The sequence below is a fragment of the Pseudopipra pipra genome, chromosome 5, assembly GCF_036250125.1.
Source record: "Pseudopipra pipra isolate bDixPip1 chromosome 5, bDixPip1.hap1, whole genome shotgun sequence".
Lineage (NCBI taxonomy): Eukaryota > Metazoa > Chordata > Aves > Passeriformes > Pipridae > Pseudopipra > Pseudopipra pipra.
The window spans coordinates 63,578,126-64,731,558 of NC_087553.1; the positions used below are offsets into that span (position 1 = coordinate 63,578,126).

The 1,153,433-nt window shown below is 37.9% G+C and overlaps 3 protein-coding genes and 1 long non-coding RNA gene across 31 annotated transcripts; 1 reads left to right on the forward strand and 3 right to left on the reverse strand.

Annotated features, from left to right (window-relative positions):
• Positions 1-1,048: 1,048 nt before the first annotated feature.
• On the forward strand, positions 1,049-125,622 carry LOC135414968 (protein PHTF2). Of its 9 annotated transcripts, XM_064656370.1 has the most exons (23): positions 1,050-1,676; positions 12,577-12,690; positions 26,190-26,833; positions 39,795-39,932; positions 40,128-40,270; positions 43,441-43,608; positions 46,779-46,887; positions 87,015-87,071; positions 90,555-90,624; positions 92,446-92,604; positions 97,332-97,497; positions 98,177-98,341; positions 103,870-104,071; positions 105,351-105,509; positions 108,501-108,719; positions 111,115-111,243; positions 112,423-112,695; positions 113,843-113,974; positions 116,017-116,103; positions 117,241-117,396; positions 120,002-120,097; positions 122,324-122,449; positions 123,234-125,622. In XM_064656370.1, the coding sequence occupies exons 1-23, from the start codon at positions 1,076-1,078 to the stop codon at positions 123,252-123,254; spliced, it is 4,134 nt and encodes a 1,377-aa protein (XP_064512440.1). In that variant the 5' UTR covers positions 1,050-1,075; the 3' UTR covers positions 123,255-125,622. The 9 variants fall into 9 exon arrangements, with proteins under 9 accessions (XP_064512431.1, XP_064512440.1, XP_064512434.1 ...); XM_064656364.1 differs by lacking the exons at positions 1,050-1,676; positions 12,577-12,690; positions 26,190-26,833; ... (2 more) ...; positions 43,441-43,608; positions 46,779-46,887 and adding exons at positions 60,420-60,520; positions 62,229-62,344; positions 74,001-74,077; positions 87,464-87,475; XM_064656363.1 differs by lacking the exons at positions 1,050-1,676; positions 12,577-12,690; positions 26,190-26,833; ... (2 more) ...; positions 43,441-43,608; positions 46,779-46,887 and adding exons at positions 61,026-61,333; positions 62,229-62,344; positions 74,001-74,077; positions 87,464-87,475.
• On the reverse strand, positions 56,329-59,974 carry TMEM60 (transmembrane protein 60). 2 transcript variants are annotated; one of them, XM_064656371.1, is made up of 2 exons: positions 59,854-59,974; positions 56,329-56,989 (listed from the first exon to the last, which is right to left on the reverse strand). In XM_064656371.1, the coding sequence occupies exon 2, from the start codon at positions 56,945-56,947 to the stop codon at positions 56,543-56,545; it is 405 nt and encodes a 134-aa protein (XP_064512441.1). In that variant the 5' UTR covers positions 56,948-56,989; positions 59,854-59,974; the 3' UTR covers positions 56,329-56,542. The 2 variants fall into 2 exon arrangements, with proteins under 2 accessions (XP_064512441.1, XP_064512442.1); XM_064656372.1 differs by lacking the exon at positions 59,854-59,974 and adding an exon at positions 57,871-59,831.
• A 23,971-nt stretch (positions 125,623-149,593) lies between the features above and the next one.
• Positions 149,594-871,845, reverse strand: MAGI2 (membrane associated guanylate kinase, WW and PDZ domain containing 2). 19 transcript variants are annotated; one of them, XM_064656395.1, is made up of 24 exons: positions 871,264-871,842; positions 654,076-654,192; positions 444,867-444,986; positions 395,484-395,699; positions 387,213-387,426; positions 375,097-375,176; positions 306,542-306,599; positions 300,117-300,238; positions 299,363-299,488; positions 298,477-298,659; positions 269,287-269,922; positions 241,746-241,777; positions 237,220-237,409; positions 226,667-226,705; positions 221,252-221,346; positions 215,215-215,407; positions 214,147-214,233; positions 211,880-212,128; positions 199,561-199,746; positions 195,374-195,548; positions 192,377-192,617; positions 190,539-190,682; positions 172,150-172,288; positions 149,594-152,620 (listed from the first exon to the last, which is right to left on the reverse strand). In XM_064656395.1, the coding sequence occupies exons 1-24, from the start codon at positions 871,562-871,564 to the stop codon at positions 151,818-151,820; spliced, it is 4,746 nt and encodes a 1,581-aa protein (XP_064512465.1). In that variant the 5' UTR covers positions 871,565-871,842; the 3' UTR covers positions 149,594-151,817. The 19 variants fall into 19 exon arrangements, with proteins under 19 accessions (XP_064512465.1, XP_064512461.1, XP_064512447.1 ...); XM_064656391.1 differs by lacking the exon at positions 299,363-299,488 and adding an exon at positions 166,508-166,596 and having other exon boundaries at positions 871,264-871,841; XM_064656390.1 differs by lacking the exon at positions 299,363-299,488 and adding an exon at positions 166,508-166,596 and having other exon boundaries at positions 152,439-152,620; positions 195,374-195,563; positions 871,264-871,844.
• Positions 188,608-190,526, reverse strand: LOC135414979 (uncharacterized). The gene is made up of 2 exons (XR_010430927.1): positions 189,367-190,526; positions 188,608-188,777 (listed from the first exon to the last, which is right to left on the reverse strand). It is a non-coding gene; the product is annotated as an uncharacterized LOC135414979 (long non-coding RNA).
• Positions 871,846-1,153,433: the final 281,588 nt, after the last annotated feature.

Below are 1,153,433 nucleotides of genomic sequence, written 5' to 3' on the forward strand. Positions count from 1 at the left end.
TGTCTGCTGATACATCACGTACACAACTGCACAGAGCAATTTGATCCGGCTGCGGTCTGCCAGGTACAGCCTAATGTGGCAGCGCCGCTATTCTTCCCACCGCAACGAGGAGCCCCTCAGGAGTGACTGACCAGAGCAGGAGCCCGGCAACGCCAGCGCTCCAGGAACCTTCTGTTTATTTCCGTGGCGCTTCCTACTGACACGAGGACTCGGGGGCATTTCGGTCCGCACCCGAACCGCGGCTGTGGCAGCTGTGGGTGCCAAAGGCACGGCTCGGGGGCTCCTGTTTGGGACAATAAGCTCCATCCCTTTCCCGAGGCCCTGCGGCCGGTGACCCCGCCGGTGATACATCCCGCCTATCCCGGCGGGATGGCCACGGCATCCCGCACAGCCGCTGACCTCGGCAGCAACTGCCTTCCTCCCATCGGGCCCTCGAGGGCTTCCAGGCTTTATTTGCCTCCTCCGAGGATGCAGGGGAGCGCGGACAGCTCGGGCTCAGCCAGGAACGCCGCTGGGACTCAGCGCTGGATGGAACAACCCTCCCGGCTCCGGGACATCCCGGGGGACCAGCTGCACCGCCTCCCGGGACGCTACCATGCATCCGCCGGGAACGCCGCTAGTCCAAACCTTCCTTACATCCCAAACAAGTGCCTTTCTCAGGAGCAACCCGGGGGGCTGCCGGCATCCCAGTCAGCGGTCCCCACAGCAGGGGAAGCCCAAAACCTGAGGTATTAACGAAACGCCCGGGTGGGCATTAATTCAAACCTTCCTTATTCACAAACAAACGGCTTTCTCGGGAGCGCCTCCCCCCACCCCTGCCGTCCCCTCCGCGTCCCCGTCCCCTCACCCCTCTCCCCTCCCGCCCCGTCAGCCCCCCTCGCGCTCCCTGCGCACTCAGCCGAGCCCGCCGCCCCCAATCCCCTCAGGACCCGCCCCCCTCTCCGCCCTGCGATTGGTCATTCCCACTGTCACTCCGGAGCCTCCTCTGCCCATTGGTCGAGACTGGGCAGCCGCTCCGCCTCCCCGGCGCTGTCGGTTGGGGCGAGCCGAGAGTAAATAGACGCCGGAGCCCAAGATGGCGGAGCCGCCTAGTCCCGGTCGTGGCGCGGCGCCCCCCGAGCAGGAGCCGCTCGGCGCCAGGGCGGCCCCGGACGCGAAGGGTTCCCGCGGATCCCAGCCGGCCGCCAAGAAGGTGAAGGGAGCCGAGGAGCGGAGCCTGAAGGGTGCGAAGCGCGTCAACGGCGAAGGGGGCGGCAGTGGCGGCGGGAGCGCCAAGCAGCCGCTGCCCGCGGTCGTGCCGAGCTACGGCGGCCCCGCGCCCTGGGGCTTCGCCGCGCTGCCCTCGGGCCCCTCGGCGGGCGCGGGGGGCTTCGCCTTCCCTGCCCCGCTGCCCCGGAAGCTGCTGCCGCCCGCGGTGCTGCTGCCGCCGTCCGCCTCCCCCTCCTCGTCCCACCCGCAGCACCAGCACCGCCACCACCGGCACCGCCTGGCGCTGGCGGCAGAGCCGGGGGGCGGCGGGAGCGGCGGGAGCGCCAAGCCCAAGAGGCCCAAGGAAAAGCGGGACAAGGAGAGGAGGAAGCACGGGGCGCTGCCCGTGGTGGCGGCAGCGGCGGGAGATGGCGGCGGGGGCCTGAGCCGGGAGGAGAACGGGGAGGTGAAGCTGCTGTTCCCGAAAGGTGAGCGCGGGGCAGCGCGGGCGGCCCGGGGCGGGGAGGCAGCGCTGGAAGGGGCAGGAAGAGCGGGGGGGGCTCGGCGGAGGTGCCCGGCGGGAGCAGGAGGGGGCTGTGGTGCCGGGCTGGGGGCTGCGGACAGTGCAGGACCCGGTCACACACCGCCGGCGTTGTGTAAGTTCGTGGGAAGGCAGCGGCGGCTCATAGTGCCGTCAATCCTGTCAAAAAAAGGGGGTGTGGAATTAGCGATGGCGTCAGCCAGAAGCTGCCAGAGGCCTTAGGTTTTCTTACCTATTAGGGAAATAAGGGTGCCGAGTAATTTATTAGAGATCTGCGAACAAAACTGAATTGAGGGAAAAACGGAGAAAACGTTTCAAAAAAAAAAAACAATTTAAAATTAAACCCTGAATGATCTCGTTTATTAGTCTGTTGATTTTTACAGGGTAAGTCGTTGAGTACTAGAGAACATGCTCTTAAAATTCAGATACTTGGACTTTTGAATTCTCATTTAGTTGCTGTTTCGGGTTTACTTTATTTCCTGAAGATCATATCTTCCAAGAAATGCTCGAGGCCTTCAGGAGAAGGGGAGGAGTGTTGGGTTAGTTCATTAGTAGTGCTGGACAAAAATGGCCATGTGAGGTAGGACAAGATGTTGGGCCAGATTCTTGCTTGGATTCCTGCTGACTGTGATCAACAATAAATCTTGGGAAGTAAAAGACAATGCATGAATATATGAAGACAGTGCAAGAATACATGCTTTTATTTCCAGTGTGTCCTTTCCCAGTCTCCAGTGACCTTAAACCAGATGTTGATGCTTTTGCATTTACATTGAAATATGAAGAATTTGAAACGTGTGCTCCATTATCTAGTTTAAGCAAGTTTCCTTTCTTTCAAAGGAAAGATAAATTGTAGCTGTTGTGTAGACTTAGGTTATTTTGATTGTGGCCTGTGTTTGTAGGATCAGACAAGCATGTAGAGAAATCTTATTAATAGCAAATATACCTTTTTGTCTATTGATTATATTGTCTGGGTGCCTTACTGCATTTTCCACTAATTTCCATGAGCATCTTGGTGTATGATTTACTTCCCTTTTAGTTTTTGGGTTTTTTTAGAGTATTTGGATTGGTGGTGTACAAGTGGTTTTTAAGTATCTCATTTCAGTGCTTTCAGGTATTCCATTTTAGTGCATTTTTCCTTGTTCCTGTTAAAAGGTGACTTGAAAAAAGTCTTAAGAAATGATGCTCAGAAATTATGTTGGTGAAGCCTTCTTGTCTTCAAGGATAGCTGCTAAGAAGCTGACCCAATATCCTTCTAGTAAAACTGTGTAATTAATAACCATATTCAATAAGATTGCCACAGTGTCCTACTAGTGTTACACAGTCATGTTAATAAGTCTCTGGGAACCATATTACAATAATAATATGTAACAATGTATAATAATGAAGTGTTTTTTCACATTGGTAAAAGAAATTGACACTGATGGTGTCAACTGAATAATTGTTGTGATTTTTCTTTAAAGAGGAGATTCTGCACCTTGTATCTGGAAAGGATATTTTCTTCGAACTTAAATGCTGACAGACACAGGTTCTTGACTTTTTACTTGCTGATTGCTCAGAGCAGATCTTTTTACCTCTCGTTTATTTTGTGAAAACCTACCTAATGCAACACATAAATTTTCCACAGCAAGTGTTTGGCATCTGAGTCTCCAGATTTCTGCTTAAAGGAAGTAGTTTCTATACCTAAAATTCTGTGGCATAATTTCTCATATAAATTAAGAACTTTACGTTCATTAGACTATATTTTTGCAGAGAAGGCTGTAAGGAAGTGAAGGATGCCCTGTGTCTTCTGCTGAGAGCAGCCAGCCTTTTAAAAGTGGTTCAGTATTTGACTGTAGATTAAAGAACAGGTTTGTGCTGTTAATCCTGTGAATAATTTACTTTTCAGAGAGGAAGGGAGAAATGCAGTTGTGATGCAGGGAGAAAAGAATGGCTGGGGGGCAGGCATGTAGAATCCTAAGCACAGAGGAAAACTAGGAATGACATATTACGGTGGGAGGGTAGAATATGCAGGGCTTGTGCTTAGGAGTACTGAAACTGTGGCTTAGACTGGAAGGAGATACCATAGGGACTGTGGTTGCAGCATATAATGAGTGAATTTGAGAAACTGACATGAAAGAGGGAGGAAAAGCAAAAGCTGTGGAAGAGGAAGGTGATTCTGGTCTTGTTTTGGGGCAAAAAATATTATACTTTGGTGCTGTAGAAAAGGCAAGGAGGGTTAGCAAAGTGTAGGATGGAAGAAGAAGGAAAATTTTAGTCAGTCTACAGTTACAACTTCAGGATGAGTTTAGAGGATTTTGTGTAATTAAAGTAGCTGAGAGGTTTGCACACACAGAAAATGTGGGGGGTGGGGGAGTAGGAAAAAAATATGCCCCTTAAGGTGTACTGAGATGAGTTCATAGAAGCTGTCACCCTGCAGCTTGAAATGCACTCTAAAAATTGACCTAATGCAGGCAAGTGCAGTCTGTTCTTCCTGGAGTCTGCAGTTGAATAACCTTTTTTGTCTTGGTGCAGTGGAAAATGAGCAGCAACATGGAATTAAGAGTATTGATTATTTTTCTCTCATAGCTTTCAGAACTGATACAAGTATCAGTGTTGCACCTGTCAGAAAGGAGATAGTGCCAGTGCAGACACTAGAGGTGTAGAGGTAGAAATACCAAGAGATAAGCAGGTGGAATGAGTAGGAGTTCCGTGGTTGTTTTGAGAATTTGAAGGTGGAAAAAATCCATCCTCCTCTTTGCAGCCAAAGGGGAGGTGCCTTGCAGGTGGGTACACGGGATGGAGTGGAATTCACAATTGGCTTTGCTCCGATAAGAGTGTGGGTGCCTGTGACTGGGGAGGAGGGTGCTGTGTGCCTGCTCTGCTCCACAGGGCAGTTGAGATGCCAGGAGAAAAAGCTTTACCTTGGTGAAGGCCTGCACAGATCTCAGTATTAGAGAAAATGAGGAGCAGAGCTAGGGGGATCAGGGGAAGAATGGCAACATTTGTCTCATGAGGTTGCTGGGTCTGTAGTGTAGACAAGGCAGTACAGGGAATCAGGGTGTGCAGTGCTGTGGAGTGAGAGATCTGGCCTTGCAAAATCATCATCATAAGACTTGGAGTAGTAACAATTACATTTTCCTAATTCTAGTTTATCTACTGTGATGATGATAAGGGATATTGAGGAGGACATTGTGAGAAGATTTTTCACCTAGCATTCAAAAGTGCTGATGAGAGGAGCTGATGTTAGTCCTTTGCTTGCAACAATGATTGTTGGATAAGAGAGCCTAGTTTTGAGGCACCTTTCTTTCCTAAGTGATAGGAAGATGTTAAACCTGCTAATAGCCAAGATGGATGATGTGTTTAAAGCTCTTCAAAATGGTTATATTTTCTTCCTTGAACAAGTCTTCATTTAAAGACTTCTCTGGTCTTTTAATTTATTGCAAAGACCTTTGAGTTGCAGAGTCATAACCAAACCTTACAACTTGTGATTCCATCAAATGAATGGAGTTCAGTGAACCCTTCTGAGATGATGATCTAGCATGCACAGAACCTGAAAGAACCTTTTGCAAGATGTATGATTTATCCTCTGTATACAAGGCTTAGGCTGTTTAAAATAAGCTTGAATTTCACTTGTCAAGTACATTCTGATAGTGGAACTAGAAGTTGTGCAATATTTTTGTTTTAAAACATGGTGTGAATCTGACAAAAGTGATTGCTGTTTCAGGTTATGACTATGCTGATTCAGTTAGTCATTTAACTGATAGTCTGCTCTAGCAGTTCATAGTTGAAATTGTTTTCATAACAGTGCAAAGCTCAGCTCAGCCGCTCCCCACTTCATCAGAGGACACCTGCCCAGAGTTTTTGTTTTGGTCTGCAGGCTTGCTGTAAGATGTAGTAATCCAGTTGCATGACCCATCAGTTCTGCTTTTCTTGCCCTTTCTGTGTACAGAATTCCTTTTTTTCTTCAGTGATCCATTTGCTGATTACCTCAGTGTACAAGCAGTTGCAAAACGAGGCTGGTATCTTTAACGTGCAGTTGGGGATTCCCCCATGAGCAGGAAAGCTGAATATGGTGCTGTAACTCTTGTTTTTCCTATTAGTTTGTTTCTCCCTTTGCCCCCCTCCTCCAGTTCTTTCTCCTGCTGTTTTTGAAGGATAAATTAGATTACATTTCAGGTGAGCATTTCCCACTGATTCTTCTAATAACTCTTGCATTATGTTGCATGACACTTCTGGGTTTTTGGCTTTTAAGAAGTTGCACTTTTCGATCTTTTTAAATTTGGTTTGCATCCAGTGGAATGCTCATTTCATACTCTGTGTTACTAAAGTAGGTTGGAGAAAGCTTTAGATCTTCTTCTTTTTCCCTTCTTTAGAACTGAGGCCATGAATCTTGCTGCTTTTGTTGTCTTTTTTTCTTGTGCTAAATGTTTCCTCCTTCTGTTAGCTTCCATTTCCTTTGCTTTTTTTTTTTTTTTTTGGTACTATGTGGCTTAATTCACTTCCCTCTTCCCTCTGCTGAACTCCTTAAATTCACCAGTTGTTTTCATGCTTGTGAGACCTCTTGATCACTCTCTTATGAATTCTTTGATATATTTCTATTTAGATACCACACTGTAAGCAGCAATATCTAGCAAGTGTTTAGGGTTTTAAGTGTGGTATTCAACAGGAAGAGGGACTTCTCAGATTTCTTTAGATGTTTGAGATGTATATGCAGTTTAGTTTTCAGAGCTGGTAGTGACATTAACTGTAAGTGTCCGCTGTTGAGATAAATTTGGAGCAGTGTATCTTTCTCCTGAGGGACCCTGACCCTTTTTCAGTGAGATAACCGGAAGCTTTGCTAGGCAGAACAAAATCTTTCACCTTCTAAGCTGGAGAACAAAGTCCCTCCTCTACCCCAGAATCCAGCTTTATGTGTAATTTACACAGCAGAAGCTTGCTCTGATTTTAGAATATGAAATAATTTCTCTTAGTTGACACAGGATCAGGAGGCTGAACCATCTGATCTGAAACCTCTTGTGAAGGCCTTGTTTGCAGCTGTCACGTTCTCTGTTACTGATTTCTGATGCAACTCCCCAGTGCCGGAGCTTAAACTTGGCTCGTTCAGTTCCGCGTGTCGAAAGTCTCCTTAGAAGTGTGAAGCTTGGAGGAATTGGGAACTGTAAAGATTGGAATTCAGTTTCTTGGAAGTATTTTCACTCTGAAAGGGGTCTGACTTCCTTTCCGTGCACTGAAGAGCTTGGGGAAATGTTCTCGCCTGATAAGAATATTTCTTTAGTCTTATCTTGGATTTTAAACCTAAATTACTGTAAGGGATGTCAGCCAGATATTCCTAGTTATTGGAACATGAAAGTTATCATTTTTGGGGGTGGGGTTTTTTTTTTTGGTCTTGGAAATACGGGTTTTTTCGTGTTCATTAAGTCAGGAAACCTGCTCTGCAGTGTACCTTGTAGGACCTAATAAAAGTGCAGGTGTCAAAGCTGTTAACATAGTGGTGTTAAATGTGCTTCATGTATCTGCATAACCAGTTAAGCATGGCTTCTTGAGGTTTTATTTCTATGGGTGTTTGTTTAAAGTGAGGAGAGAGTGCTGATGGAAGGAATGGTGACTGATGTTCTTGTACTCCCCTTCTTATCCCCCTTTCCTTTCAGTTACACTGCTGTTGGTGTTATCCATATTGATGATGTCCCTTAGCAGTAGTCTGTAAATATTTTGCCTCATATGCAGTGACAGCCCTTAAATCAAACAGAGGAGAGAGGCAGAATACTTTGAACATAATCTATGACTGACTACTAATGTGGATTACCATCTGGAAAACTGATGCAAAGCAGCTGCAGCTTTTGGCATCTGACAGGGTTGAACATCTCTCCTCTTTCAGTGCTGAAATGGACTTGCTTGAGCTCTTGCATCGGCTTCAAGGTGTGAATTTTCCAATCTGACAGTGACCACGTTGCACGTAATCCATCCACTACAGAGCATGTACTGGGTTTACCTTTTTGTCTGTAGAAAGCTTGCCATACAGGCAAAGATCTAATTAAATATCTGAAGTCAGATTGGTGTGTTCTGTGAATTTGGATTCCTTTATTTACTACTGCAGGAAATCACTGCAGTCATTACGAAAAGGCATCTCTGGAGTTAGGAAACAGAGGACTTTGACTATAGCCTTTAGCTGTAAATGGCTGTTTAACGTATAAATACAGCATATATCAATTTCTTTTACTTAGCCCAACATCCAGAAAAAATAAAAGCTTTTGGATTTGAGAAGGAAGTATATATATATATATATAATTCTTAATTAATTCAGTTAATTGTGTGGAGTCATTGCAAAGCGAAAGCATTCTTCAGATGCCATTTTAGGAGATGAGGCAGAACACTTCTTCGTAATAGAACTCTTCCTATCTGTATGTAGCACTCTTTTTATTTTAATATACTACTGTTGCTGCATTTCTTTCATGGGTGGGTGTACTGTTTCTGTGACATCAAAAACAAAGAACATGGACTTTGTGGTGACACTCATATTGTGAACTTGAATGAGACATCTGGAAATCTCTTAATCACTGGGGCAGTTTGTGAAGAACTGTAGCCCTTGGGAAGGAGTCACATTGGAGAAGTTTGTGTAGTACTGTCTCTTGTTGGAGGGACCCCACAGTGGAGCAGAGGTAGAGTGAGAGGAGAAGAAAGGAGCAAGAGGAAATGTGTGATGAACTGACCACAACCCCCATCCCCTGTCCCCTTGTGTCACCGAGAGAGAAGAATTAGAGAAAACTGGGAATGAAGTTAAGCCTGGAAAGAAGAGAGGGGCGGGGGGGAAGGTGGTTTTTACATTTAATTTTTGTTTCTCATAACCCCACTCTACTTTTGATTGCTAATAAATTAATTTTTTCCCCCAAGTTGAGTCTGTTTTGCCCATGATGGGAACTGGTATTATGTATGATCTCTCTGCCCTTAACTCGACCCATGAGCCTTTTGTTATATTTTCTCTCCTATGTCCAGCTGAGGAGGGAGGTCATAGTGTGGCTTTGGTGGGCACCTGGTGTCCAGCCAGGGTCAATTTGCCAGAAGAATTATAAATACTTCCATAGTAATAAAGACTTCTCCCTCCTGCCAGGCAGTAGAGCTTGAAAACTAAGGATTGAGCCCAGCTCTTACTGGACTTGCATGGCTGATTCCTACTGTACTTGGAATTTCTATCTTTTTTTTTTTTTTAACCCTGGTAAGGGCTATTTACAAACTCTGTTTAGTCTGTTACCAGTTATTTCCTGAGCAGTGTAACTCTCTGTCAAAATTACACAAAGTAAAAGTGTGTTTTGATAGGGGCAAAAATTCATGAAGATACAGATTTCTTTCCTTTTTTCCCTGGGGTACAGATTATTTCAAGCTGTTGGCTTTTAGTTTTAGTGTCTTTAGAGGTATGTAAAGGCATAGGAAGTCTGTGTATTTGGGATACATGATTTCCCTGAGGACTCATTTCATCCTGTTCCCTCACCAGCTCAAGAAGCTTTTTTTATTTTTTATTTGTTAGGAGTAGTATTGGTGAAGGCTAACTGCAGAATATTGTGTATGCATGGAAAGCTTAGCATAAACATCTCTCACTTTTTACTGCTTTGTGATCCTGTTGCCCTGCGAATGAAATGGAGACCAGTTGTAGCTCCTACTGGTAAACATCAAAAAAGCTGTACAAGAGCATTCCAGGTTTTCATAACTTCAATGGAACAAGTTTTTCTTGTTTTCCCTTGCCAACCTCACTTGTTGGTTGTTTATTCCCTGACATGTAGGTTGTACATTGCTTAATGTTGGAATACTCATTTTAAAGCAGGATTTTTGTGAAGAATTTTCATGTTTCTTGGTTGAAAAAGCGATATTTGGCCTGAAATTATGTGTGGCTGAAGGGAATTGTTACCTTGCCTTAGTGAAGATACTCAGTGAGATACTGGTCTGTGGCATTTTGGAAAGTCTCAGAGTTCTAGGCCTGTATTGAGCTGCATTGGCTTTATTGGGCAGCATTGTGTGATGGCTGCAGTTTTGGAGACTGTGCTTGGAGAATTGCACTTGCCCTTCCTTGTAAGGTGTCTGTGCTGTAGGCGTGTTGCCATCATGTTTATTGACTGTAATGACTGTCGGATGCTTCTGAATTTATTGACTTTGTAGAGTGGGCATAGAGAGCTTGTAGAGCTGCAGTAGATCTTGTGTTAATAATTAAATAATAAAATAATTTGGTTGATTTTTATCCCTGCATTCCAAGGATGCTGTGAAATGGAATATCTATCCCCGAGGAGAATAAATACTTGTAAACTGAAGACATTTGGCCTGAGAATTAAGCTCAAGTGTTAATCCATGGAATGACTGATTTTGACATAGATTTTTTTAGTGTATGAAATTTTTTCTTTATTTCAATATTTATGGGGTTTTTTTAAGAACTACTATCGCTAATCTGTTCTGTGAGCTTTGAGAGAGGAAATCTGAAAATTTGTACAATTAAATTGGGATTCTCAGCTGTTCTTTACTTGCCTCAGACTATTGACTGGTTTTGTTACAGTACTGTAATTTCTAGAAGGGAAACAGTTAAGTAAACTCTACTTCAAATCTTCCTCAGCTTCATTTACATTGCATTTGCAATGGCTTGAGGTGTGATATGATTGTGGCTGTTGCTAGAGGAGGTCACAGGATGCTTCCATTGTTTCTCTTGTCTGGAAGGTTTCGCCATTGACTCTGCTAATTGCTTTCTAGATGTGAAAATAAACTAGGGGCTCTTGAAAAGGTTTTGGCTTGTTCTCAGTCCTTATGTTTTGCTTCTGACAAAGCTGGAAGATTCATTGGCCTGTGATGCTATTCATGAGCTGGCAGTAAAGGATTCTTTCAGTCTTTTGTCCTCTCTCAGCAAGGCTTAGCATTTGTATATGCTCTTCAGTCTTTCTTTCGTTTGTAAATGATAGCAAAAGTCAAGTGTGCCTCTTAACCATACCAAAATGTGGAGATAAAATCTAGGTCTTCCCGTGATAATTGTAATCCTGGATGAGTCGAGCATTCAGCGCAGGTTATAAGTTGAGCCCGGTGTTACTGCTTACTTGCTGAGTGTCTGCTTTCAGAGTGTTACTTAAACTCCTGTTGTACAATTTATCTCTGACTTCATTCTCTTGAGTTGCAGGGGATTTACAACTTAGGGATTCCTTTTTGGGTAGAGACAAGCTGGAGAGGAAGGTTTATGCCTGCTTAACCTATTCCTAGAAAGGTTTGTGTTGCTTAGGAAAACTTGTTTGGTTTCCATGGTCTGCTATACACAAATCTGCTTTGTCATCCATCCCTTCTCACTGAGCTGTTAGAAGGGTTTTCTTGGACTTGACTGTTTCAGTCACTTAGAACAAAGATATTCAGACAGCTTAAAGCACAGCTACCTGATTCCTTATTTTTGTGCCAGCATAGTTTCTCTTCTCTTCACGATGCTTATCTTGATCCGTGGATAGACAACAGGCATGTCTCAACTGCCATCTCTTATGGGTTTTATTTACTTTCTTAGACTCTCCCTTAAATACATTCTTCCCTTCACCCTGACAACTGCGAGGGTTTGACTTCTGTATCCTTACTAGAAGACTCCTAAAAGGAAAGGTATGAATGCTGTGTAGTCATTGTTAAAGCATTCATTTATGTGCATTACTGTCAACTCCTTGCACCTTTATTAACATGTTTCATGAGTAGTTTGGTTGGGGGCCACTCTATACAGCCTTCTGGAACTGAGGAATATTTCTGATATGTTAGTAGTGAAGATACCTGCTGCTTCTATTTTATATAGATGCTTAAGGAAGAGTAATTGGATTTCTCTTTGCTTCCACTTGGGGTTTATAATGCAAGTACCATGAATAAAACATCAGGATTGCCTCAGCTATATTACTGAGAAAGCGTTCTGAAGCATAACATTATGTAGAAGCTTGAAATCAGATTTCCTCTTTCCCTGCGGAGGTTAAAAAGCTCAGTATACTCTTGGAGCAGGTACTGGCTTCAGGCCAAGACAGGAGGCATGAAGTGCTGGCTGCAGTGCATATAAGCCTAGTAAAATCTGACTTCTCTAAATGCTTGGCCTCGTAAGTGAATCTAAACTCGGCTGGAAAAGATTACTTTCGAAATGATGAATTCCTATGGGTCTGGTATATTACATGCAGAGAGCATGCCTAAAGGCTCTGCTTTTGTGTGTCAGGGATTTAAAAACATGGAGTGACTTGACAAGAAAGTAAATGAATAATGAGACTACTCAGGTGAGCTGTTGCTGATTGTAGGTAAGCAGGGGAAGCACAAGAGAATTACACTGGCTGTGCAAATACGGCACATTTCATGTGTTTTTATTAATTACATCTCACTGCATTAGTGTAGCCTGTGAACATAATGTAAAAGATTTTTAGCTGACAAATGACGTCTCATTCCAAGACACTTGCAAAAACCTTTAATTTCAGAGTATGTGTAGATAGTTCCGAGGTTTCCAGTGTAGATGTGCACCCAGGAAAATGCAAATTATAGTCTTTTTTTCCCCTCAATTCTTATGAAATGCACGTAATTTGAATTTCAAGGAATGAGCTGACTTCAGATGCAAAATAAGAGCAGAAGGTATAGCAGTAAGCAAAAATTTTTAATTTGTTTACAGTTAACTTGCTGGGTTGTTGTGTACAGTTCTAACATAACAGAAACAAAACTTGTCTGAGTTAAAGAAGCTTATGTTGGATTATACAACAGATAAATATTAGCTTTTCATATTATAAGTACTGGGATTTTCTTGTAACTCCTCCTTTTATCCTCTTAATAGAGCTTACATAAGAGTAATATGAAACATGTATGTGACAATTAATTTACTGTTCCTACTTAATTGTGAAATATTTGCATTTCAGCTCAAATCAAAGACAAAGTTAAAGAAAGGGAAAAGAAGCAAAAAGAGAAGAAGAAGCATAAAATAATGAATGAAATCAAGAAAGAAAATGGAGAGATCAAATTATTGCAGAAAGGTATGTTCAAACTATGTAGTGTTTTTTCATTCTAAGTTCTTAAAATATTTGTGTTTAGATACTGGGTTTCAATACTGTGTTTTTCATTTAGCTTATGCCATTTTCTCTAGTTAGTTGGTATGAGGATTGCAAGTTAAAACCTAACTGTAGATGTTACTTTTTTTGTCGAATGTATTAGGTGCTGGAGATTAAAGATAAAACTGTCACCATGGTGTTGCATATACATTAGTAGTATTAGGAAAGACCAGTACTTCAAGGAATAATATTGGTGATACCTTGTTCAATAACTGCAGAGAAGATGCAGGTTATCATTTTATTTATTGTGGAGAAGAAAAATGAATGTGTTACATTTTATGTCTACAAAACTGAGTAACTAAGGAGTTGTAATTCAGAAACTTTGTCAAATACTAAAATGTTACATGCAACATGCAGCCTTAATTTTGGCTAATTTCTTCAACTTTGTTTTCTGTAAAGGAATGTCGTTAAGAAAATGTTTTCACATGACTTGTGCATCCACTGATTGTTAGAATTGTACAGTAGTTGAGGCTGGAAGGGGCCTAGTCTGACACTGCTCCAAGTAGGGTCAATTAGAGCAGGTTGCCCAGGACTATCAGACTGTCTCCAAGGGTGGAGGCAACACAGTCTCTCTGGACAATTAGATTCAGTCTAGATATAAGGAAGATTTTTTTATGATGATGGTGGTGGGAGACTGGAACAGGTTGCCCAGAGGGGTGGTAGATGTCCCATCCTTAGAAATATTCAAGGTCAGGTTGGATGGGGCTTTGAATAACTGGATCTAATTGAAGATGTCCCTGCTCATTGCAGGACTGGATGGCCTTCAATGGTCTGTTCCTACAGAAAGTATTCTATGAGTCTGTTGTATGATCTTTGCTATGAGGAGAGACAGCTGGGGCTGAGAAGGCTGGAGAAGAGGCTCAAGGGGGATCTCCTCAGTGTGTATAAACACCTCATGAAGAAGGTTACCAGCCTATGCTGGTTCATGAGGTTATTCCTCTCAGGTGCAGGGCTTTGCCCATCCCTCTGTCGACTTCATGAGTCCCCCAGGTTGGCTCATTTCTACAGTGTCTCAAGGTCCCTCTCACAGGCAGCACAATCCTGTGGTGTGTCAAACCCTCCTTCCAGTTTTGTGTCACCTGCATCTTGCTGAGGGTGTGCTCCGTCCCATGACACAATTAATGAAGATGCTGAACAGTACTGGCACAAGATATCAAGGTCTGGATTTATCCACTAGGGACTGTTTTCCAGCTGGGCTTTGTAATGCTGCTCAGAACCCTTTGAGCACAGCAGTTAAGCCAGTTCTTGAACTACCTTAGGTCATGCTACATTAGATTTTTTGTGAGGGTGTTGCTTATTTGAGTAGACCAATTTTTTTTTTTTAATATGTTATTTTCAGATTCTGCCTTTGAAGTTAGGAACAAATTCCTGATATGTTTTTCTGTTACCTTGTCTGCTGTAGGATTTAATTTAGAAACCAGAAACTGAAACCCTCAAATCAAAACTTGATCTTCAAAATGTTCCTATGATGTCAGAGGCACAGAACCTGGTAATTACTGCATCATATATGATACTCTGCACACAAGTTAACTGTATTAGCTATGACAGCTTCAAACCTGCTTTGATCAGATCTAAAGGTATTGCCTTGAACACAGGAGTGTAAACTGATGACTTCCTGTGAGAGGGACAGGTGTGACTTGTCTTTGCTGAGCGTGGAAGGAAGTTGGTGGTTGAGATACTGGAGATACTGAGCAAAGCTTAACTGCCTCAACAGTGAGGTTCTTCAGGCTTTGTTTGAGTCACAGCCTTTTTTACACTGGGTCCTGTTTCTGTTGCCGTTCAGCAGATCAGGTGGAAGCTGCAAAGACAGGAAGTCTTCTTACACAGATCTAATAAATGATGCCTGGTGGGGCTGTTGAGCCAAAAATAGTGCTTTACTTTCAAAGTAATGTAAAAATTTATATGCCCAGGGACTGTGTTAGAACATCTCTGCCGAGTAGCAGGATGGGTTGTTCTCATGGAGAACGCTTCTACAAGTGCATTAGATGCCTTACTCTATTTCACTTGACTTGTTACCAGTCAAGTGTGTTTTAGGTTTTCTTTAAGGTGTTGGAAAGAAGTGTTTTTAGAGGCTATGTTTGGTTTTTCAGTATCCTGCAAAATTGACTCCTGTTTCAGGAAAAGAAGGGGATGTGTCAGGAGAGCAGATAGATTCTCTCCACTGGGTTTGTATCCCATTCAGAACAGCAGGTCAGTGTTTTCTGTGGGCCTCCAAAATCTGACTGGATATGCTTGTATGTGCTGTGACGTTCATATAACATTTCCTGAGTCGTTTAGCTGATCTGGTTTTACATCCTGGGCAAGAGACAGCAAAGGCAGAAGTGCTTTAAGGTGCAGCTTCTTGTATGTATCAGTCTCTGTGACCTTCTCAAATATTAACTCTATCTAAGGGTGTCTTCTTCCTGTGTAGCAAAGGCTCCAGGCCCTATTGTTCTGAGCTCAGAATTTACTGCGTGGGATTTGAACAAAGTTTTGGAATGAGTCTGCTTCCCTTTTCTTTGCATTTTTGGGTTTATGGTTGGTTTTTCTTTTTTTGTTTGTGTATGTCTAGAGACTGGCACTACAGTGCCTAAAGGCATTTTATTTCCTTTTCCTAGTTATTAGATCTATATCTTGTTGTAAAATGTTGCTCTGACCATCTGTTTGTGACTTACTTTCTTTGAGGGGCTGGAGGTAACAGTCTGTGAGACTTCAGACAGCTAAAGCAGCTGGCCAAGGTGAAAAGTGACTAGTTATAGAAGAAGTCAGTAGTGAGGGACTGATGCCTTTTTGAGGGAGAGCTGGTGCATAAGCCTGATTTTGATGCTTTAAGCTGAATGTGGAAGTGTTACTTGTATGAGGAAGCTCAGGGGTGTAAGCTGTTCATCTGCCTAAACTTGTGTTGGCGTTCTGTTGAAAGCCGTGATAAAACTTGCCAATGTTGGAGACAGACAGTTCTTGAAGAGGGTATTTTTTTTGCAGTTCCTAAGGCTGCTAAAGGAAATGAGGCACTTTCAGAGAGGCTGATGGCTTTTGTTATGAATCTAGAATGAAAAGGTTTTTTGTCACCCTTTTGCACTTGAAGCTGTATTCTCTGAAGAATAAAGCTATCTGATTGCCTCTATGTCTCACAGTCTGTTATGTGGAAGAGCTCAGTTTTTGAAAAAAAAAAAGCTTCTTGGCACATGCATATTGCTAAAAATTCAGAAACTATAAGTGAATTAAACTTATTTAAAAAAAAAATTTGCATAGTAAACAGTTACCTTCTAGAAATGGAGAGTTTCATACAAAAAATTTGATGTGACTGAAAGTTACTGGAGGTCCTGCAAAATGGAAGATGATTAATAGGTTTATTTGTAAACAGTCCCATTTGTGTTTTTTCTTTAAGAAAAAAAACAGTCAGTCTTGTTTTTCACATTATTTATATCAGAGCACAACAATAGCTAAAAATGCAGTAGGATAAATTCTTAGTGTTTCTGCAAGGTTAAATGCCTTGGGTTATTGAATGCCAAAATGCAGGAAAGAACTGAAAATGAATATTTTATTTTGCTGGTATAAACATATGTAAGTACAAATTGTTTTATAAAGCTTTCTTTTATTATTATTCTGGAAGAAAGTACATTTAATTGCACATTCTTATGAACCTTTTAAATTTTTTATAGATTGGTTTTGCACAGAAGTAATTATAAAATTGGTATATTGAACACGAGACCTGAGTCATACTGCATGCTTTTTCCATCCACTGTATTTTGTCTGTGTGTATCTTTAGGGAGAATGTTGAAGGATTTATTTGCACTTTAGTTGATGGGACATTGAGGGAATGGGTAAGACTGAAGTAGGAGTGTAGGGCACACAACCCATCACACTGATTTGCCTGTAATACTGAGTTTGCTTCACAGTCCTTATGCTCCAAGTTACTAACTTTTACCAATAAAATATATGAGTTTGGGGTAAAACACAGATGTTGAATGTGATGGAGCAGGTGGCAGCTGGAGGGAGAGCTGTGCTGTAAAGCTTTGAAGTGTGTCTTGCTGGAGGTGGGGGTCTGGGACTTGAAGCAAAGGCTTCTGGTACATCAATGAAAAGTGAAAGCCTTTTTCTACAACTGCTTGCAAAATCTCTGATTTTTTTATATGATTTTTTTAAAATGAGATCTGAAGGCTGTGGTTACAAATTATGATAGTCTGTTTAGCATATGCACGTGTATTATTTGGAATGTCTTTTTATGGTGAAGACTGGAAATAATTGTGGTTTTTGAATTACTGTGTTTCAAATATGAGACTTCTGCGAGAATTTCAGTGCTGTCACATTTATAGGAGTTCTTCCTTCGAGAACAGTCTTTGTACCTCTGGATTATTGCTAGTAAATATCTGAGTAAGTTGTTAGGCTGCGTGCACACAAAATATTTTTCTTTTACCTTCTGATTGTGTTGTTTATGGGAAGTGGGTTTCAGTTCTAATTTTGATGCTACAGATGAATTAAAATACTGTGATGGTCAGTTCAGAAAAGAGGTCTGCTTCTATGTGTGTTTCTCTGCTGTCTTTAAAGTTCTTCCACAGCAGAGTGAAAAGTGCTGGTAGAGGAGTGTGTGTGTGTTGAAGTGAAAGGCTTCATTGAAACAAGGTGATTAAATCGGCACTTTTTCACCTCATGCTGTATTTTAAGATCCAGGAGTGTGGAACTGCACAAAAACTTTGTCCTGCATTGATTCCTCTTAGATTTTTCTTCTCATATGAAGACTTTTAATTTTGAACAGAAATCTTCTGTTGGACCTTTCCTCTCCACAGAGTTTTCTGTGCTTGCTTTTAGTCTAGCTGGGATTTCTGTTAATGGTTTTTATTTGGGTTGTTCCCTTATTTGGAGAACAGATATTTAGAGGTATGGAAGGAAGAACAGATTGCTGCTTTTTGGTGTACTTCTATAAGGTACATAAAATAGTTAAATTATAATTTTATATATATGTTTAGTGTGGTAACTCAGATGACCAGACTCCAGAGGGCTGTTTGCAGACTTCATATTTTCAGTCTGTTTGTTGTAGAAAAACTAACTGGAAATATTTTAGACATTGGTATTTTTTTATTCGTCACTTTATAAATCTCTGCTTATTTTACAACATGTCGTTGAAGTTCATTGGTGCGGTTGTTGGAAAGGATGTAAGAAGAAGCATGTTGGGATCTTCCTGTATGGCTCTGGTAGGCAAGGGACGGTTATGTTAAGGAGCTGAACATGGTAGAAGTTGATGCATATCTTTGTAGCAACTTTTATCACATGTTGTGTTTGTACGTCCATAAGTGTCACCTTCTGAAAATCTTAAATAGCTGCTCTCAAGGTGGTTGTGACTATTCAGCTTCCAGGAGACAACATGAAATAGGATTATTTGATGTATTTTAGGCTTGACTTTTCTGATGTTTAATAGTCAAGCTTTCAAGCCTGTAAATAGAACAAGGTAGCTGTCAGTTGTCAGTTGCTCCTGCTGTTCGGTTTGTTTCCTGGGCTCTGTACTGAGGCATCTTGAAATTGTTTGTTTTCAGCACGTGGCCTATTAGCTTTGCAACGTGTCAGCAGCTGATCTTGCTCATTCCCCTTATTTGTGGAGTGACTGTGCATTTCATGTCTGTTTAGAATTCCATGTGCCCATTTTAAGTCAATTAGGAAGTCAGTTTTCTAATAATTTTGAGCTATTTTTAATACGTTTTTCATTAACTCACCAAATTATTACATAGAATCATATTTATTGAAAGAGATTTAAAAATAAATATATAACATGTGATACATTAGTTAACTGACAGTTTTCTAATTTTGTTATCTGGGACAAACGTGAGGGGTTTTTAATATCTAAAATGCTGCTCATGTTTTTTTCTTGTGCTGGGTAGATTTTTATTTTTTTTTTTAGAATTTTTTTCTTTTTTTTTTGGCCACCCTAAGTGACAGTGGCTTCAAGAACGCTTATATTCTGTGTGACTGCATATTTTATTTATTTACTGGTTCATGAATGGCATCTTGGCTGGTCCTGTTCAATTTTTTTTAGTGTTTGTGGTTATGAACTTTAAACTCCCTGGAAGATCCAGGGGGACACTTCTGTGGTTTGAACTGGGATTTTTGTGTTGGCTATTTAAAGACTCAGCCTGAAGAGCTGTAGCAGAGCTGAGACACTATATCAGTAGCTTTAGAGTGAATTGCAGTGAGAGTCGTGTCTCTGACCGTGTGGGACTATGGGAAGAAAGTGAAGATCATTAATTGGAGATTATTCTCACTTGTCCCTTACTGGAGAGGGCTGCAGTGGGAGGTGGTTGGTACAGGACCAAGCCCAAGACTAGAGCTTGTGCTGTAGCTGATGGCAGAACAGCCAGGGCCTTGCAGAGCCAGGGGTGTACAGGCAGCTGGTTGGCGCTGCTGGGTGTGTTCATGTGCCATAGAGTGAGGAGGAAGCTGCTGTGTGCCAGTCCTTCTGTTCAGTTGAAAAAAATCTAGGAAATGTGGTCCCTGTTTAGGCTTCTCTGGGTTGATGTTCTTTCATCTTTTTGCTCCTCACCAAGTGCTCCTCAACTCTCTTAAATTTTGGTGACTGGGCTTTCCTCAAGTGCAGAAATCAAAACTGTCTTTAATTACTGACTGCTATTAAAAATGTTTGTGTCTTCCTGCTACTAGTTGTCAGCTAGAAAACTGTGGTAAATGAATAATTTAGTTATTAATTTTTGGGTTTTGTTTTGAAATGTCAAAAGTCCCTCCTTAATAATTTTGGTGGCTGTGACCTCAAAGTTGAGAAATGCTGCTCTGGTTGAAGCAACTGAATGAAGTATTTTACTTCATGGCTTCTGCTCATTTCAAATTTCATGTCAAATGTTCTAATGGACAAAACACAACATAAAGTAAACTTCAGGTAATGTCTAACTTTTCTAGGTGTAAAAACTTACTCTTGTAAAGTGTCTGTAGTTAACCAGACTTCAGGCTGTCTAACATTAATTTAAAATACAAGCGTGGGTCATCAAGTAATAACAGAGCATTGACTGATTTATATAAAATTTGAATAGTTCTGAATCTCAGTCCTATGCTGTGTCTGACAGGGATATTGTGTCACCACAAGAAATGAAATGTACTGAGTTACCCTGAAAGTTCTGCCTTTCCTATAGATGCATGTATGGTAGGAGTAAGGCATGACTTGCCTAGATGATGGTTAAAAGTTTGTTTAGAGGTAGTTCTTATACTGCTGAGTTTGTGCATGCCTCAACAGAATGAACATGCATTTCCATTCTTCTAACTTCCTTAATAATGTGCTGCAAGTTTTATAACTTCATCCTCATGCAGACATGAGTAGCCAAATAAGAGCAGAAGGAGAATTAAAATTTTACTGTTCTTTTTTTTTTTTCTCCCAGTCCAGTTAAGTGTGAACTCAGTTTGCTTTTTAACTTCAGGTCAAGGGGAAAGCTCCTGTAAAAGTCTATGGGTGCTGAGAGTTTTTCTACTCACCCCCTGTCTCTGTTATTTCTCATTCTTGGGGTCCTACAGCACTTCTCTGACTCACCTTAACTAACTTGTTTTTAATTCAAGTGAAAATTGTTAACTTCTGTCTTGAGTTTTCAAACCATGCAGTGGAAAAAGGTTTTATGTTTATAGCTGGTTCAGTAGCTGTGTGTGTCTAAATGCATCTCAGGACACAGGGACAAAGATGCTGTGCACTTCAGAAGGGGTGCTGTCTTGGCTGCAGTTAGGTTCTAGCAGTTGAATGGATATGTATGTATGTACACACCTTTATTGTGATTGCTGGTGAAGGATCTCTGAAACACCTATCTTGGAAGTTTTGGGTTGTGAGTGCCTCAGCAGTAAGTACTTGAGAGGTGAAATCAGCTTGCGTGGAGCACTGAACTCTGCTGCCAAATCTTGCTTAAAACTAAGCTGGCTTGGATATCTCAGTCTTGTGTTGGGATCTTTATTTAGCCTTTTGGATTGCTTACTTAATGTTTTCACAGAATTCTGTATGTCTGCTCTGAGGCAACTCGATTACTGCCCTGGGGAGATGTGGAAAGCAGCTGTTCTTTTTTGGTGTCCATTAGCCAAGTGTCAAAGCAGCATTATTGGTTTTGGAAGCAGCAGCACATTTTACTTTAAAGTATTTTGATATATGCAGCAGAGGAGAGACTGGATGAGTGGGTTTCTGCTCCTCTCTACAGCTAATGCAGAAGAAGAATAAGATGAAAGTATTTATTTGGCATTGCTGATAGCAGTCCCAGTATTTCAGCAAACTAACTCCTTTTGCTGTTACAGTATTTGCAACTTCTGAGCAGCTTTAAATACCTACTTCAGAGTGGATCTTTGAAATTCAGTAGAGCAGAAGCCTTAGGCTAGAAATGTGCTTCCTTCTCATTCTGTCACAGTTTATTCAAGCTTTGCTAAAAAATCCTGCTTACTTCTAGAAATCAGTTTTCCATTTTGTGTTTGTAGTCTTCAGGAGAACTGTCTGTATGTGGAAATAGTTGAACATAAATATTCTAAAATTGGGGGTATGTGGATGTCAAAGCAGAATGGGGAGTGAGCACTGTACAGCACCACCCACACTCGCTGTAAGAAAGGACAGAGGGCAGAAATTGTAGCCTGATCCATATTACAGTTAAATAAACTAAAATGTTACCTTTAAAAGATAAATTGTGTAACCTCTATGTTGAATTGAAGAATTCAAGCTTTGGGGTTAGGGAGCTTTCTGTTAAGGTTTGTTAGGAAATGGATCCTGTCTCCTATATGTACTGTTGTCTGAGGTGGTGGGACTTCCTTTCCCCCCCTTAAAAATTCAGCCTTGTTCAGTGCTGGAGGTGGATAGATGAAGGTGTGGGGAGCAGATCAAGTGTTTTCTGCCACTGATGAGGAGTGGGCTTTAGTACCCCTCAGTGCCTGCTCTCAATGGTCTCCATGCTTTAGTTCCTGTCAGACAGCGCTGTGAACCACTTCTGTTCTCTGTTCCAGAGCAGCAAAGTGAATAGTTTTCTGCTGAGCCATTGAGTTACTGTGCAATCAGATGAGCATCAGGCAGTAGCAGGAATGGTGCAGGACTGTGTGTCAGGAGCAGTGGCAGAGGAGAGTGGGGGGTTGGACTCATCCGTGGCAGCAAGCTCATACATTGCTCAGCTGTGTCATGTATCCACATTTGAAGGCTTGAACAAATAATTACACATTTCACATTTTTTCAGTCTTTCAGTATTCAATTTAATTTTATAATATAAATATTTTCTCTTTGAAATACGGTGTATGAAATGTCTAAGAATAATTTTCTGTAAGTACGTAATGTGCTGCCAGTGTGGAAATGAAGTAGAGTTCTTGACAGAATCTGTCTTGTGTGTGCAGTAGCAAAAACCTGTGTGAATTTGAAAAAAGCTTGGAAACAACTAATCAGTTTTTGAAGTCATGTTACCTTTTAATTCCTGCTTGAATTAGTTTAGAGAACTAAGTTTTGCTCTTGTTGGTAGGTAGGTTTTTTTTGAAAGTCTTTAATTCTGGAAATGTTTTGGAAAAATCCCATTTGGAATCCTTTTTATCTTCTGACTTCTGTGTTTTAAGGCTTTTTTCCTCTTCAGTGCCATCAGTAGCTCAGACTCCTGATTCATGTTTTGTCTCACAGGGATAAACACCATTTTTCTCTTTCTTTCTAGTTGCAAGTAGCATTTCAGGGGTTCCTGCTACTTTCCATCATAGGTCTTCTGGTGTTTTTTTGCTGTGTAGCCTGCTGTTCTTTCAGTGATTGTTGCTGTTTTGGTTTCCAAGTGTTTCAGAATTTAAAATGTTCTCAGTTCTATCCTTTTTATATATAGAGGTCCAAAAAATTCTGTGGAAGAGAGTTTTGTTCAGAGATGAGAGGCTGTTAGCAAATATTTATTTGATTCCAAATTGTGTGCCCCAGTTTTGCAACGTAGCATAATTTGGGAAAGTGTGTACTGATGAATTGTAATACTTGATATATGTGTAAATGGCATAACCCTTTTATCTTGAGTTCAAAAGTAAAAACAGACTGTATAAAAATCTATTTATTTAAAGCTGAACAGAAAATTTCTTATCAAGCTGGAAAGAAGACTGTTGGATACCAGAAAAAGAATTATTTTTATCCTGTGGCTGAGAGCTTTTTTCCTTTCTGAAACTTTCACAGAGATGGTGTGAAAACAAACACAGAGATTGATAAATGTTCTTCACTTCAAGAATGTCTTAGTGTAATTCCTCCTAAGATTTTAAAGGCTTCCATAAATATATACCAACTTAACTAAAACTTATTTTTACAACTGGTATTGAGCACAAACCTTTTTGGACACGTTCATGTGAACTTTGCATAATTTGAGACTGGTCTACATTCCATCTGTCTGATTTTAATTGTTATATTGGTTTTGTTTTGTTGTTGTTTCTGTCTTAAAAGCACCACTGCTTTCAAGACCACGGCTGTGCTCTTTTGAGTGCTGCTTGCTCAGGATTAGAATAGAAACGACTAATTCAGCTGGAAGGGGCCTACAGTGATCATTCAGTCCCACTGCCCCACCACTTCAGGGCTGACCAAAAGTTAGTGTGTTGTTAAGGGCATTGTCCAAATGCCTCTTAAACACTGACAGGCCTGGGGCATCCACCACCTCTCTAAGGAAGCCTGTTTTGTAGTGTAGTAGCAGACTTTTTTTAAATATATGTATTTTATTTTTATTTTTTTATTTTATTGTACAGCTGCATCTGTGAAATACAGTAAGTGATGGGTTAAAAAAGCAGCCACCATATACTACAGGATAAGTTGAGTGAAATTGGTTGTTAGTCAGTAAAACTTCTCAGAAGATAGAATCAAAGGCAGGGCATGGGACAGATTGGAAGGGGAAATCAGATCATCTTCCTTCTTGTACTGTGGGAATGGAAGTCAATAATTTTTGAAGTAGTTTTGCACAAATACAGATTCATACCCATCTCATGTAAGTACTTCACATTTCAACTAGCAATAATGGAATGTAATTTTATAGCTGGATGTTCAACAAGAATATGTAGATGCCAATCTTCAGTTGTCTTAGGATTTTCCTTGGTCATTATAAACATGTTCAAGTACAACAGAGAAATTTGGCTCTTGCCATAGCAAATAGCTTCTTGCTTTGCACTTAGTTGTGGTATGTGTTGCTGTTTCTATTACTGCTGATTGCACCCCAGTGAATAGAAATTTCCATCCTTTCCCTACTGTGCACGAAGTCCCAGATCTGAGTGATTAGTCCCCACAGAAATCTGAGCTCCATTTTAGGACAAGTGAAGTGGGTTGGCAGGTATCTCCTACTTCCTTCTGCCTTGACATGCTCCAGCATTTGGTGCTATAAATCCATATTTTCTATATTCATACTAATATAATCTCTGAAAATGTTTGACTTCTTTGCAATATCCATCAATATAGCAACAAATTTTCATGTTTAGAGTGAAACAATTTTAAAATTATTAGTTAAAGCATGTTTAAGAATTTGAAATACCTATATGTTCTTGGATGCTTTCTGGTTGTGTATTCCTGCAGTTAGGAGGGGGGAAAAAATGTCTGTTCTATAGTCTGCATTTTGAGATTTCTAAGCCTGTATTATAGAACTTTTCACTGTCATAAACCACCATTTCTTTGTGGTTTTTTTTTTCCCCCTGAATGGAGTTGGTGCCATAATGACACCATTACCATACCCTAGAATGTGAGTAGTAGGTGATTTTTGTCAGGTGGTGACATTTCACTTAAGTACCCTGCTACCCTCAATGAACTATTTTCAGTACTCCTCTAACACTGAGGTACTTAGTTTTACACCTGTTGCTCCTCTTCCTGGTCTTTTCATGCCCATTATATTTAAAGACTTGTGACAGAAGGAAGATGTTATTTAACAAAGAAGTGGGTGAATATTGCATGTACCAGATGAAACAGTCCTGTTGCAGAGGTGATGCTAGTTTTACAATAAATTTAGTTTAGCCTAAGAAAGGACAGATACTCACTCTGAGGATACTCTGCCTTTTGGCAATTGAACTCGGTTAGCTAAAAGTGAAATTTTGCTCAGTGTGCCCATGTTAATCTGATTTCGAGTGAAGGGAATCTTTGTAGTTATTAGATTAAGAAATCCTAGAGGCTATGTCCTTGTTTGGGCTAAGTAAGAAATGAAGTGACCTCAGGGCACTTCCTCCTCCCCCCTCCATGAGAAAATAGAATGCAGGGACATAACGAGCTTGCCTGCCTCCACTTCAGGAATCCCAGAGGTGTGTAGCTGCTGTCACAAACCTCACAAGGCTCAGAGGCAAGTGTCTTAATTGCATGTTCTCCTTTTCAGTAGCTGCATTTTCCATGTCCAAGCCTCTTAATTATCAGCAAGAATTTGAGATTCCCTGCACCAACAGTTGTGGTCTCTTTCCTTCCTCCCTCCCTCCCTCTCTTCTTTTTTCTTTTTTTTTTCTTTTTTTTAAAGGACTCTTATGAGTTACTTGGGCTGAGGATTGCAAGCCGAAAATAGTCTCCTGCAGCACAGTAGTAGAGACTGGCTAACTTAACTCTTGTGATTTGAGATTACTTGGTCTTGCAATGAAATACTCAGTTGCTAAACTTCTAAGCTTCTCTCTTTGAACCTGTTGGTCTTCAGTCACTTGTTGTGAATATAATTTTGCACTGAAATATACCCAGTAACTTCCTTTCACTAATTGCTAAATCATGTCAGCTGCTAGATTTTTGGGCAGTGTAGTGCCAGAAGTTTTTTTGGCTCCCACTTCTATTACTTGCAAAAAAACCCCAAAAGCACTTGAAGGAAAACACTTTAAAACAAAGGAGAGCATTTACCCTGGAAATCACTTGAACGTGTTATCCCTAAGTGAGTGCTTTCTGCCTTTAGGCCATTACACTTTGTTTTCAGTTCAGTTTGTGTATTATGTAAACTTGAAGCTAGTCTCTGTTTTGTGTTTTCCTTAATGTGTGTTTTGTTTCATTTGAATTCTATTTATTTTCTAATATGTCACTTTTTAGATGTCCCCACATATATTTCAACACAATTTATGTAATTATGAAAGAATGACCATGTAAAGCCCATGTGACAGGGTAGGCTTTAGTAGTGTCATCTTGTGAACAGCTCACTGCTGCTGGTTGATATTATTTGGCAGTGTTGGACAGCTGTCCTGTGACATCTCTGGACTTTCTGGGACAGTAACTGCTGATGACCAGTTAAAGGGAATGTTGAAAAACTGTGACTCATCATGAAAGCAACCTTGGAAAACTTGTTTTTTTGTGATGTCCTTCCCTTTGTTTGTCAGCTTATTTGTCAGTCAGAATGTGAACATGGCAGGTGTCTCTTACTCCACTCATTTTTGTTAAGATACACATTGTGATCCTTGCTTTTGGTCTCTGGTCTTTTGTGCCACGGTGGGGGTTTTGGTCACTTGGAATACTGACGTTTAAGTACATGTTATGTATAAAGAGTCTTATGAGATTTTTTTCCTCTCAACAGGTGGGAAGGAGAAACCAAAAACCAATGCAGAAGAGCTACAGATTAAAAAAGTTAAGAAGAAAAAGAAAAAGAAACATAAAGAGAATGAGAAGAGGAAGCGTCCAAAAATGTACAGCAAATCCATTCAGACCATCTGCTCAGGATTGGTTTCTGATATTGAGGATCAGGAAACCAAAGGCATCATAGATGATCATCTTAAGGATTTCAGTGGGAAAAATATGGATCCCAAGAAGGACTGTGAGTCCAAGATACCAGAGAACAGTGAGTTTCCATTTGTCTCGTTAAAGGAGCCACGGGTTCAAAATAAACTCAAAAGGTTGGACACATTGGAGTTCAAACAGCTGATTCATATTGAGCACCAGCCTAACGGAGGTGCATCAGTTATCCATGCCTACAGTAATGAACTCTCCCACTTGTCTCCTGTGGAGATGGAGAGATTTGCAGAAGAGTTTGTGGGTCTGGTTTTTAGTGAAAATGAAAACTGTGCAGCTTACTATGTAATGGGTATTGTTCATGGGGCAGCTACTTATTTACCTGACTTTTTAGACTACTTTTCGTTTAATTTTCCCAATTCACCAGTGAAAATGGAGATTTTGGGAAAGAAAGATATAGAGACAACGACTATGTCAAATTTTCATGCTCAGGTAAGAGGTTATACATTTTACTTTCTAAAGTCATATAATGGTTTCAAACAACTGTGAATGGGGATTTTTTTTTTTAGAGTAGTTGCTATTAGCTGTGCTGTGTGGATGACACAGAAGACTAGAAACAAGGGAATTCTTTAAGTAATAAGTCAGTTCTGCAGTATTGAAGATGAGAAGCCTGTTAACTGAGACATAAAATTGGATTTTATGGGGGAGGGGAAGTGTTTGCATGCCTGTGTGTGTAGGTTTCTTTGGATTTGTTTCTGTAGCTGAAGCTTAATTGTGTGAGTTTTGGAGGGTTGAAATGGTTTAGCTGTGGCTGTCTTGGTGTCCAAACTGTAGTTTACCTGTGTGAACTTCTTCATAAAACTGAAATGCTTTAATACAATGTTATACATAAAATCTGTGTAGGGAAGAATTATTTAGTTGTATTTGTAGTTTGAGTCTTCAAAATTGGTTGTTAAAGGACAACTGGGTTGTTAACATGGCTACTGCTTTGGTCCTTAGCCACTTGCATTTCTCCCCACTTGGTTGTATTCTGTGGAAAGCTGTTAAGTGGCAAAATGTCTGCCAGCTTTTAATTAATTTATTTTTTCTTGACTTTCTGGAGGGAAATGACTGTATAGTCTCTTAACAACAGCTACTGATTGAAGATCATCTCTGCTATTTATTAACTTGCTGTAGAATATACATTTCTGTTGCATATAAATTATTCATGTTTCAGGTCTTCAGGGGGAAAAAATGTCTAGCTTTCTAAGATTTCCACCTTGGTGATGAGGGTATTGTGTAAAGCCTATACAGATACTCTGAAACAACTTATGAAGAAACTCAATGCTGTTTTATTTATATCCACTTTATCTCACATTCGCCCATTTAACTCCATTATTTGTGAATTTAGATGTTGTATGGATCACCTTTAAACTGTTTTGGTGTACACTTTTTACACAATTTTGAGGAGTTTAAGTGTAAGTTACACTGTCATCTTTTTGATGAAAAACGTGCTTTTTGCCTTTGGCTACATAAACATTTGTGTAGAACACTTGCATTTATTGATGAATTTCAGGTGTATGTTATCCAGAAGGATATGCAGAACTGAAATGCTGCTGCAAGAGAACATTAGCAGTGCTGGTTAAGAAAATATCTACTGCCATGGGTTATGAATATTCTGTGAACTATAGTCACTGGGGTTTTTTTAGTATGTAAACTGAATCATTAATAATAAAAATCACATGGGCAGCTCTCCAGAGCTGCTCTGTCTTTAGCCATTTTATATAAAAACAGCTGAATCTATCCTTCAGAGTATGTTCCTTAAGTCCAGCCTGTCATCTTGGGCAGCATTAATGCAAGAATAGCTGTGTGCCAGTATCTGCCCTAAAGACATGGTTGAGAAAAGCCCAAATTTTACTGTTGTGAATTATAATAGAATTATTTTACTAAAGGAATAGATGAAATCAATATTACAATAGTAACATCAAGATCTGTAGTTAAAGCAGTCCAGTGTTCATTGGGGTTGTGATCATAATTCCCATTTTTGTGTAGGTGAAGCAGGAGCAGAGAGAGACCTGTAGAAGAAAGAAGCCAAACTGTATTATTATAGCATTCAACTGGTCAGCTCCATGGTCTGTCTTCTAAGCTGTGTTCTACTTGGCTAGAGATTTAGTTCTGGTGTCTTCTTTTCCTTTGTGTTCTCTCAGGTTTTTTTCCTTAGTTTTCATGGCATTTTATCACTTCTTGGTTTGGTTGCTTGACAGACAATGCTTGGCTCCTTATACTTTTGCTAAATAAGGGTGTATGGAGTATAAATAACATGTACAAACATACATCAGACTTACTGTCTTCTGTGCAGCGTGCCTGTTTCCTGGAATATTTAAGTTAGTATCTTGGTTATCTAGCTATTGATTCTATTTTTCCTTATAATTTCCTTATTTTTGTCTTTCTTGGGTTGCTTGTTTTGTCCTACTCAGTTGATCTGCTATGGTTGAAATGTTTTGTTAGCTTAGTATTCTCTGTTCTGACTTGCTATATTTTGTGCAGATTGCAAACATTCTCCTGTATCACTGAGTTCTTTATGAATCTTTCAAAGGAATTCTAATATGCTGTTGCAGTATATTTTTATGAAACTTTAAATGTAGTTTTCTGTTCCTACATTGCCCAAGCTCTGTGCTGTGGTCCTGAGCTGCCTGAGCAATGGCTACCAGTTGTTGTATAGAGTGAGTTGTTTTCTGAGGTTTAAATAGGAAGTTGGTTTTATCAAGTCTGCTTTGAGTATGTACCTTGGACTTCAGTAGTCTTAAGAAACTTGGGTATTGCTCTGCTAATTTTAACTAAAACACTGAAATGAGGCTAAATGAGGTTCTTCGGTTGTTTTTGAGAACTCACTGTAGCACATGTAATCAGTCTGACAAACCTAAATATTTAAAAATATCTAAAAAAGTATTAAAAAAAGAGAAAGAAGGATGACCTAAGCCTGAAATGGAAAGTATTGTTGTGTGTTTTATCAGTTTTTATTTCTGATGTTCATTGTTTTAGTACTACTTGATAATCTTCCACCTCCTGTTTTGTGGCAGGTGAGGTTTTCTCATTTTAAGTAATGCTTATTTTGAAGTTGTTGGGTTCTGTGGCAAGAGGCAGATTTCACAGTGAATTCTGTTGGTGAGGTCAAAATGGTTGGAGTTCTCCTAGGTTTACCTGGAAAGTCTGCATCTTTCAAGTAATTTACTTAGTTTTCATGATTGTAGAGTTGAAATTAAACCCCTCTCACCGCCCTTCCCAATACACCTGTGCCACGAGTAATATAGTTTTACTTGTTAGATTAGAAGTGGACAGAAGCTTGTGAGAGTAGGTACAGCAGGCACAGGAGTGAGGAAGTTGTATTGGAACTGGTTCTGTCTAATCAGCATTAGCTTTTAAATTTCGGAGGGAGAGGAATTGGGAGTTTTTCCTCACCTAGATTGGTGCTTAAGTACTCCTTAAAATTTTTTTGAGTTACTGGAATAGCTGTTTGTGAACTGACTGAAAGGCTTAGTCAGACTGTTTCTGTAACTGGGCAAAATGGAATTAGTCTGGATAACCTTGTAGCCAGTCACTCAGTCCTTCAGGCAGTGGAAAACTGTTCTCTGTAGCTCCATCATCCCTGGGCTCCACCATTCGCGTAGATGGCAACAGCTGCATCAGTTACCTGATAGCTGTGAATCTTGTCAGGCTCTTAGGAGGATTTTAAAGAATGTAAATAATCAGCTTTTGCCCCCTACTTGCAGCTTACATCACTTCAGTTAAGCTATTTACTTCTGTTGAGAACAAATGCCACTAATATTTTGAACACATTACTGTCCTCATGCTGTGCAAGTGTAAATTTTTATTGCCTTGCTGAAACCCCAAAGCACAAACTTGATGTTTAACTGGAACAATGCTTAGTGCATTGATTTTACTGTCTTGTCCCAGAGGCAACTTCTTAGTACAGATAAAGTAAAATGCTGAGCAATACCCAACAATTCCTGTGCTTCAAGAAAAGATTAACTATTTTTAAGCCAGATATGACAAATCCTTGTCTGATGTCTTTTGCTGGAGATCTTTAGGTAATTTGACACTTTCTAAAGAAATCTGCTGTAAAACAATTTTTTTCTTATTTGTCCTCTTATCCTTTTATTCTGATCTTACTGGACAAGGCAAACAATTTATCTTTTTCTTTCAGTTTTCCCTATATTCCTTTCCCCTCCCACCAGATGAGGGAATTTTGAGTTATTTCAGTCTACCATTACATGTTACACCCTTACTGGTATTACTGCTCTCCCCTTATGCTCTTTTCAGTCATCCTGGTTGTGTCCTGGGCAGTGTTTGCCTGGTGTATTGATGTCAAGGACTGTGAGAAGATGACTGTGTCTTGGAAATTATTACTCTTAGTTATCTATTCCTTCTCTTTTTTCAGAGCAGTTTTTGATCTCCTGTAGCAGCAGCTCGTGTAGTCGAGTTACTCCTCTTTTCATGTTTATGCAGTTCATTATATATGTGTGAGTGTAGTTTTCGCTTTTGTTCAAATTGAATTACAACCTTTACATTCAGACCCCTTCTCCAGTTTCAAGATCTTGTTAGTTTTGATCCTCTCCTACAGTAGACTTGCAGCTTTGTGGTACTTGCAGGTTTCATGAGGATACACTATGTTCAAAGGAAAGATATGAAGGATATGATTGATATGATTACATGAGCACAGACAAGACTGCCCCCTCTTTGTTCTTACTAGACCATGTTTTCTGTAGCAGTTTTGAGAACATAATGCAAATGTCAAATGTTGAGATTGTACTGGTCCTCTGAAAAAGCCTGTCCAGTCATAGAAAAGTTAGTTTGACTTGGCTGGTTTTCTTCACGTCCATGTTTATTAGCTTTTATTATCATCTTTTCTAGGTGGTTGATGGTTGTATGTCGCTAAGCATTTTTTCTGGAAATTGAAATTAGGCTAAATAGTCTCTAACTCTTCTGTCTCCTCTTGACACTTATTTCTTTAAGAGGGTGTGTTACTGTCTTCCAGCTTTGAAGGATTGACTTCATGGTTTTGAATTAAGATCATAGAATGGCCTGCATTGGAGGGGACCTTTAAAAGTCATCTAGTTCCAACTACCCTGCCATAGGCAGGGACACCTTCCACTAGACCAGGTTGCTCAGAGCCCCATCCCACCTGGCCTTGAACACTTCCAGGGATGAGGTATCCACAGCTTTTCTGGGCAATGTGTTTTGGTGCCTCACCACCCTCACAGTAAGAATTTCTTTGTAATATCTAATCTAAACCTGTCCTCTTTCAGTTTGAAGCCGTTCCCTCTTGTCCTGCCCTGTGAATTGTCCCTCTCCAGCTCTCTGGTAGCCTCCTTTAGGTACTTGAAGGTTCCTGTAAGGTGTCCCTGGAGCCTCTTCTCCAGGCTGAACAATCCTAGTCTGTCTGTGAAGGGTCTGTTTTCATAGGAGAGGTGCTTCAGTGCTCTGGTCATCTTTGTCGCCCTTCTCTGGACTTGCTCCAACAAGTCCTGCCCTTCCACCCCAGAGCTGGATGCAGCACTCCAGGTGGGGTCTCACCAGGGTGGAGCAGAGGGGCAGAATCCCCTTCCTTGATCTGCTGCCCATGCTGCTGGGAATGCAGCCCAGGATACGTTCGGCTTTCTGGGCATTTTGACATTTCCAGATTGTGCCCAGCCTCTCATCCACCAGCACCTCTCCAGGGCTGCTCCCAATCAATTCTCTGCCCTGTGTTTGTGCATGGGATTGCCCCGACCCATATGCAGGATCTTTCACTTGGCCTTGTTGAACTTCATGAGGTTCACCTTTTGAGTCTCTGGATGGCATCCCTTCCTTCCATCGTGTTAACTCCAGCACACAGCTTGGAGTTCTCACTGATTGATTAAAGCTTTGTTTCTTTTTACCTTGCTGCCTTTGTGCTGTAGGTATGTGAGGATACACATCATTAAGACTGTTCAGCTTAGGAACAGTCACTCTTAACTGCTCAGTGTCAGGCAAGTGGTCAGAGCCAATCTGGCACCTGCTGCTGCTAAAAGAGTGTCTTCATTCCTTCTTGTCTCCCAGTTGCATGTTTTTGTGCCAAGCTGGGCTGCTTCTCAAACCGGTGAGCCAGTTTGGTTCATTAATCCAGCAGAAAACTTAACTACTCTTGAGGGGTTGAGGGATCGGTTTTATTACTGAGTTAGCAAATTATACTATTTTATTATGCCAGAGGTAGCTCAAGGATGAGTGTGGCACTACACAATCAGCCCCATTCCATAACAACAGGCAGTTTGCATCTTCAGAGAAATCTTTTTTTTTGGTTTTGTTTCCAGTCTGAAATAACTTCATGTTGCCATGTTAACTGTGATGGACACTGAATATACAAATAATGAACAAGTGTTTGAAAGGAAGAACTGCAATAGTAATGACAGTTCATGTTTGTGGTGTGACTTTTCACATGAGGGATTGTCGTTGCACACAGACCTCGTCATTCCAATTCTTTTTTAGCGTATTTTAATATTGTCTTCTCTTTGCTGTCCTCCTTGTTTAGCTCTTAAGTGTTTGTCTTTTGCAGAGAGGTTTTCGCTGTTTAGTCCTTTTCTAATTTGTGAAATCCTGCTTGAGAATATTAGTTTCAATATAAAAGAATTGTTTCCAGAACACAGGAACATAACATAATATAGTGGAAAAGACATTGTACAAATCTTTAATGATAAGGAAATTAAACACTGACCAATTATTTGAGATTTTCTTTAAAGAAAAATATTTTCAGCAATTCTCCTCAAATACTAAAGGAACTATGTGTCTTTTGAGTTGTGCCTCAGTAATTTTCAGTAGAATTTTGTTTTCAACAGAATTTGTTGCTTGCTTTTAAGCTGTTCAAATGTTTGGTTATTTATTAAAAAGTTGTAACATTTTTACCAACTGCTTGCTATTATGCAAGTCCTCTAAAATACAGCCTGCTCTCATTTTTTTTATTCCTTCTAGATGATGAAAATTGAATTTTAGCTCTGTTAAAGCATACATATTGTCCCATTCTCTTTTTTTATCTAAAAAAATTCTTTAAAAAATCTTCTTTAAAAAAAATCTAAAAAAGATCTGTTTTTTAAAAACTAATCCGTAAGACTACATATAAGAGACTTTTTTTGATAGATGATGATGATGGCAACCTATTGTCTTAAAGCAAAAAAAAGTTTTCACTTATTGAATACCATTGAACAAAGAATCAGTTCACAGGGAATGACATTGGACACATGCTCATTTGTTTTCCACTTAGAAAACAGCCGTCTTTTAGATTGCTTCTTGACAGTTTCAACCAATCAATACCAGATGACAGTCGTATGTTGCTCTTTTTAGTCACATATTCTGTATTAACAACCTCAAACCTAAATAAAGCCCTAGAGGTTTGTGCTGGCAGCTTGGACAGGATGTGAGACTGACCCTTGTTATGGATCTTCCCGAGCTACAAGGGCAGTAACAGTTACTTCACTTTCACAAGATCGTTTTCCATGAAGGTATTCAATTGATGCTATCCTTAATTTTTAATTTTTTAAAATTCTTTGTCGGCTGTTTCACTGTTTGTTTGGTTTTTTTTTTGTCACTGGAATTCAGAATATAAGCAAGGTCGTTTCCTTTTAAAAACTTCTGTCCATCTGTGGTATTATTTGAGTATTTCAGCTGCAAGATAAAACGTGTCAGGTGATAAATGATCTACAGTGGTAAAAGTGACAATGACAATGCATCACCTTTGAGCAATGCCAGATCTGTCAAGGCACCCCATCCTGATAGCAAAACCCTGACCTAAAAAAAGAAAGAAAGGCAAAGGAAGTAGCATGGCGTACATGTAGTTTAGTAGTAAAAAGCAGCTAAGCAGATTTGCAAGTATTTTTAAAATCAGAGCAATTTTGATGAATATTTGTTCAGTATTGGTTCCCATTTGGAATTAAAACTATATGTTATCAATTAAGGATTTGTAAAGAGTTGGCAAGGAACAGGAAGCCTTTTGGGCACTTGATCAGAATGTATCAAATAAGCAAGAATGCTACATGGCCATAGCGTTTGAGATTATGCTGAATGTGAAATTGGATATTTTCCATTCTGAGATACAAATGTGTAAGTGCATTGCTTGTGCACTTATGTAGTGAAATGGAAACCTTCTATTCCTTCAGTGTCCTTGCATATTGTCATGATGATTTAATGGGTTTGGGGTTTTTGTTGGTCTTTGGTGGAACTGTCTTTGTGGGTTTCTCTGCATTCAGTTGGGAGTTTTGCTTTTTGTGGTGTTGTTTTGTTTGTTTTTTTTACTCTGAGGACTGTTTTGCCAGACCTTCCTGGTTTTAAAGGTGAAAAATTGAAATAAATGTAAACCTTTTAAAATTCTAGCAGGAAAATGATAAAATTTCAACAGAAAAAAAAATCAAATAAAAACCAAACCAGAACACTCCCAAACCCTACTATATTAAAAATAGGAATTCAGTTGTGACTTGCCCCAGTTTGTTTTTTAAATTCATCTCTTGAGATGCTTGTTTTCTCTGGATTGTTCCTTCCACTTTGTGACTTCTTCAAACAGAAAATGAAAACATCTTTAACATATAATGTCTAAAATGTTTCTTATTGTAGGATGATAATGCCCAAATATCTTGTTTTCAGTATTATATATCCGTAGATTCACATTTAGTCTTCAGATTCTTATTAGACATCAAGACATTTATGTCAGAATATTTGCTATTAATCAGTTGAGGCCATACTAGTCCATTACTGTGATGCAAGAGAGCGACACGATCTCCTTTTTTTAGATGACATACCTCAAATTTAAGCTGTATGAGAAGAAAGAAGTTAGAATGTCATGTTTATTATTTGATATATTTCTATCTCTTTTACCTGTCCATGGTATTATACTTGGGGATTTTCATTTGTGACCACATGCTTAGAAGAGCAGCGTGTCCTGGATTCCTTCTTTTATTCTGGATTTAGATTGTTTCAGCTATTTATTTGAGCAAATTTGTAACATTGTAACATAGTCACACTGTAGCCTGTGAAATGACATCCAGGAAGTTTACCTTATAAAAAGTGTATAATACTTCTCTTGTGGTCAGTGCATAATTTAATGTGTAGGATTCAATACGTAAGTACTAGTTTTAGTACATCAGTATTGTTTTTGTGAGTTTAGAAATGCATACAGGAATCTGTTTCTGTTCCTGTGAACAAATCAACCAAAGGACACTGACAGTAAAAGAAAACATTGCTGTTATCTAATATGCCATAGATTATATTTATTTAGTGGTTGTCTTTATAGGGATTAATTTTACATTTGTCGTTGATCAAACATCAATGGGAGGTTTTTGGTGTTTTCACACTTACTATTTAGAAGCATAGTGTTGTCTACTCTCTTATATGGATCTGAATCATGGGTCATCTACTGCCACCACCTGCGTCTCTTAGAACGCTTCCATCAACGCTGCCTCCGTACAATTCTAAACATCCACTGGTCAGACTATGTGACCAACACATCTGTTCTAGAGCAAGCAGCTATCACAAGTATTGAGGCCATGTTGATGAGAACACAGCTGCGCTGGGCAGGTCATGTCTCCAGGATGAAGGACCACCGCCTCCCTAAGATCCTGCTTTACGGTGAACTTGCCACTGGCTGCCGCATGAGAGGAGCCCCGAAGAAAAGATACAAGGACTCCCTGAAACAACATCTCAGCCTTGGCCATATTGATCACCATAACTGGTCTACTCTGGCCTCCAATTGGGAGGCCTGGAGACACACCATCTATAACGCAGCTGTCTCCTTTGAGAACGCGCGCAGGATCACCCTCGAGGAAAAAAGGCAACGCAGAAAGAACCGTGTATTGCAGAATATACAACCTAAGGAGTCTTTCTGCTGTGCCTTTTGCAATCGGATATGTCTGTCACGTATTGGCCTCATAAGCCACCAGCGTGCCTGTAGCAAATGTGGATAGAGCCTTCCCAAATCTTCGTTCGCGAAGCCCAGCCATGATGTGATGATGATTTAGAAGCAGCTAATTTGGGAGTGAGTGAAAATTAGCTAGATCTGCCTTCTAAGAATGACCTTACCTTTTTATATATGTTTATCTAATTCTTTAACCTAGTCTAAAATAGTCTGGCCTGAGACTAGAGTTTAGGATGCTTCAACCCAGTCCATGCACGAGATGAAATGGGAGTTGCTTTTCACTGCCTACAGTTGCCTCCTCTTTCAGATTCCCTCTTGTTCTTTCTGACCAGGCATTAGTATTTATGGCCCATGACTTTATTTAATTTTTATAATATTCTAAAGTAAATAAATTCTTTGGGTAATTCCTGGATTAAATTCAGATCACTTCCCTAAGCTTGCTCCCTGTCTGTCTTCAGAAGACCTAATGCTAGCAGGAAAGAAAAGAGAGCAAATATCCTCCTTTGATCACCAGCATGGATTTATTTCCTGTTCATACTGGGTCTGGTGGGGCAGAGTTTGTAGCAGCCTATCATGGGGCTGTTTTGGGTTTATGACTAAAACTGTTGATAACACACTGGTGTTTTGGCTGTTGCTGAGCATCATTTGCACAGTGTTAAGGCTTTCAGGACCCTCTAGTTGTAGGCTTGGGCGGGCAGGAAGCTGGGAGGGGGGCATGGCTGGGACAGCTGGTCCAGATTGACTGCAGAGATATTCCATGCAATATAAGACCATGCTCAGCAATACAAAACTGAGGGGGCTGAGGGGGGGAATATTGGCTGGAAGGTACCTATTGCCCAGGGACTGCTGGGCATCAGTCTGCTCGTGAGAGTTAGCGAGTGGTGAAAAACACCACTGGGTGTTTTTTTCCTCTTCACTTTCCTCTTTTCTTCTCTTTATAAACTGTCTTTATCTGGACCCCTGCATTTCCTTGCTCTTCCTGCTCTCTCCCTTGTCTCACCATTGCAGGCAGTGTGTGAGCAGGGGGCTGTAAGATCAGTATGCACTGCTTGGGGTTAAGCCACCACAGAGTTCTTGAGCACTCAGACATTTCAGTCTGTATTTGTAATGATACAACTCTGAACACGGTCCCAGAAGAAACCACTCATCATTTGTAACTTTGACATTATCTTAGCATTAATTTTGGTATTTCACCTCTCCTAAGGGAGATCTTGAAAAGCAATCTGTGGTGCCTGGGGAATGAGGGAAGCATAGTTGACCAGGGAGAGCTAGGAGTGAAAGGGGATGGACAAATAATCCTTAAAAAAAGTTGAGTTGATCTTTCAGTTCTAACTTTCAGTGGCATGGTCATTTTTGGGGCATAGGTAACAAAGTTCTTAAGTGATCCACCTTAAACAAACATTATGCTGCATTTAAGTACTTTGCTGACTTTATGCTTCATTGCCAACATCTAGTAGTACATAAGCCACATTGGTGAGTTGATAGCTGGAAGCTTCACAGTTTTTCCAAATTTCACTTAAGTTAGTATTTTTAGGAGAATTTTTAGAGTTTTCACTTGGAGTAGTTTCACAACTAGTTTATCATATGCTACATGGATCGTACAATTATTTAGGTTGGAAAAGACCTTTAGGACCTTTCTAAGAGTCCAACTGTTAACCCAGCACTGCCAAATCTACCACTAAACCATGTACTTAAATGCCACATCTACACATCTTTTAAGTATCTCTAGGGATGGTGACTCAACCATTTCCCTGGGCAGCCTGTTCCAGTGCTTGAGAGCCCTTTTGGTGAAGAGATTTTTCCTAATATCCAATCTAACCCCCCCTGGCACAACTTCAAACCATTTCCTCTCATCTGATCACTTGTTACGTGGGAGAATGGTAGTGGTAGCAGAAGGAAGCATGGAAAAAGGCAGAAAAATGGTTCTCGTTAATCAAGGGTGTAGATGAAAACAGCAGCTTAATATCCTGGCCTGGAATGGTGGAATACTAAGCTACTTATGCCTGTGTAAGAAACGTCCTTTTGCATTTAAGTTTTTTTAATAAAATGTCACAGATCTGTGACTGACTGTAGCTTCAGAAAATGGGTTTAGGGTTCTTCGGAACTGGTCTATCCCGTAAGCCAGTAATGACAAATGAGTGTCCCTTCCTTGCCCAGTGCTTTGAGCTCCTGATGCTCCTGCAGCTTTGGACTGAGCTGATGCAGATTCAGCAGAAATGAATGTTTTCTGATGCTTTATCACAAAATCACCAGCTGTCTGTGCAAAAAAAGCTGCAGGAATGTATGACTAAGGATTTGGGGAATACGGGAATACTGATGTCTAGCAGGACTGCTTTTTTCCATGTGTCTGTGATGGCTTGTGATGTCTGTGGTGAGCATTAGCTCAGACATTTTGTAAAATCCTACTTTTAGTACTCCTCCATTTCCTGGGTGTGTGACATGACTGAGATGATCTGAAAAGTATTTGCTTCTGCATTTCTGGGATGCATTTGCTTACATCAGTTGAGCTTCTCAGGAGAGCACAGTGTTGTTCCGTGTTCCATGATTTAGTCTTATTTTCAGGAACTGCTGCTGATTCTCCTTTGCACTGCTGTAACTACTAGGAATTTTAATGGTCTGTCTGGGTGAGGACCATAGCTAAACAGTATTTCATTAGCTGTTTTCTTTGCACTTTTTTTCTTTTCTTGCTTTGGATGCAGAATGTCTAGAGGTGCAGTACAGGAGCCTTACTTGGTGTGTGCAGTAGTCCATCCGCTCTTCCCTCTGTTTTGATCTCATCATATTTCACCTCCTTACACCACTGTGTCTTTCAGCCTGTTAAACTGGAGATAAGAAGCTTAGGGGGACATAATTCCCATCACTCTCATGCCTAAGTATTTTGGTGATCTAACACAACAGATCAGATTGTTGAAAAAAACTTCACAATAATATGTGTTTCTGTTCAAATTCACAGTAGAAGATTTCTCATGAGAGGTGAATGTTACAGCCCTTAAAGTCTGAAGGGAGCACAAGATGTGTTAGCAGAGCAAAAATGAGGAAATGACCATCATTGTCTCTCTTCCCATACGAACTCTTTATGAGCCTTGTCTTTACTGTGATAATGAGCTCCAGTTAATGTGCTCACACAGAGGCCATACTGGAGAGCATGATTACCAGAGGAAATATTTAGAGTAAAATTAGTTGTAACTCAGAGTTCTACCTGTTACAACAAAAAGGTAAAAATTCAGCTAGACTTGAATAATCCAGGTAAGAATCCTTGTGTATTAGTTACTGAGCAGAACATACATTGATAGCTTTTCACAGTTACTGTTTTGGAGTGTTATTTTCTTGAGAGACAATAAATACTCTGGTTTATCTTCAAGTTTTAAAATAAAATACAAGATGTCGTAGATGTTTAAGGAGAACTTCTGTCTTTGAGTTCATAGTAATTCATAATAATCTTAAGTATACTGAAGACTGATGTCAGTAGAAAACAAACATAAGCATAGAGATTGAAGGTGTTTATTGAATGTAGATTTGCACAGTAGTGGTATAACTTCTGTTGTCATATTCTACTTGTAGGTAAAAAGAACATACTCTCATGGTACATATAGAGCTGGCCCAATGAGACAGATCAGCCTGGTTGGAGCAGTTGATGAGGAAGTGGGGGATTACTTCCCTGAATTCCTTGATATGTTGGAAGAATCACCCTTCTTAAAAGTAAGGACAGAAGGGAATGGGTTGGGAGAAGGGGGACAATACGCTGTCTAGTGCTGTTATAAAAGTGAGACTATGTGATACTTGCTTGGATAACTGAGTGTTCTCATAAATGTTTTCATCGTGACAGATAATGGCTGCTTTTAAAAAGTTTTTAAAGTAACTCACTTCAAAATTGTGGCTTGTATTTCCCATTAGTGTACACTGCCATGGGGAACACTTTCTAGTTTAAAATTAGAGAGTCGTAAAGACAGTGATGATGGTCCCATTATGTGGGTACGTCCAGGAGAACAGATGATCCCTGTGGCTGACATGCCAAAGTCACCTTTCAAAAGGAAGAGGTAAGTTGAATTATCTTACTTGATAAATATATGGTTAGTATTCTTTCTCTACAAATTCATTTTATCCCAAACCTTTAACTGGTTGATACTGAATCTTAATATAAATCTCTGTAAATCTTCATCTCCAAATGTACTTTTAAATTGTTTGGTTATGTAAGGATCTGGATTATTAATTTGTACTGTCTGGCCAAGTAAGGTTCTGGTCCTTTTTGGAGCTTTAGTAGAATTTTAAGCTGAAAACTTCAGGGAAATGTGAACAACCATACAATTACTGATATATGCTTTGAGACTGGAATTGATATCCCTGTTGTTAAACGTGAGTGGATGATTTATGACCTCAAGGGACAAGGGCTTCTCTTTCACCTAAAAGGTAGTAACTCCAACATTAAGTGGCATCTTTAAGCTTTACTGTGGTATTAAGTACCACCTGAAGAGTAGGGACAACCTCTGCAGAACTTGAATATTTTGTGTCATGAGGAATTGTCATGAGAGTTCTCCTGTTTGAAATTCAAACACAGTAAGAGAGCTGCAAGAAGTGGAAGCAGGGTCGGGTGCCTCAGGAGTATAGAAACACTGTCCAGTCATGAAGGGGGTGCAGTTAAAGCCGAAGACCATCTGGAGTTGAATTTGACAAGGGATATGAAGAGCAGAAAGGACTTGTACAGGCATATGGACAGTAGAAGAAAGACTAGGAAAATGTAAGGTGTTTGCTGAACAGGGTAAAGGGCCTGGAGACAAAGGACGCAGAAGAAGCCAAGATACTCAAGGCTTTCTCTGCCTTTGTCTTTCCTGGGGAGATTTACTTTCAGGAATGCCAGGTCCTGGGAGATGGTAGTAATGTCTGGAGCACGGACTACTTGCCTTCAGTGTAGGAAAATCAGGTTAAGGAACATGTTAGACGTGGAGATTAGACAGACACAAGTCCATGGGACCTGCTTGGATGTACCCACAAGTGCTGTGGGAGCTGGCCAGTGTCATTGCAAGGCCACTCTGTCTTTGAAAGGTCATGGCAATTGGCAAAGGTTCCTGAGGACTGGAGGAAAGCAAATGTCGCTCCAGTCATTCAGAAAGATAAGAAACAGAACTTGAGGAACTGCAGACCAGTCAGTCTCACCTTCGTCCTGGGAAAGATGCCATTTCAAGCATGAGGTACAAGATGATAGTTGGGAATAGTTAGTATTGATTAACAAAGGGGAAATTATGCCTTATCCACCTGATCTACAACAAAATGGTTGGCTCACAGGGTGACTGCCAGGGGTGTTGTTTGTCTCAAATTTATCAAGGCTTTCCACAGCAGACACCTGACTCCCATAATGTCCTAATAGGTTAACAAAGGACAAACTAGACTGGTAGGTAAGTGAAGTGGGCCAAGAACTGGCTTCACTGCTGTGCTGAAAGGGTTGTGAGCAGCACAAAGTCCAACTGAAAAGCAGTTGCTACTGCAGTAATTCAAGCCTTGATACCTTGTGCCAGTATTGTTCAGCATCTTCATTAATGGCATCGTGAGATGGAGCACACCCTCAGCAGTTGCAGGTGATACAAAACTGGAAGGAGGAGTTGATGTGCTGGGGACCTTGAGAGGATGTAGAAATGGGCCAACTCCAGGGGACTCGGGAAGTTAAAAGGGATGGGCAAAGTCCTGCACCTGAGAGGAATAATCCCATGATCCAGCACAGGCTGGGACCAGCTGTGGGACAGAGCACCACTTGTGGGGCTAGTGGGGGACAGATTGACCATAAACCATCAGTGTGCTTTTGTAACAAAGCCAAGCAGCAGCCTCCTTGACAGGATTAGGAAAGCACTGCCAGCAGGTTGAGGGAGAGGGTTCTGCCCCTCTGCTCATCACTGGTGAGACATGTCTGGAGTATTGTGCCCAGTCCTGAGCTCACCAGACCTAGACAGATATGGCCATACTGGAGCATATATGGTGACCTGGGAGAACTGGGATTTACTCTTGAGATAAGAATGCTCAGTGGGGTCATAGCAATGTGTATAAGCATTTCATGGGAGGTTGTAAGAAAGACATGATCCAGTAGTTCCCAGGACAGGACCAGAGATAGTGGACACAAACTGAATTACAAGAAAATCCATTTAAAATAAGGAAAAAAAAGTGTACTGTATGGATAGTTGAGCACTAGGGCAGGTTGCCTAGAGAGCTTGTGGAATCATGGTCTTGCTCAAAACCTGACTGGACAGGGCCAAGCAAATTGCTCTGTTTGAGTGGAGGAAGTTGGACTAGAGAATCTCCAACCTTTGCTATGTTACGATTATAAACAGCTCTTGGAAAAAATGTGTCACACAGTGTTGGCTCCAGGTGGCCAGGGAGATGGTCTTGTGTCTCTGTTCTGACTCTGCAGTGTTTCCTTTACTTCTGTTAAACTCTGAAGAAATAATCCTTTGCTGTTTCTCATACCAAGTTCTTTAACATGGAACTAAATACACATTTTCCAGCAGTTTGGTAGAAACATGAATGGTTAAGAAAGACCTCAGAGACAATTGAAATCTCTAACTAATAGTCAGGCTGGCAGTTTCCTGACCATGGCCTCACAGTGCCTGAGGAAAGCAGGTAGGGCAGACATGGGGTTTGGGGATGAGATTCAGCTCAGACCCCAGTGTGTCAGGCAAGTGTGTGGTGATGGGGCGGGTCTGAGATCAAGCCAGGAAGTCAGTCTGCCAGGGAGGATCAGGTCCAGAGATTGCCACGTAGGTGCATCATGATGAAGCTGTCCTGAGGACAAGCTGAGAAGCAAGTCTGTGGCCCAGCACACCTCTGGCTGAGATGGAGACCAGTGCTCCTGCAGCATGGCACAGACCAGGACTGAGGGTCCAAGTCTGAGCTTATATAGAGCTCTGGGGCTCTTTGTGTTTGTGTATGGGGACTGTGAGTGAGGCTGCTCAGTGAGGCCTTTTAGTCCACTTTGGGACATGACACTTTGTTGTTGTTAGTGTTGGTTGGGTTTTTTGTCCTTATTTTTATTTTTTTAATTGAAACAAGTGTTCTGATTCTTTGCATAGCTCATTACATTTTTAATTTGTCTTAACAGTTACCGTTTTTCTCATTTAACTCCTATGTTCTCACTGAAGGGAGAAAACCAATCCTGTTGGCTATGGTGGAAATAAGATGATTCAGAGAAATTTCTGTATCACTGTTACTGTTTTTTCTTACACAGAACTACCAATGAAATAAAAAACTTGCAGTACCTACCTCGAACCAGTGAACCCCGTGAAATGCTATTTGAAGACCGGACACGAGCCCATGCAGATCACATAGGACAAGGCTTTGAACGACAGACTACAGCTGCTGTGGGAGTGTTGAAGGCTGTGCACTGTGGGGAGTGGTAGGTGCTGGTTGGCTTCCCCTAGATGTTTGAAAAATGTTTGTTTGCCTGAATTTCCATTTATAGTTGGTAGAAGGAGCGCAGGATGGGTTAATCTAAGATTAGAGATTTGATGAAGACTTGGTAGATACTGGTTGGGCACTAGATATGTTTCAGCATAAGGACTGAAAAGACATCTTTTAATGCAGAATAAAAAATTTGGGACTGATGTCTGGAGAGGAGGAAAATATACAGCACAAGCAACACAAAAAAATTATGTATTTCAAGCTTGATTTGGCCTAAATGATAATTTCTCCTTTCCCTTTCCACTTTTCTATAATTTTGAAAAGCCACTTCAGTGTACTTACATGATAAGACCTAATCAGGGCTTACGATAATGAAGCGTCATTGATTAATGTAACACATTAAAATAATTTCAGATATTAGTTTTACCATAATTTGCAATCTGTGAGTAGATTTATTTTAAAGGAAGCAACATGAATGGAAGTTTTAAGAAATCTGGCTTGTTTGTTTTTTTGGTTGCTTGCTTTTTTAAAATCTGTTTGAATAGTTCGTTGAACCTGAAAAGCTGGAGATATTCTGGGGTGATTAAGGCACTATGGCAGTAAAAATGCACATGTTCTAATGATAACGTATCTAAAATTCATGTTTTCTATGAGGAGAAAATAAAACAATTCCTGGATTGGCTGAACTGAGTCGATTGTTCGTATTTAATTAGTATGAAAATGGATTGAGTGTGCCAAAAAAGCTTTATAATCAAGAAGTTGCTGTAGATTTAAAGAAAGTAGAATTTATTTAGTAGTTGATAGGCACAAATGTTGGTGTTAGGTGGGATAATTGGTTTGTTCAGAACAGGCAGGAACAGAACTGTTGAAAGGCAAAAAGCAGGTTTTAGGGTTAGAGGACATGCCTGGAAATTAAACGTAGTATTTTGTATAAGAAAAAAATAATTTTTCTTTTCCCAAATATGACAGGCTCCTGATTTGAGATATTTTGTAAAATTACTGGATTACAATATTTTTTTAACTAATACTCTAATATAGAGGCTTAAATGGGTTTTTCTGAAGCCATCTTATAGTTCTGTTTTGATTTAATGCCTTTTTGGATGTCACCTGAACTACTGTGGTACTGTTTTGCTTGGGGGTACGCTCTAAATTTAAGGTTCTACAAAATATCTCAAAGTTGTGCTAACGATAAAATCTACAAATGCAGAATTTAAAATTATCTGACAGTGTTTTTTTCTCAGTTGTTTGCAAAAGGAATGTTGTGCTTTGTGATACAGAATTGCAGCAGTTGGTGATGCATCCTGCTGGAGACATATATAGGGACTGAGAATAGGAATGATAATACATAAACCAGAATGTGCTGGGAAAACACATTGTTTCGGATTTAAGTTCTCTTAGGACGTGAAATATTCTTTCAATCTATTTTAATTCTTAACTTCATTTACAAATAGTGGTAACTTCAAATGCAAATTAATATTTTTTTACAAACAAACATATCTACATTATAAAAGGTAGATTAATGTAACTAATATTTTTAATGCCACTGATTAGAAACATTTCTGAAGCTTTTTGCTTTCAGTGCTTTAATCCTCTTCAGGGGTATATAGATCAAAATATAGAGAACTGTTTTAATCTTTGTAAAATTGGAAGTAAAATAATGTGGTCTGAAAAGTCTCCCTAGCATACCCGGGGATTTTTTTTTCTCCTGAAAATAGCCTCAGACTGGTTATTTTTTGCTTTATTGAGGTCACGACCTAAATAAAATAAACACGTCTCTGAAGTTTAAAAAGCCCAAGTGAACTGAACATCATTGCCTGCTTCCTGGAACAGTAATAACGTGACACATATATTTATATAAAAACAAATTATCATCTTGTTTTTAAAAAAAGTGCATTTGCACATCCGTTAAATAGACTCTGAAATGTATCAAGCAGTTTTGCTGCATCAGCTCCTCCCCTGGGCCCCTGTAAGTCTGATTTGAGTCCCGTTTGTGGAGGGGCAGGAGTGGGGCGAGGGATGTACCCAGGGGTGTCAGGAGCTGTCCTGGCCCCACGGGTGGGGAGGCAGGAGGACAGGGGTGGATCATGGTTCCGATCCGTGGTTCCAGTCCGTGGTTCTGATGGGCAGCAACCCTGTGTGCAACCTGTGCCAGCTGTGGGCTGAGGTGCTGCACTCCTGTGAGCCCCAGGAGGACTCTGCGGAGGAGGAAGGAAGGAAATCATCAACCAGGTTCTTTCTGGCTGAGAAATTGCACTAGCAAAACCACTCCAGAGTGAGCTTTATCCTATATAAATGAAATCTTCCTATCACCACATTTAAAAAAAAAAAATCCTTTTAAAAATCAAACACTCCTCACAAACACACAGAGATTAGTTTTATGTGTTTCCAGTGAGGAACAGAGTTTGGCCTTTAGATCAGAAAGGGATAAAGATTGTAGCTGCTTTTGCCTTTTGTTGGCTAATTCTAGAAAGTGTCTCCAGAAGAATTATATAGTGTGCATTTCTTTGGGAGAGACGTTTTGGGACAAGAGATGATTTCTCCTAGCAGTTTGAATACGAAGACAAAGCCTAATTCCTGTAGCTCTCTAGTGAGCACAAATAGGGATGTATTTTTAAGGGTTGTTTTGTGAAGGATGCCAGTATTGGCTGATTACTGGCATTGTGGCAGCTTAATGTAGCTTCGGAGTAATCAGCTCTTACTCCGAACTCTGAGCAAGGCGTTTGAGGCTGAGGTACTGAGCAGTGGTTGCCATAGTGCCCACAGTCAGACTGCTGTGTGCTCTGAGGTACCTGATGAGAGTATCATGTTGGAGTGTTGACAAAGTAAGCCCAGCGTATCTGGGGCATCTGTGTGTCGGCATCAGGGCAGACAAGAGGTCAGTTAAAAATAGAAATGAAAAATTGTGTGTTTTGTTGACCTTTTATGGCTGCTTTTACTGCCACTTATAAAGAAATTCTGGTTAATTTGTTTAACCAGTTCAATGATAGAGTGTTTTAGAATTAACCATTTTGGTCAACCTTTTTTTCTTAAAAATCTAGGTTATGCTAGAATTGGTTTTTTTTTAAAATTTAAATAATTTGCTTTATCATTCCTTGCAGATTTCTTGTTATCCTATGTGGCATGTTCGTTTCAGCTCCTGACTGTGCACTTCTTGCTCTTCTGTAGGTCTGAGCAGCCTCGTATAACCAAAGATGTAATTTGTTTTCATGCTGAGGACTTCTTGGAGGTAGTTCAGCGAATGCAGTTAGATTTGCATGAGCCTCCACTCTCACAGGTAAGAATGCTAAGAACTGATGATCAGTGTCCTCTGAGTACTAAGTCAGAGTTTTCACCTTTTTTCCCCCCACACTTTTTCCCTGCAGTGTGTCCAGTGGGTTGATGATGCAAAACTTAATCAGCTGCGAAGGGAAGGCATCCGATATGCCAGAATCCAGTTATTCGATAATGACATTTATTTTATCCCAAGGAATGTTGTTCACCAGTTCAAAACAGTCTCAGCCGTGTGCAGTTTGGCTTGGCACATCCGGCTCAAGCTCTACCATTCAGAGGAAGAACTCTCTCAAAACATGAGTACTGTTGAAGCAGAGACCTCTGCAGACCCCAAGTCTTCAGTTGCTGGACTTCAGACTGACAAGAGAGTTTGTACCATGGGCAAAGATACCTCCGAAGACACCAAACTCTCAGATGCTCTGCAGACCAAGTACCTGCAGCAGGAATTTATGCCGATAAAACACGAACCTCTTGCATCTCACCAGATAAAAGAAGAGCCCATGAATGTCGATCTTGCTGAAAAGACAGTGGCCCCTAATGACGTCGGGGGACAGAACGTTCAGTCTAGGCTGGATCACGTTGAGTTGACATCATTAAAGTTGGAAATGGATTCTAAATTTGAACCTGGCAACAAGGACTTGCAAGGCAAGTTGTGCTCTGGAGGTCACGTACATCCAGATGATACAAGACAACATAGTTCATCATATCCAAAACTGCATGGACAAAGAGAGGATGATTTTTTGTGCTAAATTTGTATATATGGTTTTAAATTCCTTTTTCAACTTAATGATGTAATAATGTAAAGATCATAAATTGTGAGGCAAGCTTGTGACTTGCCTTCGCATCTGTTACAGAAAATAGTTATGTAGCTTTGTAACATTCCTCAGTGCCTGTCCATAACTGTGAAGTATCAAAGCACTTAGGGCCAGATGCACTGTAAACACTGCAGGTTTAACATAAAGAAGTCTTTAAATAATTTTGAGTTGTAGGTTTTAGAGTAGAGCTGACATTTAACATATATATTTTTTGTAAGATGAGCCAGAATTCTTTTTGACAATTCCAGGCTTTTCCATAGAGCTTATTTATACCAATTTTTTCATTTTAAATGTGTCAGCACTGTAGTGTAAATATCTTTTTTAAAAATCTTTTTAGTGTGATTTATACTGAAATGTGAGCCGCTTAATAAAGGTTCATAATAACAGATTGGTTTTATTTTTGGGTCTGCAAAAAATAATTCAGTTAAACTGCCTCTCTTAAGTGGTTGTGTTTCTACCTGCACTAATGCATAGGATGCCCTTACACCTTGTGGGTGAGGAGCTGTAGCAAACTGAGGTAGAGCTGAGGCATCTTTGTAAATGCAGATTAGTCAGAATGCAGAATCAGTCATCCCTTCACAGGACTCCTTACAGGTGCTCGTTCAAGGCACTCCCCAAACTCCTGCTGTCAGATATGAATTGGAACAGAGACAAACTGCCCTCCTTGTTGTGGGGGCACCTGGTGGCCTCCAGGAGCGCTGCCAGTACCCACCTGCATCTCTCCAGAGGAGCTGGTGCAAGGCAGCCATCTCCCTTCTGTGCCTGCCTCTTCATCTTGCTCAAGGCACAGTTAAGACAGTTCCATTTCACATGGAAAAAAACCCTGGCAAAACAAACCAAAAAAGCAACCATCCCCTCAAATCTGACTAAAGTTAAAACACATAATATTTAAATGGTTACTTATCAAGCTACAAAGGCCTCAACTTTAGCAGTGACCTGTGATTCACAGAGACATATCTGGATTTGAATTGCTCCCTGTGCTGATAGTGCCAGGCAATAAGGATACTTGCCAATGTGTATAGTAGGAAGGTTCCTCATGAGTCACAGTTTGGAAGCAGGAGGTGTTCCAGTAAGAAAATAACATCGGTATCCAAGTTAACTGTTCTCCTGCCCCACCTATGGAACACTTGGATTCTCTTAAGCTGTGTTCTGAGGGAAGAGGGTTTTGAGGCTAGCTAGCATCTGATGTGGTAATGGCAAAACTCTGTCACTTAACTTATTTATTCTCTGTGTAATGTATTCCTGTGTAGTTCAAACACAGCTGAATGATGTGTCTTTTTCAGATAGCTACACATAGCAGTAAACTGCCCTGAGCATGTCCTTCAGCTAAGTATGTAAAACTTAAGATCCAAGGCCTGTTATTTTCAAAGCCCTCTGTATCTGAATTTTGTTTAGATTTTTCTGTAGAACTTTCTGGAAGTTGTACATCCTTATGTACCCAGTTTATAACTTTCAGTGCACTTGGTGATCACTTGGCTTGATTTGTAGCAATAGAACAACATGATTTTCAGGTGATGTCTAATTCAACTACCTGAGATCCTTCTGTTGCAAATGTTTTTTGCTTATGGATTGTTAAAATTTAAAATGTACTCACACCTGGCACTAAAATCAGCTATTTAATAGATGAGTGCCCTGATTTGTTTAATCTAAAATAGGTCTGTCAAGGAATTACTAATTAAATCAATATTTGAATTGCTAAACATTACTCCTACATAGCCATAATTACATATTAGAGAAGCAATAGAAACGTGAGTCTCTTGGATGTGGCTAAAACGTCCTCAAGTCTTACTGCTGTTTTCTTTGATGCTGGCTAAGAGATTACTACCAGTTTTGCAGCCTCAGGGATCTTGCTTTCCCCTCACGCCATGAGCAAATTCATGTGTGACATGGTAAATCATTACTCTGGCAGACTCTGATTTGAAAAAATTAATTGGTTCATGTAAGAATTTGAGCCTTCCTGATAGTAGGAATGTGGTCTCAGCTCCCTTTGTGTTTTCTGGATTATCTGGAACCTTCCACCCATAATCTCTTTGGCTGTATGAACATCTGTACACAATTACGTAGCCTTCCATTCCTGTTCTCTGTGCTGGCCGTGGGAGAACAGTGATGGAGCAGAGCTGCAGGTTGTAGTTTGCACCAAGTGTTAAGCTCTCCAGGGGGATTAGCCAAAGACTCCAGCTTTAGCAAAACCAGCCTTGCCAGATACTGCTTTTTAAAATAAAATACAGACAAAACAACCCCCCCCAACTATTCAGTTGACTTAAAATAGAAATGTTACCAGTGTGCTGGTGATGCATGTGCTGACCATTCCTGCTGGTTCAAGTAATGTTTTGTAACCTGTCAGATTTTAGTGAAGTGTATACATCTTCTGGGACAGCTGATAACTTTCTGCAGCATAGGCCCTGTCCAGACTGAAATAATAAATCTGTGAAAATGGTTTAGCAAATATGACTTTACACTTAAGAGTAGAACTTTGTTTCCTTTTGAAGACCTGCTCAGTGGTCTTGGCTGACGTGGCCTCAGGCTTATGTTCAGGTACCTCTTGGTTCTGAGATTTTACTTTTAAACTGTCAATCTTCAACCCATTTTTTTATCACTTTCAGAATTTTAAGAGATTCAGAAAAGTGGCAGTTTTTTCATGATTTTTATGCTTTCTTTCAGTTTTTTGAGACAGCCTAGATTCTCACTTCTGTCAGAATTCCTTGCAGACAGCATATAAACCATACTGGGATTACCAATGCCTACCAGACCTCCCTTTGCATTCACAGGTGTCAGCTTTTAAAATAAAAACAGAAGTATTGTTCTCTCCCTGTGGTGTGTCCATTTTGATGGGTTTGTTCTTTGAGGTGAGAGTAGTCCTGAAAACTTCACCTCCCAAATTCTTCATTAGTCTGACAAAGGTCTTGCTTTGATTTCAAGTGGTCCTGTGCTATAACCTTTATTCCTGTTGCATATAACTTCATCTTCAGACTTTTGCTTCAGCAATAAATCTTTCATGCCTTCTGGTGTACTGAAATTAGTCCTTGATTGTTGATTTTGCCCCTTCTCTGGATTTTTGGCGATGCATAAATCTTTGTTATTTTGGCTGAAATCTCCAGTGTTTTAGTTGTCTCTCTTGGCCCTTGTTCTTGTGCAGATTGGAGAGATCTGCCCAAGGCCTGTGGCCTGACTGTGGCGGTGTTGCAATGTCCGTGCACTTGCAGTGGCATCCCAGTTAATGACATGATGTGCAGAAATTTAGATGTTTTCCTAGATCCTCGTACATATTTTTGGGTAGCAAAGAACTGCATTGTTATGGTTGCTGCCAAGAGCTTTCAAGGGGGTAGCTGCTACTTCTTTTTTTTTCTTTGTATTACTGAATCTTTTACATTTCACTGCCAACTGACTTCGTGTGTTACATTGACGTGTTACTCAGTGTTGTGTCACCCCCAGCCCTCCATATGCCTGCAAATTGACTCTGAAAGAACATTCTCATTACAGGTACTGCTGGCATGCAGATTTTCCCTTCTTTGTTACTATAGTGAATATTTAATACTACTTTAACTGAAATATTAATTCTATCTAGTATTAGAAATAAAGTATTATTTCAGAGGGTGATGATTTAATTACTCATCTGTGAAAGAATTCCTTGGTGATAAATAAAGTTGATTTTTAAGCAGATATACATGTGCACAGTAAATAGGTTGGAATTGCAAATTATGTAGGAAACGGAAATTTGAAGTAGTAGAATGCTGTGAAAAAGATTTGAAACATTACAAATTTGGAAAAATGAATAAGTCTTCCAAGAAACACAGGACTGGTATTCATAGATCAAAAACTACTGCTTTCTGAGATCTGCATATGAATGAGGATGCTGAATTGACTGAAATAAATCCATGATTTTTTTCCTTGCTCACGGGCAAAATAAACTGTTGTGAGAGTAGACTGCCACGTGACCCTGCTAGGCTGAAAACTGTACTCATTTTGATCAAGAGATCAAAGAACTCTCAACTCTCTTGTTCTAAAGTTCAAGCTTCTCAAGTGTCATTTTACTTTTTTCCTTCTAGCGGGCAGGTATGTAGAGAGTCTTGTCTTTAGTCAGCCCAGCGCCTGTACCTTGCCCTGGATGTATCCAAGCTGGAAATGGAAAGGACAAATTTTCACTGCTCTCTGCTTTGCTGTGAATGACTGTCGAGAATGTTTTCTTTGATTATGAGTCACTGTGTTCAGCTGATACTTTATTACTTTCTTAAACAGATGAAATGCACTTTAAAACTGTATAAAAGAAGATACTGATATTTTGTGCAGATCCCACTGAATTTGCAGCATATGTGGGAAAATTTGGGGAATTGATTCCCATCAGTCACTCATTTCATTTTTCTTAGAAATGCAAATTATTTTGTGTTCTGTTCAGAAGCAGTGATTAACTTCACAATATCTAGGCTGCTGTTTCTGTTAGAATCATCAGGGATACTGACTTTGCAAATTTAGTGTATTATATTCTAACCACTGTTTTTCTCTGTGCTTTGATGCTGATATTATCTCTGCTTTAGAGCCGTGCTGTACTTGAGTGCCAGCTAAACACTGATCTTCTCTTGTTCTGGTCATGCTGATAGATGAGCCTACTGATGGGGGTGTTAGTCCTAAATAGTCCTTTAATATTTGATGTACAGTTATCTGATACAAACATTGATTAAAACAGCAGTTTAAACTTCTATTTTTATCAAGTTTGGTTTTTCAGTAGCTATTTTGATACCGTGTTTTCTTTTACCATTTAATTTGCTGCCCACCAGAATGATGGTGCCATGTTGGGTAGAGCTCAGGTCTGTGCTTTTTATGAAAGTCTTTTTATCTGGTTGAGACAAAATGGAGCTGAGAAGGTTATTCCCTGTGTGTCTCAAGATGAAAATCTTGAGAATTAGATCTGTGTGTGGGAGACTAATGTAACATAAGTCAAGACTGCTAAAGCTTTATCCTAAGCACACAATGACAACACTCAGCTAGCCACCCTTTTGACTGGTGCAGTTGGGAAAAAAAACAGTTGAGACTAAAGAACATCTTTTAGCAGTGGTTTCTTTATGAAATTCAGAAGGAGCACTGAGATAAAAACTAACCCAGATGAATTAAGCTGACATTTTCCTTTCTTCTCTGTTTCTTGCTCTTAAGCTGTTGTTCTGCACTGTATGGAGACCTTTCTTATATTTGCCTGCTTGGGATGTTGGTTTTGTTAGGAAAGGCAGGTTGAAGGGAATGGCATTACTGAGTTGCAGATTTTCGTAGTCTTTATCCAACTTCAGTACAAATACAAGGAGAAAATGTAGAATTTATATTGAGCAGTTGTAGTGATCCAGCTGCAGAGATTCCGTAAATTGCCTTAGTTCTCAAAGCCTGATGTTTTTCAGCAGCAAGGTCTGTTCAGGTCTAAAAGGCTCATATATGAGATGAACTCCATCCAAACTCTAAAACAATAAAGGTATAGTGAGAAGGTACAAACACTCTTTTCCCAACTCAACATAGTTATTTTTATTCAATCTTATTTAAAAGTGATGTGTTACATGATAGTACTATGTTTTCTGTGCTAGTAAATTCAAACAACTTATTTCTGAGGATGCAGTTGTTCAGGAGCTTTATTACTGAAAAGCCATGTTATTTGTTCCCAAAATAATATTGATGTTAAGATAGGAAACACCTGACGTTAAAATTCTGAGTTTCTGGGAGTCTCATAATTTTAACTTTCAGTTTCACTTTGTGTCACCCAACTTTTAAACTGGGCAAACGTGAAAATTTCCATGAGGTTACACAAAGATTTTGCTTCTGTGCTAGACACAGATATATCAGAAAATAATACTGATAACACATATTTTAAATTGGTTATGTCCCTCAGTCCTGTGCCCACTTACTCTGATATTGTCCTTCATGCCTAGCAGAACATTTTGTGTGTGTGTACACACATCCTTAAAGCATTCAGGTTAAACTTCGTTATACAAGGGGATGTTTATGTCACATAACTGCATTTTGCCAGGATAAAATGAACAGAAAACTGGATACTGTCCTAAATGGTGACAAATCAAGAAAAGCAGTATGAATTGGTAATTGAAAATAATAGTTTCATGGCCTTTCACACACGCGCATTGAGTATTTAATCAGATAAGAATAGATAGATACTCTTCTGCAATGGATGCTGAAGTGTTCAAACTTCTATAAGTGACTGGAAGAGAAATAAATTATGTGGAATATACCTCTTCATATACAATACATATTATCAGTACAGATAAATACTTCTATTTCATTTCAGCAAGCCTTTGAATTCCGGTTTAAAACAAAGCTGCTGAAGGCCAAGTTCTGTGCCCCCCATCAGCTGCCACAGGGAGCTGAGACAACATCCTTGTGCTCCTTCCTCACAAAGCAGTGTGAGCCATCTCGGCATCAGCCTCTCCTGTTCCCTGCAAATTCCAGCAAATCTGCTTTTCACTTGTTTTGTCCTGTTAATTTAATTGAAGATCAGTTTGGTAAATTTAAGAAAATGTGTGAGCAGCACTGGTTCCACTCCCAAGCTGTGACCAGTGCCTTTGAGAACAGTGTAATAAACAGGTGTAACTAGTTCCCACAGCAGCTTCTGGAAAGGTCACTGTGGGCTGCAGTATACCTTGTATCATAAATCCTTTTGAATGAAGTTCTGATGTCACAGAGAAGCAACACTATGTACAAAAAGTGGCACAGTTCAGGTCAGTTACATGTGGTAAAAAAAAGTCAAAAGGGGTATTCCTCTTGTCCAAGTATACCTGTAAGGACAAGGAACCTGCAGAGCTGAGCACTTCCAGCTGGCTCTGTGTGACTTCTCCATGACACCAGCAAGAAACATCTGCTTCAGCTTTCAAAATCTCTCACTTATTTCAAGGTTTGTAAACCTTTAAAAAAAAAAGGCAAACCCACAACCAAAACTGAACTTGTTGATCTTTTCCTATTGAATTAGAGGCAGGAATTAAAAGGAGATTTGTAATAACTGTGTGTGATTCTAGTTAATTAGAGATGCCAAACTTTCAGATAATTGTTACATCTGAGGAAGAGAAGGGGTTTATTAAGGGGGCAGAGTCATTCATGGCCCATCTTGCTAATAATACACCAAGTTCTAATGAGGCCAGTTCTTATTCTTCCATCATTTAAGTTATAACAATCAGTTCCCATCCCCAGCTCGGCTGAGGAAAGCTGCTCTGCGCTTCTGAGCAGTGTGGGGGTGTCTGACATCCTGTGAACAGGGCTTTTTGGATTTTTATTCTATGAGAATCATCGGATGGGGAAGGACTGTGAGCACTCAGTTTTATGCTTGGTCCCATACCATACCCGAGGTAAGTGTGTGTGTTGTCTGATGCTCATCACCCAGGGCTGGGTCCATGGGTTTGTGTTATTTTTTAATTTGCTTACAATAAAGGGGTTATAAATATTTTGCACTTTTTTGACAATGGCTGTGGTTTAGATTTCTTTTGTATTTGTCTCTTTGTTTCCCCTTCGGCAAGGTCAACCATGCTGAAGCAAAGATGGCTTAAATTCTTTCTAAAGATCATTTGTTACCTGATGTTTTGAATTGAGATCCATTGCCTTAGAGTGGAACATGTTGTTTTCTTGGACACTGCTGAAAGAGCTTTATCTGCCAGTATGGTTCCCCTGTATTTTTACCCATGTCTGTGTGATTAAACAGCAAGAGTAAATCCAAACATTTCAGAAAGGATTTTTTTCCACAGAGAAGTACATTGAGTGTCCATAATTAAAATTTTATCAGTGAGACACTTTGATCTCGTCATGTCCTGTTACCCTAGACTGTTTTTCCTGGGCTCTTTTCATTCACTTGACATTCTTTTGTCTCTAGGAACTGTAAATGGATCAGTACCTTCAGTGTGCATGTTAATAATGTCCTAGACAACTGCTACATTTGAATTTGGTGTTACTGTAGCGCCTGGAAGAGCACTTTAGTCCACAAAATATGCTCATAGTTCCAGTTCTTCCCCCTTGTTCATTTGTTACCCTGAACAGTTCATTTACACATCTGAGTTTGCCATTGCTCCACAAAGCCAAGGGTTCACCCCCAAAGATTTCCTATCCTCAGGCATTGAAAACTGTCTTGTTCAAGTACCACTTTGGGCAGGTACAAATGCAGCACTGAACTCACCCTGTGGCTCCAGTCTCTTGCAGCACTGGGGATTTCTCACTTGGAAAGGAATCACCATTGTCTCCCTCTTTTCTGGATCTTAGGACTGCTTGCACAGTTCAGCTACTAACCTTTTTCCCTAGGGTTAACATACTGGTTATTGGCTGTTTCCATAGCTTAGGAAATAGTGCTTATTTTTAGACTGGCAGTGGAGTCTCACTGTCAAAAGTAAAACCAAACTGAGTCACTTTATTGCTTTTTTGCTCTTATTTGGCAGCTATCAACTGTTACTGATTGTTAAAGCAAATTACGCTCCTTATGGAAATTACTGTTACCTGGTTATTTCTTGACTTATAGCATAAGTAGCAGAAAATGTTAGTCCTCTTTCCAAGGATTGCTCAATGTGCTGAATACCCTGGGTACAACGTTTGTGGTTCCTTTGAGAAGATCTTCTACCTGCATGTATCTTATTCCATGTAACAAATAATAGTAATCATACTAGAACAGCTTATGTTGAACAAATACTTTTATTTACAAGAGCATATGTGATAGTTTTAAAATAAAAAAATGGAACAAGTCTACTTCCAGTCTTCAGCCTGCTTTAGATAAAGTCTCCAGCTTGACTCATTTCTTATTTGGCTTTCTAGATCAAATTCATGGCAAAATGGTAATATTCTGGTAATTTGGTGCCAATCATTGGGCTGAAAACCACCTGGCAGAGCTCAGTCTCTTCGTACATAGAAGATATTGTATCCCAGTTCCACCATCCCGCCAATAAGCAGGGCCCACAGTGGGATGAACACGTAGGCCAGTTTCATGGTGGTGAATCGCTGCAGCTTCGCGCAGAGGGCGAGGCAGAAGGCCAATTTCAGGAGCATTGCAATGAGGTACCAGGCTTTCTTCTTCATGTTCTGGGAGCCGTTCCGAGGGTCAAAGCCAGACTTGCACCGTCCAGCCATTTTTACAATTAACATAACTAGGAGAATTGTATCGAATATCCACACTGGAATGAAAATGAGGAACCAGTTCCATGGTGCTTTCTCATCCAACTTCAGCACCAGCATGATGAGGAAGAGTAACGTAAAAAGCCATGTCAGCAGTACTCTTTGCGCCAGGGACATTCTCATTTAAACAGCTGTGAGAGGAAGGCCTTCACTGTCAGCAACAACCTGACAAAACAAAAGGGAGGAGGGAAGGCATTAAAAGATGGCACTACATCACCATTAGGCATATTCCTCAAAGGAGAGGAATTTATGGTTCTTGCTTTCCCTGCCTTCCAACCTCATGTACTGTTTCCTGGCACTTCTTTTGTAACTACCATGCTCAGCTAAACAGTTTGCTCCAGTCCCCCCTTCCCTTTAAGAGCCTTAAGTCAGACATGTAACTGCCTTAATCTAAATTTGGTCTGTGAAACAAACTGTGCCTTAATCCTAAACTAGCTGTCAGACTCATTTAGGGATTTTTGAATGCTAAGAATATGTTTAGATCCATCTTCCACCAGTACTGAGGCACTCACAGCTAATGCTTGAAAACAAACATAAGAAAATAACCACAGTAGAATGTTAAACCAACTAAGGAGCAGAAGTAACAACCCCTCTGAGAGATCTAGATTTCATGCTACAAAGATGAATAACTAATATATACCAGTGAAATGGTGCTGAAATAGGTTTCTTAATTATTTTAAAAATTAGAGTTTAGAAATTTAATAACTCCCTTTACAACACTGACATCCTTTCACCTGAAAGAAGAAAATGAGCTTTGATTTGTTCCCGATTACAAAAATATTTGAAATTCCAAAAGTGAGATGTCGTGTTCGGAAGCATCTAATCCTCAGCACCAGATGCTGAGGGAAGGACAAGAGCTGCTTCCCCTCTGTCCCCTCAGTGCCCCTGCCCACAAGCTGCTGCACCTTCCTCTGTGTTATTACCAACCCTCACAACATCACCTGATAAGCCTGTTAAACTCACCCAACAAGCAGAAATCTACTACCACCTTTTTAACTGGGTTAGTTTTTTGTCAGTTTAGGAAGCTGAACAAATTCTGTGCTCACATAAGCTTTGGAACCGGTAGGAGGGAAGTAGAAGTTGCTGTTTCAGCTGGTGAGGAGGTGACTTGCTGCCTGGGAGTGAGGGGATAACCATGTTGTGCACCGATAAAATTATCCTACAATTTACATCTGTGTTTTCTGATACACGGTTCAACAGATCTACTATTTTGTTCAGTCTGGGTCTGAAGTTTGAATGGATTTGATTTAAAGGATAGCAGTAGGATTTCTTTTAAGGAAAAGATCCAATTTTGCCTAAAATTGGAGTTGCTGTGAGTGCATCCCTGTTTTGTGTTGGGGCTGACACTTGTGTGACCCAAGGCAGCCCAGTTCCTTCAGCTGAACTAGCCAAAAATAAAAGGGTCTAAAATAGGATTTTTAATTTGCTTTTCACAGGCTCAGTTCTGCTCAGAACACTAAAGGGTCTCATGAAAGCCAGTTACTGGCAGGGTGGAACCAAGACCCCCACCCTCCCCTTCCTTAGGGAAGAGGTGAAGCTCAGCAGTGGCACTGAAGAGTCAATTGCTAAGGGGACAAAAAAATCAGAGGAAGTTTAGATAGCCTTGTTCTGCTCGTCGCAGAAACAAACCCAAACTAACTGGCAGGTGCAGAGGATTACAGAACAATTACTATGTCCTGCCTGAAGCTTTTCCAGTATTTTGAAAACACTTCCAGTATTCTCAAGTACAAGTCTGTGGCTGAAGTGAAGAGTCATGATCTGAAATGAAGTTTCAACATCTATGAGAATGTTTTTTGAAAACCAGTTCTAAAAATCAATGCTACAAACACTGCAAGAAGGAGGCTCTCTCGATAGCAAACTGGAGAAAGCAGAAACCAAAGAAACAGACTGGAAACTTGGGCCTGAAAGGAAAAAAGAAATTCAACACTGTGAGAGGTATCAGGTTATCAGATACTCAGAGAAGGTGCTATCACCTGTCTCTGGAGGAAATGGGAAGCTACTGGAGATGTATTACATGAGGCTACTCAATTTAAGGTTGCTCACTTGAAAATATTTTCAGTTTCACGAGTGTTCAGGACCACTTTGTAACAACTGTAAAAAGCAGAGGCAGAAAACTCAGCATGGGATGTTCTGCTGCCTTTCTCTGACTTAACAGATGTTACTGCAAGATTAGACAGGACTGCAAAGCCCGTCAATTTTAGAAGCTTTTTTGGATGAAAACTCAAGAAAATCCAAGTGTACTTTTGAGAGATCTTAAAGTCCAAGTAAAGAAAACTACCAAATTTTGAAGACTGACAGCTGGGTGTGCAGCTGACAATATGATGGAGGGTTTGATTACATGAAGCATCTCTTAGTGGAGGATATGATGGGCAGACTCTTTGCTGGAGCCCAGCTATCCCAACACCACGGGCAGCACTTGGAAATGTGCTTTAGATGCAGCTGTGGTACAGGTCTGACCTGGCTCTTCTGTGAGAACTGGGGATGTCAAAGGCAGAGAATGACAACAGAAAGGCTCTTGACACCTTACAGGACCCACATAATTAGGAAGTGAGAATTCTCAGTGATGAGAAACATCCAGGAGCATCACTGACCTTGATGGGACGATCTGCATAATCAGGATGTTATGAGAGCTAATTCGGTCCTATTTAGAAGGAAAAAATTAAGTGGAGGGAAACTCACACATGACATTGAGTGCAGTGGTAACGATAACACAGATCTGTACATTTAGATTTAAACCTTGAACATCGCCTAAAAAAGTCCTGAAATTTACATTATGCTGAAACCAAGTTAAACAGAACTCCAACTCGATTAGATAGCATTTTGAACCTATTCAGTAGGTACGAGTAATTTAACACCTAGAAAGAAATACCGCGGTAGGCCCGGTTTACAATCCCGTTTAAGCACAGCTTTGCCATTCACAACGTCGGTCCCTCCCTCGGCCGAGAGGCCTTGTCCCGCCAGGCCCCGCTCCCCCGGCCATGCCGGAGGCTCCCTGAGATGGAAGCTTCCCCCGGCCCCCCGTCACCTACCGCACCGCAGGTCCCGGCGCAGCCCCCGGTTGGCGGGGCCCGCGCTCGGCTGAGGGGGCTGAGGGGCGGCCAGGCCCTCCCCGCCCGCTGCGCCTCAGGGCCCGCCCGCCTCCTGCCCCGCCCCGCGCCTACCATTGGGCAGCGCCCATAGCCGTCCTGTTGCTATTGGTCTACTGTCACGTCGCTCAAGTCAATCCCCGCCTCCCGCCCCCTGAGCCGCCGGGGACGCCCCTTGAGCTCACACCGCCCCTCGAGGCCGGCCTGCCTTGAGCCACGCCCCCCCCCCGCCGATTGGTGCAGAGGTCTGTCTGTCACAGGGGCCTCGCCTCCGCCCCTCCAGCCGTCCGTCAAACCTCAGCCCCGCCTCCCTCGCGCTCTCGTTGGGCAGCGCCGCAGCCAGTCACGTCTCGGCCCCGGCCCCGCCCCCGCCAGACGGGGGAGGCGCTGTTTGGCCGCCGGCCCGCACTCGGCCCCGCCCCTCGCCCCGCCCCCCGGCGGCGCGCGAGCCGGTGGCGCGCTGTTGCTGCCGCCGCCGCCGCCCGGGCGCGCGCGCCGCTCCCCCCGCCCCCCTCCCGCCAGCTGTTGCCTCGCGCGCGCCTTCCCGCCGCCGCCTCGCGCTCCCGCGGCCGTTGCGTGCGGCGCGCGCTGCCCCGCGGCACCGCCGACGGTGAGAGATGGGGGAGGGGGCACCGCGGGCGCCCCGGCCCCAACGCGGGGGCAGCGCGGCGAGAACCGGGGGCGCCGAGTGCCCCGCGCCGCTGGGGAAGGGGCCGACCGGGGCGTGGAGCGGGGGGACGGCCGGGGCGAGGCGACGGTGCCCGCTCGGTGCGGGGGCACAGCGAAGCGGCGGCGCGGGGCGCGCATCCCCGGCGGGGCTGCCCCGGGCGGGCGGCGGGAGCGGGGCTGCTGCCGAACGCCTTCCCCGGGGGGATCCCGGCCGGGGCAGGGGCGGGCGGCCGCGGCCTCCCCGGCGCCGCGGGTGCCTCTGGCGGGGGCCGGCGCGGGGCCGGTGCCGGTGCCGCCGGGGCGCGGGGTCCGAGCGCGGCTGCGAGCGGTCCCTGCCCGCCGGGTCCGGCCGGGGCTGCGGCCGCGCCGTCCCGGGGCCGGCGGTGCCCGGGCGCTGTGCCCGCTCCGCCGGGTTCGTCGTGGGCGGCGGAGCCGCGGTCACGGTCCGGGGCCCTGCCCCTGGCTCCTGCCGTGAGGCTCCTTCTCCCCGCGGAGCTGCTCGGACGCACCGAACGCTGCCCCAGTGCCCGGGTCAAGTGATAGGAGTTCTCTTCCCTTTAAAGGTCCTGAATTTCGGCATCTTCACAGTCGCCTCTGTCCTCCTCTCCCGTGTTCTTGAGTTTTACGTGCCTTCTTCTTCTTTCAGTGTTTTCTTTCTCAATCCTTATCCCTTTTCTTTCATTTTCCATCCTAGACCAGTGACAACCTGACTACAGCTTGCCCTTGGTTTCCAAGTTGGGAATCAAAATGTTAGGTAACTTCCCATCAGGTGAAGTTCCTGCTGTCACATTTGTTTCCCTGGTGTTTTATTTGCTGTCTTGTCTTTGAAAAAACAAAGGAGCTGAGGAAAATTTTTTCCGTGGTAGTAGAAATATCCAGGTGTTTGCTTCTTTTACTTTTGGTTTTCATACATAGTCTCTGAGTGGGTGTGATTTACGTGTATCAGATTCAGGGTTAGTTTTAGTCCTTAGTGTCAAGCTCTGTGCTTGGTGTTTTGCCTTTTATTGCTTTTAGATGTTATTGGTCACTTGAAATGTAGCACCGCTGAGTCTTGCATTTTGTTCCAAATTTGCCAGTGTCTTATCCCTCTGTCATATAATTAACAGGAAAAAGTAATTAATTGGAAAACCTAACTTGTTGAAAGAACTTTAATTAACGTTCTGAAATTCTTAGTGATGAAATGTTCCTACAGAAAATACAGCTGGTTTTACAGTTTGGACACACGAGTTCTCTAATAGGAATGAAGTTAAATACAGTGTGTCATCAGTAATTTGTCTGCTTATATCTTCCTGTTGATGCTGTTAAACAGATGGTGGTATCTGTTTTATCAGGGAGAAGTGCATCACTTGAAATAACCTGTTAATCCTAGTAAGTGAATCCTAATATCTTTAGCTGCACTTGGTGTGGTCAGTACGTGGCAGAAGGATATATTTCTGTTATATACATTAGCACTTGGCATGAGACTTTGTTTTCCTGGGGTTAAGAGGCTAAAAGTGTTCTGTGAACAAATCTCTGGGTTATAAATAGCTGTATGTTTTTGGCTATTTCTGTAGCTCTGAAGGTTCTGGTGATCTTCTTTGATTTGCCTCTTTATTTGTAACTCCCTGGAAAGGATAATCTTTTTCTCAGAAGTCTTATTTCTTTTCCAGTACGGTGTTTATGAACTGATGTATGCACGCACATCACCCCCACAGACTCCACTGTACAGTATTTATGAGCAATTTTCATTTCTGAAGGTGATGGCTGAGAGCAGTGCCTGGAACTGGTGTGTTTCAGATCCTGATCCATGTTTGAAGTGGAATGTTTGTGCAGTTAAATGTTGTGTTGCTATGTTTTACTGCCAATGTATGTTTTTATTTTGGATATAAATATTACAAAGGATACAACACAAGCCTGAGTCACCTGAAAAAGAATTTTGAAACTTAATTGGTTTAATTCAATGCTTGTACTAGAATTTTTTTCCTCTTGTATTGTGTGGAATGTGACATACCAGTAAATTGCCAGTAATTGTTGGGAACTCCATGGAGCACTTCAGATATTCTGGTAGAACTGGATTTCTACTAAAGCAGAGTTAGCTCAGCTTGTCTCAAAAAGTTGGTCCTAGGTGTATCCATAGCTGCTGGGCATTGGTGTGAATTCTGGAAGAACTCAAACTGGGTATTGCTGTGTATTAGAGCGGGACAGAGGTGTGTTAAAGAATTCCATCAACGTTGTTTGGGGCAGTTGACCAGGCAATGAAGAGTGACGGGGCTCTTGGAGTTGAACACTGCTGTTCCTGTCTTAGCTGGCAGGGGTCACTGGAAAGCAGTGGACATAATTTCTTTTCTAATTCTCCAAAGCTACATATGCTGTTTTCCCAGACTTTTTCTAAATATCGTATCTTCTACTGATTTATAGTAGAAATTTTGTTGAAGAAATGTTTTTCTTTTCTCATGACCCATGGGAGTGAAAGCAATGACAGTCAAAGATTGGGTTCTGTTTTTTTTTTTTTGTCTAGGAGGGTGTTCTTTTCATAATAAACAGCTTTGTCTATGGATTCATCACCGGACAGTTTATGTGAATTTTTAGCAAGGCTTAATAAGGGCAAAAAGCTTGTACAATTACTTTCATTGTCTGTCTTCTCCCACTTGAGTCACTTCTCAGATGATGAAACCAAAGTTAATGGCAACTAAAAGATATTAAGTACACAGTTTTTATAAAATTTTTATAAAACTTTTGACAGGTAGTGACCCAAATTAATATTCCCACCCAAAATAGGCAGTTATAATTGAGTCCCTTCCCTCTTCAAAAAGTGAGCTACTGCTGGGCAATCTGTGTACTGAGCTCTGAGCCATCATGGTGCCTGCTGGTACTGGAGCAGCCAAATAGTTGGGATGGTTGTTAAGATGGGTGGGGGGCAGGAAAACAATGATGGGTGAGGTGGAGCAGGACAATAGGGAGCCACGGGACACTGGTAAAAACAGACAGACTTAATTGCTTCTGCTCACAGGGCAAGGTAGGCCTGTTTTTTCTGTAATTTTTTTGTTGTTGTTGTATGAAGGAAACAAAACAAAACTCTTGGGATACCTCTGTCAGGGGTACTGCTCCCTCTGACTGGTCAGGGACGGTTGACCACCACTTACGCAAAGATAGGTGGTGGGGTGAAAAATAAGACTTTGAAAGCTTTAATTATCATGTTTTCTCCCTTGAGTTTACTGTAATGTTATTCATGAAGTCCTTTCTGAGTGCATAGGAAATGGTAAACTGCTTGTAGAAATCATATTCAAATTTGTAAGGAGAACACAAAGAGCTTAATAAATTGCGTGTAGAGATAAAAATAGTAATTAGGGCTATAATGTATTGCTGTGTAATGTTTGGGTATGCTCTACATGTAATCATAGAATAATTTAGTTGAAAGGGGTCATTGGAAGTCATCAGTCTTGTCCAACCTCATCTCAGAGCAGCTTCAAAGTTAGAGCAAACATGTACATATATATAGAGATAGCCATTATATTGTCAAGAAATTTGGAAATACAGCTTGTGTATGTGGTGTGGGGGTTTTTTTATAGTTGAAGGGAAGGATATCAGAGAGTTCCTAGAGCTATACTCTTATTTCTTAATTTACACGTGTAAAGGGGATCTTTTTCCAAATTTGTTTTCCACTAGGAATACTCTTTAAGTGAAACATGTAACGTTCAGCATTTAATTCTTTGCTCATTTAAGGTGGTCTTGGTAGACATACTCCAGAGAGCCTAGATGGCTTCCTGGAATGAGTCCAAGCATTGAATTGAACTCTCATTTGCAAATAATTTGTTGCTCTGTTCTTAAAAAATAAAATGCAATTGCAAAGCGGGAGAAGAAATTAAAGCAATATCACATCAAATATGAAATCGTGCAAGCCTTGCATTTTGGAAGTTGGCCAGCGCCAGATGCTTTTGGGGTTTAGGTGGTTGGCAGATGCTGTCTTGGCAGCTGAACACTCTTCATGTTGATCTGTCTGAGGGACAGTTTGTTCTATGTGTTGCTCACACGCTCTCCTTGGTATTGGCTTCTGGCCGTGGAGGGGTCGAGTTAAGGGGAGTGTTTGTATGGCCAAATACAGCCCAGTCATCTCTTTGGATGTTTTCTTGCATCCTGGGTCATGAAGCTTGAGATTCCCTCAGCTCTGTGTTGGTTTTTTTTCCCCGCTTCTTGTTAATGTGTGTTTAAATAGCTGCTTTCTTTTCGAATGGGAGTAAAGTCTTGGCTTCAATCACTTCCTGTGGTACTGACTTTAACAGTCCAATTATGTGTTGTAATATAATATTTCTCTGTTAAAAATTTGGCTTTGCTATCCTCTCAGCTCAATTAATGAATGAAGTTCCCTGTATTATTGAAAGCTGTTGTTTTCTTGACTGGATTTTCTGTATATTTCTTAACATCTCATTTAATCTATTATAATTCCTTTTTTTCCCTGTTCATGCTTGCCTGTTTCAACAGGAGAGTCTTTTAAGTGATTGGCAATTCATAGCCCTTCTCAGAACACCTCCCTCATTATTTTAGTATTCTTCTTCCAATAAAATATGTATGTTTCAAATGAGGTTGTGCAACCAACCAACAGAGCTGTACTGCAGTGTTTTCCTTGTCATTCCTCATTTATTCAACTGTCTCTGTGTTCTTCTGACTGTAGTATATTGGATGGAAGAGCTCCCTGAGCTGCCAAAGTTCCTTTCTGGATTTGAGATACCTGTTTTTAAAGCTTTGAGTGGTATGCATATAACATATGTAACATATAACACTTACAGATAACGTTGACATGGTTGATTTTTTGTTGCCTGTTCATTGTAAAAGTTAATCTGTTTTCTTAAGGTTTGCCAATTTAAGATTAGCTGTTATCTAGAAATGTTACTACTTCAGGTTTTCTTCCCTTAAATGTAAAAGATAAATACAGCAAGTCGCTGGACATATTTACAGAGGCTTAAAATTTTGAATAATAGGACAGGACTCAGTTTACTGTTTCAGGACTTAATTTAGGCAGTACTTTATAGAAACGCTAGTCTATTGGTCCAAATAGGAGGGGGGAAATAGTCTTAATTAGTCCAGATTAACAGTGTTAATGGTACAGTTGTCTGCTGTGTGATGGGCTCCAATGCTGGTAGGAAGAGGAGTGGGAGCTGGTGACTGAGGAGGGGTAGTGACTGTGGTGGTACTGCCTTAGAGTGGTTAGAACCCTTGTGAAGCCTTACTAGGCCATTCTCACCTTCACCATCAGTTGTGTGGACCTTAGGCATCTTTAGGGAGTGATTGCTTCTGCTGGAAGTTCCCTCTTCAGAGTTCTGGAAGCCAGAAGGAATGTGGGGCATCTCAATTTATTTGTAAGCCACCCTTAGCTGTCAGCGCCCAGCTGTCAGCGGTGTGATGAGTGTCTGTGTTTGTGTTTCTAGTAAAAGTCTGATGGTTGGCATACTTAGAGAGTTGGAAGTTGTGATTTCTGGATGCTCTCGTCCTTTAACATGAGATCTTGGGAAAGAGGTAGCCACTAGGGCATGTGTATGCTGGATGAGGCCCCGAGTGTCTGCCTCTGTCACTACGGAGCACTCAGGCACATGAAGGCTGGTGGAACATAGAGACCAGACTAGGAAGATTTAGTCTGAGTTTAGTTTCGGGATTAGGATGCTTCTACGGGAAGGAGAACAGGGATTTGTGTGCACTTTGCCTTGGACTGGCACTGAATGGAAGAGCTACAGGCCAGTGATGGGTGATCCAAGGAGCTCCTGGGCATCGGAACAGGTGATCACTAGGCCACTTTATGCAGTCTGGATGCTGCTGTTAATCTTCATTATCCAGTTAGCCCATGGCAGTGAAGAAGGTTGACTCCAAATTTTGTTCAGTGTTTCTGGGTGGTTTTGATCTGTGGCAATGTTTGCTTTTCATAGACATCGGTCTATTTAGAAGTCTTTGACATCTTTCCAAAGGCTCTTTGAAAGTCCACGTATGTTCTATCACTTGCTCGTGTTTATCAGTTAGTTTGACATGTTCAGAAATACTGATAGACTGAGACATGATCTTCCTCTGCAGAAACTGCTGATTAGACCCTATCAGATAGTCTTTAGGGTATAATGGTGTTCCATTTTTAATGATTGTTTTGAGGATCTTGCCAGATACACTTGTAAGGCTTGTTACTCTGCAATTCCTTGCTTGGATTGCTCCAGAGACTTTTTAAAGAATAGAGATCCAGCATTTGCTACTGTGTTCCTGCAGAACAGTGACTGTTACAAGAGACAGCAGCTTTTTCTGACAGCTCAGCCACTTCATGCCTCAGCTGCTTCAAAAACTTGCTGGATAACTATTTGTAGAACATGATGCAAACTTGGTGATTTAGGAGTGGTTTTCAGCTTCCTGACTGTAGTCATTGAGAAGCCACAACTCTGCTGTGCAGTGCCTGGTGACAGATAAACAAGCTGTCCTAAACACAAGTCAGAATTTCCAGTGAGCAAGATTTATTGTGTTTAGAATCACATGAAGGAGAAAAGGAGCCTAGCATTTTATTTCAAGGTGGATACTGTATTTGTTTTGTTGGTTTTTTCAAGTATTTGTTAAAGTGGCTGTATATATAAATTAAAAACTTGGTGTTTATAGATATTCTATTATTTACTAAAGTTATGACAGTTGTAAGAGCAAATCCCTGCAATATTTCAAGGATTTCTCAGTACAAGTTTGCAAATGTTTAGTGGGATATATATGTATGTGTATGGTATTTAGTACAAAAAACACAGGAATTAAATAGAACAGAACTCAAGATTGACCATATACTGTGTTTAATTTAATTTTTTTAAAAGATACAGCATTTTCAGAAATGGCTTTTGGATCTATCGTGCTAACAGAAATTACTGTATTTGGATTAATGGGAATTTTGAAACTAATGTCTCTTATAGAAGATAAGCAAAATTAGCTTGATTATAGTTTCCTTTAAGGGTTTGGATTTGTCTACTTTATTAAATGATAGAGTATGTTTAAATAGTAGAAGCTTTTTGCTAATTTATGGATACTTCAGCTGGCTCAAGGGTAAATTATGAGAGGTGTAAAATCCTGGATTTCTTTGTAGAAGAGTCCTTCCCCCCTATTTTTATGAGTAAGGGATCTATGAGATTGTTTCATGTCACTTCAAATGGAACCATGGGCCAGTTATGTAACAAAATTAGGAAACTTGCACAGACCTTAAAGCTGAGGGCATAGATTCCAGAAATGGCTGCAGCAGTTGCAGCAACTGCACGCAATGTTCTTCTACCAGAACCTGAAATAAATCTCAGAAATCCTGATAGTCAACATTTTGTTGCTATTTCAGACAGTTGTGTAATTCTCTGGCAAAACAAGTATTCCTTGGGAGACAGTTATTTTCTGTGGTACTTTCTTGCTTCAAGTGTTGGTGTGTTTGCTGTGGAAGTGAAGATGGCTAAGCCGAGCCTACTTCCCGTCAGAATTTGAAAACTGTTTCTCACTACAAGCTCTGTGCTACATCTGTGAGATCTTCCTGTCTGGGCTGGTAAGTGATAAAGGGCATGAGCTTATAAGGAAGAATAAATGTGCAGTGGCAGAAGTGGAATCAGATGCAGTGGTTTGTGGGCAGAATACAGAGGCCTGAGAAAGTATCAGTTTTTCAGTCCCTGTCATTTTACTGGAGGCACAGGCAGGCATGGACATGCTGCCAAGTCTCTGTACGTGTCATGGTATATGAGACATGTTTGGTACATCTCTGTTCAAAAAGTACAGGGCTTGTTACACAGCAGCCAGCATAGACACTGATTCATATTTTGTTATTGATGCTGTTGGCCTGATAAACTCCTCAAACAAACAAAAAATTCTCCAAATATACATCTAGAGATGTTCAATTTTTTTTTTATCTGTTGTTTGGGGGGGATTGTATTTTGGGTTTTCAGTGGTTTTGTTGTTTTTTTGTTGGTTTTTTTGTTAGGAATGCTGGTATCCAGTTTTAGTAGAGTTGTTGTTCCTTGGGGAAAGCAAGTATGTTAATTCCTCTTTATTTACAAACTATTATGACCTTAGATTGCAAGACAGCAACTTGGGGGGGCTTTGCAGGCATGGCAGCAAGAGTACTTTTCATGCTGGTTGCTGGATACAGTCCTTAAGTTAGCAGTGTCTGGTTTTTTCTTTTATTTTTTTTTTAATTTAACTTTACTTTTTCCTTCCCTTTTACCTGCTTCAGGTTTTCTTGAGGCTAGCTGAACTGAATATGGTAAAACTTCCACTGAAAGGTGTGAACTTGGGAGTGACAAGTTTCTCATTTGGTTGTATACAATTTGCAATTCTGAAATGCTCTTTTCAGAACAGATGCATAGATAAAGTACTTAAAAAGAACACTGAGTGCATCACATAGTATTTGATGTTCCCTTTCAAATAGGAAATGTAGGTTTAATAGTTTACTTGTAATGCACATGAAAAAGAATGCTTCCTTTGGAACATTGCTTCAAGGTTTAACCCCGTTCTTTGTGGCAGTGGCAGAACTCCCCTGGATTTGAGTGTGGGAAGGATGACTCGTGGTGAGTTTAGTGCTATATCTGTGTTACACTGATACCTGCCTTGGTTTGGTACGTCATGGCAGAAGCAGCTTTTCAGTCAACAGCGGATGCCTAATGTGACTAAGCTGTTTATTGGGCTCATTTAAAATTAAAGTATCAAATAATATTGGCAATCAGATGATAATGTTAACTTGTATTTTGATGTTGAACCTGGAAAGTGAGGTTTTTTACGTCATTAAAGTTATTTTCTAGCTGTACAGGAGCAGGTGTAATGTTTTAAGAGAGTTTGTGTGATACAAATGTTCCTACAAAATTAGTAGTTTAGGCCATGGGCTTTACTATTCTGATTTGTTGTCTTTTCTTACTCTGCACACCAGGGAATCTTAGTGAAATTGTGCCTGTGATTGTGAAACTGTAATATGGAGGATCTAATAATGGTAAAAAAGGTCTATCATGGAGAGCAAATGAAACCATCTTCTAGTATTCTCGCGGCTTTATGTAGCAACCTTTTTAGAACCACCTTTAATTTGCTGTGAACGTAAGTTCTTCTGAAGGTAATAAAAATCAGTGGTGTTTTTAAAAAACATTTGAGACAAATGCCACAGATTTGCAATTTTACTCCTGATGATGTATAGTGAACGTGCCAAATTGATCGCTTCATCATTCCATGATCATAATGAGTAGAGAAGGACATTCAAGTCTTGACTCAACAGCTGGATGGTATCCTGACCATTCAGGTTGGGATTGTTATAGAGGAGACAGGTTCCTTGAAATACTTAGTGATTCACAGTGTTTACAGGCAAGGAAAGAACTATTTGCCTATGTGTCCTTGCTTGTTTTGTATTTTTAGTTAGTAATTTAATTTTTAATTAAGCTAGTTGACACTGCTTAGATTTGTATATTCTTCAAAAAATTGTCATTTTTTTTCTTTGTCACTACAAGGAACGCAATTTTATTCTGGACTCATGTCAGAATTCAGATTGCTTTCATTTACTGTAGACTGTCATTTAGAAATATATACATTTGTCTGACTAGGGTTGCCAAAACCCTGAGGATATGAGTAAAATTTCTAAATATACTTACTTTGAATTTATTTAAATCTTTTCTTACACAATAAGCACTGCAGTGCTGCATGCATTTAGCTACCTGAACACATCTAAATATAGATTTCTGTGGCCTTTGAGAAACTGCTCAATTGATTGTGGGATGTAGTGTGTACTTAAAATGGAATATGATTATGCCCTGAAACTGGAAATAGCTAAGAAACCCCACTTCTGAATAGGGATCGCTAGAACTAGATAATCCGCTTTTACCTTTAAGGAAGTAATGAAGTTTTGATTAAAAAATATTGCTTGTTATTCATAGCATTAACTGTGAGTTTGATGGAAGTGTAATGAACAGCTCTGTTGAATGTTACAGGGATGTTGTGATCAAGCTTTTATATTTGGATGCTCTGTCTAATCTCTGAAGTTGGGAGTATTTTTTGTGCTGCTATTAAGTCTCCGGCTAGTTAAGATTAACTTAATCTTGCGGTAGTTACTCTGCACAGGACATTATACAACTGAGTGCTAAAGCTGGTCCCTGTCCCAGATGCCAATATTCAACACAGAACACGGAAAAGATGGATGGGTCCAGAGAGGGTGGGAGGAGAACCAGGCAGAAGAACAGGCAGTGCTCTGTAGTGCTTGTGCGTGTCTGTCAGCTGCTTTGACTTGTTCACTTTTACCCGGTTGATACTGATGTGCGTGGCTTGTACAGGCTGATTTCAGGATCAATATGAACTGTCAGCTGTGAATGACAGATGAACCTGTAATAAATATGCAGAGTTCTGAAATTGCTGCTATACTTTGTCTCCAATCTGAAGTGCTCGGTGAGCTGTGGGCAGATGCAGGGTCAGAGCCAGGGCTGCAGCTTAAGGGCCTTGAATTGTTACCATCCATTTCTCATCCAGATAAGCTAGCTTCAGGCTGAGTCTATTAAACTCATAAAGTCTCGCTTCACCTCCCTAAACCCCCCAAAACCAAAAGACAAACCAAAAAATCAAACCACAGACAAATCCAAGTCTCTGCAGCCAGAAACAGTGCCTAGAAATATAGAAATGATTAAATAAGCTTTTTCACCTTTCATTACAGTGTTGTCTCAGAAATGGTTGTGTACCTCTTGAAGAAAGCATGTGATATTTCCTTGTAGAGGTATTTTTACTTAGCACACAATGTTTTGAGACATCCATCCCATGATTTTGTCATATTTACTTTTGTAAGCATCATATTTGCATTTGTTTATGCAAATGTGTATGCAAATCTGCTTTAAATGCCACCAAAATAGACTCTATGGAGGATTTAATGTACAGAGTTTCTTGAAAATACGAAAACCATGGATAATCTAAATAACACATTTGTTGATAGAAATCAAGTAAAACTACTTCATTATGCTTGGCTTATAATTTTGTGATGTAATTGTTTCTTGAGGCAAAAGATTTTTGAGTGAGTTGGAAAACTACTGCAAACAAAGGTTACTGCCTTTGAAGTGGCTTATCCAATTTTAGCCATATTTGGCACAGTTTGAAGTCTTGGATTCATGAGTTAACCTTGATTTCCTGAAAAATCATTGACCTTGGAGAGAGACATCAAGTTAATGTAGCTATTGAGGGAAAGGTTTCTGTGCCGGTTCAGCAGTTCTTTACTGCTGATAATGAGTTACTCCAACCTTTTTCTCATCCTGTGACTATGGTGGCAGGAAGCAGGGTATTTTATGTGTGAGAGGGAATGTTGGTTTAAGAGAAAGGAGAAGGAGTTATAGATCCTTCAAGACTCAAAGGATGGGAAGGCAAGGGTGCAGGTGTGACCCTGAGCAGTGGTGATTTAGGTCATGCATGTGAAGACTTTGTGTATGTGGGGAAGGGTTTTGTGTCACTTTGAGTCTCTAGTCCAATGTAGCAAAGGATTTTAAATTTAAGTTTAATTGAACAGGTTTTCAGACAGGAAAGCAAATCCTCTTGTAAGCTTTGTATGTGTGAGAAAGACGGGTGACCAGTCTATGTGATATGCCAGGTTATATCAAAGCCTCTGTTGGATTTCTTGCTTTAAGCGATATAAATATTTTTATATTTATTGTGCCAATGAATTCTTAGTAATTGATAGTTGCTTTTAGAAAAAACAGACTCTATTATCAGAAACAAATAAGGGACAATTACAGATGTTGACACAGTCATGGCTGCCAGCTTTAGCTGACTTGATGTGACTTACATGATGATATTATCAACAGTGGGAAAATTGTGGTGTTTGTTTGCTCAGTTGCACCAATCGTCAGTGTTCTGATATTTCTGAAATTTGCAGTGACAGTCTAAGCTCTCTGAGACATTTCTTTCTCTTGGGTTGTAACTTTATCTGAAGTTGTATAAAAGATATTGGAGTCCACGTTGTTTATGGAGGTGTTGCAGAGAACTGGGTCTATGATGGAGCTCTGTGGAACCCCACTAGTGACCCATTGCTGGTCTGATATGAACCCATTCACTATAACTCTTTGTGCCCAACCTGTGAGCCAATTGCTCGCGCCTGGCATGGTGGTTTTATCCAGCTGCGTGCTGGACATTTTGCCCATTTTTCTTTCCAAAAAATGTCTTGGCAGATGGCTGTGTTGAAAGGGCTTTTGTAGAGGGAGTATTTGTGATTTTTATACTAACAGCTGGTATGATCAAGTAATCTAATATCTACTTTAAAAAGAGAAAAAACCTGAAATTTTCGGTGATGAACAACATATAATAAAGTGTCATGAGTTACTCTAATGCTTAGGCATTTCATAAAGACACTTATTTTAATTTATTGCACAGTTTTGATTTCCATTCCATTTCTTGGATCTTGCATTTTATTTTACTTTTCTTATCTGTGCGAAAGCTGTAAACAAATGTCTTGAAATCAAAGAGAAAGATAAAGATCACATTTAATCTTTCACTATAAAAACTGCCTACGAGTTAATAATTCTTGTTTCCATTCAGTGAAGAAATATAGGTCATAATATTATTGACAATGTTATGAGAGTGATATTTTTATCAGAAATAAACCCAGAGTTCTGTGTTTAGTGGTTTGGTGGTGTGTGTGTGTGTGTTGGTTTTTTTTTTGTTTGTTTGTTTTTGTTTTTTCTGAGAGGCTGATTTTGAGGCATAGTTTGGTGGTTGGTGGCTAAGCTACCCCTCCTTCTTCTTGCCATCAGTGAGGCCAACCTTGGGTGCTGAGTCCATTTCTGGGCTCCCCACTATGAGAGAGTTGTGACCTGAAGGCTTTTTATGTTTATTTTCTCCTTTTTTTTCCTGAATTAACTCTGGCTGATTTATTGCATGAAAGAAAACTTAATTTTCAAGGTACAAATGTTTTATGTAGGTTGGAAGTTTGGCTTTTAGTTTTTTTCCACATTAGAGTAAAACATGCTTCTCTTCCTTGATTTTCTCCTTTTGACTTAGTTTTGTTCTATTGTTTTCATGAGGATATTAATTTTATGACTAGTGAAGTTCTAGCACTGATTTTTTTCCCAAACATATCTAATAATTTGTATGAATTTTTCTTGTGTTTTATAACATAATTATTCCTGGACTTCAGAATACTGTGCTGGGCTAGTAACTATAGATTGCTTAATTTATCAGGAAAAAAAGGGGCATGTAATATAATTCTCATGAGGTTCTTGTGAGACAATGACAGATCATCTCTGTGCAGCCTGTGTTCTACTTGTGAAGGAAGGACAAAACTGAGGCTTCTGATGTCCTGTAGCAGCAGATTTGTAGTTTTTTGTTTGCTTAGAGGAGAAAACCCAAACTCTTAGTGAAAGTAAACACAGCTGGTCAGTGCTTTGCAGGTAATGGGAGTGTTTCTACATTCCCTATCTTACCCTTCACATGGAAGGTGGAAGTAAATTTCTGTCTCTTTCTGTTAACAGCCTAAAATGACTCTGTGAATTCAGTGGAATAAATGGCGTCCAAAGTAACTGATGCTATAGTTTGGTACCAGAAGAAGGTAAGATTTTTTTTCTTATGGTGGCTTACTGTGCTTATGTGTAAAGTATAACAAATGTAAAATACTTCTGCATTGCTTGCTAGCATTGTATGAGAACAAGTAGCTTGAAACTCTACTTCTGAAACTCAACAAGTATTTAGTGACTGTATCTAATGAAATGAAACAGCTTTTGGTCTATGCTGAAAACTCCTTACTCCCTAGGTTACTTGTGCTATGGGAAAAAGGAAAGAAAATTTTCATTCTTAGTAGAGTGTTAATTAATGTACAGGAGTATGTGGTTTCCATAGCTCAGCAAAGAATCCTTGTATTTAAGTAGAAAGTAAGAATTGAAATGTATTTTCTGTCAGCAACAAAAAATGGTGTAATCCATAACCAACAGAGATAGGTAGGGATTTTTAGAAGTTCGTTAGGAAAAAAAGTAGCGAGGGGGGGGAGAGGAGAGAAAAATCTCTCATTTGGAGATACAGATAATTACAATATTGCCTAATTACTGTATCTTTTGATTCATGTTTGCACATAGAAATGTTGATATCTCTTTCTAATTTATTATTTCCCATTGATCATATCCTCGACATTAATATGCCAGTTGGCTTATTCAGTTAAATTGCTTTTAAAAAGTTGAAAAATTTGCTAAACTTTGAGAGGTGCATCTTTACTAAGGACATAAATAAGGTGTGATGATTATTTTCTTTTCTTGGCTGTCAGTGGTATAATAAGTTTCTGTGAGTTATTGTTCTCCTTGGGCTGAAGGATGGCAATGGTCTTCAAAACAGAAATTCTTGTTAACTTCTACACAGTAACAGTTAATTTCTAGAAATAAGACAATACTGGTATGCTTTGCTGAGGTTTTTACAACTGTAAATTAAATGTACAGTTGAAAAAGCAGAAAAATGAATTTTGCTGACTTAATTTATAGCAATCGTTCAACTACATATTGAAAAAATGTACAAAGTACACTGTGGCTTTGAACAGTTTCTTGCTTGCAGGTCCAATTCCATTTTTTTAAGGCTTGGAAGATGACTTGTAAAAGATTTTATGTAACAAAATGCAGTGCAGGATCTCATGGAAGGAGGAAACCATTCTCATTTTACCCACTTACACTCATTCTCTCATAAATTTGATTCACTCACAGTACAGTGGTATCAGAATAGTGATAGTACTTCCAAGCACCAAGCAGTGTGTGCATTTGGTCTGGCCAGGACCTCCTTTGTGCAGTGAAAGAGATGGTGGATGTCAGGTCTCTGAGGTTGTTTTCATTGGTGATGATGTCCTTGGACAGATCTTTTATGGTATTCAGCTTTATATGTATAAAAGGTCCTTTGATGCAAGAAAGAGCCTGTAACTCTGTAAATCTTAAATGAAGTTCATGCTTATTACTTGGGGGGTTTTTTTGGCTCTTTTTTTTTTTTTTTTTTTTTTTTTTTAATACGTGTCTGTTTTCCTGTTGGTCATACAGGAAAAGAAATGCCATATGTGATATGCTCCAACTTTCCATCCTCCTGGTGTTAGAAAGGCAGGATCTTCTGAAGAGTCACTGTACTGTGATCTTACAGAGGGCAGGCCTTCTGGTCTAGATATAAACAACACATTCCTCAATTTTACTTTTCCCAGGGCACTGCTCCCAACAGGATTACTCGTTATCAGTACAGATCATTCTTTTAATCATTGTTCTGTCATGTTTTCCAGCGATTTCACACACATTTCCATTTTTTTAGTTCATAGCAACAACAATATTTCTGCTGCAAATCTCTGTAGGCTTCTACAGAGGTCTCGTTGATCAGAAATTTCATGGTGCCTTTATGGCAAGGAGTAGTGATGAGGTGACTTCTGTTACTTTGTGAAAAACTGAGGGATAAGATCTTGCATAAACCAGATGCCAGTATTTTCCCTGGTGTGAACAAAATTTAATTGCAATCCACACGTGGACTGGTTCTGCCAAATGAGCAAGTTATGCTGCTTTCAGTATGAGGAAGTGGAATGTTATGAGACAAATGGCCGTATGGCAGAAAAGTTGCATCTCATGCAAATGTTTGTGCTAATTAGATTATAATTTCTTAGGTACCACGTATTGAGGGTTCTCCTGGATCAGGCTGACAACCCCAAGGGGTTCTCTGACTTTATAGTGTGGTGTGATCTGTTCCTGGGAGTATCTAGACTCTTTTACCCAGGGTCTTTTTATTTATTTACTTATGTATTCATTTCTTACATGGCACAGTATTTATTTTTCGCATGGATTTGTCATTTACCCCAAAGATTTCAATTTGGGCAACAGAAAAAGCTGTGCTGGTGTTTAGTTGATAGCAGACTTTTTTTTTTCCCTTTCTGATAAATTTTTTATTATAGGGTTGCTTATGATGGCAAACTACTGAACTCTGTGAACTGGTGGTTGTTTAGAGTTTTACATTTTTATTTCAGTCTTTATTTTAGTTATCAGAGTTGTCCCACTTGCCTTGTCTTTTAGATCTCCTGATTCATCTCAACAGTAACTGGAACTGAAAGTGGGGAGGGATCAAAACTTAGCACATTCTGGCAGTAGAAGTTTGTTTCTGGGGCAAGAGAGAACCGGGGTTGCAGTCATTATTGATCAAATTGGTATGATTTGGCTGTGTGATAAAATGAGAAAAATAAATTGTTTTGGGGAGGTATTTTCAGATTGATAAATTGGTGTATGAATGACCTAAAAAGTAACATGAAGAACTTCTGGTATTTCTAGTCATACGTGACTAAGAAGTATTTAAGTAGATTGAGGTTGTGTAAGAAATATTGAGCTTGCTCCTTTTGTTTCTTAGTTTTAAATTTTAATGTATTTTTTGATATATTTGTGTGTCTCTCTACTGAGTTTCAGAGGTCTGTTGGTTTCTCAAACAAGAGACATTTTTATATTCCTTTAATGGAAAGAGTTAAGCAATTAAGCTCTTCCAACCCTACTTTAGGCAAGTTTTGCAAACAACATGTTTATTCATGACTCATGCTATTGTCTGAAATTGAGCTCCTCACACGAGGATGATTTAGTAATACCCTTAATTGTTTAAAAGGTCAGACCTTTTATTATGTAAACTTGTTTTTTGTTGTGGCAATAGACTTACTCTGCTTTTAGTGCACTGGAGCTCTTGATTACTGTCTTGTAAAAATACGGTAATCAATTCTGAGTTGTTTTAAGTTGGATTGTAAGATTTCAATGTGTTATAGCAGCTTCTTATTTGAGATACAAGATTGCACGGACAGAGCTTTAGTGCTTCCAGTGATTGCATTTCCCAGCTGGTACAAATACTTTTGCAAGGCATGAAATCTGCTAGATACAGGTTGGCTCTGTAGGTAAGATAAATTAAACCTCTGCTGTGTTTCTGATTGCACTACTCAGCACAGTGCTGAGATCCTTGTGTGTCACGCAGGGTTTGTCTGGCTTGTTTTCAGCCCTTGGAGCTGCCCTGGTTCTTGCAATAAAAGGGAGTGGCAGGGTTGTCTGCATTGCTCTCTGGAAGGATTCCAGGCAACTACCAAGCTACTACTTACATAGATGCATTTCGTTAGTTAATATCCTTAGGATTAAGTGTATTTACCAGAATACTGAATTTGCTTCAGCTTTGTAATAGATTAATTTTACAGAGAAACCACCATAATGTTTCCTCTGAAAAAATCTGACACCCCCACAAATTTTACACAATTTCAGTATCTGGTGGTATGTCTTTTGTATGATATGGATACTTTATGCATACTTGAAGTATTGCCTCAGTAACAGTAATGGATGTTAAAAATAATACATTTCTTAATAATTTAAAATATTGCTTCTATTACTTGTAACTTTTTGCATTTATTTCTTACAATACTTTCAAGTTTTACAGATAAGAGTAGACATGGAATTGTTGGTCTTGTTTCCAGTTTGGAGGCTATATGTAATTTTACCTTAACAGCCTTGCTGCTAAAATGGAGACCTTTCTCTCCTGCAATATTGTCAACAAATTTGTACAATTATGTTGTTCCTTCTCTTGGGGATGGTTGTATGGGAAGGCAAAATGGAACTTAATGAATTGAAGCTGACTCCTTCATCTGATTGCTTATCAGTTGACTTTGCCAGTGCAGCTTTCTGCTGTTTTGGGTGTCCCTTGAGTACAGCTGTTAAAGGGCACCATAAAACAAATGAGATGTTTCCTCTCTCATATTTTTAAAGGGCAAAATGAGAGTTCTAATGGCGTTGCTCTAAGAGCTGTAATGCTCAGTGTTTTCCAGCTCATTAGCCCAAGATTATACTTGCCAATTTATATTCATAGAATCATAGAATGGCCTGGGCTGGAAAGGACCTTGACATTCATCTCATTCCAGTCCCCCCCATGGGCAGGGACACCTCCCACCAGACCAGGTTGCAACTTGGAGCACTGGGTAGTGAAGTCTGAGGCAAAAATGTTGAGGACGTTGACCTTCTCCATGTGCTGGGTAACCAGGTCTTCTGTTTCCTTCCAGGGAGGGCCCATATTTTTCCTAGTATTCCCTTTATCATCAAGGAATCCGAAGAAGCTATTTTTTGTTGCCCTGGATGTCCCTGGTCAAGTTGAATTCTGCCAAGGCTTTAGCTTTCCTAACCTGATCCCTGGCTGCTCAGACAGTCTCTCTGTTAATAAAGTTAATAAAGGAGGAAATAAAACGGAAATTATGCCATTCCATGAAACCACCTGATTTCCTTCCTGTCACTGAATTCATGTGATGCATTGGTGACCCTGATACCGAAGGCAGTTTTTGCCAAATGCACAGGCTGTGTGGCTATTTTACCTAAAACTTTGAAGCTGAAACTGTGTTGGTTTGAAAAGGTTTGCCCTCAAGTGCCGAAACCTGACCAGTGTGGGAGGTGGTATTTGTGAAAGCACTGAGGAAGAAAACGTATATTTAGATAGTTTCCTTCCATGTAGTGCTGGGATTCGGTATTTAAGTAGTCACCTGACCTAATGGGGGTTTGCCTTCAGTGTCTTGTTTGGTCAGACAAAACTTCAGATTCTGAATCTTGCAGAAAAGATCACTCAAATCGGTGCTGTGGCTGAACTAAGCAGGCTTGCAGTTTGCCTGCCTGTAGGCTCCCATGCCTGCTTTGCCTTCCCACAGAATTTGTACATTTACGTAGTGAATTTGGTCAGGGAACCAATCCAGTTAAAACTAAGACTGTGAATCTATAAGGAGCTGAACTCTCTAATGGGGGAGCAATAAGATGAAATCCCTCTATCTTGAGAGGGGTTTTCTGATTCTTAAATTGTGTCATTAGGCCTTGTCAAACTATAATATAACATTTTCTTTTCTCTTCCTGACTGATTTGATTGATCTTCCAGCCACCCAGATGGATGCAGTGGCACAGGGAAAATGTGCTATGGGAAGTGGAAATGATCAGGGACGTAAGGGCAACGCTGTTTTAAAATCCTGGTTACAACACTGGTAAAATTGCTGGATTTCCAGTGGTCTTCATGGAATTGTACTGAATAATGAGACTACCACAGTTATATCTTGAGACTGTTTTGTTTTGTGCGAGTACATTATTGTGAAAAAAAAAAAAGTTACAGAGGTCTTAAATCCTTAACACTTGGAAAGTAACTGGGTGTTGTTAGCAATAGTGTGGCCAGTGGACCAAGGAAAAGGATAATTCCTCTCTGTTCAGCTCATATGAGACAGCATTTAGGATGCTGTGTCCAGCTTTGGGCTGAGTGGTACAAGAAAGGCATTGACATTCCTTGCCAAGCCCAATGGAGGTTGTTACAAGGCTGAACTATGTGATGTGCAGAGAGTTTGAGAGATCTTGGTTAGCTCAGCCTGAATAAGAGAGGGCAAAAGGGAGCACTTAACTGCTGTAGCATCCTCTGCTTTGGAGACCATGGAGAGGATGGAACTAGGCTCTTGTCAGAGCTGCACAGGGATTGCAGGGGAAACAATAAACACAAGCTGAAAAGTGGGAAATTCCGATTAGGTATAAGGATAAAAACCTATAAGGTGAGGTTTGCCAGGCACTGAGACAGGACCCCAAAGAGGCTGTGAAATGTCTGATCTTTGGAGAGGTTTGGAACTCTACTGGTTAAGTCCTGGAGCCACTTGATGTAACTGGACCTGCTTTGTGCAGGAGGTTGGGCTTTGTGCAGGAGGTTGGGTTACATGACCCCTGGAGGTTCCAATCTCTGCGATTCCATGAAGAATTTAGTTTGAAATTTGAAGATAGGTAAACATTATCATATGAGATCGTGCTTAATTGCCATTAATTACGGAAATGGAATCACATTCAGTTTGTGCCTCTTTTTAGGTTTTGCTCTGTAGTCCGTGTAAGGCCAAAGAAATGGTACCCAAAGTTACCCCTGTTGTCCAGTTCATGTCACTAGGACATGGCTTAGAGTAGGTGTTGGTTACTCCTGTATTCTCATTTAATTTAACCTGCAAATGGTTTCTTGTTTTTAGTAGGTACACTAAAATCTGTAAACCATTAGGGCAATAAATAAGCACAGCTGACAGATGTTAACAAGAATTAATCTGTAAAGAATAATCCAGAAAAACTATTAATACATAGTTGATAAATGTTTAATTACCTGTTATTGGACTCTGAAAGGGACAGTGTCTCTGAAGTAAGCCTTGGTAAAATTAGTGTTCAGTGAAATGGCTGTAAATACAGTGCTGCTGCAGTTATTACCAGAATTTAAGCGGGTCATTAGTTGGCAATTCAAATAGTTAAGAATAAATAAAGTTTCGAATTGCTTAATTTTACACTTAGTAGTAGTTGGTTTCAGCTTTCCTTCTGGGGCCAAATTCCATGATTCTCCTCCCTTCAGGAGAAGGCAGGAGAATCATGGAATTTTTTTTAATCAGAAGTAATAATTCTGCAGTTATAAATTCAAAATTCTACCCCTAATATATACAGCTTTAATTCCTCCATTGTTCTTTTCTATTTGACTAAAAGTTTCTGAACGCTTTGCTTTTATCAGACAGTGTACAACTATTATATGATGATTTCTGTCTGTGGTTTATTAGCTAAGTTTGACTTAGCTTAGCTTGCCTGGTCCACATATCCACCACAAACAAAATTGCAAAAAACCCACCACCCTTGAAAATGAAAAACATCCTGAAAAAGCAAATCATCCTAAGAGTAGAAATCTACTTCAACAGAGATAATTATACTACTGAGCTACTAGAGTATTGCCTTTGCTGCAGTGGGGATCAGTTAATGTAAGAAATAAATGGGTTTAAAATAACTTTTAATAATCATATTCTGGGTTTTGAGAAAAGGAGATATATTTTTAAAATTCATAATATTACATGTATAGACATTATTTATATATTGATATCTTAATACTAGATTTGATACATTAAATCATGTAGCTATTTTAGTAATGTTGGGCTATAAAAGTTAGTAAAGCATATTAGGTAATATTTTAGCACTAAATGTTTTAATAAGGTGTCAGACTCTTAATTACATTGGTACACAGTCCAAGGAAACAACTTTGTTTTTTTTTTTACCAAACTCTGTATCTTGTATCTTTAATCTTTTGGATTTGTAATACCATTGTGATGTGGCTTGTAAAAGTGTTTAGAGGTTTTAAAGAGCAAAGCTTAGCACGCAGGTTTCATTATTGATAAACATTAAAGTTTTAAGATCCAACAGGAAATACTATGTATTCTTAGGATTATAATCTTTGCTAGTCTGCGTGGTCATAAATTATAAATGTCTCCTGAAATATTGATCAATTCCATTAGAATCAGAAGGCCTTGTGAGTATTGGGCTACAGGTTGATACCATCACTACATTAGCTTAAAGCGAATATCAGTGTCATTCACAAAGCTCAAATTCAATCTTGATGCACATGTGGTTTGTTATGAGAAAGGTATTGGGAAGAAATATTACAGTGTAAAAGCCCTTTCCACTGGGCTTTGTTTGAAAACACAGCAATTTTTATTTCAATAGCTTAACTGTTTACTTAGGCTAATTGCTGTTAATGTTCTAAAACCAAACTGCACAGGTGCCAAACAAATTTTAGGTGTATAAAAAATGTTATCAAGTGCTTTCTGATGTATTCAATTGGGAAGGAATAAGTGCAATTATTTTAGATAATTTCAAGAGGTGCACATACCTCTTAAAAACTGGAAACATTATGAGGAGTCTGCACTTAAAAAGGGTCTGAAATTTCTTTAATCTTTCAGTAAAGAGCTAGCTCTGTCAGATGAGTTTAGTTTTACCAAATGTGTAATTGTATAGCTTAATATCTCATGCCAAGTCACAGACAACTTGTTAATTTTTTTGCAATTAATTACTTGTGAGAAAACTTTTTTTTTTCAAGAAAACATATTGGAAAGTTTATTATGCTTAGTTAATTTAGGATACTAAACCCCTGCTTTTCCATTGCAAAAGAGTGGCTGCAGTTGTCAGTCTTTGCATGTAATCTCTTATATGCCAAAAATTTTTATAGCTGCTTGAAGAATGGTTGTTAGTTCTACAAATATGTAAAGAAACAGAATTCCTTTCATCTTCTTTCCTTGGTGTTTATTGAGGCATGGGGTCTTGGGAACTGAACTCTTTAGAGGTAACTGATTTGGATAGACTGGATAAAATCTGGGCATTGAGGAGGCCTGAGATGCACAGTTTAAACTAAGAATATATAAAATAACATCTGCTAGTTTATCTACTTCTGCTGCAGGCAGGTTATTCCACAAGTTCTAATATCTGTAATGTATTACCGACAAGTTTCCTACAACAGGGTTGTGTTGCTGTTGATTCTTGGTGATAAAAGATATATTTAAAAATGATAAGATAGGCTTGTTATCCAACTTTTTGTTAACTTATTTTCTGCCAAATCATACTAAATAAAAAAATGCTATAGAGTACAATTTTCAGATCCTTTTGGATTAGATATTTCATGAAATAACTTAGAATAAATTTCTGTGTGAAATCAGATTAAATTGGGATATTATGTTGTATAGTTTGCTTAAAAAAAAGTCTATTGCCAGTTGTAGACTGGACTGATAGATTGAATGTGTCAGTGACAAACAGTCTTGCACTGTGTTTTGAAGAGATTTAAAAAGCCTTTCTTATAGTTGTATACGTAAAAATTGTACAATTTTTTTGACTCTCGTGTTTCGTACTTTAAATTTTCTCTGAAGGATACTGCAGAACTTGCAACTATAAGGAATGAGACTCCAGGCAGAGCTGGTGGGTTCAGGAGTGTATAAGTACTGGAGTTGATCAGGGCATTAATTTTGGAACAGTTCCAGACAAGGAAACTTGAATGCCTGTGGAGGAGCCTTGGGGACAGTTGCATATTGAGGGAAACCTTGCTTTGATCAAGTTTTGTGTATATTTAAATTCTTCAACCTGATCTTATCTCTGGAAGGTTATTCCTTCCTTTTCTTTGCCTTTAGACCTTAATTTCTTTGGCATTGCTAGATACTAGGCTTCTTTTCAGTGTCCTGGAGGTATGTACAATTGAAAAGAATTACATGAATAGCCAAGAGCCAGAGCCTACATTTGGTTTAGATTTACATTAGATTTAAAATGAAACAGAATTCAAATGTAAATACTTTGCAAATACTCTTCAAAGATGGAATTCACTGGTGCTCTTGATAATTTAAAACTGGGAAGGTTTGCTAATGTTAATTTACGTTCTTCAATTCATTCAAAAATTATGTTCTTGCATTTAATTCATACAGGTGTCTAGCATTTCTAGTAATCATTATATGTTACAATTTAGTTTGTTGTAAATGAAAAACACCTCTCAGTGAATTCTGCTTTGTTTTCAAGTGTTTTCCTCTGATACATTTGGAAGAGAACTATAGAGAGATGCCTATGCAGATGGCGAGAGGGGAACTTGAGTATCAGGTCTGAATCTGATGTGCTGAGGGGCATGTGTTCCTGCTCTCTGAAGTGCTTCTAAAACTTTGTTAAAACACAAAGAGGTGATACTAGGTAGATTAAAAAAGAAACCTCAAACATTGTGAGAGATTGCAATGGTACTTGCTGTCTGCAATTCTATCTAACTCCTCTTGGTTTGCAGCAGTATGCCCTTACTTAGTAATCCTGTGCTCAGATTTTAATAACTAAAATTGATCAGAGGTGATCGGACAGATCCACTCCTCCAATAAAACAGTTATAAAGACCATGTCCTTTAAAGTACTTTTCACGCTTTTATTTTACCTGCTGCTGGAAAAGTTGCTTTATGGGGCAACATTGAAAGAAAAACGTGAATGGCAAAATTCCTGCTTCTTGTCTTTATGTGGAGATGGAAACTGTGCTCCCTAGGGAGGGAAAAGGAATATTTGTAGGATTTTTAATCAGTCAACTTCCTTGCCTCAGATGTCTTCTGGGATCTGTGTTTCCCAGACTTCCTTCAAAAAATGGCCTGTTATTTGTCTAAAAGAAGAATGCTGTTTTAAAGACTTTCAACTCTACACCAGTTTCAGCTATGAATGGAATTAGGAATAGGGTTTGCTTTGCAGCTTTATTGGTACAAAGGCTTCCTTCCGCATTTGGTTCTTGCATAATGGAGAGGGACACAGGCTTGCATCCCCTTCTCTGTCCTTGTAGAAAGAATTTATTTCTTTTTGAAGTGGGAAGGGAAGGACACAATATTATGCAGCACAAAAATTTCACTTGGGGCTCTTCTTAGCAAATTTAATGAAAACCAGGAAGGCCTGAAAATTCATTAGAAATGTATTTAGAGAAAAAGCCAGAACAATTAGATATAAATGCTGGGTGGAGTCAATATATTGACTTTTTAATTGCTGGCTGTTATCCAGGTGGAGTTAGCTGTTAAACTTCCTTTGGTTTAATTACTTTAATTGTAGTAAGTGCTTTATTCTGCCCAGTACAGTGCCTGACTCCCTAGTTATTTTTCAGTCTCTTTTTTTTTTTCCAAATGAGAGGTGTCAAGTATTTATTATTACGAAAAAGCCAGTACATTTTTTCCCCAAAGTTTTAAAGTAGCAAACTATAGAAATTGTTTAGCTTTTGTGAGTGGGAAACATTTAAATTTGAGAAAGGACAATTCAGTAATTCAGTTTACTGTTCTCACTTCGAATTTTAGATGTGCTTTGAGCTTTACTGCTCTAAATTAGAAATTTTTTTTTATTATTGGTATTTTTTCATGATTGGTGAGGTTTAGAGGTACAAAAGATGCCTTTAGATTTCTTTGTTTATGGATGTGTTTGCCTATTGGCTTCCCTGGGTATGTTTTTGCATTTATGTTGGGTCCTTGGTTAAAAGATCCTTTTAACCAAGAATTACTTTTTTTTGTTTCTTTTATAACATCTAAATTAATGAAGGCTGAAATAATAAAAGAGAAATCAGAATAATGTTTTCTGGTACAAGGTGTGTGCACTTGTGGTTGGGTCTTTTGTGTCTGTTGCAGCTGTGAACTGGAAGGAGGAGTCATACCCTTGCAGTAAGACTGAATTTGAGCAGATTTGCTCAAATAATGGGAGTTGTTCCTCTACCTTTGTCAGGGCAAGAGCTGCTTGTATCAGCTCTGCATGTTAGTAAAGGATCTCAGGAACCACATCTGTCTCTCCCTCATGACCTAAAAGTGATCCTGTACTTAACTGCTCAAAGTTTGTCATCTGAATCAAACCCCAGATACCAGCAGTATGTGCACACGTGTGTGCACGTGATCTATATGTTGAGGTAGAACTGCTGGGATGGCAAGGCATTCAAATTGCCAGAATAAAACAGATCATTACTGAATATTACCTAGAAATACTATTTGTGCAGAGTTCAAAGCACTGATGATCTTTGATAACTTCTTACAAAACTTGGATATATTGTCTCATATATTGAGTTGTTCTTGTCACTATCTTACACGGGAATTTCCTGAAGTTTAAGGTTACCCTTCTTCAAAATATCTGACAGTCATAGAGTGGCTCTCTATGTTGGATAAATAAGTGCACAGTAATTTCTTAAGTTAACTATAGCTACCTGTATTGATGGTTATTTAAAATGACAGAACCCATCGAAACTGGTCTTAGTGCTAGGATTTTAATAAGTGCTTGCAAGACCTATGTGCTCTGGTTGTGGCTGGGATAGAGTTAATCTTCTTCACAGCAGCTGCTCTGGGGCTATGTGTGAGCTGCTGTGTAGTGCCTAGTTGCTGACTGGGTTTAAAGCTCAACAGTCTGTGGTTCTGCTCTCACAAATACAGTTTTCTACAACACTGAGGTAAGGTTAGAGCCTGGGAGAAAACACTTCCTTTTTATTTCAATTTTTTAACCAAAAACTTGCTCAGGTTTAATAAAACTAAGTTATTTGGAAGAGTTTCATGAATAAATAGACTAGCAGCTAAATGAGAGAGTGAACAAATTTGGGAATAGGTCTACTAGGAACACGTTTTCTTCAGTGCTTTGGCGGGAAAAGGGCAGTTTCCTGATATTCTTTGAGTTTCCCCTGGCCTATAATCTAGTTGATTACCAGCTTGACCATATATCTTGTTGCTGTGTGCTCTGAAGAGATAACACTAAAGACCATGTAGCTGTAAAAGTGGGTGGAACGAAATGGGAATTAGAGAGGGAGATGGTTTAAAAAAAGAATAAATTAACTGAAGGTATGGGTTCAGCTACATATGCGTGGTATTCCTGTAAAGTTAACTGAAAGACCGTGTCAGTGTTGCTGCCATAGTTCTGCTCTCTGTCGGTACAGAGACTGGAATCCTGACCTGAAGTGGCAGGGAGAGAGGTCTTCTCAGTCCTCTGACTTGCACAACGCCCGGGATGAGGCTGGGGCTGCCTGGCTCACCTCTGCCCTGTATCACAACTCCTGTGAGGATTAGGTAGATCCTGTCCAGCCAAGATGGAGCGGAGAAGATAAAGATTGCTTTGTAAACAAGCCTCCCCAAGCAAATAACCTGCTGGCTTCATGCTTCTGTCATTGCAGGTTGATTGATTTTGTTTGATCAATGTCTTTTAAATCCTAATGTTGGTATTTTTTCTGTATTCTCTTTAGATTGGAGCATATGATCAACAAATATGGGAAAAGTCAGTAGAGCAAAGAGAAATAAAGGTAATAATACAGCATTTCAACATTATTTCTTTTGGTGGTTGTGTGCACTCATGTAATTTACATTGTATGTGGTGGTATTTAATAGTGGTAAAGTAAAACTAGACTTCTGGAGTGTAACCAAATGTAACCAGTATACTATGCTCTATTTATTTTACATAATTAATAACTCTGCAGCATTTAGTGTGTTACATATTTTTGTATCTCAGTACATTTTTTTTTTTCTATTCACTTATCTTAAGCCAGGGCTTAGTTGTTTTATTACCTCTGTCTTTTCACTTTTCTTTCTGATGAATTCTAATGTCAGTTATCTGAGCTCTCTTTGCTTTCAGTTAGTTACCTTATACCTGCAGTTTACTTTTCCTCCTTTATGATGCTGTCATTGTTTTGTACAGTTTATTAGACTGGTAAGTACCTCAGGCTTTGTTTCTCTGAACAAGCAAGTTAACGGTGTTCTGTGCATTTTGGTTTAACTAACAGTGCCATCAGTGTCTGCCACATTGCTAAATTGCTTTGGAGAAAATTGATGCTATATAAGATAGTTCTATGGCTTGTATATTATGTCATACTCCGTGGTGTTAATTCAGTTAACGTTTTCTCGCAATTAACCTTTTTTTGCTCAAACACTGCATGCAAGAAGTGTGGTACTGCTGCACAAATTTCAACATGTTGCTAATACTTAACATCAGTAAAAGGTGCATTGCTTCAGTTTCCCTGGAGGTGGGTTTTTTCCTGCCGCAGTCCTTAAATAGCTAAATAAAACATGCAGGGGGACATGCTTGCCTTCTGTGGAAACCTGAGCTGCAGAATTCCCTGATTTCTGTACAGAAATACACACATTAAATCAGACCCAATGGTGTTTAACCCCTGTGGCTGAGCCCGAGGGTGCCTGAAGGGTCCTTCCCATGGTCATGAAAGCCGGTCACAGCTATGACAGGAGTTCTTGTAACTGCTGTGTAATAGCACATCATTCAAATAATTATTGCAAATATTGCCCTGTGCTTAATCTATATCCATCTCCTTTGGCTCAGGAGTACAATAACTAACAAACTACTGATGGTGTCTGTATCAGTTTGTATTGATTGAGTTTCATGCAATACAGATAACAGTGAGGCACACAGCCAAGTTTAGGTATTGCACATTAGTGCTTTAATCTCAAAGCTCCTACAATACTTTGATATTTATGAATATATCTAATATGTGTGTATATTATATAATCATATAATAATTTATAAACTAACTTTACTAAAAATCTGAAAACTTCTTATTTTTAGTAGAAAATCTGTTTCTCTTACTATAAACTGATAATTTAGTTAGAACTATAATAGAGTCTATTAAGACTAATTTTAAAAGGACTTTTACAGTAATAGCACCTACTTTTAAGTATTTTTATTTAAACTTTTTTTTTCCTATTACTTAGCTGAAATGTGTTTGGTGCTGAATAGAAATTATATGAACCAACTGGATAGGTCTGAGCATTATGAAACACTATGAATATTTTTTAAAAATAATCTTAGTTTGAAACACTACTGTTTTCCATATATATATTACAGATATTTGTGATGCATTAACAGAGTGGAGAAATTGCATCTGCATAAATGGAATTCTTTCACTGTATGTGGCAAAAAGTACAAGAACCAACTCAGTGTAGTCTGTGGACACTGAAAACATTTGCAGTTTGACTAATGGAATTTTTAAGGAATGAGTCACCATTTCTTTTCCCATGAAAGTTGCATCAAGTTATACACTTATTTTTTTCAGAATTCTTTCTTTAAAATGAAAACATAATTTTAGCCACAGTGGTACATTTTTCCAAGGATTATGTGTATTTTTCCAGGGGATTATTTCTTCTAAGAGGCACATCTTTATTTAGACTTCCAAGAAAGATCTTGTGGCCTGTAAGCACTAATACATTTGAAAATTATTATATCATTCAGCATTTTCTTTTTAAGCTTCAGATCTTTTTATGAAATGGAATGGCTCACTTATGCAAAATTTCACAAGAATCTGTAGCTGATTCTAGATTATAATTTCCAATTCTAATTATGGGCTTCTTTTCTCATTCTGCATAAAGTTACTGCAGTTTTGGGACTGCTGGTCTGTAAAAATTTTGCATACTAAGGTCTTCGCAGTGCCTAAGTCTACAGTACAACTGATTTCTGTGTTAGTCATTCTCAGAGTGCATTTTGTCTGACCCATGTTTCAGTTCTGTGTATTAATTTTGTTTTGTTTCAAGCAAACTGCCGTTTTTCTAATAGACACATCAGGTAATGACTACATATCTAGCTCATTGTAAACAGTTTGATTTTTTTAATTTTATCTTTATTTCAGCATGAAAATAAATCCAATTGAATTTTGATGTGAGAAATATTTTGAGCTGCACTCAGTTGAACATTTTGCTTGATATTGTTTGTATAAAGATTAACATTTCCAGATTTCACTGATCTGTCTCTCGTTGATAATAACTTCATTTTTATGCTTTCGTCTATATTTAATATTTACAGTTAAGTAATAAGTGTTTTTATATGTGGATGAAATAGGGCAGTGGTAGAAATGTACAGTTCGCCAGTGAATGTAACTGCTTTTTGAATGAAAACAGTTAAATGACTTTCATAACATTTCCATTTGTGTCCCAGAGATTTTTTGAAATATTTTATTTTACTCTGCATGAATTGTACTCTGTGGTTTCCTTATTGGCTAATGTGACCAAGAGTCTACTCTAAAGGGAGCAGAATAAACTCACAACTGTCTCTGAGACTTGAGAGTACAGCATCACATTTTAGCATTAAAAACAAACTTGAAAGCTTTGCAAGAGAGTTTGGCTCTTCAGTGATGGAAGATGCTGTTTCTAAAAGACAAAATAAGCTTGCTTTTCTTCCTGCTGCTTTCCTATTGTGTGGGATTTTTTCCCCTTCTTTTAATTGGCTAATTTATATTCACTATGAAGAAAAAATTCAATACTTGTCTAGAACTTGGATTTCTGAGAGCTTGCTGATTAGTGGCTCCTGCATTGCAACGTGATTTGCTGTCTAGGTTTGGAATTAAGGAGTTGCAATGTAAGCATTTTGTGAAGTTTCGTTAGACATCTAAGGAGAAAAGAGATTCAGGAATGTAATTTGTTGCAAAAGTTCTGAAAACCTAATAGACATGTATTACTAATTTTTGCAAGTGTGTACATACTTTGTCTGCATAATGCCAAGCTATGGGAGATGAGTTCTCAGTGCGTAGCTGTGTTTGAAAAATTGCCTCATGGGTCAGTAATTGGTTGGGTTTTGTTTAGATTGTAAAGTGTTTAAAAGGCATCTATTATGCATTGTTCCTCGGAATGTTTAATTTCTAGACTTTAAATCTATGAAGTTGACATATTTGTCTGAATTTTCAGTAGCAGTGTAGGTTAAATACAATTACTGACCACATAGATATTTTTGTCTTTTTTAATGTGTGTCATCTGCAGGAATGTGTTTTGATAGTATTTGTCTTTTGCAGGGTTTGAGAAACAAACCAAAGAAAACAGGGCATGTGAAACCAGACCTCATAGATGTTGATCTTGTAAGAGGTAGGTCTGAGCTAGAAAAAGCTGCATTTCTCAGTATAAATATAACAGCCATTCTGTCTTATAACAAGAGTGTATTAGTAAGTTTAAAATAACCCCAAGCAAACCAAAACACAGCAACCCTATATAACCCTTCTCTGAAGTGGGTGGATAGGAAATATTGGTGAATTATGAAGTCTAGATTAAACTGAAGGCTTAAGAATTTGATCTAAATTTTGCTGTATAGAGTTAGATTTTGAAAAAAACCCAAAACTTGTGCATTATCATGGATAAACATTTTAAAATTTTTAGTTCAGAAATCTCCAATTGCCAGGCACTCAAACGTCTTCCAAATCTTCTGACATCTAGAAAAAAAGGTTATGTTGAAGTTTCTGCAGAATAGAAATTGTACAGGCCATGACTGTTTCTTGCCTGTTTTAAATAACAAAATAGCAATAGAAGGTTAGATAATATAAGATTTTTCATCCCTTAACTGTCCTATAGTAAGTCTGTGCAATATGAGCTGCTTTTTCCCCTGCATCCCTTAGTGAGTCCCACTTGCCCAGACCAGAATCTCCTTCTCCTCTGAAAGGTGACTTGGAGAGCTATTCCCAGAGACTCATTGTGGGTGTTTCACACTTGGACAGTGGGGTCGATGGCTCTTCTGGGACAGCCCTGGGAGGGGCCTGGTCATGGTGTTTGTTCCATGGTTTGGATTTCCACCTGCTTTTTTGCCTCTGTCCTAATCTGGGCGTAGGGATATGGGCCTGAGATGAGCTGATGGTTCCAATGATGGGTCCAGAAAAACCCCAAAAGGATATTACTTGGGCTCCCCCTCCTGTCATTATCTCTTTTAACATCTGTGGGTGTGCAATATTACAATATAACCTTTTAAAAATGGGAATGTGAGAGAAAGAAACAAAATCAAATAACATTTGAACTTCAAAGTATGATGATGTAAGTGAATAACATTTAAATGACTGCTCTGCGTGGATGTCTAAGTTGGCATTAAAGCAACTGCTGGCAGTGTTTTACCTGTGGCAGCACGGAGCTCACTAATACCAATTCTACTGGTAAACGAGGTGGGGATGGCATAGAAGCAGGCAGTAGTTGACATTTCCAATCAATAACTTGGCATAATTTAAGTCACATCCCCATTAAGTAAATGTTACACACTTTTCTAGCTGGGAATTTGCAGGAAGAAAAAGAAATGGAGAGAAAGGAACATTTGAATGAGAGAGATGAAAAATGGTGTGAAAGGAGAGACAAAAATATTCTTTGGGTGGCTTCCCTGCTCCTGAGGCTAGTCCTCAGTTGGACAGATCCACTTCAGTGCTTCTCAACCTTACTCCATTTTCCCAAATGACATGGCTGGAGCAATTTACAGATGTTGATATTTTAGATCCCTTTGCTGTTTATGAAAGGGCTCTGCTGTGCATGCATGGACATGTAGTTTTCATAAGACTTCTTATTGTTTAATAACAAGTTTCTGATACCTCTATGAAAAAGCAATTTTTAGTAATTTATTTAAAAATAATTTTAACATAGTAAGAAATGTCAATGCTTTGTTATTCAAACATTCAAAAATACAGGAATTTTTGGAAATTCCTGATAATGGCAGCCAAGAGGGCACCAACAATTTATGCTGATTTTGGATGGAGGAGATAGTTATTTAAAGGAGCAATTATTAAACACAATTATTTGAATAAATCTCGTACTTCCACCATTTCACTATCTTAACTACTCTGCTAGAGTAGAGTTTTTGTACAACTAGAGTTTTTTTATTAGCCGTAAGAATGAAATAAATCTAAATTTCTTTTTTTTTTTTTTTTTTTTTTTTTTAAGGATCTGCTTTTGCTAAAGCAAAACCTGAAAGTCCTTGGACATCTTTGACCCGCAAAGGAATCGTGAGAGTTGTTTTCTTTCCGTTCTTCTACAGGTGGTGGCTACAAGTGACATCACGGGTCATTTTTTTCTGGCTGCTTGTTCTTTACCTTCTCCAAGGTAGAGTTGGATTACAGCATCAGCTTCAACTGAATGCCTTATTTTAACTGTATGGAAGCTGCAGTATGCTACTTGGTTCACGTTATGCTGTTAAGGTTCATTCCAATATTTTCTGTCTCTTCATTAACATTTCTTTTACATATTTATTAGGGACAAAATGAAAAATTTAAGGATCTCCTCACAGACTGTCTTCAGCATTTCGCACACATTAGTTTGTCACCTCTGTGTATAATTTAGGTTTTCAGGCCTATCTAATTTAGTTCAGGACTGAGCACTATTGAAGAAATGTTTGGCTTAGGGAGTGTATCTTGCCTTCGATTTTTGGTGTGTCTGGTTCTTGTGCAGATCAAGAGCTCTGATCAAGAAACAAGCAAGGCCAAGCCTGCCAAGGTGTGTGCAGCTTGTGCAGCCTCGTAGGATGATCTGATGGACCAGTTTCCAGTTGTCCTTCCACATGTTATTTTGTTACATGAGAGGCAGTGACCTTCTAGCTTACTTCAGTCTGACCTCAGCTGTGCTCCTGAATGATTGGCAAATGAGGGACTTACTGTCCTCTGTGCTTCTGCTGGTTTTCCTACTGCAATGGGGAGACTACGCATCTTAATTTTATGTTTCCTAGATTATAGAAGGGCTATTGGGAAACTGTTAACAAACAATGGAGTTCACAACTTTTCGGATGTTCAGTATTGAGTTCGAGCAATCTGCCTTTGTGATTCTCTTAAATATATGTAATATATAAGAAGAAAACTAGAAAGGAAGAAATGTAATGGAGTGAGTCAGTATCTAAAAGGGTGAAGAATAAGTGTTTCAGAAGTATGTACAACAGAAATTGAACAGAAGGTTAATGAAAGTTGGGAGCAATTTAAGTACCCTGAGAAGCTAAATGACTAATAGATTTTCCACTGAAATCAATTAAGATACAATATTATGTTTTTAATTTTGCCATCTGTCCTTTCAGTTGTGAATCACTATATCATTTGGAAATTTTAATTAAAAAAGATAGGGACTTTAAAAAAAAAATGACAGTACCTCATGTGGTGATGTTAGCAGCTATAAAATTATTTTCATAGTGCCAGTGCCTCAAGACCTGCAATGCTGGCAAATATTCATGTGGCCTCTTATCAAAAGTCCTTCTTATCCTCATTTCTGAGATAGGTTCCTAAGAAGTATTGTTGCATACATTAGCATTTGTCTATACTACAGTAAGAGATCTCATAGTGTTAATAATTTTAAACTCATTAATAGTAATATAGGTAGTAAAAGACAGAAATTGTAGTTAGTTACTATGTTCATAGGTGTCTTATTCTGAGAAACAGTAATTTTTTATATTCTTATTAGGAAATTTATTTTAAAAATGTATGGAGTTTTCATAAGACTCTAAAAGTAGCAAAATAGTAAGACAATGCAGATTCTGAGTGCAAGCAAGTTTTTAGGACATTAATTACAGAGCTATCTTATAATTAATGCTTTCCCCCCTCAGATTTCTTGAGATCTGTGATTTACTAAGTTGTAATTGGAATGCATCAGTTCCCTAACCCATATAGCCTATAACATGATGAAGTATTTCTGATATTTCTGAGGTTGTGAATTAACAAATAAAATAATTAATTGTATTCCATATCACTCTATAGACTATTTTAAATACTTGATATCTAAACTGTGCTGAATTAGCTGCAGAGTTTTTGATAGTTTTTGAAATAAATTAAAAGAACATGGAAATGAAATTAAATTGACAGATTTACTTATTGGAAACTATTTAAAACACACTCCATCCCACCCCCCAAGCACTGTGCTCAGTTACTGATTTTAACAAGATTGGCAAGGCAGCACCAAAACGTCAAGAATCTATGATGGAAACGTAAGAAAAGAAATTTCAAATTCCAGTAGCCATAATTCTCCCCTGAATCTGGATTTTGTATTGTAGCTTGGACTTTCTGTCATCATGACAGATTCTCACTGACATTGTTGTAAAATGGTCTGATTTTATTTTGTTTATATATGTTTAGTTAAATTATTTTCTTTAATTATGAAGTGTTTTCTATAGATTTATGAACTGCATTACTGCTTTAAAATTGATTAGGTTTAAGAGGATACTTGCTAGCATTTATGTAAGTCTGTAGAAAAAGCTCTTTCCTTGGCTGTACATTTAAGCTCCAGGTTTATTTGCATTGGTTTCCTTTAGTGTAAAGTGCTTAGCACAATGTGTGATAAGAGAACTACAGACAAATGTTTTTTGTTCAAGGTCACAGAACAGGCCAGTGACTTAAGGTAGAAGTAAAACCTTTTTCTTGTGACTCCTTATCTATCTAATATATAATAGTACCTCGTTTTTACTTTAAAAATGTTTTTATATTTTAATGGGAAAATCAAGAGTGAAAGTACAATGTATATCTCTATCATGTATTTCTTAAGTATGAAGCAAGAAACTTTAACAGTGATGTAATGGTTGTTTACTGTGGTGGTGAGATACATAAGTATGTATGCCTTTTTAAATTTGCTATTACAAGTATTTCAAAGCCTTAAATGCTCTAAAAATAAATGCTTGTTGGTCTTTGAAATGTATGATTGCTTTCTTTGAGACAGCTTTTTGCTCAGTGTGATATAATTTCATTTGTGTCTGTTTCACAAAATAAACCACTGTGTTTTAGGAAAGTGGAAGTCCAAATACTATAAACATGTAAAGAAATAATTAAAAGTGCTGTGAGAAATCCTGTTCTGACCACTCCTACCTACCTGTTGGTAGGACCTGGATAACCTGAAGGAGAGCATATTGACACACTGGGCACAAACAAATTCTTGGATTTCCCTCCCCTCCCACTGAAAAGATCAGGAGATTGGTAACATTTTCCTAAATCTGTGTGAAACGTTGTGGTGGGAGTCCCCAGTCTACAGATTCCTGTCTTCTGGAACATGATTTCTTCTAGACAGCTCTGCTTTGCTAAATGTCTATTAAGTAGCAGTAGTGAAGTTTAAAATTATTTTGTGTAGACCTACTCCTGCAAATCATTTCGCATGGATCTCTGAAGCTCTGTGTTCTCAGAAGAATATGTTTATCCTAATTTTATGGTAGGAGTCAAAATTGGCTACTTCTTTACACTTTTACCTCATGAAGCTAATGTATGTATGAGAACCTAGATAAGCTCATTTAGAAAGAGACAACATTATCTGTACCTTTTGCTATCTGTACATTTTTTATTATTTTTTAATAAGTTGGATTTCTCATAGATGCATACTGTCTTTCTGAGAAACCTCATGCAGCAAAAACTTATTCCACACATAATAAAAGATACCCTGTGTATTCTATGCAAGACTATTGTGCTTTAATTTAGGAAAAAGACTGAGGAGAAATTAGAAATAGTTTTTCCACAATCAAAAATATTTCAGTTGTTTCATATGTTCATTATGTTTTTAATACTGATTACCTTGTGAAAGATTAGTTAATGAAAAACACATTGAATCTCTTTTTAGTGGAGAACATCACGTCCAGGTATCTGCTGTGAGGTGTGGCTTCATGTGATTTATTTTAGGTGTTTGAATGTGGCATGTAATTTTGCATGTGGCTGCATTTTTTTCGATTAATTTCAGTTGAGAATTGGTGAAAACTATTGAACTTATACCATGTATTTCTTGAGCTAGGAGTAGGTCTAAGTTATGGGACTTTCACTTCTTAGTAGTACAAGAACAAAACCAAGTTCTCATGGTATGTGGTAGGAACATATAATTATTTCCCAGTTCTGTTTCTGAATTGTGTCTTGGAGTTTCTGTGCTTTTTGTTTTGGGCTTTTTTTTTTTTTTTGATAGCTTCTCTCAGCTGATTTATAGACACAGCACTCCAAGCCAGAGAGGCAGAGTGGCAAGGACATAGAATAAGCAGAAAAAGAGAGGGGTTACCTCTCCTGCCTGCCCCACACCTGGTGAATGGGTTCAGATTGACCTGGGGCCTGTAAATATGTTTCTAAGTGGTCGGGCTGTGGGTACAGGAGAAAGAATAGCTGGATGGGTGTTGGCTGTATGTGGAAAGTGGTTATAGGGTTACAAAATTATTAGTTAGCGATGGAATTAGAAGCTCCTCCTTTTCCAACCGCAAGTGCTAGTTAGAGTCCTGGTCACTTCAGCTGAACTAGCTCGTAGTTTACATGCTTTGTCTCTGATCTTTCCTCACTGTTAAAAAATATACACACAAGTGTATGTGAAATATATACTTGGTTGCTCTTACGAGTGGCTGTCTATCCAGATGGACAATTTTGTCCCTTAACTGGAATATGGAGTTTAAAATACATTCTACTATACAGAGTTTCTAGTCTCAAGTCTCACTTAAATTGTTGGATTGTGCTGTGTCATTATAGGTGATCTAGAATTCCATTTGTTTAAGCTGCTTTTTGGTTTTTTTCTCCTGCAAATGTTTCACTGTAATTTAAAGTTGTTTCATGACAGATATAGCTTTCCAAATGCTTTTCCCCACCTTCATTCTGCCACCTTTTTTTTGAGCAATACCTATAATATAGTGTGAAATTAAAGATAGGTATTAAGACAGTAGGCAACTGTTTAAACCCTTATTGCTGCTGGTTTTTAGCAATTAGGATTTCTCTCTCAGAATTACATGAGGTGATTTAAATGCAGGTAAAGGGCTAACTGACTGGTTTTGGTTTTAACAAAAGCCATATAACGAGTAGGCCATTTCAGGCATTTCAAATATTGAACTCAACTTCATTTCCCTTCTTTTCCAGTTGCTGCTGTAGTGCTATTCTATACAGCCCAAAGCCCACATAATATACCTCTGACTGAAGTCATTGGGCCGATATGGCTAATGTTGCTACTTGGGACTGTGCACTGTCAGATTGTTTCAACACGAACTCCTAAGCCACCTCCTAGCACAGGGGGTAAAAGAAGAAGGTATAGTCTGTGTTAAAGTACTTTATCATTTAGGATTGTTGAACTACTGTAAAGAACATGCATGAAAAAAATGTAGGGGGTTACAGTCTCTATTTTGCAAGAAATGAGAAATTAGTGCTCTGTTTTTATTTGAAACTTTAAATGGGTGCTTAACTGTGCTCTTTAACTTTTATGCATTGGCTAATTTATGCATAATTTTATTTGAATTTTTAATGCATTGAATCTGAATTTTTGCCTCAAAACAGTTCCTATCTGAATAGAGTGACAATGTTTATATTACTGCAAATGTAGTTTTATAACTATGCAATACTGTCCAGTGATCTGTAGGAAGCATACATTAAAGGAGATGCTCTCTGAAGTGTAGAACCTTTCTTCCAAGTACTTCACTGACTGGTTTGCCACTGTGAGTTGTCCCATTAAAATGGGAAACCCTGCAGTAGTGAATTTTGTAGTCTAAGCCTCTGATGATGAAGTGAAATTTATTTTGTGTTTAAGTGTTATGATAATGTACAATGTTTAGTTTTATTAGATGTAATTTATAAAATTTATACGATAAAACTTTAGCAAAATACTTTTGAAATCTTGCTTGTTTTTGCATGCTTAAACTGCTGAACACATTACAGAACTAGCAAATTGCACTTACAAAGCTACTTTCCAATTTTAATCTCTTTTGATGAAGGAAATTAAGGAAAGCAGCACATTTGGAAGTACATAGGGAAGGAGATGGCTCTAGTACCACAGATAACACACAGGAGGGAACAGTGCAGAGCTACGGTACAAGCACCTCTTGCAGTATTGGCGCTGTCTTCAGAGATATCTGGCATGCTGCTTTCTTTTTATCAGGGTTTGTATTTATTTAAGGCTACGTATGTGTTAGAGATGCACTATCCCTTTTCTAAATAAGTAAACATTGATGTAATGATTAAACTTCTATTGATCTAGTTTTTTGTTCTTAATAGCAAACTCCTCTCAGTATTTGAAAATGTACTAATTGTTGTTTCTTGACTTTTGCAAATGCTGATGCAATAATTTTGAAAAATTATGGAATTATAATAGAATAATTTGTGTTGGAAGGAACCTTAAAGATCATCTGGTTCTATCCCCCCTGCCATGGTTGGGGACACCTTCCACTGGACCAAGTTCAAAGCCCCATTCATCCTGGCCTTGCACACTTCCAGGGATGGGGTATCCACAGCTTTGCTGGGCAACCTGTTCCAGTGCCTCAGCGCCTCCACAGTAAAAAATTTTTTCCTTATATCTAAACCTGCCCTCTTTCAGTTTGAAGCCATTACCCCTTGTCCTGTCTTTACATGCCCTTTTAAAAAGTCCCTCTCCAGCTCTCTTGTAGCCCCCTTTAGGAAGGTGCTGTAAGATCTCCCCAGAACCTTCCGTTCTCTGGGCTGAACAAACCCAACTCTCCCAGCCTGTCTTCATAGGACAGGTGCTCCACCCTCTGATCATCTTCTTGTCTCTCCTCTGGACTTGCTCCAACAGATTGATGTCCTTCTCATGTTGAGGGCCCCAGAGCTTAGCACAGTACTCCAGGCAGGATCTCATGAGAGCAAGGTAGAGAATTAACTTTTATTTAATTAGGAGTACTCTGTGTGGGCTATCAGGAACAAACCAGCTCAGTTTCTCAGTTCAACTCTTCAGTTTTACTTTATTACATTAGCTGCTTATTACTCGGAAAGAATGCTTATTGAACTCTGTCACTGTCATCAAATCACACACTTTTTCTGAAAGAAAAGCTTTCAGGATTCAAATAGGCACAGTGTTTAGTTTATAAATAAATGTAGAAGATATGTTTTGTTATAATTAGAAGGAACACCTAAACCTGTTGGATTCCAGAACTACCTTGGAAAGGATCAATCTGCTGATGTAGTGCCCTGGGCAATTAAAAAGTTTTTTTGAAAAAACCAACATTCTATAGCAGTATGTGTTCAAGATATGCTATACACGCAGTATTTTGAGTGCTATGTATCAGCATGTATTAACAACTGAAAATTTGCTCATAGTGTGAAATTGAGAAAAGGGATACTGCAAAGTTATTACATTGATGTTTTGTTGTGCATGCTGCATCTTAAATATGGCAACACTAATATGTCTGTCATACCTGTCATATGTGCTCTTAACCACTGGGAAAACTTATGTTATGTTACATAAGTTATATAAGTTATATGTAAGATATTCTGGGAATATCTACTTGAAACCTTGAAGAGGTTTTAACAATGTTTTAAAATATTGCAAGAGGAGAGTTCACTTGACTTTTTCCTGTGTAGATTAATCTAGCTTTGATAAACTGTAGGCCACAGTAATAGGCACCATGGCTGTTCTTCGGGTCTGAATGCATTACTTTGTTGTATGTTTCGATTATAGTCTTGTAAATTTTTAAATGTTTTCCATTCATTGAATCTTATTCATTGATCATCAATAAGAAGAGAAGTGTTGGAAGATTCATTTTTTCCTTACCTTTCCTCCTATTGGGCTCAGACTGTTTTCAGTTGAGAAGGGCTGTGTGGAACTTACTCTAAAGACTTGTTTAAACCATTTAATGAGAGGTAGTGTGTATATATATATAGATGTTAAGCCTCCATGATTACTACTTAGCATATACAGTATCTTCAAAGGATAAAAGAGCACAGAGTGACTGAGAATGCTGTAAATAGCCCTTAGTCCTTTGTCACCTCTTCAGTTGCAGAGACACAGTTGTTTGTATGTCTGGAGCCATACAAACCATATGAGGAACTTGTCTAGTTGAAAAAATAACCTCTTTTTCAACCATGCAGTTCAGTTTCTTCATGTAATTTTTTTCATGGTAATGCAAACAGCTTTGTCAGCAGTGTGGGATGGCAGAGTGGGGCTGGGAGTGAGGAAGCAAGAGCACGGTGTGGAGTACATTGACTGCTTGGTAACGTTGCTTAAAGAATATCTTAGGAAACCTCAGTGCAAGGAAGCTTCACAGTGACAGCTGTCCTGTTTCCTAAGACATATTTGGGAGCTCTTTAGATAAGCACATTAGACTGTCTCATTAGTGTTTATTTACAGCAGTTTTTCACATATATTAAGCTTTGACATACATTTTCTGGAGTTTTAAATATAGGTTATAAATACATGATTTCAAAATTAACCTCAGAAATTATGTTCTCTGGTTTAGGGCAGGAGCCTGTGTACTTAGATCATTTGCCTACACTCAGGTCATTGCTAATCTGGAACTGTGTATTCAGTAAATATCCTTTTGAATGGCAGAACTCAGTCTAACTAATAAAATATAATTCTGTACTTTAATCTAGCACAGTGACAGTTTAGAAAATACTGAATAGTTTCACTGGAAAAGAAGGCAATATCCAAACAGGTGATTTATTCAGAAGGTAGTACTGATTTGAGACTTTGCTCTGTGTCCTTACTCCAGTGGAAATCTTATAACTTCTCTAAAAGTTTCACAGTGGGAACAGGGAGGAGAGTTTTTGTGACCAACCCCAATGGTAATACATTGGAATAGAGTACTTGACAGTGAAAATCTGAAGTCTTCCAGAAATTTGATTTAAATCTTCCTTAGTATTTTCTCTAGCTAATGCATAAATAAGACTAAAAGTCATTTTTGACTTAGATGTTGCACATGGTCAAACCTTTTAAGACCTTGGATTCATTCATGGCATTGTCTGTCTTGCTCTAAATACTTTTAGTTCTAGCATAAAGCTGTAAAAGTTGATTGATGGTATATGTATATATAGTAATTCTAGGAAACTATACATTTCTGTCTGCTAGGGAAAAACTGTGGGGTTTTTTGTGTTTGCTTTTTTTTGTTTGTTTGTTTGTTTTTGTTTGTGGGTTTTTGTTTTTGTTTGTTTGTGTTTTTTGATTTTTTTGTTTGATTGTTTTTTAGCACAATATAGTGCATGAAGTCTAATTTTAAGCCTAAATGTATGTTTTTCTGGCTTGAGGCTTACACTTAAACTTAGGGATTCTTACAAAAGATAACTGGCTTTTACGTTAGAAGCAAATAAAGACTTCAGACAAGCTACCTGTTTTTCAGAATGAGCCTTAATTGATATCAGATGGGTAGTGTTCCTCTTGTGATTTTAGCACTTAAACATTGCTGGAGTAGTGAAATCCTGTCTGAACAAACTGTCCATATATGTCTAAGTTCTTTCTTTCATCCGTTCTTATTCAACTGTTTGAGGCTACTTCTTCCTAGTAGCTTTAAAATTTTTTATAAAATGTATAAAAACTTCTCAAGTCAAACTTGGAATAGTCTTGTTAATCCACTCCTGTTGTGGGGGAAGTGTGTCTGACTGCATGTGTGTGTGCATGTGATGTGAACTGTGTTTGCTTTTGCACTGTTAAAAAGAAATTTTTAAATAGTGCTAGAAGTATATTTAATGAATTACAAATTTGCTGCTCTGGATTCCTCTTTATTGCAGATAATTTAATATTAGTGCTACTTCCTTAGTACTCACAACTGACCTTATTGAAACTTTTACAGTGTAAAGCAAAGTTTTCCATTCAATAATAACTGGAGCTTTCCCTGTTGTCAATTGTCTTCATTAACTTGGCTAAACAGTGGCATTAAGGAATGGCACAGAAATAAAGTTCTAATGTGTTTACTGGTGATAGCTTGACCTTTTTGTCTAAAGCCTCAGTAATGTTTTAGATTATCTTAATGGACCTAGAAAATTCAAGCTCCTTATGTGAGCTCTCACATTGGCAGTCTGCAAACAGGAGGCTCACTGACTGATCTCCAGCACACCACACATGCTAAAGCATGTGCTGGCTCTTTACTTTTGTAAGCTTATAATAAAACTTAATCCATGCAAATATATAGTAGCTGCAGAAAGTGTTTCTGATGGTTTTGTATTCTTTTAGAAATTAAGTTGGCCAAGAATTTTGGGAGTAGGTCAGAGAATACTAGGTGAGTTCCATAGCTTCATATAGGAGAAGTGGAGCAGCAGTTCCTTTGCTTTAAAAGAAATATAAATGTTAGATTTTTTCTAGTCAGGGGTGAGGAAATGAGATTAAAGATGAAAAAGGAAGACGAAACACCATGGTAACATTGTCCCTTCTCTTCATTATTTTGTCTGCGTTCCAACAGCAGAATTGGTCCTTTTTGGTTTCTTTTCCATTTTATCCAGCTCTTCCTAATGAATTTTTGTGTTCAGGACTCCCCTTTATGTGTGGGATACCTTATCTTGGAAGGAATGTGAGGCGACTATCCAAATTCTCCCAATTTGTTTGATGTACATACTAAAGAGGAATTTAATCTTCTGCTGTGTAATCCAAGCCCTCACAGAATGCCTCACTCCTTAAAGAGAAAGGCAATACATATTCCCTCATAGGAGCACAAGATCAACTGGACAGATTCTTGGTAGTTCTATGATCTATGCCCAGTGTTCTGCTTGTAATAAAAATAAAAAATTCTGGAAGCTTTATTTATAACACTCTCCTCTTCCTCTCTCCCCCCTGCTTCCCCACCAAGCGTTCTGAGAATCTAACAAGCAAAATCTAATTTACTTTGAGAATATAGAAGCTTAATTGAAGACTAAAAGTAGTCTATGTCAGTAAGGTAGCAAGCTGTTATTCCTTTTCATTCCTTCATCCACTGCACTTTCTAGTTTGGAAGTGTAATAATCCAAATGTTTGCTTTGAGAAAACCTTTTTCTTAAATTAGTCTTGCTGCTACATCTATTGACTAGTAAAGGGCCTTGGTTCTAGAGGATGTTTTGGAAGACTTTTCACCATTATAAGTAGTCTTAAGATTTTATGCTTTGAAAAAAGGTTTAATTATTGTGTTTGTAAGATATATTTTAAAATGTTACTGAGGTGTTACAGGATAATACAGGAAAAGGTAAATCCCCTTCTGTTTAGCAGAGTTGTCAATAAGCAAAGTGTATTTAAAACAACAAAAAATATCTGTGTAGAGAGTAATAAAAGGCATGTTTGCAGCTTCAGGAAATCGCATGCTTGCTTTGAATTAATAATCCTTAAAGCAACTTCTATCATACCTCTTTTCTCGTTAAGATGGAATAGAGGAGTTTCTCGTTTACATTTGAGGTTTGTGGTTCTTCTATTGCCAAAGTTGCTGTGAAAGTTTTAGTTTTAAAAAATATATTTCCTTTTCTCTTCTTTCAGTAGATAATGGTGCACATTTCATTCACACACACTGACAGTTTATACTTTCCTAAAATTGTTACAAAATAATGAGTATTATTTACAAGATTAAATAGTTACAAATACTGCATCAAGTGTTAATGTTGTTTGTTTGTGGTCATCTTACTAGTAGAACTAAAACAGGATCTGAGAGGAATAAGCAGGACTTAGACTGGGAAATAATTGAGAGAATAATTAATTTAATACATGTATTTGTTTTAAATATAGGTCTAAGAAAGCAAAGAACTCAATAGATAAATCCACAGAGACTGATAATGGCTACGTGTCCCTTGATGGGAAAAAGACAGGTAAAGGCAGTGAAGAATGTGTGCAGGCCCACGAGCGTCGCTGTGAAGTGATCAGGCCAGAAGAGACAGGGTGGAGCACTTCGACAGCCAGAGAGGTCTTCAGCAATCACAGTCATCACAAAGTAAGTGTGCTTGTTGCTTTCGAAGGAAGATAATTAATTTGTCAAATGATGATGAAGGCAGAATGAAAGTGATGAAGGTTCATCTCAGAGCAAAAACTTCACTTTGTTCCTCTACAGGAGGTGCTTTCTCAGCAATGATAGGAAGGTTCAGTTGTCTTATCAGTTCCAAGCATTTTACGTTCTTCACGAAATTCATCAAATCAAGGACTTTTAAGAAAAAGGATTTTTAAACAGTTTTAAATTTCTTTGATAGAATGGATGAGATGTTTCTATGCTGAACTTGCTCTGTGAGAAGACCCACATTAAAGAGAAATTGGCAGAGACTAGAATAGGGTCCTTTCTTCTCTCCTTCTCATCTCTTCCTCTGAAGAAAATCAAAACATTTCAGTGTCAGTGCAAAACACAGTAGAGAAGACATCCCAGACTGTTCTGCCTGTCCCTATTTCTGTCTGCAGCTCAGCTGTCAAAAAGGGGAAATGTCCTGCCCTTGAAGCACTTCAGAAAATGGAGTTTGTCATGGAAGAGAGAATGATGTTGCAGGGGGAGGAAGGATTTGTTGTATTCACAGGGAGCAACTTTGCTATTTTTGTCCTTTTTGTGTTTCATTGATGACAGGAAGACTCCGAAGGAAACTTTACAAGGTCCTTTCTGGTGATCTCATAACAAATGAGAATATACAAAAAAGCTTTTCACAGTTGATCTTTTTGCTGCCCTTTTTCTTTCTGTTACTGTAAGGGCTAATTTAACTTTAGTTTAAAATCAGGGAAATGAGAAGTGAAATAATTAAGTGATCTCAGCATGCAATCTGTAGCACCTTGTCCTTGGGAGAAGAGGTAAATGTTAGTTTTGTACTGTGTGTGTTGATAATTCCGTGTTAGAGTGTCTGCTATCACAGTTTTGTTACAGTTTTTTTGGTGTGGAGTTTTTTGGGTTTTGTTTGTTTGTTATAATTTTTTTCCCCAATGTAAATACATTTCCTCTAAGCCTTTCTTGCTAGGTTCAGTTCAGACAAAATCACATCTAAAATAAGAATCTTGGAATTTTTCTTGGGTATAATATAAACTAGCCCTTCATTTGAAAAATGTTTATTTTGATATTACAATTTCTGTTTCATAATGCTAATGGTACCAATTAATTTTGACTCTTGAAAATATGTTAATATTTGGTTTAACTGAGCATAGATACTAAAGGTGTAGAAAGAAGTTTGATTTCAGTAGTTGAGAACAAGGCTTAGTCTATATGACTGTAAGTCTTACTAGTACTGTGTTTCTTGCACCAGGATACTCACAGGATTGTGACAAACTTATCAGATGAAGTTTCCAGTGAAGAAGGGCCTGAAACTGGATATTCTTTACGTCGCAATGTGGAACGCACTTCTAGTGATTGTACGCTTCGAAACAGGAAATCTCACCATTACAAGAAACATTATCCTCTGGAGGTACGTTCATTTCTAATGCTTCTTGTCTGTAAATTGTTAAAACTTCTTGACTTCTTAATGAATAAGTATGTTTTCCTCAAACTTTTTTTTCTCCTGTACTGGATTTTAGTAGTCTGTTATTTGGAAGTTACGTTGATGGGGGACAGAGATTTTTTTGTTTTAGTTTAATGACAGTGTTTTGAAATTTAGAGGTTTTAATTTAGTTTGTTTGAGCTTCATCCTATTTTTCAATTTGTTATAAGGAGCCTAAAATATGTTCTGTACATCTTGCCTCAGGTTATGGCAACTCTGTTACTGTCTCTTGACACTGGTTATCTCCTCTAGAAATTTGCTTTGTTACAGAAACAGTAGTAATTGACAATATACAAATTTTCATCATGCTGCTGCTCCTGTTTCTCTCCATTTAGTTTGTATTTTGGATTCACTGGCTTTCTTGTGGAGAAGTCTGATTTACTCTGAGTTTTCATTCGCTCATGTTTGTTGAAACAATTTAAAATATTGTCATGAAGTCTTAACGAAATTGTTAATGCATAAAGATTCAGAAATTTTAAGAGACTTCATGACATCAGGAAGAGGGGAGTTCATAGATTCCATATTAGCAGAGTCCTTAACTGTAAGGACTCAGACGTTGAAAGAGAGAGGCATATCCTATTGTGGTTTTATTTGTTTATCTATTTATTTATTTATTTAAAAAATTATGCTCTTTTTTGCTAACGGTATGCAACTTAACAGATATACAGAACACTTTAAAGGCTGTACTGCTGTTTTTTTCACTAAGACTGTGACCAAAGAGTGTAAAGAGTAAAATCAGCTCTGACAAAAGTCCACTGCCAGGTGGGTTTGATAGGCAGAGCCTCATGAGTAGGCTCTCTACTTGATATAAGAAATGTCTCCTTGGAAGAGTTCAGATATTACTTTCTCTGATCACAACTGCAAAGCCTTGATGCTTTGCATAGGAAACTTTACTAGATGACCTTATCTTCTTTCACTTATTTCTCACAGACTTTGATTAAAAAGATCCAGAAGGCTTATTGATTTGATTTAGTGCCTTTTGCATGTGTGGTTTAGGATAATTGAGCAGGTCGATACTTGGAACTGTTTGTTTCATATTACAGAAGATGTCTCTTGACTGTATCCTTGTGCTGCTGTAGTGCTTGACAAGAGGAAGCAGAAAGACACTGTTACAGTTGATTTTTTCTTTTCTTAGCTTAAATATATTTTCTCTTGCATAGAGTACTTCAGAGGTAGGGAAGGCTGTGTAGATACCTTCAGAAACCGAAGAGACAAAATTTGCTCCATGTGTAGGTCTGGCAGTACTTTTTCACCCTGTTCCCCATTTACTGATCTGACTGATGCCATGAAAGAGGAAGCCTTTCTTTGTTGTTCCCAACTCGCCTCCCCCACACAATTACAAAGGAAATGAAACAATAGTTTTAGATTCAGTGAAAGCTTTCTTTGTATTAAAAAAAAATAAATTAGTGAAGTCAGTGGATATACTCTCAAATTCTGTCCTGCATTTTCTTTTACCTTCATGTTTACTTGTCAACTTAATTGTTGTTTGAGCAAGCTCTTTTTAATGTTCTTACTTTATTAACTTCAGCCCTCAATGGTATCCAGGAGTGACTACTTTCTATAAATACTTAATTTTTAATTTTTAAGAAAAAAATAGTTCAGACTTCGTCTGCATTGATGTTATCCCTCACTTGGTAAAATGAGAGAGTTCAGACCAAATTTTTCTAAATATTTATTTACAAAATTTTTTTACATAAAATACATAGTTTTCAGAGAGATTGAAGAGCATTTCTTTAGATAGTAATGCATTACGAATCATAAGTTGTGCCAGGGGAGGTTTAGGTTAGATGTTAGAAGGAATTTGTTTACAGAGAGGGTAATCAGACATTGGAATGGGCTGCCCAGGGAAGCAGTGGATTCTCTGTCCCTGGAGGTTTTTAAGAAGAGACTGGATGTGGCACTCAGTGCCATGGTCTGGTAACCACGGTGGTGTTGGATCAAGGGTTGGACTTGATGATCTCGGAGGTCCCTTCCAACCCAGCTGATTCTATGTTTCTATGATTCTATGATAATAAGTTAGTATGTCTGTCGAAACATTGCTAATTTTTTTTTTCAGTGTAAAAAATTGTGTATGTTCTCAAGAAAAATTAGTAGAAAGAAGTAAATTTTGTGTTAAGAGGGAATGGAAATTGCCAGAGGATGGTAATGAGTAGGCTGGTACTGCTTTTAATACTTCATCTCTGTATTGTAGGAAATGGATTCTGCTTATTATGGAAAGTAGTTAAAAACTCCACATTCTTGTCCTGAAGACAACTATAGATTATTTCGTGTGTATGCGCTGGGAGATTTGAATGTCCCATACTTAATATTTTTCTTTCTTTAACATCTGGGTAAACTTTAAGTTTAATAAGGCATACTTGTTTCTCAAGTGCAGATTATTTAAAATAATTAAAATTTTATGTATGACTATGCAGACTATGCATATAACTAGCATTAGCTATGTGTATCCTTTCCTCTCTACCTGATGCATTACTGTCTGCAAACAAACTCACTCTGTCTTTGAGAAGATATATAAGTAGTAACAATGTGATTTTAGGAGACTTTGAGAGTCAATTCTTCAAAGACATAGCTGGAAGCTTGATAGTTGCTGTTAAATTCTAAACTAATGAGTTCTAAAATCTGTCAAGTTGTTATTTCCTTTTAATAGTTAGTATGATTTGATTCTTCTTTATGTGATCCCCTCCTCAACAAAGCAGGAGTCATGGATTGCTGTTTTTTTGTACAGTGTCTTAAAATGTGCAACCTCTTAGACGCATCTTCAATAAACATCTAAATCTTTCTGGTGACAAAGATGATGGATTGGAACATAAAAAACCCAGATAAACACACGTTAACTAATTTGAACTTTCTAACTGTTCTGCCAAGAAACGTTGTAGAATAAAAATGCTGCGTTAATTCCAATGCAAATTTCAATTTCAGGATACACCTAAATCTGGTACAAGCTGCAGTTCTCGGTGTTCAAGCTCCAGGCAGGATTCTGAGAGTGCGAGGCCGGAGTCGGAAACCGAAGATGTGCTGTGGGAGGACCTGTTGCACTGTGCAGAGTGTCACTCCTCCTGTACCAGTGAGACAGATGTGGAAAGCCCTCAAGTGAATCCATGTGTGAAGAAAGAATACAGAGATGATCCCTTTCATCAGGTTGGTATCTGCCAATTTTGATTTTTTTTTTACACTACACACAAGTTCAGAATTTTCCGTTTTATCACATGTCACAGGAGGCCTGGGAGAAAGAACTCTATAACAGAAAGTAACAAAGCCAAAGTGATTTGATGGAATTAAAACAAGGAAAATTCGATTTCTCCTACTCAGTCATTAATTTGTCAAAGGAAGAGGATATGACAATATGCAAAAATTGGATAGCTTATAGAATATTTGAGCATTTGAATCTTAGTTCTAGGTCATGGTTCTGTTTGGTTGGGTTTTTTTTCTGGTTTGGAGTTTTGTTTTGTTTCTTTGAGGTTTTTCTTTGTTTTCTTCTGTTTGTTTTTTGTTGCTTTGGTCTTGGATGGGGACTCCCCCCCTCTTTTTCTTTCTAGTGGAATTACTTTTTTGTAAGCACTTAACAGACATCTTTCTGGTTTTTTATGTATAAATGTATATATAGAAAAATCAAACAGAAAGATGACATACACAGTATCTAATGTTATATATATGTATTTATATGATGTCACATGTATACTATATTTGCCTAATTCTATTTACTTTTTTTTTTTTGCCTGAAAGCTAATAGTTTTATTTCCCTTCTTTAATGGTATTGTGCAGCAGCATATTTGTGTAGCAGACAGTAATTTCTGAAAATTTGGTGTTTGTTCGGATAGCAGTTCAGTTGTTACCTGTCTTAGGCTAATGTTGGACAGAATGCATTATTAATACTCAATCATTAACAATCAAGAATTAGTCTTCATTTCATAAAAACTGTTCATATGTGCCGTTCAGTGCCAGTTTTATTTGTAGTACGTATCTTATCTTTAATTACATGGCTAATTTAAACCACTTAAGTAAAGAGATGGAGAGAATGTGAAATATTCTTCTGGGTTAACAAGTCATATATATGGGTAGTGCATCATCAAAACTAAGGAATGTCATGCAAGGGACGATGTTAATGCTACTGAGGAAAAGAATTTCAAAAGACAGGTTCTTCACTCATAGCCAGAATTGAAAATGATGTATTTGTTGATTTTAAAAAGTTGGGCTCCCCAAAGCCAAACCTTCCCTCCATCCCCCCAACAAAAAAAATCCCCCAAAACCAAAAGAGATAACAGTTTGAATTTCATGCAGTCTTTGCTTTTTTGATTTATTTTTAGTTCTTCTTGCTTGCATTGCATAAAACACAGAAGTGTAAGCCTTGAAATAGTGAGTTGAATTGCAGTATGTATATTGACTTGGGTTTTCTGCTGTTGAGGGTTTTTCTATTTGATTGCAGATTTTGAATTTTTGAGACTCAGCTCCTGGTGTTGATGCTCCCTCTAGAGGAAGACCTTGGGAATCTGTGGCTAAGAAAGTCCTGCAAAAAATATTTGCGTTGTTTAAATAATATAAATAATTTTTTTATCCAATGGAAATAAAAAGGGAGATAATCGAGCACTTAGCAGAATACAAAGATTTCAGATAAACACTGATAAAGCAAGCAATAAAATAAAAATAAAATAAAGGTTTACTTTTAATCAATGATAAGTTAAAATTAAAAAATAATATGATGCCCTTTTCCCAGCCAGCACCAGCACTTTCAGTAGTGTGATGCACATAGTGCCAGGTGACTAAAGCTGAGAGCAATTTTAGTCACCTGAATGGGAGAGAAGTGAGACAGGGCTGAGGAAAGTCAAGAAATGGCCTGAGCAGGACTTGTCACCTCAACGTTTTTCATATCCTTCAATTTTCACTTGACTCTGTGGTTACAGAAAAAGGTCCCTCAGCAATAAGTGCATTCAGTAGGTTGGCCTGGGATTGCTTGGCTGTTGGAGCAGTGTGTATTGATTAGACATCTACCTCTGAGTCTGAGAGCTCTGAGTCTTGTCAAATATAGTTTGCATATGGGGGTGGTCTTTATCCCTAACAAGGATTGTAAAGTACACAAATATTAATAAGAGCAAATAGAAAAAAAGTGTTTTCCTTGGGCTCAACCTGAGAATACTTTTCAGAATGTTAGGGGAAGAATAATAATAATTTAAAAATCCATTAAACATGGCAGAATTAAGGATGACTTATAAGTAGATCCTTGTTTTCATATTTCTCTCTTCTTTGATATGTTTGAATGAAAAAAAAGCCAATAAATCCTTAAATCACAGTAACTCATCACTATTAGAAAATAGAGTTTGGAGGAGAGACCCCTGTACTCACAGCTGTTTCTTGGAAAAGGAGTGGATGATTTTGAGGAATGATGTTAGTATATAGTAGAAAGAAATGCTATACAGCAATGCAAAATGCAAATGCAAAACATAAAGCGTGTTTTTTTGTCAGTGCGTTGCTGACGAAGGTATATTGACATGACAATAGATTTTTCACTCTGATGGAATATTTTCCTTATCTTTCCCAGAGTCATTTACCTTGGATCCACACTTTGAATCCAGGACTAGAAAAAATAAGTGCAATTGTATGGGAGGGTAATGACTGTAAGAAAGCAGATATGTCTGTGCTTGAAATCAGTGGTATGATAATGAACAGGGTGAGTATTCATTTAACTTTATGCAAATATTGTATTTAGATGTATAAGCACTACCAAAAATAAGCTTGTTTTATGGTTGGTGTTTTCTCTTTTTTTGTTGTTGTTTTGGTTTGGTTTGCTTGGTTGTGCGTTTTTTTATTTGTTTGTTTGGGTTTTTGTTTCAAAATATCTGTTATTCTGATTATTGTTCTGTGTCTTACATCACAGATTTACTTGTAACTAGCAGATTAAAGAATTACCAGATTTTGAGTGTTGGGACAATAAAATGTGTTTGCATTGTTAGGTACTTGCTAACACAGCCACCCTCTCTTATTGTTACAAAGCGATGCTGTGAATATTTTTATTCATCTCCTTGATTCTGATGATCAAATGATGTGTTGGGTTAGGAATAAACAGATCTGAGTATTTGGATGCTAAAGTTAGGACTTTCCTATTTAAGAAGCAAACATCTAAGAGGATCAGTGGGATATCTCACTAGTCCTCCCTCTTTTTCCTAGTATGCCTTTTCAGAAAACAGTTAGACAAGCTTTAAATTGATGTCATGCTCTTATTCAATATAGACCATATTTTGTAGGGTTGGACATGAAATTCTTGCAGAGCTTAACTCTGCTTAGTTCTGGCAAGTTGATACTTACCATCCCAAACTTGTTAAAAAGCAGTGTATTCACAAACCTAGTTCTGATCTCTACCTGACTCATAAACTTCACAGGTTTGGGGACAATCTACAGCAGAAGTAAACTTAGCAAAGCCATAGCCAGCACAGCAGAACTCCAGTCATGTCTGCACCGTAAACACTTTGATTCCATTAAAAAGCGTACAGCTTAAAACCAGAACACAAGTAGGAGCAACATAAAGGATCTAAGCAGCACAGTCTGATTGGTGCCCTTTGCTAATTCAGTGTTCAATGAATTTTCAGTACAGGAACATGCGCTAGATTTTATTTACAATGTTATGTTGTTGGGTTTTTAAACTATTTGTCTTGGTTCCTGTGCAGTAAGTGCTCTTTGAGGACTTCCTTTTTTTTAACAATAAAGTATGAAAATGCTTGGTTGAAGTTTTCATATAACTTATCAGGTTATAGTGTTCTTTGTGCTAAGACAGAAACATTATTTTATTTATTGAATTAGTACCAAATTCATTCCAAACTTAAAAATATGCCTTGTTTTCTTTTGTTTTTAGGTGAACAGCTATATACCAGGAATTGGTTATCAGATTTTTGGAAATGTCATATCTTTAATCTTGGGATTAATGCCCTTTGTCTTTCGGCTTTCCCAAGCTAAAGACTTAGAACAACTAGCTGCACATTCTGCCGCTGAACTTTGCATGACTGCCTTTGGATCAGATGGAGACATTCTGGTTCTCTCAATGGTCATTATAAGTTTCGTGGTCCGTGTGTCTCTAGTGTGGATTTTCTTTTTCTTGCTATGTGTAGCAGAGAGGACGTATAAACAGGTACGAACAGCAAACCACGAGGCTTCATCTGAAGCAAAACGAAGTTTGATGTTTGCATTTCTTGACTTTTTGGATATTTTAAACTTGTTTTCTTCAGCACCCTGTGATTCACAGATCAGTGATGACAAATACTTCAGTGGGCTTGCAGTTTAGATGATTCAGTTGCAATGGACTGAAGTCTCTGTACCTAAACATATTTTTTCCTGGAGGGCATTTCTGAGGGATAACTGGCTGAATGCATTAAGCCAGTGCTTAGTCATGTCCCACTTTGTCTCAGTCTTCCACAAGCAGAGGGAGCTTCAATAAAAGAACTCTATAAATTTGCCAGTTGTTCTTTGTGTTTCGTTCAAAACCTTTAATTCATAGAATGGTTCGGGTTGGAAGGGACCTTAAAGAGCATCTTATTCCAACCCCCCTGCCATGGGCAGGGTCACCTTCCACTAGACCAGGTTACTCAAAACCCTATCCAATCTGGCTGAGAATACTTCCAGGGGTGGGGCATCCAAAATGGTTCCATCCAGACCCTGTCCAAGAGCCCTGACTGCTTTGTTGTTAGGTTGTTTCTGTGGCTGGAGATCGTGACAGCTGCTGTCTGAACTAATGCACCTGTTCTTCTATGGCTTGGTACTGCAATTTAAACTTTTAAGAGAGCAATGTTATTAGCTGCAGAATATAGACACTTATTGGTCTGCAAAAGAAAATTTTTTATACTTGCTGTTCTTAAATTGTGGTCAAAATATGTGATGTGATACAGTAGAATAGAATTAACCTGCTTCTAATAATTATAATTTCTGTTGAAAGTAACTCCTGTGATACAGATGCTCGCTAATGTAAATAATGGACAGGTTTGAGGGTTTTTTGCCAAAATTTTAAAAGCTTAGCGGCTCTGTTGTCTAAAATTTGAAGAAAGGAACTCCAAGTGTAGCTAAATTTTATCATTAGAATATGGAGACTTTTAAAAGGTTTAGTGTATTTCCTGATTTTAATAATATGCTGCACTTATTTCTGCTTTATATTAACGTATTTTAATTTACACTGGTACACTGTACATTACTTTGACATATTATGTGAAGCCTTTTCTCCGTTTGTTTTTTTTAATACCCCTGAAAATCAATTAATAGTTAATTTCTTTTTTTCTTCTCTGCAGAGGCTACTCTTTGCCAAACTTTTTGGTCATCTAACATCTGCCAGAAGGGCAAGAAAATCGGAGGTTCCTCACTTCCGCTTGAAGAAAGTACAGAATATAAAAATGTGGCTTTCTCTCAGGTCCTATCTAAAGGTAAAATAATGTATATTTTTGCTTTAATAAAATTTTAATACATTTAATACGTCTAAAAAAATTTAAAACAATGTGTATTTATGCTTTAACATAAAATATCTCCTATGCTGATGATGGAAGATTGGTATTCTAGTCTGAGTATATATCTCCTGTGCACTTACTATTGGTGCATGTCTCCCATATATGCTTCATTTTAGTGACCCTGCACCAGCAGTGTCTGCAGATTGTGAGAAAGTAAATGTCTGGTTTTCACCTTGGAATAAAGTCTGAATGTATTCAGAGTTGGAGTCTTGTCTTACTACTGCTAGCAGAAAAGTCTCTGGGCTGAGTATGTTGGGTAAAAACTGACCACTTGTAGTATAATACCAATAATATCTTATTGTAAGGGTCTTACCAGATAGTGTCATCACACTTTATTGTGTTATTAATCTTTATTAATCTGTAAAGCAAGACCATTTATATATATATTTGTGCTGTGAGTGTATGTGCGCCAGGTGAAGCTACAAATTATGCCCATGTATTATCTGTAAGACATTTTGATCCCTGAAATCTGCTATCAGTAGTTTCTAGAAGTAGGAAAAGGTTTATGAAAACATTAAGGAGTGTGGAGACTGGAGACTGTGGAAAGGGGATTTATAAGCAAGCAAAATTTTTCATGTAAAACAAAATCTTAAATTTGAAAGATGCATCATTTAAAGAGGAATTGAGGTGATTAATTTATATCGCCCCCTTGAGTTATGGAAATATCTGTTAGAGATGTTGTAAAAAAGAGATGTCCTTTAAACTTTACATTTGAGACACATCTTTTTCTTTGTAGTCTGTAGTGTGGTGCTGGTTGGGGTGAAAGGAGGATAACATCACTTGGATAATATAATGTAGTTTTGATGAGTATGGTAGCATTGTTGGGGAGAGAATGTCTTGCCTTCTTTCCTCACAACCACATCTACATATTCCACTTTTTCTTATGACACCAGGAACATTTGTATAATAGTGTGGCTAACAAAAAACCAGTCAGTGGTCAGAGGCAGGTGCATAGGGAACTGACCCAGCTGAGAAATAACCAGTCAAGAACAGTAATTTTGACCTCCATCTGTTGCTTTACATGGGTCACTGGGCAGCTCTGTAATGCCTGTGCCAAGCACAGTGCGAGGAATGGAGACAAGCAGCTAAGGAGCAGGGCTGTCTTCTTGCAGTGGTACTGCTGGCACATACTGACAGAGCATTTGTCCAAAACACACCTGCATATTACACTTCCTGTACATGTGTCCACCTGTGAAGATGTGAGCAGGGATGTAGACATATTTCAAGTCTTGCGCAGACCAAACCCTCCAGCTCACTACAGAAGTACTGTGTGCATCCCTGCAGCAGGAATTTGCACTTCAATTTTTTTCAATAGTTAAGCTTCCTATCTTTTTCTCCAAGTTCCAAGGTTGTACCTTGCATGTGTACACTTCCCATTCTTCTCACTTTTATACAGTGGCATGTCTGGAGAATAACGTTGAGAAATAAATGTATGTGATAACTCGTGCAGGTTTCAGTGCAGCACTGGATGTCTAATTCTTTAACTAGAAAAAAAAAGAGGAAAAGCTCAGTGGGTACAAACAACTCTTGTATGTCAAAAAGAGGCAAGTGGTGAAAAATGCCAACCATATGAAGTCATATCTTGATATCCTGTTGTGATCTGGTGTCCAGAAACCTTTTGTTAGCACTGATTTGATACTTGGGATTGAAGCCCAGTACTGTGTCAAATTTATGTCGGGGAATGCTGCCTAAATAAAAGTTACTACACATCACGAAGGAGCTGACTGAACAAGTGGTGAAAATTTTCTTTTCTCACAGTTATCTTTCAATGCTTGCATCTGAATTCATCTCATGTGCCTTCAGGGGTATTCAATTGTATTGATATTATTGAGATCTAGTATGTTGCATAAAACTTAGATTGCCACATTGTGAGCCATGATGAAACACAGGTTCAAGATGTGATTCTAATTAGTTATGCCATTAGGTTTTCATTAATGTATCTGCATATCCTTTGTTTTCAGCGTCGAGGTCCTCAACGCTCTGTGGATGTGATAGTTTCATCTGCCTTCTTACTGACTATCTCAGTCGTGTTTATCTGTTGTGCACAGGTGAGGAAAATTTGCTTGTATAGACACAACCATGACTTAAATAGTTTTTAAAACAATTTTGAGTGCCTTTTGCATAGTGATTTCTAGTAAGCTAGAAGACCACAGTGAAAAACTAGTAATAGCTGTTACAGCTTTTCAGAAGATTGAGCTCCATTTTGTATTTTTCATTTAATTTAATGGATTATTTTTCTGTAATAGCTAAAGAAACTTATTTATAGCATAATTCCTAATATGACCTTGACAAATTAAAAGGCTGGGCAATCACCAATGGTGTGGAGTTTAACAAGGGCAAGTGGTGGATTCTGCACCTGGAACAGTGTGATTCTTGGGGTTGTCCTGTGCAGGACCAGGAATTGGGCTCAATGATCCCTGTGAGTCCTTGCCGACTCAGGATATTCTATGATTCATTATTATTTTTTTAACTCTCTGTCCTCTTTCATTTTTCATTGGGACACTTTTTTTCCCCCAACATTTTACATGAAAACACACTTTTGCAGAGACAGTTGAGACTGACCTTGATGATTTTTGTGAGAAACAAGCTTGTTGGCTATATTTGCCTGCCCTCTAGTGGAATATCTTTTAGTAAGCAAATCTGTGTTTAAGAAAGATTTCTACTGCTTAAGATTTTTTTTGGAGCTTCTGTTTCAAAGTGCAAAGGAGCTTCTGAACAGCTGCTGGTTTTTACAGTTTCTTCCGTAGTTAACTCTGTTGTGTTTGCTTGGTAGCTAACTGTAAGTATTTTATTAAGAATGTAATTTAGCAATAACTCTTACATAAAATTTAGTACATTTGACGGTGTATTTTGGTTTTTATCCCATATAGTGTCTTTGCAAGTTTGAACATGAGTTTAAAATTGCCTCAGAGTGTATTTTTTTTTCTATTGCTTTAGGGACATGAAAAGAAAAGTCCTAAGTTCTGATTAAGCCTTTCAGAACATATATTGTCTCAAACCTTGTATCTTTGAATCATAATTTTAAATCGACACTGCATCAAAACTCTTATATGCCTAAAAACCTGACATATATTCATTACTGGGAAATGTTTCTCAGAGTTATGAAGATATCTATTGTCTTATATTGTAATATAATTATTGCTTCCAATTAAGTTTTGATTTTTTTTTCACTCTTTTGTTTGCAGCTGCTTCACATGCATGAGATCTTCCTTGATTGTCACTACAACTGGGAACTCGTAATTTGGTGCATTTCATTAACACTTTTTCTCTTAAGATTTGTTACTCTTGGATCTGAAACTAGTAAAAAGTACAGCAATACCTCAATATTACTTACAGAGCAGGTGAGAATTTGTATAGACCTATGTTTTTATATCTAAACAGGTCCTTCATCTGGTAGGTGTCAGACATTTTGGATGTATTAAAAGAGTTTGGATTAGGGAGTTAATTATGATGTGGTGAAACAACGCTTTACAACCTGAAGCTCAGTTTCTGAAATAAGTGTGTGACTTTATTCAAAAGTTGTAAGGAATATTGAGATGGCTATATCCCAATTTCTGTTTAAGTGAGTAGGCTTAGAGGCACCAGTATGAGTCATTTGATGTAATTTAAGATCATTTTTTGACTGTATGATGTATGCCTGTAATTTTTCAAGTCCTTCTGAAAATGTTTTTAATTGATCTTGTGCATTTGTTGAGCAAAAAACAATGTATGGTCTGATCAAAGTTGTTATCTTGCCAGTTTTGAGTCTCAAAATAGATGTGGTAGATGTCTGTGCATATACACACTTAAAGTCCTCTCCTGATTCAAGGGCCCAGTTCTATTTAATATCTTTATTGATGATCTGGATGAGGGGATTGAGTCCACCATTAGCAAATTTGCAGATGACACTGAGCTGGGGGGGAGTGTTGATCTGCTGGAAGGCAGGAGGGCTCTTCAGAGAGACCTGGACAAGCTGGAGAGTTGGGCTGATTCCAACAGGATGAGGTTCAACCAGGCCAAGTGCCGGGTCCTGCCCTTTGGCCACAACAACCCCCTGCAGTGCTACAGGCTGGGGACAGAGTGGCTGGAGAGCAGCCAGGCAGAAAGGGACCTGGGAGTTTGGATTGACAGGAAGCTGAACATGAGCCAGCAGTGTGCCCAGGTGGTCAAGAAGGCCAATGGCATCCTGGCCTGGATCAGGAACAGTGTGGCCAGCAGGTCCAGGGAAGTGATTCTTCCCCTGTACTCAGTGCTGGTGAGGCCACACCTGGAGTCCTGTGTTCAGTTCTGGGCCCCTCAGTTCAGGAAGGATATTGAGGTGCTGGAGCAGGTCCAGAGAAGAGCAACAAGGCTGGTGAAGGGACTCGAGCACAAGTCCTATGAGGAGAGGCTGGGGGAGCTGGGGTCGTTTAGCCTGGAGAAGAGGAGGCTCAGGGGAGAGAGACCTCATCATTCTCTACAACTTGCTGACAGGAGGTTGTAGCCAGATGGGCGTCGATCTCTTCTCCCAGGCAACCTGCAGTAGGACAAGAGAGCATGATCATAAGCTGTGCCAGGGGAGGTTTAGGAAAATATTAGGAAAAAGTATTTTACCGAGAGAGTAATCAGACATTGGAATGGGCTGCCCAGGGAGGTGGTGGATTCACCGTCCCTGGAGGTTGATTCTATGATTCTATGAACTGTTAAAAGAGATTTGAACCTTCCTAGGGTTTTCAGAGCTGCTAATTAGAGCCTTTAGTTTAGTCTTGTTTATAAATCTTGAATTGTTGAAATTGGTAGTTTTTTGTTTAAAAACTGGAATATCTTTGCCTCTGAAAGAATAATTTTACTTTAAAATGAAACTGATAGTTCAGGAGCTTAACATACCTTATAATATATTAGGCATATTTTTTTATTTTTTATAATCTGTAAGAATCTTACAGTGGTCTTTTAGGGAAATCTGAAAATATTCAGTTATTTTATTTAGATGTCTGTGGGCACTTATTTCGATAACCACCTTACAACAAGGTAGTTAAATATATCATAGCATCATATAGCACCATTTCCTTTCTGCAGCTTTGCTTCCGTAGCTTGGTAAGTGTTATCTGAAGAAAGACTTCAGCACATTGCTAAACTGTTCATTTTTTATTTTGTTGAAGGTTGTCATCCTAAAAGAAGAAATTAATGGCTTTAAAAGATTTCTTTCTTTCGATTTTCTTTTGTATGCAATAGAAAAGAAAAAACTAGCCTTTGTCTGGTCTAGAATATCAAACATGTTGTTTGAAAATGAAAGCTGATGTTTCAAAATTGCTAGAAGGTTGAAAGAGAGCAAATTTGTACTCTTACTCAGAAACAGTGACCTGAAAAAGTCTGCATCACAGAAATATTGAAATGTTCAATATACTGTTCTTCTGTAGCAATGAAGAGTTTAATAATTTTTCAAATATTTCAAGGCACTGGAAAGATTGATTTTCTGCACTCAAGGTCCTCATGAAGTACTAAATTATACTAAAATCTTTTAAAAGAAATTACACTTTAGGAGAATTGTGTTTTAGCATTTTAGTCTATTCAATAGCTTCTGGGGATTTTAAGCCTTGTAAAGTCTGCCTACTAGTATAGAAACCTGGGAATGAATTGACAAACCTCAGGCAATTGTTGAAGGAGGAAACAGAAATTATGCAAACCTTACATTCATGGTGGTTTTTCTTGCCTAAGTTGTGGATTGGACTAAACTTTGAAGTTGTTGCTAAAATAATGTCAAATGTATTTTGTTATATCATAAAACATTGTATTTTCCTGTGGTGCTGAGCTAGTACTTGTTCTTAAACATTAAAAAGAAAACAAAAAATTTACTTGCTTGCAGAAATGTCATTGCAGTTCTGTCATTTGCCTCCTAAGTAATCACTTCATTGTAATATTAAGTATTTTCAAATTAATTCCTTTAAATTCTGAATAAGTGGTGATACTTGTATTTTTTTTTTAAATCAGATAAACTTGTACTTGAAAATGGAGAAAAAACCTAATAAGAAGGAGGAACTGACACTAGTGAACAATGTTTTAAAACTTGCTACTAAGTTATTGAAGGTAAGATTAAAATAGTATTCCTGTGTTATATGTAACAAGCAGAATAGGTTGGTTAAAGAACCACTTGTGTTACTTTTGCAGGCAGTATGCTTTGGTTTAAATTTGCTCTGTATCTCTTTCACAGAGATGCTACTTGTTCATAGAGTGTTGTGTTGCTATTGTTGCAGATTGCAAATTATTATTACATACAGTAAGTTTTACTCTTTAACAGCATATGAGAAGCGTGAGAGGAGGTACTTCAGGGTAGACAGGATGATGAACCCTTGGATGGGGTTGCAATTTTGTTGTCTGTTTTGAATGTTGATGCAGTGGTGACTTGAGGCCTTGTGGTCTCATTCTATCACCAGTTGAATAATTCTGATCACTTAACCTGTTGATTCCTGTGTGCTGAGGAGCAGTGCTTAAAATGAAGCTTAAACTCGGTTTTTAACCTAGCCAGCTCTCACTTTCCATGAGAAGACTGATGGTGTCAGAAAGCTGACAAAGCAACAGCTTGAGAGTTATGCTACAGCATTAAGGAGAACCTGGTTAATCAGTTACTGACTCTATCTCCTGATATAAGAATAAGGGACTGCAAAGCTTTTAGGACTTGGTTTTGGAGCAAACAAAAGGAAGTATTCTCTGTGAATTGGGTAACAGACTCGTGCAACTGTTGGTCAAAGGACACTGTGGATGCAGAAAATTATCTGGTTTCAAGGAGAGACTGGAAAAGTAGACTAGACAAAGCACAACAGGTTCAGGGAATCGTGTCATGAGCTGAAGTGTTTGTGTGCTGTGAGGAGGTAGGTGGCTGCAGTTAGTGGCAGGATGCTGATGAACCCTTGGACTGATTTGCTCCATCTTTTTCATACTTTTCTCAGTGTTTCAAAAAAAGTGTTCATGTTTTACTCTTGCCAGAAATGTATCAACTGACATGGCCTTTTCAGTAGGGGACTTGGCTTTTGTGGCACAAATCTCAGACTCAGGCCATCACTTAGTTACTGTGAGAATGTGCCCAAAAGTGATATTTTCAAGCCACCTGCTATGAGCTTTAAATAAATTCTTGGTAGTTACCGATCAGCGCAATTATGTATTTCATGTCCAGTAGCTAAAGGGAATCATGAGTTTTAATTTGATTTTGGAGGTTTTTGATCTTTAAGCTTTCATTAAAGACTAGATTATATTGAATATTCTGAGTGTTTTCTTACTCAGAAAATTTGTAAGATGAATCCAAAATCTAGAAACTTTTTCCTTAAAGAATTTCTCCACTGTCCTTCTCAGAATCATGTCTTTTATATCTTTTGTATTTGCAGCAGAGTTTTATACCAATGAAAAGGTTGTTCATTCTTATTTCACCTCTTTTGAAAGAAGAGTCAGAGCTTTGAAATTCTTCTTTATTAAAAAAGGGTTTATAAGGCCTTGTTCAAGGCCCAGGATGTAATGCAGTAGAGGGATGAGGATGAATTTAAAGCTAGAAAATATTAAAGGACCAAAGCAATGGATAGTTGTTGTATTTTATATAATCCACTCTTATATCTTGAAACTTTTTTCCTTCCTTTATTTGACATATTTCTAGGCCAGAAAAGTTTGGGTAACTATATTCACACACCAGTAATTGAAAACTGGTGAAATATCTTCTTTGTTCAAGTTTTGTTGCAGATTAATTTGGGCTATTTTTTTTTTCCAATAGAAAAAAAGTAAAATATTGCCAGTCAAATGAGTATTAGTAATTTTTTCCTTTATCATCCTTTCTGGTTATGCTGATCAGTAATTAGTCTCAAAATTAATGGCAAATGAAGGGAATTACAATAGGAAAGATATTGTTAATTTTTCATAGTAGTGAGGTAGCCTTCTGTCATTATGGAAAAGCTTTCTTATTTTTTGTTGTTCTGCTGTCTCTCACTCTTTCAACACCAATGGTGATTTCTGGAAAGTTATAAGGAATTCTAAAATGATGGCACCTAGCTCTCCATTTTGTTGGCTCCATGTGCATATTGATAAATGCTATGGATGAATAGCCCCCAATTTTTTTGAAGGGTTATTTAGACACCATCAGTCAGCAGTCAGTTAACGTGACGGATATTTTCCTGCACATTGTTTTTTATTTCCCAAATAATATAGAATGTTTTACTCCACTGGGATTTGAAAACTTCCTAAACTATCTAATATTGCTCAATATGTATGTGAGCAAAAACCCCTTTGTGTAATTTTTGCTTTTTTAATGATTCTGTTATTTTACATTATTAGGAACTGGACAGTCCCTTTAGGTTATACGGGCTTACAATGAATCCATTGCTTTATAACATCACCCAAGTTGTCATCCTGTCAGCTGTTTCTGGTGTCATCAGTGACTTGCTTGGATTTAATCTAAAGGTAAGTACTTGAGAAACATCCTTTTTTTCCACCATGGCATTCAGAATATTGTGATAGATGGATCATACGTTGTAGCCTTGTTGATTCTTAGCTGTATTAACTAGAATATTTATTGTTTGAAAATGGTTAATAAGTTAAAGCTGTATCAGAAGAATAATGATGTATTTGTCAGAGCAGCCCTTTTAACATTTTTTTTTCATTTTCATGGCTTTGTGACTTCATTTAGGACACTTACAGGAATTCTTAGACATAAACATGGAGATATTTCTACACATGAATGCAAGACGTTCTTTAACTTTTCTTCAAATCCCAGATTTGAATTCTCTCTTTAATTCCTCACTGCTGACTATGTAGCTCTTTAAGGGATGCAGAAAGATACAGGCTATCCTTGCACTGCAGTAAAGTATTACATTAGATGCAGTATTACCATGACCAATCCTACACAGTGTTATTTTGTCCTGTCTGAAGGACTGCCTGGTTAGGTCCTTCTCTCTGGACCCATCTCAACTACAAACTCTGGAAACTATTTAAAGATTCAGGTTTAGAGGCGTGTTAGTTTCCACAAGCTTGTAGTTGTCACAGAGCCCTTGATTTGCCATTGAGTTTGCTTATATCTACCTATTTTTTTTCTATTAGAAGTAAATGAATGTAAAATGTATTTTGTGTATCCTACAATATGCAGCAAATGAAATATAAGAAAAAAAAATTGTGTTGCTATTGCAATTCTGGTAAACAGAAAACTGAGATGAGAAGTAATCTTGATGTACTGCTCTAATTTTTGCAGCTCTGGAAGATCAAATCTTGACAGTATAGAAAGAAGATGAAATAACACAGTGTTATAGAAAAGCTCATTGATGGACAAAACTGCCTCAAAGCAGCCACTGAATCCGTATTTCAGATGCTACAACCTCTTCAAGGATGTCATTTGGAAAACTGAAGTGTTTACATCTGTCTTGTGCAATCTTTATATTTATTTCATCTTCTCCCTGGTTTATGTTCATTTTAGTTGACATTTATATTTTATTTTCAAACTTACTTGTTTAGTTTTGGGAAAGGTCAGATTTGCGAAGGGTCAAAAACTGTGTGTCTGAGAACTTGAAATCCTGAAAATAGATTACACTAAATTACTCTGTTATTACAGCTGAAGCCAATGCTGGACATTTTTAATTACAGTAACACTATATGGAAATCATTTGATAGTGTGGTAAAATTGCTTGGAATATTTCATTTGTATCAGTCGTTTATGAGGACAACATAACATCAATAGATGTTTGGTTGCAATAGAAAAATGAGACACGTACAAAACACGAAGTACTGACAATACAGTATGATAGGTAGCAGAAATATTTTATATTACTATTAGAAACAAGTGGGAATTTCTAATATTTTGAGTAATTCCAGGATCTAAACTCATTTAGGCTGCAGTTTGAATATCCTGGGATATTGATAAGGTATTATTTAACAAGTCAACAAGTGTTCTTTGAAAACACTTTTATTAGAGCAATAATTGTAAATGGTTACCATGCTGTATGATATTTTGATAAAAACTAAATATTGTATTTATTTGAAATACTGGGCTGTTCTGTGCAGCTCTGACTGTGCATGTGCACTTTTTATTGTTACTTTTAATGAGAAACTTTATACATATAAATGTATATTAATTGGAATATATTATGGTGAACTATGGAGCAGTATGTATTATATGTTGAAGTTGAGTATTTAAACAAGAATTATTTACCGGTGAAAGGAATGCTATGAATGACTTAGCAAAAGATAGGTAGATGCTCTCCTCTTGTACACTATAGTATATGCCATTCTTACCACATTGAAGTTTAAGAACAGCTTAACACAGAGAACAAGTTTCTCTGGTGAGCAGCAGAGCTCATGAAGCCTGTTATTGGGCAAATTTGTGTCTTCAAATAACCTCCCATTCCTCCCCAGCAGGTGTCATTCCCTAGTTCTTTCCACTGGGGTTTCACAACCGTGGGTGTCACACCTCTCCCTCTGCCTTCTGTTCCTGCCTCCCACATGGACCAGTCATATAGACTCCTGGTTCTTCAGTGTGACAAAAATTTGTGTTCATCCCTGTAGAGTTAAGTTACTTGGAACAAACTTTCCGTCTACAAATTGACTTTGAACAAATTTTCCTTCTACAAATTCTTTTGGGAGGATTAATATCACCAGGTGCGAGTATTCTTACATTTTATGTTTTTAAAATAGTGGCTTCATATTGAAAAATTATAAGTAATTTTGTGACAAGAATCTGAACGTTGCACTGTGTTTGCTAATCTTCAGAATCTTGAAAGATTTGAAGTAATGGGTCTTAAACTTATGTGGTATAAAAATATTTTTATATATAAAGCAACACAAACAAGCATTTTGTATTTTATTTGCCTCTGTACTAATGTTTAATAATGACCAAAGTGCATTCTGGATTTTGGAAGAATGTATTACTGGAGCTTTAAGAACATACTATATTTAGTTTCTCATGTGAAAACTTCAGCTGTATCTGATCTGTTTCTCCTTTCTCTGTTGTTTGATGTTGAGATTGTTTTTAAAAATTAAGTACATTTTATACACAGTTTTTTCCAAATTATGGTACAGACCTACACAGAACTTAATTTTGCACAAAATATATTTAAAAAAAAAAGGACAGCAGGAGTTCTATGGGTGATCAAAGCTAAGGCTGTTGCTTTTTACAGCCTGTCATTATTACAAAACCATTCTTTACTCTAGAGTGGAATTATTTTTAGAAATGTGAAATAGTGAATATATGGCTTTCATTACTTTTAAAAATAAAGGAGGGAGAGAAAACACTGCAGTTTTGGTTGAAGGTGAAATTAGTTTAACCATGTATACCTCAGCAACTAGCACTGTGCTGGATTGTTGCACTAACAAATGGCGGCTTGGGGAAAGTAAAAGATTTTTGAAATGAAATTAAAAAATAATAAAAACCTTTATTTGCTACCCTTAGGTATATTCATTATGTTAAAAAATGAGAGAGATTTATTCTCCATCCCTCAATGTGGAAAGTCCAGTATAAGAGTAGAGACAAGTAGAAAGATGGCAGATCTTGCGTGTTAACTGTTATTTTTTGCCACGTGTTTTGTAACTGAAAGTGTGATCAGGCTTGGAATAAAGCTTTCTATGGTTGGTGGTAAAAAAGAAAAGAAGCAATGCAGTGAGCTATATCTTTTAGTAACATCCAGCGTATTTCTGAGTCTGCTTGTTTTGATTTAAATCCATATATTCTGTTTGAATTAAAGTGTGTTTGGGAGAGAAATCTGGTCCACGGAATGCAAATGGTGGTTGTCAGAATTGCACTTTATTGCAAGAACACAAACCTTCAGACACTTTTAGTTGTGCAAAGGAGTTAAATTTTATTAAGACTACTGGACATGCAGCTTCCAAATAACTGTTTCTATTTTCAAAATATTAAAAAAAAATTCAGTCCTATTTCACCAGGATTTAAGGTATCAATTTTAATCACCTTTTTGACTGTGTCATTATGTCACAAGGTATCCTTCCACGTACAAATCAAAATACAAACAAACTAAAGTACATACTGAAATCAAAGTGAAAATGACAGAAATAATATGTGATAACTTACATATTTTTATCTATTTACTAATTAGTGAAGTATTTTCTAACAGAAAACTGTTTTATTAACAGCTCTTGAACACCCATTTTAATTAGCTTCATTTTGCCTTTTCAACAGTGTAGTGTTTGGACTTCAAACTTGTCCTTCTAGTTGTATCCCCATCATGACCCCTGATAACTGGGCAGCTGGTTACACTGTTCTTTTGCTCACCTTCTAAGCTTGTTCCAAATGTAGGCTATTTACAACTTAAAATTTCTTTTGCCGGTCGTGAAAGACACTGCATGCATAGAGAAATTAACTTCTGAGAGCCATTCTTTTTAACATCTGTCTCTAGGTGACACTCTAGTGTGCCAGAATTCTCAGGTACTGCCTGAAAATGTTTTGCATAATGTGGGTTTCCTCAGTCCAGACCCCATCTGTGTCTAAGTACTTTCCAAAATAGTTGTGGAGCTGAAGATGATAGGACCAATGCATTGCTGATTACTGTCTTGCTTCAGATCATGTTCTATATTTATCAATTCTGCCTCCCATCCAATAGAAAATTCTACATGGAATCTAAGCAGCTGTCTGTGTTCAGGCACAAACTCAGCATATGCTGTGTTCTCTGTCTTACACTGTTGTTACAATTGGGAAATTCAGATACCTCCTAAAGAGAGAGCTGTATTTCTACAGCTCATAGCATGGAGCTAAATTTGCGTGTATCCTCCTGAGTGCCACATTTGGAATCTGAAGGCATGCAAGATCTTTCAGAAAACCAAGGAAGTGAATTTTAGGAGGTTTTATCTATGTGCTGCCTGCTTAACATACTATTGCAAACCTATTTGTAAGTTTACTGTCTTTGGTAGGGTCCAGTGAGCCTTTCAGTGTGCAGATTACATGTTGTAAGAAGCAAAAATAATTTTAGAACCCTTTTCTTGCAGTTATGACCAGGCTCAGCCTGGTTTGAGCCAGAATAGAACAGCATAAGTTAAAGTACAGGCAAATGCTGAAAGATACTTTAATAATTGGATTAGTTCTTCATGTTCTCTTCTGTGGATGGGACATTTAAAACCCTTTGGTAGCTATCAAATTTAGTAACTTCCAAAAATTTCTCTGGACTGTGAGCAGATTTCATTCCAGGTAATGCTCAAGGATGTTACTGGTTCAAATTTCGAAGGTCCAGCCTTGGCACCCAGCAGCATACAGTAGAGAGAATTATCTTTTTTACAGATGGTGATACTAGCTGGTTTTTTTACTGGATACTTCAGACTCCAAGGCATACAACTTGTCTGTTGGAGGGAAAAGGGAGGGAAAAGGCTGTTGGTACTGCTGCCTCCTTAGGTAGACTTTTGTTATCAGTTTCTCAGCAGTGAATTTGCTGGAATGTAAGAGAAGACTTTGAAGGAGGAATACATGATTCTTTATTCTTAATCCATAAAGCAATCTTATTCTTATTTCATGACTGCACAAAAATATATCTGTGTTGGTGCAGGAGATAGGGAAGCAAATCTTTTAGTCATAAATAGCAACTGACAAACTGTATGGGGAAAGTAGTCATCTTTTCCAGTGTAATTCTTCCAAGACAGCGGAGGAAATCATCTTGAGAAGGTGCCCAGGTTGTTTGTTTTGTTTAAAAAAAAAAAACAAAGCACCACAACAGTCTTCCCTTGTACTGTGGCTTTCCTCCCAAGTATACTGCCTTCTTACCTTGTCAGTCTTAGGAAAACTAATCAGTCTCTGCTGGGTTTTCAGGATCCTGTTTTACTGACACTTCCTTTTCCTGAAAATCACCAGTGTCTTGTCATTGGTGATGGATGGAGCCTGGAGATGTCCTTTGAAGTTCCTGTATGAGTTGTGTTCAGCCAGGAAGTGATTTTGGCAATTCTGCTGGGCCTTAGGGAGTGTCTCATCCTGGAGTCAAAAATATTTCTGCAAAACAGCTGGAAGATACCTGTACTTGTATGTTTGTGACTGGGCTGATAGAGATGTCTATGTCAGCTTTGCTCATTTTATCTTCTCCTTTTGCCTATTGCCTTCCTGACTGAACAGATACACCCCCCTGGTGACAGCAACCAAACAGCCTTCTTGGGAAGGGGGAAATGTTCAAGGTTGCCATGGGCAGTTTGTGAGAGGGATAACTCAGGAAGGAAAGGGAGTCTGATACCTCTGATATCTGGAACTACTCACCCAATTCTGGTGACAATTCCTCTGTCAGAGTTGAATATCTGCATTATTAAATACAACTTGTGAACGCAGCATTGCTTGGGGCTTGGTGGAAACAAGATTTCCTCCTTACTGTCTCAAGCGATCAGTCACTGCTAACCTTGAGTCTGGCATGTGGATGTTCTCTAGATATACAGGCAGCACTGAGAAGGGCCTTCATGTGAAGCCTTTTCCATAGAAAAGGGACACCAAGATCTTCCCTGTAGTGTGCTGCTGGTTCCCCTGATAAGGACTGAGACAGGACAGAACCTGCAATGGACATTTCAGGGATAATAACAGAAAACCTACAGAAATCACTGAGGAAGCTGCAGCTGGTCAAATTGTCCTGGTCAAATTGCAGGCTGAAGGCTGTGTCAACCCATGGCTGTAGATAACTGCGGCTTACCCAATTCATCCTGCCTGATACTCTGTCAAGTTGAAGGCAGATCGAGCTTTCTGGCAACAAGGTATCAAGATCTTGCTTTAGTGCCGTCATACCAAAGACATGGAGGCTTATCTATGGAGTTTTATCTATAAGCAGGTATGTAAGACCATGGATTTTAATTGTATATTAATGTAAAAGCTCAAGCCACATTCTGACTCCCATCTTGGTTTCACCACTGAAAGTTTGCACTATGGCAATAGGAATAAATATGAAAGGGCAAACAAACCAGTTTGTTTAGTGCCATCTGCCAGTATGAGCTCGTCATTTGAGAGTTTCCCCCAGTTACCTTTGGTACATGTAGGCCTTAATGGAATGTCTGAATTATGCAAATGTAAAATATCTGTATAGAGTTAGTTCAGATTATTTATTTTAGATTAAGCATTGGAAAGTCAATATGTACCTCAGCGTATTAGAAATAACTCTCCCAAAGTGTTATTAAATAATATAAATTTTTTTTAATTTATATTTTTACCTTTTTCTTCCCTATTTTTCCCTTCTTTAATCATTTTACACTTGAGCTGACACTTGCCATCTTTAATCAAATTTTCAGAAATCTGAAGTTGCTGCAGATTTAGTTTCATGATAAAAAGTCAATTCTCTGGGCTGTAAGCAATGCCGTGTCTCCTGCTATCAGTAATGGAATTCTCTGGAGAGAGAAGTCAAGAGAGATTTTCTTTTCCTTTCTAGATCTTGAGACATGAAGCTACAACATTGAGTATGGACATAAGCACCTGTGATAAAATAAATAGCACAGATGGCTGGCCAGACTCAGTTTTTCCAGTACAACTTTGTATAAGTTTATGATCTGGAGTAAGAAATAACATCATGCTGCAGAATGATTTGTCCATTTTACTTTCTGTTTTTTCCCCCTGTGTTTGATTATTCAATTCAAGCAAAAGAAATCATATGCACTTTCGGGACAAGCTCCCCAAAATATTCCATTTCTTACTGATTAAATTTATTACCTCAATCTCTGTTTAAAAATGACAGTACTTTGTGTTTAGGCATGCTTGCATTCTTAAACACCCCCAGCTTTTCAAATCCTGCCCTTACAAACAACTCCTGCTCCTTGAGTGTGGCTTTTTTGGTAATGAAATTGTTTCAGGAGGTGGCTGCCTCCTGCCCATATCACTGTCCAAGCCCAAGTCTCGAGACACATGGTTGTGAATCAAGTGAAATCTTTTGCTTTTGCTCTGTATTGTGCATGTGAATAGATGGGAAGTGAATTACTTGGCTAATTGAAAAATGCAATTAAACAAATGGAACCCAAGTGGAAGTTGGCACTAAAACAATGAATTTTGGTGAAATAGTTGTTTGCTGTGTGAAGGAGCACTCCAGTATTTCATTAAACCATCTCTCAATAATGCTCATTGGGATCAAAGACAACTAGCCTAGAGATAAGGATTTGACCCTGATGAAAGGTCACTTTCCAACAACTCTGCATGCCCTGCTCACTATTGGCCATGGTCATGCACTTTGTGTAGGGCTGATTGGCCTGAGCTGTCTAAAAGTGAGATGCCAAATTGACCCAGGGCTTCCTCGACAGTCTCTGGAAAGTCACATTTACCTTTAGAGGGAAATTTGCTGATTTTTGACACTAATTTTAATGATCCTCTGGGATATTTCTCCCTTGAGTGTAAAGGGAAAAGAATCTGGATGATTTTAGCCACTGAACTCGGGGTATTTCTTGTGTATGACTTTCCTGTATTGTTTTGCAGTGAGGCCTTCAGAGTTCACAGCTGTGTCATTAGTTCAGCTGCCACTGGGAAGGAAGACATTTTTTTCTTTTCTTTTTTTTTTTTTTCCATTTTATTAGTTTTCTCTTAGAAAAACTTTCCAAATGTGAATTCCATAGTCTTGCAGCAGCACTCAGATCTCTCCCTGCACTGTGAAACTGCAGCTGGTGAGTTGCCCACCTCTGTACAGCTGCTGATCTGTAAGGCAGCACTCAAAACAGGCACAGCTGGTACCTGAGTACCTGAAGAGATCTGTGTCTTTATTTCTGAAATGAGTAACTTGAAGGATGCATAAGATCAGCTCTGAACTTGACTCCAGACATGGGGAAATGCAGCTCCTGTTTTGGCAAGGAATTTTAGGGGTAATGCTGCTTTCACTCTTTGTGTGTTACATTGGAAATCCCTTATGGCAACGTTGCTGCAAGATGTAAAGGTGTGATGCCATTGATCTCTAAAACCCATCCAGAAGCAGAGCCCTCCCTGCTTGGCCAGGATCCCTGTGCAGAGCAGTCACTGTGATGTGTGTCCTCTTGGCAGCTGGAATCAAGGGTACTCTGTGCTCAAAGGGAGTAGGGGTGACAGAGACAAGGCTTTCCATATGTTTCCTGTGTTATCTTCAGGCTGTAGATTTGTGGCTGAGCCAAAGATACTCCTTGAATGCCTTTACTGGCTGACCTAAAAGTGTTTGCAGGGCAGATGAAAACAGCAGAAAAAAATCTCCAACTTGCAGAGGGGGGAACCACTGACATTTTACCCCTGTCCTTCAGCAAGGTGTCCTAGTTCCAAGTCTTTTGTAAACCTGTGCTAAGTTAGACTGCTTCTAAGTGTATTTGGTGAGTTATTTATTAATCCACCTTATGTAGATGGCAGAAATAACTTTATAATGACCCCTGGAGACTGATGCTGGAGCCCTGTTTCTGTAACAGGCTGTGGCCCCCAGCACTCATAATGTTACTATGCAGGCAAACACAGCAGGAAGAGCAAAATATGATATTTAATCTGCATTTCTCACCTCTTCTTTGTTCATCACTTTTGAAGCAATAGCTCTTAATAGCAGATAATCTGAACTGAATATAATGAGACAAACCTATTCTACTGATATGAATGTGGATGTTACCATGGAACAAGGCCTTTGGTCAGTCTTTTCACTCCTGTGCTGTCGAGGGGTTTGACTGTTTGCAGCTCTTGCCAGCCTGTGCTGTGACTTGTTTTCACTGCTTGTGAAGCTGGTTTAAGCAATTCCTGTCTCTCCTGAGTACCTCTGCACATTTTTGCTGCCATGCTGCTTGCTACTCCAACCCACTTGTGGTTTTCTTTTAACACAATTTATTTCAGTGTTGTTTATACCCTGAGCATTGGTACTGTTACAGCTGCACAAGCAATGCACTGTGGTGAGTGGGTGGAAGCTGGATTTTTGGCTGCAGAAAGCATATTGTGTGGCTACAAACAATAGGGATCATTGGCATCAACCTTGAAATAAATAGGAGCCATTGAAATGATTGAAATGGGATTAATTCCCATTGTGTATAGAGTGTAATTAATACAGTGAATGCAAATAATGTAGATGGCCAACAATTTTGGCCTTGAGGTGACATAACACTGCAGTTAGGGACTGCCATAATTTCCTATTCTTCTTTCCCACACATATGTGCACATTGTGAATTTCAATTGCACCACAAATCCTGGCTTTCTAGATAAAAATAAAGAATTATAAATTCAAAGTACGCAAAAGAGTAATTGCAAAATAATTGTTATAACTTGGAGGAAACAACAGATGTTTCACTTGTTGCTGGAATTCTCTGAAGGAGAACTAATTTTCCAAGCATATCGAGTACATACTAATCAGAAACATTTTTCTCATGCAGCAGCATAATGGTGTTCCTGAAAATGTTCTTTGTGTTGGCTTAATAATGCACAGCCAAAGAGTGCACTACTGGGACTAGCATAGCAGCTTTTGCCACTACCTTTTTATTTTGTTTCTTTCAAATTCTCTTAACTGGGCTAGTAAGCTTTCTTGAAATAAAAGGCAAAATAGATTATTAATGCTTGAAAATAACATTTAAAACACCCCATGAAGGTAAGGAGGGTTTCACTGAAGATTAGACTGATGCCTTGTTGAAGTTACTACTGATAATACAGATTTAACACCTGGAGCTCACAGGTGGAGAATATACTGAGAACCACAATGCTCTTTTCTCCAGATCTTGTGTTTTGAACCAGCTCCTTCTAACAGCAGCTGTGACTTCTGCTCATCAAGATACCAGCCCAGCTCTATAGAACTAATAGTTGTCACTGCAGTACAGGAAAACTATGTAGATTAGATAATTTGGGTAGTGGTTGTGCTTTAAAAAACATCTACTGACTTTAGATGCAGCTGCAAACAGGGTGAAGAGGATCCAGAATAGGACCCAGGAGATGATCAAGCCACCATCTACACCTGCCCTATGAGGAAAGACTAAAGGACTTAGGTTTCTCCTCCCTTGAGAAGAGAAGGCTCTGGAGGACCTCATCACAGTATTACAGTACTTAAGGGGTGGCTACAAAAGGGATGGAGGCTCTCTCTTCACAAGGTGCCACGTGGAGAAGACAAGGGGCAATGGGCACAAAGTGCCTACTTCAGCCTCGGATTTCCTTGTACATGCAGGTCTATGCTCTAAAAATGCAAAGGCTTTCATTTATCAAAAGACAAAACCGAAAGACAAAACCCAACAATGATCAACAGGCAAGACTGCAGGACTGTTAATTCCCTGTGATGCTACTCAAATGCAGTTGTTATTTGAGAAAAAATTACCAGAGCCTTTGGGATAGAGCTGTGAGGGTATGCACACACAGAACACCCCTCTGCTTGGGGCTGCTGCAGGCTGAGCACGGGGCATTCTGTGTGCAGGCACTACAGAGTTATCAGCTAGAAGCGCCATTTCTTCTTATTCTTTATAAGAGTATTATTCTTCTAAGAATATTCCTATTCTTAATATTTCTGTGCTGTACTAAAGCACTTTTTTTAATACCAGCAGCAGGATTATCTGGTTATGCCTGTGATACTACTATTTTTAGTTGATGTTGTAGAGACAAAAATCTTAGTATCAGGTTGCAGATTTTTACTTGAAGGTACATTGAAGTCCTGCCTTTTTGGCTTAAGATGTCAGATTTAAGCAGGAGTAAATTATTGAATGTTTGAAAACTATGGTTTTGCAAATAGTTATAGCCAGCATCAATATAACCAAACCCAAAGGACCAGAGATATCCTGTGTGCAAGTGTCCCCAGCATGATTTAAACCAGGAGCTCTGAGTTTTCACAACCCTTCAGGTGAACAGTGTATCAGCAAAACAAAAGTAAGTACATGAAGTCGTACAGGCTGTTTAGGCTTTACTCCACTCAATAATAACAGACTTTTTTTCAATATATTTAGAAATTTTGCACACCCTCCTTTGAATAAGCCATCATCAGCTGACACTGTCTTTTAATATTTGCAGGAGATGTTGGCTTTATGATGGAGTGATGTCTTCGTGTGTGAATGAACTTGGCAGAGAGAGGAATCATGATGTGGTTGGGAGGAGCAGACAAATGGATTGCTGAGACACAGGAGGAGAAGTGTGTGCTGGGTGCACGGGGGGAGAAGAAAGACTTAGAACAAGACCATTTCCTTTTGTTCTGTCACAGATCACCAGAGAGAGAAGATCACCACCTCCCCCTCTCCCTCTGAGGAAGCTTTAGACTGCCATGAGGTCACCCCTCAGCCTTCCGTTCTCTAGACTGAACAAGCCAAGTGACCTCAGCCACTCCTTGTGCTCCGAACATTTCCCCATGTTGGTTACCTTTCTCTGGACACTCTCTAGACATCTCTGGACCCTTTATATTCTTTTTATATTGAGCCTTCCAGAGCTGCACACAGTATTACAGGTGCAGTCATACCAATGCAATGTGCAGCAGGACAATCACCTCCCTCAACGGGCCAGCGATGCTGTGCCTGATGCTACCCATGACACAGTTGGCCCTTTTGGCTGCCCAGGCACACTGTTGACTCATATTCAACTTGCCATCAGCGCAAAGCCCCAGATTGCTTTCTTTGTGGCCAGGACTTTGGGAGTCAGGGAAAGCTCACATGGCATGGAGAGGGAGAAGATACCATCCAGAGGGCTGGTATTGTTTTTAAAACAATCCTGGAATGCTCCACCCTCTTGTTAATGTGTCAGAGAGACATGGGCGGCACTTCTTGCTTTTTTTCTATTTTCAGCATTAGCAGTGGTACATCTATGGGTACTTGAGCCATGTACTAAAACATATGGTAAATTACTTGCCCATATGGGTTTGAAGAGAGATGTGTGTTCAGCAGCTGAAACCTCAGAACAATCAGAAGACGAGCTTTACATTCCAAGCTGGAGAGCAAGGCAATCATCTCATATTGTCTAGACTTTGCTCTCTCTGTCATTTTAACATATTTTGCAGTGATTACATTCATTTCCTCTGTCTTCCTTTCTGCCAAGATCTATCTGTAACTTAGAATCAGTGAAGATAGCCTTTCATATTCATGGTATTAGTCACTGTGAGAATATTTGGAGCAAGCACTTCTGATGCCCCCATCCATTTTTGTTATGGTAAATTAATCCCATTCTGGGAAGGTGATGGAAACTGTTTTTTTTTTTGATTTATCTATGCAGATATCATAAATTAAATAAAAAAAGCCATGAAGCCAATGTTTTAAAATAATGATTAATCTCATTTTTCCTAGAAGATATATTATCAGGCAGATATGACAGAGAAAACCCATTACTTTGGCTGTAAAAATGTATTAATTAAAGGACTGTGTCACAACAAAAAAATGAAGACAAAGTTAGTACAAAGTAATTTTCATCAGAAACTAGTGAAAGTACAGTTCTTGACTAGGTGGACTTAAGGTTTAATGTTATCCTTTTCAGTTTGGTGATGTTGATGGGATTTTAAATTGCTCTTGACAAATTTGAGTAATATTACCTATATTAGCAAGCTGTCTGTGAGCAGGCGAGGGAGAGTACTTAAACAATGGTGAAACCTCCTAAAACAAGGAAGGGCTGGAAGGTGGACTTTAATGAAAACATCTGGATTCCTCATGCTTCCTCAGCCAAAGGGAAGAGTATCTTTCCTGAAAGTATTGATTGAGTTGTGCTTTTCTTTTGCCTTGGGCTGAAGCTCAAAACCTTGGTCTCAATCACTGCTTTCCAGTGTAGGGAGTAAGGAAAATTTGCCTACTGTCTTAGAGTTTGGGCACCAATTTAGCAAGCAGATAAAATCTTTGGTATAGTAGGAGCTTGGTGGTTATTGGTGTTTGAGGGAGCAGCGAGCCACTGTACGGGTCCCATGGAGCTTGACTTCAGCTGCATGCACCCTTCTCCCCAGATTCATTATTATTGTTTCCTTGAGCTGGAAATCTGGGAATTGATCTGGATTTGCTCATGTAATTGATCTATATGTTGCTGTCTGAGCAGGTAGTTCACTTCTGTCATGAAATCCCAGTCCGGTGCAAGGCTTGGGAAGCTGCTGTTGTTTGAGGGGTGCTTTGAGTCACCAGAGCAAGGCATCAGCCTCAGCACTTGATTCACACCCCAAGTTTCTGCAGGGCCTGACTGTGAGAGAATTGCATGACAGCTGCCCCTTTACATCCATGTGAGGAGACCAGACCCTTAAAGCTCTGGCTGGTGATTAAGTGATGAAGGGTAGACTAGAATTTGTCTGCAGATCTCTGCCGTGATTTGCACAGAACAGCTGTTCTTCATCCTCCCCTGCAGTGCCATGGCTTTACCCCAGCCCACCTGGGGTGCTGAGCTGCCCTGCTCCATCCTGCCTGCAGATGGGGACTGAAAACTACGTTTTGGAGGCACAGATGCTCAGAGTGTTGCAGCTCACTTCCAGAAGGCAATTACTCATCCTTTGCAAGCCAGGCTCTGCCTCCTCCTGAGACCAGCATTTCATGAAGGGGGGCACATAGTGTTTAAAGAGCAGCAGTCCTTCCCCTTGAGCTGGCTTCCCAGGTTCTCTGTTGAGAAACTGAAGGAACCTGAGGACCAGCAATGGATAAAATTTATTAGTGCAGACTGCTGTAAGAAATTGGCTCAAATGTGTGGGACTGCATACAAATACACACACAGATACATGCATTTAGTGTGCTCTGGTTTATATATCAATCAGAAAATGCTGGATAAACAAAACCATGGCCAAAGTGTCTTTAAAGTTGCCTATTCTGGGGCACAAAGCAGCAGGGAAGGGCAACTTGGCAAGCCTGCTTTTGATTTCATGTGAAGGGATTATTTGGACTGCAGTTGTTACACTGGTAATCAGAAATGGCTGCTGTGCATCATGCTTCTAAGCTGGGGGGTGGTGCCCTGTGGGTATCTATATTCCCAGCCAGCTCAGTTTCAGAGACATCAGGGCAGAGAGGAGCTGCAGGACTCCACACACCTGCAGCCACTATCTTGTTTTGAATGGAGCAAAATTAGGTATTTGCATTTGAGAACATGTTGAAATCCTGCGTGATACATAAGAATTACTCCTCATTTTGGGTAGAGCCAAGCAGGGGACTTGGCATGAGATCTCTGGCTTTTATGTTCCTCGAATTGAAGAGCTAAAGTAGCCTGGTACTCTGCTGAGGATGTTTCCCCTGCAGTAGAATAAACCAGGCACCTCAGCCCACTTCTCTTCCAGGTTTATGTGAAATTCTGTCCACCTTGAAATAAAAGGTTTATGTTTGATTTCAGTGGAGCCAAGTTTTCATTTTTATTTCACAGGAGGTTTACTCTGATTTATATGATTAGGAGTTTTATAAAACTTATCATTCTTGCAAGGATTTTTTTTCCCATTTTAGAAGCTTCCCAGATGGGGAGGGACAGACACGCCCATAAATTATGCCTCTAAGATGAGGATGTTTCTGTGACTGTAAGCAATAATACTGATAAACAGGGAGAAAACTGACAGCTTTATGCTGCCTTTGCTCTTAGAGAGCAAACACATGAACAAGAACATGCCCAAGAAAACGTGAACTCCTCAAATTTAACAGTACAATGTCCATGTCGGAAGGGAAGTATGCAAAGGGGGTTAATGCCACACTGAGTTTTCTTCTGTCTTGAGTTCACCCTTATGTCTTCCTTCTCCCAGATTTTCAGACTGAAGGTTTATGATATGTTGATATCAATAGGCTTATGCCTGTTGATACTTGCAGAGTTTTGGTATATAGATAATTAAAAAAAAAATTCAGGTGCATACAGGCATTTCTTGTATTGATGTTAAAGACCATAGAATGAGCAACATTGGACCTTTGCCTCAGCTCCCACAAAGAGCTGCTGCAGGACAGCAGTGTCAGGATGCTGGTGCTGCAGCTGCCCTCTAGTTCTTTAGCAGGGTTGAAATCCCACATTTATCATAGGTTCTCTCAGGTTTGTGAGTCTTGGCTTTACTGAGCACCCTGTGTGCTTGCACTGCAAGGCGCAGGTCTCAGAACTCTGGTGGTGTCAAACATTCTTGTCCCAGGGGAATGACATCACAGAAGAGCCCTACTGGATGCAGGCTGCCACAACCCATCCCACAGTCATGCTTGTGAACTTGCCCCAAAGTCTCTTTGTTTTCTTCCTATCTCCTTGGTGCCTCTGAATTCCCACCTGGATCACTCATGCTGGGCTTTACAAGCTTTACAATGGCTTTGGTTAAATACTGAAATCTTTTGCAACACTTTGTTATGTTTTATGAGTTCCTGAGAGACTGAATTTCCAAAGCATTTTTTGTTGAACAGCCCAAACTTTAAGTCCCAGCTGTCTCTCCAACTTGTAGTCTTACTCCAACAGCAGTTACTGCCTTTGATCATCAAAATTTCTATTATGCTACTTGATTAAAGGTATTCAGATCTCAAGGTGAGAGCAGACAGAGATTTACATTTGAAGTGATTTATTAACCTGCTGTAATTTAAGGTCATGCTAGTTTCAGAATATTGTTAGTCCTTAATTTCTGTCTCTCTTTGTACTCTCCAGTAACAGACAACTAACGTTGTTTAATTCAAAGGCTTTTTTGCTTCCTTGGAGGAAATATTAGAAGGAAACAAAAATGCTGTAGTCAGTAAAAGGGATTAGGAAAAAAATTACTTTTGAATTCCTATTTTCAAAATCCCTACACTACAAACCCAACTGATTAAGGTACCACCTAGGTAAGAAATAAAAAATCGCCTCCAGTGTGCTGGAGGTTGTACTGTACCCTTTATGTCACTTACTAAGTAGCAATGGAGTGTCTAAGTGAGCTGTGAATGGTGCAAGTAGGTTGTAAATACAGTCGTTGTTAGGTAGTGCTGCAATCTCCTTTTTCTTATGATATGAAAAATCCTTTATGGACTAATTCTGGAATAGACAAATATAGTTCAGCTATGCATATCATGACCATAATATCCTACTCTTCTACCAATGTCACTTTGTGGTGCAGGGGGCATAACAGGTATAATTAATTTGTCTGTTAAAACAGCTGTGTCATCCCACCCTTAAGAGGAAGGGAGCACCCAAGATTCATAAATGCTTATGGTCAAAGGAACGACAAAACTCAGAGGGTCTGCAAAAACTCATAAAGTTTTATTAGTAAATTACACACTTGGCATGGAAATTGGTATGTTAGTCCCTGATCTACTATATAAGCACATGGCAGGGGGTTTTGGATAAAGTGGTAAGGTAAAAGGGAGTAGAAGAAAGGAAGAGATGAATTAAAGAGGGGGGGGAGAGAGAGATAGAGAGAGAAGGAAGTAAGTGAGGAAGGGAGAAAAAAAGAAAGAAAGTAAAAAGAAAGAAAAAGAAAGAAAGAGAGAAAAGAAAAAGAGAGAAAGAAGGAAAGAAAGAAAGAAAAAGAAAGAAAGAAAAGAAAGAAAAGAAAGAAATCACCAGTCCTGGTTCCAGCATCAGTGCAGCTGATGGGATGTCCAGGATCCTGGGGGCAGTGCCTGGGCTTGGTGGGGGCACCTTTTTGTAGATAATTTTCTCTACCCTGAAGAGGTTTCTTAGTTTTTATGCAAATTAGTTATCACATACAGTCTGTTCTTTCAGACCTTTCTGGAAATGGGTTGGGGGCTTTGGGGGTCTTGGGTGGTCTTGTTTCCCCCCACAGTCCATTCCCACTTTTCCGTCTTGTCCCTGCACTTGTGCTGGACTGTGTTGTTCTTATCTCCAGCAGCCAGAAAAAGGATGTTTGTCCCTGGAAAGTGCTGCCCTACCTCCATATGTTCCCGTTCTCCAGACACATCTTATTCTTTCCCACAGCATGTTATTTACCAACAATCCTTGTCTGTTACAGCCAATGATCCTTGGTTGGCTCCACAGCCATCTGGCTATCAGAGACCTACACATGAACCCCTTATCTTCTGGGCTTCTACACCAGCCCCTGATCATCTTTCAGAAAACCAAGGAAGTTAAAGAGTATTTTGGTATTCAGGCATGGTACAGACGGTGCTTACTAAACATGTTTACTTCGTTGTTTTCATATGAGTCACCTTTTATTTCCTTGAGAATAGAATGATCATTTGATATACATAAATACAAGGTCACAATTACCCTAAGAAAAAAAAAATAATGCAAAATTTGAGTATCATGATAAAAAGACAAAATGATCCCAGTATGACAGAACATCAGGCCTTTGTGGCGAAACTCTGAACAGAGTTGTTTGTGCCACTGTTAGGATGTGGTTTTGTGAGCATGTGTGTGTATCTATGCATGTATAGCTCCTCTTTGCTGTGCCCTTTTTAGGCAGGGAAGTTCTGTTTCCTTTTCTGCTCCTCACCAATCCTACCACATGTACTATGAGGTAGAAAAAAATTCTGCTTCTGTGTCCCCAGAGGAAGAAAGGAGTACCCAGGTATCAATTTCCTCCATATTCTGTAAGAACCTGTTACTATTTCTCTGACCCTGAGCTGTGGTCTCTAGGCATTGAATGTACATCACAGTGAAAAGCAGAACCATCTCTTTGAAAAAGGACACAGGATCTGCGATGCAAATGTGAACTTTGGAAAGAGAAACTGTAAGTTACCAACATGACACCTTTGGAAACACATTACTAATTACCTGCTAGTTAGATGCACTGCGAAATATTCGTTCTTTTAAACCTGTGACACCCGCAGTTATTCACTCTTGTGTTACTTTCTGAGCACTGCACGTGTGTTCTGGGGCTGCATCAGGGCAGGCAGCACGTGGAGGGAAGAAACAGGCACTGGGAGTTTCAATCTCAGCAGAAGTCCCTGGGTAGGAAGGTCTCGATTCTCAGAAGGGCCTGGTCACCTTCTTGCCTCTTTAGTACTGGTGGCAATCCTCTAGGTTGTCCCAGATTGGCAGAGATGCAGCTCAGCTCCCTTCCGTGTGCCTGGGGGGCTGAGCCCCTGTCCCAGCCTGGGCACCTGAGTGGAGATGTTGCACACAGATAACAGAACAAAGAACTCCAGCTGAACTCTTGGGGTTTACCTGCTTAGCTCCTTCTTGCAGACTGATCCTATAGATATGCTCAGGACATGTCTGAAATTGAAGGCATCTGGGAATATTTTAGTAGTCAGTGGAAAGGTTTAGATGTTTCTGCAGAACAATTAATTAATTCCTAAAGGTGTTGGGCAAAATCTCTTTCTAAAAGTGCCCACTGGTCTCCTTTGCAAAAAGCCTGGAATGAGTAAGAGGAATGTAAATATCTAAACTTGGACAAGATGAATCCTGCTCTGTACTTGTATCCCACTAGTCTCTGGAGCATGGACTGAACCTGGGACACTAACATTCATCTTTCTAACCATTGGGCTACTAGGTATTCTTGCTCTCTCTCTGTATTGTATAAATGTTTGCAGGGGGTGAGGACTTGCCTTTAATCCATAATGACTGGATGTGCCTCTGAGTATTGCAGCATCATCGAGTCATGGAGGGAAGCTGAAATGGAGAGGACACACACACACACACACACATTGCTTTTAAAATCCTGATTTTCTTTACCCAATTACATAGTAAAAGGTACCCTCATATAGGCAGCTGCTTGGGCTGCAGTGGCAGAATGTGGCAAATGGGAACCTCAAGCACAGAGCTCTTTCTCTGCCGGATATGATGGAGGAACTTCTGCAGATACACAGCAATGCTGCTCATGTTAAGAGCATCAAAGGAGGTGATACTGGAGCAATTATTTTCTCTCTTTGTCCTTTGACCCTGGTCTTGAAGGGTCCACAACGGCCTTTTGTGGTCCCTTGCTTCCTTTTTTGCACTGTCATCTTATGCAGGATATTCACGTTATGTTTTCGGCTGTGCCTTAAAATGGGTTCTTCCCAGTTCTTGGGACTAGTGATTGGTAATTTGTGCTTAGTGTTTGTCACTTTGGGATCCTGGTGCCACCCTGTTCCTTAATGCATCTTTTGAGGAGTTCCTTTGCTGTCATTTGGGACATTTGTGCTTTCAGAGCTTCTATAAGTCTAATCATAATCCATTGATTATGATTCCCAATATTGAATAAGGCTATGTGTCCTTTGAGTTGCTGACAGTGACATGCTACACAACATTTGTTGAAAAGTTTGTTTCAAAGCGGAAAATTACTTAAAAAGACATAATGAACTCACAGAGAAGAAATTAGTGATCTTCTTGGCTGAAAAGTCTTATTGTTGAGAAGATGACTCCAGGTGGTGCTAGTCTGACTAGACACCTGGAAGATAGCAGCCCAGGCAGAATATCTCCTCTCTGCCAAAGACTCAAAATTTGACTTTTTTTTAATGAATTGATTTTCTCATACTACTATTATAACTTTATGTAATTCTAGTTTTCTTTACTTTTTATGGATTGAGTTGATTGGGTTACCTAAGCTGTAGGTCAGTCTATGTAACTGTGTTGCTGTGACTTGAGTTCTTATGTCTTGGTAGTTTCTCCTGTGCCAGTTTTGTTCTGTGTTTTCATGCCCTGATTCCATTAGACATCATAAAATATCTGGTAGTTCCCTAAGGCCACATACTTACACAGTAATTTAAATAGTGCAATATTAGCTAATGATAAGACTTCTATGATTATGTATATTATTTATGACTTAGAGGCCAAATTTTTCCCTTTTAAAGCATTTTGTTTTTTATTATGCTGATGAATGACTTTTCTACTGAAAGACCTTAGAAAACATGATGTTTGCATTTTTTCCTGGGTTATAGATAAAACAACTCTGCCTATAAATAACTTTGTATACAGAGCAGAAGAGCTTTAGCAGGGCCATGCCTGCATGGCTGACATACCCTACATGCCAGTGGCATGGTCCCACCAGCCCGGCAGCAAGCCTGCTGGGGGCTGGAGCGGCCACGAGGATCACAGGTCCAAGTTGTCCTTTCCCAACAGTGAGGCTGCGAGGAAGAGTCAGCACCAGTGATGGAGCTGCCCGTCTCTCTCTGCTTGGACACGTGTCTGTCCATGTGCAGGCATGTGCTGCGTTCCAGAGCACTGAGGAACGGCAGCAGCTGCCCACTTGGTCTGACTTTACTCCCCATTTCCCACAGGGCAGCTCCCACCACTCCTGTATCCTATAAAAGCTGGCCATGGACAGCTTTTCAATATACAAAGGCTGGCTCCAACTGCAAGAAAAGGGAATAAGGGATGCCATTAAATGAATGGGTCAATTCATACTTTGTATTTCACATGCTACAACAGCCTTTTTGCTTTTTAATCTATTACTTCAATAGAATCTTTTATAAAAGAACATATAATAGTTCCTTACTGTCCCTCAGGTTATGCTGCCTGAGGTTTCTGTGCTTGGTAGTTTGATGTAAAAGTAATTGCTACTGTTATATAGGGACAGCTCACACTACTCCACTTTGACTCATTTATTCCACCTGAGCCTGCAATGTTTACATGGCCAGTCCTGTATCAGGGGTCTCCAATCACTTTTCTGTGTTGGCTGGGTCACCAGGAGGCAATCCAGACCTGGATGGGGAAAATCAGCATCTGATTCTGCAGAGTAGTTCGCCCCAGGCCAGCCTGATCTTGGGCTGATGGTGGCAGAGTGGGACACTGCTGTGCATGTTGTTTACTGTGTCCTCCTGGTGCGAGGGAAATGTCTGAAATGAATGGGGAAATCGAGGGGGGGTGGAGTGTCATTAGGCTGGTCCATGATTTATTCCCTTTGGACTTGAACAGCTGCATGAGCAACGAGGATTGCTGGGCCTTGCAGAGCACAGCACAGATGCCTGAGTGGGAAAGGCTGAAAAAAATAGAGAGCTCTGGTGGAATCACCTCCAGTCCCACTGCTGGGGTGTTTGCTGCAGCTAATGAAGCCCAGGGATTCTGGTGCTTATAAATCAAGCTGAAATATGAATAATTTTTATGCAATTTGCAAAACACTTTAACAATCAGTTTTAAAAACGCTAGCTATCAAACTTTCTGAATTTATTCCAAAGCCACTGAGTTTGGGAAGGAACTGCTAATCAAAAAGCATAATGGACCTACAAAACTGTGAGGTAGAGACCTGCTTGTTAACCTCAGGGGACTGAAGGTATGGAGGGGATCAATTTGGGCTGCACTTGCAATTTTTATGCCAGAATGAAAACTGTTTAATATAAAGAGAACAAGATGAGAGACAAGAGTGGGGAACTGGGCAGAGGCTGCTTGAGGAGCCTTCCCACAGGGAATGAGGTTACTGATCCTCCAGAGATGCTCCATGAGCAGAGCCTGAGGCCAGGCTCTTTCAGTTTTGAAGCTGATGTGAAGCTGATCTTGTACTGTGATGTGAAGTCAGGACAGAAGTATTGCTGGAGCTACCCTCTTGCAGGAAGTGTGCCTTACTATAAATTAATGTGACAAAGAAATAAATAGTCTGGTTAAGGGGGCTGTACACCCGTACGCTCTGTACAAAGAGTCTCAGTATCCACTGTGGTGGTTAGGGAAAGAGCTTTTGCTCTTGGCACCCGGCTAGTTTGGAGGCTTTTGCTGCTGGTGCTAGTTGTTGGGACATGTCACAACATAGGATTTAGTGCCACGTGCCCAGGGATGCAGCCCAGAGTTTGTGCAGCCCAGAGTTGTTACCTCTTCTCAGCTGGAAACCACGGGATGGTTCTCCAGGCTCCTGGGTGCAGGGGTCATGCTGTGGTGCTGGTGTGCAAGTCAGATGGGAAGGTGCTCCCAAAAAAGCTTTGTAACCCGCAGAAGCCGCCATGGCACGGTGACATCAGGGCTTCTTTCTACCAGCAACCAACCTGAAAAGCTGGGCAGTACCAGGGATATAGGGGACAGGAGGGGGCATTCATCTTTGCCGGGATGATATAAAAAAGTAATCAATTTAGCATTGTTTGTGATGTTCAAGGGTTGAGAGGTACTCTGAAATATTCTGTACTAACACATTCCAGTGCTCCATGTTGCCTGCTGGGCTTATTTTTTAGAAACTTTAGAGTGAGTGAAGTGCTAATTGGAATAAGTGTTTAGTACATGGTGAGCTTTCTGGACTGTGCACAGAAAGGTCTGATTTTCTTCCTGAATTAAGTAGGTACTTAACTCTAGCTCTTTATAGTTGCTGGTTTAGTGGCAGGGTGAACAATTTTCTGGTTTATGGACTGCAATTATTAAAGTACTTTAGTTAAAGCTCTCGGCATAGTTTTTAATCACTTTTGGAAAGTACTAACACCAAAATTCATTGATTCCATACATATGTATGAAAAGAAACTTCAGAGCCATGGGCAGTCCTGCTGCCTGGTGGTGGCAGGAGAGTTTTGGACTGCTTGAGGTGCCTGTTGACTGGTTTCGAGCAAAGGGCAGTCCAGGAAGTAAAATCCACATTTCTTATAGAGTGTTAGAAAAGCAGTGAAAATAATTCAGGTGGCTTCAGTGACAGCAATGACTTCAATTTACTGAGAGAGAAAGGATAGAAGGATGCCAGTGCCCTGATCTCACTCTTGATGTAGCTGGGGATCTGCAGTTGCTCAGAACCTTTCTTCCAGCTTACAGCTGCAATGGGGCTCTCACCATAGGTCCGGGTTGACTTTCATATTTTAATTACTCCTTCCACTGCTTCCACATCTACAACATCTTTGGGTGGACAACAGAGCTGTCCCTTGGTGCTATGCACCAGTCCTAGGGCACAAAGATAAAGAGAAGCATCCCAGGGATTGGATTCTCAACCTTCCTACATTCTGGGAAAGTAATTGCCGCTGCCAGCCCATCACGGTAGTCCAAGCCCACTGCTGATGCTGCTCAATGTGGCTGCAACCTCTGGAGAAGTGGAGGGATTAGTCTGTGTCTGAGGAGCCCATCAGCGTTGCCCTTGGAGGCCAGTTTCCTCTCCTCTCCTTGGCACCAGCCCAGGCCTTTTACTTAAATAAATTAATTCTTTTCAGAAGTGTAATCACCAAAGATACTCTCTTGCTGTCCCCAAGACATACAGTGCTTTGTTACAACATTTGTCATGTTTAATAGATCACCCTTTTCAATTTTTCACACTTGAAGGAGTTGAAAGGTCAGCATGAAGAAGAGCAGGTCAGCATGTGACCACATCATAGAAAGTCCCATCACTCCTTTTCTTTTTCCCCACACAATTTCTTGCTTATTTTTTTTCAGTTTAAATGTCTTCTACATTTACAGCAGTTGATCTGTGGAGGAACAATAGCTTTCTGGATTAGTCTGCATCCATATGTGTTTTTTTTTTCCTGAGAGGGACAGCCATCCATCTCAGACATGGTTATTTGGGCAGTTCCTGAGTGGGAGATGATGCTCCAGGCCCCTGTGTGTGTGAGTATGAGTGGGTATCTGTGCACTTGTGTTCCTACAGCTGTTCAAAAGAGATACATTTATACCTTGTAAGCAAAACTCTTCTTACTGATTAATTGAATGGGCAGAGTGACTTACTGCCATAAAGGCACTAAAGACAGGAATGGCAGAACATAATTGTAAGATTGGCTGTAATTCAGAGATATTGCTTATGCTATTGTGTCTTGACAAGATATTTTGAAAAAAAAATTGCTCTAAGCTCAGGTGCCAGCTATGGAGATAAATGTGTGATCATGTAACTGTTGTTAGAAATACTAAGAAAAATATTGCAGAACCCTCAAGACTGGGCTGAGCATGTGTGCCCTGGCTCCAGGAGGGTGGTGGCAACACAGAGACTACGGGTACTTACTTGGGTGGTGGGGAGAAGCTGTTGCTCCAAGGGAGAGGACAGTCCTGAGTGCTGAGCAGGGGACCTGTGAGGGGCTTGGGGCACTGGTGATGTGTGAGCCCTGGCTGGAGCACAGCTGTTTCTGTCCAGATAGTGCATTGGATTTCCCTTTGGGACTGATGGCTAATTAAAGTGGCTCACTGTTTGGATGACAACTGTGAAGGTAAAGGTACTGTTTGGTTCTGAGAGTCTGCTTTTCTGGACCTCTACACAGATAGATAGTAAAAGAGCCTTGGGAGTCCTTGAGTATGATAGAGGTGACATGACACAGCCATGACAATTCTCTCCAAGTCCTCTATTAGTCATGAGAGCAGGCAGTGTGCCATGCCTCCCTGGCCTTTTTAGCAGCAATTACAGAAAATATTCTAGCCTTCAAGAGGACAAAGTAGGAAAGGATTCTTTTGGAGACTTACAGATGTGAAGTCAATCCCTAATGGGATCAGTCATCCCTCAGCAAGTCCAAAGCCTTCTCTAGCTTTGAGCTCCATGGCAGCATGCCAAAAAACAGTTTCCCTTCACAGCAAAGCTTCCCTCCAAGCAAGGAGAAACCTGGAGGGTGACATCCTCATTTGCTGAGGTGTTTTTTACTTATGCCTCTGCAGTTCTGGCTCTGGGTTTCTGTGGCAGCAGTGAGGTACAAAAAGAGTACGAAAGGCTAAGACAGAAATGTGCCTGCTGCTTTGCCTGTTCTTGTCTTTGTAAAACAAATTTAGAGACTTCCAGTAGAGATCGTGGCATGTTGCATCCACAAAACCCAGCCTGAATGCTTGAATCATTATCACGACAGACATTTAGCAATGAAGATAAAACATTATTTGCACTTGCAAAGGTAGTTACTGGCTGCATGTAGAGTTAGTATGTCTAATGAGTAACCACTGGCGGTTTCTGGAGGACAAGGCAGGTGATTTGGGCTTCAGTGCAAGGTATTAGGTGTGTCTGTATGTTTATATAACACCCAGGAGCGTATTAATGTCTTGGTGTGTAACTGGTCGTGACATCTCTTAGGAGAGGTGAGTCACATTGAGCTGCTGAGACGTGGCAGAGAGACATTGAGAGTGACAAATGATGCCAGATGGTGACAGAGTGCCAAAAGAAAGAGAAAAAAAGAGGAAGACGAAGTTCTGAGGGACAGAAGGAGAAAATGAAGAATGGAAGATTTGATCTACTGAAAGGCAGCAGCACTTACCTTAGAGATAGGATTAAAAACAAGAGCAGTGGGGAGCTGTAGAGGAAGAGATTCAGAATAGATCTGGTGGTGCTGAGAGCACATAGGATATGAAGGGGGCTAAGCATGAGATGTTTGTGTTCAGCAGAGGTGGCACTAATCAGATGGAATCTCATCTTTGATGAAGATAAGCAGCTCTTTGGCAATGCTGATTGGCTGCACATTCAGATGAAAAATATCGGGGAAGAAATGGGGCTATGTTTGAACTTCTGCATCAATTCCTAGCAGGCAGCTATTTAGCTGGGGCTAAATTGTTGGCAGTCTTATCACTGAGGCCATGGAGTAGGTTGTAGCCCATGGACATGTTTAGAAGACCGCAGTGTAGTGAAACAAGTGCAACCTGTTCTCTGTTGTAACTAAATGAAGAATGCTGTCAGTCCAGCAGCTTTCTGGAAGAAAGGATGGCATCTTTGGTGAGACCTTGTGGGAGTTATTAAATTTTATGGCTTTTTTATTAAACTTGTTTGAAGATCTGCTCCTCCAGACACTGCAGTTTGTGTGGACTTCCTAAAGCAGAGAAACACCTGGAGAAGGAATAAGCCCCAGAGCCCACATTTGCCACTGATTAAGAAAACGGCTGAACCAGCATCCATCTATGGGGTTTTACCAAAACTTGTCCTCAAATGTGCATTGCTGATCATAGGTTGGTAAGCTTACTTACACTGCTGCACTGGAGTTTGGAGCAGAGAGTCTGCATCAAAACAAGCATCTATTTCCTTGTATTATTGCATAGGTATGAAAAACAGAGATTAAAAGGGGTCACAGGAATGGCACTGCAATGCAAATGCTGTATTACTATGTTTAAAAGAGAAAAGATGTTATTAACAGAAAAAGTTAGATTGGATGAGGCTATACGGCTTCAGCACATTTGCCTGCCATACCTCTGGGTCTGAATTAGGCACACACTTGGATTTCCAGCCATGGAAATATCAGCTATTTAAAGAGCAGTAAGTGTTTCTTAGAGTATCAAAAATGTTTCATAATTGCTATGTGTTTATTGTAATGCAAAATGATGTTATTAGTTCAGCTGGTTGAAATTTTCTATGTGGAACATCAGTCTTCTGAAAAACAAGGCTCTGCAGAAGTTGACTCAGGCTGTATGAAGGCAAATAATTATTTTTTGAAGAAAATTATACTTTAAGGAAACAGGAAATATTTATTTTTTCAAATGTCACATTTATGTGAAAAATATTGCTAGTTTTCCACATCTTACAGTGTCTACAGTCTGTAAACTGATGATTTGTTTTGCCTAACTGAAGGTAAGGAGTATTTTTCTGTTCTGTTCAACAAGGAGTGTATTCAGCCCCAGAAGACTGTCTGGTTACCAATATTTTTATACCCTTATGGTGTTTTCTAAGACATTATCTTTGCAAAGTAAACTGGAAATGCAATTATGCCCCTTTCATTCAGCTTGTCAATAAAACCTTCCTAGGGCTAGTTAGAACTGCCAGATTTCTGTGGTAAATATGGTATATGCTCAGATTATTTTTTTATATAAAGTGTATGCTCAGAAGTTGTTTCTCAGTGCTGGGAGTCTGTCTACTACCCCTATGTCTCCTGGGACTGGAAAGAGAATAAGAGTTTAGGCTTCTCCACCAAGGAATACATTTCTCTGTATCTGTGTAGCTCATAGGCCTTAACTTGCCATTATGGAATTTGTTTGGTCACCTACATATATATTCATAAATTGTACCATTCTTTGGAAATAAGAAATCAAAATGGATCATTTCCTTTTTTGTAAGGCAGTAGCTAATTAACTCTGCTTATATGCATGAAAATGATTGTTTCTCAGGGTAACACTTGTTACTCAAAATTAACACAGACTATATACAATTGAAAAAAGAAAGATTTTTGGATATATATTTTATTTGACAGTGGTTTAGAATATCATACAGTAAACAAGATTTCTGTAAAAGTTAATTTATCCATAGTGGTGCGTTTCATAAAAATAGTTGCTCACTTACAGCCTTTCTGTGACTATTAATACATGGAATTATATTTATAGAGATAGAGCTGTACAGGGTAAATTCACAGCTAACACTACACAGAAATATTATTTGGAATGGGGTTTAGATGATGTGCTGTCTTCACAGGTTATCGATTACAGCCGCATAAAGCAATTACTGCACAAGGAGTAGCTGTGAACTGTGCAAATTAGAGTTTATGCAAGCATAATCTCAACTGTTTTTCAGATTTCATTGTTTGCTTTCTTTATACATAAAAATAAGATACTGGGACGTGCATCTACACTACAGAAGCATTGTCCAAAATCAGATTCAATAAATTAATGGCAAATTATATTGGATTCTAGTTCAGGGGATAAAGATTTATTTTTAAAGATTTTTTTTTTTCCCATTAAATAAGAGTTTTATAAACAGCTACATGGACTTGTGCTTTTTTAGAAATTATAAATGGATTTTTCTTTCTAAAAAAAAAAGTTTGAAAGCTGCAAAATCCTTGACTTGAGGCTTTTCAAATAATTGGACAGGAAGAAACATGTCTATAAATTTCACAGTCCAGTGCAATGTTTGAGACATACAGTAATGTGCTAATTTCTTGGAACAAAGCCAATCTCAATCTAGTTTTTCAGCAGAGCATGTGAGGAACTAAGATTGCTAGTGAACAATAATTTTTAAATACGAATTTTTGACAGTACTTAGCTTTATGATTTTTTTTTTTAAATTACCAATGTATTATTGCCCAGGATTTTGTTTTAATTTTGACAGACGAATAAGCATATGCACACTTACACAGACACACACGCATCTTTTTGAAACAAGATAATGACTGATTGACTGAACTCGGAGTTATTTCCTGTGAAGGCAGACTGGAATGTTTACCTGGCACTTAAGGCTTGAAATTCAAAACAGACAAGCAAGAAAGATAAAAACAAAAAGACAAAAAGAAAAAAAAAATTGAGAAAAGGAAAAAATGATAAAATGGAAACAATTTTAAAAATGGAAATATATTGAATTTACTGAATGAGGACACCAACAACTGTATTTCAGAAACCAGTCTAATTATTGTTTACATGTGCCTGAAAGGCACCTGCTCTGCCAAACTGAGGGGATGAAAGGTGACAGTGTCCTAAATAAATGTGGATGGGTATGAAACAAAGCACTGTTGATAAGTGATGCTATCATCTTCTGCAGGAAGGAAAGGCCTTTCCTTAAGGAAACGGCAGCTTTTTCTCTGTAGCACTCCTCCTTTCATTACAAGGGCCTTGCAGACATCTGGGGTTTGAGCCTGACCAATTGATTTGTGTGCTACCTCACAGTACTTGGGGAACCTGTAATAAATCGCTTTTGAGAATAATTTTCAAACACAACTCCACCCTAACTCCTTTCCAATGTACAGAAACATGGTTTGTTCACAAAAATGGCAGTAGAAATGGTATCACAGAAACTAATCCACTGGATTCCCCACTCCTCCCTTAGCGCCCAGTGAACTATGCTACGGGGTACCACGTGGACTATCCCAAAGCGTTAACAGTGGAGACGTGTCATGGGTGTACAGTCCCGAAAGATGCTTCAAAGAAACCCTTTAACCCCTGTCTAGATATGTCGAGAACAATTTATTTACAACATTTTAGCTCCACGAAAAGATCCTCTCTCGCTTTCAGCTTGCTCCGTGCAGTTTTATTTAAGGCGATGTTCCAGTTTGTGATTGCTCTAACTTGTTCCAGTTTCTTGATATAAAGTTTGAATGAAATCCAAGTCCTTCATGCAGTGGGAAAAAAATGCTAAAGCTACACTGCACTATCCTTCTCTGATGTACTGTCCTTCATAGTGTTTTGGTTTCTTCCATAGCTGCCAAAGTCCCTAAAATGGAACTGGGACTTTAGGGTCGATTTTAAATCTCTGTGTTGACTATATGCTTTTGAACTTATTAGATACTGTGCACATTGTCATGGAATTACACACTAATGTTTTCATTCCTCAATGCTTTGTGTATATGTGTGATAGTTAAAATAAATTAAAACAAACCAATGTGAGACAAAAACTAAGAAGAATGTTCTGCGTCAGTTTGAGACAGTTAGAGGGCAACAGTCCCTTGCTTATCTGCTCATGGCAGAAGTACCAGACTTCAGGACGCTAGGTAGCTTATCTGAGCCAGGGATTTTCCATGGCCCTGGGGAGACCGTTGCCTTTCGAACTGTGGTGTTGGTGCTGCGAGTGCTAATGGAGTGGAGATGTCCCTTCCTGGGGAACTCGCTGGGTTTCCCATCAGGCTCCCTCTGGCTGTGGTCCATATCACTTCCAGGTGAGCTGCAGCGGTTGCTACTGTACGTCTTGGTAGCACCTGTATCGATCTTGACATGGTCAGGTGCTGCAGCTGACTTCTTCTCACTGATGTTTGTGGATCTGTGATCTTCTTTTTTGCTAAGAGATCCTCCTCTCTTGCTTTCTGGCTTCCTCAGCCTCCCAAACTGTTCATCACTGCTGGTTCCAGCACACATGTGCTCTCTTGCACCAGCCTCGATCATAATGCTGTGTCCCACCGCTTTGCTTTCTGAGGTGGGCCTGCCACCATCAGTGGTCTTAGTTTTGCTTTCTGAATATCCTTTCCAAGAAGCCTCTTCATGCTTTGACCTGTCTACCTTTTTAGGACTTGCTGACCTTTCTCTTTGTTCTCCTAACCTTTTCTTTTTGTGACCGTTCACCGAAAGCTCCTTTGGTTTCCTCACATCATGTTCCCTCTTGATATCCCATGTTGGCTCTAGGCTTATCTGGTGAGAAGGGTCAGAGGGTGGGGCTATGTGTGATGAAGATAATGGTGAGATTATGTCTTCGAGGGAAAGAGCTACTTCCGGCAGACCTGGGGAGGTGGCAGAGGGAGCACTCCAGGAGTTTGGTTCGTCTGTTGTAACAACAAAGAGAAGAGAGTTGAGGGTGTATTCAGCAGCACAGGGTGTGTATTGCACATGCACATGTATTCTGAGCAACACTGATAACCAAACCATATACCAGACTTAAACCCCTCTGTTTCAGGTGAGGTGAAACTCTCAGTGGAGTCAATAGGGAGGAAAACAAATATAATGTCTCCACCAAAAAAAAAGTTCAGGAGAAGTAAGAAGCTTGTAACTGCAAATGCTGAAAACCCTGGTCTTTTTTTTTCCACACATGTTCTGCTTTCCTCTGCCTATGTTAAATTATTCTTAAAATAATAAAGGCACGTGCTCATGAAACCAAATTGCCTCTTTTGTAGCTCTATAATGGATTTCTTAGCTGGGCAATATCAGCACTGTCTCTGAGGACAAATGAGAAAGACTATCTGCCATCTATTAAACATGTCCCTACAAGCATATAATAGTTGACAAGAATTTGTAGCTCAGATAAGGTCATCATTGAATTCTGTCTCATATTTTTTCTAAACAGATATAATATTGCAGTGTTTATGGCCCCACAATTCTTATAGGGTACTTACAAAGCTCTGCCTTTATATCACAGTGTCAGCCGCTGAGTCTCCTGGTTGTGCATTTTGAATTTCCCCTGGTTACTTAGCCTCAACACAATATGGTTGGATCGTGCAGATCCTGTTTAATTTCAATAAATAGACATCTCCTTTGCTGAATTGCAATGATTTTCCTAATCCACTGGTAAAAATCAGAATATTCTGAGATGCCTTTCTAATGCATATACATCCTAATTTCTTTTGATTAACATTCTGGCAGACAATGAATTCATCATGATTAATGACAGCATGACTCCTATTCTTACCCATCTACATAGAGGTTAGAGAAATCACTGAACTTGGCTTATGTCATTCTCTGTTTAGCACCATTGCCTGTCTTTGAACAGTATGAGCAATAATCTGTCAGAGACAAAGGACTGTCACAGGAATCCATGGAAACGAGGTGGAACTTCTGGCAAGAGCTGCATATTTCATGTGGGACAAAATGTAACCACACAGCTAAAAAAACAAGCATGGACTTCTGCAGGTCAGGACTAGTATCTCTCAGTGATATCAACTGCCCTTTGAAAGGTAATGTGTATTTTTCTTAGTGCTACAGCTGCTTTCAAATTTTCATGAGGATGCCCATCTTGAAAAATAGAATGGGTTTTACTGCCCAGCCTGGGATCTGTGGCTTGCTTGACTAATATGGCACTTTTAAGTTAATAGTTGGATTGAGTAATTGCTGTCTTGCAGATAAAAATAGGAGAGACAATAGTGAGGGGGGTGACGTAAAGGGAAGGAGCAGCACTGTTAGCTGAGGAGCTATTTATTTTCCCAGATGGTATCTGTCATATGCTTTTGCATAATGAGCATATGTGTGGAGAGGATTAGCATTTGAGAGGGATAGAAAGTACACGTTCTGTGTAAGACAAATAAACCTTGAGCTGGGAATCTAAATGGGCTGAGGGTCTCAACTGAATTTAAAAAAAAAAAGAAATCACACTTTCTTACCCTCCAGTTAAGGCTGAGTAATGTACCATCTGCTCCCTGCTTGGCACTTGAGCAAGAAAAAGATAAAAGGAAGGCTCATGGATGTAGAGTGATCAGCTCCTAAGAGTTTGCCTACAGAAAACATCGACTTTGATGGGCTTGTTCTTTACTTCTGCTCTTCAGCACCACTACCCTGGTACAAGACCACAGCCTGTGCCCAACGGGGGAGGCGCAGCCCCTACTCTGGCTCTTTTTCGATCAGAAATCCAGGGGATCCCATTCTGTTTAACACTTGAATCAGGGACTGTGCATGGGGCTCAAGTCACTAAAACTATCCTGGGTCTCAGCATAAAGCCGCCTGCGTTCACTAGCAAGGTACCTGAGCCAGCTCTGAAGAAGCCACCCCGAGCTTTAGAAAATTAAGTTTGTACTTTTCATGGCGTTGACACTTGTCCAGAGGGTAGAGGTGGTGCTGAGGGTTGGCCTGACCAATATATTTCTTAATTACAGTCTTATTTCCCAGTTGTCCATGAGATGTTGTTTTTCACTGAATGGCAGTGAAGAGTAGTGGGCCATTATCCAGTCTTGTCCTAGGTTTTGAGAGCTTCTGATTACAGAAATAGCTTGTTACTTTGGGGAGTATCAGCTGTACACCAGTAAAAACACCAAATGGCCTGCAGCAGCAAGATGCTTTCAGGTAACAAGATTGCCTCTGTGGAAAATGTGCCACTATGCTCAAATCAGCTGTTCCTCCTCAGGGAGGACAAGCCAGAGGGCCACTATTGAGAAGAATGGTGGAAAAAACACCTCTTGTGGCTCCTCTGAGGCATGAATGACAATATGGTACCAGTTATTTCTGGGACGCTCAGGGGAAGAGACCTGGGGGTGAGTGGCCTGCTGTTTTATTCCCTAGAGATGAGAGAACTGATTTATTAATGGGCTGTCCTCCTAGACTATTTTCTTTTTTTAAAGGGGGCAGAAAAACAACCAAATATTGCAGTGACAAATCGTAGCAGGTTACAGTGTACTTCAACAAAAGTGAAGCAGTGTATCTCTTATGTATAGTGATATATAGGCGTGAAATATATAAAGTGAAATATAGGCGTCTATAAACCAGAATATGCCATATTATATGCATTACTGCATTACTGGATCTTATCTCTCCCCCAGAAAACCCTAAAAAAAGGACAACTTGGCCAACTAAACAAGAAAACTGGTAGCCACAGCTTTAAGGGAATTTTGGCTGTAGGAGAATCCCAGGTGGGTCACTGGCTGCAGTATGTTTAAAATAGTCTGTATTTCCAGTGGTCGGGGAAAAAAAATTGAAATAAAACTATCATTTATATTCTGTGGCAATACAACACTTGCAAGTAAGAACCAAATGACGTTCTTTAAGGTTTAAGTACCATCAATCTGACAGAGCCAAACCCAACCTAACCTGCTTTTTCTTTCAAATGAAACGACATTATGTAGAAAGTCATCCTCAGCCTTAGTAGAAGTTAATGTCAATAAGCTATTGTTGCAATATGTCACTCGCTAGTGAGGAGAATACTGATGTGAGGGTATTGTAAGTGACTTCCCTCTAATGTTTGAACATTATGGGAAAATATAAAAATTACCAGAGTAGCGCAAAATGCAGTAATATAAGTAATTTGTTGCTCAAAAGAAAAACCTTTTAAAGAGCTGTGTTCAAACCATAAGGGTTCATTTGGACTTGTTCAACCAGCTCTAAAATGATTGCTTTTCCATAACTAATACAAACAGGAGAAAAATGCAAAATGTTATCCTGCAGAGCAGCTGAACTAATAATTTCTCTTTATGCTTATACTCAGGTTCTAGCTGCATTTTGGAAAGGTTATTAATATTTCAGAATATTTTTTCTGTTGATCTAAAGTTTTTTATAAAACCTTTATGTTAATTGTGAACATAACCTACTTTTACTGTCTCTTATTCCAACATATCTCAAAGCATTTTGTAAACATTCTAAAATAGAGACAGAGCACCAATTTTATTTTTTTATCCTTTTACCTCTGGGAGAAACTGTTTAATAGAGCATGAACTACTAATGCCCAAACAACTTGCAAGCATATGAGAAGGATATCACATTCAGTTGAAACTGCTGGGGAGAGTTAGGGACAATGTAGTTTTAAATTTGTTTCTGACTTTGTCACCATGGATAACATCCTTATTGTGAGAGAAATTGTTTTTCAAAGGTATACATCTCACTGAAGGCTAATAGATGCCTTCCTCCCTTCCTTGAAGGGATAAAATCTCCCTTGACCTACTAATTTAGACAAAACAAATGAGCTGGGAGCAGCACCATAATCTGTCACTGTGATAGCATTTCATTTGGTGTAATTTAGTAGGTGTTTTCTGGGTGGTTTTTAGGTTCCACAAGCTACTGTCATGCAGGTTGGTGGCACTTCTCCATGGGATGTGTAAGAATGACTCACCTATGACCTGGTTTACATAACTCCCAGGCAAGGAGTAAATTGCTAACTGAGTAAGAGACGCCACAGACACAAGATCTTGAGTGTGTGGGAGGACAAGTAGGAGATGAACACAGCCATTTTGGAAGAAGAGTGATGAGGGGAAAACACCAGGAGCAGCAGTTTTCCATCAAAAGGTTTTTTTGTTTGAGGTAGAACTGCCACATACACAAATTATTTGTTTTGCTATGTCAGCTTACACATGTTCAATGGAATGGAAATGAGGGCACCACTCTCATGTGTCTATTTGATACTCTTTTAACCAAAGCTCACTCTTCTACCTGGATTCAGTGCTTGCTGATGTCTTATGTCTGAATGACTAACAAAAGAAACCTGGCTTTACTGCTAACGGAGAAGAGAGCTCCGCCCATCTTAATTTCTGAGCATTGCCTAGGTACTAAGACAGAGAAAAGAGCTCAGCCTCCTGATAAGTTTATTTAACTTCCTGCATTACTTATATTTTCCTTACAGATTGCCTTTCTAAGATTCTGTCAAGTCTAGTCTTGCTGTGCTTATCTACTCTGTCAGGATCTCAGGTCAAAAGAGGTTGGAGCCCTGATTTGTGGATAGGTTCTCCCCTAACATCAAAATATTTTAAATAATTGCTTGGTAGTTTATCAAGGACGTGTGATTTTTCATTTGATATAATTATCAATAAACTATTAATATTAATTTATTGAATAGTTCATAGTAATGTTAAGAGTAAAAATTATATCACATTTTATTATTTATGTACAAAATCTCTGCCTTTTTAATTTTCAAATTATGTGAATAATGTACAATATATTAAAGCTTTGAATGCTTTCATTAGTCTGAATGAAATGTTTTCTGCAATGTCTAAGCAGCTGTTCTCATATCTTCCCAGAATTATTTTCCTAGGGAATCAAAGAGATTTTGATTAAATAAAAAATATGATGCTTTATTCCCCCCCACCCCGCCCCATTTTTTGTCTGAAATTATGGATTGCCAGGAGGTAGCAAACAGTTCTTACAGATGCCGCTAATAACAAAAATGGGACAAATTGTCCCCTGGTGAGTATCCACTAATGTTGGCAGTGTTACATCAGGAATGCATTTGGCTCTTTCTCATTATAGCTTGACATGTCTTTGATATTCCTGATTGCATTGGTCTCCTGCAGCTTTTCTTTAACACTCTCTGAGGAGGGATATTTCAGAATAGGTAAAGAATCTTTAATCTTTTATCCTGGAACTTCCACAATCTAGACATACAGCACCCTTTGTCTCATGAAATAAATGATTCTCTAAGGTTTTGATGGCTAGAAGAACCCTTGGTACTTTCTGTCCAGCTATCAGCTTTATGGAAACGTGACACTATATGCCACCCTTTGCCCCAGCCTCTCCCAGAAAGTGAGTTGGCAATGGGCTCTGCCCCCACCTTACAGGCTGCCTGTACTTCTGGCTATAAACTTGCACTTCTTGTTAATTATTCAATATGCTATGCAAATGTTTTCTCACAAATTGCACTTTGCTTAGCTTAAAATTACACTTTACTTGTCTCCCCTTTCACTGAACTCATCCCCATTCAGATCCCTGAACGCCAATAGCTCCGGAAGCAAACATCAATGGATTTAGGCACCTTCTGCTGTGATATGGTCCTTTGTTTGGTCAATCAGTGTGGACACATCCAAGTGGGATAGCCTTTCCATCATTAGCACTGCTCCTATGGTTTTCTAAGCTATGATGGTAGTGTGCTATGGGTACAAAGTGATAATTCTATGTACAGAAATGACACACATTCCAAATACATTTACAAAAATAAATCCAGGTTATATTCAGTTTTTTTCGTATATGAACTACTTCTGCTTTCCCTCACATGCAGTTAAGTGATCAGTTTAGGATTTTGAAGTTTTGTTTCTGATGCAATGAAAATCTAATTTAATTCATTGCTATCTCAATGTAACCCCATTCATTATACTGCTTGCCTGTTTGTACTTAGTAGACTGGTGACTCATGGAGACTCTGGATGTTTAGAGAATTTTATAAAATGTAACTTTAAATGTAACTTTGCTCAAGAGTAGAATCTTTCTGCTTTCTAGTAATTTGGGTTTTTTTGGCTTGACACATTTGTCTTTGCAAGGTTTGAGGATGGTTGGTCAGGGTAACCAGATTTAGTTAACAAAGCCATGAAAGATTACAGGAAAACAAACATGCATCTCAGTCCCAACATCTTTTACTTTTAAATTTTGTGCTCAGCATTTTCACAAAAGTAGAATGATTCATTAAGAAAGACTGACATTTGGAGTATGAAACAATGCCAGACCTAGTCTTTCTGTCACCAAAGTCATTATGCATTTTTATTTTTGTCACTGGTCAAATACTGGAAGAGATGGGCACCACAACTACTATTGGTGACATGGCTTCTACAGACGTTCGCAAGCACTGAAGAGATGTCACTGTAAATGATGTTTAATTTTACATCCAGAAAATTCAGTCACTGACCTATTCCAACATTGGGAAGCACAACTCTACATCCTGCTTGGCTCAGTTCCCAGTGCCATTGATACTCTGATGCCCTACTTCTTTTCATGTTACTGATCATTACTGATGAGCAACAATTTAGTTCCTTTGGGTTCATTATATCCATTTTCCATTGTATACTTTACCTAATTATTAAATGGAAGATGCCCTAAATATTTTTACAGCAGATATGGTCCTTACACAGAGTCCTCAAAAGGGACATCTGATGAGGCTTTGAATGATCTCAGCTTAGGTAAAATTCACTTTTATTACCTTTTCTGTACTTGGTATAGACTTTTTTAGACAAATGCTTTCATGTTCAGAGATCTAATTTGAGAATTACTACAACAATTCAGAAAGAGCAGATTGTTAGCTATGCTTGAAAGACCAAATCTAGAGAAGTTCAAGAGATGTTGCTTGGTTTTCGAGCTAAGGGAAAAGAGAGAAAGGGAAAATTGAAACTTGGGGCAGAGAAAGCAAAACTGTATTCTGTAAGGAAAAAAATTTAAAAATCCTTTAGAAAAATGTGGAATGTTTTCTTGAAACAAGAAAACCACACACATTGATTTGTGTTTGCTTTAATCTGTAGCAAGTACTATGCATGAAAGCACTTTTCAATTTTTTTTATGTAACATATTCTTTAAATATGGTTAACAAAGAAACATGGGAAGTGATTCACCTGACTTGGAGAGTTTGTATTCTTATTCTGCACTGGCTTTGATCCTACATTGGATCAAAGGACATTGATACCCAGGACATTCTCAGTAAATTCCTTTCCCTGAGTTAGTTCTTTAATTATGGCCCTGCTTCATCAGTATTTTACTGTCCCTACCATTTGAGATAATAATTTAATTGCCTCACAGAGTCATAGAGAGGTGTCTCAAAAGACCTCTGGAAATAGACGTGGGCTCTTCTGTTGAACATGTACACAATCAGTGTTGGGGAGCTCCTTATGGGAAGCCCTTTTGGAGGCTGTGGATCAAAGCTGAGTGGATGAACACAGAGATCTATGCCCATGATCCCACATCAGGCCCCTTTTAGCAAACACAGGCCACTGCAAGTAAGTAACCTGAGACATTTCAGCCTAATACAGCCTAATACAGGAGATGGTTAATGAATTCAGAAACACTCAAAGTTTCTGCCCTGGAGAGCAGTGGACTGGATGTCTCCGGGACTTGGGGTGCTGCTTTAGCCCTTTCCCTGCAGCTGGGCCACAAAGCATCATCCAGGAGTTGCACTCTGGGATGGTGGAGTGAGAAGGGCAGAGGCAGCACCAATTGCAAATCTCTCTATGGACAAAGCTTGCCTTCACCTCATTAATGGTTGGAATACCAGCTTTTTTGTGTTATTCTGCCATTGTTCACCGCTTAAAAATAAATCACATCCATCAGCAATTTCCTGTGATTTTGTAATAGCACCCAATCTCTACATCATTTGGATCTCTCCAACAACATCAGTTACACCTTAAAACAGGGTTGAGATTTAACACTGCCCTTGCAATAGCAAGAATGGAAAAGGGTATTTTTTCTATGCAGAGAAAAGTTAGCCAAAGCACAGAACGGGAGAGGGGAAAAAATAAAGAGCCACACTTACAAACAGGTTGTGTTTCAGAAACAGGTAAATTAATTTAGTGAATCAGTTTACTAATTTACTGTAATAGTCTCCTGGCTGTGAATCTTAAGGCCAGATGATTATGAGTACACATTCTCATTCCAAGACCCAGTTTAGTTTATTCAATAGATATGGATGTAGTAAACAATCCTATCCTTTAAATATTTAAATCATCACACTCAGTTATCTGAGTGAATTTGGCAGATTTTATTTTTCCTTGAATCAAGTTAATCTAGCTGCATAAATGTTGCAGGATTACTCAGTAATACTGAAGAAGCTGAAAGGAAGAGCTGCAGCCTGTACAGTGCTTTTATCTCCTGCTGCAAGCTCCTCACTGCAGAGGCAATGTTAAGTCTGTGGACAACTTAAGTGCTAGTCTGGAGTGATGCTGCCCTAACCACACATTATCATTCACTAGGTCCTTGTGACCGCTCATATATTTATCATCTCACATATTTATCAGATCACAGCTATTCAGGTAAAAGAAACTCATCCCTTCAGTAAAGAAGGTTTTATTTTTTTCTGTGTCATCAGCCAGTAGAGTAGAATTGCAGAAACCTCAGTGGTTCTCTTCCAGAGCCATGCTGGAGCTGGAAAATCTACATGGGAAGTTAGTGTATAATTAAAAAAGATAATGACTTTAAAATTAGTTTTTATTAATAGAATTAAGCCACATTAAGTCATAAAAGGTGTTCATAAATATGTTAATAGGATGTGTGGTATTAATGAAAAACATTCTGCAGAGACTGAATAATTGAAGAGTTGGATATTACACATATAATTAAACTTAAATATTAAAATTATTAATTATCACAGCTAAAATGAGTGTTAACAGTAGACAACACATTCTGTCAGGTCAATAAATAGCTGTCACTACTAAAAGTATGTAGATAATATATAAAATTTACTTAATAAGTGAGGAAGTCAGAGCCTTTTGACTGTATATGAAATGTCCCTAGACAGTTGTTTCTGGCAGGCACTGAGGTTCTCACTTACAAGCTCAGCAGGAACTTAAGCAAAACACACAACCTAGTTTGAACTCAGGGCACAAAGCTCATGAACCAGTAGTCGTGTTCTGCTTAGGGTAGAAGCTGTAGAAGTAGTTTAGGGCCTCTAGGCAGTGAAGGTGCAGAGCTGACCCTGGGACCACACTTGCTGTCGGGGCTGTTGTGGTATCTGATATCTCTGGGACACTGAAACAATTTTATCTGAGAACCAAATAATGAGATGGAAGTGCACAAATAAATGAATGTCACATTGCAATATTCAGCTCCTAATGAGTAAACACAAACTACATGGTGTTAGAAAACCCAGATGTTCAAAATTCTGGGTTGCATATGTGTTGCTGTTGCTCAACAAAATACAACGTGCTCTATGGTCATGTTTGTTAAGCATCGGTTGGAGAATCACAGTTATCTCATACTGTCAAAGTAAAAAACATATGCATTTCATTTCCTAAGGGCTTTTTCCCAAGCTAGGAGTAACAAGCAATGAGAAATCTGATAGAGGCCACGACCTCTGCTAACTTTTCCCTGCAGATGGGCCACAAGGCATCATCCAGGAGTTGCACTCTGGGATGGTGGAGCAAGAAGGGCAGAGGCAAGACCAATTGCAAATCTCCATGGGCATAGCTTGCCTTCACCTCACTAATGGTTGGAATAACAGCTTTCTTGTGACACTCTCTGTGTGATCATTTATATTCATCATATTTTTGATGCCAATGACAAGAAGTCATGAGAGGCCCTGTTAGTTTAATTTAGTCTTGGGCATCACAGCATCAGGCTACTGGCAAGGCTTTTCTGATACATCTTGATTGGATGGTACAGAAATATTCCTGTATTGTGCCTTCATATTGCTCCCTTCGATTCATAGCTTTCTGTGGCAAGGATACCACTGCAGATATGTAGGGAAGCTAACTATGTTTAAGAACAAGTTGCAGTGATGAAGTCTTATTATAAATTGGGGGCTTGAGGCAAATGCGAGGGACTGTGAAATGAGCAGCAGGAGAGGAATTTTCTGGGATATTATGCTGCAACAGAAGACTGGACTTAATCCTATGGCAAGCTGCAAAGACACAGGAAGTGTTACCGAATTCCTGCTTTCCCTATTTATCTGGATTACAGGAAGAAAAGAAAAAACTGATGCTGTGGAGACAGAGGGATGGTTGTGTTCTTTCAGGTCCTGTATTATCTTCTAGTATTGTCAGCTGGATGGAAATACAGGAAGTCATGAAAAGAAATGTTGGAAAAAGATTTGTGGGTGGGACTTTCCCCTCATTGGCTGGTAAGTCTGCTTGCCACTTTATGTGAGCAAAACCAGGGATAATATTTGTTCATCTGTTTTATTCTCTGGAGTTTAGCTGTAATTATCTACACTTTACACCATATTAGTAAATCTACTCCAGAATATTATATTATAATAATTAAGCCTCAGTAATAAGAGAACTTGCTCAACAGCCTTATTATTAAATCTTTGCTCAGATGTGGGGGGACACTGCCAATTTTGGTGTGGATTATAATGAGTGTGGATTAGTGAGGTTCTGCTTTAACAATAGTCGAGTAGTCAACTAGGAATTTCAATCTTTAAAGTGCTTCTCAAGCATTAAATAATTAATCCCCATAACACTCCCATGAGATAGGTAGGTAAATATTACTATCCCTGTTATACAGATGGGGGAAACCTGGGGTAGGGTATTCAGATAGACTGGCCAAAGCCACTGGGAGGGTAATTGCTAAAGACTGTTTAGGACTATGGAAAGGACACAGTATTTTTGCATTTAAAAAGTAAGGAAAAGGTAGTGATTTTCTGGAGCTCAAAAACATTACCCCAAAACTGAAAATGTCTTCCCAAGTGTCCCTCTTTTTTTCAAAACTGTGTTTTCTATTTCTATATCAAGAGATACCTATGTAAGAGTTCTACATATCTTTTAAAATAGAAATTTGCTATAAGACAGAAATAACTATAGGCACCCACTTATACATACATATCCACTGCTATTTAATAGAAGCATGTTCTGTTTTTCTGCCAGCTGCTACATATCTATTAAATACTAAAGACATGTTTGTTAAGCAGGTTTTAATATTCAATTTTGCCCTTGAATAGTTTTTACCCATAGCAATAAAACATTGTAGAACCTTTGGGAGCCCGTATTCAAATTGCCTGATGGTTGTAGACCAATTTTATTAACCAGTATATTGGTTCATTTAGTTATGGTGTGGGTTTTTTTTTTTAACACACCTCAGATTCTTGAAATTAAGTTGGTATTGCTAGAAATAAGAAGGTGGTATTGGAAATGCAGCAGGAATATGAATGAATGTTTGCAGTTCCACCAAGGTGGTCACAGACAAAAAGGGCACTTTTCCAAAATGGCTATTGATTTTTACACTGACATCAGATGAATGATATACAGGGTAGTTCAAGTTTCGAATAACACCCAATCTCAGCTCTAGAGATTTATAAAATGAGCATTAAAAATAGGATGAATGGGATCATCTGATCAGTACTCTGAAAAGGCAGGAATATCTTCAAAGTACAGGCCAAGATGCTTTAGCCATTTATTAAACAAACATAAAAGCTTCAGACATTCTAATGGAGTGAAAGAAACAGAAAAATGCATCAGACTGCAGACTGGAGATTTCTGAAGGATATAACTATATTCAAACAATAAAACCACAGTATAAGATCCCAATTTTTAATCTATTTTTTTTTTCCAATATAAATGCAGTGGTCACTAGTAAGGGCTACCAAATCCATGGTGCAAGGAAGCATAGGCAGGTATCACTTGATCAGCATGTACTTTCCAAACTACCTGCATCTCTCCTGTGCTATATCTAAGTTCAAGTAAACCTGCTGATCATCTTCCAGAAGTGATTATTCATACAAAATGGAACAATTCCTTTGGGTGATATGTGGGCTCATAACAGACTGTACTACAACGTTATGGTAGGGTCTCTCCTAAGGCATACTAGATTGGTCAATATATCTGTTCTGCATCAAGAAATTTGACTGCTTGCTCAGTGATCTCATGAATCGGCCCCATTTTTGGTTGGGATAAGCCCCATCAAGATAGGCTCTTTAGGAAAATCCTTCCCCTCCAAACTCTTGCATTAAAAACACAGGAAACGGAAACATTTTATAACAAACATATTTTCATTTGACATGACATTGTTTTTTTATCAATCAAGTATTTCAGTTTTGATGTTGACCAGAACTAAAGTGCTTTTGACTTTCTGGGTACATTTTACTGAGAAAAAATTTCTGTTGTAACACTTTCTGCCAAATAAATAATGAGAACCATTCACAGCTGTGTGACTGTGCAAAATAACTTTAGCTATATTTATAGAGGATTTACATTTCTATTTATTTTAGGAAAAACACTTATTTCCTGTGTACGTTATGCTACAGGAGGACAAATAAAGATGATGCCCAGAAAGCTGTGGTTATAAACACATAGAACTTGTGCTGGAACTGCAGTTCATTGAGCTGACAACTGGGACTTGCAAAATGGCCCTAATGTCAGCCTGGTTATCCAACCTCACAATCTCTCTGAGCTACATTTAGTGAAGAACAAAGCAGAGGTAAGGTGAGAGTACAAGGAATGGTGCAATTTGCACTTCTACCCTTTGTGGCTAGGAGGTCTTTGATGGTGACATATACACTTGAACTACATGGATACATTTCCAAATACCCTTATATGAGCCCAGCTCTGCAGCAGCAAAGTATAGGCAGGTGTCTGTGTTCAAAAAATTCTTATTTATAGACACAGATTAAGCTCTAACTGGAAACACACGCAAGCAATTGACTACATTATCTGGATTTGCATGCACAAGACTGAAAACTTAAAGCACAACTTCCTGCCAGGGTTCTGGGGGCAGGAATTCTGGGGGCATCACGCTGGGGGAGCTGCTTGAACCTCAAAGGCTGGAAGAACACCTTTGGGTAAAACTCCTTTTCTATTTCCAGTCTGTCTAGTTCAACATGTAAGACTGTTCTTATAATTGTAGCAAATATACTACATTGTGCAAGTCAGCAGCACACAGAGCTGAATGCACCTGAACACTTCTGTGTTTTCTGTGATGACAGCAATCAATAAGAAAATAGAAAAAATAGGTTTTCCTTTTCCTTTACTTTCCAGGTATCATATCTGGGCCATGACTCTGTATTACAAATTAGATGTATCTGAACAATCTGTGCAGTTGGATCTGGTTCTATGAAGAAAATGGCTTGAAATCAAGAGCAAAGTGCTTTGTGTGAATTCAGCATAACCATGGCGTTTAAAAAATGAGTGTTGCCTTACAGCATGTTTCAAAAAGTCTTCACTTTTACCTTAGCTATTTCTTCAAGAGGCTGCATATAAATATTGTTTGAGATCAGCATCTAATTTCCACCTCCATATTATTAATACTTTTGCAAGCCAAGTGACATAAAGACGGGGAAAATTATGGCTTTGATTCTCAAAAGGTTAAGATTTTCTACCTGAAAAGTCATATTCAGAGGATAAATTTTTGTCATGAGAAAAAGTGGATATATAGCAGACCTATGACAGTGTTCCTTACACTAGCAGCAGTGTAACATGAAGAACTCATTATTTAGGATATTAAAAGACACTTGTAGAATTCATAGCTGCTTTGATGTCTAAGATAATCAGTTATGAAAGAAAAGCTGAATACTGTAGAAACTATTAAGTGAGCTAGCATGTCAGAAAAAGTTGGAAAATACTCAATTAACAGTTGTGAGAAACAAAAGCGTATTAGAAAGATAATATACATGCAGAGTTTACAAACCGTGTCTTTAGGGTGGCCCAATAAGTAGAAATATGGGGACCCATGCTTGTCACTTTTCATGCACATGGAGAGACTGGAAGGTACCATTCCTAAAGGAAGGGGAGGAACAGCCTAGGACCAATCATTAGAATTAACAGAACCAGTGACATAAAAACATTTTACTATTGTTAGAGCAGAGAATTCTTAGTAAGTTTAGAACGACTGAGTAAAAAGCTTATATGTAACAGGAAAGAAGTATTTCTGTAAAGCTAAGACAAATAAGCATGCTGTAAGTCTAAATATTAGTGGATTACTGAAACTACTGTACATATATATTTCAGGACATTGATTCACCTGGACTATGGATATAGAGTACATCTTGAGGTGCTTCCTGAAGGAGTCATAACAAATCAAAAGCAAAGGGTTTAAAGTATTTAAGAACTGTGCCAATTTATTTGTATGAAAAAATCCTTGTATTGGTATCAACTCTGACATTTTTTGGTTTTGTTGATAGGGTAGTGCTGAAACAGGAGATAAGAGTTTCTTCAAGGCCCTTCAGAAATGACTTACTGCTAAATAACTTGTACCTTTTATCTGTTAACCAGCAATTTGTGTATGCTGAAACTTCTCACATACAAAACTCTTCCTGCCTTAAATAGACAAAACTGAATCTAAACTCTAGTTCTGTAAAATCACCTGAGCCTCATGAACCCATGGGGTGAGTTGTGTACATAATTTAGCATTGTGTGAAGCAACAGAGACTCCAAAAATACACAATTCAACTCCAGGACATGTCTTTTAACAAAGCCAAACAAAGCAGGGGGAGAGAGGTAAAGGGACCATTGTTGTGTTAATCCATAAAGCACCAACCATCACCACGACACAGATTCCTTGTTCACCAAACCTCAAGGATTCCAGTTCTCATGGCTCTGTGCGTTTTAGCATCATATCATGAGCTAGCACACTCAGGGTTGGATCCATACTTCAATACAGGACAATGGAAAAGTTTTCCAAAATCTCAGTGTGAATGGTCTGGGGTCTCTAAAATCCTGCTTCCTGCAGGAGCTCTTAAGCAACTTAAAACAGAGTGGAACTTGAGTAGAAACCTGATATCAAACCTGATAAGATGATTTTGTAGTCCCAAAAGTAGGAAGATGTTCCTCACAGGTGAAATTCAGTGTTTTTTGCTCCTTCCAGAGTGCCAGACAGAAAGCATCCGGGGCAGGGAGGAGGGATAGAGTCCATCTACAAGTGCTAACTGTGCCTCAGCCGTCACCTTTTTACCCTGTTTGCAGTAATTTGATTATAGACTCATTACTTTCAGATACTTCTAGGTACTTATATAGTTTAATGTAGCAGTGAGTAATGAAAATTCCAGTCAGGAAAGGCCAGGAGCAGTAAGACAGAAGAAGCAAGCTGCCAGGACTGCTGGGATGGAGAATGAAATATCCCAGGCTTTCCTAGGTACCTTCCTCCAAAGGTATTTAGAGAAAACAGTAATTGTTCTGAGAGAAAACTGTAGTTTTCTGAGGCTGATTAGAGGTAACTTACCTCTTGCAGAACTCGTTGGATAGACAGACTGATCTGTCAGTTTTACTTCCCTGTTAATTTTACTATTTTGAGATTTTGTGAACAGTTTTCTCTCATTTTACTTTTAGGGATGGCACTTCATCCCAGTGTTTGGCTATACAAAGTACATGTTCTTCTCATGATGTCTATACAGCAGACTTTTGGAAGTGCTGCACACCCAGTAGCTCCTGCTGAAAGTCAGTAACCTCTTAGGTAGGTGCATACACAGGGAATTAGGCAGCCATTGCAAGGAAAATCTTGGTCTGTCATTTTATTCAAATATTTTTTAATGCCTGTCCGAGAAGTGCTCATTGCTACAGTGATGACTGCGAGTTTTGTGTCCTGTGACATGTATGAAATCTCACACTCTCTCCAGCCAGACTTCTCAGGCATTACGTATGTTTCAGGATCAGGATTCCCAGCAGTACTCCTAGTCTTCCTTGCACAGTAATGTGATTTCTTACTACAACTTGGTTCTCTGGAGAACACAGCTGGCAGACTATTTGCTATGAAACATGATGTTGATGTTCTCCGGGTTTGGATGAGCTGCAATAATTCACCTTCATTGGAAGCACAGTTCCTCTGGCTATCCCTACCCTCAGCAAACATGTTCTGAGATGCTGGGTGATAAAACAGCTGTTTCCTAAGCTTCTTTTGTTGCACCCTGCAGTCAGCAATTGTTTTGGAGCATTAATCATATCTGTGCTTGTTCCCTTACATTCTGATGATACCATACATGCTACAAGGGGATTTCTACCTCTGAAGTGCTCTAGGATCTCTGGCATTTGTTTTCAAGCAAAATCAGCAGTTGGAGTGGAGGTAAATCATGCATTTGCAGCACACTATTTCTTACCCTAGGTTGGAATAGTGCTTCAGCTCAGCCAGAATTTTCCAAGATGTACAGATTTCCAGGCATTATAAACTGACATAACTCATTCAGGAGACTTACACCCTCCCAGGAGCTTGTTCTTTGTTTCTTCCCTGCGTGCTTTCTTCTTTTCAATACGCATTCTTTTCTTTCACAGATCACTTTCTTACCGTTGATGATTTTCCCTTAACAATGCATTTACTGATGTCAATCGCATCATCATTCAAACACTGATATTTCTTGCACTTAAATATATACCACCGTATTTTGTACTAACAGAAACATTGCAATGAAATTTAAAATTTAAAAATTGATTGTATTGTACAGGGAAAATCAAGAAGTTGGAGACTGAAAGATGATAATGTGATGGTTTGGGCTGGTCGGTTTAAGTTTCCTCTTTTTAATGCCGTGCATCAAAATACTGCTGCTGTTGGAAAGATCTTTAAGCAGCATTACTACAACTGACTTGGGAAGTCCCTGACCATTTTGCTTGTCAGATACTGAGAGAGAATATCCAGGAGAGGACCCTGCTACACTTGCACTGTTATTACATTTCTCCCTAGGCTTTTGCTACACACCACCATCGCAGTCCTGTTACTAGCTCAGTCCTCCAGCCTTACATTTTTATGCTCAACTAAGTATTATTTCCCACTGATGGTCTCCAGAGCTGGACCCTAATGAGAATAAGAAATATTTCTGACATGTTCTTGCTAAAAAAAAAAAAAAAAAAAAGCAGCTGATTTTTTCAGTAAAAAGAGCTCCAATTAGTTGTATTACATCTCAACTTTGAAATTCTGACAGGAAGAGAGCTACTAAATACTGACTAGTCCATATGCTGTTCTCAGAACCATTTTATCCTCAAACTTCTTTGACATTTTATGTCACAGTCTTCTCTGCATTTGGTTTTCCATTATCTGGAAAGGATGTTCTTTCTGGGGGTCTCTAACAGATGTTCTTTGCAGCATAATGGCTTACCCTTGAGATATGACCTTCTTCAGATGTGGCCTCTCCAGTATTAATCATTTCTGCTGGTTAATTTCTGTTTCTAACTTAAAATTAAAGCAGGCTGCTGTTGGATTTTAGGGGCACCTTGTTCTTAGAGTATTTCTCATAGCTTTGGGAAATGACCAAGGGAGGACTTCAATGTCTGAAGTAACTCCTGAACACTTTTTCAGTACAGTAGGACAAAGAACTTTCAAGCACAGCTAGTTAGTTCTCCCATTTGGAGCTGTAAGCTAGGGATGCAGCTAGGAAAATGGTCTGATTAAACAGCACTTCTTTGGAGCAACTTTTATTTTTCAGTATTCTGCATTTTTACTCAACTAATGCCAAGTATTCCAAATGCCTTTCCAAATGGCAAGCTTGGCTTTAAACAATCCTGCAAAGTCACCTTGTCTCTTTCTGTTAGCACTAAAAGCTGTCTCTGGATTTCTATATGCATTTTCTACTTGTGATCTTCTGTGGTAGGGAAGGTTTGTGCACATTTACACTTTTTGGAAGATTTGTTTTCCCAAAGTAATGCTATTTACACTGAAATTTTTTTACATCTATATAAATTTTCTTATGATTCTGGAATAATATACAGATTTATAAGATTATATAAACAGTGGACATCAATTTTGGATTTCTTTAAGTGCCATTCAGAACTGGGATCTTAAGAAAGATTTGGAATGGGTCTGAACTACAGTTGATTCTTTGCTCATAGCCGCCTCATGGATCTATTAAATTGCTGAGGAACTGGAGAACTGTTGGTAAATGGTTCTGCTACTTGAGAAGGATTACTAATCACTTTATCAGTCCTGGATGCTTGTTTGTTCTTTCATTAAAAATGATCCACCTCTCCCCACAAAACAGTTTTGGAGATGATCTGAAATTCTCTTGGAGGACTCTCTGAAAGGATTATACACCGGATATTAAATGATTTAGTACCTTTTTATCAGAACCCCTGAAAACCACTTTGGCTTCGTTTCTACTCACCAAAAGTATAATTCACTAACTTTATCACCAGATGAGTGGGTTATGGCCCACCCTTTCTGGCCTTATTCAGAAGCTCTTGAAAGCTGGAAAAAATACCTATACTGTCCTAAGTATTGGCTTAGTCACAGAATTAGCTCCAGCTTAGAGAATAAAACGGTGCAATTACCATATGTACTGACAGCCAGGAAAGCACTTACTTTCGGTGGAGCTGACTTAATGAAGAGAAATAACAAATTTATGTTGGCAACAAAGACTGACCTGAACCTACAGTTAAGCCCAAGTATTACTCTGAATTTTCAAATGTTACTGTAATTTCTGATTCTAATGGGAAACGATGCTGGAACTTCAAAAGTAACATAAGAAAGTTTAATAGAGTTTTGGACCTCCTAGCATAAGGAAGTAAAGGACTATTCATTAAAAAATAACCCTTTTCCTGAGAGATATAAGGCCCAGAGGTGCACATCATAGAACTTGTGTAAATATATAACCTGATTTCAGAGTAAGCCCTGATTTCAGTTTTAAAAAAGAACTTTTTTTCTTTGAAATTACCTTTGGATAATTTATTTTTACTTCCTGTCATTGCAGTTAGGAAATAAGGTTTCTATATTATCTAAATGACTTACACTTTTTTAAATACTCAAAAAAGTCCCCGAAGTCCCTCTGAAGCAAAATACGAGAAGAATAGATCCTGTTTTCTCACCACAATGAGCAAAGTCCCCTTTTTAATTGAGAATTGGCTTCTACTTGATCATCCGTCTATATCGTCGGAGATTATATAATGGTTAAAGTTGTCAAAGAAAGCAGTACATTCCTGTTAATATTTTGTGTCTCAACTTGAGCCCCTCAATTTCATGGCAACAAGATCACCTGCTGTGATTGAAAATGCACAGAGAAGTACCAATAAAGGAAGAAAAGGAGAGTTTATGGACAAATCAGCAACTCCCAGCACACTCAGAGATGTCCCCTAAAAGGTTCAGAGTGCTTCCTCCAGTGCACATCTTACAAGCCATTGCCTGTGTCGGGAGGGCAGCAGGCGACAGTGATGTACACACATATATGGTCTTGGCTAAGGAAACACTTAAACGTGTGAGTAAGTCCACCTCTACTCAGGTAAACACTTAAGCCCATACTTAATATGTCCCAGGAAATTACACTATATAAATATCTTCAATTGCCACTTAACTCAAAAGCAATATAATTAATTTATATAGGTTCATGCACATAGAAAAATGTAAAGATAAAAACCCACCATATTCTGGGACCTGGCCTGTTCCACGTTTCAACAACAGTCGCACTCTCCTGCCACCAGACTTGATTAGCTCTATTGCTCTGGCATGTGTCATGTCCCTTGTGCTTTCTCCATTGATTTCAATTATTTGATCTCCTACCTGTCAGGTAAGAAGAATATTGAGTCAGACAGAATTGCAGTAAAATGAGCATTTCAGAAAGAGACATATTCAATGGATCACAGGTTACTTGAATGACAGACAGACACATCAAGGTAAATTTGTTCCTGTCTGTCTGAGGGATATTACTGGCAGATCAAATAACCTCCAAAGTGGATTCTGAATATGGTAAATCAAATGCTGCTTGTCTTCTGCTGAAATCAGTGTAATGCCTTTGTAACTTGCCTCACATCTTTTACATGTAAGAGGTTTTTGTTGAATTGCTTGATATGTTGGAGTCACTGGAACATTATCTTTGCTACACCTTAACTTGCAGTGTTGTGTGAACCTGAGAAGAACTTTGTTTTAACTTTGTGAAAAAAGAGAGGTTCAAAGCACAAATTCCATCATTTGAATATCCAAATCTTGGAAGTAAAGTTTCACACCAAATCAAGAGTTTTTATGAAGCACACTATTAAACAAAGAAAGGTTAGTGCTATGGCACAGGACATGCAAGTTTGCTGGAGTTCAAAGAGCATGCTTTGAACTATTTCAACCACAGAAGTATTTTGCTGGGAGTAAGCACAGCCTGTGACTGAGCTGTCTAATTCGAGCAGCCAACTCCAGGGCTCTAATTATGGATTTCTGCTACTCATTTCCTGGCCAGCTTTCCAGTCAGAGTTAGCTTCATTATTATTTTTCTGCCTCTATTTCTACAGCAGTAAAATGTAGCACTGATGTCTGTGCCTCTTGTGCACCACAATTTCCCTCCCAACTTTTCCTCCAACCTGCATGTTTTGGTTTTGGCTGGCTTTTGACACTAGAAACCTTCACCCTGTGCAGGGGAGCAGTTGCTTTCTGCTGTGCCTGGTAAGCACAGCAGTCAACACCTGTAGGGAGCAGAAGCTGTACTGCTTGTTCAATGTTGTGATACCACAGCTGCCCACTCACTTTGAGAAAGTTAAACAAGGAACATGTGGAGGTGACATGAGAGCCTTGTGTTAGCAGCACCACAGCCTTTGGAGCTCATGTTTTGCAGAAGCCTCCCAGCCCCACTGGAGGGCTGACCCCGGTGAAGCCCAGAAGGAAGATGATCTCCTGGTGCTGGTAGAGGTGTGGGTCCAGGTGATGGGCAGCCAAGAGGGGGTGCATGAGGGTCTCAGTTGAGTGGGTTTAGCAAACTCCTTTATCACTGGTAGAGGAACAGATCTGTTCAGCAGGATCATACCTGCCTCAGTGTGCACCTACAGTGTTCTCACAGTGTGTTTCCACTACACTAAAGCAACATATATCCTAGAGAACATCCTAGAGACAGTTCTAAGGAGATTATACAGACTTCAAGATGACGGGCACTTCCTTTTCCTCTTACAAGACTGTCTTAACAAAACCAGCTCTTAGCTGGCCTTGGATACTGAAATGTTTTCTGTTTTGTATGTTTGCTTTGCTACTATGGTACTTCTGTCAGCTAAAAGCGTAATCCTTCAGACGTCTTCCTTCCTTTCCTGAGTTTGAAATATAGCATTTACCAAATAAATGTGCACAATATGAAATGTCAACAAGACTCCTGGCATCAAAGATAACTGAAAGGGATGTCAAGAAGTTATCTAGTCCCCACTTTTGTTCAGAGACAGAAAGAATGCTACTTAACGCAGTGTTTCTCAACAGGAATTCATACTTTGTCAATAGAAGCTGCAATTTGATTTAGGAACTCTCCCAGGATTCTGCAAGCAATCTGTGCTGGTACCTTGCTTAACCAAAAAGCCATTGATCCAAATAAAACATCATAGCCTTGCTATTACTTTGTAAACACTGCAGAATGAACAGTGAAGGTAAAAATCAGGATATTTTTTTGTGGAAATGCCTTATTTTTGCAGTGCAAATTTCTTCCTTAGTGGATTTTCTCTGTTAGGAAAAATGCATTTGGCTGTACCACACAGTGCACAACTTGAAATATTCCTGACAACCTCCAGGACACAGTGATGTGCAGCAAAGGTGCTTCCTGGATCATGGCGAGATCTCCCCCAGGTCTGGCCATACAGGTCTCTGCATCATCCTGACTTTTGGATTGTTTGGTAGAATGTAGCCGGTGCACAAACTCACAGCAAAAATAGAAAATCTGTGTTACCACTTTCGTAACACAGACAGAAGATGGATTGTGGCATCCCCATGAGGATACTAGTCAGGCCAAAGGCAGACAAAATAACAACCAGTCTGGGAAAACCTGTTTCTAAATGTCATGAAACAATTAAACTCAGTAGAAATCCTGTAAACTCACAGGCTTAAAGACAGCTCTTTTTGGTGTCACATTGCCTGAATAGTCCATACTTTGCAGAAGGTATTTAAAATATTCTTGTTAGCATGTTTTGAGATAAGTGCCAGATTAAAGCAAATGAAATACATGTTTTTAACACTCCTTGATAAATAGCTTTTAAAATGAGTACTGGAAGCTGTCTAGAGAATGTACAGTCCTTCAAATAAAATTCTCTGCACTCCAGAGCAGAAAGACAGAAAGATTTTAATATAGGTTAATATGTAAAAAGGTTAAGTTAATGTTATGTTTTTTCCTTGCTGTTTGCCTTTCTTTTGTTTTCATTGGTCACTGTGCAGCAACTATCTAGTATTAATGTAACCTTTTCTGTATTTTTTGAATTAGAATATTTCTTTCTCTGTAGACAGCGTGTAGCTGATTTGATATTTCATTTTATTATAAAATATTGTAGCTGTTTTGGTATTTCCTTTTATTACAAAATACTATGTACAAGTAACTTGGGAAAGTTAGAAAAGTCCAGTATCTTGGTTATGTGACTGAAGGAGGGGAGAGAAACAAGTTTGGAAATATTAGGTGCTCTGAAATTTACATCAGAAAGCGTGAGAGCAGAGGTATAATGAATAGCTGTAAGAGCAGTGGGCTAACAGTGTTCTCTGATTTTGTGTCTGGTGGCTGACTGATGTACAACTGAATTATACTGCCTTTGCAGCACAAGCCCAGCTCTGATTAGATAAGGAAAACAAGAAGGAAGAGAAAAGTTGCCAACACTCTTACCCCAAGAAAAGCTTCAATTAGACTTTAGACTCATATCTGGGAAATTCATACAAAAGAGAAAATCTTGACTGAGGAGTGATTTCCCATGTGTCATTAAGGTACAAATTCCTATTCTTGTTTGTTTGTTTATTTTGTTTTGTTTTCTTTTTTTATTCAATCTCTTATGGCTGATACGGGAGGAAACCATGCTGTATGCTTTTTCTCTGTCCAGGCATTCAAATGTTCTTGCTCTCTCATCTTTTCTGTTGTAGAATTATTTTTTAGATTTGTTGGGCTATTTCTGTCTTTTTAAAATCCTGTGGTTGTTTAAGAGGAGTTTAGATACACCCACATGCTGAAGATACACTAAGATGAGGCCAGAGGTAATGGCAAAGCATAAAATCAGGTCCAAAACCAACAGTGCCTGTTATATGGGATCCTCATTGCTCTTTTTAGGATCAAAAGTTGATCCTGCAGTTTACACCACACATGGGATTTCTCTATACTTCTCTTCTGGATCCTTCCAAGTCTCCAAACTGGAGATATTACAAAGGTGGGGGGTAGGTAGAATAGATCAAAATTATAACATTCTTCCCACGCAGGAGAAACACTTACTAATAAGGTTTCCAACATGAGTCCTTTGCCTTTTTTTAACATCAGATTTGCAACTCACGGTCAGTTTGGACTCTGTGATTATGCCCAGCAGTATGGTCTAGGCAGTTATCCCCTATTTTACATTGATTTCTCTGCCCTAAACTGAGCACAGTGCACCTCAGTGAATTTTATTAGATTGACTGCTTTAGTATGAAATTTTCATTTTGAAATCTAAGTCAGTACCACAAAGTCCTTTTAAACTCCTTATGAATAGTGAACATCTTGGCATCAGCAAATTTTATTTTATTATTTATCAATGGGTCTCCAATTATTAATGATATATTGAACTGACTTGGTTTCATCCTAAACCCTCAGAACCACATTTGTAATTTCACACTCATAACTACTGTTCAGGAGCAAACCATTCAAAGCAGCCTTTGAGAGGGATTATTTTCAGTAATCACTTTACAGGGATTTCACCTAGAACCTTTTTCCTCATCCTTTTCCTGTGAATTTCATAGAAAGTGGTGCTGAAAATTGAAAAGAAGATTGTGTATTCTCCTTCCCCTTTCTTCACAAAGAAATAAGAATGAAAATCAGACATAAGAAGGAGAAATTAGACAGATGTGACAAGATTTGCTTTCCATGATTCACATGTTGATGGACTTTCTCAACTTTTTTGAAAATTTGTCACAGATTATTTCTGAGAATGAAAGTTAAAGGAACTTTTCTCTATTATTTGACTTTAAAAATAGGGAATATATTTCACTTTCTCTAGTCTGCTTCTAACTTTCTTGAACCCTCATGAATTCTTGGACATAATTATTAATAGTCTATAAATTGTTTTCCCTTAGTCATTGAGCATACACAAACATCAGCAAGTTCTAAAAACTTGAATCTAAGTGTGCTTTAAATTTTTCTCTTTATTCCAATTTATACCAATTTCTCTTTGTTTATGTTTCCTCTGAACATCTCAATGGAGACTCATAAAAAGAAAGCAATCAGTATTTTAGCCATCTGCATGTTCTCAGCAAGCAATGGACCTCTTTTTTTCCAGTTCTTCATGTTTCTTTAAATATATTTATGTTATATTCTCTTGTCACCTTTTATACTTTCTTTGAAGACTGTTTGGATATAATTCTGACACATTTAATCTTCACTCTTCATCTAGTGGGACATCAGCCACCTAACAGGTGTTGCAGCATCAAGCTTTGAAAGTCTAAATCTTTTATTGGGTATGACCCTGTAGCATTATCTCCTTTTGTGGAAAGTGACACATTTGAATACCAGACCATTATTTTTATTAGGCATTTCAGCAAGCTGCCTTCTGTGGACATATAAAGCTTTTCAGATGAAACATCAGAATATTTTAAAAGATAAACTTCAACATAGCAGCATAATCGCTTCGCATGGCATTTAGGTCTTTGGTCAGATTACACTTTTTGATTTTGTTTTTGTTAAGAAATTAATAGAAAAAAACAATTCCCCAGATCTGGAGAGTTAGCCATCTCTATGATAACACCTTCAGCTCTGATGCCATTTGTGTACAGTTTTTGCATAACAGCCTGAGAGGACACATGCATCCTAATCACCAAGACTTAAACCCTCAAACAGCACGGAAAGCGTTTGAGAGCACAGTCCTTGAGTTGCAGCATTTTAATCTCACAAAGCCACAGCCTGCCTTCAGCTCTTTGGAATACAATTTAATTTGAAGGTGTCATAGCACAGGACCCGTGCGTGGAGCTGAGATGAGCCCTTGGCAAGGCTGGCAGCTGTTTGGTGGCTGGTCATGCAAAACAGATGGATGGATCCCTTTCCTGCTCCCAACAGGCAACCCTGCATTTGTGGACACTCCCCAGACTGGCATCAGCTCTGATTTGTAACCTTCCTGGCAGTATTCAGCAAAGACTACAACACAGGAGTGATCAGCCTTCACATCCTCCAGATGTTCTCGCCAGCTTAAAGTTGAAGGACATTGGCAAGACAGGCTGGGAAGCTTGCATGGTTGCTGCCTGAGCTGTATTTATTCTGAAGAAACATACTCTTTGCAGCTATGAATCTGGAAATTTTACACACATTGATTTTGCATTGTGTTTCCTAAAGAATGTGACCCTTGCTGAATTTCGATGCTGTTTTGACCTACCCAAACCCACTGATTCTCCTCCTGACCCAATGCCCTTTCGTAAAGAGAATTCTTCTCTATTGTATTCTTACAGTGTGCAAGCACAAAGTAAACACAGAATGCTTCCCCGCCTTAATGCTTCGAAATTTGAATATTAATGATTTAAATGTAATTACGAAAGTAGTCTGTGTTTATGGGAAATATTTCTTAAAACAAATCTGTTTCAGTTCAAGTTAATTCAGACACTCCATCCGTGTGTAAGAACAACTGAGCTATAAAATTGGGCAGCATGTTTTCTGGCAATAATGAGAAGATAATATTCCTAAGGAATGTTTAAGTGACATCGCTATTGATAGGTTAATTAGTAAGAAAATTGCAAAGCTTCTCCAAATCATTAGAATAAAGTGCCTCTAATACACGTAAGTTTTTATGCAGAGCCTTTGTTCTGGCCATATTTTATAGTAATTATTACTGGTCTTGTTAAAAAAAGCAACCATACATACAAAGAGAGTTTCAGAAGCAGGGTAAACCAGAAAGAAACACATATAGCTTTAATGCAGTAAAGAGGTTTTTCCTTGCTATTAAACTAAGAAGATAGCCTTGTGTATGTTTGCCTCCATCAGTGCATGAGGAACAGTCTCTAAGCAGGTGTATAGTTCCCAGTTGCATGAAATTAAATTAATTGTGAATGCACACTTTCATTCTATGTTAAATCTAATGATAAAAGCACCCTCAAATGATTTGTACGGAGGGCATTGTTAGCTGTCAATTTATTAATGTATTTTATAATTACACTTAATTCTTTTTATATGGGCATTCTATTTTTACAACATAAACATTTTTTACATATTATTTGTTGCTGTTGTTATTGTTAATGACTCCAAAAGGCTGAAAAATTGTCTGTACTTGGAGAACAAGTAGCAACTCCAGAATACCTATTTTGGTGAATTTCCAAGTACTGTCAAGCTCTAATATTGTTGCCTGGAGTTAGGCATGGGCTGGATGTCTGCTGTGCAAATTTCCTCACAGCAGAGAATCTGCACTGCCTGGAAATCCCAGGTGTAATATGTAGCCTGAGCAAAGCTATGGGTATTGTTAATCTTGGACTCCCTCCAGTGCATTTTAGGTATGTGAGCTTGGATGTCTCAGTAGGAGACATGGCATTTATCTTTGGAGGAATTACAATAACGTTTCCCATGCCACTTTTGAACCAATCATCCATGAAGGTTTAGAGTGACAAACTCTTTTTTTTTTTTTTCTGTGGCCAACCAGCTATTTAAGCATCTGTGGCTTCTTACCCCTGGAAATGTTGAGTCCTTTGTTCCTGCTGTTACCTCCTGCCCAAAAGACGGGGAAAAGAGGGGCCACAGGACATGGTGCAGAGCAAGAAATGGCCTTTGCACTGCTCCTCAGCAGGTGCTCTAGCTTTTTTCTTTTCACTTTTTTACCTTTTCCTGAGAGAGGGAGAAACGTTAGAAATGCTATTTGAGAAAGAGAGATTGGAAAGTGGAAAGTGTGCATGACTGAGTGTCTGCAGAGAATAGTGAGTGCAGGAGAGAGAAATGGAGTTTGTTGTGGTGGGTAGCTAATGAGAAAGCAAAGTGGACTTCTGGTACTACAGAAGACTTGATGCCTTCCACAACATTGCTGCAAAATAATCCATGTATATGTGAATTAAAGGTGTGAGAGATAAAAGGAAAATCCGCATTGGATTTAATTGATATACTATTAATTTTTTAAAATAGAGCTGGGATTCCTCAGTGTAACATAATGTAATATTAATAACATGTAGGTCACCACTACAATCATGGATGGGAACCAGCAGAGGTTGTGAAAAAGGAAAAAGAAAATTTTCTAGTGTTTTCTTGATGGTCTCAGGCAGTTCCCATCAGGGAAAAGCAAAGCCAATTCGAGATTTGAAAAGCTGATTTTATAAATCCTACGTAGAAGCCCGAGCACGGAGATTGCTTCATCCAAAGTTTCATCCAAGCAGCAAAACAGAAAAGAGAAGTTAACTCTGTTAACTTGTTACAGGTAAAACCACAAAGACATTTTGAGAAGGAAAAATGCTGAAATGTTAGACCTTAGATATTTTCAAGCATACCAAAGGCATGGGGCCTGTTACATCTCAAAATACAGTTTGAGCACAAGGTAGAAAAGACTGCAGAAAACAGATTAACTTTTTGCACCAATGTTCACTAAAGAGGAGAGCAGCAAAACTCCTGCAGAGGATCTGCTCACCACAGGGGTGAATGAGGAACTGAATCCAACAGCAGGGGCAAAGATTTTTATAACAGACTGATGAAATGGATAGTAAGAGACCTCCAGAAGCAGATGACTTTTATCCTCAATTGTAAAGGAATTTGGATATGAAGCTGCTGAACTTATGGCTATAGAACATAATCTACTGCTTAAATCAGTAAATTTCTGAATTGCAGAGGAATGGGAAGTGGCAAGTGTGACACCAGTCTTTAAGAACGGTCTTGGAATGTAACCAAGTGAGTCTCATGTTCAATTGAGCAGATGGAAGGAAGCAATAAGGATGGTGAGGGTTAGCTGGCACATGGATAATGATGATATAGTGGGGAAGAGTCAGTGTAGTGGCTATTGTAGAGGCAAGTCATTCTTCATAGATCTATTGCAGGTCACTGGAGCTCTCAATGACTATAGAGATAAATGTGATCTGGTTAGTGTACTGACATTTTCAGAAAGCTTTTAATAGTAAAGCTTTCAGTAAAGGCTCTACTGTGGGATGAAAAAGAATAGGGTCTTCTAGGTAGGAGATTAAATTCTAGGAAAAAAATGCTTTAAATAAGTGGTCAATTTTCAAAATCAAAAGATTTTACCACAGTGATTATTCTGTTCAGCATACTTGTAAGTGGCATGGTGAAGAGGTTCAAGATTGGGGTGATAAGATTTGCAGGCAACACATTACCATGCAGGATTGTAAAATTTAAACTTAAAAGCTCTAAGAAGATAGCACGATCCTGTGTGCTAAAGCAGCATGTGAAATTCAGCAGTGCCGAGTGCTAAGCACTAAGTACAGTACATGTGGAAAATCACATACACAATCTCCCTAAGCCAGCCATTACCCCTGAAGAGACAGATCCCACAGTCCTTGTGAATACCTTGCTGAAAATGTCAGCACAGTCAAAAAAGCAAACAGAATATTAACTGTTAGGGGGAGAATGTAGAATAAAGAAGAAGCCATCATTGTGTCATTTAGGAGCACCAATATCTTGAAAACTGCAGATTGTTCCAGTGCTTCCACCTCAAAATGAATGTGATAAATTGAGAAATGGTTTGGAGGAGGCCAATGAGGCTGGTCAGGCATAAAGAACAGCTCTCTTGTGAGGCAAGATGAAACAGACTGATAAGCTTCAGTGGGAAAAAGGTGGATATGATATAGGTCAACAGAATAAAGAATGATATGGAGAATGATGAAGTAAGATTATTATGTTGTAACGACAAACCAAAAAAAAGGAGGTTTTTTTCCCAAACAATGAAGGCATCTAGACTTGGAATCCATTGACACAGTAGATAAGGAACATCAAAAGCATGAGTAAATTGAAACAAATGGTTAAAAAGTAGTCCTAGACACTAACTGTGAGTTCTAGCACAGAAATTCTATAAACTGCTGATTGCCAGGGGCTTGTGTGTTATGCACAGTGAAGAATCATTTCATACTTGTCCTTCATTCCTTTCCTAAGCATCCTCTACTTGTCCTTGTTGAAGTGAGGATACTGGGCTGCTGGGCCATAGCAATGGGCCTCATATCTGTACCCTTTTACCTTCAGAGGTGACCTCTCCCAGTTTCCACTTGTCGTGGGTTGGGGAAAACACAGAAGAGAAGCTGCTTCTGTCATTCCTGTTGCTGGACAAAGCATTTCAGTTATCAGAACAGCATCATTTGGTGTGTTCATTTTTTTCTAACACTCTTGATTCTTAATTTTTTTAAGTTAGGGTTAATTAACTTTTTAGATCTGAAAACCTTTATAAATACTCCATAAACTCCAGATTTAAATATGATGCTTACCTTCCAACTAAGTAGTTTAGTCTTTAAAGTTAATACTAAACTATTTTTATCAAGATTATTAACTCGTTCTTTTTAATAGCTGGCTTGAAGGATTTTGCTACTAGACAGAGTCACAAGGATGCTTTGAATGTATCAAACTGAATACATTTTTGCAAGAATAATGTTAATTAGGTGTGTGAGAGGAATACTCCTCCTTACCTTTCTGCAAACAAATTCTAAAAGATGCACATAGCTTTTTGAATAAATGCTGAATAATAGTTCACCTACAGTTAATCCACTTTTGATTTATTAAACTTTTATACTGTCAAAATATATTCAGGATCCCTGAGGACCTCATTTTGCATTTCTTTGTTGTGCAGACAGTAGAATGTTGCTCAGCTTTATGTCTGCATGTCAATATATTCTTCCTCAAGTTCTGCCAATTACACGAACCCAGCATCAGGCTCCTCTTGCCACAGGATGGCATCCAGCTCATATGCTTGAGTATCCCAGTTGAATTCTCTGAGTTCAGATCAATCACACCTAGCCTCACTACAAGTGAGGTTGGACAGTGATGTATGTAGTAGGGAATTGGAGTGTGACTGAGATTACCCCAAAGGGACATGAGAATCAGTGGGAAAGCATAGTTAACATCTTCCTGTACTGCTCCGATGGATCACAAATCACAGAATAAGTGGATGGGACTAAGAATATCTTTGTTTTTTTGTTCCATTGTAATGACAGTGTTGACATTCACTGAACGCTTACGATGAAGGTAAGATTTATATTACTGCATGAAGTAAGCCAGGTATGCTGCAAGTTTTAAGAATAAGAGCTACTTATGTAGAAAAGAGTGGCTACTTAACTGGCATGAATCACTCTGTAGGCATTTGTCTTCCAAATGTGTACACAAGACCTTAGTCAAATCAAGGCTGGTGAAGCGTTGTATGCTCCTGGAGTGCTCCTGGAGTATACTTCAGTCCTTTATGTGTGGGCATATCCAAGTATTAGTGATTTTTCGCTGGAGTTTCTGTCAACCTTCTCAAGTCCTCACTCACATCAAGTATTCAGCAGCTGAATCTCTACTGTGCCCAGCACACCACCTGGAGAAGACCTTTCTGGCTCTTAGGACCTCCCACTGCTCCTTCCACCTTATTTTTTCTCTTACTAGAGTAAACTTGGAGGAGGCTTTCCAACAGAAATAACCACTTTTTCTCCAATATTCTGAACATAAGACTTCACTGCCTTTTAGGACCTGGAGAATCTGGAGATTCACTCAGCAGCATATGTCAATCTTATGCTTTCTTTCCAATTCAAAATAGGATTCCAAAGTTTGCTATAGCAAAAATTAACTATTAAACCAGTAAATCCTTAGTTCACTTTTGGATACTGTGACTGCTCTAAATGTTTGTAGAAAGATGATAACTGATCAAGCTATTCTTGCATTCTTCCCATTTCCTTGCTGCAGCTTTCTTGATTTGATATAGAAATGTCTGTATCTGTCACCCACTCTCTCTACTGTGTGACAACTGTTCTCTCCTATTTTTAATGCTTTTTGTTCTAATCACCATCAAGCTGAGCTGAGCTACTTCTTGATAACTGTACTTACTGACACCTTAGGTGTTTTCCACTTCAGACTGCAGGAAAAAATCTACATCCCAAACAGATCCTCTGTTCTTCATTAACAAGAAATCTATGAGAGGCTCTACACCAGTGAGGAGCCAGTGCAAATTGTGGGGTCTGCATGGCAATGTGCCCTTAAAGATTTGTGTTTACTGTAGAGCAAGAAATGGTTCTTTCTTCCTTTTGAGTTTTTATTTGATGGCCACTGACAGGAAACAATCAGTCCTGTTGATGATCAGTGCTTTTTCATATTTACCCATTTCCTTTAGCAACAGGGCAAAAAACAAAGACTATTTTGGAGGGATTGAATTAAAACATCAATAATGTGTGGAGAGAAGGTACATGGTGTGTGAAACTACATGAACTGAATGTGGCTTCTGGTACAAAATTGGGCCATGCAATGGGAATCTCACAAAACAGTATTTGGCATCCCAGCCATTTCTGCTTGGATTTTGTCTTCTCTGAGATGCAAGACAATATCTACTAAAAAAATACATTTAAAAAACAATAGGGATATTTTACACGTGTTGACATGGATTTCAAAGAAATGTCTATGGAAGCTGTATTATGTCCAAGCCTCAGACACAGAATGATTCCTTAATTGGTGGAAACAGAAGACAGATCTTTTAAAAACCTAGAAATCAAGGACTGCTAAAAACAGATACAGTGATAAAATGATTAGATGAATACCAAACTAAATGTGTGCAACAACAAGCAATCAAGAAAGCTGAAATGGGAAAAAATCCCATGATGAAAACAAAATAGAGAGAATTCTGTTTTGTGTTGTATAAAAGACATTACAAACACTGTAGGGACATAATTAACTCATCTTTGACTATCTGTCCACCGAACCCAGAAGAAATTCAAGTTATTTCTGGGTGCCTGACTTAAAATGTTTGGGAGTGTCATGCTCCAGGGAGATAGTTTTATATTACCTTGTTAAACTCCACTGTTATACAGCATTTACAGAGCCCGGATGCCCACATACTACCTACTCCTTTGAGAAGCCTGAAGAGCCTTAATGCTAATTAATTTATTCTGGGAGACATAGTTAGCAACAGTTAGCTGTTACATGGCACCCTACTGCTTAGAAGCCTGATCTCTAGGCTTCAAAGGGGATTTAAAATTACATCTACTGTGACACGAGAGGCCTTTAATATCAGATTATGAATTTCATAGGTGCTCTGTCCCTCTCATTGCAAACATGATTTAGGACATATACGAAGACAAAAATGTCAGTTTTGAATGCTGTTGAATGCTCATACATGGATTTTGACAGCAGTTTCAAATATAATACTTATGTCCTCCGTGATTTGAAACTTAAGTTCTGTTTCATTATAAATAAGAGACAGACTCCCTCTTGTCTGCCTGCATTTTTTGAGCCTTGGCTCTCGAATACTGAATTCTCCCTTTTTGCTAGGAATAATTCTTGGTGTAGGTTGGTGAAGGTTTCTGAATAACCACAAATAAGGTACGTGTGAATGCTATTATTAAGGGAAATTATGAAATACACAAATTATGCTAGTTTGCAGAATGCCATGAACCTGTCCACAGCACAGGTTGGTTACTGTTGTGAGCATTACTGTGCTGTTTATTTGGCAACCTGGAACAGACCAAGCAAGGCCACACAGATTCCTATGTAACACAGAAGCTCATACTTGACACTGTAGGAGCTTCTTGTCCCTTGTGCCTGTTTTTATCTCCAACTGTGTACAACTGAAACAAAAAGAGGGATCTGCACCACAGAAAAAGCAACAAATGGGAAAAAGGATTGAAGAGTCAAAGCAGGACTGCAAAGCATGACAGATAAAAAAATTCTGCTGTGCTTGTATTTCAGATGACTGTTCCGCAGATATACAAGAAAAATCTACAACAGAAAAATAATGTTGCATAAGGAGATATGAAGAAACTGGAGAAGGGTTAACTGGTGTATATGGACTGAGAAAAATGAGCTGACAAGGCAATGAAACCAGCAATGTCAGAGATGAGATGTATCACTTTTGTGGAAGATGTGAAAAAAAGGATGTAACTCACAAAGTGACAAAATGACACAGATGCACACCGTGTACAAAAGAGCCCTTATTCTTCAAGAATTTTGCATTACTCTGTACCTTTGCAGTTCTCAGCCACAGGCTGTTTGTTTTACGCTGGTTTCAATAAACATACTGGCTGCTGGAGATATCATTCAAGGCAATAAGAGATCTCTTGATTAAATCTCATATGTCTAGCAAACTCTACAACCATGCTTAAGAATTCTCCTGAGAACAGTCAGTAGTTCCCCATCTCTAAGACAGGAAGGGATAGAGATCTGCAAGTAGAGGTCTGGCAATCATTGTCCTCAACATGAGGCAAAAATAAAATAAGAGTTATCATGAGCCTTATCTAAATTGACCTGCAAAACTGTTGCCAGTAGTGTCTAAATCTTCAGAGGCTGTGGGGGCTGTGCTCCACGTTGCCTGTGTTACACCCCTTGTCTCTGGTGACCGATTCAACTCAGTATGACTGTCACTGAGAGTGTGTGTGGCATATTCTTGCCCTACTCTGGGACTAGGCCTTGCAACTTCATTTTTTAATATTGCCATCATCAGCTATTTCCAATTTTTTCCCCTGATGTTACGTTTGCTTGAGAAATGGCTCAGACTTCTGTCAGTTCAAGATAAGATACCAAAGACATCAGTAATTCTCCAAATGTTTTTTGTGGTTCTTTTAACACATCCTTGTCTTATGGAGCACAGACATAGGTAGGCTTTTCACAATTCACCATTGTAGCTTCCTTTCTGCTCAGCTGTCAGAATTAAGAGGGATCTGTGTTTACTTCCACTGCAGTGGTGAGGTTCTCCCTTACAGCAGTCTTCTGTGAGCAATCTCTCTGTCTTATTCATGAATTGCAGTAAAATCTTGCCAAAGTTAATTGTGGTGTATGACCTGACATATGATTTTATACGAAGCTACATAGTTATGGCTATGGCTCTCCAACACTGGTTGAGAATAGTTTACCAACAATGCAGGCAGAGGACATATGTGAAGAAAAACTTTTTCCTGTAGATTTCTAGGTCCTTTGATGGGCATTTCCTTTCCATGTCTAGTGATAGATGAATCCAAGTTCAACTAGGAGGCATGCTTGGACATTCTGCAGAGTCTATGGGCCCAAATAAAGTCTCAGTGCACGTGAAGGCGCCATGACTACGAACAGTGTAATAAACCTGTGAAAGTTTTAAAATTGTTTTTAAGGGAATAATTTGTTGAACCTGAACACGTAATGCAGTGTCTATGTAGGCTGACAAAAGGGATCCTTGTGGAAGAGCAATATACTGGTAAGACTGATGAACTCTGTGCGACATCAACTCACCACTCTTCTACCTTTCCAGTTCCCAGAACAATTCCACAGAAAATCAAAGTAGAAAGCTCCATCTGTCATGAAGGGCAATTAAAGACTATTTTAGATCTTGTAATCCTAAAATGGAATGGTCCTTGGTGGATTTGTTTCCAATAAAAACACAAAGTGCCTGGTATGCCAACCCCAATGGGAAGGGAGACCAGAACTTATGATGGAAATGGTGATGCAATAACAAACTTCATGAAACCTTTTTCCCCCCTTTCATCAGTTTTTACAAATCCAGACAGTTTTGGCACGGTCAGTGGAAGACCATCACTTCCAGGGCTTATTCTATGAATCTGTTCTCTAATCTGCTCACAAGCCTCACAGGAGTTCATAAAAGCCTGAAGATCAAACTGAAATTCTCAGAAGGATGCCCCAATTTTGATGTCACTTCCTTCATGTTGTTTCATCATTGCCTTTTTGTTCAATTTCTTTTTGCTCCTATTATTGGTATATTGTACTTATTTCATACTTACCTTGCTCAGTAATGTACCTACTCTATTTTCTTTTACAAGAGATAGTTCCATTCTGGTTCTTTATTTGCATCTGTTTTCCTATAATCATAGCTTTTACTTCTTTAAATTTATACTCTGCATCTGTAATGCCCAACACATTTACATATGTTTAGACCTCAGAACATTTTGAATGTGTGCTGATAGACTTTCAGATTTTTTAACATGTGTACAAGTGAAATATAGCTGATGTACAGCTATACACTGTACATCCCATTATGGTAGTTTTGCAGTGTCCACTAAGAGAGTAAACATGCAGATTTTTACTTGCCTATCTGGAGCTGTCTTCAGTTAAAGATCATATTGCTTCAATTATACCATTCTATAAACCCACTAGTATAGATACAGCTCTATTACTTTAAGGTAATTTATATTATTTTATTTATTTCTGTAAAATAGGGAGCTTTATATCAATGTGAATGTGTCTTTATCAGGACTTTTGCTGGCTATAACTATATTGAAAACAAAATGTTATTTGTGAAATATGTTTACTTATTACATATAAATGCTTTACAGGTAACATGTTCATTATATGAATTTTTGTTTCAACAACCTAGCTGGTTTTGCTTTTTTTTTCCCTTTGCTTCATGAGTGGGAGTAGCAGTGGAGTTCTGTGCATTATTTTTCTATAAGCATGATTTGCATCTTGTGTTATCTGCTTCAATGTTTTTTCCTTAAGGTTTCAGTTAAATTAAAGAAGGCTGTTCAAGGGGGAGGAAACAGAAAGCAAAGCAATAATGGAAACAAGTAGGTCATTAGAACTATTAGCTGGAAAGTGGTCCTGATAAGATCCTACCACAAAAGCATGGTTTGCTATCCCCAGTGCTGAAAGCCTAGGATCAGAGAATTTGATCTTTAATAATGTTGGTATATAAAGCAAGAAGCACTGAACTGATTTTTCCATGTTTTGCTACAGAGATGAACCTGTGAAATAGGGAGACACAAAGATGCAGCAAGCAGGCTGGTGGTCCCAGCCAAGAACTGGGAATGAACCTTCATTTTTAACAGGTGATGTAAACTTAGGAAAGGAGATACGAGTTCAGAACTCTGCTTCCTTTGCTCATCTTCCTGTGTACTTTATTGCTTTCAGCAATTATTAATTTTTAGGTTTTTTTCTATTTTTGATTTGGAGAAGCTGTTTTTTGAGCTTCTGCTGTCCATCAGTTACAGGTCACTGAAGATAAAAGTCTTGCAAGTTCCAAACCCATTTGTCAGGTTAAAATGTCTGTTAAATAGGAGAATAAAAGACAAGACTTAGTGACAAGGCTGCAGGGTAAAATTGGTTCCAAAGAATGATGCTTTTAAAGGAGAGAAAAAAACCCAGTTACAACTATCTGGCCAGAATAACACTTGGCTATGTAATGTGGCCACAACAATGAAAAAACTTTGAAGTAAGTTATTTTAGAAAGTATATTAACAATTTTCATTAAAACATACAGGAATTTTCCTAAAGTCATTGAAAAAAACCCCAACCCTATTTGTGTTATACACTTTTTATATTTTGGCTATTCACTGCGTGGATAGTCTAATTTTATCCTTCAGTACTTTAGATGCACAGATTTTAATAAGTTAGTTTTCTACCTAATACAGGTTGTTATTTGAAATGAACCCTCTTCAAAGGAATTCTTCTTCTATTGTTCTGTATTCTTAGCCATATGTTTCCAAATATGTGATTCCAGAGCTTATTAAAAGCACAATTTTTTCCCCATCTTTAATCACATTATGCCTGCTGCTGTACATCTTGTTTATGGTTTCTCATTAAGAGCAAGACACTACGATAATGCTACAGGAAAGGAAAGAATGGAAACACTCACCTGAGAAGATATTCTTAAGTTAAAGTTCTATCTGCAGCACAAATTCACCTATATTTGACACAAAAAATACTGTGGGAGTATTTCTCAATTGCCAGTTGCCTGCCTGCCTACCCCACTGACTTTCTCAACACAGGGGCTGCTTATGCCACCATTACCTTGTGCAAGCTCCCAGTGCCAGGGGCTTTCACTCCATGACATAACTGAGGACTAACTGAATTTTAATTCTACTAAATTGCCAAGTTAAGACTGATTTGAAGCACAGTAAATCTCCTGAGTTATACACAGAAACAGTGCTCTTTCAGTAAGACACCCAGTTTGATCAAATTGCTAGAACTGTGAAAGAGAATATGTGTAACAACCATGACATTTTTAAAATGTGCTATTGCCACTGTACAGAACACAATTTTCATTGCCCATTTTTATAATTATATACTGGTTGAACATGCCTGCACTAATTAGATACATAAATAATTTTTTATGCTGACTCTTGGTAGGCCTGCCTATGTTCTTTCCTTCTCCTTTTTGTGTACTCACTATTTTGCAAAGTATCAGCAAGCCTGGATGAGTTTATACCTCGTCTTTATCAAAATTGGACAGATTAAACTCATCTATTTTTGATTAGGTTATTTTTCCTACATAGAACATGTGTTTGCGTTTTTTTAAAATCATGATCCCTACAAACAAGATTGACTAATATCAATAAACAAATTTAGCAAACACTACAAAGGCAACTTGCTTAAGTTAGAAAAACAACACAGATGAGGTCTTGGGTTTCCAGGTTATCCAATATAAGTCCTATAGTTATCAATTTGCTTTTGTGATTAGAGACATAACTATTAATTATGCTATCATTATCCAAGAAACATCGAACTTTGTCAGAAATTTTTCAGTTGCTTAAATAAGAAGGAAAATACATGATGAGAAAATTTATAACAGGGTAAAAGCTATTATCAACCAGCATTAATATATTTATTCTACAAGGAAACTACACACATCTACCATATGTATCAGCTAATTTCTTGAATTTCTACAAAATGAGTTTATATTAGAAAGGTATTTGGCATTAGTTCTTTAAAACCTGATCAGAGATTAAAAAATTGCTTTCTCTTTGACCCCACCAACAAACATATCTGTAAATATTGCAAGAAAAAGTTACACTGCATTTTACTCACCCTCATCCTTCCATTTCTTATTGCTGGTCCATCTTCTGCTAACCTCAACACATACAAATCCATTTTATATTCCCTTCCTCCTCGAATACTAAACCCAAACCCTTTGGCTCCTTTTTCCAAATCAACGGTGAAATAATCAAAGTCCTGTACAGACAAATACGAAAAGAAAGATAATTAACTACATGAACATTGTGGTATACATTCAAGAAAACTTTAAAATACAACTCATCAAAAATGCATTGATCCAATTGATACAAACAAAGGGATCTTACGCACTGACAGATTTTGGCCATTTCTGAAAAGACACTGTAGCAAGATGTAAATGTCTAAGTCTAAAACACCCTGAAAGAGTATTTTACAGCAGTTGCCTGGTACCAAAAGCTCTTGAGATGGGTTCCCCTCAATACTTTCATGGCACCCATGAAAGGGGTATAAATGTTTATGTCTATGCAGAAATGTTGATTTGGCAAGAGAGGTAGAAGGCAGTTGCTGTATAAGCATCATTGCAAGTAAAAATTGATAGGAGACACCTCCTAAATTCCAAGAAGTACTTAATGTGATCGGCAGGTTTGACTGCATGGAGTCACAAAGTATAGCAATTCTCATCACTTTGGTTAAATGTGTCCCTTGAGGAGGAGGAGGTGGGAAGGGGGAGATTTGAGTTTTGCCCTTTGACCTTTCTGTGTCTTCAGAGACTGAGATTCACCTTTGCAGTTTTCCCTTGATTGGCCCAAACTACCACCTCTGTGCAGGGCCCGGGGGGGGGGGGAAATTGCTATTTATCTTCTGATCCATTGTCAGTCAAGGGTGCAAGAGCTGTGGGAGCAGCAGAAAAAAAAGAGCGAGCTAGGGTTGTGTAGTCTAGTGATTAGAGAATTGAACTGGAGATGGTAAGAAACAGCCAGTCTAAGCATCTCTCTAGATGCTAAAAAGCATCTTATAGGGTATGCATATGGGCATAAGGATTTGCTATTTAGATACTGAAATGCATAATATTTTCATAGGGTTCTCTGGATCACGTTTTAGAATTTCACTATTTTTCTTGATTTGGTTTATGTGTCTGGCTTTGAAAATATGGACATAGAAATCATCTATACATGGTCCAGCATATACGGTCCAGAAGTTTACATTCTCTTGTTTAATATTTTTGACCTCTGTTTGTCCTACCTTTATGTAAGGAGAAAGGAGGATTTGTTTGAAAGTCTGAACTTCGAGCTAAATCCTCAACCTTCACAGCTTTCAGTAAACATTTGTCATCAGTGGAGTCTTGTCCAAGGTACCATAACTCTTGATCTAAGGTTTATTTGTTTGAATTTGTCAGATCATACCTGATGTCAAAGAAACTAGTTGAACAAGCTAGTTTCTACTCATCCAGACTATTTCCAACAGAAATATAATTTTATCAGTCAGAATTTGCATTCATTTAGTTATTTATTCCAATTAGATAAAATATTAATTTTCAAGAATGCTGTAGAAATGCAGTCTGACCTAAGTACATCCATTGTTTGATGACTATGTCCCTAGGAATGAAAAAATTCCTCTGCTTATGCAAAGGCAGTTTATGTTAGAATTTTTATTTTAACTCTCCTGGACCTTAAAAACAGTGTTTATTTAACATTATATTGGCACAATTATAAATGTAGTGTTATTTTACAGATTACACAGTTATTCATTAATTTTAATGGTTTGGAAGTAACTTCGTCTGCAGAGAAATAGTAACTCGGAGTAAAACCAACAAATGTGTCTTTTCCTTCTCTAATGTCATCTTCCTTACCAGCATACATGACCTCTCCCCACACACCCTAATGACTTCTGTTCAGGAGTGTTTGGGTTGGTACCTGGGGCTGCCTGTACTCTGACAGAGGGTACTGCCTGGTGTCAGGAGAATGCTGCCTGTAATCCATCAGAGGTGGCTGCCTGTAGTCCAGAGGTGGTGGCTGCTGGTAATCCATCACTGGAGGATGCCTGTAGTCCAGCGGAGGCTGTCGGTAGTCCGTCGACGATTGCCTGTAGTCCGTAAACGGAGGTTGCCGGATGTCAGGTTTCACATCTTGTCTGGCTTTTACTTCTGACCTATAACTGAGAAAAGTGAAATGGCTTGGTTTCAGAAAGTTGCAAACCATTAGGAATATGCATTGCATGCAATATTGAGGAGGGAAAACAACCTGCCTAACTGCAAAATTGCACAAAACAAATTTTCACAGAGAAGCAAACCTCTCAAGGCATCCAAAAACAGTGAGCGTTTTTGAAATATGGGCATAAGCAATTTTCCCTCAGGTCATATTGTGCAATTTTCCAGTTTGTATCAGTGAGATCAGGATTAGACTCAAAGGGACAGGAACAGTAAGACATCTTGATTCCCACTTACCTCCTGTTTGGAAGATGAAACTGTATGTGAGAACGCCCACTATACTCACTACAAAATAATTCACTGTCTTTATAAAATGCTTTTTTCCAGAATTAACATTTTTATAGAATAAATGGAACATCAGTGTGGTTTATGCCCATTTCACTGACATAAACTATTATTATTGTGAGCTTCTTAAGGTTAAAAAAAGACATTCTTTTTTTGAAACATACATTCTTTGTCCTAGCTGTTATCTTTTTAATGACAGGTATTCTTTAATATAACATCTGTTAATATACTGTGCATTATTTTTATTATTATTCTACACTTCCGATAATACTATCTGGCTAAAAGTCTGTAGTAAGTCCTAAGTAGTTATTCACAGAAATAACAAAGGGTGAAAGGAAAATAAATTTGGTTAATGAAGAATTTAATAACAAGTAAAATATTGCTCTAACTGGTAACTGGTTAGAGGGAAATGGGTCCTAAAATTTCAAAGACAATGTGACTTTCTGAGGTACAGCGACTAGTTGTTTAATTTACTCACTTAGGAATTTCCCTTACCACATGGGAATCAGTGCATAATGGTATTTCACACTTCAGGGTGAAGTAAAAAACATTTCTTATTGCAAACCTCCATACCTCAGCCATGTGGTAAGGCTAAGAAGCACAAAGGAAGTCTGGAACCTTTATAGCAAGGTAATTGTGTAATAGTAGTTTGGTTAAGATTTTAACAAAAATGTTCATATAGTGGATGTTTTTACATTCTTCCCTAGTTGCTGAAGGAAATACTTATTTCCTATACAGGTAATAGACATTTAAAACTCTGCTTTAATAATGGACTAGAAGTTTTCAGTCAACCAAGTGACCATGTATGTACATGGATACATGAAGATACAGAGACACATAAAGACTGTGGAAGGGATTTTGAAATGTACTTATTGATTAAAAGAAATTACATTCTGAAAAAAATGAAAGCATTGTTTTGATTATGTTAATTTACATATAAAAATAATCTGAATCTAAATGTTTCAAAATGTTTCAGATATGTTTCAAAATGTTGTTACTTTATTAATACTGTTACAGTAACATTATGGCAAATCTTGTTACTCAATAGTTTTCATAAGCTGAATGTCTAACCAGACACAAAAATATCTAAACTATTTCCCTTTGACTTCTCTGAGAAGATTAAAATAGCCTGCTGCCACGTGTTCTTTTAAAACCCATATGTGGCATCTATAATAAGACCTGCACGTGAACATGCAATCCTCTTACTTTCTTTACTCAGTATCATGATCCTGTAAAAAGAAGACAGAGAACAAACAGGCTTACCATGATACTAAGCCTTATTAATACTGGAAGTAAAAATACTAGTTAATATTCCTCATCATCATGGCTAGGCTTCGCGAACGGAGATTTGGGGAGGGCTCTACCCGCGTTTGTTGCAAGCACGTTGGTGGCTAAAAAGGCCAATAGAGATAGATGTCTGGTAATATTCCTAGGAGTTTTAAATATCTTATAGTATTTTGGTGCAGAAACAATGTATGTGGCTATATAAACAAGCTGTAATCTAACTTATAAAATCTAGTGAAAAATAATACTATATGAACTAGCAGTAATGGACCTTTTTCTGAAATAAGAGCCGTCCTTAGGCAGGTTTCTAAGACACATATGACCACAGCTGTATCTTAGAAAATGAACCTTTTATGCACAGGTGGAGCCATTGCAATTTTTATTGAATACGTAAACGGTGATATGACCAATTATAGCTTACACTTTTCAGTGGAACCTTAATTTATATAATTTTGCTGGTCCCATCTGAAAATTCCCAATTTAATTCTGACTTCCAACTGAGCAGAGACATTTGTGAAAGCTTTGTATAGAAGTTTATCAGAAACATGTCTTCTAGGAGGTGATCACTTTTGGAAAAAGTACTCAATGAAATATAAGGCAAATTAATTTTCCTAGTGTGACTAATAGAAGATAATTTTGGGCAAGTGAAAGTACTACATCTGTTAAGCAATGAGAATTAGAGGGCATAGTGTCTAAATCACAACTGAACTCAAGTATCTTCAGAAGCAAAAAGTTACAATCCTGTAACCAGCATCATTTGGGGAGGAGGGTCTTGATTGTGTGTGTTGGTTACTGAAGATTAGCATAAAGACAGTCAGTGTAATCAGCCTCATTTAACTTGCTAAAAAATAATCCAAAAACTAAATAGTGTTGATTGGAGGTCACATGAAGTTGTACCATCCCACAGCCTAAGTGTGCTTTTTATATAGACAGCTGGTCAGAAATTTTCTATCCCCCTACCATTTAATTTCCATTACAGATAAATTTGCTAATGCATATGCATAAATTACACATGAGAATTGGCTGGCAAATGATACATCACAGATAAAACCTGCTATAAAAATATCTTCCTGACTCCAAAACTCTATTATACAAGGGGAAGAAAAATAAAAGACATGTAAGAAAATGAACAAACCTGTTTTCATGTCCCTGTGGCTGGAGGGGCTGTGGAGGCGGTGGCTGGGCGACGGGGCTCTGCTGGGCAACGGGGCTCTGCTGTGCCAGGGGACTCTGCTGGGCCATGGGGCTGTGCTGCTGGGCCATGGGGCTTTGCTTCTCCGAGCTGGGGGCCGAGGCTGGGCTGTTCAGCTCTGCGTAATGGGAAGCTGGAGATTAAAGACCTGTCACAGTGCAGCATTTAATAAAGGGCAAAGGTAGACAATAATAATTTTTTTTCATATGCTACCTCTGCAAATTTATGCTTTGTTGCTTTTACTCTCTTGGGTCATAATTAGATTTTAAGACATTTGAACCTAATGGTATCCTTTTGACAGTCTGTGGAATCTAAAATCTTGGTCACTTCTATAATTCTGGTTTATACCTTCATTATTTAAAAAACCCACCTGAACAAGGCAAATTGCTTCCATGTTTCACATTTTCTTTTAAAGCATAGAGATAATGATCATGGAATCCTAGAACCATAGAATCATAGAATAGTTTATGTTGGAAAGGACCCTTAAAGGTCATCTAGTCCAACTGCCCTGCAAAGAACAGGGACATTTTCAAGTAGCCCAGGTTGCACAGAGCTCTCTCCAACCTGGCCTTGAATTTTGCCAGGGATGCCAGGATGGGGCATCTACCACCTCTCTGGGAAATCTGTTTCAGTGTTTTATCACCCTCATCATAAAAAAATCTCTTTCTTATATCCATCTGAATCTACTCTTTTAGTTGAAAACCTTACCCCTTGTCCTATGGCAACAGACCCTGCTAAAAAGTCTGCTCCCCTCTTTCTTACAAGCCCCCTTTAAGTACTGAAAGGCTGCAATAAGGTCTCTGTGAAACCTCCTCTTCTTCAGGCTGAACAACCCTAACTGTCTCAGCCTTTCCTCATAGGAAAGATGCTCCAGCCCTTTGACCATCTTCATGACCCTCCTTTGGACTCATTCCAACAAGTCCATAGGACCCCAGAGCTGAATGCAGCACTCCAGGTGGGGTCTCACCAGAGTGGAGTAGAGGGGCAGAGTCACCTCCCTCAACCTTCTGGCAATTTGCATAATTTCCTGTGATGCAGCCCAGGATACAATTGGTTCTCAGGCAAGTGCACATTGCCAGCTCACATCCAGCTTTTCACCCACCAGTACCTCTGAGTCCCTCTCCAGAGGGCTGCTCTCAGTCCCTTCATCCCCCAGCCTGTACTGATACTGGGGGCTGCTCCCAACCCAGGTGTAGTTAAACTGCATGAGATTCCCATGGGTCCACTTCTTAAGCTTGTCCAGGTCCCTCTGGATGGTATCTTGCTCTTCAGTTGTATCAACCAAACCACTTGGTTTGGTGTTATCTGAAACTTGCTGAGGGTGCACTTGATTCCACAGTCTATGTCATTGATGAAGGTATTAAACAGTGCTGGTCCCAGTATGGATCCCTGAGGGACACCACCAATCTCCATCAGGACACTGGGCTCCAATCAATTCTTCATCCCTCGAACAGTCCACCCACCAAATTAATCTCTTTCCAATTTAGAGAGAGTGATGTTGTGGGGTACTGTGTCAAAGGTCTTACAGAAGTTCAGATAGATGAGATCCATAGCTCTTCCCTTGTCCATTGTTGTCCACTGATTTAGCCACTACATTGTAGAATGACACTAGATTGGTCAGGCAGGACTTACCCTTGGTGAAGCTGTGCTGGCTGTCCTGAATCACCTTCCTGTTCTCCATGTGCTTTAGCACAGCTACTAGACATTTGAAATGCTTTTCATTTAGAAAAAAAACCTTTTCATTGTGAGAGAATGAACAATTTAGTGCTTTCACCGCTGTTTGGGATGACAGACTTGTCACAAAAGGCAAAACACCTTTTGTGTTATAAACATTGTGTCCTTATGTTAGCTCCTGCTGTCTTTGAGCTCATCAAGAGTTTCCTGTCTTTTTAAATTTTTGGGGACTGCAAACAGTAAAACAGTAAAACCAATCTCAATAAATTCTGACTAACCATTTAAAGTGATTTTTATTTCACTGTACTGTGACAAAGGACCAAGGTTTCGCACAGGAACACTGCAGAGAAACAGAATCCTTCTTTCCAAACAACATAAAATTCAAAAAGACAGAGAGATTGGTGTAGGGAATGTGGTCTTGTGGCCTTGTTACAAATAAAGGATGCCAATCTTCCTTCAGGCTTCCTGCTCTGCTTGGGGGAAGACACATTTGGCACTGAGCTCATAACAAACATATTTATTCCAACACACTGGTACAGTTCTGTTTTTCACCATTTACCTACTAAAAAGTGTAAATGAGAGAGACTCCAGCCACAAGATGACAGAGCACTGCAGAAGTTCTGCATTATAAACAGCAAAGGCACACATTGCATTTTTTCATTCCTGCTTGCAACAGAATGAGGGAGGCCAGTGTGGTGTAGTGCAAAGCATCCAAAATGGACTTCTGTATGGTATGGCAGAGCCCCCCTAATGGCAATAGCTACACATGATCAGGATCTTGCCTAGTTTTACATTTCAATCTATTTTAATTATTTTATTTTTTAATTTTTAACATGTGAGTTTTTCCCTGTGACTGCACATTTCTAATGGCTCTCTACTTACCTAATTGATGCTCATAATTATTTTACAAATTTTGGCTACTTTATTAAAAACATTTTCAGTTTAGGATTAATTATCAAAAAAGCATGTATATTTGCACTTAAAACACTCCTCATGCAGGCATAAGCAATACTTTCCTGTGTAATTACTATGCTTAAGGCTGTAATTGCCCATTTTGCATCTGTGAGTCTCTTCTGTATTGCAAGTTTCAGAGAGGAAGATTGGAAATGTTGTCCCTCGTTTCTACATTACTCTCATAACTATGGATGCAATAGTCAAATCATGAGCTGCTTCTAAAACTGCTTTGCATTTATATGGTATTTTTCACCTGAAAGTGTATTACAGAGGTATTAGATTTTTTCCCAATTTTTATAAGCTGGGAAGCTAATATCAGAAGGCAAATGAGGTGTCCAGTGTCAAACAGTCACACAGGGAAGCCATGCCTTGGGCACAGATCATTTCTTACCACCACCACCACACATTGTAGCACGACAACTCAGATGCACTTCTGCTTTCTTTCTAATTTAATGTATCTATCTCTAACACTGAACTATTAATTATGTTATTTAACCTGGATACAGAGAGGCCTAAATAAACTGCATGTACTGTATGAAGCATCACACTTATTTGTAGATGCTTGCAAAGCTGACCTCCCGTAATTATACAGTTGCTAATTAATGTGAATTCTGAATTTGTTACGTTTGTGGTTTTCCCTTCACTGAATTCATTTAACAAAGTAGATGAGTTCCCTCAGTTGAAGTCCATGACCAGTGTCAGATTATTTCCCTGTTCTGTTGCTGGATGCAGCAGCAGAAGATGAAGGTCGTCTAACTGGACCATGGATCATTAAGTAATTCCATTACTTGCTGTGTGACATTCCCAGCTGTACTGGTATTTGTTGCTGAGATATAAAGCCATAGTCTCATTAATATGGTACAATTCATGCCGCAGTGTAGCACATTGTTAAACCAAAAAAAGCCCTGAAATCTGCCCCAAACCCCATGGAACCAACATCAAAAGATCTTCACTGATTAGCTGTGGAGAAATGATCAGAATAATGAGTCTGTCCCCTTATCCTCACCCTCCAAATGAGATAATTTAGGGTTCAGTTTTTTCCTGCCCTGTGCACTTATAGTGCTATATCACTACATGATATTGATAGAGGAAACTGCCAAACTTCACATCACTCTTTGTCACAGGTAGCTGGTAGCCTGGTGAATGCCATTGCAGTCTCTTGTGAATCACTTTGCCACACTTTGGCTTTGCTTTTGGCAAGATATAAGTGAACAAAGTTAAAACTTGGCTCTCTTATAGAGTGCTTTTCCAAAACACATTAACATCATCTCTCTCTGTCTCTCAGGTTCCTCCAGGTTTGCTTTAAATGCCCTTTCCATAAGTGGGAATCTTTTAAAGAATTCAGATCCTATTTGAGATAGTTCTAAGCCCATAATTTTGGTCTGCTGTATGTTACAGCTGAGGAAGCAGAACAAAAGATGCTCTTTCAAGCAGTGACATAATTTAAGCTAATTGGAGGCTACTTAAAATTTTCTTCCTGTTTTTAAGGGCCATTGACTTACCCTCCTGAGGAATGATGCGAAGAGTTACACTGAGACCTGCATCTTTAATTAGCTTCACAATATCTGCATGAGGCATGTTAATAATAGACTGGCCATTCACAGCTAAGATCCGGTCTCCAACTTTAAGTTTTGCACAGCGATCCGCAGGACTTCCATCAATTATCCGCCCGATTTTATGGGGCACAGCTAGACAAGAAACAATAGTCACAGTTAACGTATGCTGAAAAAAATGGTGATGTTCATAGGCAAAAGGAAATGAGCTCATTTGGAAGAAAGTTCAATACGAATTAAAAAACGGCTCGTGTAAAAACGTGTAAGGATATAAATTCTTATGCGATGTCATTTGCACTAATGCTGTGCTTTTTCACTAAAAATTCAGAATCCAGCTGCGTATATATACATGGTGCATATATATATATCTGAAGTCCAAAATAAGTTTATAGTTCAGCTATTTTGCAAACCCGGCACGTAACAAGATAATAAACAGATCAGGAGAACAATAAGGCATTACAACAGGGGAAAGGGGATAAGCTTGCACAATAAGTAGTAGTCATAAATTGCCTCCCACCTCCTAGTTCACAGAATTTCTTTATTTGTATGTTGCAATAGAGGCACTACAGACATGATTTATTTTATATACAAATAGATGTAATTACTGAAAATGCCCAGGGTTCATGAAATTGTTCTCCTCCATTCAAATATGTTAACTGATAAATAGAAATAATACAGAAGATTTATTGAGATGTGCAGCTCTCTAACTAGATATGAAAAATATATGAACAGAATTGAATTTATAGATAACTATGAGTACATAGACATGTACTACATCACATCTCAGCCCTTTCTCAAAACATTACGGAACAACTTTGTTTCTCCTTTTATTCTTCTCTGTGGTTCTCCACCTTTCTGTTTACTTCATCCATGTTCTTGTTCTGTCTTGTCCCTCATTTTCCATTGAATTTTCTAAATTTTCTTCTTGATTTTTCACCCAGTGTTTCTTTACTATTATCCTCTGTTTTTAACTAAATGCATATGCTATGGCTGACTCTTTTCTCTAGGCTCTTTCTTTCTACTACTCATAAATATGCTTATCACAATTAAATTTGACTATATATTCGATTAGTATCCTAATGGTGCCTGAGCACCCCTCCCCAATCCCACACTTCAGCCTTGGCAAACTTAGCACAAAGCAATTCAGTCCCACTATCTATCTGCAACTGGTGTTTAAAAAGAGTTGTGTTTCATTTTTCAAAAATAATATATCCTTAAAATTTTATTATCTACAGAGAACTTGGAAAAGTGAAAGAAAAGATTGTTTAAACACTTTTTGGGAAATATGTAGGCTATCAATGCTCTTATAAACCAAAGCTCTAATCTAACAGGAGACGTGTTCAGAATACATTGCTGCAGAACAAATTTCTCAGCCCTCTGATAAACATTCTCTGAAGGTGATGGTGACTCACACAGATCGCACATCTCATATGAAGTCACAACACACATACCTCAAAGTGACCTTTGTTTCTAGTATGGATGCAAGTGTTTTTACAGTGTTAAAAATTAATTTTCTGAGAACTGAAAGTATAAGTGAACACTCTGAAGTGCAAGGCATAATCAAACTGCATGCTTCTTTACCACTATAGTTGAGACAAGAATATGAATTAAATCTTGGCTTTAGTAATACAGATACAATTAGTGTACTTCAGAAATGTCTTGTTGTTTAGGAAATAAGCACCTAACTTATGCCACAATGTCTAAATCTTTCTATGTTTTAAAATACACTAAATATGAATAGACCCACTTTCTACAAAAATTGTGTTTATTTTGCCCTCAATGCAGATGTATAACTGCCATGCATGTACATGAGTGAGTAAACAAGTAAAAGAGTAACCTGACACTGAAACAGTTTATATTCACACAAAACCTTTTTCATCAAATCAATTCTTAAAGCATAACCAAGAGTCATTTAAACTAACACGAAAATGTACCTGATTCTGGTATATGTAAAAAAAGATCTGTCTGAAATTGTCACGTTTTTACTACATATCAGTGGAGATCTGAAAATGAGACTGTCTTATGTGAAAAAGTAGAAATTTAGTAGTAAGAAAGAACATGAAATATGCCACAGTCAAAATTTCTGTACTTGCCATTTCTACCCCTAAAGGTGTTTTTGCTAGACTAAATATTTAAGTTGAGACATCATTTCAGTGGTGAGGGGTGTGGGAGGGTGGGGGGTGGGAAATCTTATTAATTTGCCAGAACAATTTCTGTTGGACTTCTTGTATCTGACAAGTGAATAGAGCAGATGTCTGTATGTTTGAGATGTCTGCTAAAATCAAAGCTGGAGGTGGAAGAGCCATGAGAGTCTAATTCTGACTCAAATCCTGAGAAAAGGGAAGGGAGGGAGAAGAAGGAACTTTGTGTTCTTCTCTTCTTCCCCTTAAGCCTAAGGGTCTTTACCTTCCCGATAAAGGTACCCACTCTAAATATTCATGTTATGAAAGGATCAACAGTAGGTGAACATCAAAACAAAGCTTGTGTCTGTCAAGGTACCTTTTCCACTGCACTTGAGGATTCTACTGTATTTGAGGATTTAATGCTCCTCTTCTCAGGTTGTATTGGTGCCATGTGTTGTCATACAATCTTGCTGCAGAGTAGAGTGTAGAAAGCTTTTGCAGAAGGACTCTGAATCTCTAAATCTCTATGGGATTCAAGGTGACACTGTTATGCTCTATCAGGGTTTTATGTGCAAATCCAGTGACTTACTAACGGAACTCATAGCCATCCAGCAGGAACTCGTTTATGTCCATTTCCAGATAAAACGAAGAGAAACTCCTTCCCTCCCAAGTAATATCCTGAGGAGTTTCTGGTCTCTGCATCTCTTCCCAGAGGAACTCTGCCTGAGAATCCTCCTAAGCCACAATATCCTGACTGCCATGGTCCCTGCTGCTTCCTTGGGAAGGGAGGATTTATTTAAGGCTTTATTTATAAACATGAGTGCTTCTAAGGGATGCAGATTACATGATGTGCAGGTTGCTTCATAAAAAAAGACCACATTAGAATGTGTTGGGAAACTTAATTTTTAAGAGCCTTTGGTGGTGAAATACTTGCTTTGAAGAGATAAGAAGGAACTACTCTCATAGAAGATTAATTAGCTAAAAGCTAATAACAAAGCTAGAAATCAACTGTGAATTTTCACAATGGAGAAATTTTATCGTTCAGAATGGTCACATCTACAACAGGCATGGAAGAGCTGTAAAACCGTCAGTACCCCGAGTGGGTTCAGTGAAGTGACAGACAAGATCTCATGAAAAGCAATGCAAGATGATGCACACAGGGAAAAAATAACCCTGCCTAAGCTTAAGCGGAGATGAGCCCTAAATTAATTATTATCACTCAAGAGACCTGGAAATGTATTCCTACTTCTCTATAAACACAAAATCAGTAAAACAGTCAATAGGTCTTAAAGAGTTAGAAAAACAATAACAAATGAAACAAATTATTGTTAGTTCCTAGTGTACACCTAAAGTATTGCTGATAGTTTCAGTATCTTCATCTCAAAAATCATAGCAATGAATTCACAAAGATTCAGAGAAAGGCAGCATGGCAGAAAGAAGCAGAAAAGAGCCTCTGCTTAAAGGAATGAGCCTGCTATGTCCATGAACTCCCTATCTACAGCTTGGGAGAGAGAAGGTGGGGCAATGTTCTGGAAGGCCAGAATGAAAGGCTTTAGAAAGGGATTAGACCAATTCACAGGGGTGGGCCCACTGCAGATTAAATCAGAAATTAATGGCTGTGAAAGCTGAGGAGATGTCTGGGGAAGGTGCTGTAGGCAATGTCCTCTCTGCCACTGGTCACAGCCAAGGGACAGTGCAGAGCTGCGTGGCTATTTGGTCTCTCCCAGGATGGCAGGTCTCTTCTTGGGAAGAAACCTCCCATGCCTGGCATTTAACTAGGGTTTTGTTGACACATATTTTTTTCTTAAATAGCATCTTTGGTCCTTTATTTTATCTAAGCAGAGCATTTAATAATGTAATATAAAATAATGTAATGTAATGTAATAATTAAAGGAAGCCCCAGATAACTTGACTGGTGGTAAATAATTCCACTTGTCCTTAAAAATTTTTAGAAACCTATTCATACCTCTTGTAAGAATTTGCCACAAGCTGTTCTCCAAACATGTACATTTTGAACAGTGGTAGCATATGCCTGGATTAGACTTTGCAAAGAATTTGATCCACTTATTTCAAAACACTGAGTTGATTTAAAAGTAATCTTTGCATTCAGAAAGTGGATAAGATCTGTTTTCAGAAATTTACTGATAACTACAAATTAACATTTTTCTCTATATTTTTTCTTTGATAAAAGTCACCCACTTTTCCTCTCCATGAGTGAAATTAATATCCTTCCCACACCTTCATGTCATAAAAAATAAAAAGTAAATTCTGTGGTGTTACATCTGAGGGTCCATATGCTTGGGTCAGCTGTACACAAACCTAGAGCAGCTGCTGAATACAGATACTGCTTCTAACACTGTGTATCACAGAATCACAGGATGGTTGGGGTTGGAAGGGGCCTCTAGAGGTCACCTATTCCAGCCTCCCTGCTTAAGCAGGTTCACCCAGAGCAGGTTGTAAAGTATTGCATCCAGGTGGGTTTTGAATATCTCCAGAGAAGGAGACTTCACAGCCTCCCTGGGGAGCCTCTTCCATGGTTACCCTCAGAGGAAAGAAGATTTACAGAATGAACTTTGTTTTAGTTTGTGCCAATTGCCAATTGTCTGCTCCACCCTCTTGACACCTGCCCTTTAGATATTTGTATGCAAACATCTCCTCTCAGCCACCTCTTCTCAAGGCTGAACAGGCCCAGCTCCCTCAGCCTTTCCTCATAAGAGAGATACACCAATTCCCTAATCATCCTCCTAGCCCTCCACTGGACCTCCTCCACTAATTGCATGACTTTTTTGTACTGAGAAGCCTGGAACCAGACACAGCACTGCAGATGTGGCCTCACTAGGGCTGAGTAGAGGGGTAGGATCACGTCCCTCAACCTGCTGGCAATGCTCTTCCTAACACACCCCAAGATACCATTGGCCTCCTTGCCCACGAGGGCACACTGCTGGCTCATGGGCAAATTGTTGTTCACCAGGACCCCCAGCTCCTTCTCTTCAGAGCTGCTTTCCAGCAGGTCAGCACCCAGCCTGTACTGATGCCTGGGGTTATTCCTCCCCAGATGCAGATTCCTCCCCCCTCCATTTGCTTGTTCAAACTTCATTAAAGTTCCTCTCCACTCAACTCTCCAGAGTGTCCAGGTCTGACTGAATGGCAGCACATCCTTCTAGTGGATCAGCCGCTCCTCCTAATTTTGTAACATCAGCAAACTTGCTGAGGGTACACTCAGTCCCTTCATCCAGATCACTGAAAAATAGGTTAAACAAGACTGATATATCTATCAGCCTCTTGCTTTTTGCAAATGAAATTAATTTCTCCTCATTTGAAAGACCTAAAAAAAAGAGAAAGCACTAAAAGTTGCTGATTCTAAGATGATGTTATCAATAAATAATGCTTTTCTGATTTACACCAATAATTTTTATTAATAATTATTATTTTACATCTATTCGGTACTTTTAGACATAACTGTCGAGCCTGTATTTTGTAGAAAGCAACTTTCCTATTTTTTTCCCTCTATATAGTATCTAAATATCAAAAAGTATCAGTCAGAGGGGAAAAAATTGAACCTCTGCTTTATTTATTAAACCCTCTGGCAGATAAATTTTTGCAATCTTTTCTAATGTTAACAGATACAGATAGTAAACCAAGCAAATGAGCCTTCCTGAGCCAGCTGTACTTTTCAATGTTATACAGCTAATCAAATGAATATTTATTATATTCTCAGCTCTCTAAACGTGCAAGAGTTTTCATTCAATCAGCAAGTTCCAGCATATCAGATTTTAATAGGATGAATATATTAAATGTAAACATCTGTAATTTCATTGCTATTGAATAATCTAAAATTTGGAAAGCTTGAGTATGGTGGACTTTTTATCAGGGCTAAAAAATATTTTCCTGATACTGATGGGCTTATTTGGAAAATAGAATTCTGTGGCACACTGCAGAGTTACAGATGAAAATAATCCCTTTTGTTTATAAGGTTAATGAATCCATGAATTAAAACATCCCACTGTGTTCTAATATGGAGCATATTTGCTTGCATAGCAAAGGCATATGGATCTAGGTGGGAAGGACTGCACACATCTTAGAAAGCTGAAGATCTAAGAAAAAATTAATGTAACTTAGGTACTTTAATTCAATCTTCTCATGAAAGCAAAATGGGCCTTGTGGAATCATTAGAAAAACCCTGATTCCCTTGATGGGTTTCTGCTAAGAAAACTTGCAATGTTTGTTCTTTGAAAACATAAGAGCACCACCTGTAGGTCCAAATGACCTATTCAGGAACATGCTGGAGGACAGAAATCATCTAGAGAAGGGAGTGAAGTGGTTAAGATCCTCCATGCTTTTTGTCCACAAAATATCAAATAGGCAATGGAGTATTTCATGCCTGCAAACTGCAGAAATGTATTTTGATGATATTAAAAATCTATTTCATTTCTTAAAGTTATTTCACTATCATTAACTGCTTATGTTGATTTGAAAAACTAAATCGTAGCAATTTCTTTCTGCTCCAAGTTATGCTACCAGTTTAACATGCTTAGAAAGTATGCTTTTATAACTGAAGAGGCAGAAGAACAGCTCAAACTTGAATATCAAAGCTACATAGAAATAAGAATCCAAAAATTGTAAATATCTTCCATGAGGGACTCACACTGTGGGTGGGTTTTCACTGCTTATGCTCCAAAGATGTCCTAGGTGGGGTAGACAGACATCTTAATTTTCAATGCTTTGTTTTCTTTAGAATTTGTAGATGGGTCACAGAAAATTATGTCCCCAGGCACCATCTTACCTGGGAAAAGCATGGGAGAAATTGCTGCACAAATAACTCAGCTCACACAGTTATCATTGATCAATAAGCTGGGTTTTATAGTTCAAAGAAACTCTAGGCTGAATGGGACTTATTTCAGAATGCTGTTTTCTGCAGTCAGCAGAGGCTTAGCTTGGATTTATGTTTTTCAGTTAAGACTGCATGTTTTCAGAAATGAAAGAAACTTTTTTCATTAGGCTCTGTTTCATCATGTTTTGAAAATCCAGCAGGCATTGGCATATGCAGTGTAGGGACAAATTAAAGCTACAATTCCTCTTTTGCTAAGCAGGAGGAAGATCATAAAAAGTATGAACAGTCATCTGCCTTTAATTTCTTGAAAATTGTTTATTGATTATACCTGTATTTTCAGTTTGTTTACACTTTCTAACTGCTAATTGACAGTACCTGCTACAGTAAAATCCTGGAAATATTGCCAATTTTCCAATTCCACTGGAAGCTGCAAGTTAACTAATTCTGTTTACAACACGGTTTCTTTCTATGGAGACTAGGATGTTGAAAGATTTACAGAGAATCACAAGTTCTTTTCCTAGATGAAGTTGCATCTCAAACACATACAGTAAAAGTGGCAGGAAGATATGAAGTAGGCATGGACAAATGTACTCCATAAAACTCTAGGACAAATTCATCTTGAAATCTCATTTTGGCGTTTTCCACCATGATGCAAGTGCTTTTCCATGGGATGTAGAAGTGAATTTATCTTGATACTCTAAAAATATTTCCCTAAATGTAATGCAAAGTGTAGATTAATTAATTAAATTTTAAGTATTTTAGCTGTAATTTCTCCTATCTGGAAAAGGGACAAGAGCCATAGTACCCTTTAATGTTGGAAGGGGATGTGGGGGAAGGCACAAAAATATATTTTTTGTGGAAGTCAATCCTTACACTAGAAATAGGTCAGAAGCCTGGACAGGTGTATTTTCTTTTCTTAATCTCTTAGCACCCTAAGATCCTCTGCAGCAGGCAAAATGACTTGCTCCTGGATATACCACTCAAGGACAGTTCTTTATTTATCCACTTTATCTTCTTTTACTGATAAAAATTTGATGCATGGTTGACCTTTTCTATGCCCCTGCTTTGCCCTGTGAAATCTCTGCATTCAATCCTTGTCGTTCATTTCCCATTCCTGATCTGCCCCACATTAGAACTGCAGTTCAGTGCAAGATAATCTCCCGCGCTGGATTAGAGAACGTCCCAAGCAAAGCTTTGACAAAGGGGAAACAAAATTTCTACCACTATCGACACAGGAAAATAAATGTGTCACAAGAATTGGATGTTTACAAAAGTACCAGTAAGTAAAAATGACATCCAGATCTAAGGGCTGGCTCCAAACTACCTAACATTTATTTATTAAAATGACAGCTACTACAGTGCTGCCTATCACAAAATGTGGAAAAATAGTCTGTTCTCTAATTATGGATGTAGTCTGTCCTCACTCTGTGTATCAATAGCAAAAAAAAATTGCATTTAGTATTTTGAAAATTTCTGCAAGGCAAAGGCAGGCCTGTAAATCAACTGTAACAACAAACCCCTTGCAGAGAATGTGTGGGAGACTGAAATAGTTAGTGGCTTAAATACTGTTAAAATCACTGAAGTACTTTTGTCCACTGTAGCAAATTGTGTAAAGAAGCAACCGCTCACCGAAGCCCATCCCTTCCTGAATACACCTACTAATTTGGACTGTGACAGGAACTTGAGATAAGATAAAGGTGGTACTATTGTCCAATTATCCTAGGAGAAGAATGTATCCGTAAGTGTGAGAAACTGGAATCCTAATGGCTCAGACAATCAAGGTGCAAGCTGACGATGAGCAAAGCAAGGAAAGAGGCAAATCCTGCTAGGCAGGGTAGTGTTTCTCTGTCCTTAAACAAATGACTCAGCTGTGATACCTCTCCTCCAGGGAACTACCAGAACAATGAACATGTAGCCTGAAGATATTAATCTTTGCTGATGGGCCATAATGGACTCAACCGCGCTGATGGAACAGGCAGCTGTCTTAGAAGGTGTCAAAGACTCATGAAATGTTCTGTGATCCAGTATTACATCATTCATTGTAAAACTCCCCACCTCAGGGGAGGTACTGAGGGTGTTTCTACCTAGCCTAAGCATAATAAAAATCCCTGGGATTTTCCTTAGCACCATGGACTTCTTCACCCACCATACAGGTTTCTTCTCACATCACATGGGACTTCCTTTACCACCACAGGCTTCTTCCCTCAAGATACTCTGGGACTTCTTCTGTCACCACACAGGCTTCTTTTCTCACCACCCAGGGCTTCCCTCAATGGATCCAGACTGGAGTTATCACTTCAACAAGATGGGGACTCTCAACACCAAGAAGACCACAAGAAGAGGATCAGCAGGATGCCATTGGAATCCATGGAGTGGTGATTTTTTTCTACTTAATCTGTCTGTCACTCTCTTTCTCTCCCCCCCCTCTTTTTTCCTATTTCTGTCTATCTCTCTCTACCTCACATTTACTGTTAAATAAAAATCCGTACTGTTGACTTTGGCATATGGTCTCATTTGCAACTTATTTTGGGCAGAGACATCTCTCTTTAATAATTTAATGAATTGGATCATAACAGCATGTCAAGAAAATGTTGACCAAGACCCTAAGCCTCTTGGAACAATAGTGACATCTTTTAATTCTGGGAGCTCCTGAGCCTTTCACGGCAAATGGACTGTGAGTTTTTGTGTAAACCCTTGAGCTTTAGGTCAACTACAAAGCAGCAAACCAATGAACCTGCAGCTCTGTAGCTAGTAGCAACTTTGTTGTAATGACTACTTCAATTTTAACAGTCCTTGAAGCACAAGCACCTAGTGACAAAAAGTGCCCGCTCCTGGTTGGAATTTGCTGGATTGTAAAACATAGTTTGTAAGTATGATTTCAAGAACAAGAAAAATACTTTCAGTGCATGATTAAGTCCCTTCTTGAGTAAAAGTGATGATGATACTTATACTTCCAAGACCTCAAGTCTTTTGCTTCTACAAGAAAGTAGAGAAGGGAGTAGAGTAATTGAAATAAACATTCTTAAATCAAAGGAACTCTTCTCCATACTTTGCCCTGAGGATGCTCCCAGTGAGACAACTTTTTAGGTTATGCTATTCCTAATAGTGTCTGGCACTACAAGATACTTACTTCCTTTTCTGACCTATTTTGCCTATTTTGATTCTTTCAGAATTGCTTTGCAATTGCAACATTAACATTTCACTCCGTATGCCTATACAGCATCATTCTGTGCCACAGGGGACACAGGAACTGTCAACAAGTGCACTGGCTCCAAAACCAGGAACACTGGAATAATGGCTATGCTCCTCTTAATAAAGCCAAAATTATATCACCCAAATTAAGTAAAGAAAATAATCTCTCTTACTTTGCAAAGAGTCAATGATTTTTAGACTGTTTTTATGACTGATGACAGATCATGTAATTTTCAGCGTATTTTTTCTACTACAGTTTTGTAACCGAATTCACAGAGAAAGGTTATTTTCTTCTCTGTTCTGTCACTGTCTACAGCAAAAGTAATTTTTTTGTTCATTGTTGTTCTTGCAAACTTAGGATTTGGTGCTCTTTGGGATCACTGAAATTCAATGCAGTTATTATTTGAATAAATTCACTTGTCACTTCCATAGCAGACTGTCATTTTCCTTTACTATTGGAGATGTCCAACTGAGCATCAACAATGACTACCTAAGTAGTTGCTTGTGCAGAAGGTACTGTAAGAACATGTTGGAGGGTAAGGGGCAAAGCTGGATCTTGAACTTGGATCTGTAGTCTTCAGGAGAATATTCCAGTCACAGAATTTTTGGTTGCTTGAGCATTTTCTCTTTCTCTTCCTCTCCTCATTCCTTCTCCATCTCCCCAACCACAAACTCTATGAAGTAATTTTCTTGAAAAATTCATGACTGAATTAACTGATTAATATGCATGTATCTCAATGTCCTTTATGGATTTTTTTTTTCCTTTCTGATCTTCTGCAAAAAACTTCCAGTTGGCTATTATATTCAATAAAGTGAAAACTCAGAGTCCCAAGAGGCTAATTATCTATGGTTTTGTTACAATATTAATTCTGGCAATCATGGAGTTTTAAAATTCAGCTGAGGTAACATGAAAAGCAACTCTTTTAATAACTGTATGATCATGAAATACTGCAAAGAAGTTTTCTGAGATAATTTGCTATTGTGAGATAGGGTTTTCCCTGTACTCTCTTAGTTAGTTTTCAGTTATGAATTTAGAAGAGTAAAGTTTGGTGATTTTGTCAGGTGCCAGCTTTGGGCTAAAGATCAGTTCCTTCAAAACATGTTTTGAATGAAGGGAAAGGAGTGCATTAGGCTGCAACATGCAAAATTATAAACGTTCTTACTTCTCTTGGTTTTTCATCTGTGGTTAGCATTCACAGTTTCAGGCAGATTTGGTGGGGGATGCAGATGCCTCTCAACATGAAGCCTTTTTTGCTTCCTTCTTCCAGTGGGCTCAGCTCTCAGTTGGTTAAACGGCACCGGAAAGACCCAAAAGCCCCCCTGTGCCTGCAGCTGCCACTACCAAAGGGTTTGAGTCTTCTGTAAGTCCTATGTCACATCTGCCTGGCCTCTCCCTAGGTCTACCCAGGACATCTCAAATGGCACCAGATGCCTGTATTAAAGCAATAAAATTGACCCACAGCAAACACTACTTTTCTGAACAGAAAGCAAGCTATAATTATTAAGGGCAGATCTTGGAATCTGGATTCTACTGAGTATAGGGAGATACATCATCTCCCTGTACACAGTTGTAACTTTTACGGTCTCTGTACTCCACCCGGTTACAAAATCAGCCTCTCTGCACCTGCATCTAACCAGTTTTCCCGTTTTCTAGTTACTTCTTCAGTCCCCTAACTGGACAGCTGCTTTCATAGGGTTTGCTGTGATCTAAGCTTTTATTTCAACTTCCTGAACTTCATCTAGATTTAGTAAAAAAAACCAACAAAACCAAAACCAAAAAACTCAGTTGCACATGGGGGAATAATTTATTCATATAATCCTACTGGTTGCCCGCAGAGTTTCTTTGTGACATAGTAACAGAGAAAATCTACTTCGTGGGTAAATCCTGTATTACTCTGACTGCCAAAGGAGTGTGGGAAGCACAGTGCCCGAGAGGCCAAAATAACCTTTGGTTTTGCCCAAAATACAACAGACAAATAATGCCCCTGCAGCAACATTAAGAACACCTTCCCTTTTAATCTCTGCAGCGATAAATTATTAGCAGATAGGTTTAAATTAATTTATTTCTTTTTATTTGGGGCAAACTTGGAAAAGTATAAATTGAACAACATGATTTACTTACTTATTGTGGACCCAGATTCAGGCCTGTTCAGGGAACTGATGATAACAAAGCCAAAGCCCTCATTCTCCTTGCGGTGGATCACCACGTCACTGGTTTGCAGGCTGTGAGACGCGAAGCCCTCGGGGGGAGTAGCGTTGCTGCTGGAGGCAGCGTGATTACTGTTCGCATAAGTCGTGTAGTCACTTCTTGGAGAACTGTGGTGCGTAGACACCGAGCCTGGGCTTCTGCCATTCTCTGGGCAGGGTTCTCCTACAACATAAATCACACTAGTGTCACAGTCTGACTTGCTCAGTGGCTTTGTGACTTACAGTACATTTGCTAATGCAACATGAATACAGCTGACTGTCTACAGCCCAGACTACTGCAAGTATTAAACTAGGAGCTGTAATAGATGCAGAGAGACAGGAATCCACACAATTATGCAGAACGTTCAAGGGTAATCAGATAAAGCAAGCATGAACCCTCACTGCTAAGATAGCCAGAAGAGGGGAAAGTAAAGTGAGAAAGAGTGTCTGTCTGGATTGCAAAAACATTAGCAAGCACTATTCCCTTATCTGCTGCTTGATCTTTCATTAAGAGGAAAATGCGATTCTCTAATTCCATATAAAATTATTTGTGTTTGGATTACAGGAATTTAAGCAGGGAGCTAACATAGAGTAATTAGGATTAGCTGCATTATGTTTTTCTTACAAGCTGATTAGTATGCTCAAAAGATGTTCATGGAACAGAGTAGTTATACAATGAAAAATAATCACAAGTAGTTTTTCTGTGGGTGTCATGGCAGAAGCAGTGGTCATTTAAAGAGTTTGAGGACGCTCTTGTCTGGGAAGTTCAAAAGGGCAGAAGTGAAAATGGAGTCCATCCACACCTCGGTATTGCTTTATAGTAACAAAAACAGAGAACCAGCTAAAACTTTTGGGATTACACATTTTTTAGTGCAAGCATTTTGGCAATTGAAAACAGTAAAGTTACTTCTCCAGATGGGAAAAAAGATTTATATTCCTTGCAGATCTAAGCTGTTTACACAAATCAGCATTTATTGACAGTTTCAATACAGAACTTTCAGATAAATGTAAGTAATATGTTTTCTGTTCTGAGCAACAAGAGTGGTAGAGTCATTTTACTGAACATGTGAGGAGCTCACGCATACACACATACAACCTAGGTAGAGCATTTGCAAATTAGACCTTCAGTGTGTATACATTAATAAAATAAACATCATCCAAGGACAAGCTGTTGTTTTCTCAGTCAGGTGTGTCCTTTAGTGGTCCTTCTGCAACTATGAAATAAAGTAATTAGAAAGTATAAAGAGGAAGAAAAACAAACAATTATTATACTCCTGCTTTGGAACTGAAAATCTCCAAAAGTTATTGAACCAAATCTGCAAATAAATGCCACAGTCAGTGACAACAGAGATCTCATTTTCTGGCTGTCACATTTCAGAATGCTGAATATTGTTTATGTCAGTAGGGCTGCAACAGAAAGAAAATTATCTTACTCTGTAGAATGACCAAAGGCTGGCTTGGCCATAAAAGAACGCAACTGAATGCCATTAAATATAGGAAAAGAAAGATAAAGGAGGAAAAGTTTATATGGCTATTTGACTGTCAGCTATGCAATAGACATTCGTCAGAAAAATTACATTTTGCTTCTGGTTGTGAAAAAATGGCATTTTAATCCACATTGTTCCAAATACCACATTTTCCTAATCAAATTGTTTTCCAGAGCTTGTGAATTGTGATTTTCTGTTCCAGATCTGTGTAAGTGTATGTGAAAAACGGTGATTCCAGGTGAGGGCTAATATATGTATATCAACTATAGACAGGCAAGGAAACCCCCAGGCCCCTCTGTTGTATACATTCACACTAGTGAGAAATTCCCATGAAATTAATTGGCTTGATGTATTAATATAGCGTTTTGCAGTCATGCCCAACATTAGTTGTTTTAAAATTTTTTCACAAAGCTTGTGTTATAACACAACACATTAAAATCTTGTTCAGCTCCTGCAATGCTTAAATATTAATGAGTTACACACCATATTCCCTCGTGTGGCACTCTGAAGGCCCAAGAACAACTTCTGGTGTTTTACCAGCTTGCCTCATCCTCTGTGCCAGGAGACCAGGCTGGCTAGCAGACCCTTTAATACTTAACAAGCAGCAGCAAAGGCTGGCATCCACTCCGTGCTAACCCTCTTGCTAATTTTGCCTGCATCCTGTACAGCTGGCTGACCCGGGAAAGGCGCTAAAGGCAAGGACTCGGCGGATTACCTTGGTTATTGGCCATTTTCCTCGCGCTGGGGGAGCTGCGAGGGGGCGTCGCGCCGGGTGCAGGGGGAGTTTTCTGGCTGGAGGACTCTGGAGTCAGTAACAGAAGAAAGTCAGTCCCGCGAGAGCGTGGCTGTCAGGGAGCTGCGGTGCCGCAGTGGGAGGGGGACTGAGAACATGAAGGTGAGTGGGAGGGCGGTTTTTTTGGCAGGGGAGCGAAGGGGAATGGTGCAGGCAGCGACAGTGGATCTAGGGCACGGGGAGGCATAAGACAGGACAGGCTGGGAATGTGGGTTTGCTCATTTCTGGTGCCTCAGTGAAGTGTACTCACCACAAATGTTTTAAAAGTTCTTAAATAAACTTCTCTTCTCGAGTAAGTGAAGGTTGCAATGAAACAGCATTAAATTCTCCCATCAAAGCTTTAATAGATGCTGCCACACATTCCTCCAGGTTCTGATGTTTGAGACCAAGCTAGTCTAAACATCTAATTTACTACAAATACTTCATATTGTTTTAGGTTCATTTTCTGAATGTGTCTCCTCGATGGGAGAATCTGGCCCTGTTCCTAGGAGCCACTTGTGCCCTACAGAAGGTTTTCAGCCAACTTGTGTTGCAGTTCGGGGGGAAATTCCAGATGACATAAGTGAGACCAGAAATGGGCTTTTAACATACACAAGAGTGAAATGGGTTCCTGCCCTGAACAGTTAATAGTCTTTGAGCCTTTCTCTGATTGCTTATTGACACAGTCAGCTCAAACGGCTTTAACTTGGGTGAACGATTAGTCCCAAAAGTGGACAAGAGGAGACAGTACAGACCAAGACAGCATGGAACAAGTCCAGAGCACTCATGATCATCACACCAGGGTTGCCAATACTGTTTCCACTTCTGAAGGAAACAACACTCAGCTGTAGTATTTTTGTCACAGAAACAAAGGACACATTTACAATTATTCTTTCCTCAAAATGACACCAACATTCACTTTTATTTCCTCTGTTTTTTAAGAACAGCACCTGTTTGTGCTGCTAGCACTGGGATCTGTTTTCCATTTCACCTTTCCCAGCCTTCACTCACCCGTGGGTAGCACCTTTCTCCTCACAGTAAGATTCACTTGCCCGTTTCGGGCAGCGTTATGCATAAGATCAATCACATATCGGTGGGTTTTCCCGGCCACTGGAATCCCATCTACATACACCAGCTCATCACCAGGATGGAGACGACCATCTCGGTCTGCTGAGCCCATGGTAATTACTGCTCCGATGAGAATCTAGGCAGCAAAGAAACAAAATCCTGTCATTTATACACTGAGCCTCCAACTTACATGAACGTTGCTTTGATTTTCCCTTTCTTCCAAAATTAGGCTGGCGATTTAGTGCAGGTGAAGAGATCTGTGTGTCTGAGAGCTCTGCTTCCTTGCCTTTGGTAAGAAGGTGTTTCCTACCTGCATAGGAGTGACACACCTGAGAATCCCAATCTAAGGAAAATCTACTTGATACCTTCAAATCAAGAAAATCTATCTCTAAGGAGTGTGGAGTTATAGACTACATTATGCAGAAGATCTAAACATTAATTCCATGTAAGGATCCTTTTGACTTAAAATTAGTGAGTCTACATATTTCTTATCAAAGGTTCTTCACAGCTGTGTGATTTAAACACCTGAAATTAAGCACCTGTGACCCCACTACACAGAGTTTGCTTTCAGACTCTTTAGGAGAAAAGAAGTGCTATATTAAAATGTTGTTACTTAGAATGAATAATTGCTTAGGTAGTGACTGATTAACAAAATGGAAAAAAGAGGAAAAATGTCAGCTTGCTCTGGGCAGACGTTGTTTTCCCAAATCAACATTTAAATGTAATTTGTATGGGACGTATAAACTAGTAAAAACCTGTCCAAAAACTTTTAACAATTTTCTCCACTTTATATACATATAATTTCACATAATTTATTAGAAGAAGACATATATATTTTCCCTGTGGAATAACTGGTAGAACAGTTGAGCTTGATTCAAACAAAACCTGCTTTCTTTGAAAGAATATTAAAGCATTCAGAGAGTGTTCCAAGTTTTCCTTTCTCTTTTTCACTGTGAGAGTGAGCATAGAATGATGGATATGACATGCCGTGTGACAATCCACTTTAAATAAGAAAAGAAAAAAGCTATCAAGCACTGCTTTTCATGATGAACTGCAAAGGCTAGATGTGCTAGTCACACAGGTGCTCCTGTGGGGGTTTTTGTGGTCTTAGTTGCACAGTTGCAAATATCCCAGCAGAGTGTTTAAATGAAAACCTATGTGGAGCCTGGAGAATTTCCCCCAGTTTTTAGCCTCCCTTTGGCTTACTTTTGCTTTCAAAACTTAGCAAAGAGAGAACATGATGCAGCGTTTTCCTGATTTCTGGTGTTTCTGGGATCCTGTTAAGCAGCGCCAGGCTGAGTGGCCACAGAGACTGTTTCAGATTCTCCATTCTGTTCTTCAAATAGTGAAAGAATATACCTCAAAACTCTGGCACAAAGTATTTACTTTGTGCAAAATCCAACTATGAAATATGTATTTATGTTCCTTTACTGGACAGAAAAAAGCTCTCCAAGGCTATGTTTAGCTAGATGTCCACAGAGTATTCTCAAAATCTTTCCAGTTGGGCATATGAGTAAGAATTTATTCCTAGTTCTCTTGAGAAGAGATGGGTGATAGCCCTCTGCAGCTTGGAAGATTACAGGGAGAATCTTCTTCCTTTGGTTTTATTGAGCTCTTTAAGTTTTTTTTGTGATTGTCTGCCAAAATATTGAACAATTTGTGCATATTTAACCTTTGGAGAAACACAAATGCAAATCACAGCACGTTAGGTCACCAGTATCCACAGCAAAATGCAAAAACTCCTTCTAATTTTGACTAATTAATTATTGCTGATATTTCACATGTCCACCTGGGAACGTGATTGTGTTACTCATTTCAGTGGTGGACTCCTAACCTAAGTAACAGGGTCCAACTTTGAACACTTCAGGTGTGTTTGTCAAGATGAGGGCCATCATATCTGTTACTTGTATATTTAATAGCAAGAATAGCTTAATATTTCTACTTTTTCATTTTCTGTGTCTGAACTTGTTTCTTATCCAGCATCTGCTCTCATTTCGTGGATGAGTAGTTGCCATAATAGTTATCAATTCTACATGCAAAACACAAACTGGAAAAATATATATCAGGATTATATTACCTCTGAAATGCAGTTTCATACTGGCATGAGATTGCTTTGAATGTGTGAGGAAAAGGATGACGACATGTAAGCGATAAAGATTTTGTTGGAGAGAAAAAGGAAAGTTTCTCCTATCGCTTGAGATTAAACATGAGAAATACTGGAATTGGGAAGATTGCGGCAGAGCACAATCTGCAATTGAAGCCCGGTTCTATTAACTGATACATGTTAATTTGTTTTGATATTGGCTTTCTTTGTGATTCTTGGTAATGATTTGATTTTGTGTTTCAGTTTCTCTGAGTATGACACAGTAACTTCACAGGTATATAGTAAAATTAAGTATATACAGATAAAAGGTGTGGTTCACTTAATTTTAATGTCTCTGATGTCTAAATACAAGCTATTCATCTGAACTCTGCCCAATCACTGCTAAAATAGGACTTCCCATGCATTATACCAACATTTTGCTCAATGAACATCTGTTATGTCCTAGAAGTGTCTGTATCCTGGCACTGATAATAAAAAGAATGTGAACATGCATCTTGCAGACATTTTTGAGAAGAATTGCAGTCCATCTGTGTTAAAAGGTAAAACTCTTAGTAAAATTATGTACACATTCCTGTGATTTTGAGTTTGAGCTGCACAAATGTATCCAAAATACATCTCCCTTTTGAGACAGCAATTTTCAACATCAGGAAAGTTCCAATTTATGTGTATTTGCAATGTTTCAGTGATACTATAATTAACTGTAACAGAGCCAGATTAAATCCTCAGGTTACTTGGAGATATGATAAATACCTATGGCGATATGAGTAGATTTGAGAGGTGATTGGAACTGGCACAACCCACACTCTTGAGATTTGAAATTTCTCAATTTAAGTATTTCCTTTCAAAAGCATCTTTATGCTTACAAATACGGAAAGTGGAATATTTCAGTAGCACTTTATTCTTCTAAGGAGCCATGTAGATGATACAACTAGAATGAAACTAAGCTACAGTCCCTCTATAGTGCCAGTATTATCCTTCTAAAAAAACTTATTTGTATTCTGCTTCTTTGAAAAAGTTATTGCCTTATGCTGAAGAACCCATATTCCTTTTCAGAAATCAAACCACAAAGACAAAAGCTTCCTTTTGTTCTGTATTACCTGACTGCACAGCAGGAGACCTGAAACAAAAATTTCAAAGTGTCTCAGTTCTTGTTTCATAGGAAAAGCAGGGGTTTGGAGACTGCCTCTCCTTCTCTGGAGGTGAAAGAAATTGGAGGCTGCAGGCGGGCTGTCCATGGGGGAGCAGGGAAGCAGTGGAGGGGAGAAAATAGTTAAGAAGTCTTGTACTTTGAATACAAAATAGAGGAACACTAAAAAAAAGAGAAGAGTGTATCTGTGTTCCTTATTGGTGATGTATTTGATCAGTGAAAACAAATAGGTGGGCAACAACAAGGGAGTGAGAATTGAGAAATTCAGCACTGCAACACAGTTCTGAGGAGCTGCCTTTTTACCTTAGGATCCTCAGCCTCCAGTTAGGATCTTATTAACTCTTGAGGACTTTAAGACATGGTTTGTGGGGAGACATAAATCCCGTTGGACTGATAAACCTGGGAAAAAATGCTTTTGTATTTTCAAGCATTGAAATAGAGATAGCAACCTTGAGGCTAAGCACGGGCTGGGAGCAATTGTTCAATAGGACAGTGAAGTGTCTTAGAGGGTGGTTCACAGAAGGCAGCATTTTTGGTCCTGCTTTCCAAAAACAGCAAGGTGCTTATCTCTGCACTTGGTATCCAGCTATGACTCTTTGATTTTGGACAGCAAAGTCAGGTCAGTCCTTTGTTGAAAAGACACTAGAAAGACCTTTTTCCTCTGTAACAGTTCAGTGCATAATGCAGGTAGCTGTGGGGCAAAGGGCTTGTTTCAAAATTCCTTTTCTATTGGACTGCTGAGCAGAGACTCAAGTCTCTCACAACTCTGGCATGTATTCATAACTATCAGTATATCGGGTATTCTATATGAGTTTTTTCTCAGTTCTTTAGGTTGAAATTATTCAATTTTATATAAATAATCATCTTTTAAATAAGGCATTTGAACTGTACTTTTTCCCATGAGATTGTTATAAACCTCCAATTTGCAGAGTCGGTCAGCTTCTCAGTCTGTGACTACTTAATTATCCATTTGTAATGAAAAAAGCACTAAAGAAGACACTAAGAGAGACTTCCCCAGAATACTGAGCAGCTTTGTAGCCAGGGACACTTCCCTGGGAGAAAGGAAATGCCATTAGACACTATTGTCTGAAGCAGGTAGAGGGTCATTTCCAAATGCTCTAGAATGATAGAATGGTTTGGGTTGGAAGGGACATTAAAAGTCATCTACTTCCAACCTCCCTGCGATAGGGGAGAGAAATCCATTGGCATTGACACCTTCCACTACACTGGGCTGTTTAAAGCCCCAGCCAACCTGGTCTTGGAGGTAGTGCCTTCCACTAGTGCCATTTCTTTACAGATATAAAATGATAAAATGGCTTCATCCAGTAGGTGAGCTTTGAGAACCATACTGGCTGGGCTATCTAGAAAGGACAGGAAAAATGCTTAGTTGGAGAATGTACAGATGATGGCCTCATTTTATATGCAATGAGACATGCTCCATGGAAGGAAGTTTGATGTCAGAGGGGCTTCAGGCACACATCTATTGCAAGTGTAGATGACGAAGCAGTGTTGTTTTGGAGTCCTTCGGTAGAATAATAACTTATATTTGAAAATCATTCCAAAACACTCATTCTAAACTAGAATATCTGCATTTCAATCAGCATTTGAAGCATCTTTTTGAGAATAGAGTGTATTTTTTTCTTTTTTACAGGAGACATCAGTAAACTATTAATATTTATCAGTACTTTGACAGATGTTGAAAATTTTAAAATAGAAGAGCTTTATTTCTCAGAGCCATGTGCTGTTTAATGTTAATGCTTGAATGAAAACTATATTATTCTGTATGCATTTGAATACAGAATACACAAATCTATCAACTAGGGAATATATAAATCTATTAATTAGTTATACCTTATGTCAGAAATGTGGTAACACAGGACTGTGCATAAGGTTGTGATAATAAAACACTATTATTATTGACTTAGGATTAGTCCTTGCTGCCAAAATATGGTTACATCATCAAGATTTTTCTGAAGGAGTACTAATTCTGCCTGTTCTCTCAAAATTCTAGTATTTACATATACCATTAATTTATCAAAATGTGTAATATTTGTGATGTCTCACACATTAGCCCCGTATCCTCTGGGCTTCTACAACATTTCTTTTAAATATTGTGTATATGTTTTATGTTATGTATTTATTTCACCTGCAGTGAATCTATGTTAGTTTTGTTACCTGTTATTTGGTTACAGGGATGTCTCCCTCTGAATGGTATAAAGCTACTATTTTTATGCCTGATGTATCATATGATATTGACATCTAACCTGCAACATGGACCACTGTTCCCTGGTGGGACCTTCTGTGTTTCTGGAAATAAACTGCATTGTTGACAGTATCTTTTAACCTTATGCATATATTATGCATACAGTCTGCCTACATTGGACATGGTTATAGATAGTCTTACATAATTTGATTTCTAAAACCTTCTGCTTAAACTTGAGTTTGGAAAGTCAAGATTAAGAGATGCCAGGTCACACTCTGAAGTAATGGGATGAGTGATGCACTGTTTCTACCTTAATGCCTTCTGATTCCAACTTAATTTACTGTTACATCTTTCAGATGTGAACAACCTGAGAGTTCTGTCTTATTCTATGGATGAATAAAAGCCATTTTACTTATAGCCTTAACACAGTATTCATTTGGGTTCAGCTATGTAGTAATATTTTTCTGACCTTTACACAGATTTTAGAATCTGGAAGGAAAAGGAAAATCAGGAAGAAATAACTCACAGGTTGTCCAGGCTCATCTCCTCCCAGGATCCTGAAGCCAAACCCAGACTCCATTCTCCGAAGGTGAACATCCAACTCCTTGTAATCCGGACCTGGTTTAAAGGGAAATCCCACTGAGCAAAGCATATTGGCTTTGTCTTGAGAATTTGCACCATCTTCCCTCCCACCTTGTGTTCATTGCACATGACTAATGGCATCCTGGTTAGAGCTGGTGGAAACAAATGGGCCACAGACAAGGAAGAGAATTGAAAATGCAGGTTATCTCTTGGAGGATGATTATGTTCAGTAGAATACACTAAACCAAACTAGAATACGTTCATAGAAGAACAGTACTGGAAAAGTCTGTCCAAAATAGAGGCTATAAAGGTGTCTTCTTCCTAAAACTGACTGCATAATGGACTGCTGTTCATCCACCTCTGGTATTTAATTTGTGTTTTCCTTGCAGTTCATTAAACCCTAAAAAGAATAAACTGAAATGGGAGATAGAGATACATCAGTCCAAGTTGCAAAAGATGAAGATGGTCATTTAAGTTCCAAACACAGATATAGAGCAGTATGTCTTTTTATGTAATGTAGCTTTTAAGTATTCACTTTCAGGTAATACTCTCAATAAAAAGTTTTGACGAAAGCTCTCATTATAAGCCTCTAAGTCTTAGGGTTTAAACTGGAGGCTAGCATCATTAACTTGAACTCCTTAAAGGTACCCAATTAAAGTCTCAACAGCTTTCTGAATCCTTAAGATTGTGCTTCCATATGCCCGTGTAACCTGGCTGTAAAAATATATTCTGTCCTGAAAAATATCAATTCAGGAACAAAGTGTCTTTTAAAGACATTTTCTTATAAAAGTGTCTTTAGCTTCACTTGAAAGAACCTATTGTTCTGGGTCAAAAATAATAATAATTGAATAAAATTTCAAATATTACGAAGTGAAACTGTAAGCATTTAAGGGACTAAGAACTTGTTTATTGTGACTATTGCTTTGTCTGCATGCTCAGAGGTGCTTTAGGCTCATCACTTAAAGCAGGACAGTGATTAACAGGAATGGTCATTCCTAGGAATTGCACTCTGGTCTACATATTATGACAACTTTGGTCAGCTTGTTGCCAACCCCCAGAGACAAAAAGCGATGAGTAGGTTTATTTCAGCAAACTGATCATTATTTCAGCAAACTGTGGCCAGTTGTGCCTTGTTTCCTCAGGACATGAGGGACTACAGATGGCTGAAACACGGTACTTCAGCATCTTTCATAGATCTCCCCTCAGAGCCATCAGTGAACACCTCATAAACTGTGGAATTGAGCAGATCCCAGGTTTAGTCTGGGATTAAAGCTGAATCTATTTCAGTCAAGTCTTGCAAAGACAAATACAGAACTACATGCACTGGTCCTATACTATGACTGTGCAATTAAAAATCCTCTATAGATAGCAGCATAGTGCATTATTTCAACAATCTGTATTGGTAAGAGATTGAACCACAAATATTTCAATTGGTAAAATAAAAGTATTACCTTTCCCTACCAACTTACTTGTCATATATTGAGAACCCAAAGAGAACTGAAGAGCTTATTATACTGACTTTTTCAATTTATTCGATAAGTGTCTCAACAGTATATAAAAGAACAAATAAAGTTTTTGCATGTACAATATGTTAACTTAATGCAAATTGTTTACAAGTTGTAAGAGGCAAAAGAATTTTCAGATTAAAGAAATACTTTATCTCTACCTGATTTGCTGTGCCTACAAGGATGAGGCTTATCACTAGGGAGAGAGCTTTGTAGATAGATACAGTATGATAACCATTTGTAACTCAGGTCTAACACTCAAAGGCACTGTTTCCAGCAGTCTGTCACAAACCAAGCACTACCTTTATTTGCACACATGTGAAAGAATATGTACAGTTGGGAATGTACAAGAATGTTAGGTTGTGAAGAATACTTGCTTTGGCAAACTGAGATGAAAACATCCCTCAAACAGATACACTGACAAAGCTCATCCAAACTAATGTTGGCACCAGACTCCAAAATAAGAGGTACTATTTCTTCTAAAAGACACTGTTTTTCTTCCTGTTTAAAAATGAATAAGTAAGCCAGATTGGCCAGGAATAGGTTTAGGTTAAAAAATACTGTATATGGGCATACTTTTTTATGACCTCTAACACACTTCAGAAGCCTTTGGATTAACTAGCTGTGCCACCATGCTTGCTCAGAAGAGCCTTCCTTCCTAAAGGTTAGAAGTCTGTGGAGACCATTCTCTGCCAACTCTTACCAGGCCACTGAAAACTGCTTTTGAAAAATAATGTTCTTTTCTGTCCCAGTAAGGAGACAAAACATGGGACTGGAAAGGATCCGTGGGTCATCTAGTCCAGCTTCCTGTTATTGCAAACCTCTGCAAGCAAACAGCACACAGACCTTACTAGTAAAGACACAGGCAAAGAAGGCACTGGTACCTGAGCTTCTTTGTGGTCTTTGTTGCTAGGTCACCTGCTTCATTCAGAGTTTTCACTGATGGATTGCATCCCATAAATTTACTTACTTTTTGCAGTAATATCACAGTATCTCCAGTGACTGACTAGTACACAAGACTGCTTCCTCCACTGGTGCTGTTGGTTATTTCAGCTTTCATGCTTGGTATGGTATGACTCTACTGGCTGCACTGACCACCTCTGCATTGGTCTGGAGACAGCTACACCATAGATTCCTCAGGTTACCTCTCTGAAGGTGGACCGGGTTTATACCCTTGTTTTTTTTGCTTAATTCATTAATGAAAATAAGACAGAAGATTTAATGCAAGGCTCTCCAATAATATAAGCCTTTCAGTTCAGAAACTGTTCTTTTAGTAGGAATGTTTACCTGCTTTCTAGCCATAGCTCTTTACATTTCGTGATAAGCACTGTCTTCTCCAGGCTAATGTAAAAATGTTTCAATTATATCTGGCATTTTGTAAAATTTCTAGTTGAAGTATAAATGGATTAAGCTTGTTTGGTGTAAAAAATCAGTTACCAGATTAATCTGAGCAACCAACTTCTGCTAAACTCCTTTCCCATGGTTCTCAGTTTATCTCCATATCGGCAGTTCATCTTTGATAGAAAATATGTTCTAAAGCCCTGCTGCTACTGAGATCCCTTTTTTCCTGATTCTGAAAGACAGGTAAGCTGTTCATTAATATGTACTTTTCCTACAGGAGCTCATGCTTGGTAGATTTACTGGATGCCCCTACTGTTATGTGGCAGCAGTTCGTTATTCTTGAATATACACTGATCAAGTGTTCTTACCCACGTAAATGATTACATTTCATCTGATATTCCTCCAGTGCTTACTTCTCTAGGACTCTGGTACTTTTTTTTTCCTCACAAAGGATTGTTAGATAGACTAAATCTTGGGTTTTCTTGCTGGAACAGATTTTCAATTGATCATACAGAGAAAATTACCTCTACTTACAGAAAAATTATGCTCCTGTGCCTTGCAGTGTACTGTAAACTGTTGGTTAATATAACTTCATAATGGAAAATGTGTCTTTTTGTTTTCTCTTGCTAACTTAGATTAGCACCTTGTGGTTCATGCCAAGTAAGAAGAAATGAATAGGTTGCAGACACGGGAGTCAAGCCAATACTGAATTAACATAGCTTATCCTTCCTGTCAACTTAATACACGTTAATGTCCTGTCTCCTACCAGTTTCATCAAAAGGAGAGTTTCACCTTAAGTCAATATTTTTGATCATATAAAAGGGGTATCCTGTGCCAGAATGACTGTTCCCTGTTCCTGCTTGCCTCCGTACACATTTATGTTAGAACAAGAACTTTAGCTTTGCCTGCTAGTAGCTTCATTCTCTTTTTTTTATAGTTATAGAATTTAGTTTCTTCCTTTTTGTGTAAATGAAAACTTTCTTAACTGATCATTTGGCCTAGAAGACAAAAAAACACACCAATTGACTTTGCTAGGTTATAAAATCACCTGGCTCCCCCATGATTTTGAGAATGGTATTGGACAAGCTGTGATCTGACCATTGCTGCACAGTGGGGATGGTAAAGAGCATGGGGAAATTCTGGTTCCTGGATGACGGGGAATTTACTTTAAATGTAATGGTACCAGAATAGATTGTTACTGAACAATAATGAGATCTCACAAGTGAAGATGTGATTATCTACTCTGAGCTAGCTTTCTGTACTGTATTCACCTGAACAGGTAGGTGAATTAGACACTGATTAACGTACATGCAATTTGTTTCTTAAATGTTGAGAAAATATATCCCTGAAGACAATGAATTGATTTCCTGTGTGAGTCAAGATGAACAAGTGCTATGTGATTTTACAGTGTTAAATCTGATATTTGGGATGATGCTGTAAATGTTGATATAGAATTTTTTTATTAAATCTCTTCTATATTTGCTGTGATAATTTTACAATCTTTCTAGGTGTACTCAACTTATCTGCTAAAAAGAAAAACTAATTAGGACTCCCTTGATGAAGATGGCGAAGATTTTTGTTTCATATAAATAATTAGAAATTGTGAACTGTGATTGACACAACACTACAATAACTTCATCTGAGTTTCAGATGCTCTTGAAAGATGTGAAAAGCTTGAAAACAGTAATGGGTCTGCTGGTCTACAATGAGAGTAGCCTTTTAAAAACCATACATATTTCCTCTTGATATTTATTAAGAGGAAAGCTGGCAAATAAAGATTTCAGTATGAAAATCATCAAAGAAAAAAAAGGAAAAAAGAATTGGTGTGTTAACACAGTTATTCAATGTATAAACCCTGCTGGGGTATACAAAACCAGGCTAATATCATATTTAATTTAGGATCTCTGTCCAAACTGTGCAGGACTTGAAAAGACTTTAATGAGATTGTCTAGATAGCCTTTTTTTTGGTATGGCCTGTTTTAACTGTCCATTTAACATAATCACACTGAGAAATCAAATGTTGTTGGTTTTTTAAGAAGTCCATTGCCATTTTACAAGACCAGTGTTGATTCAAACACCCCAAAAATCTCCCAATTTTGAAAGTTTTTGCTTTTACATTTTTACAGCCCAAGACATATTTAGGGGATAGAATTAAATTCAGTTTTACAAAAAGTATTGTATAAGTTCAGATTTGGGCATGAATTATAGAGATACATTTTTATGCTAAAGATTGAACACTAATGTATGAAAGTACACATAAAACACACTAAAACATACACAAAAATTGACTGAGGAAAAAGGAATGTTTTTTCTTTCTCAAAATGCAAATCTATTATAAAAAGATTTAGACTAAGCATTCTATAACCCCACAAGAATCATACAAAATAAAATGGTGACTGGGCAGTCATGACTGGCCATTATTTGGAGAAATGATAAAGAAAGAAGAATAACTAAAACATAAAATGAAGGACAACTAATTTACAGAACAACAAAGGCTGAAGAATACTTGCCAGAGGAATCCGCTCGAAAACCACTCCTGGGCAGCACTTGTTCTGAATAGGAAAATGGGGAATTAAAGATGAAATACATTTCTCAAGTTATTTAAAGATGCAGCATCAATTTCTCTGCTGTGTTTCAAATTACTAAAGTGCAATTTCTACTTTTTCTTGCATTTTTTTTCTTCTCCCCTCCTTCTTCACTTTTTAGGTGGTATATATAATATTCCTGCTAGATGATTACCTTCCTATCTATTTCTATGCAAAGTCAAACAGATGGTAAGATGGTAATGTTTCTTTAACATAATATAGGTTCTGATGAAGGTAAAATTGTTAGTGTGTAGTGTGTTTTAAGCTGTGAAAATTAGTGACAATATTTGTCCTTATTCAAGTACAGCAATAAAAGGGAAAGTTTAATGGCTGTGTTTAGATGACTTGACCACTGCCCTTATACAATGCAATTGCAAAATGTCTTTTGTCATCAAGAAGAGCAAGAGTTTGCTAGAGGGATGTACGTTGCCAATAACAACAACTGATTGTATGTGAAGGCAAATGCAGGCAAAACCCTTTACCATACTTTTCATGCAGGTGGTTTCAAAGTATTTGTATTTCACTAGGCAAAATGCAGCAAATAACTGTTTTGTTTTCAGATAACGCTACTTTGCCCACATTAGAGGATTGGGAATGAGTCTCTAGCTGAATTCAGTCATGCTTCCTCTGCTGAATTTGCAACATTCTGAACAAGAATTTCTTTTTTATTATCTTGGCAGCATCCAGAGTGAATTGCAAAACATTCCAAACCAGAGGTGGCCATCCATTGGCCTACCCACAACAAAAGGGCAAATAAAGCACTAATGCATTCATGTGACTCTAAACCAGAATATCATACCATGGATATTTCATGGTATAAACAGGCTAAGGTCTTTCAATCAGCATTTGTAGAACAGTGACGAGTAAATATTATCTTTCTGAGACAGAAGGAAGACAGGTATGGATTTAATATTCTAAGTAGGTAGTTCCAGGAAGAAAGAAGTCAGAAAATGCATTGTAGGGCAGCAATTTTGGCTAAGTCTTCTGGAAATATGTGAATGCATGTGGTGAGATACTTCTATGAAAGCTCCATAACACTTTGAAAGAATTTGGACTAAAGCTACCTGCCTTCTGGTGGACGGCTTCCTAAAGGCAGCATGGGCTGTAATGGCAGCAGCTGAGTAATTCACAGTTCACTTGAGACAATACTGAACTAGTTGCTCTAGAGTAAAGACATTTTCCCAGAAATGGAAATGAAAGCCACTGAAAGTCTTACGACTCTTTTGGTAAGAATATTTATATAGCAGCCATGACCTGTCCAAATTCAGGTTCACTGGATGGGAACTTCCTCTTGGATTTGGTGTTCCTGTTCTATTTGTGTTCCCCCTCTTGGATTTGGTGTTCCTGTTCTATTTGTGTTCCCCCTCTGAGTTGAGTTGTGTCATGTGGGCTATGTTATTTTAGTTTATAGGCGGCTACCCATCTTTAATTTGATGGTTAAAGGAGGTAATTCCTTCACGTGCTTCAGATTTTGTACAGTGATTTGGGATCCTTGAGGTGAGAGGTGCTATCTAAATGTAAAATATTCCACCAGAACAACTCCTGAAAAAAAAACCAACAAACCATTTGAAACTGATGCTGCTCCACTGCAAACTTGGAGAAATGATTTTTTTACTCACAGCCTTTCAAGATTTTAATGGAATTCTTAAAAGAGACAGAATGATTTTAATGTACAGAAAGCAATTTTATCTTGGTAGTCTCCATAAGCTTTTAGCTTTGAAAGGACATAAGCTTTTTCTCTTGGTCACTCAGCTAGAATTGCTCTTTGGAGCTGCTGTGAGATTGGTGCATTCTGTGTTTCCATTTCTGCTTGCAGTCTTCCTAATATCCTCCAGAATTGGCCTCAAGTAGCAAAGTGAAAGAAACACCATCATGCTCAAACTGTGACAAATTAGGGAACGACTTGCTCTGTCAAGACATACAGCCTTATATTTTAAATAAGTTAGCAGTGACTTTTTTTGTGAATTATTGTCTGTGATCAAGCAAAAGTGCCTGTCAATGAGGTAGTTTCCTTCAAAGCTAATCTGATGAAGTCTGATACGGCTTTTGTTCCTCTGCCTTGCAGAACTTCATGTAGAGTTTCATGAAGAGAGTTAATTATCATCTTGTAATCAAGCATTCAGCTTCTAGCATGTGTTCTCACTGCAGTGTAGGACTTCACACACACAAAACTTGGAACTGTGCTATGTTGAAGACATTGAATCAAACCTTAAAGCTTTTAAATGTATGATCACCAGAAAGGCAAACCTAAGTGCAGACTTGCGTTTTTGGTAAACACAAAGCAACGCTCATTTTAGGAAGAATCTGCTGTCAGCAGTACGGGTCTTTGTGCAGTACAGGATAAATGTGATTATGTCACTGACATAATTATTTTACTTTGAAAAGAATATATTCTCTAGAATATAAACTCTAGAGAGCTGTGCTCACATGACAAGCCAAGCTGTTGGCAACTAGCAGAGAACTTCAAAAGAGGAAAGAACTGTGTAGAACATTTAGCATATAAGAAGGGACTGAATTAGCAAGGTCTCCACATTTCAAATGCAGAGATAAATATTTTTTTTTCAAAACTCTTATAGTTCTGTGTTCAAAGACTCTACAGAAGAGCATGTTCCAAGTGAAGAGGAAGGACTGCTGGTCCTGCTCCTTAGCTATCCTCGTGTCTTCTATCTGCTAAGAACAAACTGATGGAACTGGTAATTTTAACAGAATACCGAGAGACTCCAGCAAGCTTTGTTTTATAAAAATCTGTCAATTAGTATTTATAGGAAACTAATTTTTACAGAAGGCAATTTGAAACCTTCCATTTATTTGTTACTAAATTAATTTTGACATTTTCTAAACTTTTAATAGAAATTTTTCTAATATGTTAACCATCCTGCCTCCATCTCACAGGAAATGAGGCAGCAGAAGGCAATTTTGGAGAGGTCAGGAAAAAGAGATGAGACTGCCCAACACTGCCATCATGAACAGGCATTCAAAGTGCAGAAAGTTTTAAAATGATGACATAAGATTTCTGTATTCTCCATATGAAGCCCTTCTGGTTGAACTTCTGCAGCTGCATTGCCATGAGTAGTTGTAGCCTTTCATGTGAAATAGCAATGAAATAATTATAAAATAAGCTTGAATGAATAATAAAATATTCAGTAATTTTGCTGATTTCATTTTTTTTTTAGTTCAGCTAACCTATCCTAGAAACAAGAATTGGGAAAGTAAAACTAAGAATTATTCTTCTTAATTGCTACTTGTGTGTAACTGTAACCAAAATAAATCTCCACCATAGGGACGACTGTGTGCTCTGGAGAACGAGGATGCAGCTGTGCATTTTGAAGAATCTTGCTATACATCAAGATTTGGGGGCAGGAAGCAGATGATCTTTAAGTCCCTTCCAACCCAAATAATTCTGATAACCATTCTATGATGAAAGCAAAGCCAAGATTAATTTTGCTATTAGAAGATAGCATAGTAAAAAGCTTGTACGTCTGCACATTTAGTGTAAAATAAATTACACTCATAGTTTGAAAACTGCAAAATATTTGTGAAAAGAGATAAGCAATAGACAACATCTGGGACACAATTCTGATTTAAATGAAATCAATGGTGAAAATAGCAGGTTTCTTTGCTGTCAAGATAGAGCCATAGGAACACAATTCACCCACAACATGACACAAGGATATTCTTATTTGCACCAGTGGAGCCACTGGTATTCTCTGGAGGGAGAATTATGAAAGATAGGGATGATAATATTTATTTTCCATACTCTGTTGTTTTCTAAATCAGACTTTGTTGAATGCTAAACACATGGAACAAAACTAGCACTAGGGCACATTTATATTTCAGCATCTCAGTACTAGCCATGCTTTTTAGGTAAACAGGAGTTTCAAAAATGAGAAGAATGAATGTGACCATGCTGCAATGCCCTTACCAGCGCTGTGCAAGCAGCAGTTTGACACAGCACACAGGCAATGAAGAACCCATTTGTCTCATGCACCTGTGGCCAACTCCCGAATGCCTGCAAGTCAGTTTTCTTAAATTATTACTTTGACTTCTTAAGTGCACACTGCCACTTTGCAGATCAAAATCTATTTGTATACCTTTTAGTAAAGTGTAAATTGTTCAAGAGAAAGGAATACTACATCTTTAATACTGTCATCAGCTGTAAAACTGACACTTCATATTAGCAGAGGTCACTTGGGACCTACTTTGCCATCCAGCAATCAAATCATTTTACATCCACGGTACTGTGATGATGATAAACTCATAATTCCATTTGAAAATGCTTTGGGTTTCACTGTCAGTTCTTGTAAGCAACAAATCCATTTTGTCATGGTGAGTAACTCTTTCTTCAGTGACAAACAATACAAAACTATTTGACATTGGACTGATAAATTTCCTCTCCTTTCATTATGTATGATTTCTTATTAAAAACAAAGGATTACATTCATTTAGTAATATAAGTTCTTAGACTTCTTCTATGCTTGGGGTAGCAATAGATGCAAAGAAAATGCCAACATGGGCTGTTTGACAATTGCTTTGAGAAATTACCTTCTTATAACTCAGTTGCTCATACTCTAGATCAAGGAGTAGTTTGATGATAATACGTCAATTAGCAATTTCCAATACTTTTATTTACTAAGTGAAGGCAGGCATGACTTACTGACATAAAGGGCACTAAGTGGTGAATAGAAATATTGAAAGATATTGTAAACTGAGCTCAAGGAAGATTTGAACCTAGAACCTGATTTTCTAACTTGTAGTTTCAAGCCCTTTACCCATACAAAAACCCCCTTTATATGATACTTCAGAATACTATGTATCTCATGTCATCATAGTTCAATGTATATATGCATCTGCATACATATGTATACATATATTTTTTAAAGCACCATAAACAAAATGTGAATTCTTTTAGACTAGAAATGAGCAAAAATGGGAAAAATTGTTAAGAGGCAATTTTTTTTTTTGGTCAGGAAAATACTGTCTGAAAAAAATTGTAGTAAAAATTATGGGAAAAATTTCCTTTAGTTTTTAAGAATGTAACTGTGTAGGTCTTCAGCCAACAAGCACTGGCAGGAAAATTCTGTAGACTATGCCATAGAGCCCTTCAGGTGATAATGCATTCAGTTCTAGACACCTAATATTTTTTTTTTATCTTCCATGATTATCAAATTTAGGAAACCTTGATTGCCTTAGTATTTTTCTGCAAGATTGATATTTTCAAAGTTACACATTATGAGTCAGTATAATGCTGTCTGACAAACCTTTCCTACCTTAACACATACCTGTGCTGAATACCTGCAGTGACACTCCAGAGGAAAGGTAGCCTGTGAATATGAACTGGACTGCTTGTCTGTAACCCTTAGAGAAGGGTACTTATAAATCTGCATAAGAAAGCACCTTATGTTTTGGAGGCTAATGATGATAATACATTTGCTATTTACATATTTCACAGCTGTTGACTTTACTTTTTGGTCCTTTTCCAGTTTGTCTAAATCTCTGGCAGCAAACAAAATTGCAGTGCATAAAACAGCTGATAGTTTTGAAAGGGACTTGGGAAATTCACAATACTGTGGTCAGAGGAGAAAATAACATGGGAGATTTTGAAGAAAGTAACCTTTGTGCTTCCAGTTAAAGGTGAAACTGTAATTGCTCAGATTTCACTTTTAATGAGAGCTTATCACCAGCTTCTCATTCTTCCTACTGGCATTTCTGTGTCACATCACCAGTCTTGGCTACCACACTAAATGAAGGACAAATGTAACCTAATCACTGTAAAAAATGTTTTATTTTACTGATTTCCTTAGAGGAATATAAAACCAAATTTCTTTTATATATTTTAAAACTAGAGAAATATTATGGCATTATGATTCCCAACAGCTTTGTGTCTCCTGTCTAATATCTGCCTACAGGGGCCTCTGAACAAAGTTTGTTATAAACTGTGAATTTACAATAACCAGAGTTCAATATAAAATATAAGAAAGGATAAGGAGAATTTATAAAGGCAAAAATGTAAAATTCAAGAGAATGAGTTCTCCCAAAAATAACTATGGAGCTCCAGTCACAGCTGTAACAACTGCTGCATATCAAGTCATAATTTTTTTTCATTAATAGGAAATTCCTGATTTGATATTCCATTTTCTAGCTTCTGTACCTAACTTCCATGGTTATCAGGAGAGTCACACTGTCACTTACAATCTCATAGTTTTCTTAAGGAGAAAGGAGTTAAAGGATTTGCCTAGAATTAATATTTGGATGGAAAAAAAGAAAAAGTATCCAGTTATTTGAGCAGGTTTTCTCCTCTGTTTCTGAGTTTAGCAAAACAACTTCACAGCAGAAACTTAGGTAGGTTCTCTTCACTGTGAAAAAGAAATAAGAGGGGAGGGAGGAAGAGAGGAAAAAAAAAGTAAACAAGAAAACGAGAAAAAAAAAAGCAGAAACAGAGAGACAGGACAGAAAGCAAGCAGAAAACAATTTCCTTTCTTTAGCTTTTAAGTAGTTGTTTTCGACGATGGGGTAATCTTCCTCAGTCCTTGGAAACACCTTGTGTTCCTTTTTTGGCTGCTTAGAGCTTTGAGCACAGTTCATGGGTGACAGCAGAGGCAGGTGACAGCTAAGAGGTAGGAGCTGACAGGTAACAGCTAACTCATGACAAACAATTTTTCCAGGTGCTATGACTTACAAAATTGAGTTGCACTCTGGATTTGTACTAATGCATCATTTGATTGTCTCTATAAAACTGTTCCCCCTGTAGAAGCAGTAGTCCTTTGTAATTCATATGTAATCATTAAAAATTGAAATCTCGCTATCACACAGGGTCTTGCAGGTTCTTCATGTTCCTTAGGTGGAAAAACATTTCCTCTAGAATGAAAATCATCCTTTTTCATTGAGACTTCCTGCTTGAAGCCTCTTTCTTGCTATCATTAGGTAGGGATGAGCTAGAGCAAAATCTTGTAAATCAGGCTTCTCAAGTCTAGTTCTTGCTCTGCTTTGAGTCACGTCACTTGTGCTCCCCACAGAACTACACTGTGATGAATAACTTGCTTAACTCCCTGATCGGGGAGCAGGAGGCTTTGATGAGGTCCTGGTGAGGCTTTGATGAGGTCCTGGCAAGTGCTGACTGCAGGGAGACCCTCTAATAAAAGGATTTGTAGAAATTCAGAGCCATAGCAGTACAAAAATGGACTGTTTAGTTACAGAGATTCACTGTAAGAGAAACAAAAATCTAGCACTCTCTTTCTTTCTGAATTTTCCAGGTCATGATTGTTCGCTTCTTTGCCCTATTTTTAGAAGATGAAGATGAAAAGAAGGTCCTGCCAGGAGATAAGATAAACTTGCTTTGAGATAAGAAGTACTTAAAAAATGAAGTAGCTGAACTTTTGCCGTGCACATTTAGGGTATGCTCTTACCAAAGATAACCAACCTGACAGTGCCATATGGTAGGAAACTTTACTGTCTTGAAACTGTCTCTCCTATATACTCAAATTAGATGACAATTACTTGACTCAGTAATGGATTTCCTCCCTGTTGTTTCTTTCTTCAGGAAACAGTAGCACTATGTAGAGAATAAAAGCAATCAAAGGCTTGACAAATTGAATTTGCTAAGATGTGTGCTTATGGTATTCATGAAAGAAAAATGTCAGGGAGAATAGAGGTCTTTGGAGGCAGCTATTTATGACTAAAGGATATGAATAATCACAGACAAGATCTGGTTGGGAATCAAGGCTTTGAGAAAATGCTGAAGGGATAGAGGTGTAAGTAGAGAACAAATTTAAGTTTTCAGGATTAGCCAGAAGACGGGACTCTGCTGGAAGTCTGGGAGGAGCGATTACTGCAGTCTTGCTTTCCATCCCTCACTTTCTTATTTTAGGCCTAGCAGCTTCATGATTTTTAATTATTCTAGATAGCTGGATGAAAAAGGCTCATTTACAATTTCCAGTTACCTCTTGGAGAGATTTCAAATGCAATTATACCATTCAAACACAGGCTTTAGCATAACTCCAACCTACAAGTTGGAAGCTCTTCCTGTGGTGCAGTATATGCTCCTGAACACAGTAGATTATATCAGTAAAAGACTAGAGTTCATATTGGTCAAAGAAGTGCTCAGAAAACTCATAGAAGGGACCCATGAATAATAATGAATCACTTAATTATTTTATTGAATACTGTAATATATCTTGTGGTGCAATATATAACCTTCTGGGGTGTAAGCCAATCTTTGTAGTTGACATCAGATCTATATTCTCATGGGTTTATGGAGGGCAAACATGGATCAAACCTATTTGCTTTCATTAATATTTAGGCAATTCTGTTAATATAGAACTCTTCATATTGGAGAGTGAGATGAAAGAAGATGTTGTATAAATATGTATCTCATATATATATGTGGCATTGATGACTTTTTCTTAATTGTCTTACAAAGATGTTTGTTTCAATGGAGTTTCAATTCCAATGTGCTTCAAGTCTGCACTCTTGGCTTGATGACTAACAACAGAAGTTGGTTCTGACTCTGTCAAATGATTTTTGCTAAAGTACTTCACCTCCAGAAGCTATCCATACGGGAAGTGACTGGTTGCAAAGGGTTTTCCTTTCCCTAAAGCAGTATATGAAGCCAAGTGTATTTTCAGCAGAGGTATGAAGCAGATAAAAACTATGGAATGGTTTATTTTCCCTTTATCATATACAAAATCCTTGCACTTTGGGGAACAGCATTTCAGCTCAGGCAAATCCTTTTATTTTTTATTTTTTACTCTAGCTCTTAATGCACAAGAAAAAGTGAAAGAGGACAGATGTCTGAAAACTATTTCCAAACTTTGTTCAAAGCTAGTCCTACTTCTTTCAAACCTGTGTGACCCATTCCACACAGCATTCCAATCCATACTTCAAAGAGTTCTAAAATTTTGAAAATTATAACCTGTATTTGTACATTGTCTTGAGAATCCTGCCCATCAAGAATAACATGTGGAGCAGAGGAAGATACTGCATTAGTACATGATGTTTATTAATATACCAGCCATCATGGGCTACATGGTATTCGTAAATAAGCTGGAAAGCTTAGTTCCTATGTCTAATAGTTTATAATTGAAGATTAAATCCTTTTTATAGGGGTCCAAAGTATGTTCTCAAATCCATATTTAGGGATAATAAGATATTTCGCATTCCTCAAAAAAGTCAGCAATTTATTTAAGTACTTAGATTTAAATTTGGGATCTTAATTTCAGGCACCTATTAAATAAATAAAAACCCACAAACACCTCCCTGCCAGAACAAAAAAAAAAAAAGTTTGGATTATGGAAAGTGAGTATTAGGGTGACAATCTCTACTGAAAAGTGTTCCCCTAACAGGACCATGGTGGCAGAAAGTGGTGGCACGGGCCACAGTGGCAAAGAACTGGGGAATATGAGATGCAGCTTAGGCACTAGATTAGAGTTCACTTAGAATTGATGTAAAATGAACCGTGGTGTTCCTCTAGCATATCCATTCTGCTGGGGACTGGAAGTAGCAAAGCTAAAGAAGAGATGCTGATGCTGTAACTAATGCATAAGCGCCAAGGCAAGTAAGAATGGCATCAACCAGTGTTTGGGACAATAATGTATTTCCTTTAGACTATCCCTTTGCATGCTGGAGAAATTTGTACATTCCAGACCTCTGGGCTCAACTAATATTAATGGATCAGCTGGAATATTTTATGTGTAATCTATAACATAATTTGATCTATAGGCTCAAGTACTTTATAAAATGATTTGAAAGGTGGCATGTGTAAGTAATGACTATGATGAAAAAGCTTTCAGTAAAATAATAAGCTATTTTTAAGAAATTATCTTAATAAGTAAGTACAAAAGCTCCAGACAATTTAGAACAATGTTTTTAGTTAAAATGTTCTTTAAGAAAGGAATAAATGCCCTTGCTGTGAAAAATATGTGATATATTCCTCAAAAACATGAGAAATTAAATCAAGATGGAAATCTTGATGGCTCAGTACTGTTTTGTATAGGTCTTCAAATAGTACTTGGTGGTAGGGGTTACTTTCAAACCACCAATGACAATGTGAAAACTTGACAAAGACATTATTATAAAAACAAATACACTTGAAATTTCTTTAAAAAACTTCACTTTGAAGGGAAAGTAAGTGAAACTGTTTTTTCCTTGATAAATTCACATCTTCCTATTGGTTAACTATGAAGAAAAATAGCACAGTAAAACATGGTGGCACATATACTGTTCTTCACTAAGGATTTAACAGTCAAAATGAGGAGAGCAAAAATATAAGAAAAATACACTATGAAAGTCAAACACCAGAATCTAGGCCAGAGCTGGGAAAATATGTAAGTGTAGAGTTTTTGAATCACTTATAATGGCCTCTGTTTACTGGGTTCATAGCTTCTTTCTTTAAATTACAAAAGATAATTACAGAAAATTATGTTAACAGTGACACATTCATAGGCAAAAGCTTAAAATACTTAATGGTCAGCAGGATTTTCACTTACGCCTACTTTCATAAATAGCTCTTGATTTCTCATACAGCTCATATGGGTCAGGTTTTCTTGGATCAAAGGCCTCTGTTGAATCAGGAAATGAACTCCTGTGAAGAGCGGGTGGATAGGGAATATTCTGTGGCATAGCTGGAGCGGACACACTTGTTTGAGGGCTGCCTTGATTCTCCCATCGTTCCATCATCTGGAATAAAAACATATGGAGAATAAAGATGAAGGTTTGCAAAAACTGTGACTTCCACAATGAGACAAAGCCCTTAACAGAGAAGGGCCAGACTGGGTAGCAACTGAATCATCTTAATGCTGTATCTCCTGAGAATGCATGAAAATAGCTACCTGCCCAGGGGAAGTAGATTACTGCAACTGTGAGAAGAATTTACAGCTTCAACTGAAAATTAAAAAAAAATAACCCAAACCAAAACAAAAAGAAAATAAAAATCAAAGAGAAAATTATTACAGCAGGTACTTGAGCATCTAGTGTTCAGTGCTAAAATACAGAACACAGTGAGAAAAAGAGAGCATTAGTTTGATAGAGTCTTTTTCATTTCTTACTGTTTCTTACTGTTCCTTTCGTATATCAAAAACTAAATTGGCATCATCCAACCAAGTTTCTAAGCACAGGATAAAGCTTTCAACTCTTCCAGACCATTTACAGGAAAGAAGTACACAGCAGTGTATTGTCTGTGCATGAAAGACACCTCAATCCATGCTTTTTCCAAGACTGTCTTCAGCAGTCTCACAAGTACATCAAGCCTGAAGATATGAAAGGCTGTGCAAAAGAAGGCTTGAGGATCTGCATTTTTATTTTTGAAGAAGTTGTCTACTAATTAAAATGCATTAGCAAACTTATTTGAAGAGGCTAAGTTAAACAAAACACAGATTTTTATCCCAGGAAATGAGTATTTGACTTCTCTTGAGGACAAGGATGGTAAAGCCTCCTGAACAGTGTGTTCTCACACATAATCCAACAATGTTAATTACACAAAAAATGCCTCTTTGAAACAAACTGAACTGTAACCAAATTCCACTGATGTCTATTGTTGTATCAGCAGAGCCTTATCAAAGATGATTGCAGGTTTATAACAAGCTTAGTCTACAAATTCTGTGATTATCGTAAGTCTTTAGCTCTTTGGTTTCAGAAGTTGTTTGGCTCAGCAGGTAGGCTTTGCTCTCTATTCTGATGATTAACTGCATCAGAATAATTCATGTGTGGACTACAGATGTTTAACATGCTGAGTAAGTGTAATGCTGCATATCCCAGGTGAACTGACCTTCTTAGGTTCATACTTAAGAATGAACAGATTATGGATATTGGCCATTTTAAACTGCTGAGGACCTCATTCTTTTACAGAGCAGTGTTATAATTACAGCTGTGCTTCTGTCAGAGTTTCAGCAGTAAGTAGGGCTGGTTCATTTGGAACAATGAAGAAAAGAAATATCCAGGTACCTCAGTCAATCACAGGATGACTCTCACACACTAGTAAGTCTTGGATGTGATATTTAAGTTGAGAAATGAAAGTATTAGTCTGTTAAGTACTAATTATGAAGATATGGAACACTGTATTCAATACTTGATATGTTGTTCAAGGAAGACACATTTATTTTCAGCGAGGTACAAAAGATGCAACTAGGATTTGATATGAGGGCATTATAGGTATGTAGATCCTGTGCAATACAGTGACATATGGAAATACCTGAGTTGCCATTGAAATAGCTTAGGTACAGGAAAGTACCTTGGGTACCTTCAGGTACCCTTTATACCAAGATAAATTTATCCTCTATTTTATGTAAATTAGCCTCTGTGGTAAGTTACATGAATGTCAGAGTACTTCTGATAGCCCTCAAGAAATTATGTCTGGTATGTATAAGCATATACTCAGTATATAATTGCATTATGTAAATGTAAATTCAGTGGTCTGCAGAAACAAAACTGATTATGACCCCTATGTCTAAACAGGAAAGGAGAACTGGGCTCAATTCAAGTTCCTTATGATCACGGAAATTACTGGAGAAATATATTTGGGGTTTACCTTCAGTTAAGAACCAAAAAAACCACAATACAAGTCACTGAAATCAAACTATCTATCTTATTGCTATGGAACAGAAAGACATGTGGAGCCCTATATAGAAGGGCCTATATAGAAGTGTATACAGAAGTGAAAGTTTCCTGATTTCTTGGACAGTGTTGGCAAAATAGTTCATTTACCTCTTTCAAAATGTGAAATTGAATAAAATTAAAATATTTTTAAAAAGATTTTAAAATGAGAAAGGAAAATATAATTATCTTTGATGACCAAACTTTTCCCTGGAGAAAGGACAGGAGACTTCAGATTAGTTGGCAAAACCCTGCTGGGTCCCATATGCCTAATTCTTGCTTGCTGGTTAGTTTTATATCTTCAAGTGTGAAGTTGAAAACTGAGCAAAACATTCTTAGTTGCAGGTAATACTGCTAATATAACCAGTTACACAAGCAGATAAACAAGGGGAATTATATCTCCCAAACCCATATCAACTAGTTAAATAGTCACATAGTATTCTGTGAGTTACCAAAATGTCAGCTCACAGACGAAGACACTCTTGGAAAAGAGGCATAGTATTGAGTGCAGGGCATCAAATAAAGTTGGGGTAATGGTTTGGTGACATTGCTCACAGTCATTTTGTACTAATCATATTATATATGATATACATATATAATATATGGACTGTACATAGGAACCACAGGAAATATCTGTCAGCCCAGGTTACTCTGTCTTTGCTGTTACACAGCTACAGGTCTGTGATGTGGTGCTGGGGATAATTTCTAAACATCCTGTGCTGGCCTTACTGCTTCAGACTGTCTGCAGACACTCAATGCTGCAGGGGCACTTGGTTTCAATCTTATCTTCATGTCTTGGACACTACAAATTCATGTCAGACTATTCCTCTAGATAAAAATGGTGACAGACAGAAAAATGTACATGACCTTAACTTGGTTAATCATTTGTAAAATCTCTTGCTGACAGTACCCTAAAATAGAGTAGCTGTGAACAGTTAGCCTTCACTCATGTACAGTACCTTCATACAATGGTGTTATATTATTCTGTGATCCCTGGTTTCCTCAGACCATGCAGAAAAACTGCATCACTTAGGTTGTTTCTCTAGATTCTGATTATTGGCAAGTGCTACTCAAGCATGAACTACTATACTGTTTATATAACAAAACTGTGCAGACAATCATCAATAATATGTTGATATTTATATATTTGACGTGTACATAAAGAAGGTAAGTATGGACAATAGGAGGTCTTTGAAAGTGGATCCAAGTAAGCTCCAAGTTCTCTATTTTCTCACTTTTTACCGAAGATTAAAAGTTAAATGCCCCAGTCAGACAGGAACTGTGAACTGGTGAGAACAAGTTAGCCCTCAATAGTCTGATTTACTTTCACAAATGTCCTGCTACATAGATGAATAAAGTAACTTATGCAATACTTATTCCAACGTATTGCATACATCCCCTAGGCTTTTATATCAAAAGCACCACAAGCTGAAGTAGTCTGATGGAGTTACATCAGCTGATTAATTAAGTGCTATTTGTATTTGACAGGCTACAAAAATTATTTTGGTATACATTAAGCATGCCATGATCCAATATGAGAGTATGTGAAGTTGTTCAGATTCAACATACTTCCCCTGCCTGCCCTTCAATAAGAAAGCTGTAAGTCCTTCAAAAGACATTGCTATTGTTATTCCTATTGTTCTTAGAAGCCTTCAGGCACAGTCAGATCTCTATTCCCTCTACACACCTCTTATAAGCGTTAAGCACTCTTTAAGGTCTGTACAATCTCAATAAAAAAGCCAAATTAAAAAAACAAACAACAAAACCAAACAAAACCCCATAAAAATAAAACAAACCAGACAACCAAAAATAGCCTGTGATTTCTTTTTATACTGTGAATGTTGTCACAACTTCAAAAAATTATATAATGTGGTGTCAACAGAATTTATACAATCATTGCTTGCAGTCTTACATGAGGAAAAGTATTTATACCTTGTGTTTTAATGCCAAAATCATAGAAACACAGAAAAGTTGACTAGAAGGCACCTCAGTAAGTTATCTAGTCCAAGCTCTTGACTATTTGCACCTCTAGATCTACTGTGCAAGAAAGAATAACAATAACTTTGAGGATGTTAAACTCAAGCCACTTGTAAACCATAAAAAGTGCAAGTTGTTAATTTAAAAGAATTTGCAAACTTCTGCTGCCTTCTCCTCCAGACCCCTGATTCTTAAGCCACTGTGTTTCTGGTTCTTGACACTCTTCTTAACATTGAGGTGTTCCTTTCTCCAGACTGCTGCTGGCAGACTCCAAGGCAACAGACCTTCAGAGCTTACCAGTGAGGCCACCCCTGATGCTGTGTCACTGTGTCACTGCTGAGAAGCGTCTCATGAGCTACAGGAGGGTTAGACGAAAGTCTACAGAAATTTGCCTTGAATATCTGTCATCTTATGAATTGAATGTGTATAATTTTGAAAGGGAACTTACAGGCTTTGGAGTTTTCCATGGAGAAAAGAAACCTGAAATAAACAAAAAATAATGTTAGCAGCTTTTTCTGGTGCATAAAGAGTGGAGGCTAAGTGGTGTCTATGCTCCCATTCTCATTCAGGTCTGCAGATAATATTGATAGATATGAAAATTCTCTACACACAAGGGGTGAAAACACAAAACACAAGGGATAATTTCTAAGAAAAAATACATAGAAATATATATATATATACACACACATACATATATATATATATATATGCAAGTGGAGCTATTGAGATCATTGCCATACTTTACAAACAGCATGGGATTAGGTTGAAATTAAAAGAACTAAGCAAAAGGACTTCCAAATGTCTTGCTGGACATTGGATAAGACACCAAATGACCTGGTATTGATGTGTCAAATGCAGTCGCACCTTTAGGAAGAAGCATTCAGAACATCCCATCAACAAAACCTAATAATACAAGAGATTTTTTTAGAAGAAAAGCCTGGAGAAAAATAACTGTTTCATCAGTGTAGATAAAGTGGTCAAGTCTTGGGAGGATTACTTGTTTTAATACTGTCCTGGTTTTTGGTCATAGTTAGCAAATGGTCAGACCTGGCTACCTCTTTTACACAAGTAGTTATCTCCTTTTCCTTAGTTATTGACTGACTGATAGCTTGCTTTGGTGACTTCCCTGAATTTTAACTATCATAGCTTATAAATGTTTAAAACTCTGGATATGTCTTTTTCATAAAATGAGGTAATTTGAAACACGTATTGTAAACACTGTTTTTATCTTATGCAGCATAACATTAAAAACCTTATAAGTATGAAATAAAAACAAGCATTTCAAAGGATATTGGAACACACTTTTTAAAATACCAGCTTTTAGCATATCTTTCATTAAAAAACTCACTCTCAGTTTAATAGCAGGTTAAAAAAAACCTCAGTGGATCTTCCTAGGTAAGATTAAAAGCTAATGAGAAAGAGTTCATTTGTTTTGTCAGAAACAGAAATTGGGTTTAAACTGAGATATCTAATAGGAAGACTGCTCTTTCACTCAAAAAATGAATTCAGCTGGAAGAGTAGTACTGACTTTATTATTTATTTTTCTAAGATGAGTTTAGAAAGAAAATTAAAATCATGAGAGCACTAGAGTAATATTTTGCTACAGACAAATCATAACAGGAATTTTATTTGTACACAGTATTTAAGGTTCCTAGAATTCTGTGGTAATGAGGTAATTTTTTCTGCCACGATACCTAATTCATTTCAACTGAAATATCTTGCAGTGTAAAAGCACTTGAGCCATTTGTAGTGAAACACTGGCTGTTCAGTAGTCCTGATTTATAGGCTGATAGTGCTTTTAAAAAGGAAAAAAGTATATTGGAAAAAGTAATCCTGGGGAAGTTTATGTTTACTGACTCCATGGTGCCTGGATAAAAACTGCTATATTAACAAGTAGACAGATTACTTTCCATCTGCAAATTGATAGGCCTGGCTACATCACTTTCAGTATTAAAGATTCTGTAGCAGAAACTTATGTAATAACTTATTGGATGGCAGATGGCTACCTTTTTATTATCTGTTATATTTCTATACAGCTAATAAGAGTGAAATCTGAAAAGTACTTTTCCTTTCAGAGCTAAATATAAGACTTGAGGCTTGCCCAAATCAATTTACTACCCTGATTTGTTGTTCAGAAAATATTGGTAGATGCAACACTCTCTACCACTGGTACTGGTGCACTGCCCATAACTTCTTGTCAGAAAAAATTACTACCAGTTAAACTGAAAGGTAATTTTTTACCCATTTATTTATTATCTCCATCTAAAAACAGGTTATGCTGGAGTTATCAGAAAAAATTTACTATCAATTAAAAATACAAAAAATATTTATAAATCAAATAAAAATGACATACACATCAAGTGAAGATTTTTTTTAAAAATCCTCAATTAAAAAGAATTCAATTATTCCCCTAAACAAAGAGAATGTGGACTTATATGTAGCTTGGAGGTTATGGGCACAAACTGCAACATACAAATGACAACATCTACACTCAAAACAAATAAAAAGCAATATTTATTCACACAGCATGAAATTATGTTGAAAAAACTAACATAAGATGCCAGAGAAGTAAAAGATCCAAAGATAGATTTAAAAAAAAAAATTGGAGATCCGTATGTGTACAAAAGCATGTTACAGCAGCAAAAATCTCTAAAGGTAACAAACCTTGGAAAGAATATTAAAATCCATTCTTCAGATTTAAATTCAGCTGTTACACCTAGACCTCATGTAAGATGAGATAGTCTCTCACCTCTGTCAAAGACTAGGTGTTAGGTTAAACAGGTGAAGGCCTAGTTTCATACAGCAAACCATACGTTATATCTTTCATGTATTTCTTGGAGATTTTAATATTGCTTCACATAAAATCTGCATTCTCAGCTGAAATAAACATCCTTTTCCCCAGTATAAACAAAATGGACTTTTACAGAATATATGGCATTATCAGTTATTCAACATGAGACTGATTATGGATAATTGTTGTGTTTCAAACGTCCAGAATTATCACTGGTATTTAAGCACATGCAACCATTGCTACAAATTCATGAATTCAAGAGTATATAATGCATCTGCAGTACATGTAAGTGTAACAGAAACTCCACACGAAGAGGCATAAAAGCAAAATGCACTTTCCTGTGTAAACTGCTCGCACCCTTCTAACTTTCACTTTTAAACAGTGCTCTGCATAAGTATGGGACCAAATCCTCTACATGAAGAAAGTTAAGGCTTAAAATTATTAAGAATGTCTCTTAATAGTGTGTATTCAGCGCATACTCAACAGCATTAGCCTTCTGCAACCACTTCTACAGCTGGCAGTGAGAAGCAGTGGACTTTCATTTAGTTTGACCCCACTTCACAACCCCCCATGTTCCCTTGACTTCCTGGTGCTCCTTACACACCGTGAGTATTTCCCACCAGAGACAGTGGGATTCCACATGAATGACAGCTGTCACCAGATTGGCATCAGTTCATATACTGATTTATCAACAGGACTGAAATTTGTTCTCCAAAGTGCAGCTTTCAACTGTTGAGTACTAATACAGTACTAGTGCTGCTCAGCCTTCTAATCAACTCACATCTAATTAGATACATATACTGGATAAGGTCTGACAACCTCATCCCACTTCCACATTTCAACTTCTCCCTCCCCAAACTCCCAAACCCCTACTGTCCAACTTCCTATGCCTTCTACAGAAGAGTACAGAGTATCTATAGAGTATGTTTCAGATACTCTATCTGAAAATATTATATACATATAAACACTCCTCACCTCCATATCCACATACACTTTTAAAATCTGAAATAATAATAGTCAGCTTAGATCCACCTATAAATCCTTCATGCAGCCTGTTCTTACCATGAGTGGCTTTTGGCTCACCCATGTGCCTGACGGCCATCCCTTCTTGTAGCAGCTTCACTACATAAGCTCTAGCCCACTTTCTGAAGATTCCTGTATCTTCCTACTAGTTTTAAATAATTCTTTATTAACACTCCTTGTAAAGACAGTCAGTACAGGCCTGCATTAGTTTTGGAAAGGAGAGCAGGGTTACTGGTTTGTATTAAAGAGCAACCCCCACCATTCAGCCACATGCTAGCAGGAAAACACTGTGGCAACATGTAAGCATGTGAGATAAAATACATAACCTCATCTACTTCTGGAAAATTAGTGTTTCCCCAATATAATTACTTCTTATTCAGTGTTGGCCATTTAAACTGTAATAAGGTACAGCCAACACATATTGAAATTTTAATTGTTTAATTTTAAATACATAAGCTGAGGTACAGTAGCAATCATGTTTTTTAAAAATCAGAATTACATTTCCTCATAAACTAGTGCTAGAAAACTTATCTTTGACATTGCATTGTAAGTTGTATTTACCACCTTCCAAAATGAGCTTCCCTGGAAATCAGAGCTGTGATGGTTTCTGTGTTGTGACTTTACTAAAAATCACTGAGAACCAAAAAAAGATTTTGGATTCAAATATATTAGAGTGAAAAAAACTTTTTTTCCCCAGATCAAGGCAAATTCCAGCTTCATTTTATTGTACTTCTCCTTTTTGATGAAGATATCCTGTAACAAAAGACAAATCACATCACACTCATTGTATCTATTCTTTCTTATATCCAAATTTAAGTATGCTTTTGTTGTAAAATATGCTTACAGATATCATGTGCCTTACACATTAGCCAGGATTTGTTGTTGAAAAGTTCAGTTTTCTAAAAGTAACATATCAAACAGGACTTAGAGCATTTGCAAGAGAGTCTTGATTTGTTTCCCCTTTTTTTTTTTCCCTGTAAAAATCCTGAATTTGGCATATTCCATAATGTCAGGAATATAAAACCAGCCTTTGCTGCCACGTGGATGCTTTTTGCTACAGTTCCATCTTCATTATTCTCATTTGTATTGATTACTGGAAAAGTTCTTCACACTTTGCAAAATCATAAGCAACTAATGTAGCTATTGCTAAATCTTAGAACTTTTAATGATGTTCACCTCTGTGGCAGATGTGTATGTATAATTAAACTGAAGCCTGGGAACAGTTTGATTTCTGCAGTGACGGCATGTGGTAGTGCTGCAGGGAGGAACCCAACAGCATCAAAGATAAAGCTTTTTAATCTAAAGCATGTTCAGGGCAAGTCAACATCCCTCCACACCACTTGTCGCACTTGCACTTTTAATGGGTGAAAGCTCATTACCTTTTCCTTGGCTTCTTGGTTTTTTTTGTTTGTTTGTTTGTTTTGTGTTTGTTTGTTTGTTTGTTTTTGGGTTTTTTTGTGCTTTAGTATCCTTGTTGCATATGTCTTCCTGAGCAAAGCTGTCCTAAGCACTGCACAGACCCTTCTCCTTCCTAAATGCTTGGAAGTCACGGAACAGATGGCTGACGAGCACTCTCAGAGCATTAACTGACTCCACAGACACCTTATCAACATCCATGTGACAACACTTCAGCAAAAGTTTGCCTTTCTAGAACAGTTACTCTATAAATTTACTGTAACTAGATTTTTCTTTTCCTGTGCTTTTTTCTTTCTCTTACTGGGATCTCTGAGATGTCTATCAGTTTTCTACACTGGGGCCTCAGTTCCAAAGGTGTAAAATATTCATTAATTTCAAAGGGATGTAACAGTGGAGAACTTCTCTGAGAGTTCAGACTCAGGTGTACTCCACTAGGAGGATGCAGAGAACTGTTTCTTACCATTCATGTAACACCTGACTTCTCCCTCTGTATGTTTTATTGAACTATGCTAAGTGTGGTCAGGTTGGGTACACAGAACTAAAGCTAATTGGGCTAACTCAGTAAGATTCAAAACACCCTACAGCTAAAATTCCAAAAATACTTGCAGGAGAGGTAATTTTTTTGAATGTGTACATAGAACAAATATATAACATTAACTCAATTATTCTTCTATTCTTTTATGGAAAAGAAACATGATCAATGAGAACAAGTAAATTCAATTAATTTATATACTGCAGTAAACAAAATCTAAAAGGAAACAATGAATTAAAAAAAATGGAAATAATACTTATGAAAACAAGCAGGTGATAAAAAATTTCAATTGATTGTGTCATATTTAAAATATCAGATGACATAGAGGGAATAGCAATTAGCAGTTCAATTTCTAATACAATCAATCATTATCACACAATATTTTTTCAGAGGTCCATCCTTTTGAAACAGCTCTAAGTATTGAGCTCTTACTCTAGCAACAACAAAAAGTTGATTTACCTTGAAATAAAGAGTAGGTGTAAGAAGACTGGGAGCTCTAGCTCTTCAAGCATAGTTAGCTAGTCCTGCTGTCAGCTGTCCTTCAGAGTGACGGTGCCATGCTGTGGAGGATCCATTTGGTCTTTAGCTGGGATGGCACCTGATGCAATGGGTCAAAAATCAACACATCCCACATCAGAGTGAGATGAATGACCCATCATCTTTGACCAGGCCCACAACATTCCATATGGTTAGACCCAGGGCCTTTTCCCCTGCAGAACGCTACACACTAGTGGCATGGCAAGTAACTGATATAGCACTGTGCTGCACTGAGATGAAGGCTGGTTACAGTCATCAGTTGTTACATCAAATGCAGGTTCAGATTAATAAAACTGTGAAATACATCTGTCTTCTTTATGGCAATATACAGACACTCAGATGTTACTAAAACCAGTTTTTCCCCCAAAAAGACTCACCACAGTACAAACTGATCCTCAATAGCAGTTTGTGGTGGCATTTTGCTTTATGTTCTACTACTCCACTGCTCCTGATCTTAACCCAAGTGAAACTGCAGCAGAAGTAGTGCTCCAGTTTAAAACAGCATTGTTTTTCATTCTCTTTGGCCTACTAACCCGTGAAAAGTGATCCTGAAGAATGAATTCATTCCTGCCCACAAAATGCTCTAAGAAGGTGCAAGGCAAAAAGCAGGCACAGTTCATGTGAAGTTCAGCTAGATCTTTAGACTCCATTGGGGTATCACTTTCCACAGCTTATCTCTACTCCAGTTCATTTGGGGGCATCATGAGTCATAGCCTGTATTTCTTTTCAGAGTTTCAGACTTCTTGGTAAGTAGGTGCACCTCCCAGCTAGAGGAACACCTGTGCTCAGTGATAGAGCTCTGAGAGGAGGTGAGTAGGCTTAGGAGTATCAGGAATCTATGCACAGAAGTTAGCAGGACTCATTGAAAGAGATTTAAACTGGATTTGTGGGGAGTAAGGAATAAAAATAGGCTTGCTGAACATCAGTGTTTGAGGGATGGTGCGCTAGCAAGGTCCTTTGGTCTGCTGTCTCAGCAGAGGTAGGGGATGGACATCCATGCAGAAGCAAAGACATGAGGGTTGTCAACGTGCTAGAAACCACAAAAGCAACTGACAATAGTCACATAGAAATTAGGGATTCTCCCTCAAAACGGTGGCAGGAACAATAGTCCAACTAAAGTGTGTCTACACCAATGCACACAGCATGGGCAACAAACAGGAGGAGCTGGAAGCCACAGCACAGTAGGAAATCTATGATATAGTTGCCATCACAGAAATGTGGTGGGATGACTCACACGACTGGAGCGCTGCAATGGAGGCCACACCTTGAATCCTGTGTTCAGTTTTGGACCCCTCACTACAAGAAAGACATGAAGTGATGGAGCATGCCCAGAGGCCAACAGAGCTGCGGAAGGGTCTGGAGCTCACGTCTTAAAAGGAGCAGTGGAGGGAGCTGGGGTTGTTTAGCCTGGATAAACAGAGACTCAGAGGGGACCCCCTTTCAGGTAGCAGGCTGTGGTAAGGTGGGGGCTGGTCTCCCAAGTAAAAAGAGATAGGACAAGAGAAAATTGCCTCAAGTTGCACAGGGGAGGTTTGGATTGGATATTGGGAAAAAATAGGCTCCCCAGGGAATTGGTTGAGTCACTATCCTTGGAAGCATTTAAAAGATGTGTAAATGTGGTACTTAGGGACATGGTTTAGTGGTGGACTTTACATTGCTGGCTTAATGGTTGGACTCGATGATCTTAAAGTATTTTCCAACCTAAACCTTTTCATGATTCTAATATTCTAAATCTATAGAACTTAAACAAAACCTTAAACAACTGTGAGATCAGGTACTAAATCAATATTCAGATTTTCATACATAGGAGCACTTTTTGTGCAGTCCATGAAGTTTCATTGTCCTAGTCTGCTTAAGCAACAAATTTTCAACAGTATTCCGATCTTCACAAATAATTGGAAAAAGGATAGCTATTCGAAGTCAGAAATGACAGAATTACTTGCTGTTCAAGCTGGGACCTTCATCAGTCACTTAAATCTATGAGAATATAATCTAAAATATGCTAGAGAATCTCAAGCTGCTATTAAATTTCAATTTCATGAATAGCAAAGAGTCTTTCTAGCAAGAATACGGCCAAGAGAAAAGGTCAGAAGCAGGCATAATAATGACTTCATTTACATTCTAATGGATATACAGGTATTTATTTTACTTGGCTGCTACAGCTCTTGTGAAATCAGTCAGAGATTTAAAATAATTTATGAAACTAGGAAAAAAACCAACAAATACCATCTCCTTCTGATTAATCTGGATGTGAAGCAGAGAATTTCTGGATCATAGCTAAAATAGTGCAGAGGCAAATGCAACAGTGTCAGTGACAGCTTTTGATGTTTATATGCTTATATGCTTTTCAACTAGAGGTTGAAAAAAAAAGTCCATTTGTGGAAATGGAAAATACATTTTTGGAACAAGTAGCTTTGTATATGGTTAACAAGAGTAAATTATTTTCCAAAGACAAAGTCTGACTAAACACCTATGGAACATCTCACTTTTACAGGAACCGTCTTCTCTTTTCCGGCACCTATTACCAGATCACTGTTACTCTGTTACAGATTTATTACCTTGTTGATAGCAAACCATATTATCTGAAGGACAGTCATGTCTTGGAATAGAGAAAATGCTGCTACAGTACGACTCGGTAGAGATTTTACTGGGACAACCTGACTTAGAGTAAAAAAAAGATATGGAATTGAGGCAGACCCCTGCCTCTTGTCTTTTATGACAGAAGTTCCTACTAAAAGTTCAAATCCTTTGGCTCATATCCTAGTTTATGATTTGCAGCTGCAGGTAGTACTGGCTGAACTGTTCTTTTTCTCAGTGATATCTATAAAATATGTATTTTTATTTAAATACTAACCCAGTTAGCAATGCATAGGTACTAATAGATGATGAGTAAGAGATCTCAGAATTTTGCTCACAGGCTGCAGATTGTACCAACACTTTGAAAAGGTCAAGGATATTTTTCTGTATAGACAAGAAAAAGAACCTTTTGTCTGGCATAAGGAAATTTTCCCTGAAGAATCTCCAGTTTTGCTCATGTGTGTTGCCCAGTGACTGCTGCTAAGTTCATGTTACCAGTTCACGTGTCCACACTAGCAATTACACTCTTAACTGTACTGCTCTAATACTGTGAGACCTAGTAATGAAAGCAATGCTCTGTCTTGGGCAAGCATATTGTTGCATGCAACTCCCCCTGAGCAGAGCAGACACAGCAAGGGGAAAAGCCCGGTGTATGTCGTACACACTGAACCAGTAACATAATTTAGAATATAAATTGAGACTTCAGAACCCTGACAGCTTGTGACTGTTGCTTCTAGAAGGACCTGTAATTGCTGCCATACCTATAAAGACTTTCTGTTCTTGCTAAGAACGTCTGACAACTCAACCTGGCTCTACTGAAAGCTAATTTAAGCTTCAGAAACTTTTCAGGAATACTGCATTGTATTTTCAGAGCTCTCTGACAGTCAGAAACTCTTCACTATGCCAGTGTCTCTGCTCTTTCATGTTTTTAGACACTGCTCCCATTTAAGCTTTAACACTTTCTAAGCACAATAAAGAAATTTCAGTTTACATTATGGCATGTCACTTTGATGGATATCAAGGCACGTTCCCAATATTTTCTGTTAAAATGTAGGTGGAGCATAAGTTGTTTAAATACAGTGTCCCAAAGTCCTTTCCTTGAAAGTATGTTCAGAAAAAGGCTTCAGCAAGTGTAGGGGACAAATATTATATAATAAATCCATTCCTTTGCCTGTATGTGAGCTTCCTATCAAGATGAAAAGAAGTCACCAGATATTTAGTGTTGACAATTATGCTGTCAGTTCCCCCTCTAAATTCCTTCATTGCCACCATATTTTCTCTCAGCTACCCCCTTCTTCAGATGCCTGCTCAAACTTTCAGTCTTTTCCATCCCAGGATTTCCCTGTGTCCTGATCATTTGAAAACCAGCTAATCCTATCACTGAAACAGTAATCAGAAAAATCCCTAAAAAAAAGAACAAAAATAGTTAAACTTAGGGAAATGCCCTTGGTGTACATAACTATTTCTGAATGGGAGAACTTGCAATGCAATGGCCCCCTCTAACAAGAAACAGAAAAACAGCACATTGGAAGTAGTGGTGAACCATGCAACTGAGGTAGAACAGCAGAGAACTGAATTTAGAAAGATTTCAGCTAATCAAACAGATATGACAAGATCATAGTGACCTGAAAAACCCTCTGGACTCTGTTGTTTGTACTGAATAATTTTCCAGATATCGGGCTAGTTGCTATCTAGACCATCTAGAGACCTTGGCTTTGAATATCATAGAATCATAGAATGGTTTGGGTTGGAAGGGACCTTAAAGATCACCTGGTTCCAACCCCCCTGCCATGGGCAGGGACACCTTCCACTATACCAGGTTGCTCAGCCTCATGCACCCAGGATGTGTATCCCCCTGGCATTGCCAGCTGTGACAAAAAACCCACCTATAGGTGGGAAGTAAGGTGGAATACCCAAGGCCATCTCAATTAGAATAGGATGCCAACATTTAGGCACTATCGAAGCCCTTATCAGTTATAATGGACACCTAGATGCAAATTTAGATACTAGTATTCAGACAGTTAAATTTTCATGTCACAGTCTGTGATTTAGGAACTGAACAACAGATGCACAACCACAGGTCTAGTTCCAAGGGTGCTATATACCTTATGTTATTCAGAAATCTATGCTAGATTGGCAGATATGACATGGAATCTATGGAAAACTTCAGAGCTTCAGTTGTCGTCCTTAATCTGCCATTCCAGTGAAGATTTCTTGATACCCCAGTGCATCTGAGACGGTCCCGTATCCTGTTAGTGAGTTCAGAGTCTCACTCCTCCTGATTTCTCTGAGATTTGGGAGCACTGGACAAAAGTTCATCATAAAGCAACAAGTTAAGTTAGAGACCTTGCTGGCTTCCTCTGATGTCCTTTCTGTCATTATTAAATTACACTGTACTAACTTCAGAATTTTTTGTTTAATATGCATCAAGCTGTCTGCATGGTTCTGAATTTTATTGATTTGCCTTTAAAATCTCTTCAGTGAAAATGGGAACAGTCAGGAGATGGGGTGTGCTAAGCATAATTAGCTCATTTTCATACCACATAGTGGAATGACAAACACTCAGTGGCAACATAATAAAAAAGTAATCATGCCACTTGGCCACAGTGGTGAAAGCCGGAATAAGCAACAGCATGTTTATTTGATGCTTTGGATCCAGACGTTATTTAAAGAAATAATTTACTTCCAATTTCCTCTCCTTCACGCTAGCTTGAAAGACAAGTTTATTTCTGGTTATAGGGATTCAGGTAGAACAGAAATATTGACAAACAGTCAGAGATTGTGAAAGGGAAGACTAAGTGGAAAAACCAAACTTATCACAAGAGCCAAGGTTTACATGGTTGAGTCGTAGCTGTGAAAGTATAACATTTAGTGTTGAAAAGCAGAATATTTGGGAAGGGATGTTAGCAGAAGGCCCATGTACAAGGAGTAATAAAACCGTGAAGAAAACAGTGAAGTTATAAACTCACAGTTACCTGACTGAACCTCCAGATAAGTCACTTTGCTTTGAACTGCTGAAGATTTGATACTGTCCACACAGACATTGCCAGGCAGGAGGTAATTCTCAGTATTCAACTTATCAAGGAGAACAAAACTGAATTAGTAAAAGCTTTACAGTGATCTAAATTATAATGCTTAAAATGACATAAAGTTCAAAAGGTTTAGCATAAGACCATAGGAGCCTGAAATTTAAAAATGAGAGACTAATAATGATTGATTGGCATGATGCTATTGCACTACAGAACACTGAAGAATATAAAGCATGATAAATTGACCAAGATGAGCTGGCTTGCAAAAAAACATTGAGAAATTTCACATTTGTGTGAATTCTTGAAGGTTTGGAGATGAGCAATTAACATAAAGAACGGCTGTGTCCTAAAGTCTAATGAGAGAGGAACAGTATTGATGTGAATTTTATGATGTTTAGATTGTGTGCTGGTCACATGTAGTCCTTTGCAGTACTTCAAAAAGTTAATGAACAGAACACTAAAAAATGATGCTGATAAAGGATCCTGACAAGATAGTTGGGAAGTGATGAGTATTAAATGAATGTATTACAAGGAAAAGAAAGAACTGTGAATAGGTAAATTTTTTTCCCTGTGACAGTGCTCTGTCTCTCAGAGGAACACAAATTGGTTTCAGACTTGAGATTCAGATGACATGTCTAATGTAATGGAAATAAACCCCTCAACACCGAGAAAATTGGAACAGTACATAAACATGACAAATTAAACAGAAGAGATTATAGTGCTGACAACTGTGAAGCACCTTGTGAACCTTAAAAATTAGCATTTTTAGAAAGACTTGCTAGGGTACCCAGCATGTATGTCCTTCCTTATTCAGAACTTACTGCATAAGAAAGCAAACTTGGATGTAGCCTTTGGATCTGTAAAATATCTTCTTCCTCAGTTTACCCTTATACCTCAATATCCCCCTATGACCACAAGACAAAAAGTGTGAATTTATGCCTGAAGATCATAGCTGGCTAAAGGAATCTGGATGAACAGTACAATTAAACCATGATGGTCATACTACTTTCTCCCTGGGTTTCCCCAAAGAATAGATAAGTTGAAAGGCACTAAGGGTAGATCTGTATGCTTTTTACTCAGTCACAATACAGGTTTACTAATCTGATAATCCCAATCAGATAAATTAGGAAATAGCTTGTAGACGAAATTTCCCCAGTGTTGTTCTTTTTTAAAAATTTCTGGTTTTAACTCTTATAAGCTGATTAAAAAGAATAATTCATGTCTCACAGGGATCAACAAGAAAAGATTTACTTCAGGGGAAGAGAAAGGAAAAGGTTAATTCAAAGCTTGTTAGTGTTCTTCTGATAAAGGGAGTTTTCATTGGTGAATTGTGATTCTTTAAAGCCCTTTTTGTGAAAAGCAGCTGCATTTCCAGAATGTATTGAACATTTAATTTGTAAAAAAAAAAAATAAATCAGATCTCATGAAATTTCTAGTTAAGTTCTAGATGAAATATCTGCTGACCATCTAACATTTAGCAGGATCATCTAATATTTATCAAGCACTAAATATTAGACATTCCTGATAACATGAAGCCTGAAGTAATTCGTTCTACAATAAGCAGGCCTTTGCTTCTCATACTATAAATAAGTTTTTCATCTATCAGGCAACAAACAGTTCTAGACTGAGTTGCTCAGTCTAGAGTTTCTCACTGAGTTTTTCAGTGAATATTCTCTTGGTGAAATTTTTAAAAGGTCCAGGACTCTCTTGGTAGGAGGTGTTTTAAACTTAAAATATTTCATAGGATAGAGGAAACCAATTACAACCCCATTTTAGGTTAAAAGAAATTGCATGTTCATCTATTTGGAATTTAGTAATTCAGAAATTATTGCTGCAATTTGAAAATATTAACAATGTACTACTGAAAACAAACAAAATTATCTTCAGATCCTCCACTGAACAATTTTTTCCCTGAAGAATGTTTTGAATTGTGTGTTCTGCCATATAAAGAGACCTTAAATGGGAGACATGGTAAATATCTATAATTCTTCTGAATCTGGTAAAGTTAAGTACTTTTGGTTTTTTGGTATTGTTAAGGCAAACTGAAAAAAAACAGCGTGCAAGTAGCTATCACATATTAATGAATAAAAATGGGTAATTCTGTGTACAAACACAAAAGTCATGAATTTCTATTCCTCCCTTTCCTAATAGGAGCAAGTAAGAAATGTAACTGAATTGCAAATTCTACACCAGCACTCTGTAATAGATGCATTTATGTTTAATGACAAAAGTTCATATGTTGTTACACTGCAGTTCTTTATCTTTCAGGCAATAGAGGGGAGCAAAAAAAAAAAAAGCTTGTAAGTACTTAAGAATCAATATTCACTCTCTAGAGACTAGGTTTGATCCTCCACCTGCAAAATTTCAGAGGTCTCTATTTTTCTTACTTCAGTTTGTTTAACTTGCAATATTATTTTCAATACAGAAAATATTTATTTTCTTACTTAATATAGTGCACTCTAAACCACTATTATTTATTTTTTATTTCTTTGAGGTCTGTGTATTTTTCCAAATATATTAGTTTTAAATAGCAAAAGGTAAAGTCATATCAGTGTATTCCAATTTGTACCTCTTTTTTTTGACTTAATTACAATAGCGCATATAATTTTTGTCTTTGTAACCCAAATTGCAAAACTGGTGTAATAGAACTTTCCCCTTTTGTAAAAATCTCTGAAATCTGCAGAATTTCTAGTGATTTTCTTTTCTTCATTACTAACTCACATTTAAATAGCCTTAGAAATTATGTCAGTTTGGAAGAAAAAGCATCATCCAGCATTCAAGCCTTCAATCTGCAGTGTATAGAATAAGCCAAATTGGTGAAGAAATTACTTTCTATTTTGTGGCAATATAGACAGATAGTGGTTTTGATTTGATGTTTTCTTCCCACCTGAGCTGGATCCCAGGTTGGCCAAAGATTTTATCTAGATCTGTACAGACTCCTTCTTATAGACAGCTCCAAAGGGTCAGTTATATACATAACCAAACAAAATCGCAAACCACCAAGCTTTATCATAATATAACTAAAATACATATGTTTTCAGATAGAGAAAATGTTAAGTCATAACTGGAGGATATAGAAATCAAAGGGGCTTCTGAACAGCTTGCCCCGCTCGCAATGTCCCTACATTACAGGTCCTTGTTTCCAGTGAAATCAATGAGTTCCTGAGTTATAAAAAGCCCTGTATACTCCCTGCTAGTCCCCAAAAGATTTTCACCCCATTCCCTTCGTGGCCTATGTGTCTGCTGTTTGCTCTGCTCAGCAGGTTGCTGGACTAGGCTGCAGATCTCCAGCTCTCTGCCCTGACTCTTCCTCCCCTTGCTTAGAACCCACAGCCAGTACAAATGTCTCTCCATGAGGAGGACCTCAGGAAGGAGTGATCTGCCTTCACCACAGGAGGAGGACCTGACTCAGGCACTTCTCAGAGGATGGAAGGCAGCCTACATGCTTGGAAGAAACCAAAGAGAAGCTCTCCATCAGACTGCTATTATCTACTTGACACAGAGGATGGCTGTAGCTGTTTTATGTAAATATATGCTCATGGTAACCATAAATGGCTTTCAAGCAGTTTTATATCCAATAGGTTCTGATACATTGAGTATTGTAGGTCAGGGACTGTGCCTCCTATCTGCTGAAAAAAGGATCATCCTACACCATGAGTCCTTTGAGCACTGTTTATATAACCAAAAACATCTTTTCTGAATGTCTAATTTTTCACTGCCTGGTTTCTATCCTTTCAGCTCTGTTTTAGACCACTTTCCCCAAACAAGGGCCTTTTCTTTCATTTCTACAAGCTTTTAATGAATTTGTAAGATTCCGCGCAGGAAACAAATTCTGAAATTATATACCTAGTTGTTCTTAAAGAAATGAGATGTGTTACAGGAGATAGGTATTAAGGAAACATCTACCTTGCACATGGACAGCTGAACCAGCCATTATTTTTGCTAATGAAGAACTGTATGGAAAATCCTCTAGAAATCCTGTATTTTGGGTCTAAAATAATAGAAACTTTAGTTAAAGAGAGCACTTCTGCAAGATGCTTGATCATCTTTGCATAGTACATGGAAGTGTCACATACTAACTTTGAAGTAAATGGGAAAAAATGGAAAATAAAATGGAAGGACACACATGAACTTAAGAAGCAAGGAAAGACAATCTGGAACAGGATCTCATTGATTTTGTTAACATTAAGTGCAATAAAATAGTTTACCAATGGCATCTTACTAAGAAAAATATAAACAAAAAGTTTTAAAAAATTGTGATGAATTTGCATTTTTCATTTTGATGTTCTGCTCAGCTGATTATTCATGATGATTCAAAAGCACTTTGGCAAGTTTGGGCTGCATTCCTTGCTCTCTTTAGGAATTAATTTGCAATGAGTGGACAAAAATGCTTCCTGTTTGGTGCCATTTCATTTATTAAGTATTCCACATTGCTCTTTATCAGTAATACTCGTCTATCCAATGACGTGGACCAATCTCTCTGCCAACTGCAAACTTTATGAGTACTGATTTTGTTTCCCACAGGATTTTCATAGAAAGTGTAACACAGCCAAAAGCCAAGAGCTTTTCCTAGACAAAGGTAATTAAAAATAAATTCCCTCCCTGATTTCCTACTTATAATTATGTTAAAAAAAATTGATTTTACATTGAATTTTTCAATTCAATGTAAGCCATACTAATTCTACGTGTTTCCATTTTTAAATAGGGAGTGGGGTTGTTGCACGTAAAGATTTATAGAAGTCCATTATATAGAAACAATTAAATTTTGCAATAAAAGTTGTAATATTAATAAAGATATTAATATATATTAATATGAAATATTTTTTGCAAGTCTACATTTGTAACTTCACTTTTATACAGAAATTGAGACTGCTTTCTACAGTAGCATAAATGGCATTCCAGATTTAGCCATAGTGAATGAGACAGATTTCAGCTTTTGTGATAATGCAGGGTTTTTCAAATAACTTTGATTATTCTATGCTTGCCTCTGGTGTGTGGGCAGGACTCATGCACCCTTGTCCATATGGCTGGTCAGTTAAACTAAGGTCCTCTGCCAGACTTCTCTATAATCCATAGAGCTTGAGGGTCAAACCCAGAGAACAAGCTGCCTAGGCAATAACTAAATACAATGATGTAAGTCATCATCTTCAGGTGCCTATTTTCCACCACTGGCCATAGGGGTAACTATTTTGACTAGTGTAGACTAGAAATATAATTTTTTTACAGTTAAGTTGGAATTCATCTGACCAAACATGAGTAGAAATTTAAATATCAAACGTTAGTAGATGAGTTTTAAAAAATCTTTAATAATCAACAGGGAAGAATAAGTTCTTTTAGAATACTAATGTCAAGGTACTTTAGGTATTTACAGTAGCTGAATGGCACCTTAGAGGTGCCTATTTTCCTCATCACACAGGGATCCTTGCTTGCTGCCCAGATCAGATGAGGAAGGATTCTCTGTAGCTGCCTACACAAGATCCCTGATGACAAGTGCTGAAGTGAACATGGCTGTATGCGTTGCAAGGCAAGACTGGGAAGATAAGTTGAAGTATTTTGCACCTAAAAGATTTTCAGCTTATTTAATTTTAGGGACATGCAAAAAAAAAAAAAATCACAATTAATTTCTGTGAGATGAATGCTTAAGAAAGACTATTTTGACTGAAACTGTATATAGATGGTTCTTCCTTTAGTACAATGCATCTTAATGTGCTGCTATTAGGATAAAGAACTTGATAAAGTTAAAAGTCTGATATGCAATGATCAAGTTACAAGACAAACCTCTTGCTTATTTAACATGAACCTTAGCAGAAATAATCACTGTAGTTTGTGTTCATTTAGTGAATGTTAGCTGGATCAGACTACCTAGCTCTTTCTATTTTAGAGCCAACCCCACAAGCCATTGAGATCTCTCAGGAATGCAACACAATAAGTAAATAAATGCTGCATTGTTTTTCAATGGTGTAAGAATAATTTATTGTGTTTGTAATCTCTGGGATCACATCTGGAAAGCTGAAATCAAAAAGCCTGTCATCATTCTTCCTGTTTGCATTAGCTCTAAGGAACTTTCATATTTAAAGAAATTCGTATGGTGTAATAAGGAGAAAAGATTAAATAGCTTCTCTTTCTCTCTGAGAAGTACTGTGGAAGAAGTTTAAAATTATCCAGATGATGATACATTCAATCAGAGACCCTCTCTTTTAGCACCTTGGGCCCCTAAAGATAAGAAATATGGAGAACCATAGAATATTATAACTGTTTAGCTTGAAAGGGGCAGTTGGAGTTCGGCTAGGCCAGACTCTTGCTCAAAGCAAGGCAAAGTTCAAAGCCTGGGCTGACATTCAAGAATGACAGCTTCTCTGAATTGCTCAAATGAGGGAAAATGGAGCCAGAATGACAAGCAAAAAACAGGCAGACTGAAGAAGGACTGGCAAAACATGGAAAGAGCTAGTGAAGAAGGGCAGAATTTGGATGGAGTCTTTACCACATTTGTTGGCTCTCACTGGCCACAGACCAAAGCCCTGTTGACTTTTCCCAGACTTCTCTCTGGGCTGCTCTAGGACCTTCCATTGATTCCATTCTGGATTTTGGTTACAGAGCTGAATTGCTCTTTCCATCTTTACTAACTACTTCATGATACTTATTCCTGAGAATATCACATGTTAAACAATATGAGGTTTAAGAGCGATGTAAAAGAGAAGCCAGGTCTTCTGATATACTATCCCCCTAGGATCCTATTTACAGTATTTCTCCACTGGCCATTCTTTTTTTCCCCTAAGGAACAGACTAAGGTGTTTTTTGCTCTACTTCAGAGATATGAAAACGTTTACACTGCAGTAGAGAGGCACTGCTTGGCTTCAGATGCCTCACATTTATTAAGAACAAGTTAACATACAGAAATTCTTTCACATGGATAGTAAAAAAAAAAGATGTTGACTTTGTACTGACAAGTGAATTTAGCTAAACTTAAAATATATGCAGATAATACTGTGGCATTTCTCATAATCAGTAAACCTTTTCTATGATGTCAACTAATCCCTGAAGTATTAGGCAATGGATTTTTTTTAACTCTTTAAGAAAAATGGTATTGTTGTTATTACTACTACTATCTTCATCATCATTTATCCCTTTAAAATATTAGCAAACTTTCTGCTAGAGAAAAAAGCTAATTGTAGAAATGGAAATTAATTGATAAAATGGATGTAAAGATCATTAAAATATTTTCTCATTCAAAGGTTTTGCATCTGTGCTTTTATTCATGCATACGGAGTATTTTTCTAATTATCACAGGATCTTTAGAAGTGCTCTGTCTAGAACACATGAAATGCAATTAAAAATGCTTTCATTATAGAAAAAATACTCTAAAAAGTCCATTAAGTATACTTGCACCCAACTGAAATATACACTAAAAAGAAGGTGACCCCACAAATGTGTGTATAGAAAGCTTGACTTCTTTTTGCTTATGGTTATAAAAGGTACAAAATAAATAAAAGTCAAAATTTATCTCATTTACCAAATAGGAACACTGCTCAGTGTGTTTCTTACATGCTGAAATACTGTTCCAAGTTATGACAAATCTGGCTTTGGAAAGCAATTTATTTCCTTTAGAAATCTGTTTGGACACACTTGGGAGTCAGCTTTCAGAGTTTGTGCCTGACAGCTTTGGTTTCCATGTCCTTTTTTATACTGTAATCTGAAGGTGACACAGCAAAGGTGTATGTATCCTCGTACTGATTTTGATTGTGCTTGAATTATGAGTCATCCAGAGGCTTCCTGAGAAGGGCAGTGTTGTATTTAATAAATGTTATACTCTTGGTTTATAAAAAAATAAAAAAGCTGAGCATTAATCATAGAGAGCAAGCATAGCCATTGCTAAAGCCTTCCTTTCCTTTTTGAGAACGTAAATGAAAGTTGCTTAAAGAATTGTTCAGGGATTAATACCTCATTTAGAAGACTAATTTAGTTTCTACATTTTTACTGGATAGGCAGAACACAGGGGCCAAAAGAGTTTTGTGGCTCTTGTAAGTGGTTTAGGAAGTGCCTGGAAGTACACCTTCCCATCTCCCCAGTGCTGTGTCTCAAGTCTGTAGCATAATAGATAATGTACTCACTTGTTTCATAGTGTATTAGCTTACTTTATTACTATAAAATATTGCACTATATTACAAATCACCACATCACAACGTCTACACAATGTACTTTGACAACAGATTTGGAAGCCCAACAAATGTTGTTTAATAGGACATTACATTATATACTGAACCAACAAAAACATTGTTCAACACATTTAGACTAAACTTTAGACATGCCTTGATACATAAGCACAGGTTGTATGGTACTTTTTTAGAGTCCAGCTCTGTAGTTCTCCATTCCTAGGCTGATATTTCCTCTAAGGAAGGCTAGATTCACTCACAAGACTATGGGCAACGGGAAAAAATCCCAAGTTTCTTCATGCCTCAGTACAGCAGTAGGTTCTCCCACATGCCATGCTTGGGGAGCAATTTGGCTTCAAAAGATGTCATCTTTCACTGAGATACACAGTCCAAGATAACCCAAGGTAATATTAGTTTTCTGATAATACTGCTTGCAAGAACAGAGGAGAAACTTCTCTGGCCTAGCCAGATTCCAATGTAGGCAAGCCAAAAAGTCTGTTTTCTCAAACAAACCATTCTTCAATTAGTATTAATTCATTCACTAACATAGGTAAGACTGAAACCAGTCTGCAGTGCTGGCAAGAGAGCTCCTGGGTTCTAGCAGTGATGTAGGCTGCAGTTATCAGACACAAATGTTCCCTTCACTCCTCAACAGAGACAAGTAGTTGCCTGTCCTGAAGGCAGAGTTCCTGCAGCTCTGCACAAATCCTAGGTGCATGGTAAGCCTCTTTGTACACCCAATAATGATAAGGTCTGACTGCTCACTGTTTGTAGCCTTACCTTGGGGTATAAGAATTTAATGGCAAAATAGCCATTGGAGCAATTGTAGTTACCTCTTTATGACATGCAATGATGAGAATATATGTCTATACACTTGTGCTTCTTTTTGCTAAAAGGTCTTCTAAAGGGACCTATTTCTCCAGTTTGCAAACTAATGCCTCTTAATGTCAACAAGTTAGGCACACACATCATTAGGAGAAGTGTCCCCAAAAGTTTTAAGAGAAGCACTGCTCAAATTTCACACAGACCATATAAGCCGACATTAGAAAACAGTTTCACCAATAATAAAAGTACTTTTGAAACAAAATGCTTTCTAATAGTCATTAAAAACCTTCTATGTAATATATGTAAAAAAGATTTATCTAATGCTCTGCAAAATTATCCACAAATGTACCACAGAGTGTACAAACATTAATAAGAAAGAAGCAACAAAACCATAGCACTACTACTTAGAAACACGATGCAATTAATATTATTTCCAGTAATACAACATAATAGCTACTAACTATTATTGATGTCTATTTTTTAAGGAATCCATATTCATCAAGGACATCTATGGTTTCTTTTTCTTTTATTCAGAAATATGGAAGCAATTGCACACTGTTTCACTGCTACTCAGAGCTATTCAAAAAAGATATGAAAATTTTATTAGTGCAAATTTTAGGATAACTGGTCTCCTGCCCTAACTCTTTCTGTTCAAATGTGTCATTCCCTGTGCTACTGAAAAGTTACCATTTCTCTCACTAATGAGCTTTAGATTGAATCCCTTCATAAATGAGGCTATATATGTAACTTATTTTTTAATTTACCTGCTATAACATGTTTAATATTTATTAAAATAGATTTTGTGCCAGATAATTGCAACAAGATGCTTAAAAAGTTTTTCAAGTTTATCCAATGTATAAACCAGTCTCAATGTGTAGGGCAAAAAGGATGTAAATAATTTGAAGGTTATTAGGACAGTACATATCTCACAGCTAAAAATATGATACTCTCTAAGGTGAGATATACCTTGTAAAATGAGTTGGGAAAATGGTGCTTCAGGAGTTATGTTGATATAACAGCAGTTTTTCTTGCATGGTAACAGTGTTTTCTAAAAATCTTTCAGAGATTTTATTTCTGGAATTAATATAGGAAAGACAACTATCCCTCTCACAAGGCTGTTAGGAAACTATTTTGCACAAAATACTGATTTCTACGTAGGGAAGGTAGGAGGGCACAAGTGTCCATGGCTGAGAGTAGGGAAAAGGGCAATATGATGTCTAACAGCAAAGTCAGTGAAGTGGACAATGTAGCAGGACTCACAATATTTTTGATCATAAAATATTTCTGGCATTACTAGCTAAGAATAGCAACAAAAATGAGCACAAAAAAGGGAAACAAGTCAAAACCAGCATGAGAAGGATATGTGTACAGAGAACTCATGCTGAGGAAACTGTTGAATTTATGACATAATAAAAAAAGCTCATAATTTTGAGATGGAAAGGAAAAAGGTCAGCTATGAACCTTTGTTTTCCATCGGTTTTAAAGCAGATGGATCCAAGAATAACAGAGCACTTCTTAGAGGGATGGCAAGGCAAAATGTTGTGGCAAATTGGAAAGAAAACTGAAAGAGGATGCTGTCAGTAGCATGTTTGACAGAAGACATTTATGTCTTTAAATTCTAGATATCAGTGGATCACATGGTTCACTTCAAACATGTCAGTGGTTCACTACTAGGTTCATATGCAAATGTCCCTTAAACTCACAAACAAGAGATATATGTGCCATTTAAGATTACAACAGGGCTAAAAGTGCAAATATTGCTAAATATTTCTCTTAACATTAGAGTACTTTCAAGAAATGAGAGAAAAGGAATCAGTTGAAGTAAATGTCTGAGGAAGAGAAAGCATATCAGGAAGCAGGAGAGAGATCAGATTGTATCTCTCAATATCTCTTCTCAGAGACAATGAAAGAAGCATATCTTCATGAACAAGACAAGCATGAAGAGACTGCTGTTAACTTAGAGTACCCATAGGAAGCAATTAAACCAAGACTGGGTTCCTTAGAAGCAACTGAAATGAAAAAAATTGCCAATGACTCAGGGGTATAAAAGAGCAGACACAGCAGGATGATAGAAAACCTCTATAAGTCCTAAATCAAAAACCTACAACATGCTTCCAAGAACTCAGTTTCTTTAAACCCTCAGGATTGGTGACTAGAAAGTTCTGAACTGGGGATGAGCAAGCCATGAGACACAGGCTCTCCAGTTGGCACTAGGTAGTCTGTTAATATTTTGAATGAAGAACTGCAGAATCAGAATAAAAGCTATAGAGACATCAGTGGTGGGCTGAGGTCATGGACCAGGAGATCAGAAATTCCTGATCCAGACAAGTGTTAGCAGGGCAATGATGCTGCCTGCAGCTTGATCTTGTGTAGCCTTCCCAAGAAACAATAACTTGGAGAAATAGAAGAATGAGCTGAGGACGAATAGCAAGCCTGGACAAAAAAAAAAATCATCTCTGAGGTAGAAAGTCCATGGAAATTGCACTGAGGGTGTAGGATTCCTTCCATTGAAATCAGCTCATTTTGAGTGGCTGGATTTATTCACTAGAATATTCAGAGATTTTTTTTTGTGAAATTTCTGTCTGTTTTGAAAATTGCTGATGCTTTGTGTGATGTACTGGTATCTCTTAATGGTTTCGAGGAGTTACATGCTTCTACTAGGGTTTATATAAAATACAAGAAAGATACTTGGCCTTTCTTTTATTCACACAGTTTAGAACTCCATAGTTAAATTCTCCCTCCTCATCTTGACTTTGAGAATTGCATGCTGCCCACATTATCTCCCACAGAGTGCCATGATGAAACTGGCAGCTGACTTAGTCCAGTCCCAGGACAACTAAACAGTGTGGACAATGCATCACTCCTCTGGCTCCATTTCATACTAACAGTCCCAGTTTGTCAGAGCCAGTTTGGATTATACCATTCTCTGATTCCATGATTATAAAATAGCTATCTGACATAAGAACTTTGTCAGGCTCCCACTTTTTGCATTTAGTTTTCATGTTTCATTCACAACACTTGTTATGAGTTGTCAGTCCTCGGCTGTCTGCAGGTTTCCTTAACAACAGTATTTCTTACATAGTCTTGATGGATCTACATTTGAATCTGTCAGTTCTTTTACAGACAGGAACACTTCTGGAGCTGGGCTGCTATCTATAAGTTCATATATTTCAAAGGTACTTCCCAAAAGAGATGGCATATGCCAGGTACATGGACAGCTCATTTAGTAGAATATGCCAAAACCAGTTTTTGATGTCCTCATTAGTGAATATTTTGCTCTACATAAATTTGGTACATACCACTTCAACCACTAAGTGCTGTTTTTCAGTACTAATGGACTCATGTAGAATTTATTCTCTATCTACATTCAGAAAGACTGATTTTTGAGAGCTCTTCCATGCTATTTCAGCTGTCTATACTCAATGAAGTCTGCTGCAGAAACTGAGGATGAAGTGTGAAGGCTGAAGCAAAGCTGGAAAGGAGTAAATCTCTTTGGGTATTATTTTGTTTTATTTTATTTCCCTATTATTTTTTTCATTTTTTAGGAAACACTTTTCCACTACCTTTTCCACTCTTTTTTTTTTTTTTTCCCAGAACAAACACATCTGTCAGCTTATAGTAATCAATGGAAACAATACAGCTGTTCAGCAAAAACAGATATAAAGAAACTGAACTATTTTGGTGCATCTGTGTTTAGCAAAGAACCTGTCTAATAAACAGAAAGAAGATAGTAAGATGTTTAACTAGTGCTAGAGAGCTGCTTTCTATTTTTTTTGATAGACAATAATATTATTTCCATTTTTTTTAACAAGCAGATAAATTGTTATTTCTGCTTTAGAAATTTTAAAATGAGTAGACTATGAATTCAGTGGGATTTCCTCCTACTGTATTGTACCCTATGACATGTCTCTGTTTGGTGTTGGTTCAGAGAGGTTTTTTTAGTGGCCTCTTTAAATTTGAGTATTGCTATTCCCTCCACCTTTTTGAAACATGTAGACCTTTCCTTCCCCTGCATACTCTGGCTGTTTACCTTCTAAGCTTGAGGGACAATGGTTTTTTAAATGCTATAACATGCAAACTACGACCATCCCAGGGAGTATTTTTTTCCAGTGTGAGATGCTGTGAGAATATATCTCAGTCAATGTCGATCTGTTTCTTGTCTGCAATGTAGATAAGATTGCTGGATAAGAGAGAAATTAAGTCACTTACAGAAATGGATTTGCCACTGTAAACTATGCAGTCAGGCCATATTCATATCAGAGACAGAATATATTACAAGGCAACACACAACCTTATGCAAAACATAGCCCTCCTCATCCACAGGCAGGAGCAGCACTTAGATCTTAATCTTAAAAATGAGATGTTAAAGACAGGATGCACAGGGTAATGATAGAAAAGGACGGCATTATTCAAGTGCCATTACACATCAGAAATAATAAAATAAAAATCGGATCCATGAGGAATGAGAAAGTATGCCTTGCTTTACCGGTGTCACAGATTAAATATTCTAGAATCAAAGCAGGTTTATGTAAGTACTTGAATTTTGTTTTGTGTTCAGATTATCTCACATGACCAAATGCTATCATCTGTTTCTTATTTTTAACACATGAGATAGACACATGCATCTGAAACAGTCATCTTCAATTCCCTTTATAGTCTGTCATGCAGAATATATACTTTTAGGGTATACCTGACTTATATGAAATATCTACAGTGGAATTACATGAATTACACCCTAGAAAAGCTTATTTATGCCCAGGGACTATAGAAGGAGACATGACGACTAGCACAGGTATAGTAACCTGAATTATAGGTGTATATCTAGTCACATAAATTCCCCTTTCTTATAAATTTACAAAAAAAAAAAAAGAAACCAAACCCAAGTTGTAACCTTAAAACTGTTCTCATATTTGTGTTAAGCTATGATTTAGCCATCTCTTAGGTAGAATAGGTTTGACTCATACACTCTATTTTTTCACTTCTTTTGCATCACTCAAATAAGTGAGCTTTTTTTTTCTTTTTTTTTTTTTTTTTTTAAATTTCAGAGTGTCAGAACCTTCCATTAAGGTATAGTCATTTTTTCTGATGTACAAGAATTTCTGATAGTAAACTTGCATTTGCTCTGTATCATCCCATTAAGTTAAATGACTCTGTAGTACTTCCTAAGAGTTGCTTTAGTCTTGGTCATTGTTTTACCATGAACAAAACATGCTCTCTTCCTCTTCCTTGCATTCTCTAAAGCAACCAACCACTTCCTGCCCCAGCAACAGAAGGTTAAATGTTACTGCATTTGGACCTAGTATATGTGTCAGCTGTACCTCAGTGTTTGGCCTGAGAAAAGACCAGATGGTGTAGATTTACACTGCTTTTATTGAGTGTTGAGCTCATTGTAGTATCTCCTACCTGCCACAGTGATGTGTAGAAAACAACCACAGCTCAGTTAATGTACCAGAACTTGTTAAACTGTCATGTTGGTCAAGTTGTTTTGATCATGAATCAATGCTCTAAGAAGAAATACTCTTGAGAGAGAGCAATTATCCTCATGGGCTTGAGTATGTTGCTGCTGCGGGGTTTTTTGCTACTGTTTTTTGCTACTGTCCTGTACCAATTGCTGAAATATCTATTTTGCTGTCTATTATTGCTCAGGCTTGTTCAGCATACTGGATTTCACACTCCACTTCTCTCTGAAGACTAGTGTTCTAAATTGTTTTCCTCTAGAGGGGGATTAGTGTGCCTTTTTCTAAATAAAATTCCACCTTTTGGGGTTACACTAACCCTTTATATTCTTTTTTGACTATGCAATTCTCCCTAATTTGTCAACTGCTTCAGAAAAAAAAAAGTTGCTTACTCCACTGTTCCAGATTCTTAATGGATGTTAGGTAAAAACAGATTTAATACCAACAAATACAGCACCTCTGCAACAACTAAATTTCTCCAAGTTTATATACTACAGTGACTCCAATTTACTTATCACTCTTAATTTGGTTTCATTCCAAAGAAATGTCAGATTCTGTCTCTTATAAACCATTCTTTTACATATATATATGAAAAATACTTTATTGACAATGTGCATCTATAGATATTTTAATCACCTTATGTTTATTACTTCTGTATGTGATAAAATGTTACTATATTCCTTTTTCTAAGGATTTGTAGGTTTCATAATGACAAACATTTGGCATATGCAAACACTAAGGCTTCATTTCCCAATTTCTACTCTTCAGAAGTAAAGTAGTTAGTATTTTGACATAGAATCCTTTCTTTTTTTTTTCTTTTGAAGCACAGAGTCATGCACATTAAGTGACATATGAATGCTTTTAGAGAAACAAAGATCTTTAATTAAAAAAATCCAATCATTATTCACGTGAGGTAATAATAAATTATGATGGATGCTCATCTCAAACCATAAAAGAAATTTTGTTTGGCTAAAATATTCAAAGCTATTGAAATAACTTATCTCTGTCAAGTTTTTAAAACTTCTTCTGTTGTTATTGCTTGTTTACAGATAAGTCTTGACTCTCCCCTTCCAGCGGTGAATATTCAAACTTACTGTGTCAGGCTGGTCAGAAAAACTAGGTTGCTAGAAACTAATTTTTTAAATCAGAGAAACAAACACCATGCATCTCTGTTGTTAAGAAAGAAAAAAACAAAGAACTGTTGTACAAAATTTTTACAATGAAGGAAAAGGAGGCAAAATGGTGTATGAAAACCAGTAACCTTGTAAAGGGCTAATAGATTGCTCTGATTTTACCTACATTAATGAGTCAATCTATACAAGTATATTTAAAGCTTGCAGCACTGCTTTGGGACTACAAGAGTTTGCTGAAGACACCACACAAACTATTACGGGGTGAAAGGAACTGCCTAGTTTTATCCTTATACAGAGATGGCACCGTTGACACTCAAAACACAAAAGTACAACAAACTGCAAGATTTTGCCTAGGATACTTAACTGAAGACACACTTTTCCAAAACCAATGGTGTTACCTCCCACAACACGGAAATTAATTTCCAATCTAGCAAACAAGGATGTAGTGATTATATGTATGTCTTATGGTTTAGAACCTTTTACACACATTTTTGTAATTGTACAGACTTTCCAAACTTACCTCCTCTATGGATAATCAAAGAAGTTTCACTTCCAACAGGACATTCTTTAAGTATATCCACTACTTCTGCATGGCTCAGGTTCTGTACATTCTGCTGGTTGATCTCAACAATGAGGTCACCTTCACACAAACCAGGACATCCCTGAATGTCTAGAATTTGCTTCACCCTCTGTCCTGTAGGACTGTCTGCTATAGTGAAGCCAAAGCCCTGGGCCCCTTTCACAATGGTTAAGGTCATGAGTTCAGCTTGGGTGGCCCCAGAAGAAGCCATTGATACATTATCATCATGGGCAGGTGGTGGGAATGTGCTATCAAGCTGACTATCTGCTGGAATGGAGTGCAAGGAGTGTGGTGGTCGATCTGTTACGTCTGGAACAGACTGAGAAGTCCTAGAAATGTATTCCAAATAAGTTTCATAGTTATGTCTTCCATTTACCACTACCGGAGGCCTCTCCATTACTGCAAGGGGTGGCACCATGCTGTTGGCAGGATCTTCAGGATCAAAGGGCAAAGGGTATCCACGACATAGCACCAAGTTGACACTCTGACCAATAGGAACAGACTGGAAGAGTTTGACTACATCTGCGTGAGTATGTCCAAGGACACAAACTTCATTAATATAGACAATCACATCACCTAGAACGAGAAGAACAAACAGTGACAACATGAGACAACTTCAGTTACCGTATACGCAGTGCAATTTTTTTTGAAATGAGACTGAAGTCTACTAAAAAAATACAGTAAATTCAATCAACATACTGACTCAATAGAGACAAAAAAGTGAAGTTTGTCTGTCAGCAAATGTAATACAAGGAGACAATGACAGCACCAGTTATTTTCTGTGGAATCTCACAGCTGGAAAATTAACCTAGAGAGAGATATGCACCTTTTCCTAACATTTCTTCCTTATTTTTCCAATTCGTTTCAGTCTAGGGCACAGATTACTTTTTTTTATAAGATACAATGGAAGATTATTTGGAGGGTGTGTTGTCAAGAAATACCATTGTTTGGTGAAGACTAAAAAAAAAATAAAAATAGTAGTAAGTACTTGTGGACTTGAGAATCAAGGAATAAGGAATTGGAATGCAAGACTGCATGCATAAGCATAAAGAAACACTTTTTGCATTGATCATGATATTGACATTTTTCTGTTAAATGTCATTACTTTCCATCAGACATTCTGAACTACTACCATCATTTCCAATTCTAGGCATGAACTACCTATCTTGCATAACATTGAGATATTTAGTGGCATTTTGTTATAACCATGATGGTTCTATGACAATGACAGGACAAATTTTTTTAGGTAGCTATAATAGTTTGCTATTAGAAAAATTCAGCCAAATGTCTGAAAATCAGTTTAGTACTTCCACCTAATCTGGTCAAATAAAAACAAAATAATTCCTTTACCTCCAGATCTTGTCACATATATAGCAGAGCTACCAGTCACATCATATATGAAAGCAGAATTCTTTAAGACAACAGGCTTTTTATGGGTCTCCATATTGCTCATGCACCAATCAGCTACTGCTACTGAAAAGTTCAGAAATAAGTTCATGTTCCTTCTTGTTGTTAGAATAGATCTCTATATTTAGAGCCATAAATATCTTTAGCTACCATTAAGGTGCATACCAAAATGAAAATAAGGGATCAGTACAAACAATATTCAGAATAGTTTGATGACCCACAATCAGTTTTCACTTTCATGAAGCAGTTTGCATCTTTATAGAAAAGGAGAGGGATGTTTGGTTAGAAAATTCTAGAAGTTAATATATTTTTCTAAGTGAAGATTTTCTTATTAACCTACCATTATCCTACCACTGTGAGATATCTGCAAAGTACACAGTTCAATAATTGACTCATCACAACACAATGTTTTTAAAACGTATTTGAAAAATCATCAATAAAATAAGAATGATTAAGGGAGGATGAGGTGGTTTTCATGGAATTGCTTCAAGTGTATTTATGAAATTATGTCTTTGAAGTACTTCAATCAAAAGATCTAATCAAGCAAACTGAGGAAAAGAGCATCATCAGGATGCCAGTGCAAGGGCTGTTTCTATGAGACAGCAAAAGGCAAAGGCAAAGGCAAAGGCTGTTTCTATGTGAAAACGAAATGGTCAATTCCCACATGATCAGTCTGTCTAAGAGCCTGACAATAATTAATTGCATATGCACAAATTGTGATTCAGAGAAAGATTTCTTCAGAGGATGTCTTGGGAAAAAATGCTAACAGAGCTCATTTAAAAGACTGTGAATATTATTCACATAAGCCTTAGGAGCTGCAAATGCTTTCTTAAATGTGCATCATAAATAGATTTCAAAACATAAGCGAAAGCAGTAAGGTCACTTCACAGGCAGTGCTGAAAGAACTCCATTGCTTTACTCCCAAGCAGCTGAAAGCAAAGCAGTTTTCAAAAGGCAAAATTTAATAGAAATTAAAAATGCACTGTACAAATTATTGTGGCAATTGCTGCAATTCATTGTCATTTGTTCATGCCCTGGTATAGAAAGATCTTACCTGCATTCTCATCCCTGGCTTCCACATTAGCAGTGAGGCTGACATTGCTCACAATAGGACTGATTCTGTTGAACTGAGAACTCTTCAATGCATCCTCCTATTTCAGTAGCTTATGCCTTAACAGTAACCTTGCGACTTTTTAATCCATGCAGTCTTTATTTTCCCGAGTGCTGGCAACGCAGCTATGTGGTGGGAGGAGACCAATCTGTTTGTTCATCCTCTCTTACAATACATAAGCAGAGTGCAAAAGGAAAAATGCATTTTTTGTGTTGGGCAAGTAAAGCATTGCCTGTTTTCATCCCTTCACTTTATGTATTTGGACAAGCTTAGATATGATATAAAACTTAAGCCAGTATGGTTTTCATATATCAGAAAATCACATGAGCTAGTTGACATTACATAGGTCTCTGGTGAAAAGAAATTAGCTTTTGCAAAAGGAGTGCAGTCAGGAAATATACAGGCCAAGGAGCCCTATTCTCCAGTCACTGAACAGACAAAGTTGAGCATTAGAAGGTCTTGGGTAAGAACTTCAAATAATAACCTTGCATTATCCCTCACAAGACTGCAGAAAATTCCTCAGCATTTCCTGAATCAATATTTTTAAAGCTCTTTGTGGTTTCTGAGGTATAACATGAATAGCATGTCTGGGCACACTCTGAAGCTATAACTCACAGTTGAACCGTTTGGGACCCATATGCTGTACTGTCATATGGAGGATGTACAGCCAAAGGTTAAATTGTGATGAGCACAATGGCATGAGTTCAACTCAAAGGAAGGAGCTACAGTGGTGTTACACTGGGAAGAAAGAGAGTTTCAGATCATGAGACAGGAAGGAGAAATAAAAGGGGTTAATTTCAGAAATCCTTCAAATTAATCTCTCGACTGTAGTTCTCCAAACCTAACTAGTTTTTCCAGGCTGTGAGTTCCTCATTGCTGACACAGAGAGAAGTACCCAGCATTTGGTAGGAAGAGAGAGATAAGTTAAGAGAATTAGAGAGCTAGTGCCATGCTAATGCAAAGTTCAAAACCTCTCTTCTTTAGTAAAACTCCCTTAAAGGCTCCTGTAGCATCTTTTCTGCCTGTTCTCTGCTGCTACTTCTAATAATAATGGGTGCATATGGACAAGCATAATAGCGATCCACTTCATAATTCCTGTCTGATTTTCTAAGCAAGCCATAGTCTGCCTCCAGAAATCACAGTTTCACAGTGAGTGGGTATCTTTGAAGTTATGCAGAACATTTATATTAAGCAACAAACTTTTCCTGACTTTTAGAATTAAACTTACTGAAATGCCTGGAGTTTGGTTACAGAATGATTGAGGTTGGCAGGGATCTCTGGAGGTCATCTTGTCCAAACCCTGCTCAAACAAGATCCCCTAGAATCAGTTGCTGAAAATCATGTCCAGGTGGCACTGGAAAATCTCCAAAGAGGTAGACATGACACCCTCTCTGGGCAGCCTGTGCCAGTGCTTGGTCATCCTCACAGGACAAAAGTGTTTTCTGATGTTCAAAGGGAACCTCCTGTGTCTGAATGTGTGCCCATTGCCTCTTGTCTCCGAGCATTGCTAGAAAGAGCTTGGCTCCTACTTACACAGATTGGTAAAATCTCCCTGAGCCTTCTCTTCTCCAGGGTGGACATCCCTACTTCAGCGTCCTTACTATCAGGTACTCTCCCCAGTTTCGTCTTCCTCACTACCCTGTACAAACTGCACACACACCATAACAACCTTATCTTACTGTTCAGGGAGAAGGGAGACCAGGAGGACCAATCTTTGGAGAAAGCATCTGAATCAGACTCCCTAGCTGGAAGTATCAGGTTTGATAGATACTCAGTAGAGCAGATAATAGACAAACTGGCCAACATCTCAAACATCTACACTGTCACAACAGCAGATTCTTCTGTCTGGCAGCCAATGTCCAAATTCACCACTGAGTTGAAGAATGTTAAAGAATACTGACAGCAACAAAAGTTGTCAAACCATCTCAAAGTTACCTCTGCTTTACTTAAGGGTCTTGCATTTAACTGACAAATTTAGGAACGTGGGTCTGGAGGGGACTTCCTGGATGGCTGAACCTGGTGCCCTGCTGTCAGATTCAACGTAAAATGCTGCACTTGATGAAATTTGATGTCTTCATCACAGAAACGACCATAAAGCCCCATAATATTTCACTTATTTAACTAGTTTGTCTTGCTTATTAAGGTTTGCTGACCATTACTTATTTTGTCATGTAATGTTAATGGACTCAGTGCCTGAATGTTTGACCACAGGTTATATTTTGTTATCTACACATTTGAAAGCAAAAACCAGATCTATACTATCATTATCTTTTGCTGGTTTAGCGACTGGTGAAGCAATCTGTGAGCTTCAACATCTCTAAATGACAATTTCTTTTTTACATTCCTCTCTACAATAATGTTGCAGAATTAAACTTGATACCCTGGAGATTTTCCACAAGCATTAATTCTGAAAAAAAAAACTTCTTCATACTTGAAGTGTTTGATCCAGACAGAATTTGTTTTGTTGACATAACTAATTTCATCACAAATTATCCTAAAGTTTCATGTAATGTTAACAACTATATTTCCCTACTTTCTGAAGAACCTATACTACTCAGTGACTCCAGTTATTGTTTCTGCTAAGTTTTTATTACTCCTAGATTTTCTGTATAGACATCTTGCATCTGTAGGTAAAATTCCTCCATTTTCCTACCCATGTTCCCACTATTTGTATACAAACACTTATTTCTTCTTGTTTCTTGTGCGCTTGGATTCCTGTCTGTACTTCAGTGAACTGAAGTGTCTGCTGGACTGCTCTTCTTATTATTACTTAGAATTCACTAAACTGAGAAGTCTGAATGCAGAGCAAAAAATACAGATTAGATCTGCATTGTTAATTTATAATCACATTTGAAGCTTAGTAGAAATGTCTCATTTGTTTCTGAGGCATTTTTGATCATGCTCTTAGTACCAGGTTTATGTGCTTAAAATATGACAGAATGCTGTGATTTGGTGGGCGTCAGAGACAGCTCTGCTACCTCTCTGCAGCCAGCACAAGCCAATAGTAATGGAGCTCAAACCAGCCCATGTTTTGGCAAGTCAGCACAGGAAGCACCAGCTCTGCAGGACTCAGGCTGCATATTTTTTTGCTGCATTTATAGCCCATGTAAACTCTACTAATTTCTCCAGCATTACTTATTCCTACTGGCATTTCTCAACTATATACTCTAAATTCTGCATATGCAAGCTTTGCATGAGTTTCAGAACCAGGAATACATGATTACTTCACTGCTGAAACTTTCCCTTCACCTCGTCACCCACACTCTCTGCTGTCATTACTATGTATTTCTGTCACTTCTCAGCAGTGACCTTGTCTTCTCTTTCTGCAAAGTGCTGCAAGATTGCTGGCACTGGAGCTTATTAATAATAAATTCAGAGGTGTTAGCACGTTTCCAGTACTGAGATATAAAACACGGGGGTAATTCTAATAACAACAGCACCTGATTGATGGTCAGGAAAGAGGCAAAGATTTGTTAGGAATGAGCCATTTTTACATTCACACATTCATGCAATTATTAGTACATTCATACAGTTACTAGTAGCAGGACAGAGAACTAGTGTGTGAGGGATCTTTCAGTTAAACACTAGCAGCCAAATTATATTCTGAAATTTGGAAACCCAGTTTCCTTCCACTTGCCATACATGTTAATTCAGGGTGTGAATAAATAATTTCTCTTACAAATGGGTAGAGGCATTTGTTTGGATGTAAAAGATTTCTGCATAAACAGAAATTCTCTGTTTTCTTGTACTCTGAACTGCCACAGAACCTATTTGGCTGTAGATGCTAAGATCTGATGGCATAACTTTTAGAGACAAAAGATAAAGCCTAGGATCCTGCAGGTCATGGCAGCATGATTTTTTTTTTTAAGGCCCTAATTTTGTTAATACTCATTACAAAATTACCCTTATTTTAAAATAAAAATTTCTGAATTATAATAACTTCTTAAAGGAGATTGCAGTGTAAGATGACTATTGTGTATTAATACTGAAATACTTAAAAGATCTGCCAAGAAAATTCTTACTTATTTCTTCTAAAAATGCTAAAGTGTACCAAGAATGTCACCTGGGGAGAAGAACATTCATACAATAACCACAGCTACTGATTGGAAGAGCTAAATTTAAAACTGACCACTTTATTATTAACTTTATAACAACTTTCCCTGATAGATAGTACTGCAACTGCCACAGTGAAATGAAAAGAGCTGCTGGGAGACATAATGCTCAGCTGTCTCTGCACTCAGAAATAGTTTTAGGACCGCTTGCTGGTATGTGAGAACACTAAGTCCAATAAAATATCACTGCTCATACTGGCATGGAAGAACCATTTCCTAGTCTTCACCACATACAGAAAGTTTTACTCATGTATGACAAACTCAGCAAAGCTGACAGGTAACCACTATACACAGATCCTCCTTTCACTCACTGGACTTTGAGGTTCAGGGGAAAAAATCAGTTCAACAAAAAGTATTATTTAAATCAGACAAAAAGTGAAGCCAAAATGTATTCCCAGGCATTCAGGCACTCAAATTGGCATTAGACCTAGATTATCTTCTTGCTGAAACCTGAGCCACAGATGCAAACCATCTGTTTGTCACATTTGAGTCAGTAATTGTACAAAGCATAATTGTAGAAGTGGTTAACTTGGGCTAAAATCTGTTCCCATCATTGGAAGGACTGTGCACACTGGCTCCAATCTTGGCTTCAGGGGCCAACAGAAAGATGTGACACAGACACATATCTGCAACTTTACCCAAGAATCAGATCTGTTGAGTAAGCAGGTGCCATTTTTATACAATCAGTTTTTTAAAACCCATTTTAATTCTACTGTGACCCAATGCATATGCCTAATTAAAAAGCCGTCTATTCAAAATTTTTCTGCTTAACCAGCATGTATCATGTAATTACACTCAGGCAGATGTGGATTAGTAGAAAAAACTATTTCCATTTTATTTGTATTTTGCATATACTAGTAGAAGCTGTTTAAATAGAGGCATTTAACTTTTTTGGGGAGCAAAATAAAATCCATTCCAGAAAAATCTAAAGACCTTGATTATTTGCTGATCCAGTAAACATGAAACACTGTAGATTAAAAAAAAGTAAGTAAAGCAATAGCAAAAGCATACTTAAATGAATGCTGCTCATAAAGTGGTAAAGAGTAGGCAAATTCTCTTCCTAGATAGACAGTTTTTCACTTCTTCAAGCATTCAAGAGGATAGCATGGATGTTAAAACTGCCACTTTACAAAAAAAAGTAATTATTTGAAAGATGATAAGTATTTTGAAGGCAAGACCTCATAAAAAGAAAAAGGTCTAAATTTCAAGGCAGCCTTTTATTTACAAATTATGTAAGCCTGTTCTGTCTAAGTTTTGCTTGCAGGAACTACTTGTGCATCCTGAAATGCTTGGTGTGAACGAACTGCGTGACAGAACATCAGTGGATCTGAAGAGCGAGATAAAAAATGTTTGTATAGCTATTTGGGATCACTTTGAAAGGTGTCAGTGTGTGCAGAGGCTCATACAGGAATGAAGCCCTTTTTTTTTCTTTAGAAAAAGGAGGTCAAAATTTACAACACGTTTGCTTTTGTACGCACATTTTATTTCTGTATGCAGCGCATCACATTTATCTAGGTAATGGCTCCCAGGGGGAGGAAAGTAGCCCAGCCAGCCTCCCAACAGCCTAAAGGCATAAGGGTATAGCAAAGCATGATCTAAATACCAAGCAGTCCCTGTGCCCACCTGGGAATCTTGGCAATGTGCCACCTGTCTGGTGGAAGACATTTTCGGCAGCATTGTCAACTGCACACCACTGCCACTGCTAAATCTTGATATAAACTGTCAGGAAGGAAAGAGGGAGAAGGATGAGATGAGGAGCTAGATGGAGCACTTACAAAGATGCTGCAGCACAGTGACAAATGCCTTTATAGATTGAAAAAAAAAAAAATATATATGTGACTGGGAGTTTTTAGTAATAGGCAGTCATGTTGTACTTGTGAACTGAGGTGGTTAATAGAGTTTTTTTCTTTCTTTGAGTAATGCTAGCACCATGAGGACAAGAATAACTAGTCATATACTAAATTAGTACCTTGTGAAAGTAACAGAACTTTGTTGGACACATAAAAAAATTGTGCAAAGACAGATGAGTAGGATTAGTTTCAATTTAAAATCTATAGAGGTATAACTTGAAAGTTCATTTCTGTTTTAGAGATATTATGGTTTCCAAGGAGATTCCCTGTAACTGAAGTGGGCATTGCTGCCAGAAATGGGTCAGTTTTATAACTCTGTTATCTATTTACTAAGACTGCGATTTTCATAATTGCTGGATCAATAATCCATTTTTCTTGCTACACTTGCAAAGAGTGCTCATTCAGGCGCCTAACTTCACCAGCAGTCACTCCGAGACCAGTGTAAATCTGATTTGACTATCAGTCAGGTTATTAACTTAATTTAGAGCTAAGACTTATAGCTTTGATTTGTGGAATTTTTGTGTATTCATTGTCCAGGTTCACATTCTGCTGACTGAGATCAATGTGAGCTGCCAGCACTCAGCAGCGTATTTAAGAGCCAAACCACGGATGTGGAGCTGAACGCCAGGCACCAAATCTGAAGGTGTTGCTATGATGTATTGTTTAGCAAGTTCAATTTACAATAATAATATGCATCCACATACTTCCCAAGAGAAATGTTTACAATTTCTGCTGTCCCAGATGCTGTTGTTAATGCTATAAATTCACTGCCAAACTTTTATGCTGAAGAATCTGACTCCGATTAAACATCTTGTGTCCTTGTTATAACGAAATGCATGCTCATTCACTGCTTCATCCTAGTTATTGGACCTTATACTGTCACGCCAAACCAGAAATTCAGAATATCTATATGTGCACTCATAGCTGTACACATATCTAAATCCTCAAATCTTGCTGTATCTTGAAAGTTGTCAACTGGTTTTACAAGGTCAGCACCCTTTGGAGACAGATACTTCAAAAGGAGTCTGGATTACTGCAGATTAATGCTTTCATGCAAAATTAAAGACAGGAATCATTGTATTAATAAGAAATTAAATAAATCAAAACAGTGAAATAATTTCCAGCTAAATAAGTGGATTTTTACTAATAGTCTACTACATATAAATACCTCAGTGCATTTGAAATGAAGCCATTTTTGATTATCAATTCATTAACTCATGTCTCACACATATGTATGGTGTATGGCTAAAAATGTATGTACAAATGTATGGCAAAAAAAATTACCTCTACTTCAAAGAGCTTCTCACACAATTTCTATACCAAAAGATCTACTCAACAGTTTTTCAGGTATATATAAATATATTACTTGCTTTAAAATAGTATGGCAAAGAGAAATAGTGGAGTTCCTTTTGGTTCTCTCAGGCTTCACTGTATTTTTCCAGGTTAATAGAGGGTAATGTATTATCAAACTGACCTTCCTTCCAAGCAAATGTTGCCTTAATATCTCCAGAGCCTCTTTTACAGCCAAGCACTCATTTTCAAGGACAATATATTTTTATTCTTTGCAAAACAATTTAACACCTTCACTACTGAATATTTATGTTTTCTTTTCCATTTCACTTCTGAGTACTGAGTATAAACCACAAAATTCATCTTGCATAATATTTTTTTTTTGTGAGATGAAGGAGGAAAAATCAGTAACAAAATCCCACCAAGTTCCTTCTTTAAAACTGCTTTATAACACACAGAAAATTTCAGCCTTATAATAGTTAGAAAAAGGTCACTTTTCACCCTTACAGCTTTATGGTAAGAATCCCATTCTCCTTTTATGAGGATTATCCAATATCCCACTAGCTATTTTTCCTCCTTGTATGGCTCATCCAACCTCTCTATTTTCTGTTTCAGTTTGTAAGCTTTCTGAGAGTAGAATTTGCAGTACTCTTCTATGGTTTATAGCACTGAGGAGTCACAATTTTGTTGTGACTTCATTTCCACTGCAGTAAATATCTGACCAATAAGAACACCATTGCAGGGTAAATTATCATTTTCTAGTTCAGTGTAGGGGGTTCAGCTTGGATCCTAACACTTAGCACAAACTAAGCTGCATTAAGGATACATCAATTTCTGTTCAGATTTCACATATGAAGTGGTATTAATACTCTGTGGTATATGAGAACATGCCATATCTTCTGCTTTAGAAAATAATTTTCTGGATGTCTAAATTTATTAATTTGTTAATCAGTTGATGAATAAAAGTAAATTAAAATGGGTTATTATGAATGATGGTGATCCTGTATCAGACTATTTGTTCTGACTGAAAAAGCAGTCTCACAGTGTGCCTAATATTCTCACTGTGAATCATCCCATAGGTGGCCTGTAATTAAAAAATCCTTCCCAAAATCATCATTCTATCTAATTTTTCCTTAAAAGGCTACCACTTACTGTCATTTGCTTCAATACAATATTTCTACCCTGCTTCCAACAAAGAAGGTGGTACCATCTCTCCTGAGAGTTGTTGCTTCTATGTCCATCAAAACCTGAGAGCAAGTTGTGGTGTCCCATCCCTTTGGAGATGGTAGCCATAGCAATAGAATGATATTAGTAGAAAAGTGGGATAGCCATTCCATAAACTTCCTTCTGAGAACTGCTGCATGAGAAGTGCATGAAGAAGGGTAAAAGTATGATGTGTGAATGGATGCAGCACATTAGAGAGAGGAGGTAACTAAGGGTGAGGAATGGATGAGCATGTCTGCTGTGGGATACAGGAATGAAAGAGCAGGAAGAATGTGGTAAGTGAATGCCAGCAGCAGAGTGATAGGCAGCAGAAACTGATGCGCATGTGCTCTGTCCTTTGTTCTCCCCTATCTTTAAAAACACCCTAACTGGCTGTATGTCTAAGGCCCTGTCCTGCTTCAGGAAGGCACAAACAGACTGGAGTATATTAGTGAATCCCGCTCCAAAAATTAGTGTTTTTATAATGAGGGCAATTTGCATTAAAATGGCTTCTTTCTGCTTCTTATGGCATTTCAGACTTGTATGCAAGCAATGCTCACATACATGCCCTACCAGAAAGTGATTTCCAGACAAAAAACATAGTGAGGTGTCAACTGCTTATACGCCAACTGGAATTTTTAGAAATACAGTGAAATGACACAGTCATTATTTCCAGTAGGGGTTATAATCAGGGAAACTCAGGTATTTGGTTACCTAAGGTCGAACTAAAAAAACCTAAACAACCCTGGGTATAAAAATGAAAGTAGGGCTTCTTGTCTATTTTAGCTCTCCCTGCATTTACTATAAACTAGAAGATACAAGTTCATGAAAAGAAACCCAAAATGTCTTTGTGAATCACTCAAATCAAAGTTGGGGCTGTTGACACTAACAAAAGAGAGATGTCACCATAAATAATATTGTCCTACCAGTGAAGTTAAGCATGGCTGGGTGAATGAATTCAGTGTTTGTTTGACCTAGTGCATTTGGATTCCATGGATTTTACGATGATATGGAAGGGAGACTTTATACCTCTTCATAGGACAATAAAACAATTCATAAAATAGAACAAGCATTTACAATAATTGATATCAATGTACTATATGTTACAACTACAAAATATAATCATTTTTCCTAATTTTATAGTATTAATAGTTGATACATTATGTTTCCAATTAATATTTAGAAGAATGAATCACATCATTTTCAAACTGGTAGTCCTTAACTGTTCTCATCAAGGAATCCCAAAATTGTTTAGCCTTGACAAATTTTACATACATAAAGATGAACCAATCAATGTATTCAATGTCTAGTGAGTCTGGAATACTGTAAACTGTTACTGAAACATCGTCAAGACTGGATTTGCTGAGTTAATATATAAATGGAATTACAGCTAAACACTGTGAAGAAACAAGTTCTGAAAGTTCTATGATTTTATTGAGAATTAAACTATCCAATCTTTTCACTGTTGCTCCAGAAATATGTGTATTATTATCTGTTATGACAGAACTATTGTAACAGCACTGCTAGGAGTCTCATGGCAAGGAGTACTCAGATTAACTGGGACAGTGGAGGAGGTTTATGAAATGAAAAATTTGATACCATGGTGTTCATTTCACTATAGTATAATTACTAACACTACTTCTGCAAATGATTTAATATGATAGGGATAACTAATGTGAATGCTTCTCAATGTCCTTATTTGTTGTGTGATAGAGATCGTAAAAAGAAAGGAGCATAACTTTGGTGTTTGTAGTGACCACATTTTCATTCTCTGACTTCACTTTCCTCCCAAATTTATTGCAATGAGCTGCAAACTAAATGCTGAATATCACAGTTCCACCGAGTAGAACTCATCTAAAAGGCACTTTTAGAATACAGAAATATGCATATTTTCACACTTATTCATATATCTTCAGCTAGTTTCCAAAACAGTACTGATTTAGAAGGAGAATAAGTGGTCCATCTAATCTAAAATCTGGAGAGCATGTTTTGGATTCTGAGGCAGTACAGAATTTATAGAACAGCAAGCACAGATGTTTCTCTGGTGCAGAGCTTCTGATAAGCAGAGGTGGCACATGTTCTTCCACCTGTGTTCGCTTGGGCTTGAAGGCACAGGACAACCTTTACCCTGACAGAGAGGAGAGCATCTACCTCTATGTCCGGTTTTAGGCTGCTGCTCTCAAAAAAGGCTCTGTAAAACCAAAGATCCCTTCAAGCCAGACTAGCACAAGAGGACTGGGAACAGCGGAACTGATAATGTCATTTCAATGACATGGAAATAAAGAAAAAACAAATACTATCAGCAATGGAAGGAGAAATTTAATGGTGTGGGGAAAACATAACACGAATCCCTCTGATATCAGTGCCTACTGTCCCACACGCTGGTCAAGGAAGCTGAAAAGTATTTCTCTATTTGCACAGCCCTTGCCAGTCAGCAGATAATTGCACAAACAGCATGTTCTCCAAACATATTAAAGGCTCTGTCCTGGTATTCAAAAAATTATACCAACATTAAAACAAGTAATATCAAAAATGAGGTCTAGGACCTATTGCAAGCCATCTGCACACACAGGGAAGAACTTTTGCACATAACAGATGTGCTTCTGCTCCACTGGAGTCTACTCAGGTTCAACTTTGGATTATAAACAAGTATTTTCCCAGCTTGGTTCTTATCCACTCTACATTTCTTCTACAAAAAGACCATCCTCCTGCCCCCAGCGAAACCGAAAATTAGAATGAGTTCTTGTCTGCGTGGTTATTTTTGTGCAGTTAAAGGGAATGTGCTTTTGCAAGACTGTTTAAGATGACTGATAACATATTCTTCTTTTTCACTTACACAAATAGAATCCATTTGGGAAGGATGCTCTCAAGGCATAAAAAGGATTTTGAATACCTAAGACCCAGATGTTCTCAGATACCAACAAGAAGTGAAAGAGATTAAAAATGGTTGCCATTAAAAGAGAAATTAGTTACATGAGCATTCTGCAATTTCCTCTTATCTCTCACTCTCCAAATTAAAAGACAGACGCACTGTCTAATTCAAACAGAAAAATACGAGGTGTGCCTTCAACCAATGGCAAAATAATACAGTTGCATCAAATTGACTGAAATGCAAAGAGATGAAAGAAAAAGGAATAAAAAAAATATGAGCTTAATGTGATTTCTCTCTTTTACAGATAAAACAGAATATAAAAGAATACCTAATTCCATCACTGATAGCAATCAAATAGTAAGGCTACAGTGAACAAGACAATTAAATTACTCTTAAGAGTAGGTTTAATATTTAGCCTGTCCCTAAAAATTGCTATTGTAGAATGCAACAGACGTTACAAAAAAGCTAAAACTCATGTAATTTCTAATATTTGGGAGAAGAACTTGTGGCCATCCAAGAAACAGTAAAAATCTTGTTGCAGTCTGTTGAAGCTGATGCAATTATACTGTACAGGTATTATGCATCACTCTGCTTGTCAACTGGATGGGGTTGCTTGCATAGCCACAGAAAGGCTATCAGGCACTGACTATACACATTGACTTCCTTCCAGTCTTGACTCTGATTGTTTCAAGTGTCTTTTATGATATGTATTATATACTCCAAATTTGAGGTAATCTTTTGGAAAACAATGAAAGGTTGTCCGCATTGCACTTGGTATGTTTGCATTCTGCAAACAGATTTTGATACAGTCTTTATCAAGCTTACACTTCATATTTTATCCTTTGCTTTAGGGTCTCTGTTCTAGTCCCTCCTTTCTCTCATACTTGATCTGGCTGTCCCCCTCAGCTGCATTCCAGTTATTAGAAAAAAAGAAAGAGAGAGAGAGTTGGAATGACAGAGAGAAAACCTGGTGTTGGTTGCTATAGCCACTGCAACTCCTGCTCAACTTAACTGCAGGAAGATCCAAATCAGGGAAAGCCTGGCTTTTTCTGTCAACCCAAGATAAAGCATGTCCAACATGGAATTCATACTGGAAGAAAATTAGCTCCTGATTCTGACACACGCATGCAAAATGAGACTGACTTCTAAATATGGATATATTTCTACATGGAAAAGTCGAAATCCCATATCCCTGGGACCAGGTTGATCCCTGTACAAGAGCACCATGGAGCCCTTTGATGATATATCTGTAAAAATACTTGATTTAATGAATTAATATTATAGTTCATCTACATCTCCTAGCTCCTAGAAAGAACTCCCTCTTTTTTTTTCTGAAATGGACTTAATTGTATGTTTATTTTTTATCTACAAATTCACATATGCACATGTATATTTTTACACAGAGATACACCTTCGGCACACCTACCCACAGACATACATAGATAAAAATACTTCATCACACACATTCAACATCTGCTGTTATAATCCATAATAGCTAATATAATAATAGCTAACATCTGCTATTATAACATCTGTATTATAACGAATGTTTTTACATATATATCACTGAGGGGCTTCATGGTGCTCTTTTACATTATCCTGCATTCAGAACTGAAAAGATTATTGAAAGATAGTATTTACAACACTGCACAGTTTAAAATAAAAATCCATCAGCTTGGCACCTTGTCTGGAGTAGAATTTTTGACATGAACAATTGCTGAAGTACAATTCTTAATATTATCCCCATTTCTCAAAACAATTCAGAACTATTTTTTCAATAAATAGGAATTGCACTAGAAAAACTTGAATCTCTTATATAATAGTCAACAGCATTTCCTTTTGATGCAATCAAGTTTGGCCTAAAAAAATATACTCTTGTCTGATATGCAGAAAATAATTAGAATAAGACAGACTAAACAGATTGTCAAAAGCAATCTGCCAAAACAAGGAAGCTTTTTTGAACTCTGAGTGATGATACTGCCATTGTGACATGCCTGGAAAATGACCAGAGATAAGATAGTAGTATTGCTGACTTTTCTAATTTGTGTTAGAACAACTCTTCCTCACTAAAATAAAGCACCCTTCTAAAATGATATTAACAGTATAAATACATAAATGTGACCAGTATTTTGGTACCGAGTGTAGCACTGCAGTATTGCATGAATTTCATGTGGAATTTCACAGAGGAATTTACCCTCAAACCCACTTATTAAAGTTAAATACATGTGTGGTTTCTGGTGCCAGTGACAGGAGGCAGTGTCTGTGCCGTGGCTGGATGTTTGAGGACAACCTACCTGACCCCACCAGTCTACCTTGTAGCACATGGACTCTTCTGAAGGCTTTGGTGGAAGAAAGTCAACCAGACTCCATCAAACAAGATGGGTATAGAGAGCACTGGCTGAGGCTCTGCCCAATATCAGGAGAAAAATTCCAGTAACATAATAGTGATGGGAATATAATTAATGCAGCCTCACATATTCCCATACAACGATGTTTTTTTAAACCATGATCTGAACCTCTCCCTTACAAGACATGAAAGTACTGTCAGGTTCTCCTCACTACCTCAATTTCCCAATTTTCCAGTTTCCCACCTCTTCCTCTTGCCTATTTTTTTTGGAATCACCCCAGAGTAGAAAACTAAATTTTTTCAGTGCTCTTTCAGCCCTTCACCATGTTACATGCACCCCCCCAGCTCAGCCCTGACATCTTCAGAGCTGATAGATTAAAAGACGTGATTTGAGGCCAGTAACCATAAACTGCTTTTTGAGACTTGTTATTTTGTATATATAAAAGTGAAACAGAAGAGATCACAAATAACAGAGCAGCAGCATAATCCAACATGTTTCATGAATCACTATTAGCTTATGAATAACTTCTCAAGGAACAGAGCTATCAAGAGAAGGTGTCCAATATTATCTGCCTTTTCCCCGGCACCACTACAGGTGATGCTCAGTATGGCAAAGAAAGTAAATACTGCGTACATTGATGCTGATTTTAATGCAGAAGAGATTAGCGTGATACAAAGAATTTTAATTTACTTCCATTTGGAGCTGAAGAAGAAAGCAATACATCAAAAGGAGTGAAACTGCCAGTGTTTAAAAGATCTGTACTCACATCACTGCTCTCAGACCTCTCTTGCAGAGCTCCTTTCTTCTTTTCCCTAGTACCTTGCCTTCCCCCTCCCGCCTCCTACACGCTCACACATGCATAGAAACACCCACTCTCCAGCCATCTCTGAGCATAAAATTACTGCCTTTTCTCCCTGCCTGCCTGTAGAACAAAAACAAATTATCTCATCTTCAGCTCCAGCATATCCCAGTCCAGTCAGTTTTCTCCCAGTTCTGCACCCAGTCTCTGGAGATGAGACCCTCTTCTCCTCCTTCCAACATCTAGTCACCCCCTGAGGCAGATAGCTGAGACCTGGTAAAACATCCAAGCTCCACACACCAAGAATTGCCCACCTCCTGTACACAACCCTCACTTAACCGGGCATGGCAGCAGAGCAGCATTTAGGGGACCCTGACTACACCACCATGGTACCACTTCCCTCTGGTGCCTACCAAAGGAGGGGATGAGGAGAAGCAAGTGCTGCCCAGCGATCTCCCACTGCTGCATGTGCAGAGCATATGGAAGCAGCAGAGCATCTCGAGCTCCACCTACGTCCACTGACTCAGAGTCAATATCGCACTTATGTGACTGCTGGAGGGGAGAAGACTTTTGTGGGGCAGAGACAGAAAAGGCTGGAAGAATTTCTCCAGGGACTTCTCAGTTTTCATCAGGATTCACTCCATGCCTGCCTCCTGGTTCCAAAAGTGCTCCTTATGTCATTGAGAAATTTTCATTACAGGTCTTTAAGCAAGCGAGCCATTTTTTAAAATGTCAGAGTCATCAATTACAAAGAGGCAGTTGCATAAGTGCTCGAATAAACTTTGCTCTTCTTACAAAGGTTATGTGGGAAACTAAACAGGGTCAGATAAGAGGTGCATCTTTGCTAATATCCTGATTACGGCAAGAGACAGTGAAATATGCTTTAGAAGTGAACTTACAATAAGATTGCCTGAAATGTCTCTGTAGCCCCCATTAGTTAAATGTTCATAAAGCTCCTGGAATATGATTTATATGCTTGAAAATGTTTCCTCATCTCTAATGCAACTCTGGATAATATTACATTGTGCCACACATCAAATGATAAATTCAGAGCAGTGACAAAAAAAATTGATCCACATACAATTAAACACAGATTTCTATTTTAACGTATACTGCACAACTGAACTTTCACAGTATTTGGCCTTAATATCTTAAGCTGAACTCCATTATTTAACTAATTAATTAACATTATCGAACTAACGTTTTTAGTAGTTATGATGGAAGTTGCTACCTGCAATAATTCTTGGATTTTACAAAGTTCTAAAATGACTCTTTTCAATGGGGAAATTCAGATACAGGGATGTTAACAAATTTATTCAAGTAAAACACTTGCTAACTGTCAAGAGAGATATTTCTCATTCTAATTATAGAGCAGAAATTGTATCTTAGAAGTCATTAATTAATTTATTCTTAAATTTTCAAAGGATTAAAATTTGCTTTAAATTTTAGCTCTAAAATTTGTTCTCAAAGAATAGTAAAAGGCAAACAATGAGCTGAATTTCTGAACTCTTATATTTTAATATAGATACAGATTGTATTTGGTTGCACAAATGTGGAGGCAGAGCTGAATAAGCACTCTTAATCTATTAATTTTTTAATACAAAATGAAAATAAAATTCTGAAAATCAGCTAAATGTTTCCTTTTTTTGGATAATTGAATTGTATAATAAAGCCCTATATGCCAAAACAAAAGAAAGTCAATGGTGGCATGGCTAAAGATATTGAAAAGTACAGTTCTAGATTAATTTCATTATGCAATATGAAATTCTCACTTTCCCTGTCATCTCTGTATATAGTAAGAAACTCTGTCTGACCTGACAGATCATTCTCGTTGTTAAGAAACAAGACAAGATTATTTATTAAATAAAATAGTACATGAGATGATGACTTATTTTCAACGTACATTTTTTGTCTGTTCATACAAATAGCCAAATCACGTGAGATACATTTTAATTACATTTGATAGAAGAAAAGTTATTTCTGCAACTGCAGCATTTTTGGCGGCCACTGAGTTCACTGCACTCTGTTGACTCAATGGACAACTTGCAAAACTTACAAAAACTGTCCTAATAAATGTGAGGATTATGGCAACATATTTATAATTTCCTAGCCAAAGTTAAATATGCTAATAGCAGAATCTGCAGATTTCTTATGACGGAGATCAGATCAAAGAACAATGGGCTTCCTATGGGCTTCCTAGGCTTGTCATACACAAAACAAGTTTGTAAGACAATATGAACACTAAAATTGGATAAAGGTGTATTGGTATATGATAGTAGATAGAATAAATCATTTAACACTTTTTCTGCCTTTGTATTTTGCAAACTGCAATATGTATGAGATAGTTTTAGTATCCTTGTCTATGATTTTGGCCTTTGTGGTCATTTTTCCCATGCAGTCAGATATGACTTAATAGGAATGTGAGACTATGCATACTTGGATAGTTTGTGTCCAAATATCCTTTCTGCTTTTTCACCTTTGCTCTTTCACATTTTGCTTCACCGTAATTCTTGATTTCTGTATGATCTCATTTTCTGCTCAAGATATGGCCCCTTTGCGCACCAGAAGATCTCCATTTACTCATATTACAGAGACCCAGACTGGTAGCTCAGGTTAAACAGGGTGTGTATGTCTTATGTATATGGTTTGTGTTGCATTTGTCCATAAGAGACAGGAATTTTATATTAGCATAGATCATATCTCCATTATGTCCTTTCTGCCCATCAAATTACTTCACCTTTGGTTTCTAGGTTAAATAAAAATGTAAACGCAGTGAGAATCTGGTCAAAGGTAAAACAGTTGGATAAAAAGTAAGTGCTGTACTGGCACACCTGGACATGTTCAGACCTCAACCATCTCTAATCAAGTATATTCAGCTTTCTATAGTTGGTGCTGGAAGAGTTGCTCTAATGGTTTAAACATTAGAAAAAAACTTACCACATATAGGCAGACCTGCCCATATACTCTCTCCTGCAGAAGACTAATGCAACATAGTTACATAACCCAGAACTTCAACTCTTTATGTGTCCAATATTTTACTATTTCAAGTAACAAGCAAACGTTATCATTCTTGGGACTGATAAACATAGATCAAAATATAGTGCAAAAAATGTAAATTTCTTTCAAACTGAAATAAATACCACAAACCATGCATACTATGAGTTGCCTCCTGTGTATCAACATGGATTTTATCAAAGTAAAATAGAAGATTGCTGTTCTTTTCAAATTCCTCCTACATTTTTGTGTATTATCTGGACTTAAAGAAAACGAGTCTTCCGAAGAAAAGTCACTATAGGAAAGAAAACACGTTATGCATATAATTTAATCCTAATATTGGTATATTCTTTATGGGTGCCAGTAATATATGGAAGCAAAATATTATAAGTGCTGGAGATGAAAATGAGTTTATAATCCCCAGTCCATAGCTGAACTCAATCATCAGACTTTTTATAATGTTGTTGTTTGAATAGTTAAATGAGAGAAAATTAAGCCTATTAAGTTTAAAAGGGGTTTTGTAGTTTCTTTTAAGCATTCATAAAACAACAAACGTGAGCTTTGAATTAGGCTAGGGGAAACAAATATCCTTAAGATTGTCAAAAAACAAAAGTGTTATAGTAATTATTTAATCACTGTTTGCTGCAACAGATGATAAGGAAAAACAAAGGAGTCTATTAATGCACTCCTTGTTGAAGGAGGAAAGAGGTTGTTTAAGCAGGTGTCTGATGTAATTTACAATAGCCTTGGGCATTCGAGATATTCACATGCAACTTGCAGGCACCACACAGGACTTAAAAGAGACTGCTGCCTGGAAGGGCAGGAGGAAGCTAGCTGGAACCCCTGAAAGGGCAGGAGGACGCTAGGTGGGATCCCTGGAACTTTTAATGGCACTGGACACCTATGTTTATGCAACTGAATTGCACCCAAATATTGGTAGTCTCAGTTATCTGCTGGAGGCAACCTTTTCCTCCCTATTGTCACCATACTTGGGTATCTATCTTCCTTAATGTTCTGCTTTGAAGCACCTTGAATGAAGGTACTAAGTCTAAAACTTGAGATAGAAAATTCTCAAAATTTCTATATTATGGTGAACTTTAAGGCTAAACCCCAAGATACGGAGTCAGAGACCTCTGAGTTCCTTAGTACTAATAGTCCAAACCCAGAATCATCTCATGAGACATGTGATGTGAAGACAAGAAGTTCCTAAGAATTTTTTTGTAGTTGTTCCTGTGGATTAATGAACACACTGTCCATTTTCAGAAGCATTTTGAGATCCAACTTAGATGCTCTACTGTAATTGCTGTTTTGGTTTGCATAAATGATTTTAATTGAAGACTTCAAGGGAATAGCCAAATGACAGGGCTAAAATGAATCAGTAGCTGCCTCTGTACCTTGAGGAATGTCTATTTGTATGCACTACTTAAGGAATGCTCAGTAGCTCAGATGGGCAACATAAACTCAACCTCTAACTCCATATCAAGCAGAAGAGATAGTGACACATGGATTTTCTGCAACTCAGGGAGAACACAAGAATATTGAATATCACACCAACCAACCAAAAAAAAACTGACAAGGTGCACGTAAAGACCCCAGATGTAGATAGTTAAGTGTGTGGTATACAAAATACAGATACTTTTTTCTTAGCCTAAGCTCATCTCTGTCCTGGTTATCATTTGGTGAATACCTAACAACACAGTGAGTATCAAAAGAACAAAAATATGAAGAAAACACTAAAATAGGAACCTCATGGAGATTTGAAATCAGTAACTTCGTGACAAAAGTAGACACATTTCCCAGTCCTTTGGTTAACATAAAGAGAAATTTACAGATATAACTGTGACCACTGTAACAAGTTCATTTTATCTGAAAGCCATAGCAACACAAAAAATATAATGGAAAATTAATCTTAGAAAAAAGTAACACCAGTACTAAAAATTTCTAGCAACCTAAGTGTTGTCTCCTGGCTTTTCTATTTACATGCAGAGTTCAATGAATTGCCTGCTTTAGAGTATGAAAGAAAGGCAGATTGAAAAATAATCTTTTTCTGCTACCAAGTTTTTAACTGCTATTAATACTTCTAAGATGCAAGTATTAGTTTAATTGTCATCATCAAACATTTAAAACCACTAGTCATATCCCTTTCCCCAGCTAAAGTGAGTCTCAATACTTGATATCAAATAAATAATGAAACTGGCATTTTTTGTTTTGTTTTATGCTTGAAAACTCTTAAATATAACATGGTCATACTTCAGCACTTTCCTCTGTGACAGAGGAATATAAACTTTTATCCTATAAAATTGAAGCTAAGATTTACATTTAGTCCCTTTTAAACAACCAAAAAATAATTAGGAGTTGTGCTTTAAAGAATTCTGGTTACATAGAGATTCAGGATAAAATTGTGAGGACTAGCAACACTGATAGATTCTTAGAAGAGGGTTGATTTTAACTGTACACCTCTTGAACAGTTTTGGCATTAGTTATATGACGTGAAAGTTTTATGGTGAGAAACACAGAGTGGATTAAATGAAGTGGGATGCTGTGCACTCCTTGAAAAGCCAAAATAAATTGTGAAATGGAAGAAGACTTGTACTGGAAAACCAGGCTGAGGTTTTTAAGAAATAGTTACCTCTGGTTTGGCTTACAAAAAGATAATGTAACCAGTACCACTGGTGAAAAGAACAGTGGGTTTTGGTTGTACCAGTAGCAAATACAGTGTTTCTGCCATGTTTTGCACCATTTCATCATCTTCCTGAAGGATGTTGGAATGCAAGCAGTAAATTAACACAAATCCACACCAACTGGCCTAACATGGGTGGGAGAAATCACTCTCCCTGATGCCTGAAGTAATTTTTCTAATTGTTGTTAGTTACTTTCCAAACAGTTAATATCCCTTCTCTTAACTTCATGGGATAAATAGCAACATATGAAGACAGAGAGAGATGCTCAGTCTTAGCTAGAGTAAAACAGCTCAGATGAAACATCTTAGCTTCAAAGAAAGCAGGGGTATTAAGGGAGGCTGATAACACAAGCTGGTTTTATGTCTGCTGTTCTGCTCTCACAGACCCATCACTGGGCATCAGCTTGCAGCTGCAAGACTGACACTTGATGAGGCCTTGGAGTGTATTAAAAGAGTGTTTTAGCCTGGAGATGCATAAGTGCAATGAAAAGATAGTCCTGCCTCAGCAGTTCAACTAGGAGCACAATCTCTCATGTTCCAACACCGTGCCTTAATTTTGTGAGGCCAGTCTTCCTGGAGCCACTGGACGAGGTGGTGTCAGACAGGTGAGATAACTAAATTTCAGCCAGCTTCTGGTACTGTGCAATGAAGCCCTACATATGTGTGTGATTAGTTCTTCATCAAGCTCCTGGTCAGTGAGGTGGCAGCTGTGGTAAACAGTTGGCTACCAAGGGAATGGAATGTTTTAAAAGAATACTGTCAGATGGATTTTGACTGATAGCATGTGAGAGAGACATGACCTGTTTGAAAAAGAAGATAGGTACAATCGTGAGTGCTCATGATACATTGAGTCCTTTAGTGATATTTCAACAGTATTCACATTCCCAGATGACTACCAAAACATAGATTTTATTTTAATATATTTGCCTTTTGGATTGAAGGCATTCTTTATGCATACATAGTTCATCTTTTCTGTTGCTGAAACTGGACGGCTTGCTTCGTATCTAATCTGACATTAGGTGAGATGATGGTTTGTTCATATGAACTGATGATGGATAAACAGGGAGCAGGATTAAGGATCTGTTTGAACTTATAAAACTGTATCCTTTCGCAGACGTCCCCAATTCCTTCTGTCTTGAGTACTCCTTATAGAGGTTGTAAGATATTAGCCTCACTGTGAAAAAAACATGCATTAATGAAACTAGATAATTATTCCCTAAGCTTAGCGACATTGTAGGGTCAATCACCTGATAATGGCTTTGGTTTTGCTCTTATTCAGCTAAATAACAACATTTATGACTTTGTAGATCAACAAATGCGGCTTCTCCAATTTGCTTACTTTTAAAGTAACCTCAGCTTGTTGAAAAACTCATCATATGCACAAGATTGTTACGGGTCTTGACAGTAGGTCCAAGGATAGCAGCAAGGCCATAGATCATTCCTTCCAGCATTTTTAACAGCTGGCTCATTCCCTTTGGAGATCTCTGAGGTGCATTAGAAATTCTCAGTCGTAGATGTGGGACCAATCTCTAGATTTCTAGTCTCTAGCCTTCATCCTATTACAGTCAGGCAAAAGTGGTAGAGGTCTACTTATATGGTAGGTGTAGACATCTGCCTTGTAGACATCTGTATCTGTTAGCTGAACCTTATCTTTAATTTATGAATTTCTATCTCTAGAACAGATAACTAACATAGCAAAACTACCATTCCTGAGAGAATAATATCGAAAAAAGCCCAAGTCTGCATTGTTTACAGATGATTTAGCATCTTAAAGCCGGCCAAGTGTATGCCTGGCAGATGAAACGAAAGAACATGTTTCCCCTTTCTTGATTCACACTGTTGAGCTATGACATTTCACCACAGATATATATATATACATATATATATATATATATATGTTTCTGGAAAGTTCAACATGAAATCACCACAGCTATTCATCAGTAGAAGGGTCATCACCAGACTCCATTATTTAACCACTTGTTCACCATGTCTTTGAGTTGTTTCCCGGAAATTTCCACCAAAGGAAACAGAGCTTGCTGAAATGCAGAGTGAGAATCTTTCCCTGAGCTTGATTATATGGGAATGTTTCAGTTTATCCAGTCCATTGAATAACCTTGAGAATTGTAGGAAAGAATTTGCCTTTACAGCTTGAGCTTTTATCTGGTTCAGCCACAGGCACAAAACTTTATTTGCCTTAGAACAGCAGTCATTCAAAATCACTCACTGTATAAAAATCTTCTCATGTAGATGCAGTCTTTCACCAGTGACATTCACTCAGCATTTTAATGGGATGCAGGGGCCTCTTAAATACAGACAGCATTTCTATCATCTGCATGAAGCTTCAGACAAGACAAAGGAATGTAACCTCCCAGAAAAGAATGTGGTATCAGCTCCTAGGCTGTCCTGAGGTAGACATAGATTCTGTAGAGTGTAATGTTCATATCCAGCAGCTTGATTGAGCTCCAAATGCTAAAACATGTCCTAGAAAGGCATTTGCAGTGTTATTAACAGCCATTAGCTCACAGATGCTAGATTTACATGAGGGCATAAGAGCCCTTACGAATTCTGAAACATCTGGCAAATGGGATCAGGAATGCAATTTTCTTTGGTTTTGACTCATCCACTGAGATGTGGTTCCTCTGAGTCTGCTTGTGAGGTTTATTGTGGGTCTAGAACAAATATAAATGTCTCTTAGTGCCCAGCACTGGGCACCAAGTGGTGCTGAGAGATTGTCAGGACCTTAGACATCTCCTGTTGCATCTCAGTGCACTCTGTTTGCCTCATTGCTTTATTGTTTCATAGCATCACAGCAACGCCAAGTCACTGTCAAGCAGCTGCTTACATGTTCCCAGCGGCTTCCAAGCTTTCAGTAGTGTTCCTCGGGGGTCAGTGTTGGACAGGCACCATTTAACATCTTTGTTGGTGACTTGCACCCTGGGGTTGAGTGCTCCTTCAACAAGTTTCCAAAGACACCAAGCTGTGTGGTGTGGTCAACCCCCTGGAGTTCCACCTAATCCAGTGAAAGGTGTATCTCCTCACGGTACAGGGGGTGGAACTGGATGATCTTTCCAACCCAAACCATTTTGTGACTCTATGATTCTCTGTTCCAAAGGATGAAGTTCAGAATTGTTTGGTTTTGAAACCTGCAGGTCAACTCACTTTGTTATGATCACATTAGAGGGTGACAATATCTTACACAGACTCACTCTTTGAATAGCATTTGTATCAGACTCCTATATTAGATTTTGGGTGGATTAGATTTTGGTAGTTTTCTAAGAGCTTGTTTCTTTAACAATTAGCTTGAAGTACAGTAATGGTGTCTTCAGCCTCTGGTCAAGACTAAGTAAGATGAAAGAGATGGTGCCTTTTCTTTCTTTTTTTCCCCAAATCTGAAGCACAAAGATTTTTATAACCACTTAGTCAAAGAATACTGTCAGCCTTGCAAGGGACAGGGTCCAGAATCATATTTGACCTGGGTGTACCAGCACCTGTGGTTATCCCTCACACTCAGGCTGCTTTACAGATCATTGTCACTGTCCCCAGACTTTCTACTATGATGCCCTACTGCCACAATATGATGTTTTGATCATTAATCACAGCTTCCTATGAATCTGATCATAGCTGGAGTGCACGTAAATTAAGAAACACACAGTTTGTATCAAAAGAATAAATAAAATCTATTTTAAAAGCTCTATTCATCATCCAGTGATGCCTGCCTAACAAAAAAAAATGGAACATATGTAATTTCAAATAGTTTTCAAACAAAAGATTTTAACAGCTTTATGAACAAAAAGCAATTGATGGAACCTGGGAGGCTTTCATACCTTCAGTTGATTAGACTGTAAAAATGGCTGAAGAGGAAGAGAAATCCTACTTCAGGAAGTGTGAAAAGGATTGGATAGCAGGAAATACAAGCACTTTACTGAACAGTAGTGCTTTTATAAACATTCTGACCTTAAACATACTGTTTCAGTTTACCACTATCATATTTAGAAATTACTTCAAGTGTTCATATCTATTTTAGATGCCACAAACATTAGCCTGAGATTCTCCAGCTACTTTACATTAGAACTCTGTGACTTCTAACAACGAAGACATTTGAGACCAAAATTTGTTCTGAGATGTAATTTTGTATGTTTGGGGCTTATAGAGTTATTATAGAGTGATTATGTATTTGAATTTACATTTCTGTTTTGCGTTCTTAATATAGTTGAATCAGTCACCTCAGGAAAAAAAAAATCAATGTTATTTCTATACATTTTAAAGCACCTTTTTCCTATTTATTCTCATCCATGTCTACAATATTCATCATCAATAGTATTATGAAATCTGTATTCAATTTCAAGGTAAAAATTTAAGTAAGTTGCAAGGATACCTGCTTTCCAGAGAAAAGAACTCCATATGAACAAGCTCAATAATCGGCCCAGGTTATTCAGAAGGATTAACAAGGAAGTATATTTGAGTGGTGCACCTGAGAATGCTAAACCACGACAAACAAGGAAAAGCACTCATGTCATATATTAGGTAATATGAAAATATTAGGGACAAATGAATTTCACATTACTGAAATCTTCTGAACTTCAGGAATTCTGTTGTATAACCTTAACAAGCTAATTTAATAAATTTTGGCTTTGGGAACCAAATTGCATTAAGTTAAAATGGCAATAAGAAATGAGAATCAAAAAAAGCTGTTTTTTATAAAACCAATGCAAACAACCTACTTCTTTCTTACATTTTACTTCATACAAATTTTCTGTTTATCTTTTTGGCATTAGAAACATCATGCCAGCTATAAAATAACATCTGAAGCAATTTTTTTTTTTTAATAATGTTTTTCACAACCTTCACACTTCCTACTTGCCAAGTCCTGGAAAGTCCTACAGAATAAACTAGAGTTCAGAGTGATTTATTCTGACATATGATAGTCCAGATCACCCATCTACTATGATAAAAGAAGGATGAAAGGAAATTTCCAGAAACATAACTTGAGACTATTCCATCAGCATTATTTGTGCCTATGTGTGTCTCTGTGTCTGCCTCTTGTACTGTAACATACTAAAAGGATCTTGCTCTGCTGCTGTGGTCCATCTGCAGTGATTTGTTATCACAGTCTACAAAATTATCTTCACAGTGAATCTGGCAACTACTTTGTTTTCTGCAGAGGCAAGAAAAATCCCAAACTAGCACTTCTTTATTTTAAAGTATTGATGAGACATGGAAAGATAAATTCTGCACATTTATCTCATTATCAATGTGCAGCCTGACTTATTATCTGAGGAAGAAGGATTGCTGGGGCGGATAGTACAGAGTGACAGGGCTGCACAAACACAGGACTTCAGTCACTAGTAACCAGCTGCAGCAGTTGAAAGCCCAACTGTATCTAAAGAACAAAAATCATAGAACCATAAAATGGTTTGGGTTGAAAGGGATCTTCAAGATCATTTAGTTTCTACCCCGTCCCCATGGGCAGGGATGCCACCCACTAGATCAGGTTGCTCAGGGCCTCATCCAACCTAGCCTTGAACACTTCCAGGGATGGGGCATCCACAGGTTGTCTGGGAAAAAATCTTCACCATGAGAGTGGTAAAGTACTGGGACAGGAGTCCACAGAGGCTTTGGAATCTATGTCCTATAAAATTTTCTTAAGTCTCATAAATGAAGCCCTGAGAAATGCAAACCAACACAAAGTTAGCCCTGTTTTAAGAAGGACGTTAGTCACTGGAAGTCCCTTCCAACTGAAATTATTCTATTATTCTCTGATTGTCTTCTCCCCCAGAAGATGTCAGCTTGCTTGGAAACTGACTTCATCTTCCTCCAACAGAGTTTCATTCATACACAGACCTGACACGACCAGACAAACCTTTCAGACAGTGGTTTGCAATCTTTATCAATCTTTAGACATGAAAATATTCCCAGTGGTGGTCCAGATCTTCCAAGCAGCTTTAAATCTCTTCAGAGGTGGTTTCTTTTCTTTTGTTAGTTCTCACAGATTCTTTATTAATAGGACACAAATACCTATGTGCCATATGCCACATTGAAAACTCTTGTTTTGGTGGCTATAATGACAACAATGTTGGAACAGACTCAACAGATTATTTTGAAACGACATCCTTTCTAAATAAATAAATTTGCACTTAGTAGTCTGTGCTCTCTCTGCCTATCTCTTTCCAGATTCCCCTTAAGTAAACAGCATATAAACCAAAGAACATCATATCCCATTTTTATGTTGGAGAATGCGGACATCTTTTCTCCCTTAAAATACTATGAAATGAGAAAAATAAGCTACTTGGCATTTATTAGAAAAGAAAATTACAAGAAAGTTTTACTGAGAAACTTACCTTTTCTACATATTAAGACAAAAAGTTATATGGAAAAATGTTTCTATTCATGGAGACAGTGAGACTCAGAAATATATTTCTCATTCTATTTCTCATATAAAAGAACAGAGGAACCTTCTTAATTACCTGTTTCCATTTTCCCATCTTGTGCTGCAGGCCCATCAGGAATAACACTCTTCACCTGGAGAAATTCATCTGGCTCGTCCCCACCAATGATGGTAAATCCAAAACCCATGTTGCTTTTCTTAAGAGTTGTGCTGAGGAAAGTCCCCTTCAGCTGTGATGCATCACGGGTGAAGAGTGGTTTTTCTACATCAGTCAACACAAACAAGAAAGACAAAAGTTCGGATCTATTCACAACACAGCAGGGACAGCAGACAACAATATTGGCTGACAGAAAGTGACAGTGTATGAAAAGCAAGAAAACAAAGGGTGCAGGCATTCCAGGAAAAATATTTGTGAGTTCTTGTATTAATACAAAGCTTAAAACATATTTCTTATCTATGGCAGATCAGCCATAAATGGGGAGTTATAAATATTCTTTCATATTAGAAATACATTTAGAAGTGGATATTGTGTCGCTAAAATAATTACAACAATAAAAATGATCTGTGAGGTAATTTAAAAACCTCTTTCCTAACCCATAAATTCTGCTTTGTCTACAAAGTAATACATTCTCCACAATTTCCCTTCCAACCACAATGAGGAAAATATCCCCTGTGAACATCTCATTCCATTTTTTACCAAGAAGAGCTAAACATTAGGTGAGCTTTTCTCTCCAGACACACAGGGGTTTTGGCATCCAACAAGTGACACGCACGACTGCTGTGCAACCTCTGTGTCCCCTCTCCGCGTGCCTCGTGTGGTGTGGGTGGTGGGGGGCTCCCCGTGCTTCTCTCCCATGCTGCACGTGGTGAGGAAGGGTTAGAGGAAGGTGCAAAGGTTGTGACTTGAGCTGCTCTGGCTGCGGCTGCGGCGGCGGGGCAGGGCTGGTGGGCAGCGGAGCACGTACCGTACAGCCTGCGCGTCCCGGCGGGGTCGCGCCGCCACTGGGACAGGTCATTCACGCTGCGAGACCTCTTGGGGGCGAGGCGCAGGCGGGCAAATTTGGGTCTAGGTAAGGTTGATGAGGAGCTTTCTACTGTTGCAAAGGAGAACAAGCCTCATTCTCTGGCTATAACCTCACGTTAAAGCTCATTTGTCTCTACCAATACTGTTTGCTGCTTACACAGCTCTTTTTAAGCACATTTATTTCTATGTTACTAAGTGGCTGTATTCTTGTAAACTCCTATAACACCATGCTTGAGGCTTTTAACTTAATTGATGCTTGCTAGATGAGCTAGCTTAGAAACATACCAAACATCAATTAAGAGTAATTTACAGAAAGTACAATTAATTATTTCAGTGTTGCCAACCTCAGGTGCTCAAGAGAGAGTACATTCCCAGGGACAGAATTTATGATTTTATTTAGAGAATTACTTTAGGGCTCTTATCATGCTTTCAGTTTCTCAGCCTTTAGGAAACACTAGAGTTGACTTTTCTGTCTTTCCTGTGCACCTCTGAAACTTAGGCATTTAAGGCAGCTCATGAGTCCTGCAACTATTGGAACTCAGACATTTAAGGGAGAAAACTGTTAGGATATAGGTGATAACATTGTGAGAATTGGCAACACTACTCTTCTAATCAGACTATGACAAAACCATTGTCACACACCCAGAAGAGCAGGAACTTTCATCTTAACTAAGATAGCTGACACAGTACTGTACCTCGGAAACCTTGGGCCTGCATAGGCTTTGTTCCAAGTTCTGCGTTGGGCATGTTATGCTGCTGTAGCTTCCTTTTTGCTTCTAGGACAGGGTTTTCAAATTGAGTTCTTCTATTTATGTGGCTGGAAAAAATTTGGTTTTGATTAAAAATTCGGTTCAGTTGGGGAAAATGATAAAACGATGTATGTGACTAAGGTGTGTGCAGTTAGAGTGAGCCGTTATGAACCCCCAACGGGCCTGAGCACGTCCCTTCTACTCCACACAGTTTTGTAGGGGACAATCTGCGCCGCATAATGAACACCACTGAGCAGCGTCCTATCATTTCAATATGCCAAACTCTGCTACAGACAAATGGTTTTGATCAATGGGAGAACATATTTAACAGCAGCACTGCTGAAGCATGCTACAGCAACAGTTTTTCATGTCTTCAGCATGAGCACTGTTCTATGCATGATTCAAAGGCTCTGATCCAGTTTTGTGCATTATTATCGATCAGCTGTAAGTGAAATTACTCCATCACTTACAGCAACGGAAAAGCCTAGAACACAGACTGCTCTTATGATAGCAACTTAGAAATAAATCTAACATAGAAAATAAACTGAAGATTATTCCTTTCTAATACTATGGTATATGTCTGCTCAGTTGTACAGAAAAATTGGATGCAGAAACTAAGTCAGATGGTAGATTAGAAGTACATAGATCAGTATATGAAATATAAGAAAAGTTAAGGTACATATTTTTTCTTGAAGTTTGACATTTCCTACCATAGGTCATTAACTACACCTCTGTAATTACACCACTATTTTTCTATATTTTGTTTAGAACTACTATCTCAACTACATACATCTTATCATATTCTTGATTTTAATTCTTTAAAGCAAAACATTTCATCAGTCACTGAGCAATCCTATAATCCTGTCCAGGGATATGTTTCACATGTTTTCTGAAGAAGGTAAAACAATTTAGTAGGCTGCATGGAACAAATCTGAAAGATAGGATCACAATAGTATCACAACTAAGAAAAGGGGCTTGTGTTTCCAACACTCTTATGGGGAAGTAAATACATTTGTACAGAAGGGCAGGCTTTCAAACATGTGCTTATTTGTTCTCAGGGGGCTACTATCTATTGAGTTCTGAAAATCCAATCCCAATCATGGGCTTTAAGCACTTGGAAAGGTGACCTGGGAACTTTTGAAATGCTAAGATCCTAAAAGGGTTGAATATCTTCAATTTTCGTTGAAATTACCTTTTGTGCCACATTAAGCACTTTTCAGGTTCCTTGGGATTCTGATCCTACCAGTGCTTCAAAGAAAGTAAGTGGAATCGCCATTAGAAAGTGAGGTAGAGGAAAGGCAGCAAGTCCTATGGGAGTGCAATACACTCGCTAAATAGGATTTAGTGGCCAGGGTTAATGCAATGAAAAGACTTCCAGTCATGTAAAAGAATATTTGATTTAATGAGACAAAGTAAATGTGATAACTCCTAAAGTTGCTACTTTGTTCACATGGCTGTAAGTCATTCAAGTGGCTGCTAATTTACTTTTGTACTCTAAAATTTTGATTAGTAGTTTTCTTGTAAATTTTAGCCTACGCTGCAGACAGAAAAAATCCCTTTCATTTCTTTCCTTCTTCAGACAGGCTGTTTAAGATGGTAGGCTTTCCTTTCCTAGACTTTTGCTTGTCATTTCTATTAATTGTCAGAGTCTTCTGCATCTCAGTCTATTGCAAACCTAGAAACTTATGATGGAAGGGAGACAAACTTTCCTAGGTAAAGACAAGACTTACATGCAATAAATAAGGTAATCCTGAACTACTAACATAAGCATGAAAAAAGTACATTTCATGCTACCACCTATCATGTGATGTATTTCCATATTGTAAAGGAAATACTACTTTTGCCATTACACAAGACAGTGATAACTATCACATGAAATACTACACAAAGTTCTAACCACCCATGATCAAATAAAATGAATTTATAGGAAAGGTTTTACAGGAAGACCAGTGAAAGAGAGTCTTCTATGACAGAAGATCAAAGAAGTTTTAGCTTTTTATTCAAGTAGAATTAATTCTGATATATAAATACATTCTATGAATATATTTGGAAGTAAATACTAGAATATATTAAAGATGTCAGGATTTCAGACTTGAAATCTGTAGTCTTCTTACAAGGAGAAATGGGAAGTTACTAAACAGCTCCCAGTAGGAGATACTGGGTACAATTTCTAGCTTGTTTTATGTTAGAATTTGATAACGTTAAAACCATGGTTGCTACAGCATAGGGATCATATCTTCTTTAGAGGCTTTAAAGTGTCCTGGCCTGTTCTTCACCTGCCCTCCAGAAGAGCATGGGTTTCCCATGGCTTTTGTGCCACATTCTGCAGATGTAATGAGTATCCAAGATCAGACTCCAGATGTTCACTTAGGACCTTGAACTATGTTTAGTGTCATGTTATAATTGCAGGGCACATCTCAGTGCTGCAGGAGGGCTCTCACAGACCTAAGTTCCAATTTATATGTGGTTCTGTGATATAAAAAAAGATGGGATTTTAGATAATATATAATGTGCCCACAGCTCTAGGAACAATAGTTACTGTGGCACTGATATCACAGCTAGAATCGGTTTTCTACTGCCTATCTACAGTTTCTAGGTAGAGTTTAAGTTGTAGTTTGGTCCATTTACACAGAAATGTCTTTGATAACAGCTATCTTGAAAGTGACACTTTGTCCTATCAGATCAGATAGGAAGACTAACAGAGGTACTTGAAACACCTCAAGTTGTTGGTGCAATCTTAATAATTTTTAGCTTCAATTTATTCCCATATTTTTACTGTTTTTTTTGGTAGTGTACAGTTTCAAAAGCACAATGTGAAATTCAAAAAACTGCACTAAATATTGTGTCAAAGAGGACTCAAAGAAAAGAAAATTATTCTGATAATCAGTCATTTTTATGTCAGTAATAATGGATTATGCTCCCAGACTGATGATACATGAAACATGTCCCTTTTATGCAATTTTAAGTGCTATAAAGCTTCATAGATAAATCAGAAAAATAACTCCTGATGAGTTTACCTGAGAAATAAGTTATTAAGCTAAGTAGTTCTCTTGAAAGGATATTCTAGCCTTTCATCTAGCTACTTGAACATCATACAAAATAGATATTACTAACCTATGCCTTAATAAGACAAGCCAAATGTGAGTTTTAGAGATGGTTACAAATAAGTGCTTTTGTGGTTAAAACAGATTTTGGATAGTAGTCAAAAATTTATTACTCAGTGCTCATAGTATCTAATTCAGCGAACAATTCTAACTTCAATTTTCTTCCCTTACTTTATATAATGCATATTAAATCTGACAGCCTAATCCAAAGACTAATCCAGCTAATTTCTCCTAGTGCCATTGTGGCTGTACAGGAGAATCATGCAGCCTTTTGTTTGCTTTCTAGTCCTGGGAACCCTGAATTTCCCTCTGTAGACAAGAAGGGGTAGCTGGTACTGCTGTCTTCTGTTAGCTCACCATATCTTAACTGGGGACAAACCCTCAGAGGTAGGATTTACTTTTGGGCTGCATTTACTTGTGATGTCAAAATACTATCTCCGTGTTATGAGGAGGTACTGTTAGCACCAGCCAGCCTATAAGACATCTCATGAGTCACTGGGGCCAGACTAAGTTGTTTTTGTGATGGAGGTTCACATTAGATGTCCTTAACTGAAACACATCCTTAGGAGATTTATGGGCAATAGTGCCTAGTTTGCAGACTTTAATTGATGGCCAAGGTGCTGAGCCCTGACAAAACGGTAGCAGGTCTAAGCATGGGTATCAGCAGAAGGAGTTTAATCTATCTCCTTTTCTTACCTGCTTTAATGTATGGGTTTTTTTTGGTAGTTTGTGACTAAGCTTTTGGAATTGTTGTCTATAACCCAACAAAGTAATTAGAAGGATCAAGATGCCTAAAAGATGGACATTCTAATGCATAACTTGTTAGTCCCTAACTCCACTTTACATTCACATTTTCCAGTTAACAATACTTTATAATGACAAAAAGACCTGAAATAACCTTTTCTATTTGAGTAGTAACAGAGCATTTTCAGAAACTGAAAGTCAAGGAGGTATATTTTTCCAGAATAACTACCTGTATGGCTAATTTAGCTGTTCAATTAAGCAGCCCATGTCTGGAAATTGAGCTCTGTGTTGTAGTTAATCATCCTTAAAGAGAGAAACAATCTTTTGGCAATTAGAATACTGAAAGACCCAGTGCATTCTAATAACTACTTTCTCTCCATAGCCCTGCATAGCTAAGTGCTGCTCGTTCTTAGTTTATAAATTAGGACCAGCGTGCATGAACGTTAACAAACCTATAGCAATCACTTCTCATTTCTGTCAAATGTCTACATCTTACAAATGAAGTCTGGATCTGCATAATAAGGCAAATCGAAATTATAATAAGGTCTCACACCTATATTCATGCATAATTAAGAGAGGAAGTTATAATGGAGAGCCTTTTTCTTAACAGAATTTGCAAATATGTTGTGATTTATTAACTTTATAATAACTTTGTTATTTATTAACTTTACTAGCAAGAGGTGTTCCTTTCTTTACTTTGTTTTATTGGGGTTTTTTTAGCTTTGCCTCTGGCCTCAGAATATTTGAGCTGAGCATGGCTGCTTCTCGTAAGGTGAAATGGAGTCTGTCTCATTGCTCATCCTTACAAACTTCCCATCGGATACAAGAATCAGTGAGCAGAGTACAAGCCTTTCCTTCACTGACAGTTTTGTAGGCCTGCATGTAAACTTGGACTGGACTTGAATGTGTGGAAGTTCGTAATCTTGCTTTTCATGATTTACCCTGTTTTACGACATAATTAAGAGAATTTATTGTAATCTGATTTTATCTAGTTAAAAATCAATTCATCTGTTGAATATTGGTAATAAAAAAGGTGTGACTGTTACATTTTAGCAGGAAAAATGGAAAGCAATCTCTGTTTCAAACTTATTGAGCTCAGACAGCAATTTAAAGTGCAGCTATGTTTTGCTGTCTATAAAACTCCATTTGAATTTAGCACGGCTGCAGTTTTAATGCCATTCCATGAACATCTATTCCACTTCTAAAAACCTCTGAGACTGCAGTAGGTTTGATGTATCTGTCCACAAATCTTATCTGTGGTAGGATTAAATAATTTGGCACTAACAGCCCTAAAGTGAGTAATTGCATGGTAGCATCTGGGCCTGGTGCCTTATGTCTGTTTACCTGTGGTTGGACATGAAATGGAGATAAACACTTGCTCCTTTTCTGACTCTGCAGTGAAGTGTGAGCCTCCCCAGTGCCAGAATGCCTTGGGCCATGCTAACAACCAAGTGGGGTCTCAGCAAGTGATTAACGGACAGAAATCACACAACACCTGTTACTGACCAAAATACACTAAACCCACTGGGACAGAAGACTTACTTACACCCAGCAGCTGCATAATTGCACATGCAGAAATCTTCAGGGAGCTAAGTACAAAGAGATATGAGAACTCCAGCCCTCACCCACTTTGGGACATCATAAAATAACTTGGGCAGAACAAGAGGGAGTAATTTAATGGTATTACTTATCTTTTTGCTTGAATCTGGACTGACTAAGCTGACTTGGGCTGACCAGTCGGAACAGGTATCACAATTCTGAATCTAGAGTCACTTTACATGAATCTCATTCACTGTGTTAAGGTAAAAAGCAGAGAAATTAATCTCTCAGATTTACTTATTCTATGCATGAACTGGCCCGGTTCTATCATTACCTCAGACAAAAGCTTTCTGTTGCCCTTTGCACAGAGGAACTAGATTTTTTCTTGTTTCATGACTAAAATAAAATCTGAAAAAAAATGAAAGCAAGGATTGTGCAATGAAAATAGAATTTATATTCTCTTCTTTTCATCTGCACTTTTAAATACAAAATAAAACACAATATCCCTAAAATTTTACATGCAGCATATAAATAACCTGTCTTCTGGTACAAACAGTATAAACATCTGATTTGCAGCAAGGAAGGACTACCCAGAAATGGATCTTAACTGAGCTAAAATGATTATGCTTTGATCCGTTCATTGATTAACAGGTTTCTGCCTCACTGGATATCCAAAGCTCACATAGAAAATGCAACATTTCTTTAATGAATATGATCTTTGTACAAGTATCAGCTGGAACGGTACCATGAAACCAGACCCTGGAGAAAGAAAATGACTGAATGCCTGAGTCACTGATTTGAGACACATTGAATGTATTTGGACACATTAACTGCACTGAAGACTGAGAATTCCTGGTATACCCTTAGTTTAATATGTCAAGTAATTGTACCCATTCCTTGCCAGGTTAAGCATTGCAGAGGATACCACCATTGCAGAGGTTATGACATATTAATAGCAACTTAATATTGAACTTGGGAACTTACTCAACATAATAAGTGCCATAAATGGGATCATCAATTTTCTCCCAGCCATATGGAAGCTCTGAAAAACAAAGAGTTATCTCTCTCAGTAAATACAGTACAGAATGCTAAGATTTCTAATAACAAAATTGTGGATCTTTGCTAGGTATTGAGGGAAATAATTTGATAGAGAAATTAGATACAGTGACCAAAGCAAATACCAAATCTTGAACACACCCCATGGCAGCCACAAGTAGTAGTAACTTGAAAATTGGTATGCAAACACAGATATAAGTCTCTAGAACAGCACATTTTAGTTGAGCTCCTTTATTGTTCAAGCAGTTGTGCCAGCCAACAACTGTAGCACATCTTGTGTGACATCACTCCCAGAGAAAGTGAGGGCATTCAATTTTCCCAAATACCTACACCCACAAAAAATACTTTGCTTTTTGAGATTTTTTCCTAGGAATACTGGAAAAGTTGGTCTAGAAGGAACTAAAAGAGTTTTCCCCCTGCCATGTAAATACAGTAAGTATACTGAAATGTTCCCGAGAAGTTGGTAATATTCATCTTTCTGTGATGGCAATTCCACAGCCTCCAAAGGCATCCTGTTCCAAAGCTTAGTTATATATCAGGGACATAGGAGTACATAGCAGTACATGGAAGTACAAACCAAAATAAGATATTATAGTGTTCTCTGGACATAAAGCTAACTATGTTTTGCAGAAACAGAGATCCCTAAAACATTCTGGTATGAACGACTAAAGCTTAAGCATTAATGTAATGATCCTGAAAATTAATCTGTGTTCATGCATAAGCAAACTGTCACATATATATTTATGTACATCCATACATATTATATTATCACTCACACTGAATGCTTAAACCACTATTATACTGCCAACAGAACTTCATCTTGTGTTTAAAAGGTACCAGATAGATGCAACAAGTATCTCAGTTGACATGAACAGAATAAAAACCTCAGTGCCAGATGCGATGATTCTGTTGGAGGAGACTCACAAAAGGATGTGTATTCCCACCACGCACAGGTATTGATTTCTGTGCAGTTGAAGACTATGGCACAATGTATGGCAAATGGTATTGAGATTCTCTAAGAAAATTTGGTTCTGGAATTCTCTATCTCAGATTTTTTTTTTTCTTTTTATACTCAGTTGCACTTTTAAAGTAACTGTTTGGAGACAATGACTACTGAACTAGACAGAACAGAACTGATGTAGATCATACTGAACAGTCATTAAACTGGTCATAAGGAAGTACTTCTGGATGACTTGAGCATTTTTTCTTTACACTGACAATGTGAATAGACAATTATTGACATGCTCAAAGAGGCAAATGGGAAAGCAAAGACTGACTGACAAAAGGGAGATTAAAGAGTTAAAAGACAATGTCAATCTCTGCTTGTCACTTCTTCCTTAAATGCATTTGTAATAGCTGATCCTTTCTAGAGTGAACCTGCTTGGACTGCTGTGGTATTCATGCCACATTGCCCTCAGAGGATGTTTCTGCACCCTATTCCAATCCTGCAATGAAGGATTTAACCTTCTGCCACAGACTGGCAGATGAGGAATTCCACCTCTCTATGTCCATGTCTCTCTTGTACTGAGAGCTCTGGGAGCCAGCACTCCAGCTGTGTCTCACCAGTGCTGAGCAGAGGATCATTTCCCTTGATCTGCTGGTCCTTCTCTGCCAACTGCAGCCCAGGAGGCTGCAGCCCTGCTTTGATGCAGGGCCATGTCACTGGCTTATTGTCAAGACACTAAGCATTAGAAAGCCCTAGTGATGCTCTTCCCAGATCTGGTCAGAACTTGAGTAAAAACTATAGGTGTTCAACCCTACAATGGTTCCCACAAAGCCCTGTATATCTTGGGACAAGACTGTGTAATATAATTCATAAATATTCAAAAATAAAGAACCTGATGCGCAAATCCTGTATTGCCCCTGCAGTAAGTCTCATTGCCAATGCATGCATGATAAATAAGGCAAAAATCTGCTACGAAAAATCATGTTTTAACCAAACCCTATAATATAGGATGAATATAAAGTAACAGTTTAAATACTATTAGTATATTTTATTTTCATGTAACCTTTATTTTCATGTAGCCTAATTAACTTAATGTTGCTTTCATATGCCCATCTAATATTATGTTTCCTTAGATAGAAGTGAGGCAAGTATTGGTAAAACCTGTACATAAAAATACACACAAAGATGTACCCCCCCACACAGGTGTGCATAGACCCCTCTCCCAAAATGTATTAGTAGATATAGTTTTTTCCAATTATGAAATAAAAAACCCCATGTTTTGCCCAAATTTTAAAGTAGGTATTTTTCTGTAAATATATACACTTTAAAGTATATAGATGCAGATGACATATTTTATTTTACATATTTATGAAAATCTGAAATAACTTGAGGATTCACTATTAACCTATTGGCCTATTATTTCCTAAAGTAATACGTAAATGTTTTATAAACTGGCACAACTATTGAGAAGGCAAAAGAAAAATCCCATTTTCTAGTGTAAAAGCCTGTAAAAATTTAATGACTTGGACAAATTACAGAGGACCCGCTTCTGTGATTCTGTGATTGAACCACTGATTATGTAACATCATAAGATAGTCATGGGTTTAGGAGAAAAATAAGATCACCTTCATGTACCATAATAAACCCCATGTAAGGCTATGCTCTAATTTTATTTTTCCATTTATGATGCAGTCTATAAGCAATGTTTAATTAAAATTCTGTGTTGACCAGTAAAACAGAATTGCTAGAGCACAAACCCCAGGCTGCTGCCTGTCAAGCACGGAAGATAAGGTTAGTGGAGTGTAGTTTACTACAGAGGTTCTATAAGAAGAATATTCTGCTACATTAGCTTTCAGGAGCACTGTGATTATTTTTCATTACATTAAATAGTGGCATCTATTCCATTTTTCACTATTGAAATGAAAGATTACAGGACAGAAACACTTTAGTGCTTCATAAAACAGGAAGCTAAGCGTTTGCCAAATTAGGGATGAGGGCATTACAGTTTCCCTTTTTGATTTCACTGTGCCCAGGGATGATCATTAGGGATGCAAGTGAATAGTAAACATTTGTAAAAGAGAATTGTTATAAAACACTAGTGAAGGAGATTACTGATGGCCACCACGATTTAAACCGGGAAGGGAGCTATATCTTACAGCTGATACTCATTTTGTAGCACTACTATGCTCATTCATGTACAGTTTTTGCAAGTACCGGTTTCATGAATACTGTGATATAATATGAAGTCTTCATCTTCATGAGCTCAACACTTCTACCATTCATGTACTTCAAGTCTGTTGACTCCTAGAGGCTTTCTCCACACAGAAGGAAAAAAATTAAAAATCTACCTTCCCCAATCTTCAATAACTGTAGTAGGTCCTCCTATCATCTAGTGCAGGGCCTGCTCAGGAATATTTACAATAAATATTTACAAATAATTTGTAAATATTTACAAAATCACCATTTAAAAATCAGTAATAGTTTTTGCAGTGGTTGCAATGCTGACACCACGACTGGATGTAAAGGTGCTGGATAATCTGTATAGTATGTTTATATCCTCCAGTTTTCACATTTCATGCTTTATTCCTTAGTAGAAAAGCAGTATCTAGCCAAAGGCAAGCAATAATCCACAAAAAAAAAAAAAAAAGACCAAAGAGGTTCTGCTTATACTAAGACACTTTTCTCAGTAACCACCTGGGTAAGCTTTTAATTCAGAAGGAGCTGCACTTCTAAAAGTTAAATCCCCAATCGTAATGAAAGCCTTCGTATTTTCAAGGAAAGAAAGAAAGGAAAGAAAGGAAGGAAAAAAAGGGAGAAGAGAAAGAAAGGGAGAAAAAAAGAAAGAAAGGAAGAGAAAAAAAGAAAACGAAAGAAAGAAAGAAAGAAAAGACTAATACGAGGTCACTTTAATAATCAATTGTAGTGCCTTCCCATCACAGACTGCTTATGCTAATGGTCCAGATGCTCTTATTCTGCCTTCTGAAAGCTGTTGCATTTCAGAATGATTTTTGATGGTGCCACTTAAGATTCTCTGGGGACAGAGGAAGGAGTACATTTTGGATCTCAATGTGCCAAGATGAAAAAGCACATTACCAAGCCCAAAGATTAATTTTTCTGAAGTTTATCGTGTACTAACTGTGCTAAAGGGAGTCATAAAACCCTCTCAAGGTTTCAGAACAACAGCCAGCATTGTGTCACTACCTGAATGAAAGGCTGGAAAGAAAGATTAGAGCATATTTTTTGACTCAGCTGCAATCAAAATATTTGTATAGAACAAAAGAATATAGCATGAGAGAGAAAAAAAAATGTAATGCCTACTGTTACTTAAAATGTTATCAGTAAGGATGTGGAAGCTGTGGAAGTCAGCATGAGTTTGGTTCACCTGCGTTGTTAACACCCAGGCACAGGCGAGAAATCCTTTTCTAACCTATATATTAGACTTTTCAGAAAAATACTATCTTTTCACTCAACAGCCTGTGTTTGTTTTATCTCTTGCTTTCCCCCTTATCTTTTCTGTCTCCCTGTTTCAAACTCAGCTTTGCCTTTTCAAGTCAGTTACCTACTACAGAGGGTACCAAAAGAGCTGGGTTAAAAGTTACAAACCACCATGCAGCTCCATAATACAATGCAGTGTCACACTCTTCCAGTCTCTCTAGGAGATACAGTCTTTGCAAATATTTATCTGTAGGTCTAAACTGGTGTTCCTCACTACACAGCTTACACAAAAAAACACATTGCCTGTAATACCTGAGGCATAGCACACAGATTCTCAGGGAGTGGATGCTGCTCCTGGCATGCTGTGCTGTTCCCTCAGGAGCTGAAGGTTGGAGATGTCTGGTTTGAATACTTCTATTAGTGCATGTCCATATTGCCCAGATGATACATGAAGCACATTGTAGTTGTGCTGCGACTCCTGAATACTCTCATACAGGAAAAAGAGGATAACACTGCTCACTTAAAATCAGGACTTAACCTACTACCCACATACCTGTGTGAATTCTCTCAGGTCACCTATCTGCATACCATCTGGGAACTCCAAAAACAGCACAAAAATCGACAGGTATATACTATGGTAACATTCTTTATACTACCTCAACAGGTTCTTCAACTCAGCCCTGTTTCAAATGTCACTGTCTGAGCTGGCAAATAGTCCATGTTACTAACATGGACTTCTCTATGCCAGCATACAAATCCAAAGCTGTGAAAGAAAAAAATTAGATAAAAAAATTGGAAGTTTAATTGTTTACTGCCTCAGTGAAAATAACTAAATAGGCAGGATGGACAATTCCACCTCAACAGCAAGAAACAAATTCACTATTCCTATCAGAGAAAACTTAGGGAATGTACCACCTCCAATCAAGCCATATAAGCTCTATTTCAATTAAACTCATGTTCTCCAACTGCCATTCTCATACCAGCAAATTTTAGAGTCATGACTGTTTATGTTCTGTTTGTAATCACAAAGCATTCATGCACAATTTATTCTCACAAATAAAATGTCATTATGCAAAATTTCTACTTACACAATGGAAACAAATGTCTAAGTAACACTTGCATCTGATAAATACATATTCTTCCTTCTGTGCAGCTTATTCTGACATGCTACATCCTTAATTGTGCAGAGTGTAGATTACTAAATATTACTATCGATTCAATGATATTTTTCCCAGCATTGTTACCAAGTGAAATATTGCCAATAGTAGGGATATTTTTTAACATTAGGTGTACTTGATCCCTCTGACATGCAGAACCGTGTAACTTCTAATCAAGATTTGCATTAATACAGTAAAAAATTATCAACTGAATGACTGGGTTTTAACTATCAAAAAAGAGTCCATAAAGGGCTTGTTAGATATTAATTAAAATAAAAAATACTAACAATAATAAGTGTGAAAATAACTTATATAATAACTTATATAATAACTTACCTAGATTACTGTAGGCAGTGTCTGAGATGTTTTCCTTAATAAAGGCTTAATAAGGAACTTAATTTTCAACAGTTTAGTGGGCAATAGCTGAAGCTGGTTAAGAGTACTCTCCATGAACCTTTCCAAGAGAAAGCTAAGAGTTTCTGTTAAAAGATTCTAAACAAAATACAAAATCCTGTTTTTCATGTGTTTATAAAGAATAGATTTAAGGAAAGCAGACATACTGAAAAAATATTATTAAAACTTTAATTTTTTTTCATTAAATCTTGTTATCCTTTTGTCTTGTTCTCTGTCTTTACTCCTTCATTATTTGTGCTGGGTACTTGGTTTGTATTACAGAACTTTTGGGGAGAAGGAAGCTTAAATCAGCTCCTTGTTGATTTCCCAGTTCCCACTAAAGAGACTGGTGTTTTGCTGGGGAAGGAGAGACCACTAGGAAAGGCTGAAAAATCTCACCTTTTAGCTACAAGTTCTTGCTCAAGAGACTGGATATGAATGCAGCCAGTCTCCCCTGGAAACAGCAGTGTGCCTTAGCTTCCAAGAATAGCTTGGGGTAATTTCTGAATTCTGTGTTAAATTACACATTATCTCATTTCTAATATAACAAGAGGTACATATAAACAGAGTCACTGCAACTCTTATCCTCACAGCTCACAACTTTAAACTGCCTAATGTGGGCACTGTTAGGAATTAAGTCACTTCAGGATGAAGCTTTGTGCATAATGTGAACTTTTTGTAGAAGCCCAACACATGCCCTGGTGGCTGCACACCCACATGCTGAGGAGCTGTGGCGGCACTGCTGGTTGGTTCAAAGTTCATACATGCACAGAAAAGGGACCATCACCAGCACATTCATTTTACCAGCAGAAAAGGAGCCCCGAGTACATCAACTGCGTCCTGTGCTATCAATTTGTATTCTTGGAGTTCAACAGATTTGCTTCATGCCACGTACAGTTCCACCATGGAAGATTCTGCCTTTGAAACTGATTTTATCAACACAGCTGTTTTATGCTATATTCTTTCGACTTTGAAAAAAAGCAGACTGAAAAGAACCACTCTTTTTGATCTTTTGTATGTTCAAATCTTTCAGTGCTTGTATCTCATTACTGACTGTATCAATTCAGCCTTGTTACAAACCAGTGTTTTCTATCTAATAAATGCCTGATCTCATGATGTTAGTCTTTTCTTCTATTTGCTTTTCAGCCTCTTCATTTATTTATACTATTTCCTTTGCTGTTAAATGTCTAACAGCATACCTTGTGAATTTATGGAGCTACTGACTTTACTGTTATAAAATCTAAAACCTTCTATTTGGCTACTGACCTAAAAAGACCCATATAAAAGTATGTAGCTGCTAACAGTGTAGGCTAGACCTTATGGGAGGCTGCTAGGTATTCTGTTACCAGTACCTCAAATTCATATATTTGCTTCAACAACTTTAGTTAGCTGTTCACCTCTTAACCTCTTGTATAAACAATAAAAAAAGTCCATTACCCTGTAACAAACCGAAATGACACCTTTCAATGCTATTTTCAGTGCCACACTTTACTAAGGGAAAACAGGAAAACAGGAATACCCTCAGCCTTTCCTCACAGGGCAAGTGCCCCTGCCCCTGCCCATCTCAGTGGCCCTCTGTTGAACTCACTCCTGTGTATCACTGGGGTCTGAATATTACAGATGCAGTCTAACAAGTCAGTTCCCAGCCTGTACTGTCGCAAGACTTTTTTCCTGCCCAGGTGTAGAACTCTGCATTTGTCCTTGTTGAATTTCACAGGGTTTCTGCTGGCCCAGTCCTCCAGCCTGGTGAGGTCCCAGTGGCAGCTCTGCCCTTGACCACGTTGACTGGTCCCTGCGGGGTCATCTGCAAAGCTGACTTTGTTGCCTCCCTCTTAACACAGAGATGTCAAATAGGACATATTCATCTATAAACCACTTCAGTACTCCTCTTCCATAGGCCATCAGGTGTAGCATGGCCCATTAGCCACCACCCTCTGAGCCTCAACACCCAACCAGGTTTTACCTGCACAGTTTTCCATCCATCTGGATTTTTGATATCTTAAATGTGATACACAAAATATTGTGTCCTTGACTTGAGTAAGTCAAGGAAAATGTCATCCACTTCTTTTATTTCTTCCACATTTTAGCATAGCAAACAAGCTGGCCTGGCATGATTTGCACTGGGTAAATCCACACTAGCTGTTCTTAGTGCTTTGGATATGGCTGGGATGGAGTTACCTTTCCCCACAGCAGTGGTTGTAGTGCTGTGCTTTGCACCAGGAGCTAGAAAGGTGTTGATAACACACCAATGTTTTGGCTACTGCTGAGCTATGTTGGCACCCCAACATTCCCATCTCAGCAGTTTGCTGGGTTTGGGCAAGATCTTGAGAAGGGGCATAGCCAGGACAGCTCACCCAAGCTGACAAAAGGGATATTCCATACCATATGATGTCTGCTCAGTAATAAAAGCTAAGAGAATGAGAAGAAGAGCATTAATTATTTGTGACATTTGTCTTCCAGAGCAATTGCTGTGTGTGCTGAAGCCCTGCTTTCTGGGAAGTAGCTGGACATCACTTGCTGGTGGGAGGTAGAGAAAAAAGTCTTTTCCTTTGCTTCCACACGACCACTGCTTTTGCCTCTATCTTGACCTACAATTTTTTTCCCCATCTAATTTTCTCCCCTTCATCCAACTGAACAGGGAAGTGGTGGGCACCTAGTATCCAACCCACCACACTCAGTCACCACCCTCTCCTTGAGATGTCCAGGAATGTGTTCTCAGAGGACTCCATGTATCATCAATGACATTGTCGGGGTCTGATGCCTGCCAATGTTCTGAGCTCCTCTGCCACAGCATCTTGAACTTCACTATTTCATGGCCACTGTAACCAAAGCTGCCATTAATTATCACATTTCCTGTTAGTTGTCCTAGTTAGAGCAGCCAGGACTAGTTCACCACAGTGTGGGTGTAACCCAAACTGTGTATTCTACACCCTCCATGTAATTTCCCAGGAACTGCTAACAATAGACAACTTGCAGCAGCTGCCCAGAGCACACCTGACCTCTCAGGCTATAGTTATGGGTGATGTTAACCCCCCTTCTGGGAGTCATAGCACTTCCACGCCCAGCCTGAGGGGTCATGTCTGCTAACGGGCCACCAAGGATTCCAAAACTATCTCACGACTCAGATCACACATTGAGGAACTCTCCACCCTGGGGGATGTACTGGGCATTCCCATTTGAACCTGAGTGTATATAATCTTGGGATCCTGGGACTTCTGGCCCCATTCGTCGGATCCAGAGGAGGACCAGAACCTCAACGGGACTGCTACCACCACTTTTGACCAGACTGTGATCACCACCCTGAGACCAGCACTCTCACCAACAGGTTTTCCCTCTCCTTTTACTTTGGACTCAGGGGGACCATGTGGGGCTCAGCATAGGGGCCAATGAACACCACTCTGTTTGTGCCCCAGGGTTATACATCTGGGTCTTCTGGGTTAAACCCAATTGTTTGTCCATATAATTGTATTTATTGTATTATTTTTATTAAATTGTAACTCTGACTTATAATCTCTTTTGAGTTGGGTTGATTTCTCTTGCCAGTTTACCTTTAAACCAGCACATTAGTTCATAACAGGTCCAGCTGTGCATCAGTCCTCATTGGCTCATCTGGTACCTGTAACAAGAGCTTATTCCCCAAAACTGTCAGAAATCTTGTTGCCTGCTTGTCTTCTGCCTTGGTGTCCCTCTAGCAGATGTCAGAGAGGTTAAAGTCTCCCATGAAAGGCAGAATCTGTGATCAGAGACTTCCTTCACCCTGATCAGGGGATCTGTAACAACAACTCACCATGGTCTCCTTTACTGTCCTCTCCTCTGAGCCTGCCCCACAGACTCTCCATGAGCCAGCTGTCCCTCCCACTGGAGACCTCCATACAGCCAAGCTGTTCCTCTGCACAGAGGAAAACTAATTCCTCATCTCCTCTAACCATCTTTCCTGGTCAAACAGGTTATTTTGCCGTGTTTCTGAATGATTTTTTAAATAACAACACTGAGCTTTAATTAAAATTTCAATCAACATTAGAAAGCATTTGTTTCATGACTGCCTTTTTCTCACTGGGCCTTGGGAGTTCCAAGTCAATGTTTCAAAGTAAAGCACATAGAATAATGCTTTCTGTTTTTCTTTATTTTTTTTTTCCTTCCTTGTTATTACACCAAATGGCAATTACTTGATTTTATTTGACAGGTCAGTGAGGTAAATGGAGAGACATATTATAAAAAGAGATAGAAATACATAGCATTTGTAGTGGTAATGGAAAAAAAATAACCAAGAACTACTTTGTATGCTTACAATGAATTGATTATCTGTGGGTGGTCCACAAATAAAAAGCTGTCCTGCCCAGACTTTTAAATTGCAAAGGTACATTATTTATTTGTGATGCGCTGCAATTGCCTCAGAGTCATCAGATACTGACCTCGGATGGAAATCTGAGAGCAGATTAAATTCACTAGTGCTTTGATCAAGTACAATGTATCTTACATTTCTCCATTTTATCTCCAAGTGGCCAATGAAGTTGTATACAATCAGATGGAAGAATCCTCCTCAATGTACTTTCTATCTGATCTGTTTCCATGACTACTATGCTTTTTAATAATATGTTTTTACAGTTCTGAACTTAGCTGGATATATGTGTAATGCAGATACAGTAGTTGTTTAAATAGTATTTGATGAAATAGATAAATCAATGCAATTGAGGAGAAAGATTACATAGCACTTTGGAAAATTCATGTTAACACTGTATCTGCTGAAGCAGAATTTCTTGATTTATACTAGTGAAATAAGATTTGTGTCTGGTTTTGTCCTCAGTGGCTTCATTGCTTTGTCAAGGGTGAGAAATTTAAATGTCCCATCTTTTATTACTTTTTGCTTTGTTGCACAATAGATAAAAAGTTGCTTTGGTTGCATGTCACTGCTTTCTGAAAATTCTTGTCATAACTTATTCATCATTATGCATTAGTTATATTTATGAGGACACTCCATACTTTAGACATTATGTTAAAAAATCCCTTGTCATTTGAATGACAAGGAAATATGTATGAATTCAGAAGCTTATTTTTCTTTATTTGAATTGTAATCTCATCTGCCAAAACTCACTCTCAGTATGGTTCTGTGACAACATTAGAAAGGAACTTTGCATGAGAAACAGGTGCGTGGTCCTTTGTTAATCCACCAGACACCAGAATGTGTTTGCATTCATAAAGGCACTTTGCAATTGTGTCCGATTAATACACTGACTTGTGACAATGACAAACTAATCAGGTTTCTAAGTAACTTTTCCTTCAAGACTTTATGTGCTGCAATGTTATAAAAAGTGACAACACATGTATTTTGCACTCCCTTTACCCTCCTCTCTTCCTTCTCAGTGTAAAAGGTTCATAAGAGTGAATAAAATATCAACCCAAACACTAAAGAGGGGATTGAGAGGGTACTCTGTTAGAGAGATGGAGATGGAAATGGGACAGAGAGATGGAAAACAACAGTTAATTGTAGAAGAGAGTGTCTGTTCACTTTTCTCATCAATGTGCAGCAATGGATTATTTGCATGTCAGGGACTTCCAGTCATATGGCTGCCTTTATCATAAGCATCAACCCAGAGAGATAAGGCATCTGACTTTCACGATACTGATATATGCAATTTTGGAATCAGCAACTGATCTACAACAGAAAGTAACCTTTTCCTCAGTGTATGCCCTTGCACTGGTATTATATAAATTAATTATTTAAATTAAATCAATTAATTTTGATTGCATTTGTGGTTAATAGTTGAAGGTAAGTCTCCAAATTGAAGCTGTACCAACTCAGTGGCATAATAAACAAATTTCAATTTGAATGCCTCTTTTCCTGTCAGTCTTTTAATTTCTGTTCTTTACTGTACTTCAGTCTCTTCAGCTCCTTAAATATCAAGGTCACTACAATTCCTTAAACAAAAGAGACCCTCCAAACTGCTTCCCCTACATCTTATCCCAAAAGGTGTATGGTCTACCACAAAGTTGCTACAGATAGATCCTACAAGAACACCAAACATAACAGCTGAACAGATCTCTCAGTGCAGTATCTCATTTCAGCCTAGCTTTGCCTGACTCTATTTTATGCCTTTCTAATTCTTCTGTAAACCAGCTTAAAAATAATCAACCAGAAGCATATAAAGACATGCCTTTTACAGAGTGACCTTGTGATACTTGATTGAAATTTTTTGAGGATTTTTCCCTATAGCCCATGAGAATAATTCAGACAGAGTGATTAGTCTGGGTCACCTCAGCGTCAGCACACCCTGTTCAGAAAGCTCAGTTAGAAGGGCAGCAGCATGACCTTACTGACTAGAGCCTCAGTTATTTTAAAAAATACATGTATGAGGGCCTAAAGGAAAATATAAAAACTACTGTTCAACCAAAGCTGCTCCTAAATCAGCAGTGTGCATCAGACAAACTGCAGAAATTGCAAGAAGAAGAAATACTTTTTAAGATTGCTTTTGTTGTTGTCTGTAACTATACACAGTTGTATAATAACCAGGGAAAAGCAAATAAGCATAGAATAGAACAACTTTTAGTCGCTGGTTATATTTCTTTTCATTCATTTGCAGTCTCCATAAAACTTAATAAACTGTACTGGTCATTTGCAGATAGAAGTCAGAGGATGAAAATTTTACTGACACTTCTATATTGGTGTAGACACTATTATCTTTAAGTCAAGCAGAGCTGGAAGAGACTTGATTTTACATCTCTCTTGATAGGCACTCTACTGCTATAGAAAGTTGTGCTGGGATTATTATCCACAGATTTCAGATGCAGCAGAATGGGCTAAACTGAGTAATTTATGATATATTCACTGTGTGCACTTACCAACAGCTATTTATGTTTTTCCTGCGTGAACTTTAATTATTTTGAGGAAAATGTTATATACCTACTGAACATGTGTGCTCAGTTCCTAAGTTTACCTCTTGTGATGAACTGCACTCAGGACTTGTGGATTTAAACTAGCATTTATTTTCTTCCTATATGTATTTTCTACCTAATATGTAATTAGGTGCTTGCATTTGACAGGCTTGGTTAACATCTGGTTCACTGGTCTATGCTCACAGAGAAAGATTATTTCTGTATCATGGGGAAAATAAGCCTCCAATCTTTTATAAGAACTCTTATAAATGCAGAGAACTGAATGCTACATGCATTTTAGGTGCATATTTTTGTCTGCTCCACTGACAAAGAAAGTTGTGCAAGTGCCATGTTTGTAAACGGGTTCAGTCGGAGCACTTCAAACACCTGTGGCAGAGGCAGGCTCTGCCAGCCTTTTAGTACACAATAAAATGATAAAAATGTATTAGCTTTCCACTTTGCAGTTGCAGTTCTAATTACACAAGGCAGCTGGTGCTGCAGGAAAATCTGTACTGTTTAACAGTAAAGGAATTAAAATGGAAGAAGTGAACATAGTGTTGCTTCACAACTGTCTCTTTTTTGTCTTTAATCTCTTTTTTTCCTTCCACCATTTAAAAATGAGTAGGTGATAAGAAATGGCAAAGGAACAAGAAAAGCATGAAAAATGGGTGGAAAGATTGAGAGAAAGCATCAGTGTGCCAGTGAGGGGAGGAAGACATGATGCAACAATTGGCATGATGGCTGGGCAAGTCTTGCTTGACTGGCCCCGAATTGCTCATTTCCCTCTATATATTATCTTTCTCCTTGAATTGTTAATCTCTTCTCATTTGTCAGTTCTATTTCCTCCACTTTTCTCTCTCCTTTTTTTTTTTAATTTTATTTTTAGCTTTTTTCCCCCTTAAAATTTTTTTGTAAGTGTTTGAGTCAGTAATAAACAGGATACCCTTTGGTTTCCTAAAAGTGATGGAAGATGATGGTATCTTTTGCAAGTTAAAATAGGAACAAATGTTCATGCAGTTTGTATCCTAAAGCCTAAAGAAGGGAGAATGTTTGTGTTTATAAATTCTGAGTTTGTAGAAGCTGAATCTGTGTATATCTGCAGAAAATCTAAAAAAATGGGGCTTGTATAATACGGTTTTAAGATAATGCGCTGGCTGCTCCTTTAAAATAAAAAAAACCCCAGTGATATGAATAAGTAACTCACCAGTGAGTGCTTAGCATCACAAGGATTTTATAAAATTGAAAGTCATTTAGATTCTGGTCTAAGGCTCTCCTGAGAATATCTGCATTTCCTTGTCTTCCTTTAATAAAAGTAATTAATGCCACTCAGTTGTTTTAGGACCACAGTTGTAAACAGGATAAGTATGGGCTGTATCAGGTCTGTCAATTTTACATTGTCCTAAATAGTCTGACCCTCACAACACTGAATTGTTATGTGGTGGGATGGCATTGACTGGATGTCAGATGCCCATCAAAGCCACTCTCACTTCCCTCCTCAGCTGGACAGAACAGAAAAAATATAATGAAAGGCTTGTGGGTTGAGATAAGGATGGGGAGAGATCAGTCACCAGTTAGTATCATGGGCAAAACAGACTTGACTTGGGGAAACTAATTTAATTTATTACCAATCAAATTCTCTACCTCCTCCCATGCAGCGGCTCAGGGGGACAGGGGTTGTGGTCTGTTTAACAAATGTTTTGTCTGATGCTCCTTCCTCCCAGGGGGAGGACTCCTCACATTCTTCTGCTCCAGTGTAGGGTCCTCCAAGGGCTGCAGGTGGATCTCTGCTGTCCCGTGGACCTCGACGGGGGGGCACACCTGTCTCACCATGGGCCGCAAGGGAATCTCTTCTCTGGCACCTGGAGCGCCTCCTCCCCCTCCTTCTCCACTGACCTTGGTGTCTACAGGGTTGTTTCTCTCACATATTGTCACTACTCTCCCTGGCTGCTGTTGTTTTTTTTTTCTTTCTCCCCGTTCTTAACTGTGTTTTCCCAGAGATCCTGCCACCATCACAGGTCTTGACTTTGGCCAGCAGTAGGTCCATCTTGGAGCGCTGGCTCTATCGGATTAGGGGGAAGCTTCTGGCAGCTTCTCACCGAAGCCACTCACCACCAAAACCTTGCCATGCAAACCCAATACACGTTGTTTGCTCATATTTCTAGTATGCTGCATTCTTACGTTAGGTATGACAATATCTACTTACCTGAAAAAAATAGGCACCTCATGAGCAACTGCAATACTACAAACATCATTTTTGTGTCCCTTCAGAACAGGGCAGTTAAAAGCAACTGGTGCCAATATCTCTGAGCTAAACTCTGCCCTCTGCCCACTGTTTGATTTGCAGGTCAACCTTCAGCCATTGAGATATTACCAAGGTTCTGAAATAATTTATTAAAGTGAACTGAGACACCAGCTATTCATAGCAATCAATTGCAAGCATTCTCATCCACACTTTGCTACTATACACTGAAACAGCCAATGAAATCATAAAAAATGCTGTATTAGTATCAAGGTCCCGGTAATCATCAATTCTCAGTTCTGTGTGTTCACACAGCAAAATCTGGAGTCTGGAGGCTGTTTTGACCTAAAAATGACAGGCAACAGCACCTTCCTTGCTGTAGCAGAAGTAATTCACCGCAACCAGACAACAATTAAACCATTTCACAGATCCAATAATCCTTGAATGATGGGAGATTATATTCAGCCCTCTCATGATTCTGCACTGTTCTCTTTCTTATGAAAGTTTTGCCATCTGCTTTTGGGATCTTTCTCTTAATTGTTAATAGTAATACATTTATTTATTTTTGTTCCAAGAGAAAACATTTGAAAAATCTTTAAAGGACTGGAAATTTTCCTGTGGATCTATGGATAACTATGTTATTCTGTGTAATCACACTTGTCTTTCACGAGGAAGATCTCTCAACAAAGGACTCAAATTGTGATGCAAAGCACACGACTCCAGTACACATATTGTTAGTTGTTTTCTACAAGTCAAGGTTACACAAATAAGGCAAAGCCTTTCTTTCATGACACCGTGTAAACCTGAGATAATCTGTGTAATTCTACAGGAATGAAAAAGAAGGAATATTTAGCAGGGCAGAAAGACTGAAGAAATAGAGACACAATCTGGAAGTTGCTGCAGCAGGAACACTTCTGTGCCTGGACACATGAATTTGCATCTCCCACTGGCAACAGCTTTCCAGTCCTGGGTGGTCCTTGCACCCACCTGCTGCCCAGTCCTGGTGGGATCCAGCTCTGCACAGTGGGCTTCTCTCCCAAAGAACCTGCACCAGTGTCACTACTGATGGGAAGCAGCAGAGTTTAACCCCTCGTAACTGTCCATTACCCACTGCCTTAGAAAATAGGAACACTCGATGGAGGTTTTTTTCTGTTGTATTTTAGCTAATCTAATGGTCAGAAGGAAATCAGTCCTTAAGAGAAACTATTGCCTCATAAGTAGGCTTGCCCACTTATATTTTGATAAATTTATAAACATTTCTGATATTAAGGAAAATTAAAGACTGCAACTGTAAAAGTATAAAAAAATACAATAAAATCCAAAAAGCAAGGACATCAGCACTCAATCTTATGAGAATAGAATATTGGATTAAAGAAAGGGAAAATTAATTCAATTACTGCAACAGGAATGGTCTTGAGATGCCAAATATGAATATAAAATTCAATTTTTAATCTATCCAAACGTGTATGTCTGCAGTCTTTGATTTAAGCTCATGTCTAATGCAAATCTTATTAAGTAGAAGAAAATGTTTAGAAGAAAGGAGAGTAGAATAAAATGCATAACCTTCTCTCTTCTCTCCCAAAATAATACCTTGATCTCTTAAGGATAGCATACAAAGGCCCTTAACGTTTTCCCTAGACCAGATTTTGTCTCTGTATTGCCTTCTTTTTTTTTTTTTTTTTTTAATTTTAATGACTATTTTTGATAACCTTTGTGTTATCTAGAGTCAGGAAATGGAAATCTCTGCTAAAGGTTCTACTTATAGCATTTCACGTTCCCTTTCAAAGAGATATAAGATAATAAAATGAACAATGGAAATAAAACAAATGTGGAGAAGCAGACTTTGAAAACATCAAAGTGTAATCTTCAGTTAGGATAGTCTCTTTTCTGATGTCCATTCCAAACCATATAGTAGACTGACAACAGCCACAGACTATTTTTCACATTTGCCAACGAAAATACCTTGCAAGACCATTTGTATGCAGTTGATGCAAGATGAAAAAGATCAAAATAACAAAAACAGATAGTGTTGCCATATGTTCCAGTATAGAACCAAATTATAGCACACTAAAACCCAATCACTATCATATAAAAAGGCAGCAAAGATAAATCTACTAAAAAAATCTACTAAAGAATTAAGAACTGAGTACGGTAACAGTTTTAAATTAAATAAACCAATTTCCCTTCCTTTTTTCCTTCAATATTATTCTTCTTTTTTCCCACTCTTTCTTCCCATTATTACTATTGTTCCAGGTTCTTTCATTATTTCCTCTTACTATCATTAGAGATCTTGATGTAATCTTTGACCAGTAACTTCACTTTTATTTTTTCTTACAATTAAATATTCCAGGAGCTATAGTTTGAATAGCTTAAGAATATGTAAGCTTCTTATGTCTGATATATCAAAAAATCCCAGACCACACATTAGTGGTCCTCACAGCATCAAATGGTAGTGTTATACATGCTGGTCTGTCAAAATTCTTTTTTTTTTTTAATATGAATCACGTGACTTGTCTAGTTTAGTGCTTTAATGCAAGTCTAGATTTTCTCATTTCAACCCTGTTTCTTTTTCTCATCAGAATTTATTCCCCTTTGAAAGAAATTTAGGATTAAGGTAGGCTGTGCTTTGCTTTTCTATAGTTATTGCTATGTGTGGGTATTATTCTGGAATAAGGGTATCTTTTACGAGGTTAACCTTCAGATGAATTCTGAACAATTCATGCATGCATAAGGACAGAATGTTAAAAATGTGCTAGATATATGAAAGGGATAGAAAATCCCTGTGTTCAAGGTTCTGCTTTTAAGGTATATAGATCTACTGGATTCCTCCTTTTATCTTCAGAAGAAGGAGGAATAATTATGTGCTAATAATCATATTAAAAAATACAATGGAATTGCAATCTTCAGTAGAAATGAAGGAGGTCTTTGAGCAACCTGGTCTAGTGAAAGATGACTCTGCCCATGGCAGAAGGGCTGGACTAGGTGATCTTTGAAGGTCCCTTTCAATGCAAACCATTCTATGATACTAAGGATAACTGGTCATGTGAATGTCTATGGAATGTAGGAATGGGGGCAACTTGTCTTGAGGAATTACAGTTTCTCTACATATAAGTTACTTTTCTTCTTTTGTTGCTCCTCCCACTCTCTCTTTTCTCTCTACAGTTTCCAACCAGTCACTGTTAAGAAATACTTCTTCCAGATTCCCAGTTCAATTCTCATTTATCTTCTCACAAATGTGTTCCCTCTTAATAAATTTTTTAATGTGTTATCTCTAACAATATTCAACAATTCGTGTTGAATCGCCCTGAATTAGCATTGGAAATGAATCAGAAATCCTAAGAAGTGCTGTGATTTCTGTAAAATTTGTCAAAAAGAGGCTTTTCTCAGGACTGTTGGTTCTTAATTATGCTGCAGGTGTGCTTCTCAGTCCAGCAAGGTGTGATTGCCACTACTTAGTCGAAGCAGATACAAGACAAATAATTTTCTTCCCCCAAAATCATAATGTTAGAGCACCTGAAGGTCTCTGAACTGATGCAGTGCATTGTGCAAAACCTGACTGGACTGACAACAACCAATTATATATTTGAGGAGGGAGGACTCCTTATAGACTCCTTAGGAAGGACAGGCTGGGAAGACAAGCAGGTAGAGTTGCCCTCTATGTGACAGAACAGCTGGAATGCATGGAACTCTGCCTGGAGATGGATGAGGAGTCAACTGACAGCTTACCTCTAGGTCTGCTATAGGCTGCCTGTCCAGGAAAAACAAGTGGATTAGACCCTCAACAGAAGAACAAGTAGCGTGGCCAGCAGGACTGGGAAAATGATTCTTCCCCTGTACTCAGCACTGGTGAGGTCGCACCCCGAGTACTGTGTCCAGTTCTGGGCCCCTCAATTTAGGAAGGATATTGAGGTGCTGGAGCAGGTCCAAAGAAGGGCAACAAGGCTGGTGAAGGGACTCGAGCACAAGTCCTATGAAGAGAGGCTGAGGGAGCTGGGGTTGTTTAGCCTGGAGAAGAGGAGGCTCAGGGGAGAGAGACCTCATCACTCTCTACAACTCCCTGAAAGGAGGTTGCAGCCAGATGGGGGTTGGTCTCTTCTCCCAGGCAACCAGCAGTAGGACAAGAAGGTACGATCTTAAGCCGTGCCTGGGGAGGTTTAGGTTAGACATTAGGAAGAAATTCTTTACAGAGAGAGTGACCAGATATTGGAATGGGCTGCCCAGGGAGGTGGTGGATTCACCGTCTCTGGAGATATTCAGGAAGAAACTGGATGTGGCACTTAGTGCCATGGTCTAGTAGACAAGTTGGTATTAGGTCAAAGGTTGGACTTGATGATCTCAGAAGTCTTTTCCAACCTAGTTGATTCTGTGATTTTGTGAAGTAGATTAGACCTTCTACAGAAAGATAGGAGCGGCCTCACATTTGCAGGCCCTGGTCCTTGTGGGGTACTTCAACCACTCCATTATCTACTGGAGGGATAACACAGCAGAGGTTCCTGGAATACTTCAGCAACTTTCTCATCCAAGTGAAGCCAAAGAGGAGAAGTAGCTTGCTGGACATCATACTCACCAACAACAGAGGACTTGTTGGGGATGTGAAGGTCAGAGGCAGCATTGGCTGCAGTAACCATGAGATGGTGAAGTTCAGAGGTCCCTTCCGACATCAAGCATTCTGTGATTGTGATAGAGCAGAAAATACTGGCAGCATCTGCAAGGTCTGAGGTAGTCTAGATATTTGGATGATGATTTGCCAAAAGTATAAAAAAAATGCTTAGCGAACTGCATACAAACAGGCACAATGCAAGTGTACAAAAAAAGTAGAATGTACAATAATATATAATAGGTGAAATAAATTTAGCCTCTGTATTTATTCCTCCTTTTGTCCATTTCAGCTTCAGCCTTTGATTCTGGTTCGAAGATGTGTTCCAATGCAGAGCCTACTCAGGAGGCATACATCTCCTGAAAATGTTTACATGTTCTTGAATGCTTGCTTTTCATGTCTAGATCTTCTAAATCTAAATCCTTTTCATTGAAATTAGTTGCATATTAAAGACAAATCTGCTTTTCTGTTTCACAAAAAATCCCTTAATCCTTAATTGTATATGCTATTTCATTCAAATCTAAGTTGTAGAACTCAATCACATACCCAGTAGGTTCCCTATAATGAAGCAGGTAACATTTTATTGACCTATTTCAGTTCTAGGTCATTGAACACAGATGTTCTGATGCTTAAGAGAAGAATGTAATCAAAGAAAGAAACAAATAACACCCTCCCCCCAAATTAAATGTAAAAGTGTAAAAGTAATAAACTCAAAATGACAAATTTAAATTCTCTCATCTAAATTCTCTTCTCAGGTACACCCAGGTCCTCTGTTTCTTCTCAATATGCACTGAGGTGTACATGCAGAATTCCCATTGAACAAAAGGTACTACATATTGCCCTCAGTTCGTAGTGTGTAAGCCCCCACTGCAGCACATTGATGTGAAGGAGATTTTGGATCTCAGAAACAGTCTAGCAATAGACTCGGCAGCATAAAGCTGCATGCAAACTAAATTTATCCTGCTACATCTCACGCAGAATAAGACCTTTAAGAGCTAGTCAGGCATTCCCTCAACATGTTTTGAAAGCTGATTTTTATTATGTTGGCTGCACTAGAACTATCAAGAGATTTCTTAGATTGTAAATTCTTCTAGGCTGAGATCAGCTAATACCGGTTTGTTTGGTAACCTCTAAAAAGGCTATCTTTTATGCTCTGTAAGAGTAAATACCAATAATCATAAAGTTAAAGCAGCAACAGGTTAAGCGGTGGCAAAACATAGTATTTGCTAAAAAACACAGTAATAAAAAATTATTTACTCTGTAAAACTTCTAAGCAAACACAATAAAGACACACAGGACTGATGAAAAAGTTTTTATCTGAGATATATAACGAAAAGAGCTTTATCTATGCTAAACAGCAAAAACAGAGAAGAATTCTATATTCTTATGAGCAGGCTGAGATGGAAGCAGATGGAGAAATTGATAAAATGGGATAGATGGCATTTTATCTTCTGAGCCATACTGTTGAACATTTTTGCTTTTCTGAGATTTTCAGAACATGCAGATATGTTTCTATTCAATTAAGCCTGAATTTGCCTCTAGTTACAACTCAGCATTTATTGAATTGCAAGGATCCTTATATTCCAGAGTTTATGTGCTGACTACAGGTAAATCATGGTTGTCTGCAGCATTATCCTTACTACTGAGGTATTTTATGTTTGTTCTTTAAATTACTTGCTCAAAGCAATACTTGTTTTCCAAATGTATAGTTGAATAACTAATTTCTTCAACAATCTTTGCAGAATGTTTTTCATATGAAATGCCAAATCTGGTTTCTGTGCTCAGCTTTCCTTTTTCACAAGACTACTGATATGTGATTACAGACTACTCCAAAATACCTACAAAATACAATAACATTTTGTTAAGGAGCATTTAGATATGATAGCCTAAACTGTGCTTTTGATTCATGGTATTTAAAAGAAGAGATTAACTGATTAAATCTGACAAAATAACAGCACCTGCTTCTGAATGTGGAGCTGTTGTTACTGGTGGCATGAAGTTGCTTTGAGATTGGTAGCTACAGCTTGTACTGAATTCCTTGGACCTGGGCCAATTCACATTAAAGTCAATAGAAAGGAGATTTGCTTGCACTGAAAGTAATCAGAAATGAACTCATGACATTTAGAGCTACCATAATTGTATGTATGGTCTACTTAGTTTCCCAGAAGCATAGATGTTTTACCTACAGAAGCAATGGTTATTATAAGAACTGCTGGAATGCAGAAACAGGGATACTTTCAAAGGCACAAATGGCAGTTATGTCCTCAGCTCCTATTAAAATTATCTCTAAATACTCCCTTCAATAACATGTTTTGCTCATTAGGTGGGTAGCAATACTCAACTGAAAAAAATAGAATTTTTTCCCGTTTTATTTTACAGGAAAAGCATTAGCTTTATAATGTCTTATCTTCAGAATACACCAATGTTTTTAAATCTCAAATAAACTAAGCAAATACTATTATGCTCATTTTTGCAGATGGGGATATTGAAACACAAAAAGATGCAACTTCTATAGTCACACATTAAATCCCTGGCAATGCATGGGACAGAGTCCAGGACTCCCGACTGTCTGTGAACCACTAGACTACACTATTCCCAGCATGATTTAAAGAGCCACCTTCAGTCTCAGAAGATGGCTTTGTAAAATACAATTCTGCAAAAGATTCTCAGCAGGGTTTCACATGCAGTAGTTGTAATTCCAATTTTTTCCACTCATCCTATTTCCCAGGTTTTTGACTTTGCAATATGTTTTGGGATTAACTCCTGAGAGCCTTGAGTTTCAGCCAAACATGGATTATGGATCAGATAATACTAATTACAATTAATAATGTGGACAATAGTCTTGTAAATTGAGAAATTAGCATGGAATTAATTTTTTCACTGAAACTTGGAATGATGCAATAAGAACATAAAATCCATAACTAGAGACCAAAATATGATAAAGATAGAATTTAAGCTTAACAATATTTATTCTGAATAGAGTTGGATGATAAGCAAATTTACCTAAAGATCATAAATTGGTCACTCCATAACTACTCAGAAACTGGGAATAAGATTTGGCTGCTGCTATTTTTTCTGTATGAGATTCATAAGGATAATTGTTTAATTTAAACAGTGTGCAAGTACTCCCCATCGAGATATGGCCTTCATGTTAAGAGGAGATTTGAAGGAAATTCACTGCTTCCCAGAATTACAGCCTTACTAGTGTGCTCAGTCAAAAAGCAACCATTTTCATTTGCTTTTGCTTTTTCAATTCTTATGAATATTTATTTAACAGGGTAGAACCTAGAATTCACATCTTTTCCTATAATGGGAGCATCCTTCTAACTAGACTAAAAAATTACATATATTCTATATTTTTTACGGCTTAACTTTGCACAAAATGGCAGAGATTAAGCAGAGGAGGGATTAAGAAAGCAATGAGGTACAAGGGCCTGATGTTTAAACCTGCAACTGGGTAAACCTCTGCCTGCACCAAGACTTTGAAGATTATGATGGACATGATTAACGAAACATTCATTTTATGTTTAGTGTCTCGCACTACAGCATTTAGGATTTACTGGAACAGGTAGATACATAAATATGTGTCATTTTTATGTTCACATCAGCTTTTTCTTTAGTTTTCCCATTGTAGTCAATAACATCTTTATGTATGATAAGGTTAAGCTAGAATATATGAAGAAAGGTAATCATGAATATTTAGTGATTCACTGCACTGTTTCTGAAAACTATTCTTTCCAATCATAGAAAAAAAATTGGAAATTGGGCAAATTTTTATGCTATGTCAAAATTTCAAAATTAACCTCTGAAATAAATGTTGGAAACAAACATTCTCACAGAAAGTGTGAGTTTCTAAGTGCTGAATCACAATATTTTAAAAAGTATTTTTTTGCATACTTAGTTTCATGAAAAATTACGAACTGCTTACAGCTATTATGCAAGCATCAAAATGTAACTTCTAAATTAGGTGTTTAATTATTTTCTCTAGTATCATTAGATATTTGCTGACTATATGGTAATAATTTCTCAGCCCTAGTTACTGTATATTATTTAAATTTATTACACTGGAATCTGTTTGTCCAAGTGAAAATTAAAAGCAAATGATGAAGCCAGAAGTGACCATACTTTATAACAGACCTTTCAAACAGCAAGTGATATACTGTGTTGATTCTGGTGCTAAAATAGCTGAAAACTTTCAATGCTTAGAACAGATGCTTCAAAAAGCCAAATTCTGACCTGCAATTTCATTCTCCTATTTTGAAGTAGAAACCTGTAGATAAAATCATTACTGTGGAAATGTTACAATCAAGCTTTACTCCTTCTCAAATTTGACTTTCTCCCTTCATCCTTTCCACAGACTACTATGACAATTATGTTACTTTCTGAAGTCCCTGTAAAATGTAATATGATTCATATTTTATAATTTGCAGTGAAATAGCGACTTTCATATAAATCTTTTATTGATACTCTTACATACGTACTTGAAGCTATACTAGAGTGCTTGGTGGAAATAAAAAATATTACATGTATGCTGGATAAAAAAATTGTAAATTTGAGCAAGGTTAATCAGCATGTTTAATAACCTCTTGCACATCAACATCTGAAAACACTGAATGATGCAACAGACAGCAATGCCTCTGTGGCAAAATTTTTAGTTCAATTGGAATCCTTGACTACTGAAATGTTCTATTCCTGGTACACAGGCATCATCATCATACAGTGTCACAGAATGCTTGAAACCAGCAATCCTGGTGGATGCTTTGAAAGTATAGTACAAATATGGTATTTCTCTTCTTTTCAGTATCAGACTGACGTAATGAAGCACCATTTAAAAAACTGCAGAGATCTTGGAGAATGGCAGGTGACCAAGGAAACTATGACAACAGTATTATAATAAATTCATCTTTGGAAAGGCTTCAGAAACTGTACAGGCACTTGAATTGTTAGTGTAGCATGTAAAATCTGGGGAAAAAACCTAAACATTTTCAGAACAAAATTATGGTGTATTAAGCTGGGCTCACTGCCTCAGTAATGCTGTTACACAGCTCCAGGAGCAGACTGAAGAGCAGCCAGACTGGAGTCTGAGCAGAGCAGGCACCCAAATATACATGCATCCAATTCTGTGCATCTATAGGCACACAATACTTCATAGATCTCACTCTTGAACCTTTAGACATATGAGGCCTGATTTTATAATTCAGTGGATGTCTTCACAGTATTATCTTTTTAACATTGACATTGCTTTCTCCTCTTTCGAAAATATCAAGCTAGCAGAGAATGGCTCTAAAATAAATGGAAAACCAAACCAAAAGGAAAAAAAAATCTTAGTAAGGCAGTGACCGGAGTCTGTACTATCATCCTGTAGAATATATTAAAGTTCAAGCTACAACATTGCATTACCATCTTTACAGAACTTCAGTTTTTGCAGTTTTTTTTAAATGTAAAACCATGCTGGAAATCAACCTTATTTAAAGGGTTTTAACTCAATCATTTTAAACTTATTTTATAAAAGAACATAGAAAAATCCAACCAAAGAAATAAAACCCTGTCTGGATATCTGATGCTAACATCTTCACAATACAGTCTCTCAGAAAACAGAAATCTACCTGATTTGTCTCTTTAAACTAAATTAATCAGGATTTCCTCAAATACATTTAAAGCCTGAAGTATGACTCACTTCAATTTAGGATCTAGAGAGAAAGAAGAAATAATTGGTCTTGGGGAAAAAAGAAAAAAGAAACTTAATTGCAGAAAATCAGCAGTCATAATGTGGGAGTTTTAGCCCATGATATTCTGGAGCAGAGGTCAGATAAGTATTGCGTGAATGAAAGCAGGGATGGTACCTTACAGCCAGGTTCCACAGGTCTCAACAGATCTAATCAGTTCCTGTGGCCTCACTCTCTGATCAAGCAACAGAAGAGAGAAACTGTCCAGGAAACTTGTCACACAAAGAAGCATGTCCATTCTACCAGGGCCACATTCACCCTCAAACAGGTGGCAACTGTATTTCAAAGCAACTAGCTCATGATTCCAGTGGCAAATGTGATGGTTTAGATATGTGCCCAGGACCTAGATGTTTCTCCTGGCTGTGTTGCAGGCAAACAGGAGAACATTCCTAGGTAGGACATCAGCCTGGAAGACAAGTTCTCCACAGAATGGCTTTGTAGTGGATTTGGAGCGGCTTTGGAGCAGGAATCTTATGTTGTAGGAAGTGTTGGTCGCTATGACTGTCTGTCACCAAGCTCCTGGAAAACTCCCCTCAAAACCTTCCTTCTACTTTCTTTGAACTTCTGATAGAAAATTGAAATTAAAGTGGTCCAGCTATTTCCTAGAAAAAGGTCAGAAAAACGTATTTGGGACAATGATAAAAAAATCAATAGATCTTGACTCTGAAATGCTTTAAGAAAGTTTCTGCTTAGGAACAGAACTTAAACCTACAAAGAGAATGCTTTTATATCAAGTATGGCCTTTTGTAGACTAAAAAAAATCACTACACTTTTTAAAACCTGCAATTTGCACATGTCCGATGTCCTGACCAGGTACAATTTCTGCAGATTCTGTCCTATCTGAGTGTGCACAAATCATATAATTAAAATTTCATAATTAAAGCTGAAAATTTAAGAAGGGGTTTCAGAGTCTTGAACTCAGCAGCCAAACAATGAACACCGCCAAACTGCAGTGTAAGAGTGCAGGTCTTCAGAGCTACATTCAACAAGAGCAAGATAAATTAGTGTTCAAACTGCCCCACTTGACCATTTCTTCCTGCAATTCCTTGCATCAAGCGCTTCGCAAAAGAAGCAAAAACACCCCACAGCCACAAGTCTGATCTACAGAGCTCTGAGCCATGCCAGACTACACAAAGGCCAGTCCTCTGTACTCAAGGAAGTGAGAGCCTAGCAGAAAATACTCATAAGCATGTAACAAAAAGACAATATCACAGTCTATATGAACAAGACACAAACTGAAATTGCACAAGAAGACTGAATTTTAATCTATTTGGATTTTCAGCAGTATGTTTCTGTTATCATAACAGCATTACTTAACAGTTTCTTTTTCTTTGTGTGATCATGTGTTGAAATATATTGTTTAGACCAAAGTTTTGTTTTGTCTCCACGTGTATAATAAGATTCAGGAAGACAATTACACCTGGTAATTTCTTCACACATGAGTATCTCAATACACATTTCACACTGCTATGCTCACAGAAAAGCCAACCTACCTATAAAAATCCTAGTTTTCCTCAAAGCTCAAATGGAATGCAGAGTGAGATTAAATTTTAGTTTCTGGTTTTGAATACTTGGTGGCATAAAGATACTACTGTAAATAAATTAATAGCATCATGCAAATAATGTCACTTAGAGCAAGGACACAAGTTTTCAAAGTATCTAAAAGACCTGAGGGGTCCCTGAAGAGACTAGAATTCAGAGTCACAAAAGCAAATCAGTTGTATATTTCTATGCACAGTGACAGAAAAGGAAACTGGACAAGTTAATCACTTGTCCATCATTTGTATATTAAAATTAGCAATAGGGTTTTAAACAGACTTAAACCAATTTAAACCACCACACTACTACAGAGTTGTTGAAACAGTTAAGTAAAATGAAAAAGCAGACAGCGGATTATAGCTCTAGAAATTCCATCTGACAAACCCAGCAGCTAAATAATGTTTTACGGATTCTATTACCTGAGATCCACAAAAGGTGATCTGACCTCTGAATAGAAATACTGTTAATTAATCTCATTCAGCAATATACTTAGCAGTTACATAGTACCAAGCATCCAACAATAGAGTTAGAAAATTTAGTATATAAGTAGGTCCAGCCATTAATTATTTTAATGTTTAATACTATTCCAGCTTCTCTTCTGATACTAAAGAAATGTATAGGCTGAAATAGTGATTTCACTGTACAGTTAGTTAATAAAATTGTCTTATTGATATTGGATATTTACTTCTCAGCTGAATAGGTGTAAAAGTATACAGTTGTTACAGCAGTCTCCACAGCATTAATGAGACAGTTTCCTTGGAGCTGCAAGAGTAGTATTTGTGGTTAATTTGTTTTTAGAATTCTATAGCAATAGTTTTGGTTTATATTTTTGCAAGGGTTAGGAAAATCACTACGAAGAAAATCCTATACCAAATACTTCGGACAACAAAATGTTTTTTCTTGCCATCTCATCTAGGCACATGGAAAAGAGCTATCCCAAGTGCAGCAGAATTTGTGGTCATTGGCACATTTACTTGGTTTGGAAGTTGATCAGAATTTTAGTGGAAGCTTCTTAGGATTTTTCTGTAACAAAATTTATTAGGATATCTGTCCTACACAAAATGTAATATTCCCAAACCCACACCAGTTTTACTTACAATGTAGTGTTAGAGCACGCTTGAGGCAAGGTCTGAGACTGAATTCATCAGCCATCCATCATTTTTGCCTTCAGAAATGCCCTAAATGACTGCTCTGAGGCAGATCAGGTGTTACTGCTCCAAGCGGGAGCTTTAGATGCATCTTGTGCTTTTGGGTATCATTGATGCTGTAACCCTTGTGAACAAGACCTGTGAATAGGTTCAGGAAATCTGCAGCTGTTCAGTAGCCTCCAGCCATGCCACTGCAAAACAAGCCAATCTGGGTAGTTACACTGCACACTGTCTATCCTAGGAAAGTGCTGGCATTACCTGTCACAAGAATGCATACAGTAAAGTCTTCCTCCTTTCATTCCATTATTCCTGCCTCTCTTCTATCTGAAACTGGGAGCACAGCACCATGTCATCCACTATCATATTTCATCTGGGAATAAGCTCTCCTGGGAACCACTCACTGCCAGTCAGCTGCTGTTCAGACACTCACTTCCAACCTTTCTCCCATTAGCATGATTGCCTCCTATCTCCTCCTATGAGCATAGGAAATATTTCTAGAAATATCCTGAGAAGCTGGACTCTTGGGAAACACCCAAGCCCATCAACAAGGGACAGAACCACTGCAAAACAGAGTTGGCCACACAGAGAGAAGAGAAAAAGCTTTCATAGCTTCCCCTTCCAACTTCTGTGAAGGAGACTAAATGGGTAAATTCTTCTGCCTACACAGTGCAATGGGTGTAGAAATAGCTTGAAAGACTGCCTGTGGTCCAGGGTAGTAATGCAGGCCAGGTGTAGTCAATGCCATTGTTTCTCATGCTAGGGAATTTAATTAGCATTGAATAAAAAGGTAGAGGTAAATTAATTCTATACAAAGGGAGGCTCAAAAGATAAGAACTGTTTTAAATGGGGGTTATTTTACAAATTGGTTTACAGAAAGTAAATTGAATATGGTTATTTTCCTTCTGCTCATTTAAATAGGAAACCTAAAGGCAGTGAATCTAAGTGACAGAAATAAATTCTTTCTATACGACCTGGAGAAATCAGCACCACAAAGTATCACAGAGACTTAACAGGACCTAAAACAGATTTAGCAATTTATAAGTATAATGAATATTTGTGATAATAACTGAAGGAAAAATGTCCTTCAGATTGAGGTCATATTGCAAGCTAATGAAGGTTAAGAGGAAACTTCCTCTAATTCAAATTAAACTTTAATTGCCACTTCTGGGTTTCCTGTACTTTTCTCTGAAGCATCTGACATTGACAGTGTTGATCAGCAACAGGAGAGCCTAAGCTCACAGTATAACATTCTGCAAAGCAAGACAAATAACCTAAACCCCCCACAGATTTCTGTAAAAATGTTGTAATTTCTATTGCAAGAAACAGCCACTAAGAAAATTGTGTGTGTGTTTTTGTTAACTTTGTGATTTGGCAGCATGTTGTGGATTGTCTACATCAGTCTTTTCTGATGGACTCTCCTTCCAGGCTGCAAAAAGAATATTCACCAGTAATACTCTACAAGTCACAACAAAATGTGAAACACAGAAAGGCAGCATGAAGGGATGAAGGACGGATCCCTGCAAATAAAATGAAAGACAGAATTGTGGGCCTGAGTTTCTTTGATATGATGTTGTCAAATTGTCCCAAATGATTGTCTTTAACAGCAACAGTGCAATGAAAAACATCCTTTCATTTTTAGAATAAATTACAAACAAACCAGGACATGCAGTTTAAAGGGTTCTTTATCTGAGTATTTGTTGCATATTCAATTTTTAAATAATCACATTGAAGGTGCTCCCTGATGGCTGTCCTTTGTGAGTGACAGAAATTATATTCCAGAATCTTTTTCTTCAAACGAAGCTTATATATAATATTTCAACCAGTGGAGCTCAGCTACATGTATTCTTATGACAATGTGAGTGCGGGTTGTTGAGTGAAACTCCTACCTTCTTAAAGGGATGGCTCACTCTTACTCCGAATTTCTCCCACCATTTCAGTAGATTCGCAATATACTTTTTACTTCCTGTTCTAAAATGTTTCTTTATTGACATTTTATTTCACTTAAATGTTCTAATTTACTGCCAGGGGAACTTTCCCTTTCAATATTAGAACAGACTGAAAATCTATTCTATTTTGTTAATTGCTGGGAAAATACATGAAACACTCAGATTCACAGAAAAACAGTAGAAAAAAACCTACAAAAATAATATTATTAGTACCTATCAAACACTTCCAAAGCCACTTTATTGTTATGATAACTAACAAATTCACAGATCACTTGCATTAAAAGAGAAGTTTTGTGTGCGTTTCTATTTTCTCTATTACAACGCTTTTCCAAACCCAGAATTTTAAAGATTAAAATAATTTCTCCTAAGGACAAACTAAGAATTTAGGAAATGCCAATATAAGTTGGTATTTATGTTTTTGAAACAGCTTGCTAGAAGCTGATATTCATGGTCCCAGGATGTCACAGCTAATTTTTTTTTCCTCAGTGACAGTTTTAATTCCTGATAAATACACTTTATTACTTAAATAAATGCATTTCGGTCTACTGCAAAAGAAACATCACATATTGACTCTAATCTGAAAGTTAAAAAAGAACATCCTATTCTTGGGAAAGCAGGTCTCATGCATCTTAGGGTACTTTTAGTCAAAGATTCTACAAGCAAGCCGTTCGAGTTTGATTTATTACATACCAATCTGCTTTTCAGGAGCTGGGTAGAAACTCCAGAGACAGCCACTAATCTATTAGTGTACACACACATCTTCTCCCACAAACTTTTATGCAATTAGGCCAGGCTATAAATTTAAATACAAGTGCTCATTATCTTAGCTACACAAATCTTTAGTTAATTTTCATACATTATTATGGAATATGGGTCAACCTCATTATTTCCTGTCTACTGAGGATAATTCCTCTTCCTGTTCATAAAAGCTGAATGTCATAACCTATGAATTAAAATACTTGCATTGTATTCTAGATTTTATTATTATTACTACTTATGCAACTTCCTCTAGAAACAGGACTTTTTGTTCTGTGCCTACAAGTTCAAAGCCCAAGGTGAAACTTCACACTAAAAATTATATGTGATTAAACTGGAACCTGGCAGAGACACAAACCCAACAAGTTCAACTCATTAAAAAAACATCAGGCAGGCAGGTGCTAGGCAGTTCTGGTATGACTGAGTCACACAGCAGATGGGGGTGAATACTAAGGGGCAGATCTTAGCTGGTGTATATTGTCCGAGCTCTGCTGGCTTCAACAGAGCTGTCACAGTTCACATGAGCAGAGATACGTCCTTGAATACTGAACACAAAAGACCAGATAGCCATCCATGCATGTGACTTAGAAGCAATGGTAAGAGGTACAATACTGTAACATGAGGCACTAAATTCCACCTTAACATCCTAATATTTTGTGAGGTAAACTGCTAACTCAAAACTTTTAATTTCTGCATTTTTCTTTTTTTTTTATTTTATGTCTAGATTTTAATTATTAACTTCTTGTTTGGATGGAAAAGTAAAGACTAGGATATAAATGCATTGAAAACAGTATAAATCCTCTGTATTGCAGAGTTTTATTAATAATCAAAAGAAAATTGGTGTTTTTTAAACACGGATTAGCAAGAATGCTCCAAGCCCTGGTACTTTTCAGGGGGGTGTACAGTTGCTTGCAGACATTTACAAAACAAGTCTTTTAATTCCTTTACAAAAGTAACACCTAAATTCAAAAGCTAACATCCTCATGTTTTAGAGCCAAATATGTATTTCTGAGGATTTTCCTCCATTTCCATAGAGGTCTGTCAGCTATAATAATCCCATATACCCTCTGAGAGGACTATTGATTTTAAACTTCTGTAATCCTGGTAAGAGAATACATGCTTCATCTTCCCAAAGTCCAAACATTTGGGATGCCAAGTGCCAAATCCTATGAATTTCCCAGGCTCCCGACATTAAATAAGGGGGCATATGGATACAAAAGTACTGGGCCTGTGAAGGGGATGTTGTGTAAATGAAACAGGATACAGTTGTAGCTCGTCAACAAGATATTGCCCAAGAGGACCAACGGCAGCACAGGGCTGTGTGTGACTATGAACCCCTGGCTGCAGTGCCTCTCCACAGCTTTTCCCTCTGCTGGGATCTTGTGTATCCCAGATCCAGCAGCTGGATGGGTTTCCCATGTGAACATGGCGGGGCTGTGCAGAAACAGTGAGAGAGAAGCCTTGGGACAAAGGGAGGTGAAGGCTAGTAAATGCGTTTCAAGAACATGTGTGACCCAGCACATCTAAAGTGGTTCACAGAGGAGAAATCCATGGCCAACCCAGGTTGTGGTATGCAAACTGGAGTTGGAAGGTGACTGACAGCCAGAGCTTCCTCCAGCTAATGGGACTTGTAGCTGAAACATGATGATTCAACTGTAAAATTTCATCACTGAATATGATCTTGCACCACACCAGTCCAAATGACAAACTCTGGAAAGCAAGTAAAAGTCTTGGAATATGTCAACTTTTCTTCTCAGCGGGGTAAATTGGCATTGCTCCTGGTCACAGTAAGCCAGAGTGCTCTGATCAGTATTATTTAAAAGCAGTACTGCTCACAACCACATAATGAGCCTGTGGCTGCTGTCAGATTGGACTGATCTACAGCAATTTTTATTTGTGCAATGATCCTGTCCTACAAATTCTTAATATTACAAGGATGAACACAAACCTGGATCAATTGTGAGCATGGTGTTATGCAGGATTGAACCTACTGTTTGTACTAACTGAACGTCTTTGCACTGACTTACTGTGCTGCTTAATTAACATGACCTTGTAGGTCATCATTTTGATTTAAGAAAATGCTTAATGAGCACTCTACTTAGTTGTTCAAAAATAATTGGAGCCACTTAAAAGCACAAGAGCCCTCAGAGAAGTACCTGCCCTGCCATGCCCCACAGGCCTGAGACACTAATGCCTTTCCTGCAGGAGCAGGCATTTTTTTTCCTCTGACGAGCGAAAGGAAGACAGTTTGAAGCCTCAGATATTATCTGTGGGGGCTTATTCCTCCAACTCCAATGTTGTTAAGGAAACATCACTTAATCAGAGGCTGAGAGGTCCAAAGCCTCTCTGCCCACTCCCCTCCCCTTTCCAGTTACTCTTCTAGTCTGTTTAGGTTATTTTGTTGGCAAAGAGCAGAATCATAATGTCACTAAGTCCAACCAAAAAAGCCTTTGGCATCCACAGGGAGTGAGTCTTATTTTCCATATCAAACCTCAGAGAAGCCCCACCAGCCATCCAGGTGTGGGATCTGTGGGGGCTGGCCTGACACCCCTTCTGACAGCCAGCAGCATCTGTAGCTTCAATGGCAACACTGCTCCTCACGCCCAGCTTGTTTTTCCCTGCCTGACTCACAGATGCCTCAACAATCCTCAGTCTACATATTTTTAGTTCCATAGAGCCTCCAGCTGCTGGACCCAACTGCTGCCCTTCCTGGGAGCTGTTGGTGGCCCTGATCACAAAAGGTCCAAGAAATTAAGAGGGATGCTCTTATGCTTTTCCAACTCATTTAGCCCTCAGTATCAGGAATCCCAGGGCCTGAAGGTTGACTACCCTAAGTGATTTCTTTCTTGGGAGCTCTTCAAGTCGGCGAGCTAGTCACAAATGTACCCAGCCACAAGCAATGCACACTGCAGACACAGTAAGGCCAGGTGTGGGGTGTGCCTGTGGGGAAAGGCTGGCAGCATGGTTTTACTCTGTGCAATTTCAGTAGCAGTGAGGTAAATATCATCCTTTCATTCACAGGCTCTGCTGGTTTTGTCTATATCATGCAATTTCATATAGAAGTTCATGTCTTGTTTCTCACGTTTAATCTCAGCTAGTGCCTGTGCATAGAAGCAGGAACATCCTGCATCCCCTTATCACAGCTGAGAACAGTGAGGAGTCAGGTTAGCCCAGCTCTGACTGGGGTGGCAAGGTTGTAACACATCATTACTTCACATCTTCCCTTTTTCCTGCCCAAGTAGTTTATTCTGTCACCAAATGTATTGTGCTCTTTAAGTACCCCACCAGGGTTGTTCAAATCTCTGATCCCATCTCTGCTTCTCCTGCCTCTCCTAAAATTCTCGCAGAAGAGGACAGAAAATGCAACAAGTCACAATCTTGGCTTCCTCTGAGAACAAGGGTCTTACCTGAAACTCCACCTCCCAAATGAGTAAAGGAGAGGAAAGGACTATACTTGTCAGTCAGAGAGGAATTTCCCCCTTCCCAGAGAGGTTCCTGTTCTGGCAGACCAACTCAATGGCAAGACATTTAAATTTTCCAGCTTGCAACAGGGAAGCCCTTCGGCATTCATCCCCTCTATGCACCTGTGTTGATCACCTCAGAATCATCTCAGCTACAAGATTCAAACAATGTGTTTTGATCCCTCTCAATTCCAACATCTTACTATGGCCAAAAGATCAAAATGTTACTTTCCATATATAATGCATTCATTCTTCACATCCCCATGAATCAGAGATGATGCTGGGCTAATAGCCTCTGCTGGAACTGTAAGATTGAAATCAGGCAGTCTGTGGGAGGAAAGGTTGCAGGATCAAGTATATTACTCTCAAGTGATTTCAAAATGGCTCCGCCAGGTCAATTATTGCAAGCTATTACAGTTACTTGTCTCCTGTGTTCATTTAGATCGAGTGCAAAGCCTCGTTTAAATTATAGATTTGAACATCACGTTAGTTACAGACTCTATACAGAATTAATGACATACCGCAATGCTTAGGTATATGAGTTATTTTCCGTTCATGTATAAAAAGTAAAGAAATAAGGAATCATCTAAGAATTATGCTACTCAGCATCTTTAGCAAACAGATACTCCTCTTCAGGATGTTATATTAGTGTGTACTTTTCCCATTTGAAAACCAGACAGGACACACAATTCAACACTTAAAATATATCTGAATCCTTAATTGAAGGATATTGCAGCCAATCTGACAAAGTGAAACAAACCCGATAATTACTTCCTGATAGTCTATTAAATGGTAAACATGAGATTGTAAAGGAACTGTCTGGTATGGCATAAACAACAGTTCTGACCAATTAAAAATGTATATTACCAAGACACAGACTTTCATGTGATGGAATAACTTTAGTGGGTTTCTATCAAAGTCTGTCTCAATAGAGATCTGATCAGAGACAGAGATCTGATGAAACTAGACAGAGAAGTATCATGAGCATCCAGTGCCAAGATAGACATTGCAAACATCAAGAACAACAAATTTTAATTAGATGTCCATAATGAAATTTCAGCATTTTGCAGCCTTATATAGGTTGAACTTCAATACTGTCAAATTGCATTTCTAGCATCATCTTCCTTTTCACTTGCACTCTTTTGATGATATCTCTAACTTTCAAGCATGGTGATTTTTCCCAAATGTTCTTCCAGCTAGTCAGTAGGGAAGACATCAGATCAGAGACAGAGAATTTGGATGATATATTTTAAAGTATGTATTTTAAGATAGCAGCTGACTCTGTTCTGTGGCTTGGCATTTCCCATCAACTGACATATTTCTCTTAAAAAATATTATGAACTGAAAGAATAGCAAAAACCCAACATGTCAAAAGAACTAATTCTGATCTTGCCTTCAGCTTGACCTTGACTTCAGTGCAAGGTACCCAAATTCTCTGGCTGCTCCATGCCCTCTGGCCTTGCTCCACTGAGCACACTGTTCTTGCTGGCAGTATCACTCTCCTCTGCATTCTTGGCAAACAGTCAGACATGATTCTGCTTCCCTTCCTCACTCAGACACACTCTCAGAGGTGACACAAGCCTCCTGCAGGGTACTGGGCTTCTGGATGGAGATAATTATTGATGTTTCACTGAGATCAGGGTGGGGAAGGTTACTAATGTATTGGGGGAGTGATGTGAGGCTGTCTGAAGGACAGAGAGGTGAGATCAAATTTTAGTGCTATAAAGGATCACAGGTTTTGGAAGAGTTTTTCCTTTTCAGGGATAACCAGAACCACACATTCACTAGCATTACTTTTGAAGAAAACCAGTCCTCTGCTTTTGTTATAAACTAAGAAAAACCTACAATTTTTAGAGCATTAATGTAACCTTCCCTAAAATCTAACAGCTCCATGGGAAGGACTAGGGACTAATAGCTAATCAATACACATTTCCAAATCTGGAATACAAAATATGTGATAGAGAAATACCTTGCAGTTACGTTGGATTCACTGATACAGGTGTAAATATATCTAACCAGGAAGAGTCTAATTGATGAATTTGGAAACCATGATAGAGATTACTGAGGGACTGGGATAGGGGGATAGTGTGGGATAGGGACTTCCAAGGGATCTGTTTCTCATAAACCTTCTTGTAACCCTTTCTGCATACATATAGCACCACAAAAAAAAAATGGATCAAATAAGTTTCTCTGTCATTTTAGAAGTTTTGTAATGGTAATTTTTTTGGGGCTGTCTAACCTCAATAAAGGATTGCATAACTTGCTCCCTTTCTCCATTTCAATATCTGGTGTATTTTATCTTACAGTGTTCTGATGTGGCTTTGTTAATGCTGTAAATATGGAGATGGAGGCACACTTTCTCAAACTATATTTGTGAAATCTCAACTGAGACTTTCTCAAAGGATCAAATGCAACTCAGCAGCGGGGGAGACCTGACCCTGCTAGAGCTGGAAGGTAGCAGGAAAACTTGGGAGATCGGGAAAGTCCCAGATGCACCCAATTAAAATTCATCCACTCTCTGAAGGGAAAGCTGACATAAACTTTTCTCTGAAGGGAATTATCCTCTCTTGGGATCCTGCATCCTCAATTCTAGGGCTTCCAGGCTGAAGAAATAAATGTTGCCTGCCAATATAACTGAGATTTGCTAAGCACTCTGCAAATGTTACTAATTTTGCCTTGTCAAAATTGGTACTTCAGAATAACATGAAAGTTGTCCAGCTCACATCAGTCAGACTATCGATGAGTAATGACAGCGTGGAGGAGTAAACCCTGAAGATTAAGGACTTAGCATTGCCTGATGATTTTTCTTCTCTTACAGTTTTGAAACTGATATTGACTCCAAAAGGAATTAAAAAAAAACACCCAAACAAACCTAAACAAAATCGATTTCATTTAGTATTTACATATTTACATATTAAGTTTTTGTTTTAACCACTTGTAAAATACATTCTCACCTAGGATATTTAATTTGCTTCCTTATATTACCATTTTTTTCTATGCAAGACTAAAAATGGAAGCAACTGTCATATGAAGACAAAATACCAGTAAAGGTACCTCAGTTCTACAACAAACTGCAATTAAGTGTTCTGAAAAATATTGCACCTCTCAGTGGCACCAGAAAGAGGTGGGACACATGGGACCTGAGACCTCAACTGCTCCTCAACCACTTTATTTAGTGCTTTGAATCTCTGACAGGCTGACTAGAAGTTTAAAGAACTTAATATTCTCTCTCAACACAATTGCAGCTGTGTAACTCTCGTTAAATGCTAAAGAAAAACTACTTTTCTTTGACCATAATTCAGTTGTCAATTAATTCAAAGTCAATGATCTTCCTTTCAAAATACCTTGTAATATTTAGTCACTACTCTTCACAATGAGAATTTCCCCTTGTCTTTAAAATGAGTGAAACTTGTTCCCACTTAAGAGGAAATGTTGCTAGAAACTTCATTTTCTTTCTAAGAACTTGGACATGCTAAAATACACATACAAAGTTGTAAATATTTGTTTGTTAGTGTTATTTTACATGTTAAATCTCAATTTCAGTAATCAGGTTGAGCTACTTGAATTTGAAAGAAGACTATGGGTAGAGAAGTGGGTAGATGATAGCATGAAGCACAGTTACTGATGGCTTAAGATGTCCAGTGCATCCTATTTTAAAATAATCTTTAATTACTTAAAGATTTTGTAAATCTTTAACCATTTATCATAAAACTAACATGCTGGATGTTTGCCATACTAAATGAGCTGAGGAAGTCTATTAAATAAAACCATGCAATTAACACATATCTCAATTCACAGAAAAAAGACTGGACTAAAGTCGGTAATGCAGCCTAAATTTTGGTGTTTCCCATCTGCTTAATGTTTTTATTATTTTAATGCATTTATCTTGGACACAATTGTAAATTTAAGAGCTGTGTAAGTTTTGTAAGAGCTTTCAGGGACATGTCTTCTGCCTGAATCTTACAAGGAACTGAAACTAATTTGGGGATTTGTGTTGTGCAGAATCTGCACTGAGACTTTACTGCAAATGGGCAGCACAGGGCCCAGGGTGCAGAGTGGAGAACACAACAAGGCTTAGGGGCATTTTTTAATTTTGTTAAGGGGTAGAGTTCATTGAATTAAAAGAAAACTGGCTTATGGAAAATGGCTTCTCCCCCACAGCACAGTTTCCCAAGAAGTGTGTGGGATTGCAGCAGGCACCCAAGCTCCCCAAGCGCCTGTGGACTCAGGACCATGCTGGAAGCTCCCAATCAACACCACGACTCCTGGGACAGCCCTCAGCTCCTTAGAAATAAACAAGGTGCTCCTCAAAGTGAAAATGAAACAGAAACTTTTTTCCTAGAAGTAGAATTATTAAAAAGCTGTTAGTAGTTTTTCTGAAGACTTCTGATTTTCCTTAAAGTTGCAGTAAATAATGGAAAAAATAAATTTCTAGATTACAGGATAACACAGCACTGCAAAAAGACCCCAAACATTTGATAATTACAGGGCACTAAAAAGGTGCACAGTGATGAAACAGGAGTGGAAGGTATCTTCCTTTCTAAGCCCTGGGCATGTGCCATGAGAGACAGTTTTATTGCCCTCAAGAGGCATACAGAACCAAAGAATCATAGAATTGTTTAAGCTGGAAAAGACCTTTAAAATCATCAAGTCCAACCATTAGCCCAGAACTTCGAAGTTCACCACTAAATCATGTCCCTAAGCACCACACCTACACGTCTTTTAAGTAACTTCAGTGATACCTCTCAAAATTAATATGTCAAAAAAAAATTACAAAAAGAAGAGAAGAAAGCAATGTGAGAAGGCTCTAAAAACACCAAGAATAATATATGGAAAACTGGATTTCCTTGTAAATGCATAAATTTTACATTACACTCTAACACCTATAGACTGTTTTTCTCCTTTTTAATTTGATTTTACAAAAATTATTTCTTATTGTTCATATAAATAGAATTGTACAAAAGGAACATGCATACAGTGAGGAAGATGCAGTTCATACCACACTGATGATAAAACTGTCCCAGCTGTTTCAAAACAAAGGAAAAAAAGCTCTTTTTCAAGAGCATGATGCTACAGAGTGCCTGAGAACTCGTGCTGCTGACCTTCTGCACCTACAATTCTGTCTTCTTCTGGAAGATGGAAATGGATTTTATTTTTTTAAACGTATGAAGTACCAGAATGCTGTTTGCTCTCTAGCTTGTAAGATTTACTAGAGCAAAAGAAATGGGAGCTTTAGTCAAATGCGAAGGCAGGTCTTCCTCATGAGATTACAAAATCAATCAGCTCTTGTTTACTGTATATTGACAGAGTCTCCTGCTGTGGCTGAGTTGCAGAGACTGTTAAAACACTGAACAACATTACTATAAACCTTATCTAGTTGGCTGAGTGAATTTGGTTGTCCCCTGACACACAAGGAGCTTTCTCATTGCCAAATAGTTGAGCCATCAGTATTTTAGTCTGGGGTGAGAAAGGCATGTAGGAGTGGACAGGAAGAAGTCCAGAAAGGCAAATGTGGATCCTTACAGCAGTGCACTGCTTTCCTCAAGTGTTTCAAATTCACTTTTTGGAGTCTGGAGGAATGAGGACCCAACACAGGCAAGAAGCTAATAATGCTCCTCAGTCAGTTACTCCACTCTCTTCACAGCCAGTCCTGAATAAATCTTGGTTTTCAATGAGGAACTGGAGTACTGAAGATGTTGTAAGAGATGGAGCTTTTTCACATTTATCACTTCACCCTGCGTGCTGGAATGGATGGGATTTGAGTACACTGGTGTGCCTTTACCTCAGCCTTAAATGCCATGGGACTCTTAAAGGTAAGTCTCATGTCTCTTTGATAATTCAGCAGAAATCATTGCTGGGTCAGGAGTGCCTGTAAAAATCATTTGCCCTCTAACAAATCATGAGAATCACCTTCTGCACTGAGATTAGAAATGCTCCACCTTTTTTATATGGCAAGAGTGGAGATCCCAGACCCCCATGTTACAGATTTCTAAGGTTTTACAGCTAAATAGCTTTACACCCCCTCTAATCAAGGTGTGCGTATTTCGTAATATACTTCTTTTTCTTCACCCCATTTTAAAGTCAAATTTAGCCAAAAATTCCACAGAGAATTTTTATTGGTTTGTTTTTCACTGTTTGGATTAGTGAATTAGTAATATTTCCTCAAAGGTGAGAGGTAGATGCTGCTTCTGCAGGCATAGGTATCCATCCAGATTTAAGATTTTTGTGAGAAAAGATGGCTTCTATTGCTGTATCTAGTTACAGGAACTTTGGCATACATGACTCAGTGGAAATTACGATTTTTATTTTCTCTTCTAACTGTGGTTTTAGTCTCCTAAATGACAATTTCAGACAACATATTACCATTATCTTTTGCGGAGTGTATTAATGAAGACTGTAGGACATGATACAGCAAGTTCACCAAAGCAGAACAGTAAGTCACTTGTAATGCATTTACTTAAGTATTTTTTCTCTATTATTGACAACATGACATACCACCTAGTGTTGTTAACAATCACAGTGAGAAACTAGATAGGATTTGTTCTCCATTTCCAGCTATTTATTTCTCAGGAAGACTCTACCTCCAGTGTTTTTAACAAATACACATTTTTCTTAAATACACTGAATTCTTCTCTAAGAAGTCTAGTGTGTGTGCTTTAAAATCTTTTAATTCAGGCCTATCCAAACCAAAAGTGCAGATGGAAAACTTTCCGGTTTTGATGTCTGCCTGAAACAGAGATGATTATAACGCTGAAAAAATTCTGGTTTGTTGTGATGTGTAACTAACCTAGAAGCATTGGTTATGAAACACCCCATATGTCTAACCATGGAGAGCTAGGTCCACAAAGCAGAATTTGAGGAAACATGTAGTTCAGTGCTACAGGATCCAATACTGTGTGTACAGTGGAGCAGAATGCACAATGTGATTTAAACACCTTGTATTATCAATATATTCTTACTCAATGTTCACTGAACATTCCAAGGTGCTCTGCCCTAGAGAGAAAATCCAAACAGCAAGAACCACCCTCTGCTTTCTCTGTACAGCTCAAAACAGTAGAACTATAGCAGTATCTGAAAAATGGAATTTTCATGCAGAATCGAACTAGCTCACCAAAAAATAATATATAATGCCACTTCTAATTAAACATAAAAATGTTAGAACTGCTAATTTTCAATCCCACAGTAAAAGGTAAATTAGACATTTTGTAAAAAATCAGCATTTTTAACAGTACAATCAGGAACAAAAAATAAACTGATCAGTGTATTGCCCTGGTTTTATAAACTGAAATAACTATTTTTTAATTTTTACAACATCCTGAAAAAAACCCACAGAAATGCTCTTTTTTTCTGCTTTTTTATCCAAAAGAAAGCTTTTTCCGCACAAATGGACACATAAACATAAATGTTCTGTATCTATTAATCTGAGTATTTTTTCTTTCACTATGATAAAGGTCTTTGTGTTGCTGAATTGATAAAGAAAAAAAAAACAAATCAGAAAACCCCCAATGGATTAAAAAAACCCTATCAAATTAGTTGTTGAATTCATAGTAGTTTCTTGTCATTAGATAGGTTTTTTTTCTACATCAAACCAAGTCTGTAGAAGAAAAAATATGATTAGTTTGCCAAGCTGCTAAAAAATCCTGAGCATTCATAGTTTCTATGAATTCTCCTAGTCCTTCAATACTCTGAATCTCTACATTCTTGAACTGATCTACAGAAAAGTTATAGAAGTAATTTCTTCTACCTTGTAGACTCTGCAGATTTCTAATTTCAAAATCTAAAAAGAGCACTAGAAGAATCACAGTGGAAAGTTTACTTTAATTTTTTTGAACTGGAATAAGTTCTTCAACATTTTTGCTATAAATTTTCTTCTAGAAAGTATTAACAAAGAAGACAAGAGGACTTTCTCACTATTAAACTGCCCTTTATATAGTTCCTGTCCATCATCTTCCTTAGCACTACTGGATCCCAGCATTTCCCCTAGGACTTTAGCAACTTGATTAGATTTGGGGTTCTGAGGCTGCAGAGGAAAAGGACATCTATCACCTCCAGACAGACTATGTAACATGTATTTTAATGTCACCAAAACTGAATGTGGAATGCAATCCATAGTTCAACAGCACTACACAGAGGAGTGGATTAATTCTTTAGATAGAAGAAGCAGAAAAAGTGGTAAACAAGAGAAAATTATTTTAGAGAATAATACTGCTTTGCTTATTTTAAAAACACTGACAGTACAAGCATTTAGAAACACTTTCTGTAATTCTTCTCTATTGTCTTTTATTACAGTCTGCATTTTGTTTCATCTAAATGAAATTTCTAGAGGAAATTGTAAAGGGGTACCTTATACTCATCAAGGCTTCCTTGATGAAGATGAAATCTAAAGGAGTGTAAGAAGTTTTGATTCTAAATACCAGAAATATTTAAAGAATCCTAGGGATTACTTAAAAGTTCTATAAAATCAACTGAAAAGACTATGAATACACTATGCATGAATATAATTTTTTCCTAAATCTAGTAGCAGGAAACTGTATTTGCCACATGTAACTATTATGGTGATCCTCTTGATCATTATTAGTTATAATTTTGGTATGAATCAGTGACTGTATATTAGGGGTGAATGAGATACAAATCGTATTCTCCTAATGCCCACGTTCCTGTCTGAAACGAGATTGTTTCAATGAAGTTTGTGTTTCCTAGATTGTCAGAAGCTAATGGAAGAAAGTTAGATCCATTCTAAGTGTTGGGTGACTGTAGTATAAAGCTGGCCAAGAGGTAACTTAGAACAAGTTGGTCTCAGGTCCCACTACTGTTCTCTGCTTATCTGGATTCACTTCTTTCCTTTGGACAGGCTGCTCTATGTTTGTTTAGCCACCTCTCCATCCCATTTTCTTCCATCCCATTTTCCTCCATCTCATTCTCCTTAATAGGAGGGTGGAATTATGTGTCAAGTGTAAGAGGAAATATATCTTAATTTAGATTTATTAATTACCAATTATTTCAGATGTCTTACCATCAGGATTTCTTGATCTTTATTGAGGTAAGCAACAGGGAGAGAAATGCACCATATTACTGATCTCGGGATTTTCTTTGCAGTCCACATAAGGAAAGCAGGCAGGATCCACTTAGACTGCCAGAAACTGTATGGATGCTATTTCCAATGTAAATGCAACCAGTCAATCCATGACAAATTCGAGTTCACAGAAGAGAGCAGGGAGATTGGCTCATGTATATCCAGTCGGGTTAGGGCAAAGAGTGAGGTTCAAAGCTGCTCTCTCTGTTGAAGGCTTAAAACTGCTCTATCAGAGATGTAGTGGGTGCCATATAATGAATGAAATGAATGTCAAGTGGTTTAGACCATTTGGGGCACATTGAAACCTTCCAAGAGGAGAACTAATAGACATATTATTTCTTATGGTGTATTAAATTTGCTGGCAATAAATACTAATTCCACCTTTTCCCACTAGGAGGAATAGAAAAACTCTAGCATTTAAAGAGAAACGTTTTTTTAAATGTAGTCATAGTGAAGCTTATTTTTGTGGCTCATGAAGAAAAAAAAATGAATACAAGGTGAAGGAATATTCTGTATTTGTCATAAGAAAAATCTACTCCTGACTGCACTGCAGATGAAATACATAGGACTTCTGATGAAATACAGAGGACTTCTGATGATGATTTCAGCAGGAGCATAGCAGTTCTTTCTCTGGAATTCTGCCAGTCCCTAGAAAATATTTGGCGTCTGAAAAAACCCAACAAGGTGAAGGGTGACAGTTTCAGGAGCACAGTTACAGAATCAGAAGTAACTGTGAACAGTCCCCATCTGTGTCAGTGAAAGGAATAATCACATTTCAACAGAAACTTCCTTGCTAGGCTTTGTTCAAAGAATAAAAGCTGTCAGCATTATGGCATACCAGTAGCAAAAAGAAAAACTGACACGAAAAGCACAAATTTGACAGAAATGGTGTGTCTATAGTTCCTGCTGACAGCACTTGCATCTATTTTCAATGAGAAAATTGAAAAGTTTCCATTTCGTTTAGAAAAAGGTCAGAATTATACAAAACAGAGGATGAGAAAGTTCTAGTAATCAATGAAACAGGTCTACCTCCCTAGCATAAGCTTCAGTCTATTGACTCTTGAATTAGATTGTAATAGAAACCTACTGCATTGGGCTTTTACGTATCATCCTGGGAATCCCTCCAAGACCCAGGAATCCCTTGTGTAGGTGTCTGCATAATTAAACTCTCATTTCTGCCCCCCTCTAGCAGCTGCACTTTGTGGGGTCTTTCCAGCCCCAGCCCATAGGGAGACTCTGGCTTTTGGGTTAATAATGTGTCCCCTGGTTGCTCATATCTGACTTTACACAAGTCTGCTGTAATCTGGGAAAGGGGAGTCACAAGACTATGGAGAGCTGTGATACAAGATTATGAATGCATTTATATATTGCATTCTGATTTCAGTTTCTGGTTCCAGATGAAGCCAAATAGCTGATTCCATATTGCATGTCACTCACTTTTTACTATCTTAAAAGACATCTAGACTCTCATAGATTATTTTTACTTCATTTTTTATAAACTGGAGTAGAAAGAATAAGGCACCATGTCTACTTTTCTGTATCTGAAGTACAGGAGTCCTGTTTGGCTTAGACTAAATCAAGAAAAAGGCCATGGCAGACACATAGGTGATTTTTGATTACCTGTGCTTGGCACAGTGCAAATGTGCATCAAGGTAATACTAATTACCACTGAGACATAAAAACTCCATTGCTTTTCTTCATTGTAATCCCAAAGGCAAATTGTTCATAAATAATACTTGAGGTTAATACAATTATGCAAATGTCTATACAAATATTTAATCAACCACCAATTCCACTACCAAATAAAGGTAGCTACCACTACTTAGGCTCTATAGGACACTTTCCCTTGAAAGTCATATTTTCATTAGACTTTAATACAGAGATATAATTAATGGATAGCTATCACAGCTGCTCTATTTAGTGATTCACTAAAAGACGTCTGAAAAATAAAATGTATTGCAAAAATGCCAGCCGCAAGTGGCAAACTGGAAAAATGACATGTTAAATTATGAAATGAAAAATAATGGACTGTGCATTGTAACATGCATTCAGATGAACATTAAGTTACTGAATTAGTGTTCATTGTGATAAAGAAGCTGGTACAAAAGGCTTGGTCTTCAAAACTCTCTGTACTTCACGGTCACAAGTTTTGAGGATAGGTCTGTACTGCAAGTCTAGCTCAGAGCCGACAAAACATGTCCTGTCTGTCCACTTAATAAAACTCTTTCCCTTATGCCAGGATGCCTTTTTCAATCATCTGAGTAAGTTCTTTCTCTCAGGAAGGTGAAACCATGCCAAAGTCAGGGAAAGTCTGAGTTGTATTTTAGATACTCTCCAGAGAATAAAGGAATGGGCGCTCCTGGGGAGCTAAGCAGAAACTCAAGGTGCAGTCAAATGTTTGCTTAAGCACCAGCTTTAGACACAATTCTGCTGGATAATAATTTCCTTCATACAGGTGCCAAGTTTACCAAGTTAATTATCACAATATTTAGCAGGAAATAGGATGGATTGCACCATGAGGAACAGGTGAATAACAGCTTAGAAAGCTGCTTATCTCTGCTGTTCATCCACTGAAGTAAAATAATGTAGTAGAAACATGCAAAATGGCTGTGCAAGCACTTAAAGTCAAATTTCAGTGCCAAAATATAAAACTAACTTGTTTTTATCTTCAACTAAATTTGCAGTTCGTGTTCTCAGCTGAGAGGAGGTGATTGAAAGCTGATCATTTAATGAGTAGCCCAAAAGTAAGTGACAATCACAAGGTTGAAATTGCTGAATAGTGAATCTATTTGTAGTACTAAAAAGATTTTGGCGCTGCTTTCTACTGCTAAGTCCACCAAAAGTCTCTGTCTGACAATAGTCATGAGGTGTATTTTGGAATTGCAATCACAGAAGCATGTGTGGGTTCAGACTGTTCCTTGGGCTGTGAGGAAGTTCATGTAAGAGACTTCAAATTGCTGATACACATGAGCTTAAGGTAGGACTAGATGGTTAGAACTAGCTAGAGTTTAGGACTAGATAGCAGAGTAAATCTGCCCAGTAAAAGACTATGGTGCTTGCAGAATCAAATCAATGCAAAAAAAAAATAAAGCAAGAATATAATACAGACATAACTTCCCCATCCACCTTAGATTACATAGCAAATTTACACAAATATTACTGTATTGATTATCAGCATCATAACAGAAAATGTTTAACATTTGGTCGTGTCATTACATAATAGTCAAAGAGGTGACTGTCTGTTGCCAATTGCCAAACACTAAATTTATATTTATATTATTAATTTTATATAATAATACTGTTCTGCAGCAGATAGCTTTTATTTTTGCCTTCAGTGCCTGAACAGTAGATTCTAAAAAGTTGGTGGATTTCTGAACTGATATTTAAAACTTTTAAGATGATATGTCCTTTTTAATAGTGATGATTTCAAAAAGGCATTTTAAACAAATAAAAGGAACTGATAAGGATAATCTTCATATACCAGTGCATTAATATATCTATTGATAGAACAAGAGCAAGACTAGACCATAGGTTTTCTTCTCTTGGAGGGTGATAATCCTGAAATTAGAGTATGTATCCTGATAAACAATGGTAAAGTTTTTGTTAGATTTACAAAACCTAAACCCAAAACATTTTCTTGAAATGATAGAACAGGAAGCCAGCAGAACTAAAATCACCTTTCAGGTTTTCCTTTGGTCCATTGAGTGGAAGTTGACTTGACATGTCCAACACTGTGAACATGCAGCCTCCTTGCCTACAGAAGGATTTTACAGCTATCTGTGTAGTGAAGACATCCTTTGTCTGAAGAACATGATGAGAAAAAAAACCAACCAGGATCTAGGGGGAAAAGTAATCACTGAGAGAACAGAACAATTTCCATAGAGACAAAAGTACAAAAGGCAGAGCAATGACATCTGCAATTCCCTTTACCTCACTGGTATGTGACTGGGCAGTGGCACCTGCCTGCAGAAACACAAAGGCTGGCTACAGAATTAGGGACTTAGAGTTTGGATAAACTCCAAAGAAAGAGGGATGATGGGCAAAGGCCTAATTAAAAGACACACAGGCAGAAAGAGGAGTTTAACCAATAAAAGAAACATCAAGGAAGCAAATAGAAATTACTAAAAAGGAAAAACGCAGGAGAAAATAGGCATGGCTTATGACACACAGCAAAAAGTATATAAAGGTTAAATTGTTATAAAAAGAGGGAATTAGAGCAGAATTTAATAAATTATATATATATAAAAATCACAGTTTCTTTCTCATTCTGTCTAAGATTTTTCTAATTAGCTCAGAATTTGTGGCATTCAGTTTTGTGCTTTTAGTGACATATTTATAGTGTGTTTATCTGGGATATTATGTGGTGCAAATACAAAATAAGCACGATTGTAACTGGTTAACAGCCCAAATGCCATCAAACACGGAGCTTTGGACACAATGACATGATGCAGATTAGCATATACCTGTTACATACTAATTCATCATTAGTGGTCAATCTGCAAATATTTCAGCAGTCACCACTGAGGAAGATAAAGAACATGGTGTATAGATTTTCCTTCTCTAAACAGGGGCCTGGGTAAAGTCCATGACAGATAATCTGTGATATAGGACTGACATTGCTTACTCCTGAATTAACAACATCTTTAAAGTTTGATACAGAGAAAGTCCATATCTGCAGAGCTATCAGTCTGACATCTTTAGCATCTCCTAAGATCACTTAAAGGATGGGGAGGGAAAGAGAGGTGGAAAAGGAAGTAGGATAAATAGAAATGAGGTAAAGTAAGGTTATGAGGATAATAAACAGTTTAAGAGTTGAAGTAGCCTTCTAGTCTTAAGGAAGAAAAGTTGGGTATACTCATTAAATTACCTCAAAAAAGACAGGTTTAAACCCCACTTCTGAAGATGTATCTAATAATACTTAAAGAGAAAAAATATCCTAATAAATCCACGACTAAGAGTATCCGTAGGCACATAAAACTCTTAAAGCTGCAAAATCCTCTTAAAACAGCCCCAAACTAGACATTAATAGCATGATGTAGTGCCCTTGTTGTTCCTGTAACCTTGTGATTGCAGTGACATTGCCAGAGCGTAAGCAAAGGGAGCTATAAACTTCTCCACGTTGAATAAATTTTACGTTCTCACTTACTGTGGGGATTTCCTAGTCTGAAATCTGCAGGATACAGGTGACCTGGTATTGAGCACAGGGCAGCTGAGCCTGCTCTATTCTGTGTGTTTGTGCTGGCAGCACTCAAACCTGGATGTTCAGAGCTGGGCACAGCATCCCCCTTCTACAGTGCACTGAGAACTCACAATGACAGATCACTTCAGGGAAACATGAGTCCCTCTTGAGCAAGGCAGCCCAGACCAACAATACCAAAAGGAGCTCTGCTTTTCCACGTCCTCAGTATGGGAGTAGTGAAGGTTACTGAAGATGGAATCTAGAGTGCATCCTTATGAAAATACCCACTGAAGGACAACTGAGAGGTGAGAGAAAAAGGATGGCTGGGATTAATCAGGAGGTACTTCTCAAAAGACAGCCAAGATGGAATGGGAGCTGCTCCCCACATCACTGAAATGCAAACGGGGACTTACTTTTAAGTACAAAAACAGCTGAGATGTGTCCTTTAGGCTTGGAGAACACAGCCAGTCTGAAACATGGGAAATCTATTGCTTTTTCCTATTTTAACTACACCTCCTCTTCAGTAGTCAGCACTTCTACCTTGGAAGAGCACCAGCACCTCTATGCCAACTTTCAATGTGGTATATATTAAACCAATGGAGATAGGCATCTCCAGGAAATTGATTTTATAATGAAAGCAGTGCAGTGCTAACTGTAGTGGAACTCCAGAATGGCATTCAAAGTGATAACAAATAACTCAATTTTAAGCCCAGTAATGACAGAGCATTTAACACTAATAATTCCAGTACTCAGTAGACTATGTTGGATCTTTGTTTTGCCTTCCCTTGCCAGGGGAAAGAGTGGGAATCAGTGAATCCTCAGAATCCAATTTACAGGCAAAAGGGGTAGTACTTGGGATACAGAGAAAAACAAAACAGGCAAAAGCTCCTCAAACAGCAACCACCACAGCAGTTCTGTGCAGAATAGACAGTGGGCTCTGACAGAGGCATTGCAAAACCACTTACAAATCTCACCTTCCACAAAATGGAAATTAGAACTGCACTTTCTGGTTCTTAAGACAGTATGTTTGAAGCTCCTGTAAAAGCATTTTCTCAAAATGTGTTATTAAGCTTTGTCCATCTATGCTAACTAGTAACTTGGCAAATCAATTTGAAGATTTCAGTGAAGATTTTGGTGCCAGAATGTGCTACTCATGGCTAGGTGATGTAAGCTCTCTTAAAGGGTTAATGAATAAGATTCACAAGGCTAAATGAAAGCTCTGTTTTCTCATCACAGATTTAGCAATTTAACTGGAATAATTAAAAATATGACATTTTTTTAAATCTCAGTACTTTGGGCTTCACTACAAATATCTGTGTTCCTATAATAGTCCAAAATCTATAGGTCAAATTAGATTTTTAAAAGAGATCAGTTTTCTCTTTTTCATTTTGGCTCAGTTAACCTTTGTGACATACAAAGAAAAAGACAGAAAATAATAAAATGCTTCATTCAGCTTGTAAATATTGTAAATTGCTTTTATAATTTTTTTTAAGCCTTTCTTCATAAAATTGTAAACAAGCTGATGTGCTGATAAAGTACTGTTCCACACATATATGTGGAATGGACCATTTCACATTAAGGTCAGAGAATTTACTAATATTTTTTCCTTTAGAAAGATATTAGCTAGCAAAATTCAATAAATTATAAGACCATTCCAATATGCATTTAATGTTTATTTTATGTTTTTAGCAGGCTGACTTTAAATAAGATATGAGCAGGTCTTTGAATTTGGATAACTAAAGATTCCACTTTGTCATTCCTAATGTCTCTCAAAGGGCACTATAATTTGAAAAGAATATTCTTATATCTTTGAAGGAAAAGAAACAAACCCATTGTCTCGATGTGCATAATTTTTTTTCTGGTTATTTTTACAATTTAAGAGTGTCATTGGTTTATGTAATATTTGAGAATTGTTATGCAGTCCTCCACTTTCAAATTTCCATATAATAGAATAACGCTGCAATAATTCACATTTCATGTACTATAGAAGAGTATTTTCCTTGCATTCATACACTAAAGAAACATACCTAAATATGTCAAAGAAATATGTCTGTCACTGTGAACTGCCATAGATCTTTTTTTGGGGGTTGGATCATATTTGAGTTAGTGCATTTCAAATTTGTTATTGAAAATAAAAGCCTTCTGGTTTATTTCCTTCAAACAAGTCTTGATTTAAGGTCAACATCACAAGATAATGCTTCGTTTAGAGAGTTCCCCACTGCAATGCAGAGTTTTGGTAGGATCAGACAGGCTGTGCCCTCAGCCATTTGGGAATCCCCAACTAGTAATTTGGCTTACAAGCCATTCTATTCATGCCTCAAATCAATGGTCTCTTTTTTCCCAGGCTAATGACAACCTCATGAAGCAGTATTTCTCTCATGTCTCTCAGAAAAAAACCAATTAGCCATAGCTACAAAAGCCATTGACACAAATAGATTATCAAATTGGTTTTGTGACCTAAAGCTGTGGATCCAAAAGGTGTCATAAATAACTTCACTATTAAACCATTCTGATATTAGATTTACTAGGAGACAGGATAGTAAAAGCAGTTATAATATAAAGAGCAGGGCTTGACTCTGAGAGATGCAGACCAGCTGCAGCATCCATTGACTCCGCTGAAAATTCTGCAGGTCTGTCCTCTCAGTTCTGCATGTCATGTCTCTGTATTCCTGGTCAACATCAGGAAGAGTGGGCACAAATGACACTTTCAATACACGTACCTCACGTATCAATCTAATACTTAACAGAGCTGTGTATCTTCCCTTAGCAAATCTGTTTCGTCAGCCTCTCCTGGATCTTGCGTTTGAAGCATTTACTTATACTGAGACTATATGAAGCCTTCTGGGAAACTCAACCCAAAAGCTTCTGTTGGGCATGAAATGAGTCCTTTTTAGATTCTGAGCAAATAAATACCCTATTAGTGTTTCATAAAGCTGATATAGAAAAATAAGTCCATCTAGTACTCATACTTTATTTATTTTTATGTCCATATTGTATAAATACATGTGTGTAGACATATATTTCTCTTGTAACACTTGTAAACTTTGTAAATAATGAACTTTTACAGATTTCACACTAATCAAATTACTTCTTGCTAATAGGTATCCATGGAGGCTGCTCCCCAGGTTTTCTAATTTTGCTCATTATGTTCTCTAATTTTTCCAGAGAGACAACTCAAGCGACTATTTGATATACAACGGCTGTACCCAGCTGGCATTCACTTGAGCAGTTGCTTTGATACAGCATCACATGATGATACTCATTACTTCAGATAAATTATTCAGAAACTCCCAGATGCAGTGTCCTGCAGTTTACCAAGCTATAGGAGAGTTTCACTAAACTGTGATGCTTGTAGATCACAAATGAATCTGAATTTCTGGGTATTTTATACTCCTAAAAAGCCAAAATAAACCACGTACTGGGTCACCAAGTTGCAATTAAACATTAGCATTATTTCTCATGAAGTTCCTTTAATGCAAAGTTTTCTTTTTATTTTTCTTTTTCCATTTCTCAATGTTGCTTAATGTTACTTAGGAGATATAACACAGTAGCAAAATCTTATAAAGCTACAAGATTTATTTCCTGTAATTCTTAAACTGCTTAATCTTGAAGAACAATTTAACATTTTTAATATTACTACAATATTCATGCTTCACATTTCCAAATTTGGATGAAGTTAGTTTAAATTTAGCCCCAGTTTTTTATCTTTTCAATCAAGTTCTTCAGAGTTCTCAGACGAATAGATAATACCCAGGAAAACTTTTTAAAATTAAAAATTTTGTGTGTGTATGTGTATATATAGATAAAACCACCAAAATTTCCCCTTTGCTTGTAGTGCTTAATCAGACACAGTCCTGACTCAGGGCTCTGTCACAGAATAACCATACTGCCTTTTAAGAACAAAACACCTAGTAGATTCTAGAAAAGATACTCAAAGCAACAAAGTGAAGCCTGAAGCCTTTTGCCTAGTGAATCTGGCTGTTGTCCACCTCCTACAGAGCTCTTCAGGAGCGTAGCATCAACAGAAGTTGCAGGGCAATGGAGATAAAGGACAAGTGTGAAAGGCTTATTGTGTCTTGCAAAAGAAAAGGAAGGTGATGGCTGTTGTTGCTTTGTCAGGCCAATTTTGCCAGAGATCCCACACTAAATAAATTTCTCTGTCAATCCCCCACCCTGGTTAGATGCCTCAGGACTATAAAGGAGAAGGCTTTTCCTGGAGCTTGCCAAGACTGAAGTGGGAAGCATCTAACCTACTTCAAAGACCTCCATGTCACTCTCATTCAGGGTCAATCCCCAGTGACTCCATTTACATGCCTGGGAGGACTAGATTGTCAGAAGGAAAATCCACCTGATTTAGCATAAAAGGTAAGGGTGAGCCGAAACATCCTTTGAAGGGTCTACAGATACAGAGAGTCCATGTCTAGCTCTGGATTTCAATATCCCACTTTTCCATTGGTAAGCTGGTCCAGCTGGTTTAATTTCTGTGGAGTAATTAAATTCGTCTATTTAAACTGAGCTGCTGTTACCATGCATTCCTAAAGCCTTCATTTCAGAAACAAGATGATTGTATTAACTCTCTTTATGGCTTTTCTAGCATGGTTTTACTCCATTTTACTGGTGGATAAAATTATGCAAATAATTATCTTAAGGGATCAAGCAAAAACAAGGTAAATAAAAATTGTCATACATTCCTTCTCAAGATCTTGTAATTCTGAAGTCACTTTCCTGATTCTGAGATATTGATGAAAGACTCTGAAAGCTTATTCTAGATAATCACATTAAGACTCCTTGTGAGAACTTGAAGAACAATCTCATAATACTGTGTGTTAAAATAGATGATTACTTTTAATCTCCATAAATGCAAAGAAATGCACAAAGGGAAAAATAATGCTAACTGTGCATACACACACACATAGGTAATGATGGGCTCTAAAGTAATTATCACCACTTTGGGAAAAGATCTTCAAGATACCAGCTTAAGCCCAGGGGTATTCAAAAAGCAAACAGAATGTTAGCAATCTCAGGGATGCTAAAACACGAAACACCATTATGCCATCAACAGTGCAATCACGTTCCAAGTACTGTGTGTAGTTCTGGTCATTGAACCCAAAAAGCAGGTAGCAGAACCCACAGAGGTGCAGGGGGGAACAGGAAATGTCATCAGAGATGTGAAAAACCTAGTTTGCCAATGGGAGATTTTGTGGAGTAGGATTCTCCTCCTGGAAAAATATCACATAAATGGATATGATAATGGTATATGAAACCCTTCCCAGAGGCTGGAAAAGGTTAAATGGCCCTAAAAAGGAATTAGACTCATTTATAAAGGACAGTTAGAGCACAATGATCCTTAGACCACTGCCAGCTCAGAGATTCTATAAGAAGTAGGAAGGTGCAAGATGGACAAGATTATGTCTGCTTTGTTTCTCATAGTCTTTCCTCAGCCATTTGCTCCAAGCAGTACTTAGAAACAGGACACAGGAAGACAGAGAGCTATTCTGAACCAGTAAAACAGATATGATGCTCTTACTATGGCATCCTCATTATGTACAAAATAGGAATTTATCTTTATTCAGCACAAGATCCAACTTTCCTTCAGCTACCGAATCACAATAAAAAGATCCAGAATTGTTTCTAATTCAATTCTAACATGCTAATGTAAAAAAAAAATAACCCTAATTCACTTAATAATGCATTATTTTTAAAAACAACTTGGAAAGTTGCTAAAATAGAAAGAAAACCATGTTTCATTTATCCAGGAATAAAAGCCGCTTTCAAATTAAGGATATCTATTTTTTCTGGTCAAATATCACACATAAATTTAGACCAAAAAGACTTCTACAGTTCATAACCCAGTTACATAATAAAAGTTTTTGTAGGACTATACTTTCCCAGTTCATCCAGTCCATGAAAAATACCAACATTGAATATGCTTGAAAGAACTGCAATTTATAGAGTTGCTTTTAGACAATCCTAGAGCATTGTTCTGGTGCTGAAGGTTCAAAGGAGTTCTCTTCCCTTATCTTCCAAGAAAAAAAAATTATGTCAAAGCACTTTACAAAGAAAAACACAACTTTAAGCTATGATCAAGCCCATCACAGGAACAACATTCTGTAAAACTCAAGCTGAGGTAGCCATACATGATTTTAATTTTAACAATAGCAAGAAATTTCTTATCTGTCATCAGGGACTCTCATCACAGCATGACAAAAATCCACATTGTATGAACTATGCAGCCTAGAAACACCTGAACGCAGTTATCCTTTTAGTTCAACTGCTTTGATGAGCAATTCCCAAAGGCAATGTTTAAAATTTGCGGAGAAAATACATCTTTGGCATTAAACTCAAAGATTTACAGTGTTGGGAATACATTACACAGAAGGAGAAACTCAAGAAGAAATCCACAATTCTTTCAACCAGTTTAGAGCTTATCTTGCTTTGCTTGGTGTTGCAAAATTCTGTGCGTATGAATATATGCAAAGCTGAACCGGCATTTGGTTACACATAATGTTTAAAAAATATAAGCTGGGACTCAGTTTTCAGAAGGATCAAATCCACAGTGGCACTATTTCAACTTCAAATTCAAGTCTGTACAAAATCTCAGCTGATGGGCATTGAGTCACGTGAAAGGCAATGTACAACAGCAGAAGCTGAAGGGCAATATTCCCAGTTCAAACATCTCCTCTCAGTTGCACATGATACTAATGAATATCGATATTCCTCTTTTCTTACATAGGTCCCTACAGCAACATCAGTGGGAGATCTGCATACATAAGGAGAGCAGAAGAGCAACACACAGAACCGTCGGCTCAGAAGTTATGGTGATCAGAATGGTAGAAACAGCCAGATCAGGTCAATGGGACATGAGATGAGCACACCCTCACTACTGCCCCAAGTATCCAAGGAGGGGGGGGATTGGTGGCATTAATTTTGATTTTCTAAGTGTCCCGGTAATCATGAGAAGAAGGCCAGCACTCATGCAATTTGCTTATCAGTCATTAATTGTCACTGACTGCTGCTACAGTAATTCAAAAACAATTAGAAGTGAGAGAAGGAAAATGTATCACAACGGCATAAACAATCCAGAATAAACACTGTGTGCACACAAAATTTAAATGGGGACTGCACTGCCACCAGAATAACATTGTTCTCTCTGGAAAGAATATTCGGTAAGACATAATTACAATATTTGGTGTTGCATAAACAAAATCTCAAAAAGCACACTCCTCATCTGCATAGGGAACCCTTCAAGTCAATCAATGATGGGAGCTTACACTGATAAAAAGGCAAATCCTCCTTCTTATAGATGTCATGTCTTTCCACCTAATCCTATGCTCTTCAGTGGATTTCAACAGAAGCCATTCAGTGGGTTTTGAAAAAGTCCCCTATCACCTTTCACTAACTGAGACTTTATTTGGGCTTCTTTAAACACATAATAAATCTGTAGGGCTCTTTCAAAATTAACCTAAAAAATCAGCAACAACAGGATTAGCTAGCTGTCCCCTTCTCTTGTAGTAGTGTCACTTATAATCTTACCAATGCTTAAGTAAGAGATTATAGTGTGTTTATTAATGTTTTTTATCCGTAACAATTTATTCTTTTGCCTACCTAGTGATAGTGCAGATAGAATAAATTCTTCTGTTTCTTACTAAGGCAAATGTTCCTTAACCTCACACCTATATTTCTTACAGGATTATTTGCTTTTACTCCTTGCTAGACCAAATTCTACTGGTTTTAACCATGTTGTAGATTCCATTTCACCTACCAAAACAAAATAGAATTCAAGCTGGAAGTAATAATATTTTAATGGAATACCATTTACTGAAATAGATCTAAGACTATATTTTTCTACCCAACATTACCTGTTTGCTTTATTTATAGAAATTTACATGTTAATAGATATATTGCAGCTACAATCGGGAATTTTTTAAACAAAAAATTGCTGTGTAAATTCCAGGAATCAGTGTAGCAAGCAGCAAGTAGGCAATATTGTTCTACTTTCCATGATAATTTCACTAGACCAACAAAAGTCAAAACTACCATTTAATTTCTGAAAAATTAAACTCCACATTTAATGAATAATCTAAACTACTCAGCAAATGTCCAGATCAGACATCATAGGGTAGCATGAGAACAGAAAGATGGTGAGAAACTAAAGGTGATATAATCCTTCGAGGATTTGAAAAAAAAGAGACAAGAAGGAGATAAACCACAGAAAGCTGAAATTACTTTAAAAGCTGCAAACAGATATTATATGTCATGTCTTTAAAAGCTGGGGAGACATACAATCTAAGGTCTTTCCATACCATTTTTCAGTGCTCATCAGAGAAACACTGTACAGTCTTGTACAACTAATGTAGAACTTGCAAATAAAGGTATATTCTTCAGTTGTGAAAAGAACAAAATAAATCACACAGTGGTGGGGACTATTGCCCAAGCAGAAATATAATGGCACAGAAAGTGACCACAGAGAACTGAGAGGTAAAAAACAGGGAAATAACTGTCTCTTTGAACAAAGTGAACCACCAGAAAAAAAATAGCAAGTTCAATGAATACTAATGGAGCTACAATTTGCAATAGCCTAATGGTCTCTGCTAAACCTACTGAAAAAGAAGTGATGGGACTGAAAAGTCTACAAAATCACCTGCCCTCCCAACCACCAATGATGGGAGACCTTTCCCGCTTCCACAGCTGAACCAGAGAGATACTAAATGATTCTTCCAGTCCAGTGGAGGAAACGAGGGGATCAATTCCAGAAAGAAACCCTCAAAAGGTGAACGTCTGAGTATACAAAATGTATCAGTCCCAAAATAGCTAAATCTGACTTTGTTCACCCTGTTTGCAATGGTGAAAACTTCTGAGAAAATGGTGTAAGTCGAAGATAAATTGGTGGTTGAGCAAACTGCTTAGTATGAAAAGCACGAGCTCCATCTTGCAAGAGCAGTGGCAGACACTTTCAGATTCAGCACATGACCATAATGAATGGTGTAGTATTTCTAGAAGTGTTTAATTATGAAAGTGATATACAACTATTCTGGATGCTTTTTTGAATAGAAGGAACAGGGATTTCAGATATGGATTGAATGTTTCTATTTCTGTCATAAGAAAACTGGGGTCACTGAAATTTTGTTAAAGGAGTAAAAAATGCAGAATTGTGCTCCTCTGTAAGGAAAAACCTTGCTTCCTCAAGTAAGTGTTCTGTTATACAGAAGGTAAACTACAATTCTCTAAGCAAAAATTTTTCTTGTAAAAAGGAAAAATCATGGACTACTTAAGAAAAAAATAGATAATGGAAATCCAGCTGTGATTGTAAGGGGAAAAAAGGCAGTTTAAAAAGATAAATCCCTCCCTTGAACTCTGTTCTCTCCTTCCAAAACAGGAAAACTTTTGGACAAAGCAACTCATGTCTTTCATGGAGGTGTCAGAGCTGAAAGATGAAATAAAAATTTCTAAAACTAAAATATTTTTCATATTTTCCAAAGTCTATTTGAGCAAAAGTACACTGAAACAAAGCCCAATGTCCAGTACATTTAACTATGCAGTCAAAAGAAGCTGTAGCTTCTCAGTTACCTCTGGAGTGAAGCAGAGCCATGTTATCACTGCAGTGCCAGTACAGGAAAGGTGTAGCTTATCAATAGTGAGATGTTATCTAGACTAAATAATTTCCCAGATAAAGTTGCTAGTTCTCACTATTGTTAACAGTTTTGATACTAAGATATGACTTTTTCCCCTCTCATATGACTTTTCCCCCCTTTTTCATACATCAGAAGGAAGAGGATTCAATGGAAGAACTGGGTGTTCCATCGTCATACAGGGAAGATCCCTGGGCAGCCTCCCAGTCTCAGGAGCTACAAGAATCTGGCCTGCACGGCTACAGAAATATGCACATATTGATATATGAGTAAGGCTCATTTCTGTTTGTTTATACCAAGTGACTACATTCATCTGGAATCACTCTGCATTTCTATGGCCTTTTGATTTTTACAATTGGGTAGACAACAAAAATCCAACATTTCACCAGAATGTGTAATCAGAAATTATTATTTTGATGAAACATTATACTGCATTCTGTTCAGTGTAATTACTTATAAAGGTCTGATGTTTAAAAGAAACAAATTCTAACATTTCCTGTCTGGATTCCACAATCCTGCCTGTTTATCTCACCATTCCTTTTTTCCTATCTTTATCAGGTGCAGGACTTCCTCAGATCTAGAGATATTTTTCCCTCTTCACCTTGCTGTGCTGAAATAATTCTAATGTTTAAAGGCATCACAAATCCAAAACTCTTTTTATATAGCCAACAACATGTTCTCCACATCTCTGCTTTTTATACTTTCCACCTTTTATAACCACTTATCTTATTCCAAAGTCTTCTACCATGAATTCTGAAAATGCAGTTCCTCCCTTCCCAATGGTTCTGCAATAGAAATCCACATATCAAGTGCCTCTGCTTTCCTCCCACTCAGGCAGATACACTTCTCAAAATCTTTAAATGTTACCAAGACTTTTTTTTCTTCCTGTCCCACAAACAGTGATTATCTGCCACTGGGTCTGGAAGGGTATTAGTCATGAAAGACAGAGTCTTTTTAAAGTGCTGCATTATCTGTCAAATCTTAAATATAGGATACTTCTTCTCAGACAGGATTTTCCAGTTCTATTTAACAAGGACTCCATCTCTCTGAATTTTAGGCTAAAATCAAAGCCCAGGTGTCACAAAAAGAAAATATCAGACCTTTTTAAAAGCATATTGCAAAAATAAAAAGAAAATGGAAGTTATAAGTATAAAGAATTCAGTTAATATTAAGACAAAACCCTGAGGTAACTGTGTTTGTGACGCTCAACTGCTAAAGGTACAGAAAAGTTTGGATTCATCTTCACTTCTCTGTAATTGTATTGCATTGTAACCTAAGAGTAATCTAAGAATGTTGGGAAAAAATGACAAATATTTTGCCTTTAAAAACACCTGAAAAATAACAAGTGTTATTAGAGATTTTAGCAAGTCATCATAGTTCTTATCTGTCAGCAACTGACTTCGAGATAATTGCCAGGAAATACTCAACAGGCCTCTGCAAGAAGGCAAATTTTCCAACAAAGAGCACCAAATTGTTTTTTAACTTACAAATTTGATGAAATTGCTGACCTTCTGGATGAAATTCAAAATGAGGTGATTATGGAGAATAATTTTTTAAAAGGTGAAGATTGACATTCCTTTTTCATTAATTATCACTGTTAAAAACAACAGCTTTCATAAAAAAGTCAGAGGGAGGAGAAATAATAAAAATGAACGTAACTGGACATATTGTCATGAACATAATCCCACAAACCCCCTTAGTTAAATATATTGCATCATTGCCAAGTCAAGGGTTGAAGGATTAAAGCTAGAGAGAGAACAGGATTGAAAATCATGTGTGCTGATTTCTACCTATGATTAAACTATATTTTAAAGGAATTTCAATCTTTTGTTCTTTACTGGCATCAAGACTTTGAGTGTGGTCTTTGAAAAAGGTGGTGCTGTGAATTCTTTTCTGTGTGTAAAGGTAGGACCATTCCTTTCAATGGTCCTTGTAGGAATATTTCAGGCCACCTCTATTCTTATATTACACAATGCTTGCATTTTAGTGGCAAAAATCAACCTTGTGCACTCAATAAGAATTTTGCTACTTGCTTCAGTGGTGAGTGGAATCCAATTTATAGCTTGTTAAAGATGTGAATTGTTAAAACTCTGGCCCTGTTTCTCCTGATGAGTTTACAAAACCTCTCTCCCTCCCTTTCTAAATTTCATTACACATTCCAGATGAAAACTACCTAAGCTTAGCCAGTTAACTTGGCAGTAAAATGAAAAAGAGATGCTATCAGAAACTGGATGTGAGGAGCTTCAGCAGCTCCAGCAGGAACTCAGCCATTCTGTAGTTGTCATGTAGCCTTGGATGACCTTTCTTTTGCAGTGTAGTTTAAACTGTACTGTCACATTAGCTCCAGCTTGCTGGCTCTGTTTTGGGGTACAGCACTGGTGAATGTGTTTATTTTATTCTGAAATTAAATTATACTTTGAGAAAGTTTTATTAAATAATAGTCAACCTTTATTGCTGTTTTAAAATGTATTATTCAGTATATCTTATATGACTAATGAACATGCTGCATTCATTACAGTGGGCATTTGTTACACAGGTTATAATAGAGTGGAAAGGGCCATTAACCAAAAAATAGTTACTATCTCTAAGACCTTTTTCAACTGAGAATCTCAGTGCATTTTACAAGCAAATAAGTTTCATAGACATATGAAAGGTATGTTCACATGACCCTCTTCTATAAAACTGAAACTTGAAGTGATTTGTTTTCACAATATCATGAACTAATTAGAATGGAAGCCTGTGATTTGCCTCATCGAAGACCATGGGACAAGTTAGTAATTTCCTCAGCCTGCATTTAGCAACCTTTAAAATACTCAGGTTGCTGAAAGAGTTATTATGAGCTGACAATACCTCCAGAGGAAGGGATCCTTGCAGGCTGTGAGCTGTGACAGCAAGGAGCTGTGGGATGCCTCTGCATCCTGGGCATCTCCACCTTAAATGCAGAGTCTGGGTGAGCAGTGGGAGCAGTGAGTGCAACAGAGCCAAATCCTAGCTGAATTATTGGGGAAATCGGAATTTTTTTCCTATACTTCTATTCCTTCTTGTCCTTGCAATTACGGAGTCTATTTAAGATTAAGGTTAGAGCTCTACAGGGATTTCTATGGCTGAGACTGTGAGAAACTGTAATGGTTCTGAAAGCAAAGTAATACTTATTAGTCCATTACGGTTTAAAGGACTAATCTCTTACACTGATAAGTGTGATCCAAGGAAGCACTATCTGCTAGAGTTCCCCCAGGGAGACACCAGGAGGTTGCCCAGGGCATAGACAGCCAAGGTATGTTCATGTGGACAGCTATTTTGTCTAAAAACTTATTTCTTCTAAAACTTCTAAAACTTCCTCTTCTAAAATGTGTCACCGAACCAGGCTGCCCAGAGAAATGTCTTCTTCCCAGGAAGAAACTCTAATGAGGTGACCCCTTTCTTATTTTTATTATTATTATTGTGAGTTTGGCATGGAAGGTTTTTTTGGTCAATTAGTGCCCAGATGGTGTTGCCAGCATGAAATGCCCTTCCAAAGGTCATAACAGTTCAAGATATTTTGTTACAGTTTAATTAACCCGAAATTGAAAATGGAAGCTGAGAAAACTATGTTCAATATGTCAAAAAAAACCAGAAAAAAAATTAATTGTGATCAATATTATTACAAGTAAAGCCAGCTCCATTACAAAACTTATTAAATACTACTTAAAATGGTGTTAATAATCTGCAAAAGGGAGTTATAAGTAAAAACTCTCTGGTTTAAAGGTGCAATATTCTTATCATCTGGAAACACCTGGATTTAAGTCAAAACTGCAAATGAATTTGGTAGTCTGTCAATCCATTTCCTAATTCCTTGTCATTTGTTCCTATCACAAAGCCACCAGGCAAGAGTGCGTGATGGGCAGTCCCTACTCAGAAGTGACTCAGGCCTGGAACAGGAAGGGGTTTGATGTCTGAATTGAAGAGCGCTTGCAGAGCAGTATCAAAGTTTGCAGCAAAATTATTCCTGTGTGCCTGGCACTCTCAGCTGAACTCTGTAAGCACTGCTTATTTGCCCTTGGGAAAAAACCCAAAACAACAGTCCTTGGCACAAGAACTCAAACCATCCCAGAAGAGATGGTTTAAAATGTCAAGGGACAGTGTCATGCTCTATGATGCTCTCTGGAGTTGCTCTCCACTTTTTCTCTCTGGATTGATTAATCTGACATTATATTCTGTACCCCACCTGGCAGAGGAACATACTCAAAACTTTTTTCTCACCTGCAGGATGGTATTTTTTCCAGGCTGTAATGCAGAACCTTTTGCTTTAAAATAAAACAAATAGGCCCCCCCCCCATTTTTTTGAGAAACACATATAATGAGGACTGGTCCTCAATAGAGGATACAGAGGATGACAAAGTCTGGCTCTTAGGTGGATGCAATAATTCAGAGCCTTGAATATTTTGTTAAGCTCTGGAACAGATAAAAATTCAAGATGCAAGCTTGTGATTAACCTCTCCTCTTTTCTGTCTTCAGTGATCTCCCTCTTGACTGTGCAGGCTTTTTGGCTTGCTGTTTTTTACTTGATATCCTACCCACGAATAAATTCCCAACACAAGGATCTGGATTCCCTTTAAGGTACTGGGACTCCAAATATCAGCTGTTGCAGTAAGTATCTGGTTAGGGGCCCACATCAGCTGTGATGGGAAATTGTTTCCTTGTCCCTTCACAGAGACAGTCCTACTCCTCGGCCACCCTTGTGCCCATCGTGATTGTGCACGATGCTTCCCCTCCCATTTGAAATCACACAATATGTCCATATTGAGACAAAATGATTCCATATTTTTCATGGAAAATATTAACTAAGGTTTAGAGTCAGCCTACAAATTGCCTCAGTGAAGAAGAGTTAAACCCATTTAAAGTATTTCTGAAATTTCACATGAGATGGACAGGTGGATAGGTAGAAAGGGTTTTTTTCAGTGTGGTCAGCAGCTGTTTTTTATTAACTGATGCCAACAGGAATAACGAAATATAACACAGACCAACTAAATTTTTATGAATTCCATGGCTGCCATAGGCTGGAAACTGTGTTAGAGACAGACTCTTCTGTGGTCCTTATTTATTTCTGGCTTAGTTGTGTTATAAATTAGCACTAAGCTAAAATTCTCTGGGACAGCTTTCTTGAAAAAATGCACATACAAACTGCTAATAAAATAAGTAATGACCTCTTTGTATACAGGCATGTCTCACTCTATATAAAAAGTATTATTTCATATGGTGACCTATTTAATAACCAAAAATATTCTAGCATTTGAAGAAAAGAATTAAGCTACGTGGGTACTAAGTCTGAAAAAGAGACTCTCCTCAACATATTTCCAACAGCAAATATAATTCCCTGGAAACAAGGTTTAAAATAGTAATGCTGGTAAACTCTTAACTATAGTGGAACAAATGGTACTATTTAACACACAATGTAACTCGCACATAGCATTAGATATCAGTCATGACTTGTATAATTTTAGGAGTCCTTGTTTTCATCAAGAATAAAAAACTACTTTTTTGAAGATGATATTTATTTCTACTTTGATTTCCTGGGGAAATGAACTTCATGGGTTTGTACTGTTTGACTGTTTACCATTCTCCTCTGTGAAAATCTGAGTCTACTGTTAGTTTTTAACTAAACTTAGCTGAGATACAGGTATCTCAAAGATAAATATATTGCAAGATAAATATATCTTCAACAGATACCCTAACCTCAGCAGCTACTTTCTAGCCTGCATAGGCTAATCTGGTTTGCAGAGAGAAAAAAGAAGAAAAAGCTTTCTACAAGTCATCGAGAGAAAAAATTGTCAGAAGCAATAAGCAGAATACCATGTTGAGAGTCACAGTGCTCAGGGTCACATGGCACTAGATGAAACCCAAAAACTAGCCTTCTCTCCCAGTTCATATTGGGATCCTTCCTTCAACAGAGACATGGACTTGCTCTGGAGTTGTAAGATGTCTTGCTAGTGCTTTTTTCACACAATGGAGGGCACTTGCTCTTCATTCCACTTCCTCTTCTGGCTATGTATAGAAGTGTTCTGCCCAAGTTTCACATGTAAATCTCTGATATGAATACATCCCAATAAACGAAAAAGTCCCACACCCCCTTGTACCCTGGACTGCTGAAAGATTTGTTTTCAAACTCAAGGCTGCTACAATCAAATAAAAACCTATTCACAGAAAAGTGCTCATCTGCTACAAGTTGTCATTAGCAGGCATCAGAAAACACAAACAGTATCCATATAAGATAAAAGTTCACTACTTGGTTTCCAGTGAAAATATATGTCAGGGAATCAATAAGTAATGCTTTACACACAAAACCAGCATGCCTATGGCCATCTATAAAACAAAAATATAAATGGTTGATATGTCTTACTACAGCATAGTGAAGAAACAGATGACCAACTGATGCAGTGAATGCATCAGAAGGTATTGCCTATGACTACAGGAAGAGGGAAAAGCATAACCTGACAAAATGTGATGGGAGGATGGGGTTCAGTTCCAGATGAAGACACCTAAATGCAGCAGTCTGTCTACATACCAGTGTTTACATGTGAATCAGGTGTCTGTGACCTCTAATTGTCAAAGCAGAGCTGACATTCACAGTCAATGAAGTACACAGGCAACTTGGTTCACCCTACATAAACATCTATATTTTGCAGTCAAGTTGGTGGGTGTAGAGGAGATGGAAAGACAGATGACAGATGAACACTAGGTGAAATCAAAGTTTTATTTATAGTTGTAGGCCTACTTGTATTTGAAAACTAGGAGATAGGAGAAAGGAGGCCAACATTAAAAAAAAGGGAGGGTTAAGAGTGATGGAAACTACTGCTTGGGACAGATTAGTAATGAAATTAGTAAAATCTCTAGTAAGGAAATAAGTGAAATTTGACATATCCGATCGCAGGAAATTTCAACAGCTGTTTAATCTCCAAATTGGATATCGAAGAAAATTTTGAAATTTTTTCCAGGATGAAAGTTCCCTTAAATGAATTAGAGAATTTGAAAAAATTGATCGCTACATTTCTTAACAAAAAATGAACTTCCTAAAACCTGTGATATTTCATGTCATTACAGCTGAACTGCCTTTCAATATTAAACTACATTTCTTACTACCTTATGGGACTTGTCATTCTTTTCCATATTCTCTCCCAAAGAACACACTCTGTTGGAAGACCACTCACATAATATACCCGTAATCATGCAAATCCTGTGAGCCTGCTGGGTTATATGACTTTATAGAAAATTTAGCAACCAGTGAATCTAGCTCACAGAAACAGAAGGGGCAGAACTATAACTTCTGTAGTACTCTACACAGAAAAATTGGTTAACTAATTTTGATGTGGAAAAAAAATAATCATTTAAAAGAAGTATTTCAATTCAGAAAAAAACAAATATTTAATTCATATTTTCAGCAGAGAAAACACAATTATTTTTATTAACATCAAGATTTTCTGGAGGACATCAGAAATGGGTAAAAAATTGCATCTAGTTTTGAAGAATTGTTAGCTATTTCTGCTTATTATATTATGAAATTCAGATTGGCACCATACAAACGTAAGAGGCAGTTCTTGCTTCAAAGACCTGCCATTTGAGTAGATCTGACGGAGCAAAAGTCAAAGTAATTTGCTGAAAATCACACATAAGTTCCACGAGAGAGACAGAAAAAAAGATCAGCCTTAAAACCTCCTGACCTACAAAAGGATTTAGAGCAGTGGGTGTCATTAAAGGAAAAGAGAAAGAGTCCACAGCATGGAAGTAAAGAAAGCTTCACTTGGTAGAGCTTGTCAATCTCTTGGCAAAGGCATGTGAAAATTTTTCAAGAGGAGGGATGTGCTGGAAGGTTGATTCAGATTTTGCAAAGGGAAATGAGCAAGCACTGGGATTTGCAAATACAGAAGCCAGAGATAATGAAGAAATCATATTTGGCAAAGGAGCACTGAAGAGCTGAAAGTGGAAGACAGAAAATGCCTGGAGCAGAGGGGGCCCTCAACATCACTAGCTCAGAGCATCAGGACTCAGATATTGTACATTGTGTGGACACTGTCTGGTGTGGAAGCTGCACGCTGGTGGCAGAATGAAGAAGGAGGATTTGGCAGGATTTGCATTGAAAGGAGAACACAGAAGTTGAGTTGTTCACAACGAAAACCTGGTATCAGAATCTGGTAGGTGATAAGGACGTCATAATGTATCTCAGAGAATTAATACAAATTTCAGATGTGACAAAATGAATGTCAATGAAAAGCACAGGTTAGTCAGACAGCGATAAAGCAGCAAGGTAAGTATCACTTCCTATCTAAACACCGATGTCTTTCTAAAATTTTGTATCTCTGAGTAATATCTGCCAGAATAAATCACAAAATCACAAAATGTAACAGAAAAGCTATTTGGCATAAAACAACTACCAAGCCATAGCTGAAATTAATTCTTGAATGAGATTAAATCTAAACAAAAATTCCAAATCCCCATGTGCTATAGGAAAGTCCCTGATGTTGGACCTCCATGGCAAGGCAAAGTCATTTTAAAGCATATCAGTGATTTTTAAGAACTTTCTCTTCTGCAGGTATTATATTAAAAAAAAAGACAAACGACACTTTCAAACAACACAAGAACCTTAGAAAAGAGAGTATGTTACAAGAACAATTGCTGTAAGAATAGCAAATCTCTCCCTAAAGTCTTTTATGCATCACTCCAAGTACTTTGCATTAATGAGCTGAGCAATCTTAAAAGAACATGACCCAGCATACTATAGTAATTCAATAATTCAGTAGTCAAATAACTATAAAATAATGCTGCTTCTTTAATGCACCAATCTTAATTTTAAATTGTTTCAGATAATTTGGTACTTTTTTTTGACATTTCAGTGCTTGTTGTGATCTCAGTATACAACAGCTAATAGAAAAAGAAAAAAAAGAAAAAAAAGCAACACATACTCCAAGTATCTCTGATATGTTACTGCATAGATATTGGTGGATTTTTTTCCTGTCTTTCCCACTAGTATTTCTTAAGGAGCAGGCTAAAATATAGCTTCATATAAGTAACATGAGAGATTTAGAAAGCAAAACTCCTGTGCCCTTGTTTTGTTTCTGTACCATACTTCTATTATATTCACTGTAGAATTTACTCTGGGAGCTAGTGTTGTCAGTGCTAGAATAAGCATCACAAAATCATTCAGACATATAATTTCTGATGTCAGAGGAGAACGTCAGAATTGCTGCTGAAATAAAGAAGGGATTTTTTGAATACAGCAATCTTTGAAAAGGAAGCTATTTATAAAAAAACCCTAGGAATATTTTTTACCAAAGCACTGACCCTGCAAATTCATACAGTCAGCGACTCCTCAGTGACCTCTTTATCAGCCCTGAGTTTTCTTTCTATTAATAGTATTTACATTAACCAAACACATATATTTTGGAAAATTTAAAATAAATCAGATGCAGTACCTGAAAAACTACTAATACACTTAAGATATTCTAAATGCTTTGAATTAATGCACATAGCATGCATGTATTTAATACTCTGTATCTCACAACAATAAAATAAGTAGCAGTCTTTAGAAATCATTACTTCTTAACTGACTAATTGAACTAACGTGGAACTATAAAACAATAAAAAAAATCCTTATCAGAAAAAGACCTATTGCAACACATTTTTATTTTTACTTTATTAAATGATTTTGATTACTGATAAACTTTACCAGACAAAAATTAGAAATTATACCGAATGCAAAGATAGTTTGATATGATTTGTATTATTTCATATCTCTGAATCTGTCAACATAGTCATCTCTCCTGCACAACAGCTACAGCTCCTTTAAGCATCCTCAACAGTACATATGCTTTTAAATTTTAAAGCATTAAGAATGCGGTACCCCCCAAATCCAGCCTTGAACTCTGACAGACACTGATCTCTTTTCTCCCTCCCACACCCTGTTTTATCAGACATTATTTTTTTAAATTGGCTACTAAATAGCATAGCACTGTACCTTTAAATACAAATCAAACAATATTCATATTCCCACGGTGCTGCTAGTTTCCCTTATGCATTGAATCGCCTGTAGATTAAAAGCTCAGAATCTGAAAAGGGATTCTGTTCTGCAGACCAAAGTTCTCTGTAGGAGATGAGGGAGAGGGTCAGTCCCGGAGTCACACACACAACAGGCAGAAAACACACTTGTGATCCTCAGCTTTGGATAGCATCAGAAAGGGGAATAAAAAGCAGAAACACATGGCACACTGAGAACTGGTATCACTTATGGCTTCTAACCAAAGCAGCAATTAAACACCTTTCATCATTCCCCCAAATGCCTGATTTTTGTAAGAACTGAAAGAGAGAGACACACACAAAGGCAAATCCCCTCTGAGCAGCAAGGAAAACTTAATCACCTACCATTTTCTTTGCACTCTTCTGGAGGTTTAGCCTTTTTCGCAAGTCGTGGATCCAGCCATGATGTTGTCTTTGTATTATGGCTGAAAAGAAAAGAGATCACTCTGAGCAGACACATACTGAAAGGAATCAAGTTTATTCCTTAAGAAAAAAGGGTTAGTCCAACAAAATTGCAATCGATACACTTAATTTGCTTACTGGTTCTAAGTAGCCCTGAAGGAGGTGTAAGAGTAATTGTGCAAGGCAGCTGTAAATTTGGCAACCTCAGCTCCCTGTCCTCAAAGCAGCTATTTTTATTAAAATCAACTAGAATGTTGCCAAGTTAACCTCATTGAAAATGCAGAACTCATCCAGAGCAAAAGGAATTTATTACAAATACAGTGTTCTCCCGTTGAACGAGTGCAGGCGACAGGATTCTGTACCATTCTCACAGTTTTCGGACAGAATTATTTTCATCTTAAATCTGTCCTTTTCATAAATACAGGTTTGTTATTTCTCACCAGCAGCACTGACAAGGCATAGCAAAAGTGATGCAAATTACAGCATGCTCCTGCAAAGTCTACATTTCCGGACAGGGTGATTAATGATACTTTGTTTAACAAACCTTTATCTCTCCATATATAATCCTTCTATAGAGATAAAATAGATATGCACAAGCTGAATGAATCATGTGGCTCCTTTCTCTACTCAGAATAGATCTTTGAGAAATCAGCCATCAAATAGCGTTCAACTGGCACAAATTGTTTTCTGGGAGATTATTTTGCCAAATGAATTGATACTTAGTACAGCTAATGAGACTTAAAACCAGATACTTTCAATTTGTACCTTGCTCATAAGCAATTAAATTTGGAGCCACATATTGTAAATATATTAAGAAAGGAAGACTATAAACCAGAAAAGGATGTGATCATTATTCCTTGATTTTTCGAGATGCCTTTCCTACAATACCATCATTCAGAGACACTTCTAACCCATGTTTTATTTATCTTATACATCCTAGGAGGAAGCTTGTTCCATACAGTTCTGAATTATTTAGTTTATTATTAATTTGCTGTGTCATTTTAAAGTGTGCTTACGACTTCTCTTATAAACATTAGTATAAGGTGTACAAAACGGGGACCTGGCAAAAAGTGGATTAGGATGCAATTGGTAGTTGGTGAGTTACTGATCCAGTCCGTGTGATCCAAATACCACTGCTTCCTCTAGGGAAAATTAAATGCATAGAACCAGTTCCTTCTCCCACCTTGCCTTCCATGGCAGATAAATTTTCCTCTGCCTCAGTTTCTCTCTCTCTCTCTAAAAATAGTGCCTATAGATAGTGCCTATAGATAGTGCCTACTTCTCAACATTATTGTCACCATGTTAAAGCTTCCTCCACATTTTGGATGGGAAAGAAGGTAGATGAGAGTTATGTGTGGATAAAGTGGCAACTAAAATGAAAATTGAGACATTTAAATTCTTTTTTAAAGTATTATCTAGTATAGAACACCATTCATGACAAGCGAGGAGGATAAACAAACCCTTTGCTTACTTTGAGAGCAGAGATATATTTACAGAGTATGAAGAATGATGAGCCAAAGGTAAGGGGAATTTGAAACGATGCCAGCAGCCTGTGCCTCATTGCAAGTGTAACTAAGACACTTTCTCTGAAGCTCTAGCTGCCCGTGGTCTCCTGTAGGGTGCATTTTTATGCTGCAGTCACAGCCTAACTGCAGCTTGTGCAGACATACTTGAGCTAGCTTTAAATTAACTAGGGGAGATGCTGGCAACATGCTGTCAGTGCAGCAGCATGGAGCTCAGCGTGGGCTCATCACCCTGGCATCCACTGAGCTATTTGGGTGCATCCAGCAGCACATGCTGAGCTCTACACCACCATGGGTACCCCATTAGCAGTGACAGAGCTCAGAGCAAGTTTGGACGTACCTGTGGAAGTTTCAGTTGCACCTCTGGAGTGTGGGCATGTCTGTACAACAGCCACTCTCTCCCAGCTATTAATTCTGACTTATTTTAGGGCCCCCCACTGATGGCAGGCACTAAATCAGAATCATAGATATTTCCTATGGCTTTAAAAGAGTAATATATATGACTACTGTTAGCAATGTTTGCTGTGGTATAGAGCAAATCTCAAAGAATTTTACAAGGAAATAATCAACCCTGTTTTAAAGGTAAGAAAATGGAGTCATGGAGTCATGAAATTACTGTACACAGCCACCAAACAAGCCAGCGGCAGCAGCAATAGTAGAAGCCAACTGTTGCAAGTCACTTGGCCAATATTTTCCTTCTAAGTCCATCCATCAGAACAGGCCAATTCATCAGCCCTGAAAACTCCTATGACACTTCCAGAATAGACCTGAGAAATGAGTTTTCAAGTATCTGTAAAGATGGGTACCAAACTGAAAACAAGCCAGATTCAGTATCAATATTTAAAAATGTGAATTAGTTGAACTGCAACCTCCAAGGCTTTCTTTGAAACTGAGAATAGCAAGCAAACAGTTATGGTTTCCTTCAGCATAAATGTGGCTTCCATAAACCCAGCAAGACTGATTCTTCCAGTTTTGTGCACTGTGGCCATACTAAACAAAACTGTAAATGAACTAAAAAATCAACAGCTCTTCCAAAAAGAAGAGCAATCCTTCAGTTTGCAGCAACATTTCAGAGAATGAAGATGATATTTCATTACATCCGCTCTTTCAGCACTGAATCTTCTCTTCTAGGTGCTGCCACTCAAACCCACTCAGCTACTTAGTAAAAGCAAAACTTATCCGCAAGAACTTTTATCTATAACAAATAACTCAAGGAGCAAAGTACCTTTTGAAATGCATCCCTCTCCTCCTTACCCATATCCATGCCTATTCCCTAGCCCTGTCTCTCCACTTTATCATGTGTACTAAACATAAATGCTGCCTCTTGCAATGGCACTTCATGTGCTTCTAGACAGGTGCTCCAGTGGATAAGAAATCTTTTCCTGATCTGAAGACAGGACTTCAAAGAAGGCAGAATCAACCCCCACCTGTTTTCTTACATCTCTACAGTACCATCAATGTCCACTTATGCTCTACATAGTGCTGTTTGCTTAGATCATCTTAGCAACCAGGTACACAACACACAAACACTCCTAGGAGGATGACAGACATGACTACATGACAACAGTGCCATGCTCACACTATGCAGTGTTGTTCAGACTAACCTTCCATTACTCTTCAAGCAAGGACTAGAATTGGGGTTAGTGAGCTGTAGATACAGAAGAGTGGCAGATTCTTCCCCACACAGGTGGGACACATTGGGGATGTGAGGAAGAAAAAAAGCACAGTGGTGCTGGCTTGCTGAATGTCCTAGGGTAGGCTGCAGGGACACCACCTCCCCTGTGTCCCAAGGCTTTGTCTATTCCCTCTTCAGCTCTGCAATGAACTAGAATCTGTAAAAGCTCAAGGGAGACAACATTTATCTCCTCAACAGTTTTTAATATAATTTAAAAGAAGCCTTGATAGGAAAGCTTTAACTATGGGAGAGAAGACAGAAGGAACATGAAATTGCCCAAATTAACACCAACAGCAAAAGTAACATTAACAACTACCTGCTGGATAGGCTGTGCATATTTGATGCTTTTAAGCACTAAAAACCCTGTAGAGGCATAACCTGCCTGCCTTTCCACTTTCTAATCATGTATGTCCATTTTGGAAGTCTTACGGACAGACCAGAAGGAAAAGGGGCTGGGGATTTACAGATTAGTTATGAATGAATTGCAGATGAATAGCAGCAGCAGTTGTGGAGTAAATGTTCAAACAGGCATTTGGTGCATTTGTCACTGATTGAATGAGAGTGAGTGATGCAACAAAAGTGTCCTGTGAGAAATACAGCTATGGCTCTACCAGCATTTTCCACTGGCCAATGCTTCATTGCTCAGCAATAACTATACCTTATCATTAAAGACGCGCTTAGAAAGTCCATAATTATATAATTTCAATGATTTTGGTTACTTGCTAGGACAACTGAGCTAAGAGGTAAGTACTGGCAAATCAACAATTCATGTCTTAGAATCTGTCTTAAAATCAAGAACAAATTCCAGATTTTGGAAACTTTTAAAACAGTTAATAAAGGATCCCTTTGGTCTTGCTTCAAGCAGGTGGAGCATGGGAACAGTACAACATTTTTAAATTCATCCTAATTTGTTCCCTATACACGAAATAGAAACCATATATAGGCCTGAAGTGTATTGCAATTTTTTTTTTAAAGGTCACTCAGTAAGGCAGTGGAGCTTAATATTATAGGCAAAAGTCAGTAAAATAATTATTGCTGAGCTAACTTGAATCCTCGCTCTTTACCAAGTACTTGCACCTAGCAGAAATAGTTTATCATAATCAGAGTCCTCTGATATCAGTTACAGACAATTTTAAATGCATGTGGAAAAAATATTCTTCAACTGGTTTAAATAGAGTGAAAGAAAGCTCAGAACACTTCCCAGAAACCCTGACTCAACCTCTTCTTCTCCAGATTTTCTTTTAAGACTTCACAGAGACTCGTTATGCCTCTGTTCCCTGTTAATAGCACTGGAGCTAGGTACCAGCATCAGAGCCTCTCTGGGAATCTCACTGGATATTCCTCCATATCTTTAAGAAGCAAAAAACATTAGGAGTGTGGCTTTTTTATTTAACAATGTATTTTTATTGTAATTATTTGTTAGTATATTATTTTACTTAAGATTTGAATATAATGGATTTGTGTTAGCAATCTGTCAGTTTAAAGCACTTTGACAGTTAAAGTTTCTTGTACTAACAGAGCCTTCAGACAATCTCTTGAAACATTTTTGAAGGAAATATAGAAAGTAGTTACTGACAGGAATAGCCTTAATGTCTTTTGAAAGCACTGCAAACCTATTCTAAATTGTGAGTCTTGTAAGGTTTGTAATTTGCATGTTATTGTGAAAGGCATTTAAAATGGGTATTTACCAATGTGCTGCTTCAGTGTCGTCGGAGACAGAACACATGGCTTTGTTCGGGTTTTTATTGTGAATTCATTACATTTAAGTTGGTTCTCGATATAACAACTTGAGCAAAGGGTAGTATATGAGACAGAAAACCACAATGCACTATAGACCCCCTGACTTCTAAAATACTAACTCCTTTTCATATGCTGAAGATTTGTAGATCTGCAGAGCTTTTCAAGTAGCACAGTAATGATCTTCAAGTAATTTGTGTGTGGAGGGAAAAGGATGACAAAGCATTAAAGCAGCAATTTTGCAATCCATCCATTGTGGGATGCTACCTCTATTTTTTGCACACATGTAGGAACAGACACAAAAGGAAGTTGTCCTCTGGCTATGGTTTGCATGGCAGCAGCTATGGCTGCCGGTTTGTGTTGCATTTCATGCTGCTGGTCTGTTAGATGTGCTTGGAGTACATGGTCCTTAAGAGATCTGGGTTTGGGAGTGTCTATCCTGTGAATCTTAGATGGCTTTGGGCAGTAGATAAGCACTTATGTACTCAGCCCAAATACAGTGGTGGTGCCTCTAGGCATTCGCAGGAGCAGAAGATGCTTATACAAGATTTTAAGGGAATATATAAATGCCTAAAGTCTCTTATGGTAATTTCTGCTGTTGAAGTAATTATCTTTGACTTAGGCAATTAATTTCTGTTAAAGAATGGGCTTCATCTCATGTGACTACAGAAATTACACAGCTAAATATGTAGGATTCCTCTCTATTCAAGGGAGAGATATCTATATAGAATAATTTATCTTACCTATCTTCCAGTGGGACCCACTAACCATATGCTCTTAGCGACATAATGTGTGCTATGGCACGTCCCAAATGGCCTCCAGCTGTTACTCCAGAAGGGTGCTGGTTTTAACGAGTTCTGTCATATCTGTCATGACCATGGAGATTCTTGGGCTATTAGTATGCCTCAACAGTGGTGCTTTGGCTCAGATCAGGAGGTCACTTTCAAAGTGAATCTCTCTCTCAGTTATTTTCATTTTCATACTGAGAATTCTCCAAACTTGTAAGCTTTTCACTTGAACTTAAACCAGAAGACACACAGCAGGAGCTCAGTTAATGCACTACATTCACAGGCATGCAGCCTATGGCACCTGACAAGACCTAGAAGCTATGGATGCTGGGTCATCAGCAGTAAATGTTTCACTCTGAATTCTGTTGATATTGCTAATTTAGATATGGACATAGTTTAGATCAGAAGGAATTCAGGCTGGTTTTAATTTAAATCCAGTCTCATGGACTGAGTTCAGGGGTCCAGGGCTATAGACAACTCAGTGCACTCCTAGAGATCAACTTTCTTTTCATCTTCATCTGGAAGTAATTCCGTGTGGGTACACTGAAACGTGAACTGAATCAGTGTGTGAAGACAACCAGAAGATTTCCTTCAAAAGTGTTCTCTTGACACAAATTACATACTACTGCAAACGTAGTTTTGGATATCTGAGGACATCTCTACTGGTAGAAGCAGCTACAATTTTGCAAATTAATTCTGCCCTTGTATTTGGACAGGATGAATCAGCCTCTGGAGGTAATTATCTCTCTCCAGTGACCACAGAAGGAGTCTTGGCAACTGGTTTATACTAGATACCTAATGCTATATGGCAAGGCAGGTGAGCTGAATCTTCTAGTTCAATAAATACAAAGGAGAAAAGTTATAACAACATTAAATACATCAGAGGAAATGTGCTGGAAGAAGAATTCCGCAGAGCAGAGCAGCAGAGACCTTTGGGGGAAAGACAAGAAATAATAAAGTGAGGAAAGACAAGAGGAGTTGAGCTAGCAGTTTGACCTGGACGTCAGCTTAGATAAAAACAGCAAGTGAGAGCAAGGGACAACACACCACTAGCACAGACTGAGAATGTCTTTATAACATCAAAAGGCAAGAGAAAAAGAAAGAATTCAGCATTTCACAAATTCTTTCCAGTTCTACCCTCTCCCCATTCCTAATTAAGTTGCCATGAGGCAAGGAAGTGGTCTCAGGAGAAAGAAACAAAGAGGGATCTTTTCTGTCGCCTGTCCCACTGTATGTCATATTGAAGTCCAAAAAGCATTAGAAATCTGATTTGTTATGCTGATCAAAACTGAAAAATTTGATCCAACATATAAACAAGGGAAAAGAACTACAGACATCTATAATCATATCTGCAATCTTGAGCAGGCAGAAGGGTATACTTCCACCTTTAAGTAATATCTTCTAATACAAAACACAGTTATCGAATTTAGTGGTGTATTCAGGCTTAACTAATATATCCTGTTTTCTGATGGTGAACTGATGGAGTAGCCAGGAACAACTAAATATATCACGGTTCTTCAGGTAAGCAAGATGTTGGGATAAATGTTCCTGAAGTCAAAACACTTTCCTACCTCAAAAATTACTATGAAGAAATACTGATCCCACTGAAGTCAGTAGCAATATTCTTAGAAACAAACTAGGTCAGGATTTTACTTTTCCAATTTGTAGCTGTACTTCTTTTTAGATATCACCTGAAATAGCACCAGCTGTATTTAAAAACTTAATGGTTGTTTTTTACAGTGAAGAGGAGAGTCCTTGGCAAAGGACTTTTTTATGGCTGTTTTTCAGTCTTTTATGGTGCTCTCATAAAAAAAAAAGGAAAGAAAAAGAAGGCAGCTTTAACAACTAAAAAAGATACTGCAACAGGTCCAAAAGGCAATGCTGACTGTGCTGTTTGAAGAAGTAGGTGTTCAAGTGGTAAGAGACTGAATGTCTCGAAGATGTACTGGAAAGTGGTTTGTTAAAACTCATGTGGCTATATTCTCCTAAAAATCATCACCACAAGTCAACTAGTATGATCCTTTAAAGATCATAGAATCATAGAATCATAGAATCATAGAATCAATCGTGTTGGAAAAGACCTCCAAGACCATCCAGTCTGACCCTTGATCCAACACCATCGTGGTTACCAGACCATGGCACTGAGTGCCACATCCAGTCTCATCTTAAAAACCTTCAGGGACGGTGAATCCACCACCTCCCTGGGCAGCCCATTCCAATGCCTGATTACCCTCTCTGTAAAAAATTGCTTCCTAATATCCAACCTAAACCTCCCCTGGCAGAGCTTAAGACCGTGCCCTCTTGTCCTACTGCTGGTTGCCTGGGAGAAGAGATCGACATCCACCTGGCTACAACCTCCTTTCAGGTAGTTGTAGAGAGTGATAAGGTCTCCCCTGAGCCTCCTCTTCTCCAGGCTAAACAAACCCAGCTCCCTCAGCTTCTTCTCATAGGACTTGTGCTCGAGTCCCTTCACCAGCCTCGTTTCTCTTCTCTGGACCTGAAGATGTTCTAAAAAGGTTTGACTTCACTCTAGACCTTTCTCCGCTATGAAAACAATTATTAATATGATACAAGCAAAGGAAACCATATAAGGTTTTGAACAGCATAGAGTGAAATAGCTTTAGTTATGGGCTATGCAACATCTATTGGTCCCCCACTCCTTCCAGAGAGTTCTGCTGCCTATAGGTAAAGAGAGGGCTGGAGAGAGAGAGACAAAACCAATTCTGCCTTATACAAAAAAGTATTATGATGTTTAGCCAACCGTACAGGACAGTCTACAATGTAATAATGTATGGGATGGAAATGGACAATTTGGTGAGGGCCACATTTAAGGCTGACTGCACTTAAGGGAAGATGCAATGAGTATCTTGGTCCTTTTTTATTCCCTTCAACACTGCACTGGGTTCACAGCAAATATGGATTGCCTGGGATCCAAGTCTGCATCTGCTGACTTTGTGAGGACAACATGAAGCTTGTGTCTCTAGTATGTGCTTTGAGAGTTGTTGGCAAGGTGAAGTCTGAAGGCTATGGGGAATCACAGCCTTTCCTTAGCCGTAGGAGAGGGAAAAACTAAAAATCAGTGATGGTTATAATTTATTTAAGCACGCCAAAATACATCACACTCATCAGTCATATTTAAAGTAGGAAAGAAGGAGCCGATCTGGAGGTTTTTTTGATGGCATTCCAATTTATATACAGTCTGTTAATTATTTCATGTTCTCATTAGCATATGCTCTCAATGAAACTGAATGTATGAGATGGAGTCCTATTTGTGTAGTGTGTGTCTGTATTTGAAAATTAGGATTCATACGTAAGGAGGGCTGGAAACAGCCCAAGAAATGTACTTAAGTAGCTCTTCCTGAAAAACAGTGGTAAGTATTATTTTGCAAGAAGAGATGCTCTTCCTGTTCTGCCTGTGAATGCTAAAATAGGTAAACATAAGTTCAGGCACCTATGTCAGACAGGAAAAGAAAGGAAGAAACATACCAAGACATGCTCTAAAATACAACCACACTCTGAATTGTTCAGTGAATATGGTAGACGAAATTTATTTCCTTTCTGCAGCCCTTAAGGCAGAGGAAATTCCTTCCAATGTGCTTTACAAAATGCTAACTGAACCATTAATGATTAACAAACATCCTGCCTACAGATAGTTATCCTTCTTCTTATGAAGTCACTTCCTCTCTCACTGTAAATCTGCCATATTATTTTGATGGCAGTTTTGATAAATGAGATCACATACAAATTTTAGAGGTTAGTTTGAGGTGAATGAATGAAAATGCTGTCACAAAAACTAAGATCTTTGGGTATACCTGTGACAACCTGGAACTTGAGATCATTTACTGCTAGAAGTCTTTAGTGTGTAAAGGCATAATTCACATGAGCCTCAAATAAAGCAATAAAAGATGCTGCCTAGTGTGACTGTTTTTCCCAGTCATTGTGATGTACACTTTAAAAATGTTTGGTTTTCATCTATTATTTAATAATCTAGTACAATCTTTACTACTGTTCAGGGAGATGTTGTTAGACAAATAGGGTTTTGTTGTCTTTTTATCTTTCCCTCTTTTTGTGAAAGCAAATGGAGTCTCTTCATGCCATTAACCAAAGTGACTTGTAAACAAAGAGGCAATTTAACAGCATCCCCACAGCATTACATTCTAAGTACAGCATTACAGTACTTAACCCCGTGAAGACTGTGCAATGTGAAAACTCAAACGATCAGAGAGTTGTTCCTTTGCTAGGATTCTAGTAAATAATCTGGTATTTTTCCAGATGTGTAATTGCACTTTTTTGCAACTACATTGTTCAAGAATATAATCCCAAAGGCAAGAAGCCCTTACAACAGCCTTTCTATCCAGTCTTCACCTCTGATTGATTTCTCTGCTTTACATAACATTCATTTAGTGGAAGTGAATGATGAGCATTGTCAGAACTGCACTATAAACCAGAGCATTTCCAGGAAAGGAAGCAAGCTGTGACATCAAAGGAATTTGAGGAGTGGAATGGCTGCTCTGTAGAGCATCAGGGCTATTTGCATTCCCTGTATTTGTTACAACATATACATTTAATTTCATTAAATAGTCTGCTGCAGTCTTTACTGCTCTCACAGTTTGGTGTTTTAGTTATCTACCCATCATCCCCTCCCCCACGCCCCAAATGTATCACAGGTTTTTATTACAAGTAAAATAAAAGTGCCACATAATTCAGTCTGCTTTCTTTCAGAGCACTCAATATGTGCAGAAAAATTAAATTTGGGAGAGAGGTAGGAAGGAAACAAGGGTTTGAGGTAGCCCTGAGGTCATCCTAGTTCTTCTCTGCTTGCTTGGGAAAAGTTACTATAATTACTCTTTTTCTAGAATAAGCATATTTTCGCCCTTTTTAGCAAAGACACTTATGTTTTAACAGTTACTGCTATTTTCAGCTTTGTATATGCCAGAAGCTGTAGTTGGTCATGCCAGTGTTCATTAAAAAGTCACATGCATTAACTTTATTCTTATCATTTGTTTACACTTCATGTGATAGTCACAACATTTTACATTAAATACAGGACTTAAAGCAGAATTGACACCACCAAATGTTATTTTTACCTACTAATAATCAGAATAGCAGCTAATGTTCCAAATTAAGGCAGTACCTTAAAGTAAACATAAATGCTACTGCTACCTCTGTAGTAGTGTTCTGCTGATGAAGATGCTAGTTTTTCCTTTCTCTTTTTTCTTTTGTGGAACACACTATTGCATGAACTCAGATTGCTGTATTTTTATTCTGGTAACATATATTATTCACAGAATCATAGAATATGTTGAGTTGAAAGGGACCCAACAGGATCATCGAGTCCAACTCCTGGCCCTGTCCAGGACACTGCAAAAATCACACCATGTGCCTGAGAGTGTTGTCCAAATGCTTCTCGAACTGTCAGGCTTTGTGCTGTGACCACTTCTCTGGGGAGTCTGTTGCAGTGCTCAACCACCCTCTGGGTGAAAAACCTTTTCCTGATACCCAACCTAAACTTCCCCTGACACAGTTTCATGCCATTTCCTGTAGTCCTGTAGCTGGTCACAAGAGTGAAGAGATCAGTACCTGTCCCTCCACTTCCCCTCATGAGGAAGTTGTAACTTCGATGAGGTCTCCCCTTGGACTCCTCCAGGCTGAACAGACTAAGTGACCTCAGCCACTCCCCATAAGGCTTCTCCTCCAGACCCTTCACCAACCTTGTGTGACCCTTTGGAGAGTCATCCTTTGGAGAGTCACCATTTGGACACTCTCTAATAGATTAATGAGAGCACTTAGAGAATAAAGAACTGTCATATCCATTTCTTCAATGAGTTGACTAATTAGCAACAGGTATGTATAGTCTACCAACAGGAAAAAGCTTCCACACATAATACTCCTTATAGTCCACTCATTTCTAAATATAGCATGGTCTCCCTCTACTGTTCACTAGCTAGTTTTCAGTCCACCCATCTTTCTTTCCTTTAATTGGTAGAAAGCTCCACCCTCTCCACCTCTGTCCACATAAGGAAGGACAAATCCAGCAATTGTGTGACTTTCCCATAAGCACCAAAAAAGCATAAAAGACTTGCTTTCAACAGAAGAAACAACAACTTTAACTGTTGCCATCAAAGCAAGCAGATCAGTTACCTATCTTAAAAACCAGCAGGCTTCAATGTAAATCACTAATGCAGGAACTGTCACCAGGCCCCAGGAGCCTTGACAGCCAGAACATTCCTGCTGTTTTAATGAGAAGGAGTGCAATGCTCCACTTCACCACACAAACCATTTTCCTGCCTAGTTAAATACACTACAGCTATTAGAAATAGAAGAAATAAGACTTACTCAATAAAGTAGACTTCCCCCTTTTCTGTATAAGCCATTTCCCAGTTATCAGGCAGTGGGCCCAAGTCATCGTTCTCTTCAGGTTTGGTCTGCTTTGTTACATCCATATCCTCCTTTGCTTCTTCGGGCTGAGTATATCCTGGTGCAGGACAAGGCTGAGGGGAAGATACCTCACCCGAGGCAGCTGTACTCTTCTCTTCATGTTCACTTGATTCTAAAAGAGAAGAAAAATTATGGCTTTTGGATATCCAAATTAATGGTGAAGAATTTACTGGGTGCAAGACTCTATGAACTGCAAGTCTTGAAAGAAAGAAAAATTCTGTTGGGTTGACACACAAGGGTCCCTCTGATTGTGCATTTTATCTGGAACACAATAAAAGAAAATAAAGCAATAAAACCAAACTAAAACAAGAAACTAATAAAGAGTTCTGGCTCATTCTGTCCCAGGAGTTCTCCCAGACTAGCAGTAAGGACTGAGCAGAAGGCAGCTTCATATCCAGCAGTGTTACTGTCTTGTGTCTTAACTTTTCAAAGTATACACATATAAAACAAGTACCCTGCTGTTTTACTACAGACTGGAGATCCTTTTCAAGTAAAAAAGTATATGGACTAATTGCCTTCTCTATATCCACATACCAAAAAATCAATGACATCCATCAACTTATAGCAATATATTAACCATATAGAAAGTGGTTGTGATTTCATTGCTGATATAATATGTGGGAAGCTTAGTTTCCCACAGCCAATGCCAAACGCTTCAACATGTCAACAATGCAGTCCACAATAAAGTTCAAGAAGATGACAATTTATTAAATGAACTAACAGTGCACCCAGAGAAAAGAACTATGCAGATACCTGTGTGAAACATGTAGGAGGTGGAGGACAAGTTGGGTGAAATGTTCTAATTAGTGATGCTTACAACATCAAGAAAGAAGAGCAACAAAAAATTAACAAAAACGATTTTAAAAAGCCTAGATTTTAATAAACCCACAGAATCAATAAATTTGATGTTATGGCTAGCAACGGTAAAAGATAAAAAGATTAGAAGAACCGAAAAAGATTAAATAAACAATAGTAAGAGTGCAAGTACAAATTGTTCTAATGAAAAACAAAAATAGTAAGTATAATCAGAGATAATTTTGATTAAACCATGACTTTTCAATGGTGTTCTACTTGAGAAAGAATAGTACAAAAGGTGAAAACCAGATTAAATTTTTAAGGATGAACACAGAAAAACAACATGGGCATCTAACAGTAAAAAAGAACAGTCAGTCTATAAAGTGGGATACAGTCAGGGACAATAGAGGTAATATCAAAACTTTCTGTAATAATAATAATAATAACAATAGCAAAAGCAGACTCATTTTTCTATGTGGGAAGGAAGGAAAGCTAATAGTTTATGATGCATAAAAACCCCAAGGCAATTAGTGCTCTTTTTGCCTCAGTCACTACTGCGAAAAAATCACCTGTGATTAAATGACTAATGTAATTAATGTCAGCAACAGGGGTAAAGAATGTGGTGTAGAGTGGGCAGAGAACAGGTCAGGTAAAACTTTGATGAAACAGCCATTCTCAATTGGCAGAGCTGGATGAAATGAAACCTAGGGTCCAGAGAGAACCATGGAGGCAGTCTTATGGCTAAAATAAACCTTTGAGAATTCATGGGGAAAAGAAACAGAAAGGACAGACCCAGTGCTGATTTCAGCAAAGCACCTATGATCTAGGTTTTTAGGTAGTTTTATATGCTTACTTTCTGAGTACCTAAGTTCCCTTTAAAATAATTTACTCAATTAGGCCATTGTGTCTTTCTGTAAAAAAGGAGGAGGAAGACCCATGAAACTGTAACTTCACATCTTTCTGTTTTTAATTCCTAAAAGCGTTGCAACCAGCAATCAAATCACCTGCATGTAAACTCTTCAGAGGTCATAAATATTTGTCAAGACTTTTCAGAAAGAAATTGTGTCAAACTAATCTTTTTTCTTTTCATGACAGAGTAACAGGTGCTGTTTCTTGGGGAGAAATTGTAGATATAGCTTTCATGATCCTAAAAAAAGACTTTTGACACTGACACATATAACCTGTCACAATAACATGAAAAAAACCAAACAGATCCAGTCCCGAAAAGGGTGATGATCTATAGCTCTACATCCACATGCAGCTCGTGCTGCTAAATTGTAACTCGAACTATGTGGTATTACAATAATTTTATGCTGCTTGGAAACATGAATCTGTCTGTGGGAAGAAAAGAATTTGCAAGAGACACAAATGCAGTTTTTGCTTAATTCCATCCCACAACAGAGCAGCAGGATTCCAGAGAGCTGAAGTCCCCTTCTCCTTATCTACCACTCCCTGACTTACCTTGGCTTTCCAAAATATGGGGCACCTACCTGATGCAAAATTCCACAATCACTGTAAAAATACAGGATAGGGAGCAAATGCCTAGGCAGAATTCCTAGTGAAAATGTAATTGAGGTATGGGGATGTGTGAGGGATGTCTAACCATTATCTTTAATCAGTAATGATACTATTGCAAAGGAAAAACAAGCATCATAATAGCCAGGAACAGCAAACATATGCAATACAAGTCCTTCCACCTTTAGCTACAGGAAAGTTTAATGAGGAGTCCTGTGCCCAGTTTCAAGAATTTCATGACAAGAAAGATGGGAAATAGTTCAGATGACAGAAAAGAAAAGAAACAAAACAAAAACCAACCAGCCAACCAAAAAAATATTGGAAACATGGCAAGATTGAAAAACAGGTGATTTTAATCTTGAGAAGAAAAGATTGATAGATAGTGAAAGCATTTTCAACTATATAAAAGTTTTCTGCAAAGCAGACATAATATATGGTCTCCACTTCCCCTGAGAACAGGACAATATAATTGCTGAAAAATTTTTTGGGTGTTTTGTTCTTATCTCTGCAAAAGTAAGTCCTCATCTGTTTGAAGCATCATGAACAAATCTGTGAGTTATATTCCTGTGGCTGCCTGCAGTCTTGACCACATTTCCGCTACAGGAAGGGAGATGTACGGATTAAAGTGAATACAAGACATAAGACCCCATGGCAGATAAACTGCAGTAGAACAAATACATTTGGAGCACAGGTGCATCATACACAATGACTATTGATCAGCCAATTGGCCTGACAGACCACAGATGTGGTGACACTGCGGTGTCTTGGGATTTTACCATGATACCTTTAATATGTGTTCTTCCTCAAGAGCTTATTTTCAACAAGTCTGAAGGGGTCAGATTCTCGATTTTCTTTCAATAACTACATAAACAAATCCCAGCCCTCATGATGACAGAAAAAAAAAAGTGAAAATTAAGCCTTGAGGATTAGAAAAAAATATTCTGAGCTTTTCTAAGACCAGAGATTGCTATCAAAATACAGCAGGGAAAAAAAGAGAAACATGCTTATTTAACAACTTAAAATATAATTATTTTAAAGCCGATCTCATGAATAATTAATTACTGGATCATTATCTTTTAATAACTTACTTTGATAATGGAGAAGGCATCACGATGACTAAACCCCAAGCAATTAAGGTGGAATTGCCTAATGCCATTTAATAACTGTAAGCTTTACACAGTGGACATCCTAGTCACACTTATTTGGAATACAGCCCCGTGGTGTCATCTTATTTTCTGTTATATGTATCTATCATACTCCAGGAAAGGTAGATATTCATCTTAATGGTTTTTTTCTGCTAATATACATTCATATGTAGCGTCTGATTTGATAAAAAAATCCCAAACAACTGAGTTCTGGTTAAAAACTATCACTGTCTTTAATGCACAAATAAAGTTTGAAATACTACAATAATGCACTGCAAGCACAAATATTTACCTTCAGACAATATACAATATAAAAAAGGTCTTAAAATTGTACCATAATATGAGTTCAGAAGTATTTTTGTCACTATAAAAAAACAATCAATGGATTTTATGTCAAGTGAAATAGTCTACTGGAGCTTATGTCTCACTACAAAACAGATTACATGGTCCAGTTTTCAAAATCAGATTAGCACAGTTTCTCAAGAGTGAGTGTCCTGGGAAGTGACAAAATAGAGAACAAGATAATGTGTATGCTAAAAATAAGTATTTATCATTAAATACCACAATTTCATCTCTGTAGTACCCAGCTCCAAATACCAGCAGTTAAAATATTACTGCTGATATGACATATTCTCTATGCAGTTCATAGACAATATGGTGACCATTTAAAAAAAAATAACTGGTAGTTATGTTGTGATAGTCTCAGCATTTGAGCCTTCATCAATGCTGTCGTGTGCACTTCACATTGTTTCTATTATTTATGGTCTAATACTCGAAATTGCCATGTAAGAGTACCTTGTCTCTTTATTTCTTTATTTACTACTGCAGATTATTCAGGCAGTGAATTTTGAAAACGTATTCTCTTCTTCTGGAAGGACCAACTCAGATGACCTAAGTAATCTATTCTAATCTGCGTATGTTGTTTTCATGCCTCTGGCTGTCTTTGCTGTATAAAAATAAAAATATAAACTCAACCTGTTGCCTGGGATTAGTGCACCTTGCATGATGATTAATGGCATTGGGGCTCTGGTCTTCTGTTTCCTTATCATCCTATGGTCTGGAATGATAATTTTGAAACTTTATGTCATATCTTACCCCTCAATTAATTTGAGCCTCACAGAACTTTATTCTCTGGGTGCAACTTATCATTGCTCAAGTAATGTCAGAATGACGCACATACATAAGCATGCCTTCAAGGTTAGAGTGATTTTTCTGGAGTTTAGATGGTAAATACTTCATCAGTCAGAAGTGGGAAGCAAATGTGACATGACCAACATTGTGTCAAAGCATGATGCTGGTTGCGAAGGAGACTGACTTAATTCTCTGCAGACACAGCAACAGCAGTAAAAACCGAATGTCTGACAAGTTGCAGGTTGCAATTTGAACAAGACTCTTTTTACCTCTTTTGTCAAAGCATCAGTTTTGCAGAAATCATTAATTTGAACACTGTCCATCAGGAAAGGCTTCTCAGGTGCAAGATGTCTCACCCAGTAGTGTGAGGAATTACGCTAAGTGTAAGAAATCTAGTGCTAACTCTAGACTTGGCCATTTTAACAACTGATCTATAGAATATGTCTCTCATATTTGCTTCCTGGCAAATAGTAAGATTCTTGATTTACATTTAGCCATCTAGGCTCCTCTGCATCTGTAGGATGAATTAATCATTCTAAATTGTAGAGGTGATCCCCTAAAATGGATATCTAAAACAGCTACGCTCTCTTATTCTTTAGAATTGCCTCTTCCTCCTTACTTTATATCAGGAAAGCAGAGACAAATAGATGAAACAAAAAGGCATTTAGGCATACAGTTTACTAAAGCTGGATGACATAAATCCCATCTCCTAAATGACACTATTTTGTCCTGAGAGAACGTGATCCAGGATGAAGGACTAAGAGTGCTCCATCCTAAATGGCCAAAAGCCCCATCCTGAAGCAATGAGAAAGACTCCAAGTGGGTTCTGGGCTGAGGACAGGTGACAAAAATTAGAAAGATTAAAAACATTTGGCAGCACAAATTACTAAGAAGACAATGATGGCAAGTTTGTCCAAATACAACTGTCTCAGGGAAATTTGATGGACATGAAGCAAGGCATGTGGAAGGTATCAATGGAAAATTGATAAAGCTCAACAGATGCATAAATTATGTTAACAGATGCTGAAAAGTTGTCTGAAAATTCAGACCAAAAGCAGAAAGATCTCTGTAACCACAGATGTCACTTAATTGGTCTGATAAAGGTGGGTTTCTTCAGAATCATCTTAAACCCGTTCAGAATCATCTTAAACCCGTTACTATTTTAACTTAGTAGTCCTAGGTGTTACAGTGGTCCTTTGAATTGAGAGGCTCAGATAAGCAGTTAATAAGCCATTAAGTTGCTGAGCATCTTTAAAAACGTGTCAATGTTTCAGATGTCCCAAGAGTCCTATAGTTAATAAAAGCCTCCTGTTAGAAGTGAAGTATTTAAAATAGAACACACTTTCTAAGAGAATTGGAAATAACAAATACCCTGCCTTTGCTGTTTCTGTGTAGAAACTAGATTGCTCCCTCCGCCGAGACTTTAAAAATAAATAAATTAATTAAAATATTCTGTTTTTCCTGATTGTTCAAGGACACAAACTACAAATGCACTCACATTTTAGAGGTAAGTAAGCCTCTGTCAGCTCACAGAGAAAATTACTGCAGTAACAGGGTCTGTGGGAGCCACACTGTCCAACAAAGGCAACACAGCATGTATGTACAGAGCTGCTTTGCTACAATCCCCAAAGTCCTCAATCAGTGTATCTGAACAACAAAACCCTGCTTATGAAACCATGAGAGCCAACACAGGCACTGCTTGTTCTGCTGGCCACACCGACAGGAATTACTTTGGGGGGGTGAGGAAAGGGAGGAGGAGGGGCTGTCTTACACCCATGCTCATGTATTTAATTTTGTAACACAGCACAGAAGTTCCTGCTTCTTGGGTGCTGCCTAGTCATCGCTCACACAGATTTTGCCTGGGAGAAGAAAATTATAGGTGCAGAATGCAAGGAAAAAAGCAGGTAAACAGTGCCTTGATCCACTTGGAGCTGAAACATATTGTCCAGGAAATTGCTCCTCAGCAATGGTCTGTTATGTGGCACATTTTGAATAACTACTGAGAATGATCTTTCTAATGATTTCTACAATACACATCAGAGACCAAATCCTGCCTTTGCCTCTTTCACCGTGGAAGTATCCTGGCAACAGAGGCAGTGCTGATGTTTTATGTAAGGATCTCTGGGCTTCATCCTTTCCTGCTTAAATGTGCAGCAAAAGCATTAAGTGCCAGAGCAATGCCAACAGATGCAATGTCATGTGGAAGGGATGAGCAAGGCTCTTACAGCATGTGATAGCAGTGGCCAGGGAGCAATACTGCAGCCCTTCAGAGACATGAGGGGAAGAACCAGACCCACTCACCCCACCTCTCCCTGATACCCTCCTGCTAGATAGGGATGGGTTCTGTACAGGGATTTTCCCTTATGTGTAATGTTAGGCAACAGCTACAGAAAGGCATGCGGCAAATACACCCTTGATGAGAAGATATTAAATTTGCTATACTTTGTAAGGTAGTAGGAGGAAAAAAGGTATATATAGACTCTGCAGTATGAAAATCCTTTTACAGTGCTTAGAAGATTAGGTAATGGATATTTTGTTTCACAGTAACCTATACATTTAGAGAACTTGCAGTATTTCATTTTATCTTCTCACCCATATGATTTTCACTACAGACGTCTATTTCAATAATCTGTTTCTAAATTTCTAAGTTTACCAAAAAGGATCCACAGAGTTATTTCTCAGACAGATATAAAAGTCTGGATTCTTTAATTTTCTACTTGAACAACAACAAAATCATTTCTTAAATGCTATTTCAGAATAAAAATTATTAAGTACTGTAAAACATTGCCTTGCTGAAATGTTGAGGGGCAAGTTGATTACCTGCTTCAGAGAAGGCTGGAGTGTTCTCACTTGGGATACCAGTCAGTACACTGAACACCTTTTTTTTTCTGAATCACTATGATCCAAGGGGTAAAAGAACAGCTGTCTTTTAGGACTACATCTGAAACCCTTATCAGCTTTATGCAGGCTCTGAAATATTGCTGAGAAGGGTCTTCCTGGTAGTATTGCCAGCTAAGTTTCACTGGAACTGTCAAAAATTTGTTAATGTGATGACTTTACTATTCCACAATATTGCTAAGGTTTTGTAACAATTTACAAAAGTTCACTTAGTAATGTGATGAACAATGTAGTGAGTAATCACCATTTGAGAACAAGAAGATCCGAAACAGAGACTTCATTCATTTGACCAAATTACAGTTCTCCAGACTCCCTCTGTAGTCAACGGAGAGAAACAGGCACTTGTGACTGATTTCCTAACCTGGAAATCTAAACCACAAAATCTAATCACACAAACCACCTTCAAAGAGTAGGTGTTTTTCTCTTTGGTCTATAAAGAGGGTTCAAAGGGACTCATTAACAGACAGAAATCTTTACAGTAGCTGAGGTAAGTGAGATGACTCCCCAAAGTAGAGGTTAAGAAATTTGTTTTAGACTTCAGAGAGATCCTCTTATTCAGAATTCCTGGCTTTCACTCTTGCAAGAATATCCTTACCTGAACATGCATATTCTCACTGCAGAAGGAGGTAACTGAGGACTCTGGGAATAACAGAAACGCACTGCAAAGTAAGAAGGAAGAACAGACCTGGTGTTACTGTCACGTCATTTCCATTGACCACAGGTCTTTCTTCCTCTTCCTCCTCTGGTGGTTCAATGCCTGTCTTCTCCATATTGCTCACAGACTTATTCCTTTTACGTTTGCCTTCAGCCCCGGGAGTGGCACCTGGGAGGATCTGATCTGTCACATTTAACAGCAGCGGAGCTGGTTCTGCTGGAGGCTTCGGAGTGCCGTAATAGTTGTCTGGAAAGAAAAGAAAAGGAATAAACACATAAGATTGCAGAAATACATATGCTGCTGCTGCTTCTTCTGTCTTAGATTAATGGATTGTGTGAGGTAGGATCTAGCTCATCAGCTAATATAAAGATTAGTACAGAATATTTTCAGTGAAATTGAATATTTACCTTTCATGAAATGGTAATTAATTTTCTTGGTGGTACCACTAGTGATCAAATCATGCTCACAAGCATCTATCACAATAACACTTTCTTTAACAGGCTAAATTTACATTCCTCTCATCCAAATACCTGACAAATAGGTAGCATACCAAAGCTGTTTTCTTATTTCAAATCATTAGTTAGGACAAATTAGTTTTACAACATTTATGCCTTGAAACAAGAGTTTCTGAAGGATCAAAATGATGATAAAAGTATTGACTATTCGTTATGCTGTGTCATTTTCACTCCCTCAAATTATTTCACCTGTTTAGAAAGTAAATAATCATTCAGTGATTCAGAGATTTGCAGTTTTCAGTAATGTTTGAACTATCTTGGTTTTCATATTTGTCAAATCTTTGCCATTCACGAGCTCAAAATTTGTAATAGTTAATGTTAATATATTTTCAAAGAAAGTTGAAACCCTATGCTTTAGGGCTTAACATTATCTCAAAGTACTACGGAATTCTGAGAAGACTTGAGGTGGTTGACAGATTACCCTCTATCTCATGAAATTTCTGGCAACTTTCTCTGAGTCATCTACTTTCTGTGAGAAGGATTATTATATTAGATGGACCATGGTTTCATCTTATCTATCAGTATCTATATGTCTGCATTTCTAGCACATCTGATCTCAAAATTGGTTTCTTACTGATACAGTAAATTTGTCATCAAAAATATGATTAAAAATAAAATAGTAACATAATTAAATAAAAATACTTTAAAAAGCATGCGCTTTCTAGAAAAAACATAAATAGTAATATAAGACATAAAGATGAAAACCTGCTATTTATGCAGTTATCTTTTTTCATCTCTAAGTTGCTTTGAAGGGCAGTGAACATGACACTTTACAAGTAGATTTTCAGTAGTTATTATGGGAAACTAAAAATACTGTCCATGTTTGAGAAACTTTTCCAAGGAAAAAAGCACCCGTGTAAGGATATTAAATTGCTGAAAATATTTGTAGACTGTATGATGATTTTTTAATTTCTTATCCCACAATTTAGGGCTTCAGTACGATCAAATAGTAGTAGTAACTGACAAAAATTATTTTAACCACATATAGGCATGACAAAAATAAATGCCTATGTTATACCTTCACAGTAAACCATCATAAAATACATTCTGCAGGCAGAATAAAAATTATTACTGGTACTTGTATTCCTGTGTGTTTCCAATAACTTACAAGGTTCAGCTACATGACCATCTCAATACAGCTAAGTAATTAAGCAGCCTTGCAACTACTGAACACTGTGAATTTTTCACAGTGGTTTAGCAAAACAATATTCATAGCAGATGTTTCAGTAATTGTAATACACTAGAAAAATTTATTGTGTTAAATGGCCTTCACATTCACTCTGGGCTTAGGGCTGGCTGAATGAAACTTTGAGTCGCTGAAGGTTTTCTTTGGCCGCAGGTTTAACCCAGAGCCCCAGAAGGGCAGTGAGATGTGCCTCTGTGGGGCTGCCTGTGATGAGACCTCCCCCAGTCTGCAGGAGCTCTCTCTGACTGCTGGGGTTAAAGCAGGGGAGCAGGATTTGGAGTCTAAGGGGAAGAAAGGAAATCCACATTGATCCACTCACAAAACTGTACCTCCAAAATATGTCAAAATAAGATCTGGTCTCTGATAGGGCAGGGTATTTCAGAGCACCTGAAAACCAACAGCCTTGGAGGCAGTGCTCAGTTGGAAGTGTACTTTTCTATTGCTTTAGAAACATGTTACCTTTACTGGCGAGAGTGTATGTCTGAAATATTACATATTTTGAAAAAAGGATTCCTCAATTAAAAAAACCAGTCTCAGTCAGTGCCACAGATGCCTTAAACTTCACAAAACTTGTGAAGTATGCACTGATTTCCACTGATTCCATAAATATTAGTACACGTATCCTAGGGATATGGTACCAGTGTAACACAAACTGAAACTAAAAATGCAGTACCTTGGCTTTTTTCCCTTTGTTCTTAGTTTTGCCATTGTCATACAAAATCCATTGCAGTAGTAATTAGCAGTAATGCTAATATCCTGAATAGTAGATGAGATGTTTTAAATGAAGGACACTCTCATTCTATTTTTAAATATTAAACACTTTTTCACTTTGACTGACCATATGCATTAGAGGGAGACCGAGATAAAATTCACTAAAAAAAAAAAACCTATGAATGTCACATATATAAAAATAGAAGAAAAAATATGTATGTAAGATTAGGAGCCAAAGAGGATTTAACTCATTCAGTTTCAAACTGAAAATGCAATATAATTTATAACTTCTGTCTTCTAACATAACATCTTATGTGCTTTATGATCCAGTAACCATTGATTTAAAAGTCAGTTTTGAATTATTAATTGCTACCTACCTATAGATCTACCTATTAATTCAAAAATATGCATAAAAAGTGAAAATAAAAATAAGAAACTAGTCCACAGATATTCATACGACCAGTGCATCATAAAAAATTATTAAAAGAATCCATACAGTTCCAATGGAAGACTATATAGGATGAGAGAGACAGCCACCCCAATGAAGGAGCAATGCTCCATTACAAAAAATTAGAATCAATATAAACTGTATGTTTTATCATGAAGAGATTCTCAGAGTCTTGAAATTCCCTACTTAAGACTTAGAACACTAGAGCTAATGGGAGATTGTCTCATAAAACCTTAACAAATGTCATATCTAGGCATAATGTAGAGACTAAATGTTTAAACACCATAACTTTTGTTACCATGATATTTGGAAAATCTCTGATAAAAACAGCTCTTTTTCACCTTGCCTGAGCAAGGCCAGGGCTGGTTCAAGAGGTTACTGTTGAAACACTAATCATAAGGTACTGAAATTCACATTCCTGTAGGTACAAAAGGCACACCAAATAAATAATTTCAGTTGCGGTTAATTTTAAAAAAGAAATTAATTAAAAAAAATTAAAAAGAGAAAGCTTACTAAAAGCAAACATAAATTCCATGCTCATTAGCAGTCAAAAACACCAGCAGTTAGAAGTTTTTAAAACAGTGAATGGAGCACAAACCAGACAACACCTTTATAGCACTAGACAAAACCACATAGTACCCTCTCTTTTGTATACTGTCTGCTGTTCTGGTAGTTGCCTCTCAAACATTACACGGGAGAACTAAAGAAGGGCAATTAAATCTTGGAACTGCTTAAATTGATTTTGAGTTTTCAGCTTGGAAATGGGACAACTGAAGGGGAATACGACAGATATGTATAAAAACAGGAGAACACTGGGAAAGTGCCTAGAAAATCAATTAATGCATGCTTGGCTTCTCACTACATGAGAATAAGAGGATGCCCAAAGAAATTAGCAGGTTTAAAACAAGCAGAAGAAGTGTTGTTCTTTTTTCATACAGTATAAGAGAATAGTGACATTCATTGTCAGGTAATGCCAATATCATAATACAGTCAAAAAGCAATTATACAAAGTCATAGAAGAAAAAAAGACCATGAAATCCTATTAAATGTAAAGGTACAAATTCCAAATCAAGAATTCCATACAATCAGATTGGTGGAGTGCAGAACCTAACTCTGCATGCCTTCCCTGTTCTTGTATTTTATGCCTTAATATCTACCAAGGGGCAGTAATAGAGGCAAAGTATGGGGCTACAGTTTCCCTTGATTTGACTAAGTTCAGTCACTCTATTACTCAGGGGCCTCCTTGTTGTACTTAAAATAATGTGTGTACTCATCTGCCACCCCAGCACAGAGTCAAGAGGTCGATTTAATCCAGCAGAGCTTTAGCTAAGTTCTTTGCGCTGGACCTGAATCAAAGCCTTCATGCAGACAGGCAGTGCAGAAAAAACACCACTGCTTAATCCATGTGGCTGCTGTTCCTGATTGCCTCAGTGCTCCCACCTGGTTCTGAGTGCAGCTGAACTCTGAAGACAGTCTACCCTAACCTATTGGACTTTGCTGCCAAAGTGGCTTGAAAGCCGTGGCACAGATACAATTACCAAGTATCCCTTGCCACCCCTAAGCTGTATGAAAAGGTCTCCCTGATCGTGCAAGGAGGAAGTCAAACAATTACTGAGGAGGTTAGCTCTGATGACAAGAGACCACATCAGGAAGTCAAAAACTTTCAAGAAGCAGAAAGAAAGGGAATATAAGGAGGACAAAACAGTCTTTTTTTTTTTTTTCCTGAACCTGATCTCACCTATGTCAGGAAGTAGCAAGACTTTTATTTTATCGATGAAGTGTTTGATGGTGAAGCAATACCCTAACTTGCTTTGTGGCAGAAAAAAGACAAAGTATTTGGGCACTAAAGCAGAAAAATCATCATACTCAAACGATAACAAAGTCTCAGACCTACTGACAGTCACTACAGTGATGTGCTCGACATCCAGTGATCCCAGTTACTGGGCACAGTTATAAATGTGTCTCCCATGATGTGCTCTACTTTGTGCTCCATTGCAGGGACTGACCTACATGCATTTCCCCTTGCCTGGCTTTCTTAGTCCCTATCCCCTTCCGTGGGAAAAGAGTCAAAATGCAACATGGAGTGGACACCTCCACTTGCAATCCTTCTGGACAGAGAAGGGAGAGTAAGAGCTTTGTGCCAGGTCTGCACCCCAGGCTGTGGAGGAGGATGTGCACCTTTAGCTCTTAGGACCAGCCAGCCTGAGCCATCAGGCTGTGGAGGAAGAAGGTTATTGTTGACAGTGTCCTTTGCTCCTGAACCTTCCTGATCTTACCTAAGACAAGAAAAAGTCTAGTTTAAAAATGTGTTATGAAAAGTTAAACATGGTGCTGAGGAATTAGGAAATTATAGTAAGAATGAACTAGCAGACAGAAAATGAGAGCCAAAAGCTTTTAGTATGAATATTTCCAGCTATGGTGTTGCTCATATTCTGAGCCCAGAACAGACAAACATTCCTTTTCATGCTTATTTTTAGAGTGGGATGAAACAATACCCAGCTACAAATACAAACCTGCTTCTGCTTATTCAACACCCTCATTTAAATTGATCTGTCTTTACTGTTTATACAACTTTGAATTGCTGAAGTATCAGTCAAAATTGTATGAGTCAGCCAAAACTCTAGGAAATTAAAGATAAACCTTATTTTTCAGTTATGAGAACAACAACTGCAAATGTTATCATGAATGTTAAAGGTCTTCATATTTGCTTTTGTGATCACTCACTATTGATAATAAAGGGGAAGGTCTGAAGTCTAATTGTTGTCTAGATTTGAGTTACATTTCATATTTTAACAGTTCACAAACAAATACATATTGAAAGTTAATGGATTGCAACGATATACAGAGTTTTAGGTAGGCAGAAATTTGCTTAATTTTTAATTTACATAATAATGCAAACAAATGTAAATATTTTATTATTTGATTAAAAGAGGTTGGGTGCATTTGTTTATTACTAGAAGCCTATTGCATACAACACGAAGCATCTGTTCATAATCTATGTTGGTTTATAATCAGTGTCTAGATGAAGATCGGTGACAAGCGGTGTCCCTCAGGGGTCCACACTGGGACCGGGACTGTTTAATATCTTTATCAGTGTCATCACCAGTGAGACTGAGTGCACTCATCAGCAAGCTTGCAGATGACACCAAGCTGTGTCGTTCAGCTGACATGTCTGAGGGAAGGGATGCCATCCAGAGGGACATGGACAAGCTCAAGAAGTGGGCCAATGGGAATCTCATGAGGTTCAACAAGGCCACGTGCAAGGTGCTGCAGCTGGGTCAGGGCAAACCCCTGGTATCAACACAGGCTGGGGGATGAGCAGGTTGAGAGCAGCCCTAGGAGAAGGACTAGGGGGTGCTGGTGGATAAAAGCTGGACACGACCTGGCAATGTGCACTTGCAGCCCAGAAAGCCAATTGTGTCCTGGGTTGCATCCAAAAGTGTGGCCAGCTGATCAAGGGAGGTGATTCTCCCCCTCTGCTCCACTTTGGTGAGACCCCACCTGGAGTTCTGTGCCCAGGTCTGGAGTCCCAGGCACAAGAAAGTATGGACCTATTGTAGCAAGTTCAGAGGAGGGACACACAAAGGATGCACCACTCCTATGAGGACAGGCTGAGGGAATTGGGGTTTTTCAGCCTGGAAAAGAGAAGGCTCCAGGGAGACCTTACTGTGGCTTTTAAGTAAGTGGGCTTATAAGAAGGATGACTTTTTAGGAAGACCTGTTGCAATAGGACAAAGCGTAATGGCTTTAAACTAAAAGAGGGTAGATTCAGACTTGATGATAAGGATGACATTTTTTACAATGAGGATGGTGAAACACTGGAACAAGTTTTCCAGAGAGCTAATGGATGTCCCATCCCTGGAAACATTCAAGGTCAATGTGGAAAAGGCTCTGAGGAACCTGATCTAACTGAAGATGTCCCTGCTTATTGCAAGGGGTTGGACTAGATGACCATTAAAGGTCCCTTCCAACTCAAACTATTCTATGAAAATCAATGGGCTTTTTTCCCTTTACATGCTTTGGAGCATACAAATGAACTGTTATGGTCTATATTCACTCTACCTAGCTTTAACCATTTAACTGACGATCACCGAAATTATATAATGTTTTAGTATTAAATAAAGCAATCATCTTCCAAGAATTGTCTAAACAAAATATCTCCATCTATAGTAATCCACAGTCTGCAAGCCCGGGGACATCAGGCTAAAATTTACTGCAGTCTGGAGTCCTCACCTTGCACATTCTTTGAATACAAGTTTAAGTGTAGGTTTCTGGCAACCTCCAGAAGACAGCAAGAAAGCAAGCCTATGGTTTTGGTATTGTTTAGGGAATGCCCAACACACTGGCAGTATAACCAGCAGGATAAGACCATATGCGGTTCATTCAAACTTTGTGTTCCATTTTCATGATCAACATATCCCAGGTGAATGGATTGCAGACATCTTCTATGAAGGATTTGGTATTAGAATCATGGAATCATTAGGATTGGAAAAGACCTCTAAGATCATCAAATCCACCTGTTAAACCAGCACTGTCATGCTCACCACTAAACCATGTCCCTAAGTGCCACAACTACAAGTTTTTTGAACACTTCCAGGGATGGTGATTCCACCACTTTCTTGAGCATCATGTTCCATTGTGTGCAATGGATGTCAAAGACAGGAAGGAATTCTTAAATGCAGGGTCTGTGGACCTCCACGAGCCAACCAGGTAATGTCACTAGGCTTTCACTTCACTGTACTCACACATCACTTTGCCATGGATGTATGTCCATTTAATTGCCATCTTATGAAATCAGTTTATTGCAACATTTCTGATCACCTGTATGTGTAATTTAGAGCATTCTTTTGTACATTCTGAAACATGTTCTGCAGTACAAATAACACAAATATAGCATATTTTAAAACTGAAAAATTAATTTTTCAATATTCTTACAACTATATTATAAAATTCCTAAAGAGGAAAACAGTACATAGACTTTGTTAAAATATAATTAGTGATGTATTTGAACAAAATTCAAGACAATTACCACCTCCTTAAGGAAGTCTAGAAAACTTCTTTTCACCCACTCACCCTGAGTAATTTGTTTTGACGGGTGACTATACTATAATTAGAGCTTCTTTAATCATTGCTGTAAGGTTGGTTGAGTAGATTTTGTTCTTGGGTTCATACATTTTCATGATGGTTTTGCAAAGCTGCATGATGGATTACAGTTGCAGAACTCTTAGTGTGACGCCAAAGAGAGTGGAGTTAAAATATGAAGCCTTCTGAAGCCTTTAGATTTTAGATTTACATTGATATTATTTTCACTATGAACTTGTGTCATTATGATGGCAAAGAACCAGGAAAGGTATTAGTTCCGATCTCTCAGAATTTAAAGCAAAAAGTTATTAAATATAGATTTTCATTTATGTTTTTCAACAACAGCTCTTAATTTCTATTGCATTCTCTGAAATTTTTACAAGCACGTTTATTACGATCTTTGCGGCTACTTTTAGTTTCTCTTTTTGGCTACTTTTAATTTCTTTCAGCCAAAGACTAAAGGTCCCAGATATCTTTCCTCTCCTTTTTCTAACTAAGCCCTTGAATTCAGATTCCTTAGTTCTCTGAGCCTTGATGTTACATTAATGTCTGAATTAAAAATACAAATTAAAATTTATTTACTTTGGGAGTGCTGTCTGAATGAGTTACTAATTCCGTACATGTTGGATATAGAGAACCCTAGGGCTACTTGTTACAAAGTCTGTTTTTCTCCCCTCCTTGCTATTTTCTATCTGTATTGGGCTTTACCTATAATTAAAGTTATAATTAAAGCTACTCAAAAGAAATACTTTCTGGACATCCCTGGGTCCTGTGCATTCCCAACAAACACTTGAGCATTTTCTGGCAGTGGCTGTCCAGCTGTTTCCCAGAGGCAGGGAGATTTTTGATGCCTTGTGTTGCTCTTGCTCTTCCCCAGGCAGAATTCTCATTTGGGTTGGTCTCTGCAGCTTCTGCTAACAGACATTAGGCAGATATGCTAACTTCTGTGTCAAGTAATGACATTTTAATAACTGGCTTCAGGATTGTCTATTCATCTACATTAAAATTAACTCACTAATTATAGCTGTGGATTTTTGCCCAAGAGTGTTCTGGCCCCCAGTGAATGCAATAGTGGAGGAAGTTTCTAAATTCACAAATACAGAGATGGAGACAGACGGGCTGTCAAACCTTCCAGCATGACAGACCTGCTGTTCTCTTACTATTGGACATCAACTGCCCCCAGTAAGAATATGTCTTTTCCATACAGACTGGGAAAGACTGTATAAGTAAGGATATATGAGTTTGGTTTTATTTTTTAGTTGGTATTTTTCAAGACAAATATCAGTAGCAAATTAATTTTTGTAACCTTAAGGTGCTGATATAGTATATCAGATATGCATAGGGGGTGGCCTAAAACAATTCTGACTTTTAGAAATTTTGAAGACCCCAAAATTAAGGCATATATAAATTAATTCTCATTTTAAAAAATATATTTTTCTCAGAGATTTCACTTCATGCTTTAGTGTATTTCAGACAGTTCAGACTCCTAAGTTTTCTTCATTCCTGTTTCCAAGGTTCCATTTAGCTGCTTTTCCTTTTAACTATTCTTTTTTTCCCCATTTTTAAGTACTAGAGTGGCTTTTACCTATAAATACTCTACCTTCCTTAGATTTTGCTAATTAATCTTTTACTTATTTGCAATAGCCCATCTACAGATTTAAGCACATATGCAAGACTAATCCCTAAAGTTCTGTGTAAGAGTACAAGAAGCAAGTAGAAAGAACAATTTCACCTTTACAAAATCCAATACTGCCTAAACTGTTTTCATCATCCCTTTAATTTCTACCAAGACCAAACCACGTGAACAGATACAATCCTCTTGAGCACTAAATCTCTCACAGTAGGGAAATAACAGTTCTCCTGTCAGATGTGGGAATCCCATGGGTTGGAGGTGTAAATACATTTCAAATAAACCATCCTGTGTTAAGGCCAGGTGGAGGTGGCTACAGACAGAGAATTGTCTTGCTTTAAGATTCTTCAAAGATTAAGGTCCTGACCTTATTTCTCCCAAGTATTCTACAAGTTTGTATTTCTCTCTGAGAAGCAGAACACATCAGTTTTAGATAATGGTCTAGAAGAGAGAGGACTGCTTATCAGATGGAGCAGTGTGGGCATGCACTGCACATCATCACAGATCTCCCAACCACCAGCAAACATGAAATGACCTTTAACTTTCATATTTTGATCTTATACTGAGCACAGTGTGCCAGAAGTGAAACATCTAGATAGAGCTCTTTAAAAGGCTACTCTTAAATATTTAAAGAAAATCATGGACAAAGGGACAGGATTTAATAATAAATACCAAATGGGATTTGGACTTCACAAGCAAGAATCACACAGGTATGAATGCAGGATATTGGAACAAGACTATGCAACAATACAGCTTGATAAATACATTAGTAACTATTTTATAGTATTTGGCACACTTTAAAGCAATTCTGTCATCTCACTTCGTCTTCTAAAAAGCAGTAGTACACCTCTGCTTTCCCAGAAAAGAGACATGATTCAATTCCTAAGCAATGTATTCTTTGCTACAGTTAAGCAGAGATACCAAAATGCTTCTTTCCCCCACACTTTTCTTTTTTGTTGTGAGATGGCTGTTATTGTCTGGACACAAGCCTTGAATTGTCACTTGTCATTGTGTCTGACCAGTAAATGATACAGAGTGTTTATTAACTGATTTCACATTTCCTGCTTAGAAGATAGGTGTCTAAAGTAATGAACTCTCTGTACCCATCTGTCCTGGGTAGTGATCTTAGGTGGGATGAACTGACCTCTGGAATCATACATGGGGTTTGGCTGTTGACCTTACAAGAAAGTCCAGATACTTCTAAGATTACTAATGATAGAGGACACGATTCAGACCTTCAATCACCAGCAAACTAAATCATGCTATTATTTTCTGCCCTCATCTAAAGATTTAGACTAAACAAGGTAAAGGTTTTTCTACTTCCCCTTGTATATTTTATATATTATTGCTAAGGTTCTTGTAGAAGCAAAAAATCCTTTGCCATATTAGAGAACAGCTTGCAGCAGAGTCCCTCCCTTTTGACAGTAGTGCCTACTTGGTTTTACACCCTTACAAATTATCTAGAAAGGAAAGACGAGAAAAGAATAAGAACATTTCTAGAAAAAAAATTATCTCGTTTAGTCTGGGCAACAGGAGTGGATGTTTCTGAAGCTTCAGAGGGATTTTAAAAAAAAGCAAAAAAATATACGTCAAGGGGAAGGCATCACATCAAATGAAATTTATTATTGATTAATGCAAATCAGGGAACCATTGTGTTTTAAATGACTATCCTTTCTAGAGAGATACTGGCACTACTGTAGACATCTCACTGTACACTGACAGCTTCCTTCTGCTAAATAAGCAAAGCTAGAATCATAAACCAAACTGAAGAAATAGAATAGTGTGCAATGCACATCTTCAATAATGTGTGTAAGAACTTTATTGCACACAGTGTTGGCCCAGACTTTTTTAAGGAAAAATGAAATTATAGAAATAAAAGATGTTCTGAAAAAAACAAGTAAAATTATAAACTTCTTATAATAAAAATCGAATATATTTCAGTGATACAAATCAAATATATTTCGGTAATAAGGCAGTATGAAGGAAGGGATATGCTAAAAGTTTTTAAGATGAAGTTTTGGGTCAAAAATGGGAATGAATTTCAAGAACATAGAGTCACTATATCAGAAGTGTTCGAGAGATTGCTCATTTGTTCAGTCAATCCACAGCTGCTACAGATCTAACTGAAAATGCCAAGTGTAGGGGAGCAGGGGCCAGGTGAAGTTTACTTAGGAAAATGGTACTGCAGAGGTCTTATAGTCCTGAGAATTGTCTGATCTGTCTTTTGCCTGAGGTAAGATGCTGGATTGATGCCCCCCACCCCTGGTTTGATTGGTACTGTGTTTCCTTTTTCTTTTTTTCATAGGAATTTAGGTTTATTTTAAAAATTGTTACAGACACCTTATACAATTTCAGAGTGGTATTTTCTCTGTGTTATAGTTGGAAACCTGTCTCCAAGTGCCTTGACAGCTTCACGAAGGCACTCTAGACTGTTAATTTCATCTGACATTTTCTTCAGACTTGTTTTCTGAGGAAAAAAAAAGAGATCCCTGTAGTCAATCAGTTTTTGTATTCATTTATTCAGGCTTCTAACAGAGAAAGTTATCTTGCCAGCTGAAGAGGTACATGGGGAATCCTTGCCTTATGTGCCTAAAAAGGCATCTGCAGATTGTCCTGGATAGTAATCTTGCACAACATGAATAAATCAGATGTTCCCTACTGGTCTTCCTTTAAGGAGTTGTCAGAATAAATAAAAATACTTCTCAGAGACTCACAGTAATTTCAGGTAAAGAAAATAAACAAAGAAACTTAAAAAAAAAAAACAGAGAAAAAAACTGTATAAATTCTGTTTTCATCAACAAATTATTATTTTGCCCCATTAATGCAAATCATCAGGTTTTCTAAGGTAATTTGACATTATAAACCGTAAATACTAAGCAATAACTAGCACTTAAAGGAGACTCTGTGTTTCCAGTTTCCCTTAAAGCCAGTACGATGACTCTTTCTAACATGGTATTTTTTTACTCAATTCACTGTCTACCACCTTGGTCCCAATATGACAGAGATATAGATACTTTCTTATGGGAATTTTAATCCATACCTTTACTACCAATGCATATTTGTGCTATAACAAAAAATTTTAGTTCATCCAGGGCTCAGTTACCACTGAGATTTAGGATGAGGCAACTTGCAGTCCCAAGAACATGTCCTAAACCCCCACAACCTGCCTGGGTTATAACACAACTTTCAGCCAGGAAGAAAGAGGAAGGTTTAAAAGCTAATTATTTTTTAATCATTCAGAAAATTTCAGATTAGAAACAAACTATTAGATACTGGGGAATGATGTAATTGATATTGCCTGAGGTGAGTTTTTCACATGTTAGTAGAAAAACAGGGAAAGAGGGAGTCCTGGAGTTTCTAATGAATAAACTTGGTCATGCTTGATGAGCTTTCTTTCTCCTAATTCTTGCTTCTAAACTACATAATCAAGCCACTTCTGGCTTGCTTTTCTTCAGGCCTCACAGATTATAAGCTTCACAATGTCATTCTTCCAAAAGCAGGAGTGGAGGGTCACCTTCGTCCAGTAGCTAAGGCACTCACTGGGAGTGCAAAGCGAGACATTAAACAAACTGACCTGCCACTGATTCTTTTCTTTGGACATGGGGCTACCAAGAAAGTGGCCATGAGATTATAAAGAAAGTGTCATCACCACCATGAGAGCCTGGGCATTTTGCCATTCGTCCAACTCAAATTACACATTCTCTGAGCATGGGCAGGACTGTTGGGAAAGTGTGGGAAATGTAGGTGCTTCCCACTCATTCCTCAACTCTGACAGAATTTAGGCACAAATAGACAGTTTGGTCCCAAGGTCACAGAGGTTTCTGCATGCACAGAATGGCAGAAATAAAGTAGCTGTCAGTGCTGACTGAATTAAGTGTTATTGGAGTTGATATGGGAAATTTTGCCCTTAATTTACACAAGAAAGACATAACCGAAGTTCACAACAGTGAGAGCTGTAGATCCAGTTGATCAACAGCAGAAAGAGTGGTTGTTAAAAGATGAAGAGTTTTCACTTTGTCTCTTAAAGATGATATCTAAATAACTGTCTGAAGGCCATTAGACAAATAATTAAAACAGAGGTAAAGTAAATTATTTGCTATTCACCAGGTTGACTGTGGAAAAAAAAAAAAGGGCTAGCAGAAAAATCTGGGCTCTTTTCATTCTCTGTCAAGGACAGCCAAATGTTTTTGATGTGTGGTCTGCACCGTCATTACAGATTGAAGCCAACATACACAACTGTCCAAGTGTTTCTTATCTCTCCCTTTCTCATTGACACACTGTGCTGCCTCAGGCTACCTTTTGTTGGCTGTCCTTGTTTTGCCTGCCTGCTTCATTTCTGATCCTAAAATCCTGTTCTGGGGTAAAAGACTTTTCTACTTTGTCATGGATACCTCTTAACTTTGCCCTGTGAGCCAGTGAAAGCAAAAAAGGGAATTAAATACATCTGTCTTGATATGACTTTATTTTTTGAACACTGCAACTCACAAAAATTATCTGGTAATGCTAAGCATTGGCCTGGTCCTATGGAAAAGCTAGAGGGTTAGTCTAATCTGTAATAATACTGTGCTTTAAAGACTGTACAACTATGCATGTTCCTCCTGTGAAATAAAGATATCAGAATCTCTAATTCTAAGTTTATCAGATGGGTCAATGTTTTAATTATAGCTACACCTTTAGAGAAGACCTGTATTTTCCAGAACCTTTATTCCATCATGAAACTATCCTCTCACAGATATCAAAGATGTGATTCTCCATTTGCATGAGCATAAATCAAATACTTGCAGTGAAGCTAATGGATTTACTGTGTTATGAAGGAAATGCAAAGTTCAAGCATTTAAAAAGTGCAATTCTGTGGAACAAAGGTGGGGTTTTTTTGTGATCCTTGAGTGATTACTTATGACAGGATTCACCATATTTACTCTTGCAAATGGCAAATAATTTCTCTTTAATTTTCATTCTGGACAGAAAATGGTTGGGAAGAGTCACAAAGTAATAACAACCTTGAGCACTTATGCAACACTTCACATTTCAAACTGCTTCAGAAATATAAACCAATTAAGCTGTCATTATGATTTATGCTAAGGGAGACAAGAAATATATAAACAAAGTCAAACAGAGATGCGAGGCTCCAAACTACAGTTCTGTGAATTAAAAATCACAGAAACAGCTTAGAGATGTAAAGCACAGGGGACTGGGCTAATCCTGGAAAATGAAAGATAAAACCATGAAGCAGACTGAGTAATAGCTAAGACGTTGTTACCTAGTTACTGGTGAACGGTCATGTCTTTCCATATGCAACACAGAACTCAAGTACACCACTTGTCTAAATAAGCATTATCAGCTTCATCTCTCAAACAACTATCGTTCATTAGCTCATTAGTGAATTTCTTGAGATATCTGATTTACAGTGCAATTACCCCTAGCAGATCTGCCTAAACTGATAACCAAAGGGCAATTAAAATCAGCACCTACACCAGACCATTAGATGGTTTAAAGAGAAATATCTATGCTACTGGTTCCTTTTGCAAGTACATTGTTAACATTAGGAGCATAAATGTTAATTAGAGTAATGACTTCATTCAGCAATCTCTTTTCTACAAGGCCATTTGGATCAGAATCCAGCTCCTCTGTTTGAAAGGGTAAGTTCTTTTTAATTAGGACAGCTACTCCATTGGCACTAGTAATAAATGAGAGAAGAGATAAAGGTCTCACACACCAAGGATTTTTCCTTTTTTTTTTTTTTTTGTTTCTGTGTAGCATTCAGTATTTCAGAAAAAAGCTCCAGTTTTAGTCAGAAAAAAAAAATTAAAGTTCTCATTCTTTTAATGTTAATGTATATCTTTTACAAACATTTATTTGAAGCTCAGATACTCTCATATGGTCATTTCTGAGATAAATTCTCCTCCCCGCAAGCTTCAGTAGGTAGATCAGTAGCTTTAGGTCATTGCTATTCCACTGGATCATCCCCCTAAGGCAGGGGTCTGTGCCAGAGTGAGGCTAGTTAAGAAAAAGCTTCAAAGACCATTTAATTTCAAGCCTTCTCTGCTTTTGTGCATCTCTAGCCCTTCAATCATGCTCTGACCCTGTCAAAGCACAAACATGCAACTGGGAGAGGACGGGCAGCTCTTAGCAACGGTGAAGCCCAGTGCTTTGCCTAGTGCTGAGCTGAGCTTCAAAGCAAAGGGGCTTTGATTCCAACCTGGAGAAATCAGAACAGGAACAGACAAGTAACAAAAAAAAAGTGTGGGCTGAGGAGAAAGAGCGAGGAACAGAGGACTGCACTGGAAGGGCAGGAACCCTTCTTCCTCATCATTCTTGCCTAGACTGGCAAAGCCTTATGCACTTTCAAAAGGCCACTGCCATTTTTCCCTCTTGAAAGTTAGAATACATTATTACAGAATAGGTTGGATTCTTATGAATTAATTCCTAGCAATATTTCTTCACTCTGGCCTTTTAACTGCTGGGCATCTGTATGCACTGGGCATGCTTCAGAGACTCTGAAGTATCCTGTTTCTGCAGGTTTTGAGACCCACAGGTTACATTCCTACCCCTGAAAGAGTGAAGAATAAGAAGGGCCAGACATAACTGGGACTAGATGTGGATGCCAGTCTTCAGCTAGTTGATATGGACAAGTTCTTTCTGGGCTCTAGTGCCAGTCTGTGAACATGTGGGCAAATTATGTGTGCAGAAGCATGATGTATAGTCCTCTACAGAAAGTAGTAACTAGCAGATAACATAAGAATACTCTATGGAGCAACCTATATCTCCTCTTAGCATCTGAAACTATGGCAACTTGTGCGGCTAGAGGTGTGCACATGAATATACCTGTGTTTACACACACATACAGATGGTAGTAAAGTCATGCTTAAGCAAGATTTCTCATTCACTGACATGAGAGTTTTGAAAGCATATCTTAGCTTGACCCCAACTAGGTCACCAGCAGTTGCCAGTGGGAATATGCAGAGGCCCTTGAAGAACAATTTATTTGGGCAATATCAACAATCCCTTTTTAAGATGAAACAGCAAGGAACTCTCTTACCCTGACATAGATTCAGAATAGCATTTCTAAAATCAGTGTCTTTAATCCTATAAATGACAACCGAGAAGAGTTTCTTATTTCTAAAAATAGTATGCTCCCTGTACATACTTATAGCCAGTTAACACTTGGTCTGCCTCGTTCATACTAAAACACCATTACAGCAGGCCAAATTTGCAAAATTAATAATTTTGCATGAAGTTTATCAAATTCTGCTCAGTTCTAAAGAGCTTTGATGGTATTGTGGCCAGTTGTTACTGCTGAACTTGACTCAGTATGCAAAACTTACAGAATTGCAGATTTGCCAGTTTGAAGTTACACCAGTGTAATGACAAGGTGATACAGACATTGCCCCTGCTAGGGCACTACATATATTCTAACCAAAATTTATAGTAAATCAAAGGAATATGTAGCCACTACCATAAAATAAGTCAACAGTGTAAGCCCTGCTGTTAATGGTTCACCGTGTCAGAAGATCAAAGGTGACCCAGGCATGGAGAATGCACAAGAATAGGATCTTCAGACAGAAGGCAAGATTAGATGATTACTGAGCAGGCTGCAATGAAAAACTTACAGAGCTACTGTCAGTTCTGATTTTTAAGCTGGATGTTCCACATTAAAAATGTCATTCAGAATCATCCTAAAACTTGCTGTTGCGTGCCATTAGTTAAAATGCTGCGTTAACATGTATTTCATCAGTGCCTCCCTACTAGAAAGTTTTTGTGTTTTCTTTGGAAATGTTGAATTTCTGTGCACATTTTATGTCCAGAAGAACTATATTTACTGCTTTTACAGATGTCATTGTCACTATATTCACTAACCTTGCTGAGCAAGACCTATTTTTTTGTGTAAAGTTCCCCAAATAACTTTTGGACTGCAGCAGTGTTCAAGTTGGAATAAAACCAAGGCTAGTGAAAGTTGTGCCTGACCCCTATTGCTCATCATTGCTCCATTACTGGACCATCATCCTTACTGATAGTTCACACAAGTGCTCTAGCTGATTTTGTCTGAAGTAGACCAGAGGGAACTATGAGAAAGAGAGGGGTGGGAGAAAGCAGCAGTGAAGAGCCAAGGTGGCTGCTTCTCCATCAGGGCAGCTGGTGCTGGGGAGGATGTCTGTCAGTGTCCCAGGAAAGGAGTGAAATCCAGCTGTCATACTGACATAATGAATCCAACTCAAACACTGCACAATAAAGGATGCAAATATGTTTTAACTAATTAACTCTTCTTTTGGCCCTAGCATTACCTTAATATCCAACTCTTTTGTATTCTGTCTCTAAATCTCCTCTAGTTTTACGCAAGCCTGGATTAAATACAGACACCTCAAGTTAGTAGTCAAAAAAACTTCCCAAATGCAGAACTCAATGTCCTTCAGATGACTGATAAACAAAGACTGTTGTACACCAAGTGCATTGGAGAACTGACTAACTGGCAATCCAGAAACCTGAATGGTAGTAAGTGTATGTAAAGTTGTACTGGGTAGATGTGAAAGCAAAACAATCAGGACTGCTTCATTCTGCTGGTACACCTGTAACTTGGAATGAGATTTGGGACAGGTCACTTGACCACTCATATGTCAGTCTGTCTGTTCACTAAACAACAAGACTGTTTATGGGAGAGACAGTTTTAGAAGATAATTACCTGGTGGTAAGAAACCTTTGGATGAAATCCATTCAGAGACTATGTGAAGAAAGCAATGTATGGATTACCATGAATATGCACGTTTTTTTCACCCAAGCGATATGTTTTATAAATTGCCATGCTGATTTTTTTTTCAATAAGAACTTTTTTCATGGAAGCTTTTGAGCTAAATGTAACTTATCTACTACCAATGTAGATATCAGTCACCAACTGAAAAGCAGGTTAACATACTAATAGACACATGTTATTTTCCTTTTTCTTACTTCTCCAGACATAGCATTTCACGAAATGCAACTGAACAGGTAACATGCAGAACTATTTACTCTGAGGAAAGGTAGAAGGTATTTGTTATTCAGCTGATTACATTTTAATTTAAGCAAAAATTGTTGAACCAAAAATAATTTTTGAAGGATTAGAAAAACAGTCAAATGTGAACTGTATTAGTAAATCTATCCTTAAAATTTCATATACTTGCATTCTGATATTTTGTCTGTCTAATTTGGCTACAGTTTCTTAGCAAACATATTATAAAAGAACACGTTTGAGATTAAGAGTCATGTTTTAAAGAACTGTTTTGCCAAAGCATGCTTTGCAATTCACAGTTGTTTCCTATACACACTGTGAATCTTTAGTTTCCAAAACATTGGTATTTATTTAAGCTGACTGAAAATGATGCAATTTCCTGGCTGATGGTGCTCTCTACAGAGTGGAACAGGGCAGGAAGGGCAGGAGGAAAACCAGAGGGAGCTTTCACCACATAAAGGGGTCAATGCATTGCACAGCTACAATCTATGAGACACCTCTGGCACTGCTACTGTGTTGGGGAGGTGCTGCACTGACAACGTCAAATACCTCTGGCATTATAAAAGTAGAGAGCGCTCCAATGTTTTTTGAGATGTACTGTGCAGATTTTAAATGGATATTTTACATTTATAGACTAAACAGACGGTGTGTTCTTCTGGGACAGCCCTGTTATGCAGTTGCTAAGCAGCCAAAATCTCACGTGCACATGGCCCGTGTGCCATGCGATGCCCAAGCAGAGTGTCTGCATCAGACCTGGGCGTAAAGGCACCTGTGCAGGCTCCTGCAGTGCCCAAAAAGGCTGGCTGTGTTTCAGGGGGCCACGCCTGCACCTCACACAGAGCCTTCTGGCAATGCCCATTAACCACACAATCCCCTAATCATACTTGCAGCAGCTCTTTACGTGCAAAACTGCCAAAGCCCACAGTGTCACACCGGTGGTGGCACACTGGGAATGCCAGAACTATTAGATGGCCCCATCTGCTGTGAATGTGGAGGATGCCAGAAATAGATTCATCCATGATGCTATGCAACAGCACCTGCACCAGGTAATCACAACTTCTGACCTGAGCACAGACAGAAAAAGGACTCCTGCCTTGGGATTACTCCAACTCTGACCTTGTCCAGCCTGTTGGCATTTGTCACTTTCGGGAATGTACCAACAGAATCAAACACTCCTCGTAGCAGTGTTCTGCAGGAGCTAGTGTGATCCAAGACAAGCCATCTCTCTTCTTTCCTATAGGAATCTTATTAATTGGTAAGAGGTGATCATATCCAAGTTCTCAGACTGTAACATATCATGGTATCTTTGTGGACACATCCATCCCTGAATTACTTGCCATTTGAATTGTGCCTGTCTTTTAGGAAAAAAAATCCAATCTTAGTTCTAAAAATTTAATACATGGTAACCCTGAGTACCTCATTATTTGCCTCCATTGCTAAAAACATGTGCTTTATGTCTAATCTGAACAGGTTCAAATTACAGCCAGGGGATCATGTTACACTTTGGCTGTGACATTGAAGAACTATCTATTACCTGTTTCTATAAACTGCAGAAATGTGCAAGATGTGACAAAGTCACCCCTTCACCTTTACAGTGCTAAACCAAACAGATTCAGGCCTGAGTATCCCACATAAATCATGTTTTCCAGTCCTTTAATATTTCTTATGAACTCCTCTCCAACTTGTCATCTTCCTGCTTGAACTGCATGCACCACAACTGGACAGAGACAGCAAGCAGCTTCATACACAAAGATGATGTAACCTCCCAGGTACTACAGCCACCTTATCTCTTTGCCCTAACACTAAAGCAGGAACTCCCACTCATTTAAGGTGGTTTGCTACGCTCTTTAACTACCACAGATTATGAGAAAAAAAATCATGACCTGCACAAATGTGCCCCAGACTAATCATTCCTTCATGAGAAAACTTTATAACTTACTATCATTTACTTTGCTCTTCTAATGCAGGTATCTTTGGAATCAGTCACCTGCCATTTAGCAACCAGCTCTCCAGCCAGTAAAATACCTGTTTACAGATGTTTGGATTTTGGTTTCTGTGTATGTATAACCACACTAAAAGTACAGAAAGTTATGGTGTTTGTCTACCGGGAAAATGCCATTTTTATAAACAATTTTATACCTACTGATGCATAAGAAAGATGTGTGTGGGGCTGTTACACAGACAGAGCTCTGAGAATAAAATGACTTAACAGTGACAAGCTAACACAGACAAATACTTTTTTGAAATATTTTGCTTCCTAATAAGCCATTATGACTGAGAAACCTTCTAGAGAGATGGATGTACTCAAGTTTACATAACAAGAAGACCTGTATCAAAATCAAAGAATATAATGAAATGTATATATATATATATATATAAGTATGGATTTCATTCTGTTATTGACAGCAACTGCATGAAAAACCGCTGGAGCAAAAATGATACATGAGATGATATTAGTTACCTCTACAGCTTTATAACTGAAGAATAAATTATATACAATATCGTGAATGCATCACAGACCACTGAAACACTGTAACCTTGACCAAGCAAGCACAAAGTCAAATTTCAAGTAATCTGAATTTTAACTGATGTAAATATGATTCTTCATACTCACTTCAACAATCTTTTGTTCAAGTGCTCAAGCAGGAGGTATATTCTTATCAAGACTTCTATCAACATTCCACATTACAGAAACTCCCTAGATATTTTGACTCCTAGTTAGGCTACCAAAACAATAAGCTGTTCATCAGATATGATTTATTTAAATAAACTCTTTAATAAAAAGACTTAAAAATGTATATATCCATAATTTATATAATAAATTACATCCAGTTTTCACTCATCTAGTTTCACACCCATCCAGGTCATAACATACTTGGACATTTGGTTATAGCTATAGTATGTGCTGGGGTATAAGAAAGATTGGAATCTGACTTTTAATCCTTGACCTGCTGCAAGCTACACTGATGTACAGTTTCTATCTGTTTAATGTGACTTGTTAAAGAAGACACCTTCCTAAATTATGCTTAAAACACTGTGTCAATGACACATCAATAAACATAGCTGGAAAACTACAGTTTTCACAAAATGACTGAAAAAAACCTGAACATGTAAAATTGTCTCCAGTTGTAATCCAGTTGTAACCTGATTCTGATACCCATCCAGGAAAAACTGGCTTCCACTTCCCACTGAGTGGGCAACAGAAAGAAGAAATTTAAGAAGGAGATAAAACCAATGTGAAGACAGTAAGCTTTAATGTTAGGAACCTATTTGATGTTATTTGGGAATAACTGCAATCCACACTTGCTCTAAAAAGTTTTGTGCTTTTTAGTGTTCCAAAGGATCACTCAAAACTTATTATTTATTTAGTACCATCAGTCATCTTCTGGGTGCTTTAATGACTAGAATATCACAAAATACAGGAAGAAAAAACATATAGTATTATCTAGTTCAGCCCCTACCAGCACAGAAGTATTTTTTCTTGCACTACAGTTATACTGCTTTCTTGTGTTTACTTGAAATATAATTAAGGTATAAAATCAATCTTAATTAATACTTTTTTAAAATCCAATAACCTCAAAAAAAAGAAATGCATATAGTTGAGATAAATTCTGTTGAGAAAAAAGAAATAAGAATCTAACAAATACTGTAATTTGAAAAGAGTGCTTTACACATTATTTATCCAGCCACCAGCTGAATGCTCCAATTCCTCATAGTGAGAGATGAAGGGATATTGCAAGTTTATTGCTGTCAATGTTTGCTCCCCTTGAAGAATGAAGAACAAATATTACTTTTTAAATGATTTTACTTGTGCTGCTTCAAGTTCCTTTTATTTACAGTTTAATGCTCAAGAATCAAACAATCAAAATGAGAATGTCAAATGAGCATTAAATGACATAAAGTAATCCAGTGGCGAAATTTCTCATGTGTTATATGGACTTCATAGCTTTAGACTGAATTTGCATTTGTTCCAGTTTTAATTTCTAAATTAATTATTATTGTGCTTCACAAACTATATTTAAAGGTTTTCTTAAAAGAAATGTGGGCTATAAAGCTCTTTAAATGATGGACTTGTTAAAGACTGTTTAGGTTAAGTCAGGAAACCCTTTTGGGCATTTGAGGGTACAAGTGAATTTATACATATAGCTGTGAGCAGAAGACAGTTCTGGAGAGAGTGAAATATTCCTTTTCATTCCAGTCAGATATTATCCATTCTGCTTAAATGGTGATGCATGTACAGAAAAAGGTATGTGAAATTGTCAAAGATGTGTCTGGAGAGACCCAAAAGTCTCTCCTATCTGTCATCTTTAACATTCTCTTCAAAATCCTATTCAGATTCACGAAAAACCCCAAACTCTCAGGTCATTCAGGATGCTTTCGAAACATTTTGAATAACTCTTTTTCTCTTCACAATAGAAGTTTAGGATTTCCTTAATTCTGTTTTTTATCCCTGATACCTTCTTCTGAAACTATCTTTCTGCAACTAAGACTCAAAGTGACACTAGTGTCCCATGCACTAAAATAAAAAGTGGTTTCCCTGGCAACAATATCGACACAAAAGCTCTCATGATTTTCTCTCTCACTCCTGTGTCTTCTTAATGGCTTGAATAATCCAAATAGCAGAGAAAAGCAACATGCTTCTGATCTTAATGAACTGTAATAGCTAGAGACAGCATGAAAGCAAGCAAAGGTATTTGTGCTATTTATAAACTAGTGGATCAGCTGACTTAGATTCACCAGGATTTGGAATAATTTATATTATTTTCAGTGAGTCATTTAATGAAATACTTTAATGTGTCAGGCTGTGTGCAAAATATTCTTACACTTCCTTTTTATGGGCAGTTTGATCTAAAAGCTATAATACATAGGGAATTAAGAGAAGCATGGGTTATATCTTCAATACTAGCAAGAGATGGGGGAAAAACCCAGCAGTTAATTAACAGACCGGAGAATGGAGTGGCCATTTGAATCCAATGATTCAAGCCTGAAGAAGGCTTGAATCAGTTTGAGACTCGTTAGCCCTCAGCTGAATCCTCCCTAGACCTGTTACCAATCACAGAATCAATTAGGTTGGAGAAGACCTCTGAGATCATCAAGTCCAACCTATGACCGACCACCACCATGTCAACTAGACCATGGCACAGTTTTGACTATTTTGGGTTTCTCTTAACACTTCAGCTCGTCCTACAAGAGTCTTTCTGTCTGCAGATTGATTTCCTCCATGGCTATGAATGCCATGACAATCTAAGGGAAACAAAATGAGAAAAACTGTAATTGTTTGGAAGGAGTTGTTATCTGTCTGCTTTTGTCATTTAGCATTCACACCATCTTTTCAGCATTTACTCCTACAGAGAAGTGCCACTATGTATAAGATGGCTTATCCTGTACAGTTATTTACCTTTTTTAAATATAGGACTTTTTTCCCCCCATATTACTGTGGGAACATGTACCATACCAGAGATGCTAATGGTGGATGTGGGCTTCATGGCTACTTTTACACCAACCTTTCTTTCTGGGAACATCTATCTAAAGAACAAAATGATACTATAGTTTGTATAAAGAGAGCCTTCTCAAGCTCTAACTATTGACTAACTACCAAAGTTCACTCCAGACTGTGGCTACTAGATGCTGGATAAAACAAAGACCACAAGGTTACCAACTAAGGAAACTGGAAATATTTGTCTACAGTAAAGCAGAAGACAGATCACATTCCCAAATCTTCTAGATAATTCTGCAGTTGTGAGCTAGAGGCATTTGATACACAGCCAAATACTTGTTTGAGATTTTATGTGATAAGAAATGTGTAATTTACAAAATTCTTTGCTGGTTCTTCCAGGATTCAGAGAACATCTAACTATCATTAGCATTCACTGGATGCCAAGATCAAATGTATAAATATTACATTACTCAAACATGAATATAAATGAAAAATGGAGTATGTGAAACTAGAGCATGAAGTGAACCTCGAAACAATTGGCAATACCAGAAATAGGGAAAAAAAAGATTCAATTGATGCAATAGAAAGTTCATTGTTAACATTAGCAGAGGCTGACACTGAATTTTATAACTTCATTCCACTGCATGGGACTGGGCAATCAATAACAAATTTTGAACTTAGGTGTCTACCTTTAGTGTATAAACTCCCAGGACATACAGATCGCAGGAGATCAGGATTACAGTCCAGCTGACTAAGCATAAGTGCCCTCTGTAGCTTTAGAGCCGGTAAGATGCCTTAGGCATTCACACAGGACTGGAAGATTTGAAACAGGACCGGAAGATTTGAAACAGGACCCACGGGAGACCTGTGCCCTTCTGGAATAGCAGCTGAAAGTCCAGTGAGACACATAAGGTCTGTCTATACATTAGCACTTGAGTTTGGATCAGAAGCACATATGATCCAATCCTCCATTAATCCTATTTACCATGCATTGCTGTATTTACTCCTTTCTGATGACACTAACACAGATGATGTCCTCTGCCCCCAAAGTGTGGGCAGTCTGCAAGACTGGGATAGAGCCTAACCTGCAGGATGTACCAAGTGCAGAACTGGGACTACAGCATATGAATGGTTCTCTTTGAAGAGCTGCTCCCATGTTACTGTCATACCCCCCAGTGAAAAGGCAGCCTACGTTTTCCCAAGTGATTGTAAAGAACTTTGTTGAAGCAACTGAAATTCCCTGGCCTGACATTGTCTCTGGAGTGGAGGGAATAGTTTGGTCCAGCCTGAATTGATGTCTAGCGGCTGATCAGCTGAATCCCTCTCGAGGCTCCCCTTGGATAATTAACTGGATCTCATTTGCAGTGGGACAGCAGACTCCTAGACACAAGTATCTTAGCAGTGAACTGACTCCAACCATTTGTGTCAGCATCACAAAATCTTTTAGGGACAATTGTCTTTTTTGTTACCATCCCCAGTGAAGATAACTAGAAACTACAGTCTCTGTTGGCAGTAGTTGAAATGGTATGGGTGATCTTGGGTATCTGATAGGTAAGCAGAGCTCTTTGATGTTCTTGTCCCCAACCAATATCCCTTAAAACTTCTACACTAAATATCAAAAGAAAAACTAAATGTCAAGTACTATTGAAATCTTTAATTAATAGAGAACAAATTGCAGTTAATATACAAGAGACATGGGGGCAGATTAGTGCCTGTGAAAACCAAATTTATCTTATTTGTAGCCAGATGTTAGTTTCTGCTGTGAATTTTCATTTTAGCTTAAAGTAAGAATTTTAATTCATAGTACTAATCAAAAACTTCTCAAATCTGGTAAAAAATGTAAATAAACAACACTTATTCACCATGTGACACTAAGATGAGTCTTGTAAAATAAACATAAAAATTAGCATTTTTTATCAGAAGTACAGATGGGAAAGATTTATTTTGTTCTTAAAGCTGGATTCTAGGGACACTTAGGATAATAATTTCCCCAAATTACTTTCTCAGTCTGTGCTTTAGTTTACTTTTAATTTCTTAAATAAGAACTTTTCTTCTGCTTCTTTTCAAAAAACATTCTATACCCTGGAGGATTTTGCTGTCAGAAATAAACCCTGAGAGCTAGATGAGATCCTTTCTTTTTAAATTTAATCTGGCTACTTTACTAATACTGCTCACAACATCCTAAATAACCTTCTTCCCTGCTGACATTTACACATTTCAAATATTTGAGAGCGTGTTTTGCAATCACTTTTTCACTGTAGGTATATTAATCATTTAATCTTTTCATTATGCTGGTCTCTCTGGGCTCGATTAAAAATTAAATTGAATAAATACATAAATACTCTGAGTAATCAGGTAAAATTCTAAATCTACTTTATCCACACTGCTTACAGCTTACTCCTCTGTCAGGTTTTGTTTCCTAAATTCAACTCACTTCAAACATCTTCTAACTCATGTCGGCACTTCTAAGATTTTTGGCACAAGTATTTTCAATCATCTTAATCTAAATTTTTAACCTAAAGTAAATGGATTCAAAAATTAGATAAATCTTCAGAAATGGTATCATTACTTCAGTTAATGCTGAGATAATTGATAACAAAACTGCTTAACACCAGAGATGTGACTCCGAATACAGGATCCTGAGATTTTAAAGCCTCCTGTAATAATAAAAAACTCTGAGGATATGAAAGTATATGAGAAAATTTATGAGCCCCATTAAGTATTTCCTGCAGGCAGCAGAGACCTTTTCCTAAGCTGTTGTGAAAAGAGTTTTTTTACTCACTATACTAATAGTCCATACTCACGTGAAGTAAAAGAAGCCAAAGAACATGACTACAAAGATGTGTCTTTCATTTTACAGTTTCTCAAATTTACCCATTCTTACTGCTTGAGCTCTGTGTGTGGGTAACTAGTTTGTGGATAGTTCATTTCAAGGATTATTAAAATTCTGAGTGATGATTAGTGATTTGATTCGAACAAAGAGTTCGTATGTTTTAGGTTATTACAGGAATAATAATATGAGAAATCCTAAATAGAGAACAATCATGAAACAGCATGTTTATGAGAAATCTGCAACAAATATTCAAATTGATTGTTGATATATCTGCTGAGATTCAAATACCCAGAACAGAATAAGCTGTAAGAGAATCAGAAAAATGAGAGTACAAACAAGTAGTATACTAGAGTGAAGGAATATTTCAAATGCATTAAGGTACTTTTTGATAACTATCATGAAAACATAATTTTAACCGATAATGGAACACAAATCAGCATCTTTGGATTTCAGCTTTTCCAGGTTCATTAACTGACCTGGAGGAGTACATCATAACTTTACATTTAGATAGAATGGTGATCTTGTAAGTGACTTTAAGACAATAAAACGAAGTCTATAATATCCAACCCCCAAACTTCTAAATCTATCATAAGTCATTTTCAGTTTAACTACTTTCTTAGCCTTATGACAGCTATTTCCTACTGGCAATAAGGTGCTTCTAGTCATATATTTTTCACATTATTTCATGAAGACTGCATTCAGGTATATTTCTCAAAACTATAGGTTATCTTATGTGTTACAAATTTTACTTTTATAGTGTCATTATATGTTCACCAAATATATACCCCATGATCTGCTTTCCAGACACTCAATTAATTTCTTTTTGAAATGTGCATCTTTAGCATAGGGTACTGTGAAAACATAAGCATTGATTTTGGAATTAATATTTGAAACACGTATAGAAAAAGTTAGAACTACATTGCGATTATTTTCACCTTTTTTTAATAGAATGTTTCAGCTAAATGATGTGTGACAGCTTTGTCCCAGTAATAAGATGACTAGAGAAAGACAGTTTCCATTGATGACTGCAGCTGCTCCAGTATGAGACACAATTCGGAAGTGTTATTGAACCAGTGATGCAATCACACCTCACGACTCAAACATTAAACTATGGATATGAATCACCTGAACAAGACTACTGTGAATCTCTTGAGAATCAAATCCCACTTGCCCACTCAGTGATCCAGTTGTGTTCACTATCACAAACTAATTTCCTTTGCGGATTTATAAAACATGCCGTTTAAAAAAAAGGCCTTTGGTTCTTTAAGTATGGTCATTAAGTATTAGTTGTTTAGCCAGAACTTTAACCAGATTATTGAAACTGGTGTTGATGAAATTATGAAAAGCAATACACAATTTTTTCTAGCTTTGGATGTTGTACTCTAGATGATATAACTTTTAAGAACGATTCTTCTTAATTATCTGAAACATCACATATGCCTCTATACTCTCCTTAGAACAGACAGAGGAAGATCACCTAGATTTCTAATTTTCTTTTCCTTTAATTCGGAAATGACTGAGGACTAATCAGGATTTTTGTCACAGTAACTTGATTGGAAGTGTGAAAAAATATCCCTCACAGCCTCCTCAACTAACACGACTGCATTGGCAAAAGCCCCAGACTGGACATATTTATACTAGCAAAGAACGCCTTTTGTTGGGATAATTTATCTTATTCATGGAACCAGTGGGAGTTCTGTCCTTATAAAACCTCTCCTGCTAACATAAGGCACGTCTTCTCAAGAATGTTTTACTGATTTCAATATATCAGCAAATATGTCTTAGTGTAAGAAGTCTTTAATTCAATTAAAAATTGATACTATTCAAGCCTTAATGCTTTTACTTTATAAATTAATTGTAATAACTTACATAATAATTATGATTAATGATAGGAAATTTTTACCTAATATTCAACCAAAGTTTTAATCAAACTCCTGAAATTTCCAAAGGTATCGAATGTATTAAGTGTTTTGTGTCCTTCAGGTACACTATTTTTTATCTTTCCTTTTTTCTAAGATGTTTTTCCTAATATTGAAAGTCCTCACTAGACCTTTTTGGAACCTTCTAGGTTATGTCTATACATTTTCCTTCTGTATGTTTCCTTTCTTTACTGCCTTGTTTGTCTTTCATACTACTGATGTAATTTTATCTGTTTAAAAAAATTACATTGTTTGGGGGGAAAAAAGAAACATATTTCCTCCTAAGGTAAGTTTGATTTGCCTGGAACCTAATGGACACCTTTGGATACCAGGAGACAAATTGCTTATATATAGTTCCCTTTCACACACAGGTTTGAAATCTCATTTTATTGCTGTGCTTCAGAAGCAATATTATCTCAGCCTCCTTGATGTCTGTTTTACTGAACTTATTGCTCTCTTAGTTCATTGCAATCCTTGCTCTCCAAGTATAGGTGAAAGATACTCAGTTTCAGTTATTTACTCATGGTTCACGTGGGACCATTCAGGAATGTATCTGTTGTGTAAAAATATATCTTAAACACAGATCTTCAAAAAAGCTCATAAGTTTTCTAGAGGAAAAGATATCACTGCACAGTATACCACATAGGTAGCAGAACAGATAGAAAATTGCAGAGTCTAGAAACTACAAGTAATAACAAAAGCAAGAGATAAATATGTCTTATTAAAAAGTATGAGTAATCAATGACTTGGTGAACACTGGAATATTTGGTGAAGATAATGATGAGCTATTGATTGTATTTATTAAGAAACAGTTTCCACGAAAGCAAAAACACTAACTGTTGAGAAACAAGTTCTTTGGGGATTTAAGTTATTTATTCTTACAGTTCTTCACAAGCCACCATTGAAACCATTTATTTGGAATAAGGCTGGGGAAGCTTAAAAGTTGCAAAGGTGTACTTTGCACCAGCAAACATCATCCCAGAGGGACTAATAAAAGCTCCTCCTGGAACAATCTATATTTGCTGTCATGAAAAGAAGAACAATAATGTGTCTAAGAAGGAGCCACAAATCAGTGAAGGTGTGCAGGAAAAAGACTGTATCAGTGAAGGACAAAATGAACTGATTCTAGCTAAGAGAGAAAGGACGTATTCTGTACTTGATCTGACTTGCAAATACAATATATCAGGGGAAAATTGCTGGCATAAAGCAAAGTTATTAATAAGTAATGATAGCTGGTACCCAAGCCCTGCTGGAGCTCCTAGTGCAGAGCATGAAGCTTCCAGGCTGCCTCTATGGGCAGGGAGCTCTTTTCTCAGCCTTCTTGAAGGGGAGGACTAGAAGTCTTGCTGTAAGACCCCATTCTCCTGAAGAGCAGGCCTGGGTATAGAGGCCATGGGGACCCAAGCACCATTAACTTGATCTTCCTCTGTGCCACAGAACATGGAGCTTTTCTAAGCCAAATCTAGCGTGAACTAAAGCTTAGATGGGATAGCTTCCTGTGTGTTTGTTGTCTGAAGAAAAAATAAATTACTTTCTGCTGTAATAAGGATAGTCTAGATTCACTTCCCCTCCCTTATATTATCTACTTAATTTCCTGTTATCTTGCACGAATTTGTGGTACCTCAAAGTTTTAGTTTCTTCAGACTAAACATTCTGCAATTTCTCATTGCTATCAAAGGATATTAAATTTAATACCACCTTACTCCCTCCAGTTGAATCTGTAAATACATATTTCTTTCAGTCTTTCCATTATTTTTTCAGCTTGATTCCTCTTCTCCCTCCCTATGATGCTCTGTGATGAGGTCCCAGGTTACATTACATACACCAAACCCATTAATGCACCAGTTAGGAGAGTGTTAGAGCTCTCTTCAGTTAGTGAAGCTGGTGGAGAAACGACAGTGAGCACTGACTGGTGGAGTTGCAGTGAAGTGATATGTTGATAACTTACACCTTGAATCCAGAATTCAAAGCATTTCAGTGACAAAAAAACAAGTGGGGAAAAAAAAGCCTATCAGGAAAGAATAGCATGAGAGTATATGCAATGATTCTAGGAATACTTAGAAAGTATTTATGAATAGTTTAGTAATAGTAGACTGAACTAATTGCAAGTCAGAATGCTGTGTGGGAGAAATCAGGGAGGAATACGATCATTACCTCTCTCAGGAGGGTCAAACCCACAGTAAGAAGAAAAATGATTTTGAATGGCCTCGGTGGATACAAATAGGAACAGTGGATTGATGCTGTGCAAAATGAAATCTCCAGCCAAGTATCAGGATTTTCTCCCCATTAGGATGTCAGATCACAGAACTGTCTCCCAAGGGAGGTGGTGCAAGGAGCTGCACTGTATGAGTCATTTAAAATTAGACTGAAACAAAGCACCTGCATATACCTCAGGCAACATAGCTTTGTTGGCAGGCAGACAACCTCAATGACCTGACAAGACTTAACTAGCTCTCCTTTCTATCATTCCATTTAATTTTAGTCTGTTCATATTAAGTAAAACAAGAAAAAATAGCATTTTATGAAGCACTCATATATTTCCCAAGTGACTGATTACAAAGGAAAAATATATAAATTGTCATAAATATTCAGACATCTGATAGGTAAAACTAATGATTAACTCTGATTTGTGTTATTATTTAGGAAGATATTTTAAAACATTCCCCCTTTTCCCCCTACCGAAATGACAAATTTTCCTTGCCAGAAGGTGAGCCAGCCAGGGGTAATCAAATACATAAACAAGATTTAGTAATACCTGGAATGATTATGGTTAGAGCATTTATTTTTGGATTCCAACTGCTTGAAATATCTACCTTTGCAGACACTCCTTGAGAAATGCCGAAGCAAAAATGGTAGCAGCATAAAAGAAGATAGTGCTGATAAGAAAACATTTATGTCTGAGCAGCAAGACATTCTAAATTTCCTCCCCTGAGTTTTTCAGCATGTATTTCAGAGGACTGAATACCTCATATGCTTTTTCTTTTCAGTTCCAGCCATTATGGGTTAAACAGAGAAAGGAGAAGATTTAGCATGAAGCTTTGGGGGAGTTTACAGGAAAAGAACACAGGGAACAAATTGATTAATTGATCTTAATCTACTTCTGCTACTGAAATTCACTTCACTGTCCTCTTTATTACTCTTTACAGCTATTTTACATGACCGAAAAGGAATTAACATATCTGTAATTATACCCTGCAGAATGTGGGGGGAAAAGTAGAATAGCAAAGAAAAGTTCAGTGTTCTCAAAACAAGGATAAGAAGTAACCTTCACTGCAGAAAACCAGTACATGACCTCATGGATTAGTAGTTAGGATATTAAATGTATTTATCAAATTTTATGTTTGAAGAAGAGCAAATAAAATATCAATATTTAGGAAAGAGGAAAAAAAAATCCAAGAACACAGTGGCCTGCTATTGTGACCTTAAAACTATGCAGAGCTTTAAAACATACTTTGAAGACAAGCCACAGTAACCTGATCTCTTCACTGTGAGAGTTTGACATGGACCCTTGCATAGGAAGCAACTAAACCAAAATGGTTCATTCAGCTTAGCAGAACAAGGATGAGGTGGAACACAAAGATGCTACATTTGCAAGGGGTGATGTAAGAGTGAAATGAAAAATGAACTGGTAATTAAACATAATTTTTAATGCCATTTCACACATCATAGGCTATCCCATGTAGCCTCTAGAAACTATTACAGAAAAATGCAATATGTACATGTCATATGTAATATCTTCCAGTCTCGCATGGGAACTATGTTGCATATCCTTCATACTCAAGGATATATCAAAATTGCAAAGGGCAATTAAGTTTTGACACTTGATTTGCTACCAAAGCTTTAAACTAGGAATTACAGGAAAGGTGGAGATTTCTCAAAAAGCAAGTGAGCAAGTTGTGGATGAAATAGGCAAGCTAAGAGCCAGGGGAGATGGGAAGAGAAGGGACAAAGCAATCAACAAAAACAATGCTGAAGGGGAATCACTTCAAGCATAGGCCCATAAAGAAGGAAATGCCTATGAAACAATCTTGTGGGGAAATCTCTAGAGACTTCTGGTGAATGAACATACCTGTGTGCCTCCCTGAAATACATAGACAATAATGGATACAGCATGGGAAACCAACAGGAGGAATTAGAAATCTACATGCACTTACAGTCATTAAGCTAATGGAGACATGATGCAATAACTCAAACAACTAAATTTCTGCAATAGCTGGATAAAGGCTCTTTTGGAAAGAGAGGCTGGGAAGGTGAGGTGACCTTTTTGTGAGACTGCAGGTGGAATGCCTGAAGCTCTGCCTAGAGATAATGTACTGGTACATTGTGTTACTCTTCCCAAGGTGCATTTCCTTTTGCTGAACTTCATGAGTTTCCTCTCAGCCTAATCTTCCAACCTGTCCACGTCCATCTGAATGGCAGCACAACCATCTGTTGTATCAGTCTCTCCCAGTTTTGTATCATCTGCAAACTTGCTGAGGGTACACTGTCCCATTTTCTGGATCATTAATGAAGATGTATAAAGAGCAGTATTGTCCCAGTATCAACCCCTGGGATACACCACCAGTGTCTTACCTCCAACTTATTTTGTTGCACTGATCTCAACCCTCTGGACCTGGCTGTTCAGCCAGTTTTCAATCCACCATCCTGTTCACTTATCTAATCCATATTTTGCTCGTCTATGTGAGTGTTGTTGGAAACAGTATCAAAAGTCTTATTAAAGCCCAGGTAGGAAGCATATGCTGCCCTCTCTTCACTCACAAAGCTAGTCACTAGATGACCTGAAAAGGCTCCTTCCAGCCTAAAAAATTCTGTGAGCCTGTGATCTTGAGGATGACCCTTTGTGCCAGACAAGAAGAGCAGACAGACTGTGGCAATTTGTCTGTCAGATAGTAGATAGCCACTTGAAATGTCAAAGTGGTTGGCACTGGGTAATATCAGGTTTACTGATATGAGTAAACCTGGAACCTGACCCCTACCTGTCAGGCTTCTTTTGCAATCGTAGGGAATTTTAGAGCTGACTTCCTCTGAATTTATGCTCATCAGAGCTATCAATAAAAATGTCTCTCTATCTGTACCCAGTACTCTAAAAGACTGATGCATTTTATTGTCCTCTGTTTCATCATCAGCCCTGGAATACATCCCTGTTCTGCTAAGAGCCTCTTCTGGGATCTTAAACAGCTGTATAGCAGTGTTCACCTCATCTACTTAACTCCTTCAGCATATGCCTTGTAATTTAATGCACCCAAAGTTAAGAACTAAATTTCTCAATATAGAGAATAGCGAGAATTCAATGCCTCTACAGGATGATTAGGAGCATTAAGCCAAACACTTCATGTTACATACTGTGAATAACCACTCAGTCACACACTGTTTTTCCTGGTGAATTCCTAAGTCATTCATACAATGAAGATGTACAAAATGAAATGAAAGAATGGTATTCAATAATTATTTTTATCTGAATGTTCTGTTCATAACACATATCATGCAAACTTTTGGACTTGATGAAGTAGAGGTGCTGTGAAGAATTTTTTCAATCTCTAGTAAAAACATACAGGGAAAGCACTGAAAGTAGTTGATTTGTTTTACCTTCTTTTGCCTTGATGACTTATTTGGAACGGCACTTCTGAAAGTAAATGCTATCTCACAAACTAATGTATTACTGAGCACCTTCAGAATGAGGAGTAGAAAGAATGAGATAAAGCAGCAAAGCAATTATTTTGTACATTGGAGTTAGCTGCATGAAGACTACTATAAAATGTATCACTGTGCTTTGCCCAACTCCTTTTTCAAATAAAGATTATACAGACAAGTTGAAAAGTTATGACAGTTCTGAAAACAGAGGAAACTGCAACCTCTAATTAAAACAACAAAACTGCCCCCCTACCCCCCCCATTTTTATATATATTAACAGTATTCTGTAAGACAATGCATTTCTAAGAGGAAAAAACCTGTCTCAAAAAATTTGGTCTATGTCACGCAGGTTTCTTCCCAAACCTTGCTTATATAATTGGATTGCCACAATTCAAAAAAAAGGGTCTCTTGATTTCTATCAGCTGTGTCCCCATTTGAAGTCACACATAAAAACGAGGCTCTGTACAAGCCATGTGATGTGCCATTAAGGTAAACACAGCAAACACGCACTCTAAATACATATAATGGGGAGCCCATGAAATGTTCAAACACCAGAACAATTTTTCTAAGACATCATCCTTTATTATTATGCTTGGAATGACTTTCTTTCCACCCCCCCCCCCATGTGATCTCACTGATAAAAAGCAGTAGTATCTAGGGTCAAAAATAGTTTAGGATGCAGCAAATAACTGATAAAAACAAAAAAGCACACAGAATTTATGTAGAGACTGTTTAAAATCCAGAAAGTCACAGATGCAGGCTCTGCTCCAGCTAATTTAATCTAAGCCTCAACATAGAAGATAATACTAACCTTTCACCTCACAGTCCCTAAAAATATCTTTCTCCTTGCTTCTCTGAGTTTTCACTAAAGGTGAGGCAAAAGGGTTACTGCGCCGTGGTCAGCTCAGCCTCCTTGTGACACAAAGCACCTCCTGTTAACTGTGGTCCTGTTAGTGCTTTCTACCTGACCCTTTGGGATAATCCAGTATGGAAAAGGCAAGACCACCACCCCTACTATGGGTGACAATACAATATTTTGCTTTACCCTAATCAACCCAGCATACTGTCTTCATCTCTAGGTTCCTCCTTTAGCTAGAAGGGCCCACCCTGACATTGACAGTAACCCCTCAATGTGGGAGTTGCAATGAGGCAGAAAAGTCTGGGGGCTGATGCTGTAAAGGCACTGCCAGATGAGATTACGAAGGGAAATTGTTAAATAGTGTTACAGGGATAGCTCCTTCATTTCTATTATTTTGATTTCCTTCCTTTGTCTTTCCAGCTAAATTTCACCTCTGAGCTTATAATCATGCACATCTTCATACCATATCTCCCTTCATATTTTTTATAGCTGAATCAGTCAGTTTTAATTTGAATTTTCATCGATCAAGAGATTTTTATCCTGTCTCAGACAGAGAAGTAGAGGTTTTCTGAAGATAATAACAGTTTCAGTAGCCTGTAGGAGATTTAATTTGTATTTCTTTTAGCTGCTGAGTTTTTATGCTCAGCAGACTAGTATCCAAATACAGCTGGGAAAAATATGACAACAAAATGTGTGCTGGGGATTACCAACACAAGTACCTGCAACCAAAATCTCCACAGGGAGGTTAGACAGAATTTTTCTTGAAGGACTCTCAATTATGAAGTTACAACAGCCAGTGGCTTTTGGTAAGGTCTAAATGAAAAAGCAAACTTCTGTCTGACATATCCCAAGTGTCAGCTTGGTGAGGAGGATACTCCTTCCCTTGGCACACTCTGTTAATCTGTAGGAAGTGAAGTGTTCCTCGAAACAGTGCTAGTGTGGGATCTACTTCACAGCCTGTATCCCTCTGCTGTGGAGCCTCTAACAGGCCTTGCACATGCCGGACAAGGGAGGAGGAAAGACCTGCACCTTCTTCCTTTTCTCTTTGCAAAAGCATTTCAAAGCCTTATCATAGAAAATGGTTAATGGGATATTTTGCGATAGTAAGCAGCTTATGCAGCCTACTGTAATAAATAATAGGTAAACTAGCTTGCTTTAGATAAATCCTTTTGGAGTTTTTATGAACCAGACTGAATACAATTCTCTTTAAGAGAATGTGTTAAAAATGCTGACAATAATATTGTTCCATATTGGAATCTCTGGTTTAAAATTCTTTAGTTGTGAATTAACACTCCTAATGATGCTTTAAGGGATGAAATCATTCAGTTTCTTCATTTGCATGTGATTAAACAAATGTAACATATTTCTTTAATTAAACTGGGCAAGAAAGCAGCCATGAGCTACACCATTCCCAGATCTCCCCAGTGATGGGACCTTCCACCTCCTCAGAGTGAGAACACTGCATTCTCAGCTGCAAGAGCCATTCAAAATCCTCACTGTAATTGCCTACTTTTTGAACTCTCATTCTGCCACTTTTGGCTAATTTACCAGCACCCTTTTATTCATCACAGCACCCACCTCTTCTCCCTTCCTCACTTATTTTCCATACTGGCTTTACTACCTGCATAAGTCCTTACTCAGCTCAGCATTTGCTTTCACCTTTCCTCTTCTGCTTAGCACCAGCTCTTGCAAAATCTCCTTGTATTTTCCTGTTGCTCCTGACATGCCCTCAAGAAGAACTATTTATAGCCACACTATGATGTCACCAACTTCAGGCAGCTGAAGTTGGAAGGGACCTCCAGAGGCCATTTCATCCAAACTCCCTGCTTAAGGAGGGTCACCCAGAGCAGGCTGCCCCTGGCCAGATGGCGTTTGAATATCTCTAAAGATGGATACTCCATAACCTCCTTGGGCAACCTGTGCCAGCACATGGGACACTTTCACAGTAAAAAGGGGTTTTATGATATTCAGATGTAACATGTGTTTCTGTGTGTGCCCACTGCCCCTTCAATACCTCTCTTTACCCCTTTCACACCTCTTTCATCTCTCTCTTAGTGTCCCAATGTACAGCTGTGACAGCGAGGTGATGTACAGTGTGATGTACACTGTTTGACATTCAGCTGCTTTCCCTACTGACTGCTGTCATGTATTGTCCTTCATCCCATGATGCAATCATAAATCCCCATGATGCAATCATAAAGGGAAAGGGCTTTCTCCATTTTTTCTCTGCTTCTGTGGTACCTAGGCAATGGTTTCCAGTCTACGCCTGGGGTTCTCTGACACCACGTAAATACAAATAGCAACAATTCTTTTGTTTAAAACTCCTATAACCTCTATGCTTATTAGGGAAGAGCATTCATATGCACAGAACACAAAGGACAAACAACTGTATCATTTCCCTACAATCGACCCCAATGCTTGTGGAAGACCCTGGAAATGTGTCTACCCATGGACAAAAAGAGTATTTGATTCCCCATCACCAATTTGAAAGTTCAGTATTCTTGTCATGCACATCACTATGCAATTCAGAAGGACTTAAACATTGTTTTTTTTATTGAAGATTTTTCTCCTGTAGTCCTGAGTTCATTGATAGAATATGTACATAATTTGGGGGTGAACTTAGATCAAAGCAAGATTTTTGTCTTTGCATTCCTCTAATCTTCTGCAGCCTTGAGGATGCTCTAAACTATGTCAGATATCAACCCACCATGGTCATGGCTAGCTCTTATCCTATCTGTTTCTGGTGATGTCTGAAGGAGCTTAGACTTATCCTTAAGTGAGTCTGGAAATATAGATCTAAATCTTGAAGAACCACTCAGTTTGCAGATGCTGCAGCCCCTCTCTTGCACTGCTTCAGTGCTGGTGCACTGAATATATTCCATTTTCCTTATGCTGGTATAGGTTTCTTCTGCATCAGTAGTATCTTTCACAGCTTATTCTATATTCTTAGCTATTTTTCCCTGTATGCACAAAATAAAATAATTGTAAATGTAGGTCATCACCTGGGCTATTATATTTAATTCTCTAGCAGTATATTTAACCTCAGTTGCTGATTGTTTCTCCATTATTTTTATTGGAAATACAAGGGGAGCCTTCCATTGGCCAAAAGATCCTGTAGATCTACTTATGTTTTCATTTACACATGGTAAAACATAGAGTAATTATTTCTGAAAACTGTGTAAACCAAAATACAGATTTCCCTACACTTGAAAGGTTTTGTTCATTTGTTTTTAATATCTTTAGGGTTTTTTGTTTTGTTTTAACCAGAAACTTCCTTGCTTTGAAACACAAACTCTTCTTTTAGTGTTGTGTTTTTTGGTCTTTTATCTTTCTTTAATTAGCTCACTTGGGATGTAATGTAACTCTATTGCAGAACAAGCTGTATCAGTAGCTGAATCCTTCTTTTTGATTAACCATACAAATCCAGGCCTTCTTCCCACACTCATACTGCATTATTCTGCACTTGGCACAACCAGCTTCTCTCAAAGTCCTTCATTATTCCAAGTTCATCTTGACAGAAAGCCCATTCTCTTGTTTTGTGCCAGCATGCAGAAGGTTGCACACTTTTCTTCACCTGTCTGAAGTCCACCATAGCAACCAGGACCAGGGTTGCGAGCAGGACTGCAAAGTCCCACAATACCTTGCTATTGAAACAGAGTAATCAAAGCGAGATTTCAAAAAAACACATAATTCTTTGCAAGGCCATAAAATGGAATTTTTTATGTCTTACTGCAAAGCAATTTCTGCTAGAAGAATAGCAATCCAGAAATTGCAATCTTTGCTAGTATAGAGAAGCCTTATTCTGGTTTTATAGAACATTGTGCAAGCAAGAGAAGACCCTGAGGGTCAGTTTTGCTCTTAGGAAACTCCTCAGAACAGGTATGTCAGAAAGACAGAAGCACGGACAGGCGAACAAGGAGAAATAGAGAATCGTGTCCTGGATACACAGGGCAGAATTAGGAAGGCCAAAAGACAGCTAGACATGAGATTACTGAAGACATCAAGGGCAGCAGGAGAGGCTTCTACAGCCACAGCAGCAACAAAAGGAAGACTGGGCCTGCTGCCCAGTGTGGTAGGTGACCAAGTGATGGAGAGCATAAGAAATGGTAAACTGGTGAAGGACTCAACGTCTTCACTCCCTCAGCCTTTACTGTCAAAGTCTGCTACTCACTCCCAGGCCCTTCAGGTGCTTGCTTAGGAGCAAAGAATGGCAGGGACAGGTACTACCCATGGTATAGAAGGATCAAATTTGGTACTAATTAGGTCAGCTGGATACATGCAAGTCCATAGGACTGGTTAGGATGCATCTGAAAATGCTGGGAAACTGGCTTGATGTTGTTTTGGGACCATTCTCTATCATGTTTGAGAAGTTACAGTGATTAAGGGAGTAAAGACTAGAGAAGGTAGTTGTTAGCCTTCGAAAAAGGCAAGGATTTAGGGAACATACTCAGAAAAATCATAATCTTTTGATTCATAGGAAAGTGTTATGGAAGCTTCAATATACCTTGTCTTTAGAAAATATAACTGTTGGAAAATTCTGAGGTTGGCGGAAATGGAAAGGGGATTTTTTTCCACTTGTTTTCAAAAGAACTTCTGAAACACTTTTTGGACTTCAGTTTATGATATTTAGCAGAATACTATTTGATACAGGAAGGTGATAATTTTTCATCTGTAGCTTAATAATGAAGACTATCACAAATATGAATGTGTAGCATCCAAGAGGATATAAAATCCACAGGAACTTCACAAAGACATAACAACATGATAAATGCATGTAAACTGGATATAACAAATATTGTGTCTTTCCAGTAATGCATTGAAAAATGGAGACCTCTGTAACTGAGTAATGTAGCTAAACTTTTCTCCAGAGCACATCATAATGATTTGTAATTTGAAATGTTAAATTCTTTTACATCTTTTGTAATAAGTACAGATACATGTGTCATATCAGTGTGATAGCCTCATAACTCAGGCTGTACAGAGCTTGATCGTTTTTTCTAACACACTTTGAATTTAAACTAAAACAGCACAATCCATCCAGCAGGCAAAGTTCAGTTAGAAACGTAACTGAAATGCAAATACAAACTGGTTGTGACCTGTTTCATGAAAAACCCTACAGTCAAAACCTAATGTGTCACACAGACAGCATTAATATATAGTATACTGATGTATACAATACTATATTACAGCCTTCAATTAATCCCTCTACTAGTACAGGAATATTTCTACTAATAACTACTTTTAAACTTTCTAAGGGTGAAACTTGGGTTCCACCTTTGGAGGTTATTATAACATTTAAGTGACATCAGTATGAGAAAATTTTTTTCCCAATATTCAATTGAAATGTTCACCTTCATCACATTAGCCCTGGTTACTTATTTGCCCAACTTTGAATTATCTTTATTCATCCATTAGGTTCACACATTTTAAATTCTCTGAGCTTCTCAATCATTACTCAACAAAGCTCTATCTGATGAGTTCTCTAAATTTATTCCCTACAGTTCTCCTGGTAATTTGCATTACTTTTGCCTGGACACTTCAGTTTTTTAATACCTTTCTGGTAGTGACTGCACAGAATAGTAAAGCGCTGAGGTCCTGGGCTGAGGTGACACATGGTCAACCCAGCTTGGAAAAAGGAATGAAGGCACAATTTCTTTCTTGATTTCCCTGCAGTTGAGATTCTCTTGGTGCTGATCTAGTTTTCATACAAAATAAAGTACACTGACAGCTGTTTCAGTGAGCCTGTTTGAGCAGACAGGGTTTCTGGATCACTCAGACCCCAATAATTTGTGCACTGTTGCACCTGGTCCTCTTCTTCATCCTGGGAACACACATGAGCAAAGAAAAGTGTTGTCTTCCTGGGGAACACACATTCTGCTGATTTTCTTGGGAAAATTACCAGCTGATAACATTTGAAGCAACTCTGAGCCGACAATTTAGTTTCTGCTTGTGGTAGCCACAGAATCTCAACAAATCACATATCAGATGAACTGAATGTCCATGCACACTTCTGCTGAGCTGCACAGCACCAGCCAGTGGAAGTACGGGTTCTACCAACCCGCAGCAGGGAGACCCTGCAGAGAGACCTTGACAAATTAGAGGACTGGGCATTCACCAACCACACGAAGCTGAACATAGGAAAGTGCCGGATTTTGCACCTGGGATGGGGCAACCCCGCATGTCTGTACGGACTGGGGAATGAGAAGCTGGAAAGCAGTGCTGTGGAAAGGGACCTGGAGGTCCTGGTCAATAGACACTTGGACATGAGTCAGCTGTGCCCTGGCAGCCAGGAGGGCCAACCATGTCCTGGGAGTCATCAGGCAAAGCATCACCAGCCGGGTGAGGGAGGGGATTGTCTCACTCTGCTCGGCACTGGGGCAGCCTCACCTTGAATATTGTGGCAGTTTTGGGCACCACAATATAAGAAAGATACTAAGCCATTAGAGAATGTCCAAAGGGGGGCAACGAAGATGGTGAAGGGCCTTGAGGGGAAGCTGTGTGAGGAGCAGCTGAGGTCACTTGGTCTGTTCAGTCTGGAGGAGAGGAGACTGACGGGAGACCTCGTTGTAGTCTACAACTTCCTTGTGAGAAGACAAGGAGGAGCAGACACTGATCTCTTCTCTGTGGTGACCAGTGACAGGGCCCAAGGGAGTGGCCTGAAGTTGTTTCAGGGCAGGTTTAGGCTAGACATCAGAAAAAGGTTCTTCAGCCAGAGGGTGGCTGGGCACTAGAATAGGTTTCCCAGAGAAGTGGTCATGCACCAAGCCTGACAGAGTTCAAGAGTATTGTCATTTGGGCAATACTCTGAGGCACATGCTTTTTCTGTGATTCTGTGATGTATGACAGTGGCTTAGTCTCAGACCTTATGCTTGACACCAAGTGGTTGAAAGAAGCACTGGACATTGACTCAGAAAGAGCACCAGCCATCACCCTGGGATGGTCAGAAACACTGCTCTGGCCTCCTGGCACCCTCTACCTGGGCAGCAGCAGAGACGTCTGACAGGCCAGACAGGGAGCTCAGTCCGGATGCTGACTGCACCACACCTCAGTCAAGTGCATCCCAGTCACAGCCTACTAAACACACACACAGATCAAATGTATCCATGGCCATCTGCTGGGCAGGGGATGCAGCCGTCAAATGCTCCTGGAGAGAGAGACAATTTCAATGACTGTTGGTTTTTTTTCAGTTGAACCCTGTTAGAAGCTGTGGGGAAGCCAGTGATCAAACCCTGATTCATCTGGAAGTGCATTGGAGGAAGGAGCCATCACATCATCACATCCTGAATCAGGATGCTGTCAGGATGTTCAAAGGCAGAATGGTCCTACTCTTCTAATTTCACACATAAAACTGTTGTCACATAAGCTTCTATTACCTGGATGCCCACGGGAGTGGGTTTGATCTATACTGACACACATGGCCCAGGTGACCCCTTTAAATGGTAGATTATGATGTACATCTGGATGTCATCTTTTCTTATTAGTCACATTCTTACAGTAGATCAAAACTGACCACATCTTCAATTTTTATGAAATAATAGTATTTGTCTGTTGACATGATCTGCAGCCTCAGGTGTCTGTAAGCTTTCCAGCAGCTTTGCTGAAGTGTCACCAGTCTGTTATGGAGGATGGTGACCTGTCATGGGACCCACACAGGGGAGAGCGCCCTCTTACCATGAGCCTTGTTGCAGAAAAGGGAGAAGAGCTACAACAGGACTGTGAGCAACTACTCTCACCTGACAACCCTGGCAGCAGGAAGCAAGCAGCATCACTCACAAAGAGTTTTGATGTCACCTGTGTTCCTGTTCCTGTCTCTGGATGATAGTAAAGACAGAGGCCTGATTTCCTAAGATAGAAGCAACTACACACCAGGAATATCAATTATCAAAATAATGAGAATTTATACAGCTTCAGAACAGACACAAAGTATATGTTCTGCCACACTAATCCCACATTTCAGGAAGTTAAAAAAGGCATTGTAGAAGTTATGAAAGTCACCCTTTGCACTGCAATAGTGTAACTTTTAAAAGCAGCTGATTTTCATAGAGAAAGGAAAAAATATTTCTTCAATTTTGATTCCTTATCACTTCCATGAGAAATGAGAAATTAATTAAATAAACTTTAAAAAAGAAGGAAATGTGATATTTTATGACTTAAAATGCATTAACAAATGTAGACAGGATTCCTTATACATGTCAGTAAATTCACTGGCATTACATTTTTGAGCTTCTGACCACTTACATACTGCACATTTCATATTTAACGATGAGATTCAACTCCTGTCTCTGCCCCAAGAGTAAAGGAGGAAACATAAAAAAGCCCATAAATTCTTACTAATATAGGACAGGTAAAAGGACCCAATCAGGTCATGAAGACACTGACTGTATTTAAGATTTCTTCTCCTATTTGTTGACCTAGATGTTGAAATATCCACAGTTACATGTTCACTGAATATGGTGGTGAAAAGTGGACATTATATTATATGAGATTTACCACTTCAAGAGGCACTTTCAACAGGAATATGATCTTAACTATCAAGTATCCCATTTCATTCTTCTATGCCCTTGAAAACACTTTCTGCTGTTAAAAGACATGGCTTTTGAAGGACTACTTCTATTTTCATCTCTACACATCTATCCCCATGATTCCTTTGTTTTCCATTTTAAATCAGAATATTTCATTAACTACTGTGTTTAGGTCATAGGAGAGTAACATTTTATTATCTTTATGTTGATTAATTTCCTTTATATCCATCTGCTGTAGAGTGCTCAGGATGTCCAGCACACAAGGGAATGCTGCATATAGTGAGTGGGTGGAATTTTGAATACCTTACAATTTTTACGAGGAATAATGGAATCAAAATGACTGGAATCAAACACCAGCTCTTTATAAAACCATTTTTATCACAAAGCAGTAATTAAAATCTCCATTGCCTAGATGGAGTAGTTGTTTTAAATCTACAGATATTAAAATGAAATGTTAATTGAAAATGCATTAGCTGAACAGAATCGTTTAGATCATTTAGGTTTTAGGATAAATTTGGCTTGAGAGATGAAATGAAAGCCTATGTAAAACTTAATGTCTTCTTGAGGAGACAGTATAAGGACTGCTTCCAGGTGAATGGAATCAGAGCACCTCCCAGTGTTGCCTATGTGCCAGCGTGCTGGAAGAGTCTCAGGCAAAACACTGCCTTCAACCCACACTCTCCTTCCTAATGGAGCTCATCATAATGATGACTCAACTGAAAACATGTAAGCTGAGCCATTAAAACTGTGCCTAAAACAACTGGGAGTTTTGTGTCCTCAAATAAACCAGTAACACAGAACACTAAGATTTCACCCATGGGATGTATTCAACCTGTTTTTTAAAGGCTTAATAATTACAGATTTGTGGAATATTAAGGAAATTCCAGCTAACACTCAGTCTTCTGCCAAATAATACTCCATCAGTAAAAAAAATATGGGCGCAATTCTGTTTTCATTTAAGCCAGCTGGAAATTTACCATGAACTTCAGTGCAGTGGGGCCAAGGAAAGTCCATGATCATGTAAGTGGTTAAATAGCTTCAGTGAGCTTTGAATTTTCACCAGTGAATGAATTTGAGACAATTCCAAACAATCAAACAAATAATAAAAAGTGGATTTTTGACAAAATTAATGGCACAATAACTAAAATAATTGCTTTTCATGGGGTAAATTAAGAACTATTATTATATTAATAGCAAACAAAATGTCTTTTACAAAACAACTGTTATGGATATCTTTTGAGGTAAACAAAAATTTGATAGGAAAAAAGAGTTAGCACATTATTCATAGGTGTACTGGTTGAATAAATTTATCTTCTTATTTTTGCCACATCTTTAACAGTTATGAACAAGCTTATTTTGTGTCTGCATTTGCTATAGAGCTCCACACTGCCAAAATCCCTATTGCTTTTGCGCGTTTGAAATACATTTATGTCCTTATGGATTACCAACAACCATATTTCTTTTTCTTACAGCACTTATACACTAAACATTTCTCATTTTTTCTAGTACTGCTACTGCATATGTTACTTTTAAAAGGCAATTCTACCCATGGCATGCGTTGCTCTTACACTGTTACATTATTAGCACTTCATAATGATGTCTTACCATAACCTTAAATCACGTACCTTAACATATCTGGGTTTTGGAAATAATACTGAAGCTGTTGCATTTCTGTTTATGAGCACTGGCATTCTTAAGCAACATACAGTTCAAGTACATTTTCGGTCTACTGATATGCTGCACTGGCTAAGAAATTTTGCTGATCTAATAAAGAGATGGGAAGAACACTTGGTGTCAGTGACCCATGAAGTCTCCATAGAAATTTGACATATCAGAGAGATGACAGTACGCTGAGAGAAGCCTCCTATTGGAGAAGTCATAAAAGACAGCACACACATACACACACAATTTGTCTGTTCATCACAGCTTTTGTTCTTCTGTATTTTATAGATTGGCACATTGTGTCAATTTAAAGACCATCTATGATCTTCATTAGGAAAGGAACGTGGATTATTTTGCTAGGGCATGTCTTCCTGTGTTACATGAGTCTGCATGACAGTGGTTTTCATTCTGCACAGGAATGATTCTGCTTACAGAATCATGATTATTTCATGTTATCCCAATATCTGTGTTGGATATTCAGCTGTGCCGGTGTTTTATCTCCAATGAAGTTATCACTTTGGACCAAACCAGGATTCCTTTAATCAGTACAGTAAATTGAAATTCTGCTAGAAAGGAAACAAAGTGAAACCTTTAGGATTTGGCTGTGCTATTATACAAGGACTTCCAAATAAATGAGTCTGGTGTGCTTCAGGCAAACACACCCCACCCCAAATAGGAAGGTCCTGGTGTATAATAAATTTTTAATTTTACATAAATGTTTATAACAAAATTTGTAATTTTACTACAAATTCAAATCTCAATGACAGTGTCACTAAAGTTAATGTGACTTGGACTGTTAATCTGAGTGAGAGCAAAACTGGCCCTTGTATTCTTTCTCTTGTTCTGCATTGAATACTGTTACCTAGGTTGACAGAGAACTTTGCCACAGGTAAGCTGCAAAACATGTGGCAACTGTTTATGTATCATTATGTATGTTTAAAATAATTCATATTTATAAAGATAGCTTTTTTCCCTAGCAGTTGCTCAAAAAGACATGAGTAGAAAAGGCCAATCAATAATGAAATAGTCCTACTGAAATGAAATGTTTTCATATTTGAAAAACTGATAAAAGTAGAAGATTTGTAGAATTTTTATCATGAACATACTATTGCTTTTTTTACAGTACTTTGGAATACAACAGTCATTCACAGTTGTCACTAAAATGGTAGACAAAGAAAGCCTGAAGTAGTAAGGAGGTCACACAGTATCCTATTTTTAATTCAGATATTTTTATAACTTAAAGATCTATTTAAAACTCAAAAAATAATGTGTGCTTAAAAAAAAAAAAGAGGAACTATAGAACTACATTTTTCTAAGAATAAATACCACTTTCACTTTTGGATTATGTCCTGTCCAGGTTGGAATCACAACTATTATTTGCTTGCATTAGAACAAAATGTTTCTGAATGTTTTCACTAGGTTTTCTCATTACTATGAGAAAATAGCCCCGCTTCCAACAATGCCAAGTACTACAATGAACAATACAAACACTCAGTGTCAGGTAAGTCTCCACCTGATCTCCTTCTCCTCTGGTTTACCTGGAACTTTCTAGTTTGCTTTGAAATTCACTCAGAAGAAGGTAAGTTGACTGAACAAAACCTTCTAGTCAAGAAGTGGTGAAAAACAACACATGTACACAGTCTGTCTCTTTATCTCAACTGAGAAATCCCTTCTTTAAAAAAATTTGCTGGTAGAGACTAACTGGTACATAGGGATTATAGCTACACTATAGAAACTTAGCTAAATACAGAATGATTTTTTTTAAGACAAGAAAAAAAGAAATCTGAAAACCAATCTATTAACACTGAGAATCATTAAAAAGAAGGCTGATTTGTTTCAGAAATCTGATAACCAGTGTTGATAAGGAGACAAAATTCATCTCCCAGAATATGCATGCTCACATAAGTTGCTTGATCTATGGAAGAATTCAAAAATCATCTTCTCCTTATGAGGGAAATTGAAAATTTCTCTGCTCTGCTTGGTATAATTGTCACCAGTAAACTTAATCACTGCAAACTTAATGTGCTCAGGAAAACTTATGATGGGATGATTAGCAAAATTCTTTCCAGAGGAACATGCTACAGTCAAGAATTAATCAGGAAACTGAGGGTATAACTTTGTAAGGTAATGTCCAAAAGTATTTGCACGGGAACAGGAGAAACAGTATCTGTAAACTATTTATATTTTTGAAGGTGTTACCTATTATTTGCCATAATGCATAGACAGATAATATATTTTCTGTTATTTGTCAGAATGCACATCTGATGATTAAGAAATGTGGGACTCAAAGAAAGGTTTTAGGCAGAACTGGTCTGTTGAGTCTATTTTTTCTTTATGTTTAGTTTCTGACTTCTTGGCTTCAGTGAACTTGTCATCTGTGATAAGCAAATGACGTGACAAACATTGCACAATCACGGCTTTGGACCTCTCTTCAGCTGGGTCCTCAGCTGATTTGAGGAGTTATGCAGACTTCTGCAACTAATATTTCACCTTGCTGTCCACTCTCTGGTAGCTGGTATTAAAATACACATCTCAGTATCCCTTGAGAGACAGAAGAGCATTGTGAATTAATTAAACCTAGCGGTTCAATCTCTACAACCTTGCTACAAACTAATGAAATTACATGGTCAAGGAATGACAGACTTGGTTGTACACTTAAGCTCCTCTAATGTTAGTTTCAAACACCTAAGGTAACAAAAAGACACTTCAAGAAAGACTTGTTATTTAAAGTCTGATAAAATCTCCAATAAATGTAAAATTGTGATGTATTAATGTTTAGGTAAGTTGTACCATTACATGTCAGACAGTGGTGAAAAAAGTCAAAAGGTAAAAGATTATACACCTTCCTTTATTTGACCTTTGTTAATGTAAATCTTTGTTACAAGTTCTGTATTGATATAATTCTTAATAAAAATTTATTTAATTTGCAATGGATACTTTGTGCTGATTAGAAGGATTACCTTCTTTGCTGCTATTTATAACTCAGCTAATGATTTTTTTGGGGTGAATAGCTTCTTATTTATCTTCAGATTCTTTCCTTGACAGGGACAAAGTCAGGACAAAAAAGGTCTTCATTGCTTCTTCTTTTTCTACAAGGCAGAAATTTGGGGCTGCTTTTCTTTCCACTCACCCAGTGTATGAGTCTCATATGTGTGGGTCATATTTTTCATATAACAGGTGTTCCCTGTAATTTTGCACATTACAGTAAAAAACCATTATCCATTACTCAGCTATTTTAAATACTAGTGTATTTCTAAAGAAACATCTGGTTTAAGATAGTGTATCACTATTCTGGTTTTATTAAAATACTCTTCTATGTAACTGCACTCCTATTTACAGTAGTTTCACTTTCAGGACAGCTGTGTTTTGGAATAGTTTTAAAATCAGATGAATCATCAGTTCTCCTGGGAAGCAGTGTTCTGCAATGAGCTGCTGGCTCTTTGCCCCATAGGCAGGCATCTTCTAATACAGTCATTAGGACAGTTCTTATCCCTCTGTCATATTACAAAAGTAACAAGTTCTTTTCAGTAACTTTACAAAGCCCATAAGACATGACATAGCAAATCCTTCCTCTTTTACTTTAGGCAGTGAGGTTTCAACCTCTGATATAGATAGCTATTTGTAGGGTCACACATGCAAAGGAAAAGTGTCAGCCTTACATTTGATTACTGAGTGTGAGTTGTAGATTGTGTTTGCCCTGTGTTAAACAAGTATGTGGAAATGTCTTCGATTACTTGGTGTAAAGGACTGGTGTTCCTGTCTCTGTAAGGGATGTATTATCATGTTTCTCTTAACCACTATAATATACTAAAATTACAATGAACCCATTTAGCTTTTACATATGAAAATATTTTCATAATGGCCATATGGCTATTCACAAATTTTTGGTAACAGTAGCAGTGACACATTTGTAACAGGATGTCCCAGTGCAATTCCAACAAATTAGAAAAACATACAGTGGAGACATGATACAAATTTAGCAGTAAAAGTCTACTTACCTTCATATGTCCCGCTTTCTAAGAGAGCACCACTTTTCTCCAATTCCATAAAATCTTCAACAGTAATGAAAATATAGTCCACACCAGGAACTTCCCCCTCCTTATGTGGCCTTGTGGTGCCTATTAATAAGATGAAAGACACACTGTCAAGCACATGGCCTAAATATGGAATGATCTTTTTGAAATATTTGGAAAATTTACAAAGTAAATCATTTACAGAATATATTATGTAGCTCTTTCAAAACAGTATAGCTATGTTTGTTGAAGCTGACAGAGGTCTATGAGATGTACGTTTATGATCATGCCAATCATTACTTGGATCCATAGCATTTATCCTCACTAATGAAAACCTGTCATACTGTTGTTCTTCTTACATCACTAGAAAGGCCCTCAGTGACATTAGGCATTCAGAGGTAACACAAAAGTCATGAAAAAATGAAAACTCATATGGCTGTTCATTTCTGTGAATTTTGTATTTGCAGAAATGGGTGCTTTAGGATTATTACCTGGAGTAATGTGCTCATCTGCAGTACTGTGTGCAGTTCTGGGCAGTTTTAGGTTTAAGTACCTGGGCAGTACAAGAGAGGTGTGGAGCTCCTGGAGTGAGTGCAATGGAAGATAACAAGAATGACTGGGGGACTGGAGCATCCCTCTTATGAGGAAGGGCTGAGGCAGTTTGGTGTGTTCAGCCTTGAGAGGAGATGACTGAGAGGGGAGTTCATTATGTGTATAGATATTGGAAAGGGGGATGCCAAGAGGGTGGCCCAGGCTCTTGTCAGTGGTACCAACGACTAGGACATGAGGCAATAGGCAGAAACTGATACACAGGAAGCTCCACTTGAACATGAGGAAGAAGTTCTTTACTGTGTGAGTGACCACATACTGGAACAGATTGACCTTTGTCATGGAGTCTCTCTCCCTGAAAATATTCATAAACCATTTGGATGCAATCCTTTTCCATGTGCTCTAGGAGGACTCTGCCTGAGGAGGGAGGTTGGACCAGATGACCCACTGTGGTCCCTTCCAACCTGACCCCTTCTGTGAATCTGTGATTCTGTGATTACTACTATGTTTCAGAGATGGTGTGGTTAAAGCACTCAAACACTTGGATTATCCATAAACATGCTGAATTTACTTCCTATGGATCATCTGACCCCTGGCGATGCAGCAGCATCCCCAGTGATCTCCAGCCCTTTGAGAGAACTGTGTAGAAGCACAGGGATTCTGCTGAACCCCTGAACTCCTGGGAGCTCTGCTAACAGCACAGACATCAGATGTTTGATCTGCATGCTCTCTCCTGAGAAAATTTTCACTCTCAAAGTGAAAAATTCCTATTGACAGGAACTGTATCTTCCTCATAAAACACTTCAGCAAATCAAGGCTGTGCTAATCCCAGACATGGGACAGAAAAGAAGCTGGCATATTAGATGAGTATCTCTAGTTTACTGTTTCTCCAATATTTTTTTAGGTAGCCAAACTAGGATCATCAGAAGTTTATCCATCAGACAAAAACACAAGTTACACAAAATGTGGAGGTAAGCCCTGCTTTGAGTGGAAAGTTGGACCAGATGATCTAGTGAGCTCCCTCACAATCTAAATTTTCAATTATTCTATGCTATTAAGTGTTACTACACTGTAATTTGCTTTAAACACATAGATATTCAGCAGTCATTCATGAGGGATGATTGCAAAATTGCAAAATTTGGTCACCTATACCTGCTACGTCTATCCTACAATGCCAGGAGATAACACTGTCATGGTAACATGGAAGGTTCCACCTCTTTTCTCATAATCCTCAGGGAATCTGCTCCAAGAGCTCTGCACTGTATTGTATACTGAGGGTTGTACATCTATGAGAGGTGGAATAGTCACTTCCTTTAAAAAAACAGAAAAAAGAGCAAACCATGACCAATAGTTGCCTGAGTTCAGGGTGACTCTTACCCCAGGTACAGCAGTTTGTTTCCATCCCCAGCAGAACTTTATTCCTCTAGATAAAATCTTACTGAGTCCCATTTCCCTCCTGCATCTGTTTTCATTCCCTCAGCCTGGGAGATCTGAGATTTTGGAAATGGTTAAAGCAATTCCCTGGCTAATGGAATAATCAATGGTTATTGCCTCTTTTACTCCTTTGCCCTGGAGGAACTGAGTTCTTGCTAATAATACTTCTATCATCCTTTATAGTCTTCTGTAAGCACCATAGAGTTTGTAATGTGCAGATTTACAGACTTGGACACAGTTACTCGAGCATCTTAAACACCCGTCAAGGTCTGAACATTGAGATCTATATATTGAAATCTTATAGATCATAGGCAAAATTTCTTTTTCCTTGCTTTTAACCTAATGTAGAGTTACACTTCTTAATAGATTTTGTCTTTAACTACATTCGTATAGACAGAAAAACAGACATGAAACCTATGGTGATTCAAGACTTAAAACAAAGGATTAATTCCAAGCCTCATATTTCTACAGAAGCACACCACCTTTTGTTATGCAGTATCAAGGCTTAATAGGACACACTTGCTACTGTGTACAATACTAAGCCTTTTATTAATGTAAAATAAAAATAGGAACACAGTTACCATTTTGTTACCATGGTAACCTATGAAAAATAATCTTTGAATTCCATAATGAAAGAACACGATACTTTTAGATTTTTTCAGGATCAAAACCAGCAAAAGATATTTGCACTATGTGTAATTATGACAAATGTAATCTATTGTTGCTGTGGAAGACACAAAACGAGTAGCTTGCAAGTAACCATGACCAGTCCACTCAAGCAAGTGCTGTCACACAACGTGAAGGTACCTCAGAAATTAAAGGATCTTGGTCTGCAAAATCTGGACTGATCTTGACCTTTGATTTCATGACTATTACTTGCATCATTCATCAATCTGCTCTCAAAACCAATATTAAGGTCATTCAGTGAGCCACCACTTTGTTTGGATTTATAGCTTCAAGATGGATAGCTTGTACAGTTTAGAAATACTTAATCTATATTGTCTATCTTCTTTTTATTACTATTTTTTAAAAAGACTCTTTGCCTTTGCAGTTTGTTTCTTCTGTTCTATAGGGGAAATATGGTGATTCACTATACTTCAGTGCAGGCTTTCCATGCTCATTGTTGTGTTATATGATGGTACTATATTCCAGGAGAGGAATTAGGTGCTGTTTACATAAATAGTCTTTGAAAGAGTGTTTTCCTTTTAACTGAGTTTAAGGCACCTGAGGGTATATAGACACCTAAGAAATCTTTACAATGAATGAAAAAAGGTGTGTGTTAATTTCATAGCAATAAACTATTTTTGAAATACTGCTTATATGATTATGGGGAACAATAAATAACACGGAATTTTTATGTTGACTGCTAGTGCAGATTGGAGAAATGGTCAGTTCATGTAGTGTTCAGACAAGATTCCCATTATGAGTAAAAAAGTATAGAATTATTGATTCTAGAAGAGCTCTGGGGTTGGAAAGCTCCACACCACTCTGTACAGGTAGAACAACTAGGAATTTACATGTCTCTTTTTAATCTCAGGATCCAATTACAGATTTACAATATTTTAGTGCTTATTTGGGAACAAGGTGCACAGTTTGACTTTGAAAATATTTCTTCTTAGAAGCACTGAGCCTTCCTAGTTTCTGTCCAGCTCTGCTACTTTCAAAAACAGGAAAGGTACTCCCTCAATATTTCTTTTGTTGCTAACTCCATATAGTTATGAAAAAGAGAAAGAGGTAAATTATTTTATTTGTCAGCATCGGAGTATGAATGTTCGTTAAAACTCCCAGAACTATGACAGGAAAGACTCAGAAACACGTTCTGTGCTCAGCACCATAGACACATTTTAAAGAACACTTCATCCTTGCACGGTAAATAATCTATATTTTACAGTCTTTAGAAGCATCACAAGGATAATATTGCACTAGTACTGTTCCTGAACAGTCTATACGATGGTCAGGAAAGTAGAAGTAAAGGTCTTAGTCCCTGCATAGTCCAATACCTGCTCACAGACTGTGCTCACAGGTTTCAATGCTCCAAACTTATACACATATAACAAATATCTAAATTATTGCCCTTTTTTTGTAAGTTAACGGCAAACATGGCACGCCACTATCCAAACATTTTCATAAGTATTTACCTGATTTGTATTTGAATTCACAGATTGGTTCCTTCTGCATGAGGTAAATCCAAAAGCAAAAGTGTGTCTTTGCCACAAGGATTTACAGTGTAAATGAAAGGCATGGGAATAACCTAGTCCTTTTTTTTGCATAATGACCTACTCCTAGAATCATTTTCCAAGTGTATGGAAGCAAATAGTGTCTTATTGTGCTTATCTGTTCCAAATGCCACAAAATATAAAGAGAAAAATGTCTTTAATATATAAAGCCCTTTTATTAGACATTCTACTGAAAATTTGTTCTGTGATTCTGCTCTGTACAACAGCTTGTTGTGGAATGCCAGGCTGTCACACATTACAGTAACTGGAGGGATCCCTCCTGCAGAAACAGACTGCTAATCTTTAATAAACTTCAGCTGAGCCCTTGGTATGACCTTGTATACACTTTGCCTTGGAAAAATTCAACAATGCTTAATTAGCTCTTTTGTTTGTTTGCCAAATTACACTGGAACACTATTACTGTGAGGAACTGAAATGTATGGAAAATTATACCTATCTTGTCAAATTACTAAATGCATTAAGCAGAGAAACACCACATTTGTCTTGATCTACTGAATTCCCAGCTGAAGAGAATAATAAACATAATTTTCAAGTAAAGTGATTTTAGATCTACTACAAAGCCCGAAGCTTCAAGTGTTTATGATAATTCTCATAATAACAACATAAACCACAACGGCATAAGTTCCTTCTTGCCAACGGTCATGCGGAAGAAAGGTTTTTTCCCCCTTCTAAGTGTGCAATACCAGCAATTTCTCTGATGCATCCCTTTAAAAAAACCCTGAAAAAGCAAAAGAATGAATTCCAGATTCCTGAAAATGTTTTTCGGGGGTAATAGTTTCAAACTGCATTAATAAGCAGGTTGTCGGCAAATGTGATCCTGAAGAAGATCTTGATGTTAATCAATTCAAAGACCATTAGCAAAGATGCTAAATGCTCTACAGTGAGGCAAGAAGGGAATTGAGAGGGGATTAAGGGCAAGTGTTGAGAGGACTGGGCCAGATTCTTTTCAGTGCTGCCCAGTGACAGGACAAGGGTCAATGGGCACAAACTGAAACACAGGAAGTTCCATCTGAATATGAGGAAAAACTACTGTGTGGGAAACAGAACACTGGAACGGGAAGACCAGAAAAGTTGTGGAGTCTCCTCTGAAGATATTCAAAACCTGTCTAGACACAATTATGTCCAACCTGGTCTAGCTAAACCTATTTTAGCAGGGGGTTGGACAAGATGATCTCCAGAGGTCCCTCCCAGTGCCAATCACTCTCTGATTCTATGAAAGCCAGGCATTTACCAATTGCTGAGTTGTGAGACTGCAACATTATTTGCACAGTTACCCGTACACAGAAAGAAAAACTAGTCACTATTTGGAAGAAACATGGTGGTTTTACTATGTCCAGTATTTTCCAGCCAAGTTTTAGTAGAAAGCAAAAAGCACTTAGCCGTACTTCATCATAGAAGTAATAATTTCATTTCTAGGTGTTTAATTCATGTAAACTAAAAGGAAGTTTGTAATCCTTGGGCATCATCAGTATCTACTCATAGTAGCAGAAATAATAGATTAACTACATGGTTCAACCTAGTGTCCACTGAAACTAGGTGAATTTGAGTTGTATCAAAAGAAACCCTTAAAAAAATGCCTGATCCATGTTTTTAATAGTTTCTATTATACTTTGGGATTCATGATGTTGTTTGATACCTTTTGATTTTTGCTGAAGAAGCAAAACACAAAATTGTGAAAAGCAGTCTTAAGGGAATGTACACTAGGTTGTAGTACCCACATTCTGTAACACCACATAATTCTTAGGCCAATATATTTTATATTTATAGTGTAAAACAGAGGCAATGAATTCCTGAACTTGAGATTTACAATGTACTTAGAAAGAGATAAGAATGTCCTTTATGGAAAAAAATATGCATTCAGTCAATAATTCTTTTGATTTTGACATTTTCTAAACTTGGGACATATGCATTAGGTAAGCTAGATAAGCTCCTGCCTGGTGGTTAGCAGGATTATTAGATTCCAGATGCATATGTCCTGTGAAGTACCTTTTATTTATTTTTTTTTTTTTAAGATTCAATATGCATTCAGGAGCTTTTGATTAAACACAGACTGCATTTTCTATTTGATCTTTTGGTTTTGTGACTGAACAGCCCAAAGATAATTTATGCATTGTAAAGATTAATTCATATTGGAGTTGAACAGAAAAGTAAAACTCAGAGATGGGAATGGCAGTAGTTCTAGCTAAGGACTGCAGGTAGGAAGGATTTTTATTTGTTTATTTAGTTGGTTAATTATGAGAGGACCACTGGAACCAGCAAGAAGTACCCAGAGAAGAAATGCAGCACAACAGCTGCAGGTTGAGACAGATACTTGAAGACTTTTCTTTAAAATAAACTGTCATATGACACATTTAAAATAAACTGTCATATCCAGAGCTACCTACGGTGCAATGTAAGGATTTGATCATTGGACATTTGTGCTCTTATCCTGTGACAGGGACTGATATACTGGGTGTTCCCTCCACAAGGGTATGTCACTCATTGCCTGGTAATTGTGGCACAAATTGGGTCACTGTCCTGCTGTTGGTGAATTCCTTGTTAAGTCTGCAGGGTACTTTCTTTTAAGAACTTTGACCCCGCATTAAGCCCCACTATATAAGTTTCATTGCCAATACAGCATTAGAGCAAATAAAACACCTTTTTTTTTTATTATCTTTGGCAAGAGTAGCTTTCAAAATGTTAACAATAGACTTCAGAGATAAAAGCTATTGACAGAGAAGTGTGAATACTTTGTGTCAAGTTAGGCATGGAAGATTGCAGAAGATACTTGTAAAAAAAAATCAGAAAAGCTGTTGCTAATGCAGATATCATAAACACTTAAATTATATTCCACATAATCCCTGGAAAATTACAAATTGTGAAATTATGGGTATTCAGGCATTTGGAAGTATAGACCTTACAGGGGTTAACCAAGTGCCTGAAGGAATCTGATTTTCAGTGGTCAAAAAGTGAAAAGATGAAAGGAAAATCAGTTATGTATCATTCTGGATTCCACATTACTGCCTCAAGTTTTTTCTATTTTGTTTGCTTGTTTGGTTGGTGGTTTTTTTAAGGCAAGAATTAGTCCCAGCCATAAAGCTCTAGAAGACACTGGGATTTTATTCATAAAACATATTAATGTCTTAGCAAATACCACTGCAATATATCCCAATATCTTTCATGCTTACAAAACTAAAAGGCCATAGTAGTTTTTCTAACAGATAGGAAAGAAAACAGCAAACTGCTATGAAGCAATGTTTGAGAATGAAAATTTGAAAATCTGACGATAAATGAGTGATAGATTGTGGTGGTAGGAAGTCCAGGATTTTATTTTGGTTAATTAGGAACATGTCAAGCTAATAAATAAATAATAAAGTCTAAGGTCTTTTTTTTTGGTACATACTTTAGAATTAAGTGTTCTTTCATGTATTTCCACTCTTTCAGGTGAAGATATAAACTAAAACATGATGACAAACTTTTGCTGCTTTTGGAAGTTTAGACTTTGATTCCTATTGCACAAAGTTGTTTACATGGCCATAAATCTTTATTATAACTATAAACAACAGGTTTTACATGAAAATTAATATACATGCACAAGAGAACTACATGAAGAATGAAGACAAGAATTAGGGCATCCCTATGAGAGAATCATGTATGCATGAACATTATTTCCGTACAGATTTATAAAAATCATCTGCTAATGAGATTCAGACAGAGACATTTGATGTTACTAAGAAAATAAAGGTACACCTAATTACATGCATAACGCTTTATACTACTAGAGAACCTTTATTAGAACATGGTTTCTTATGGTCTTCAGAGGAACAAAGTCTTTTCTGGGAAATGTCTGATTTTTGCAGCTCTTCAAAGGGATAGATTACATAGCTAGAGAACTGTAGTCTGTTGGCATGTGTAGGTCTGCTAAACAGTCAGATGTTACAGCTGAATTTTTGTCTGGCACTAGAAAATCTGTTATTCCTGCTGACAGTCCAACTGATGGGAGCATCAGTGGAAATATTATTAAGATTTGGGATAGTTTGTTCAACTGTGACATCAACACACCTATTTGTACTGCACATCATTCAAACATACTTTCAGAAATCCTGGAAACACCCCACTTCTGGCATAACAGACAACATTTCTGCTATCAACAACAGAACCTGCTCTTATACCAGTTGATTTTATTAACATTATGAATAAACTTTTACGGATTACTTTCATTACGCAGCTTGTACTTACTACTATAGAGAGCTGAAGAACTCTCTTAAATCATACACAGTGTACCTTGAAAGGTTCTGCAATGCCTGCAATAATAACTTTTCAACTGAAAAAACACTAATATTCTTATTCACTCTCTATATTTTATTCAAACTTAGAAAGCCAGCTGCTCTGTATAATGTCTGCTTAAGAGTACATTCTAAAAGGATTTGTGAAGTTGTTAGGTGTTGCTACTAAATCTCTGAAAATATTTAAAAATGGATTTTCTAAATCTACAGTCTTACTTTGAGAGGCATTAAAAGAGGGGCTGTGGAATAGACTATCATAGAAATCATCCACAGATGTATTCCTAACCAAACTCACTTCAGCTGTTTTTTTTTTTTTTAATTTTGTGTCAATAAAATATAACAAATAATTAATGAATCAATAGTATGAATCAATAAAAGGATTTTCAGGGTTATATTATATGTCAGGGCACATGACATACAGAAAAATGAGGGGAGTTTATGCTTAAGATAGGGAACTACTTAATATGTATGAATGAAAAAAAAAGTCTGTATTTAAAATGGGGCAGATATTTCTTTTCTCTCTCCACAGTCTTCAGATTTGTGTTTTGCTGTACCTCTGAATGGTATCTATCCACAAAGCATGGCAGCAAGAGCCAAGCCAGAGGACATGTCTTTATCTGAATCAAAAAGTACTTTGGAAAACTACAATGGATGATGTCTGAATGGTAGAAGAAAGTTACAAGTTACTTGGGCTTTTTTTTTATCTTCCCATTCAGAGTTTGTTTCGATTTTTGTTTCTCTTGGCTTTCAGCCCAAAAGTTGATATATACAGCCAAAACTCTGCACCATTCACCAGACAGTGGACAGACCTTGGTCTGGTGACAAAAAAAATGCTCCTATGTAACAGCAGATACTGCTGCACTCATTTTTACTGAACAAGTTCAAGGAAATGAATGCGTGGCTGTGCAATACTGCATGCAACACCTCCAGTAGATTCATAGCTGAAATCCCTGGTGGCCAGCTGCTATCCAGACAGCAGAAGAAGTGCTGAGCTGAGACACAGGGAATGGTATTTTCCCTCAGTAGGGATCCCATCAGCGCTAGACAGGATTTCTTACTGTGGGACGCCACCACATGCCGTGGAGGGCTTTGAGCTTCTAGGGTAAGACAAAACATCTTGTTCCTTCTTTCCTCCTCTTGCTTTCCAGTACAAACAGCAAAAGTACAAATCATGCACAATAAAAGATGTGAACTCCTTGGGAAATTTTTTTTCAATTTCTCTTTTTCTTCCACTGTTTCTCATAAAGTTTTCATTGAACTATGACCTTACGCAGTAAATTCCAAGAAAAGACAATGTTTTATTTTTCTGTTCTACAAAGCCCATTTCAAAAGAGTGAATAGAAAATCTATTTTTCTTTCAGATCAATAAATGCATCATGGAATACTTCTACTATGGTATTCAGAAAATAAATCTATTATTTTGAAACTATCTTAGTTTATATATTAAATTATCTTCCGCATAAAAAAGCAGCTATTTGAAACAGATTTTTTTCCACTGTTTTTAGGAAAAACCCCCTATTTTCATCTTAACTCACATTAATTAAAAAAAATAAATGATTCCTCAGTAACAAGTTGAATAAATTATTTATACAGAAGTCATTATTTTATAGCATATTCACAAACTTAAAAGTGCATGATGCAGATTTACATATTATGAATATCTTCATTTTTTAAAAACAAATTTAAAAACCTTGTTCATTCTTCTTTTGAAGGTAGATAAAAAATAAGCTTAGATTTACCTTCAAAAGAAGTCAAATACAGTGAAGATGAGGAAATAAACATCACATAATTCTGAATGCGGGGAAGCCCATTGCTATTCTTATCTCCTAGAGGAATTATTTCTGAGGTGTAACTACAGCACTGCTGAAGGTCATTTCATGAGGACTACACACTCCAACTAAGGGGCAATTTCCTTATTCCAGAAAAAAATTAAGTATTATGTGGAAGGTTGTGTCTGAATAAAGAAGGTCTTGGAACAACCTGAAAGATTTCAGATCCCAGGTGTGACCTTGATGTTTTACTTGTATTCTGCAATGCGGAAGGAAAAGGTGTTGGTGTTACTCTGGTTGGCTAATTAAACTTGATGCTTTTCATGTACAGTGAGGCTTTCTTTTCTGATATGATGAGTTGCCATAATCAACCTTGCAACATTCAATTCAGTAGGCACTAGAGATCAGTTATTTTAGCTCCAAATGATAGCAAGAACTAGCATCTGTTCCTACTGATGGTAACAGAGCAAATTAAAAGTACCTATATCAAATTGAAACATATCTAATTATACTATTTTCACTTTTATGGATGCAATTAATTACTATTTAAGAATTTGTAGCTCTAATAATTAGCATCAGAAAGCTGAACTCCCTGAAGAGTGTGGGTCAATGACTCCAGCTCCCCAGCTCTCAGAAATGTGAATATTCCTTATTTTTAATGATACTCTTTCTTTCCTTTTAAGCATCTTAGCATTTCTGCCCCTTCAAAGTTCAATTCAGGAGCTCTGCATAGCTACATACAGTAACACTATTCACACTAATCATCTCTCTTGATCCAAATCCTAACACATTGTTGGTTGTTTTTTGTTTATTTGGATGGGGTTTTATTTCTGGCAGCACATGCCATCAATACAGTGGTCCCTTAATCCCAGTATGTAAAAGTGCCACTGCATTCAACAGTTGTAAAATCTGAGATGACTTTATAACTTGACAATTTACTGGAAGTGGTGTACATGACATACATACATTAACTGCCTCATAGCTCATTCTGTGCTTGTCAAATGTGCTTGTCATGAAGTGTGGTTCATGTTCAGACAATTTAATTCTAGAAATCTTCATGCCAGCTTAGCTTCTCCTTATTTGAGCAGTGGTCAATACCTGTAGCTGAACAGTTTCTCTTAAAAATAAAATATCTTCATGAATCCAATACAGCATAGTATTTTGTATTTTTACTGTATGCTCTTACTCCTATTATACCTAGTAGCCCTAAAAGATTTAAAACACATTTTTGGGAGTATTATCCTTTTAGTCTCATCCCTTTTCTTGTGATCTCTTGAAACAGCAGCTGCTCTGTTTCTCAGGGTAGGGGAATAACAAGCAGTTATAATAACTAGTGTATAGTAGGTGTCCACCTTTGATGAAACTGAGTTTCTGAAAACTGTTAAATATAGTCCTTAGTGCTTGGGCTAACAAAACCATGTGTTCTTACCCCCACTCATGAAAGAACCTACATTTTGATTATAAGATGAAATCATGGTATTATTATCATGGATTTTCAGGGGATATTGTTTTGTACAGTTTGGGAAAAACTCTTTAAAATCAATAGATATATGCATGTATGACCCAACTCTACACAACTGATACAAGTGGTGCTACACCAAACACCCTGATTTTCCTCCATGAACTGTCTCTAGCAACACACTGGTTTAATGTTTAGTGGTAATGTGTGCATATATATCTCACATGATGCAGTGAAAATCCATATTTAGAAGCACAAAGAGGCCAGCAGAGAACCTGCGAGAAGTGCTTATTCCCTATGTTCTTGTAAAAATAGAAAGGGTTTTGTGTTTTGTTTTTGTCTTCAGATTTGTAGTGCTTTTCTTTACTAACACAATACTGTTCTGCTGCTCCATCCTAATTTTAAGCTCTAAAAGGAATGGTAAATATCCACTGATGGTTTTGGACGTGTGCTGATACAACAGGCCCGTGCTGTACAAATGAATCTCCAAGGCTTCCTGTGCATTCAGCAGAGAGTTTTTAGTCAGACTGACCTTTCTAGCTTCTCCACTGACTTCAGAAGACATTTAGGATCAGTAGCCTCCTGCTTATGAGCCTCTAATATATGCTTAAAAGTTAGGCAAGGGGAGTCCAAGCTGAAGAGTTTCAGCACGAGGCCCCAGCTAAGGGGCTTTCACCAGATAAATCCAGCCGAGACCCTTCACGTCTTTGGCATCTTTTCCCAACAGATAAGTCCACCAAGAAACTCTCAAATGATCCATACATCATTTTTCTGGAAGGCACTTGTCTAAAATATGGAGCCAGCTATTGGAAGGGGACAGCTCACACTTTTGGCCAATTTAGCTGTTGATGAGTTGGATTCAAACAGATCATTGTGGCAACTTGTCCACTGGCTCAAGAATGACAACTTCAATTGATTATGATTGTTTCAAAAAGATCTCTGGAGTTACAAAGAGTGAGAAAATCTCCTTAAACTCATCTGAAAACCATACCACTGACAAATCTGGCACATTTCCAGCCAGTGCCCAATCCAACAAGTAGACCCTACTATCAGTACACTCAGATGATAATAGCTCACGAGAAGTTTGTCTATGAATAGAATCTGAATCAAAACATATAAAGATAGGTAACCAACAATAAGCCACAAGAATGTAAATTAGCTTCTAAAGTCTGAAAGTAAATTCTAAGCAGGATAAGCAATGATATAATAAACCAAAATGTCCTCAGCAAACATCTCTGACTTCACCCATTAGAAGGGATGTGCAGTGCGTGTTTGGCCTTGGGTAGAACACAGCACTTTTTCTCAGTGATATCCACTGCTCACCTCAAGAGCTCTACACTGATACATCATCAATGTTATGGGATGGCTGAAAATCAGCAATGAGCATCTGAGAAGCTAAAGAGCAAGAGAACATCAGCTCCATTTGACTCCTGTAGGAGGGAGATAAAAAGTCAGTTTAAACCAGTTCTGAAGACTAAATTAATCAGATTAACTGCACATGGTTATAGAAAACTGAGAGATGATTTTAAGAGCTGTACCCTACCACTTCTCCTTTGTTGTTTGATTTTTATCCCCTAAACTGTGGTTTTGTTTGTAGATAACACAGGAGGCATTAAAGACAATATTGTACTAATGATAATCTGATAACTAATGATTTGGAAGTGACTTCCCTAAAGTTAACAAGTGAAATAATAATAGACCTCTCCTTTCTACTCCTGTAGTCAATAGCAAAACTAAAGTTCACTAAAATGGGAACATGATTGGGCACAAACGTTAAAAAAGAGAACTACATCATAATCATCAATAGAGAGTGCTGTACCCACCAAGTCATGAGCTATGTCATGAAGTCACATATGTCCCAGTCATTTACATAACAACTGAGCACTTCCATTCTTTGGTGAAACTGAAGCAGAAACTTCATTTAAGCATTATTAATGAAAGATGGTATATCATAAGGATACATCTTCATCAAAACTCAGGGAATGCTGATCCATTACTTAAAAATAATTTATAAGGTTTAACCTTGGCCTCAACTTTACTAATATCAGTGAAAATTAAAATTTACTTCAGAGAAGTCAGAGAAATTAAATATGTCTCAGATCACTCACCCAAAGTTTAATGAAGTTTGTACGTATAGCACAAATGTAGTAGAAACATTTGCACTCAGAGCAATAATGCTGAAAATCCACATAACCAAAAAGAAAAAAGAAAAAAGAAGTTAAATGTTTTTAATCTTGAAGAATGTATAGGGGAGAGTTGTCTGCTTTGGGACACCTTTCAGCATTGTAATCCTTTCTAGGAAAAGATGGTGTCCCTACACTTACACTGCAGGGCTGACTTGCTACACTGGTATTGTGATGGAGAACTGGAAGACAGGCAAGCTTATTTTGGCTCAAGCTCCTTCCTTGTGTTTTCGCAGCACACAATATTTGTCACTAAGCTGTTTAAACATGAATACTGCTGTGCTCACTCAGTCCTAGTCAGGATATACTGCTGTAAGCACAATTGCCAAACCTCAGCTAATACTGCTGTTCTCCAGGGGAGAACAACAATGAGCTCTGGAAGGACAAGGCATCGCTGCAGTATTTTATGGGAACAGCAACACATGAACACATCAACTCTAACAACATCAACTCTTGTGCCACCATGCTCAGCAGAAGGAAGGAGTCATCTACACCGTGGGGAGTGACTCTTCTCCTCATTTACCAACAAGCCTCAGGTTTGCCACTCAGTAGGACTTCTTTTGTACAGCTGTTGAACCAGCTCACATGGAGTAACGTTCAAATCATGTACCTTCTCTGACGGGTTACCAGATTGAATTTCAACCTAACTCCCATTTTGTAGTACCAGTTTACCACAAACAGGCATGGAACTCAGGAAATCCCTCAGACAAAACTGTCAACCCACAGGAAACATAGGTGCACCACTGGTAGAGCATCTTTGTCAACCATAAAAAAATAGCATATCTTCAACGACTAAGTAACTAGAGCTCACATCAAACTGTGAATTTAATGTCTAATCTCCCCAGTTTAATACTAAATTCATCAACTTATTAACTAGTTTTCTTAGTTTTAAGAAATTTTCTTGGTTTTGTTTGGTATTTTAAAAGACTGTGTTTCAAAGACTTTAATTTGAATTCCAGTATAAAAACCTCCCTGATTTTAAAAGAAAATTACAATAACACTTTTTGAGGTTTTGAAAACCAAGTCAAGAACTAGTTGCTGAATTAGTTGACCTTGAGGAAGAAAAATTACTAGAACCAAAGTCTTTTTTGTTTTAGCTACAGTAAACAGTTTCCTGAAAGTAGAATAAAACAATGGCAGCAACAACAGAGCTTTGTTTGCTAACTCCACAGGAAGAAAGCATAAAGAAGAAGAAGAAGAAGAAGAATTTTCAATACACTGTGTTTGCTTAAGGCACAAAGCTGTCAAGGGCAGCAAGCATATTTTTATTAAAGTAGTAGATGCATGTGTATCTAAATTATACTGGTTGGCTAAATTACATCTAATAAAGATAATAATTATACATGAAGTAATGCTATAATTACTGCATAAACCTACCTCTTGCATATCCACTGAATCTAATTTTTGCACTATGCATTGCTTGTACATCAATCTGTATAAGGAACATTGAATTTTAATGACACTTTATGAAGATTTAAGGATGCAAGAATTATGAGTGAAAATTGGCCTATTTATTATTTAACTCACAGTTGTGCTTTCTGTGAATTTATTTTTATCTGTATAGAGAAAATTAATTCGCCACCGATATGTTCTGTGATTCACAGGAGCTTCACAGAAAATGGAACTAATGATGATGATATATGTCCGGAAGTTTTGAATTCAAGTACATCTAATGAAACATTTCAACTCCTTGTTGAAATATTATTCAAAATATGTATGCAATAAAGCCTATTGCATGCCATGTACCAACAGAACATAAAAGATTTCTTCCAAGTTTACTAGTCATCAACACTTTTAATAAGTCCTCTTATAAATTTATGAAGAATTTGGAAATGACTTGTTCATCACTAGAGGGAGTATGTTATATTCCTATCTGAAATGATCTATTAACAATCTAAATTCTGTATCATTTTTACATATTTCCCTGTAATTTAACAAAACTTTAAAATAAATATACACCCATCTCTTATCTTTTCAAAGCAGGCCCAGACTGTCACTACTTAAGAAGGTAAAAGCACAATATAGTGTGTTTAATTTTTGATCAGCTACAAATAAAAAATAATCAAGTTAAATGGGCTCAGCTGATGCAAATCTCCCACAGGAACCAATTCTACAACTCCCGACATTCTGATTTATGGCTATGGGGCTTTTCTTCTGAAATATATGAAAGAAAGAATGGAGTTATGAAGAAACTAACAATATGTAATCATATCTGCAACTAGCATAAATAACAGCATTTTTATTGATTTATACCAGCCAAGAAGTCGACTTGTGGCTTTAAAAAAATTCAAGTAATTGAAATCAAGGTTATAAATCATAGCACAATTTCCTCATACTTTAATATTAATTTCAGTCTAAAATTTTACAATAAATAATGCTCTCTATCTTACTGCTGCTTTATCTGTCTTAGAATCCAATAAAGTCAAGGAATTCACTGCAGGTGAATTAGTTCTCTAACATCACAAAGCATCACTGTATCACCTATTAAACCTTTATGGATTCTTGTGCAGAGTTTCTTGTGGGATGTTGTTTTTTGGAAGAATAAGTAAACTGTATGAGATCCATAAATATGCCCTCTAAGTAAAATTAGTAGACAAGTTGGGCAGATGCACCAGACTTCACAGAGAAAATGTTATGAAGACAAAGCTATTAGTATTGCAAAAGGAACTGGTTTTCCATGGTGGCCATCTCAATAAGAAATACATTTTATTGAATGAAATGGAACTCATTGCTCCCAAAGCAAACATCCTTAGATAAAACATAATGGATCCTAAGCTCTCTCAAAGGTATCCTCAATAGTAAGACACAAGAATAGAGAACAAATGTACATCAAGTTCTTTGCCATCGCCCTATGCTGCACTACCCCAGAAGGCCTTGTTTTATAGCAGCATGGATCTGTCTTTATTCTTTGGTTCTTTAACCTTGAATGTTGCTGACTATGTAGATGTGTTAATTTTTGACAACAGTTTCACCTAAGTTTATACTGTTTGACATTTTAATAGTAATTATGATTGCCTTTCTAACAAAGTAAAACCTACAGTGACATAAATGTCCTCTTGTTGATCTTTCTTGAAAAAGTTGAAAGTCAGAATGGTACAAAAGCTGAAACTTATGTCAGTCTTACTTAAGTTCACTAACTCCATAATGGTAATGACAACACAGGTACAGTAAAACCTGATGCATAGTTATATACTAGAAATAAATTTACTAGCAATTAAAAATGGAAGGAAAAATATAAGAATCACATATATATTCTTTTTCAAAGATTCCCTAAAGATTTTGTGCTATTATATGAACAGATTTAAACACACAGAAAGTAAATGAACTCATAATATGTTGACTCTGTTACAGTAAGTAGGGTATAAACAGATAACAGGAAGATGAGAGACGGAAGAGTAAAGAAGTCAGTGAAATCAGATGCAGGTCCAGGGCATGTATGTTCTAGAAACTTGCAATGGAAGGATTTAGTTAATATTTTGAATTTTACATTATGGAAGAGTGACTGATGTCTCCAATTATAAAATATTTTAAAAGCAGACATTTGGTTTAATGAATAATTATGTGCTTCATAAAATTTTTAGTACCGTGCTCCATCTAGTAGCAAGAAGCTGGCCATTCGATTGCACTGAGACTAAAAAAAGGTGTATGTTTATAATAAAGAGGCTAATTAACAATTTGAATTATTATCATGTAGTTGATCCTCTGTATCTTTAAGGTTATTTTCATAGGATTTGTCTTAATTGTTAAAAATGGTTGAAGAAATCTATCCTTTATGTAAGACAGAAGGTCAAACAAGGTGAACATAATGATCCCCTCTGGCTGTAGAACTTCTGACTCTATGAATTCAGCACAAAGTTAGTGACGATTTTAGCTACAGAAGTATTAGCACACTGATTTTTGTGTAGTGTACTCCTACTCTTCCTCAAGCTGCCTCTCTCAAAGGCAGGTAATTGGATGAGATGGACACAGAAGCACCAGCTTCCAGTCATTTGAACAGCATACCTCCATCCATCCAGGGATAAATTACAGTGTCTGCAAGATGTATGACACTTATCTTGCATACTTGTATTTCGTGGATTTCAAGTCCCAGAGTCTAAAAACTTCTCAGTGCTGCTCAAGAACTGGTGACCAATCAGACTGCTAACTGTCACTCTCTGGTCATTCTTTTCCTTTGCTTAAAAAAAAAGTCCACTGCTTCCAATTGAAACTTGATCTGCCAATAGATATAGAAGAGTTTTTTTCAGAGACATCCAAGAATGAGTGGTGAATTAATTTTCTCAGCCTAATGCCAAATATACGGAAAGAAAAAGTAGCCAACACTATCAATGAAAATACTAAGAGGGGGGAAAAAAATGACATCAGAAGTAATCAAGCATTGGAACAGGTATCCCAGAGAGACTGTATATCATTGTAGATGCTTGAAGTCACCTTAACAATGTCTTGAGTGACACGCTCTACCATCCAAGACAGTTATAACTTTGCAGTTGTTCCTGTTGGGAGTGGAGTGCTGGATCAAATGATCTCCAGAGATCCTTCGCAGGCTAATTATTAGATGATCCTGTGATAATAAAGTTTATCAATAAAAGCGGCCACTGCATCAATTACAAATGCCCAGGACTGCGCTGCCTTCCGGCAAGCAAAGTTTGAATGCATCATCACCACCAGACTTTGCTTCAGATTTTTGTGCTTTTGTATCTAGAATAAAAACTTGCATTTAGAAGAGATCATTCCAATTCCTCTCCCTATTTGGGAGAGTGTCTAACACAACTCCCAAAACGGGTAGGAGATTTCTCAATAACTATGCCATGTGCACTGAAGTCTATCATGAATGCACAATTACACCTATGCCTTCTTGTCCCCATCTGCCTGGCAAACAGGAATATTTAATAAAATGTTACCTGATGTAAAAATGAAGCCAAGGAATATATTATAATTTGGTTACAGTAAGCCATTCAATGGGAATCAAAAATAGGAAATGAAGGTTATATTTTAAGCAATGATCTGATTCTTTATGAGAAACAATGTTATTTGCCTTCTGCTAACAGATAAAGTGCATAATAAAAAGTGAAATATTATATAAAAGTAACCACAGTAATGTTTATTGAACAAAGATATATAAGATCTTCAGCACTCTGCTTTTCTAAGGCCCCGCAGGAGCCCTGAAGGAACTCATCCTTGGTAATTAGTATTAACAGAAGGGATGTTACCAACACAACAGGCTGTACACAATTGTAAAGCTATATGTTTTCCAAGGCATGCTAATGTTACATCATACTCATAATAAGGAACAGGACAGAGATGAACCTAAAATCTCAACCTATAAAGCCATCTCCCTTGTGCTGTGGCATAATGATTCAGTTTTGTTGAACAGGGAACACAGAAGTAACACAAACAGGTTTATAAGTATACTATGATTTTTTTATATGTAAAACTATTTTATGCTGTCAAAGAAAACTAATGACTGGATTAAAGTTTACCTCAAATGGCACCACAACACATTACCATAAAAAGGGCCCTAGAGGGAATATGTAATTTCTCCATTTTCCTTAACCTGCATGATGGTACAGATGTGAAGGAGACTTACATTTTCCCATTGGCAACACACTTCTTTACTTTTCTTTAATTAACAGATTTGAAATTAACTTTTCATTCTCCATGGACTTCTTGATTCTGCAGCTTATTTAACAAGATACTTTGATGATGAAATGAAGAAGGTTTGTAAAAGACCATTACTGAGAATTCCACATTTCTGTTAAAAAGGTTTTGAATGAGCTACCCATTATTATGTTGGTTGTAACAAATTTATAAAATGTAGCTGTTTTGGCAGAAAAATATATCCAATATATGAAGAGGTACTTTTCAAATGCACAACTTTGCTTTTTTATGAAATGCTTATACAAAGCTATTTTATTTTTGGAAGAGATAATATTTTTGCTGACATTTTGTATTGAGGTAAAATAAATATAGTGTGGCAGATCCTGTAAAATTTAACATCATGTTATATTTATTCATCGAATTATGTCTACACATTGGCTACTAGGAAAAATACTACTCTTCTGATTGGGAATTAGTTTCTACTTGGAAAACAGAGAATGTCTTGTAATTTCATCCTTCTTCCCATTTCACATCCTAGAGTTTTAATCTGCATTCCACAAGGTGCTCTAGAATGATTTTACTTCACATGCTTTGCCACAAAAACATGACCAGCAGGAAAGAAGGTAATTAATCATAGAATTAATCATACATTGATGTTTTACCAAGGCTGAGATTAAATTACATAATTCTATCATATAGGCCCTGTTTGTAACTTTTAAAGTTAAATAAAAGCAATGACCAGAGAAAAAAACCAGTGCAAAGTACACAGCATAAAACTACAAGTAAAACATACTTTACAAATGACTGAAAGCAGAAAATGGCATGAAGTTGGCAAAAGAAGTCCCAGTGCAAGTGACAGTTCATCTAAAATATGGACAATACAACTAATGTAACTGTTTTTAGCAATGTAATATTGAATATAAGAATGAAGTTTTTTAAATGTGTTACCTAAAATGTTTAAACACCAGAGTTCAGAGGAATCCAGTTAAAGTATTGAAAGCCTTTTTAGCCTTGAAAGATGAACAAGAAAATATCACCTTATGTCTGAAGTACAAACATTTTCCCCACTGTGTTTAGAGGTACCCAGTGTCTTTCCTTGATATACTAGGCTTTTTCATATCACAAGTATTTTTTCCCCCCTAACATCCATTCCTTCAGAAACATAATGACAATTCATTGTATAAATTTTCTACACCAGTTGGAATATGATCTTCTAAATTTGGTTCACAGTATGAAGGGAAATCATTTCACCTTCATGCAATAAGAGGTACTATTATACCATTTTATGTCACATAATTGGAAATATTCCAGATTTCAGATTGGTTAGCAATATGCAGAAAGAGATAAAAATTAAACCCAGCTTGTTAATTTAGTTTATTTTAAGATAACTAATGGGAAAATGAAAAATGTAACTTTGCTTCTTATGTTTCAAAATTTTTTCTATTATTATTTTTACAATAGTTTACTACAATACAAAAATACTGCATTACCAAAACTGCTTCAGTTAAAGTGTTCAAAAAGTGTTGTCATCCCACAGTGCAGTCTGACACACAAAAACTTGGCCTAAAATAAATGCAAGGCAGGGAGCAATGCACATACTGCACCTGTTATGAAATTACTGTCTATTTTCTTTCTGTTTCCTTCTCAAACTCCATTCTTGTTTAATACCTGTGGATAGGTCTGTTCTGAAAACTGCAAACACAATGCTCTTCTACACATAAGAAAACAACAAAACTAAGGTTGCAGAAGGAAAAATATCTTGTGCTTTCTGCTATCATGTGCTATTGGAAGGACCAGCTTTCCAGTCTCTTCTCATTAACTTCTTGATTTTTCCCTCCAAATGTGATGTTCCGTATCAATCCAACAGGTACTGGAATGAGCTGACCCATGTATATTCAATGTACATTGACTAAGTCTCTCACTCATTAGCCTGAACTGCTGACCCAGAGGTGACATCTTCGTAAGCCATTTGCATTAGTGAAGCAGTTAGAATGTGCCACCTAGAGCCACCACTGCAGATTTCAGCTGAGTTCGAGAAACAGGATAAAAAGACTGAAACAAAATGCTCAGAAATTCTGGGGTTTGTATTTTAAAGTTTTATTTTGAAAATACATATCATTCAGGGGCCCAATATGTAAATATAGCACAAACGCACCAAAACTTCAAACTTTACTGGGATCTTGTCCTAGACTTTGAATGCACAAACTGAGATATGTTTTCATTTAACTTTTAGGATGCAACCACTCTCACATCTGAAAAATCCTCTTAAAGTCTGTTCTGTTTTATTTTACTCTACTCTAGTTTTTTCATCATCATATTATGTCAGTAACAGTGGCAAAATTATTAGTACTTATTTCCACAGCATGAAAATGCTGGGATAGATTGAAAAGTTATTCAAGCTAAAAATTAATAATAATCCATTCTTGATATCTTTATGTTACCCTGCAGTGTTAGAGAAATAATGGGTGAGGTAGTGAATACTGGAGCTGGTGTTTCATTAGAGGGAGATCACAAAAACACTCTTTCAACTCCAAAAGAATTTTCATATGATTATATACACTGAGATGTCCACCCTGAACCCAACATTTAAGAAATGCATCTTCTTAAGTGTCTATAGTGACTCTGCTCATGTTACATGTGACAGATCAAGCAAGTACCACCTACTGTCTAACTGCGTAAATAAGTTGGGGATGACTAACTTTTGTTCAGATTACTTTCCCCAAAATGGGCTCAGAATCTAGTTAACCAGAGAGCAAAGACATACACTGAAGACAAATGGAATGTCCACAAGACATGCTAACAATTTTCAAAATAAAGTGCCAAGAGGTGAAAAGTGTGCAAAAATTCTTTTTGGGCAGACTTTAGCAGAACAACCAAGACATCTCAGCATTGTCTGCTCACTTCATAGTAGCTTATTAATTCCTTAAGGATAATTTAAAGTGAAAGTCTGGAAGAACATTGCCACTTCTATCACCATTTGCAAAGATGTATACAGTTTTTTTCACTCATTATCATAAAGATGAACATCATAAGGTGAAATAGCTACGTTTGCTTATTACATATTACTGCTGAGTTTTATATTACAGATTTGTCCGCAATACGGATGAATATATACTAAGTGTCTATATTATAAAAATATGCCTGTAACATATAACAACCTTTCCTTATTCTAGATTTGTTTTAAAACATAAATTCTGCTGATCTTTCCTGAAATTTTTTCACTATGTAAGTGATTGTCTGCTTTCATCAGATTGGATTTTAAATATGCAATCAACTGAAACATACGTGAAACCCCCTGAAGGCAATTCCATTTAAGGACTCTGCATCAGCCATGTAAAAATATTTCTCCTGAGACTTTAAAAGACTTTGACTGCTCTGAAAATAATTCCACCTACTCAGGAAGCGAAGGAGGACTAATTTCGGATTCCATGTCTATGGCCAGCTAGAGGAGCTATAAATATGCCAATTTATGGGCACAAATAGCTCACTCCTGAGGATGGACATGTTGAGCACATTGTAAGAAGGCAGAAGTTCTCTCTCCTGTAGAGTAATTCTGCAGACATTTACTGTCATTGCTGCAATTTTTAAGGCAGTGCTGCTTCGCCTCCTCTCTGTGACCTTCTTCTTCTGAAGGGATCATATATCTACGTGCTTGTACAATCTTTAGCTCATAGAAATGAGAAATATGAAACACTGACGTTATCTTTTTCTGCTGAAAATTTGCTGAGTCCAAAATCAGAAACACTTCAAGCTACAGATAGCAGACAAGCACAGGATAGTAAAAATAACAATAACAAGACTGACTGCATGCATTTACAGGGTTCTTGTCTTTTATTATCACCTGAATCATTGACAGACTAGCTGGGAAACTGCTCCAAAGGTGCAGCTTGGACAGAACCCTGACTGATACTACTTTCATCCTGCTTGTTTGCATAAAATAACATTTTAGAGTTTGAGATGTCTGCAAGTATCCATGGACTATTACAATTGCCTCAATTCTAAATATTTATGTTACCTGTCTAATATATTTCACTAAAGAAATGGCAATACACAAAATTCCACTCTGAATAGTGATGGACAATTTAGTCCCTGCAGATCATGTTGTCTGGATTAGACTCCTGCTATGTCTTTGTTCCTGCAACTCTCTGTTTCATATCACAATCCCAACCGAAAATACCCTTCACCACTACTTACCCCATTTCTTCTCAATTCCCTCTTCTCCCTCTTTATCATTTAATTCTTATGGCTTGTTATTTTAATTTGTAAAGCATCTGGGGAAATAGTGGGCACTACACTAAAGAATATCAACAACTTTTTTTTGTCTTACACCTATACAAGTGCAGTTCGTTTTACAAAAATTGCATGCTCATTTTGAAACACTCATCCTGTAACTCTAGCAGCACACAACCACTTCATGAACAGTCTTCAGGGGCTGAATAATGGAACAACATGGATGGACTACAATAGAATGACCAAACAGTAAAGGCTAACATGATCCTGCTAAGAGCAATACCTAGAACATTTACAACATCAAAATTAATTAAGCAGGCACATATTCAGCTGCATCTTTTCTATCATTATCTCTTTGCCCTTAACACAACCTCTAAGAGATACAAATATCTGTAGATACAAACACTAGTTTAGATGTCTTGGTAAGCCTCCATTACATTGGCAGTCTTAGTGCCATTTTAGAGACTTGCAGAAATTCAGCTCTTCAGCTGGTTTCCTATCTTGTGATGCTATTTCCACTTATTTACTGCTGACTGAGGAATTTTCAAATCTATTTAATCTACTTGATAAAAAGGAGACAATAACAATAATGCCATTCCCCACCAGAACCAACAGTCAGACACTTTTCTAGATATATGGAAGTGCTGATTCATATGTTGGCCTTATCCTATATAGCAGACATCAGTTTTTTATTTCCCAGAGAGGCAGGAAATCAAATGCACAGTCTGGTATGGAAGAGATTACATGGTTTATGGGAACCTATTCCTCTGTAAGAAGAATCTGAGAGCTGTGACAGCTTCTACATGATAACGTATAAAGGCCAAATCCACTCCCAGTGTAAATCCAATGGCTTCATAACAACAAAAACTATTTAGTCATGAGTCTTGATTTCCTTAAATATAAATTACATTTCACATTTCAAACAACTGCAGCAAGTCTTCCTGTGGGTTCAGCTCTGTGCTTTCAGAAACATTTGCCTTTCACCGAAATTTAGGGCAGGCTAGATTTTCACAGATGGAAATGTATGGTTGCAAACACCTGACAATATGATGTTACATTAATTACAGACTGTCTATAGACCTCACAGGGAGACAAGAACCTTCAAAACCACTTCTTCCCAAACAGGTGCATGTGCACCTTTAGGTTTTACTTTCAAGGAAGCTCAGTGTCCTTCTGCTCAGAAAACATTCTGTATAAACCACTGCAGAACAGAAAGAGACCAGTACCACAGATCTGGCCACGTGCAGGGTGCAAGCTGGGTGCTAAAGAAAGGCAGAAATCCTTCGGGAAAGGCCTGATGCTCCTCCGTCTCCCATATATACACTCCTGTCCCAGCCTCTGTGGTGATCCAATCTGGGCTCTGTGACTATGTGGTCTCAAAATGTTTGGAGAACTAAAGTCCATTAGCACTTGTTTGTGCTACTTGTGGATGTATAGGTTTGGGAAACTATCACTGAAAAGGTTTCAGAAAGAGTAAGTATTTCAGTCTGAGCTGTGGGGTGACAGTCAAGGTTGGTAGTACAGTGACTTTCTTTATTAGATACTTTCACCCTCTCCACTTTATTCCTGAGAAATGTACGTTGGTATTGGTCACTGTGGGTCAGGTCCCTGAAGTGCAAAGCAGAGAGCACAGTGAACAGAATGCAGACAGGAAGACTCTGTTCCAGCACCAAACAAAGGTCCACCTCTTGGACCTCAGTACACTGAGTTATGCCCCAAGCACTGGGATTTTAAGGACATATTAGAAATTGGGTTTTAAAAACAAGTTACGTATGATGCAATCAGCAATGGCAAATTTTGTTTTAAATTACTCTGCTGAGTATTGTGAACCATGTCTTGATCCTGAACTGCTGAAATCATGGGAACTTTATCATTGTCTTCAGTCCATATGGGATAAAAGAGAAAGAAAATCACAGAGCTCAGCAATGCAAATGTGCACAGTTTGTGCACACACCTCTTTAATTTAAGGCATAATTTACCTTTTGTCCAAAACCGTATAAGACAAATTCAAATTTTGTACATAACTGATCTCTTCTAAAGCAAAGACTAGGACATTTCTATTACTAATTTTTATATTTTTGGAAGTATCACACCATGCCACCTGCAAAACAGACAAGGGAAAACTACAAACCATCATGCACCAAATATTTTGATTATAGGTATATTACAAAAAATCCAACACTCTTAGTCAGTCAAAATAGTACTGAAAACAGTTCTACTCAAAGTATATTATTTTAAACAGGTTATACTCATTACTGCGTTTTATTTCAATGCTCAATTTATGTGCATTTTATATGCATTCTGTAGAATGCTCCACACACATGTATATATTTTTATAAATCCTGCAACAAAAAGCCCAGCCAGAGCTATGTATAGAGCTCATCAACACCAAAACTGAACTCTCTTCCTTAAAAAAGCAAGAAGAAATAAAGAGAACTGTTGCATAATCACAAACTAACCTGGCAAAATCAGACTTAACTTTTGTTTGTTTTTTAAAGTCCTCAATACAACGGATGTCCTAGGGGAGCAGACAGGACTTAACTATCCATGCATGTCTACTGATTTCAAACAAAAAGGAAATTTGAACTTAGGATGCACAAAGACAACTCAAATGATCTCATCTGACCAGACAGGATGTCAGACCATGGCTCAGTCTAGATTACTCACAGATTCTGACAAATATTTGCATGTTATGTATTTCTTAATTATTGCCGCATGATTGAAATACAGTGTCACTCTCCACTCCTGAGAATAAGACAATAAAATCCATAAAGTGTATTAATTGAGACTGCCATCAATTCTCTCTCTAGCAAGGGAATGGTTACCAGAAACTTGTACTTCAATGATTTACTCTTCACTATCCACTTTTGGAAAAAAATTTCTAGATGTTCTAGTATAAATAGGAGAAGTCTGTAAAAAGCCTGTACAGAAATGCACTGAACACCTGGTATTAATAGTAACAGATCCCTCAAAGACAGTCATACACTTTATCAGCTGGTTTCAGTCTCCATAAGATCTTGTACTGGATATGAACATTTTCTTTGGATCAGGTTTTAATTAATTTCCCCCTATTTTTACCTGTTTATGTTTAAATCCCATTTAGACCTGATCATTATTCTTGGCAACATTAAAATAGACCTCACAATTGTTTTTAAAAGTAAATGGAAAAGAGAAACAAATTCAGACCATTCAACTGTAAATTCCAATTCCCTAGACATAATTCACCTTGATATGATTGGTGTAATGTACGTGCAGGAAGACCTAAAATATGGGTAAGTATGCTATTCTATTACTACATATGATTATTTCTGAGTATCTGTAATATTCATTACAAATGATGCTCTTACTGCATACTTCATTCAGCAGTCTCAGAGATGGGTTAAGATCTATTCCTTCTATTCACAGAACTGCTATATAAAGACACAGACACATGAAATGAGCTGCCCAGTGTTATTCATTCTCTGAGCAGCTAGAAATAGTCTGAAGCCTGTAGCAGGAATAAAAAGAGAATTTGTGCTTTTGATGAGCGGGTTTTGCACTAGACCCAGAAGAACAGAGATTTCTCAAATATGATGAGAAGGAGAGGAAATGCAGGAGGTAATAGCTACTTTGTTGGATGGGTTGTCTCCAATATAATTTAGAAAATGCGGGCATTTTTTGCAGTGGAATATTTCTGAAAGATTGAGGTGGAATGGCTGATTTTTTTACAAGAGATGCTTTCTACAGCAGCAGGACAAGGCAGGCTCTAATTCACTAGTGAACTCAGCACAACACATAAGCCAATTAAACTCACATCACATATTCCACTTACTCAAACCATGAGCATACAGCCATAATAAATCTAATTACAATGTGAGGATGTAATAGGCAAAGGCTATTGTTTATATAGGAGACCAGAGTCTCTCTTTTTTTCTTTAGTATTTTTTAAATTTTCTCAGTTTCACTTAAGGAACTGTCATTTCATAGCTTTGTTAATAAAACAGAACCTGAAACTGTGGTCTCTTCTCACATTTCTTTTAGTGGAAGCATAAAAGAATCTTTTAATTTGTAAGATAGCTCATGCACCTTTCCAGTATAATCTCCTATAAACAGGGTAGTCCTTTAAAAGCCAAATCATGGTCCTTCAAATTAAACTTCTAATGATCAAATAAAAATTTCCAACAAAGGACAAAGCTAGCACTGGGACACAGCACTGCAGAAATCATCAATATTGCAGAAATCATATTTTAATCTCCTTTCTGAGGTTTTATCAGGAATACCAATAAGCAAAAAGAAAATGTTAGCATTGTCTCTTGAAGTTCCATTCAGGGAATAGAGTAAAAAATGAGTTCAACCAGTGAAGAATTATGATTTAGTCTCTTCAGTATAAGTGGTGTTACTGAGTTTCATCTATTTTCAATATTTCAATTTCTCTGATATAAAAAAAATATTATTAGACAAGATACATGGATAAATTGTAAGTCAGGATATTATAGTTCACAAATTTTCACAGCTACAACTAGCCTGTGAATGGCAAATTGTTTTACAGCCAGATGATTGAAATAAAGTATATAACGGATTTAAGATGATGTTTAAAATTTTCTGAAAAAAAATACAACCACAAAACAAACTGTCACCAGTCTCAACTTTCTCATATGCTCCTAGAATATTTATAGAAGGTTGTTGATAAGGTAAGAATAGTTTGTTATATTGTGGCTTTGTTTGGTTGGTTTTTTAGTGGTTTATTTGTTTTGGTTTGTTTGTTTGAGGTTTTTTTGACTAAGAAACATTAAGAAATCATCCTGATTTCATGAGAGAGTTACTTAAGTTAGATTTAACAGAGACAAACCTTTTATAAAAGAACTGTTATTTCTTTTTTTTTTTCTTTGAAAAGAAACACTTTGAAAGAATAAGCAATTCTCTAGAGTACTTTGACTGAAAAACTAAGAAAATCTTAATTACTACAGTGGAAGATTCTTCAACTGGAAAGACAGCTTCATTATAATTAAAGTGCATTGTCAGAACATGTCAATTGAAGAAGTAATAAATGTGTGGAAATAAACCATTAGCATTTTACTATTTCATCCCTATTAATTTTGGCTTATATATTATATTATCTTATGTAACTAATATTGTATATTTGCTATGGAAATATTCCCAAATACAATCCACAAACCCATCAACTTTGACTTCCCAGTCTAACTGCAATGAATAAAAATGTCAATATCCTTAGTTTTACATAGGAAAACTTCTGTGACCAGCTGTGTAGTAGCTCTAAGAAATAATTAACCCTCAATTTTAACGAATAAGTTTTCATCTCTGACTTATACATGATTAGGTAAAATCCAAATGATCCATTGATTTGTTTAATTCATTTAAATGAAAACTGAATCACCTGCAGATTGCTTCCACCAGATGGGATGCTGCTTCATGTTTGCACAAATTTTGTTTCAGGGCACTGCTTTGAGTCCAGCTGGACTTTGAGTGTGCTTCCTAATGCATTTCCAAGGAACCCCTGAGAAGAAAGCAATAAAATATATAGCAACCAAGTGGAAGCACCCTGTCCTAGAAGGAAGCTTTCTGTTGACTAAGTATATAAACTAATGTAAAAACTAAAGAGCCTTTGGCATAGCTTAGGCAGGAATTCTGAAATCAACCTCACTATTTATACATGTAGCCTAAAATCCAGTTTACTAGTGCTTTTGTACCAGTTTTCTATCTTTTTTTTTTCTTAATTTCAATAGTTTTAATGAGGTAAAGGGCTTCTCTATCTGTGAACTGGATTGAGAAAGAGACGTAACATCTGACAAGAACTGGTCAAAGCTATCCAGAAGCCTTGAAACCATTCCAGAGGGTATAATACTGTGTCAAAGGAGATGAGGAAGAGGAAGAGAAGATGAAGATAGTGGTCTTTGAGACCTCTGATTCAACTTTGGGTTGTGTGTCAGGGGTGGGGTGAGGGTGGTACTATGGGAGGGATGGTTTGGGAAATGGGTGTAACAGATGAGGTAATGTTCAAATACTGTAATTAGATGATAGTATGAAATTGTAACACCTATGTTGTTCAGCATGCACACTTTGGAAAATATTCCTGTGCATCTGGCATGCTGTAATAAATGAGGGCTTTTTGCTTTCTAGTACTAAAAAGAGTTTTAGGGAGTTATTTTCTGTCTTTTAAGGCATCATACACAATGCCTTACTTCTTCAAAACCTTGCACTGTGCCCTGATATCACCTAGTCTATAAAGCACGTAAGAATGTCTTTATGATAATAAACACTGTCTAATCTTTCTGTGTCTTCCTCTCTAGGGCTATTTTTCTACATTGTCATCCATCTTTGAAGACTTGCTTTGATATGTCTAAGATTAATGAGGCATTTATATTCAGTTTAGATGCTACGGAAGTTAACATTGTTTCTTCTGTCATGGAACAAGAATGAGCTAATTAGTGACCTTCATATTTTGGATTAAAAATGACTTTTTTTTTTTTTAATTGAAACATAACAGAGCACACTGAGCCTACAACAAAAAATGTTTAAAGATCAACTGATGTATAACAAAACTGTAGCACAATTCTCTGGGAGGAGGGAAAGGAAGGATGGGAAGTTGACGAAGGAAGCATGGATAGCTACAATTCTGATTACAGCTATGCAAATAATTGACTTTTTATGGTTGAATTTGAAAAATATTTGAAAAAAATCCCTTTTTACATTGTGTGGATCGAGTAACTATTGTTAATCAAAATGAGATATGTAATTTTGCTTTCCAAGCTTATAATAGGTTTAAAAAATAACACCTTGATTAACTTTTGTTTTCCTTTCAATACAAGCATAATTTCGAAAGAGAATCCTACAAATACTTCAGTGAATATTTTTCCTTTTTTTTTTTCCCCTTTTAGGCTGAAAGCATTCCATGTTATTTCATAAATGGTTATAGTTTCAAAGTAAAATGATTGTATCTATAATAAGCCATAGGACAGTTAAACCAACCAACCAACATGGAGAGAGATAAAGAACAGAGAATAAGAAAGAGAAAGAAAGAGATGGAAAGGAAAAGCAGGGATGAAAGAAAAAGAAGAAAAAGGGGAAAGGAGAGGAAAGAAAGGAAATCAAGGAGAAAGACACGAAGAAAGGAGAAAAGGAGAAAAAGAAAAATCCATTCCAAACTCTTTTCCAATATTTGCTGCACCCTTATTCTCTGTGCCTGCTATCATGCATGAGAACTGCCAAAGCAAGACCTGTAAAGTCCAAGGCAGCTTAAGAAGCAATACTAAAGAATATGTTTTGTTTTCTCTTATATACAAAATTATCTGAGTAAATTTGATGAAGAGCTGCAGATTTTAAATACGCAGTTGTTGTGTGGCTTTCTGAGATTCTGTAAATGTGTTAACAGCATTTCCAAGGACAGCAGTCTCTTTTTTCTTAGCATATTTAAAAATAATTTTTCTTTTTTTGCTATAATTGTTTCTAAGCAGTAAGTTGGAAAAACTTTAGGGTTTAGAAAAATTTTAGGGTTTATAAAGTCCCATTTGAAAGAAGTTTTGAATATAAATTGATCAAAATTTACACACCTCCCTGTGCACTGCAGGGATGAACCATTTCAGAATCAACAAGCCAATTCATAAATCATCATCTGGTATTACTAATTGTGTTAGCTGAGCTATCTATCTTAGGCTGTAGCACTATCTCAGTCAGGCTGAAAACCACAGGAATCATAGACTAATATCTTCAAACCACAAGAATCATAGACTGAAAACAGTGAAACTCTTTGCAAAAGGAAAATTCTTGGAGAACCTCTACTGGACCTGTTCCCTTCTTACAGTCTCTAGTTTTGCTTTATTTTGTGGGTTGTTGTTTCTTTCATTTGTTTGCTCTGGGTGGGACTGGAGGGGAGAAGGACTGAAGGAGGGAAATAGCCAAATTTGGGGAGAAAATCTTTTGCTCAACCTGCAGATCTGAGTACATATGTGGTTGGGTGTTATTGCCATCTGAAACAGTGTCACTCTAGCACTCTCTTCTGTGGTCACTGAGCAGCCTTGGAGACAGCAAGCCAGGTAAGGATGCAGTTATTCAGAGGAAAAAAAGCTCAAAAGCAAATCTTGAAAGCTCAGCCAGGTGCTAATATGCAACTGCCTAGGCAGGACCAGTTCAGCCTGCACAGAACCAGAGTCCATGTCCCTCACAATCTGCAGGCTTTTGAGGTCTTCCTTTAGAGCTTCAACTAGTAATTGAGAGCTTCAGTAAATTATTTATCACCTTTACATCAATGTCAGTTACACTTGAATGAAAATTTAAATAGCCTAGTATTACAGGAAGAGAGTCAGACAGCACCACCTTACTAATTTCTGTCTTTTCAATAGTCTCTTAACAGATTTTTTCTTCAAGGAACAACTCTCTTCAACATTGCTTCACTAATGGCATTTTGGGGACAAATTTTCTTAGTACATCTGTTATAACCGAAGTGGGTAAAAATCAGTCAATGTGCAGCACTGGCTTAAATGTACTTCAAGGATGAAGAATCAAAAATCCAGGGCAGAAAGTAAGTTTCACGTTGGAGGTTTTCCCTGATATGGAGCTTTTCAAATGAAAGTAGGGTGTAATACTTACAGAAGATGAGAGGTTCAGGCATGAACCATTTGTGGAAGTCCTGGGTTTGTGGAACACGGTCAGTCACAACCGATGATTAAAATGACGTTTTTACGACATTTTAGTTTGTAAGTCAAGTGGGTCTATGAACATTTGTAGATCCAACAGAGGATCCAACAAGTATGCACGACAAGCTGGGCCACTGCCTGTTTGAAGCATCTTAAGTTTCAGATATATGTCAAATATTTAAAATCAAACCGAACCCAGCCTCACCATTTTTTTATGCTTTCAAAGTATCTTTTTCCTATTCTGTGACATTGTTAAGCATTTAAGTGATTTCTGTCCAGGTTGAGGGAAACACATGAATATATCAATTAAAAGTTCCAGCAACTGATTGAACTACTTAAATTTAAAATTGATTTGATGTTACATGCTCAATTCTTCCTTATTTCCAAAATAAAATTGTTTCTCCTTGAGTAACAAGGATACAAACATGCATTTGTGAGCAGTTTATCTGACAGTTTAAGTTTCCTGATTTCAAGCAACAGAGTTAGCTCATCTTAAGAAATTAACAGCTTTCAGATGAAAATTGCCAGGGCTGGGATGACACGCAGTAGATGAACATCTGGATGTTCCCAGCCAGTTGCAATGTGAAGAAAAGGGGTTAACTTAAGCCATTGGTGTGCTCAGTACTGATGAGTGACTGACATTTATTTCTTCCTCACATATGAAAATTCTCAATCATACTCTTGCATATGATTAAATTCTAATATTAATGCAGTTCATTTCCATGAATATACTTTAAACTAACTTTAATATCCCAGTTCTCTTAATTACCACAGCAAAGTACAATCTCCTCTCTAACTAGGACTGAAAATCATTTTCTGCTTAAAGGTCAACCATTCTAAGTAGTCTAAAATCTGTGCAATTATTCGACTTCACCATGGTTTGGAGAAGGCAGAAAGGGGCAGAATTAGTCATCCAGATGAGGTGTCATTTGAGAAAGTAAAACTGCATCAATATACACTAAGAACCCTCATTCTTATTCCCATCTTCAGTCTGACCTTAGACATCAAAAAGAGATCTTATACAGGGAAGAAATTTTAATAGTATTATTAAAAGAAGATATAGGTTTTCTGAACTACCAAAGGAAATCCTGTCACCACCCCTAAAATATGGTACATGTATTTCCAGAAAAGCTGATTCCATTCCCATCTTCAGGGAAGAAGAACCTTATATGTCTGCTACATCCAGTCACACACTAAGTTTGACAGCAGACCTGGAAGGCGTCAGAGAAAGCCCTGAGTATATTGTTACTATTCAGGCAGGGGAGACAGAAGATAATGGTGCTGGGAGGTGTACAATGTATAAAGGCCTATTCTATAGTCCTTAATTGAACTGGTGATTTTGGATGTCACTACAGCATCATACAATTGGGAGACTGAATACATAAGAGTGAAATTAGATATATATTTCCATATCTTGACTTTGTTTAGAAGTTTCTTTCCATATAACCACTCCACTATGTGACTTAGCAAGCAACTGAAGTAGAAAGTATGAATCCTAATACAATATTCAGATGAATGCCTTCTCTCTCAAGAGCTATTACAAACAACCCAAACAATAAGTTCAATTATACCAGCTTTATTTTCTAATTTGTCTTTATGTGCTGTAAATGGATTCTGAAGGTAAATGAAGAAAGAAAGAGAGAGTAAAGAAACTGAATTGGAACAGAATATAAAACCTCATTGTAAGGTTCATCTTCTGTTCTGAAGTGCTCACTAGTGATTCTTAGGGAAGTTTAACTGTGCAAATAAATAACACATGGTCTAAAAAATTCACTTATGCCCTTGATGGCAAATATGAATTCATACTCCCATGATTCCACACTGATAGACTTGCAAGGGTATAAAGGAAAAACTTCCCGCTTTAGAAGTGTTTAAAATGCATTTTTGAGTTCTGCAAAGTGACTAACTCTTATGACTTACTCTCAGGCATGGTTCTCTCTCCCAGGAAAATCAATACCCAGATGAGTCTGTAAGGTGAGCTGTTTGCTCAGAGAAATAAAGAACTTTGCTTACTTGGGGACCTCACACCATCAGACAGTACTCTGCCTCTCCTCAGGCTCCACCAATCACAACTAACAAAATAGTTAGTTCACAAACTATGAAAATTGTTTTTAAAAAATAACATTTTAAAATAAATCCACAGTCCTTTCACTTGCCTTTTGGACTTTAAAATTTATCAAATGTTCATTTTTCTTGCGTTAGGAGAATTAGCAATCTTTAGTAATAATCTATAATTATGAATAGTAATGGCCAATAGGATACATTCACATTTCCCTAACTCACAGAACCTAGAATTCTGGGAAAATTCTGGCATATTCTTTGGCTTTAAAATTGGAGGAAATATATATTTGACCATGTGTCTACTCTGGAAAGAGTCATGTGAAATAACAGACTAAAATCCATTATTCAGTACAGTTCATTAAACTAATGCTTCACCATTTTTAGAATTATCAACTTGTACATACTAATGGTTCTGTCCAGTCCATACTTTCAGAAGAACTAGACTCTATATTGCTTTTAATTGTTTTGCTGATGATTATACATCATTCCCCATTCTGAAATTAGCCTTTTCTATGTTTAGAACCTGAAACAGGATTCAAATTCACTTGTAGCTTAACAGAAGAATCCAGCATGCGAAATTTGAAAACAGACAAACTGTTATTACTACTTAATGTTCCACTTTTACTGGATAACCACCTTTTGTTGAAATACAGTTAGGGTAGTCTTCTAACCACCATAACCAGAAGAATACCAACTTCAAAGAGCAGCTAGAATAGAAACATTGCTTCAGGAGATGCTAGCCAGGCATGGGCCAGCTTCCAAACTTCTGTGGTGTAAATTTCAGGTAGTCCCATTGACTTCTTCTAACTCCACTGGAGTTCCTGCTGGAGTGAAACCAGGGTGAGGTCAGAATCTGGCAGGTCATTATTGAATGTTGTCCACATCACATGCTGACTGCTTTCTAAAAGGAATCCTACTGTAAGATGGTTAGCTGTGGCTAGTACAAAATACACACTGTCTGTCCACTGTGAGCTTTGTGATGGAGGCAGTTTGTAACGTCATACTTAAAATTTGGAGTGAGGCTTAAAGGTTATTTTGAACATTTGTCACCCAGAATAATAATCACAAATATGCAGTGCAACCCTCATTTTGCTCTCCAGTTCCAAAACAATTAAGAAATATGTTGCAAACCTTTTTATACTTTTCACACTATATGTGGTCTTACTTTTACTACTGTGAAGCAGCTTGGCACCTTCACCAACCTATCTCTAGAACAAGATCAGATTATGGCAACAGGGCAAGCTGGTTCCAAAACATCTATTTGCTATAATGATTTACAAACTGACTGAAAACCAAACTGACCTTAGTGTAAAGCAATGTAGTTTAAGGAATGACTTAAGATCAATTAATGCAAAAGGACTAAAAGGATTGTTCTGCTGTTTAGGATTGCCAGCTGCTCTATTTGCCTTGTGCCAAATCCCCACAGGAGTCTTCTTTAAAATTGGTAACTGAGGGAAAGAAGTAGCAGAAGGGAAGGAAGCAGCAGAAGGGAAGGAAGCACAAAAAGATTTGCACCTGACACTTCTATGCAAAATAATATATTCCCTTTTTACTGCAAAAGTGCTATTGAGGGTGATCTCCAGGCCAGGGCCAGCCAGCATGTCCAGGAAACAAAGTCAGAGGACACTTCAAGAACTTGGGCCATTGTTAAATGCTCAACTTTTCAGTCATACTAATAACTGAAAATGAGTGCTAAACACTGTCTCTGCACTGTTAGAAGTCAATAATCTTCTATTGAAAAAACACAACATAAATGATGTCTGCTTTCTCCCCTGGAGCCCTCCACAGAATGACACCACACACTACCCAGTGAATGAATATAATATAGTGTTTTCTTCCTATTTTATGTGATTCTCTGCCATTAAGAGTGGAGCTGCACATACATTTTATTCGTTCTTGTGATACAAAGGGTTAAGTTCAAGCCAACACCTGTTCATGCCTAATTCTTACATATTTTCTATATATGATAGAAACTGATTCAGAGGCAATAGTTGTTCATACAGCAGACATCCTAATCCACTTACTCCATTCTTCAGAATGCTTTATCAGTCTTCACTGTTTCCACTACAGGCATTTTTTCCACAGAAAAGGCAAATATAACCAAGCCTGAATGGACTGCTGGAGAGGGACCATGAACAAGGCTGTAGGACACAAGTCCGAAATTTAACATAAAGGCACTACCAGTCTTTGGAGAGAGATATACAGGGCTTTTTCCAACACTGAAACATTCTGATAGTTATCGGAAGATACTAATTAAGCAAGATCTGTGATAGTCATAAAGGGATGTTCAAAGTAGCCAGTTTTTCCAGTACTGCAATATTATTTGCATAGGAAGAACAGATGGATCTCTAAAGCCAGTATGATGGCTCTTTCTGCACTTCACTGCCCAGATTCTGGACAGAGCAAATCCTTCTGGCATGATTCCTGCTACAAAAACTCAGCAGAGAGAGATAAAGGGAGAATAATGGACACTGACTAAACTGGAAGTCTCCAACTGATCTGTAATTATCCATAAGTTCCTTAATATTCTGTAGATGAACTATTCAGTGAATATACTTTCATGTACACATACGTAAACAGGTAACAGAGCCTCTGAAAAGCTGTAGATATGTTCAATGTGAAATTTTGATTCCACACATCATACAAAGTTTGACATTTTCTACTGCATCTTTTTAGGAAAGGTAACATTTCCATACATATTAATTTGGAAGCATCCAAAGTATATCTATTTAGAAATTGTGATTTCAATACAAAAACTTTAACAGATTGTATTTTATGTATATATCTTTTTATGACATAAGGAACTAGATTCAAATGTGGAAAAACTCTGCTCTGGGTAATTTGCATCCTTATGTCCCATTATAGATTTTCCTATTTGGAGTTCCATCTGGTCTTCAAAATCCTTCTGAGTTTATTACTTTAATGAGATCATCTTGGGTTTACATACCTATAATTTTATTACTATTTGGAATTAGTGCTGCCTGCTTACCCATCCATAGGCTCTTTAGTGTTACCTTCTAAGCATAACAATGAACAATGCTTGGGTAATGCTGATACAGAATGAACAAAAGGACTATAAGTGAAATAATCCTGTTTTGAAGAACCCCTAATTAGGAAAAAAAGTTCTTGCGAACCTTTTTCTTAACCATTCATACCACCTTGTTCCTGAAAAATAATCACACTGTACTTTAGGGTTCAAAACTAAAAATTGCCATCCATGTCTGAGGGACCTTCAATTTGACTTTTGCCACTGGCTTGCAGTATAACTTTGAGCAAGGTAATGTGTTTTGGAAACCAAGAACAATATATGCCCACCTGTAGGGATGTCAGAATGTCAGATGTGTTAAGAGAATGCTTTGAAAACTTAGGCTTTATATAGATACCAGGCATAAATAATTTTGGAAATAATTTAATGCTTCTCCTTTGTCAAGTTCATAGCAATTTGCAATAAAAATCCTGGTAAGGTATACAATCAAGACACATAATATCTGTCTACATTTATGGCTGCATATTTAAAGCAAGAGAAATGACTGAAAGAGTTACCAAATCCAGATCACTCTTCCTGAAAAGACAGGTCTTATTTTCACTTTCATAAGGCTACCAGCTTTTACTCTTACACTTCCCTCAGAAAAACTGGTCTAGCATCTTTGAGTAATAAGGTACATCTTCCAATTTTGAGCCAATATCTGTTCATGGCCAATTTATTTCCATTTATCCTTGTGCCAAGATGGCTCTTTCAGTATCTTTTACCACCTTTGTGTTTGCACCTTGGAACAGAGTGATCATTTATCAACACACATTTTTTCTTAACATCCAGCTCTTTCTCCTTCCTTTCATAAAATAATACAACTGGTAGAATAATATCCTTCTCTGTTCCTAACACAATTCCAGTTTGTCTTCTCAAATATTCATTACCTCAACTATGCATAAAATTGCAGACATGGTCACATCAGTTTAATTAGTCCATGCTGTTTAATCCGTGCTGTTTTATCCCCATCAACATTTCATGTTGGTGAGTCTCCAAATTATAGCAGAAATATTTAGTGCAAAGCTATGTGATTTTTAAATCAAATATTCTTAGTTTTCACCTTACTTGTACTCTTTTATGATATTCCATTCATTCTTTGTACTGAAAATTTATCTACATCCTGTATTTTACACCAACAAATTAAAGAAATCATTACATACAATTTGTCCTAATAATGATCCTTGTTAGTTCTATTAATAAAGTCCCTTTCAGACCAATAGTGTCCTTTTAGCAAAGCCTGCTGTTTTCAACTAGATTCCTTTATGGTCCACTATCCCACAGTTCTTTTATTAATCCTCATTTTCTAAGGTTTACCTGATAATTTCCTATGTGACACCATATTAAATGCTTTTCTGAAATTCTGACAGATTAAATTTAGCTCTGTTTGTAGTAAGTTATTTGCTTTTGTTTTGCAGAAAAATCAGCAAATTTTAGAAATAGACAACCTTAGCATGATCAACCTGAGTAAAACTATTATGCCTTTCTCATTTAATCATTATATCCCTAATGATTCTTCCTTTCAAAATTTGTTCATCCTTTTTGCATGCACTCTAGGTCAGCCTCTGCGTTCCACGTCTTGTCTATATTAAAATCCTCTAGCTCTTCATTCCAGTTGACTTCACTAATTAGTTTTCTTAATCTCTCACTCCTCCTTTTCAGAATTCAAGTGTTTAACTACAGACTTATTTTTGTTTATTTTTCCATTTAATTTAAACTGAATAAACTCATGAACATTCAGTCTGTTTTCTATAGCAACTTCTGTAATATTTTGCTGAAAGTGGGGCAGAATATAGCTGGACATTTACGATATTCCATTGTGAACAAATTTACTGCAGTTTTCACACACCTGATTTCATGGCAAAGCTTCTGCTCTACGTCCTTGTCTGACCAACAAATCTTTCAAAAGAGTCATATAATATCCGAACAGAACCTCTTACCATACATTCAGCATCAGATTTTAACAGAATTGTATTTTCTATCCTGGTTCTTAACATTTATCTGAGATATCATGCTATTGCACAACCTTTGTTCTTTTATGTCTACTCATCTCATTCAGTGTTGGCAATTTCTTTCCATGCCCATTCCCTCATCTTCCTGCACTTCTTTATTCATTAATGATATTTCTTCTATATTACATTAAAATCAGCCCTAAATTTACACGATTTTTTTTCTTCAAACATATTTCCTGCTATAAAACAACAAATTTTGAGGCCTTTATTTATTTCATGTGCTTATAATGCTTTCAGTATTCCTTCCCAGGAACTAGAGGAATTTAACAGACTGAAAAAAACCCCCAAACCAAACTAGTTTCCATTGCTGTTTTTCTTACTCTAGCATGGTAGTTATTTTCTTGTAGCACAATCGCACTGTTAAAATGTTTATACAGAGGTAAATGAGGTACCAAAGAAAATAGCACAATAAAACCAGAGTCACAAAACCATTTCTTATTTAAGAGTCATGGTTTTATCATCAATTTGTACCCTTTTGTATCAAAAGTATTCACTTCTTGCAGACCTACAGATGAGGTAGTCTCTAAAATAAGGAATGGTCAGTAGCAGGTACAGAAAAATGTTTAACTTAAAACTTACTCCCTAGGCACAAAGCAGAATTTTTGTAAAAAGGAATTTCATAGGTCATGTCCACAACAGATCTTCTCCATCAATAATATAGATAAATACATAGCAGGATGTGTGGTGTTTACATCATGTATTGTCAATTAACCTCTGCATAAGATGGAGATAACTTTCTTTTTTTCTTGATTTTTGTCTCTTTGACTGTGCTCCTTTTGTCTCCTAAAACAAAGTAGAATTTTTCTCTCCAAATATATGTATATTTCAGATCAACTATCACAAATATAATAATATTATGGTATGTGTGGACATCTCTAAACAATATTGACATAGGATGCAACAGACAACTTCTGAAATAGATGTATTTTTCAAAGAATGTTATAAAGAAATCAATATAAAATAACACTACAGACTTTGACTACAAAGTGTTGTGAGCTTCACATAAAACTTGATTTTTTCTTTCTTTTCTCAAAAAACCTGATTTCTTATTAATCTGTTATTGAAGTCAGTGAAGGTTGCTGTTTGATGGGATAACTTATCCTTGCTGATAACTTCATTTCAACTGAATGAGAAAGCATTTGACACTTGGATTTAGATCTTATTTCTACTGATAGTGTAGTGTCATTTCACTAGATTCTTCCTTGCAAAGCACATTAAAATGTGGACTGTTATAACTGGACACACTAAATTACTGTTTTGAATCAGTCTCACTCAATCATTTTGCTTTCAATGAGCATATTTTTTAAAAAATAGATAGTCACTGCAAATAAGCTGCTTTTGTTCTGCTCAGAAAGCCTGTGCCCTAAATTTTCAGCAGTCACACTGCATCCTACAGTACATCAACCTGAAAGGGAGCCATCTAGCCAACATAACTCTAAGACATCCTTGATTTAAACAAAAAGCTATCCTGACTCTCTGCAGATGTCCTTCAAATACATTTTACAAGTTACTTCCTAACAAAGAAACACTTTCCTGAATTGGATAGGACATTATAGAGTACAGTAAAAACCAAACATGACATTGTGCTGCTGAACCCTACAACTATACAGGATGTTAAATCTTTATTGAATCTTTGGCAGGTAAATCAGCTGAGAAAGGAGTTTATGGAGGAAAGTTGCTTGTGCACCTTGTCCCTCCCAGCTGGTCTGTTTACACAGTCTATCAGCAACAGTCTCTCCCAGAATAGCTATGAACTGTTATATTTAACCTCTGTTCTCTTGAAGGGCCCTTAACATTATCCCCATGACAATGGCCTTCTGGAAGGGCCTTCTTGGGGTGTGATGTTTCTCCCACACCTCAGTGAAAAGAGCAGATCAAGGCAGGTGCCCTGTCAGCCACATCCTCCAGCTCTGCCTGGGGAGGATCAAGGAGCTCATCCTGAAGAAAGGCAGTGGGGAACTGCAGCACTGTGCTGCCAGGAATCACAATGTCTCTTTGAAAAAATGCTTCTCTGAAGTCCAACCAGGAAGAAGTTAAATTTCAGGCTTTCTCCTGGGGCAATCTGAGGGCAGGTCTAGTGGCCTCCATGCTATGACCCCCAAGGACTGTCCTGCCTAACACTCCAGAGCCAAGGAGAATGCTCTGTTCCAAAACCTACCATTGGAAATCCTATGGCTTTACTGATCCACAATATAGACAAGTGAAGGGGAACTTGTAAGGAAGGGAAGGGTCGTGGAAAATAATGTGTCTGAAAATGTTTATCACTTCTAAATTTTCTAGGAAGAGGTAACACTCTCATATGGGCTTTTTGCTCCAGTCCTCAACCTCCTACAAAGATCATCAGAGACAGACCATCCTTTCCCATTTTTCCCACTTTCAATTAAAAAAAGAAAGATACTTTGGTACAATTTTCCAGTTCACCATGCAGTGGTTTAATTATTAAATCTAAATAAGCAAAATACAGAATTTTAAGAATGGTAAGGAAATGTGAGAATGGCAGGTTTTCAGGAACATTTCTTGAAGCAGCTAAGGTTTATTCTGGGGGACTGTCACACAGCAAATATATGCAGACTGTCTTGAATTGTTTCAGACAGTGCAACTGCAGGGGGATATAAATGAATCTATGGGTTCACATCACTCCACTTTGCAGTGCGAATTCCAAATAGTATGTTATTTTTTACCAGGCACAGGACTGTGTGAACTTGGCAAAGATCCTGTTTTCTAAAATAGGGATAATATCGACTTTAAACAGACTTTAGAAAGCCTTACTGGATAACATTTAAGAAACTAATTAAAAAATAGCTAAAACACTGCATTAGGATCACTGATTTAATTGTGTTACTAAGCTGATAGCAAATACTTAGCATGATCTATTAAAATATCTTTGAAAAGTAACCTCCTATTGTTAAAAACAAATAATCTTTGAAAAGTAACCTCCTATTGTTAAAAACAAATAAAAAAAGGAATAAAAATGCAATCTATGTTACAAACAAGTAATAATTTTCTTTTGATAGAAATAGGCATATTGGGCAAATGGAAGTGCCCAAATGTTTTTTCCAAAGATGCCCTCTTCTGAATACAGCTTGTCTTGGAGCAATTGTTTGGAATATTGATAAAAAGGAAATCTTGGTAAAGAGCTGAATCCTAAAATAAGGGTAAAACCATATGTAAAATAGTAACAGAAACAACAGAGTAGTGGATAGCAGCACACAGAGTCCAGTATGAAAGGTGGTATGGGTGAGATAAACTTTTGTGTATCTACCATAATGCTGTATTTTATTTATGATAATTAGATTATTGAAAGTGCAAATTCTTGTTGGTAAAGTAGCTGGACAGAGAACAAATACCTCATAAAAAAAATTGTGAGAATTTCCTAAAATCCTGAAGCATCAAGGTCTGTGATACCACTTACACCAAGTAAAATATACAACTGGTATTACTTGGCATATTATAATCTTCATATTAGTACTGAATGCTACTCATCTTCATTGTACTCCTTTTCACTTTGTAAATGTCACCAACGACATGAAATTATTCTCAAGAGGAAAGACTGTAGTGATAAAGAATTGATTAGCAATACAAAAATTTCATAATTGCTAGGCCATTTATCTAAGCAATCAAAACAGATCAGCAAAAAATATGTCTCCCCAAATAAAGTTACTTTATTTTTCACTAAAAAAGTTTCCACTCACTTCTTACAGCAACTTTGGTTAGTCTGTTTCTTGTTGGTTTGTTTGGTTCAGTTTTTTCCTCTGCAGCAAAATTAAGAATAATAAATGGTGACTTGAAAACAACTTATAAACTCGTACTTAGGTAAATTAATTTAAGTTCTTTTCTTTAGTGACTCATTCCTCTCAGTAGAAGAAAAATAGGTCAAGAATTGAAACCTGTTGCTAATATTATTTCTCTATATCAGGAAAAAATCCTCAGAGATGTGCTCTAGCTACATCAGTGCTATATTTTATTCTAAATAATAATAACCTCTTCTACTTCCCCTCTGCCCCCACCAAAGCACCCAAAGCACAACCAAACAAAAATTCAGTATTTTGGCTGAATTTCATTCAGCCATATCATTCCCTGCAGACAACTATGTAAGAATAAGAGCCTCTCGGCAGATTTTTACCTTACTGACACCAGTATAAATGAAGTGTCCCTTTCTTGACTTCAGTAGATTTACAGATAACTGTGATCAGAATAAGATGTAAACCGCTTCTGTTTTGGACTGGGATGACCAGCCAGATGCTGCAATTCCCCTGCAGAAATGTTTGGGCACTAGCACACGTGGCCCAGGGAGGCTGTGGAGTCTCCATCTTTGGAGAGAGTCAAAGCCGTCTAGGCATGGTCCTGGGCAACTCTGGTGGCCCTGCTTGGACCAGATGACCTCCAGAGGTCCCTTTCAAACTCAACCATTCTGTGAGTTTCTGTAATGTCTGCTCATGGATTTTCTGCTCAGTCAGTGCTATCCTGTCATTACAGACAGACCAAGTGATTTCACTTCTTAGCCCAAATAACTATGGAAATGCTACAAAGGGAAAGCCTCATATTGGTTTCCTGTCACCAGGAAAGGAAAGAGGGTACTGGGAGTCACAACCAGAGGAAGAACTAACAGCACTGAAAGAGTAAATGTGGACTAAGGCGGATAGGGTTGTCTGCATCTAGGGTAGACAGAGTGGGAATGCAGGATAAACATCCAGAGCAAATCAGACTTTTTATTCTCTATCTCTCAATGGAACAACTTGTTTACTTCTTATGTCCCAGGCAGCATAGATATGTACTGATCCATGCTAATTTCCCAAAAAGAGCTAATATTTCCTGAAGGTTGAGCCTTGAAATGAAGGATAGCTCTTAATGGCAGACGCTGTTAGCCAATACTGTAGTGCAGACTGCTGTATTGAACCAGTTGAAGTAAAAGGGAGATTTTAGAGATTAGTCAATTCCTTAACACTTGCTTGCCCTCACATCCTGACACTTAGCAGTTCTCCTCTTCTAATGTGCAACTCAAATGTGGCCTAGGTCACTATAGTCCTTGTTAGCATGAGAATGAAATGTTCATCCTATTTTGGGGGAGAATGGCAGGAACTAGGGAATTAAACCCCAGGATTTTAGGCAGTTATGATTTGTTCATAGGTGGGTAAAGCAAGATAATGCTGATAAATGTAAATCTAAATCCCAGAGAAAAAGACACAAGCCAGAAAAGGTTTTTTAAATGCTCTCTCCCATACTGAAAGGATGGAAAAAGGAGCAATATGTAAATATTAAAGTTCCCAAGATGGATCTCACCCTGCTCCACCTCCCCTTTCCTTGGTCCAATTCAAATAGCTGCGTAGAGGAGAGAAGAAGGGAAAAAGAAGGGAAAGAATTAATCAAAGAAACTCAAAAAGTGAGAACATTCCCATCAACTTCTGCTTTTATCCCTGGAGACACCTTCTCAACCATTCACCAATCCAAGTGTTAAAAAAATTTGCTTTAATGCTCTGTTATCACAATCAGCTTTTCTGTCATATCTTGTTTTTTTCTTGTTTGTTTTCCCAGTGAGAAGCTGCAGTACCATTTATGCTTAGCTTACAATTGACCTACCCTTTTTGAACATGCCCAGACAGCAGGAAAGTGGTTTCTTTGGAAACAGGAGCTAAGTGAAATCTTTTAGTACTTGTATTCATTTAAAGCTGTTCACACATATGCAACAACAAAGCACCAGACCTTCAGCACGTGATTCAACTTTACCAGGCAAGGTAATTAAGGGGAACACCACCAGTGACATCCCAGGCTGGTAAAACAAATTGGTGTAATTTGAATATGAACAAAACAAAAATCCCATCATCTAAACTACTTTGTCCATGTATAAAAGCTCTTAGTGGTAATAACAATAAAGAAAGCAGCAGAAACAATCTTGGAGACATTTGTACTGTGCAACATGGAGATGTAATGTCATCTTTTTGATGACATAGAGCCAGCATGGTCATATATAGTGAAAGCTGATTCATGGAGAACAACACATTAGTCACTGATGGGACTAATAAAACTAGTTTAAAAATATTCCAGCCAAAATTAAGGCTTCCAAATTTCCCATTAATTCTGTTTTCCCTTTTAAAGACTGTGATATATAAATAATTGTGATTCGTGGAACAAATGGGTGATTACATCAAAATAAAACAAACGGATTGTAAAACTTAATTACACCCCCATAAAGAAATAAAACAGACCCTCACAAGGTCAAGAGGCCTAAAACCTCCTTACTATCCTAAGGATAAAATATAGTAGAACTTTAAATCTTTAGGCGCCTGTTCATCCAAAAATGCATGAATTATGACTGGTTGTAGAGATAACCCTTTTAGCTTTAGCTGTAAGAAAACCCATATATTAAATACTTAGCAAAAACCTGTAGAATGTATATGTATATGATATAATTAATATGCATGAAGTAGCTAAGATAAATACTAAATGTACCCTGTAGTAGGGGTGTGCAGATTTGGGAAACTGGTCCCATTTCTGTCACCCAGCCGGCTGCTTGGTTTTACCATATAATAAACTATTATTTGAAACTTATAGAAACTCGAGACTTTGTTTATCACAAGACTGCAGCTGGAGACTGACTGACTGTTTTGGATACAGCAGACACAGGGGAAGTTGATACCAGTACTTTTAGTTCACTTTGTGCACTCATGGCTGTTAGTAGTCCCTAAATATGCATGTCAGAAGAAACACATACCAGTTTTCAAGCCACTGCCATTCACAGGGTGGTATTAACATAAACCTCAGCTTAAGCTGAGGGACAAAGTATAGGACAGCAGCAACTGAGGAATCAGCATAAGGATATTGCTCTTGCTTCCATTGCTGTTGGGACAATAACCTTTAACAAAGTTGTGTGCCGGAAGCAAAGATGGCAACATCTTAATTTATGCCTGCTAAATTTAAAAGAAGTCCACCTGCCAGAGCTCAGTTTCCTCACTTGCTCAGAATTTTTCAGCAGATAGCAAGTTTTCTGACATTTTCTATCAAATTCCACCACATTTGGATGTGCATAAATGTCATTGTTCCTGAACTGTCTTTGATCAAGAATGTACAGAGATTTTTATGGTGCCTTCACACTTAGATTAGAACAGCAGGACTGGGAGGGAACAGTGCATGGCAGGGAAAAAAAGATGTAATGAAAACATTCTTGCCCACACTTTCCCATTGAGAGATTTCAGGGGGAAGGAAAGTTAGAAATTTTGAATAGACCTGGCAGAAATAATCATATTTCCATTAGTGAAGACAAAACAAAAGCATTTAGTGGTGAGGAATTTTAATTATGTTGATAGAACTGGATTTTAGGAGGAAGCAACAATTAGTTAAGTATTGACATACAAGGTGGAGAGGGATGACAGCTAAGGAGAAGCAGAAAACAATCAGAAGTTATGTCCATCTTCTGATACAGAGAAACAGAAGAAAACTCTATTCTTCATACACTCACATTCATAATAGAAACACATACATATACTCGTTCATACGGATATTTATATATAAAGTGGTACACAAGCATGGTTCCATATTTGCATGTGAATACTGCTTAAGAAGAAAGAATTTTTTCTAATAATAATGTCTGGGTTTGTATTTCAGGGCAGGATTCTACTACAATACTCTAAAACTTCAGAAGAACAGGGCCTAGTCAAGGGACATTAGAATGAGAATGCCTGGCAAGAGGAACAACTAGTCATCCCAACTTTTGCAGAATCATTAGAGAGAATGGAATCAGCTCAATTTAGCTGCATTTGTCAGTTCCTTCAAGCGTATTAACAACATCTCTTGGTGAACCAGGGTGAAATCTGCTACAGACTTAAAAGTGTGTATACTTGTACTTAGTTGTTATAAGAACAAACATTAGTCTAATCAAAATACATTCAAAAGGTTCTTGAGTTTTCAAGGTAAAAGTAAAGCAGCTACCTTACTTAAGGAGAAGAGATTCGAACTAGGATAACTGTTGGCAAGACTACTAGTTTAGAGTGATATTTTCTTGAGAAAAGGCCAGATTATAGACTGTTTTAGCATTGCCAGTAGGTTGCCAGCACTGAGGGAGGTGTTGACAATCACAACTGATTGGAGTCTCAGTTACTTTTCACTATTTTTTCACTAAAGAAGCCATGTAATCACTGGCAGTTTCTCTGCTGCTTTCAGGGAATATGTTTGCAAAATGTCTCAATACAGTCAAAGCACAGGTACAAATCTGAGATGGGCAGTGGCTTGGGGACCCAAAAAATCCAGTGACAGTTCCCTTCCCTCCCGCAGGCAAGTAAGTCACATCGACTTCCCAGGTGTGCCCATTGAAAGAATGCACTGCTCTGAAAAATGACCTGAGCTCTGACATGAGGTACTGTGGTGTAGCTACCACACATAACAGCTACCACAGAGCAGAGGGTTCTGACATTCTGCCTATTCTTCAAGACAGTTTGTTTGTCTGTGCAAAAATCCTTTCTTACCAGGACAAAGGCAGAGCACTAAATTCTACAGAAAAATCTCTTTGCTTGATTTCCTCCACTGTAAAAGATTTTGCTATCTCAAAGGATCATTATGAAGAACCAGGAAAGGTCTGGAGGCGTCTAAAAACAGTCATGGTCCCTGCTTGAGAGAGAGATAGAAACCACAGTAATTAATGGGGTCTTTTCCTGATTTGGTGAAAAAACTGTAACTCCAGAAGGGACACACAGGTTTTATACCAAAATGTGCCTATAGCCTGAGGCTTTATGTTGCCATGTGACTACAACTAGGGAGACTTTCTTAGGCAGCCACAGGAAAAGGATCCTGACAACATTGTTTTACTGGATCTTTCCTGATGCAAGGACTCCTGAGTTTGCTCAAAAGAAGAGGGCCTTCAGGCAAACCAAGTCCCACCAGCAGGGAAATTGCTTAAGTCCTTAAATCCAGTTGCCTCCTGCTGGAGTTCATCACGCCTAATACCCCCGAACATCAAGTGATCAACCCTTCAGATGGAAGCCAGCCAGTTCTTGACCCTTATATTGGAAGCTCATTTCAGGTCCTCATTCTTTGAATAATTAAAAACTCCTTCTAATCCTTTTAATCCTCTGACTAAATTTCATTCTTCATAAGTGTCAGCAGCAACTCCTGATCAGTGCTTAGATTAGCCAAGAATTCAAGGAGCAGATGCCTCCCAACACAATCACCTGAAAAAAAATCTTGGTGAGAGCAAAGCTGAAGTATTTCCTCAGCTTTAAGGACACACTAATTAGTTGGGGATAATCTATGCCATAGGTATCTACAAAATACTATGAATCTAACTCCCTGGTCCATTCTCTGTTACTTAGAAGACCTGTCGTCCCTAATTCACTCAGTCTTCTCCTTTACAGCCTGTTAATTTTATAAGCACGATTTTATTAATACACTCCTGTCAATAAACTGGAAGGTTGACTTGTCTTTGAACACTGATTAATTGACATTAATAGCAATAGGCACATTTTTTTTCAGATGGCACCATAGTTTACCATCATGCTCCAGAAAATTCCAAGGATTATGTCCTGCACACTACTACTAATGAGATCTCACTTTTTGGAGAATTTAGGAGCTAAATCCAGGAAGATATTAACTTGAGACAAAGCCCAAGAGGAGTGGAGGAAGAAAAGCTGAGAATTGCCTAAATGCTTTCATGGGGGAAACATATGGCAAAGGTGATCAGGGTCTTGAATTATGGTGAACTGCAACACACATAGATCATTCTCATTGTTTTAGACAATGATAAGATAACAAAGGGAACGGAAAGATCTTGATTGATTTACAGTTACAAAGAAATGTAATCTAAATTTTCCACCTCTGGGTGACTTTATCCAAAGTGAATCAAATTAAAAAATCCTCAAAAACTAATGAAAAAGGAGAAATAATTAATTTTTAATAAGACTTTCAGCAGCTAAATAGGGTGTAATGGTATTCGTGTGCAAAAGTCTGTATCAGCACACAGATTCTGCTCAAACAATGTTTTATGAATAAAACTTAAAAAAGGTCACTGCTAAATTATAGAGCTCTGAAGAAAGCAGAATATCACATTTTTTTTCTTCTTTATTGTTTATATATTTGAAATAAAAATACTCATGCATATCCAGAGAGATATGGAACGGATTATTTAGTTCCTCTTAAAATATCATCCTTGAATTTATTCTCTAAGGAGAAAAAACAAGTTGCTGTTTTGGGTTTTCTTTGTATTCTATAGTAAACTGAACACTCTTTAATTTATCTGGTACACATCGTATCCTGAAAGCATACGGAGCATATTCTTCTATGTTATGTGGTAAATTTGAAGCATACACAAAGTCTTTGAAAATCTTTAGTGGAATGGGCATCACTAAAAAAATGTGTCCTTGAAATGTGATCAGGAGGTAGAAATGGATTATATTAAAAAGTAATCAAAGATTCTATATCTTTGTATGACATTGCTTCTCATCAAAATTAATACTGAATTAGTTCTGCAGTACAAAGCATGCCTGATGTCTCCAGTCCTATTTGTTCTCAGCTTACTAAATTTGTGAGATTTTAATAAACCACAAGACAGACATTTCTACTGGACACCCCAAGGACTTCACATGCAAAACAAAATAACTACAAAACAAGACATTTTGAAAATGAAAAGGAAAACCAGGGTGAGATTTGCCGTATCCTCATTTTCGTGATACAATTTTGATGAGAAGTTTGTATTTGTTCTGAGAAACGCAGCTGTGCTTTGAAACAGAAGTCTGCCACTGATGCCTGCAGTGCCCATGACAGATAAGAAATAAGATACCTTAGAAATAGGACTGAATGCTTTAATGGCCACAGATATTTATGGCTCTATGTATTCAGACGTGCCACAAAACTTGTGTTGAAAGGTGAGAAGTGATCAGTGAAGAAAGCCATTATTCCCGTCCTGTCAAAACACAGGCAGTATTTATGATAATCCCATCATTTGGCATATCCTAGGCTTGCTGTGCAGTTGCATGGCCCCCCTTCCTGTTATGGGATCCCACCAGCCTGCTGATGAGCTGTGCAGGGATGTGATGCCACAGGGTCAGACAGGGCTAGAGGACAGCACTGCCAATGAAGGCTTCCCCACAGCATGACCTGCCTTCAAAACAAGCTCTTCTGAAGATCACCCCCAAAGAGTAGGTACTGCATTTTCTCCATCCTGCAACTGAGTTTATAGAGGTTTCTCAAGCAGTCAGCTCAAGAAAATGCTAGGGACTGGTGACATGTCAAAGGCTCTCATGCACTCTTCCATGCTGGATCATGACACAAATGCTTAATTCTGCAGCCCTTGCATATCCCCAGTACTTTAATGGTGTATGTAGAGTCAAGCTCATGGATGGGTCCTCGTGGGATTGCAGATTTTTGCTCTATCTATATTTCATCTGAAACACGGAAGAAGCTGATTGCCAGCTTTGCAGTTTTCCCAGGGTGGCCATACTATCAGATTTCATATTGGAACTTGCAATGCAGCTATGGCAAAAAATATTACAGCAAACAATCCCAGCAGGGAATCAAAATTCAAGTCCCGTGCAGCAAACATTTTCCAACAGCTCTATAAATTTTAGTCTAGGTAACAAAAAAATCCTCTATTTATTAAATCTCAACAAAATGGTAGGACATTTATCCTTTCTTTCTTTTCCTCTTCCCCTTATTTGACTGTACATCAGAACTCCCAGCAAAACTTAAAAGAAAACAATGTGGCTTTCTTAATCAAGAGAAATGCTATAAAACAGCCATTCACAGACATAAATTTAAGTAGAAACTAATCAGATTTAAAGAACTGGCTTAATAACTACAATTATAAAATCAGACATTGATTGAGCTGAGAAGCTCAAAGGCGTCCTGAAGCTGGACCAGGACAGCCAAAGGAATGTGGAGGAGGGCTTCGCCCCCCCCCCCGCTGCCTGGAGACAGAGCACGGAGCTCTGCAAATGGGAATTTGAATCCCCTGAGGAAGGGACTTTCATGAAGATGCCCCTGCATTTCGTGATATGCCTGTGGTGATGCGAGTCTTGTCCCTGCTGGCAGTCCACAGGTGAGGCCTTCGCTTGGACCAAAGGAGAGCCGAGGGGCTTGGAGACCCTCTTGTGTATGTTGAACAGAGATCCAGCTACAACAACCCAGTTGCTGCTGCATGGAGGACAGAAGAGGAGCTGCTGCTTAAGGACTGGAAGGGATCTGTCCTTCTTTCCCTCCTGGACTTTTATTTTGGAGGAGAGAAGAGATCTGATCCATTGTAAATACATATGTCATGGTAGAGATAGTTTGTGATCGTGTGTATAATGTGATATGGTATTTATTTGTACAGTCATTGTAATATATTCCCTTTCCCCCACTTTGAGTCTGGCGTGTTTTGTCTGGAAAAAAACCATCTCACATTAGGTTGAGATGTGGGAGGGGGGATGGAGCTAGGGAATTGGATTTTGGGGCTGTCTCAAACCATGACAAGTATAAATATGGCATAATAGAGAATAGATTCAAATTCTTTCTGTTATTAATAATTTCCTTTTCTATTTATCTGCCTCAGCTGGGTTTTTCTAAGAAGCCTGCATAAGCACCTTGTTGGCAATTCTAGCAGAAGATTCATGAACCCTCCAGTCAAGGTCTGAGCAGGTCACTGGGAGACACTCAGTTCACCTTTAAAGTTTGAGGCATGTACAGCAAAACTACACAAAGCTCAGAGGGTACCCGGATGCCAGAAAGCTAAATACACATGCTTCCAGGCTGATTTCCAGTGGAGAACAGAGCTGGTATCGTTTTTGTAATTCTCCTCCTGACCTCGCAGCGTTGACGCTGCTGCACAGCACTGCCTCCCTGAAATGAATGAGCTCCATTCCTGGTAATTATGCAGCCCTTCAATCCACTCACTCTTAACTTTCCTTTCCACTGTGCTATATTTGACACAAAATGTTTAATCAGGTTCATTTATCATGACTGGAACAGCCTGACTCATTCCCCATTTATAATTAGAAAGGATTTCATCTAATAAATGCTGAGTGCTCTCAGCTACCAAAGTCAGTGAATGAAGAATTTGCTCACCACCATGCATGGTTGAGGGTACATAAACCTATTTTATATGGAATTAGAAGATTCCCAGAGTTGTTCAGAAAATTTTCAAAATTTGAGTCAGTAAAATGTTACTCAGGTTCTGTGTAAGAGGCTCCAGTCTGGAAATATAGAGGTAGCAGGGAAATGATTCAATTTTCTGCCTTGGTCACTCTATACATAAGATGGTGGCAGTGAGGGCTTTCTTCCTTTGTTAAGTACTTCCAGGGAAGCCTAATTACGCTTTCTATATCTGTAGAATATTTAATAACAAGTTATTTCCTAAAGAGCTAATATCTTGAACTTGTAAGAAGAAAACAGCAATAATAAATTTTATGAAAACTTAATCGAAAAAGGACAAATTAAAAATACCCAACCTATGGTCCAAAGGTCAAAATAAAACAATGACAGATTTAAATGTTTGAAGGTATCACGGTGGATGCATAGAAAAATGCATTTTTTGTACTTTTTATGGTGCTATGTTTGTCCATAATAGCTCTGAGCAGTGTGGATTGCTTTAACACAACTGAGAAAAGGTAGATCATTAACCATTGCCAATTAATTTAAACACTGCACGGTAAGCCTTGAAAGAACTATGCTGTGATTTCCTAAAATGGAGAATCCTCATCAGTTCCTATTGTAAAATGAGAGAAAGAGAACTAGAATGGAAGAAAAGCATAAAAGAATAATACAAGGAACAATGAGTGAATAATAATGAGTGAAATGTCCCCACTGCTGTATTGTCTCCACCTGAAGGACTTTACTGGGGAGGGAAAGAACTTGAAATGCATGTGTTAAATTCTGAAGTTGTGTAAATTGGAATTTGGCAGCTGAAGCTGGCTAAATGAGCTGAACATCTATGCTGGCAAGTATTTAACATAGATGGGGCCATAACTTTAGCAATAAATCTTATAAAATAGGAAACACTCTGTAAGAATTCATATAATGAAAAGACAAATTTATAGAATATGAATAACTAGGAAGACAATAAAATGAAGCACATATGCTAGGAGGGAAAAATCTTCCTGCTAAGACATTCATTTCTTGGATACTTTTAAGGAGTTTAGGCACTTCCAGGAAAACGATTGCTTTACTAAACACCAATTAATTACCTAACTTTGGTATTTGACCTAACTTAATGCATCAGTCAAATGCTTAAAGCTAGGTAGAGTGCATATAGGCCATACTATTTCATTTGTAGATTCCAAGAAAGGTTAAGTTAAAAAATAAATTTCTTGTTATAAAAAGACCACTGATGTTCATAGAATCATGGAATAGTTTGGGTCAGTTTAAAAGTCATCTAGTCCAATCTCTCCACAATGAGCAAGGATATATTCAACTAGATCAGGTTGCTCAGAGCCCCATTCAACTTGGCCTTGAATGTTTCCAGCAATGGGACATCTACTACCTCTCAGGGCAACCTGTTCCAGTGTTTCACCACCCTCATTATAAAATAATTCTTCCTTTTCTCACGTCTGAATCTACCTTCTTTTAGTTTAAAATCATTATCCCTTGTCCTTTTGCAACAGGTCCTGCTAAAAAGTCTCCACCCATCAAGTCCATATCCCTCTCATTTAGATGATTTAGAGGATGTTGTGGGGGAATGTGTCAAAGGCCTTAGAGAAATCCAGACAGAAGAGACCCACAGCTCTTCCCTTGTCCACTGATGTAGTCAGTTTAAAGGTATTATTTAAGTATGCTATTCAACCAATTTATTTTAGAAATTTAATGCAATTTTATATAGTTATTTTCACTGACTGATATTCTGACAAGGCAATTATATCCTGCTCTTAAGTCATTGCAGTTATGTCCCCTACTTTAACTGACTCTCTGACCATAATAACTTCTTCCCCACCTATGGCTTCTTACAAATTCCTGATCTTCAGTTCAAAAGATCAATGTTTCATTATTGCCTGCACCCAGGACAATTATTCATCCATTTCTGACTTCATTTCTCCCACTTTATCATGCCTTTGCTTTTTTCCAACTATTATGCATTTGAACACATTTCCTGCCCTTCCTCACTGCTCGCCCTTGTCTCACCAAAGTCTGACAAATCTCTTTCCTAAGTCTCAGTACAAATCTTTCATGCCTATTTCATTGAATTCAGGAGGTAAAGAGCAGGATTAAAACCCAACAGCTAGACAGGTTATGGCATCTGCCAACCATTGTGCTACTTCCCAGCTCAATGCTGCCCTGTGTTTGAACAGAGATTTCCATTGTCACCTCCCTGAAGGGCCAGTATAATATAACTCATCACATCCTAGGGAATACACTGCAGTTTCCAGGCTCTGCAGTGCCTTACTCCCTGTCCCAGGAGAGTCAGTAAAGTTGGGTACGAAGACAGCTTCTTTCTGCCATCCCTAATCTTTTAACAGAGTAAACACAATAAAAACTTGCCTCTGTATGCTGCATACAGTTGCTGCAAAGCAAATTATTCAAAAAGAGTATAGAACAGTTATCTAAATTTTTCATTTTAGTAGAGTAAAATAACACATGTAATTCATAATTAATATAATTATTATGAATTATATACTGTAGGTCATTCCAGTTGACAAAGAAGACTTTGAATAATTAAAGACAACAAATCTATGTATAGCCATTATAACACACAAATTAGTCCATCATTTGAATGCATTGCTCAGCCTTATAAAGCTGTACAAAACATTTGTAAAGAAATGGAAATATAAAAGCTTGCAGATTTTCCCTTGCAATGAGCACCAAACAAGGAGAGACTTGAATTATAAGTGAGAGCAGTGACATATGCTAATGGATTTGTCATCAGGAGATAATGCAATGCCATTAACTCATCTCATTTCAGATTCTAGCAACTGCATGTCATGGTAGGTAACACAAGCTGCCTCAAGATCCCAGGAAAAGAATCCAGAAGGAGAAAAAGAATTTGCAAGACTGTGGCTCAGGGGTATATCTCACCCATGGTCAGTGATGTCTATTTAGCTTTGTTGGATATCATGTTTAATGAGCATCATATTAAAGAATGAGTCACTTGATTCACTAAGTCCTCTTAACTCTATTGAGAATGAATAGGATTAGCCGAATCCCATTATTTTTGTATAATAAATATGCACCAGGAAGAAAGAAAGCTAATTTCTAAGTGTAGAAACTATAAGATGTAAGAATTACAACAAATTTTGAGAAACCCCCCCTGCCTTTCATTCAGCCTGCACAATCTCTCCTTTAGGATGCATCTAATAAATGCAGTTCTGACAAACATTTAAGGAAAAGAATAATTGAATTCATATATATTCTCACTAAAATCAATAGTATTAAGCACAGGTAAAGATCTGCTCTTCACACAATAAAATTAAAGATAATTTCCTCTTTAGTACTTGCCTTAATGGCATTATTGTTCATTTAACACAAATAGTAGAACAGTCTAGACCATAAATACATGCACAATATTGATTAAAACTTCAGCTACTATAAATGTACTCCAAAGGCATTTGTAACAATTTACAGCAGCTAAAGACCTTCCTCACTGATACCTCTACTATATGTTTATCTCTGTCTCTTAAATATGTAATTATGTACTTATCCAATGGATTGGAATGACTCACAAAAATTCTAGTCTGCTAGGTATATAGGAGTTCAGTTTAATATATGATAAATACAGCTTTTATAAATTTCTTCACTTACTGTGTAAAAGTATTATTATCATCTATCAGAAAATAAATTTGGTGGCATTACAAGCGGAAAAAACCAGATGTCAGTGTCTTTGGGTTTTCAAACAGAAAACTCCCATGTAGATAGTTCTGTTGACTCCCAGATGAGGTTCAGTGATAAAGTTAATCCAGCTTTACAGTTCCTAGTACTAGATCAAAAATGCCATAACCGTAAGACACAAAGTGCTGATCCTGGTCTAACACACATTGTCATTTCAAACATGTCAAAATATTTTTGATAACTTAATTCTAATGAAAGACTTTTTTTTCCCCAGGTTAGGCATTGGCAATCTAGGCATTTTTCTGCAAGTCTAACCTGTCTTAAACCCAGCATAAACTTGGTAGTGTGTGTTCTTGCTAGATCAGCATAAATGCAGTTGTGTACCTTCTCTGGATCAAATATGCACTGTCAAATGAGAAAGCACAAATCTGACATCAGGGAGCAGGTGACTCTTCCTTGAAACCCCTCTTGGACAAGCTTAAACTGTGGACTTGAGCCATCCCACTCACCTCCACTCAGTTACTGACATGAAGTATCAGCAAGCTCAGGTCTCGCTGCATGAACAATGGCCAGCCTTAAAAGAATCCCATAAAGAAAAAGTATTTTTCAACAATTAGTTTAAGCCATCATTTTCAAAAATTGTTACTAATTCTCCATGACTGGCAAAACATGGGATTTGAAAACTTTATCAGCTAATAACAGATTTGGTCACATTTAAATATAAACATAGATTTTCAGACACCTGAACCTGTATGCAGGAATACTAGATTGAGCCCTGATTTTAGGTGTGTTTATCACAACTCAAATTCATTTTTTCCAATGTCTCAAAATTTTTCTATTAGTGATTTTAAAACAGTAAAATGAAGTTCATTAGAATAAAGAAGTCTTGGAGTTTCCATTTCCATTTCAAATTTTACTTATTTGGTACCAATTATTAAGGAGAATATTGCTGAAGATAAACATGCATAATTACATTCATTTTTAATTAATTAATACTTGGTTAAACAAGGATATCTGAAGGCACAAATATGGATCTGCATGTTTGCTGCTAATTATTGAAATCAGTCACTTAGTGAAAGCAGATGTGCAGAAACCTTTCCAGCATATTTTTCTAATGCAATTTTCCTATTTTTATTTGTAATTTTTTTTACATTCAGTATGAAGAATAGCAATTTGATACCAATGTCCAGCTCAAATAATAAGTTATTTCCTTCCTCACGTGTTTTTCGCATTCAGTGCTGATCTTCCAAGAACTTCTTTGGGCTACAGAAACTATCTGTTCATCTTTGGAAGTGGTCTAGCAGGGCTGACATATAGAACAGTGTTATAAAACCCAGAATTACCTAAAGCCGGGGTGTGTCTAAAGCCTGGATAAAGTATAATTCTTCTCAACTGTGCACATCAAATCAGATGCAGAAAGCTTTGGACAAATTTAGATGGCTGAAATCTGTGTAACACAAGCTCTTCAGCCACCAAGACACAACAGCCAGAGACACTCCGAATGTAAGGTCTTGATCTTGTGTCAACAACCCCTTGGTTGCTTCCTGATGAACAATGGATTTAGAGGCAGGGTGAGCTACCTTGGCTTCCTCAGTATACTGATACACTCTGTTCCAGCAGTATCAAGCACCTGCTCTTTTCATATCTGTCTTGGAGTACGCCTTGGGGTGAAGGAGGGTGGAAAATTGGTGTGCTCAATTCAAGGAGAAATGGAACGGGAGACACTCCTATGGGTCATGATTAGAGCTGCTGTGTTGGGTTTGAGTGGCAAGGTTTTGGTAGTGGGGGGCTTCTGTGAGAAGGAGAAAGAAATTGCTATACAGGAGCAACTGCAGCCAGAGAAGAGAGGAGTGAAAATATGAGAGAGAAAGAGCTTTGCAGACACCTAGTCAGTGAAGAGAGGGGGAGAAGGTGCTTCACACACTGGAACAGAAATTTCCTTGTAGCCTGTAATGAAGACTATGGTGAGCCAGCTGTGCCTCTGCAGCCCCAGCTCCATGGTGGAGCAGCCCCACACAGGAGCAGGTGGATGCCTGAAAGAGGTTGTGACCCCCTAGGAAGCCCATGCTGGAGCAGGATCCTGGCAGGACCTGTGGCCCCACAGAGAGAGGAGCCCACACTGGAGCAGGTTTGCTGACCGGACTTGTGACCCTTTTGGAGACCCACGCTGGAGCAGTTCATGTAGAACTCCGGTCTGTGGGAAGGACTCATGTTGGAGAAGTTCATGGAGGACTGTCTTCCATGGGAATGGCCTATACTGGAGCAGGGGAAGAGTATGAGCAGTCCTCCCACTGTGGAGGAAAAAGCAGCAGAAATGAGATGAACTGACCACAACCCCATTCCCCATCCTGCTGTGCTTGTCCAGGTAGAAAATTCAGCAATTAAGTTTAGCCTGGGGAGAAGGGAAGGGGGGGAAGGTGGGGAGGTGGTGGTTAAGGTGTTTTTAAGATTTGTGTTTATTTCTCACTCTCCTATTCTGGTTTGATTGCCGGTAAATTAATTTTTTTCCTCCAAGTTGAGTCTGTTTTGCCCATGATGGTAATTTGTGAGTGATCTCTCCCCATCCTGGTCTTGAATCACAAGCCTTTTGCTTTATTTTCCCTGCTGCTGCCCTGCTGAGGAGGGGAGTGATGGAGTGGCTTTGGTGGGCACCTGCCATCCAGGCAAGGTCAACCTACCACAGCAGCTGAAGAAAAGGAACTGTGGGCTCAAATGTAGCAAATGAGTTAAATTTCCTTTTCTGTCCAACACAGGCAGCTAACACAAGAAAGAAAACACCAAAGTCTTGTTTTATAGACACTTGAAGAAATGGACAGTCTGGAGCATACAGCAGGGATGGGGGAAAGTGTTTCTGCTGGAAAGCTGAAAGGTAACTGGTTAAAGGGCACAGAGAAACTTTATGTCACTGGTTGGTTTGAAGTGCTTTGTCTTCTGCACAAAGTTACATGAATCTTCCTTTAATTCTAACCCATGCACAAAAATTGACAGTGTCCTCCAGACCCTATCTGTCTATCATTTAATGAGGTATTTTTAGTTGGAAATAATATTGATGGTAAGAGGAACCTCTTTCATACTCTTTGCATGAGGCTTTTTGAAGTCAGTGTGTCAAAACATGCTGCTTCAACAGACGTAGAAAAAGGAAAAAGCTGGTTTGCTTTTTTATTTTTTATAGTTGAGACCATATTACTTTCTCTGATATACAAGTAATAACATCTCAAATATTAAGTTATGGTATAGGAGTTATGGAATTCTCTGTGTAGTCACAGGATTTGATTGCCTGCTCACATTTTAGTTGTTTCTATAATAAAAGCTGAAGTTCCCTAAATAACTCATGAGGAGCAATGAATGACTTCTCACATAGCAGTAATAAGGAGACATAAATGGTAGGTCTCCAAGTAGATCTTTAGAGTTTTTAATGGTGGCATTACTGAAGCGCTTATCTGCGTTGTTAGAATTTCCATATTTTACACGTTATGGAGGAAATGCTTCTAATGCCACAATAACTACTGCAGTATCATTTTCCACTTTACCATGAAGTTGTATTTTAACAGAACTATAAATACAACATGTAAATTAAAACCTATTGGAAAAATGAAAAGTAGATGGTCTTTTGAAGGTCAGGTCAGCAATAGTACTATTCTTGAAAAAACAGATTACTAAAAATAGAGACTGTAGGGCAGACAACATACCAAGACAATTAAAAATAATAATTGCAAGCAGCAAAATAAAGACAATCTCCTTCTAAGTGTCTTGAACTCAGAGTGCCACAAATGCATGCAGTTAGAAAATTCTCAAATTTTTAAAGTAAATATAATATTTTATAAAAGTTCTTGGGCTTAAGTCCTTGGTTTGTTCAAAAAGGTCCTGGTTCTGTATTTGCCCAAAATGAACAGGTTTCTTGACCTGTCAGGACTTCTCGAGTCTTCAAATAGGGATCTGATTAGGTGTAAGTGTCCTTCCAAATAACCATCACTTGGAAGACTGAAGCCCGAATGGGAACAAAACATGATTACTGAAAATAGTGTGAATGTTACAATGTTATAAGATTATTCCATCAGAATTTGCATTGGTGTTAAACAAAAACACTCTTCAAAAACCAAAGCACTATTTTATTACACAGCTTCTTCAATCACACGCTTATTGAGACTACTATAATTTTATGCTACATGCACCTGAGCATGATTAGACTGATAGAATACATCTAAAATAAGCAGTAGATACAGGGCATAGCAATAAACACCAAAGTCAGTTTGGATTGATTAGACCTTAAGTCAACACAGAGATGTTAACTTGCCTCACACAAGATACTAAACATCTGTATGGTAAAATTCCATGTGTGAGATTTCATATTGTAAATGTATAATCACTTTTCATCATTAGTTTCTGCTGGCCTACTTGTGAGTTGTTGACCTAAATGGCAAATTTATTTCTCAGTTTTTCTTAATAAAAATTATCAGATTCCTTCATTAATCAGCATTTTCATTTAAATAATGCTGTGATGTAATGAATAGATTTCCTAAATGAACCAAAAGGTATTGAAAAAGAAACTGGAAATTATGAGAATGGCCAATACATCTGTGGGAATGTTTGGTGCTTCATAATATATTTTATTAATTACACACTTTCTTCAAGGAAATTAATAATAATTATTCTAAATAAAACATAGGACATCATAGGAATATAATAAGCAATTAATTGCATAAAAGGGATGAAACAATCCAGACTTGCTAATGACAGCACTGTAGAAGACCCTAATGGGTCTCACTTAATTATGAATGAGTTCAATAATGAAAGCAGACAATTGAAATAATTACATAGAAAATGAATGAAAACCTGGTTTTAAAGCACACATGCACACTGGAGCAAAACAGAGCACCTCACTGAAGAAAAAGTTGAATGAAGTCAAAGAATTTTTAATACAGCTTTTTCTTTTGCAGCTGAATTGAATGTCTTAACAAATCTTTCAAAAAATTCATTCAAATGTTTTTGTCAAAAATAGGAATGATAAATCATAATTCTGCTAAACATATTCTTCAGAAAGAGAAAGAAAAATGTTTCATTTATGATGGCTATGGTGGATATCTTTCTTACCATTAGAAAGCTGTTAGTATTTCTGTGCTTTCAAAACCATTCTATTTAGAGAAAACAATATCTGAGTAATTTTCTGTATGTATCTATGCTTCTTGCCTCTTCCAGTACATTATTTGGGACATTTTTATGTCTAGGAATATTTAGTGAAAAAGGTTTAATTCCAGAGCAGTGTCCTTCCCTCCTGTAGAATGCCTGTAGTACATTTGGCATCTGATAATATTCTCTTCCTGAAGGTAATACTAAATCCTGTTTTATGTAATATGTTGGTCTAAATATTGCTATGAAATTTGGTTGAGGAGGAAGATTTATTCTCAGGAACATTATCAACAGATAGGAAAAGAGATATTGAGAAAGGAAGATACCCACATCCCAAAAGATAAGGAACATTTTTGTCTGTACTTAGAGAGTTTTGGCCCTACAGTGTGGGACCTGGTCCATAAAGAAACATGTAAGCTATTGCCATCAGACACATAATGCATGCAGACACTCTTTGCCCACTTTTATCTTCAAAGCACTATGTATTCTGCTGTTAACAGACTCCCATGATTCTCAGGTTTGTGGACCAGACAGTATGATTTTGTTGACATGAATTCTTTTAATCCAACTCAGTCATCCCTACTCCATGGTCTTTTGTGGTAGATGTGGCCTTAAGCACAAGGAACAACCTTTTCACCTTTAAAAGCCTGCAATCTCATGGACTACCATTCCCTCTTCACCCTGTCCTAACAACAGTGGATGAGTCAGAAAGAAAGATATAACAGGCTAGCAAGTTGGAAAATATTTTGTAAAAGGCACTTTCCAAGTTTTCCACATGGTGTCAGTGGCTCCTCTCACTTTTTTGAAAACAAGAAGTTAGATTAATGCATTTCCAAACTCATCTATGCTGTCACATTTCAATTGTACATTGATTGTGTGACTACTCAGATAATATTTTTATCACTGATGCCATACACCTGAAAAAACTGGTATGTTTGCACTCTAAATGAAGAATTTACATATTTGAGTAAATGCTTCTCTTTAGTTCCTCCCTCTTTACCAGGTCTCCTTATCTCCTAAGATTGGCAAACATACAAAATAACAAATATACTTTAATAATACTGGACTACAACTGAACAAACCCTACATCCAACAGACAATCTATTGACAAAAGTGCTACCCTTTTCACACAGTCAAGAAGTCCAAAATAGATGTTTTACTTTAATTGCACTAAATCAATAGACTGTCTTGCAGAACATTCTTATTGATTTATGACTCATGACATATATCACAGCCACAGCTATTTTTAGCATCTCAGTAAAAAGGAATTATGACTTTGTTCAGAAAACAGGTAGTACAATAATATGTGCACATTATGTAATCATGTAATATGTCTGTTATCATGACATCTCTCTTGAATTTTAGATTTATTTCTTAATGAAAATAAATTGGTTTCTTTATATTAAAAAATGAAAGTTGCCTATTAAAAATAGCATTTTAAGGGTCATCCAGTGAATATGTTGTGACTTTAATACTTGGACTTTCAAGAACTTGCATAAAGAGAAGGTCAGGAGGATTGCAAAGCCATTTACTGCTCCACCTGCTTATGGCACTGTGCTCTGACAACACACTAAGCCACCTAAACAGTGTCCTGCCGCTACATTTTTCTCCTGGTGATTCCCAAGCACATTTTCTTTTGAGTATAATCTGTAACTCAAGGATCTACCTGGCTATCTGGATAGACAGCAAAACCAGTCTTAACCACAGTCTTAAGATGCCCTTCGAAACGTAGTTCAGGAACATGCTAATAGTCCATATCCCTCCATAATGTTTATATAGTCCTTAATACTATAAAAAGTAGTAATATTGTTATAATGCTCTTTATTCCTGCCTTTAGCCATAGACAGTAGCGACTTAAGAACAATGGTTACCCGGCAGAAAAGGGAGGAGGGAGAATGCTCTTTTCCATATATAAAATCTTACCTTTAACAGACTCTAGAGAATCATGTAAAGAAAGACTACAGATATGCTTCTTAATGCTTTTATTTATCTCATTTTCCTCTCTTCTGTCTAAACTAGCTTCCAGCGAAATCTCTGAAATGAAATATGTATGGTGACACTTACCTAGAGTTACAAGGAAGACCATTTTCTTAGCCATAAAACTCTTTGGTTTGGAATGCTCTGCCCAGTCATTCATCACTACCACAGCACATTAAATACTTCTCCTCCCAGGTATCTTAAGATTTCTCATTGAAAACTGCAGAGCACAGAAAATGTAGCCAATGTATGGCAAGGTGCAGGTGTCAAACTGGCACCCCCCCAGTTGCTTCTCCTAAATCTTCAGGTTGTGCTTCCAGGAATAGTCCCACTGGCCATAAGGGATAGGCATTTGTTCTTATGTGAAACCCTCATGTCATACTGCTTCAGGTCCCTTAAGGCAACCAAACACTTCCGAAACTGACTGTCCCACACATACCAAAATCGTGCATTGGCACTCCTGTCCTCTAGCACACCCCACAGTAGCACCCAGCTCAAACAACATGGCCAGCACCTGCAGCTACAAAATACTAACAAACTACAGGCTGACACTGAACCGCTGGAGAAACTTTCAGGAGATATCCAGAAATCTGTACTACCACTAGTTTTGACTTTTAAAAGGCGAATACACTTTGGCTGGTGTATTATGTGCATAATATGTTTAAATAATATATATACTTTTGCAGTTTCTGCAGCTGGAAATTTTAACAGGGGAATCATTAGTACTACTTTTAGTGTACAGAATGCACTATTATGAAGTATAAATATAATCTACACCTTTATTCTGTATGCAGTACATCACTTTTTAAAGTTATTTATTTTTAATAGACTATCAGTCACTTTGCAAGTACTGGGAGACATAGATTTATGAACTGATAACAGATAGACTATTTTTCTTCTAGGTTAGTGCTGGAAAATCACTTCTATTCATAGCCTGCATGAAAGGAATTAGTGACTCAATAAGTTACTGAAAAATCCATTCAGTGCTGAAAAGTGACTACTGACTACTGCATCTATTATTATAATTAGGCTTACCATTACAACACACCAACGCTGGCCCATGAAGAGATATGAAGAGCTTGATCTAAAGTCAGTAAAGAAAACAGCATTTTCAGCACCATATCTGTGACCAAATATTTATCATAGAATCATAGAATCAGCTGGGTTGGAAGGGATCTCCGAGATCAAGTCCAACCCTTGATCCAACACTGCTGTGGTTACTAGACCATGGCATTAAGTGCCACATCCGGTCTCATCTTAAAAACCTCCAAAGACGGAGAATCCACCACTTCCCTTGGCAGCCCATTCCAGTGCCTGATTACGCTTTCTGTAAAGAATTTCTTCCTAATATCTAACCTAAACCTCCCCTGGCACAGCTTAAGATCGTGCGCTCTCTTGTCTTGCTGATATATATATATATATATACTTGGTGGCCTCATTTTTCAAAAGTAAGCACTTAAAGAAAGACACCTTAGCCTGTGTTCACATTTTTCTAGAATTCTGAGCATTTTGAAACTGCAGAATCTGAAGAAATTTAGTACATGTAAAAATCAGGGGTTCATTAAGGAAGGACTACTGATATTTAACTTGAAATATCTAATACTGAGTAGTCAGAATGTTTCACTATGTGTTAGTTCAGGTTTTTTTTTTAAGAAAGGAAATGTCTGAAAATAAAAATGTGATACAGAATAAATTAACATCTCCAATAATGCCATGGAAAGTGTGCTGTACCCCACTGCTGTATTTCATTGCGGTGTCAATTATTTCGAGTCTTCAATTTGCTCAGTTTCTTGGGCCTATAGCTTGATTTACATATTCTAACAGAAAATAATTACAAAGCAAAATACAAAAGTTATAGATCTTTCCAAAGATTCTTTATGAAAGGAATAACTTTGTGAAAACTGAGTTGACATTGTAGTGCTGCAATCTTTAAATCTGTAACACAGATCAATTGGTCAGAAGGTGGATACCACTACTATTAGTACTGCTTTCCAACAAAACTGCTTCATGCAGTGGCATGAAATTTCCTTCAGAGAGAAAAATGCAAAATAAGTCTATAAGGATAAATTAACTGTCTAAACTAAAGTTAGTCTGGCATTACCTTTCTATACAGCTATATATATTTCACTATGCATATGATGATGATAACGTTGAAGAACTGTATCAAAGCATGATGAGACAAGAAAAGAAGTCACTGCCTTGGACTACTATCAGTTATGAATTCTGCATGAGTACAGAGTGAGGAAAAGGTCAACTTGTAGAGAAAGACAGTGGGAGGATACTACTGCTCAGAGGAAACCACAGGCATTAAACGTGCAAGGTGAAAACTCCTGGGCGCTCGTGTAGGGCCATGTCAGTGGCAGGGGGTAAAAGTTGGAGGGGATACATCACACAGAACACAGTTACAGGAGAAACAAAGCAAAAATGTGTGGTCAACACTGTTTCCAGTTTGCTCTGTGCAGCAAGAATTGAGTAATCTGAGGAATTCCTGATTTCAGGCCACGCAATTACAGTGTACAATATGCAGATCATCCCCTTTAACCTGAAATTTCAGTGTAAAGAAAAAAGAAAATACGAAGGTTTTTATAGGCAACTGGACTATTTCTATATTTTTCTACCTTTTCTGGGGGTGAATGTATGAAAATTCATTTAAATTAAAATAATATGTAATATCTTTTTCAGCTTATTACACGATCACTACCTAAAGTGCACTAACATAATATAGAAGAAAGTTAAGTGATTGTAATCTCTTTTGTGTGTGTGTGTGTGTGCAGCTTTGTACACTCACTGTATACATCAGGAAAAAACATTATTCTTGAGTGTACTCTAAACCAGCAACAATTTAGAACAGCACACACAAAGAATGGATCATTTGACATTCTTCCCATGTTTGCAAATGGAAGCAAAAGAAACACACCAAAGTAGAAAATACGATTCCCTGAAACCAGATGCCGTCTTAAAGAGCTCACAATTCACACCGTAGATCTTGCAGGCAGTGAAGGCTATAACTACCTCAGGACCTTGAGAAAGGAAAAAAATCAAGGTCTCTGGAAAGAGAGTTTCACATCTTTGGAGTGTATTTTCCACTTTTAATAAGCATAGCTCAAATTCACTGCAGAAAATATACCAGGACAGCATAAAATGTGAAAATATGAACAAAATAGAAAAACTAGTATCCTAGAGTATTGTCATAGTTTGATCTGCAAGAAAAAATAGTTTCTCTGAAGCTGGGGAAAAAGAAAAAAAGGTGTGTTTCAGTCCATTTGTGCTATAAAACAAGTACTCAGGAGCTAATAATACAATGTGCCACTGCAGATCGTGCAGTCAGATTATGACTTCCCCTTACGCATGGCTGAGCTGTTTCTCTCACACGTAGCTCTCCACAAACAAAGATGGATGACTTGTAAAGACACTGGGTTTTGTGTTTATCTCAGATGAGTGTAAATCATGAAACACTACAACAAAGTCAATGGGATTACTGTACAATGAAATGGATGGGAGAGCAGGACACAGCTTCCTACCTCCAGCATACAAAGTGGCATTTTAAAGCCACACTTTTAGTTCAACAATTTCTTTTGCTAATCTGGGAACATTTAATGATTTTTTTTTTCTCCCCTCCTCCAAGTATGACTGTGTGTCCCCTTACTTCCTTACTTTAAATGCCCCAAAGTCTAATTTAGCATCACTGAAGCTTGGTTAGCTCATCATCTGCCACTGAGCAAACCTTTGCCTTCCCCCAGCCTGGCCCTGGGAGCCACATGCTCCCACTGGCACTCCAGATGTGACCTAACACAGCATCAGCAATGCACAAAAATGTTTCTGTGTCCTGCACAGCAGCAAGGCCAGAGAGTGGCAGAGGACCTGTCATTACTGAGATGTATTCCTGTGTTATGGTGGGCTTACAGGGGCTGTGGGAAGCTGTACAGGAGGAATGATAGGGGGATTTTAGTGAAGAGCATGGTGTGGCAAGAGGGCTATGACACAATTGGCATTTCAAGTGCAGTGAATAACGAAAAATTGCATTTTCATATTAATGACATTTTAGAGAAAGGAAACAGACAAGAGAGACAAAGAAAAGAGGGCATATTTCTGCTTGGTTTTGAGCTTCCAGAAGAGGCTCCTCCATTTAAAGATGTGGCACATAAGAGAAAGCACCATCTCATTTGCTGCTAATTATCCTATATGTGGACTGTTCTGCTGCCTGCAGCACTGGGGTGGACTGGCGCATCTTTAAATCACCTTTAAATTGAGATGCAAATTTTTCATAAAGATCTACTCAAATTCTATTGAGGTTCTCAGGCCTAATGATGTTTGCTAACATAGTAAGGAAAAATAATTCCCTCTGCTTTAGGTATTATCAGGTGAAATTCTGTGTTTAGAGATATGCATAAAGTTGGACCACTTGATCAGAATGGTTCTTCCTAGCTATAAATATCTATGCAGCTATCTATCATGATCTATTTAAATTAGATGGATCAAATAATGCATTTTCCCAATTTAAGATTAATTGATAAAACTTTTCAAACAGAAATTGTTCAGAGTCTTTGAAAAATAATATATATATTGGAAAGCATCTGTTTTTAAAATCAGTAGGACAATGGATATTGAAGATTGTTTGGTTCGACTTCTCAAAGTAGAGAAGAAAATAAAAAATACCCTGTAGCTGTATATAATACCTTTTAGAATAAATTATTTAGCTGGCATTATAAGTTATTTTCCTCTTAACATCCCATTTTAGCAGTCAAGGCACAGGCTTCTCAAGGGCCTTCCACCATAACTTTAAAGGAATTGTACCTTCCCCAGTGCTAAAGACCATGTAATGTTTATTGATAGCAAACTGTGCATTGGTGTATTCAGTCATCTGAAAAGGAAGACGGTGTTGCAAATAGCATAAGGTAGGACTGGATAGGATAGGATAGGAACGGAATTGGTATGAGATGTTCCCAATTTATGCCCATTACTGAAACGTGATTGCAGTGCACATGCAGGACATTCAGCAGGACATTCAATATCATCATCCCAATTTAAATGTAAAACCTTACAATTGGAACTTACTCCTAGTCAGACAGAAAATCTTGGCAATGATGAAGGCTGAGCCTAATCCTTCAAGTTCTGCACCTGGATCCCTATCATCAACAGGTTGATTTCTAGAAATACATTGTAGTGTAAATATTGTCTGCGCTAAACACAAGTTTGCATTTTGCATGAGACTTCAGAAAGCACAGTGTTTCTGTTGAGGTCTTGCAGTAGCATGGTAGTATTGGCTTTTTTATAAAATGTATTTATTAAGGGGCTTTGTAAACTCTTCGTAAACTCTCTTTCTTTCTTTCTTTCTTTTTTTCTTTCCTTTCTTTCTTTCTTTCTTTCTTTCCTTTCTTTCTTTCTTTCTTTCTTTCTTTCCTTCCTTCCTTCCTTCTTTCTTTCTTTCTTTCTTTTTCTTTCTTTCTTTTCTTTCTTTCTTTCTTTTTCTTTCTCTGTCTCTCCCCTCTTCCTTCCCTTCCTTCCTTTCCTTCCCTTTCTTTCCCTCTTTCTTTCCTCCCCTCTTTCTTTCCTTCTTTTCTTTCTTTCTTATTCTTTCTTCTTTCTCTAATTTCTACAGGTTAGTCCTATGAGTCTGTACTGCTGCCTTTCTCAGCTACTGTCTTACCAGTGAAGGAACCTGCGGAAGAAAGCATTAGCTGATTTGCAATGAATCCAAAAAAAATTACATATGCCACTGCTTTCAGCATGTTTTTCTTCTTTTTACACCAAGAAAACAGCACTTGTCAAAAGCACTTCTTAAATGTAATTTTCCATCTGAGATTTCTGGGTTACAGGTAGCTGGTCAAAATAGTTTCTGCTTAAAGACTATTTCTTTGCATGATACACACACTCCGTGCCTGGTTCCCAAGATTTGTCCACAGTTTACTGAACTCCCTGCACATAAAATATTAACAAAACTATCATGACATCTCTTTTATTAGCCATGTTAATAACATATGTTCCCTAACGCTCAGCACACAGCAGAAGCAAAGCCATGTTCATGTGTTGGGTTATTTTGGACTATAGGCCAGTTGGCATTTCCCCTTAACCATCATCATAACTTTATAATACTTCACATGTGACCTGCACCCTGGGGCCTCGGGATGTATGGGTGCAGGCAGTGGTCACTGACTTTAATAATCACACCTTCCTGCTTTTCCTTTCCTGTGCTATGGGCAACGGCTCATATGGCATCTCACCCAGGGAGCTGGATACTTGTGGAGGCTGCCAAGCCAAAACATGCTTGAAAGAAGGGCAGCAGAGCCAGCCAGCAGGCCGGGGTCTGCAGGCAGAGGTGGGCACAGCCAAAAGGGAAACAACCACTGGTGTGAGACTGGGCTGTGTTCTGTGAAGGAACACGTGATAGTGCAGGAGCTGTGTTATAAAAGAATGGGTTTTGTTTGTGTTAAGATAAGGACAACATATGGCTTGGTAATTGCCTTCAAATCAGCTCCTGACTTGGCAAGGTTTAGCTAAACCAAATGAGTCTTTTGGAGGTTAGGCCAAGAGCTGCTCCAATTTCACAGGCCATGTTGCATTTCATATGATATCTATTTATAAAATCCTAGCTACATTTGTAAAGTTAGTGTAGAAACAAAACTCAAGACTTTTGGAGAATAACCAACTTTACAGGAGACATCTGTGTTCCTCCCCCCCCTTTAAACTCAGATCACAATTTCAGCAAGTTTCTTAGTTCAGTATGAACCATAATAAAACTCCAAAGTTGAAGGCCTCCAAACTTTTGTTGACATTTTGTCTAATGAAAGAAGACAAATCCTGAAATTTTTACCAACAATATGTAGGCTTTCTGAAGTAATGCTATTTCATGCTATTCTACTGGTCCACAGACTTGGCTCTATAATTACTTAATTCAAACTTCTTCTAGTGTATCTGCTATAAAGGCAGGAAACATTCCTCCAAACCTATTCTCATCCATAGGCTAGAAGCTGTGTGCAGAGATGAATGCTGTTATCAGAGATACTGAGCTGAAGTCATTTCTCTCAAAAGACTCGACCAAGCAGTTATGTTTAAGACTGGGGTTTATGTATGTGCCATGCTTTTCCCAGCCATATTTGTCTGCTCCTTTCTTTTCATTATAGTGAGGAGGTGAAATGTTTAAGCATTCTGCTTTTGTGAGCACTTCACAGAACATGACTGTAGGATTTTTGCATATCCCATTTAGCTGTCTGCCTGAAGTAACAAAAGTACGGGGCAGTGAGGGAGGAAAACTGTTTATGTGCATTTACTTACTGTCATTCAAAAAGTTGAGCAATGGGTTTCCTGTAGTAACTAGAACTTGAAAAAACTCCCAAACCATAAATCTGCCTAAAATCAAGCTCAAGCAATTTCTGCAAACTGCTTGTTAGACCCCTGATGAACTCACTGAGCAGCTTTTGGATTTCATGTACTGTGGTCCCTCTTCTAGGAAAAGGCTATCAAGGCAACTGTTTAGAACTCATCCAATGGCTGGATGATGTTTCATTAAACAGACACAACGACCAACCCAGCTTCAGGATGTCATCTCTATGAAGCCATTGATATCTCCATCTGATCTTTTTGAAGCCTATATGAGTTCTATCACTCAAATTCTCTGCTGAAAGGGTGAGCTCTCTCAAGAACAAGAGGCTAAAAGGGGGAATAGATTGCCTTCCCCATTTGCCATCAAAAACGAACAGGAAATTCTTACCTTCTGACAGCTCTGAACAGTTCAATAACTAGGCTGATGTAGTGGGTTGACCCTGGCCAGATACCAAGTACCCACTAAAGCCACTCTCTCTCTCTCTCTCTCTGCAACTGGACAGAGGAGAGAGAAAAAAAAACAGCTAAGGATTTATGAGTTGAGATAACAGTTGGGAGAGGTCACTTACTGATTACTTTCACGGGCAAAACAGACTCAAAGTGGGGATAGTACTTAAATTTATTACTGACAGGATAAGAGACAAAGAGTGAGAAATAAAACAGTCTTAAAACACCTTCCCCTCACCCCTCCTTCCTTCCATCTTCTCCCTCCTCCCCCTCAGCACTGCAGGGAGACATGGAATGGGGGTTACAGTCAGTTGTTGTTTCTGCCACTGCTCAGGGAGAAGAGTCCTTCCTTTGCTCCCATGGGGTCCCTCCTACGGGAGACAGTCCTTGATGGACCTCTCCAGCCTGAGTCCATCCCTTGGGCAGCAGCTCTTTCCAAACTGCTGTCCCGTGGGTCACTCCTCCATGGGGTGCAGTCCTTCACGAGCGAGCTGTACCAACTTGGGTCCCCCACAGGGGCCACAAGTCCTACCCAGGAAAAACCTGCTCCAGCACAGGCTTCCCTCTCCATGGGCTGCAGGTCCCCAGCAGGACCCTGCTCCATCTTGGGCCTCCCACAGGGTCACAACCTCCTTCATGAATCCACCTGCTCCAGCATGGCCTCCTCCATGGGCTGCAGGTGGGTCTCTGTACCCCGATGGTCCTCCATGGGCTGCAGGGGCACAGCTGCTCCACCATGGTCTGCACCACGGGCTGCAGGAGCCACAGCTCCGGCGCCTGGAGCACCTCCTGCCCCTCCTTCTGCACTGACCTTGGTGTCTACCTTGTTGTTCCCATGTTCTCACTCTGCTCTTCCCTGGCTGGAATTTCTTCTGTGCAACAATCTTCTGTTCTTAAATATGTTATCACAGAGGCATTACTGTGACTCCTAATTGACTTGGCCTTGGCCAGTGGCAGGAAGTCCGTCCTGGAGCCGACTGGCATTGGCTCCACAGGACAAGGGAAGCTTCTAACAGAAGCTACCCCTGTAGCCCCCCCCCTACCAAAACCCAACCACAGAAACCCACTACAACTGATTTGTTATTACTGCTGCTATTCCTCCAAAAAAATACTCTGCCTCTTGCACCTTTTCCCTTTACTTTCTCTAGTTAAGTAAGTAACAAATGAGGAAAATAAGCCTTAAGTAGGAATGCCTGATCTTCAGTGTACTGGTAGCACATATTTATCTACTGCACTGTGCAGGCATTTATCCATTAGAGAACATTAAGGAAGAGATCTGTGCAAGCCTGGGGAATATTAAGTCCGCAGGCAGCCAGACCTGTTCATCCACAGACTGGCAGAGGCAAGTACAGAGCTGTCTCAGGTGAAAAGCGCTCATTTAACTGAGCTCCCTGCACCCTGTGTGCAGCTTCACACAGACCTCCAGACATTGAGCACTCTTCATCAGGCCCATGCAGCTGGCAGCTGTTAAAACAGGGATGTAATGGCCTTTCTCTCTGTGACCTTTTGTTGATCTTGTTCCATGGGTCCTCTTCCTCTTGATTATGTCTTATACCTAAAGCTAAGCTGTCCTTGGGATCTCCAAAGCACCTTAGGTTGGCAGCTGATGTTTAGTGCAAGGACTGCCTCTGTATCTCCAGCAGAGAGGGGACAGATGTGTGTGCAATGGAAAGAATAACAACCCGTTTCTGAGGTTTTGCAGCCTCAGGAATGTGTCCATTACTAAACAGAATCATATCCTCAGCCACAGAGCTTACATGAATCCTCAGCCACACTGGCCAAAGCAAATTTCCTCTAGCCCAGTGCCCTCCCTGCCCGACAGATGTCCATGCCTACAAATAGCTAATGAATTTAACAGCAGCAGCCACAGGAAGATAGATTATTTTAAACTCTAGCAAGGATTCTAAAGAAAGAAATACAGTAAACAAGACAGCAATTCACACCTCAATCTTCTATTCTCCAGCATTGCATGCTCACCCCTGAGTTCACCCCATCATCCCACAGGCTCCTTATAATGCCAGAAGGGATGAGATTTCTTTCTAACCTAGTATGAATTGTTATAACTAATTTTTTTTCCCCTTTCATTTTTTCACCCCATTGCTCTAGCATAATCCGTCATATACAAATCTATATCTTGTTATTTAAAGTTTTCATTTAGGGAAAAGCGTGCAAAAATATTCACTGTTTCTCAAAAATCACAATTTTTAAGTCAGTATTTCATTACAGGGTAAAAAACCAGGGTGCCTTTAAAAATCGTTTTGCATTTCCCAATCTTGCTGACTTGCTGAGTTTTCCAGCCTGAGATCTGATGAATCAATATTACATTATTATTACTAGAACCTACAAAAATATAATTAGAGTGCTAAATATTATTTCAATGCTTTGAAAATCTCATATCCGTTTCAATCAGCTGCCAGCTTATGAGAAGGAGGTGGTGACTTTTCGGGAGAGCAGAAAAAGCAGCAAATTTCTCAGAGTAGCTTGAAGTGATTCACAGGAGAGCAATAGAGGGAATTTCAGGGCTCACAAATGGTAATCAATAGACAATCTTGAGAGTGAAGTCCTTTGTGCAGCCATAAGATATCTATATCAGTTGTGGGAGTGCTCTGTGTTCAAGGCCATGAAGCAGAGTGTGAAGATTGGATCATGGGCTGAAAATTGTGTGAAGCCTAGTGGACGGTCTTGTGGACAGACTGTACCAGTAAGCAGCAAGGATGGACTGTGTAAAGCTTGCTGTGTTCATAAACTGGTTTGGAGTTGCTAGATAAGTAGGCTAGATTTGAGGCATACAAAGAAAGCCCGCTGATGGCCCAGTGTGCTTTTGCAGCCATATCTGGCCAGCCTGCAGAAACTGAACTCCCAAAGATATTAAAAAAAAAAATCACTGAAAGATTTTGCAAGGGCTGCAGACCCATTTCCTCAGCCATTTGTCCCTTCTGAATGCTTTAATGCCTGTAAAAATGCTGTCAGTTAGTGCTGATTTGAGCCTCACTGCAGTCTATCGGAGCCACTGCAGCCAAAGTGTTGGAGGCAGTGTTTGCTTTGGATATCACCATCTCCAACTTGCACACATGAAACAGTGTGAGCTGTTGTGAGTTTAATTTCCCCCACTGTTTCCACATGCCTGTAGATGAGTGGGATGGTGGCCTCCTTTCCACACTGCTGGAAAGGAGATGGTAATCCTTCCTCCTCTGGCCGAATGTAAACCGACACTGCATGAAAAGCTTCCCCTCCAGCATGAAGCGTCCCTGAGTGCACTAAATGAAGAGCCTGGCCCTAAACAGACAGGGTTGACCTTTCTATGCTCTCATACTCTCCTCCCTTTCTCTACTGGTAAATCTTTGTAGTTTCTCTCTAAGCAGCTTTTTACAGGTACATTGAGGTGGTGAGTGCTACTGTTTACTGCAGATGCAGCTTCTCTGAGTCAGGCACCAGAACTTCAGGCAAAAGTTCAGCCTCTTAATAGAGGAAGTATATCCTAGGATAAGCACTGAATTAGAAATTGTGGATTTTCTCTTTTCCAAAGTTGATGGTTAATACAGAAATTTTGTGGGATTTTTTTTCCAGTTAGCTTTTGAGAGAAAATGCTGGGGAAGTTTTAGGTTTGGCTCTGAAGCCTGAATTGTCCTAAGCCTACACCACAGGTCTTTGAATATGTTGTCAGGCTTAAATATTAATTTCAGATAGTAGCAAACTGTGGCAGGGCCTCATGTGGACCCCTGAGCGTGGGACTATCTGACTTAGCAGACTTTACAGGGAGGGAAGAAGTTCCCTAATCACCAAGACCAGACCAACGCAGTGGATACAGCTGCCTTGCAGACAGCTCGCTGAAGGATGGAAAGTGGTATATAAATGCTGCAAGAACAGAGTTGGGTCAAGAATTATTTACAATTTATGAAAGTTGAAGGAAATTTCTATACCAGAACATAGGAATAAGCAACTAGAGATGCCAAAGTCATCCTGGGAGGTTTGGGGAGAATCAAGGAGGGAACGCTGAACACCTGCTTGTCTCCACTGCAGCCCTGGGTAGTGCAGCAAGAGTTCATCTCACCCCAGCAGCAAGGAGCCAGCAAGGACAGGTTTCACGTGCCAGCACACTCAAAATAGGCATTTTTGTGCATGTTTTGTTAGTGGCAACACTGAAAGGATACGCTGATTTATCTTCTGCAGTACAGATATATTCTAAATTACTACCTAAAATGAAGCAGCATCCCGGGAAATGAAGGGACGTTCTGGCTCCTGAACAATGCTTCAAGTGATCCCCTGCTTGCTGCGATTTTAAAATGCCTGGTCTTTGAAATGTTTGCTATCACTGCAATATTTTTATATGGGCAAAAATGCAGGATCGGCTTGTGTCTTTTTAGGAAAGTTCAGATTTCTGGTCTGTCAGCCTTGAAAAAGCCTCTTTAATAAACTCAAGACATCATTATCTAAACAATCTTTTTGCACTGGATGAGTAGAAGACAAACAAAACATTTCCAGAGTTCCTCCAGAACTACCATTCTATAGGCTGTAATTGTTATTTTAATAGGCGACTACCAAGACATTCTCTTTTAAAACAAATGTTTCCCTTCTCTTAACAAACAGGCTCCTGTCAAACACCAATCCAGGCACTTTGAGATCTGACATGGTGACTGGTACTAGTGACTAGACACTTCTGACTGCATCTTAGTGCTTTACTTCTTGTAGGATCTGTTCCCAAGCTGTAAAATGTGATGCCAGATTTAGTTTCTAAAGCCGGAAGAATAACAGTAATAGACAGTAAATGGGTGTGAGTTGTCACATACACCAGCATCACAGAGTTAGTGCTATGTCTCAATTAGCAGCAGGTTTGAAAATCAGTGGGAACAGACAGTATATTTGCTGGCTTCTGTTGCAGTTCTTGAGCTGTAGAGAAATTGAAAAAAAGAGTTTGTTTACTGGTGAGAAGTCTGTGGCTGCAGTGCAGCAATGTCCCTGACCTGCCTGCTTTGTGTTTCTGGATACTTCTACATCTCAGTTTATCCCCATGCATGTAGCTGAACATTAACATATAGGTACCTCACAAAGGCTAAGCCATGCCTGTTTCCTGGTTGGGAAAAACCAATGTAATTCTCTGGACAACAGATGTTAGGTGTGGGCAAAGTATGACTGCTCCTGGATATCCACAAGATTAATATTTTGCAGCTGATGTTGCAGCTTCTCCCGGTCCTGTTCTGCATCTGTAGGAGTATGTAAGTCCCAACTCTACAGAAATCAGCTGAAGTTTTACTACAGATTTCCAGGGGCACAGAAATATATTGTTTCTGTTGAGAACTGTTTTCCAAAATAGACAACGATCTCATTTGTCTGCTGTCTAAGACAATGCAACAACTACCAAAGGTTATAGGGAAAGTGAAATTATGTCAACACTTTGCCAGTTCACCCTTGTACAGTGCATTGGCACAGACCTTCAGAAGGGGGGGATCCTCTAACTCATGGAGTGCTCTTCCTTTAATGTACCTGAAACACATTTTCATACAGCTTACACAGGCAGACTGCTACACATTAAGATGACAGAACCTGCTCTGTAACCAAACTATCTGATGTCATTTTAATAGTGGTATAAGACTTGAATCAGTAAAGTCATCAGGTACTCAGAAAATACATACCTCATCTAAGAACAATATTTAAATATCCTTCTATTGAATCAGGATTCATAGCTATTTTTTAAACATTTTAATATTTAATTACTTTTAATCACAGCCTTCATACTTCAAAAATTTCTATAAGCCACATTGCATTTCTGTTGACTAAATTCCAGTCATACCAGATAGGGAATTAACGATCATTCTGTATAATACATTTCACAATTTCTAAATCTCCCCTTTATTCTCTCAAGTGTTGGGTAAGGCATGGACAAAATTGCATTTCCTTTGAAATGTATGTCACAGCAAAGCTGATAAAAGGGCCTGAAAAGTTCACTTTCATCACTAAAGAACAAAAGATGAATGGTTGAAGTTAACAATGGTGCAACTGAAGCTAATCCCCAAAAATATATTTAATTACATCATATTTAGATCTGCTTATATTTGTTTATTTGACCTATATCTGAGACACTGAGGATGTATTCATCAGAATGTAAGGCAATGAGTTAAAGAGGGAGTTGCTATGTACTGTCTATACACATATATCCTCTCTTATGCACTTTTAAAAGCATTGATATATGTAAAGGTCAGCAGAGTAAGCACCAGTGTACTTCTTTCATATCAGACATCCTAGCAATATGACCCAAAAATCAAGAAAAGCAATTATATGACTAGAAAAAAGATTTGTGGACCAGCGGTCTGTGGTTAAGTGGAACAGTCACTCTAAAGTCTAATGGTCTGGGTTTGTCCTCACTTAACCCAATTCTAATTAACACACTAGAAATAACTGTTCAAATTATTCTTAAGCTTATTCACTTTACAGCTTTGTGTAAGAACTGATACCAACACCAAATCAAAAAATAGCATACTCGAGTGTTTTTGGTGCTAAACCGAGAGCCAAACAGATCTCACGTAAAAATAAATTCTTTTAGCAGAGCGGGCTTCATCCACAAATCAAAATGTCAAAGGAAAGATGCCCAGAGCCTTTTGCTATATCCTTCATACACTGCCTTTGAACTACCTATATTTACAAGACCATTGTAAATACATACTGCACTGGTAGCATTGGCTGAGGAATAACATGCCATTTTTGTCTGGTGGATATACGATATTTATGAAGCTTGGAGGGAGATGCAAAACCATCCACTGGTTTTCACAATTGCTTTAATTTACCAGCTCAGGCACATGAACTCATCAGCCATCCCCCAGTACAGCAATAGGAAACTCATTACTACTTCCCTGGTTTCTTCTGTTGGTGTCTGTCCTCTTAGGCCACTGAAACATAAAATTATACCTTTGCCCTTGATAAGGTGCAGCTACATTAACAACACTTCAATAATCAAACAGAAACAGAGCAAAAAGCAACAAATGCAAAAAGTAACATCCAGTTAGAGATTTTCATTTTAAAGAGGTTGGAAAGTTAGTAACAGCATTTCTCTCTTTATGCATAAATGCATTTAAAAAAAAAAATAACCCTAAACATCATTACAGGAACATCATTATCATTATATTACTGATACACAGACAAAAAAAAATGTCCAATGACTTTCCCCAAGGTCAGAAAACAAGTTAATTGGAGTCAAGGAAAGAGTGCTAGAGAATTCTGATCCACTAATTCAGCATGCGGTTTGAACTCTTCAGACAGATTGCTTTCAGACTGAAAAGCAATCCGTACATTTGCAATACTAGATTTGCTTTTTTTGATTTAAATTTTTGAGGGCAATATCTTGAAAGAAGAAAGATGCTGCAAGGAAATGAACACCTTGGTACAATGCTTTACAGACATATGTTAGGTAATTCCTCACTTTGAATATGAATTCAGATACATCAATTAGCTTTAAGTTCTCTTTTGAGCATTTTCAACACATTGAGTTTAGGCATAATTGGATTTTTTACCCCTGAAACACTTAATCAAGGCTAAATCAAAGAAAAAAATTCCTTTCAGAAAAAAATCTGCAATATACAAAGAAAATACTTTTCTATTTGCAAAAGATCTGCCAGCTTTATTAAGTTCCCTTCATTTAGAGACTTACTTGTTTTTCCTTTTATCCAATTAATGCATTGAATCACTTTGATGTGTTGCTTTTTAAATAAGCACTATCTGTGTTATAAAAAGTATCAGACACATCATCACCATTCATTCTCCCAAACTGAGACAACACGGTGCTTGTCTCGAGTAGAGAGATGATTTTAAGGTAAGTTGATTATGCTCCCGGTGTTTAAACAAACCTTTCATCAGTTTTAAAGCTACACAGCTGAAGTTTTTTTTCCCTACAAAGCGACAGTTTCTGTTATCAAGTTAGCTGAGTCAAAGAGACCCTGAGTAAAAATCAATGGAGAGCAAGTCTCGTAAGATGAGCATATTTGAGAAGTGTAATCCTTTTCTTCCATTTTACATATATATTCCAACAACTTCCAATGCAGAAGAAGATAACTTGTGAAATTTGAGAGCAATTTTGTTATAAGTAAGCTCTCTCTTGCACATCCAAAGGTGGATATATATATGGAACTTCCTATGCACCTGACAGAAGTGCCAACATTCTCAGGAAAGACGTGGACAAAAATAAGATGTGTATAGAATATTCAGCAATAAGCCCTTAAAAATGAGCTTATCACTATTCATGTAAGGTAGACATCAAATCTTACCTATAAGAAGCTGTAATTCTTATTATCGATAAGAAAACCCTTTGGAAAAATGCATAGTCATGTATTTAATCTCTAATTTTAAGCATGTTGCATAGAACAACTGGCATTGTTATCAGTCTGTATTTCATAGTCAAAAGAACAAAGGCATTAGAGACTTAGGTATGAATATAGACGAAACCAGTATCAAAAAGAAGCCCAAACAAACTCAGAACTTGTCTGAAACCCAGTCCAATCTCCAGTGCTCTCTTTGCCTTTAAAAAGCCAAGTCACAGCTTGTTCAGCCCAACAAAGCTCAGCCAAATCACATCTGTGAGGGACACAACAAAAGGACTTGTGTCAAAACCCCAACTTTGCCACAAACATTAATCTGTGTCTTATTGTTATATTTTAGATCATTATAATTCCCAGATTTAGGAAGATGCACTTAGTGTAGCATAACCTAATTGTATGGAAAGCCAGTGAGTTTTATTGCCATACAGAGCCTATGTGAACACATGCAACTCAGATTTTTACCGATACAACTAGCCAGGACACACACACACACACACACACACACACACACACACACACACATGCACAGATTCCACAACTCATCTCTACCAAATGTGGTTATAAAAACTCCAGAATCAGATGTACTGCTCAACCTGTGTTGTTGCTATCCAGTAGAGGTGGTACAGCTCCGAGAAACTGTTGTATGTCATTGCCATGGCAATATGGGATGTGGCTCCAAGGCATGACGCAATCTGATAGTCCAACTGCTCTGTGAACTCCTGTTCTGCCTGGAACTAAAAGCCATGCTGAGAAGGATTAGTACTTTCATTTCTTCAACTGCATGGTTGAAGAAATGAAATGGGAAAAGCTGGGACAGCCTTAATACTTCATGAGAGGCTTTAGCTTTAAGTAAAACCTCTAGCTAAGTTTATATGAAAGGTTTGAGAAGGAATATTGGACATTTCCCAATGAATCTCAAAAAGATGTATCTATAGAGTTATAAAATTTATGTCACAGGCTATGGTTAAGTCTTTAAGGAAAAACAAATAAAATATTTTTATGGGAAACAGCATCTTTTTTAGGCTAATAAAATGTATTTTGAATATTCTGTCTTTCCAAGATATGCTTTCCTCTTTTGTAAGCTTTTTTGTGCATTCTGTACTTGATGTATTGAAAAATAAACTTGCTTTATGAGAGGCTCTCAGCTTGTGTCAGCACTTTCACAGTGTAAACACAGAAAGCTTTACATTAATGTAGATTAAGTTAAAAATAAAAGTGTCTTTCTCAAACTCCCAAGTATGCCTTTTTTTCATTAACTATATGAATCTTAATGAGATCAGAATCGCTATGTAAAACAACAATAACAATGAGCTGAGCTATCCCAGTGACTCCCATTTCTTTCCAGCCTCTTTTGGGATCAAGCTTTGTTTCAGCTGGCACGGTCATATAGTGGAGCAATCCCATTAAGGGCTTGGTAATTACACAAAGTTAGCATAGCGTAAAGCACTAGCCACTACTTTCCTTCCTTGTAATTTCCAAATTACTTTTTTTTTTTTTCTGATTTCAGCTTGTTTAGAAATGCCCATCAACAGCAGGAATTTTCTGCTTTTTCCTCCAGTTGCTTACCAACCTTGGATTTTGTTTTCACAACAATATTTTCTTTTCAGATTTGGTTTCTGTACTAACACCATCATCAAGTTAATGGGAAAAAATAATAATATCCTTCCTTTAGCAATTACACAGCTTCCTACTCTGTCAATCTCTTTGTTATTTTCTAAACAAATGCATGACATTTTTCTTCATTATTTCTCCATTTACCACAAGCTGTGACACAGGTCCTAACGCTTTTCTTGGAGTGACTTCATATCTCTTTCGTTTCTGTTAGTTTCGAATGTAGGTGTACAATCCTTGGATGGTTATCTCTTGGTTTCTTGTAATTTTATCACATTTCTTTCCTGTGACTTGTTCTGTCAGAACCAATAGTCAATTCGTTCCTAGGATATTAATGTTTTCAGTAAGCTACATGGGATGAAAAGCATGGCACACACTCCTCCTACTTTATGTTACATGTGTGAAGAGTTTTTAAACTTCTTTTTAATTTACATTTCTAAAGTCAGCTATAGAAATATCCCAGTAATTTCTCGTGGGTGTTTACCAAAATGGCAGCTTTTACAGAGGTATACTCTGTTTTGAAATTCTTATGTGAAAATGTATTTCTCATTAAGAATTCACTGGTCACTGTGGTACTTCTTCTATTCCTCAGTCATCTCTTTACAGGTCATACAACATTTCTCACAGAACAAAAAAAAAAAGAGTTTTTCAGGAAGCTAAATATCTTCTCCAACCAAAAGTTAAATAAATAGATTTTCACTTTGTCTTCAGTGATGTGGCCAATGAAAGCTTGGCAGCTGCTTTTATGTATTTCTAAGTCACTCATCTCTTTCATCAAAGGCTAGAGCACCCAGTCGTCCATATGTGGCCATTTCTTGCTTCTTTTGTACCTGATATTACCCCGCTCTCCCATCTGTCAGTCTCCTCTTGTCACTTCAAAAGCAGCGTCTCAAAGCATTTTGCAACGTGGCTTTTTCTCAAGTGACATCTCAGAGTTGAGAGACACTTGTGAATATAGCTAGAAGTTACCACTTCACTACTGAGTTCAGTCTCTAATTTCTCTGCAGGCGATGCTGTCTGTAAACCAAGTGGTTTGAATTCTCATTGACAGAAGGGTCTAGAGACCCAGAGTCACAGCAGCTCTTAATGGCCAAGGTAACAGTATTTTAAAGAACCAGATAAAACAAATATTCAAGAAACAAAAGCATCCTCCCCCACAAGGAATAGCTTGTTCATGCAATACAATTTATGACACAAACTACAATTTTAAGAGCAGGAAATACTATTTTTTACCATAGGATTGTGTTAGCACAGTACCTAAACTGCTGTTTAGAAATCCAGATTTTGTTTTTTGCCTGTCTGGATCTTTAACTAGGCAAGTCCCCATTGATGTGAAACATGCTTTTGCAATTGTCTCTCTCCTTTTTTTTTTTTTTATTAGAAGATATAAACCCTGAAAATTACCAATTAGCTTCCTATCTTGTCAGCTCCAGGGGGAGATCAAAGGATGACTATTAATATGAAGAGTTGGGTGCTCTACAGAAAAAAAAAATTGTTTCTTCATTGCTGTTTTCCAGTACTCAAGAGACTATTCTAATAGTCTCATGGATCATTCATTTTAATTGTCAACTACAGATTTTTTTTGAGATCCCTACAACAAAACAGTGTAGAAGGAATGGCCTGTATTAATTTTCTAAGAAAATTCTTTATTCAAAGTCTGGACCAAGCAAGGTCACAGGAAGATAGACTTAAGATGATGTTAAAATGTGGAAGCACAAAAAATAAAATAAAGTGATGTGATCAAAGGAGTGTGACATTACTCCTTTAAAGTTAAAATCATGTAAGACTTAATGAAGAACACAGCAAAAATCACAGTTAAAGGGGTTAAACATAATGAAATGTCAGACATTTGAACTGAGAGTGCAGCATATACAGCAATCAAGTTTATACATGAGAGTTGTTTCACTGATCCATCTGATCCATCAGCAGCACAGATACAACCAAGAGTTCAGAGGAGGATTTGGCATAATGGAAGTCTCACCATCAAGCATTTTTAACAGCTGAATGATCTACTTTTTTCTGCAGTACGTGACTTGATTGAGGCACTAAGGACAAAGCTTCTTTGCGTTAATAAATTAGGTTTGTTTGACACAAACTGGGTGTGTACTCTGGCAATAGAAGTTAAACCAACCTCTACTGTGAACACAATTTTAAAATAAATTTATTTTAAAAACAAAAATTAGAAATTATTCCCCCCTGTATTGACTGACTCATCTAAAAATCACCCATTACTTAATATTATGACTATGACTCTAACATAACAAATACAAAAGAAAGGAATTCAGAAGAGAAAAAATATGATCACAATGCAGCTAGACAGGTGGAAGAGTATAAAGCAGCAAATCTGGCTGCTGGATGAGAGATTATTCTGCAAAATGTCTGTATTTGGGTCAGTGAAGGTGATATGCCTAGTTAATTGGTGAATAGAGCACAGCACTGAAATCAATGAAACACGTTGATAACAGATGAGAACATAGTTGGTGCTCCACACATTTAGTGTACAAAAACTGATATGCTTATCCAGGAGAATATATGATACAGTTGCCCATGATTATAGGGGGACTGAATTCAATGGCTCAGAGGTCTCTTTAGATTCTACGCTTCTGAAAAAATGGTACAGGTATTTTAATTTAAAAGAAAAGTATGCAATCTGTGATGCAGTGTTATGACTCCGGTAATGTAAATGGCTGGTCACTGTTTTGTTTCTCATTAATGGGAAATTGTTAAATAATTTATTATTTTTGCCTCTACTACACATAAAGTCTTCAGGTTTGGTCCTTACTATGCAAAAAATGAGTGCAAAACTCTAATTTAAGAGGTATATGTGTCTTAGTGTCTCTCTTAGCATTATGGATGGATAAGTACTTTGGAGTGCTTTAATACTGCATGGTTTACACTTTTAAAAAGTAATCCTTGTACAATCTGCTTTTATATTAAGAATGTTGAATTCCTGGAACAGTAGAACACATTTGTACAGATACAGAGCATGTCAAATGTAGAACTGCATGTTCACGACCCTTTTAAGGTGGACAATAAATTTCTCTTCATAAATGGGTACAAATGATGCTGATCAAGACCTGTAGAAAATATTGCATCAGACATAAAAAATAATAAGTAAATAGTCATCTTAATGAGGGGAAAAAGGAATTATTTGTGAAGGACTAGTAAAGAGGGAGCAACTATCACTAAAAATAGTGCATGATATTACTGTAAAAAAATAAGGATAATGAGAGGATTAGGACTAATGGTCCTACAAATGAACTCTTGATTATTTCCTGGAATATCCTCTCAGTTTGACACTGCCACCTGGGGTGCAAAAGGAGAGTGTCTCAGCAAATAAAATTATTCACCTCTCTTGTGCACATTTACTCTTTGTCTCTTGCCAAGGCTGCCTGCATCTGTGAGATGTGGTCAGGTCAGCACCTCTGCAGTACTGGCTGAAACAGGTTCTGAGAGCTGCTCTATCAGCCCTCTGACACATGGGCCCCTTCGTACTCTTCTTGCCCTACAGTCTTACCTGCCGCTATCCTAAATATCAACTTTAATATACATTGCAACCTTGACTCCTCATTAGCCATCATCTACACCTCTTCTCTGATAAGCCCAGCAATTTTGTCATTATTACAAATCTTGTGCCATCCTGAAATTTGCTGCATCTCTCATTGTGAAAACTGAAAAACATTGGTAGCAACATTACAGAGACAACTAGCTCTCCATGTTTTGACCATTCATTCCCATGTTTTGGGAAACACTCCTAAGCATAGAATTTTAAAGAAAAATAAAAAAGGGTGAGTTTTAGCTAAAGTAAGCTTTCTACAGTGTAGACAGAAGGTTAAAAAGATAATGATTTAACTAAATTTAGTATAATTGCAAAAGGAAGGTGATGCTCAATTCTAATCATCCAAATGAAAGTAAGTGCCAGCACTATGTCATGAGAACTTTGCAGTGCCAACAATGTGGAACAAATTCATCCCTCTGCTTGGGAGGAAGGGGTGAACCTGTTCTCTTCCACTGCTAGGATAATACCACCGATTTTGAGTGAGTAAATGCAGATTTACACCACAGTGCCTGAGATCAGAGTATGGCTTGTAATGAAGCTTTAATGTGTTTTAGGAGTGAAGACACTTCTTCTTTGGGGACTTTAAGATAAAGCACATGTTTTAGAGCTTTATTTAGCCAGGTTTCATTCAGGCTCAGGCTCAAAGAACCTGAGTGGCAAAGTGCTAGAAAGTGACTTTCTATGAAAAAGCACACTTTTATCTCTTAGTCTCATGTAATAATATGCCACGAAGCAGCAGGGATTATGGACCATTTCTCTTATACTGCTTCTTCTCTCCCTTTTCACATGAGTAGGGACACCGTGGAGAAGCCACAATGATTGAGTTTCTCCATCTTCACCCTCCTACCCTCTCCTTCCTCAACAGCCTATGGTTCACCAGGATGCTGAAAACCTGCATAAAGACTTTTTGCCACAGCAAACACCCTGACACCAAGCCCTCCCCAGACAGCCCTGATGGAGAGGAGCCCAGTATAACACACCAGGGTCCTTCTGAAGGGGGGAAATCATGATGTGAGACATTAATGTTTGAGATCAAGAGACGAATGGCACAAGCATCATGAGTAAGGAGTAGAGCCTGGGGTGGAAGTGAAGGACCCTACTGCCCTGAAAGCCTCTCCCACCTGGGGAAGGAAAGTTTACTGGTTTAACTCTCATTGTGCAGACCAAAGGACACAATCCAGCCCAGAATTATTTTTCTTTTCAAAGAAATTTTTCTCCCTACTCCTCAGCTCCGATAAGGCAAAACCATCCACTTCTGTTAAGGTAGCATGGTGACATCTGGGTGTCAGTTTTCTGGCTTTTGAGTTAAACAGTAACCATAAAGAAGGCTTGTGAGAGACAATAACTGTTCTCGATGTCAAGTCTTTCCATAATGGGGAACTGCTTTTAAGTAACTTCTTTGAAGAATAAAATAGAATAGTTTCATGATAATTGTTTTATTTCCATGGAGAAGTTAAGGAAAAGCTGTAGGGCTTATATTCTTTACCATGACAGCTTGAGGATGTGCATAAGAATTCCTATTTCTGCCTTCAGTCATTTTAATCTTTCTTCCTAATTTCTCCTAATTTTGCTTTTTACTGCCTTTCCTGTTTCTCTATAAATTGTTGGATTTCTTTTCCTTCTTGAAGTTTTATTCCAAGCTCTCTGGTCTCAGCTCCCCTCCATGCTCTGTCTTCCTCCATGCCACTCACTCAGCTTGGTAAACATGTTCTCTCCCACTGACCTCTCAAGTGCAGAGATAGCTGGTTACAAACTTTTGTTGACAATGGTCAATTCTCTCTGTCAGTGTGAGGTGTTCTAGTCAAGACTCAAGGACAACCATTTTCAGAGAGGGTCAGTAATTCTAAGAAAAAACAGATACTGTGCACTCAAAGACAAAAATGCATTTGTTCATCTACATTTATCTATTTCAATCCAATCTCCCCTCACACCTTAGGGGAAGGGCAGGAAAACCCTAAAAAGGATGAACAAATAAACAAACCAAATTCATATGCACAACCAAATTAATCTTATCACTGGCATTTGAAAGGCATGTCTGCAAAAAAAGAAGGAAAATGTTCCTCTAACAGAGAAAGGGTGATTCGCAGGAGAATATTATGAACTCAGAAGAGGAGGCACATTCTACGTCAAACACTTTAATAGATTTTTTTGATAGTAACTTCCCAAAAAAAGAGTTCATTCTGATTCTTTTTTTTTTCCTTTTTTTTTTTTTTTTTGGAATACAGTACTTTGCCACGCATGACTCATATGCACAAAAATGTGTTTATCACAAATGAAACACATTTTCAGATTTACATGCTGACTTAACCAAAACTCAAAGCTTTTGACTTTTCAAGTTTTAAACTATTTCTAATGATGACAGGAGGGTCTGATGTGCTTGAAGATATGATCATCACCAAGGCAGCAGTAAGCTCAGATGAAGACATAACAAACGAATTTTCCTCCATACTGGGTCACCCTGTACTGAGATGCAAAGCTCTGGTTACATACCCACCACTGAGCATGTATTCATGGGACCAACACTGGAAATGACATTTCTTCTGCACTGTGTGGCCACATAAACATCTATTTGTGCTTCAGAACAAGAATGTCATATCACTTGGAAAATATCATAGTATCTTGGCAACTTAAATTGGAAAATGAGAGGTATAAAACGAAAATATTACCCTATACTGCCTGATGCTTCTACTCTTTCCCAGTGTAAAAAAGCAGGATGCTGGGCCAAATCCCTTGCTGTTACTCCAGCTGAGGAAGCAAGTTTCATATCAAACATTTAGGATATTTTGCCAATAATTTTTGTATCTGCTGTGGAGGTAGAGTCTGGACTGTCTGATCACATATTCTTATTACAGTGGATAATTCAAATATACTAATCTTTACGCACAGAAGTGATGAACAAAACATATAGTACAATAAAAAGTAATGCATGGTAGGAGGGTAAGAATGTATCCTCTACCTTCAAGATCTACCACACCTGAGCTGGTGGGTCCGGTGCACCAACACTTCTAGCAATAATCACACACAGACTCATTCATCTGATGTGAGCAGAGACGAACTGAGAACCTCAGTGCTTCTCAAAAGCCATGGTCACTTCCGTGAGAGACTGTGTGGGCATGTGAGACTCCTATTAAAATGAAAGTGGGAAGAAGAATGAACAGGAAAAGAAAATATTCAAGAGCTGGTCTCAGTGCAGTGTGCCTCTGCCAAGGACAGTCTGCACATTATCTTCTGGAGGTACATAGGAACAAAAACTTTCTCTTTGTTTTTAGGGCAGCAACAGGCAACATATCCTTTTCTGTGGACTGCTGTGGCTACTGCCAAGACTCGTGGCAAAGGAATAACACTAGTATCAAATACTGCAATTCTGAACTAGCAGATGCCAAAGCACCTACATTTTCTTGTGCTTTCTCTCCTTTTATTTCTTTCCTGCTTGTTATCACAACTATGCCATAGAGAGTTTTCTTTGAAGCATTCTTCTAAACACAATAGACAGCATACATTATTTATCCTAATGGAATAGTGCAGAAGGCACCCACTATATCTCACTTCCTCTGAATAACTTCAGGAGAGAAAAGAGCAAGATAAAACCAGGCTACATTTTTTACTCAGAAAGTGGAGAAAACTCACAGTAGGCAATTCTCATGTGGATGAGGTTGCAAAAAGTAGGAGCTGCAGGAGCTTGAAAACCCAACTTTTGTTTTCTCCTTTGCTATGGAGTCATTGAGGGAACTGGCTCCAGGCACCTACAGACCGACCCACATAAACATTCAAGAGCAATGTGCAATTAAGACAACTTATTGGGAAGTGCCCTGAGATCTGAGTACCTCTACAGACATGACTGAAAGTTACTTCTGTTTAAAAGTGGTTGTGTACTTCCTCTGTGTTAGCCTTCTAGTTTCTTTTCACACTTATGAAGGAGTGAACCTCTACAAATTATTTAATAAAATGAACTCCACTAATGTAAAATTTTACTTATAGGAGTGAACTCTCAGCACTGGAAATTTGACTTCTTTACATATTAGCAACAAGGTATTTTTATACAGGTTCCACCATTTAAGGGGCAGAGAGTATTTACTACTGTAAATGAACACTATCATTATTCTGTGGTATGAAAGCAGCAGCAAACATGCTTCCTCAGTTTAGTTTTGAATTCTGAGCAGAGCTCATATTTCACACAGTAATAGTCAGTAACTTCCATGAACAGGGAACATAATTACAGAGTCCTAGCTCCCAATGGTTGAAGGTTGTAAAGGATAATATATAGCACCTGCTGAATCTGCAGAAGGAAAAAAAACCCAACACAATAAAGGGCTCCCTATCGGCACACTCCTTTTTCAGAAGGACTTTCCAAAAGGCAAAGAGGCAGGTGTTTTTTGATGGTTATGTTGCTGCAGTTGGTTTGACAACAGCATTTGATGGCTGAGATGACAGAATGGGAACAGACTAACCCCTCAGTTATTCCAGGTTTTAAAATCCAGCAATGCAAAAGCCAAGGAAGTTTTGAGCTACCCCTTCCTTTTATGCATCCCAGTCTTCTTAGTGCTATCTAAGGGATAGCCACCACTCATGATATAAAGATTTCTGTGGTGCAGGAATATAAAAGCAAATGAGGCAAAGATACCCACATTTCCACAAACTGCTCACTCATGTTTCCCAGAACCTATTTCTATCACATCTTCTGAACAAGAAACACCAAAATTGCAGGGTCGTCTTCTGTCATTCAGGAGCTGCAGAGCTCTGAAGACAGATGCACACACGCTTCCAGTTGCCTCAGTCATGCAAGACAGTGAACAACTATGATCTGACGAAGCTCCTTTATTCAGCCATCTGCAAATCTCTCTAGATGTTCTAGATTTATAGAATCTTCCAGTGGCTGGTGTCATATTTAAGCTTTGCTTTTTGGTGTACTTGATCCTAACCATGTGATGGGGAACTCTAATTAATAAGACAGGCACTGTTTCTCATTCCTCTTTGGGTTATGTGCTAGATTACAGCATTGTTAAATTATAAAATGCTGGATTGTTTCTGATTGCATAATGTTACAGAGTTACTGAGTTACCTTTCAGAGTTTCTTGCAAGAAGCTGACTCTGAAGGTGAAAATCCTTGGATGAAAGGGAACTCTGCCCTGAAGGTCCTGTCCCTGCTGAGGCTCTGCTCACCAGTGTTTCATTATGGATACTATCACCTCCTGGACTCATCATGGCTTCTGCCATCGTGCTTCACAGAGATAAGTAGAATCACTCTAATAACTTCTGCCAACATCAATTCCTGAAGATTTTAGCCAGGACCTTGGGAGCAGAAACACATGGAGAGCATGAGCAGCACAGGAGTGCCAAGGTTCTGTGCTCCCATCAGAGCAGGTTTCTCAGCAGATGACTAAGTCTAGAATTAGGCAATCCATATCCAATTAGTGTGCTTGAATCAATCTAGAACCTAAGAGTTCCTAAACCTTTACTAACTTCCAGCAATCTTTACTTGCTGTTATCTGGGACAGATTTTTATAATTTAAGTCATCTCCGTCATCAGAAAAGCACTCTAGTGGCAATAATTCTTCACACTGTACATCACTGCAATTTATTTATTTGACTGGAAAGGAAAGGATAACTGAGAAAGAGAGCTTTTATTGTGATGTGCTCTCTATTGCAATGCTTCCCACATCCATGCCCATTTGTATTCCATCACCTCTGGGTTATGAGCATTTCTGTCAATGGGGATTGTCATGGCTGAAAAGACTTAACTCCTAATACCTTCAGATTAAAGAATTTTTCCCAGGCACTTTTTATTTTGGTTCACATTTCCATAAGGGGGGTTTAGAGGTTCAGTGATCACCCACTGTCAATCCTATTTGCTTGTTTTCTTTGCCACTAAGGTGATAAAATGTCTTTAATCTGAGCCCCTCTGCAAGATCAGCTTTTCCCTACTAAATGTTCTCTTGTCTCATCTCTAGATTGAAACTTGGCACCAATTTCAAGAGAGGCAGAACTGAGCCCTAAACCTCACTCTCCTTTAGTACCACTCATATGAATGTATTCAGGATATAGATTCAGATTATAAATGTGTCCCAAGAAAGACACTAGCTCTCATTGCTTCCTTCAGCAGTTTGAACCATGGGAATATCAGTTAAGTTCTTTACAGTAGGTCTGGCTGATGTTGGAATGAAAAATGATTTCCTTTTTGTCATAGGGAGACTGATGAGATTATCATGTTCTGTAGGCATTTGGATATGCACCTCTGTACAACCTACTTCCCCAGCATTACATTTTTACTTCACCTAGATCAAAGAAAGGCCTGGTGGCAGAAACTGTTTCTCACTGTCCCAGAACATGGAGCTGAGTTAGGAGGGAAAAGTTGGTAAGGTCAAATCAAAGGTTTACACAAGTAAAGAAGTTTGTGGAGAGTCAGGAAAAAAAGTATGAGAGGAAAAATACAAAGAAATTAGAAGGGTGACAGGAATAAGACCATAATGTCAAGTTCGAGTATCTTGCATGTTTCCAGATGAGAGTGTTTTTCTTTCTTTAGTTGACAAAGTCAACCTAATCTTCCATGTTCAGAGAAAGAACAAATCCAGCCAGTGTTTAGTTTACAGTTTTCAGCTAACCCTACCACTGATGGTTAATTTTCTACAAAACAGTGGGCAGTCACTAATACATGGGTATACTCTGTACGCAAACACCAAAGGTCACCAAAAAAAATCATATTCCTCTTTATGCTACAGCATAACATAGCCAGAAAACAGTTGCAAGTGTGACAAGAGAGAGATCTGGCTGAAATTTTTATCTGGTGCTAGAAACAGAGACACATGGGTCTGGGATGTGCTATAAACACGCGGAAGCAATGACAGAGGAATAGCTGGGATGTTCTTATTAAAAAAAAAAAAAAGTAAATTATGCTGACCATACCCTTTTCTTGGCCCTATGGGCTACAGTCAGCCCGTTACAGTGATATCACTCACAACAAACTTGATTTAAACTGGTTGTATTAGGGCAACCGGGAATACTATATGGCCTTTAATGTTCTTAAGCTTATTTTGCAGAGAGAGCATGATGTTTTCTGTATAGGCATTTGCTGCTGAAATGGGAAATAGGTGGGCTGTTTGCTGAGTCTGTCAGCTGGAACACTGACAATCACTACTTAGACTGCTTCAATGTAAATATAATTTTCTCAGACTTCAGCACTCTGGATTTGAGTCTTTTTTCATGTTAGTATATACTAATCTATCTAATTCTTGTTATTATTTATTTTCATCACAGCCAGAAGACGATGCTGACCTTTTATGTTTATCCACAGGATGTATTTACACAGCTTGCAGAAAGTCATGGTGAGAAATTTTCAAAGTGCCACCATTTTATTTCTATATTTGTTTCACCCTCCCCCTTTACAGAGGTCCAATGTGTCAATGCTGCACTACAAGAAAATGTGTATTTCCAAGCAAAGTCCCTGGGTAATTTTTATTTTGTAATGAGAATAAAAGTCAAAAGTCTTGCTTCATTTCTTAAATCAGACTTTCAATGTTAAAACCCACTTCAAATGATGTTGTAGTTAATAATCAAATTGATTGACAATGCTCCTAGTTGGATGTCTGCATTTCATTTGGGTTGTTTGCTCATTTAATTTCTTCTGGAAACTTTTCTGTCCGTGGTGATCTTCAATCCAGTTTTTCTTATTGTGTCCAGTTAAGTTCCGAAATCTAATTTGTTCCTGTTCAGTATCAGATTCTCATCTTTTTTCTGATTATGTACATACACATCTCTAAAATCAGCCTGGTTTGGTTTAGCTTCTAAAACAGTAGCTGTATTCCCGTGCTTTATAACTATGGTCAGTGTGAATTAGGCATCTGGAATCTTTCTGTTACTCAAAGCATTTTAACTCTATTTGAATATCTCTTGTTGACATTTCTGTTTGTCTGATGGTTTGCAAGATGTTTGTTTTCTTTTTCACAATCCCACTGTGCAATTGTGTCTCTTTCCACGAAGCAAAATGTTTACAACTGTCAAATTATCTACCTGTACAAAAGGAGCAATGGGATCTGCATGTGGCATTAAGGTTCCTTCTTCACTCTTCTCCAGCACTACTGGAATTTTATACCATAACTCCAAGCATTTAGGTCTATGAAAATTAATCTAAAAGACTGTAACAAGTCTGGCAAGTAACATTTGTGGGGTTTATAAGTACTGCACACAACATGCTTTTTAAGGAGCAACTAAAATTTAATGTCTCCTGCAATGGGTAAATGGCAAAATATTTATACCATTTGTTTTCTGAAGGAAGCTTCTAAAGCTTATTCTTTTCTTGCTGAAAATTGTATTTGTAATACAGAGAAACTATAACCTTAAATTGGAGAGAAAGTAGGGGAGTCCAGTAAATACAGAAATTGTTCAAAAGTCTCCATAGGCACTATTAAGCAGTCACAAAAAACACCAGCCACATCTTCTGGAGAGGATCCATACTACTCACAACTTCTCACAGCTATCCTTCTGCCTGCTACTTGCCCTAGTTTTGTGCTATGGAGCCCCTTTATCTCAGGGAATATTTAAAGAAGCGGTGTCGACCGGAACAAACTTCCTTGTTGTCTCATGAATTCCCTGGCACAGATCACTCTGGAGAAACAGGGTTCCCTTCCTCACTGCCCTGCACTCACCCCACACATGCATGGACAGAGGCTTCTCCCACACCTGGGCTGCAACTCCTGCTCAGGAGCACTGAAGAAGAGCTGTGGTGTCAGACTGAATGGCCATTCCATATGAGGCTCTTCCCAATGAACACACTTGTACTACAATTAAAGGAGTGCCCCCCTCCCTGCTCCTCCTCCCTTGCTCTTGTAGTATCTGATTGTGAACTTCTCCCTTGGATAAACAAATGCTTGTACCAATACCTGCGCTTCTGGTCCTTAAGGACTTTATATTCCCGTGCCTTTTTTCAGGCTTTTCAGTTTTACCTGTCAGTTGCATTCACCACTGGCTGGCATTTCTTTATCACCTGTATCGTGGGTGGCACATTATCTAAGACACATGTTTTTCAACCCACTTACCTAATTCCAGCAGTACTGGCAGAAGCTGCTTTATTAGCAGTATTTATACAACACATTTGCAACATGCATTTTTTTTTTATTTTCTGTTTTGTGGGTTTTTTTGTTAGCAGTAGTACTGGCATGAGGTGCTGATTTCAGGTTAAACAACTGTCCACTACATCCCCTCAGCTAGTCAAACAGTCAAAGAAAGCAAAGCAAAACAAGCCAGTCAGACATTATCAGAGAGAATGGTGATTATAACAAACAACAATACAGGGGGAAAATGCATGGCCATTCAGAAACTGTCTTTTGGGGACTGAAGAAGAGATCTGGAGCTATTTTTCACTAGGTTCATGAGAAAATGTCAGCACACAGATGCCACTGTACTGTCAGATTGCATCTTAATTTGGCCAAAGGGGACCCAGGCAGTCACCCCTCACAGACATTTTTAAAGGCCCATTACAAATCTGATTTATTGGTTGCTAACAATCTCCCTGCTATGGTCTGCAGATTTTGCATGACATGGAGCTGAAATCCAGTTACAGATAAATGTCTGCTTCTCTATATGATCTAAATCCATCTGAATTCAGTATTTCTTGGGCATCGGTCAAGCTTCCCCCTGTTTGCCCACCCCCTTTTCTCCTAATACCTTAAGGCAGTTTACTTCAGAGTGAAGCAGAGCATTAACCTGTACAAAATGCTAATTTGTATATAACTCTCTTGCTGCCACTAAAAAAAAAAAGAAAAAAGCAAATGCCTTTTGTTCTAAAAAGGCAGGGAAAAAAATTCAGGAACAAAAGAAATGCATCTGCCCAGTAGGAGAAATGAGAAATTGCTGGGATATGTTTTAGATGTTTAGGCATGCTGGTGTTAACAACAACCATTCAAATAAAAATGTTAATTCACTTCTATTTTCAATATTTAAAAAAAAAAAACTCCTGACTTCTTCCTCAAAAAAAAAAAAACAAACAAAAAAACCCAACAAAAAAACCCCAAAACAAATTCCTTGCCTTTTGTGAAAAGCCAAAGATCGATCACAGGAGAGAAATGCATTTGGAATTGCTGAAGAAACACCATTCAAACTTGCTCTACTCAAACTGCCCATTGTTACGATTCAGACAATACACAACAACAACCACAGCTCAACTTCTAACCATGCCCGCATCACAGGGAATTCAAAGTCAACAGCTCTTCCTATTTCCACAAACCTAACCTCCAAAGCCTTCATTTGCAGCTTCACTGGCAAAATTCTACCAGCATCGGAACAGTCATCTGACAATTTGTGACAGAAGCATGCAGCTCGTCCTAAAGCCTTGTGTTTTGTGCAGGAACTATTCTAAACAAAGACAACATCAAAAGCAGCACAAGAATCGCTCAAAGCAAGTCCAACTCAGCCCAAGTTTGGGTTCAACATCTGTCTGAACACAGTAGTGCCTCTCATTTTGATTTTGTTTTGTGGAATTAAACCCCACCTAATCTCCTTAAGTGACCTCAACTCAGGTCCCGGCTATACCGCTTTACAAATCCAAAGAGAAAGAGAAAAGGGAAAAAAAAAGACAAGAAAGAGAGACAGCGCCTTATCCCACCTTTCCATGGCTCTCAGCCCGTCTGTCTTCGCATGATCCGCAAACCACCTGTACTGGATCCAGCCCATCCTGGGGGTAGAAAATATCTTCCCGGTTAAATGTAGTCTCAGCTGTGCTGTGATTTTTCGGCACGAATGTCTAGAATCTTCTGCTTAAGCCAGACACAGCAACACAAAACTGCAGCTGAGCTCTTTTGTTTTCCCTCTCTCCGGGGCTGAGGCAGCGGCGCTCCCGGCGCTCCCGCTCCCTCCGCCCCCGGCAGCGCCGGGCGCTCGGCTCCGCCGCCGGCCCCCGGCCCCGGCCACCACCTACCCCTGCCCGACCCAGCGCCGCCGAGATTCCTCCGAAAGGGGCAGCTTCAGGGGGCGGTCAGGTGATCTTCCGGTTAAAATCAGAGAGGATGTTCGGGGATTGAGCGCAGGGATCCGTGGTGGGTTTCAAACTAGCCATTTACATTACAAAGCAGAGAGGGAAGCAGAGCTCGGAGGAGATCATTAGGCATTCTTCTGCTTTTCCAGCTCTCCGCTAAGCAATCCACACAAGCAGGCACAGCGCGAAGATACGTAATTAAACTTTTCAGTGGTAATAATCACACATAGTTTGGATACCATGACCCTCCTAAATATTTAACAGTAGGGGCTTATTCCTACATAAACATTTTTTATTATTATTTTTTCTTAGATGCTGGTTCTGTACCCCTTTATAGATTCTTTTCAATTGTAAATTTTTGCAATAAAATCTTTAAATATTTATGCTGAAGCCATATTTAATACGTCATCAGCAACTGGACCGTACTCAACTGAAAACAATTACTAGTCCTTTATTCACATTATTATATTGAAATTCAAAATATCTTTGACATAAGGGCCACTACATGTAAACCTGACTTTCTGAATTGTAGCTTATCCAATGGCCCTGTTCCCATGGATTACCCTGATTAAAGCTACCATACTGTGCACGGCTTTGGAATTTAGGCTCTAAAAGACTGAAAGAATTCTCATTCTCTGAGAGTCCTAATTATTGCCAAGTAATCAGAAATACCCAAATATTGTTGTAGAAGTCAGAATTACTTGCAAACAATATGCTGCAAGCAAATCTTATGAGAAACAAAGACTCTTGATAAAATACTGCATTTTTAACCCCAGTTGCCATTAAAGAAATTCTATGAGGTTTAATGAGACCAGAATTTCACCCACCATATCTCCTTTGCATTGATTATGAAATGGTAGCAAAGAGGAAACATCTGCAAAACTAAGCTAAGAGTAAAGTAGGTATCCACATTTAATCAGTCTTTCTGAGAAACTTTAAATGTATAGATGTGATATATCATGTATTCCAGAAGAAATCTAAGTCCATTTTCCTATGACCATATTCTTAAAGGCTCAGGTGACAGAAACCCTACTCATCTATCCATTATCCAGCACAGGCACTTCTAATGCTTCCCAATGTTGCCAAGAATATAATAAATAACCATTTACCCATCTCATATTAACTACAGATCTGACCACAGACACTTCAGTCCTTCTGCCACTACACACAGAATGCAAATTTCCACCTTTTAGTTTCCATACTATCACTCTTATGATATAAAGTAATTCTTTAGAAAAGCACACAAAGAAGCGACCTGGATTTCTTTAGGATACTGAGGGAAAAGAGTTATATGAGAGATTATGGATTATCTGCACCATATTACTAGTTGGTCTCTACTAGACTGATACTAACAACTCTGAAAGTCTCTGACTTTCAGAGACTTAAGGTTTTTAACCCTGACACATCCTCTTTAGTAATACTCTAGTAGGAATGCCTCACATCTTTCTGATCACAGACCAGATTTCTGCCATAGTCCATGAGCTTTTGGCAGGAGCCAGTACTGAGTCCAAGGGCTTAGTGAAAATCCCATAACTATAATATATGACATTCTTTCAAACCAGCCTTCATAGTAAAAAAAAAAAAAAAAATGGAATTTTGCTTTGCTACATTTAATTTAATTATATGTTGAAAAGAAATTGAGAAGTAGGGCTCCTGTCATGTCAAAGTAAGCATATTCTTGTAGAAAGATATCTAATGACTATTGCACACTTAAGACTTGAACATGTTTATGATGATCCCAACAATGAAGGCCATAGGAACCGACAAAAGACAGAAGAACCAAACAACTCCATCTTAATCATCTAAGTTTCTGGTTGCGAGTACAATTCTGCAATTCTGGGGGACTCTGTATATCCACATGCAGTTACTCTATTAATAGTTTTTTACTCTCACTCTCCTGAAGCAACAATAGTGAAAGAAGGGTAATGACATATATTGGCTAGAATGGGTCAAAGAGGAGAGAGTTAGCTGAGAAAGTCATCTGAAGAGCCTAGGAAGGACAGCCAAGCTACATGTCTTCAGAACTCAGAATACAGAATGACATACATATTAGTGTTTTCTAACTTGGATATTGGCAACATTTTTTTATTGCTATGAAGTCAACATAAAACTTGTTTTTAGTAAAGAAATAGGGCTAAACTGTCATTGCTGAAAAGGCAAATAGACACAAATTACGCTGCCTGATACTCATAGTAGCTACAATACTGTGTAAATCACAGGGCAGCTCGACAAAATTTCCAACCTAAAATCAACTACTAGAATGCAGTTGTGTCATTCTGCACAGGACTTCCATTGAATGTGATGAATTTTTTGATGAGCAAGAGGATCACATCTTACGCATACTTATTACAGTCATCAAAAATGTCCACTTTAGCAAAGCAGAGTACACTACAGAGTTTCAACAATGAAATGCTGTGGTCATCCATCTAGTGCAAAGTATGGTTTATGACTCTCAAAAGAAATTAATTTAGTTTCTAAGAAACAGAGCAATTATTTTAGACTTCCAAAAAAAACCTTTTATAATGTCTGGGCTGCCATACACATTGTCAGGGACAAGACATTCAGAATTTACATGTTTATGCAGTAGTAAGTACAGGCCTATTCCACTGGAAGAAACTGGAGAATTATCTTCCATCTAAAGGCTATGTGTATACATGCACATAGATACATAAATATATATACAGATGTATACAAATTAATTAAACCCGTTCATATAATAAATATGCATGAAAGCCTGTCTCAAATATGCAGATAACAATTATGTTTTGGAAACTGTGTGCACTAATACTTAGCAAAATAAAAATCTGTACAAACTGATACTTGCCTCAAGAAGTAAATACAGTATTTTTTAATCATTAAGTTTATAGCCTGTAATCTTTTGAGAGGAATCTGAAAGTTTCCCAGAAGAATCACTGGTTTTAAATGATACTCTTTTAAAAATTAGAGCTTTAATTTAAACAACAACACAGACATAATCAAATTATTGAGGCATGACAAAAATAAATTAATGGTCTACTTTGTGATAGAAATAGTCTCAATATTTGCAATGTTAATTTCAAAACAGTAAAAACATGCATATATCAACATAAAATAACAATAAAAATCCCTATTTTATTTATAATATATATCAGCCTTAAGGCTGGATTTATTCCTTAAAGAAACCATAGAATTAGGTTACATCTTTTTTAGTTTATTTATATGCAAGTCAAAAAGGTATATGCTTAAAAATGAAACTATGTTCAATCAGTAAGAAAATGGATATGTCATGTATTTATGAAGTCTTTTTGAATTTGTGCAGCAAACAAGCATGAATTTTTTCTTTTTCTATTTATTACTCCTCAGATGTAGAATTTGCAAGTCCATGTTTGAAAATTAGTGCTAAAGAAGGAAAACCACTATTGACTTCAGATCCTTTACATCAATATTACTGATGAGTGAGGATATCCTAATGCCTACGAGTAACACACATAATTTATACAATGAAGAAAACCACAGTAAAAGTAGCATTGACACTATTTTAAGTATTCTGCACCCTCAGAAATACTGTAAGTTAGAATCAGTAAGTTTACCAATTTTGAGGTGGATTTGTTTGGGGTTTTGGCTGCACCTACAGTCCTTTTGTGAAGAAGCTCTTCCTCATGTTCAGGTGGAAAATTCCTGTGCATCAGTTTCTGCCCATTGCCTCTTCTCCTACTGCATGGCACCAAGTAGAACGGAGCAGAGGCTGGCTCTATCCTCTTGACACCCTCCGTTCAGATGGTTATACACATTGATAAGGTCACCTCTCAGTTGTCTCTTCTCAAGACTAAACAGGCCCAGCTCCCTCAACCTTTTCTCATAAAAGAGGTGCTCCAGTCCCTTAATCATCTTCGTAGCCCTTCATTGGACCTGCTCCAGGAGATCCATCCAGACACAGTATTCCACATGCAGCCTCACCAGCACTGTGTAGTGGGAAAAATTGTTCCCTTGTACAAAATTTGTAGAGGATTTAACTAAATTCCACACTATTCAATTTGTAGAAAGTTTGGGGGATGAAATGTGCAACTTTCAGCCAAATTTTTACAAAAATTCTTTGCAAACCAATTCTAGGACTTGTGTTTCAGAGAATTCTAAATATCTTCATCTAACTGCTAAGCTCAGTAGTCTTAATAACTTTGGCAGAAAGAGATGGGTAGCGATGGGGGGGGGGGAAACCCATAAAAATGCCTGGTTATTTTTTGGAGGATTTTAATTTAACTTTCTTGGGATAGTTTAACTGTTTCTCCTTGAGACTGTAATATCGCCTGTTCAGGCACATGATGAGAAGGAGAAGATAATTATAGTCCTCTTCAGTCAGTGTGTTCATTAAGTGTGTTATTTTGGATAAGTAAGTTTTTAATTGGTTTCCAGTGCCTGTTAGTGGGATGGTCTATGGTAGCATGGCAGCGAGGATCTGCACCCCTACTGCTTTCCCCTGTTGGAATTCGATACAGTATAATTGAATTACAATAGGGGAAGCCACAAGATGTCAATTACTGGTTTATTCACAGTGTGGACCTCTTCTTCCAATGGCACTTGATTGACTCTCTCAGCATACTTCTCTTATTACAGGACCTCTTCCCCTTCTTCCCAGAGAATTGTATAAACATGTCACATTTATTAAACAGCAGCCTAATCACACAACTCTTGTGGTACTGACTGCAAAAATTAAAGCTCTACTTGGTCTGAGTTTACAGCATGTGACCTACTTTATTTGAAGCTAGAGTTGGAAATGTCTTTCTGCATCTATGACACTGCCCATCTATTGATAGTTTCCCTCTCTGGAACTGGGAGGACACCATGTTTTGAATTATGCAAAACTATCCTCTGTCCAATAGGAAAAAATATAATTTTGCTTGTTCTTTTGAGGAAATAGATAGAATAGTTTGGAAAGAATCTCCCTAGATTTCAGATGTTTATGGGAAAGAATTAAATAAAAACATGTCATTATCTTCCTGACTGCTTCCTAGTCCTCTTTCAACCAGTTTAAGATCTGAAACTGTAAGGACAGCAAATGTCTAAAATCACTTAGTGTGTTGCAAAAAAGATTACTTAAATCCATTAAAACTGGTCAAAGATTTTGCCAATTCTCCTTTTATATAAATGGTAGTTTGATTAAATACAATTTTAAATAAAAGTAATATTTTTTGCAAGTTTGTTCCTTCCTCTGTTAAATAGTTAAGCATAACAAGTTTTGATTTGTAAAACTTTTTCAGGGAGAAAAATTATTTCCTGAGCTGTAAATGACAATTAAGGTGTAAATTTGAAAAATCACTGTGGTTAATTAATAATGACATGATTTTGTTTTTACTCCAGTATTATTTCTCTGTGATTTAAGAAGAACTAAATTACATTTTAGGAAACATTCTTTAATCCTTTGTGTAATGCTGATCCTACTACTAGAAGGAATGAAAGATAAAGAATAAGAAAGTTAAAATTTGCAGGAGGGATCAATGTAATATTGCAAAATAACAATGCTCTTGACTGAGCCTTCTCACACTAATATTACTGCATTGTGCTTCCAAGTTATTACTTGCTAGAGATTACTTGCTCAACTGCATGTTTGCTCAGTGTTCACTAGTCCCTATGTATGATACAACCTTTTTTTGAAACAGTTCTCAAAATTTCAATTGAAAATTTTGGATTAATATAATACTAATAACAAAATAAGAAAATCAATTTGTTAGTCATTAATTCTATTATTACATTCCCATTAATTGTAATTATGAAAGTTCTATTTATTTATTTACTTAATGTCACAATAAAGTAAATGAACTCACAAAAGAATGCAAAATAAGTTTTGGAATTCTATTTGTATATACTTTATTAACACACTTTGTTTAAAATAAGTCATGTTTATATGGGGATGCTATAATACCTTGGCAAAAGAAAATGGAAGTCCTATACTTTTTGCAAAAATAGTCCAAGTCCACAGCTTAGTACTTACAGAATGATGTCACATTCACTATTGTATCTCCTAATGGTTACTTAAAAAAGGCTGTAACTTTTCACTGAAGCCAACAGACATTTTATGGAGAAGTGGCTGATTTCCCCTCCCCATCTCCTCATATTATATGGGACGTGGAGGTAAGCATTTTTCATACTATTGCTCTTCCACTCTAAAACTCTCAATGTGGGGAACTCACTGGGACTTCTATAGGCTAGGAGTTTAAACTGAAATTCTATATTTTTTGTTTGTTTGACTGAGTAGTTCCTACTAACAACAGGAAATAATTAAATTAATCAAAATACATATAAAAGAATTGTATCTATTTGTAAGTATGAGGTATGATAGACACATGATTGATCAGATGCTATTTCAGTTATTTCATTTTTCTTGTATTTTCAGCATTTTACATATGTGTGGTAATATTTTCTGGTTAATAAACATGTGCTCTATTATTATTGTTAATAGTATCTATCTCTGTATTCATATGCTGTTTTAAAAGATGTGTCTTTGCATGTTATGTCCATTTTAAAAGTCTAACGAATTGAATCACTTATTTCCTATATGCACACATAAACTGAGAGTTCTGTATTTAAATCAATTATTGATCAGTTATGTAAGAGACTATCAGACTTTGCTGGTACCATTTTGATTTTTTCTTTCTAGAACAGTTTGCCTAAAAAAAGCACCTCATATTCATAGTGTACATAATATTCCATCTAGTCATTAATAGTCAAACACACAATGGCACATCTGACATAGGCAGATGAGTTGGGAATTGAAACCATAATAATTAACAATAGATTTCCTGATCTCACCACGACAAGTAAATGAAACACTCTGTGGTGTGCTTGCCCACTGGAAGAGAGAATTAACTCAGTATGAAAAGCAGAATGGAAGCATATCTCTGATTAGATCTAATGCACAAGGAATGCAACAATGGCAAGCTTGTGTCAGCAGAACACATCAAACTTTTTCTAAATATTGTGCATGAGCATGCAAAAACATGCACATACACATTCCCTATAAGAACCACAGTGAAATAGCACAGGGTACACGAAATGCAATCCCTACTTCAATAAGTAAATAAATAAGTAGATAAATAAATTAATTGATAAATAAAATTACTGCATATTCTTACTTCTTATAAACCATCTAATCTAATATTTCAATTTTTTAGTAGTTTTGGTCTCATTCACTTCATATTTCCTGTTTAAATCACTCCTCTTGTTCCTCTCCTGCCCAACCTGGCGGTCCTTCAGCGTTCAGCACCCTGGAGAGCAGCAGCGTCCAGAGCCCCGCTGCCAGCGGCCCTCGGACCACAGAAACACAAATTGCTCTGTTACGTACATTATCATCGTCTCTTCTAATTATATGTCTCTTAAGACTTTCCATCTTTCCTCTTCTCTTCCTTGAATTGTTTTTTTCTTTTATAGTGACATTTACTGTTGCAGGAACCTTTTGTCTGAAACAAAATGCTCTCCCTTTCGTTCTTCAAACTGCATTTTTTGTGTTTGTTTTCTTAAGTTACCTTATATTTAATGTTGACAATATCATCATGGGACAGTCAATATAATTATTGTATCAAGCATTACAGTTTTGTTGTTTTAATATATACGTGGTCAGATATACTGCATTCTTTTACACTGTGTAATGTTAGAAAGCTTTATAGAAATCCTCAAATTATTGTTTGTAGTTATATAAACTAGTTCACTACAGCCATAGCAATGACGCTGTAGTTACTAATCTTCTTTCATGTATTAAACACATTTTAATATTTCATAGTCTCTTTGGAGCTTGAAAGACCAGTTATAACCAAAAAACCTGATTCAGCAAAGACTTACAAGGCTGAATAATCCCAGTCAGTTCACTGGACCTACTCACCTGTAGAAAGCCACATGATTTGTCCTTGCAGGTCTGTTCCTAAATGATCTCATTAAGGCTTAGAGTTTAATTAACTCTCAGACAGATATAAATCAAGAGTGAATCCCAAAAGTCAGTACAGACTCACTAGTGTAACTCAGTGAAATTTTTTAATCTTGGTTTCTTAAGGAAAATCAGGTTTCTGTAATGGCATTATGAGAGGGAAGCAAGAAGAGAGGAAAGGAAGATCTGGGTATAACATATACCGATATATGCATTTGCAGTGTGTACTTCAGTCTCCACTACTAAGCTTGAGCATAATGGCCAATTTCAAACTATTTTTATAATGCAATTTTCATCTTAAAATTATCAAGTTTTTGTGAAGATACAAAGGGGTAAGGAAAATCAGGATGGTCTGAATAAAGAGCTCATTCTGGAGACCAACCACAAGGTTCATAAGAGACCAGTTTTGTGGAGTTGGCAGCATGCAAGCATTTTTTTCTTTTTAAAAGCTGAGAGAGTTCTGAAAATATATTTCACATCTTTCTTTTAGTCTGTGGCTTTTGTAGGTTTACTCTGCTACATGGAATTCAGAGTGCATCCTCAGCGATGGCCTCCCCATCAGAATAAGAAGTAGTCTCTCTTTCTTCACAGCAAGCAAAACACTCATGTAATGTGCTTTGGAAGATTCAGACACAAAAAAAAAGAAAAAAAGTATCCTCAAGTGAAACAATCAAACTGTTGAAATGCTGTGAAAAACTGCTTATATTGGCTTCAAGCTACCTTCTACCAAAAATCCACTTTCAGTCAAAGCACTTATCAATACACAGTAGGAAAATCAGGCAATATAAAGTTGGAAGTCTGAAGGGTAAAATCCACATATTTTTAAGAAAAGGGACATGTATCCTTTAGACAAGAATGATTAAGTCAAAGTTGCATACAAATGCAGTCACATTCAAACACCATGAACAAATTATAGGCATACTCTGGATCACTTGGAACTCAGTTTGGGCTAACATGCAGGTCATTACACAGCCTGGCAACTGGGGATGAAGAACAGTCTGTCTGGCACCAATCAGTTCCCGAAGACAAACTTCATAGGTCTGAGTTGAATTTTAGTCTCTACAAAGCATATTGGGTTGAAGAAGCTCTTTCTTGCAAAGATCTCACAGTGGCACAAAATCACAGGTCCTACTTCCACGTGCAGTGGGAGAGGAAGGTGATGATCCTCATTACAAGGCCAGGAGCTCTTTTTATTACTGAGATACTATACCTTCAAATTCCAGAGTAGACGAAATAATGGCACACACACTGTAGACACTGAGTGTGAATGCCAAATGGAAACTGAATTCTGGTACAGTATACTCCTAATAATAGTTCATTTCTAATGGGTCTTATAATTTTCTAGCACAAATAAAAACATTTTTTCTAGAAGCATTTCTGATCATTTGACTACGATGGACATCACGACATATCCAAAAATGAAAGAGAAATGTTATTTTCTATAAGGATTCTAGAATTAAGCAGCCCCACATTTGGCAAAAGAAAATTGACAAGTAAAGATTTTAAAGGAAATCTGTGAATTCAAATGTGATCATTGTTAGCTGCAATACAAGATAAAGAGATCTTCTGGAAATAACCCCCACTACCCTTTAAAAAAAATAGCAATATGTTCTTCTACTAATCTGAGTTAAAAATTATGGCAATGGGTAGTGAATGTCAATAAGAAGACCTACTGTAGAACTACAGAGAATTAGGGTTTCCTAGGTCTTATATCCTATGCAAAAGAAACATTAGAAACAGAAAAAATACAGATGAACAATTGCAGTTGCTATATGTAAAAGGCAGAAATAATACCAGAAGCTCAATCTTCAATAATACTTTAGGTGGAAATTTTATGATTTACAATTCTTAGTTGGCATCCCAAGCACACAGTCTCTTCAGAAGGCAGGTAGCTGCAAGTATTGATTTTCGAGAGTGTCAGGCATGTATCCAGTTGTCAGACTCAACACCGAGAGCCTAATCTTACTTTTTCTTCCACTGCATTTTTCTTTATTCTGTGGAACACCTTCACACATGAAGAGAAACCCATTTTTGACATACATGTCAAGATTTCTGATATCACAGTTTACCTCACTGTTCTCCACTGACAAAAAAATTCTTATGAACAGAGGTTACATATACCAAAATTCAGTGCATATTCATTCAACCCTTTCAATTTGACAAAATAAGTACTAACTTTGAGTATTGTTGTTAGAAACTTGTTATAGTGTAGCAAGCACAAAATACAAACAGAATATTGTATTGCAAATATCTCTGGCTTGCTATTCACCTAAAATATGACACAGATGGACTTTTCATTTTAACAGAAGAGTAGAAAATGAGTAACTTATCCATGGCTACTCCTAAATGAGACTGAAACCTTGCCTTATAGATTTTTACTGCTGGTCTCGTATTCCCTACAGGATTCATATGGAGACATGTGGATTTCTCCCTTGCAAATAAGTTTCATCTGATTCCAGTGATGGTACTGGCAGCAATTTTCATATATAGAATATTAATGTTATTTTTAATGGTGAATAAAGAAGAATAGTTATTCATCAGTACTGGGATGTACTGTGGATACTACATTGAGCTTTTGGCATTCTTTTTATGCTATTCAATTTTTCATGTCATAGTGAAATATTCTATTTTACAGGTAGTCCTAGATAAGGAAGAGTTGCTCAATCAATAAAATGATCTTATTGCCAGTAGCATACTGAATACTATTGGTATTTCATCACAACAACAAAAACAGATGACTGAAATGTGGAGAACTCATTTCTTTCAGACCAGGCTACAGTCAGCTAAAGCATATTCTAAATTGAAAAATAGATAATGAATGGCTGGATTGCTTCTGTCCTCTCTTTCAGAAGGTCGAGCAGAATATATAAGGAGAAAATTTCTTCCTATTTAGAGCATAGTTAAAACTGCCATTTATGCAGCTTATTTTATGAGTTATGTATTCCAGAGGGAAGGAAGAGAAACATCAGAGATGAGTGATGAGCTGGACCATCGCTTCAAGGAGTAGTGACAGAAAGTAACACAATGTCTCCTCTTTGAAACTATGGATCTGTACATAGAAAATATGCAACTGTCTCATGATTCTGTGGCTATGATTTTCAAAGTATATCTGTTTCCCACTGAAGTACAATGGAGAAATCCATGAAATGAATCATAAGAAAAAAGCTCAACTATCTACTAAGAGTATAAAATCATGTTATATAATTCTTGCTCACGTTCTAGATGATTTCTTCTCACTTCCTGTCTTTGGAAACCTACTTTTACTGAAATCTGATCACCATGCATACTTCTATTATAAAATGTATTTATATTAATAATTTAATGATAGCTGAGCTACACAAGGTCATTTGTGTTTTGTGGGATAGAGGTTATTTTACTAGATTTAAAAATGAAGGAATAAAAGAATCATGACATGACTCAGTAAAAAGACCTTTTTACTTTAGGGTCTAAATATTCTCATCAATAACACTGTGGAATTGGTCTTCCCTGAGGAAACAAACAAATAAATAAATATATTTAATTGGCATAATAATTCCTTAAACTCTGTTACAATTTCCAGACAGAGTTCCTTTGGCATAATTGCTCTTTCTTGTTTTCCTTTCCTGACCTAAAAGTCCAACTTTCTCTCTGGAGAATTACCAATAGATTAACAATTTTGAAAGCCAGCCAAGCTAACAGTGGTGATGGTGACAACAGATTTTGGCACTTCCTTAGAACACTGAACTGTGGAGTTAATTGAACTGATTTGAGAGGTGATAAGATAATCTAATGATCTGCACTCTAGTAGTTTCTCATATCAATACCCCCTCTGGAAAGCTAAGAGAAATAAAAGCTTATTCCTGTCAGGTTACAGGAAATAGTCTCAGGAAATGTCTCAGGAAATAATTAAAAGTCTGTGTAAACAAAAAAACCCCATAAATCTATCAAGATGACTATATCTCAAAGCAGAACACCTAAGCCTCAACAGCCCAGTAACTGAAGTACTTATTGCATAAAAAAGAGGACACCCCCTACTCCCACCAAATGTACTCAGATGCTGGGATTGCAATTAATATTCCAAAATTAAACAAACATAAAACGAAATAGACATTTGGACCTCGGTTAAGAATTGTACAGCAGAACAGACAACAGAATCAACCATGCCTGGAAGTAACAAAGCTGACATAATTACAAGAGAAAAAAATAAAGAATAAAAAACGTTCATGTACCATGAAACTTGTGTTTCAGCAAGTATGAGATCGATGGATTATATGGCTTTCGAAGGCTTTCATTTACAGTTAAATCCAAACTGAAACACCAGAGCATTAAAGTCAGAAAAATCCGAAAGTCAGCATTTTTTTCAATGAACAAAGTATTAAAAGTACTCTCTAAGTGAGCACTTCTTTTGTTACATAAAACCCTGTTCACTGAACCGATTTCCTGTTAGCAGACTGAACCATGGATTAGGTACATTTGATTTGAAGAATGTCACTAATGAAACAAATCATCAGGAAAGGACAGAGAATTTTAAAGTGTGCTTAACACACTGCAGGGTCATAGTGATGAGGTTTTGTAGAGTAGGGTAGAAACTCTATAGAAGGAAATAAGGGAAAAATGTGAGTGTATAAAAAGGGATTTATCATGTGGCTTTGGAAAGCTGAACCCTTTGAAAGAGGCACTTGGAACTGAGGTAGCTGATGAAATATAAATGTCAACAACCATTATAGCTTAATGCAAGTGAAACATTTGCAATACAAAGTTATAAAGAAGTGTGGCTGTAGCTGAAGTCAGTCTGGGTTAATGGAGGCCGTATGTTCTTACAATTCAGATCAAACAATCGGTAGTCATAGCCCCCGGCTTCCTCCGCTAATGTTATCATTAAACTGTTGTAATTTTAGCAAGTCATGACTGCAATGCCTCAGTTTACCTGTTTATGAAACCAGAATGGCATTTAACTGTGCTGCAGGGCTTAATTATGCTCATAAGGTACAGGGGATCACTGTAGGAAACATTATATGCATGTGAATTTTTATGAGCATAACATCTGTATCAACAGTTCTTTGAATAATAAAAGACATGAAATCTTCAGGATTGCAGGTGTAAAGAAGGCTTCCCCCCCCATCATCGTATAGTAAATTACACATAATTAGAAAAAGCAAAACTAAGATAAAATGGGACACTTCTGTAATTGGTCCAAGAATCCAACACTCATCATCCTGCCTTCGGACATTTTTCTAATGTTTTTCTGGACGACAGTCAAGTTTACACACCAAAATCTAAAAGTCCAGTGTTCATACTGCTACAAAGTACATTGCTTATCACTGTGTGCCACAGACACGAATCATGACTGGCTCCTTGTTTCTATGCCAAATGATAGTTTTAATTATGACATTTACATTACCACAGGGACAAAATAGTTCAGCAAATTATTTTGCTATTTACCATGAAACAATTTATATATTTCAAATCCTTCTCTGGAGACAGCCATGCTGAAGAGTCAGGTGCATCCTCAGCACCCTTCTAAAATGTCCTTCTTGCCTTCTTCACATAGTGAGAAATTTGTATGTGGGGTGCCTTCGACTCATCCAAAAGTCCAGTTCAGTTTTAGCCTCTTTTTTTTTATGTTTTCTTTTAGTTTCTGTTACTTTGTGGGTGTTTTTTTGTGGGTTTTTTTGGTTGAGTTTTATTTTTGTTTTGTTGTTGTTGCAGGAGGATTCTGTGTTTAAGTAAGGTTTTCAATCTTAAGATAATATTCCTGCATGGCAGAAATCAGGTATAATCTATATGCTCCTACATTAAGAAATCACATTGTCTGACAAAACCCCAACTTTTTTAATGTGCATTTAAGACTCTCCCTAGTATCTCTTACAGAATATCACTTCAGGAAAATTAAACCTTCTGAAAAGCATAAAATAAAGAATTACAGTACATGACAGCTCAGTCTAACTCACTCCAATTTTACCTCTGCAAAAGCCACTGGGAATATCTGTGACAGCCCATCTCCAAAAGCAGTGCATGACAGGGCAGAGTGAATTAAGAGGAGGGAAAAAGTCTTTCTGTGAAGTAAGTGAAGTGATTCTTTTATATTATCTGCAAAAACAGAATGCAAAATATATATAGCAGACCACCTATTAGCAAGGGCAAAGCTAAGGTTAATTTTATATTTTCTCATTTCCCAGAGTTTTAAATACGACAAGTAAAAACACTGGTGGTTAGCTGTGAATCAGGCTACAGAGGGAAATTCATAAATCTGTAGGTAACTCATATATATTTCAACTAATTTGCTGGACTACTTTCCATAAACACCAATTTTGATTTTTGTGAAGTTTTGTGGGGGCTAAAATATGAGAGCAAGCCCATTTTTATAAAAGACTTGAAGCGGATTTAGGTGGATACGGCTATTGCAAAACTTGAAAGCTGAGATGCTTTTGCAATTAGGCAAAAGGAAGTGGTTTTTTTTTCACTCCTGACTACATTACTACAGGAGAAGAATAATCATCATTCCCATTATTTCCATAATTCCCATCATTGGATGCTGGAGTTACTAATATACTAAGCGACATGGATTATTGGTTTCTCTCAAATCTAAATAGCATCAACCTCTGTGTGTTACACTACTTCTAAGTAAAAAAAAGAATGTAGATGTTTTACAGATCTCTGGTTTTGAAAGAATATGTGCAGGGCTAAGGCTCCTTGCAGGGGGTTCATAATGATCAGCACAAAGCCTGTCTGGTGCAGGAGTGTGCTGGGTTCCAGGTTCTTTGTGAAAGAACATGCCTAGTCCCTGAATAGGGAAGAGTGAAACAGTTTCACTCAGGTCACATCCACTGACCTGGATGTTATGGAGCAGTGTAATATATAAATGCTACTTGGCTTTTCCCCCAGCTTGTGTTTATAATTGAAATGCATAGTTTCTTTTTAGATGATTTTACATGCCTGCTCCTGACCATTCTTAAACCATTGAACTCACCTTTTTAATTGCAGATAAAAAAAAAAATAAAAAAATCATCATCCTTAATAAAGACAAAGGTTGGGTGAGAAAGTTCTGGACAAAATTAAAATTAATGGGCAAAATGTATAATATTTAAATAGCAGACAATTCTTATTTGTTATGAGAGTTATGAGAGCTATCTCAAAATAGTTCATCCTATAAGTTTTTTCCTAATGACAGAGAGTGCAGAAGTACTGTATTCTTGAAAGGAGAGAAAAAAACTACAGAAAAATGTGCTGGGGGAACAGAGCACAAAATGTGTTCTCACTGTTGCTACTTTCTGCCGTCATGAAAGGACATGGGACAGACTCAGGAGGAGACAGTTTTTCTAAGAAAATTGGTTTTGTCATAATAACAACTTGTAAGTGTTAGTCTTTCAGAAAATCAGCTCTGAGTTCATTTTTTCCCTGACTTCTGATGGATTTGGGGGAAAGATTCTTTACAATAACATCATGCAAATTGAAACACAGTATCTGTGCTTTGAACTCCATACAACTTAAGATGGAAAACTGTAAATCATTGTGGGCCTTCTGAATTAAAGACAAATTTAGGTAAGTCTATACATACTCAAGAGGTAGCATACTGTTGGAAGAAGTACCTAGTCCACAGGAATTTTAGAAGAAGAAATTAAAGTATTTGATTTTATCTAAAGAGGTCTTAAATCACAGTATTTGGGTTACTATATTCAGCAAACTGTGAGTTGATTTGAAATGGAAATATATGTCTTTAGAGTAAAAGGAATGTGCAGATGGTCTTGGATGACTGAGAAACAAAATGAGTACTAGCACAAAATGAGCACAAACTGTTCATTTTATGAGTTGTCATGGAGAGAATTATGAATGGAAAATATTCTTACACACTAACGAAGGCAGGAGAGCCCTGAAAGCTGCATTAATTATACTGTAACTGCATTACTCCAGTATGGACAATTTGTTGTACAGTATTTCTTATTTCAAGTGCTGAGAAACTACTGTGTAAAACCAGATGCAGATACGTCAGTTTTCTGAAGAGCAAGACAAAACATTTAGACTTGAAGGAAGAAACTAGCTATATGGGGAAAAGTTTGCTTATTCATAGAAAATAACTTCAGCAAAAGTGAACATGCCAAACCTGAGAAAAGGTCAGAAAGGACAGCAGTGCTGCATTTAATTTTCATGCCAAGGCAGGAGACTAAAGCAAAACTCTCTGTGTTTCTTTCTGTAAAGACAGAGCTTGGATAGGTGATGCAGAGTAAGTTAACAAATGTGAGTACTGATAAGAATGACCAACTGACTGTAGTTCTGGGAGGTGATCCAGCAGTTCTGGTATGATATCAGTATATTACTGAGTGATGAGAATTCAATGACTGAATAAGTTGCTAAAGTTATCATAAAGTAAATTCATTCATTTAATGGTTTATCTGATAGAAAGGAAGATGGTCAAATCAATATAATGTGTCATATTTCTGAATTTATTGCTAGAGGACTTGCATTGCCCATGAAGGAGAAAAAGCCAATGCCATCAACATTGGGAATAGGATTTTCAAAATACCTCCATAATGTCACAGGAAGCCAGCCTTTGAGGTGCTCTGTTACCTACCCATGGCAACAAAAAGTTCAGGAGACACCATTTTAAATCAGACACCTTCAGGATCCATTATTATCCATAGGACTTGATGATGTAAAATCAAATGGAGCAACTTATGTTTGAGACGATGCCAAAGCTCAGGAAAATAAAAGAAAAAAAAAATCACATTGCATTTTAGTCACCAGTTGTGAGAACCAAAATTACACTTTGATGGTCATGTGAATTTGAACACGTTCTTCACCTTCCATCACTGTGCTGGCAGGACAGTAGAAGCAGAGGCAAAAAGAGCCTGATTCTCATTTGAAAGATAAAATACCCCAGATGGGATGCAGCATAATGTTGGTTCTGGAGGCAGTTCCCCCATGTAAGGTGGTTTTCAGATTTTGAGATCAACTCTGTTTAAAGCAAATTCCCTTCAGACTGCCACAGTCTATAGTCATGATTTGATGGATACACAAAGAAAAACTCAGTGTCTATTTTAATTAATGATGATCTGATATTGCCATCAAGAGTGGTGTGAAAACAGATGTGTATAGTGAGGACATGCACTTTTTCTTTAATACAATAAATTCACTGAGACGTTTCGTACTTCAAGATTAGTGTGATATATAATACAGTGTTATTTCTGAATAAGATAAATGTTTGATTTTCTTACTATTCAAGTACCTCCAGAAGCTATTTCTTTAGCTAAACTCTAATACAGTCACATATATAAAAAAATTAAAATTCATGCCAAATGCTCATCTCTTTCTGCATCATTTTCTTCAGCTGTTTTATTCAGTCTGAAGATTCCTCACCCTGTGTATGAAAGGTTGTTATTTGCAGTGTCTGCATCAAGAGAGGTAAGAAATCTTAGGTGCCTACATGTGGTACACACACAATACAGCATAAATTTAGTCTCAATATTTGTAAAACACTTCTTGTTCAACAAAGAAAACTTTTTTTTTCTTTTGGCAGTCTGTAGTTTTCATGGCAAGTAGCCAGCCAGTAACAAGCAGTGGGTTTTACTGGTTAAATTCATTAGGACCAGGTGCCTTATTTGTGCTTATATTTGCAATAAGTCCCCATTTTTTAATATGAAAAAATGAAAGTTACTTTTCTTTTGATTCTAGCAAATGTAAAATGTTTAAAATAATTGTATAATCAAATGTGAAAATATAATATAAATATTTGTGAAATAACTCAGGTACTGATTTTTAAAGTTCTCCTTTACTGTATTTCACACAACAACATTATTTTTGTTTTCTCTAAATTTTTTTAGGAATTTACATAGAATTTCCAATATTTTCTTATAAAGTGCTTTAAAACTTACCTGCCAGTCAGTATATATAGGCCACCTTGGATTTGTAGTTCATTGGAGGAAGGAGGCAGGAGTTTTAGTTGTAGGTTTGGTTGTTTTTTTTTAAAAATCAGGAGGTCTACTAATCAGGCTATCCTACCTACTGCCTGATCAAAGTCTCTTCAGCTGGTTTTTGAGGGGTTGAGTTACGATGTTGTGCACTGACCTTAACTGGCACTTTGGACGCTTAATTTTGGTTTGCAAATGTGCATAGCAGCTCACCACAAAATGAGTAAAACCCAACAGATTTGCACGGGTCCTCACAAAGTTCCTATCTGGCAGGAGGTGGCTGCTTGACATAAAGTGGAAGAGCACCTCAGCTTCCACGCAAAGTCTATGAAGTTCACACTCTCCTCATATTACCAGTCCACATGGGTGACAATGACTGGATTATCTTGCATGATTTTATTTGAAGAGAAATAACAGAATAAAGAATTAAGATTCAATTTTGCTCTGATATCTTTATTAACAAACTGTAGAAATTGTCCCTTTAAGCAACTTCTACCAGAAAAATAAATGGACAAGGCTTACAGACATTGTCATTCTTTAAAGAAAAAGCATTGCAGTAATAATAGTACATTACAATATGATGGCCCTATTCATGTTAGGTTTCCAATTTTTTAGAGGACCTGCACTTTATTGAATAATTCCAGCTACATAACTCAAAGAAAGACAAATTTCCAGAATGGAAATGAATGCCTAAAACCACTATGCTGCTACTTAAAATTGGGAAGAATGTTTCAGGAAGAAATAACTGCATTCCAGTCTCAGCTTTCATACAGAATGTACTACATTGCAATGGCAAAGGCAGGTAAATGCTGGACATTTGTTTCTGCACTAGCATGACTAATGCTTACTTTTGGTGATCGTTAATCCAATTATCTGTTCCTTTTCACCTACATAACATTCCCATCAAGTCTGAGGTCCCCTCCAAAACAAAGTAATTTTTCTCCAGTGTATTCAACCAAATAAAAATCTCCTTTTTATACAAAAGTTTCTAAAGGTCATACTTTGGAATAGAAAAGCTGCAATATTGAGTTCCAAAAAAGTTAAAATGAGATATTTCCCTCCCCTCTCTATAATTCAGCTAAGAGCTTAAAGCAAAGATCTTATGGAGTTTAAGCCCTGAACTGCATTTTTCGGGAAACATACTACTATTCAAAAAAAAGTCACCAATAACTAAGCTTATTACCACCACTGCCTTAACACAGCTTTGTGCTGGAGATATGCACATTTAAGTGTAAAAGAATAAAAAAAAAAAAGTGCTGTTACAGCACTGCTGTTATACTTAGAGATATGAGTATTTTTCTAAACAAGACATAATTTTTTTAAAATAAGTATTTTAGTACACATCTACAAATCCTAAACCCACATATTTTAAAACCAGAAACTTCTAGTTATAGTATGAAGAAAACTATAAGCAAAAGTATTACCTAACTGCTCTGAATTGCCCTCTTCCATCAAAGATTTGTTTCATTTTGTTCACAAAATCCATTGTTTCTGAGAAGTGTTCTAATTAACAGCTTAGCTACAGTTATAAAATATTTTCCATATGACTCACTTTTCTCTGGTACAAGACAGATAAGAAATAAATAGGTTTTCCCTCCTAGAAATGCTGTTAACCCTTTTAAATCAGCTGGTTCATTCCAAACAAATTTCTCTTGATATACTTAGTACTTCATCCAACAAAAGAAAAACAAACCAACTTAACTTGAACATTAATATAGAGTTTCCTTCTAGCTACCATTCTAGTTAATCACACAATCAATAATGAAATATTTCTAACCTCATTTGTAACAAAATATAGATCTAGATACACTACTTCAAAGAGAATATTTCTCAACTCAGTAAAATTTACAACAGATATGCATAAAGTAAATCTAATGGGAACATTCTAAAGCAGTCCTGTTTCCATGTGAGAAGTATGACTTTGCCTAAACTGCTGTTCCTTTCAACATTATTATATGGTGTCAAGTGATTTATATAGTGAAAGATAATCGCTCTGTAAACAACTGAAAGATAATTGGGGATATATTTGCAGCAGGAAAAAAAATCTTCCTTGCAGTTGTACCTACATACTGAAATCTTGTTCTTTGAGTTATACCTACAGTCTCACTGAAGGTATAAATTGAGAGTATACCTAGAAATTGAAGTATAATTGAGAGACAGCAGTTTATGTTAGTGCAGAGCAAATTTGCCATGGCTTCATCCTCTCTGTCTTCCCTCATTCATTATGACAGTTCGAGATGTCCCGAAGGTGAGGAAAGTACTTTTACAGGAACAAGCCTGTGCCACATCCACTTTCCAACCTTGCTCACAAGTCATACAATCCCCATGTCAGCATAGAGTAGGTGCTTCTTAAGATATGACTACCCGGGACTAAAACGCAGTTGCATAACCTACCCCCAAAAAATGTCTATTCTGTATTGCACCAACCTGTCAATACAGTGGGGTTCAAATTTCACAAGACACCTGCTAAGCAGAATGCTTTTGTTGCTTCATTGTTACCCTGCATATTACAGATTTAACTCAAAGGCTGGACTCTGGGTGGCTTACCACAACTCTTCTAAACAACAGTTCAACAAGTTTTCAATCCACCTCACAGTCCATTTATTTAATCCATACTTCTTCAGTTAGTCTATGAGGATAATATCAGAGACAGTGTGGAAAGTCTTGCTAAAGTCAAGATATACATCATCTCCTGCTCTCCTCTCATTCACCAAGCTAGTTATTTCACTTTGCAAAGCCATGATCAGGCATGATTTCTGCTTTATAAATCCATACTGAGTATTTCCAATCACCTTTTTGTCCTTAACACATTTAGTAACAGCCTCCAAGATTTTTCACTCCATCATCTTCCCAAGGACTTAAGTGAGGCTGGCGAGCCTGCAGTTCCCTCCTCCTTGCTCTTCTCAGATCGAGAGTAACATTTGCTTTCTGCCAGTCCTTAGGAACCCTTCTGGGCAGCTGTGGCCTTTCAAAGATAACCAGTAGTGGCCTTGCAGCTACTGGCCACCTCCCTCAGTACTAAGGGGTACATCCCATCAGGGATGAAACCACAGTTCAGTATGTCCTATCTTATCCTATCTGTTTAAATGTTCCCTTACCTGATCCTCCTTCACTGAGGGAAGGTCTTCTTTTCTCCAGACTTTCTGTTGGTTTTAGGGACCTGGAATTGCTGGAGAATGGTCTTACCAGTACAGACCAAGGCAAAGAAGACACAGTACCTCATCCTTTCCCACATCTTTCATCAGCAGGTACTCTGCACTGTTCAGCAGCAGGAACACATTTGCCCCAGTTTTGTTTTTGCTTCTTGTTGCCCATCATGTCCCTTACCAGATTTAACTACAGGAGAGCTTTGACATTCCTAACCCTGTTCCTGCATGTTTGTACAGTGTTTCTACATTTTTTCCAGGTCACATGCTGCTGCTTTCACCAGTAAATACTATGCTTTTGATGCAAACTAAGCTTACTTGCAGAGTTACAGTTATTTTTTGTGTGTACGTAAACTTTAATTCCATTTAGTAATTTGGAGTTTAGTACAATTTTCTCTCATGTTGAAAACACTGTTGGTTTGAAATCCACTCTTTTGGACATTTATATATTTCTAAAAAATAATAATTGCAAAATCCATAACTTATTATAATTACCAAGTTAATTCTGCCTACAAAGGAAAATGTCTCATTGCCAAATCATGGTTTTCCTTCATCCAATATAAGCTGGAGACTGAATTTTTAGTCTTGTTTTTCAGATGAATGTCATAGCTCATAAAGAATCAACTTACTTCTAGCTTATCCACAGATAATGATAATAAAATGGGGGAAATATCAAGGATGATTTATTATACCACATCTAGCAGTGAAGAAAAAAAAAATCTTGTCAGCTGTACTCACTTCTTTTTGTTTAAATGAATGCAAAAATGTCCTCCTTCTCCATCTTTTCAAAAGTCATGTTTATTTGCATCTGATTTCTCAACAATACTACATCGTATAAAAGAATGAAATGGCATTTCTGAATGCACAGTTGGTAGACTGAGTGTGCACTGGTGTTTGCAACTTAACTGTCTTAAAATCCTTGCTTGCAATATTTCTAGATACCATTGATAGTCCTCTTTAAGTGCCTTTTAAAATGTGATGCACACTATTAGGTGAAGATAAATTATTGGGGATTGATAGGCAGTAACAGCATGTGTCAGCGGGAGAGATGTAACCCTGCAGAGAGCCGTGCACATCTGCCTCTGTCTGGTGCATCGCTTTGGGTACCAACCTCTACTGTTCCTGGTTTTCAGAGCAAACGTGCTCAGGATTTCCACTGACCCCAGTGGAAAATGACTGCATCCATGCTTTATCCCCATGTTTATGCAATCCTTTGCTGAACTGACCAAGGGATACTGGCTTATGGCACAAAAAGGGAATAGAATCCACTTCCCTTTCTCACATCTGCAACACCTCCGTAGGTCTTGGAATAGTTTTTAGAAAAGCCAAAGCGATCCTTCAAAATGTACACTGTTTTCCTTACTATATTCAGCCAATGTGAATTAGCAGCAGTTATAAAAATATTTTTATAATAGACTTACACTTCACAAACAGAAGGCATTTATTTCTGTTCTTACGCATTATAGTAAAAAAAAGAAACAAAATATTGGGTAAATAACATTTTTTCTTTTTTTCTTTTTTTTTCCCCCAGAAAAGTAGATTTCTAGTTTCTTTAATTTTTTCCAGAAAAGTACTTTCCAGTGACATATGGAACCCCTTTCTACTTTTGATGGTTTCCAAGATACTGCAAACTAAGACCAAGGTAAATCCACTGCCTGTTTAGCAGAATCTGAAGGTTGCCCTTCCTGTACAGCCATCCAGAAATATCAGTCTTGGAATGAAACTGTTTCTGTTAGTCCTTGAAAATTCCTTGATAATGAGCAAAAGATTAATGGTACAGAGGAGGAAGGGAATATCTGAGAGGTGTATAGCTCTGTCCCTTGAAGTGTGGTTAGTGTGGCATTGCCAGATCAGCTGCTCCAGGGCATGGTGGTGGCTATGAATGCTGCTCATGTTTCCAGATTAGCTGCATTCCTTCTTTTCTTTTTCTTCCAACACGCTTATGGTGAATGAGTGAGAAGCAGGAGAGGAGATTTCAGCCTTTGCCAAGCTTGGAAGCTCTCTGTGCCTGAATTGTCATTGGTGTAATAGAACACCAAGGCCTACAATGAAGATGACAGACTATTGTCTGTTTTTAGAGACAAAGTGGCAGAAACTGCCAAGAGTGAGTCCCGTGTGTGCCTGTGTGTATGAGGTGAGAAAAAAGGGAGCCTGGAAGAAAAGCTTTATTTAGAAGCAGCATGTAAGCTGCTTCCAGGCTCATTGCTACTGGAGTCTTTTGTACTGAGATATTTTAAAAGAAAATTTAATACCATTTTTTTAAAAAAAGAAATTCTTCCACATTCTCAAGCTTTATGTTACTTTATGAGTGGAGATAATGAATTGCAGACTTCCCTGCGGAGGGCACGTTGCTTTCTTGTGGATTAGGAGAACAACACAAACTCCTCACAAACTGATTAATTAGATACAGGACTGAATTCTTCCTAGCAGAATTCCAGAATATATTTACAGAGGGCATAGATAAATTGACATCTTTAGTATTCCTTAAGTCATAAGTTGCAAAACCTTTTCAGCTCAACTTTCACACAGAACTGGCACTGTTTATCTATCAATGACAAAGATAAATACTTCAGTGACACTGAGATGTGATGAATATGATTATAGAGTGGTTAAGGTAAATAGTTCTCAATACGAAACTTTAACTGCAAACAATGGGAAATCAGTAGGAAAAATGCTTGCATGATCAAGATCAATCTCTGCGCTCTAAATAAGATTAAGGAAGTTTTGATGTTGCTTTAGGCTCTGAAAAAATAAGGATTCAGAACCTATACTTAAAGTACTAATTTTTGAATACTGGCCCTCATTTTTAAAGTTTTAAATATGATGGCAAAACTATATTGAAGAATTTCATATGAAATAGAACAGATAATTTAAAGGAATATTAAGGGGCAGATCTTACCTGTTTCACATTGAGGAATATTTTTACTTCACAGAAATTGATATGTCAATTTGCAGACTAGTGAGGGATTAATTTTGGCTAATTTTAGCAACAGAAATAATAGATGTCGACTCTAACCTAATCATGTAGACTGCCTTACAAAAAGAGACAGGAATGTCCACAGGGCAATGTTTTCTACTTACCTTTAGTACTTATCTCAGGGTAGGTGAATTAGCCTCCAGCAGCACCTATCTCTTTCTGCTGACTGTTAGGAAAGCCTAAGCAACTATCTCAGATTTATATGCTTAGCTGATTATTGCACCTTCCTTGTGAAATATTCATAATGTACCGCGGGAAAGAAAGATGTCTCCAGATAGTCCACTGAAAAATCTAAAGCCTTTTTTTTTTTTTTAATTTATTTGTCCATGTGCTTATTTGCAGAGAATCAGAGAGAAATTTGGAATTTAGAGCTTCAGTGTACCCTCAAAATGAGCACATCACTGGACTGAAAAGGTATCTTTGTTGCTTGTGCTTACAAAAGTACAACAAATGTTCTCTCATGTGCTTGCAAAGATACACAGAGACTTTTGAGAATGCTTGGACAGTTAACACCCAAGGTTTCCAGACAGGAAAGCCTGTTAGGTATTTGACATTTTACTGGGTGCTTAAACACCATCTCAATTGCTTTTATATAAGTTTGAAAATCTGGACTGTTCAAAAGTCATGGATTCACATTTGTGTGTTTATACATCCTCTGGCACCAAAGCCATTGAATGATTCACAAAAGACAAGAGTAAGTTCTGACATCACTGGAACTAATAAAACATTATTTGTTATAGAAGTGTCTTGTGACTGATTGACCTTGATGTCCAACTGAAACATTTATAAATCTGTGCAAATCTAATTATTTAATTAATTAGAGTCCTCTAGTTCTGTCACATGCAGTTAAAATACAAGAAATTCAAAAGTTTTTAAAGGGAACACAAAGACAGATACATGCAGGCAGTGGGGATCTGTGATCCTTGCCTTCTGTGCAAATGGTTGCAGAAACTTTGAGACATTCAACCTAAAGCTCTAACTGATTATTATCATCTAGTTTTATTCAACTTGTTGCAATCTTACTCAACTTGTTTATCAGTGACCTGGACAAAGGGATAGAATGCACTCTGAGGAATTTTGCTCATGAAATGAAGCTGTGGAGAGTGGCTGATACACACCTGAAAGCTGTGCTGCCATTCAGTGGTAGCCTGATACTCTGGAGAGTTGAGTGGAGACAATAAAGAGGTTCAACCAGGGCAAGTGTAGGAGAAATAACCACAAATACTAGCACAGGGGGGCTGACCTACTAGAGGGTAGTTCTGCAGAAAAGGACCTGGGGGTCTTGGTGGATGACAAGTTGACCATGAGCTGGCAGTGTGCCCTGGAGGCCATGAGGGCCAATGGCATCCTGGAATATCAGGAAAGTGTGGCCAACAAGTTGAGGGAGGTGATCCTCCCCCACTGCTGGGTCCTAATGAGGCTGTATCTGGAGTACTGTGTTCAGTTCTGGTCTCCACAGCTCAAGAAAGACAAGGAGATACTGGAGAGGGCCCAGTGGAGGGTCATAAAGATGATAAGAGTCTGGAGCAACTGTCTTAGGAAGTGACGGAGCTGGGTCTATTTAGTGTAGGGAAGAGAAGGCAGAGGGGATCTCATTAATGCATATGAATATCTCAATGGCAGGTATCAAGAAAATGGTGCCAGACTTTTCAGTGGTGCCCAGCAACAGGATGAGGAGCAATGGCCACAAACTAAAACACAAGAAGTTCCATTTCTTCTTGAGGAAGAACTTTACATTGAGGGTGGCAGAGCACTGGAGCAGGCTGCCCAGAGAGGTCATGGAGTCTCCCTCTCTGGAGACATTCCAAACACACCTGGATGCGTTCCTGTGTAACCTGCACTGGAGGCCCCTGCCTTGGTGGGGGGAGTTGGACTTGGTGATCTCCAGAGGTCCCTTCCAGCCCTAATAATTCTATGATATTGTGATCACAATTAAAACAATGAACATACAGCAAATATATCTGATACAGGACTTTTCACCTTTCTTTGCAATCTACAGGTAAAGGTTGTAATAGAAAAGTGTAGAGCTCCAGGCAAGTGTCAGGTCATACAAATGGAAATGTGAAAGCAAAAAAAAGACCACAGCTGCAGAAGCGGCCTTCTCTGAGACTCCTACAAACAATGTCATTATTTACTCTGTCTGTAGCAGTTATGTCAACTGAACCCATAGTAAAAGAAATTCACCAGGAGGGAAAGAAATGTAAACACATGGCTCAAAAATGTATACATTTATCCTACTGGGGAAAATATTTTTCATTTTTTTCACATACAAAGTAAAAAAAAAAAGACTCTTCCAACTATAAAAACAGTTTAAATGACAAATTTCTAATGTGACCTCTTACATCTGCAGAACAACTGTGCTTGCCCATGTAAACTGACAAAAGGTGATGTCAAGGTCAAATGAATTTAGAAATGGCTAATATAAGGGATATCTAAAGAAGGCTTCAAAGCAGCGTATGGGTTACTGAGTACATCAGAAGTATCCTCACTCAGCTTCTCTGAGCAGGGCATTTCCAGGTACTAAAGCTATCTCTGAGGTACATAGCGTGGTAACCATGCAGCCTACTGCTCAGCTCAGTTAAAACAACAGCCAATCTTTCACCAGCAGGTCTTAAACAAATCTTTCCTCAGCATTTCTCAGGTCAAGCACTAAAACCAGTCACTGGTGAACCATGGGGCATCATTCTGTGTCTTTTTTCAAATGGGCATAACAGGTAATATCTGACCAGAAAAATCCCCAGAGTAGAACTGTGTGAGAGAAACTGATGTGAAAGTGATGGACAGTCACCATCTGGGAATGCCCACTGTGTCTGTATCTATTGTAACTAGGGCCTATAGATCTATCTCAATTACCATCTAAGTTGTAGCAGTTGATAAGGGGTTACACTAAGGGGTAAGATGGAATTCTGATAGAAAGAGTACAAAAAGGCAACAAACCACTAACTGAACACAGACATAAAGAACAGACAAGGAAATCCAAGGTCTGTTAGGAACTTCACCAACAAACCAGAATAGAGAACATGAGAAAACTGTGCACTGAAAGATGTCAGAAATGAGACTGTATAAAATAAATTCTAGTCTCTCTCTCCTTTCTTCCCCTCCCTGCCTCGCCCTGTTGTTTTGTTTTGTTTTGTTTTTTTTAATTTGAAAAGAAAGATGTAAGAATTCATGAGATAATCCTTTGCAAAAACCAGCAAGTCTCTGTTGTGGTCTAGAAACTCTATCCACTGCTAGTGAGCCCTGATCACTTGGACATCTAGCCAAGCACAGCCAGGCATTTCTGATTTGTACCATGGCACTGACACAATCTTATCTGATACAAATGAGATTTTGTTTCATTTTCCCTTCTGTCCTTCTGACTGCCTTCTTATTTTTACTCTCTGCCCCCTCTCTCTCAATTTCACAGTGACCCTGAGCCTCACAGCACTTCACAGCACTGGCACAACAGGCTGTGGCAGCTCCTGCAGAGAAGGAAAGCAACTTGCCTGGTGGTGCCTCAAGCCGCGAAATAATCGAAAATAAAGAGAGGTGTTGTAGAGGACAGATTGCAGTAGTTGTTGACTACAACTGTGGGTACCACATTAGGGTGCCTGTTTGTGGCTGTCATAGCCATTTATACTGAGAATATATTCTGCTCTTACTGCCATGGGTTTCTTTGACAAGATTGGAAAAATAGCCATCATTCACACTTGCCCACTCAAAACTCAGTGACAGGACTATTCTATTCAGACTTCTATTTGTGCATGGCTAAAATAGCAACTCTAACCAGTATATTCAGCCTGAAAAAGATATTTTGTATAATTTTTGCATTAATTTTTTTTGCTTACGCATTCTGATTTCAATTTCCATTTTTTTCCCTTTCATCCTATATAGCTTTGGCATGGCACTAAATTGTCTAAAGTCTCTGTATTAAAACACAGAAACTATTTAAATGTTGAATTTTGCATGTAGTAGGGTCAAACTGCTAGCATATCGGTATATTGACATATTAATATATTCTTGGGTGGAGTTACATTATTATCACATTGTCTTTTTTTCTGTATTCAAATAAATTCATCCATCAGCAAGAAAAATGGTCAGCATTATACGGACAAAAAAATATGGCCCCTCATCTTTCAGGGGTTATTCAATGCATTGCTCTTTAAAAATAAATACAGTATGCATTTATATAGCTCCCTCAGTCTTCAGACAGGTTTTGTTTTTTACAGATGTTCATGGAATGACTTTCACATTGGCTTGTGAGGTGTAAATGATAGCAATGTAGGATAAGAAGGGTTCAAAAAGGTGCAGAAGGTAAAGGATCAAATTGTCTGTTAGCAAATACCTACTTGGCTCAATTGACTTTGCTGCCAGACAGCTTTGCTGCATACACAGTTTGACATACAGTTTGAAATATAAGCCTGCAGGAAATGGGATCAGGATAAAATCAAATTACAGATAGATGCTAATGCATATCTCTCTTGTAATCAGGTATCATCAAAATGGGCTATTATGCCAAAAATATACCAAATCCCGAATACATGCCTATGAACACATTTCAGAACATTTTGTTTCTCTTCCTTTTATGATTCCAGATGGACAATGCAGAATAAATAGAAACTGGATGAAAAAAGATGGTCTCACTATTTAATCATAAGAGTCAATTAACTGAAAGTGCCTACTGATCATCTAAATCTCCAGTTGAAAAGCCTGCACAACTACTTGCAGGAAAGAAAACCTAAATAAAAAATTACTGCCATATCATCTGGACTCTTAAACTTTTAGTAGGTTTTTACACTTTTTTTTTTTCAAATCATATGACAGCAAGCACACTTTTGAATAAAAATTACTGTATTTCAAGATATTAATACCTATTGAACAAGGAGTCTGTCCACTACCACTGAAAGAAATCCAAGTTTAAATAAAAGGTTGAAACTAGCTGGTTTTCCCAATTTATAAAAAGCATAAGTGGAGATTAACTTTGGTAAGTGCTCACAGCCATGGCAAGATTTGTTTTGGCTGTTTAAGTAAATTAGATTTAAAATATCCTTCAGTTTTTCATTTGAAACTCGGGAATGCTAACTAAACTACCAATGAATTTTTAGAGATATTTAATTGTACTCCAAATGGTCAAATAATTAAGGACCTAGTGTTGTAATACAGTTTATTCTCAACTTAAACCATGAACTTGTTATCTGTTCACTAGAAAAGGAAATAGAACAGAGAAAAGCAATCCACCAGCTCTGCTATGTGTTAGGAATGGCTGTGTTTACATTAGTTTTGTATCTTAATTACCAAAGATATCATTAGCTTTGTAAACTGGGACATTTTTCTTTTATTGCTGCTGTAATTTTATTTGTCAGGCACTGGCTTTCATTGCAGGATAAACTGCTGTATATTTTAAAATTTTGTTTTTAGTAACATGCCCCATCGAATCTCTTTCTTTCTTATTCTTAAAAAATTAAAAGCAGTTAGAGTTCACACAAATGCATGTTGAGACTTTGAGGAGGTCAATCACAGCTGTGGCACAGGAGGTTGTGGGGCTCAAGCAGTTTCAGAGTGGTGGGTTTTAGCAAGACTGAGACGTTTCCCAGGCCCAGATTTAGGATACTAACTATGGAACTCGTAAAGAAACGTTAAGTGAAGTGCTCCTTTCTGGCTCTGTTTGGAAGAAAACCATAGGGCCAATTATACTGGTATGCTAATTGCACACTGGAAATGAAATTGTTCAAGTTATATCTGACCTCTATAGTCTACAAATATAGAAAAGAGAAACAATGAAACAACACTAGAGGAGAGCAGTAAGGAAAGATGCGAATTCATCTTTATATCCATTTTTAAAGTATCTGAAAATTCCTGAAATAGAATCCCAGGAGAAGAGAGCCTTTCGAATCAGTTGTCTTTTCCTGTAGCCAAATGACACTTGTGGACAAATCTTGTTAACAAGATTTCCTCCATGTTTCAGACAAAGACATTTTCTTTAAAATAAGAATCAACCTTCCTTGCCTTTGTATTCATCATACGGGAAGAAGGCTGCCTATAATGAATAAATACCATCCCTCCATAAAAAAAGGGTACTTTATTTCAGGATCAGATTAATTCACCTAATTTCTTTAAGCCCTCAAAAAGATTAGCTCCTGAGTTTACAGCTCCACAATGGCGCCTTAACCTTAATTGTGTGATGACGACAGCTCTAGCACTCAGTATATTCATGTTTAATATAAGAAGAGAAAACTGCAGACAGTTTACCAACCTATCTCACTGTCTTCATTCTCCTTAAGTATATATCTAGATATATTAAATCTAAATCCATATGAGTGAATACTCAAAGAAAGAAAAAGCATTATGAATCAAACAGTTCCTGAGCTCTATCTATTATATTATGGACATGGCGAAAATTCAGAGCCTGTAGATAGGACACATGTAATATTTCAAAGCTTACACAGACTGAGGAAAATAAGGAGAAAAATAATGCCGACTGAACTCTTCCTCTACTGAAGTCTCTTTTTTTCATACTGGGTAACTGGTAACTGCAATGACATCTCCTTCAACTCCTCAGCACCACCTCCCAGACTGGGTTTCAGTCATGGATCAACTCATCCATTTACCACTTGCTCAACCTTGTCATCAGTCTGCTTTGTTTCTTTTTCCATGTCTCGATGGATGCATTTGACCTCCTTCAGAGTCGTTCATCTTCTCCATCTCTTTCTGCTTAGTACCTTGTAAGCCCATGATCTATCTTCTAAGCCCATGTCCAGTACTTATTTATTATTTCCAATCTTGGTTTTGCCCATTGTCTCCTTTAGCAGCCCAGGTTTCTTCATCCACCTATCACAAAACAACCTTTACTCCATTATTCACTACTATGACTCTTCTTCAACATTCAAATTATGTCTCTCACCTTTCTAAAGTTAGAACTTTGCTGAAACTCCCATAATCTTGTGAAACAAGATCATAAACAAAACAAAACAATATTTTAAGCTGTTTCTTGTTACAAGTGATTGAAAAATTATGTTTGAATGCTTTGTATGCACATACTGCAGGTAAGTCTAAAAACTTGGATTATGGGGAGATATATTGGAAGTAAGTGTATTCTCCAGCCTCCTTATCAGTCTATGCAGTTGTTGTTCAGCTGGGGCATTTAACATTGAGAAGAATTTTTCCTTTTAGAGAATGTCTAATAAAGCAAGAATACAAAACTGTATAGCCTAAAGGTTGTATTACTGGTAAGCCTGTGGTTGTCCAGGATTACTCATTCCTGTCTGCCACATGAGACTGTTTACTTTGTGTTTTGGTCCATAGTTTAAAGCATCATATTTGTGCAATGTGCATCAGTCAACTTTAATACCAGCATTTGTAACCAAGGGTAATGAAAAATACAGAATCTGGCATTTATCATAATTGTGTCTTTTCCTAAAAAAGAAAGAAAGACATTATTATAATTTGAAAAAATGGGCTATTAACCACATTGACATAAGCACTTTTTTTTTCCTTTTTCTTTTCTAATCATATTAGCATTCACAAGATTAAATACAGTTCATTTGTTTAGGATGAATCTAAATCTTGTCACATTCAGACTTCATTATCTCTGTGCATTCTGGAGTGGCATCCTGTTACATGTCAAACAACTTCTAATTGCAAATACCAGATTTTTAACATTTACACATGGATCTCAACTTGCATGACTCAGACACAAAATGTAAGTATATACCTATATGTAACATAGATATCTAATTCAGTCTATGCATGAAATGTAATTTTGAGTTCTCCAACGGGTCTTATATGATGTTTGTACCATCCCTGCACAGGTAGAGGAGTCTGTGGAACAACTAAATCTGATACATTCATTTGTCAGAAAATCAAAGGCTCATCTGGTTGCTGTATGGGGCAGTCTGTGGTACCAACCTGTGGACACAGTATCTTCTCTTATGCACATTTTGCATTGCAATTTTCTCTTGTGTGAATACGTGCCAGGCACAGCTGGTCACCCACGCAAGCACAGCCAACCAGCTGCTTCTCACACCTGGGACCACAAAATGAGAAAGGCTGCATTGCTGAACTATAAATGCCTAAGAAAGGACTTAATTATGGAACTATGGAAATCAGTTGTTCGCTCAGTGCTTGACATTTGAATTGCCACTTTCAACTGCATGAGCTAAACAGGCTGCCATACCACTGCAATTCCTGGTCAGAGCTTCCCAGAAAAATCCAGGCATTACATGGAAGAATGTGGGCAAATCAGCGGGAGGATTTGTTTCAATCACTAGCCCTCTAATGTCAGAAAATACTAAAAATAAAGGCACTGACAAATGATTAGATTAAGCAATCCCATGTTAAGCTTAAAAAAAATAATTTTGCTTTCTGGCTGAAGCACTGTCCTAATTCCAGAGAAGTTACATCTTGAGCAAGGCAAAACAAAATGCTACCATCTTTTTGTCTAGAGGACTCTTCACCATTCTGTGCTTTTCAGGTACACTATCTAGCTAAAGATATAAAATAACAAACACTAACCAAAGTTCTAGAAAAACAAAAAAGAACAGACATTGCATAAAAATATGAGAAGCTCAATGCATAAAATTTACTTCATCACTCATGCATACTATGTACTATTCTCAGACTATTCATCCAGTACAAGAAAATCCATCTAATGTGTTTCTGATTTCACTGGTCACCCAGTAGGACTGTTGCTGGTCAGCCAACCAAAGAAGAGCTGATTCAGTGGAGCCTGTCTAACAGCCTGGAAGACTTGTATGGCTTAGATGAGGTTTAAAGATGCCCCAGGCGCCCCATGACCCCAAGAAGCCCAGGGGTTATAAGGGTCATCACACAGCTACTTATAGAAATGCACACAGGAAATTCATGACTTGCTCAAGATCTCACTACGTGTCTGGCATTAGATATTAGGAGCTAAGTACTGCTCTAAAAGTTACTGCTGTAAATCCATGGTGGTCAAGACCATTTGACCTCATATTTTTACAGTCTCGCTCCTCTTCTTTTGTCACTTGACAAGCAGTCTATCAAGAAAATGTTGTTCTTCTGTTGTTTTTTTTTCCATAACAGGCTTTTTCTAACCAAATCATACCGGAATTTTTAGAAGTGGTCTAAAGTAGGTAATCAAATCCTATCAAAAGGTAACACTAGAGAACTACAGATCTCAAATATTAGTCATTATTGAAAATAAGATACATTGTTTCGAGAATAATGTCTTGGCATTTTCCTTTTTTATCCATATATTCTTTTTTCTCCCATAAACATTGTTTCTTTTTCTTTTTCTAAGCTTCACTTCATCTTGTGATCAGCATTTTGTCTTTCCAGTGATCACAGCTGCCCAAAACAGTGCAAAAACAGACACAAAAAAGCAACAGAACAGGTATGAAAAACAAAATGTTCTCTATGTCCTGGTGTACTTGTTAAGCAACAGAGATTGCATAGAAGGAAAGTTTGTTGTTGCATTCATTAAATATAACTCAGGGCTGTTTGTGCATACTCTCCTTGAAAGGCAAAAGCAAGCCAAAAAGGAAGGAAAGGACTCTCTTTCAAGCACCCTTCAGGATAAAAAGAACTGCTCCTGTTATTTCTCTAATGAACAGATGACTTCATTACACGGATCTGGTAATCATGTAGATGCTGAAAAGTAGCTACATCTATTTTTATCTAGCCAATCTAATGGACCAAAAAGGCTTAAAATGTCTATAACCAGTCTAAGTGGCTGACACACTCACCGCTAGACGTTTGTTCCAGAAGGATAAGTACATACAGCAGAAATGGTATTCCACACATATATATCACTGGTCAAATGCAAGCTGGCTCAGATATCAGAATGAACATCACCATACCTAATGGTGCATTTTGCCTGGATGAACGAGGCTTGCAGCATAGCCAAGTATATTAATACAGGCAAAAGTAGTAATGCTCATACAGCTTTAAACCTTTTCCAGAACCTAAATTAGCACAAGCTATTTCTACAATGAATTGTATTTCGGTACAATCTCCAGAAATTCTCACTTCAGTATTATTTAGATGTAGCAAAAATTCTTGCAAGAATTAGCCTTCTCACAAATACCCACTACACTAGACAGTTGCTTTCATCTTTAGATAAATGTAGAAGCTTGATTTTCTTCTCCTTTACTTTGACTTTACATAGAATTATTTGAGCTGTCATAAAGCATCAGACCAATTATCCATCTAATCTACTACCACATCTTTGACAGAGGCCACCACCCCATGCTTCAAATGAAGGTGAAAGGAACTCAGCAGTTGACAATTATGAAACAATCGGCCCAAAGGCAAAAAAATGACATTAGTTAATGGTTTGTCCTAAACTCGGAAATCTATGAGTTTGTATCTCTTCTCAAAAGGACATGCTTTATCTGATATGACTGCGGGTATTCTTCAGCCTCACACAACTCTTCTTGTGTTTTTCAATACTTTCAAACTCTGAGTCTCAATTTAATCACAGACAAATTCAACATCACGCAAAGGAAAGGACAATAGAAAATTAGTAATCATGTTGTCATTCAATATTAGTGACTACCTTCAATTTTAGTGAGTAATCCCTTTGTTTGGTATTAAGATAAAAGATACAATAAGGGCTATCATTACATTGCTAGTGCCTCTAATGTATTATATCTTACTACTACATCTTACCTGTTGATTATACAAGTAACCTTCAGATTCTCATGCTCTCTTCATGACTTTCAAAGTCTTTTGCTCCTATTTATTTTGCTCTCCAAATTCTTTCTTAAATGAAATGAATAAAATTTAGCACAGGAAATTTAAACTGGTAAGATGATACTGAATGCTCTCCATATTATTTTCTATTTGATCTTTGATCACTTTAATATCATTGTCTATTTGAAAGCTCCTGTGCACTAAACAGAATTATTAAAAAAAACTCTCTAAAATGTTACTTTGTTCCTCAGTAGGAGCAATTTCAATATCTTTAGGTCCAGTGAGGTTTATGGATAATTCAAATAAATATTTCATTATTTTGCATCTGCCATCTTCAAATTTTTCTGCTATCATGCTAACTAAGCAATGAAGGTTCATTAAGTCTCTCAGAAGCTAAGTATGCCTAACTCTTACCCATTGTGATTTAATTTGCAATCCCCTCTGCTGCTCTTTATCTTTCCTGGAGAGTGTTTGAAAAATTCTGCTCAAACAGTATGACAGACATTGTCAAATCAAACAAAATCACTGTTTCTATAACCTCCTGAGCCAGAAGCTGTGTGGTTTCAAAATAGGTTTATAACCTCAGGCTCAGCACTCTAACATAGCTCCTTGCCACCTGGACCACAGCTGATTGTGTCGACTCATGAAAAGTTACCCAAATCAGTGGGATTTTAGTGGAATTATTAATTGATTTACAGTACACCAATGTAAGTATCAGGGTAAGTGTCTAGTAGAATTTAAGCATTTGATTGTAGAGATTGAAGGTTTTGATTAAAAAATAATATATACATTTGTGTCAATGAGATTTCTGCCACAAAATACCAATGAACTTCATCTGACTTGAAAGTCCTCATAGAAGGGAGAAACGCAAGGCTTGTGAAAACTGCAAGGTAAATGAAAGCAGTAACACACTTCTGGACATATATTGTCATTCCAGGAGTATAGTGCTGCTCCAAAATATACTCACATTGTGAACAGTCTCCCTTTGACTCCTGTGAGTTTTCACACTAACTTCCAGACATGGATCTTTCCAAGCTTATTAGGTTTCTCTTCTCATATCTTTTGCAACATTGAACCTACACTGCTATCTGTAGTTATTTAAAGACAGGTATGTTTACATTTGCTTAGCAGAATATAAAGATTCAGATACATTCTACCACCCTTTAAGACGGACACATTAACTTCAATAACAATCTTTCCTATTAGAAATTCACATTAAAATAGCTTTAAAATGAGGGAAAAAAAAGGGAGAAATATTATCTCCAAGTTGTCAGCTCCAGTGTGACTTAGGGTTTGCAATACAGCCTCTAATGTAATTCCTATGCAATAAGTTTAACTGAAATCTAAAGGCAGAGAATTCCAACAGAAAGGTAAAGCTTTTCATTGCTTGAAAAGACAGCTGGCACAGAAATGCTGAGAGCAGTTAAGAAATACTGAACAAACATCACTTCCTTATAATGGTGAAAATGTATTTTCATTTCCACTTCATTTTGTATGTTTAATACAGAATTATTTTTAATCTACTGCTCATGCGTTCTAATCATGTCAGATGTGTGGGCGTCCTGTAATTCTTTATGAATAATAAGGAATGCAAATAGTGCTATCTTCACACTCACAGTTGACTGCACTCTGTTGGCTCCCCATCAGCACCTAATTTATCAGCTACTAATTTTCAGAGAGATAATGTCTAAAGCTAGAGGAATATCTTTGAGCAAATAACATTACATTGCTGAGGAAGAGTGTTAGAAGCATCTGACCAATTACATGTGCACTAAAACAGTCTTATTTGATGGAGTTAATTTTCTAAAATTGCCTCACCTTATTAAGACTTTTTTTATTATAGTCAACAGGAAGTAATAATGATTTTTGCAATCTCACAAAATATCCAGTCATCTCTCAGTTTAGACAGAAATTTCTTCTTTGGAGCAATCATATATTGAAGTGTGAATGGCAACAGCCCATCGTAAATGAAGACTTCAAAAATAAATGCCTAATATATCCTGAAATTATTAGTAACCTAAGCATAAATCTCATACAAAAAGAATTTATAAGACTACTAGTAGCATCATCAAGCAATGTTCATGACTGAGATGTAATGCATTTCCCACTATTTTCCATTTCCTTTCTTCAATACATCATATAGATATTTCTGCAGAGTTAAATTGGAATTTAAGTTTAGCTTCTTTGAGTAAATTGATTTAAAACTTTTGATGAAATAAATAAATATTTATGTTTGCAGGCTTTTAGATTATAGAATAGATGAAGAGTAACCTAATTAAATATGTTTCATATTGTTAATAAGCTTCCACCTTTCTGCATAAGGATTCTGCCTTCCTACTTGTTTCATATATAAAAAATATTTCCTCACAGAAAATAAATTTTGAAATAACTTAGGAAGTTACACAACCTAATAATTCAGGTTGCATTAGAAAGGATCCCGGCTCACAGATGTGGGCCCTGGAGGGAAGCTGATATACAATTCATCTCTACATTTATTTATTTGTATGTCATATTCTAAGACACTACTCTAATTTTCTTTTATGCCTTATTAGAAATTAGATTTTTGGGTCAAGAAATTTCTGTGCTTTGACAGAAAACAGCCAAATAGATCTTTAAATCTTACTGAAACTTTGAAATAACTATCACTCTTCAAATGTCTGGTTATTAATATCTCTGCTACCACTAACTGCCCTACCAAAAAATAAAATCTGAAATTTGTCAATCCACGAATCATAGAAAGCCTTTTCTAATATTTGTATTCCTTTAATTTGCTGGTAGTCTATATGCAAACTACTTTAACCTTGACCTTATAAGATCTGAGCCTTTCAATGATTCTGCAAAAATCTTAATTTCATGATTAAAAAAAATCATGAAACTTCTAGAAGATCATAAATTGCATTGAAACTGTTTTCCCAGCTACACAGGAAATCTTTTCTGTCACAAAAAAAAAAAAAAATAGAAAGAAAGAAAAGGGAAAATTCTATATCTAATGAAATTAAAATCAATTTCTTGTTAGTAAGGGGTCTTAAATGATGAATAAAATGTCTAGTCTATTCCCAAGTCTTTGACTAACTTTCTGTGTGACCTCAGGAAATTTATGTGACTAACTACATTTTAAGTTTCACATCTCCACAAAGAAGTCCTGATTTATATCTTTTCACAGTATTTTGATATCTGAAGAAGAAAATATTCTATAAATACTTAAAAAACCATTATTTAGGCCTTACCTGTGGAGATGAAAAAACTCCTGGGTTAAAGTAAAAACTTACTGATACTACCATTTGAATGACTACCAGTTTTTGCTATTTTTGTTCTCATAGCAGTTTTGTGGGTTTGTTTGTTTGTTTTTTCTTTCAGTGGAATAGTAGCTTTTAGGAACTGAAACACATGGAAGAAAATAGGACCTCAGAAATATATACCAATATGTACAGCATATTAAATGAACGTTCATTCTAGCTTACTTATGGATAGTTAGCAAAAGAATAATTTACAGTATTCAAGGACAACATAGAACAATATTCTGTGATGTGATATATCTTTCCCACTATTGGAAAACATTGCAGTGTTGCTTTGAACTCTAGCAAAAATTGTTGGTACTAGTTTGTTTTGACATAAGAGTCTTTTATCAAACCCAGCTTGCTCTTCATGGCGTTTTTTCTATTATGGTCAAAGAGAGGATGTATTTCCCACTCCTTCTTTGATGTCAGCACTCAATTATGCACTTGTCCAAGCCCAGCCTGGATGCTGCCAATCCATGGACTGTCAGTCCTGGGGTTTTTTCAAGAATCTCATCCTGTATGAAGCCCATCCTGCATGTAACTTATCTGAAGGGAAATTATGCAATGCCTATAGTTCCTTTTTTCCCTAATCTTTCTATGAGTAGAGCATGCCATTTCTGTCTAGTCTGTAATGGTTTTGTTACATAAACTGAGTCACTGACAAAATTTGATGTCAAATCCTATTCACTGGGGATTGTTTGTAGCCAAAAGATCAGAATGACTTTCAACCAGTTTTGTCAGGACTGAGTGTCTGGCCTCCCTTACAGAGTTATCCTCGGTTCATTACCACTTTTTCATGTTATTATAATTCTAAAAGAGTTACTGTGGAGCTTTCTTTCCAAAAAATATGAACAGCACTGGCATTTTAATTTCATTCTTTGTACCAACAGAAACATATACTTTATTATGGGAACACTAAAAAAAATTTATATTGTTTCATACCAGGGAAGTGATTCTTCCCCTGTACTCAGTGCTGGTGAGGCCACACCTGGAGTACTGTGTCTAGTTCTGGGCCCCTCAGTTCAGGAAGGATATTGAGGGGCTGGAGCAGGTCCAGGGAAGAGCAACAAGGCTGGTGAAGGGACTCAAGCACAAGTCCTATGAGGAGAGGCTGATGGAGCTGGGGCTGTTCAGCCTGGAGAAGAGGAGGCTCAGGGGAGACCTCATCACTCTCTACAACTCCCTGAAAGGAGGGTGTAGCCAGGTGGGGGTTGGTCTTTTCTCCCAGGCAACCAGCATCAGGACAAGAGGGCACAGGCTTAAACTGTGCCAGGGGAGGTTTAGGTTAGATATTAGGAAGAAATTTTTTATAGAGAGGGTAATCAGGCATTGGAATGGGCTGCCCAGGGAGGTGGTGGATTCACCGTCCCTGGAGGTTTTTAAGATGAGACTGGATGTGGCACTTAGTGCCATGGTCTGGTAACCACGACGGTGTTGGATTAAGGGTTGGACTTGATGATCTCGAAGGTCTTTTCCAACCTGGTTGATTCTATGATTCTATATTTCAGTTGATTTCAAACTATACACTTGCAGATATTTTTAATTCTGTATTTAGTCATGATGGAAAGAAAATTAGTGTTTTTTTCTGAATAACTTCAAGTTTATAGAACTGATGTTGCATCACTTTACATTGTTTCTTGCTAATTTATAACAGCCTGGGCAGAATGTCATTAATCTTTGGGGAAAAAAAAAGCTAGTGTTTACTCCTCCATGAGAAATACAGATATAACAAAATGCAATGAGTAAAACCTCTGCTGTTGCAATTAAATTATGTGAATAGATATTTTTAAAATATCATTGTCTTGGATTTCAGCTCCACTTCTTTGTTTACCTTGTTTTGCTTGAGTGGTATCTACTGAATGGATTATTCAAGCCTTAGAGACACAAATCCACCACTGAGGGATGAATAGAAATTGTAAATTTCAATAGATCAACTTAAGACTTTTTTTTGAACTACAATTTGTTAGGTATTTTAAACATGTACACTCAAACTTTATTAACTAAAATTCGTTTTCCTGACAAATCTGGGGAAAACAAAGATTTAATATAAACCAGATCTAGCACTATTTTAAGGTCCATTTGTTTCTTCTCACAGGTATGTTTTTAGAGCACCATTTTAATATGAAGGCTGCTTTTAAAAGCTTAAAAACTTTTACATGATTTTCTAAGTGATTGATGTATATATTTGGTCATTGCATTTTATTAACCATGAGCAGCTAATTTAGCTAAAGAAGATAAACATTGGTGCTCAACCAATGGAATTTTCACCTAAGCAAAAACTAGCTGGATGAGGCTCTAACTGTACAGAGTGGAAAATTATGACCAAAAAAAAAGGCTACAAATTTAGCTTTGATCTTCAAGTTATATAAAAGGCATCCCAAACTGCCATCTTTTAATGACCTTAAGAATGGATACACTAGTCTTGTTTCTTAGATTGCTAGAAGGTATGAAGTTTGGTTATGTAGAAATATAAATTAAAGACACTTTAGACAGGGGTGGAATTCTTTAACAGGAGTTCTTTAGCAGATCTACTTCAGAAGAGGTTTGCACTGAGCAAGTATCAGCCACTTTCATTTTGCTTTCATTTCACAAGGGCACGGCTCCAGAGCGAACTCCTGCAGGCAAATCTCCTTGGTCACTGGCACAGGAACAGGCGTTCTTTGGCCAGTGGTTTGGCTCTCCTCCAGTTTATTTTGTTACTCAGTATGCCACAGCTAAGGGTCAGAATTTACACTGATTTCAGAGACATCTCCAAAAACCATGGCTAACATTTTCATCCAGTTCTGACGTTACATTAAGGATTGGAAGAGTAATTTCCCCCAGCTGGCTTTTTAGGGAGCACATGCACACACCTGCACATGCAAAGACAAATACATGGAAATATCTGCACAAACACCTGATGGAGTCTAGTCCTTCAAGGAAGATTGAGAATTTTTGATACAGTTATGTATTACACAGTTTCGCAAGACTTACAGGAGTAAAAGTTAAACTTCATATGGACTTTTCTGGTTTTTATTGAAAAAAAAACCCACTGAGTTATGAATATGCAAGACTAATGGAATGTAGTCATCCATTTTAAAGTATTCTAAAAATTTTATTCTAAAATGTTGGAATACCTGATTAAAAACTTATGGGAAATAGATGGCTCTTTCCTGTTAGATTCCATATTAGAGTCCACACTTCTTCACTTAGTTAATTAGTAATGACAATGAGAAATTACATTTCTTATTGACTCCCAATTCAGTTACTAAATTTTCTTCAGCATTAATTTTATGCTTGGAAAATTTACTGCTTTCTATGTAACTTGGCTAGCAGAAGACCTTGAATTTTAGCAAAGAACAGAGTTCATATCCTTTACTAATACTGAGAAATATGGAAATATATAACTGTATGCCATATAAATGGGAAATCTATCTTCTTTTCTATTCATATTGAAACTAATTTAATTCTGAGAGATAAAACTATAAGTGTTTATACTCTCCTACACTTAGAAATGTCTAAGTCAGAAAATGGAAAACATTTTCAGGTGATGTATTGCATAGCTTAAGAATGGAGAATAATTCCATTAGCACAACTATCTATGGCTGACTCTAAAGCTGCTGAAATTCAAGGGACAAGCTTCTGATGACTTCAAAAGGTTTCAAAGGTTTTTGAACAGGCCCCCTAGTGTCTCATCCACTCTAATTTCCAACACCCCGAGCTATAAAACTCCCGCTAGTCTTCTTTAATTAGTTCACACAGTAATTTTGTGAATTATTTTAAATACAGAATCCATTTTACATCCTTGCTGATTTCATAGTTACTTGTAGAGAGGTCTCCTATTAGTTCGTATTCAAAGAATTTATTTATTTTTATTTATTAAATTCAGAACGCCTTTCTTCCAATTGTAATCTCAATTTCCACAATCACAAGGATAGCTCTTTTCTAACCTAGGAAATCCTTTGATGTCTGTTTGTGTGACTGTGGTATACCAGTAGATTCCTAGACCATTAATATTTCATTTGACTTCAATATATTGTACTTTAAAGCATCCTGGAAATATTTTTTCCTTTTTTTGCAGCAGAGCTAATGGTTTCAAGTAGATGTTTCTAGTGCTTCTATTCAAGACAAGACAAAACAAAACAAAGTGAATCCCACCTCATTTGTCAAAACACAGTTTGCTGGAGTTGTGATTACTTTTGATACACTGTTGATATATCATTGCTACTTCCTTGTAAAAAGTTCTGTAATATATTGACAATATACTGTCACTGATTTTCCAGCAATAAGAGACATTACTTAAAACTTTTATTTGGCTATTTGGTCTTCCTACACTGTAATTTGCACTGTATTTTAATTCATACTAAGAGGTACTGATTAAATCACTATATTGCCAACATCTTAACCTCTCTGGCCCTTGGCACTTTTGGCAGAGGTATCCTAACTTTCATACCAAGTCCCATAAATAAATCAAATTCTCAGAAAATAATTTCTCAGTACAAAGTCAGATATGAGCAATATATTTAATTCTTTTTCTAAGTGCAATACTAAGGATGTTAACCAAAACATTGTGAAGGCATTTTATAATCCTAAACCGATACGAGGGATAACTCTGTTATGACCATTCAATAACACTGTCTTTACTACAGTCAATCACAAATTCCACACCAACTAAACTGAACAATCTGTGCTTTAAAGATCACAGCATCATACCATGTTAAGCAGTTGGAAGGGATCTTAAAGGTCATCTAGTTCCAATCCCCCCGCTATGGGTAGGGACACCTTCCACTAGACCAGGTTGCTCAAAACCCCATCCAACCTGGTCTTGAACTCTTCTAGGGACAGGGCATCTACAACTTCTCTTGGCAACCTCTTCCAGTGTCTCCAGTCTCTCTTTACCCACATAGTGAAGAATTTCTTCCTAATATTTAATCTAAACCTACTCTCTTTCAGTTTAAAGCTATCCCCCCCTTGTCCTATCACTAAATGCCCTTGTAAAAAGTCCCTCTTCGGCTTTCTTGAAGGCTCCCTTTAAGTACTGGAAGGTGCTCTAAGGTTGCCCCGGAACTTTCTCTTCTCCAGGCTGAACGTCCCCAACACTCTCAACTGTGTTCATAGTGGAGGTGCTCCAGCCCTCTGATCATCTTCGTGGCCTCCTCTGGACTCATTCCAGTAGGTTTATGTCCTTATATTGTGGGCCCCAGAACAGGACACAGTACTCCAGGTGGGGTCTCGCAAGAGCGGAATAGTGGGGAAGAATCACCTCCTTAGACCTGCTGCCCACGCTGCTTTTGATTCAGCCCAGGGTGCAGTTGGCTTTTGGAGCTGCAAGTGCACATTGCCAGCTCATGTCAAGCTTGTCAACCAATGCCTCAAGTCCTTCTCCTCAGGGCTGCTCGCAATCCATTCTCCACCCAGCCTGTGTTTGTGTTTGGGATTGCTCCAACTCACATGCAGGGCCTTGCACTTGGCCTTGTTCAACTTCATGAGGTTTGCTCAGGCCCACCTCTCAGGCTTGTCAAGGTCCCTCTGGATGTCATCCCTTCCCTCCAGTGTGACCATATCATGCAGCTTGGTGTCGCTGACAAAATTGCTGAGGGTGCACTCACAAAAAGATGACTAGATTCTTCCTGACTATGAATGACAAATTTTCTCACACAAGTAAGCAGTATTTCTTTAATGTCCATGTTCAAAGCTATTGTTCAGGGGGATGGGTAAAAAAATGCTAGAAAGGGTTCTGCCTCCCATAGTCTCATGCCCTTAGTGTTGGTGTTTCAAGAGTCATAATTTTCTTACTGTAATCTCTGACTATCTGAGCCACATTTGATTTGCTTAAAAAAGCATGGACATAGAATCTTCAACTGTGTCTATTCAAGGACAAAATAAGAGAAATCACAAGATAATTTTTCTAGTCCTTAAAAAAAATAGTCTGAAAATGCAGGGGAAAATATTAGTATCCTTTTGGTATCTTATTTTTTAAAAACAAATATTTATTTCTTAAGAACATAATATTAAAAAAACCTCAAACCCCAAAGTTAACAACCTGTCTCAAATTGTTATTTGATTAATGGGTAAATCTTTCATGGCCTTGTTGGAATCTTCCTCTCAGACAGATGTAGTTCCAAAAAAGAATCCTCAACCCTCTTCTCCTTCCATATGCCTGGGATATATCTGATGTAGCTTTTCCATCTTCCAATAGCTCTGATACTATTTACAAATCTATAAAATCAAATATATATACAATAGTTTATCCTCAATTGGAGGTTTTTCTATCGACACTCCTTTCCACACTAATTAAAAAAGTCTCTAAGATTATTCAAACTCCCATCAAGTCTGGAGGAATCTTGTGGTGATTCAAACAGAATCCTTTAACTTCATGTAAAAAATATCACCTTTTCATTTCCCTTCACTAAAATGTCTTTGAAATACCTGGTATAAACTTACTGCTTAGAAAGAAAGAAATCACAGTTGCTTTCACCGTTGAATATTGAAACCAAAAGACACGTTACACATAATTGATGGCAGTTTATAGAAAAAGATCCACTTTTTAGTCATCAAAAGTTCTCAAGAAACTTTTTGACTGTCATCTTTCTGACACTATTGACTTTTTTCCAGATGACTGACACATAGAGTCCGATAAGAGGGTGAGAAAATACACTCTTAATCAGCACTCTTAATGACTGCAGTAAACTGAAGTTGCTCATGTGTTCTTTATTAAGACATCTCTTATGTGAGATGCTCCATTTCCATTTCTCTTTTAAATACAGGTCAGGTTTGACTTCAGAAGAAAACACTATCTGAAATCATGTTTAAAATAAAAAAGTGAAAAACATCATTTCAAAACAGCTACGGTGTCAGGGGTTTTAAACAAATTATGACTGTCCAGTGTATATGGCACAGCATTTTTCCTCATCCACCTGGTCCTCAACATGCCTCATTAAACCCTTGCTCTGCTTACACTGGGTCTGGAACAAGAGGCCAGCAAGTTTCAGGATACTTGTACATTGTGAATACTTCTGCAAGAAGATGGTTCATCTCATGGCCTAGTCTACTTTGAAAAAGGTAAGAGTCTTACCTTGTGGTGTTATCTTAATAAGGAAGAGACTGACATCTGGGCCCCCAACATAAAAATGTTTGCTTACCCAGAAGCAAACATTTTGAGAAGCTGTGTTCTGCAAAAAAACCCACTTGTGACGATATAGCTAAACATTATGTGACTGTCAATCCACCGTAAGGTCTTTTACTGAAAGCCTTGTAGCTAATGAGTTACCTCTACTGACACTTGACTTGCAAACCACAATCTCAAAACTGCAGCACAGTCACTTGTACTCAGTCAAAATGTTTTGAAGCTATTTTGTGTCCTTGACAGCTTTAACATCACAATGATAGAGTAGCTCTGCTAACAGTGGCTTCTGTTTTAAAGCCCTTATAATAAACAGTAAAATAAAATTCTTAAAAAAAGAATAAAGAAGTCAGCAGTTTACTCAGTAGAAATCTGTAATTTCAAACTAGCAGAAAAAAAAGAGATTGATATCATAAGAAAAAATGATCACGTGCAAATGACAAAAGCAGATCTTCAGTTTCTGCAGTGAATTACATGCAGCTGCATGTATTCAGACTACAACTGTGTATGCTCTGCACTGCATCTTGTTGGCAGTCTGTAACAAGGCCATTTGCCACATATGAAGAGATCTGCTCAGATGGAACCCCAAATATTTACTTAAAACAACAGGGCTCATTACAATCATTTCAAAACAGAAAGATTCAAACATTCAAAGGAAAAGAGATAATTGTGTATATCTTATGGATATATCATATTTTCATCCATGTATATATCCATGGATATATCATTTTACACCCATGCTTCTACATAACACTGGGAAAATGTCCAGAAGATGAGTATGGTACAATGAGAAGTACACAACTCGGATACAGGTACAAAAGTTCAGTACAGCTTTTGGGGAACTGCTGCCAACATGCTCAAAACTAGTCATCATGTGAGAGCAAAGAATAAGCAATTTCTAGTCATCTATCAAAATAAGCTGCATTCCTATGTGCTTTTCTACATTTGATATTTTTTTCTGTTCTATTTCTATGCAGTTTTCAGAAACATATAAAGACATTTTGTTTGTTAAAAAATTCATACTGGAAGATATTTTTAACTTTACTATGCTATTCAGCAGAGCATACAAAATATGGAAATATAAATCCTCCATAAAGTTTGCTTGTACCTTAAAAATAATACATCATATTCACACTCTTCATAAACATCTGTGAATTAGCCTTTGAAACACAGACCAGCAAGAGCTGTAGATAACAGTGAGAAAACAAAGGCAGAACAAAAAGCAGATGATTCTTGAATTACACCATGTCTGAATTAATAACAGACAACAACTCATATTTTGTGCAAAAAGATGAGAACACTGCTTGTTGGCAGAACAGTGTTTTACACTTTGACCTCCCTTCATGTAACAAAGGATGTAACTGATTTGCCATATTTTAGGGGTCTAAAAGTTAAATCTATTACTCTAGGCCAGTCATTGAAGGTTCTCTTCATTGTTGTCAAAGAGAAACAAGCACCTCCAAAAGATAATACATTTCATCCTAAAATAGCTTCTAAAGTAGGCCAGATTATTTATCTTTCAGCTATGCCTATTTATTCCATTTACTGCAAAGGAAGCCTGTGTGACTAGCATGAAATTAGATAACTCACTTTAACAGGACTGAAGTTACATAAAATTAAACCTGTTCAAATCATCTGTCTTTCATTTTAGGATTGGCATGGGAATACGTGCACTTAATAATGTATTTCTTTTTATATCTGCAAGGATTTTTAGACAGTAGTTAAACATTAAAGTGATGCCTCATTGAGCTCTATACAGTAATGCACAGATCCCTTACCTGAGCTAAATACATTGATCAAATTAATGTTAAGCCTGCAAACAAGGTCTATTAAAAGAACTTTACACTGGATCAATGTCCATTACTTTCAGTTAAACATTCATTCACCGTCACATTGGTTATTTACTTAGCTTAAGTTTTCCCTCATCTTTCAGCAAGGAAAATTCTGAAGTATCTCCACTAAAAGCTTTAGGAGTGCTCTACAGACTTTATTTCTCAAGGGTCCGTGGGAAGAGAGATCAGACTCCATCTAATTGAGTCTGGGCTACCAGGTGGATATTGTCTTCATAGCTTGGTTCTAGAAAAGTTGTCATAAAACCCAACCAAATACATTGACAGAGGTACTGCAGCTTTGTGTACTATGTCAAATGGTTTATTAGACATTTTTAAGCTAACATTTCTATATTGATTTTCTGCAAGACCCAAACTATCTTCATTCCTTTTTTCCATCTGTTTTTTCCTTCTTTCTTTAATCTCTCCATAAAACTTTTCTTCTTTCTTTTGCATATAATTTTTTTTTTTTTTTTCTTCCTGGAATTGTCCTCAAACTTTTTGCTTGTTTTCTTTGCCCAGTCTTTTATAAGAGTGGGTCATTCCCATAATTCTTAACATGGTATATAAACTATTCACGCAAGGCAGAAACCAGCTGTATGCTAAAAGCCACAGGTTTTCAGGCCCTAAAGTTTACCTGCAAACTCTCTCCTCTCCTCTTCTCCTCTCCCCTCCTCTCCATCCCCTCCCCTGTCCTCCACTTGCAATTAAGCTCACACCTTATATTAATAGACTAACTCTCCTGTATCATTGAGTTTTCCACACCATAACTCTATTTAGTGACTACTTTATCTGTATTTCAAAAGTCTATTCAGGCACCTATCATCTTCAGTACAACCCAACGGCAGGGTGTAATTTCTGAAGATTTATTCTGGTGATATTTTCTGCAGGAGCTAGCAGTGTTGTAGAAGCAGAGAAACAGGTCTAGGAAGTATTTATAAGGCTTGACAGTTTCCAAAGGACAACTGAATGTGCATCTGAAGCAGCTTCCAACCCTCTGAGCTTGGCCAGTCATACAAGATTTTCATCTCTCTCCATTTCCACCCACGATTAAGTTTTTTATGGGCAGCATAATTTCTACAATGAATGGATGTATATAAGTGATTTTCATCTGATGTTCCAGTCTTCCAGCCTGATAGGGTCTCCTGCCTCTCATGTAAAAAATGAAAACCCACTCACACTGGAAGAAAATGGCACAGGCACTTGGATTTCAGTTGTTCCAATTGTATGAAGCACTCTGGATATTTGTGTAGGCAAAACACTTTCGGATGCTCAAAATTATTTTCATTTATGGTCAAATAAAGGAAACTGCCCTAGGAAAGAAGTGATTTCATTCAACCTGGCTTTGAAAAGGGCAAAACCCCTTAGTTTTCTAAGTTTTTCTGCAGGAGAAAACAAGTTGCTTTTTTAAGATTCTGTTGTGCAACATTTTAAGGGGAGACGATGTTTATCATATTAGTATAATCATTTAAGGCTAATTCTACTTTTAAAATACACAGCACAAGGCTGGATTGACATCTAAATGAAAACATAGATCACTGGTCTCACAGCAAGACAATTCCCCTGGTGAATGGGTTAAACCGTCCCTGTCAGTTTGAATACAATTAGTACAACTGATATGCAAAGAAATGCTCTGTCAGGGAATGTCACTGTCATTGAGCACTGTTCCCAGGCTGCCTTCAATTTTCTGTCTGGCTCAGAAAATTCTAATAACAGGTCAGAATTCAAATGCAAAAATTGAACCGAAGTGCATAACTCCTCCCCACCTTCTATTTCAATTTTCATTTTCTGCGTTGTGCTTCACATAATTTTTTGGTTAGCAGGAAGCTATTCTAAATTGGCCATTTTCTGGTTTACTTAACTCTTCCTCTCTAGTTATTGTTAGATGAAACTAACAGTTTTTGCTGACATTTCTTTTACAACTTTGTCTTTTGATTATTTTTTAAAATAACCACTAAGAAACCACACAGAGAACAAAAGACAAGCAGAGGCAGAAATAATTACTGTCTGTAGAACACCACTGAGAATCTCCTCACTGTAATGACCACCCATACCTTGTGATCAAGCCTTTTCCCACTCTTTCTTTATTGCCATGCCCCAAAGGTTGCTTTTGGTGCTCATATTTTTTTTCCCCCACATTTTCCCTCTCAGTACATGATACATTTAAGGATCTTGTACCTCTGGGCTAAATCCTCCAGAGGCTTTTTTCTATTTCAAAGGATACTGACACCTTTTCACTGTCTTCCTGTTATTTTCCAACAGGTCCCAGGTTCCTGCTGGCCCTATGCATGTGCAAAACCTTTGAGTGAGTTTACAAACTTCTAGATCTGCAGGCTGGGGAATAGTATTCTGGGGAGCAAAAGTGCCCTTAGGGAACTGGGTCAGGGATGGGTCAAAGGGAAGGTGAAGTGCCTGTTCTCAGAGTTAGGGTCTTTTATGATCCAACGAAGAAAGCATGGGGAAATGCTGCTGTGATGGTTGGTAACTAACTATTGGATTTAAGGAAATGGGTGATCAACACTCAGGTCTCTTAGCCTGACCTATCTGGGACCTGCCTTTGGGCTAGAGTGTTATTGAGTGACTAAAAGATAGCAGTGTCAGAGGACAAACCATGAGCTTTTGTGAATTCCTTTCTCCACCTTTGCTAAAAAGCATCTTTTTCTATATATGGTGCTGTCCCCTATGACCCAGAGCCCCCAGGAGGTTCAGAAAGGGGCTGACTTGCAATTTCTTCAGCACTTGTGACTCTGCTGCCCTTGCAGATGGGACGGGAACAGCAATGGCTACCTTTCCTGTCAGCCCCATGGGGGCTTTGCTGATCTACCCGGGCTGAGAGTGCAGCTCAGTTGCCTGTCAGCCAGGCTGCTGACCCTCCTGGCAGCCTTCTCTCTCCTCCTGCCTTGGCGTTGCCTTACATAACCATTGAGAAACCTGAACTTGTCACTTCCCATCTCCTCCCTCTTCCTACCACTGTGAGCAAAGACATTTCCTCCTATGTGACTCAAGCCCACAAGTTTACCAGGGCCTATAAATCCATTTTATGATCAGCTTGTTGCTAGATTACAGACTTTGGCCCCTTAGCCAGAATCCTGCTTCATGTATGGACTAAAGTCCCTCTTTTTAGGGAGTAACATCACAGTGCAGTGACTGACCCCACTTTAATTCGCCTCTTGCTATGCTGAGGCAAGTCTGTGTGCAGGCATCTTTAGCTGAAGAGAAACCACCCTTTCTACTTTTAACATAACTTGTAATAATCAATGATTTTTTTTCAATACTGACTTCTACCAAAAAATGTGATGACAACTAACTATATTTCAGCTCATATCCCTGCATACAACTGTCCTGAAGACCATTCCTTTTCTGTTTTCACTCATCAAAAATCTTCTCTCATAATTTTCATCTTCACAAATCTCTTAAATTTTCTTTGCTCTGGAAGTTTAAAGTTCACTTCGTGTTCACTGTGACCATTATCTCCTTTTTGCTTGAAAGCCCCATATGTTCAGCAATCCACACGGCAAGCGGAGGGAGCAGTTACTGTACTGTACTTGCCATCTAATTAGGAAACACTGCAGAGCACTGTCTAAAATTTCAATTAATTCACTAAAATATAGATCTCTAGATCTTTTGGCTGTGAAGGTAACACTAAACACGTGAATACAATGTCTTCCTAAAATTACTGGCTTCTTGAAACAAGAAGACTCAGAGGTAAGTAAATTGTCCAAATCATTTCAGTGTAAATGTAGCTCAAAGCTGATACTTTAACTATTGCTAACCATACCACATCATTTTAGTGGGATGATAGAACTGATGCTTTGTAAGTGGATGTAATGGCAGATAACGAGTCATGGTCTAGGGAAAACAGCTGCCACGATAATCTGCAGAAGCCAGGGAATGAGATAATCCTTCTCCCCAGAATAAAGAAAATTGTTTCACCTTTCTCAAGACAGGATAGAAAATTCATCTTTTCCTCAATATTAAATTTTTCAGTAAGCGCTAGATGTGTGAAATACACACCCTCTATGCCAAAAGTCCCAGCTGTCCACTAATCACTTGCCAATATCTCCTTTTTAAATATGATGACATACTCATATGGAAAGTGCTAAAAAGTACAGTATAATATGATATACCCATATCACATATATACTTACGTGCTATATGCTAATTCTAATGAAACAATTAAGTTCTCACCTCTCTTTTCTGTCTTTCTATAACCTTTATTTCTATGTTTCACCAGATCAGTGAAATTTGAACTAAATCAGGTTACTAACCCTAAATACATATAAGCCACTCATTCCTTTATAATATTTAATCCAAATATTTTTATTCATGAGCTATTGACAAATTTGATTACAGCAAGATGAAATTCTCAAATTCAGTTTTCTGATTCAGATAAAGGACTCTAAACTACTTGTCCACAGAGAAAAAAAGCACCAGAATTATTTTTTTTTAATTATGTATTCTTCCTTATATTTGAGCATAGTGTTTGAGAAAGAAACCTTCTAGTTCTCCCTTATTCATCATTCACTCAGTGACAGGTAAGTAAATTAAGAGCAAAGTTATATCCATAAACTGATTTTCTCAATAAAATTATAGGTCTCGATGCCTCTTTATCAGGTGAGTCCTTCAAGTAAGTAAATGGTATAGCATGAATTAGTTTTGAAACAATTATTCTCACAAATATTAAATATTAGATACTAAAAGGTGAGTTTATAAAGTCATATCTTCATCTTTAAAATAACTTCACTAATTAACATAAGTAATTCTGCGTGTTCTGAATTTTGTCTTATTTTTGTATAATCCATTATTATATAGTAAGGGGCCAAGAGGCTTTTGCTGGTGGATTGTTATGAATCAAAATAGCTTATTAACAATGTTCTTATTTTCAGGACTATCACCTAAAATCAGAAACAAATTTTTCTTTCTTTTTAAAGAAGAATATAATTATTCCTTAAATGAATTCTCAATCTTTTTGATAGACTTTGATATGTATGCTAATTTCCTTGTAGATAATTCTAAACCTGCAGATCAATTTGTTTAAATGCAACAACCACTCCAGCCTAGGACAAAGAAAATATGATTGCTTTAAATCTCATATATGCAGCTTCCCATGGGAGTGGAATACAGATGAGCTGCAAATGAAACACTCTCATCACCACACTGCCCAGAGCAATTTTCCACTATGCCCCCTCCCCTCAGGACATATTTTACTCCACCTTTACTATGTTTATAACATGATTTACATGTTAATGAGAAGTGACAGGGACTAAGTAATTAGGAAGCAAGACTGTAGCTTGTCATGCATTTTAAATACTGTACACTGCAATTCTGAAATAAATATTCAGCCCCTTTCCTCATTTTCTTCTTAATTAGAAAACACAATCAATTTAGTCTTTATAACTCCAATATACCTTCTAAAGGTAAATAATAGTGAAGAAATGCATTGTTACAATAAGGATGACTGATCAGCCCCAGTCCTATTATATTTGGTCATTTTTTTTATTATATTCTGTTAATTAATTTTGGACAAAACAGTATGAGCAACATAAAACCTAGAGAAGAAATAGTCCTTTCTCTGAGGCTGTGACCACAACTCTGCAAAGCCACAATGGTTTGCACTGGATGGATTTACTGTATGCATGTGCAGCTCCGTGTCTTACCTGGATAATTTTGTGCGTAAGAACTTTGTGCTATGACAGCAGAAAACATCTTTACCATGAGGCTATTGAGGCCCTACAATAAGGTCTGAAGATATCTGTGTTTGGACAGAATGGCTTTCTGATTACGCATAGGAAGAAAAGTGAAGAAATTCAGGACAGCTGACAAGTCTTGGGTATAAAAGGCAGGGAGTGGGAAATGCCTACCAGTACAGTCATTTCCATGATAGGCTTGTAAGTGGTGCCAATCAACCACAACCTCTTTCACCTCCTCCATCTCCTTCCACACCCCTCCTCCACATGCAGTGAGTTCGCTCTTTCCAAGTTCTTCTTACATGGTGCTCTTTGTAAGGTCAGGACCTCAGAAAATAATGCTTACCATTTCAATACTAATTGTCTATGGTGCCGAGTAAATTAAGTTTTAGAATACATTTCTGATCTATGAACATATTACCATTCTAATTATTCAGGTCAGGAAAAAAAACAGAGCAAAAAAAGTAACTTGCTTCAAAGTATTCTAATTGAAAAAAAAAATTCATTCTCCTTGCAGATCTTCACAGTTCTTTGTGCCAAATATATAACAAAGTTTAAAGACCTCTGAAGCTATATCTGTTGGGTTTACATTACCATTCTATGCATTTTGCTTTCAAATATTTAAATGTCATAGCAATGTGGTGCCTTTTTAGTAAGATACACTGAAGGAAACAGGATGCATACTTACTAATCTGTATTTCACTGCTGAAAACATTTGCAATGAGTGCACACATAATGGAGATTTCCAGGTAAAGAAGTGACCAAAATGGAGCTGGCAACTATTAGTTATGTGATGATAGGTATAGTACCAGTTCTCTGAACAAGAAATACTTTCTATCAGCCTTTTTTACAGTTCATGGCTGCCTGATAAACTATGTTCCTCCACAGGACTTTTCAGATGTGTGCTGCTTTTGCCTGGGATACAGTTAATTTCCTTCACAGTAGCTGGTATGGGCTATGATTTGGATTTGTGCTGGAAATGGTGTTGATAATTCAGGGATATTTTAGGTATTGCTGAGCAGAGTTCACACACAGTCAAGGTCTTTCCTGCTCCACATCCCAGCCCATCAGCAATTAGACAGAGGGTGCACAAGGAGCTGGGAGAGGACACAGCCGAGACAGCTGACCCCAGCTGACCATAGGGCATCATGCTCAGCATATAAAGCTGGGAGAAGGAGGAAAAAGCAGGGGGCTTTCAGCATGATGATGTTTGTCTTCCCAAGTCACCACTATGCACGATAGAGTCCTGCTTTCCTGGGGATGGCTGAACACCTGCCTGCCCTTAGGAAGTGGTGAATGAATTCCTTGTCTTGCTTTGCTTGTGTGCACAGGAATTTTGCTTTACCTACTAAACTGTCTTTAACCCAACCCATGAGTTTTGTCACTTTTGGTCTGCTGATTCTCTCCCCCTCCAGGGGCAGCGAGTGAGCGGCTGTATGCAGCTCAGTTACCAGCTGGGGTTAAACCATGACAAGATGCTTACACATTACTAAGAAATCTAAGCATTCTCTAGGGGCATATTATGCTATAATTGCTATACATGCGAGGTCTTTACAACCATTACCATGAAAAGGATCTTGTTGATACAGGATTTGAGAACTAATCATGCATATGCTATAAAGATTGAAGTGTAAGTAGATTTTACCCAAATTGAAGTGCTAAGACACTACAATTATATATGCAAAAGGCCCCCCAAACTACTCTAAATAGTTTACTTTTGTCTCTCTTTCAAAAAAAAAAATGTTCATAACTTTTCTCTCAGTAAGACAACTTATACTCTCTTTATCATCACACATTTGAATGTCCAATCATACAAATATTTAAATATGAACATAAATGTCAATCTGAGAGATACCCAAAGACAAACATAACATGGCAGTCATTAATTGCTTTTTGTTAGTAATTTTCAAGGGAATACAATCTAAATATCTCAGCTTGAAGTACTTGTCTTCCTCATTTATAAAATATGCAAAATAGTTAATTAAAAAGGAACAGTCAAGCTATTTCCAGTTCCATATTACCTATACTGAATATATATGGAAATAAAGAGCCAGAACCTAACACTGAATTGTAACTGGCAAGCACAGAACTTCCTTGTAATTCCCTCTGAACTCAGCTAGCCAGATAAGGATAAATTGCAGTCTGTCTAGCCACTGAATATAAAAAGATAAAAGATGAATTATTCCTTTGAACTCATTTTTGACAGGTGAAGTGCTGGCAGTATTGTGAGACAGACTTTCTCTTCTTATTTAAAAAATAATTAATAAGCCAACTTGACCATCTGTTTACATATTATATTGCTACTATGGTATCTGCAGGAGTGTAAAACATATGATAGAAAAATGCTCCTCATAATAGTCTGTTTAGTAAATTAGTTTTTTACGAACGAAGAAAGAAGAGTTTGAAATGCAGAGCTTGTAATGGGGCAAAATAAGATAGTTCTGGAAGCTGAATCAGGTATACTCAAAAAAGAAAGGTGGATTTACTCAGCATCAGTGAAGGAGCATTTCTATAAATTAACCCAAGGCCTATGTCTCATAATTCACTTGACAGTTTATCAGCCCTGAAAATGAATTCAGGCAATATAGATGAAGGATGGAAGCAGTGGCTTCAAAGCCCCGTGAGGCAGCTCAGAAATATTCCCTGAGCTTAAGCTTTTTGTGTTCTAAAGGTTAATGGTCCCCAATCATGCCTTCCACTGGGTTTTATTAGTGTAAAAACCAGCCTGCAAGATACTCTGGGTGCAGCATAAGAAAGGTAAATAGCATGAAAGATAGCTTGATTTGAAAACAAGTATCTTATGTTTGGCTAAGGGAGCACAGGTTTATGAGTCTTCAAAGCTACTGTGAGGAACAACCAGGACCGCAGGAAAAATCACACTTTGCATTACGAGCTTTTACCACAGTTTGCTAGGTCCTGTCACTAAGTGATTATATTTGGAACAAGACTTTTTGAACATGCACTACATATGAATGTGTCTTTTAACCACTACTTAGTACTGACAAAATCTGGCATATGATAATGTACAATTAGTTAAAATTATTTTCAAATATTATGCTTAGGCCTGATCCTCTCTGCAGACATCTGCAGTTTAGGAGTCAGAGATCACAAACCTATCTTTCTTGAGTGGAATAGCTACATGCACAAAGAACAATTTTTTTGGCAATGTGGTTTTTCATGTACACAGAAACGCCAAAAGAGGATTCTTTAATTCATGTATTTTCATCATTAAAGGGACAGATCTCATTTTTGTGAGATAAAATTCTGTCAGTAAAAGATAGGTTTACTAACTGCAAGCAAAGCTGACAGAACGTTCCTATTATCTTTTTTCTTTAGTTTCCATCACATTATGAGAAAGACTGTTTCAAGCAGGAAATACAGACTGTTAAGCCTCATAAACATGAGAATGATAGTAGGCAACATGACTTTGGTGGATACATAAAATTCTTAAATATTTATTCTAATGACCTGGATTTTCAACTTCTACTTTTACTTTTTTTTCTGGCTCTCAGGAAGTGGTGCTCTTTTTGCATAAGTTCCTACTCTAGAGCAAAATTCTGGTTAGAATTTCATATGATTAGGGCAGTCTTTATTCCTGCTCCAAATGGCTTTATAGCATTGTTATGCCCTATTAAACTGCCTTATGCCATACTGAGAGAGTGAATGAAATGATCCCTGGCTGTGGGTGAAAAGATGTAATACTGTAATCGTATTGCATCGTGAGTGTCACCGCATGGTTCTGTCATATAAAAGTTATAAAAGTTACTGCACTTAATCTGTTTAGTTATTGTTCCTGGCACAGTACTTCTCTCCAAGCTTGGGGAAAAGTTCCCTGACTTCATTGCTGTGCAAAAAACTGTACTGGAGGTAGCTGTTGTGAGAATCAAAGATGATCACTTGTTCCCTTGGTCTTCCAGCTCCACTGAAGCTTCTTTCATCAGGAAAAACTCATTCTGAGAGTCAGATTGAACTGAGACCCCAGAAGGACTGCTGGGGAAAGAGAAAACGTAAAGAAATCTCAACAAATTAGAATTATGCCTAGACTCACCACTACTCTTTTTTTACTGCACTAAAATGATTTACAGGTTCCTCAGTATCTTTTACCTTTCTTCAGAAAGGCAGTAGAAGTTCTGCCAATATCATAAGAAACTCTTAGCTTTCAGTTCAGCTTCACGTGTTTTCTATTGTCTAAAATGCAAAGAATGTCAAGGGAATGGCAGGTTTTCCTTGTATTTTAGATAGGTGAAGAAGTTTGTGTATCTTAACCTTTCTGAAATGTACCAAGGCTTAGTATTGCTGTAACAGGGAAAGTGTTGGATTCTTTAATTTTAATCAGGGTTTCTATTTTAAAAAAACACTCCTAGAAGCTTCCTGATAACAAAAGGGATGAAAAAACCCAACACTGTGAAGTAGCACTTAAAATATATACCCATCTTCCTTCTTATAAACTCCTGGCCTAGGTCCTAGAGCATGCACATCTCATCTCAGAGAAGGGTTGAACACTTCTTCAGCAAAGTAATAGGCCTGCCACTTCTGAATTTTTAATCCAGTTAAATTTGATCATCTGATAATCTCCATAATGTCTTATGATATGAATTTTTACTATATTTTTCAGACTTCATACCCTAAATAAATACTAGTAATTTCACAGTAGACAACAGAGGTTATAGCTTGAGGATGTTTTTCTTCCTGCTGTAAAAACATGTTATGTAAATGATTAGAGAGCATTACAATGGTTCTATTTTCTTTCAAAATGAGAACAAACATATTGAAGTAACACAAAACTGATGAGATGATTCACTTACTCTCCTAAAACAGAATAAACAAAATTCAAAGAGATTAATACTTACAATATGTCATAAATGAAAAGAGACCTGCAATTTCTCTCTAACTTTATTGGAAATAAAAAAAAGTGCAATACTTTTCAAGTACTAAAATAGTGTTTATCTTTTCACTTCTTTACAAATACTGCTACTAGTTATTTAGTCATAGACTTTTTGTATGGCCCAAGGGAACCATTGTGATTTGCCAGTCTGACCTCCTCTATAATCTTTTCAACAAATTTTCCATTCTAGGAAGAGTGTGCAGAGAATTACGCAGAACCGAACATAACAAGTTTGGTTGTTTTTTTTAAGCTTCTTTAATATCCAAGATATTTCAAAGCACTTTACATAGTAATAAATCAAAAGGTGATCAAGCAAACAGTTTACAGAAAAAATTCACCACTGCTCCAGCAGACCACCAACCTTTGTGCTCCAGTGGAAGTGATTTGGTATCTCAGAGAGAGATGATATGGAACTTTAAAAAGAAGAGACATGAACTTCTTAACTAAATGTAAAATTAAGCATTCCTCCAACATATTTTATAGCCTTGCAGAAAACACATTCAATACATATTTGTCCCTAATTTGATTTTTTATAATACTCAATACTTTTTACATAACACTTTAAGTGACTGAAAGAGAAGAAATTTTAATTTTTTAATACCACGAAGAATATAAGTGCACACTGGGATGACCAAAGAGAAATATGAGAGCAATGAATTTTGAAGTATACTGCAAACTATCTAGAAGAAAATAATATTATTCATAGAGACAGAGAAAATGGCATAGCACTGCATTAACATGTGAGAATATGCAGCATTATTTCTAAAGTAATAAAAAACATTTAGATATGTAATTCTCTGATTAGTTGCCATATTGAAATCAACATTTGCATAGTGCAAAAATATATAAATGCGACGCCTTCTTTATTATTTTTTTATTTTATTACTTTTTCAACCTTTTACAAGAAAGATTTTTTTCAAGTTAAAAGAGCAGATATGAATTATAGGATATATATTTTATGCCTAAATCTCTTACAAACTCTTCATTTATCTTAATTCAGCAGTATTTTAGATGTTAACCTCTAGCACAGAAGTAACCTAAGCCAATTTCTAATTGGCTTACAGACTGTCGCTGTGTTTGACTTGGCCACCATCATCCAGGAATGCAAATGGAACCTCGGACCAGCTTAAGACTTCTACATAATCTCACTTGATGCATCAGTACTCAGAGTTCCAGCTAGTCCCTAAAGGTACCCTTTGCATTCTCAGTCCTGTGCAGTACACACAAGTGCACCTCCCTCCATGCTCACTGGGAGATGTCTGAATAAAGTGCAATGTTCAGTATTTATCTACAGGATAAATCATGATTTTCCTTTTTTTAACATAAGTGCAAAAATGTATGATCACTACCAAAACCATCCAGATATGCACAGAACAACCTGAAAGCTCAGCTGATACATTGGACAAAGCATCTTGAAAATCCTTTATTATTTCTACTACTGGTGTAGGTACAGCTACTGAATAAGGAAAGCTCCAGGCAGTAGGAAAATGCATGCCTTTCACAGGGCAATATGATAGATTCATCTGACCTTTTCAAAGGTGTGGCCCATACAGGATTTCACACAGTAAATCTTGTATCAATCGTGTCTCCTTGACTAGAGAATATTCCTTAGAAAAATATGAAAGGAATGATTTGCTTTAAGAAACCTGAACACAAGTGTCTACACTTAAGCCAGTTGCTTTAAGTACCATTATGTTCAATAGAAATCAATTCAACACAGTAAAAGACTATAGAAATAGAGTCTGAACAATCAAGTGAACAATCCACTGCCCTTCAGAGAGAGCTGCAGTGCTATCTACTCTCCTTCGTCTTTTGGATCTTGCTACATCCAGTCCCCAGCTGTAGCTTTGATTATGTCTTTGTCTTTTAAAGTAAAAAGTTTCCACTCTCAGAAACTACTTTGTCCATAGGTATCTCTTTCTTAAATACTTCCTTGCATGATCAAGTCAGCTCTTAATTTTTCTCTTTTTTTTTTTTTTGTACTATATATGTTTAGATTTGGATTGTGTCAGCTCTTCCAGAATTAGAAGCAGTCTTATTCTACTGTTATTTTCTGAACACTTTCCAAATATGCAGGTTTTACTGAAGAGAATATATCTCTTACTTCTGCCATGAAACTTCTCTTATACTACTGAAAGCTCAAAATTATGCTTTCCAAGTAACTCCAGCTGACAACTACTATAGGCTGTGAAAAATGCATACGGAAGCATAGTTGACTCTTCTATTTTGGTTCAGGTAGGTTACAAACCTCATTAAACTCTTTTTTATTTTCATATTAAAATCATAGTCTAAGAAAGCAAAAGGACACATATATGTTTAACTTTATTTATATGGTTAATTTCAACAATCTCAAAACAGGCACTCATGCCCTAACCCCAGCAGGTACACTGACCTATGGTAAGGATATAGTTTTGAATCACAGTATCAAAACAAAACTAAATTGTATTCTCAGTATTTAATATTTAATTGCTTACATATATGTTTAGGAGTATTGAGTATAAACTAAACCTTCTGGCACTGAATATTTAGGCTAAACAAATTCAGTTAGGCCCTTCCATAAAAGACAGAATATTTAAATTCCCCAAATAATCACTAGTCAATTACAAACAGAATGGACTATTGCTCAGATTGAGTGAACTAGGTCAGATGTGCAATTGCTCTGCTGGCAGGTTTCTTTCCACTACTGAATTTTCATGAAGAAATGAAACTGAAAAGAGTAAGAAAGGAAAGAGATTTTCATTGATAGAGCTTAAGCTGTAAATTTTTGAAAGTTTCACTGCTTTGAGCTGAAGAATGAAAAAAAAACCCAAAAACCCCCTTTCAAATATCTAATAGAATTATTTAGTTAGTATGGAAAATAAATAATTCATGCAATCTGTTCATTTGGCTTGAACACAAACACATGAAAGGTAATAAAGTATAATACTTGAAGAGGTTACCAACAGAAACCCATGAAACAATGCTAAATCAAGTTATGTCAAAAGAACACAAATCTTATAAAACACCCTTTTTAAAATATGGCTAATATTTCGGAAAGCTCTTTTAAAGTTCTTATGGGTCAGATGATTCCTTTTTTTATTAGAGGAAGAAATGCAAAATTCAAGATAGCAAATAATGTTCATGCTTGAATGCTATATTGCATATCACTTGCATTTCTATTTTCTTGCAATTTTCAATCTAAGGCTTTGCAACTAACTGAAAGCTAAAAGGTGAAAACAACTTGTAAATATATTTATTTCCTTTAAAGCAAAGCATCACTTAATGAAACATCTATGCTATTTCTACTGAAGATATGGCAGTGTTCTGCCATGAATATTATCATTTTGTAAGTGAATCCACCAAAAGCAGTAGGACAGCAGCAGCTCAGAAGACTATATGCTATGCATATTCTCATTGGCCTAGTAATAACACATCTGTTTGATAGCCACATGCCTCTTATTAACTACATATGAACATAGATTTTGTTTGATGACACTCTTGTGAAACAAAGTAGGTCAGCCAAAAGAGAGGTAAACATTTTGTAAAAAATTTGCTTTGACTTCATGGAATCAAAAATATTTTCTTTGAGGGTACCAATAAGACCATGTTATGTATGCTGAAAAATAATCCCCTCTAAAATGATGAAAGGAGAAAAATAGAAAACTGAGAAAGACTGAATGTTCACACGAATGTCTGCTGGCTCTCAAAAAGGGTAGAATGTTGCTGCGGGTATTTTCATCCTCCTCATCCATCAAATTCAGCAAGTATGTCTAATCAGATCTCTCTGCTTTCTGATGGTAGAGTGGCTATACAATGTTTGACTAAATATATGTCATTGAGATATCCTGACTAGTCTTTTCATCTAAGTTGAACTGAGCCATTTTGCTTATGGGACTTCTATCATCTGGTCACATAAAGTACTGCTATGATATTATCCTATCAGCTCAGTGGGCACAGGTAATTTGACAGCTTTAATGAGTTACATACACACAGTCCTGAGAATTCAGTAGAATTTCTATTCTAATTCATGCAAAGAAAAGGTCAGTTTGCATATTCAGTTTCATTGCTGTATAAAAAGTGTATAATGCATAATGACTAAAGGCCAATTCCTTCAATCATTAAACACACAGCACTCATGGCGTTAATGACCTGCTTAAAAATACATATTTATGGATATTTTTCTATGGCATTTATTTCCCAATAACCAACTTGTCAATAGAAACATTGAACAGCTTCTTACACTTTTTCTTTAAGTGCTTATTATTTAAAGTTAGTAGGCCTTGCTTTAATAAAAACAGATTTTGTGTTCAGTGGGGCAACAACATAATTCCTGGAGAGCTGAAAGTACAGAATTCTCAGGGACAGGGAATATACTGATACTGAGGCAAAAATATATTTCTCAATATATTTTCTCATGCTGTAACTCAGTAGTTTTGAAAAAGTGCAATTCTTCTCCTTTATTATATTTTTGTCATATTTTTTGTCACAAAATATGTCAGAGAGAAAGCAGTGGAATGTTCTGATTTTGAAAACATGAACAAATTGATGACATATTCTCATTCATAAGTGGACCTTTAGTCCCCAAACAGTAAATTATTCAATGGTATCATTGACAGAATCTCTGATGATTTTAGAAAGTATTGATGCATGTTACCAGACAACTGCTAATTTATTTGGTGGATTTCAAACCATTAAAGAACAGAATGACAAATGGAAATGACCCAGTGGTGGAAAAAAATGTTTGCACATACAGCCCCAGCAGACCGGACCAGAAGCAAATACTGCACAACCACACAGGTATGCAGGCAGGTTTTTGCAGGAGCTCTTTCAGTGTATTTGGACATAAGTTGATAATATTAACACCCTAGGCCTATGTTTTCTAAACATTCTACTCTTGTATCAAAAACCTCCAAACTGTGAAACATTTTTAAAGTTAACAGTGTGCAAGGAAGACATTCAGAACTGAGTTCTATGAGAAGAACTTTCTAGTAAATGTTCAAAATGTTCTAGCAGCAGTTCAAAAGCAAAACAAGATTGTGAAAAGCAAGTGTTCTAAAACACAGTAAAAAAGAGACATGTTTTTAAATCCGTAATGACTTATCAAGTAAACCTGTATTCATTGTCCTCTCCACAGGTTTTTGAAAAGGGAAAATGTCACTATAAACTGACCTTTTCCTGAAGCATTTGCTAAAACTTTACAAATGTCAAAACAGCAGTTCAAAATGAAGACAGCATCATCAGGAAGGAAAACTCCAAGGGTAGCTGTGCATGTAATTTAACAAAGTAACTCAAGGTATAAACTGCTTTGACTTGTTAGATCCTCATCAAACCAGTGGTTTTCTAGATATATGTGAGAGCAAAATGTATTTTTCCAACTTGCAATGTTCCACAGCTTCCCTGGCATCAAATGCTGTTTAAAAAAAAAAAAAAAGAGGAAAGCAAACTAATAAGATTTAATTGTCACTGAATAATATGCAGTACCAAATAACATGATGAAATTGCAGGGCAATCAGTCAATAGTACACATTGTCTAGGTCTTTTTTCTCCTTTTTCATCTTTTATTGTATCACAGTCAGTATTAATACATTTCTCTGTCACCACAGTAAATGAATCCTCATTTTGTTTTTGAATGGGTATTCACTATGCATCAGGAACACTTGTTAGTTGAACTGGAAGACTAAGAGAAGCAAAAATGTGCAGAAGTGCTACCTAATTTTTTATCCAATCTTATTTTCTAAAAATTGCATGACCCTAGGATGATAACGGAGATGACAGGTTTCTTTTATTTAACTATCAAAATGTCAAGGAGCTAGAATGGAGAACAATATAACTGTATTTGAACCTAACAAAAATGCCATTGCCTTTGGGATTACTGGGTAACTTTGAAAAAGAACTGTCATGAGAGATTTTTACAAATGTCTGTGATTGAATGAATCAAACAAAAAGCCACAATGTTAATCCTAACCTCAATCTTCTGGATACTTGTCCATCTCCTGCCTTTCAAATGTGCTGTCACATTCATGAGCCTCACCAGACACTACAACCATGCGTTATTCCGAGTTGTTGCAGAAAATAAACCCACCTGACCTCATTTAGGAAAGTCTCTAAAATCGCTGATGTTAATCAATTCACTTAAGATGCAGGAATAAACAGTATAAATGAAAGCCAAACAACCAGTGTCAGTGACTGAAGCTCGCAGACATGGCAGCATACTGCACAGTAGTCTCAGAATTACTACCTCTAAGTAGAAGCACATCTATGCAAATTATTTTCTGCAGTGAGTTTGTGGAAGGTCTTTAAGAGCATTTATTCCAATATCATTCTAAAATATTGATTTACTACAGAGCTGTAACTAGTAAAATAAAATACCCAGTACCTAGAACAATAATGAACCTTATGGTTCCTTTCCAACTTGAGATGTTCTATGATATTCTACTTTATTAGTACAGATTTTTGAGGACCATTGCAGGAAAAAGTAGGTATTCACAGGATAGCAGTGAAGATTTTGTGACTGGTGGATGCACAGGTTTGACTACTGAGATTTTTCCTGATGATTCTAAGAAAGAACATACTTTCTACAAAGCATTTATAGATCCCATCATTTTCCTCATGAACCTTTTTACTTGGGCCTAATACTTTAGACCAAAATACTGACCTGCAGCCAAATTTCCTGAAGTTGCTGTGTTGAAAACATGTTGCAGGAAGCCAAATATGACCTCCAAGTTAACAGAGATCATGAAATAAAATCATTTCTTGTTATGGAAATTTATGGAGAGTAGGTTGATAAAATACAGACTGATGGGGACTGATAAATCCTCACAGTATAACATAAAGAAAGATATCCAAGCTGGTAAATGAATCCATTCTATTAGAAAAATCCTTATAGAAAAGTGAGGCACTGGAAATCTGCAGAGCATCAGACTGAGTTGGATAATCAAGAAACACATTGGATGTTATATCCTCTTTGAAGAATTATGCCTGCTGCTCAGCTTTATGGCTGTCTAGAAGACATTAAAGTGCATTTAGCTGGAAGTGAAACAACATTTTTCAGTGTTCAAATGTGGCAGTTTTGAGTGTGAGACAGAATACAATTTAGGAACCTCTGAGACACTCGTTGACATAATAGCAGCGATCCATCCTCCCTAAAGCAGCAGCTGATGCCTTGGTTTTCCCCTCCATTTAACCAGCAAAGTGATGAGCTCTTGTTAAGCCCTGGTTTTGCCACAACTAGCTTTTCCAGTCTTGACTCCTAAGATTTTTTGGAGGCTCACCTGTTCTGCACAATGCTTCGTCTCCTTAATGCATGCGTTAAAAAGCATTTCCTCTGCCTCGTAAACAAAGTGGGAGTTTGTTTCCATAGAAACAACAAAAAACCTGGAGCTGTTTCTGTTTCCACAAGTGTGAGGCTCTGGTTTGCTTCCTTAGGAAAAGCATAAGGATCCCACAACATGCCCTCTGTGGAGGGGATACAAGACCAGCCCTTGCCCAGATCAAGTCTAATTCTCTCAACTCTTATTTGAATCATAAACTGACCTTGCTACTCTTCTGTTTATTAGGATGTAAGCAACAAATGGGATATTTTGGAACTACACTGTTACTCCCCCATCACCATAACACAGCTTTTGGTTCCAACTAGAATTTTAATATCATTGCATGTTATTCAGAACTGGACCCTTTCACATTATTTCTTTAGCCAAGTAATAAAATTATTCAACTATACTAAAATTCAGCACAAAAGCATGTCAAAACAATCAGGTTACCATATAATATAGAAGCTGACCTAAGTAGAAGAAATAGTAATTTTTTTATAGAACTGTTTACTTTTCATTTTCTTTTCCCTTTTGCTGCCCATACTATGTATATCAAATATTAATTTCTGTTTTCTGCAGCTTCTCTAGTAACTCAGTACAGCAAACTCTAAATACTTTAACTCCTTTGAGTCCTCAACAGTAAGCACATATTTCACATAGTTATTTCCTAAAGACTACAAGACTCAAGTTCTTCATTCAAGTCCCTGATAGGTTTGGTATTTAGTGATTAGTAAAACCTTTTCTTTTTCCCCTTTTCTTTTTTTTTCAAATGACCATCAACTCCTTATTTTGGAGCTTCTGCCTATGACCAAAGTTCTGTCTTCTTTCCTGCCCTTTCCCATATACACTCAATATGTGTGCACCTTGTGTCATAACATAATTGTTTGTACAACTATATTATTCTGACAGTTGTATTTATTAGAAATACAGACACTCTGTGTCTTCATCAGCAAGTGACATGTGAAAAAGTAAAAAGAAAAGGGAGATCCTTTAGACTTTGAAAATAAATATTCCAGTAGAGTTTGCAAAGTCCATATTTTTCTTTGATTTTCACAAAATAGCTATTTTGATAATGAGCATTACGCTTACTGTCAAAACGTGCAAGAGCATCATCGTTCCCGATCACATACCTTTCCTTGTTAACTCTTCAGCTGTTTTTAACATCATTCTCTCTTTAGTTTTTGTGTTTTCCTTACAATCAATACTCTTTCATTTGTACTCACTGGTACTATAACTTATCTGAGTTCATTGTAATGTCTGTCCTGTTGAGGTGTGTTTTTCTGAAAGTTTGCACTATTACTCAGCTGAGCGGTTTCACTGACTTCAGAAGGCAAAGAGAATAGGGGTGATTATTAAGTACTCAACGGAAACCCCAGGTGCAGAAAATCACTCCACATCACTGCTTTCTGCCTTGTCCCCTTTCACAATTTTAAAATATTTCTTGAACTTTTATGAGCTGTCTTTGTTATGCTCTTTACAAGGGGGGGGGGGAAGGTAGTCTGAAACAAAAAAGCAAGTCACACCTCAACATTTCTAAGCCTCAGAATTTGCACTGAGATTCAGGGATAGAAATGGGACATGCAGAGAAAGGGTTCTGCTCTTTTAGAGCTCAAATGAATGAAAAAGATACTCAAATCAAAATCTCTTAGTTGATTCACATGTTCTTTGAGTCACTGTACACAACTAGCCTTTACTAAGTTGTAAATCTTGGTAAACCAGAGGTTTCCCAGAGACATTCCTGGTCACACAATTCATCACTTTGGTTGACTTAAGGTCCCTCATGAAATACAACAAAATCTCTTGTCTCAAGACTTCATATATCATTTATTATAAAAAATAATAATAATAAAAAAGAGTTGACATCACTTTGAGCAGATTTTCTAACTAGACAGGAGCACAAAAACTAGAAAACTTACCTGCCTATCAGCATTACATAGTTTTTACTTTGAAACAACACAGCATAAAATAAAATCTTCTGCTCCAAAAAGTAGAAAATATTTTATGTGCTACAGATTCTAATCTTACTGGATGTAATGTATGAGAATGTAGTTTGAAAGTATATCATGATGTGCATAACATCCAGAGACAAATGCTTCCTCATAGCAACTACTGCTCTCAGGAATAAAGAATGGGATCAAATCACAAACAGTGGCATCATCAATAAAAAATCATGAAAAAAATCCTGGGAGGAGTTTCCTGTTCAGTTTTTTTCTGAATCATGGAAATTAAAAAGTTGGTTTTTTTCCCCAAATATCTGATTTCTCAGTTGCCTTCATCCAATCTGTCTAAAATGAACTCCCTATGTTTACAAAAGCTCACACTCTGTGTCAGTGAGACCATGTTAACATTCACTTTTGAGATAATCCTTTAATGCCCACTGATAGTCAATGGAATAAGGACCTCTATAATACATTTTTAATAAACAGAGCCTAAAGTGACCTAGTATTTGTGTTAGTGGCCACATCATAGGCATTGGAAGTTCAGTAAGATAAATTCCACTGCATAATTTATGACTGTACTGTTACAGGTACTAAGACCAGGATATAAGAATGTAATCGAGGTCACAGAAGGACAGGTTATGTGAGAGTTTAGGACACGGACCTAGGAATGGCAAAATACTACTTCAACTTCCTGTTATGCTCTTTCATGGTCTTGACCAAGTTACCTAATTGCTTTGAGTTAGATTTAGCTTAATTAGTCATGTTCTCTGTAGATATCTCACCTACTTATTCAGATTCCCTGTGTGGTTAATAAGGCAAGATGACTCACGCCTTCAACACCCATTTCCCTCTGAAGGCTACAACATGAGTTTAGCAACTAGCTCAAATGTAAAATTTGCATTATAAATGTACAAAGGTAGGTGAGAGTAATCTTGTTCTGTTTTACAGGTCTGACTAGACTAGACACACTGAAAGAGTTTCAATTTTATCTGAATTTAAAAGTCACTTAAAAAAATACCAGAAAATAGAAAAAAAACACTTTGAAACATGCTAAACCCACTATTATTTCCTTAACCATTCCCTAATGGTGTGCCTAAGTTCCTAATTGAATGATGAGTTCAATTATGTTTTCTTGATTGCAAAGTGCTGTATATTTACAGAATAAAAATTGTGAAATGCCCAGATAACATAACAATGGAATCATATAAGTACCTTGGAGAGATGTATACAGCACTACCCATATATATACCTTGTAAAGGTGATAAATGGCATCAAAATGGAATTAAATAAATCCTCAGCTGAGGCTGAACATAATAAATATTTAAGGTCAGAAATGAAAAATTTAGATCTTTTATATACATATTTTTGCTTTCTGCTGAGGCATGAGTTTGCACATACATGTGTAGAAAATTCAGTGTGTATTTATCATCTTTTATGAAGCAAACATTTGGGAACAAGCAGACTGGCAAGCAGATAAAGTGAACGTAATCAGCTATTTTTACAAATGCCCTTCTGACTTTCACGACTCATTGATCAAATGCTGATTTTCTTCTTGCTGTTTTATATATATGAAATTCATACACCTTTTTAGGCTGCTTGGTTGAATCAGTTAGCAGAGGTTAAGGATTACTGAATTCTTTCTCATCTGTTATTCAAAAGAGTAATCCCATTTTACATGGAAGAAAGTAATATTATGCTAATGGTTAAAGACATATATTTAACATCAGCTATGGATTCTGGAACATCATGCTAATGCATTCCTCATCAGTTGTAGTTGCAGAGTTCTAGACCCACTGATCCATGAGGCTATGCCGGATCTATCAATTTCATTTCTTTAAGAGTTGTAGGGAGCAGATATACCTTCTGGGTTTTGTACTTAAGCAGGCACATTGTTCAAGGCATCATAAGCACTACAAATTTATCTTGCACTTTTAGTGCATCTTGCTGGCTCATGTTGTGTAGGGGAGCATTCACAGAAGGAAGTGAATATTAAGCATGTCTGGGAATGGATGTCAAATGCCAAGAGCTGCTTCTGAGCTACTGGTTGGAACATCCAGCCTAAGCTCTCTCAGGGAGGTCAGCAAACCACAGGCCAAACTGTTACTTAATCAGGAAATTAGCTCAGTCACCTTTATGTACCACAGTTGCAAAGGTTTACATGCCATGACAGACAAGTGCTTGGTTTCTGTCTCATCTTGCTCTTCAGAAAGACAAGAATTGTGGACCTCTTGCTTGGTCAGTGTGTCAGTTATCTTTTGATGCAGAACATTCAATGAATATTATGTTACAAATGTAAATGTAGAAAGTAAAACTCCTTCAAGTTAGTAATGATATATTCATTATAAAACTATAATGTGGATTAATATACTGGATTTAGTTTTGGCTTCAGTGGAAAATCGAATCTGCTAAGAATATCAGCTTTAAAAAGGCCTGTTGAATATTTTCCAATAAATCAGATCCAGCCATCCTGCTGTCTGTACCATTCACATCCACTGCATATTAGGTATAGTATAATCTACTAATTAGTAACATTCCAAAAAACTCAAGAGAGTAAAAATTTTTAAAACATTTCAATGTTTTCTTCAAATATAGCATATTGATGTACTGACAAAATTCATTAAAGAAATCTATCATTCCTGAGGTTCTGTTGGCACTGTACATGACAGAAGTAAAAATAATAATAAAAAAGAAATCTATTAATTCAGTGGGTGTCCTTTTACATCCATCTTGTCACACATGTTTGCACTGGAAACCTAAATACCAACTCTCATTTCAATACACAGAATATAAAATGCTCTATATACAAGAGGGACCCTGCAAGCTTGCTGAACTGTAATCAACCATGCAAAATCTTTAATACAAATCCATAAATCAATGTACAAAGCTTCACCTGGTTGCTTATCATTAGTTCCTTACTTAAGTGGAAATGTGCTCTAAATAATTTAACAGAGATCAAATTACCTTCCTGTCTTGTATATGTGGCCCTTTACACATTTTATTTAATATTGTATGATGTGTTCTGCATTTACTTTAGGAAATTATTATCCTTTCCATCACTTAGAATAATGCAGCAACTATTCAGATCAATTTCTAACATGCTAAATGAGAAATATTATAGATGCCAGCAGTATCAGGAAAAGTAGAACATAAACTGGCAATCTTTTTGCACAGACTCACCTTGCATTCTATATACAGAAAAGTGTTTATCACAAAAAAAGCAAGGGCTTCCTATGCAATTGGTGGAAATGCCAAGGAAAGTGTTCTGAAAATGCAAGAGACACACAGGCAATTGTGCATTATGGTAGCACTCCTCTCACAAAGAACAATCCATTTATGAACAGTTAATGAAAATAAGTTCTTATACCTTTTCTGGTCTTCTTTTTCTTACCTCTGTCAATACCAATTGGAATTGACATTGCATAACATCTTGGAGGAGGCACTGAATTCAACAAAGTCCTTTTCCTGCAGAAAAAACCTGCTTATTTGATAAAAAAGATGATATGGAAATTTTTGGTGCTTATTAATTCCCTCTAGACATAGATCAGAAAACAAAGAGGGGAAAAAAATCAGCAAAAATTATCCTGAAACAAACAACTAAAGTAAATACACACAAGACATGGTGTGTCAAGGTTGTATAAGTACTATCATTTAGCATTTGTACTTCAGGAGCCAGAAATATCTGTCAAGACTGGTGCTTTCAGATTATTTGGGTGGATAAATATGCATTTACAGTTTTCTATTTTTGAAACTGTTTTTCTAAACAAAGCAAGCTATCCTGCTTTGCCATCCTGGATGAGTAGAGAATAGAAAACCCAACCTGAGAGTAACATATGGCACAAATATCCTGAATAAGGGTCATATTCTGACTGTCCACTTCATGCGTAATTTAGACATACAATCTATAAAATGAAATATTTGGCATTAGGGTAATTATTCAGAGAACCTAAGTGATGTTCTTGAGTCTCATACCACTGCAGAACTCTGATGAAGGGCTCCAATCTCATTGAGGCACCTCTTTGTCCCTCTTGTTTTTAGACAAATTTAAAGGAAAATTTAATGCATTTAACATATTTGATTTAGGATACATTGAATAGGAGAATACTCTACTGGAAGCTAATACAAAGCACTGAACACAGGGAATTTATGAACAGGCACAGAGCCTGCAGCCTCACAGATATCTTTTTCTGTATCTGGATATCAATACATATTCAAGAGTGTCCATGAAGTAAAAGGTAAACATGTAGTTATTCCTCCTTATTTTTTGGCATCCTCAGGATATTCTGAATTGACCTCTGGAATGCATGGCTTCACTTTCTCCTAGGTTTTGTGCTACATCTTAGCATCAGCATTTTAGACTTATTCCTAGGGAAGAAGGATCCAAATCCAGTAAAAGATTTGAGTAAACAGAAGGACTACATTTCACATCTATACTTTATTTGGTTCCAATTTTCTTCAAAAGTTATACTCTATTGCAATTCCAAAATATTATTGGTAAAAATCATAACAATGCCTGCACCTTTTTGCCTCTTGGTTCTGCAGATGCTAAGGAAGCTTTGTATTGACTTTAACAGTATCAAAGATCAGGCTTTTATAGCTATGTAACTGAAATAAACCCAGTTCCCTGAAACTTCCTTTATTAACCATCATTTCTAGATGACCCATAATGATTTCCTCTTAAAAAAAAAAAGCTATTACTTAAATATAGTGGAAAGCTAAGTCGAATTTCATCTGAAAAAGATAATACAGCAGGGCACTTCATGAAGAAGGAGGATTAGCTAGCTAAATGCCTGTCCTTCTGCAACTTTGATTCTGGAAATAAGCAGAGCAGAGGCACTGTACCGTGCTTGAGCAAGCACAGCCAAGGCACTTGTCGAGTCCACAGCAGATGCTGGGTGAGACTTTTGCTCTGTTTCACAGCTGTGCACAGAGCCTGAAATGCTGCCACTGGAAATACCAACACATCATATGCACAGGGATGTTTGTCTTTTCTATAAGCATAAATATTCTTTAAAACCATATGATTCAATCCCTTTTCATGTGAGATCTTAATACTGAATACCCTACCCGAGGTGCACATATTTTGAAAAATCTTTAAAAAAATTCTCTAAAATAATTCTCAGTGATGTCAGCAGGTTTTGCATTTTTTAAACATTTTCTTATCTTTCATAGAAGACCACAGAATGTGTAGAAATAACAAAATGTCTCAATGCTCAGTGCGGTATAGGAGAAGAACTAAGGCTATTTGGTGAAGACAGACATAGGAAGGATCTTAAGTTCAAGTTGCATCAGAGAAATGTTACATCTATTTGTGACTTTTAACAGTTTGGAAGAAACAAGAAACAATTTCCCTAGGAAACCTATTTAGTGATCAACCTTTGTGGTGACATTTTGTGTCTAAGGACAACAAAAAAGAAAATAGAAAATGGTAAATGACAGAATGATGACTGAGTGAAGACATCAAGACTTAAAAACAATGAAACAGTGATACACCAGCTGCAAGCATATTCAGATGATAAAGGTCAAAAAAAAAAAAAGGAAAAAAAAAAAGAAAGTGAGTTAGTTCCTTTTTGGGACTTTCCATAGAAAAGTATCTTAGTACAACATTGGGTTTTCTTGGTGACTGCTATGTCTTAGGGTTGCAAACTGCTTCTCTCTCCTTGAAAGGACATGTGCCAGTCATTGTAAGAGAGAGAGACTACTATCTGCCATTTTGTCACAGTTCTGACATCTTAAAAAATTATAATAAAAAAAATTATTTATTTTTTTTTATTCTGGCCAAATTTCAACTAAATGGTCAATGGTACATTCTCTGTAATATTTATAAACTATTAGAACTGTAATACTGCCACTGGCAATCAATCCCTTAAATTTTGCAGACATATGAACTGCTACCACAGATATAAGTAAAATAAGGACAGAAAATAAGCCAACAGGTATAAGTTCACTAAATAGTAAATGAGACATATGAAATAAGTACTTTGCTTTACACACGATATTTAGAATAAATATATTTTACATTTTGTGTTGATGATACTACTCTGTTTTGCAGGTCACCTGCCATGTACTGTATTAGAGTTCCCTCTACTGGATGAGTGACTGAAGCTGTTCCTTAATAATTTGCAAAGTAACTTTTACTTCACTTTTACTCACTCTGTCTTCTGACTGGAAGTTCTTACACTATAAAATTAAAGTCTTCTCTTGGTGACATATTGAACCAGAAGACCAAACCACATATAAACAGCAACAGCTTTCCCTGATCAATTGTCTTACAAGGAATATACTGTTCAGTTCACTAACAAAGCAGAGCTCAATACAAGGAGCATTGTCCAGGAAATGTATTTATTTCACAGTATAAGCTTAGGGAAATTCCATGATCTGAAAGGTTCATCAGGGAAGTTTGAGAATTTGAAATGGAAACAGTATTTTTAATGTCAACGATATATAGGTTGCCTATACACAGATAATTTCTTAGTCCACAAGGTAGAAAGCATTGAGGTAAAGGAAGATTCAAAATCTGATTTCCTTAAAGAAATCTGCAAGTTTAACTAGGCCTAGACCAGATGCATTATAATACAAAGAGTAATTGCTTGGCCATGGTACTTTGCTTTTTCTGTTACAAGTTTCAGATCCTCTGCTACCCCACATCTCTTTGATCTTTTGTAGCAACTTGACACTTTCAGAACATATTGTGTGACAATTTTTACCCGGAACTCAAAGAGTGAGCCAGATGACACTCCCAAGCTTTGCAGGATTCAACACAGTTCATTATGCCTGAAGATGGTGCATGAATTAATAAACTTGTTGGAATAAGAATTGGTACCTGAATGTTGACAGTGCAGAAATATACAAAGATGCTTATAATTTTCAAAGGCATACGAGAACCACTGCCACACCTTTCCACACAGGAAAACCCCATTTACTAAACTGTGACAAAAGAAATATCCTGCTTTGAATATTAACTGTTGGAAAACTCCAAAATGCCAAGCAGTCATAAGGTCTTTTCTAATCTCATTCTGCTGCTAATTTACTGTTCAGCACTAAAATTAGACAATGAAGTTGAAATTAGGCTCAACTTCTATTTCATACACTAGTTGAAATCTACTGCCTTATCTTTAGGAGCTTGAATATTATTGCTCAATTTCAGAACTTTATGTACTTCCATGCTCAAATCCTCCATAGGAGGACATTCACACAGCTTGAATGCATCTGTGTGGTGGAGTGGAGGTACATTATGCTGGTACCTGCAACTGAGTGAATCTCTCCTGACTAGTTAAGTCACAGGTGAGAATCCGGATCTTAAGAATAATTAGTGAAGATATTATGTAGGGTTTTGCATTTTTAAGATCTTAAATTCAGTCCTTGTTGATAGCATGGTGGTTGTATAACTTACACATGACCATATATTTTTTTTACAAACTAACCCTCTTAAGACTTTATCCACGAAAACTATTTAAGAATATTCTATATGTACTTGTACATGGTTTCACTAATGTCAATAGGACAAGTCACAGATTCAAGCTCAATCTCCAACTGCTTCTGCTACATTAAATAGTTTTTTTTTTAAGGATTGATGTATTTTGTTTGGGTTTCCTTCAACTTAACATTAGTATGGCACAAATTAAACAACCCAATGTTAATCTTATCTGCTGAATTCATTTTATTCAAATATGCCTATCCTTTCAGGTGGATTTAAATTCACACAGTCCTCTATGGAAGCACTCATTTTCACATTAAAACAATAATGCCTTATGCCTAATTAATCTTGATGCTTAGTTTTCTGAAATGAAACTATTGTCTAAAGCTAATGTTTGTTGTATGTGATAATGGCAAAAAAAACAACAGAGAAAAAGCAAAGAGGCACATGTAAGCTGAGTTTTCACATATATGGGTTCAGATATGTTAGTCTAAACACTTTAAGTAGTGGAAAACTTGAAAAATTACTGGAAAAATATGAAATTGAATGGTTGAACCAGATACTCACCTTCATTGTATTTGCTGCCAACCTGCACGGGAGACAGTCATGAAACATTTGGCATCTGTGCATGCATTGTGTTTGTGGCTGTGGGAGAAGGGACTACATCTGCATCGAAATCCCTCTCTCTCCTGGCAAATCTATGTTGAATATTACCACAAAGAGTAAATACAACTCCATGGAATTTTTAAATGTGTATGAAACATGAATATTTTTGAGATTTATTCAAAACAGGTGGTGATATATGGCTTTCTGCAGTATCAGCATGAGTTTCCACCTCTTAAATTAAATACAATACTTCACAGTCCTCAAAAAGCTATTCTTTTTCAATATGCATTTCTAGAGAACCATTATGATAGTATACTGGGTTTCAATTACACAAAGATGTGCTAGTAAAGTACTGTATTAACATTTCATAGAACAACCAGGTTTTGCTAATTTGTTTCACACCAAACTTCCTAGCTTTAATTAGCAAAAGGAAAGTATCCATTCAATTTGATTAAAGATCCCCAGGTACACTCATGTCCGTCTGAGGAAGTTCTTGTGAAGATTATGATAATGAGTAATTACCTTAGGCTAAAAGCTGTTTTTATTCCATTGTCTGGAATGAAGAACTTGAACTGATTCCTCTCAGGAAACAAAAAGGAATGGAATATTAAATTATATTCAAATTTTGGTTGGATAGTGAAATTTAACTCTGCATTTTCTCTCTATGGATTTTGTGTAAAAAAACCACTTTCCCACTTGTGCTCATACCCTGTATATGGCAGAACCTCTTTCCTTTTTAACACTGACAGTGATGGTGTCCTTGGAAGTATTTGCACACTCTGTAGTGGTTTTCTTTTTCTTTTTTTTTTTTCTTTTACAGGCTTCACCTCTTTGATAGGTACTGACATTTTTTGACCTAGATCTAAAAAGAAAGAAAAGTACAACTGCACCCTTAACTTTTTTAGGAAACATGAATACATTTCTCAGATATTAATTTTCGTGGCATTGAGCTCTTATGCCAAGTCAGATGCTTTATTTAAGGCTTTGTACAATTGAGAAGTACAGTCATAAAAAAGGCTCTTTCAGCTGACCTTATTTTTCTCTCAAAGACTTTTAATCCCTCATTACTTAGAACAAAAAGATGAAAGAAGCTCTCACAGAAACGAGGGCACACTGGAGGCAGGCTTGCCATCTAACACATCCCATGGAGGAGAGGACACCCTGGGCAGCACAGAGATTGCCTAGACACAGGCTGAAATACAGATACACACCGTGGTCAGCCCTGGTGTCTCACCCAATCCACGTGGTGAAGAACAATTCCCTTCTAGGTTATGCTTTTGGCCGTCCATACAAAAATAAAAAAGTTAGAGGACAGATGTGTGCTTGCCTAGGCCTTATCCCAGTGTGGTATTTTGACAAGACTAAGTTCCCACTCAGATTTAGGAATGCCAAAACTGACACTAGTCCACTTGTCCAGACAAAATCTGAGTGCCATCCAAATCCTATTCTTACTTTTCAAAGGAAATATTCTTCATCTTCCTAGCAGTGCTGTCCAAGACGCTGGAATGAGTATGAGAGTGTGTGCCTCTGTGTCTGTGTAACCTGAAAGAGCAGACAAAACATATTATCCAAAGTGCTCTTCCCATAGACAATCATTTGGGTGGGATGAAAAGTTACTTCCTAGCTTTAACATACTTTCACACCTTGTTTGTATTAATGTCCTAACTGGTTTCATGATTTCTTAATACCATAGTAATATGGATCAGCTTACATCCTTAAGGAAAATATCTAACAAGTGTTTAAGTAAAAAGAAGATCTGTGGACTATTAATTTTTAATGATTTTTGAATATCATTCCAATTGAAATTATTCTGGGATTACAGCATGTGTTAGATAGGGTAGCAGTGGGGAAAGAGTTGGATCAGAAGAAGTGGGGAGAGAGTTGCTTCTTTAAACTACTTGCTTCCAGACACTTCAACTCTCTGCAACTGTAAAGTATACCTAAAGTGGTTAAGGAGCCAATAAAGACATACACCCTCCACTGCATTGTGCAAGCAGTATATACATTAGCATATTTTTAAACAATCTCTTATCCATGGGACAGATAGAAAAAAAATTCCTGTGTATAGATCCACCTTCCCTTTGTATTTCTTCTGCTTTAAAGGACAAGTTGTATTTCAGTGTTATCAGGTCACTATCAATGTCACTTAGCTTTGCATCAGGATAAAAAATGTTCATTACTGAAACTGCTGTTTCTCCAAACGAAAACACCCCCCTGTAGAGACACCCTGCTGTGCCTCGTTTTCTTGAGAGCAGAGAGGCTGCTGAAAAGGCTGCTCTATCCACAAAGGCACTTTCTGATCATCAACAGCCAAACTCTAGTTCATGGAGCTGTTTGATCACAAGTAAGTGCCCATGACAACTGTGCTGCAGGGTTCAGGATGGCTGTGAGACTCAACCAAAACCCTTCTGTGGAAGGGCATTTTTAATACCTTGTTATTACTATAGGATTTTAATTTTCCTGAGGTGGAATGCTGGTATGAATGTCAGCTTCAATGAAGCTGACATCTCTGATTATTTTGATTCACGTAGAGTAGACTCATGTCTGAGTTTGCCAAAATCCACAGCTGTTTTGCCCAAAGTAAAACCTCCTGTGGAAGACTGGCATTTGCAGGTCCAGTTATTCAGTCAGGTGGAGATAGGTTTTTTCAAAGTCTTTCAGGCAGATCCCTGTGGAATCACACTTTCTACCCCAAAATATCCCGTATTGATTGGTTTTCTTCTGATCTAAATGCCTTGCATTGTGCATTGCTATCTCTTATCAATCAGACATTCTTTCCAAATAAAAATAATCCAGTTCAAGTTCTGAACACTGAGATAAAGCCATTTCTTTGAAAGAAACAAAATTTTCCCACCTAAGACAGTGAGGAAGAGGGAAAAGATCTTAGTAAAGGCATTATATCAAAGGCATTATATACAAAGAAATGTACACTTTGTTCCCCACTTTGTTCTCTGAAGTAACCTTCATGGGCTGGTACCAGACTATAACAAAACAGCATCTCACTTGAGAAAAAGAATTGGTGATTGCCATGGCAATAAACTCCTTACAATCAACCTGTGAGGAACTACAAGGTGTCTAGCAAGCTCCTGGCTTCCAGGAAGGGCTCCTCACCAGCAGGAGGAATCATTTGTAAACTACTGACTCCTAAGGCTCTTTTAAGAAATTTGATATCTATCTTCATTGAGTTAAAATGATTCCCTGGTCAAAGAGTGGTGGTAGTTTTAGCAAGTCATTTCCCTTCAACTCACTGGAGGTAATTAGAAATTTGTTGGGATAAACTGGGTACCTGCCAGGTAAACTGGAATGGGAACCTCATTAAAAAGCTTTTTGTAAAATAAGCTGTCTAATTATAACCACTGAATGAAGACAACAGGAAAACACAAAAACAATGCCTCGTGTAATTACCCAGAGACTTCTCATAATCTCCCTGCACCTGTGGTTTTGTAGCTCTTAGGTTAGGGATTTTTAATGCACAGTCTATGCATATGCTCAGAAAAAAACTCCATCAAAACAGCCCAGCTTGGGCTGTTGTTCTTTTATATCATTACCCTGACTGAAATATAGCTTTAGGAGAAGGGTGGAAGAGTTTTAGTTTGTTTTGCTTTATTTGGTTTTGGTTGTTGGGGATTTTTTTGGAGGAGGTGTTCGTTTATTTGTTTATTGGGTTGGGTTGGGGTTTTTTTTTGTAAGAATTGGCTTTTTTTTTTACAGGAGTATTAAAATGATCTTTCGGTCTTGGCAATTTTCTAAAACAGTATGTAAAGTTATTTTGGATGCCAGAGAAGAGATGGACAAGAGGAGAAAGCCTTAGCTACCCTGAATAGACCATTAGTGGTTATCAGATGGCATGTTAAACAAGTTCACATCTTTCATAAAGTTCATGGGTCAGTTAGCAAACTGCCTTTGAGTGCAGCTTGGCCTATGCAGGTCACTTTGAAGTAAAATTTCAGTGGTTCAATATTCTCAACTGGCCTCACAAATGGCCAACATATTCCCTTCTGTAGGAAAAGGAAAACACGTAGACATCACTGAGAATTTTTTAGGATATTTCATGCAATATACACAGAGCAGAAAGCAAAAAATGATGAATGTAATAAGTTCACTGAAGACGCAGTATCACATGCAATTATTTTTTCACCGAATACTTTTTCTTAACCATACTAAAAATAAATTGTTCCTTCCACTTCTGCATTAATAAAGATCAAATGACAAGCAATCTTTGTGAATGAATTACCAGAAGGTACTGCAGCAACCATGAAGTGTTCTGTAAAAACGAGTAGTTCTAAGGATGTCCAGATATAGCAGACCAATTGGGTATGCAAAAAACTTAATTAAAATTAGCAATAATTCCTTAGGCCATTTCCTCTTAAGTAAATATTCTGCATTTTTCAAATTCCTACATGATCTACTCTGACAGTTTTGGAAGAGTTGCTCTTTTTAACAGATTGCAGTCTAACCCCAAAATAAACATTTAATAAAAGAACATTTTTAATGGAACAGTTCATTTAATCTTCTAGTGGAGCCTATTAAAACACATTCAGCTTAAAAACAAATAAAGATGACATTATTGAAGGCTTCAGTGTAGGAATTAAGATTTTTCATTAATTTTTCTTTCAAAAAAATTCTGTAGTTATTCCATCATCTTTAATGAAGGCATTTTTGGTATAAATCTGGGTGTTTTTCCTATTGCTCATAAGTTTTATTTTTCTCTTTACTACTTTTTTTTCCTTTTTTTTCCCCTGCACTACTTCATGAACAGTGATTATGGTAGTATTGGGTCTGGTCTTTTCTTCAAGCTTGCATAATTTATTTTACTATTTGTGTACCAAAAGCAAGAGACCTGCAAACTCTGTGGTGGCATCAGTATTCTGTGATATCTCATCTAGAAGGCACTGCTATTGCCTTTAATCCTTCATCTCACATCTGTCTAGCTAAGTCTGACCAGAGTAATCAACGGAGCATTTTCACAATTTAAACACTTTACCTTAAGAGACATTAAAAATGGGAAAATATAAAAAATGTTACATTCTACAATTCTGTAATCCAGAAATTTCTAGAAAACAGTAGCTTTGAACACAGTTTTCATGAAAATAATGTTGGGACAAAGCTGTTGGCATGCATTGCTTTTAGGTTTTCTTAGTGGGTTATTTAAGAATTACTGAGAAAAGATAGTTGCCACAAAAGTAATGTGTGCCCCTCTAAACAGGGCTTTTTCAGAGACAGCTGAAAGCAGAATTCAAGCTGTTAAAAGCTCTCTGGAAATGTCAGAGGCACACACCAAAAGATAAAAAGCAAGGTATTCTCTGAGGGGTACCATGTCTTTCTGTGGGGAAAAAAGCATCTAAAATTGCATGAGTACATGAGAGGACACAGATATTACAGCCTCCCTTCAAGGTAGCACTGTTGGCAAACCAAAGAATGGGTCTGTGTATTTTTGGAAAGAAGCCCTACCAATAACCCCACAGAATATCGATATCCACTGCTCCTGATTATTGTCTCCCCAGATATCATTGTTTCTGTGACTCCTTTTCCCTTAAATTCATGCTACTTTTGATGAAGGGGAAGATTCACTTTACTAATTAGTATACATCTTGGAGATACTTGTGAGTTGAGGAGGGAAAATAGGACCAGGAAGCCTTAAAAACATGATTAAATGCCATGCCCCACTAGTGGAAATATGAGAAATCACGCATCACAGAATCAATTACAGAATCACAGAACATGCTGAGTTGGAAGGGACCTACAAGGATCATCAAGTCCAACCGTAAGCCCTGCACAGGACCATCCCCAAGAGTCACACCATGTGCCTGAGAGCGTCATCCAAATGCCTCTTGTGCTCTGTCAGGCTTGGTGCTGTGACCACTGCCCTGGGGAGCCTGTTCCAGTGCCCAACCACCCTCTAGGTGAAAACCTTTTTTCTAACATCCAACCTAAACCTTCCCTGACACAAATTCAGGACATTCCCTTGGGTCTTGTCACTGCTCACCACAGAGAAGAGATCACCATATATTTTCGCTCAAGTAGGCTATAACTTCGCAGAAATGCAAAAACAAAAAGTGATGTCAACATGTCAGACAAGACACTTTAACATCTCAAAATCATCTATCATTTTGTTCAACATCTTCCTAAAGACAGCAACTCAAAATGATAAATGACTCAGTATAGCTGAGCTTATTTAGAGCTTATTTAAATTCTCTGAAATTATGAGAAAGCAAATAGTGCCCCCTTTCAAAACAGTGTCATTCTTTGCACAAGGATTTGTTTCTGTCCTTGCCTTTCTGACCATTTAGGAACTTGCTCACTTGTGACATTTCTACAACTGTGACTAACTAAACACTGAGTTCTCATTTCTAGTATAATTTTTAATTCTTCCCCCATTTCTTTGACATACCTATTTTTAAAAATGAGGTGACAGAAAGGAAGTTTCAACTTGTGATTCATCATAAAGAGAAGTTAATTATTTTATGGATACTATTCCTCACACTCAATTATTTTTCACGGCCTGCATTTTTATTAGGACTAAGTCAATACTAATTTTTCTTCTGATGCATTATAGAAATCTGGTGTTCTCAGTCACTTAGGGCATGACAGAGCTGCTTTTTTACAAACTAGATAACCTCTTTGTTATCCTGCACCACAATATCCTTCCTCCAATTTGGATGCCACTGAGGTACTTAGGAGAAAATATTCTTCTGATTTGGGATTTCTATACATATAAGCACAGCAACAGAGGCAACCAACCTAAGAAATTTTATTTCTAGACAACAAAGAGCCTCTTAGCTTAGTACTGCTCTTTTCCAATTTAATTTGTTTCTGTGGTTCTCTTTGTAATCAAAAGTTATGTGACACAGACAGGTTGATTGCTACATCCATTGCAGGAATACTCATTTCATCATAATCTTCCAGTGCACCCATTTTAGCTCACCTCCTTTGCTCCAAGGCCAGGTGACATGCTAATAGAAAGCCAAGAAAAGATGTACTGTTACATCACAATGACTGGGAGAACAGTTTGACATGCAGTTATCTCAGATGATGTCCTAATCACACTCCAAGTTGCTTTCTCTCCCAAGTAGAATAACTGAATTTTGCATGTTTGCCTTTTGTTCTTCAGCATTTACCTATCTTCTAATTGCTTTTACTGCTTTTATATACATTCAATTTCAAATTGTCCTGCTGCCCATCCAGTTCATATTTATTTTTCACTTTCCTGGTGACAGGATTATCTTTCTTACACATCTAGTAGACAAATTTCTCTGACCTGGAAAAGCCACAGTTGTTGTCAAAATCCAGTTCCTCACTCAAATAATTGCCAGTTGCCTCTTCTAGGAGCTCTGCTCCAATGCAACGAAGCTTCAGATTAGAAAGTAGAATACTATTTTCCTTGCAATTACTTTCGAGGTCAGTAATGGTGTCATCAGTAATTAACATCTAGAACACTTCTGACCATTTCTGTTTTTATTAAAATGGGAAAATCTGTTGCTTCACAGTGGATTACATGTTCTTACATATTAAAAATCAGGAGACTAGGACACACTACTTCTAAACTATGTGTAAATCATCACCTTTTGCTTTTAGAATAGGAACTACTACATATTGCCTTCAACCCTTCAAATGTCCTGAAAAGGACAGAATAGCACATCATTAAAGTTGAAATTTAAAAAAAAGAAACATTACTCAGCTATAATAGGAGTATTTATTTATTTTGTGAAAATTAATTAAAATAATAAAAATTGCTCTTGCTGATTCATGTTAGGCAGCTCACATTTTTGGCACTTCTTAATGTTAGGCCAGAACAATTAATCTAATTGTATTGACAAACCTGTACAATGCAGCCTCAGCAAATAATTTAGTTTACAGGAAAAAAGAATTATTCTTTCCAATTATAAAATTAAAAATTGTCTTGTGCTTAAAGAAATTAATCTTTCCTGTGTCTGTGGATGGCTAGTTCAACAAGGAGAGGAACAACCCCCCACACCAATATATGCTGGAGTATACTCATGCAGAAAGCAGCTGGCCAGGAAAGGACCTGGAGGACTCCAGGTAGTGGAGTCTCAACAGAGTCCTGGGAAATTGGTTCTAGATGGCCTTGCCTGAGCATAGGGGTTGGACAAGATGATGTCCACAGTCACTTTCAGCCTCAGCCATTCTGTGATTCTGCTACTATTGGTTCTCATTTTCTCTGATCAGTTATTCTAAGAGCAAATCTTCAGTGGCAAATTGTCCCCTTTGTTAGGAAGCAGCATTTTATTTCCAGTCTGAATATTTCAAATTTCTATTTCCAGAAGCTGGATCTTGAACTATTTTTTTCCACAGACAAAAAGATGGGTTACTCTGGTTTCTCTCCAGGAAAAGAGAAAACTAATTAGTGTTATTACTGATTCTGAAACGCTCATATAATAAATCTGTTCTCTAACTGTGTTCTCTGGCAGAGATGCCAGCCACCACACTGAACAGATGAATGACCAATCATATCTTTATTTTCTTCCTTATAAACAGTGAGAATTACAGGCGAAAATGAAAGCTGTTTTTTTTTCCAGAGAGATTATTTTGAAAATAGTCCTAAATTGAAATCGTAAGCAGAAGTAATTTGAGATTGCTCCAGTTGTGCCATAAAAGATTCCAAACAGGGATAATTTGACATCTTTCAGGTTCAGAGATCTGAAGAATGGGCCTCCTAGTGTTGTGACATTTTACATACACTATATGAGGACTGGGGGTAACAATGGAGTGATTTCTTCCTCCCTGTTATTACAATGCAACTTGTCCAGCAATTATCTCTGACAATGCACAAAGCAGAAAAATGTCCCATACTCACAATACTGAGGTTATGGTGAAAAACAAGATCTAAAATACACAGAGACAAGACAATACCAGGTTGTAATTTACTCAGGAACATTTTCTAGCTGGCTCTAACTCACATTTTTTTAAGGCCCACTGAAACATTGTTGAATTAAAAGCATTCTCAATAGACTCCTTTGTCATGACAACAGCTTGGAGGAGGTTTCAGAATGATTTTATGATACAATTTTTGTCCTGTACCATATTATTTTCATTCAACTGTGGAGTGTACAGACAGAAAAATATTACAGTGTCTGCATCTTCATGGTATAGTGCGTGGTAACAACAATCATCTTTTTTTTTTCATTGGTCTCTGCTGCATGCCAGAATTGACCTTGATTCTGCTCTATGGTGTTTGATTTCACATCATGGCCAGTTAGAAAACAGTAGAAAGTTCATTGCAGACCCAAATACCTAAATGCCCTCAAAATCAAACATGTTCTTTCACAGAAAACAGTGCTATATTGAATCACAAGTTGACAAAAATTTCACAGTCACTTCTTACCTGTGAAAAGTATGAAGAATTTCCACATCTGGCAACATAGAAGCTATTAGACCACTGTATTTATTTTTAATATTTCAAATTACATATATTACATATATTTCTCCTATACCTCTACAACAATACATCTCCAGAAAATTCTTGAAGAAATCACTTAAACTTACTGACAGCAAACTCTGTGGGCATCCTGTCTCACACTCAGACAAAAGGAAGGGATGTTCCACACACACCAGTTAGGGAGCTATGACCCAATGGCTTTGGGCATTTTGTGTGTTCAGTAATTGCATGACCCATTTCATACCAGATGCCATTTTTGATCATTGGAAATATTAGGAAAATTGTTTGTTGTTATATGAGGAACTTGAGACAGCTGTGAAAAGCTGTGTTTTCTTTTTCTGTGCTCTGAAATCTTCTGAACCAGTACATTTGATAAACAGATGCAATGTCAGATAATTTACTCCTTAGTGCAATAAGAGTTTTGCATACTACCCAGACTCACCCAGTGATAAACATTAATGGGGAATGACCATGTTTTACACTCAGGGAAAAGTGATAAGATTTTTTATTATGAGTATATTTCATCAATATTTTATTTGTGGCTCACAGCAAACTAATTCTGAGTTTCAGGATGTGTGCTTTTAAAATTATCAGAAATACTATGAAGCTGTTAAGCTTCAACTGCTTGCTTTCAGGGAAGCGTTAAGTCACCATTTTAGCTGTGCTGTCAATTATATAGCTCCTGTTGTACATGACAAAAAAAAATCAGACTGCAAGAATTCATAACACTAAGACAATAATACTTTAGAACTGCATGGGTACAAATAGCAGCATTCACTGTTACACACAGTGTGAAGACCTCCTATGAAAAATGTGGAAATTATATGTACATTTCTGGCTTGAATCCAAAATCAAAAAGGTGAACCACATATACCAAAAACAAAGGGTTGGAAAACTGTATCAAAATCAGCTCTTCAAAATTAGAGTCCAAATATTGAAATACCAGAGATTCTCTTGTTCACCAAGACTCGGTTTCCAAATTTGTTCAGACCACCAAGGATCTGACCCATTCCCCACATAGCACCTGTCCCCAGTTAATATAGGAGAACAAGGGGATATCTGTGGGGGGTTTTCATGGACAACACTTAGCAAAATGGACTGGGTAACCAGGGCTGTTAAGAGTATCTAAGTAGGTGTTTTCCAAAAATTATCTTAAAGAGGAAGATGACCATTAGCTGGATTAAACAGGAACAGTGAGTTACAGAGACATCAGCTTTAAAGAGTATAAAGGAAAAGTGGAAATTTTTAACACTGGTGAGACACCTGGGAGTGGGGACAGCAGTAGCCAAAACCAGGTTTGTCATTGCCAGCAGCTGCCCCCCCCAGCATCAGGGACTGCCTCCTCAAGAGAGGCAGTGGAGAATCTGCACCCTACTAGAGAAGTGCCAGTGTGGGATGCAATGCTTGGGGACCAGCACCAGGTTGTGGGACCTTGTGAGGGTGCTCACTGGTTGATCCTGTACAGTTTGCCAGAAAATCACATGCTGCTAATAAATTAGTAAAACTGCTTTGATCCTGACTTGGTTTGAGCTACATGAACTGACCAAGTTTCCAGTGACAGGATGTATGGGTGACAGGATGCGCGTATGGGATCCAATCTGCCCATTTCAGCCATCTCAACTCTGCCTAGATTTTAAGCACTTACAGAAGCAGTTTTCCCAAGTGTCTTAACAAGCTATGTAGTAAATAGAAATAGAAAGAGGTAAGTGCCTTTAAAGGTCTCCTTATCTAGTTCAGGTTCAGGTATCCAAGTGGATATGATCTTCCTCTGAGGGTCTTCAAAGACACATACAACTTATCTTTACCTGAGATACTTTTGCCTTATGTCTTGATGTAAGGTCTCCATATGACTGAGATTCAAGTTGGGTACATGTGAAACTGGACTGGGTTTTCACCTCAGGTTAGGGGAAATGAATGAAGGTCTTAATGTAGAGAACATCTAAAATAATTCTAAGCCTACAATTTTATCCATCTGGAAGTTGCCCAGTGTTTTCAACAGCTATGGATTTCAGTGCAAGAGTTGGTTTCAATTTTAATGGAAGGCTTTATTTTTGAGGCATTTGCTTTCAATGAGCAACCGGGAAGACATCAAAAAAGCCATTGACAAATATAAAACCTGTGTATATAGTTTGCCGATGAGCACCTTTACAGACAAAAACAAGTGTGTTACAGCTGATGCAGTACCTGCTCTCTCACCTCTTACATTTCTGTCTGCATATCACAATTTTACAAGGATGTTGTTGAGTCCTGAGACAGCAGAGATCTTTCTCAGAAAACCTGACAGGCCCTTAATTATAAAAGTTCTGGAGGACACTGGTACAACACCAATTTAGTTTCCTTGGTTACTAACTCATGTAATCATAATGTATATGTTTTACCACAGCATTATTATGACATGTCAAAGAAAGCATGTCATTATTCAGGCTGGCAAACAATAAAAAACAGCTATATATGACTTTAGATTATTTAAATTATATCAAGCATTCCCCTTTCATTTGACTCAAATAAAATGGCAGCAGTACATCAGAGAATGCACATTCTGAATGAACTAAATTAGGATTATATTCATTATACTTTTGGCAGTGTTATCTTAGAATCAGCTATATACAGTGGCACTTCAGAAGTAGTAGTAAATGTCCATGTCCTGTTATGAATACTGCATGAACACAAAAGAGAATCGTTTGTACAGAAGTAGCTTGATAGATCCTTGACCTCTTCTCTAGGAAACTAAAAATGTCTCAGACTCGTAACAGAAATATTTGCAATCTCAGGCTTTCATTAGCATACAATAAGATACTTAAACTCAGCTTTTCCCCCTGTTCATTTCTATCTTGTGATAAAAGGATGATAATTGCTTTTTACTTGTATATGACAAATAGATTTTGTCAATGTCTTTTCAGCTATGGGCTGTTTTCTGACATCCAAAATGGGTGTCTGTAAAGAGCATATGCCAGAAAAGCCAGACTTAAAGGAAAGTCTGCCATGGGTTTTAGAGTTTTGAAACTTTATCATATTTTTGGAGCTATGAAAAAGTGTAAAATAAGTTAAGGGGTTAAGTACACTCCCTGGAGTTTCAGCAGATGTGTATGAGAGCAGACAAACTCAATTAGTTCCTACTGCAGGCAGAGTTTCACTTTCCATTGAACAAGAGTCAATGGAAAACAGCACCAGTGATGATAACATTTTCCTCTTTTTACACCTCATTTGGAGCAGGGAAGTGGTGGTGAGTTGTTCACCTGCTGACAAATTAGCCACAAAATAGCTCCTTCTGCTCTCATCTGCATTTGGTAGTGCTGAATTCAGTTCAGTATTTGCTCATTTTTTAAAAATGAGCTCTGTTCATTTTCCAGAGCTTTCCCTCATCCCCCTTTGGAATTAACTTAGAACGAGCTGAAGATCAATCACATAACATATACTAAAGGTTTCATGTAAAATGTTGAATGCAAAAATCATTACAAGTAAGGTACTGCTGGGACCCTGTAGCTGCAGGGTTTCTTTTGCCTGTCTAAGCTCACCTTAGAGAAAAAAGTCCTGGAGAAGAATCAATTGTAATGCAGGTTCCTTCATATATACTTCAAAGTGAATTAAATTTCCTTGATAATTTGGCGTATAAAAGATTCTATACTTTCGAAAAAACTATCCTTGTCAAAAGGCCTTTTGACAGCCAAAGAATTTAAAATACCTTCTGAAGGAGAATATGCAAATTTACGACAGAAAAGTGAAATTAGTATCGTGAATGCAAGAGGTGAATTGACACAATATTGACTCGGGGGGGAACTTATCCCCTCCAACTTTATGTACCTAGACATCTGTGTTTAAGATGCTAATTTAGCCTATGTGTATAAATGGTGAAAAGAAATGAGCATTTTTTCCCAGGGTAAATGTCAGAATAGAGCAAATGTATGGTTTGGATTACACTCAGAAATAAACCAAAGCAAACCCACAACTCTACAGTGGTGCAGCCTTGCTGGCTAAAAGTGAGTCCAAAACAATGTTGGCGTTCCCATCACAACTTAATGGGATGTGACCAAGAAATATTTTGGTTCTCAAGGAAGCAGTGTTCACTGATAGGTTCTGATTCCCAAAATGATGTTTTGACAGAAAGGATTATGGTAGTAGTAGGAAAAACATAAAGAAAGAAAAGTCCTAGTAGTTTCTGATATTTAAAACTAATGACAATAGGAAGACAGGCTGTGAACATGGTATTCATGCCAATTTTTGTAGCTGATAATAAATAAATTCCACGTATATTAGCATTTACATAAATGAGCAATTCTTGTAAGGAAATCTACTCATTAGATGTTTGCAACATCTTAGTTGTGTGATTTGGAACAAAATTTTTATTACCTAAAAAGACTAATTCCTCTAGCGAGGTGTAGCAAACAGATCAATGTGGAATGCTTATACCAGGTGGAAAATACAACAACTTTCAGCTCTGCTTATATGGAGTTGATTATACTATAGCTTAGACTGGATGCTCCTTAAAGCAATGAAGGGATGATTTGGGTCTCCTTCAGGAATGAGGAAGGATCTGTGAGGTACAGTGAGAAGAACATAAGGAAAATGAGAAGATACTAATATGTAGGTTACAGGTTAGAAAGTGAGAAGGGAAATTACGCTTCTCATAAACATAGACCTGCAATGATAGAAGCTGTCACTGCCATTGGTGGCTGATTACAAAGCCAGATAGTCTGGAAATTCCTGCCTAACTCCTTTAGTATCTTTCTGAATGTATGTGAAAGATACACTTTGCTTAAAGACCATTAAAAGACCCCTGGATAGGTTTTTTAGAATTTTTGAATATTTTCCTTTGAAAGACTTTCGTAAATCAAGACATTAATTTTGAGACTGCTATATAACAGTTGTGCAATTCTCAAATCTTAAGTCAAACACCTACAAAGTCAATCAATACAAAAGATAAAATGAGAATAAATGCATAAATAGATGCAACACTGCTGGTTTTCTAGATTCATTTTCTTAGTAAAACTCTATGAAGCTACAAAATAGCAGAATGGTTTAATGTGCACAGCTGGAATTCAGAGGCAATGCTGCCACTCTCTCATAAGAGAGAACATAAAATTTCCTGTGAATAGATTCTGCAGGCAATGCCCTTTCTTGACGTGTCTGGGTTTTTTGCACTTTTAGAGAGGGTTAGCGACCACTTCATGCCAATGTAGTCTTCTCACAAGTACTGACATCATGATTTTGATGGCACACGAATATGGTCAAAACTGTAACAAATACAGAAACTGTTTTTTAAAATAAACATAAAACCCAAGGCTTTTAATTTTCAATAACCAGAAACAGAGTTATAGAGATTGAAATGAACAAGTTTTACTACTGAGCATTCCATATAGCCAAAGAACGTAACTATGTTGGGTGATGTACACGCCGTGGATGATTGCTGCTCAGTGACTTAAATGGCCTTAAAATACTATGTCATCCCATGCATCAGTAACTCCTAAAGAGAATCACTACTTTAAATTCTGTTTTGAGAATCTGAAACTCTAGGAGTAAACATCTAACTCAATATTGTCAATTAAATATTCTTTATTGTTCTTGAATTCTGGGTAAAAAGGTTTCTATTCAAAAGAACAAAAGCTTCATGCTATTATAACTATCCAGGAACTTATATCCTGTATTGTTGATACATTTTTCTCTTTTTTTTTTGACAATGACAATCTTTGTGCAAACAACCTTTTGGAGGTGTGAACATATTTATGCCATGTATTTGATAGCTGCAGCCACCTTCCTTTTACCACACAAGATTTGCTCTACACAGAATATGAGTTTGAAGCTACTACTGTTTTGCAAAATGCCTCTTTCCTCCAGGTTACTCGTTGCATTGGGTGAGTGACCATCTGCACTTCTGTACTGATGAGATGACATTAAATAGAAGTGCTGTGTTTTATCTGCTTTGTAGATCTCATTTATCATAAAAAGTTATTTCATTAACAATTAACTTCTACAGTTATGTTCTGAGCTTATTTAGACACACACACACATAAGGGAGTGGGAGGGGAATAGGATAAACATAATTTCTCTTACAGCAGTAAAGGTTTAACATATGAATCTTTTTTTCTTTTTTCTTGGTATAAAACTAGTGCTATACAAACTACCTGTCAGTTTTGGATTGACAAATTTTTATCTTCTTTTCCAAAGACCCTTCTGCACTAGAAACAGTCCATGTGAGAGAGAAAAGGTGCTTGTGTTGTGAATACTCCCTCATTCTGCAACATGCCTTATAGTCCATCCACTAGATTTTTACTTATGATACTTTTAAAACAATAACTGTTTTTAAATAAGTGCTTGCATGGTACTTTGAACATGGAGATCCTTTACACAGCAATGAAATAATAACAATTAATAGATTGCAAAATAAAAAAGTCACCATGTTCTGAAATGAATTTAAAAACAGAGTGAAAGAAATAAATTAACTGCCATTATAGTATTTTTAACTTTAAGAAGCTGTCTCACCTGCAAGATGCTCATTATCATCTTTCTTTTTTCTAGCAGTCCTCTAGCTTCAGTGAAAACCTTTTATTTCTCACTAATAAGTATCTCGCTGATTATACTAACCTGAAGAGGTCCCTATTTTTAACAGAAAACTCCAAGACATAAAAGTAGATACATCTGTCTATTGTTTCCTCTGTTTCTCACACACACACACACACAAACATAGAAACACACACACAAAATTACAGTAGTGACTACACTGAGAATAATGGACCATAATTCTCTGCACATATCATATCAGCATATAAACACCTAGCTCAAGGAGACACACTTCTGATAATAATGGCTATATATCATGGATCAACATCATCACTGTTCTGTTGCTTGGCACAAAAATTATTTTAAAGTTTTGCTTTTTACAGAGTTGAGAAAATAAAAAAAAAATTCCTGAAAGGTGTTTTTCTCCTAAAATGAGCTCTATATTAATATTTACACACTTTCTCAGTAGTTCTTTTCCCCCCATGTCTAGGTTCTAAACGATCCTTACTGACCTCTTTTGTTTGGAGTATACCTATTCCTAATCACCCCCTCCTAATGAACTGCCTTTCTTCTTTCCTTATTTCATTTCTATTTAGGTGGTAAAATGATCTACATTTTTGTTTTGTTCTCCAGAAGGTCTAGTTCACCTTCATTTTTTCTCAGTCTTTCTTTCCGACCACTAGAACAGAGCATACTTTCTTACCTGATAACTGTCTTTCCTGTTCCTTGTAGATTCTTCACTTACTCCTAATATTTTTTTAGGGTATTTAAACATTAAATCTTTCTCTGATTTTCTCTTGCCTTTGCCTGGAAGAAAATTCTGGATGGCTTTACATATTCATCTTACAAAAGCTCCAACCCCCTGGCTATGAAATTTCCCAGGTTAACTGACTTAATATAGCTCCTTACTTCTTCCAGAAAGAACATCATCTTTGAATAAAACCTATATAATAAAAGTATACACTTTAATGTGTTAACATGCATGTACTTGCTTTCATGCTTATTTGTAAAAGTGTCCTTCAGCCTGATTTTGCTTTTTTGTTCTTTGTTTGCTTCAAACTGTTTTTGCTTTCTTTGTGTTCAGTTGAGTCACACGCTCTTATCTTCTATTATAAAAGGAGAAAATGAAACTGGAAAAAAATGAAAGGCAAACTTTCTTTGTGGAATTGAATGGCATTTTTCTTACCTCATTGATCAAAACACTATTTATACAGCGTTTACTGAATTGAAAGCTATGAGACATTATCTGAAAATGGATGTTTGGAGCTTAATTCACACGTATATGTGGTACACCACTGAAATGATACTTCACATTTTTCTTAGTTGTTACTTTCTCCTAGAAAAATGTCTATGGTATTAATGTGTAATTGAAGACCTTGACATCTAAGTCACTAACTGTGTTAGCTACAATGCTTTTTGTGTCATAGCCCAACTAGAGATGTTTTTATCTACAGAATAAGCATTATTTTCCAATACAAATTATCAAAAAGAAACAGGAATGTTTTTTGTCCATATAAGTTGTGCTTGAATGTGAAAGTGACAATAACAAGATACTTCACAAAATAGTTTTCAGGGCAATGAACACAGTAGGCCATAACACTTCTAACATTTCTGTCAACCTCTGTTTACATATTTAAAATGATAAGTAAGAAATTAAATAACAACAATCAGAGATACTCTGAGCTGCAGAAGAAATCCTCTAAGACCTATAACAAGCTTACAATCAGCAAATTTAATTGCAGATCTTCAACTCAGAATTGAGTAACAGGTAAGAACTGGACCTCAGTCAAATGTACTGCAGAAATTCCATTTAACCGAACTTCTACTAGCTAAAACTAATATTGACCTACAGATTCTTAATGGATCTAGATCTGTATTTAAAGTCCCATATTTGGATAATGAGTCTAGAAAGGTTGATTTATTTTTATTTTTATCTTTTTTTCACCATCTTTACATGAAAAATAATCTAAATAACTAAGTCATAGAGGCTAAAATACCTTCTCCCCCAAGACTGTCTTCATGGCATAAGGGTACCTTGAAGTTGAGGAGATAACTCATATAAGGAATGTTTTAGCATTTTTCTCAATAAATGTTCTCCCTCCTGAAAGATATGAAATCATATGTTTATTAAACATAACCATGAAAATAAAAATCATGAGTTTAGATTAAAAAAAAATAAAAATATCCCAATCCTCCCACAATGTTATGAAATCTTAGAAATTTAGGGTTTAACAAAAATCCCCTGCTCAAGGGTTCCAGAGCATACATATTGTGACTTATACTAAAACATGTAGTGAGGAATTTTTACAGAGAGAGGGTGGAAACAAAACCTGAAATGACTGACTGTAGTAATATGTCATTATTTGAAATCTACCTGGGAATGTATTTTTTTTTTTTCCGATCTGAGTAATTTTTTAGACTGATTTTGACAATACTAACTAAATATATTTAACTTGATGGCATGTTCCATTTCACACTGCACTTGGTGATATGAAATAATTTTATGAATCTTCATTAATCTGCCTTCACAAGAAAATTTCAAAGGCTGTTATTTCTCTTGATTGGTATATGAATAAAATGATTTTGCAGTAAAAGTTTAGTGACTTTATTAAGGTCACACAGGAAACAAGAGACATCTAAAATGAAGCAGATACTTTTTTAACCCTAAACAATTTTCACTTCTAACCACAGGATAACCTTAATTTCCTACAGCACATATGGCCAGATTTAGCATAAAATCTCATGAAGCTTGGTAAAATTTGTGTTTCATTCTCTGCGTTTGAAACCAGCATATCTCGATTTGCTCCTGATTTAACTATCTTTCTTGTAGTAAACTGTTGTTTGCATCTTGCCAATAACAGAAACCATCACATTCATGATCATTTATTCATGTTTAAAGTAAATTAAATTAAACTCGCTTAAGTCATTTCACTATCTGTTAATTTGCACACCCTTGGTACAGTAAAGTTATTATGTGACTAAACTGAACATAAAAATATCTTTTCAAGAATATTCTTCTTTTGGGTCTTCTGATATGTCACTAATAGGAAGCTGTTGGCAGATCCTGGCTACAACTTGTGAAGGTGAGATTAAAAATACTTATTGAAAAAAAAAATTAGCCAAGAAACTATTCATATGTACATTCTTACTTTGCTCAAATGCAAATATATTGAGTCAAGTAAAATAGAGACACATAAAACCAAAGGGGAATGCCAGCTAATAAATAAGATTCAAGACTGATTTTGTTGTAAATATTCAGCTAATCTAGAAAGTTCTAAGTCTCTAAAGATAAAATAAACTAAACACAGAGGTTTTCTCCACATCAGTAGTCTCCTCTACTGCAACAATTTGGTTAAAACCATCTCATTTCTCATAGGGGACATCGCCTATTTCTCACTCTTTTCCCTCCTGCAGACTTTGGAGTTATTTCTGATTCCTTGCAAGAGCTGTATGGAACCAGGACATGTCTGAGCACCTCTGACTGTAAGACAGTCCACGGACATTTTTTTGGTAAGGAACACTGTGTAGTGCTGCTGTGTGGAGAAAACTCCTTGAAAGCTCAGTTCACACTATCACTTGCACAAAAACATCTCTCATTTTAACCAACATACCATTGCAATGTTTTTCTGAGCTACCCCAGCACTCAAAATATATTTCAAGTGCTTCTGAGTTTAACAGAAACCCTGGAGAAATGTTTGAGATTAAAAGAGCATAATCCACATCAACTGACAGCAGAAAATATTAATTATTGTTCTTTTACCATAGCTTCACTGTATTTTTCTAAAAAACGCTACTTGCTTTCCCAGCTGGTACATAAATGCCTGCTTGGCACAAAGATCATGAACTAGTTATCTCACATGTTATTAATTATTTCATGACTCACATAAGCTTTACACAGCTACTGTAAATAAACAACATAATCTCCGTTTTATGAATACTGGACTAAATATGCTCTAAGCAAGCTTCTACTTTTTCAGAATCTTTATTTTTGTTTTCTGTATCACTCAAGACTTGTAGCTGCAACTGCCAACACATATTTTATTATTTTTTCTTTCCTTCAATAACATCTGAATAATTGCATAAAACTAATTAAAGATTTGAAAAAAAGTGTAAATTTATGGGCAGACAGTCTCCCCAAGAAGGTCAACTAAATTTTTTCTTCTAATATTTAAAGCAATACTTGGCTTTCTACTAAGAAATCATTTCAGTGTTCATATTTACTGAAAGCTGTAGTTACTTTACATTAAAGCGAGCTTGAAAACTTTTTTTCCAGAGTATTCTTTAGTGTTGCCAGTTCTATAAGCAGGAGCAAAGGAAGATAAAAATCTAAATATTTTTTATCCCCCTTAAGATGTTATTATACCCTGGGAGGAAAAAAAATAAAAAATGTTGTATGACTACCTCTACACTGTAAGTTATGACAGAAGAAAATTATTACACCTGTAAACCATAGCACTAAAAAATTAGAAAATGTCCTAGTTTAGTAGTTTTAATTCATGTCCTTTCTTATTTTTATTATAATTCAATTTTTAATGGTCCTGTGACACAATATTTCCCTCACAAGTTTGCCATCTCAATCAGTCTTGTGAAAAATATACCCTTTTTTCTTTCATTTACCTTAGAGAACCTCATGCCCACAAGACTCCACAGCCTTGTCTCACACACTTGCAATTCTGTGTTCTTAAGCAGAAAATCAGCATAAACCAGTGCAAGTGTACACCATCCCTGGAAGTGTTCAAAAATCTGTGGATACCGCACTTGAAAACATGATTTAGTGGTTAACATGGTGGTGGTGCCAGGTTGATGATTGGACTTGATGATCTTAAAGATCTTTTCCAACCTTAATGATTTTATTATTTGGTGATTCTTCACTCTTTCTGTTTTGAAGTCTTTCTCCTGTATCTGCCCTACTCCTTCTGATTGTCTCCATGTTCCCTTCTACCTGTTTCCTTGTTGTTGCCACTTACAGCCAAGCCCTATTCAAACTCCATTAGCCAGGATTATCCTTCCTGGATTGCTCATTTCACACTCTTTTCTGTGCTCCTCAACCTATCACACCCTACTGACTGCAAAAGCCATGCTGCAACCTATTTTCTGCCCCTCAACTTATTGTCATTTTTAGTCTAAAAGGTATAATTCAACCCTCCCTCTGACCAAAAGGCTGTTTACACAGCTTCTGAATCTCCAGAAAGAGATCAGATCTCAATAGTTGACTCTCCTCTCTATCTCATCATCCATCACTGACAACTCTTTCTATGTTTTTCCATTCTCTTTTTCCTCCCCTCTGTCCTTAGTTTGGTCTTCTTTACCAAGCTATTGTCCTGGCTCACTCTCACCTGTTTCTTTTGATCCTGCTTGTGCTGTTGCGAAAATACCTAGAACAGCTTGAATTTCTTTTCTACAAATGTCACTGTAGTCCAAAAATCATCACTGAAGTAATTGAATCCTACGAATTACATTTGCTCCTTAAAATGTCTTGGTTTATCCCTGATTTCTTCAGAATGATAAGATAAAACATGATCTTGCTTCTCTTGTCTTAAAAACACATTGTGTCCCTCCAACATATACTGTTCTTTCTTTCAAGGAAATTAATTCCTCTTGCCTATGTGAACAGTGCTAGCTCATGGTCTTCTCTGCTTCTATTCACAGAAGCACATATGGGCTGAAATAGCCCAGTCAAAATAATGTTTATGAAAATGAGACCACACAGAATCGCACTTTTTCACCCTGCCATTTTTTTCAGCTGTGATTGGTGCACCTGGGTTTAACTGTGAAGACTTCATCCAATTTTGTAAAGGGAAGAATAGGTAGATCCTCAGTTACAGCTGCACTCAGGCATGCTATTGCTTATAACAGTGCTTAAGCCATAACATGGTAAAGATTAAATAAATAAATGAGGAGAAGTGACAGAAATAACCTTGGTAAGGGTATCCCTTCCTAGGCAGCAATTACAACAATCTTTACTACACTGCAAAATTAGCCTGCAAAAGTGAATTATTTCAAAACCATAAAAATGAATGAAAACAGTTTTCTTAATTTAAACCTGAGGGTGAGGAATGGGTTTTGTTTGTTTCTTGTTTTTTAAACTATGCAAATGACAATAACACCATATTATTTAAAGAAAACAATAAAGCTCCTGGTTTTCACATTTGCAAGCTTTCACAGTCCTACAATTAAACTTTTAGCTAATTTCTTTAGTAATTTGGGAGAGCAAAGCAATCTAGAAGTCTCTACAGAAGAATACTACAAAACTACCAATTTAATTATTTTGATATTTCAGGAACATATTCAGCTCAACAATGAACAAAGCTTTTTGTGCCAATCTATATCATAACATCTAGAGAGCTGTTTGCATTTGGTAATCATTTGGAAAAGGAACTTGATGTTTCCTGGTTATCATAAAAGGTTAAAGCCTGAAACAGTGTTGATTTCTGAAAATTCCCAACACTAATGAAATTATACTGACTGACATCAGCGGACAATTGGTTGCTGGTGTGTATTCAGAATAATGGAAACTCTTAAGAGTCCTAACTTAAAATTCATCATACAGAATATGTTCCAAAAGAGGATGAGAAGAGTTCTACCTGCAGTCCTAATTCAGCTGTTATATCAGTCAGGTACAGCTTTTGACATGCTCCAAGTCCCCTGTTCCACCAACATCCTTGAGAGTCCTACACTTTAGACCTTGATCTCACAGGATGCTGTGTGTGACCCACCAAGGGTCAAGTATGGATCCCTTCACCTCTGCAATCCATGTAGGCATTGCAGTCACTCAACATGTATGAATGCAATAACTACAAGCGGTATGAATAGGGAGCAACATACATCATAATTAATATAACATTTACACAGATTGAAGCACCAGGGGATAAACAGAAAATTCAGCCTCTTAAAAAAGAAATAGAATTGTTATGCATGCTTTAGTTGCTATGCACTGAATTTTCATTTGATCAGCACAATATAGGAGAAAAAATAAAACAGATGAAAACGAAAAGAAAATTAAGAATTAAGAAGTAGTTTATTTAGTTGCCAGCTTCTTTTCTTTGCATTCATGTAAAATAGACTGCTTCCTCAAATCACCAAACAGCTCTAAGAACAATTACTTCTACTTTCATGGCATTACTCATCTGAAATATTTTGAAGGATCCTGACCCACTGTTCAAGTGTTATGCACGAACAATACACGATAGCAGAACAACACATGACAGCAGAATTCTATCCAATCAATAGTCTTATTGCAGTGTTACTGGTACAGTGACATATAGAGAACCAAATCCTTGTCTCTGTGGATGGCAAACAAGTCCAAATTCTTATTGATATTGGTGCTCATGCTGCCTGCAGAGAATGAATAGGTGAGTTATTCTCCTAATACTCATGTACTTCTGGCCTTGATGAGTGAAACCCTGAAGTTAGAGCAGACTGGTTATCTATAGTCATCTCTTCCCTATGGTATTGCAGAACTCATTTGTGAAGCTGGAGAGCGACAGGAAGGTGAATTCTCTTTACTGCTAGTCTCTCTCACGCTATAGGGCTGTGACTGTTTTCTTCTGCTCGAGATTTTCAGTGACACAGAAAGAGAAATATATGGCCACTATTTAACAAAGCAGCTGCCAGAATCCTGAATCTAACCAAGGATGAGGAGAAAACACCAAAATTCTGACTCCCAATCTTTTAAATTATACTACACAGAACATGAAAAAAAAAACCACCACAGAAAAACCCAAGAACCACCAAACAAAACCCCCCGAAAACTATTTGTGTGCTAAGGGACATGTTTTAAATTTTGCTTTGATGCAATAGCTGCAGAATAATATTTGCCAAGATGTTGCAATATTCTTCAGCTTTCTGAAGTGAAAATTGGCTATATCATTCAGAATCAGTTTTCTCATCTCAAACTTGGAAGCACATGTCATTGGAAAATAAGGTTGGAAGTACACTGCTGTAAGAGATGGATGGAGTAGTGGAGAGAAAGCTAATGGAACATTTAACTACATCATATGTTTTTGTAAGTGGAAATGGAGGGAAAGCAATCACTTCCCACCAGTCTACAGGGTCACTATTTTCTATTCATCTCTACGAGTTTTTTCTACAACAGACACAGCCATCACTTTGAAATGGTTAGGATGGTGTTGTTGATTTGGACAGCCCATATTGGCCAAGGAAATTGTGTTCCCATATTTTGTGTGGTTTCTCTATGGGATATGAAAGGAGAATTGAGATATGAAAGGAGACTACAGTACCACAGAGACTACATTTGACCACATATTTCTCTGTCTGTCACATGCTGCAGTACTGCACAATACTGTCTGAACAGGGACAGTACACCATTCACGTGGAACAGAGCAGCTCTGCACAGTGATGATTTGAACCAAAATACAGACTAACCCATTTAAAATGTTCCTCTCTCTCTCTCTCTCTCTCTCTCTCTCAAGATCCCCCTTCTCTCCTCCTTCTGTACTTATATAGCACTAAATTAGAAGCAGTTTCTATAAACACATTTATAGCACCTCTGCTAGAGTACCTAACAGGAAGAAAATACATTTTCAACCTTGTGCCATGATCCTGCACCAGAATAAAAGTGGACTGAAAGAACACAGTGCCAGAGCACTCGGGGCCTCCTGTGCATGACTTCTGGAATAATGAGATTGAGTCTATTTCCATAATTACTCATGGATTTCTTATTTCTGTGTAGTCTTACACCTTTATTAATCCTTCTGGCCATCAACGTGATGTGCTTTGTGCTTTGAGCGTAATGGACCCAAAGACATTGATCTGTTCAAGCTTTAACTTTGAAGGATTGTTAGTGTTGTGCAGATCACATCTTTATAGGTCCTACATGGAACCACATAATGAAAGAAAATTAAGCTGCTATAAAACTCACTGTATTGTCTGGGGAAGTGGTGCATTATTTTCCATCACGCAGAAAGTTAAGGCCTGCAGTAATTTAACAAAATTCTACCAGGGACATAGAGAATGAAATTAATTCTCACTTCAACTCAATGAAAGTTTATGATGATATTTCACTCGAGCAGTAAAAACTGTGCTCCAAGTTATGACTGTTCCTCTGTACATTTCCTATGTAATTTTGCTTATGGTCTTACCTAGTAGGTTAAAATTATCCCTCAAGTGACTTATGGTTTATTTTTACTGCTTAAGCCAGATAAGGTGGTAATTTTCTTCCTTCCTTTAAGATTGGTTGGAGCAGAAATGGGTAATAGATAGTAATCACTTCAGAAAAGGCTTCAAGGAATGAAATAAATTCTTTTTAACTACATGGATATTTTTAACTGGATTTGAGGTGATCTTCAGTTGAAAACAATTGTCTGGTTTCAGACTGAATATTAACAAAAATCAGGAAACTGTAGAAAGTTTTCAATTTATCACACAATCCTTTATAAATTTATCTTCTGAAGTTACCTTTGATGTTCCCTTCACCACCTAAATGGCTTCACAGATGACTACCACATGGTCTAATATTGGGTCATATACCCTGAGACCTGCAAGGTGTCACTCCATGGGAGGATAGGAGGTGCATTTTTTGCTCAGAGCTTACTGTCTCTCCAAACCCATCACTGTCCTCTCAAAATTCATCTTTTGCCTAGTTTTTGGTAACTGTTTATGAGCACAGACATTTCCAAAGCAGAGTAAAAGATCAGTTATTGCACTTTGCACTGCGGTCTATGAACATAACCTGTCCTTAACAATGGCAGCAATGCTGTGATCCTCAAGAAGCTCTTGCCCAAGTCAGGAAGGTTCCTGCCTTTCTACAAGAGCATGGTCTGGCCTCTGGCCATAGTGCAGTTAAACACACGCCCTCAGCAACCCTTCCATGTTTCCAAACTCAGTGAAAACTACCATTAGAAGGCTGCAGTGACCAATGAGCTGTGAGGAATTTATAAGGGGAGTTTTATTTTTTAAAATGAAAGTGATATACGTGGTACGTAAATGTTTAATGTATTTTTTCTGAGCTTTACCCACGACCTTGAAAGGCAACTCTGTAAGGGTTGTTCCTTCAGTACAAAACATTGCAACCTTATTTCTAGAATTTCAGCTGGAATCTTTATATTTTTAAGTATTAATTAGGTTCACCTGACCTAAAGTTACCAAAAGAAGAAATAGTATTGCAGTGTTATGGAAATGTTGATATGTGTGCATACTGCCCACTGCATAAAATCGTAATTGAAAGATGACATTGTGAATTCCAAGGTCTGTACTGAGCTAAAGAACAAAGCCGCACTTCAGTTTTTTCCATGATGTGTCTGCATTTCAGGCATCTCCACTCCCTGATGGACACAAAATACCAGAAGAAAAGACACTTGTTTTTGTAACAAACCCATCTACTTTATGTTTTCAATTTTCCTTTATGTTCATCTTCTTTCAAGTTTTCTTCTTTTGTAGAAGAGAGAACTTAAATCTGTAACCTTTTTCTTTTTAAAAAACAAACCTTTAATCTTTACTCAGAATTCTCTTTTATGATGCTAATGGAGGATTATACAAGAACTAACATTTTCTCATGTTTATTATTGTTGCTCAAGTCTTCCACATTTAATAAAATAGGGACAAAGAGACACAATATATTTGCATTTTGCAAAAGCCTTCTCTTTTCTTTTAGATTTTACTGCTTTTTCAGAATTTTAAAAGAATTTCAATAAAGTAGGAATTTCTTAACAGAAAGAAATTCTTCAAAACTTAGAGCTTGGATACTTTCCTCAACTGAGTAGGCAAAAAAGCTCTTAGGAACACAGAGCCACATCGACTGCTAATACTGTTTGAAAAATGTGGAAGCTAGGGGAAGCAAGCTCACCATTGAATCCCTTAGATATGTTGGGTTTTTTTCAACTTGCTTTCTCCAGTTCTGATTGAACAGCTATGATCCGGGCCAGAAATAATCCTGTATCTTACTCAGAAGATTTTGAAAAGTAAAAATCTTTGCAAAAGCCCACCAGACCTATCAGAGTTGGGAGATGCAAATTGAGGATAATGACAGGAAGGGAGTAAATAGATGCTCTCATTTTGTGAAGACGATGAAAGGAAGGATTTACTCCAAAATTCATCACTCGCTTCCAGGACGTTGATTCTAAAGTACAAAACCAGAATGACAGCTATTCTCTGACAGCTTTAAAATCCAGATTACTAAATTGTTTCTGGCTTCAACTGCCATGTTTCTGAGTAAGTACAATTTTAACTGTGTATTTAAATAGTAGTGAGTTGGTGCCCAATCCATAATACAAGTACAGACATATCTGCATTATAGAGAAAAGTGACTGATGATCTCATGGCAAGTTTTGAAGCACCATAGGAAATTATCATTATTTTTGAAGCACATAAAGATAAACTAAAGATTAGATAATATATATTATAGCTAGCCTCATTCTACATGATGCACAGGGTGGGGAATAATCTTTGACTTTGGTAATAGATGGGGAACATTACATTTCACATATTCCTTGAATGAAACCCTAAATAGTAGAATGACTCACTACTCAGCTGTACCTTTCACCATCTCCTCACAGGATGTAGAAGAGAGAAACAGAAAACATGAAACCAGCCTGACTTTTATCCCATCCGTGAGAAGGCAGCTGTACGAGCTTATCTAGAGGACATAAAACTTTAAGTATATTTGGGAAAGTGCCTTGCTTATTGTATGGACTAGAGTTCCATGCCCTAAGCATCAGCTTCAGTGAAAGCCACCTTCTGCAACCTGTGTCAAACATGCAGCCTGAAGTCATAAGTTTCCTTTCTCTGACCAGTTATTGAAGGCTTAGTGTCACAGAAACACAGAATATTCTGAGTTGGAAGGGACCTACAAGGATCATCAAGTTCAAGTGAATGGCCCATACAGGGATCAAACCCACAACTCTGGTGTTATTAGCACCACGCTCTGACCAACTGAGCTCATCTCAGGGTCAGACACCAAAATACAGCTTTCTGAGTAGGGAGTTGGCCAGGATTTAGTCATATGGAGTGGGGTGTTTCTCTTCTCCCTGTTAGCAATTTTTCCAACAAAAGCAATGAATTCTACAATGCTTTGTAAGGAACTTGATTTATTTTATGTGAACAACTGCCCAGACCAATGTTACGGGGGCTTAAGTACTTTTACTGATGAAAATTTAAGCAACTAGGAATTTTACCTCTTTGTAAGCCAGATGACAAAAGAAGGCAGATTTCAATAACCACAGATCTAGACAAACCCCAAAAGTCTACCTAAACCTGCCTGTGTCTCTGTGGTTCTAACCCTGAGGTCCTTTGGATTAGTATGGAAATATAAAGTAACTGGAATATGACAAAGAATGATGGCTTTAGGCAGCTATAGCAGTTTTTGACACACAAGCAGACACCTCCTATTCCATGCTGTTCAGACACAAGACAACTTGTCACTGTAAGCTGTATATACTACCAAGATGATGTTTTAGTTGCATCAATACTAGCTTCTTCACAGCAATATTCTGGTAGTACTGGTCACTAAGAGAATGTGATGTGCCAAGTCAGATGCCACTGAAGAATTTGAATGCTTTAAACCTATTTTTAATTTACTCTAGCAGCTCTCAAAATTCAGTAGTGTATTAGCATCATCTTCTTTAAATAAATATTGTCTTTTTTGCCTCTATTTCAATAATTTTTTTAATTTTCATGTGAAAAATATGATTGCAAGCCATATTATTCTAAGTTATTCTAATTAGATAACATTAAACAATGAGACTATCATTCAAAGTATAATCTTATACTTTACACTTCTTAAATTATACAAAAATATTAATAATGAGAAAATAAGAATGATTAGGTACTGATATTGACAACATATAGAAACACGGATTTAATGAGCAATGATAAAATGTCCACTCCACAGATCTGATATAGTGAAATATTCCCATTAGTATGACATCAGTGCTTTCCAAAAAGCTGTAAAATAACTAGAGGAGCCTCAGTCTGCCCATAATGTTTTAGATTACCTGCACTTATACACATGGAATGATTTTTCCTTCTTTTGCAAACAAATTGTGTCTATACAGACATGAAAAATTAAAACATGCAGCCAGCTGAGCCTCATCAACTGTGACTGGGTAAAGCCTGGGGCAACCAGGAGAAGCTGCATGATGAAGGTACTGAGGGGCTTTGCACCAAGTTGTGTTAACTTGTGTATATTGCAACTATTAACCAAGAGTGTCAACCACTGTATAATAGCACGGTACAGGGATGCATTTCTGACATCCTCTTTTTCCCAGTTGCTTCCACAAGCAGGGCAAAAGAAGGAAAACCTTTTTATTATATGAGACTGTACAGAAAAGAAAAGCTACACAGAGGTTTATGGAGGGTTTGCATAGATTTACACCAACACAAGCCCAATCAGCAAATGTAGGTAGTGCTGACAACCTTACACAAGCTCACAGAACTTGCAGAGGCTTAGAATCACTCAGCATTTTAGCTAAAGTCAGTGCAGGACATTTCTAAGGGAACAAGAGAAGTTTTTTATACATGCTGCTACAATCAGGAAATTGTAAAAGTAACTTCTATTTTTACATAAGAAAGGAAATCTTGCCAAATCACCATTTTGAATGCCACCACCAGTGTACATTTCCCATTGAATTAAAGGTCATTAAATGACAGACTATTCTCTGGGTTCTAAGAGCTCTTTGAGAACGAGTACAGTGCGATGTGCATTTGCCAATAAAAGAAGTGTCCTGTGAAATGTGTGAATCATAGCAGTACAGGACTCTACTGCATGATTCCTCACACACCTGCAATCAAGCTTTCCAGGGAGCGCTCCACAGAATCTTCTGCAGAGAAAAATAATTCAATTTTTGCAAGGGGTAGTGGTTTTGATTTGAAGTTTGAAGGAAAAAAAAAAGAAAAGAAATACAAAAACACATTTCTGTGTTTCTTTTATTAACAAGTGCCAAATGAAATAACTGATCAAGCATCTATTGCCACACTTTTAAAATTCAAAGAGAAGAATTTTAAAGCTGAAATTACAACATGTTCTGTGTTCAAATCCAGATCCCTGCTTTCATTAGAAATACAGTACGGAACCTCTGCATTATTATAATTATTTTTTTAACCAAAATATACTTCTCCCATCTCCAAAGTAAGAAATTTTCTCTATTCAGACTTGATGAAATAAAATTGACAGAATTATTTGAATAATCCATATTAGATTGATAGCTAGTCAGGAGGCTGATATGTTAATAACAGTAATACATTGGAAAAAGAAAAATGCATTGGGTAGAATCAAAACCTGGAGACACAGGAGAAATATAAAGTTTTGACAAACTGTCAGGGTACAAAACCAGGACAGTAGTATCCTCAGGATACAGGAAAATAAAAAGAAAAGGACTTGCAGAAAAGGAGTTTCCTCATAACAGTTTTCCGCCAATAAATTATAAATTAATCTCAACCCTACTAGTGAAACCAAAGCTTTATTCACTCTTCAGATGTTTAAAAGCACCTCTGTAATCTTAATTATCTAATTTTTTTTCTTCTCAAAGGGATTTATTTAGCCAGGCTACTCTTGAATCAAAAACATGGTGCCACTAGAGGCACTAGCCCACTGACCCTGACTTACTACGCACAGAAGATTTGAATTTCTTTCTTTTTTACATAAGGCACAGAAAATATGAATGGTGCCTTCTTCTCTAAATGTGTGAGTGTGAAAAAATCTTCAATCTTGAAAAAAGGTCTAAAGCAGTCTGAGTTATATAATAATATCATTAATGTAATGTAGTCGTGACCTTTTCAAAGGAGGGGATTTGGTTGTGCAGTGTCCAAACAAACCAGCAAGGACCTGGGTTCCAGGTTGGTGTGAGGATACCACTGAACCACAGGAGCACTTCAGAGACATAAATGTGAGTTGGTTATTCAGTGAACTCGGCCAATTGCTTAACAATTCATATAAATGCTCAGTATGCACCAGATGATCTATTCCCAAGATGTCCATCATCACTTCCACTGCTTTGCTTTTGTTGTGATTGTAGATGAGAATCCCAGAAGAGAAAAACAAAAGAAGCACATCCTGCCAAAATTGATACTGGACCTTTTTATTCAATGATGCAAGTATGGATTTAGTAGCTTAATTGGTCACCCAATTCAGAATATTGATTCTTTTACACAACTCTTTTTCTTTTGTTGATATTGTTCTGAATTTCTAACAGCAGCTGTTGGTGCTCCATGTTCTCTGTTCAGTTGTTCTTCAGATGAAAATCTCCAAGTAAATATTATCCTGTATCTCTGACAGTTTATCTTCTACAGCTGAGAGAAGACAGTTTAAAGTATCTCAGCTTACCTCAAGAAAAAAATCAAATTTCTGACCTATCTAGAAGATAAATTTCTAAATCTTTTAACATCAAGAAGGTGATTCAGAAAGTTCATGTACGAAATAAAAAATGGTTTAGAAATCATAGGAATGCTTACATTCGATAATGCTGCAAGTTTTGTTCATCATGTTCGTTACTCTCAGGATTTCTAAGATACTTCGGTTATTTAAGGAGAAAGGTCAATAATACATCTAAGGCCTTCAGGTTAAAAAAGCCTATTGTCATAGGGAGATACAGCCTCTACCCAAACTTCGAGCTGCTTGAGGCTAGTCAGGAACTATGACTTATGCTTGTGAAAGAAGTTATTTGTGGCCTCTTCTGTTATTTGCTATTCTTGTTCTGCTGAGACAAGGTACTTCATCAGATTCATGCTATTGCCCCTCTAGTTTCCTGATAGTTCTCAAGCAATCAGTAAGATTAGTGCTGTCATCAAAATTCGTGTAAAACTGCCACTATCCTTTCTCTTTTTGGTATCATGTGAATTAGAGAACCCATTTTGCAACACTAGAAAGCCTTCTCAAAGTTTAAATAAAAATGGATCGATTCCTGGGGACAACTAGCACAATATAGTAACTTAACTCTCATCTGCTATTATACATGTTATATCACAAATAAATAACCTCAGCTGCTTGCCAGAGACAAAATCATTAAATGACAGGCTATTCCATGGATTCTAAGAGCTCTTCAGGAATTCAGAACTCTCTAAATCACAAGCCAGTTAACATCAAATAAGGAACATATGTGATATTCTTTTGTAGGAAAACTGCTTTAAAAAAATTGGGTTTGAAATTTCAGAACTTTTTCTTACCCTTTTTTCACTGCTATATATCAACTCTCCAGTGGGCAAGGCATTAGGTTACTTGTTAGACAACTAATTTATATTGGCACTGCATTATTAAAAATATTTACTGCTTTTGGATTATTTGGTTTTGAAAATGGGAGAGAAAAGCATGATGTTTAAGGGAGGAGAAAGCAGTGAAAGAATGGGAGGAGAGGACAGAATTAGCAGCCTCAGCTTCTTACAGATGTGATTTGGGTGCAAGGATCTCTGAGAAACAGATACTGTTGTAACAGTACAGCCAATAAAAAAAGTTTAATGTCTTCATAGAATCTTTATGGAACATTCAACCTCTAATATCAGAAGTGGTACACAACTACTGCTCTTCATTTTGTTACATCTGTTATCACTTCATACTGCATTATACTACATCAGACATGTTCCTTATCCCCTTCATCCTGAACAGTATTTATTTTCTTTGAATACCTGTTATTTTGAGTATTTAGTCACAGAATAGACAATAGTCAACACTCCCAATATGTAGAACTGAGAAATTTCTGAGAAAAGAAGGTATAATGTTTTTTTTCCCTCTCATAACTAACAAACAGTACAGTATTTTCCATCAGCATTGCTCGTTGTAGACATAGTTTGGCCATCTGTTTACCCTAGACCTTAACTAAAATAAAAATCATAATTTACTTTGATAAATAAATCCTAAAAATTATTTTTTGCTTTTTTTCCTTTTCATCCACTGCTTCCTCCTGATGGAAATGCAGCCTAAAGATGCTCTGTACCCACTGATGGAGAGGTAGCACAGTGCTGACTGCAGCTTTTACCACCCTGCTCTGAAACAGACAAAAACTCCCAGGACAGCACATGGAAAGATGCATAAGACAAACTCATTTAACCAGACATTCCCAGCATCTTCAGAGAAACAGGTCATTGTACTGTGTGCATTTCCAGCGGGTTATTAGGAACACTGAATGTAGCAGTGGAAAAGAAAGCAAGGTCCACAGGCACCGGTTCGACCACCGCTCTACCTCAGGCAGGACAATTCAGGCACTGTCCCTGTGTTTATTTGTCAGTTGATCTTTGCCTCTTCTATTTAGGCTGTCAGTTATTTGAAGCAGCAACCTCCTCCTCATCTTTTGGTACATGTGGCTGTGCTGCAGTGTAGCACAGTGGGGCCCTCAATTCACATAATTACCTGTTTTGATCTAATTTTCCTTGAGATACCAAAAAGGCTGAATATGTTTGCCAATGATTCCACTTTAATACACATTGGAGGTGTGCTTCATTAGATACATGAGAAAAACATTTTCCTAGAGCTCTGCACTGCTCTATTCTGAACCATCAAAGTTGAAGCAATAGCTAACACTGTCTTGAAGAATAAAGTGGTCATTAAAGTTAGGTACTGTTAGTTCCAGTGATGCAGACATTTCTTGGCAGTTTGGTGTGCTAAGCAGAGATTATTTTATACTAACAACAGTTCTGTATGATGCCAAACAGGCAGATCTTTAACTGACAATCTCTCTTGTAAGATACTTTCCACTGAACAACCTCGTAAGATAAATATATGAAACCACTGGCAAGTCTGTTTCACACATTCCCCTTTGAATGTTCTTGGCTATATACTTCTTAAAAATGGAAAAAACTATTTTTCAAAAAATATTTGAAAGGCTTCATATTTGTCCAAACATAGATTAGTCAAATATATCTCACATTCTTATTCAGAGCAGCAGAGTTATGTAAAGAGAGTTTCTTAATTAGGGATACCCTCAACCAGTATATAGTTACTGCCCACTTGACTTCTGCAACTCTCCTCAACATGGAAACTGGAAACCTCAGAAGAAAATCTGGATATGTAATAGGGGTTTCTTTCAGAATTTACTCATTATTGTGACTAATATAATATGTATTCGAAGGCATATAAACTATGACAACACCTATCACCAGGAGAGCAAAGTCTCCCATAGCCCCACAAGTTCTTTACTTCTGATTGTTACCCATGAAGCAGACTATGAATGACTTATGGTTTCCCAATGTAATACACTCTCTGACAGAAGGAACGACCTTGTTTGTTTTGCTTTGTTTTGTACATGGAGATTTCATCAGGTCTGAAAGTGTGAACTGAATTCCTTGAAGGCTTCAAGTAGAAACACATTTTATTGACTTCAGTATCACAGAAATATAAGCTAATGGTGCTACCTTTGTTGTATATGACAAATAAAACCAACACCAGAAAAAAAAATATCACTGCATGTACTTTTGTTTCTGGGAAGCAGGCTAGACAATAAGCAGAAGCATGTTGCAATATATAGCATTTCAACAGTACACAGACAACACTTCAGCACGTAGGTTAAATTTGTATATAGACCAGATTATACTAAAACACAATAGAACAAAATTATATTTGAAAATGAGGCTCTTATTTAAATTGACTCAAAATGACCAACAAATCTAAATATTCCCAGAAGATGGGAAAAAAAAAGAAGTCACAGCAGAAAGGAAAAATATTATGAAGTGTTCATAGAATTAATATTTGCAACCCAGTGTGTTAATTATATTCACCTAATACAGAGCACCCATAACATCAATAAGTAAACTAAGCAAAAAGGGGATTTGTTATCACAATTTGGTACATGGGGAACTGCTGTACTTAATGACTCCATTTCTTGCCTGTGGTCACTCACATATAGCATGTGGCTGAGTCACAAATTGAACCTTTTTTTCTCTTCTGCTGACGAATGTTTTAAACAAACCATCCTTCCTCCAGCTTCTGTGTTAGTAGTAATACTGCAATATCCAGTGCACTAAACCTGAGCCACACACCCACTCCTCTCCATTCTTACATCATTAATTTTTTTCTAAATGCAAAAACCAGGAAAAAAACATACTCATCTCCATAACTTTATTACTATTATTGTTGTTATTGTTATTATTATTATTATTTCGTATTTTCACTGTGAAGAATGCGTTTATGGGCTGCACCTTCCATCGAGGCAGCAGGATAGACTAACTCATCTGAGCTACTGTCGATTTGAGATCATATTCCAGAGGATATCAATGAGCATCTCTTCAAATTAATAGATGAATTTTTACTTTAATGAATCAGCTTGTCATTGTTTGACTTTTTAAAGTGCTGTTTAATCAAAATGTTTTCCACTATCATTTTATATTCCCTATCTGGGAAGGAAGCATACAGAGATTCTATTTTCAACCATAGATACACTATTTTGCCAGCTCTTAAAGAAATGGAATTTGCAAGTGCTTGAAGGACATATCAAAGGAGACAGGTCTGACCATGACTGTCACTACCAAAACTGCTTTCCTGTGATGTACTCTCCTCAAAGCTTTATTCTTGTAATGACACAGAGTTAGAGCTCTCTCTTCTCACATTAGTGAGGACTGGAAAGCTGCTTGCCCACATGGTAACTGCAGTTTGCAAAGAGCACTACCAAGCACAAGAGGCAACATAACTAAGTTGTTGTCAGTCTGTAGCATTCAGAGTCCTACATGTATTTCATGGTCTTTCTCCAGATCCCTGGACTTGGATGGATAGTGTCAGGTACTGCTAACCTGTGTTTAACAGCTATTATTTTTATCATGCCTACTTTTCTGTAGGACAACTTCAATGGTTAGTACTTCTTAATAACTTCACGAATAAGTTTAGGAAATGAAAACTGCTAAAATCCCACAAAGCTGAAAAAGGAGAAGAAAATGCATGAGATAAACTTCAGCTAGATCTTCTGAATTTGGAAAATTGTGAACTTTTCTTTCCCCCAGAACTGTCTTGTTAATGTCTGTATCTTGACTGCTGCAAATACAATCACACGTCCTGCCCTGGGATACACGTATGTAATTCCTGTTGGCAATGCAGGGAAAGTCAGTTTTGTATGTCACTGAGAACTGTGACCCCTTGTGGAAGGCAGCATTTGACTCTTGGGGTTACACGGTCATTTCTAACTTAGTAGAAAGGGGCACTGCATTAGCAAAAACAGAGAAATGTAAAGGATCACAAACCCAACCAATTCATCCCATCCACAGGGGCTACAAATTCCAGAGGCAGAATTGATTCATTATCCTCATGTCATGTGTTTCTGGCCCATCCATTCTCTGGAGCACACAGGGATGTGCACTTGTATAACAGACAACTCAAATTCTTATCTAGAATCACTGAAATATAGAATGTTAAGGGGTTGGAAGTGACTTTAAAGATCATCTAGTCCCAACCCCCCCCCCCAACATGGGCAGGAACACCTCCCACTAGACCAGGTTGCTCAAGGCCTTATCCAGCCTGGCCCTGAACATTTCCAGGCTTGGGTACAAGCCCCAACCTTATCTAGCTTCTAGTAAATACCAGTTCAGCTGTTCTAACTCAAATTGGCTTATTCTAATGTAAAACAGGTATGGATTTAGAGCTCTGCTTCCTGTTTCATAGAGAATACTCACTCATTTAATGTAAGTGAAAGAATGACTTAGTCTGACCTAGAAGGCTGAGAAACCGGTGGTCATGCCCACTGCACTGCCAACCTGAACAGAAAGCAATGCACAGTAAAAACTCAAGGTTGAGCACTCTCTATAAAGGTTCTTATGGTTTCACTGGCAATTAAACTTCTATAACAGAGGAAACATTGTAAATGTGCTTTTAAAGGGAAAAGGTTGCCACCTATCTTCCATTTTTTTCCCCCTCTTTGTGTTACAACTTTGTCATTGAAAATAAAGGCTATGCTGCTTGCAGTTGGCTTTCTCTCTCCATTTTTCTGCACAAGAACTTGACCAAATTGAGTGCTGCTTTTGCTGTGCTGGCAATTGTTGCAAGATTTGTAATAAATTCATGGTTAGGCTGCACCCATTAATTGAACTTGTGGGCAACGGTATAGTCAGTTAAATATTACCACTGCATACTAAAGAAATTTCCCTACCAGTTGTAAAGTACAGTGTTAGGACAGATAACCAGTACTCTTAGACTATGTACAGACCTTAAAAAAAAAAATGCCCAAAGGAGAAAATTTCGAACACTTGTACCCTTGAAAAGTAAGTTTTTGATTAAAAAATTATTTAAGTTATATGAAAATAAGAAATCAGTTGAGAACTTTTCCTTCCTAAACATGAATTCTGGAGAAAGAGTAAAATTGCATTAAAAAAAGCTTCATCACAATTATGGTTGAGGGGAAATCTAGGTTGCAAACTATGTGATGGTGTCCTTTTTATTTATCTGATTATGGAAAATTCTTTAGCTAATCACATATCATCCTGTCTGCATTTGATTATTTATTTTAAAATACCCACATTTCAGAAGGATTACTTTTCTAGGATTTTCAAGAAAATTTTGGAAAAAAATGCCAGTTGGGCACTATTTTTTTCTACCACCACTGCTGAAGAGTCCTCGACTCTCCAAGAACATGCCAGCTTACCTAGAAATTCAGCAGTTGTCATCTGCAACACTATAATATACTTCAAAATGTAGTTTTTACTTAGTTAAATATGGCCATAACATAATAAAATAATGAGCTAAGAATTTAACCACATAAAATGAACAGAAGATGGATTAGCCACTGCAGACAGTTATTATTAACTTTTTAAAATTAATTATATTGTTTATAGGTTTTAAACTGTAGTCTTCATGGTTGTAGTGATATTTTTTAAATGACAAATTTGCTTCTGTGAGTACTGTGTTTTACTTGACAAATCAGAACATTTTATCATTGCCTTGATTTAAAAAAAAATGCCAAAAACTCCTGTTCGTGCCCAAATTGCCAACAATATCTGTTACATGTGTGCAGTAGTTGCAATACTGTTGGATTTTGTTTCTTTTTTATCCTGGATCTCTGGCACTAATGAGCATTACTGGGGTTATAATAAGTATACTCTTATGCTAATGACCCTTCCAGACATTCTTAGAAGTGGGATTTAATCTCAAAACTTATTTGTACTTGCATTTCCACTTCATTTGTGATGTTTCTCAGCATTTTCAGACAAACCTAACTCATAATAAATCTCACATAAATATAATGTTTTTGATTTTTGATTTTCTGCATACAGATAATAATTTTTAAATGTTCTTCTCCACCTTCCTTTCTAATCAGTTGCAAATGGAACTCCTGAAATTAAGAATTTATATTTTTTTATCATCAGCTTCCAAAAAAAATAAGAAACACTTGAACATCTTTTTTTAGGTGGATCTTTTCAAAGCTCTTCTTTAACGTTATGAAAGAAAAAACCTACAGTAGCATTCACAACAACTCAGCTTTCAAAGAGCATCCATTCATTACCATATAAATAGAACAGACACTTACTCAGTATACCTTCCTCTGCCTATCATTCCTCTGTCAAGCCTTTAAGTTCAAAAGTGCACCTTTTTTTTTTTTTTTTTGCCAAAACCAGAAGACCCATTTTATGTCTACTAAGCAATTATTTTATGAGGGAAGAGCAACGGAACTTCAGCCCATTTTAAATGATATACTGCCTGTCAGACAAGTAGATCTGTTCTGAAAGTCATGGCCCTGACAGTCGGACATGGCTTACGTGACTCTGCTTAATTCCATGTCTACTGTCAAAATAGGTGAATACTGTCAACAGAAAAAAACGATTCTCGAGGTTTCAGAATATTTTGGATATAGATACCATTGACATATGTGGCAACAGACAAACACGTATGCAAGACAGTATTTACTTTCATTTCAATGCCTGTTACACACAAACAAAATCTCCTAGTTTACATGCTTCCTCTGTTGCCCCATTGCATTCTAAATCCCATTATAGTATTATATTATCTACAATACTGTGAAATATGAGGCAGATCAAACTCCCTCTGTTGGACATCAATTTAAGTAAACTGCTTAAATTTCAAAAAAGCAAACTGCTTTTTTTTTTTTTTCTTTAAAGTTTTGCTTTCTAGAACTGCAGAAGAAATAAGATTATTATTATTCTAGAGCCAGTGTTTATGGGAACTACAATTTTGAAACACTTCTTCAGAAATTAATTCGGCAATACATAGTTGAATTTCTCAGCAATAATGCAGAAGACATGAACCAAGCCACAAATCTATTTACAGGAAGACTGCTACAGAACCACCTCTTCACACCTTGCAAATGGCCTCAGCAGCATTAATTCAGATAGCCTGTTGCCACTAAGAAAACAGATTTGTTCATCTCCACCCTACTTACATGGCACTGTGCGGAGGTAGAGATTGTCTCTTATGATCTGCTGGAGCTCATGGTCCACCGAGCCTTTCTGGAACCGTAAATTGAGGTAGTGACGAAGGTCCTTATCAACAATGCCTCCTGTCAGGGAAAAGACAAATGAAAGCATGATTTAAAATTATATTGCCTTGATTGAAGCAATGAATCACTTGTGAAGTCTTTGTGGCTCATTTTCCTTCATGTTTCTGTAACGATGAAGGACAGAAGCACAAAGAGCTTTCTGGTTAAGGCATGAAGTTGGTAATATATTATTAACTATTGATAACTGTAAAGTTTAAAAACAGTTAATGAAAAATAACTGGCTACATGTTTACAGTTCAGAAAATACATATAGGATTATAGACAGAGTTTCAATTTTTCCTCTGCCCAAAACTTGAACATATTGTTATTATATAATTACCTACATATGTATCTAAGTAATACATTATTAGGTATAATACATTATTGGGTATTATGTTTCCCATGGCCTTGTGCCAATTTCCCACCTGCTTATTAAAGAAAAAATCCTGGTTCAAAATGTCTCTGCAATGTTCAGTGTTTTCAGTCCATGTGTAACCAGAATAAAATGTGGTTGTACTTAATGATCATATAAATGTTTCTAATAGATCTCACATCTGAAGGAGATATTATCACAAACAAGGGTTCATATTTTATTTCCACCACCAAAAAGAGTCATTAGTAATACAACTCAGCATAGAACTGCAAATATGGAAAAAATTGAGTTAAAAAGCTGTATTTGCTACTTTTACTATAACTTTAGGAAAAAACAATTTAAACTACTGTTTAGCCAATGACTGGTGTATCATGTTCCACTATGAAAGGCATATCTACAAATCTAATCCAACACGATTAATAAGCATCTCCTGATATAGTTCCTCTTCATTTCTTTTCATACTGAATATGGATCACATTTATAATTATAAAGAAAAAGTCTATACATAACTCAATTTCTTCCCTCTCTGATATTCTGACATTACAAAAATATAGAAAATCATTACTACTCTGAGTTCTGACATATAATCCCGAGATGAAAAATTGCAAGCAGATAGATCCCTAACTTGTCGCTTCACACATTCAACCTTAAAACATTTTTCAAATGGCATTTGCTATTGAACCCTCTGCCAAAAGCCTTACTGACTTAGACTATATAAAGATTTTCCTGTAAAAAGGAACATAGAACATTCCTACCTGATTATTTGAAAGTCACTGCAGAGCACAAATGGTTATAAATGAAAATACATTTCTCCTTACAGTTATTCCTATTTATCTGCCAATTACAAGTCCATAATCTTATTATTGCTGTTCTTTGTCAATAACTTCAAAACCTTTTGTTCCAGGTTTATAAAAAGCTCATAAATAATTTCTCTCATCTTTAGCTAAAGGCAAAAAACCACTGAAATTTCATAATCAAAAGGGGGAAAAAAAAGTGCACCCCAGCTCATAACAGATAAAAAGAAATACCTGCAAGCCCAGTTCCCAGAGGCTGAGAACTTCCATATGGATCTCTGTTCTTCAAGGATCCCAGCTGAGCCACTTAGTCTACTACTTTGTACCACTAACACTGTTTAGAGCAGTGGGCTCGGATTGCAGACCAGACCATCCTTACTCCTGCTAAGTTTTTGAGAGATTTCAGAGGAGGCAAGGCAAGGGCTAGAGGAGGCTGCAGAGAGATGCTCCGAATCCGCTGTCCTTTCTGATCGGCTGCAGAGAGTAAAGGTCCTGCAGCTCTTGCTCTTCTTGCTCTAATATACAGAACATGCCCAGTGATGCAGATGCTTTCTGGCAGCCTCAGAAAATGCCAGCTCAAGAACAACAGCTGTACCCTGCCCACTGACACAAACCTGAATCACTCAACTTATAACGTAAGTAACTTTAGGAACCTACACAGATTTCTGACTCTCAGAGTGCATTTTTTATTTACAGTCTTCTGCTTCAAACAAAGCCATTTAGTTCATTTAGTTCATCATGTGTAATGAATGCACTAAAACCTCCTAAGCACTTCATAAAAAGTCACCTGATATTTTTGGCACATTGCATATTCCAAACTGGAGTACAAAATCATATATTTACAGCAGGAGATGCCTACAGCCCTGCATTTGTTACATGCAGATTCAAAAGCAAGTTTCTAACAGAAATAAAACCAGTACATGGTGCAGAGAAAAAAAAAACAGCTTCCAAGCACAATGGAAAAAATATGATTTTTTCCTAATATCTGAGTATATACTGTAAGATTAGCAAAGTCAATTTTAAAGAGCAGTCAGATGAACTACAGACAAATTTTCTTCTTCAAAAGTCATTCTGTTTTCTGAACTAACTGGTGTTTTTCAATTCTTTGGGCATAAGTTATCCTTTTTTTTAAGTCTGGTATAACAATGACTTTTTCCTTCTGGATATTTAAAAAAAAAATAAAATAGTTCTAGAGTCCTGAAGAGTAGTTTTTATCTTTAGTTCATCCTGCCAACTGTCATTCTGCCCCTAAAAAACTTTGTAGATTTACCTGATGCTTTTTAAAAGCACATCTGACTCCAGATGTGCTTTTGTGCTATTTATAATACTTGAGCTTTGGAGCAGCCTGATCCTTTGATCCTGAAAGTACAATCACAACAACATTTTGTATGTGCAATTATGGGGCCATAAGACTTTTTGTAAGAAAACTATAGTGAATTGCAAGTACGTAAACCAGCCTTGATTCAGCATCAGTGAATTACAGCTTATGTTACAGACTGTATAAATAAAGAATGAGTAATAATAATAGGATTATGTCCTCGAAAAGGATGAAAATAAGAGACAGAAAATATTATCGTTTGGTTTACTTTGGAGGGAAAGAAGAAACCTCATGACATTGTCAGTAAGGTCATAGAAAAAGAAACAGGGAGAAAGTGTTTTTACAGACAGTGACTACCATTGAGTGATCCCATCTAATCCAGTTGGTTTCTGACTTGGTTTCTATACAACTCAATATCCCTTTATTTTCTCTTTTTGCAGTACATTGAAAACTGTTGAGACATTGAAAAATTCCTGACACGAACCTAACCCCCTTCTTTTCTGTCATTCCCAGGCAGCCCACAGTAGAGCAGTTCAGAATGATGCTCAGGGACCACGAATGCCCATGGCACCGTGGCACAAATGCACAGTGGCTCATGAGATGGAGCTCAGAGAGAAGGAGCCCACCAAGGCCACATCCTGCTCACCACATGTGACAGCAAAAGGAAGCACTGTAGTGTGTCAGAGGAATTATACAGCTCAAGCTTTAGAAACCCAACCCAGAGACCATAATTTAAAGGGTTCTTTGGCCACTGCCATGAGAGGAGGCTGACAACTGTGTGATGGAGCATGCACTGGCTTGCAGCCATGCAGGGCTTCTATTTTTTTTTTCTTTTTGCTGGATTGAGGCCTGTGCACTGTTTCAGTTTCATTTCACTCCAATGAATCCCTTTGCTTTGCTAGCTGGGAAAGATAGGACGTGAATTAAATACTTTCAGTAATGATCTCTTGCATAATGTATGTCTGGTTTAGGTACAGCTACCAATCATGATGGCAAACTCATACCCATGACTGAATTTGATTCCAGATATTATAAAATTAGATATACTTGGATGAACTAAAAAATGCTCTGTTTGCACGTTATACTTATGAATTTAATGAGTAAAGTATATCTTTTTACGATGTTTTAATGCATTTCTGTCAAGTCTCCTCCCCTTCATAAAATCTAGTATAAAATCAAAGTCCAATCAAAGTCCAAAAAAAAAATACAATAAAGAATAAACAGGCGAATACTTTGTAGCTCATTAGAGGATTCAAAACTGAAGAAGATAAGTGCCATTTCCAAGAAAATAGCAGGGATAAAGGTTTATAGTTTTCTCTAGCCCTAAATATTGTAACTGCTATTTTGTAAGTTCCTATTTGGTAACCCATCGATGCTGCAGCTGGAGTCTACTCTTGTATTTTATTTTCCATGAAGGACTAATTCTAAACACAAACATTCCTCTTGTTGTTCCCTCAGTGTTAGTTCTAAACAATTTGTCTTACTCTTAACAAATTTTTATGGTAATAACTTTTCAACAAACACTTCTGAGTATTCACCCATTAGTATTTTCTCATCTTGTATCATAGCCTTTCAGTGAACTGTCTTGTTAAAATGTGGTGGGGTAAATTGTTTTTTAATAGTACAGTCAATTGCATCTCAGCCAAGAATAATTTGCCTTAGATATTTTATTTGCTGGTAATAAAATGTAAAAGATTTCAGTTCCCTGGCTCCTATAAATACTCCTGGTTAGAAATATCTATAAGCAAGCAGGACTTTTAGATCTATATTTGCATCTATACATGACCTGTGTCCGGGGAAATTAAAGGTAATATCTTGGCATTGTTACCCTGTGAAAGCAGACAAGCTCATAAACTTTCAGCATAAAATACCTCCTCTCTTCCACTGCCTGACCTGCATCAGTTTGGATCTCCCTCAACAAATTTCCATTTCTGACTGTAAATATAAGCCATACATTTGGCGAAGTCAAAAGCCGTGAATGATGAGGTTTTCACCAGCTTCAACAGGACTATTCTACTGGAGAGTCTCATCTAAAGTATTTACTCAGGTGGTACCTGGAGCTTTATATCCATACTATGGTATGGCTCCATGGACATCTGACAACAGCTCAAGTTTCTTCAGAACCTCTTCAGTAGAAGATATGCAATTTGGTGCTAGATTAACTTATCCTTCATCATTCACAGATGATCTAACTGACCTTTCAATCAGTATACTAAATTAAGACCTGGATTCTTTAAATCAGCTATCAGGAATAATTGATTTTTTAGTTCCTTTCTTCACTGAAGAGATAAAAATGTTTTTTACCTATGAAGGTGAGTGCAAGAATATTTTTTCTGTGATTCTTTCTGGAATATATCAAGGAAATCTTAGTCATCACAGATAAAAAGCTGTATAAGGATCTAGAATACCTGAAGTTATCCTATAGAACCTCTCTTAATCATTCCAATAATTTCAGTGACACCATGTCCACTTACCTATAAGCATCTCTAAGATTCTTTCATTCTTTTGTATACAATCTAACATTGTATATGAGGTGACCTGTAATTACCCTCCTCCTGCCCTGTTCTCCAAACCCACACAGCTGGTAGATGCACAAATTTCAGCAGTGCAAACTTGAGCAGCAGTGAGGGACTGGTATTACCCAGTTGTGAGAAAGCCCGTGTCAGCCAGGGCTCCAAAACTCTCCTGTCTAAAAGATTTTAAACATAAAAGAAATATGACTGCTATATCCCCAGGTTCTTTCCTCAAATAATCCTCTTGAGAAGAGAACCAGAATTCTTCTTTCCCCTGCAAGTTCTGTGATATTTTATTGTAATAAACTTCAAGAAAAATCTTTAAGAAAGCATTCATTAAATGGAAAATGATTACTATTAATCATATGAATTGCTAATGTTTGTAGTACAAATGGTACTTTTTAAACAAATGAAGTATGAATTATCTTAGCACTTGATTATTAATAAAGATCTCAGGCATTTAAAACCTCTGAACCAGTATAAAATGATTTACTTTAATAGTTTCTTTAACTGGCAACAGTAACCAGAAAAATCACTTTTAAGAGAGAATATGAAAATTCCAAGTAATATCAAAACTCATAGCTAGATTTTATAAGGATTCATTATTAAAATACAGCCGGTAGCTAAACCTATTATTTAAGGGAAATTATCCTCAACAAATCTATATAGTCCTCAGAGTAATATAAAGATGAATGTTGGCATTTCATTAATCATAGTTTAATGGACATATTCAACCTGAAGTTCCTTCAGGTTTCCATGTAAAATATGTAATCACTATAGCAGTAGTCTGAAAACAGTACAACAAAATTTAGTAAATTATAAGAGTTATGTATTGCACTCCTAGTCATCAGCTGAAGATCACACATTTTATTTTTAGAGCCTTTCTATCCCTAGACTAAACTCTGTGAATCTTTGAACTTCTGCCTGCCTTTCACCACCACCTTCAGTCAAGTCTGCCATCTGACTTATCTGCAAAATCTCAAACCACCAGGGGTGAGCTATGATTTATGAGCTTGACTGTGGAATCTGTGGTAAGATAAAGCGTGACGGAGAACCAAGAGGGAATTATGAAAGAAAATTAGACTCCTCAGGAAGAAAATTAATTTCTTTCATACTTGGGGCTACTCCAATAAATTCCATTCCTTTATCCTTTAATGGAGATCTAAACAAATTTCAAGAGTAAATGCTTTTGAATTTGATGTCAATTTACATCTTGGAGTTCTTATATGTGTTGTCATATACGATGAAAATATGATGAAAAACATTTTAAGACCTCGGTTATTGATGGAAAATTGGTCTCTTTCATAGCCTACTATTTTGCAGTCTTTCTTTAGAAAGATTATATTATATTACTAACCTGTTTGCCTATTGATCTCTTATATTATATATCATACCCATGTATTGTATTTATAACACACTTCTATCCTTAGCTATATTATTTGATTTCTTCCTCCTAGCATTTTATATTCAAAGTTTTAAAATACAGGACTAGAGGGATTAAAGGTTAAATTGCAAGGGTATGGTACTATATACACATTGTATTAAAAAAAATCACAATAAAATCTAGCCAATGAATTATTTTCTCCATGATGAACATTCATATTTGGATGGTATGTCTCTGTACAAATATGCAATTCCCTAATCTCTGTGGGTGATGTATTCCACCTGCTATCCTAAAACCAGCAGACAGGCTAAGGTTTGCACACTCTGTGATCTTCACAGTGGAGAAAGTTTCCACTTTCTCTGCTGCTGGGAGTGGAGGAATCCTCACTGCCTAAGGACAACTTGGGTTCAGTTGACCACTGTGTTACACCTGCCTTTGTGGTACCTTCCACTTGGGTAGTCAGAGTAAGGACCAGATAAACAGGTTACCCTGCAGCAGCCACAGGATGAGAACTGCATCACATGGGTAGACTGATCCTAGGGATACTGTGAAAGCATATGATGCCCTGGATTTATTTTCTTAGCTTTGTGGCTAACCTTACACCTCTGTTTGAAATGTGCACTGTGCTAGAAGCAAAAAGGGAGTTTGTAATGATTCAGGGACACTGTCAGTAGGAGAATCAACTGAGCCAAACACATCTGCATTTTGTACTTTATCTCAGATTACTGAACTTCAGCTTTTATTACAATATAGATCCCCACTCCTCTTGGCTACAGAAGGAGTCTTCCATTGCAAAGCAAGATGCAGCACTTTCCAAACCCTGCACGCAACATGGACTTTGTTACCTCAAAGTTACCTCAAGTTAACCTCAAAAAACTGACATTTAACTAGTAAAATCCATTTTGTGGCTTTGCTATTTAGAGGTACTTTGTTTTGTTCTCTTCAGTTAATTTACTGCTCAGCACAGGTCTAGACTGGAATTTCTGGGAAATGCCATGATTTAATTGGTTGGTAAAAAAAAAAAGCCCAGCTGTCATTCATGTAACAAACAGAGAGGGCAGTTTAGGGTGCTTTGCTTTCAGAATACTTGTCTTTTATTCGTTGTTCCAGTCAGTAGGTGCATAAATAAAGTGATGTTCAAATACTGCTGCTGCTTCTCTATAAAGCCTGTCTGGAAATAACTGCCTTTTACTCCAGTTTTGTAAATTCAGTAAAGCTAATTATGAAACAACTGTTTGTAGGTGACTCCAGTTTATCAATTATTTGATTGATAACTTACACACAAACGTTAGTATTTGCTATTGAGATATTTAAAAGACTGTAATTGTTCCTACAAGACTTACTACAAGGCAAAAAATTATCTATACAGATGCTTTCGACAAACACAAAATTGTAAGAGATGATACATTTGCTTACAAAGTGAGAATTTCAGAAACTACACTCATCCTGTGCAGTTATATAGAACCCAGCAACATTTGCATGGAGAGGTTTCTCTTGAAATTTGTACATATTTACAGAAGTCTTTACTAGCAGTCAAATACTACCTGGTATTCAGATGCTCTCACTCATAGAAATCTCCTTTCATTTGGTCAAAGGGTATCACAATATAGTTTGAAAGTTGCTAAGGCAATGTTTGCTATATAACCTAAGTCCCAGATACAGTTCCCAAAGAAAGTTCTAGAAACTGACTTCAAGAAGTCAGTTGGAAAAGGGAAATAATAAATCTTATTGGTATTCTGCTAAAGACAAAGTCTCTTCGAAAATTGATGGCACATAAAGATGCAAACTCATAGAATAAGTTTAACCAGGGATTGACAGCAAGATACTAAAACCACTTGAACAGAATTACTAAGAGTGGGTTTAGCTTCAGAAAAATATTTATATTTTTATTTGAGTTGAATATATTTCCAGGAAGATGTTTAGTATTCTGGGAAAATCTACATTAGCCACAAATGTCCAATAAACAAAGTTAGCCAAGGAGATAAAAAAATGTCATAAAGATGTAAGAATTTTATTTTTAATCAAACTATAGTGAAATATTTTTTAATGCATATCCTTGGAAAACAAAAAATACCCATGCTTCTCTCTGTGTGCTGTTTAGTGCATGTTCATTAGAAAAAACCCACACAAATTGGCTTCTCTGGAAAAGCTCGGATGCAGCATTAATCTGTGATACACAATAATGGTGATAATGTGGGGCTCATTCATTCTGGCTGGGTACAAATTATGCTTCATTTTGTCAGTGTAATTCTCTGTGGTTTTAAGGGTGAGTCACCTGGCACTGGAACCCCACAACCTCTGCTGGGGTCAGCAGGAGGCTGCCCAGCACACCTGCAAGAAGGGCATGCTCAGAGAGTATTCTTCAGGAATTATCCTCGCACATCTTACTTGTACTGAAAGCCACTTCCGCTGTCCCCACCCAGAGCTTCCACAGTCCACTCTGAGCAACCCCTGCTCCTAAAAGCCTGTGCTGAGAGATACATGGATAGAGCGTAGGTCTTCACAAACAATGTGTTACAAGCTTTATTATTCAAGCAAAAGCAAAACTTACAGGAATATGTTCAAATTTCTCTTCCTGTGGACAAATATTCTCCTGTCCTTCTTTGCAATGGGTAAAGCCAGTTCCTTGTAAAAATAGCAACATCTCCTTACCTCTAATGGAAAAATTACTGTTCTGTCCAATACTCTTTTTCTATTAATACATCTATACGACTGTTAATCTAGTAGGGACACAAATATTCTTTTTCTCTAATACTCCTTTCATTTTAATTTCTTTGCGGAAGACAACTGTGATGGAACTTTGAGGTCTGACATGTCTTTGAATAAAATATGAAAGACTGAATTGGAATAGTGGCATAATTTTACCAGACTTGAATTATTTGAAAGGTATTTTACTTAAATCATAGCTGCACAATTTTAATTGCTTGAGATAGAGTCTTATTTTCCTTACTTCTGGAAATAATATTGCCATATTAATAGGCTGTGAATTATGTACTGACATTTTGTAAAAAGAAAGATTAATCTGGGTAAAAGAATCCCAGCAACACAAAATTTATGAGGGAAGCAAGCTCACAGAGGCTACCATTGTATGAGTTCTAATAATAGTTTAAAAATATGATTTAGGTGGGTATCTGAATCATGGCAGCCCAGTTCTTTAAAGTCTTAGCAGCATCTCAGTCTGAACTCATAATGTACCATGAAAATTCACTACCATAATACATTACTTCTTTGCTTTCTGATACTCATAAATAGAATAACAGCATTTTGCAAACTTTGTACTCGTGAAACTTGTCAATTGGAAAGTCAGTTTTGCAATAGATAATCTGAACTTTGCAGAGTTCACAAAATAAGTGCTAAACTCTGAGACTGAATTGCATATATGTTATGAAATGGGTATCCTTTCCCCAAAAAACTATTTTCCAGAATCAAGTGTCATTCACGGCATTCATATCAAGTCAAAACAAGAGTAAAACACTGAGAAAAATTAAAAGGGGAGTTGTTTTACAGCTATTTTTCAGCAATACTTAGTCCTTGCAGGAGAGCATTGAAGTGGTGATACATGTTACACGCCAAGAAACCTGCATTTCAGTCAAGACAGAAGAGTACATGAAGACTGTGGGGTGTTTGAGGTTCCCTGGAAGGAAAGTTGCTCTACTAGTGGAACAGGTCATTATCAGGCTTAAAAACAAATCAAACGAAAAATAACTAGACTAGCAGTAGACTTAATACGTAGAACTTTATAAAAGACTACTGTTAATTCAATTGACAGGGTACTTCTAAGGCTATATATTATTCAGTTTTTTTATTTTGCCCTGGTTTGGTTATTAGATACTCTAATTATTTTTTTTCCCCCTTCCTGGGGAAGCCATATTCCCTAAGGCATCCAAGGTGGTTATACAGGTGACTGTCAGAAATAAATGTTATACAGGTAACTGTCAGAAATAAAATAAATTCTGATAATATGTACACAAAAAGTTGGAAATAGCACATAATTTCACTAAAACGGTAATTCTTTAACATGCTAGATATAGCTAGAACATAATATATAGATATAATCTATAACAAAATAAGGATTTGTTGTTTAAAATGACTGTATAACAAGGCATAAGTAATCCCCTTTTCTTTCATGAAAACATCTAAAACATAGATGTTTTCATGTAAACATCCCCTGGCTTAAGCTCCGCCAGGGGAAATTTAAGTTGGATATCAGGAGAAAATTCTTTACAGAGAGAGTGATCAGGCATTGGAATGGGCTGCCCAGAGAGGTGGTGGATTCACCATCCCTGGAGATTTTTAAACGCAGATTGGATGTGGCACTGAGTGCCATGATCTAGTAAATGGACTGGATTTGGACCAAGGGTTGGACTCGATGATCTCGGAGGTCTTTTCCAACCCAATCGATTCTATGATTCTATGATTCTATAATCTTTCTTTTTTTTGTGCAGTCTTATAAAGTGATTAATAATCTTAAAATAATAGTTAATAATTAATACTAAGAATTAAAAGACTAGCAAAAAAAATTGGTTTGTGAAATACAAGTGAAGGTACAAATAAGTAAGGTTGAAAAACTACTAATTTGTCAGTGAAGCATCTTTTATTGTGACAAACTTATAAGCTATACTAGCATAACAGCATGACAGATAGCACCTGCTACCCTAATATAAAAGCCATTCAAAGGGTTTCCTGGCACCATCCATCACACTAGGCAAGTTTTGAAGATGTACAGTAAAAGTACAATCAAAGCAGTGTACATTTTGGTAAAAGACTGAGTCATACTCAAAGTGAAAAGTAAAAATTAAGTTATCGAGGCCTCAGTTGCCCGGTGCAGCATCATGCATCTGGTTTGCTACAGAATGTCTCTAAAACAACTTTAACAGTTTGCCCTACATAGGTCTTAATTAATTACAACAATATTTGTCATAAAAGCACTCAGCTACAGGTATCAGAACATCTCAGATCAGAGAACTATTACTCTGGGTCACACACTGCACTGTTTTGCTTGGTGGTCTGTCTCTGGCAAGCATTTTGTCAAGGCAAAGTGTCCACCAGAGCCTGGGTATTTTGGCTCCTGAAATCTGGCAGGGCAGACACACTCTTAATTCTGCCTCTGAATCACTCCCAATAAGGATATGGTTCCTACAGTTCCTCTTTTTTTCACATATGAAAAGAAAAATCTGCCTACTTCTTTCAGAGAGAAGCTAGCAGGATAAAATTAAAGCAAAAAAATGACTAAACACCAAATACAACAGAGAGATTTGCAGATGACAAAGCAAACAATTGCCATGTACTTACTGCTGACAGTGTTTTCTAAGCAGTACAATACTGTTCTTCCCTTCTAGGCAAGGACACAGCCTGCACGAACCCATATCTCTGTGTCAGTCAACAACAGTAGATCCCCAGCATGAAAAGACAAGGTAGCTCCAAATTAGCTTGTTCTCAAAAAGCTACAAAAAATAGGATTGATTTTTTAAATAAAAAAAAAATTAAAGTCTTTGTAATGTCACTCAATAAATCCTTCAAAAAATACTGTACACTGCTAAGCCCAGACAATAAAGCAATTTCTTTATGCCATCAAAGGTACCTTCTGTGTAGAATGGTACTTTAGCATGAAAGGCAGCACTTGGTTCTTGGAGCACTGAACCAGCTGCTCAGTGCATTAAGAGGCTCTTATATTCTGGGACAGTCTGGTTGGTTAGTTGAGTCCCCTTGTGTTGATTTAATTAGCACTGCTGGAAAATGCAAATGACCAAAAGAGACACAGTGCACTGTGCAAAATTAGATTGTGCAAAATATGTGTGCTTACATAATATGTTTCAACAGAGAAATAAAATGCTCCTGTTCCCAGGAGCTGTAGGCAGGCAGATGGTGGGTACTCTAGCAAGATCATGCACTCTGCCTGCAGAGATGTGATGCCTTCAACCTCTAGGGAAGAGACTGCTGCTGCACTTCTCTAATACCCCAGTTTGCTGATCCACAGAACAAAACACAGGATTACAGCTGGACTAAAATTGCTCACTCTGCATCCCCAGAAGCAGGAAGGTGTCACATCAGGGGACAAAACTGAGATGACAGAGCTCTAGGTTCACTTTGTTACCCTTCAGGCACATTGTCCCCATGGCTATGATCTACTGGACTGAAATCAATAGAGTCTGGAGTTCAGGAGTATGTTCAGCTGTTTCACACAGAATTTATTACATTTTCACAGTTGTTACTTAATTAAAAGAGAAAACTAGTGGGCTAAAATCATGGGGCAATAAAGAATTTGGCAAGCCACTGAGGTGTGGGTTAATAGTTACACATTTCCAGCTTTATCTGTTCATATCTGTTAAGGTCAATATCAGTCGGCATATGGTACAAAGCCATTAAAAGAGCCACAGATACAAATATTATCAAGGAGGATGTGCCTGTCATTTTACCTGCCTTTCTCTTTTGAAATTTTGATGCATACCCCATAAAATACCTGTACTTTCCCAATGCCATTTCCTTCTTTTAGTGCTACAGGCCCAATACACTGTACATAAGTTTTACACCATATAAGAAATGCTAGCAGTCAATTTGCCTTTTTTCTATTTTTAATAGGCTTGACAGTATTAAACTAGCATGCAAAGATAATGGAGAGATTTATGGTTTTAAATCAGGAAGCTAGTAAAAATTTCCCGTTTCCCTAAGACTGCAATAAAAAAGGAAATCAAAACAATAAAGGGCCAGATTCTTGGATACTCGTGTAGCAATGGTAAAGAAAACTTCTGCTCATCTCATGGATTCTCTTCTATGCACTTGAAGACTGAAAAGAAAACAGAATAACTTCAGCACTTGGCTTTAATTATTTTACCTTTATCCATTTTGAAACACTACTGTGAGGTCTCTGGCACATATTGGTAGACTTGGGTCTCACATGTAGAACAATGCTAGTGGGCAAGTCAGATTGTTTACTCATCCTATACTAATAAGTTCAAATAATACTAATGCCAGAGTAGGTCTGCATTCAGATTTTGGGGTGTGAGGTGTCAGAGCAGAGAAAACAGATGGTTACATTTAGGGACTCTGCAAATGTCTCTATTGCTTTAGGAACATAGACAAAAGATGATAGCACAGGAAGAAACAATGACTTTACTATGCATATTTCATGCAATAAATAAACCATATCATCTGCTGCACATGAAGAAGGAGATTTTTGCTTCAGCCTCCCTTCAGACTGAAATGTGCTAAGGGTTCAATTTAAATGTTGAGGTTACTTCTGAAGGCTCCTTGTGCTGCCAAGTGATCCCTCAAAACTCTAAGTCAGTTTACATGACAGAAGAACATAAAGATTGCATCAGGCTTACTGTATCTGAGGTTCTCAGAAACTGCATGTATAACTGAAAAAATAAAGCAGCTTGGTAATCAATATTAATAGACAGCATGTCCTACCAGCCATGGGAGTCACACTGAATCCCCAGAGGAAATGATCATCACAGGATTAAAGCTCTTGATGTCCCAAACAAGCAAGTATTGGCTCTATACATATCTGTGAACATAAAGCATCTATGTCCTCTTTCTTGCAATAGATGTCAGAGCTACAGAAACAGCTCATAAAAAAGGAAATATATATACATGTCTATATTGGTATAGTACAAACCAACCACCCTAAAGACTTTCAGTCTCTGTAATACTGAGGGGAAAAAAATATTTTTGTTTGCAATCAAAGAACATTCTAAATGAAATACAATTTAGAGCCCCTGCTAAGGATGAAAATTTTTTTGCATATATATATATAAAGCAAGGTGCAACGGTGTCAGCATGTCAGTTTAACTCAGATTAAGTACTAGCTTTCTACATCAAAATAGTGAACTCCTGAGGGGGAACACTTAGAGCTGAGGAACGCTCTTGTTTTAACTGAGACAGTGAGGGAAGTGCAAATCACATTTGTCCCAGAAAAAAAAAAAAGGCAAAATATTTCAAGAACTTTATGAATGTGTAATGTTGGTTGAAGCTTGGAGAAGAGCATCGGAGACTGGCTGGCTGTTTCAAGACTAACTTCAGTTGAAGCTATGATCTTATTCATCAGGTGAATTCAGAAGAATTCCACAAAGACTTCTGATTTTTGGTGCTTTAATTAAACAAATGGAGGAGAGACATTCAAAGAAAATTGAGTAGAGTGGTTTGGTCCTGTACTGTAGTCTGGAGGCATCATTTAATCAACAAAAGACCAAAGACATCAGGAAAAAAAGATCTAGGTTTTGCTCTTAAGGAGCACATAAAAGATGTACTAATTCACCAGTTGTCAAAGAAGAGCTCGCAGATGCCCTCATACAGAAAGGGAATAGTCAGTATATGGAGATATCAACTTTACTGGTTGGAGATATTTCAACAGTAAAGGGAATGCCGTACATCAAGGAAAACCAAGAGGAAAGTTAACTTCTGAGGATGCTGCCAGTACTATAGCATCTCCTAAAAATTATCAACTACTGCTGTGTACTTTGTGAATGGCTATATCTATATTACCAAATAGTGGGGCTCAATGTCAGCAGACTGGTGAAGTGACTGGTTGAGGACTTAACACCCAGACCATGCATCCTTTAGGGGGCTCACTTAGTACTGGTCCTACTCTACTCCCATGGACTCACTGTGTGCCTCTCACAACTGGTCATTTTTCTGGTTTATCTGCAACCAAAATGAGCCCAGTCTGCATCCCTACTGATATGCAGGATGAACTAAAGTGTAAAACTAATTTCCTATTGCAAGTATGTTTCTCATGTTACAAATTCTTTCTTTTCATGCTATGCTAACTTATGCTCCTGTTTTACTTCTGTTCTAGGGGCATAAAGGTTATTTGTTGCCCTAACAGGTACCTAAAAAGATACTAAATATTATTAGTGCTTTCATTATTATTACCATCACTATCATTGTCATCATCATCATTATTATTACTATTCCAAGTATTAACTTGTGCCTTGTGCCAGAAATAGAATACCACAAAGGAAAAAAGGATGTATTTTGGGACAGCAGACAACGATTGCATCACAAACAGGAAAAATGCTACTGAAAAATGCTACTGAAAAATGCTGGATATTCTAAATAATTTATTCAGAGTTTCAGATTCAAAGTAGCCAGGCTGCCAAAGGCTACTGAAACAATGACTGGGTTAGAAAAATGTCACTGAGCAATTTGGTATGTATGTATACATGGAACCGAGCATGAGACAGTCTTAGCATTACTTAATTTTTGTTTTAAGGCAAATTACATTTTCTGAATTTCTGCATCACAAATGTGGGGAATTTAAAAGCATAACACAGACAAGTCAGATCTGTCATTTGACGGCTGCAGATTTGGAAAGATCTAAAACTACTCCAAATATGGGCAAAGGTATGTAGTTATATTTTAAGATTATAAATACTAATGCTTGATGTTCAAGATCAGAAAAAAAAAAATTAGATCCTTAGACATCAGATCCTGTCTGACCTCCCACATGCTGCAGGACATGTCATTTCAGCCAGTGACTCCTGTATTAAGCCTAATAATTTATGTTGCTACAGCATTTTCCAGAAAGGTCTATAGGCTTGAAGGACCTCCAAACTACCACCTCTTTCTTTGGTGGTTTGGGTGGCCTTATTCTTAAAAAAATTTATGCCTTAATTTTAATTTGAATGTCTCTGAATTCTCTTTCCAGTCTTTGGCTATAGTATCCCTCTTTTCCTTCATCAATGAAATATCTGCAACTGCTCTGTGGAAAAACCATCATTATACAATATTAAGTGATAAAGTGTAAACAATCATATTGAGGAATATCAGAATATACATGTGCAAAACGGACAGTTAATGCTATTCAGTAGTAAATAATGCTATATTAACTGGTATTTGACTGCTTCTGAAGGCCTAATTGTCTGACATTACCATTCTTCTTGCACTATAGGGATGTACTTTTATGCCACTTTTTTAAACAAGGCAAACGTTATAGCAGCCAGGTTGCTTGCTCTCCCTCCTGTCCCCCAAAGCACTCTGTTGATACCTCGGGAGCTGCTGCACTTTTAGAGGAAAATAGGTATTGCTGATGAAAAGAAAAAAATAATGAGAAAATGATTCTCATGAACACGAGATACCTGTTGAGATTTCCAAACTCCTCTTGGCACAGCACAGAAGACAGGACACCACTTCGTTTGACAGGATTATATTTTTCATTCTGCTTAACATTTGATCCTTCAAATAAAATATTATTTCCTTTCCAAATCTGTTTTTCTGCAGATATAAGTCTCGTAAAAATGGAAGATATAGCAGTCAGTGTCCACAGAGCGGATCATTGATTAGCCAACATGGTAATTCTTGGTTTCAAATTCTCTCACCTTACAGTAACAATAAGCTTTCTCTGCTTTTCCTAGATCATGCCCTAAACTATGGGTAAAATGATGGGTATGGTACACACCATGTTTAAACAGAGCTTCCTGGAACAGAGTCAGATTTGTTACAGACAGCAGATTTGCTGCTGGCAAGTGCATTAGAGATAGGAGAAAGGTGGTGAAAAGTGGTGGAACTTCCTTTGCCTCACAGCAGTGTGATTGACTTTTCTCTGCAAATGTGAACAGCTAACAGGTGATAAAAGGCTATTAAAAGCCCAACAGAGGCCTTTATTTGATATTTAGGCTACCTTAAAAGTGTTATATGCACCTGAAAGCCGAAGTATTCAGTAAAGTACATACAGTTTTAAAAAAAATTCTTGTTTTCTGTCTATTGCCTATTAGGTGGTCAAAAAATCTACTTGGATTTTACGTGTTGAAGGTCAATTAGAATAATGCTGTCCTCCTGTCCATAGAATGAACTCAGGTTAAGTATACACCTCCCAGGCTGTCTAATAAGCTCCTGCTGAGGTGCTATCTGAGAAGATCATTCACCAGCCTCTGTCTTTGAATCCACCATTTAAAAGCAATTTGTAAAAACAGCATGTTTATTAAGTTGCATTCTGGACCATGCAACTGATAAGTTTACTGTGATTGAAAATTCTAATTCTACATACCTACAGAAAATGAGTAAGATCAAATTTCACACAAAATCTGCTGCTGTGCTTCACCAGTTGTGATTTGCACATAAACATCTTTGCAGCAAAATATCTCAGTGGTGTTTTCACATCAGTAGGTTTCAGTCACAGCATGCTATGCTTTAACAAAAATAAAATTGTTGCATGGCTAAAGAAAGACTTTTAAAAAATGTATTGATGAGTCTTGCAAAATGCTTGGGTATCGCTTCCAATATGATTTTTACCATAACTACAGAAATACAATATCTGGTTTTCTTTAAGGTAATCACTTTACAATCTCATAGATTCAAGCGCATAAAAGTAGAGGTTATTAAGCTGTTAGCACTTATTCTCACCAACCGATTTGTTTCTCTCCATACACTTTTCTCCCAACATCAGACAGCATTGTAGCTCTTACACTGTATAATCCTGAATAAAAATACCACACTTCTAAATAAAACAAGGGAATTACAGTGACAGAGAAAAGGTGTTATGTCACTAAGTCAAATTCTTTATATTCTACTTGTTATCCATTTGCTTCTGTCCCCACTTTCTATACTTTGCATCTTGCACTTCTATATCAATAGGATGAAGCAGAACTCTGAGTGGTTTTATTATCTGCAAAGGTTTAAATTTCAGATTCCCCTCAAAATCCCTTTAGGACAGTTGCAAAACTGAAGGCACATATTTTTTGGTGCAAAAGAAGATACCTGTGTCTAATCTTCTGAAGCTGCAAACTCCAAATAAGCCACAGAGGCAGAAAACTGGCTGATGCCTGGCTGTCCTCTGGTATCCTGGGGCACCACTTGGGCTATTCACAATTCTTACAGAACTCCATATTCCTCATCCATTTTCACTATCATACAGTACTTGCTTTCATTCATTTTCAGATTTTAATTTCTTAAAGGCCTCTCTGATGCTGTTTTGAATTGTCAGGGAATTAATGATACAGATACTGGGACAGGAAAATCAAAGTTAAAAACATCCAAACTACTGAAGCTGAAGGATTCATGACTCTTGTAGCTCTACTCATCTTCCATCTCTTCACTTTCTGGGGATAAATTAAGTGATAATATAGAAAAAATGTGATTCATCTTTAGGTATCTAGGAGTCAGATATCCACTCCAAACTAGTCATTTGGTGTCTCTCTGCTGTTAATACAGAGAGATGGGTACCATCATCCAGTACTGAAATACATGTTTAAGATGGCAGAATGACTGCTCTGGCCAGCTGGGCTGAAATCCATATGGCTCAGTTTTACACGCTTAAACTGAGAGAAGATGTCTTGGAAAGCACTTCTGCAGAGCACATTGGGGCACAAGGAGACCAAAGCTCGATGCAGCTGCAGCATCACAAAGCTGTGCTCATGTTGCTAGCCCTGCTTCCAGGCAAAGCTGATTTTTTGGGGGGTACAACGCAATGCTGTGGAATGACTATGACTTCCACTGCCTGGGCTAGGCTAACTGCAGCTATGTAGGTGAGTTACAATGTAGACATGCCTTTAGACAGGGTAAAAGAGAATTGGAATCATAAAAGAGAGAGAAAAAAAATTATCCTAAGCTGATGCAGGAAAACAAGACACTAGCATTTATAAACCATTGTCTCAAAAGACTGCTTGCAATCCACTTCCGAACTTTCTACCAACAGCCTCACCACTCCTTCTAACGCACTTTCCTCCACCTCCAACATTTTGGTATAATTTCTAATTAGATTTCATGCTGGGACATGAAACTTCCTAGCCAAACTACCAAGAAAAATTTGCCTAAGTATCCATTAAGCTTCATTTTATACTTCTTTTTACAATACCGTATGGGAAGTGAATAAGCTGTTAAAGTTTTTCTTGTATTGTACTAAGAATACCATCTTGATTCCTTACCTGACTTAGGACAAAACAATGATGAAGTGACATAGAAACTGGGATCTTTTCATTCATTCTTTTCAAGCATCTATTGAAACGTTAAATCTGTTTCTACCACATTACATAACGGTGGAACCAAAATCAGAATTTGATCCTAAATCCATATGGATTGGTCTTCCAAAAGGTTTAACTGAAGAAATGTAAAGCAAAAAAAGTATTGCTTTCACCAGAAGCACTATTTTCCAGAGAGCAGCAGGAACACTAAATAAAGCAGACATATGGATGCACTTTATCCTATCAAAAAGTAATGTTAAAAATTGTCTCTAGAGTCTTGAGAATCCATTAGAACCTGTTTTAGAGGGGTGAAAAGTGAGGTATTAAAAGAAATAAAATATATATGAGTTCTAGGAAGTCATCTCTCCAGTTCCTTAACTTCTAACCTCTTCTTCAAAGCTTAAACTCAGTTATTTTTATACAGAAGTTTCTGGCAGAAGAAATTATTTTCAAATCAAGGTCTTCTGCAGTGCAACATTAGCTGGTAACATTTTTTAAAAATGTTTCTGTAGTGACCCATGACTGATTGAAACATTGTTCTTTTATTGCAAAACTATTTTCAGAGCTGCGTGGGGCCCTCAGCACAAGGAGGACACGAACCTGCTGAAACAAGTGCAGGGGAGGGTCACGAAGATGAGCACCTCTGCTAAGAGGACAGGCTTAGAGAGTTGGGGCTGTTCAGCCTGGAGGAGAGAAGGTTCCAGAAAGAGATACGAAAGGAATTCTTTACTGTGAGGGTGGTGATGCACTGGAACAGGTTGCCCAGAGGAGCTGTGGATGCCCCATCCCTGGAAATGTTCAAGCCCAGCTTGGATGGGGCCTTGAGCAACCTTGTCTAGCGAAAAGTATCCCTGTCCGCGGCAGGGGGGTTGGAATGAGATGATCTTTAAGGTTCCTTCCAATCCAAACCATTTTATGGTTCTATGATTTTTGCAGTGTGTTTCTGGCATGAGTATGCCAGTACCAACAACTTCAGTCCATGGTCTGTTGCACCAGGCAGACCTATTCAGAGTACTGTACATATCAGCACAGAGAAAACCTGCTGAATGCTTAATAAAATCCTTTCCTGATTTGCTGCTTTCTACTTTCTGAATAGTCAAACACTCACAACAGCTATATCCTTGGATTTGATCCATTTATGGCCACACAGCATGATCTGTCCAATGCTTCAACTACATTATAATCCTTTCTTACAGTAAGTACTTAACATATGAAACACTTTTAACTGAATGTCTTACAAAAAAAAAAAATCTTAATTTTTAAGCACAAGCACAAAACACTGGTAAATGGAAGCCCTTTCTTAAATTGCCAAAAAAGGAGTAACTACTTGTAAAGAATTTCCAAGTTAGACAGAAATATGTGAGACTATGTATTAATGTATAAAACACAGAGTCCTGTGAATGAAGATAAAACTATCAATTCCACATCCACTGATTCATACTTACATCACTTGACCCTTCTCCTGGAGTTTATTTTTCTAACAGGTGTTACTAAAAGGAGAACATGTACATCTCACACTATATCTCACACTATAAAGAACTATGTTAAGCCATGTACAGGTCCTTCATGCTCTTAGTAACTGCATCTGATGTGCTTTGAGCCTAATCCAAGAAAAAGATTTAACATACCTCAGTAGGTTGTACTTTAGGTATGAAAAAAACTCAGCTGAGATTCCCAGCTTCATGATTTGAAGATTTCTCAGGCACATACATTTGCTTAATGAGTAGTGTGGCGATGGCTGAGGAGAGGAACTTGAGATCCTACCCAAACTACATCTAGATGTAGAAATTAGATGAGAAGAAAACCCCCTTGCTCAGGTGTACCTAATACCCTCTTTCATCTTTCACATTTTAGAGATTAAAATAATGACCACTTGAAGTAGCTCTCCCTTCTTATTCTTTATGGAATCAATTTGGTTGCTCGACTCTGTCCTCAGATTTCCCTCTTGGGATCAGGGGCCTAAAATGTTTGCAATCTGCAGCTACTTAAATCCTCCAATGAATCTGGCACTAAACAAATCTAATCAAGTCTGCTCTTACAAAAGGAAGACAGACCTACTGAGTTTTTTTCAGTAACTTCTCATGTTGCATCTGTAAGATCTTCTACTTCAACCACCTGAATGACACCGCTTCCTCACTTTGTCCTCAACACCTTATCAACAGGCTAATTTTATTCTAGGATTCTGTTTCCACAACTAATTGCCTCCCAATACCAAGCAACAGACATTCCTCACCATCATCCTGTCATTAAGAAGAAGCAGCAAGCTTTCTAGTCCTGTTGCTTGCCTAGATTTCTACCACTGATTTTTTCCCAGAAAAAAGGTCCTATTGATAGGATTCCTCACTCCTCCTAGAAGATATTCTGCTCACAATATTTTATTTTCTAAGGTTTGTACAGAGCTGGAAAGGTTTCATCTGAATTCTAGCAAAAAGACACATGAACTCACACAATGGATTGTTTGCACCCAGGACAGCCACTTTGTCCAATCTTTATCAAAAATTATTCCACTAAAGTCAACCAAACAGCACAGATGCTGCATAAGCAGGTGATAAGAATTGGCCAATATGGGTAATGCCTAAGGGTCTGCACCTTTCAAAAAGAAAAACTCAAGACAGGTACTCCCAACCAGTAACATAACAGCATGAAGCCTTCAAGGGGAGGACTTTTTCCCAGACATTTTCACAAGAAATTGAGTGAGGACTGACTCTCACAACTTTTTAAGATTTAAAAAACTTTCTGTGAATTTCTTGGTAGCATTACATTGTGTTGTGCAAAAGCAGATAACTTTAAAGCTGAGATTTTCAATTATGATTTTTTATCACTAGATGAGATGTCATCTAAACATATGATTTTGTAATTTTTTCTTCTAAATCAGGTATTTTTAATGAAAATGCTGAAACATGTAAGGAAGATTGATCTAGGCATTTTTTAAATAATTTAAAATACATTTTGTAACTAAAAACCAAACAAAATTATCTATTTGCAAAAATGTTAAAGTAAAAGTATACATTCATCTTGTGCATGAATTAAAGTGTACCTAGAGGGAGTATGTAGAAATAAAAACCAGGTGGTATTAAAATGCAATTAAGAATCCATAATTACACATTAAACAGAGACACAAAGACAAGGGATAGCTTAGTATCTCAGCTGTGGAATAGCTGTTCAGGGTAAATGAACTGAATATAGACTCCACAACACATTGAAGCTGCAGTCTTTTGTAGAGCTTTTTAATTACTTGAGATCTCAGCAGCTGATCAGAAAAGCTAAAAGCAAGTACTGGCTAAGCAGTTTACTCACAGTTCTGGATGGCAGTCCTTTAGCTTTTCTCAAGAGATGGTTTCAGTTTTGTCTCCATATCTGAGTCAAAAGACTTCCAAAGTGGGTGCAGGACCCAATTCTAAAGACTTTATTAGTGCTAATAAACTGGAATCAGTTTGGATGTCGCAAAGACCAACTCATTGCCGCCCTTCTTCATCAGCCACTGGTGAGGTCCACAGCTCTCACTGAAGGGCACTGGCTGCCCCATGTACCCTGTGTGGGCACAAAGTCAATGGCAGAAAAAGAAAATTCGTGCAAGAAGAGGTCTGACCTTGAGGAACAGTTCTTTACCATCTTCCTAAAAACTATACTGGGGTCTATACTGGGAACAACCACATTCAAATGGTGAAGTAACAGTTATTCCCCATACCATCAATTAAAGTTGTTGCAGTGCAAAAGGGGTGTTTAGTCTGTTTTACTAATTCTCCATCTGTTTGTTGTTGGGGTTTGGTTTTATTTCTTTGTTTTTCTGGGGGTGGTGGTGTTTTGTTTGTTTTGTTTATTTGTTTGGTTTTGTTTTTTATTTATTGCCTGGGTTTCAGGAACCATAAGAACAGCAAAATCTAGAAGGAACATATGTTAGCTATTTTGAAATTGCAAGAAACAGTTTGGAGAGGTATACTTTCCCTGGGAAAAAGAATATACTTACAATAAAACAAATATTAAAAGAATATACTCAGAAATTTGCAAACATCAGTAGAGTTATACTTCTGCTAGGAATTGGTCCACCCAAACTGAGAGAAGTTTCTGCATTTATGTATGTAAATAAAATCCAGTGATTCCTGAAAAGAATATTTATACTTTTCACATTATACATATTCTTAAGCTACTTGTTTGTCTGAGAATCTGGTAATTTCTTCTTTATTCATGAATTTGTTTAGAAAACAGTGGTGTCTCTCACCAAGACAGAAATTCAGGTAAGAACCAAAACACTGCTGTGGGAAGTAATGATATAACAAAATAGAACGGCAGCTTATTTTTCCTCCACTTGTAAATAAAGTTTTGACCTAATTCTCTAAAGTCCAATGTGAAATAATTATTTCTACTTAAGTCTGCTAACACAAATGATAAATTTGATTTGACAACTGGATATTCTCATGGCATGTTGGTGACTCGTATCCTCTAATTTGAGTCACAGGCCAACATTTCGTCATTGTTCTTTAGAGAGAAAAAAAATAACTACACACACTAAATGTTCAGGTCTTAGCTATACATACATTACCTAGAGTTAAGTTTAATCAGCTTCGCATTTTATAAATTTCTACTGGAATAAAATATGTTTAGTGTATAGACCAGTCATTTTTATTCAGTGCAGAAGAGTGAGTCTTTGCAAAGCACTTTTCCAGAAGGTAATAAAGCCTTACATAGTTCTAACTCACTGCAAAACCAATCATTTCAGTGTGGCTCAGTAAGTCATATGGTCTGTATCGTAAGTACTAAGATGTTTACCCTGACAGGGCCCAAAACACATAAAAAGAATTTTATACATTTAAATGTTACAAATGACACCATAGTTACATTGATTTCTGAGAAAACCAGATGATTACAAATTAAAATCCTTCAAGACAGAGTTTATTTTCCTTTGTTTGTTTGGTTGGTTTTGTATTTGCATTGGGGCTATATAAAAACTATAGAGAAGTTCCAACAAGGCACTCTAAAGAGTGATTTTTTTTTTTTATGGTGCATATATTATTGAAGTTTATATTTAACAAAAAATAGTAATTAAAAAATAAAATAATTCTTTTCAGAAATCAAAAAATGGGGTTGCTTTTAAGTCCACTTAGTCTAATGAACTCCTGGCTGCAGGTAATCTAAATGCTTCAAGGGAAAGTGCAATAAAGACAGCATAGATACTATGATATTACCTGTTTTATGTCTGCCTAAATTGCATAGTTGCATAGCAATTGGCAATTGCATACTTCACACACTGAAGTATGACAGATTGTAATTCTTTTTGAAAAGACATTAAAAATTTAATTCTTAAAAAAAGAAGCTTATTAATTTAAAAAAAAGATATAACTTAAAATTTACATTATTCAATTACCAATGTATTTGAAAGCTTTAGCTCCATCTTCAGGGATATCCTTGATTTTACCTAAGTTCCCTTAGTGTTGTTTGGTTCATTCCATTGATAAATGAAAGTATCTAATTTAACACCTGTGTGATAACAGCATGAATGTTTTTATTATGATAAATATTAGCATTAAAAAATTCAATGGTAATGTCTGCTTATGAATGTACACTCATTCACATGGCAAACTGGCTAATCAGAAAAGCACAGTGTCAACATTTAAAACTGATGTGCTACTTCATTAGTCCATTCACTTAGATTAAATAAAGGTCAAAAGTCAGCAGGAAGTAATAAATATGGAATTATTTCCAGTGTCTGGAAAAGTTCTGGTTTTGGTCAGGTGATTCCTTTCTCACTGCTCTCCTGTGTAGTGTCAATCACTGCTCATTGTCTGCTTGTTCTAAGGTGGCGCATGAACTCATTACCTCTTTACAGAGGAAATATAAATTCTTTAAAATTAAAAGTTCTATATAATTGTAAGGTCTTACTATCAAACATATTCTAGACTGAACTCAGTAAAATGACACTATTTTTTTTTTAGCTATAATATCAACACTACTGAATGGAATATAACATCCTCTCTCATTTACTTCGAGGGTAGATGAACCAGATCTCTCATAGGTAGCATACTAAGTAATGAAAAAAATATAAGGAAGGAGCAGATTTTGAGTTGTCTTTTGCTCCTTGAAAAAGTAATTTGCATATATGTATACTCTATTTCCATTTATTTTAATAATCTTCAGGTGAGATTGAAATGCTTCCCTGAGCTGACAAAAGGTATGTACTTTGTGGTCCAAGAGGTTGGTCATATAGGAACAGGGCTGGAATGAAACTAAGGAACACACAGATTTTTCCCTTTTCCCAGTCAGAATCCACAGTGAAGCTGTTGGTATGGACAATGCTGAAAAGAACTGGAAGCCGCTGAAAAAAAGGGATTTGCAACATATCTGTTGCACATGAAATTAAGCCAAGTAAGGAACAGGAAACCCAGCCTCAAACCCCAACCTGTACTCTGCAACATACAGGAACCTCATCCAGGCACGGTGGTACCTGGTCCAACCCGGGCAGCCATGTCCTTCAGAAGTCAGGCAGAAATGAATACTCTCCTTCAAAACACCGCTGAAGGAAATGGTGATTGTTTTTCCAGTGGTACTTCTCTGCCTTTCAGCTTTTAAGGAATGTACTCAGAAATGTGTTAGGAGACCTGCATTCAAATCTCTCTTCTGTAGCAGATGATTCAAACCTATACAGGTTCAGCCCAACTAACAAGGCATGCCAAGCACAAGTCCATAGGGAATTCCAGAGGGGAATTTTAGGCACTGTTAAATCATTGCTCATTTCCATTTTTGCTGAGTATGAGACAGATTCAGCACAAGGCTTACTTTTAGGGCATTTATTCGTGATGGTAGTTCTGGCTTCCAGTCCTTATACCTTTTCACTCAGCACTTCCTGAAACCAGAACTCATGTGTTCCTTGGTGGTATGGCTAATTAACTGTGACAACTACATTCTTCTTCTTTTTTCATGTTAACACTGATTAAGGTTCTTTCTTTTTAGCTAGTGGATCTTAGTTGTTTAGGCCAAGTGAAGCAGGGTTAGGAAAATAATTTAGACTAAATCCCTCATCACAGAAATGCTGATGACCTAATTATTCTCCTACACAGCAAACTGAGATTACTTAAGAGGTAGTTACACAAAGTTTCCTTACAGTAAATGGGGAGAAATAAGCATTTTTAGACATGATTCATCTCACCCTAAAGCAGCTCCTTAGTATATGCCACATCAACCAGACTCTACAAATGCCTCCAGAGATCTAAAATTAGGTGAACATAATTACACTATAATTACTGTAAACTGCCTCTACACTCAACAAAAGAAATGGGCAACTTCATCATGGAAATCAGTAAGACCTGAATTTCCATCTGGAATTGCCCTCCTCTGTTTCCACTGACACAGTGGTGAGCTAATGCACTTCAGAAACAACTGTGTGTTAAGTACCACAAATAAGCACCAAGCCTCCAAGGGTAGGAACTCTCAAAAGTCAGTTTTCTGTGCAGGCCTGTTCAGTAGAGAGATGGACCTTCAGTGTTTGTCTCCTTTGCCAGTGTAGTTCCCAGCAAGGGGAAAACTGCAACTTCAAAATGCAAAAAGTTGAGGGTTTGATTTTTCTTTTCTATTCTTTCCTAGAGAACAACAATACACTATTTCCTACTATTCTAAACATATTTCTGATACTGTGATTGTGATGAAATAACTATCAATTTCATTTAAAATTTACTTTTAAAGAAACTGCTGCTTTTTTTAATAACAAAGTATTTCAGAGGGATAAAGAAAGCTTCATATTTTTCTATGAAAAACAGAAACTCATCACTATAGAAAAATAAGTTAAATATTTTCTTGCTGTGTTTCTTAATTAGCAAGGACATGAAATATTGTTTATCATAGTTACAGTGTTCTGTCTTGCTCAATAATTTTCTTCATCAGTCTTATTTGGTATAAATTGTCTGAACATGGTCATAAAAACTCAATACAGTTTGGAGGATTTGAACAATTTTTCTACTTGAACTGTTGTGACACAGATATAAAGACAAATTCAAAATGTGTCTTTTCAACAGAGGACTTTGGCTATTCCTGTAGCTCAGAGCAGCTTTATTATTTTGATATTTATATTTCCACATATATTTAAACTGGGATTTATGTATGCACTCAGAAACACTGCAGTGAAAAAGCAAAGCTGACATCTGATATTAAAGAATACTGCAAAATCTGTAAAGAGTAACTGTACAACAAACTACCTGGATACCACACAATTCACTTTCTGTCCATAAGAGTAACTGGCTTTAGCCTGAGGTTTGCTGGACTGGATTTGCTTTGTCAGGATAATTTTAAGTGTATTTTGCCCTTTCTCAATGCTTTGGCAAATTGGTCGGTAGCAACTCACACAGCCTCTTGAGCTGGTGCTGATAATAAGGGTTATCAGGTAACATGTGCAAAGAAAGGGGATCCATAACCCCCCAGATATCCTCCCTGACCTTTGGTAAGCCTGCCACCTATTCCAGTTGAAAGCTTCCCAGGTGTGCAGCAATCTAACCAGCCCTTGCTGCTTTAGTCCAAAGGCTGTTGCTGCACCATCCAAGCAACACTACAATGAAGAGCAGCAGAACTATACATCCATTTCATAATCCAAGAGGTCAGGAATCAAACAGTAAAACTATTGAATTTACTTCTCAGATACAACCATTTCCCATATGCCACAGTGCTTCCACAACTAAACAAGAAATTGCACACCCTGACCTACCTACTCTGTGTGGGTGGTGGTCCTGGCAAAGTATTGCCTCTTAAATAGATACAGGGCCTTGCAATAGCAAGAACATCAAGTATTTTAAGATTTTACACATATATATGCCCAACAAAGTACAGCAACACCTCAGCAGTTTGCCTTCCTATTTACATGTCTACAGCCCTACTGTTTTACAGGTATCAGTGCTGCACAACTTTCCATGGGTACCAACACAGGTCTTTGAAAGAGCTAAAGGTTTTTCTGTTTGATTTCATTGTTTTTCAGAAGTGACTGCTTAATTTTGCTGTGCAACAAGGAAAAAAACCCCTCTTTTAGACTGAAAATGAAGAAAGATGCATAACAGTTGCAAGGACTGTGAGTGTCATAATGAGTTACACAACAAACAAGCAAATTAAATATGATTTTCAAAAGAAGGAGCTGGGAGTGGCAATATTCTGCTCATGGATTTTTATCTCTTCAGCATGAACACAAAATCTTAAAAGTGTATTTATTAACATAAAACAGATTAAATGAGAAATCCTTTTATCTGTTTGAAGAGGAGTTTCTTTGCTTTGTCCTGGGTGTTCTTTTGGTATGTGACTGCTGACTTACAGCCAAGTTATAATGAGCAAAATCGTTGCTATTTTTCACTCCAATAAAATACAGCTGGATTTTCCAAATTTCATTACAGCATTCTTCACCCTTCCTGCTTCAGGCATGTCTTGTGTATTAACAATGTCAACCTACTTTTCAAATATCCATCAGTTTTTACATCTTCAGAGCCTCTTACACAGAGTAAGGTTGGGCTCCAAGGAGCACTAACAACCTGTAGCAAATATGTTTTGAAGTACAAAGACTATTACACAGGGGAAAGATTTTGACAGATCTATTATTTGAAGGAGTTTCTTTCATTGTTTTTGTTCAGTATATTACTGAAATCACGGGTGGCACTTGCCTAGGTGTGAAGGCAGAAGGCACCACATCCTGCAAGCAGCTGCCAGGGCCTGTAAGCAGCACTCAGGGAGCACTCAAAGTGACACTGGGCTAACCACATCCTCAGATGACACTGTCAGAAAGCAACATATTTCTGAGGCTCAGCAGGGCTGATTGTGAAATCCTGGCATGCTGAACTCAAGAGATTTTAACACCAGCTGAATGGATATGAGATTTTACTTACGCTTTTTTTTTGTTATTTTTAATTATGTTTAGATAAAATATGAATTATTATATAATATACAGTTATTATATGTGAATATATTATTTTAGTCTTTAATTTTCGGTCAAACATAATAGTGCTGCCTTATACATATTGAAAAACTATAAATAAAACACAGTATGCCTAAGAAATTCCTTTCATTTTTATCCATTTGAACAGCATCTTCAGTCATTTCTAATGAAAACTACAGCCTCCTTAATATAACTTTGAACTTTTGTGAAACTGGTATATAGTTTCTTAAAAGTAATTCATATACTAATATTGAAACAGACTATCATTCAGATAAAAAAAAAAATTGAAAATTTCAAAAGAGAGTCCTCAAAGAAAAAGAACACCTCACATCTGCTTTCATAAAGCTTCCATAAAGCATGCCTTGGAATCAGGAAAGCAATTATACTATAAATCTAGTACCTGAGGTCTCTGGTTATATTTTGTACCAGATATCACCTCCTAAACTACTGATAATTGAAGGTTATGTCATATGCAATTTGAACGTAATTTCTTACAAATATATAACGAAGTCTAGAATTTGTCCTAAAACCTCACTGAAATGCTCATTTAGGGATTCACAGAATACATGTTTCACAGACTGATACCTTGGCCAGTACTTACCACAGGAAATAAATGCTATGAATATATGAAAAAAAAAAGTAATTGTAAGTCATCTCCAAAAGTGCATAAAATTTGAATTATACAGAAATACAGCTATTGCATTATAAATGAATGCAGATAAACACAAAACAAGCAATACTATATTCAGACTTCATTATTCTATTGACTAAGAAAAAACATCTTGCTGTGGTTCAAAGGTGAAGCCATGACTTCCTTATGAAGTTTTTCCCTGCAGGAATACTTTAGCAGTCTTTACAGCTGAAGATCACAGAAACATTGGACATGTTTGCATACTGCCAAACAGCAGCTACAACTACCTCCTCAACAGTTTGCTGTCCAAAACACACTACTGGGTGAATAGGTATGAAACTTAAGAAACACCCTATTTCACATACCAGACACCAGTCACTTGAGGATAATTTTTGCAGTATTGCAGGAATGCGTTTTCATTTTTGTAATCTTGTTGGATGTGTTGAACATCAAGTGACCTAAACAATCAGACTTTGCTGCTTTCTGAAATAATAATTCTGATATGTTCAGGTTTTGCTTGTGACCACTGTCTTAGAAGAGCTCAAAGTTCACTTGCATATAAACCAGAATCCCCTTGTCATTTTTTATAGATCTTACTGACAACAGGAAAGTTCAAATAGCTAAGAGCAAGGCAAGAAACAGATTCCACAAGACAGCTTTAAATGTTAGTCAAGTACAAAAGATTGCTTATGTACTTTAAGAACTGATTGCTGCCCCTTCCACAAAAGCCAAACCACAGTAAAACCAGAGAAATAAGAATTTAGGTGTATAGTTATTCTTCTAATGTGACTGAAGACTTATTTATATAAATGTGCAGGTTTCTACATCAGTTGTGGTGGATGATCAGTAAGAAAAAATAACCTGTTTGATAAGTTTCACATTTTACACAGTTGTTTGACAAGTTGCAAAGCAATAAACTTTATTTCATTACTGTGTGCTATAATAGGCACACTGAATACTGGAGTATTGCCCTGCTGTTTTGTGTCATGAACTGGCATGTGTTAAACAGAGTCTTAATCACTCTTTTGGTCAGAATATTCACACATTTCAGTAAATGAACTTTCACATTTTCCCATTTATTATCACATCTAAGTTCCACATAACTGTCACGGTATTTATCAATGCCAAGCAATTTCATTTGTTTTATAGGTGACTTCTCCCAAAGCTATTTTCCTATACAACTTCAAGGTGTAGCTGGAGAGGACTGTCCCTCCTGCCATGCCAGACAGCAGCTTTGTCTCTGCTAGTAAGCTTTTAATAATAACAATAATAAAAGTCATGCAAGAGAAGAGTCAGACATTCTTATTTCTCTGGCAACTAATATATCAGACAAACTGAACATCAACAGCAAAAACACGAATAAAATTGTTCCACAGAGAGACTAGTCCTTAGCAGTCAACAGTGAAGAATCCTACCCTGGGCTTTCTACACATAAAATACTACTAATTCCTCCCCACACTCCAGGATCCTTAGGGCAAAAGACTGCTAAATTAATACAGATCCAATCTTAAAGTGTTTGAGACCTCTTCAGTGGTTTCAAAGAGAGAAATCCTGTGCAAAGCTCTGGAGGAGCTTAAACTAGGGAGGGAGTAGCTATTTCTGCACTACACATGACTTTCTCATGGGAAGTAATTCCCACCTCCCTTTGGCATGGGTGAGGCCACAGCTGGAGCCCTGGAGTATGTACTGGCTTGAGTCCCCAGCATGAGACAGACATCCCCAGTCCAGCGAGGGACACCACGGCAATCTGAGAGCTGGAGCACACAACGGGTGCATCAAGAACTGTAACAAAGCAGAGCACATTTGACATTTTTCTTCTCTGCTTCCGACAGCATATAATAGGTGCTGGTTTTTATTAGCTACTCAGAAAGTGCATTTCCCTGAAACACATATGATTTTAATGCTATTTTAACAGCATTTGCTTTTAACTTTTGACTAATAATGTATCTTTCCTTTGCCATACTACCTTCTCCTTGTGGATCAGGCAGCAGAAGTTTGGTTTTCTGGCACCCTGTGAGATACTGAAATATTCATTATCATCCACAGTTCTCAGAGAAGAAAGCTATCATGGCTTGCTTGGGACAGTGAAGAAGCTGTTAAGAGTGAGGGACAGAGCAGAGATCTTGGTGTTTTAAGCCATAGCCAACATTCTAGTATAAAAAAATAGTGCTGTCACAATGAACCAAGACCTCATGTTAACAGGCCAGTGATTTGTTTTTAAATCATAATGTACTGGTGTACAAGAACCACCCAACTCATAAAAAAGAACAGACAGACTATTAAACTCCCACAGCAAAAATAACATAGCCACAGAAAAAACTATGTTTGTTTTAATGACTTGCCATGAAAGACCATGTAGGGCATTCGAGCTGACCTCCCTTGGTAGTAGAGAATAACACAGGAAAGATTTTTAAAGAAATGGATCTGGTCTATTTGATCCACTTGGAACATTTACTCCAAAGTTTCAGAGCTCACCTAACTAGATTATCCATTACTTAGAATACAAATATTAATTGAAATAAATAGTTTAATGTCTGTGTACATCAGGTGTCAAACTCAAGAGTCATGAGTACAGACACTGTAAATAATCAGACACAGTCCAACAATCACAGAAAAATTCAACTTTGCCCAATGCCTGAAGGAGATGTACCCCACAACCTTTATGCACAGATGCAAAAATACAACAAAACAAAATAAAATCATACTCAAAAATTGAATTTGAGCATTCCAGTTCAAAAGGTAAGGCATTTGACTGTTATCTGTAGCAGGACCTGGAAACTGTTGTTTCTTCAGTGTAATGTTGTTCCTCTCACTTGAAACAATTTTCAGACTGTTTCCTTTCTGTGATACTAAGAGCAGTAAGTGGTAAAGATACTCCCTTTTGGAGTCCAAGGGATCCATTAAGAAATGCTATAACATACCACGTGACTGCAGATACTCACTGCAATTGTAATATTTAATTTTCAAGATACCTGACTTCTTTTTTTATTTTTTTTTATTTCCAGAGTCATTGACTACTGCCTTCACACTGTTGTGATACAGAAGAATGAGATTTAAAGGAAGCACATACAATATTCTCTGCTTTTTAAAAATTCTATCCTGTCTCTTTGTCTTATAAGCTTCAATAAATACAGCTAAAGGCAGGGGACTTCCATGAAGGATAAGAGGGTGCAAGATACTGGGAAGAGGAATAGAGATACCAAGATTCAAATATCAAAGAAAGCACAAAACACTCCAATCTCTATGTGATTGAGGATGTAGGCAAATGATCAAACAAAGTCAAGTCACAGTTCAGAGCAGCCAAGGAAGTATCACCAGTTGCAAGGACTCTCCTGCCTTTATAGCGAAGGATGAGGAAGCACATTACGATAACCTTGTGACTGAACAGGCTAAAAATCCTTGCATTGTTCTGCACCTGCTCAGCATTAATTTGTTATACAACTGTAACTCATTTGCTTTCAAACATCAATTCTCATTTTTTAGTTGTTGCCACCAGCCTTTTCCTGTTCTATCTATCCAGAGTGCAAGGTGTCCTGGGAAGAACTGTCTCCTACCACACATTACTGCTATGCATGGGAAAATGTGATGACTGGTTATTCTGTGGAATTTTAGCTGCTGGTGAAATAAAAAATAAATTAAAGAAAAACAAAAAAGTAGAATACTGCTTCAGATTTACTAATATGTCTTCTGCCTGCATTTTTCACACATATTCAATTGTGTTTTCATGGGGTGACAAAAAAAGCTTTATCTCAAAGACAGCTTTCTTGTTTGCAAATATTACTCTTGGATTCACATTTTCTGGTTAGTCCATAAAAGCAAACATCTATTTTGCACAGGACTCATCCCTATCCATCATTCGTATAGGTCCAAGTGACAGCATTCAGACACAAAAAATAACTCTAATGCATTTGTATCTGTAGCTCTGATGAGTTCTGCATTCATGGCACATCTCTACCATAGTTCATTGCTTTGAGCTATAGTACATGAAAAGCACTAAATAATACGTAACAGAATAAAACTGAACAACCTTATATTTAAAGATTAATGTTTCTTCCAGCTGAATAACTGTCTTATGGAACTATCTGTGTTCCTGTGCGGTGGCTGTGTTTAGATTGTGTGAATTAAAAATAGGGAGAAAAGGTTAATACAACATTTTGCTTTGTAACTATTTACCTGCACTCTAGACAAGCTCAATAGGGAAATAATACATGAGTTTTAGAAGTCAATTTCACTGATCCTCTTCTAGAACTAGTATTAATTTTGATGCTGTTTTTTCTCCAGCTGCTTAACATTACTTTAGTTTGTTTGTTACCATAATTTTATATGTGAATTCTCATGCCCTATTATCTGAAGAGAAGCTTTGCAAGTTTGCCAACACAGTGAAAGAAACTGCAAGGTTAAAAACAAGTCTGGAATAGAATAGCCTGGGATGGACAGAGGTGAGAAGCATGTTCATTGCTGCCATCTCCATGAGAAGCTCAGGCATTGTTATGAAAATTAATAACTACATAACTAACAATTGCTGAAAGAAACACCAACCCAAATCTTCCACTGAAATTTCAGAAAATATCAGATGTAAGAAGGAAAAAAAATCACTTTTGCTTCCAAAGTATCAACAGAGGTGAGATCATCTCCTTTGCTGTTTTACTCTCCAGTATCAAAGAAACATTAAAACCAAGCTAACAATAATCTTGTAAATTTTTACACTCCAAAATCTGCAGCCCTGTGCATTGCTATAAAAGAAAAGTTGCTGGCAGAAAGGGTTAAAAACTTCTGAGTTCTGAAACGAGGAAGTCTAAAACATTCTCCATGCAGTACAAGCATGGAATAATATTGTCAACACTCTCAGGAATAGCCCAGCTCTCCCCAAGTTCATTGTCAACAGCAGAAAGAACACGTCCTGAGGTTAAAGCGAGGAGATGCACAATAAGATGCATTCTGCAAATCAGTTCCTGTTCGAGGGACACATTTAGTCCCTTGAAATCTTTCCTATTACAAAAATTCCCACAAATGTGCAAAAGAATTGCTTTTCTAATCACGCAGACACAATCTGGCAACCAGGAATATTAAGAACAATTTAATAAACATTGCTCAGCAGACTGAAATTATCAATGAAATCACTGAGGCAAAATGCAAGCAAACTTATTCCACACAGTTCCCAATATCAGCAGTGATTTCAGGGTTTGTTGTTAGCTCAAATTAAATTGAGTATTGTCTTTCCAATTTCCAAATAACAAAACATTGTTATTTTTCTATTAAAAACTGTATGGAATAGGCAGATGCAACCTGCATCTACTATACTACTGCAGTAGCAGCAAGTACCAGCAATTGAGAGCACAGCACTATGCTATGCGGTGTTGGCTGCCTGCAGCAGGAAAAGGCTCAGCTCTGAAAAGCTTAAAACCTTCACAAAAACTGCAAAAAGGACAGAAAAAAGGTGCAATGAGCAACACAGCACTTTGAGATTAAAAGAAGCATCTGGCCAAAGATGTGACCACAGGATCACATCTGATGTGTACAAAGCAGTGAACTGCCCAATCAGCTTTGTCTTCTCTTACATTTTTCACTAGCATATTTCACTATTGAATATCCACGAGCAACTGTTTTCACTTTTAGTAATATATCATTTTCACTGACAGTGACCTAGAGGGATTAAGAGAATTCTTTCCCCTTCAGACCTTTTGTTCAAATGCTGATGCTCTAAGTACCTATGAATGATTTTAATGTATCTGTGCTAGCGGAATTTAAAGCAAAGCATTTACCAAGATCTAGATTTGTCCTGTACACATTATACTACAAGTGGAAATGATCTACAGTAGTGTTCAGACTCAGAACCCCAAGGCTTAACATTTTTATGTTACTGAGAACTTCGCCTTTGGCTGTCTGAGCTTAAAAATCAATTCACTACTTTAAACTTTAGGCTGCTGATGTAATTTTTTATTGTTGAACTCAACAATCTGAAAACTTCAAAGAACAAGATCATGAAAAATTGCTTCCCATTTACCACAATTTAAAGCAAAAGGTGACCAGAGTTTCAAAGTCTTCAGGTTATCTTTGCACTTCTGCACTTTTGCAGTATGAAACTCTGCAGGATCACAACTTTATGATGAGTAGAACCACATTTGAATCTCCAGCTAAAGGGTTCGGCTCTCACATGCTCTGTCCACATCCTTTTCCACCTTAACAAACTCCTAATACCTCTCTCTATTTTCAGTTTTACGACTGACTTTTATTGATAAATTTCTGCTCTCAGCTGTGCTTACCACTGGCTTATAGCAATATAATCAAGATCCGATTTCAGTTCAATGCCATTTTCCTAAACAAAATAGAAATTATACCCCTGTATCTATGGTTCCCAAATAATTCTTGGTGATATTTTGGTACTGGATCTGATTTTATTAATGTCTCTCTTTCCTTTGAGTCTCAGAATCAAGACAGATTGCACATACCTGCTTGAAATATTAAGCACCTAAGGAAAAGGCATTTGGATCTAGTTGGGATCCACTGCCTCCTTTTCCTCACTCCTTCAGCAGAGGGGATGACTTAGCTGCATCAGCCAGTGACATAAATAAGCAGAAAAAGGAAGTTTTCCTGTCATTATCCAGAACCCTGGCTCATGCTGTTCCCCTCTGAGCCCATCAGCCATCCCCACTTCTCTACACGTGCTTGGCCATGCCATGGCTGCAGCTTTGCTCACGAGCCCCTCAACCCATACACAGGATGTTCTTATTTGTGCAGGCCCTTCCCCATCATCAGGAGTGCCTTCTCTCATGCTAATGCTGCCAGACAATCAAAGGGCACACTAACACTGTTTTGGTGCAAGAGGACAAAGAATGATTTTTGCTAATTGACAGCATTTTCACCATTTGCTGACAATCAGCACGCTAGGTTTGGCTCGAAGCCCTCAATGCTGGCTTATACTTCTCATTCCTCATGGTAATAAGCTGAAATGACTGCACCTTATAAACAGATATTTGGAGAGAACCTCTCCATCACCCCATTTTTATTGAAGTTTTCTTCTATTGACAGGCTTTTTATTTGTTTTCTTCCATTAGCAAACTCATCTCTTTTTTTCCCCCCTGTACCTGTATTTATGCAACAGATGATTTTGTGTTTATCTAAATGTTTTCTGTCATTCTAAATTGATTGCCTCGATGACTGTGCCATTTGGTGGCTGAAATTAAAGCTCTGAAAATGTCAGTGTGTAACCTACAATGTCTTAGCTTTACTTATATCAGCCCATAAAGTCTCTCCTCAGATTCTTGTTTTCTTAAATGTGTTTGAATGGAGCTATAAAACAAGTCTCCTGCACGAACCAGTCGGTCAGCGAATGGTTATTGCCTCAGCGGGAGCAATCACACAGTATCACAGAATCTGTCAGATGGACAGTGTTAATTCTTTGGTGTTTGACTGGTAATTACAGAGTATGGGAAAATGCCTCTAAAACTAGAGGCAGAAATGGAAAGGGCAGTAACTACAACTGCTGACACACTGTTAACCAGCAACTCATTGGTGCCATGAACAAGCTGGCGGTGAGATTAGTGTTCCCAAAGTCAATACTTGCCAGCAGTTATTGAGGCGTGTGTTGTGAGATACTGTGGAAAGTTACAATAAGGAGTAGCTGATACTGCAGCTCTATTTATTGGATTGCAACTCCTCTTTCTCCTGTTCTAGAAGGCACAAAACCCTCTGTGCAGGCCCTGCAGCAGGAATGGTTCTGTAACATTGGTCTTAAAGAATCCATCTGATTACTTGTAATTGGGGATTTGGGTGCAAAACCAGGACTTTTTGATTGGCACATTCATAGAAGAATCATAGAATCACAGAATGGCCTGGGTTGGAAGGGACCTTAAAGATCATCTAGTTCCAATCCTCCTGCCATGGGCAGGGACACTTTTCACTAGATCAGGTTGCTCAGAGCTCCATCCAACCTGTCCTTGAACACTCTCAGGGATGGGGGATCCACAACTTCCCTGGGCAACCCGTTCCAGTGCCTCACAGTAAAGAATTTCTTCCTAACACCTAATTTAAACCTACTCTTTTTCAGTTTGAAGTCATTCCTTCTTGTCCTGTCACTACATGCCCTTGTAAAAAGTTTCTCTCCATCTTTCCTGTATGCTCCTTTCAGGTCCTAGACAGCTGCAATTTGGTCACCTCGAATCCTTTTCTCCTCCAGGCTGAACAATCCCAATTCTCTCAGCCTTTTTCTTGTAGAAGAGATGCTCCATCCCTCTAATCATCTTGGTGGCCCTCCTCTGCACTTGCTCCAACTGGTTGACATCCATCCTGTGCTGAGGATCCCAGACCTGGATGCAGCACTCCAGGTGGGGTCTCATGAGAGCAGAGCAAATGGGAAGGATCACTTCCCTCAACCTGCTGCCCCCGCTGCTTTTGATGCAGGTTTGGCTTTCTGGGCTGCACGTGCACATTGCTGGGTCTATCCAGCTTTTCATACACCAACACCCCCATTGCTATTGAAGACTAAGGCAGAAAAGTTCAGCTTTCTCCTCATCTGTTTCAAGTTCACCAGTACTGTTTATCAGGGGCAGAGGTGTGTACACATTCTTTGAGCTTCCTTTTCTAGTTAACATACCTGTAGAAGCCTTCTGTTTCTAACATAGTTCCTAAGCTGAGGAGGAGAGGCAGATGATAAGTTATTTCCAGGAGATGTTTCAGACCCTCTCAATCAAGTTCTCTTCCCCTTCCAAGCATAAAGCTTAGGATAAGCATAATTTCTGTCTATCCAGTTGCTTCAATTTACAGTAGTAAGAGACACACCTGTGGGAATGGGATCAGCAATACCAGTGCCTGGGCTGATGGGAACAGCTTTGGGGCAAGCCAAAGGCAAGAGATAGGTGGGCTCTGGTTGAGACCACAGCACACCCACAGCCAACTCAGCAGCCAGTTCTATTCTCAGTGTAAAGCTATTATGTGTATCGGAAAAACACAAGCTTTTTTTCTTATTTGTCTAGGTAATAACACCTTTCCTCCTCACTCCCAGCAATTACATCACCAGGAAGTTTAATAATGTCCTAAAGAGCTTTAAGTACAGTGATATTTGATAAGGTGTATTAAAAGCACGTCTGATTACAATCTGCAACAAAGTGAGAAGTTACTAGATATCTGTCATGTAATTGCACTGTCATAAATTAATTTGATCATAATGCTACTTTTGTGATAGTGCTGGAAAATTTATTTTAAACTAGTATGACAGAAAATGTTTTTTGCATTACCACCAGATGTTATGGAAACTTTTGAACTGTGCTTAAAATAAAACTGGAAATTAAATATCCTTATTTCCCCTTCTGATGTTGCTGAAATTAGTTAAATAGTAAAAGAAAAGGATGGTTGATATTGTGACTAAGAACTGGAGAAAACCACCACAAAAGACAGGAAAGAAGGAATGTCACATTCTGACTAGCCTTGAATAGTTGGTAAGAATTCTTAGGTAAGAATCCTCAGCACATATTAGAGTCAGTTTTTTTAAAACCCTTCCCTACATAGTAAGATTTTTTAGATAAATTCAGCACCATGGCTGCTTGATCTTCAGCCTCCCAATTGAAACAGCTGGCCTAACAAAGACATAAGAAGCTTTACATCTCTAAGCCCCTGACCGAGTTAGGCAATGATCACAGACTTACCATATGGCTGATGTTAAAAAGAAATATTGAGTAGTTACTGGTTCAGTGATCATCACTTATCCCTTGCCCTGATTGAGACAAGATTTTGTGGAGAAAACATGGGTTTCAGGGGCGCTGAGGAAAAAAAGGAGGTAGCAAACTGTAAGCAATTTTATGTATGAAAAAAAAGAAAAAAATTAAATTTGAAAAGAAAAATTCTTACGGTGCTATTTAAGGACATGGCTCAGACTAAGATAGCTTGCTTACAAAGAAAGAGTAGTGGTTGGCAGTAAGAAGGCACTCTTTCTATGTGGGCTTACCACCCAGAGAGGAACACAGGGCCAGTTTCAGGCAGAGGCAAAATAAGTAGATATCCACATTGACAGACTGTCCTAGTAAGAGATGTCCATGCTGTCAGCTCTCCTCAATGGTATGGTCCTGAGGCCATCAACTTGCTATTATTACTGCCATCAGCAACAGCCTATGTGCCTGCGACAGGATAGTGGAAACAGAGGGAGGTGTTCCCACTCTTGGCCCAGACCGCAACAGCCAGAGAGATATTTTTCACTTTTACTTAGAGCAAAAAATACTCATTTTTGACTGAATTGACAAGCAGCATTGAGCTGGTTCTGATAATGAACATTTTTCATTACAAGTAGTGCTGAGAAATAACAGATCCAGGCCTTGGGAGCTCGCAGTAAGTTTTCCCTACCCACTGCGCACAATTCTGCTGTATCACCCCTGGCTTTTCTTTGCCCTCTGCATCCCTTACCCCAGGTTCATCAGTCTTCCAGTCTTACTCCAAAATCCCTTCTTCAGCACTTTGTTTCGGCTCCTGCTTTTCTTCTCCACCTCTGCTAAACCTTTCCTTTCATCACATCTTGCAGAAATTCTTTCCATTTCCATTGGGTCTTCTGCCGCACCTGCCTTCTCTGCTCTCCACCAAATCCCAAACATCATTCCCCCACAGACTCTGAACTCCCAAATGGTTCACATTTGAAAATATTATTATGGTTCAACAACTAAAAGCAGTTCTGTAACGGGCAGTACTTGGCCAAACTTCAACCCAAAGCACAGACAATATTTCACTGCTTCTTACTTATTTTCTAAGGTAACTCAAAAATATAGAGTCAAAACTCTAGTTGCCTGTAGCCTCCTCTGCCTTTATGTCAAATCATTCCTTTAGTCCTCCCAAAGCCTGTTGAATAAGTATTTTTCATGCTTATTTTAACCTCTAGACATTAATCTTCTGAACTTTCATCAATAATTGCAGGATCACATAACAAATGAAGTATCAATGACTTAAAATTTGTGAGAATACTTTCTGAAAAGACACTGTGAAAGGGAGACTATCAAAGGGCTTCTGTTCTTGCAAAATAATCATATATATGGCTGCTGCCTAAAACTTTCTTATTATTTTAATAATTTAATTTACAATTCTGCTTCTTTTTAAATAAAAGCTAAATGTCAAAAGCTGCAGTTCAAATCATGAATGTGACAGACATAATGCTCCAAAATATAGTGCCAAAACTATCTGACTCTCAGAGATATAATGTGAACAAACCTAATGTGTAGACATTTTTCTTGTGGACAAAGATTAGATGTTATTACAAAACAAAAAAAAAATTATTCAAACTAATAGTTAACTTTTCTCCTTACTGTTAACTCATAAATTCTATTAATGCTAATGAGTTGCGTGCATTTATTAAAGAGGGAATATATCTACCTCTATAAATAGATTTACATAATGGGACTATGCTTTGGCTTTAAGTACTTTGCTGGTATAGAGCCCAAGTCATAAATCCCATCACCTTCTCTAGCACAATATGAAGTTCCAGGTTTTCATTCTCACCTTAAAGACCTCACTGAACACTACAACTCCTTATATATTTGTTCCCAGTGTTACGCCATTGATTTCTAAGCAGAAAACCAGAGCATACCCAAAAACATGTTGTTCCTGCACCAAGCTTATTTGGTTTAACTATTTGGGGACCATCACACAGCAGAAAGGACTCAGAGGTGAGCAGGATATTCATAAAAAATATCAGATGCAGGTCATGGTGACATTTAGAAAAAACTTGCATGGTTCTGATCTTTAAATAGCAGGCTAACACCTTGGGAACAAAGTGGATTACAAAGTAAACCAGAATGAAAATTTAACTGAAAATTCTCACAGGGAATTGTATAAATTGCTCTTAAAGCTGCATGCAAACATACTTAAGAAGGTGTAGATTACTGACTTGAAAATCTTTTCAAGCCCCCAAATAAGGATTAAATTTATGAAAGACATATCTACAGTGAAGGAATTTTTCACTGGATAAAGTGTAAGGGAGAGGATAATCAAGTTTCCTTCAGTATGGCTACTGCCACTGTCTCTGACTGGAAAATAGAATAGCAATAGGGATGGGAGCCTGACTCTGCCAACTGCTCCAGAAGCCACAGAACTGACTTCACTTTATGCTATTATGTAGAAGTAGTCTTTGAACTTCAGTCTTTGAACATTACGTAGGACTTCTTCAACTCACAGTCAATTTATCAATTGGAATTATTTCTATTCTACTGAAAAGAACATGGTCCAATGCTATTAGGAAAGTGGCTTTACCAAAGATCTTGATTAATACTAGAGAAGGATTCTACAGATTTAGTCCTATATTTTATTTTTTTTATATATATATATTACATACCAGTCAAATATGCCCCACACACTCAATAATTTACTCTCAATTTAGGGAGCATGTAGATGTCACATGTGTTGTACTTAATACTAGCATTTTCCTTTTTTGATCCTCATAGCTCAGCAACATCAGATAATTTTTTATAAAGTTGTACAAGTATTTAAAGGATGTTCTCTCAGGGCAACCAAATTACCTGATGTTTCTTATTCTTTTATTTCCATCTCAAGTCAGCAATAAACTGATTTGCTTTTCAAACAAGATTTTGCACAATACAAAATATGTGCACAACACATACAAAGACAAGGTAAAGAAACATCAAAACATCTCACTTAGACCCAATGACACTATCTGATCTAACAAAAAATATGAACAGTTAACGTAAAATTCCTGATTTTATTAGATAATGAGATAACCTTTTACCAACAGGAAAGATGACTGATTCCAAGATTTCTGTAGAGCCTACACATCACCAGTATCAGATTAGAGCAGATGATAGAACTCACAAAAGAACAGAAGCTGGTGCCTTACTCACTTCTAAAAGTTATTCAGTACTGGAACAGCTTCTAAGTCTTAGCAGGAGAGATGAAATTGTGGTGTGTGCTTCTGTTGTGCTGAATAACTGCAGTGAAATACAATCTCTGATTATGAATGGGTTTTATGTGGTTCATCTTTTCTAATTCTGAAGTTTAAATTGAAATGACCAAGAGGTAGGAAGGCTACCAATTCCAGAATATCCTTTCTCACTGCCAATAGTAACCCAAGACCAAAAAAATCTGATGAACTCTCACCTTTCACTTCAATAGTGGATAATATCCTTAACAGAACAGAAAAGATATCGTCAGAATTAACAGAGGCACTGACTAGTCAATAAAATGTAATCACAGGTCTGAAATATGTGTATGTTGTATTTGAAAGCATTTAGATTGTGTCTTAATAAAACCAAAATAATTTCTTTTTTAATATAGTTTTAGTTTTGTCACACATGTAATAAATGTGATTGTCATGTCACACTGTGACTGAATTCAGCATACTCATAAAAAAGACCTGTAATGGAAGGCGAAATTAAGCTCCTAAAAAGGGAAGGAACATGTTGTATGTTTATATTCAGAGGAAATATGGTTGGTTTTCTGTTTCCTAAGGCAATTATTTCATTAATTTTAAAGCATTACAAAAATATGTCACATACTATTCTAAACAATGCCACCTTCATCCTGAAAATTAATCCATCAGGAACAATCTTGATGAGCACAAATCTTTTCCTAGCACATCAATAATACATCGATTTTCTCATTCAAAGATAATATATTCACCCAATAAAAAACATTAAGGGGTTTTATTTTAGTCTAATGCTTCTATATTTCTCTACTTAAACAGAAAATAAACTTGTAAACAAATTTGCTTTTTTCTTTTTTTAAGTTTGCAACTTTATTGTTTGATCCACTTTTCCCCAAATTTCCCTCTAAACATATCCATTATCTCTACCTCTGCCTTCATAAGCCCCGTGTTGCAGGTCTAGAAAAAGTTAAGATAAAACAAACAATCAATCTTGACCCATGCATCCTGATTCTGTTCCTTTAGTCATTCTTCTTGCAGACATTTTTGACTTGTATTCAGTCTCTGAATTTGTTTGTTCGGCACCCACAGTGTCTAAAATTCCTAATTTCTTAACTCTTTATCACCATTTTTGTTTAAAGAAAAATATAAAATATATATTACACATAATGGTTGCCTAAATCAATCTGCTTACCTGAAGATTGGAACAATGGGAAAGCAGGAATTATTTTTATGAGAAGATATTATTTAATTTTTCACCATTTGTTTCATCCCTATTTACAAAGACTCTCCAAGGGAACAGGGACAAAAGAAAGTTGTAAGAAAGTGGAGTGGTAGATTCATAATAAAAATGTCTTCTTCAATTAAGCAACTTCTTTTTTTTTTTTTTTTTAATTTCATGAAGCCAACTTGATCAAATAAAAGAGTGCAGTTTATGATTCAGTTGAGGAATTACAACCATTAGATCTACTAAAGATATACAGAAACTGGTTTAGTGAAAAAGATGTTTTACAATTAAAAACTATTTTTGTACAGAATTCTCAGAAGTATTTTCTAACCACCAACTACCCATGTGATTTTTTTTTCCCCTCCATGAGTATTTGAGCACTAATGGTTACATCACGTCATCTTTGTCCTTCAGGCTTCCAGGTAGCAGTAGCAAATCCTACTAAAGTAATCAGCAGCTTCCCTCTTTTGTTGATTGGGAAGCTTTTCTACAGTAGAAGTGCTAAGCTCTCAGGAAGTCAGAGCGGCATCAATTCATGTTTGGAAGATTATCTTTATAGCAATAAATATGTAGCAATTTATTTCTGAAGCATCAAATCCCTCAGAGCAATCTTTACACTTGAAAGTGCAAACAACTCCTAAGCCCCAGCAATTTGAATAGGGCATAAAAAATGCTGAATAATGATATTCTGTGAGCTTCAGTAATGAAATTAATCTCAAGACCTTTTAAATACAAAGCTTTAATTTAATGTATTTCAACAGAGTATTTTGTCTATTTCTGACAGAAGCAAAAGAGAAAAAAAAACAAAAAGGGCAATTGAAGATCTTTGTTTTGTTTTGTTTTCTTATGGAAAGGTCTTTGCCCTCCAAAGGCAGAAGAACATTCCGTTATTATTTTTAGGAAAGGATACTCTTCCTGATTATGAAGGCAATGGTGGTGCTTGTTCCACTGGTACGGGGCTGGGACTTCAGCACTGAGCTGGATCACTGCACTGCCAGACCTAACAGTCCTTGGGCATTTTCCACCTTTACACAGCTCTGCTACACTGGTGTCAAGGCTCTCCCCACTCCCACATCAAGATTTTTACAGATAAATCAATTAATTAACTCGTGGCAGAAGTTTTTTAATTTACTACATTAATTCAGTCACGTCTGATTTATTTTCTAACTCCAAACACCCCACTTTTGAACCAAGCTCAAAAGATGGAGCCTACACTGCTGAGGGCTCTGAAAGCACTTGCATGTGTGTGCATGTGGTCCAAACAACACTGCCTATAAACAGGAAGATGGAAGAGCAGGTGACACCACATAGGACATTTAGGTGTTAAAACAACCCCCTAATGTTTTTACACAAGTCTGATTGACCCAAGAAGAAGTTTGATATTAAAATAACAATGAAGCAAATCTCAAGACATTTCCCTGTTCTCTGATTCAGGTGTGTGCTGTGCTGTCACAAAGCACTAATATGCATTTTCCATTTTCCCTGCAGTTGGCAGGTGGCTGCAATACCTGCAGGCATGCAGACCTGTGTTTTACAACCTTGCAGAGCTCTCTGGTTACAGAGTACAATAAGATATCTTTATTATTATAAAAATACACTCTGGACATTCATAACATACTGACTCCATATTCCAAATCTTTTAAACAAACTGCAGTGATCTCCCCTCCAGGGAAGTGCTGCGAGATTCCAAGAGGATGCATGCACTCACAAACACAGTCTTTCTCTAATTGAAAAGAAAAATATTAATATAGTACCTCTACCATTAAAAATCTGCAGTAAAAACCAGACTTGTTTCTAGAACAACTTCCAATCTGCCCTGACCTGCTGTTTGAACAAATCTCTGTCACTGTGATTTTATTTCAGCACATAAATGGAATCAATTACGCTTCACTGATCTCCATTTTTTCTCCCTCTCTTTTTTTTTTTTTAGACAATGGAACTGTCTCAAATTAATAGGTGTGTTTCAGTAGCTCATGAATTCTGACAACCTTTTAAATAAAGAACTATATTCTTAGCAGTTTAAATTTGTTTGCTCCTGGTATATACATGCTTTCAAAAACTCATATCCAAATAGAAATGGTACACTTCTATTCCAAACAGCACTTAAAGTTAATGGCCTTTTGCTACTGTATCCTTTTACAATGTCAAATGTAATACTACCAATCTGATTAACAAGGTGTGCTTCCAGCATGCCACCTGGATGTCCAATATAACTTTCATTCTTATTAAACCTAGCAGCATTTGCTCTTCATTCCTGTTCATTCAAAGTCAATGCAAATGAAAGAAAAAGTTACATTTTAATTAAGAAGATGTGATTTAGGTTTGCTTAGGGATGACAAGAGATCGTGATGGTCCATCTGTTTTGTACATTCCTGATGGCTACAGACTTAAACACACATGATTCAGTATCATAATGTAAAAGCATCCTCATTTAACAAGACAATGGTGACACTTTATCACAAGTTACATGAAAAAATGTTAACGAGTCTGGTCCAAGCATAAAATTGTACAAAAACGTGGTGGATTAACCTGGGCTGGATGCCAGATGCCAACCAAAGATGTTGTATCCCTCCTCTCCTCAGGTGGACAGGGGAAAAAAATATAATGAAAGGCTCTTGGGTGGAGATAAGGACAAGGAGAGGTCACTAACCAGCTATTGTCATGGGCAAAACAAATCTGATTCAGGGAAATTAGCTGAATTTATTATCGATCAAATCCATGTAGGATAATGAGAAATAAAACTAACTCTTAGAAACACTCTCTCCCCACGCCTGGGGTTCTTCCTGGTTTGAAACTCTGAATTCTCTGCCTCCTCCCCTCAGTGCCACAGGTCCCTCCCACAGGTGACAGCCCTCCATGAGCTTCTGCAATGTGAGTCCTTCCCATGGGCTACAGTTCTTCATGAACTGCTTGAGTGTGGGTCCCTTCCACAGGGTGCAGGGGTCACAAGCTGTGCCAGAAAAGCTGCTCCAGCATGGGCTCCTCTCTCCATGGATACACAAATCCTGCCAGGAGCCTGCTCCAGCATGGGTTTCCCACAGGGTCACAACCTCCTTCAGGCATCCACCTGCTCTGATGTGGGGTCCTCCACAGGCTGCAAGTGGACCCATAAGACACCTGTTGACATCAGCTTCCCTCTCTAGGTACATCTACAGGTTTCATAAATAAAAGTGTGACTAAGCATGAGCAGAATGCAATGTTGTAATTAATGCAAATCAGCTATCACACTTAGATAAAAGGCACTGTGACAATATAAGCCAGAATCCTAGCCTCACTCGTGAAATGGAAAGAACAAAAAAGCAGGACAAATCAGCAGGGCCCTACACATCATATGAAACGGTGGCACAAGGAGCTGGCAGGTGATTGCTTGCAGTATACCTTTTAAAATTATCTACATAAAGAAAAACATGCGTAAAAAAAATCCCTGGTTATTGGAGCATTACAGAAAGCATTAAATTGCTTTAATGGTTCTTTCAAGTGCCTAGCATACTTTCGTGGGCCATAAAAGTAATTAATAATAATAATGTCAAGAGCAGGTGAAATACTTCTCATTTCTCACTGCCACTTACCTCCCCACTAAACACATCCGTGTTTACAAGACAGAAATACACTATCTAATGACACAATGACCTACAATGTAATCACTGGATAAAATAAGGGAGAAAAAAGATTCATGTGTGCCTTAAGTAAAAAATTATTTGCTGTATATACTGCATTGCCAAAGGTCATCAAGTGCTATAAATCTACACTTCACAGTTCGTTAAAGAAATGTAAATTCTGGTGAAACATACAACCTTCATGTTAGAACTGTACAGGATCTGTATAATTTAAATCACATATTCCAGATATAGTAGGTTGTCTATATATGTTTTGTGCAACTAGGAATATCTTGTTCATATGCCTGTCTATCTCCTACAGTTCCCATGAATCAGGAACCCAAATGATCCTATGCCTTCAAATGCAGTGGCTTATGAAATCTCATTTACCCTGCACACCTTCTCTTTCATCTATAGCAACCACACCTACCTAATAGTTGCAACCATAAGTGAAACAAAAAACAGAATAAAAAGCATTATTTTGCTAGCAGCCAGATGTCAACCTTTGTGGAAAATAGGTGCAACCATTAGATTTGTTGGGTTTTTTCCCTCCATTTTTATTTTTAATTTAGCTACTGAAAAAAAAAAGTACAAACTGTAATTTTGTGGTTTTGAAGTCCTGCAAATCGTAGCAACTATAGTGGAACATGGATTATAATAGGAGCATTTCATGTCATTTGCTGAAATGTCAGCAACGGATGCCTATGTCATTTGCTAAAAAGTGAAAACATTACATTGCTTCAATTACTAGTCCCAAGGGTAGGAACCAAGTAAACAGCTTTGTTTACTCTCTTTAACTGAACATTAAAATCTCGTGGATAGCTACCAAAGCCTTATACCAGCTATGAATGTCCATCCACATATTTGCAACTGAGACAAAAGGGGTATAATTTAGTCTCAAATATGCATCCCTGTGGTGGGGGAAAAAAAAGTTTTCCCCCTGGAGTTAAAAAAGATGGTAACCCCTGAGGGGGTGGTGTCACTTGATGTGGACCCAATCAGCGCTCCTGCAAAATACAAATATTATCACAACCAGACCGGAAAAGGAGGTTGATCTTGTAGTTGTTGCAGAGAGTAGCCATGTTCTAAAGCCACGAGGAGAAGGGGCAGGAGCCCCCCTGGGGGGTCATGGCTCCCCCCCAGCCCCCCAGACGGGGCTGCAGGAACTTGGAACAGTATTAAACTGGGCCAGGTATCTGTAGCTAAGAGCTGGGGAAGTTTTTCCACTGTGAGTGGGCAGCAGAGGACTGAAAAGCAGCAGCAGAAACAGCACTGACCAGAGAACAGTGGTAAAGAGCCAAAAGAGAGAAGAAGCAGCAGCAAAGCCGTCATTGCAGCCAAGGAGCAAGAAGACACAGAGAGACGTCTGATGGAGATAGAGCTCTACAGAGAGAGAGAGTTTGGGGTAAGAACTGAAACAAACTCCCCAAACCCTCTGAGACCTCCTAGAGAGGAGGAGGAGATGGACTCCTATTTGAGAGGAGTCTTGGAGTGCAGCACGCACCAGAAAGAGAGAGGAGCTGAGAAGCTCAGACGTCCCAGAGCTGGACCGGGACAGCCAGACGGAATGTGGAGGGGGTGACCTTGGCCCCCCCTGCTGCTGCTGCCAAGCTGGCAATAGCCTGAGACAGAGCACAGGAGCTCTCATAGAACGGTTGAGGCAAAGGCTTTCAACTGAAAGCTGCCCGAGACGTTCTGACTCAAGGGAGCTTAAATCCCCTGAGGAAGGGACCTTCATGGGGGTCTTACACCCCATGATACGACGTGGTGAAGTGAGTTCTGTCCCTGCTACGCAGCCCATGGAAGAGAGAGAAACCTTCGACTGGAGTCGAAGAGCCGAGAGGGATAGAGGTCCCCCTCATGTGTACTGGAAAGAGATCCAGTTACAACAATCCAGTTACAGCTGCTGCATGGAAGAAGAGAGGCTGCTGCTCTGAGAGTGGAAAGGATCTTTCCTTCTCCCTTCTGGACTTTTATTGGAGGGAGAAAAGATTGATCCATTGTAAATACTTATTTATCATAGGAGAGATAGTTAAGATTATGTATATGATGTATTGTAATATTTATTTGTACAGTGATTGTAATATAATTCCCTTTCCCCCCATATTGGGTCTTGTGTAGTGTCTGGAAAACCCATCTCATACTGGGTTGAGATGTGGGAGGAGGGCTTGGACTCAGGAATTGGATTCTAGGAGTCTCAAACCAGGACAATCCCATAGCACAAACTTAACTATTTCAGCTCCCAACAGCTCATAGAGATGCTACAGGAACAAGGCCTGCTGAGAAATCTCTGAGCTGTCATGTTGAAGCACTGGCGTGACACACACTCAGTTTATTTGAACACTAAAATTTTCACATCTTTCTCTTGAGATTTCTGTTACTAATGCAGTAATAAAAGATCTCTTGTGCCTCGTTTAGGTATAGAAGGTAATTATGAAGTAATAAAAGCATGATGTCTTGTGTGGGCTACCTTTGCACGTGATCAGTAGATCTGCTGTCTCCAAAGCTGACCAGAGGACTGGCACAATGTTCAACTGAAGTAAAAAAAGATCCCTGGTGTGTGTATCAGAAGGCAGATGTTCAACTCCTGTCTTGCCCCATAAACTACACATTTGTATGCACCCTGCATTCATATGTCTATTTGAAAGCAGCCTGAAGGAAACTAACAGTACCTTAGACAGGTGATGTATTAAAGCACATGAAACATAAAGGTATGCATCAGCATTTTTTGAGATAAACACACTTGTAATAGACTCTATTGACTGAAAATGCAATTATGGGTTCAAACAATTTCAGACAGACGTTGTCTATGACCAATCTTTAATAGCTATAAGCCATTTGCTTTGTTACCACTTTGAAAAGACATTCAAATTTGGAATGAATAATGCTAGAAATTTTCTGACCTTAGGAAAAACACAGCAAAATATGTAATTAATTATGTCCTTCAGAGCTCAAGACACTGTAGGTGTAACAGAACATATATAATTCAAAAAGCATGGTCTGAGGGACCTTTTTTTTTAAGTCCTGAGAAAAGGCTTTAGGGATAGCTATTGCAGCCTGCCAATAAACATCAAAAAAGTGACCAAGAAGATAGACCTCAGCTTTCTACTGAAGTGCAGAAGAAAGAGAGGTGATGGGCATGACTTGAAACAGAGGGATCCTACTGAGTACAAGAAAAAAATAAAATCACTGTGAGGATAATTAAGCACTAAAACAGGATTCCCAGAGGCTGCATGTTCTCCGTTCTTGGAGTTTCCAAGATCCACTTTGACGAAGCCCCGAGCAACCCGCTCTGAATTCAGTGTTGCTTCTGCTTTGAGCAGATGGACTCTTGAGACCTTTCCCACCTGGGTGAATATATGCTGCCATAATTACACGATGAAGTTAAAGTTTTCAGTTAAGAACTGTTCAAGGCCTAAACTTACATGAGAAAAAGGCAGGTATGGTTTTTTTTTTCTCTCATGTCTTTAACAAAAGCAAAATAAGGTAACATGTATATTATTTTCTATATAAAAAAGGTGGTATAAGGACTTTTTCCCTGCCAAGACATTAAAAATTCTTTAATGAAGCAAAGATTTGGACAAATGACTGAAAAAAGAGACACGCAACAACTGTAATTCAGAATAAGGGTTGGCATTCAGTCCCTGGGAACTTTCGTTCATCAGGATCAAATTACAGAAAGACAGCTGTCAGGAACATGGAATTCCTATTGTCACATAACGCATCTGAGATCTGTGTACAAGATCTAGTGAAATAACAGCTTTCAAATTTCATTTATAATAAATATATTTCAAGCTCAATGCAGAGTTAAAGCTAAAGCTATGGTACAGACTAGAAATGCTTGTATATAACCTGATCTAAACAATACAACATCCAAGGCATGCTTGGTGAAATTGAGTTTTTTCAGTTTGCTTTTCTAGCGACAGGATGTTTTTGTATTGGACTCAGGTCTGCTTCCATTTAAGTCACTCACAAAAGTTTTGTTGACTTAATGGAAGCAGATTGGGCCCTCATAACGGAACTATTTTTCATGAATCTTAAAACATGTGGACAGGAGAGACATCTGCTAATCTAAATGTATGATTCCAGAGCTGTAGTCGTGGAATCTCCAAACATTTCATGAAGAAGCTGTTCTGCTCAGCCCACTATCTGTTTGTTGACTCATCTTTAGGTCTTAAATTCAGGGACACATACATTGGACAGAAGTTGCTGGAGGTCTGCCTCTGATTGCAAGGTCTGAGATCACAACACAGTTGGCTAAATGTGACATAAAATCAGTCCTCCATGTGCTACCGGTCCACGTCTACAGTTTTAAACTCCTAGTACTCCAGTGTACACCCCCGTGCTTTTCTGGATAAAATAATGCCCATGACTGCAATGGACTGGGACAGAGACTGTGTGCTTACGGCTCAGTTCATGCACTTGGATGCCGGTGTATTTGCCTGCCCAGACCTGAAGAGCTGGTTCAAAAGTGAGGATATGATTTTCAGGTAATTACTGTGGAAGATTTCATATGCTTTGAGCCTTTCTGACAATTTTCTACACAATTATGGATTGTTTTGTGTCACATAACTATTCTCATGTCTTTCACTGGGTCAGAGAGAGTGAGAAAATGAATCACTTCAGATATTTATGGTAAAGCACAACTGCTTAATGATATCATATTTTTGGCATAATACATCATGATTTTTTTCCTTATTGACCACTTGGTGACCAGGGTTGTAGCTATAGCACTAACACAGGAGCTTTTGTTCACTTCAGTCCTAGTCTGATAAAGTTTTGTATCCATTCCCTGAGAAAAGGAGCTGCAACTTCACTTCTGCTCTGGGTTTGAACGAGGAATTCATATGTTCAACTGCTGAACTCTTGTCTACTTAACTAGAGACTGAATCAGAAAGACCTAAATCTTTCCACAGTCCCTTACTTTTCAAAACTCCTTTAATAATAGAAGACACTTGCCAGGGGGAGGGATATGCCTTAGGAGGCCAGAGATTATAAAGAAAAATGAACAGAGTAGTTTCCAAGCCCAATGTAATTTGGAACTAGTATTGATTTAGGAAAATTGTGCAAAACTACTCTTGCTGCAAAACCCACTGGTGTTCCTTCTCAGTGTTTTTTTGTTTTGTTTTGTTTTTTTGAAATGAGCAGCCCAATTCAGATCCAAACCAGTTCAAATTTAAGTGTCATGACACCATTGCTTCAAAGTTTTACAGATACTGTTAACAATGTTCAGTTACGTATTATGGACCTGGATTTGTACAAAATTGCAAAGGTTATAGACAGCATTGGTTCATATCTACCCTGCAAATACTTTTAATGAAAATATTATCCTTTCTGTTCTTCCCCCACCTCAAAATTTTAAAGATTCCTATTCCCATGACGTTCTCCTTTTATCTTTCCATAAAGGTAATAACATACTTACTGCTTGAGATGGCTTTTGTAGCTCTAGCTGCACTTCAGCATTTAATCAACTATAAAAGCCATTTATTGCTTCATGGACTCAATCTCCAGGACCATTATCACTTAACTATATGATTGCCCAAAGCAACAAAAGGAACACTGTCGGTATAGCACATACACGCCCCATTCTTTTTTTTTTTTTTTGGTAGTTTTAGTATACAAGAGATAATTATGGCTATTTTGTACCAATAGTAATGTACCTTTACAAAATTAGTGAAAGAAAAGGCACATACTGTGCTCACACTAAAACTATTTTTAGGGAAAATCACCAGCTGGTAACTTCAGTGCTCAAATTATCAAAAATAGAAAAAAAAAATGGGAAAGCAACCTGGATGTTTTACAAGGCATGGAAACCAGAATGGTGCTTTCCCAGTGCTCACTGCTGACTCAAAAGTAGGAAATGTTTCTCTCTCATTTGCATAATTCTTCATTTTTCAATACTGAACATCCTGTCCTCTGCCTTTGGATTTCTCAGTTAGTCAGTGTAGCTTTTCAAGTTGGCATTTGTCTTTGCCACACAGAATAATTTACTCTCATCAGCAAGTTTTACTATCATTTTCCAGATGATTCATGACCAGGTTAAAAAAACCAAATTCCTTTTAAACCCTACCAATGAATACCCTCTAATATGAAAATCATATTCCTGTCCCGTTTTCCTGATTGTTTTTAACCAATGCAAGCATGATCTCTCACATCTTGTCCTTTTCTTATCTTATTCTTCTATAACCTTGTCTACTGTCACCTCAGCTTGAGGAAGAGACTCTATTTCTGTAAAGAAAGTTCCAGCATAACAACGTCCTTAAGCTCCTTCCAAGTGAAGGAGGCTATAAAAAAAACCAGCAAACAAACCACCACTTAATTACCTCATTAGTCTTATCATCCTTGCATACTGCTTTAACTCCTACAAAATAAGGCCTCTAGAATACAAAGGCTGTTTCCCTTCCCCGTTCATGTCTTCTCTGAGGACTTTGTAAGTTCATTCTTACAGCATATTCCAAACATCATACACTTCTGCAAGGAACAAGCATAGCCTTTGCTTCTCTTCCCTGTGTACTTTTCTTCCTCATGTATACTATGAGTCATAAGCCTTTTCATACTAATGAAACAACCTGATTTGTACTAAATAATTAACTACTTAATCCTTTTGGGACCTCTACATCTTAATGAAAAATTTCATTTCTCTTGAATGTTAAAAAAAAGGAAATTTTCTCTCTAAAGAAATCAGAAGGAAGTCCTTTAGCACACTAACTCAGTTTTGGCTTACCCAAATCTGATCATATTTCTGTTAAATTTTCAGAATCTGTTGGGTAAAAAATTCACTAATTGCCCACTGGATCTTGGTGATCAAAAAAAAAAAAAGCTTTTCAGCTTTTGACGAAAGAGTGAAGGAGGTCTAAACCATCCACTTGACATGTGGCATCTTCATGTCATGTTTGGTCTTTTCTCCACAAAATTCTCATTTCCTTTCAAAAGTTGATTAAATGCAATGCAGTCTTGACCATTTTTGAAAACTGGTGAATAGTCTTGTAAATCAAAATATTTATTTTTATCATTTAGAATTCCATAAATCTTAAGATTTCTAATAATATTTTTTTCTGAATAACCACCCCTCAGGTCAAAATGATCAAAAGAAGAAACACAAATTCAACACATTCCACTTGTTGTTACACACAGCAGTAGTATGGTTTGATTGGTTGGTTGGAGTGTGGGGTTTTTTTCTGGTTTTGGTGGGGTTTTTTTCTTAACAGTATTTGTACAGCTTTTCATTCCTGCTCTTTCTACAACCGCACTAAAAATTATATATAAACTGAAAGGAATCACTCTGCCTATTGCTGAAATTCACTGTGATAAAAGGCAACAGATGTTGAACAACACAAATCAGTCGCTGAGGACAGGAAAAAAAAATTTAAAAAAAAAAAAAGAAGAAAAATTCATTTACAAAAGCATCCTAGGACACAGGATATTTGTATGTCTACATCAGTAAAGCCTCTGAATTCAATGGACGTGATACCCAGGATCTAAACAACATTATGTTAACCAGAAGTGCAAAGTGTGCCTATGTGCATCAAATTGTTTATCTCCAAGAGAACAGAGTCCTATTAAGAAGGAAGAAAAAGCATTTCCACAAGCATCAGAAGAAATTAGATCCCCCTTCCTTGCTCCTGTATCACCCAGTTGTGTCACTTCTCTGTGGAGAAGGCTAAGAGGGGAGGGGTGAGGCAGGAAAGACAACACACATTTCAGCTACTTGCTCCCCTTTTACCCACTCCTAACTGCCAGAACATGGGACAGAATCCAGTCCCACCTGAAAGCTCAGTGGCTTTCCTATGTTAATTTATTTCAGAATAAGTTGAAATTTGATAAATGCAGCATACCTGTCCTCACCCAAGGCGAGGTGCTCTCTGTACCAACTGACCGTTTCAGTTCAGTTTCATCTTTCTTTCCCCTAAGTTACATAGTTTTAGCACACTCCCCCCAGAATAATTTTGCTTCAAAGCTGGAGAAGGACAGACTCGACATATTTAGTACAGTAAATCAAGAAATCCGCAAAAAGTCTAGGACACACATCAGAGTGTTAAATAGTCGCTTATATTGATGAACTAATGGAGGGCAAGATACAACAACTACTTCAGTACCAGGTAAAGTCACCTTTCCAAGCCATGGAAGAAGGTTAGGAGATCCTTGGTTGGAGCTCTTGCTGTGGCCAATCCACACAAACCTGCAACTACAGTTGCTGCACATAACAAAAAATATAACTCCTAGTATTGACAGTGAGATTTTTCAGGTTACTTACCTCATTAACCCAGAAGATCTATTTTCTTTTGAACTTTCACAGTCTATAGCTAGTTAATGAAGGCAACAATGCTCCTATTATAAAAATAACAGGACTTTTTCAAAGGTTTTAGGGACCAGAATTTGAAACAGGACTGATACTGATACACATTTATTGCAGCAAACATTATATTCAGTCTTTCTTCAGCTTCCTGCTTTGGTCATCAAATAGGAAGTGACAAAAAAGGGATTTTTACATTGGTACTCACTAGTTGTTCAAACTTCCCTGGTCATTCTATACCAAAGTGGGGCAGAAACAGTTGTAGCAGAGAAAATGCAATCTGTCATATATGTAGGGCCGGGCAACTGAAAGCCATTTGCATCATCAAAGCAAGGGGGAGATTGGAGTATGAGCAAGGTTAGTGTACATTCTGAATCCAGGATAAGGAGATTTGAGAGGGAATAGATAAGGGGATGCGGGGAGATAAACACATGTGCATGAAAGCAGGAAAGATTATGAAGAACACAAAGCTGACTGGGCACAGGAAAAAATAGAGAGCTGGAATGTGAAAATCAGGACTGTGAAATGTTTCGGGGGATTAAAGAGCCAGGGGAGGTGCAATATAATGATAAAAATAATGACAGGGAAAGGGAAAGGAAGGGGGAAACTAAGAGTTTTGGACACTTATTTTCTGCATGTAATTAATGTGGAATTAATTTTGAGGTAAGCAAGCAAGAATTTTGCTGTTTTCTGTACCCCTTGTTGACATCCAGGAACACTGATATTTGACTATCTTATGTATGTATAGTTGTGGGGGGAAGGGCTTGTTATGTGATTGTTATGATTATTTTTATTATATTTTATTGTGCCATTCATTTTCACTACTTTTTTTTATATTTTAAAAGTTTGCAAATATGTGTTTTAAATTTACAAAATACATCAGATGAATTACTTGATATTTAAAGACAGCAGATTACCCATGAAAATAACAAATCAGCCACACTAATGTTTGCACAATCTTAATGCATAAGAACAAATTTTTCATAGGAGCTAGAGAAAACAATATTTCTAATATCAATCTTGTTGCACCTATACAAGCTATGCCAAGTACTGATTTTTTTCTACAATTCCCATTTCCCTTAAAATTTAAATGCAAATGAGAGCAAATGTAGAGATCCCTTTTTAAGACACATGTTGGGAACACAATTCTATCTTGATGAATCATGGGCTTCTCCTGACATGTAATTCAGAGCAGGTTAACTAGGCAGGTCTACATCTTCTGCATTAGATTAGGTAATGGGATGAGTAATGGAAGTCCAGGCTAGGCAATTTTCAATGAGAATTAATAATTTTAAAGACCAGAACTTCAGTAAAGGCATACTTCTGTGTTTAACTTTTGCACTAGAACATTTATATGCTATTATTACAACAGGGGCATGTTTGAGCTCAAATTACGTGCTTTAATTCGAATAAATTTCTGTGAATATTTGCTTTGCATTTTTCTCAGAACTTTTATGAATAGAAGGAAACTTGTAGATGGCTGTAGATAAAAACCTGTGGATAGATGCCAATTTTCTACCACTACAATTTCAGTCAGTAATAAAAAAAATAAAATCCTAGCTACGGTAAATGCTGAATACTACTTTCTCATCCAAATAGAAATAATGAAATGGTAGACTTTTAAAAAGGTGCTCGACTAAAGTAGTGAATGAAGCTAGTCTAAGATGGAATACAAAAGATAAAGCTGTCAGTATTAGTAGACAGCTGCTTTTTGCATGAAGCTGCCTTTATATTTCTAACCTGTTATGCGAAAAATGCCTCTGAAAAAAACAAGGTTTTCAACAGCTATGCCTTCTGGGAAGAAAACTGTGAAAATGTCTTCACAGAAAATACAATTGCATCACAGGAACAAACTCCAGAACATATGGCCTAATTTAATCTAACTCACAGATGAGAAAATTCCCAGTTCTCAATACTTGGGCAGCACTGAGTAGCTCATGCAAGTAGATTTAATCACTTTATACATGAGACTAAAAGGGAAGAAAATTTAAAGAATAATAAAAACAGACTTTAAGACAGCATTATCAGTTTTATTAGAGAATGTATTTTGATTTCCACTACATTTCTCTGAGTTTACTGCAAGACCTTTGAGTTGTAGACTTCATCAAGAACACACCCCAGCATTTCCATTGCAAATGTTGAAAACTGAAATCTTTATATTAAAGCTTTTCAGGATTTTTCAGATTGTGAAGACTTCAGGCTCTCCCACAAGCTTTCTCAGCTCCCCAAACAGACAAGGGGGATGGCAGTCCTATTTATCTCTCCAGGCTGAAACCCCACCATCTCGTTACTGAGATTAACCAAGATACTGTCTGTCAGCTCAAACCACCAGACACGTATTTATAGCCAACAGTGAACAGGAGATTTCACTCAAGTTTAAACTAACACACTGTATCTTCCTTTACCCATGAAAGTAGATCAGTTCGTGTGTCTCACTACTTTTTCCCAAGTGACAAGAGGAGTACATGCAGTAACCATTTCTCTGATAAGGGGTTCTCAGATGAGGGAGAAGCTACCTTGATCATTTGTCATTTTATGAACACAGCTTTATAATACGTATACAGAGCCTGAAATAACAGATTCTTCTCATTCGATCCTCTGAATAATAATATTTTTGTCTTTCTGCCATTCTGTTCCTTTATAAAATGAGAATTGCCTTCTCTCAAGGGGATTAGAGCTGACACTCACTAAAATGGTTGCAATGATGAGTTGGATAGTTCCACCTAGGAATAATGAAATATAAGTGGTACATGACATTTTCAACCTTCCTTGAACTTCCTGCAATTAAACACATTAACATTTTAAATTCTAATATTTTAACAGCTGCTAGGGATCTCCTTTACACTGTGAGAATACCCTGGTGCTCTGCAAGGAGTGAGTGCCAATATTTGCTATGTACCCATCCTGAATCCCCAGGACCTTGCAAACCAGTTCAAAAGGTTGAAATAATTCTGCATATCTGACTCCTCTGGGTTTGCAATCTCTCCCCATCCACTCAAAACTGCTCTGCTACCCAGATGTTACACACTATTTGTGGGCACCAGATGGGTCACGAGCATTTCCATGCCTTCTTTCTAGTGCAAAAGGCAGGAATTTGACACTGCACAGTGTGGTTTCATGACATTCCTTCCTCATCAAGACCCTGAGAATAAGTTCTGAATAATTTTTGGTTGCTGTTGACACAAAACGTTTCAAATGTACATACTTAAGCCTGGTTGAGAAGAACATTTCATCTGACAGAGATTTGAATGAAATAACGGCATAGCTCCTTTAGACGCTAAATACAGCTTATGCCACAGTAATCCTCTGAATTCAATGAGCTTGAGACGAGTTTGGCTCTCCCAATATCTCAGCCACAGTGCACTGTTGCATTCAATGTGCTGAACTTCCCTGCATCACCTCTGCAGAAAGGGTGTGGGCATGAGATTCAAGATGTGGGTTGAGTCCATATCTAGGCTCCTAAAACTTAATATAATCCATCTATTTAAACATATACATAAAACTAGCCTCAGTTTCAAATGGTCTGAAAATATTCCCTTACAAATGGCTTCCAGACCATCAGTATTTCTGTGTGGGGAAAAAAGCCCAAAACAAACAAAACCCCACCAACCAAACAAAACCCATAAAGGGGAAATACACAGGGAGAATGCGATGACATAAAGACAGTAAAACATCTGGGATCCACCTCTCACTGCAAGACTGTTATGCTGTTTTAGAGTGCAGGCTCAGTTTTTAATAGCTTACCAAAACAGAAGACATCTGGGGCTACTTTAGATGGTTCTTGGACACTTCACCACCAAGCTGTACGTCCAGAACAACACAGGTCTTCATTAGCTCCTATGTCATATCAATTTACCCTCTGCAAATTCCACAAATATTCCAGGACATCTAAAATTACATTAGCTGTCCACAGTCAAGCAATGGAGTCCTACTCCAGATGTAACATCCTGGCTATTTACTGGTCTCTGAGTTTGAGGAATTATTCAGGTTGTTTCAACTACTCTCCCCAAATATCAACCTGTTTTAACATAAGCTACTCCTGTGTGTCATTATTTCCTTCAAACAAATAGAATAAACTCCTTTTATATTTGCAGCAATCTGTCTCAATTCTGTAACAGAAAAAATAAGCAGCATCTTAGTGCACATCTACTTCTGAAAAGTAGTGACACTGAGTCAGACTGAATAGTAGGGGTTTATAAAACAGAACAGAGCTATTGTAGTGGAGGGTAAGAAAAGACTACATACTGTATGCAAGACAGTACAGTAAGATATGCATTGTGTAAGTTATTTATTCCCATTCAGCTCATTCAATAGCATTTCCATATGTGTAACCCCTCTGAAAACCTAAGGAACAAAACACGAACAAATCTGTACAGGAAAAAGTCCTAAGATCTTTTTGAGTCCAATGCTGATTTGAATATAATGAGACACTTCTCATAAGAAACAGAAGTTCAAGTTAAGAAAAATACTAAGTAAAGGAGGGAATAGATCAATGAGAGTAACACGTCTGATAGACCAGAATTATGATTTCCTAACTATGGTCAAAACCATAACAAAACAATAAAGGAAGACTATAGTTAATTTGAGAAATGTATAGCTGAGTTACAACTCCACAGGGATCTACCATAGCATTAAATTCCACTGCAGCTCTAGATTACATTTCTGCTGCTTGAGAACAAGAAAGGCAGAATAAACTCAGACACACTATCTGCATTGCAACTCGCTCCAAGTCAAGCCCTTTGTTCTGCTCAAGCGAGCAATGGACAGGCTATCACTGCTCTCTGACAGCAGTTCCCCAGGCTGGCCTAATAATTAAAAATAAATCCAACTGTACCATGACAGTATTTACACAACATTAGTCACTGGGGAAGCTTTGGTGACTGTTTTCTTTCTTTTTAATAGAACATTTTAAAATGCATGCTTGCGGCTTTGTGGAATCCCATCAAGAAAGAAAAAAAATGTAATTAAGGCATTGCAGGAAATATACACTTGAGAATCACCCAGAATACATTGCTGGCAAATCAGTGGTACTGGAGATGTATTTGAAAGCCAAGAAAACATAGCTGGCTCCAACTTTTCACCAGTTCTTGACTACCTACCAATACCTGAGATCCATCACCTACAAAGTAGGACTCATAAAGCCTGGAGGGAGATTTAATGGTACTTAATGCAACATTACACAAGGAAGCTAAAAAAAAAAAGTTGATCTGAGAGTGAAGCAATCTGTATCTAATAATGTCTGTTCCTCTGTGGTTCCTTAACGGCTTCTTGGTCATAACAAGGGTCAAAACAATTTTTTGAGAGAGTCTAGAGGTTACATGAAAAATAGCCCTCATTCAAAACACAAAGTTATCTTTTTCTAAGACCTCTGAGTTTCTTCTGGGATCCTTTATTTTCAATTCATTCTTATTCTGCAGGGCAAGAAGAATCATACAGGAAGATTTGGATTGGTTTTCTTAATACAGTGTTTCACTCTGTTATGATTTCCTTTAGGCATATTTCAGGTATTCTAATTCATTAAAATTGAGCTATTTTCAAACAAACCAAAGCAAACACAGAACTATGAATAGCTAAAATTTAAACATCACTTTCAACACAAACAAACCCACTGCTATTATCAAACCTAACCCACTCATTTCTTGACTTGTCTTCTATTTGCTAATTAAGAAGATAAGAATATATAGCTTGATTTTTGCTCCCAGGACTGGTCTTTAAAGAAGGTTTACTTTTAAGATTTATTATCCTTAACCTTCTTCTCTATCTACTATCCAGTTTCTTTACTTTTCTATCTCAGGACTGGAGCTAATGAGATCACACTAACCTGGGTGCCCAGGGAGGCAGCAGATTTGCCCCTTCGCTTACACTCTTGCCCTGTAGAAACATGTCACACCATTTCAGGTCCCCAGGGGGTCACTCACTGGCAACTCTGTTCTGATTCCTCTTCTTCTAGCAAGCTACAATATAGGCACGTCTGTGGCTCTACAGATCAAGAAGACACAGAGAAAAACTTTCATATCATATAATGGTGGATCTACCCACCACCTTTCAAAATAGAAATTTCCACAACTAGTAATATGTTTTTACATAAATAAGATGCTCACAGTCATATTATCTGGGTACTTAAGACAGACATGGATGATGAAGAAAGGACAGTTACACAGAAGGTAAATGGTTTCCATCCTTATATTCTCTCCAAGCGTGGAAAACTATGGACTGGTGTATACTCTTCAGTCAACATTACTCCTTTTCCTTTCCTAAAAATAACAATCACCATAAGCAATAAGGACCTCTTTAAAAGGACAGAAAGTAAATTTTCAGCAAAGCTGGAAGGAACTGCCAGTACCCTGAAGAGCATCACTAAATCTTAACAAACTGAAAATAATACACTTTAAAAAAAAATGCTGTTACTCAAGTTGATCATGGGGGACGTGGACAGGGAATTTGAAGCAGGAAAATGAAGTCTAACGAGGAAGAGAGATCCTTATACATTTTCTTTAGGATAAGAAATAACCAAATTGATAGTACAAAAGGACCCATGTGTTTCCATGGGTTCCACCATCCACTAGTGAAATATGTCAGACATCTCAGGCTATTGTAGAGGAGGCACACATTTTACTAGGAGGACATCATCAGCCATATCTCCCTTCAATCTATTCAGTCCAGGTAAATTGTCACAACTGGACAGCTGTGACCAGCATTAATCAGTCTCATACAGTACATTAACTCCTTCAGGACACAAAAGAGTAGCTTATCCTCTCTACCAAATAAGCACCTCAAGAGCTTATTTCCAGCTTCAAAACCCGAAAAGCTTCCAAGATAAGAAGGCTTGGATAGGGAGCAACTCTTATAAAAGCCCTGCTTTGACAGAAATTGCATCTACTTGAAAACCACAACTCTAAATTGTTGTAGCAGTCCCTGCTGGCTGGCAGACAGGATGACTGGTGCGTGACCACACACCAAGAGAGATGTTAACCACTGGACAGAGTCCACATGGCAGCAATAAGAATAAACAGAAGCATGGAGGGAACCCCAAACCAACAATCAATCATGACAGTTTAGTCTAAAAATAGGATGACTAATGAAGAGACAGAACATGAAAACAGTATTCAATTACTCAAAATGCTGATACCAACAGTAAGAAAGTAATGTCTGGTAGAGATTACTAGCAAGTGATAGAACCAACATCTAAGAATGATTAATAAGAGATGAGATTACTAAAGAGTTCACGTGAAAATTCCCTCTGATGCAAACCAAGCAGCATGTTGTAGCTATTTCTGAATTGTTTTTCTTCTTTCTGCCAGAAGATTCAGCACAGCTTCAGGGGTTTCTGGTTTTTTTTGGTTGGTTGGTTGGGTTTTTTTGTTTGTTTTTTTGTTTCGATTTTTGTTGTTGTTGTTGTTTTTTGGGTTTTGTTGTTTGTTTTTGGTTTGTGTTTGTTTTTGTTTTTTGTTTTCTTTAAATAATTATTATTTTTAGTATTGTTTCATGACTAGGAAAGTTCTCACACTACAGCAGTGAGGATGTAAGAGTGGTGTAAGAAATTTATGCATTGACTTTCAGGAATGCCCAGTTAAGACTACCAAAAAATCAGTATTGTTTTTCCTCCATAGTTCTGAAAAAGCTGTATTTTATTTCTTAGTCAATATGTCACAACATTTATAAAACAAAGAAAATAAGAAAAAGCATGCCCATTTTCTTTACACCTTTTACAGATTTCCACCATAATTCGTATTTTATTTGTGCTCAGGACTTTCAAATGACATTTGAAGTCCAAAAAATTAATCCTTTATGATGGAAGGAAGATTATCAAATGGAATATTTAAAGGGAATTTATACAGTCTTGCAGACATTAGAAAAAAAAATCTCCCTTATGGAAATCAGGCAGCGGGATAAGGAGATCATTTTGTAAACAGATACATGTTTTAAAAATAATGTATTAATTTGTTGAGACTATCAGGGAAAAGAATCAAACTAATTTAAAATTAGTAATAATTTCTGTATTTAAATAAACATTTCATGCAACTTTTACTGGATTTGCTGTTTTCAAGCAGGTCAAGAAGATCTGGGTGGGAACTTAAGGAATGCTTGAGGTTGGTAGGGACCTCCAGATATCCTCTCACCCAACCCCTCTCCTCAAAGCAGAGTCACCTACAGCAGGTTGCTCTGGGTCGTGTCCAACTTTTGGGTATCTGTATGAGTTGTGATTCCACAAGCTCTCTGAGCAGCCTGTGTCAAGTTTTCATCCACCCCAACAGTTTAAACAATAACAGCAAAATTTATTTCTTATGTATGAATGGATTTTCCTACATTTTCTTTTGGGCCTGTTGCCTCTTGCCCTGTCATTGAGCAGTCTGACTCTGCCTTCTTTACCTCCCCCATCTCATATTTGATAACAACATCCCTCTGACCCCCTCTCTCAGGTAATTTCCACTTAAAGATGATATAAATTCCTGCTTTCAAGAGGGATGTTATGGAAAACAATTCTAGTCAGTGCATGAGGTCGGGGCCAGCTCTTAGCATGTTCTAAAGAAACAAAGTACATGAGTGGCACACTACAGTAAAAACAGAGACCTTTTAGGTCCCACAATATGAGAAAATTACAACTGGTATAAATCCACAGTTTGTTCAGGCTGGCAGGCATAGTTGCACACCACAAAATGTACAAGCTGGTAATCAGGGGTGGCTGTGAACATGATAGATTGCAACTGTGCTGCAGATGAGCACAGGGGAAAACACAGGATATTCAGTAAGGACACTTCTGCTAACCTCAAACGCCAGTCTTACTGCAGATTGTGGTAAAATTCCCAGTAACATCACTTGGGATAAAAATTTGTACTTAAGCCAGGAAACTGGGAATAATGAACAGTATGAGGGAAAGTTCACATGTTGTAAGAGTCTAGACTTCAGAGTAATATCCTACTGTTCTTACATCTCTGTCCAAAGCAGTCATCTCGGCTGAATCCACTGGAAAGTGGACTGGTACCCATCTCCTTTTCTTTAATGATGTGACATTCACGGATTTGCCCTCCAAATATTCCATAGCCCAACTTACTTCCTTCCCTTTCAAAAGACTTGTCCCCTCTGCCAGCAGAACATCTGCTCCTGCAGTGTTTGTGTGTGAAGGAGCAGAATTGAAGAGCAATGAAACCAGTTTAATGTCTGCTAAGTCTGGCTGGGATACGCTTTCAGCCTTCTCTTTCAGGGCAACACATTTAACAATGAATAGGTTTTCAGAGGTTTAATAAAAATTCTGTTTCTAATATCCTAAATTACCTGGAGGCACTGAGACTGATAAACTGAGCTTAGGTTTTGATTATGAGACTGTCTCGATTTGCCAATATCCTTTGCCTGTGGTCAAGTTGTTAATTCTGACCATCCTGTCTCATAACTTACCACCAAAAAATGTGTCATTGTACTTGGAGTCAGAAAACTGGAAAACACTTTGAAAATACTTTGATGATGAGTTATTTTAAGGCTGTTATCAAAGAAAAAGCAGAAAGGGTAGGTTACCTGCTGCAGAGGTTTCAAACTGCAGCTCTTTGCTGCCCTCTCTAGATACAAGCAAAAACTGAAATTTCGGGACACTGACAATGGAATTGCAATTCCTTTCTAACTTTTACACCCTGACTTATTCACTGAAGGACATGCAGTATTACATTGTTTTCAGTACATTAAATAATCTCAAGCACTAGATTTCCCTCTTGCCTCCCCAAAAGTCACATTTTCCTCAGTCTAGTTGTTTAAGACTGACACCAAGGTTGAACAGAAAAATGTTAAATCTCTGTGTACAATGAGCTGTGGAAGGTGAGAAGTCCATTAACAAATCCAAACTTGAAATCTTCTCCCTTAGTTTTTTTCAACTCCTCTCAGGTCTTCAGTATTAAAATGTGTATTTTGGAACAGGCAAAGAAAAAAGAGGAGTTCACAGGAAATAAAGAATTGTTGTAAAGTTTTCCTGAAAATATTTCTCTCCATACACATTATTTTCCTTTTCACTTTAATCCTAGTGCTGACAGCAACTCTCTTTATTGCCTTGGGCAAATGAAATACTTACTGTATAATTGCGGTGTTTTGAAATTATAACTTGTAAAGGATTTTGAAACTGAAAAGTGGTGTTATTATTACTATTACAGATGAAAGGTCTGATGAAACAAATATGCAAAACTGCTCTTATCCTAAAACTTAAAACAATAGCCTGAAATCCTGCAGGAATAAGTGCTTTACAGCCAGCCTTTCATTGCAACTCTTCTTGTCTTTGTGAAAACTGCCAAGGAAACAGTCACTTTTCTACAGCTCAGACTGGATGTGAATAACTATTGAGGGAATCAAATGGTGACTTAAAACACTTTTTCCTTCTTTTTTCCTGAATTACACACAGTTCCTAGACAGAAAAAAAACAAAACCCAAACATCTCCCATATTTCTAAGTACACTCGCCATAGCAAGTACTGCCTTAGTGAGTATTAGTGAGCATTTAACTGCATCACAGAGAATTTACTGACATGTAGGAATACAAACCAAATGGACATAGAAGGACTATGGCAACTTTCTGTCTGCTTGCTCAACCAAATCCTCTGGACGAGAACTGGTATTACATGAGGGACAGAACATGATCTGATTTCTGTTCCTAACTCAGGCACAATTGCCTTTGGCAGCCTTGACCGTGTTACCTCAGGATCTGCAATTCTGCCTCCGACTGCTAATATGAGACAATGATAGCAGAATACTTTTAGGGATGTTACACAGTGCCCAGCAGAAGAACGGGATGCATCTCTTTAGATCAGCTGATAGAGGTGGGGGGTGAGGGTAACAGGTACAAAAGCATTACTTTGCTGTGCTTAAAATACTGTTGTTACTTGTAGATTCTGTGATTTAATTCACAGCTTATTTTCTTCTTTAGCTGGAGAGTTTTGGATACTTTGCAAACAGCTTTAACTGGTTACATTGGAAATGAGAGTAACACTATTCTCAATGGTCAGGTTTGACTTCATGCATGGGAGCACTTTCACAATGCAAACATAAACATCCAATAGCACTACTGGCATTTCCCAAGAGAGAAATTCCAGAAATACTGAAGTCTGTTCAGTATACTGAACACTGATTCAGAAGAGGACCTAAAATCCCTAAGAATATTAGGAAGCAGGAAGGTAATTTTCCATTAACACAATACTACAACATTGTCATAGGAGTGAAAGTTTTATTTGAAAATACAAAAAGGTTTTTCTGAGGATGTATTTTTCAATAAGGCTCAAGAGACTGTTTATGTTCTCTAGTGCAGATGAACTTATTATAAAATAGTGTGACAGAACTATTATTTTTGTCATAATAAAACCTTTCAATCTTACTCAAAGTTCATTTGACTTTTTTTTTTCCCATGATAAAATATTTCAACCTCAACAAGTAAGGATGCTTCATTAGTTCTTTAAATATCAAACATACTCATACAAAATACTCAATTTTCTCAAAACAGAATTTTTCAGTACAGAATACTTCCAATAGAACTTCTCACGAAATATAACAATACTATAAAGAATGAAAATGTGTCACAATAAAAAAATTAAGAATTGCTTTTAACAGAGCAAAAGCTGCTGCTAATAGAGCTTTCAATATTGTTACCCTAACACATCTCCTTAAGCAGTAAGTAACCAGTAACTTCATTTGTATTAAACAAGCAAAGACTTTTAAAGAACAGCTAATCCAATATGTTTGCCACTCTCACATGAATCAGCAACATGGCTTATCTCCATCTGGTTTTGTGAAAACATGGCCTCCCGCAGTCACAATCTTGTTTTTTTATTTTCTTTTTTAATAAATCTCTGGAAGAATATGTTCTTCAATGTTTATTAATACAAGGGAATGTGGAAGAGAAAAACATGACTAGAATAAATGCTCAGGTAGAATATTCAGCATCATATCCTGTATTCTTCTCCCCCCCGTGGAAGGTGACATCCAAACATGCTATTTTCCAGTGGATTTTTGTTTAGTTGCAGATTTTGTATTTAATTTCACACAAGAATTTATTCTGGATTTACAGCTTTTACAAGTCATGGTCAAGTCTTATCACCAACAGTCAAAATTGTGACTCTTTGGGATTATGTACGGTTTGAATGACAAAATCTTAATGATTACAATTGTACTGATTCACCTACAATAAGTTGATGGTCTAGCAGGAATACACAAGTAAACAAGATGGTATTAGGCATTAAGCAATATTTGAGCTTTCCTATTTTTAGACTAGAAAAAGATAGGGGGACCATCTCCACATTGCTCCCACCTCTGCTGCCCTCATCTGACTACATTTCCAGGGCAGTCAAACCTAATAAAATCCCCAAAGGAGGGATTATTTTGCAAATGATTCGGTAAAAAGTTTCATCCTTTTCTTAGTATCTCGAACATTAAAACCTTCCTCCTCCTACTGCTATATGAAGAAGGTAAAGAATCCTGTGGTCAATGAGCATAAGCAAGTGTTCTCCGGGAGTTTATTTCATGTGACAGCAAAACTGCCTGTGGTTCTTAATGTCTTTTATTTTAGGCTGAAACTATTGCTAATAGAGCAAAGTTTAAGTCATAGGAAATGTAGCTTTGCTAATATAAAAGGAAGGGCATTGGTCTTATTACCCATCAACAATTTTACTTGTACAGATTCAGACTGATGGCACTGACAAATAAAACAGAGTTTGGACATGCACTTACCAGTCAGATGATGTTCTTCTGGCAACAGTGCTTTTAATGCTAATTAACTGCATTCTGCATGTGTCACCCACTGTTCCTCAGCCACCACTTAATAACCCATGGTCAGATGAAGTAGAAAGAAGAAGGAACTTTTTGAATGTGGGGCATGTGGACTGTGAAGGTGGTGAAGACAAATGGCCATTAAATCTATTTCTGGAACAATAGGGCTTTTTCAAGAACACTTGTAGCTCTCTGCACAGCACCAGGAAAACAGCCCCTACAGCCACAAAGGGAAGTAAACACATGGAGCACTGCAACTTTTCATAGGGCTCGAGTGCCCTTGGTGCAATGGTAATGCTGGCAGAAACCTCTGAGTGCAAGTGCATTTGAAGAAGAAAACATAGAATTACACATCTCTTGTCACACAGGTGTTAGACTTGTTTAGTGCTATGCTGAACGACAGGGATGATCTTGGGAAAGGGTGACTTTTATTATTTGATACTTAGATTTTTCCTTGGTGTCTGAGGGACAGATATTCTAAATTCTTAACTTCATGCAAGTTTATTGCTATGATACGTCCTCTTAAAGCTTAATCCAATACAAAAGACCAAATCCTACAGAATGCAGAAGACTTTTCCCCAGACTGCCTTTGCTGTGAACTATGTTGCTCTGGCAGTTGTACAGGGAAATACAAAGAGCTTTCTGCCCCTCTCACCACTGGTCCAATTACCCACTGCACATAACACATGGCTCTGTCCTCTTTACAAACCTATCTGAGAGCAGTTACACAATCCCTCTATTATAAATATTTTAAGAGGATAAATTTACACATTAAATGTACAAAAGACACCTTACAAAAGACATTTTTCTTAAGAAACATTCTTGCTACCCCTGAGACGGGGGAGCTGTAGTGTTAATTAGCACAATTCACTCACTCCTGTCTACAAGACTAAAATATCAAGCACTCCTGCCAAAGGCTTAACAGAGACTTGGTGCACAATAGTTATTCTAAACTTTTGGAATACCACTAAACAAAAATGTAAGCTTGAAAGACAACCACAATTAGACTTTTCTAAAACTGTATCTTAACAGCATCATACTGTTGTATGATGCCTCATGCTTATTGCCTCTCCACAAAAAAACACTGTAGGAAATGGGTAGAGCCTTGTAAAGCAAACTTCTTCCCACCTTCAAGCTGAGCTGTACCAGCCTATCAGATGCTTTTCGGTACTGGGTTTGAACTTATTCTGAAACCAATGCAGGGGCACTTATCATTATGAAACTGCATAGTTGCAGAGACACACAGAGAAATCTAATTTATAAAATTCTTGTGGGAATCAGATAAACCACTCTGAGTTGAAAATGCAGTCTTTCAGACTTTCATTTTCTATTAATTTCAAGCTTTTCAAGGATGATTACTCAAACAAGAAAAGGAAATAGAAGAGTGATTTTTTTCTTGCTTTAATTTAATAATGTTTTCAGGGGTAAATAGTAAATTTCTCCTGCAATTCTTTATTACTTTTTTTTTAGAAAATAATATTAATATAAAGCTCCCTCTGGGGCAAAAACAAAACAAAACAAACAAACTCAGAAAAGACAGTTTTTAGATTATTAGCATATTCCTAGCACAGTCATGGAATACCTTATGAGGTGAGATTAAACAAGACACTTTGAAAGTCCTTATCATAGTGATAAAATATGGTTACCTGCATCCATAGTGATCTGGCGAATAAAGACTACTAGCTATTAATGCAAAGTTTAATAGAGCTCTTGAAATACCTGGAAATTTTAGTTAACAGCTAGTCACAGATGCAGCCCATGAAAAAAGAATGCCAGATTCACCTGTCTGGTGGCACTTCTCCATTCACTGTAATGCAGCCACACCACACTGTGCTCACAGAGGCTGTTACTCTACAGTCTCCCCTGCTCTGGAGTCATTCTTATTTCAAACTTATTTCCAGAAAGCTCCAGAAAGGCAGACACTATACAGTGCCCACAGCCATTGCTGGGCATGTAAGTACCACCCCTCACTGGGGGGCAAGGCAGAGGCCACCAGCCCATCTGAACCTGAGTTCTGGGTCTCTTTCAGTGCTGTTCTCTGCCTTGTTCAAAGCTCTTCCTGCCTGACTCCACTTGCTGCATACATGCTTTGTTTGCCTGATCCCTGGTTGTGCCTTACCTCACCTTCAGCCAATCTTTCTGATCCCTGCTACTCATTATCCTGCTATGTCCCCAAAGCCTAAACTTTAGTTTTGACTGTAAGTAGCCCCATCATTAGACTTTCACTGGCTTAGAGTACTTGGTTGGAAAATTCTTCAGTATATATCAAGAGCACTAATAATCATGGTCTATAAAGAATTTTGATACAGTTAGATCCAGCTTGATGCAATGAGATATTTTTGACTTAGCAAGCACTAGCAAAGTTTTGATTGCTAGCAAAGCCAAGAAATATGAAATATTTCTCTAGAAATGGAAATGACCTTTCAAATGTTCTTCCTAACAGAACTTTGAGTAGAGAATGGCCAGAGCAGCAGTTTCCTCTATTTTTCAAAAAGAATGCCCTGCTTGTTTTAGGACTACATGACAATGGGCTAGTTTTAGATCTGAAGGAATCCCCAATGGTTTAGAAACATCCTGGTCTTTCTCTGGCAGCTCTAAGACAGAGTAAGAAAAATTATTTCCTATTTGTACATGTGTCATATAACTCACCCAGAGGGATATAGCATTCCCTAAGCACTTCCTAAGCCTTATTATTCATCCTCTCAGTGCTATTTCCTATGTTTCCCTGGAGAGAATCAAATAAGAAAATCCCAAACAATTTTGGACTTAATTCTCTGAAATTCTGAGCCTAACGTAGCCATTGAAGCCTGTTTCTTACATCTGCTCCCACTGATGGGAGTGATTACAGAAGGTTCACATGGAGAATCATCATGCTCTTACAGGCTGCCATGATGTAAAACCTATTTCTTAGACATTTATTTCCTCGAACTGTCCTCTCCAGACAGTGAAGTCATTAAGATCTGAAAATCCAGTTCAGTAGTCTAGGCAGAAAAACCCTACAGATACTTTTACAAATTAATTCTTAAAGCAACTATTCCTTCAAAAAATAATTCCAAACCAAGGTTTCTTCTAAAAAGTGCACACTGAGGATCACTTTAGGTATTGTGTACACTCCACAGAGTTATGTTCATTGTTATAGAGCTAACTATAGGCACTCTTCCTGATAAAAGCAAACTTGGAAAATAGATCTCCATTATAGTCTCAACTTCTCAAAGATCAAAAGAATGGCCTCATAAAAATCTTAGTTTTTTTGGGGGGAGGCTGTTCGACATGAGTTCGATGCCTTAATGACTTTCATTTTTCAGGTGAAGGTGACTTTAGGCTACGAATTGATCCAAGATATTACAGGTATTACAAAAGCAAATAAAATTAGACATCTGTGTACAAATACCAGAAAGAAGATGTAAAGTGTGTGAATCATAGAACCACAGAACAGTTTGGTTAGGAAGGAACCCCCTGCCACGGAGAGGGACACCTTCCACTAGACCAGTTGCTCAAAGCCCCATCCAGTCTGGCCTTGAACACTTCCAGGGATGGGGCAGCCACAGCTTCTCTGGGCAACCTGTGCCAAGGCCTCACCACCCTCACAGGGAAGAATTTCTCCCTAATATCTAAGATAACCCTCAATCTGCTGGCCATGCTTCTTTTCATACAGCCCAGGCACGATTGGCTTTCTGGGCTGCCAGCGCAAATTGCCAGGTCATGTTGAGTTCCTCATCAAACAGAAATAGACTTAAAAAGTGATTAGAGCAAATGTTCAGAAAATAACATTATGGCATTGACTTCTATGAGGGAATGAATGGAATATTTTACACAGTTAAATATCTTCTCCAATTTAAATTTTATGTTGTGACTTCAAAACCAATTAGACTATGTTACAGTCTGATGATTTGCCAAATTATCCTTTCTAAAACAAAAGTAGTTTTTGACTAACAGAGGCAAAAGAAAACTGCATCTATGGCATTTATTTTCATTTTTATAGTGTAGTATATCTAGGGTTGCACCTCAGTAAAACCACTTAAGCATATTTGTAAATTCATAGACATGAGCAGCTCCTACCAAATCACTATTTCAAGATAATGGCTTTCCCATTGACTTACCTGAGACTGAAAAGTAACTTAATGGGTGTACTTGTGCGTGACAAGAAATATGAATATATGCTCAAATGTTTGTCATCCTGCTACAAAACTACCTAAATTAAATCAAACATAAGCTCATAATTCCCAGGGGAGGAAAACAACAGTGCCAAAACATCAGCATATAGTGGGAATAAGCCAATAGAGGTCAGCAGTACATAACAGAAATATCTTTTTAGCAGCAGCCCACCAACTACACTTATCTACAGTAGTAAAAAATTCTTAGCCAAGATTTGGTGGAGATTTTTCTGTCAAAAATGGAGCTTCTTTCATAATGAAAAGTATTTTCCTATTTTGAAAACCATCAGTATTTCCTCACTTACAATACATTACACAGCTTCAAAGTTTGGCTCCTTTGCTAAGCTTTTATACTGTGTCATTCCTTGGATGTTAGACATATAACGGTTAAATTTCTAGTTACATATCTGAGAATTTCACTGCAACATGACTTAGTCTGGAATAAACAGATAGTAACTCAGACTCCCCAGACTTTGTTTCCTTTACTTTAGCAAATAGCATTTTTTGATCAGAGAAATTTGGCTTTTCCTTCTTTGGTAAATGTGTATATTGATCTATATTTCTAATTATACCTGTGTCAAAAACTAGACTAATTTTTAACTAAGATTAAACACATCTTCAGTCTTCATCTTGATTGTCATTGTATGTGCCTGCTTCTTGTGGATAAGTTTTTGGATACACAGCTGAACTCTGACAACACGGGTTTAAAGATTTTTTTTTTATTTTATTTTAAATAACTTTTTGGAAAAATAAAATTTTAAAATATTCGGAGATTGTTATGAACAACAAGAATTCTTCTTTAACTCAACTGTAATGTTTATTTACATCATATAAATAACAAAACTGGGAGAGAAATGCCTTTTAATGGATACCCACTTGAAAAATACTACATTCTATTTGTCCAAACAAGTGGCTGTCTGCAGTCTGGCATTCACAGATTACAGTTAACAAAAAGAGTTTGGAAAATAACAAATGCAGCATGAAAAGCAATAGCATAAAACAAAACCTTTAAAAAAGGCACAGAAATAATTACTTTTTTCAGTGGGCAAGATTGTTAAAAACTAATTTGCCACCTGCTATCACAGAACAAGTCTTGATCATCTTAATAAGGAGGTAGTCAGATATGTGACTATACAAGTTAGAACACATCTAAATTTGATGAGGGATAAGACTTCACAGCTCAGCAACTGCAGAATGAAACTGCTTCCTAATGTATTGTATACATGTTCCTGTTAATGTTTTGGAAATAAAGCAGGAGATGTTTATTTAAAAGGCAGCATCCAAGAGGTACTGTAAGACTTTTGCACAGTTTTTTTTCCTTTTAAACAATGAATTTTGTTAGCCTTTCATCTGTGTACAAGCGTATACATAACTTAGTAGAATAATAAAATCCTACAGGTTCCAGCAGGTATCCTTACATGCATTGTACCCACTGGTCTCCCAAATGAACACCAGCTTCCACAGAAACAATGGCCGATGTTGCCGAGGTGTCTCAGGGATTTAATGGAATTTCTTCCATCAGCCTTTGGTTCACAGGCTCTAGGGTGGCTTTGAAATTCAAACATTTCTCTAACTTTCAGAGTGCAAAGACATAGCTGGAAAGATTATCATCACACTGTGTGTATGTTCCTCTCATCTCCAAGGATTTAACATATGAACAAAACAGCTCTGCAGCCTGTAGCCTAAGGTAAACTACAGAGCTGACAGGTGACAACAAATCAAGATCAAAGTGACATCAGGCCTTGACCATTACTGCTTTCTTTCTATTTTACCTAAAATACACAGCTGCAACACAGTTGTGAGAAGGATCATTTCTAGGTTGATTCTCCCCACCTCAGAAATGGCAGAACAGGCTTTATTCTTGTATTTTACGCAGCTGTAACTTCACTGACCTCTTGCCTAATTTATCCTACCCTTCAGATTACAATCAGAGCCATGGAGTGAGGTCTTTCCATAATGGAGCTAAAATGACATTTTGGAATACATTAATAATTATGAACTGAAACGGGCAGCCCTTGTACAGATGAAAACTAAAACAAAGTTTGGTGACTGATCTTGTAGTTTTAGCAAAGATTGCAAGTTTGGGTATACAGTACAAAACTTTCCATTTTTTAAATTGTATATAGGCAAAATAATTCAGCTGTACATAAAAATATCCATAATTTTTCATAAACAAACATCCTTTGCTTATTAGTAGGACTCCTAGTTCTCTATGCTTACAGTGTAAGTATCACAACCATTTAATCTAGGCTATATTCATAAAATAGCTGCTAACATAATAATTACATTCAGTTCTAGAATTGAATTTGAACTAGACAGCTATTCTCTAATGTTTCAAGTATATTATCCTTCATTTCTTTCAGATTTGGAGAGTGACTTAACTTGCTGGGGAGAAAAATAATAATAAAAAAAAAATTAAAGCTTATAACTTTCCGTGGTAGTCAGCACAGTAAAGTTTTGGGGTTCTTGTTGATTGTTTGGTTTGTTTTTTTCCAGAAAATCTTTCACTGACTGCTGTTACGTTTTGTCAGCCTAACAGCAGGGCTAATTATTTTATTAAATATTAAAACATTATTGAGGTATTGACTTTATTATGTACAGTGTCCTCTCAAAAGGTATTACATGTCTAAACTGTCTCTAGATGAAATTAATTTCTGACAACTCAAAAATGGAAGTTATTCTGGCAGAAAAGCAGCAGTTACACTGTTGAAGCTTAGTATGTGATTATTAAAAGATTATGCATCAGTATTTATATACAAGATGCAGCAATATTTACTGGATTTTGATATTTCAGTTCAGCTTCCCAGATGATTTTGCATGATGAAGTATATATGTATATCTGTCTATCTACCTCTACACATCATTATGTCTTTGTAATAAATTCTCAAATTCACTGACTAATCACAGGAAAGAAACTCTGATTTAGCTTTGCCAAAAAATAGATTTCTTCAGCACACTGTGACCTACTTCAAAAGTGCTTTAAATGCTTATTTTGGAAGTTTCATAGAAGAAATCTCCAGCAATCTATACAGGTCCCCTTCCATTTCAACATATTCAGTGAAAGACAGTGATTTCCAAAGAACCCAAAAAGCTAGGCTTTTAAGTATGAACAGATATCCAGACTGTCCAAACAGGTGACTTAATTTTCCAAGCTGCCAGGAGCTCATCCTTTCAAGAAAAAAAAAATTAAAAATTATTTTAGAATCTGTCTTACTCTGCTGTGTTCTTCAATGGTCTAATTTAAGCACCTTAATTACATTAAAATTTATGCCAAGACAGTCTATAAACTGGAGTTACACACACACACAAAAAGTGAATGCAAAGATATCTGTACAATCAGAAAACATTTTTTAAAAAGTTAAAATGAGAAAACAACCTTGGTGTGCCTTCCAGAGTCTAGCAACCCACTGCCTAGGGACTCTATAAAGGGGAAATTGAATTTGAGAGATAGTAATAGGTCTCTTTTGCTTTCTTTCAATGAACCTGTCCAATCACACTGTGGCTCATTTCTCCTCTTGATAGGTATGATGTCCCATGGCAAAAAGTTCTGCAATTTAATTCTACAGAACTTAATTTTGAATTTCTACATAAAGCCGTGCATGAAGTGCTTAATTGTTTTCTTTTACTAAATGCCAGATAATTTTAAATTGAGACTCTGTCCCAGTTTTTTTGAGTAAGTCGCTTTCCTTTCTATCCATTCATTCTTTTGTAAACCTCTACTGCACCTTGCCTTAATCAATTCTTTGTTAAACTGCAGGCAAAAAAAAACCCTCCACAAATCAGGAGATACAATAGCAGTATGGCTTTAAAAGATCTTCATGTTCTGCCTGAGAATCTTTTTTGCTCAGGTTGCAGTTATTGCTTCCTTCAAGAAGAACCTCTGTCATCACTGACTGTCTTTTCTGTTCAGTTTAGACCACAGAATCAGTGGACAATTTCAGGCTATTCAAGACGAATTCCTCAAATAAGTATCAGAGCCTGATATGAGGGACTCTGTATTACTACTCTGGAAAACCTATTCTGGAATGCACTTTTTTTTTTTAATTGCATTACCTAGAATATATGAACTGTTTTCATATCTCCCAAATGCATTTCTGGTTAATTTTAATTTCACTTCTAAACATAAATGGAATCTGTAGTTTGCACTCTTCATTTACACTGACACTTAGGAGCACCCTCTTCACAATGATTCTGTTTTCCATATTAAAAGGAAGGTATAAACATGAAGCTCTAAAATCTTCTGTACACAATGCCCTCTGATGTACCTCCATTCAATTCAACAAGACTAAGAATTATTTTTTTTACACTTTTTTAAAAGTACAGACTCCTGGCTACTATCTACTGAAAGACGTCAAATTTATGTTAAGAGGTAGGAATTGAACAATTTCTTTCCCAAAGCTTCACATTTCCGTTTGTCAGACTTTCATTCTGTTTTGAGAAGAGGGAGGTATTCCCAATGCCTTGGTTTACAATAAAGTGCTCTCTGAGACCTCTGTGGTTTCTCTCTGCAAGTGCAGACATCCCTCTAGAGCACAGGGAGCCAGCCGTCAGCATGGTGACAAGCAAAGGAGGTGGAGAAAAACGTGGTATAGAAAACAGGATGAAAATACTAAACTCAGAAAGATGAAATTAAGGTTTTTTGAGGAAAGTTTGCAGAAGATCAAAGAGCCAGGTTTTTGTACACATAAATATGCAGATATAGTCATATGCATCAAACGGTTGTATTAAAGAGAGTATCTTGAGACCACCTCCACTACCTTTTACCTCAATTTGTGCTCAAAAGCACAAATATTACCTCTAACTATATAAGTTGTCCTTGGTTCACAGAGTGCTCCCAGATGAACACAAACCCCATGTTGGGAAGTCTCTCCTGCATGTTCAGAGCCACAGGGATGTTGTGGCAGTGACTTTCATTCTCTTCTCACAATCCCAGGTTCTTTCCAGCCATGGCTGTTCACACTTCAAGTTCTTCTAGCCTGATGCCATTTGTCCTCAAACTCTTTTCCAACAGCAAATAGTCAGTCTGCCAGATATTTTCTCCATTTACTCAGTTTCCTCAGAAGGGTGTTTTTACTGTGGATTCCCTGTATCTGACAGCTCTTCCCGCTGCACTGCCCACTGACCACAGAGAACAAGTAGGAAAACCAGTGTGGAAATGCAAGCCAAGAAAAGTTTAGCAGGAACATTAAAAATGATCCAAACCAGATTTTCCTGGAGATGAGATATTTTTGTCTACAGTCACAATTCTGACAGAGCTTTGTTTAAATACTTTTATGGATCCCCCATAAATAAGGAGTCCTAGTCTTTAAATACCAGACCTTTTTGACCCAAAACTTTAACGAAGGTAATAATCTTTGGGTAGAATGAACTGCAAGAACCCTAAACTCCTGAAAACATTCAAGGTCAGGTTGGATGAGGCTCTGACAACCTGATCGAGTTAAGATGTCCCTGCTCATGGCAGGGGAGTTGAAGTAGATGACCTTTATACGTCCCTTCTAACCCAAACCATTCTGTGATTCTACAAACACTATTCAGAAAACACATAAGTTACAAATTTGCTAAGTTTGGCAAAGCCCTGCAATGTGAGTCCATGTCATGAGCTGAGCCACAGGGGGGTTGCTGGACCCGAGAACCTACTATCACCTTACAGAGCTGAGTACTGGGTTTTATTTGCTCAGAGCAAATGCTCTTATATGGCTTGGGCCTCTACAAAACATTCACAGAGCATAGTAAATGCAATGCTTGAGAAACAGCATTTATTTCCTCTTTCTCCTTTTCCTTTGCAAATAAACTGCAAGTAATAAAAATCAGTATTATTTTGGTTAGATTTCTTCCTCTCCCCCCTGAACTGCCACAGAATTGTTTTTCAGAGACCTACAAGAGGGTATATTTGCATTCAGATTGTAGGGAATCCCATAATCTCACAGGTGAATGCGTCCTAATGAAGTAGAAAGATCTACATAATCCTTGCTTGCAGAGCAGTATCATTTATAACACAGAAAATTCCTATTGTAATTTTCTTCTTGACATGCTACAGTCTCACTTCAAATTTCTTGAATTCGCAGAGGGTTTTTGTTTTGTTTTTTACCATAACTACTTATTTTAACTTTGACTAATTTTTTTCTTAACATCTACTCCAGTATGTCATGCTCTGTTTGAGAGGAGTAATTGGTTCTTCCTTCAGGGGAAAAGCAAAACACAAGCAAATACAGTTTTTGCACACATATTTTGCTTTTAAAGCAAAAATAAATACTCTTTACATCCTCTAAATATTAAAACCACAAAGTCTTTGCCTGAGTGAGTATAATGTTAATTGGTTTAGATTTATGGTAATCTTATACCATTGTTTAATAGTGTTTCTTACCAGCCAAGGGAGAAAGCTTAGCTACACTAAGTAAATAATATTAACTACTGCAAGAAAAGAAAATGCTTTTCTGGTTAAGGCAGTGGACTAAGATTAATAAAGTCTTAAATTCCAGATTCTGCCACAGTCTTCCCATGTGACATTAAAAAAGATATATCTTCATGTCCTGCCTTTAGCTTCCCTCTATAAAACAGAAAAGTAAGAACTGTAAAACTATTGGACAGAACAACATTCTGGTTTTTGTGCTGACTGACTGCCTGGTATAGCGGGGCCATAATTGCGGTTAGGGTTTATCTTCCATACTATAATAATCAATAAATGATAGTAATCTATGCCTTCATGAATAAAAAAATCTGCACAAAGACCAAACTGCTCCACTGCATTATTTAAGAAACTGAATTAAAAGAGTGCCATATTAATACCAAGATATGCAAGAAGCATGAGTAGCACCCCAAGGAGGAGGGGAGGCAGTGTGGAGGAACATCAACCACAAATGCTGGGAATTTCAGTCAGGTCACTACAACATCTGTATCCCTTGCCACTGCTGCCATTGGTTGGGAGGGAGGACTTTGCCATGCAATGAAGGAGTGACTGCACTGCCCAGGAGCACGTGCACACAGGCACACCCTCGGTTACCCATCACCCTGACTCCATCAAACCCCACGGCCACACCGACACCGCTGGGGCAGCAGCAGCAATTCAGCTGGGCCCTTCTCCACAGGCTGGTGGCCAGCCCTGACCCGCAAGCCACACCACTGCTTTGTCTTTCCATTGTGCACCATCTCTAAGTGGTTTCTGCTAAAACTGTACCTTCATTCCTCAGAGGTGTACTTGAAAAGTAGGAAACACTATTTTCAAATGTACTGATCTCTTGTACATGTAGTCTACAGACACTGAGTAAAATCAGTGTGTGGTGCAGTTGGTTGTGGTTTCAAAGCAAAGGGGGAAATGCTGATCAAATAAAATTAGTCTTGTACAAAATCCTGGGCATGTTTTGCACCTGCTTTACTCTCCATAAAGTGGTAGATAAATCACTGTACATGCTTTCTATATTAATGTTTGTTTATGGATTTACATTTCCAGGTAAAATTGCACTCAACTGCTGCCACATATAAGATATCACATCTGCTGTGGAGGGAAAAGACCAATAGCCATTTTATTTTATTTACAACATGATTTACTAATCTCACACAATCTGGGGGGAGAAAAGACTGTAATGGATTTTTGTGCCACAGATTATATTAGTTTAAATGCCCACAAGAGTTCATAAAAGCTCCAGAAAAGATAATACTCCAAAGTATTAAAAGGAGCAAGAGAACTAGCAGTGGAACGTATACAGAGCAATTAATTAATTGCTTTGCACTCTTTCTCTCTGTTTCTTCTAGCAAAATCTCCAGCAACAGCCAGGGTGAGTAGAGTAATTAATCTTTTTTATCATCTGAGATCAGCGTGATTAGTGGGCACACCTTTTAAGTGGAAATCTAGTCTGACATCCTGATCCTAATTATTCACAGTCATGTTTAATGTTGATGATAAAAACAGAAAAAAGAATAATTACACAACACAGATTTGAAAAACTTCACTCAGTAAAGGGATTTAATCCAAAAAGCATCATCGATACTTTAGTCACAACATCCTCTCTGTAAAGTCAGCCAAAATCAGGAAGGAACTAAAAGTTAGACCTGAAAGTATTCAAGGCAAAACTGAAGAAACAAGTCTTAGTGGATGTTGCTTCCTGCCATGTGGAAGGTAGCAAACATCTGTCTTACACATCATAGAAACTGAGAGACTAAAATGAAAATATTTAGGAATGCAGATCACTGAGATGCATTTCATCTATGCTTTAATGAGTCATTTTTAAAGTCAGGTGACTTGACAGGCCATCACACAATTATATGAACGAATCATAAGCAAATTACTTTTTTGAATCACTCACTAAGAAACATAGTCAAACTTTAACTTCTTAGTTGTATTATTTATTTGGATAGTTGTATCATTTATTTTGACAACTGTAAATCAATTTTCAATATGAATGTAAAGAGAGCTATCACACAGAATGCTTGATGGCCTATGTCCTAAGAGGAGCACAGCTGTGTCACAGAAGTCTTGGCATTCACCTTTGTGCTGGTGCTTAAAGGAGTGGAATTCAATAAAATTTCAAATTACTTCAACTTAAAACCAGGAACTTGTGAAAAGCCACTCACTATTCAACTACTGTGAAGTGCATCCCCCAGTCCTCTCTAAGCTTCCTTCTAGGAACATAAACATTATTTTATGCTGAATAAGAAGGAAGCAAGCCAGGTTTATGCAAATCAACCAAAATATAAGCAGCTTAAGACAACCCTAAGAGGTGTTGCCTTAAATTTTCTGATTTCCCTGTAACAGCATACAGCTTATAATTCAAAGCAATAAGTGAAACAGAAAACTGAGAGTTTGATCCTGCAATGTATTCACGTAAATTAAAATGGAATAACTTGCAAGAATCAGAATGTGGAAAAGATTTCCAAGCTCACTTGGTAAATACTCAATTTTATGATAACACATACAGATTGCTCAATGGCAAAACTGTACACATGTTCATTGAACTTAATTCTCAACAGAAACTGATAGTCAGGTGACTAAGTTTCAATAAATTCACTTTTAAATTATGACTTAGTAATATGGGTCTGAATTTGAATGTATCACTGACTGCCCACCCTGGAGTGAGAGTTCTTGACTCATGAACAGCTGTCTTCATTTTTAAAATTTAAATATAATTACAAAAAAAAATGCTATCGTGTCCCAACCATTACAGTGTTCTCCACAATCCACAATACCCTAAGGAAATTAAAAAACAAAAAGCATGGCAAATCGAGACACAAACCATTACCCTAGCTCTCTCATTTTTCTCCCTAAAAATGTGGTAACAAGAATTAATGAAAACTACACTTCATGCATACCAAACAAAAATTAGAACTTAGCATTCTGAGCAAGAAGTAACACAAAATTAGATTTCCAGACAAGCTCAGATGATTTGTACGATACTAGACAGAGTAAGTAAGATCAGAAAATAGGTGGGTTTTGTTAAAAGCCACAAATAGAAAATTATACCTCTGGCTTCTCATGATGCCATCTTTTGAACAGGTATTAATAACAATATCAGACACTATACCATAGAAGTTCTAGCAAAAAGGTTTGGAATGTGGGTGAAGGCAAGGGTAAGGAATGGATCTTTATAGCTATTAGGAAACATTTTCAGGAAGCCATTATTAACAGTGCTATTAAGGGGTGTTCTGGTATGGTACAGTGATACACTTTTCCAATCATCTAGAATATGTATGGAAGCATTTGTACTTCAGTTTAGAATTGAAATCCCACTGTGCTATGTAATAGGTGTTCAAAGTGAAAGATATTAGGCTGGTAAAATGTGCACTTTGTTCCAAATCAGCTCTTTAACCCCACAGTAAAAGACAAGAGAGAAGGAAAAGCAGAGGAAAACAACAAATGATGCTACAGTTCTGCAGTTAACCCTTCTACCGTGCACTGTAGGTATTCCAAATACAAGTAGATTTGAAACAAATGAGGGCTCCACGATCCTATACTTTAACTTGGAAGGCATGAATATGTCAGCAATGGAACTGGCAACATACAGATTGATAGAGCAAAGAAATAAATGTCAAAGCCCACATGAAAAACAAAAACATACATGAGAGTACAAATTCACCTCATCTTGATTGTCTGTTGTTTCTGTGACAGCATAAGGACAAGGACAACTCTACCTGTCTCTGAAATCATCAGCCATTTTCCCTTGCTCTCTGATGGTCACTTGGCCTGTAGTTCATGGTCTTTGGTTTAAGTCAAACAGCTGGCTTTACAGAATTGATAGAATAAATCAGACTGCACATTCATCCACCTACAAGGACAGTTTACTCTGCTTTCTTTGCTAGGAACAGTGTTTAGATGACTGTATAAGGAAAGTAAGTGAATTGTTTATGACAGCACTGGGAGCATGCAGCCAATACTGGTTTGTAATGGGGTTAGATCTAATAAGCTGAGGCTGTGACAGATGTGTCTCCCCAGAACACTTAAGAGAGTTCACTGTTGCTCTTTCTAGTTGCTCAGGCAGTTGCTGTAAGTACACCACTCCTTGGGAAGGTGAGTTTCTTACATTTTTTGACATAATATCAGAAAAAAAAGAAAGTTAAAAACTAAATAACTTATTTAAGCAGCATTTAGGTTAAATTCTTTTAAATTTAACCACTCTTTTGAAAAATTCTCATATCTATCCACACGGGTATGTGGATTTCCTTATTTTAAAAGTTGCCACTTTTCCAAAGGTTTTCCAAAGTATTTCCAAGTATTTTATCTTAATTATTTGTTTAGCTCAGGTTAAACTCATGCATGATTTCTATTTCCACAAAAATCAATTTAGGAAAAAACTCCCGTTTTCCAAACAAGAAGAAAAAACCCCAGACTTTCAAATGTCATTTTCTCATCTCTCAGAACTGTGTTAGGATTCATTGTTGGAAGTTTATCCACTATGCATGATTAAAATCTTACAAAACTAAGATGCCAGATTGGTTTAGATGTGTAATCCTTAAATTTGCTTTTCTTTTGACTGATTTATTATTTCTAAGCATCACTCCTTACTATCAGAATCTGAGGCAATGTCTTCTGTTTTCATTACTGAGGTATCAAAGGCTTGATACGAAATACCAAAGCCTAAATCTGCTAATAGAAATCTCAGTGAAAACTTGGAAGGAGTATTCAGGCCTGAATTTGTGCTATGCATTTTCTTATCCATCTGTTAGAAAAATTGAAAGGCCAGATGCTTCTTTGAGACTTTATCCTGCATTCATACAGTTTAGTGAATCAAGTGCTATAGCTGAATTTCTGCAGATTCAGTAACACTTCGACATAATTTTGTTTCCTGAAATAAAAAGACATATACCTATTATGTTATTGAATTTTACGTGAAACCAATTATTTATTTTCTACTTAGGGCAGTTTATGTTTTGAGCATGGAGAAGCAGTTCAGCAGTTCAGCATCAAGGTGTTTCCTCCTGCCTGCCAGGCCCTGGCTGGGGAAGAAGTTGCTGCCAGCCACAAAAGTGGTGGGCCTTCAGACACCCAAAAGATTGTCCTCAGTTTTCTTGAGACTTTCTCTACAGTAAACTACTGCTCTATCTTTCCCTTTCTCTGTTCCCTCCGTGGCTTCATCTCCTTCCCCTGGATTGTCCTGTTTGCCCAGCACGATATGGGGAAGGGCAAATGCCGAGTAGTGCCATCTCCAGCCACAGCAAACTCCATCCCTGCCAAATCCACATTCAATATTTCCACTCGGTTATGAGCCTCAGAACTGAGCCAAGTAGCTCAGTCCGTGCCAACAAAAGGTTTCATTGAAGTGAAGACGTGGAAAAAGGTGAGGATTTGGACAATTGGGTTCTAGAAGGAAAAAGAGAAAGACAAAGAAGAGAGGCAGGGAATGACTATTAAATTAGTGTTTTGGCCTTCTATGAGTACTGCTTTCATGCAGTAATCATGCAAATGAGAGGATATTTTATCTATGTAGCCAAACACGACCACACAAGGCTATAAACATGTCTGGGCTAAGATATTCTCCTGATTAGTCAATGTAATAAAAAAGACTAATCTATGCAAATTAAAACATGCAGCAGTGTCTTTGTAATATCCAAAGCTGCTTAGTCAGGCTTCAGAAAGACAACACACATTTTATGGTTGACACACAAAGCAGCACAGTTGGGAATTGCCTGCTGGGAGCTAAATGCTACCTGTAGGATTTGGTACCTTTACTGTCTGTCACCTGGTGCAAAGTCTTATCAGTGTGTTCTAGGAATACCCTGGGCTGCTAACAGCAGTCCTAGCAGACACAAGTTAAGAGTCTTTGTTAGGAAAACTGAGTGTTTGTTCTCTTCTGGTTCTAGAAGTCATAGGTGCAAAAAGGATTTTGTCGCTTAAAAACTGAAGATACAATTAGTACAGTTGAATTTACTAATTTTAAAGGCATTGTTGAGTAAGATAAATACACCTAATTGTTAAGAATGACTAAATACTGGAAAATCTACAATAACATCAAGCAAATGTTATTAAATAGTCTACTTTGGATGCTAAACTACTGACCTGGTTAAGAAGCTCAAATGCTCCTACATCTATTCAGGCACATAAGATTAATTAACAGGTTTTATTCTACAAGCTTTGCTGAAGTTTTCATAGATTATTAACTTGTGCAATAAATCTTATCATGATATTCTTTTTTTTCATGTTCTTTGGATTATTGGTAATGGTAAAAAAGTAACTGTCACTGTTTGGGGAACTTGGATTGTCCAGATTCTAGCAGAAAAAAGCAACAATGTAAGCCAAACCACATGGATTTGACAGAAAAAGATTATCAGAATAGTTTGAGCAACAAGGGATCATGACCTGCTAAACCCTAAGGCTTTGTCACACATGAGTATAGGATGTATTCACTAAAATGAAAACCTGATAATTTTCTTATTCTTTTCCAGAATGAATTGTTTTGAGTAGTTTAGGGGAAACAAAAACAAACAAACAAACAAAAACCAAAACAGAGAAAGAAAGAAACCAACCCACAAAACACTTAAGCTTACAGAAAGAATAGGCCCTGAATGGAAAAGTAATACATTCTACATTGTTTTCGCATGATAACAATATTTTCAAATATATGTATAGTACAGCTGCTGTACTTGATGACAGACCCTTTTTAGACTGTCAGCTAAGTCAATCCACTACACTTTGCATATTCCACGTTCACACAGTGTTTGGCTTCCTTTGGGATAAAATGATAGGGCTCTTTACCAATTTGGAAATAATCTTTTTTATTTAGCCAAATATGACCTAAGTTTTTCAAAACTGTATATATAAGGAGAGGCTACACAGTTAATAACAGTCATTAAAGGAAATTACATATTAATGGTTATTTTGGGAAGCAAAAGGACTTGAACCCCCCATGGAAGGGGTCTTGGTAATAGATGATCTTTAAGGTCCTTTCCAACCCAAACCATTCCATTATGTTTCTATGATGTTTTCTGAGCTGACCCTGAAAGCTCAATGATTAATCAGTTAATTCGCTGTTAAACCAAACACTGCTTTAGATGTTTATTTTACTTCAGTAAAAATAATATTTCTGCTTGTCCATTAGAAAAGTAAACTACATAAATAATATTTAGACTAGAAGTATTCAGTTGTTCTTTGTGAATGGGAAACAGGCATATGCAAATTTCTGATTCTTATGAATAGGATTGTTTCCATTCCTCCCAGTACACAATGTCCATTTGGTAAGCAAACTGGAAACAGCAGAGCTCCTTGCAATATTTCTTTGAAAAACACATTTGTGGCTACTTTTTTAATAGACAAAACTAATCCTGTAGGGCATGAGCACTAGTTTAATACCAGGGAGATGCATCTTGAATGACAAAATATTCAGGAGATGTACGGCCACAGGTGTGCTTAATGAGATATACCTGGAATCTGGAAGAGGAAAAAAAGTCATGCCATAAAAAGTTAAGGGAACGCATTAGTCATATCTTTCAAGTGGTTTTAAATGAGCAAACTTAATCTGTTTACTACAACCTTAATAATTTTGTCTAAAAATATCAGGGACTGGGCAATGAACTTACAGACACTAATCTATAAACTATCTGTTCATCTGAAGTACCTTGTTAGAAACACTTGCTATTCCTTGTAGTGTAACTATCACTACCACAGTTCAGCAAAAAGCTGCTGCACCTGCAGCCTCCGAGTTCCTCAAACAAAACCTTGCAAAGACATATTGCAAAAACTGAGATCACTGTCAGCTCAGCGAGAGGTGCAGGAAAAACCAGGGTTGACTGATCTGCTGTTATCCAGGCTGTCTTTTCCTCATTCCTCTCTACCTCTGTCTATAAGTTCGCAGCATCTGCCTCTCCTGTGCTTTCTGATGTGAATACCTCTTCTGCTAAATGCCTTTGCAGTACCTCCTCTTGACTTGTCTGTGCCTCCTTTAGGCAGAGAATTTATCTTCGGTGGGCAGGTGGAACAGCCTGTCAGTGATAGGAGGAGGTGGTATATCTCTAGAGCTGTTAAGTTTAGCCACAGGCTTGAGTCAAATTTGCATGAGGCTTTAGGAAACCTCTTCAAGACTGAGAGATGTATCAATTTTATTTTCTCTTGCATATTTAAAGCTGGACCAGCAAAAAACAAAAGAAAAAAAAAAAAAAAGTCAGGAAAGGGGCAAGTTCTATCTGGATGAGGAAATGAACAGTGCAGTAACAAATGTGGGGGACAAAATAAACTATTCCATGGAGTAAAGACAAAGGCCAACTCGGTATGTTGTAGAAGAGCTTCAAGGCACTGAGTGGTAAGAAAGACAAAACAAAATATAAATTAAAATGAAGTGATATGTGTGAGCAAAAAATTGCATATTGCATTTGGCTCTGAAATAGTTATCACCACAAAGGAATGAGATTTCAAAGTTAGGATTTCAGAGAAAGAAACCAAATGACCATATCTATTGTTATGAATTACTGTTATGAATTACAACTATTAACATAGCTGTTAAGCTATGTTATTCCTTCCCAGAGGACTTGCAATCCTTACCGCAATTCACAAAATGGCTGGGCAACTTTATGGAATAAAAATCCACTGACAACTATTGAATAGCAAGTTGTCTCCTAAAATTTATGAAATCTGAGACTGTCATGTGCTGGAAGCCATCAAAGTATTCTAGAGCAGTATCACAACCTGACTATGTGGTCTTCAGAGGCTTTCTTAAGTACCTGTGGCAGTCACTGCTGAGGACAGGGATAGATCTTAGGTCTGGGCTTAGTACAACCAAAATCAAGTTACTCAGGTAGGAATGACCTACTTGTGTTCCTTATTCAACAGATGTGGTAATTTAGACCACAGGAAGACTGGAGCAGAACTTGCACTTAAAGAACAAGGAGAATTTCTGCAACTGGAATACTGAAGATCTGGAACTGGAATTAGAGGAGACTTGCATGATCATACAAACTAAATTCAAAATCCCCATGGAAAACCATGTAACACTGTCCAGTGCAGGACTCTAGACAAAATTCAAAACTTCTAGCAAACAAATTGTTTGTAGGCCTGCAGTAGCTCAGGTTTACTGTTACTGCACTGTTGTCTTACTGGAATATTTAATTGCTGTTCACAAATTAGAATTCCAACAATCCCTGTTTATTTATGCTGAATATCTTCAAGTACCTGCCAACTTATTTTCCACGGAAGCAGCATCTTACTTGGATACACATGCCTGTAATTAAATGGTAACAGTTCAGCATAGCAAACTACATCCAGCTTGGGGCATGGAAGGTATCTCAGACCTTTAACTGTATGGATTGCAGTTCATGAAAAAAAAGAAGTTAAAATAGTAATTTACCTAACTAAGCTCTTGATTGATGGGTCAAGCTTGCCTTCTGCCCCATTTCTGCCTCCTTGGGTCCTCCCTGACCATGTGCTCTAGCCTGGAAGAAGAGGGTTGAGGAGCTGCCAGTTCCTGGGGGACCAGGCTCTGGGACCCACACGCCCTCTCTCCTTCTGAAGTCTGCTGGGACTGGGGTGCTGTCACCCCAGGGCTTGGTGACACTGCTGATCCAAGTATGTTCCACGTGTGGATGTTTTAAGTCAGCCTGCAAACACTGCTCACATCCATGCTAGAGGAGGCACTGCAGCAGCACAGGGCTTGCTCTGAGAGCCTACCAGCTCATCCTTGGCTGCAAGCACTGGAGGCCTATGGCAACAAATCTGGGGGCTATGGACTCCATTTCAGCAGTGCTACCACACAACATGTTTGTTTGTTGTTTTGAGGGGTTTTCTGGGGGGGAGCAGTGGTGGGGAAATGCTTCCATTGTGCCAGAGACTGAGAAAAAAAAAGAAAAAAACCCTAACCAAAACCTCACAAACAAACCAACCACCCACCCAGATCTGATCACACCTGGATTATCTGTGCTTAATTCTGATCTTCATATTAAATATTACAAGTTAGAGACAATGCAGATAAAGATATGACACCCCATGGTATCCATGTAAAATCAAGACTCTCAATTTTGCATAGTGTAGGGGAAAAAGGAAAAAACTGCAGAGTCTAGAAAAGAACCACAGGAGAGTTACAAAATGACCTGGGAAATGAAAGAAATAGCTAAGAAAGTAGTTTCAAATACATATGCAATTCAGCTAAACAACAACTCATGAAGGGACTTGGAAACAGTTTTGCAAGGGACAAAAGCTAATACTGAATGAGTTGCTTCTCATTAGTCCATGGATGTGCAATTAACTGAGTAAAAGACAAAGACTGCAGCCGAGCTCAGAAGATATCTTCACAGCTTTCTTAAATTGTGAAATAATTGCTTGAGGGGAGTAGTGGGAACTCTACCAGTTCTGGGATATTTAAAAAACTACAGGGGGCATAATCCTAGAAACAGCATTTCAAGAGGGATTTTTACCAGCAAGTACTTAACAGAGCAGTTCCATTAATTGCTTGTAGCCTTTTATTTATTAACACTCAAAATTGCTAGGGTTGTCCAGGAAATTACTTTTGTGGCAAGCGTTCCCTGAAAGCAACATTTTTTACAAGGTCAGAGGATATCAGTGCCACCAGATTAACACTGTATTTGAAAAAACTTACATACAAGGTTCAAAGTTTCCTAAGAATCAACTGCTAAAGACAGCAGTTTACCCCAACTCTGGATTTTGTTTCTTTATTGCTTTAATTCCCCATTTAGCCTCTTAAAGGTCAATTTCATCTTATTTCAAATATTTTATCTTTTTTTAAAATTCATCTTTCTGTTGCTCTTTTATTCCAGTTTTTCTCTTGTTCCCTTAAACTCTATTACTTTCACTTTTCTTCCCCTCTCCTGCACATACAGCTTCATTCTGTATTTTTCCATCATTGCTGTCACACATCCAAACCAGAATCCACCTTTTAGATCCTCAACTGGATTTTACCCCATGTGACCTTTATTTGTTTTTTTTCAGTTATTCTCCAATCTTTGTGGCTCCCTTTAGCAGTTTTCTCTCAATGCAATATTTGCATTTTGTTGTGCAATGCAAAACAATATCATAGCTCAAACCATGCTCCTCCTTATGGCTCTCCTTTCTTGTAGCTTCTGTTCAGACAATATACACACTTTGTTCTGTTTTATTTAAGTGCCACAAGGACAGGTCTAGGAATAGTCATTTTAAGACTTCAGAAAGCAAATTGAAAGGAAATAAAACGTTTCAGTACATAGTAAGATGGCTTTTTAACTGTCATATGTTAGAAAACAAAAATGGGGGGAAAAAGGTCTAAAAGTATGCTTAGAGGTCAGCTACCAAGGACTTTTTTGAAGAAATGGTTATTTTTTCACTTCTAGCAGATAAGTTATGATCAGAAGATACTTCCCTTCACCCATTCCATCTTTCCACCAGACACATTTTTTATTTTTATCTAGACCTAAATACAACCCATGCTTCTTCAAAGAGTAGTTTCTCTCTCTAAACATTTTGGTCATTAATCACTCATAAACAGAGAACTCAGAGGCATCAAACATTTTCCTCATTACTCAGCTGTTCGACACTGTTCCTTAACCCATCAGATCTTTTCTTGTCATTGCAACTACTCGAGAATTTAATACCGATGACGAGCAAAAAACATTGTCCCCTTTTGTGAGTTTTGTTTTGTTTGGGATTTTTTTTCTGTTTGGTTGGAGGTTTTCTTGTTTTGGTTTGGTTGTGGTTTATTTCCCTCAGAATGGGATCACCCCATTTCTGGCTTTGTTTGAGCACCAAAAAAAAAAAAATAAAAATTAAAAATTCCTTTAACAGCAGCAGGCTAGAACATCAACAGAATACAAAGTAATTTAATCTCTCCCCGGCACATGGAGCAACTCTTGCTATTTAAATGGCCCTAGTTGTATCTGCACAGAGAGCTCCTGAGAGAAGCTTGGGTGGCCCTGGCTGGGTACAAGAGGCACCTGAGAGCTGGACTGAGTGTGCCACAGTGTTGTCCCTCAGCTGCTGCTCCCTCTGCTCCTGTCACATTTGCACACTCAGGCACTACTTCAGCCTTTTCATTTAATTTCCCTGCTCAGGATAAAGATGTGGATAGGAGAGGCTGCTGGTTCCTATTTCTCTCAAATGCTCAACCAGGATTACTTAACAGTCCATCTCTGATCAGCCAGAATAGCACAAATGGTGCCACTTTTAAAATCATAGCACAGTACAAATACTTGACATTTTTAATGTATATGGGAATAGCTAAAATAATAGTGTCCTAAAAAAAAAAGGAGACATACAATAAAAGTAAAAGGAGGAAAAAGTAAATACTAATTAGTTCCTCTTCAAAAGAAAACAGAGAAGAATCCCATATTAACGCTGATTTTCACACACTGATTTTCAGTCTCATTTCTATGCCATTCTATGATTAGTAACAGAGACAGGCATAATATTTCAAACACACCCAGGTACATTTACTTAGCTGCTGTGCTTTAGAGAGCTCTTCATTTAAATAAGAAACTAGCCTGGGGCAAGTGCCTCACAAGAAATACTTGCTAATAGATGCTCAGCCCTATATCTTAGCTAGCAAAATTAAGTAGATGTCAAATCAGATTAATCAGCTGTCATGCAGAAAAGAAATACATACACGGTGGCACTCTGAAGACAAATTACTAAACAAATTTGATGTCTAGATAACTCTACATTTTTAATTCAATTATTTATTCAGTTCAATGCCTTTATTTAAATGGCAAATACCAGTTTCTACTTTTTTAACATGAGCTGCAAATAAGAAATGAAAAACACTTGGTGTAAAACCCATCTTCTCCAGCAGAGACTAAGGGAGAAGATACAGATAGATATGTTGCAAAAAACCTTACCATAAGCATTTTTTTATAATGTCTAGAATAAACACAGACAACTACTATTACCTATTACTTAAAAGCACTTAAAACAGACCTGAATTTTTACTGTTGTCCTTGTTGATTGTATTTAACAAGCAGCAGAAATTACAGCACGGCAAACAGCAAAGCATTTTCCTGCTATAAGCCCAGGAGTTGAATGGTCCTGAGCGATGACCTACGTGTACAGGAAGGGACTTTTTCAGTCGGTACTTTCTGTGTGTGACAGTGTGGTGGGATAACCACATCTTCCACCATTCTTGATGCATTTGCAGGCTGCCACTGAATTAGACCTGTTTGCTGTAACTGGAGCAGCGGAAGCTGTTGCTCATGTTCAATGAAGCTAGGGACTTAGTATGTAACATTTTTCCTGGCATAATTACATCAAAGCAGAGTAAAATTAAGAACTAAAGTCTTTAAATAGAGCTTCTAAGTCCCGTTAATGGTATGTCTGGGTTTTTTAAAACAGGCTCTTCAAAAAATACAGACAAAGTGTTCAGCAAAATCTGAAGACAGGACGTGTTTTCACAAAGTAATTCAATGATTATTTAGTTTGAAATTCAGACTAACGTGACCTATGTCATAAGGCAACATACATCTGGGATCATAAGAAATAAACCACCACCACCACTCCCTGCCCAAAAAAAAACTTTATGAAATTTTAATTTTCTTCCTCCAAATCTGTGCCCAAAATAACACATTTCTGTCTTTTATGCAAGGAAGAGTCATTGATTCATCTTATGTCCAGCAGCTTTCCCAACCTTTTCTTCTAAATTTCTTGTAATTTTGAAGTGGCCAGATGATGCTGGATCTCAAAGTGAAAGAGAAGCTAGTGGAGACTCTGCTGCTTTTTGCATGAACTTAAGTAGGCTCAGATTTTACCAAGAAAATATATGCTGCAAAAATTTCTGTTTTTAGTGTCTTTAATATGATTAGCATGAGTATTGAGATGGATTCTGAAAACATTTTCCAGGTTGAGGACAACAGAAATCCCAGAAGATTACATATTTTTTTTGTTGCCCACTGCAGTGGGGCAACAGCCTAATGACTGATTTCCCAAATTCCCAAATGATAGGCTGGCTCTGTGCTTATTTGCCTATATATTTGAGCACTTTCTACATTTAAAGTACAAAGACAGAACAGGTAAAGGCTTTTTTCTTTTTTTGTTCTGCTGAACTAGTGAAATCATTCAAGGTTAATACAATTAGGTGACAGATAAAGTTCCTGATGGATGGGACTGCAGTGACACTGAAAAATGTGGTGCTCACCCTATTAAGAGATATTTCTGCATCCAATGCAATTAAGGGAGGCACAGATGTGAATATGGTAGTAGCTGGAAGAAGAAAAAGAAATGGCTTCATGCATTTGTAAACCTCTATAAAAGACATTTGAATTGAGATAAATACTGGTAGGGAGACCATCTTTCTTCTTATGATGAAGGTCAACTCAAGGGACAGCACTCATAGACTGTGTCACTAAGCTGTGAAATCCAGGAATGTTCCTGGCATGAGATTTGTCTGGAATTTCCCTGTCTTCTCTATTGCAGAAACTGAGAGTTATGGAAGATAGGACAGTGCATACTGTGGAATGAACCTACTCTCAGGCTGGAACAAGACTCTCAACATGCTGTGGACAAAGCTTTTTAAGAACTTTTAGGGACAATATAGAGGTAGAAGGTTCCTCTTAGCTTGAATTTATCATATGAGTCTTAAGTCAAATTAGCATTTTTAAAAATGAGCTTTTAGTTTTTTCCTCAAAAAATCTACAAACAATAGGAGTAATATTTACAAACATCAGAAGCAATGTTAGAAAAGAAGTTATGTTCTGAAAGAAACTAAGCAGAACATGATGCTGCATTGCAGCTCTATTACTGGCTCCCTGTGCAAGTGTGAATCTTCCTAGATCTAGATCAGACACAAGAACAAAACAGAAGTCGATGAGGTTGTTCTGATCTACATTTGATAACCTTTTATTTACAAGCATCACAATAAGAAAAGTATTGGTAAACGCATCAGTCCAGCATGGGCCATTTTCACCAGCTCTTTCCCATGTGAATTCTCCAATGTCTAACGTACCTGTGCTCAAACAACTGTATTTGACTCTCCTTTTTCCAAAGCCTGCAGTATCATAATCACTGGAATTTCATCTTTCTGTCAAGTCTGGCTTAAGTTGGACAACTGATTTTGAAGTTATCACCTCCATCCCACTACCTGCATTTCTCAGAGATTGCAGGACTACAAAAGTCTAGTTTTCCCGGGGAGATGAATGGAAATGAGATAGCAATGCTCACTAATGTTTTAGCACCAAAAAAGTGCTAAATTATCAGAAAACCTCTGAATGGTTTTTTTTCCTTGAGGGAAAAACATGGGTTTTTTTCTCTTGCAAATAACATTGGCAAATCCACAGTACTACATACTTTCTGATTGGAAGTCTTTGTCAGCAGTCAAAGCTTCACAAAGTAACAGACTAAGCACTGCCACAACTGTAAACTACATATATTTTTACAGTTTGCTTTTCTTTCTATGCTCTTTAATAATGTGTGCAGATCCATTAAAATGGATGGCAGCTTTCCATCATAACAGGAATTGTCACATTATTCTACTAATATGAAACACCTCTGGAAATTAATCTGCTGGTACAATTTTTATAACCATTACTTTCCTCTGCTTTCCCCAGTTACAGAAAAGTTATGCCTACCTGGTGTTTTTCCTTAGTGTCTCTTATCACAGATCACAGGCACACCAGGTCTCCAATTTAATATAATGAAAACTTCTGATAGAAAATTACATTATAATCCTGAAAAATTTTCTCTATTTTGATCAAGGAAACATATCTTGCTGGATAAAGGAAAGGAAAAGGAAAGGAAGGGAAGGAAAATTTCAAGTAAACAGAATTTGCCTATTCTTTATTAATGATTCTATGATTATGTGAGAATTATCATAAGAGGATTTTTGCTGCATCATCAACTCCAGTGTACAAAAAGTAATTACTCTTTAAATATGGACAGCTCAGAATTAAGAATTATGTGTCCTTATTTATCTCTGGCCACTGAAAAAGACATCTGCTCAAATCTGACACCAAGTGTCCATTATAAATAACTAATGCCCATATTAATGTTTTCAGTACACCATGGCATTTTAACAAGCAGATGTTATTACAGAACACATAATTTCCCCACCTGCATTCTGTAACAGCAATAGTGTTCTTAATGTTTATTTATTGAGGAAAGTTGTGGTTATGGCTATTAGGAACACTTTTCCAAAGTACAAGTGTCATTCTGGGTCTCATCCAAGAACGCTTCCAACTCAACAAATGACCATAATAATCAATTTTTTACTTTAGTACCAAAGAGAATGTATGCTTCATCTATATATCCACATAGATAACATTGCCAGAAGGATTTCCATCGGGATGTATTAACATTTTAAGCAAATTCTCTTCCCTTAGTAGGCTAAACATAGGCCTATTTAAAGTGATTGTTTTAATGAATATAAGAAAAAGTGCATCTAAGGCAGCAATAGAACCAAGACATGAAAGTACTAATATATTAGAGACATTAAATTCACAGTAATGCTTTTACTTCAACAGAAGAATAAGCCAGGTTTGTTAGCTTTGCTATAAAGTTCAAGAAAGTGACCACCACTTCATGCAGGCATCTATTTTGAGGTGCTATAAACAGAGAGCTAAATCTGATAGCCTGAAATGTCCTAATGAAGAAAGAATTACATTTAAAATCCTGCTCTTATGCTAGTCAGCACTGCAAGTCAGAGCCTTCTCGCCAAAAAGGCACGAATATTGCTTCTGCTGCTTCCTTCCCGTATTTTATCCGGCTCTGGAGAGCCATGTGAAGATATATAGCAGCAACCTTTCCAATCTGCGAGACACCATTTATCACCCACTCAGATGAGTTCTGACACTTGAAGAGACCACAAGGTGTTTTATTACTGGTACCAAGTACAAGAAAACCCCAACAAAAACATCAGGTTGACTTACAATGCATGAGAATATTCTAGGGACAGGTTTTTCTCCATGCTATTGACCCTGTAAGCCTTGGGGCAAGTTTTCTCCTTGGTACTGTTACCTAGTCCACAAAAGATGCTGATTTTTAAAACTGCAAGGTGCTATTATATATCTTCCAATTTCTCCATGCAAAGTCTGCCAGGCCCCTTGGCTATCCTAGCAGGAACAAAGCAGTTATTCATAAGAGAGGACAATGGTCTTCTGAGATCCAGGGGATATTACTTCTCTTTTATATATCCAGCCCCCAAATTATTTCACTTCACTATTCCCAATAACACATGGTTAAAAACCATTCGTCAGCTAAGCAGGTGAATTCCTTATAAATTAATAAATTTAGGGTCTTGACTTCTATCAATAGGGTGATATGATGCAGTATGGAGAAATTACTGGAGAGGACTGACATGAGCACCAAGTCACTGAAGCACACTTGCAAATGAAATTGCAATTGCCAGATGATTTCCCTAGTAGCTATAGTTCTGTTTCTGACACAGACATGTCTTTAATGACTGTCCTTCCAAGATCAGCTAACATCCCTCCAAGACCAGTTTCTACTAAATAAGGCTGCATATTCCATCCAGGTTTTCCTATTTACTACACAAGGCCTGTTTTCTATCACAAATCATGATATTGCAGAAAAGAGGGCATAGGGGTTTTTCTGTCTCTGGAGTGAATGATAATCAGCAGAACGCTTTTCCATATTCTCTTTTTCTAAACAGTGATTTTAATCTCTATCACCTAGGAGGCTTTTCACAATTTATAAATATTTTTAATAACAAATGAAAAGTATTTATATTTACACTGGGCAAAGAAAAGCTAATGCCCTAAATTAATAAATTCACCCATGTACTGCAGGAGATATGGATAGTGAGTGAGGATCTAACAACAGCACCTCCTTTGGAGGAATTTATAGATGAAATCCTGGTTTTCTTTTCATGGCTTTATTCAAAGATGCTCGAAAATGCTACATGTTATGATCCCACATCCATGTTTCATGGCTTCTACTCCACTGGCAACTTTGCAGCAAGATGCTTGTACAACTCCACAAGTTTCCCCCTCTGGACAATGCCTATTTCCCTTCTTTTGTCTGAAGCTATAGTTGGCTGTCTGTTCACAGACTGAAAGTTCCTGACTATTTGCAAGGACCAACTCCAGGAAGGGTGGGTTAGGAGCCATACAGTTTGCTCTAACATCTGGAGTTATTCCAGAAACTGCTTGCAAAGTGATACTCCCTCTTGTTTTGCTTTGGGGACTGCCTTGGACTTGCCACTCAACACAAACTCCCTTCTGTGGATTTTGATATAAAGGAAAAAAAGAAGAAAAAAAAAAGGTTCACAAAAAACTATGATGGATTCTGGTCAGTCTCAAGCTTTCTGCACAATTTTCTCCTCTAGCACTGAGAGGTGGGATTTGCCAAAACATCTAATTTTAGTGCCTATGTATCACTTTCAGAGATAAAGATCTGCAATGGAAGAGTAGTTGCAGAGGACTATGCATAACGCGCCAACACAGCTGTGTCTCACTCCTATTAAAGTGGTTTGGTCTTTTATTTAAAGAGAGCAGAAATCATACGCTGAGCACCAGTGCTAGCTCACTTGTGAAAGTGAGGGCACAGTATCACATGAACTTTCAGGTTTTTACCTTTATTGGTATTAAATGCCAAAAGTTTGGATTTGAAGCTTTTTTCAACGTACAGGCATGGAAGTTGAAGTTACATTTTTGATTTGCAGTCTGGAAAGGGTTAAAATTAAAAAGGACAAACATCTCCAAGTTAAAAACAAGGAAGAAACCCTTTTCAGACAGTCATGTATATCATAAGTACAGTTACTACGAATGATAAATTTCATAGCCTCACAAAACATAGGGAAGAATGTGTCTCTGGGAGATGGAGCAGAGTAGGCCAGTAAATGTGTTGTAAGCAAGAGGGCACTTCTCCCCTGTATCAGGTCTTTTCCCTTTAGTTATGGGAAGAGAGGAGCAGGAATAAAACATTGTAATCTGCAGCAGTGGCAGCTGTGCTGCTGATCCAGGCATAAGAGCACAGAAATTCACAGTGGTACTGGTACTTTGTGGAGACAGACAGATATGCTTTTGGATTTCCATGAGTGGCAAGTCTTTTTCCTTAAGTTCCAGCTTCCAAAGCAACACAAAACACAGAAGTGACTACTGCTTTTCTGGGGCAGCTATAATCACCTTAAGCATATATTCACACTACTTGAAATTCCACCCAGAGGAATGACTACTTATACAGGAATGTTTCCACTTAATCTCCCAGTTCAGATAGGTGCCTTTTCTCCCTGAAGAAGGGGAAAAAAAATCCAACCCAAAACCAAACCAACAAAACCAAAAAACAAACTCCAAAAAACCAACTTTGAGTACATGCCTCTTGGGAAATCAGCTTAGATCTAGGCCTTGTTCTTTCTTCTTTAGCCTCCATCATTCATGGGGAGGGCAGAAGGGGAACTGAAGGCCAAAAGATTAGCCCTCCCCATTGAAAAAGTCAGAAAAAATGGTGCCAACAGATTATCTTTTAGACCACGACATCTTTAGATACTTTGTGAAATCTGTCCCAATGATGCTTTTGTGGAAAAATTAGCAAAACTGAACTCAGACATTTTCAGGTATCTACAGATGTCTCAGTATTCCAGTGAATGGGAATTAATTTTCCTCTGATCAACCCTTGATGCACTTGAAGGTCAGGAAATGATCCAAAATCAAGACCCAAAACCTCTGATGAGCTTTGTCCCTGAAGGACAAAGAGAGACCTCCTTGGCATGAAGGCTGGCATGGAGAAGGAAGGCAGCCCTAAACTCTGTGACTGTATGTTCAAGCCTGAGTACAGAAACTCATGTTCTTAAGCCAAATGAATGACTACCAGGACAGCTGTCAGGACACACTGCCTGTAAACCTTTTAGGGAAAGGAAGCAGGGAACCTTTCACACCTGGGCCAACAGCCACAATGTGGTGTGCTTTCTCTCCTGGCCAAAGCAACTCTGTGTGCTATGAAAAGCTACTCAGCAACACAAGTAAGAATGACTGAAGTAGGTCTCTTTGCTTTTTCTTATGGCTCTGTCCTACATTTGAAACCAGTGCTGTCAGTATCAAGTGGGAAAGACTCAGCAAAAAGCAAGAGCTAGACTTGGATGACTAATCTAAATTAGTGGCCAAACTGTTAAAAGAGAAGCTTTGGAACCAATCCATTGGGTGTTTATACAGCACAGAGAGCCTTCATCAACACTTCCCTCGTGGTAGTGATTGGTAGTTCTGATCCATCTTTCTCTTTGCTGTCAATGCTCACAATGGATCTCTCCAACCATGAAGTACGTCAGATTGATCCTTTTAAACAGACTGTAAACCTTCATGCACCAAAGAACAGCATGTGTAACTTAAGATTACAGGTTTTATAAAAATATTAAGCAAAATATGCCTTATATGCATCAAGCTGTGATGAAAGGAAACAGTGCAGTTCAAACACAGTAATTACTTCCCCAATGGCTCTGAGGCCAAAAGGTCCCCTGCTCTTATATTACTTGAACACCCTCTAATCTTCCACAAAAGCTATACTATTCATCTTTTATGAATTCAAATATGATAGGAAAGAGTGCCTGCTTCACTGTGAGATGATTTGATAGAAAACTTTGTTAACATATTCAGAATTGAGATGTCATTTTGTCCATTGTATATCCCCACCCTGAATATCATAAGAACATAACATAAAAAGGTCTCTGGCTCAGTACAGACATTCTTACAAAGCTCCACCTTGCCTGAGATCCTGACTCCAACAGGCACCAAAACCAGATTTAGAAACAACAATGTGAAAGAAGTGTAACACTGTACTTGTCTAGCATACTCTGTATTTCAAAAGAGTTTGCAGCTGAGGGAATTCCTGACCCACAGCTCATATCCCTTTTAACCCTTGTAAATGAATACATACAACATCCTGTGAAAACAATGCTATCTCTTAGCAAATATGCACTACGAAAAGCAACTTAAAAAAACCCAAACCCAAAACCTAGGTCTGCCACCAGCTAATATGTGGAATCAATGCACAGAACACTTCTATCAGGCTTTCCGGAGCACCATAAATGCTTTATGAATGTGTTCCTCAGTGGTCCTTCCCTCTGTAAGGTGAAAGACAGGAACAGCACACTAATACCTAGCACAATTATTTCAACATGTTAAATTTTTAAAGACATCTTGTACATACCACGTTTCCAGAGCCAAAACAAAAATAGGTAAGAAGAGTGATGCAATTTTATCTACTAACTCATAAATAGAAAATTAGAATAATAAATTACATTTCCCAAGCTTGGAAGAAATAACCTCTCTTCTCAGGAGCTACCTTGTGTTACAACAATGAGGGTGACAAGCCACAGTGATAAAAATCCAAATGAGAGTTCTTTGTACAAAGTAAGATCCATCCACTGCCATTCGGGAAATGCTCATCCTAATACCAGAACCAACGATCATCTTGCTCATGATACACACTCCTCTGGAAAAAATACTGCCCATAGCTCCCATGTTGGCCTTGTTATGCAGCTTTTGCATAGGTCTGCTCAAAGCAGATTGTGGTCTCAGTGAGACAAAACATTTGTGTCCTGAGGGCTGACAGGGATTCTGCAGGGGCAAAAAGCCCTTGAACAAAAAGCAGATGAGGCAGCGCAGGCAGGTGAATATTACTTCCCCCATCCCCTCATCTAATCTCTTCATGGAATCATAGAATATTTTGGGTTGGAAAGGATCTTGGTTTCTTATAATTGATATGGTTTCTTTTGAGGATAGGGAAATTACTGGGTGATTTCTAAACAAACACAAGACCAAAGCAAATCACAGCCAGCAGGACAGACCCTGTATAGCTACCAACACAAAAGACTGCACACAGCCAAACCTCTGATTGATGACCATTCTGTAATTAGGATATTTTAGGCAAACAATGCAGTTCTTCAATTCCATTCCCAGTGGGGTTCAAAAGGAAATCATGCCCATGACTTCAGTGTGCCAGAAAGGCAGCAATGAGCAATAAATCAACAGCCAAACTTTACCATCACACACGCAGTTTGGGGCCATGATACAGTTGATTGAGAATAAATAAAGAGGAGACATTGTAGTGTTATATTTAGAATAATTTGGAGAACACTGAATGAAGATGCAGATATCTCCAATGATGAGAAGGATTTCAATAAAGAGTAACAATAACAAAATTATTTTCTTTGCAACTCAAACTAGTGACAAGGTATATCTGGAATGCACTCAGAACTGGAAAGGTCCGTTTTGGTATCTTTTTAAAGCAGCTGTTACTACATTAGAAACATTAGACTACATAATTGATTTTTTTTTTAATTTAATTGATTTATTTTCACTACTTTTGTTTTATGTTTTGCACAATAATGTAATTTAGGGACTGTTGCCTTTGTTAGACAACCTGAGAGACATAAAGTAGATTCCATCAAGAACACTGGGATGCCACTGCTCTTCAGGGCACAGATTTTCTTCTCAGATCAAATTCTTCCATCCAGTTTCTGCCTTGTAGTCCAGCGAAGCCAATCAACTCTTCCCTTGTCCAGGATTTCAGACACTGTTGGTTTGTTTTCCTGTTACTCAGGAAGAAGCATAGACTGTGTCTGATGTCCTATTCTGTGCAATAACCACTGGATAAGATACCATTATTCTCAAGCACAGCAATATTAAGGAAGAGACTAACCATGGGGTTTTCTTAAAGCAAGCTCTTTGAGACTTTGAGATGAATCACAGAGCTCAATAAAACAATATAGAACATTTCCAATAATTCCATATTTTAGATTTTAGAAGACACTATGGAGTTCATAATAGGAACAGTTAGTAATTAAAAATGGCTAATTAAGGGGTTTTTCTTCCCATTATTTTAGCCAGCATTTCTGTGTTTAGAAATCAGCTATGTATACAGACTAAAATGATGCTATTTAAACAAATGCACACTTAAAGCAGCTAGCAAAAATTATCAAAAGGTTGCAATATAAACCTTCTGAAATAAACATTCAAACCTAAAAAGGCACCATAACATGTTCTTCAACTTGTGATATAAATTGAATAGACTTAGCACTCAACTCTTCTGAGAGAGCAAGAGTACATAAACCTCTTCTATCAAACTCAGCACAGCTGGAACCCAACTGTGCACTCCCTGAGCAGCAAAAGGAAAATCTCCAGTCCACGTACAGCACAGTCACTGCCAGAACTACTGAAGGGACCACAGCCTTTATTCAGGTCCTCTAAACCCTGCTCTTCTCTGTGACATTACTGCACAACGTTATGAGTCTATAATTGCTTCAGAGAAAAGAGACAGCTGCAAGACTCTGTACATGTGTGAGCCAGTGGGCACATTTACTGTCAATAATTTCCATAAGAGATAAAATGATGTTACACAGAGTTGGCCTCAGTTCCTAAAACTCAAGCTTTTGTGGTGCACCATTTGCAAGTGTTGGCTGATGGCTCTGTGTTTGCCAGTTAATACTGCCCATTATGTTATATTTCAGTTAGCACTGGCAGAAACTAAGATGTCAGTTTGCAAATTCACACCACCAAGCCAAGCACCCCTTTCCTGGCCCACCCCTGTCCCCACAGCCCTGCCCATCCACCCTTGGCTGGGTCTGACCACTGCTCCCCTCACTGGGTCTGATCCTGTTCCCCACCCACAGCTCCCTGACCACTGGCCCCAGGAACCCCCTGACAGCAAATGCTGCAGTTTTAATATACACTACATTTTGAAAGTGTGTAAGTAATCCACACATGAAAAACATCATGTTTGAACATGGGAGCCCAGAACCACAAGTCCACATGTAAAACTGAGCCAATCTGATTTCTTTTTCCTTTGGCAAAAAAATTGGCAACATCAGTAGCTGATTATTTTTCATCGATACTTTTAAAAAATAAATCTTGCAATATATACTAAACAGAACATTCATGAGAGCTTGCCAGCAAGGCAGATACTGCCTAGACTCTTTACTAAAATGACTCCAGAAACAGAAGACTTTTAAGAAGGTAGTTAACATCATAGAATAACAAGTCTTACTCAGTTCTTTAGTCCTAAAGGCATTTTAATTACATTTGAATAAATAATTTTCCAGACCAACATAATTACTTGCAATATCACCTCCTTCCTTCACACACCATGCAAACAGCTATGGTGGGAATGGCTCCGCTATTATTCTGGCAGAGAAGAGTGAGGAAATCTTGAGTCTAAGAAAAGACTAACATGCTTAAATTCAGTCTTTGCATTTAAAGTAATATTTTTTAAATGAGGTGTTCAAAATATATCTCTTCTATCTACTTGCTTCACTTACATCTTCCCTTTTAAAAATGCAGCATGAAGCTCCCGAAAGGAAAAAATAAAATCAAATCACTAACCTGAGCACGATCGCAGAGAGGGAAGATCTGAACAGTGCTCAAACACTGCTAAAGAAATATCCCTGCACTGGCAAGGTCATTGCTGTTTCATGGCCGGGACTCTGCTGACTGGACATTGCTAAAACAACCCAGTAGCAGGCTGGTCTTCTGAGGAAAACAAACACTTAGAAAATACCAAGTTTACTGAGCACATTTTCTCTTTGTATATGTTTGAAATTTTAGCTCAAGTTCTCATAAATGAAGTGTAATGCAGTCTCCTTTGCTTTCTCTCTCTTCCCTCCCCAATTTTTTTCCAGTGAAAATCAATGCCCATGAAAGCTGCAGGATGGGAACTTCAGAGACTAAAGGCCTCTAATTATCTAGAAAAGCACAAAAATCTATCCTTCCTCATTTAATCCCAGGAATGCCTCAACCCCTCTTTGCAAGGATCACCTCCCTAGGAGAGGAAAAAAGAAATCAGTTCAAGGAAACAGTTTGACCTTGAGCTTTCTGCTAAGCCTCCAGTGATGCTAATTATTGCCAAATCTGACAAATCTCCTCATGGCAGTGTCACCTTGCTGTTAGAAAATACACTGAGAGCCAAGTCACCGGAAAGTGGTCACTGCAAGGAATAGCTCGTTCACCAGGGGTCTGGGTACCACATTGTCTAAAATCACTTTGCCCTGAACTAAAAACCACAACAAAATATTGTAAAGCTTAGATTGATCTTTTCCTCCCCCACCCCACTAGCAGAAATGATTTCTATTGATTGAGAAAGAAAAATTGCTCAACAAAATGCAAAGCAGCATTCTGCAACAAAAGACTCCCTGAACCAGAAGTCCAGAAATGTAATCAAGTTTTTCTTCTGATGGGATCTGAAACTCAAATGTAGAGCCTTAAAAAAAATATTGAATATACTAAAATGAAACGCCAAACCTAGGCATTTTGATTTAAATTGTTTCACTCAAGTTAGACCAGAATAGAAATCATTTGAGAAAGCTACACTGAAAAAAACACTGGTTGCTGCTATCCCAATTCTATAGTTTTAAATATGCATATCTACTATAATAACTTAAAGTTGACACTTTCCAGAAGATTCTCACACTTCAAACTAATGACAGCTATTTAAATGTGTAGCCAGATGCAGTCACCAGGACTGCTAAGAAACCTTCTCAGGACAGGAAGAGAAGGGAGGTAAATTTACATTATTGATACATAGATGAGCTGAATCTAGAATTTCTACCAGTGTTATAATATAACAAAGCTGTAATTTAGATTCACAAACTGATGCAAACCCCTACATTACTGTGATATGCCTGGTTAGTGTACCTGTTGGCAAAGTACCTTTAACATAATGAGGGTAAAAATGACTTAAGTTTCCAATTCTAACCATCTGGCTTAGACGACATTACGAAGTTTATATGGAAACATCTCGAAAGGAAAGTCTGGTAATATAGGATGTTTGAGACTTTAATTACCAACAAAGAGTGGTTAAATCCTAAACCACTAAACAATTCACACTGTTTTTTAAAAAAAGGGTAAACCTGAACTTTGCCCAGAGGCAATGCAGTGTTATTAGAGTAGCAGCTGATGATGCATTAAGTGCTCATTTAAGGGTATCTGCTGAAGACTTTAACCTGGATTCATGCCAAAGTTTTAACCTTCACACAGACTTCTCCCCCTGACCCATCCAGGTTTAGAGATGCTATCAAATCATTGAGTCATATGCTAGAAATCACTTTTCACTTCAATCAAGGCTGGGAGCCATCTACTTTGAAAGGAAGATACTGGTACAAATCACTAGTATTCAGAGTCTGTACCGAACCCTTCTGAAAATTCCTCTCATCTCCCCAAGGACAAACAAGTACTTCTGCAGCAGACAATAGATTGACTAATCCTAAAGCACTAACACATACACACACACACAAAAGCAAAGCAAAACAAAACAACCAGAAAAAAAAACCAAAAAAGACACCCACCAAAAAAAACCTACCCCAAAATAGAAAAAAAACCTCAACAAAAAAAAGCACTCATAAAAAAATCATACACCAATAAAGCAACCAAAGAGGAAGCTTTTCTCTGCCTATACACACAGATCAGTGCTGTGCCTTTGCACCACCACAGCTTTACAGCAGTGCTGCAGCATTAATCTAATACTAACAAAAATTGAACAATAGCTAACAACATTCAAACAAAGACCATACACATCCAGCACAGAAAAGCTTTTGATGCAACATATACTAAAACTAAAGCATGCACATCGAAAAGATTAATCCTGTTGTTTTATCTGCATTACTGAAGTCCTGTATAGGAGTTAATCAGTCTGTGGAAAAGCCTTGAAAAGTAGCAGAAAGACACAATGCCACTATTCAGATTTTACACACAGGTGAAAATATATTTAATACTCAATACTTTAACTAGTGTAGACCTTGGATAGGCTGAGCAATTTCACAGTTGAGAGACATCTATGCAGTGATTTGCACTCCTGGCACAGACTTAAAATATCTCTGATCATCAATTATCTGGGCAAGAAAAACATGTTTAGTGTAGATTTTTATTATTTTTCCCCCTAGGTTTGGCTTTAGTCATTTTAAGGCACAATTTCACAGTCTATATACATTAATATGTACTGATTCACTCTTGAATCATCAGTTTAAAAGAGAACAGTGTTTGCAAAGAAGCTGCAACATAGAACATATACAAACTAAATGGGGCTGTAAAAGCAAGAAGGCGGAATATATTAAAAAACCACAGCAACTTCAGCTACATCTTAACAAACATTCAAAAAACTTACAGAATGCCATTAATAAGGGATAGCCTTCCATGTATCTGCACTATGATGTAATTCTTAACTGTACAACCATATCCAAACTTTTCTGCAAGACCTTTGCCCATTTTAATGTAAAAGATGGATTGCAACATTCATTCAATGAAAAGATACTCAAAATCTGGCTTTTTCTTCAGTGTTCAGTGTGTGACCATATGCTTTAGTTTAGCGTGGTCCATTCAAACATGGTCTGCAAACAGGACAGTTAATTTGTGTGTGACATTTTTCCAGTATTCCTTCATATAGTATCAGACTACATCACAAATATTAGTTTATTTTCACCAGGCTCCTTCTAGGAAGGGAATTATCTGCAATTTTCAGATCAAGAAGTGGAAGGGAATCATATTATCTGCAATTTTCAGATGAAGAAATGTAAGACAGAAAAAAAAATAGCACATATTTAGTGATTTGGAGCCCACTTAGCAAGGAATACAATCTGTTATTTTCTAGAACTCTTCATATTACTTGGGCTTTACATATCCAAAGCACTCAAACTCTGTCAACTTTGAGGGCTCAGCATGCCTGTAACTTGAGATCTTCGATTCTCTTTTCTGTGAAAATTCAGATTTAAACAAGTTGATTAACACAATACAGGAGTTCAGTGGCACAGGCATTGTTATAATTCAGTCCTTCAAGGCAGCACTGAACTACTTCAGAGACATGACAGTCCTTTCTCTTCCTCCCCTTCAGCTTGATTCACCCAATACCTTCCGGTTTCTGCATGAAATGAAGCAAAGTTGTAAAAATCATTCATGGTGAATCACAGGAACCCTAAATCTCACTGTTTTCTATGTATAGAAAGCAATTTTGGAATTCCCTGTCAGTAACTGCTGAAGCCCCCAATTTCCTTCTCTCCCTATATGCAGGAAGAATTCTGCCTTCCAGCCTGCCCACTGATGCTTCCAGTGCCATCATAGCAAATAAGCAAGTGGACAAACCCATCTGTTTGGCATTTCAGGCAGGAGGAGAGGATTAACTCTGCACTGTATACGTTAAAAGTAAGATGACTGTGAAGGTGTTATTGCAAGCGTACAAATACCCAGGTTCCTGCTGGCAGCCAAAAGCACAGCTTGCTGTGTCACCAACCAAGCCTTGACACTGAGCCATCAGACAACAGCAGCACTGTCAGGGCTATACTCCCTGCTCCAGAGCAGGGGTGGTGTTGGTAACCAAATGGCTGTATGATGGGAATTGCATAAACAGTCTGGGGACTTCAGGACAGCTGTCCCTGTCCTGATCCAAACACCCTGACCTCACACCCTGAGCTGCACAGCAGCCAACTTCAGCAGACAGCTGGAGAAACAAGAGAATGATGCTCCTCATCCTGACAAAGTAATCCACAGTTTTGGGGTCTGAAACACTGGCTTGAATCCCTTTATGTGGGAAGGGAGTTTCTAACCATGCTGACCACATATGCCTTTAGTCAGTTCAGAGCATTTCCAACATTCCCTCAGGCCTGGGAGCCAGAAAACATCCAGTGGTTCCTTACCTCCAGACACAGATTCCCAGATAAACAACTAGAGATGGTTCATTCTCACCCAGAATCTCCAAGGCAGACTGGGAAACAGTACACACTTGGGATTCTGCTTTGTTGGGGAGCTGTCCTGAATTTAAGTCATGTATGAACCATGAGAGTCCAAGTTTACATTTTGGTTTTTTGCACTTTTTTCCCCCTTCTGTAATCAAATGAAGTCTTTAAGGTTTTCCTAAAACAAACACAATGAGTTATCTCTTTGTTTCTGTGTGGTATCTCTGTTTCACCAGTGAAGTTTAAAGTCCTACTGAGTTTACCAGACAAGCTCCCAGCAGTACAAAGAAACAAAACTGGACCTTTGAGTTTATATGTCAATCTGACTACTGACAGAGTGGTCACCTCCTTGGCCTTGAACTTTAAATTAAATCCTAGTCATCTCAAAGGTTACAAAAGTACGCTGGAAGGGAACAACAGCTTACTTTCCAGAGCATGGTTCTGTCCAAGAGATGGAGAAGTTTCATATTTCAGGGTCACTTGTGGGTGAAACTCTACCTTGGCTAAAGAAATCGAGACCTTTGGTGTTGAGTTCAATGAAAGCAGGGTGTAGTTTTAAAAGGAAAAAAATGACCCAGACCATAATGAAAGAGATTAAATCTCCAACAGGACAGCCCTGGAAGTACTCTGCACACAAGCAGACAGAAACATCTTGTGTTTGCCTCTGTCACTGCTTCAAGCTCACTTGAAAAGCACAAGCAGTTGAATTTCTTAAATTCCTAATGGGTTTTCTTATGTTGAGAAACTTGTCCTTTAGTGTTTTTTTTTTCTTAAGAACTTGAAATATTTCTATTGCAGTTGTCCTTTTGATCTCTGTGCTATTTTTGCTGATACTTTTCAAACTACTCCAACATTTATCTGCCTTCTTAGAAGCCAAAGAAGGAAATTCGTTCCTGCCAAACAGGGGGAAAAAAAAAAGTGCATTCCTGCCTGTCACGTTTTAGCATGACATTTCAACACTAATATTAATTAAACAACACCTGCTTGTACAAGCTAAAGAACTGATCCCATTAGATTTAAAAGCTAAAGAAAAACAGGATAAAGTTATCAAGATAAACTCCAATCCCAAAATAGTTGTATTGCACATATCCGGTCCTGGCTTTCCTCTGTGAACAATCACAGAGTTTGAGGGTTTAAAAAAGGCCTAAAGTTCCCAATTACAGTCTCAATTATTTCCATTTTTTTCTTTTTTCTTTTTGGTTGGTAAGAACTCAGAAACACGATAAACTAATTTCACCTTCCCATCACATTTTTCTTCAGTTTGATATTAAAGAGTGGAATTATTCAACCTCTCTTTTCTCCTGCTCATTTCCACCACTTGGCTTACTTCTTTCTGTCATCTCTATTTTACCAACAGTAGATGGCACCAGTAATTTCTGTATTCATTACAATACCAAGGGGGTTTGTTGCTGTTTTTAAATTCCACGGTTATATTTTCCTGACTATATTCTATGGGTTTCTTTCATTAGTTACCATTACAAAATTCTACTTGTGAAAGTCTCTGAATTTATTGGCATGTGCTTCATTTAATTATGTGCTGATTATTCATGTGTGTGCTGATTATTCACATGTTTGGGATAATACCTCCGAAAAATATAGCTTGATACAATGCCAAAACAGTAATTTTCTGTCTTAACTTTAATTACTTCACTAAAATTGCATTAATTTGATAACTGAAACTTGGATTTTTAATTACTTTCTTGAAATTGCACTAATTTAATAATGACAACTTGAATTTCTACTAGCAACATTCTTGTTTTCAAAGAAGAATTTATTTTTGCCACATAATTTAAAATGTTCCACAACCACCTTAGCTCAAGATATACATTTAAAATGGAGAACCTAGGCAGCAACTCTGCTAGTGTTTAGGACAATGCTTTGTTTTAGCCTTATACTTATCTACAGGCTCACTTTTTTGTGCTATTCAGGTCTAAGCTTAGTCATACAAACACAGTTGCATGAGATTTTTTTAGATATATCTATTAAAAATTTATTTATGCATGAAAATACATACATATATATATATACACACACTCTCCTACACAAGAAAATAATTACACCAAGAATTCATCACTGATTGCCAGATGTAGAAAACATTCTTTTGTTTCTTAAACTCACTACTACTATTCCCCCCAAAATACCCCAAAGCAAGCCAACCCTAAAATCTCCATTGCAGATAGATATATTTAGTTGATCACTACAACTTCCTTTCATACTCTGTGGGGATATGCATTTAGGATGTATTTTAGCTTAATATATTTGGTCAGATGAATTCCATCTTTAATATCACACTATTTGAAAGAAATTTATTAATGATTTAGCAAATCTATGATAAATTTTGCAAATACTTTCATTTTACTGGAAATCATATTTTAATTTGGTTTACTACATACATTCATATACGTATATGCCAAAATAAATGGAAAGGAATCCCAGGATGAAGGTCACAAATAGAAAAAGTTGAAAGGACATGATTCTTTGGAATCATCGTTTCAAAATTCACCATGAAAAAACATTCCAGTGCACTGGGTAAAAGCATCACAAATCTAAAAGGAAGACTGTCCCTTTGACCTACTATAATGGATTGCTGACCTATTGAGTTCAGAGATCAATTGGCTTCCTGCATCTCAAGAACACATTCAGCAGGCACTCACGGCGCTCAGATCAATGGGTTTCCTTTCTCTACGACCCACTACATCCGATATCTGTACAGAGTCAGTGTTCATCCCCACTCCCACCCTAAACTAATGATCCCCAAGTTCCTGTTGGTGTCAGAATGACTTGTGTTCAGGTCTTCATGTGAAGAATCTGCCGCCCCCACAGAGAAAAGAAAGATATGTTTGCAAACAGTCATAGTCATTGAGATACCGCAAAATGACAATGAATTAGATAAAAGGCAGCTGAATGCCACAGCTGTGAAGCTCAGGAGGTTTTCCAAAACTTGCATAGACCAGAAGTAAAGTAGATGTTTTTCTGTTTGTTATTGGCCTATGCTTTCTGGGGAAAGGAAGCAGAAGAAAAAAAAAAAGGTATTATATTTTAAAACATTAAGAATAAGAGCACAGAGACAGTGCGTAACAAGTTATCGGACCTTACTGAGGAGTAACTCTGAACTTCTATTTCAGTCCACTGCAGCATGCTGACCTCAAAGTCAGGAGAACTCACTGAAGTTGCTTGTGGCTGAACTGCTCTTATAACCAAATTAACAGAAATCCATCTCACATCTAGAAAAAGACTGCTTTAAACACTGAGTGATTTGCAGAGAAACTAAAAAAATAATCAGAGGTATTAATGTATGGTCTAAACCCAAGTGGTGTTTCAGGTGTTGACTGGGCAGGAGGGATGGACCGTGATGTGCTGCAGTCGGGCTGTGGGTCCAAGCTGAGCATGTCCTTCAGGGCACACTGGATGGTGGCAGGAGCAGCCCCCTTCCCCCTTATCCCCTCTTTCCTGTTCAGATCATGGCTATCCCTAGCCCTGCATTTGGCAGATAACAAATGTGTTTGCAATTTTATATCTCTCACTTGGAATAGGCTAGAGTTCTGGGTTTTTGGGTTGCTGTTCTGGTTTGGTTTGGTTTAATTTTTCTATATAAATGAAATTTCAAGCTGATCAAGTCTCCATTGTTAAAACCCTTCCTGGGATACTCTGCAAAACAGCATTGTTAGAGATCTTTCTGCTTCTGTCTTGAACTCTATTTGTGGTCCCTCATTTCAATAATATAATTTTTTAGGATCATTCTACCTTTATTCACAGATGAAAACAAAAAGAAAACAAAACCAATCAAGTAGCCAAGCACAAATGCAAATCTGATGCATTCAAAATAATTCAGTATATCTACCTTCAACCTGCAATTTCCCCTGCATTAAAAAAAAAAAAAAAAAAAAAAAGGGGGGAAATGAAATGTTCTGGCTTTTAGAATTGCAACATTACTAAAAGAAATTAAATCAAGATCAGCGAGAGCTGGAAAAGTCTGCTGCAATCTTTTAGTTGAATCCTCTTCAACCTCTTAACGGGTTCCTTATTATTCTACATGTAAACAAAAAGATAATTTCCCATATCTCATATTGTTTCTGTAACAAAATTTCCCAAACTGATATAAATTTGGACATTACAATCTCTACTTTGTTTCAATATTATGCACAGAACTTGCAACGAAAATGCAATATGTACTTGAGAGTAGGACAGAAATGACCCATTAATAAAATAGTACAATCACAACCAAAATCAAAAGGTTAAAAGCTCTTGATACACACTTTCTATTTTTCTCATTCTGACATGACAATCATTGGGTGACATCACAGGTATCTGCTAGAATAAGCAGATATAATTAAGAGCTATAATTAAAAGTGCTCCAAATTAATCTCACTCTAAGTGAAGTTATATCTCCTACACTACTCTAGATTTCAGTATAATCCTGGGATAAATGTTAAGTGAAGAATTAATACTCTTTAACTTACAGGAGACTTGTGTGGATCATAATAACTCTTTAAATAAATATATGGAAGTTGCTACAAATAAAAGAATCTCTTCTCTGCTTCTATAAAATAACCTTGAACTGCAGTAATGCAGATTTAAGTTAGAGAGTTGAAAGAAAAACCTCTTCTAGTATAAGAGAGGCACCAGAACAAACTGCCTGGCTACAAAGAATATGGAATTTCCATTACTGAAAATCTTTAAGAAAGAGCCAGATAAACATCTGTCAGGAAGTACACAGGTATAGTTGATCCTGCCTCCAGATAAGAGAGGAGCTAGATGAGCTCTCATGTTCCCAGGCAACCGCCTCCTTATTGTATTTCTAAGTAACAGAGATACCATTTTTATGTGTTTAGTAAACACTGTAATGATAAAGTAACTCTGTTTCTCATTTCTAAATTATTTTAGAAGAAACTTTTGGTATGGTCTCACTGAAGAATTCAAAAGTAACCAAATTTTCTTTCATTCCCTCTCAAAATAAAAAAAAAAACCCTCAAAACCCCAATAAACTCTTATAAATAATTTTTTACAACAGTTTTTGTCAGTTAACATTTTAAGTCATAAATACTATCTTTAGAATATATCTATTGTGCTACAAGGCAAAAAGTAGATTATAAATAAAATGTGATTGATTTGGTCTTTGATCTTAACGTAACAGTTTTCCTTAATGACAAAAAGCTAGTGAGAGATCCCACTTTACAGCTAATTTTACCTAACAGACCGGAATCTTATAGCTTGAATGATCTAATAATATCTGTCAAAATTGAGAACTTGTTTTCCTATTTCTTTGCCAAACAACATATACATGTGCACATGCACTCATACAACTACCTGGCTTAGACTGTGTCTTGTAACTGAGACACTGCTATTTACTAAATTAGTCCTTGCACTGAACTTTATGGGGGTACACACATTGCTGGTTTCTCCCCAGTGCTATTTACCTTATCACCTTTTTGAGTGAAAATAGAGCATCTGCTTTTTAATCTTACAGTGTGTCAATAAGTTTAAGCATGTGAGAAGTCTCATTAGCTAAACACTACTTGTGTTTGCATAATTTAGGCACACACCCTCAGTCCTTGTGAATCACAACCTCTGAGAGGTACCTGTGAGAGTGTATCAAGTACCTTCTTACTTTTGTCTATAGCACAAATGCAGGACTAAGAAGTGAAAAACTTAAATTATTTACACATTTAAAATATTTATTTTTGGTCACCTGGCATTACACTAGACCTTTATCATCCTCTGTCAACATCATCACTATTTACACACTTACTTTTTATCATGAAGACATCTTTTACATTTATGTGGAAAATCTGCCATTTCTATCCCCAGTATATAATTTAGAGCATTGTCAAAAACAAAAAGCATTTGCTGATGTGGAATGTCTATGGGGTTTGTGGATTTGGACTCTTCCCAACATTCCTTTTCTTTTTCTCTTTTTTTTTTTCCCTCCTCTCATTTCACTGATTTCAAGCTGTTGCACTTTTTTAGACCAAAGATTACACCCTTTATTTCCCAAACTATATGTTCCTGACAACATTGAAATCTTTATGTCCCTTCCCCTCTTACAAAAAGGGGAAAGCAAGCCACAGCCATACCAAATTTCAGAGAATTTTCAAGGCTTCTTAAAATTTAATTTCACAGAAATTTGCTTAAATTCATTTGTCCAAAGAGGTGCAGATTGGAGCCAATCACCAGAATTGCTTAGACACAGTCAGACTTCCATTCCACAATAAAAATCTTTTATTTAATTAGAGGGGGGGAAGAACTCTCATCACCAGCTAATCCTTTAACTTCCCCTTTACCTCAGGGGACCTGGTTACTTGTTTCTGTTCAATAACACATGGCAGTAAGTCTGTGAAGTGCACTCTTCTGAAAAACTTAATTTGGCATGGAAGCTCTGTAGCAGTGAGTTACCCTAGAGTTGGAGAAGCACTTTTGCTTCCAACTTACTCCTCTCCAAGACATGAGACCTTGTAAGCATTGTTCTTCTAGACCTGTCTCTTTCAGCAAAGGTTCTACTGTGACTACGTGACCCCAACTAACTCTCCCCTGCTCTCAGCCACAGTTGAATTTATACAAGCAGGATGAAGCTTTTTTCCTGCCTGACACTAATAACCTACAGAAACCCTCTGAAACTGAGGGCAACAAGAGCAGCAGCAGTTCTTGTCATCCTTTTCTAACACATATTAAATGCAGCACTGACACTGAGTTATTTCTTCAGGGAAATTATTAAATGTTAAAGCACATAGAAATTAAAGAAACAACATCCATTAGGCATCATATCAACTACCATAGCTCCAAAATCAAGATTCTCAAATGACTTTATTTACTACAACACCTTTGCTCACAACATAACAGTTTACCTTAGTCAGAGCTACTCTGATTGAGGAATCCATTCCAGGCCCTTGCCGTGTACTACATTTAAAAGAAATTTCTTTCAGTGATCATCTAAATGACAAGCTTGTGCTCTTATTTAAGCAAATATTTATGAACACTTTAAAAGATTTACCTAAGGATTTTAATGAGGTTTTAGTGATTTTTCTATCGAAGTATAGTTAATGCAACCATGATATATCCTAAATTATTGTCATATTTCTGCCAAATTTCAAGGGTATTCACCCATTGAGAAGCTGTAACTGTATTTGATATCACCAAAGATGTTCATTTGATTGTTCTCAGCAATTCTCATTGAATTCAACAGCCTTTCGTTCATTTATTTCATTTCTGCAGGCTTGTAGAAAGGAATAAACCAGTTTATGAACTTCCTGCTTGCGCATAAGTCCTTTTTAATTTCCAGATCAAGACATGAGATCTCAGTTGTGACTTTGCATTCAAGAGTATTACACATTTTGACTAATCTGTGCCTGCCAGCTCAGCCAGACAAACCTCCCACTGTGTGACAGGTTCCAAGCTCGCTGCTGTCCGTGCACTCAGGACAGTCTACTGCTGTGCCTTCCCACGAGCCACATAAACTGCTTGGCTTGCCAGATATACTTCCCTGGCTCCAGCCTGTTTTCCTCGGGACCAGGCAACCCAAAACTAAATGACAAAGAAAAATAAGGGATGTCTACATGAAGGATTTGGGAAATGAGGAGAAAAACCTGAAAGAGCTCAACTTCAGTTTTCACAGCCCCACCCATAGGGTTTTTTGTGCAACTACAAAGGAAGTAAAACTGGAGCAAAAACTTGAAAAGCTGCTGCTGCTTAACTGAGAGACTGATAATGTCTCCCTCTGCAGTTCTGATATGAAAACCAATAATACTGCTTTTGCTTCCCTGGAGCACAAGTTCAGCTAGTTCAGTCCTACAATTCTTGGGAATGATTTCCCATTGAGTCAGTGGGACCCATGTCTGATTTGGACTCCAGGATTTTAACCAAACAATACATTTGTATTCAATGTGCAGAGGGAATCTGGAGTCAATTAAATCAATCTGTAAAACAAAAATGGACCAACACTGAGGAAGATCCAACTGTTTAGTCATGCTTGGCAGTCTTCCCCTCCAGAAGCATGTGACTAAATTACAATTCTAATAAAATGAAGCATGAATATTTAATTACAAAGCACTTAAAAATAATTCTAAAAAATTCAACCCCCCCAAAAACCACCTAAAAAAATAGCATACATATTCTTGCTGAAAGCAGTTGTGCTCCTCCAGCCTGCCTTAGTTTATAATCAACTTTTCCCAAACCAACTTACTTGAGAAAGGGCAAGATCAGAAATGTAAAGACTCTGGTAACACTCTCAGACTAACACCTTCATTTCATTACAAAGGTCATGTGCAGATTTTCTTTCTAGAAAGCAATTTGGGCCTTTTGAAACTAATTATGAGCAAATATATAATTATCAGAATCAAAATTTCAAAGAAAGTAAACACTTTAAGTGAAAACCATTTGCTGAATTCCTAGACAATCAAATAATGAACTATTTCACTAACTTTAAAGTGTTAACATAAAAGTAGGGAAAAAACCCTCAAACCATAAACTTGCTTATTTCTGCTTTTCTCGGTGACCAAAATGCAAAGAGTTAACTAACATCATTACTGTTTAGGTAACTGCACAGAAGTGCTTCATTCTTCATTGTTTCCTGTTAGATGTGGTGAGTACAAAGCAACCCCTCATTCAGAAGGGAGCACTTTCAAATTTCCCATGAAGAAGTATTTTTAAAAGAAAATTTATTCTGCACTTATATGCTGACTTCTTCAAGACCACTTATGGTTATATACGGGTAGACCATAAAACATCAGAAGAGAAGAGCTCAGCAACATCTCTGCAGCCTTTGGTTAAGCAGAAAGATGGTTGAGAGGAGGAAGGAGCCTGCGGAATGTTCACGCTGCAGAGAATAGAGGACTGGAACAACAACATCAGAGATGTTCACTGCTTCACGTGCACCCATAGCATCTTGTACATGTGTTTCAGTGGAAACAGCTGAGCACACATCCACTGGATCAGGGCCCATGCTGGCAGTCAGCAAGCAGACAGGCGTGGGAAGCAGAAGAAACAGCGGCTCTCTTTGCCTGACTGGGGCACCTGGAAATGTCAGATGGAGACCTCTGTCAACACACGGCACTCCTGTGCTCTTGTCAGCCAAGAGGGAGGATGAGACAAGGGCAAAGCAGTACAATCCAGACAGATCTGACAGAACAGAGCAGCAGGTATTCTGATACGCACACCCCAATGTGTTCCGACAGCACGGATCAGGGGAAGCTCCCCACAAAGCCAATGCAAATGCCAGAGAAAGATCAACAGCTCCACTCACAAGTTCAAAGAGCATTTTGCAAAAGCCAAAAGTACAGGCTCAATCCAGGCATGGCACAGAAGAGGCTGAGGTACACAGTGACAGACTGTGGGAGTTCAGTGCAGTTTGTTACTCATTCACTAAGATGTTACCCAAAACAGAGGAATAAAAAAAGTGTCTGAAGAGCAATGTTTTGGTTTAGAGCTATGCAAGCGTGGGGGACTTTTCCTCTTATATTTCAGAATTCATAAATATACTAGAAGTCCTATAAATATATTTCCCTAACTAGATTTTATTAAAAGCAAAGAAATACAATTTTGATGAAGTATTAAAAAGCTTTTGCCACTCCCCTCTGCTTGTCTGATGTGTGAGTCTATTAAAGCTTCAGTGACAACTATTCCAACCCAACAACCAGAATGTACAGAAATAGGCCTAGTAATAAATCCGGCCTTTGCAGATAAGGATGCACTGAAATGACAAGTTCCTACAAATCTGACATTTTCCCATTGTTATTGTCAGCTGGGTATTGTCAGGTGGGTAGTTAGCTTATACCCACCATACACAGATAGACATTCCAATGATTCCAAAGTCCTCTACCATGATGTATTAGTCAGCAAGTATGTAAAAAAAAAATAAAAATAAAAAGTTAATAAAATTTGCTTGTCCTTTTGGAAAAAGGTAAAAAGTAGACAGATATTACACAACAAAGTTGCACTTTTGAGAATTATAGAGTTTAAAATCAAATCCATTACCTTCAGGACCATCCCAGAAAGTATTCATTACCATAGAGTTGGGTTTGGGCTTCTTATCTTTTCTCTCCTGCTATGCATTTAATGTCTTACTGTTCCCTGCATTTATTTTGTCAAAAGAAACAGCTTTAAACTAAGTATACTAGAATTGCATCCATACAGCATACACGTGCACATATGCATGTGAAGATATGTGTGTGTCAAAATAAGGCTTTTTCCATATGATATGAGCTAGAAAATGTCCTATTCCTGACACTTCAGCAGGACAACATACTTCAAGAGCCCAAGTTCTGCAGCAGGCCTCTGCTGTGAGGATGGGAGAACTGGCATGCAGAACCAAATGCTGTGCATGTCTGCAAAAGTCTGCCTCAAATGTAATTCAGTGACTTCTGAAAATTTATACATTTTTTGAAGTGAGAGTAAAATGATACGACAATGATCTGGTCTCATTTTGTGGCTGTTCTTTCTGCATCCTGAAATTTGTTTGCATGAATATGGTGTCACATCTTTTTGTGGAAACAAATTGGCTTTTTCCTGAAAAATAAACACACTCACACACACATACACACACAAATAGCTTCTCCTCAGGTAATGATTTATTTGCTGTTGGCTCGAAATGTATTCTGTGGACAAGTCTTAATATTTTTGTCCTGGCAAAGCCCATCTTAACAAGAGTAAAAATAACAAGAGAGGACATACGAGGCCCACTTTCCCTTTCCTCATCCTTAAAATAATTTTTCTTCTAGATTAAAAAGCCACAATATGTTACAGCCTCCTATAGGGCACATGCAAACCTCAGTCACTAAGTAGTACTATCCAGCTATAAATTTAGCATAGCAAGCCCAGTAGATGCACTTAAAATAGCCCAGATTATTATCCATATCCTAAATAACACTATTTGTAACTTCTCTGTTGTGCATCACGCAGCCAAATGAAATTGCAGATGACTTATTTCTGTTTCTGTGGTAGTTCCCTGAAATCCTAGTCCTGTTCGAGGGTTGTCTTTAAACTAATTTATCATCAATTGCTATTATAAGAGTCTACAAATCCACAAAGTTTCATCACATTCCAGTGTACCACAGTAAAGCCCCCAAAAGCCCTAAAGGACCAAGACTCTGATGCACTTTTATTTTAATCCACTCTTTGGTAGCAGAGGATGGTAAAATACCTCCAAGTCTCCCATTACCTACATCATGAAGAAAATGCAGCAAAAACATATTTTGCACCTTCAAACTTGGTGACTTGTCCTCTCCTCATTGACCTTAGTGTATCCTAGTCAAGTTATTGTACGCAGATGTAGGATCTCCCCTGCCTTTGCTTTCTCTCTTGTATTTTCCTCTCTTCAACTTTATGGTCTACTAGTGGTAACAAAAGGCATCACCACTCTCCCTACTGAAGTCTTTAAATGGCCTTAAAATGCTGGACTCTAAACTTCTTGTGTCAGAAAAGCTGGAGTCTTGTAGCTTTTTGGCTTTGTCCCTGGTGTAAATGCTCATGGTAGTCACCATAGAGTAAAATTTCCAAAAATCATCCACTACACACTGCTACCTATAGATAAATGAAAGTGACTGTCATAGTCCAAAATTTAAGCCCCTGGAAAGGACATCTCAGAGGCAAGGATAAATACATGCTGTTTAAAAACAAACAAGCAAACAAAACTCCCAAATCTAACTCCCCAGGGAAGTGGCCACAGCACCAAATCTGTCAGAGTCCAAGAAGCGTTTGGACAATGTTCTCAGGCACATGGTGTGATTCTTGGGGTGTCCTGCACAGGGGCAGGAGTTGGACTCAGTGATCCTGATGAGTCCTTTTCAACTCAGCATATTCTATGATTCTATGAAAAAAAAAGTGGAGAGCCCAAAATGTCTATTAGACAGTCTTATTTAAAATTTTCAAAAAATTTTCTAATTCTAGCTACCTCAGGTTTGCTGAGAAGAAACTAAAAATCTCACTGACCCCTTCAAGATTTGTGGGTGGCACATCCCTTTTATCTCACCATGTTTTCCTTCTTCTATAAGAAACAAAAAAAACAGAGAGGAAAAACCAACCAACACCAGGAAAGCACAGAGAACTCCTAATCCATTCCTCGAAGCTCACCATATGTAAACTTCAAATCATCAACTTCAAATCTATAGCTGGGACTCAATGATCTCAAAAGTCTTTTCCAACCTATGATTCTATGTACTTAATATATGCCAAAAAGCCATTTCTAATATTGCCAACATTAAATTAACACATTAGTGTTAGTCCCTGGAATAGAAGAGTGGGTCAAGCGTTCCACTACCCACCCTCTTACAGATGCTTTATACATTTCTTGAAGTGAGAGTAAAATGATATCTCAATGATCTTGTCTCATTTCATGGCTGTAAATGACTCCACAAGGTTCAAGATAGACAGAAGTGCCAGTAAATTTTACTTTGAGATCAAAACATTCACAAACACAGATGCTATAAGGTCACCTACAAAGTTTTTTCTCTCTCAGATGATCTTAGTTGAATGACAGCAGACTCAATCAGGACAAATGCCTCCAAAATACAGGCAAGCTGAAAATGCTAAATCCATGGGTAATTCACAAATGCCAAATCTCTCTTTTCAATTCACTGTCATGAAGCTGCAAAACTGGATAAGGAAATGAATTTATTTTTCTTCTTGTCTTCTCCCTCCCTTGTCTTTTTTGATAACTACATTGTGACGTAAGACTTCATAGGACAGGAATAGGAAAACTGGCAGAAATTACTCATTTTTCTGTTTGCCTCGGTGTGTTTATTGCCTGGGATTAACTGCAATGGTTTTCTCCTTGAATTTACTATCAAGGACGTGGGAAAATCTAAGATGAAAAGGAGTAGTGGAAAAAGAGACTCATTAGAATGCCTTAATTATGGAAATATAGAGTATATTAGTTATTAACTGGGCTCAACACTGGACATTACAACTTTCACAGTCCTCCACAGACACCTCTGCCAGAGGAACAGGAGCCACAGATTATAACATGTTCTATGCATTGAGTGTCTTCTCACCCAGTTGGCTGGCCTCAAAAGCCACAGAGTAAGAGTTTTAATGAGGAAAACCTCTACTGACATCAGTGCACATTCCTAGGATTCCCTGTTATTTTTCAGAACCCATCCAGAGCCCATTCCCTAAAACAGTACAGGTGAAAGCAGCATCTTAGAAGAGGGGCCATACAACCTTCACCGCCCCCCAAAACTTTTAACTGGTCCAAGCACTTGTATGGCCTCCCTGGAAATATCACATATCAAACCATTCCCCCTATAAAGGCAGTTGTTCCAGCACTGAGGAACATAAGGGTTTGAATTCAAATTAAAAATAAAATTAAAAAACCAACCAAACGAACAAAAAAAACCCAACCAAAAATATTTCAAACATAGCTGTTTCTTTTGGCTGAGCTCTCAATAGTATGAAAAATATCCCATTCACATTGTAATATTCAGATGACAGCCTGGACAATCACATCATTATCATTTTCTGGAATGGAATAGAATTGATAAATAGTTCAGGGGAAAAAAATAATAATTTCAGTCTTGCATGTAATTCGATTTATTTTCCCAGACAGATTTACATAGGCATTACCCACAGTGCTGAAGTAAAAATTCACATCCCAGAGGAGTTTCATAAAAATGTCAGCAGTGAACTACCGAAATCGAACTTTCATGGCAGTTTTCAGGATTACAATGATTGTAGAAGAATATGAGTGAACATAAGTTTTGCCCTTAACAGGTCATGTAAACAAAGTGAAGAGTTGTTAAAGTGTACTGGCTGTAAATACTGTGTTTAAACCACAAATTCCTGGAGAGCTGATAGTTTTTTCATAAATGAGTGAAAGACCTGGCCGTGCAGTGCTCTGAATGCCTGATTGCTTTAAAGTGTGTTTTAACATCTATCACTCTGGAAGAACAGAACAAAATTCACTCCTCAGCTGAAGATCATCTTAGCTGCAATGCCTTACAGACTAAAAAATCTGCAAGTAAAAATTAAAAAAAAAAAAAGGCCTAAAACAAAAGAGAGGGGGGAAAAAAACCCAAAACAAAATTAAGCCTCAAAAAAATCTGCAGAACCATCTGAATCCATGTGGAGACTGGCCCATCATCTTTAAAACAAGACATTTGGTGGAGTTTGGCAGGCGAACAAAACAAACACAAGTCTGGCAGAAGAAGCCCACTAGGGAGAATAAGGAATAAAATATGATTGCTCATTCTGGTAGAGGTGGGGAGAGGAATGGTTGTAGCATGTGAATTTTGGAACTGACCCACAGAGCTGGGTAAAAATAAAAACATTTGGAGACATGAAGTGGAACGCATTAAAATAAATGAGAAAGATATGCTCCAGTCAAACTTGGGTTCAGTGAAGTGAGAAAGCTACTCCCACCTGAACCAATGATGGAAAGATGTCTATGTGTTTATTTAAAATTCATAGTTCAAAATAATTAAGAAAGAGTCAAATGATTTAGCTATGCATCAAATCAATCCCTTCCTACAATTTAATGTTTGAAAGGAAATACAGGAAAGCATTCTGCCAGAAGTACATAGCATATATCTATGCATATTTTGAGTCCTGAGAAAGGTCAAAATAAACCTAAAATTTTAAAACATCTGAATTTGATAAAGACCAATATTATTATTCTACAATCTATATCCCATAAATACTGAATTATAGAATACTCCATCACATTGTTTCAAGAAAAAAAATAAGCAGAGAAGAAAAAAATCCATTTCAGCAAGGTGCTTGAGCACATCACTAAGCAAAAGTCACAATTTTTCTTTTGCTGGAAGATACAATTACTGTAGCTACAATTAGAGAACATACAATTACTGTAACCTAGATGTATCCAAACTCCTCAGAATTTCCCCTGCAGTTTCCTATTAGCCTAATCAGTGTTTATTTCTCCCCACTATCAGCACCTGAACTGTGGGTAGTATGAACAATAAAACTTGTGAACTTTCTCTCTGTTATTATTGGCCCTAATTCTGCAAAGATTGAAAGATGTGTATTCTCCAGGTTCAAATGGAATTTATGAAGATGCTACTGATCACTCTATTATATGAATCTAAAGACAAAAGGGTGCTTAATTTTGAAAAATCTCCACATTTCAGTACTAATGTAATAATGAGAAGGGGTTACATCAAAAAAATATAATACAGGCACATTTACAGCCATGACCTGTACTAAATTCTACAGCACATACTAGAACTTTGATCTTCACTAGAGAGTGCCTGTTCAACAAGCTACATTTTTCACTTAAATAATGTTTTATTTTTTGTTTAATAAATGAAAGCAATAATCCAAATTTAAAATGAGCTGTAAAAGAATAACAACTATTTTTAAGCAACTAGGGATGTAAAGAATTTTGGTAAGTACAAGCCTATTTAAATATTATTTTTTTTTTCAAGAAAAGCTGTCTTTAATCATACTTCTAATGGAATAAGAATTTAACTAAATTTCTTTCCAAGCAAAAATTCACATAAGTTTTGGATACCGTCTCTCAAGAGATTTACACCTTTACTATGTAGGTATTCTCAACTTTAAATATGCTGGGTATTTTATTCTGCTTACACCTATTTTTTGAATTCAGGGTACCGTAAATGAAACAACAGGAAACAAAGAAAAGCCTTGCATATATAGCCTTGAAATCCAGTACCAAAGTAAAAAATATTAAAAAGAGCAACAAATTTTTAATTCTACATGGAACAGAGTAGCAAGTGAAATATTTCAGCAGTAGAAAAGGGTTATTTTTACTTGAAATAAATTATGAACCAATGGGCAAGAAACAAAACAGTGTCAGAAAAGCCAGTCAAAGGAGGTACATTAAAGGGGACTGACCAAAGTGCTACAAAGCCATGCAGTGTTGCTGTGTGGCCAAACAAATAATCCTGAATATTTGGCATACATAACCACAAAAAGTGCCAACCTGGACAGACGAGCTAATAACATGATGAAAGAAAAGGCTGATTATCTCCCTTTGTCTCCTGTGGCCTTGTTTTGTCACAGAAGTGGCAGGGGTATTATAAGGGACATTGATTCAGTTCCTATATTTAAAAAAAAACAACCCAAAATCGTAGTGTTCCTTCTACACCACCAAGGCCTGGAAGAAAACAGGTCTCCAGATATTTGAAGGATTGGGCTTTTTTAGCCCTAAGTCTCTTTCTTAGAAGTGTTTTGCTGTTACTGACATGCCAGTCACTAGTTCATTTCAGGAAAAAGAAAAGGGGGCATGTACGTCTCTGCTTGTTTTTCTTAATATTTTCTATTTTTTTTAATTACTTCATGTCCATAGCAGTTAGTAGAAATACAACTAATAATAATGCTGTTTGCTGTGATTAGAGTGAAATGTAATTGTACTAATTTAATGTTGCTTCCTACAGAGAGTTTTCATATTTTTTATTTAATAGAAACATCAATGCTAAACTACTTTAGCCCTTTTTATACTGCAGAAAAATCACTGCATGTGAACATCAGTTCTCCGTTCTAAAAACACCAGATACAAACCCTTGCAAGGGAAACAAAGGCAGAAATTTAAGTCTAGACTATGTTCTGTGATTATCTGGAAGATAGAGTAATGTACATTTTGGCTTGAAATAATAAACTGATTGGAAATGAAGCACTAGAACAGCTGATGATAAGGAGGGTCATTGGCATGACTGTCAAATAACTTGTGTTCTGCATAAGCATTAAGGGCACTTTAGCTAATGCACATTGTTACAGTGAGTAAATGAAATCAGAAATTAAACATCTCTGAAGTAAAATTTGGAGTCAGACAATACTCACATGACTAATTTGTACATATATATATGTAAGTATTTAAACTGTTACGAAAATTACGGACACAAAACATTTGGTGACAGGGCCAAGCAATGCTCACTTTCATCCTGCCAATGGATGCACCAGTAAATGCTCAGCACTAAAAAGCAGCAGCTGCCTCCTCTTGTGACAATGCACTGGCAGATCCTCTGCTGGTTTGGGCTGATGCTAAACTAGCAATTTTGCAGTCTGCATCTCTTATCCCTTCATGCCCAGCATCCAAGTTCTTTTTGGGATATCAAACAAGATCCTTATGTGGCATCGATCAAGATCTGAACAGAGCTGATTAAGCTCCAACAATGTAAGACCTTGATAAAGACAGAAGAGTAGAAATAGAGCTGGGAATGGTCACAATTAAAAAAAAAATTAGTCACAAGCACTGATGAAACACTATAAGAGGAAACACAGCCCACTTCCACCTCCTTACTTAGAGACTACTCTCCTTTCAGAACTTTGCATAAAGGAAGATGGGTCAACTGCTTTAAAGAAAAGTCAGTATATGTGAACCACATCCTTCAAGAAACCTGCCTATATGGTGATATTAACACAGGTTCCCGACAGATTTATGGGACCATATTTAAAACTAATGTCTTTGTGAAATTACCTGTTTTCTTAAATGTTTGGAAGATGACACTTAGACAAGCTTAAGAAACTTGTGTTCTCCTATCTCACTTCAGGTGCACCACATATCAGCCTTGAAATTGGGACAGAAATGCAAATTTTAGTTTTTATCATTTTAGGACTTCAAAATGCCATGATATTCTTAAATATGAGGGAAGTGACAAAAGTAGTAAATTTTAAGTAGATTTTAGATTTCTTTTGTTAAAATAAAATCTTTTCTGATTTTGTAATCAATGCTGTACTTCCATTTCTATGTGTATGATAATGAAATGATCAGAATACTATCTGGAAATGATTTACCTAACTTTCTAATGTATTTGCTGATTTATTTCAGTACATAAATGTAAAACACTGCCTTTAAAAAAAATAAAAAATAAAGCAATCCAGAAATATACCAATCATCAAACAGCCAAAAAACAAGCAAGCTTCAGAAAGGCCTTACTTGGAATTAGCAATACAGCACCATACAGACACATATAATCTGGTTCCCAACAAGCCAGCTCTAAGTTTGAAAGATAGAAGCCACTCAAGTGAGAGCTAGAGCCTACATGCACATATACTGGAGAATGTGAAATACACATCTGGAGTTAGGAACTGCTACCAATTTATTCCAGCATGTGAGGAGGAAAGCTGGGCAGAGTCTACCAAGGGTCTCTTTCTTTCCCAGGATGGACGAAGGGGCAAAATGCGATGCCAAGCCCTGCAAAAGTTTGTTGGGAACATATTTGCTGTCCCACTGGATGTCCTGCCCAGCAGCATAAACTGGCTCTGCCACAGCCCAGCATGGACACCACTGCCTTGTCTCCAGCTTTGGAGCTACTGTCTCTGGGCTGCACTGCTCAGTGGCATTTAGATGCATCATTCAAAAGAAAAGCAAGGAGACAGCTCCACATTTCTCCTATTAAGGTGAAAAGAAGCTTTGCTCCACTTCCTCCAGACGATGCTTGATGTCAAGGTTTTCTAACTAACTTCTTGGGACCTTTTGTAGCACCTCAGCTGCAACTGCCAGTGAATCAGCTACTTCATGACACGTTTTCCATACCCACACATATTTCCCCCTTATTCCTGTTTTTCTGGAACACAGCAGTGTGCATTAAAACTAAGGAATGCAACTCCTCTTTGAACATTTGTGTTTCTAGCTCTTCATCTACAAAAAAACTCAAGCAGGCAATAAACTTTTCTCCCTCAGTGCCATTATTCGTAATGGTAATCTCTTAAAGAAATTGTCTGCTGCTGCTGAAGTCGCAATAACCATCTCATTTGCAGCAAGGCAGTCATATTCAAACATAAAATGCAGTAGAATGCAACCTCTTGAGACAGTACTATATTAAAGTTACTAATAAAACCCCCAACTCTTTTTCCATTAAAAGTACAGTGACTTTCCACTCAATTCAATGCAATTTGGATTGGGCCTAACCTATTCACGTGCCCTGGGAGAAGCCTTGTAATTCTACCCTGGGTCTTCTTTCTGTTGAGCATTAACTGGTTTTGCACTCTGTACATCTCAAAAGACAATATAATCAGGATGAGAATAAGCAACTATAGAAAGCTGTATAGTTTTGAATCTTTACTTGATTTACTTGTCTTAGCCAGGATAAAATAAATCAAAACATCTACGTCAGTTTGGCAGTTGATGGCTTATAGAGGATACCAAAGGCCAAGAAAGCACCAAGCAACTGAGGCAGTGTTCCAAACAAAACTGAAGATACTGAAGGTTCCCACACCTTGGACTTCATGAAAAAGAATAAAGGCAGGCATGTGGTATCTACTTAGAGCAGACACAATGCACAACCTCCTAAAAGAACTAAATCAGTAGAAAAATAACTTTTTTTTTTTTTAAACCTTGGAAACTCATAAATTCTCCTGCGTGAAGCTTCTCTGCTGACACCAGGGACAACCTGCTGGATCCTCTCTGACTGCAGGTGGTAAATTTAGTCACAAGTTAGAGAAAAAAAGTTTCAGGATCTTTGTCAACCAACACAAGGATTTTCCACAATGCAAAACAAAAGGGAAGATGGTCTAGCCAAAAAACATGGGGCACAGAGTTACCACAAAAATCTTGGCTATAAGGGGTAGCCAACAACTGAATAACTAAGAAACTCTGCATCAGCACACACAAATATTGCCGGGGGACACCGGATGCATCTATATTAGCAATTTATTGCACTGAAGGCATTCATTTTATAATACAAAGTTTGTGTTGCAACTATATTTGGTGTCACGCGGTTTGTTCTCCTGTTAAAACTCATTTTGAAGCCACATAGATTTCATCCAGCACACTCCTTTATCATATCAAGGCCATCCCACTCAGCCTCTCTACCCTCTCATGTTGTTCTCCAGCTGCAGCATATTCTCTTCATGCAATCCAGCAATCCCTCGAGGCCACCAGATCAGCCCCTGTCCCTTGCTCAGCCAGAGCTCCCTTCCATGATTCTCATTCCTATCTCAGTCCTGTCCCCCCTCTGGTTTAGCCATGCAGAAAAAGACACCTTTTTTTTTACTTAGCACTTAACTAATAAAGCCTCTCACCCCCCTGCCCAATTCCTATCCATTCTGAAGTTTAATCCTCAATGTTTAATTCATAGTGATGTGCTAACTGATTGTAACAGGATGCTCACTAGAAAACATGACAGGCAAATTCCTTGATCTCAGTTGTACTCTGGTTTGACCTGTTCAACTCAGAGCAGCAATTTCAAGGAAAGTCCCTTCTTTAGGGAGGCAAACATCCAGTACATACGTAATCTTTTGGAAATGTAGCTGCTAAAAAATCTAATAAAACTTGACCAAGAATGTGTGAAATGCAATTTTTCAAATGTTTATAACTTTGCCAAATGTGGGTGGACTTTTACAGGCATAGTAAAAACGCGTATCCATGCTATAAACTTTAAATCCCTCCACTACACAAAGAAAACCTAGATGTTCAGAGAGAAAATGTACCAAGACTTTTAATGTCAGCAAATCAAACTAATACTGCAAGATGTTCACAGAAAGCTTGGCAGTTCCATCCAAACAGTAAACTTACAACCTAAGAGTTTCAAGTACTAATACAAAAATAAGCCCAAGCCCCATAGAATAAAAAACTTTTGCAATTCTCAGCCATAAACTTGAAAATTCTCTCTTCAAGGAACTGCAAAAGGCTTTGAATTATTTTTACACTCGAAGAAGTAAAATTAAAATGCATTTTAATGACAGACACCTCATTAGCTTCACCACACCATCTGGTTGGTACCTTGCAAATTATATCACTGACTTAAAGAAAGGCCTGGGAATTTATCTTCTCTTTTTCACCTGTTAGTGCATACTACTGTCACATTGTCAAGTTCTTTCCCACCATCATGGGAACTTGTATCTTACCACTTTTACATTACACTTGAAGTTTCCCAGTAGATATTTCCTTCATAAAGCTGGGGCTTTAATTAAGCAACACATATTCATAACAACTGACACAAAACATAAAAGCAGTTGGCTTCATACTGTTTTATGATGATGCTCTGGTGGGCCAAAAACTATGTAACTTGAAGGCACTTATTTACCCCCAGATGCTAAAATGTGGAGACTGAATGAAAACTGTAGAACAATTACAAAATATTAAAGCCCTTAGGATAGACTACAATAGTTTAATGTTTTACAATGCGTTGGACATTGATGAAAGGTGCTTAAAGTTATCTATGCCATGGATCATGTGGGGAATCTTAGTTCAGCGGAACAAAGGAAACTTAAGGAACAGTGCAGCCAGAGCACCGCATGGATACTGTGGCATCAAGTAACTACAAAATTATACAGTACCTAATAAAAACTAAAGAAGAAGAAATTAAAGAAGAGTCACAGATATTTCATGAGATAGGCAAGACTGCCACACTGAGGTATAACTTCAGCATTTCTTTCTTAAATACAAGTATTTCATACAAGTCCTACAATGAGAGCACAAATGGGTTTTCTGCAAGTCCTCTGATCTCTCCTTTGGACAAAATACAAAGGCTCTGTGCCCTCCTCGTCTGGATAACCCCACAGACAACTACTATGCTAATATTTCTTTAAGTTGTCCCTGTTGTAAAGCCTATTGCTACTTATTGATGAATCCCATTGCAGGTCATCGTTTCAAGAGCAAACAGGCTCTAAAATAGGAGTGGAGTCCTTTAAAACATCAAGACTTGGTGTAGAAGTAAAAAAGTCATTGCTGCTTAATAGTCCCATTAATAAAAAAAGTGTCTACAATAAAGGATGACTCCTTATATGAAATCCATCTCTCCAGCATAAGTGGTGCTGTGCAGCACAATCCCTGGACCAAAAGAACAAGCCCAAGCCCAATAACAGAAGGAGCTGCCATTTGAACAATATTGCAGATACACTGTGTGAAAAATGGGCCCAACGTGTAAATAAGATTGACTGTCTTGTTGGTTTTGTTTTCCAATTAGGTAATCCCAATTATTTATACTTTTCTATTAATTTCAAGATATATTACTGAGCAAACTGCTTGCACAGATGCAAAGCAAGCCTGTAACTTCGCAAGCAACAGGCATCCTTCCTGAGCCTCACCCCTCACTTCCTATAGGAGGAACCACCAAAATCCAAATCATTCCATTTCTCATATATGCAGCTCTTAGAAAAGCCCATAGGCCATTTGATTGCAATTTTTTTTATTATTGGGAGCATAAATTCTATCTTGGTCATTACTGTACTTCCAAAGACCCCTCTGGGTTGAAATCTCTTTTATTCCTTAAAAAAAACCAAACCAAACCAAAACAAAAAAAGGTAGAGTTTATTCCAAGCTTGTAGAATATATTTATGTGTTCTTCAGTACTGCCAGGTCTTAAAAATGCTTCAGGGGAAAAAAAAAGACATGCAAGATTTATGGAAATAACCTGGACCAGCTCAGGCCTTGAGAAAATGCAGACTAACATTAAGTTAAATATATGCCAATCTTAGGAAAGAGACCAGTGAGAATAATTGTTAGTAACCCGAACTGAAAAGGTTTAACTGAGTTTTGACGGTAAAAGATTTGTTATGATCAATTATAGTGAAAATTGGAGGTATTTATGCTGAGGTTTATAACTTTAATAGCAGCAGCTAGAAGGGAGCAATTAGTTAAGCAGGGGTAAAGTCAAGGCAAATGCTCTCTCTAGTGCTGTCTTTTGTACAGTGTTGTACAATAACAATTTTAATGCACAAATCCAACTTCTCTGTTTATGAATTAAAGTCCTGTCTTTGCCAGTCTTGCACTCCATGTGCTGCTAATCTTATATTCACTGCTACTGAGCACAGTCTGCATTAGACGACATCTGGCTGCATTCCTAGTACATTGTACCAATAAATATTAACTCCTCCACTCCTCTAACTCCCACTAAATAACTCTGCATGAATTGTTTATATATGTTTATGGCTAGCATTTATGAGAAATTAGGCTTTATTCTATAAAGTTCTGATATGAGACTAGAAAACTAAGACAAAGTAGCATTCTGCCAGTTAGTGCAACCAGTTTATTTGATTTAGAGAGGATTCTTAGCATATTTTTTTCGTCAAAAGCTACAAGATTACTGTTTTGAGTAAGTATATTTTCTGGCATTAACTGTTTTGTCGTATCATAGAATTACAGAATGGGTTAGGTTGGAAATGACCTGAAAGACCATGTAGTTCCAACACCTCTGCCACTGGCAAGGACATCTTCCACTAGACCAGGTTGCTCCAAGCCCCATTAAACCTGTCCTTGAACACTTCCAGGGGCATCAACAACTTCTCTGGGCAACCTGCTTCAGCACCTCACCACCCTCACAGTAAAGAATTTCTTCCTAACATTTAATCTAAACCTACCCCCTTTCAGTTCAAAGCCATTACCCCATGTTCTATGGCTACATGCCCTTGTAAAAAGTTCTCTCCAGCTCTCTTGTAGGTCTCCTTAGGTACTGTATGGCTGCTGTAAGGTCTCTCCGGAGCCTTCTCTTCTCCAGGATTAACAACTCCAACTCTCTCAGCCTGTCCTCACAGGAGAAGTGCTCCAATCCTCTGATCATCTTCATGGACTCTTCTGGACTCGCTCCGACAGGTCTATGTCCTTCTTATGTTGGGGTTCCCAGCACTGGATGCAGCACTCCAGGTGGGGACTCACCAGAGGGGAGCAGAGGGACAGAACCACCTCCTTCAGCCTTCTGATCACAGTGCTTTTGATGCAGCCCAGGTGGCTTTCTGGGCTGCAAGTGCCAACAAAAATGTTAACACCAGTCCCAGTCCCAATGCCTGAGGGACACCACTCAATGTGCTTGATTACCTCTAGTTACAGAGCTATACTGTTAGATAATAAAATAAGCAAACCTTAACCTTCCACTGTCTACAAGATGACCTTTTCTCCCTTTAACAGTTTGGGGTTTCTTTGTAGGCTAGATTTCCCTCAGAGAACTTCTATACAGGTTGTCATTTGAAGTAAATCCTTTGTCTGATCTGAAACAGATTTCAAATAATTTAAAAAATTGCAAAGCCTTTTAGTGGCAGTCCCAGTGGGGCAAAGTAAGAAGTTTCACCTGAGAAATCAAATGCCAGTCAAGCCTATAAGAACAGCAACTGGTACTTTGTAAGGACACAAAGACAATGAGATCATAATTCCAGGGGAATTTTATTGATTTAAACCATTCTAAGAGAACCACTTGCCACGATTAGCAGGGTCATCCATCAGAAAGGGACTATTTGGTTAACCCTTTATCCCTATTCTCTACTTAAACTACTTAGAGTAAGATGTACAACAGTTATTCAGATCAGGTAATAATAAAAAGACGAAGGTACAAAAAAGAGAAAAATCCACAAAAGCATCAACAAAAAAATTATGTGGCCTAAAGCATATTCACAATCATGCTATTTAACAGCACCATTAGACAGCGGTTGATAATTCTGGGCAACTGTGCCCTGAAGAAGCAAAAGTTAATAGTGTAATTAATTTTACTTAAACTAGCATACTGTAAGGTTCATCCAAGGTCTTGAAAACAGTAAAAATACTATGAATTGCATTGATAAGTAAAAAAGAAATGCCATTCACTTACTGTGAGTCATTTAAGCAACTTGGCTTCCTTTTAGCAGCAAAAGCTTAATCTTTTTCAGCTCTAGAAAGCTAAAATTCAGGTATCTAAATCAAAGCTGGTCTCTCTGAGTTCATCTACTCATTGGTGGAGAGAATTAGGCACTTCTAAAAGGTTATCTATCAGATTTATCTTAACTTCTTACATTAGCATCTCCGGGGGTGAAAGGTGGAGAAAAGACAGTCAAAGCAGGTTGAACAGGGAGGCATCTATTTCAGTCAGTACAGAGAGAGATAGAGGTGCAGCTTTAACATTAATTAGAAAGTCTCAGGCATTCTTTTCTATACTCAGGTTTCATATATCAGCACCAGATATTCAACAGTCTCCATTCAAGGAAGTCCAGGAATCATCAATTTGTTTTGAACCTGTAGCTAGTTGCCCCAGTTTTATCCAACAATTTCTCAGAGCATTATACCACAGCTAACTTCAAACATAATAATTTCCTCATTTCAAGGGACCCAAATCCCTCTTTTACAGGCATTGACTAAATGTTGTGGTACAGAGAAGTCTGGTCCAGGAACTCCCTCAGTTGCAAGTGCTCCTACAGAGCAGGCATACTTTGTGAACCGCTGGCCCAAGAAGGCAGCAAGCCTTGAGTTTGTGGCCATCTGCATAGGACACTTGGGTGAAAACAGGAAGGCTGGGTTTGCAGTCTCCTCAAGGACTGTTTCACACACTGGTAGGTAAAAATCAGAAGTTGGAAATATAACTGGACTCTAAGACTCCCCAGTCACAGGTGAACAACCTGTGTGCTATCTTAACTGCTCCTTTTCTGATTCACTTTGATTTTTTCACAATTTTATGACAAATTAATCCTGTCAAACAAGACATGGTAGAAGTGTCCCTACACCTTTCTTCCTTCTTAACCCACTCTCTACTTTACAAACAATCAAGTACGTATTTGAATCTCTTCCACCTGAAACATGAGTACTGAAAAAGTGTTCAAATCCCTGATTGTGGAAAGGAGAGGTAAGAGGATCACCTATTCCTTCAGCTCTAAAACAAACTGGTAGTCTCTAAATAACCTTCAGGGGAAACCAACCTAGTGGAGATTTCTAAGAGCCTTTGTTGGACAAAGCCTGTCAGATGAGTTCCTCAGGACTCACAACCAGTCCTAATGGAAAATGTGCATAGCAATTCACCTGTGAATAGCAATGAAAGAAGCCTGGAAAGTAAGAATTTTGTAGTTATGTTTCTGTAACTGTCACATCCCCACATAAGTACCTTAACATATTATTCATGTAGCCATAAAGATATTTACCATAAAAATATAACAAAAAATATATTTACAAATAAAAACTGAACTCCAGTTGACAGTGCTGCAGAACATTTTTGCAAAACAAAAAAGTTATGGCAAGACTTTTTATTATTTTAATAAAAAATGGCCTGTTATCCTTGAAAATAACTGTAGACTGTTCTTCACTGAATCAGATCCCAATAGACAAGTCTTGGAAAATCTGTGGCAGAGAGTAAAGTTCAGGACACTAGTTGTGAAGACACGAAGCTCATAGGTATCTCAGTACTTTCCAGCATCTCAGAAATTAAATACCTGGTAAGCACGAGGCTGCAAGGTTACATCAAAATTTTGGGTGCCGAGCCAGTCCATTCCAAAAAAATCTTTACCAAGCCAGGACTAGAAGAGTGTTCCTCTTTCTTTCCTTAGTTCACAGATTTCAATAGTGATCCATCTACAGTGAGATTTCACATGAAGAAAGGCTCCCAGAAGCACAGCACAAAAGTTTTCCAGCTTGATTTAGAACTCAAAGTAGATTAACACCGAGCCAAGGAGTTCCTTCCCTTTCCTCTATCCTCTCCTGCTGTACCTGTGTACTCCATTTCATGGTACCAGTGATTCACACCAACATCTAGGACTGAGTATTGTGCCATTATCAAGAAGAGGAAATAATGTGGCCTAAGTTAGATTTGTATGCATGTGTAGCTCCCAGTACCTTATAGGTTAGCCAACAAATGCAAAATTCAGGATTTATTTTGTGCTAATTTTTTTGAATTAACAAATGTCACAGATGCACCATGTGCCACAAGCCTTTAAGAAGGCCTGCACCATGAGTGACTAATGCCGAAAGGACATGACACTAAATATCAGGTCTCTGGAATATTATGAAGATAAATTTTAGAAGAACAAAGCAAATCAAATGCCCATTTAAAAAGAGGTAAATTTCAATTAATGTGTTTCCGTATTCTTCTGTTTGCTTCCATCATAACAATTACTTTTTAAGCATTTTCAAGGCTCAGTGACAGCCCCAGCTTTACTACCATGTCAGTTTGGGACTTGGTCCAAAGGCAGCTTTGAGGAGAATCCTTTCCAAGTGCATTGGAAGCATTTGTCTTGGTGAAACAGACTTTCTTCTCCACAGTCTCCCAAAGAATCACACTTTTGATCATGAAAATTCTCTTACTAAAAAAGTACTATGATACTTGTAAGATGACAGACATATACATGCCAATCCTCCATGAAATGCTGACTGGCTACAAATCCTCCTAGGCTTTCCAGAACTTCAGAATCACATAAATTCCAACTCACAGATTCTAGTTTCGTGCATTACCATTGGGTGGCTAAGAAAGCAATAAGTGAAAGCAACAGCAGAAGTGAAATGGAATACGACTCCAAAATAAAAAGAAGGAAAAAAAACCCAACACCCAAAAACATTGGCTCAAAAATCTGTTCAACCAGCATGAGCAGAGACAACCTTGGAGAGCTGACAGGTTGCAAAGCAGATTGCTGGCACTGTGTTTTGACTTGCCAGAGGATAGAAATGACAACTAGAACACAACAGTCTCCCTGCAAATATTGCAAGCAAGGGTAAGTGACTTGAAAACAGACTTTAACAAGTCTCAAGGTGTAGTTGAGTCAGGCAGCAAGGCAGGGATATGTTCAATATATTTTGAAGCCTCAATCCTGTCAAAATAGCTTTATTTTACTTTAAAAAGGCATAAAGAAAGCTTCCCCCAGATACTCACAGAAAGGTGGGCTTGTCTGTAAGAAGATGGTTGTCTACATGTCAGTCTGGCAGAGTAGTAATTTATTTGAAAGTTTCAGTCATAACGGACTTAATTTCACTCTCTCTATTCCACTTCATGAGCAGTGCTTCCTCTTTACCTTTATTTATCAAAAGGGCACAATGTTTAAAATTAAAAAATCACCCGACACTTTAGCCAGTCATGACAACAAAATAAAGCAGCTGGAATTAAGCTGTTGCAGAATGCACACATCATCTTAATAACATGCTCTTAACATGTTAGGATCTCATTTAAACACCATTTTAATGAACAGAAGTAAAAAATTCATTATGTCCACTTAACAAACCCACACATGTACATCAGCTGTGACAGTGTCCAAGCTGTCATGTTACTGCACTTTGAACTGGGGAAGTGCAATGGTTTCAAAGCACATTTATTCATTACAGTACATATGTGGTAAGTACATGGAATGGGAAAAGAACTGGGGAACTCTGTACTTCCAAAGGGACCTTTATGACAGTAAAAGCTACAATGACTTCATCATCCATAGGCTCTCTTACCACAGTGAATCTAAAGCCATAGTCTGGGCTCCTAAGTCTGCTCCCAGTTTGTTCTTCAAGCCTCAAGTTCTAGTCTTTGTGCTGCTCAGACAACTACTTTAGCTGCAGCAGAACTACCAAAGGGATGTTATCATCTTGAAGAGGATTCCCTCCATCCTATTACAGTCTAAAATATTCATATATTTAGATAAGCTTTTTAATCGGGATTTCTTATACTCATGCCAAAACCACAAAGTAAAAGCTTGTATGTCATCTCATTGCAGTGTTAAGTGTTTAAGGTTGTTCCCAGGATGAAATGAAAGACAAATTTTACTACTATTCTATAATATTTTAATTTTCCAATGGTGAATAAAGCCAAATTTATAAAGGGAGGGGAAAAAAATCCAGTGGATAGATAGTGAAAGACATAAGTAAATGACATTAATGAAAATTCTACAAGGCCTTAAACTCATACACAAGTGTGTGGCAATAACATATTTTATTATGCTAGTTTATGCACATACATTTATGCACTCCTTATCACCTGAATCTGTGAAATATTTACCTCCAAGTTAAAGTTGCAGGACTACAGTGTTTTCACAAAAGAATCAAACACCACTGTACAGTATTCCCCTCCCAGGTAAATCAAATAATTGAAGTTCAGTGAACACATTCTTGAGAGCTCTCAAATAAAAGCAGATCTTCTGTCAAATACTCAAAGGCAACATGGAAAGCAAATTAGGATAGGATATAAGTACAGACAGATACAATAAAAGCAACAACAGATAATGCTATCTCTACCAATTGCCAACAATGATAAAACACAAGTTAGGTGGGAATCCTTTGCCAGACCCAAATATTAAGACTCATAAAAGGAACAGCAATGTCTCAGGGGGGAAATCATGATTACGCATGCATATTTCAGGAAATAGAAAAAAAAAAAGGAAAGAGAAAAACAAGCAATACAAAGTGTCCTTAGAAAAGAAGCAGCATCCCCAGCAACAAACAAATTGTCTCTCAGTGGACACAATGTACTAATACTAAGTAATACTAATAGTAGCAATATCACAGCTGATCTTATCAAAGTGCTGACAAGGGAACACAGTCCCAAATTTCTACTGTAGAAAAGATCTACTCGAGCATTGTGAACATTGTGACTCTCCTGACCTCAGAGGGAAATCTGTGGCCAACTAAAGGAGAAAAAAAATCTGTTTTTTCTATTCTCACCTTGTCTGGCAAGGTAAATGCTTCCAATAATGGTGAAGACTGCATTAAAAGTGGAAGAAACTTGATGTGAAAGGACAGCTTTGTAAGAGAAATATTAATGAGAGACTGATGTGGGGTACAGCACATCCTAGAGCAGTGATGACAGCACTGTGGAAGGCAATGCTTAGCCACACTACACAGAGAATATCTCCTTAAACATAAAAAGTCCTCGGAGAAATAAGAGAACCAACTGGCTTCTCAAACAGAGACATTTATTTTTTTTTTTGGACAATAATGCATAAAAATATTACAGAGAGCTAAGTATCATTTCTATTATTAAAGTATATCTATGGAGAACAGCTGAAGCACTTTACATGGGATAGGGCAGCTCCACACATGAAAGCAAGTCCAACCAAGAAATGTGACAATTTAAGTCTAAAGACAGTGTATGACAAGTATAAATCATGTCTAGATTATTCTGAGTAAAGATAAGAGAGACTGATTTGATATTATGATCTGTGAAAGCTTTCTATATTAGAGTCTACTACTGATCAGTTTTAGAGATTTCCTCTGAGTGTGCATTACAGGCCTGATGAGTCTATCTGGTTTTTTCCGAGGGTTAATCTGTCATTTACATAGATAATTAAGGGATTTTAAATGGTAATTTTATTGACCTAATTACTAATAAAAGTCTTAGTGCTGCAGATATACGTGGCACTTTATAAACAACAAAAGATGTTTTCCAGTCTAATGGTACTGAAAGAGATAAATATATTTAGAAGACTTTTTTAAAAGCTGAATTCTTTGTTAGATATGTAGCAATGTTTGCGCAGAAGACTCAGTCAATCGTTCCCAGTTATTAGATCATTGCTTCTACAAAGATCTGCAAAGACTGAAAATCCTCTAGCAGCCATTTTATGTTGAATACATGTAGTCTATTTTCTTAATATTTTTATAAACTTTCTGTTGTGGGGAAAAATAGTTTAAAGAATTTATTTGAACTGATTTGTGAGCAGAATAACCTAATTACTTCTGTAGCATGAATTCCATGCCTATTTCATTTATTGTTTGCATTTCTCTTTTCCAGTTCTTTATTTAAATTATCATGAACAAGTTTGTTATTCCTAAAGGACTGGAGTAAATTCAGTTTGACGTATTCTACAGAAGCTTTTTATTTATCCTTAAAGTTTTATTTGCTGTAGTGTTATGAGCACTACACAATAGTGTTGTTTGTCATTTGGCAGAACTTAAAACAGAATAATAAGATGTTATATTGCTGCTAAGGAACACTATTATTCACTTTTTCATAATTACAATAATATATGATAGGCATAGTCAATGAATACAAAAAAACTGAAACATAACAACAAGATGAATTACAGTGACACAGCAGAAATTTAATTAAAAATTGTTACCCCTAACCAGCACGTTCTATATAAAAGTAAAAATAAATTAAATTAAAAATAGTGAGTTTGACCTGGTTACTGAAGTTTTCAGATTCACAAGAATCTGCAGTTATCCTGAAAATACACAATGTAAGAAAGTCCATGAGATTATTCCAATTTACTTATGTCTCCAGGGAAAATATGTTTCTAGAATAGAATAGCTTCATTTTAAATCAATATTTCAGAGTCAACAACTAGACTATGTTACACATTCATACATAAGCACTGAGATGCAAGAAATTTTAGCACTTCCTTGAAAATTTTAAGTGGCACTTTCTGGCTTATAAACTATTCACAGTAGAAATATCCCAGCTGAATGCTCAGTGATCAAACATTCAATTTCTGTATGTCAGATGTATACACTAATTCACGTTACATACAGCAGCAATTCCTGGGAGTCATTTAGTTCCTGGAAGAGGATAGTTCTGGCATAGGAGGACTTACAAGCTTATTTGATTGAAGGACTGCAGAGACAGCACAGGAAGAAGACAGGTTCAAGGAAGAAGACCAGGAACTAGTTAATATTTGCCTCCTTCTGAATGTATGTTTTGCTTTCTATTGAAAAATAATTAACAATCAAGAGTCAAAGTTAAAAATAAAGTTCTTACAAAACATTTTAAAAATTTTCATCACTTTTCATATCTGTTTAAGAAGCTTACATCATTGATTTGGAGCTCTATTTCCAATTTAAAAACCTTATCAAGCACTGCATATCAAAAGATGAAGAATGAAGAAGCAGTAAAGCAGTAGCAAGAGATGCAACTGTGGCTTGAGAAAAACTAAAATCTCCAACTGTGGCAAAACAAAGTTTCAAACATTCGAGTTTGCCACATGATATTTGAGATGCTGGAGTTTATCCTGCTCTTCAAGTACTGATGTATTGTGGGGAGAAAATAAATCGTATTTCTTACCATAGGTTTCTCAGCCAAGGAGTATTATATACTCAACAAGGACACCAATAATTTATGAGATATACCCAAGAATACACTCTATTCTTTATGAGATGTTACACAACCACAGATTTAAGGGTGAACAGGTACTTTACTGAACAGGTTTTGCAGGAAGACCAGTGCAATTAAGATATTTTCTTCTTGTTGCATACTAATGTCCTTAGGCCTCAGGAGTATCAGGAGACTTTCAGTACAGCTCCTGCTCTGCAAAACTTTTAGTCCATCTGAACTTAGATGGGTAAGAACATTTAAGGACAGTGAATAGAGAAAAAACTTCACTGTTCCTCAAGCACAACAGATTTTTTAGCACACGTTACACAAAAATGCCATGAAAAAGAGATGGATTTCACCCAGTCTGTTATGTACCACAATAACACAACTGGCTTTGCCATCTGTAAGCAAAAATTGCATGTAATTAAAAGTGCAGTGCCTCAAAGAATGAAAAATAGAAAAAGGTGATAAAAAAGGAAAGAAAAATCTGTGCCACTGACACTAGGTCTCAGCAAAAAGGGAATTACTACAGTCTAGAATCACTCCAGGAGCCTGATTCCCCCAGCCTTCTCCTCAGTGAGGAGAATCCCTTTTGACTCAGAGTTCTAGTATGGAGAGATGGGTATATGAATGTGAAGGAGTCTGTGTACAGTAAATCAAGCTGTCAGGCAGTATCAAAGCACATACTTAAGAATTCATGGGCTTTTCATGATTGGCATTATATAACACAGTCTACAGTTCAGCTCCTCAAGTGGCTCAAATCTGACTTGAGTTTTAAATACCTGTAGTTTTCTAGCCCATCCTTCAACACACAAAATAACGACTTAAGGTCTTTTCACCAATCAAATCTTTACACCACATGAAAAGGTCTATTACAAAAATGAGTAGCAGCAGGCTTACACTAAAGAAAGTGTAAGAAGACACCATGCTTTGTGTCTTTGAAATGCTTTTCATTGTATTCCAGTTCTTCCAATACAGGCTGAACACATGGAAAGTACCTTATACTCATGACACCTATTTAAACTTTTCTTAGGAACCCGAGTTAGAGGCAGGGTTTGAACATTACGAATTCATAATCACATTTGTCTCCAAGCTGATGGTAGCACTTCCACACGAGCACAGTACCAAAAGGTACTTATACCTTCTGCTGCTTCCCCACCACAGACCAGACCACGTACCAAAGTCCTCCCTGAGTGTTCTTCTGCCACTAAGAGCACCTCCAAGATGCACACACTTTATATGATTAAGAATCCAATTTACTTATTGGAAGAGCAGCAGAGATTGGTCTATTTCTCTCTCCTGTCCTATGACAACTGCTGCAACTCAACAGAGAGAGAGGCATTTCCCTGGCTGTGATGCATCAAGGAATGATGAGGGGGATCAGGACCACTCCCACAGAGTTATCTGGTGAAGAAGAGTCCAAACAGTTACGAGTTGACAGGATGAGCACAATGATCTCAGATAAATAATTAAAAAGCAGCTCATGGCAGGTAGGGACAAGAGGAATAGAAGTAGAAACCCTCAGAACAGATTTTTGCCTAAGTGTACCATTCCTAAATGAGATCTAATTATAATATATGTAATCTATAAAAGTTATGGTCCTTCAACAAAATTAGTCCTTTACTTGCTTCTGTGACTAGTCTCTATAAACATAGTTTCCAGAATGGGATACTCAACAAAGAATTTGATGAACTGCCTGTCTACCCAGGGATCAGGTTCAGGGCCTGTAATATTAATACACACATCTACAGATCAAAATTTCTCATCACTTTTTTTTATTAGAGGAGAAAGTTTCTGCCTCTATTAAAAAAAAGGTAATTATTACAGTACTTATACCCCAATATTAATTTTGTATGCTTTGTTAAAACCAGAAGATTTTACATACTTGTAAGCACATCCTTAAAATAATTAAACTTAGATGTATTCATAATGTGACTAGGAATAATTGACTAATGAACTATTCAAGACTTACTTTCTTCTTGATGTTGCTTTGGAGACATATGCAATATAAAAGTCTCCTGACTGCCATGGAAAAAAGAACAAAGCTTTCTCTTCAACAGCGACAGTAAAATAAAAGAGGATATTCACTTCTTGGCTAAACTTTTAAGACATTTCTGGGGGTTTTTTTGTTTGTTTCAATATTTAGGCTGTTTTTAACTCAGCATCAAAGGCAACTTTTATTACCTTACCCATTTCAGTTAATACTTTCCTAAAGAGCAATGCTGAAACACTCTTGGCAAATTTTTACACACATTTCGACAAATATATATGGGTAACCACTACAGCATTTGATGTTGCACCAGGAGCAACAAGAACATAATTGTACTGCACTAAGTGCCAGCAATCTCAGTGAATCACAGAATGGCTGGGGTTGGAAGGGGCCTCTGGAGATCACCCAGTCCAACCCCTAGCTAAAGCAGGTTCACCTACAGCAGGTTCCACAGGATTGCAGCTTTGAGTATCTCCAGAGAAGGAAACTCCACAACCACTCTGGGCTGCTTATTCCACTGGTCTGTCTCCCTCACAGTAAAGAAGTTTTTCCTCATATTCAGATTGATCTTCCTGTGTTTCAGTTGGTGCCCATTGACCCTTGTCCTGTCACTGGGCAGCACCGAAAAGAATCTGGTCCCACCCTCTAGACACTCACCCTTAAGATATTTGTATGCATTGATCAGATCCCCTTTCAGCTGTATCTTCTCCAGATTAAAGAGGCCCAGCTCACTCAGCCTTTCCTCATAAGAGAGATGCTCCAGTCCCCTAAACATCTTTGTAGCCCTCCGCTGGACCCTCTCCATCTGGCAGTAGACTGAAACAATAAATAACATTTTTCAATTTGCATGAAATTATATACCTTTCCAAAATATCATGCCTCCTGGCACAAGTTATGCATCTCTTCTCTCCATCCACCCAAAAATACAAGGTAATTGATTCCACATCCTCCAGCCCTGAGTTCCTTGCAGAGCTCCACTGCTCACAAATTAACTCCACCAACAACAGCCCCACAAAACCCACTCCGCAGCCTCAGCTCTTTCGCAGACGTCCCCATGAGACTCTTCCCCGTATCTGCCCCAGGATGCTCCCTCTTTACCTGGTAAGATTTGGGAGTGCTTTACCTCCCCCAGCTTCAACACAGGGCTCTAGGAGAGATGGAGGGTGAGAAAGACCAGACAGTGATAAAGCTGACAAAGGAATTAGCTGTTTAGCCAAATCCACTAACACTACCTATATCTTTGTGTATACTGACTGACAGAGGATACCACCTCGGAATCAAAGCTGGAATCCTGATAACCTTCTGCCAGGAAGTGTGATAACAAAAAAGGTCAATCATCAGCCAGGGTGTGGGCTTTACACCCTAATTAAGGTGTTAAGGAAGGTGCAAACTATGTCAATGTTAGCTTTCAGCTATCTCCTGACCTTCCTAGATATCAAGTTCAGAAGGCCAGCTTAAAACTGGCAATGCCATTTGCACAAATCTATTTCTATTAATGGGCAAACCAAGGGGAAGTCTCTATCTGAGCATGGAGGTGAACCCATACAGCCCACTTAAATTTCTATATGTTGGTCTACTGTCTGCTTTCCAGATAAATTCGTTAGGTACCTCCCCAGTTAGTCTGCCTGCTTAAATTTAATCAACCAAATAATTTGCAAATTGGTATAGTATTTTATGCTGCCAGACATTTCCTGAGCATCCACTCCTGGAATATCCTGAGCATGCCATCCATGAGCAGTAAAGCTACCCCAAGCACCAGAACTGAGTGATGCACTCTTAAGGGAAAGCATACTGGAGAAGTCTGGCTTTAGTCTCTTACTTTAGGCACATAACATCATTGAAAAGGTGGAAATTTAGGTTTTGCTTCTTAGGCTAACTTGAAGTTTTTATACAACAATAATATAATATAAAACACAAAAGTTCCAGGGAATAATAACTATAACCTCAATTCATACAGAAGTGCAAGGCTCTGCATAGTGATTTTAAGATTACTGGCAATTAGTTGTCTTGTCCTTAAAAGCCCCTAGATCCCCATGGTTTGAAAAGCATCCTTATCAAAATGCATAAGGTGGTTGCTGGCATACTACTACCCACTGCCAAAAAAGGCTGGGCAGACTGGGTGTCAAATCCATTTCTCTAACATTTGTACTGTTTCCCTCTACTTTTAGTGAAGGTGGTTGGCACTAAATCTGAATAAGTCACTCAAGGTGCTGAAAAGCCCCATGCAGTCAAAGGAGAGTAATGACTATTTAAATGAGGCAGGCTGGATCCTGTACATCTTCTGAAGTTCCTCTGTGGAATACATAGGAGCAAAAACAGAATTATGGTAGACAGACTGAACTGCTCAATGTGGAATTGGGCACTGACACACCTTGTGAAGTAGCTGGTTATTCAAAATAGCAGACTGGATTCTGAATCACAGTAGGGAATTAACAGGTTTACCAGTGACTCATTTAAAAGAATGAAACTTCAAAATGAAAATAAAGTATAATTATTTTGAATTATCTCTTAAGGTAATCAAGTATCAAAATGTAAAAAAATCTGAATACAATGTAACTTACTGTAGTAAAAAATAGCATTCATATCAGATTTGTCAGGCTTTTTTGGCAAGTGAGATATCTAAGATGAAATGATTATACAGAAAAATCAAATCATTGTATCTGCTAACTGATGAAAATCATTCAAACATTGCATAAATTAATCATTATTTTACTGCTGAAGGCGGCTTTTTTTTTATGCATCACTGGAATAGGGTTTTACTGATTAATTGCCAGAGAAGATAGAAAATATTTCTTCCCTGAGATGATCTGGAGTAAAATAAAAGTCATTTTATCATGACCTTTACATTAATGAAACTGGAAAAGGTATGCATGTGACAAATAAAAATATTCTTCTGGCCTGGAGAAAAAAATGTCTACAGGAAAAGTTAGATGCTATGATGCCTGAGGTTCAAAAGAAATTTCTCCTCCAAGGCTTGTAGTCGTAAAATTTGCATACTGAGGGAGAGCAACATGTTTTTGAGAAGCATTTGGAAGTGATTGCTGCAAGATATTGTAGGAGATGAATGGCTGAACTGATGCACTGTGGCAGGGGTTGGCAATCTTGGGAGTTGTGAATGAGTGTCAGACAGTTTCAGCCACTGTCCTGTCTCCAAAATACTAAATAGGAGGGAGGTCTGGCTACCAAAAGGTTATGTGTGCCAAGAGAGAGGGGCAGATGAAGAGGACATATTCTGATAGGTAACTGGTGGAAAATCTAACATACTAATGATAAATAAATCAGATTCTTTTTAAGCTACCCAGGTTCTGCCCAGTTACCTGGATATTTTGTCATTCCTGACAGTTTCATTTCCCTCAGGTATTCCAAGACAGATCCAGGTGAGAAGGGAGCAGAACACGGACATGTGTTCCAGTGTCCCTGCAGGTCTGCAGGGGAGGCATCCCATGTGCTGGTATGAGAATGGGAACCTGTACAAGGCAGAGAAGGCAAAGTGCCTGTGAAGTCTGACCTCACTAGCAGCATGGACCAGGTGGGTGGGTGGATGAGTCAGACTAACAGGGAACTCTGTGTAAGCTTAAAGTAGTAGCTTTCCATCTGCTGGTAATGCTCTCACATTCACAAGTTTTCCAGGCACCTCACAGAAGATGATGCACTCAGGAGTCTGTGTGCTATAGAATGAATTTTATAAGCATACAAAGCAAGCTATCAGTTTATTCATGAGCATTTCTGTTCCTCCTCTCCCCTTAATTTATGGCTCTGTGCTTTTTTTGGTCCTTTGGGCACAGTTGTTTGGTTCCCTCTGTAGTCAGTTCCTTCAGTTGCTCACCGTTTCTCTGAGGGCACATGCATATCAAACCAGCCCGCCCTGAGCTTTGCTCTGCCACCTGCAGACTGAGCTAGCTGATTTAAAGACAATGCCAAAATCTCTACTGAGAGCAGCCTCTGTAGTACTGATACGAGACTGCTGATGTGTGAGGGGTGGCCTCAAAGCAGCTTCAGGAAGTCCATCATGCGACACAGCTGCAGCTCCGCAGATCCCCACAGCACACCGAGCCTTGCAGCCACCTCTAGAGCTTCGAAATCTGCACCAAAGTCAGTGGCAATTTCACAGCAGTGAGTGAATGATCAAACCCTGGCACAGTGAGAGAAAAGTAGGAGACAAAAGTCTTAAAAAGAAATAGGGAAACTGGCAGGGAGGTTATTAACAGGTGTAATTTATCCTCCTTTTAACTCTGCTTTTAAAATGGATTAGATTCCCAACTGATGACGTTCCTTTAATCCAAACTGGCAAAATAGACCGCCAGCTGTGGGAAAAGAACTTACAAGTAGAAAACATCTAAAATATTTATAATGATATTTTTGTATTTAAGGACCAACAAAATAGTACGAATAAAATGTAAACAGTACGTGAATCCATTAACATAACACATTCAGCTTTTGCCTAATGCTGCACTAAAATAAGGGTAGTGTATTGCTTTTCTGTCTAAAATTTATAAACCACTATTTTCCTATCATTAAATGCATGAATTTACTCACAGAAGCTACTAAATAATTTTAGCATTTTATTCAGGAATGAGTCAGATCCAGAAAGGGCTTCTCCAAGTCCCTGGTGAGCTGTTCCCTGCCCATGCTGAGAGCTGCCCATTTGACCAGGCAGATGCTCTCTCCCCTGCACTGCACTGGGACCTCGGCTGAACTGGCATTCTCTAGTTCTCTGTAAGACCTGAGCAAGAAAGCTCTTCAGTGTTGGATTCAGTCAATATGAAACATTTCCCATATCACACAGCATCACAAGCTCCTGACGTGAACAAAAGCCACGTTGCCAATAGTGCATGAACCAGCAGGCTGCAGGCCAGCGTAGGAGGAGGAATACTCTTGTCCTGTTGTGTAGACAGGGAATCAAGCATTGTGGAGACACAGGAAGCCAAGGCATGGATGAACATGCTCTACCTGAGAACAGGCTCTACCTGAGAACAGGTTCTACTTGAATATGTGGGGAAATCACCTAGAAGGGGTGGTCTTGATCCATGGTGCCTGGTCTCTGGATAGTTTCTACATTTTTACCAGAGATTAATGTGAACTGCCTGTGGATGCAGAGCTCACCAGTGGAGCCAGGGCTGCAGGGTCAGGCTGCAGGGTCAGTTCAGCCACATTCCAATGTATGCTAGGCTGGGCAGAGAGTGCGTGGGAGTGGGTGCCCACCTGCATCAGCCTGGCATGGGGTAGTTGAAGTTCTCACCCTGGAGACACATGAGTGGAGGCTGCAGAAGGCAGCTCTCCTGCTTCCTGGGAGGTGTTCACCCACTAACAGTAGCCTATGAAAGTCGGGTGCTGTCATGCTACTACTATTTCTTTACAATGACAGCAGTAGGTTCTGATCACTTGTTCCATTAAAAAAAGTATCTGGAAGTGGCTAGACTTAAAACTCCTCTCTCCATGGATGGAGGCATCTCACTTCTGGATCAAATGACAGACACTAGCTCTTGCCATGGGATAGGAGTTCAGATACCATTCTTGTACACTAACAGTTAATTTGTGGTGACTTCTCACTCAGCCTCAGGTTTTCCAGTTGCCTCTTTGAGCTTCCAGTTCTACTCCTTCAGTTTCCTGGACCTTGGACACTCTACTGCAGCATTTTCAGTAGGTCATTACTCCTACAGCTACCACTGACATACCAGCTTGTAGATGTGTCTTTTATAAGCCCTAGTTCTAACTCTATTCAGCAACAACTTTCTGAAATATATAATGTGTTCATCGAACTGTTTTAATGTGGTTATGTCCTTCATGTAAATAAAACACTTTTCTGTTCCTTTTCTCTGTGGAACAAATTAGATTTTTTATCATCTCATTACAACATCTGTTCAACAGAGTCAAGTCCAATACAGTTCTCAGGTCAGTTCCTGCAGCCTGACAAAACAGAAAATGTTATTATCCTAATTTAGCTGTGATATAGTGCTGAGGCCAGCAGTTCATGTTCAGAATTCCCTGATGTGCTCAAAATTCTTTGATTTTGGATAGTTCCAGAGCCACAGAACAATGTCATTCTGTACTGGGAGACTCAAACAGGGTGGAAATAATTTGGTTTTGGAGGACTCATGCTAGCATGAAGACAACTGAGAGGCTCAGTGCCGGATCAGTTTCACCTACAACCTTATGACATCATTTAGGCTCTTACCTTGCAAACAATTATGTATGTGCTGACCTTTAATTATGCAACTGTTAAAAGAGCCACATAAACAATATGCTGGAAGCCTGGTAACATTCACTACCAAAAAATTGCTAATTATGTGAGAAAAAAGCTATACATTCATGAGCACCGGCTACTGGCACAGTCATAATGTGTTTATAAGCAAACATCACCCAGTCACAGAAGGCTGAGGTTGGAAGGGACCTCTGGAGGTCATCTTGTCCAACCCCTCTGCTCAAGCAGGACCACTACAGCAGATTTCACAGGGCTACGTCCAGAAGGCTTTTGAGTATCTCTAAGGATGAGAGATACCATGTGCATGCCAAGATCAATGCATGAGGTGGGATTATTCATTTGTTTGCAGTTAAAAGATAGATAGATAGACAGATGCATGATATATCGATCTCCAGAATAAGAATCTAGATTTAGGTATCTACATATAACCTAGGCCCTGAGTTTAATTGCCTAAAAGCTTTCCAGCAATACTTGAGATGTTTTTGGAAATCCTTCCTGTGCTCCCAAGGAGCACAGGAGTTCTCTTGTCCTATGCTCTACCACCCTTCTCTCAGAGATGTTCTGTACAGACCACACTATATCTGGCATGGCACTGGAGATATATGTGTAGGCAAATTTTTGAGTAGTCAAGACAGAACTTCAATACATGGAGAATAATTTCTCCTTAATAAGAATAGAAATTGCAGAAGCACAAATTTTAACTTTCAAAAATATCTCCATAGGCCAAAACCTACCTGCCTGCCTCAGGAAAAAAAAGGAATAACCAATACTAAAAACAAGTTTTCAAGGTTAAACCAATGTACAGCAAAAAAAATGGATTCACTGAAGCCAGTGGCAAAATTTTATTTGACTTAAACAATGCTAGGGATTTTTTTGTCCAAGTATTTAAAGACCCATGCTATAAACACACATTGAGATTTTATGACATATCGAGATATATGTCCTATGTAACTGGCTTAAGTCTACACAGAAGACATCACTTTGAAGTCCTAACACTCTTAAGATAATGCAGTTCTTTGTGTTTGAATCTTGAAGGGTATTAGTGCAAACAATCATACCTCTGACTGACCATTCAGCAGTAGCTTAGGCAGGCTGCTGTGCTTTAGACTGGTGCTACCTTCCCTCACTAAGTTTCATATTGTTTTACAGGGAATCTTATTAAGCCATTAAAAAAGTTGTGTTAATTCATCTTTTTATTAATCCTTTAATCAAATAACTTTATATTTCACAATAAATCATTCCATTGCAATCTATTTTCTCATCAAAATTCTTTACAATGTACAAATAAAAAATTCTGCCAAAGTGATTACAAGTTATAAGCATCTTGTGGAAAGACATTTATGCATTTCTCAAGTCCTCAGTTTTGTAGAGTTTTTTTATGAACTATATTTTCAGTGCTTTACGTTCTACTGTAATAAATTACAAAGAAAGCTAAGGACGAACAACAAAAAAAATTGAGAACAATCTAAAAGTGAATACAGAGTTTGTTCTATGTTTAAAAACTCTTTACGCAAAGGCAAATTATCCTTTTTTGGAAACCTGTTATGAGTTTGCCCAAAAGCAGAATTTTAATTTAAAATAATATCCTGCCAAGAAGAAAACACCTCTCATTAAAAACAGACTTGCAAGTTTAATTAATGCATGATTATATTGGCTTCATAAAAATCAAGATTAAACATATATCTGAGGCTTTTCGCACAATTAGAATTTAGACTCTAATAACTATTTTTTATACATATGCAAACAGCCTTCAACAAAGGTTTTGCCTTACTGTTTCACTGTGGCAAACCACGAGTTTTGTTTGTTTCTTTGTTTGTTTTAAATCTGAAACTGCAGCTGTATTATTTCCAAGTTCATCACCTCACAACTGGACAAAGCATCATTTTTCCCATGAGACCATAAGCACCGCAGTGGATGTGACACTGCATGAGCAAGTCTGGAAAAACCTGATGGTTCTTCTTATTTGAATGTCAAAAACTGAGCAAAGATCAAGTTTCCAAGGAGAAGGGCCCTTCATCATTTTCAGCCAACTTCAAGCTTTGATCCCTCTATTTATATAGTTCATTACTTTTTCACAAGAAGCAATATGTTCATGTCCCATAGCTGAATCAAGCTATGCATGAGAATTTAGCAGCATATATATTAATCATTGCATTCTCTTCATTTTTAAAGAGAATATGTAACACAAAGGAAGACAACAAGTTTTTATTCTCCAAGAAAAAGCAACAGCTCAGCTTCGCAACATTAACTTTGACAAATATTCATGAAACCGTAACTTAACAGGTCCAAAAAAGGAAATAGCTCATACTTAAATGAATTCATTTTCACAACTATTCTCATTAATCTCTTCTTATGTAGACTCATATTTTAAACATAAAAGAATTCCTTGGTTCCATTTCTCATGCTATTTTAGCTTCATGCTTTCTTAGAACAGCTGTGCCCAACTTCATATTTATGCAAACATTTTCTTCACACTGTTTTCCAGTGGTTCTGTTAGTTTACAGAAATGTGTGTTGTTAGACCTAGAAAGTACACTTTTTGAAAGCACTTGTGAGTCTCTGGACCTTGGGTTTTGCTGAATTTCACTTGCAGCTGTGATTTCACCTTTGTGCGTCCCTCAACAACCATTGTTTCACTGAACAAGAACATATCTGTTCTTCTCCACAATGCCACTTAATCTGAAAGTTATTATTTTAACTTCTGATGGATTTAATACAATCATAATGTCATTATTACAAAAATTATTGTATAACACACTGTAATTTTCAATTAATGCAATGGAATCTTATATCAGGGTCTAGAAATTACATCTCCTAGATAGGTTTCTGTTTCTGTGTATGCCACTGTGTTGCTGTGCTGTTTCTTTATATTCCCTGTTGCTCAATTTGCTCATTTGTAAAATAACTGTAAAAAATATATTTATTTAATGTACAAATTTTGAGCACCCAAAAAGAATAATACAGACTATCATTTTCCAGAGGTTTAACCTGAACTAATGTTACAGAGCCTTTCAAGAACACCTCTCTTTTTCAAAATTAACTCTTGGTGTTTTCCACCCTTGGAAAAGTATTTTCTTCTTTGCATATATTTTATGATCCTTTAGACCCACTTAGCCTAGGGAAGAACAACAACATCTTTCTTTGCAAAAATCTATGTATATGATCATGAAAAAGGTGTTTCTCCTAGCAGTTTATGCAAATCTGAAAAAAAAAATCTATAAAATTAATCTTGCTGTGCAGAAGCTGGAGAAAATCTGTGCTCCTAGAAAACTTCTTATGACAATCAGAAAACTACCCAGTGTGACAGAATTGCATAATCAGAGCATGGATGAGTTTGGCACGGATCTCTGGAGACCATCTTGTCAAGCCCCCTGCTCAGAGAAGAGTTAGAGCTGGTTGCTCGGGGCTGTGTCCAGGTAGGTTTTGCATTATCTCCAGGGATGGATATTCCACAACCTCCCTGGGAAATCTGTCCTTGTTTTTGTCCACCCTAACAGTAAAAGTGTTTTTTCTGGTGTTTAAATGGAATTTCTCATGTTTCTGTCTGCACCCATGTCACTGGGCAGCCCTGGGAAGAGCCTGGCTCTGTCTTTTCCATAACCATCCTTCACACATTCCTAAGATCCACCTGAGCTTTCTCTACTTCCAACTTCCTCAGACTCTCCTCATAAAGGAGATTCTCCAAATCCTGTGTTTCAATGGCCCTTCCCTGGACTTGCTGCAGTCAGTCCGTGTCCTTTGTGTACTGGGCAGCCCAGCTGTGGACATGACATGTGCCAATATAACCTACTTGTTCCCAAAAAGCAGATCTTAGGTGGCTTGAAATAGTATGATTATACCTTCATTTATCTTCTTCAAATGAATTTTTATTAAAATCTTTATCTTTTACCACCCTTTACAGATGAAAGACCTTGTAAAAATCAATGAGTGTTTAAGGTGTGGATCAATGGTATAATAAGGCATTTAGTCTTTATGTGAGAACAAACTGCTTTAATTGGCTACTCATTTAGTTTTAGGATCTCTTCCTAGCGGGCTTTGTTAATGCAGACTCTCTGTCCTTCATCTTTGTACATCATATTCTTTGACTTTGGGAACAGTTTTTTCTCTGCTGCCTGCTCAGCTTTGTTCATTGCATTTAATTCAACAACACTTCAAACCAATAATGAAAAATAATATTATGGGTTTAATATTTAACACCTTATCTTATATTTGCTCTATATGGAAAATTCAGATGGTGTCAATTGGTACTGTGGGATCAGATTGAAAGCAGGCTATTTAAGATTGTGGCAAGGAAAATATTGATAGGAAAGTATTTAGATAAGAAAGAAATTGTAAGCTAAAAATACTTAACTTGAAATGTAAAAAACCCCCGCACAATAACAACAAAAGACCCTCTAAAAGTCCCTGACCACATTCACAGCAATGGTAGTTAACCCAGCAGAGAAAGGAACAAAGTTTCAATTTGTTTAGAGAGAATTTCTTACACTAACTTTCATTGTCCTCAATGCTCCTCATATATACCACACTGGTACCACAGATAATTAGGTGGTAAATATTTTTTTTGCATGGAAAAATTCCTCTTTCTAAATAAAAGAGGAATTTCACCAATTAAGTGTTGAAAACACCACTATTAAGAATAATTTTCATTTCTTTGAAGAATCTTAGGAAAATCACACACATTTATAAAAATAATTCCAAATGACTGCTAACTGAAAATCAAAGGTCAGATTGTTTAATTTCTGACTGGTACAGAAAGGGTAATGAGGCCATAAGACTAGCAGAAGATCATAGATAAAACTAACGAGACAGCAAGTCCCACTTCCACAAGTCCATGGGAATTATTCAGGTTAAAATCTGTGTGTCATCTCAAGGTAGAGAAAAATCTTGAGTTTATTTGCACAGAGGCTGCTCTTTTATCTAAAGTATATCTTCTGCATAGCCTGAGGGGATGGATAGGTAAATGTTTCCTGTGAATGAAACCAACAGCTCTTGACAGATTAAATCCTCTTGCAGGAAGATGGAAATTTATTAGAAGTTATTTACTTCGGTTATGTACACACCTATACATACTAAATACTGTGAAATCATATAGGAAAACAGATTAAAACCAATTATACTACAATCATATTAACTATGTAAAAGAAAATAATTAAAGGAAACAGGAAATCCTTGTGAAAGGAGTACAGCAGGAGAAAGTTATGATTAGCTTCATAAGCAGCTAATAGATGCTGGCAGCTGCTTAACTCCATGAATGCCCAGCAGCATGTTGGGAAATCCTGAGGAAGGATTTCAGAGAGTACAAAGTAGCAGCCAGACAGAAATTTTTAAATGCAATGGTGCTTTCAGCCACTCTTATTCAGTTCATTTCTTTCCTTCCCTCAGGCAGTGGAATTTTGGGTGTGAAGCAAAGGAATCCTTAATCGGCCTCTGATTGAATCAGCAACATTTTCCTTAACTACAAACAGGTGCCACATGTTGCCTCCTATGTGTGAAGTGTGCCAGAGTACTGGACAAACACGGGGCATATGTTTCATAAATAAGCAACAGGCAAATAGCAAATATATTTGCAGTGTGCTGTAGTCACTAGGTACAAAGGATATCATGAGATTTCATGACAACAGTGTTTTAACAGGACAGGAAAATATAATTATTAAAACTTTAAGCCTGAATAGAAAATGAAGTCAGATATGACATAACAGAAATTTTATACAGTTTGGGAATTGATGTAACACACAGTAGGTACTTCTGTAAAAAAATCCCTGTAAATCTGAGGACACCAAACGATGCAGGTATAAACAACAGCAAGTTTGTTTGAATTTGGGTTTCAAACACTACCAGATACCTAGCACCACTATCAAGGCAGAAAAATCAAAATAATTATGAGCACCCTAGAGCTGGGCTGTTTAAATTTGTTTACATTAAAAGTCTTCCTGTATTATCAGTATCTATCAGAAAGAGAGCTACAGCAAGCTATGGAACAGTTGGAGAGATTCTTCTTTAGCTCAGACTAGCTGGAAGTTGCAGTAAAGAGAGACATAAAATCATACACTATTTTGAAGTCTACTTTTTAAAGTAGGATTAAGAGAAGAAAAGTTATAAAAAAATACAATTGGCTTGTAAGGTACAGCAGGTCATAGAACATGATCAATTGGGCCACATTAGTTCTAAACTTCTTATCACTGTTAGCATAAATATCAATCCTGACTTGTCTCAACTATTTTCCCTAAGACTTAAAACATCCATTTGAGCAATGTGACTTCTCTTAAATCTCCCAGTGACATTATCTATGGAGCAGAAATGAAAAATAACCAAACAAGCAGACAACCAGACTGGGCAATCAGATAGGGTCAAAGGATCAGGACTGAGTAAGGTAAGCTGACTCAATCAGCAGGTCTGACCCAGGAGAGTCAGAAGGATGTGAAAGAACAGCACAGAGGTTTCTGTGGGTGTCCACTCAAACAAATGAAAGATGCATTTGGCAGAAGCAAAAAGCAGCATGGCCACCAAGGACTATTAAGCCACCAGCCTGAAAGGAGAGATGAGAACATCATCCTTAGAGCAGGCTGTGGTCACACAGAATCAGCTTATTTTCACGAACAGTACGATAAGCAAAATGACTGCTAACAGGGAAGTAGTAGTAGCCTGTGTGAAAGCCAACAGAGGAAAATCAGGCTAAGAAATCGGAAGACCTATGAAAAGGCACTACAAAGTCCCAGTCTTTCACCAAATGAACACAATGTTAGTGGAATCTGCTGTCTCTCTGTAAGTAGCATCACTTTTAACTAAACAGTTTGCCCTTGCAGACACAGAAAGCGCTCATGTTCACCCAGCACACTAACAGAGAACATCTTACATAGCCAAACTACAACTTCTTTCAGTTTAAAAACAACATAAACGAGTAAAATTCCATCAATAGCAATTTTCCCCCACATGATAAATGGTGTATAGAAAAGCAAACTCAGTTGTAGCAGTGATGTCAAAGAATACACTGTACTTTCTGACAATATCCTTATTTGTGAGTTTAGGTTGAAATAAAACCTTCCATTAAAATGATTAAAACCTCAAATCAGGGTTGTGGTGCTACATAAATGAACATCATGATTACAATTATTGGAGAGTTGCCCATATTTAAAAGTATCAAAGTCCAACAATCTTTTTTTTCCTTGAGAGAGAATTAGTCTACTATACTGCACACAGTTGAAACCCAAAGCACTCAGAGAGAAGCACAGTCTTAAAAACTCTTACAACAGAGCTCAATATTTAAATTATCACTTGCAGTGTTGAGCAATTAAAACTGCCAAGTATTTCTGTTTCAGCTGCCTGTGAGTCAAAAGAGCACAGTCATATGCATACTGCAACTGCCAAAATAAATGCAAATCTTTATCATGCTGGGTGTGTCTCCAGCAGATGTCAATGGAGGAGGATTTTCTCACCTGTAACTTTCTGCTGTGCTTGAGTCCTCTGAGTATTTTTCAGATACTTTCTCTTTACCCAATACTTTTTCATTACCCAATACAGAGTTATATCAAGACCACTGCAGTCTCACTGCAGTTCTCTCCCATATATTTGTATAGACAGATATTAGCTTTGCACCTGGATTGCAGGGGAATCAATGAGATCCTGGCATCAGCGTTGTTTAGAGAACACCAAATGACTCAGCTGAAAGCAGGTTTTTAACCAAGGTCTCAAAATGGCTCCCAGTGTATGAAGTTCTTACAGTTAAGAAAATCATCTGCATTAAGTGAATCATATATCCTCAAATAAGTCACTGAGAACAATCCCGTTTATTATTTACAAAGGAACCATTAAGAGCTGCAATAGCTGCTCAAGAGCAGCATGAACCAATTAATACTCCCTATGCCTTTGTGAGGGAGATCATTACCCCCATTCATTTCAGCACTGAAAACAAGAAATACAAACTAAGTGATAGCTAGTAACGGTGAAGAATGACTTAAAGAAAATGTTGTGGACAGGCATGTCTAGAAATACAGATTTACAAACCATTCCTTATTTTTTGTCTTTTAGAAACAATGGCAAGGTCAGGGGAAAACCCCTTCTTTTGCACATAAGTTTCCAGTGGTATCTCTGATGTACAAATACAAAATCAGAGAGTATTATTGTCCTCTGGAGAACCACACTGGTGGTTATTAAGCTGCACATGAAGAGAATTTGCACACATCAGACAGGGACTCCATTCTCTCATTTGCATCCACAACTTCATGTAAACACTCAACAGAATACTGAAACCTTCTCAGTGAAGTGGTTAAGGTTTATAGTATTCTTGGGATCTCAAGTACTATTAAAACCAGAGAAATCCAAAAAGCCAAATAAAAAATTTGGCATTTACTACCAAAATATATAGGGATAGTCTGCACACTTCTGGGGGAAAAAAATATCTGCAGCCTAATGTTCATAGTATACCTTTGATAAAGTTTTGTAAACCATATGAGGAAAAATTAGTTGAAGTTATGCTATGGAAGTGGGGCATTCAGCTCCTCAGCCTGTTGCTGGCTGTGATCAAGGCAGTTTGTGCTGACTATCTCACCTGTGATAGAGATGCCCTTTCATCCACTGAACAGCAGACACTCATCCTCAATGAAGAGCAGGTATAAATATTCTCAGCCATAGTTACTTTTAGAGAAAATATTTCTAGCAGAACAGTTAACATTATTCACAGTTATTCAAATGCTTTTTAAGAAAAAATGCAACATAAAATAAATAGTATTTAAAAAAACAATTCTCTGTTTTAGTGAGATGCACCACAAGGATTGCATTCAGTTCACAGACTAACACATCTAAATTTAGAAATTTACATGTGAACTAAGGCCTGTATGTGTCTTGTGTCACATACCTGTGCTACACTATGTCCATCTGGTCTTCAGCCCACTCTGGAAGGTGCGGGTCCTCTCTGTGAGCCCACACAGGTATCTCAGATGTCTCAGATTTCCCAAGGAGACTCGATGGCTCTACCTACCTATGTGTGGTCAGCTGAATCAAGTTCTATGCCTTTACAGTCCTATTACTGTCAAGTGATCTAATCAAAATAGTCAATGGAGAGCCTAGGTGGACTCTTCCTAGTGAGCTGAATAGTCTGTATCTCATGTCATCTTCCTGGATAGTCTCCCTACTTTCAGCTTTTAGCCCACACAAGACTCATGTAGGCCTTGGGTGATCTGCCAGCCATATGAAACTGCTATGGATACCCCAGAGCATCTCTAATAACATTAGGCCCTTATGGCTAGGGATATGGATCACTCACTACAGAAACGAAGACATACATTTTATTTAATGACTTTAATTTTCAAGTTCCATTTCTAAGATCTGAGTGGGAAAAAAATTATCCTTAATGATATTATCAATTAGTATCAGAAGCATATTTTGCCAACTTTGGTAATGCACCAACTCGCTATGAAATAACTTATTTGTCTGTAAGAAATCATGCGTTGCACTGCAGGGTTGGTAAATGCATTCTCTGTTATGATTAAAGTCTTGCTCCACAGGTCGGTTTCCATACACTTAATGCAGAATTTGTGGTTCCAAACTCCTGCCTGAGGTAAAGCACACTGATTAGCACAGCAATGGTGGCAAGCTCCTAAGAGGGCACATTCTGCCTCTTCCAACCACCAATGGCCCTCAATTCTGTGACAACCACACTAAAGCTGAACTGTGTAACTCTATTGCCTGTGTATTGCTAAGAATACAGTTGGCTAAATTAAGAGGGTTGTCAGTAGTCTGCAAGCCCCAAAATTTGGAGAGTCATCAATCATGTCATAAATCCCACAGAACCACTCTGCATTAACAAGGCTACCACTTTGTTTACTGGCCATTTCTGTGATATCCAAAACAGCAGAAGTAATAACAGGGTAAGTTCTTTGCCTGTGGTGTAATTCCATTAAAATAATGGCAATAGATAATTTGGCCCAAAATACTATTTTAGCATTTGTCATAATAATTTCTGAGATCTAGTGAAATAATTTTTTCATTTCCTAACAACTTCTGAAAAATCAGCAGTGTGCAATAGAAGGTATAAAATTCTGATATTAGTAAATGAAAATATATTATTTTAATATATAGTGGATTTACAGTAAATTTTCCATAGTGGAAAAGAAATGGGAGCTGCCAAAACCATGTCTGTAAGGTACTAAAGTGCCATCAAACAAACAAAACAAGCCCCAGACATGTCTTCCTCAGACATCGCTCTTTTTGTTGCTTTTGCATCTCATGTTCTTCATGAAACCTTGTTACTATAAAGAAATTTAGAGGGGAGTCATGTGGTTTGTTTTAGCAGGATTTTAAAGAATTGCTCCCAACACCTCAGTTACAGAATATCATTCAGTCAGGAGATTGTTCTCATCCATCTAGGCTCTGGTTCACCTCTGACAAGACAAACAATCAAGCTTTATTTTTTTTTTACTTTTATTTTCTATTGCTCTTAAGAAAGAAAAAGTAAAGAAAGGAAGACGATAAAAAATAACAGCACAGTGCATGATGCAACACAACAACAGCGTTAAATGTCATAAGCATTCTGGAAATATTTGTGGTCTTTCATACTCAGAAAAGAATGAATCTACATAAGCAGTATTTCCTCTCAAGAACAATACAAACAGCCTTTGATTTAGCAGGGGAATGGTCATAAATGTGACATTAAAGTGGAATTAACTTTTTTTGGATCAAGATTCATGTTCAAGATTCATGAACTTGTAGTTCAATATCACAATCATATTCCTCCCTTACACAACAAACAGTGTAATTTTCTGATGATTCCAGTGAAAACTGTTGATCATCCAGAATGTTTACTCCCCAATTTCAAAGCAAGTCTGAAGGTCATACCGTTGTTCACTGCCATAGATTTAAATAAATCAGCTCAAATATAATTAACAGAAAGCCAGGCACAGAGTCAGAGCAACAGATGCTCTATAAATTCTCGGAGAACCAATACAAAAGGAATTTACAATGCAAAGGAAAGGCAAAGAACAGGATTACCCAGGAGACAATAAGAATCTAATAAACAAAGGAATAAATAGGGTTTACTGCCAAAGGTGTAAGTCTGAAGATCTTAAGCAAAAAGCAATGATTCAGAAAGAACTGAGAAGAAAGGAGATTGTGTAAATCTTTCACAAACAGCAGAGTTTATTTTGTGGCAGGAGATGTAAAAATACAGTGAGATAAGTGTTTGGGGCAGCCAGAGGACATGACAAATGAACTGAAAGAAAGAATATGATAAGGGAATGTGAGGGTCATAAAGTGGCACAGTTGGCATGAGGAGAAATAGGAAAGAAGTGAGTGGAAATAGAACCAAGAGAAGCAAATAAATGTTTTAATAAAACTCACAAAGTTTATTAGAATTTGTTTTGCCCTGCAGATCTTTTCCCAGAATACAAGCTTTCATTTTCATTAGATTTTTCAGTGAAAAATATTGACTCTTTGTCACAGAAAACAGAGATTTCCCTTAGACAACATTTTCCCACCATTTTCTGATGGTCCTTATGGAAAACTCCTGCCAGCCTCAGGATACATCTATTCTACTATCTTTCCCAAAAAGATGTATACATAAACTTTGAGTCAGCTCAGGTACCGGTAACAGTTGTGGGATTGTATGATTAAGTGTAGACTATCAAACCTATGTGAAGCACTGTGTGCCATGATGGCTTCACACATCAAGGTCTGCATTGCCAGAAATATCCATGTTAATTAAGGATTTACTTGGGTAGGACAGGTCAGGCTCTAAATTGGCGTTTGCAGTTTGATTGGAATGATTTGCTCCAGATTTCTAAGAGCCTGAAATGCCGCATTTCTCTGCCTCCTGCTGACTGCCCCAAACTCCTTAGTAGGCTTCATCAGGAGGCCTTGAGCCATCAGGACCGGTAGGACAATGGGGCAAGAGGCACTAGAGAAGCAGGAAAAGTTTGAGCTATAAGATTTTGCAGATATTAAGAAATCAAAAGGACAACACAGTGGATGAGAGTCCATTGAAGTGACATCAAGGACCTGGAGGATCTAAGGCTGGGACAGTGGCTCTAGGGAAACAAAGCTACAGAGCAGGGATGGAGGGAATGGAAGGCTCTTTCCAGATCTTGCAAGTATTACCTTTAAAAAAGATGTTCCAGAGAAATCCTTTATAAAAGGATAAAAATATTCCAATCAACTAGGATTTTATTGAAAATGTTGAAGTCATTTTATTCAAAACATATAATCAGTAGATTGGAATGGAATTCCACCAACATCTCTACTAGAACAGCTAATGAATAATCTACTGTGTTGCAAATCTCTCATCCTCCACAATGTTTTACATCAGGAATCACTGCTAATAAAGCCAGAGGAAACAACATCTATTTTCAGAGAAGTTATTATTAGAGTAGAATTACTCAGTATAATTTAAATGTTAAAGGAAAAAAGAAAACCAGAAAAGAACTTTAAAGTAAAGGAATTTGAGCCAAATATCTCCAACCTGAAAAGCAATTACTCTCAAGAGAATATATACAATCAGCCTCTTGAATTCTTCCCCAGTCTGCTTTTACTCTACACTGAGTAGTATAAAAAGAAAGAAATCGAAACCTCTGCCTTCTGGGATTAATAGATCCAGACAAAATACACTGAGTTCTAAAGCATTAAGTAACTTCAACATTCAATAAGCACATCAGCAAAATAATACAAATGAAAAAGCCCAACCAATTACTCAGTAGGATGAGGACTAAGTCTCCAGGCTTGGCTCTGGCAGCTTTTAGTCAACACAGTAATATAAATACGAAATTCCCCCAATAATCCCATGATGATCCTCCAGACCCCATAAATCATTAGCAACTACCATTATTATTGTTTGATTGGTATTTTGGGATAGCAACTAAATTAAGGCCTCTGTGCTAGACATAGAGTAAGATACTAATGAAAAAGTCACCTGCTCCCTTGTTCTCTATAAGAAGGTTTTTTCAACTCAATATACCTGTACATAAGGTTTCAGAGGTTCCATGTGGGAAGATGGAGCCTTCATAGTCTCCATGTGGAGACTGTGCAATGATACTTCAACACCAAAGAAACCCATCAACTATAGCTAATTTGGAACAGTCAGTAATTTCAATGCCTTGCTAGTATAGGATCAAAAACATGGAGAATGGAAGATTAAGTCCAGAACTGTGGAACAAGCCCAGAACTGAAGTTTGAGCCCCAAAAAATTAAGTCCTGCTACTGTGACTTTTCTGGATCCAAAGAAATTCCCAAAATAAGCCTGCATTGTAATATTGACTACACTACTAAATCCGGAGAACACTTTCAGGTACTAGCAATACTGCCCGAGGTCATTCATATGATCTAGAGGACTCCTTTGGAATTAGAAATTGAGCAGCCAGGCTTGTTTAGCAATTCAAACAGTGTGAAATAGCCAGAAGGTGTGATTTCTTTAGATTAATAAAGAATAACCCAAAGGACTCTGAAGTCAAAGCACAACTAAAGAACCAGTCAAAGCATCAGCACTTCATTTCATCAGACTTTTGACAGTACTTCCTGAGAGAGACTATTTTATCTTCAAAGTGACACAGACTCTTAGGTTTTGTTCACTGAACCAGGAATCTGGTGCAGAACCAACTTCAGTCACATATACCAATACTCAAATCCATTTTAAATACTGACAAGATTGTACTGACCCTCAAAGGTACAGTGTCTTTCAAGTTTTTTGGTTGTTTTTTTTTTTTTTTTGCTTTCCATCAGAGGAGACATTTCTGACTAACTGAACTTCTACGTGCCAAAGCTCTGTTTTAACTCCCCTGACTTAAATAAGCTCTGACTAGTTACAGGCCTGACCCTAGAGGGTAACTTCACTCCCATACACCGTTTATTTACAATTACAGATAAAACGATGTCAAGAGACTTTTTTGTCTAAAAACAAACACCCCCCCCCGAAAACAAAACAAACAAACAAAACAAACAAAAACCCCAAGAAAATCATGTCATATACCACTTCCACAACTGTCTTTTCTTCCCCTATCAGTCTGTGAATGCTTTCCCCCTCATTTTATAGCCTATATCTCCCACTTTCAACATCACAGCTGTGGGACAGGCTCACGTCCTGGTGACAGAGGAAAACACTGCCACAGGAAAATCCCTCAAATCTTCATTTCCTCCTTAGCTGCTACACCGTGGAATCATTGCAAAGCAAAGTATGTCCCCCCCTCTGGTACAGAGACTTTTATATTGTGCTTGTCAGGAAACAAAGTACAAATTAATAACGGGTAATGACTGATGCCATACTAAGTGATTTACAAATTTTAATTGAATGTTACAGCATCCCAAAGAACTGAATTCAAGACATTTTTTTTTAACAACTCTGGCTTTAATTCAGTAATGCAATTAACAAATTAAACCCTTAAAGATTAAAAGTTTAAGCTAAAGTCAATGACTATCCAAATATTAAATTATGCGCAAATAACTTGTTGAACTATGGTCTTTGCATGGGAGAAATTAAAACATTTGCAAAAAGTTACAGATGCCCTATACTTCAGAAAAAGAGATCTAAATTATTCAAAATTCGTAGAACCATTCACTGCTTACAGAGCACAAGCTTTAAATATTTATATTAAAATTATGCATTTGCCACTCTTAATTGAGGTATCTGACTAATCAAAAAACAGTATCTTGCCTTCCTAAACTTTGGCCAGTGCTGACTCACACCACTTATTACATTTGTTTGTCTGAGAGATGCTTAGCATGAGAGAAGGAATGTTCTTCTCTAGCTCTTTCCTAAAGTATCTGTTATAGGGATATTCAAGTACAAAACAGAGACATCAGAATAACTTCAGTACCTGTATAAAATATATCTTCATCTCTTTCACTTTATCATTCCATCTGCCTTTAATAATTTATTAGCATTTTTTCCCACTACTAATTCTTTTCACATCACAATATTCATCATCATTATCATCATCACAAATAATCCAGTTTATTTTATGAGGAGATTTTTCCAACAGACATGTCCTCTGTCCTTGTCCATTAAGAGTCTTGGTTTTTTTCTCCTGGGGAATCAAGCATCATCTTTTGGGGCTCTGCCCAGCATGCCAGGGCAATGAGAAAAGCATTCCAGGACCACTGTCTTGATGCTGAGGTGAAGCAAGTACCAGCAAGTAAACATCTGCACACTGGCTCTTGGCTTGAGTTCTGTCACTTAAGCTCATTCTATATATCACTAACGCCTCATTGTAAAACAAGGCCTTTTTTTTTTTTTTTTTAAGTCATATTCTTGCCTTTTGTTTTAATCGAGCTGTCCTGGTATCCCAGAAAACTCAGTCTCTGTTTCTAATCAGCAGACAAGAGAACAAGGAATGAGAAAGAAAGCAGCACGTCATACTAGACTACCTAAAACCCCTGTACAGATTGTCTCCTTTAATGAATAATGAATCACAAGCACAAGCCTATTTGGAAATTCTCCAGCAGGTCATTCCTGTACCCTCAATGACAATACTACCGGGATAAGAAGTTACAGCCAACAATGTCATGGAGATCAAAACAGCCTTAAATAATGTTGACTTCTGTATTTTCAGCTCATACATCAGCTTCTGGATACAATGAACTGGCACTGAGCAAGAAATAGACCTGTTACAGGATACCACATCACTTTGTGGGCAAACGACGTCTTCAATAAAAAACCTGAAATAACACCACTCTAGCCAAATTCTGAATTAAATACATCAAAACTATGAGACCATAATAAAAATCCTTACCCTTTAAATGAACAGTCCTAGTACTTACCATGTGTGAAACAGCAATGAATATAACTCATACAAGATGCTTCATGCAGGACAACCAAACAAATCTGAGAAGTCAGCAACAATTTTAGGGAAGCATGAAAAATTTATGTAATCATGCCAAGTGTTATAATATGTGGCTGACCTGACTATTTGCCTGCTTGTATAACTCTTCCACACGAATCTTAAAAAGAAATTGCATCTCTTCTAGCCTTCAGTAAACAACATCCCCCTGCAACTCTGCTTTTCCCCACCTGACATCCAAAGAGTTTCTTGCCCTGTGTCAAACAACTCGAATCATCGGTACACGTTTTTCTGAAACAACTTAAGCAGCTGAGTTATGTCTCATGTAGATAAGATTATCAACGTATCACTTTGGCAATGAGAAGCTGTGAACACTTTAAGAAACCAGATGCCCTGTCTATCAAACACAAGGTGTTTGTACAATGTCCACTCAGACCCTCTCCACCACAGTGCCCAGTGTGTGCTGGGAAGTCTGAGCTCTCAAGGTCTGCAGGAAGACTTCTGATGTTGCAGCCCCAGGAATGGATAAACACTGAATCACTGATCCTTTGGTGTTACTGTGACATCCACTAAACAACTGCTGGACTGCCTTTTTTTTTAAAACACTTGGACTGCTTTTTTAAAAAAAAATGGCTTTCCTTAGGATATATAACATCACCTTTTTCTGTCTAGATCCCTATATTTGACTTGCTGGTATTTCTGAAGCACCTATTAGTCTACTGTGAAGTAAAGAAGACAGGAACTTATAAGAAGTAGGCTGAAAATGTTGCTGGCAAAATAATAACAGTGGGTAGGAATTTAAATTACAAAGTTGTTCCCTTTATATATCATCTCAACATCCCATGACCAATGGAAGACTTCTAAGCTTTAAATTAATGGTTTTAAATATCTTCCTTTAGCATAAAAAACCTTTAAAGTCTGTGGGCTTTTCCTCCCCTCACTTTCAGAGATCAGATAATAAGTAGAGCTCTAAATAAGGCCATCTCTGTCTTTTAGCCAGATAATGCCTTTTAAAGCTTGTGTGGCATAAAGAACACTGGTAATGGAGCTGCATTATATTAAATCATCCATTGACAACACACACAGAATACATTTGAAGATAATGAAAGCTATCTTAGGATACTACAGAGTAGCTGTGCTTTCACATCCTTTTCTATTTCGACAATATTGTTCTATGCCATCAAATAAATAAATTTACTCACATACATGAATTATGTATTAAACTTTTTAGACTGATTTGCACATAAAGAAAGAAAATTATGGTTGAAGCCCACAGTATAAATTGCCTTTTCTGAGGTTTTATGCTAAGCTTTAGAGATTTATCACTTGAAAACTGGCTCTTTTAGTTATATTTATTGACCCTAAATTAGAAAAAATAACTTTCTTTTAAAGATTTTTTGCTGTTATTAATTTGAGCAGCCACATAAAATGGCAAAGTTCCTTCTCTTTATCCTCATTTTGTGTTATGTTGGCTATCTTTGCCCTGTGCTGCAGTGAGGTAAGGAAGTATTTATCTGTTCTGATTATCCACTGTTGAAAAAGTTCAAATCTGGTGCTGGAAATTTACTAGAGTGCTTATGAATGATCTGCATATTTTACAGTCTATACAGCTGATGTAAGCATGCTTAGAAGGGAGAAGGAACAATTTCCATCTGTATTTAAAGGATTCTCCAAGGATTCCACAGTGCCACTACACAGAAAAAAGGCAGTTGTCTCTGTGGTTCTGTGCTCCTTTCCCATAGCCCCCAGATCACACCAAGGTCACAGAACTGGTAAATAAGATGGAAACATGGACTTGAAGGTAATTTTTTTCTTGTTTAGAACTTCCCGAAAACCTCGCCAAAAATTTTGCAGTTATATGTGCAAATCTTTTCGTGTTCCTGGAGTCACAGCTCCTAGATTTTAAATGGCATAAGTATAGAAATAAATTAAAGACCATTGCTGGCTCCGTGGCACAAGCAGCTGTGGTGCATGATACGTAGTGAAACACTTCTGGATCTCGAATAATTTTCTAATCTGCAGAGGCAAGAGCACGCCAGCCTCTTAGGAACAACTGGAAGAAAATCTACTGACAAGAACCTCTTCTTCCCTTGCTCCATCATCATTTCCACTCTTTTGCATCTTTCTTTTCTTTTTGCTGCTACTTAATCACACAAAGCCAACTCTGGCTATATTGTACTAAGATTTTATTATTATACTTAAATTCTCAGCAGTATGCCTTCTGGTGCTATCATCTGACATTGCATTGTCCCAACTAATTATTCATCTTTCATACGTCGTTATTGTCAGTACATTAAGTTCCTCATTATCGCCTGTACATTAAGTTCCTCAGTCATACCAAGGTGATGTGGATGACCAAACCACAGCTGAAATCCATGTTCTTCTTTCAGAATCTTAACAGGTCTTGGCCTGGATTTGTATAAATCTTGTGTTTCACAATTTCTCCCAGTCATCGGATAAACTCTTGGGTTAAAGATTTTTGAGTCACAATAAAAAAGGACAATGTCTTCACAATGTGCTCATAAAACAGAAAGTTCTGCTTTCCATCCAGTTATCCTTACTAAGATGCAGTTCTTGGGAACAATTTATTGACTTCTTTTTGGACACTGGCCTAGGTCTCTGGCAGTTTCTTCATCCCTTTATGCAGACCCTGTTGCAGAGATGTAACTCAGCCATCAGAACATTTAATTCTTTCCATCTATGTGGTATATTATTTTTAAAAATACTTGACAGTAGCAATTTATGAACTCTGGAGGTTTTCTGGAGTCCCAACGGGTTACAAAAAGGTAATTAAGAGAAACTGCAAGGTGCTAAACATTGAAATCCAATAAAAAGAATAGAAAAGCTTATTCCATGAAGCTTCTATCCTTCAGGCCTGAATATTATGCATTAGCTTTTCAAAACACAGACACACTAATAATTTACACAGGTTTATCACTGTTAGTATTTCTGCCTTTTTTTTGTTCTTACTTTAACACTAAACCAAGAGGAGTGTGAAAATTCTCCACTCTGCTCTAAATAGAGGTCACCAAGCTGAAAAGGCTGAGACATAGAGTATGAGATGAGACAGATACAATCTAGTAGGCCACACTCCACTGCAACATTCCAATGATGCTGTATTTTCTTCACACAGTTTTAAATTATGTGTAAAATTTCTAATGGCAATGATTTCATAAGGTGTTCAATCAAAATTCCTTCAAGTCAATAAAGGTCTTTTAGATTACAAATCAAAATATCTATTATCAAATTAGAAAATAATGTCCATATTGAGTCAGCCTTTAAAAATAATAGTTTTAATTCTTGAGTTTCATAAAGTAAATATTGAAAGCAAACACAATTTAAAGTCTTTTAATGATAGGCAATTTCTCTCTTTCACAAACAAGCCATGCTCCTTTTATCAGTTCGTGCAAAGCGGAACTGGGTTTAACTGTATGTGTCATATCATGTATGTAACAAGATAATACATCAGGTCAAGTTAAATCTAATAATGTAAAGAAAGCATCAAAATAAAAAATATAGTAGGAAAGTGTCAGAAATGCAACTGGATATTTCATGGGGCTTTGAGTCTGGGAGATCGAAGTGTCAAAAATAACTATGACAAGGATTTTGTATACCTTAAGTACACAGGAACAGATTTCCCTTAATGTAAACTCATGAGTGCAGCAACAGAGACTCTCACAGAAATTGAAAACAAGAACAATTAATTCTAGATTGCTGGAGAAAACAACTGTTGAAGCTAAATTAAACGAGAAGTCAATGAGGGGGTAAATTTTGCTGTTAATGAGGGCAGATCTGGAAGAGGCATTTTTGGAATTTTATTTTTTTTACATGGTAGCGAATTGAAAGCAGGATCTTAAATGCCATGAAGAACATAAAGCACACCTTCTATGTTTTTCTGGATTGAAAGAAAATTCTGTGCATCGTGTATTCTTCCCAATGCTGTGTATGGTGCTGTATCACGACCACTAATTTTCTTTAGTCTAGAGAGGCTTACATACCATACTTGTAAGGCTCTGTGGTTTGTGAAGTGCTTTGAGCTCAAATGTATTACAGTAATGCAATCATCATTCTTACAATGATGGACATTCTCAGAACACTTCCTTTTATGTAGATGAAAATAGTGTAACAGCCAAAATGAGTTCAGTAATGATAGAAATATAACTTTTTTTTTTTTGCATTTTTTACACATCAGCTGATGCCAGTGTGAAATATTGAACTACAGTAGGCATTGATAAAACTTTCACTCCTCTTTCTTTAGAGTCCCCTCCTTCAACACCTTTGGGAAGGCTGTGTAAGCCTCTAGATTTGGGGGATGCAGAGCACAGCAAGTTGCAGATTTTCAGCATACGGACAGTGGTAGTAAGATAACTTCTTCCTGTTCTTTCACATTTCGGTAGTTTTGGCAAAAGCTTAAAGACAAATATAGGATCCTTTTCCTTTCCATAAAGTCTCAAAACCAGGGGAACCAGAAGTCCATGAACCTGAGCCTTACACTATTATTAAATTCCATGGAGTGGTGGAATGATGTAGTGGAACTGGTTAATCCCCATCCAGCTCCATCAGCTTCCATTTCCTGCTGTGCTTCTATCTGAGGGAAAAGGATGACCAAGAAACTTCACACTGCTCAAAATTTTCATTAAAAATTGACAATGCATGTTTTCCAAATTTAGAGTAGATTCTACAGAGCACTGCAAGAATGAACTCTTCACTCTCATATATCTGATTAAACAAATGAAGCCTAAGCAACCATGTTGCTTGTCCAACAAGCCTTTTTAAATACTGTTAAGCCTATCAGTTAATTTTAATCAAATCTGAAGGAGGGGGATGGTCTTTGAGATTTATTTCTGAAAGGCTTGGCCACATGGGATAGAAAACATAATCCATATTAATGCCAAGCTTGAAAGGCTGCTCAACTACCTCCTCTGACAACAACAAAAATACAAGGCAGAAAGCCATTATGAACACCTGAACTACTCTCAAGAAAAGTTTTAATTAAAAATGCCATTCTATTAAAGATGCAATAATGGAAATACTACAGAAAATTGTGTGGTACAACAGGCAGAGGTCTCCCACTCTTTCAATGACTGTTCTTTTGTTGTTTTCTGGTCTCATTCAGATAAGCCTGAACTGTCCTATCAAATGAGCATTTAGAAGAACAAGGAGGATGATGAAAAGAGAAGAAAAATTTCCATATATAGAGTGGGTTCAACCTTTAAATGTTGACCTGTGGCCACTGACTGAGGAGGGAGCAATTGGCCACCGGTCTCCCCCACTCGGCAGCTGTTAGATAAAGACAGGCAAGAAGGACAAAGATCTTAGGATCTGTGAGTGTACTGAGGCTAAAAAAGATAAGATAATGGTATTTCTGACACCAAACCAAGTCCAGATCTGGCTTACAAACCACCTGCTGAACCATTCTGTTCTTATGAATTGCGGATGAGATTCAATCAATAACTAATAAGAAAATTAAAATAGGAGACAAACTATGCTACAGCTGGGGAAGACAGAAATATATATTAAAGCTTATATGAAAATAATGCTTTTAATTTGAAATTAATGGGTTTTAGACTAATTGTATAAAATTGAGACACTTTACTTACATAGAAGCAGAAAACTACCACAGGGATGTTTGACAATTAACACTTGCCTATGTACACTTCATAACCTGAAAACTCAAGGCTGAAACATCAGATATTGCTACTAGAAATTTTGAAAATTTTGAAAAAAAAATTAAAAACTCACAGAGCCTCTCAGCCTTAAAAAATAAAATTAAAAAGACAAGCCAAGAAAAAGCCTTGAAAGAGAACCTGATATGTGATGGCTGTAAAGCCAATTCCAGACTGCCAGTTCCTAATCCCAAAACAGGAGGAGCTTTGTAAGCACTGGCAAACTAACTCAAGAGCTGTTATTGTTAAACTGTTCCACGGTACAACACAAGGAACAATTCCTGCAGGCTGTGTGTGAAGAAGTGGGTGCCCTGATACCTGGAGGGCTTTTGTCAGATCTTAATGAATTGTAAATGTCAAAAAAAAGAGAAAAAAATAATTCCCTTCTTTGTGTTCCAATTCCTATCACTTTTGCTGTTAAACTCTTCAAATCTTACTTTTCTTGAGGAATTGGACCATGTTTTCTATCTCAACTATTTTCTTCATTTATTCAGTTTCTTCTAGCATTTACAGAAAGGCTCTGCTGAGGGCCCGGGTTCAAAGGAGAATATCACTCTATGTGCTTTCTTATCCTGGTCCAGGCTAGTTGTCTTCACCCATCATTCCCTTGGTGTCAGAAAAAAAAAAAAAAAAAGTTGAAAATGGGGAAAAGAGCAAAGTTCTGAGACAGCTTCCTCTATTTGTATCCAATAATTGAATTTTAGCTCATCTGTCTTATCACCTCTCAGATCCATGATCTTACAAGTGGGATATATGTTTACTGGCAACAGCTGAACTTCATAAGGATAGTGAGGACCCGGAGCGCACTTTGCATACGTGTGTTTACTGTAGGTCCTGCTGTTTCCTTTTGAGTTCTCCAGAGGAATTTCCCAGGAGAAAAGAAAAATGCAACTAAACCCTGCCCTTTTTGGTACTCCTTTCCGCTATGTCTGTGTCTCTCTGTTGAGCCTAGGAAAGAAGGGGTGATGAATGAAGAATGGGAGCTGAGGCCAGACACGTAACACCACAGCTGAGTTCTGCAAAGGATGGTGGGAATGGGATGAGACACTGTTCAGGCACCGCACGTGCTGCTTTGGAGATAAGCCATCAATGACAGATGACTGCACTGGGAAGATCCACAGCATCTTTGTGTCTGTGTGGTACCTTTGTTCTGCACTGCTGCTGCAGTGACACCGTGACTACTGCGGACACTGCTGTGGCAACAGTGGGCGACAGAATCCCAGGTCAGAAAAAAAAGTCATTAAACTACTTCTGGAATTTTTGTAGCTAGTGGGTTTGTAGTAATAGGTTTGCATTATAAAGCATATTGTGAACTGCAATGATGCACAACTGCATAGTGCTCATAGCAAAATGCTGTCTTGTAGACAAAGCTCCAGAAGCAAGGAGTCATGATCATCATACAGACCAGACGCCAGAAAAGCAGCAAAGAGTCTCCAGCAGTCTGAGGAGTAGTGGGGAAGGGCGTAAAAATTAAGGAGCCAGAACCCACTGAGTCTTGAGGGTGCAAAAGAATTCGTAGGTTTCATGTTCCCTGAGAAAATTTTGATGAAGCTAAAGCACAGTATTCAGAGCAATGGCCTGAATTGAAGCTGCTATTCCAAAGACTTTGCTTCTAATCCTGGTATTTAAAAGACGTGTAGATGTGGCATTAAGGCACTTGTTTTAGCGGTGGACTTGGCAGTGCTGAGTTAATGGTTGGACTCAATCTTAAAGGTCTTTTCCAACCTAAATGATCCCATGATTCTATAAAGTAAACTGAAAAGTTTTCAATAGCCTTAGAGGAAGAGAAACTTATTTCTGAATCAAGGCTGGTTGCTTTTTTATTCTTGTTGTTTTTCTCTGATTTTTTCTTTTTCCTTTGCCACTGCAGAACTCCCAAAGGCATACAAACTCCCAGGAGACTCAGCTGCAAGATTAGGCTAATTTTAATACCTGGTGAAAGCATGGCTGGTGCAGACGACAAGAAATGTCAGGAACTTCTACTGCTTGTGATGCAAAGAGCTAAGTCCCTGTCACTAATTTTTTATAGCTAGCATGACTTCTGCCAGAGGGTCTCTAACAACAAAACCAGAAAGCATGTGAGGAAATACTACCAGTGGTTTCTGCTCTCCTTCCTAGTGTTTGAAAAGGCATTAGACTCAATATTAGTCTCAGAAGTGGCCTTCCTCAGTATGTAAAATGCATCTCTTTCTAGTCTTGCCAACATTAGAAGCAATAGGTGCCATGCATCTCCTCCTGACATATTATATGATGAATTCAAACAAATTATGGAAGTGACCATAATCTGAAAATTTTCCAGCTCACTCACAGATATACTTGCCTCATAGGAGACTACAGTGAATAAATATATAAACCACCCTATATCCCCTTGCTTTTCTTTAAAAATACATTCTTTTTTTAATGAGTTTTGCACTCCAGTTTCTATTTGCTTTCATTAATTTGTAGAATTTACTAATTGTAGGCAACCTCTTGAAATACTGCTTCACTGAACTTCTCATATATTAAATGGTCTAATTTATCACTGTCAAGCATGCAGAATTTTGGACATACTATCTCCAATGTAATCTCCACTTGTACATGATTCTTCTTTTAATAGGAATTTAAAGTGTCTTTGCCCATTAAAAAAACACAGCTCAACAAAATTATGTCAGAGATTATTCTGTTATGTGGTTCAGCAAAGCTTCCAAAGAGACAAATTGTTTTACTTTTTGCAGGTACAGTTCTAACTCCTTAGGAACTGATGGAAAATTCAGGTAACAGATCCAAACCCCAAGCATTTCCTCTCAAAGTCCCTGACTATGCCTATGCAGCTGCAAAGGAGAAGTCATGAAGTGCAGCTCCTGCCTATTAACTCCTGGATGTCTTAGGACCATTAGCCATTTTTATGTTCCAAGCACATCTGGCCACATGTTCTGTATGTAACTGGCAGGTTGGTCAGCTGGAAGGAAGTCCTGGCTAGATCCAGAACCATGAATAATGCTTCAAGAGCTGCTGGCTAAACCCAAGAACACACAAAAGTGCAGGTATATGGGGGGAGCCAATGTGAATCTGAGATATTCTGACACAGAGTCTGTGCAGGCTTTAGCATATGCCTGTATTTACACCTAAGTAAAAAGTTGTACCATCCAAATTCTAACCTGCATTTTTAGTGATGAAGCAGGTACATAAATGACAAACAAAATTATAAAGCAATATATTTCCACAAAACAACAACAAAAAAAAAACTATTCCTTTGGGTTGTACATTAGGATGCATATGTACTATCAAACACATACAGGAATATAATTCTGTTAAAAATGTTTATTATGTTCCTAAATTCAGATGGGCTTTGGGACTTCTTCTGGGATGGAGTTTCAAAGCCCAAGATCTATTGCAGAAGATGTCCTAGCCCTTCTCCCACCCTGTCTGGACGGATTCAATCCCACTATAACATAATTTCCTTTCAAGTACTTGCAGAATGTTGGTGTGACTGAAGGTGTGGGCATATGTAATTCATCTGACTTTTTTATTATAGGGCTGATTGTACCTTAAAGTGCAGCATCTATTTGCTACGTAAGCATGAGTCAGCACTCATTGACTCAATGAGTACAGATAATCATTTTCTCAGAACTTCAACAGCTACAGGATCCTTACAGCAGTTTCTGACCCAAAATGGGGTATTTGTCTCCATCTTCCTATGCTAGAATGCACATGGCAATGATGAATGGGATATATTTCTTTCCAATGCACTTTTTGAAGTACCGTAATTAGTGTCCATAAAAAGGACTAAAGTAGCAATTAGCTAAATAATGCATGTTGCTCATCAAAAAAATATAAGTTTTCGAAAAGCAAGATGAATTAAAGCCTTTTTCACCAATTGTTTTATCATCCCGCAGGTTACTCATCCATCAAGCAAAAAATCATCATGTGCTCCCCCAGATACATAACTTTCCTGTTGACAGTTGGAGCACTATCTTATACAATGATATCTGACCACTCAAATATTGCTCAGCTTTACTCTGCTGAATGGCTGATGGGCTGTCTTGATTAATTCATGCCAGGTCAACCTAGCTAATTCAGTGTTTTCAATTTCATTAAAGTTCCTGGAAGATAATGGTGCTTAGCACGTTGAGAACATTGCTCAGCTGGACCAAACCTTTCTGATTTTCTACTAAAGTAACAATAAGGGTCTGGCCCACAGCTGGTTTTGTTAACATTATATACATATGCCACCAGACTTAAAAGTGAAGTCGCTAAGTTTTATTAGGAACATTTGGAAGCAGACTGATGAAAGCAAGCTCTTCTTCTCCATCTTTTGTAGGAGAGATGTATCTGACAACATTTCTGATGTTAAATATAAATTAAAAGGCGTTATGTTGCTAATTTGCAGATGGGATATTTTGAATTAATATGGGCACTGCAGATGAAGTGCAATTCCTGGTATCAAATTGCTGAAGCACCATAGCCTATTTCAGTCACTTCAGGAACCATTTTGATGCTTACAGTCAGGCCAACAATTGCACACTCATACCAGAGGAGATGAAGTATTAGGAAAATAAAAAATTCAGCTGAATTATGAGGGGATTGTGGTATGTTGTACACAGGGTCTAATCATCAATGACAATACTAGCAACAAGAAAAAGGATAAGAAGCTTGGCACAGAGCTCTTCTTGAAGCTTTATCACATGATCACATATACCATGGGTGTGGTACATCACTGGTTGGGAGTTACAGGGAATACAGTATTTGAGTTCACGGATCTGTTCACACTTGGATTTTTCACAGGTTCTAAGGGATACTGCTAAATAACAGGAGAAAGGCAAAAATGTCTCTGTTCCATGTTGCCCCCTCTCCCAACAGGACAATTCAAACCCAAAGGATCAGCACCCATGTCTGAAATGTTCATTCAGAGTCTGGCAACACTATCTGTCCTCATTTCACATCTGGTGAAAGCTCCTCCATGAACAGCAGCACAGAGAGCAAGGGATTCCCTTCCTGGCTAATATCATTGCATCAAGAGCTATATTTAGGGATGTACTGAAAGAAATGCTAATCTATCGTGGCATCAGCCTTCATATAGTGCTCACCCTTACACGTCACGGGAGCTGAGCATTTTGGGTGCTGATTAGAGAGCACGGAAAGATGGACAAGAATTCAGCCTGAAACAGTAATTTAAATTCTGGACTGTCGGGGCTTCTCAAGGGACCCAGCTGAGGTATAAATTATTCCCTCCTTAAATCCAATTGCAAATACAGTCTAAGCAGGAGGTAAGTGCTTATCTCCTCATAACAGGAATCCTGAAAGCTTTCAGGCTAGGAAAGGAGATGTTTACTAGGTTATGCAGTCCTGGAAAGTAAATTTGCTGGACTGCTGTCTGGCTTGGTGGGTTTTCAGCCTCCAAGGATTTTAGTGCACTGGATTTTACTTGGGGTCCTAGCATCTGAATACCAGCCAGTTTTTGAAGGTTGAGGAAATCAATTACCCAACAAAGACAAGGGGTGACCTTAGTCAAATTAAGATTCAGTAAACCTGAGATGAGTTTTTCAATTTAACCTTACAGTTCAGACAACTCCATTTATGTTTATCAATTCTAATTTAATTTCTAGACCAGAAAAGGTCTAGCTAATCACACACAGCACACAAAAAATTATTTCTGTTTCATACTCTGCAACTCTTATACCATACAAATCTATAATTCTATATTATTATCCTAAGTACAGAAATAGGCCTTCCAGAAAATCTTTCCAATTTCATATAGCAACCTGTTCTCTTCTTATAAAATAATTATATTTGCAACTTCTCCCACCAAACACAAAAAGTTCCAGCATTATAAATACATCAAGTTTCATACAGCTTAATTTTTTTTCCTTTATAAAAAAGAAAAAGAATAAAGGAACACAGACCATAAGGTAAGAAATTTCATGACTGAAATCAAACACCATGTGCACAACAAGGCACTGCCTCCATATGGAAAGGCACTAAGGCTTCCTGAAAGGCTGTCTTTTCCATTTAATTCTGAAAGGCCATGAAATGCATGCACTAATGCAAGTAACATTCTTGTCTGAGTTCAAGGCACATGAAAACATTGCAAATAGGCATCCACACTTAACCAATAAAACTACAATCATGCTACTTAAAGTCCAGGTGTACTTCTCGTTTCCAGTAACACAATTTGTGATGGGTTAAAAAAAACCCAAACAAACAACCTCAAAACTTAACAAAAGTACATTTAGTACTGGCTCTGTGATTATATAAATGCACAGGTATACTCAGCAAAGAAAATACCAAAGGGGAAAAAAACCTCTGCCATTTATCTTTTTCAGTACACTCTCCCTTGAGAAAAGCATTGGTTGTTGCCTAGGATTTGTTTAAAGTCACTGAATTAGTAATAGGAATTGCCACACTTACTGATCAGCCTTTTGAAGAGGAAAATACATTAGAACAGAAATCTCGAGCAGATTAGTGGAGAGAACATTGACTGCATACAGTGATCACCTCCTCTAGTCCTGCTTTTGAGCACTGGTACCCTGGGCAAGCTGCAGAGGCCCATGGAGGGAGAGGCCAGTGGGGTCTGATGGCTGGGGCAGAGAACATGAGACCTGAGGGGTCAGGGGGAGTGGGGCACTGGGGATCACAGCACCTGGGGAGGCTATGAAGTGTCTTTGAGAAAAGAGACAGGGGGAGGTGTCTCCAGTCTCCAAGAGATAACCAGCACCAGTAACTCAGCTGAAAGCTAGAAAATGTTAAGCACAGAAAAAAATAGAAAGCCATAAATATTAGCATGAAATCTCAAGAGGAAATACCAGAGAAGCTTTAAAGCTTTTCTTACCCTGTAAGCAAAGTAAATGCTCCTTCAGCTTCTATCAATAATATTTGCAGGACACCTGCAGTGTCAGTCTTTGGGTGTCAGTGTAAGCATCCACCCCACTGCACACAGTGACAGTATGAGTGTGCAAATACTGCAGACCAAAGGCCTGATCTTGAGGTGTGTAGGTCTTTTCCCACCAACAGCAAAGGAACCTGAAGGTACTCAGCACCTGATAGCATCAGGGTCACTGAGCAGTGAGATGGAAGTTTTGTGTCTGAGTGTGCCCTAGGTAAGATCTCCTACAGAGCATTAACTTCGGACAGCTTCTCCTTTTTAGCACACAGGATCTACTATAGTGCTCTTTGTGGAAGTGTTTTAAAAGTAAATATAACTCAGTACCTGAGGCAGATCCCATTTCATGCTGTGCCATGAGGCTGCCTAAGGTAGATTTAGTAGGGGCATCTTAAAAGAAGAGAAAATATTTTGCACTTTTAAGCATTCCTATTTATAGATTCTGATTAAGATTGTATTATAGTTCATAAACTTCCACAACTGTACATATGAACTTCTTGCTATCTAATTCCTCATGGTTGCAGCTAAACTACCTTGTATGGAAATTTCCAGATACAGAATATTTACCCAGAAAATTATCAGAACTGTTGCAGTAACTTATCAGAACCATATTTAAGTACTTTCCAAACGACATTTACAAGGGAAACACAGTAAATCCACACTACTGTATTACTGAGCGTAATGATATTGTAGGAATTTTAATCTACAAGTTAGTTTTTGGTTTGCATGTACCAGCATCCAGGACTAGGTTTGATCCCTTTTTTCCCCTTCTGAGTCTAGATTTTTATTAGAAAAATTAGTCATAAAGAACAGTCATTAGCTCTTTAAAATATCACTGTCCCTGTATTTAGGACCAAGATTTTTTTTTCTGTTTTCATGGTAATTACCTTGTACAAATTTGGCCAATTTTTTCCTTCTCTCTGAAAAAAAATACTGATCTAACACTACAGCCATACTAAACGAAGATGTCAGAGTTGGCCCCACGCCCCAATGTTTTGCTTTACTAAATTTTAATAATAGTTGATAAACCCCAAGAATTTGGATGCTCTCACATTTTAGAAGACAATAATAACGAAGGCTCTATACAAACACTGAACAGTTATTATTAGTCTGTCCTCAAAAATCCCTTTGTCAAGTACAGATGTCCTGCTACCCACTTGCTACAAAAAGGCAATTTAATAAATCCATGTGAAAAATCCATGGAAACCTTATTTGACTGCACAGCTTCCTGACATGTCACGGGCATCTTACTTTACACAAGGAAATCAAAACAGCATCTAGAGGTCTCCAGACTGCACAGACCTAAAGGTGCCACCATGCTGCCCTAGCAAAATTAATTAGTGCCAATGCTGGCAATAACTGCTTACATCCCCATAGGTGTGTAATTTGTTAGCTTGCTCTAATGTCACCTACTATGCCTCAAAATTACCATGTTCAGCGCAGTTGAAAAGACAGAGCCACTTTCTTTCAAAGGAAGAAAAGACTTGGCCATTACCCATCTTTAATATACAGGCAAGTGTTAAATATTTAACATAAAGCAATGTTTAAGCCATTCAATCAGAAACTGGAAGATTTGGCTCTAACTGAACACCTTGAGAACATTAAGCTGACACCTCCCTCCTATGCCAGATGAAATTCTTAGGCTATCTTTTGGCTCTATGTACCTCATCATTATTCTCAAAACTTAAAGACACATGACTGTAAATTCTCACTTTGCCTTAAGAAATCTGAAGCAAAAAGGTAAGGAAACCTACAACTTCCCTAATTCTCTAAAATTTCTACCACCCTCACTAAATATTAAAGAGTCCAATAAAACACCAGGGGTGAACTGCCTGGACCTGCACTGCACTGGTATGTACAACCTTAGGGGAGAGCTGTGGGTTACCACTGCCCACTCATGTCTCCATTACTGACCTTGTGTTCAGCGTCTCAGTACTATATCAAAGAAGGGAGACTTTCCAGATCCCCAGATACTCCACAATTCAGTGTGCTCCTCCCAGCTGTCTTAGCTTCTGCCTGTTTCACAGGTAATCACATTATCCACCTAAAAGGGCTCAGTTTGTCAGTGCCCTCCTGCCTTCACACTGATCATGCTGGATTACTCTGCTATGACAGTTTGCAAGGTTCAGTAAAAGCAGGAAGGAGCTAAAGATTCCAAGAAGACCCAGACAAATGGAAAAGTGCAATCATCAGTGCTGCAGTGCTAGGCAGTGGGTTTATTTTAAGGGCTTCTTAAGTCTTACACTGTCAGCAGATCTGTCAGGCTTGCAAGGCCATTGCTGTACTGATTGTAATTCCCCACCGAAGATGTGCAAAGCTAAGAGATGCAGTAACAAGCAAGGATCCAAATGTGATATATTTTCCCCCTTGAACTCTACAGGAGGAAATACATGATCATTATGATGATAAGGAGTATAAACCCATCACACGCTCAGGTTTCAAAAAACTCTGTGGTGATGTACAAACTCCACAAGTAAAACCAGGTACTCCTCACACACGAGCAGAGCTCCAGCATGTACATCCTGGGACATGCTGGTGCCTTACTTCTGCCAAAGAACAGAAACTCCCATTATGTGAAAGTGGAAGTACTTGCCTTCATTTCTAGTGCCTCAAGCAGCATCTACGATCCCTTCCAACGACCACAGTGCCCAGGAGTTTCAAACAGTCATCAGCTTCTGCTCAGTGGCACTGCCAGTGAGATGGAATTGAAATATGTGCAAAGACAAGCTCATCAAAAACACATTTTTTTAATGTAGGAAAATTCTTGTTTGAACTCTGTAGCCACAACTTAGGGAAGCTGCATCCATCACCAGGGTCATGGGCAGCTACAGGGTTACTAAGTACTCAACATAAGGAGCAGCAGCAAATATCCCAGATGTCCACCAAATCCACAGGTTTGCCCAGAAAATACCAGTCATGCATTTGCCAACATTCAGTCTTTCCTCAGCACAGCAGCTTTCCTGCAGAGTAAGGCCCTCCCAGACTATGCCAAATTCCACATGCCTCTGTAAGAAACTAAAAGTTCATCCCAAAACTGTCCCCCATTCCTGGGACAAGTGGTAATTAAACTCCATAGGATGGCTGAGGCAGTCATAAAGTTCAGAGTCCTCCAAAAGGACGCTGAGTACTCATACTGTACAGTGCAAAACAAGCTTTAATTGTTATCACATTTGTTTTCCAGTTTGACAAGTGCAAGGCAACTGTATTAACCTTATATAGAAGAGCTGCTGGCAAGGAGCAGACCTGAAAGTGAACCAATATTAAACTACATGGATTAACTACCACAACGGGACACTAATAAGCAAATAGAGATGACATTTCAAAATGGGACAGCTGTTCTTGTTGCAGCCAGGCACACTCAGAGACCACCAGTTGAATTGCCCCATACATGTTTTCACACAGGCCACCCTTGTTCACTAGAACCAGATAAGATCAGGCACGGTCCTGCCACACACAGCTGAGAAACTGGCCATCCTTAGTGACTGAGGCCTGAACAGAAAAATTACATGCATCAAGGGGCAGTCTTTGGGCTTCATCCCTCTGGCTGATGACAGAGAGAAAGAGAATTAAAATATTCTCTGTTCTTAAGGGCAACCTGACAAAAAAGTATCTACAGCACCAGCATATGTCTGTTGAAATGCACTAAAAATATGAAGATTTCTAGTCTTTTCTGCCCTATTATAATGGTCCATCAGTCTGCCCACTTCCTCATTAAATCAGAATTTATTCAACTTTAATTAGAATTACCATTCTGTGACCGGGCATCTCCAAATGCCAAAGTGAAAGCCACCACCACCACCATTTCAAAAAACAAATACTGTGACTGACCAAAGGCTATGGACGTTCCATTATTGGTATCCAAGGGTTTGCAGGTGCCCCCTCCAAAGCCTCCTTGATTCCCTGAGCCAGCAGACCAGGCACCGTAAACACCTTCTGGGCTTGGAAGTAGTGTGGGATGCCTGGCTGTCTCCACACAACAGGTGATTATGGAGTTTCCCAGGAAAATTGGCAGTCAAACTGTCATGTCTGGAGTGAGAAGTGCCAGGAACTCCTTATGTGCCACCAGGTTCTTCCACCTTAGCAGCTCACAGCTGCACCAGACCCCCATCCTACATGGTCCTGCTGCAACTCTGCTACCTGCTCATACACCCTCTTGGTAATATTTGTTATGGCTTAATGGCAACTGTACAAGTCTACTGGAGCCAGGAGTTTGGGATGTTACACGGTTGGTGTGCCCTCTGCAGCCTGGATTTCTGCTGGAGAAGTAGTGGGACACAGGAGAATCCGTCACACTGAGCCACTCTGCCTGATGATTCTGTGAAGAAAGCAAGGGTCAAGGCTGTCACTCCTAACTGACCATCTTGACCACAGGTGGGTCAGACTCACACAAGCAGTAGCTGAGCAGATACATTTCCTTCTAGACAGTCTGAACAACCTGCTCTTTCTCTGAGCAAAAAAACTTCTAAGGTGCTAGGTCCAGTTCATGCAAAAGACCCTGTTCTCCGAGCCCAGCTTGTCCTCGCCCCTGCCTTCATGTGACTACAAACTCAGAGCTGCTCCCTTTAAAACTGCCTAAAGGTAATTGAACTTACCCTCCGTCTCCCAAACACAAGACCCAAAACCAGACTCACCAATGTCCTAATCCTGTGTGCCGTCCAGTAGGAGTGAGGAAGAACTTTCTCCTGCATGATCTGGGCTGGAACAAGCCCTCCTCCATGTCAGCTGGCAAATGTGTATGGTTCAGTCAGAGGGCTCTCAGAAAACTATCAGGTGGTGATGGCCTGAAGACGAATAGTTGAGTCATGTCTGTGAGCTGCAGCCTGCTGGCAGAAGAAGGAAGAGGAGGACTGGCTGTCCCAATGCAAAGATTACAGACTGAAGTGTTTCAGGCATAAGGGGTGTCTGTTGCAGTATGAGGACCATGCCAAGAAAGATCTGACAACATTTCCAGAGAGAAGCTGGCCCCTCATACTGCTGACACAATCTTGACTAGCACACACCTGCATGCACTGCAAGCCTACCAAAGGTGAAGCCTGAACCTACATGGACACACCAGGTGTTTCACTTGTGTCCTCTCCAGAGAGATGGGAATTGTCCCACAGACAGCCCAACATGAACTGAATGGCAAAACCAGCGAGTTCTATAAAACCTTCTATTCAGTGCAGAAGCAGGTATCATCCATGAGCAAAGGCAGCTGTACTCAACCATGCAACCTCTTCCAGCTTTTCTGCCCTAATGTAGCACTGGTGATCCATTTGCTGGAAAATTCCCAGGTGATGAGTTCAATACACAAGTGAGGCTTTGGCAAAGTTGTAGTGCCAGCTGCACTTTTCTCATGTGAAGAATAGATACAGGTGTCCTCTGGGACCAGTCATCTGTGCCAAATGAGGTCTTGGAAAAGACTAGCAAGAGAGTGTAAAGTCACAGGGGGAAGGGTGATGGCATTAGCCTTTCAGCCTCAGAAATCAGGCTCTTCTTGGCAATTGTAGTCGTTCAAACCTCCTGCTTGGTCCTCATTACTCCATACCTCCATGGCACTCTGGCTGGGACTCGAATGGCTCAGAGAATTTGGATATTCAGAGGTTTGTGGTCTCAAAGACATGCTAGCTTTCTGGCAGAACAGGGCAGACAGAGCCATTGCTCTGTGTTCTGTAAAAAGTTACACCAGCAGCATTTCCCACCCCTGCACTGCTTGTGCACCTTCTAAATTCCTGTATACAAGTGCCAGAATCCAAGACTCTTTTCATTAACTTCTGCTTCTATTTCTAAATTTTTTAAATGGCTAATCGCAGCTGTCATTGTTGCCGAATGAACATTTACCGCCTCGTTGTAGCCTTTAGAAATAGATTTATCATGCAAATGCTGGTGGAATTTTAAGTATAGCTGAAATAATGGGTAGTACTGTAATAGCCTTCCCTAAGAGGTATTGTGCCATAGCTGGCCACAACAGTCCAAAAATAGAATGATTGTTCTCAAAATCAGCAGCACACCCAATATGTGTTGCTCATCTCTCATCACAAGGGACACTTCTGTTTTGTACAGCTGGACTCTTTCTTGCCTAGATTTGACTGGTCGCATGTCATGCTAAATTAGTGTGGTTTTTGGATCTTTTTGAGTTTAGTTATTTGTATCATTCCTTTTGTCATATTTTTTTCACTATTTACATTTACCTAAGAGTAGGACACCTCTTATATCAAACTATATCAATTGCCTCTACCACCTGGAATCCTGCTTTCAGGAGGGACCAAAGGAGATTTTTAGAGAAAAGCAATTAAAAACTAGGTACTACTGCAATGCAGGTGCAGAGGGAGCAGTGGGAATTCTCTCCAGACACTGTCCTCATGGTCAGCTTACACAGCAACTCCTTGGCTACTCTTTCAATCCCTTGAATTGCTAAATATTTTCTTCATATTTTTCAGGATATAAAACCCTGTCTCTTGCAGTGTAAACATGGTGCCTCTTTGGATGACTTCATAACTGCAATGAGTTCCACTGTAAGAGACTGAAAGCTGCCTACCCTTATACAGCTCTGAGAAACTGAGAACTCTCAGGACCCTCTGCCATATGAATTTTAGAGAGAAAGGGGTGGGCATTTTTCTTCACACACTGGCTTGCTTTCCTTTTAGTGAGTATGAGGTTCTCATTTAGCAAGATGAAGAAAAGAAGTGAAAAGTCAGACTTCATATTTTTGCTTTTCAAGCTAAAAAAAATTGTGATATATAAAAAGAAACCTGAAGAAGAAACTGTGTGCCCAAAGCATGGTTAACACTCTGTGGGGGTTTTTTTGTTGGTATAATAAGTTGTCTGACAATCTCTCCATAAAAATCCTTTCTCTTGTATAACTTTGGAGAATCACAAACTACAATTCTGCTACTACAAAGGGAATTTTCTTCCTTTCACAGAAAAAGTGAATGGCAATTCTTTCCCCATTAGTGAATCTTTTCCCTCAGAGGCACCAATACAATGGTACAGACACTGCCCATTAATTTTTTGGTAATATGAATTCTTTCTTGACGCACCAGATTTATCCATTAGGTCTAACAGTGTATTTGAATTTTTTAACCTGGCAGATGGAAATACATAACTAATTCTCAGGGAAAAAAAAAAAAAAAAAAAAACCACAAAAAACCCCAAACTGTGTTTGTTGCTGTTGTTTGGGGGGGGTTGTTTGTTTGGGGTTGTTTTTGTTTGCTTTTTGATTACTGTTTCTAAAGTTTGTTTGCTCCTCTCCAAAATAAAAAAACACAATGAGGAACTAAAAGCTACAAACAGCCAAACACACTCTGCCTGAAATTGAGTGAGTGAGTCCTCTTCCCTTTGATGGGAGCAGGAAAGGTCCCTACAGATAAGAAATGTGAGAACAAGGTTTTAACTGTATCAAATCTCCCAAAACTAGATACCACTTGCCAATGACCCAGGAGTGAGATGCCTCCTGTAAAGCAGAAAGTTAACACAACTTTTTAGTCCATATAGGTGCTGAACGATGCATCTATGATTGCTTAAACATGGATTACACAATGTAAGGCTTACTGACTGAAGAGAAACCACAGAGGTGCCTAAGTAGCAGTAAATTAATTTCTTCTGCCTCATTATTTTTATATCTAAATAAACATCAACAGATTTAAAAGAAACTATAAAATCCTTATTTTTAAATTACATTTGATATATTACAGTAAAATACAGATTGTATATTAACAAATTGCCATGTGTTAAAAAACAAATACACCAGCTAAATTTCACAGAAGCCCAATCTATCCCAAAACAAAACTTTGGATATAGGAACATCCAATTAAAGACCAGTTTTCAAATATTATTATGTACCCTTAACTCCATAACTTTCATAAAATGCTGGGTATTCAGATTAGGAGTACATTCTTTTGATTCACTGACATATCAACTTTAAATTCGATAGGGGTTTTTGGCTGGAGACAGACTTCATGAGCAGATTTACTTTTTCCTTCAAGAAGAATGCTTTGATGTGCTGCTAATAATTTAGCCATTTAGAAAACTCATTTTAGAAACAGTGTAGATAATTAGCCATCCCTTTTAGCATCCTACCGCTCTTATAATCTATGTAACTTCTGGTAGATAGTCAAGAATCAACTACTGAATTACAAACTGTAATTAAATGGTTATAGTAAGTTTCCAAAATAAATCTGTGCTACGAAACAAAAGATTTAGCCATAGGAAAAAATTCCTAAACTAACCATGGCTAAACCAACCAGGTGCATTCCAGGTGAAAAGAAAATAAATGAGGACACTTCACACCCACACAGGGCAGTTTCTGAGCTCATTTTTAAACACTTCACAGTTCTATATATAGTAGACTTCCAGCAAAAAGTATTTTATGGTGTCATGGAAGGAAGGAGTTTCACTAGGTAGCCTGGCTATTCAGGCATCATTACAGACTGTACTATACTGCCTGCACAAAACACCTCCGAGATCAAGGCCCCACAACAATTGCTGCTGTGTGAAGAAAAAGCCTATATCTTAAGGAGCTTATCGTCTAAGTAGACAGACTACAATCAGTATGGTGTAAACCCAGTCTGTAAGGCATTTAGGATAGTAATTTTTATTATAGGCTATTCTTCCCATAAAAAAGATGTGGGCATGAAACTGAACCTCAATCTCAGCCTCCAGACAATTCTTTCAGTTTGCAGTAGCAGCGTAAAACGTAACTTTGCCCTATAAGCCTCAATTTTCCCAAAACTGTAAGTTCCTTCTATGCCGCTTATTTCCCACAGTGAAAGATACTATATTCCAAAATCTGACCTAATATAAGCCTGTGCACTAAGCAGTACATGGCAGAGTCATAAAAGAATTCACAGTTGCTGAAAATGAAGAAAATTCAGAACTGCACATATCTATAATTCTTTGTGCCACTTGGGAATAATTTGGTGCTTAAACAGTAATCATAACTTTGGAGTAAGAACTTAATTACTTGCTACAATCTTATTATTTACATAAAAATGGCATGCCTGGTAAACTGTGCAACTGGGTGTTGAAATATGGCAGTGATTTCTCCACCCCAAAAGCTCACCAAGCAGCTGTACAGTGGCTGTCCCACTATGGATGGTGGCTTTTGTGCCACTTCTAGAGATTTGTTTACACGAACCCCCAACTATAGCAAACGTACAGCATGCTCAATGTGCTTACTGTAAGCCTTAATCCAGGTATGGAATGCTAATAGGAGTCATGTGCTATCCCCAGGCTGATTATTGACCCCATATTCAGGAGATATCAGCCATAGATCAAGACTAATTCACCACTCTGGCGTTCCCCAGTTCCCCAGCGTTCCTGCCAGACCACATCAAATGTGAGCAGATGATTCATCATAGCTTCATTCAGTGATGACTCTCCAAATAAGACCACAGGGATGTGAAAGACTGTTAATACATCTGGTCACCAATGGCCAAGGTTCTGAGTAACTCTTCATCTGATCTTAAACTCAGAGAGCGAGTCACCACAGTGAATGATGGCATGACCTCAGTTCACATGGAACTCACAGAATGAGAGGAATAGAGCTGACTGTAATTCTGACATCACTCAGAGGAAAAAGGATTGTTGAACGTTCTAATTTCAATTGTCTAAGGCAAAAGATTCTGATTCACTAATAAGAACTAAATTTTGCAATCCTTGCTAACACCAAAAAAAGCTTAATCTTAAACATATACTTCTGATGCTTCTTTAGTGATATGCTAAAAAAATGATAATAAAAGATGAGATAAGAAGCATAGTTTAGGTTTCCCACAGATATTGTGTTAATTCTCTCCATGACAAATTAGGTTTAGCAAATTCTGACCTATTCCCAAATCTCAGAAGAGTAACCACCTACCACACACAGTTTAGTAAGACACTCTTCTTATGTTGATTTATATATAGAGCAGTGGGTTGGATGGTCTTAAACATTTAAGTTCAGGCTTTTGATAAGTTCATATACCAAGCAAATTATTTAACTGCCTCAAAAAATGATTCAGAAGACCTCAACTGAGATGACACCCCCATTGTATGTGATAAACAACTGTAGGAGACAATTTTATCTCAATGACTTCACCCTTTAAGGGCAAAATTAAAGAAAATTAAACAATGAGGAAGCAGACCTGCCTGCATTCACTTCTTCACATTCATATCATTTCAAAAGTACTGTGTAGAGTGTTTTTTACATCATATAAGTGAATCTGGCATCTAGAGTGAGGATATCTACTTAGAAGGTAGCAAATGACATTTGAGATCTCATTACGGAGAAGAGAATTTGCAACTTGGGCCTCCCACTTCCTGGCAAGGGATCTAGTCATTAGGCTATTATATATAAGTAATATAGGCTAATGTATGTACATACAAATACACACATATATATGTAAATGCCACCTTTGTTTAGGTATCTTGTGAAAGGACTAGAGTTCCTAAGTCTCCCTTCACAATGCAGATGGCAACTTTAGGGTAGCAAACTTCATTCTCAAGGACTGGTAGACCCAAGACAATAAAATAGACTATTGCCAAACTGAAGGAGAAAGCAGGGAAATAAAAACAATCAGACACGTTCCAGCAGAGCCCCGCTGCGGCAGTTTTGTATCTTATCTGAAAAGTCAGAGTTTAAAAACCCCACACTATCTGAGACCCTAGTTATTTATGTTTACTCTTTGCTCAGAATAAATGTGCAGAGTACTACTGTGATAAGACATAAAAACATTACCTGTCATACTGACACGTGCTCTAGTAAAGCATTTACAAATGGAAATAATGCTGCTAAATTTCTCTTGTTTATATTTCTAAGCCACTGTATTCCTATCTGCCATATCATACTTCATGCCTTAAGCACCTTCTTGATAGTCTGCTTCTTAAATTGCTTTTTATAGATGAAATAACTTTCCCTAGCAAATCACATCCTTTTGGTACGTAAGCCATGCAAATGAAGCCCCAGGGGTTAGTGTGCCAATCAGAAGAAGGAGTCGGTATTTAGTGATTCCAGTTTAGCAACACTGAGGCTCACATTCCCATCTTCTGCCACTACACACTGTGTCTGACCAACCCCCTTCACATCTCTCTGTCCACATATCCTTTTTGCCCTCTGCAAATCCTACTATTCTTCAAATCTCTCTCCCTATTACCACCTGCCTCTCCCTATATTCTTCCAAGTACTCTTCTCCTTTGACCACATTTTCTCTTCTTCATCTCTTCAGTCCTATCCATTCTTACTCCCCATGAGTGGCAGACCCACCTACTTATCCCCTGAACTACTATCTTCCCTTATATCTCCTTCTGTGTTATTCGATCTTGATGTGCTTAGTCATGGGAAGGTAATCAAGACCTACTCTCTGCATGCTGACCACCGAGGTGTCCAGCCAGAAGGTGCATCCACACAAGCTATCAGATCAGATCACACACTGTCTCCCAGGATAGCTGAAACCTGCCATATGTTTGTATGTTGTACAAAGCTGTCCAAGATGACTGGACACATCTAAGAGAAAAGGGCAGCTCAAAGAATCCTACATTGTCCAGCTAATGCCAAGCTCAACCTGCTGAGGCTGAAGTCCAAGATATCCCCAGCCTAATCCAAAAATTACAGTATGGATTTCCTAAGTGGTCTGACAGCTCTATTCCCTTCACTTGGATGAGTGGTTTCTGCCAGATACATTCAGTCCTTTTGGGAACAGCATGGACTTTGTCTTTTCTTTTTTTCCCTTTACCAGCTGTGGCATTTGACTGTGACACAGCAAACTAACTGCTTCACTACCCTCTCGAAATTGTGACAGAGAAACCATGATTAAGAGCCCTACCTAATCTTGTTGACTCAATTATTTAATCCCCTAGCATAATTTTTTCTTCCTTTCCTAACATACCTCACAGAATTGCCTGTGCCTACGAGCAGCTTAAGTCACTGCTAATGTCTGGGTTACTAATAAAGGGCATCACTTCACAATGACAATATTCTGTTTTCTCATAGATACCTGTTAATACAGAATTATTTTTTTTTCCACTGCAAAAAAAATGTTAGACATTTGACTTCTGCCTTTTTTCCCACTGCAGTTATCAAAATGGTTATTCTCACATGTCATACTTATGACTTTGAAAGTAACTGTGCATGATACACACATTCTGGAGCACGCAAGTTAAGGAGACAAGGTCTGGTTTCACAATTCATAGCTCTGTTCACACAGATTTATTGCCTAATTTGGCATAAATTCTATCACTCTTTGTGTCTCACAATAAGAAACTATACAGTTATACTAAGTGGTGGATAGGAAAAAGTGATCCGATATGAAAATGATCACTTACATGGATCACGATGCATGGATCGGGAGAGCATTCAAACAGTGCTCAGAATTGGTAGCAGCATCGCATTCTGGCTTCATAAAATCATTAGTGGAATACTGGGCTCAGCTTTGGCGTCTGTATTTTGAGCAGATATTGATAAATTAGGGTTCAAAAGAAGCTACAGAAACAACTGGAGAGCTGGTAAACGGATATTACTGAATAAAGTTCAGGTGTGTAGTTTACACATAGAAGGTTAAGAAGCAATTTAGTCTTCCTCTCCAGATACAAGTATTAAGGTATTTTTGACACTAGAGAGTTCTTTAATTTTCATTCAAATGCCTAACAAAGTTCAACAACTGGAAACTGAAGCTAGAAACTTGTATTAGAAATAATTAAGTTTTTTTAAGAATTTGAATAATTAGCTATGGAACACTTCACCTATCATGAATTTCTCATCCCTTAAGGACATTAAATCAAGAGGGTGCATATTTCTAAAAGATATGCTTGAGCTAAAAAAACAACAGACAAAACTTCCAAAACTTGTGGCCTTCCTGAAGAAAACCCATCTATTAAAGTGACATGGTAAGTATGAGGTGGAGTCAGTTGTGTGATGGTAATGGTCTTGCTAGACTAAAAAACTGTGAATCCTAAGATGAAACACACTACATGATGTAATCCAAGAAAGGCCAGACTCAGCTGAACCTTCCCTGATAAATCCACATGTCCAGAATTGATGCCTCTGTGACTCCAGGCGTGATGTTGCACAGTCACCTAGAATGTTACTGAGTAAAAGTAACCTTCACACAGAAATTAGTGTTGTTACAGGACATCCTATAAAGTCCTGAGAAAACAGGCAAAGGAAATGAGACAATCTTTTAAACGTGGCCCTGAAATCATGTAATTGGTCAGAAAAATTGAAGCTGTTTCTGTTAATGGTGGACCATGTATTTTCTGTACACTTTTTAAAAGGAGATGGAAGAATTGCCCACTCCAGTAGTTTCTTCATCCCGGACTCAAGCAACCATTTTCACATCTTCCAAGGCAATCAAGAGTTGTTGGCTAGAACTAAACAAGTAGGGCTTGCAGCCAGCTGCCTTGAGAGCATCGGAAGTCCCTTGCAATGATCCCTCTCTGCCCATTAATGTGAATTTGCAGACTTAGGCTCCTACCAAATCAGTCAGTGTAGCAGAGCCGTCCAAGCAACTCTGATTCCAAGAGTATTTGTCTTGATCTACTGCCTGAGATAATGTCATACTCAGTAAGCAGAACCCTTTCCTTGCCTAGATATTTCCATAAAACATTCCACCACCACAGTGAAGGCTGGTACTGCAACACAGTGCTCAGGATGCCTGATGGTACCTGCAGACTGAGTCTGCTTGTCACTTGTGAGGGGGGAGGGCTTGTCCAAGAGATGAAATATCACAGAAGCTGGAAGTGGATCACAAACACAAATCAGGACAGCTGCCGTCTCTATCACATGCTGAACCAAAGGCAAAACCAAGTCCTTTGTTTTAACTTTCCCACAAATATCTCACAGTGTGCCTCAAAAAGCCCCACAAAAATATCAGCAGGTTTTGACAAGAGGCTGAGTATTGCCACCCTTTCCTGTATTTATGGGGGAGACATTCACCTCCTTCTCCTTCCAGTACAAAAGATTCTCTTTTAAACCATCCTTCTCCAACATAAAGTTGTAGCAGCATCTATATAGCTTAAAAAAAAAAACAAAATAAAAAAAAATAGCAACAACAAAGGTCTTAAAAAATACAGCACTGCAAGCATGATTCTTCCCTGAGGAGAAGATGAAAGAGCAACATGTGACAGATGTTTGTCATGTCATTTTATACAGTATGTAAATGCACTCAGAAACAATAGTGATGAGAATGGTATAAAAACCTAAACAGACCAGACTTTAAAAAAGTGTGACAAAAATAACACTTGAATAAGAACAAAAGAAATTAAATATAGAAAGACCAAAAAAGTGGTTTTAGGAAGCTTTGTTTATTTTTACGTCAATTTAAAGAAAAGAATAAAGTCTCTTTTAAGGACTCTCTCAAATCCCAAATTTGTCTCCATTATCTGCTGACTCAGAAACTTCACAAGACACTCTGGCTGGGAAACTGCAGGGGTTGCTTCCGACATAATATAGTATTGATGTACCACTGAAGGATGTAACAACACCATGAAACAGAGCATCCTCTTAGCCTGCAGGGTTTCTAGCTATTCTCTTATGCTCCATATTTCCTCCCTGCAGCCAAACCCTCATTTTCCCTTATGTAAAACTCCCTTCAATACTCATTTTATAAACAAGCAGATAAAAAGAATAAATAAATTATCCTCTGGGAAAGTGACTGAGCAGTGAAATGTCACAGTGTAATGGATACCTGATCATATAGGCATAAATTTCAACTATGAAGTGTAAAGAGAAGCACGACACTCTAATAATTCATTCACTCATATAAATATGTATAAAGGCAACTTACAAAATTGTTCGCCCAGTTTGGGCAGTATGTATTTTAGCATGCAAACTACTGCACAGTGGTTGCACATGCTCCTATGGGGAAGATGGCACAGATGCTTTGATTTTTCAGGCTGCTGCTGCTCACTAAAAGACAGCAAAAGCAACATTTTTCAGTCTGAGCTGGTTATTGGTATTCCATTCTAGACATGAGACGCTAAATCATTCTTCAAACATAAGCTGTTAAGCAGGCTAAGCAAAGAGAAATCCTGTGTAGCTTTTTTTATTTGTGTTCAGGTATTCAGATTCTTCAATAATTAGATTAGGAGGTATCTTCAAACAGTTTCAGACACTCTACCCACAAATTATAAAAATAAAATTAAAATGCAGTTTACCTACAGTTTCTATAAAAAAATCCACAACCATCAACTTTTCTTCCTCACAGAGGCTTAACATCCATGAAGCTCTACCCTCTTCAGTAGTGTGTGCTTTTGAGCTCAACATAAGAACAATATTCCACAACCTGTTCCCAAGTTTAAAAATGTGCTTCCACAAATTTCCTCATTTCTGCAAATGCAATGCAAGTTTTATAAAGTGAGCAAAAGCCTTAAGTCCAAATCCACTCTCTATGCACCTGGCCCATTGTTCAAAGGAGTTTGGAGAGAGGAAGGCACTGTGGAGGGCCCCTGTGTGTCTGGGGTTGGTGAACTACTGAACATCAGAGCTACTACAGACTTCACTACGACAATTCTGCAGAACAAAAAACAGGTGTTCCCTCTTTAGCAAGATATTCCCAGATAGGGAAATAAAAATACAAACAAGAACCCTCTTATCAGTCATCATTAAGGAGTAGGGCTGCTCCAACCAACAAATTAAAAAGCTGGAAGCCAGTTGGGTAATAACTTTTTCCTCTCTGCTGCATCCATACATCCTCAGCAAACAAGCTGGAGAGAGGAGAAGACACCCAGTTAAACCACTGGAGATCCCCTCTGCTTCTTAAAGAGGAGGTCCCCTCCACTTTTCTTTGATCCATTTAGGAATTAGAACTGGTTGATCCACATCCTCACGTTTAATCAAGAACATACTTAGGTTGGAATAAAATAAGGTTTCCCATTCATAATCCCATATTAACACACACTGGGGAATATCTGGAAAAGTCTGTGAGTGCATAAAGAAGCAGCTGGCAAGTAAAGTTTTCCTAAGTGCCTAAACCACCTGAACACCCCACTAGCTGCTTTTATACCTTTCAGCACCAATCTTTAAAAATAGGGCTGATGGTCTTTGGTCAAGTAACCAAGTAATTGAGGACTGCAAGATCATACCCTGATTTTGGAGCACTTCCCTAAGCTCCAAGGGGATTATCTGTTCCAGTTGCTATCCAAAGTGATTAAGTCACATGACTCTGAGTACATCACAAATAAGAGACCAAATCTGCTTTTCTTCTATACAAAAGATTTTCCCAACATGTGAAATAACATGTAATGAGGTAAATTTTATCCTCACTGGTCAGATAGGAGTATAGGAAAAGGGATTTTTACAATCCAGTAAAAAAAATAAAACTAAGACATAAATTCAGTCTCTGCTTCTGTGTTCTCATTACTGAAACTCACTTGAAATATACTTTTTAGAAAGTGCTCTTTAGAATTCATTTATACTTTTAAACTCAAGTAATTTTAAGATTGTTGAAGACAATTCCCCTGGGCAACAATTCTGCAGATGAAATCTGAATTTCTAGCAAAATTTCACCATTAAGTTATAAATGTAGATAATTATTTGAATTCTGACAGACCTTTGGCACTACCTCTATCTTATTCTTATGTCTTAAAACCTAGCTACTTATTTATTGCAGTTAAGAGGGTAATTTTACTTTCTCCTCCACTACTTTTACATTGTTTGAGTGAACTCTAATGCATGGAGCTTATGAGGAATCAGCTATGACCAAACAAAAGAAAGAATGTTACAGCCTGGGTCAGACCAAAAAAATAAAATAAAATGGTGTTCAACTACATGGGACAACAATTTCTGAGGCACCTTATTATGCTACCGAAGAACCTAAATTTGCTCTTCCCCCCACAAATATCTATTAAAACTGGATTTAGCTAATTTAAATTATTCTCTTTTATTTTGCTGGGGTTTTTTCCCTTTGCCTCCTAGAAAAGGATGCAGATTCTGAAACACAGAACTAATCTTTGGGTTGTGATGACAATTTTTATATATTTAATTTCCATAGACTATTCCTGGTAATTCCAAAAATAAAGTACAGACTCCGTTCATTTCTTAAAAAAAAAAACAAACTTACCTTTGTGTATCAGGTGAGGAAATGCAGCCTACAGTGATAGGGAGTACTGGACAAGTTACTGGAAACCACAGAAAATTTACATGACATCTGCCACTGATACCTCCCAAATCTATCATATTGACCATTAATATGCCCTTTCACAAGGCATCCACAAAGTTTTTGAACTCTTACTGTGACTGGGAGATACAGAAATTCTGCACAAATGGCTGCAGAAGACAGAAAGAACAACCTTACCGTACATGTGTTACAAAAACTACTGATGGTTCCTGTAGGGTAGAGCAGACACACCTCAGTGACACCACTGTCTCCATGTGCACTCAGCACACGCAGCCCAGGGCTCCTCAGACCTGCTGCCCTGGGCACTGCCCATCTCTGGCACAATCTCCTCCACGTAGTGACCTACATGAAAAGCACTGTTTCTGTTTCATTCCAAATGCCCACAGAGCAGCATCCACACCATGAAAGCCACCAGGTGACCCTCCCAGAAGGAGGTGAGCTCTTGTGTTCATGGTATGAAGGAATTCACACTGGTGCTCTCTTAAGTGTAGCATTACAGATACCTTCCAACTTACCACTTTTCAGGTGTATTTACCCTGGGAAAATCAATATGTTTTACCAAGAGCAAAACCACTTGAATATACCATTGTCAATCAATTATTCATTGGGAATATATGTCCTTCCAATTAAAAAAAAAATTAAAAATTAATAAAACCACCACAAATTCTCACTTCCTCTTCACACCATCCAGTTATTTGTCTCTTCCAGAGAGATTAAAAAAATCTGTTAGCATCTTCCAGTGGTATGCTTATTTTGTCTTCCCCTTCTGTAAATACTGATTCTTATTTTATATGTGGAATAAGATGAAATGTTTCATCCCCTGGAATAAGGAACTCTACAGAAATGAAGACCTGTATATTACTGAGTGGAATCAGACAGTACCAAATGCAATCAACAGCTAAAATGGTCAAATGGCTCTTCTAAACAAATTAGTGAACTAAATCATGCACTACAGACAGTAGAAATCAGATTCACTAATAACCCTACTAGTTTTAGTTTGTACACTGGAATCCCTGAGGACAAAAGACAGTTGTGATTTTGACTGAGGTCAAGCTGCATTTATTATCAATACAGGACAAGCTTTGGCCTCATTCCCCAGTGACAGTCCTACAAGGCTCTCTCAGGGTCCCCCAGATCATAAAGTTCTTTGGGGAAACCAACATTGTCCTACGTATTGAAACCTTATTCTCTTAGAGAAAGTCTCAAGAGGACTATTCTACTTCAGTGATTTCCTGCTCCTTTGTGTCCTTTGGAAATCCCAGTCTTGGCACGCTTTTCTCTAGGCCTACACACTCTAGTACCCCAATAGTGAATATTCTATCTCAAAACTTAAGTTTTCTTAATGCTCTGTTGTCTGGTTGGCCCATAATTGTAATATACTTTTCGAAAAATTATTAGATGTCCATATTTCCTAGTAAGATAAATGATGATTCAGAGAAGCAATGAAAAGCCATTTCACTTCAGCTTCATCACAAATGCATTTAAGATCTTGGATATTAGAGCTTGCTATCCAAAACATCAAGCATCCCTAAATCTAGAATCAATAAAATCTAGAATTGCTCAACATTTAATAAAGACAAACTATTAAAACAATTTAAAAAAAATTCCAAAATACGTCCAATTTTCAGGTGAATCTCAAGTAGGATTGCAAAAACAATTTTCAGTTTCAGGTGGCCTTTGATAAATTTGATCAGGTAGAAGTCTTAATTATCACTTTACTTTTCATTTATTATATATTTAAAAATTTCTTGCCTTATTCACAAGGTAAACCTGATACTAATTTTAACTGCATTATGAATTAACCTGTAGTAGCTTCTTGTCACTGCTAAACTTAAGGGTTTATATTAGAACATATGAGAAAGGTCTCATCTGAGAAATTTATAATTAAATCACAAAAATGCTCTTAAGGTTTATACAGCTGCTTGGGAAAATCTACCTATTCATCTGCATCACAGTTGACAGAGGATTTTTAAAACCCAAATCTGACAAGAGGGTTTGAATTTTGCTCAGAATGCAAAAAAATTTGCACGTTACTGCTTTGTTCCCAGATTATACCATTATATCAAACTTAAGCAAATACTTCACCTACAAACTGCTTTTTCAGCCACTAAATTTGCAGTTTCTTTTCCAGTTCTTAAGTCAGCTGTGGTACAGTACTGATCCCTTCTGAATATAGGTTTGCCACACTAATTTACCATATAGTGTTCAGAAAAAAACCCAAAACATTTCTATAATTTATGTATTGGTTAAGAGCTCGAGTTTGAGGAAGAGCAATTGGACTTCAAAGCATCATCCATCTCAACTGCTCTGTGGACAGCAGATTACACAAAACTGAAGATGACAAAAACTTAAGAGTATGGATTCTTGATTTACATGTGAATGATATGAATATTTGATAAGATATCTGTAGTTGTGTAGAAAGATGGAATCAAAGATCACTTCAAGTCAGAGTTCAACATTTCATGCCCCAGAAAAATGAACAAATCCTTCCCATAAACTCCTCATACTGGACATTATGATGAACAATAAACCTGAAACGTAAAGCAGAGATATTTGTGTGCCTGAAAGTTAGTATTTTGGTGGATAATAGTTTAGTATGCATTACAGCCAAACATTTTGGTCCTTACTACTCAGTATAGGGAATTTAACCTAATTTGAAGTGGATAAGATAAATAATAATTTTATCTATCTTTACTGAAGTCAGACATTGCACCTGTAAATGGAGTAATGACAGCCCCCAGTACCATAACATACAAAGAAGAAAGTGGAGCATATTGTGTTTTCATTCTTGTCAATGAATCCAGGGCAACTCCACTGCAGATGTGATCAGGGTGTACAACGTCTTAACTGACAGCAGATTTTGTCCCAAAATCATACATAAAAACGTCAAATATTTATTTTTTTATATTTTTTTCCATGCAGGTGAATTCTTTTCCTTTAGAAGAAATGCTCTTTCAAGACTGTCTAAATAAACTAACCATAGTTTTGTAAAAGCACTTTGAGGCAAAAGTGCTCTCTTACCTGACATCTGAGAACAATAAACAGCCCCAGTCCTGGCAGGTAAGATACCTGACAAGCTACCTAACAAATCCCAAACAGTTCTCCAGTGCATTAAAAAAATATCAATATGCTCAGAAAAAAATGCTGAATTTCTTTAATATCAAACAGAGAAATCAAAGGACTAACTTATACTTTTTTCCTTTTCCAAACCACCTTCATTTGGAGTCAAGATTAAAACTTGTTTGTGAAGTGTGGCCTTACCTTTTTCTTGCCTTATTTTGTATGCACCTGGTGCTCACAAATTTTACTGAAATATTGCAACCAGCCTGTAAGATTTGGGCAATTAAAATCCAGCAAAAACAGATAAAGAGTTAAGTCTAGTTACCTTTAGTATTGACTCTGAGACTGGGATTTTTATAACTCTTTTTACTTTCAATGCTGCCTCTAACAACCAGCATGTGAATGCCCATAAGTATGATACTGGATGAAAATGAAGTGCAAAAGGTTAGAAAAGCAAAGAAATATAATGTTGAATGTAGATTCCTTACATAAATAAATAAAATAGACAAATCACAGAATGACAACAGTGTAGGGGAATAACAAAGCAATACAGAGATATATTTTTGGCCAGATATCTTCCAAAATGTTCACATGCCCTCAGGAGAAAAATCTAGTGCAAAGATAAGAATCATAAACAACATTAACTTCTACTACTAGAGTTTTGTTGGAAAGTAAGGAATTAAATCATGTGGAACTGCCCCAGAGTCCAAACATTTGACCCTAAGTATTACATAAATGCTTAAATAAAATCTTCAGCACATGGGCCAGCACGGTGAAAAAAGAAGCAGAATGCATTCAGTGAGCATCCTCCTTAGCTCTCCCAGCTAGCAAAGCGAAACTATTCCTCTGAAAAATTAATAATAGCATAAAATACACTTCTCAGCTAAGGGAAAGGCCCATATTTACTATGCAGCTAAAAAAAAAAAAAAAAAGTAGAAATACACTGTAGAAAAGATCACTGACTTGATCAGAGAATTGTCAAATTGTCTCAAACCTCATATGGAAAATATCTTGAGCTAGTGCATTATATTCAGAGAAAATGAACAAAGAAAAACGCACCCTTGAATTAAAAAAAAATAAATTGTAATTTGTATCTTATTTACACAAGATCTGATCCAGTTTTCAGAGTTTACTTTTCAAAGATCAGGTCAATATTGAATAATTAGCAATTATATGTCTCTACGTCATATTAGTATGCTACCCTTACTGCTTCTGCAGACAAATGCATCACAATCATTAATTGAGTTACCCTCAGAACATCCTTCTGAGGAACAGACGTATTATTAGTTTAATAATTTATATGATTTTATTATCATTAGGGAACTAAGGCAGGGAGACTGAGAAATTTATTTAAGGTTTCTAGAGAATCAGACAGAGTCCAGATCTCCTGAGTGCTTGCCCATTGCCTAATCTACTTACCATCTTAAAATGTATGTCACTGCACATTTCAAACACCTCACTGAAAATACTGAAACAACCTGTAGATTTGTCACCTTAAAACAGGTAACAAACACAACACTGATATTATTGTATCTCAGTGCTGTATCAAGTGATATACATGATAAACCACTCTTCCTTTGTCATGTCTGTAGTAAAAAGACCCCTTTACATGTACAGCTGCATATGAGCAACTCCAAAAGGCAGCTTTCAAAAAGCAACACACATTTGGTCTGTACAAAGGTCTGTCATGGCATGGCAAGAAGTGGTTTGTGCAGCTACCTCCAATCCTTCCTCCATCCGCCCAGATATCATCACCAAAGCCCCAGATGGCACCAGCACTGCTCCTCCCTCCCAGCTGGACCTGTCAAGCCCACTCTGACACCCCCTGCAGTAGCATTCTGGTTTCCTTCTCGTGGCCATGTGCTGATGAGCTGCAGGAAAAACACCTCCACCAGCTGCAAGCTATACACTGTTTTTAAAGCATCACATCATCTGTAATGGATTAATACTGGTTTTAAATTATGGACTCTCCAAACCCCCTTTTCAATGCTATAATTTTTTTTCTGTTTGTTCTTCCTTTCTTAGGGTTTGGGGTTTTTTTGTTTGTTTTGTTCGGTTGTTTGGGGGTTTTGGTTTGGTTTTTTTTTTGTGGAGTGGGGCAGGGTTGTTGCATCTTTACTCCTTGAGACAGTATGTTTATCAATACTGAGTTCCTCAGGAGCCACATTCATTAAACGCCACTGCGCATGCCAACCATATCCTGGGTGGCATCAAAAGGAGCATGACCAGCAGGTCAGGGAACGTGGTCGTCCCCTTTATTCCGCTCTCATAAGACCCCACCTAGAGCACTGTGTCCAACTCTGGGGTCTCCCACGTAAGAATGATGTGGATGTGCTGCAGCAAGTCCAGAGGAGGCCACAAAGATGATCAGAGGGCTGGAGCACCTCTCCCATGAGGACAGGCTGAGAGAACTGGGATTGTTCAGACTGGAGACCTTGGAGCACCTTCTAGCACCTAAAGGGACTACAGAAGGGCATGTACTGGGGAGGGACTATAAGGGCATGTACTGACAGGACAAGGGGCAGTGGTGTTAAATGGAAAGAGTTTAGACTAGGTACTAGGAAGAAATTCTTTACAGTGAGGGCAAAGGGAGACTGGAGACACTGGAACAGGTTGCCAAGAGGAATTTTGGATGCTCCATCCCTAGAAGTGTTCAAGAAAAGGTTGGATGGGGCTCTGAGCAACCTGGTGCTGTGGAAGGTGTCCCTGCCCAGGGCTGGAATGAGATGATCTTTCAGGCTGATTCCACTCCAAGCCATTCTATGATTCTATGATAGTAACAACATAATGCTTCATAGTCATAGTCCTTGGAGGTGTTCAAGAAATGGCTGGATGTGGCACTTCCTGCTGTGGTCTAGCTGAAAAGGTTGGACTCAATGATCTCAGAGATCTTTTCCAAACTAAATGATTCTATGATTCTATGATTCTATGATTCTATATATTGAATGTTCTACTATTTGAGCTATAAAATAAAGCATATATTTAAAACAGAGGGTAGAAGTGTGAAAAGCGCTGAGTGCCAACATCTTTGAAACACAGTGAGATTATGCACATTAACTCCTATCAAATCACAGGATCAAAGACTGTGGTAGGAAACAGCGTTTATCTGATTGATGCTGAACATACTCCAATGTATCAGTAAGGACCCAAACACACAGATTGATTAGTTGTTCTGGATCTGTTTTAATGCACTACAGAAAAACTGAACCTCTTTCACTAATAAAATGAAAAAAACATGTCCTAAACCAGAAAACAGTCAAAATAAAAGAGGATATTTTACATACATAACGTGCTTAACAAAATTTGTATGAAAAGGCAGATTTTCAATTTTAATTGGAAATCCTTGATTCTGTTGGTTTAAATCAAGTTGTTAATGCTACTGTAACTTAATCGCTTATGCATTAAACATACAGTTTTTCCAAAGGTTCTCATTATACAGATTCACAAAAATTGGGAGGAACATGAAATTTTTTTAGACCCAGTACATTTATCTCCTCTGTTGATCTGAATTGTATTGTACAGTGAAGGATGACAAACAGCTCTAATGATCTGTTACAGTGAGACTTTTCCGCTGATATCTGCGTGGTGATTCTGGCTTGTGAGGCAACATGGAGGAGCCTGCCAAGGGCACTGGCTTCTGCCCTGTGCCCAAAGCCTGTGGGACGTGCAGCCTGGAAGTGGGAGAGGCACAGCAACAAGCCCATCATTGAGTGAGCCCTTCAGGGCAGCAAGGTGCCTGAGGTGGTGCCAAAGCCTCAGCACTGGGCTCCAACAGTAGGTGGGTACGTGCCACAGAGCCAGGGCAGGGCAACACTTCTTTACAACAGTCAGCATGAAGCCCATGGCAGACTCTCCATCTTTAGGCACCAATCCAACTGGAAGTGATGTTGAAGGAAAGGGTAGAGAGTAAGGATGCAAAGTTCCTTGCTGGAGATGGGTAGCAAGAACGGTGGGGAGGCAACTGTCCCAGGGCTAAGAGTATAACTCCCTTCATCTCCCATGGTTTCCAACAAGCACATGGGCCTGGAATTGTCTCACTGGGGAGAGCAATCCCCCTTCCCTTCTCCATCCTTGTAGTCAGAGTCAGGGCACCGGCTCCAGGCCTCTTCCATTTCCAGGTTGGGCTGTAGCACAGCCCCTCCTGCGCATCACAGCCAAGGTTCCAAAGGCAGGACATCTCCAGTTCCCAGTGAAACTTCCCAGCTCTTACACTAGATTCTGCCTTTCGTAAAAAAACAATGGAAGAGTCCTATGTCAGGATATGTTACCTGAAAAGATGGAAACTTTCATGCAGTAGCACCAGCACTACAGACTGACAAATCTTTGTAGCCTGTAAAGCAACTCGATGGAATTACTCAGCAGTCCCTTCCACTCCTACCTTTTTTTTTGCCTTTCCTCAATTTTCTTTGCTGAGCAGATTATTCTTTGTACATATAGTAAGCAATCCTCTCTGAAAAACAATGACAATCCAAAATTTCCTGGTTTCATAAACAATTCTACGACAGAAACAAATTACAGACATTGCTTGCAGACAGATTTAGTAAGCAAAACTCAATTATAAACCTTTACAACACAGCTCTAACACACAGAAATGCAAGATCTGCAAACAGTTGATCGGCAATTCTCCTATAAGAGAAATGCAAACTATTCCACACAGTGCTGTGAACTTGATAGAACTGATATGAAATTTCCCTGAGAAGTTGATATTGGCACATGAAAATAAAGGAAAGCTCAGCAGGACACATGAAATTCATGCATTTCCAATGTAATTCCAAATGGTGTATCATAAATCAGCACATCATAAATCAACACAGGCATGTAATTCTTAGGTCTCGTTTGACACAAGCAAAGCAGAAAGTGTGTTGTTGCAAGTGTTTTGCAAGCAAACATGATGCCCAGTTGACTGTTAACAGACAAATTTTTTTTGAAGGAAAATAAGCAGAAGGAAGATCTGAAAGCTGACTAATGAAAAAAACCAGGTGGAAGTAGTTATGACCATCCCTGGGCTGGAGCAGTCAGAAGCTATTGTTTGTTTTGGGATGGCACTGGAAATCAACTGCTTCTATGGGAAGCAGGAGCAGGCCCCAGCAGGCTCTAGAAGCATTATGGGGGATGACAACCACTTCCAGCTGGGCCAGTTGCTGGGCTGCTCTGCATGGGAAGCTCCATTTGGCTCAGATATTTTAAGAAATGTGTACCTGACCCTGAAAGCTACAGAACACCTGCAATTTAGGTTCTCTCAGAAATCTGCAGTTTATAGCCCTTCAAAGCCAAATTCTAAAGTTATATGACCTATAATATTGTTAATCATAGAATAGCATGAGTTGGAAGGGACTTCAAAGATCATCTAGTTCCGACCCCCCTTCCACGGGCAGGGACGCCTTCCACTACACCACGTTGCTCAGAGCCCCATCCAACCTGGCCTTGAACACTTCCAAGGATGGGGCATCGACAGCTTCTCTGGGCAACCTGTTCCAGTGCCTCAGCACCTTCACAGTAAAGAAGTTCCTCCTCATATCTCATCTAAACCTGTCCTCTTTCAGTCTGAAGCTGTTACTCCTTGTCAACGTCATCACTACAAGCCCTTGCAAAAAATTCCTCTCCAGGGGTTTCTTTATTTCTTATACAAAATCCCAGATGTGTAAAATACCCTCAGGTGTTAAAGATGGAGCCTCTCTGCTACAGGTCCCTTTTATTTTTGAAGATATGATTTACATACAATTCAAAGCATTCTGAGCACACAGCCCTTGCAGTGTGCTGGTTAGGGTAGCAAGGGAGAAAAAAAGGGCAGAAAAAATCTGGTATTTGTAAAGTCATCTATACATTATAATAAAATGTTACCATCTGATTTACAAAATAATTACTGTGAGTTCAACAGATATGCTCTTCATAAGAGAAAAACAAAAATAAAAAAATTAAAGTATAAAGAGGGATCCTTGATTTGCCGATGGGGGTGAAACATCTTGGTTGGGTTTTTTTCCCCTCTTTATTCTGCTGCCCCTCTGAAAACCTCCTGTGTAAATCATACACTGCAGGTTCACCTTTCTTAACTGCAGGCTGTTTCAAGAGACAGTAGTATCTGTAGCTACCAGCCACAGGGGGGGGGAAATAAGAATGGCTATAGACACACAGAGGCTTGGCTGCTCCTGGATTTGATCAGAAATGGCTTCTCAGAAGTGACACACAGCACTGTTTTTAGGCAAAACGTAAATAAACATGTGCATAAACTTTTGATTCAGATCAATGCCACACTAATTCTGTGATCCATCAGATCTTAAAAGATAAACATGATGAGATGGGGTCGTCTCTTGCTAGAAAGGCGTCTGAATAGGAACTGGAGAGCTGCAACTAATTGGTGATTGAGTAGATAGGACACTTTTCATCGTGTGTAACCTGTGGCCAGGCAAAGCAGCAGGGAGCACTTGGTTGGCATTTGGTTTCATTTTGTGCTTTTAAAAAATAAAATGGAGAAAGAAGGGAATCTTTCAAATATTAGTTGAGGAATTCCTACCCAAGTGTAGTCTTGCACCAAGGATATTATTATATAGACCTGCTCCACAGGACGGTCTCCAAGTCAGATTATGAGCCCATCCAGGTCACCTGCTTGTAAGTTTGTCTTCAGGGACAGCTTTATGGTGCCCCACACAACATTCCCAGAGGGCAAGCTCAAGTTCTGTATTTCCCAGACAGCTATCCACTACTCAGTCATCTGTTTTGGGATGTGGCTGGGCCCAGCAATCTGTGCATCTTCACCTACCCCATCCTACTGATAACAGTGGGAGACACACACACATGCACAAGAAAAAAATCAGTATTCTACAGTGCAGAATCACCCAGCACCCTTCAAACACAGCTGTTTTCACCTCCTGCTATGAGGACACCTGGTATGCCTGAACAGCCTGAACACCTGGCTGACCTGAGGACAGCGAAGAGGTGGTGATGGTCCTGGGAGGCGAATGATGCCAGTGCTATTCCATCAAGTACACCTTTTCTTGGACTGTTAAGTCTGGTGCCTGAGCCAAGTCTATCTCACCTCACCAATCCCCTGGTGATACTGGCCACAGAGAACATTACACATTTTCTGCACCAAATTGTTGCATAGTATCACTATGCACTGTGAACCAGCTGCCCCTGCTCATCAACTGGAGACATCAGCTTTTCAGGGTTTCCTTTGTCCTCAGATCTACCAATGATTGCACCTGTAAAAAGCCATGATGAATTAATATTGCAAACAGGGCAACAGTGTGCTCATGATCAACTTCAGGACCAAAGTCCTATCAGACTAACTGCATAATGAAAGGTGCTGTATATCAAACAGGACTACCTGGCTGTCAAAAGGAGACATGAGTACTTTCAACAGGTCAGATATCCAGGATGGGCTGCACTAGCTTGTGTCAGCTCTATTTAAAAGATCTAGAAGTACTGTGGTACATAGAAAGGGATTAAAAAAGAATTGCAGAACCTCGGCTAGACGTCACCCTTAGTGTCATACAACCCTTTCTCCTGAAAAAGAAGGGTGTGTTCAGCAAGACCTAAGTCATGTTGCTTGTGCAAGGCAAAATCCTGCCCTGACCTCTCACTGATTGCTGCTTTAAATCCACACTGGCCCCCAGCACTGAAAGAGGAGAACACAGAGACCTTTTAGATAATGAAACGTACTCCAGCAGAACAAGCAAGGTATTCCTTTGTACCAGCCTCTCCAAGGGGAGTGGGAGCAAAGAGTTTTCAGTGAGAAATGAAAAACCAATGCCAAAGAGGAGGTGAAAGCACAGAGGCACCAACAGCTCTCCACAGAGGGTCAAAAGCACAGAGCCACAAAGCATAACCTTTGGTGTAACCATCACTGCCACAGACATAAGGGAGCCCTGCCTGGGATGACCAGGTGTCCTCAAAACATCAGGACAGGCTCACTTCTCCATGATTCCTCAGTAATTTGGAGGGATGTCATCAGACAACTCTAGACCTTAGCCCTAACTTCTTGCAAGTTGGGCTAAATCTAGGATTATGCCAATACACCCACCCAGTTTGGGTCAAAAGGTAGCAACACCTGGGCTCTGAAAGAAGCCATATCCAGAGGAAGCCAATCTGAAGTCTCCCACCATGGTGAAAAGTTAGCGGTTCCCACTGGGTTCTTAATTACTGTTTTGTTCATGTCACTCCACAAACCAAACTTTAGTCATGGTAACATTTTGTAGGACTTTTCATATTTCCAAAACAAATTAGTAGGGTTTTAAAACAAAAAGACAATGGGGGTGGCTGGGGGAACAAATACCCCCAAAGAAACCCCATACGAATTATTTATAATTTGCCTCTTGTCAGGCAGTGGCTTTAACAGGTCAGAAGAATTTTAATGAATGCCTTATACAGTGTGAATGATGTACCTACATGTCCAATTAGCACTGCAAACAAACATAAACATCTCATTAAAATACATAAATGTATATTACTTTGGTTTCCTATACTTTACCACTTTGAATACATTTCTGAAACGCATTTTATTTTAGAAGACAACACTCCATCACACTCTCATCTGCAGAGACCTGTGCATGCTTGTGCTTTGTTATTAACAAAGCTTCTGCTTTACAAGGAGTCATGGAATATAAAACAAATACCTACAAAAATATTTTACTCAAGCAATCAATAGAAATCCTCATTGAACCCCTCATTGAGAGCGTTTTTTTGTGGTGTGCCTTTACTTGGATGCAGCACCACTTGCACAGACTTTTAAACTACATTGCTGTGTTCTTCACTCTGTTATTGACTGATCTGAGATTTCTGGCAAGTCACTTCACCACTGTGTGGTTCTGTCTTTTCCTACCTATCTGCTGTGGCTAATTAGCCTTCATAAACCCTTTGGGGCAGTGACTGTTTTTCACTGCCAGTTTGTAGTACCTGTCACCGTGGGATCTTATTTCAGTTGTCTTGATTGACTAATAATAACATTCATGCTGTAAGAGATTAATTTTTTAAAGAATAAAATGAAAAAACTAAGCCATTACTTGCAGAAATACAGTACAAGTTCTAAGGATAAACTATATATATTTAGAAACACCATTTCTTCCTAAAAAGCTTGCGAAGCTTTAAATAACATTACAAAAAAGAGAAACAAACAGAACCATAAAAGGACAGCACACAGGATGAAAATATAATCATTGTGATTGTGAAACTCAGCAATTTCCCAAGAGTTTTTAAGAACCATATCCTATAGCTCAGGTCAGGAGACCAAAGATGCAAGGAAGTTTTATGCAGTGCCAGCTTCCTTCCTCACAGTGAAATCACAGAAGTAGCTGAGGACATCAAGGATAACTCCCTGTTGGGGGAGTCTGAATAAGCTCTTTTCGTAAATGATTTTTAGTATCTGAAAGCTATTCAGATAGTCTAATAACAAGAGTAATATTAATGTCTAAAGGGATACAAGTGAAGACTTCTGTTTTAATGTCTCATCCTCTTCACTAGCTGGACAGCAATGTTCAGATTAAGAGGGAGGAATTCTGCAGCTCACTGAAACCAGTTCCTACAACAATTGGTGACAAAGTTGCTTATTACTTACTAGAAATCTACTTAATATTGACCCAAAAGAACATCATCGGGTCCCAACTGGATTTGCTACTTTTCTAGAAGCAACTGGTACTAATCTAGTAACATGCAGGAGGTGCTTTCTCAGATACGAAAAAAAAATCTTCAGTTTCTCCAACTTTTACACTCAGAAACATTAATTTTATTATCCTTAAAGCACATGCACAGACTTGAATGCCTATCAAAGCAAAGCAGCTGTTACACTTCTGCAAGTCATATTAAATGTACACAAGCCCCTACACTATTTCACACATATTTAAAGGAGGCATTTTTAAATTTTATGGGTTCATCTGTTCTGACGAGTATTTCAGTACATAAGTATCACAGGCATAACATAAATACTCAACATAAATATGAATCCAGAAGACCTTTTAATTAATATTTTGTTTACTGACTTTCAATTAAGCAAACCCAACATCTTGATTTTACTTTATTTTCCCAACAAAACCTCCAGCACCATGATGCATTCTTTTCCTGAAATCTTTTATGCTCTTTTTACTGGAAAATGACCAAACAGAGTGAGTTTTGAAAAAGCTTTTTACTGGCTTATCAGAAATTCCAGTAATTCTTCTAGAAGTTTATAGGGCAGAAATCTTCTTCCACATATAATCAAGCAGAGAAAATGAAAAGCTAAATTCTTCAGGAAATTTATTCTGTGTACACAGTATAACTGAAGTTTTTTGGATAGGCTTCACTAGCAGTAGCTGCAATAGAAAGACCATGAGACAACAGACCAGTGTTACCAATAAGAGAAGCTCCACATTAGTAATAACTAGGTATATCCTCTTAAATCTAAAAACATTGCTCAACTTTTATTCACCTTCCAGCTTCTATCACCAAGACTGAAATACGACTAATTTGAGTTACAGATCCTATGTTAAAATGAGACAGAATATTTCCAATAACTATTACCAAGAAAGTCATTATGTTAGACTCTAATGTGGACACTTCCTTACATTGCCACAGAATGGAGAGACTCACGACTTGAAATTGTCGTGCTAATTGTTACAAGATGGTAGTTTCTCTCACCACAAGTTTTCAGACTTTATGCATGAGATAACAGGCAGATATAACAAACCCACATGGAAAGAGAAATCAGAAATACCAGCAAAACCAATTACTCTATTATATACATATACACACACAATGTATGTAATGACTGTAACATAATGAAGGTGTCACAGTACACCACCTAATACCATTAAGAGCAGAGTAGGCATCTCAGCAGACCTGAGCTTCAAGGAGAGTTTTGCAAATAAGTAGTGTAGTGGCTGTGCAGGAAAACTGGGGGGTAATTACACTTTACGTAACCAAAGTACTCAATAGTTTAAACTGAAGAAGTGTTCACCTCCTCCCTCAGTCTGATACAAGAGTTGAGCAGCTGCTGCCTTTCCCACTCCATGAGGATTCCATGATGGGAGCACCTACGTGCTCCATTAGCTTATTAAACTTGCAGGAGGACTCTGCAACACTTTGAAATATAAAATGCTGTTCCTATAAAAAAAACAAGGACAGAGAATTAAAATATAATGGGATTAATCCTTGTTTGTACTAACATACAATTTTGGAAGTGTGTGAGAGGCTTATGTGACATTTATTAATGCAGATTTAGCACAAAGAAGGACTTAGTAAGGAAATAACAGAAACTAACACAGCCATTTCATTTCATATTAAAGCACCAGGCATGTGAACGTAACATGATAGAAACTATTCAGTATAACTCATATGGGGTACAAATAGGACCATTCCTCAGTTTTCAGTCTAATTTTAAGCAAAAAGAAAAGTGTGTGTTATAAGAGCTTACATGTGAAATGGATGGCCTGGAATGAGCCTGATGCCCTACTTTTGTTTCCTCTCAGCTTCTGCAGGACAAGTTAGGTGTTGCTTTATGAAATGGCTATATTTTATTAGAAATATGCAGATTAATTCATGATTGGCAAGAAGGAAACCAAACTGAAAGATTTTTTTTTTATATTACAAAAAGCACCGTAAAATGTGCAATTTCACAAATCGTATCACACATTTCATTCTGACAAATGCAAGGACAATGTGAGATACAAAGATACCAAGATTAAACAGATAAGTAATAAAAGACAGCTTGTACCTGTTTGCAGGAAGAATTTCCACTCTAGAATACTAATGTTACATTAACACAGCTACACAATTCACTTGCTAGTATACAGTGTAGAAAATTTTGCCCATTATACTCCTACTATTATTTTCCAGTTGTTCTGCTATGCATCAGCACTACTCATAATGATGAAATCTATTTCTATGGTTTTTTCCTTTTTTTCCCTGCATACTGAGGACACAATATTTTTTCTGAGGTTTTAAAAACAAACAAACTCGCTATGACTGCAGAGAGTGAGTGATCTTAATTTTGTCCTCAGCATCTGACCTAATAGACTTCCAAAGGAAAACCCTGGCCCCCAGCGTGGTAATCTGGGAACTCTGTGAACCATTTAATAATTCTAGATAATTCAATGAAATGACTGCCATCACTGGCTTCAGCAACTACCATATGTTGTCAAGGCTGTGTCACGTATCTCCCAGACCACGGACAATGGGAGATTGTTATTACCAGGCTTTCTCCCATCAGAACAGGCATGATCTGGAATCATGGAATGCCAAAATTTTGTGTCAAAACAAGTTTCTGCATGCTTTCTGAAGCAAACTCGAGCACAGAGGGTAGATTTATCTTACAGGCAGAATAAACTAGTTGCTGCTAATGCCAGGCCTAAAAGACACACTACTTGAAAGGTTCAAGGTGAATTCCAGGGACACAGGAAGATGCTTCAGTAGCACAAAAGCTGTGGAGCAGGCAAAAAAGAAAGACATTGGTGGCAGATAGGGTTCCATGGTTTGTAAAGAAGGTGTATGGAGGAGCTCCATGAGGTACACTGATCTGAACCAAGGATGGTTCAAGAGTCAGAAAAATGTTATATAGAAATCTAAGGAGGCATTACTTCATCTATGGATTTTCTGTGGTAGCAGACACAGCCAATTTGTCTTGTCTAAAAACCATAAAACACATGTACGCTTTCTTTTTAATTCCATTTTCACATAGTCTTGAACCCCTGAACTCTTGCCCTTGCTTCCCAAGGTGAGAGATCTGAAACGAAAAGCTCAGTCATGACTTAAGTGTTTATGGTCCGGCACTGCTTCTGAAGGTCAATGACACCATAACTGTTTCAGTACCAGAGAAGAAGGATGCAGAAAGTGAGCCAGGGAGGTCAAGGTGCTATCTCAGCAGCAAAGGGACACAGCACATGGTTCTGGCTGGGTGGTAACTAAACACTACCTGGTAAATCATCATTTCTGTAGGAAGGTCACACATATATGAAAGTCATCCTATACAAATATTTTTCTCCCTCCCTTCTCAGGCAGCACCACTTTAAGCAGTTTCTTAAAGAAACTTGTTTCACAAGCTTTGTGAGAACTTGGGAAAGAAACAGATGCATTAAGAACAACTCGTGCTTTCAGACGAAGAAGTGGGAATGCTATTTTTCCCTTTGGAATGAGTTAATTGTGGGTATTTTAGAGGGATAGCTTTTGACGAGCATTCTCCTGGAGAAACTGGATGGTCACAGCTTAGATGGGTGCACTGTTTGCTGGATAAAAAACTGGCTGGATGGCCAGGCCCAGAGAGTTGTGGTGCATGAAGTTACATCCAGCTGGCAGCCGGTCACTAGTGGGGTTCCCCAGGACTCAGTATTGGGGCCAAGTCTGCTTAATATCTTTATCAAGGCTCTGGATGAGGGGATCATGGACACTCTCAGTCACTTTGGAGACAATACGGAGTTGGGCAAGAGCATTCATCTCCTGAAGGGCAGGAAGTCTCTGCAGAGGGATCTGGACAGGCTGGTTCAATGGGCCATGACCAATTGTGTGAGGTTCAACATGGCCAAGTGACTTGGGTCACAACAATCCCATGAAGCGCTACAGCCTGAGGGCAAAGCGGCCAAAAAGGTGCCCAGAAGAAAAGGCCCTGCAGGTGCTGTTCAACATCCAGCTAAACATGAGCCAGCATGTGCCCACATGGCCAAGTGACCAATGGAATCCTGGCTTGAATCAACAACAGTGTGGCCATAAGGACCAGGGCAGTGATCATCCCCCCGTGCTCGGCCTTGGTGAGGCCACACCTCGATCCTGTGTTCAGTTTTGGGCCCCTTGCTACAGAAAGGACACTGAGGTACTGGAGTGTGTCCAGAGAAGGGCAACGGAGCTGGTGAAGGGTCCGGAGCACAAGTCTGATGAGGAGCAGCTGACAGAACTGGGGTTGTTCAGCCTGGAGAAAAGGAGGCTGAGGGGAAACCTTATTGCTTTCAACAACTATTTGAAAGGAGGTTATAGCAAAATGCGAGTTCATCTCTACTCTCAAGTAACAAGCAATAGGACAAGAGTAAATAGGCTCAAGTTGCACCACAGGGTCACGTGATTTAGACTGGATATTAGGAATAATTTCTTTTCTGAAAGCATTGTCAAACTGCCCAGGGAAAAGGTTGAGTCACCAGCCCTGGAGATGTCGTGCTTAGGGACATCGTTTAGTGGCAGTCCACCACAAAGGTCTTTTCCAACCTAAATGATTCTAGATTTCAGCATATATTGAGAAACTAAGACAGACATAGGAAATACAGGTTTCCTGTGCTGGAGAATCTCCTCAGGGCTGTACATTTCTCTTGAATACAACAGAACACGTGATTTCTAAAACCAGCAATATTGTACTTTAATAATCTCTAATTTTTTTTCCTGGGACTTTTGCACAAATTTATTTTCTCCATTTTTTTCCTTGTCTTACTTTCTTTTGTCTTGAATTCATGCATTTTGGAAATAATCAAAGACATCCAGGAGAAACATCTGAAGCTGATAAGCAGAGTGAAACAGCATTATTCATATATTACTAATCATAACATATATAAGAATGAGAAGACACCTGGTAGTGTTGTGTTGACAGCAACATACCTTTTGATTAGCGTCTGGATTCTAGCAATCTGCATGTGCTAAGAGTTCAGGAATAATGCATTTGTAGTTCATTTACACACCGTAGAAAGGATAAATACATGGCAGATACACACAAACAACAGCCTTCTTTCAGCTCAGCTTCTAGTGAAGACTCCAAATTATGGACAGGAGGTGTGAATAAATGAGACTTTTTAGGTTAATATTAAAAGAACATTCAAACCGTAAATACTGTTTTAGAGATTATCAATTACCAACAAGGATTTTAAATCCAGTTTAGGAACACTAAATATTTTCTGTTAAAGCCCTTTCACATCTTCCTTTTCTCCTAAAGCCTTTTAGCATCTTCCTTTTCTCTTGCTTCTGTCTGCCATTCAACTTTCCATTGAGTAGTTTCAGCCTACAGTTAGAAAGCTGTAAAAATGGCCAGAAAACTATAACACCTTCTTACTGGATAGATGAGTTTGGAAAAAAGCTGATTTGTAACAAATTAGGTGTGCTGAAGAGATACTGTTGGGATCACAGCCCCTGTGACTTTAGAAAATTCAGTTAAGGCCAGCACTGCAATGACATTCAACAACAAAACCCAATGACAGGCACTTTGCTACTGAAATCAATACCTTCCAACCCCGCACTCTAGACTGTGCCTGCATGGGTAGGCATCTTGTCAATCGTATTACAAAGTTTATGATCATTTTATTTTCTGCTGCAGAATCATGAGCCATTCTTGGACAACAGATTGAATGGGTTCAATGTAACTATCATGCATCAAAACTCATATCAAAAGCATTCTAGAGTAGTACTGTAGCAACACTGCACAAATTCTTACACACTCTCAACCTACAGATAATAATTCCTACCGGTCTCAAAAAAAAAAAACCAAAAACAACCCAGATATACATGTATACTCACATATTTATAAACACCTATGTATTTAAGAAAAAAATGACTCCAGAATGTTAGCACAGTCAAGCAATAGCACTATGTTCTTTGACCTTTGCCTTGATGCTCCCCAGTAAAAAAAAGTTTAGGATTTTATTTGTTTACACCACCACGAGGAAGAGAACAAGAAACATCTGCTTCTGTAACTATTGCAGCACTTTCCTCTCCATCACCCTTTCTAAATCACAGTTGTGACCACCTCCTCCCATAAATCCCCTCTGAAGGAGCACTTTTTCCGTGTATACACTACTTCTTGTATACAAAATATGAAGATGAATAATTTATCAACTCCTTCATGTCATGAAAGGAGCTCCTCATCTATAAGGAGCAAGGAGAAGATCAAGAACAGTGAAAGCAAAAGTTCAGAATTCATATCTTTCATGAAATGCTGAATTAATGCAGGTGAGGTTATAGGATGCATAAAATAAGTCAGACACAATTCTACCCCCTCACACCAATACTTTCCTTTGATGTCAACAGTATCAACAGATGGACAAGCGTTAATGTGAAATCAACTTTACCATATGCGACTCAACAGAACCAAGCAGAGCACTCTCAATCATTTAATTTCTTCAAGGAAATGATGCACTAACCACGTCATGGCCCCATCCTTTAATGGCACATTTGTAATTCTCAGAGAAGTAAAAAGACTGATGAACATAATTCTACTGCCAGTGAACACAGAGTTCCTGACATGAAACATCACAAGCTCTCTGGAAGAGCTGAAGAAGAAAACGCAAGCTACACGAGTCAGAAGTCAGCTTCAACGGTCTTTAAATTAAGATGGACAAGCAGAAGAATGGCATAAAGTAATGGTAAAAAAAGAAATCTGAATTTAATTTCAAGAGTTAGGAAAATTATAAGGAGCAAAAATTAGGAAAAAGAAACAGGTCTGAAGTACAGTTTAGCTTCAAATACTATATATGCATTATACAGCAGAAGTACAACCATGCAGGTTTTCAGAGTTCTCTGGGTTTGTTTTTTGCAAAACCCTTATGATATTTTTAATCTGGAAAATCATGCTGCTTTCTTCAATTGCAAAATACTGTTCTTCTCACAAAGATAATTTTACCCAACTTTCCCATCATGAGAGATAGTATATATTGACACCCAGGGATAAAAACTATCAAAAGACAATCTGTATGCATAGAGTGTTTTAATGAACATAGAAGAGAATTATTTATGACTTTAAATAACCAAAGAAATTCATTTAAAATACAACTATACATAGGAATATGTGTATGAAAAAGTCTGTAGCAAAATACTAACATTTTAACTAGCTGACATGGTATTTACATGTGCAGGCAAAAACTGTGGAAAACCACAGCATTCCCGTATTTCTCTGTCAAAAGGCTTGTCACAGACTTTTAAAGAAAAAAAATTAAGCGAGGTTTTAATTGAAAAGTTTACGGATGAACCCATTAAGAAAAAACACTACAAGGCTACTAAATCCCTTACTCACAAATCAATGAGTGCTGGGACAGTACCCTCCTGACCTTTTAGTCTTCACTGGGAAACCACTGTCGCAGCTACCAGGAATAAGATGTGGAGGATGCAGGCCTGCAGTCTGCCCAAACTTGGCTGCTCTTGTATCCATCCTAATGAGGCTCCAAATCTTCTCCTGACTGGGAAGACACTTGAAAATATGCCCAAGTCAGCAAAACATTTTAGCATATGCTTACTATTAAGTAAATGATTGGATTGAGAAAATTAAACTGGTTTTAAGTTCCTCCTTACATTATGTGTACTAAATGCCTTTTTGCATAAGGAGCTAAAGTGTTATGGGTTGAAGCCTAAAGTCTGATTATTTAGAGTCAAATCTGAGACATTAGAAAGTGTCCACACAAAGTATCAATGTTATTCGTATTTCATGTGGTCATACCATTAAATACTTCTAAAAGTAAATTAAATTGTTTAGTTTGTCAGATCACCTGGTTACATAGTACATCCAAACCATTTTCCTTGAGAAGGAGATGTATCAGGCAGCAGCTCCAGGGCAAAACCTGTTGCAATGCTCCTGAGTTCTGAAATCCATGTTTTCAGACTGTTCATTGGGATTCTGCTGAGGGTATCTGTGGAAGTTTATAACTCTACAAAGAATAAAGATCCTGGTTTATGCAGTACAACTGAGTGGGCTGTTTCTGCAACCCTTCAAGGAGGGAGTGTGTGCACATCATGGACCTGTGTCGCCCACTGATGAGAATTAATGAAGAAACATACTGTGGATCTGAGACAGCAGTGATGAACAGAGAATGGAACTGGAGACGACATTGCTCCCCACATGACTCTTCCCCATGTGATTACTTATCCAAATAAAGATGCCTGTCCTTAACACATTGCTACTTTTACAACTACGCATCTGTGGGAAGACGACAGTACTTAATCCAAACTGTTCAGCCTGTAAAAACAAACACATTTGAAATTCAGAAGTATTCCTTTAAGAAACAGCAGTGTAAGGTTCTTCTCTTCATCGGAGAGAGCAGAAGATCATAATGAACATTTGCAATATGCCCAACCAATCTAATTGCCCTATAAAATTCTCCCATTGGAAGGGATATATTTAAAAAAGCATGGGACTTTGCAGAGGAAATCCTGCCTTCTTTATTTGATGTCAAGGACAGCTTTACCATTGACTTCAGTTGGACCAAGATTTCACTCCACGTGTTTCAGCAGAACCTCTGGGGTTCTGCCAATAGTAGCACAATAAGTGGCTCACCAAAAAAAACAACCAACCAACCAACCAAACAAACAAAAAAAACAAACAAAAAACCACAACAAAAAACTAACAAAAAAATACCAAACAGGAAATAGTCTCCAAGGAACACTTCTTTGTGAACTCTTACAATTAAGGTTAAATAATAATAATGGTTCTTACAGTCATAATTTCCTGCAATAAAACCTTACTTAGTAGGTGTCACACTTAGGAGAGTTCATGTTGGATCACATCATGGAACTACAAAACAGTTTTTCATGAAGTTTACTCCTCCTAATGCTACACAGCAACTCCTACATTATATGTTTGGTTTTTTAACTCAAGATGTTCAGCTAACATAAAACAGCAATATTTTATCAGACTTTTTAAAAGGAGTATTTTGCCCGGTAATGTGATAAACAATGACGTATTTAATTATTTTGAAGAGAGGGTATTTAATCAAACACAACATAATGAAAAATCATGAAAGCACCTTTATTTTCTGTACTACAAAACAGCTAAGCTAATTCCTGTAAATTGAATCAGCCATTCCCTGATTTCACCTACAAGTGAATTTTCAGTGCTGAATTGTCAAAACTTTCAAACAAGAGAAATACTCACAGTCTCTTAAGGATTGCATTATAAATAGTCGTGTCCTACCTCCACAGTTCTCTCTCTGACTTCATTCCTAGGCAGCATTGAAGAAGCAGCTACAGTCACATGGTGCATTCAAGGTCATGCTACTCTAATTGACAGAGATATCATTGATAAATTATGCGGAAACAATGATAATGGAGTCATTAACCTTGTTCCAGCACACTAAAGGTGCTTTATAATTAAAGAGAGAACAAAAGTTACAAAAACACATAAAAATTTTATTACCCAGCCTTTTCTCTCCTACACACTGCTGCAAAGTACTGTTAGGGAATAGTAATGTTACTGTAGAGCAGATTCCTGCTGCCTGTGCTTTGTCACCAAGGGGTGGAGGGACTACACTGGCTTACGCTTGAAGGAGGAGTCAGGTAGTAAAATGCAAAAACCATTGACTTTTTTTTTTTAAATAGAAAGTTGGATCCAGAAGGCCTCTCCCTTTGGCAAAGTAAAGGAAGATGGTGCACAAGAAAGACTTCCAGCCAGGAAGTCTTTCTCAATCCAAGAATCTATGCCGAACTGTTATTTCCAAACACGCAGTCATCTGGCCAGTGCTTTGAGAACTTGCATCAAAATTGTAACCAAAATTCCTCAGATGTATGTAGATACAGACATAAATATTTAAAATTAGGTGAAATTCAGAATTCATCCTTTATGTCTCATTCAGAAACTTGCACTAATTCCCAAACTAAAGGCCTGACTAATGTCCCTAATTCACATATGACAGGTAACTTTATTAAGGGTGCACACATTAATGAATCACTGGTGGTTGCTTTGACTTAAAGAGAAATATTAGAAAAACAGTGAGGAGGTGGGACAGAGACTGTTTCATATAGTAACTTAAAGTAACCTTAAATTTGCCTTACTGTAAAGCATCTATAAGATTTCTGAAAAAAAAAAAGTAAGAATTTAAATAACAGACAATTCTACCCTTATCTTCTTGACACTTCCACTGCTGCTTCTCTTTGAATCCTGTTACAGTAAGACCACTCACACTACAATTATTAACAAAAAGAAGAAACTACAGAGTAGGTTTCCTGGTGCTAAGGTGCCCAGAGATGGCAATATACTGACAAGACAGAATCCATTATACTCTTTTCTAATCTTCACATTATCACATGAACTATTGTGTCTCCCTGCATTGCCTGACTGTCAAGATATGATCTACAGCACATTGCACAACTTACCCATAAGGACAAATAGAAAAATCCCAGACCATATCTGTATTTAGAGGTTTGACCTCATGAGATAACAGAATATATCATAAAGTACGTTCTGAAGACCTGAGTGGAAGTCAAATTCTTTTTACTGGTTCTGTCATGTTTGGATAAAATAATAATTGTCATATTCTTCAAGCATTCAGAAGTATCACAAATTATGCTTTTAACAATAAACCGCCAATTATTAAATTATACCTAAAGTCAGAGGGACTCTCCTCTGTGTCCTCTGAGCACAGGCTGATGGCTACAGTTGCAGAGCACAAGCGCCTCTGATGTATGGCATCTAAAAACTTCCCACCGCAGAAATTCCCAAGTTTTCAATGGCTGGGCTCGCTGCCCGGCTGGAATGCGTACTTCAGCGATACGCCTACAGCCGCTGCACCACCCATGGCCGAGGAGCACCTACAGACTCGGTTCCCAGAGCAGCTCCTGTACTCCAGCAATGCTGCTGGGGTAGCAGAAACCTCCTCATGAGCGTTCGGCTGCAGAGAGCTCAACTCAGCACAGTTTAAAGAGGACAGAAACAAACATGTAAACAGCATCTGTGGCGTCTTTACTGACTTTCCTGGAAATGCATTAACCTTTTAGAGTACTTCAAAAATAAACACACACAGAAGGGAGGCAAGAGTAGCCGTTCTCTCCCAAAAGTTTCTTTCTGCCTGTCCTCCCACTCGGCTCTGAGCTTCCCGCTCCCTGGGATTAGCGATCGCTTTCACCAGGGATCAAATGAATGACTTTTCCGCTAATGACACTTAAGAGATGCTGAAGCCATCCCTGGGTGCCACCAGGGAACCCGGCGAGCGGCGGCAGCCCCTGACCCCACGCCGAGGCGGCCGGGGCGAGGCGAAGCCAAGGGCAAGCCCCGCTCCGCAGCTGAGCCCGGCGGCCGCTCCGGCCCCACCGACAGCGCCCTCGGCAGCAGCAGTCGGAGGGGCGGCCGGGGCCGTGTCGGGCGGTTCCCCGTCCCCGTGAGACAGGGGCTGCAGGGGGTGCCGCCGCCGCCCCCCGTCCGTCCCCCCCCGGCATGGCGAAGCGCTGTCACTGACGCACATTTAATTCGCCCGGCTGCGGGTACCGCGCAGCGCCGCTCGCATCCTCCCCCCGCGACCGGAGAGGGGGCGGCTCCGGCGGGGAGGGGGAAAGTCAAACTGCAGCAACAAAGTTACTCCCCCCCAAGCTCCCCCAGACCTGCCCCGGCCCCCAAGGGGGTGGGCAAAGGGGGAGGGGGGAGCCGTGTCCGCCTTACCTTGTTTGACGCACTTGAGGCGGATGGGGTCCTTGCAGTGCTTGATCACGGCCAGCACATCCCTGATGGTGAGCCCGGCCACGGGGGTCTCGTTCACCTCCAGCAGCAGCTCCTCCGGCACCAACTTGCTGCCGCCCTCATAGGCCACCTTGCCGGGCTTCACCTCCCCCAGGTAGGGGAACTGCCCGTTCTCGGCGCCCCCCTTCAGCTCGAAGCCCAGCTGTCCCTCCGGGTTCCTGACGATCACGATCTCGTGGACTCTGCTCGTCCAGTGGCTTTTCTTCTTCAAGCCCTTGGACATTGCCGTGGGGATGCTCTGCCCGACTCCCTCCCTGCGGTCCGTGCTTCTTCCCTCCCTCCCTCTCTGCCCCCCTCCCCGGGGCAGCCGGGCTCCTCCGGGCAGGCTCGGGGCGGGCGGGAGCGGCCGCCGCTGTTGCGGCCCCGCGGGACTGCGAGCTGGGTCGGGGAGCGCCTCTGTGCCCGCTCCGCCCGGCTTTAGCTGATATCCATGGCAGCCGCGGCGGCCGGACCCTGCGCGTGGATGTACTAGTTGTAGAGAAACTGGCAGCGGGGAGGAGGGAGGGAGGGAGGGAGGGAGGGGACGGCCGCGGCGCGGGGAGGAGAAGGAGGAGGAGGAGGAGGGGTGTCGATGTCGGTGGTGGAGCGAGGCGGGCGCTGCCTCTCCGCTCCCGCCTCGCCTGACCCGGTAGTGAAGGCCGAGAGAGAGGCTGCCTGGCACGGCCGGCAGAAGGCGGAGAGCGGCCCGGGCGGGGGGGCGAGGGCGCCCTGGGAGAGGGAGGGAGAGCGGCGACCCCCGCCCGGCCCCGGCCGAGAGGGGGCGCCCGGGGGAGCGATGGCGCTGCCCCCCCGGCCAGCGAGCCCCGTTCCGGGCGAGCCGAGCCCCACACTGACCCCCGGCCAGCGAGCCCCGCTCCGGGCGAGCCGAGCCCCGCACTGACCCCCGGCCAGCGAGCCCCGCTCCGGGCGAGCCGAGCCCCGCACTGACCCCCGGCCAGCGAGCCCCGCTCCGGGCGAGCCGAGCCCCGCACTGACCCCCGGCCAGCGAGTCCCGCACCGGGCGAGCCGAGCCCCGCACTGACCCCCGGCCAGCGAGTCCCGCACCGGGCGAGCCGAGCCCCCACTGCAGCGGCGAGGGGACCAGCAGCGCCTGGAACCACCGCGGGGGCACCGCATCCGTGCCCCGCGGGGATGGGGGAGCTGCCCGAGAAGGAGCGGAGGAAGGTGTGCGGTCCAGAAGCTCTGCTCGTGGCCAGGAAGGACCGGAGGCAGCAGGGCTTCGGGCGGTGGCTGCAGAACCAAGCGGCAGCTGTTGGCTTCGAGGATCACTGTGTTACGGGCGTTTGCAGAGTAACTTCACTCCGCTCGGAGGTTTCACGCTCAGTTTATTGAGTTGTTCATGGGCATTGAGTTGCTGTGGCTGCAGGAAGCCAGAGCTGATAGTTCAGGTGGGTGCTACACCTGAAGAGGGTATAACAATGGGAGGGGTGGCAGTTCTTCCTATAAAATCTACTGACAGTCACCTCCCAGGTGTTCACCACTCTGCCTTCTGCTACTTGGCTTCAAACCCCAAATGACCTTAGTAGCCAAAGAGCGACACTCCAACCTGCAGAGCTTCCCTCAGCCTGAGAACTTGGATGCACTGATCAGCAGGTGATACTCAGCTCACTCCTTTAATTAGTTCTGTCATATGCCTCACACGTGTGTGTGAGCAGTGTAGTGTAGCAATTGGTATGTCTTTATGTGAAGCTCACCTTGCCTAAAGAAATAGTTTCCATCCAAAGGGGAGATTGACAAAATACAGGCAGAACAACCTCCTGACTTTAAGAAGTGTAGTTTTTGTGCCTGCAGGATATAGGAGAGCAGGATACAGGAAGGCAGAGGTCTGCAGACAGCGTACTGAATGGGGGAAGGCAGGAAAAACGTACCGTGTGTTACAGCATGTGATTTAAAGATGGTCAAATATTTTTAAAATTTCAATTAAAGTGACTCTGCAATGAAATTTTTTGCAAATTGTATTGCTGTTTTCCTTATAGGTTCCTATGGAAACAGGCCTCTGTGCGATCATTCTTGGCTGTGTCTCCTTCACTTCTCCAATAACTTTTGAAGCTGTTGGGCAGTTTCACCCAAATCTATCTCAAATATAATTAAGCTATTTCATGAAAACAGGCAGCTGGGTAGGGCTGAGAGGTCCTGTAAATGTCCCAAAGGCTGTAATATGAACTTGTGTCTTATTAAACGGTGATTCACATGGTTGAGAGACCATATAAATGTCTTAGTAATGAGAAAAGTTTCAATTACAGCTCATTATCAGCCTCACTATAAGTCTATGGGAAACCAGAGTTCTTTGGTTCACGTTCTCCCAGAATTACTTGCGTTCCAAAGGTGGAAGAGGCACATGCAGAGGGGAAGGAAACAATGAGAAATTACTGACAGCTATACAGCTATAATCTGCAAGTCATTTCACCTGCTCTGCTGTGGGGGCCTGGTCAGAGTTGCAAAGCTCTGAGTGTGAGGGGCTTCACAAAAGCAGGCTCAAAGAGTGAACAAAACAAAAACAACCCCACAAATCTGGAAATAAGATATGCATGAGCACAGGCAGCTGAAGATGGCAGGGGAGCTGGACAGGTACTTTCATTGGAAGGTTCTGTTTTCACTGGTGGGACAAGGGTCTCCTTTTCCAAACACCATCATGAGTGTCCTGATGCTACTAGGAGCAGAGGCTCTGGTCTGGATAAATATGGGCTAAGGAATTTTGAAAGAGAGCAAGAGAGTCAGTAGGTTTGTCTCTCTGTAGTCCTACCCTTCCGTTTTGTCTTGCTCTTTAGTTCAGAAGTATGGTAGGAAGCAAATGGCTGAAAAGAGGAATTGAAAGACATAACATCTTATTATCCTTCAGTTTTACAAATTTCACCACAGTCACTTCTTTGGTGAGTCCTGTGCTCTGCTAAAGCCCACTCTACCAAAGAGGTCACCACTTCTTAATTTAGAATTTATAGTTATTCTGCTAGTATAGTATTGCAGTTGTTGATTTGTCTGATAATTAAAATAAATTTCTAAATAACTCCATGTTTACCACAATATATATACAACACTAGGACATCTGCCAAAAATGCAGCTTTTAATAAATATGGCAAGAAATATTGGAAATATTCCTAGATGGGGGAAGGGCATCCTGTGGGTGTTATTTTTCTGTTTCTTAGGAGTCTCCAGTAATTTATTGATCAGAATTTTTTTAAGTACTCATTACCATTTTAAGACAGATGACATTGGCAGTAGGTAATAAGTAGGTGCCTTGCTAAAAAAGTGGTGACACAAACTCCTATTTTAAAGGACCTACAACTGAAAGCATTTCTGATTTCATATGTATTATAGACAAATCAAGCTGAGTGAGCTCTTCATTTCCCACTGCAGTTGTATTAATCTAAGATAATACCCTGCAGAGGTGCTGGAATTGGTGCTCCTGGTGCATTAACTTTGCTTTCTGAAGGTGGGCAGCACTGTGAGCCAGAAAGACCCCAGCACAGGCATCTGCAGTTTGACAGAGGTGGGAGGGTAAATGGAGGGAGCCCTAGCAGTTTTCCCAAAGCACAGCTGTGTGTTAGTTGATCTTCCTATGAGGAAAGGATGGCATTTTTCAGGTTCTGATACGAAGGAAATTTGGTGAGTAGAATGGCAGGTCATTCCTGTTAAGATCAGGAAAGAGTGAAGGATACTGTCACTAAAGGATGACTGAAGGATTCAGTGTTTCTCTGCAACATTTTCATACAGGGGGCATAAGTTTTTTAGAGTATATGTATGTGGATAAAATTTTGCCATCATATCATCACTGGTTTAAGTTCTTGGGGCCTAGGGCAGTGGTGCCAGAAATGCATAGTTTGCTTTGGTCTTCTATTTGAAAGTATATTTGGAGGAAATTAAACCTCGTACAAGGTCCTTTTGCATCAGCTTCACTCTTTAAGATAATTTTGTTTCATTTTTACAGGGATAAATAATATAGATAGAATAATCTGTAAAACAACATTATTCTTGTCACTGACAGAGCAAATGTCCCAGCACGTAGCTGAGAGGGCGAGGGAGCAGATTTTCTGTCTGGCCCCCAAAGAGCCTGAAAAGGACTTTGTGACTTGCCAAGACCTTTCTGTTAATCCCTTCCATTGGTTCATCCCAGGAGGGTGTGAACTGATCCTGTGTGTGAATGTAAGTCTATCTAACACAAGGGATTTCCTATGAGTAAAAGTAAGAACAGCACATAATGAAACACACTCAGCAAACACAACACAAATGCCTTTTATTATTCCTTTAAATCCGAGCCTGTAAACATAGGAATCAGTAAGTCACTGTACTTTTGGGAGTAAAGTTGAGCACATGAGTAAGCTGAAGTGTGAGACTTCATAAATAAATGCATTTTGTAGCTGGAAAGGAATCCTGCCTACTGTAATATTACAGATTCAGTAAAAAAGTAACTGAATTCTGTATGTATTTTCAGTATGCCACATTTTTAGATAAGTGAATTCCTCAAACAGAAAATGATGTATTGCATGTGCCAAAGGGGAAAAAAAATAAAATACATCCATTACCTTCTACTATTTATGCAGGAATGGAGTTCTCTACCTTGTAATTTTGTTTGTAACATTGGGCTTGAACTCAGAAGACATTAAATTTCCTTCTTCAGCACATACTTCCTGCGTGACTGGCTGATAACTACATGACATTGCTCTCTCTTATTTTTTCCATTTTAGTGTGGGCATAATTCTCCACAGTTTTTTATTTAGCATGTCAGCTATCCAACAGCCTTATTCTTACATAAGCTTCTCAACTCTACAATCTAGATCCACCACAGGACATATAATCATCTAGGACTAGGAATTCAGGTGTTTAAATCCAAATTCACAAAAAATTTTGCCTGTGCTCTTAGTTGCTCCAAAAGATTGTAATAGCTAGTCTTCCCAAGAGTGGAGCTCCAGAGTATCTTAGTTGATTTCACTGTCTTCTGCTTGGAGTCCGAAATGTTTTCCTTGGGATTCTGAGAAAATTTGAAGTCCTGTCTTTCTCTGGATAAAAATTTAAAATTCCTAATTTTTCAGTTGCAAATTTCACCAGAAAAATCACTAGAAATTTGTTACAATCTTTATTATTGGCACTTATCTTCTATGAGCTTAGTTTTACTACTATGAACCTAGAGTTATTACTAATATGATCTTTTCCAATTTTCTGGCTTCAGCTTTTGAGAACATTTGCTTCAGAAAGACTAAAACTTTAGGCTATTTATCTAAAACCTCTTTTCCCAAGTTCTCCAAATTCTCAAAATTTGATAAAAAACCTCACGTTTTATTGTACTACAAAGCAAAAGAATAATTATTGCGTGTGTTTGGTTGGGGTTTTTTTGTAAGTCTTAGACCAAAATGTTTCATAGTTTTGGCCATCAGTGCTTTAAAATAATCTGTTATTTATTTGTAAACTTCTACATTTTGTAAAGCATACATTTAGCTAGAATGGAAAGTAATGTCTAATACTCAGCTGTCTCAACCCTTTGGAGTATTTCTGTTGTGACAATAGCTCTTGCAGAGGGCAAATCTGATCTCTTCTGGATGTGAAGAAAAGAGTCTCCATGGCTGTACTGAAAGATAAATGCAACCTTTGGGAGTGGAGGAAAAATCATAGAGGAGTTCATTTAAATAGAGTTTACAATGGGTTTATAAGATTGCAGGAGACATTTTGTTCTCTCCTGAGCATCTCTGTATTGGCTTTTGTTTTAAATGTGATCTTTTACAGTTTCCTTTCTCTTTTCCTATCAAACCTTGGTATTATATACTTCCTGTGCTGCTCTTGCTAGCTGCTCATGAGTTTATAAAGGTGAGATATAGAAAATTTGTTGGAGGTCAAAAACTTCCCCAGGGACAATGTTCTGGAGACAATCTGTCAAAATAAATTTAGAAAGAGCTATTGAAATAAACAACTGATGGCCTCTTTCTACAGAAATGCAAGTTTAAGTTGCACCCCAGTACATAACCACAGTAGAAGACAATAAGATGGAAACAAAACTGCACACAACACCCTATCGGAAAATAATCCTTTAAATTTGGCCTGACAGTGGAAAGAGAGCGCAGTTACAACTATCTGTTACTGAGAAAGGAAAGAAAAGTCTGAGGCTCACTGAATTACTGCTGCTGAGATCCTCGTAGCGCACAGGGCCGTGGTGGCTGGTATTCTGAAAAACAGAAATGAAGTGGCTGGGTATCTGCCTGGGTTTGAGTTGACAACTCCTCTACCATCATGGCACCAGTTTGTGCACTCTCTAGCTTAAATTGTCTTATCTAGCCTCTTCATTTTTGCATTTTAATATTTAGTATTCAGTGATCTATCTCACCACTGAAGTATCTGTAAACATTTAGCTATTGCTCTTATGTGTTGATATCCTAGATTAGCAAACTACAGTAGACCTATTCTCCTAATTCTTTTTTCCTTGTCGCATTTTCATTTCCCTTGGATTAGACAAAATGAGACTTTCCTCTTTCGTGTCTATAATCGGTTTCATTTTACATTTCGTATGAACTAACAGTGCTGCTGAGATTGATCTCACAGCGTGGCTGGGAAAGGAGATGAATATTTTATGAACTTATAAAAGATAAAATGAACGCATATTATTCTAGGGATGTATTGTTGATGTTCCACATAAAATTGTGACAGCGTGTCCATTCAGAACCTTATTTGCACATCTCTCTCATCTCTTTGAGTGGAGTCACCTTTCCATGTCAGAATTCTTGCTCTTAATGTGATTGCAAAGCCTTTTTGTCATGAAAATTAGTAAATACTTCTGAAGTTAGAAGTAGCGTAGTTTCACACAGACATCACCATGGAAATTTATAAGAGGTTACGTGTTTTGTAGATACATTTCCATAAATATTAAAGCATGGTGCAATGAGGAGTTTAGAGAAAATTAGTCTAAAATAATAACCTGCAGAAACTCACCCAATGCTTGTCGCTGCTCAGAGGCTGTGCATGAGCAAAATTCTGGTGGAAAGACTTACACCTCAGTCAATTTAACACTTCAGTGCAAGTGGTGCTGAACCACTGAACTTTGAGTTGAAGCCAAATTCTCAGCTTTTTTACCTTAGTAAGCCTGAAGCTTTAAAGAGCTCACTTGGGTGAGGATGATGTCTAATCTCCATTGCTTTACCAAGCTTTTAAGTTCAACAGAGTTCCTGACTTGTTCTGCCTCGTGACAGCCGAAGGGACAGGGCATCCCTTGCCCTGTAAGAGGGTGCTGCGGATCAGGATCCAGCTAATCTCTACTCCCTGCTGTGGATGCTTTTCACAACTGCAAAAACATTTCAATTGCTTTCACAAGCTGGTTACATTGAAAGATTATCTGGTGATGGATGCATGTTTAAGTAAAAGTATCATCAGACTAAGGTTAGTGGCAAAAATTGTTTTGAATGAGCAGGGTTTCATTCCAGGCTGAGATATAAATACTCAAAAACTTGAATACTAGGGTAAACACAGAGGCTGATAACCCCTTGTCTCTGCCCTATACCCAGAGTATCTTTGCCCCAGATGGCGTGACATAATGCATTTGTGATCATCGAGGTTTTATTCAATTTTGTTTATATAGTTCTGGAATTGGTCCACACACACTTAAAAGCATGTGATGGCCTTTGCTTTGGAGTTGGGATGATAAACAAAAGTGCATTCAAGGAAGCCGAATTACTTTTTTATGCAGTTTTGTTGTTATTCTCAGAATATGGCTTCATGCTCAGCCACGCTAATGGTTATACATTATTCTCAATAAAAACATTTCTGCACAGGTGCTTCCATCAACAGTAGCTCACTGATGGGACTGCATGGTATTATCAGGTCACTGATGCTGTTCTCAGATGACGTTTTCAGGAAATAAAAAGCTTCAGCTGATGTAATGACCTAAATCTAATGATTTGAAGACAGAACACTCAATCAAGATTTCAATTCAAGATTTTTGCTTCTGTGAATTGTAGGTCAAGGCCACAGTCTCCAGGAATATTTAAGGCTTGACCACAGAACCCCATCTTATCCTGAGGAAAACTCTCAGATAGGCATCTCCACTGAATTTGAAGAAAGAAGCATGCCCCACCCTCATGAAATGAGACAGGCGGAAGTTAGTTCTTACTGCGCTCGGTTGAGAGATAAGTGTTGAACACAGAGCATATAAAAATAGATTTTAAATGTTTCAGAGGTAAAATTATTCTGATTTTGTCTTTAGGAATGTATTTTCTTGTGCTGGGAGGAAAAGATACTGTACTTTATCATTGTCTTGTTATGTGATAGCTGGAAATGAAAGAAGTACCATGTTTGCTAGACTGACATAGGTGTTGAATTTTTTATCACTATTCAAAGGGAAGAACATTCTTACTGACTGTGTAGTTAGAAACACACAGGAAGATGAAACATTGCATGAGCAATTAGATTTTTTTGGCAATATCCTACAGATTATTTTATTAATCTGAGAGACTTTATTCAAGGACAAGTATGTTAGTTTTCTTCAGCTAAATAATATTGGAACTCTCATAACCTTCATACCATGATGATGTTTTATTCTCATAAGGATTCTTTGTCTGTAAGTCTCGTTCTTTCTTGTTATAGCTAATGTCTGTGGTGTTGTATCTGAAGCCTGTTAACACTTGCTTCTTTGTCCCTTTCAGCTAATGGTGTATGAATTGGTGCCTCCAATCCACAGTTCTGCTACTGCAGTCCTTTGCTCCATTATTTTTCACCCCAAAGTTAATAATGAGATAATGGAGTAATGAACATACCATCGGTAAATAAGGAGACTAACACCACATGTTGAGATTTATTTAAAATGAGCTTTTAAAAGAGTGGAGAGGAAAAGGAAAAGACCTACTGTCATCAGAAAGGACTTTAAAAAGAATTTCAGCTTCCTCAAGACATTGTGATATATATTGATTTGGGATGTGTCTTGTTTTCACTTTATATTTCAAATTGAATTAAATTCTAGGCAAATACTGATACTTGCATTTCTCGTAGGACTCCTACAATCACCATGTGCTGTGGAATTACATTCATAAATCAGGATTTATGCTCTGAGCAGTTTATAATACAGATGTAATGCATCATATGGGTAAAAGCAGGCAAGATCACATAGCTCCAGGATCATTTTCAGAGCACACAGTAGAAGTTGAGGGTGACTGAACACTAGAACATGTTACAGTGAGAGGGCATGGAGTCTCTGTCTCTGTAGGCATTTATAAGCCAATGGGGCTCAGCCCTGAACAACTTACTCTACTTGACCCTGCTCTGAGCCTGGGGTTGGACTAGGTGATCTGCAGAAGTTCTGTCCAATCTCAACAAGTCAGTAATTGTGTGTGATTTTGTGCCAACCAGACCTAAGTCTCTGGAGTCTTATGACATAACTGTTCATTGAACTACATCATCTTTGCCATAAAGTTGTACAGAACCAATATTGTTATGGATGGAGACCAGTTCTGCAATTATTAGATTGAGTAGTACTTCTTCATAGCAATTGTCCCATTGACTTTTATATTAAATTGGCTTCTGAGCACCTCTTGACCTGAAGGTTAAGCTGTTAATATGCAATTCAATCTAAAAATTAATTGACACTATTAAGACACTTCTTCCAAACCCATATTAATAACCCTCTTAATTTCCAAACCTAGGAGCCCGAATGAATGAATAATATATTTACTGAGTTTATATATTGGCATTCCTAAAGTACTAAATGTGTGCAATTGGTATTAGTTCAGCTGGTCTCAGATCGGAACTGATCTCTTCCAGTGATGAGAGAAAATGACAAATTGTTCATTGGATGGGATTTTATCTCTTGTGGAATAGAAAGGAGTACTGGAAGTAGACAAAAAGGTTGTATCATCCTGCACAGATAAAGTAATATTGAATTGTTAACTATCATAAACTAATATATTATTATATATTATTTATATTATATTTAATTATTTGTATATATTAATTATTCTTAATAATGAAATTTTTTTTTTACTTATTTACAGTAGGTGAACCCAAATTTTCAGTGGGATCCACATAGTGCTGCGTTTAATGTGGGATTAACTGTCATGTATGCATTTTTACATGTCAGTGGAAAAAATCTTTTGCCCTTGCTACTTGCACAAAAAATTGAATGCTGCGCTGGCAGTTGTTTCCCTGCACTGTTAGAATGAGGAAACATCTGACCTACTCAATTAACAATATTATTTTCTGAAGCGCTTCTGTCTTTCCCTTATATCCCTCCATCAGTTTTGGTATTTAGTATCCTCAGGATGCCCTTCTCTCAAAAAATACACAGGTTTCCACCTGCAGGTTTTGTGTATGTGCTGATCTTTCTAAAGCATTGTTGTACCTTGATTTGTACTGAAGTCCATTATCTTAGCGTTGCCTTCAAAAGGAAATAAAGTTAGTCGGATTTTTTTTTAATTCTTTTTGTGCATGAAAAAATATTGAAAGTTATTGCTTTGGGATTATACTGTTGCAAAATGTAAATAACATTAATTTTGAAACTGATGTCTTCTCAAGTTAGCCAATTTAATTTAAAAAAATTAAAACCATAACAAACAAAGAATTAGACTAGAATTTTCAGTGTTTCTTACAGAAAGTCTTTCTGAAGAGCATGTTTTCAATCATTGTAAAGGAGAAGGAGGTCACCTTGTTTCTTAGACAACAGTAACCAAATTGATAAGAAATATGTCAAAATTGAACCTTTTCAAGGTTGGTTTGTTTTCTATACATTTAAGGAAAATAAGTCAATTTTGTGATTTAGAAATAATAAGTCTCTTCCAGCCAAAAAGAGCAAGAAAAGCAATTTAAACTCCTTCTTGGTATAAATATGATAGCATTGAACTCCATTGAATTGATTTGCATAGCACGTATGATATAAATTATGAAAACAAAGTCTGTGGGGAAAAGAGTTAAAAGATAAACTTGAATTTCTGTTCTTAATGATTTATTTTGAAGTTCAGTTTTCTGCTATATGTACATACATCTCTCAGTTTACCTTTAGTTTGACATTTATGTGTTACTATTGAATAGTTACAAGTTTAGTTCATCATTTGAAAAATGGATGATTTTCTAGGATAATTGCTGGAGATGTAGAAGGCAACACAAATTTTTTTACAAAGAATGTAACTGTATTTTTTTCTTCTGAATCACAGGCACTTTTTTATGATTCTAGAAATGATGGTTCAAGCAGTGATTTTAACTGTTATGAGTGCTTACTTTTTGTGAGCTCAATCCTTTTTGCAAAAGCATGGCACTTGACAGTATTTGTTACTACTAACACTTGGCTTTCTGCAGTGATAAGAGGATGGTAGTAGGCAGGTGTTATGCTGTGACTACTACTTAGCAGGAGAAACTTGCTCCTTATCCTAGCCCTTATTCTTCCATCTGCTTACTTAACTCGCTGTTGTGTCTGGCTGTAATCCAGATCTGTAAACTCTTTTGGGGACTTGGATTTTTTTTTATATTCCATGCTTCTAGATGACTTAATCTTAAAATGACAATAATCATCCATTCTTTTAAGAGTTAAGGACAAATATTGTACTCTGCAGTCTTGTCTCCTAACCATCAGAACTTAATAAACTGTAAGACTGCATTGTGGCTCCATCCCTGACCATGCAGCTCACTTTTCTTGTAATAGGAAGAAACCCTCTTAAGTGCCCTTATTTGGGCTAAAAAATAAAAATAATTGGTGTACCTAGTACACCAGACTAAATTAGTAAATAAATTTAGCCATTTATCATAATAGTGTCTTACTCTTGGTGAATTGAATTTAATTGACCATTATTAGTTAAAATAAGAGTATTACACCTATTCCTTGTCAACTTAAACTTCTCTTCTGAATTAATCAATGAGCTAATCTTTGGGTAAAATCAAAGTATAGTTCATACTTTTGTTTTATGTTACATTTGGGTCTTGGATTTTTTTTTTCCAAAAGTATTAAAAATTACTGTAGCCTGTTTTCATCATGGCCAGTCTTCGCAAACGAAGATTTGGGAAAGGTCTTTACCCTTCGAACCTGTGCAGTGGATTTTTTAGGTGAGACACAGTGTGCGCTGAACTGAGCCCACCCTTTAATCCTGAGGTTCATCTGCCGGGGCCGAGCGAGCTCGGACGGTGGCAGCGAGGTCCTCAGGACGTAGGTTTGTTTAGAGTGACCTTCTCTTAGATGGATGGCCTTACAGGGCTGACGAGCTCCATCTGCCCGGAGAAGTCCCCTGACTGGGAATCGAACCTGGGCCATGGCGGTGAGAGCGCAGCATCCTAACCACTAGAACACCAGCGAACCCCCTGTTTTAAAACTTTGATTTATGACAATGCAAAACAATACCTCAGTGCTGGAGAAAGTTATGGAGCAGATCTTGAGTGCCATCACACGTACAGGATAACTAGGGGATCAGGCCAAGCCAGCGTGGGTTTGTGAAAGGCAGGTCCACCTTGACCAACCTGATCCCCTAGTATGAGAAGGTGACCAACCTAGTGGATGAGGGAAAGGCTGTGAGTGTTGTCTACCTGTACTTCAGTAAAGCCTTTGACACCATTTCCCACAGCATTCTTCTGGCTGCCTATGGCTTGGACAGATGCACTGTTCAGTGGGTGAAAAACTAGCTGGATGGCCAGGCCCATGGAGTGGTGAGGAATGGAGTTACATCCAGCTGGCAGCTGGTTGCCGGTGGGGTTCCCCAGGGCTCAGTATTGGAGCCAGGACTTTTTAATATCTTTATCGATGATCTGGACGAGGGGATTGAGTGCTCCCTCAGTATGTTTGGAGACAACACCAAGCTGAGTGGGAGTGTTGGTCTGCTGAAGGGCAGGAAGTCTCTGCAGAGGGATCTGGACAGGCTGAATCAATGGGCTCTGACCAATTGTGTGAGGTTCAACCAGGCCAAGTGCTCGGTCCTACACTTGAGTCATAACAACCCTATGCAGTGCTACAGGCTGGAGGAAGAGTGGTTGGAAAGCTGCCCAGTGGAAAAGGCCAAAGGGGTGCTGGTTGACAGTGGCTGAACATAAGCCAGTGTGTGCCCAATTGGCCAAGAAGGCCAATGGAATTATACTGGTTTAAAGGTAAACCAGCAGGAGAAATGAACCCAACTCAAAAGAGATTATAAATCAGAGTTACAATGTAATAAAAATAATACAGTAAATACAATTATGCAGACAGATAATTGGTTTTGATCCACAAAACCCAGATGTATAACCCAGCACCCTGGGGCTCGAACAGGATGGTGTTCATTGGCCCCCATGCTGAGCCCCACATGGTCCCCCTGAGTCTAAAGTAAAAGGAAAGGAAAACCTGCTGGTGAGAGTGCTGGTCGCAGTCTGGTTGACAGTGGTGGTTGCAGTCCCATCGAGATTCTGGTCCTCCTCTGGATCCAACGAGTGGGCCCAGAAGTCCCAAGACCCCAAGATTATATACACTCGGGTTCAAGTGGGAATGTCCAGTACCTCCCCCAGGGCGGGGAGTTCCACGGTGGGTGGTTGTGAATTGTGAGATATTTTTGGAATCCTTAGTGGCCCGTTAGCAGACATGACCCCTCAGGCTGGGTGTGGAGGTGCTAATGACTCCCTGAAGGGGAGTTATCACACCTGAGTCATTGGTGTGAGGATAGGAACATCCATCTTATAGCCTGAGGGGTCAGGTGTGCTCTGGGCAGTTGCTGCAAATGGTCTATTGTTAACAGTTCCTGGGAAATGACATAGAGGGTGTAGAATACACAGTTACACCCACACAGTGATGAACTGGTCTCGGCTGCTCTAACTAGGACAGGAATCTTGGCCTGTATCAGCAACAGTGTGGTCATTAGGACCAGGGTAGTGACTGTCCCCTTGTACTCAGCACTGGTGAGACCACACCTTGAATCCTGTGTTCAGTTTTTGGCCCCTCACTACAAGACAGACACTGAAGTGCTGGAGCGTGATCAGAGAAGGGCAACAGAGCCAGTGAAGGGCCTGGAACATTATGAGGAGCAGCTGAGAGAACTGGGGTTGTTTAACCTGGAGAAAGGGAGTCTTATGGGGGGACCTTATCACTCTCAACAGCTACTGAAAGGAGGTTGTAGCCAGATGGGTGTTGGTCTCTCCTCTCAGGTAAAAAGTGACAGGACAAGAAGAAATGGCCTTAATTTTTCCCAAGGGGGGTTTAGATTGAACATTAGGAAAAATTTCTTCTCTGAAAGAGTTGTCGAGTGTTGGAACAGGCTGCTCAGTGAAGCAGTGAATCACCATCCCTGGAGGTATTTAAAAGATGTATAGATTGGTACTTAGGGACTGGTTAAGTAGTGGACCTGGTAGTCCTGTGTTAACAGTTGGACTTGATGATTCTAGAGGTCTTTTCCAACCTAAGTGATTATATGATTCTATTCTATAATGCAAATGGATTTAGACTGTGAATGCACGCATTTTTAAATATGCATTGGACTTTAAACAAATAAGCAATCTCTGTACTTTAGCAGCATAGCTCATTAAAGGAGTACAAAATTCTTGTAGGTGTTTCTAAGATCAGTGCCCTGCATAGTTATATTGACACAGAAAATGATGTTGTTATGTCCTTTAAGAAGCCAAAGGGAAGAGAATTTATAATTATGTTTGAGGTATTCAAAATGATTTAAAAGATACTTTATCTACAGAGTTCACAAACTTTTCTCAGGATCTCCCATATTTTCTTCAAATGAGCTCTAAAATAATTCTTTACTTACATTTTCTAGCTTTGTACTTAGGTTCACTCTACCTAGCAAATTTTACAAGTGCAGATGAATTTGCAACTAGTATGATGAACTATGAATCCATTATTCTATTTTATTAGAACAGTAATGAAAGTGTTTAAACTTAAATATTTCTGAATCCGTGGGCTGCACACTTGGCAAAGAATCAGCTGGACAGAATGCTGTCCCCAAGCACTGCCCTTTGCAGGATACCATTCTTTATTATGTTGCTGTTTATTTATTATCTCTTTAATGCATTATTGCACTCAAGCAAGATGTACTTATGTAACAGGACATAAAAATAATTTGTGGAGCAGTAGATGAAAGTTAAAACACACTGCTGTCTATGTTAGACAGGATTTAGTTAGAAACCTAAGGGGAAAATCATGGAAAATGTAATCTTCCCTATTTTTTTCCTTGTCTTAATCTTTTCTGTTTCTTGTCTGTACATGGCAAATTTAATCAGATCCAACTGCCTGAAGATTCCTGCATCTTTAGAGGTCCCTTTTTGGAAGAAATTAATGTAAATCTAGCCAAGCCCTGATTTGAGAGGGAATTATCTTAAAACTGACTTTGAATGGCAGTCATGTTTGACTTTTTTCTTACTTAGAAACATTAATATACCTGTCATAGTAAAAAGCTTTTGATAATGAATTAGAAATTATCCTGTTTCTCAAGTGGGGCACTTTAATTACCTGTATATGCCAAAGTGAGAAAATAATAACATAATTATTATTTAAATTGCTACTATTGTGTCCAAATATGTTATTATGATACTTCAATAATTTACCATTATTTCCAAGATCTGTTAACAAACGTGTACATGCAAACATGATCAAATCTGTATTATGGTGCAATGTTTTTAATGGAACATGATAATTAGGTGAATAAAAGAGATGCAGATTGATACTTGATAATATTATAGAGAATTCTGTTTGCTTTTTCTTACTGTGTGCCTCCTGTGTTCTCTGGTGTTGGATACAAGGTTCAGAACTATTTCTGTAAGGTGGTGGTGTTCATTCTTCCTGCTCAAATGAATAATAATTAATTAATGAATATTAATTAATATTAATTTTGGTGTCTGCAGTTTTCTTTGATAACCAGCTAAAAAACTTGGTCTACCCAACAAAGTTCAACCTATTCAGACTTCTCTCAAGCATCTTTGACAAGGCTCAGAGGAATAACTGAGCTGCCAACAGACAAGAGGTGTGTGGAATTACTTGGCTATGAGGTTCCAAGAGCCTTCTGAACTTCTGGTGTTACATCAGAGAGGGGAAGTCTTTCCCTGCTCAGTAGATCTCAAACAGGAGGGTTCTACCAGCACCCTCAATAACACAACTTAGCCAAGAGAGTGTCAGGAGCACCTGCAAAGAAACACAGACTCTCAGGTTTGCAGGGAGCTGGCTGGATAGCTGTGGTGGTTAAAGGATATCTGTTCAGGGAACAACTGCAGCACTGTGAGAGATCCCAGGAGCAAGACAGAAAAAGCAATGGTGAGGCAGGATTCAGGTTTTGTTAAAGGTTGTAAAATGCTTTGAAAATTAAACTTCCTTTATTTTTGTACTATATTCCTGCATGGATAGATATACATAGATATATATTTGTGTCCATGTTTGTGTGGGAACTCTGAATCTTAAAATTAATGTGTATAACAGGTTATCTTTAGAGAAGCTGACATTAGTAGCTGCAAGAAGCATGTACATAATTCTTTAGAAATGTAAATTCTGCTTTTCTCAATATGAATACCCTTAGCTTTGCTGTTCTGTGGGCAAGACTCCAAATGCTGTATTTCTGTAAAACAGCTACCAACATCATCTACTGTTCGTTTAAAGCATCATTTGGAAAACGGGTTATCATGGCAAAAGGAAAACTTAATAGAGGAAAAAATATTTAAATCGATATACTTTGTAATATATTGTAACAAATTCAGAACCTGGAGATGTCGAATAAAGTAGCTATGGTGAACCTTCATGCCAATTAAACTGGTGGAGTCCAAAAGTTCCCAGTTAAGATAACGAATTGTCACCTCAATTTCTAAAAGCTTCCACAGAAGAGAACAATTGACTGATCAGTATTAGATCTGGGTAAGCAGCTTTCAAAAATACATTGCACTTGTTTCAGATGTGGGACTCCAGAAGGACTTGGGTCTTGCAGAATTTCAGTGTTGGAGGAGTCAACTTTGAGTAGACAGAGGAAACTTGGAGTTATATGCCTGGATATGTATAAATTATATGTTGATAATTAGATGTCTGCCTCGTGTATAGGAAGAATTGGGTGCCCAAGAAAAAAAATCCACTAATGTCTTCAATATGAGTGTGAAAATTTTTATGACGTTCTTATGCCACATGCCCTGTTAAATTGTAAGAAAGGATATTTATGTTCACAAACCATGTTTTATAGCCAATTTTTCCAACACCTAATGGTTAATCTTCAATTAATTAAACCCCTGTGATCAGTTTCCTTTGGCAGTCTGATGACATGGCACCTGCATTTCTCAATTTCTCATGATGCACCTTTTTTTATTTTACAAAGAATAAATAGCTATTTGTATTCAAGGGAGAGGAGGAATGACATTTTGCCCCATTGTTAGAACACTAGCTTCCACTGGAAAGTACACATAAAGTATTGTACTGCCTGAATAAATAGTACTTGGAACAAGGGCTGAAACTTCGGTAAGTTTCAATTCCCAGCAGGAATTGATCAGCTTTATGTTTGTAAAGTATATATCCTATCCCACATCATCTCTGTCTTTGGTGTCATCAAGTGGCTATTTCTATATGTCATTCACAGTGGAACGATTTAAAGGACTGAGAAGTTCCAATAACCTTATGGGTCCCTTCCAACTTGGCATATTCTGTGATTCTGTGAAATGCATTAACAGGGAGAACATGTGGCAGGTTCAAAGCTCTGGACAGAAAATAGACTTTTTTCTTCATCACACAAACACTGTGCTGGCTGCTAAGTAAGAGGGAGGTGTTTTTATCAGCTCCTAATTCTGGGGACCAAAAGGTGGGTATGTTTTGCTATTAGACCTGTTTGTAGGAAAAGGGTGATGGAAAACCTAGTATATGGCTTTCAGCAAGGGCTGGACATAGAGCTGGAAAGGGGCCTACAAGGAGGAATGAGTATACCCTGCCCAAACTTGTTCACAGTTAGAGTAGAAGCTGAGATCTAATCAAGTTTAGTAGTAGCTGCAAAACCTTTCCAGATGTTTTTGTGTGGCATGTAGACAGACAGACAGATAAGGGCACTGTTTGAAGGAAGACCTGGAGGAGGGCTAAAGGTGTAGGAATGAAAAAAGAAATCCTCACTAAAAAAAAAACCGTGTGAGTGAGTGGGTGTGAGAGAGGAGGGGAAATTATGTTCATTTTTCAACCTGATTTTGCAACTACACAGGAAACTCCCATTTACTTACTTTTTTTTTTTAGAACACTCTAATTTTCACTCATGATAGGAGGACATGCATGAAATTATTTTAATGAGCAGTTACTTAAAGAAAGCATAATCAAGGAGATTAGGAGTTTCTGTACTTTTTCAGCTTTTATATCTCTGTCTACATGTGCAAGAATTTTCAAGAATTAATCATTTACTTTCAAAAATGCTTTGGGCTTTTCAAGTAATTCTTACTTTAAGCATTGATGTAACCACATGCTTTTCCATTGATGGTTCAGAAATAGGATTTTCTTGCCTGTTTTTTTCTGTCAAAGTCAGTAGAAATAATAAGGTATTTATGACATAGTAGCCAACTCACTGCTCTACGAAACAGTGTTGAAAATGTGAGTGTAGAATGTTCAGCTGTTTCATGAGTTCCTAAAGCTCACACTTCTGTGTAGTATTTCAAGAACTTTAGCTCTATACTCTATTTACCTCAATATAGAAATATTTAAATGAAGTTATTAAAATTTATGAACTGATATCTCCAAGTATAACAGTGGTTTAGGCCGTTGTTGTAGTAACTGACTGAGCTGAAAGGAAAATACAGGACAATTTTGAAGGTTCATCAACCTAGAACACCCTAATCGGAATAAATATACCATGGAAGAGCAAGTTTTTATTGTTAAAGTAATGAAATTTGTATTTGGAATAATTCAGAAGTTTTTCCATGTTTTTGTTATTGCCATCATTAGTTTCAGCCTAGCCAAATCAACCATTCCTAATAAGGAACAAGGGCACATAGTGAATTACTAACAAGACCACAATGTCTGCTACTCAGTTGCAGGTACAGTAGGCTGACATGGAGGACAACATGCTAAAAATAGGGAATAAAGGTCTGGAACCTGCCGTTATGATCAAAGATAATTAAATGACTATAAGAAGCCGCAGCGGACAAGAATTAGGAAATTAGGAATAAAGTCTAATGCAAAATACCTAATAAAATTAATTTTTTCTTTTCAGTCTTTCCCAGGAAGTGTCAATTTGCTGTTTTAGTTATATTTTGCTCTTTCTGCTTTTATCTACTTTCCTCTTTTAATTTTATCACAAAAAAAAATTAAAAATACTGATAGAAGCAGAGAAGTCAAAGTTCAACCTTAGAAATAAAGGCATGTGGAGGAGTATCCACTTTACACTGCTGCAAGAAAGTCTTGCCCATTCCTGTGCTTGTTTATGCTGTGCAAATGGGAAGGCATTCCTCAGAGGAATGCGGCAGGCAGCATTTCTGTAAGCAATCAGGAAATTCTTGCTGGGGTGGGAGTTGCCAACGCTCCCCCAAGCTAATGAAAAACCCAAGGTCAGGATTAAGGGTGAAAGAAAAGTGTCTAATAACTGATTTTTGTTATGTGTGGAATAAGAATGGTTAGTGGTAGAGCTTTGGCTCCTTCCTGAAAGGCTGGACACTGCTGGTGCTGTGGTTGCCAGTGCACTATTATCATCTCCCAACTACAGGGTCTTCAAGTCTTCAGCGTTCCTAGTAGTGCTGATGTCTTCTGCACTTGTAATTTCCTGCTTATTCTCCTCACTCACTCCTCGGTGTTCTTTTCAGTTTCTGCTTGGGCAACTTTGCACACCCAGTCACAGTTACTTTGGCATTTAAACCCCAGTATTGGGAAGCACAGCCGGGCTCACCAGTGCTGCTGCTGGCACCCCGACTGCTGCAGGGCACAGAGCAAGGATTTCTACACCACAGGCATAGCAGAGAGAAGTTCATGCCTGGTGGAGGGATGTCACTGCCCATATCCCAGAAACATTTCTGCCTGGGAGTATTTCTAGCAGTACATTTCTCAGCCCTGACCCCTGTCTCCCTCATGGGGAGATACCTCTGCAGCCCTGCAGCAAGAGCGGGGATGATGGCAAGCATTCTGGAGTGCCATCTGGTGGTACTGCATCCCAGTGCTGGCTATGTGAGGAATGATGCCCCTGTGACAGGAGATGTACGGTGGGGTAAGCACCAGTAAGCATGAAATATCAGGGCACTGTAAGCTGCTCTACCCAGAGGCAAGGATTGAGCTATTATGATAATCAATGCTGTATAATTGCCTTCCAGTCCTCCTCCTTCCCCCTACAGCAAGAGTAAGCAAGGCAGCCTGGAGACACCGGGGCCTGGATTTTGCCTGACTTTTTATTATAAACCTCAGTTACATTATCTTTATAAGCATTGCAAGTCTGTCCTTCTACCAGAAATTTCTGTTTGACATGACAGGTTTACAAATAGTTTGGTTACTCCTGCTTTTGTTCAGAGCTCTGATTTGAAGGGATTGAATCTATATTTCCATTTCTATGGAAACAGCTAATATAGCTGTTTTGTGGCTGCTGGGTCTGGTTCCTTTCTCATGTGGGCTGTTTTTAAGCCAGTTTTGTTCTGTCGATCCCACCTGAGTTGCTCGAAGCTGACACTTATAACTGAGAGCATTTAAGTCTGCTGCTTTCCCAGCACATTGCAGAGAAAGGGACTTACATGCAAAATGTAAGCAGGTTTGGAGCAGATACTGTAAAACATCTCTTAACATCCATCATTTTATTTTGATAGCCCTAGTTCTAACTCAAGAGCTATAACAGCTACAAATTTCTGTTATATGGCTCACATTGATCTGCCAACTGTGAAGAATCAGCCTTTTTGTATTCATTAGGAATACAGATTTAGATTTGATATTCCTCCAACAACTTCTGAATACAGGATCAGAAATACATTTGTGGTTTGTTTGGTTTTTTTTTCCATTTGTGTTAAAACACATAATGTTGTGTGTTTCAGAAATAAAGTTGTTCATAATTGTCAATCCTCACTTGCGCTGACCTGGAGCAGAAGCAGGAGTGGTCATTCTCCCACACCTGACTGTGGGAAAATCTGGTTTAATACCATCTGCCTTCCTTCAGAAAAATGCAGTAGTTTCTCTTGGGAGTTGCAATCTTTACTACGTTTTGAAATGAGGCTGATGTCAAATGGGTTGGATCTTTGCATCAGATGGTTGCAGTGCTGGAAAAATCATAAGTGATGCATGGAGAGCTGGCTGGTCATATTGCGGTAACTCCTTTCATGTTTCTAATGAGTGAAACAACATAAAAAGTTAGGCAAAAGGTGAATACTTTCCTAAAATGGATTTTCTTTATTATTTGGTCAGTTGGAGACTGGATACAAAGATATCCCATGCAGCTCTGTAATAGCCAGAGAAGGAGTCACCACTACCACCATAGGCTTCTTGCAGCTCATGCTCATAAATGTCCTGCTCTCCCTGGTTCAAAGAACTTCCACTCACTTCATCTGAGCTGGCAAGAGCTGCTAGGAAGGCTGCACATATTTACCTCTTGTGAAGACTCCTCTTCCTCTTGCTGTGGCTGTGAAAAGAGCTGAAAAGTGTACACATGAGGCAGGCTTTGTATTTCGCTGTGTCTGACACCATGGGGCAAGCTGTTTTTGAGTCATGTTTGCACGGTTCCCTGATGGGTTAAGTAGACACTGATTCTTGTTGATTCTTGCTCTCCTGAAATGAATCAGCCCATGAGCCAGTTCTTCTCTGTCTTGCTTTAATGTTATGGTAGTAAATATAATTTCTTATTTACCAGTCACAATAGCTTAAAAACAGAGCAGTATTATGGCAAATCTGTTCTTGACCTATAACTTATACTATTTTTTCTGAAGAGCTAAAATATACATAACACTAAAAAAAGACTGTTTATATGCTAAATAAACCAAAGGGAAAAATAAGATCAACATATTTAAACATCTACTGAAGCATATGAGATATACATCATTTTACATTTTCAGCTATATTATACCATAGAAAGACTGATATATCTATTGCTAGAGGGCAAAAGTTGGGGTTATGGTATCCCAAGGAACAAAACATGGTAGATGGCAATCTTATCCAGCCTGGAAAAGGAGGGGGTGGGCTTTGTTTTTGTTGCTGTTTTGGAGGTTGTTTTGCTTATTTATCTATTTATTTATTTATCTATTATACTATTCCTCAATCTCTGTTCATATTCACTTCCTCTTTGTGGATATATTTGTCAAGAGATCTGACAAGGTTTACACTTTCATTGAACAGCTTTGTAACACTCAGCACAAACTCACTTATTAGTGAAACAAACGTGCCTGGAGTTATACTCTCTGTTATTCACATGGTGGGTTTGAGTCTGAATGAGCTCATCTTCCTAGCTGGCATTCCTAAGCAGGCATTTGCCGGGGAAAATACACAGAGGTACATTCTGACTTTCTCCTTTTCTGATTAAACCTGCATGGGAGGTTCCTGCCCTGGGCCAGATAGCAGGGGCACAGTTTGTGCAATGTGAAGTATACAGCTCCTCTGAGGCCACAGGAGGAGGAAAAGTGTTGCTGAGCATGGACCGTGGTAAAAAATGGCTTTCAGTAGGACTTCTTTGAGCACAGGGCCCTGGCCAGGGTGCCTAAATCGCAGCTGCTGCCCACGGATGCTAACTGTCCCACTTTACCTCTCCAGGCTTATTCATTCAGATGGAGGCTTGCCAGGCAGCTCGTGGTGCCGGTGTCAGGCATACATCATGGGAATGTCCTGTGAGGGTATGGAAATTATCTGGTGTAAACTGCATTGTTCTTTAAGTTAATCTCATCGCTGTTTTAGGGCCATGCCCTAGTTCCACTGCAGTTTTGGACTCCGAAAATGGGCAACCTTTTCCTTTTGGTGTGTGGAGAAATACAGGCACTCTTGCAACGGCTGGGTCAAACACACATCAGGCTTGAATCATGACCTCATACCTATCCCAAGTGCACTCGTGTTGGTGTTACAATGATAAAATATAAAAGCAGCACAAGACAGTTTCCAATAAAAAGTTATCACTGCAATTCAGAAAAATTGTAAGTGTTTAGAGATTTAGAAATCCATTTCTAAGGTCTGTAAGTCTTTCTGCCTTGAGCCTATCTTTTCCATTTTGTCTCAGTCTCTTAATTGTAGTTCAGGTTTAGTGCTAAGGTGTTAACAGTCTGTTGAGGGACCAGTAAAAATCTCTCCCAGTACTGACCGTTTATTGTTTTTAAGATGTGTAAGACTGCCTGCTATTATTTAAATGCCTGTCCTTTGTTTTTACTTTGTAGAAATGACAAAGACCTCTTTCTCTTTAGGATAGCATAAATATAGGTCATAGGAATTTTAGTGTCAGAGTTTTTATGTCCATTGTGATGGCCCACTTCCATAGGTGAGACTCTTAATTCCTCCTGTCCTTGCACATGATAATTTTTTCCTAGGTTTTAGGCTCCTTAAAGAGAAATGTCTTTAGTCAAATACAGTGGGATGTTTAATGCATAGTGGTGCAGAGGATAGAGGGGACATCCTTATGGCCTTAGTAACAACGAGATGGAACCTGATTATGGACCAGTGAACCATGTTGTCTCTTCCAGTGTTAGTTAAGCTGCCATGTAATTTCAGGATCTAAAATGCAATTTAGTAGAGTGATTCCCAGCTGTGATGTGTGAACCACTTGCACGGCCAAGAAAATGCTCAGTGGTGCAGAGAGTTGTGCCTGTGGGTGTGGTCCTTTGCTTTGAATGCTCTGCAAGTCCATGACCAATTGACAGGGAATCTCTGATAAATACAAAAGCTCCATGTGATTATTTGGGACAAGTCCTGAGATCTCATAAATTGACAACACCCTCAGGCTGTGACCCTTTGTCATCTGTATAAATGATGTGTAAATATATGGAAGATGTATCCATAGTTGGTCTAAATCTGCCTACATCTTAAATAACCTAATAATTGCCTGGAGTTTATGCATCACACAGCTTCAGAAATCAAACAATCATCAGTCAGGAGACAGAGGTAAGCTTGAAAACACAATTGTATGTGTTCTTCCTAAAGACTCTTTCAGTGTAGCAGTATAAATTATTGCTTACTATCAGTTAATATCTAATTCAATGCAAAATGGAATTTCTTATGCATGCTGGCATAGAACAATGTTCAGTATGCCTCTATGATTTCACTGGTTTGTAAGAGTGAAGGCATGATTTCAGGTTATTTAGATAAAAAAAGGTGATGTAACTCAGTCATAATGATAAAACACCATAGCTCCGGGGAGGGTGCACCCTCTAAGCACTAAGCCTGCATCTGCAGTCAGGAGTTGGTTTGATGAAGGACATTTCAAGGATATCTAGAGCTCATCTGAAAATATCCATCTTTGAGAGCGATCTCTGCAAGTGACTTTCTCCTTTTCTTCCAAATATGTCTAGACTTCAGTGAATTCCCAGACTCGAGTCTTTATTGTGTCACAGTAGATCCATGTTAGGAATGTGTTTCTTATGTCTGCGTTCTTCCTTTCATACATTGCCAATTTTTTTTTCTTCATAATTTGAACAAGAAGGGCAGACCATTATGCAAAAGCTTACTTGGGAAAATAAAATGCCTTGAACTAGTACAGCAGCTTTGCTATAAATAAACTTAAATATAGTGGGAGTTTAACCTAGATGTTTGATTAGGTTAGATTTGGAATAGCCTCACTAGAAACAAGAACACTGTATAATATCCTAAAGAACTCATGTTTTATGCATATTTCAGTTCTTGTGAGCAGAAGAACAGAGGAATAGTTTGTTATGAACTGTTATTTATAAATCATGACTTCAGGTACACAGAAGATAGGCACTCCAGTGTCTATAAGCTGTGCAAACACTGAGAAAAGAAGAGATGGACCTGCAGCAGTGTTACATATGAGTATCCCAGAAATCTGAGTGACTGTGAACTTCTTAGACCTAAAACCTTCTGTCATATGAAACTATAGTTACTTTTCGCTTTTTATACACTTTTCAATAATAAATATTTTTGTACAGTATAATAATAAATATTTCAATAATATGCATATAATTTCAATTATATATATATATATAAATATTTCAATAATAAATATTTTTTATCAGTCTCACTTCCGTGCCTGGTAAAATCATGGAAAAGATTATTCTGGGAGGTATTGAAAAACACCTGAAAGACAACACACTTACCGGTCACAGTCAGCACGACTTCATGAGGAGAAAGTCCTTCTTGTTGAACCCAATTTCCTTCTACAACAGGGTAACCTTCCTAGTTGATCTAGGAAAGTCAGTAGATGTAATCTTTTTGGACTTCAGCAAAGCTTTGGATACTGTCTCTCACAGTATCCTTCTGGACAAAATGTCCAGTTATACAGCTGGATGACTGTGTTGTGTGATGGTGAGCAACTGGCTCACAGGTCGGGCACAAAGAGTTGTAGTGAATGGGGCAACATCAGGTTGGTGACTGGTCACTAGTGGGGTTCTGCAGGGCTCCTTCCACAGCCCAATTCTCTTCAACATCTTCATAAACTACTTGGACACACAACACTAAATTGGGAAGAGCTGTTAACTCCCCTGAGGGCAGAGAGGCCCTGCAGGGAGACTTTGAGAAATCAGAGAAATGGGCACACACCAACTGTGTGAATTTTAACAAGGGCGAGTGTTGGATTTTGCACCTGAGATGGGGAACTCTGGTTGTGTGCCTAGGCTGGGGAATGAGAGGCTGAAGAGAAGCACTGTGGAAAGGGACCTGGAGGTCCTGGTCAGTGGCAAGTTAAATATGAGCCAGCAGTGCCCTGGCAGCCAGGAGGGCCAACCATGTCCTGGGGGCATCAGGCAAAGCATCGCCAGCCGGTCGAGGGAGGGAATTGTCCTGCTCTGCTTGGCACTGGTGCGGTTTCACCTTGAACACTGTGGGCAGTTTTGGTCTCCACAATATAGGAAAGATATTAAGCTATTAGCGAACATCCAAAGTAAGGCTATGAGGATGGTGAAGGGTCTGGAGGGGAAGCCTTATGAGGAGTGGCTGAGGTAACTTGGTCAGTTCAGCCTGGAGAAGAGGAGACTGAGGGGAGACCTCATTGTGGTACTCAACATCCTCATGAAGGGAAGAAGAGGCAAGTACTGATCTCTTCACTCTCGTGACCAGAGACAGGACTTGATGAAATGGTGTGAAGCTGAGTCAGAGGAGGTTTAAGTTGGATATCAGGAAAAGCTTCTTCATCCAGAGGGTGGTTGGGCACTGGAACAAGCTCCCCAAGCAAGTGATTACAGCACCAAGCCTGACAGAGTTCAAATGGCATTTGGACAATACACTCAGGCACGTGGTGTGACTCTTGGGGTCTCCTGTGCAGGGCCAGGAGTTGGACTCAATGATCCCTGTCCAATTCAATGATCCTTGTCCCTTCCAACTCAGCATAATTTATGACTCTATGATTTTATTTTTTTTCTTTGTCCAGAACATATGAAATAATTTTGCATAAATAATAATCAGGCATAACTGAGGCGTCTGGTATTTTGAAATGGATTCTGATTCCTGCCAAAGCAGGAAATCATGAGTTAAACAATTAATAAATGCCATTCTTAACTTTCCAGCAAAACAAAAGGAAACAAAGTAAGACAAACTGTATAAGCTTTAAAATATGTGGCAAAATGTGACATAAAGATCCTATCCGTTCTGCCTGCGATGTTTTAACTAAATGAAGAGCATAAACTTTGCTTTAGAAAAATGAGTATAGATTGAAAAAAAAAAAGATTAAAATACATGAGTTTATGGAGTTTCTTACTTCCTGATTCAGAGTGATGACAAGAGGTAATGAAAGCTTGTTGGAGATTTTCACTGAAGCTGTGACACTCTGAGACTGAGTCACAGTTTGAAGCTTGTCCAGCACTTCTAGCTGACCCACTCCTGTCTGATGCACGAGGTGAAATTTAAAGGTTCCAACATTTTGGGACTGGGAGACTTGGTGGGGTGCGAGAAAATTGAGAACTAGAGCAGAGCTCTTGAGTTTTATTGCACATGCAGTCAGAACTATTCCTCAAAATTCAAGACAGCAGATGTTGCTCATGGGATTATGACCTTTAACCTGATGTTCAGGTTTTCTCTGTTTACACCAGGGATAAGCTAAAATAAATATATTTACTTCAGATTGCCTGGGGCCCAAATGGTCTAAAAATATTGAAGCTCACTGCAGCATCTCAGCAGTGAGTTTATTTGAACAGAATCAGCATTATTTTTATAGAACACAAAAATATTTTACATAGTCCTGAGTAACAGAGTTTGTTATTTAAAAGCCATCCTCAGCTCCTCTCCGAACTGTGGAGCCTCATGCGTGGAGAAACAATTATCAACTACTAGAACCTTGAAACAGTGTCTTTCCAGCTTTTAAAACACTTTTTGAAAAGCTCTGAGGAATGACAGAAATAAAAATCCAGTTACTAGTCAAGCATGGAGCAAAAATTTTCATTTGAGTATCAGTGACATACACTGTCAGTAGTCCCTGAGCTCTCATAATCAGGTATCTGGTACAGCAGAGTCATCTCCACTCAATGCTACATAATACTGCAAGTACTTTCCTTCTAGACCTGGCCAAGCTGATGAAAGTACAAAACATTGAAGGCTCTCAGCTCTTTTGCTTCTTGGACTCCAGGCATAGGGCATCAATTCCTGCAAAGGTTGACTTTCTGTTAGCAAGAGGCTGACAGGATGCTGCTTGTTTGTCCAACTTTATTATTCATTCTCCAAAATACATCCAATCTTCTTGATTTTTTTCTTTCATTGCTTGTTCCACCTGTAGCCTAAAGGCGTAACATTCAGAGAGCGCTTCTTTTATATCTCTGCTTACAGTCTCAGTGGCTGCCTTCCCTACCTGTTGGCAAGGGCCCACTATGGCTTTCCAGAACATAGTGTGTTTCAGCATGTTTTTCTTTTTTCTTATTCATTTCCTCCTGGTGCAGATGGATGAAAAAAGTCCTGTAAGAAATGAAAAACAGTATTGTATTGGAGCACAGGGAATCAGGTTATTAAGATGGTCAATGTAGGAGCATCCTTTGGCAAATTCCTTATGTGATGGATGACCTTCAAGTTCATATAGTCATTTTGGAGGTTGGTGTCCAAGGAGGCCAAATGTTGTTTTCTTTAGCTGAAAGTGATAGAAGATTCAGACACATTGCATTTTTTTATGAAGTAACAGGTAAACGAAATTGATTGCCCAGGTTTTATTACACTTGGATCAGAGGAAGAATTTTGACTTGACCTCTCTGTACCTGAGATTTCCTATCAAAAAGGGAGCGATAATCATCTTTTTCTGTCCTGCACTAATGGTCTAAGGCTGAATGTGCTCATTTTTGTGAAATGAAACTTAGCTGCACTGAGTCTGAAGCTCCGCAGGAAGACCTGTGCCCACGAACAGTGGGAATTTCTAAGCAGCTGCTAGTCAGGGATGAGTTTTTACTTCCCTGTGCCAGCCCTTCAATAGCTTTGTAAATATGAAAAGAGGGTTGTGGTCTACTTGTGTGGTATTGTTAGACACTTTGTTCATGTTGCTTTTCAGGCAACATTGAACATAAACATTTTTTACATATTTTTCTCAGTAATTTTTCCTTGTGGTAAATTATTAGACTCTGACATACTTTGAGATTGCCTTCAGCAATCTGTACAGATGTTTCTTATTAGCATCTCTCTTGTTACATCATTTATTATAACCCTGTTTTGCCAAATGTTTGAATTAGGAAAGGCATGCCATTTTGACGTTATTCAGAGACTCTTGCAGGGAAGTAAGGTAAGATATAGATAATATTCTGTTTTGAGCCCATAAGCACAGACGTTTCTGATTAGGGTTTTCAGCAGCATATAAAACCAAATGGGATTTGATAGAAGCTGGCTATAAAGGAAGTTTTGCAAAACTTCTTAGAAAGATTTGAATCCTTAATTTGTATGTATTCCCAGCTGAAGTTTCATTGTGTAGGAAAATGAATATGGGGAGCTGTTGCATAACCAGCAAACTCCAATTTGGATTTCAGAGAAACATAATAAAGTGAAAATAAATTACATGGTAGTAATTGTTTTGGAGTGCAGGGCTAGTGCAGCTTCCAGGGAGAAAAACAAAAGCTCTGATTTGCCATAGTATTACTCAATTTTTATACTGATTTATGTGTATTGCATTCAAGGAAAACACTGGAAAAAGAGTAGAATGAGGACAAAGATGACTCAGGTCCCCACAGTGGTGATGTATTTCTTATTATAACAAAGCACATACAAGGAACCTATAAAAAGTGAGTACACCTCATTCACTTGACGTTTTTCAGTGATAAAGTACCATCCATCTGAGCAAATATTCTTTTTAATATATGGCAGATTGTTCAGTTGCACCCATCAGCACAATATCTGGATGACAGTGTCCCACAGAGGCAGGAAAATATTATTGCTCCATTACAGACTGAGACAGAGAAAGTCTTAGAGACTTGTTTGAATTCAGTCAGGAGGAGTAAGGCAGAGATGGGAATGGAAACCACATCTACTATTTCCCAACCTAGTGCTGTAACACAGAGTTTGCCTGATTTCTTAAAGCTGACCTTCCCCCATACTTTTGGGACAGTGGACCATGGCTTCTCCCTGCTTATCCAAGCACACTGCAGTTATTCATTCATTTTAATGTATATGTCTTCCATGAGAACATGCTAGATCTTTGCACTGCCCACCATGGAAAAACTATTCATGTGAAGAAGTCTAACCTTAATTTCAGGGTTGCTTATTCCATACTTTTGCTATAGGAACAGTCAGAGCAGATAAATAATGATTAAAGGGATTGAAAAAGCTTCTCAGTTTTGTACAATTCATTGTGCATTTCCAGGGGTTTCTTTGCCATCCCTCTCACCCTGCTCATTAGACTTAGTGACTGCTCAAGAACTGGGAGCAGAGTGGAATCCCTCACTCTGGAAGCTGTACTGCTTGAAACTGCATTTTGTAAGAATCTAAAACTATTATTCTGTTAATCATGTCACTGTTCAATGAACATTTAGCACAGAAAAGTTTTTGTTACTGTTTCTATGTTCCAGCATCCACATGCTTTATTTCCCTTTCCAAACAGTAGGTTTTCATGTTTTCAGCCCCATGTAGCTCTGCATACCAACTATATCCTTTCCAATGCCATCTGCTAACGCCAGTCACATACAGGTGTTACCCAGTAAAGCAAATCCAGCTCTTCTAGACCTCTCAGCTGGCCCTATTTCCATCCTTCTCTCTGCAGGTATCCCAGTACAGTAGCAGGGACACCCAGCAATGTACTTAATCAACTCAAAAGGAGAATATTTTAGAGGAAAGGCAGTATGAAATGTCAAATTAGGAAAGAAATGTGTATGTTGGTCACTGGGAGAAATTACTTAGACCTCTCTCTCATGGCTCATCTTTCCAACTAAATTTGTTGACCTGTCGTGCCTTCTCTTTATGGAGAGTCTGACAGTAGTATTGAAGATTAAACCAATGCTGGTTTTGGAAAGGCTTAGATTTTCAGTCTGCTCACCCAAGACTAGCATTTATTTGCTCTGCTGTGAGAGAATGTTGAAAAGAGGTACTTCTATTTTCGTATCTGTATACAGATGATGTCTTCAAAACTTTGCTATGGTATCAGGTGCCAGAACATACTTTTCTTTGTCTGTTTGTGTCACTTTGTGGTTATGGGCTATCACCATACTAGGAATACATTGACTTTCACCATTATTCCCATGGAGATAAATACAACCATTTCATTAACAAGAAATTAATAAATTAAAAGTCATTGTTCTTACAGCTTCCCAGAGCTTTTTGTCTAACCTGGTCCAGGTACTGTGAAAACCTCTGTGATATCGAGTGCTTTGTCAACTCATAAAAAAATCTCCCAGGAGAAGGCTAGGGGACCGTGGAGGGAAGTCCAGTGGAAGGTCTGCCCTGTGCCAGGGAGATGTGGAGCCCCCAGCAACTTCTTAGCAGCAAAATTGCTGTACTTTATCTTCACAGCAAAACTGAGGAGGGAATTAGTTTCACTGGCCAGGTGCCATATCTAGGGAGCTGATGGTTTGTGTCAAGTTCTTTCTGATTTGCTGCTTCATTTGATTCAAACCAAAATCACTTTTGCAGAAAAGTAAGTCTGCAAACTGAAAATTTGTTTTGTATCCAGATTTACTCTGAAATTTTTGAAAATTTGGGCTTTCTAGATTCTTAATTAGGATTAAAAGTAAGCAATAATATAGGTAGTGAAACATGAAAACATAAATAAATAAATAATAAATTGCTTGAGCTTGTAAGATAAGCCAGTATCACAAACCTACAAATAGAATACACCTCAAAAATCTAGGTATGAAAAATAATGATAGTTTTGGGGATTTCTGAATCTCTTTTCTGGGCCCATAAGTTTCCAGACTTTTCACTAACATTGTAAGAAGTAGGAAATTTCCATTAAAAAAAGAAGTAAAAAACCCCACATATCCTGAGGATTCAGGAAAAATGCCAAATGTTGTGAGATTGTGGTAAAGGCAGGGTTGTTAGCAACATCAAGAGCAAAAATAGCTTTCTGCAAGCATTGCAGGCACTGCGGTTCTGACAAAACAATGTGATATATCTTGAGCAATGACCCCCTTTACTATGCTTATATGCTGCACTGACATTTCTAAAATTTTCTTATTGCATTATGCCCACTGGTTTTACACATTACTCACTTTGTACCTCGTTGTCTTCAACTGGGCAAAGTAAAATTATCCATGCATAAAATAAAATTTAACCATATGGTATAAATAAATGCTACATAATGCTGCTGATAGATGTAAGTAGAAATTCCATTAGTACTCTATAAACTGGCAGGCATGATAAAATGTAACAAACAAGCAAGTAATGATTGTATATTGTGTGTTTCTCAGGTACCACTGATCAGATGGAGAAATTGGACTACAGCTGAAGATGTCTTACACCCAGCCTAGGCTTTGCCATCTACATTTCACAGTACTAGTGCTTAAAATCAGCATTTCTAATGTTTTATGAATGAGGAAATATTGCATATAATCCAGGAGCATGGTCCCAGCTCTGCTGAAACTTTAATCAGAACAAACCTGTATGCCTGTGTGCTATAACCTTTTGGTGTGGTGTCTTTGTCTAGGCAGGTCCTTGTATAGAACAACATATATTTGCCACAAAAGAAAAAGGGCCTGAACCCAAGCCCAGGGCATAGTACAGTTCTTCAAGACTGCACTTCAACCATTGTCTTCTCCAGCCTTGTCACTAAAGAGTAAACTGACAAGTGTAATTATTCTAGAAGATCAATTATGGTTTAATTTGTTTTGAAACAATTTACCATTACAAACCCTATTGCAGAGGAGTAAGGCCTGGAAAGTGATGTTCACATAGAAAAGCTACTGTGGAATATTTGTCACAAAGCAGCTTATTTCATGGTAGTAGTATGGCAGTTAACATCCTGGGTCAGAGAAGACTCACCAAAAAAGTTCAGGTAATGGTTGATCATAGGGTGAGTCATACAGCAGCCATACAGTCCGTGATTGGGTACCTTATTCTGCCAGTCCCTTGTGAAGTTATTTATTTGAATAGCCCACAGCTTGTTGCTTCTTATTTTTTGTTGGGAGGAGTAAGCTAACTCTCATTTGGATATCCTTACTTTTGTTTCTGTGGAAGTCTCCAAGCAATGCTCTATTGTATTTACATGTCTACAGTTGGATCCTGCACTTTCTCTTCGATGCTGCTCAGGAAGCTGTATATTGTATAACTACTAATTGACAAAATTGTAAGTCAGGTTCTGTAAGGTGGATCCCAGGGTTCCATAGCTTTTTATTTATCTAAAAAGCTAGACATGAAATGTATTGTTGTATGTTGAAGAACTTTCTCTAATTGTATTAATGCAACTGTCTACTTACATTTCCCATATTCCAAAAATAAACTCCTTCAACACTGGCATTGGCTCATATACCTAAATAAAAGTGTACAAAATAAAAAATGAAAACAGCCTAATCCTAACCCAGCCTCATGGGAGAAGCTCAGCCGAAGTCAATGGAAAAGACTGAGGTATCTAAGATGAATTCTAATGCTAAGCAGACTCATAAGATTATCAAATTAAGCTTCTGGTTATAGAAATGTGGGTGTTTTCAATTGTAGCACAAAAGGGTGACATTTAGTTTCAGAAAAACAATTTATATGACATACCTGAAGGTTTGCTTCATTACTTGGCCATTTTAATGTTGGACTTGATGCTAGAGACCATAATAATGTGGACAATGAAAGGGAAAAAATCCTTGCACTTCTTTTGAATATGTATCAGACTTTCAAGTGGTTGTGATACCCTTTGCAAAAAAACATTACTTGCGAAATGCATCCCTTGACAGTGATAGCACAGTTGAGCATTTCTTTGTAGAAATGTTAATATTCTTTAGCAACCAGGCAACTGGCACATCTTGGATCTCTCCATGTAGGAATTTGTTTACTTTTTTTAGCAAGTAATGTAGTCATTAACAACAATCTTGGATATGCAATCAGCAGGAACTTGTGTCTTCTGCTACCTTATTAATGCACGTTATTATTCACAACCTCCTGCAGATCTAAAATACTACTGGCTTCTGGAAGCTTAAAAAGTATGGGGGAATACTAATGACAGACTAAGAAATGAACATTGATGTGTGAGGACCTAAGATTCTGCTTTATTCTGTATTTTGCATCAATGTCATCTTATACAGTGGATGTGTAACACTGATGTTGAGATTCAGCAATGTTTCACAAGTCTTCTGAACTTACTTTTTAGAAACCTTGATGGTAAATCAAAGTGCAAGGGGGCATCAGACCCTTGAAACTTTGGTTATAGAACCAAAGGACAAATTACACACCAAAGTTACACACCTAGTGAGAAAATACAGTTCATTAGAACTGTATGGATGCAGTTAAGATTATTAAGATGGATGTAGTTAAGTAGCTGCTTTAAAATAGTATATACTTAATAATAGATGGTTTAAAATATGTTGATAAAAATCTCTATATTCACAGATGACTGGCAAAACATATGCTTTGCCATTCAGAACTTCTCTCAGCTAAAAGGAGAAAATGAACTTTCATTTGCTGCTTTCATAGGAGAGTGGTTTGTCTATTAGACTAATAAATAAATTGGGATGAGGAGAAGGGTAAAAAGACATTGACAACTTTACTACATTTTTATTTTTCTTTTGAGGAAGATGACAGACTGTTGCATGTTGAAGCGGTCTGCGAAGATTGCTGTGATCAAATTCCACAGGAATAAAACAAAGAAGCATGTCCAGAGAAGAGACACTGTAGGCCAGGTGTTCAGGTGCTCGGCTGACTGGAGGTAGTTTGACATGGGCCCAAAGTAAACCAGTGTCTGGAGAAATGTAGGGTAGAATAATGTGGCAAGCCTGAAGTCCAGGTGTCTCCTGGACTGCTTTCAGCTGTTCTGTTGCTTTCAAATTTACTGTGTTTTTTATTCAATAGTTACATTTTGCCTTTGCCATGGTGAGGTGGCCAAGCCCTTCACTGTCTCTGTACCTTGCTTCTGCTTCCCTCCTAACAGCACACTGTGACCCCTCCATAGCAAAAGTGCCTGTACTTCACATGATTTTTCTGTGTCTCATTCTGGCTGACAGCAACCCACTCAGCCTGGTTAGCAGTCATCTAAAAAACTTCAGAAAGTTAAAAATTAACTATGTGTTCTAAACTATCTGTGGAAAGCAGTAGGTGCCTTGAAGAGCTAATTTGTTGCTCTCAGGATGATGTGAATGCTGACTTCTCTCCTCCTACAAAGTTGAATCTAGATGACCAGCTTAGGTTGAATATCTGACTTTAGATGGCTAAACATGACATAAATATCATCTGTATTTGGGAATCTTGTCCCTTAACCACAATATTTCTTATTCTTCAAGTCACTTGTCTTCAAACTCAAGGAAAAAAAGATACTTCTTTAGGATTTTCTGTTTTTCCTATATGCTTTTCTCTAAAGGTAGCTCTGGCTTAGGGTTTTAGCTACATGCTGACACAAATCTGCAAATTATAATATTATTTGGATTCTCTAAAGCTTTATCCAAAGCAGTAGATTTACATGGTTTGTTATTCTGGTTCTCAGTTTTTTTCCAGAATTACTCAGAAAAACTGGTCTTACCAGATGTTGGCTGATTCATTTATCATCCAGGTATGAACAAGTTATAATGACCCTAAATCCTACATTCTAACTGGAAGTATCAGCAAATGAAAAACCTTTCTTTTCATTATCCTGGGTATCTATAGCAATGATATTTAGAAAACCTAGCTGAATGTAGGAAGTCAAATAGTTTGTCATTTTATAGTTACAGAAATCTTTGAATACCATTGTAAGCCATTTTCAGTTTACAGAGAGACTGAAGTTGTGTTCTCCACATACAATTGATAACAACTGCAACAGTGAATTTTCTGCCTCTTTTTTCTCCCATCTGTCTCCCTTTACCCTCATAATGAACCAGCTGGCCATTAAAATTTGCAGCCAAGTATAGAAGGAGTAAATCACTGCCCTATGCTTTAGGAAAGCCAAATTTACCCTCAGGTTTGTTGATCAGCATGTGTGTCTGTCAATCAGTGTGTTCCAAACTCAGAAGCAGACAACGCATGCACTACCGCCTACCCTGAAAAGTCAATAGGGATGTTGGGTGGAAACTTGGAACACAATATGCTTATTTAGGAGAAAAGGGGCATGTGAGATATTTAGCTACAAGGACTAGCCCTCTACTGCTCATGTTGTTTCTCTCTTGCTAGTGAAAATGAGGGATGAGATGCAGAGCAGCCAAAAATAACAGAACTGTTGGCTTTTATTTACTTGAAGTTGTGATGGAGAGTGTATGTAAGCTCATAATGTCATGCACCTGAGAGCCAGGAATCAAGGGTGAAAATACGTGTTATATACTAAAAGGCAATGTATCATATTAAGTAGAGAAGCAAGGTGAGGATTTTTATTTAAGAAGTTACTATTCTGTTAACCTTTACATTTTGAAGGCAATCAGAATGTAGAAGTAAATTGCTATAGCAGCAGAGTATAAATAAAAGCAGATAACAGGATACTACAGGCACAATCAAGACTTAGCTGCAGAAAGCAGACAAGACCAGCTTGCCTCTGCCATGTATCATAGTTTTGTAGCAAGACAGGTTAGGAGACCTCAAACCTCATATTTGACTGGATATCCCTTTTGTATCAAAATAACCTTATCACTCTGAGCCGTGACATCTTATGTGCCCCAGCTTTAGGTGTGGTCCAGAATTTTTGTTTCTGGAGGGGATAAGTGTGCACATACATAGTTCTTCAACAATAAGAGAGAGTGGTATACACAGTTGTACATGCAGCTTCTATTCTAAACAGTAGTCAGATTAGCTAAAATATTTCGTCTGGTTCCATGCTGAATCTGTAGGCATTGATGAGAAACTGTCAGGAGTTACTATGGTCTTCCGAGTATCACAGGATCTCTGGCATGGATGACATCCTGAAGATATCTGTATACTGTACTTCGTTGTGTTTGCTGTCTTCCTAGAACAAGAGATTTCAAGTTTCTTAAGGTCAGTCACTTATTCTTTTAAGTCCCTGTCTGCTGAAGTAGCTGCAGACTTGGAAGGTGGAGGAATCTTCAGAAGTTCCTCTCTGAAGAGTTAGTCTTATAACTAGAATACAGATTTGAGAAAGAAACTAAAAGAAGAGACTGTTTGAACTACAATCCTTCTAGTACCTGTGACCTTGTTGCCTAAAAGACCGTGGAGAAAAAGACTCCAGACCAATTTAGTGGAGGAGATAAGACAAAGAGAGCAGGAGCTTTAATGAGTCCTTAGGCCTAGAGTAATACATACCACACACGCACACTCAGACACTGGTTCTGATTTTATAATAACGTCCATCTGATCCCAATTTGCCCACCCTCAGTTCTGCCCCATTCCACCTCCCGACACGCCCCTTCAGCAACTGAGTCTGGAGGTGTTTGGGACCCCTTCGTCATCTTCATCTTCCTCAAAGCACATCCAGTCATTGGAGTTTCTCCAAAGTTCTGGGCTTGAAGGTCGCTGTGTCTGTGTGATATCTTCTGGTCCAGGCCTTAAGGTATTTTTCTACAATTCTACCTTGAAAAGAAGACTAAACTAATGGAATTTTGAGGGATTGATATGAGATGGGGCAGTAGGGTTTAGTATGTGTAAATATGCTACAGGGTAAGGGATATAATACAGCTACATTGAAATCTACATTCACTACACATCTACTTCTAAAATCTATAAAAATTAAAAATCAAAAAAAGCTCTGAGGCATCACCTTAACATTTCTAGAGACTAAACTTACGGTTGCTGGCCTCATTCTAGTTAAGCCCTAATTTTTTCATTGTTCTAGAGCTGAATGCCCTCCTCTACCAATGGAAAATACTGCTTCAACTTAGAAGACTACAATTGCAGTATTTTTTCCACGAGTCGTAATATTACACAGCACATTCTTCTATCAATTTGGTATTTGGTTAGTGCTTATAAGGAGGAAAATATCCATGGCAATGAAGATAAAAGTGCTAGGGAAATTGAACTTCATTGACAACATAATTTCCATAGTGATTATGCCCTGACAAGATCTAGAGAGATAAATATCAGAGACTCAAATGCTTTGTTTACTGTATTTTTTTGTTAAATGGAGCTCAGAGGGAATGAGGGGAAGAAAAGGAGACTTGAAAACTTAAATATGAATAATCAGTTATTATCAATATATGTTCTGAATAATAAATGCTCTCATGGAACGACTGATAGGCCTGCAAATCTGTCTTCTAAGTGTTAATCTGTTAAACTGATTCTGTCAAAGTGAGTCTGGAGTGTTTGCGTGGTGTGTTTACATTTTGTCTTTGTCCACTGTGAATCAAAGATATTAGGAATGAACAAAACCAGTTACAATAATTTTATTCATTTTGAGTCACATTAGGATTGTTTCTTTCAACCTTTTTTATCATATTTTTTTCCAGTGTGCTTATACCTATCCCTAGAGATGGGCTTTCTATTATATCTCTTTAAAGATTATTACATGGTCCAATACATCTTGTCATTATTAAGACATTTTTTCTCCTATTCAGCCTGAACTATTCTGTGTGTATCTTCTTATTTTGTGACACATCTCCCTCCTTGATATTTATGCACCTCAGCTGTTTAGAGATAGCAATCTTGTCTTCTCTTCTTGGTTTTCATTTAACGCAGATATGAATGCGATATATATTAAGTCCAAAACTGTATCTATAAAGAAGACTTTTTATGCTGAGGAGGAGTTGTCTTAGCTCAGCTACAGCTAAGAGACCTTTGGCACTTGTAGTGGGAGATAATTTAGCTCTTTAAAGTAATTAATGTGATGTTATTAGTGCTTTTAGCCAATGCAGCTACATTATTATGGTGTTCTATTTACATAAAAAATATGTAATCTTATTCTTTTTCTTGCATAGCACTTTCTTTTGAAAGCAACAGCTTTGCTCAAAGGATATGTTTTGAAGATTTATACACTTATAAACATTTTAGGCTTAATATTCGAAGTGTGTTTGCTATAATTGTTCTTTATGATTAATCTCTCAGCATTTATGCAGTGTTCTTTTGCAAACATCTTTGTATAATTTATTTATCTTGATATATTAAGCCTGAAAACATTCTTCTGTGTGAGAATTTTAAAATTATTAGATTAGAAGCTTCCACTGATAGGAAAGGGAAGCTGAAGCACAGGGGAGAACATTATTTCCTCATAGGCACATATTGAGAGTGTGCTATTTGCCAAATTGAGTGAAACAAATTTGGGACTGGAGAATAAAATGCTTAGATTAATGTTTATGTATATGTTCACATCTATGAGAGAGAATTTAACAATGGAACCTCTGTCTCTGTCAAAACAACTACTGAAATCATTGTTCCTCATTCTTTTTAACACAAACCATGGAAAATTTAAATGCATATATCTGAGATCTTTGCGTAGTGAAAAATGGTCTTAATGGCACACTTCCAGTGTCACAAACTGTTGAATTGTAGTCCCTCATTTACCTATGATGCTCATTTGGGTAATTTCTCTCTTTGGGCCAGAGTAAAATCCCTGGATGCCAGGTGCCCCAGGTGACAGCTGTGCTCTCTGTCTAGGACAAGGCTGAGCAGACATTCAGGGCACAAGCTGCCCATCACCCAGCCTTCCTCTGGATGAGACCTGCAGGCTCACTGTGAAGGGACGCTCTAGCAATGCAGGGGCATGTGGAAGTTAGCACTTTGCCCTTGCAAGCAGGGTGGACACAACTGGTTTCAGTCACACAGAAAGGAAATGCTTGGGAACACAGCTGGGTTTGGCTGGCAAAAACTACTGTCAAGGCTCCACTGTGCTTACATGCCTCTGTAAATCCCAATAAGAAGGTACTTTTCAGCTTTAAATGTGCTTAGTTAACTCCATCCCTTTCTGCATCTCTTTCTTTCTGGTACTGTAAAAATATAGCTTCTGTCAGTGGGCACAATCCAAAGTTGGCCTATGGAAATAATAAACATCAACAGGGCACAAAACTACCTTGTAACATCAGAAGTTGTTGATTCCACACTGGGTAAGCAGTTCCCACTGCGAGAAACCTCTACAGATATGCTACAGTTCCTAAATCGTATTCTGACTGCAACCTACTATGTACAGTGGAAAGCTAATTAACTTGCTAGTATTAATAATAATTATTATTATGGAAGTGTAATGTTAAGCAAGAATCTGTTTGCTTTGTTGTCAGGAAGGTTATACCTCTGCCATTTTTAGTGCAGAACATTTTCATCTTATTATTTACCTTTCATTTCCTGCTCACAGTATGACATGCTAAGCACTGTGTTTCTAATGCACTAGGAGCACTCCGAGAATATTCAAAGTCCTTTGCCCTCTTGTTGTGACCCCCAGTCCCGACCTCAGAGGCATTTATTACCCCAGTAGGTATTGCCAGGAACGTGTTACCACTCAATTTTAGGATAAAGGACAATATTAAATCATGTTTAAATAAATCTGGAGTAGAGCTGTTATCTACAGACTTAGGTTAAGCAGTTTATGTGTTATGTTCCTGCCAGATGGGATGCAAAAACCTGTTGGGTGATAGCACTTTATTAGTAGGAGAGAAAAGATGCAGTGGATGTAAACAGGATTGGTGTCTGAAGGCATTGCAGGCTTCACAGAATGTATGTAGGTGGGAGTTTTGATCAGGGATACAATGATGTCAAGTGAAAGATAATCAAAAAGAATCTTTCCTAACAACAATGGGGAAAGAACAGATAAATTTATCTAACTACACTCAGACACTACAGGAATGGGAAGAGAGACAGAGAGACTGTCCAGAGAATTAAAAACATGTGGATGAAAGAGGAATTGTTTCACGTGGGGTCAGTGCTGCAACTCTTGTGATGGACTTCCAGGGTTTGAATGCGTGAGTTAGACATCAGTTTCAGGAGTTTGGTCTCCATTTAATTACAATAATATCCATTTCTGGTATGATTTCCTACCTTACATTTTCCACCTCAGCTCAACTGAGGGATGGATGCATGGGTGGTTCTAGGGAATATAGAGCTTTTCTTTTCCTTCAGGCTTCTAAACTGCAGCTGCACTGCTCTGTGGTGTGGACATTTTCTCCTGTACTCTCATACTTGTTTCCCAGACTCAGCTACTAGCACAATTCTGTATGTATAGTTTGGTTGCCTACAGCCAACATGCAAGTCATTCCTTTTCAATTCTAGTGCATCTGGAAAGAATGAGAGAAAAGGATTTTTGCTTCTTTACTTCAAGCTATTTCTCACCTGACAAAATTCAAGTTAGCAATTTTAATATGGCTATTTTGATTGCTTTGTAGGTTGAATGGGAAAGAGCTCTATCTATTAGAGTATAATTTTTCTTCTGCTAAGAAGTCATTAGAAAGCAGATCTTAAAACCTTGTGACAATGCCGATATGAAAACTGAAGTAAAAGACTTGTCAAGGAAAACAAAATAAAGAATACCATCTACTTTCCTGGGATTTATCGCTGCTTTGATTATATATTATTACACACCAAGTTTGCTTGTCTTATAATCCACAAATTTGAGGTAATGTAATAATGGCATGCAGACAAATGTGCCAAAAGGATCAAGCATAAATAGTGTTACAATATTACCAAATATTACCAAAACCTTCTCAAACCAAAGCCCTATTTTATTGTCCCCATGCAAACTGAAATCAGCTAAGGGTATGAGACTGCAAGTCCAGAGCAGTTGCAGGTAACTTTATGTGCCTTGCTCAGGAGTCTTCATGAGATGCACAGTCATTGTAGCATCTTTCTTCTGTCTGAAGAGAAGGATGGGCACTTCTGGGGGGGACTCAGCCCACCTAAACTGCAAATGGCTCACAGGAGCGGCTTGTCTTTCTCCATTTATTTTACAGGAACTGAGTACATGTGCTCTCACATATATTAGGTGTCTAGAAATAGATGAGATGAATCTGAGCTGAAGAGTCAATTGGGCGACTCAGGTAAACAATCTGGAAGGATGAGGTAGCAAAATAATCAGAACTACTAGAAATACGTAACAGTGTCTCCTTGAAGCCTGAGATTATCTGTAGGCTTTTTGAAAGGCTTGGTGAGGAATTCTGGAGAATGTCTTAAAGGGTGGATGTGCTCAGATAGTCTGCAGAGTCCAGTTAATAGAAGTAAGTTGTCAAGATCATATTCTGTGTTTGGTAAGTGATTTTCCTGTGGCAAAGATTTGAACTAAACAAGCCCAAAAGAATGACATTATCACAGAGCCATGAGTTCTTCTCTGCTGATTAGTTAGCATTTATCCCATTCTCCTTTTCAATCATTATATTGATGATCTCACAGGTGCTGAACTGGAAATATGTTTTGTTTTGTTCTCATTACTCTACCTGTAAAGCTTGAGAAGGAGAGTGACTCTGCCATTTGCACCAAATAAAGCCAGTTCACAGAGAACTATGGCACAGTGGAAATTCACGTAAAATGAAACCCAGTTTGGAACTGTCTTCACAAAAACAACACTGGGTTCCTGAGTTGCTAGAACAACTTGAGCTAATGGACTTGCTGAGTTCGCACAAGTTAATTTATTTTCAGATGAGATAAAAACCCACCTCTCATGCCTCTGACAGAATTAAGATCTTTCCAGTTAGCTCAGTATCATTTTGGATCATTAACTCTGAGTTCTAATAAAGATCTAATGATGCCACTCTTCAGAGTTTCATTCTGAATTGTTTTAAAGGGAAAACCAGCTACTCTTTTTTGGTGGACTGGCAAATGACAGGTGAGTACCAGATGCGGTTAGAGAGAATATGACTGTCTGCTAAAGTAATAATGCTTGAAATTCTATTTAAACGTATTCCAAGACCTAGCTGCCCAAAGGGGTGAAAAGATTCCTTTTGCAGTTATAAATTTCTCATTCCTTCTTCCCTGGAGTATCATAGAAGTTATGGAGAACATAATATTGCAATTAGGTTCTGCAGCTCAGTTCCTCAGTAGAGATGTGTATTGTAGCAGGCAAAAAAATATGTGTTGTTCTATAGTTATAAAAGGAAATATAGAAAACTACTAACAAAACCTTGCATAGACTGTGAATAATCTCTGTGATGTTTTAAACAAGAAATACTGGGCGAAATGCATGTGCACATAAACCGTGCTTACCTCAAACATCCTTCATTATTTTACCTTAGCTCAGAGTGTTTTGACCTGTGTTAGTCTGGAGAGCCACCACTTCAGGGTAATATATTTGTAAAACTTTTTAAAACTTGTCAGTTGTTTGTCATGTTATGCAGGTGGCAAGAGGAATTAAATTTAATTATGCAAATGAAATGTTGCAATTTGGTTGATAAGGAAGTATCATAGAATCATAGAATTGTTTAGGTTGGAAAAGACATTTAAAATCTTCAAGTCCAACCATTAATCCAGCACTAAAAAGTCCACACCTAAACTAGGTCTCTAAGTCACATATCTACATATCTTTTAAATACCTCCAGGGATGGTGACTCCACCACTTTCCAGGGTAGACTGTTCTAATGCTTGACAACCCTTTTGGGTAAGAAATATTTCCTAGCATCCAATCTAAACCTCCTCTGGCACAACTTGAGGCCATTTCCTCTTGTCCTATCACTTGTTACTTGGGGCAAGAGATCAACCTGCACCTGGCTACAACCTCCTTTCAGTTAGTTGTAGAGAGTGGTAATGTGCCCTCTGAGCTTTCCTCCAGGTTAAACACCCCCAGCTCCCTCATCCGCTCCTCATCAAACTTGTACTCCAGACCCTTCTCTGGCTTCTTTGCCCTTCTCTGGACATACTCAGGCATCTCAATGTCCTTCTTGTAGTGAGAGGGCCAAACTGAACACAAGATTCAAGGTGCTGCCTCACCAGTAACTGATGTGGACCAAGATTCCGTTGGCCTTCTTGGCCACCTGGGCACACACTGACTCATGTTCAGCCACTCTTGACCAGCACCCCCAGGTCCTTTTCCTCTGGACAGCTTTCCAGCCACTCCTCCCCAGGCATGTAGTGCTGCAAGGGGTTGTTGTCACCCAAGTGCAGGACTTGGCATTTGGCCTTGTCTAACCTCACACAGTTGGCCTCAGCCCATCGATCCAGATCCCTCTGCAGAGCCTTCCTGCCCTTCATTCTGCTCCCAGTCTCTGTCTTCCAGCTCACGGGCCTGGGTACCTGGAGAACAACTGGTCTGACTATTAAAGACTGAGGGAAAGAAGGCATGGAGTATCTCAGCCTTTTCCTCATTTTTTATCACTGTATTTCCACCCACATCCAAAAAGGATGAAGATTCTCCTTAGCCCTCCTTTTGTTGCTGATGTATTTGTAGAAAAAAATTTTATTATCTTTTATAGTAGTTGCCAGATTAGGTTCTATTTGAGCTTTGGCCCTTCTCATTTTCTCCCTGCATGACCTCACAACATCATTCTAATCCTCCTGAGTTGCCTGTCCCTTTTTCCATAGGTCATAAACTCTCTTTTCTCCCTGAGTTCCAGACAAAGCTCTCTTTTCAACCAGGCCACTCTTCTTCCCACTGTCTCATCTTTCACCATTTCAGTGGGAACAGCCTGTTCCTGCATTCTAAGATTTTCTTCTTGAAGAATTTCCAGCCTTACTGGGCTCCTTTGCCTCCCAGGATTGCCTCTTAAGGGACATCTTTCATCTCTCTCATCCAGTCTCCTTAAAAGGCTGAAGACTGCCCTGCAGAAGTCCAAGATGGCAGTTCTGCTGGCATCCCTCCTTACTTCTCTGAGAATCAAACACTCCATTATTTCATGATCACTTTGCTCAAGATAGTCTTCAACCATCACATGAGTCCTTCTCTGTTCACAGCAGGTCCAACAAGGCACCTTGCTTAGCTGGCTCACTCGACAGCTGTGTCAGGAATTGATCTTCCACACACTCCAGGAACCTCCTAAACTGTTTCCTCTGTGCTTCATTGTATTTCCAGCAGACACCTGGTAAGTTGAAGTACCCAAGAGAACAAGAGCTAGTGATTGTGAGACTTTTTCCAGCAGCTTATAGAATATTTTGTCTTCCTCTTCATCCTGGGCACTCCAGTTGTGCTAGTTATCCCACCACGTTTCTATGGTGGCAACTATATCACAGCCTTCCTGCTGGCTTCCAGTCCCTCCCGTTCATTGCCTGTGCTGTGGACATTTGTGTGGATGCACTTCAGTTGGGCTATTAATCCCGCCACCTGCTTGGGGGAAGAAGCCCTAATTCCTATGTGACCCTTGTCCTGTGGTTTCTAGAACATCAATAACCCTTGTGTCTTTGCTGCCATGTGGATCTCCATCCTCTGTGATGAATGAGGCAGCAGACCTCACTAGGACAACATCCCTCAAACAGTGTCGTGCTATTCCCAGGCCTGTCTCTAGAAAGCATGGTTTTATCCCTTTTCCCGTTCAAATCCAGTTGACCAGCTGTATCTGATACAGAAACTGCTTGAGAGTCTTGCCTAATTGTTGTGCCAATCTGACTTGTTTGTTGAGGCAGACGACTTCATCCCACTAATACATTCAGTATCTGCTTTCAATTGCCAATTCCTAGCTCTATCTCATGGGGGGAAAAAAGCCCTTTTTAAAACACAGAATCACCTTCTGTGAGTTGATTAATTCAGATGAATGGCATTATGGAAAGTTAAGAAATAAGGAGTTCTGACTGACAAAGCTTAATACAATTAATACTTCAACATTTCCTTTTGGAAAAAGACTTGAAAGAAAAATGGAAAATATCAAAGACAAGTAAACCCGGATTTGTCCCAGTGGATTATTTTACTTTTACTTTGGACTTTAAAAATTATAGTTTTAATAACATAAATTTCTGGCTTTCCTTTCACCTGACCATTTAGTTTCAAGGTGATAGAGTAACATTTTATGAATATCAAGAAATAATAGCCAACATTCTGTGAAACAGGAAACAGTTAACCCAAAGTAAAGTGAGAGAGGCATTTAAACAACGAAGCCTTCATTTTGACGTACCTGGTTTGTGAATATTCTTGACAGGCATTATTTAAGATATAATAAAAATATCTCTGTGTGTCTGGCCTTCTAGTTAAATGTGATGACTCTTTCTTGTACTTGTGTTCCTGTAAAGTGCAGTGACCATAAAATACGTGCTCTGCTGCTACAGGAATACAGCATCCCTCTGACATCATGATAAGAGTACTGGTAACTTTGCTTAGTATTGATCCCACTAAAGAGGTTTGATCCCACTAAAGAGGTTTGATCCCAGTAAACTCTCCAGTAATATTTATTTAAGCTATCTCTAGACTTCATCTTTTCATTCACAGAGAGAATAGAGGTTGCAAAATATTTATTTAAGTCATCCTCCCATTTGGAGAGCTCACAAAGCATTATTTCCATGAAAAAGGACATGATAGGTTCATACCATTATGCTCGTTATGTATTAAAATGCTGTAAAACCATTTTTCTTTATAGTAGTATACTATATTTTTTCTCTCTAAATGAAGTTCTGCTCTTAAGTCAATTTTCAGGAGAAAGACACTAATTTTCCTTGTTTTTTGACCAAATTGACTTGTACAATTGTATTCTTAGAAATGGCTCTTTTGCAGTATGCATTGAACCCCAAGAGTCTTTGGCCTACCAGCTAAATTGACGGTGTGTTACCAGGAAAGGGTGCTGCAGAGAAGAAAAATTAAAAAAAAAAGAAGACATCTAAAAGTTGCATATTTCAGTTTAATAGTTCATTTTTATTAGCATTTTATTTTAATATGCACTTGACTATTTATTTCCTCATGGAAAGCTCACATAAGGACAGACATGGATGAAAGATTAGAGTTTATCTTCAAAGAAACTTGTGTAACATTAACATAAGAATTGAAATCTAATACATATTTTAGATCACTGAAGAAAACAAGTGAATGTGAAGTGCTTGAATGATAATGGGCTCCAAAAATACATTCACATGGCCCATGAAGAAACTGGAAATGGACAGCAAATGTTTAGAATTTAAAGATGGTTGAAAGACAAAAAGTGATATTTTAATTCTGAGAAGAATGAAATGTATGTATTTAAATCTCCATATATCCCTAGGGAGTCACACTCAGGACAAGTCCAAACTAAAATCCTGATTCTTCCAGTTCTCCTTTAGACATAGGAAGAATATCATGAGAGCAAAATTTTATGATTTCGGATGGCAGAGATCTTACATGGTAAGCCCGGAGAATTTGACCATCATCAAAAACAAACCTATATAACTCAGGTCTAAAGCCTCATCTAAAACTTAAATCTGATCTGAACACAATCACTGCCCATCTATCCATAATAAATCTAATGAAAACAGACGTGAAACCTTTCTCTTACACAAATTCTCCGTACAATTCACCAGTGACCTATTACCACTGCAGCAGAAACCTCTAAGAAGATTAAAGTCAACGTCATTGGCACTGAGGAAAGGTCATCTAGAACCTGCACATGGCTCATAAGCACTCTGACCTGTCCACTGGTATGTTTTGTACTGTTGCCAGTTCCAACAGCATCTGAACAAATTCCTGGGAAAGTAGACTGGCACTAAAAACATGCAGTGGAAGTGTTAAGATTCTGACTTTCTTCCTGCTCCACATTATTAAAAATTTCAGGAAGTTGGATTTGGTGCAATTTAGAAAAAGAAAGGTTATAACTTCCTTTTAAGTATTTTTCTAGGGGAAAAAATATTGTAGAAATTTTATGAAGCATTGTCTTTTGATTATCAGATTCTGGTTTTATCCAAGCCCTTCTGAGGACTACTTTCCTAGCTAAAGAATTCTCCAGCATACTTCATAAATTATTTTTCGTCATAAGTAATGAAATAATTATTTTTCTGCTATCCAGCTCTTTATTACATAAAGAATAAATTAGAAATTGGGCAATGATTGGAAAATATTGGATTTTTGGTTATTCAGTATTTATTTTTTCAAAGCATACTTGTTTAACCAAGAGCAAAACTAAGATCTGAAGTATAACTTTATTCCGTTAAAAAGAAATTAACTTGAAATTCTTCCAGAGTGACTGAAATTAAAGACTATTTTTTCTGAGTTATTTAATTTTCAAATCAGTGACAGTCTTACAGGAGTCAGTGAAGCTACTCTGGTTTTAAAACAGCAAAAACTGGAGAAAAACCTGGCCCCAGAGGACCAGGTTTATATCAGCATTTCCAGACTATAAGGAAACTTCCAGTGTGTCACAGTGGCATCTCCCTTAGCTCTCTAGTTAATCCTACTACTGAGCTATTAATCCCTACACGAAGGTGAAGTGGTAATACACACAAATTTCCTTTTTAACATTTAAATAAAATGACACATTTTTTAGAAGAACCAGGCTGAAAAGTTTATCCTTGAACCTATAGGAGAAAGAAGCTGATGGAAGGATTTTAAATAGCATTTGAGGGTTTATCCTGGCCATAGGCAGAAATGTTGACCTTACAAAGAATAACCCCATACAAGCTGATGATTAAAAAAAAAAAAACAACCTGTCCAGAGTCCAGAGGTCAGCACTCTGCTTAGCTGCAAGGCTGTATATGCAATAAACCTGGAGTAGCAGTGCAGAATGAAACTCTCCAGGGCAGGACTTAACAGCATTACACTGAGGGGAATACCTGCTTAGAAAGGTATTGCAATTTAAGCAATGATAAATATCAAAAGAAAGGAAAAAACCTAAAACTATAATTGGAAGAAATGATAGTCACTCAACCCTAGTACTTGACTGCCCCAAATGACCAGTGCCTGTTCTGGGGCTGGGGCTCATCTAGAAGGAAACTCAGGACAAGGCTGAGGCCTGTGTCAAAACAAAAATGCACATGCATAATTTTGAGCATATAAATAGCCCATTAAAGGAATAAATAAAATCCTTGTAGGCTTGATTTAGCGGCACTGCTTATATATTGAAGTTACTCGTGCTTAAATGGCTTCCCTGTACCGAGGTCTGAACCTGACAGGTCATAAGGGAGTGAAATTTGTTACTTTCTCTTGGCAGCTTTGTGATCCGCAAGAACAAACCCTAATAGGCTTGGAGAAGATCACAGTGGACAGGAACCCTTCTCAGAAAGTTACCAACACATTTATTCCCCTTCACGGAGTCCCAGAATGGTTGAACTTGGAAGTGACCTCTGGAGGTCACCTGGTCCAACAATCCTGCTCAAGCAGGGCCGCCTTATGAAAAGCCACATCACACTATCCAAAACCTGAGCTGGAAGGTCTGTTTGGGTAGTTCCCTTAGGTCACGGCAGAAAGGCATTTTGAGGTTATGCACACAAAGCTGCTTTATGGTTCTTTTCATTTTTCTGAACATAGAAAAAATTTGCCGATTTAGCCTTTTCCACAGACGCTAAATTCAATTAATAGAATAAAACCAGCATCAAATAATTAAAGGCCAGCATTTATTTCCTAAGTTTGTGTTGCCTGTAATAAGAGGAACCATCCTTTTAGTTTCAGCTACAGTTTCTTAAACATTTTTTAAAGCAATATGGGCATACTCATAAGAATCTATCATAAGGCTTATGCCTTTGTGGTGTTATTGCTGGTTTATTTTCCATCTTGCAAATGTTCAGAAATGTCAGTTTTCAATAAAATCCTCTCACTGGAAATTGGAATTCAGTTATGGCAGTACATTCCCAAGTCAGAAAGTGAACCACACAATTTTCATGGCATTGTCTCTCTTTTCAGTCACAGACTTAAAATTTTGGGGTTTAGCACAAGGGAAAAAAAAGATATGTGAATAAGAGACCTTTGCCTGCTGTTCACCTTCTATATTTTATGGAATATTTAACTACAAAATTGCTTTTGTTCCCTTCCCCAGTACAATATTGTTTGAGATTCAGTCATCTGAATATCTGATATGTCCATATTTTCTGTTTAACATTTTTCTCTGTGAATACTGGATAGGATTTTCTTCTTATAATGATTTGAACTTTAGAAAAACAGTGATATATAAACAAATCATCTGGTAATTTTCCAGTTTCCAGCAGCATGAGACTTGAAATGTAAATGAATGGCCCTACCAGTTGAAAGAAGAGTACATTTACCACTGTACATCTTAGAACAGACTTGTGGGAACTTGCCTGTAGGAATTAAAAAAGACAGTTCACAGATATTAAAACAGAAAAAATAAGAGATACAAGACAGACAAGGTTCAGGGAGATAAGAATAACAATCCTGCTAACCGTAGGTAATTTGCATTTAAATATCAGAAGCAGAGTGAGCAAATAAGAAAAAAATTCTCAATCTCTTTTCCCCCATGGTTAGAGTCAACCAGTATAAAAATAAATAATGAGTTGTATTCTTTACATTATACATGCACAGGAGAAAATGCAACATTACAAGCAAGTATTTGAAAATTCCTTTACTAGATATTGGATCATGCACTTTGGCATATAAGTTGTAAACTCTGCTCTGGTAAAAAAATTCTGTTTATCTGAATTTACTCCATAGCTCTTATTCCAAAGAAATTGTAAGGCGAAATAATGGATTAATGAGCACACACGGGAAAAAACCCCAAACCTAACCAACAAACTAAATGTCGTGGTTTGGACCTTGTTTTCCCCCAGAGGCTAAGAGAAGTGGTAGACCCCAAGGGGTGGAAACCCTTGGAAGTTTTGAAGTTCTGCCCAATGGGCGCTCCTGCAGAAATGTCAACATCTCACAACCAGACCGGAAGAGAAGAGTTGTAGTTTTGGTTGTTGTAGGAGAGGTGGCCATGTTGTGAGCCACGAGGTAGGGGCTCTGTGCCCCTTGGGGCCTCTGGCCCCCTCCCAGCCCCTGGCTGGGGGGCTGCAGGGACCTGGAACAGCATAAAGCTGGGCTAGGTGCCTGTAGTTATGCCGGGAGAATGTTTTCTCCATGGGCGCAGTACAGCAGCCGACGCTGACCAGAAACGGTGGCAGAGAGCCAGAGATAAGGACCTGAACTGAAGGAGCAACAGAAACATGCAGCACCACAGAGAAGACTCCTGGAAGACAGAGCCAGGAGAAAGAGAGCCAGCAGCTGAGAGACAGAGTTTGGGGTAAGACTGATACCAGATTCCCCAAAACTCCCTTGGAGACCCTCTTGGGGAAGAGGGACATGGACTCGTATTTAGGAGAAGAGTTTTAGAGATGCAGCACCGGAGAGAGAGGAGCTGAGAAGCTCAGAGCGTCCCAGGAGCTGGACCGGGACGGCCAGATGGAATGTGGGGGGAGTTGACCTTCTCCCCCCCCCCTTGCACTGCTGCCGCGGTGGCAGCCTGAGAGACAGTGGCACAGAGACCCTGCAAGAAGGAGCTGAGTCTCCTGGTGATACCAGACCGTCACGAAGACCCCCCTGTGTCTTCGTGATATGACGTGGTGATACGACCTTGTCTGGGGTTACGAAGCCCACGGAAGACCCCTCGGTTGAGGCGATGGGGCCGGGGGAGTTTGATACCTCCCTCGTTGAGTGCTGGCAGAAAGCCAGCTATCAGCTGCTGCATGTGGAGAAGACAGACAGAACCTGCTGCATTAGAAGATCCTGCTGCTTAAGGACTGGAAGGGATCTGTCCTTCTTTCCCTCCTGGACTTTTATTTGGAGGGGAGAGGAGACCTGATCCACTGTAAATACTATATGTCATGGTAGAGATAGTTGTGATCATGTGTATAATGTGATATGGTATTTATTTGTACAGTCATTGTAATATATTCCCTTTCCCCCACTTTGAGTCTGGCGTGTTTTGTCTGGAAAAACCCATCTCACATTAGGTTGAGATGTGGGAGGGGGGATGGAGCTAGGGAATTGGATTTGGGGACTATCTCAAACCATGACACTAAACAAACAAAAATCCCCCCAAACCCAAAAAAAGCTTGTTAGAGCAAGGTTGAATCCTACCACATGTTATACAAGCTCTATGTGTGTGAAAAATTAGGAAAATTTGCATTGAGTCTTCTTAAGCTTATATAAAAGCTCATAAAATTACTAGATAAGGTATGGACACACAGCTTTTTGAATGTACATTTCTTTCTCTTGGAATGGGATTTCCCACCCTGAATGCTAACTTACACTATTTATCTTACAGTTCTTACATTTTTCCATCCTGGCATCCATATGCAAAACACAGCTTTTAGTCTATGCTTGGTCTGTTGGGTCATGTTTTTCCACAGGTTGTTTTCTCCTCAAACAACTGGGATTGTTTTGCTGTTCTCTTAGAGCCTGATGCTCAACAGGGTACAGGGTAACGTAGTTTATCTGTGGAAGGATCTATTTACTATGCTTAATCAATCAAATATGTTAATCACTTTGCTCTTCACAGTGAAATTGTGCTGATCACTTTGATTTCGTAATAGTAACTAAGAAAGCAGCTGTTTTAGGGCTGTTTAGACTTAAAATGAAATATTTTTTTGCCTTCTAATTCTGACCTTGGTTAAGAGTTAAACTCAATGCATAATAAAGTTTTTTACTGGATACCTTATAACTTCAGAGATTATTTTTTAACCTTTACCTTAAACTGTTTGGTAAATAAATATTCTATCTGTCAGACTGGGAATCACCCTGATTTGGTTCCTGCTCTTCCTTGTGATCTGCTGAGTGACTGTGAGTCACTCAGGCCCTAAACTGCATTTCTTGTTGCTGATTTGAGTGTTTCGCCACAGTAAATCCTATTGAGTCTGAAAGAGCTGCAGCTGGGCAATATTAAACTGCTACCAAGACCACTCATGCAGATAATTCAGATGATTGAAATATAAATAGTATTATGTAACTTAGGCCAACTTCAACATTTCTGAGTACCTACAAAGCAAATGCAATAAGGGATCAGGTATTAAAATTTAATTTTTATTGGTTAGTGAATTCCTTGAAACTGTTACTTGTTTGTTTTTTTTTTTATTTGAAAAGAAGAGGGAGATCTTTGCATCATAAATATCCATTTTCATCTCTTCTCATCTATGTTCATATATTCTCATAAATGTTCATCATTGGAAATTTGCAATAATTCAGCTGATCCTCAAACAAGGATGAGATGGGCTGCCCAGCTCATTGGTGTAAAATGGAAATCTACTTCTCTGTGGTTTCACCTAAATTTGGATGAAGAGTTATAGTCAGAGAATATGAATCTGGAAAAGTAACCTCTGTGGCTGAGTTAAGTACCCAGCTGTTCTCTCCATGTTGTGCTAGTTACAGATTGAAACTTTTCCTGGCCCATTTTAGAACAACGGACAGCTTATTTTAAAGAACACAATGGGAAATGAACTCCAGGCTGTCTGATTGTACCTTTCCCTCTTTATTTTCACCTATAACAAAGATTTCCCTCTGTCTTGAACATCCTTTATTCGACTAGCAGAGAGACTGGGAATCGGCAACTGAATTCAGTACATGTGGTATTAGGTGCATCGTTTTTATTGTGAAGAATATCAGGATTTATTGGTGCTCTAGAAGAATATTGACCTTGGCATCTACTCAGTTAATATTTAACTCTTGGGTCAATAGATCTGGACAGTCACTTATTCAGAAGTCACTATCAACTTAATTTTTATTGGCAGTACATACCGTAAAAACCTTTGGAGGCTGATAACTGAGTATTTGTTACTAGATGCTGTGAAGAATATAATGTTAAAACCTGATGTAGTGATGACAAAAATTATCTCCTGGTCATAAAATTATTGTATGTAGAACCACAAGTAGAAAAAATGCACACCAATTGTCAGTATGTGTTTGGTTCTTTTATTTCTTCTCTTTGTTTACATCAGTAGTAGCAGAAATTATTTCGATGAATAAGAATAACCCCAAATTTCTAATTCTCATTAAAAATGATTACATGGTAATTAAATGAGCACATAGCCAATATTTCACGGGAGGATAAGCACTTCTTTTGTCTGTCTGCCTGGAAATCTATTAAGCACAAGCAAATTCTGAAGGTGTTTTGTTTTTTGTCTTTGTGTATTCATCATGTACCAAGCACAGGAAGGGCATTGATCCCCATCTACAGATAACACAGTAAGGCATCTGCTAATAACAATATCCTCTTCTGCTGGTGTAGCCTGATGTCAGGGTTGTAGCCACAGGAAAAGTAGTGGGATCTGAGCTGCCAGCTCTTGCTATTCCCATAACCAGGAACTGAGATCTTGTGGCTGGTGAAGCACACTTCAGCTGTGCTGAATTTAAATGAGATAGCTATAGTATGTCACCTGCCCAGTCACCTGCCCAGCTACCTTCAGAAGTGGAGGAGCACTGGACTGTGGCACAGAGATAATTCTTCACACCTAGCATTTAATTTTCTTCTTCAGAACCAGCAGTGCATTTTCTTCCTCTTCTTTGACACTGAGTCTCATCATGGGAGTGACATAGACACCTTTGTGACTAAGGACTTCAATAAAAAGAAGTATTTTATACTTTCAAATTTTGGCTCATCTATAGGATTTTATTTTAAGTTCTGATACTTGAAAATGTCTTTCATTTAGATTACTTTTAGCTTGCTGCAAAGATAGGCGTGTCCACTGTGAGATTGCTGGGTGTTTGGGTACATCACTGTGACCTGCAAGAACCCAATAAGGTCAGCTTGGTTCTTCTGGAGAGCCACTCTGTCCAGCAGTGACAGACTGATCTCTGATAAATGACAGAAATCAGCAATCCCTTTGAGAGTAACAGAAACATCATTTGTCCTGCACAGAAACAGAAAAGGATGGCAACAAGTGCTTCTGTTTTCATTTGGGCACTCATACGTGTCTTATGGTTTGGCACTCATTCCTTTAACTTCTTGGGTAGTCCTGTGATGGATAGGAAATAACAATGGAGAAAGAAGAAATTTTCTGGGGCTAGAAATCTAGAATCACTTCCTGTCTGATGATCAAATACCTGATATATTATCACACATTAGTAACTTCTACACAGTAGAAAAACATCAATCCTTGTATGGCTTTTGCACCAGCTTTATGAGTGAGCAGCACTCAGGGTGGAGATATAAAGAGTTAAACAGGTGGCAACAGGCTGATTTAAGAAAAACAAAGATTTTGTTACATATATATATAGATGAGTTAATATATATATATTAAGACATATAAATATGGTCTCTTTAAATAAAAATCAATTAGTGCTCTAAAATGCCTTCTGATACTTTATTAATTAGTATAATGGACTTATGAGTACTCACGCATTTAAATAATTTACTTTTGAGATTATGTAATGTTTCTGATTTCAGACTGTGTTGATGCCAAACCTATAATGATACAGGCCAAGTCATGCTCTTGACAGCGTTGAAAACCTAATGATGTGGTTCACGCTAAAGTGATGTAAGTGTAAGGTCTAAGAAGTAAAATAGGGTCTTTTAAGGATCAAGCCAAAATACACAGATAGTTAAGAGTTCACAAGTGAAAATGTACATAACATGTCTGTGGAGGTAAAGGAGCATGAATGAGAGACAGGTTTTCCTGCTGTTCTTTGTTTTAAAGTTAAATTATCTTCATTTTTTTAGGATAATTTTTTCTGTTCAGACAATAGAGCTTTGAGTCTAAAGGAAATGGTCTTTATAACGTTTTTTTTTTCCTCCTTTAAGCCTTAGTTCTAAAGAAATTTAATCTTCTTAAATCTTACCTAAATTTGATTAAGGATCTCAAAAAGTTGGCAACAACCTAGCCTACCTATTCTCCAAGAGTATTGCCCCGTAAGTGCTTATAACCATAACATGCCCTTTTGTTTAGCCTAAATGTTCTCTGTATGCCCAACTGTAGTTGTTCAGTTGCATGGAATAGTAGGAATGAAATGAGCTCCCATATCCTGCCTAAGGGTGCTTTGTAGCCAGATGGACACCCATTTCTGGCAAAATTCCCAGAGAAACTGCCAGCATTAAAATGAGCATCACCGCAACTGGTAATGACACTCTCCCATGGCCTTTTCAATTTTTGCAAAGCAGTTTAATAATTAAGAGTTTTTGACCAAGAACTTGGGTTCTGTGCCCATGCTTCATGGAGCCTTGAACTTACATTACAGGATAATTTGTTTTCCATTTCTGTTGTGCAAAAAACACAGTATTCTTGTAACAACTTTGACAGCTTTCAGTGATTGCTGGGATGAACTTAGTTAAAGAATAGATATGTACCTGGCTTATCTTTAGTAGTCAAGAGAAGTAAAAGTCTTATGCAGCATGATAAAGAAAAGGAAAGGTAGCTGCTTTGAAGAATAGGGAGGACAAATTTCCTTCATCAGCCTCTAAATTGTTCAACAACTGTAATATGTGAAGACCCAGCAGACATTTTAAGACAAGGCAGAACAATAAGCGATGTCTGAAACGGCATCAGTCAGCTGATGGGGTTAAAAGAACCCAAATAGCACTGAATGTGTTATAGTTATCACATGTGGTGGCACTTAATGAAATTGCCCTTGCACATCTGAAGCCATGTTTTCAGTACTTGATGTATAACGTCTGTCCTGCTCTTCTCCCTCTTCTTGCACTCACCTGACTCAGTAACAGCAGAAAACTCTCTGTATGGGGCTGGCACAGTATTCTTGCAGGTGGATGTAATTACATCTGCTTATTTTGGACAGGATTCCTAACAATGCTACAACTATATTTTTTTTAAATCTGACATTCTAACTTTGTGAGAGAAAAGTGGTCTTGCACTCCAACTGGCAGTGTGGTATGTGCAAGGCATTTCTTCAGCTGGCTAGCACAGGAACATCATGCTCTGCTAACACTGACACCAGAGCAGGTCTGCCTGCAGCAGTGGAAGCTCACAGTTACCGGGGAGCTGAACAGCTCACAGTGCATTAGATCTGCCACGGAGTTGTCATTTATAATACAAGACTTTCGTTACACTTACAGGGCTCAATTCAGATTTTGTTATATAAACAGAATTCCTGGTTTCAGCAAATCCATTCAAACAGAAAAGCAGGTGCCCAGTTGCATGGTCTCCTTGTAGACGTTTAGGTCCTGCTTTCTTGACCTACACAGTGGTTTGCTTTTATCAGGGGAGGACAAAGCAGGCTGATGCAAGAGACTACCTAGAATAATATTCAGTGATATTTTTTCAAGATTTTCACTTCTTGGGCCACTGCTTTAATTACCGAACTAGAATGTGAAAGACACAGAGCAGCAGTCCTGGCCCATTAGGTTCTCATCCTCAGAAGAGGGCTGAGTAGTCTGGATGACAAGTGGATGAACAGCCTTGCTATTTCTTACTGATTTCTTGTATTCTGTGTGGACACTTCACTGTGGACCAAGTGATTTTTCCCTCTGCAGGTTTTCAGCAGCACTGTAAGAGCACAGAAATCTGAGGCAGATATTTTAGGCATCATGGGCTGCCCCCAGAGCCAAGTGTTTACCTTTTTGGTGAGATAATACTTATGTTAGGAACTTCTGTGGGCGAGCAGGATTCTGCTTGGAAGGGATGTGACCAGCAAGCACATACATATATGTACATCCCGGGAAGCAAAGCTTTAGTCAGATTTTAAGGAAGACATCTCCTTACGGGACCCTGATGATGAAACAATTCTGCAGCTGCCAATTTGGATCTCTGTGTTGCACTCCTCACAGCACAGAAAAAAGATCGGTCTTGGGAAATGATATCTCCCAGTCCTCAAAATCACCTCCTCCTCTGAAGCCTGCAGGAGTGTTTGGGTACTGCTGGGATATTTAAAACAGCAGTATCAATATTTTGCTCTGTTTTGTTTATACTCACATGACTACACTATCAAATCCTTTTGAAACTGCTGTAAGCAGTATGATTATCCAGCATCATGTGCAGTTCTTTTCTTTCCCCAAGGAGAAACTTTTCACGTGTCTTTGAAGATTAGTTGATAAATATTATGCATACTGTGCAATCTGTTCTTGGAAACAATGCTCAAGGTGTGTTCAGAAGGAAAAAAGAGTGGGGTTTCTGACAGTGCCAACAAATGGTTGTGCTGGGTCTGAGCTTGCGTCTGGCTGTCCTGTCTTCCTAAACAGTAAGTGTGCTTGTAGCATCTCCATTCAGTGCCCCCAGCAGCAGGGCTGTAAGGTGCAGTCCCTCCCAAAGTTTGGGATGTACTAGGACTAGGGAGCTCTTAGAATGAAAAGATGATTTTGCTGTGTAGGGTACATTAGGAATTGCTTGAACAGGAGCAAAAAACTTTGAAGCTATTACTAAAAAAAATTCTCTAGTTTTAGATATGGAAGATGCACTCATTCTGGAAATGAGCCTTTCACAGGGTGGTCTGTCAGGAATAATAATGCTTAGTGGAAGTTGAATTTTCCAAGAAGCAAAATGGTGCAATAGCAGGTTTAAACACAGTAGAAGTATGTAAATAATATTTTGTGTCACCACCTTTTCTCTCACCATCCTGAGTATCTGGCTTGGGAAGATAACAGCTGTTTCCAAGACATTTGTGAAGATCTTTGGTTGTAGTCTTTTCCTTATGGAGGAGTGAAAAGAGTGTGATAGTGACAGTTTTTAAATTTATAGTGAAATGTGTTCTTTTGAAAAGCACCTGAACAGCAGAACAGAAGACACACTTTTCTTTGAGGAAGATAGTAAGATTTTGTTGCTGAGGCAACATGGGAAATGGAGATTCAACTTTTAAAACCAGGGCAGGTTTTCTGTGCGTCCTTAGGAACCTTAGGCATCAACTCAGTAAAGCAACTTGTTTTTCTGATGGTGTGATTACAGTGTGTGTTTAAAGACATCATCAAAAGAGACCTTTTTTTCTGTCCACATACTTTGACTATTTTATTTGTAAGTCACGTAAGCTCCTTAGGACCAGAAGTGTCTCTCACTGTGTGTTTGTTCAAATGCCCAAAACAAAATAGGTCTGTGGTCAGATCCCTAGGTGCTAGCATAGCCCTAAATTAACAGTGGTGGTAAACACATAGAAAGCTTATTCAATTTAATGGGAAAACTGCTTTGTCCTTTTAGGTGTTTGTAGTTTCCTTTGAAAAGCCAAATTTCATAGTAAAAAACTCCACTGTAAGTTCAAACAAAATTGAATGCCTAGATTGTCAGCAGATCCATTGGATCATGTGCTTCTGCTGCCAGGGCTTCGCCTGTCATGGCTTGGAGTAGTCATGTGCTTGAGGGGGCTGAAAGTTGTGTTTCCATGGTTATGTAGCTCCCGACTTTCTTTTAATAACCCAGACAAGAGATTTGTTAATGTTCACTACTGATAATGGGAAGCTATAGAAAAAATAACTCCTGTGAGCTTTGGATTTTGTTCTGTACTGTGCAAAGAATTAGGTGAGAAAATAATAGCAATTCATCCACATAACTACTTAAAACCAGCAAAATGTGGCTATTACACCATAGCTTGTGAGCAGCTCAAAAGTGAAGGCACAGTGGACCTGCTTCAACTGTAAAGGAACCTGTCCTAGTTGAGAGTATTCACCTTTGGTGGCAAATTAGTGAAGAGCATCATGGTACAGGAAGTGTTACTGCTGCAGTCAATGGTCCATTCTTTTCCTGTAGTTGGATCACATTTCAGGAATCCTAATAGAAATAGACACTGCATTTATGAATAATATGTTGAGAGAGGCTTTTATTCATCTTCTGCATGAGGGTATATCAAGTTCTTTATTTTCTGTAGTCAGTTGAGGAGTAGTTGATGCTAATGATCAGAACATGGAATTACAAATAAGGTTGTCAGAGATTTTAAAAGTAATTCAACAGGGTGAGTGATTCAATGGTAATATAAATATAAATTATATTTTTTATGCTGAAAGGAGAGCAAATAACTTGGCTTTGTGCATACACTAAAGTTTACATTTTTTTGGGGGAAAGATATATTATTAAGATCTGAAAAGCTATTTTAAAATAAGAAAGACAAAGATATTAATACAAAGAAGTTAACAACTTTTCCAGATCATAAATATTCTGATGAATATGAAAGTACATTCTGAAAAAGTTACTTTGAAAAAATGAATACAGTACCTGTCAAAGTTCATGATAACTGATGGCAAAAGCAGAATTGGGAAGTTCTGGATTGTATTATCAACACCATCACATTTCCTGGTGATCTTTGGAATGTCAGGTGAAAATGTTCACATTTTTCACCTTGATTTTTCAGAGGAATTGAACAAAGTATAATTTAAGCTCGGGTTGTTCAGTAACTTCAAGAATCAAACCTCATCTTTATACAGAGTTAGAAATCATATTTGAAAATTATACTTCGTGCATCTGATTTTAGATAGATGCATATGATGTTATTACCTATATGACCAAATTTTCTCCAATAACAATGAGTGATGATAGACAATAATGGGCCATTTTCAAGTGCAACTTTTTTTTCTGTGGTGCACTGCAGTGTTTCTATACAAGGAGTTACAGAAGTGCACAATAATATTTGATATCATAATTGTTTCAAATTACTATAATAATATTAAAGAGATTCAAGAAATGCAGATCCAGCTACTCTTTTAAGTCTCAATTTGACTAGGCACTTCAGGAAGAACATAATTTATAGCCTATAAGCTGTATCATTAAAATTAGTGGTTTTAATGAAAGCCTTAAGTATTAGTGACTATCCATAACAAATTACAGGAGTGATGTGAATACTTGAGTGCAGGTGTATCATATTAAAGCCATATTTTAGTAGTGATATAAAATGAACATTATCAGAACCTGGTTTGAAAGTTGCTGAAACTGTTTTCAGTAGAAATAGAACTATTTTCATTATGTTGTGTAGATTGAAAGAGATAGATTTTAAAATGCTAATTCACAGATAGCTACTCATGGCTCATAATAGTCTTAAAACTTTTAAGAGTAGGATTATCCTTTTACTTGAAAACAAACTGAAGTAAACAGCATTCACATGTGATCATTGCAAACGTTTAGGAACTTTCTTAAAATGATTAGAGGTTATTAGCCTTCAGTGCAAAAAGGAAATCAATATTCCTATGTGTGGCACTGAGAACTTACATGTCATGTGCAAATATTTATAATTCTAATACCTGCTACTTCCAGACCTCCAATTTCATTTGATTCAATATAAAATTTAAATACAATGTCTCAGGGTAAGACCTGTATTACTTTTCTATGATCCAGGGATGTCAAATCAATAACTGTGTACTTAAAAGTGTCACATTTTAGTCCATACATCAGCTGTGCAGTTGTGAAACCTTAAATAAACTATAAATTTTTCCCCCAAATTATAAAATTTTACTTGAAAGCAATTTGAATTTTGTAAAGTTTATATTTGTGTTTGCTGGATTTAAGAAGACAAAAACTATGTAAAATAAAGAAATGGTTACATGTCATGTTAAATGACAAGGATGCTATCAATTTCACTACATCTTCTAAAGATAAGATGGGTAAAGAGCTAAGAAAAAGAAAAGGGCATCTTTAGGCTGCATTTTCAGGTACATAAATAGACACATGCAGGAAAGTAATTGCTTTTGAGTCCAACTACTAATGTCCATTCTTCTAGGAGAAAAGACAGAAATTATGTCTGGGGTAGATGCAGAGCTAGATTATACATGCAGGGATTTAAGATTTATTCTGGTCTGAGGCCCTGAAAGGATTACCCTAAAAAGTGAAGGTGGGGTTGAAGACACAGAGCTGCTGAGAGTTGGAAGCTGCAGAGAAGGGTACTGAAGAGGAGGTGCTTGAGTTGAAATGTGGGTCCCCCATCAAGCCTTGTGAATGTTCTCCTGCTGAATGGAATTTATTGATGTGATACATGTGATCCTGAGAGATACCTTCCTTTGCCTTGTCTCTGAAAATTAGAGTTGGTAAATCTCACAAATTAAGGATATAATCTCTTAAAATTTCAACAGGTAGAGCAGAATTTGTTCCCCACCTCAGACTGCAGGGAAGAGTGTGACTGCCCTGTTCAGACGGGCAAAGCGTAGAAATCGCTTCAACCCCGGGTGCTTTAAGAGAAGGTAGGAATGGCTTTACCAGTGCAGATCTAAGTGCCACATGGGCCAGTGCAGTATTTGCAGCAGGGGACAATTCTTAATTTCCCGGACATGCATCAGAGCTAGGACAGTGTATGCTCACTCAAGTCTAGCAATTTATTTTTCAGGTATTTCACCAGCTCATATTGACGGGGAACTGCTGGTCTGTTAGTACAAAGCAGAGAGTAGCTCTGATTGGGACTGAGTTAGCTATCCAAGTAGGACTTTGTAGGGTGCTCTGGGGTCATATGGGATTTATGAGATAACTCTATCTCCTGTGGGTCCTATTATGCTTAGGTGGCTCTTGCTAGCACAATTCTTACTGCTGGCACCACTTTAAATTTCTTGGAGGATAAGGAGCCAAAGAACATAAACAGTAGGCCATTACAGTGCTCAGTGTTACAGTGACTATTTTATTTTTCCTTGGAACAAGCTGTACCTCTAATGAAACATCTTAAACTTGATAATAAATATCCCGTTTCGTGACATAGACGTTAATTACTTCTTCAAATGAGCAGGTTTTGTAGTCCAAGCACTGAGACCTATTTCTAAATCAAAAGGTAACACTCTGCTCTTTGAAGGGGATCAGAAGTAGATTAATCAGTGACAAGGACATAATTTACTAAGAGAAATATTGTTTGAGCTGCTCTGAGAGAAGAAACATTCTCTAAGGCCAAATTCAACCAAGCTTTTAAGTACTGATCGACGTGGAAGAATTGTGCTTAATGGCATATTTTATATGCTTAAACTGAGAAATTTTTAATTACCTAGTTGAGCTAGGTACCTATTGCAATCAATAGCATAATGAAGATTTTAAGGGAAGCCTAAGAAATATTTTCTACTAGTCAAGGAGGATCTTGAACAAAAGATGCAGAAGCCAATGTAAAGTCCTGAAATCCAAAGAGAAGAAGGTCTAAATTACAGTCTGGAAGGAATTATATGAACTTGACGAAGAAATTTATTTATTTTTAATTGGAACAAATTAATAGATATTTCAGAACTAATAAACATTAATTTGTAAAATAATGGTTTACTCATCTCAGTCATAATAGACTTAATTGAGTTGTTCAGAGATCTTGTGCAGTTCATAAAGCTCTGTTCTTTCTCTCTTGAAAAATCTGATTCTGGCATGCTAAGTATTGAAAAATATCAAGAATATTTAATATAGAAATATAATAGAAATATACAATAAAAATCTCGTAATATATTTTTATATTGAAAAATTGCAAATCCAATTTCTCTAAATAATTGAAAAAATCTGGCTGAACCAAAAATAAGGAAAAATTCTCTAATTTTTTTAATCTTTATTTTCCAAAAAAAAGATGAAAATACAAAGTTCATAAAAAAGCACACTTTTTTTCTAGTGATGTTTTCCTGTTGAAAATGCTTCTCCTATAACAAGGGATTATTCAACATCAAAGCAGTTTAAACATCTTCTGCCTTCCAAATGTGTAAAGCCATTAATGACCCTTATATCTTTACAGCTTCTGGTCTGCATTCCTTTGCCTGCTGGTAGGTGGTTTATATCTGTGGGCACCTCAGTGCCAGCCTGTGCCCACCTCTTACCATTCCAGACTTGCACTCTTCTGTGCCTCTCCACTTCTCCAGGGCTTTGCTATTATAGCAGGATTGTATTTTTCTACATGACATCCTTGTGTTAGAATCATAAACACCTCATTCTACACTGACTAAATGCTTGTTACAGCTATCTGTATAAAACCATGGTTTTACCACATAAAGATAAACAAAAGGAGAACAAATGAGCCCTAGACACCTTAGAGTTGCAGGCTGGTCAAGAAAAATGCAGGTAGAGCACCCCTGGCAAGCCTCAGTCCGTATGGTGTTAATTTAGCAGTGGCAATGCTGTATTGCAGGGCTTCAGGGTTGCAGAGGGAATGAATGGAGAAACTCCTGGGTTAGACACTGTTAAAGTCAGCTCTTGTGCAAGAGAAAATTGCCATGGCAGTTTAGATTTAAATCTAAGACTATCTGTTATAAAACCTAGTAGATGCTCTGTAATTGTATAGCTGATGGTGATTTTCCTCAGCTCATACAGACTGAATATGCTCTAATTTCATAGTAGAAAAGCATTTAATACACATGGAAAAGGTGTGAATGTGTTGGACAGGCAGATTGAGGAACTTTCAAAGCTCTCTCCCTCTCAGATGCACATTCCCACTTTCCCTTGTGAACTACCAGCAGTTGCCCACCCAACAAAGCAGGGACCTTATCCAGCTGATCCCACAGAGGTGAGGGACTAAACTGAATCAAGTCTCTGACCTTGCTTCCCCCTCAGTTACAAAAGCATGGGTAATCACAGATGAGGGAGTTGGAGTAATTCACCAAGGTCAGGGGTAATGATGGGGCTGCTTGTTCTGGCAGGTTCTTAAAATGCTGTGACACTGCTTTACAAGAAGTTATTGAGGATGGCTTTTTGGCTACCTAACCACCTACCTGGAAGCTTATGGGCATTTTCAGCTTAGTTTCTTCACCCTGTATGTGTTGTGCAGATATAAATACACAGCTATGTCTCCCTTGTACTGTTTCTCTCCTCTTCTTTTCAGGACATGACATATTAAAACTGGCTTGAGGCCTGGTAGCAACAGATCAAAATATAGTAGCTAGATGAGGGAATAACTAATCTTGTCTAAAAATAGCATGTCAGTTCAAAAATGCTAAAAAAAAATATGTTGGATGCACTTTGCATTAACTAGGGATTCTCCACAGCACAAATCAAAGACAAATGCAATATGAAATGTGGGCATTAAAAAATGCTCTGGGCTGTATGCTAAAAATAAATTATCTTAAGATATAACTGTATATGGATGCTATTTTGAACCACAGTATAAGTGCTATGGGAATATTACTCAAAACTCATGCTGCCATGTGGCAAATCAAATATTCTTTAAATGGCTCTAGCAAAGGTCTGAGCAAAGGACTAATGTGTGAGAAAGGCATATCTTCAAGCAAGGTGATTCTGAGTCAGCAGCTCACTGAATCTTCAACACTAAGAAAAACACAGTCCTGCCCTCCCCCCCCCCCGACGACTGCTGGGTATAATGTGCAGTGTATGGGAGAGGCTGAGTTTCAAAAAGAGGAATGCCATTAAGACTGTCTTTTATTTCCTTTAGAGACTGGAAATGGGAAATACAGCTATTAGCAAATGAAATGTGGGGTTGTGGTTTACATCAAAACTGCTCTGTAGTAAAAGCACTTCAGCTCTTACTCTTCATTACCAAGCACAAGGAACACGTTTCAAATACACTGCATTAAAAAGATCTATTGTCTCAACAACCTTGCCAACGAAGGGTCGATGTACCAATACTGTCCTCTTCTGCCCAGTATCCTGCTCTAGGAGGCAGTTACATGAGATGCAGTTTTTGGTGGCAAAGCTGGCTTTGGAAGTTCCCATTCCCCTCTGCCAAAGCCAGATTTGACTATCTATCATGCTGTTCTGGCACAATCAGCCATGTTTTCAGTCGTACCAGTTTAACTATTTGTGGTGGTGTAATGTAGACAGGTGCCTGAAGATTTGGCTTAAAAAACCCAACAAACCTTTAATTCCTGGAGTTTTGTCCTTGACCAGATCCCTTTCATGAGCTTGGGCCATGGGCAGTTGCCCTGGCACATCTGTACTGCACTGCTGTGAATATGGAATAAACAATGGCAGGATTTCAATCATATTCAGCAATTTCTTCCTCCTTGTCTTTTAATTATTTCAGAAATAACGTATTTTGCATCAGCTGGGGTTTGTGTGCGCTTATTTTACCAGTAAATTTGATGTGGTGAAAGAATTTTTAATATAATCAAATGCAACAAGGAAATCAAGCCAGTGGCAAAATACTTGTGGATTGAATAAGCTCAGGCTTCCACTCAGAATAGATGCATGCTCTCTATTACTAATGTTATCATCATCACCATTGTCTGTTCTACACTCTTGAATAATACATGCCATAAGGCTTTCTTGAATAAATTTTCTTGAATTAAATATTCCTTCTATTTAAAAAAAAAAAAAAAAGCAAACCAACAAGGTAACAATATACATAACATTAATCTTATTAGGTTATCTCAGTGGTTAATTATACCTCTTCTTAAAATTCTCACCTCTTTTTGTTTCTGAATCTGAACTTTCCTTGCTTCAATTTGCAGTCATTGAATCTTCTTTTATCTTTATATATGAGGTTGATGAGCCAGCTGCAATCAGGTTGTTACTCAAATTAGAATTTACAGCCCATAATCAAATCATGCTGTTTTTTTTTTAAAACATAATGGATTCAGACCTTTGAAGATTGAGTTGCAGGCAATGTTTTTCAAACCTTCAATCGTGATGACCCCTCTCCATTTTTTATTTCTTCTTCAATCTCTGTGGCAGGAATAGACATAATATTCTAGTATCAGTGGTTAACTGCTGTTAAACACTGCTAAAATATCTCTACAAAAATCCAGTATTTTCTTCTTATATTTCAGAGAAACATATTAGTTTGTCGACCCAATGCACCCTTGAAGGTGGTCGAGTTGTTGGTTAATATTGATTGCTCCTGTCTAACTTGCTGTTACTTGTAGGGACAGGAAGATCATAGAATCATAGAATCAACTGGGTTAGAAAAGAAGACCTCTGAGATCATCAAGTCTAACCCTTGATCCAACCCTGCCATGGTTACTAGAATGCAACATTTTCTGCCCATACAGCTTTCTGTCTGCCTTCTCTGAGAGCACAACACTATCTCATCCATGGACCAGATCCAAACTGGTTAATTCTTGAAGAGGCACCCTGCACTATAGAAGTGCTGTTCTCTCCAAAGCTTTCTTCAAAGTGATAACTTGAAGAAAAGAAAAAAGAGTAGAGAAAATAGAAAAAAAAGGGGAGAGAATAAAGAAGGAAATTAAGGCACTTTTTACGATCACAATCTTTAATAAATCATTTTAGTGTCTCACAGCAGTTGACTAAAACTTGTGTATGTGCCACTTCATAAACTCAAAGAGAGAGAGTGTACACTTTCCCTGTACCGTCCCTTCGATTCCTTTATACATTGCAGACTACACGCTGCAGATTGCAGGTTGCCCAATATACTCTGGGTATGACTATCTTTAGACTTCATTTCTACATATCTTTTGAATATTTGAAAAAGCAGAGATGAACATAAATCCTTATCTTCTCAGACTCTTCTCAAATGTCTCACTAACAGGAGCTATTATTTGCTTATGTTCCCTTCTAGTCTTCCAGTACAGAGTATGACTGTCCAGCTCCTGGGACTAGCCTGCTTCAGCCACAGGAATCAGGCACAGGCAGTTTCATTCTGGTGCCTTCCACTGTTAATGAGCTTGGGCCTGGGTTTGAAATAAAAGTGACAGTTAGATAAGACTGAAGAGGCTATGGTAGGCTTGCATTTTCCATTATGAAGACAGTTTTTCTTCTTCATTTGGCTATTCGTGTTGTATTATATATTATTTAGTGCAATCATTCTGAATTTCCAATACAAGTTATTCCAGGACTGATCAAGGCTCTATTCCTTGGACTATTCATATACTTGACATCACGCATTCACTGAAATAAAAATTAGACAAGGTCTGTGGAGTGGATTCATAGTTTTCCACCTTTCCGAGTGAAAGTCCCAGCCATCAACCTGCCTACTTTAAATTTTTTCCTGACATCCTGGTTTTGACAGAACACAGTGAATCCTGACTCAGTGTAAGCAGCCTGGTAAGGCAAATAAAGCCTTAAAATTTGTTAAAATTTTATTTCACCAACTAGAATGTTAGCCTGCGTGATTTAGTCACATTTCAGTGGTTTGCAAAAATATGACAGAACCATGATCCATTTCAGCAGTTTTTTAACTTGAAGTTCAACTCCTTCTCTCTGCCAAAATAAAGTACAACATAGGATTCCTCTATATTATTGTATACAGGTGTGTAGCAATCTCTGATTTAGGAAATGGCCATCTGTTACAGAGGTTTCAAGACTGGGCACCCATTGACTGAGATGCAATGTGCTGTGATAACCTGGCATTTTAATCTGTATGTTCTTAGCTAAAGTCATCTCCCTTTTAGTGTGGAGGTCACAAGCAGAGACCAGTAAGTGTGACCAGTCTTTTGCTCCATCTGGTGTATTGGCATAAGTTGGGCAGCAAAGAAGTCAAATTAGTCAAGAAAGATATCATCCTGGAAATGAGCTGTGGCAGAGCTTCATGTGCTTCGGAACTTAACAAATGAAAACCTGAAGTATTATGGACCTTTGGCAATTGCGGAATTAGGCAACCTTTAAGTGCAGAATTTTCAAATCATGGATTTGTGTGGTAGTTTGGTCTAGGCCTTCCTTGGTGACCAGTTTGTAACCAAGGAAGGGTCCAGATTTACCCAGTATTCCCTACGATTTTTAAGTAAGCCAGGCTATAAGAAGAAAGGAGGAAAGGCCTTTACTCTTTTTCCTTTCTGGCGGCTTGGAGGTGCAGGTTCCCTGCTGTTGAGTCTGTCATGTCGGGGAGCGAGGCCTGGTTAGGCCTTGTCGACCTTGGGAGACGGAGGTTGCCGGCAGTCGCTCCAGCGTGACTCTCCGTTGTCCAAAGGAGAGTAGTAAGATAGTTTTTTGCCAATTCTTTTAGTTGCTAGATATTGGGCTACTAATCGGGATATATATATATATTTTATTTTGGTTTTGTTCCTTTTCCCTTCCCCCTTCCCTTTCCCTTGTGAAATTGTATATATATTTCAATTGTATATACCTGTAACATAAGTGTAAATATATTTATATATATTACTTTAGCTGTCTCTCTCTCGGTTTGGGTTTTCTTGGTTGTTTTTTCTCCTTCTCCCTGAGGTTTGGGGGGGGGATGACTTCTTGTGGTAAGGTTTGGAGACTTGGCAGGGAGCCAGCTTCAAACCATATCAATTTGAAACTGTACTCTTAAATAATCTCTAATTTTTTTTTTCAGCTCCTACATCCTTTGTGGGGCCAAGATCTTGGCTGTTAAAGGCTCACAGAAAGCTACTGTCTTTTGTACGAGTCAAATAGGATTTTGGTCCAAAGTCCTAAAATCGTATTATCACTGAAAACAGGATTTATTCTTTTCTGTGACTGCTGCTTTGAAAGGAAACAATACATTAATTATTATACCTGTATGTATAAATCAATATTATTTCAAAATTTCAATAAATTCCTCTTAAAACTGTGCAAGGGGATTAAAAGTCTGTCTAGCTCTGACAAAAATGAAAAATATATGCTATCAGTGCTGTAGAACTACATGCATAAAATTAGTAGTAACATACTGTATTACAATTAGGCATTAGAATTAGTACAATGCATAGAAGGGGAAAGTAATAGCAAGTCAGGTACACCACCAACTGGGAAAATTTCAGCTTGCTTTATTCAGTAGAATAAATTTGTGCATGGTTAACCATGAAACTGGGAATTACAGAAAAGGTTAATTCTAGGATTGTAGGGCTCAAGCAGCAGAGGACAGTAAGTACTGCATAATCAGAATGCTGTTTCTTGAAGAAAACCTCTTCCAAGATGTTAACAGAGGTTTCAGAAGGAAGAATACTCTCCATATTATGTATGAACTGTGTTTTGGCAGGAATTCTTCGGTAAGTTATATTTTAAGCGAGAGAAGTCAAAATATTTTGGAAGTGTTAAAAGAGACGACTGCAGTAATGTATATTATAAATGAAGATGATGCAGACCGAAGAAAGAACAAAGATGAGAGAATGAAAAAGCCCACAGGTTGTGTTATCCATGAGTGCTGAACACATGAGCACCATGCTGGATAGGTGCTTCCACCTTCTGGAGGGCTGCATGTCCATGGTTGTTCAGCCTGCAAGAAGCCATCGACATGGATCTTGACAAACTGAATTTTCTGGAACAAAAGGAAATCTGATTATTGCTCAGTGTTGGCTGAGTTCATGTCTGGAGAAGTTAGAGAACAGGCTGGTAGGAGAAGCATGGCCTTGAAGGGAAGGCTGGCACTAGCACCTGTCATCTTCCCTGTAGTTTTAAGAAAACGAGTGATGAATGTGCCTGTCCATTGTAAGTGGAAGTGAAGTTCCTGTGCTCAGTCTAGAGGGAAAGAATAATGTGCCTCGCATAATACTGGAAAGAACTAGTACATTAAGTTTCAAAGTTGGCAGCAAGGAATTGTATTGAATCTGTCAAACTGGAGATGGTACAGCAGTGAGAACAGCATTACCGTAATGATATTTGAGAGGAGAAAAAATGTAATCTTGAAAACTAGAGATCTGTCAGTTTGACCTAAGTATAATGAGAAGCTTTTGAACAAATTTGGAAGAGAAGAATAATTAGGACATGGAGATAAATGGAAAATGGGATTAAATGCAATATTGGTTTATGAAATCAGATCAGTCCAAACTAATTTGCCATATTACGCCTAAGAGGTGCCTAATTTTCTAGAAAGAGAAAATATAGTGCATCTCATCTGCTGGGATTTTTGCAGATTTGAAATTTCTAGGTCAGCTAAGAAACATAATACAAGCCCAGCCTCCTCTTTAAATAGTATTTCTGAGAAGAATAAAAAACAGATCAGACATGTTTAGGACTATGCACAACATCTAAAGAGTAGACCATAGGTAAAAGCCAATTCAAAATCCAATTTTTAACTAATTATTGACTCATCTTGGAGGTAGTACTTATTCTTATTTAATTACATTGAGTAACATCATGCTAGATAATGTCAGAAACCTTATTAAAATAAACTATATATTTTTCTTTTTTTCTTATCTAATCTTTTTTTCTTATCTAAGCTGTTAAATGAAACTAGAGTGGTTTCATATTAATTTTCTTGACAAAATCATGTTGGTCATTGTTTATCATCCAATTATCTTTTAGACATTCACAAACAGAGCCTTTAATAAGTCTTCCAGTGTATTTCAAGATTTAAAACTTGGCTGATTAGATCTGTATTTCACTGAGTCCTCTTTTCTCCCCATTAAATTAGAGATAGAGATTTTGGTAGCCCTTTTCCAGTCCTTAAGATGTTATGTGTCTCTCATGACTTCTTAGAGATAGTAATCAGAGTTTATTTTGTCCATTTCCTTAATCATCCAAGAATGGATTAGTTCTGGCCATGCCTACCTTAATACATCTATGTCAGATAGTTATTCTGTAAGCTGTTTTTCTTAATCTGTCTTGTAGTCTATTTCCTTGAAAAAATATTTTAGTTATGTCCATTAAAAATTTACTTTTTTTTGCTAAGGGCCAGAGAAGAGCAAGAATTGAAGTTTTACTCTTGTTTGAATCATCTGCATTCTTCCAATTTAATGTGTAATTCCAATATGATGTGTGATTTTGTATGTAATTTGCCACATATAAATCCTTCATGATCTAGCTTTAAAAGAAACTACCGTGGCTTTTCAAAGTTTTCAATAGTTACAACAAATCATGTCCTCTGAAAATCAAACCCTATTTATGACTATGTTTTTTTTTATATCCTCAAATTAGTCAGTTTGTTCTACAGTTATGCTACTGACAACTATTATGGGGCTATTTGCATTTGAATTGAGCAAGTATTTCAGAAATACATATTTTCCCTGTGGCAAATATGTACAGGCAGGGAGAAATTATTTGGCTTGTGTTTGTTGCTTGTCAGTGCCATATCTCCTCTGGATTTGCTTGGCAGGTAATGCAGCATTTTTGATTGCTACAGTAGTCTCCCTCACTCCTGCACCCTCTGATGTAGCACCCTCTGGCTGCTTAACCTGTACAAATTTGCATTTCACTGTTGTAGCCGGCTCCACAAGGTTACTGATAGTAACGTAAATTAGATCAAAAGAGGTTCCCTAAATACAATTATTTTAAATCCATGCCAAATACCTTTTTTTTCCCCTGGGATTTATATTTTGAGCTTTCCTTTTTTATTTTGTGAATTTTCAAGTGCACTATTTCTGTGCATAATGCCCTTTAGAAATTAATCTTGGCTTTCCGCATCCTAGATGTTGATTTATCCTAGGTGACAATCATGAAGAGGTTGGAGGCACTGCACAATCATGTAAAGTGTTCAGTTTCTCCAGCTGAGTGTTGTAGTTCAGTAGTTCATCATTTCCTACCATTTCACATCCTGTAGCTCTACTATGAAACTCCTATTTTCACTTACTTTCAAATCACACTGTCACTTGCAAATGTTCAAAAATGCAGATGTACTCACTCCTGTGTGTCTCTCCTATCTAGATGCCTTAGCTACATCTACGACAACTGTGGAAATTCTGTTTGTACTCAGATTCCTTAACAAAATCTTTTACTGGCAGATTAAGGAGGCATACGTTTATTTAGAACAGACATCTCAAAAACACAGATGATAGAATAATATCAGGCTTGCAAATGTAGGTATTCAACAGCTAACAATGGAACAGGAATAGATTTCAGCCTTCTCCAAATGAGATGTCATTGCCTGCATATAAAACCAGAGTGTATATGCAAAATATGCACCAAGATGGGTGATTTATGTCACAGTGATTTTAAGTACCATTTAAATGAACAAGCATTAATTTAAATAATGTTTATCCTTTTCTCTAGATATTCTGCAAAATAGAGTCTGTTCTAATTAGCTGATATAATTTGATAAATTTAATGAAGCCATTTGCTCAGCTAAATATGCATGTCTGCTACATATTTGTCTAAGTTGTTCAAAAACTATGTGCTTTTCTTGTGCTACTTAGTACTTATAGTTTTATTATACTGGAAATCAATGAATGGTGAATTCATTATTTTGTGGATAATTTGTCTTTTTAATTATTTTTTGTGTGAAGTTGCATTTGAATGGATATTCAGTTTAATTGATGCTCATTTAAAAATTAACAGTATTTTGATAGTGTTTATTGTGGACTTTACACTACAAAAATTAAAAGGCTCCCCCAAACAAGCTTTAATGAAAAATTAATTACTGTATTAAATGAATAAAATATCAACCATCAGTCATCAGTTGATTTTTTCTGCTTGCCATGTTCTTCAAATTTTTAAAATGGGTAAGTCTTGCCATTTCACACCTCATCATTCATTACTTACAAACTGTAACTGGAAAATGAACTTACCTCCTTTTTCAATGTGCTCTGGATCTCGCAGCTTTGCTGCATATCAGCATTAAACTAAAGTAGTCAAATAAACTGAAATGAAAAGTACTCTTGTGCATCTTCATGAAACAAAATTGTTGTAAAAAATTAGCTCAATAAACCATGATTTTAGTTTTTAACTGATGAATCCTAGCTTTTCATATCCTAATTGTCTTTAAACTGATGGCAAACTTGCTCTGCTTAATTGAATGTAAAAGATGTTAAGGGGCTATTAAAGAGTCAGAATGTAAATTGTTTCTTCTTTTAAAGGTAAAAATATTTAATTTACATTGGAGAATACACATCTTATAAAATGGCTCTTTATCTGTACTGATCTGGTACAAAACCATAGGTCCGTACTGTGCATGTGGGCACCTGTGTAAATAAACCCTGGTTATTTACGCTTTTATTGTATAATTTAAAAGTTATTCTATTTGATAGGTACTACATTCCTTAAAAAGCAGTCTCTTCACTGGATTTGCTTAATCAGCTGACAATATTTTAGGAATTTTTCTGGAATGCCAGATGATCAAAGAAAACCTGTGATGTTCGTTTTATGTTCTTTAGCCTACCTTGTCTCACAGAAGCCATTGGAAAGGAAATGTGGGACCTCGCTTTAAAGAAGATGTAAGATGCTGACTGATGGGACACGAAGGTACAGGAGTATCACCTAATTTAGACATGGAAAGCAAAGGAAGAGATCAGTTGTAGTAGAGGGAGGGGAAGACAGTTATTTGTGGAAAAGCACACAGTCGAGGGGAATAGAACCGTAGTTAGGAAAAGCAATTGAAATGCACAACCAAAGGGACAAAAATAAAAGCAATGGGAAGAGATAGAAAGGGAGCACGTGTGTTGGGGGTTAGAAGAATAAAAGGAGATCCTTCCGTAGGCATTGGGCTTCATCTGTGGAATCTGTTGAGTACGTGACTGCCTTGCAAAATTATAGGTATATTGAGGTAAGAAAAATAGTTCTGCTCAACATATGGACATTAGTGGTATTTCATGTAAATTTGAGGTGACTGGAGTGCAGCTTTATGTATCTGAGATAATGATCTATATTCCTTTTAAAGTCACTGGAAGCAAACAGGCATTTTGATTACAGCTTATCTTGTGCATGTCTAAAATGATCATCTGATTGCATGGTGAAAACACTTTTCTATTGACTGCAAAAGAAGTTCAGGCAACTAACTCAGGTATAGACACACTGTAGACACACAAGTTGAAACCTTTCTTTCATTCATTGTCCCATTTCTACAACACAGGTGTTTACATTATTTGCACAGAACCATCTTATCTTTCTACCTTATTCTGTCTTTAGTTGGAATAATACTCTCTGTCAAATAGACAGCCTTGTGCCCAGATGTTGCAGGTAGCTTTATGTAATGTTTTGCAACCTAAGAGTGCAAACTCTGTTAACATGCAGCCAATATTTTGTAGAACTATATATATTTCTTGTACAGTTTATGGGATATTTTTTAGACAAGTACCTGTAATGGTACCATACAGCTTTATTCTGTCATTAATAGTGTTTGGATCACATTGATGACAAAGTAGTCACTATCTTTTGCAAACCATAAGCACACAGGTATGTGGGTCCTATAATTTCTCTCCTGGCAAATGGTTCTTCTAGGCTGTTGATTCCAGCAGAGGCCATAAGCAGATCTCTAGGGAAAAATAAGGAAAGAATCAGCTGTATGAGGACAAAGTTCTGCCTCTGTGGACTTCCTGAGCCTGTTAAAGTTGGTCTGCATGCTAACCCTGTATGGGATGTCTCTTCCAGAATTTCATCCAGTCTCCGCTTGGACATTTAAATATTCTACATGCAGAACAGCCTTTGGTAAGCAATAATACAGCTCTACTGTCCGTTGTGCAAAGAACCAACTCCTCTTGTTCTTAAAATGCTCCCACTAGGTTTATTTTATGGCCTCTAGTTTTGTTATTGATGTTGAGCATTGATGAAGATGGATTATTTTACACTGATTGAATTATTGTTGAGCAGTCCATCCCTCTCCTTATTCTCTACAATCAGTGTGATTCTGTAGATCTGTATGACACCTCTCAGTCATATATTTTTCAAACTGAAGGGTGTGGCATGGGCAAGTTGTGAATTTATACATCAGTAAAGAGGTGTTTTTTCTTTACTATCTATTGATTGTCCAACATGTTTTTCTCACGTGCTTAATTTTTTCTTTTTTAATAACCCTGACCAGTCCAGACCGGATATTTTTGTAGAACCAAGTATAACACCCCAAGCTCTCCCTCCCAAGAAGAAAAAGGGAGCTCAGAATAAACCACTTTGTCTGAAGCTACAATTGGCTTCCCACAGGGGCATCACTTTACATTTGTCTACACTAAATCTCGCCTGACATTTTATTACCCAATTAGTCCTGTCAGTTCTTCTGCAACACTTCACAGTTGGCTCTCATCTTGCTACCTTTAATGACTTGGAACCATCAGCAAACTTTATCATTGATTACTGTCTTTTCTAGGTCATTTATGAATATATTAGCCAGCAGAGGTCCCAGAACAGATCCTTACAGAAACCACTACTGACATCCTTGATATGTAAGAAGTATTTATTTACTCCTTTTCTAAGCTTTCTATATTTTATCAAATATTTTAGCACATGCTACGACCTTCTCTCTTACCGCATTGATTCTCAGTTTCCTTTAAAACATCTTTGGAAATCAGGTTAGACTAAATCAGACAAATAATTTGTAACCCCCTTCAGAACCCTCTGGCACTTGTAGAGCAGGACTTGCCCTTAAAGAAACAATGTTGAACTTTTAATCACCCAGTATTTATCCACAGGTTCACTAATACATCTTTTATGTGTAGTTATACTACGTTGTTTTCCACAATTATTTTAGTTTCAAACAAATTCTCTGTGGACACCCTTGACCCTTTTCGGCTTGCCCCCAAGGAAAGATTTTCATCTACTAATGCCCTCATTTTTTCCTGAATTTAATGTCTATTTGAAGAATTATTCTGCCTTCTTGAATGGACTTGTCTTTCCTGAGTTCTCCTTTATACTTTGGGCTCCAGCAGGTTTCTTCCTTAAAATATCATTGCAAACACTGGCACTCCTCAACCATTTATTTTAAAAATTCCCTCACAACCATCTTGATTTTAAATGCCAACTATTTTTTTCCCTTAGGGATCATCTCATGTTCAGATCATCTTTATTCACAATGAACCTGGAGTCATTTTGTCTTTCAGTCACAGAATCATAGAACAGTTAAGATTGAAAAAGACCTCTAGGATCCTTGAGTTCAACTGTTAACCCAGCACTGCCAAGTCCACGCTAAACCATGTCCCTATGTGCCAAATCCACACACCTTTTGAACATTTCCAGGGATAGTGAATCCACCACTTCCCAGGGCATCCTATTCCAATTCCAGACCACCCTTTCAGTGAAGAAATGTTTCCCTATATCCAATTTAGGCCTCCCCTGGTGCAACTTGAGGCCATTTCCTTTCTTCTGGCCACTTGTTACCTGCAAGAAGATACTGACCCCCACCTGGCTACAACCTCTTTTCAGGTAGTTGCAGAGAGTGAGAAGGTCTCTCCTGAGACTTCTTTTCTCCAGATTAAACACCCCCAGCTCCCTCAACAGCTTCTCATCAAACTTTTGCTCCAGACCCTTCACAGCTTCATTGCCCTTCTTTTGACACACGAACAAAACTTGTCTCAAGCACTTTCCTCCCCTTTGCCTTGTCCTGTTGGGGTTCTGAGTCATTCAGGTTCCCTATGATGTCTATCACAATTGTGATGAAGAAAAGTCTTTATGTAATCATCTTTGAAGTAGTAAACATTTATTTTTTTTCCTGATGGTTACACCTACTCCACCAACCTTTTCTCTCTCTTCCAGTTTGAGTTCCTGATCTCAGAGGAACATCCTTAGTGCCTGATGCTATATTGATATAATTTAATGGAGAAAACCTCTCACTCAGGTTTTACCTTTCCCAGCTTCTGTGGTTGTTATAGGTTAGAAATCCGAGGGGGGGAATTTTTCTTCCCCCCGCCCCCACTGTAGGAAAGACAGAGTTTGAATGGAAAGGGGTTGAGATTAGCTTTACAAAAGAACATAGCTAGCTGGACTGCATTCCTAACGGATGGCCCATCAGAGGCTGGGGGGAGAGGGGAGGAGTTTTGTGAGGGGTTGCTGGCTCTCCTCACAAGGGAGAATCAGTTTGCTGGGTTCTCTCTCTGGGACGGAGACAGGGTAGCTGTCTTTGCCTCCAACTCGGACCTGCTGCATTTTCATCGGAGAGTTTTTGTGCTCACTGGGAGAAAAAAAGGAGGAGCCTTGAGACACCGTCATCTGAGGACAATAGTGAGTTCCGTGGGGGTGGACTGCTTTCCTTTCCCTCTTCTTCCATTGGGGGAAGGGTCCCCATTTTCTTTTTGGCTTCTCCCGCGACTCGAGACCACCCCCCAGACCCCCTCCCCGCGTGGTGACCACCAGAGCCCGACGGCAGTCACCACAGAGAACTGCAGGCTCTGCACCTCCAGTGATCCTACAGCATCCCCTGCCAACCGTGATTAGAACTGCGCTAAAGGACAGAGAAGTATTCAGACTTTTCCTTTTGTTTGAAGGGGACTTTTTAGGTACGGGACTATTGTCTAGTTTTTTTTGTGTGTTCTGTTACTGTTCTTGCCAACATACATATATCTTTTAACAAAGGGTTGTTATTTCTTCTGGGTTTTTTTCCCACATTTCCTCAATTAAGGCCCCTTAATTTTGAATTTACAATTGCTGAGAGAGAGGAGTTTGGTTTGTCTCATAACTCATCCTCTTTAGCAAACATTCCAGTCTCTTCAAACTGAGACAATGGTGTTTCTAAACTTCCCCTTAATGAATAGCTTCATCTCTAAGGGTTTTTTTTAGGTGGGACTTGTACCCATTTGAAGATTAGATAGCCCCAACATGTCCCTGAAAGTGCTCTTGATCAATTTTTCTGTCTCTATCAGTTTTAGTTATTCAGCCTTCCAAGTCTCATCGGCTTGAATTCTCTCTCTAAAGCTTTCCTGTTGCTGATACAATTGCTGTGTGCCACTTTCCCACAGGGCAGGTACTCATCATTTGACATGCCAGAGGGTAAACTGCAAAACTGTTTCTCTTTTGGCTGAGTTTCCTCTTAATTTCTTCTCCACATGAAAGCAAAGGTGACTTCCAAAGCAGTTCTGTATGTCCACATGATCTTACTCACACCACCTCCCATCATATTTTCTTAATAAAAAAGCTACAAAGCATGAACAAATACTGTAGCAGTAACTGCTGTAGTGAATATATGAGATTTATGTTTATAAAATAACAACAGGGAAAAATTTTGTTAGCTTTTTGTACTTATATTTAGTGATCAGAATGACATTTAAGCCCTTTTAAGGATGGAAAAAGGTACAATCTTGCATTAGCTGAATTTTAAAAAAATGTCCTCAAAGTCAATTTCTGGGAAAAAAAAAGGGCAACTTCTCATCTCATAGGAATTCTTAAAATTCCAAGAAAATTCAGTGTCATATAGGTGTTTTTCATATGTATTCCCCCAAAAAGAAAGATTTAAAAAAAAAAATATTCTAGGCAATCTCAATGCAGAAAATAGAATGAGGCTGTTTTATACATCATTCTCTGAGACTGACATTTAACACAAATTCCTTCAGTGGTTCTTTCATCTTGCAACAACCAACAGAATACTAAAGGAAGATCAGACTATCTCAAAAACATCTGCTGACTGTTATTCCTAAGACAGTGCATGGGGATTTAAAAAAAAAATACTACTAATGGTACAGGATGGTGTTGTTTAGTACTGGAACTCCAGCACTTCTTGAAGGTACAAAACATAATCTGTATAAACAGTTCAGCTGTAGGGTTCTGGGTCTGTTGTCTCTTGTAGACTGAAAGCTTGTCCTAAGACAAGGACTAAACCCCAGAACTGTTGTTTTCTCTTTGGGAACTCAGTATTTCACGTGAGCCAGTGAATCACGAGTGAGACTCAGTGCTTCTATTTGCAAAATAATTGAAATTTTAAACACACAATTGTTCAGCAAGCTGTATTACTTGGCATTCAGATTTTGGTTGTAATTTGGCAGAACTTGATTTCAAAGTCTAAGCCAATCCGAAATATGGCCAAATATCCGAAACATGGTGAGGCATGTATATTTTAATATTTCATGTTAACAGAATCAATTTGCGTTATATACATACTATTGTGAAGAAAAAAAAGTATTCTGTTTTTGGTGCAGTTTCAGCACCTTGAAAATACTGCCCTGCTGTGTGCTGGCATTGTATGGATTTTTTTATTGCACATGATTTTTCTCTAGACTGGTTAATTTCTGAACAACTATATGAATTTCTACAAATGTTTATAAGCAGGCTGAACAAGAGTAACTGTAACATCTGCTATGTAAGAATCATCTTAAAATCAATAAAAATGAAAGCTGCTGTTATGAAGTAACATGGATAGATCTGTTGTATTTGTACAGTAGAAATTGTCATCTTGCTGTGAAGTAGCTATGGAAGGGACCAATGAACAGAGAGGGACATAAGACATTCCAATTACTTCCTATGGCAGAGATTAAATCTACAACTCTGTTTTTACCTGGATGCCTGAACGAGCATCTCTAATAGCAGCAGCAGGGATATCCTTCCTTGCCGTGTATTTAAAGGTTGTTGCAGAAGTCTCTTTTGCAGGCACAGGTACAAATGCATCAGTTCCATTTTTTGTTGACCAACCTTTCTACCAGCTGCTTTGTGGGAATTTTCACAGAATCATAGACTGGCTGAGGTTAGAAGGGGCTTCTGTAAGTCATTTTGTCCAAACCCCTGCTCAGGCAGGACCACCTAGACTCGGCTGCCCATGACCTTGTCCAAACAGCTTTTATCTCCACAACCTCTCTAGATGACCTGTTCTACCTGAAGTATCTACCTGGGGTTTACTACCTAGAGTTGTTTCTTGATTGTCTGAGATTAGATTTATTTTCTTTCATTTGTAAGCAAAGCATAATCCTAGACATGTCAGCATGTATGCTGGGCTGCATCAAAAGCAGCATGGCCAGCAGATTGAGAGGTGATTCTGCCCCTCTACTTCATTCTTGTGAGATCCCACCTGGAGTTCTGCATCCAGCTCTGGGGCTCCAGCACAGGAAGAACATCCACCTATTGTAGTGAGTCCACCAGGTTAATTAGAGGGATGGAGTACCTCTCCAATGAGGAAAGGTTGAGACAATTTGATTTGTTCAGCATGGAAAAGAGAAGGCTTTGGGGTGACTCAATTGTGGCCTTTCAGTACCTGAAGGGAGCCTACAGAAAAGATGGAGAGAGAGACTAGTTACAAGAGGGTGTAGTGACAGGACAAGGGGAAATGGCTTCAAGCTGAAAGAGAATAGGTTAAAATTAGATTTTAGGAGGAAATTCTTCACTGTGAGGGTGGTGAGACACTGGGACAGGTTACCCAGAGAAGTTGTGGATGCTCCATCCCTAGAAGTGTAAGGCCAGGTTGGATGGAGCTCTGAGCAACCTGGTCTAGTGGAAGGTGTCCCTGCCAATGGAAGGGGGGTTGGAAGTAGATGATCTTTAAGGGCCCTTTCAACCCAGGCCATTTTATGATTCCATGATTTTATGTCATTTCTACAACAGGAATGAAAATGAAACACAGAGGGGGTCCTGGACAATGTCCTTCATGTCCTGCACTGATTAGATCATTACAGGCCTTGTACTAGACTGGCTTGAAGCAGGTATGCCACTCTGGGCATCTGCAATGCTTTACCTTTAACTCACCATGTCTGATGAGGTACCAGGTTTGGTACCTGCAGTGGGAATTGGAAGAAAAGAGCTCAGAGTGAGCTGAGGACACCACTTAACTGCGTGACTATTAGTCAGTACGTGACAACAGATCCCACAGAGCTTGTAGGGTTTTTGGAGTAACCTGACATTTGTAGCAAGAAATGCCTGATTTTCAAACAGTATTCATGAAAACTATTTTACTTTCCATCTCTTCACTAAAATGCTTTACAATAGGCTGGGCCACAGAGGACTAATAAGTAATCTGGTGGCAGCTATACAGCTTAGTCTGCTGTCCTTCGGTAACTGGAAAAGTGCTTGTAGATGCCATTTATGGCCTAATAGAGAAAAGCCTGTAATCACCTGTAAGGAGAATCGAGTTTGACTGCCTTAGGTGTAGATGTGTAAAGTCAGGTGAGATAATTCCCACCCTGAGTCACTGTTGTTCCAGCAGGACTCTTCCCTCAATACAGTCACATATATAAGATGCACAGTTCAACAATGTGTGATTGATGTTTTCTTTCTTAGCGATGCAAAGTTATAGATGTTAGGAAGTGTGTGTCATTTGTTAAAGGAGTTCACTCAATGACTAACCAGCAAGAAACAAGTCACCAAGGAGAGATCTATAATAGAATAGTGAATATATAATTTGACAGAAAACATGCTGGGCAATGTGCATTATTTTTACATGACAGTCCACTGTTACACATCAATACTAATACAGCTGAATTTCTCTTACTTTGAGCTTTATTCCGCTTTCATAGCACTCTTACACACATGTAACTGCATGGTTTGCAATGAAATTACTCTTGGTTTAGGCATTGTACATGGCAGTGGCATTAGTCTTCTATTGTAATTTGCTTTTGTTCAATGTATTTGTTCTTAGTAAAAAAGATTTCCTGTCAGTTCCTACAATGCAGTTTTGTGCTGGTTTTTTCAAAGCAATTTCAGCATTATTATTTTGAATGAAACATTGTCACTTAGACTTCATTTTATTACTGAAAATTTACATTACCCTTTTGACCTCCTAAACATATTCTAATAATTAAAAATCCTATGCTTTTTCTCTTGAATCTTTATCTCCTTTCCTTCTCTGCTATTCTACAGACATGACTGACTCAGATGCCTTGATACTGTGGAGGCTCGGATATTATGGTAATGAGCATGATAGGTACATTAGATTCCAAGAAGGACTTTAGGGTCATCACAGATAATTACCTTAACATGAGATGCCTGCAGTGCTGTGACTAAAAGGGATGATGTGAACTTCAGAATTACATTAAGGGGAAGATATATCAAGCAGAGGTAGGAAAGTAATCTGAGGGGTATGTGTGTGCATCTTTGCCTGAAGCATTGCTTATGGGGCACAGCTGGAGGCAGATCATCGGCACAGCTCTGCCAGTGCTCTAGTGATTTGTGGGGAATCCATATCCTTAGATGTGCTGCAAGTGTAAAGCAATCACACATTCATTATCAAGGTGGTTAACAGAGTTTGGAAGAACATTTTTCCATGGTTTGGACAGATTAGTTTGGACTATAGTTTGGACATTTATTTATCTTTTTATTTATTTATTTATTTTTAGTTTGACTTTTGTAGTATGTGATAAAGGATATTCAATTGTATTTCACCTACTCAGTGTCTTGACTCTAACTAGCTCTCAGACTCTGATGATACATCACTGTTTTCCCCTGTCCTTGTTCGCACTGGCAGGACTGAGTGGCTGAGATCTTACAAATGCAGATGGCCTCATTGTTTCTTCTCTTCTTCGGGGATGTGTCCATGCTGGAGGCAGGTGTGCTCTGCATTGTGTCCCATAACCTTAATCCCTACGTGGCAGTCACCAGTATACATGCTTCCCTCAATTTTCCCTGGAAGAAAACGGTTGGGAATGCAGAAAAACATCCTATATAAGCAACCTGGGAAGAAGTGCTGTTCACTAGGGACTCAGCAAGTTTCTGGGGAAGATTGACATTTAGCCTGCTACCCATAGTTTGTAAACTGCTTGAGTAACTCCTAGAAGAGGATCTGTAAGAGCCTGACCTTCTGTTTGTGAAAGAGTGTGACAAGAAAAATGATGTCCCCCCGACAGAAAATTCCTTGCTTTCTGCCAGTAATATATGTGCTCACCAAAAGACCTAATATTATGCCTGTAATTCTCAATACAAGCAGCACCAGAAGAAGCCTGAGAGTTCAGGAAAGCATGTCTGAATTTATGCTGCAATACTGGATGATTCATATTCACCCAGCTATATTCCAGCTAAACTCTTGGCTGGAAAACTGTTTTGCACTCTCATTGTCTTTAATTAAATACTTGGTATTTGCCCCTTTAGTATAGAGAGGATGAATATAGTATTTGTTTTGCAGAACAGAGCACTGATTTAATGAGACACATGAAATCAATCAAAAATTTTTCCCTAGTTTCCCAAAATTTCCAATCATAGACAGAGAAACAGAAGGAGCACTCCCAGCCCCTGCTGTAAAAGGTTTTGGAAATTGTATGATATTTCTTTGAACTTATGTCTGAACTTCCTTAAAAAGTATTTTAATGACAGAGGAAAGTGTTCATATTAAGCTTGAAAGTAAGGACTAGGAAGGGGATTTGCCTAGTATGTGACCTCAAAGATTAACATTATAGCATTATCATGAGATCACAGGGCAGAAAAAAATCAGATAACTGTTTTAAAGGCATGTCATGTCAGACTAACACCAAGGACTTTAACAAATGAAACTTTCTTGTTAACAAACTGACATTATTGTATTTAAAGGTCAGCTGACAAAAGGGTATGACTCTCAGGCAATCTCTCACAGTCTGCGAGCAGGACCTCCCTCGGGAGACCCTGACCTTTTCCAGGGGAGGAGCGATCAGGGCTGATAAAAGTCAGTCATTTCCAAAAGAAATATAACAATAATTATGCACTGAACTAGGAGTGGACTTTAATAACTGGATGGTTATTCTAGGGCAGAAGAGACACTATAGAGCTCATTGGTTCCCTTCTCTGTGTTTTCCATAGTGGCTATATGCAGTCCTTGGCTGGACTGATGGCTGCACTGATTGTATGGAAGCAGTTTGCTGGAGTTCAGATGAGAAATGGTCTTACCAGAAAAGCTGATCAATAAGTTCTTTCCAGGCAGCACTGCCTTTGCAGGAGTTTTTGGAGATGACTTTGAAGATGACATTATTCCCATTGGTTACAATGGATTTTCTTGCAGCTTTCTTGACTTTGGTAAATTAAACAGATTCTGCATCAGCTGAGAAATGAGCCTTGCTGGTTGAAAGAACGTTAAGATGAAATTTGCTCTTGCAACCTCCATTTTGGCAGATCTGTTAATAAAAGTGTTAGCTGAATGATTGCAAGCTCCTTGCACCAAACAAATATTTTCTTGGGTGCCACATTAAGCTTGACACAGCTAAAGGCAGATTTACTGAACACCCTCAGGAAACTACCTGACATCCATCCTGCTTGTTCCAACATTTCTGTACCCAGATGCACAGTGACCACAAGTTCAGAGTAACTATGTCTGACAAAAGGGTAACAGACAGCAGGAGCTAAAGAAGGGATTGGTCACCTACACTGTCCATTACATATGGTCATACTTCGTCACTGCAGGAGTGCATCCGTGGTGCCAGATGTCTTGGGTCTCCTGTTTGCCAGTGGTGATACTTGCACAAACTATCAATGATTACCTCATGTAGCAGAGCTCAGTAACCAAGTTCAGCCTAACTAATTAAAAATAAGATATCCAAGAATGCTGAAAAAAAGTCTTGAAAAAAAGATTTTTAAAAGTATGAAGTTATTTGTATTTCCTCAGTACATTTCTGGTAAGGAAGCCAATGTACAACACTGCAGAGCACACTGGCTGCCCTGCATCTTCATTATGGAAAAACTCCAATCATTTTTAGGGTATGTACTCTAATTTAGCTGTAAATTATTAGATTTGACACTTGTGGGAAATTCTGTAGCCTGAACTATGCAGGAGGAATAAATGTTCATAATAATCTTCTTCTGGCCTTCAAATTTGTGAATCTATGTTAATTGCAGACTGCTTTTTTTCTGCTAGGGATACATCTCTTACTTTGAGTCTGTAATTCTGCAGGGGAAAGCAGCACTGCAGTGAGATTTTATCATGCTTTATACCTACTGAAGTCCAGTTCTTCCTGCAGCTAAATGAAAACAGAACTGAAATCCACTGAGCTACCTGTGAGACAAAATAATAACAGTAGTAATAAAATGAGGCCCTTGTGTTTAAAAAAGCCTGTAATTTGACCACGTAAATTTTTAATTAGTGTGTATATTGAGACACAAAAGCTTGAGAGGAGTTCTCAGTGTACAGCTACCAGAAAGTTGTCTCCTATATTCCTTATGCTACACAGACTAAAGAGAGACCCTCAATTTCCTGCATGAGCAACTGATGAGCTTCTGTTCTGTCTGACAAATGCTGCTGCTGGTGTTTAGGGACTCTGGTTGGGACTGTTTTGGCATTTAGACTTGTGGAACAACTTTGGTGACAAATGTGTGATTGGAGGCCATTGTATTAGTCTGGAGTCACTGAACAACGTTAATAGTCACTGGGAAGGCAGCTGCACTCTGGCATCTTTACCAGGGCCAGGCCTATCTCTCCATTGGGGTAGGACGGCTGGAAATTTTATTCCAGTGTTGTCAGCTTTATGTTGAAACCTATTGCCTCCCTGAGTCTGCTGTCTTATTATGAACGCCATGGCATTATCCACGAGTGCTGTTTCCTGACACCTCCTCTGCAGAAGCCTTCATCTTAGCTCATCCATCACTGCACTCATATAGTTGAGGCTCACCTTGCTGACCCAAGCATATTTAAACCACTTGCTGCTCTTATGCTATACTAGGGATAGAGGCTGTATCATCCACCTTATTAGTCACTGCCAGGGACTTCATATGCAATTAGGGAATCTGGTGCAAATTGCTCAAAGCTATCAGTAAAGCAAACCATCTGAAACTCCTACCAAATTCAAAGTGTTCAGCAACTATTAAAAATTACAGCTCTTGATTTTAGAGGCAAACTTACTTCCTAGTTCTATTTCTTCACTGTCTTTGCCCTTTTTACCATAATTGGCCATCTTTTTTGCCCAATCCCATTTCCCTAATTCCTGAAGAGAACCCTTCCTCTGTGGCATGCCTACTGCATGAGAGAGACCTCCTTGTTCTTTAGTTTCATGGTCTTATTGCAGATATTCTCCTTCAGGATGACTTTTCTATTCGAGTTTGTAACTGCATTGTGCACACTTTAAAACATTCTGGGGATCCTGTTAGTGTCAATGACAATATTCATCTGAAAATTATGTTAAATAAGGTGTCTACTATGCAAGAAAGAAATCTAACTCATAAAAATTATCATGAGAGATCTGCTTGCTGCACAGGCTACAGGCATACATTGGTGCACTTGCACTGCTCATTGCTAGGCTATGCTGTGTTAGGTGGTCTGTCATTCCCTCTCTGCTAAAGAATACAGTGCTACCTGTATGTGAGGCTGTGCTTATTCTCATAATTTTTAAACATAGAAGATTTTATATAAAGGTCTCTGCAGCATCATTATTTATGTTGCTTGTTGCACAACATTGGTTGCATGACTACTCTCGATATCCAGCAGGAGCTCTCACATTCACAACAATTCTCACCTTTTGGGTGAGCAATGGAAGATCAATTTACTGCCATTCTTTTAACCTCCTGTGTTTGCGTACTTAAAAACAAATCCACCTAGACATGTTTCTGCAGCACTTCTCCCTTTTAGCAGAATATCAGTGAATCACAATTCTCTTCCAAACCCGCATGACCTCAGGTGGGGCAGACTGAGAACTTCAGACAAAAATAAGTACATGGGTCTGTGCCACTAAAATGAATGCAAGATTTACGATTGATTTCAGCAGATACAGAAAATCACTTCTAAATTCTTTTTGAATCTTTTAACAGAACTGACTCATGTCTCTCCTTTTATACATTGCAGCTGTATCAGTGCTGCTTCAAATGTCACAACCAGTTTTAAATAAATAGTATGTAAATGTTGCTCCAAAAATCTGTATGCTTCATATATGGTAACTGGGAGATACTACTAATATTGATGTCTTCACAACCCATGGCAACCCCCTAATGTGTATATATCCTCTTTTAGCTTTACAAGGACAAAATAAGTCCATCATTCATATGTTTAAAAATTCATAACTTTTCAAGTTGTTGCTCTGCTTTTCTCATATATCTCAGTAATAGCTACAGAAAAGCCAAGACTTAAAGTGTATGTTTAAGTTTTTGCTCTTGCTGTGGAAACTATTCTATTAAATTACATCAGAAAGCTGTGCTTACATATTCAAAATGTTGACAGCAAGCTCAACCAATTTTGCTTAAGGGTCTAAAGCCACTTCTCTTTTGAGAGAAAATTAGGGCACAATTTTACAAAATGGAATTTTTCAATTTATAATTCTGAGCACTTTAAAAATATGGATGATTTGCAAAACGAGACCTTTCATGCTTAGCTACAGTCACTGCTATTACTTCCCTTAGATATGTGTATTCATTTTCTCTGGCTGTTGAAAACATAAAGCCATATGTCTAGAAGGAATTCCCCCTGCCTGGGAAAGGAGATCCTTTCAGATGAGTTCCTAAATGACTTCATTTGTGCAACCTGAATATTTTGACAAGGGCATGTTTTCTTTCTGTTCTACTCTATTCTGTTCTACCCTGCCCTATTCTCCTATATTAGATTTCCACCATCGTAATTAATGAATACCTTAATCTGGAAATGATGAAATGCTAAAATAAGAAAGAAAAGAATAATTTTTTTCACTAAATATTTTCTCTGCCAAATTGTTGAGCTTGGTTGAGGCTTAAACAAATAGCTCCAGAATAACTGGAAGTTGTTCAGTGGCTACAATTTAGGCATTTAAAATTTAAATACAATTTCATATCATTTAAGAATTTGCAGATTTTCTGTGCTGGCAAACATATCTCAATCAATTTTATTCATATCAGAATGTAAATAAATTTCTTACTTTTTTGTCCATTTGTACAGTTAGATTAGAGTGAATCAGTTTGGTGAGGAACGGATCCGTGTGGATTAGGATCTTGCCCTGAAACAAGCTCTCTCCTTATCAGGTTCTTTGAAACAGCAAGGAGATGTATCAGTAAGACTTCTTTTCTTCTTTTTGTTTAGTCACTACTGCAGAGTGATAGCTCTTGTGCTCAGCCAAAATGCTTTAGCTGTTCCCAAGTCCAAAACAGAAGTTGTCAGTAAAGGTGGGGCGCATATTATTCTCTCAAATTTGATTAAGTTGCCACAGAGCTCTTTTTTTTTAATAACTAAGTCTTTAATTACTGCAGTAACTGAGCTGCACTTGAATGATCTTCCTTATTATAGCATGCAGTGGTTTCTTGCAAGGTTGTATTTTACAATTTAAGCAAGGGCAGGTGCAGGATTGCTTTAGATTACTTGAGGTTAGGAAGACACTGATTTGCATAGCTTCAGGGCTGTTGGAATCCTTTGGGAAGTGAAAGTAATTTTCTTCTATTTACTCTCATTTCTAAAGTTCCTTCTGTCACTTATTCTCACTGGGTCACCCTTTCCCTTTTCTAATGTTTATGCCAGGATGTTGCACCAGAACTACAAAATCTAAGGTAGATTTTGCCTAGGCTTTTAAACGGATAGCATCAAAGTTCTGTGAATTCAAAATTTTGCCTCTTTGTTTGTCAGAAAGCAGTGTACAAATCTTCTTTCTCTCTTTCATCAGAAGAAAATTAAATTTTCTTTTTGTGTTCTGTCAACATTTTTTATTTATTCTTGTATCTTTTTTGCCTGCCCCTAGTTATTTGTTCCTCACTGCTGCTACTATTACTGTATCTCGACCCATATTTAGTATTTCTGATAGTTGCCCAGGTAACAAGGCTGCAAATTTACGTAGTCTAACTTACAACAACAGGGGTTTATTACTTTCCCCCAAGAGACAGTGTACATGTCCCATAACTGGGAGCACTGGACTGGTTGGACTGGCCAGGTCTTTCTCTTCACTGTAGAAACTGGACTAATTAAGCACAACTGAGCACCCATATCAAATGTTAAGGTTAAAGACGGAGAGGTGAGGCAGTGCAGATGATTGTGTTGATCTGCAAAAGGAAGCTGACAATGACAAAATTACCGCACCTGAGTAAGTGCCAAGAGGAATTAGGAGCACCAGTTTGGCAGTAATTAAACTGTGGTTCTTAGGCTGATGTTTATCAAAAGTATGTATGTAGAAATCAGAACAGATCATGCTCTGTTCTGATGTCAGAAACCTTAATGCATGGCAGGGGCACGGGAAAGCTATGTAGCCAAGCTGCTGGTGTGTCATATCAAGTATCTTGCATCCAACAGGAGCCAGTACTTTATGTTCTAGGACTTTCTGCAGCTTCTGAGTTGAGTTCCTCCAGCTGCTTCACCAGCAATGTGCCAGTGTAAGCCTTTTTGCTAGACTTAAAAAGAAGAAAATCAAGTGGTAGTTTTAAGCATAATTTATGAAGTAGAGAGACAGGTTCCTTGTTTAATGGGGGGAAAAAAGAGGGAATCATGGAGTCATCCAGGTTGGAAAAGACCTTCAAGGTCATCTAGTCCGGCTGTTAACCTAACACCAACATATATACGGCTAAACTATATCCCCAAGTGCCACATCCAGACTCCTCTTGAACACTTCCAGAGATGGTGACTCCATCACCTCTCTAGGCCACTTATTCCAGTGCCTAACCACTTTTTCAGTAAAAACACTTTTTCTAATATCTCATCTGAACCTCCCCTGGCACAATTTGAGGCCATTTCCTCTCAGCCTTTCACTTCAGACATGGCAGAAGATGACTCCCACCTCACTACAGCCTCCTTTCAAGTAGTTGTAGAGAGCGATGAGGTCCTTCCTCAGACCAAACAATCCCAGTAACTGCAGCCGCTGCTCGTTGGACATATTTTCTAGAACCTTCTCCTTGTTGCCCTTCTCTGGACACACTTCAGCACCTCAATGTCTTTCTTGCAGTGAGGGGTCCAGAACTGAACACAGGATTTGAGTTGTAGCCTCACCAGTGCCGAGTACAGGGGGACAGTCACCTCCCTGGTCCTGCTTACCATGCGATGTCTGAGATAGGCCAGGATTCCACTGGCCTTCTTGGCCACCTGGGCACACCCTGGCTCATGTTCAGCTGACTGTCAACCAGCAACCCCAGGTCCCTTTCTGCTGGCTTTCCAGGCACTCTTCCCCAAGCCTCTCATTCTGCATGGGGTTTTTGTGCCTGAAATGTAGGATCCAGCACTTCACCTTGTTGTATTTCACACAGTTGGGATTGGCCCATCAATCCAGCCTGTCCAGATCCCTCTGCAGGGCCTTCCTGCCCTCCAGCAGATCAACACTTCTACCCAACTAGGTGCCATCTGCAAACATACTGAGGATTACTCAATCCCCTCACCCAAATCATTGATAAAAATGTAAAATAAAACTAGCCTCAATACTGAGCGCTGGAGAAGTCCACTAGTGGCTGGCCACCAGCTGGATGTGACTCCATTCACCACCACTCAGCCAGCTTTTCACGCAGCAAACAGTGCACACATCCAAGCCATGAACAGCCGGTTTCTCCAGGAGAATGCTGTGGGAGACAATTTCAAACGCTTTACTGAAGTCCAGGTAGACAACATGCACAAACCTTTCCTTCATCCACTAAGTGGGTCACCGTCATAGAAGGAGATCAAGTTGGTCAAGCAGGACCTACCTTTCACAAACTAATGCCTGCTGGGCCTGATCCCCTTTCTTGTCCCACATATGCAATGTGATGGCACGCAGGATGATCTGCTCCATGACTTTCCCTGGCACTGAGGTCAGTATGAGAGGCCTGTGGCTCCTTCCAGCCATTCTTATAGATGGGCATTATGCCTGCTAATTTTCAGTCAGCTGAGACTTTTCTGGTTAACCAGGACTGCTGGTAAGTGACTGAAAGCAGCTTGACAAGCTCTTGTGCCAGATCCCCCATTACTCTTGGGTGCATCCTGTCTGAGCCGATAGACTTGTGGATGTCTAATTGGCTTACCAGGTCACTCACCATTTCCTCCTGGTTTATAGGGTCTTCTCTCAGTTTCCCATCACTAACTTCCAGCTCTGGGAGCTGGGTATCCTGAGGAAGAAGGGTGGGAGACCCGGTTTTTATCACCTACAAGGATGGTGTTCTTCATCCCATTCTCTATTATTTTATATCGCAAATTTATATTTATTGTCCCTAAACACATTGTGCTGTGTGTTGTACTCTCGAATTTAATCCTTTTTCTACTATTCATAAACTATGGCTGTCTTTCTCTTTCCCTGTGATATCCCAGTCCCTCTGCTGACCATGCTCTATTTCAGCAGCATACCACTATCCTTAGCGCTTAGGTTGTCGAAAAACATTTTAAAAGATCAATGGTAGTGAAGGGTAAACTCTATCCAGATTGGTATTTTCCCCTCAAGCATGGCCAGGTGTCATTTTCCATAAGTCATTTCCTTTTCCCATCAGAATTCATTTACTAATTTCCACACAGCTAGGCTTTACCAACTGTTTTCCACAAAGCACCATGTTTGAAAACCAGATAGAAAAAACCCTACTATATTTAAATTTTCTTCTAAAAATAGTTTCTTACTGAGAAACCAGGCAAACCTCAGACAATCTGTTGTTTGGTTAATGCAGATGATGTTTTATCCCATTTTTGATTTATCTCCATGTTTTCAATATTTTTTAATTCCAAAAATTTGTTCCCAAGTCATGCATAATATTAAGGTCAGAAAAAAGTGGTTTTATAGCTATTGATATCTCTTTTTCCAATGGCATATTGTTTCTGTTTTCATTATTTTTAAAAACACACTTCTGACATTTACATTTTCTCAAAAATATTTTATACTTTATAATTAATTTTGCTATCATATTTATTTATATATCTATTTATTCATTCATTCATTTATTCATTTATTTATTTATTGTGCTGCTTTTTCCTCTGGTCAGCCAGTCCCACTTTTTCCCAGAGTGAACTTGTGTGCATGGCTACAGATTTGTTTCATTACTCTTCTCCAAACTCTATCCAACTGATTCTTACCATACTTGATCTCAAGAATATCCATCAGCTGAGTCTTCCAGGGTGTTGCTTCAAGAACTTTGGAAACTGTATTCCTACCTGTACATATTGGATGGTATTTGTCTTCTTTTTGCATCAAAAATGCTTGATTGATTCAGGTTCACTTTGTAATCCTTTCCGACATATACCCCTGCAGAACTACTCTGTAATCAGTTGTCCCTTTTCTATGTTTTTGTAGCTGATTACTCCTGCCCTATCATCAGTATCTTGTTCTGGTTCCTGTTTTGTAGGACAGCCTTATGCTTCTTGAAGTAATTTCCTGAATTATCAAGGTTGTTTGAATTCCAGGTGAATGTACTTGCAGTTCCATCCAGGATGGTGTCATTAGCAAACGCAAGAAATATGCTTCATTCCATCATTGAAGCCATTCCTGAAAATATCAATTAGTTTCAATCTACAACAGACTTTTTCAGAACCCCATGTGATAAATCCTTTCATTTTCACAATGAACCTTGGATAACTACTCTGTCAATCATTTGTTTCAATAAAACTTTTTTCTATTTTTGTAGGTTCTGTTAGATGTGGAATTCTTTCCTGCAGAATTCACTTAGATAGTCTGCACTTTTGACTTCAAGCCATTCCAAGCTGAATGATCTGAAATTTTTATTTCTAGCTAGTTGGTTTTGGTGGGTCTTTTCTGTTTGGTTGGTTGATTGGTTGGGTTTTCTTTAGATTTATTTGACTTTGACATCAAAACCTTTTTTTATAGAACTACAGTTTCTCATGCTTCTACTCTGTGTTCCACTACAGAATTATCCAGGAGTTGTTTTTTCACATCATCACAGGATCCATTAATTCCAATAAAAGCAAGAGAAGAGTCATACCTGGAAGAACCCCAGAAAAAGTGTAAATACCAGATTAAGGTCAAGAGCACACAACCATTCATTGCCTTACACACTTGTTAACGTAAATTGATTGTTCTTATGTGCACAAACTTGTATTACTTGCTCTCTTGTGCATCTTGTGCATCCTGTGAAGTGCTGCACTAATGTCCCCATCTGGACCTTTGCACTCATTTTAAGAATTTGCCTTCTGTGTTTTATCCATCCTTTTTAGGAGTGTTAGTTTCTAAAACATGGTCTGAATCAATTCCCTTCATATGTTACAGGAAATTTCTATTTGCAGCCATTGTACCAGTTGCAATAAGCTTTATAGCTAAGCTTCAGTAAACAACTGCACTCCACAGAAGGTTATTCTGTTTCTTAGGCCAATGCACCTTTTTTTCCCTGTTTTTCCATTTGTTTTTACAGTGCAACATATTTTCAGTTAATTCAGATGATGTAAAATTTGGTATTAACTGACTGTTCTCCTGCATCAGTCCAGCTGGATTTGCACTGTTAGTCAAGATTGGCCATATGACCAGCTCTGAATTAGTTTGCAGTTACTCTGTATTACATTTTTACATGATACCTAATAAGAAATACTTTTGCATTCATATTTAGAATAGATTCTACAGCATTTCTCTTATGACAAAAAAATTATGACCTTTAGATTTAGTGATTCTTTTATGCTCTGTCATTAATTCAGTCTTTCCCAACTCAGAAGTATTCGCTGATATTTGAAAACTTCATGGTTTCAAACTTACCAGATTTGTCTACTGCATTCTACCATTTAATACACTTACATGTATTTTATTCAAATTTCTCTCAGTTTTTGAATAATTTTGTCAATATTTCTCAAGCATTTTCAATGCTTCTTGGACCATTTATTTTTATGACATTGCAAATTTTTTAGTAATTATTTTTGTCAGCAATAACACTGCCAATTAATTTCAAGGGTCCTTTTGACTCTTGCTTCATCATATATTTTCAAATTTTCCACTTTTTTTCCAGCAAATACTGAAAATCCTAAGGTTTAACCAACAAAAATTAGAAGGGTTATTTTAAGCAAACCACAAATTGTTTCTGGAGAAAGAAGAAAGTAATATTTTACAGAAAAAAATACCAAACCTAAAAAATACTCGCTTTCTAAATTTTTACCTTTCTTCAGCCCACATGTTTATTTCAATTTCTCTTAGTATGCCTTTGGGTTACACTCACAGATTCATAAATTTTATGTACAGATTACACTATAATGATCATGTAGCCTGATTTCTTCCATAACACATGAGGCACAAAATTTGTTTTAGGAATTCTTACCCGAGGTCCAGTAACTTGTGCTTGAAAGGCACTATATATACATCTGTCAAACAATGGGATTGATTGATACAAAGGATATCCTTTGGGGTGCTGGAGAAATTGCTCAAAGCCAATTTGACCCTAAAATACATCTAAGCCTTTGAAAAGATCATCCTTCCACCCTCCCAGTGCATGAGATGACAGGTAACATTTCTTCAGGCTAAGTCATAGTAAAGATGCTGCCATATAAAAGCATGCTGCCATAAAGGCATGCAAAGAAAACATATTTTCCCTGGAGGTTGCATATTGCTTTGTCCTTAAATTTTGTTGGGATTTTGAATGCCGTCATATAGAATGAAAAGATTCAATTACACTGCCTGATTAAAGTGATAGATGGTGCTAGCTCAAAATAGTCAATATTCAGCAAACGGTGGCATGAACCCTGAAGGAAAAGGGTTTTTTTCTTTATAATGTAGTGGAAGCCACTTCTATGATATCTATTAAATACAAAAATCAGTCAGATATTCACAAATCTAATTTAAAATGACAAAACAGAAACATTTGTAAGTATCTTTTTCACATGATCAGAAGGTTTCTTCTGCTGCTGACTGGCATATGTAAATCAATTTAAATTACTTCTTTCTCCCATTTTAAATTTAGAATACTACAGAAAAAAAGACTTAAAATGATTAAATAGAATCATGCACTGTATTGGCAGGATGAAGCTAACTTCTCTCTGGGCCACAGAATGGGCTTTCTTTGTCTGGGGTGATTGGGTAGGTAGGTTTCTCCATTCACATACTTGAACACAAGTCCAAACCACAACACTGATTAATATACTTGCTGCAGTATCTTTTTGCTTCCCCTAAATTTGACTGTCTTGTAAATGTTGCTTTTGTTGAAGGACATGTCTCTGATCGGAGAGTGCTTTGTGTTCAGTTCTCTCCACCTCTGAGAATCTCTTTAATGCTGAACTCACTATAATAATTTAATGCACTGGTGACAGGACAGTGTTTCTGCTCCACTTGGAATCTCTCATATTCTTTAAAGAAGATAAGAATCCCATGTGTAGTAGTAGTAGTAAATAATTACACAGAATCTCTCCCCGGGCCTCTCTATCTATTGGAAAGTGAGGGAAAGTCTTCCTTCGACACAAAGGATGACAACGAGACTGAACCAATCAGCTGTCCCTTCCCTTATCAGGAGATCACTTCTCACAGGAGGTTACTCTGGACAGAACTAATTCAGTCTAATAATGCAAATTCTCTCATCTTCTTATCCTTAATATTACTTTTAATAAATTATATACCTTTTAGGATCCGACACTGTACATTCAAAGAGCCACTACCTTCACAGTGATTTGGGAAGTTTTCATTCCCAGTGAAAATCACAAGAGAACAGTGATTTACAGATCAGCTGCTGACAAAACCTTCAACTCATGAATGATATTGTGCACAGCAACTTTGCAAATCGATCTCTTTCTTTCCTCCGTCAAATTTCTGTCTTTATTTTGAAAGCTCAGTAGACATGAGCAATTTTAAATGGTGACCAACAGGCTGATTTTTCTACCCCATTCTGAATTTAATTCTCTCATATTGCTTTTAAGTCATTAATGAGATTGGAAGCAATAGCAATAGACAATCATGCACTAACACAAGTTCATGTTGTCAGGATGTAAGGTACAAAATTTGTAAGCAACAGTTAACAAAGTGATTTTGTCTTCTATAGTCAAGGCTAGTCCCTGCTGTAGAGGGTAGGTTGACATGCTTGTTAAGAGGAAGTAAGCAGTTATAGGCAAATCTTTTTGTTTGGGCACTTTTTTTTTTTTTATTATTATTATTACCTTGCAGGATTGTAGTGTGCAAGAGGCCTTTCCAGGGTTTTTTGAGAAATGCCATGTGTTAATGAAGGATGAGATAGTTCAGGCTGTGTGTCTCCTGGAAGGGCTTTACCTTTGCACCAGAATGAAAAATTTCTTGATGTCAAATATAATTGATTTTAAGCATCTTTACTTAATATTAAGTTTGCATTAGACTTACAAAAACAATGAGAAATCTACATTATTTGTGAGGAGGATACTGATGGACTGATGCTTTATTTTCCATAGCAGAAGAGAAACAAAATCTTTTTCAAAGCATGGCACTCCAACATCTCACCTGTGCTGCAGGTCATCTGTAAACCAAAACATTTTCAGATAAGGCCAGCAATGGACATGCCAAAAGACTTCTTATACATGACAATAAACAGCAGTCCTACTAAAACTGTAAGAGTAAGGTTTTTTTGTAATTGAACAGTTTTATTCTGGCCATCTGGAAACACTCTATTTCTTTTCATATTTGGACATCAAATAAACTTTCATTTTCCAAGTATTATTAAGGGGAATGTGAGACAAAAATAATAGTCTCACCATTACTAATGATAGCATTTGATAAGGAGACTCATGATTATTCAGAGCAGTAATTAAAGTAATATTAGAACTATCAAAACCAAACTTATAGAGGAATTAGTTCTGTTTGGTCTAAGAAAGAGAGATATAAGGGGAAAATCATACTTAGGTATTGTGATTTGTCAAAGATTACACTAGAGGAGAATTAGCTATTTTTCTACATGCCTAAAGTAAGTAGGAAAGTGAATTAAATTTTGGCATGTAAGAATTTAAATGACATATTAGGAAACACTTTCTAATCACTGTGAAAATGATATATTTAATGTCATAGAAGAAGGCTGCAAAATCTCTTTACAGGGTCTTAAAAACATATCAAACAAGTACTCATTCATGAGTACCACAAGGTACTGGATGAGATCATCTCTAGTGGCTCCTTTTATATTTTGTTAAAATTTTCAGTTCAAGATTATTTCTTTGAAGATTTTTTCCTTCATTGTGAATGTACTTGGTACATGGTTAGTACACTGTACACAAGTGAATTCTTTAGGACATTTACTTTTTTTGTGTGTTGGCTATTAAAAGCTGCATGCATCCAGTATGCTCCCAGCTGTCAAACATGAAGGGACTGCTTGTATTATTTCTGCTGTACTTTCCATTTCAACAAATGGCCAAAGCCTTCAGGCTGTTGCTGTCAGCAGATTTCTAATGAGGAGTGGATACTACAGTGTCTTGTGGAGAATGATATTTAAGGGCACAGAGAGGAATGAGCTCCGTGTTCACAAGCAGTCGGTAAAATTTCCTATTTCACAGTCTTCTTTTCACTTTGCCTATTTGTTCTCCTTTTTTTTTGATACACATCACAATGACTGACAGTATTTACATATAGAAATGATTTTTCTGCCATCCTTTTTCTCCCATCTCTGCTTTTAAATGTATGAATTCCACACCTTCATTTTTCTTCTGATGTTTTGAGCCTAGAAACCCAGGAGAATTTCAATTTTAGATTTTTTTTCTCTTCGTGAAAACATGCATATGTAGTTCAAAGTTTGTGAGCAAGATACCCAGCAAAAGGCAAAATAAAACTGTCATCTGTCTCAATCATTCTAGAGTAGTCAAGAGTTAATTAATATTGATAGAAAAAATGTCCAAAAATAGATGTATTTTTTTGAACTACTGTATGCTAATACGCCATGCTGAGAGCATGAGAATGTGAAGCATTCTTCAAAAATCAATATGATAGGAAGCATTTGCCAGGAGAGGTTTTACAAGCAGATCCAAATGATCTGTAGTGTAACCTCATAAAAGTGGTTCATATTTTAGTGTAGCAATGTACTTCAGCATTACTCCCAGAAAATGTCCCCTTCTATATTCCAAAATATTAGACCATTGAATCAAGAACTATTTTGTAATTCCTATACCATTTACTGCATGTGCAAGCTGCAACGAGGAAAGGAGGAGGTTTTGTTGCAATTTATTTTTTAAAGAATTCATGTGTATAGAATTACATTATGTGGAAAGCAGCAACACAAAAGGTTTTCTGGTTTGCTTTTATTTTTTCTTCTGGCTGTAGTCTACATTATCTTTTTAAGATCTTTTATTCAATTTTGGAATGAATGCAATACAAGTATAGGCAATGCCAATCTAATGTGGGTATATGTGGATATATATATATGTGTATATATAAAGTTTAGGTAATTCCCATCTAAGTCTAGTTAAGAGAAATGTGTGCCTGAATATCACTATCATATAAGTTAGATATTTAGACTATAATAATTTATTATTATTTTGTGGTTACAGCAACTAACATCTCAATCCTCTATATTGTTTTACTCAACACAAAAAAATATCTCTATCTTTGTGAAGCTTTTCTGTAAACAAAGTTGGAGGCAGGAGGAACAGAGGAGTATTCACACAGTTGAAGTGAAGACACCCATCTAAGCAAATATACAAACCTTTTAATAGTAAGCCCTTGAGGGTACTACACAGTGAATGCAGAGTCTTGGCACAGTAGGTCAGGCTCCTTGTACATTGTGACTTATAGAAGAGGATTAGTGAGCCAGATGTTTTCCAAAACCCACATTTTACTAGTAACACTACACATGACCCCTGGACATGTGTGGATTTCCAGACACATGGTCATCCTTGATGAAATATCTGACCCCTGAGCACATCAGCCCCTGGTGACATTTATTCAGTAATGTCCTAACATTTACCAAGAATAAGGGAAATCCGTGGCTGGAAAGGTGAGATCCTCTAGATCCACTTGAAGCTAGGACAAGCCTGCTTGGTAACTAGGTAACTATATCAGTTCTGTAATTTCTGTTATCCCATGGGACTATAGTAATTGCTGTGATACAAATTATGTTCCCTGTGCCCCCACTGTAGCCAAATCCTTTGCTGAACAGCATCATCAGAAAGAGTGGGGAACACTCTTGCTTCCAAAACAGGAGTCTAAATGCAAATGCCTCCTCCAGGGCATTTATTTTGAAGGGATGCATCTGGAGCTACAATTTTAGAGAAATAAAATCTTTGCATAGTCCCTTGGGTCCATTGAACTTCCAGTCCTACTCCCAGCTAGGCCAGGGGTTGGCACACAGATTGCGGCACTGATACGACCCTGGACGTGCATAAAAACTGAAATTCAGGTCCCTGGGAATCTTCAGAGTAAGATGTTCATGTACATATTGACTTCAGTGCTCCTAAAGTGGGTGGTCAAAAAATCATGAAAGATTTCCTTCAGTCAGAACATTTGATTTAGACTCTTGCATCCTACCCAGCATTGAGTAATTTGTCTGGTCCAGAACTCAGGATCTTGCATGTTCTTTTACACACACAGTGTGAAAATGCATATGTGTTTTCAGACTGGAATGCATGGGCAAATGGTATAATCTCCTGTGCTGGTTCTGTGATAGGAGTGTCCTTCACTGAGGTAGTGATTTTTTAAAGTAGTATTTTTTTTCTGCCCATATTATCAGTTTAGAAACTGAATCCCAGGACAGCCTAATGTCAGTTAGAAAGTTGAGGATTATCTCAAAAAATACTGTACTGTACTGTAAAAAAAAATAGTAATCTTACTTTCACCTCTGATGTTCCTGTCATCTCTCTCATTTAACTTTATGTCACTCTTAACTTTTCATTCATTTCATGTTCTGAATGATTCAGGGAATATTATCCTTGTCTTCTCTTTCTCTGTTTTAATTTATCTGATAAGTATTTTCAGCTGCTGCTTGTTTAAGTTATTAGAAATGTCCTATTAGAGACTCAAAACTATCAGCTGCCAGATCAATAGTTGTGCTGTGTGCTATGTTACCAGTTATTTTTCCCTCTCCAGATAACTTGCCTTCTCATAAGCTGGTCTGTGCATCTCATAGCTAATTCAATGGGAAAAGCATTTCTGAAGGCTGAGTTGGTGAATACAGAACTGATTAGCAGACCTTCTGCTGTTAAAATTAGATATTAGCCAAAACGGTTTGCAAATATGTTCAACAAATTTCAGCTGAACATAGAGCTCTAGCATTTAGCTGTGGTAGTTTGGATTTAGATATATATTCTCAGATGGTTATCTCTGTTCTTGGTGTTATTTACATCAAGGTCACTTAAACCCACTTTCGCAGTTGCTCCAGACAGAGGTCTGCCTGGAGCTAGTGAATTTTTAGAGCAAAAGATTAACCTATGCCTTTTGTACATGTCCAGTCACTTGTTATGGAATGCAATACTGTAATCTCTTTGGAAGCAAGGGGATACAGCATGCAGAAGATGGTATCTAAATGGCTTGAGTTTTTTCTTTCATTTGGAAAGTAACAGTCTTGAACAGTATTCACTACTGGGCATTTTTTGAAAGTCTAGTTGTATTAACTCTACTGGCCTGTCAAATCTGGAGTTTGATTAATTTTGCCAATTTAAAAAGTATGTTGCAGCTCCACCTAGTATGTTTCATTTCCTGTAATAAAATATTGTTTAAAATTGATTCATGCTGGGAAAAAAAAAGTTATATTTCACTGCAAAGTAATTTCTTTAAAGGGAAAGTAAATCTTTTAGTGTTTTTGGCTAGTGAAGTGCCTTGAAGTCATTTTGAAGCTTTAGCAATGGGAGCTTACGCCCAGATCCAAAACTTGAGGTATAAGAGGAGAGTTTGACCTAGATAGTGTTAAAGCTGGTAGGAAGTTACTGTCCCCAGGTCTGAGACTCAGTAGCTTTGCATGGTCCCAGTTCAAAGGGACACAAGACCCTGCTGATGGCTTGTTGACCCTGAGCAATAGTTTAACTTTATGGCTTATTTACATGGATGTATTTTCTTGTAGAAACAAACCGTTTTAGTAGAACTGATGAAACTCAGTTTTCTTTGGCTTTGTAGCCTAAATGCTGTATCTACCAAAGGTCTCTAGATCCTTCCTGTGCCAAGTGTCCCACTTCCCACAGACCTTCCCAATAGCCCCAGTTTCTTCCTCAGCTCATTACCCACAGCCTTCCTGAAAAGCACATGAGGTAAGGCTGCAGTGTCGTGACTTACATCCGCAGCACTAAAACAGGAAAAGATTTTTTTGTGTGTCCTAAAATTTAAGAGGTAGAACTGCTTTCCAGGCTAATAGTAAGGGTTGTAAAATGCAAACAATTAAATTTAAAATTAAAATTAGCATGACTAAAGGATTTCATTTGCAGAACAGGATTTTAGCTGTAATTTGGCATTTGACTTACAGTGAAGATGACAGGTTACAGATTCAAGAATAATAAAAACTGCCTCTGGAATGAATTTTCTTTTACATCTTGTTGCAAAACATTAGAGACATACATTATTTATCATTGCATGGATCCCATCTTAACAAACTCCAAAGCCTTGACCCAGTCACATTCTCTACTCTGATTATACTACAGCAAGAGATAATTATTCCAGGAATTTCTCTGTGGTGGGGTTTCACAGCTGTTGCAAACTCCTAAAACAATTGAGATAACATAAATATTGACAGTAAAGAAAAAAAAAGGAATTTTCATGTTTTACAATTGCTTGCAGGAGATACTCCAGATAGCTGAGAAAATGCATGGCCAGCCTCTTTCTCTGAAATTGCTTTGGTATCTTCACATAAATACAACCAAGCTGACCCTACTGTGGAGTAAGAGGTGAGATTTCTCAGATCCCCTTGAGAAGAAATGCTTCCAGATTTGCCTGTGCCAGGAACAAAACTAGGTTCTGCTTAAACTTATTTTACATCACTTGACCAGTGCCTAGTGGGAGCAGAACTATTACAGGTGCTGACATAAAGTGGGCTGAATGGCCAAAAAACAGATACCGCTGCCACAGTTTGCAAAAATGGCTCTGGCATTTCTCCACTAATATTGGAGAGGGTCATGATGCTGGGACCCATTCCTAGTTAAGCATCAAAGATAGAAAGTAAGGGTGACTTCTACAGTTGAAATGCAACAGTTCAATATTCAATTTCTGCTTAACTTCAGTTTGGAAAAAAACAAACAGAAGAAAGAATAATAATGCTGTTATGTTATAAACTCTAAGTCACATTCCCAGCAAATACAAATTTCTTACAGGAATATAGAAGAAATAATGCATACTTTTTCAGTAAAGGAGACAAGATGTGAGTTTTCTCTTCTCTCTGCTACATCAATCTTGCTGTGGAGTAACTCAGACCAAGCCAAGAACCAGGCTTTGTGTTAATGAGCTCTCATGGGCTTGCCTGGTGAGTGTAATTTTCTGGGCAAGAACATAAGGTTTCTGAATATCCTCTCCATTACAATGTTCTCTCCATTCAGTATCATCTCCATTCTGCTGTTCCACTTGGAGTTGGGTCTAATTTACACAAGACGAGATCTAGCAAAGATTTGTAAAGGGGCTTTGGAATATGTCTACCAGGAAAGTCGAGTGACTTATCTGGCTAAAAACTAATGATAGAATCAGAGAATAATTCATTTTCATCATCTGAACTACTGTTATCCCAATTCCTGACAGAGATCAAAGAATAAGTCATATTATGAAAAAAATACTATGAGAATGAAGTTTTTATTTTATTTTAAAAAGTGAATTTGCTGAATTCCTGACTGAATACGGGATTATTCTTTTTATCCACTTTCCAGGACTTTAAGGGTGAGGATTTGGCTTCTTTATAACAATATAATCTCTTTCATCATATTCTAGAGAATCACAGTATAAACAACAATCTATTACACTCTGAGCAATAGATGGAACTTAATATTTTGGTGAGAGGTAAACAGCTTGGTAAAGAAGAATATCCTCTCTTTTTTTCTCCCCAGTATCTTCTGGATCACTCTACATGCTGTGATTGTGAGGAAGGAAAAAAAGTTGAAACAAAAAAGAGTCTGTGAGGAGGCAGACTAGACTAGACTAGACTAGAATATTTCAGTTGGAAGGGACCTACAATGATCATCTAATCCAACTGCCCAACTACTTCAGGGCGGACCAAAAGTTAAAGCATAATATTGAGGTCATTGTCCAAATGCCTCTTAAACACTGACAGGCTTGGGGCATTGACCATGTCTCTAGGAAGCCTGTTGCAGTGTTTGACCACCCTCTCCATAAAGAAACACTTCCTCATGTCCAGTCTGAACCTTCCCTGGTGCAGCTTTGAACCACAAGTCTTCACTGAATAAATACCAGTGAAAAGAGCTCAGCACCTGCCTCTCCATTTCACCTCCTCAGGAAGCTGTAGAGAGAGCAATAATGTGCCTTGTTTCCCTGGCACTGGCCTTCCTGGTGTAGGCCAGGCTGCCCATCAGTTCTTTTCTCTGTTTCCATCACTGTTAATGTAGGAGGAATAAAAGCCTGTTACCATCTTGCTCTTGCTTCATCGGGACCCAGCCCTGCTCCTTTTAAAGCCAATGGCAAAAGACACACATCTCATTTCCTCTAAAGGCCCTTAATATATGTCTGTTACATTCAAAGGACCTGAATGCCCCTGACATTTAGGTACAAATATCCTTTGCAGTCACCAGCTCTGGTTTTTGTCTCAATAAAATTTCTAAGAGTTCCTCCTCATAAAGCAGTGCATGGGTGGACAATATTTTGACACATATCTTAATTAAAGATAAGTAATTTCCCAATGGGTAAAAAAAAGACCATGCCAATAATTTCCACCCAACAAGAATTTCACTGAGCTTAAAACACATAAAGTTTGTAAGAAAAGAAGCTTCCTTTGACAGCCTGTGTACAAAAAAAGCTTCATTACTGTCCCAAATGGGAGATTACAAGGCACGGACTTGCAAAAAATCCCATAAATTGCCTGTAAAATTTTCCCTTTTAACATCTTAAATCTCGCCCTAATAGACCCTTTTGATGCTTAGCTTTGTAAAACAGCCCAAAGAAACCGCTCTTTTTACTATTTCAAATGAGAGAAAAACTTTATGTTGGAAATTGTTAGTCACCACAGAATTTTCTACCAGTTCTGAAGATTTGGCCTGCTGGGCGTGATACAAAATTTTGATGTCAATAAGCATTTTCCACTGATTTCAACAGCTTCTGGATCTCAACATTTGTAGACTTCAAGTATGGTTTCTGCTCTTGATAGTCATAAGAATAGTTTTCTAGCTTTTTTTTTGAGCACTCTGCTTAGTGCTTAATTTTTTAAGCAGAAATAGACAAGGAGGCAAATGCAACTTCAGAAAACATTGTCTCAAATATCTGATGTACTGTGGAGTGTCATCATACACAGCTCAAAGTCTGAAATTATGCTACCTTAATGAAATCTGTCAAGTTAAATGTGGAACACTGAAAACTGTATGTGAGCAAGTATTGCAGTACAATACTAGGTTTATTTCTATTTGGTATAAGTTGATTCAGAATATTTGAACTAGATTCAGTTAATCCAAAACAATAACATTCACACAAAGAGATAATAGTTATTTAATTAACCTGATTAAACAGATCAGATTTTCCTTACTATATTAGTCAAAGAAAAGTAATAGTGGGGAGGATGAAAATCTCCTTAAGTCTCATAAGAGAAGGCAGTTTGGGGTCAGACCCCAAAGGGGTGTCAGCAGTGCCTCTACCTCAGGAAATCTTGAAAAGGTCGATGAAATTATTACAAAGACTATTTTGTGCCCCCTGCACTGCTCACACTGCTCATCAGTTGATTTTTTTACCTGATCATAATTTACTATTTTTTTAGCAAGGCATGGAAGTACTGCTGGTACAGGTGATGATCTATCTACCTCAGTTAAATGTAAAAGTGTCACATTTCTTCCTATATATCTCTGAATTCCAAATAGCAGGAAGATGGAAAAACATTCTGGAACAATAATCATGTGCTTGCCCTCTCCTGTTTGCCCAGGGCATTTATTTCACTTGCTGTCAGTCACAGGATACCAGGATAGGTGGACTTCTGTTCTTATCTTATGGAACATATGTCCCTATATAGGACATATCCACTTGCAATTATGTTTTTACCAAGGTGGTTTTGTAACTTTTCTGGTGGAACCTTTTGTAACCTTCTGATGGAACCTAACAACAGGTTTTTGAAGTTGCTTTGTGTTGAAAAAATATAGTAATACAAATATTTCATGGATTGGAGCATCTGTGTTCATTTGTATATTCATTCTCAAACTTGACTGTGATCCTCAGAGTGAAGACAAAGTAAAGTTTCCAGTCAGGTCAAGTGTATTTCAGTTTTCCAATGTTTAGGGACTGTCTTCATTAATAATCACACACGCATACAAAATAGAAAAAGTATGATTTATTGTATTATGAACAGTTTTTCTGTTTATTTAGTTTATTTAGTTAACTAAATACTGATTGAATGACTTGGAAACTTAATTTTATGAACATGTTCCTTTGCAGCTTTCAAACAAGTACCATGACCAAGACTTTCAAGTGGTTTTCACAGAAAAGTTTAAAGTAACAAAAAAGAAAATTGTGTTCATTGTAATTTCTTTTACTCCCCATCATTTCATCTCAGATACCCATGCTCCAGAAAACTTAAAGATTTATTTGGTGTAAAAGTTTTCTCATAGATTCTTTGGGCCTCATACCCTCCCTCTCTTCGCAATCTCAAATTCATTAATTCTGGGGTTTAAGTGTACTCTGAACTTGATCAAATGAATAGCCTTACTGTGTTGTACCAGGGTAACTGAAAGTAGGACTTTGACAAGAAATGTCAGCCCTGAATCCTCATTAATGAAGTGACATCAGAATATTTTAATTCAGTCTTTCATTCCAAGAGTAATATAATTGATATAAAGTAAGAAACAAAAGAAGGTTCTGTATTTTGTTTGATTTTGTTTGTGGATTTTCTTCCAACTTACAACAACAGCATCAGGTACCAACCCTGGATTAGAAAAGTTGAATAAAATAGAACAAATACATCTGGAACAAGAAGCAGAAATACATTCATAACAAATGGGTACAAGCTGTGAAAAAAATAGAGACCTGCCCATACCATATGAATGAATATAATGTCCTTCTTCTTTATACACTGTTAAAAACAGTAACCACCAACCTAAAATCCATTTCCGTGCTTGTGCCAATATTGATGCTGCTACAGTAAACTAATTTGCTAATTTCAATCTCAGCTGGAGACTTCCACTGAAAGCCTGGAGGAGTACATGGGTTTTTGAAATGACTGAGATACACACCAATGACAGTAAAAGACTTCCAGTACTTCACTACTCCCCCATCTCATGAAAGTTAGGAATTGAGCTTGCTGTCATTATCACTTTCCAAGAGAGAATTAAAAAACTAGAGGATTGTCTGAAACACCGATCACCTTGAAAATTAAGTATTTTATTGATTGTTGCAAGAGCTCTCCAGGTGGGGATTTCAGACAGCCCTAGGGATTCCACCGGGCTGCTCCTGCTGTGTCAAGTCCAATTTATTTGCTTACGCGTATTGATTAATGTTGTGGGTGGAGTGTCACAGAGATTCTTCCTGCAGGATCAATCAAATTGTACATGGACAAACCATGTAAATAGTCAATAGAATATATTCCTACAGATGCAGAAATGGTCACGTAGGACAGCTCTTTGGTAAGGTGTTTCGAAGCTGTTTTGTATGTGGTAGAGACAATCAATAACATTTTATTACTCATGTGCTGAAGTGGTCACGTACAGCCACAGGACAGGTAGATTATGTGAAATGAGCAGAAGAGCATATCAGGGAGTCTCACTCTATCCATCTGAAGATGCTACTGCCATGAGAATTCTTGCAACTGAGACTCCTGTGGTGTCCACTAGACAGTCCAATCCCCTACGCCCTGCACACGATCCTGCACCCCAGTCCAAATAATTTGACTTGTGCACAAAAAGTTCTGTCTCTCGAGTGTCTGTGCAGTGCCAGCACCCAGATGATGTAACTTGATGACAAGAAAGAATATGGATTTTTCATAGTAGATGGTATAAAAGAAAAGCAGCACTCCTTTGGAGTACTCTGAAGGATGTCAATCCTGAGATTCACAAGAAGAGCCCAGCACATGATGAGACTTCTCAGGGAGGTTGCACAGTTTCCTTCCATGAACGTTTTAAAGATGCAGCTGAGCAGCCTGATCTGACTTCAGATCTGATCTGGATTTGGGCAGCAAATTTTTCTTATGATCCTGTGATAAGAATACAACAGAAACACAAGATTATGTTTACATCTTTATCAGAGGTGAAAGCTGCACACAGAAGGAGAATGGAGACTCATCAGAATAAAGGTGCTCTGAATACTGTTGCTCAGTGACATTATGCAGGACTTAAAGAGCTGTGGACAGTGACTGAACCTTCTGAGAGACATATGGACACCTGGATGACCAATACAAGGCCATATTCTTACAGTTGAAAGAAAGCAACAGTTAAAAAATATGAGACAGTCCTCAGCAAGGTGAACATGGAAAACTTGCTTTTTAGAAAGCAGTTTTCAAATAATTTGACATGAGCTTGTTTATTAGAGAGCCATGGACAGGTGTCTTTGGAGATGATTTCTAATTGCAGAAACACACCGGCTGTAAATGATGTGTATGGAGTGTTTGGAAAGGAAAAGAAGAAAGGGGAATAAGTTTTTGGAGAGGTAAGAATGTTAAAGAGGCTCAGGTCACTTGGAAAGGAAGATTCTGTGTAGAAGGAAAGGAATAAGAGAGGGATAAATTTATGAAATGGGGGGAGGAAGGAAGAAAATCAGGAAACATTCTAGAATGCTCCTCATGAGAGTTTCTAGGCATCTTGTCAAGGTTACTTCAAGGGAATAAGGGTCTATTATCTTTCTAGAACATCATAAAAGTCCTTTGACTTCATACAGACTTTTCATTCACATTAAGAAAACTGATTATATTTAGGTATTGACTTAAAATACAAAAGAGTTCCCAACACTGCCTGGGAAAAATTTCAAGTCTGTTTTATAGCCTTAGGTGTACTAAAGCCAAAAGAGGATATTAGAAAAGAGCTAATTATAATTATTACTCTGAGAGAAAATGATAATATCAAAGGCATTTCAATGTTCATCCATTTCAGAGGACCTCATAAAGTTCAGGAAAAAGTCTGATTGAGTTCATAATGGGAAACCTTTTCAAAAGTACTAAAGTGGTTTTGGAATCTAAGTCCTCTGTATACCCAGAGGAAGAGCTGACTGAAAGGACACAAGTCATCCTTATAGAGCATAGATGGGTGCATCAGGAACTTGGAAAAAAACATTTGTTGTTATTTTACCGAATATTAATATTTATTCTACCCATCACCTTCTTTTGGAATAGAACTTCAGATAGTCATGGAACTGATTTGCATTTGTAATTTATTCTTGCAAGGAATACCATGCAACCCTCAAAAAACCAAGGCTGTGACACAATTCAACAGTCTGCATGGCCCAGGAGGTTTGGGGTACCAGGCTTCATCTCTGAGCAGCACAACATAAGATTCACTGATTTCAAAGTCTTTTTCTGTTCTCTCCTTACTCCTCCCATGCTTTCCGATGTAGGAGTCTACACCTTGTTTGGTGAGAGGAGAAAAGAAGGAGATATAGTGTGGCAGATTTGATGGGAGCATGCAAAAAGTACTTGCTCCTTCTGCCAAATGATCTGCACTTTTCTCAGTTAAAGCTTTCCCCCATGATGTTTTTCATGTTCCCATGAGGAGAGGGAAGCAGGGAAGATGGGGATCCTGCACTTTTAAGAACCTGGTGAACTGAAGACTTAATATGTCAGAGAGCACATCCTTGAGCCACCAAGACGTGCATTCCACTTTGGTCTATCTAGACCAACATGGGAAATAGCATATTTTCTTCTCAGGAATGCCTGTGCAATAAATTTCTAGAGATTAATATGTGCTCCAGACAAATGTAAAAGCTTTCAGTACAGTCAGGTTTTTTTGAAGACGTTCATAACAGTGGCAGTTGCCTAGAATTGCACTGGCCTGTCCTGGGCAGACAGAGAAAGAAGTAAGAGGTGTCTAAAAACCAACATAATGATTTGTCCTATGTCCTCTTAAAGAGAAATTGTTGAATGTAATAGAGATAGGAATGACATTAAATCATCACAATCTGAAGTCAGACAAACAGGTAACACACAGGGATCCCTGAGTCAAATTTTATTTGCATTGGGGTTTTTTTAGCAGTGAGTTATTTTCAGCTTCAGTGAATTTTTGTTCTGATTTAGGGAATGAAAATTTTAAAAAGTGGGCATTAGCCATTTCTTCTTCATTCTTAACTCTGAATTAGTTTTAGAATTTCAGTCAAACACATCTGTGATTTTTGTGGAACAAAATTATAAATCCTCCAAGTCTTTGTTTCTCTGTATAAAGCATTTTAAGCTGTTCTCCACAAGCTGTTTTCCACCTTGAAGCGACACTGATCAAAGTAATGAAATTGGCACCAAAACAAGCATTACTGTGACTAGTTTCATTGAGTGGTTTACACATATTACCTGTGTAGAAATTGGTTGGCTTTTTTTTAAACACTGAGGACTGAAAAATACCCATCTGTAAGTAACATTTACTATGTAGGAGAATTCTTCTCTGGTGCTTCCTAAGGCAAAGAAAAACCTTTTTTTCTAACAGCCACATAGACACTAGCAACACACTATGTGGGATATAGCATATCTTCAGAACATTTTGTGGCGAGTCTGACAGAAGACAGACTTAGGCTGATGGTTCTGTCAGTCTAATTTTGAGCATCTTTTAATTAAGATGGTGATTATGACTAGCTTTCCAGAGACATTACCAGACAAGTAAAGATACTGAAATTGTGTATTAAGTTCTCATGAGAGATCTTGAACAGTTTTCCTGGCAGTGTGTGTTTCAGTCATCCAAGTCTGTTAGAATATCAACTCAAAGATTCATCCTTCTGTTTTCATTTGAATTTTCTAAATGGGCTACATCCAAAGTAGACATGTGGAATTTTAGAAAGTTCACGTGCAAAATGTTATTCAAAACCACTGTAATGGATTGGCTGGCATGCAAGGGCACATGTGTACACACACATGTGACTGTGTGTGTGTACCATTGCTGTCTGCTGGGTGGCATCAAAACTGCCCCCATTTATATCAAAGATCAAGCAAATAATCATTTTCCTCTATCCTAAAAAGTAAGAGGTTGATATTCTAAATTCTGCTGTTATGGAGCATCTATTCAATATGTGTAAGTGGCTTCTGTGCCAGCAGGTTTAAAGACTCTGGAAGATATTTGAGACAGTAAAGTTCTTCTATGACTTTTTGAGGAAATTTGATCAGGTCTGTGGAACAAGACCTTATTTATAAGTTTCAAGTAGATGAAACTTGTGTGCAAATTTTGTTGCAAACCAAGCTCTGCAAGGCTGGTGCAGTCTTGCATAAAATAGTTTCCTTTTCTAGTCCTAAAATAAACTGTTCCTTTCACACACATACAACAGCATTACTTGCTTGATGGACAAGATACTCATCTTCTCTGAATCTGCATGTCTCTGGAGTTTAACAAGATGAAACCATGTATAAAAGCTGAGAATCTGTTCTGTGAAATGCAGTCTGGCAGAAATCTGTATTTGTATCTTCTTATCTTCTTAGCTCAGACTGAACGAGGGAAAACTAAAAAACTCATGAAATGAGTCTTTTAATTCATGGTGACCAGATTGGTTGGGAACACTGTTTGAGTTTTATGGTTTTTATAGATCGGTAAAACATATCTGTTCAGCTGGATCGAGTTTTCATTCAACCCCCAGCACACAGCACAAGTTACTATCCAAACACCTATCTTCCTTCAATTGCCTTTGTTCTTAATAAAATAAAAAAAGCCCTAAGAAGGGACTTCAGATGTAGCTGTCACTGTCTTGAGAGTTGATGTCATTATCTCTGTGATGTCAAGAATGAATCACAAGAGTTTCTTTGTTTCCCTCTTTTGGGCTGTTCTGGGTTAAAAGCATACTTTTGATTTACCATTTGAGGTGAAGAACATTGTTCTTTTTATGTATATCTGTTCATTTCTGTGATAAATGGCACTTAAGATTTTATTGTTCAGTTAGTGACCTGACGTGTTTATTTTTGTGTCCTTTTAAGATCCATGACCATTATTTTTTATTTAGACACATTTTCCTTTGTCCCTTTGTTTCACCTGCCTTTAATAGACTGCTATCATTGTCTTTGAATGAATGTCAGATGTGCTTCTCTCTACAGGAAAAGTGCTTTTAATCTTCTTTGCACATTGCAACCTCTAGCTTTTTCTTATCCACTCTTTAAATACAACAATACTGGATGACTGCTAGGCTCATGTCTCTTTTAAGGGCACTGATGGACTCTGTACTGTTAGGATGCTTTTTCATGATTCTATCATCCTTTCCAGCTGAAAAATTGACAAGATAAGAATTTATAAGAACTGTGGTGTTTTAACAGACCCTTTATCTCTTATGCTCTATAATCCCTGTGGAGTTTCAGAAGTGGTTGGGCTGTGATGAAGTACGCCTAGGCAGAAACTGAATAACCAAATGTTCTGAGTTATGTTCTAGCATCCACTAAGTAAAACTGTGCATCTTTTCATCTGTATAAAATGAAAAAAAAAATGACTGAGAGCTGATTGATACTTTCCTGATCTTGAGAGCTCCACAGATATCACAGAATTCGAAGGCTTCCAGCCTTTGAGTCCACAACCCCTTTTTAAGCTAGGTGGTGCAAATGTGCCCAGAAATCCAGTGTTAAAGGATGTGACCCATAAGAAACATTGTGTTACCTGTCAGCATGACAATGGTTTATACATTCAGGCCAAGCAATGGGATTAAATACAGGATTACTACAGGATTAATCCCTTGTTGTGGTTTTAACCCCAGCAGGCAGCTCAGCCACACACAGTCACTCACTCACTCCCCTCACAGCAAGATGAGGGAGAGAATCAAAGGGAAAAGTTAGAAAACTTGTGGGTTGAAACAGAGAGTTTAATAGGTAAAGCAAAAGCAGTATGTGCAAGCAAGGTAAAACAAGGATTTAATTCACTACTTCCCATGGAAAGGCAGGTGTTCAGCCGTCTCCAGGAAAACAGGGCTCCATCATTCTCTATGGTTAGTTGGGAAGAAAAACACCATAATTTTAAATACCCCCTGCTTTGTTCTTCTTTCCCCAGCTTTTATTGATGAGCACAACATCATATGGAGTGGGATATCCCTTGGTCAGTTGGGGTCAGCTGTCACAGCTGTGTTCCCTCCCAACTCCTTGTGTGCCCCCAGCCTCCTCACTGGGGGGGTGGGGTGAGCATCAGAAAGGGCTCTGCTCAGCAAAAGCTAGAAATTACTGTGTTATCACCACTGTTTTCATTAAAGATCCAAAACATAGCGCCATACAAGATATTATGAAGAAAATTAACTGTAACCCAGCTAAAACCAGTGCATCCCTAATCACTCAGGGATCCTCTGATACTGAGTGAATCGAGACCAACAAGCACTTCCAAATGCACTGGCCAGATGCCTGCTAGACCTGTGTTGGCTGGTGAGCAGTACCAAAGAGGTTGTGCAGGTCTGCCTATGTGGGGGTGGCAGGGGCTGGTCACTTGCTATTGGAAAGCAAAGAGACAAGGGATGCATAGGGGCTGCCACGTCTCTAACTCTGCCTTCATAACTGAGAAGGTGAGTTGGGCTCTGTCTTTGAAAGAACATGAGTCTGTAGTCTTTCCTTAGTCTTCAGTTCCTTCTACCAGTCACTTTTATGTCAGGCCACACAGTGTGAATAGTAGTGAATAAAAAAGATAAATTCCCTTCTGTTTTTGTGGAGATTGTTAAGATACACTGTTGCACCATCACCCTTCCTCTGTACTTTGGTATCAATTATCATGTCATGTGAGAAGGCTGGACCAGAAAACACACACGCAGAGTACGCTTGCATTTTCATGAGTCCTTGCTGTGGTCTGATGGGCTTCAGCAGCACTGAGCTTGGAATGAGAGCACATGGCTGTGGGATGCACAGTGGTGGACCTCAGGTCTTCATGCAGGTGTAGGACCTCATGCTAGGTCATGCAAATATGTAATGTGGCAACCTACAGGGCAACAGCCCTAGGATCACCCCCACAGCCTGGTGCCTGCCAAGATTTCTTCAAAAACATGGCACATTTAGATGACAAAGGAATTTGGCCTGAAAATTGTAGCACAAGTTGTTCTTTCCACAGTGTCACAGAGTCAGGAAGACCATAACTGCTCTAGTATAGGAAATATCCACAGCAGAGCAGCAGATAGGCAGTGAAATGAAAGCATGATCCAATCTCATGCAGCTCAGTGTCACACCTACCCTGATCACCATCAAAACTGTTTTGAAGAAGTCAAACTACAGAAGGAAGTCACTTTCCTGCATTCTCTGATTTCATCACGTTTCCAGCCCCGTTATTCATTCCTTGTTATTTCTACCTTTCCCCAGTGCTTCAAAACACTGACCTTTCCTTTGGGGAAATACTCTTTTGAAATTCAATACCTGGTCTAACAATCATAGTAAATGAACTTTTCAGCTCATTTTTACTTTAAAAGTACAATCTCAGTGGCAAGAGATGACTCAGTAGTTTTAAACCAAGTTCTCAAAGGCATAAATTAATGTGGAAAAACATAAATACTTTAATTCTTTCAATCTGGAAATCTGCTCAGCCTGGGTTTTTCTGACTGTTTTATCCTGGCTGTTGAATGGATAAGATGATTATGTTATAGTTTTATAAATAATGTGTGATAAGAGAGAGATGTAATTCAGGTGGAAAATGGAAACTCAGACCCTGAGATTAGTTCACTTGCTTAGAGCAGGGTGCTAATAATTCCAAGGCTGTGGGTTTGATCTCCATATGAGCCACTTAAGAGTTGAACTCAATAATCCTTGTGGGTCCCTTTCAACTCAGAATATTCTGTGCTTTGCTGGAAGATGGAAGCTTCTTGGAGAACAGTTGTACTGAAGACCTGGGAGGAGAAACATATCTTCTGAAAGAGGTTTGACTGTTCAAAAAATAGTAGATTAGATTTGACATTCCTGGAGATTTAAGAGAGCACAAGACTGCTGAGATCTGTACTTCCTCTCATTCTGTCTGTGGCTCAGTTTACAAGAATACATCATGCTTGCAAACATAATTCTTGCTTCTTTCTCCACAAATATTTTGAGTATTTTTTTCACATATTATTTGTTTCTGTGTCCCTAATAATAAATGTGAGGTTTCTTCTGAGCCTGGGAATAAGCTCCAGTGTCAGGTGTTTTCTGTACTGCCTAGTAAGAAATGAGACAGTACACAAGTTTTATTGCTCTGTTGGATGTCCACCAAAATGGCACTATGATTGCTTTTTTAATTTTTTTATTTATTTATTTTGGGGGAACAGGTGGTTAAAGGCTATGTTTTCCTTGTTTTTTTCATGACTGAGGTCAATGATCCTTGCTGGTGTTACTCATATGATGCCACCAACAATGTCTGCCTGTGGCCCTTGAAAGAGGTTCATTTAAATCAAGGGTATTAAATGAGAGAAAAAGCTCAGGCACACGGTAATGCAAAACATTTCTGACTTCAAATTCTAGCCAGTAACAACATTGCCGGAGGCTTAATTTTATGGTTTCAAAAGCCACAAAATCTCTCATGTGAGTACAGGCAGGTATTACACCGTTGTTAATTTTATTTATATTTACTTAGCCAAGCAAAGGATGACGTTGTTTGTTTACAAGAAAAACTGATCTGAGCACATGAAAGTACTGGGAATGCATGGCTGTAAGATTTAAAAGACGCATTTGAATTTTTTCTTCCTTGAAATGTCTCGCTTTGGGAGACTTTTCAATCAATGAGTGTCCCAGGACCTCAAAAAGGCAAACAGAAGTTTAAATGAGGAATATTTAAGTAGCTGGTTCTTCCTCCCATCCCACTTATCTTTCTTATAAGGGCTTAAAACCTGGAAGAAAGAAATGTAATTTTGAGGTTTATTTTATTGTTAAAGAAAATTTTGCTGCTTAACACTGATGATTTAGAAACAATTTGAAATGGCACTCTTTTTATTTTTTCCTACAGCCAGACTGAAATAGATACAAAAAACTAAGCCTGACAAGCTGTGTGTAATTAATATAAATTTTGTCCTAAACCAGTAGAATCAAATTAAATATTGTAACATTTAGCACGTCTGCAAAGATATATGCTATCAAATTTACAGTGCAATATAAATGTTCATAAAGAAGATTAGTCATTCAATTTTGAAACCCAGAAATAAAAATTAAAATTTAAACAACCCTAAATTGAAATTTATTACAGTATTTTTTCTACCCCACTTAATTCATTCTGGTAAACCTAGGGTACTTAGGACTGCTATTTCAGGACGGAAAGTTACCTATTCTAGGCTACTTCTAAATTGTACAAAAGCCATGGTTCTGGAGGGCAAAGTGGGGGTTCTTCAGTGCTAAGACCTGAGCAGGGTAAAGTGGACCTCAAAAGACCTTTTTGTACAAGTACTGGACACTCTGGTGTAGGGGTTGTGTAATGAATTGGGCCCCACTGTAACCTCTTCTCATGGTGGCTTTATATTCTGATTGTACATTTGCTCTGCAGTTCAAAGGTGTAACAAAAGGTCATGTAGACCTACAGAAATTATCCTTAATCAGCTTCAGTGTTAATGGTAGTGTATCCCCAGCAGTAATGACACAGAGTGCAGCACCTGGCAGATGCCCTGAACCCTATTCCATAGCTACACTCTTCACCTGAACTTACTAAATGAAACACAGTTTGGGTGTGCACAAAACAGACACTCTGGGTGTTTACGTGTACAGAAAAAGAACTGATTTGATCCACATGTCATATATGTTAGATTAATGTATCTTTTATGGCTTCTTTTCTTAAAAGAAAAAAAAATTGAAAACCACATGTCAATTCCCTCAGTGTCAGGTATCAGTGTTGAGGGAAGTGAATTGATCCTCAAGCACCAATGTTTCCTTTTAAATCTTCAAATTATAAAGAAGAGATTAACCTTTCTGCTTGTTAGGAAAAAATCCTTTTGCCATTAAAGTTTGCTTAATATTCTAAAGTGAGCTCAGGGAAAGAGGCTGAATCTGAAGTAATTTTACTTCTCTGGGGCAATGAATCCAAACAGGGAACCACTGCAATATTTGTGCCAAAAATATATGAGAAGCTGGGGAACCTCTGGTGTCACTTCATGTCACAATGGAAGGGACAAGTGAATCTGTACTTTTCAGACAAGTGTTCAGAAATGGGAAGAGAGTGGCAAATTCTGTGTCAGCATAACGTGGTAGCAAGAACTGCAGCCACATCTTTGGTGGCAGTTCAGATGTCCCTTTTGAGATGCAGCACATAGTCTCATGACAGAAATACAAATACATATGGCCCTGTTGCCCAGAGCTGTTGTTTTATCAATTACTTGAATGGGAATCACTACAATTTTGATTTAAGAATACCTTATGTCCACTTCGTATGTTTTGCAAATCATTAAAAAAATCAGGTATTGCAGCATTAACTCAGGGATTTAATTTTATTTTTTTCACTGCACGACTTTTTTGACAATTATTTGGCTGAATTAAAACAGAGCTTTCCTAAAGACAACAAAATGCTCAAAGTGGCTGCCTGACAAGGTCATGCATAGAGTAACAATTTGCATGGAGCTGGAAGAAGTACATATCTTTCTAGGGCATAAACAAGCTTTGAGAATGCCAAAAATTATACAAGCAAAATAATTATAACTTGAATCAAACCAGCTTGTTTCTTTTAACCTTCCCACATATTCAGTTAATTTATTGAACTCTGGGCATTGCAGTTAGAGCTCCAAAGAGCTTCTTTGTTCTGTTTTGCTGCACTCCACTGCATGAATGATCAGGGAATGTAGCAGTGCCCTTGATTCAGATGTTTACAAATCACAGACCTGTGGTATTTGACTATCTTATCAATACACATGATACGGATAGGAACTTGTTCAGAGTCATGGTAGCACAAAGAGATACTGCCTGAATTTCATTACTTCACAAGTTGCAGGGATGTCTTTCAAAAGCCATGAGGTATTGCTTTTTTTTTAAAAAAAAAGAATATCCACCACCACCTACCTGCTTACATAAAATTACTACTACTTCTCATCATAAGGGTACATTACTATTCTTAATACGAGAAAGCAATTATAAATCAAATTTGTAACATTTAAAGGCACTGAAAATACTTCATCTAACCCCAGCAAGATACTGCAGCAAATATTATGTGTGGGTGGCAAAGAAATATTTTTTCTATTTTCTGCAGAATGTGATAATGAATTAGGTGGTATTTGATGACCATGGGACAATTAACTCTGCCCTATGACTAATTCAATGAGTTGTTTGGTGTTGTTTTATTTGTGTCGATTTATTCTTTTAAGTTTATTTAGGCATCTTTGAATTTCAAAAAAACGAATTCTATGGTATGTTTGTACCCATGCCATATATAGCTGATAACATTACAGGTGTATGCTTCGTAGAGAGTCTTGCCTGATTTAACTAACGCATCAGCCTGGTGAAATGCTGGCCAAATCTGTAAGGAAAGTGTTTTCTCAGAACTGTCATGGTGGAGGAGACTCAGTGGAACATGCTTCTATGTTGGTGAAATCATGTGTGTCTTGGATAAATTACTTCATATACAATCTGTTTGGGCCAGGGTGGTAGTGAACTACTGTATGACTCAACTGTACCCTGACTACTGTGAGGCCACGATGTTGGACAGAAGAATTAACTTTGGGTTCCTATGAAGTTCTGAATACCTGATGTGATATATGTACAACTGTTGAAAATTTTGATGGCCTGGATTGGATAGTTGTCAAAATAATGTCTCTAACCCTTTGTCACGAAAATAAAACTCAGGGAACCTCTAACAAGGTCTTGTAGCATGAACACATACATTAGGTTAGGTCTGGCAGACGGGCAAGGTATTGAAACTATACTGGTCTGGCAGACAGGCAAGTTATTGAAACTATACTGTTCCGGCATCACATGAAGTGTGTGGTGGTGCTGATGACATGAAGAATTCCAGATCTGAGCATCAACTTTGCAGAGCTTTGTGTTTAATATTAATAAATGCATTTTCTTCAAAAATTTGGAGTTGTTCCATTAAGCTTACAGAGAAAATGTTCCGTGTACATCTGCAGGCAAGCAAGAGAAATTATGGAAGAGAAAACATGATTGCCTCTACTACCCAGAAGAGACAAAGGCTGAAGCATTCAACCATTAAAATAGTTCTGTGGTATATAGGAGATTAGCTTGAAATCTCTTGTCAATAGACATATACATACAGGAAAGCAATTTAATGTGTCCTCATTTGTTAGTGTATTGAATTAGGCAGGGAATTTTGGCATTCACTGAGAGCAAGTAAATACTTTCCATGGCCTGATGAGAGTAGATTATTGATCAGTTGTACACATTTGTCTATAAAACAATGGTCCCAATCCTTTTGCTGAGGCAGATGAATTTAAAGTGAACATGCAGAATCGAGTCAGAAATGTGACAATCCATCAATGTTATGGTGAGTTCTTTTCAGTTCAGGCTTTGATTGGCAAAACAAGATGTGTAGGGTGGTCAAAGAAAATAAAAATGCCAATCTCTTGCTTATGAAAGGTCATTGAGGGCATGTTTGCAATATGTTCTGCTGGGGAGCACAGAGATCTGTGAAACATGATGGTAGTGTGTTGCTGCAGAGATGACTGGGGAACAGTGGTTAAAATCTCTGCTCATAATAAAATCCATGTTATAAATGATTATTTGGAACTTAGAAATATTTCATACATTAATTAAAAATTAATATATATGTAACCAAATTTTTTTCTAGGAGTATTTATGGACCTTGAAACAGCAAGAATGATAAGAATATTTGAAAATTCACATCACAAAAATGTTATCGATTAGTTGATATTATTTTTGATCTCATTATTTTAAATAATTTTTTTTAGGGAGAGAGGTTGGCATTAAGTAGAAACAACTTTTCACTTTTGGCTTCCTTGCCGAAAGATTGATTGGTTATTTTAGATCTTCACAAAGAAATATTTTCCTCTGCATAGTATGAATATACCATACATGCACAGATCTGAATTTTCTGGATATCTACGTTTGTTAAAACTCCTACCATAGAGTAGGCAGCATTTGTGTGAGCAACTACCAAGCCTGAACTGACTTCATATACAGATATTTCATGGAGATTTTTGTCCTATCTACATCTATATATATCTCTATATACTTTCAAGAATCCATTTATATATATGCATATGTATTCCTGAAAGTCAGCACGAGTATGTAGGCTTGGGTGCATACATCACTTTGATGAGCTGAACATATTGTGTGGAGAACATAGGTCTCCAGGTAATTGTAATAGAGGGGAGAGTAGGTCAGTGTAAGATTTAACATTTTGTACGAGTCAGCTTCAGCTGCTGTTCTCCAAATAAAGGAGAGCTGGTAACTGCTTTGTCCTGTTAACAATCCAAGAGAATCTCTGTTACCCTTTTGCTTGACAAGTTATTGAATCTCCTGGAAGGCTGTGATTTATTCCTCTCTTGCTGCTGGCTCATTACTCATGGCTGCCCGCATCACACCCGTCCTCTCCGCACTCTGGCGTGCAGGGGCTGAGGGGCAGAAGGTCCCAGACAGGAGCAGAGCTGGGGGCACCGGGGAACAAACAGCCCTGAGCATTGGGCACCTCCTGGAAATGGGACTTCGGCTGTGGGTGTGCCAGACTCAGCACAGCCTATGGACAGGAGGGACAGGGCTGTGGCAGGGCTGGAGACGTGTCCTATGGCCTCATTAGAGCAGGGAGTGATGATCCCAGGGGCTGGAATGGGGTCCCAGGCTGTGGACGGGGCAGGGGGAGCTCCAGAGCCAGGCAGGGATGGTAAGGCCTGTGTGTGCACTCTGGCACTGACAGCAAATGTGGCAGCTATTTTGGGGCAGTATCTGCTGCCCATGTTCCGTGGAAATCCTAGTCTGCATGACAGTGCAAAGGAAGTATCTCAAGTTCTTACATGAGCTGAAATAAGAATCTTCTTCTGAGTAAAAACAATGCTGGAGCAGAAGCAAAACAAGTGGGAAATAAATGCAATGATATCTCACCTAACAGCTGATTGAAAAACAACCATACTCCCAAAATCTATCATTTCTCCATTACCTGATCAAGCTTCCTGAGTTTTCCCTACTTCTCATCTAAAAGTGACTCTCCTAACATATGCATTAAAATTAATTGACTTGATCGTACAATTCTTTGGCAGAAAAAGGTCCTAAGATATTCAACTACTTCTACTTTAATATTATCTACCTCACTATGACTATGACAAATTCTTGAGAGGTTTTAAATATGACCTTTTAAAAATACTTCTATCCATTTTACCACAGCTTTCCACTTCGGAAAAAACTGAACTTTCAGTGAGTAAAACAGACTCAGGATTTCTTTGTGTGATGAACTTCAGGGCCATTAATACAAACTAAAAACACAGTTTCAAAGAAAATGAAAGCTGTGAATCAAAGATTAAGCATCTTTATTCAGAAATCAAGTGTTTGCAATTTTCTTTTTTCCATTAATTTCAGTTGGGAAGTGAATTAAACTAGTCACCCAGATTTAATGCCATTTAACTAACAAATGTTCAACTCCAAACATTAACATATGTTCATACCATGGGAAAAGTTCTTCTTAGTCAAATTATTGGTGTTTAAGTCACAAAATAAATGTTTTTTTTTGGGAAATTGAATATTTCCAGTAAAATTGATTTGCTAACTGAAAGCCTAGGTGAAAGAGTATCTACAGGATTTTCCAAATAAAAGAAAGGAAATTCCAAATCATATACATACGTATGTGTGTATGTATAAATATTTAGAAACTCCTGTTCCAACACCTGTACTTTGATTCACTCTGTGTCAGGCTGATTTTGAATATCTTAAGCTTTTTATTTTGTTAAACTGCCTATAATGTCGCACAAGCAGACAGGGTATTTTCTGTACAGTTCTGTACTCTTTTCAAGGGCTATTCCTGTTTAAAGGATACAATAACTCAGGCATTATATGTTTATATATATAAATTTCACTCTTTTTCCTCAACATGATGCATTTCTCAGTATGGCTAACTATATACAAGGTTGCCCTTAGAAACTGTGAAATTCACTGTAGATAAATTTCATATAATTTTAGTGGACCAAAAGTATACATAGGGGGGTTGTTTTCTGCTGAAGCACACAAGAAAGCTGAAATGAACTTGAAAGTGATATGGGCTCTTGGCTTCATGAAACAAAATGAAACAAGATGTTTAGATTGGTCCCTCCTGAATTGCTGGGTGTCGTGCCTGGATCAGTAAAGCTCAGAGCCTGAGTTTTTTACAGTAGTCATGAATTTGTGATTAGATTGACAATGAGGTAGAGTGAAACATTTTGTGGGTCTGAGCAAATGGGTGTTCAGTTTCAGATTCCATCACCTATCCACCCCTCTAGGGCCTGGAAAAAGATAGTCCACCACTGAAGTTGCACTTGGTGACCTGATACTTTTATAAGGGAAACTCCTCTCAGGTTTATTTTGGTAATTTCCTTTGTTGGTATGGGTAGCACATTTTTCAATTACACTTAGGAGACTGGCAAGAGAAGAATGTTATGTTAGCTTACAAACAAAAGATCTATATGTTGAAACACTGCAATAAGGTGTCTCCAGAGCCTTCCCTTCTCCAAGCAGAACAACCCCAGCTCTCTTAAAGGTGTATTCCAACCTTCTGATTATATTCGTGGTCATCTTCTGGGCTGGCTCCAACAGGTCTATGTCTTTCTTGTACAGGGGACTCCAGAGCTGGACACAGTACTCTAGGTGGGATCTCAGGAGAGCAGAGTAGGGGGGCAGAATCCCCTCACTTGACTGCTGGCCACACTTCTTGTGATGCAGCCCTAGGCTGCAAATGCACATTGTTGGCTTCCACCCTTTTTTTCATCCACCAGTATTCCCAAATTCTTCTCTTCAGGGCTGCTCTTAATCCATTCAGCCCCCAGCTCCTTTAATATTGGGGATTGCCCTGACCAAGGTGCAGGATTTTGTATTTGACCTTGTTAAACTTCATGAAGATCACATGGGCCCACTCCTCAAGCCTGACAAGGTCCATTTGGATGACATCCCTTCTCTCTGCTCAGCTTGGTGTCATCTACAAACTTGTTGAGGGTGCACATGATTCCACTGTCTATGCCTATAGTTTTGGTCCCAATACAGACCCTTGAGGGACACTACTCATTATTGGACTCCACTCAGACATTTGAGACATTGATTGTAGTTGTCTGGATGCAGCCATCCAGGCAACTCCTTATCCATCTAAAAGTCCATCTGTGAAACTCATACCTTTCCAATTTAACAATAGGAATGCTGTGGGGGACCATGGCCTTAGAGAAATCCAAGTAGAAGACATCCACAGCTCTTGTCCATTGACACTCCATTGTAGAAGGACACTAGAAATGCTGGTATCTATTTGCTTATTCAGTTGTTCTACCCCTTTCCTTAATGATAAGGAAAAGTGAAGAAGAATATCCTCTTCAGGGAATCCACTTTTACAACACAGAGAAACAAGGGAATTGGTGAGGTGGCACAGAGTTTGGCTATGATTTTCCTGACCCTGTTCCTCTCTGCAGCCAATGGGAGTTGAGTGCCTCAGTATGCCTTTGAAAATATCAGTATTACAGAAAATCTGTCACCGAAAATTACTTATGTCTGATGTAACTTCATTAGTCTGCAGAAGAACAGTTCCAATTGACTTACTAGAGGTTTGTTTCTTTTGCCCATCAGAACACTTCCACGGGAAATCAGTGTGAAAAACAGCAGTCTGCTGTACCTGCATTTAAACCCTTACCAATTATGAGAGTAGAGGGTACAATTTTTAAAACATCAGTATTCCACTGAAAGAGTTAGTGTAGACACTCTTACACCACCATGAGGGTTTTTTTAGCAGTAACATTTCACCAAATGAGAAAAGGCTTTACTTCTGCTTTGGTATAACACTGTGTTAAAAGTTTTACTATTTTAAATATATCAGAAGAGTTTAAACCCCCCATTAACTATTAATCAGACTTATAATGGAATTGAAGACAGGAACACCTATAAACATGTCTTCTTAGGTGTTTGACTTTCTGTGATATATAGGCTTGGAAAGTTACAAACTTCACTGCTTGTGATCTGAGTTGTGTGAACAAGAGCAGTGTCAATTCCTGAGGCCAAAGAGCTACATTAACGTGTCAGTATCCCAGAGTACCTTCCCCTTTTGCCATGGCTAAATGCCTTTTATATCAGAGCTGATTTGCATGTAGCCATGAGCAAAGTTTTCCCTCTATGAGCCCTATGCAAAAATCCCACCATCATTCATGAACGTGTTTCCACACAAAGTACCAAAGCATCATCACCTCCTCATCTCTGCTTGACAAACTGGTTTTGATCATGATCATACAGAGGGTGTACAGCAGAAGTATGCCCCAAGCCCATCCTTCCTCCCAGAGGTTCTCACACTATGGTGAAACACAGCTTTGCAAGGCTCTGTGGGAAAATGCATCTGTACTGCATCTGTCCTGAGGATCAGGAGACTGTCCCATAGTGCCATGCTGCCATCCTGCATAAGTTCAAGAAATACTACAGAAATTTCACTTAAAATTATTCCAAGAAATCCAACTGGTTTTAATAACAGCTAATGACAGTCATTCTGGTTCTGGTGACAGCTTTTTGTGTGTGACAAGCTAAAATTGGCTAAAGATGTGTGACAGCTGCTTGCAAACTCATTCAAACTGAAAAAACTCTTGAAGTAACTGCCTGCATACACAGTGGTGAAGAGGTTCACTGCAAAAGCAATCACTTTTAATTGTAAGAATTTCAGTGGCTCTTAATTTTGTTTTGTACTGAGGCAAATTTCTTAAATCAAAAACAGTTACAGTTTAGACTGTAAAGGTATGTCAAGTCTATCCCAGTTTTTCAGAGAAAACATTTTCTAGCAAAATTCTTTCTCTAGTTGCAGTGTTCTCCTAAAATACAATGGGGCTGTAATCACATATTTAAAGGCAATACTGATAATTATAAGGTCTTTAAGACTTGTTTCAAAAACTTGGATGTTGATTAATTATTGCTAACTGACTGTGAAGTTGTCTTGAAGAGGTTCAGGAAATTTAAACTTGGACTCTGTGGAAAAAAACCCCATGAAATAGTATTGCTTTGGACTCTTATTATTCATATTGACTTAGAGTTGAATTATCCATAAATTAAATGCAGAGAGAGATACTCTAAGAATAACACATTTTCTGCATTTATTTTTGTGATTAATCACAACAAAAGTGGTAGTAATTTTAGGAAGTACACAAATGTATACATGCAAACTTATAGGTGGAGAAAGTCTTGGGAACAGTAGGGTCTGTCATGTAGCATTCTATACATAAAGCATCATAACTAACAATAAAAAAGAAAAAACTCAAATGTAGTAGTGAGATGTAACAGATGGATCATAGGGATTGTTCAAGATGCTGTAAATAAACCTATCCAAAATATTACAGATTTTTCTGGTTCTTTTTAAAAAGTTGAGTCAAAATCTGGATCAGAAACATAATGGCTACTGGGGTGATCAATAGATGGAAAGCCTTTTCATAAAAAGTTATTAAAAAAGCTTTACTTGTTTAGTCCATCACATGAAGTCTCAAAGAGGATATGACTGCTCTGTAAAAATCCTTTATGGGAGAACATCAGGAAGGAAAAAACTATTTATGGTAAAGGACAGTGCTGACACAAGAATAAATGCATATAAACTAGCTAAGAATGCAATTAGGATGGATATGAGGAGATTTTTAACCACGAGAGAAACAAAAATTGGGAACAGACTTCCAATCAGAATCATAAGGATATAAAACCTAATTGACTCTAAGACAGAGAGCCATATTGGTTTATAAAAAGAATAATACGTGTTATTAAACAACCAGACTTCAGGAGTCAGTCTTGTGTTCCCTTATTGTTATACATAGGCATATGTGTGGTTTACAAACTGTGTAGAGCACTATTGTTTCTTTCTGCATTTTAAAAATTTCAAAGTCATTATCCACACGTAATTTTAATCCATTACTTCTGTGCCTGTACCTTTCAAAATGAGTAGGATTCATTTTGACATGGTAAAAGTGATTAGTCATCAAAATAGTTTTATGAAATAACTAATCAAATGGGATGATGTGACTAGCACATTATCACCTTCCATTTGAAACCAAAACTCACTTGTCACAACAGACAAAACTGCAAAACAGAGAGACAGGAACATTTGAGCTATAGAAACCTTCTTCTGATCAATGTTACTGTGAAAGACTAGATACTCATATTCAGTTGACATGTAACAACCTTCCCCCTCCACTGAAAATATTTTGGATGCTAAAAAATTGCAATGATATCCTTATTAATGATAACTTTCTGAATATACATCAGGACAACTAAATCAACTTTTTTTTTCTGAAATCTGTGATAATTAGGTGGATATCTGAGGAGGCACAAAGGTTGAGACTACATTTGATAAACAACGTGATCTGCTTTTCTGTCAACAAGGGCATCAATTGTGCTGTGTATCTTTGACTTTAAAAAAATAGATTTTCCTGTTTATTATTTATTATAATATTACTATATATTGAAATCTAAGGTTAATCAAGAATTCCATCTTTAAAGCTTTTAATTAATCTCAGATTTTTTTTGAAACAAAAAACACGCCTTCAGTGCTGTTATCTGCACTGCTCTTCTTCAAAGTCTTGCCTCAGTAATCCTACTTCATTATAGAAAGTAAAAAAAGTCATTATTGGAACTTATCTGGATTTTACACCTAACTGTGTAGTTCAAAAAATGGCACAGGCCTGCATTTTTTTGATTGAAACCACAATAAAAATATCAATACAAAACCTCTATGGACTTCAATTTAATAGAGCTGTAATTAAAGCTGTTTACACAGACTCAAACAAACAAAAAACCTCCTAGGTATAAGTAAAGGCTTCCGACATCCAACTAATAAGAAAAAAATAACAGAAGAAATTCTACTTTGCCTCTACTTCTGACCAAATCTGCAAGCTTTCCCACAGAGCTGCCAGATCAATAACCTCTGCATGCATGAGGAGATCTTGTAGCAGCTCTGCGAAATCAGTTCCACGCTTCATGGGAAATGCCCTTCTGACGATGCCCTTTCCCTTAAAAGGCAGTCAGTCTGATCAGTCTGATCAGTCACTGAGCTAATCTCACTCCTGTAAGTACATTCAAAGCAAATAAAGCTTTCTTCAAGCAGGGTGTTCTGTGCTATCAAGAAATGCATGGCTCACAGCTCCTTGAAAAGCAGTTCCACGCCTTGGAAACAGCTGGAAGACCATGAGGTAGCTAGCATGGGCTTTGCAGGCAAAGAAAGGCGTGCTGGACTCGGTCTGGTTTTTCCAGCATCATGGAGCCTCATGAAAGGTGTTAATGGCTGGGATAAAGATGACAAAGTCACATCTAAAACGAATACTTGACTGCTACCTGTGTTGAAACAGTGAAATGGACTCTGCATCCAGATCAAGGGCCAGCATGTGCTAAGGGATGGTGTCTAAGCCATCCCTGGTGTGCATCCACCTGAGTTTAAGGGCCACAAGCTTTAAGTCAAACAGTCTAGGATTGCATCACCATTTTCTCTTATTGTCACAATATACTCAAATGAATTTCAGCTTGGTTTTTAATCCTTGTCCATTTCTTGCACAGACATGGGCTGAGGTGTGATCCACATAAATGAAATTGGATGGAACATATAATTTTATTGAACATACACTTTGGAGTAGATGCTGCACCCTAGGCCTGCTGCATGGCCTCCACAGGCATGACAAGTAATGGAGCAGCTGAGTTACCCTACCTACACTCCTCATTGACTGGGGAGACTCCTATTTGAAACCTCAGCATATTTGCAAGCCTGTTGAGATAAGAGTGATACTGTGGTCAAGGATTTTTACATAAACTTTGGTTTCAAAAAGCTTAAGTGCTTTGCATTAATTATATAGTTTTCCATATTAACTGTTTCCTAATTTCCTTTTTTTCCCTGTAAATTATTTGGTAAAAGTGAAGGAGTTCTTGTAATAACCTCCATTGCATGAAAGCCTGAAAGAACAACATATTATGCTTTAATTACTGTCTTAGCTGAGGATTCAGCAGCATTGGTTTCCATTAATAGAACCTGTACCTGGTGTCATCTCACATAGTCTTGGTGTCTGAATGTATTTTTGTTTTTAATTAGAAAAGACTTGTGCTAATTTATTGATAAAATTAAGACTCAAAACTACTGTAGAGATAGATACAGTAAATTAAAGCTGATTTTAAAGATTATTTAATCAAGATGGGTCCAATTTTATGACTGTGTTAGCTTTACACAGTTGAAAGCTTCACTGATTGCATTCAGATGGCTTTAGACATGTGGTGTCAGATCAGACAGAGCCATAAGTAAACCATTTTTCTCCATCAGAAAACACATTTCATGAAATTTTCAGGACATTGTCATTCATTATATATTTCCTTTTGATGCCTCCTGAAAATGCTCCACTTCAGACAGTTAAAACACAATCAAGATCAAATAATCTCAGAAGTATTTCCTTCCTAAGTGTACAGTCCCTGATTGTGCCCCAAGTAATGGGCATATTAGTTTTATCCATTGATGTGGCCCTAAACTGTGTAAGTAAAATTATAAATGATGCTGAAAATTGCTAACATGAAGGAAGGTAGAAATCCACTGCTACTCTACAAACTCTAAGTTCTAAACATTTAGGTTTTCTTGCTGTGCCCCAGATTGAATACTACTTTTATAATTTCAGTGGTGAGGATCTTAGTGGGCTGAAGCAGAGTAGTTGCTTTTGTAAAACATTAGAGGCAGTGTTTTTTCTCAACAGAAGAATCCTTTTTCTCTTGTGTATAAATGCCACATGTTTCTACTTTATGAAGAAGACATTGCTCATGCATCAACTTGCCAACATTTTTTATTGTGTACTTTTTCCCAACACTTTGTGCAGGTAAATCAAAAGCAGATGAAATTATGAGCACAGCTAGCTGCCATCTATTAAACATTATTTCAGATTTCTCAACACTTTGCAGGATCAAGAACATAGAGCATCAAAGCTGCCTCTGGCATGAAGAGTGAGAAATGGCCACCATGTAAGACTCCATGGAGGGGTTTTCTGTCTCAAGACCCTTCTGCCATTTGCATTCATTAGAATGTTCTAAAGCAGTGTGAGATTGAACCATGAGTTGGTGTTGCTGCATGACCAGGACTATTGGTCTAGTTATTATTAAGGTCCATAGCTAGCTGATCTCCAGTATGTAACAGATAAAGTACATGCCTCTCCTCTTGGGAAATAACATCAGTTACAGTATTGATTTTAATCTAGCACTTTTGTATTGATAAAACACCATATTTCCAAACAAGCTTGCCGTGCTCTAATTGGTGTATGGAGCCAACATCTTTGAATAAGGGTTCACTAAAGCTAGTCAATAGTTTCTGAACTGCAGTAAGGAAACTTTATTTTTTAGAAAAATATTCACACTCCTGTCTCGATCTCAGAAAGGCAGTAACCCCTTACACATTGCAGCCTTTATATATTGAGTACAAGATTAATTGTAATTACTTTATTCTAGCAACCAGATTATCTGCTAATACTTAGAAGTCTTCTGAATTGCAGCTCATGCTGTGTCACAGTGAAAGGCTTTATTGTTGCTCTGGATAAGGATCATCCTCTTCATAGATTTCAACACGGCAGACTGAAGATATAAGATGGTTCCCATACTTTATCTGGTATGGTATGATTTTGGTTGTGTCTCGGGAAACCAACTGTAAACATTCCTTTCCTTTAGAAGCGACTGTTAAGTAACAGGTTTTTGGGGTTTGATTGTTTTGGGTTATGGGTTTTTTTTTTTTAATCTTTTGAAAAGCCCACGCTGCTTTGGCATCAAAATTGTCACCAATTGCTAAGAAATCCTTTGGCCCTGTTATTGTATGACAATGATCACAGTGCTGCTTGTGCCAACTGAAACAATGTGACTGAAACTCAGGTCTAAACCAAGACATATTATCTAAGCATATACAGGTAGGTGTCTATACGACACCTATGGCATTTAAGCTCCCTGGTGTAATAGTTATAGACATCAGAGACCTACTCAGCTGTGGGAACAGAGCTCATAGAGCATCTTATAAGATCTTACAAGTTCATCTTACAAGAAAAGTGGCATCTAATGCTTGATTCTGTTGTCCAAATACAGGCAGAAGGTTGCAGGTTGCAGACAATCATGCCTGCTACCACTGTAGGGATGTCTCAGATACCCCAGGTATTTAATCATTAGACATTTATGCTTAGGCAACTGAATACCTCTGACAGTGAGTGGCTACTTTTATAACCTCCCCCATCACCATTGCTATAATGAGCATTGAAGTTGCTCAGGTGAGACTGTCCAGAGCTGGACTCTAGAAATTTCAGAGATAATATCCATGAAAAGCCATTACTGAAGTATATCAGAACATGATCTTTTATTCAGCAGAAATGTGTTTTGAAAAACAAAGATACCCAATTGCCTTAAGAGCAGAAGGATGTTTATATTCTTATGTAAGGATTAAGATGGGAGAAACAAGAGGAGGGGGAGAGAGAGAATGGAGGATGTGGTGTCAGAAGGAAGGGAATAAAGGAAAACAGAATGGAAGCAAAAAAGACTAGAAATAACTCAAACGACCCTGCTGAAGCTGCTGTTACTCTTATTTTGTTTTTTAGATAAGTTGTGATAGTTCACTAAATATTTCAGGCAGATGGATTTTTCTAGCATTTGTTCCTCTCCCTACAGCTCTAAGTTAGAGCTAGAAAAATAATTCTATGAACTGTGAGAAAGTTTGCAAAAGGTCCAACACATACCACTGATTTCGTTGCATACATGAAAGCTGAGCTCTGAGGAGAGAACCTGGCCTTAAATGTAATATCTCAATCCCACTGCAATCAGTTGTGAATCTCCTCTGGATTTCATTGAGAACAGATTTGACCTTGAGAAAATAGTTCTGTATGAAAAAAGGTCCATCGCTTAATAGAGTGTTCTGGGTTATTTTATTCACAAAATATGTGCTGTATTCATACTCCCCCAAAAGAAAAACAAACATTTTTTCCTTATTGTACTGTTTTAAATGTATATCCACACGGGAAAAAACATGTAGGAGCTGTGAATCACATTTTGAATCAAAGTCTTTAAAAGGTGGGGAAGGCTGAGCCTTCCTGGACCTGCTGCTAGCAGTTCTCATATTTCTGTAAAGTGTAATCAGTTGTGGCACCAGCAGCACGAGAGCCGGATGTCAGCGCTGGCAAAGGAATTCCCGTTGTGCCTTATGACTGGATAAGCATCTGAAGAGCAAAAGGAATCCTTTTGCTTTAAATATCTAACATTTATTTTAAAATTCAAACATGGAAGCTGTTCTTCTCAGAAAAGTAGTAAAACTGGTAGGAGCGTGGTTTATGGTCTGTCACTGGGGATCCGTGTGACTTTCCTGCAGTACGGTACATTCAGGATTAATAAGAATGCTTTGCTATTTCAGGTCTTGTGAAGCAATTTTTTAGGACCATCAATTATCTCGGTGATATTTTGTTTGTGCTGTCTGTAGGAAAAAGGGTACCTTCAAATGAAATACTGCTTGGCCAAAGGCAAACCACAAAATGAAATCCAGGGGCTGAGGGAGATTTGAAGTAGGGTTCAGAAAGGGAAATCTGTGTATTTAACTTAAGAGGTGATGAAACATTCATCTAATTTATGAATCTTTGATGAGTGGACTTTTGAGGTAGACAGGGAGTGTGCAGGACAGTACTGAGCAGAACAGCTGAGAGCAGAGTTATGCAGAGAAGAAAAAGGCTGTGATAAAGCATGAAAAAGGAAAACTTCCTTCCTTTGATTGAAGTCTACTTCCTTTGAGTATTGATCTATAGAATAGTCTTCAAGGACAGCAATAGAAGTATTACTATTTTGAACTCTTTATTAACATTACTTTATATTACAGTAGTGAGCAGACTCTGAAGGAGATCAAGGTCTTTTTTACTGAGCCATAGCTGAGAGCAAAATATGTCATGAGATAATCCCTGACTTGGAAATCTAATGAGATTGATAAAGCAGATAAAAAAAAAAAAAAAAAAAAGAGAGAAGAAAAGTAAAGGCAGGAGAACTTTCCTAAGGTTACAACCCAAGTCAGTGATGGATTTATTTATTTATTACGCATTTATCTAATGAAATGAAGCCATGATGTATGGACTTTAAAATTACAGCTGTGCACTAGGAGGAGATGAACTGAACAACCCTTTCACCTGAAAAACTCTCCCATTTACTCTAATTATCTCACATGAACAGACAGAGTGCACAGTGGCATTTTGAGTGCATTGTAAGCATTATTAGCACTTACTTTGTAATCAGAACTGTGTTAGACATTAATGCTGAATATAGTAAGCTCCTCTTAACAACTTACAGCTAGTAAATACATTTCCCTCATTGTTTCCTATTGCTAAAAAATGCATGAAATTGGAATAAAGAAAAAAGTCCCTCTAGTGAGGATTGCATAACTGTAGTCAAGGCACTGCAATAACCTCTGGTTTTATGTAGATTATCATGCATTTAATAAGCATACACTTATTTGGGAAGACCTTGTGATGCTTAAAATTTTTAGGAAGCTTGGGAAGCCTTCATAGTCCTGCAGTTCTCTATGATTGCAGAGAGAAAATCTCTGTCTGGCAGGCTTACCAGAAAACAGCACACTTTGATGCTGACTCTGGACTCTTAGAAACAATATTTATGTCAACAAATGAATTTTACCACGTTAGAAAATGCTACTTGACATTCCTTGTTTTCTTTTCATGACAAAATATGAAATCACAGTCTTAGCAGTACACAAAAAATTGTATAAATACAGTTTTCAAATACTGGAGGAAGATGCATTCAGTAATATACCTCATATTTTGCTGATGTCTTGAACTCATTAGATAGATGAGATAAAAAAATATTTAAGAGAAGATTTACATAGAAGAGAAATAACTTTAGCAGGCTCATATAGCCTTCTGGCAGAATAGTGCAATAGCAGGATATAATTTTATGCACAAAAATATTGTGCAATTTATTTAAAAAAATAGTTTCTCAGGAAAAAATCATTACACATATACTTAACTTTATGTAGAAAAGTAGTTCTTGTTGGCCTTGGTTTTCATTTCCACTTCTTTACATTTTATATCCTTTTTATTTTTTTTCTGCATCTAATTTTCCATTGTCTTCTCTGTCCTTTCAAAGAGCATTTGTTCCCTACACCTTCCATCCACCTTTCATGGCTTGCCTTTGTATGGTTCTTCCTGGAAAACTGGAAAGGAAATCTGCACAACAAAGAATCAGTGAGTTTTAAATGAAACAGTGTGCTAGTGGGGCATTTATCACACATTTATATGCTCTAGTACCTGCCCAAACCAACCAAACAAACAAACAAAAAAAAAACCAACAAAAAACCAAAACAAAAAACCCACAAAAGCCCCAAACCAAACCAACTCCCCCCCCCACTCCAAACCAACAAAAAACCACAAAACCCAAAATCCGACCGAAAAATCTGTGTTCCATAATATCAGCTTTCATGTTTTAAGACAGATGAAGAAACACAGCAAACATATTGGGAGAATGAAACCCTTAAGTACAGATAAATTATCATTCAGCAGGATTGTCTCGAGTTTCTTGGGTACACAAAACCCATGGTTCCCTCTTTCCTTTTCTCACAGTATTTCCTTTCTTTTATTTGACTGCAGCTCTTGAAATATGCTTGACATTGTGCAGATACAGAGACACAGATTCTGTTGCAATGTTATGTGCAACCTAAACAGATGAGAAGGAGAAGCAACCCTCCTGGTAAACCCTCGTCAGCATTTCCTTTCTTCTCCCCGAGGATTTTTCCTGACTGTCCTTTCCCTCTAAGTGCAAAATGTCCCTGGACAGATGTTTAATGATAATTTGCTTTCCTTCACCTCAGATCACCATCTGGCAGATTCCCATTGAGCAAGACTCCATGAGAGTGGACAAAGAGTCAGATGGGAACTGGCACACCGACAGTTCTGCCCAAAAGGCAGGGACTCACCCACCCTTCTCTTCTGTGCTCCTCCCTCGCCGTTTCCTATCCTTGAGACCACCTTTATCCATTGCTTCATTCTTCCACCTCTCAGAGCATCTGTAGATTTGCCATTTTTTCCCTTTCCTCTCCTTTTGTAGCTTTCACATCTGACATAAAGCTATTTTGTTTCCACTTTTGATTACATTTTCTTTTCTCCTGTCTCTAGCTGCAGGCTCCTGTGATGCTGGTGAATCCTGCAGCACCTTTTCTCAGAGGAGTTCAGGATTCAGCATGAGAAGACATAGACAACCCTGCAGTTTGGCAGCTGACAGCAACCACAGCATGTGTCACTTGCCTAAATTGTCTCCAGTTCTGATTGGGGGCTACATTTAGCAGTGATCAATTTTTGGTAATTGTAACTGAGCCTTTTTAAAACCATGTGGCTAGTCTTTCCTTTCCAGTGCTTGTGGCTGCAGATGAAACATTTTCCATGATAAAATAGTCACATTATGAAAACTTTAAAGTAGGAGAACTAGGACTTTCAGAAAAATCCACAAATACTACAAAACTGCATTATAAAACCTGAGGAGCTGGTGACACAGAACAGGGTGCAGAAGAACTGTCAGCCAATACTGCAGCTCCAGCTGCATGCACTTGAGAATTGGAGTTCAGGGAGATTAATCCCTCATCAGAAACACATACTCTTTATACCTCCTATAAGTGGTTGAGCCTAATAAAAGGTATTGACATCTCTGAAAAGACAGCAAATGTACAGAAGGCAAGTTAAAGAACACTTACATGTCTGTGCATAAGGACTGCAGCTGATGTGTCTGCAGTACCTTAAGTCCATCTGGCTTAGATATCAATAGCAGAATATTCACAGCAACATGGCCTTTGGCGAATGGTTACATGGTTATATAGCTGCATATAACACAGCCTCAGGCATCATTGCTCTTGGTACTTAAGACAGCTAACAGAGCTAATTCTCTCTCTCTGTGCTATAGTCACGCTGCCTGAAAGAAGTCATCCATCAGAAAGTACTCGATGTGTCACATGGATCTTCAGTGGACTCTTGGAAGTGCCAGCCACTGTTCCAGACATCTACTCCTCCTCACTAAACTGAACTAGGATCCACGGACATCAGGGAGGCTGAAGTGGAACAGCCCTTTCCCCCCGCTTCTGTGTTTAGGATGGAAATTACACTTTGCTGTTGTTGCTTCATGGGGCAGTGGTGTGCAACAATATGAGGGGAAACACTGTGTGAGGACAGGCAGCAATTCCAGTCCCTTATACTTTGCAATTTAGCTGTACAGAAACTGTCCTTTTTGGGTGATCCACCAAAATGCAGAAAACTTGTAAAATATGGTGCTGTCTCAAGATTATTTATGTGCAAACTCAGAAGGAATCTGACAAGCTCCACTGGGAAAGAGCAAAACTAGGTAAACAGGCAACACCACTGGAGATGAAATTGAACCTTGACAAGCACAATATAAAGCACATTGTAAGGAATGATTTAAGTTATAAGTACACACAGATGGTCCCCGAATTAGCTGAAGTCTCATGTAATAAAGAATTGGATTTTGCAGCAAGCAGCTCCCAGTCAGCTCAGAGAATGGGAAAGCAAAAGCATTTAGCTACATTAAGGAAGAGAGAAAATGTGTTCAAAATCAGTGCTTGTACATAGATGTCAACATATGGCATTGGTTTCTAGAGTGTTTAAACAGTGTAAACTGGCAATCATACTATTTTTTCGCATCACCTAAAGTGAGATTACAATGTCTGTATGTAATTAATTTCATGGAAATAAGGGGGAACTCACTTGTCAGCATTTGTAAGCACCAACATGCTTGTTCCCAGCCCCTATCAGTAGAAAATGCATAGAATAGCAGATTGGCTTTTATGGCTAATCATTGCTACCTGTCTCCCACAACTGGAGAAAATCAGTTTAAATTAACAGTCCAGTTTTGCAGGTCTGGACTTTGGGCTGCCCTATACAGGGCAGTGTCTGGGTATAATTCAGATCATTCCCTTCTTGAGCTCCCTGTCCCACTGGTTCAGGCAGCTCCTCAATGGGTGTGTGCAAGTGCCCTGTTAGGAAATATTTGCTTTACATAGGCTAGAGAGACAGGTGCCATTTTTAAGCTTTTGCAAATTTTCTTCTGAGAGGTGACTTTCCTTGTTTATATAGGAATCCTGAGTATTTAGGGCAGATGCAATGAATCAATCTTTTGGAGCAAACACTTGTCGTTTTTACATCTGTAGACAGTAATTTGAACACTACAGAGTTCATGTGCTGGTGAATCAGCAATATGTGGCTCAGTATCACTGAAGATCTGAACACAGCAAAAACCCTGAGTCATGAGTTTTAAATAAGGTTTTTTTTAATACTGGAATTCTTCTCAAGGAAGCACATTTCGAATGATCAGAGCTACTGTGAAAGCAGAAAAGTTGTGGCCAGTGAATGACTGCAGACACAGAAGACCTAGATATAGCTGAAATATTAACAGAAGACCATCATGGCTCAGGACTAAATGACAAATATGACTCATCATGACTGAGGGATCAACTTTAAGCAAAAATCCATTCAAATCAATAATCACAACTAAAACTAAACAGAGAATGTATGAAAATAATTACTACTATGCCGCACATGTATAAATAAAGATGTGTGCTCCTCTTCTGAAATCACAGGTTTATTTTCATAAGTGCTTCAAATCTGCAAGGTTAATCTGTAGTAAAGTATGACTAATAGCTTTCAAACAGGAATAGTTAAACAAAATAATAGTAAGCTGCACCATAGGTCTTTATTTGAAAAATAAATTAAAGCCCCACCACATCTAAATTCCCTCACTAGTTCATTTACTACCCAGTAATTCTCAAGTTAGCTGAGCTAATGTTCCAATAAAACATCCAGGCACAGTGAAGCTAAAAAGAATACACAGCACAAAGCATTTTTTAAATAATAAAAAATGATATTGCCTGCAATTAAAAATAGGAGATGTAATTTAACTATTCATACAGATGTGGTATCTGGTAGCAGACACCTGTATCTGTACAGCCTAAGTCCAGGAAGGCCAAAAAGCCACAAGTAACACCATTTGGCATGGCAGCTCCACAGTACCACGTATGGAAAGGATCTTCATTGTCAGGGTGATGTGCTGCTTTTCAGTAATCTCACATTTTGACGGCATTACAAGATTACTTCTCAGGAGCCTCGATGAGTTTGCTTTGATATTTTAAAGAGATTAAACATTAGGATTTCTATTTCCTTGGAAATATAAATTTTTTGCCCAGAAATAACTATGTATACTGCTTTCTGCCCATTACAATAGTGCCTTCATAGCTCCACATTTGCAGTAAAATTTCTTTCTGATGTAATCTCAAGGAACACTGATTTTATATTAACTTAAATGGGTCCTGCTAAATATATATAAATACTATTTTGCCTCCCCAGGACTGTGTGTTATTTGCGGCATGACTGCAAACATATTTTCAGAAATAAAAACATAAAACTGTGTGTTGTGTGAATGGGGAGAACAATGCTGTTATCCATTAATCATATGCTTCATGCTGTGTATCAGCTGGCAAAACTTGCATAAATCAGACAGTTGAAAACAATATCAGCCTGAATTTTCTTTTGTTTATTAACACACATACAGATGGAAAAAAATTAAAATAGAATAAGTCCAACCCCAAAATACTGATAGAAACACAGAAAAATGAATACCAAAACATATCAAAGGTTCAGCTCAGCAAGCTTGTTGGTGAGCTCAGCAATTCAGGTGCTCAAATATACTTTTGCTTCCAACATTTCACACCCTTCTTATTTCTTACACTTCCATCCCATATTAAAAAAAACCAAAACTTTTGGACAGAAAATGAGGTTTTCAGGGCCTGAGCAGCCACTCACCTTTGCTGGGAAATGATAAACACAGGGTAGACTTCTCCTACGCATACAAAAAGCACAGTCTTGCTCACAGAAGTACTCCTTAACTTGAACAGTAGCAACTTGACTTCAGAAGTAGGACTTGTGAGTGATTGAGTTCTGATGGGCTTTGGAAGAAAAATAAGTGAGCAGAACCTTTTTTTTTTAATCTCTGTTATTGGGAGGGTTTTGCCTTTATAACAGGTCAGCATATAGTCACCATATTGGAGTCTTATGCAGGGTGACTGACTGCAATGCAGTCAGTATGTCTCTATAACTAATAAAGCAGCAGAGAAACACAGCCCATGGCATTTGGTTGCTCTGACATTCCCGGTGTGTCATGTCCAAACAGGCAACGCTCCATTCGTTTTCCTTGTGCTCAGAGCCAGGTGACCACAGGGCTGCTCTGATCTGTTGGCCTTGGCTGTGAACACTCCATGGGTGTCCAGCTGTGTGTCTGAATGATTTCTGGACCAGAGGTGGTTTGTGCTGCTCTTGGCAGTGAATGCAAACACTACCATGGTACCATCAGTGCCTAACTCCGTCTCTCCCTTCTCTTTTATCGATACTGATGGGGAAAGGCAGCAGTTGGCTTCTTTCTGAACGTTGGCCTACAAACACTCTGTCGTCTGAAGTAAATTTTTCCTCGTTCCCAGTCTTGCCTTACTGCTTTTTGGTTACCTTCATCTCTCCCAGAGAGAAGGGTTAGCCAGCAATGATCCCACTTGCTACCTTTGAAACCACAGTGGTACAGGAAAGAGACATCCTCTAATTGCTCTGGTATTCCTAGGCTTGGGAATACACAGCCCAGTTCCAGAGGATAATTCTGTTTGTTAAATGAAGTGTTACAACACAGCAAAACATTATCTGACATGGCAAAAAATAAAGGAAGCCTTTCCAAAGTTAAATTATGTAAACTGGGGACTATATGCATTAAATACACAGAAGGGTCTATGAGGAACTGCAGGACAGAGAGTTTTGACAATCTCTATAAATGCTTTCATCTAGAAATGAGAATCTGTGACTGTATATAGTTGGCTGAGCATAAAACCTCCAACAGCCACAGCACTCACTTGCAGTGGCACTTAAAGACAAAAGGGAAAGGGAAAACTGCCAAAAATAAAGTTACTTATATAAGTTAGAACTGTGGGAGGAAAAATGAAAACCTCAACCAACTCAACACAATACCAATATAAATATGATTTAGTCCATATTTTAGATGAATCAATGCAACAATCGATGAATTGGTCCTTTGATCCAAAACAGCATGTAGAAAAATAAAATTAAATAATGCTACTGTTGAATAGTTCTCTAACCTTTAAAATTGCATAAAAATTAATAAAAACACTTGATAACGTGGAATATACCAACTTTATCTAAGGTCTAAGGAAGGTGCATCAAGGGTTATGTGATAAAAGGAGATTGGGGATCCTTTTTGATATGGTTGGTTTAAATGATTACATTTTTTTTTTGTCCTGCATTATGTTTGAAGATGAAAAGATTTGCCTGAATCCCGTGGCAGGAAATGACTGTGCTCAGGCCTGCCCACTCGTATGTAGCTGGGCTACGTTTAAAGAAACAAGCTTTCTTGTTTCTTTAAATGCACTCTTAGAAACATGCACTGCTAAGATTCTCCTGTTTACTGCTTTCCAATAGGGATGTGTAGGTCCTCAAAAATGCTTATAATAATGAGGAATAAGGAAGCCATGTCTATCTATGGGGTGTGGATAAAAAAATCTTGTCCCCTTCTGCTTCTGTTGGTGACCCTGGGTTTGTTCTCTGGATGCTCCCAGGTTATTGCCTTTAGTACTGATGCTATTTAATACACTCAAGCTACCAGCAGATTTTGGTTCTTTCCATGCCAAGTCACATAAATTCAGCTACTATGCCCAAAAGATAAAACTACTTGTACATTTGTCACCAGATAGCACTTCTGGGATCCATTAATATGGAATATGAGTCTGTTCTCTATTAATGCTGAAGGGCTTATTAGAAATTGGACTCATACACTAGCAGACACTGAACTTTTCCTTTCAAAAAGAAAGTTTATTATTAAACCTTAACATTAGAAGTTAAAAGTATTTATAATATTCTTTGGAATCACTCTTTTATGAAGTTTTCCTGAGTTGCTGACACAGAACATCACATCCAGAAAAGCAACTTAGCTGATTAAGAAATATAATAACATTCACTCCTTCTTTTTGTATGTCATGACTTTTAATTGCTGATCACTTTTAGATTTCCTTTTTCACCTGATATTATTTATACATTTTAATGAAGTTACTATGTTTGAAGTTTTTTCCTGATTGAGTTCCACCAGTCGTGAGCTGGAATGTGAGCTGCTTTAAGACAAACATTTGCTTTATTTTTGAAAAGTTTCTCAAGAATATAAAATGTTACATAGATGTTAGCAGAGAAAAGATTATTGAAAAAAATGTAAGAATAGATAATATTATATGAAATATGAATATTGTGTTAAAGAGATAACTGTGAAATAATTTCAGGTTGATTTCTGATGCTAAAAATTGAACAAAAATGACAAAAAATATTAGTTTTGTGATTGATTTTAACATTTACATTATTTTTTAATGTAATCAAGAAGTTTCTGTAGATAAAAAATGGGAAGAAAACCTCAGAATTTTACAGGAAGTTAGCCAAAATGCTAATACAAAGAGGTTCAACACTATTGTCTGTGACATAATATAAAGACAGTGAAGCAGAACAGTCGATATGTATTTGTACAAATGAGGGGGCTTTTAACAAAGGTTAGAGAATGAACTTGAATAATGGTGATAATGACACATTCCCAGCAAAGTCAGAACAATAATCAAATAGAGCAGTGGCTTTTAAAGGTAACAGCATTTATGAGTTATAGCTGAATGCCCTGAAGTTGAATATATAGTTTTGCTCATGTTAGTTGAATTCAACTTCTTGCAGGATTATCCAAGATCTTACTAGGACACATAAGAAAGCTAACATTTGTCATGAAAAATAAAATTAATGTGGTGTTTCACTTGAAGAGCTGAGTTCTGTTGTAAGGTTCAAGAAAATGGTCCTTGTAGAAATGCAGTGACCGGGGAACTCCAGTTGACTAAGCACTGAGATGCAGGAATTCTTTCCAAGGTGCTGATTTAGAAGGGGCCAATGGGCTTTGTATTCTTTAACATCTATGAGAAGGCCTTTTAGTAGCTCTGTAAAGTTGTGATATCATAGTGAAACCAGTGAAAACCCCTTCCATAGTACCTTCCTCATACACGGATAGTGTTTTTGTTCTCAAAGTCTGGGAGTTAGAGCGCCTATGTATAATGCTGCAAAGTTTAATTTTCATTGGTTTTTTTTTTTGAATGCTTATTTTTACTATACACTGTTTCAGGGGAGGCAGTCAGTATTGTAAATATTCCATCTATACATCCACACTCTTATTTTTTTTTATAAACCCTTTACATTATCACATTATTTACTCTCTTATGTCTCACAAAAGGTTATTTACATGGTCAGAGTATTAGCATCAGAATATGCATCTTTTACAGCAACAAAAAAGGAAAAAGCATTTTGCCATATATATCTAAGATTTGTATGTTAAGGCTGAGGTCCTGAACACATATAGATGTGTTGTTCTCTACAGACAAATTTGCTGTGGAGATAGATCCAGTTTTCTGTGAGAAGGCAGTGAAATCAGTCACGATACAAGTCATAATGGCATCGGGGTCCTTGAACAAAACAGAAGTCTGTTGAGGAAGGAAATCCTTGAGGCTGAGGCTGTCTGTTCCATCCTTGCATTGTCAGGGCATCATTAAACTCAGAGCATTACTATTCAAAGCAGATCTATATAAAAAGGAAAATGAGCTAATAGGTAGCTCTCTTGAGAAAGTTACAGTAATGGCACGACTGCAAACTGTGCAAGTGCAGAAGATGAAATGCAGAAAGATATTGCTGTGGCTGGATCATGAGCTGGCAATATAGGAAGGAAGTGTGGAGATGGGCAAATTAAGCCGGGGACAGATAAGCTCAGATAAGCATCCATGGACAACAGCAGTAAGCACAAAAAAAAGTGCAAAATGACGTGCTGCTTGCAAGAGGCACTAAGATGAACAAAAAAACATTCTGTAAGTGACTTAAAAATGATAGAAGAACGCAGGGAAGAGTTGGGTCAGCTACTGAGTGGGGAAGATCACCACACATCAATATATCAAGGTGGCACGAGTGGTGTTTTTAAAAGTAGTCTTCAGAAACCTTAGTCAGCTGTGGTCAGACAGATTAGACAATTAGGACAGGAAAAAAGTAAACTCAAACTGTGCCAAAAATATATATGTTAAAGAGTACTTACATTTAGTAGACATTTGAAATTGCTGAGTGTTTGAACTGTGAAATGTGAAATGGGAAGCATTGCAGTCAGTCAGGTTTCACACACTAGGTCTTTTTTCTTATGTTTCTTACATTCCCTTCAACGTCTGGAAAAATAGAGGATCACATAAAAAAGCTATATGTTTTGTGTAAAAATGGCAGGGCAAGTAGCACCCAGTATGTCATTTCCAGCCATGAATATTTTGTGAACTCCTTGTCACTCCTTCTCAGAGAGCATTTAGTAGAACAAAACTGATCAAAAGTTTGAACAACTTTTATAAAATAAGGCGAGTAATAGAGCAGAACAATTAGATTGGAAAAGAAATGATTTAGGCATTTTGGAAAAAAGCCTATAAATTCCTGAAAAAAGTGAATAGGAATTGATTATTCACTGTTTCTCACAATCCCACAACAGCAGGGCAGTCAAGAAAATAATGTTTAATGGGTTTAAAACAATAAAAGGAGAGTCATTTTCAGAGTACATCACTGAACTGTGGAACATATTGACATAATGCACTGTGGAGACCAAATGGGACTGGTTAAATTCATGGAGGGTTTACCTATCAGTGACTAAGGAGAGTTGTAGAGAATCTAGAGAGGAAAAACAAATATGATCAGGGGTCTTGAAAAGCCGACCTAAGAAAAATTGGAGGTATTACTGTTGTTTATGTCGCTGTTCTTGTTATGTAAGAAATGCCTGGTAAGACATGGGATTATTTCAGATAACACTTTTAACATGCTTTTTTAAAAATAGTTTCTGTGTCCTTCTAGTTAACTGATAAGTATGATAGTGGACTCAATATAGAGTCATGATGGACTTTGCTAGAATTTATTTTTTTTTAATTTTCATAATTTATTTTTTGTTTCCTATCCAGTTCTTTGGCCATGAAAATCTATTTGCCTTTTATTCTAAAGACATTTTTCTCAGGATAATAAATACGAATATTGAATCCTCTTTATCCAAAACTTTTATCTTAATTTACTTCTCATTTAAAAAATTCAGCACTATCTTTTTGTAGCATTCATATAGTTTATCAGTTTCTTTTGATGTGAGTAATAAGAACTCATAACGGTCTAGGATACACTGCACATACTTAACTCTTCACCTCTGCTACAGAGTGCAGCAAAAGTGTGAGAGGAATAGATAGAAATCTAAGCAATCATAGATCCAGGACACATAACCTGCAAGGAGAGGCTGAATAAAGTAGAACAGTTTAGCATAGTGGAGATATAATGGAAATGTAGTAAAAAAACCCTGAGATTCTGTTAACACTCTTTAAATATATGAAAAGTTGCTGCAAAGAGAAAAGCTGTTCTCTGCATCCCAGATGAAGAAGAATAACATATAGGTTGGGTGTTAGGGGAAGGGTTTTCATGGTAATATAGCAATAGAGTGGAATGCATTGCTTGAAGAGGTTCAGACTTTTCTACAACTGGAGATGTAGTTTTGGCAGCACATTGGAATTACTGCTGCTGAAGGGGGCACAGAATCACTCTTGAGGATTTCTCTGGGATTCTGCAGGCAAAAGTCATTAAAGCCTTTCTTCATTAAGCCCTGGGGGGAATTGTGTGAATTCTTTTACTTTTTCTTTAGGGGGGGGATTTTTTTTTTTTTTTTGCAAGCCTTCTGGCTATTCTCTTTTTTTAGAGGAAAGAGGAAACACTGCTAAGTGATCGCAGGGGCCATGACCTTCTTTCTATAAAAGTTAATAGAATTTTTGTTTCTTTAGAAGAAGTAGAACCAGAAGCTGAGGTAGCAAGTTTTGAACTTACAGCTGTGAGGAGCACTGAACACCATCTAAAAGAAAAGCTGGAATGAATGTGAAGATCAAGTGGACCAATTAAAATCAATCTTGATCTTTTTGTTTCTGGTCTTACAAGATTTCTACTGTTTCTTTGGTTACACTGCCTCAGCTTATTTGAGAAATAGGGAAGATTAGAGTTTAGTGGCATCTTTGTCTGCAGGAAAGGTACTTTCCATCCAGACCAGTCTGAGAGCCTGGGTAACAGCCCCTCGATTAAAAAAGCAGCATTTGGTGTTGGCCAGCATCTACTGCAACGTGTTTTGCATTAAACATAGGAAGTTTAAAGCTTTTTCTATTGATTTTGGAAATGATTCAAAAGAACTCATTAATCAAAAACATTCCCTTTTTTCTGACTCTAATTCATAAAATGCTTTTAATATTATAGGCCATGAATTAATCAGTGTCCAACCTTATTTATTATTAATAACCAAGAGGATTATTTTTGTAACAGCAGGCTCATTATCGTGTTACTTGATACAAATTTCCAGTGTAGCCTTGTCAGAAGCAGCAAGTAGTGATGAGGATTTGTCTTAAGTTATGGATCTGAAGACATATTTCAGTTAAAATTTTGCTGTTTTAAGCAGCACCTTCTTCTAATGAATAAATTAGGCAGAGACTGCAGCTGGTGTTCTGTTGGGATTTTAAAAAAGAGCAGTCAAATCACCTGTAAAAATATAATTTGCAGTCTAATTTCCAGATTAAAATTCAAAATGCACAGCCTGTAAAGCCCTGAAAAGTTAAGATATTTTTTAGAGTTCTTAAATTTTACTTCTGAATGCGCAGAATTCAGGCGTCTGAAACATCCCAAGATACAGCAAGGAAGATTGTTGCAAATTTTTTAGGTGTGACCTGGTTCTGTTGTTGCTGCAACAAACATTTAGACAATTTGGACTGAGATTTGTGAAGCTGCCATTCTAAAAAAAAAGTGAGTCACACAGTATTATTTCAGTGATATAGAGCATTTGCTAAAGAAGAACAACTGAATTGCTTTGCTGCAGCAAATAGATATGTAAACTACTAAATAAACTTCATGCAGATCTATATTTTAAACTCCAGTCAACATTTAATTCCAAACTTGTCTTTTGTTTGAATTGGTAGTTGAGCAAATGCCTTCATTGTCTTGGAAATCCACATTCCTGAAATACAGAAGATACAAGCAAATATATTTCTACTTAGAGAAAAAGTATTGATTGCTCTAAAACAGATACATCTCCTTTCCTGTACATACCTGCAACATCAATGTTTGTGGACACCCACTCCCCCAGATTTCATTACAAATGGTGGGGAGAAACGGGCCAACTTGTCAGCTGGGTCTTTGGGCTGATCAGAATCCTCTATGTCACATTAATCTAGTCTATCCTCAGAAATAGACAGCAGTGGAGTTTCCACAAACTCCTCAACCAATGACTGTTTCACTTCTTTTGCCATTAAACATTGTCATTACACTTAACCTGAATATATCATACTTCAACTAAAACATATAATTTCTTGTCTGACACACCTTATCTGAGGTCTAAAGACTAAAAGTCTAAAATATAAACCTGCGGGCAGAAGCAGAAGCAGGAACTGCATCTAAGAGCAAGTGCAGTGAGTGTCAGCTGTACCCAAAAGTCTGTGTTGCAATGTCAACGTTTCAATCTGTCTCCAGTATGTGTATGTGTATACATGCAAGTTCTGTGACCTTAATTCTGCAAGGTTTTGCATAGAATACCAAAAACCCCCAAGGTTTTTCTGCAGGACTAATTCAGAGTCAAGTTGCACAGGTCATGGTAAATGTTGAATACAACTCTCTGCAACGTGAAGTCTGTGCCCACTACGTGCATATGTGGCTCACTTTGAGGAATGGGACTGAGCAGACATGACCAAAGAAGTTTTTAAATAAATGGACTTGTGCTTCAGACCTCAGTATGGTGATGAGGCACTTAGTGATGCATAAGTGTCCCACTTGTGCTGCCTGGCTCTTACTAATGCAAGATCAGTAACTCTCTCTTCTATTTCTCTTGTGCTCCTCAACTTTTATCTTGTATTTGCATGTAGTGTTTTGATTTCTGCACTCCTCAGATAAAAACAAATGCTTTTATGTCTATAATGAATCACAATCACATGAGTAGCCTTATGGGAACAGACTATTAAAATAAAACAGCATTATTACGAAAACATGGGGATGTTAATGACATGAAGTACTAATTATTTGCAGAATATTCACTAAGTAGCTACCAGAAATTTTGGAAAATAAATTGCTCTAGATGTGATCTTTTTCACCAGCTTTCATAGTTTCCATTGTATTTGAATCTCAAACAACAGCATTTAGTGATAAGCTCTCAAAATATCCTCCTTGAAAAAGATGCAGAGTGACTGTCAGGTAAGACATGTCTAATGGCTCTCCTACTGGTTCAGTAAGCCCACACTCAAGGCCTTTGACAGGCTTTCCACTAACTTTGCTAGATACCAGAAGATATGGACACAAATAAATGCTTCTGTATCCTTTGACTCACCTTCAGACTAGATTCACTGATATTGTAGAGTTGCCTACCAAAATAATGGTTGTAACAACAGCAAAGACAGTTAATCAACTCTGAAGTCCTGTCTTGAAATATAAACTGCTTTTAAAAAAAAAAAAAGTCTGAAAAGCAACTAGTAGCAATGGTTTCTGAGTCTCTCTGCTTGTTTGTTTTTCAAAATTATACATCACATCGTTTGGTGAAATCCAAAAATTCAGAAAGGAGGTGATAATTCTCAGAAGCGAACAGAGCTCTGCAACTGATCCAAGACAGCCATAAAAAAACCCCAAAGAGAATAAATAAAAAGTTGCCTAAGTAGTGGTCTTACTCTTCCAAATTCTGAAGATTTTCCCATCTATTAAATAAATGTGAGGCTGAGACAACCCATTGCTGCCAGGACCTCCTCTATCTCTATCCTTCCTGGGGATGAGAGAGAACAAAGCCCTCCAAAATGCGGCACAATGTCTGCGGTACACCAGCTCTGGAGTGCTTGTTTGGCAGTTCTTTGTCAAATAACCTATTGAAGGTCTAAGAGGAGCTGAAGTGGATGTTTCAAATGCTGCATAATGTACCTGTTTTCATGCCTTCAATGCCAATAAATATGAATTGCTGTTTTCCAGGAGTATGCCTATATAAGTTTACATCTGAATGGAAGTATATAAAACAGAATACCTTCCACTTGTGGTTCAGACAGCAGGTACAATCTGAACCTGAGGCCATCCAGTGTGCAGAGACAGTGGGCCAGTTCTGTATCTGATATCCACTGATGTGACATCAGTGGACTTCAGTGGAGCTAGGCCAGTCTATATCAGCTGAGGTCTCAGCTAAAAGGTAGTTTTCTGCATCACTCTCTTTTTCATCAACTGTCAACCATGCTTCTGCTCTGTCTCTGACCTCTTTCATTACACACCTGGCAGCAACAGGACCAGTTTGCTCTCAGCTCTAGGTAAGGCTGAGGTGTGACTGAGGAATGGTGGCACCTCTTATTGTTGCTCAAATTGTCCAAGCTGGGAGGCGTAGCCAGCTATAACCCACTGCAGAACACTGTGACTCACCAGCTCTGAAGGAGAGATTGGCAAACAGCCATCTCTTAAGTTTGGGAACATGGTTAAGGCTCTGAAGATAGGATTTTATATTTTCTTCAGGGAGTAGTTCTTGTTCTTCACCTCTCTCAGCTATTTGGTTGGAATAAGAAAAGATGTCAAGTCAGTAATAAAAGAAAAATAAAATACTGTGGAGCGCATGCTTATTCCTTGTAATATTGCCCCATTTATTTTAAAAACCAGGGGACTCATTTATACTTGGTTTAAATTAGTAGAATCACAGGACTAACTCAGCCCTCATTAAAATGAATAGGAGTCTTTCTATGAACTTCACTGGAGGCCGGAGCAGGCTATTAGGTGGTATATACGGTCCTTTTGAAAGAATTAGAAAGAAAATGGTTCAAATTATTTTCACTTCATGTTCTTAAACAATTTACTTAATACTTTAATGCAATGGGTCAATGCATCAAAGGAAAGTATTTTTGTGAAAGCATGAACAATTTGAATTTAAGGATTGCAGTGTATTAGATGTATTAAGTGGAAAATTATTGCAGTAATCATAGTGGAACTGGAATCAAACCTGTTAAGAAAATTCCCATGCTATTTCTTATTTCTAATATATACTTGCTATTCAATGTTGATAAAGCTGTTCCTTATTTCCATTGCATTAGCTGGGAAACACTGACAGTGGTAGCTAATAATTTATTTCAGGCATATAAAGTTTAAAGTTTGCAGAAGGATATGAAGGTTTGTGAGGGAATATTTTACCCTGTGGCAAAGATACTGTACTTAGCCAAGCTGATTTATTCCATCAGTTCTTAGTACATAGGTTTCTGGACCAAGGTCAGAAAAGTCAATGATCCACAAAGCTCTCTTTCTATCTTTGTGCCATTTGCATCGATCACCCATTTCCAGTCTTCTGGTGGCACTCAGAATTACTCTAAATGATTGTCCTTTACCTCTTCTTTATATTTGTTCACAGGCTATTCCTTCTTGGGACTGAAACTAGGAGTCATATGTCAATGTCTTATGGCATTAGGAGTCACAAACTCATACAAAAGACCCTTATCTCAAGAGATTTACAGTTTAGAAGGCTCAAGGAAAAATAAATATGTCTAGGGTATGATTTGTTCCTTCCTAAAATAGTTGTCCATAGGCAGACATAGATAGACATTCAAAGTGCTTATTTCTCTCCATTGACAAGGGAGTCGGGGCTGACTAGTTCAGACTTAAGTGTTGCAGAGGTTCAAAGTTAACATGAAGCTATAGTTTTCTGTCCTGTATCTTTTCAAGATATCCTCTCCAAACCTATAATCTAGATGAATGTTAAGTTCCCTCTTTAAATTGAAAGGTAATTGTTCAAACATTCATTATCACTATGTGAACTTGAGAAGACATTTGCCCTCAGTACTAAGTGTTTATGCCTCAACAGTTGTTGCTTGTGCTTTGCACATCAAATATCTCATCTCGAGTTACTAAGGGCTGCAGTGTGCTCACTGTGCACCTTTCATGTGTGTTTTTAACAGCTCAGACCCTTTTGACGATCCTCAGAGAATGATGCAGCTGCTGATACCAGAAATATAGCAGTTTTCTTCTCCTTTCCTATGGTCATTGCTAGATTTAGATTAGCAAATTTGGCTTATTGTCCAAAGAATATCACAAAACTCATCCTATGGGTTTAAAGAAATCAGATGACTTGAAAGGAGACAATCTTGGCATGTGTTGTTGGAACTGTATCACAGTGTGTCACAGTTAAGTTCAGAGAAGTAATTTGATCTTCTTTGTTCATTGCACTTGTAATTGCGGGAAAAAAGCCATTTTTGTATCATTCAGACGTGTCTTCCTGCATTGAATTTTGGCAGCCTTTCTGACATATTCTCATGCATGTGCACGTACTTCTGCTCACACTCATACCATGTGTGTGAGAAACTGCTGGCACCAGCATCAGCTGCCCCTTGTGCTGCAGTTGCTGAACCAGCAGCTCAGAGATGTGACTCTCTTTCCCTCTGCCTTTTTGCTGTTCTCAATTACAGCACTTTGAAACAGCTCAAATCTTTTTGTCTCATAGCCTTCTGGTTCAGGAAGTTGTGATTTCTTCATGGTCAGGGCTCATATAATGTCTTATTGCTTAGTTTCCTGAGCTCTGTGCTGCTTAATTCCTGAGTTCTGTATTATTTCTGCAAAAATAATTCACACAAATCCCTCTAAAGGTAATTTTTAAAGAAATAATGAATAGGAAATAATAAGGTTTGGAAAGTGTAATTCTGAAAATAGAATAGTATGTTTTATGTGTTGCAGATATGTGATACATTTTGATCTACTCTGGCCTTTGGGACAGTAAAGGTTAAGAAAAAAATGAGCAGAACTGTGTCAGAGAAAGCAAGTATGTGTCCAGACACAACATTAAAGTTGTATCAAAATATTATATTACTCTCTATGAATCTCTGTCCCTCACAGTCACCTCTATTAAGCCAATCAGTCTTTTATGTTCCTATAAAGGACTGAGGTTCAATAAATCCAAATTAGCTGATCTCTATATATTTCATTTTCTGCATTTCTTTTATTATTATTTTTCTTTGTTCCATGCCAGCAAAATATGCTGGAACAGCAGACAAGAATTTCCAGTTGTTCATCAAAATTCAATTTGTTTTCTGTCTCTTTCTTTATTTCTTTTGTAAGAGGCAGCAAAAAGGTAGGCTTTCCACAAAGAAGCTGCATTTGATTGCAGCCAGGCCACAACATGAGATATTTTTTGTGATAAATTTTAAAACTTCATTAAGGTCGCACACCACTCACATCCTTTAGTAGATCTGAAATCCTTTGGCTGAGACTTAAGGTACTTTGATTTCTAATTTCAGCTCTGTCACTAACCTTGACAAAGACATTTGACTGCTTTGTACCTGTGTTTATCTACCCATTCACTGTCTCTGCTGCTTAGATGGTAAGCTCTTCACTATAAATACAGTTTCCAACTGTCTGTTTTGATAAGTTGCCTTACAGAACCAGCATATGTTCCTTTTGGATAAGATATATGCCCTCTGTGATGACTGAACCCCTATTTCTTCTTGCCCTATATGGGCATAGGCTCTAGCTATAGAAATTAAAAAGGTATTTCAGCAGTTTCTGTGTGTATTGCTTATGCTGTTGGTGGGGATTGATACCAGTATTCTTGGTCAAGGCTTATAGCACACCCATTCCTCATCAAAACTAATCCTCCTTCCAAGAGATTTCCCATGAATTTGGGGTATTATAAACCTGGGTAAACTGATCCTGTGAAAATATGCTTGAATATATAGGCAAAGATTAATTCAGATTTTATGAGAGTTCCAAAAATCTTTTCATTGAGTTTAGTGGGTTCTAGGAAAGGGGCATCGAGTGAACAAACAGAAAAGTGGTAAGTTTCTTATATAAGTTAATTTTCTGAGTTCTGTGGTAAGGGTGGGAATGTGTCTAATAATGAAGCTTGATTTTACTTCTTTGCCACAGTCTTTCACTTCCAGCATTAATTCCAAGAAAATTGTTAGTTTCCCATTGCAATCATCCACATTGATTTGAAACTTAATGGCCTATTTCTCCATAGTAAAAACTCCATGGTGATAATTTTAAGCATTCATTTACTGAGCATGTTACAGAGGAACAGAACAAGAAATAAAAATTCCCAGGAATAAATAGTTACATATTCAGTTACTGTTTTTGATGAGTAAAGGGGGAGAATCAGAATCAGATTGACTTACTGAATTTTCTCCTCAAAGAGATTTTGACTCCTAAATCATATGTATATGTTTAGAAATCCTCCCCTATATTCTCCCCTATTTTAATTTTTTTAGTATATTTTTGTCTTGAAAAAAAATTAAAATCAATCAGCTTTCATGGTTGTTTATCTGCATTACTATTATTGCTCTTCCATAGCTAATGAATAGACTAGAGGGACACAGAAAAGAGAAATGGAAAATTTCCATTCTCAGTTTAGTGTCCAGAGACTATAAGCAAATCTTGTGCATATTTCAACTTTCTGTCCTCATGATTTCCAGGTCCTTTCATGGACGATAAAAACATCCAGCTTGATCTAGCAGCTCTCCTCTCTGTTCATAAGGCCTGTTTCCAGGGTCTTAGTCTCTAAAATTTCATGGATATCTTGTAATTTTTAGTGATTTATATGTGATTACAATTAAAATTCATTTAGCAATTGCTAAGAGGAAAATTTGGAAAGATGAGTCAGGATGAAATGGTAAGTCTGTAGGAGCAGAAGAACTAGGACTGTAAAAAAAAGAATTCAAAGAATCCAGAGACCACTGTGCCTCAGCAGATGCCTGATATTATCTGCCTTGTCTGCTCTTTCTAACAGTTTGTGATACATTTATGGCCTGAAGTTTTAGGGAATACCCTTAATTTGAAAGCAAAGTTATTGTAACTGAAATGACAAAATGGACAGTGAGGTCTCAATTCCCCAGGGAATTGACCTTTCCCATTCTAAAATAAGAGTCTAGTTGCCTCACTAAAATGTTCAGTAATGATGTACCAAATTTAAACATTTCCTCCTAGATAAGGAAACCTTCTGCCCATTACTGCAAAAATCTGAGACTGCAGAGGTGAGGGTTTGAACCACAAAAAGTGTAAGGTAAGGCTCTTTTTTTTTCCCTGTGCCTGATAAACAGTTCCAGGATGCAATCCAATAACTCTTCCTTGTGAGAGATGTATAGAAGTTATAATGTTGCTTTGCAGAGCTTTTTGGAAAATCAGGACTGACTCATTGCTGCAGGCACATTCCACAATTGATATTCACGGACTGATAATTCTGTTAAAAGGCATATTAAATCCTAGGAATATGGTTTCCCTATTCCACCACATTTTGTTCATGTAATAAAGAGCATAATGTAGCACAATTCTAATCAGTTTTCATATTAATAGGTTAGTTCACAATAGATACGTAGGTGAAGGACCTACCTAAGAATCAGATTAAAGCTATAGCACCTCACATAACAGATAGAGCATCTAATCAGCCACACAGTGCATAGGAAGCCTGTTTTAATTAGAAACTACACTGGAATAGTGATACAATCTTTTATTAAAAACTGCAGAAGAGCATAAATACCCAGATGAAAGAGAAAAATTAACATGTCTTCAATAATTGATATCTTAATAATCTTCAGGGAGCAACAAATAGTTCTTTATCATACACATATATTCCACATCACTCTCTGGTAAATGTAGAATTCTCTTTAGGCCTGACCTCTGAGCTAAGAGTGTATGCTGCTGCTGACTACATTGACTGCTCTTAATATGCCCAATTTCTTGAAATAATTGGAGTTTTGTAGCCTTCGGTGGAGTTGATCAGCTTTCAAATGCTTTACAGGCAAAATGAGGCACATTTTTTTATCCTGTAACTTTACTCACTTTGCACTGCTTGGATATATAATTCTTACTGTTGATAAACCGCAACATTTCCAATGCTGCACATAAAAGTGGGATCCATGATTCCATTGCCTTCAATGAATGCAGACATTAATTTATCAACATGGTGGGTGGGTTTGCCCTTAAATGGTCAGATGAAAGGCAGAGCTGTTGTGCCTAAAACTTATCTACAAACAACAAATATATTCCATAAGTGAAGTTTGGAATGTGCCTTCTGTTGAATTAATCTCAAAGCAATCTTATGTCACATAATACAGAAAAGTAAAGTGTTGGTTTCATAAATAAGCTTCTACCTGTTTGGTTATATAAAGAGATCATTATTGTTTCCATTAATCTTATATATGACGATATATTATGATTCAAAGGAGTCAGAACTCTACTGGTTTTTTAAATAAAAGATTTCAGACTACAACATTCATTCTGTGAGCTCTTACTATTTTAACTTGCTCTAATTCAGAAAAAAACACACAAATTTTGAAATAGAAGTGTTTTCATGAAATGAAAATCCTCTTTTCAGATCAGTCATAGTTTTTGAAGAATTGGTAAGGCTTTTCATTAATTTAGGGGGTTCTGTAAAAATTGGGATCATCATCTTCTCCATTATGAAATTACAAATTTATTTCTTATCACCTGTACATGAAAATGTTATAGAAAGCTTACATTTCAGAAATTATCAAGTTCCTGCTTTAGGACTGTAAAGCACTTGGTAATTGGTATATGCAATTGCTGAGGAATTCTCTAACTTCAGTATCTCATCTCTTTCCATCACAGTTGGCTTTAAAAAGTGTCATTGGGAAACTCATCAGAAAAGAAAATAGATTTTCCCAAGTCTATTTCACAATAGTTCTGGAATTTTCTACGCTAGCAAATGTTGAAACTATTCCTAATGAGACCTTAATTTCAGCATATTTATGATTTGTTATATAAGTTTACCTGAGTTGAAGTTCCCATCACAATTCCTTCTGTGATTAGTGTGTTGATAAAATGTAGTTTCTGGGATATCTCAGTGTTGAGGATGAGCTTGTACTGTACTTCATACACTTGATACACTTTGCATACATCCTGTCCACTCTATGTTCATAAAGCTTTTAAGAACTTAGAGTCTGTGATTATTTTTTTTTTTTTAGCATTAGTTGAAGTTGCCAAGAATTACCAAAAGTCTTTACATAGTCCAGAGAGCAGGCTACAACCACGTATTCAGAGCATTATAGCTCAGTTCTGTAGGAAACCAGGATAACAAACAGTCAAATGAACCTCTCTCTGCAGAATGGTGACTCTGAATTTCTCCCCTCCGTTTCTTTGGGACTTTTTACATTTAAATTAATCCATAAACCCTAAACCAAGGGTAGCATCCAGCCTGACAGCCGTGGGACTAGGGAAGTGGGGTTTATGTCAGCGGGTCATAGCCTCATACCCCATTCTCTTCCTTTGCCAGTCTTGTAATCATGACAAGTTAATTATTTGTGAGTTCAAGCCAGCTGCCCTGTCTGGTGCACAGAGAGACAGATTGTCATATCGGAGAAGATTAGCACCATCAACCTTGTTATTGTCTTCAGAGAGTCACCACTGCATGCCTCAGTAGGGCTGGTCCTGGTTTTGTATCTATCTCTTACTAATGACACTACTGTAGTACAGTCCATAGCAGTCAGTGAGGTTCAAAGTGCATTGTAGAATGATCTGGCTACGGAATTTCTTTTTTCCCTTGAGCTATCAGTTATATTAACCACAGTACTAATAGAGACGAAAGCAGTTTATAATTAATCACATCTTCCAAAGCATTCATTACAGGAAACCTTTTCTGCCAAGGCATCCGTTTTCACTGCACATTCCAATGTGTGCCATTTCAACCTCTAATATATTCTGCCACTAGACTATCAGAACCAAAATTATCAATTATTACTTTTGAGTCTAGACTGCGTGTGCATTTCTGTGATCCATAATACTGTGAATGTGAATAGGCAGTAATCATCTGGATGTCCCTATAACTATGTATCTCAGTGAAAAACACTTTCTGTCAACCTGTGATGGATAAGGTAACAACAAACTTTTCCGCCTGGAACGAGTAGGAGTCCTTTGTTGCAAACATTAACGTTTTTCCCTTTCTTTTATATTTGACAGCTCTATTTCATAAATTTTCTTACCAGGGAGTACATCAATGCTGCACATAAATAATTAAAGTGTTGTTTTAATAATTCAATATAGAAAATTCAATATAAACATTTAGAATTAATTCAGCTATTTTTCAATGCAACACAACACTTCCGTATTGCAGAATATTAGAGAAACTTAATATTGTAGTGTTTACCTGAGGAAGGACTTTTGGTATTCTGTTAAAGGTAAAAAAAAATTATAGAAAAATTGAAGATGGTGCTATTATTGTAGCGAACTAATCCTAATGTGGTCATGTTCCATCACAGGAGTTTCAGAAGCACTTCATTAATTATAATTAACAAATGAAAGACATACTTAAATCAGAAGAGCCTAAAAAAAGTCATGTTAGTGGGATATCGTTATTGAGAAAATGCTGATATTGGGTTTTCAGCTTGAAGTTTGGTTAGACTCAGCCCAAGGAATGAGAATGGAAACATCCCCCAGGTGTCCTCCTCAGGACACTTTGCACCTTTGGGGTAGTTTTTATATTGCAGCTACTGGGATGTGGATACTGGGGAGGATCTGTGTTTAGTTTTGATTAGCCTGAGAGTTTGACCATTGGTAAGCAGCCAGGGAAGCCAATGTACTCCCCTTTGACTTATTCCACCACAAATAATTGAATACATGAGCCCAGAAAGTGCTCATCAATAACCACAGGGACAGGAAGAAATTCTGACAAGACCATACTGATGGTGGCTGAACAGTTTCTCTGCCTTTGCTTTAAAAAATGACCCTTAAGGACCACGTCACATGACTTGTGATGCCAGTAGGTGAGAGTAGGTCAGTTAGATTGTCTACAACAGGTACTCAGAAAGGCAATGCAGAAGGGAAGTCTGGGGGGTGAGGGGCAGTCTGATGGGCAAGGGGGAGCTGGTGGGTGAGGGTCAGGCTTTCAGCAGCACATCTGGGGACACAGAGTACTTAAACAACCTCCCAGGAAAGCCAGCAAGGGACTCTGACTCTTCCTAGACCAGATTTCCCCCCCTTTTTGCTCCCAAGAATCCAAGGCTGGAGCAATTCATGTTGCTTGAATATGATACACAGTGTTTCTCAAGACCCATATGTTGGACACAGGATTGGACCTCAGGTAAATATGAAATTAAGGTGGGTGACTATGAGAAGAGCAGTCTGAAGAGCAGTTGAACTTCAGTGTTGATGTCAGACTTTGCCAGTGTGGAAAAAGTAAAAATTTTCATCTGCCTGTAATACTTTATATGCAGTTGGAAAACATAAGGAATATGGTCATTTGCAGTAATAATAATAAAGCCTCACTTCATCCATTACAAAAATTTGGATTAATGAAACCTGAATGTTAATAGGTTGAGCGATACTCCACATCTGTAATGACTACAGCAATTGAATGAGACTAATTGTCCACTTTAATTCCATTGCCTCTCAGGCAGAAAGTGTCCAGATACTAGGAATAAAAGGTGGAACTATGACAATCAGAAAGGTATTACTATGATTTTGTTTTTCACATCTACTTTGCTTCAAAATTCAAGTTCTAGCACTTCATATACCTATGTAAAATACAGCTTTATTTGTTACTTTTTAAGACTGCAGCAGAATTTATTCTGCTCTGTTCTTTCAGCACTTCCTAGATATTCTGTGTTTCTGCTGTCCCCAGACAGGACATGATGCTGCAATATACCATTTTGGTAATTAGGAGAATAGCATTTCTACCTTTCTGTTGGTTCTGGCTGATAATAAACCCTTACATAGTATATGGTGGTAGTAGCAGTGTCACCTTTTAGATTTGTCACAAACTGTAGACATTGGCTTTATGATTAATAAAGAGACTTAGCTCTTTCCTTGACTGCAAAACTCAATTAAAGTTCAACCTCTGGACTGTGTTTCGGCCTAGGTCCATCCGCTGGGTTTCTCTTTCTGCCTTCATTTATTTCGACAAGTAATATGGGGTCTTTTCCTGCTTCTTAGATCTTTTCTTCTTTCTTAACAAATTTTCAGTTATCTTCACCTGAGTTATTTCTTATCTACTGTCTGAATCCTACTTGTCTTTCAACATGGATCCAACCTTTGTATTTTAACAAAGATGATAACCAAAATCCTGGGGGATTTTAGCAGCGACCTAAGGCAGGAAGCAGGTTCTTCAGAAATCTAAGGTTTGCAGAATATATTAGCTTGTCTATTTTATCACCTGAGCAATGCAGTTAATAGGCTATTTATAACCAAAAAAAAAAAAAAAAAAGCCACAGAGGAGGAAGAGCTCATGTTAGTCTCTCTCAGATAAGAAGAGCAGCCAAAAGAAATGACAGAAGACTCTGATGATTCTGGAGTAATATGAAGAGTCTGAATGTGAGACAAAACAATATCCTGCATGTAAGATGAGGTTTAATGAACTAAGTCATATAAGCAGATTGTTTGGAGATTAGAGACAACCTATGTACCAAATGGCTCTAGAAAAGTAGAAAAACCAGCTCATAATCAGAACTCCGGAGGAAATTGTGTATATACCAACTATATTTTGCTGTGAGTGCAAGTACTGAAACAATTAAAAGAAGGAAATCAGCATGTCTTGTACACGCAGTCAGATATGAAGGAAACTGAGGAATTCAATAATTTGAGGATATGGGGGGGAAGAGGACACAGCAGAACATGAGGGAAAGGCACAGAAGACTGAATGGAATTGGAGATTTAGTATAAGGTTGATAATGAGCAGCTGTGGAGATGAATCCACTCTTGAGTCAAGAGTGTACAATATGCATATTAATTGCTAAATGTGAGTTTGTAAGTGTTGGAATTTGCTAGCATTCCTTACTCAACCTGCTGTAGTTTTTTCCTATCTGTTCAAAAAATGCTGGAAAATAGATAAAAGTTAGATAAAAAGCAAGCACTTTAATATATGCCTTTGTTTTATGTCTTTTATAATGACAAAGCACTACGGCATTGTGTCTTCAGTTTTGACAAATATTTTTGTTGCAATAAAGCTTACATGAAAATTCAAAGAGATGTTATGGGAACTTCATCTTTGGTTTCATCCCACCATATCAAATATCTTTGCAAAGTCAATGAAGGAGAAAATGATTTCTCCCTAGAAAGATTTTGAAAATCCTTGTGGATGGAAGATGTTATATATTTCTGTGAAATATTAAAACACATCTTTAAATGCTCCGTTTTTAATCTTTTTGTCCCTCAATTTTCTTTTCAGGCACAAAGATATGTGAATCTGCACTAGAGTTATTTGATAGTCATGACCTCACCATATGTTCAGAGTAAATCATGGGAATGCTGCTTGGAATGTAAATGTTGTCCAGCTGGCCAGGCACCTCACCCAGCTTGCCTTCATGGTTTATTTCTTTGCTGAGCTTTGATTTCATATTCTTTTTTTTTTGTGCAAGCAGACATCCTTTTGATGCAATTTCTTTCCTGGACAGAAAACCAAAATTCTCACTTCTAAATACCGTTACTTCTGCTGTTATTTACAATACTATAATTTTTATTCAATGAAACTAGTAATTAATTCACACATAATCAAGGCATGCACAACACTGTGCAAATATTTGTGCACAGTAACACTTTATATGTCAGTAAAATTCCCAGTTGCCAGGAACCTCAGAGTTTTGGAGGCATTCTTTAGACAAGGGAAAAAACCCAAACTGTTGCCGTAATAATATTTTTTCCCTCCTTCTAGACCTGCAAAGAATGATTACCTGGCTGCTAACTTCATATAGAAGGGTTCAGGAAAAGCTCATTTTTTCCCCATACAGTGCATGTGGAGGCTATTTTTTCCTTTTCATAGGCTATATACAATTTTACAGTGGGATTGTGAGCTCCATCCCTCTCCCATGTCACTGTGATGATGCCAGTTGCCATTATCTACTAGAAAAGAGAAAAACAATTTTCCCTGGGAGTGAGACTTGTTCTTGTGTTTCATCTCAGTCACCCAGAGATCCCACTGAGCAGTTGGGAGTATATAATGTCTAGGTGTTGTTGTACTCTACATCATATAGATTTTCAGTCAGTACGGGATTTCTTCAGCTCACAATAAACCAGAAGTGATATCAGGACTAGGAGAAGGTATTATTTGAAGGCAGTAGAGAAGAAAGTTTATGCACCTGTGTAGCTAATGCCATTGTTGTGTAGATCCTTTTCCTCATGTACTCAGTGTCATATGGAGCACCAAAGAAGTTTGAATAGGGACACTGTGAAGAGAGAAAAAAAATTTAGATTGCTGAAACTTGTTCTCTTTGAGTACATTCCTACTTATAAAAAAAAAACAAACAACCAAAACAGAGAGTGAAGACATGTAGCCCGCATCTTTCTCCTTGTTTTGCAATATTTAACACCATGATATCATCTTTGTGGAAGAACTGGGTATTTTGATTATTTCCTACTAAGTCTGAAAGACAAATACATTCTCAATTTTCAGTTCTTCCTCATGAAAAATATGCTGGGCAGCTGATGCATTGCATGGAAATTTCAGCAATATCCTCCTACATCCTAAATCGTGAATTCTCTTTTCTTCTGTCAAAACAGCTCTGTTACCCAAGCTAAAACAGACATGGACCTTTGCATTGCTGATCTCCTCTTCTTTAGATTGAGAAAATGTTAAGGCATAAAGGAATATGAGTACTTTTTTTATTCAAATGTAACAAGTATTTTTTATGAAGAACTAATACAAACTACGCTGGCATATTCAGAAGAGAATGCTTTACAGCATTTTTTGAGAAGATTCAAGCAGAGGAGACTCCATATAATCAACATGATGAAACCCTAGCAGTTATTTGGACACAGAATTTTTGAAATTAACATTTAAAAAAAGTTTTTTACCCCTCATGTGCTAAACTGGACAGCATAAAATTTAAAACATTGGTCCCCTCAAAAATTCCTGACATTATTAAAATTCTCAAAGAACAAGATAACCTTAAAGTACCTCTTGAAAACAGTGGAAATGCTAGCAGCCGTGCACTGAGCAGATGGCATGGCATACCATGAACCCAATGCTGCCAGGTACAAAAGGGTAGGAATTTCTGAAGAATCCTAGTCAAGGAATGATAATAGTACTAATTCCCTTTTGTTCAGCTTATAATGTTGGTAGTTAACCTTTGCTTTGCTTGCTGAATTTCTTTAATCAGCCTCATTCACCGTGTTATTGATGTTCTGTGGAATAAGAGCAGTGAGCAGCCCGACATCTCTGTCACTGTATTGAGAGGGTGCCCACAGAAGGCACTTTTCAGTGGTTATGTCAACCTTTTCCTATGTTTCACATTTCCATGCCCTCACTGCTCATTTTCTGTTTCATGAGCTAAATTGTATAGTTGGATAAACTCTATTCATTTCAGCTCAGGTACACTAAATTACCTCGTCTACAGAGCTGCACCTAGGCTAGCATTTACCCACCTGATGCAAAACCTCTGTCTTGTGTCAGGAGACTGTTACTTTGTTTTCCTTTGCTTCTGCGCTTTTCTTGTTCAGTATTAAATGCTCCTGATCCATTATAGTCCATTCTTGCCCAAGCATGTCATAGAATCATGGAAGAGTTTGGCTTGGAAGGGATCTCTAGAGAACATCTAGTTCAACTCCCCTGTAATGGGCAGGGACATCTTCCCCTGGGTCAGGTTGCTCAGAACCCAGTCCAACCTGACCTTGAATATTTCCGGGGATGGTACATCTACCACCTCTCTGGGAAACCTGTTTCAATGCATTCAATGTTTTACTCTCATTGTAAAACATTTCTTCCGTATATCTAGTCTAACTCCACCTTCTTTTAGTTTAAAACCATTACTTCTCATCCTGTAGAAACAGACTCTGCTACAAAGTCTGTCCTCATATTTCTTAGAGGCCCCTTCAAGTAGTGGAAGACTGTAACAAGGTCTCTTCTTATATAACATGTCATTTATGGTAAATATGATGCATGATTACTCTGCTTTGTTTTTTCCAGGCACTGATCTCATTATAAAGACAACAAGTTACTGCTTCATGATGACATTAGTAAATGAGAACATAATGGCAGGAGTAGTTAGTCATGTCACACTGTAAAGAAAGAACTAGAAAAAAGCTGTGCTTAGCAGTGACAATGAATGATTAAATATTTACCATATTGTGAACAAGAACAAAATATTTCTGGTACTGGGACTTATTACTCAAACTAAAAAAAAATATTTTTGGTATAGCAAAAATATTGTCCTGCTAAAGCACTTATATTGTTTTAGTCATTGAATAAACGTAACATTTTAAATTATCTTGTAATGGAGCTTAAAAATAAGGTAATCTTGCTTCAATCACAAGACTAATTACGATACAAGGAAAAATTCTCTTTTCAAACACAATATTTACTCTATGATACATTAAAGTGTCATTGGAGCCAACACTGTTCTAATCTGGTCAGAAATGTGTTGATTTGAAAAGGATCATCCTTATCATTAAGAGAAAAAAAATGCAAATAATTCAAGTAATAATGAGTTGATATTACTTGAGCCAAGAAGTCAGAGCAATGATGGTTTCAAAGTGCATTAAAAATAATGAAAATAGGTTTTATTTTAAATGGAAAAAATAAGACAAATCTAAAGTGCTGAATCCATGAAAGATGAAATATGTATGTGCTCTGTTTTCTTATTTTTTAAAAATGTTCTAGAGACAGGTAAATTTTTAAAGAGGTTCATAGTATATTTAAACTGGTCATTCATCGAAGCAAACCATATCCCTTGAGCCCACTTAAATCTATACCAAGAACAAAAGACACTGCATTGCTGAAGAGAGCTTTGAAAATATAAAACATGAGCAGTTCTTGTTGAACAGCCCTCCCTGACAGAGACAACACACCTTGATATGTGCATCTATGCAGGCATGCAGTGACAGGACAAGGAGCAATGGCTTTAGAATGAAAGACTGTAGGTTTAGATTAAATAGTAAGAAGAAATTCTTTTCTGTGAGGGTGGTGAGGCATTGGAACAGATTGTCTAAAGAAGTTATGGCTCTCCCATCCCTGGAAACATTCAAGGCCAGGTTGGATGGAGCTTTGAGTAACCTCGTCTGTTGGAAGGTGTCCCTGCCCATGGCAGGAGGCTTAGAACTAGATGGTCTTTAAGTTTCCTTACAGTACAAACCATTCTATGATTCTAGGATATATCTGACCCACATGACCATTCCACCTGTGAGATTTGTAGCTTTGAATCAGTATCTGCATCATGGACAGAAAACATGCCAGTCAGAATGAGTTTGCTGTGCCTCAGGCAGGAATTAACACATGCTGCAGACATACATAGACTGCGTCCATGAATATTCAAAGTAGTCCCAGCACCTACAACATCCTTCTCTTTGGATGGCATGTTCATGGTCTGCCCCATGAGACTGAATGCCAGCAGGAGCTTGAGAAAAAATATCAAATGTTTTCCAACTCTATGCTGCCTGAGCCATATGCTGCGATGAGGCACTTCAGAGCATCAAAACAAGAGGTGATCAGTACAGAGCAGCTCTGTTGCAACACAGTAAACAGGTAACATTTCTGGCTGTAGTGATGACCCCCATTCCTGCAGTCAGAGCCCCACAGACACCATGCAACCTTTGCTGGATGGCATGGAGGAAGATGCAGCAGACAAGACAGAACTCAAATAATCAGTGCAACAAAACTGGAAATAAGCTCAGCAGCCCAGCCAATTCTCCTCCATGCAGAAGACAAGGACTGTGATCCTACCCTTTCCCTCCATCCCTCGGATGGCTAGCTGGAATATTTTTCAAAATCTTCAAACTTCAAATAACGATCCAACAATATTCATAAGAACCCCACCAAGCTAAACTGTTCTCACTACTCAATATTTACATCTCCCCTGTCCTCATTTAAACTTGTTACTCCTTGTCCTGATGGTGGCAGATATTTAGAATGGTTTGTTTCCTTCCCCTTTAAGGTCAATTTTGTGTATTTGAAGACTCTTATTGTATAGATAAACAATATGGTATCACCTTTTTTTCTCTAGATTAAATAATGTTGGTTCAGTCACTATTTATAGAGAGTCATATTAGAAGCAGCTGAGGGAATTGGGATTGTTTAATCTGGAGTAAAGGCAGCTCAGGGTGGACATTACCACTGTCTACAACCACCTGAAAGTAAGAAAACCACTTCATGTGCCTCTGCTGTTTGAATTTAAGTACAATGTTTGACTTCTTCTGCAACTGCAAAGTTATTAGATTTCTCTACAGTTTGAGATTTACTACAACATCTCAACCTGATACTTGCAGTACTTTTACCTCAATAATTTCACATACTGTGTTCCTGCTGTTGGTTGTTCTCAAATTATAAAATTGCATCCTCGTTTTCCAAAATATTTTTTCAATTTTTCGAAGTAATTTGGACTGCCTTGCAACAGAGTTACAGTCCCTCTAAACTAGAAAATGCTTAAAAATTTAATAAATTCATTATTCATTCCATCATGCAAGTCATTTATGAAAATATCAAATGCTATCTGACCCACAACAGAATTGTGAGGAATGTCAGTTGATATGTTTTTCATTTTGTCAGCACACTGATTATTATTCATCCAATACCCTCATCTGACCCCTCTGACTGACCCTGTGTTAGCTACCTCTAGTCAACAACATCGTATCATGTTTTAAGTGACAACATATGACAAGATCTCTGACATCTGTCTCTGCTTCAAGCAGACTGAAAAATTTATTTATGACTACAACAGACAGTCTTCTTCAAACAGGTGTGTTCCTGCTGTACTGAGGAAAATACAGAAGTCTCATGAACTATGGGTTGATATGGAATCTAAACCACGAGAATTCTGTATATCTTGGGCTGTGACACAGAATTAATGTATTGGTGTTACTGAAGGGTTAATGAAACCAGAGGCATGTCACACAGGTTTTCAAAATCATTGTTACAAACTCCTCTGACTCATAATGTAGGAGTTGTCAAGCACACCACAAGTCTTGTGCCCTCTGAGATGCTCATCAGCCACAAACTGCTTGTCTTTTTTTTAAACATTGCACACTGAAGGAATCTGCTCCTCTACACAGAAACCTAAAAATGGCCACCGTCATGAGATCAGGCAGATGTCTTTCACTGACTTAGTTAAGACCTAGTTATTCCTCTCATCAGGAATTTTTCTGCTCTTGTCAGTAAAATAAAGAAAAATCAGTGGAACATGGATAAACAAGTAAGTTCAAGGGGGAAAATACCTATATATTCACATGAAGATCAATTCAAGTGGTATTTCTGTAAGAAATATTGTTTTCTTGAAATTTAATTTTTACATGTAAGTGTTTGAAATAATTATGTAGTGATAACAATTTTTTTCTTCTGCAATAACGAATATTTTTTAAAAGATAGAAGTTTTCAAAAGTATATTAAAAAAAAGAAGAAAATTAATTAACAGACACTTTAAGAGCTTGTTGTAACTCTGGGTAGAGAATGTAGATCAGATGGATTATTTTACAAGTTATTTCTGTTAAGACTTCCAGGTTACAGAACGAACAAATGAAATTCAGGTCATCTGTTATGGAGTGCACATGTATGATCAAGTGACACAAATAAAAGCATAAGTGACAGTTGCTGTAGGATGTCAAAACAATGATGTGAACCTCTCTGCAGTAAAAATACCACTAGACAGACATGCATACTTCTGATACTTCTGATTCTAAACTTGAAGGACAGTAGTAGTAGATACTTTAGTTTTGTTCAGCAGAGCTTTAGAAATGTGACTGTACAGAATTCCCTTGGTGTAAACAAAGCAACAAAAAAAGAGAAAGCTTATCCTTAAAGACTGAAAACCCTTTTTTTCCAACTTATTCCAGTTAAGGTGAGAATGGAGCCAGATGCAGCTTTAGCACATTAACTGCCACTGTTATTCAACAGGAGAACAAGATTGAGAAAAGAGGAAACACGAAACTAGATAAACAAAGGAGAGATTAGCACAGGATTTTCTCCTGGGTATAATTTTGTACTAATTACTGTAATGACCAGCCCTGAGACAGTGACTGTGACTTGTAATATAAAGCATGCGCAATAAATAGTTCAGCTTTGAGACATTAGGAGACAATCACAGCTCCTGACAACCAGTTCAACAGACACTCAGGATGGTGCTCATCAGCTACAGAATTTTATTTACCAGTTACTGACTTTAGATACTTCGCCTTCAATAACTTTAGGAGAGATGGCCAAGGACTCTCTGGCTCCTCCACACTCAGTTTCAAGTCTTGGAACATGAAGGGTCTGGAGCACTGAAAGGATGCAAATGCTGCAGCTCTGTAAACAGGGGGTTAGAGGCATGAACTCAACCATCAGTTCTAAACAAATAATGTCATAACTGTTAAAATACAGTTAATAAACTATTCAAAAGGGGGTGATTTTTAAAAAAATTAATTTGTTGCTTCTTTTTAAGTTAGAGTTAACAAAAGGAATAATTTGCAAACTTAGATTTCTGTGAAGTATTTAAACTGAGATTGATAACCATTTTCATTGAGAACCCAGAATCTACCTAGATGGCTTTAAAAGCAAGGCAACTGCTATGTCTCAGCATGCCACTGCAAGATGGACCTCTTGCAGGGTCTTTTAGAGATTGGTCCTTGACTTCGTGTATTCCACACTGTACTGCTGATCTGGAAGAAAATAAAAATTGCTGCTGACAAAGTTCACAGAAGACACAAGTAATGAGAATGATAAGTAGTGGTTAGGATATGTTACAGAAAGAAACCAATCACAATAACTACTTGACAAATCAGACTGCAAGCAATTAATTTGACCTTCAATAAAATCGACCGTAAAATTATGCATTTAGGAAGGAAGAATACAGAGCCTGATTACAGCATGGGGAGCTCTATCCACATTAGAAATGGTTTTAAAACAGGCATACTGAGACTACAGTGATAATCAGCTGAACCTTGGCTCCAGTACAATTATTTGGCCAAGGGACTAATGAAATCTTGGTTGTGTACATAGGAGTTTATAAAAAAAAAAGGTACAAGGAGTGATCCAATCACATTTTTAAATACTTACATGTGGAACAGAAATCTGATAAAAACAGAGGCACCTCTGTTCCACAGAGACATGTGTAAGAAGATACAAATGCTTGAAATTAAACCTGAAGGTGCCTAGTCAATAAGTGGAGCACACACTATTAACAGCAATGGCCATTAATCATTAGTACAGTTTAACAAGAACTGTAGTAGATAGTTTTTCCATCACTGCAGAAACTTAAAAATCACTGGCTACTCTTCCAGTTACTGCTGTAACGGAAGTTAATCAGGAAAATTAAATTATTTGGTTTATGGGGGTGTGCAGATTATAGTGGTCTTATCTATCTTTTCCATGTGCAAATATAAATTGTAATATTGTAATTGCAAAACAGTCTGTCATTATGCTCTAAACCTTCATTCTAACACAAGATTCAAGACCTCTGTACTCTGCTGCACAAAAAAGCAATCATTCTGTATTCAGCTCATGCAGATGAACAGTAAAAAAAAAAAGATTTCACTTTGATTTTGCCTTATTTTGATGTTCTGTTTATGTAATCCAAACATGACTGTGACTAAAGTATCTCTGTTCTTAATGGGAAAATATATCTTCCTATTGAAATACTAGAGAGTTCAATTATGGCCTTTGCTCTTAGATTTGTACATAAATGTACTGTTGCAACACAAATATTCTTAATGAGTCTCTTAAATTTACACATAAATGTAGAAGTATGACACAAAATATATCCTAATGAGCCCTTGGGAACATATGTACTGATGTAGGCCTGTGAACTGGAGCACAGTTATTTTAAGGTTTTTTACATACAAGAAGAGCAGCTGGTGAAAAATTCAGTGAATTCACTTTCGTTTGCAAACATCTGGAATCTTTCTTGTTAATAATGTTAATGGTGTATTAAACCAGTGTGTCTATTCAGAATATGATCCTTTTCTCAGCTAGCTAGTTATCTCTGGTAATAATCTATAGTGAGTGATATGAGAGTTGTATTTCATCTGGGGCAGAAGGAAGTTTTGGGATAAACTAATTAAAAGAATTACGCTGTCAGCAGTGGCACTGATTCACAAGAATATTTTTGGCAACTTTTAAAAAATCATCAGGGTTGTCTCAGAAAGTTTTCTTGTAAGGTAGACTAGTTCCTAACTTGTGTTGCTTATTATTGCTGTTATGGCTAAGAGAAATTTTTACTCTATCTATGGGATTAAGATGCCTCTCCTGACTGAGATAAGTTACGAATGTGATACCATAAAAAGAAGAGAACCTTTCAGAGAAGAAATGAGTGCCTCAATACTTAGGAGCTTGCTTTCATGGTCCACAATGCCAGCAACCTTCTTTCAAGGGACAAACAACTTGCATCATTCAGTAATTGCCCTATGTTAGTTCTAGCTCAAGCCACAAAGAAAGCAAAAGAGTTAGTAAAACTTGATTGCATTGTCCCTGAATGCATTACAGATGCAGACTGCTATCATCCAGAACACCTATCACACAAATATCCCCCCAAGTATACCACCTGGTTTCATCAAGTTCCATTTGTTATAATTTGAAACATGTGGCTTATTCTAGACAGTAGAGGATATTTTGGAGTGTACCAGCAAATTAATGCTAGGAGATGGTTTTTAGTAAACTGAAAAATTATAAGACCTTTTAATTACGAAAGAAAAATACAGTTACCATACTAACAGATAGTGCAGTAAGCCAGAAGCTGTCTGAATATATGTGAAGATATGATAATTAGCCAGTGTTCATGGTACAACATTTTCAAGAGCTAACAAGGCTCTTCATCTGATTAAGCAGTGAATATGCAATAGTAAAAGGTTAACTCAATGTGAGTCTGTCACATGATGTTCTAATAGCATCAAGCTGTTTTAAGTGGGTAGGCATCATTTAAAGCAGAAACTCATTTTCTTGGTCATCATTTTCTGTAATGTCTCACAACACAAGAGACACATTCAGGCAGTAGAAAGAAATGTAAGACATGACTTCAAGGCAGTTTTCATTTTAGACATAGTGAAATACTGAGAAAAGCCTGATCAGACACTTTCAATCTCTGCACTGGCAGCCTCGGTGACCTTGGAATAGTGCAGGATGAAGTGTATGTAACAAAAAGCTCTTTGGTGAAAAGTACCTGCCTTTGAGTTTGTAATTTGTAATTAAATATTATTACTTTTGTAGATGAAGAAGCTTCAGCAACTAAGTGATATGGCTGCATTCACCAAATGCCTTAACCAGGCAAAAAAACAGTGAAAAATCTTGACTTCCAAATGTTTACCTAAGATTGTATTTTTCTGATCTCTCAGTATCTCAGGACAGTATAAAGTATGATACTTCAGTATCAACCTTTATCTACAATTTGCAGAGAAAGTGCCTTTTACTTCTCCCTGCCTAAATGGGATAATTTTTGTAATGTAGCTGTTATGTAGTATATATCTATAGTTTAAAGCCTAGGGTCAGACGAGTAAGAGTTACACTTCTATTAATCCACCTTTATTTACAAGGCTGCTGCTGATCCCAGTAACCAAGATTTACATTTTCCTCCTTTACTTTTAGTTAGTGCTACACTTAGTTCTACTTCTTGCTCTACTTTCTATTTCTTTCTCCATCCCATTTCCCTGTTATCACTACTCACCCTCCGTCTGTTCCTATTTGTCAGGACAAATATCTGGGACTGTTTCCAAGAGCATCAGTCTTTTCTACCAGGAAACACTTTTCCCAAAGCTGTCTTCTAGGAACTGCCAGGCCTACCTATGCTAGCATAGTATGTAGTACTGTAGTATGCTAATGTTCAACTCCTTCAGAGACTGTCCTTGCCATTTAATTCTATCCATATAGTTCCTGTAGTGAGATATAGTTACCTGATACTGGAAAGTCATTGTTCATATCAGCAGTTCTCACAGGGATGGACTTAAACATGTAACTTCTGTCTTCTGGAACCAGGGTGTTAATAAAAATAAAGTATATTTTACACATCACGCTCAGGCTGGGTACAAGGGAGTTGCAGTGAGGTGCTGTGTTGTTGGCTATGCCATTAAGCTGAGCTCTGTGTAGATGTGCAATGCAGTAGTGCAGTTTTAATGAGAAACTCCCTGGAAGTTATTACCGAGAAGTATTGCTATGCAGTTTTATTGCTAGATCATAGAATTCATCTCCTCTCCCTTAGCCTGAGCTAAGCACACAGTAGAACAAGCCAAAAAAAAACCCCAAACCAAACCCTTCTGATTCCAGCAGTGTCTTTGAAATGTCTTTCTTATCTTGAAGATTTGCTGCTTTATCTCTTCCGATCTATTTCTACACCTGTCTGATTTATGTGTCCACAGGCAGGCATCTGTCCCACTTCTATAGGATTTTTTCCCCCAGAATGTCTCCCAGCATGGCACAAACTGGACTGTTGCCAGCTCTGTTAGCTGCCTTGGTCACTGCTGTATGTGATTTGCACTGGCAATTCTGCAGTATGAAGAAAATTTAAAAGCAGGACAGCAGTACTCAAGTAAGTGCTGGGGCACTCATGGCTGTTGCCCCAATACTTTAGAGTTAACCATTCGGGTTTTGTTTCTTGAGATGCTGTCACAGAATGGAAATCATCATCTTTTTCTTCAGTGGCGACTGATGGGGGACTAGGGGGAGGCTGTCAGGAGATGCAGCTGATGAAGAGCCCAGAATGAGGAAAGAAAAAATAAGGCAAAATTGATAGGGAAGAAAGGATGCAGATGCTGCTGTTTTGATTGATGAAGTAAAATCTGTTAGAGATGCTCTCATTAAAGATTGCTGAACAATCTCCAACAAATCACATACTTAGCAACCTAGTGGGTCTAGTGTGAGTATGGCAAGAACAGCTTCTCTTATGTAGGCCTGCAGAAAAGGAATTACAGGGAAAAGGGCAATAAATAGCCAAGAGCTCTACTCATGTAACTGATCACTAACATCACTCTCTGCCTCCCTTCTTCTCTTTGGGATAAGACTTGGGAGAATCTCAGTGTTGGTGTCTTCAGCAGTGCTGAAGCTCCCTCCTAAGGACTATGAATAGCTACTCTGAGTTCCTGTCCTCCTGACTCATTGCGTGTTCTGGAGCAAGAAAAGCAATCCCAATGTTTCAGTCTCCTCCGCATCATTATCATTACTATGGTTTATTGGAATGTATGCATCATTCACAGATGTATTTTTGGCAAGTTATTAATATTTGACCAGAACTCTGGTAATATCCAATGTTGTTTAAATAGCCAACTTTTCTTTGACCTTCTGACAGAAATAAGAGGAAAAAACACGATAAGCAATTCTCTGTACAAGAATCTCCTTCATGAGCTAAGTCTCCCTCTTCATCAGCACTGCAGCTGTGACCAGATAATCAACTACTATAATTAAATTCATGGTGATTTATACTGCAAAAAATTCCGTCTCAAATCCTTTTCATTTGAGGATAATTTGCTAAGAAAAATGGATCCCTTCTGCAACATGTAGTTTGCTCCATGTGCCCTACAACACTTGTAATACCTCTGCTTTCAAACATGTCCCATAGAGTACCCTCAGCTTCTGCCCATGACCTCTGTTTACCAGCTGTCAGACTTGAAGCTACAGATGTCTTGACCTGGCTGGCATGGAGGTCTATAATGCTACCAAACAATCCAGATTTTCTACTATAGCAGTGCTGATTTGGATTTTTCTTCTCTGTAGAGCCACCATTTTCCATGTAATTTAGAGGAATGTCCATGTAATTTAGAGTACTTTTGGGCCAATTGGTTCAAAAATTTTCGGGAATTGACAGGTATGTTGTCAAGACATAGACAGAGGGGTGCTTCAGGATCATTGATCCTTGCTCTATTTCTTGGTATCTCATGAGAAAGGAATGAGAACTTATTCCTAAGAGCCAATTTCTATCAAGAATACTGCTAAAGTTTCATTTATGTAATTTTTAATGACATAAAAAAATCTGCTAAATCCTCTCCCTGCCTTAGACAGTGAAAGCTGACTTAGAGGTTTCTTATACATACAGTAGTTTTCTGATTGATCCCAGAGGATTCCTGCAAAACAGGAAAGTACACTTAATACACACAATGGAGGAAATAATTTTTAACAGGAACTTTCTACTCTTTCTTTATTCCCAAAAAAGAGTAAAGAAGAATCCTTTTTTTTTTCTAAGTCACCTTTATATTTGCATCCATAAATTAGAAAAATGTTGTGATACAGCTAATAATCTGTAGGGAATTCATGCACTGCTGGAGAAGATTTCTCCTCACAAAAACAGTCCTTGGAATGATAAATATTTCTATTAATGAGATATTAGGGAAAAGTAAATTATTTTTTCCCCTATCTATACAATTAAGGTGCCTGAGCTGCTTGGATTAGATCCATGTGGGAGTTAGTACAAGGCCCAAAAGACAACACACAAGGAGAAAATGTCCAAAACCATGAACTAGAGCAGCTTAAACTTCTTCCAAAACCAGATGCTCAGCTCAGAGAGCAATGATAGATAAACTAAGGATTTGATCTTGTGATGTATTTCAAAGTGTTAACATGCTGAGGACTCTGGAGGAAATATAGTTGACCTCTATGGCTGACTATGAAAAATGACATTACTGTGGATTCTCTGCTTGCAAATAAATTGCTCTGTCTTACTAATCAGACTGGTCAGAAAAGCCCCTTCCACTACAGAAATACAGGCTTTCTCAGCTGCTCTCTGCTGGAGGAAAGGACCCTCCCAACTCCTATTGAGCTAATAAATGTGCTTTCAGCAACTGACAGAAAGAGGTTTCAAAGAAAGCTCAGTTTCAGAAACATAATAGCAAATCTTTGATTTGTATGATGCCTGAGTTTACCTATGATATTTTGCTCTCTCTGCTACAAGCTGTCTACACACACCTTAGCAAGCTTGTAAAAATGCACCAAAAAAACAGGTTTTGCATTGTTCCTCCTATTATTCTTTTCATACATCGATGCCACTAACATTTGATTCCTGCCCTATGCAGTTACCCAGTGTTAGTCCAGCAGGACTTGCCCACTGAAACAATTACCTACCTCATGCCGGTCTCTCTAGTGCCCAACAACATGTAACCTCAGTTTGTACCACAAAACCATATGGCAACTTTGGCAGCATCGACACTGTGCTGAGATTTTTGAAATGAACCCACAACATTTTAAGGCTTGAGAGTCTCTGAGTGGTGCCCACTGGAGACTTTTCCAAGCAGTGTGACACAGCTAGTGTGTGATACTTCACCAAGGACAACTTTTAGGTGAAAAAGCCCTTAGCAGTAAAAAAACCACAACTTTCCCTATCTGGAGTGCAACTTCACTTCCTTCAGAGTAAAGTCTAGTCATGGGTTTAAGAACAGGTTGTTGGATCATCAAGGTGTGAAAAGTTATGTAAAGCTTGAGGTCAGAGTTATCACAAATTGTGTCAGTGCAGCTAAATGTAGGAGGAGGTTCATAGTCAAGGGCTTGTGTAAAACTTGTATAAGACCAAGAAGAACAAGTACCTCACCACGTTTCTCAGAACCCCTTTCTCACTCAGTACTGGGAACAGTCAGGAGGCAGAAGGAAGCCAGGAACCTCTTGCTGTGTGTTGCAGGAGGCTGGAACCTGTGTTGGAGACATGCCTAGTGCCCCGATGCTCCTCCTCCTCCTCTGCTCTGTCAAGCCAAAATTCACGGAGGCAGAGAGCTTCATCTTGTAGCCATGATGTTCTTCTGGCCCTGAAATTTGCTGCTTGACTGAAACTTGTTCTGTAGCCAAAGGAAATTTTAGTATATAGAAATGAATATAAGACCGAGGCTGCATATACGTATATATTATCCATGCAAGATTTATAATTGAATTGAACATTCTGGCAATGTGATAATGATCTGATTACAATTTTTGTCACTGTTTCTCAGTGTATCTGAATGTAAAACTTATCTCCTCCCTCCACATTCCACTGCATAGCCTGCCAAGGCATGTAAGTCCCTGTGTGCCATTTCTGAGGGCTTGTTGTTATCTCTGCCTGAAGCCTGGGCCAAGAGATCTCCTGGCTATTAGCCTAAAACAGTGAATGGCAGATTTCTCTAAGCCTGCCAGGTACCCATGTATTGTCTGATGCAACCTTATAACCTAGTAAGAATTGCTCGAGGCATCTGATGCAGATAGGGGGTTTGTCAGTGAAAAATGAAAGGACATTTTAACCACATGTTGTAGATTGTCAGTGACGTTCTAGGTGACAAGACCTAGAGTAAAAGGGAATTAAAGAGGGAAAACATGTAGAAATAGTTTGCATTAGTGAAAGAAGACTATAAGTGTGCTCTACACTAATATTTGTATTGATTACTGTGTCCCTTGATCTGACATCAAATCTCTGTTTTTGATAGAAAATATTAATTGGATTCCTCCAAGTGTTTGCTGCTTTTTTTCTTTTCAAGTTTTCATGTTTGAAATATCTGCAAATAGCAGGGATTTATTGTGCTTTATTTTACAGTTCTCATTGAATAAAGTTAAGTCTATTTTTTTCCCGGCTTCCAATATGGGCAAAAAAACATTAAACTGAACTAAAAATAAAACAACATCAAACCTGAAAAGATCTTGTACCCATTACTTTTAATCACAAGCTCAGCATTTTATAAATTTAAAATTATATTTTTCTTTCTTATCTGATAAAGTAAACTCAAATATATAGGGGGGTAAATCCAGTTATTTGAGATAAATTGGAATTCTTTGCCTTTTTTTATCAGCACATCGCCAGAGGGAACACAAAATACGTGATAATCCATTCCCTCCTAGAGTGAATTTTTTATGACATTTTCATCTTTCTGTACACAGGTGATCAGATTTTCCTTTTATCTCTCTCATATTTTGATGGGAGGTTATAGCAATTTGTGAGACAGGGATGCAGAAGTTTCAGACTGGGCTTCCTCACTTGTTCTGCTGTTGGCTCACTCCAAAGAGGGACAGAGATGTCAGGCCTGAATTTAGAAGTGTTGACTAGTGCAGAGAGGGCCTAAATCTGTACAGCAAACCTTCTTCAGTACTGCTCTTCAGCTTTGCCTTAGCTAAATCCTGAAAATGGTTACACATAAATAAATTATTAATTCCACATCCAAGTTAGCATTACATACTCTTCTGGTTGCTAACTTGGTCCTGTGCTACCTTAAATCACTGTACACTGCTCCACTGAATGAAACAGATTTGACCTTAGTGATTGTGACTGATAAATTTCATTTGATGTGTCTCAGGTCATTTGCCTCTTGAAATGACAGATTTGCTTTGCAGGTATGAGTCAAAGTGCAAATATCCATAAAATCAGGAGTTTCAAAGGGAGGCTGCAGCAAAGCTCACTGTATTTGTATCTTGCGTTCACAAACCTGCAAATTGTTTTGGTTTTTTTACAAATTTTTCATCCCTGAGATCAACCCTTGAAAATCAGTATTTTAGAAAGTATGAGGAAGACAAAGTTTGTGTTCCAAAATTAACTTCTGGAAATGAGGTAGCCCTTCAGAAAATGGTAGTAGCACTGTACCTCAGCAGTGTGTAGGCTGGAACATCCAGTACATCATCCTGTGTCTTTTTGATTGTCAGAAATGAGGTTCCAGATTTAGATACCAAATTTAAGTATTACAGGGTTGTATAACGCTTATGTGTGTGATAGGTTTAGACAATTATAGACAATAGAAATTTATTAAACATAGTGAATCCAGAGAGCTTTCTGGTTTCCCAATACAGATGTTCTCAGTGAAGAAAAATACCTCTCCAGTAGTAATATTCAGCTGCCAAAACATCAGTGCCTAGTGCCAGTTGAATGCTGTGGGCCAGCCTGTGCATCCTCCTGCTGCTGATGCAGCAAGGCCCTGTTTTCCCTCTGGAATGGGGTCATCATACAGCCTAGCCCTGTGTGGATGTATGACATCCTTCAGGGCATCTCAAATGGCATCAAATATCCATATTTAGGCAACTGAGTTCTTTCTCATTGACTTCATAGACCAGATGTTCATTAGCTGTGCTGAATGCTGATAACTGGTCTGTAAACACCCGTACCGTAGACACTTAAAAAAATTAGGAGTCAGTTACCACCCTGGGTTATGTGTACTGTGTGTCAGCTACAGTCAAAACAACACAGCAATCTCATTGGGTCTGACAGCTGCCCCGCAGTAGTGAGTGATGTTGGCTGGGAGTTTGTGCTGGTACACCACAACTGATTCATTCATCTTAACTTCCACTAAGTTGAACAGAGGCCACAGAACACGTATGTCATTTCATCAGATTTCTCTAATACTCTAATACTGTGTACAAGAGCAGTGAGGTGGGTTTGGTTTTTTTCAGGACTCGTTGTTTTCCTGTGGGTGTGAGACAGCACAGCTGAGGGCTGTGCCACCTCTCAGCAGGACCGATTAGTCTTGCATGGAGCACTGCCCTGAGACAGACACGGTGCTTCCAGCTCTGAGTGATAACTCGTGCATGCCTTAATGAGAAGCCCTACATGTCTGTGCATCCAAAGACTATATTAGCTACTACATCACACTGAGAACATATGCCTTTTTGATAATCAAAATATTTTTCTGATTTGCTGCCTTTTAAAATTCAATCCTTTGTCCTGTAGGTGTGAATGAAATGTGAATTCACAGGTGAACATATCTTATGCTTGAACTGCTGTGCAGAACTGCCCTGACATTATTTGGCAGGTTCCCATATAGTGCCATTGAAGGCACTACTGGACTGAGGACTAAAACACTAATGTCATTTCCAGAAGCAGAGGGATTTTCATTGGAGATCTGACATCCTTAGTGGGCATGATTATGCTCAACTTACAAAAGCTGACAGCAGCCCTGAGTTGGGAAGATTGACTCTCGCTTCTTTATTCTTTAATTAGCTTATCCTCTGCTGCACTGTCTAGTTAATATTAATGTGTTCTCCTTGAGCTCCACTACTTACCCATGACACTATCATAGAATCATAGAATCATAGCATATCAGATTGGAAGGGGCTTCTGGGATCATCTGGTCCAAGACATTGACTAGCATTGAACTCAATATTGATCCCCAGGGACCCTGGTGACATGTTGCCAATTTAAAAAGGAGCTGTTTACCACCACCCTTTGGGCTCAGCCTCTCAGCCAACTGTCCATCCACGGCACAGACCATTTGTCCAGACCATAACATAAGAGGAGACAATGGGAAACCATATCAAAAGCCTTGGAGAAATCCAAGTAGGCAAAGTCCACTGCTTGCTCCACCTCAGTTGGGCGGGTTACTTTGTCATAGGAGGTAATCAGGTTTGTTAAGCATGATTTGCCCTTGGTGAATCCCCACTGGCTTTTCCCAGTCATGTGCTTCATTTGACTCATGATAGTTCCCAGGAGCTTTATTCAACTTTCTCAGGGACTGAAGTAAGACTGATGGGCCTATAATTTCCTAGAGCCTTCTTTAAGCCCTTCTTGTAGATGGGGGTGACATTAGCCTTTCTCCAGTCTTCTGGTTCATCCCTCAACCTCCATGACTTCTCCAAGGTTATGGATACTGGCCTTGCAACACTGTCAGACAGCTCTCTCAACACCCTCAGGCAGATACTGTCAGGGCCTATTGATTTGTAGGGCTCAAGCTCCTGCAGTAGTGCACACACGAATCCTTCCTTCACTGACAGTGGGTCTATGCTTGCATCAACCTGGATTTCTGTTCTGGAGGCCTGGAGCCCAACAGTGCTGGTATCGACAGAGGTGAAAAAAACATTGGAAACCTCTGCCTTTTCAGCATTGGGCTCAGCATTCCCTGGAGCTGTTTCAGTCTCCTGCAGTTGCTCCTGGCAATGCTCAAACCATGTCATCCTCTCTTGTGAGCGCTGCCAGCTCCTGGAAGGGCTGTCTGCTCTGCCTCAGGAGTCCCTGGATCTGAAGCTCCTCTGCACAACTCCATCTACTGCTCAGCTACAGGATGCACCATGTCCACCGCCTACCCTGACGAGTGATGTTCCACTGCCAAACAGTTAAAGCATCCTTTTCTCTTGCTTTTAATTAGCTTACTGACTACATTTTATGAGGTGGAAGTATTCTATTTTGCAAAATCTAAATATTAAAATTTATTAAGGTGGTGAAAGCAAGCAAATATTCGGAATATAAAAAGTGTCTCTGCGGTTGTTCATATAGAAAACCCAAATATTTGCTTAGCTCTAAAATGGATTAACAGCAATTGGATAGTTTGCCTTCTGCTACTTACACTAAATGTTTCTGACAGATGAATGAAAATTGCAGGGAAATAGTATGCTTCGTTTTAAAATAATAGCTTGTGGAAAACCAGCCAACTTAATAGAAATTCTAATCTGAGTCAAACTTTTTAGAAACTTTTTAGGAACTTTTTTCTAAATAAAATTAAATAAGGTATCCTCAAAACTTTCCTTTATATTGTTTTACAAAAAAATGGATAAATATTTTAAAACTGTGTTACAGAAAGTTCAGAAAAAATAAAATATTCATTTTAATCCTCACAGAATGAAAAAAACTTCCATTTTTTTCTATAATCAGTGAGGTTGTTTTTCCAGAGGTGCCTAATATTTGGTTTTAGTTGTACCTTTTCTTTGTAGTGCAGTAGACTTAAAAAGAAGTGTTTAATTATCGCAAATAAATTTAAAATCCAAATATTTCTTGTAAATTAATACATTTGATGATCTACCTGGAAAGACTGAAAAATCATTAAAACTTTATGGCCCATGAAATGAATTTTGAAATTGCAGATGCATAAAAATACGAAAAGAATAAACTAAATGTTCTAAAACATCTCTAACATATTAGTAAAAATATTGTTATGCTTAACCACATGCTCCAATGATACTAAATACATACATTATCTGACCATGAAAGGGGAGCTGAATCTACTAGAATTTTTTTGGAATAACATTTTTGTTTAATGGCTATTGAGTTCATGACAATTTTATGCCTCTTAAATAAACAAATCAATGTCAATTTTTTAGTTCTATGAAACTAGATATTAAAACAAAACATGAATTATGTGCAAATCAAAGTATATTGCCTGCACTAGACAATGAAGCATAGGCACAGCATAAGAAAAAAGCTAGTAGAATCCAACAAGTTTATTACCAGGCTCAGAGCTGCAGTTCCATGTGTATCACCTAAAGAAATCACTGTCATCCTGCACAGGGCAGGCACTGAAACATCGCTGTCTGAGAGGATGTGTATTTAACAGCACATTCAATGTCTGCTATTACTGTAGTGTCAGGCAATGCACTGTCTTTAGGCACCTGCCACTAGCAAGAGCACTCTACCTGAACACAAAGCCCTAGGGAAACAGATTGAATAACTGAGTAACTTGTTCTTACTGCATCGTGTTAGATGCACTTTTGACAACCATTTGCAGGAGCTAAATGAAGTTCAGCTAGTGAACTTCAGCTAGTTCAACTCTGGTTGTAATCTCGTCATATAACAAACTCAATTGCTTTATGACAGAGATTCAATGGAAGGGTGATTGTCAGAACTTTACATTTCATTTACTGGTAGACAGAAGCTGAGGTGGAAGCTGAGACCTGTCTGCACAGGGTTTACCAACACCAGGTCACTGAATTAATGACAGGTAAAGCTTACACTCCACTTGTTTGCAACCTGATTGATTGAGAAATATAGCCCTTCCTTTCGCAGTAGTTCATTTTTAGTTTTGTCATCTCAGTGCTCTGAGATGTATTATGCTTTGTGTGCCTTCACAAAGCCAGTAGTGTTACTCGAGGGATACACGAGGTCATCTCTGTCCATGAGATTGAGGTGGAGAAATGAAATATGGAATGTGAAATGTGAAACATGAAATGTGGAATGTGAAATGTGAAATAGGTATTTTCTCATTGATTTTTTTTTCTATTCATAGAATCCAGCCCCTGGTTTATGATATACTTCAATGATAACCAGATGAGTTGATTTCTAGCTGTGATACTTAGTAATCAGCAGTAATCTTGCCATGAAAAGTGCTTATTATGATATGCTTAGCCTACAAGTTGATAGCCATCTTCGTCCAGTTTGGCTATACTTTTCCCCTTGCTTATAATTATGATCAGCACACTGAAGTCCATTAAAAATGTGTAAAACTTCAATACACAGCTTGGATCTCGTTACATTACCACTGGCCAGTTTGTACCTTACAGAGCAAAAAGAGTAAGTGATGGTTTTACAGATTGAATTGAATTCATCATCAGCACAAGTGATTCATATAAGTTGTTGCAGAAAGCAGTTAAATAGTGCAATAATATGAAGGGTGAGATTTTGGATGAACTTTTAATTCTAGTTGGAAATGTCTGAATTCTGAATGAAGTTCTAGGGTTACCTCTGCCTTCCCCCTTCCACTCTCAAGCCACTCTCTCCAAGCAGCAGACTCGCCCCTAGAGGTCTGTTGGGGTAGAAGACTGTTGCTTATCTCACATTCAAACAGCCAAATCAAAGGACTTTTCTCCCCTATCCAAGATTTCACCACAGGCACCAGCTGACTCTGCTCCTTAGCATTTATGCAGTGATCAGGATTAAGGGCAACCCTTTGGTTTGAGGCAAAACTCATGAAGTTATATCACAGAAGGTGGAAAAAAATGAAGACAGAGGAAAATCTCTGCATGGGTAAATTTCATCCTTTTCTTGGAAATCTTGGAAGTCTCATCTTTGACCCACTTGATTCCCTGGGACCTGGGGCAGAGCATAGGAGAAATTCTTCAAGCACTCAGTTTAATTCTGATGTTGGCCATGCACTGCCTGCTGTAATCTGGGTTGCATATCCTTTCTCAGGCTAGACAAACTGTATTGAGGCTATTGTAAAACTGCTGGTTTCATGAAAGCTGAAACTGAAATATGTAATTATATGAAATAGTTTGGTACAAGCTCAACATTCTCTACCGCTGTTTTAAAAGGGACTCAGTTGTGCCAAAGTGATTAATAAACTCACATACACAACCAGGGACTTCAGAACTTAGCAGAGCTGTCTAATTACAACAGTAAAAGCCATCCAAAGACAGACAAAAGGCAGAGAAATGTAGAACTGAAAGAAAAATTTTTCACAGTCTTAAGCAGGCCAGATGTTGCCATCAATCCCATCAAGCAGGTTGATTGAATTGCTCAAATTTAGTAGGTGAAATACTGCAGTAGAAGTATTTGCCCAAAGCATGTATACCTATACCCTTAATAATACTAATGTTCTTTAGCAGTTTATTGTGGAAGCCACTAAATGGCTATTTTAAATTTAATTCACTCTAATCAGGAACATTGTTTTATAGGTTGCCATTGTGGAAGTTGTTTACAATTTTCTGATAAGTAACAAGACAACAAACTGATTGCAAACTCAGATATCTGTAAAATATTTTTATGCAGGATATCTTCTACTCTTTCCAACTACTTTTGCCCATTTTAATGATATGTAAGCTTTATTCTTCTCCTGCCTGGAAACTTCTGAAAACTCTTGCTAGTCATAACAAATGACGCTTCAAACAAATCACCTTTATCAAAAGATTTGTTTGCTGGGAAGGAAGCCAGAACAGAGAAGACAAAGGAGAAAAAATAATTTTTCAGTGAATTCTATATCTCCAAGTATTTCAAAACTATCATTAATGATACTTGTCTCTATGACTCTGTTCACATTCATTTTTCAGTGTTGCCTTGAACCTAATGAAATCTGTTCATCTTCTCTCTTGTGATTTGTTTTTTAAAACTTTGGAAGATGTTTGCAATGGCTGTGCAGTTGTATTGTTCCAATCTGTTGAAAACTGGCTTAAAAAATAACATGATTGTTCAAACACTATTGCCAAATCATAGAGTCTGGATCCTAAAACAGTGTTTGCTAGTTTGGACCACACTTCCCTTTAGACATGAAGTATTACCTCAGACCCCCATAAATTTGCTGAATGCAAACAGAAGATATAATCAGTGATAGTTATGAGCTGTACTACAAGATAAGGCCATATGTTTTCTGGTGAACTCTCAAGACAGCTGGTAAATGTTCACCTGTATTCACTTGCATCCACAAGTCAGTATTGCCTAGAACTGGGTGAACAGCACACAGATCAGCCGTCTACCAAGCCCTAGAACATATCATCCTTTGAATATAATGGCACAGATATCATTTGTACTAAACACTGTTCTTTGCAACTCAAATAGCCATCTGAAAATTGTGTTGAAGTCATCCATACGCAAAGCTTTGCAGTTTGCACTTGATTCCTTCTCCACTATCATTGGAGGCATCTACATGTTTTTTGTGTTGTTTCCAGTAGCAGATTAGTGATTCTGGTAGTTTTTGTTTTAAAGACTTAAATGCTGCACCAGAGCCATATTGATTTGGTTATTTTAGATATGATCTGGGAACGTAATATCTTTTATCTTATTTTTAAGACACATTTTATGAGCAGTCTTAAAAGAAAAAAAATGTAAGAGGAACTTGCAGTGAGCAGTGGTTGTGCTGAAGTTCTGTTTCTGAAGCCTCTGAAAACCAATCTAACTGACAAAACTGCACAGCCTGTTTATGAAAAATATCCACACTACTCATCTCTCACATGTTCTGCATAGGGGCCTAGTTAGGATAAAAGGCAAATAAAAACCAACTTGCACAGCCCTTGCTTTTTAACCTAGGAAGACTTCAAGTGCAGTTTACGAAAAGAAGTAGGAATATTGGGACAGAAGATCTGCTCTGAGACAGTTTGGAATCAGAGCACACTAGTTTTTAACTACCAAATGCAGTGGCTCATCCTCCAAGTATCTCAAGAAAATTCTGAAGAGGAGGTAAAAGGGAGTTTATCTGTGATCATACAAAGTAAATTTATTAGTGACAATAGTTTTTGAGACTTGATAATGCTGGAAATAAACAGGATCAAACTGCAGGCTAGTCTAAACTGGACTCAAATCAGTGGTTCATCACTAGTTGTCACACAGAGATATTTCAAAACAAGACAAAAATCTCCCTATATTTCATTTTGAAATAACAGATATATAGATAGAAGACATCATCTTAACCCACTGATTTTGGAACATGTTAGTATGTGACTTTCTCCATAATGTTTGTAAATTGATGGAAGAAGCCAGGAACTGTTTGTCATGCTTCTGCCTGGGATTTCCTGGACTGAAATACACACACACACACACACACACACACATGTTGCACAGCTGCCTTCTGCGTGAAAGTGAACCAGATGTGCTCTAGACATGTTGAACTCATAGTTCAAAAGTAGATCAATGATAAATTCTGAACAAATAGCCCAAATCCTGTTCTCTTATATAAGGAACATTTCCAGGGAAGAGAGGCTGTTGTGTCTGCTAATCCCACCCAGGAATCAGGACTTCACTCAACCATCACTTCCCTCTAGGTCTGCTCTGGTGAGATGATTGTTCTGCAGCTGTTCTGAGGCAGACTGGCAGCTAGATCTCTAACAGTGATCAAGCAGAGCCTGGAGTAAAGATTTCTCAACCTTCTCCTTTCTTAGGCATGCTTGCAATGTGGCAGGTCTTTGAGGATTACTCTTACATGATGAAATAGGCAGGAGTACCTGCCCACAGTTCAGCAGCTTTCATGTTTTGATTCCTCTGCAAAAATGTTTAATCTGGAGTGCGGTGATTAGACTGTGTTTTAATATTGGAACACTCATATTTCTCCCATTTTAATTTCTGAACTGAATAACACCAGGGATGATATTTTTTATTTTTACTTTTTTTATTATTTCAGTGGTTAAATCACTTAAAATCCTTTGACAGTCTTTGTCAGAGCAGAAAAGTCCACAAAATAATTTGAAGAGAGCCTAAGAAAAAGCTAAATGGAAACTATAGGATATATTTGTATTGTTCACAAAAGATAACATCAAATATCCATTTTACACAAAGCAACCAGGAAATGATTAATTAGATTCTGACACCTTTACTTCAATAGTGATACTTAATCTGGTAAGTAGCTACTTCAAAAGAGGTGAAAGTAAGTTTAGAGACTTCACTGTAAAAAGAATTGGCAGTGTTTGAACTCAACTCAACTTGTGTAATTTTTTGAGAACATGGATCAATAAATAATCATTTTATTATAAATCATTGATTAATCAGTATTTTGGCTCTTTAAAGAAATAGCTCAATCCCAAGATCAACATGTGAAAGAAAAATATTAGAATTTGAACAAGTAGGAGAATATATTGGTCATTTAAAACCTATACTGATGAAATTAATAATTTATAATGAGCCCAAAAAAATCTGTTTGGAATATTAGCTAAAGCAATATGGCTTTAAATTGGGTATTATTCCAGAACCTACTTTACCAGAAAATATGCCAGTGATTTGTCAGATGTCATAACCGTGTCTTCAGAAGTCCTAGCAAGGTCTTACATAGCAGTCAGTATAGATTTTGGATATGTTTATTCTTTCTTGATTTGAGATATTTTGGGGGGGGGGGGGGTGTGAAGCTAAGGAATACTGTCTATATCCAGGACTGAGTCCTCCAAATACCTCTCATGAATTTTGTTGATAGCTGAAAGATCATACACAGCTATTGACACAGCTTGTATTTAAGAATCAGGTTTAAGTAGAATCAGTTGTCTTTTGGGGAACAACTAGTTTTTTAATATTGGCTCTACAGAGAACTTGGCTTCCAGCTTTATCTGCTCTTGATTTCACCTGAGGTAGGCACTTCAAGTGACATCAACTTCCCTCCCTAAGTGATAGAACACTATGTAAGAAGTTATCTGTAGCTATGACTAAGATGTCATATTTTCTTTTAGCTATTTTGCCTGCTTTTTGCATGATAGATTTTCATTATATTCCTGATTTTTTTTGTAGTGAGTCAATAACTAAGCAATCCCAGTTCGGAGACAGGAACTGGAATGCTTTATTGGGTTCACAACTTCATATTTAAAGGGTTCATGGTTTACATATTCAACAGGGGGCTTGAATGTTCATTCTATTACAACTGGGGACTTTCCAGAAATGAGGTAAGGGAAAAACCAGGTTTGACAAATCTTGGGGTCTTAGGAATTAATTCATGGGAAAAACCCACTTTAACTTGGGGGATTTTACAGGGGGGACAGGTATTGGATATACATATGCAACAGGTTGCAGAGTATACACATGCAAAAGGGGAGAACACAATGGGTTTATGCAGAGGTCTGATAATATCAGACAACCGTCTCCCTATTCCTTGGCAGAGCATTCCAAACAAGGGACATCTGGTCTATCCATCAAACAGAGGTTTTTCCCCAGCTTCTGTGACTCAAGGTTTTCTGTTTAAACCTAGCAGCTTCTTTTCTCATATCCAAAATTTGGAATCCAACATATTTTCTAGGTTATAACACGTGGTTATAGCAAAAACATTTGTGGCAGCCTACCTTTTAATAACCAGGCATTCCACATTAACTGCAGAATGAAACAATGGAGATGTTCAAGAAGGGTTAAGAGGATTTGAGACAAATGATGATTTTGTAAATATCTTTCAGACTTGAGTGTTCAAATATAAGTTCTTCGATCTCCATATAGGAACTGCAGTATAAATGACTTTGTTTTCAAGGGAATTGATACAACAGCCTTGGAATCTCCTCTGTAGACGATTCTACCCCTTCTCATGTGTGAGATCTAGGTGTGTGTATCTCTGACAACTCTGATGAAAGCTTCTTTTGGCTGACTAGCTTTGATCATAGAGATGCCTTTCTTAAGTCAGAAAAATTATATCAGGTCTAATGAGCCTCTCACTAATGAGCCGAAAAAGTCATCTGTTTGTCTGCCTCTTCCCACAATGACCACTAATAAATAAATAGCACTTCCTCTCTACTCCCAGAGCTCAATAGGAACTGTGAATGTAGAACTATGCTTCCCACTGATCAATGAGAAGGGAAGAAACTTTGTGAACAATTTAGCTGCCTATATTCCCTGGCAGCTCCCAATCATATAGCATGCACCTGAAAATGAAGGTGCCTGGTGCACGATAGCCATGGTACACCTAGTGATTAAATTTCAGCTAGGATGGCTCTATTTCTCCTTAGAACCCACAGGAATTGCCGTGACATAAATTTCTATGTACAACACTAAGGAATTTCTCCACACTGATCAATCTAAGGGCAATTTGTGTGCAAGAACCATGAAATGAAGCTAAGTTACTCTGGCACCTAATAAGAGAGTGAGATGACATTTTTCTCTGATTGAAAGCCCACAACTCTTTAATTATAGAGCATTGGGCCAAACCCATTTTAATTTCATGCATTTTTAGGTGGACCATAATGGGGATTCTTCTTCTTACTTGGATTAAATTTTCAGCTTACTTTTTCATTCTGAGTCTCTTGCGAAGACTTTAACAACCAATCTGCCAGCACAAACACCCCTCTCTTTGTTACCTCTCCAAAAGAATGGCAAAAAACAGGCACAATTCTCTTTGATCAGTGGGGAGGGCTGATGTTGCTAACCAAAAGGGAGAATAAATGATTTAAATTGTTTGTTATACCATGTCAATGTCTAAAGTTTGGATGCTAACTGCAGGTGATTTTCTAACATGCATTAATGTCATTATTTGTATTGTTGATTTTCTTCTTCAAAATTCTTTTCAGATGCAGAGAATAATGTGGGTCTTCAGAGACAGGTCCTAAATTATTCAGTAATTTGCTTTTCTGCCAATTAACTTGGTATTTCCAGAAGTCTTTGCATAAATAGATAAGGAAAAAACAAACCAAAACAAAGTAACCAAACCAAAACAAAACAAACAAAAAACCCACACAAAACCCCACCTCAAATCACTTTTTTTCCACAACACCATTCAATGATTTCCGTTATTATTGTGTCTGCAGAATGTCTCTTCCTGACAAGCTGTCAGTATCACACCAGCCATTTCATGGTGTTGACAGCCCTATTCCAATGTACAACAAGGAACACTGAATGAATCAAAACAATTGGGAAGTGTGACAATGACATCACTCTGTCAAGGAGATACAGTTTGGAGGGCATAACTGAGGTGATATGCTGTAGTCATCAAGGTAGCAACATGTTTGTTGACAGGAATGTTTTATATTAGACAGAAAAACATATTCTTTACTGCACATCAGATTATACTGAAGTGTGAAATGGTGCAAATTAAAGATGGACCACTCATCTTTAATAATTAATCTCCTAATTTAAAAGCAGAAATTTGCTATAGTCCTAAGACCATTTTCCCTTTCTTTTTTATTCTTTTTCTTTTTTGCATTGAAGTGTATTTTCACAGGTTTTTTTACTGGAAAGTACCTGGCTTCTCAGAAGCAATATTGACTCCATTTTTATTCCCTTAGGAAGGGGCTAACATTTCATCCAGGAACAGTTCAGAAAGGAACTAAATCTTCCACTGGATTTTTGGACGGATTTACTTACACAATTAAAAATAAATGAAAACATTCAGAGTCTAATTTGAAGTCTGCTCTCAATAAAATGCACTGGAATCCATGCTGGCAACTTCTATTAATACTAATGGAAGTTATTAAGTATGTCTTCCTCAGGCATTGACGGGAGAATTTCCAGCTCATTTGTAAAGTAGGTGGAAGTGAATGATCCTCCTGTCCTCCTGTGTTATGATCCTGGAAATGTGCATTAGGTATGGCTATGAACATTGTGAAGGAAAATCAAAAAGGCTGTTTCTAGAGGATGCTCTGGAAAGGCAGTAGAAGCTAGAAAATCAATGGATGTTGCAACGTATCAGATGAAAAAAATGACCTTGGCTGATATTTGTGTTGCAGCAGGTGTTGTCTTTGATAAATAGCTCTTGTAAATCCATGGGAATGTTGTACCATCCCATCTGAGATAAAAAAGTTTAAGTGCTTCTCATGAACTTTCTAAATGCCAACTAGCAAATGCACTTGGGGGCTATTAACTTTCATACACTTACAAATCACAAAACATACACGCGAAGGAAACATAGAAACAAAACTGGCAGAACTGATACTTGGAGAGGAGCACCAGCCTTCACTGCCTGCTGAATGAAGACATATGTCTGACATATTATTAATCAGAACTAGCTTAAATAAATTGCACATAAAATGTCAGAGGAATTTTGAAAGTAATTTTGAGTATTATCTGCAGAGTTGAATGAATGGTTTGTGCGCAGCTATGTAGTAAGTCTTGTCCTCCATTTTCTTACAGGTTTTCAGGCATTTGATTTGCTTTTTATTAATTTGTACGTGCAGAGGTTTATTCATTTTACCAAAACAGAAGTGCATCTGTTTCATGTTGTGTTGATAATATGACCTGATTTCCAGATGTTTCAGGTTGTATTATGTCTCTGTCCTGAACAGATCAATATTACCGTGGGAAAGAATAGCAGGTAATGTGGGAATTTGCTTCTTCATAGGTCAGCTCATCTTTTCAGAATCTGATAAATCAGAATGACACTTAAAATCTTCCTTCTTTACTTATACATTTGGCTATGGCCAAAAACATCACTGCTAGAAAATATTGATAAATTTATATTAATTTTATGTAAAATGGTGGAACCATATTTTAAATCCTCCACTGTTTGCCGGGGATTTACATTTCCCTTGTATTCACAGTATAGCTGAACTCTTTAAGACTGCTTGCCTGCAATGTACTGTAAAAGAAAGAAAAATAAGTTCATACTTATCCATATCCACAAGCTGACAAATTCAGAACTGTTATTAATTGTTCTCATCCAGAAAGAACCAGCTTGCAGAGAAAGAAAAGGACAATTTGCTAAGTTTTTAATGGATACAACAGAAAATGTCTGTCTTAAGGAGGAACTAGAATAATTTGAGAGTAAATACCTTCCATGGAAATAGATAAGAATTTCCAAACATCTGACAATATTTAGAATAAACATGGTCTATATAATATTTTAGACATGCTGACAATGAAACTGTTCTGCAACTTTTAGGTATGGAGACAACAAAAGACATCAAATAATTTTAGAATCACTTAGTTACTAATCCTCTCAGCAGGAGATAGCATATGTATGATGCAGATTCTCCTGACAGAGCTGTCACAGAAGCAGTTTGCCTTGGTACTTTTTGTAATGGCCTCTTCCCATCTGGTTGGAAATATTCAATTTCTTGAATATTTTATACTTTTACAATGAGTATTTATATTATTTAATAATTGTGGAAACCAGAGTGTATTTTTCTGAAGAGTTTACTCTTTTTGTTCATGCCTTAGAGAATTTCCTGTTTTCTTGCAAATTGGAACAGCATTGAAAATGCCCATTCATATTACAATCCTTGTATACAGACTTTCTCTGTGCAAAAACTCTTAAAGCAAAATTTTGATTTGGAAAGCTTTCAGGATTTTCCATTTCAAAGTCATTAAGAGCCCTGACTTCCCACCTAGGCAGCAATGAAGCAGTAAAAGATTTAGAAGAATAAAATATTTGAGCACACTGAGAGCTTAAAGCTCCATTATCACAAGATGGTTCTTCTTTTCATATAGCTTTACTGAGTCTTGCATTTATTGGAATCTCGTTTCAAGCGTATAAATGGAGATGTGCAACTCATACACATATGATGGTGCCACAATGTGGGTGTCAAGAGTTAGGGATTTCTCTTTGGAAAACTTGAGGATGAACTAGAATCATAAAGCCGGTAGAGAGATGAAGCAATACAAATTTTATTTAAGAAAATGAAACTTCTAGTGAGACCATAATGCTTGGGTTTTGGTCACATATGAAAGATTTGTTTTTATTAGAGAATGTAAGCCATACTCTGAGCCTGAAGTATATTGAATGGGTAAGTCAAGCCTAAATCAATATAGCAGAGTAAACCTGTTCAAAATTTTCTGTGCACTGTAAGAAATAATGGCTGTGCAGTCAAACCAGATAAGAATGTATTTGAGATTCTTACCAGTAATACATGAGGCAAATGAATATCTTTAGTTAAGCATGGACACAAACCCCAAAATTGAAAAATCTTGTGCTCAGGCACAAAGTAGTTTATGTAATTATTTATCTCATTTTCTGCTTATATGTTCATCTTCTAAAATTTTGCTTTAAATTTCAAGCTCTAACAATCCCTTCACCTCAATACATGAAATTCACTCGAATTTGATTAGTTCCACATGAGTTTTATGTCTATATATATCTGGCCTGCATTTGTTGCAAGGGCTGATGATATCTGGCTATGTTCCAAGCAGGCAGTGAGACTCCCAGGTGCTGATTACCTGGTACCTGACACATCCTTTGTGTCACCTCTTCACTTCAACAAGGTTTTCATTGTGATCTTATAGAAACAACACAATAAATCAAAGCAAATCAGAAGTTATAGCTCATCTTCACCATACTGCAATGTCAATGAAAACTAAAGTGCTGCAGTGAAACAGTACTGCTGCATCTGAATGCAGCACTACAAAGCAAACAAATATCATCTTGGGGGAGGGTTTGGTGATGAATACTGTAATACTTGTCTGGCCTTTTCCTCTGACACTGGACAGCAGCAGTCCTAAAATGCATAAGAAAAGGGCGAATATCTTCCAGCCTCTAATAATTTGTACCTCAGGGATTTCCAGGTGCCTTTGTATTTCACAGAATCATAGAATCATGGAATCAGTTGGATTGGAAAGGACCTCTGAGATCATCAGGTCCAACCCTTGATCCAACACCACCGTGGTTACTAGACCATGGCATTAAGTGCCACATCCAGTCTCATCCCAAAAATCTCCAGGGACGGAGAATCCACCACTTCCCTGAGCAGTTCATTCCAATGCCTGATTACCCTCTCTGTAAAGAATTTCTTTCTAATATCCAACCTAAACCTCCCCTGGCACAGCTTAAGACCGTGCCCTCTTGTCTTACTGATAGTTGCCTGGGAGAAGAGACCAACCCCCACCTGGCTACAACCTCCTTTCAGGGAGTTGTAGAGAGTGAGGAGGTCTCTCTCCCCTGAGCCTCCTCTTCTCCAGGCTGAACAGCCCCAGCTCCCTCAGCCTCTCCTCAAGGGCTTGTGCTCGAGTCCCTTCACCAGCCTTGTTGCTCTTCTCTGAACCTGCTCCAGCACCTCAATATCCTTCCTGAACTGAGGGGCCCAGAACTGGACACAGCACTCCAGGTGTGGCCTCACCAGCGCTGAGTACAGGGGAAGAATCACTTCCGTGGACCTGTTGGCCACACTGTTCCTGCTCCAGGCCAGGATGCCATTGGCCTTCTTGACCACCTGGGCACACTGCTGGCTCATGTTCAGCTTCCTGTCAATCCAAACTCCCAGGTCCCTTTCTCTCCAGCCACTCTGTGCCCAAATTGTAGGGCTGCATGGGGTTGTTGTATTCATTGTTCTCAGTGGATTTCTTTACCTTTTAAAAAGGGAGCAAGGTAATACTGCAGCAACAGAATTACTGCACTTATGAGTTACACTGTTTACTAAATCTGGGCTAGGTGAACATGAGTATCTCCTCTGAGAATTTGCAGCTGTGTCTACTTTCTAGGTCTTAAGCAGCTAATTCAATGTGAATTCCTTCTTTACGACAAAGAAGAAAAAGAAAAAAAAAAAAAAAAAGGAAAAGAAAATGTAGAGCCCAGCTTACACCCAGCACTCTGTGTCCCTGCTGTGGCCATATGCACCTACAGTTCAAGAAAACAATTTTGTATAATCTTCTGTTTGATCTGAATGCACTTCTTTCATGTAACTGGAAAGTTTCATTACCGTTGGACCAAAAAAATAATGTTTCCTTTTGGCAGTGTTGTAGTCTGTACAAAACACATCAACATGCAGTTAAAGCACTCTGCAGTTCAGTTATGCCCAGCGAAGGATGCAAGATGGGGACTAGAACATGTTTCTTAATTTTCCTGTCTTGGGCAAGAGTTGGAAAGCAAATGACACAGAGCAACCACAGAGCATTAATAAAAGCTTCCATTAACTGAGGTGGGGCATCCTGGGTTAACCCACAGACACTGTGGCTGAGGAAGAAGGCAATGCAGTTGACAGCAGTAATTTCAGCAATTAGTCTGTTGCTGGAACAATTAATAGGGACAGATAGGAAAGATTTGCATAGTAAAATTAAGCAAATTAAAGCTTTAGGAAACTTTGTTGAGATGGCTGAATAATGGGAGTGTTTATTTTGCCCTTCAAAGCTGCCAAGGACTCCTACCAGAGCAAAGACTGGCCTCTGGGAAGAGCCAAAAGGCAGAGTTGGGCATGGTGCAGCATGGAATGGAGTTGGTAGGGGCACTGCCTGGGGTGCCACTGGTGGTACCAGGTATGTACAGCACACGGGACCCCCATCCCTGGCACACAGTGTCTGCTGTGCCCAACTGCCTCATACTCAACATGTTTTCTTAATGGTTGGCCAGTTGCTTTTTGAATCCAATTGACTGGCTCCCTGTTTACTTTTAGCCAGGAAGTAATCCAATATGAAAATATACAAGTTTACATATACACACATCTACCTCTCCTTCAATAGATTATTACATATAAAGTTATGTACAAAACTGTAAAAATAGGTGTAAATAAATATTTTATTTATAGATACATGGCTACATATAAAATATATTTACATATTTGTATATAAGACCTATATTTGAACATATTAAAACTAAATATCTATCTTCAAATGTGTAAGTGAGTAATAAAAAACAACTTCCTTAATAACAGCAAATTAATGATTGGTTAAATTTTAATGTGAATAAAAACTAACTAAACAAAAGCAAAAGGTACCTGGAGAATCCCTCACATCTATGGAGCAAGAGAAATGTTAGATGCAGGGGTAGTGATGGACAAGAACATGATGAAAAATGATGTGAGTCTACAGACTTGTCCCAGGGGGCTACCAAGGGTCCCTATGCAACCCCTGGCCAGGGCAGAGCAGAACCCAGCACTGAGAGGCCCTGGCTGATCCCTCCCTCACAGGATCTTGTTGTGCTCATGGGGCAAACTCAGAGCTCTGCTTGGGACTGTCCAGCATAGGCAACATAGCCTGTCAAAATGGAAATGCAGAACAAAATGACAGCAGCGGATAAATGTGTGTGGGGATAGCAGGAAAATTCCCAACAGGATCACCAGAAAAGACTGAGTGAACCTGAGGAACTGTCTGATGGTTCCATCATCAGAAACAGGAATTTCCAGAGAAGTTTCAGATGGAGGGTAGGTGATGGGATCCTTTTATGCATAGCTGGGGAGAGCTTACAGTACTTGTGAGACCTTATGGGGTTCAGGTCTTTGGCCAATGTTCACCTTGAAGAGAAATTCAAAACTCTGGGGCAAACTGACAGAAGAGGTAGAAAAAGATGTCTCACAGCAGGCACCTGGTAGGCAGGAGTCATTAGAGTGGTTGGTGAAGGTCATTGTGGGGCATCAGAGGTCAGAGTGCCTCCTCAGCCAGTCCTTGTCTGCCCCACAGAATGTCCTGTTTCTGCTGAAACCTGTGCTGGGGAGGACCCCATGGGTCCTGTGAAACTTCCCCACAGGTACCAGGTTCTTCTTAAGAGATGATTTTGGATGTGTCTTTGCAAGCTGATCGTGATTAATCTTTCCATCTTGTCCCACTGCTGTGAATCATTAACATTTAGTCAGTCTCTGCTTCACACCTGTTTGTTCAGAGAAATTGCAAGTAGATGTGTGCTAGGATATTGATGACCTGCTACTGGAGGCCTCAGCAACTTGTGTAATTTTCACAGTCCCTCTCCTGTGTATTTTGCATCCATGTGTTCACATTCTCTCCTCACTCACATTGATACAAAAATTTTTCCTACGGTTCTCCAGATCCCTAGGAGATTCCCAGACTTCTACTTTCTAATACTTCAGTATCTGCTGATGAAAAAATGGCAGCTACTTCCAACAATTTGTAAATTTTCTTCTCAAAAATCACTAGACCTGTGGTTTTGCCCCTCAAAATACGGCAGTATACTATGGCAAACTTTCCATTTTTCTGGTGCAGAATTGCAAATTAATATTGCAATTAATTTCCTTCTATACAATCATTTTGTCTATAAATGTCTATAAGTTCTGTCTTCATAAATATCTGTTTTATTGAATTCTCATAATCTTTATGCTGTGCTACCCTCTTTCTCACTGTACATTACTCACCTTACATTATCCCTTCTTATCAAAGGAAAACTGGAAAAAAAGCTTTGAAAGGAAGAGAAAGAGACATTTGCCTTTGACAGAACAAACAGAAAGATATCTGTTGAGAAATGGAAAAAAATATTTCTTTCACTTTTAAGTAATATTCTAAATAATCTTTCCCTGAATTACAATGCTCTTTCAACAACTCTCCTACTGTGTATTATCAAGGGCTACCTCACTGGCTAATCAGAAATTTATTAATATAATAAAGATGTCATTTGACATCAGATGTAGATGTTGATCCAGGTTCAAATACCACATTTATAGTTGGAAGCTGTAACTGACTCTCTCCTGACATTAGCAGTATAGCATTCAATGCCAGATCGATAATATGAAATTCAGTTCCAGAAATCTGTTTTTATGAAAGTCAAGGAAAAGTGAGGTAGGCAAGAATGAGGCAGACATTTTTAAAGAGTTCATATTAGTAGGAGGAAACTTACTTTCTGCACAATCATAAAAATCTATGCTATGATACACATATATTATTATAAATTTTTTGTAGGTATAAATAAAAAAATATATTTATGCATATTTATACACTTACATATATTTATACAGGCAAAGATGAATAAATATATATGTCTAAAGCAATGTTCCTTTAGATTGGCAAATTCCCAATGCAAAACTCTTCTGTTGCCACCCTGTTGCCACTGTCACAGTTCTAGGAATTCCTTCAAGTCTTCTCAGTTTCTTGCTTTGCACCTACTGCACAAATGTCTTTATGCCACTTAAAGACTAGAGAAGGTATATCACACATCCCCGTATGCGTAAACTTTATATTTTTCTGCTAGAAGGGAGCAAATCTTATTTCTCACACTCAGAACAATCATATGGAAATCCTCTAAATGCAGATTCCTCAAGTGGCCAGACCACATACAGGATGACTTCTCTTAATTGAGAAACACCTTTGACTTTTTGAGAAACCAAGTTTAGAGTTTCCTGCCTATCACAGCCCTTGATGGTGGTATTAAGAAGTCATTTACATGGTCTGCAACTTAGTTCTTACTTTATAAATTGAGGACAAAACTTTCCCATGAACATGAAGATTTTCAGCTTCAGAGGACTGGGCTGTCTTACTAGGGGGCTATAAAACACCCTATAGAACAAAAGTTCATAATCAATTGGGATTTCTAGGTGCTGCAATAAAGAAGAATAGCAGTACATTTTACTCAGGGTTCAAATTGTATAAAAGAGAAGAATTATAGCCCAATCTCTCTGCTGTAGCAGTTCACATCTATCTATGCTCTGAAAGCAGAGAAAAACTATGAATCTTTGTCTAAAGTGAGCAAAGTCACCTAGGTTTGCTTTGTTCTAAAAGAAAAATAAACCCCAAACAGATGAGGACAAACTGATAATTAGTTAGCAGAACTCAATTTCTGTAGAAAACACAAAGGTGGTAACATTTTTCTTGCACTAGTGCTCAGAAGTAGTGTTGGTGAGTTGTGCTTCAGAATACCTAAAGATCAACATGGGCTACAAGAGAGAATTGCCAGAATGGGGAAACAACAAGGACTGGGAAACAGGAAGAGGGAGTAAGTCCTGTCCTTATGAAGACAACACGTTAGTTTCCTAAAGTTCACATTCTAGTTTAGACACAGTTTGTGGTGTCTCTACATAGAGCCTCCCTCAGGTTGAACTTTGGGGCAGGTTTACCCCACCCTCGCATCATTTGACTCTCTTCATTACCAACAGGTACTAATATAAGAATATACAACTTCCTCAAGGCAGCTGTGGCTTCAAATTGAAATAATACGAGGTGTTGACTGTCCCTGATATAAACTGGAATACAGAATTTCTGTGACTTGAAAGACTGGGTTCTGCTTACCTTTTAAACCTTCTGTAATTGGGGCTAGCATTAGATAATGAAGTTATCCAGACCGAGGAATGTTTTTTTGGAATAGGAAGAACAAGAGCTGCTGGGGATCAGCTGTGAATGTGCTATTGATTTCTTTCCTACTGTTACCATGAATGACAAATTCTCATTTAGTTGTAAATCAGAGCTTTTCCAGCAAAGTGCAACAGCACCACCACAATGCTTCCAGCATGAGGTGAGGGTGCGTTCTGGTTGGGACTGCTTTTGGTCAACCACAGCAATGAAGTGATAGAGAGCTTTGTACTTTTCAGCCTTACCTTGACTAAATCCCAGGATTTGCAGCTAGTAATATTAATCATGCTTTACATATATCACCATCAGTGTGGAGCAAAGCCACAGCTGAGTAGCATTTGTCTGCAGTGGCACATGGCAGTCTTCCATGACAGGCTTCTCACTTGGCAGCTGCAGGTGGCATCGAACGGGCTGTGCTTTCTTGGGAATTCCCAGGAGGCAGCAAAGCAAAGGATAGTCAAGCCATGGGCTCTCAAGTTTAATCTGCTCCTGTTATCAAGCATTCTGGAGTATTTAAAATTTGAAGTGCTCTTTTGGGAGATTTGGGACTGGATGGGTTTGTGTTTCCCCTAAATAGTCGTTTTGTGACCTGCACTACTTTTTCAGCCTTTCAGCAAATGAAGGTATGGTTGTCCAGAGTTTTGGAGAACAATGGTTTTATAATTTCAAGGGAATATGTTGAAACAGGAAATACAAAGAGTCTTTTACTGTTCCGGTACATTTCAAAATCACAAACATAATGTGCTTTTAACTTTAAAGTCAGAGCTCTGCATCAAATTTTTATGATTGCTGAACTACACTTGTTGAGTTTTAGCATAATTTTTCCTGAAACTTCATCTTAATATAGGCTGTGATGCTTTTGCCAGTGTAATTATACTAGACTGCTTAAAAAAACCCATTCATCTTGTCCTATTACCTGTGCCAGATCAAAGAAGGGCAATAACTAACCAGATGTTGCTGCATATGTGTCTGTTTGTGAATCTGTTTACTTTAGACTGCTTTAAGGAAACACCAAGTAAAATAGTGTTATTGTAGAAATAGGAAATTGAGAATAATGCAGCATTTTATTTTTATTTTTAAGAGATTTAAATAAATAACCGAGCAAATCTACCTTAAAAATATGAAGTCTTGCCCAAACAAGTTATTTCTTACTTTCGTGCGCTTGCAAAAAAAAGCACATCAAAATTTATTCTCTGTACTCTTTCTACTTGTATACTCAGCTATAATATTATGTTAGTGTTTAATAGCATGCATAGCTATGAAAGTATTTCCAATTCCCATTTGAATGTGTTAAAGAAATCTAAAGGTTACAGCACAGTGCCCTGGACCTCACTGTGCTTTAAAAAGAAAGAGTAAAAGGGATTTAAATTTTACAGAGGAAATGATTCAGTAATCCCATTTTGTTGTATTTAAATTACAGATTAAAATACATTACAGTTAAAATCTAGCAGTTTCAATAAATGTAAAGTATATGAAAGTATGTACACATGAATAGGAAGACACCTTACCTCCTTTGACCCTGCAATTCTGACAGAATTCAGGATCTCAGGGAATATTTCATGAGGATGAAAAAATTATTATCAGAAGTAGATGCTATTGAATGAAACCCTGTCTGTTTACAGAAATTCTGGACAAAACACTCTTTATGCCAGCACAACAGGAACAAACCCAAGAAGCCTCTTCTTTCCATGTGGTTGTTCACTCTTTCCATGCCAGAAGTGCCTATACAGCAGTATCATAGCTTTTCAGATTTGTTGTTTTGGGTTTATAATTTTCCCATTGGCTTTGTGCCTCTGCGTCTAACAGAAACACACAGTCATGATCTAATCAGCCCACTCTCTCCATGAACCATGTGGACACTTAATTACCCACCTTCTTCAGACTGAATTAAAATTGTTTCAGCAAAACAATAGTTTAGTATTCCTGTGTAAATTGTGCCACCTTTTTTTTTTTCTTTACAGTTCTGGGGGTTTTTAGTGAATCAGCCTCTAAGATTTTGCTCTTTCTGGCAGCCCCATCTTCAGAGCTAAAGGAAAAGTCTTTACAGTTGTATCTCAGTCTGAGGAGACTGGAATGTTTGCTAAAGAGGATGAGTTATAAGATAGACCGAACTCCTCTCTCTCAGCAACTGTAAATTCAAAATTAAAGGGCTTTAATCGAGGAAATGTGGAAAAAACAAAAGAAAGAACAACCCTTTATTAAAAGATATATGTATGTTGGCAAAAACAGTAACAGAACACAAAAAGAACCTAGACAGTATTCCTAGAAAAAAAAAAGGTCTGACTGAATACTTCTCTGTCCTTTAGCGCAGCCCTCATCGTGGCCTGCAGGGGGCGCTGTCGGGCTCTGGCGGTCACCACGCGGGGAGAGGGGCCTGGGGGGGGGTGGTCCCGGACCGCGGGAGGAGCCGAGAAGGAAATGGGGGACCCTTCCCTCAGTGGGAGGAAAAAGGGAAGGGAAGCAGTCCACTCCCATGGGACTCACCGCTGTCCCAGGTGACGGCATCTTAAAACTCCTCCCTTCTCTCCCGCGGGCACGCAAACTCTCCGATGAAACACAGCAGATCCGGGCTGGAGGCAAGAGACAGTTCCCAGGCAAGTCGAAGCCAGGAGTCCAAGCTGACCAGGATGAGAAGCCAAAACACCAGATCCCCAGCCCCTCTCCCCAAATACCTGCACGCAGACCCCCATCTCCCTCCAAGAGCCAACTCCGCAGTCTACCCTGTGCTCAGTCCCAGCGGCCAGCTCCCCCCAGACTCTGATGGGCCATTAGCTAGGAATGTAGCTCAGCTGGCTACATCTTTTGTAAAGCTAATGACCTCCCTTCCCCCCCTCACTCTGTTTTTCTTTGGAGTGGAGCAGGGGAAGAAAAATTCTCCTGAATTTCTAACCTAACAATTTGTCACCATACTGCCAGTGAACCTCAACACCTTCTTATCATAGGATGCAGGTTTTGTTCTACCCAACAAGCTGGGACTATACCTGTCTCGTTGACATCTGTACCCTTCAAAGTATGCCTGAAATCTATACAACACTTTGGAAGTGTCTTTTATTCTCCCAAGAAACGAAGAATTGGACAATTTCCTTCCTAGTGTGGGTTTCTAAAGTCATTGCTTGAAATAAAGAGGAATTACTCCAAGTTGGTATCAGAAGAATTCAAGACAATGTCTGCAATTAGGAATCTTATGTTGTTTACTTAACTCTTATTTCAGGGAGTCTGGAGGTCCATCACTCTTTTTTTTTCCCTATGTAATTTTCAATTTCAAGGAAATAAATAAAAATTGTTCTTTTTAGGCAAAACTGGGTTATGCATTTAAATTTAATTTTCTTCTGATGCAGCTCTTCAGAACTGGGCAGGGGATGGATTAGGGAAATGATGGAGTTTCAGGTTAATCTTCAATGTTTATCTTGCTGCAACAGGATCACCTGGAGTTGCTTCCTGTGAATTAAAAGTCCTTGTTTGAAATGCATGGGATCTGTCAGCAAAAATTTACAGTATGAAATGATTGTGTAAATGGGATGTCATGTCCTACAGGTAAAATGGGATGTAACTGCTACAGGATGTACAATGTAATGCCCACAGTTGCACTCTGGCAAGGAGAAACTCTTGAATTCTGCCCTCAAAAGCCTGAAAGTATAACAATATTTTTTTCTATGAGAATGGTTTGGCAGCTTGAACAACTGGAAAAATATATTTAAGGAACTTCCTTGGAAAATTTTTTTCCCCATTACATAAAAGAGTGGCTTTACTTAGAAAGAGTCTGCAGTGCAGAAGAATGTGGGAGGAATTGAAGTATGAAAAGAAATTCCCCACTAGAAAAGAATGGATGGACAGAATTGATCAGAACGTTACAGGAGTTTTGTTTTGCTCATAGATTTGTTTTGATTTGTTTCAGTAGTGTTGATTTGTCAAAACTGAAATTTTTAAAATTTGTGGAAAGTTTAGGCACTGGTGCATTTTGCTCTTAAAATTCAACTGAATTAATTATCTCAGCAGTACCTCAAAGATGATGAAAATTGCATTTTAAGATTTGAAAGATAGATTTATTTTCTAACTGTAAAAAAAAATCTAAATTATCAAAACTAATATTTAGTAACCAATCTAGTGTTTTAACTGTTCTGCAGTTAATTCTCCTTGAGGGTTTGGCTATTACAAATGTATGCAATTGTTAATTTTCAAACCTTTTTGCCATAATTATTTTCTAACATCTTGAAATTTTTCATCAATTGGAGAGCTATTTCACACTCACATCTGCTAATTAACTCAGTTATTCTTACTCTTTGGAAATGAATGATTGTCTCATAGATTCCCACTGCATTATGTGTGCCAGAGACAGTCAACTAATCCCATGAACGTAAAAAAAAGCAAAAAGCATTAGAAGATAATAAAATTAATATATTATTTTTTTTTAATAAAAAAAACCTTGTGCTTTACTTTTATGCAGTCTCATTCTCTCATTGTGTTGCATATGTACATACTGCTGATATCAGACAAAATACTGTGCTTTAGCAAAGCTAATTGCCTGTTTCCAAGAGGGATGTTGGGGTTTCTGAAATTAATTTCCATTTTCTAAAACACAAACCTACTGCCAAAACTGAAACAGTTCTAGGTACAAATAATATTTAAACCTATTATTTTTTGTTATCCTATTATTGTTAATCTGTGCTCCAGTGTTAATCTATATTCCAGTCTGTGTTGGAATTTACATGTCTACAGTCCTGTTGCAAGAAGCAAGCTCTACTAATGAGTGCAGAAATGTTCCCCATTTGAAATATAATGTATGTTAAAAAATACAATGCCAGAATCATGCTAAGTGCTCATATTCCACCACTTAACTGCTGTGAGTCACTTTGGAGTGGTTCATTGCAGAAATATATGTGTAATTTTCAGTAGTTGGAAATACCACTGCCATGTTACATAAATTAAAAATATTTCAGAATTCAGATCTGAATAGGATATGCTGGCTTCTCATAGATTTACTGGTAGAATTTATGTTTTCCTGTAAAGCATATTGGAGTAATCAAGGAAGAGCTCTAAAAGTATTATGTATTCTCTATCCAAAACTATGTAAAGGAAGTACTAGTGTAGCACAATAAAAAAAGCCTTAAATCACAGGGCAGCAATGTAAAAGTTGCTTATGTTAACATTGTATCCTTATATAGGTGTTTTGCAGATAGTTTCCAATTATGTCATGGAACTAATAAAACATACTATTTCTATATTTATCTTGTGGTAATGGAAATTCTTCATCAAGGTTTTATGCTGATTAAATTTAGCTATTTTTCTAAAGTACTTTTTCATGGGAAAGTTTAGTCTTTTTGCCAACAAAGCTTATATTTTGAAGAGAACATATTGAGTAAAACTTTTAGTGAGAAGTTTTTTTCCAATTATTTATTCTAAGAATGTGCAGCTGGTTGTTTGGTTTTTTTTTTTAATTTTCTGATTATTACTTGTTACAAATAAAAAATGGAAGTAAAGTAACCATGTAATTATGAGAATTCATTTGGTGGAGCCAAAGTATATCCCTGTAAAATTGTTCTTACATGGTATAGCATCTTTTCATCTATTTCTATGCTTTAAAATTTTGTGTTATTTTCCTAATTATTAGAAGTATTTTCTCATAAAGAGGAAAAAATATTAGATAATAAAAAACCTTGGAGACAAAATATGTCCACACACGCTTAAAGGCCCATACCTGCTTAGTCTCTTCAGCACCTATAGAACAAGTGATGTATATTACCTTAACTGTTCATATTCATAGGCTTAAGTATTTTCAGGACTGGGTTATGCTCTAGTAAATGACATGAGTCTTTAAATACTTGGGGTTTGTTGTTCTTTAAATTTGATACGTAATGTCCATAAATATAGCTCTCATGTTTCTCTAATGTGTTATGGCACAGAGTTTTACCAGAACGTCTTTTTACATTCTTCATCTTGTAATTCATATTAAACTGCACTGAATAATGCAAACATATAGACTTCTATTGCAAACTGACTAAAAGTCTATCAAAACCTGCACTGTCTGATGTAATCAAAATTTCCTTGCTAAATCTGGTTCCCTCTCAAAGCTATTTATACATTTGCTAATGCCTCACTTTGTGTTACACTAGATAAGTCACTTCGCATTATGCTTGTGCAGTGCAATATGTCATAAATGGTGTAAGCAGGTGTGACATAGTGGAAAGCAGTGACTGGAACATGATATTCTAAAATGTTATGCCAAAACACTGTGCAATAAAATTCCTACCATTATTTTTCTTCAATATATATATATATTTAATATACAGTACTTAATGGCATCTGCTGAAAATTAATGAAGAAGCCCTCTTTTTGATGGTTGATATGAAGATTGCCAGATACAAGGAATATTTCAAGTCTGGTTTACAAGGTGAAAGCTGTTAAAATGTGTGAGTTCATGTATGATGTATTAGTCTTGTTATTTTTACTGCCATAGGCCTGTTAGTAAATGTGTTGGATCTTACACTGGTTTACCTTATTTCACACCACAGACTGGAAGACATACATCTGTATAAACCCTTGTCTACTAGTGTAACAGGATTTCTCCTTACATGTATAATAGCTCTTAAAGCAACAAAATTTCCTATTGCAGACAAGTTTAATTTGAATGTGATCTCTTGTGTATATGTCATGTGTTACATGACAATGAAGCCCTCATAGATTTCTCTCCATAGACATGTGCATTGTCACAGAATTGTAGATGTGACAACTGTAGGTGTAAGATTTCCTCTTATTGTAATTAATTTAAATGAAATTAATTCATCTGGAAAAAAAATAATTCTGGAACTCACGGTATGGCCTGAAGCAATGTAATTCCCCACACTAATGGTAGTGGGGCACCTCAAACTCAGCAGGGAGATGCCAGCATCAAATATACGTCTCTGGTCCTTGACTCCCTGACCTTCCCTCATAGTTTGCCATGGGTAGAATCCCACACTGGTGTGTCTGTGTCCTTTATGAACAGGGTGGTTTTCACTAGGAAAACAGATTGAAGTTATTAGGTAAGGACCATCCTGGTTTTAATAATAATAATAATTTTAAAACACTATTAATTCAGATAACATTCAAAATAAAGACCTCTATTTTTACAAACTATTTCTAGATGAAAGGGTTTCCATGGTTTTATAAAATGCATTAATATTGCTTTAAACATTGGGTTGTATTGAATGGGACCATAAAAGAGGTTTTATAAGGGAGCTGTGCACTGTTTTGTGAAATGCAGCTCTTCATATCTTAAAACTGAAAGATTTGGAGAAAATTTGTTAGAATGGAAAAACAACTATTTCATGTGGAAGGTGTTATTTACTGATCAGAGACTAGGACTGAGAGCTTAAATTATTTTTGGCTTAGCTGATACTAGATATGTAATTAGATCATTTGAGTAATACAATGTGATTGAAAAATGTGTGAAAAATGAAAGGGCATATCATTGTATCAATAAAAGAAACTTTAAATTATGAATTATTCACCTGACTACTGTTGTCTGATGGCACTGATTATAACAACCAGTTCAGACCACGACAAATACCTTTCTCTTGCTTAGATGTGAAAGGCTTTACATTGTTTTTAAAAAGATCTAGATGGGAATTTTTTAGAATAAATAATTTTAGTACACACAGCTTTTAGTATCCAGTTGCAAAGGTATCCGATTTTTTTTCTTTCAGAAATGCTAGAACATCAGGAAATTTTAATGAGGCATAGGATTAAGAGTTGCTTAAAATAAGATGATATCATGCGACAATCCAGTAGTTCTCTTTGTACGACATTTTCCCGCAACAAACATTTTAGCCCTCTGGAGTGAGGGAAAGGAAGAGAAAGGGAGAGAGAAAAAAAAGATATGTTGCTGCCTGTAAGAAACTGTTAATACAGATAAAACATCATTAAACAGGCTACATGAAATGTGCAATGCAATGCAGATAAAATAGCTGCTATATTTATCAGCATTCTCTAGTGTTTTAAGACTTCTTAACTAAAGCGCTGCTTATAAAAGATGCAAGACTGACAGCATAAGAATATGAAGTCCTTTGTCTGTCTCTTGGAAAAGTACTGAGTAGGCAGCAAAGTCCTGGTTTTCTTTTTCTTTAAAATTATTTGTCATTTGTGTCACTGTTGAACTTACTGCGTGGTTTGGCTTTGATTGACAACAATAATTCATAAAGTCTATGCCTCTCTGCACTGTAGTCCCATTATATATCAAATGAGCAAGGAAGGCAACATTAAAAAATAAGAAATGTCTGGTTTCTGTAGCTATTTTGTATCTTCCAATGCTGGACCAGAAAAAGAACCTGATGCTCTGGGGAATGCACTGAACATGCAGTAGGTTCCCCAGCGCATGGGCAGTGAGAGAAGCTGGCACTTGAGTGTGATAAAGGGCTGTGGACAGGGATCCTGGGGCCGGGATCTATGGACAGCAGCATGGCAGGCAGGCTGCTGGAGGTCTGGAAGCCAGCGGAATGCTTACCAAAATACAGTGGAAGTGCTGGCAGTAAAGTAGTTAGAGATGCCATTCAGTCTTTGGAGTCAATCCAGATACTTCCTCAGGGTGCTACTGCACCCACAGTTCTGTCATGTTTTTCTCCAAGGAAATGCAATGAAGCTGCAAAGGGATCCCATAGACCAGTAGAGAGATGATAACAGTTCCTGTTGCCTATGCCAAAAGTTTAATAGGCATCTTAAATGTTTCTACGATAGCTGCTGATCTCCTGCCAGCTGGTGCATAGAGTGCAGTGTGTGCCAGTTGGGCTGGGTGCAACAGACAGTTACATCCCAGCATATATATATTTCTTACCCATTTCATGGTGTTTTGCCTCAATTGCCAACATTTTTTGGAGAACATGATTCATCTGCCAGCATTCCTGCTCCTTTGTGTGGTGTGAAGAAAAGATTCACACTTTTGGTAATATTCTAATTTCACACTCCAGAAGCCCATTCTTGTCACTAGGGAGGCCCTAAAGGTTAAAAGTAGTTTTGAGGAGTTGATGAGGTTTTGTTTCAAACCTGAAGAGGAGAATGCCAAATTGGGAAAAAGGGGAGTCAAAATCATTGGGATGTGAGTTAGCCATGCCAGAAGTGATGGACTGCAGTAGTCAACCAAACTCTATAGATGCTTAGAGTGAAGCAGATGGCAAATTTCAATACATTCTGCATTATGAGGAATGTGCTTTTTTTAATGAGTTGCTAAAATCTGCAATGAAAATCACAATAAGCAAATAAATCATCTGCCTGGATTGTCTGTCACCGTAGCCGTAGGAATTACTTGGCTGCACACTGAAGCAGTGCAGTAGTTGTTGCAAACTGTTGATAGTTTTTGTAAGAGTTCAGAATGGACCACATGTCTTAAAAGTTCAACTAAGCTTGAATGAAATCCCAAGATGTAAACTATACTTAGGCAGAATTTTCTTGCCTGAGGGACTCCTCAGCTTCAGCATGTGGATTGCTCCTGCAGCCTCTGACACTATTCCATCCGCACCATCTGTTGTCGTCCAGTTAACACTGGAGGAGGTTACAGCTGCACTGTAGTCCACCAAAAGTGCTTTCCTAACCTGATTATAAGACTATTCATAGAGCTACATGCAGCAGAATGGTTCTTCTGTATTATAAGTAACAGAAAGGCAATTCTTCCCTCTTTTTTTTTTTCTTTTTTTTTTATATGTAGTTGCTCCCTGAACCTCTCTGCCTGTCAAGTGAAGATCATGACATGGTCTGAATGCACAAAGCTTTCTTTTATTGCTGGGAGCAATATTAGCTGAGGTGGTAACCATTCCTTCTTTTCAGTTAGGAGCTTAAGCTCTCTGATTCTTCAACAAAACCAGCATCATTCTCTAGCACTCTGTGTCTATTTCTTGTGAAGAAATGGAGAGGAAAAGTCTTATTGGTTTCTCCTTTTTAATGTTCCATTCAGAATAGGACTCAAGACAGGTGATTCAGATTCAGGGCTAAATTTATTTGAAGGCAGAGCCAAGACAGTGGCACCCTGCCCCTCTCTGTCTGGTCTGGGGTGTGGTCTGCTCTCTCTATCACTGATGACCCACTTCTGTAGGACCTACCTCCTCAGGACACTGAGTTAGCCTGTGAGAAGATTGTCCAAATCCAGTGCAAAAAATAAACTCTAGAAGTTCAGGGTGGACTGCGTGCTGAGGCTGTTTAACCCCCTGACACAGAGACAACCTTGACTTTAAAAATATTATTTCTGTTTTCTTATAATAATCCCTAAAGCCTTTGGATCCTCAGCTCTGTACCAAAGTGTTTGAACACTTGCTGAGTGTTGGTAAATTCATTATACAACCACAGTCGTGCAACCCATCCAACCAGTGTTACACCCATCCACTGCAGAAACATTGGGAGGGGTGTATTTCAAACCAATATCCTGCAAGCATCTGGTCATATTTCAATATTATTATGTGTTCAAATGGTCTTTACACAGCAAATCCTATATGCTTTGGCAATACTCTGCACTTCTGTAAACTCTCTGACATTATAAGATATACATTCAGTACACTTTTCTGAACCTGCAGACGGTGCCTCATCTCCAACCCTTTCCCTCATTTAGAGGCAATATCATTTCCAACTGATAGTTTCCATTTCAGGTGCCAAAAGGAAAAAAATTAAACCAAAACAAAAAAACCCCTTTGGTTTTGTCTCCCACATATGTCCTAACCTGCTTTTAAAGGCTCCGAAGGGGTTGAAGGGATGAGTGACGGGGAAAAAAGAGTTAATTGAAGTATGGAGTTTTTAAGCCAAATTTTGATTTTACAACAAAGCCACTGGTTTAGTTGAAAGCATAAAAGCATACTTGAGTCCCTTTTTAATGTCATTGCAAAAAATTATCTCCAGAAAGAAAAAACAGCTTTTAGTTACTCCAGACTCTCATGGGTATGATTATAATGAATTAGAAAATATGTGAGAAAGGAAATATTTCTTTTATCCAAAAACTCACCTTGAAGAAATTTAATGAGTGAGTGAGTGAAGGTTCTTGCAAAGGTGCATTCAGGACTTTTGCATGAGTCTGCAGTCTTGGGAGCAGATAGCTGAAAGGGAGTAATCACAGATATGAGCACATATTCAGAATAATTTCATGATGCCAAAAGTTTAAGAGACTAGAATCTTTAGCTTTGAAGCAGAAACCAACATTTTGCTGAGGAGTTTTGGATCAGACCATATAGACTTATACCTTAATAAAAACCCACATATGTTATCTAACTCTTTAGGAGGAAGCATAGATATGTGATAAAACCAGAGCTACAGTATTACAGGCTGCTAAGTGCATTCCCCAGATCTGGAGGAGTTTAGTTCACAGAAAAAGGCTTTGCATTCCAAGTAAATGAGATCTTGCAGCTCTGTAGGGAATAGCTTTAATTGAAAAGTCACATTCCTTGACTCCCATGTAAATAAATCAAGGTACTTCAATTTGGTCATAGCCTTTGTCTAGCCTGAGGTCAACAGCAGTCCAGGGTAATGCTGTGAAGGTTAGAAATAGCACAGTGGAGTCCACTTTCATGTTAATACAGTCTGAAACACCATAGGTAACACAGAGGTGTCTCAAACTGGGATAGGGATTATACTTCATGCCAAACTGATCTGGTTTAAAATACCTGTGTGGTTATGGTTGCTTGAAACATGAGCTAATGCCCTATATCAAATGAAGTCATGGAAGCCATAGGAGATCGCTGTGGTATAGCCAAGTGTTTTAAGAACAGGTAAAGTGGACCAAAAGAAGTGAACCACATTATCTACAGAACATAGTAATACAGTAAAAAAAAAATGCAATGGTAATGCTGTATTTGGTTGGGAGTAAATTTTCAGTAGGATATAAACCAAGCCAGATGCAAGCTAGAAGAAAATTCAGCCTTCTTAGCTAAACTAAAAATGTGTTAAGGCAGTTCTTCTTATTTCTTAATGAATTGCATTTTAAAATGCAGTTACAAAAATATCACCTACCCCCAATGAAGGTAATGGTGATGTTTCAACTCTGCTCTGTATTCTCTCACTCAAAAAATCCATCCTGGAACTCTCCAATCACTAGAAAACCAGCGCTGATGTCTTTAAATTATCATTATACCATAAAAAATATTATTATTTCCTGCTTGCAATGCTTGGGTTCCACAGTATGTTAGGTGATGTACAAAGGCAGCAAAATACATTCCCAAGTTTAAGATAAGCAGCAAAGCAGGGAGTAGAATAGAATTTTTTTAATCATTCTCTGGAAACATGGAAGAAGATATCTAAACTCCCACAGAACCTGTCTTTTATCATTACAGATGTTTTGCTGTTTGTTGTGTAGATGTGTCCTTGGTGATACCATGGGGAAATATATGATTTTGCCATATCTCCAACCCCAAAATATCCTTAATACATTAGGGGAAATTAATAATAAAGTTACACTCTGGAGCTTCTGTATGACATTTATAAGAGTAAGTTAATCTACTGCATCAAACTAGTCTATATATTGGAAAATGTCATGCTTTTCATAGTTAGTTACATTTTGCCTTTGAGTCCTCACGCCTATATATTGACACTTAAGTGTTTTACTTAAGAGGTACTTACAGAAGTTTATATTACATTTCCCAAGAGCATAAATTATCCCACCAAATCATGATTCATTTCACTTAGCTTTATAAAGTTTAGGCATGCAGCCTAAATCAGTGCTTCAATCTTCCTCTATAGCCAATGGGTAGAGGCTGATTCAAGCAAGACCCTCCACTTGGTATAGAGAGCATTTTATATGAACTTGCCCCTAACTCTCACATATCTAAATATTACTGTTACTAGTGCAATGGAAAAAATCCTGTGTTTGGCTGAATAGCAGGAAACCTTCTGCTATGACAGCTGCCACAGGGAACTCATTTAAATAGCAAATATTTCCCTTGAACATAAGAAACACACAACCTTCTGAGTTTTTGAAACCAGAAGTTATTTCTCTGAGGAACCCTCAATAAGCAACATTTCCCCATTCATAAGCACTGAGTATGTGTGTGAAAGAACAAGAACTTTATTATGGAAATTAGAAAAACTACATCAGTGATAACTAAATGCACTCCATGGTAGCTTTGCCAGCAGCCCATAATCACAAAGCCTTTCCATTCTGGTGAATATGTAACAGGCAAGGACTCTTAAACTGTGTAACTTAATTCTTTTTTAGAGTTTGTCTATGCTAATACATAATTAGCATAGTTCACTGTAGGCACTGGATCCTGTGCCCTTACTGCCTGAATTGCATAGATGTTAGTTTGCTTTTGGGATTTCTTTGACAGTAAACCAACCAGAACCACGACCCACAACTTGCATGAATTCCATGTTAGGGTCCCCTGCACACCTAGAGGGGCTGAACCTTTACCCTCACCTGTCCTCAATGACAGAAAATTCTACATACTCCTGAACTTGCACGGTATACGAATGAAGGAAGAAAAAAATCATTTAAGTGGCCTGCAACACAACTCAATCCATGTTCAAATTAAATTTCACTTGAAAAAAAAAGCTCTCAGAAAAAAAATTGAATCACTGTAGTTCAAGGAACGTGGTTACTCCTTAAATAAAGCTAGCCCTGAGCCAACTTGAAAGGGGCTGGTCCTGATCAGCAAAAGCATTTTGCACTCTTCATCAGTTTGCTTAGGGCTATGGTTAACTCCCTGGGTGGGATGCATTTAGCAGTAGGGGTGCAACCTAGAGGATATCAAACCCTGCATGCAGTGTGTTGGTAGTGCATACCCAGTGTCCTGAGGTGCAGACAGACAGATCTGTCCTCAATTCCTTACACTCTGCTGTTACTTTTACTGCATGAATACATGAAAAGGCTGCAGAATTCAACAAGTGATGGTGTCCGTTTTCCATCAAAGGCTCATTTTGACAATCAAAATCCTCAGAAATGGACATCAATAGCTTACAGAACTTTTAGGTGGAGGTGATAAACACGTACTGCTTCTCAAAATCAAAAATAATTCTCTTTTTCTCTTATTTCAATTAGGCTGCCTAATCTGTTCTGAATATCACACCGTTTATGATAATTCCCAAAGTGTCTTGGAGATGATCAGGAAGAAAACTCCTCAAAACAAGCTCCCCTTGAAAGTTATTCAAGTTCCCCTTGAAGTTATTCAAAGTCTCGCACTCCTACTGGGATGTGGTAGAAAACACCTACTGTCTGGAGTTCTAACTAAGAGGACCTATGGTGATGAAAACTTGATGAACAATGGGGTTTTTTTCACTGAAAAATTCTGTCTCAGAAACACTGGGATGTTTTGGATAAAACATTTAATTTCAATTACATTTTCAACAGAATTTTAAATAGTATTTGTTTATTTTTGTTTCAGTAGAATCACAGAATGGTTTGGGTTGGAAGGGACCTTGAAGACCATTTAGTTCCAATCCGTCCTGCCATGGGCAGGGACACCTTCCACTAGATCAGGTTGCCCAAAACTCTATCCAACCTGGCCTTGAACACTTCTAGGGATGGGACAGCCAACCTTCTCTAGACAACCTGCTTCACTGTCTCATCACCCTCTGAGTAAAGAATTTTTTTTCTTAAGTGAAGAAGGCTTTAAAATAAAGTTTCCATGGGAGAGGAACTTCACTCCATCCCACACTCATATCAGTTTGATGCCAGTGCCTATTTTTAGTTTGCTTTCTTTTAAATATTATATTTTAATTTCCCAGAAACTTCAATTATTTAAATTTTTTAAAGATTGATTTTAAACTCTATCACTGCATGCTATATTTACAGTGACAAAATTAACCATCTTGACATCAACAAAATAAGGCATTCTGATGAATTGTAGAATCCTCTAAAATGAAATGTTTTCAAATTCTTCTTTCTCATAAATTTAGAAGTGGATGTAGTCCACTGAGTTTTAGGAGAAATATGAAAATGTCAGACTCTTTCACTGGAAGAAAAGTTTTTAACAATGATCTTCATAGGCAGAGAAAGCAGTTTGGTTTCTGTCCAAACACCAGTGGGAGTCCATTACCTTGCAGAGGGCACTGCATTGGGATGCCTTAGGCAGAAGAGAATTGAGTTGCCTTACTGAAATCAGGGTTGTCCAATATGCCGGTGTCCCAGTGCACATTCTCGTCACTCACCATGTATCCGTAACCAGAAGGTTTAATATAGTGTCACTAAAGGATACAGCATCTTCTTTGGCAACTATCCAGTCAGGGAAGACTGAAGGGAGGTGAGGTTCATATGTAAACTACAAGTAAAAAACTATACCTGTAACCATAGGAATAGGAAGCACTGTAGAAACATAATCAAAACAACTAACTGCTAGAGAATTTTTGGAGGATATTAATCTCCGTGCTGAGGTGCTGCATTATACTTGAAATTGTCCCTTAGATTTTATAAGCCACATAGAACAGAAAAAGGGGTAGCCAAGGGAAGCACTTTTGGGATGGGAGTTTGAGGTACAGCGAGATGGAGGTTATATTTGAGGTTTCTTGCAGTTGTAGGAACTGTCATGACTCATCTCTCAAGAAGCTGAGGGGAACAGACAGCCTTATGTCCCCCAAGTACTGTGGCATGGGGACAATCCTCAGTGTGGCAGGTAGGTACTCATTTGGGCAGGAGTAATGTCCTTGGGATCAAGGACAGTGCAACTGCAAGTCATTAAGTGTGTGTATAGACTGATGAGGAACCAGAAATGCTGCACTACATCTTCCCTTAACCAGTTTTAGGCAGAGAAGTTATTTCTCAGTTCCTGTGACAATTTGTTATATGTTGCTACTACGTGAGGGAAAATGTCTGCTTGGCTCCACCTCAGAGGAGATGGCATTTCTGGCAGGTGGTCCCTGTGGCATACCAAATCTGATGGCTTGTAAAGTGCTCAGGAATCCCTTCAGGGGAGACAGTGGACATTTAAATGGAAAATAGTTATTATTTCTCCCATCTTTCCTGTTCTACCTTGTGCAAGCCTTTTGAAACAAAAGTAATTGTATAAATCTTTATTAAAATAACATCTAAGCTTCTTGTAAAATGTTTGTCCTGCTGGTTGATGGCTTTAAGCAATAGAAAAAAAAAAAGAGGTTCTATTTTCTCAAAAGAAAGTGCACTCGCTGCACGATTCTTATTGTCCCTGCCTGAAAGAATCCTACTAATCTTAAAATAAAGCACATTGGGGATCCATAAAACTTCAAAGTATGTAATATATTTCAGAAATACAGTTCATAAGCTCTGTTTTTTTGAAAAGCAATATTTGTAAGCACAAGATCATTCTGCACATCACTCTTAACTCCCTCTAGCACTCACAACAAAATCCAAAGGAAGAACCCAAAAATATGTGCAAGTATCAGCCTAGGACTGAAGTCTGCCATGAATTCAGCAGCACAGAATTATTGCAATTCCTTTTCCTTCTATTCCTGTGGCTCAGTGATCCAATTTATGTAACCTATTTTAAGACTACTAGCAGAAGGAAGTTTTTCTTTTGGTTTTGGTGAAAATTCATAGCACAATACAGCAACAACTCTGTAGATACAAGCCATGGCTACATTTTATAAGTGTGTGAACCATAAAGAAGACTGTCAATTTTGTCTACCGGTTATATCATGGGAAAGGGCTGGTGAATTAAAAACACTTTATTGTGAGCTTATTCTGTAGAAATATTCCTTCACTGTGCAGGGAGGCTTCTCCTGGGCTTTGAGGTCCACAGTAGATAAGGACCCTCTATAAGCACAAAGTCACTTCTACTGTGTTCATTTTTAAATAACACCCTGAGGATCATTTCTGCCTCATTTGCTGTACCACTGGAGAATGTGCTAAAAAGGTTCAGGAAGAGGCCAGTCCTTGCTTGACTTCAGTGTTTAAGACTTTATTCTTTCCTGCTTTGGTCCTTTGAAATGTGACATGTTGTGGCGTGGCCTGAGGAAGGCATAGCCTGCTCCCTTGGTGATCCTCTTTGTGAATCTGCTTGGGTGGAAACTGATACTGAGAAAATTTTGCTTTCATGAGGAAGTTTAATAAAAGAAAGAGAGAGAATAGAGACCTCTAGCCGGAGCTGTCAAACTGCACCTTTGAATTCTGCAGCAGGAACACTCTGGCAAGTATAGGACTGCTATGACCCATCAAAGGAGGCTGCCCCTTCTGAAGAGCAGTAAGAGTACCTGAGTCTCCAGTGTCAGGACCACAGGCTGCCTTCATACCATGGCAGCTCATGCAATCTCTACACTGCAGAGCACTAAGAAGCAATTAGCAATGTATGTTGTCCACTCAAGGATACAATCCTGTTGCTATTCAATTGCAGGACTCCTATTGAATCGAGTATTGAGTTTTGAATTGTAATGGAAATAACCATTACAGAAAAAGTAGTAATTTCTTCCTGGAAGTTTAATTGGCTCAGTCATAATTACAGTACATCTGTTGTTACTAGATTATTTGCTAACACACACTTGCCTGCAAACTCTCTGATAAAATAGGGACATGCTGGCATTTGTCTGAGATGTTGATGGAGAGACAATACGTGCAGGCTGAGGCATGAGGCATGAGGCATGCTTCTCTTCTAACTCTATCATTGGTTTAACTCCCTGCATTTTCATCAAGGACTGAGAACAGGGTAGTTCAAAACCACAGGTTATTCAGCCTTATGGCTGCTCTGATTTAGAATGTTCTTTTAATGTTTTATTTCAGAAACAAAAGGAAATTTGTGCCATGGTGCTGAACTGGCCACTGTGTATAATTTTGTCCATTCAAAATGCTGATTTAATTCAAGACGTTATATGTGGAGTGCTAGCTGCTGAATTTTATTCCTACATACATCATCCTAAAGCTTCTGCTCTGTGTTTAATTTGCAGTGAGTGGGCAGAATACTTTTTATTCTTTACTCTAAGTCATAGATTTTTATTGTCAGACACCAAAGCATGGTTGGTTTGCTTCGTCCTTTACACAAACACTGAAACAATTCAACATGGAAATTTAATCAAAGCACAGTTTCATCATGAAAACTTCTCTAATATTACACCCAGCTTATATTCTTCAATTATTTTATTATATACCATAAATAGACAACCACCTATAGATCAGTTATAGTATTTTGGGAAACCCTTAGATATTCTGTATCTAATTCTGAATGCCTGCGAGATAATATCCAACTTTGTATGTTAGGCTTTCAAAAGCAAACAGTGCTCAACTTGAGCAAAAAAAATTGTTTGAGACAAAATGTCAAGTACCACAGATTTGTTGTAACTATTCCCTGCAACTCATTTCTTTATAGCACTTCCAGTCAGGAGCCTGAGGATGTCAATTTAGACTCAACAGAATGCTACAGGAGTGACTAGAAAATTGCAAACATCCCATCAATCTGCTGTGCTTACTTTCCCACTGAAACCAGATTCTGCATATGCTCATAACTTAAAATTGACCTGGAAATGGTAAAATACTACAAGCCCAGTGATGAATACATTCCCAGGTGTGTTCAGATAATCTGAACATTTATGTTTACAAAGCAGTCAGCAGCATTGTTTAACAAAATATAAATCAGTGTTGCCTTTCCCCTTGATACCTGTAAAAAGACAAAGCATGTTTCATATGATCACCATAATCACAAGTTTATTACTTATGAAAAATAAATGCTTGGCCTATGCTTGACACTGATCCTTTTCCAAGGTGATAAGGGGTAAAGCTACTTAAGGGATTGATCTGCTAGACAGAAAATCAGCTCTTGCCTGCATGCCAGGAGAAGTTCTGTTAGCAAAACTCTGCACATCCTAGCTAGAGGCAGTGATTCAGAATTAAAGCTGCATAAATAATAGAGGATTCATTGTGGGATAAACCAGAATGTTTTGCTTGACTTCAGAATAAATGATGAAATGCCTCATTTGTGGATTATTTAACCTTTAACATAAAGACTTTTTTAATAATTTTTGTTAATTTAAAATTGAACAATGATGTTTTTTTTAAAAAAGTTAATTTCATAGATGTAAAAATACCTCTTACAATAAAGTTCATTTTAACCTTTTCATTTTCTGTTGTTTAAATAGAATCTGTCTACTGAAGTATTCAAAGTAGTGTTTCTGCTGAAGGTATTATTTGGTGGAGAAAAAAATATTGTTATCTACTCTTTGATTCATTGCTGGCAAAAAGCTTACACTGGCAAAGAGGCAAAGAAGATCACAGTGGGGTTTTTAATTCTACTTAGCTTTGATCTGAGCTTGCTTGAACTGGCCCAGCTCACCTAGGTTATGACTGGGTGGCACAGAGAAGGTGCCTGAGCTTGTCCTGCCCCTCAGAGCTGTGGCTGTATCACTGTTACCAGGCGTTTTCATGGAGCACCATCACTGACTGCTGTTGGCAGGGCTGTGACTGAGGCCAACACAGACAATTCACATGGGAGCTGAAGAATGGCTGATAACTTGGGTCAGAGGATCAATATTTTAAGCCCAACTATATAAGCACTTCTGATTAAATCTAACTGTAAAAGAACTGTACCCAGCAATAATCTTTTCTATCTGTAGAACTGGCTGGTGGCATCACACCCATTTGTACCTGTGTAAATTAATTTCTCTCCTGAGTGATGGTTCATACAGCTGCAGTTAAAACAATAGCAAAAATGGTGTCAGAACAATCTGTTTTTTCCTGAGACTACTTTTTGTGCTGTGGCTAGTATATCTTTAATTTGAAAAATGTTAATGTTCTGCCATATTCAGCATTAGTGTTTTTTACAACCTAATGAGTTAGGCTTTGACACACATCCTGATAACAGTCCAACACATAATCTTTCCTCTTTGTATCCCATTATCCCTAATTACTGTTTTGTGCATCTCACTAAATAAATACTCAACATCTCTATGATTTTATAAGCCAATCAATTTTACTGCCAACATATTTTTTTACCATAACCTATTCATGTTTTTAATTTTTAAACTTGATCTCATAATTTAACCTTTGCGTTGCTAGGAGTAATTTTACTGCTTTACTCCGAATGCTCTCTAATTTTGCAACAGTTTCCTGATAATCGTGAATGCAATCACAGTACTTCAGATGTGAAGATACTAGAATTTCCTTGGGAAGGTGTATGAGCTTGTTGCTCTACTGTATGATGCCTTGATCTTTGGATCACAAGTCTTATGAGGAGCAGCTGAGGGAGCTGTGGTTGTTTAGTCTGGAGAAAAGAGAGCTCATGAGAGACTTTATCTCTCTCTGCAACTACCTGAAAGGAGGTTGTAGCCAGGTGAGTGTCAGTCTATCTCTTGTCTAGCAAGTGATAGGACAAGAGGAAATGGCCTCAAGTTGCACCAGGAGAGGTTTAGATTTGATATTATGAAAAATTTCTTCATGAAAGACAGAGGGCTGTCAAGCAGTGGAACAGGGATGCCTGGGGAAGTGGTGGAATCATCACTCCTGAGAGTGTTCAAAAAATGTGTGAATATGTCACTTGAGCACTCACTTGAGAACATGGTTTAGTGGTGAACATGCTGGATTGATGATTGGACTTGATGATTTTAAAGATCTTTTCCAACCTTAATGGTTCTATGAATCTATGATGTAGATAATTTTGGGGTGTCCTGGTAGCACTCCAAGCTCTCTGCCTGAATTCCTGCTGATCTGGGACTTTTACTATCCATTTCACACTGGTGGTTGCTGAGTAAGCAGCCTGACAAACACATTAGTAATGTGGTTTTTATCCTAGTATGTATGATCTGAATGCATTTCTGTTACTGTATGTCAAGCCACTACACGAGCACCTGTACTACTAAAGACCAGCAGAAAGGATAAGGTAATGGAGACATTCAACATAACATATCAAGTTCTCTGCTAGCTTGTTGTAGGATTTCAGAATTTCCTAATAAAATGCAATCAATAGCAATTTTTATACCTGTGTTCATACCTGGGCATCAGCAACAAGATGTGAGCGCAAAGTGTGATATAGCAAACTGGATTTTTAAAGGTCATTGAAACCATCTGAGTCCTCTAATACAAAACAGCTGAACGTTTGTTCATGCTTTGTGTTATAGAGGAAAAGAATCAATTTTTTATCGAGGCAATTAAGTTCCCAGGACACTTTTGAAATAGCTCAATATTTAATAAGATTAACATTTTGTTTATTGAATATTTATATAAATATTCACATTAATTATATTTAACAGTTATTAAATAACTACTGAACAATTATTTGTACAGCTAGAAGGTAGAGTTGTTTCAATAACCTGGGACTTCTCTTGTGAGGGAACAAGCTGTGGAGCTTACTGCCTTATTGCTCCCACAGCAGAGGCAGACTGTAAAAAGTGCAGTTTATTGCTGCAAGAAATCTTGTTCACCAAATGTAGAATGCAGTTTTCATTAAAACCAGAAATGAAACTTCTAACATCAGGTCCTGGGTAGCATCCTCCGTGAATTGGTATTGATCTTGGACACCCCATAACTGTCTACATCTCTGGATAGGCCATAATGTACAAGTTGTTTTCAGTTACTGGGATCTAAACGTACTCTGCAAATAAATTAACAAAAAGCTAGAGGTCTGGTGTATTTGTCATCTAAAAATTAGAGGCATGATTGTCAAAGACACATCTGGATAATGCACAGGGTGTGGTCAAGGTATTTCAACAGTCCTTGTGCACAGGGAGAGCCATGAGGGAAGGGAGCATGAGCAGCATTTGGAGGCAGAGGCCCTACCAGCCCTGAGGACAGGGGTTTCTTTGGCCAGCAGAACCCTTGCCATTTTTCCAATGGAGCTGGGGACCCAAATGATGAATGTGGATGGCTGTTCTGGTTTTCACAGCTACTTTTTGTAAAACCCTCCGTAATCATTCATCAATATTCTGGGGTTCAGAGACTACAGTTAAAACAAACAAACCCAAAACCAAAAACAAAACCCCCTACACCAACAAAAGCCTAAGACTGATGTATCCAGCTGTCGAAAGTAAGCTAGCTTGGGGTAAGTCTAGAGATGTAGAGCTGTAAACCACACAGCCCTGCACAGGAGATGGGCATCATCCCAGACATTGAGATACTGAAGTCCTTTAGGAGGGTCCTGATGCCCCACTTGGCCTCCAGCTCTCCATCCTCTCCATTTCACACTCACAGAATGCACCAGGGACAAGGTGGCTCCCACGGGTCTGCTTTCTCAAGGCCTGTGTGTCACCTAGGTTACACTGCTATCAGTCTTGGAAAACCAAATTACAGATGTGACATATGGGAAAAGTCAAGTCTTTGCTGCCCAAAGAGATCTGTGGAGGAGGGAGGCTGCACCTCTTTCCCTGATGAAGCAGGGCATGCATTGGCAGAAGATGGAGGAGTAAATCATAAGCTCTCAAGAATAACTCCTCTTGTCTGCATTTGGTACATCTGGTACCTCAGGGTCCTGCTCAGTGGGTGCAGAAGTTCAGTGCTAATGCAAAAATGATGAAGTGGAAACAAACTTGGATAAGCATAAGTCGTTTTGGATGGGGGGAGCATATTCATCTTATGCCTATGAGAAGGTTTGATGACAGACTACTGTGATGAAATGGTAATCAGCATATTTGTTTCTATAATATTTGCAACAGGTTTCTGTTTTATTGACCTTCCATTTCCAGCATCCAATGCAAATCAAAACTAATTGTCATATTAATAAAAACTGAGTTCAGGACAATATGATACATTCACTGATTTTATACATAGTAATTAACTGATGTCTTTTGGGAATAGACCTTATATATTTTAATGTCCTTGGCTGTTATCCATCATTGGCCTATATGTTTCTTTAATGTGAGACTATCTGAATGTGCCAGTTAGAATTTTTTCTGTATTTGCGCAGGCTATGTCAATTCCTAAAATAATAAGAGCATTGTTCCCAATGGTGTAGTGTTCATTGTCTGTATCTGTGACAAAAAATTATAAATGTGTTTGCACTTACATATTTAAGCAATAATATCTTCCTATTCAGAGCAAAAAGAAATCTCCCAATGGTAATTTGTGTAACAATGACTAGGTGGTTGATTGATATATAAATCAATCATGTGAGCCTGGCTGTGGTATTTCAATTAACAGCTCATCATTTAAAATTTTGAAATGTAAATCTTTTTACTTTCTCTATTCAGTTTAATAAGGAATATACAGAGGAAATTCTGCATGAATGGTCATGAATAAGAGTAAAAACTATACTCTAATTAAAAAGTCTGTGACCAACTGAATCTGACAGATATACCAATTTTGTTCCTCAGTGGTCTTCAGGCATGTTAAAATTACATTAAACCCACGCAAGTCATAAAGAATCAGGTGGAACAAATTAAGAAAAACCAATAAAAAGTTAATCAAATATTACATTCTGAAGGCTAAACAAAACTGCAGATATGCTCCTGTGTGCCTCTAATGGTGTGTCTACAAGGAGCTGCTATTGCAAAACACAGTAAGAATTATACATTAGAACACAATTATTATTCTGTGTTATCTTCCCAGCTTCCACTCAAGCTCAGAGCTGTAAGCAGAAACAAAGAAGAGACAAGTGTATCTGAGCCCTGCTTATGATTTTGGTCACTCCTGCTAATGCTCCTCTGGAAGCAGAGTGAAGTGGTCACAGTGAGGGACAGATGGCAGGGACAGTAACCACTAGAAAGACCACAAAAATAAGGGTATATCCTGGCATCCTCTGCAATGCTGATGGCCTACATATTGAAACATTGCCATGCAGACGTACACTTGTCTGAGTTGGCATGAACTCAGGAAGTCCAAGGCTGATTTAAAACAAAGTTGAGTAAATATTGAAGGGATTTTTTACCTAGTTTCTTTCAAAACTTTGCTTTCTCTTAAAAATATATGGTGTTTTTTTTTTTTAGGAAGCCAGATTTACAGTTTTACAGAATTCTATGAAGCTTTGTGAAAAAATGTGTCAAGCTAAACTATTTCTTTTCACCCCAGGATAAGCAATTGTACTATAAAATCTGTTCTTTTCAGAGAACTAGTACTATAATGGGGCACAGGGAAAAGTAGAGAGAATAATTTTTAACTTCTGTCTGTGTCTGAAATATCTTGAAAGTCAGATACTAGCAGACAAATGAAGCATGTCCCTTCCAACATCTCTGCATCTTCCTGACAGAGTGCTTGATAAAGCACCAATAAACCTAATTGCCTTTGCGTAGCACTGATACAGAGAACAAAAAATATGTGCCCAAGGATGGCTCCCATTTTGCAGTGAGTTACTTATGTGTTCTTCATCGTTCTGTGTGCTATACAATCAGGAGCTGCATCTTGGAATTCACAGCAACTTTCATCTATGTGCTGAACATTTATGGGATTTATTGCCATTTTTATAGATATGGTAAGTAAATATAAATGGAGGAAGTGTCATAAAATATAAAACTCATCAGCAGATGCTGATTAAGGAGAATTATTATATAAGCTTTATGTATTTTTGAATTTAAAGTTTAGCATTGCTGGTTTATTACAAAAGGTTTCCTAGGGGAAAGGCATGACACAGCCAGTGTAAAATGGAAAGACAGAGAGTGGGACACTGGAGGTAATAAATGGCTGATACAGACCAAGTAGAGGGCTTCATTGGGGCTGTCTTTCCTCATCAGCTGTGCAAGTTTCTTCTGGAGTATACTAGAGGCTCCCCACCAAGGTGTGGTAATGAGAACTCATACTGCCCCTGTCCAGTGCAAGGTCTAAATGAATGCAGATGGCAGAATGGATTTGTGGGCACCAATGGAAACATGCACTTTGAAAAACCTTTACATCAGACCATTGCTCACTAGAAAGTAATCAAAGAGGAATATTGTAAGAGATTATTCAATTTGACCTACTGTGCTATGTGCACTTTTACTACAGCCAAAATCCGCAACCAGGCTCATTAAAAGTGATCATTTTCATAGTATCATAGTTTGGTTTGGATTGGAAGGGACCATCTTGTTCCAACCCCACTACCATGGGCTGGGAAGCCTTCCACTAGACTAGTTTGCTCAAAGCCCTATCCAACCTGGCCTTGAACACTTCCAGGGATGGGGTATTCACAGCTGCTCAGGGCAACTCATTCCAAGATTTCAGCAGCCAAGAAATTAAACTTTGTTTAACTCTACTTCTACTTTGTACAACTGCTTTGCTAGGTCATCCCAAAACATATCAGGAGCTGAAGGATACAGCAGACCGTCATACCACGTAGAAGATGATGGAGACCTTCAGAAGGCAAAATGGGAGATGCTTTTAAGGGTATCAGGCTTTGTGACCAGGGCCAAAGGGACTTCACAGAATGAATCATATTAGACCACAGATAGATTTAGCAGTTGGTTTTATCCACCATGTTCAAAGATGAACAGTTCAAGGAAGAGATGTTGCTGCCTGAACTGTTTCAGTTGCAGTGGTGAATGCCTTTTTCATGCCTTCACTGGCTAAATATGGGGACTGAGGAAGGCTGGCTGCAAATGTAAATAAGAAGTAGGATTTGGGGACAAAATATTCATGTAGCAAATTTCTGTTCCCCGAGCTTTGGTGAGTTAAGTTGCCACAGAACACGGCTGTCTTTGCAGTCAACTGCAAAAGAGCTCAAGCCTGTGTCTCCAGAAAGAGCCTGCGTTTCTGCAGCTGAACTTGCAAGCTATGGCTGCCACAGGCAGTGGTTTTGCTGCATTAAGAGCTACACACTCAGCTATAAAAGTAACCTAATTGCTGTTGGACAGAAGCATTAAATACACAGTGAGTTCATTTCCTGCAGAAGCAAATGATTGCCATGTGCAGTTTTACACTCAGAGGGTCAGATTTTGCTGTGCTGAAATTATACAGTTCAGGAACGATTGTCTTCCCTCTGACACAGAGCAATTTGGCTCCGGCGCAGGATTACACGACCAGCAACCCTCCACTGCAGCACTGACTCAACTGCAGTATTCCTCAGTTACTGGTCAGTATAAATCCACAGCTGAGGGCTTGATCCAAAGCCATGTTTCTGTCACTGTTTCCAATAGGCACCAACTCAGGACCTAAAAAAGAAACCTGTGGTGAAAAACCAGAGAGCCGAGCATATGTCCTACACAATAGAGCTGACTATTCCTATGCATAGCAGCTGATAGTTTAGGGCTGCAGTATTGATTTGTGTTACTGTACTTTAGAGCTAGTATATTACAAGATTAATTTTGTGCTACTCAGCATCTGCTTTCTCCTTGGGAAGTTTTGTAAAGAATTCTGCTGACTATAAAGAATCGACTTTTTCATTTTTTTTTTTGCAAACCAGCTGAACAGATCCTTTATACCCTGCCCTTCCAAAGTACAGCATGACAGATACTGTTAAGATGATTATACTATATACTTACATGTGCTTCTGTGCTCACAGGCAAACAGCTGAAGTCTTATTAGTACAGGTCAGCATCCTTGTTCAGTCTTTCTTCTCTGACTTACTTCCAGCCAACATTACTGTGATAGATTATTATTCTGCTGGGATAGGCTATGGCTCCTGTCCAAAAAATGCTATAAATCTATACACTTTTAAGATGAGCGTTATTTTCTTCATGCATTTACTTGTATTTTTAAATGGGAAATAACAGGGACTGGCTATGGGTAAAAGGCTGGATATTCAGTTAAATAAATAAATGTATAAATAGCTCAATAATAAAAATTTTGTGATATTAACATGAATAAAATTTGTCTAGATGGAATTTGTTGATTTAGGTGTCCATAAATATCAGTGAAGTGATATCTAACACTGATATCTTATACCTTATTATTGAATCAATATTGGTAAGATTTTGAGTACCTCTGTGTTTTGGCTGTGCCTCCCTTTGGGGGTCATTTAGGAGCAGGCAGTGTGTGATAAATGGTAGGCAATATGATGGGTCTTTGTACAGCTTAATACCAGCCACTGCAATGGGCAGGCCTAATTTCAGAGATGAATGGGAGAAATAAGTTGCATCATTTTGAGCCCTGACATAAATTCTTTTCCTTTACTTTAGAGGAAAGGAGCTCTGACCCCATTTGTTTCTGGACAGAGCAGTTTTGTGCTCACAGTTAAGTGATACTGTGCTTCCTTATACATTGCTTTGTATGATTTTGTGCCTGCTGGAAACATGGATGCTTCTTAAAGGTTAACCCAGGCTGTGTCTCAGAAGCAGGGGCAATGACAAATGCTTTTTAATGAACCCTGAATGTATTTCTCATTAAGGTTCTTATATAGGTATTTTGTCTACCTTGCTTCAGATTTGTTCTTATTGGGTTTTATGGCAACAGAACCCCTGTTTTATTCTCCAGGGAGTGCCACATGGTGGTAGAGCTGATAGAAGGGCAGAATTATGGTTCCAAAGATTACAAAGGCTGAATTAGATCATCTCTGAACATAAACTATTATGCCTGAGGTTTCTGCAGTAGAAGGATGCTGACTTAAGACCAGTGAAGTTCTGTCCTTTGTAGCTGGGAACATGACCAAAAATGGATGACCAATTTTACAGTGAGTTTTCTGTAGAAATCTGGATGCATGCAGTTATTAGTTCAGAGAAAACAGAATAACTGGTCTTCTCCATCAAAAATCTGTGTCCCTCTTGTAGCATAGGCTGTACAGCATGACACAGAGAACAATTCAATAAAGTTAGCAGTGCGTGAATGAAATTGTCAGGGTCCTTATCTTCAATAACCAAAATGTACATGTAAGTAATCCTTCAACCCTGGACACTGTAAATAAAAAAAGGTCAAGAAGCCTTGGCAAAGGATCTATGGCAATGTACTATGATCTGGGTAAAGGCTGCTGTAAATCACTTTGTTTGACATGTGCTCACAAGCAGAAATGGTTTAAAATCACTAAGAATAACCTTGGGAAAACCAACTGCAAACAACCAGTAGATGATGGTAAATCTTGTGAGATGAGTACAGTATGTTTATTAGTGCATCATAAAAGAACGTGGTTCTGCAGATGTAAATAGACCATAAATCTGACTCTGCCCTCAGTTAACAAGGCCTTTACCACTGATCAGAGATAGATCCACTACAGCTGTGGATTTCTCTCTCTGAGATAATCTCTATCCATGTTGCCATGCGCAACAACTCTACAACAGAAGGAGAAACAGTTCAGTTCTCCTGGAATATTTTTCTGAGTCTTGTGCAGTGTTATCTAATTGTAGCACCTTACCTTTCCAAACCATAAAGGCAAATAGAGTCACACTATCGGACCTTAGATGTCTAAAACTCAGTCTGAACATGTCTCCATAGGCTACAGAATATGTCCTTCTAGAGGGCAATTCACCTGACAACTGTACCTCGACTGACCCTTTTTCTGTTGAACACTGAGTACAGATCAGACTTTACCCCAGACAAGACTTTTAAGTTAAGGTTTCTGTAACACAGAAACCAGTGAACCAGTTATAGCGGGTCCAATGCTAGTCCTCAGAAATCAATTCAATGCATCCAGTGGAGCCACAGGGTGGTTTAGTTCAGTTCAGTTCACCCCAAAATAGACATCTCTTGATCAAACACCTGAGTAGTTTTCTAAGCATTGCGCAGATTACATTGGCCAACTCTTCACCAACTGCAATGGAAATTTGGGTGCTTAGCTCAGCTGACAGATAAACTGGAACTCATGTTCCTAAAAAATGGGAACCTGTTGTTTTCTGAGATGTCCTACAGGAAGACATTGGATTTATAGGAGGGGCAGTAAGAAATTACGTGGAATAACCTCAAGCACCTCATTCAGCAGCAGATTCTAATGTTTAGGCAACTGAATTGTACCCCTTTATGTAGGCACTCAATTTCATATGAACATAAACTGAACCCATTCCCTGACCGTGTGAGGAAAATCGATCCCACCTGTTACGTGACAATTTGCTATCTTCTGAGATATCTACAGGCGATATCTTGAAAAGAATAGTTTTTGGGTTCTTTTGTGGTATTAGCTCTTATTTCTGTATCTTTTCCATTCTTAAAATTTTGAAGCCTTTCAGCTGGCACCAAAAGGAACCCCAATTGAATTTTGTCATGTGGGAGGCCAGGGCTACTGCATTCTTCTCCATTTTCATCATCAGACTGATATGCATTGCTCTGAAAGCCAAATTTTTATAAACTTGTCTACAAGGCCTACAATTACCGCAGAGTCTGTTCGAAATCATCCAAAATGAAAACGATCTTCCCTAATCCATACTGTATTTCTCCTTTTCGTTGCATTTATCATTCACTCTATGTACAAATCTTCTGCAGACATGTAGGAGAAAAATATGCAGTGTGTAACAGAAGATAAGTTCAAATATGTAATTTCAAGAAGTTAAAACAGCGGGATCCTTAAATTAACATGAAAGAGGATTCACTATCAGAAGAAAAGAAAACTGAAACACATGGTGATGGAGAACACGTTTTATTGTTTGGAGTTTTTTGAAAACATATTTATTTGATAGTTTCCAGATCTATTTTGGGTCAGGACTCTCAGTATGCTTATCATTATAGAAACAGTCTGAAGAGAAAGAGTGTACTATTAATTATAGTGTATTACCTTCTTCCACTCAAGTTTGCAGCATTAAAAGTAGCGGTAAACTTCAGAGGGATTGTACAAAACATGAAGAAACACAGAGCAGGAGCCAAAACTACAAAGATGACTTCTGCAGGTTTCAGCCATTTTTTTTGGACAAGATTTGATTATTCTATTTGATTTCTACCATAAAATGTTTTAAAGACTAGATATCAGCACTCACTGTGACTTGCAATGTCACAATAAAATTGGAGAGCAGGTTGCTGAAGAACAGAACTACCAGTAAGTACTAATGTTGCTTTTTAAAAGATAAATCTCAATTACATCCCTAATTTCCTGTAATTATGAAAGTCATATTTATAAGATAAAATACTGAGAGGTTTGTCCTATGCTCTGGTAAAGTCATCTTTGAGAAAGTCCTTTGCAGGACCATTGTAGAATATCTTTTCATCTTGAGTCTAGGTTTACTTCCTTTGATATCAATAATAGCAGTTAATTATAAGATAGATATTAATTATATTTTAAAATACTGGGGTTGATATACAGAGGTGGGACAAATTGGTACTAATGCCGAGCATTACTGGCAATTACACATAACCTTATCTTAATCCTAATTGTATCCATTATAGAATGTAGCAGTGTGGAGACAATAAATCACTTGCAGATAGTAGAAAAGGTCATTTATCTTTGTGGAGATGCTGTATAGGAGCCTCATCTGAGTTATTGCAATGAAAAGTGGATTTTTGGACACCTGTGAAAGTACATTTGCACAATATGTTTCCTTTTCAAGATACTACTTTTTAGATACCTTCATTTAGACCTGCTCATGATTTTTGAAGCAAATATTTTTCTGCTTTTAAGAAATAAATAATTTTGTCAAGGAACCAAATATAGAAGGCAGCATATAATGGTACAAGTGTGATAGTGTAGACAGGTCATTCCTCCAAGTGTTAGAATAACCCAGGGAGAAGCATTTGCCCCATGCAGAGATAATTTTTGAATGAATGGAGCTCTGAATAAACAGCACTGACAGTAAATGACCTCCTTTTCCCTATCCTAATGGTGTGTCCAGTTACAGTCCTAGAAAAGGAAAGGCTGGACATTTTGGAGAATGGAGCTGTCTAGCACACTGTGATAAACCCTGTGGACCAGCATACATCTACTCTTCTCACATCACTTTACCACTATTTTTACCTTTTTCACTCCCTCAGCCTGCCAGGCCTTGTCTCCTCATCTCTGGCCTCACCAGGCATGTCCACAGCAATCTTTCCTGCAGTCTTAGTCCTCACGCCAGAATCAACCATAGATGCTCCTTACATCATGGCCTCTGATTATATTCTCTCCCTGGATGCGTGAAGATCACTGAGATCACTGAGGACGTGTCCTTTGAAGTTTGCCACTCTGGCAGGCAAGTAAGCCTGCCAGGTAATTAGGGTAGACTGAAGGCCATGGCAAAGTAACTCAGTTTCTTTCAGTTTCAGTTGGTGTTTTGCGATGAAGGGATGCTTCCCTGACACTTTAAACCCTATATTTGTTGGCTATCATTTTTTAATTTCAGTTTGCTTTTTCTTCTTTCCAATGTTGCTTTTCTCTGTAACTGTCATGGCTGGTTTGCACCGGAGATTTGGCTAACTGATTCATTATCAATGCCTGCATACTGTGTCCCTGACTTGAGCTGCAGGTAAGAATAATTAAAGAATACTTGAGACTGCTCCAGACTGCCTTTCGATATATGTCTATATCTATGGGGAATACTTCCAGCAGTCCAGAGACACCAGGATGCATGTGAGTGTTACTCAGTGCCTGCTCAGAATGCTCTGCCTGGCTAACAGGTGGGAATGCAGGCAGATGGTGAGTTACCCGGTTGGTTTGTGACACAGGGAAGAGTGATGGCTGCTGCTGAAATATGTCTGACAAATCTGGAGTCTGCCAGTGAACCAACATTTCCGTAGAATCATAGGGTGGTTTGGGTTGGAAGGGAACTTAAAAATCATCTCTTTCCAAATCCCCTGCCATGGGCAGGGACACCTTTCACTAGAGCAGATTGCTTAAAGCCCCATCCAACCCAGCCTCGACATTTTTTCCCATTTTCCACATAGGAACTTGCCTGCTCTGAACCTGAGCCTGGCATTTGCTGAGTGAGCAGGTTCAGTTGCTCTTGTGCATCGGATTTGTGGTCCCTGCTTACACTTATTTGTCTGGTTAATTTGTGTGTTTTCATCTGCTGGTTCCCTGTTATTCAGATTTGTTTGTTAATTGTAAGGATTTGTGTTTCAGTCCTATTATTGCAGTAGAAGGGAAGCTCTCTAGTGGAACACAGCAGCTGTTTAACAGTTTGTATCAGCACTACACAACCTACAATGGTGTAGGACGAAGAACAATCCTCAACTCAAAATCTTGCAGAACAGAATGAAAACTACTACTCGAGGCTGTAGAAACCTCAGCTTTCTGAAAAGTGTTGTAGGAACTGTAGAGGTCCCTCAATGAGTCATGGTTTTACAGACATAGGAAACCTGTGGAAACCTATGCCAGGACAGAGATTGTGTCCCAGTACGGTTTATGAGGTCCAGAGACGCAGATCACAAAAGTAAATTTATCAAGGTTTTTTCTCTTCAGGGCTCTCATTTGAGTATAGCAGGATCATGCTTTGTTTGTGGATAACTGAATCAGAGTTTGCACTGGTTTGGTTTAATTTCCTCTGCACACAGTATAATTGCTGAAATAACTGAGCTGACTGCAATTATTTGCCATGCAATTTCATGCATCCATGAAAATTTATTGAAGTACAAATCCTTGCATTTGCTTTAATTTGTGCTAATGAAAGACCTTGGCACATCTGCTAAAAAGTCTTATGAAGAAGAAAGTTCAGAGGGAATTCAGAGGGAATCACTGTAATGGTTTCAAATTAAGAAATAAATTTGACTTTATCACATTAAAATTAGTAAAACTGTTGTTAGTGATTTGATTTTCCACTACTCTGCACCTAGTGAGGAATATAAAGATGGACCTTTTTTTGAAGAAGTTTTTGGCCACCCAGGCCAAAACTTTGGATCAAAGTAAAGCTATATATTTATGTCTCAGCCTAATTCTTATTAAGAAATTTGTCTCTGAAGGAATTATTAGAAACTGGAAGAAAGAAAAGGCTACAGAAACACAAAGGCTGTCCAGCTGCAGAATGAGCACAAATTTTAATGAATATTTGGTTTACAATTTAACTTATTATCTGATTAATGATACAGAGTTATATTTTTTCCTCCAATGAGAACATAATCAGAAAAGTGTGATATTTTTAGTTTTCATACCTAAGTACTATGTTTTCCTGAAAAGCAAATGTTTTGTTCCTGTAGTGGTTGAAGCTGGTCTACAATGAACATACACATTGTGCTTAGCCATGAAAATTCATCTCTTTTTCTGTCTTTGTGTTATACATAGCTGCAGTGAAAGAAAAGAAAGAAAAACTTTCAAATGTGCTTTTCCCTTCTGTATTCACAAAAATAATAAATTTCCACATGAATAAAGACAGAAGAAGCTGAGGGAAAAAGAAACAAAAACACTTCACCTCTCTGTTGAAATTCAGCTGCACTGTATCCTCCTGAAGGAGAATGGCCCCACTTACCCCACAGAGGTGGGAATCACCAGACTGTGCCCTGCTAGAAGGGCTGCTGAGGGCACTGCACAGAGATCTGTCTCTCAGTGGGGCTGTTAACTCTGGCATGAATTTATAAACAGTGCCAGTAATAAAATGATGCTCAGATAGCAGTGCAAAATTTATTTTGATTGCAATTACAAGACAAATGCAGCATCCTTTTGGTGGCTATAGGATTGTCTTTAGGGAACAGGCTGAAGAGGATGGAAAGAGGAGACAATTATTGATAATGCTCCTGTTTTCTCTTCTTTCTTCTCTCTCCTTTCTATTAACCTCCAAATTCTCCCTTTCTCCATCTTTTTTCTATCTCATTTTAGACACCCCTTCATCTTGCCACCTATTTCTAAGTCTTCTCATTGTCTGGCCAGACCAGTTACTGGGAATCCACCTTACTGTACCTGTGCTGTCCCAGGACATTTATGACAGAGATCTGAAAGTAATATGTGACAATAAATTACTACTAGAAGAGCAAGGCCAACTCTGGTCCTGAGGGCATTTCCCCAGCCTGGCCCCGACCTGGTCTAGCTGCTAGCACAGCTGATGTGAACAAGACCTTGGGGAAGAGATGTTTTGGCACAGGAGTAGAGTATGTAAGAAAACCCATACAATCCTAATCTTCTGCCTGGGCAAAGTCAGATGCAGGAAAATTTCTATATTGTCATGCTCTCCTTGGTTTAGAAAACCATTCCTTGGCATTTGATAGCCAGGCTCACATCAGGATTCCTGGAATAAAGGACTGCCTTTACTGACTGTTTATGTTCAGATGGAGTATATAATGACAATAAACTAATTACAGTGAGAGCTATCCTACAGTTGATTCCTCTTCCTGTTAGAAGCTGATTTGTAACACCCAAGTGTTCCCTGTTTTGTAGGAGGCATCATGGTAACTCTTATGTATTTCAGTGGCAAATGTATTACACCTGTGTAGGGAGAAAAATCTCATGGCCACACTTTTAATGGTTCTGCAGACAGCTGTGAAGTGCTCAAACAGCTGACTAAGCTCCTCTTCTCTTTTCATTTAGTTCTCACTGGAGAAGGGCTGTTATCACATTATCACCAAAGTTATCACATTAAAAGGCTGCATTCTTGCATGACTCCACTCATCAGTAAGGAACTGGGTTGGGATTAATTCTTTTTTTTAAAAGATTTTCACCTGCTTAGCATTATCCTTAACTAAACAGCATACATGTATTTCATCAAATGGTCATGAGTGGGTAGTGATTTAGTGCTAAAGCTCTGTAAAGGAAAGCCACTTCAGCTGAGATCTGCTGTAAAACTTTGCCTGGCATACAGCCTAAGCTACACCCACTTTTTTCATTAACTATATATTAGAGATACAGTTTTCAGTGAGAAAAATGAAGTAGGGGAAAAACGTTTTCAAGAAAAGAGAATTACTCCTGTTTATGAGAGGGCTCCCTTCGTAGGATTTTACAACTGTAAAATCTTTTTCCCAGAAGCCAGTGTAGAACTGCTATCCAATATCTATCACAAATTCTTACGTTACTCAATTTTTCACTCCAAGTCCCTGACAATCTGGATTAAGCAGCTAAGTAGTGATTAACAGCATTTATGGTTTGCTAACGCAAAACAGATTGACTACAAGACGATTCCCTCTGCTCTGATCAGCTCTTGGATTTGCTTACAGCCATAAGGAAGAGGCACTGACCAACCTATTCACAGACTAGCATGTACAAGGAGAGTGCTACCTTCTGAAAATGTTTTGAACCAATTTGCAAAACAATAGTATAGTGGTTTCAATTTATTTTTTTTTTACACTTGCAATCTCTTTAACTTTAAAAATCCTATAAATATGAGTGCCTTTTGGGATATAACAGTTCAGCAGCTGAACAGGGCAGGTATGAAAGTTAAGCTCTCTGAATGGATATAATGACACTTTTTTGAACATTGTAAGACAGAACAACTTCTGTCTAGAACTTCTCTTTTTATTTTTTTTCCTTTCCATTTTTGGCTTCACATTGGTAAAGGTATTATGGTAGCATGTGTTGTGAATGCATGAGGTGCACTAGAAATTTGGAAAAAATAAACCTTGTTTCAGGGTTTCTGAAAGAGCTGCTTGAAACAGTTATTTCCTAACTCTTCTCGTACAAATCTATATGATTTCCTCACCAGGAACTCAACTGCATAAAGAACTGAAAGCCACCTAACAAGAATCCAAAGATGCTTTAAGGTATCAGAGTTTAAATAGACATTTTATCAAGGATTTCTGGGTCTCAAAGTGAAGTACTGCACAAGGTCTGTGTTCTGAAGAGATACAGGCCCTACTTTCAGGCTTTCAGGAAAACAAAACAATATCCTTATGGTTGTGAATTTTTTATTTCAAATGTCAGGTTAGACTGATACACATTCATGATGTGCTTTAGTTTGGAATAAGTTTGGGCAGAAAAACCTACATTTTCAGGACACAAGGATTTATTCTTATCTACTCTGCATACCACTTACCTATCTGCTTGGTGGATTAAAACTAGAGTTACTCCTGGGGGAAAATGATTAGTGAGCAGAGAAGAAGTGGCTAAGATACTTTATAAATAAATTTATCACCTAACTGCACTTTATGACTTACATATTCTCTGCCAGCAGCAGCTAGAGTGCTGCAAATTACTTTGTTACCAAGAAATAAATATCCATGTCTGTCCACATCAATCTGTCTCCTGCTTCATATTCTTCAAGACAGCAATATTGCTTAAAATAATACATACAGGCTGATTGCAAAAGAAGATTGAAATTAATTTTAATTGTTTAATGGATCTGTTATGAAAAACTGGGCTCAAAATTATTTTTCTGATAACTGCATCTCAACAAGCTCTTACAACAAAATGCATAGACTGTCTTTAGCTGACACTGAGCTTTGAAAAAATTATACCTTGTAGTACTCGTCTATATTGGTCATAATGGCCATGTCAAAAGTATGTTCTTTTTTTTTCTATAGTTTACTCCCAGTAAAAAAGAGGGAAGGATTTGTTCCCACCCAGCACTCCTCTTGGGGTACCCACAGAACAGCTTATGCCATAACCTGGATCTTGCCTTCCTGTCAGGAGACTGTGATGAAATGACAGGAGGTGGTTTTCTCATTTCCATCCTCCACAGTTCAGCAGCACAAGGGTCCCAAATCAGCCTCCTATTGGTGCCCATTGAACAGAATATATTGCATCCATTTTTTGTGGATATGTAAGGTGAACTCCAAACAGGAAAATAGACTTTCTCAGCTCCAACTTTCCAGGAGGTCCAGCCCTAATGATGTTGTTGCTATAATTATCGTATCCCATTTTTATGTCTTCAAGAAGACTGAGCAATGATCACTTACAACTTGGACAAGCAAATGTGTTTGTGAAAATCAAATCGATATGTGACTTAGAGACATCCAATTTCACATATTTCATTTGCAAATTGTTCCCTGAAGATTTTATTTACTTTTTTTATAAAACCCCTCAGCTTTATAGAAAATCAATTCTCTGTCATCTAAATTTTGTCTCACAGCTCAGCATGCCCTCAATTTATTTTTGTCGTGCTCCCTATTAATGGGGATGTATATTAGAAATAGCTGTAAAATATATGCTGTGCTTTTTTGCTGGGGACAATCTTAGAGAAGTTTGATGAAATCATATTTAAAGTGAGTGCTCTAAATTTTAAATTTGTATAATTTATATGTCCAGGGTGACAGATTAATCATAGGTGCCTGTATAACATAAAACTCCAATTCAAATAAACAAAAATTAATTTGTCAGAATTGCCATGTATGCAAGAAATTAGTTTGAGTAATAAAAAGATTTTAGGCCAAATTGTTTTGTTTGTTTGTTTTTTTGTTTTCAATACTTCCAGCCTTAAGTCAATGGAATTAGTGGACTACAGTTTATCACAGGCAGTTATGTTTTTCAGAAAAGACTGATGAGAACAAAAAATAAAGAAGGCTGTCAGCCTTGTATGAAGAATCCATAAAAATGACCTTCAAAAGAGAAGAACAGACTACAACTAATGACTTGTGCTGGTATAGACACTAATGAAGAGCAGAGTGACATTGCGAGGCTGCCAAGGCCACAATAAACAATAGTAGTGAAACATATAGTAGAATAATCTGGGGTTTGGTGGAAGTCATTGCTATTGAAAATCAATTATTTAAATGACATTTATTTTTGGTCATTGGAGTTTATCTGACAAACTATAATCTTCAATTGATACTGGTTTCCTTCTCTATATCCCAAGCTACTAAAATCAGTCTCTTTTCCTGTACTCTCCAATCATAATTTCTGATCAGTTCCAGCATCTCCATCTCCCCAGAAGAGGGGAAGAGAGGTGTTAGGAGTGAGAGAAAACGGGATGGCCAGTTTGAAATCAACTAGGGATATTTTTGGAGGAAGCAATAGAGGAAAGAAGCAGAAATAAATAGGCAAGAAAGTGTGGCCACTGGACATAGAGAAGAGTAGTCTTGGAAAAATCACATCTATCAACTTTCACCAATTTAAACTGAATCTAAGTAAACCAAGTTATAGAAGATATCTCCATTATAAAAATTACCATATTGTATAATATTACTTTAATAAATAAGATAACCTACTTCCAGTAAATGCAGAGTTTGAAAGAATATTTTATATGAAAGCAGGAGTAGAACCTAAGTGTTGCCCTAATTTTTAGCAATTTAACAATAAAACCAGTATCTAAATTTGGCTCCTGCAGGAAAAGCAAATACTAACAGGACAAACCAATCTTTCCCTCAACCATTTATCAATAAATACATGTATAAAAGTAAAATACAAGTATTAGTCAAAACATAATGATATTGATGTATTAAAACCGCATCTCCATGCATCTAGCTATGACAGGGAAGTCTTTTGCAAATGGAAATTTTCACAGCACAAAATGGAAACGAAGAAATTGTAATGAAGATGGAAATGGAACAAAGCAAGAATAACTATGTTGGTGTTTCTAACAGACCTTGACCATCTTGAAAACAGACCAGAAGTATCTATGTAAAATCCCAGCAATGGACCAAAAGTCTTTTCAATCCAGACAAATGTTACTTATTTAAGGATTGTACTTACAACTCTATAGGAAAAGTATAAAATAAGTGTATGGTTAACCTGTGCAAAATGGCAGACTAATGATCAAATCTTTAAGATTGAACCGATTTTGCAATAGATTAATCATAGCCATGAAGTATGAAGGAACTCAAATGGGAATACTCTGACAGCCCATAATAAATCAACTAAGAGCTACATGCAGAGCTAGTAAATAAACTCAAAGGCAAATGTAGACCATACGAATCAGGTCCAGAGCTAGAGCATCAAATAATATATAAATATGGAAACTGTAAGATATTATAAACTGCTACAAAAGCAAATGCAGAAATACACAGAGAAGAGACAAATAAAATGTGAAAGTTATTGTCAGTTAAAAAATGCAAAAATATTTCCAAGGGCTTCGTCTGGAAAAGGACAGTGACAACAGTTTGAATGGTGGTAGTTACATCAGAGTTTGGCTGCTGGAAGAGGGGACGTACAGTCTGCAAGGCAGGACTTGAATGGATCAGTGGAACAGCCAACAAGAAACCCAGAGCCCACCTGAGGGACAGCAACATCAGACTGGGATCCCAGATCCTTCAAACAGCTAGTCAGCATATCTAGGTCTGGATAAATATTAAATGTTGATTAAGGCACAATCATTACAAAGCCCAAGTGAAGATAATAAATCAATTCAGAAACACTGCAACCAATCTCAAAACCTCAAAATATCTCCCATAAATCACAGGTATTTGCAAATTGTGGAACATTGTTTGACCAAAGAGTCAAACAACCATGGTTTCTTCAATGTGATGCATTTATCCTGTCTGTCAGAGAGCTAGTGACCTATTCTAAAACACTTTTGATGTGAATGAAAAGGTAAAGACAAAAATGATGGCACAGGGGCAAGAGATGAAGCACCTTCCTATGAAAAGGACATCCTCCACCCTTTTTCTCAGTGACACTAACATGGATGAAATAAAGGTAGACACAAATTGAAAGAAATGTCTTGCAGTGATGTTTGTGCATGAAAAGTTCACCCAGCTCTTTCAGGAGTAGGAAGCCATTCAAGTCGAACATGGCTATAAATTACTGGAGGGCATTTCTTAAAATCCACTGCAAGCTGCTCCAGAGTGCTTTCAGCCCATACTCTGAGAGAGCAGCACTACTATTTTAGACATATGCTGCGAGAAAGAGACTGCAATTCCTGACAACTTATCCAGGGAAGAATTGCAGCATTAAAGGAAAGACAAATGAATAAGAATACAAACTTGTAACCCTTCCAGAAATATAAAAGACATGAGAACATTGGACAATAAATTTTCATGTCCCTTTTATGAAAAGGTCTGGAGAGAATGGTATGAAACACGTAAGACAAACATTTGCAACTATTGATAACATTTTTCCTTCAGTTTGTCTGGTGAACAGAAAGAAACCCTAACTCTCCTGAGGTGTGCCAGAAAAACCAACATGACATGAGTATCCAAAAATGCTTCAAAATGTACTTTGCAATCAAACTGCAATGTCCAGCCTATTGAAAAAGGAAATTCTCCATTCCAGAATACAGGTCTGTACTGGAAAGCTTAGGCACCCTGTCTATCAGCAAAACAGCCATCAAGATCTCTGAGAACTCATTAGCAGATGTGATACATGTAGGTGAAAGCCAGGCAAGCCACAAAAGGGAAAATAAAGATGTACAGCTCTCCTTACAGTCCTTGGAGCAGAGGGAAAATAGATCACTTGAATACAAACCACTCATTACAGTGGACAGATTCCTTGGCTGCCTGAGTGGCAGATGAAGCAACATGTTTGTTAAGTACAGTTGTTATCACAAAACATTATATCAGACAACAGCAACAAATGAAAACACAACCATTCAAGGTCAGACAGAAGAGGAAATACTTCGAGATGTATAAAGGAACAGGTTGAGCACAGAGGTAGTTCTGCAAAATTTCCCTTCACCTTAACATGGCCTAGGGCTTCCTAAACCAAAAGTGTTGGCTTTGTTTATTAGCCTCCTGGGAATTATTCTTTCCATGCATTTTTCTTTATAGTTGAAGGATTCAATCATTACTTTTCACTAAGCATTATGCCTGTGTGTAACTGAAGTGTATTATCTTTTCATTTCTCTATCTTTTTTAAAAGCTTTTCCAGTACTTCATTGTTTTTTCTGGTAAGTGCTGTTGGTCTCATTTGAACACTCCTGTGTGTATTCAAAACTTTCTTAAGTACCACGACTCATACCAGCATCATATTTCACATGACGTTTTACTAATGTGGCATAGGCCAGAAAATTAACCCAATACATTTTAAAGGTGAAATATGCATTTCTTAGAAACTCAGAATAGCACAGAGGAAGAACAGCTGGAGTTCTGTTGGCTATGACGTTGTTTCTGTGAGAATAAAAGCATGTTTCTCTTGTGCCAAAGTATTGCTGAGATGCTATCCAGAGCAGGGCTGATTTCACTGGAGGTTATACCTTTGTTGTCTTTTATCCACTTATAGTGAAGAAAATAGTTCATGCATAGTGTGAAATAAGAGCAGCCTTGTAAAGTCATTCCCTACTTATCTGCACGACTGTTCCAAGCTGTCTGTTACATAAGGCATGAACACCGAAGAGTCAGTGCTTAGATGTTAACATAATAGACAGCTAAGAAATATCTTGTTTGAAGGGAAAGATTTTGTACATCAGTGAAGAACAATGAGCTAATGAGTCATGGATGTCCTGCATGATATGCCTTAAGCCTATTATAAGGCTTATCCCATTCTAACCCCAAATTATCTCACTAGGTCTAACTGTGGGAAAGGGTGACGTTTGCATATTCATCTTATAAGAATTTTCCATCTATGTGATGCCTAAGTGTGTTTGCTGGGAAAAGAGAATAAAAAAATCATCTAGTTTGGATCTGCAGCATTCAGGGATGCAATTAATTTTCTCAGCACACTGCTCATTTCTCCTGCAAGAGAAAGCAAACACAGCCCTGTATGGTGGTGTGCACTCTTCATGGAGGACCAGGACACTTCTTCGAGCATTTGTTAGTGGATCTTCACAGTTTTGAAAGTACTTGAAATTTAACAGGCAAAGATTTTATCCATGGCACTTCTCTTTGTCCTACTCTGTAGGCAAAATGAAATCCAGGCCTCTGGAAAAAATCTAACACAGCAGAGCTAAGACGTAGAGTTTTCTGATCCTCCTTACAGCCTTACTTGTCCTGCTTTACTCTATGAGCTGATGCAAAATCCGGGAGATAAGAAACATGAGGTGAAGTCTCCCAGTCTTACCCTGAGTCTTCAAGGAGACAGAGAATCTGGATTTCACTGGCAATTTTTATCATGCCCTGCTATGTCTCCAGTTTTGTCTATACTTTCCTAGTAATTTCACTCCAGGCATTGACTGCCATTTGAAAGCACCTCTGCTTAACCCTCCTAATTCTAACATTGTTGTGCAAGTCCATTCAGCCTGAGCCTTACAGACTCACTGGGGCTTCTGCCCTGGCTCCCCTCAGCACTCACCAGTCAGCTGGAAACAAACAGCTGGTCAGAAGAAAACAGCAGTAAGCAGAAGAGCTGCTGATGGCACCTTATTGTCCTTAACTAGGTCGTTGCCAAGACCATGATCCAACCATGGGTGACGGGGATTTGCAGTCAAAACAGTACCCCAGGTCCTGCAGACATGTCTGCTGAACAGTGAGCTGACTTGGGCAATGATGGAAATTATGAAATTTCTGCAGAGCAGAGGGAAAATGGTTCAACTTTTGAAGCTCCTCATCAAAAGCACCTGAAGCACTTTTAGTGTTTAATGTCTTAACAACTCCATATTAGCTTCTTAAGTGTAAAGTACTGTAGAAACATGAATCCTTTTATCAGTTTTGCCATATTTGCAGTTCTTATGAAGGCATTAGTATCTTTTAGCAGTTAAAGTGAATTCTACATTTCCACAGCATTTTTTTTGTTTTGACTCTACTTATTTTTTTTTCGGATGAGGATATCTTTAGTTGTATAACTTCCCTTAAATTTCAGTTTTTCACAATGCATAATAAGCATAGAAATGTCCAATTAACACAAGAAAACTTCCAAATAAATTGGAATGAAGACTCCGCAGTAAGTACCATGGTGTTTTGATGCTCCCACCTTTCCCTCTTGATATCTTCACCAAACCTCATTTAAAATCATCATGGCAGCAGCATTTCTTTGTGAAATTAAGATATAAAGTATGAGGCTGCTGTCAATGACAAGCACATATTTATTCCAGCATCAGTCACTCAGATTTCAGGGAGTTGCATTGCCCTTTATCTGACTGGGCTGGCAAGTGAGTAAAGCTAAAGCTGCCTGTCCTGGATATCTTATCAACTAAAGCAGAGAGAGTAAAGCTCTTAGTTACTATGATGAATGAAGACCTGTCACTGTCTGTATAATTTAGAAAGTACAGTCGACCCTCTGTTCTGTCCTTACTCATCAGATGTAATTGTTGAGTGATTAAAATCAGAAACTAAATCCTACGTTGATCTGCATGTATATATATAGATATACATATATATATACCCACAAATAGATATAGATATAGATATATATCTTCTACGGTCAAAGATTCTCCATCCTTTATCCAATTTATTGCTCTATGATAATTTCTTGGCTTTGTTAGAATGTGTAGTGAGCCCTTAATAAATACTTATTTCTCTCTTTACTTCTAGGGAGTGATGGCCAAAGAGCAGCAACACTGTAGCAGCATTTTCATCCTATATTAAAGTCACCCACCCAGCATCTAAAAAAAGGAGCATGATTTTTTTAGCCAGTCCTGAAAATACTGAAATTTAAAGGGTTGAACAAACAAATAAGAATTTACTATCTAAGGAAGGTAGAAAATCTGGATCTCAAATTCAGGCTGAATATAATTGAAGAAATTCTTAACATAGAGGTGTCCACAGAAAAACTACTACCAGTAACGTCCTCCCTCCTCCCCACCTAACCCCAAAACCCCACTGCTGTCAAGGACACTGTGTTCTTCATCTAATTCACCTGCCTTGCTTTCTTCCATAGGTAATGCAGCCAGGCAAGCACTTCTGAAGCCAAATATCTGATGAGACTGTCATGAGTAAGAATAACATTTGAGCTGCGTAAAGCTAAAGAATCAGGAAAGAATCTGCACCCCAAGGAAAGTTTGTAATTGCGGCTTGCTCACAGCTGGAAAATCCCATCCCTCTGGTAGCTAAAACAATTTAATTAGCCCCAACTTGAGCTGCTCTGTTATTACACTGCTCCTTGATGAAACCATTTCACAGCATTTTCCCCTCAGTGTTTGCTTTAGCACATCAGTGCTAGGAGGGGTATTTTTAAAGCATTTGGGGTCAGCTGCCTGTTCCTCCTCTCCAGACTGTGAGGAATGCTGATTAAGTCATTCTTACCTGCTAAACTAATATTATTGCCTCCTGGTTACAGCAGCTACTGTGTAAACTAACAGATCCCACTCAGGCAACTCAGGCTCATATTTTACACATGGCCATCAGATCTAATGAGGGAGCAAAGAATCTGCCAAAAAGTAACTTTCATTAAAAAATCTCTCTGCCATCAGAAGCTCATCATTGAGGAAACCAATCTAGGGGAGAACTATCAGGCTTTTCAACCCCAGGTCACTGATGCTGCTTGTACCATCATCCAGATGCTCCCTGGGAATGTCGGTCCAACAGTCCCTGCAACTGTCAGGCCAAAATCAGTGGAAAACAGCTAATGACAGCTGATTAAAAAATTACCCTCTCCCCATAAAAATGCAGTCCACTAGGTTAGTGTTCAAATTGATTAGGAAGGAGTTGACAACAGGATAATATTTTTCTGTGGGTATAGAGGGCATTTAATTTACAAATATTGTTAATTTAGTTCCTTTCACGTAGTCTCTATCTACTTTCATATGCACCAACTCAGAAATGTTTATGATGCCAGTTTATACTACAATGTAGCAATGGGCATAATCAAGCCCCAAGAGTGCTTTGAGCTTTCCCATAATGTTTCTTTTTTGAGAAAAGCATAATTTTTCAGAAGTGAGCCCTCTAACACTATATATTCTTTTGAGTGAAGGGATGGTAACGGATGAAATCCACTCAAAAATTATTATTTTGGTAAAATCCATATGAGCCTGTGAGATTCATAAAATGCATTTGGAAGTTGAGCTACTCCTAGCCTATACCATGCAAGGCATTGTTTGTGCTGGTTTTGTGTTGGCTGTAGGGTACAGATAAATGGTAGCCAAAGTCTGATACCCTAGGAAACCTCCTGGGAATTTTATGGACCAGCAAGATGAGTTTATTGTAGCTTAGTGCTTGAGACCATGTGGTCGAGATGTTTCTGAAGCAGTATGAGAGTAAATTTAGTGTCTCATATGGAAAAATGGTCAGTCAAAATGCACTGCACCTAGTGGTACTCTTAACAAGTCTGTAACAAGGCAGTGAATGGCCTGCTTTGTTCAGCTTAGTTGAGAGGAAACGCAGTGTGTTGGCCTTAAAATTGTATGTGTTCTCTGAATAAGCAGAGTACATAAATCACTTTCGGCAATATAAGTTCTACATCATAGAAAATAATATCTTTATTTTTAAAAGCAGAGATTAAAGATAAGCTGAGCAATTAATAAAGGTTATAGCTCCAGATGGCCTGAGTTTCAGTGTCAAGCACCCAATACATGGCCACCCACAGTAATTTATTTATGGGACAGCTGGTATTACCTAAACTGGGGCCTTAAATACTGGTTTAACTACTTGCTCAAGTTTTTCATAGCATCCAGTTACAGATTGCATCTTTCCAATACAAGAGTGGACAGATATCTTCCTCTTTTATATTTACTCAAAAAGTCAGGAAAACAGGCACAGTGTGAGGTTTTCAATAGACTCTTTTTCAAAGATAAGGGAACATGACATAGATCGTCACTCTTTCTCCCTGTAGCCTGGCCAAGGATGTAGTCAAGAGACAGATAATTCAAACATTAGAAACTCCCAGACAGAGCCTGGAAACTACAGTCAAGGTTGGAAACAGTCCTGAGCCATCAATCTTTGAGTGCATCCAGTATCCAAGGACTCTACTTTCCAGGGTGTTTACATTCTTCATCCATCTAGTCTCCATCTTTTTATTAAGCTGCTACTTAAAATTTTCTTATTGATGAATGTCAGCAGACATTATTAGTAGACACAAAAACACAAGAACATCGTGTTGATTTGTGACAAATTATTTTATATAGAGAGTATATGTGTTACAAAACTGAGATAAATTTTGGTCTTTTCTGCAGGGAAGGTTAAGACGAGTAAGAGGTATTAAGACCATTTATTTCAAAAGGTCTGCAATGGAAACTGAAACTGCTCAGTGCCATATTTCAGAAACCTTGATGGCCCTTATTCTTCTACAACTCTGTGTTGAAACATAATTGTTCACAACCATTATTACTTTACTGCATTTTGTAAGACATCTATTTCTGCCACTCTGCTTGGTCTGGCAGTTGTTCACTGCTTGGGACCTGCAACATGTTGGTTTGGGAACTGAAATTATTATGATGCTGCTGCTTTGTTGTTAGGGCATATAGTCAATACTGAAGCCTGGAAAAGCACTAGTTATAACCCATATTTTGACAGCTTGTCAATAATCCTGGTGTTATGATCAAAAGGATTGTAGTAAGCCTTACAACCTATGTCAGGTGAACAGAGAGATTGACCTTATTGAGAGTGACATCATCATGGCCAGTCTTCGCGAGCGAAGATTTGGGAAAGGTCTTTTTACCCTTCGAGCCTGCGCAGTGGATTTTTTTTTTTTTTTTAGGTGAGACACAGTGTGCGCTGAACTGAGCCCACCCTTTAATCCTGAGGTTCATCTGCCGGGGCCGAGCGAGCTCGGACGGTGGCAGCGAGGTCCTCAGGACATAGGTTTGTTTAGAGTGACCTTCTCTCAGATGGATGGCCTTACAGGGCTGACGAGCTCCATCTGCCCGGGGAAGTCCCCTGACCGGGAATCGAACCTGGGCCGCGGCGGTGAGAGCGCCACATCCTAACCACTAGACTACCAGGGGGCCCCACCTTATTGAGAGTAGGATGAAAAAAAAAAAGCAGTTAAATTTTATTGCTAGGAAATAAGCCAAAGACAAGAGATTGTTTGGGAAAATGCACTAAAAAGAGTAAAGTGGACAGATCTTCCGAATTGTACAGTCAATGCGTTATTAATAGGAGAAATAATTAGTCATTAGATAATTGTGTTTTCCCACCTGGTCACTTTCAAAGAAAAGTGAAAATAAAAGCTTCAGAGCTTTTTAAATATTTCACCTTAACTGCTTTCTCTGTCTTTCAACACCAGCATCACATCCCACAAGTCTTTAAGGAATACACACAGCAAAACTTTATTAAAAAATGATCCATATTTTGTACTTTTATATTAAAATTTAAGCCAATTTCAGTCAGCACTGAAGAAGCATCAGCCCAAGTGGACAGGACATCATCAGTTAGAGATATCTCACAGAACCAAGAGGATTCATAGAAGCGAGGTACAGGAATAATTGAAAATCTTTTATATCTACATTATTTTATATTACATTTGAAACTATATCTGCCTCATAATCCCTTGTGTACCTCAGGATGGAAAACACTTCCTTAATTTTCACAAAGGATGAACTTGGAGCCAGTTTGGAGCCAGCACTGTTCCATGCTGGGTACCAGGGAGGGGATTTGAATTTAGACTACTCAAGGTACCAGCATGCCTAACTGAGCCCTTCACAAGTGCTTATTTGCTTATTTTTCATTGCCTTCATAGAGCACAGCCTTTTGAATTTCACTCCTGTGGTCTTTTAAATCACAGCTTAATTAAGATGTCTAAGTAGCCCGAGTAGACAGTACAAATGATTCCTTATACCCCACCATAATTCCTTGGAATATTACAACAATTTAATTACAGTTCACCCCACCCTAGTTAAACTTGGCTAAAATTAATCTTTCTTTCATTAATAAGAGAGTCTACATAAAGTTTTTTGTGGCTTGTTAAGGGTTTTTGGTGGAGTTTTTTGGTGGGGTTTTTTGTGGTGATACTTAAGATCTTATTCTATTACAGTAAAGTGCTTGAAAGGCATAGTAATTAGTAAAGCAGAAATTGTATAAAAGAAAATTAAATAAGACATAAACAATGCAGATATCACATGCCAGCCTTATTAAGGAACTGTTTTTCACATGAGAAGAAGGATGAACAAAAGGAAAACGCAAACCCAGGCTGGATTAGGCAAGGTGATTTCAGTGGAGACAAGAAAGCACTGATGACAATGTCCAAGAAACTAAGAAGACCATTTTGATCAGATTGCTTTAAAGAAAAAAAAAATCATCAGTAATGGGAAAAGTATAGTAAAATGCTATTAGGGAGCTCAGAATCTGTCTTGAAAGATTACTACTTCCAAGAAAAAACAGAAATGGAAAATTCTCAATGAGGCAAGATTTTGCTTTGTAAATACTCTAAAACAAACAAAACCAAGAAAGAAGTAGGATTCAAGCTACAAAAGACAGCCAAACCTCTTGAAAGATCAGTGCAGATGGGGTCTGATGCTCTACATTGTGTCCTCTAGCTGACAAAAATAAACAGCCCAAATATTTCTGACAGCAGGGTTGCCCAACCATGCTGCATTTAGGAGAAGGCCGGGCCTGCAATTGAAGGGGTGCCTTCAGAGTTCCTGGGGATGGAACCAAACTGCATGTTGACAACACATCCAACAGAGCATAGAATCATAGAATTGTTTAGGCTCAAGAAGCCTTTAAAATCACCCAGTCCAACAGTCAACCCAGCACTGCCAAGCCCCCCACTAAATCATGTCCCTAAGTGCCATATCTACAAGTCTTTCCAGGGATGTTCCAGTTCTTGGTAATCCTTTCAGTGAAGAAACTTTTCCATTTACCAAATCTAAACCTCCCCTGGTGCAACATGAGGCCATTTTCCCTTGTCCTATCACTTGTTAGCTGGGGAAAGAGACTGACCCCCACCTTGCTACAACCTCCTTTCAGGTGGGTGTAGAGAGTGGTAAGGTCATCCCTCAGCTTTCTTTTCTCCTGTAGTTCCTTCAGTTGCTCCTCATCAGACTTGTGCTCCATGCCCTTCAGCAGCTCTGTTGCCCTCCTCTGAACATGCTCCAGTACCTCAGTGTCTCAGTGGGCTCACCACATGCAAGCAGATGGGCAGTTCCTCCAAGCCCTTACCAGCTCTTGTGTCACACCAGTTCTGGGTTACCTGAAATCTCCTTTTCTCCTTCTGTCTCCTGAGACTGGCATGATGAAGTTTTTTAGGGCAGTGTGTTTACTGGTGTGTTTTCTGTCCTTGGTGTTTGAGTTTTTCTGATTTGCATCCACAGATTGCATAATCTTTTCCAATTTTTGGTGCTTTTATGGAACTGCATCATGAACTTTCCATGTTATAAACTGACCTCTGAAAGCCACAGAAATATATTCAGACATAGGACCAGAATTCATGAGCCCAAGACACTGTATATGAGCCTTTAAAAGGAAAACATCATCAACAAAAGTAATGTAATTTAAGTATGGCTCTGAATGTTCTGGGACAGGAATGTGTTAAAAACAATATTCCATAAAAGAAACCATTTATGTGAAAGCACAGTCTTTGATCTTGCTTATGCAGGAGCTTTCTGGAAAATGGAAATACAGGAAATCTTGCAATTGAACAAATATTTGAGATTGATGTCACATTTCAGATGAAGAGGGAATCAATAATTTAATCATTCCATCATCCTTGGCTGAATCTCCTCTGTACCTGCAATAACTCTAATGCTGATCCACCACACACAAAAGACAGCAGAACAGATGTTGTGAGAAGGAGGTATATGCAACCCTGTCCCAGGAGTTATGCCTGTCTTAATTTTCATTCCTTAATCTGGCAACAGGATACAGAAACAAAAACAGATCAGCCTTATACCCAAGTCTTCAAGGTATGAATTTTAGACATTTGCTGGAGCAAACGTGATTTCATCAGCTGTATCCAGTGTCATTACAGCTGCAGAGAGCTGCAGACTTTTAGATGTGGATCTTTAGGTCTAGTGAAAATGTAAAAACAGAAGCTACAATAAATTCCTCCCCTATGAATTGGTTTTGTATATGAAGAATTACTTAGGCATATCTACCTATACATAGGTAGATTCACCCTCCAGAATATAATTGAAAAAGTTTAAATTGGATTAAATTGATTTGAATTTTACAGTTTGTCTCAAAGCAGTAAACTAAGATAATCTTATTTTACTGCATTCTTATTGGTTTCTCACTGCTTAGAGGGAGTAAAAGAGCATTTGCGGGGGATGAAGCTTACAACTGATGATACAGGGAACAAACAGCAAGAGGAAGTTGAGGCACTGAAGGACAAAGTGGCTCATGTGGCTGAACTGGAAAGAGGGATGGAGAAAGAACCCAGTTTTCTTCATTCTTATTTCATTATCTTTCTTGATAGAAAAGCTTAAAAGCTTTCCCTCCTCTACTGGAAGAGTGAGCATCCCTGAAAGAAATGAGAGGATCAGAACCAAAAAATGTCAGAACCATTATTTAGAGGAAAAGTGCTGTTTATGCCCTCTTTTATTTGAGTCTAAAACATACCTATAAAATGTATTTTTGGATTTTTTTTTTTCATCACTGTTATAATCTTCTGGAGAAATATGGATCTCCAACAAAAGAATTTCATTATAACTAAAGTCTGTTAAATTCTCCAAAACTCATTCTTGTGACAGCTTCTGTTGCTCTAGTGCTTTATTATTAAATGTCAGAAATAAGACTTTATGACTTTTAGATTATTTTAGTTTTTTCTTCTGGGGGAGCAGGTTAATGTCTTTGTGTAATAATATGGTTATAGAAACTGGTAAAATAGTATGAATACATGGAAGCTGTAATCAAGAATTATTTCTAGTAATTTTATATTTTCTTCTGTACTAAATGTTAGAATCACCAAACAACAGAGATTCAAAGGCCATCTCAAACGTTGCTTAATTTACATGAAAATCTGTTTGCAAAAATATATTGGAAGAGGAGTGATTAATTCTAGTAAGCTAGGCAGGTAATTTAATTAGCTGGTAAGAATTCTGTCTTGAAATGTCTCATTAATTTGTTGTGAGCAGCTATCTCCGAAGTGTATCTATTAACACCACGAAAGGATATTTCAAATGTGACACACACCCCAAACCCGAGACAGTTACAGCTATAAACTGCTTTCAATAACTCAATTGGAGCTGTAAAATGCTTTTGTTTAGCCCTTGACAGTCCAGCATGTTCTGTCCTTGACAGTCCAGTGTGTTTAGTATCTTTTAGATGTCAGCAACTCAGCAGAGAGCAAGAGAGGAGCAGCTCCCGAGGGGTCATCACTGAGCAGGGGTGTAAGAAGGAGCCTTGGATGCCCTGACAGAGACACATAAAGATCTTCTCCTGTCTCTGAAATCATTCCTGAAAAGAAATTCATCACTGTGATGCCAAAAAGACCCTACTGCAGAGAGCAAGTGTGTTGACAGGTAGAGACAAAAGGACAGAGTTTTCTTCATAGTCTGAGATTCCCAAAAGAGGCCGGCAAAATACCAGCAGACCCTTTCTCAGACCTAATCTATTCCCTGCACCAAAATAAAACTACTTCTCTGTGCCTTAGCTTCATAACACAGACAGGTACTGAGATGATAGGGTCACACAGCTGACAGCTCACTCTTACCCTGTTTTTTCCCTTCCTTCTAAGTTACTGTAGCAGCCAGAAACTATTTCACTGTTTTGTCCCTTGGAGGAAGAACACTTTGAATACCAGGAAAAAGTGAGAAAAAAAGCTCTATGAGTTGCTTTAAGTGAGCTAAGTTTCACCTGAAAGGAAAATAAACGTATTTTGACCTGACAAAAACAGCTTTAACGGATCGAGGGATTTTTAGATTTAGGCTGTATCACAATCCTTGGGCAGATAACTGCTGCTGTGTAAAGCTGCTCTCTCTCCAGCCTATGCACCAGCTTTCCTCTCTGCGGGGAGGAGTGGGATGGAGTGGGGTGATGTCTCCCTCAGGCTCACCTGGATATAGCCACGTGCCAGAAGGCACCTGTAGGTATCATGGCTAAGCTGTCACTTCCATGAGTAGCTCAGACACTTGAAAGGGGTGTAGGGAGATACTGCAGCCCCTCAGGAGAGACTCACTGAGTCCCAGGGCTGTCCCTGCTCCATGCCTTGGAAGTGACAATGTTGCCTGGGCACATGGCTGGGTGGACATTTTCTCTCCTGCACAGCAGGAACCCACTTCTCACAAGCTCTGCCATGAGCCACAGGCAAGCTCAGGAGGCAGTTAAACTCTATCTAATCCTACAAGGAGTCTACTCTGCCGTACCAGGGGACATTGACTGGGACAAGACAAAGCAGATACAACTACCTGGCATTAAAAATCTTATCTAATGGTGGGAACCCCTTAATTAAGGAACTAAATCAGCAGAAACAGGGCTAGGTTTGATCGTCTCCTCAGCCTGAGGGGTTTCAATTATATGATTTCTGCGACTCCTACAAATGTATCATTATATATGGTCTATCTCTTCTGTAGCTCCACAGGGCTCCCCTTCAGACCCAACGTCTAGAATTAACCCAGACAAGAAAAATTCTATTAACTGCAGAAACCTGCCTGTGGCACCAAGCTTCACATATCCAACAGGCACCAGTAGGATATTGAGCCTGGAAACCATCCACTTTATATAGGAAGAGTTAGAAACACTTCTGGATGATTTAGGAAATGCTTCACTCCATTCTGACCTGGACCTTTGACCAGAAAGAGAGACTCCAGTAGAGAAGTTCCTGGTCACAGACACTCCAGAGAACACCCAAACTCTTTGACTTCCATCACTGCTAACATCAAACACAGCCAGGGAGACAGCCTGGATTGCCCAGACTCACAACAGGAGGAATACTGACCATAAAATTTAAATATTATTCTCTCCTGTGCAATTACGAGTAAAAGATGGTATCCACAGCAATAGCTGGAAAACCCAGTTCAGAACAGCCTTGGTCCCAAGTAGAAACAGCACAGATAACTGATCTCACAGCAAGGACAAGGGATGAAGTGTCAGCTCTGATATCAGGGGCTGGGAACAGGGTAGGTGCTTCTTTCTGAGAAATATAAAATGAGATGCTCGAAATTACATCAACCACAGACAAACATGCCTCCAGCAATTATACATTTTATGGCAGAACTCCCCTCTCAGTCGCCTCAGGCTGTTACATATACAGCTAAATAGGATAATTTATCTGTCTCATCTTTAGAGAGGCACATATAACAGTCTAGTGCAAAGGCAGATGTGCCATATTATATAATATCTGTTTTATCTGACAGGTTAATATAGGCAAACTGTCAACTCCTCCACCACAGGAAGAAGGGAAGGGAACTGCTGATGTTAATCTTTGTTAATAGATATATAGTACAAGTAATTTAAATTAATTCATAGTACTGAGCCTAGACACACCACAGCTACTTCTCTGACATTTTAGGTTTTGAGCAAAGGTCATTGAAGCTATGAAAACCATTGACTTAAGCTCATGCTGATAATTTTTCACAACTGCTATGTTCTCTCTTAGGAACCCAAGGGCTGCCTCTGCACAGCAGTAATTGAGCGTTTGGGTAGAACTGTACAGCAGCTCCAAGGGTCTGTGCTCCAGATATCAGTATATGGCCTTCTATATGACCTAAAGTCATAGTCTAATCTACACCTGTGGTACCAAAAACACTGAGAAAAAAAACAAAAGAAGGGAAAAGATAATAAGCCAAGAAAGTGGCTGTGCCCTTCTGAAATAATTTATGAATTCCAGCACACAGGTTAAGCTCTCTGCGAGCATCTAACTACTGGAAAAATACTGAGGTTCTTAAAGCTTGCCGCTCATTTCACTCTTTTCCCTCACAATGGCTTCACCAGCTTTGGATGCCCAGCATTGCCCAGGTTTAGGTCTGCTCTAGGCAGGTGAGTAGCTGTGCTCATAAAATGGGATGAACTGTACATATTACTAATTGAAGCCAGTTTTCTTTTCCTCTTGCCCCAGAAAATAAAATTTTGCCAAATAAAGTTAACAATGTCAAAATTCAGGTAAATAGAGTTGCACTATATTTTAGATACATGGAGAAAATGTACTTTCCTTTAAAAAAAAAGTATTGGATGTGAGGTATACAAACAAAAAGAAAACATGATTCAGAGACAAATAAGCAGCTACCTATGACTGGGTCATGAAATAGCGGCAGCTACATCATGGTCCATATATCAGGACCTGGGGCATGGTTGGTGCTCCAAGGCTGGGTTTGGGGGTGTCCTCTCCCCCCAGATAGTGAAGGGAGAGAGATGCATCAGAGGGCACCACCACTCTGATGTTCTCACTAATCCACCTCATAGAGTGGTGGTCAACCGTGAAAGAAAAGAAGGAGGCCAAGCTGGTGTTGGAAGGTTCAGGCTTTGAGCAGGGACCCAGAGAAAGGATGTGACCCTGTGGTAGGTTGTAGTGCCACATCAGGCTCTCTGTCCTCCAGCACTGGAGTTTTTGAAGCCATGATGGCTGTTTTGCCATCCATCTTTTCCGTTCCTACAGCACTGCCGTATACCAGTTTTCTCTAGTGGGACAAAAGAGAAGAAAGGGAAGGAATTATGCTCTTTGCACTTTTCTAAACCTCCTAAATTTATTTAAGCTTAATGACTTGCTGCACACAAAACAGTTTTTATAAACTTCAGTCCTAAAGTGCTTGTGATAGGTGGCACTTAAACTGCAATGGAAGCAGTTGTGCCATGTACTGAAAACAGACAACCAAAAAACTGGCAGAAAACCATCGCAGAGGGTTACTTGGAAGAGGATGTGGGTGGGGGGTATCTACACACTCAATATACAGGTAATACCTTTTGATAAATACAGGCATAGTCTGCTCAATTAAACAAAGAATCTGTGGCATGATTTTTACTTTGGAAAAAAAAGCCCTCTAGAACAATCTGTAAACTGGAAATCAGGAGCTGAGGCTGAAACAGTGCGAAGATCCAAGGGAAGGAGAGATGAGACTCCTACCTGGAGTGAGACAACTCATTTGTAGTATTACCATGAGGAAGGCAGAGGACAGGGTATCTTTCAGAGATCTGCATTTCTCAGGACCAGGTCATAACATAACCAGGTCAGTTCTCTGCAAAGAGTGCTGTGCACTTCCAGTAACTGCGGTAAATGTACCCTTCACTAAATGATGCCTCCAAATATCCTGACTTTCCTCACTAATTTTCAGCAAAGGGTCTGAGTTCCCCTGTGTTGCATTTTACACTCTGGTAAAACAAAGAGGGGACTATGGTTGGGGGCATTATTACAGTTATTTTTGCAGTAAACACTGTCCTCAGAGTCAACTGGCTATTTACATATTGCACAATGTATAGGGTTCCTCAGTAGACATGAAGAGCTGAGGGACAAGTATCAGCCCTGTCTCTTCATATCACACCTGGAAGTGCATCTGTGCACTTTCATGGCTCCCCACCAGGTTTCCAGAAACACACAATTGCCACTGAACCAAAACAGGCCTGTTAGCAGCGCCTCTCAGGGAAAACAGGCAAGAACAGTTGGTCTGAGCCATGATGGCTCCGTAGTTGATGCAAAATCAAAAAGTACTGAATAATAATTTCCAGCTGGGATCTTCAAAGGGTCCTAAGGGGGTTAGAATTAAATTCAATAGTGGGTTGGAGCTACTTTGAAAACCTCAGTCTTAATCATTGAGGTACTGCTGTGAGAACTCAGCGCTGTGCTGTTGAGTAAAGGATCATTTTACTACAGCCTTTTTTCAGAACAGAATTATCTTGCATTGACAGTGATTAATAATCATGAGTGAGTAATTAAGCTTGTATTTACAGAAAACACATGGACAAAAATGATGACTAGGGAAATGGTGCTACAAACTGACCCTTCTCAGTTCAAAGAATGTGAAAGTTGCAGCAGGCTTTGCACTCACTCCAAGAAAAATATCTAATCACACATTTCTGATCATCCTGAAAGCTGTAATGAGGGGATTACGCATCTAAGAAGTGAAAAAACAAGCAACTACCTTTTATGAGGGTTTCTATAGGAAAGAGTTAAATTTACTTCATAGAGAAGTGAGGAGATGCTGTCTCTGCTTTCCCTGTGAGTCTTTCAGAGCTCACACTTTACTGGGGAAGACAGAAAAATTTTATAAAAGACACCAAGACATAGAGACAGTCTGTTTGTGTGGATACACTTCTAAGATTTTTACAAGACAAGGTAGATCCTTCTCCTACCCTGTCACATCAGAGACATCCTTCTAATCTTTCTAATATGGAGTCCCAGCCCTATAGTCAGCCCAAGGAAGCAGGTTTGTACATGCTTCTGCATGGAACAATGCAGCCTCTGGTTGTAGCCAGGGTGGTTCATGTTTCTTTGTGGAAAGTCTCATTGGCTTACCCAAACAAGACAGGAATCACTGTTGTGTGCAGCAGCATGGAGCAGGCTAGAGGAGAGAGAGAGACATGCACAGCTACTAAATTCTCTCAATTCTTCCATCATTTCAGAGGATAACAGCTAGGAGTAACGCCAAAGTCTTCCTCAGCAGTGCAGTAAGCACATACTGCATCTTAAAGCCAGGAAAGTCTATGGGGTTGTGTGCTGCTACTCTTCAAGCAACGTGCTGATGCCCAGACAACAATGCCTTTCCACAGGGAAAGTATCTCCTCAGGAGAATGGAGCAGATGACCCCGAGATTTTCCGCATAATTGTGGTGCTGACCAGAAAACCATCCTCCCCAGCTCTTCCCCTCCCATTGCAAGCATGGGTCAATGTACCAGAGAGGGCACAGTTGCCCACTGACCTTCAAAGCTTTGGAAAGGAAGGAGCAAGTGACTCATAGCATATGTTAGATGGCATGTCCTGGAGAGTCATCATAACACAGACATGATAGATGATCATGTGTGGCTGAGATTTCCCTTGCTGCCTGGCTGACAGCAATCTCTTATTGCTCAGACAGTGTCAGGCAGACACAAAGGAAAATACATTTTTTTTGTATATGATGGTGCAGGATAAGGTTGCGAGTTTGATCCCTGTATGGGCCATTCACTTAAGAGCTGGACTCAATCCTTGTGGGTCTCTTCCAACTCAGAATATTCTGTGATTCTGTGTGGTAAGATGAAGATCTTTCCAAGTGGTAGACCACCCGGAGCAGTGTCAGAGAAGAGAAGGAAGCACAGCCATGTCTGGCTTTGAGGTAGCAGTAGTTATTCTATAAGTAGCTCCCAGAAATAGATTTATGCAGATGCAGAGGCACTCACTGGTGGCCAGCCCTGGGTGAACAGCCACTAAGAATGAGATATGGGTTGAAGGGAGTGCAGTAGTCCCTAGCATGAGGCATTACTGGTGACCAGAAGTCATTAAGAGTTGGAGAGGGCTGAGTTTTGTAGCTGCAGATGGGCTCTGCTGAAGTTCACTCTCTCTGTCCAGCAACAGTGTCACTCATGGAAACTACCCCTGCTGCCCTGAGTAAGGACACAGGAGAGGCCCTGTGCTTACAGATGGAGAGAGAAGCTGCACAGTGTGTCTCTGGAGGATTCAGCCACTCCTCTGACTGCAGTGAAGCAACAGCTGAAGCCAGACTGTAACCACCCAGGAGCACCTCCGTGAGAACCTGGCAGAGGTCTCTGAAAAGGTGGGGGAAAGGCCACTACAGACAGTCATTATTTCCTGGTGCACACCCTTGGCTGCAAACCTCCCTGAGTGGCTTCTGGATAGGGGTGTAAATGCCTTTCACCACGGCAGCACACCAGGAAAAGCACATCTATGCGAGCAAGGCTGCACAGGACATTTCTGGACAACACAAGTATAAAAAAGCGCTCTCCGTTCTCAGCAGTTGAGGGCACACACCCAGCTAGAGACGGTTGTCAGTCCATCTCACCCTGAGAGGCTGTCAGGTAATCACATGTGTCCTGACTGCTGGAGAGTGCTGGGAGTTGAGCCCAGCTCAGAGGAGTCTGCACAGGGATTCACAGCTTTGATGTTACGCTTGTTTGACAGGAAAAGCTCGGGAGCTGGATATGGTCTTTGAGTTGTCTCACCTTCCCGTTGTTCACTCTTCCAGATGGAGAATGGAGACAGCACGCATGCACATAGAGCCAGGGGCATCCCTTGAACTCCCTTTTCTGGCCTTATCTTCTTGCATGTTGGGGATCAAAATACAAGTTCACAGTGCAGGTGTGACGCAGATTCAGTTTATGTGTGTTGAGATAGATTGCTGCCAAACATCAAGCTCTCTAAAGCAGTGGTAGGTGTCTATTTGAAGTCATGTATCATGCTGGGATTGCTGGGCAGCCTACTCCATCTAGAGAGTAAGTAAACCATAGACCTGATAAGCTTTGTATTACCTTTGTAAAACTTGAATCAAGCCCTTGGGGTGTTTTCTTATGCTAGTGTATTTAAGATTAACAAACATAGATGTGGTGTACAGTTCAGAGACTTGAGGGGCAAATCCTATTTGCCAGGAAAGATAGATGAAATAAATACTTAGTGAAATAAATATTTTATAAAAGAAATAAAAATAAAATATAAATTCAGAATTTATGTCTCACAGGACTAATGTATCTTAACATTTATGCTAAAATGACTCCCAGGCCTCCGATGTTTCATTTCCCTTGCCTTTGAGCAACATGATTAATTTAAATAGACAAAGAACCAAATGGTAAATCACAATTCCTTTGAAGTTTAGAGCTAAGTCTGCTGAATCAGTATTAAGCTGTTCCTGCATTTCAATTAACTCTTTGAGAAACCGCTGCTTCATGGAGACCTTCTGTAATTACTGATGTGAATGAGTGGAATTTCAGAGGTGATGAAGACCTTTCAGTTAATTGATTTTGAGGCTCCAGCTAGATAGGCCATGCAAAAAAAGGAGAACACAGCCCTGGAAGTGGTGATAAGTAGCTTAATCTTCAAGGCTTTTTGGTTTTATTTTTAAAAAGAAAGCAGTGAATAAGAATGTTTGTTCCCAGAGTTCTTTTGAGGAGCAGCTTCTGTAGCTGAAATAAATGTGTTAGTAGTTAAAAATAAAATCAATGACCTCAGCAGCCTTCTCTAGATGCAATCCTAAACCAGCACTGACCTGAGTTTTTTATTTGCAGATTCTTAATTATCTGAAGACCGTCTCTTCCTTATTCTGCCATCAGTGTAATGGAACAAAGCCATTTGCAATCTCTTTTCTATAGTGGATTAGGCTCCTTTTTTTTGGAGGGGGGGGGAGACAACAATTTGGGAGAAAACATACAGTTGTGAATGATCTTGCCAATGGAGTACCAGAACATATTTTATGGTGTGGCACCTATCTCCTTTCATGAAATCAAGCATGGACAAGAGCAAGGTTTCTCTCCTCTCCAAATCATTTGAATTTTATTGTTTCTAAATATGCTGGCAGTGTACTGAAGCATGTACTTATATGCTATAGTATACACATCTATTATTTTTATAGTGCCTTCTCACTTTCTATACCTTCCTAAAGTAAAAGGTGAAAGTAGCTAACTTGGATTTTCAAAACTTGTTTACTAAATTCTCAAATCTGGTATATGTGCACCAAATCTTGTGTATGTGTGAGAGGGAGGAACTTTCACAAACCAGTAATTCCAAACAAAAACATCTTTTGGAATTAGTTTTATTTATCTAAGTATGAATAAAATTCATACCCCTGTAGACAGGGTTGCTGAAATCACAACATGAATTTCTGCTGTCTGTAGTTAGAACTGCTCCCCTGGGTTCTAGGCCCAGCACTACCAGTATTCACATGCAGACCCTTATGATCTTCTTGTGCTGAGCCTTACCACAGTCCACACCTGTACAGCTGGCACAACATCTTCACTTCTCAGGATACTGACAGCCATTAACATGCATAGCTCTGAGGATTTGATCAGCGAGCCCACACACAGAGCCAAAGAGAATCCTGCCTCCAGGACACATATATCATGAGTTTACTTATACTCAAGGCTGTCCCCCATGGTATTAAACACGTGCATTTGGGCAGTGGAGCAGAGTGCCTGATGTCAACTTCAGTGTGAGCTGAATTGCTTTCCAGCTTCCACTTGACACATCAGGTTGTTACTTCCCTGTGCACATGTGGGCAGCTGCAAGTACCCACTCAGTGCTACATGTGTGAATCTGGAGCTGGATCCCCCTTCCATCTTCAGTTCCAACATGTGCACCATCCCCTGGCCAGCTTTAGCTTTAATGCTCTCACTTACTCTTCTCCTCCTTCTGGTCTTCTTTGGAGTGGCATTTTGTTCTGGAGAAGAAAACATTTCATGTTGGAATGGAATACAAGAATTTAGAAATTCTCATTTGACCCAGCAATTCTTTTATGAAAAAACTTTTATCAGACTTTCTCCAGCAGTTTTAGTAAAGGCATAAAATACTGTTACAATCTCTTGCCTCGTCAGCTGGTCAATACTAACCAGCTTCTTAAAGATACAAGCTGAAACTATTAAAGATGTGGTGAAAAGATAAAATTTGAGTATTTTTTGAAAGAAAGCTCTGGTTTGATTTATTTTGTAATTCATTATAGTGAACTGGTTGTTTTAGTCCTCAATGAATTAAAGTAACTAACATTTTTATCAGAACAGTTTATCAAGATCAATGATAAATAATGTTATTAGACTTAATATTCCAGCCTCATTTGCTTTCCACACAGAAATTCATAACAATAAGACATGGCTGTTTAATAACATTGTGCTAAAGGCATAAACACTGTATTTATAAATATAACATATAACAAAAGAGAATAAAAATTATCTTGTTAGAAAAGAAGATTTCAGCTAGACTCAATAAATTCTGAGTTTGGGCTCTTTATAATACAGAACTAACAAATAAACCCCTTAAAAAATAACAAACATTTACTGTTTGATGAAATGTGAAAATGAATCACAATTGTTTATTTCTTCCTCATGTGTCCCTTCTCTCTCCCTCCCTGCCTATCTACCTCTCTAGGGGGGCAGTGGAGAGGGTCAAGAGAAGAAGATAAGAACAAAAGAGAGAAAGACCTAGGTCATTTCCAAAAAGGTAATGTATACAAACCTAACATTTGTAAATTACTTTGAAGAATTAAAAGAAATCTATATTTTAAGCCTACAAATGAAAATTATCTCCTTTTTGTGTGTGAGTTTTTATTTTAATATTCTGATGTTTTCCAGCTTCTACTTGTTTGGATATCAGTTAATTACTGGCCCATTAAGTACCTCATACCATGGTTGGATTCGTTCTTTTATTGAGTAGTCTATTGAATAACTGGAAAAGTTCAAATGACACAAATCAATTTTATTATCACATCACTACCAAGTCAGAGGCCTCACCAGGAAGAAAAGAGCATGAGGAAATATGAAGCATAACTTCCAGTTCCTTACCAATCTCCCTGCTCCATTTCTCTCCTGGGTTCACAGAGCAGAGCCTGACATACCCATCTGTTTCTAACTAAGTGTTTCAGGCTCTGACTTTCATAGAGGCCTTTTGCAACAAGGTTAGAAACATCCTAAAGCTCTGACTCAAATCAGGCTTGCGCCGCTCTCCCATGAAAATAAAAATTCCAGACAGAGAAGGAAATTTATTTTGCCTCTTTTAAAGCTGGCTGGTGCTCAGAGATACCCAAACATAAGTGACAGCACATTAAATGTGTCTGTGTTAGCAAGCACTGGTCCAGTGACCTTGATAACACCCACGAGCAGAGGCCATGCAGCCATGGCAATTTTTTTACACGTGAGTCTGAGCGCTGCAAAAGGTGGTATTACAGGCAGGCAGGAGGTTTATATATGATTTGATTTCTTATGATTGGTGACAACAAAAGCAATCCCCAAAATGCAGTGACTAAGATTTTCTCTCGAACTACAAACTTTCACATTTCTCTGAAAGTGTCTTTTCAGCAATACCATGTATATAGTTATTATAATTATATGTAGTACATATAGTCATTATTTTTTACTGACTCATTTAATTGTGTATAACTAGAATGAAGTTTCAAACTCAATTTATTGGGCTGACTGGAAGCTGCACAGCTTTCCAGTGTATATGGAATCTTCCCAGATTCCATTTTACCATTTTCATAGCCAAAGGCCACTTTGCTGCCTATTTAGTTGGGTGACTATAAAATAATCCCATCAACATAATCAGACTGGAATGAGAAGGCACACATTGACCTTCTTTTTCCCAGTACCTCTGGGCTGTTGTTATTATGTTAAAGATCTGTGGGTCAATAAAAAAAGCTTATTAAGGTGAGGTTACTGAATGGAAACAAGACAGTGCAGTCAGTCCTCATCTGCAGTTCATAACAATGTAAATATAAACTTCTTTCTTCCCTCTTTTTTTGGAAGTGACTTTAGTACTTTTCTATTCAGCTTCAGTTAAATGGTTTGTGTGATCTCTGCTCAACTAATTTCAGGTGTACAGAACCAAAATAGCTCAATCTTACTTTATAGATCCTCTGCTGCTAGAAATTATTGATTCTGCTGATACAATAAGGTACAAATTCTCAGAAATTATTGTGAAATTTCTTTTTTTTTTCTTCCTAATTCTTATATATATATAAATGTATACTGTTTTCCTATCCAAAAAACCAAAAACAACAACCCACCAGGAAAAAAAAAAAAAGAAGAAAAAAACCCCTCTGCAAAATCAAAATCCTTGAAAAATAGAAGCAATTGTCGTTGACACAATTTTCCCTCATTTCGGCCATCTCTAGCTACAATACAGTGTAGTATGTAGCATTCTGAGTTGAAATAAATGACCCGCCTGAAGTTCACATTTATCTGTTCATTTCAATGCTATTTAAGTAGATCATCTGACCTAGATAAAATATATAGGTTCATTGCATAACTTAGGTATGATGAAAGAACAAATTTCTGAGAATACTTTTCATTATTATAGTGACAGTAAAAGGGCCAGAGCTAAGAAATATAACATTCCAAAGAGCACGGAAAAAGAGAAATAGGGAAAAAATAGCTATTGGAGTAGATGGCAACAGGTCACATATTAAAACATCAAAAGCGCTGACCTCAAGGGAAATTAAGAGAAACATTTCAGAGAGCATATGATTATGTGGGGATAGAAGCACTGCAGTCAGCAGTGGAAGCTGTGCTCCTGCTTCTCATTTGACTTATATCAGCCTCATTCCAACAGCACTAGGGCATCATCAGACAAAAATGAAAAGTTGACTGCAGTGAACTCCTCTTATTCTGAAATTATGAGAAATCGGGGGTCCTGGACACAAACCACAAGCTCCCATTTGTATTGCACAGTGACTTAACCAACACCACTGTTTGAAATATGGATTTGAACTGCTACTGGTGATTTCCCTGTTTCCTTGCTGAAGGGAGAAGGTTTCCATCCATAGTGGTGACTGTGAGTTCTGCCCCCAGGCACTTCCTCCAGCTGTTCTCATGAATGATTATGGGATGGGGGAATATAATGTTTATATATTCAATGGCAAATAAGAGCTAACGAAAATACCTGGAGGGAGATAAATAGCTTCACCCAGAATAATCCTCAGAAAAATCAGAGCAAGAGAAGGAAAAGGCTGCAGTTCTGCTTTGCAGGATGCAATTTATCCCAGGAAGGACAAGACCAGTGGTTATTTTGCTCAGTCTCTCTCTAACATCTGGAAGTTTTTCATAGTACACTTTTTGATTCCTCTATTTTTAAAACAATACCCTTACATCAGACCCAGCCAAACCTGAGAGCCAGTCATGCTTTGGTTTCAGTCTTATGCTTCGCTAAAGAACATCACCTTGGCCTACCAAAACAAAAACAGAAACAAAACAAAAAAAACCCCCAAAACAACAACAACAAAAAAGAACACAAAATGAAAACCCCCAAGTATTTATATTTACTCTCACTTTCAAATATCTAGGTTTATCCGACTCCTTTGAACTCCTGAGTACACCAACAAAGAGAGACACCTAAAAATAAACTTCATGTTGTGTTTTTTAACCTCTAAAGTAATAGAGAAGGCAGATTTACTTGCTGCTCTGCATTGGCTAGGAATCCACTGAAGTTTGGACATATCTTTATTTTATTTTCTTCTCCTTTATCCTCCTTTCTTTTCTCTCTCCCTCCCTGCAGCCAAGTCATTGATGTTAGTTTCTGAAGTCCTTTTTGCCAGAAGCTTGCCCATCTGTTCAGCAATGTCTCCTTGTAATGATGGCATTAATTTTTTTCTGCATTTTGTTTAATGGTCTTCATCAGAAATGTGCAATCTTTGAATCACAGCCCAGTTCTCATCAGAGTGATAATTTGCTTGAGTAAAGCTCTGGAAGGAAGAGACCCTTAATTTTGCATTAACAAGCACTTCAGTTTGACTTCAGCAAAGATGGGCACTGGAAAAGCAGACCTGAGTCTCCTCTTAGCTGACTGCATTTTTAACTTCCATATGCATTAAACAGGAAAGGTTTACTTCAAAATACTTCTAAGAACAGAGAGAGTGAACTGCTGATGTCAATTAAATCAGGTTATTCAACATGTTGTAAAGTACTGACTGACTAATTTTTAGGCACAATGCTCTTATATACTTTTGTTATCACAGTGCTGACCCAAGCAGTGTCTCTTTCAAAGGAATATGGCATCAAATGCAGTAGGTGAGTATAAACAGTGTCCCTTCAGCCTGTGATAGGTACATTTTCTTCCCTTCTAATTACTCAGAAGGCTCAGAAATTCATAGACTTCTGGAACGTATATTCTCCCCACTGTACTAACATAAATCAGAGGAATTCCATTTTAACCAGTTCATTTTCTCTGAGCTTGCATAAGTGGAACATCACAAGGTCTACACCTTTTTCATAGTTTCTATTTTGAAACTCATAATTTTCAACAAAAATTAGTAACTAGCAGCTAGTAATACTTTATATATTTAGCACATGGTATTCTATAATTCTTTCCACAAATCCTGCATCACCCTCGAGGAGGAATTTAAATGAACATTAATAGATAAGAAGTGAAAGCTATAGGTTAACTGGGTAAGAAATATGTATTCTGAACTCAGAAGACATACACTGCTATCTAGTGGCAGCAACAGGAAGTCTTAATACACTGCAGCCCATAGCCATACATCATTTAAAATACAGGAATTTTTTATTTGTTGCCTTTTTTATTTTTTTAAATAGAGAAAAACAGTGGGGCACAATCAGCACCCTACCAGTGTTTCTGATGTCATCTCTCAACAGTCAATGTTTGTAACTGGGAATAGGCTCCACGTTTTAATTATTTTTATGATTCTTCTGTGAAAAGTGATTGCAGAACTTCAAATGCTGAAACTTTTTTATAAAATATGAAAAACATTTTTGTAATTAGAAACAAATATTCTTGAAAGAAACTAAAGCAAAAGGCCCAAAACAAGACCACAGGATCACAGAATCACAGAATATGTCAAGTTGGAATGGACCCATAAGGATCATCGAGTCCAGCCCCTAGCCCTGCACAGGACCATCCCCAAGAGTCACACCATGTGCCTGAGAGTGTCATCCAAACACTTCTTGACCTCAGTCAGGCTTGGTGCTGTGATCACTGCCCTGGGGAGCCTGTTCCAGTGCCCGACCACCCTCTGGGTGAAGAACTTTTTCCTAACATACAACCCAAACCTTCCCTGACACAACTTCAGGCCCATTCCCTTGGGTTCTGTCACTGATCACCACAGAGGAGAGATCAGTGTCTGCCTCACCACTTCCCCTCACAAGGAAGTTGTAACTGCAATGAGGTCTCCCCTCAGTCTCCTCCAGGCTGAACAGACCAAGTGATCTCAACCACTTCTCATACAACTTCCCCTCAAGGCCCTTCACCATCTTCATTGCCCTCCTCTGGACACTCTCTAGTAGCTTAATATCTTTCTTATATTGTGGTGCCCAAAACTGCCACAATATTCCAGGTGAGGCTGCCCCAGTGCTGTCAGAGCGGGACAATCCCCTCCTTCACCCAGCTGGTGATGCTTTGCCTGATGTCCCCCCGGACACAGTTGGCCCTCCTGGCTGCCAGGGCATTGCTGTCTCATATTCAACTTGCCATCACTCAGAAACCCAGGTCTCTTTCTACATCACTGCTACTGTACATTTTTTAAAAAATGGTTAAAATAACTCTTGTCAAATCAACTCAGTTCAATTTTGTAAGCTTATAGGTCAACTAAATATTTCCCTGTATTTTGAAGCTGTTTCTAATGATAAATTTTGAGAACATTTTAGAAGACTGACTTGTAAAAGGATATATTAAGTTGTTTTCAGGACCCAAAAGTAGCTAAAGAAATATTTCATTTCCTAATTCAGCCAGAAGTCTAAGGAGCAGTGTTTATTTCCATCTCTCCAGCAACCACCATGTTGATTTGTCATTCTCTGCTTTATCACAGGGGATGCCTGCCAGCAGGAACAGCAAAATGGACCATGGGTTTTTATTCCAGCCTATTCACCCTGCTGCCTGTAATGAGAAGCCATATTACTTATCTGATATCCATGGCTGCAGACATCAGTTGAAGGTGTTGTAAAGTTAATCTCCCCAATGTTTCTCAAAGAATCTCTCAGGATCTGGTGTTTGATGAATAGCTTTGGCAGTTCGCAAAATTCCTTTTATTATATGGCTTATGAAAGATAAATCCTACATGGTGTGACCCATGGACAACAAGCCCTATGCTGAGAGTCAGTCTAAGTAAATTTATATGTATCTTTTTACATGTGGTCCTGAAATAAAGCTGAGTCTGGAGGGAACTAATTAGGAGAGGGTAACCAGGCAGGAACTCCTATGTCCCTTTACAGCCTATGGAGAGAAATTTATGCTTCCCAGAAGGAAGGTAGATGCAAAAATTTGTTTGACCTCCTTCAAATAACTTCTCTGGGCTGAGATGAATCATAGTCAGGAGGGTCCATTTCTTTGCACTGGTTATGGAGGGACCAGGCAAGCTCAGCTTAGAGATGAGTTTGCCCAAAGGAAACTTGCTGAGTACCTCAGGGCTGAGAAAATTGATCATTTATAGTTCATATCTGAGATGTTGAGCAAAGATATCCCCTCACAGGTGGGAGTTCCATCCAAACAGTATGACTGGAGCACAAAGATCTGTTTTAAAGCTACTTTTCCTCTCTTTTGTCCTTCCAACATCCATTCACAAAACAAATTATCAAGATTTCAAAGAACAAAAGGTAATAGTAACTAAACACAGAAAAATAGACGTACAATAAATTCTATAGATGTAGAATCAATTTCTTAAATCTGAATCTTTGTTTTACAAATCAAAAAAGAGGATTAGAGATTGACTACTGATTGTGACACAAAGGCAGAAGAAGAAACAGGACATGTCCTTAACCCCTACACAAATGATAACAGATGAATTTTGCAAGCATATAATACTGTGAACATTAGAGTCCTCTAATGGAGCTTTCTCAAACTGGTTGTCTATTCTAAATTTGTTCCCCATGATTATTCTACAGTCAGTGGAGAGGGATAGGAACTTAAAAGATGACCAGCATTAGTAGACACCTTTTGATAAGGAATCTTAAGACCGCTTTCTGGAAATGCTCATCTCTCTGCCTACAAAGTGCCAACACAAGATGCTCCAGCCTTTGTCTCTGACCCTTTGCTTTCTTTCTCCTCTCCACTCCAGCTCATGTTTTTGGTCCATGGCTCAGGGTCATAACTTCAAAAAAAAAAAAAAAAAAAAAGGATATTTTTAACCTGAACCCCTTCTGTAAACCACATCACTGTGGCCAAGCCATGCTGGTTTCCCCTCCCAATGAGGGGAAAGCACAGAGGTAGGAAGGAGTAAGCAATTTCAAGGGAAATGCCCAGAGCTTAATCTGCAGATACTGCAGCGAAGCAGAATCTTGTGGTGACTACAGAGAATTTCACTGAAATTTTCAATGATTCCTTATCACAAGATGATTAGCACAAGTGTACTACTTTATATCCATCTATGAGATTTGTGTTTCACAAATGGGCTGAGAAACTCCAGTCACATTTGGCATGTTAGCCTGACTGCTTGGAGAGCTGTGGAGAGAGGGTTGGTTGTCACACTGAAGGGCACAGCAGTGCATGCAGAACAGAGTCTACAACGGTGAAAATAAACAATTATCATATCTTTTGCAGGTTGGTTTCAACACATGCACAGGGGATTTATTATTCAGCATCAGCCTACATTCATATCTTGATTTTACAAAAAAGTTTTCAACAGCTAATCCTAAACACACCTCAGCTTCTGAACCACACAACGTTTTTCGTATCTTCACAGGAAAGAAACACACATACCTTAGATACCTCAAGTGTTTGTTGATCTTAAACTTAACAATTCTGGGTTTAAGGATTTCATTTGTAGTTTACTGAGTCCTAAATTTAATCTGGAGTGTATTTTCACAGAAAATACACCTTTAAACATCTTCCCTCTTATCTCAATTTTAATTGAAAGGATTTTGGATCAGTATTCTATAAATATGCTAACAAGTTGATGGGAGGATTTTGTCTGTTAACATTACAATCCTGCATTTGTGAGTCAGCTGTGACATTCTGCAATGGATCCCAGGGCAGAACTTTACAAGGGCTGTTAATGTTTGCAATGCTGAACAAATATTCTAAGATACTTGAAATCCCAAAATCTCATCTGCACATTCCAGTGCAGTGTATACACAGCAATTGTGTCAACACTGCTGTATCCCACGTGAATAACAAGGAGACGGAAATATGGGCCCACAAAATCAAAACTATCCCGGGATGTAGAACTGTGTTGAGAGCTATAGGGCAGTGCCAGGATGTCATCAAGCCTGAGGACTCTGACATTTGCAGGCTTTTCAGTGCCACAGTGGTGTGTAGAGCCCAACTGCCTGGTCAATCTGCCCATTTCCTTGACAGATCAGAAACCCAGATTGGACATAAGGGCAAATAACAGAAACAAGTGAGAGGGCAAAGCTGGGCTCCAAATACACCACAGCAAGTTTCAATTCAAATACTCAGATGACTCTGAGAAAGCTATTTTAGTGTTCTAAAGAAGCTGTCTTTTATTTTATTTGGAAATAAACTCCTTTTGCAAATAATACAGGGAAACATTCTTCTCTGACGTCTGTTTGACAAGTTTGAGAGAGATTATCAGCAGTAGCTGGTGAGGGCTGTGTGCAGCTGAGGACACAAGGCAAAAAGAAACCTGTAATTTTTCAAGGGTACTTTGGAATGATCCAGATAATGTGAAACTGGAATACATACTGTCTACCCCCAGGACTGGACACACAGCTCCAGAGTGCCAGGAAAAAGTGATTCATTGGCTCTTTGCTCCACGAGGAGTCCCCAGTTTCTGTTTTCCTTTTATTCTGCAGTTTTACACAGATACCCATAGTTATATGTCTCTCCAAGTAAACATTCACAGCTGTCACTAAAGGACTACAGGAGAGAAAAACATCCTTCTTCCAAGTACAACTGTTGGTAAACTAAACACATGGGAGAGGATAAGTCCCAAAAGACTGATACTTTATGGCTCAATCTCAAAGTAAATCTCATAAAATACAAAGGGTGTTGAAAGCTTATGGGATGTTTCCTGACTTAGCATGCTTCTTTCTTGAAATAACCCTTCCAACAGCATTCTTTCTTTGCATAAAATAGAAAAATTATTTATACCTGTTTCTGCACTCACTTTTAAGCACAGTTAGCACTTCTTTAAGAGGTTTTCTCCAGTCAAATAATGTCTTTGCAACACTTCTAACTTCCAAATACCCATGTAATCTATAAAATCAGTGTTTTGACAGGAAACAGTGTTTTGACAGTGTGTGTGTTTGAGTTCAATTTGGTAAATAAAAAAAGAAAAATTTTATTCAGGTATTGTACTAAAGGGTAAGGAGTATTTTGAATTAACAGCGTCCTTCAGTGCAGGGCATTTGTTAAACTCTTATGTGAGATAAGTTGTCTTCCAAGACATGCCTGTGACTTTAACTGAAAGAGTTGTTATAGACTTATTATATGTATAGTTGGCAATATAAACAGCACTCTGCACTTAAGGTAGAATTAAGGTGAACTTTCAGAATTCCCTTTTTTCCTATCTCCCCAAAATAAACTAATCAAACACAATAACTAAATTTCCCACACTGCTCCTCATTCCTGAAACCAGAGGGTTGGTTTTTTGGTTTTTTGTTAGGGTGTTTTGGGTTTTTTCCACAGAAAGTCCATTTAAAAGCAAATATAAACCACACACACATACGCGAAAAGCCTGTAAAGTGTTTCTGAAATTACCAACTTGCCTGCTCTGGTGATCTTTTTTTTCCCCATAACTCAACATATCTTCAAAATGTTTTTATTCTTGTTTTGCTGTGGGATTTCAAAGCTATGAGGACTGAATAAGTAAAGAAAGTAATGCCACATGAGCTAAAAGTTGTCTACACATACAGAAACACTGAAACTAGACATTAGTAAATACACATTTCTGAGCTAGCATTTCTATTAAATTATTTATTTGTTTATAGGGAGGGTGGACTTACATGTAAGTAACATGGAGGGGTTTAAAATATATAACATGTATAGTGATCCTGGTTTACTTCATCATCTGTATGGCTGTCATTTAGGTAAGACAGAGTTCAGAGGGGCTGTAACCATCCAGCTGCAGAGCACAGCTCACTCCTCTCTGACAGGAGCAAGCAGGAGACAGTGTAAAGGCTTAAAGACACATACCAGCTACAGGTGCCTACTTCCTGAGAGGTGAGAGATGAAAGATTTGGGGTTTCTCTCGTCCTTCTAGGAGGCAGGATTTAGTGTGTACTAACGAAGAGTGCCAAGATTACACCTACACTTTAAGATTGCTTCTTTCTCTCTCAAAAGAAGCTGCCAGATCCCAAACGTTTACTGCTTTACCTATTTACAGCAATCCTGTGCTGCCTCTAGTAGTTTGCAGAGTGAAAAGGGAACTGCAGATGTGATGCTTGGGAAAATGTAGTGCAGAGGATGAACAAATAGGCCATATAATGTTTAACTTTGTCACAGCTTGAAGCCTTCAATACTCAAATAAATTCTTGGTCTTCCCACTGCTTTTCCTTATGCAGCGTAATCCTGTCTTTCCTAGTATTCTCTGCTGCTCAGCATTTTAAGTTGGCTTTCATAAAGCTTGCATATTAAGAATTCATAGGCAATTTTACTCATGAAGAATTATTCCTTTAAAGCAGAGAGGGCAAAGGCAACTTTTTCCAAGGTTGCTGGCTGTTAGAAAGATGGCCATTAAAATAAAGCATTCCAACTGTAAAACTGCTTTTTAAATTAAAACCAATTCTTTCAAACTACTACTCTTGCCAGAATTGTAAGTTTGATGATTGAGGCCTAAAATATGGAAAAAGGATAATCAGAGCTCAAGAAGAACTGAAGTCCAGAGTGATAATGCATAGCAGAGACAGAGCATTATTGATTGATTAATGGAAGAAACAAACAAGAAAGCCTAAGAATCTTTTTTTTACCTTTTTACTTTACTACTAGTGAAAACGTTAATGTTAATTAGATCTTCAAGCCATAAAGCTGAGAGAGTTGAGACATGGGAAGTCTAAGCACAAGCCATGTCTGAGGGAACATCCCAACGTGATGCAAGAGTTGGTGGGTGCAGACTCCAGGGTAACTTGGGAGAGGCTGGGGATGGAGGGGGAGTGAGGGCAGGTGACTGAGCCCTGAAATTTGATACCTGAGTACAATGCATGCATGAGGGAAGCTAGAGTTTTTTACCAGCTACCTCAGGAGTCCCTCAACTAAAAGAAGAAGGCGTTATTATTGCCGAACTTTGGGGATATGCAATAGTTCTCTAAATTTAAATTTTATTCACATTGCTAAAAAGGGAATTTCTACTGCCATCCTGCTAGCAGGGGATGAGGTAAAATTGCTCCTGAAGCAAGTACAGTCCTTTCTTCCCTGAAAGGAAAGCAAACTATTCCTGCTTGTTTGTATAGGCTTCTCTAAATCTTCTCTCCATCAGGCCAGTTGCTTTTCTCACTGATCCTTCCTCTCTCCGCATGAGAATTTCTCATCTTCATCCACACAGGCCTGAGATGGGTCCAGTGGGTTACTGCTCTTCTGGAGAATATGAAGCACCAATTCTCTTTCATTTTAGATCAATAAGTGATCTATGTGTAAGAAAAAGTGACTGGCGCTGAATTTTGTTCCCCCGTTTCTGAATTATTTTTGTGTGCCTGCAGAGGGGGCAGGCAGGATGCATACATCTTCAATTACATTTATAGGTGTCATACACACAGAGTCAGGGCTAAACTTTTCTCCTCTTTCTGGGTAGAGAGTCTCATTCTATGATTTTACAAAATTCAGACTGTTTTTCCTAATCATGAATATAATTATTTATTAATTGTGAAATCTGTTTGTAGCCTTACATAGGCAGAGATTTGCCAGGGAAAAAAAAAAGAAATTTATTCACCTGTTATTTCTGGCTGGATCAGTATGTGGTTTTGCGTGAACTGAATTGGCTATATGTCCCATATTCCCCATATACTAATATGAAATTAATTTTTTGCAGAAGAATGAATAGTTTGTTCTCTGCTAAGACACCCTTTTAGATTTGCAGAATTTTTGCCAAATGGAATTCTAAACTTACAACCTACAGAGATAAATTTTCATTTCATAACTTGGAATTCATATGAAGTATTTCATATAAATGCTGGGGGAAAAAAAGAAAAAAAAAAGAAAAAGCTGTTCTTCTTATTTTGGAACAAAATATAAAAAAAATTACAATAATGCAAAATAAGATGTTTTATTCAAGGCTGTATAATCAACAAGCATTTTATAGCTGAGACTTCATTCCATTTGTGCAGACAATGAATGTTTGTGAAATTTTTGCTAGACTTGACAACATGACCATTTTAACAGCAGAAGTAACTAAAGAACTAAAATACTGAGAACAAATGCTGTTGCAAAAAATCCCACTCACTCCCGTAGTTAATGGTAAGCCAAGGCACTACTAAATGGCACTGCAGAGGTGTTGTGAAAGCATTGAATTAATTTTTTAACAAATTATTCCCACTGGAAACTGTATTTTAAGTCAGAAAACACAAAGTGTTGTCAGGAGAATATCAGGATCTCTTTGAGAAGTGTTTTGTATTGCATGTAACCTGAGGTTCAAGATCCAATAAAAGATGTGAGCTCCAATGGAAATATTTAATTTTCCTTTTGAACAGTCTTAACCGTGGCAGACAATTTTTCCTAGATTCTTGAAGGAACAGATATTTCAGCAGTAGAAAGATAATTTCATATGAAGAGGACAGTCAGGTTTCTCTACTTTGTGAGACCAAAGTCAAAACCAAGTCAAGAGACAGAATTCTACTAAAAAATTACCAGAAAAGCCTATTTTTATATAGAAATACATGTACTTTCCCAGTCTGTAGTCTACAGGAATAGCTAAAATACTATCCTTATCTATAAGATTCACAAGAAAAAGAAATATATAAAGAAATACTAGAGATAAAGATGAATGCAGTGACTAAGTTCAAGGGATTTCTATGGTCGTTGCCTAAATTGTTGACAGGTAGTCAGGAGTGACCACTTGCTCCAGGCATGAGGGTAAAGGGCTGGGGCCCAGGTGGTGTTTCCTCAGTCTTCCTGGGAAGGGGAAACACATGTGAAGGAGCAGATGGTTCTGCAAATCAATACCTGGCTGTGCAACTGGTGTCATCAAAAGGGATTTGACTTTTAAAAACACAAGATCTTTTTTGAGGACTGAGGATTAATAGAGAGAGATGGGATGCACCTGACAAAGCCAGGTAAGAGAGTGTTTGCCCACATACTGGCCAACCTGGTGAGGCAAGCTTTAAACTGGAAATTATGAGGGATGGAAATAACAACCCATGGTTAAAGGAGATAGCAGTGAACAGGAGTGGAAAGCAAAGGGTGCAGGGTGGCAGGAACAAGAGACACCTCAAAATCAATAAGGATAGAGACATCAACTTTAAGAGTATACAAAGACCTGCAACCTGTGGAAGAAGCAAGAGGAACCAAAGCTCTGTATGGAGTCACAAAACCACTGGAATAACTGAGACATGGTGGAACAGCTTGTTCAGCTGCAGGGAACAACAGAATGGATGCAAGCTCTTCAGGAAATACAGGCAGAGAAGACAAAGAGAAGGGGTAGTTGTCTGTGTGAAGGTGCAGTTTGGCTTTATGGAGCTCTCCTATGGAATGAATGTTTGGCTGGTGGAGAGCCTGTGGGTAAGGAACAGAGGGGAGGTTGGTAAGAGAGGCACTGATGAGTTGTTGTTGCAGATCCCCTAATTGTGGTGAAGAAGTGGAGAGAGATTTGTTTAAACAACTCAAGGGTATTTCTGGTCACAGGCTCTGGTTCTCATGGGGAACTTGATCCAACATCTGCTAGATGGTCAACTATGTGACACAACCAGTCAGTGAGGCTTCTGGTGGTTGTCAGCAGTAAACTCTAAATAAAATTAGTGGATGGGGCAAGCCAGGAGGATGCACAGACAGAGACACAGGAAGTCACAGTAAGAACTGATTGGGCATTACCTGGATGTCTCTGGATAATCACTGGCAGCCTTGTTAGTAGTGAACATGAACTCATGCAGTTCAAGATCCTTTGAAGTGTGAGGAAGGACAGTAGTAGTGTGCAGACACCGGAAAAGAAAGCAAGAAAACAAGCACAAGAAAACAAGCTTTGGCTTATCTAGGGAACTACCAAGTGGGATCCCATGGGAGGCATCTCTGAAGGGTAAAGGAGCTCAGGAAACAGGTAGGTCTTCAAAAGCATCATCCTCTATAATAATATTGAAGAAAACAACTAGACACACGAGACTGGCTTGGCTGACCTGGGACCTTCAGTGATGAAGCTTCAGTGCCAAAATGCATCCTATGTACGTGGAAGGAACATAGCCCAGGAATGCAGGAATGGTGCTGGGAAAGCCAAAGCTTAGCTGGAATTGAGACTTGCAAGTGACAAGGAGAACAAGGAAGAGATCTCTCTGCTACATTAGTATTACAAGTCTGAACAAGGGAAATGTGGGACCACTGCTGAATGGGCAGGTGAGCTAATGACAGCAGACATGGGCAAGGCTGAGGTACTCAGTGCTTTCTCTGCCTCAGTCATCACTGACCAGTTCTCCCAGGCATCTGTTCTTGGTCAAAGCGTTCAGGGAAGACCATCAAGCAGCAGCAGAGGTTTCACAGAGAGATTGATTCAATGTCTGTTCTGGGAGGGTTTCAAGACCCGACTGGACAAAGCCCTGAGCAATCTGGTCTGACCCCATAGCTAAACCTGCTTGGAATAGGAGGTTAAAGTAGAGACTTCCTGAGGTCTTTTCCCACCTAATTATCCTGTGATTCTATAATTTGTTGAAAAACTACTTGCACAGATGGATCATTAAAGTCAGTTCAGAAATATCTCAGTTCACTCAGCCAAACCAAATAGCATCTGTTTACCAAGGAGGTGAAGCTGACAGAAACAAGGGTCATAGTTTCAGGTTTCTACACCATGGCAACCTGAGCCAAATACCTAGTAAAATGGTGAGTTATATTGGTCAATTGGTATATGACTTGACATAAGCACAAGGAAGAAGCTATTGTTTGACAGTTTACAGATGTCATGAAATAATTCATTTGAGGAAACAGAATAAACATCCTTATTGGGGACATCTACGAATCTGCATTAATCTTACAAAAGTTAAAACATAAATGAAATAAGTATTTTTGTATGAGATGTGCTATTAATAAACTTGGGTGTTATTTTGACTTTATTTATAAAAGTAAATCTTTAATTTCTGGGGGAGAGGAGAGATAAGAAAAGTTGAACAATAAATACTTTTAAGGTTCATATTTGTCAGCATGAGTTAAAAGAGTTTTCTGAGGATTTTCTTAATATTTTATTTCTAAACGTATTGAAGAAGTCTCTAAAATTTAGTGTAGTTTGTGCCAATTCGCATCCAACTCTGAACTGCGTCTTCTTGCCCGCTGAATTTCGTGCTAGCCCTTTGGAGAAAGCTTTGTCACTTTAGGTGGATTTTATGGGAATTGATGATCAGTCATTTGCTTTCACTTGGAAACCCTAGTCAGTCTGTCTGCAAAGAAATATGCACAATGATGCCATGACGTGAATGGAAAGCCACGCAATCAAAAACGAGGACCGAACGTTTGTGTGCAGTTAGATGGTCCTCGCTCACCAGATGGCTCTGACACACCTGAGTCCCTCTTCGCTGAGGGTGCCTTCAACCCCTCCCTGCTGCACAGAGGCTGAGACTGTCACTGCTGTGACCTTTACACAGCATTTTCTGATTTCTCATCAGTTCATACGGTGGTGCCACTGACTGAAAAAAACTAGAAACAGGCCATTTTTTGGGAAGAAGTGTATGTAATTTCCTTAGCATTTTAGATCTTGAAGGGTTTTCCTTTCTATATGGTTCTTTTTTTTTTTTTTAGCCAACACCATACTATTCTTGTGAAGGTGTTATTTCACCAGCAAACTGAGCTAGCTCTCTTCAGTAAGATAAGAGCTACTATAGTAAAAGAAAAGGTCACTGGAGTTTTGGCATATATTTCAGAGGTTTAAATGAAAAAAATGTTTGGCAAAACATTCAGGAAGTGTATTCTTTCCCTACAACCCCACATGCAGAAAACTTCAAAATCAAACCACATGGACTAAAATAATGCACCATAATATACATTCATTTTATTGCTCATTTTCGTTCTCTGGCTTATGAACAAACACAGCTGTTTCTGAGATGCTAAACAAAAGACAGCTTTGTTATAACTAAATATATCCCAGATGGGAGTGTCTCCTTGCAGTAAATCACACACTTAGTGCATGGTTTGGAAAGACTTCTTTTAGAGATTCTGTTATTTCAGAAGGGTTTATCACTGGGCTGTACAGCACCAACCTGCCTCCTTCAAAATATCAGTGCACCCACGGCCTTGTTCCTGCAGCTCAACAAGTCTCAGAATGCTGTGTGTGGTAGGGAATGCTGCTCAGCTGTATTACATAGTGAAGCCTTCTATCTACTCCAAAAATCTTAGTAGAGGAAAACTTTGGAAGGTGCCATTTAATTAAAACCATCAACAGAATTAAAAGAATAATTATTTTGATCTTAACAATGCAAATCTGGAACATTAAAAAACTTTACAAACCAGGTAATGCTTAAAATAAAGGAGTTGGCTAGTTCCCCCAAACAAACTTTCATTTTCCATGGAATATGTAGCTACTTTTCTGGAAAATTACTATGTGCCTTCTCGGAAGAATTGTCTGCCTGAACAATATACATCTCACAGCAGAGTAAGAAGATGCAAATTGGGAAGCAAAAACATATCTAACATAAAGGCAGAAACCACCACTAGGTGGCAAAATGGTGTTTTCAGTGTATTAACACTGGGATCCAGGTTTACTGACACTGTTTTTAGAAACCTTGTTTGCCCAAACAGAGGTGGTTAGATATAAATACTGCATTTTACCGTTGCAGCATGTTTCAGTTTGCTGAAAAACAACGGTCGGTTTGTAGCCTGATTTCACACTGCTGCTGCTGGGATTTCTTTTACTAAGTAGCTAGTCTTTGGCAGAAGTCAGTAGCCAATATCTGCTCATTTGCAAGCATCTTATTTCCATCTGATATACCAAGTTTGATGAGATAGCTGATCACTCACAGCATAGCCTTGCAGACTTCAGAACTTTCTCACATTTTGTCTTGTCATGCACAGTATAAAATAGGAGCCACTCTGATCTCATTAGAATTGTGCAAGTATGAAACAGGTCAGATGGAGAGAAGAGTCTGGTTCTGTTCAGGATAGACAGCATTTTAATGATGCTGTGAAACAAAATATAAAAAGTTTTGGTCCTACCAGACAGATAACACAGATTTTCTCTGCAAACTGGGGTGGGATGTGGTGCTGTGAGCTGCTGACCTCACCTCCGCAGGCTCCAAGCATCCATCACTCCACAGAAACAGCCCTGTAACTTGCAAACAGTGCAAACACGGTACTGCAGTTAATATCTAATCCAAAATGCGAGTGAAAATAGGCATTGTGGGATGTCCTTGAATACACATCCTTGTGTAAGGCCACAGGACTTACCATTGCTTCTTACTCTTTTCTCTTGGCTTTTAGTTGCTGTGGTGATGGAATAACTCTTTTTCTGCAGCCTGTTGTCCAGCCAACACTAAATCTGTTCCCACCTCATCTTTTACAGAGTGCCCTATTCACTTCACACTTGTCTGTTTTATTCTTCTCAGTCTGTATTTGTCTTGAGTCACTCTTTTTTCTGTTCTGAAAACTAAATTTGCCCTTATAAACCTACCTTATGTTCTGAGCACCTGGCTTCTCAAAAGAAGTACAGGATTTAACAAACCCACAGACTGCAGAATAACTGCAAAGGAAAAAGTGTACGACAACTGTTGCAAATCAAACAGAAGCCAACAAAGCTTGCTTTGCCTCTGAACCTTTTTTCGTTCCTCAAGAAGTTAATATTTAAAGCAAACAGCATGATTTGAGTGTGCTCCAGTTTGGGATGTTCCCTGGCTGTCGGTGAGCCAGCAGCAAGAAGCAGCTGGGACCAACCCAGCCCAGTCTCAAAGGCAACTTCAGTCTCCGACAGTAAAAACTCTTCAACATCTTGTCTGAATGATTTCCATCCTGCTGTACCCTGACAAATCAACACAGTGTGCTCAAACAAGGAAATAAAATGAAAAGTGTGCTTTAAACATGCTGTGGTCCCAATGGGCATCCCACAAAAACACCCTCAGCTCTGCACTGCAACCTTCCCAGGGACTGCTGGTCAGCCCTGTGTACACTCACCCAGGGTCACATCCCACATGTAGTTCATGAAGTCATGAAATTAATTTATTAATGGATGGACAAATGTAAATGCTAAAAATCAGAAATATGAAATCTACAAGAACTGGCTGGAAAATGAAAAAAAAATCAAACCTGTAAATACTTCTATACCTACTGATTCAAATTTGCTATTGAAGATCATAATTTTTGAAACTGTCACCAAGATATTATAATTATATGTTGCCTGACATCTTTGACTTTGATTTATACTATAAATTTTTTGCAACAAACTTTTCAATTAATATTTGATTCTAGTCTTCAGGGGAAAATTCACTTTCTATTTACAATAGAAAGCAGTTGCTCTTTGGGAGTAGGGGCTGTCTATTGGGCTGAGGCTGTATATTTTGTTACTGACCAGCAGGTATGATTCACTGTCCCTATTTTAATTTGAGGTAAAGCCTTGTTCATAGACCGTTTTCATAGAATTATAGAATCATAGAATGCTTGGATTGGGAGGGAACTTAAAAATCATCTAGTTCCAAGCCTGCTGCCATGGGGAGGGACACCTTCCACTACAACACATTGCTCAAAGCCCCATCCAATCTGGCCTTGAATACTTCCAGGGATAGGCCATCCACAGCTTTTCTGGGCAAAACATTTTGAACAAAATGTTAATTAATCCAAAGGTAACACTCAACAAGTTTTTTTCCTGGTTGTTTTTTTCTTCTTCTTTTTCCTTATATTTTCATATTTAATTCCAACTCTTAAATATACACTTGAACAGAGAGAAACAAGACCTCTGTTTGGTCTTCTTGTGAAGAAAAGTCACAGGACTGGACACAGATGAGTAGCGCTCAGCTTCTGGTTTGATAAATGCACATCGTTTCAGCAGAAATACAATCAGTGTTCAGGGTTCAGGGTTCAGCTTCAATATACATACCAAACCCTTCCAAGAAGATGAAAATAGTTTACATGATTGGGTCACCGTGGTTAAATTATTTTCAGTAGATCTGTCATACTTGCCAGCATATTTTGGCCACTATGTTTCTGAGAAACAAACTGGAAAACAACCCAAATATTGTTAAACTTATATAGCCCCAAGCAGGCTGTGATCCAGGAATAGAGGGGGAGTATTCACATTAAAGAAGTATTCATATTAAAGGGTATTCACATTAAAGAAAATCAAAGGAATGAGAGTACAGTAATAAGAGTGCAGTAAAGTCTGCACTGGCAGATGCAGAGCTAAATCAGTCAATATTATTGCACATAATTCAGCTAACAAGTCACATTTGTCATCTAGTGGAAAACCTTTCTAATTAGGACATGCTAATGGCGAGTCTGCTCTCGCTTGAGTGGGCATACTGAATAAAAAACTGTTTTCTAAAAGTGTCTAGAATATAAAAATTCGAATGAAATAAAACATCGACCTTCCTAAAAATAATACTCCCTACATTACAATTTAGCCTGATATTTTTCTAATTCTTGTAATCCCAATCAGGCCATATCATTACAAAGGCTGAAAATGCAGGTTTTGTTCATCTGGCCTGATATCAGCTGAAGTCTTGGCACCAGCAGAACACACATGCATTATGCTGAAATTATGTTAATAACAAAAAACAGTGGCTGTGGTGCACTCTGGGCACTTGACTGATATAATGCATCGTGATTATCACTAGGTGATTTTAAAATAAATTCTCTGAGTTTTAGCCCTCAGTCAGAGCAGGTCTACAGGACTCAGGTCTGATTTATCTGTTACTGATCACCAGAACCTTGGAGGTGACAAGGTTCCAACTCTTGCTGCCAAAACTGGAGCTGTCAGGCTGACAGCAACCAGAGGCAGTTTCGAGCAAAACCAATTAGTACAAAGCTGGTCAAAGAGTAAGCAAGAATCCTGAAGTCATAAATCCAGTACATGGTGGAGCTGAGACCAGGAACAACTGGTTAATAGCAACTTAAAAACTTCCCCTTAGGCTGTGCTGCATTTTGTGTGTGCCACAGCGTGTCACACTTCTGCACAGTAGTGGGCAACTTGGGTGCCCTTCAAATAGCATATCAGCCAGTACAGACTTCCCATGCATCTGAAAGTGACTCATAGTCTGAATTATCACAACAAATCATTTTAATAGATATACTCGTGTTTATAACTAAATGCATATAGCTAATGTAACACTGCATGTGATGAAAAAATATTACTCCTCAGTGTTTTATTAAACAGTTGAATGCTTTCAAAAATTGAAATGTCAGGCTGTGTGATATTGCATAATTTCATAGTTATTTTGGAGTGAGCACTCCAAGAGGAGTTAGTATTTTTTCATTTAAAATAGGTCTAATTTATACTTAGATGTATCATAGGGTCAGCATTTCTTACAAAACTGATGGAAAACACAAGCTCTGGCAACTGTTGATTTTTCCAGAACACCAAGATCATGTGCAGAACCTGTTGCTGATCCTGTCAGTTTACTGTAAATTCAACACACCTTGTCCACATGGTTTTGTGAAGGTGTTTGGGCTGCAGCCTATTACAATGTGATGTTTCGATTCCTTCTCCCTGTTGCTAAAGGGGACCATTACCAAAAGAATCAATGTTAACTCAGACACTTGAGATGCAAACTATCAGAAGAATTTGGTCTATTCACATACTTCCGTACTAATTAGAATTGCTTTGAGTAAATTATTATTTTTTTTTAATAGAGCTTGACAAACATGACTCATTTGACCAAACCATTTTACGTTTATAGACAAAGTCAATGACCTATAAGTATAATGCACAAGAAAGGAAAGTCTAGGAGTCCTGATTTTTCCATTCTACTGTCAGTAGCATTCCAGACTAGGTGCCTCAAATTTTTGCTACAAACACACAAATATGATACAAGCTTTAAAACATCCACAGCCTGATACATCAGGCATCTCGAATTTATTTTATTTCCATAGTTTGCCTGTGGAGTTGATGCTCCCTGGACTCACAGGCCTATGTGGTTCGCATATATTCACTCAAAACCCAAAAGCCTGATCCCTACTCCCCCTGCAGCTGCAGTCTGTACATTGCCAGCACTCTGGTGCAGACCTAGATGGCTCACACAGCCTTGTATGGGAAGTCTCAGGATTTGGTTATTCCTACTGCTCTCAGCCCTAGCAGCTAATTCCATTCTTGGAGATGAAAAGGTGGGACTGAGTCAGCCACTCCAGCTGTATTAGTAGTTTTCATGCTATTTCAGATGAGCAGTGAGGTTCAACCAGCACTCCACTCATTTTTCTGAGAACTCCTTGTCCTTCTTGTAGGGCCACAAGTTTGAACAATGCACCCACAATGAAATAAATAATTCCTAATTTGAAAAACTTATCTATATAAACACAGTTCACAGAAGAAATCTAATATTTTCTAGACTGTAAAGATGAAACATTGCTTTGGGCATGCTGTCAAGATCATCTGTTTGAACTAGTGTCAGCCACTATTCAAAGCTGCACAATATGCCAGTTGTTTACTGAGTGCTATAAATAAGAACGCATAAAAGAAGAAAAGATGCAACTGTGTTTCATCTTGGACAGTTAAATGGAATGATTATTTCTGTTTTAAGAATTCTCTTCGCACTTTTTAAATCATGGAATTTTTTTTCAAAGCTTTCAATCAAAATACATAGTTTCAAAATCATGGTTGACATAAATCAGTATTGCTGTACTTAGTGGAATTTTGTTTATTTGTAAAGTTGATAATTTGCTCACAGAGCTATTGTGCCTAGACATTGATATCCATATCTCAACATTATTAAAATATTGTAGAACGCTACCAGTTCGTATAAAAAAATACAAAATACCATGATATTACTTAACTTTGAGGATTTTTTTTCCCAATGGAAACACAAGAATTTTAACATACCAGGTAATGTCTTCACTTTGGAGGTGTAGTATGGCATTCTGTAACAAAGTTCATTGACCTACAAACTCATTTACAGTACTTTACTACAGTGACGTTGATCTATTGTTTTAGTAATTCTATTGTTTTTCTTGTTAGCTTCTATGCAGCCCTATATTTCAGCTTCCTTCACTGACGTACTTTCTCAAACAATTTCCTCGTCACTCAAGTTAGGTGGGATTCCTGTGTCCAAGCTCCTATCTGAAAAGTGGTGTAATCTAGGCTAGTCATATAGGTTTCCTTTGAAATCACTGTAAAGGGACTGATAAATCTTAGGGGTGACTCATCTAATCCTCAAATGCTTGAACATAATAGGAGACAAATTGTCTTTCAGAAGTGTCTCTTTCTCATTGTTTATATGGAGGTAACACTGACTAGATAAATTGCTTAGAATAGATACCTGACTTCTAGACAGATAAAATGAGAAGAAAAAAATATCTTAATTTGTGAAGGGAGCACAGTTTGGTGAGATGTTTAACCACTATGGCAGCACAGATGCCAGCATGCACTGTAAACCCACTATAGACAAAGACAGGATTAACATGGTGCTCTCTCAGAACTCCTACAGGTACCAAGAACAGATCAAGTAACAAGCCCTGTGCTGCTGCAGTGTCTAGAGTGTCACCCAAGGAATAGAGGTGACAGACGTGGAATGTGGGGGCTGAGATAGACAGGTGGTAGTCAGAGAATAGTGGTAGCACTACTGCACACCGGGGTTCAGTGAACTGTGCACATCTAGCCTTTATTGTCCTGGAAGAATGTGAGGATTCTTTATATTTCTCTATATACAGAATTGTACAATGCATGTTCACATCCGCAACAAGCCAATACATTGTAAAAGAAACTAAGTAATATAGCTCTTCTTGACACTTTTTGCATTAAAATGAAGATGTGTTAGCAATATGAGTCCCGACTGCCTCCTGTTTCCTGTCCAAAACCTCGCACACCCAGTTCCTCACTTCCACCAATTATGACCACAATTAAAGTGGACAGCTCACTAGTTTCCCTGGCAAGTAGTATTTATTGGATCTATTCATGTCACTGCCCTCAGAAGTCACTATACTTTCTTTGCAGTAGGTTATTGCATCTGCAATAGGAGGAGCAAAAGTCAACGTATATCTGCTTCTCCACTGCTACAGTTCACTGTTATATTTGGTTAGAAGGATATTGGCTGATAATAGGAAGAAAAAATAGCTGAATACCATTTTCTAAACATAGTTCTGTCAGCTGTATTGGCAAATTATGAAAAGATTTGTATTATTTCACCGAAGAATAATGAAGAACTCAAATGAACTCATAGAACTCAGGGCTATGCGCTAAAAGCTAATCTCTTGCAAATAACACCTAAAATTAAGAAGGTTGTCATGCTGATTACATACAGTTTAGGCAAATAACTGGGACAGAAGAGATGTGGAGAATTTGAGGCTCTAATAAAAAACCCTCAACAACCTTCAGCCTTTCCATCCTTCTCTCCACCCCTACCAAAAAGACTCTCCTCCTTTCCTGAGACATGAGATTTGGACGGTGAAAGAACCAGAATCAGGCTGTGAATCTGAGGAAAGGCAATATCAAACTGCACAAGTTAATGATTAAAAGCCATCAGATTGAAAGGGGGAAAGTCGCTGAAGGAAAACTATTTATGATCTGGCTCTGCCATGAAAGATGTGAAGCCAGGCCAGATGTCCCAGAAAGCCAAGTGGAAGGTAACAATTGTAGTCAGAGTTTTCCTTTCCTACCATTATATAAATATTTCTGTTGATCAGCAGTAAATAATATACTCTGGGCAGGAGCTCTATACAAAGCAGAGATACAAAAACAAAAACCAGATTACACTTCTGTTATATTTAATTCTAATTGACAGAAGAACAATTACAGGCATTTCTCCAGTATTTCATGAATTGTTGAGAAGCACAACTAATGAGGTTGGCTGGAATCAATAGTGGCAGTCAACAGCACCCGCCCCTTTTGGGCACGTTTTTCACACTAACCATGGTAACAGCTTTAAGTGTTTCCATTAACATTAACTCCATGTCATCTGCAATACTATGCATTATTTAATGGCCTTTCTCAGACATATAATTGCTTTATAAAATCAGAAGGTGGTATGTAAGATTGATTGTATTCCTTGGAGTCAGCTTGTCATACCAGACCAGATTTTTGCTGGGTTTAAGAGCACAGGAAGAAACGAACTGGCTAAATAGAGAGGGAAAGCGATCACACAATGTCCAGACTGAAAATCCAGAGGGATTTCATAGGAATCTGATGCTCAGAGAATGTAATAATATAAGATACCTGTTCAAAGCCATAGGAACAGCTGTAGAGTTTAGCAAAAGAGCCTATGATTCTCTGTTAGCTTCTCACTTTGAATACTAGATCATTCCCTGGTGTTTTTCCCTGATTGATTCAATGGCTTTGTCAGTTTTTAGTGACAATATTTGATTTCAACCTCCTTTTCAAAGTTTCTGTATATAATCAGAAGCTTTTTGTCAGACTTGGTTGCCATCCTTCGTTCCTTCTTTTCTGCTGTGACTGTTTATTTATTGAATTTATTCCACCTACCCTCCAGCTATTAGCTATATATTGTCTCCATAGCAATCCCCCTCTTCTTCTCAGCACCGAAGCAAAAGAAGAGGCTTAGTAATTGTGATCTGAGATGCAAGGTGTTATTTGAATGCTTTCAGCAGCGCAAACAGCAGGGGATATGGCACTTCTGACACTTTTGGACAGCATCATTGTGTGCATTATTTTTTCCATATTCATGTTTCATCAAGCATTTGCAAATTCTCATTTAACTTGACTGATTTTAACATTGGCTTTGCTCACATTTTATAATAAATATGAATTTAATGATATCATGCTCTTCTCATCAAGCTGCTTCCCTCATGCAATTTTATATTTACACTTAAGAGGCCTTTAAAAATTTTCCTTTATTTAATGTGGGGAGAAACCACTTAGCTCAACTCTCAAGTAAACAGGTCAATAGGATTCTTTCTCTGACAAACCTTTGCCATATCTTTTCTATTCTTTTAGTGTTTTTTACAACAAATAAATATTGTTAATATCAAGAAATTTCACTTTCTCTCCACAGCTGACAACAGTTAGTATTCATCTATTTCCTTGAATCATTCACAACTAATCTCATATTTATGAGAAAGGATTCATTTTTATATGTGTATGCTAAGAACATTATCGAAGGGATTGAATGTTCTATTCCTGCTTCCTTAGCCAAGGTTCTGCTTCCATGTTCAGTCTTTGTTACTAATAAAAATGGCACCTTATATTTAGAGTTTAGTACAAGGAACTAAGCTGATTAATGTACACATTTGCAATGAATTGCAATGTTGCTAGATAACAGCTGGAACATAGAAATGATATCTCTGTCACCATGAAGTGTTTGGTATCTTGTATTATTATAATTAAGTGTGGATGGTTCTTTAGAACACAGTGGGCTCTAGGCTCTGTGTTAGTTAGTTTGCTGTCTACTATGAGCCTTCAGTAAACTTTATGTAACAACACGACAGTAGGGGTGGACAGGTTTATATATAATAATGGAGTGGAGCAACTAAGTCAAAGAGGGTTGACAGACAGAAAACTGGAAAAAACAAGCTGTGCCCCCAAAAAGGTTAGTGAAGTATAACGTTTTCAACTGTGAAGAACCACAGGGGAAATTTAAATGGAGGCTAATGACCCAAAGTGAGTTCAGCCAGCCTGCTTTTGAAAAACATGGAAAAGAGTACTGTGTTATCAAACAGTATATTTATTTATCAATGTCTATACAGGTTCATTCAACCAAACTAAATGAAAAGGATTAAATACTTGTAAGCCTGCACTTTTGCTTTGACTTGAAGTAGATAAAGGCCATTATCAAATACTCTGTGCAGCAAGAGCATTATCAGAAGTTCACTGCAATTCCCTAAATATTAGTTATAAATTCAGTGGAATCAAGATAGAAGTCTAAATAAGATCTTCATATTCTTTCTGTTGTAAAGTACTACAATTCCCTTAATCTTGTTCCCTTATCCTCTGTAAAAAGTCCTTTTCAGCTTTCTTGTAGCCCCTTTAGGTACTGAAAGACCTCCTCTTCTCCCACCTGAACAATCCCAACTCTCTCAGTCTGTTTCCATAACAGAGGTGCTCCAGTCCTCTGATGATCTTTGTGGCCTCCTCTGAACTCACTCCAGCAGATCCATGTCCTTTTTATTTTGGGGACCCCAGAGCTAGATGCAATACTTCAGGTGGGGTCTCACAAGAGCAGAGCAGAGGGGCAGAATCACCTCCATCCACCAGCTGGTCATGCTTCCAGCGATGCAGTCCAGGATGCTGTTGGTTTTTTGGGTTGCAAACGCACGTTGCGTCTTTGTGTCATGCTGAGCATGTCATGACCTCATCAACACCCTTCTCCTCAGGGCTGCTCTCAATCCATCCTCCACCCAGCCTGAATTTATGCTCGGGATTGCACCCATTACACAGTTCCATGCAGAGATGATGCACTGCTTCAGTTAAGCAACAGGTACCAGGGTTCTGCAAAAAGATGTAGCTCTTCTTATGTTGTTTCCCCATCAGCCCAAGGAGCCCATGAGGAGGGAATGAACTTGAGAGAGCAAAAAGAGGGTGTGGAAACAAGCCACTTTTACCAAGAAGATCAAATTATCATTTCTCTTTGCTGTTATTTAATAGTAAGGAAGGCTTCATGAAAGAGTTAAGGTTTAAATCTCTGCATATTTACTTTGTTGAGAGATGGAAGCATTTTGGGATAATTTTCTATCTTACTAGACTTTGGAAAATAAAGTTCTAACAAAAACAGCCTCAAGACTTTAATTAGTATCACATTCAGGACAATCAGGTTGGTAAGAGGCACTGATTGTGTTTTATGAAAACATTTTGTATTAAACAAAACTTTTTCACTGTTCAGTATTATTTTGAATCAAATTTAATTTTCACTCTCCTTACATTCAGTCTTTTGTATACTTGTTCCAGATTGACAGCACATATCTTGCCAAAAAGAAGTAGCAACCCAAACTAGCTAGCCTTGAAGCAGAAGACTGTATGACAAGTAATAAAGGGCTTTTTTATGATTTAACATTAAAAAAAAACCCTCTTCTTGATAAAATTCTCCACTGTAATTCAGTTTATGTATATTAAAAGCAGGAACCTAAGGGTAGATATGGAAATCTTGTTTTTAATTAAACTCATAATTCACTTCTTCACTACTATAAAGTATTTTTGTGGCTATAAGAAGGTTTAAGGAGGAAAAAATAGATCAGAATGAATAATAAAATATAGTCTTTGCCATACAAAATCAACATACTAATATTTGCAACACCAGTTTGTATAAACAAACCATTTAGTAGTCTCAGTTACAAGAAGTTGCGTTGCTGATGTGTTCGTACCTGATTGCCCATTACAGTATTTTGGAATACCTACTGGGAAACAATAGGGGCCAGTTATTCTTAAAGGAGGGATGCCACAAAAGGATAATTAATTTGAGATGATATTACAATTCCTGCATGTCAGTAATGAACATTCTTGCCACCATCCTGGAAGGGAAAGAAAGAAAGAATGCAAAGGAAGACTGTAAATTATCCTTCAATATCAAGGGATTTCTCTTCAGGCTACAGTGAAAAAATAATAGCAGAGATATCAAAGAAGCTTGTGCTATTACTCCCCTGTAGAAAATTTATATACATACAAAGAAGATTTTTTAGTGTAACTTGGTTTTATTTTTAGAGATATATATATAAACATAAATACTTATCTGTTTGTAAAGCCTTTGGCTTTCACAGTACAAATTACATACACTGAAACAATTCCATGTAGTCTAAGACCTTATCACCACTGGGAGAAAACTCACACTGCTGCAATGTGGTGTTTACCAATGCAAGTGCATTTTTTCAGATATGTTGTTGGTATTTTTCTGTGAAATTACTGTTTTGGCATAAGAAAGAGCAAATAAGCATTAACACAAAGTCCCAAGCAGCATTTTTGCAGTGGAAAAAGCAGGAAGAAAAACAGAGGTGGCAGGACGCTTGCAGTGAGCTAAATTATTTGGATTTCTGAATTCTGGAATTCAGTTCTGTAACTAAATTAGTCTATGGCTATTTTAGAGTCAAATATCTCTAAACCAAAACACAGTTATTTCATATGGATCAATAGCAGACATGATCACTCATCTGTAGCTTCACAAGCCATTTACAATATATTACAGATGTTTTCACAAGCAGGTGTGTCAAAGGTTGAAGACCTTCCAGATTTCATATTTAGGCCTTTCCCAATCTTCCTACCAGTATTTGGATTTCAAACTACAAACAAATAAAATTTCAAATGTTGGAATTGATGATCTTGGGGGTCTTTTCCCGTCTTAATGATTGTATGATTCTGAATATTTCTAGATTTGAATATTGTTAATTAGAAAATTGATCAGCATACTGAAAATGAAAGCTTTTTGTCTTTTTTTTTTGGTTTCAACTTCGCCAAGTGTGATTCTCATTTTGCACAATGCCAAACATTTCTGTGTTGGCTGATCACGACCCATCTGCATTATGTAACTGTAGAAAGCCTGTCTTGGCCTTGGATAACATTGAAAGCAACTATTGTACAGAGGGTCCCTCACCATTTTTATGTAATTGTCCGGAGAATGTCCTAGTTCACATTTAAATGACTCTATGATACAAAATTTCTCCCAGCATTCAATCAGGCTTTTGTCTTGCTCTGAATAGATCTTATTAAAAAGCAGAAATGCATGAATAGAGATACCCCATTGCCTGCTTCAACCCACTGGAAGCTGTGACATGCTTGTGAATAAACAATACATATGTGTGAACAACACATATATAAAGAGGAAGTTAAAATTAAAAAGTTTGGTGTGAAAAGTAACACTTATGTTAGCATAGGCTGGCCTGCTGTGGCAATACTGCAATGCTTATTCCTGAGAAAAAGGCCATGGTTCTATGATACCTTTAATAGTTCCTCATCCCCGAAATTCAGCTTATTTGCTCTCTTATTGTGGCCTTAAATAGGGCATAGCAAGCCATGAACATTCATTACTGTTTTGTACTGAGGACACTAGTAGAGGGTGTCTGGGTCACATGGACACTTTCAAACTGTGCTGGGGGGCCAGAGGGGCCAGGGATCCAGTTCTGCAGTGTAGGCAAGGTAGGCAGTATGCCTGACCTTACAAGCCCTCCCTGGAGCACAATAATGCAAAGCATTTCCCTTGCATGGCCCCCTTAGCTCAGAACTTGCCCTGCTCCTGCACTGCACAGTGTGGGGATGCAAAACCAACTCACTATCAGTGCTGGTCACAGTGTCTCTGAAATCTCCAGGTCAACTCACACAGCTGCATCACATGTTCACATGTTCACCCATGACACCACCACCAGAAAGCACCATGTGTTCTCTCTCCGCTTCTCATTGTCACATTTATCAGATATGTACACTTTCCTGTTTAGATATCAGATGAAAGACTGAGGAGTTGGACTACTCTGCACAATAATATAACTACAGAAGTGG

What these genes read in the sequence shown, in the direction of transcription:
- TMEM60 (XM_064656371.1), bottom strand. Translation starts at nt 56,947, where the DNA reads ATGAGAATGTCCCTGGCGCAAAGAGTACTGCTGACATGGCTTTTTACG.
- MAGI2 (XM_064656395.1), bottom strand. Translation starts at nt 871,564, where the DNA reads ATGTCCAAGGGCTTGAAGAAGAAAAGCCACTGGACGAGCAGAGTCCAC. An exon ending in GAGATGAGCCTGGACAACCT is followed by an intron (nt 215,408 to 221,251) that starts GTGAGTTATTTC and finishes TTTGCTGCCTAG; the next exon opens with ATTCTCATCGGAGCAGTAAT. An exon ending in TCGCATCATTCCTCAGGAGG is followed by an intron (nt 195,549 to 199,560) that starts GTAAGTCAATGG and finishes CCCATTACGCAG; the next exon opens with AGCTGAACAGCCCAGCCTCG.
- LOC135414968 (XM_064656370.1), top strand. Translation starts at nt 1,076, where the DNA reads ATGGCGGAGCCGCCTAGTCCCGGTCGTGGCGCGGCGCCCCCCGAGCAG. An exon ending in AAGAATCACCCTTCTTAAAA is followed by an intron (nt 39,933 to 40,127) that starts GTAAGGACAGAA and finishes ATTTCCCATTAG; the next exon opens with TGTACACTGCCATGGGGAAC. An exon ending in ATGAGCCTCCACTCTCACAG is followed by an intron (nt 46,888 to 87,014) that starts GTAAGAATGCTA and finishes TATTCTCTTTAG; the next exon opens with ATTGGAGCATATGATCAACA.